The 1,153,433-nt window shown below is 44.1% G+C and overlaps 5 protein-coding genes across 6 annotated transcripts; 3 read left to right on the top strand and 2 right to left on the bottom strand.

The window, feature by feature from the left end:
* The first annotated feature begins 452,903 nt into the window (after window positions 1-452,903).
* NR4A3 (nuclear receptor subfamily 4 group A member 3) lies at window positions 452,904-479,217 on the top strand. Its single transcript, XM_065398979.1, has 7 exons — window positions 452,904-452,955; window positions 455,906-456,798; window positions 459,427-459,556; window positions 460,496-460,668; window positions 468,738-468,937; window positions 470,142-470,320; window positions 478,955-479,217. The coding sequence occupies exons 2-7, from the start codon at window positions 455,908-455,910 to the stop codon at window positions 479,215-479,217; spliced, it is 1,836 nt and encodes a 611-aa protein (XP_065255051.1). The 5' UTR covers window positions 452,904-452,955; window positions 455,906-455,907.
* A 64,005-nt stretch (window positions 479,218-543,222) lies between these two features.
* STX17 (syntaxin 17) lies at window positions 543,223-612,390 on the top strand. 2 transcript variants are annotated; one of them, XM_065398252.1, is made up of 8 exons: window positions 543,223-543,279; window positions 545,899-546,080; window positions 557,863-557,928; window positions 581,662-581,893; window positions 602,258-602,376; window positions 602,457-602,507; window positions 609,287-609,373; window positions 610,110-612,390. In XM_065398252.1, the coding sequence occupies exons 2-8, from the start codon at window positions 545,958-545,960 to the stop codon at window positions 610,347-610,349; spliced, it is 918 nt and encodes a 305-aa protein (XP_065254324.1). In that variant the 5' UTR covers window positions 543,223-543,279; window positions 545,899-545,957; the 3' UTR covers window positions 610,350-612,390. The 2 variants fall into 2 exon arrangements, with proteins under 2 accessions (XP_065254324.1, XP_065254325.1); XM_065398253.1 differs by lacking the exon at window positions 543,223-543,279 and adding an exon at window positions 543,461-543,473.
* A 4,110-nt stretch (window positions 612,391-616,500) lies between these two features.
* On the bottom strand, window positions 616,501-735,524 carry ERP44 (endoplasmic reticulum protein 44). The gene is made up of 12 exons (XM_065398531.1): window positions 735,345-735,524; window positions 707,151-707,223; window positions 695,055-695,094; window positions 690,773-690,888; window positions 653,011-653,195; window positions 652,357-652,472; window positions 636,899-636,956; window positions 635,384-635,500; window positions 630,613-630,724; window positions 629,964-630,105; window positions 626,438-626,540; window positions 616,501-616,968 (listed from the first exon to the last, which is right to left on the bottom strand). Exons 1-12 carry the CDS (start codon window positions 735,399-735,401, stop codon window positions 616,867-616,869), a joined length of 1,221 nt encoding a protein of 406 aa, XP_065254603.1. The 5' UTR covers window positions 735,402-735,524; the 3' UTR covers window positions 616,501-616,866.
* A 245-nt stretch (window positions 735,525-735,769) lies between these two features.
* Window positions 735,770-961,383, top strand: INVS (inversin). The gene is made up of 17 exons (XM_065399241.1): window positions 735,770-735,834; window positions 750,777-750,912; window positions 765,261-765,427; window positions 836,519-836,692; window positions 848,319-848,486; window positions 864,691-864,871; window positions 874,840-874,949; window positions 890,517-890,688; window positions 898,277-898,432; window positions 899,630-899,859; window positions 901,340-901,446; window positions 905,751-905,963; window positions 927,848-928,152; window positions 934,469-935,273; window positions 953,751-953,983; window positions 956,070-956,150; window positions 961,268-961,383. The coding sequence occupies exons 2-17, from the start codon at window positions 750,807-750,809 to the stop codon at window positions 961,381-961,383; spliced, it is 3,324 nt and encodes a 1,107-aa protein (XP_065255313.1). The 5' UTR covers window positions 735,770-735,834; window positions 750,777-750,806.
* Window positions 961,384-963,515: 2,132 nt separating this feature from the next.
* TEX10 (testis expressed 10) lies at window positions 963,516-1,078,666 on the bottom strand. The gene is made up of 15 exons (XM_065398841.1): window positions 1,078,571-1,078,666; window positions 1,072,732-1,072,920; window positions 1,070,009-1,070,718; window positions 1,061,966-1,062,212; window positions 1,054,023-1,054,135; window positions 1,050,853-1,051,091; window positions 1,048,105-1,048,240; window positions 1,040,488-1,040,663; window positions 1,036,670-1,036,847; window positions 1,018,176-1,018,264; window positions 1,008,247-1,008,380; window positions 985,864-985,944; window positions 970,237-970,418; window positions 965,795-966,005; window positions 963,516-963,647 (listed from the first exon to the last, which is right to left on the bottom strand). The coding sequence occupies exons 2-15, from the start codon at window positions 1,072,909-1,072,911 to the stop codon at window positions 963,534-963,536; spliced, it is 2,790 nt and encodes a 929-aa protein (XP_065254913.1). The 5' UTR covers window positions 1,072,912-1,072,920; window positions 1,078,571-1,078,666; the 3' UTR covers window positions 963,516-963,533.
* Between the last annotated feature and the right edge of the window lie 74,767 nt (window positions 1,078,667-1,153,433).

Below are 1,153,433 nucleotides of genomic sequence, written 5' to 3'. Positions count from 1 at the left end.
AAGCAGAGCAGGACAATTACTGCCAATGTCTTCCATCCAACACTTCTGTTAATACACCCTGGGGTGATATTTGCCTTTTTTGCATCTGCATCACATTGAATATGAATCAACAATTTGTGATCCACTGTAACCCCCACATCATTTTCAATAATACTGCCACCTCGCCAGTTAACCCCCAGTTTGTACTTGTGCATTTGATTTCTCCTTCCTAAGTGAAGTACTTTGCACTGGGCTTTATTGAACTTCATCTTATTAATTTCAGACCAAGTCTCCAATTTATGACGGTCATTTTGAGTTCTAATCCTGTCCTCCAAAGTGCTTGCCTGGTGCCATCTGAAGATTTTGTGTGTACCCTCCACTCCATCATCCAAGTCATTAATGAAAATATTGACCAGTACAGACCCATCAGAGACCCCCGTGGGACCCCACTAGATGCACCCTCCCAGTTTGACAGTGGAACATTGGTAACTGCTCTTTGAGTATTCTCCCCACCCCTCAGTTATGCACATACCCGAAAACAATCAATGACAGGGAGGGTAGTTTGGTAGGCAAACAACATTAGCGCAGGTCCACTGAACATCTGTGATGTTTGGCCGAAATTTATAGAATTGGGAGAAAATGATTTCAGTGTCTGAGCTAAGCCTAGAACTCAAGAGCTGCTGGCTTCCATGCTTGTGTGACTTAGATCTCCTGCACATTTTAAATGTAATCTAAGAAACACAAATGCAAAGAGAGGCCTCACTTCTCAAAATCACTGAACACTACTGAGAGGTGGGGTGCATCCTCAGCTCCCACCCAAACAGATGCTGATTCAAAGTGTTAAACAAAGCACCAATCACCAGCCTGTAAAAACAGCGGCTCAAGGGCTCTCTGAATGCCCAGCATTTGGTAACTTTAGTAAAAAGAAGGTTTTTTGTAGAGATGGGCAAATAAGGCAAAGTCATTTCCATGAGTCTTTTAGGATTTTAAAACAAATTCACTTTCACCAGGTTCATTTCCCCTTTTGTTGTTTGCTTTCTGCAAACATTCAAGAGCAGCTCACTTTCCTGGCACCAATACTTGCTGAAAATGAATTTATAAGCCAAGAACAATTGTCTACCCGTCAGATCAGGGCACAAAACAATACCAGGTGACCTAGCTGACTAATTGGAACTAAGCAACACAATTTGAATTTAGAATGTGTGTAATTAATCCATATACTAAAAAAATGAATAGCTCTGTGTTGAATAAGTATGAATAATGAATAAGTTCAAAGTAGCTGCAATCTGCTCATGGATTTTTCTGTGGGAAGAAAAAGAAGTTAGTATTTGAAGTGAATTATTTGCTTAACTCTACCATTTTGCTAAAATATCCTTTACTAAGAGCAAAACCAAATGAAACAGAGATGTCTGCATGGTAAATGAGTCAGGAATAAGTGAGACTGTTTATTGAAAATGCTGTTTGTGAAAGAAACACCAAAAATGGCAAAATCTGTGCTCACAGCACATAAAACCATGTGACAACATTGGTACTGTAAAAGTGATAATCCATAAGTGGCAATACTAGGGGGAAATACATTAGTTATAAACTTTAAATTAAATTACTGTAGCTAATACAGACCTGAGACTAGAGATATGCAAAACTCAGTGTTTAAGTTTATGTGAAAACGATCTTACATGTTTGCTTTGCATGTATTTGCACTCCTTGAGTTTTGTTTTGGGTTTGGAGTTTAAGCAAAGCCAAAAACCTGCAGCTATGTGTAGTTTTGTAACTACATGAAGCCACCAGGTTCAAATAGTCCTGACATAGAACTGTAAATTGGCTTAGGTTCTTGTGAAACCGGGACAAATTTCTCTCAAAGGGTTCCCAAGTCTTAACAAACCTTTCAGTGAACCTCTGCCAAGTTTTGAGTTTGTGGTGAAACCCAAAAGGCAGGTGGAGCCTCACATTGCTCCCGGGTTTAGTTATTCAGAACAACTCCATTGGAGCCCCCTAGTAGAATAGCCTAAAGCTAAGTGCTGTGGAGGAGATGATCTTTCTCCATGGGTCCCTACTCCACACCCCCACTCAGGCTGTGACGTGGAAAAGGTAAGAAATAGAGATAGGGAAAGGAAGAAGGGGGTGAGCCAAAGAGAGACAATAATAAAAAGGTTCAGGTACGGTAGAAATAGGTGAAACTATAACATTTAAACTCAGCGTTCAACCAAACTGAACAGAACCCTCAACTTTTGGACCCAATAATGAGATTTTTGGTGAGAGAATAACTATATCTCCACTCACTTGTCTGCAATACAGTGTCAAGTGTTTCTCCAACTGTGCACTAGACATCACATTAACCTGAATGCTGAGTAACAGAGTTAATTAAGTGGATATACAACATGGAAAACAGACCTTTCTTCCCATGTTCTGGGGAAAAACCACCCTTCCTCCACAAGCGCTGGAGGGAGGCCCGGGAGACGCAGGGGAAGCACGGGGCCAGGGTGAGTGAGAGTCCGGCCTGGCCCCGAGCAGGCAGGACCTAGCAGTGTGCACGCTGCGCCCAGCCCCTGGCCAGTCGCGTCTGGGCTGCTGCCCAGCTGGTGCTATCCCGCGGCGGCCCCGGAGTGGGGGCAGCAGGCCCCAGCCCCCCCGTCCTGCTCGGGTCCCACAGGGGAACGAACGGGCCTGGGCTGCCGGGTCCCTGCAGCAGGCCTGGGCTCGGGGGGGTTCAGGCCCGGGTGTCAGAGCTGCAGCCGGAGCCGCCGAGCTTGGCCATCGGCCGCTTCCTCCCCCCCGCGGCAGTGGGAGCTGCAGCAGCGGCTGCTACCGTGTCCCGCAGCCCAGGGGGAGAGAACAGCCGCCGCCTGGCCCCGCGGGCCGCCCCTCTGCTCTCCCTACCGCCCGACTGAGTCCTTCCTGCACTGGGGCCAGGCAGGAAGGACTCACCTTCATGGAGCTCACCTTCAGGTCGCGGGAAAGATATCCGAGTGTCTGAGCTAAATACAAGTTGGGACAAGCCCCCCACAGACCAGGACACACCAACTCAAAGCAACACCAGACCCTGCCAGAACAACAGATGCAAAACCTGCAGACATATCTCCACTGCTATGATGAGCAACAGCCTCTCCCACACAAGCCTTTTAAGATTCATGTGTTTTACACATGCTTATCACAACATGTGGTGTATCTAACCTGGTGCATCAATTGTCCCAACAACTAATGTGGGCGAAACCAATCACTATGCCCTCGGTTGTACTCACACAGAAAAGGGATAAAAGACAAAAACCGTATCACCCCTGGGCAAACACTTTTCCCAAAGCGATCATTCCATATCTGATTCTTCAGGACTCTTCACAGAAAACCTGCACAGCACCTTCAAAAGGCAACCCTGAGAATTTAATTCCGAGCTCTGCTAGGCACCAAAAACCCTGGACTCAATAGAATCATAGAATATCAGGGCTGGAAGGGACCTCAGACGTCATCTAGTCCAACCCCCTTTTCAAAGCAGGACCAATCCCCAACATAATAGGGACACTGGTTTCATTACAACAATTTGTAACACATTACATTGCCTGCCACCCTCAACTGCCCATTTCATTTCAAGTGACCCCCTGTCAGGGCTGGCTTTAAGCCAATTCCCCCGATTCCCCGGAATCGGGCCCCGCACCTAAGAGGGCCCCGTGCCTGTGCCTAAGAGGGCCCCGCTCCGGGGGTCTTCGGTGGCATTTCGGCGGCATTTCGGTGGCAGGGGGTCCTTTGGTGCCACGGAAGACCCGGAGCGGACCCGCTGCCGCCGAAGTGCCGCTGAAGCCCCGGACCGCCGCTGGGTATTGGAATTGGGCCCCGCGGGTCATAAAGCCAGCCCTGCCCCCTGTAATATGTTATCCCGTATGCTTAACAATCTGTCCCAACTGGTATTTAACTCAGACACTCTGATTTCCTTCCCCAAACCTGAAGAGCTCTGTGTAACTTGAAAGCTTGTACCTTCCACCCACAGAAGTCGCTCCAATAAAACATATTACTTCACCTACCTCGTCTTTCTCAGTAACTTTTGTAGTGAGTTTAAGGATTTAATTTTCTCACTATGTCTTAAGTGACTTTTTCACCAGCTCCCTCACATTGTAATGATCAAAACAGTCTAGTATTACAGTACTAGCTGTTGGTATGATCCCTTCCCTGAGGATGCTGGACTTCATTTTATGGTGGGCATTATTAGTGGCTCATCTATAATCATTTATTCTTGGATCACACCTGCCCACCTACTCTTGGTAGTGAAAGAGGAAATAACTCCACTCTCTACCAAGGCCCAAGATCTCAACCAAGCGAGAAGGGCCTTTCCTCACCTGAATACAACAGATAACCTATCCCTCAGTGATTTCGCAGAATTGCTTATCCTTGTGGGTACACATGGCATAGACTATACCTTGATAATCCTCATTAACAGAGTTCATGTGGATCTTCTGGAGGGAGTTTTGGAGACAAAGGTGTGGGCTCAGAAGGATAGATTTCATTTCAGCTATCATCATTTTAAATTGCATTGTAGTTTTTGCAGGACATCTCACCTTTTCCTTTACCTTGAATTGTATCCTCAATTTGCTTACCTGTTTGATGGTATTTAGTTCACTGGAATCTCCTTAAATAGCCCAAATCTTCTCCATTATGTTGAAGAGTGTAATATCAAAATGGATCTTTACTTCTGTGGAGAATGAGAGAGTTATGTATATTATTTCTTAAATACCATGTGACCCCCAGGTTACCTGTGTGATATTATCCTGCCCAAAAAATAGAGTTAAATCAAAGGAGGCTGTAAAAGAGAAACCAAGAGAAAATGAAACAACAGCAAAGATAAGGGGCTATGACAGTGTACATGAAGCGTCCAGATAGTCTGGCAAGGGGTATTCTTCCCAGACCAAAAAATCCACGGTCAAAAGGAATATTAAACCTTAAAGATAAGGCCTAAAGATGAAGGCTGCTGGGTCAAGGAGAGTCAGTGAGAGTTGAGAGGCATGCAAGGTCACATACAGACAGAGGCTATGTCTACACTACCGCGGTAAGTCGACCTACACTACGCAACTCCAGCTATGTGAATAACATAGCTGAAGTCAACGTACCTTATGTCGGGGTCTACACCACGGGGGGTCGACGGGAGAAAATCTCCCATTGACTTACCTTACTCTTCTCGTCAGGGGTAGAGTACAGGGATCAACTGGAGAGCGATCTGCAGTCGATTTGGCGGGTCTTTACTAGACCCACCAAATCGACTGCCAGTGGATCGATCTCAGAAGGTCGATCCCTGCCGTAGTGTAGACCTACCCAGAGAAAGCATGCTGTAAGCATGGCAGTCTGTTCCACTCGGTCAGAGAGAGTGGTTAGCTGGGCAGAGGGGCACTTACAAAAGTTTTCAAGGAAAGATAAAGTGTTAGATAAAGGGCAGTATGCATCTAGTCCTTTATTGTTTTCGCCCATTGCTCTGTCTGCTATATATCTTTAGGTGGATGAATAAAGAATGCTTTGTTTTGAAGAAACTGGTTTTGGGTCACTAATCAGCTACTGTCACAAGTTCCTGGAAGAAAATGCTAATAGGTGCCAAACTCAGTTAGACTTGTCAGGTTAACGCAGTTGGGAAACAGGGAGTGCTGCAGTAGTCTAAAAGTGGTTGGAACACATTGTTCCACCCAGAGTCAGGTGCAATAAGCCATATGATAACACTCTATCCCACTTGTGTCTCTGGAGGATGTTAAACAGCAGCTACTAAAGTTAGACATTTTTAAGTCAGCGGCTCCAGATAATTGTACCCAAGAGTGTTAAAAGAGGAGGAGGAGCTCACTGGACCATTAATGTTGATTAGCAATAAGTCTTGGAACACTGGGGAAGTTCCAGAAGACTGGAAGAAAGCTAATTTTGTGCCAAGTTCTTTAAAAAAAAAAAAAAGGATAAATGGGATGACCTTAGTAATTATAGGTCTGTTAATCTGATATAGATCCAGGCAAGATAATGGAGCTGCTGATATGAAACTATTAAAGGAAGGTAATATAATAAATGCTAATCAATATGGGTTTATGGAAAATATCCTATCAAACTAACTTTATATCTTTTTTTGATGAGATCACAAGTTTTGTTCATAAAGTATGCATGTTGATGTAATGTATTTAGATGTTCTGTAAGGCATTTAACTTGGTACTACATGACATTTTGATTAAAAAACTAGAATGATGTAAAATGAACATGGCACATATTAAATGGATTTAGGGCTGGGTAACTGATAGATCTCAAAATGAAACCGTAAATGGGGAATCATCACTGCACAGTTTTGTTTCTAGTGGGGTTCTTGGCCCTATGCTATTTCACACTTTTGTTAATGTCCTGGAAGAAAATAAAATCACTGAAAGTTTACAGCTGACACAAATTTAGGGGAATGGTGCATAATGCAGAGGTTAGGTCGCTTATACAGAGCAACCTGGATTGCTTGGGAAGTGGGGTGCAAGCAAACTCTGTTTTAATAAGGCTAAATGTAAAATCTATACATCTAGGAACAAAGAATGTAGGCCATACCTACAGGAGGAGAGACTTATCCTGGGAAGCAGTGACTCTGAAAAAGATATGGGGGGATGATCAGCTGACCAGAAGCTCCCAGTATGATGATGTGGGCAAAAAGACTAATGTGATCGTGGGATGCATAAACAGGGGAATCTCAAGTAAGAATAGAGAGGTTATTTCCTGTCTGTATTTGGCACTGGAATGACTGCTGCTGGAATACTGTGTCCAGTTGTGGTGTCCACAATTCAAGAAGGATGTTGATAAATTGGAGAGGGTACAGAGAAGAGCCATGAGAATGAATAAGGACAAGAAATCCTGCCTTATAGTGATAATCTAATTAGATTGAGCTCTTTGAGTGTGACCAAGAGAAGATTAAGGGGTAACTTGATTACAGTCTATAAGTACTTACAGGGGGAACATATATTTAATAATGGACTCTTCAATCTAGCAGAGATAGGTGTAACATGATCCAATGGCTGGAAGCTGAAGCTAGACAAATTCAGACTGAAAATGAGGCATACGTTTTTAACAGAGAGTAACAACTTACTTGTTGGTAAGTTGGAACAACTTACCAAGGGCCATGGTGGATTCCCCATCACTGACAATTTTAAAGTGAAGATTGAATGTTTTTCTAAAAGATATGTTCTAGGAATAATTTTGGGAATGTTCTCCTGTGTTATAGAGGAGGTCAGCCAAGTGAGCATAGTGGTCCCTTCTGGCCTGGGAATCCATGAAAGACTGAGAGGTTCATTTGAGGGAGCCTAAAAGGGCTCTAAAAATAATGGCTCACCCAGTAATCATGACAACTGCTCACACTGATGAACATGCAGAAAAATTAAGGTAGGATTTAGAGGGTTCTATTGTCACCTTAGTCTGTGACCTTGTTTGATCCCATCAGGTAAGCAAGACCAGGCGTCACCAATGCTTGTCTGGGAGACCTCCAAGGAAAACAGGTTCCTCACAATTATATAGCCCCCAGTTACTGAGCCAACTGCCTCATTAGTCCAGTAATTGCCAGCCACATGTCAGTAATCCCTAAGAGAAACTGGTTAATTGCTACCAATTAAGCCAGCAGACTCCTCTATGCTGCAGCAACCTCAGTGACCAGGGTACCACAGCTAGTACTCTGTCACACTTTCAATTAGTCCTGAACCAATGCCCCGAGTAGTGTTAAGCACCTCTGGGCTACTTATTGTCTTTTGGATGAGATGTAAAACTCAGCTCCTTAGCCATTTGTGTTCATTAAAGGACCCAAGAGAGTTTTTGAATGAGGTGGAATGTTAGCTTTAATGTCCCGGACACTTTCTAATTTTATTAATTACATGCTGCCTACTTAAAATCCCTTTGCAGTTTCAGATTGATATAGTATTCTTCTTCACTTCCTGTCCCGATCAGTTGTCTAATGTTTCTGTGCACTGTTAAATAGCTGCCATGCCTCTCTGTAGTGGGTGACAGAATTTGTAAGGCAATCTGGGATCGGTTGGGATTAAATGTATTATAAAAGTAAAGTTATTTTTGCTGTTATGTTGAGCACTACAATGTTGTTTCATAGCATCATAGCACCGGGAAAATTCATTTGCAAAATATATTTCATTGTTGTTTATGACACATACAAAGGAAATACCAAATAAATACCACAATGACAGCCTAGCCATAGTTCATTCTACCATAATAAGCAAAATCAAACTAATTAAGCCCTTATTGCAGCTTGTAGGAAGAAAACACACTTCTAATATACTATGAATACCTGTCCCACTAAATAGGGGCTTGACTGTGCCTAACCAAGCAGAGATATACAAAGGCAGTGAAGGGGTGCAAGGAGCCTTTCCCTCAAGACTTCCATTGACTTCAGTGGCCTTCAGTGTCCTTATGCAGTGGCTGAGCATAATCTTGATGGGGAACTGTGAGCAATGATCCAGGGTAGCACTGCTGGAGCTGCTAACCTCCTTCAAGGGGATAGAAGGGGTATGGCAGGTATGGGGCAATGACTGGCTTGGTACAGAGGAGAGTGCATGCTGCTCCCCTTTAAATGCATAAAGAAGTTTTTCTGGTACATACTCCCCTGGAACTCCAGGTGGGATTCTGGCTGAGACAGCTAGATTTCTTCTTGGGCATTCCACTACAGTGTGCTCCCATGGCAGGGCATGGCTTAAAAGTGACCATCTGACCCTTAGAACATAATAATTCGCATGAAGGCTATGTACAAATTCACAGTTGCTATAACAAGGAGGAAATATTTTCCAATTGTACCCAGCTTTGTCAGTTTCTTCACATAAGCAGTGGTCAGTAGAAAGTAAGTATGTGCTAACACACCAGTAAATATACAAAAAATACTGCTATGTCTCAGATGCTTGTGTGGTAACTGTTGGCAAATGGGATCTTTGAAGTGGAAACTAGTGTAACTACAATTTGTGCAGCAGTATTGCATGGTTGGTAGAAGCTAGCAGAACCACTAGACATTTGGATTCTGATTTATGTTCTGCTGCTGAGTACAAAGTTGCATCAATTCCCCAGAATTTTCTGAATCTCAACTGGAGCTTTTTGAAACATGGTAGAAATGAAAATTTTAGAAGGGGGGTGGGATGGGACAAAACGAGAACTTCCCATCTGAACCCCTTGAAATTTTGATAGTGTTCAACTCTGAATCACACCGGCCCCCATGGTTTTACTTCCAGGTTGGATCCACATCTGGAAGGGGCTTATAGTCTGTCTGCATCTGAATGGGAACCATACTCCTGAGAAAAGTTGATCTTGTGATATTTCCATCATTCAAAGTGACAAATTTCTCATGGTCAGCTGACTCCATGACACAATCTGCTATTGGGGACCAAATTCCCAGAATAGTAGCTCACGTGCTTTCAGTGCCACTGAATTTGAATCTGAACCTGAGCTCTGATTTAGTCTTGTTTCAAAACCCATTTAAACCTAGTGCAGATCCAGATCCAATCTAGTTTAAAAGTAACACTAAAACAATTGAAAATGAGGCAACAATAAAAAATGCCACAATTCAAGACTCTGTCATTGTACACAGCATTTACAACTCTGAAGAAGTAGTAGTTTGAACATATTCTGTTGTAAGCCAATAAAAGGCACCTGCCTATTTTAACTTTCTTCTTCTCCACCCTATGCTTTTTGCTACCCACATGTAAATTCACAAACACAGGAAGTTAATAGCAGCATTTTTGTTAGCGTCTGATCCTTTTATCTTAATAATATTCAATTCTGAGATACCAACCTAAGAGGTTCCTGAGGAATATGATTGATGGGTAGACTTTCGATATAGAGCTGGATGAATACCTACAAAATTGTTCTCCAATTTTTGATCAAATAAATACTTAAAATTCACTTTGCCTGTGTGTACACTCTTATGTTTGCTTTCTGTGAATCATTCCCTGGCAGAAATTAATGGAAATAGCACATTAAGCAAATAATTGTATGAAGAGAATTTCAAAATTGAACACTTAACATCAGGTGTCTAGTGTAAGAGAGACTCTCATTGAGTTAGGGAACAGAAACCATATCATGTGATTTGTGTCTAATCAAAGACTGCCAACTTCCTTTGAATTTGGATCATCAAATAACTAATGAACTGCTTGTGAGTGACCTACATAATATGAGTTATTAAACAGCAAATTCGGAATACTTGATAAATTTGCAAAAATTGCAAGCTGTTTTTGGATAATTTGTGAACAGAAAAGTTTGTGAATTAATTATTTGCCATGAATGCTTTGCTCAGTTCTGCTGACTCCTTTCTAATCCCAATGTGATACTGTAATAGTGACAATGCAGAGAAACCAGTTTACTTCCGCTGTGTCAGTGATACCACAGCATTTCAGGGATTGCTTCTAGCAGTCTCAAGCTAATTATACTAGGCCAACAATCCCATTCTTGATTCTTATTTAAAAAAAAAAATCTTGACCCTTGCCATGCATGGGATAATCAGAATCATTTTAAGTGATGACTATAGTTATAATCAAGGCATAATAGTCATTTTGCACCCATGATAAATTCTGCCACTCAGAATAAATTTGTTAGTCTCTAAGGTGCCACAAGTACTCCTGTTCTTTTTGTGAATACAAACTAACACGGCTGCAACTCTGAAACCTATCAGATAAATCAGTTACATCTTTTTCAGTCTTTTATGTTCGCATTGGAAAAAAAGGTGTGACTTGGCTCATGAACACATGCCAGTTTGGCTGTTTTGCTCATAATGAAGATAATTGGCCTTAAAAAAAAAATTTTAAAGCACATCGGAATTTCAGTAACTTGTGTCTTAAAATATCTGCAAGTGTTTTAGATGCTTAAAGGCTGCCGAATACCCTCTGCTGTTTTAAACTTTACTGCAGGTAGGAAGCCCTACCCTGCTTAAATCATATGCCCTAACCTTGAATGTTGGACTAGTTCTGGTAAACCTATCTCAAAAAGAGATGGAGCCAAAACCTACCTCAAAAGAGAAGGGGCCCAGTGACAGGGGAGCAGAGTTACTAAAGGCATGGAGAGATTTCCATAGGAGGAGAGACTGAAAAGATTAGAACTGCTCAACGTAAACAAGTCAGAGGAGACATGACAAAGCGATGGCAAATAATGACTGGTAAAGTGAAGGTGAATTTGGGGCCTCTACTTCCGCTTTACTACAGTACAAGAACAGTGGGACACCCAATGAAAGCGAAAGGGAAGCAGTTTCAAACTGATAAGAGAATGTGAAAGTGGCATGCCTTGTATTTCTGCTTCTTGCCTCTTCCCCTGAAGCATCTGGTCCTGGCCACTGTCAGAGACAGGATATTGAACTAATGGATCAGGGGTCTGATCCAATATGGCAAGTCCTATGTTTAGTCTGAATAGGTAGCTTCTGTTTCATCAGCAGGAATGGACAATTGCTGCTGCCGACTCCCCTTGTTGATGATAGAGGAAGTGACATGAGTATGGAGAAGGATCTGTACATCTGAAAAGGAAAAATGGGAGAGTAAGGGGTCTGGCAGGGCATCTATGCCTTTAAATATATTATAGAATTACAATCAAAAACATACAGGAAAGGAGGCAAAGTGAACCAGTTTATATAAACTTAGCACCATTGCAAACCTTTGCCCATTCTTCATATTTAATCACTAGTTCCTGTTAGAAGTTTGGAAGAGTTGGGTTAACTTTTTCTGAAAATATCCACTCTGTGCACCTCTGCATATCCTGCCTGGATCAAAATATAGTTGGAGGCTAGTCTGATGACACATCTCACCCAACTAAGACTAGAAAGTGCTAGAAATGTTGCAGGGCAGCTTTTGTTCTCAAGATTTCCAGCACTTTTTCCTGCTGTTTGGATCTTATCCTGCTCACAATGAAGGCAATGTAAATGTTCACATTGACTTCAATAGGATCAGGATTGGGTCCTCTATAATAGGGTCTTAATAGATGCAAATCTTATTAGAAATACCTTCTTTTATAACAAGCATCAAGCTGTGCAAAGCTCCAGGGCTAAGCAAATTATACCTTAGAATACTGGCTGAAATGGCAGAAGAGATTACTAGCCCAGTAATACAGGTTTTTAATTACTGCTTGCAAATGGGGTAGTATTGAGGGTCTGGTGAGAAGTAAAAAATAATCCCAGTATTGAAAAACTCAATTTAAATCATGTTTTAAAAGTTCTTTTCTACTCAGCATTATTAATCACCCATCACAAACTGTTTAAACAAATGTTAATTGAGTTATTGTAAAGGATTCCAGGTAGCAGTCTTGGAGATAGATGCACTCCATTTATCCATAGAACGGGTACAGAAGTAGTATCAGTAGTAGAAGCTTCCCCACATTGTCCAGCCAGTGTGCTCAACTCTCACCTAACAGGATCATGTCTAGTAATGAGATTAATATTGCCAGTGTCCACCCAAGCAGCTAATTGCTAGGAATTTGACACCATTTTGTGTGAGCTTTTCCCTGCAAACACAACTGCAAAAATTCAGCCTAGAGAGCAAGGTATTCTAGCAACACTGAAATAGTTGTATAGATCCAAGGGCTTGCGGTGGCATTGGTGAGTGAAATGAAGGGAAGTCCTTGCTTTTTAGGAAGTAGATGAACAAAGTGAGAGAATAGTTGTAGTTAGAGATATGAGAAACATTTTGATAGCAAGAGTTAAAGGTCTATATAACATCACCATGTTTAAGAGGATGGATGATCTGGTGCAGACGAAATGAGAACTAACCTAAACTTTTGTCCAGTACTTGAGGTGAATTCAAATTAACCAGATTGAAACATCAAAAAAGTTTGTTTTCTTTTTTCCTGTATTTCTGCTGGAACTGAAAATACCAGAACAAGAAAATCTGTTCTCAGACTAGTTACAATCTAGTTGGTATCAACAAGTATCTATTTTTCTTGTAATTATGTTGTGGTAGCACGTTGAAGCCATAACCAAAATGTCTGATTTCTATGGGAAAAAATAACTGCAAGTCAGCTGAATTACTCTACACTTATGCCAGTTCATATGAGAGCAGGAAGTGCCCCAGTATGTTAAAAAATGTAATAGTTACTAAACCAGAAACTAATATGTTATTATGTTATTATAATATGTTATAACTATGTTATTAACAGGAACAGCCACTAATATGGTAACTGGTTCAGACATGACAAGCTTAACTCTCCTCTCATTTCACGGTATCTATGAGGCATGACAGAGCACTTTGTTTGACTGAGACTGAATGATGATCATATAACTGACAGACAAATCTAATACTTTACCTACAAGTCGATATTTTACTAGAGAAATAAGAGTAATCTCCTAGAAGAAAATTGCTGCTATTTTATTACCATTAAAAAGAAGAATTTGAACACAGGTTATGTATATCCACTAAAGACGGGCTGAAACCAGATGTTCAATCCAAACACCTCATGCTTTGAGAAAGTCTGGATCCTAAGCCAAATCCAAACATTGACTCATGCCATTGTAGAGAAGAGACAACCTGCAATCTACTGGATCTAGGCACCCCTGAACTATCGGGAAAGCCAGGACAGATTCCAGAGCTGAACTTTGTGGCTCAAGTCCATATTAAATATGTCCATGCCTGCAGATTCACTCAGGGTCACTACACTATAAACAACACAACCACCACTCTGAATGATGGAGTAATACACAGGGAAAAAAGCGTGTGACTGTGCAATTAAAAGGCCAGATTCTGCCCTGCTTTAGGGCAGGTTTGCCTTGCACTGCAGGCACAAAGCTACCCCAGAAATGAAGCTTAGTCATACGAGGATCCGCCACAGTGAAGGGGACTCTTACTTGGCACAGAGCTGCCATATTGGTTCCTATATGCACCTGATCTTCCAGCCTTCCCTCTGGCTGGCATGGGATGGTGGGGGAGGATAACTAGAAAAAAAGGAACATGGTGGTCATCACTGTGGCTTGTTCTTCACAGCTGTTCTTACTTATGCTGAGTGGCAGGTCCTATGCAGACTGGCTGCAGGATCATTGGAACATAAAGGTAGCCTAGAGATTTATACCTGGGGATACTTTTCTCAAGCAGAGGTCAGGGTACGTGGGTGAGAGGGGGAAAGCTGCAAAAAGCACAGTTCTGTGGGATCTCCTACTTCTCAGCCTACAGAGACCCTGGAGGTGGTTGTCTGCCCCTTCAAGCAGAAAAATCTAGTCAGAAGAAAGTGGATAGTGTAGCATAAGATCAATATCACTCTAGGTATTGTGCTATACAGTACTTAATCAGACACTGCATCCAGAATGCCATGATTTCAGTGGAGGCCTTGTTGGCCCTTCTCAGCATCAGTTTTTGGCACAGCTCCTGTTATTCTCATTGAAGCAGATTTTTTTTAAGTGAAAATCCGGAAAAGCTGTGAAGTGTTGGACAGTGCTAATAGCCAAAGCTGACAGAGCCCAGATCGGCTGTTCTAGTTACAGATCCATTTCCTTCAAAAATGGAAACTGCAAAATCCAGGCTAAAGTACTGACTAAGAGAATGATACTTGCCGACCCTTGTGCATCTGACCTAAAGATGGTTCTCAGCTGCTGGCAAGCAGCCCCAGGAAGTGACTTAACACCACACAACAAACTAAACATTGTCCTCACGTCGTGGAGATTTCTGAGGCAGAAATGCCTTGGTCAGTCTCGAAGGGGATTTTCTGTTTGTGGGGTTGGCAAAGTTTGGAAGAGGAGCTACTTGTGCAGAATGGATGAGAGTGGTATCAGCAGGAGCTTAGGCTAGGACTCAACAAACCAAATCCAGCTACAAGGTGCTCCACTGCATCTAGACTCAGAAGAAGGCCAGGCTCAACTAGCACATTAGCTAAGCCCAAACTAATCTTGACCAGTTTTCCTAGTCAAGATAAACTCACAGATACTGAGGGTACGGAAAGGGGAACAAACAAATTGGCAGCTCCACACCACACCACCATGCATGCTGTCATGGCCAGGGTATCTCTATACTGCCCTGCCTTTTATTCTCCCTCTACCAGGTCCTTTTACAGAGACTCCACTCACTCGCTCAGCCAATCACCACCCTTTCTGGGATGATTCAGACAACTAACTCAAAAGTAAAACTCAAAGTCCCAAAAATCCATCCCAAAGCATGGCTCTTACCTCAGAGCTTGGGCAAGCAAAAAGGTTCCCTCACAGAGTCTTTAGGGGGTGACCCACCCTGATGTTTGGCTCGAAGCTGTCTTGCACGGAGCCGACTGCCCTGTAGCCTTCCCAGAATCAGCCCTCTCAAACAACGGCTTGAGGTTCCCTCCCCACACGAGGTGTCTCTGGTTGGCTCATTTAGCAAGCCTGCTCCAGGCTTCAAGTCTCCTGCATGCAGTGCCTTCACTCATAGGTGCCTGCGGTGATTAGCCACATCCTGATACTACAACATTTTAACAACAGATTCTTTTAAGGAAAGCTATAAGGCCTGCCCTAACACCCCTGCAGGACTGCCATTGTTGGCTGGCTACTTTCTTGTAGGTGTCATGGTAGATATTTTGTTTGATAAGAAACTGGAAGGGGAGAAACCTGATTGTATTGATTTTCCCTGGATGAATGATCAGCTCCATCAACTACCAGGGAAGTAAGTAGATGACATATGCTCTGCTTTGTATAAAATAACCTAAAAACCAGGAAAAAACAAAACATTCCATTGCACTAGCCCATATCATTTCCCCACAAACCGTTATTGGAGACAGGAAACTGTGAGTTTCCCTTCATGGAGTTTCCTGCAGATCCTTCTGCTGGAGGGGCCTGTGCAGCCTTACTCTCTCCTCAGAAAGGAGCAGGGATTTAAGTTTCCTGAGCCTGTAAAACTCAAGCCATCAGCTAGTAGACAGAAGCATCAGTGGGGAATTTCTGTGCCCTCTGCACTCCTCCCTGCCCTTTGCAACCATCTTCCAGCAACTTTGGCTCCCTCTGCCATCAGGTGCTCCCAGAGCTCCCCATAAAGGGTCAGGGTCCCTATTCCTTCCCCTCCTGTCCCAGCTCATGCATGGATTCTCCTTCCCACAGAGGCACTGTCCCCTTCCACACAGGCACAAGGAAATTTGACTGTAGAGAACCCAGTGGCACAATCTGGGCCAATGCCTGGAAAGGCTTAGGATCCACTACTACCCAGACAAGTATCTTGGATACACAGTACATTTAATGCATGCATTATTTTAACAGTTCACCCTATTTTATTGTTGTGTGCATTTCCATTTGAAATGCTAAATGTCAATAAACAGACAGCCATAAAAGTGCCTCTGCCGCATTTTATTTTACTACTTATATTGAAAATTCTTGTGACTGCTTCTTTTACATGTAAACAAAATGCTTTGAAGAATCCTGAGCTGTCAGGTTACTTTTGTCTGTAGTTGTGTTGCTTGTTACAACATGGTTCTTGCAAATGGACTGCATTTTATAACACTGGTATTTTATCTGGTTACTGTCCCGTCAAGCAATATTAATTTGTGAACGACGGCATGTACACCATAGCACTGTCAGGCTTTATTAGTTTCACAACATATACTGAAAAAGAAGTTAGCGTCTAAACACAGCAAGTTTATTTGTTCATTTATTTATTTTTAAATTCTAATTAGAGAAAGGAAAAGGGTGTCAGGAGTCTTTAGTGATTCACATTTTAACAGCCAGGTTATAATTTATTAATTTCCACCTTATAAAATTTTCATCACCCTTTTCCACAGGAGTCCAAGAGCAACTCAAATTTATTTATTGTTCTAGGTAGGGTGTCATTAAATATTTGTTATCTCCTAAAGTTTGTTGGGAAATGGGATTATTTTCCACATGAAACCACACCAAATCTGATGAGAAAAGGCATTAAAAGTTGACCCAGCAAATTAAATTGTAAAGCACTAGCTACCAATATAATTGTGTATAGACATTTACAATGCTGCTTATGAAAATGATCTTAATCAACCCTACTGTATTTGATTTATTCCTTTAAAATAATTATTCCCGTAGAAGGTATGAACATAGGAATGTATAGGAGGAGAAAAATTGAAAGTATTCAAGTGGATCTAACGTCTCTTCAGCAATTTCCTGAGCGGTGTCCTTTGGATTATAAAGGATCATCTGCGGTATTTTAGATAATAAACAGAATTGTTTTTGTTTTGCTTAAAGCACTATAAGATTCTATTCAGTTTTCAAATGAAATCATATCAGCACCTTCACATGCATACCCCACTTTACAGAATTTTGCTGTATGCTCTACACATCTACCTCTTGTGGGTTTATTTTATTCTCTAAGTGCTCAGGGACAATTCATACTCTGCAAGGAAAAAAATCTTGCAGAAGAGCTAGGGAAATTGGCGAACTCTCTTGAAATCATGAGTCTTCTAGGGCATCATCCCTATGAATGGACTGGATATGAGGTTTGCCTTTATAGTACCTGCTGGGGGGAATGCCTTTTCAAACAGAAGTTGCAGGATGCATAGGTAATCCCGTGGACCTTGGGACCTCTTCAAAGGGCTGGGGGATTGGTTCAGAGGTCTTGTGCCTCCATACTACCCCCCAGGGATTCTATTCCTTATAGCTGCCTAGTTCTCTGAAGAGAACAGCCCCTTGGGGCTTACAAAGTCCCTAATCTTGTGCTTCCTGATTTGGAGGCAGAAGTGTCAAGGCTAGTGTCAGCATTCACAGTTTCTGCAAAGTAAGTTTCCAACTAGTCTGCACAAGTAGCCTTGAAACTGCAAACCAGGATAAACTTTGACCTGCAGTGATCAGTGTGTTACCAATTCCTAGCCCTTCCCCTCCACCCCACACCGGCAAAAAAATGATCACAGCTTATTTGCGATCCTCCTCTACTGCTACCCAGGACTGGCCTTTGAAGTCTGGGAAATGAAAACCATGGCTGCTGCAAGTCCCATAATATGCTTCCTAGCCCTTGCTAAGAAAGACAACACAGGGGAAAAGAGGAAGTTAGTAACAGGACTGGAATTATGTAAAGGATAAACAATATTTTACCAAAAATACTGGGTCCAAACTGCACATGTTTGCTACCTTACTCCTTGATCAGTCCTATCAAGTTCAACGGGAGTTAGGTGGTTAATCTGCTTAGGTGCTTTTGAAAATCCCACTAGATGCCCATCTGCAGATTTAGGCTCCGGCATTACTTTAAAATAATCTGGCCCTTGGGGCCTTAAGGGTATGTCTAGACTGCAAAGTGAAGGTGTGATCACAGCACAGATACAATTAAAGCTACCTGCATTAGCCTTAATCTATCAGGTATGGGGAACAATCGCAGGGGAACAACAGCAGTGTAGATGTGGTGGCACAGGCTTCAGCATGGACTAGCAACCTGAATATGTAGCCAGCGTCTCTGGAGGGCTTGTTCTCTGGTTGCTAGCCCTTGCCACTACATCTACATTGCTATTGTTACTCATGCTCGCTAGACTACAGCTAACATGGGTATACCTACCCCTGCTACAATCAACCATTCACTTTGCAGTATAGACTTTGAGTCATTTAGGTGTTTTTGAAAATTTTGTCCATGGGGATTATGTATGACTCGGCTCCAGTATCTCTTAAAATTCACTTTCCAGACAATTATTTCAAAACCCATCAGTTTTGAATTTGGCTTGGTAAATTTATTAAGAGACCCAATAAAGAACTCTGCTCTCGAAAGATCTTCAGGTCCCCTAGCTGTGTGTTCATGAATGTATTTTACTTCTGTATTTCTTTGCAATTTGGGCTGAAAGCAAACACTTTTGCAAAATGGTTTCTTGTATTGCATGTATGACATGTTGTGTTATGCATCTGTGTGTCACACTATGATTGCAATAAATATGAAGGCAAACAAACCTGGCCTCTGCTGTTTGTTTACCTTTGTATTCTGTCTTAATGCTTTGGTATGCATTTTTAATCTGATTCACTTCAGTTCTTTTCTGCTTGTTAACACTTTCATTCAAGAAGCACAGTTTTCACTAGCCCTGCAAATATCCACTGTTCTTGTTGCAAAAACCTTGCTGAGTGTCAGGATGCTTTTATTTTATCATTATTAATATACATTATCTTTCCATACAAGTATTAACAATTCTTATTCATAACCTATTCCCCCCCCCCCCCCATCTTTAAGAGCCCCACTGTGTTTGGTCAACCTCTTATTATCTATGTATTTATTTGGCTCAAATTCCAGAAACGGTAACCATACAGTATAAAAAAACCTGATGGAAGGCTGGCTGTTGGTTTTTCCATTGTAAGGATTTCCCATAGTTTATTTCTCCATGCCACTAATGTTGGCAGGAGGGGGATCTGTCCTTTTCCAAAAACAAGTTCTCTCACATCTGGCTGCTAGCAATAACTGTGTTCTCAGTGGGTTCTGTTGATTATCAGTCACACCATAAAGAATTAGTCCATTTGTTAATGGTTCAAATTCACATAATTTAGCTTTATTACATGATTGTGCAATATAATGGTGTCACCGTGCCTCAGTGGGTCACAATTGAGAATACCAAATTTGGGGCAACCTGCTGAGAAGGAGGGTAGACACACCCCAAAACTGGTGGTTATTCTTCTATACGATATACCAAACCAGCAACAAAAGTAAACTTCTGTCACACCACACTGGCTAACAAGAAGTCAGAAAAGCAATTTCCTTAGGTATTCCAGACCTGGATTCGACACCCAGAAACTGGACTTAATGATGAGTGGTTATTTAAAACCAATTTCATCAAACAAAAGGGTTCTTCTGATCCCAAAGGACCAGCCACATACCCAGGTCAATATATAAATCAGATCTTACCCAATAATCACGCTGTTTCCAATCCTTTAGTATCTAATATCTACAGGTTTATTTATAAAAAAGAAAGCAAGAGGTGAGAGTTAATTGGTTAAAGGAATCAAATACATACAATAATTGCAACATTATTGGATCAGGCTTGAAGCAGTGATGAAATAAACTGCTGGCTTAAGTCAAGTCTCTGGTTGCTTACAAATCATTTGAAGGTCCTCACTCCCTTGGTTAGAATGCTCCCATTAGTATAAGTCCGTAGTCCAGAGATCAGAGCAGGAAAGAGCAAAATGGAGATGTTTCAAGAGCCTTTTATAGCTTCTGCCATATGGAGGGAAACCCATTGTTTCAAGCAAAGCCGTCAGCATAGTTAGTGGAAAAGTACAGACACAAAATGGAGTTTAGGGTCACATGATCTAGTCACATGCCCTTGCATGCTTTGCTGAGCCATAGGAGGGGCCATTACCCATATTCTAGCTAGAATGTCCTCAGGAAGGTCCATCAGATGTGGATAGGCTTCTTCCATGGCCCACTGTATTTGCTGATGGGCCATCACTCGAATACTCCATACACAATGTGCTAGCTAGACTTGATGTAAACTGCCTTGTGGATGTTGCCACAGGAGCAAACACATTTGAAACACAGATACATAGTCAATATTCATAACTTCAGATACAAAAATGGTGCATGCATACAAATAGGATAATCACATTAAGCAAATCATAACTTTTCCATTGACGTCTTACATGACATACTTTGTACAAGATTTGTTGCAACTGTCTAACAATGGTAGAAACAATGATTTACATGGTCATATTTTAGTCATATAATGTCACAAATGGTCATTGGTCTCACCTGGCAATTGGTTTCTTTTAAATTAAGCGTGCCTTTCCCCAGCAACATTTTGGATGCATCAAAGTATTATTAACATTTTAAATTACTTTTTGTAGCAGTTCGCAATCCCCTTCATGCCCCCACTGGACAGTGTCACAGAAGTTCACTACCTCTGGGTTGGCCAAATGTAGCAGAGTGTTGAATTTCAACTCTTCTTATTTCTCCTCAGTATCATGAGCTTCCAGGAAAAGTTGGAAGCATGGCAGCCAGTTCCTCCAAGTTTTTGCTAGTTTCCCTTCCAGAATGGTAGGGCCTCATTAGCCCTATTTTTACCAATGATTTATTTTACTGCTACTATGTAACAAAGGTGTAACAGAGAAGGGCTGGTATTTCTGGGTCCAGTCACCTAACATGAGTTAAGATAAAAAAAGGTCAATACCCCTGTGTAGTGTGGCATACTCACCATCAGTGCACCCCTTTGTGCCAAGACATGATGCTGCACAGGTTTTCATTTCCATTACCCCCTGCAGGCCATCTGTCGTTGCAGGCCATTCAACCATCCAGCTGAGAAGCAGCTAGTCCCAATCCCTTCCGGGATAACAAGTGTCCAGGTGTAGTTTAAAGTCCCAATGAATCAATTTAGCTTCTAGATCCTGTGCTCCACCCTTACCCTGGGGCTCCCTGTCTTTCCCCAGCTCTGCTACCAAACACTCCAGCCCAGCAGAAGTCTTCTTGAGGTCTCCAACAGTCTCCAGGCTTCAAAGAAGCCTACCTTCTTTTCTGCTCCCAGGGCTGGGCCAAGCAGGGCCACACCTTGCCTAACTGAACACTCTTTCAGCCTATTTCTAAGGTCCAGGTATCTATTGAGTTAACACCTGGTCCTTCCCTAGTCCTACCTTTCTGGGCAAACAAGTAATTAGCTAATTACTGCCCAGGTGAAGTGAACTAACTGGGTCTTTAACCCTTTCTCACCTATGATGTGTTTCACCCTGTCACACCCTGTCAAATAGAGGGCTTAGTATTGAATCATTCCAGTGGGTACTCTTACATAGAGCAGAATATTCTTCCCCTCTGGTTCCTGCAGAAGTCTCCATTAAGTCGTCTTCTTGCATGGTCTATGCCCGGGGTGGCCAAACCATGGTTCATGAGCCGCATGTGGCTATTTACAAGTTAAAGTGCAGCTCCTGGAGCCCACCACCATGCCCCTCCCCCCATTCTCTGCCTACTGGAATGGAGGAGCAAGGGGAGCTTGGGGCTTCTGCCCTGCGGCAGGGTGGTGGGGCTTCAGCCCCATGGGGCGTGCCTGCCGGGGCTCAGGGTTTCAATCCCCCGGGGAGCCTCCTGCGAGGCTGAAGCCCCAAGACTCCCCTCCCTGCGGGACTGAAGCCCCAAGACTCCCCTCCCTGCAGGGCTGAAGCCCGAGCCTCAGCAGGCACGCCCAGCTCTCAAACTTCTGAAGATTATCGTATGCAGCTCGGAGGGTCAGTAAGTTTGGCCACCCCTGGTCTATGCACTATTTTACAAGATTTGGCCCTTTATGGCAGAGCTCAAATAAAATTGCACATGTGAAATCTTACTAGTCTAATTTTCAAAGGTATGGAGTACATGCAGTGTTCCCACTAGTGTAAGCGAGAGATGTGGGTGCTCAGCAGCTCTGAAAATCAGGCACTAAAGTTATTTTCAGAAATGCAACAGAATTGCCTAATGCCTTAGAAAAGAATTATTTAAAATGTTGGAGCATAGTTTCCCCCAGCTACATTATGGAGGCCTCTGATTGCGCTGGTCATGCTCCCCCTACTATACACCCACCAGGCTGCTGCGTTGGGATCCCAATGCTGGACCTGTGTACTTTTATGCTTCCCTTGATCTGAGTAGGCTCCATCACTGCCTCTTTCTTTGCCTCTCTGGCACACTTCCTGGGAATAGACTTTATGTCTCTGAGCTCCTTCATGGAAGTTGGACCTTTCAGCCCAGGGACCAATGCTGATCCCTAAGACATCCCACAAGCTTAATCACAATCTCCCCAGAGCTACAACCTTGTGGGTCCTCTGGTTTACAATTTATCCCTTCAGGGATGCATGATCGTTGAAGCCAACAGACCCAGACTTTGTAACCACTCTTCACTGAAGACAGCCTGAGATACACAGAGCTGTGGGAAAACAACAGACCTGCACACAATTCCCTGCCTCCATTTCTTCCCCACTCTGAAATGTTCTTTGGGATTCGATCAGCATCTTCTAAGGAGTCCAGGATCCTTCCTCTCCCCCTTCCCTCCTATGTGTAGCTTCTTCTCCAGAACATGGAGTCAGTCAGTCTCTCCCTCTCTGACCCTTACATTCAGAGTCCCTCAGCTCCTGGGTGTCCTGCAGTCAAAAAACTTTCCCCTGTTCCAGAAACCTGTCCCTTTCTTAGTCCTCCTCCAACTTCTAAGTCTACACTACATAAAACGACAGAAGGGGTACACTTCAAGAGGTGATGGCTAGGTAGCTAGGTTGATGGAAGAATTCTTCCATTGACCTAGCGGAGTCTATCCCGGGGTTTAGGTTGGCTTATTTACCTCTCTCAGGGATGTGAGTTTTACACACCCCTAAGCAAAATAGCTAGGTCAGGGATCGGCAACCTTTGGCCCACGGCCTGTCAGTAAATCCGCTGGTGGGCCAGGCCGGTTTGTTTACCTGCAGCGTCCGCAGGTTCGGCCGATTGCAGCTCCCACTGGCCGCGGTTCGCTGTTCCAGGCCAATGGGAGCTGCAGGAAGCGGCGCGGGCCGAGGGATGTGTTGGCTGCCACTTCCCACAGCCCCCATTGGCCTGGAATGGCAAACCGCAGCCAGTGGGAGCTGCGATCGGCCGAACCTGCGGATGCTGCAGGTAAACAAATTGTCTGAGCCAACCAGCGGATTTCCCTGACGGGCTGCATGCCAAAGGTTGCCAATCCCTGAGCTAGGTTGACCTACATTTTAGGTGTAGACCAGGCCTTGGCCTTTGTGTTTTTAAAGACTATACTAACAATACAGTCTCTTTGTTTCCCTCCTGGGGAATTTCTATTCTATTTAGGTTCTTATCACTGTAGTATCTGAGCCGCTTCCAGTAGTGCGTTAAGCAACGTGATTACACATTTGTCACATGTTGTTTGTTCTCTCATACTTTCCCCAGGGGAAGTAGCATGTGCAATGGAGTGTCTTCTTTTAACAGGCTTTTAGGTTTTTGGTTTTGTTGCGGTTGTTTGTTTCTTCCTTTTTGGTTGTGCTTCGTTTGTTATTTGTTTAAATATACATATTACTATAAATACTGTATACTGGTTGTTAGAGAAGGCAGGTCAAAAACATGCACCTTGCAATTGGAGTGGAAGGTGGTGAAGTTTGTGATGGTCCTGAATTTGTTGGGGAGTTCAGTCCACCCTAAGTCTTGGACTGTCCCCTGAGCAAGTTCTGTCTCCTGCACAGAGCAGCTTTACCTTTATTGTGGAGAACTCCTTTGTGCCAGAGGAGTGAAGTTATTGATCAGGAACTTCAGCCTGGAGCTTTTTCCACTCCTTCTCCTCTAGCGATTTGGAGAAAGCTGGTTTTCCTAGCTTCAGCCATCCCAATGTTCTGTTTAGGCATGTCTTATTCGCTTGTTGACAGCCCTTAATGACTGTCTTGTTCCAAGATGAACATTCAGGCATCACTTCCATGCTCCTAGCATAAGGTGTCTGAGGCCTGGTCTACACCTAAAACTTAGTTCAAGCTAGCTACGTCACTCAGGGCTGTGAAAAATTTCATAGTTAGGTGAACCTCTCCCTCAGTGTAGACCAGCTGGGTTGACTGAAGGATTCTTCCATCACCCTAACTACTACTTCTTAAAGGTGGATTAACTACGTGGACAGAAAAAAACCCACCCTTCCATTGATGTAGAGAGTGTATACTCTACAGAGCTACAGAGGCTACTGCAGCCATGCCACTGTAGTATAGACATGATCTAAATATATGAGGTAAGAATATAGTAATGACCATCATAAGGGCTTAAACATACGCAGCATTCATAATACCAAGTGGAATTTGTAAGTTGTACATAGACAGATTTCCCAAATCGTTGCAGGGCCATAATGTCACAGTATCAATAGATTTTCAAAATTTCATGGACAATGTTTATGCTCACAATTAAACACTTATTGTACATAGAGCATGCCTTAAAATTAGAATAATGAAGTAGAGCACCATGCTGATGTTCCAACTGGCTAGGAGTTAGCAGTCAAAGGTGAAACACTGTAACCAAGAATCCAGTTAAATTTGTATGTGCCTGAACCTAGTTATGTCTGCAGTACAGTTGGCTGAACTTTTTCCATTGAAACCTTTTTCAGCCAGACAATGGCTTTATGACCAAAATTAAAAAAAAAAATTGGTTGAAATCTTTTGATTTTTTATTTTGATATATTTTGATTTATTTTGGTGAGGAACTAAAACAGTGTTTTTCATTTATTTTCACAATCTCTCTTCTTATGTTCAGTGAAAATGTTCATGGAAAAATATGAATGAAACAAAGCATATTATTTTCTTTCTAAATGTTCATGAAATATATTTAACTTTTTTGATCAGCTCTAGTCTGGAGACAATAGAATGGTAAGAAGCTTCCAGAGCTGTAGATTGGATTCTAAGTTGTTTAGATGGATGTACTGATCTCTCATACTTTGAAATATTATTTCTATGTTTAAACACGTGTTAAGAAATTTTAAGACAGTGTTTCATGATTCTTCATTACACAACAGCTGAGTGTGGGGTCTGGTCTGATGTGGACTGGTTAAAGGATTTCTAAATTGTTCCCTAGTAAAGCACCAAGGATCAAACTAACTAGATAAAAAAAAATCAGTATTTGAAGAAGAACTATAATATGGTGTGGAACTTCCATTGTAATGAATATGAACAGCACTTCAATGCTTATTTGAGAGCTCCTTGAAAATTATTTTCTGTTAATAACACTACTAAGCATCTATGACTGTAGGGATGAGAAAAACTCATAGAGTTATCGCTAAAGAACATCACACCAAAATCTAACACAAAAGGATGTTCAGGACTTAATAGAGATTTTAAGGGAATATCATGTTCCCAGAACAAACTTTCATGCTGAACAGTCCGAACTACACTTCATCCCCTATAATCAATTAGAAGGGGAAATGTCACAGTTGCCAACTTTCACATGGTAAATAAGCACCCTGGTTTTCACAATAAGCCAAAAATCAAGCCAATCCCATTTCAAAGCAAGGCCAAAACAAGCCAATCCCTAAGAACCCCAACACTCTATGTGACTAGATCCCCCCAGTGTGCAGTCTGGGACTGTGGTGGGCCCGCTGTGCACCCCTGACTCTCTCCCCCCGCCCTTGCCTCTGCTTGCCGGGAGCCAATAAAAAAAAAAGAAGCAACAAGCTACAACAAGCTACAAGCTGAAAAGTAGCCAACAAGCAACTCACAAGCCAATTAAGCCAAAAACAAGCCCAATTTCTGCATTTTTTTCACGGGTTTGGTATGTCTGGGAAATGTCCGAGTGCCTGGAAAACTTAAAGAAATTAACAAGAATGTATTCTTTTGATCCATTCCTAAAGGAAGCATGGCATGACATTTGTTTATGGCATGCAAAGCTCTGAGCTAAGAGATGGTTTGTTGCAAGCCGAATATAAAAAGATTCACTGCCCTGTTAGCTTTGGTCATGCAGACGGGCCAGATTTTTGAAATATTCTACGTTTGCAAAAGTTTGGAAAAGTATATTTTATAGCTGCTTCAGTAAAACTAACAAGCAAGTCTAAAAATCTCACCCTACATACCTGCTCTGGAAACACAGGAATGGCTTGTGTTCCTTTAAAGAGCACAGGTGCTGAGCTTATGGACACATTCTGAGCGCTTGCCATGGAACACCATCGTCACAACAGACCACTCCCCAGGGATCACAGAGGAAATTGTCATGTATGTCACTGCAGAACCTGAGGACAAAGAAGAGAGAGAGAGAGCACAAGAGTTGCCAGATGTGAGTGAACTATGTACAGGTTGAAAAGCTCTCTCTCCTTCGCATGAACGAGTACTGAAAAGTGACTGTGTAGTTAAAATGGAAATTTATAGTGGGGGGCAGCTTCTTTTAAATCAGAGACAATATAGAAAAAACCCCCACAAAAGACACCCCTTTAACCAACAAAGTATGCAATTAAAATGTATACAAAAGAAAGAATGTAGGTTGTGGTAAACACAAGGTAGAAGCCAAATACCAAAGTAAACAGTAAAAAGTGACAGAGGGCTTGTCTATACTTACCGCGCTGGTTCGGCGGCAGGCAGTCGAACTTCTGGGTTCGATTTATCGCGTCTTGTCTGGACGCGATAAATCGAACCCAGAAGTGCTCGCCGTCGACTCCGGTAATCCTGCTCGGCGCGAGGAGTACGTGGAGTCGACGGGGGAGCCTGCCTGCCGCAGGTTCGAACTAAGGTACGTCGACTTCAGCTACGTTATTCACGTAGCTGAAGTTGCGTACCTTAGTTCGAATTGGGGGGTTAGTGTAGACCAGGCCAGAGTCCTGTGGCACCTTATAGACTAACAGGCGTATTGGAGCATAAGCTTTCGCATGCATCTGATGAAGTGGGTATTCACCCACGAAAGCTTATGCTCCAATACATCTGTTAGTCTATAAGGTGCCACAGGGGGACTCTGTCGCTTTTTACAGATCCAGACTAACACAGCTACCCCTCTGAAAGTAAACAGTGTAATCGTTTAGCAAAGGGGTCGGGTCCATCTGTGCTGGCTCATAACTAATTAAAACACTTATGCCTAAATTGGTCCATGGTCAAATGAGCATGTAATGTTCTGTGCTGAAGTCTTTACATCTGTGTTGAGTTTGGTCGAATACATGCTGGCTGATCTACATGTGGCTAACAATTCTATTCCTTTCCATATAGGTCCTTATGCCACCTCCATAGTAGCCTGAGTACCCTAGTGCATTAAGCGACATGACTAACATTTGTGATATGGTTCTTTTTTTCTTGCTCTCATCTTCTCCCAAGGGGGAAATTGTGTGCGCAGTGGAGACTATTGTTTTAAATGCACCACTGCTTCGTGCATAGAACAGCTCTAGAGGAGAGGAGTCCAACTCATGGCAGCACTTGTTCCCCTAAGCCACCATGTGAATGCATATAACACTGTGATGTCCAGAGTTGGCAAGGCTAGACCTGTGGCACACAGGTACCTTTTGAAAAATAATTAGAGGAACTGATCAGCCAAAAGGTCTGGTCACCTGTGGAATTTTTTGAATGTATCGTGGTGGTACATACTCTTAACATTGGTTCCTAACATTTCCCACAGTGAGAGCATTAGTGTAGGCCGCCTACCCCAGTCTAACCATTCTGTTGTATAAGACTGCTTTGAGCAGGCCAAGGTGACATAGCTGTAAAATGACATAGGCTGGGGGTGGCCTGTCCGCACTACACTTCTACCACTGCTGTCAGTGGTGGGAAACCTTGTAGGATGGTAAGTCTGGGGTAGACAGAGCCATTTTCTGTATTCTACACCAGGATGGCGTTGTTTTTATTCACAACCATCAGAAGGAGTTGCATGAAATCAGGTTTCTACCCATCATTTTCCATGTTGTTGTTGTTTCAGGTGATGCCTGCGTGACACACCACTGGCAGCGGTGTGGCTACGTGCTGCAGTGAAAAGCAGGCTGTGTCCACACTGCGCTGTGTGAGCCACGCACGTCAGTGAAAGGCTCTGGCAGGGGGCAAGCTTTCTGCAAGATCCTCTCCCCACTGCCGGAGTCATCCCCTGAGACAGGAAAGGGCTTTAGCATCTGGGAGGCAAGACACTCACAGAGGCACGGCTTAGGGGAGCAGAGAGGGCTTAGGTATTTGCATACATACCCACACCCTTCTGGCATTTCTTTACTTGCCTAAGCCGTGCCTTGCTGGCTACACTGCTATTAATATCCGTGCTATGCAGGTATGTAGTCTACGTGCCGCTGAAAGAAGAGTGCAGTGTAGACATACCTGTATATATTTCTAAGGCTGGTTGTCGTGGTTTGAGGTTGTCTTTAACTTTTCTATCACTTTGATACAAAGGAAATTTTTAAAACTAGTTACAATGTTTTGTAAATATCAAATATCTCCCTAAGGGCATGTCTACACTACAAAACTGTCAACCTAACTTACGTTGGCATACAGCCGCCGCAGCAGTTACATCACTTGTGCGTGTCTACACTTTGCTCCTTATGCCGGCACTGCGCATCCTCTCCAGGAGCATTTGCACTGATTGAATTGTCAGGGTGGGGCATTGTGGGATGGCTTCTGAAAGCCAGCAACAGTCGATGTAAGCAACGCAGTGTCTACACTGACTCCGCGTTTACCTAACTACATCGACATTCACTCTACGCCTCTCATGGAGGTGGAGTTATTAAGTCAGTGTAGCAGACAAGTTACGTTGGCGGGCGCAAAATTTTAGCGCAGACATTTACATAGTTAGGTTGGCATAAGCTGCCTTGTGTTGACCTAACTCTGTCGTGTAGACCAGAGCTCAGTAATTTGCTGTGTAGGAACTGGAGAGCCAAGCACTGCAGAGAGAAGTTCCAAGCCTGCCCAGTGCTACATACTCAGGCTAAGCAGGGAGGTTGGATAAAGGGAGTCTTTTCCACACAGCCATATCCAGCAGTAAGACAGGCCCTCTACAATATCTTGGGCTCACGTGAGTGCTAAGGTAAGGGACCAGCTTCCTTGCCACATGGTGCTTTAGTCCATAGACTGTGGGCTAAAGAGCACAGCCATACCCCAGCCAGCTAGCATATATCCCATGGTCGGCAGCTTTTGCTAGTCAGGGTGCATATCACCTCTCTTTATAGGAGCAACAAGATGCACTTGGCAGCAAGTTGTCCCCTGAACTTTCCTGATCAACAGAATGGCTATAGTGTCTGGTATTGTCAGCAGTGCTCTGCTCTTCCTTGCGTTGCCATATCTGTTCATTCATTCATCCATAATTCCAAAGCTTTGGAAAGACCACCACTCAATCTAGGAACAAACACAATTTGCACTCAGACTCTGTTGAAAATTCACATGCATCCTTAAATAGGCCTTCCTGCTACTTTCTTGTTGGGTGAACAGTAGGTCTGAAATGTATAGTGCTTCCTATTGAAAAAGGAAGCGTGGGCACACTGCACTCGTTACTGACAGTATTGCAAGCCACTCATTTTGATGATGCAAACTCTGAGGAAGCTTTCTGAAATTTACCCAGGTACTTTCCCTAAATGTTGGTGTAAATATTTAAAGACATCAAGGCCCAGATCTTCAAAGATATTTCCATAGCAAGACACCTTTTATAAAGTCTGTCTCATTCTTAGTTGGAGAGCTGAATTGTTTTCTGTCTATCAAATGTTTGAACATGCATTTTGTCTTTCTCATCTGTATAAAATATGTTCATACATTAAAAAGAGCTGTTGCTTATAGCTCTGCTATTGCAGGGTGCAATGCTATTTCTTGTTTCAGGCTTTTCAGTTTATAGCTGCATGAACTATTATAAGATTTGGTATAAACTTCGGCTTAAAAGGCATGCCATCAGCCTGAAATCTAGTCAGCTTCAAAAAGTGAAGTAAAAGTAGTTGTGGGTACTACATCTGCCTCTGAATCCCCCTGCCAATTGTTATGGTTTTAAATCATATTTTTCTATTCTTTAAAATGTCTTTTCTTTCCCCGGTTGATGCGTGAGCAACTCAAACAAACAACAGGGGAAAGTGATTGACCACACAGGGGAAACAGAAACACTGACTGTAAGTGAAATTCTGTCACCTGCACAAAGTAAACAAACTGGAAAAAAAAACCCAGAGGGGGAGAACACTGTTTTTCCTCTAATCTCTTACAGCTATAGTAATCTTGGGTATTTCTTGCAATGCTGTTAGGGAAAAACATTTTGGACAAAAGTGATTTTTTAAAGTTGACAATGTCCCTCTGAAAGCTTTCCAAACACAATCCATACAGTATGGATGGAGCTAGAGTAGAAGTTTGTTTGCATTCATAGAAGCACAGACACCTTATGTTGCACCATGATGGATTTTGCACCTTTTTTCTTTTTTTTATTCAAATCAGCACCTTTGGTACCATGTAAATATTCATGATCAGTCAGAACAGCAGCCATGTCAACAAGACTCTGTGGTTCAGGCAGCCAAGCAGTTTTCCACAGCCCTATACTGCAGTAGATTTTCTAGAATCATATACTAGAACTTACTAAACTCACAGAGGTCCTATGATCACAACACTCACAGCTATTACTGAGGTACTCCACGCATGTGCACTGAGCTCCCTGTGACACAGACAGTGCAGGTTGGTCTGTGTGACCCCAGACTCTAGCTGTGCATCCAAGCATCTGCTAGTCTTGCAAAGGGCTCATCTTCCAGCTACTGTGTGTGACACTCTAGCTTGGGCTGGGACTCTGCTGGCTTGGATCCTTGCAAGAACAATTTAAGAAAAAATAGATATATATACTTTTAAAATGTCTCCCAGGCCAGACAGGCACTTGCAGGTGGATAGTGTCCTTAACAACCCACTGTAGTTGGGGGGAGTGGAACCTGTCCTCTTTCCCCAACCAGACAGACAGCTGGAGAAACAGATGTGATGAATCCCAGACTTGGTGCATGAGTGGGAGAAGGAGGCAGCAGCCTGGGCTTCTAGTAGTATTTTAATTATTGTTTTAATTCTGCAGTCTCCCAGATGTTCACAACAGGTGCTTTAGACATTATAAAAGCAAAGAAGCAAGCAAATTAACATGGCAACATATCATTACATCAAGCACTTCACTTAAAGAAATTGACAAGAAGGCTCTTTATTTAATACTGCCTGGCATGCAGCATTTTCAGTGTGGATAGCGACATTTTGAGGAGAAATGAAAATACAACACCCAGACCCCCTTTGCAAATCTATTTCCCATGGATGTCTAGATCCGAAGGAATCTTTCCCAGAAATGATGCTTTTACTGAGTGTCAGATTAGTGATTAGCCAGGCATGTCAGGATACAATTTTGCTGCGTGACACACAGCCTGCCTGTGTGTCACTTGGCCTCATGGCTTACACCACCTGCCCTGGACTGTGTCCCTCTCCCTGTCAGCCACCCTGCTGCTCTTGAACCCGAGAGCAGCAATGTGGCTAGGAGAGCGGCAGAGAGGTTTAAAAGAAACCTCTTGTAAAAATAGCTTGGCAGACGCCTCACCCCACAGGTGGCAATAGTTCAGGAAGAACCTCCCATAATGGTTCAGAGGGCTTTACACTTGGGTTGGGGGGATCCATGGAAGGATAGCTCTAGAGTCTCACATTGCATTTCAGCTAGGTTACTTCAGGCTATGTGAAGTGGTAACTATTTTCCCACAGGCACTGCACATGTACTAGGTACACTGCAAGCTGATCAAATCATCCAGTTAATGCTCACAGTGAAGAGGGTTAGAATCATGCATTGTTGTGGTCTATATGAGAGAGAAACATTCAGAAAGGAAAGAGTGGGTTGTGTCTTTATGTCACAGGCTGATGAAAAGAAGCTAGCAAATACAGAAAAATAACAGAATGCAAGATAGGCTGATATGAAAGGAGATGTGGAGAGTCAAATGATTTACATACTGTACATTAGTCTGATCTGAGTGACAGCAACATAGGCTACCTGGTGAAATTCAGATCCTAATCTCTATAGGAAACAAGTGTAAGTCTGAATTCATTGCAGATGGGCCTGTCATTTCAGTGTCTGGCTCTTTAAGAGAAACAAAGTAATTTTTGCAATTTGATATGTCAGAGGAGTATTTTTGTGTGGTTTATGAGGAGGGATTAGCTGCTTACAGGGATACTGACTATTTCAAGATTGTGGAGGAGTGATTTTTATGTTTTCAATATTGGCACAGGTTAGGGGGAACACTATCAGTTAGGGATTTTAATGGGTATGTTGAGTTACACATCGCTGAAACTGTTATTTTATGTAGCTTCAGAAATATATATAAGTGCCAGGGTCTCTCGTTATTCAGCCGTTGCTTTGGCATGATACCAGTAGGAATGCGTGCCACAAAGCAGGGCTTACAAAATGCAGAGTGAAAAAGCAGTTGAGATGTGATAGTGTTTTGGATCTCTTAGAAACCTAAAAATATCCATGAATACGTGCACATGTGTGGTGCTTTAGCAACCAGAACATCTGGGGGAATTCTCAAATGTTCCCATTTTTTATGTGGCCTACGACTTTACTAGAGTTTGGTGAAAAAGCAGTCATTTTGTAGCACTCCTTATAACAGATACAAAGGCATTTCAAAGTTTAAAGAGGGAAACTAAGTTATATCTGCTTAAAATCCTCTTTTACTGTAAGCTTAGAAAATACATACGTGCTGTGCTACTGCATCCCGATTGTTTTATGGACAATGTATCACGCATGCTGTGTAGGTGATTGCAGTTCTGGAATGTAAAATACTTGCCATCTTTTTGTCCTATAGTGCAGTTTATCTGAGGACTGCACAACACTCTGCAAACACATATTGAGTCTCACACTACGCCTCTGAGGAGGGGAAGGGAATGTATAGTTATCACATTACCTACCACTGACATACAGCCACTTCTCTTGATAGAAGAGGCCTGCTTCTCCCACTGTAGTCACTGGAAAAACTTCCAAAAAACTCACTGGGAGTAAGGTCAGGTCCACAATAAACAATGAAATCCTGCCCCTCTCCCCCCCAAAGTCGAAGGGAGTTTTGCCATTGATTTCAGTGAGGTAAGGATTTCACCCACAAAGTCAGCAATTGTGATAACTAATAACATATTCATGTAATTACAGGATTTTAGTGAAATACAAAACATGAAAAAGGTTAACTAGAAGTGCATTTCTACTGATGAAGTGTGTACGTAGCACTTTGACTTAAAAAATGACGGAGTCCTTTGCCTCAAACCTTATAGGACTGTTTTCCTTGAATTAGAAAACTAGTATCAGGAAATTATGGCCAGAATTATACTCTTCCCAAATATATACAAGTTTAGGATAAATGAAAATTAACTAAGCAATAAAGGATTCTATCCAAATTAGACACATTATCATTCTTTTTACCTTTTCCCTTCTTTTTTTCTTAAAGTTCATGCTCTTTCATGGATTGAAATGGTTAATTTATTAGGGCCAAATCCTGAAGGCCAGAATGGTGCAAAAGGGCAGGAAAAGTGGCCAGGTTCTGACCCACAATTAATGTTGATCAGTGTGTTAAGTCTTTTAACAGTATTAAATTGGAAGGACCCAAAGAACTGTAAAACCAGTGAAAAAAAAATCAAGACTGGGTCATTTTATATGCATCTCACCGTTAACCTATTCAATGGAATGACTTATCATTTTCAGAAAAAATAAATCTAGCTCTTGTATGAAGTGGTGTGACTTTGGGAAGGATAGATGTTGTTGTTTATACAAACCCAACGGGGAAGTTCTCTTTTGACTTCATTTTTCAATATATCCTTAGCGCTGCAGTCAGATCTATCACCTCCATAATATAAACTTTCCTTTGATCTCTTAAAGAGAAAATAGTTATAGGATATCTCAGCACAAAAATCCCAAACTTCCTTGCACAGGGGATTGTACATATATACAGCAGTGAAGAGGTTAACAGAAGGATTTTTTTTTTTTAACCAAAGCCTTCAGGAGCTCATTAAGTGGCTCAGACATCTCTCCAAGAATGTGTTGTTAGTCACTATGTTTCAACTCAGCAGTGTCTACCAACCTCTAGGGGGTGGTGACAAGGTGAGATGATTAGATAGAGTCCCATTTGTCAAGTGCTTTGGGTTTCCTGGGGATGAAAGGTGCTGTAGAAATATCATTATCTCATAAGACAGACACAATCCACAATAAAAAGAACTAGGTTGTTGAACACAAGCCACATAGATTAAGTTGGATCAGCTCAGAAGTTGACTCAAATTCTTTGAGCTATGCTCAGATCCTGGGCTACAAGTATTGTTTATTGACATTTGTTTCACACCTGAAACACACTTCCATACTCACTGGGCACCTAGGTCCAGCTTTTCAGTGGACCTCCATTTGGTGTGCCCTCCAAATTTGCAGTCATACCTGTTTGTGTGCTATCTGATATACACAAATAGCTATTTCCATGCACAGATGCAGCTTTTGTTTCTGAAAACCAGGTGCACACATCTTTTATGCACTCCAATCACAGCCAAATGAAAATTTGGACAACCCATAGGGTGCAGGACTTCTACATTCATATGTCAACTGGGACATGGTAATCCACAAGGGAATACTGCATGGGCAATATGTTTTGGAATTCAGCTTCTTCCTCAGGTTCATCTTCTTGTTCTCAATCTTCTCAGAACAGCCCTTCTCCTTCCAGCTCATACACCCCCTGCCCAATTCATTCTACAAGAGAAAATAAATATTCAAACCCAAAATGACCATTTACGCCAAGCAGCATAGGGCTAGGGAACCAGCTTCACACATCTAGATCTCATGAAGGCCTAAAGGGACTCCCACCTGTCCCTTTTGCCTCTATGTATAACTAAGCCATAGACATATCCCCATCCCACCAGTTACTTCTGGGGATCTCACATAAGGTGGGAGGAGGCAACAATCACACCCATTGTTCAGTCGGTATTATTATGATGGGATATTTGAGCTCATAGGACTCAAAATATTGCATAATTTTAGTTGTTTCTATAAATGTCACCTGCATTTGACTGTTATATTGCTGGTACATAAAGTTCACCTTTTTCTCCTAGTATTGGCTTTGTGTTCCCCATGCCCCTCTGGAAATAAGTCCTTCACATGGTTAATTATCTAAATTGGCAAGAATGCTGACTCATTTGTGTTTCTTTCTTACCAAGTCATTAACAGGCCAACGTTCAGATGCTGGGACGTGTGTTTAAAGTTAATAGAAAGGACTGTGCATTCATCATTCTTGCACATCTGAGCCAGGCTGATATTCAACAAACAGTCCCCACACAAACACTCTGTGTGACTCCACCCATTAGCAATCTAAAGCCTAATCTGTCCTTGACACAGAACCTCCCCCGCCACCCACAATTTTCCAAATGTGAAGTTAAACAAAGCTCAGACAAAAGGTAAAACATTGGGCATAAAGCAGGGATGCGATGGATTTGGAGCCGCTCTGTAATGATTTGTGAATACTGTATGTTGGCCTGGCTATTGGGATGTTTACTGTAGGAATATATTGGGTTCATTAGAGGACTGTCTGGATGAAATAGGAAGTAAGGAAAAGAATGGCACAAGATAAGCCATCTCTCAGCAAACATTTAAGATGGACAATGCTAGAACTGGTCAGCTGCCCATACTCACTCAGACCTGCCACATAGGTTACCATAGTCCAGGTCCTGGTCTAGAAGTGAGAGAACTGTGAAATCCCATCCCCAGATAGGTAAAGGCATGAGGCCTAACAGCAGAAGAGGTTCTCTAAGACAGAGGTGTAGCTAGCCCTGTAACCATGAGACAAGGATAAAACAAAGTGTGCCAAAGAGAAGGATAAATTAGACGTTCATGGTTGATAATATGTCTAGATCACATTTAAGGATGGCCAAACCATCAACTGGCATATCCAACTATATGTTCATGTGTGTTTTATTTGTATTTAATGGTTGTGATAAGAACAATAGTTTACATTTCACATTGATGTCACCTCTAGACAACATGGACTCAATCTTTTGGGCACCCTCAGCCCCTTTTGAAACCAAATGAAATTGAGGACACTCAATTGCTTCACAGGATCAATCTCTTTGTGACTAGTTTTAATCAAATGAATCCAGGTGGGTCAGAGGCTGCATTAGTCCTTGCCCACTGATAATGTCAGCTATTTAGTTAATTAATTAGGTGTTTAAAATTAATTACACTTTCAAACAACAAGCAATGAATTGGGGAAAAAAAGTCACTGTGGTCACAGGTAAGCATCATATGGTTGAGCATTTCAGTATTCTGCCACTACATGCCACCAGTGGGGATTGAACCCAGGAACTTCTGCACCAAGAAGATAGCCTTTTACCACTTGAACTAAAGAAACCTTCTATTAGCTATGAGAAAGTAGGAGGCACTAAAGATGCTAGAACCGGCTCATATACCTTCATTCACCATGTGCTGTAAGCATACAAATAAAATATCTGACTCAAAAGTGAAAGTATCTATCTGCTATGTGTAGCTTTTGCAGTGGGTTTTTAAAAGATTTTTAAAATATTTAAAAAAAAGATAGATTATGGGGGTAGCAGGCCTGCTTACATGTTCAAGTAGAGATCAGGCATTTTGAACTCCAGAACATCTTTATTAGTGAAAAAAAAAAAAAAAAGTCAGTCTGAGGTTACACACAGCAATATGTATCAAGCTGCAAATTCTGAAGTAGGGCCAGATCACAGGATTTGTAATTAGAGTGAGTACATAGTGCTTCCTAGCTGAACAAAATATGATGGGCACCTGTTTCTGCAATGCCAGCGTTTGAGAGGACTCCCAATGAAAGCAGATACCCCTCTGAGGGGAAAGTGAGTGCCTTCGCTCAGGCGGCTATGTGTCACAGCTAGTTCAAGAGAAATGGCTTCTAGACAGTTAAGCTTCCCCTGAAACCTCAGCATATCTATTAATAAGGGAGAATGAAAGTAAGGCTAGAAAATAAACTAGAAGCACAACAGTAGTCACCTGAGGCTGCACATGATTAACTTCACCAAAGTGCACTATGTGGCTGTAAAAGGAGAAAATACATAGAAATTCCTTGTTAGGTTAGATAATGTTAAAAATAAACTCGTGCAGCTTCCACAACTATGCTTGACAGAACCAGGAGTCAGTTTGTCATTTGGGGCCTAATTCTGACCTTACACCAGTTTTACAGTCACTGCTTTCAATGGAGTAACTGCCGATTTACATCAGTGTACTTGAAATCAGAATTAGGGCCTTTGTCTAAGATGCCAAAAAATAACAGTGGCCCCCTACAGAGATAATAGTGCTAACAGTTTTATCCCTACACAAAGTAGATACTATTTTATAATCACAAAGCCCCGTCTCTTATCAGACCACTCACAATAGTCAATCAGGAGCATATTTCACTGTAAGGTAGTACAGCCTCCAGTAACTGATATTCAGAAAATACTCTGAATTCATTCTGGAGTGAAAGGAAATGGCCCTAACCCACTCTGCAGATATCCCTGAGCTCCAAGGACAGAGAAGCAGAGAAATCTTTACCAAGTGCAACTGTTACTGTCTCTGCACTTCTGTGATTTTCTGAACAATATTATGAAACATGCCGAGAGACCTACTTTCTGAATTAAACTGAATCTCATTTCAACTGCTTCAGCAAACAGGTAATTGAGAAGGCAGACTAACAAAATTATCTATAGCTGTAGTGCAAGATGCTTTTATTTCCCCTCAGTATTGAAGCAAAGTTGTCTACCGTATTAAGTCTCTTTCTTTGTCCTGTCTCCAGAACCAGTGAGCAAATCCTGTCCACCAGCTCCCTGGGGGCACATACCACTTGCTAGGCAGCGAAACTGAAGGAATTCTGCTGAGTGGGAGGCAGGAAGCAGTTAGTCTGAACCCCCTGCAGAGGCTTGCCTCCTTCCACCCCAAAGTACAGGGTGGGATGGGGTGTGGGGGTGGCCAATGGATCTACAAGCCATCCCCTTTGTCTCTCTTTGTAGGGGGCGTGCCGCTGTGCAGGCAACCGCAGCACAGAAGCTGAATGAGCATTGCAGAGTGAGTGACCCTGCTGTCATTTTACACGTTGACTGAAGCAGAGGGCTCAACACCACCTCCCTTCAAGTTTGATGTTGTTTAGAAACTGGTACAGGGACCAGGATTTGCCCTGAAGGCACTGCCAGAAGCAGGACTGGCTTAATCACTTTGTCCAAAGGCCCCAAACACACACATCTAAAACACAATCAAAAGCTGAAAATACATCAGTCCACAAATGTATATAAAATACTAACTGCCAAATTGAGACAACCTTAATAAATGTGTCTAGGATGCGCAAGCTCCCAAGACCAAAAAGTGGATTAGCAGCTATATCAGACTACTCGAATTACACAACAGACTGTGGAAGTGGCAGTCACGACCCCGTAGTTCAAGTTGAATCTAGACTTGTATTGTAGGCCCTGTTTTCAGTATCTGTTAACTTTTGATCAGAGCAACACTTTTATCTGAAAATTGGTATGTTGACATAGGTTGGGTGTAGAAGTTTTCTAGAGATTTGAATGACTCATTAATAAAAAATAACTATGTTATAAATGTATTCTTTGCAATTCATGAATTTTAGGTCCATATGTTTTTAGTATGCACTGCAAACAGTCCAAATTTCTCAAAAAGACAATTATCTTCAAACACTGAAGCTTAGGAAATGACCTAGTCTAACGGCAAGCTTAACACACTGTCCCTTAAAACACACCTATGTGTTGGGATTTTCTGTCTCCACAACCTAAACCCTAATTCTGCCTGAGTTGTAACACAACCCAACAAATTGCACTACTTTTCTTTCATACCTACCTCCTGATCCTGCAAACTTTTAATTTATGCAATTAAAAATTTGCAAAATGAGGCCCTAAATTGTAGGATGAATTATTTTAAGTTTGAATGGGTTTTTCCCCCACAATGAAACTAAAATCAAACTCCACACCTCAAGGGGGCAGTCTGTGGAGATTAACATCCTTTTTTTCCTCCGCAGTGCACCTATTATATATTTCTCACAAAATATTCAAACATTTGAATCTACAAAAAGACTACTGAAAATGTGCACTAATGACCCATTGCAGATTGTCAGATTTTGTGAAGTGGTGAGCATGTAAAAAAAAAAAAGCCACAAAGATACTATATTAAAGTGTTATTAAATGTACAGTGGTCTGTTTTGTTACAGCAAGGAATTGTTGGCAATAAAAGAGTTGACTACAGCACTAGCCTTGGGTCGGAAAAGCACTTAAGCATGTGCTTAGCTTCATTGGGACATACGTATCTTAGCATGTGATTAAGTAACACTCTTACACTTACACTGCAGGTAATGGACATCCGCTGCAAGTCAGTGACAGCAATGGGAGGTGCATTCCCTCAGCATCTTAGGCTATCATGTCTTACCTGAGAAGTGGAGAGAGGCCAAACTTTGTTTGGTGACAATTATTGGGTTAGCAAGTTAATGAAGTGAGAGTTAATTGCATTCCCTTGCCGAAAGACATTTTTTCCAGCAATCTTATATGGGCTCAAGTCAGAAAACACTGGATTAATCACATTACAAAAAGAGTTGATTTTGTATTTCTGGTCCTTAAACTTGTTCTCCGTAAAACAGAAGATCATCAAGATGAACAGGAATAATGAATGTAAGAGAGACAAACAGGATACACACTCATGAAATGTGAAATTTGACCTATGAGAGGAAAGAAGGCTATAGGGAGAATATGAAGTGAGAAGTTTGTACAAAAGATTCTAAGAAGACATTGTTCTCCAAAAGATGCTAACAGAGACGCTGCAATTAAGGGGAAGCCCTTTGTGCATACATCTGAGTGCAGGGTTTGTCCCATTGTCTACTGAAACTAAGTATATTGCAAAAGTAGACCAAATTATTATTAAAAGAATATGTGATCATTTATCTTTCTTCCTGCTTCTTAATTAGCATCCTGTTTATTTAATGGGAAAAAATACATATTGATGCATTCAGAAGTGAAGTTCTAGGCCATCACATATATGTTTTAGCAATTCAAAAGATAAATAAAATAAGCAACATTGGAAGAAAAGAACAGTAATAAAAATTAGCCGGTGCATTTAAATATAATGCTCATTATATTTTAGTTTTGTGAATATATTTCTTATGGTAAATAGTAAAGTTAAGATAATTTTGCATTTAAAGAGAGTACTGGAAACACTCTATACCCTGTTGCATTTCCATTTGCATTGAATCCAGTTACTCAATTAAAATACAATTTTAAAATGTGAAGCTAAGCCCACCCTTATATATGGGACTTCCTCCAGCTTTATCCACTGCATTGTCAAAACTCAAACAGATGGAGCAGAAGGAGTGCATTCAGTTCTGAAACTGAAGCCAGAACAACAACCAGAAGATCCAGGCAATCTGCTCTGTTCCTCACAAGGAGAATTTACAAATAGTGGGAATGTTTTTAATTGTCCATCTCTCACAAAAGAAAAGGAAAATAGCTTAATGACAACATAAACGTTTAAAGTCAGACAGACCAAGGAGGAATGTGGGAATATTCTGCATGAAAACAACAAGGGTAAAATTTTAGTACCAAAACCTAACATACTGTTTTTTTTAAAAATGAGATAAATAAATGAGGGCAGTTCAAACAAGCAAAAGTACAATGTTCTGAGAGCATAATGCATTTATGGGGCCGGAATTCAGCCGGCATACATTGTCAGAGCTCTATGGATTGGCATTTAAAATGGTATCACATGTTCCATTAGGGACCGATCCTCAACTGGGAACCAGTCCTGACTGAGGCAACGTGCTCAGAGTGGAAACTGCTTCTCAGGCTATCGAGCATTCCAGAGCCACCCATTGACTCTGCAGCTGATGCACCTCGCTGTTGAAGGTTTGGCCAAATTCTCCATGTATTTGTGGGTGCATGGGCTGTACTCCAAACCCTCCCTTGTTTGCCCATGCACCAGCTGCTCATCCATACCCTCGAACATAGATTCTCAAATGGGGAGTCATGACCACTGAGGGGTTGTAAACATGTTTCAGTGGGAAACAACCACCCTCCCTTATTTATGGCTAGATGGGAATGGCTCCTGAAATGGTAGTCTGTTGTAAGATGGGGTCCTGGTTTGGAAAAGATCGAGATCCACTGCTCTTGAGGACAGAATCCTGCAGAACACTACTCTGAGGCCTGTAGTGACTGCAGGGGTCCCCACATCTCCCCACACAGGACACAGTAGAATCATCTCAGATGCATTCCTGGGACATTCTGGAACAGCTTTCCCATAGCAGTAGTGGGGGCAAACAACCTAGTTTTAAGCCTGAGCTGATAAATGTATAAACGGGATTTTATGATGCTGTGATAGCAAGGGACAGGATTTGATGGCCCAGGTGGTCGCTTCCTGTCCCATACCTGATATCCTATACGCCAAAGCAGCCTTGCGTGCCTGCAATAACTGGGCAGGATGTTCCTATTTACAAGGCTCTTGGGGCCTCAGCAAAATCCTACACATATTAGTAGGCCCGAAACCAACCCAGCATTCCTAAACATTAAAAATGCCAGATACTAAAGGAGATTCAATAGGTCTGTAGTAGTAGTAGCCAGGGAATGCTTAGCAGACAGGAGAGATGCACCCAAGTTCATCTGAACATTGCCAAAGAGTAACAGCAATATATGCAACTACCAGACTTGGGGTTAAAATGATCATTTTTTGTGTCCAAGTGAATGCATATTAAAAATGAAATATCTACAAAGCATCATTTTAAGACTGCAAAATCATGTTCATAATTATGATTTTCCTTCACCAGTTTATAAGACGCCTTTAAGAGATGGAAACAGCAGTTTCCCTTTCCCTCAATCATACATGCCCCGTTTTGTTTTCATAAGGCTTAGCAGAAAGGTCTGAGTTGCTGGCCTTTGGGGGGGATGGGGAGGATCTTCCTTTCCTGAGACATGAGTGTTAACACATTTATTTTTAAAAGAGCTTGTAAGCGTGCAGGACTCACCCCTGCAGTGCCTCCTGTTGGTCATCTCAGGGAATTAGCTCTTCTCCAGCCTCCGGACCACCCTCTGCAGGCCAGTGTCCCGCTACCACTGGCCCCTGTGTCCAGGGTGCTGCCCCCTGGCAATACCCCTGCAGTCTCAGGGTCTCCCCACCCAGGGGAACCCCCAACCCTCTATCCCCACCTTGCCTCAGTGTAAGGCTACTGCCAGTCACCAACTAGCCCCCATTCCCTGGGGAAGACTGCAGTATAAGCCAGTCATCACTGGCAAGGAGGGTTTGGACCTGCTCCCTTTGCCACCCCCAGTACCCATTGGCCTTCTGCTAGGGCACAGCCTGGGGCAGCTCCTCTGCCTTTCCCCAGCCCTGCTCCACTCAAGTCTCTTATATAGGGCCAGCTGAGGCCTGATGGGGAATGGCCCAGCTGTGGCTGCTTCCTCAGTCAGCCTATTAGTTGCTTTCAGCCACAACCTTCTCCCAGGGCTGATCTCAAGCCCTTCAGGGCAGGAGCAGGTGACCACCCCACTACAGAAGGTTACATGGACTTTGGACATGAATCTGAGAAGAAAGGGGATTTCCCCCCCCAAATTAACGGAGATATCCTATCTCCTAGAACTGGAAGGAACCTTGAAAGGTCATCAAGTCCAGCCCCCTGCCTTCACTAGCAGGACCAAGTACTGATTTTGCCCCAGATCCCTAAGTGGCCTCCTCAAGGATTGAACTTACAATTCTGGGTTTAACAGACCAATGCTCAAACCACTGAGCTATCCCTCACCCTAGGAAGGGTCATTACTAAATATCAAATGTTGGACCTACAAATCTTGATTGTGTCCCTTTAAGCAGACTCCAAATGGCATTTTGCTTTTTCTACAAACGCCAATATTTGAAACACCCATGTGGGCTTGAGGGAAGAATGGCTTTTCACCATATGAAGTGTATGCATAATTTCTAGAGAAGAAATGGCATGCCACCTTATTCATTTATTCACATGAAATGGATTCCACATTCTAAGCAATGATTGACATCAGGTATGAAGAGTTATTCTGAAAAAGAGGAGGCATATTACATTAGGACTACTAGGACGCAAGGAAGATATTCATTAACATGATTTTTTTTCCTCCCCCACTGAATGGCCTTGATACAAAAATCACAATACGTGATATCAGCCACTCATTCTCCACCATGCCAAGTGCACAGCATTGCAGAAACGGTTTCCATGCACAGCAGAATCTGAAGCATAGCACATTTAAATTTCATAGATTTTGTACAAATGTAACAGCCACACATATTCATGTGTTGCATTTATTTGGCAGTAAAACACGTGATCTAGAAATAATGTCATTTAACAAATTCATGACCTTCTGAAATACACACTTCAGGAGTTTAAAAAACCCCCAGCAATGACTAACTGGATCTAGAACTCTTTGTTAGTGTGCGTACAACTTTTGTGTTTGCTTTATATAATCATTCACGTAATTGAGGTTTACTAGCATGAATGATGGTGGAAATCAAATTTTAATCTCACATGCTCAAATACGCATGGAAAGAGAATTTTATCAATTCGCTTTTCTTGAGCATTTTACATCAGAAACAAGATTACAGGCATTCCATACAATCAATTCTATTCTATTTTATTCCTTTTAGTTTGTCATACGACCATCCCCAGGAAATAGTGATCTGCCCACAGACATTCTGTGAACAGAAAAAGAGGCTACATTCATCATATGAATTATCTGCTGCAATATACACAGGCCAAACAGTTAATGATTTTCTTATTATAGTGGCAGAATACAGGCTTTTTATTCATAACATCTGGAGCCTGACAACTGGCTGTTCTGTTTTTCTAAGAAGAAGGGGGTTACAAAAGAGGTTGTGGGATGATAAAATTAAAGCACTAGTTTCCAGTTCTTGAGACACAGGCGATGTCTACGCTACGGACCTTACAGCAGCACAGCTTTACTGCTGCAGCTGCGCCACTGTCAGCTCTCCCGTGTGGCTGCTCTATGCTGGCAGGAGAGCTCTCCCGCCCGCGTAATGAAACCAGCCCCAACGAGCGGCAGTAGATATGATGGCAGGAGACACTCTCATGCCAACACAGCGCTGTCCAAACCGGCGCTTTTGTCGGTGAAACTTATGTTGATCAGGGGTGTGTTTTTTCACACCCCTGACCGACAAAAGTACTAGTATAGACAAAACCTAAGGGGCAAAATCCTGCTCATTATACTCATGCAAGTAGATCCATTGAATGAAATGAGCAGGAGTTGTCCCATAATCTGGCTCCAGATTGGGGAAGGGAGGGGTTGTATAATTTAGTAGTAGAAGAGTGGTATGGAGGTCTGATAACAGCTATGCCAGCCCTTACGCTCCAGTGGCAACAGAGAGGACATTGTGTTGCAGCACTGTACCCAGGCTCTGGAGTGTGGGTTGGATTTGGCTATTATTCCCTCCAGAAGGTTTTTATTTAATAAGAACGGAATTAAGCAAGATTTTTTTAGAAGTAAATCAGTGATGCCTCGTACAACTTGATTTAACTAATTAAAGCTGGCCTGCGGCCACCCCATCTTGGGTTGTACGCGTATCAGCTTTTATTAGCTAAGTAACATCAGGCTGGATCTGTACTTGGATTGGGGACTTGACATAAGTCCCAGGTGCTACAACAGGTGGTGTAACTGAGTCGGTAGAATGGAAGTTCTCCTCCCCCTGTGTCCACACTGCACTGGCATAAGATGGCATCCTACAAGGGATCAACTGTGCTGCTGAAGCCAGCCCCTTTCAGATGAGATGTTATTTACTGTCTTACAATCCTCACAAACATGCTGGAGTTTCACAAGCCGGAGAAGAAGACATGATCCTTGCCTCAAGCAGCTTATAAAGTCGTTTCTGACATGAGGAGGTAATGAAACAGTTGGACTGAGTTAAGGGGAGAAGGGCAGTGGGAACATCAACAAGACCCTTCTGCTCCTCAATGAAAGGAAGTGCACTGCATGAGGGAGACGTCTTCTCCCACCCCCGATAATTAGTAGAAATAAATGGTTTAGTTGGCTATAATATTGTTCATTTCTGTCCCAAAACTCTTGTGTGTATAACCCATGATTACACTGTGTGACTCTCTGTCTCCCTCTAGTGACTGGACCACACAGACATTTATGTGTCAACTAGAGCCTTTAAGCTGACACTGGGTCATATCGCTCCTACAGCAGAAACTTCTGCTTTTAGAGCCAGAGTTCCCAGTTTCAGTCCCTGTTACATGCAGGGGCCTTGTGTTACATGTGCTATTATAAAGGTTGTCACATCCCACCCCAGAAGTGGCTGCATTTCAGTCATGTGGAGAAGTGATCTCTGTAAGCCAAATCCCCCCAAAGTTAGAAAAGCCTTAGTACAAAAAGGCCCCGTTCATAGAAAAATGAACTTCAGCCCAAAATGTTGTTGCAGACCAGAGTGCCTGTGCATCAAGCTATTGTTAGGTATGGGGGAGAGAAGCAGATATGGCCTGCAGCTCAGCAATTAGGCTGATTTTGGGTCATGAGGCTTTATGCTGCGTGGACTCATTGGCCATAGCTAAGACATTTCCACTTTTTCCTATCCCTGTTCCTGAGCAGTGAACAACCCGAGAGAGGTCACATCTGTGGTGCTCAGATATCTGCAGAGTCCCCTGACTTGCTACTTGCCCCACCAGCACATCTCTGTTGTTCACTCCTATAGTGTGTCACCGTAAGTCAGCTCAGGAGCTAGCCCTCTAGATGTAGTTTGGGATTCTTGCTAATGGGCTTTTAAAAATGGGATTCTTATAGAACACATTGATTCTAAAAATAAGTCAGTTTTAAAAGTTTTTGATAACTCTTAGGGACCAGTATACATATTCTGCAATTGTATTGAATATATTGGAGCAAATCCTCAATTCTTATTTGAACAAAATCCCCACTGAATTCAACAGCACTGTTTCCAACACTCGTGATTTTCTCATGTAAGTCTAATGATATCTGGAGTTTTAATTCAAGTCCCAGGTCCTGGAGTTAAGTGATCCTGTGAGAATCTCAGTTTTCTTTTTTTAAGTAAATTTCTAGCCTTCATGGTTGCAGAGAAAAGCTTGAAAACATGACCCAATATGGCTCAAATATGAGAAAGCAAATAATCCAACATTTATTATTTTAAAAAATGTTGGGATTCTTTAGCCAATGTCATGATTTTTGAATGTGAGGAGCTGGCAACACTACAGTTGGAATTTGACCTGAATAAGGACTAAAACTGAGACTAAAACTAAGGACTAAAACTAAAAATGAGCCAAATCATACCCTCCTGGAGGAAAAGCAAAACAAAGACGGGAAAGACAACTAGGGGCCTGATTCAAAACTCCAGGTTTAAGATGCCATCTTGCCTTAACTACAGACATGGACCCAAATATTACTGAGTTGAGCAAGGGGCAGTATTCCAAATTGGGTTCAGCCCCAACCTGTACAAATTGGCTCCTTAACATGAGCTGAACTGAAACCACAGATCCCAGATTTGCAATTCTGGATCCAGATCTGCATGATTCACTAAGGCTCATTGCCACTTAAAAGCACAATTTTGAGATCTCTGAAATACAGTAAAATAATCTGAGAGTATCATATAGAAGTTAAACGTTAATTTGTTCCTTTTTTCAGACTATGTACATCCACAATTTTACAGATATATATAGCTACAAATAGCACAGTGCAGAAGCGACTGCAGCGCACTGCCCAGTCTCTCTGTGCATGGGTGCACACGAATGTTTCAGGACTCATCTACAATGTGCTGCTATCATTCCTCAAAGTCAGCAAGTATTAACAATTCATGAAAAAGGAAAACAGGTTTTTCTTCTTTCAAAAAATGTTAGAAGTATCTTGGGCTAAAGACACATTGGGCAGATCTGGGTACAAGTTGGCCATAGCTGTTCTTAGAGGTGCCACTTACACAGGTTTTATTGGCACAAATTAGGCTTTCGTTAGGGAAACACAATACCCCAACTGTTGCTGCCACTAGTGGTGTTTGTGTCACAGAAATACTTTCCACCAAAGGGAGATCTCAAGCAAAACAGCACAGTGTCAGTGTGCTGCCAACCTACACAGTCACACTACTGCAAACGCCCACTGATGGCTTTTCTCCTCTCTCAAAGCAACACACACACACACACACACACACACACACACGGAGAATTGGGTTCTATTCCCAGCTCTGCTAATAGGCTTTTGGGTAGCCTTGAGCAAGTCCCTTTAACGCTCAGTGACTCAGTTTCCTCATCTATAAAATGAGGATACTGAGTGGCCTCCTTTGTAAATTGCTTGGAGATCTACTGATGAAAAAAAGAGCTAGCTATTATTATTATAACCATAGTATATATCTAATTCTACCCCAAATTACAGTATCTCTCAGTTTCTGGGGAAAAGATTGAAAAATCTGATAGGATTGAGAGAGGGGATGTCCCCAAATCCCCAAAACAAAACCCTGCATAAAAAAAGCATTCCATTGCACACACAATTTTCCCCCTGGGGCGCGGATGAGAGAAAGAATGAACCATGTGTGATAGAAGTTAGTCAAGTCACTTAATGCACTACTGGAAGGCGTTCAATTACTACGGTGAAGAGTGGGGTATAAGATCCTGAACAGAATTTAGGCGCCTAACTTTGGAAACACACATCTGAAAACTTTTGCCTTGGGAACACAACACAGAATCTACATTTTTCATACAGTCATAGAGTTGAAGGCCAGAAGGGACCACCTGATCATCTAGGCTGACCTCCTGTGTATCTAGGCTTGGAAGGATTTGATTTTTATCTGTAATTATTGGTAAACATCAATTTCACCACACACACAAACCGATGAAAAAATATTTCTATTGATAATAATCAAATGTACAGATAGGCAAAGTAAGAAACACATTGCTTGATAATTTATTAGAGTTTAATTTAAGGATATTTACATTGTATGTTTAGATGTGTGTGACAATTTGTGTTTTAACAGTTATAAAGCTTTAACTTTTTGAGTCTCAACATCTACTGTCATTAAATAATTCTCTGACCCTTCCGTTACCTGATCCCCCCTTTATTTCCCACAACTGTGAAAATTTATATTGATTAAAAAAAATTAAAATGCTCAAACCCCACAATTTAGCACAACTGTGAACATTTAAAATAGATACAAATTACAAAAAGTTTTAAAATAAAAATTGATAGTATTCTGCCAAGCCTACGTATATCTCAGGCCACTAACTGCCCAGCCATCTTCAGACCAAGCCCTGCCACCAGAACTGGATCAAAGTATTACAGCCCTCAGGAGACTAACTCTTGTCAATAGATGCAGTCTTGGAAAATTGGATTGCTCATGAGTATTTTTATATTACAGTGGGGGGAAGAAGTGTGGGGGGAATTGAATTAGTAATGGGCAAACCTTAAAAGGGTTAATTTGGCTGTAATAAGCATCCATAAGATTCAACATGTATCCAAAGTTTATTCAGTCCCTCTTGATGTTGAAATCAAGCTGAAAATCTGGTTAGTGGTGAAATCAGGAAGTGAAGAGGCAGACCAAAATAGTTCAAACCCTAAGAAGTTTTCCAAAATGTTTCAAACTTTAAAAATATAAAAAAATCCAGTTCGTTCTGAGTTAGCTCTTCATCCTTAACTTTATCTCCCTATGTCTCTCTATAACTTCCCACTGAACACTCTTATCTTACAGTAAAGCATTAACTGTTTTCACCCTAACTTTGCCCCTCCTTTAACCATTAATTCCTCTGTGTAAATAAAGATGGTGTTGGCATGTGTGTAGATAAATGACCCTAATCATTACAGAAGCATATGAGTATCTAGAAATCCCAGGCACATGATGCAGGTGATATCAAATGAATCAGGCATCCTGAGTCAGCATGCGGCATGAATTACTTCTAACCCTCAGAAAGGGTAGTTCCTCTAGGTCAAGTTGAGGTCACTAGAGCAATCTAGGGAAGGTCACGTTGCGAATGTTTGTACTGCTCCGGGCTGGGGAGTGCTTTATAAGCAAGACTTCAGTTTCCAGCATTTTTCAGAGTTCTTCTACATTAAAAAAAAACAAAATTTATCTGAAAATAACATTTATTTTATTTTAGGCTCCAAAGCATGCAGCTGCTAACAAAGAAACAGAAAACAACCGATTATTTGTAGATCATTTACTTTAACTACAACATGACAGCAGAGCTCTCATGTTAATTTCTCAATATCTTTAGATGCTGCATCATGCAACAGGAAATAATGGCTGCTACAAGTGATACGAGGATAACAAACGTACCTCAGAAACAGCTTCCCCTTACACAAACGCAGTGGTAATAAGAAAACAGCTTTGTGACTAGACTCATGGAAAAAAGAAGCCAGCCATTAGAAACAGGTTTGCCAAATATACCGCTGAGTTGTCTTTTCTTTCCTAATGTGTGTATCTGCTGTTATACAAAAGAGCTTTCAAGGGCTGGCCTGCTAAAGCACTCTCAATTCTTTCTTCCCTTAAAAAAGGCAGAGCTGGCACATGCACAGTAAATAAAAATAACAAGCATATGATGCCCGAGATGCATGTGAACATAAAGTGACGTTGGCAGCCCCCGCAAATAGAACTCCAGTTAAAAATAGCCTTTGTCTAAATGTGGAAAGTGTGTAAATATAGTAGCGGTTTCAGCTTACCATAGAGGCTCACAAGCTCCAAGGAACAGAAGCTTATTATAGAGCATGTGCGTCAGAGGAGGGGGGAAAAGGGAAAAAAGAAAGACGAACTACTCTGCAATTAGTATCTACAAGGAGACGTAAATTAATTTTTTCCCCATTCATTGTTTGGAAAGTGGACACAGGTAAAGTAACTGGCAGATGCAGATGTCTGCATGTTGTAATAGTGCTAAAAAGGAAAAAGAGGAAACTACAGGAAAGAGGAAAGATAAATCCAGACCCAAGAAGCACAAACACAGGGAGCTTTCTGGGCAAAGAATGGTTGCACAGAAAATGGGATATGGAGACAGTAGGAGAGATTTTGATCTCGGTTACACTGAAGTAAACAAGGAGTACTGTAACTTCCTTGACTTCAATGGAGCTATTCTGGATTTACATACATTGGTGTAACTGAGATCAGAATTGAACACAGGGAGCCTATTTTTGTGCTGAATGAAAAGAATGAAAGTGGCAGTGATTTGTCTGAAGAAAAATGCACATACTGGATTCTGGTGACAGCAAAATAGACTTTACTTTTTTTCTCATACTTTACCTGGTATTTCATCCCACATATTCAACAAGCTGTGAAATAAGGAAATTTAGAAAATCCCCAAATAAACCCTATGGAATAATTTACACCCAATTAAGACTTTATCCTGCATGACACAGAAGGCTACAAAGGACTGGCAAGTTATATTAAATCCCAAGGACATCATTTCAAGGTGTTATTAGCTGTGGCATGCAGTATGTCCTTTTAAAAAAAATCTGCTTTAATTGTATTGATAAAAAGGAAGGAATTATCAGTCTATTGGTGTCTCTGCTGTATGTGTGAAGATTAGATATTCTTCAAGAGGGCCTTAAATATATTCAGATTGACAAAAAGGGTATTTTATTTATTTCAGTTTATAATTAAGCATTCATCTGCTCCTCTGAGTGCCTTTACAATTATTGTTAAAAGAAACAATACAACTAAAAGTAGCAGCAAATTCTCAGGAAAACTCTACCTAGGACACACACAGAGAAAAGGAATGCTTCTTTTTCTGTAACCCCTTTTCTATCTCTATCTCTTACTTTTTGCTTGACTAACATGGGGTGGCAAATGTAATAGAAAAAAGAACAATTGTTGAGTGGTAAATGACATGATGTGTGATATAAAGTCGTGGCTCAGGTAAAAGTTGTTGGTAAAAGTTGCCTTATTAAAATGGCATGGTAAATTGATGCTATAAGTTCCCGTGTAGATTGTAAATTAACCTTTGATGCAGTGCATCACTAGAACAAGTTAATTTTAGTACTCCAAGGAATAGACTTATATGGTTCACTCAAGTAATCACGCTAAATGAATGTTTAAATGAGAACAGTTTGCCAAATGCAAAGCGAGAACCATATATAACCTCTTATACAACTACATAACACAGCAGTGCTGGCTGCTTTACAAAGTTCTGGCTTATGTACAAATTCTAGTTGCTAACTCCCACCACTATCTGGGCCAAAATGGGACTTCCTGGAAAATACCACCCTGACTATCTGGGATTAATAGTTTAGCTGTCATTGTGGTTTGCTCAATCCCCTTTAAATGTAAGGTATTTTTCATCTTCAAAATATCGCAAAGCAGATTGATTTTACTCCTGTTCAGTTTCCAGTCAGACTTGGCACAGTACTGGCAACCTCCTTCACTTTCATTGTTTTACTAAGAAAGCAGGAATGAGAAAAGAAAGAGAAAAAGGAAACTGATATGCTAAAAGCTCCTGCTCTTATCTCAAGAGTAATTCTACCTTTCTCTAGTCTAATGCGTCATTGTCCTAGTATTTGTGGTACATACAGTGAGCTATTGCTGTAGTATCATAGCCATCAGGGTCCTACAAAATGTTCAGGAAGGGTTACTCTAACATAAGAGATGTGAGGCTAAAACTGCTTGCTGTTATTTTCCAACACTTGCATTTCCCTCCACCTACAAGCAAGACAAGTTAATCTAACTAGATAACTTAAAAAAGTTAGAACAGACTTTCTGACGCCTATTAGCTTTCATTCATACAGAGTAACAAAATAACCTGCTATAGAGGCTGTCTTCTTTCTTGCTTGAAAGTGCTGTATAGTTTCTGCGTTCACAATCAATCTGTTTGGAAGACTGCCCTAAAAGTGTTACCATAGTGATTATTTTGGTACTGCATGGTAGAAGAACTGAAGCACTTACTGGTCATAGCAGAAAATCAGCAGATGGCATTTGTCAGAATCTCTCTACTTCTTGATTTTTTGGGGCGGGGAGTTTAGCAATTTATGAAATCCTCTTAACCTGCAGTATTACTTCACTTTAGCAGACAGCAGATGTTAAGCAGTAGTGAAAATCTCCAGGATAGTTTCCTCAAAAACTATTTAGTAAATAATTATTATCTTCAGATTACTCAGACAAGGGGAAAATGCCATCCTCCTGTATGATGAATACATTACAAGTTGACAAAGTGTTCTAGTCTCCTGCTGTACTCTATAGTTAAAGTATCACAAAAATTTCTTTCTCACAATGGAGAATTTAAAGGTAAGAAAAAGAAATGGTGCAAAGGAAACTAGTTATGAGTCTTTCTGTTTTGGAAAAGTGCAAGCGCAGCACTGGGGCTTTCAGACTAAGGCCTTGCCTATATAGGAAAGTTGCATTGGTTTAACCTAAAGTGTGAATTTAAACTGATTTAGTTAAAGCAGTGCAAACCCTTGTGTGGACATTCTTATTTCAGTTTAAGAATGACTTTTTATTTATTTATTTAATTTAAGTTGATCGTGAGGAGATTTTAGCTAACTCACAATAAGGTTTGCAGTGGTTTAACTAACCCAGTTTAATTAACGTAGCTGAACTGGTGTAGTTTTGTGAATGGGTGAGGCCTAAGATATTTTTGAGAGAATACAATACATTGTCATATAACTTCATTCACAGTCCTCTTTCCTCCCCCCTTTTAGCTATAAGCTTCATGAGGAAATTGCTGTAAGTTCCATTTCTTTACACACCAAGTTCCAGAAGAATCCAGAGTTCTGGTGAAGAGAAAGCCTTATTTATTTAAAAATTTAAAGTGGGTTTTAGCACTGGTGAAAGATGTCAGATAGATGGCACCAGAAACTAAAACTCTTTATTCATTGAAGGCCTGATCTAAAGCCCATTAAAGTCAAAGGCAAGATCATTTTAGTGGGTGTACATGAGGCCCTCACAGAACGGGTAGCAGCAGTGCAAACTTGCCTATTCTGTCCTACCAATATGTCTATGCTGGAGGGCCCATATTTATGGATGAGTTCAGCCTTGTACTCCATTCAAAACCTGGCTTTTCTTCTGTGAATGCCAGCTAGTGCTAACCAAGTTGCCAAATATTAGAGAGAGTCAGACCAACACATAATAGCATCTAGCTCTTTTCATCTGTAGAGTTCAAAGGGCCTTACACAGGAGGTCAGTATCCTTATCCCCATTTTACTGATGTGGAAATTAAAGCATAGAGACAGAAGTGACTTGCCTAAGAAATAGAGAACAAAGCTGGAAATGAAGCCAGGGTTTCCGAGTCACAGCACAGCATGCTGGCCACTAGGCCACACATCTTATATGCATATAACTCATTTCCTAGAGAGGGGAGCTGGTTAACATTTTCCCTTCAGAATGTTTTTCAACAACCAAAAAAGCCCTAAAAAATGCAGAAAATTTGCATTTTTTCTATTTTTTCCATTTTTTACACACTCCCCAGAACTAAAAAAGTTTCAGTTTTCCAAAAACAAAAATGATTTTTTTTTAGTTTTCCAGTTTTTGGTCCTTCTCCATCCTCTTCCTTTTTTCTTCCCCACTTACCTTTTTCTATTTTGCCACTGTAAGTGCGGGTTGTGGGGGAAATGTGAGAAAAGGAAAAGGGAGAGAAAGAAAGCAACCCCTCTGAATTAAAAAATTACAGATTTTCATTTTTGGTTCTGAAACACCCCCATCCCCCAAAGAGGTCTTTTTGGTTTCTGTTTTAGTTGAAAACATTTTCAGAATTTTTTTTTTCACAAAACATACCTACCTGTTTTTGACCAGTTTTAATATACAGCAGTCTGCCAAACAACAGTCAGAAGGTAACAACTTTGGTCACTTCGAACTAAGACTGGCTTTGAACTAGTGACTTGGAAATGCAATTCTCCAACTTTTTACTAACTCTTTAAACAGCTAAGGCCATGAGAATATTTTTTACCATTTGGTATCTTTGCTAATAAAGTTAAGGTAAACTCTTCTCACAGGCAAATGGCAGAAAAATGAATCATGCTCTAAAAATTGGGATATCAGGAGATCCATAGATTAAAAAGGAGGCAAGACATGGAACTGGAAACCCAAATAGGAAGCTGAAGAGAGTATCCGAGGAGTGCTTTTGAAGACTACTTAATCAACTGCACAATAAGAAAGGAGTTCAGGAAATTAGATGAAGACACTATAATGAAAGGAATATTGGAACTAGTTTATATTTTAATTCTTCTTCCAATGGAAAGAGAAACCACAGTGCAGTAGTATGGACATCTGAGTTACTTTTTGCTACCCACTACCATTCACTTGGCCTGATACAAAGGCTACTCCTGGGGGGAATTCTGTGCCAAACAATTAAAAATTCTGCACACAATATTTTAAAATTCTGCATATTTTATTTGTCAAAATATCATCACACCATTTTCAGTTTTTTTGGCAATTTATTTCAAAATTCCTGTCAGCATGTATGTCTGTAACAAAACAGACAACAAAACTTTCCCTCACAAGTAGAGAGGGGGGAATGAAATTCTGTGCAGAACATTAATTCTGCACAAATTCTATTGCACAGTGGCACAGAATTCCCCCAGGAGTAAAAGACCACTGAAATCAATGGAAAGACTCCCACTGACTCCAATGAGCTTTGGCTCAGACCCTGAGAGATTAATAGGACCAAATTCTATTATGAGGTTCCACAACATAGAAACACAGAAATTAGATTAAAAACTTAAAATACTGTTGCTGGAATGCAAAGGTACTTTCTTAGAATTCAGAAACACACAAGAACTCCAAAATAGAGAGAAAGAAAACAGTCTCCCTAAAATAGAGGCACAACTTGCTTAAAGTTGGCTCTTTTCACATTGACTTTAATATAGCATGCTCTACTACAAAGCCCTCCTAGCCCACAAGCAGAACTAGGAAACATCCCCCTCCTACCACCAGCACTCTTAAAGCAATAGCTGGCAATTCCAACACAGTCCTCAATACACCACATCTATAATCCTAAATCATGTGAGTAATCTTTATTTAGGTGATTAGTGCTATGCCAAGGTTTTGGCCATTCTTTTCATCCTGAGGAGTTGCTAGGCGGAACTGGTCTCTGTCACTTTCTTCTTTCCATCTTTGTTCTGTCAATGAACTTACACTGACCTACAGAAAACACTAGCTCTGCTGACTCATTCCTGGATTTTTTTTCCTGAGAAAATCAATTCTTATGATCCCACATCTTTGCAAACTGCTAAACTTTCAATATGTTCACATTTTGATCACTGTCAGTCTTACTTCCTTATTCCTTGATGTAAGTAGCTATCTAATTACTGTGACATCAATTCCTTAAAGAACTTTAAATAATTACATCTGTGTATCTCACTTCTATCCTGAAGAGTCTGGGGGAGGTTGGCTTCTGGCTTAAGAGCATCAGGTGTCTTCTGTTTTTTCAAAAAATGTGTATACTTATTTCCAAGATTTTCTTTCTTTCCTGCTTACTGAAGCATCTGGAAACAAAAATATGTCAGTCCTAATTTAAAAAATAGACCATAATAGTGAATGTGACTCGGGAACTGTCACCATCATTTTAAGAACTCTTTGTCCCTACCTTTTTGTATAAAAAGTCTTATTCTGATATTTAGCAAACCCATATTCCTCTCTCCACTTTCTTTTACTTTCAGGTTGGTACATTAATTTTATAATCCTTCCTTTTAAGTCAATCTTATCTCAGTAGCTGTGAATGCCGAGGGACATGAAATAGGAATAAGTCAGTCATAATAGTGGTCATTAACAATATATTGTTATGGCAGGTATCACCAGGTGGTGATGTTACACATAGTCCTCCAACATTTTAGTGTGCGAGCAAATCTACAGTCTTGGGAAGACAGGCAGTGTTGTAGTTTTTGTCACACACAGGTCTATGTAGAGGCAGTGGTCCAAGGTAAGAGATGTATAACCAGCAAGAGAGATTACCCTCTGCCTTGGTCTCTGATTAGAGTAAATTCTTGAGGCAGAGTTGCTCTCTGGAATCCAGGCTTTGGAGTTGGACTGAAGTTGCTGTAAACAATTGCCCTGTATGTTGTTTGATCATCTCTGTTCCAGGACACTGTGTATGTGTAAATAAAACAATAACCTAATATACACCCAGACTCCATAGCACTGATTTATCCTTCACTGGGAAGTTGACTGGCAGGGCCCTGGTCACCTGCTGCTGCCCAGGGAGAGAGGTGACACTGGTAGCAGAACAGGACACTGGGAGTGGAAGGAAAAGCAATAATATATATAGAAACACAGTAAAAGGATTACAGTTATTATAGCATGGTGCATTGTTTGCTATAGCATTGTGCATAGATGTGGTTTTTATGAATATTAAAGTTTGCTGGCACATCCTTTGAACAAAGATGTGGAATGACTGAGCGTCTGAACAATATTTGGTATTGGGTTGTTTATCTTTATGGTATTTAGCCACTTCTTAGCAGCACAGTTCCCCAATGGAATCCTGAAGAGTTATTTCAATTGGAATTTATTTTTTGGTCACACAGAACTTCTGGGCATGTTTGATTTACACATCATCCATGAAACATACTTGGGGGGCACTGTTATTTTTAAACGATCGGGTGATTTGCAAATACATTGGGGATGGTTTGCTGCATTCTTGGGGGGTGATAAATTGTATTTATAAAATCATCTTTTTGGTGTGCTGGTATTCTTTGGAAGATGTCTGTTCTGACAATGAGCATAAACCAGTCCCTTGGCTGGGACAGTGCTCAGCTATGTACCAATAAATGACCTCACAATGTTAGCAGTGAGGTTTGACAGGTGTACAGTGTTGTTCTTCCAAATGTCTATTCTTCAGATGTGCTTTGGGTGATATACTTGCTTTATTTTTTTCAGTCGCTTTTAGATCTATGATTAAAACAACTATATAGGAGCTAAACAGTAGTAATATTGGGTGGTTTTGTCAATCCTTTGGAGGTGGCTTGCTTATATTTTGGGAAAGGGAGAAAAGTGGGTATTTGTACTATGTCAGTAATTCGGGAGGGCTGTGCTTGTGTGCAGGATGGGCAAGAGTCACAGGAATAGTTACTTGGAAGTCAATGACAACAGTTGCGTGAGTGAAGAACTGCAGGAACAGGCCCCTCTGTTTGTAAATACTTTGTGGTGATCTGTGCATACTGGGGAGTACTTGTAAATACTTTGGGGATATTAAAATTGAGTAACTATCTGGGAATAGTTAGCTCACAGCTGGATACTCTCATCATTTGCCTATTGAAAAATTCATTGCTCATGTGACTGTTCATGACTTTACATGTTATCATCATTGACTACCAATACTTGAAAATGTCACTGCTTGAATATGGTGCTTGAATAATAGTCAGTAAAGGCCCAGATCCCAGACTCCACTCTAGCTCCTCTGCACTGGCTCACCAGTGCAAAGCTGTCTAAATCAGTGGTTCTCAACCAAGGGTACGTGTACCCCTGGGGGTACACAGAGGACTTCCGGGGGTACATCAATTCATCTAGATATTTGCCTAGTTTTACAACAGGCCACATAAAAAACAGTAGCTAAGTCAGTACAAACTAAAATTTCATACAGACAAAATGAGACAGGAAGCAATTTCTCAGTAACAGTGTGCTGTGACACTTTTGTATTTTTGTGTCTGATTTTGTAAGTAAGTAGTTTTTAAGTGAGGCAAAACTTGGGAGTACGCAAGACAAATCAGACTCCTGAAAGGGGTACAGTAGTCTGGAAAAGTTAAGAACCACTGGTCTAAATCCACTGGGCACTGGAAGATTCCCAACACACAGGGATGTTGGGGTGCCATACAGCTTCTAAACCACATCTCTCACAGCCACCAGTGTAAGGGGCACATTCAAGGAAGAGGGAGCATGGCTGGGCCGCTGATATCTGGCTAATCCATGGCTGCTAGAATGTCTCTTTTGGACCGTGGGCAGTTAAAGCAGCAGTAACTTATTCCAGGGCAAAGTTGGTTCCTAGCAATCCTGAGTTTGGGGGAGCGCAAGATGGGTTTAAAGCCAGCTTTGTCCCTCCCATCCTGAATTCCTGCACCAAACACACCTCAGCCAGATCAAAGAATGTGACCCAGAATATTCCTTCTATCAGTAATATACACATATGTAACCCTTCTGCCAGGTAGAGTTAGCAGCGACAAGGGGTTTCTTTTTAACAATACCACAAGACCCGACTCAAGCCCCCACCCAGTAACCTGGGGAAATGACACACCATCTCCTGGGTGCCTCAAAGAAGCAATACTTCCCCTCTCGCAAGCACAGAGTCTGATTTTAGAAAAGAAACATTTTTTTAAAAAATAAAAAGGGGGGAAAGTAACCCAGCATTAACTTGGATTCATAATCATAAGACCATGAGCAAAACATGCACCCCAGAGTACATTGAGCAGTGTCTTTTGCCTCAGGTTCTTAAGTCCAACAACCAAAAGTTCCTTTAACATGCCCCTCCCTTCTCCCTTCTCCCTCCACCACACCCCACTCACAGTTGTTGTTCTTGGTCAGTGGCGATCCAGAGTCTAGAGGTGCATTTGCATGAGTTCACCTCCCACTCCAGGGGGCGGGGGAGGGAAAGGCACCTTGCTTGCTCTGCCGGCCACTCTGCTTGCTCCGTGCCACTCATTCTGCCCACTATTTGCTTCACTGCAACCTCTGGGATGTCTTGAGGTCACACCACGTAGCACAGCTTCCTGTGATTTCAGCTCAGTGTGGGAGCCTCACTGCTAGGCCAGGCTGAGAAATCTCTTTCATCAAAGACATTGTCTCAAAGCAGGACTAGTTAACAGTGATTTCAACAATATTGTTCTGTAATAAAAGACTCTCAACTGAGTCTTATGAAGTTTTCTCCCCCAGCTCATCACTAGATGTCAGGGGAGAGCTCATGCAGACCCTGCTTATACATATATTTGGGAAGTTAGGGCTAGGCCATACCAAGCCCTGTACATATATGGAGAATGGGGAAGGAGAAGGCAGAAGGACCCTCCCCACAACTGATGACGTCATTAGGCCTATATATGAACCAGAGTTCTTCCATGTTTAAACTCTGTTCTTCCATGTTTAGCTCTAAGCGGCCTTAAAAGCCAAGGACAGGAATTGGAATGTGTAAATAGCCAGTTACCTATTACAACCTTGCTTATAACCAGGTCCTAAGCAATAATGATGAGGTTTGCATGTTTCTAGCTGGAGGAGAAGTGGTAAACTAGAGTAAATAGAACCAAATGATTGTTTAGAGGAATGTTACTAACAAGCTAGATTTATAGCCCTAGAATGACTTAACGGCTTAAATGTATGAACATGTCTTCGGTAGAGCGGGGAGGGGGAGCAGGGGGGGGGGGGTTGACTGTAAAGTATAAGAAGAGAGAAGCTGCTTTGTTCTGTGTGCTCGATTTGAGATTTGCCTGTCTCCTTGCACCACTTTGAGATCTCAAATAAACCTTTGATTGTTTCTCCACCCCGGTGTGTTTATTGGCGCGAAGCACGCCGGGCAACGAACCCCTGTTGCTTTGCCTCGGGCACCTCTGTGCCAGCAACACAACCCTTTGCAATCTCAGTTCTTGCACTCTCAATAAGCAATGCTAAGGGACACGGAAGCTGACTGTAGTGTAGAAAGCCTTCTAAGTGCTTGGAGCATGCCCTACCATACTGTATCAATTAGAGGTTCTGGGACAACTTGAAGTGAGTTCATGCTTCATCCTGTAAAATAGTGGAGTAGAAGCTACCATTAGGCACTTCCTCAACAGTCCTGGAGCCACTACACCAAATTGTCTGCTGGTGTAAGGTGGCACAATTCCATTGAAGTCAGTGTAGCTGCATTAATTTACACCAGCCAAGACATGGACCCAATACGTGCCTCTGGCTTCAGACCTACCCCTGGAAATGTGAATAGTGGTTAAAGTCACAGCCCCATCCTTCATCTGAGCTACAAAGCTCAAGAAAACAGGACCATGTTTCCTGCATAATTTCTATTGTTTCATCCATTTGGTAGGTAATTTTCTTTGCGTTTGCCAAGTTTCAAAGGCCAGTTAAACATTTGGCAACTGAGAGATTAGCAGATTTTCATTTATGTAGCAGTAGTCTCTTGGCAATCATATTGGCTTTCAGGAGAACATTTCCTTTCAATGTATTGATGTTATGTATATTTTTAAAATTTCCTAAAATAAATATAGATTGGTCACTGGGAATGTACTTATCAGGAATCATGTTTATTCTTATCTCTTCCCAGAATTTATTTACTAAGTACAATAAAGTATCCATTCTTCTGTTATCAATCCCAGCATCTATTTTTCTCTATTATGTCTGCTTTATAGGTTGAATGTCAGTTGCATATGCAAAGAGGATATATCAATGTTCTTGAATACTCTAAGGTAATATGATATCAATAGAAAATGTGCAAGTCTTTTTCTCAGCTAATTGGTCAGACTAATTACTGCAAATACATCATGAACTAAACACCAGAATTGTACTCATTAACAACACAGGAAGAGAAACAAATTCCAGTATTTGGAGGTGATAATAAAGCAAAGGAAGAAATGTCATATAATGGTCAATGGACTTTGGAATCCATTATTCTTTATCATATAATTTATTCACATTGGAAAGATTATGGAGAGAGAGGGGTCACTATATAGTTAATGTTGAAATTGAGATGCTATTATAAGCCTAGATTTTGGCCTTCTCTAAAATCCACACACACAAAAAGCCATTTTGGCCTCAATATTGGTTGGTTAGATCTGTGGCCAAGGGAGATTTTTTTCTACAAAGTTTAAACTGAATTAAAAAAAGGATTTCTTGAATTATAACTAGGGCCCTACCAAATTCACGGCCATGAAAAACACGTCACAGACTGTGATATCTGTTCTTCCCCTGTGAAGTCTGATCTTTTGTGTGCTTTTATCCTATACTATACACATTTCTCGGGGAGACCAGCATTTCTCAAATTGGGGGTCCTGATCCAAAAGGGAGTTACAGGTGGGTTGCAAGATTATTTTAGGGGGGGTCACGGTATTGCCACCTTTCATTCTGTGCTGCCTTCAGAGCTTGGCAGCCGGAGAGTGGCGGTTGTGGGCGCCCAGCTCTGAAGATAGCGCCCCGCCAGCAGAGGCACAGAAGTAAGGGTGACAATACCATACCATGTCACCCTTATTTCTGCGCTGCTGCTGCTGCTGGCGGCAGCTCCGCCTTCAGAGCTGGGCTCCCAGCCAGCAGCTGCCGCTCTCCAGCTGCCCAGCTCTGAAGGCAGTGCCGCTGTCAGCAGCAGCACAGAAGTAAGGGTAGCCGTACCGCGGAGCCCCCCCCACATCACAATAACCTTGTGACTCCCCCACCACACAACTCCTTTTTGGGTCAGGACCCCTACAGTTACAACACCATGAAATTTCAGATTTAAATAGCTGAAATCATGAAATTTACAATTTTTAAAATCCTATGACCATGAAATTGACCAATGGACCATGAATTTGGTTCAGCCCTAATTATGACACTCAAAAGTACCAGAGTTTTAAAAGTCTTAATATTTGTTGCGAATTTGTAGAACCCTCCCCCCCGCCCCCCAAAAAATCAAACTAAAAATAGAAAGAAGGAAAAGGATAAAACTTAGTTTACAGAATAGCCCTGTCTGAGACTTGGAGACCAGCAGCACAAAAGAGTTGCCAATTAAAGTCTAATTTAAAAATATATAACTTTGAATTCTGACTGTTGCTGTGGATTGCCAGTTCTGGGTCACTTAGCATAGCACAAACAAACTGTGAAAGACCAAGGTTTTCAATTTTAGCCCTTTTCTTGCCGAGATAATCTTGACAAGGTAATCTGATCACCAGGGAGGCTTGTCAATAGGAAAAGGAGAATTTCTCCCCCAAAAGGCTCATGAGGGGTACGGATAAACCTTCTAAGGCCTGTAGGGAAGAGACTCGAGGCTTGGTGTGGGTGCTCCCCTCTTGAAGACCTGAGATGGGGCATAGGACTGGGGTGTGGGTAACATCAACCTGATCTCCTCCCTCCTCACAATCTGCATGCAGGCCTCCTGTGTTCCTTAGGAAGGAGAGGCTGGAGAGAAGACGAAGCCTGGGATGGAGAGACTGGGGACACTTCCCTCCTTTCTGTTGACTTATTAATGAACAATAGGTGGCCTATGGGGAGCTCTTCTTTCCCTTAAGGCTTTGGCTCATGGCTCCCCTGAGTTTTAGGAACCTCCTCAATGGCCCTCCCCCCATGAACTTTAGAAGATTTGTTAGTCCTGATAAGCCTGATTTGGTTGTTAGAGGCTGAGGAGCCAATTCTGGTTCAACAGAAGCTGACCAAAATATTTTGCATAGCCATACATCTGGCGGGAGGGTTAAGTATGTTGGATCCTTCAAAGAGATGTTACAGACTCTGTCCCCTCCAGCAGAACTGGGGAGCTCTCTGTGGCAGAATGCCTCCAGTGCTCCTGCTGGGGCTTATGCAGCGCAGCCCTGCTCCTCACTATTTGCTGTGCCACAATCTAGCCCTTAATACCTAAGCAAGAATACAAAATAAATGGACAGTCCAGGGGTGTGGCTACCTATTTAAGGGTCAGGTTGTGCCCAGCAGTTGTCTGGATGCACAAGGGAAAGAGCATGTGACAGGAACCTCTCCCACTTCCACTCTCTGCAGGTGCTGGGTGCAAAGGGACTACTTGCAGTTAAGCATGCAAGCACTGAGCAGAGCTAGAGCCACTATGGCATGTGCAAAAGGGTGGGGCTATCTCACCTGCAGTTGTGAAACTGACAAGATCATAGAATCATAAGGTTAGAAGGGATCGCCAGGGTCATCTAGTCTAGCCCCCTGCCAAGATGCAGGATTTGTGGTGTCTAAAACATCCAAGACAGATGGCAATCCAGCCTCCTTTTGAAAACCTCAAGTGAAGGAGCTTCCACAATCTCCCTAGGCAGTCTGTTCCATTGTCCTACTGTTCTTACAGTTAGGAAGTTTTTCTTGAGATTTAATCTAAATCTGCTATCCTGTAATCTGAACCACTGCCTCTTGTCCTGCCCTATGTGGCAAGAGAGAACAACTTTTCTCCATCTCTTTTATTACAGCTTTTCAAGTATTTGAAGACTGCTATCATATCCCCCCTTAATCTTCTCTTTTCCAAACTAAACATGCCCCGTTCTTTAAGCCTTTGCTCACACGGTTTGCATTCCATCCCTTTGATCATCTTTGTTGCTCACCTCTGGATCTTTTCCAGTTTCTCGACATCCTTTCTATACATTGGTGACCGAAATTGGACACAGTACTCCAGCTGAGGCCAACAAGTGCTGAGTAGAGTGAAATTGCATTTGCTTTTTTTGCAACAGCATTGCATTGCTGACTCATGCTGAGGTTGTGATCCACCACAACTTCCAGATCCTTCTCAGCAATGCTGCTGCCAAGCCAGTTATCCCCCATTCTGTATTTGTGCATTTGGGTTTTCTTCCCTAAGTGTAGCACCTTACATTTGTCTGTGTTGAATTTCATTTTGTTGTCTATAGCCCAGTTCTCTAATTTGTCAAGATCCCTTTGGATTTTAGCTCTATCCTCCAAAGTATTGGCAAGGCGCCCTCCCCTACCCCCCCCCCCCCAGCTTTGTGTCATCTGCAAATTTGATCAGTAAGCTCTATATACCTACATCCAGGTGATTAATAAAGATGTTAAACACCACCAGACCAGGAACAGATCCCTTTGGAACCCCACTTGAGACCTCCCTTCAATCTGACATCATTCCATTAATAGTTACTCTTTGTTTGCGGTTCTTTAACCAATTATTTATCCACTTAATGGTAGTTCCACCAAACCCACATTTCTCCAGCTTACTTATTAGAATGTCATGTGGATACAGAGGGATGCAAGCTGTACTCTATTTAATGGTGATACAGGAGTAGCTCTGGGAGGTATTGTGTCTCCCTAAGACTGGCACCTTCCAGAGTTGGCACAGGAGTGATATGGCTCTATTATCCACAAACAGGGCTATGGCTTGATGCCATAATTTAGCCCTAAGCATGTATGTGCATTTTCAATATAGCTAGTGGAAGAAATTGCACTTTTAAGCTATATGGTGGTTTAGAGAATTATGAATTATTTCAAAGCACTGTTTTCAATGTTTTTCTTTCTCTGTCATACAACTCCAATTACTGGGGGGGATATTTGATTGTGAATGTAGTTAGAAAAAGGTTTTCTTCTTTTTTTAAAATTTCCATGACAATAGAGTAGTACAAAGTAAGACCCTGATCCAGAAAAGACTTACAGATGTGCTAAACATTAAGCATGTGAGTATTCCCATTTACTTCAACGGTACTATGTACATGAGTAAATGTTGGAAGGATCTGGGCCTAAATAATTCAAGCACAAAATCCCAGAACCAGGTATTACTAAAGACACAAAACAAACAAAAATGCTGGTAAGTGTACAAGGAGGAACCCATAATGGGAGAAAAATGGTGTGTTGCCAACAACACTGCAAGCTCATCTGCCTGCACCTGTGGGGCTCCCCACTAGACAGGGGCATCCTGACCCTGGAGGCTTCCACCCAGGCGCTGGAGGCTTCCACCCAGGCCCTGGTCTTGACTTGCTGGGGATGTGGCCTGCATGTCCCCATCAACAAAAGCCAAGCAAGGGGAACTACATCAGGAAGCAGGTCAGAGAGCTGCAGGAAGAGGTAGTCGATCTGTCTAGCATCCAGGAGCACAAGGATTTCACCAACAGGACACATGTGTAAACCTCTGGGATGGAGCATGCTGGGGTCCTTGCTGGTGCAGAAATGATGGTCAAGCATCCCACTGCAGATCAAGGTCTGGGTGTCACAGTAAACATCCTTTTGCTATATCTGCAATGGTGGTAGAAGTTCCTTTTTTTCTCCCCCAAGTCTCTTTTTAAGGCCCCCCAAAAGGGATGATGGGTGGAATGGTCCATCCTCTCATTATTCTGTCCATTAATTAGGCCTAATTTCCAAAGCACGAATTTTGGTCCATAGATTTCCAGTCCCCTGTTCCTCTTGTTTACAGTCATAATCTCACCACTGTCTTGTTTAAATTAATTCAGTCTGTCTCCTTCTCAAAACTTTTCTTAAATCATTTTACATAACAGGTTATTGTGACAATTCCTGAAACTTTACCCACTTTCCACTGATTAGTCTCACAATTAAAGGAAGCCTCCCAGGCCCAGTTATTACACCAATATTCTTTCCCCAAGATATTAGTGGGTGTCTTGTGCACCTGAGCATATCCACTTTGGTAGCTCAGATACAGAATTAAGATTAAGAGCAGAGCTTTTGGTACTTGGTATTTTGTACAGAGACATACGGAGTTTGAGACCCACTTCATGGAGATTTAGTTTGTTTAATTACAGGGGCTAAGTTTCTTTGAAACGGGGATTGGAATGTCAACCCCTCTGCAGCACTAGAGGAATTGTTTGAAGGCTCTGCCCCCTCTTGGGTCTCCATTCTTCCTGTTCCACTCCCTTGTGTTTTCATTGTCCCCTGTTACCTACACCCCCCATGCACCTCCTTGACACTTAGGGTTTCCTCAGCCAGCCCTGTGCAAATGGATGTCGCTTCTTTGAACACGTGATGAAATCACATGAATTTATACAAGTGGCTTTGGCAGCTTATTCCCATTCATTTGGATGGTGTGATATACAATTAATTCAGTGCTCCTTCGCCCAGAATGGGGAATTTGTTATCCAGATTAGGTATGTATTAGGGCCTGGGTGGAAGCCTCCAGGGCCAGGATGCCCCTGTCTAGTGGGGAGCCCCACAGGTGCAGGCAGATGAGCTTGCAGTGTTGTTGGCAACACACCATTTTCCTCCCATTATGGATTCCTCCTTGTAGATAGGGTTACCATACATCCGGTTTTTCCCACACATGTCCGGCTTTTTGGTCCTCAAAACCCCGTCCGGGGGGAATTGCCAAAAAGCCGAACATGTCTGGGAAAATAGCTTTGCCGGCATCCCTGCCCCAGTCCCCTGCTTACCTTGTGGCTCCTGCAGGCTGCGAGCTCCAGGCGGATTCCCCCGCGGCGGCTGCTGCAGCTCCCCAGACACCTCAGCTATGTGTAGCTGAAGAGCCAAGCTGCCCGAGCGCTACCGGCTTCACGGTTTGCCGGGCAGCCCCCAGACCTCCAGACCCTGCGCCCCCGGCCGGGCGCTTCCCCAGCGCAGCTGGAGCCCGGGAGGGGAAGCGCCCGGCCGGGGGCGCAGGGTCTGGAGGTCTGGGGGCTGCCCGGCAAACCGTGAAGCCGGTAGCGCTCAGGCAGCTGTTTCGCGGCTGGGAGGGAGGAGGGGGAATGCAGGGCGCTCAGGGGAGGGGGCGGAGTTGGGGCGGGGACTTTGGGGAAGGGGCGGAGTTGGGCGGGGCCGGGGAAGGGGAAGGGGCGGGGCCAGGGCCCCGTGGAGTGTCCTCTTTTTTTTAAATGAGGAAATATGGTAACTCTATTGTAGACTTACCAGCAAGTTAAGGAAAGGGTTAAAATAAATAAAACTCTGTAGTGTAGACAAGGCCTTAGGGTTAAAATAACAACACAGAATCCTAACCCACTGCCTTCTTCCACTAACCAACTGCCTTACGGTATGTCTACACTGCAACTAAAACACCTGCAGCTGGCCCATGTCAGCTGAGTCAGGCTCACGGGGCTCGGGCTGCGGGGATACAAAACTGCAGTGTAGGCTGATGAGGGGGAAGGGTCCCAGAGTCCAGGCTCCAGCCCAAGCTTGGGCAACTACAATACAATTTTATAGCCCAGCAGCCTGAGTCCCATGAGCCCAACTCAGCTTGAGTAGACACCACGCTTGATTTTATCACTTTAATTGGCCTCCAGCTGTCCCACAATGCCCATCCTGACTGCTCTGGTCAGCTGTTTGAACTCCACTGCCCTGCAGCCAGGTAAACAACCATCTACCCCTCCCCCTTAGAAGCCCCAGGAATTTTTGGAATTCCATGTCCTGTGTGCTCAGTGTGGAGACGTCTCATCGCATCTTCCCAGGTGACCATGGCAGGTTATCGCAGCAAATGCTCTCCCACTTGGACCACTGCGGAGCTGCTGGATCTGCTCAGTACTGTATATGGAGAGAGGAGGCTGTGCAGTCCCAGCTGCGCTTGAGCCGTAGGAATTTTGATGCCTATGGGCAGATTTCTCAAGGCTTGTGCGAAAAGGTCTATGATCAGGACACACTGCAGTGCAGAGTGAAAATAAAGGAGCTGTGGCAGGCGTACCATAAGGTGAGGGAGGCAAACCATCGCTCCAATGCTTCACCTAAGACCAGCCGGTTCTATAAGGAGCTGGACACTATCCTCGGTAGCGACCCCACCTCCACTGCCAAGAGCCCCGTGGATGCTTCAGTGAGCCTGAAGGTGGCAGAAAGAAGACTTAATGTGGAGGACGAAATCATTGATGAAGAGGTGGAGATAGACGATGATGTGGAGCTCCCAGCGGGGTCACTCAGTGGGGCAGGCAGCCAGGAACTGTTCACCACTCCAGAGGTGTCTAGCCAGTCTCAGCAGTTGCTCTCCGGTGAGCAAGAAGCAGGAGAGGAGATGCCTGGTAAGTGGCTGTGGTTTGTGTAGTGCAGAGGTGGGTTCAGGATATAGAAATGTAGAGGCTGGCTGTGTTTCTGTGTGCAGGACATTTCCCTGTGTAGCATTTCCCAGTACGGCAGAACAGGGTGTTGATGCACGCCGAGATCTCACGGGAATCCTCCAGAGAGATCTCCAGGAAAGTTTCCTGGAGGTACTCGACAATCCTCTGCTGAAAGTTCCTTGGCAGAGCTGCTTTCTTTCTTCTCCCATTGTAGGAAATTTTCCCGTGCCATTCAGCAATCACTTGTGCAGGGACCAAAGCGGCACACAAGTGAGCAGCAAAGGGACCAGGGAGGAAGCCACCAGCATGTAGTAGATGTACCCTTACTTCCCTGCTTACCCTCAGCAGTGAGATATCTGCTACAATGACCCGCCTGTGGGAAAGTGTGGGAGAATTTGAGAATTTTTTCCCTAGTCGGCTGCAATGCAACCCTTGCAGAGTGCTCTTTTCCCCATGTAGCGCGCCCCCACTCCCAGCCACCACTCACCATGCTTTGGGTATTCGCAGAGTTGTGTGCTTGCCAAGGGTCAGTGAGAAAGTAATTGTTATGTTACCAGAGGTGACTGAAATGTTTCAATACTATGTGTGAACTTAATCATGCTTCTGTGCATTGTTCCTTGTGCTTCGGCAGATGTGGCCTTCAGGAACATACTACACACACCAGCCGAGCGTCTCTGCCAGATAAGAAAGTGCCCCAGACCGAGCAAAGACGACATGTTCCGGGAGGTACTGCATTTCTCCAATGCAGATAAAAGGGAATGCAAAGAATGGAGGAAAGCCGAAAGACAGAAAAGAAAATCAGGAGTTTGTTAAGGACGCTACTGTGCGGATCATTAAAGTCATGGAGGAGCAAACGCTGAAGTCCTTAATAATGCTGCAGACTGAGCAGATGTGTGCCATCCTCTCCTGCAGCACATTCAGAACTCTTTTCTGTGCCCCTCCCCAAACTCCGCCCACACAGTCCTTTCCGCTTTCCAGGACTTCTCGGTTTCTCCTTCACTCCATCCCCTCGGACAACTTTCAAAATGATAGCTGGACCTACACCCAGCTCTGAAAGTCTGCCATTCCCTGGTACCTCCTTTCCCACCAAGTGTCTGTGTGTATGTGTATGTGTATGCGTCCTACAAAGTGAGATAGCTGGCACTACCGATACATACACAGGCAGTTTAATCATTTGCCTACTGGGCTGTAAAGCCCCAAATTTCACCATTGCTTTCTAGGAAAACTACATGTAATGTAACATTGCAGCACCAATCACAAAGATATACATTACTGGTTCTCATATTCAAAGTGTTGCCTCAAAGCTCCCTGATTCGATTTGCCCCCCTCTCTGGGCCCCTCTTATAGCCCTGGTATCTGGCTGCTCAAAATCAGCAGCCAAGTGGTCTGCCTCAACACTCCACCCCTGAGTAAATCTTTCACCCTTAGCTTCACAAAGATTATGCAACGTACAACACGCGGCTATGACCATGGGAATTTTATCCTCATTGAGGTCTAACCTGCCATAAAGGCATTGCCAGTGCACTTTAATCTGCCAAAGGCACATTCCACTGTCATCCTGCACCTACTCAGCCTGTTGTTGAACCACTCCTTACTGCTGTCCAGGTTTCCCGTGTAAGGTTTCATGAGCCATGGCTGTAAGGGGTACGTTGGGTCTCCCAGGATCACTATGGGCATTTCAACAACCCCCACTGTAATCATCTGGTCTGGAAAGAAAGTCCTTTCTTGTAGCTTTCTATACTGGCTGGTGTTCCTGAAGATGCGTGCATCATGCACCTTCCCGGACCACCCCGTATTGATGTCAGTGAAATGCCCACGGTGATCCACAAGAACCTGCAACACGATGGGGAAGTACCTCTTCCTATTGATGTACTCCGTTGCAAGGTGGTCTGGTGCCAAAATTGGAATGTGTTCCACCTATCGCCCCTCCAGTTAGGGAAACCCGTTTCTGCAAAGCTGTCCACTATTTCACGCACATTTCCCGGAGTCCCGGTCCTTCGAGGCAGGATGCGATTAATTGCTCTGCACACTTGCATTAACGCAACCCCAATGGTCGACTTCCTGGCTCCAAATTGATTCATGACCGACCGGTACCAGTCTGGAGTTGCCAGCTTCCACATAGCGATTGCCACGCACTTGGGGGGGAGGGATAGCTCAGTGGTTTGAGCATTGGCCTGCTAAACCCAGGGTTGTAAATTCAATCCTTGAGGGGGCCATTTAGGGATTTGGGGCAAAAAATCTGTCTGGGGATTGGTCCTGCTTTGAGCAGGGGGTTGGACTAGATGACCTCCTGAGGTCCCTTCCAACCCTGACATTCTATGATTCTCTACCAATAGGGCAGTTCTCAGTCTGGTGTCCTTGCACCCTAGTGCTGGGGCGAGCTCCACACAGTTTCAGGAAGGTGGCTTTCCGCATCCGACAGATCTGAAGCCACTACTCATCATCCCAGACCTGTATCATGATACGATCCCACCATTCAGTGCTTGTTTCCTCAGCACAAAAGCGACGGTCCACCGTCTGCAGCTGTTCCGTGAATGCCAAAAGCAATCTAAAGGTGCTCCTATCCATATCACACAGCATATCAGGCAACTGGGAGTCTTCTTCAGTTAGGAACTTCATGATTAATTGCACTGCCATCCATGATGTCTTAACGACAGTTATCAGAGCTTAGGAGAGTAGCGCAGGATCCATCCTCTCTCACAAAGATGCTGGGGTGCACAGCAAACAAGGGCAGTTGAAAAATGCTGTGAAAGAAAGCCAGAAGCCCATGGAATGCTGGGACAGAAAGCAATGCATCATGGGATATTGAGCCCAGTCCCAAGAAGCACCACGATCCACTCCGCCTTCCTTAGCAGTAGAAGGTGTTGAGCTAGACCATGGGAAAGGTACCCACAGTGCATTGCTCACACTGTTGATGATAGTGCCCCAACTGTGGACGCGCTCTGCCGACAGAGGGAATGAGAGTGAACATGCAATACCAATTTTTATTATAGTGCTTTTGGAGTGTTGACATGACTTTTGTCGACAAAACTCTCTAGTGTAGACAAGGCCTTAGTCTCCTAGCTGCCTTCGTCTCACCAGCTTTGTGTCTTACCAGCTACTAGGAGCCTGCATGCTTTTTAAAGCCTGGGCCCCGCCCACAGCTGGAATGGGTGACTCAACCCTCTCACTCAACCACCTCTAATCATTGGCCTATCTAATCAAAAACTACACTGCTCTCACTTCAGAGAGCCTGCCTAGAGCCCTTTAAATATTGGGGTCCCACAAATATCACTCTCACTGAAAGAAAAGGCAAGAGAAAGAAGAACTCTTTTAACCTGCTAAAAGGATATACAGCCAAAGGGTTAGTTTTAAGCTCTCTTTGAGGAGCAGTGCTTCAGAGCTACCATCTAGTCTGACAAACTATAATTAACATGTGGTGGGATTGAAAAAAGATTTGGAGGGAAATTGTTGATAATTTAAATTAATCAATTTAGTCTCAGCATCATTAGAAATACGCTTTTACTGCTACTAATTTTCTTGATTACAAAAAAAAGTTTGCAAAAAGGAGGAAATGGAGCTGTTAGATGCTGTCGACATAGTGCAAATTAGAACACAAATTGGAGTGGGCACGTATGTCAATGAACAAGAAGGCGCTTGATCAATGCACAGCTGGGAGCATAAAATGTCGTAATGAATTTTTTTTTGAGATTCCAGTGATATGTTTCACTTGTAATTGTAAAGTTGAAGAGGAACATCTTAGATGTGCAAAATAGCCCAGGTAAAGAAATAGAATTATAATTGTATATGCACTAGGAACTTCAGTTGCACTTGTGAAAATAATGGCGTGCCTGGTGCAAGTCTCTAATTCCATACCCGAAGTGCATTCTTTGGAAGTCTAGACTGCAGGTCTTACATTTTCATTTTATTGCACTGTTTAAAGCTGTTAAATTGTGTGCGCCATGGTAACAATATATTTTGGTTACAGATTTAGTTTATAAAGTACAATCTGTCCAGATTCATATTTTGAAAATAAGAAAATGAAAATAGGGAAAGAAATAAAACAACTGAATCAGAAGTTCAGTAATCAACGATTTTTTTTATTCTGAGTAAGGAACAGTGTATTGAGTACGGAACAGATGGCCCAGATGCAGTGAGAAAAAACATAATTACTACATTTTCACCCCAAAAGAAAATGAAACAGCAGGAATTTACATGCAGTTTGTGGCAGTAATCTCATTATGGCACTTCAATAGCATAATACATTTGTAGGGCAGGTAATATAATAACTGCTGCTCCACTAGGACAAGATCCAAGCCCACTGCAGTCAATAGAAATACTCCTATTGAGTTCCCTGGACTTTGGATCAGGCCTCCCATTGAGCTCTGATGATCTTCCAATTCTCCTTTCTTCTTCCCTGCCTCTTCCAGTCTTATTGTCCTGGATACTTGTGAAAAATACTTCTGAATCAAAAATGTAGTTGGTACCATTTACTAATCAAGCTGCTTAAACAATACAGCTTGCTCTGGTGATGTACCTTTGATGTAGGACCTGATGATCATTTCCTTCTTCATTTGAGGTGGTGTAGGGACACCTTTTCAAAGGAAGATAAAGTGGTGCAAACATATGCATGCACCCTTCAAAGCCATATTTATACACACACGTTGGGTAATTGCATGCATAACACCCAGTTGAACCCACAATTACCTTATTTTTGTGCTGAGATAAAGACCTGAAGATAAATAGGCAGCTTCCTATCTATGCATTCAACTTTCACAGGAGCTGTCCATCTTGTCCTACTGGCTTGTCTTCACAATTTCTTGATTAATCATGAGCCAACAACCGTTTTTATATCTGCAGATTGCCAAGCATTTTTACTAGTGATGAATGAATCTCAAAAGGCTTTACAGTTTCAATTTCTTTAAGCATCCAAAAGTTCAGAAGATTTGCTAACATTTAGCTAAACCACTGAGATCTCTTTAATCTGCCAATGTGTTGGGAAGTCACATGAAATCAACCTTTAGCCTGAGATTTCTTGCTTCTGGGTGGGCCTGAAATACCCAGAGAACAATCTTTCTTCCAATAATTTGACACTTCCACTGCCAGCCTTAACAGAATCAGGAAGTGCAGAGTACTGTGAAAAATCAATTATAGGGATAAAATAACCAAACTTTCCAAATTTCAAAACAGTTTGATTCAATATTTTGTCCCAGGTCAGTTCTTACTTTATCCGAATGGACTGGCCTATTCCTAATTATGATGTTCCTCACAGTAGTAGGAGAACTGTGATGGACACTTGTGGTTGGTTTGTAAATAGGTTCACAATTATTTTTTCTGCCAAATTTTCCATCTCTTAAGCAATGTTTCAGTACTGCCATTGCTGTGCTACTGATGGATGCTTCGTCGGAGGTGGCGTAAGCAGCTACATTCTTGTCTATGAAATTAATGTTTTCAGAACCCCTTTTCTTTCAGGTTTGCTTCCGCAAGTTCACTATCAATTTGGACAGGGTATCAGTTTAGACTTGGTTTATGGAAATAATAAATGAAATGGCAACAAGCTCAGTGCTCATTTTTATTTGCTCCACAGAGAAAAACAGCTCAAGTGACCCTAACTCAGTGCATGGCCAAAGAGAAAAGGAGTTTTCACATCACCAAGATAAATGTTTTCTGCTCTGTCTGAAGTGTTCCTATTGATCAGCAGTGAAACATATTTAGCTACTGTCCTACACAAATGCAAACTACTGGAAATCTCAGGATTTGGAGACAGTACCACAAAAAGTAAAACAAAATCAAGGAACTGTGCACAACTTATTTGCTAAATCTACAGCAAACTGGGAACAGTGTCAGGCCAAACTGCTTCAATGAAGAGAAGCATTTGCCACTACAAACATTTCACTTCACATCCTGGATCTCCCAACCATAAAGGCATATTTGGAGAGTAATTTAAAACACAGATGCAATCCCTGGAGCTCAACATCAAAAGAATGCAGAGGTACCTGCCTGTCCTTTGAGTTTCAAAGACTGAAATCAGTGACAAGCTGAGAACCTGCTTTTCATTTTCTATTGTTTATAATGAAATGACTTATTCATAGGACAGAGACATTTTGAATGTGACTTGTGCTATGACCAGCTGTGCCTATCTGGGATTAGAGTTGTGATATGCAGATGGAAACTATGTTTCTAGACTGCTTGATTTTTAAGTTTGCTAATTTCAAAACAGTTAGAAAAGCAATAACAGATTATGAGCAATTGCTAGTAAAGGAGGAGAAAGTGACAATGCTACTTTTACATTTAAGGCAGTTCAGAGATCTTACTATTTTCAGAATGTTCTTCATATGATCTTCACATCATATATATATTTAATCTTACTGGAGAAATGTAGACATAGGTGACAAATGTTAAATGTTGCTTCATAGCTTGCCCTGTAGAAAAGGCATGAATCAGTAAATATAACGAAACCACTGTGTGTGTTTGTTATCCCTGTCATCATGAGATACATTTGGTTTGGACTATGATACCTTAAGGAATATGAAGAACTGGAGAAAACAGAATAGAACTGTTCTAGATGCCTTACAGCTTCACCATTATCAGGTTGTCAAGAGCAATCTCACTATGCCCGATCAATTTACACACAAAATAGGTACGTGCTGAATTAGTCCTAGACGTTTCTTTGGCGTGCTGTGTGAATTAACTCCATTAATGAATAACTTTTAAAACTTACAAAGAGTCCTGTGGGACCTTATAGACTAACAGACGTATTGGAGCATAAGCTTTCGTGGGTGAATACCCACTTTGTCAGATGCATGTAGTGGAAGTTTCCAGAGGCAGGTATAAATATGCAGGCAAGAATCAGTCTAGAGATAACGAGGTTAGTTCAATCAGGGAGGATGAGGCCCTGTTCTAGCAGTTGAGGAGTGAACACCAAGGGAGGAGAAACTGCTTTGTCGCTTTTTACAGATCCAGACTAACACGGCTACCCCTCTGATTTTAAAAAATAGTCATCTTCTTTCTGCTATATCTACAGAAGAGGAAGAATTTGGCAAACTCATTAAGGCTGATGTTCCTTTCTTGCAGCAGTCCCCGGGAAATGTTTTAGAGTTGCAACCAGTAATAACATAGATAGTAAAAGTGCTGTGATTTGGGTGTGTACAGAGCTATATTTATTACCAAAAAAGTCTTCATGGAGACAGAGTTAAGGAAGCTTAGCACGCCCTTCATGCCCTTCCAGAATGTGGCAGCCCAGGTTCAAACCTGTCATAACCAGGAAATACACACACACAATTAAACAAAACTGAAATGTCAGAAAATCAGAAAATGCATAGTTCTAGTCAGGGCCGCCCAGAGGGGGGGCAAGTGGGGCGATTTGCGGGGCCCCGCGAGCCCTGGCCGAGAATCCCTTCCCTGGCTACTCACCCGGCGGTGGTCCAGGTCTTCGGCGGCACTTCGGAGGCGGGCCCTTCAGTCGCTCCGGGTCTTCGGCGGCATTTTGGCGGCGGGTCCTTCAGTGCTGCCGAAGACGCGGAGCAAGTGAAGGACCCGCCGCCGACTTGGAGCGCCGCCCAGAGAGTACAAGCACCGCGGTGGGTGGCGCCTTTTTTTATGTCCACTCCCCCACTTTGCCCCAGGCCCCCTGAATCCTCTGGGTGGCCCTGGTTCTAGTAATACCCACCACACCCCTCTGACCCTTCCCCCATCAGGAAACAAAGCTAAATTTCAACTTCTGAAGTCCAGGAATTACAGAGCTAAGGTAAAGCCTCTCATACCACACCCTCACACAGCCTTAACTCTGCACCCTGGAGATGGCAACAATCAGTTGGGACAAACTGCATGGGCTTTGGTTTGCACCAAGAACTGACCATTTGTCTACTCTTGTGAGCTGGAGAGGCTTCCCAGGTCTTTGTGAGTAAAGGGCAGGCCTGGTTATGGACCAGAGGGATTTTTACCTCAGGAACTGACTCTTGTCCTGTCCATGTCAGGCTCTGCTACTCTGAATATTTTATTCCAAAACCACTGGGAGGTGTATCCCATTTGTTGGTCCCAGCTAGGATCAGTTGTTACCCTGTGGATATAACACCCAAACAAATATCATGGTCCAATATAAAATTACACCAGTGCAATCTAAAACCACAGGATTATCGGTCTACCCATATACAAATCAATGACCCAGCTCTGCTCTTGTGCTGCCAGCCTAAATGTGTCTCTCTCTCACAGGGAACAGTTTCATGTTACTTGGGAAACGCAGGAAGCTTCTGAATTCTCTCATCCTAATTGCTGCTATCATTTCTTTAAGGAAAGCACAAACATCTCTGGGAGCAAAGTACCTCAGCTTCCACCAAAAAGGCAAGAGTATATTTTGAGAGTTCAGTAATTCCTACGTCACTTACAAATAATTTAAAATTAGTCAGTCATTTACTCCCTTTTTGACAAACAGAGGTCGGGCCACAAAAGGTTAAATAGACCTAACTGTATACTGTATTATTTTGCTTTTGCTATGCACAAAAAGCAACCACATACTCTCAGTCTCAATGACTTATTGAGTAAAGGAAAACAACAAACCACAAAAGTAAGTTCTCCCTGAGAGAGAACACCATGTTTAGCTGCCCCATATGTTGCTGCATCAACTTTCTTCACAAAATGGCCACTGGTTCTGCAGAGAGGGAGGCTGGAGTCTCAGAAATGTAAAGTTGGAGCACCGTTGCAGTTCATAGCTATGTACATGGCATGTGTGACTGGTAAAGTCATATTCAAAGCAGACCCTTTGCTGATCTAGCTGTGATACAACTGTTACACATAAGATGAAGAAAGTTTCTGGCAATGTCAGTGACCATGTTCTAGTAAGAACCAGACATCTTCACTGATAATATAATTTCAAAACTGAGCAAATATTGCAAAAAAAAACCACCCCTCTTAAATTAGCTCTGATTTTCTAGAATTCACAGCTACATTGCCTTAAAGTGCTACTTTCCCCTGAGAGATTCAAAGCCCCAGTGACTTTTGCAAGCCCTCTGGCTCATAAAAGTTACACTCATACAAACGTAGACAATAACATGAAATGTATTTGACATACCATAATAAACCAACATGCATCACATTTTGAATATCAGGTATTGAAATCTCATAGCAAGCAGTTTGCAATTAACCCATACAGTACAACACAACTATATATATATATATATTTTTTTTTTATCAAATAATAAATGAACTCAAGGAAACTGCAATCGGCTCGTGCAGACAGAAAAAGGGCTAAATTAATCAAGGAAATTATTTGCTACAAATTATTTGATCAACTTGATGTAATATGCTACCAAGCCCAGATGTCAGTAAAAATAACTTGTTAGCCACACCGCAGAGCATGCTGCATTTTGCACTAACGTTTCTCACATTATTTGGTTTTGAAACAGTTTGTAGCGCTATTGTGCTCTGACAATTTAAAAATTACTCATATCTACTCCCTGTGTGTAATAGTCATATCTGTTGACTTTACTGATTAAATCATACCTTTTATTCCCGTTAGCTCTGCAGAAGAGACTGACCTGGAGCTATGCCTCCTACACCTGTGCAAGCCTACTGTGGGCATAATTTAAAGACAAAGAGCCTGATTCTGATCTGACTTAAACCAGTTACAGATTGGTGCAACTCCATTACCTTCAATGTAGATTCTCCTGATTTACACTGCCTGGCTCTAGAAATGAATGTCACACTCATCATCCTAGTACCCAAGTGCCTTGCGGAAGTATATTACTCAATGTGTAATGTAATTGACCTAGGTCTCTCTTTTATTCTCCTCATATTCACCTTCATATAACTTCATAAATGAGTAAGGGAGTGATTTTAAAAAGTGGGAAAACCAAATCAAAGCTGTGAGACTTGAATTTAGTACTAAAGATGGTGTGATTTGTGGTTGCTCTCATCTGTTCCATAAAGAGTTCCAGAGATGTGGGCAAGTCACTGAGAAAGCGTTGGGTCCTGATCTTATGAGACTTCACTCTTGCTGCGGATATTTCCACTGGGTCTGGTGTCACAGTGCTCCAAGTCAGTGGCTCTCAACCTTTCCAGACTACTATACCCCTTTCAGGACCCTGATTGGTCTTGCGTACCCAAGTTTCACCTCACTTAAAAACAACTTGCTTACAAAAATCAGACATAAAAATACAAGTGTCACTGCAAATTGCTTCCTGTCTCATTTTTACCATACAATTACAAAATAAATTGATTGGAATATAAATATTGTACTTGCATTTCAGTGCAATACTTGAGCCTGTTTTTCACCCGTGAGCCTTGTCTGAAGCCTGAGCCCCAGGTGGCGGGGGCTGAAGCATGTAACTTAGCTTCACGGGGGCCCCTGTGGCGTGGGGCTCCAGGCAACTGCCCTGCTTGCCAACCCCTAATGCTGGCCCTGCACTTGTGACATCCCTAAACCTATCCCATGATCCCCCTCGGGGCTGCAATCCCCAGGTTGAGAAACACTGATCTAGATGAAGTTGAGTACCCCCTGGAAGACCTCTGCGTACCCTCAGGGGTACACATCCCTGAAGGAGTATCACTGCTCTAAGAAAACTCAGAATCTGGATCAATGGGGTCACCCAGGTGTTAATAAAGGCATAATTTGGCCTGCAGAACTGTTACTACTGGTTACCATTAGTAATTACATGAATAAATAACAAACAATAATACACTCAGAACCCAGGTCAAGTTTGTAGAATGATAGTAAAAAAAAAAAAAAAAAAACACATCTGTTTATTTGTGAAAGGAGTGCATTTGATACAGAAATCATGGAGCCCCATGATGCAAGTTTTAGTTAGTTTTCAATGCAGAACCACATTTTTCCCCTCTGTGGGTGGGCTTATTATATGGCATGCATGCTAGATGCCTCTGTATTGCCCTGTCATAGGTGTCTCCATAACACAAAGCTTTGTAATGCCAGGAAACAATGGTTTTCCCTGAGATTTGAGAGCCATTTAAATAAAAGACAGTGGATGGGTGGGTTTGGGGACACCATCTATACAATATAATCAAATGTCCAGCAGAATGGTGTCCAGAATAATGAAAAGTTCTTGTCTTTGAAGTACTTTTAAGGAATGCCTTTGTTTCTAGTTTCCTTTTTCAGCCGCCACCATTGCATTTCTACAATCCCAGACAGATATTCTCTAACAGGGCCACCCTAACAAAGTAGCCTACCGTAAACTTGTGTACATGCCTTGTCCTCTGAGAGGCTGGGTTTGATTTAGCACTTTTCATAACTCAGTCATCGCTGCTTCTAATCTGCCAGAAGGAGGAAATATAGAAATGCATAATTAACAACCTTTCCCTCCCCTAGCACTCCCATCTCTGACTGGCTCAGAAACGAGAGGCAAAAAGAGTGGTTTATACATTGTTCTTCCACTTAATAGCATAGAATATAAATCCAGGCTGCTGGCTGGATTGATACTAGGCATACCAGTCTCCTAGATAATTTTTTTCTCTACCCTGATGTTATGTCACTTCTTCCCAGTCCTGAAACTGGAAGCAAAACTGATCATTATACTCTGCACATTTCAGGATAGTCATACTAAAGGTTTGGATTGGTCACATTGACACAGTTATTCCAGCCCAACATATTCTCCATTGGCCAGCTGCACATGAAGCAGCCAATCAGTCCAGTTAGTGGTAGAGGGGAGCAAAGCATTCATAATGGAATGCAAAAGTAGCCGAAATTGAAAAATTTGAACATTTCAATATGAATCCATCCAAATGAGCTCAGTTTTGTGGTAAATGTCACTGAAATAAGCACATTTGAGAATTTTTTTCCAGTGAAAATAGGCCCATTTTCAAGTAAAATTGGGTTTAATAGAAAAAGAATTAGATGGGAACTTGGCTTATTGCTGAGTGAAGGTAGTTTTCAAACTAAAAATGTGAACATTTGTGTTAACTAGTTTTTCATTGAAAAGAAGTTATTTCATCAAAACTGCAAAGGAAGCAGAAATTTGAGATGATGCAAAATTGCTCACATCAAAATGGTCAGATGAATGTCTGTGAAACCAAAATTGTGAATTTTGTACCTTTCTACTTATTGGCTCGTTGGGGCAGTGACTGTGAAACTAAATATCTGGCATGGTTCTCCCCATTTGCTATACAACTTTGGCTAGTTCCACTCAGATATCAGGGGCAGAGCCTACCTTACACTCACTCCTCTTCCACTTGGGAAGCATCTTGAGACTCTTCTGCGTCACCACTCTGGACCAGCTCCAACATCAAAGCAATCTATATGGCTACGGTTTGAAGGGTCACTATCCCTAACCACTGTAATGCCCCAAGAGCATGATCCAAAGCCTATTGAAGTCAATGGAAGCATGCATTTCTATGAACTTCGGTGATCTTGGTATTAGGCCTTACACTTGAGCCCCCCTAGCAAGCAGAAGAATAATTTTAGCCCACCAAACAGAAAGAAATGCAGCTCGTTCAACTGAGAACACAAAGATCTTTAACTGCCAAACAAACCCAAGATAAAGTCAGACTGTATTTGCAATTGTTTTGTGAAAGTAATTTAGCCGATTGCAAGTTCACTGTTATACTGTATATCAGAGGTTAATGCAATCTGAGTTAAGATAGCTAAATTGGCTTTTTATTATTGAATTATAATCACTTGAGCAATTAAAAAAACAGGTGTTGCTGATTGAAATCAATTATTCCTTCACCTGATCACTATACAGCTGATAAGGACTCAGGATTGCAGCTCAAGCACACTTTCACTGCTGCTGAAGCCTTGTTGAAAAGCATTTATTAAGCGAAGATGCTTTGAAAAAACCTCCACTGGAAGGCAAGGACAAAGATTAAAATCTTCTGAGAAAAGATGTACAAGCTATGGTGCCTACAAATCTTGATTTGATCATTAAGTAGCCTTGATACTGGGTTGACTGTTGAGAAGAGAGGTTCTCAATGTACCTGCAGGAACTTTCTTGGTGACTGGCTTTTTTAAAATGTATACATAGAGTAATATGGATTTTGAGGAAATGCTTAGATTTGTCAACCCTTAAAGTGGAGCAAAAATATTCATTTTAGTGCAATTTCTGTAGTATTTAACATTCTGATCACATGTGAAGCTGTGGTGAGCCAATTCTTTGTGTATTTTGCTCAAATGAGCACCAGGCATTAAAGTATTGACAATTTTATAAGAAACTTACCTCAACGTTACTGAGAGGTGTGGAATCTACTAAATACAGCCTTAATAAACAGATAAACAAGTATTACTATAAAGTGTAAAACATACAAAGTAATGAAAGAAAGTTTTAACTTTGTCTCTTGCAATGCCTGGGGTCCTTTAACTGGGAAATCTTACAGTAATTACCAATAACATGGGAATTAATATACTAAAACATGAGGCCATTGTTCATCTTTATATAAGAACTGACCTGAAACTTTGTCCAAAATTTTAACTGAAGCTGCTGATATATGGTTTCCTGTAGATAAAATACCTATTAGTAACAAAAATAAGCAATATCAATTATCTAATTTACCCATCCTTCCTACACACCACCATGACATATGTAAAATATTGCAGATCCATGCGATACATTTCTTATATTATGCACTTGACCATTTGTAACATTCAAAACCTCTAAGCATTTTTCTAACAGCTGCCATTTTTTAACAGCTTGTCCAAAATTATTTCCATCACAGGTCACAGGTATTACAGGCCCAGCAATACTTAGTCCATTACAAGTGCAAATCACTCTTCTTCGAACTTGCACTCACTAACACATAGCATATCATTTATAAATTCCAAGTAATTTTCCATGCACCCAAGTCCATAGACCTTGTCTCCAAGACTCACTGCTACAAGCTTGTGTTTGTTTGTTTTTGCTGCATATACACTACCTTATTATTGCACTTTTCTCCAGAGTTGTCAGGAGCATTGGTTCAGCAACTATGTGGTGAAGGAATCCATCAGCTATCGCATCCAGGAAAATCTGAGCCCTATTATTACTAGCACTTAACTTCCCAGATATAGACTGGAGGACAAGTCTCCCATGATCACACAATTCCCATTAGTATTTACTTCATTACAAATATTAAAGAGGTCTCTATCCATATCCAAATCAGATCCCAGTGGTCTATAGCACACCCCAAACACTATCCTAGGGGAGGCTCTAGTAGCTTTCTTCCCCAATGTGATTTTTGCCCAGACAGACTGTCTTATCCATTCCATCACTTCTTATTTCTTTAGTCTACCTCATCATTGATATACAATGCTACTCCACCACCTTTGCTTTTATTTCTATCTTTCCTAAACAGCACATACCCTTCAATACCTGTACTCCAGTCATGACTACTATACCACCATGTTTCTGTTATCCCTATAATATCTGGTTTTACTTCCTGCACCAGTAACTCTACTTCACCATTTTGTTACCTAGGCTCCTCGCATTGGTGTACAAACATCTTAATTTTTGCTGTTTGGCTTTGCTCACATTCTTTACCCAATTAGGCACAGACATTCTACCACCAGTATCACCTATTAGACTGGTATCTACACTACCCTTCCTCCTTATGTCCATTCTCCTACCCATGGCTGTATCCTTTCTTACTTCATTTTCTTCCCTCTCAATGTTAAAATCTGGTGTGGAGATTACCTGGACATCTCCCAACCATCCCCCCCCCCCCACAATTCCTAGTTTAAAGCACTCTTAATTAGTTGTGCCACCCTCCATCCTAGAAGTCTATTTCCCTCCCTACTCAGGTGAAGTCCATCCCGAGAGAAGTCCTCTGTCCATGAATGCCTCCCAGTGGCCATACATCCCAAAGCCCTCCTTATAGCACCACTGCCTGAGCCATCTGTTGATCGTCATAATCTTGTCACACCTTTGTTACCCTTCTCTAGGAACAGGCAGAATCTGAGCCCTGATTTCCTTAAGCATCTTCCCCAGCCTGGCATAGTCTCCCTTGATACATTCCAGCGAGAATCTAGCCGTATAATTTGTTCCCACATGAAGGACAATCAGTGGATTCTTTCCTGCTCCCGTTAGGATCCTCTTCAGCCTTAGGTCCACATCCCGTATCTTAGCACCTGGCAGTCTGCACTTACCAAGTTCATCAATTTGTTCAAGTGCAAATCTGACAGCAACCTTTGAGACATCACAGGTCACCACAAATTGATAAGATGGATCAAGGAATTTAAGCACAGCTTAGATTAGAAGTCCTTCCTTTAGTGATGCAAACACCATTTGGTGATGCTCTGTCCAGACAAAGTCACTCATAGTTAGCTAGTATAATGGCACTGCCCTCTCTGCAAAATTTATTACAAATATCCTGTAGAACCTGTGGAGGCCTACAGACCACTCTTCCTTCTCCAAGTTTGGACAAACCTTCCAGTCCTTTATACATTCAGTTTCTGCAGTTCAAGCTACAACCCATCCTCACCAGCTATATATCCTAGGAAGGTGATGCGATTCCTTGAAAAATGACATTTGTTGCTTGAAAATTCTCTAGAAAGCTTTAAACCATTTCCACTTCTACCAAATGTTCCTCCAGTCTCCTGTGTAAACAAATGAATTCCTCTAAGTATATGAGGATGTCTTCAGTTCTCACAACTTGGGGAAGATCATTTACTACCCTCTGAACTGTCCCAAAAGGCATTCTGCAGAATTGGAATAGTGCATAGGGTGTCACAAAGGCAGTTTTTTTTTCTTGATCCTCATGTGCCACTTTAATCTGCTGATATCAAAACTACTAAAATATTTTGCCCTTATATCTTATTCAGGGTGTCTGCTCTGCAGAGAAGTGGGTAACTAACTTGAACTGTCTGTGAATTAAGTCTCCCGTAGTCACATATCCTCAAGTCTCCATTGGGCTTTCAAAATTATAGTTGGGAATGCCCAGGGTGATGTAGATTGCATAACCAGACCATCCTCCAGCATTCAATTGAACTTTTCTTTCCCTGCAACCTGATACTCCAGGGGAATCTGATGTGGGGGCTGCCTCACAGGAACACTTCCTGGCTTAAGCACAATCCAATGTTGCACCCAATCATATCTGCCAAGCTCTTCATTATTTTGGAGAACACACTAGCATACCATAAGAACAGCTGTTCTAATCATTTCCTTGTATTGCCTTCTATGGATACTTCTGTCAAATCAACTCTAGCTCTTTTATTGATTGGGCTGCTTCACAGCTCTTGATCTCTGCACCTGTGATAGCCTTTGAGACACTAGCCCATGGTCAGATTTTTCACTAGCTGCACTTCCTGGTCAGTCACAGTAATTGTTCTTACCCAGAACTCACCCTTCGGTCCAGCTCAAAACAGAGTTCTGGTAAACAGAAATCCTGACCGGATACTGGTAGCTTCAAACACTTACAGGTTCACTGCAGCAGTCCTTTATCCTTAGAGGGTATTACTGCATGAGGACCTGGCTTTACCACAACTTTACTCTGAGCCACCACAGGGAGCAGTTCTTCTCTGTCTTTCCATAGGCATGGCAGAGGCATCTCTAAGGCTCCAAAAGTTGCCCCACAGGGTCCACACTTTCTCCTCCCGACATCCAGCAGGGGTATTTGAATATTGTCCAGGGACATGTTCACTCTATTAATACCCCAGGAATTTTGGGATTCCCTTGGATTAAATCCTCTCCCAGAACAGCTCTAGAAAGACTGGTCACCACAATGAAAGTCCATTTACTATGCAGACACCCCAAGTTCAGGGAGCTCCTGTTATCTGTAGTAGCTGAGGATTCATAGTCATCAACTTCCCTTCCAGACTTACGTTTCTATGATTCCATTTAACTCTTGTCATATAAATCTTCTTCCCCTTCAGGCCTTGGTGTTCTCCATGAATCATACTTACTTCAGCTCCTGAGTCCAACAACATTGTGGTTTTCCAGTCAGTGATGTCTCCGGATACATAGATCCAGGTATCTGGGCAGCTTTTTATATACTTCTTTCTAAATAGTGGCTGATGGTGGCCCTACTGCAGCAACAATTTCTAGTTTTGTTAGGTGTGGCCTCTTTCTGCCTGGGCAACTCTGTCCCCAATGACCTTTACCTCCACATCACTTGTAAATGTTATCTGGCATGAGACCTATTCAGGAAACAGTCTCTCTTCTGACCCTTAAGGCATCTGTGACTAGCTTGCATCTGGACATCCTCCAATTCTTTAGCCACGTCCCTAGCAATCCTTTCTCAAAGAGCTGCAAAAGAGTCAGCATGGGGCTGGGAATTAACAAATGATACCATTACAGAAGCAGCAGTTTCTTCATCCACATCTTGAACTCTGAATAATCTAGTCAATAAGTTTATCCAGTATGTCATCCTCTTTAGCCAGTAGGTTATGAAGTTCCTCTGATAAACGGTTTATAAATTGACTTTTTACTCAGGATTCCCTCATGGCCTGCCACTGAAGATAGGCCTCTCTCTGCATTGCTAGTTCCAGATTCAGCGCAACAGGTTCTGCTTCACTCAAGCCATCTCCCGGCCAGGATGGTGCAGAGAAAGCCCTATCAAACAATCTTTGCAATGCACACAAATAACAATATAGGAGTTCCCCTCCCTGCCACCTCCTGGCTTGCCATTCCTCCCAGTATTTCAAAAGGGCCAATCCCCTCCTCCTAGTCATTGTACAGGTGTTTGTGTAATTGTCTATAACAACCATGATCCACACTGGGCAGCTGCTGGCAAAATGCTTTGGTATCCAAAGATACTCCTAGGTACTCTGCAGCTTTCTCATCAGTCCATTCAGTCTCAGAGAGCGACAGTTGAAAAGTCTGTCAAGTACTCACAGATTCCAGCCTCATCTGCATGGTCAGCAAAATTTCTTCTCAGCAAAAGTGCTTTTGCCATCGTGAAGCTGCTGCCACCAGCTGTAATAGTCACTTATAGAATCACACGGATTTACTGGAATGCTGCAAGTGCCAACTCCAGCAGGCACAGGCAGGACTGAACTTCCTGCTAAAACCCCCAGCGCAGATCTTACAACACAACAACATACAAGACAAGACAACAACTTAACACTAAGGTACAAATACATACCATTAACTGGTGGAGGCGCCATCTGCACTGATCATTACTATTCATAGCTGAACACCAAGCCCTGATTCTTGACATCACTGGGCTCCATGCAGAGTCAATTGCAAATTCGGGGACAAAGGGCCAGATTGTCAAAGGTATTTGGGCACCTAAAGATGCAGATAGGTATCTTAAAAATCCCACTAGGTGCCTAAGTACATTAGGCACCTAAGTCCCATTGACAATTATTTCAACAGAAGTTGGATAACTGATCTGTTTAGGCACTTTTGAAAATTTCGCTAGGTGCCTATCTACCTGTTTAGATGCCCAAATATCTTTGAAAATCTGGCTCCAAATAACCAGAAACACTTTGTTTCACAAATTAGAGAGATTTCAGAATTAAAGATCCAGGAGGCTAGTGATGCTGATTTCTAATGAAAGATTAAAAGACCTCAGGCTAAGTGATGACTAAGCTGTGGGGCTATGAAAACAGTCGACAAGTATTTGAAGGATGTACAAAGCAAGAATAGAAAGATATTATTTAGTGTGGTACATGGAGGCATAGCTAGTAATCAAGTGGGGTCCCACAGGGATCAGTTCTGGGTCCAGTTCTGTTCAATATCTTCATCAATGATTTAGATAATGGCATACAGAGTACACTTATAAAGTTTGCGGATGATACCAAGCTGGGCAGGGTTGCAAGTGCTTTGGAGGACAGGATTAAAATTCAAAATGATCTGGACTAACTGGAGAAATGGTCTGCAGTAAATAGGATGAAATTCAATAAGAACAAATTCAAAGTACTCCACTTGGGAAGGAACAATCAGTTCCATATGTACAAAATGGGAAATGACTGCCTAGGAAGGAGTACTGCAGAAAGAGATTTGGGGGTCATAGTGTATCACAAGCTAAATATGAGTACACAGTGTAACATTGTTGCAAAAAAGGCAAACATTGTTCTAGAATGTTTTAGCAGGAGTGTTGTAAGCAAGACAAAAGAAGTAATTCTTCCACTGTACTCTGTGCTGATTAGGCCATAACTGGAGTATTGTGTTCAGTTCTGGGAGCCACATTTCAGGAAGGATGTGGACAAACTGGAGAAAGTCCAGAGAAGAAGAAGAATCATTTAATCAAAAATGATTAAAGGTCTAGAAAACATGACCTATGAGGGAAGATTAAATAAACCCATTTTTTTTCAGTCTGAAGAAGAGAAGACTGAGAGGGGACATGATAATAGTTTTCAAGTATATACAAAGGTTGTTACAAGGAGGAGGGAGAAAAAAATTGTTCTCCTTAACCTCTGAGGATATGACAAGAAGCAATGGGCTTAAATTGCAGCAAGGGCAGCTTAGGTTGGACATTAGGAAAAACCTGTCAGGGATGGTCTAAATAATATTTAGCCCTGCCACGAGTGCAGAGGACTAGACTAGATGATCTCTCGAGGTCCCTTGCAGTTCTATGATTAATTAGATAAAAATGTCTATTTATGGAGGCAGAACCATCACTCTTGGCTTTTAAAACTAAACTGGATAAAACACTAGAAAACATACCATAGGGAACAATCCTGAATTGGTAAGGAAGTGGAGTACAGCACTGAATGTCTTTGACATCTCTAACTTCTATGCAGGGCCGGCTCCAGGCACCAGCCCAGCCAACAGGTGCTTGGGGTGGCCAAAGGGAAGGGGCGGCACGTCGGGCTGTTCTGCGGCAATTCGGCAGCGGGTCCCTCTTGGGGGATAGCACCTGCCGCTGAATTCCCGCCGAAAAAGAAAGCGGCGCGGTGGAGCTGCCGCCGGAGTGCCACTGATCGCAATTGCGATCGTGGCGCTTTCCCCCCCCCCCCCCCCCCCGCTGCTTGGGGTGGCAAAAACCCTGGAGCCGGTCCTGCTTCTATGATTCCCTGAAGTTTTACTCCAGACACTTGACCAGGATACCTTAGTACAATCCAATGTCTTGGAGCAAAAGAGCAAGTTGTTCTCAGATTTGAAATTCAAATAGCCATAGTAGTCTTATATGACCTCTGACTCTAGGGATTAGGGTGACCAGGCAGCAAATGTGAAAAATCAGGACAAGGAGTGGGGGGCTAATAGGAGCCTATATAAGAAAAAGACCTAAAAATTGGGACTATCCCTATAAAATTGGGACATCTGGTCACCCTACTAGGGATACAAGCAAAAAAGGATTCCAAGTAATAGTTATTCACTTAAGTATTGAAATGGATATTAACATTTTTGCTGGTTGTTTCTTTTTAAAAGTATTTGTTCACAGAGATTTTAAATGGTTCAAGAAACTGGTCAAGTTGTCTGCTTCATGCTCATGACCTATTTATGAGTGCAAGCAGATGATATACTCTACTTGAATTATTATATTAGCTCAAGCTATTATTAGCTGGTGAGGTCAATCTCACATTAACTATCTGGATCTGTCTGAGCTACGCGGGCGGTGGAGAAACAGCTACTATTTGGAATCTGCTAACTCCAAAAAAGAAGACACAACCCTAGTTATGAGTGTTCTCCTTTTTGTACTGTAATTATAATCTGTGATTAATCCTCTCTCACGCTGGAAAATATGCATGTTTTGTTGCTGGAGGGGATGTCTTCAAGTTCCTTTGTGTTCACCATATTTAATGCAAATTGACAAAAAACTATAGTAGAAAAAGGAAGAGAAAGAGGAATCTGGATTATTTTAATTTATGTACAAAATAAACAAGAAAGTCATTTTGACCCCAAAGTTGGTGACTGGGTAAAAGAAGCTCCCAATTAGCACTGTGACTCCATGTCTATCTCTATGAAGATAGACACAGACACAGACACAGACACACCCAAAGAACAACAACAACAAAAAACTTACCTACCTCTTCTCCCTCCACAAAGACCCATCAATTATGTTACTGTGCTTATCCTATTTTGGCCTCCTTTAGGCACCCCAGCAATATTTGTTTAATTCCTCTTTTCTGTTTGTAAGCATGAGGAAAACCCAGCCTGCTCTGCAAACACTGTGTTTACTCTAAACTTACCCTCTCCTGGTGTTTGGCCTCGACAGAAACTCACTCAACAACCAAAGTGTAAACCACAGCTTATGTATGTGTATTCTCTCTTTAACGCTATGCCTTCACTGCCAAAAAAAGGCATGTTTTACAGTGAGATAACCAATGCACATTAGCTATTCAGTTCTAAAATCATAATGCAGACAAGACACTGTAGTTTTTACCATGATGTACCTAGGTGAGGTCAAACCCAAGTGTGAAGGGTGGGTACAGTGTTGACCTCACATAGCTACATCATTGTAAAAGCTGCCTGTGCCTGGTCTCTACTAGAGTTTACAGTGAGATAACTAAGGCATATTAACTATCTCAAAGTAAAACCCCAACTTTTTTTAGGCAGTGAAGACATAGCCTAAGAATGGCTGCCCCAGACCCTAGTTCTCTCGGAACAAAAAGCCACTTTCACCTCTTTTACATCCAGGATGGTGTTAGTATCGCAACTGCCATTACAGCAGAAACTCTTTGCACCAACTCTTTGCAAGAGCCTAATAGGGTGGCCAATAGCTAAATGGATGGAAGAATGGTCTCGTGGATAAAGCACCAGACTGAAAATGACCTGGGGTCATTTTAGCCACACGCTGTTTGATCTTGGCCAAATCACTTAATCCCTCGTGACTCAGTTCTCTGTCTGTAAAATGGGATTAGTGCTCCCTATCTCACCATCTTGCCAGGATATTTGAACTTTGGTTGTAATCGTTTTTGCCAGACCTTTTCTATCTATCTGTAAAGTGTGTGACAAGATGGCTGATGTTCACATAGTGGGTCCTGCGCTTTTTTGGGGGGGAGGGAGGGTAAAACACCACCCTTTGCCCCTTCTCTTGGGCACCAAAGGCCCCACTAGTGGCCCAGGAAGGTGGTAGAGGAGGGAAGCAGGGGAGGGGTCTGGGTTTGCACCTCGCTATGAGTCCTAGCCCCTCTCAACCCCTGCGGGTTTCTTACCCTCTCCCCCCCCTTGGGTGGGGTTACCCTCAGTCCTTAGATGCTGGGGGAGGGAGTCTCCCTGCCCAGGCAAGGTCTCCCTTACTTTGGTTCTCTGGTCTTTCAGATCTCACAACACACCTCCAAGCTCAGCTCTTCTGCCGCTGCTGCTGCCGCCGCCACCTCCCCTCACTGCCTGAAGCAGGGGGTTTTATTAGGTTCCTGACAGGGCCTTAATTAACTAGAGGTGCTCCAATTAACCTGTAGCAACCCTCCCTAATCTATAGGGAACCACACCTTAATTAGCCTAGCGTTTATATATTTCCCATCTACCACTGCTCCCTGGCCCTCCTGTATCACAAGTGCCACACAAATGTATGTAGCCGAATAAATAGTTCCTTCTTCACTAATGTGAGAAGCTGTGTGGAGAGGTAGTCATGTAAAGTGTAAGGTCTGTGCAGCATGCTCTCCTCTGAGCAGCTTAGCTTTGGTGTTAGCTCTAGGTTTATGGCAGTCATAACCCATGCAATCTGCAAAGTCATTACCAGAGGTGAAAGATCTCCATTCAGGTCAAAATTGGGGAATTTCAGAAAAAAATCCTCTCATAAATTGCCCACCGAAGTAAAATCAGGCAAGAAGAAGAGGAAGAAAATATTCTGAATATATTTTAGTAACAAATGTCCTATTTATCCACATTCATTGCATTATTCATGAAGAGCTTAGCAAGGCAGTTTAGTCCAAAGTCTCAACTCTTTTCAGTGAACCTATGAAGAATTGGCTTGTCCAACTCAATCAATCTTTCATCTATCTGATAAGTATAGTGCTAGATATTGAGATTTCTGTTAAGTTAAAAGGTAAATGAATCAGAAATGTAAAGTAATTCAAATGAGAAAACTGCACAAACCATTGTCTACAAAACACAAAGGAATTATGTTTAATATTGTAATGACCTAGGGCAACGTAAAACTGTAGATGCAAGAAAACTGTGGAGTCTGCAATTTTAAGGTCTTTTTGCAAAGCTGACTTTTGTCATATTAGTTTTATTTTAAAATATTAAATATTATACATAGAACTGTTTCTATTAAGATAATAGGCTTCATAATGTAAACTGATGCACTGTGAGCCTGTTACCCAGACTTGCAGGAAATTGTCTGCCAAAGAGCAACAACAGCAAAGGTGTAACCTTCACCACATACCACCAGTAGTGATAAGAGTTTTATTTATAGCTATTAATCAGTTCCTGGTTTATTGCAGTGGTTTATGTTTACTTAGTGATGGTTGTGGATGGGAGTGATGGTAACAGCTGAATCAACTTCACTAAGACTTATGAGCTGAAAAACTAACCCTTTGCCTCCAGCCAAGTATTTGTTTCTTAGGTTGCTATGCTTAGTAATTTTAGCATTTCAGTGGCCCCTACTAAGCTTTGCAGTGATTACTCCCAAATTTAATACAGTTTCTTAACACAAAATGGAAGCCACAGACCTGTATATTTCTGGCAAGGACTATCTGTATGAAAAATCTTGTTTTGAACTTATGCTGAACTCTTATCTAAAAAGAAATGAAGGTGGAAATATTTGAGACATGTGGGGGACCCACAAAGGTCTGTCCTGGGTTCAGAGCTATTCAAAATTTTCATTAATGACTTGGATAATGGAGGGTAGAGTATGCTTACAAAATTTGTGGATGACACAAAAATGGGAGGGATTGCAATTACTTTGGAGGACAGGATTAGAAGTGGAGAATTGCTCTGAAATCAGCAAGATGAAACTCTATAAAGTCAAGTGCAAAGTACTATACTTAGGAAGGAAAAAAGATCAAACCCAAAAATACAAAATGGGGAATAACTGGTGAGGCAGTAGTATAGCAGAAAAGGATCTGAGGATTATATGGATCACAAATTGAATATGAGCCAACAATGTAATGCAGTTGCAAAAAAGGCTAATACACCACAAAATTATATTAACAGAAGTGTTGTATGTAAGACATAGGAGGTAAATGTTCTGCTCTATTCAGCACCAGTGAGGCCTCATCCGGAGTAATGTATCCAGTATTGGGCACCACACTTTAAGATAGAGAAGGAGAAATTGGAGAGAGTCCAAAGGAGAGCAACAAAAATGATAAAAGGTTTAGAAAATTTGACCTATGAGGAAAGGTTAAAAAAACCTGAGTTTATGGTTAGTCGTGAGAAAAGAAAAACGAGGAGGAACCTGATATGTCTTCACATATCTTCAGGGCTGTTATAAAGAGGACAGTAAACAATTGTTCTCCATGTCTACTGAAGGTAGGACAAGAAGCAATGGGCTTACTCTGCAGCAAGGGAGATTTGGGTTAGATTTTAGGAAAAACATCCTAACGGTAAGGATAGTTATGTACTGGAAATGGTTACCAGCAGAAGTTGTGGAATCCTTGTGACTGGAAGTTTTTAAGAACAGGTTAGATAAACAGCTGTTGGGGATGGTCTAGGTATACTTGGTCGTGCCTCTGCATGGGGGGGCTGGACTTGATGACCTTTCAAGATCCCTTCCAGCCTTATATTTCTAAGATTCTCTGTGATAAGAATGAAGCCAGAGCTTTTGCCATGGAACGCAAGCCATTCAGCAACTGAAAAATATGTGAAAGGGGTTGACCAAAAGAATCTTTCCATCATACATAATCCATCAAAGAGAGGGATAACTTATGGGACTTCACAATAGAGAGGACATGCAAAGAGTGGCCCAGGATAGTTGGGGATGGCAATGCCTTGTTTGTGTCTTAAGAAACATCTAATGGCATGGGAATGATTCAGAACATTCATTTGCTGCCAAACCTACATTTTAATTAATTTCTTCCTATATTCTAGGCTTCCTAGAAAACCTTCATACATATCCGAACATTGTCAAAACTACAGTATCTGGAACTCTTTGACAATCAAGGGCTCACTGATGGACACACTTCAGAAAACTATATAAAGTAATGTACAATTGTGTTCCTTAAACCAGCTCCACTCTTTTCTTTAAAATATGCAAACACGCAGATACAAAATGATTCCTGTGGTATCTTCTTCAGAACACAAAATCTGTGGTAACTGTCTATATTCTAAAACTCAAGCAACGATCATTGTTATCTGTCATATTTAAGTTTTTCTGCTCAGGATATGCACTCAGGCAGAGCCATCCCTTGGGTACGGCGAATCAGGGTGACCGCTCTGGGCCCCACGCTTTGGGGGGCCCTGCAGGCCGCCGGTGTGATTGCCGGTGCTGGGCGCAGTCAGTCCCAGATGTGACGGGCCGGTCCCAGAAGTGATGGATTCGTCACTTCTGGCCCGGGCCCCGCACCCCCCTATGGACGGCCCTGCATTCAGGCCTCATTGTGCCATCATGAACTGTTTTGGCATATTGAAAAATTGGTAAAGAAACTCCAAATTGTTACATGACATGAAAAATAAAATAAAAGCCTGGGTAAATAAAATTGTATTTGAAAGACAGTGGAAAAAATAAACCACTACTTTTAAAGTAGCCACAAAATCCAGGAATTTTTCAGAGAAGTGGGGAGTAACGACTTCACTGAATGGTAAGCGTAGGATAACTGATCTTAATTCCTTAGAGCTAGATTGTGCCTGTTAGGCAAATCCAGTCAAGTAAGGGTCAGTACACAGCCACACTGCCCCTGTGTATGTGTGGCACTAAAAGCATTTTTATGAAGGACCAGCAGAGGCAGACATACCAGTACCTCCATTAGGAGGAAAAACTGATTATACAAATCAGGTATTTCTTTGGTGCAATCCTGTTTATCTACAAACAATGGACAAAGTCCTGTTTCCCTGAATATAGTAGGAACAAACAACAGGAGACAAATTGCTCACAATTTCCAAACCTGGCTTTCCAGCCAGTTACTCTGCCCAACAGAAGTACTTCCTCTTGACTTACTCCCAGGGCTATGCTCACAATGCTTCTCTTGCTGTCAGCTCACTTTCTCTCTGCTTTCTGCTCTGATACACACAGACACATTCCACTAGTCAATGCCCTGGGCCCTGCATTTTCAATGTGTCTCACTCGGATTCTCACTGAGTTAGTGCTTGTTCAGGCCTTTCCATGCAGCCCTGTGCCTTAGGCGGTGTCGTCTATTGTTTCAGTCATCTTACTGCATAAAGGAGCTTAATTGCTTATCTCATTTAGCCAAGTAAGGGGTGGCTAGCAAGCCCATCAACTTCAGTGAGGTCTGTGATTGCCCACAGATCAGAGAGAGGCTGGATGGCAGCTAATAGGAACAGGCAAAGGCAGCACCAGAAAAAGACAGAAAGCTTAACAGAAATCCAAAAAGCTAGTACAAACCCTTTCCTGCTTGGTCTTTGCAAAACTTCAGCTTTTTGATTTTTGCTGCCCTCTCAACTGATGAAGTGTAACGCATTGGATGAGCTGATGACCTATTGTGGCCCGCCCACCTGTCTCACCAGCTGAGAAGTCCTGTCTTAGAGCACTGTAGGTGAATTTAGCTTGCAGCAAATTCTCTCACTCTGTGGCCATCACAGTGCTTTACAGAGACATGCCTGCTAGATTTGGAAGACCCTTATTTGTGCAGAATAAGGGACTATAAAATTTTCCTCCTCAGTGTGGGCTCCACTATGCATCTTCCTGCTGACAAGGCAGGAGGAGTGTCACGGGGGAGCAGTGGCACTTTAAGAGGGAAGAAGCCAATGCACCTGTGACTGGTTAGCTGACCCCTAACTGGGCTATAAGAAGACACCTGCAAGCTGGGGGAGTCAGGAAAGGGACAAAGAACGGCCACAAGTGAGAGAGCAAGATCTCACTGCCTGCCTGGACCAGGATAGGGTTACCATATCTGAACTTTCAAAAAAGAGGACACTCCGTTGGGGGGTAGCCCCACCCCCTAGCCACTCCCTCCCACTTCCCGCCCCCTGACAGCCCCCCCAGAACCCCCGACCCATCTAACCCCCCCGCTCCCTGTCCCTGACTGTCCCAACTCCTCTCCATACCCCTGCCTCCCTGACAGCCCCCCCAAACTCCCGACCCATCCAACCCCCCCCCTCCCTGTCCCCTGACTGCCCCCTTCTCCAACTCCCCGGCCCCCTTATCGTGTCTGGCCCTGCCTCGCTCCACCCCGCCCGAGCGCTGCCGAGCGGTGTGCTGAGGCTGTGGAGGAGGGGGGAAGCAGGGGAGGGGCTCTGGCCGCTGCTGCCAGCCCCGCCGCCGCGTTCCCTCACAGGTGCACAGCTCCGCCCCCCAGCGCTGTCGGGCGGCATGCTAAGGCTGCAGGGGATGGGGGGAGCTGGGAAGGGGCTTTGGCTGCCGAGGCCCCAATGCGAGTGGCGCTTGGCCACCCTGTCAGCCGCTTTTCGGTCGATAAATAGCCGACCGGGAGGAAATCCCGGACATTTTTAGATTTTTAGAAATCCCCCCGGACAGCTCTTTAAAGAGCGAAAAACCGGACATGTCCGGGGAAACCCGGACGTATGGTAGCTCTAGGCCAGGAGGTCTGGGTAGTGGGAGCAAGAGCAGCAGAAAATGCCCTGGGTGTGGCCGCCAGAGTTCCCTAGGAGGAGAGGCAGTGGGAATCTCCTGGCAGAAAAGGATCCTCAGGGAGACAACCCTGTGAGGCAGTGCTCAGTTAACAGAGGATGGGAGAATCCTGCAGTAGGCCTTGAAACAGGAGGAAGTGGGAGAGGCAAAGGGAAAGATCCTCTGGGAACTGTAGCCCATGGTAGGCTGAGGAACCGTGTTTGTGCCTATGTTTGAGAAACAAAACTGCCTCGAAAAGAGACTCTGGTGTGTCAGTTGGTTTGTGGGCTGGGAACAAGCCAGCACCTTACACACAGCTTCTCCCTCCTTTCTTCCATCTCCTCTATTAACCCCCTAAATTTTCTTTACCCACAGTGGTCCAAAGCAGTATCCTGGGCCAGTCTGCATTCTCCATTCCCAGTCGCCCACAGGCTGCTGCTGCCTCTGCTGCTAACACCCACATCAGAGCACCAGCTACATGATGAGACAGGCTTTTCTGAACTTGCAAGAATAGTTTCCCAGATACCAAGAGTTCAGCCATCTTATCTTGTTCTGAACCAGAGGTTTCTCCCCATCTGAACCCAGTTCTGAATCTGAAGTACATACAAAATTGGCAAGTTTGGTCCAAATCCAGGTTTCTAGACACAAACAACTACAAAATTTAAATCTAGACTTTTGGTTCATTTCCATCTCTATTTCTAGGGAAATTATTTAAGTTTATTAGTATTGTTTAAGCCATTTTAAAAGGATTTACATGTTTTAATTGCTTGCAATGAAGATCCAAATAATAATGCAATTATTATCAGATGGCAGTAGCTCTGCGTAATAAATTAAAGCTTTTCTAATTCTTAGCACAATTTATAAATATTAAAAAGTAGATTGGTCAAAACCCACCTCTATCTCATTTAACAACATTTTTAATTTGAAATAATCATTTTGTAATATTTACTGTAAAATAAAAAGAAAACTAAAAATTCAAGGAAAGTCAAAGAAACCTTCTTTAAATTCAGGCTAGGTTTTTTCCCCCCACAAAAATATCAGGAATCTCATAAGGCTATACCAGATAATTCTGGTCTTTACCCAGGTCCCAAAAGATGTCCCTAGTTCTATCCCTTTGGGAAATTTGGAACTATTCTAGTATTTCTTTTCAGCACTAGCCAAAATTCCATTTCTGTTCTCACAATCTATTAATTTAACCTGACATGCCACCAATCACCACACATATTTTGGGCACCATTTATTTATTTACTTTTTGCTCAAGGCTCTGATATCAGACTGCTGTTGTCTCCCAGTTTTGTTCTGCCTCAGGTAAAGCAGGGTAGAAGACAGTTCTCTCTCATTTCCGGTAAGACCTCAGCAGTTCTCTCCTCCTGTGTCACTTTCAGATTATTCTCTAATGTCTCTTTCAGGGTGCCTTCCTTCAGAATGGTTCCCTTTCTAGCATCTTGGGTATTTAAAAAGAGTTTGATGAGGGCCTCATCCTTCCAATCAGAGTGTTAGTGCCCTTAAGGATTTTTCAGATCATAAATGATCTGGAAAAAGGGGTAAACAGTCAGGTGGCAAAATTTGCAGATGATACAAAACTACTCAAGATAGTTAAGTCCCAGGCAGACTGGGAAGAGCTACAAAAGGATCTCTCAAAACTGGGTGACTGGGCAATAAAATGACAGATAAAATTCAATGTTGATAAATGCAAAGTAATGCACATTGGAAAACATAATCCCAACTATACATATAAAATGATGGGGTCTAAATTAGCTGTTACCACTGAAGAAAGAGATCTTGGAGTCATTGTGGATAGTTCTCTGAAAACATCCATTCAATGTGCAGCAGCCATCAAAAAAGCGAACAGAATGTTGGGAATCATTAAGAAAGGGATAGATAATAAGACAGAAAATATCATATTGCCTCTATATAAATCCACGGTATGCCTACATCTTGCATACTGCATGCAGATGTGGTTACCCCCATCTCAAAAATGATATATTGCAACTGAAAAAGGTTCAGAAAAGGGCAACAAAAATGATTAGGGGTATGGAACGGCTTCCATATGAGGAAAGATTAGTAAAATTGGGACTTTTCAGCTTGGAAAAGAGATGACTAAGGGGGGATATGATAGAGGTCTATAAAATCATGACTGGTGTGGAGAAAGTAAATAAGAAGTGCTATTTACTCCTTCCCATAACACAAGAACTAGTGGTCACCAAATGAAATTAATAGGCAACAGGTTTAAAACAAACAAAAGGACGTATTTCTTCACACAACGCACAGTCTATCTGTGAAACTTTTTGCCAGAGGATGTTGTGAAGGCCAAGACTATAGCAGGGTTCAAAAAAGAACTAGATAGGTTCATGGAGGATAGGTCCATCAATGGCTATTAGCCAGGATGGGTAGGGATGCTGTCCCTAGCCTCTGTTTGCCAGAAGCTGTGAATGAGCAATAGGGAATGGATCACCTGATGATTGCCTGTTCTGTTCATTCCCTCTGGGGCACCTGGCAATTGTCCACTGTCAGAAGACAGGATACTGGGCTAGATGGACCTTTGGTCTGACCCACTATGGCCGTTCTTATGTTCTTATTTTCCTACGTTTTCATCATAGTTTGTGGTTTAAAGGCAATCAGTGTCCTCAGACTTTCCACTAGGCAAAACATACATTGGATACTGTACTTTTTCTTTTACAGGCTTTGCATGCTCAAGAACAGTGGAGTTTATTGAATTACCATTTTCCCTCTTTTTTTATTTAATGATGTAAAGGATTACTATTCAGATCCCACTAATCGTACATGGGAGTAATGAGGGTACAGAGAAAAGGAATTTGTAACCTGAAAATATACTTTCAATATCTTGAGATCCACTAACTGCTAATGTCCCATCCCATTATATTTTAATTGATATTTCTGGGGTTTCCCCATGGCTACTTCTTTCTCTTACACTGACTAACTATTTTTCCTGGAACTATTTACTTGATGGTCTCTGTAAGGAATCCTCTGCTTCTCTACTGATAGTTAACAGTAGGGTGAGGTCTGAGCTTACAGATGAAGAAAAGATAACAAAAACTCCAGGGTTAATACTGGCAGCTGCTGCTGCTTGTTAATAAGACAGAGGAAGAACAATCCATCAGTCTGAACTAATGGATTGTGGTGGTACAGAAAAGACATTTTCAGGTTACAGTATTTTTCCACTATACGTTCTTGCCAGGCTATTTCAGTAGAATTCCAAATTCAGCTGTCACTGTCCAAATTAATAATGAAGTGGCACTCTGAAATGTAAAAGTATTTTAAAGTTGATTGATAATTGCATCAAGTGCTCAATTAAAAGAGAAGGTCCCTTATGTTTGAGGAAAATACATACTGTGGGAATTTTTCTTTTCACAGGATATTGTAAACTTACCAGCCACCCCTGTACTCTCTGGAGTTTTAATTCTTCCTTTTCTATTGATGCTTAACTCTTTTCAAGATTTAGTAGCATTGTAGTGGTCAGTAGTGGTCCCTCCTTGTCAGGCTTGGAGGGAGGCCACTTTGCCTTCCTGCGTCAGGCAGCAAAACCACTGTTAGTTAGTAGTCTATGGGCCTTGGCCCTCTGGGCGGGGCAGAGCAATGAGCCATCTTTAGCCTAGCCTCCTGGCTAGGCGAGACAGCTAGCACACAAGGCACGGACCTTCGGGCCTAGGATGAGTAGGCCACCACCCCAGGGGTGGGATCGGAGGCAGAAGAGTAGGGGGACCCAGGCCCACCCTACTCCACTGGGTCCCAGCCCAGGGTCCTAACAGTGGTGGGTTCTCCCACCATTGGGTCAGTGAGATCCTACCACAGCACGCTGACTCATACTGTGACAGCACAACCAGACTAATGTCTGGTTTTCCTGGACTACTTCCTACCCCAATGAGCCAGTGTGGCTTCATCATCTGTGAGTCTTCAGTCTCCTCTGGGTAAACAGCATATGGCAGTCCCAGCAGCTCCTCTCCACAGTCAGTATGCTCCAGGATCAGGGCGCTACACAGCTCGGCAGCGGGGCCAGAGTCCTGCAGCAGGCAAGAGACATATGGCTCCTTCCCTGGCTCCCTGCCAACTGAGCTGGAAGCTCTGCCTCTTATACTTCTTGTCCCATCCCTCTGTTTCCAGCACAGGGGGTGGGGGACATGATTGGCTTGGCTCCACCCACCAGGGGGAGTGTAGTGGTCCCTTCCTGTCAGGCTCAGAGGGAGCCCACTCGGACTCACTACAAGCATCCTAACTCACCTGACTCTTCCTCCTCCGCCGAGGGAACTGCCTCTCTTTGAACACCTGAAGTGTCACTATCCAGAAGCTTATTGAACACACTGTAATTTTGAATTTAAAGCTGGTTATTAGCAGTAGATTTTTCCATCACAGCCTTATAAACATGGTCCAACACACATGATTATGACTAAGGATTGCTGAGAGCTAATTTAAAGACCCTGGGATTTCTAGTTTAGCCTTGTAGTTAGACTAGATGATGTTTCCTTTTTCCTAGCAATATATTGTTTTCAAACAGGCCAAAATATAATCCTACTGATGGAATTTAGAGCTTACTTTTTACTTAATTATCCAAGGATTTTCCAGTAAAAAGCATACAGTCTATGAAATAGCAAATAAAATAATAAATTTACTGCACAGGGGCCAGTGCTGCAGTATTTACTCTATTGACTTGAATGGTGTTATGTCTAAATAAGGTCTGTATGACTGGGCTCTAGACTTTTAAGCAATAAACAGTGTATTAGGAATTTGCTTTCCTATTTTTCTTTCATTAGTCTTATATCTGCCAGATAATTCATGTCTAATGGGACCTGGTAATTCCATATAGTATGAGCTCTGGATCTCTGGAAGTGGTCCAGCAAAAACAGATTCTAATTAAATAAGCCAGCCATGCAAAGATGGATTTGGATAGTAGTCTAATGCTGCCTACAATGAGTTAGTTTGACTGTAATGTCAATTTATTACTTGTTAAATAATCATTGAGTCTAACTGTTCTGATCTATCTTGCAACCTTTCACTAGCTAAATTCAGATAAATTGCAAAAATAAGAGTATTTACATTCTCAAAGAGAGCTTTAATATCCCTAATCTCTTTTGAAAAGGAAGTGAAATTATTGAGGATCAGGAACTGCATAGCCAGTTTGTGGTAAACCATAAAAAGGTTGTATTCTAAGTTGTACGTGTAGAGAATGTATGTTTTACATACAGTTATGGCATAGCAATTTGGAAAATGAGCTTGTTCATTAGACAGTGCTTTATGCAAACCATACATCACACTGCGGCTCCACAGTCTGTTCTTATTTCTTATAAGGCCATGTTTATACTAGCAAGCTTACAGCAGCACACCTGTGCTGCTCTAAGACGGCTCGTGTAGCCGTGCTAAGCCGACGGGAGAAAGCTTCCCTGTCAACATAATAAAACCACCTAAATGAGCAGTGGTAGAGCACCTCCTGCTGACACAGCACTGTGCACACGAGTGTCCATGGCAGTAAAACTTATGTGACTTGGGGAGGAGCGGGGGGTTTCACACCCCTGAGAGACATATGTTTTGACGACATAAGTGGAAGTGTAGACATGGGCCTGGGTCTACACTAACGAGGTAAGTCGATCTAAGTTTTGCTAGTTAAGTTACGTAAGATACGTAACTTAAATCGATGTAGCTTAGATCGACCTACAGCGGTGTCTACACCATTCTATGTCGACGGGAAACACTCTCTGATTGACATACCTTCCATCTCGTGGGGAGATGGAGTACTGAAGTCGACAGGACAGTGCTCTCCCATCGACTTATCGCGTCTTCACCAGACCGGTTAAATTGATGCCCACTGCCAGGGCCGCCCAGAGGATTCAGGGGGCCTGGGGCAAAGCAATTTCGGGGGCCCCTTTCATAAAAAAAAGTTGCAATACTATAGTAACATGTATTTGGAAATGTAAAAAATAACTAGTGAAATACATTCAAAAATTAATTTGTAATAATTTGAAAATACACTAAATACATTATTTAAAAACATTAAATGCTTTAATGGTATGTATACATTTGCAGTTACATAATGGGCTGTTGCTGGGTGATTGTGATGGTTGGTGCCAATGGGCTGTCGCTGCCTGGGGGTGGTGCTGCTGTGGCCCAGGGCTGGGTGGGGAGCTGGGCTCTGGGTTAGGGGGTGCCCGGCTCACAGGGGCTGGACTCAGGGCTGTGGTGGGGATGGGGTCGGGGGGTGCCCGGCTCAGGGGGGCTGGGCTCGGAGCTGGGGGTCAGGGCTGTGGGGGATGGGGTCAGGGTGGTCCCCGGCCCCTTACCATGCCACTTACCCCTCTCCCGGAGCCTCAGCGCACCGCGTCCAGCACTGCAGCGGTGTGGTGTTTCCAGCGGGGCCTGAGTTCCTGCCGCTCAGCCACAGCTCGTAGCCCTGCCCCCTTACCAGTTGAGACGCCGGGGGATGGGGGAAGACGGAGGCGGGGGGAGCCTCCGACATACTCGTGGGGGCCCCTGCGGGGCCCGGGGCCTGGGTCATATTGCCCCACTTGCCCCCCCCCGGGCGGCCCTGCCCACTGCATCGATCGCAGCAGCGCCGATTTAGCCCGTAGAGAAGACAAGCCCATTGCCAGGGACGCCCAGAGGGGGGGCAAGTGGTGCAATTTGCCCCAGGCCCTGCAGGGGCCCCCACGAGAATATAGTATTCTATAGTATTGCAACTTTTTTTTATGGAAGGGGCCCCCAAAATTGCTTTGCCCCAGGCCCCCTGAATCCTCTGGGCGGCCCTGCCCATTGCCTTAGTTTCTTAGAGAAGTAAAAGCTTTTGGTCTGGTACAACAAGTCTTAAATGGTTTGGACCCTGGTTACCTGAGAGGCTGCCTCTTTGTGTGTGATCCCACAGCAGTTGAATGCTCAAACTAACATTCCCCTTGTTTAAAAGTGAGGGACTGCCTCGGGTCATTTTCTATGAAGTGTTCTTGAGTATGGAACTCTGTCTGTCATTCCATCTGAGCCTGAATTCGTTGCCCATCAGGCCATTATTGGTATTATTTATTCTTCTTATTATTATTTATTATTGCATATTTGTATTACCATAGTGTCTCGGAGCTCTAGTCATGGTCCAGGACCCCAATGTGCTAGGTGCTGTACAAACACAGAACAAAAAGACAAGGCTCCTCTTTGGGGACAGAGCAGGTGGAGAAATGGTAATGTATGGAGGAGGGTGACTTTTACTGTATTGCTGCTGGTGATTTATAAGGTTTATTGTTTTATGGTGGGTTTGGTTGGTTGGTTTATAAGGCAATTCATTTGGATTGGGGTTTTCCCTAAAATGTTACGTTTTAAAAGAAACTCATACAGGGACCTAGAGCTACTACATATAGGTGCTTTCAAGAAATATAAAGATACAAATAAATGATAAAAAAGCAGAAGAAAATATGGGACCAATAATTCTCTAAATAAAATTACACAATCCATTTATATCTATCCATGAATTAAAAAGCAGTCTTGCTGTAATGGAATTTCACACATCACCTTACCTGGAAGGTACCAGGTACAGTAAAAGCTATGTTACCTGGCACTTTACCAACCGGAAAGCTTTATTACCTGGCATTTCTGATATCTCCCAATACAAATCTTCAGTCTAGTAACTGGGACTAGTATACTGTCCAGGAGGTTATGCAGTTGTACATTCTGCACTCTATTTTTATGCAAAAGAGGCAGAAGACAAGTAAGCAAGCTGATATCAGGGATTTATTCAAAAAAGCAGCTTCCAGGGTGTGTCATAGGGTCATTACAAATTCAGCCCAATCTTCTACACCAGGGATCGGCAACCTTTGGCACACGGCTGGTTTGTTTACCTGCCGCGTCCTCAGGTTCGGCCAATCGCGGCTCCCACTGGCCGCGGTTTGCCGCTCCAGGCCAATGGGGGCTGTGGGAAGCTGCGCGGGCCGAGGGATGTGCTGGCTGCCGCTTCCTGCTGCCTTTCCCCATTGGCCTGGAGCAGCGAACCGCGGCCAGTGAGAGCCACGATCAGCCAAACCTGCAGACGCGGCAGGTAAACAAACTGGCCTGGCCCATCGGGGGCTTACCCTGGCAGGCCGATCCCTGACCTACACCTTCTATATCTACAATGATAACACTGGTCTACAATTTTTGAGAAGTCCTCTGCTTCAGAGATAAAATGTGCTATTTATTATGTATTTTGTTGTGCTGAATTCAAATATGACAATTAAAACAACTGGCTACTGTTTCTAAGATATTTAAGTTTTTACATTTTATGTCTATGTATATTGTGTAGATAGTAGAGTTTTAATCATAAATTGTAAACCTAGGTCTTTTCATGTGTTTATGGTTGCTTTACATGATAATATTTCACCTGTCCTGTTTATGTAACACTTTAAAAATCAGCAAAAGGGTTATATAAATAAAATTTATTATGAAACAAAAGGCAAAAAACTATTATGTACATAGTTTAGTCCTATTCAGTGTCTACTCGGCGCTTCTTGGCTTGTCTCTTGTATTCATTAAATGGAGCATCTCTTGTCACTGTCCAGCAATAGTCTGCAAGCATTGATGGGCTCCATTTGCCCTGATAGCGTTTCTCCATTGTTGCAATGTCCTGGTGAAATCGCTCGCCGTGCTCGTCGCTCACTGCTCCGCAGTTCGGTGGAAAAAAATCTAGATGAGAGTGCCAAAAATGTATCTTTAGTGACAAGTTGCCACCAAGGCTTTTGTATGCCTTGAGGAGGTTTTCCACCAACAACCTGTAATTGTCTGCCTTGTTGTTTCTGCGAAAATTTATTGCCACTAACTGGAAGGCTTTCCATGCCGTCTTTTCCTTGCCACGCAGTGCATGGTCAAATGCATCATCTCGAAGAAGTTCACGAATCTTAAAGACACCTTCCTTTATCTTAGCTTCACTTAACCTTGGAAATTTTCCACGGAGGTACTTGAAAGCTGCTTGTGTTTTGTTAATGGCCTTGACAAAGTTCTTCATCAGACCCAGCTTGATGTGTAAGGGTGGTAACAAAATCTTCCTTGATTCAACAAGTGGTGGATGCTGAACACTTTTCCTCCCAGGCTCCAATGACTGTCGGAGTGGCCAATCTTTCTTGATGTAGTGGGAATCTCTTGCACGACTATCCCATTCGCAGAGAAAACAGCAGTACTTTGTGTATCCAGTCTGCAGACCAAGCAAGAGAGCAACAACCTTCAAATCGCCACAAAGCTGCCACTGATGTTGGTCATAGTTTATGCACCTCAAAAGTTGTTTCATGTTGTCATAGGTTTCCTTCATATGGACTGCATGACCAACTGGAATTGATGGCAAAACATTGCCATTATGCAGTAAAACAGCTTTAAGACTCGTCTTCGATGAATCAATGAACAGTCTCCACTCATCTGGATCGTGAACGATGTTGAGGGCTGCCATCACACCATGGATGTTGTTGCAGGCTACAAGATCACCTTCCATGAAGAAGAATGGGACAAGATCCTTTTGACGGTCACGGAACATGGAAACCCTAACATCACCTGCCAGGAGATTCCACTGCTGTAGTCTGGAGCCCAACAGCTCTGCCTTACTCTTGGGTAGTTCCAAATCCCTGACAAGGTCATTCAGTTCACCTTGTGTTATGAGGTGTGGTTCAGAGGAGGAGGATGGGAGAAAATGTGGGTCCTGTGACATTGATGGTTCAGGACCAGAAGTTTCATCCTCTTCCTCTTCCTCGTCTGACTCAAGTGAGAATGATTCTGGTGCATCAGGAACCGGCAGTCCTTCTCCGTGGGGTACTGGGCGTATAGCTGATGGAATGTTTAGATAATGCACAGTCCACTTTTTCTTCTTTGACACACCTTTCCCAACTGGAGGCACCATGCAGAAGTAACAATTGCTGGTATGATCTGTTGGCTCTCTCCAAATCATTGGCACTGCAAAAGGCATAGATTTCCTTTTTCTGTTCAACCACTGGCGAAGATTTGTTGCACAAGTGTTGCAGCATATGTGTGGGGCCCACTTCTTGTCGTGATCTCCAATTTTGCAGCCAAAATAAAGGTGATAGGCTTTCTTAACCATAGTGGTTATACTGCGCTTTTGTGATGCAAAAGTCACTTCACCACAAACATAGCAGAAGTTATCTGCACTGTTCACATAAGTACGAGGCATCTCTGCTCACTTTGGCTAAACAGAAATGTGTCCCTTTGCAAAATCAAACACTGACAAATAAGAGACCACGACACTGTATGATTTCTAGAACTGATATAGGGCAATTTGTTCAGCAGAGTGATGTAAGCTTCGTTATGATTGCATCATCCATGATTTCTAGGAATAACATGATGCAATTCATATAATGTATGACGCAATACCAGCTTCAGATTGCATCATTCATTGTTTTGCCTAAAAAGCAAGTACTGTCCAAACCCAATTTTAAGCATCATTTTCGTTCTCAGTGACCCAGAATTAGTAAAGTTTGACTACATTTATTTCAGAAGCATTTTGGCTGTAGAGCAGTGTAATTGATATTTATAATGATGACCCTGACACTCTGCAAGATCCTGAAGTGCCTTCTGAATCATCAAGGAAAGATTAAATTATGTTCAGTATAGTTTTAGTGTTAAGTGCATTTTTAGTGATCTGGGTGTATGCCATGGACTGCCTATAGTGATGTGTAGTGTCATAAGATAAAGTTTTCTATACAGAGGTTACCTGAATACACCTAAGTGCTTCAAGAAACCAATCACTCTGTAGTGCAGTACTACTACTGGATTGGTGAGTACCTGTATACTATTTTATACTTTATTCATTTTATTGTATTCTAATTCTTTGAAAATTGGTATTCCATTGGTAAGTATAACTCATAGTTAACTGGAATATTTTATTAACCAGCGCACACACACACACACATTCCCCTAACATGCCGGATCGTGAAAAATATCTTTTAACAAAGAACTGGCTGGAATGCCAGAGCTGTACCTTCAGTGGTCTGTCTCTTTAAGGCCTGGAACTGTGCTGAGCGATCAGGTGACCAGATTGTGTTGTACAAGAGGTTTTTAGAGCTTCTTGCAAACACTCCAGTGCTGGACTTTGTAAGCTATGTACTTTGATGCTTGCTAAAGTTTTCATAAAATGTTCCTGCTTTAATATCACCCCGGTCTGGGAGAGCAACAACAGCATTTGACTTTTGGCTTTTCTGACTGATTTGTAAATCTCAATTACACTGAAATGAAATCTGTCCTCAGGGGAGATGGCATTATTTAAAACATGCAGGAGGAATCCTCATGTATTTATTACACTGCAGTCCTTCTTAACCCTAACCACTACTTTCTATCTGGGACTACTAGTAGTATTTATGGTTCTTGCCAGGAGTGAATATGCTTTGTATTTAACAGTAATGATGAATGCTTTTTATGCATCATAGCAAAACTTAATATTTTAAATTTATAGTGGCTTTGAATTTGAATCATGAAATATTCATTATATTTGGACAACAAAAAGTTATTGTAACAAATCATTCACTCAGTACATTTTATATACTAATTTGGTATTGCTATGGAATACAAATTCTGTTCAGAAATAGCAGCTTATAGCTACCGTGAGCAGTTTACCAAATATTCAAACTCTGATCATTTGGAGTAGGTGCATAAAAATAGTGAAGCTTTAGCCCTTATTTTCCCCTTAGGCAGGTGTGCAGTGTAGATCCTCAGTTTAGGTTAAACTTGCTCAGTCTACATCAGTTATATTTTTCAGTCAGAAAATAAACCCCTTTTCTCTACCACTTTCGCTCCATCCATGAAAAACTGACGACAGCTCCCATAACAAAAAACTATCAATATCTTGCTACATTCATTAGCCTCAGTCTTATCTGAAACTCATACTCTTCTGCCTGAACACATCCGGTTTAAATTTTCTGCCAGAAATATATATTTTGTGTGTGTAGCAAGATGACTCCCCATCCAATATGACTTTAGACCTAGGTATGGCACAAACACTTATTTGTTTATTATCAGGGGGTAGCCGTGTTAGTCTGTATCTACAAAAACAACAAGGAGTCTGGTGGCACCTTAAAGACTAACAGATTTATTTGGGCATAAGCTTTCGTGGGTAAAAACCTCACTTCTTCGGATGCATATTTGTTTATATTGTTCAATGACCTCTCCCTGACAATAGACAGACGTCAAGTGTTTTTATTGACCCATTTGGCTCTGACTTTGACACTGCTGACCATGAGACGCTGACGACTCACCTACAGACCCTATTGGAGTGGATGAAATCATGCTTGAGTGGCTCCTTGGAGAGGCTCCAGAGACTGATGTTGGGCAATTGTTCACCAGGCTTTAACACTCTCTTATGTGGTGTGCTGCAAGGTTCTGATCCATCACTCCTCTTTGGTAAGGGATAGACAGAATTGGGATAAAAAGAAAGCAAGATAGTGACAGGTAAAGAGGGAACAATTATGAAACCTTATAGGAAAAGTGGATTTAGGGAGAGCAGAGCTTGAGTAAGAGGGAGGAAAAATATACCACAAGATATGTAATAGAAAGAAAGAAAGAAAAAGCTGTGGAGGAAAGGAAAGAAAATAGAAAACAGAGACAAGGGAGATGTAATTTTAAAAATTAATTTATAGTATTTAATGCCAAAATACTAAATAAAATACATGTAAGTTTTGAAAAGCACATGTAACACATACAAACACGAACATCACTTGAAAGCTGAAGTGTTACAAACCTATTGTTGACACTGTCATGGATCCCCATGTGCTATGCCCCAGCTTTCAAACAGTCCCTTGGAGATACCCCTTCAGTGTGTCAGACCCCTCAGGGGACCCACTCTTCTACAAGGGTAGGCCACACAGTCTCAATGTCTCAGAGACTGAGCCGCTGGGTTCCACCCTTGAGTTCTGCCCAGCGAGTCCAACTGAGATAGACACCAGAGGCTTTCACCATCTTCAGGGATCAATGCACCTCAGCAAGTATGTGCAGTGACACCAGGCAGCCTTTTCAGAACAGAGTAGGGTTTATTAGTCAACTGGAACACAGCACTGCCACGTCCTTAGGGTAGCATAGAGAAGCAAAGCTTAAGGAATGGTCCACACTGGCCAACCCCAAGGTTCTCTTGAGCCATGTTGCTGTAGGAACTATCTTGCTTTCCTCTCTCTGTCTCTGTCCCTTTGTCTGCCAGACAGTCCCAGGTGACAGCTTCCTGTGTCTCTCTGAGCTTAGCTCTTAACACAAATATATGACACCTCTCAGTCCATTGTCCTCCCCCTGCAGAACTATGTTGAGTTCACATGTTCAACTGGCCAGAACTTCCCTCTGTTAGGTGTCAGTTGTTGGGATTCCCATGGTCTTTCCAGATATTTCATTGATATAGGTTGGTTTCAGCCAGTCCTTAAGGACCCTGTAGCAAGGCGGCCTGGCTCCCAGCCGCCCCTGTGAGGGACGAGCCAGAACAGCCGCCAGAGTGGGCGGAGTCACCGCCGCCTGTCCCCGCCCCCGGAAGTCAAGGGGCGGGACAGGAAGTATAAAGGCCAAGCCACAGCGCTCAGTTGCTGGCCGGCCGCGGGAGAGGACAGACGCTGGTGCCCGAGCTCCCGCTGGGCTGAGCCTGCCCAGAGCCCGGTATCCTGAGGAGGACTGGCCGAGCCTGCCCAGAGCCCGGTATCCTGAGGAGGACTGGCCGAGCCTGCCCAGAGCCCGGTATCCTGAGGAGGACTGGCCGAGCCGGCCCAGAGCCCGGTATCCTGAGGAGCGGCCTGAGCTTCCCCCCACCGAGGGTCCGGAGGAACCGACCAACCTACACGGCGCTCGGTGCCCGGAGGAGCCCATGGTCTGGGACACGGCAGACGAGGCTCAGGATGTGCAGGTACCCATGGAGGAGGAGATGGGAAGTGGCCCGGGGATAGCAGACCCCGAACCCATGTCAGTGTGTTGCGGTCAGGATCCCCACTGACCCCGCAGCAGATGGACTGCTGCTGATAGGGCCCCGGGCTGGAACACAGTGGAGTGGGTGGGCCTGTGTTCCCCCCTGCCACCCCACACCGGGTGGCAGTCTCTCCTCCTCCCTGCCTGAGGGCCTGAGCCCTGAACTAACTGTTTGTTTGCTCAGTCCCTGCCTGAGGGCCTGAGCCCTGAACTTACTGTTTGTTTGCTCAGTCCCTGTCTGAGGGCCTGAGCCCTGAACTAACTGTTTGTTTGCTCAGCCCCTGCCTGAGGACCTGAGCCCGGGACTACTGATTGCTCACAACCCTACCCTGACTTAGGGCTTGGACCTGCGAGACCGATCTGTTCCCCAGCCTCATGTAGTGAGGCGGCCTGGCTCCCAGCCACCCCTGTGAGAGACGAGCCCCACCCTGGAACGTCTACAGACCCATTCATACTACCCCAGATAGTTTTGTGACAGAAATACCTCATCATCTCCTGCTCTGCACTAGGAGCATTTAACCCTTCTGCACTAACTGGGCAGCAACACCAAGTGAAGTAAGTCACTCCCATGCATATCATTAATAAAAAATATTGTAGAGGAGTCCCACTTTGTCATAGACATACAGAGCCCTATTCCCTGTAATAAACCTTTTTTCAAACTATCAAAAATTGAATTTCTTAGGCTTTTTTGTATGTCTTTCTATTTTTTACAGTATTTCTCTGTTGTCTGATTTGCTAAGGCTTAAAGTGGGCCTTCTTGCTCCTTGTTTTCATCACTGGCCTTGTGTATGATACAGTAAAAAAAAAAAAAAAAAAAAATCCCACCATTGCTCTCACTGGTTCAGCTCCATCAGTGGTCTTAATGGTAGGAGAGGAGGTGGCAGACCATTTTAACCACCATGTTGCCTAGACACGTGGTGAGTGTGGTTAGGCAACACAGCAGGTTATAAGAACGATTGTTCTATGCTAATGCTCCACCATTGTTCCCACTAGTGGAACTGAACCAGTAGGAAATTTTAAGAAACATATTCTAAAGTCACTAATTCTGTATTCAGTAAGAGGACTTTGACTTTCATAATATGCTAGTGGAAAGTTTCTGTGGAGGAATGTATATAACAATGTAACTTGTATGTTTTCATTTAGTTTTTTAAAGAGACATGCTTCTTTTAATTAGTTCCAGTGACTATGTCCTAATTTTTTGACTTCGCTCAGCTTGCAAACATCTCATGTCAGGACCTCATCTTCCTTCAAGTTCAGTGCAGCTGTAAGCACAGTGGGAGTGTGCCACAAATAATAGCAGTAAATAAATAAGATTGAAATAGGCTCTTTTGTATTTGTTTGAGTTTGCGAGATGAAAGTAATGTAACTATTTGCACAGTACTTACAGTAAGTCTTGAATCCTCAAACTGACATTGGAATGTGATGGCTCCGAAATCAGGCTATGTATTATAGAGTGGCTGCGGACAGAATCCTTAAAAGACTGGCATTAGTCTCAGCTGCAGAGGAAGGAGTACTCCTAAGCACAAGAGAGGAAGAAGGCAGCGAATAAAGAACTGCCCCAGTGGGCTCCAGAGAAAGGAAACGAAGATTATATGAAAAAAAATAAAGACAAAGTTGTTAATTCATTAAGTAAAATAAATGTTTGGGGGTAAGGGAAATAAAGTTAATTCTGAGGCATAAACTCAGAGACAAAACTGAGAAATTCCATCATTAGATAATAAAGTATGCAAGACCACAACCCTTCATCTCTGCCATCTTTTTCAGTATAAACAAATCTGCTGGTTGCTGGTGTTATTGTTGAAAACAGATCTAATCAAACTCTGCACACAGGATGAGTTTTATCTTTTGGAAATAAAAGTTCTATTACTGTCATTATACCTGTTCATGCAGGAAAGCCACATTTAAGTCCAGACTGAAAATGGCCAAAGATACAGTTTCTTATTAAGTGATCAACAACCTGAAGGCATTGCTTTCTCTAAAGCCTTAAATAAAAAAGTAAATAGGAAAAGGGGTCCAGAAGGCAGGATCTAATGTAATTTAAAATTGGAATTACATCAACAGTTTCAAACAGATGGCAGAAAGTGGAGATAAATGTGTTAGCTCCTTTAGCTTATTTGGTGTTTCCATTGTTTGCATCATTAAAAACAGGAATAGTTTAAAATTAAAAAAATACACAAGGTATTATACATTGGAAAAAGAGACACACCACAACTGAATGGGAGAGGGGAGATTTAAATTAATTTGCCATACTTTAATGTACAGTATCTGGGATGCTTGAGGTAAGTCTGAAAATAGGTTTCCTAGGAAATGAGATGAACAAAAACATAATGACCTTGAAATTGTACCCCAAATGTCCCAGTATTTAGCAACCTGGCTCAGAAATGGCAATTACGTAAAATACAAAAGATCCTTAATTGTTTAACATATAGTGTATCCAGACAGGTCAGTTACTGTACATAGCTGCAAAAAAATGGTACATGATTAATAGGGAGTTGCTCATGATAGTGCTAACTAGCTAGTTTATAGTGCAAAAACACTCATTTCCTTTTCAATAAAAAAGGACTGTTTTTGATTAGGGTCTTCAGAAGGTTTAAGTCTGTAGAAGCAAAATACTCCTCTTTCACTCAGTGAAATGGCTTAGCCATGGAACAAGCAATGTCTATTTATGAAAAACAAGAAGGTTTAAACAAAATAATGGGATGAAAATGTTGTAAATATCAAAGTCAAACAATTTGGAGTAGGCTGGTGTGTACAGTACTAGCTTGATTGCTGTAAAAAAAATGGATGAACCGGTTCAAGTAAATAAGAGTGACTCAGATGCATATTCAAAGTTTGAACCAAACTTGAAATGAACTTTAAGATATGTAAAACTGTAGTTAACTTTAAAAAAAATTATTCTTGTCAGGTATCTCTAAACTCATTACAGTATAACCTAAAGCAAGAAGCATTAGAAATCATGTACAAAACCTTGTTTTGATGCTCCAAGCACAGTTTTGCAGTCCAGAAATAAAATTTGAAGTTTTGGGGTGACTATCCATATCTGTGCACTTCTTGAAGTGTGCCTGACAGCAGGAATCAGACTGTGGGGAAAAGGCATTTGTACTCTTCCAAGCTTCACCCACAAAATAATTTCTGCCCAGATGAGTTCCCAAATGAAATGCTGCTCACAGTAGAGTGTACAGGTATTCAAAATATGAGTTTGTTGTCATTTTGGCCGCTGGGCTCCTTAAATTTGACTCCCCCTCAGTGGGGCCCATGGACTCTGTTAGGCTCTGGGTATGGCTCCTTGCTGAAGGAGAAAAATACTAAATTGTGGTACCTCCCAAACACCACCCACCTGAGTTACCAAAATGAGATGTCACTCTCAGTAAATTGGGCAGATCTGTGACACCCCTCCCCCCGCCCCGTCCTCTGTCATGTGAGGCTGGAAATAGTTAACAATGTTGATGCTTAAAATCATCATCACTGGGTATCTAAATAACATCCCACAGACAGGGCCAGATTATGACATTCTGAGGCCCTAAAGTAAGTCAAGTGTAAGAGGCCCCATACCACAAAATAAAGAATTTCTTATTTTCACAGAAAGGACGATAAATATATATACACAAAACCTTTATATTTGCATATATACAAAGGCGAAGTTGTAAAAATAGAATAATAATCTTCATTTTCAGCAGTCCTCTCTGTAATGATGACATCATGACAGAAATAAATTTTATACAAATTCTTTGAACTAATTGCATATATAAGTAAAGTAGAAGTAAATACAATATTAAAAAATACTAAATAAAAATAGAGTAAATAATACAATTTATTAGAAGAATTCTCAGGAAATTTTTCTTCTCTATTGGGGCATCTAAATTGTGGAATTCCTTGTCTGAATATGCAATGGGACTCTGAGAGGATATAAGATGGCAATAGAGGATATAGGAGGCGATAGAGCATATAGGATGCGTATAACCCAAAAGCTTAACGCTCAACTGTTAGTTATAAAGATATGAATTACACCGAGGTAATAAGCAAACCATCAGAAAATTATATGCTGGTTATATTTTTCCAATAAATTAATTTGTTTAGTTTTTATAGAAGGTTATGCTGAATTACCTAATATTGGTACTAAAATTAGTAGCAGAAAGTTTTTATTGAAACCAATAAAAAAAATATAATTTATATTATAAATATTAGGATTTATATATCTATACAAGAAATAATATTTTATATATATATACACATACATATATGTGCCAAAAACCTGGATATTTTACCAGGATATTTCTGTGAAAGTTAGTGCAATTTTGCCTATGTTATCACAGGAAAACAAGAGAGGATATATAATTTTTTTACAACATGAATAAGGAAAGTTATCCTTCTTTTCATATGAATAAATGAAAAAAACATGTGGTTAATTTTGTTAAGGAAATACAAAGTTTATACAGACTATATATAAAATATATTTACAAATGTTTATTCCTATTTAATATTTGCTACGAAACAATGAATTGTTGGGATTTTTCTTTTGCCATACTATAAAAATACAATGTATTATGCATATGATATGTGATTTATAAGTCTATATAAGAATTTTTACATAGCATACCACCTATAATAAAATATTATCTTGCACATTCCAAATCCGCCGAGAAGAAAATCCCAGTCTTTTTTCTAGGCAGACATCTCTCTTCACGTTCGCTTCTCTATCCTCTGTCTCCCCCAGGACCACTAATTAATCTCGAGTAAACATCTCAGACATACAGAGTGACAACAAGCTATATGTGCGAAAGAGAAAGAAAGAAAGTATTTACCAGAAAAAAGACTGGTATTCTCTAGAAAGGCATTGAGAAAGTGAGAAAAACTAGCCTATATTCAAGTACATATAATGAATATTATAGGCTTTTAATAGTCTATAAATTATATATGCACATTGTTTGAAATAACTTGCTCACCAAGTATTCAGAATATTTTGATATATATGTATATCTTCCTTCACTTCTCTCAAAACCCTCTATTTATCCTTTCATCAGCACTCTCTGATATTTACTGTGAAGGTTCCCGAAACTGACGGAGGGAAGCCAACACGAATTTATCCTCTTCAAGATCCACTCGACCCAAGTCCATAAGAAGATCACCTGCAAACTCAATCATGTGAAGCATGGACAGTGCATGAAGCAGAAAGCAGCGTGCACACTAAAATACACAATTATACGTGTGTACAGATCAAAAGAAGAAAGAACACACTAACATACGAGTATGAGCTTGGCAGGATTGCTTCATGACACCATTGTCTACCACATCACCTTTTTTTCTCAATTTTATCGGCAGTGAGATTATTTAAATACATTATGAAGTCATGGTCAGAATTTTATCAGTAGCAGCTGGCCAACAAAACTCTACCTTAAGAGACTGATAGCAGACTTACTCATAGAAATACTAATTTTACAATTGCAATTATCATTTTTCTCTCAGCCCTGGCCTCCCGCCTGTCAATAATGAACAATTAGTCAAGGGTAAGGGTAGGATAAGGGTATTTGTGTAGCCAGATGTGTATATTTTTGTCATATTTGAATGAAAATGTCTATATTTAGAGAGACTTCTTTTCCCCATATCTCCTTTATTTATCAACCGATTTTGATAAAATTTGAAATGGAGTCAGTTTTTTCTTTTTTAGAGGCCCCTCATATTGCAAGGCCCTAAACTGTAGTTTAGTTACCTTATGCCTTAATCTGGCACTGCCCACTGATATAAATGGGGCAGTTCACACCTCTCAGAGCTACTGTTCCAGGCTCTCTGCAGACAGGTCTCTGTGTTCCTTACAATTGGTTCATATTTTTGAGGGGGTTTCTGTCTCCCTCAATCATGACTGCTAGAGACTTGCTGATTTTTTTTTAACGAAAGCTGAGATTCTGGAGAAATAGTACCTTCAACTAAGTGCCACTATGGCATATGGGCATGTACCGGCTGTTTCCAAGCACTGGTTGTCACTAAAATCTTGTCTGCACTATGAAAAAAGTGTTTTCCTAAATGAAGTTAGCTAACTTGAGATAAAATACTAGTGCAGACATAGAAGTTTCTAGTTTTCATACAAGTTAGTCCTAATACCTTGTGTGAAAACTGCAGACTGCCTGGTCTTCACTAGAATTTTACCTTAAGTTAGATAACACAAGCTAAGAACTCCCTTTTTTTTGCATAAAGACAAGGCCTAATTTTAGTTTCTCTACAGCTGGAACACTGGAATCAGGAACACCGACTGCACTCCAATGCACAAATTTGAGGGATAGGTACATTGCTCTACACCCCCACTTCTAATCTGTGCTGGCTGGAAAAAGAGAGACAAAGCTGCAGAAAAGTGAGAGCATACTTTTTTTTTTTTTTTTTAGGGGACATACTATTCCCTTCCCCTGACCTGAAACAGAACACTGTTTTGCTCACTCAGGCTTCAGCAGCAGCCAGTGACATGGTACCAACATTTTTACACAGGGCTCCTTCAAAAAGTTATCACATTAGCTAAAAATATATGTCCCATGTGTGATGTGAATTGGGTTCTTGAGATGGGAAATGTCCCCTGGCTGGTACTGGGGTTGTGAGAAGAATGGGCATGGAGGCGCCATACCTGTGCTGTCTCTAGCATTTTTTGCCAGGTCTATAAAACCTTTCACTGTCAACTCCCCAAGTGCTCACCACATCTCCCCTCAGATCAACTGATTCTTGGAGAGTCCATTGGAAATACCTGCCACCAGCCCTCTCCAACTAAACAGGAGCCTATTAACTGAAGTGGCTCAGCTGATTTCAACTATATTAACATCACATGGGGGGGGGGAGAGCATATTTAGAGGTTCCTAAGAGAGTCATACCATGAAATCATGGACATTTAGGGCTGGAAGTTATCTCAAGAAGTCATCAAGTCCAACCCCTTGTGCTGAGGCAAGACAAAGTAAACCTAGACCATCCCTGACAGGTGTTTGTCCAACCTGTTCTTTAAAGCCTCCAATGATGGGGATTCCACAACCTCCCTTGGAAGCCTGTTCCAGACTTTAACCACCCTGATAGTTACAACGTTTTCCCTAATATCTAAATTAAATTTTCCTTGCTGCAGATTAAATCCATTACTTCTTCTCCTAACTTCAGTGGCCATAGAGAGCAACTGATCACAGTCCTCTTCATAAGAGCCTTTAACATATTTGAAGACTGTTATCTTGTCTCCCCTCCCTCCCAGTCTTCTTTTCTCATGACCAAACAGTTTTTTAAACTTTCCTCAGGTTTTCTAAATCTTTTATCATTTTTACTTCTCTCTGGACTCTCCAATTTGTCCACATCTTTCCTAAAGTGTGGCACCCAGCACTGGACAAAGTACTCCAGCTGAGGCCTCACCATTACTGAGCAGAGTGGGACAATTACTCCTTGTCTTACGTACAACACTCATGTTAAAACACCCCAAAATGGTATCAGCCATTTCCACAACTGCATCACGTTGTTGGCTCATATTTAATTTGTGATACACTATAACTCCCTGATCTTTTTCAGAAGTACTAGCACCTAACGAGTTATTCCCAATTTTGTAGTAATGCATTTGATTTTTCCTTCTTAGTATGTTGCATTTGTCTTCATTGAATTTAATCTTGTTGAATTCAGACCAATTCTCCAATTTCTCCTTATAATATTATGATTTTTTCCTGACCTTAAAATGAATATGCATTCTTGTTTGCTTCTTCATTTGGCACCAGCAGGATCAATGATGCAGCACTAACACAGCTCTGGGAATAGTTTCTATAAAGAACTATTGATTATTAACATTACCAGGCACATTAGAAGGAGGATGCAGAGAATTAATGCAATTCCTGGATGATTCAGCCAAAATTCCTTCTGCGGTCTCGTGGCAGTACACAGTGGTACACCCAGTACCACCTTTGAAAAAGCTTAGCATTCTGCCCCTCCTGCTCTGCCATAACCTCACCCTTCCCCATGCTCTTTCATGCACTATGCACAGGCTAAAGTCTCCAAGGAGATTCTGGCCAGTTCCTGTGCTTTCCCCACCTTGTGCCTCTGTGCCAGAGCTGACCAAAATCTGGGCCGGAGGTAGTAACAGCTCCTGTAATTCAGCCAAAATTCTCATGAAAGTAAATAGGAGTTTTGCCTGAGTAAGGGCTGCAAGATTGATCCAATTTTCTGTGTACATTTTGTATACATTGTGGTTTAGGTTTTTTTAATTTCTCTCCCAAGTCCATTTTTCTTAGATTCCTAATTACTAATTCAAAAATATTGTTTTATTTTTGATACCTCAACGTAAAGTCAAGAGGGCACCCCCCTCCCCCCAAGAGAACACTCCCTACCAAATGATATTAACTTCAAATGGGTCAAATTTTCATTGACACTTCTTGACAGTGCCCATTTTCTTTACATTGACTCCATTTGATTAAACTGATTGAAATGCATTTAATACTGTGTTTTGTCAGACTATATTTTGGGCTTTATAAACAAAATTATAGTAGATTGACTTACACAAATATTTCACACAGCTTGTCACATTGAATTAATTAATGCTGCTTGTACAACTTGGGAACATAGAGGGTTTTCCTCTTATAATTATTTCTGTATTTACTTTATAACGAAATTGGGGACAAGGGAACAATTACACAATGGCACCCTGGCTTGTGAAGTACTTTAAATTTTTAGAGGCATAAGACAAAATATATGCAAATAAAACTGACTATGTTTTCCCATGCTAAAGAGCTGTTCTGGAGAGTTTTGGTTTTCCCCCCTTTAGGCCAGAGAAGTGTTTCTGATGCAATTTTGATTGCATTTTTTGATGCAGTTACCCTTCTCAAATGTATACATAGAATTTGGAACTAAAATTAACAAAGAATTGTAAAAGTATCAATAAGAGTTTGTGCCACATTCTCCTTGGGCCGTATCCCACTCATAATAAAGCCAACAAGGAGTTCTGTAGCTGACTTCAGTTGGAGTAGAACTGGGCATATTACTAGTTTGGGCTTTTGGAGACTTTTTATTACCATCTTTCTGTATCACTCTAAATCCCTTGCCATATAACCAACCCACTGTACCACCATTCTTTATGAATGCTAAAGTCCATCGTAGTGCAGCTCTTATCGTACTAAATAAAAACAAACAATGCCAAGGCCCATATTTACACAAACAAAATAATTATGATTAATTGTAAGAATTTCAATGAGGCGAACTAATGTGCAAGTGCTTCCATTTAAAATGGAACAGTTGGACAAAGCATGATCAGATATACCTGTCATTAAAATAGATGCTATTCCAGAAGGTAGACAGATATCCTGGTAGTTTTAAAACTCTTCCAGTGATTTTTGTCTGCATGCTCATTCCCCCTCCCCTTCTGCCTGAATCTTGAGGTACATGAAAAGCAAAAACACTTTAAATCAACTTCATGTTGTCTTACAGTATTCAGTATTGTACTGTATATGTTGTAATAGCAATGGAGTGAGTCTGAAGTCGAGATGAAAGCTATAGAAGTTGCAGTTGGCAAAAGTTTGTACACCTGTCTGTGCAATGGCAATTTACTTGCCTTAAAAATTAGTGACTCTACATTAATGCATTTAAGTAGCCTGAGCAAATTCATGTCTGTAGGCCCAGTCCTGCAAATACTTATGCATTTTAAGCACGTGAGTAGTCTCACTGAACTCAGTGGGTTGGATTTGCTGGTCGGCTCCAGCCACTGTGGCACTCAGGCTGTGTGAAGTGGCCATATTCTGGCTGGAGGTGACCAGTGGAGTATTCCCCTTCTGTAGGGGAACTCTGCTGGCTTAAAGATGGACACAGCAGCATTGTGGTAGTGGTAAGGGGAATGTCAGAGACAGAGCTCTGCTACAGCTAGCCCCCACTGGGGCAAAGTCACTTAGGGACAGATTTTTAAAGGTATTTAGGCATCTACCTATGCAGATAGGAACTTAGTGGGATTTTCAAAAGCATCTAGGTGCCTATCTGCATCTTTCCCCACTAAATGCCTTTACAAATCTGTCCTCAGAGACCTTATGCCAATTGGGGCAGCTCCTAAGCTACACTAACTTTTACCAGGACTGGGTGGGGCACAATCAGAGACCCTCTCCCAGGTGGGATCCACCGATGTGCAAAGCGTGGCTCGATCACAGCAGATAATGTACACCGGTGTATCTATCCACATGCTGCAAGTTAAGCATCTGCACAAGTATTTGCAGGATTGAAGTCAGTGTCTGTACCCCTAGGATTTGCATGCCACTATTTTCCACTACCTGTGTCCTATATATACACACCACTGTAGCTGTTAATATAGTTTTCAGATAATTCGTTTTTAAAAGCAAGCAAAAACGCAGAGATGATACAAAGTTAAATCTGTTTTGCTGTTAGAGGTTTATAAAAAAGTGTTGAATAATCTTTGTTCCCTCCAACCTAGTGTTTTGTTTGTTTGTTGGTGATGCTTGAAATATAATCTGTATCTTCTGGCTTCTTTTTCCCCCGGTTAATTTAAAATATTGAAATAACTCTGGGTCTCATCTTCCTTCCATGGCAAAACTTCCATTGACAACAAACAGGCCCTTAATCTTGGGTTATTTGCCCTATATTTTAAAAAGAAATGCCAGAAAAACAATGCCCTACTATGTACATCAATTTATGACATGTGAACATATGCTTTCCCAAAGACTCAGCTTTAAATTAAAGGCAATATAAAATCCTCCTGTTCCATGCATTATGTTTGCTCTGCACTGCTGGTTTTTTGTGTGTTGCTTGTAATGTAATTTGACTTTGACTGTGCCAAGGAAGTAGACCTGGCCTGATTGACTCTATTGTTGGAACTTAATAAACAATTTTGCTGGTGGGGCACATGAAGCTATAGAATCCAGATCCACTCTTTTTTTATTCTTAATAATCTTGCAGAGCCCACACAAAAGGGTAAAGCATCAAGTCTAATTCAGAGCTCTCGTAGAGGGTTCAACTCCTCTGATTTTAGTAGAGTTGCATCTGCTTACACCAGATCTGAATTTGGTCCCCTGCACTTCAAGCATATTTTGAAGTGAAAGAATCTCAAAGACCTTCATATAAGCACTTCAGCACCACAGTTTACCACACTTAAGGCAATTTTCAGAGATAGACCTGTACAGACCCGACTATAGAACAGTGCCCTTTGCCCTTGGTGTCTAACAAAGAAAGACTGATAATGTCCCAGAACTGAAGAAAAGCTTTGTGTACATGGGTGGCAGGTGAAGCTTCCCCTTGGAGAGGCTAGCTCCCTGCCCCACCTCTTCCGGCCGAGGCCCCGCCCCCTCTGCCTGTGACCCTGCTCATGGCCCCACCCATTCCACCCCTTCCCTTAAGGCCCCATCCCCATTCTGCCCCCACTCCACCTCTTTCTCCCAAAGCCCCGCTCGTATGTGCTGGAACTAGGGGTGCTGCCGCACCCCCTGATTTCAACTGCTTTCCATTATATACAGGGTTTACAGTTTAGTTCAATGGCTGTCGGCACCCCCACTATAAAAGTTGTTCCAGCACCCCTGGCCCCATCCTCTGCTTGCTCTGTGCCCACACCCCAGCCCCGGGGCCCCGGCATGGGGTGAGAGCTCCTCCAGCCCCAGGGCCATGGTGGGGGGAGATTTTTCCAGGGGCCCCAAATAGGCCAGGGCCCATGCGGTAATCGGCCACTGTCTCCCCTCCACCTTGGTGGCAGCATGAGGTTTGGGGAGGCTTAGCCTCCCCCAGCCTCCATTTCAAGCTGCCCATGTCTGTTTAAGCTCAAAAGCTTGTTTCTCTCACCAACACAAGTTGGTCCAATAAAAGATATTATCTCACCCACCTTGTCTCAGCAATATAATGAAGTCATCCCACAAAGTTTTCAAAGATATTTAGGCACTTAAAGATGCAGATGAATGATTGAAGTCAATGGGACTTGGTCACTCATTTAGGCACTTTTGAAAATCCCACTAGGCAGCTATCTGCACACACAAGAGTTTTAACATTCAATATTAGTTCCTCCTCTCCTGTAAAGTATCCTAGTTAAGTTCTGTGTTCTGATTATTTCTTCTTGGCCAGAGTGGTACTAGGTTTTCCATTGTTTCACTACACTTTGAGTTTATTGCTCTCTGACAGAGTCTGAAAATGAAATCCCCATTAAGGAGTAAAAGTAATTCTAATTTACATCACTTTTGACATTCTTTTCATTGGACCCACATACCTTCTTTTTGTTTCTTGCTAGGACACCTGAGCAATGGGTGGCTAATCATTTATGCTGTGAATATAGCCAACACGAGGTGAAATTTCTCTGACCACAGGAGCCTGACTAGGTGAGAGGAAAGCACAGTGCCTGGTATGGGAATAAAAAAGAGATCAGGGCAGCTTGCTATTTGATAGTGGAGAATGTGGATCAGGAGATAGCAAGGACATGATTTTGTAGCCAGAGGGAGGACTTGGAGATCTGATCACGGGTGGCAATGGACAAACTCAAGGGCCAGATTGTGACCATCTTTGTGTGGGTGTGTACGATAGGAAGGCCCAAGGAAATTTCACATACCCTGGCATCCATGCATGAGGAGCCACACAACCAGGAGCATGGGCCCTGTCTACTGCTAGAACTCCCTATTAATGTTAGCTGCCTACAAAGGGGTGGGGAGAGGATGGGACCATGGCCCTGCTCCTCCTTTTCCTTCACTCCTCTGCACTGACCAGGGGAGAACAAATGATGCATAGCTACTGCCCCAGAGTATGCTCTCCAGATGACTCAAGGAAGAATTCTGGTTGAGTGAGTCACAATTCTTCCTGGGGCGTCTGGCTGCAGCTCAGCCCCTCACCATCCCCTCCAGGGTCACTCTGGCTGCAGAAGCTGGAATCTAGCCACTGGTAGGGGAAATGGGACATTTTTAGTTTGGAACTGAATATATTTACTGGAGCCGGTTGAATAACATTAATGCATGCAGCAACAGAGGGTCCTGTGGCACCTTTAAGACTAACAGAAGTATTGGGAGCATAAGCTTTCGTGGGTAAGAACCTCACTTCTTCAGATGCAACTTCTTCACTTGCATCTGAAGAAGTGAGGTTCTTACCCACGAAAGCTTATGCTCCCAATACTTCTGTTAGTCTTAAAGGTGCCACAGGACCCTCTGTTGCTTTTTACATATTCAGACTAACACGGCTACCCCTCTGATAATTAATGCATGCGTTATCCAACCATTCCTCGCTCCCCCACCAGTGAACTGGTAAACAAATGATTTAAATGGACAGGTCTTCATTATTTACCAACTTTATAGGTGCTCAAGCGTTATTCATCAGATACTTTTTTCCAGATATTTTTCTGGCAATCAGCAGACGAGCTATTTGCAAATAATCACTTTCATTATGCAGCGAGTTAGAATGTTTTTGTGGCTCTTGACAATGCGCATGCCAGGTACCTGTGTGGTTTTCAGTTGTGTTTCGCCAGCAGCCCTAGAGGCATGGAAAGATTCCTTAAAAGAAGAAAAGGATGTTACTACTGAATGTCACATATGAGATGGCGAGAGTAAAAAAAAAAAAAAAATAGTACTTATTAACATCGGGCAGGAATCCCAAAGCAAACCCCACCCTGGTTTTTGCCCACAATTAGCATTTGTTACTGCTTCTACCACTGCTGCTGTGCAGAAGAGTCAGAACAAAGACCCAGCAGTGCTAGCAGAGGTGACTGTAATGCGGATGCAGGCGCAAGAGCAGACAGGGAAAAATTGCAGCTGTTCTGCCAAAGCTGACGTGTAGCTCTGGTGGAGAGATGTGCAGTCTGCTGCTGGAACATACCATGCAATCCTGTCAGCTGTATGTCAGTCTTGCTGCCTGGGACATCTAATAACTGCCGCCTTGATTGTATTGCATACATTCAGGTTTTAAGGTGAGGAATGACCATTAGGGGCATCTAGTCTGGCCTTCTGCCTAACCCAAGACCTTAGAATTCCACCCACTGATTCCTGCATCCATCAACTACAGAACATCTGGTTGAGCAGAGCGTATGTTTTAGAAAGATATCCTGGCTTGATTTAAAGACTTCAAGTGACAGACTCAGCTTCTGCCCTAGGTAAATTGTTGCAGTGTCCCTCACTTAAAAGTCTACACCTTATTTCTAACTTGAATTTGCCTAGCTTCAATTTCTAGCAATTTAAACTTATTGTGCCTTTGTCTTCTACATGAAAGAGTTCTCGATCAGAAATTGTCTCCCCATGTACATACTTATAGACTGTGATCAAGTCACCTCTTATTCTTCTCTTTTATAAGCTAAATAGATTGAGCTTCTTAAGTCTCTCACACAAAGGAAGGTTTCCCAGACACTTTTCTGAACCTTTTCCAAATTTTCAACATCCTTTTTGAAATGTGGACACTAGAACTTGACCAAATATTCCAGTAATGGTCTCACCAATGCCTTATACCACAGCAATTCCACCTCCCTCCTGCTGCTTGAAATTCCTGTTTATACATCCAAGGATCACACTCGCCCTCTTAGCCAATGTATTGTAGAGGGAGCTTATGTTCAGCTATTTATCCACCATGACCCCTAAGTCCTTTTCAGAGGCATTGCTTTCCGGGACATTGTCCCCCATTTGGTAAGTGTGACACACACACTGTTCCCAGACGTATGAACATTTATTTTGTTTGAATGAGCCTGACCCAGCTTCCCAAGAGAGCCAGATCACTCTGTATAATTAACCTGTGTCCCTCATTACTTACATTCCACCAGTCTTTGTGTCATCTGCAAACTTTTCCTGCAATGATTTTATATTTTCTTCCAGATCATTGCTAAAGATATTGAATAGCACTGGGGCAAGAACAGCTCCCTAGAGTGCACCACTAGAAATATCCCTATTGTATGATGACTAGGGTCTGTGTCTGTCACGGAGGTCGTGGAAGTCTCGGATTCCGTGACTTTCTGCTACCTCCGTGACTTCTGCAGTGGCTGGTGTGGCTGACTCCAGGGCCACCCAAGCAGCTCAGGCAGCCCCGGGGATGGCCACACCGGGCGCTGCTGGAGCGGCTCCTGCAGCCAGTCATACCGGCTCTGCTGGAGTGGCCCCAGGGCCAGCCACACCAGCCACTCTCAGGCGGCCCCAGGCAGCTGGCCCTGGGGATTGCCTGAGCAGCAGCCAGTGCAGGCTGAGTAGAGGTCCTGGGGCATCGGAAGCAGCCACAGCTTGGCGACCCCTGATAGTTGGTGCCACTGGCCCCTGGGGCCCCGCCCCAGAGCAGCACCCCCCTGACCCTCCAGAGGAGCACCCCCTTCCACTCCCCAGAGCAACGGCCCCCACGCACTCCCTGGAGGAGTGGTCCCCCTGCACCCTGAGCTAAGATTTAGTCAGGGGTATATAGTACAAGTCATGGACAGGTCACAGCTCCATGAATTTTTGTTTATTGCCCATTACCTGTCCATGACTTCTACTAAAAATACTCGTGACTCAATCGTAGCCTTAATGATGATCCCCATTAACAATTTGGGGATGAGGATGCCACACTACAGAATTGTGTCTGTGTGCATGTCTATTCTGAAGCTGGCACCCCACTCAAAAATGGCACACTTAAATCAACAACATCCTTCAGCGACAGCACTTATGTCATATCTACCTATGCCCTGCACTTCTGTTTTCTATCCTTTCCTCATTGCCACTGACTGGCAGAGAAGGAGCATATCCAAATGAGCAGTGGCCGCAATACCAGTGCCATGAATTCTGCATTCACTCCACATAAGGATGAAATAAGTGTCCTTTGCAGAGAACAGTGGATAACGTAGCTGATCAGGGAGCAGATGGCATGGATGTGCAGTCATTCTCTGTAGCGGGGAACACTGGAGTTAGGTAAGAGCTGTACATTTTGCATCTGAGGTACAGTTTACCATCCCTGTAAGAGCCATATTTTCCAACACAGTAATAGTTAACATGTATGTGTGTGCCTGAAAGGAAGGTGTCCAACTTCTCAATGAAGCTACTAGCGATGGTATTCACTGCACCCATGATATTTGGACCAGTATCCATACTTGACAAGCCTTGAGTGGACCAAGATGCATGCAACAGAGAAAATTAAAATTAGCTCTCAGTTGAATCTCTCTGAAAGGGTACTGAAGCCTTTGGATGCACATAACTTCAATGATAGTAAATGCAGTCAAGCTTGCAGTCAATATACTGCATGGTTTCATGATGATCTATTTCTTGGATTGCCAAAGCACAGTAGAGCAAATATCTGCTGCTGTTCTAGAAGATCAACCTGAAAATACGTATGGACAGTCTGCCTTCAGCTATGTTTGACAGCTAGCATTACATCTTGGCAACTCTGCTGCATCCTAAGGCCCTACATCCTAGTATATTGGAGCCACAGAATGGAAAAATTTCACATGGAAACAGGCAAGAAATGCCAAAGAGCACATGGAATGAAAGCGAGAGAGCCACATTAACACCAGCACCACCAGTGATAGCCTTCAGTGCATGACAGACTTGGGGGAAAAACATGCATTTGCCATCTGCAAATCACACCAGTATCAGTTCTAATTCATTTGACCCTATTAGGAGAGAGGAAAACACAGCCAGCCCCACACCAAGAACTGAAGAGACTTAAGCCTTTGCCTCCTTGCTCATTAAAATAAATGGAATGTGACTTGTGTCGGGAAAACACATGGGCTCTGATCCAAACCCACTGATGTCCACGGAGTCTTTCCATTGACTTCAATGAGCTTTGGATCAGGCCCATTTTGTGGAGCTCATCCAGCTTCATTCCACATATTCGCTTAAAGGGTGCATGTCTGCTGGTGCAACAAATGACCGACACACCAAGAAATAGACAAGGACTTGTAATGAATGACAAAACGAGTGTGCATTGGAATGATGAATTGAAAGTGCCCCCATTTCTGTGTAATGGATGACAATATGTTCCAATAGTATAGGAAAGGAAAAGTGCTGACATTGAGAGCTTCATTTTGCATACCCACAATTTCCCTAATGACACTTGGGGAATCACCTTAACTATACATGAAAATTGATTGGGGGGGTAATTGGGCTTAGAGAGGGGACAGAACTCTTCCCTTGTAGCGAAGAGCTCATTTCCTAGCAGCTAGGCCTCTGCTCAAGGGTCACCGCCCGTGAGGACTTTGCTGCAAGAAGCAATGTAGCCTGAGAACTTTATTGTGAGAGATGTCCCAGAGGACTCCACAAAGAGATGATGCATACTGAGGACTTTGCTGTGAGAGCTTTCCCAGAGGACTCTGTGGCAAGACACAATACAGAGGACAGCAGCGCAGCTGGGTGGACTCCGGTGAGGTTGCCGCCTCCTAGCACCTTAATAAGGCTGAATCACTAAACTGGGTTAGGAAATGACACCTCCCCATGGGACCAGGCAAGCAGCTCCCCAGGGATTGGAGATAAACCTGCAAAGAGATACTTGGACTGCTGCTACTCACTGACCAAAACCCTGAGTGGGCGTTTGGTGGATAGGTGAGGTGGTGCAGCCAAGAAACTATCACCCGTGGGACATTCAGTGGGTGGGAAGAACGTTAAATGGACTATTGCCAAAGTTATTGGAACGTGTGGGGCGGGGAGGCTTGAGCCACTTTAGTTATTTGTCAAGAGGGACCCTGCATATATTGAATCCCTGGCCCTTTTTGCAGCCATTACCCACCTGGCAGAAGGGTTATAGCAGGGGTTCTCAAACTGGGGGTTGGGACCCCTCAGGGGTCGCAAGGTTATTACGTGGGGGATCACGAGCTGTCAACCTCAACCCCAAACCCCGCTTTGCCTCCAGCATTTATAATGGTGTTAAATATATTAAAAAGTGTTTTTAATGTATAAGGGGGGTCGCACTCAGAGTCCTGCTATGTGAAAGGGGTCACCAGTACAAAAGTTTGAGAGCCACTGGGTCATAGCAATAAAATGTTACCGCTTTGCTTCGTCTGCTGGAGTCCATTAGGAGCAGAATGGCAGCTACACTCCTGCCTCCCATCCCCGATGTCAGTCAGCAGAGTAGCAGTGGATCTGCTGCTATATATCAACTCCAAGTATTTTAAATACACTAAAAGAACAAGCAAATGTGTTGACTTGTCTCTTTGACTTTCCTTCTTCAAGCCCTTCTATATTGTTTCCCTCAGAAAGAGAGAGAGCTCTGTGCAAACATCTCTCTCACACACATACGCTCACTCTCGCATCCAGCCTGACCTAGCAGTTCCTCTGCTTTTCTGAGCTTCTGTTGATCAGAAAATTATCAGCTGTACTGAATTGTTACAAAGAGTGTACAGGGGGGTTGCAATGTGTACAAACACTACTACGACTGATAATACCAAACTCATTCTATACGTGTGACCAAGTCTAGCATTTGATTTCAGGTCTACAGAAGTTAACGGCTAATGCTGACTTAGCCTCTGACTCTTGAGACTTCTAATAGAGTAGCTACAACAGGACATAAGAGAGTACAGTATATATAGAGCAAGGGATTCTCAGACAAATTCTCAGGATCAGATAGGACTAATAGGCAGAGCAGCAAACAGTATAATTTTACATGCATTCTCTTGTGCAGCAAGGACATGCAGAAGAAAAGAGATGGAGGTTGTGGGGGAAAGTGAGATGTTGCATCTACACCCCCTACTTAAACATGGGTGTAGTTGATCTATATCTAGGTACAGCCACAGTGAATCAATATCAAGCTTACTCTTAAACTGGTCACATTCTAGAGTCCTAAATCATAGAATATACTTATACAACACCTTTTATCTCAAAATGTTTTGTAAACTATCACATATATTCTTAAACAACTTGCAAATACTGCCAAAATGGACACTTAACAATACTGCAGCAGTGGCATTAAAGTTCACCCATGTCATGGACAGCAGCAGCCCCACACATAGTCACCTCTTGTCAGATCCACAATTAATCTACTCGGTAGCCATGCATAATGGCTATTGTCAGTTCACGGGGTGCGTGTGCACAAACATAGGGACTTCCTGGCTCACTGACATCCCAGACCCCTATACCTTGGCCTAGGGCAGCCCTCCATAATTAACTATGAGTTATGTAGTCAGCCAGAATAGCGTCAGCCACCTTACCTCTGCTTCCGCTGCTGGATTTGGGGTTTGAAGTGGGCATCACTGGGAAGCATTTTCCAGAAAGTGTCCCTCTCTAGAGATGAATAATTTCAATCACCATTGAGCTGTAGCCACATCTGGGGTGGGACATGTCAGCTAACAGCATAGTTCACACTTAAGAACATGAAATAATGAAGAATGCTTTATTCATCTGAAACTGCAGGAGGCCTTTAAGTCAATAGAATGAATTGTCCAAACTGGAAGGTTTAATTAAATCTTTAGAGGTGATCCCAAACTAACAGCCTGGAGCTAAGCACCATTTGACTTCCAGGGAATCCAAATCTGAACCTAGATCTGGATATAGGTATAAGAACTTATATAGAATAGATCTGAATTTCACAAATGACATTTCTATATATACAGAGCTGTAGTTATGGATTTGTTCATGCTTCCATTCAAACCACAGCCCCGATCTGAACACTGTTAACTTTGGTGTGCTCAAAATCCAGGACTTTTCAACCTGGTTCACAGCTCGCAAACAGACTAGATATATTCAAGGGCAAGACACAGGTGCTAACACCCCTACTCTTGCAAAAATGCCAGGAGATCTTTAAGGACAACAAATGGACCCTTGTGTTGAGCACAGGTGTCTGCATCTGTGTGTAGAAGCTACAGGGGAGACATGTTTCATTCTGACCAGGCACCATATTACTGAAGAGAGCATAGAACATGTACGGTGTCTCAGCACAGTGCCTCCTAGGCTACGTCCTCACTACGGGGGGGGGGGTGTCGATTTAAGATACGCAAATTCAGCTACGCGAATAGCGTAGCTGAATTCGACGTATCGGAGCCGACTTACCCCGCTGTGAGGACGGCGGCAAATCGACCTCCGCAGCTCCCCCGTCGACGGCACTTACTCCTACCTCTGCTGGTGGAGTACAAGCGTCGATTCGGGGATCGATTGTCGCGTCCCGACGAGACGCGATAATTCGATCCCTGAGAGATCGATTTCTACCCGCCAATTCAGGTGGGTAGTGTAGACGTAGCCCTAGTCACCTGCTAGGGCATTAGCCCTCAGAAGGAAGGGCATTAAGTACTGAAACCGTAACATTACTTCCCTTCACACCTTTCCTCAGAAGTCTCTCAGTCAAGTACTGACCAACACTGACCCTTTTCACCTTGTCTGAGTTGACGGGGACATAGCCCAAGTGATCTGATTGGAGGCATGGATGTCAAAATATGAGAGTTGGTCAACTATAGACATCAATATAGTGAATCTCTGGCATGCAATTCTATTTTTTCTGGCATGCACCTCTGGTTTCAGGGATGTGAGGTTAACAGTGGCTGATGCACTCAAACATGAGGCACCGTTATCACCCCCCACTCGTTCAACATCAGGGACTAGCTTCCTACACTGAACAGGAGAGGAGTTCTGAGTCTCAGGATCTATGAAGATGTGAAGGAGTGACACTCCTCTCTTTACATATCATTCAATGACTACAGGTTCAGGATTCTCCACTGGTGAGCTGGTGGGACTGTGGTATACAATAGTATAATGAGCAGGGAGCAGTGGGCCCAATTGCATGGGCGAAATGGGGGTCACTGAGAAACCGAAAGGGAGGGAAGGGGCAAAACAAGCAGAACAAAATGGGCAGAAGGAGGAGGAAAGACAGAATGGAGGACTAGGTGGCAAACTGGAAAAGAAGGGCAGTGACAAAAGAAGCACCCACAGTACTGGACACTTGACAACTATAAAATGTCACTTTTGCATATCAATGATACAAAGGGACAGACTGTTTTTCTTTAATTTGAAAAACAGAAACAAAGATAAAAAAAACACAATTTCACAGCTAGGCTGAGACTGTGTGTGATTAGTTTCAGCCTATAGCTCATTTTATGGCCAAGTTCTAAATCTAGAAAAATAGGAGTATATAATAGAAGTACAACCCCCCCCCCCCCCAAAAAAAACACCAAAAAAACCCCTACAGTGCTGTGAAGGATGAGGCTATAATTACTGATCATCCAGTGGGAAAAACAAGCAAACAGCTTAAGCAGAACACTTTTTGTGAGGGAAAAGAATGTGGTAGATATATGACTCCCACTACTCTCTTTGTCCTCCAAGATGATTTATGAACCTCTCTGCTATTCTGTCCTAGTCTTTTAAGTTAAAGAATCCAGTTAGCTTTTCATAATGGCAGAAGTAATTAAAAAGGTGATCAACTTCAGTGGAACATAAAACACAGAAAAGGTCTGCCTCTTTAATGATATCCCCTACATACTTTACTGGTGGGGATTCTGCTAATCTAATACCTGTTAATTTTCTTTCTAATTAGGGCTATAGCTCACCAGAGGCTGTTTTATACTTAATTTGTTGGGGTTTTATTATATGGCTCAACAGTCAGCCAACCACTGTGTGCATCATGTGATCCCGGCTGCGATCTTTCAGGCATTACTGCACACTGAGGCCCTTGGAGAGAACGTGCCACTACGATTTGTGAGTCACCCGTTCTTGCTCTGCCTTGGTCTTGTCATGTGTGTGCCTGTCAGGATTCATCTCCATCTCCATTACCCCTGGGGCAAAAAGTCGTATTTTGTTTCTGCTCACTTGTCTGATTTTTAGCAGATCATATTCCCATCTTCAGAACCTGAAGCAAGTGCCATCTTTTGAGAATTTAAGGTGGAATTTTAAGTGCTGACCAAATTCACCTCAAAAAACATCTTTTCATTGACATGAAATATCCTCCATTCAACCATTCTTAGATTTTGTTAAATAGATATAAATAAAACCAGAGAATCAGGCTAAAAGCACTCTTCAGTGTAACCAAAAAGAGGCATTCTCCTAGAATATTCTCACTGTCTCTAGTGTTTGTAGTTATGTTCAAGTTCTTTAAGATCAGGAAGGGTTCAGCGGGAGATGTTTATATGTTTGGAGCAGTTTTAAGGTCTCAGGGGAAAAATGTGTTCCCAATATTAATGCTGCTATTTTTGTCAAAAAGTTTATAATCAAATTATGCACCAGTTAAACCATTTCTCTTGGAATTAACAGGAGAAAAAAGTAAATAGATCACAATTAAAGCAAATTCAATGGCGTTTTAGAGTAATCTAGGATTCAACAAATGATAATAAAAGAACATTTTCTGTCAGCCCCTTTGTACCAGCCTACAAGGCTGGCAATTTTTGGTTTTGCCTCTAAGATATTGAGCCTCCAAATAAACATAGGTTTTAGTATTGTGTTAGCTCTAAAAGTATAACTAGAAAGTCACCATTAGCTGTTAAATAGAAAACTACAACCTACATCTTGTAGACACCCATCAGAAGTACATTTACAAAGTATTTAATTATACACAGGGGGTTATAAGAGCACTCTGTGTGATGATATGTTGTTTGAAGATAACACACAGGCTTGGACATGCATTGTACTGTACATCCCAAGGCAACAAAGGGGTTACTTGTCAGATTCTGATGTGGGCATCTCTCCGTTTTTCACAATTACAAAGATAGGAAAATGGGAAACAAAGGACAATTCATTTATAATAAAAGTTAGATATGATAATATTATTTCCATTAAAGGAAACAGGAAATGTTGATACTACATAGGATACACATAACTACTGTCTAAATCACCAATAGAAATAAGCTTGGGAAAGTCCCACCCCAAACATTGGTCTCTCACTGTTCGGATTTTGTTGGGGGAGTTATTTTTTCCTCCCCGGACATTAAATGTTGCGTAAAAATTAATAATTATGGCAAAAAAGCCTGTGCAGCCCATCCAGCTATGTATCTAACTGCCTTAGTTTTTCTAATTAAGTATAAGGTACCGGAATTCTGTCCACCTCAAATGAAAAGCAAGTGATCTGGACTTAATATAACAGAGCGTTTGACTGCACAGGTACATGACAGATCAAAGAATCTCCAATAGTATTTGGCAATGGAAAACCAAAGGAATTGGATTCCTGGGATCTGGGAGTTCCAGGCAAAATATCATCATCAAAGCCAGCCTTGTAGCTAGTATGTATATTGATTAGATGTGTGAAATGCATCCAGCTAGGCAGGAGAACAATTTATTCATACCCCATTGGTCATTGAAGGCTGCTAGCCCTAACACAGTCCAAGGAACAAGTAAACCCTGACTTGAGGTAGTAGGTCACCTTTTCCCCATCCAGAAAAAGAAACCAGCCCTCAGCTGCAAACAACAGGTATCACATGAAAACATAGGGCTGTATGCTACTCTCCCATGCTCAGTAAAACAGGCAGTCCAAATGCTGCTAGGAAGAATTCAGAGCATAGGGAGCATTTGGATTTGAACAGAGAGGTAAGGGTATAACCATCAGATTCAGGTGGTCCACTGGGAAGGCCATGGAGAACCACATGGCCTCACAGAAGGGAATCCCTTGCACACAAGTCACTGGGGTCACCTTCCCACTTTCAGCTCCATTCCTTTTGCAGCCAGGCTTCCATAGACTCCAGTCCCTTGCCTCTCTCAGAGAGAGTGCAGGCATCAAAGGAAGTTATTGCTGAGGCTATCGAAGACTGCTTCATGGATTTTGAACAGAAATCTGCACTGTAAATGGAGGAACACACAACAGATAGCAGCTATGCCCAATTCTACCTCCCTCCTACCTGCAAACACCCTCAACCCAAAGCCCTGGGACTCACAGTTCTCTTGCGGAGGGATATTCACATTCTTAAGGGGCAAGGCTAACCATGCCACAGAGGCATTGCTTCCCCCATCACCACTTCACATGTTTAGGGAAGTTTTACCTGGCCTTTCTCCCCTCCACATCTTGTAACAGACAGGCACAAATGACCCTTCAAACCCAGTCAAGAGGTTCACTGGTAAAGAACTTTTTAACCAGGAAGATGATTAGAGTGGCTTAATTTTTAAAAGTCTACACCTGTGGGATTTGCAGTTCCATTAGCTGGGCTACCCTGTAACTGAGGAATTTATGATCAGCACCATACCCTAGCGTCTGTGTGTTCAGGGCCAGATTGTGGCTGACCTCTGTGTGGGACAGGCTCCACCTAACGAAGAGAGGGAAGAGCATCTTCGCCAGCAGGCTGGCTAACCTAGTGAGGAGGGCTTTAAACTAGGTTCACCGGGGGAAGGAGACCAAAGCCCTGAGGTAAGTGGGGAAATGGGATCCTGGGAGGAAGCACAAGCAGGAGAGCGCAAGAGGGGAGGACTCATGTCTCATACTGAGAAAGAGGGACGATCAATGAGTTATCTTAAGTGCCTATACACAAATGCAAGAAGCCTGGGAAACAAGCAGGGAGAACTGGAAGTCCTGGCACAGTCAGGGAACTATGATGCGATTGGAATAACAGAGACTTGGTGGGATAACTCACATGACTGGAGTACTATCATGGATGGATATAAACTGTTCAGGAAGGACAGGCAGGGCAGAAAAGGTGGGGGAGTTGCGTTGTATGTAAGAGAGGAGTATGACTGCTCAGAGCTCCGGTATGAAACTGCAGAAAAACCTGAGTGTCTCTGGATAAAGTTGAGAAGTGTGAGCAACAAGGGTGATGTCGTGGTCGGAGTCTGCTATAGACCACCAGACCAGGGGGATGAGGTGGACGAGGCTTTCTTCTGGCAACTAGCAGAAGTTGCTAGATCGCAGGCCCTGGTTCTCATGGGAGACTTTAATCACCCTGATATCTGCTGGGAGAGCAATACAGCAGTGCACAGACAATCCAGGAAGTTTTTGGAAAGTGTAGGGGACAATTTCCTGGTGCAAGTGCTGGAGGAACCAACTAGGGGCAGAGCTCTTCTAGACCTGCTGCTCACAAACAGGGAAGAATTAGTAGGGGAAGCAAAAGTGGATGGGAACCTGGGAGGCAGTGACCATGAGATGGTCGAGTTCAGGATCCTGACACAAGGAAGAAAGGAGAGCAGCAGAATACGGACCCTGGACTTCAGAAAAGCAGACTTTGACTCCCTCAGGGAACAGATGGGCAGGATCCCCGGGAGAATAACATGAAGGGCAAAGGGGTCCAGGAGAGCTGGCTGTATTTTAAAGAATCCTTATTGCGGTTGCAGGAACAAACCATCCCGATGTGTAGAAAGAATAGTAAATATGGCAGGCGACCAGCTTGGCTAAACAGTGAAATCCTTGCTGATCTTAAACGCAAAAAAGAAGCTTACAAGAAGTGGAAGAATGGACAAATGACCAGGGAGGAGTATAAAAATATTGCTCAGGCATGCAGGAGTGAAATCAGGAAGGCCAAATCACACTTGGAGTTGCAGCTAGCAAGAGATGTTAAGAGTAACAAGAAGGGTTTCTTCAGGTATGTTAGCAACAAGAAGAAAGTCAAGGAAAGTGTGGGCCCCTTACTGAATGAGGGAGGCAACCTAGTGACCGAGGATGTGGAAAAAGCTAATGTACTCAATGATTTTTTTGCCTCTGTCTTCACAAACAAGGTCAGCTCCCAGACTGCTGCACTGGGCAGCACAATATGGGGAGAAGGTGACCAGCCCTCTGTGGAGAAAGAAGTGGTTTGGGACTATTTAGAAAAACTGGACGTGCACAAGTCCATGGGGCCGGATGCGCTGCATCCGAGGGTGCTAAAGGAGTTGGCGGATGAGATTGCAGAGCCATTAGCCATTATTTTTGAAAACTCATGGCGATCGGGGGAGGTCCCGGATGACTGGAAAAAGGCTAATGTAGTGCCCATCTTTAAAAAAGGGAAGAAGGAGGATCCGGGGAACTACAGGCCAGTCAGCCTCACCTCAGTCCCTGGAAAAATCATGGAGCAGGTCCTCAAGGAATCAATTATGAAACACTTAGAGGAGAGGAAAGTGATCAGGAACAGTCAGCATGGATTCACCAAGGACAAGTCATGCCTGACTAACCTAATTGCCTTCTATGAGGAGATAACCGGGTCTGTGGATGAGGGGAAAGCAGTGGATGTGTTATTCCTTGACTTTAGCAAAGCTTTTGATATGGTCTCCCACAGTATTCTTGCTGCCAAGTTAAAGAAGTATGGGCTGGATGAATGGACTGTAAGGTGGATAGAAAGCTGGCTAGATCGTCGGGCTCAACAGGTAGTGATCAATGGCTCCATGTCTAGTTGGCAGCCAGTTTCAAGCGGAGTGCCCCAAGGGTCAGTCCTGGGGCCGGTTTTGTTTAATATCTTTATTAATGATCTGGAGGATGGTGTGGACTGCACTCTCAGCAAGTTTGCCGATGACATTAAACTAGGAGGCGTGGTAGATACACTAGAGGGTAGGGATCGGATACAGAGGGACCTAGACAAATTAGAGGATTGGGCCAAAAGAAACCTGATGAGGTTCAACAAGGACAAGTGCAGAGTCCTGCACCTAGGACGGAAGAATCCTATGCACTGCTACAGACTGGGATTGTTTAGTCTCCAGAAGAGAAGAATGAGGGGGGATTTGATAGCAGCCTTCAACTACCTGAAGGGGGGTTCCAAAGAGGATGGAACTCGGCTGTTCTCAATGGTGGCAGATGACAGAACAAGGAGCAATGGTCTTAAGTTGCAGTGGGGGAGGTCTAGGTTGGATATTAGGAAACACTATTTCACTAGGAGGGTGGTGAAGCACTGGAATGCGTTACCTAGGGAGGTGGTGGAGTCTCCTTCCTTGGAGGTTTTTAAGGCCCAGCTTGACAAAGCCCTGGCTCGGATGATTTAGTTGGGAATTGGTCCTGCTTTGAGCAGGGGGTTGGACTAGATGACCTCCTGAGGTCCCTTCCAACCCTGATATTCTATGATTCTATGATTCTATGGGTGTGCACTGGTGGCAGGGGGGACAAGGAACTTTTTCCTCTTTTGGTCCACATGCAGACTGGTCACAGATGCAGTATTTTTACTCCCTTGAATGCAAGGACTGATATGGGCTAATACTCCTGTGGGTGCTAGAATCTGCAAGAGGGCAGGGAGAAGGAAGGGCTTGTGCCCTTCTGCCCCATCCCTGCACCAGTCAGCAGAATGGCCTAGCTTTTGAGGAGAGTACACACTATCCCTTTTAAAGGGGCAGTGCAGCACCTATCCTCCCTGGGAGCCAGTGAACCTCTAAGGCATGAGGCCTCACAGAGCTCCCCCTGGACAGTGCAGCTCTACCCTATTTCCTTACTCAGACTGCCTTAATGGCACAGTTAGGATAACCAGGTGTCCGGTTTTTGACTGAAACACTCGGTCGAAAAGGGATCCTGGTGGCTCCGGTCAGCACCAATGATCAGGCTCCCTGCTAGCTGCCGGGCGGTGCGGCTCCCAGGAAGCAGCCAGCATGTCTGGCTCTTATGCTTAGGGGTGGCCAGGGGGCTCTGCATGCTGCCCCCGACCCCAATCCCAGCTCCCATTGGCTGGTCAGAGCAGGAGACGAACTAGCGGGACTTGCGAGCGCTCAGCAGTGGTTGTTGAGGGGTCATGGTGCACGCCTCTCCTGTTGCTGCCGGCCCACTTCTCCTTGCGCGCCTCCTGTGGCTGGGCTCGAGCTGCAACGCGTGCCCCTGAAGCGACCCACGGTCTGTATGCCCATCTCCAAGTGCTGGGAATGGGGCTGCTGGAGGGGAGGGGAGGAGAACGAGACCAGGGCCAGCCCCGTGGGTGGGAGTGGACAGACCCAAGCTGCAGAGGGCAGCGAGCCAGGTGACTTCTCCAGAGCAGAGGTGCCTCTCCTCCCCCCTGTCCACTGTCGTGTGCAGCCACCGCTGCTCCTGCTCCCCCCACACCCTGTTTCTCCCCGAAGGCCCTGGCCACTCTGGGCTGGGAGCATCCTCCTGTCTGCTGTGTGGGGGGAGGGGAGGCTGATGTTAGGGTGTCCCCTGCCCATGTACCCAGTCTACACTGAGCTGGGGTGATGGGACCGGGGGAATCTGTGTGTGCTGCTGCCTCTCTGACTCCTGTGCTGCTGGGAGATGCTTGTGTCTGAACAAGCCTTCGGGTGCCTGACCCTGAGTGCTTTATTAAAGAGACAATACACTCATACACTCAGGCACACACACACTCCCTCACATAGTCCCCCCAACACACACATGAGGGCTCTCTGCATCCAGGTCACTTTCCCCACCTGAGCTGTGCTATGACGTGAGCAACAGGAGCTGCTGCTCTCTTGCCCTCTCCTTACACAGCCCAGGCAGGGAAAGTGACCTGGATGCAGGGAGCCCTGAGCTCACTCCTTGCTTCCCCCTCACAGCCCCCTAGGGGTGCAGGGTGGGGGCACAGGAGCAGCAGTCCGGCGGGGGAGCGAGCAGCAATGCCAGCTGCACCATCACTGCATCCAGGTCAGTTTTCCCATGTTGGTGCAGGAGAGGGATGCAGAGGTTAGGGGCACTGTAGGGGGTGTGGTGAAGAGGGCACAGTGCAGGAGTTAGGGGCACAGGAAGGAGGTGCAGGGGTAGGAGTGAAGGGGGTGCAGGGATTAGGGGCACAGGAGGGGAATGCGGGGATTAGGTGCGAAGGGGGCACAGTGCAGGGTTTAGGAGTGAAGGGAGGGTGGGGAGCCCATGGAGGCAATGGGGGTGCGGGTGCACCATGCCCATGGGGGCCAGGGGCACCAAAATGCAAAGTGCCATTTTCCCTAAGGCTGGCCCTAACACGAGACTGCCCCTCTCGGGGCCCTGTGGCCCGTGGAACTCCTGCAGCACCTCCCCCGTAGGGTCCCGAGAAAGTATATGAAAAAGAGTCGCTGTGTAGGCAAGTGTGTGCATCTCCCACATTCAAACTGTTGCAGCTCCTGGCCTTCTCCTGGTGCCTGTTTGGGCCTTGCAGTGAAAATGAGAGAGTGAGCGAGGGTGGTGGAGAGCGAGCGACAGAGGAAAGGGGGATGGAGTGAGTGGGGGCGGGGCTTCAGGGAAAGGGAGGGGTAGGGGGCAGGGCAAGGGTGTTTGGTTTTCTGGAATTAGAAAGTTGGCAACCCTAGGCACAGTCTGGTCCTTAATGCTAGGACTTATCCTTCAGTTTTCCTAGGAGTCTAACACATGTTAGGAAAGGTTAAGAATTGCCAAGAAACTGTGGCTTGACCAGAAAGTGCATTACCTGTAATTGGAATACCCAGAAGTCTGATCAGATCCATCTGTGTAAGCAATAGCTAAACTTAGGAAGTCCCCATGAATCTGCCTCTCACCAGACTATAGTTTTGCCCTTGAGAATTTGAAAAACAGAATTGTTCTAGAGCAAATCAGTTTCTTCCATACCTGAGAGAAGAGCCAGGTCACAATACTTCATTTACCCTTTTCACGCCCCCAAAAAGCCAACATACAGCCAGGTCCAGATCCTCAAAAGTATTTAAGCACCTAATGTTCATTGAAATCAATGTCAGTTAAGCACCTAAATACTTTGAGAATCTGGGCCCAAGTTCTTAAAGGGGAGTAAAAGAAAAATTAAACACCTTGAATCATGCTGAATTTAAAATGATCATTTCTAAAATTTAGTGCAAAATATTACCATGGTGGAAGATTTTCAGAATGTACAGTCTATGTGCAGGAGCACAGAACATTACCTTTGAATTTCCTACCTTTTGTTGGTTTCAAACCTCATCTTCAGTGCTCCCATTATGACATTTTTGGTATTGAAATTATTTGGGATAATTTTAAGAGAAAAGGAAAAGATGTACAACTGTATTGAAAAATGTCATACACAAGATTTTTCCTGACCTGAAGAAGAACTCTGTGCAGCTCAAAGCTTGTCTCTCTCACCAACAGAAGTTGGTCCATTAAAAGATACTACTTCACCCACCTTGTCTCAAACATAAGATAATCCTTCAGTGATTATTTTTTTACAGAAAAAAGGTGGTTCTTCTCAAGTTTTTACAGTAGGGTGATTTGCTTTGGCATTTTTTGAGAGGTTATAAAAAATACTACTTTGCACTTCCTTGTAATGCCAAGATCAAAGTGCTTTATAGACATTCAGCAATTAATCCTCACAAGCCCTCTGGGTAGCTTTTAAAACCACCAGTTTACAAATGAAGAAACTGAAGTACAAACAGATGAGGCCTCTTCAGTCTTATTTCCTTCCTCCCACCTCTAACCAATGCTTGTTGCAATTTTCATTGTAACTTCATGAAAAATTACTACTACTAAGCATTCACAGCCATACCTTAGGAGCCCATTTTTCCTTAGAACTCAAAATTGATGTGTCTGTTTTTAAATGATGGAACTAAGGAGAGGGCAGCCAAAAAGCATACAAAAAGAAACATAGCAAAGTGAAAATAATATTTAATTTTACTTATATTCTTCCCATTATTACTACATTCGAGGCATCTAGATAGACTTATGTGTAGTGCTGGGGAGGAGCCGGTGGTCGTGGTACATGTAGTTACCAATGACATAGGGAAGGGTAGGAGATACATCCTGGAGGCCAAATTTAGGCTGCTAGGAAAGAGACTGAAATCCAGGATCTCTATGGTAGCATTCTCAGAAATGCTCCCAGTTCCACGCACAGGGCCAGGTAGGCAGGCAGAGCTTCAGAGTCTCAATGCGTGGATGAGAGGAGGGGTTTAGATTCATTAGGAACTGGGAAAACTTTTGGGATGGGGGGAGCCTATACAGGAGAGATGGGCTCCACCTAAACCAAAGTGGAACCAGACTGCTGGCACTTAACATTAAAAAGGTTGCAGAGCAGTGTTTAAACTAGGAGATGGGAGAAAGCCGATTGCTGCAACGGAGCACGTGGATCGGACAGAGACTTCTCTTAGGCCTGGTCTACACTAACCCCCAAATTCGAACTAAGGTACGCAACTTCAGCTACGTGAATAACATAGCTGAAGTCGACATACCTTAGTTCGAACTTACCGCGGTTCAGACGCGGTCCACACGCGGCAGGCAGGCTCCCCGTCGACTCCGCGGTACTCCTCTCGCCGAGCTGGAGTACCGCAGTCGACGGCGAGCGCTTCCGGGATCGATTTAGCGCGTCCAGATCAGACGGGATAAATCGAACACGGAAGTTCGATTGCCAGCTGTCGAACTACCGCGGTAGTGTAGACCTGGCCTTAGAGGAGAGTCTAATGATAGAGATTCTCCAGGTTTTAGTCAGGAGCAGAGGATGGAAGAGGATAATGCAGGGGCCAGATCAGACGAGAAACATCCACATAAAAAAGAATCGGACACATCAGAAAAGGGCAGACAAATAAACAGTGACAAGTTTTTAAAATGCTTGTACACAAATGCTAGAAGTCTAAATAATAAGATGGGTGAACTAGAGTGCCTCGTGATAAAGGAGGATGTTGATATAATAGGCATCACAGAACCCTGGGGAGTGGGGACAATCAATGGGACACAATCATTCCGGGATACAAAATATATCGGAAGGACAGAACAGGTCGTGCGGGGGGCGGGGGGGGGGGGAGTGGCACTATATGTGAAAGAAAATGTAGAATCAAACAAAGTAAAAATCTTAAATGAATCCACATGTTCCATAGAATCTCTATGGATAGAAATTTCATGCTCTAATAAGAATATAACAGTAGGGATCTATTATCGACCACCTGACCAGGACAGTGATATGACAATGAAATGCTAAGGGAGATTAGAGAGGCTATCAAAATAAAGAACTCAATAATAGTGGGGGATTTCAATTATCCCCCTATTGACTGGGAACATGTCACCTCAGGATGAAATGCAGAGACAAAATTTCTCAATACTTTAAATGACTGCTTCTTGGAGCAGCTGGTACAGGAACCCACAAGGGGAGAGGCAATTCTCGATTTAGTCCTGAATGGAGTGCAGGATCTGGTCCAAGAGGTAACTATAACAGGACCGCTTGGAAATAGTGTCCATAATATAATAACATTTAACATTCCTGTGGTGGGAAGAACATCTCAACAGCCCAACACTGTGGCATTTAATTTCAGAAAGGGGAACTATGCAAAAATGAGGAGGTTAGTTAAACAGAAATTAAAAGACTAGAGTGAAATCCCTGCAAGCTGCATGGACACTTTTCAAAGACACCATAATAGAGGCCCAACTTAAATGTATACCCCAAATTAAAAAGCACAGTAAAAGAACTAAAAAATAGCCACCATGGCTTAACAACCATGTAAAAGAAGCAGTGAGAGATAAAAAGGCATCTTTTAAAAAGTGGAAGTCAAATCCTAGTGAGGTAAATAGAAAGGAGCATAACACTGCCAAATTAAGTGTAAAAACGTAATAAGAAAAGCCAAAAAGGAGTTTGAAGAACAGCTAGCCAAAAACTCAAAAGGTAATAACAAAATGTTTTTTAAGTACATCAGAAGCAGGAAGCCTGCTAAACAACCAGTGGGGCCCCTGGACGATCAAGATACAAAAGGAGCACTTAAAGACAATAAAGTCATTGTGGAGAAACTAAATGAATTCTTTGCTTCAGTCTTCACAGCTGAGGATGTTAGGGAGATTCCCAAACCTGAGCCGTCCTTTATAGATGACAAATCTGAGGAATTGTCACAGATTGAAGTGTCACTAGAGGAGGTTTTGGAATTAATTGATAAACTTAACAGTAACAAGTCACCGGGACCAGATGGCATTCACCCAAGAGTTCTGAAAGAACTCAAATGTGAAATTGCAGAACTATTAACTATGATTTGTAACCTGTCCTTTAAATCGGCTTCTGTACCCAATGACTGGAAGATAGCTAATGTAACGCCAATATTTAAAAAGGGCTCTAGAGGTGATCCCGGCAATTACAGACCGGTAGGTCTAACGTCAGTACCGAGCAAATTAGTTGAAACAATAGTAAAGAATAAAATTGTCGAACACTTAGAAGAACATAAATTGTTGGGCAAAAGTCAAGATGGTTTCTGTAAAGGGAAATCATGTCTTACTAATCTATTAGAGTTCTTTGAAGGGGTCAACAAAAATGTGGATAAGGGGATCCTAGTGTACTTAAATTTCCAGAAAGCCTTTGACAAGGTCCCTCACCAAAGACTCTTGCGTAAATTAAGTTGTCATGGGATAAGAGGGAAGATCCTTTCATGGATTGAGAACTGGTTAAAAGACAGGGAACAAAGGGTAGGAATAAATGGTAAATTTTCAGAATGGAGAGGGGTAACTAGTGGTGTTCCCCAAGGGACAGACCTAGGACAAATCCTATTCAACTTATTCATAAATGATCTGGAGAAAGGGGTAAAAAGTGAGGTGGCAAAGTTTGCAGACGATACTAAACTGCTCAAGATAGTTAAGACCAAAGCAGACTGTGAAGAACTTCAAAAAGATCTCACAAAACAAAGTGATTGGGCAACAAAATGGCAAATGAAATTTAATGTGGATAAATGTAAAGTAATGCACTTTGAAAAAAATAATCCCAACTATACATATAATATGAAGGGGGCTAATTTAGCTACAACTAATCAGGAAAGAGATCTTGGAGTCATCGTGGATAGTTCTCTGAAGACATCCACACAGTGTGCAGCGGCAGTCAAAAAAGCAAACAGGATGTTAAGAATCATTCAAAAAGGGATAGAGAATAAGACAGAGAATATCTTATTGCCCTTATATAAATCCATGGTATGCCCACATCTTGAATACTGTGTACAGATGTGGTCTCCTCATCTCAAAAAAGATATACTGGCATTAGAAAAGGTTCAGAGAAGGGCAACTAAAATGATTAGGGGGTTGGAACAGGTCCCATATGAGGAGAGATTAAAGAGGCTAGGACTTTTCAGCTTGGAAAAGAGGAGACTGGGGGGGATATGATAGAGGTATATAAAATCATGAGTGGTGTGGAGAAAGTGAATAAGGAAAAGTTATTTACTTGTTCCCATAATATAAGAACTAGGGGCCACCAAATGAAATTAATGGGCAGCAGGTTTAAAACAAATAAAAGAAAGTTCTTCTTCACACAGCACACAGTCAACCTGTGGAACTCCTTGCCTGAGGAGGTTGTGAAGGCTAGGACTATAACAGGGTTTAAAAGAGAACTAGATAAATTCATGGAGGTTAAGTCCATTAATGGCTATTAGCCAGGATGGGTAAGGAATGGTGTCCCTAGCTCTGTTTGTCAGAGGGTGGAGATGGATGGCAGGAGAGAGATCATTTGATCATTACCTGTTAGGTTCACTCCCTCTGGGACACCTGGCATTGGTCACTGTCGGTAGACAGGATACTGGGCTGGATGGACCTTTGGTCTGACCCATTATGGCCATTCTTATGTTCTTATGTTTTTATGTACATATGTGACATAGGAAAGAATTAGGATACAACTTTTTGCATATATGACAAAACAGGAAGGTGGTCAGCTGGTGTGTGTGTGTTTGTTTGAAAATATATAAAAATAGTGGCAGGGTTATGGAAGATATTTTGAGACCTCTATAAATATTCATGGTGACACGAGTGGTTCTAACTAGGAATAACTAGACACAGTTCAGAGAATTTTAAGCTGAATATCAATCAAGAAAAAAATCTGCATGTTAGGAAAGTAGAGGGGAATCATGCACCCCTCATACATCCATGCAGGGAGAGGGCCTTCCACATGCATATCTACCCCTAAATTGCAGAAGGGAATCAGATATCTCCACAGCATCCCCCAGACCTCACAAGAGCCTCTAAAGAGGTCCATGGATCATGATGTGGTAGGAGATGGGCACTGGGTGGGGGTACACATGCATCATCCTTCCACTGGCCCTGTGCAGGTTACAAGGAAATGTTCATACAGCCCCAAGTTGCAGAGGGCATAGAGCTGATGTGGAGGCAGAGAGTTTCCTCATAGATGGTCCTGGACTCCTTGGGATTCACACACAACCTCCTTGTTGTCAGGCTGGACCTTGAAGCCAGTTTTGTGGGGGTGCAAACGCCACTCTCCCAAAGAAACAATCTGCAAGGGGAGCCTTGAAGTTTTCCTCCCCAAGTCTTGCTGTGGACAGAGTGCTCCAGTACAGTGTGACATCTTAGGATGTGGAATAGTCTTCCAAAAGAAGTGGTAGAAGCCTCACAACCTGGAATATCAAATTAAACTGGACAAAACAGGGAGCGGGTAGGGTGCATCTTGTACTGACAGGAGTGAGTGAGTGAATGGCCTAACAGGTTTTTCCAACTATAGTTTCAGTGATTCTGTGTCAAGGTATGGAATGTGGCTCTTTTTAGGCAAGAGTGCAAGCCATGCTAATTGAATAAAAGTTGGGCACACTATAACTGGAATACAATTATGCTGTACAGCCCTGATTTATAGAACTCTGGTTAACTGAAATCCTACGTAACCGAAATGAAGTTATGTTCCCCATGTTTATGGCCTCCCAAGCCTGGATTGCAGGAAAGAGAATTCTAACTAGCTGTGCTGACCAGTTGGCTTTAAAAATGCTGCAGATGTACATGGATGGCATTGTCTTTGCAGTGCTCTATCTTCGGGAGACAAGGACACCAGCTGTTTCCAAATCCACTAGCTCAAGCAGACTGGGAACCCTATTTTACTGAACCCCATTTTTCAAAGGGGTTGGATATCAGGTGTCGTTTTAGTAATCTGGAGCTGCACTGATTTTTTATATATTTATGGCCACATTGAGCCCTAGTCCTATACATGCAACTCCCATGGACAGTAATATGACTTGTGTGCATCTTTTGATGGCAACAGGAGCTCTGAGCAGGAATTAAGGGAATGATAAAAGCTTTTCCATTCTCCCTTTCCCCTCCCCAAAAATTTCTTTCCACGTGTTCAGATTCTTTCCCTGACCCAGGATTGGGCCCTTTAATTGTATATAAAGTGAATATAAAACAGCCTCTGGTGAGCTATAGCCCTAATTAGAAAGAAAATTAACAGGTATTAGATTAGCAGAATCCCCGCCAGTGAAGTATGTAGGGGATATCATTAAAGAGGCAGACCTTTTCTGTGTTTTATGTTCCACTGAAGTTGATCACCTTTTTAATTACTTCTGCCATTATGAAAAGCTAACTGGATTCTTTAACTTAAAAGACTAGGACAGAATAGCAGAGAGGTTCATAAATCATCTTGGAGGACAAAGAGAGAAGGGGGAGTTTTATATCTACTACTTTCTTTTCCCTCACAAAAAGTGTTCTGCTTAAGCTGTTTGCTTGTTTTCCCCCCTGAATGGTTAGTAATTATAGCCTCATCATTCACAGCGCTGTAGTTATGGTTTTGTTTGCACTCCCATTGTATACGCCTATTTTTCTAGGTTTAGAATTGGCGCTAAAATGAGCTCCAAGCTGAAACTTGTTACACATGGCCTAAACCCAGCTGTGAAATATTCTGGATTCAATTGTACCATTTTTCAAAGCAAATTTTAAAAAAAATCAGTTTGACCCTTTATATCAATAATGTGCAAAAATGACATTTTTCTGGTTGTCAAGTGTCCAGTAGAGTGGGTGCTTCTATTGCCCCTTCCCTCCTTTTTATGTTGCAATCTAGATCTCTATTCTGGTCCTTCATTTCTCTTCCCTTTCATTCCTGTATGAGATTCCTGGCCTTAGTATTAGACCCACATCCCAGGATAGCAAGTGCCACAAACATCTAGTGGAGTTATCAAATGAAGCTCAGAGTCAGAACGGAACCTCTAATTCCCAAATTCTTCAGGGAGAAATTGGGTAGTTATTTATTTGTAATTAGCATAATCTTTAACCTGAAGAATCTTAATAAATCAGAAAGTAAATTAAAATTCATAATAAAAATCTTGAAATCTACAAATTGTGCAGATTTCCTGACTTCAGGAAATTCATTCAACCCTGCACATGCTGATCAACGCTGCACAGACACTGATCTTCAAGTTCACTTATGGCCAGAAACTTGTCAGTGGAAGTCCCTTCTATTTGGCCTAACCTTGTTACCAAATATATACAGAGAGTTCCTGATTGCAACTCTGAGAGAGAAAGGGATGTATTTCTATATTTCCTTCTGTGTGATGTCTTGGTTTGAGCCCCTTCAGGATGGAACAAGATACTAAAATTAACAGTTCAATTTCTTCATCCCAAAGCTTTCTAGTAAATTTCCAGAAGAAGTTTATTCCAGAAGAAGAAGATAGATTCCACACTATCCAACACCAAATTGCACAAGAGAAGAGAGAGAACTCAATCAGGGAAGTGAACGGGCAGGTTCATATCCACAGCATCTTATCATTCAAAATTGAGCCTTCGTAGAATAGTGATATACTGGACAGACCTGCTGACTTTAGCAAGGCTTCGTGTGTCCTCTCCAAAAATTTCTAGTTGCTATTTCCAATCAAGTGACTCCAGCAACACTGCGAGATATTTTTCCCTTGAGACATGAGCTTCAAATATTGACATCCAATCAGAAAAACAGACCAAGAGATGGCCACTACAGATACCATCTGATTGGGCTGCGGAGTTTAACTATCATATCATGTTGTCCAGGGTAAGTGGATCCACAAATAGACAAATCAAAGTATACATTTGCCGAACTTGCCATTCAGCTAGTGCTCCTGGCCTTGAAACAACATGTGACTCATCAACACGTTAGGAGGGGCAAGGAGGGGAAAGGAGGAACACAAAATCTTCATGCCTGCAAACAGAGGCAATATTGCTAATAAGGTGGACAGAGTAAACACTAGCCTTGCTTCAGACCCTATGCATCAAAAGCCAATGCAATGAGGAGGTAGAAAGTCTGAGAAGGCAATCAGTGACTCCTGTAGAATGGAAATGCTTATCAGTCCATGTTCCACTGCCTGTTGCAGACATTTGAAATACCAATGTGGAATTTCTTTTACAATCAACAAAATACCAAGACTCACATTTTCTTCTCCAGATATAGAAATTTAGGGGGGAAAGCTGGGAATGCACTGTTCCAACCCTGGGAAATTGGTCTTCTACATAGCTTTCCTTCTTTTTCTGCTGATATCCAGAACTCCAAGACAAGTAAGAAAAGAGACTGCATCAAGAATATTACTGAATCTGTTCTGGCCCCTGGTTTTTGGAACTGTTGAAATTATATTTCCATCTATTTATTTATCTGCACACATCTGGTAGCATTCACTACCTCAAACGTCCTGGTCCTTCCAGAAACAGGAAAACTGTCTGGCCACCTGAATGTTGAAGAGACAACTAAGAAGGGAAAGCTCTTTTGAGAAAGTGATTGAAATACTCCTTTCTCCAAGGGCAGGTCTTCACTACGGGGGGGGGGGTCGATTTAAGATATGCAAATTCAGCTACGCGAATAGCGTAGCTGAATTCGACATATCGGAGCCGACTTACCCCGCTGTGAGGACGGCGGCAAAATCGACCTCCGCGGCTCCCAGTCGACGGCGCTTACTCCCACCTCCGCTGGTGGAGTAAGAGCGTCGATTCAGGGATCGATTGTCGCGTCCCGACGAGACGCGATAATTCGATCCCCGAGAGATCGATTTCTACCCGCCGATTCAGGCGGGTAGTGTAGACCTAGCCCAAGACAGAGGTCTACTAACTCAGTATTCCAGGTTTTAGAATAAATTTTGCTCAGCAAGCCCAACTAAAGGTAATCAAGCCCACGTCAGCCAAATCTCAGGCAGGTCTTGCAAATGTGCCTTGGCAATTCCGTCCATTATTGGAATGAACAAACCTTTCTGGCTTCATCTCACCCTCACTTATTACTGCTCAAAAATAAAAAGATCCACAAGACAGCCCCAAGTTGATTCATGTCTGTGCTGAATACTCTTACTAAACCACCCTTCAAGCTGCTGGTGGGTGACATGGTGTGAGTTGGGTGCCCTGTCAAGGAAGACTCCATACTCCAACTTCCACTCCATAAAAAGGGTGCTTTGCTTAGGTTCAGCATTCATACCAGAAGTGATTGTTTCTTTTCGCAGCACATAGGAGATGGTGCAGAATGTTTGGAGGATTAACTCAGTACACCCAGTGGCGTATGCTTGATGTCCACAGGGCAATTAAAACCACGCTTATCAGAACAAAGCAATTAGGAGATCCTGTTAGTATTACCTGCTACCAACAACCCAGAAAAACATCAGTACCTTCAACTGGAAAAAAACTGATATTATCCTTGCTGGAAAAAATATTGTATTAAAGAAGCTGTCAAGGCTGTATCCCTACTTTGAACTTTAGGGTACAAATGTAGGGGCCTGCATGAAAACTGCTAAGCTTATCTACCAGCTTAGCTCTGGTCCGCCGCTGCCACCATCTTAAGAATTCCCTCCCTGGGAAGCCTTGAGAAACCTTTCACCAATTCCCTGGTGAATACAGATCCAAACTGCTTGGATCTTAAACAAGGAGAAATTGACCCTTCCCCCCTCCTTCCTTTCACCAACTCCTGGTGAATACAGATCCAAACCCCCTTTGGATCTTAAAAACAAGGAGAAATCAATCAGGTTCTTAAAAAGGAGGCTTTTAATTAAAGCAAAAGGTAAAAATCATCTCTGCAAAATCAGTATGGAAAATAACTTTACAGGGTAATCAAACTTAAAGAGCTCAGAGGAATCCCCTCTGTCTAAGGTTCAAAGTATAGCAAACAAGGAAAGCACTTTAGTAAAAGGTACATTTACAAGCTGAGAAAACAAAGTAAATCTAAGACGCCTTGCCTGGCTTTTACTTACAATTTTGAAATAAGAGAGACTTGTTGAGAAAGATGGGGAGAACCTGGATTGATGTCTGGTCCCTCTCAGTCCCAAGAGCGAACAACCCCTTAAACAAAGGACACACACAAAAGCCTTTCCCCCCCCAAGATTTGAAAGTATCTTGTCCCCTTATTGGTCCTCTGGGTCAGGTGTCAGCCAGGTTACCCGAGCTTCTTAACCCTTTACAGGTAAAAGGATTTTAGAGTCTCTGACCAGGAGGGACTTTAGTACTGTACACAGTATGGCTGTCACCCTTCCCTTTATAGTTATGACAGAAGCCTACCATCTACCAAGACTTTAACCCTCCAAAATCAGCTATTGCACAAAAGCCCGGGAGATTCGAGAAGTGTGCTGCCTGCCTGGAGCTAGAATCCAGGATGTGATGGAGTGTTTGCTGAGACTCATCAAGACCTCGGACTGCTACCCCTTCCTACTTCTCCACGTGGGTACCAATGATACTGCCAAGAATGACCTTGAGCGGACCACTGCAGACTACGTGGCTCTGGGAAGAAGGATAAAGGAGTTTGAGGCGCAAGTCGTGTTCTCGTCCATCCTCCCTGGAGGTCAATGCGAGGTTATGCAGGTGTGTCAGAGAGAGGGCTTTGGATTCTTCAACCATGGGATGCTGTTCCGGGAAGAAGGATTGCTAGGAAGAGATGAGATCCACCTAACGAAGAGAGGGAAGAGCATCTTCGCAGGCAGGCTTGCTAACCTAGTGAGGAGGGCTTTAAACTAGGTTCGCCAGGGGATGGTGACCTAAGCCCAGAAGTAAGTGGGGGAGTGGGATACCAGGAGGAAACACAAGAAGGAGGGTGCAACAGGGGAAGCCTCCTGATTCATACTGAGAAAGTAGGGCAATCGGCTAGTTATCTTAGATGCATGTAAACAAATGCAAGAAGCCTGGAAAACAAGCAGGAAGAATTGGAAGTCCTGGCACAATCAAGGAACTATGATGTGATTGGAATAACAGAAACTTGGTGGGGCAGTTCACATGACTGGAGCACTGTCATGGATGGGTATAAACTGTTCAGGAAGGACAGGTACGGGAGGAAAGGTGGAGGAGTTGTATTGTATGTAAGAGAGCGGTATGATTGCTCAGAGCTCCAGTTTGAAACTGGAGAAAAGCCTGTTGAGAGTCTTTGGGTTATGTTTAGAGGCGAGAGCAACAAGGGTGATGTCGTGGTGGGCGTGTACTAAAGACCACCAGATCAGAAGGATAAGGTAGACGAGGCTTTCTTCAGACAACTAACTAAAGTTTCCAGATCACAGGCCCTGGTTCTAATGGGGGACTTCAATCACCCTGACATCTGCTGGGAGAGCAATACAGCAATGCACAGACAATCCAGGAAGTTTTTGGAGAGTGTTGGGGACAACTTCCTGGTACAAGTGCTGGAGGGACTGACTAGGGGCCGTGCTCCTCTTGACCTGCTGCTTACAAACAGGGAAGAATTGGTAGGGGAAGTAGAAGTGGGTGGCAACCTAGGCCGCAGTGACCATGAGATGGTTGAGTTCAGGATCCTGACAAAAGGAAGAAAGCAGAGTAGCAAAATACGGACTCCGGACTTCAGAAAAGCAGACTTTGGCTCCCTTAGGAAACTGATGGGCAGGATCCCCTGGGAAGCTAATATGAGGGGGAAAGGAATCCAGGAGAGCTGGCTGTATTTTAAAGAAGCCTTATTGAGGGTGCAGGAACAAACCATCCCAAAGTGCAGAAAGAATAGCAAATATGGCAGGCGACCAGCTTGGCTTAACAGTGAAATCTTCGGTGAGCTTAAACTCAAAAAGGAAACTTACAAGAAGTGGAAATTTGGACAGATGACTAGAGAGGAGTATAAAAATATTGCTAAAAAGCATGCAGGGGTGTAATCAGGAAGGCCAAGGCACAATTGGAGTCGCAGCTAGCAAGGGATGTGAAGGGTAACAAGAAGGGTTTCTACAGGTATGTTAGCAACAAGAAGAAGGAGGAAAGTGTGGGACCCTTACTGAATGAGGGAGACAACATAGTGACAGAAGATGTGGAAAAAGCTGAAGGACTCAATGCTTTTTTTGCCTCGGTCTTCACAGACAAGGTCAGCTCCCAGACTGCTGCACTGGGCAACACAGTATGGGGAGGAGGTGAGCAGCCCTCAGTAGTGAAAGAACAGGTTAAGGACTATTTAGAAAATCTGGACGTGCACAAGTCCATGGGTCCAGATCTAATGCATCCAAGGGTGCTGAGGGAGTTGGCTGATGTGATTGCAGAGCCAGTGGCCATTACCTTTGAAAATTTGTGGCGATTAGGGGAGGTCCCGGATTCTTGGAAAAAGGCACATACAGTGCCCATATTTTAAAAAGGGAAGAAAGAGAACCCGGGGAACTACAGACCGGTCAGCCTCACTTCAGTCCCCGGCAAAATCATGGAGCAGGTACTCAAGGAATCAATTTTGAAGCACTTGGAGGAGAGGAAGGTGATCAGGAACAGTCAACATGGATTCACCGAGGGCAAGTCATGCCTGACCAACCTGATTGCCTTCTATGATGAGATAACTGGCTCTGTGGAAATGGGGAAAGTGGTGGATGTGATATATCTTGACCTTTAAAAGCTTTTGATATGGTCTCCCACAATATTCTTGCCAGCAAGATAAAAAAAATATGGATTGGATGAATGGACTATAAGGTAGATAGAAAGCTGGCTAGACTGTCAGGCTCAACGGGTAGTGATCAACGGCTCGATGTCTAGTTGGCAGACGGTATCAAGCAGAGTGCTCCAGAGGTTTTGTTCAACATCTTTATTAATGATCTGGATGATGGGATGAATTGCACCATCAGCACGTTCTCAGATGACACTAAGCTGGGGGGAGAGGTAGATACGTTGGAGGGTAGGGATAGGGTCCAGAATGACCTAGACAAATTGGAGGATTGGGCCAAAATAAATCTGATGAGGTTCAACAAGGACAAATACAGAGTCCTGCACTTAGGAAGAAAGAATCCCATGCACCAATACAGGCTGGGGACTGACTGGCTAAGCAGCAGTTCTTCAGAAAAGGATCTGGGGATTACAGTGGATGAGAAGCTGGATATGAGTCAGCAGTGTGCCCTCGTTGCCAAGAAGGCCAATGGCATATTGGGCTGTATTAGTAGGAGCATTGCCAGCAGATTGAGGGAAGTGATTATTCCCCTCTATTCAACACTGGTGAGGCCACACCTTGAATATTGCATCCGGTTTTGTTCCCCCCACTACCGAAGGGATGTGGACAAATTGGAAAGAGTCCAACGGAGGGCAACAAAAATGATTAGGTGGCTGGGGCACATGACTTAAGAGGAGAGGCTGAGGGAACTGGGGTTATTTAGTCTGCAGAAGAGAAGAGTGAGGGGGGATTTGATAGCAGCCTTCAACTACCTGAAGGGGGGCTCCAAAGAGGATGGAGCTAGGCTGTCAGTGGTGGTAGATGACAGAACAAGAAGCAATGGTCTCATGTTGCAGGGGGGAGGTCTAGGTTGGATATTAGGAAACACTATTTCACTAGGAGGGTGGTGAAACACTGGAATGGGTTACCTAGGGAGGTGGTGGAATCTCTATCCTTAGAGGTTTTTAAGGCCCGTCTTGACAAATCCTTGGCTGGGATGATTTAGTTGGTGTTGGTCCTGCTTTGAGCAGGGGATTGGACTAGATGACCTCCTGAGGTCTCTTCCAACCCTAATCTTCTTTGATTCTATGTCAGATGGCTATCTGGCCATCTACTCAGACATTCGGCAGGCACAACAAACAGCCTTGGCAGGAGTCTCTGTTGGCAGGGGGGCACCACATACTGTGGTGTCTCAAAAAGAACAGGAGTACTTGTGGCACCTTAGAGACTAACAAATTTATTAGAGCATAAGCTTTCGTGGGCTACAGCCCACTTCTTCGGATACATATAGAATGGAACATATATTGAGGAGATATATATACACACATACAGAGAGCATGAACAGGTGGGAGTTGTCTTACCAACTCTGAGAGGCCAATTAAGTAAGAGAAAAAAAACTTTTGAAGTGATAATCAAGATAGCCCAGTACAGACAGTTTGATAAGAAGTGTGAGAATACTTACAAGGGGAGATAGATTCAATGTTTGTAATGGCTCAGCCATTCCCAGTCCTTATTCAATCCTAAATTGATTGTATATAGTTTGCATATCAATTCCAGCTCAGCAGTCTCTCGTTGGAGTCTGTGGCGTCTCAGAATCCCTAACGAAATCAAACTTCTTTTGGTGCAGTTACGATATTGAGGTTTCACTGCCATAACAATCCAATGATTGCAAATGGGAAGCCTGGATATGAAAGAGAAAATTGTTCCTCAATAGTTTTTCCTCATGTCTTCAAGCTCGCAGTCTGACCCCTGCCTTAATTGACATATATTTAAAGTTATATTTGACCTTGCAGCTTGTTCTGCTCTGTAAAAGGATCTCTAAGGAAAAGAGAATGTAACATTTTAATATACTGTTAATGCAGCCAATAAAAATTATTGGAATATATTTCAGCTTTAGAAGCAGTCTAAGATGTGGTGTTTCCCAGAAAGAGGAGCCAAACTTTCTTCTTATGATTTACAGAGCTGAGGTAAAATCCTGGTCCGACTGAAGTCAATGGGAATTTTGCCACTGATTTCAATGAAGCCAGGATTTCTCCCCGTCGTTCCTCCTACAGCTACAGAGCAGAGGAAAATTCATCACTGAAAAGGTGAGCTTGGATATTTGTAAAAGAAAATCCATCTACCAACAAATTCCTCGGAACCACAGCTCTAACACAAAAATAATTAGATACATTTTCCCAAACTTTCGGAGAGAAATTCCTTCCAGCTTCAAACTTGTCCATAGGGTGTTTGATTGGAATGTAGGATTTTTATCCCCTTGCTAAGTGAAAAGTGACTGAAAATGTAAGTGGCAGTGCAAACTTAACTATTGCAGTAGCAGTACCAGTTACACCTATAATAACCTTGATCCCCTCAGTGTGGCGTTAATCATGTAGAAGAAGATTCAAGAAAGACTCACATTCCCTGTTATAAAGAAGGCCAAAACCTCCATTTGGACAAGCATTTCCTGTATCACAGCTAAAGTCTCTATCAGACACTCTACATTAGGGGAGCCAAACTTATTTCATATGGCGGGCCTGATCTGATACTCTGCTACTTGGAGTGGGCCACATTCAGCAAAAGTTATTAAAATAGAAATAGATAAAGATAAACTATCTTGGTGATCACTCGCATTTAATTTAGATTTTAGTGATACTGCTGCTCCCCAATACCTGGCATGTCTTAGTTTGAACCAGTGCTTCAGCATTTGGAGCAAGTGACTGGGCTATCTTGGGTATCGAGTTTAAGTGCGTGTCACTTAGTTGAGAACTGAGTTTAGATTTGCTGATATTTATGATGGATAATATTTGTTCACGCGTTACATCCTTCCAAACATGGAAAGAATTCTTGATGCAAAATACTTCTGTTTGGGATAATTTGATCCAAGATATTGATAAAACTTGGAAACAACAATATTGGAAAACTCGACTTTCAACACAGTGTCACACTGCAGTTCAATACATTTCATTTGAAGCTCCTCTGATATATCATGCATACTGTCATAACTATAAAGGGGAAGGGTAACAGCTCTCCTGTGTACAGTACTGTAAAATCCCTCCTGGCCAGAGACTCCAAAATCCTTTTCCCTGTAAAGGGTTAAGAAGCTCAGGTAACCTGGCTGACACCTGACCCAAAGGACCAATAAGGGGACAAGATACTTTCAAATCTTGGGGGGGGGGAAGGCTTTTGTTTGTGCTCTTTGTTTGGGAGGTTGTTCGCTCTTGGGACTGAGAGGGACCAGACATCAATCCAGGTTCTCCAAATCTTTCTGAACAAGTCTCTCATATTTCAAACTTGTAAGTAAACAGCCAGGCAAGGCGTGTTAGTTTATCTTTGTTTTCTCAACTTGTAAATGTACCTTTTACTAGAGTGTTTATCTCTGTTTGCTGTACTTTGAACCTGAGGCTGGAGGGGGGTCCTCTGAGCTCTTTAAGTTTGATTACTCTGTAAAGTTATTTTCCCATCCTGATTTTACAGAGAGGATTTTTACCTTTTTCTTTAATTAAAAGCTTTCTTTTTAAGAACCTGATTGATTTTTCCTTGTTTTTAGATCCAAGGGGGTTGGATCTTGATCCACCAGGAGTTGGTGGGAGAAAGGAGGGGGGATGGTTAATTTCTCCTTGTTTTAAGATCCAAGGGGTTTGGATCTGTATTCACCAGGGAATTGGTGAAGGTCTCTCAAGGCTACCCAGGGAAGGGAATTATCTTTGGGATGGTGGCAGTGGACCAGATCTAAGCTGGTAGTTAAGCTTAGAAGTTTTCATGCAGGCCCCCACAACTGTACCCTAAAGTTCAAAGTGGGGAAGCAGCCTTGACACATACTGACAAAATAGTGTGGCAAAAATTGCAAACTTGGTCCCTGAAGTCATAGAATCATTCCTGAAATTTCTTTCTCAGTTCAGCAATTTTGCCCAAGTACCCTTCTGTGGTTTCATCACACAGAGTCATGTAGTGACTTCAAGGAGGGAAAATGTGCCAAATTATACTAGGAAAATTGTTTCTCTGAAAGCTAAAGCTTTATTTCAAAGGTTCAAATGTTGTTATATTATTTTGTCACTACTTGGTTGCACCCCTGTATTCTTTTGTTGAGCGAGTTCAGATGCTCTGTAATATGTACTATGAAAGTACGGTCTTGAAGCCATTCATTGTTTTGTAATTCAAGAGTATCTTTCCCTTTCTGATCCATGATAAGTTGGATCTCACCATACAATTAAAAAACCACTTCAACACAGCTTCCTGACTTAGCCACAGAGCTTCAGTGTGATGCGGCAATCCAAGATGAATGTCTCATTCTTCCAACAGACAGCAGAACTGCTGGTGGTTTAGACCTCTAGCTCAAATAAAGTTTACAGTTTAAACAAGCACGTCCATCACATGATTCATTTTCAAAGTTTTACTACAGAGAGCTTCTTGATGTAAAATGCAATGAAACTGTAGGCAGTGAAAATTGCTAAACTGCTGGCTATGGTTGATAGTTTGCAATCTGACCTTCAATTTTGTCACAACTCCAGCTTTCTTGATCTCCATTGAGGGTGCCTAATCTGTAGCCAGAGGCACAGCTCTTGTCCAGTCCACATCCAATTTGTTCAGCACTTCCACCAAGCTGCCAAAAAAGTCATTTGCTGTCATAGTCACCAATGCTACAAGCGCCTCTGCTACACACGTTTCCATCAACTCCACGAATGAACACTGCTAGCTGAGAGACATCACTTACAACTGCAACTGAAAAAGTAGCACAGGATTGTCCCAAATTTGACCATTCAAATTCTCAGCTAAATCATTGACTCTCTCAGCAATTGTGTCTGAGAGGCAGATATTTACAAAGCTTACTGCTTATCTGGACACACCATTTCTGCAGTTTATGGCATGCAGTTCCTCAGAAATGCTCCCTCCAAAAGTGGTTTTTATGACACAGCTATTTCACGGGCAATCACTTAGCTCACTTTAGCAGCATCACTTTCATGACAAGCATTAGTAAACACTGATTGCTGCTTTTTCAACAACTGTGCTAATTCAAAGTATTTATCTTTGCTTAACTTTCCTATGTACTTATCATAGTTCTCGTCATGGTTTGCTTCATAGTGTCATCGACTGTTGTGTTCTCTTACCACAGCTACCTGTTACTTACAAATCAAGCACAACGGCTCTCCATTCATGTCCACAAAGAAATAAGAATTCTCCATTTCTCTTGACGTGCACAACACTCTTGATCTACCTTTCTCTTCTTGGGTAAAGACATGATGGCCACTTGGCAGAAACTGAATAAAGAAACAGAGGAAGGGAAGGCCCCCCCCCCTTTTCTTTTTTGTATTTTTAAATTTTTATTTAAAGAGGAATCTGCCAGTTGCAATAGGCATTCACCCTTTCAGTTATTTGTTGTTTCCTTTTCTTTGACTTGCCAGGCTGTAATATCTACTCTTCAGCCTGCGGGCTAGTGCTCTTCAGTGCCATCTCCTCTTGCCCACACACCTGCCAGCTTCCACCAGACTTATGCCTCTCCAGCACTCTTAAATGTGACCAAGTGGTTCTACACCTGTAAGCAAGGTTTTGATGGATTGCTATGCTGGAGTCTGGACAATGGGGGATGTGATTTTTAGAGTGCATCTGTGTGTTGCACTCTAAGTCCCCCATGCAGATCCTGCTGGTGTGCACTAAATGTTCCTTAGTGTGCATTGATATAGTCCTATTCGAAACAGGACTACATCAATGCACATTAGGAGGATCTACATGGGGAAGTTAGAGCACAACACACAAATCACACATTCTTCAAATCACACATTCTACAAATCACACCCTGCAATAAGTACTCCGGGATCATGTAGACAAGCCCAATAATTCATGAGAAATCCATGGGCCAGATGAAACTGTTCGGTGGCCCGGTTTTGATACCCCTGCTCTACAGTCTACAGAAGACTTTGAAGCAAAGAAATCTTTCTCCAACTGGTAAAAAAGGCAAAGCAAAATCCTGGATGCAAAAAGGGATAAATAAATATAATTGGACATATCCCTCAGAAGACAGAAAGCTGCAACAGTAGCTGCAAAAGACTTGAGAGAGCCACTTTCCTTTTTATCCAACCCTTCCAGCATACCTTGACTCAGACATAAAAACGAAGGGTAAAACAAAAATAAGGAGCAACCCCTAGAGGAATTTTTTTAAAAATACAGAAGTCTGAGTGCTTTGAAAAGCAGTTTAAAAATGCTGCATGTAGTTTGAGACAACACTCTGACATTCTCCTCTTCTTTTCAGATCCCTGCTTTAGGATGAGGGGTCATTACCAAATTAAGGACAAGAGAATTTCAGATAAACAAAACAATCCTCTTGATATATTAAACCCCTTCATAAAACATGTAAAATACAATTAAATATTTTATACAAGTGAATCCAAAACACTTCTCACTTGTAAACCAATGATTTAGAAGCAATTTTTACACAAAAACACAGAGTTTGAACTTCTTATTGAAACCTCATAGGACAGGAACTATCCAAAGTTTTATCATTTCTGTAAACACTGCAGGTGGAAGTCAAACAAACATCCTAATGGGTCTAAATCAGGGGGTGGAGGGGGTGGCAGATAATCTCCATCCAAGAATATTAAAGGAACTGGCACATGAAATTGCAAGTCCATTAGCAAGGATTTTTAATGACTCTGTGAACTCGGGTCATACCCTATGACTGGAGAATTGCGGATATAGTTCCTATTTTTAAGAAACGGAAAAAAGTGATCCAGGAAACTGCAGGCCGGTTAGTTTGACCTCAATTGTATGCAAGGTCTGGGAACAAATTTTGAAAGAGAAAGTAGTTAATGACATAGAGGTGACTGGTAATTGGGATAAAATACAACACAGTTTTACCAAAGGTAAATCGTGCCAGACCAACCTGATCTCTTCTTTGAGAAGATAACTGATTTTTTAGGCAAAGGAAATGCAGTAGAGCTAATCTACCTGGATTTCAGGAAGGCACTTAATAAAGTTTCACATGGGAAATTATTAGTTGAATTGGAAAAGATGGGGATTAATATGAGAATTGAAAGGTGGATAAGGAACTGGTTAAAGGGGAGACTACAACAGGTCATACTGAAAGGTGAACTGTCAGACTGGAGGGAGGTTACTAGTGGAGTCCCTCAGTGATTGGTCTTGGGACCAATCATATTTAACAGTTTTATTACTGACCTTGGCACAAAACGTGAGAGTGTGCTAATAAAATTTGTGGATGACACAAAGTTGCGAGGTATTCTCAATACGGAGGAAGACCAGAATATCATACAAGAAGATCTGGACAACCTTGTAAACTGGAGTAATAGAAATGGGATGCAATTTAATAGTGCAAAGTGCAAGGTCATGCATTTAGGGACTAACAAAAGGAATTTTTGCTATAAGCTGGGGACTTATCAGTTGGAAGCGACAGAGGAGGAGAAAGACCTGGATGTATTGGTTGATCACAGGATGACTATGAGCCATCAACGTGAAGTGGCCATGAAAAAGGCTAATGCAGTCCTAAGATGCATCAGGTGAGGTATTTCCAGTAGAGACAGGGAAGTATTAGTGCCATTATACAAGTAACTGGTGAGACCTCATCTGGAATATTGTGTGCAATTCTGGTCTCCCATGTTTAAGAAAGATGAATTCAAACTGGAACAGGTGCAGAGAAGGGCTACTAGGATGATCTGAGGAATGGAAACCCTACCTTATGTGAGGAGACTCAAAGAGCTTGGCTTGTTTAGCCTAACCAAACAAAGGCTGAGGGGAGATATGATTGCTCTTGATAAATACATCAGAGGGGTAAATACCAGGGAGGGAGAACAGTTATTGAAGTTAAGCACCAATGTGGACACAAGAACAAATGGATATAAACTGGCCATCAACAAGGTAAGGTTTGAAATTAGATGACAATTTCTAACCATTATAGGAGTTCTGGAACAGCCTTCCAAGGGGAGCAATGGGGGCAAAAAACCTAACTGGCTTCAAGACTGAGCTTGATAATTTTATGGAGGGGATGGTCTGATGGGACTGCCTGTGATGGCATGTGGCCCTTCAGCAACTTCCAGTAGTAAAAATCATCAATGGCCAGAGATGGGAGACTAGATGGGGAGGGCTCTGAGTTACTACAGAGAATTCTTTCCTAGGTGTCTGGCGAGTGGGTCTTGCCCACATGCTCTGGGTCTAACTAATCGTCAAAATTGGGGTTGGGAAGGAATTTTGCCCCGGGAGAGATTGGCAGAGACCCGGGGGGGGGGGGGGGGAGGTGGCTCGCCTTCCTCTGCAGCATAGAGCATGGGACACTTTCAGGTTTAAAGTAGTGACAATGGTGAATTCTCTGTAACTTGAAGTCTTTAAACCATGATTTAAGGACTTCAGTAACTCAGCCAGAGGTTAGGGGGTCTATTACAGGAGTGGGTGGGTGAGGTTCTGTGACCTGCAATGTGCAGGAGGTCAGACTAGATGATTATGATGGTCCTTTCTGACCATAAAGTTTATGAGGACTAAATAATCCCCACGGCTGTGAGAAAATACTCCAACATTGCTAAACGAGTGACAATTGACCTCGGTAGTCAAGTGAAGTACTGGAGAATGAAATGTTGACCTAGAGCAGGAAGCAATAATTTTGGTTCAAGAGTAAAAGATACATATCTAGCTCTGATATATCTAGATACATGTATCTTACATCGTACATAACCAGATATATGTATATTTTGCTAGATACACATATCTAGCTATAGACCCCAAATTTTTCTCTCTTGGTTAAATTCACATGTGGGCAGAAGGCTCCCTATCACTGAAGCTCCATTTAAGTCTAGGGTAAGTAGGACTTAAATAAAGGGGAATCCTTGTGCTGGCTCCCTGCCTAGGGGTGAATTTCACCATCTATCAGCAGGGCCATCCCTAGCTTTTTTGGTGCCCTACGCAGACCCCCGTGGGGGAGCTGTGTGGGGCCCCAGACCTCCATGGGGGACGGAGGCTGGTCACTGCCTGCAAGAAGTGCAGCGACCTGGCCCCAGCCTGCTCCGCTTCCCTGGCTCCTAGTCGCGCCGCCGGCGAGTGCTGGGGGGCGGTTCCCCCCCCCCAAGTCTGGGAGCCAGAGGAGCGGAGCAGGCTGGGGCCGGGTCGCTCCACTTACCATGCGGTGAGTGCAGGGTCGGGCCTGGCTGCAATCTTCAGGGGCGGGGGCCTGGGGAAGAGGCGGGGCAGGGGCTGGAGCAGCAAGCAGCTGTGCAGGGCACCAGGAAATGTGGTGCCCCAAATTTCCTGGTGCCCTACGCAGCTGCATGCTTTGCGTTGGGTAAGGACGGCCCTGTCTATCAGTGACTGACCTTACAGTGCAACCCTATTCTAAGAATCCCAGCCCAAGGAGAAAATGCATCTGTAAACCACCTAGTCATTCGTATAAAAGTATTGCCCTTCCATGAGACTTGTCTTCTTGGAAAATGAAACACTAAACACCTTCTATGAAAGGAACAACTACAGTTTAGGAAAAGGAATCTTCAGCATTTTCCCCCCACTTCTGCTTTTCAGTAGCTGTGCCAGCACTTTGTGAGCAATGAAACAGACCATTTCCATTCTCATTCCCTGTGATAACAGAGAAAGGGTATGTGTGGTTATAGAATCACATGGTCTCTTTGCAGATGGTGAGGTTTTTCTTTATTCCTTAGTCTTTGCCATTTGTCTATAATCTGCAGTCCAGCTTCCCTGGGACCACAGAGGAGATGATGAACTTTATATAGCTCTTCTTTGGGACTGACTGAATCCCAAAGAAACATCTGAACACTTTTGTGCTCCACAACTACGTAACCTCACAGCTGAATATCAGTGACAGCAAATAAGTTTCAGTTGAAAAAATAAAAATCAGACAGGAGAAGAAGCACTAGTCTCAACCTCAAAAATCTAATTTAAAAATTAAAGGAAAGAAAATGAAGAAAATAACAAAATCAGTCAGGGACGAGTCAATGCTGAATGTATTCAAGACACTGATAAGGCCCTGGGTGTGCCATATTCTTAGCCTTGGTGTCCGAGTTTTTCTAAAGTTTTAAAAAATCTATATTCTTTAGTTGTTGGATGAGTCTATTTGAAGGCTCTTTCACGATTTGTTATTTTCACTGGAGAGGGCACAGAGCCATGTTTTTATAAATGTTTGGCCACTGTGTTTGGTATCTGAGCTGTATCTCATGCACTGTTTGTCATTTCACACCACTTAGAACAAATCCCGTCTGGCTAGACTCCTAGGCCTGTGGACTGTGAGTCATGGATATTAAATGACCATCATGTGATCTTCTGCATGCTGCCATGGGTAGTGTATGGGACTGTAAAGTTGTACAGTATCACAGAACAGCATCTGGAGAACAGAGGATCAGTATAAATATACAATTTAAGCACAGACATTTGCTTTCTAAACAAAATAAAATAGATTTGTTTTAGTAAGAGAATGACAGCCCTGTTAATTGATGGTGCCCCTATAAAATGAACTGAAATTATGACCACCAAGCAGTCAGATTCTTTTAAGAATAATTTGTAGAACTAACAAATACATGAGATTCCAATTCCTTATTTAAAAATAAATGAATTGGATTCCCTTCATCAGGATGAGACTGACAGACCTTGGAAACTGACATTTTCTGGTCATCTATGGGACAGCAGTAACCCTCATTAGTGGATTTACTTAGTAATCCATTTCATGCTAATCAATATCATGCAGGAATCAGATATCAGAAATTACATTGAAGAAATCTAGGAGGGAAAACTGTTCTTTCCAAAGAATAATATATTCATACCTGGATTCATTCCCCTATAGAAATGAGATAGACAAACTTACTGTTGCCAGTGATGAAGGGAAAGTCCATTACAGGGAGGATAGAGGAAAACTCTAGTGGCATTCATTACAATTGTCCATTACTTTCTGCTATTAGTATGACCAAGCTACTGCAACTGATGTTATCCAGTCAAATTAATCAATATAGTTGTCTTGTATAGAATACCATGAAACTATGTCATCATTCAAAAGAAATCATCCTCTCAGCCAGCAACACTTGCAGGGTTATTTTGAAAACTCCTTCCTCAGTCATGGTTCTAATATGAGTCCTCCAACTGATTGCTCTGGCTTACATTTCCCCCCCATTCCTTCTATGTTTTTTCCTCTCTATCTCCCACCCTCAACTCCTTCCTATTACAATCACCAGCAGTTCTCCCTACCTTTTCTGATATTTCCATCATAGAGTAACAGTTAGCTGTTCTGAGGTCATCACTGTTATATATTCGTATCACACATTTTCCAGGGGTTTCCAGCATAGAGACATTCCAGAATATGTTATACTTCCTGGGGAAGCACCAGAGGCCTCTGCACTGAAGTCCATAGCTGGGCTAGCAGAGGTAGGTAACCCTTACCACAGATTTTGCAATATATCAACAATGATAAAGGGTTTGTTGGCAGCAAATACCCTTGAATTAGGAGAAGGTTTTTCCAAACAGGTATTTAGTCAAACTGATCTAAACCTATTCAAATGCACAATTCTAAAATGGGCTAAACAGCTGGCCAGTAGTATCATGGAAAGCAACTGAGGATTACCGTGGCTAATAAATTAGACTTGAGTCAATGTGACTGTTAGAAAAAAGGCAAATGCTATACTGGGCAGTAGTAATAGGAACATTGTATTAAAAATATAATTATGCCACCAGAGACAACTCAGCAGGAGTCCTGCATTCAGTTTTTAAAAAGAGAGACAAATTGGAGAGAGTTTCAAGGGGAGTCATAAAATTAAGGAAAATGTTGGGAAATAAAATCTATAAGAAAGGATGAAGAGACCTGGGCATGTTCAGTATGCAGGGAAAAAAGACAGTGGGGAAACAGGGCTGTTTATAAATAGATATTAGACAGTCTCATTAGTCAATGGGGAAGAGCAGGAAGTAATAGAATCAAGCATCAGCAAGGAAAATGTAGGTTAAATATTAGGGAAATCTTCATAACTATGTGAGCAGGCAGGAACAGAGTAGGCTGCCAAGGAGAAACAAGCTGCCAAGAGAGGTTATGAAATCACCTTCACTGAGGATACCCATCTACCAGCTGATTTGAGGATAATTAAATCAATGCTTTCATAATGCAGAATAATAGATCGTATAACCCACTAGAGGTCCCTTCTAATCCAAATGATCCTATGGTTTTATGGCTGTGTTTCAGCCTAAATGATATATTTTCCTGGTGGTTCATCCATCCTTAATTGCTATCCTAGGTTAAACTACGGTTTTCTTGAAATTCTTGTGTACTGAGACATTATGATATACAAGTAAGCTGAAGGTGACATCAAAGCAAATCAGAGATTTTGGGGGATGTGAACAGAAATAATTGATTCTTTTCCAGGGGCAACATTTTCCTATTTTGTGTTATGAAAGGAATTAAAAAATGCATAGCCAGAGAACAATAGTAAGATAAAACTTGAGAGGAATTTCTCTGAACAGGCCTACTTTATTTCTCAATGAGACTTAAATTTCTTGATTAGGTCTGTAAGATAATTATATAAACGAAGGAAAACACAAGTCACCACCAATCCATTGGAGGCAGTGCAGGCGTTTTGGTTGGCAGGAAACAGAAATTAGTTGTTTTTCTCTCTCAACAAATGTGGCAACAGTTTATAAGCCAATATACAACTAAAGTGTCTCCAACAAATGCCTATTTGTGATTACAGGAGCACAGTGTACTGAACGATTTGCAAAGTTTCCATACCTACTGGGCATGTAGGACCAAATTCATGATCTGATGTCAAAAATGTAACCTTTTGTTTTGTAAATACTCTTGAAGGGTGTATTTAATCTAGTCTGAGGGGAAAATCGTGTCCCGCCTCAGGAAACCCCGCAAGGGAGAGGAAGACTGGGATGAAGTGGCAATGTTTTAGCCCTTCCAACCACTGAAACCACACCTAACCCTGGATTTTGTTTCAGTTTTGGATCCATGGCCTTATCACAATATGAATTATTTTAGCCTTTCCATTGCTCACTTGAACATTATCGAGATTTTCACTGCCAAGTGTTCTTGTCTGGTTCTAGAACTATGAAGGAATATATTAAAAAAAAAAAAAAAAAAAAAAAAGCATGTAAACCCCAAGCTCAGTATTACAAAAGTACACACTGTATAATAGCACATGGTAAACCAGCTCTCTATGTGTCAGCATACACAGGGAACACAGCAAGCATTGCCAAAATACCCCTTGGATCATTCAACTAACAAGCCTTCAGCCTGTCCAAAGCACAGGTACAAGTCTATAATTAGCTAGCCACTAGCTCTGTTGACCTTAATATGAGAGCATGCAGTAAATCATCGCTCATAACACACAAAGGATCATGCAGTTAGCAACACCCTAGAACTACCAAAATTCAGATTGAAATCTTCAGTAAAGCAGTGTCCAATATTGTCACAAAGAGTAAACAGAGCACCAGATAGTAAGTATTCAAATCAAGAAAACCTTAAATCATCATAGAAGATTAGGGTTGGAAGAGACCTCAGGAGGTCATCTAGTCCAACCCCCTGCTCAAAGCAGGACCAATCCCCAACTAAATCATCCCAGCCAGGGCTTTGTCAAGCCAGGCCTTAAAAACCTCTAAGGATGGAGATTCCACCACCTTCCTAGGTAACCCATTCCAGTGCTTCACCACCCTCCTAGTGAAATAGTGTTTCCTAATATCCAACCTCGACCTCCCCCATTGCAACTTGAGACCATTGCTCCTTGTTCTGTCGTCTGCCACCACTGAGAACAGCCTAGCTCCATCCTCTTTGGAACCCCCCTTCAGGTAGTTGAAGTCTGCTATCAAATACCCCCTCACTCTTCTCTTCTGCAGACTAAATAACCCCAGTTCCCTCAGCCTCTCCTCATAAGTCATGTGCTCAGCCCCCTAATCATTTTCATTGCCCTCCGCTGGACTCTCTCCAGTTTGTCCACATCCTTTCAGTAGTGGGGGGCCCAAAACTGGATGCAATACTCCAGATGTGGCCTCACCAGTACCGAATAGAGGGGAATAATCACTTCCCTCAATCTGCTGGCAATGCTCCTACCAATATGCCGTTAGCCTTCTTGGCAACAAGGGCACACTGTTGACTCATATCCAACTTCTCATCTACTGTAATCCTCAGGTCCTTTGGCAGATGGAAGCTGATCACCATGAGACCTATCACTGCAAATCTGTGTCTAAGCATTCACAAATTGTGCTGTGACACTACAAACAAACAGATCCCATCATCATCCCACCCAAATTGTCCCTTTCTCCTCTGGAGATAGGTCACAGCTTGTGATGCATCTGATCATGTCTGCTCCTCTCTCTCGCTCTCTCTCTCACACACACACATACACACAAACGCCCTTGCACATATAAACACATACAAACAGATTCTCTGTGTTTGGTTTTGAACAAATATTTCCCCTTGTGTTTTAGTGCAGGGAGTGGTTTAGTCTATGCAAGGAAAGAAATTATGAATTCCTACTGAACGAAGAATGGGCAAATCGCTGAGGTCTTTAGAGAAATCAAAGTGGGCCAGCACTATTAAAACAAGACATAAGATGGATCTAGAGCCTTGTCAAAAGGAATTAAAGCAGCACCTGGAGGCTTCCCAAAAAGGACTGATGACTTGAAGACAGAAATAAAAACTTTGTTGGGGCAGCAGCTACAAAACGCTCAGTTTGGGCTGGTAAAACATTGAAGAGTTGAACAGCAATCTGACTAGCAAGGAACAAAAGGTCTTCCAGGAAACAGGATAGACCCAGAAAACTTAGAGCAACTTGGAACTTGCTAACAGAGGTGAGCTGCAGCAAGGACTAAGGGAACTAGAAAATCATCTAGAAAGGAAATTTCAAAGATTCTATCTATGGTACTTTTATGGTCCCAATCACTGTAGTACCTGAGCAGCTCATAGTCTTTAATGTGTTAGCCTCAGAACACCCTGCTGAAATAAAGACACACTATTATCCTAGTTTTTACAGATGGGAAACTGAGAGGCTAAGGGACTTGCCCTAAGTCACAGATGGGAATCAAACCCACATCTCCCAAGTTAGAACCTAGCCACTGGACCATTCTTCCTTTCCCCATGGAGACCACTGTGGAAGCCAGCTGCTTGAATGAGGAGTTGGGCCAGCCAGAGAACTTGGGTAAGACAAGATATATACAACACTTTTCTACTTGATGTATACCTCAGAGTGGCCCATGTAGGAGAGGTCAGACTGTCCCAACTTGAGTAATACTAACTTTGAGAGGAAAACTTCCTGGGGGGCTTACCTGGGTCAATTTAATATCATAGCCCAAATGAACAGTTGGGGAGATGAAGAGGGAGGAAGGTGTCTACTAGCTCTCATGACGCAGCATAACTTAGTCCCAGAAAAGAGACGGAGTTAGTTGGGTCTGTGCAAGCTCTCGGGTGACAGTTTGGAGCCAGTCACCAATCCGAGTTGGCCTGGGCTCATCCAATGGCTAGAAGGAGAGGGAAAAAAGGGATCACACCTGAAGTGCCAGAGGACTTGAGGAGACTTGTGTACCTGGCATGTCAGATACCAGTGATCACATCCAGGATAAATTAGCTATAGCCCAATTTATAGATGCTTAGCTGGACTTGGACTTGCAGATCAAGATCACAGAAAGGAGGATAAAGGTACATGATGTGGCTATGGAATTTGTGATAGACCTTGGCGGCAGTGCAGCAGAAAAGAAAACAGCCACTAGTGAGGAAGATGGAAGCTGATGAGACCTATCATTACAAATCTGTGTCTAATGTGCTTGATGAAAAAGGGAACTCTAATCTGGTTCCTAACATTTTTGAATAGTTAGAAAAGTTGTTAAATTCAGTTTGTAAAACAAGGGAGATCGGTAATAATATGACAAATAAGGGAAGCCTGGGTCTGTGAAACATGGGTACTGTGGAAAAAACTGACCACAGGAAGGATTGTTATAAATTTAAAGTCAGGCCTGTACAGAGTGTCAAGTGTCTAATCCAGTTTTGGAAACAGGGACAGCAAGCGCTGGAAGGGCCAAAGTTTGGAGGTACAAGGTTCAGAACCCACAATTTTTGTTTCAATCTGGGCCGTTAAAAACAATAATTGAATGTGTAATAGGAGCTATGAAAAACACAGGGATAGAGGACCCTGGCTCAACCACAACAGTTGCTAAACCGGACATGCTAAAAATACTGGGGAATGGAGGATAGAAAATTAAACCACCTAATTTGTCTCAAATGGAGATAGAGACTGGGAAATTGGCATGTGTCCAAAGATGGGCTTGAAAATTGGACAGCTGAAATTTGAACAGGATAGCCAAGATAGTGGATGAGCAAATAATCAGTTTGGATTTCATTATGGGTAATAACTGTAATAAATGCTGAGAAAGGTGTCTTGGAAATGCCAGTCTGTAGGGATTCCCTTTAAAGATGTGGCTGAGATTAAACAAATGGGTTGTAGCTGACTGGTTTGCAGTATGCAAGTTACCCTTCCTACAGAGGCTGAAACCATAACAACAGTCATGTGCTGCAGTAGCTTTCCAGTAAATGGAAGATGGAGAATGGTTGGAATTTACTTTGAGACCCAGGATCTTGGGAGGACTAGAGCTGCTAGAGTTGTGGATCTGAAGCAGGAACAGATTCCTGTTCACTTGTTGAGCATATTTAACAAACAGCAAATAGTTTAAAATGGCACTTGTGACCACTCCTGTCTTAGCCTATCTATGTATCAAAATCCCTTTCATATTAGACATAGATACTAGTGCTTACACACTGCAGGTAATATTAGGGCCGCCCAGAGGCTTCAGGGGGCCTGGGGCAAAGCAATTTCGGGGGCCCCTTCCATAAAAAAAAGTGGCAATACTATATAATACTATATTCTCGTGGGGCCCGGGGCCTGGGGCAAATTGCCCCACTTGCCCCCCCCGGGTGGCCCTGGGTAATATTGGCCTCAAGAACACAAAGGACTTATGAGAATGTGGTGGCTCATTACGGAAGAAGTCTAGCCACACACCTTTACTAGAGAAATTTGAAGATAGCCGCACATAAAATGAAATTTTTGTCTGATGTCAGGTCATATTGAAAAACTTTTAAAAGGAGTAACCTAGTCTGGTTCCCAAAGGAGCACTAAAATAGCTAACCCTTGGAAGGGACCCTACACCATACTGACACAAATAAATAAAGTGGTGTATAGAATACAGTCAGGTCCAAGGGCTAAACCCCAAGTATCCATAAAGATCACCCAAGTAGGTACCAGGGAGACAAAATTTCAGTTTTGTTACCTCCAAATATGGAGAACCAGGGCTTTGGAGCGAAGCCCAGAGCTGGAGCGCGGAGCAGCTCCAAAGCAGTGGAGCTGCAGGTTTTTGCCTGGAGCTGGAGCGGAGCCGGAGCACAGCTCCAAAGCCCTGTCATATTTAAGGAGGCTGAGGATGAAAGAGTTGTTCCCCATTAGAAGAGAATGAGCAAAATCATTTACTGCTATTTCAGCTAACAGGCCCAACAGAAACCAGGCACAACCACAGGAATCAGTTGAAAGCAGCCCCTCCTGATATGCTGAAAGAACGGAGATCAGGGAGAAACTGCCCCAAAGGGAATTGCATGGGAATAAAATTGATTTGGAATGGTGATATGAAAAGTTCTGACAGGAAGAACAGTATGCAATTGGGTAAATCGTTATTCATTAGTTCGTTGTCATTACTTTTAAATGTTTCTTTTCTTTCCTGTTTGGAACATGTATTCTTGTGGGTGCCAATGCAGAAATGCATGACATTGCTTAAGGATCCACTGAGGGTCATGGAATGGATCTAAGAAGGGGTGAATATAATGGTCACCATTAAGCACTGTAAAAGGCCTGGTCAACACACAGTTCTTGTACTGATGTAACACTTCCTCGGCAAAAGCAGAATGTGCAGAGGAGTGGGAAAGTGAAAAATAAAGATAGTCAACTGAAAGGTTTTGAAGTTGATTAAAATAAAATTGATTAAAGAAGGTTAGTATCTGTTCTTATTTTATTTGAACCATATTTTTTCATCCATACTTGAGAGGTTGGGAAATATAAATAAAGCATGTTCAAAATCTCCCACAACCCTACACACACCTGGCCTAAAGAGGGCTTAGATAGATAGATAGATAGATTAGATAGATTAGATATTTTCTTGTCCTAGTTCCCCGTTTAGCACTATTAAAAACTCATGATTTTATAATGGTAATACAAGTATCAGGAGGTAGCTATGTTAGTCTGTATCCACAAAAACAACCAGGAGTCCGGTGGCACCTTAAAGACTAACAGATTTATTTGGGCATAAGCTGCCACCGGACTCCTGGTTGTTTTAATGGTAATACAAAGTGGCTTGCAACATAAATACTGAATGGTATAATAGGATAAATGAAGATGGGGTGGGACGGAGGGCAGGGGGGCACCAACTTGCAGAAGTTGGCTTTGATAAAAATGTAGCACTCTGCTACCCTAACCTAATTAGAGCTGTTCTTTGCAACTTTGGTTCACACTTTGGCAGCCTGTAAACTTCTCTGAATACGGACAGCCCTCCATTTACTGTAGTTCAAGAAAGGGCTCCCCTTCTTACACTTTTTCCTTGAACTGTTTCCATGGAATGCTGTCCATATTCACAAACATTTACAGGTTGCCAAACTGTCAGCGAAAGCTGTAATGAATGGTTCTAATTACATTCAAGTAGCAGAGAGCATTGCCATTTTAATCAAATCTGAGCCTTGCAAGCTATTTGGCAGAAATACAAGAGCAAGCCTGAGGAAAACACTGCCAAAGTGTTAGTAACCTTTTATTCTAAATTCTGCCTGTCGGAGGACTGAATACCAACTGCTTGGAGAAGGTTTTGTTTTGTTTTTAAGTAGCCTATATGGTTTCCTCATAAATTATTATACCCTTCTAAACACACACACATACAATCCCCCACCACCACCACCATGTCAAGAATAACAAAGATGACCATTTAACCCATCAGTCAACTACAGTCAGATTGCCAGTTGTGGAGAAATGAGGGACCCCAATAACATCCTCTTGCTAAGACACTTTCTGCCAAAGTTCAGCTTCACATTACATCCAGCAAAAGACATATAATCAAACTGCTTTGTCAGAAATCATGTGAGATGTTACTCCTACCTCCTCTTCAAAAGGCACAGCTTTGTGATTCAAAGTGCATTCTTATCCTAGCAATGTAAAAGCAGTTACCCTTACCATGGCTTGCTAACCTTCATCTTCCATGTCCTCTAATTACTGGCTTTTGAGTTCCTAAATTCTGAACTAACATAGCAATTATATATTTACTCACTTCTTTCTTTCAGTTTCTTTAAACACCCTACCTCATACTTTGGTGCTTTTAGAATAATTCAAATATACTGGTACAGTATCAAAAACAAATCCAATATTCACTGACTAAACTGAAAAGAGAATAATCAGATATCCTAATAATTATATAAGATTAACAAGGCAGGCCAGACAAAAGACAAAAGCCACATCCCTAGAGCTTTTTACATAGGAAAGAGTCCTCCCTATCTGGGGGCACTGATTTAGTTACCCAATTAGACAAGGTACCTACAATTATTTGTTTGGGAAAATGGTTCAGACCATCCTCAGAAGTATCTGCCCCATAATACACAGAAAATTGGATTCACTTCCCTTAGGCTCCAGGAGAGACCCAGCAGCACAATTTGTCTCCTTCCAGGTCTCTCCTCATCCAAAGCACGGGGAATATATGCTCTTTTATTTTCCAGGATGCCTTGCCCCAGCCCAGGACTATAACCAAGCTGACATTTCCCAAAAATCCTGCTGCCCTGTGTCCCAGAGAGAGGCCGCCTCTGAACAAACCTTGTCCCTCACCACTGGATAGGAGAGAACCAGCCCAACTTGCTCATGGAACTTCATTCTCAGGTGTCAAAAGCAATATGTTTTCCCCGCACTCCTCCCAGTCTCTAAACTGCCTCCTTGTGACCACTTCCTCTCCTTCAGTGACTGTGTCCCCTATCCCATACGTTTATTTTTAAGAGGCAAAACCTTGAAGAGGGTAGTACTGACCCAGACAGATTCCCTCACAAATCTAAAAGGATTGTTACATTGCAATTAGTAACAAATCTTGAAAGGATTTCTACTGCTGCATTACCCATGCTTCCAGATAGAAGCAGGATTGATGTGAAAAAGATATATATATGCCTGAGGTCTTTTATGGTGGCCAAGTAAATGGTACACTTCTGCCATGCAGCAGGAGAGTTGGTTTTGATTTCTAATCATAATGCCTCACTTCTACCCACCCCAGATCTGAAAGAGTAGGAATGGCACTCTAACCTCGGTCAAACCCATGGAACTATCTTTCTCCTTCTGTTGGTGGTGATCTGGCTGGTGTGTGCTTGAGGAACTTTGTTTTCCTGATGGGTTTTTTTGGAGTATACCTTGCTGGAAATTCCTTCTGGGTTGGCTGAAAATGACTATTATGGCTGCATCTCACCTAGTTGGATTTCTGGTGTGTTGCTGCAATATGTCACCATGTGCTGTGTTACTGGTGACATAGTTGATGCTTCAATTGAGATAACAGACTAGTTAATATGAAGATCAATTCAAATCTTCCTCAGAAGCAGGACTGGCCTTAGGGAGAATAGCATCTTGGGCGAGCTTGTATTTTGGCATCCCTAGCCCCTGATGCCTCCCTGGGCTCCCCACCCACCCCTTCATCGCCCCAGCCCCCACAGCCTCCCTGGGTTCCCAACAATGGGTCAGCAGCCCAAGGGGAGGTGCGGCGAGAGGAGGGCACCAGAGGGCTGTGGTGACAGGGGAGAATGGTGACCAGGAAGGGGGGAGGGAACCAGATGAGTACAGATAGAGTCTCACTGGTGTGGGGATGCAGTGGGGGGCAGTGACATAGGGGCTCCAGAAGGGCAAATCTCTCCTCACACACCAATAGTGAGTATCCCCAATATTCAAGTGCCCCTTCCCAGTCCCAGGAAAGGTTGGTTATTGGGGGGAGGTTAAAATGCAAATGCTCCAGCGCACTGGAGGTAGCTAGGGTGGGTCATGATGGTGGAAGGTTGCTCCCGATAGATCCCCAACCCCTTGCAATGGCATCTCCCTTTGGGATAAGTAAGAAAAAGGGGGATCCCCAGAGAGCTGGGGAGAATGGGGAAGTGTGGGGGTCAGAATATGGCATGGGGGAGGGGGATCTCGAAGACCTGGGGACACCCTGAGAACTGGGGAATATGAAGGGGCCCCTGAAAACTGGAAGGCATGGACCTGGGGCGCAGAGGAAGGGACCTTCTGGGAGCTGGGGGCAGAGGCAGAACCCCCTAGACTTACTCATCTTTTTCCCCTGCAGTTTCAGCTCCATTCCCCTCCCAACCCTGAAGAGACTGGCAATTTCCAGCTCACATGGGCCAGCCGAGATGCCACACTCCCCTTCCTTTGGGCAGCATCCTGTTCATTCAGGCCACCCTGGAAGGAGGAATGGCCTGGACTGGGGACAGTCCCAGAGGGTGCGGGCGGGGGAAGAGCCTGCTGGCTCGCAGAGTACGGAGGCGGGACTAGGAGCCGTGCTGAGAAACCAGGAGGGGTTGCAAACAGGGGGGGCCTCTGCTCAGGGGCAGGGAGGCAGGCGTTCCTGCCCAGGCCCTCTCAGAAGTCCAGAAAGGCCCGGGCCACTTCCAGCTTTTGAGGCCCCTAGCCATAACAAAAATAAAAAAATGACGACACATGAAAACAAAATAAGGCCACCAAAAAAAGACAGACATAATTTGAATATTTTTGTATTTAACAAATGCTTTTCTGGTCCGATAGGGATGTGCATAAAAACTAGTTGTGAAACTTATCAAATGCCAAAAAATTAACAAATATCTAAATTTAAGGCCTGCTTTGAGCTTGAGGCCCAGGCCAAATGGCCCTCCTGGCCCTCCCTCTGATTGGCCCTGCTCCTGCCACGCCAGGCCACAACCTGCAGGCCACAAGGCAGGAGCCTGAGTCTCTTGCCTTTTCACCACAGCACCCCCTTGATTACGGCACCCTGCATGATCACCCAGGTCGCCCACCCGTAAGGCCGGCCTTGCTCAGAAGAATGAGTTCCTTGCTAGGTTAATCCACATTAGCTTTGCCACGAAGAGAAATTAAGCCATGCCACCCCTCAGATGGTGTATAAAATGGGCTTTTTTTCTGCAGCCCTTCATTCCCAGAGGCTGAAACATCCCGATAAAGGAGACAGGAAGAGGGAGCATTGCCTGGCCATTGAGTGCACCACTGATATTTTGTCTTATAACAAGCATCTGTTTATTCTGTCTTTTAAAGTCATATGTAGGGAACTCACTGTGAAAGCCACAAAGAACAAGAACACAGTTTGTTACAGCCATGACTGAGTCCTCATGTATTAGACCCAGCTTTCAAGCTAACAGGCTCTGGGCAGTGGCCCTTTTAAAACCTTGTCCTGAGGGAGAAGAAGGGCTTGTTGTTCCAGGGGTTTGGAGAGAGGGAGAGCGACAGGGGCATGTGTGTGTCTGCAGCTCCAGACAAGAGGCCTATAGTGAGCAGGACCTCTTAGGCTTTGTCTTCACTACCCGCCGATCCGGCGGGTAGCAATTGGTTTTTCGGGGATCGACTTACCGCGTCTAGTGAAGACGCGGTAAAATCGATCCCTGATCGCTCTGCCGTCGACTCCGGAAATCCACCTCGGCAGGAGGCGGCAGCGCGGCAGCGGTCGACTTTCCCGCGTCCTCACCGCTAGGTAAGCCGACCTAAAATACGCAACTTCAGCTACGGTATTCACGTAGCTGAAGTTGCGTATCTTAGGTCGGACCCCTGCTGCAGTGTAGACCTAGCCTTACAGTGAAGCAGCTGAGAACCAGCCCGAAGCCCAGGAGAGACAGAGCAGCCAACTGGAGACACCCCAGGAAAGGAGCCAGGAGGACCACTGTGCCAGGGAGGAAACACCTAAGGAGGACAAACCAAAGCCAGACCCAATATCACTGCTGCCCAGGGCTGTGTGGGGTCATGAGTACTGGGGCTTGTGACCTTGCATTGGGAATAAGGAGGGAGGCTGTAGCTAGCTAAATGAGGAGGTTGTCGCTCTGTGTGGGTTTGCAGAGAGCGGCACAAGAGGGCAGCAAAGGGGTGTGTTGGGGAAAGTTTATTGATGCTGAAGATGACTTGGCACACCCAAGACTCATTGCCACATGGAAATTCTGCCCAGGATTCCTGAACTCTGAGTGTAGACACCGTGCTGGGTATCTGCCCTTTCATAGTGCAGTACCACTGGGCAGGCGTGTGTGTGTGTATTGTGGTACCACTGGGCGGGTGGGCGGGTGTTTGTGTGTTCGTTCACTCCAGGAGGTTTGGAACAGGTGCCCCGGGTGGAAGGGAGCTTTCCTGCTGCGTTCCTGCACACACCTTTTCTTGGCTGGAGCTGCCTGCAGAGCAGGCTCCATCTTGGCCATGAGGACACTATAGTTAGACACGGGGGTTTCTAAACCCACAGTAACATTTACTCTCAAAGCATCCAAGAGTTACAGACTTTTAGATAAAAGAAAAAAAAGCCAATACATGCTCACCCCTTCTTGTGAGTCCTTAGGCCCAGTCTCTGTGTCAGACAGGCAGGCCCCTTCTGCCCTCTGCAGTCCTTCTTTTGTCAGCCAATGGTTGGCCAGTGAGAAAGAAAGGGCCAAGAGCAGACCTTGCCCTTAAATAAGATTTCAGTCCTTTGTCTGACCAGCTTCAAAGCTTTAGTCAGGTGGTTAAAGTCCCAGTTCCCCCTGGAGACAAACTAGGAAAATTAATCCCTACAGCCTAGGCACTCCCTGTAGCAAACCCACTGTTCTGACAATCACTGTTGGCAACTTGCATTAGTTACTTCAGGGAGGTGTCTGGCCTCACAATAAGCTCCCATTAACTCCTCTAGGCACAGACATTTCATACTCAACATGTAAGTTACATACCTCAAAACAGAAGTTACAATATCAAATGAATAGGGCCCTAACAATTTCACGGCTGTGAAAAATGCATCAGGGACCATGAAATCTGGTCTCACCCATGAAATCTGCCACCCTTTTTCCCAAGCCCCCACCCCTTCCCTGCCCCGTTCCACCCCATTCTCCAAGCATGCCCTGCCCTCGCTTCTCCCTCTCAGCGCCTCCTGCACACCGCTGAGTGGCTGATCCGTGGCGGGTGGGAGGTGCTGGGAGGGAGGGGGAGGTGCTGATCGGTGGGGCTACCAGTGGGCGGAAGGCACTGGTGAGCAAGGAGAGGCGCTGATCAGTGGAGCTGCCAGTGCGTGCTGAGCACCCACTATTTTCTTCCTACGGCTTCTACCCTGCGCCAGGCTCCAGCTGCTAGTTCCAGCCTGACTAGGGGAGAGACAAGACTTTCCTCTTCTCCTGCAGGGGCTGCTCTCAGGGTCGAGTCAGACCCACCTCCAGGAACCTCCCCAGGCTGCAGGAAGCTCCACATCCCCACCCTGCTTCCTACCCCCATCTCTCCCCAGCCATGGGGCTGGGGTCACTGCACTGGAAGCAGCCATGGAGCTTCTTGCAGCTGGGGAAATGTTCCCAGAAGTGGGTCTGAGCCAGCCCTGGAAGCAGCCCTTGCAGGAGAAGAGGAAAGTCCTGTCCCTCCCCAGTCCAACTGGGACTAGAAACTGGAACCTGGCCCACGGTAGGAACCCCCAGCTGGGGCGCCCCCAGCCAATGGTGCCTGAACCGGAGGGCGGCCAGGGGCCATGCCCCCACTTTTTAACATGGGTGTAGTTTGGGGGAGTGGGGGGCATTGCCCCCCAAATGCAAGCCTCGGGCAGGTGCAGAGTGGCATCCGGCAGGAAGTGTGCTTTGCAGCGGGGGAGCTGACCTGTATGTCACAACCAAGATGTAGGCAGTCTGGCCTAGCAGGTAGGACCAGGTGTCAGGCCTCATGGTCAGAGCCAGAGTCACACATCAGGAGCCTAGTCAGGCATCAAGCCAAAAAGGTCAGAGCCAGAGTCCAATGCAAGGACCAAGAAAGGAATCTGTAGTAGCAACAGATCAGGTACTAATAAGTAATGCAGAGCACTTCCTGGAATTCCCACCACACTTAAATAGTGCATCTGGACCAATCAGATGTAACAGAGGGTGCTGCCCATCAGGTCCTCCGTGGGCAGCACTTCCTGCGGTGCTTAGTCCCCCAGGATTTATAGTGCATGGATTGCAGCTCTGCCAGGGTGGTGACATGAACCTATCGCTCTCCAAGAGCCCTGTAGACCCTTCCCACCTTTACTCACACAAGTAGATTCATTTATTTTAGTGGATGCTTTGCATTAGTAAGATTTACTCATGTGAGTAAAGGCTGCAGGATCTGGTCCTTAATAACAGCCACTTCAAAATATGAAATACAGAAGGACAGATTTTTCTTTATTTTTAATCTGTTCAGTTTCTCCTTTCTTTGTTTCTGGTTTAGTACTGTAGATCATCCTCCCCTCTCTGCCATAGCTCTAGTCTTCTGTTACTTTCTTGCCTTTGTCAATTCCTCTTTTCCTTATCCTTCTGGTTTGTTAATTTGCTTTCTCCTGTGGTTTCCTACCTAAACTCTCCTTTATTTCAGTTGAGCTCTGTTCTTTATTCCTTTTCATTTCAGGTCAGTATCACCTGTGGAAGCATGGGCCAGACAAGAATAGGAAGACGCAGTTAAGACGTCCAAGTAGGCACTAGTCTCCTGTCAGTAAATTCTGCTTTTTCCATTCTGGCATCTGGTTGTTTTGCTGAAGACAAGAGTCTGCCAGACTGAGGAGAGTAATGTTGATTGACAGAAGCATCTTGCAGAGCTGGAAGCGTTTACAAATCTGACAAGAGTATGCAGGTGTGGGTAATGTGTCTGCGGAGAGGAGCTGCTGTGCCTAGCTGACCATGTCAGGGAGCTCAGGAGTCCCTGGAATCTCTCCATAGTTTGCTGTTTGAGATATCCCAGCTTATGGTTTGGGGGAATGGAGTCGCAACCAAAAGTATACATGTGGGAGAAGATCAGAAGTGCCCCGGCCGTCATCAATGCTTCTGGCACAGAAAAAGTTGTGCACTTTTAAAATGTTATCTTCTTCTGTTCCTTTATAGAAAAGAAAGAAATATGACAAATACCTGATTGGACTCTGGTACAAGTTGAATCTTAATGAGAGCAACGATGCAGTATTTGAAATTTAAATAATGTTTTGAAAAACATATGGATATCCAATGATCCCCTGATGACATGCTATGTCCACTCAGCCATGATTGGACATTCATTATTCAATGCAGCCAGTCAGACAAGTTTTGTTGTGAAGGAATCCATTTTGACTTTGTGTGGAACACAATGAGTAATAGTTACAGGAAATTTTCTTCCTGTGTGTAATACAATCCAACAAAAGCCAATGTAAAAGTGTTCAAGCCAGGACTTATTGCAGAAACTTAGTAAATGCTGTGGGAACACACAGACATGTGGAGAGAGAAACAAAAATGAAATTAATGCTGGCATTTATTATCTTCTTTACCTTCCTCCACCCTAAACTGCTGCTTTTTACTGATAGTTTTTCTTTTCTAGGTTAAGTTTTCATATACATAAGTTGTTCATTCAAAATATGTAGCTACAAATGCAACTGGGAGCTGGGCATGCAGTTTGCAGTTGCATATATAATATTTTAGGTGAGCAGCACTTAGACTAATAAAAGCTACTAGGATTTCCACTAGAGCAGCTTTGCCGAACTCTAAGCAGACTGCAGAACAATGCACCTCCTCATATCTTTGTGCATAATTTATTCAACAACTGATACTTGGTTGATCAAAAATATCTCCAGTCATGTAATAGACAGTATTCCCCCTGTTAGAATGAGCTCATGAAATGGAGTGGGTTTTTGTTGTTATTGGTGTGTGTGTGTGTGTGTGTGTGTGTGTGTGTTTTGCCTATTTGCTTAGTGATGTGCAGCTAAAACTAAAGATGCAAAAAAAAATTGCTTTGGGTAACAGAAGAATTGATTTAGGCTTTGATCTGAACTGAAATCAAACCTTTTTCTCAGGTTCAGGAAAGTTTGGTTAACATTTCCTCTGCATTATTATTAGCACTTTTTCCACACCTCTGCACTTTCTAGTTCCAGCCAGAATCAGATGTATCAAGTCTCAATATCTAAATGCTGATCGTGGCACCCATGAAAAAAGTACAATACTAGAAATCTTTTAAGCCTACTTCTTTTAAAGCCTACTTGTACAAGATTTCAAAACCAAATCTGCAGGCTCATAAGATTTGGATAGTTTATATAAGGTTTAAAATAAACACCCAAACTTTTGGAAGCCAAATCTTTAAATTTTGTTCTGGTTTGCCATCACTAATTATATCTGAGTGACTGTCAAGCAGTTCTGTTGCCATAGTCACTACTGTTGTTGACACACTTGCAGTAGCTACTGGAAGCAGGAGTATCTGAGCATATAAATATAAAAAAACATTTAGGGCCTGATTCTCCTCCCACTTCCACTACAGTAGCTGCACCAACTGTTGTTACCCAGTGTAAATGAGCAGAATGACCCATAACCACAGTTAGCATAATTAATTTGCCTAGCTTTTTCAGGTAGATCTTCTCTCAATAAACCCTACAGAGTGAATACTTTTGCTTTACTGTCTGACACAACTTTCAAAAGCAGAGTTTCCAGTCAAGAAAGAAATACAGCGACATAGTGAATGAGTTCCTCAATTGCCGTAAATCAGTGTAGCATCACTGAATGGAGGCACACCCTTTACACCAAAGAGATGAGTCCCAGTACACATTGGGAATGGAATGTCTACACTGCAATTAAAAACCCACAGCTGACCTGGGCCAGCTGACTCAGGCTCATGCAGCTCAGGCTGCAGGGCTGTTCCATTGCAGTGTAGACTTCTGGGCTCAGGCTGGAGCCTGGGCTCTAGGACTCTGTGAGGTGGGAGGGTCCCAGAGCTCAGGCTGCAGCCTGAGCCCGGAAGTCTACACTGCAATGGAACAGCCCTGCAGCCCGACTCAGCTGGCACAGGCCAGCTGCAGGTTTGTAACTGCAGTGTAAAGATCCCCTTGAGGTGTCTGTTCAGTCCACGCTTGGCCTCTGTGAGCCTCCCTGATTCCACATCACTCTCACTGTTCCAAGGATATTCTTACCCCGTAATCTTGACCCTTCCCAGCATAGCTCCCTCACTGTGGGGATGTTTTTGTATTGTCCCCCTCCCCTTGTACACTTGGCTCACCTTGTCCCTGAACAGGCCAACCTGGTGGCTAGGCACTTTACATACCTTTCAGGGGCTTATGTTCCCTAGGAAACCATGTTTCATTTTATTTTGTTTACAATGAGTAACAGCAAATATCTGCAACTCATGCAGTTTTCTGCAGGAAGGTGGCAATAAGCATTCCAGCAGCAACACATTATTTTCCAGCAAGAAGTAAAGACAGTAGAACCAGCTTATTAGGGTGCTCTATATATCCCTGTACTGATGGTTAAAATGGGTAGAGAAAAACAAATAAAAACAATCAGATTTTCATAACTGGAGGTCAGTACAATATTCAATTTTTCCATTTTTAAAGAGAAAAGATAACCCCTCCACACCTCAGAGAATGGTGTTCTTAAGTTAGATGTTATGGGCTGTAATGCTTATGACATGTAAGATGGCTGTCTGGGCTTTTCTACAAAATACAGTTACAAATCACACAGGACTCTGAATTCAATGCAAAGAAGTGATCTATCGAGGCAATGGGTTACCCCGGAGTAAAACCAGTGTGGGATCAGAATCAGGCCAAAGTATATCTGGGATAAAAATGCCCTCCCTCTCTTTATGGTATGTACTTACTGTGACCAATGTGGGAATTTTCTGTAATATTTTTATGAGTTATCTGTATGACTCTGTACCGATCACCTTCACATCGCTACCCATTGGGGGGAAATTTTCTCTCTAGCACACAGGAAACCAGGCTAGGTCTGAGACACATAGCCGCTCAGACTGTCTGGGCTGGAATCAACACCTTTGAATGAAAGACCCTACAGAAACAACGGAAACTCCAATGACTGAAAATTAACAGTTATCTGCAGATGCAGCTAAACATGTGAACACAGCATGGCTGTGTCCAGAGAACAAAAACAAGTAGTATCAGGTGGCTTTGTTAACAGTTGAGCCCTCAGAGACACAAGGGCTCACTTGGGACTGTCGGACAAAAGGACAAGAGAAGAGAAGAGAAGCAAAGATGGTTCCTACAGCTACAGTTGCCAACCCTCCAGGAGTCTCCAGGAATTTAAGATTAATCTGTAATTAAAGATTATGTCATGTGAGGAAACCTCCAGGAATACATCCAACCAAAATTGGCAACCCTACCTAGAGCAGGGTGGCTCAAGGGAATCTTGGCATTACTCTGTCTTAACCTTTGCTTCTCTGTGCTAAACTAAGGACTTTTCAGGTTCTTTATGCCAGTGGTTAATGAATTGTTACCTTAAAAAGGCTGCTTTGGGTCACTGCAAATACTTACTGAGAGTATTGTGTCCTAAAGAGGTATGGACAAGCCTCCTGCAAGAGTCTGGTTTGGCCAGAGGGGGTCATGGATTGCTGGTGCCTGAAGGCCCAGTTTCAGAGTCACAGAGGCAGTGGCCCTACCCCTGTGGAATTGCGTGGACTCTTAGGGTCTGGCACACTAAAGGGGTCACTCCCCAGGGACTGGTTACAGGTTGGGGCATAGACCAGATGAGACCATAGCCTGATGCACACCCCACCCCCAATTGACTGACCAGGAAGCACATTGCATCATCTTAACTATTATGAAGAGTACATTAATCAGAAGATGAGACATACATAGAGCTTTTATCATTCATATAGAGACAGATCACCAAACCTTTCTGACCCTTGACTTTTTTTTCCTATGTAAGCTTAAAGCCTGTTCCATTAACACCACTTGGAATTATATAAATGTCTGTCTACATGGGGATAAAAAAGCCATGGCTGGCCCAGGTCAGCTGACTCAGGCTCATGGGGCTCAGGCTTTGGGGCTGAAAGATTGATGTGTAGACATTTGGGTTTTGGCTAGATCCCAAGCACTAGGACCCTGTGAGGGTGGAGGGTCACAGGAACCCGAACATCTACTCAGCATTTTTTAGCCCTGCAGTCCAAGCCCAAGTCAGCTCACCTGGGCCAGCCAGAGCCATGCCACAGGGCTTTTGTCCCTGAGTATATCTACCCTAAGTAAGGCAAACAGAGCTGGGCTCTGACTGGCCAGGTACAAACACACAATAGAAGATTAACAGGTGTTACAGTGGAGAATACTAGCACTCAGCAGGAGGTGTAGGAAGAGAACTGGTGGCATGTCAGAAGTGCGCTGAGTTTAATGAAAGGAAAGCTAAATATACAGAACTTTTGAGAAGCAGATCAGGGCTCCTTTATTTGGGTCTCCCTTTTCGAATGGCAGTATGTCTACCTTTTGCTTCCTGAAAGCCTGTTTGGGACATAAAATCTTTAATGACTAACTTCAGGTAACACCTTACGTAGCTGAATGTAGCAAACTGTTAAATGCCTTTTCGTGTGTATTTTTAAAGTTATGAGCTGCCCAGATACTTTAAACATTTCATGCAAAGAAATTATAGTTCTAATGAGATAAAAAAGATATGTCTATATTCGTGAAGAAATAAAAAATGTCAGAATGAGATAATTTGTAAAAGTTACTTTCAGTTTAAATGGAAGTTTCTTCTGTAGATACTTAAGGGCTGTTTTCATGAAACTAGTCAGCCTATGTCTGCATAAGGACATTCATTTCTTTGAGCAGAAAATGCAGGTATATTTTAGTACAAACACCACTTTCTTGTTATGCACCTAATACACACATTTTCCAACATGTGTTAGTGGGCACTTCTTGATTCTAAATTAGGCAAGGGATTGGTCTTAAAGGGTGTGGAGTCAGAAAAAACAAAGGCACTGAAAGTTTTAACTGATAAAATATGTAAATGCCTAAGAAACAGAGTGTAAAGTATCAAGAGTGGAGTAGTTGTTATGCATTCTTAAAGTGTCTGAAGCATTTCACCAATCACCACCATAACATCTATAGCTGTAAAAGTCAGGTGAAATGCACATGTTCAAAGGAATGATCTGTGGAAAATGTACACAGTAAAATACATCATTGTTGCTATAAAAAGGGACATTCTGTAAATGTACAGTCTGAAGGAAAGATAAGCCTTGTATAAAACAGCATTCAGCTTTTTAAACGTCAGCTGCAGATGGGCACAAACTCAACTTTAAATTGTTCCATGCTTCTGAAGCTATTTGCTGTACTATACTTAAACTGACAGAGTTATGATAAATATGGTGGAAGATGATTACCCAATAATTTTTCTGCAAGACTTACTTCTCTCAACTCATGAAGCTGCACAATGCTGAAAAGGCTGCAACTGTATAAGAGAGCATGAAATAGTTGATAACTAATTTCCATATATACCAAGTGAGAACTGCCAGTGCTTTATGCTGTAGTTCTGTTTGTGGTCTGCAGATCACCAGTAGCCCAGGGAGCCCTTCCTAGTGCTCTGCCGAATGAAATGTGTTCGAAGTCAAGCAGTGAAGGGAAAAGGGGGTTGGGATGGGTTAGGTCGCTCATAGAAGGATTTTCCTCTCTAAGAAATGGCCCACTGCATGAAAACACTGGAAAAACCAATAGTGCTTCGTGTTTAGCCCTTCTATACCCCAAAACTATTTCCTATGGACAATATGTAGATGGAGAGGCTTGGTGCTGAACAGAACCCTCCATAGGCAGAAGGAAAAAGAAAACACTTCCTCTCACTGCCAATGTTAACAGACGTATACCAGCCTCTAATCCCCAGCACGCTGTTGCTAGGGAACTGTGTATTAGGTATTAATTTACAGGGCCTGCTAGCTAGCGGGTAGTTTGCTGGGGAATGCAAGGCTTCTTTGGATTGAAACTCCTGAAAGCTCTCCTTTATGGATGTGAATGAACAAAGAATATATGAATCATTTTTTTCTTCCTGAGTTTTCCGCTGACTTCTCTTCAGACATGCTCTAACAGAAGGTTTGCTGTCTCAGATGAACCTAATATATACAGGACTTAAGAGAAACATCTGTGGCCAGGTTGGTTTTTTTCTGTTGTAACTGATAGTATACAGCCATCACCTGCCTGCTGTAACAGTCACCAACTAAGTATATTCATCTCATCTGTGATTACAGAATTAGATGTTCTAAGCTGCCTAAATGATACATATCACCAATTACCATTCATTTTAATAGAAATTGGGCATCTAAATACCTTAGGTAGTTTTGACTGAACCATAAGTTGTTGTTGGTTGTGGGTGTTTTTTGTGATCAAGGCATGATGGGGGGGGGGGGGGGAACCACACAGGATAAAAGGAAATAGGTTCTCTCCCAGAAATGAAATTCACTCCAATGCAGAAATCCAGCACAAGGCCGGCACTACTTATGTTCTACTTGAAGGATTCAAAATAGGACTAGCATTTAATTGTAGGTGGATTTTTGTGCTGAATTTCACCCTTTAGTAGTAGTGAAACTAGTTGCATCTCTCTGCTACTAGATAAAACATAATTATTCAGAAAACCTCCTGGAACTTTAATTACACCATTTATGGGCTTTTGGTGTTGGGAGCTGTAATCTCCTAACTGAATTTTCTTCATTCTTGTTTTGGTTTGTTACTTTAGTCCAATATTAATCATAAAGAAATGTAGGGAATTCTTGAATTCAAGAAGGAGTCCTGCAAAGATGGAAAGAATATCGTAAGTCCACACTTAGCCGTCCTGAAGCAACTCCACGTCCAGATCTGGATGCATTAGTAGTAGATGCAATCCCTGACCCAAAAACTTGTGTAAATTCACCTGTGTTGGAAGGAGTTTGCTCTACCATAGAGAAACTGAAGCACGTGTGCTGCTGGACCCAATGATATAATGCCCAAACTTCTCAGGTGTGCCATAAGCGTAGTGTTACACCAGTTTTTTGTCAGAGTCTGGACTTTTGGGAACATACCAGCAGAGTGGACGGAAGTGATCATTTCCCTCTTATAAGGGGAAAAGTCCATGCACTGAGTGGCGTAGCTACTGGCCAATAACTCTGCTCTCTGTCCCTAGAAAAGTCTTCACACTTGTCCTACTCATCTAGCTCCAGGCTGTCCTTGTGAAACGCTGTCACCCAGAGCAATTGGGCTTCACTGCGGGGTGATCTACAATGGACACTATACTTGCTCTCCCTCTTTTATCTGAGATTCACTGTGAATTTAACCGGCCTTTGACAGCAGCATACATAGACCTAAAGGCAGCCTTCAATTCTATTGATAGAGCTGCCTTGTGGAATGCCCTCTGAGGCATCAGTGTTCCTGACATCTTCCTGAGGGTAATTCAAGATCTACATAATGGCTCAGGAACATGGGTGCATTGGGGGACCCCAAGTTCTGACAGGTTTCACACTAGATCTGGGTGAAGCAGGGATGAGTCCTGTTCTGCTGCATAATGAATTGGCTCCTTGAGCGTATCTCCATCATTATCAGTATAACTGGCGGTTCAGCCTCTTGTACGACCCTGGATTATGTCATCTTTTTCGGGCAGGATGCAGATGATCTCAAAGATGCACTAGAGAGCTTCTGGCATGAGGCAGCTGCCCTTGGGCTAAGGGTTTCTTGGGCAAAACCAAAAAAATCCAGAGTGTCAGTGCAAAAGTTGCAAGACATCTGTGCTGCCAAAAACTGTGAAAGTAATGGATGACTTCATCTATCTAGGCAGTAAATTGTCATCAAATGGGCGCAGCCAGCCAGATGTCCGCAGGAGAATTAATTTAGCAGACTCAGCCGTGAAGGACCTTCATAGGGTCTGGAGCCAAAAAAAGGTGAAATTATATACAAAGTTACAGATTTATCAAACCTGCATGCACACAATCCTCTTGTATAAAACTGAAACATGGACATTGTTTAAACAAGACATCAAGAGGCTGTAGACATTTCAGATGTTTTACCAGTGGTAACTACTAGGTATAAGTATCAGAGGGGTAGCCGTGTTAGTCTGGATCTGTAAAAAGCGACAAAGAGTCCTGTGGCACCTTATAGACTAACAGACGTATTGGAGCATAAGCTTTCATGGGTGAATACCCACTTCCCATGCGTCTGACAAAGTGGGTACTCACCCACGAAAGCTTATGCTCCAATACGTCTGTTAGTCTATAAGATGCCACAGGACTCTTTGTCGCTTTTTACTAGGTATAAGATGGTTTGACTATCAGTATAAGGGATAGATCATTGAGAACAGGCCTTGAGAGGACTGAAGTTATCATTGGCCATTGCTGAGTGGCACTTTTTGATTATGTTCCCTGCCTCACAGACAAAGTCCCTGCACACTGAGCTCTGTAGATTAGACTTGAGGGAGGGAAGGAACACTGCCCAATGATGGTAACAAGATCACCTGCAATTAACCTAGCTGCACGAAAACAGTAATAACCTTGTGAAGCTTTAAGATGCCTGGAATAAAGCTTACAGTGTGATCATGGACACTCGCGGAACTTCAGCCCTCCGCTGTCTAAGCATATTGCAGTTGTTGTAAGTCTTCAATCCAGGTGGTCTTTCCTCCTTTCTTACATCTACCGCTTCAATGTGTGGGTCCATACCAAGCAAGAATGAGGCGGGTGTAAGGTACTGAAATATGGGCAATGCAGGATATCTAGGAGAAGACACTAAATTAAGTCTGTTATAGCAATTCAAGATAATGACAGCTCTTCTGTTCAGTTCCTGTCTTGGAGTAAAGTGGATTTTGGTTAAATAGGCTTTATCTATGTCAGGGAGTAGCCTCTCTCAGGAAATCAAAGCACTGGAGAAGATGATATTCTGGGCTACCAGCTATAAGGATGGGCAGGGTGGTATATGAGGAGAGCTTTGATTCTTGTGATGGGGTATACTAACCCCACACTAGAACATAAGAGTTCAGCTCCAGAAGTCATACAACTGGCTCATGCTATCCCCTCTGCTGGTCACTTCAGTCATGAGAAGCTTCTGGCCAGAATTTTGGATCGCTTCTTTCAGCCCAGGATTCACAAAGGCGTTAAAGACTTCTGCAGCTCCTACCCCAAATGCCAACTTGTAGGACCTAAAGGAGAGACAAGGTCAGGGGTTTGTTACAGGAGTGGATGGGTGAGATTCTGTGTCCTGTGTTGTGCAGGAGGTCAGACTAGAAGATCATAATGATCCCTTCTGACCTTAAAGTCTATGAGTCTATGACAAAAGCCCCTCTGGTCCCACTTCATGTAGTTGATATCCCATTTGACAGGATCAGGATGAACCTCATTGGACTTTTGGAAAAAGGTGAAGCTGGTGATAATTGATTCACTACCTGCTACCCTGGGGCAATCCCACTGTGCAACACTAATGCAAGGACTATTGCTACACAACTGCTAAAAGTCTTTTCCAGAATAGGGATACCTAAGGAGATCCTCACTGATCAAGGCACCAACAGGCTGAAACAGGTATACGATCTTCTCAATATAAAGAATTTATGTACATCTTTCTATCAGCCACAAACAGATGGTCTGGTTGAATGAGTCAACCAGACTCTGAAAAGAATGTTAAAGAATTTTGTAGCCAAGGATCTCCATCACTGGGATCAGCTGATCCCTCCCCTGTTATTTGCTATTTGAGTCACCTACTGGATTCTCCCCATTTAATTCTTATGTGGGAGACTACCCTAGGGAATTCTTCAACTGGCCCAAGAAATGTGAGAGGAACAGACCCATAGGACACACAATATTATACAGTATGTACTGAAGCTCTGGGAGAGGCTCAAGACCCTAAGGGCCTTTGCCAAAGAATACCTCCTCAGTGCTCAACAGGCCTAGGATTGAGTCTATAACAAAGGGGTATATATGCACATATTTAAGCCAGGCAATTGGGTACTATTTCAACTTCCAAGTACAGAGTCCAAGTTACTTGATAAATGGCAAGGACCATACAAAGTAGTAAACCAGGTTGGGTCAGTTAGCTATGAAATCAGGCAACCCCACAAGAAGAAATTCACGTCTATCATGTTAACCTTCTGAAGCAATGGAAGGAGCGAGAGAGTTTATTTCTCTCTCCTTACTCCCAAACCAGAACTGGGAGCCCCAAGTGGCCACCTCACCAGCCCCAGCCCCTATACAGATGGAAGAACACCTCCGCCTGAAACAGAGGCCCAGGTGAGAAGCCTAGTAAAAGCCTTCTCAACAGTATTTGTCTCCCAGCTGGGGCAGACTTATCTCTTGCAACACCATATTCAATGGAACCGGGGTAACTCATCTGAGAGAATCCATGGCTACTCTCTAGAAAAATGTGGGCTGCTGGGAGGCAAGAGGTGCAGGCCATATTGGAGCTTGGGGTTATTGAAAAATCCCATAGCAAATGGCAAAACCTGGCATATTGGTCCCAAAGCCAGATGGCACTATTCAGTTTTACATAGATTTCAAAAAGGTCAATGCTATTTTCAGATTTGATGCTTGCTCTATGTCCTGAGTAGACAAGCTATTAGACCAGCTGGCTGAGGCCCAATATATCACCATGTTAGACCTACTGGCAGATCCCACTCAAACCAGAATCATAGGAGAAAACTGCCTTTGCCACACAGTTTGGCCTCTCTAAATTTAGGATTATGCCCTTTGGCCTCCATGGTGCCCCAGCAATATTCCAATGGCTCATGGGTCAAGTTCTTCAACTACCTGGCTCGTTTGCAGCAGCCTATTTAGATGATGTTGTCATCTACAGCTGAGATTGGAAGGAACATCCACCACAAGTTGCCACCGTACTTTGGTCGTTACAGGAGAATGGGCTAACTGCAAACCCAGCAAAGTGTAAGACTGGGAAAGAAGAGACTACCTACCTGAGTTATACTTTGGGGAAGGGCCAAATCCAGCTCCTCAGGAACAAAGTCCAGGCCCCCAAAGCATGCTCTCATCCAGCCATGAACAAACAAGTCTGAAGGTTTTGGGGGGTCACAAGCTACTGCCACTGATTTATGCCAGGGTTTTTAACAGTAGCAGCCCCCCCTCACAGACCTAATTAAAGACAGTAGACCCAAGAATATTCACTAGTTCAAGACTTGGGAAAAGGCCTTTCAGAAGTTGAAAGATACTTGTGTAAAGAGCCTGTCCCGTTCAGTCCCAACTTCTCAATAGAGTTCATTTTGCAAACCAACACCTCAGAAGTGGGACTACATGCATATTGTCCCAGGAAACAAATGGAAAGGAACACCCTGTACTCTATTTGAGCCGCAAATTGTTCTCTTGGGAGCAAGCATATTCCATGATAGAAAAGGACAGACTCACCGTGAAGTGAGCCATGGACTTCTCTGTTATTACCTCCTGTTCAAGCTAGTCACTGATCATGCCCCCTTAAGGTGCTTAAATGCTATGAAGGACACAACCCCCCTGGCTTATGCACTGATACCTGTCCCTACAGCTGTACACCTTCCAAATTCATCCTAGAGCAGGAAAAGCTAACCAAAATGTTGTTTTCCCCTGCCAGGGAAAGGGATGAAGCAATCCATTGGCCCCAGTTCCCCAGGTGCCATTTTGAGGGTGAGGGTGTGTGATGGGATATACAAATCCCACTCTGGACAACAAGAGGCTAAGGAGCTGCTCTGGTGTCAACCAGCTTTGCCCTGCCACACCTGCAAGAGATGCACAGACTGGAGGAAGAATTAAAAGGGAAGCAGAACAGTTCATTTGTGGCAGACTAGAGAAGGAACAGACCTTCAATCCTCAGCTTCTGAGGAGAGGGCCAAGGGAAGGCAGGAACTTCCCTAACAACCACTGCCTAACGGTCCCTCCCTGAGGGAAGGGAGGGCTTGATCCTGATTCACCCTGAGAGGGAGTCATTCCTTGCTCTCTCTTACTAACTCAGTTTATTTGTGTAAATTGCCCTTGCTTTTTGTTTTTAGATTATCCTGGAAGGGGAGAGACTTTGAAGTGACCTGGCTAGAGGAACAGGAATAGGCAGGCCACCACAGAGGCAGAGCAATCAGCGGCAACAGACCCCAGAGGAGACAGAGCAGCCATGGCAATCCTGGCCACAAGTAGGTGCCAGCAGTGAGCTGACCCCATTCACAACTCTAAACACATCTGTGCTCCTCTCAGACAAGGCAGCTTGCAAAAAACCCAGGAAGAACTACCTGACAGATGGAAAGACAGTGATCCAAGGGATTTGTTTGTGAGCAAAGCTCCTAGAGAAGATCAGACTATTGCAGAATCTAACTGTCTTTAAGGTGCACAGAAAGTTCACCTTATAACCTGGATGATAGGTGAATGGGAAGAAGGTAAAAAAAAAAAAGGGATCAGGGAGGAGAAAAAAGGAGAAGAATCCCTTAAATCCACTAGGGACCTCACCATGCAGATTTCATTTGCTTCAGAAGCATTTAGATACTATGGTGATGGGAGCTATAGAAAACAGTAAGTTACATCAATAATACCAGCAATAAACTGCAAGTAACTGAATAGTATATGGCAGAAGGGAAAGGTTTGTAACAGAATTTAGTAGAAATTATTCTGGCTTTTTACAAAACCACCCAGTGAGGTTTATATTGTGTTTATTTCTAGTCAGCAGATTACTGAAAGGACCTATCAGAAATCCAAAGTGTACCCAAGTCAGCTACAATGGTTCGGGTTAGAGGTGTGAGAAACAAATGGAAATGATCCAGCTTTGATCTTGAGACTAAGCAGGGTGCAAGGATAAGATTAGATTCTTGCCAGACCTCCTAATCTGAGAAGATGACTTTGAAGGAAGAAGGGTGGGGGAGTTTTGTTTTGTTTTGTTTTAATTCCCATATGTTTTGGAGAGCCTCCAGCTCTCTATTGGGAAGCCTACATTTGATGAAAGAGGTCAGGCAAATGAGCCAAGGATCCACACAAGCAGACCATATCAGCACAACAGATTTCCTGTTCAACACTTAAATCAAAGCATTCTCATGCCTCAAAAAATGGATTAATGTCAATTTTTGTGATAACTGATTAAAAACAAGATGTCACAGATTCAGTTTAAGTAGGGATTTAGTCCGTGATTCATTTATTTCTGACACAGAGTGGTTAACATACGGAGCAAAGTGCCAAAGGCAACAAGAGGAGCGGGTAATAGAACTCTTTGTGAGAAGAAGTTTCATTAGTCTTTGACAGAAGGTTGGACTCAAACATTTCAGCCACTTGGTAGCTTAATTTGACCCTGGAAAATTATAGATATCAAAAATAGCCAATCCTAAAGAGTCAGAGCTACACTTTCAAAAATAGATAGTTTACTTATAACTATAAGATAAATGTGCTCAGTTAGGATTCATCTGAGACAGGCCAAGTGCCAATATAGCTCTTATGTACCAGGGTTTGTACAGGCATAACCTATATTTGCAAGTACCTTTTTACTCATGTAAATGTCTAACTTGGTCGCAAAAATGCAGATTTGGTTACACGTGGATGATATTTCTGGGCAAAAGGCAGCTTGTCATTTTAAAACTTTGGCATAGAATCTAGCACCTAAATATCCTTTGGGCTTTTCAAAAGAATGTTGGTATGCCACTTTCTTCTACGCCTGTCAAAATATAGAAATTTGGAAATATTGTTTTGTGGGTAAGTTTGTTCAGGACTTTAGTTACTCTTGTCAAGAAAAAGGAGCTGCATGTGATCTTTTCTTGAAGAGTTACTTATTTTAGAAGTATTCGATATAGAGCTGAGTGAACCTGATTTTTCAATTCAGTGACCGATTTGGAAAAAAAAAAATCAGGAAAGAATTTCTTTTCAGGTCAACCCAAAATGGAAATTTCAGTTTCTTACCAAAAATGAAAAAAATAATTTCAAATTGAAAAAAATATTTCATTCAACCCCAAACTAATATTTTTTCTTTTTCAGGTTCATTTTGCTTTTTTGGAGGGATGGAGGGCGTTCCACTTTTTGGTTTTGAAATAAATCTAGCTAAATTTCAAAACAAAAAAACCTCTCATTTTGAAATGAAGTCAAAAAGTTTTGATTTGATTTGATTTGAAAATGGTGAAACAAAACATTTAAACTTTCTGGGGGGAGGTGGGTTTTTTTGGTCAAAACTATTTGATGAATTTGACCCAAATTTGTGAATAGCGTTGGTCATCCCAAAACTACATTTTCAGTAAATAAATTATTTGCCAGAAATTTTCTCCCAGCTATATTTCTCTCTATACAAGTTAACCCTGATCCTGCCTGTGCTTAATTTTACACACCGTTAGTTGCCCCATTGACTCAAGGCCTTGCACAGGAACATAGAAATTGCCACAAAAGGTCAGACTAGTGTATTATCTAGTGGCGTATCCTGTCTCTAGTAGTAGCCAGGGCCGGTGCAAGGAAGTTTCGTGCCCTAGGCGAAACTTCCACCTTGCGCCCCCCCCACCCCCGCGGCAGCTCCCCCCCCCCGGGAGCCATGCGGCAGCTCCCCACCCCAGCTCACCTCTGCTCCGCCTCCTCCCCAAGCACGCCGCCCCCACTCTAATTCTCCTCCGAGGCTTGTGGCGTCAAACAGCTGATTGGCGCTGCAAGCCTGAGAAGGGGGAGAAGTGGAGCAGCGATGGCGTGCTCGGGGAGGAACGCTGTTAAAAAAAAAATTGGGGACATCGCTTTTTGGCTCCCCCAAATCTTGGCGCCCTAGGCAACTGCCTAGTTCACCTTAATGGTAGCACCGGCCCTGGTAGTACTAGTGCCAGTTATCTAAAAGAAAGGTGAAAGAATAATCTGCCCATAAGAGAAGTTTCTTCCTAACCCCTAACCTAACTGGCTGTTTATAATGGGTTTATAGCCCTAATTTATTTTATATATTCAGAAAAACACTGCATTGGAGGTCAGTGACGGTTGCTCTATTCATAACATTCCAACCATAAATGAAAAGTTAAGGCTACAATTGTACACAGCCTCTGCTCCCCCACCCAGAGCCACACACACACACACACACACACACTATACAGTACAGAGAATCCACGACAACTTTGACTGTGCCCCAAGTAAGGAGGCAAGCATTCCAGCACCTGTTTGGCTCTATTTGCCATCCAGGGGTTCTCCTAAATGGAGAGAATCCTCAAGTGGCTGAAGGGCTGCTTTATGCCAGTAGATCTAGCCCTATGAATGTTTAATGCCTTCACTTTTGACATTAGGACCTTTTTGACTAGCTTACTCACGTTCTTAAAATCCTCTTTTCTAACATTAAGGGCTGGTCTACACTAACCCCCCCACTTCGGACTAAGGTACGCAAATTCAGCTACGTTAATAACGTAGCTGAATTCGAAGTACCTTAGTCCGAAGTTACCGCGGTCCAGACGCGGCAGGAAGGCTCCCCCGTCGATGCTGCGTACTCCGCTCGCCGAGCTGGAGTACCAGCGTCGAAGGCGAGCACTTCCGGGATCGATCCGGGGCACTTCCGGGATCGATCCGGGATCGATTTATCGCGTCTTAACTAGACGCGATAAATCGAACTCAGAAAATCGATTGCTTACATCCGGACCCGGATGTAAGTGAAGACGTACCCTTAGTGTCAGAAGGATATCTTTTGGTACAATCCCTCCCCCAAGGATGGGGAACTTAATTATATTAAGGTCACTATTACTGTTCTGTGCTCTAATCCCAAATCATCCCAAGAAGCAATCTTTTAAGGTGCTGAGAAACTGCTTCTCTAAACCTTATCCCAAAGCTTTTTGATCACTTTTATATGCAGGAAACTGAAATTATCCTTTATTTCTGTTGTACAATGTTGCTTGCTCTCCACAACATCATAACAGTTTTGTCCTTTGATGAGCAGGACTGGTGATGTCAAATACAGCTTGATGTAACTTCAATTGGAAACTCAACTCAATGGTAAAAAAATAAAGCAAAATTTATTAGAAAATACATCTTTCCATCATACAATACACCACGATTTACATTAATGTAGACATTATCAATGCAATTGCCTTTTCTAGATTTTTTTAGTAGGCCTATGCACTCCTACTTCTGACCCTAAGTAGGAAATGAACTTCACGATAAACGTTAAATATTACGCTATGTAGCCGGAGATCGTATTCACATCATTGAAATCACTGTGGTATCTTATTGGCTAGCTTCTACTGCATTAAGACCCTGATCTTGTACCACTAACTTCAATGGAAGCTTTGCCACTGACTTCAATGAGCATAGGATGAAGCCCAAATTTATTGTTGTACTGCTTCAGGAATGTAAAAATTCCACTGAAACTGCTCCTTCATTTGCACAGATTGAGCAAACACACCGTTCTAATAAACATGTGCAATGCAACAGTACATATATACCGCTAAAGTCTGTCCTCAAAGCAACTGGGATTAGCGCTGATTTCAGTGGGAGACCTACACAGGGCCGGCTCTAGGCACCAGCAAAACAAGCTGGTGCTTGGGGCGGCACATTTTTAGGGGCGGCATGGCCGGCGCCAGAATGCCGCCCCTAAAAATGTGCCCCGGCCGCCCTAGCTCACCTCCGCTGCTGCTGCCGCTCGCGCGCCGCTACTTGCCCTCCCTCCCAGGCTCTCAAGCCTGGGAGGGAGTGGGAGCAGCGGCGCGCGAATCAGCTGTTTCGCGCGCCGCGGCCGCTCGGGGTCTCCCCCTCCCTCCCAGGCTCTCAAACCTGGGAGGGAGGGGGAGATCCCGAGCGGCCGCGGCGCGCGAAACAGCTGTTTCGCGCGCCGCTGCTCTCCCTCCCAGGCTTGAGAGCCTGGAAGGGAGGGGGAGAAGCGGCGCCCGCGCCGCGGCCACTCAGAGTCTCCCCCTCCCTCCTAGGCTTGAGAGCCTGGGGGGAGGAGGCAGGGAAGGGGCGGAGTTGAGGCGGGGCCGGGGGTGGGGTAACTAAAAAACGGAGGGGGCGGCCAAAATTGTTTTTGCCTTGGGTGGCAAAAATCCTAGAGCCGGCCCTGGACCTACAGACATGTTCCAGGGAACAGTTTAGGCCATTGGATACATCTTTAATAAAAGTGTAGCCAATCAGGAACAAGCACCCTGGGAAAGGAGTAAAAGTTTATAGTTCTCATTTACAAAGATATATTAACATTTTAAAAAAAGACCAAAATTAACCAAGCTAGCTACTGCATCTTTAAAACACTGAGAAGTAATAAAGGAAAAACTTCAGTATTGTGTATATATTTGTAAGTAAATTTCAAGCATTTAAAATATTTAGCTAGTATTGTTTGATTACTTTACTAAAACAAACTGTCTAATTAGGCCAGCTATGAACATCATAACAATTAGGCTACATTCACTGTTCTTGCTATTACTGTTCTAAGTTAGGTCAGTGCAAATGACTTTCTTCCATATGAATCTGTGGAAGATTTTGTTTTGTAGAACTGTGCAAGACAGATATTTTTCTCTTTTGCAGAGATTTGCATATGAAACCAGACACCTCAGGGAATGACTTTTCATAATATAATGTGGAATAAAAGTTGTGCTATTTGGGGGAAAGAAAACAGCATTCCATTACAAACGGCCTTCTACTCTAAATGTGCAATGTTATGTCATAGATAAAATGGTAAGTTTTCCTGAATTTATATTAGAGCAAAATTTCAATCAGCCTGTTTTTCCATAATAAAATAGCACATTTTTCAGCTGTAGAACATATTTTTCTTTTTGAAAACAGTTAAAATAAAGGCAAGCCTGCAAAATGTTTAGCAGAGTTTCAGTTTCATGAAAATGCAACTCAGATCATCACTTCTGCGACAGAGATTTCTTGGGTTTTGCCACTGACATGGATAAAGATTTATCACCTACCCTTAGTCTATGAAAGCTCAAGAGACTTGCTTGAAGGGTATAATCCTGGCCCCAATGAAGTCAATTGGAGTTTTGCCATTGATTTCAGTGGGGCCAGCATTTCACCGTCAGTGTAAATGACCTGCCCTGAGCCAAAAATTAGATTTGAACCCAAGGCCTACAAGCATGAGCCACTATCGTTTGAGCTAGAGGACTAAGTCCCCTAACTAACACCTCTAGAAAGCTCATTAGTCTCACATGGATCAGCCACTGAAAGGAATTAAAGACCACGCACTCCTTGTGTGGGTTATATTAGCAGAAACCAAAAGTAGCAGTAATACTATAACTCATGCCCACTGATATCGGATGAGCATTGCTCTCTATTCTAGAGAATGAAATATGTTGAAGCACCTTTTCTATTAGAAAATCTTCCCTCTGTGAGCTGCACCAAAATAGTCAGTGATGAAAACTCATTAAGTTAAATTATCTTATTTATCCCCCTGTAACCTCCCATGGGAGTGTTATAAATAAGAGTGTAATAATAGTTAATATTCCAGTAGTGACCAGAGATTTCAATAAGTATTGAGGCCCATTGTCTAGGCAGCTACCAGACATATGGAGTACCTGAAGTACATAGTGTCTGCTCCAAGGAGTTAGCAATTCACTATTTGTTTATAAGCCCTGCCAGTGTTTCTTTGCAGAATCCAAGAATTCACAAAAATTCAACCCCACCTGCAGCAATGTCTCCAGCACAAAAATCTTCCCCCAAAGCCTTCTGATTGGAGCACTGTTTTTTGGTTCCAGTTGCTAGAGCAACAACAGCCCACTTCTTCAGAAAGTAACCAATGGAAAGGTCACCAGGGAACTTTTGAATAAATTAACAGCTAAAGAAATTTTCTCAAGCAGAAGGGAAGTAAAAGGCTGAGGAGAAGCAGCTCTTACTGAGGTTTGCAACAGTTGGATTAACAACTCTGAGAGCAGAGGGCTGAGCCAGAGCTCTCCTCTTATCCACTGCAAGCTCCAGTCTCTGCTGCTGACACAAGGCACACAAGAAACTGTAATACTGTCTGTGAGGACTTCAGCAACTACATCAGGCCAGAGAGTAAGAGAAGAGTATCATGACAGCCATGGTAGTCCTTATCTCAGAAATGCCTGGATCCCTGCTTCCACTAGCAGGATCTCGGTAATTTCCTGGCACAGATTAGAATATGTTCCACAAACCATGTGGTTCATGACATGTTTGGAGGGATTTTGCATGATTAGCCTATTTGCAATAGAGCTTTTTACAGTTTTAACCCTTGTTAAAGCCATTTACAGTGGACTACCCACTTCCTCCTGCACCAGGCCAAGTCCAGGAATTCCCCCCATGCCTTGGTGAGAGCAGGTTGCTACGCTGATTTTACAGCATCCAAGCATTCCTCCTACATTGGAGGGGATCCCTAACTGCCCTCTTAAGGGCTGCTCCCTACCCCCTTTGTGCTGCCAGAGCAGTACAGAGGGACAGAGCCAGAGGATCAGATTCTGACCTCAGTTACTTTGACGTAATTTCATTAAATTATATGTCCTATTTTTGCCAGTGAAAAGATGTTCCCCCTGACTTTATAAATAGAGTTTTCTGACTCCCTGTAACAGGGCAGCACCCACCTCTTGTGAGCACCCCTGGGCAGGTGTGCCTCTGCACCTCTCTCAGTCTGTGGTGACCCCTGTCGGTAGCTTCTCAGGCAGTCTCAGTGAGTCAGCCCTCCAGCCAAGTCACACACATTCTGTGCGCATGAAACAAAACCGACCCTTCTGGATATACAGTCCAACAGGGGCCTATCCCAATACCCCTCCATTGTTATCTCCATAGCCCTCCCCGGGCTCAGTCTTTAAACCAGTCCTGGCCCTGGTATCAAGCTGTACCCCCAGGGCTTCCTCCCTGGAGGCAATGGCTTCATCCTCACTGGGCCTTTCTGGCACCAGCTCGGCCACTCAGCAGTTCAGTTCCCCTTCCAGGGGCGTATAAAAGTCCAATACAGTCCAATCCCTGACCCTCTCCAGGGTCTTCAAACTCTTCTCTGAGAGGAGTTCAACTCCCCACTCTGGGATTAAGGCCACTCCATCGGTGGCAAGTGGGAGGGACACAGTCCTACCCATTACTCTAGGTCCCAGCCCAAGGATCCTATGAATAGCAGCCACATGACACTGCATTCCTTTTAGCTCTTCACTAAACTGCTATAATTCCCTGAGCCACTACTCCACAGCCTCAGTACCTTCACCAATGACCCACCCTCACCTCAGGGCATACAGCAACCAAGTCCCAGCAGCCAGCCAGGAGCCCTAAATCTTGCTCTCCCAGTCCCCACCAGCAACTGAGCTGTCCATGTTACTACAGCTCCCTTGTGCCAGCCAGAAGCACTATCTATGCTCCTCTGGCTCCATCAAGGAACTGACTGCCACTGGCTCTGCAGCTTCTTTTATATGCTGCTGCCCCCTGATTGGCTGCTCCTTGCAGCCGCTCTCAAATTGACTGCTTCCGGCACAGCCTCTCTAGGCCCTTTGGAGGACTCAACTCCTCTGCACCTTTCTGGGATGGGGTGTGGTAGGACCCTGAGGCCTCCAGCTGGGGATCTCTGGGCCTGGTACACTCTGTCACACTCCCCCATCCCATGTATCTAACGGATGGTTTTATAGGAGCTCAAATACCCTGGTGATGGGTAGGCTATAAAAACTGGGACAGAATAAGATAGGATTTCTTGACTCATGTTTTTGTGCTGAGCATTAAGGACACACTTGACCTAACTCTAGCCAGCAGTGTTCACATATTTAGTTGAATTTAACTCAGTATGTCTGGTAACTGCTTTATTGCTTATTTGGGTCACAAGGAGGGATTAATCACAGGGAGTAGTTATTTTAAATGTATGCTTAAGAGAATCCTCACACCAATGTAATCATAAAATGTATATAAAATACATGCATGAGAAAAATAAAAAATAAAAAATAACCATTTAAATATGCTTTTTAAGAACTCAGCTATATATTTATATGCTAATAAGTGGGAAAAAAGAAAAATTGGTTCAGTGATTCCCTGATAATAAATCTAAGCAAGGAAATAATTATGTATTTGCACCTTCAGACTGTTTTCAAAGTAGCTTTCCTTTTTAAAAAAAGTGACAAATCATCTGTGCTTTTATCAAGCCATGAAAATAAGCCTTATAGCTAATTATTGTTTTGTGCTCAGCTGCTGCAGAGGAGAGGATTAAAACAGGGACATTTTTTGCTCACGATTCAGGAATGGGTAAAAATCTCTAATCTTTTATATGGGCTGAATTTGGCCCTGATTTGTGCCCTGTAAAATCCTGTGACTTCAGCTACTTTCACCGAGTATCACTGAAGACAGAATTTTATTCACTAACTTTCCACTGCAGCCCTCTCCTTAGATGAATGGCCTATACCAGGAGTTCTTTACTATTTTTCATCTATTATACGACTTCCAAACCACCTGTTTTTTCTCAACTCCATATCACAGAATCCTCTGTGCCCGTATCACAAAATACTCTGCATTGCTTCAGCTAACCATCCATAATTCTGTAATACATAATAACTTGAGGGTTTATTTAAACTTAACATACCACATATGGCCAATGTAGGCACTGGCAATCAGTACAAATAAATTGCATAATTTCACATCTTTAGAAAACATCAAAAAAGTGTAAATAAATGATTCTTAGTGAAAATGTCATGATTTGAACATTAGCTGTTGCTATATATTCAATAAGCTACAGCTACTAACAGGCAAAGCTATTTTAAATAATGGTTTAGAGAAGATTCTGTATATCACACCTTCAGAACATAATTTTGTAACTCACCATGAGGTTCTAACCTCAAAGTTGAGTATCATAGGCCTAAACTAATGTGAGGGCATGGGAGAGGTCACAGTGTAAAGCTGAAAAAGATGGAGGAAGGGGAAGTAACATAAAATTGAACAGCAATATAATTAATGCACGGCAAATACTGCCAAAAAATACTGTAAATCTTCAGAAAAAATAAAAAATATGAATTCACTTTATGTGACCTCCTGGGGTGCCACCTGATGTGCTGCAGTCCCACTGAGCCTGCACACACAGGTAAGGCCACACTCAGCTGCAGACACAGACTGAAATCAGCTCTGTGGGGGAGGACTTAGATAGGGGAATGGCCAGCACTCACGTACACACCTCCTTTGGGGTATAAACCCAAAATAATATTACCTTGCACTTTATAGAAAGATCTGCACAGTGCAAGCTCATAAAAATTCACCCTCTCCCTCAATGTGGGGAGAGATATGCAGAGCTTTTTGCGCCCCCTCCCCCGATATGAATTGCACAAATTGTGTTTTAAGATAAACAATAAATAAGTTTATTAACTACAAAGGGTAAATTTTAAGTGATTATAAGGGATAGCAAATAGAACAAAGCAGATTACTGAGCAAATAAAACGAAACACACAAACTAAGCTTAATACACCCAAGAAACAGGTTACAAAATGTAATTTCTCACCCTAAATGTTGTTTGTGGCAGGCTGCAGAGTTTCTGTAGCTCAGAGTTCTAGTTATTTCTCTTTGCAGACTAGACCCCTGTCTCAGCCTGGACTCAGCCCTGGCCTTTCCTTTTCCTTCAGGTGTTTTAGCAATCTTCCTTCTTGGACAGTGAGGCAATGGAGAAGAGTCCTGATTGACTTACTCCCCAGCCTTAAATAGAATTTACATAAGGCAGGAATCTTTTGTTTCCTAGTCTGACCCCTCACCCCCTCTTAATGGAAAAACACTGAAAGCCCAAGATGGGGGTCTAGTACCAGGTGACATGACCACCTGACCCTGTAGTGTCAAAGCAGCAACCCCGGCGGCTTCTCAGGAAGGCAGGAGATTAGTATTTCCAAGACTTCTTGTTCTTCTTAATGGCCCATTTAGGCTGATTGCCTCCTGTCTACTGGGTGTTCCCCCAAATACACACACAGTTGTAATTGTTACATAGTCAATATTACTAACTTCACATACAGAAATGATACATGCGTACAAATTGGATAAACACATTCAATAGATCATAACCTTTTCAATGATACCACACATGACCCATCTTGCATAAAACATATCTTAGTTATATCATATTCACATCATAACAATATTTCTATGAAGAATATGGGGTGTAACGTCAAACTTTGCATTCCTGATCTGCCTTTCACATCTCTTCTAGCCAGTGAATTTGCTGGCATAATGGCTCCCAGATATAGCAAATTTTGAGTGAAAACTGGAGAATATTTTAGTCAGAAGATTTTGAGTTCATAAAAACACATGTTCATACTGGAAGCCTGATTTTAAGATTTTTCATTCAGCTAGGGTCTTATTAAAAGCTCATTGGCTTCAATGGATTTAGGATCAGCACCCTAGTCAGGGAACAGAAGCAATACCATGTGACCTGTATGTCCAATCAAACTAACCAACATAGCTTGAATTTTGGATATCAAATAACCATATTTAATTGGTTGGAAACAAGTGCCCAAGAATTAGTTACAGGGAATATTTGGAGAATAGTTTACAATTAAAATGAATTGAAGAAAATGGAAGCAAATCACAGACCACTTGCAGACAGATGTGAAGGATAAATTTATCAAGTAAGGTACTCTCCATTAGTTGTTCACTCAGCTTTAAAACCTAAGTTTATGAAAAATTTTAGATGTATATGCGGTGACCATTTCAGAATATATTTTCATGACTGTGTCATGTAGCAATCTGCCATCTGCCCACAAAGAAAGCTTTTTTTTAAAAAAAAAAAGTCACAGCTGAAATATTTTGGTTATCTAAAAGAGAATGCAGCAAAAGATCTCCCCTCCTACAAAATCTGAAAGAAACAAGTGTTACTAAGTAGATTTTTCTGCTGAGTCACAGTATATGTAAAATCATGTTTTTCTTATTGTAGCTTTTTTATTTTTAGATATTTGGAAGTGCTTCAAACAGATTTAGATACCCATGAAGCATTATTTCCTGAAATTTCAGATGTTCAGCAGGTCATTTATAGAACTTTACATGTTTTAAAAAGCATCATTTTATTAGTTTAATACTGTATTCTGATCTGATGTGTTTTATAATTGTCATTTGACTGGTCTTAAAACAAGGAGTAATACTGAGGTGACTGTTACAAAACTTGTTTTTATAACCAACAGATCAAAAAAAGTTTTATGTAAAATCAGATGTTCATGGGCATTACTCAGAACAACACAGAGGCCTGTCAGATGCCTTGCCGAGAGACTAAAAACACTGATGGGTTGAAATCAGTTTAAAGTTTTAAGCAGCCAATAAAGAACAACAAATAATGGATGAGTGGTGTTCCACTTCATCTGTATTGGTTATAGAATAACTACACTGAATGACTTCTAAACTTACAATAATGGAGTTGTAAATGGAATGGTTGTGTAGTGTATCCATAATCAGAGCCCTAATTTTAGACATTCCTGTAGTCAGACTATTAACATTTGATACACCAATTACAATTTGTCACATTTTGTTTTACAGTACAAACTCTGGGCCAAAGTCTTCTATGATGTATGTTGGCATAATTCTATTTACTTCAACAGTGCTATACCAGTGTATCTAATATGAGGCTCTGGCCTAGTATTTTTTGTCGACTACAATACACATGCTGCCAAATTCAAAGTATTATGCAAACCACCTACAGCACCTATTGAATGGGAGCCAGGGGTGCTCAACATCTCTGAAAGTCAGGTTCCAATATACTGTCTGAATACAGTCATTTTTACAAAGATCATCAACATTAAAATATATACCAGTGACAGAACTAAAGAAAATTAATTAATTAATGTATATGTTTAAGTAGTTTTATTCTGTTCTCAGACATAGAAGGCCAGATTTTCAGCTTCTATTTAGGTACCTGAGAAAAGTAGGAGCTGCTGGCTCCTGATCACTTTTGAAAATGTGGCCCCAATTGTGGGTGCAGAGCAACTGTAATAATCTGGCCCAAAGAGCTCTTTACTGGAGCCCATACTGGGATGACAATGGACAACCTCTTCCTGTTCATGGATAAATGACAAACTTCCATTCTCTTGATTTTTAACTTCCCCGCTGAACTGTATAATGTCAATCACGTGCTACTACTGCCCCATCTGAAAGAGATGGCAGGGGTCCAGGGAAACACTTTGAAATTATTTGAATCCTTTCCGAAGGTGTGACCCAGGGAGTCCCTCAATGCCTGCCAGCAGAAGGTACAACATAACTCACATCAAGCCTGACACACTCATTTTCCCAACACACTGTTGTCATAATCTGTATCTAGAAGGGGTCATATCATCTGCAAACTGGTAACATGCTGGTCATTAATATTACTGTGTGGTGTGTGTATAGGTGGTGTATAAGGAATTATAGCTTTGTGATGGAAATATGTTATTAAATGGTGTTGTGCGAGAAGTGCATAAACCCAACCTGATTTCCGGTGTCTTCAATGTAAATTGAGCCTCAGAGGACAATGAAAAGTACATTTACATAGAAGGTAAATAAGCTTAATGAGCAGGTGGGATCTGCTTAATAACCACAATGAGGGATGGAGTCTACACCCCCAGGAAGTCTTCTTAGGTCTTGAAACAGAAACAATAGAATTTTGGAACATCTAAGCCTGTGGTGGGACTCAGCATTGTGGCACAGCCCCCCGAAGCTCCCAGTGGCTGCGGTTCACTGTTCCTGGCCAATGGGAGCCGCGGGAAGGGTTATACCCAGAGACTGGTGGAAGACTATATCTGCCATCAGGCTCCTCACCTGTGGGGTACCACAAGGCTGAGTTCTCTACCAGATCCTATTCAATACATACATGCATCCAACAGGTGAAATTGTGAGACTTCATCATTTCATATATCAACAATATGCAGATAAGACAGAAGTCTGCATGTCATTCAGAACATACTGATAACACCACTGCCAAAGCAGTTATCACATTATCTGGCTGCGCTCCGCATATGGATGAGGAAGACCTACCTTAATGTCTTCAGCAGTTGGGGATGCATGTCCGCAAATCTTTGAAACATTCTGTAGACTAGATTCATCAGTGAGTATATCACAGGCCTCTCACAGAGCAGTATTTGTGAGAAACACATACATCTGCCTCCCACTATCTAGTAGACTGCATCCCATCTTTGCTTTTGATGACCTGGCTTTGATAATACATTCCCTTGTCACTTCCTGTTTGGACTGAATCAATGCTATTTATTTGGGCTTGAAAGATCAGCCCTGAAAAAACTGCAGCTGGTGCAGAATTATGCAGGACTCCTCCTCAGCAACATGAGTCAGTGGAAGAACATCACCCCTGTACTACCCTCATGCTCACCCTGACTCACTGCAGGAGATCATAGCAATTTTAAAGTCTCTGGCCAAGATTTTCAAAAAAGACTGGTGATTCTGGATCCCTCCATTTTTGGGTGTCCGACTTGAGACACCTTAAAAAGGCTCAATTTTTCAAGGTTAGGTGCTCGACACTTTCAGGAAATAAGACCCCTTTAAGGTGTTTCAAGTTGGACACCCAAAAATGGAGGCACCCAAAGTCACTAGTCACTTTTGAAAAATGTCACCTCTGTGTTTAGCTTCAAGGTGCTAAATGTTCTGGCATACCTAAAATACTGCCTTTCCCTCCATGACTTTGACTGCTCTATTGCCCAGGAGGAATGGAACTAACCATTTCTTGCAGGAGCTGGTCCAAGATTGTGGAATTCACTCCTAATTAAGAAAAAACAGAAATCTTAGTACTTCCAGTTCAAGTCCAAAGCACATTTCTTAGACCTGGTGCTTTTCCACAAAACAACACGAAGTATATTAGTTTAATAATATTACATTTAAAATAATAAACACACACAACATTTCCCTTGGGGAGAAGAATGAAGAAGAAAATCCTGCTTGACAGATGTTAGTCTTCTTGCCTAGAAGGTGCGTGTATGCCACAATAATGGGTGTGGAATAAGATCCTAAGCAGAACAGATTATAATAGAATTGAAGTTAATGGCAATAATTCAATGGTCTTCAATGGGAGCAAAATAGGCCCAAAACATTTCTCCAATTACATGATGACCTTTACATTTCTTTTCTATACACTTCTAATTACAACATTATTAATGTGAAGAAGAACTGAAGAAGAGCTCTGCGTAGCTTGAAAGCTTGTCTCTTTCACCAACAGAAGTTGGTCCAATAAAAGATATGACCTCACCCATCTTGTCTCTAATATTCCAGGACCAACACAGCTACAACAGCACGGCATACAACAATATTACAATTTAATTCTTGAGTTCTTCTACAGCCGTCTCTGATATCTGTGTCTTTTATTAATAAAGTATGTGACTGAAAGGTAGCAATTTGATATCAAAATTCAGAAGGCATTAATTAATAAGTAGCAATAGCTATGTTATCCTTAAAAACAGCTACTATACTGGAACACAGGAGGGTAGTCAATAGCGTACACATCTTTAGCTTGTGAAAAATATACTAGCCAGGAGTCTGTGCATTATATACTGAGGTGTGACAAGTCTGAGAAAGAGTAGAGAATATTATTAATGCTGAAGCCCTTAAATGAATACAAGGACATATCAACGTGGCATTTATTAAGATAATTCTGCCTTTCTACATTCTTAGATTTTGTTGAAAGAAAATTATTTTTATATACAAATGCACTCAAAGGAATAGCAATGTTAGGTGGTGATATTTGGTGTGGATTCTTTGCAACACTGATTCCCCCCATAACTTAAGGAAAATATTGGCTAATGGGGACTATGTGGGTACAATTTATTTACACTTTGATTAGGTTCTCAATAAATTCACTCACAGGGTCATAACTTCAGGATAAGAAATAAAAATCAGAATACTGTAGGGGTAAACGTGGAAAAAGATTAATCGAGAGGTTCCCGAGGGATCAGTGCTACATACCTGACACCAATCACAATTTTGGCAGAATAGCTGTGAATTCTTGTTTCTTCTGTGACAGTGGAATGGTCCTGGGCTGCTGGGAGCTGCTCTGGCTTCTCTGTTGGCAGAAGTCACCTACCCTGTCCTTCTCTTCCTCATTCTCCCTGCCTCCCTGTTAGACCTTTAGGTTCCCACTCTATGCAGCAGAGTAGGGCAGGCTGGCAGCACAGATAGAAGGCAGAAGAGTGGGGACAGAAGGAGATGAGGTCACTGATACACCCTGCTACCTCATCCACCTACTCACCTGCTCTCTCAATAGCTGCAGCAGCAACAAGTGGTGGGGGGCTGTGATGAAGGGTGACATCTCAGGAGAAGAGTATCGGGAAGTTGAGGGAGGAGAGGAAGGGTCCTAAAAAGAAAGGAAAAGAAGGGATTGTGGGGGGGAAGGGGAAAAGAAAGGGGTGTACCTCAGGAAATAAAGGGAGAGGAGAGAGAAGGTAGAAATATTACATAAAGATGCTGACAAATACTTTATCCTATATGTCTTTGGAAAACACAAACATCAGTAAGTGTTTCACAAACAGGAGATTTCATGGATTCATGTAGGTAATTACATGCACCACATATGCAGTTACATGCACAAATTTTGTAACTGACTGAAGAAACCCCCACTTGAGTGCGCAGTTGCCCATTTTGCACATGCTGCTGCATATTCTGCATGCACAGTTTCCTGTCTGCTTGCACTCATGCCTAGTGTGCACATGAAACCTATGCACAACGGCAAGACTGAGGATAAAATTCAAGAAAAACGAAACCCCAAAAAGCACTAAGAAAATTAACAGTAAAAGGCTGATAGAAAAAGACATTATAGCAGCAATTTCAAACTGAACTTAGGAACAGGTTTCAGGTGCTTCTTAGATTGACTACAAAAAGTCAACATTGACATTTGACGGTCTTTTCTGCCTGACAATATGACCGCCACCGCCACAACTGACTCTGGTTTCCAGACAAAGAAACCTAAAGTCTGGATAAGTTAGTATGTACATGGAACTGCATGAAAGACAGGAAACAAACCAAAGCAAATGTTAACTCCTCAAAAAAAAGCAGCAAAAACTCTGTATAAAACAAATGACAGAGCATTAAAAAGAAGCATGAGAAGTGACAAGAGGAAGTACATACATAACATTGCCAAAGAAGCTGAAGCGACTGCTAATAGAGTTGGCAGTAAAACATTTTATCAGCTTAACAAGGTTCTCGTAACTAGCAAGTTTATACATGGTTGAAAATGTGCATTACAGAGCACCATTGTGATATGCCTGGTTTAAGAACCTAGAGAGAGAGGCTCATACAGCATACCCGTATGTCATCTTACCTATATGTCTCCACTCTGGAGAGCTTGTCAATAGCAGCTGAATTGGTTGATCTGGAGAACTGGGCACTATATCTACTGTTCTGTAATTTCCTGCACGTGATGCTGTATGAGAATTTTCATTTTGTAATACACTATAATACACACAAAAACACTACATTAATAGGACATTCCAGTTGCAAAATCAAGGACTCAGAAGGTAGGAAATGCCAAATTAAGGCTGCATGTGCAACTTTAATTCTCTACCCTTGTGCATATGAGTTATGCTAGTCTTTAGTTACATCATCACATCCTATTTTTTCCACAAAACCCATTCCCCATTCAGTACACAGGATGGATGTGGTGTTCAATTGATGAGCAGCTATACAACATTTTGTTTTATCCTCATTGTTCAGTGTGTCGCCACAGGCCTTATTTACTGCACACTATTCAAACCCTGCTGTGAAGACGGAATTATTAATTTATTTCCTCCTGGGCTTTTTTATGGTGCCTATCAATGTACTATCTGAGTGCTTCAAAAACAATTTATTTTCACAACATTCTGTGAGGTGAGGAGGTGGCATTATCCCCATGTTACAGATGGGGAGCAGAGGCACAGAGAGATTAAGGTCAAAAGTGTCCACTACTTTTGGATGCCCAATTTGAGACATCTAGGATCGGATCTCTCAGAGTACATAGCATCACATTGTACTGTGTGATGGGGTGTCCACCCCACACGAGGCCTGAACAGGTAAAATAGGTCAATTAACCTCATAGGCTGCACCTGGAGGAAAGACAAGAGTTGATGATGCCTAATGGCTGGTGAAGCCCAGCAAGGGGAGGAGTTGGAATAGGCTTATAAAGTGAGCAAAATGGTAGTAACAGAGGGCTCTAGGGAGGACCTCTGCAGTCACTCCTTAGGGAGGAGGGGAGCTGGAAGGAGCAAACCCAAGAAGTAGCATAAGCGTTGGGATCCAAGCCCTGAAAGGAAGGTCAACCCAGAGGGTTTGGGGTGAGAAAGGCCTGAACAAGGTTAGGTAGGCAAGAGCCCAGGTAAACTTCGGCTGAGTCAGAGCTTGAGTAGACCGTGATTGCTGGGCATAGGGTCTCTAGGTTGGAACCTGGACTAGTGGGGAGGCCTGGGTTCCCCTGCTGGCCACAGGAAGAGAGGCATGGACTGGGAAGTGGATCGGAACACTGCCTGAGACTTCAGATAGACTATTTGGCTGGTGGGCCTTTGCTGCCCCAAAAGGGGAGGACTATAGCAACCTGGTCAGAGGGCCGAGTCACAAAGAGGGAATAACTTGAGTTCAGACCGAGAGAGAGAGATCATGGGGCAAGCAACCAAAAGAGTCAGACTGGTCAAGCGCTAATCCCCAGATGAGTCACAAGAAGGTATCCCAGTGGTGAGTAGCAAACCCTGTGACACACACACATTGTTCAAAGCACAGCTCCCACTGACTTCAGCTGCAGCTCAGCACTTTCCCAAATCAGACATCAGTGTCAAGTCAGGCACCCAGAAAATGAGGAACACACAATAAGTGACCACCAGTGAAAAGTTTGGTTTCAGTGACTTACCCAGCATCACATAGGAACTCTATGGCAGTGGCAGAGCTAGAATCCAGTTTTCCAGGCCAGCATTCAATAGCCTTAGCCACAAGACCCTCTATTTTCCTTCCTGAAGTTGCTCTGGCTGAAGACCATCTGCTGGCCTGCCTCCACCCACCCATCCTGGGACTGTTGCAGCAAACTCTTATTGCAAGTGGGTGCACATGCCCCCTTGGTCTGTTTGCATTGGCTGGAGGGCATCCTCCTCCTCCCCCTGCCTGCCCACCAGCCCCTCAATCTCACGCTTTGCAACACCCTTCCAATCTGGCATGGTCCCCCTCCCCCCTTGCAGTTTGCTGCTCCCCCTCCCACTTCATGTGGGGAATTGTTACCTCCCTCCCTTCCCCTTTGCTGTTTGTTACCTACTTCCCCCTGCCCTGCCTGGGCCCCCCTCCCCCTTTTGCTGTTTGTCTGCCTACCTCCCCTGCCCTACCAGGCCCCACCTTGTTGTTTGCTCACCTGCTTTCCTTAGCATGCCCAAGCCAGACCCTTTGCTTTGTCCCTACCCAGCCCTTTACTGTTTGTCCTCTGCCCCTCCCAGGCCCACTTGCCCCCTGCATCTGCATACTCCCTGCACTTCCCACCCCCAAAATTTGTTTGAATTCCTCCATCTCACACGTATTACTGCCTCTCACTCACAGCGCAGCCAGAGGAGCCAGTTCCCTCTCCCAACACTGCCTACTGGGCCCCCACACTCCTTTCTTTATTTCATGAATCGCCTCTGGTTTTTGTCTGCACCCTCCTCCCGTGCTCATAGCCTAGTGGGGAGGAGCAGTTAGCCTCTCTTTTCCCTACACCAGGGGTGGGCAAACTTTTTGGGCTGAGGGTCACATTTGGGTGGGGAAATTGTATGCAGGGCCGGGGCAGGAGGTTGGGGTGTGGGAGGGGGTGCAGTGTGCAGGAAGGGGCTCAGAGCAAGGGATTGGGGCAGAGGAGGGGTGCGAGGTGTATGAGGGGGCTCAGGGCAGGGGTTGGGGTGCATGAGGGGTGCGGAGTGCAGGACGGGGCTCAGGGCAGGGGTGCAGGAGGGGTGCAGACTGCGGGAGGGGGTTCAGAGCAGGGGGTTGGGGTGCAGGAGGGGTGTGAGGTGCGGGAGGGGGCTCAGGGCAGGGGGTTAGGGTGCACAGGGGTGCAGCAGGGAGCTCAGGGCAGGGAGTTGGGGTGCAGGAGGGGTGTGAGGTGCAGGCAGGGGCTTAGAGCAGGGAGTTGGGGGGCGCGGTGCAGGAGGGGTTCGGGCTCCGGCCACTTCTGAGAGCAGCTCGGGGCCCAGGGCGCCACAGGGGGCAATCCCGCGTGCCGGATCCAAAGCCCTGAGGGGCTGGATCCGGCCCGCGTGCCGTAGTTTGCCCACCCCTGCCCTACACCAACCATTCCCTTTAACATTTCTATCTCCCCGACACGTGGCTGTTCCTATCAACTGCCCTCAATGGTGGACCCTGACTTGGCAACCTGTGAAGCTTCCACTCTGGGGGCTTCATCCGAGAGGCCCCCATTTTTGCCTCACCTCGTGTCCAGCTGAGTGGATGAGCCCCACTGCTGATAAAAGGCCATTGGATGAGATCTGCAGAGGACAGAGTTGCTGTGACATCCAAGAGCCTAGGAGAGGGCCAATCTCAAGGGGAGACCACCCCTCAATCTCTTGTCCCATCCCCGCTCCACCCCCAATCCCATCGACTATGCCTTGCATGTCAGCCCTCCAATGACACCACCATGGAGGGCTGGGTACTAGTAAGGGTGTAAGCATGGCAAGCACGAGCTGCGGGGCCCACCACCTCCCTCTCGAAGAGGGGGAGGAGGCCTCCCATAAGGCATCTGGGGGGCTGCCGCTGGGCCTGCTTCCATGCCCCCCAAAAAGTTCCTCTGATGGAGCTGGCTGAGGAGGCTTTGGTAGCAGAGGGAGGCGATGCTGCCCCCCTCCTGGAGTCCCTTACGGAGAAGGTCTCAGAGTGAGCTTCCCTGCTGCTGTCTATAATCCCCCCGTCCCAATTGGTGCTGAGGTGGAACCCGCCTCGGTCACTGGTGAGGAGCACTCCTTATGGCAGGTGGGGGCCTCCAAGCCATCTCTGAGGAGAACAAGGCCCTGGGCATGACCCCTGTAGTCCAGGAGGAAGAGGACCCATTGCCAGCGAGCACTGAGTCCATTGTAGTGCCCCCTCCTCTTTCTCCCCTGTCCCACCCTGCCGCCCAGGACAGGCTCTGCTTTCTGGGGGCAACCCCTGCCCCTTCCACCTGCCCAGCTGCAGATGGCACTGGACTCATTGAGGCAATGTCCAGTGCCAAGCAGCTGGGCTTAGGGCTTTCTGGGGAAACCCCTCCTGCAATGGGGCAGTTGTTCCCAGAGCAACTCAGGGGCCCCGACTCAATCAGTATCCTTATCTGGTGCTGAGGGTGCTGCATCCATTACAGCACCTGAGCCTAGTATAGAGGGGCACCCCTACCTGCCCCTCCAATCCCTGTGCCTGGTAAGGTGGTACCACACACCAGTGGCTTGGCCGCCGGCCACCGCAGTCCCACTCCTGATCCCTTTCCTTCCATCCCCAATGCTACTGCTGCCCCTGAGGTTGTCAACTTTCCTTTCTTGGGTGGTGAGTATGAGGAGGCAATATTTGTATTCCCCTTCCTTGCTCCACCGGGTGCTGCTGTACTGCCCCTGCCACTCATTCCTGTGTTGGGGGCCAAGATGGACAACACAGTGCGGGTGTTGCTGCACCAGGGTTCTGCTACCATTGAGGGAGGGGCACATGCCACTGATGGGACCCAGCTGGAGGGTGACCAGGAGTCCCTCCATCCCTGCCATGCTGTGGGATGAGCTGCACCTGTTCCTGGCAGACATGTGTGGGTCCAGGGGGAAGGTGCAGCTCACTCTCCAGTGTTGGGGGGACTTTAACTTTGTCCTCCAGGCCACAAGAGCTTAGACGGGAGGAAGACAACGGTACCAGTAAAAAGGATGCTGCAGACTACCAGCAGGCCCACAGCTTCTGCGATTCCCTGATCACCTTTGGGATTGACCATAGGTAACTGCGTGGTTCTGCTACCACTTTTGCTTCATTTAACACCAGCAGCTGTAGGGTGAGTCTCTGCAGGTGCCAGGTACTCTCGTTCCTTCAGCTGAGGGGCAGGTACTCTGTGATCTTCCTGCAGGAGAGACACACCAATCCAGCTGCTGAGGCCAGCTGGCAGCTGGAGTGGGGGGATTGGAGTGTACTTCAGCCACCTCAGCGCACTCTTGGGTGGGGTGGTCACCTTGTTCTTCCTAGACCTATGGCCTGAGGTTGCTGAGGTCATGCCGGGATGCCTGCTGCACCTCTGCATCTGTGTGGAGCGGCTAATTCTAGACATGGTCAACATCTATGCCCTGGTACCAAGCCCAGAGGAGGCGACAGGCGTCTGCCTTCCTCAGCGTCCTGGATCCTTGCAACTGCCTGGTCCTGGATAGGAATTTAACACCACCCTGGATGTGTGGGCCTGCACTGGGAGAGAGCACTGCCAGGCCACTGCAGTCTTCCTCATGGAGATTGTCCACCATTGCTCCCTGGTGGATGTCTGGTATGACCACCACCCTAACAACTGCACCACCTTGTGGTCTCCTGTGACTGTGGGGCCTATTTCCAATCCTCCATCCGCTCACGCATCTGGGCAGAGTTCCTCTGGGCGGCGTCCGCTGGCTCCCTTGACGCCTTCGAGGAGCAGTGGGCGCTGTCTGGGGTTCTCTGCTCGGTGTCCCCATCAGGTTCCCTTTGTTTGACCCTTTGACCTCACTCCCGTCCCTGTTATTGCATTAGTTGTCCCCGGGAATTATTTGGGTTTCAGGCCCTGAGGATCCTCCCCTTAGGCTTGGGGGGGGGGATCCTTTAGCTTTGCCCACCCACTTCCTGGTTCCAAATAGGAACTGCACCACCTTCACTTATGTCAGGGTGAAGGACACTTGGTCATGCCAATCCTGATTAGACTGCGTTTACATTTCCTGGTTTAACATCTTGCAGGCCCACTCCTCCAGCATCAGGCCAGCCTCATTCATGGATCGCCACTTGGTGGCTGTGAAGGCCTCACTGACATCTGAGAGGCCAGGACAAGCCTACTGGCACTTCAATAACAGCCTATTGAAGGCCATTGGCTTCACAGTGTCCTTCCGGGAGTTCTGGCTGGCTTAGTGGAGGCAGAGGCATGCCTTTCCTTCAGTGTAGAGGTGGTGGGATGTTGGGAAGGTACGTGACTGGCTCTTCTGCTGTGACTACACCTGGGGGACCAGTCAGAGGAAGGGCACAGCGACAGAGCAGTTGTAATGGGAGGTTTTGGAGCTGAAGAGGCACCTGGCCACTCTCCCTGGGGATCCATTCCTCTGCAGAGAGTGTCAGGAAAAGCAGGCTGAGCTCCAGGCCCTTGATGACCTGGGGCATTTTCATAAGATCATGCACTCTGCTCCTTTGGGAGATGGATCTTGGCTCCTGCTTCTTCTATGCCCTGGAGAAAAAGATGGATGCCAAAAAGCATATCACCTGCCTCCTGGCTCAGAGGATATGTGGGAAGGGCCAGGGCCTCCTATGCCAGCCTCTTCTGCCTGGATCTGACCAATGTTGATACCTGTGGGGTCCCGAACTCCCTACGGTCAGCATGGGTGACTGGGTCTAGCTACAGCAACCTCTTATTCTGGCTGAGTTCTTGTAAGCCCTCCATCTGATGTCCACCAACAAATCTCTAGGCATCGATGAACTGACGATAGAGTTCTACTGCACAATCTGGGACGTCCTCAGCCCAGATATTGCCACCATCTAGACCAAGTCCTTGAGGAGTGGGTGCTCCCCCTGTGGTGCAGGTGGGCTGGGCTCACCCTCCTGAGTAAGAAGGGAGACCACTGGGACCTAGGGAATTGCTGCCCAATTTTAATACTCAGCACAGATCACAAAGTTGTAGCAAAAGCTATCTCACTGTGGCTGGGATCCGTGATGGCAGATGTGATCCATCTTGACCAGACTTACACCATTCTGGGCCAAACCATCTTTGATAACCTATATTGGGTTATCTAGTGTGGCGGGACAGTCTGTCACTCACCCTCCTGTCCTTGGACCAGGAAAAGGCATTTGACAGGGTGCATCATGGTTATCTCTTGGGCACTCTGAAGGCATTCAGCTTCAAACCCTGCTTCATGGAGGTTTCTCCCAGTGCTGTATGCCTCTGCAGAATGAGATACATCAGGTCAAGAGATACATCAGGGTTGCCCACTGTTCCACCAGTTGTACACCATCATAATCATGTCCTTCCTTTGTCTCCTTTGCAAGAAGATGATGCGGTGGTGCTGCAAGATCCAGGCTTGCAGGTGATCCTGTCAGCATATGCCGATGATGTGCACCTCGTGGCAGGTGGAGGCTTGCCAAGCCATCTATTTGATGGCCTCCTGCAACCAGGGCAACTGGGTCAAGAACTCTGGCCTGATGGTCAGGGATGGGTAGCAGGCAAGCTCCCTCCCACTCATGCTTTAGGACATCTGGTGGGGTGCAAGTTCACTGCTCTGAACTGTCTTTCTGCCACCGATCCCTCCCCACAGGAGAATTGGATCTATCTAAAGGCCAGGATGTCTGACTGGTTGCAGAGGTGAATGGGACTGATCCAGAGCCTTTCCCTTTGAGTGAGGATGCTGATGATGAACCAGATAGTCCTGTCTATGCTCTGGCACTGGTTCAACATCCAGAGGCCACCCCAGGGATCCTAGCCTACCTCCAGAAGTTCCTGGAGTTTTTCTGGCTGGGGCTACAGTACCTCTCTGCAAGTGTCCTGAGTCTCCTCTTGAGGGAGGGCAGATAGGGCCTTGTCTGCATCCACAGCCAGGTCCATGCCTTCTGACTTCAGGGTCTGCAGAGACTCTGTTGCAGAACATGTACTCCAGCATAAAGCATTCCGGTGCATGCCTTTCTCCATGGCCTCTGAGGACTCCAATATGAGCAGCAGCTCTTTTATCTCCACCTGAGATCTCTCTCTGAGCTGCAGGTCTTTTACCTGGAAGTCACCCTAGCCCTCTGAGGCTTGTCATCAGGCCCCCTGCCCCACGAGCCTCCCCAGACACTCCCAACACACCACCTGCATCAGCTGAACAACATCAAGCTGTTCTGTCTCCCAACTGTGCCCTGAAAACATCTGTATGTGTTTGTACTTCATAGCATCCACTTCCTCGCCCTCCTGTCCCATCCCAACACCAAGTAGGGGGACCTGCTGCCACCTGAGGAGGGTGAGGAACCCCGGTGGGCCAACCTGTACTCCACTCTGGTTTGACAGCCCACCAGGAATATCAGTTGGCTGCTCCTCCACCGAGCTTTGAGCACAGATGTGAGCCTGGCATGGTTCACGAACTCCTCCAACACCTAAATCTTTTTGTGGTGAGTGAGATCCTGGCACACATCTATGGAAGGTGCCTCAGGTTCCAGCCCCTCTTCCAGCTCCTCCAGAACCTCTTGCTGAGGTTCTGACTTCACTTCTCCCCGCACCTCCCAATCCACTCATACCTCATCTGTGGCCCCACAAAGTCACAGGACTGCCTCATCAGCCTCCTCCTGGCACCGGCCAAGATGGCCATCCATCATTTCAGATGAAGGAAGCTGGATGGACAGGGGTATTCTGCAAGTGTGGGAGCCTATTTTCTTTCCCTTGTTTGACAACCTCTCTGAGCAGAGTTTCTCTTGGTAGTGTCCACTCACTCCTTAGATGCCTTTGAGGAGCAGTGGGCGCTGTCAGGGGTTCTCTGCTCAGTGTCCCTTTGGTTTTCTGAGCTTTACCCTGGAACCTTAATTCCTGTCCCTGTTTTTTCATTTGTTGTCCCCAGTATTTACTTGCAGGTTCAATGGCCTCTTCCCATCAATTGAGGGCAAGGGCCTTTAGCTTTGGTCTGGCTTAGCTCTGCCAATTCCTGACAACCACAATAGGTACACACCTTCCAATTTCTGCAACAAAGAAGTCAGGAGACTGACAGAAAACATCCTTCTTCACTACACACTCTAATTTATCCCCAGAACATCATCCATCCTATGCATTGAATGAGGCATGGGTTCTGTGGGTGGAAAAGCATGTGACCATGTAATTAACGACTGCATCATAATACATACACACAAGGGGACTAAATTAAGATTGCACAGGTAGCCTTAATCCTGGCATTTCCTAATTTTTGAGTGCTTGATTCTGACACCTTAACGTTCTTTCAGCATAGTTTTTTGTGTGTAATTTCTTGTTTTTAAAAAAAGAAAACTGAAAAAAATAACAGAAATTCCATCATTTGGCATCAAATTGACACCCACATGGGTCAGCAGCAGCGATGGAACTTTTAGATCCACCACACAGACCTCTTCCACTTGAGTTAATGGAATAACTGATAACAATAGTAGATTGTCATCCTCTGTGTGGAGCAGCACTAGAGTGGGATGAAAGACACACACAGCCCATGGGTTTCACAGATATTTGGTGATAGCAGAGGAGTGGTCAGACTCAGGAAATCTGGGTTCCATTCCAGGCTCTGGAGGGGAGTGTGCTCTAGTAGTCACAGACCCTTCTTGTTTTCCCAAGCTTGACTCCTTCTGCCCATTCTCTCCAACCTCCCCAAGTCCCATTCTCCTTGCCTTCCCAGTCCAAGTCCCTTTGCCAGCAAGTTCCCCCTCCCAGCTCCTCATCCAATTTCTCTCTCCCCTCCTGCCCAGCTTCCAGTCAGCCTCCTCCCCACCCATTTCCTCCCACAATGTCTCCTCAACTAGTCTCAGTCTCCCATCCCCTACCTCCTCCCCCTGTCTGTTTGCCCAGCCAGTCCCACCTCTCCCCCAAAACCCCTTTGCCCACCACCCCCATTCCTCTCCACTGGTTCCCAGTCCCAATCTCTACTCGATGCACCCAGTCCCAGGCTCCTTACCCAACCAGTTCAAGTCTCCTTCCAGCAACTCTGTTTCTCTTCCTCCTCCCCGCCCCCCACCGATTCAATCTTACCAGGCTCATTGACCCAGTTTACTCTTTATTCTCTGCCCCACATGGTCCAGCTCTTGTCCTCTGCATTTGTGATAAATGAAGGAGCTCCCTTTTATGAACACCCAACCAGCCAGTAGCTATAAAATCCCTCTTAGTAGCTGCTCTCTAATTGCTCTACCTGTAAAGGGTTAAAAAGTCTCACTTCTGTGCATAGGTAAAAGGAAGTGAGTGGACACCTGGCCAAAAGAGCCATTGGGAAGGCTAGAACTTTTTAAAATTGGAAAATGACTCCCCTTTTGTCTGTCTGTTGTTGTTCTCCTGGGGAGGGGACAGGGCAGAGCTATGCTGTAAGAAGCTTGGGCCAGGTATGAAAAAATCATCAGTATCATACCTAGAAATTACTCATTTAAAACCCCAGATATGTAAGTAATCAGGAAATGTCTAGGAAGACATGATTAGGTTTATTCCTTTTATTTCTTTATGGCTTGTGAATTCATCTGTGCTAAGCCCAGGTGCTTTCGTTTTGCTTTTAACCTTTGAGCTGGACCGCAAGAAAGCTATTCTTGATGCTTAATCCTTGTAGTTTTTTTTTTAAATCTAGCAATAGCCTGAGTTCCCAGATGTATTTTTCTTTCTTTTTTTAATTAATAAAATTTACCTTTTTAAAGAACAGAATTGGATTTTTTCTGTCAAAGAGGTTTGTGCACATGTTGTTTAAATTAGCTGGTGGCAACAGCTGATTTCCTTTGTTTTTCTTTCTCAGCTCTTCCCCTGAAGGGGGGGTGAAAGGACTTGACCGTACCCCACAGGAAGGAATTCCCAAGTGTGCCTTCCTGGGTTCTCAAAGGGGTTCTGCACTTGGGTGGTGGCAGCATTTACCAATCCAAGGTCAGAGAGAAGCTGGAACCTTGGGAGTTTAATACAAGCCTGCAGTGGCAAGTATTAATTTTTAGAATCCTTACGGGCCCCCACCTTCTGCATTCGAAGTGCCAGAGTGGGGAATCAGCCTTGACAGCATTCAAGTCAGGAGGCTTCCTCATCCACGCTGTCTGGGTATTAGTAGGGAGTTCACCAAGAGCACAAGACAGTGAAGCTTCCTGTTCTCAGTTCTGGTGCCCAGCCCAACCTCTGCCCAGAGCACCCAGGAGCTGCAATTTCAAGGAATGTCCAGCTTCTCCCCTATAGCCCTGGGCTCTGTGAGGAGGGCACATGCACAGTTTCGTCAACACTAGGTGCTGTGAGGGGATGGAGCGTGCTCAGTAATGAAGGAATCTTCAGAGATTTTAGCTGCTAAACTCTAAAAAGTCTCTACTGAGTATGTGCTAACTGCAATTTTTCAAAGGTTTATAACTCGGTCATATTAGAGCAGATTTTCACAGGAATAGCAACAAGCACATCCCTGACACAAAGGTGACTCCCCTAACAATTTTCTAATCCACTTCCCAAAGCATGGTGGTGCTACAGATGGTCACCAGAATTTTTTTAAATGGCAAAACAACATTTTTTTCCATAGCTATTTTCTTGGAAATAGCTGAACCATTTTGTCTGAATAATTCCAAAAGAATTCATTCTGTGGCATGGCATCTGGCATGGAAAATTTCAGCCCAAATAGTTAACATTTGGCAAGCTATAAGCAACTGAAAACACGGTTTTATGTGGGAAAGGGTGTGCAATGTTAATAATGGGCAGCGCTACCAACCTGGCCTTCCTATAATAATGAATTGTGCTAAAAGACATACAATTTACAATGATACCAAGAAAGATCATATTTTAAAGCATAAATACAAGAGGACAGAGCTATGGTTGAATTTACACCTTCACCTCTGTCTTTCTTGATCTTGGAGTTTTTGATTTCTCAATCTTAACGTTTCAGGAACAATTAAGTCAATGTACTCTGCTTACCAACCCTAATGGGACAAACTAAATTATATTTAAAAGACACGTATGTCTCCAAGTATTGTAATCAACTTATATTTCAGGAAGGTCTCACCTTACATGAGATGTGGAGTTGTGATAAACTGCAAAATTATTTTCACAAGGTTTGTAATGTGAAGATTGCATAGGTTAATATGTACCTGTCCACCAGTCAGTATTTATTGTTGTTCTCAATTTCCAAATGAAGTGTTTTGATCTTTGGATACTGCTTAAGGGACAACACAGAGGATGACTGCTATCCTTTGGAAGGAAGAAAGTTGGTGGAATGTGTCCCATCAAAGAATGTGTTCTTTGAGACTGCAATAGAGTCTAACATATTTTAGGACATTTAACAGCCATTCCTGGATTGTATAAAAAGCATGAAACTTCATATATCAAAAATGTGATCTGGTATGCTAAGCATAGGATTTTATTGTTATCCTTTTTTTAAAAAAATCTGTATTATATATCTAGTTTGATTGATGGGCGCAATAACTTGGCATACATCTCAGAAAAAAGTATGTAAAAGCTTTATAATTCAGATTGGCTGTAAAAATGTCCTTTAGATTATTCTTTTGAAAATGATGGATACTGGGTATGTTTATGATCTCTGCATATAGTAAATTATGCATCCATAGCAGCAATGTAACAGTGCACTAGGGACAGGTGTTCCCTGCTGCTGTTCTCGTTGACTGGAACACAGATTCCAGCAGAAAAATATGATTGTATTTCCAATGGGAATGTGGCGATCTGGAGAGCATGACTTCCAAAGGAAAACTGGCCTGATTCAGAAGTGTTATTAGGATTAACAGAATAAATCTGAGCTTTAGAATTAGAGATGGAAAAGATCTCTCAGGACACACAGTCCATCACACTCCAGTACAGGAGACAATTTAACTCTTTGGAATCATATTTTTTTAAAAGCACAATCACATTTGAATGACAATTCAGCCTTCCGTTTTCTCGATTTGTTCATTATTTATTTGGGATTAAGTCTGGTTTACTGGACCATCAATGTCAGCATCAAACTTATTTTCTGAATTGAAGATCATTACCCCCATTTGCTTTTTCCCCAGTATTCTGGGACCTTTCTAGTTTTCTGTAACATTTCAAAGTCAGTTTTTCAATAATATTAAGTTAATTCACTCAATATGTCATCCAGGCCCATTCTTAGTTGTCCACACTGCTTTTCTTTATTTTTCTTGACTACAACAGATTTTAAATTATTCAGTATCTCTCAGCCATTTAGAGAGATCTCAGACTCCTTCGCATTTAAATATGGTCATGGCATATTTTTTTCCTGATATACTTGAAAACGACTTTCCCATTTCTCTTACACCTTTGGCTAGACCAGCACTCATTCTGCTTTTTTAGAAATGCACTCATTCTAGACATCCTTCATTCTGTGCTCAGATACAGCGGGGCTAGATGGCAGCATAAAACCCTAAAATAAAAGCCCTATTTGTGGCCCTGCCAGCCTAATCTGATTCTGTATAATCTTATTTGGTTCTCTACTACTGATGCTCCTCAAGTTCCAGTGTTAGTTTTTATTAGAGATGGGCCGAGACTTAAGTTCCAACTCTGAGCTTGAGCCAGATCCAGACTTCCCAGTTTGAACCCATCTCTAATTTAATGGGGTTTTGCTTTAATCCCCATGCTATGTCCGAGCAGTCTTTGTGAAAGCAGTTGTGTGCTGAGCATTTCTCCTCCCTTGACTTCTTGTTTTTCAGGGGAGTTAAAACATATTGTGCCAAAGTTATGGGCTCAGTCCTCTACTGTGTCAGTCTCTGCTGAATTCAGTAAAGGTGAAAGAGTCACAGAAGAACTGGCTGCAGCTCTCTGATCTTGGAAACATCCAGGGTTTGGTTTGGTCCCAGCCTAGTTTAAACCACCCTCTGGGCTGCTCTAAACTATGTCCCCATTGCAATAGCCTCCAAGTTGCCATCTACCAACTGAGGATTGCCAGAATGCTTACCACACCTCCACCTGCCTCCAGGGAGTGGTACAGGGCTGGCTACGCCAGCTTTATGCGACACGAGCATTACCCCTATGCCAGAGAGGTCTCAGCTGGCTGTTGAAGACAATTACTAGTATATGTCCCTGTTACAGCACTAGCAGGAGTCATCGTGGCTCAGGACTAAGCCTCATGATTTGAATACCCGCCAGAACATGCTCACTAAGGTTCCACCCCTGCAAAATCCTGAGCATCTTCCACTCCCATTTATTCAGTTTCTTAATACTTACATTCATATCTCTTAATTTCCCACAGTTTTCCTCCCTGGAGTTCAATACAATTGCCCTGCTGCATTCTGCCCTAGCATTACTCAGCATCACATTACAATTACCCTAGCATTACTCAGCATCACATTGTAACTGGCCCTTGCATGGATTCCTGGGGAAGAAATATACAAGGAGACAACTCATCCCCCTGCTTACATGCAGCGACAACTGCAGAATCGTACAGGCACGACTTTCTCTATGTGTCCCTAGTGCAAAGAGAGTGGCAAGAGATGGGGAGAAGGCAAGGCCATTGTCCCACCTCATCTACACTGCCCCAAAGAGCAGGCAAGGCATAACAGAGCAAGCAGATCACAGCAGCCTAATGGACCATGTAGACTGTGCATCTTCCCTGTGCCTTAGTCAGTATGAAGATGTTTGTGATCACTTATGGGCTTCAATCCCCTTCTTTCTGGATCATAAGTTTGGCCTTGGGTAAACTGAAATCCACTCTGAAGTCCACACTGCTGGGAGAGCAATACAGCGGTGCACAGACAATCCAGGAAGTTTTTGGAAAGTGTAGGGGACAATTTCCTGGTGCAAGTGCTGGAGGAACCAAGTGGGGTAGAGCTATTCTTGACCTGCTGCTCACAAACAGGGAAGAATTAGTAGGGGAAGCAAAAGTGGACGGGAACCTGGGAGGCAGTGACCATGAGATGGTCGAGTTCAGGATCCTGACACAAGGAAGAAAGGAGAGCAGCAGAATATGGACCCTGGACTTCAGAAAAGCAGACTTTGACTCCCTCAGGGAACTGATGGGCAGGATCCCCTGGGAGAATAACATGAGGGGGAAAGGAGTCCAGGAGAGCTGGCTGTATTTTAAAGAATCCTTATTGAGGTTACAGGAAAAAACCATCCCAATGTGTAGAAAGAACAGTAAATATGGCAGGCGACCAGCTTGGCTTAACAGTGAAATCCTTGCTGACCTTAAACGCAAAAAAGAAGCTTACAAGAAGTGGAAGATTGGACAAATGACCAGGGAGGAGTATAAAAATATTGCTCAGGCATGCAGGAGTGAAATCAGGAAGGCCAAATCACACTTGGAGTTGCAGCTAGCAAGAGATGTTAAGAGTAACAAGAAGTGTTTCTTTGGGTATGTTAGCAACAAGAAGGTCAATGAAAGTGTGGGCCCCTTCCTGAATGAGGGAGGCAACCTAGTGACAGAGGATGTGGAAAAAGCTAATGTACTCAATGCTTTTTTTGCCTCTGTCTTCATGAACAGCTCCCAAACTACTGCACTGGGCAGCACAGCATGGGGAGGAGGTGACCAGCCCTCTGTGGAGAAAGAAGTGGTTCAGAACTATTTAGAAAAGCTGGACAAGCACAAGTCCATGGGGCCGGATGCGCTGCATCTGAGGGTGCTAAAGGAGTTGGTGAATGTGATTGCAGAGCCATTGGCCATTATGTTTGAAAACTCATGGCGATCGGGGGAGGTCCCGGATGACTGGAAAAAGGCTAATGTAGTGCCCATCTTTAAAAAAGGAAGAACGAGGATCTGGGGAACTACAGGCCAGTCAGCTTCACCTCAGTCCCTGGAAAAATCATGGAGCAGGTCCTCAAGAAATCAATTCTGAAGCACTTAGAGGATAGGAAAGTGATCAGGAACAGTCAGCATGGATTCACCAAGGACAAGTCATGCCTGACTAACCTAATTGCCTTCTATGAGGAGATAACCGGGTCTGTGGATGAGGGGAAAGCAGTGGATGTGTTATTCCTTGACTTTAGCAAAACTTTTAATACGGTCTCCCACAGTATTCTTGCCAGCAAGTTAAAGATGGGCTGGATGAATGGACTATAAGGTGGATAGAAAGCTGGCTAGATCGTCGGGCTCAACGGGAAGTGATCAATGGCTCCATGTCTAGTTGGCAGCGGAGTGCCCCAAGGGTCGGTCCTGGGGCCGGTTTTGTTCAATATCTTCATTAATGATCTGGAGGATGGCGTGGACTGCACCCTCAGCAAGTTTGAAGATGACACTAACCTGGGAGGAATTGTAGATATGCTGGAGGTTAGGGATAGGATACAGAGGGACCAAGACAAAGTAGAAGATTGGGCCAAAAGAAATCTGATGAGCTTCAACAAGGACAAGAGCAGAGTCCTGCACTTAGGACAGAAGAATCCCATGCACTGCTACAGACTAGGGACTGAATGGCTAGGCAGCAGTTCTGCAGAAAAGGACCTAGGGGTGACAAGAAGCTGGATATGAGTCAACAGTGTGCCCTTGTTGCCAAGAAGGCTAACGGCATTCTGGGCTGTATAAGTAGGGGCATTGCCAGCAGATCGAGGGACGTGATCATTCCCTTCTATTCGGCATTAGTGAGGCCTCATCTCATAGACTCATAGACTCATAGACTTTAAGGTCAGAAGGGACCATTATGATCATCTAGTCTGACCTCCCGCATGATGCAGGCTACAAAATCTGACCCACCCACTCCTGGAATAATTCTCTCCCTTGACTCAGCTGTTGAAGTCCCCAAATCATGATTTAAAGACTTCAAGTCGCAGAGAATCCTCCAGCAAGCGACCCCTGCCCCATGCTGCGGAGGAAGGCGAAAAACCTCCAGGGCCTCTGCCAATCTATCCTGGAGGAAAATTCCTTCCCGACCCCAAATATGGCGATCAGCAGAACCCCGAGTATGCGGGCAAGATTCTCCAGCCAGACCCACATTGACCATTGATACTAATTACCAGCGATGGCATGTTATTGACTTATTGACTAAAATCATGTTATCCCATCAAACCATCCCCTCCATAAACTTATCAAGCTTAATCTTAAAGCCAGAGAGGTCTTTCGCCCCCACCGTTTCCCTCGGAAGGCTATTCCAGAACTTCACCCCTCTGACGGTTAGAAACCGTCGTCTAATTTCAAGCCTAAACTTCCCGACGGCCAGTTTATATCCATTTGTTCTCGTGTCCACATTAGTACTAAGCTGAAATAATTCCTCTCCCTCCCTGGTATTTATCCCTCTGATATATTTAAAGAGAGCAATCATATCCCCCCTCAGCCTCCTTTTGGTTAGGGTAAACAAACCGAGCTCCTCGAGTCTCCTTTCATACGACAGGTTTTCCATTCCTCTGATCATCCTAGTGGCCCTTCTCTGTACCCGTTCCAGTTTGAGTTCATCCTTTTTAAACATGGGAGACCAGAACTGCACACAGTACTCCAAATGAGGTCTCACCAGTGCCTTGTATAACGGAAGCAGCACCTCCTTATCCCTACTAGAAATACCTCGCCTAATGCATCCCAAGACCGCATTAGCTTTTTTCACGGCCACGTCACATTGCCGACTCATAGTCATCCTGCGATCAACCAGGACTCCGAGGTCCTTCTCCTCCTCCGTCACTTCCAACCGATGCGTGCCCAGCTTATAACTAAAATTCTTGTTAGTCATCCCTAAATGCATCACCTTACACTTCTCACTATTAAATTTCATCCTATTACTATTACTCCAGTTTACAAGGTCATCCAAGTCTCCCTGCGGGATATCCCGATCCTTCTCCGAATTGGCAATACCTCCCAATTTTGTGTCATCCGCAAACTTTATCAGCCCACTTCTACATTCGGTTCCGAGGTCAGTAATAAATAGATTAAATAAAATCGGACCCAAAACCGAACCTTGAGGAACTCCACTGGTAACCTCCCTCCAACCTGACAGTTCACCTTTCAGTACGACCCGCTGCAGTCTCCCCTTTAACCAGTTCTTTATCCACCTCTGGATTTTCATATCGATCCCCATCTTTTCCAATTTAACCAATAATTCCTCATGCGGTACCGTATCAAACGCTTTACTGAAATCGCGGTATATTAGATCCACCGCATTTCCTTTATCTAAAAAATCTGTTACTTTCTCAAAGAAGGAGATCAGGTTGGTTTGGCACGATCTGCCTTTCGTAAAACCATGTTGTAATTTGTCCCAATTGCCATTGACCTCAAGGTCCTTAACCACTTTCTCCTTCAAAATTTTTTCCAAGACCTTGCCTATTACAGATGTTAAACTAACAGGCCTGTAGTTACCCGGGTCACTTTTTTTCCCCTTCTTGAAAATAGGAACCACATTAGCTATTCTCCAGTCCAACGGTACCACCCCCGAGTTTACAGATTCATTAAAAATTATCGCTAACGGGCTTGCAATTTCTCGTGCCAGTTCCTTTAATATTCTCGGATGAAGATCATCCGGTCCGCCCGATTTAGTCCCGTTAAGCTGTTCGAGTTTGGCTTCTACCTCGGATACTGTAATGTCAACCCCCCCTCCTTTATTCCCCTCCGTTACACTGCCTCTATTCCTAAACCCTTCATTAGCCTCATTAAAGACCGATGCAAAATATTCGTTTAGACATTGTGCCATGCCTAGATTATCCTTAATCTCCACTCCATCTACCGTCTTAAGCGGTCCCACTTCTTCTTTCTTTGTTTTCTTCCTATTTATATGGCTATAAAACCTCTTACTATTGGTTTTAATTCCCCTCGCAAGGTCCAACTCTACATGGCTTTTGGACTTTCTCACTCCATCTCTACATGTTCTGACCTCAATAAGGTAGGTTTCTTTGCCGATCCCTCCCCTCTTCCACTCTTTGTACGCTTTCTGTTTTTTCTTAATCACCCCTCTGAGATGCTTGTTCATCCAGCTCGGTCTAAATCTCCTGCCTATGATCCGTTTTCCCTTTCTCGGGATACAGGCCTCCGACAGCTCCTGCAACTTCAACTTGAAATAATCCCAGGCGCCTTCCGCCTTTAGATCCATAAATATGTTAGTCCAATCCACTTCCCTAATTAGTTGCCTTAATTTATTAAAGTTAGCCCTTTTGAAATCGTAAACCCTAGTCTCCGATTTAATTCTGTTAATCCTTCCATTTAGTTTAAACCGAATTAGCTCATGATCACTCGAGCCAAGGTTGTCTCCTACAACCATTTCCTCAACGAGGTCCTCACTACTCACCAAAACCAAATCTAAAATGGCATCCCCCCTCATCGGTTCAGTAACTACTTGATGAAGGAATTCATCAGCTATCACGTCTAGGAAAATCTGAGCCCTATTATTGTTACTAGCATTTTTTCCCCAATCTATATCCGGGAAGTTAAAGTCTCCCATGATTACACAGTTCCTATTAGTATTTACTTCCCTAAAAACATTAAAGAGTTCTCTGTCCATATCCAGGGTAGATCCCGGCGGTCTATAGCACACCCCAAGCACTATCCCAGGGGAGGCTCTGGTAGTTTTTTTACCCAATGTGAGTATTGCCCAGACAGACTCCGTCTTATCCATTCCATCACTTATTATTTCTTTACAGTTTACCTCATTATTGACATACAATGCTACTCCCCCACCTTTACCTTTGTTCCTGTCGTTCCTAAACAGCACATACCCTTCCATACCTGTACTCCAGTCATGACTACCGTTCCACCACGTTTCGGTTATTCCTACGATATCCGGTCTCATTTCTCGGACCAGGAGCTCCAATTCCTCCATTTTGTTACCTAGGCTTCTCGCATTGGTGTATAAACATCTTAATTTATGCCGTTTAGCCTCCCTCACATTAGTTATCTGATTTGGTACGGACACCGTACCGCCAGTATGACCTATTAGTCTAGTATCCATCCCCCCCGTCTTCCTTATGTCCAATCTCTTCCCCCCGGCTATATCCGTTCTTGTCTCGTCACCCTCCTTCTCAATGTTGTAATTTGGCGTGGAGATTAACTGGACATCTCCCAACCGTCTCCCCTGAATTCCTAGTTTAAAGCTCTTTTGATGAGATGAGCCAGCCTCCCTCCCAGAAGTCTATTTCCTTCCCTACTTAGGTGAAGTCCATCCTGTGAGAACAGTTGTCTGTCCCCGAAAGCCTCCCAGTGGCCATACATCCCAAAGCCCTCCTTATAGCACCACTCCCTTAGCCAACTATTTATCATCACAATCCTGTCAGCCCTTTGCTGCCCTTCTCTAGGAACAGGCAGAATCCCACTGAAAATGATCTGAGCCTCGATTTCCTTAAGCGTCTTCCCCAGCCTGGCATAATCTCCCTTGATTCTCTCTAGCGAGATCCTAGCCGTGTCATTCGTTCCTACGTGAAGGATGATCAAGGGGTTCTTACCTGCTCCTTTTAGGATCCTTTTCAACCGCAGGTCCACATCCCGTATCTTAGCGCCCAGCAGACAGCACACCCTTCTGTTCTCTGGGTCCGCCCTGGTCACAGGCCTGTCTAACCTCCTCAGTAAGGAGTCCCCAATCACATAAACCTGCCTTTGCCTGGTGACAGTGCGATCTACTAATCTATCCTCTGTTCCCTCTAGTCGCAACCCCTGTCCATTCCTATTTTCCCTTATAGTCCCCCTTATGCCATCCTGTATCCTCCCGGGGCCCAGATTTGGTGCTGTCTCCATCAACTCCTCCCCTCTTTCTATGGGACTAGCTGCTCTTCTCTTCTTCCTCACCCTTCCCCCTTCAGTTACCACCTGCTGCACCCCTTCCTCGTTATCCAAACACCCAAACCTGTTCCTGAGCTCTATTTCTCCTTCACTGGCCCTCCTTTTCCTTGGCCTGCTTCTCACGGTCACATGCTTCCACTGCCCTTGTTCTCCCCCTGACATTCCCCCCTCACAGACCTTAGCCCCTGCTTCCACCTGTACCCCTGAGCATTCCCCTTCAGCCACTCCTTGCCTTTGCTCCATTAGCTGCTCAAACCCCCTTCTAAACTCTACCAGGGTATCTACCTGCATCTCCAAACCTCGGATCTTTTCTTCCAGCAGCTCTATTAGGCGGCATTTCATGCAGACATACCTCTGGTCAGGCACCCCCGCTAGGATCATGTACATACCGCTGCTGCCACATGCAATCATCTGCATTGTGTCCCCCGCTGCTTGGCTCATGGCTGCTGTGGTCTCTGCCTACTGCACCTGGGGGAACACAGCACACGGGACACCGCGCCCTCCTGCCTCCCCTTCCACCTCCCCCTGCAAACTCCCACTCAAACTCCCCTGTTAGCCGCCCTGTTTGCCAGCTCCTGTGCCGCTGCTCGCATCTGGAGTACTGTGTCCAGTTTTGGGCCCCACACTACAAGAAGGATGTGGAAAAATTGGAAAGAGTCCACCGGAGGGCAACAAAAATGATTAGGGGGCTGGAGCACATGACTTATGAGGAGAGACTGAGAGAACTGGGATTGTTTAGTCTGCAGAAGAGAAGAATGAGGTGGGTTTTAATAGCGGCTTTCAACTACCTGAAAGGGGGTTCTAAAGAGGATGGATCTAGACTGCTCTCAGTGGTACCAGATGACAGAACAAGGAGTAATGGTCTCAAGTTACAGTGGGGGAGGTTTAGGTTGGCTATTAGGAAAAACTTTTTCACTAGGAGGGTGGTGAAGCATTGGAATGGGTTACCTAGGGAGGTGGTGGAATCTCCTTCCTTAGAGGTTTTTAAGATCAGCCTTGACAAAGCCCTGGCTGGGATGATTTAGTTGGGGATTGGTCCTGCTTTGAGCAGGGGGTTGGACTAGATGACCTCCTGAGGTCCCTTCCAACCCTGATATTCTATGATTCTATAATTCTATGATAAGTGTGGTCCTACTCTGAAAATGTCACCTTCTTGTTCAGTTCCCTGTGTATAGGCCAAGTCCTATCTGCTGAGTTTACTGACATAAAATACAGTTTTTACTCCAGTTAGCCCTGCAGAGCCAACACAACTAAGAGTGAGTGAAAATTAGCATCTATTCCACCAACCGTTTTGTTTACCACATTCTAGTCATTTACACCTGTGCAAAGCCAGGCTGTAAAGGTGCTGCTGTGGGGAAACTTTTCGTTGTTCGTGATGATACATGACAAGGAAACAGTCCAGACTGACTTTCGGAGAGCAGGCTGAGTTTGCAGGTTGACAGTTAAAGAAAACATCCTTTTCCTTGTAAATGGAGCAAATTTGATAGGGAAATCTTTGAGACACAATAAACATGGAGCCTCAGGATGTCATTTTCACAGAGCCACTTTTAAGAGTAGAACTGCTCTTTAATGATCCATGTTTGGATGTGTTTGTAACACAGCAGATGTCTGGGTCGTTAAGTTCCCCCATGGGTATAGTATCATGTGGCTTTGAGTGCCAGAAGAGTTAATCCAGCATTTTTTCTTATTTTCCAATAGCCTGGTGGTCTCTAGCCTGGTGGTCTCCAGCAAATGCCCCTTGTAACTTCACCTTCGCTCTTCATTCCTGATCCATGCACAAAACATTTCAGTGCAAACTTTCTCATTGTCAAATTATATCCACTGGCCCTGTAAATATTTTTGACCTTTAGTATCATCTCTTCATCTCTCCTATTGTATACAGACATTCATTTTGTGACGTGATCCTGCATTGCATTGCTACATGTTCAGCATCCAAGGTCCTTAGCACTTAGGTGGGCTTTTCTATAGCATTGGTGTGGCCCATTTTGTAGCAGTCTTTCCTCAATGCCTGTAGAACATAGATTTCCTAAGCCTAAGACCTAGTACTGACACTCTAGTTTAGTAGTAGGGTACAGGTGCAGCTACAGAATGAGACATCAAACTAAGATCCCTTTTACCGATCTCTGGTGGCTAGCAGATATTAAAATGCCATGGCACTCTTTGTAATATGTTTGATACATATTCCTGGATTCCTAGTGTGACAAAGTTCCTCCTCTATCTTGGTGGGTCCTGCGCTTATTGGCGGATTTTCTTGCCTCAGAGATTCACCATGTGGGTTGGGGAACAGCCCAGAGACCTTCCCCTCTGGGAGAACCCACAGTCCAGGTCAATTGGGAGGTTTGGGGGAACCCGGGCCCGCCCTCTACTCCGGGTTCCAGGCCAGGGCCCTGTGGACTGCAGCTGTCTATAGTGCCTCCTGTAACAGCTGCATGACAGCTACAACTCCCTGGGCTACTTCCCCATGGCCTCCTCCAAACACCTTCCTTATTCTCACCACCCTCTCACTCTCAGCTCCTTGCGCCTCTTGCTCCCAGCTCCTCACACTCGCACCACAAACTGAAGTGAGCTCCTTTTTAAAACCCAGGTGCCCTGATTAGCCTGCCTTAATTGATTCTAGAAGCTTCTTCTTAATTGGCTCCAGGTGTCCTAATTAGCCTGCCTGCCTTAACTGGTTCTAGCAGGTTCCTGATTACTCTAGTGCAGCCCCTGCTCTGGTCACTCAGGGAACAGAAAACTACTCATCCAGTGACCAGTATATTTGCCCTCTACCAGACTCCTGTACCCCACTGGTCTGGGTCTGTCACACTAGCAAAACAGTTTCCACATAGGAGCCAATTAAGACCTAGTCTTTTGAATAATTATCATCTAGTCCTTTGCATGTATTGCTACAATATTGCTGCATGATTGCATGGAAGTTTATCACCTAATGGTTCTACCCCATGGAGAAAAAACATCAGTTTATATTGCTTGTACATTTAAACCAGTATCTGTAGATAGGTTTGAAAAAACATTCTAAAAATACATTATCAGAAAGATATATATTAACAGTGAAAGCTTACTGATGCATACCAGGCTTGGGTTAACGATATGCAGCATGTTAAAGCATCACATGTATTTTACCATGGTTTGTGCATTTTGCTGCGATTGATTTTATCTACCTGAAAGGGGGTTCCAAAGAGGATGGAGCTCGGCTGTTCTCAGTGGTGGCAGATATCAGAACAAGAAGCAATGGTCTCAAGTTGCAGTGGGGGAGGTCTAGGTTGGATATTAGGAAACACTATTTCACTAGGAGGGTGGTAAAGCACTGGAATGGGTTACCTAGGGAGGTGGTGGAATCTCCATCCCTAGAGGTTTTTAAGGCCCGGCTTGACAAAGCCCTGGTTGGGATGATTTAGTTGGTGTTGATTCTGCTTTGAGCAGGGGATTGGACTAGATGACCTCCTGAGGTCTCTTCCAACCCTAAAATATGAGTCAACAGTGTGATGCTGTTGCAAAAAAAGCAAACATGATTCTGGGATGCATTAACAGGTGTGTTGTGAGCAAGACACGAGAAGTCATTCTTCCGCTCTACTCTGCGCTGGTTAGGCCTCAACTGGAGTATTGTGTCCATTTCTGGGCACCGCATTTCAAAAAAGATGTGGAGAAATTGGGGAGGGTCCAGAGAAGAGCAACAAGAATGATTAAAGGTCTTGAGAACATGACCTATGAAGGAAGGCTGAAAGAATTGGGTTTGTTTAGTTTGGAAAAGAGAAGACTGAGAGGGGACATGATAGCAGTTTTCAGGTATCTAAAAGGGTATCATAAGGAGGAGGGAGAAAACTTGTTCACCTTAGCCTCTAAGGATAGAACAAGAAGCAATGGGCTTAAACTGCAGCAAGGGAGGTTTAGGTTGGACATTAGGAAAAAGTTCCTAACTGTCAGGGTGGTTAAACACTGGAATAAACTGCCTAGGGAGGTTGTGGAATCTCCATCTCTGGAGCTATTTAAGAGTAGGTTAGATAAATGTCTATCTGGGATGGTCTAGACAGTATTTGGTCCTGCCATGAGGGCAAGGGACTGGACTCGATGACCTCTCGAGGTCCCTTCCAGTCCTTGAATCTATGAATATTCTATGATTCTATGATTATATTTGCAATACTTTTTGAAAATGCATCCCACTATTGCGAATCATCATATAGCTTTTGAGTCATTCTAGATGAGCATACATTAACATGTAAAGAGTTAAAAACATAATGAATGGTCCAGATGCCAGTTAATTCTGACCCAACAGATCAGAGAACTTTGTGGGCATGACAATCCCTTGTGACAGAATTTGCAGCGCAGGCATTCTACCTTTCACCTCTAAATTCAAAGCTCATTTTCTGCCAAAGACTTGTTGGGAAGAGAGTGGTTGATGTTCACAGGGAGCCTATTTAAGAGGCTCGTATCACACTTATGGGGCCTTAAAGGATTTATTCCTAGTAAATCTTACAGTGTTGTATGTTGTGCATTGGGAAGGAGACCCCCCCCCCCCCCGGATGCCCTAAGAATTAAGTTATACATGGAGCTATACACGTATGCTCATAGCTAATTCACTTTGGGAAGTGCAAACTAAATTAACTCAAGTGTACATTGGATAAAGTATGTGACCATATTATAAGCATGTGCTGCTCCATTGATCCCAGTATATACAAGCAATTGTCCTGTATACAGTGGCCACCTTTAAAAAGCAAATAACTGCACACAGTCACCATGCAGTTGTGTCTGAGATACAACAGTTTCCCTTATACTTAGTATAGGTAATAACTGCACTATCTTGTATATTGTGTGGTAGCTGTTGATTAATGTTGATTTATATTGACAGCCACTGTACACACGTTGTAAAATAAAAGTATTGGCACAACAGATTTTACTGTCTTGCCCGGACCCTCCTCAATCTCATTTGGTCATGCTGCTCTCATCTCAGCTATAGCCAGTGACTGAGTGGTACAAGCTTTGCTGATTTATGATTTAGTTAGTTCTAAAATCTGAAACTTCCGTGTATTCATTAAAGCCCTGTATTTGTGCACAATCTATAGCTATTGCACCCAAAGGACAATAATTTCCTAAAAGAACCCCAAATGAACTAGCTAGAGATAAGAAGTGTGCATACATATCTGCATATAGACTCTCACACACTCATATCCCCACCCACCTCCCTACTTCCTTTATGGTGGAGACATTTTGTTATGACTTCATTTAATGTAGACAGTAAGCTTCAAAGGGCAGTTGGGCCTAATTCTCCATTGGCTTGTGTGGTCATTTGCACAAGTTCAATGTAAATGTGAAGTGAGTGTTAAGCACTACTAGAACAGAATGGAAATACTTTACTCCCACTTTGCACTAGTGTAAATGACTGCACAAGGTGACAGGCAGTGTCAGTCATGCCCCTGGTCTTTTTTTGGCCTATAAAGCACCACATACACACCAAGTGCCTGATTCTCATTTACACTAAGGCCCCTTTTCACCAAATGTATACCCCCTGTGAGGCCCCTTTACATGGCCAGGGCATTAAAAAGGGGTGTTAATGTAAATGAGAATTGGGCCCCTAATGTTATAGAAATAAATAATAATTCTAATAACATTCAGCATGATACTGCATATGTAGGACCACATAAGACAAAAAATGTCCACCAAGTATGTAAGATGAAGTTTTATTGTGATGATGCGTCAAAGAATGTGACCCTGGACCAGACTACCAGATATTGAATGCACAAGACTTGTTAAAGTGTTTCTTTAATGCTGGTAATCTAAAAACTTTAACCTGCGAATGTTTATACTTAGTGATGAAAAATGACAGCATGATTAGTGGATTAGTCATTTTCTCTCCAGTGTCATAGTTCAGTTCTAGCTCTTTTTCTACATTTACACACATCTTTCTGGTTAGATGGCAGTGAAATCATTGAGTAAAACTAATTTTATTGATCTTTGCTCAGGTGGTAGCAGGCAATAATTTACATGTCAAAGCGTATGCACATGTCATTTGTTCTCAAGAAACTCATGATAAATTGATCCTCAATGCCAAAATGCCTTCTGATTTCACCACTTTCTAGCTTAGGTCTTGGGTGAATGAGTTCAAACAGTTCAGGGACTATAGTACATGGTAAAACCTGCTATTACAGCCAAAGTGAACAATTAAGTTGAAATCCCCATTTCCAAATCTTTTGCAGGCTTTAGTCATTTTTCACTGCTCTAGAAAAGAACCTTTTCTAATTTTTAACTGCTCTAGAAAAGATCACACAAAATAAATGTATCCTCTGTGTATTAGTAACAGGGACCAAATTTTAGAGTCATACCATGGAGTCAGTCCTGAAGACATTATTCAGATTAGACTGAGAAAAATACTATATAAGGTCTTCAGGATTTGATCCATTGATAGTAAATCCAGAAAAAAAATCTTTGGCCATGCAGCCAGGTAGGTGGAGTTTGCAGAATTACTCTTTATCATTCTGATTAATGTCTTCACTAATTTCATCAGGATTGTCTGCAGCACAGATTCCGCAACCACCATCCTTGGTTATCTGCTTCACTGCCCAGTTGCTCTCACTAGGCTGTGTCGTGACATCTGTTTTTAAGCAGAAATCTCCATTGATTTTAACAGCAGTTCTGCTTAAAAGCGATGGCACAATATGGTGAATTGTTAAGAATTTTTTCCTAAAAATTCCCTTCCTTATCTTAAGTTGATTTTTTCCTACGATCTGCTGAAAGGATCTATAACCCCCTGTCTTCATTTATATTGCCATCTTGAAGATACTAAAATGCCAATCATGTCCCGTAAAGTCTTCTCTACATTATATAGGTCAAATTCCATGACTTCCGTAGAGCTGTCAGTTTACCACAGCAAACAATTTGGCCCTATAAATTTAGCTCTTCTAGCCCCTGCTTCTCTCTTATCCTCTGTCTGTATAATTTTTGCTGTCCTTTATATTTTTCCTTGGTGCATGTAGCATGGCAGAGCACTCAGCGGCACGGCACCTCCTGCTGATTGGTCTGGGAATTAGCTCTTCCAGCTTGGGATCACCTCCTGCCCGGCCTGACCTGGTGCTCTGTGCTGCGTGGTGGTGGCAGCGACGTGGCCCGGCTCCAGCCAGGCGGCGTGGCTGTAGCGCCGCCAGCCACCGGTGCTCAAGGCAGCACTGTAAGGGGGCAGGGAGCGGAACGGGGGATGGATAGAGGGCAGGGGAGTTCAGGGTGGTGGTCAGGGGGTGGGGGTGTGGATAGAGGTCGGGAGGGAAATGGGGAGGTGTCCCGGGGGGGCAGTCAGGAAGGGAGGGTTGGATGGGGCAACAGGGGGCAGTCAGGGACAGGGGTTCTGGGGGCAGTCAGGGAACAGGGAGAAGGGGTGGTTGGATGGGGCAGAGGTCCCAGAGGGGCTGTAAGGGAATAGGTGGGGTTGGATGGGGCAGATAGGAGGTGGGAGCCGGGCCACGATCCCCTCCCCTAACCGGCCCTCCATACAATTTACGAAACCTGATGTGGCACTCAGGCCAAAAAGTTTGCCCACCCCTGTTCTAGTACCATCCTTTAGTTCAGGCCCCATGTCCCTCCTGGCCCGCGGTGCCCCTTCTCTGGGGTACTGCCCCACAGCAGTGCCCCCCACGCTAAGGGATCCTTCCCTCCCCAATTCCCCAAAGGCCACCTTGCCTTATTGACCAACTACCAGTCTTCATCTAGACCCTTTTCTCAGAGGCAAACTGCAGTCTGAAATGGCCACTCATCATCGGCAAGGGGGTTTGGACCTGCTGCCTTTTCCTGGCCTGGCTGCACCCCTGCAGCCTCAGTACCACCACAGGCCTCAGCCTTGGGACTCGCCTGGCCAGAGCTCCCCAGCTCTGCCTGTCCTTCCCCAGCATTGCTGTGTTTGAGGTACCCTTCTCTAGCCAGGTCCTTCCCACTCCACCATTGGTGTGAGACTCCCCTTGCCTAGCTCTCAGCCCTTTTGTCAGGGCCAGCTGGACCCTAATTGGGTGTGGCCACACCTTTGGCTGCCTACCCAATCAGCCTCCCTTGGCTGCTTTCATACAATCATAAAATATCAGGACTGGAAGGGACCTTGGGACCTCTCCAAGGGCCGGCTTTTAACCCTTTCCGAGCCGGAGCGGGGTGACCGTCCCGCTACAGTGCATGTTGTTTGTTTGTTTTTTAATTTCTTTAATTTTTTTAATATTCTTAAAATATAGGAATCACAATTGGAATTAAGGGATGAAACATTCAGGAATGGGCCCCAATCCTGAAAAACCTTAAGCTAGACTCATATGAATCATCTCATTGAAATAAGACAATTTGTGTCAATAAATTTACGCTCAGGGCTGTCTAAGTTGCACTGGCAGCTTCCCCAATTCCCATTGCAGCCCAGGATCAGGAGCGCAGAAAGCTGGCTTAAAGCCGCTATAGCGCCTCCTCCCCTGGGCTGTGAGTGCTGGGCCATAGCTCTTAGAGGGACAACCCAGAATCTCATCCTTGTTGTCTAATTGTGATACCCCTTCAACTTTTTTTAATTCTATAAACCTATTTCAGGTTTCAGAGTAGCAGCCGTGTATCCGAAGAAGTGGGTTGTAGCCCACGAAAGCTTATGCTCTAATAAATTTGTTAGTCTCTAAGGTGCCACAAGTACTCCTGTTATAAACCTATTGTTTCCCTATCTTTTTCTCTTGATTCCAGATCCCAGTGTTTCATTCTAAATAATGCAAACTCTGCAATATGGGTCTCTCTGGGGATGCCTGAGCCAGCCAGTTCCCTCTTGTGGCCGTGCATGGTGTCATGGCAACTTTGCCTCAGTTTCCTCCACTCCACAAACAGTCATTTGCTCCCATGCCACCACCGGGTGGTTTCCCCTAATGACCCAGCCCTCCAGCCAGGTGGTTTATAGTCTCCCCCCTTCTGGAGCAATAAAGAGTCTGATAGACCAGGAGTCCAATGACCCTAATGAAGGGTCAGAATTCTCAGGTGTTCACAGAGTCCTGATTCCTTTAATGTGGATAGTAGGAGAATCCAGGCCCACCCACTCCTCTGGCTCACAGCCCAGGGCCCCTGCACTGAGCAGCTGGGATCGGTTCCTCACAATCCCTTGCTGCTTCCCTGGCCTGCTTCCTATCTCACCTCTCTTGTAGGCCTTTTCCAGACTCATATTCTCTGAATCTCCCTCTCTGGAACTCTGACTTCCTCTGCTGCTTCCTGCCAGCCTGCTGCTGAAGGCATCTCTTCTCAGTAGCCCCGGAAAGTAAGCCTTTCCCCACAATATGATTACCCACCTGGAGTTCTTACTACAGGAAAAGTTTGTAGCTATTGGCCCCCAGGATTGGCTCAACTTCACAGGGGAATCAACAAGACGCTGCGCTAGCTTTCACGTGTATTACTGCCTCCCTGTAAGCTGCTGAAAGCCATCTGCATTCATGCAGTTACCCCAGTGCAGCGAAGGCTCACCATACAGCCTGCTTGGACTAAGGCTATGTCTACACTACAAAATTAGGTCGGATTTATAGAAGCCGGTTTTATAGAAACCGGTTGTATGCAGCCGATTGTGTGTGTCCCCACATAAAATGCTCTAAGTGCATGAAGTCGGCGGACCGCGTCCACAGTACCGAGGCTAGCGTCGACTTCCGGCGCATTGCACTATGGGTACCTATCCCACAGTTCCCACAGTCTCCGGCAATCTCCGGCGCCCATTGGAATTATGGGTTGAGATCGCAATGCCCGAATGATGCAAAACAGTGCCGCGGGGGGTTCTGGGTACATTGCGTCAGGCCCCTCCCCCGCCATCACAGCAACGGCAGACAATAGATTCGCGCCTTTTTACCTGGGTTACCTGTGCAGACAACATACCACGCCAAGCATGGAGCCCGCTCAGCTCAGCTCACCGTCACCATATGTCTTCCGGGTGCCGGCAGACGTGGGACTGCATTGCTACACAGCAGCAGCAGATAACTGCCTTTTGGCGGTAGATGGTGCAGCATGAGTGGTAGCCTTCATCGGCGATCGGGATGCTGGTAGCTGTGGGGCTGGCAGCCGTAGGGCTGCATTGCACCAGCCCCTTGCCTTTTGGCAGTAGATGGTTTATTACGACTGGTAACCGTCCTCGTCGGACAATCATGGATATCAGTCATAGTATATTATTTTCTGCCAAGTATTGTCTGCTGAGCACCCAGAAGAGGCCGAGGGCGATCTGGGTGCTGGCAGACATATGGCTGGCACATGTGGGGCTACATTGCTACACAGCAGCAACCCCTTGCCTTTAACCGTCCTCGTTGGACAATGATGGCTACCAGTCGTAGTATACTATTTTCTGTCAAGTATTGTCTGCTAAGCACCCAGAAAAGGCCGAGGGCGATCTGGGTGCTGGCAGAGATGTGGCTGGCACACGTAGGGTTACATTGCTACACAGCAGCAACCCCTTGCCTTTTGGCAATAAATAGTATATTATGATTGGTATCCATCATCATCATACTGGTACGCGCCCAGTATTTGCTGCCAAGCACCCAGAAAATGCCGAGGGCTATCAGTCATGCTGCACTGTCGTCTTAAGATGTAAAAAATAGATTTGTTCTGTATTCATTTCCTTCCCCCCTCCCTCCGTCAAATCAACGGCCCGCTAAACCCAGGCTTAGGAGTTCAATCTCGGGGGGGTGCATTCTGTGTGACAGTTGTTTGTATTTCTCCCTGATGCACAGCCACCTTTCTTGATTTTAATTCCCTGTACCTGTACGCCATGTCGTCACTCGCCCCTCCCTCCCTCCCTCCCTCTCTCCCTTCTTCCCCTGGTCTTTAGATACTAGTTTCGCGCCTTTTTTCAGACCAGACACCATAGCTATCACTGGGATCATGGATCCCGCTCAGATCACCGCGGCAATTATGAGCACTATGAACACCACGCGCATTGTCCTGGAGTATATGCAGAGCCTGGACATGCCAAAGCAAAACCAGGACCAGCTGAGGAGGAGGCGATTGCAGCGCGGCGACGATAGTGATGAGGAAATTGACATGGACCTCTCACAAGGCACAGGCCCCAGCAATGTGGAAATCATGGTGTTACTGGGGCAGGTTCATGCCGTGGAACGCCGATTCTGGGCCCGGGAAACAAGCACCGACTGGTGGGACCGCATCGTGTTGCAGGTCTGGGACGATGCCCAGTGGCTGCGAAACTTTCGCATGCGTAAGGGCACTTTCATGGAACTTTGTGACTTGCTTTCCCCTGCCCTGAAGCGCCAGAATACCAGGATGAGAGCAGCCCTCACAGTTGAGAAGCGAGTGGCGATAGCCCTGTGGAAGCTTGCAACGCCAGACAGCTACCGGTCAGTCGGGAATCAATTTGGAGTGGGCAAATCTACTGTGGGGGCTGCTGTGATCCAAGTTGCCAGGGCAATGAGAGACCTGGTGATATCAAGGGTAGTGACTCTGGGAAACGTGCAGGACATAGTGGATGGCTTTGCTGCAATGGGATTCCCAAACTGTGGTGGGGCGATAGACGGAACCCATATCCCTATCTTGGCACCGGCGCACCAAGCCACTGAGTACATAAACCGCAAGGGGTACTTTTCAATGCTGCTGCAAGCCCTGGTGGATCACAAGGGACGTTTCACCGACATCAACGTGGGCTGGCCGGGAAGGGTACATGATGCTCGCGTCTTCAGGCACTCTGTTCTGTTTCGAAAGCTGGAGGAAGGGACTTTCTTCCCGGACCAGAAAATAACCGTTGGGGATGTTGAAATGCCTATCGTGATCCTTGGGGACCCAGCCTACCCCTTAATGCCATGGCTCATGAAGCCGTACACAGGCAGCCTGGACAGGAGTCAGGACCTGTTCAACTACAGGCTGAGCAAGTGCCAAATGGTGGTGGAATGTGCATTTGGGCGTTTAAAAGCGCGCTGGCGCAGCTTACTGACTCGCTCAGACCTTAGCGAAAAGAATATCCCCATTGTTATTGCTGCTTGCTGTGCGCTCCACAATATCTGTGAGAGTAAGGGGGAGACATTTATGGCGGGGTGGGAGGTAGAGGCAAATGACCTGGCCGCTGATTACGCGCAGCCAGACACCAGGTCGGTTAGAGCAGCACAGCAGGGCGCGGTGCGCATCAGAGAAGCTTTGAAAACTAGTTTTGTGACTGGCCAGGCTACGGTGTGAAACTTCTGTTTGTTTCTCCTTGATGAAATCGCCAACCCCCCACCCACCCGGTTAACTCTACTTCCCTGTAAACCAAGCACCCCACCCTCCCCTACCCTCCCCTCTTCAAGCACCACTTGCAGAGGCAATAAAGTCATTGTTACTTCACTGACTTTATTAGTGAAGTAACTAATAAAGTTAGTTACTTTATTCATGCATTCTTTATTAATTCAGCACACAACTAGGGGGATAATTGCAAAGGTAGCCCGGGATGGGTGGGGGAGGAGGGAAGGAAAAGGACACACTGCACTTTAAAACTTTAAAACTTATTGCTGTGGAAATCATCTAGGGTGGAGTGATTGGGTGGCCGGAGGCCCCCCCACCGTGTTCTTGGGCGTCTGGGTGAGGAGGCAATGGGACTTGGGGAGGAGGGCTGTTGGTTACAGAGGGGCTGTAGCGGCGGTCTCTGCTCCTGCTGCCTTTCCTGCAGCTCAACCATACGCAGGAGCATATCACTTTGATGCTCCAGCAGCCGGAGCATCGACTCTTGCTTTCTGAGTACAAGCTGACGCCACTTCTCCTCTTCAGCCCGCGTTTCAGCACGCAAACTCTGCTCTTCAGCCCGCCACCTCTCCTCTCGCTCATATTGGGCTTTTTTAAAATCAGTCATTGACTGCCTCCACGCATTCTGCTGTGCTCTGTCAGCGTGGGAGGCAGTCTGTAGTTCAGTGAACATTTCGTCACGCGTCCTTCGCTTCCTTTTTCGAATATTCACTAGCCTCTGTGAAGGTGAAACATTTGCAGCTGGTGGAGGAGAAGGGATAGGTGGTTAAAAAAGATACATTTTAGAGAACAATGGGTACACTCTTTCACGTTAGATTTTGCTGTTCACATCACACAGCACATGTGCTTTTGTTACAAGGTCGCATTTTTCCTCTTATATTGAGGGCCTGCCGGTTTGGTGTGAGAGATCACTCACGCAGTGCCAGGCCACAGATTTCAGCTTGCAGGCAGCCATGGTAAGACACAGTCTTTTGGCTTTTTTAACCTTGTTAACAAGTGGGGATGGTTTAAAACAATACTGCTCTCATTAACCATACCAAGCACCTGTTGGGTTGGCCATTTAAAATGGGTTTGCAATGTAAAAGGAGGGGCTGCGGTTTCAGGTTTAACATGCAGCACAAACCCAACTAACTCCACTCCCCCACACACCCAATTCTCTGGGATGGTCACTTCACCCCTCCCCCCCACCGCGTGGTTAACAGCGGGGAATATTTCTGTTCAGCAGAGCAGGAAGGGGCACCTCTGAATGTCCCCTTAATGAAATCGCCCCATTTCAACCAGGTGACCACGAATGATATCACTCTCCTGAGGATAACAAAGAGCGATAAGGAATGGATGTTGTCTGCATGCCAGCAAACACCGGGACCATACGCTGCCATGCTTTGTTATGCAATGATTCCAGACTACGTGCTACTGGCCTGGCGTGGTAAAGTGTCCTACCATGGCGGACGGGATAAGGCAGCCCTCCCCAGAAACCTTTTGCAAAGGCTTTGGGAGTACATGAAGGAGAGCTTTCTGGAGATGTCCCTGGAGGATTTCCGCTCCATCCCCATACACGTTAACAGACTTTTCCAGTAGCTGTACTGGCCGCGATTGCCAGGGCAAATTAATCATTAATCATTAAACACGCTTGTTTTTAAACCATGTGTAATATTTACAAAGGTACACTCACCAGAGGTCCCCTGTGTGCCCACAGGGTCTTGGGTGAGTTCGGGGGTTACTGGTTCCAGGTCCAGGGTGATAAACATATCCTGGCTGTTGGGGAAACCGGTTTCTCCACTTCCTTGCTGCTGTGAGCTATCTATGTTCTCTCCATCCTCATCTTCCTCGTCCGCCGAACCCGCTTCCCTGTGTCTTTCTCCAGTGAGGGACTCATAGCACACGCTTGGGGTAGTGGTGGCTGCACCCCCTAGAATGGCATGCAGCTCCGCGTAGAAGCGGCATGTTTGCGGCTCAGCCCCGGACCTTCCGTTTGCTTCTCTGGATTTGTGGTAGGCTTGCCTTAGCTCCTTAATTTTCACGCGGCACTGCTGTGCGTCCCTGTTATGGCCTCTGTCCTTCATGGCCTTGGAGACCTTTTCTAATATTTTGCCATTTCTTTTACTGCTTCGGAGTTCGGCCAGCACTGATTCATCTCCCCAGATGGCGAGCAGATCCCGTACCTCCCGTTCGGTCCAGACTGGAGCTCTTTTGCGATCCTGGGACTGGGACTGGGACTCCATCACGGTTACCTGTGCTGATGAGCTCTGCATGGTCACCTGTGCTCTCCACGCTGAGCAAACAGGAAATGAAATTCAAACGTTCGCGGGGCTTTTCCTGTCTACCTGGCCAGTGCATCTGAGTTGAGAGTGCTGTCCAGAGCGGTCACAATGAAGCACTGTGGGATAGCTCCTGGAGGCCAATAACGTCGAATTCCGTCCACACTAACCCAATTCCGACCCCCTAAGGCTGATTTTATCGCTAATCCCCTCGTCGGAGGTGGTGTAAAGAAACCGGTTTAAAGGGCCCTTTAAGTCGAAAGAAAGGGCTTCGTTGTGTAAACGTTTCCAGGCTTAATTCGATTTAACGCGGCTAAAGTCGACCTAACCTCGTAGTGTAGACCAGGCCTGAGTTGAGAGTGCTGTCCAGAGCGGTCACAATGAAGCACTGTGGGATAGCTCCCGGAGGCCAATAACGTCGAATTCCGTCCACACTAACCCAATTCCGACCCCCTAAGGCCGATTTTATCGCTAATCCCCTCGTCGGAGGTGGTATAAAGAAACCGGTTTAAAGGGCCCTTTAAGTCGAAAGAAAGGGCTTCGTCGTGTAAACGTGTCCAGGCTTAATTCGATTTAACGCGGCTAAAGTCGACCTAACCTCGTAGTGTAGACCAGGCCTAAAACACACCCGACAATACAGACTCTTAATACCGCACACGTGGACTGTATACCTACCACAGGCACTGCTAGGACCCATAATAGGGAATGGCTTGCCTAAAGTACCCTCCCCATGCCCCCTCAGGCATACTTTGGTGACAAGAACTGCAGAGCACCCTCCTTCTCAGCACATTTCTGGACTGCATGCAACCCCCTGCTATATATAGGGCAGTGAACCCATGCACTACATTCACCCCTCCCCCAATACAGTTTACAGATGGCTCATTACCTGAGTCTGAGCCCCGGTTTATATTGCAGTGTAGACATACCCTCAGTTTCACTGGTAGCCACCTCCTACCCCTCCCATCTGCAGCGGAAATAGCTACCTGTTAACCCTTAGTGGCTGTGGCAGGATGGGATCTATACACCCTATGACAGTATCCTACTGAATTCCAATCTAATGCACATCAACTGCATTAATAACTTTTCCCTAGTTTGTTGTTAATAATACATGCAAGTAACACTTGCATCATATTTGACAGAGATTTTTTTAAGAAAAACCTCTGGCTTGTGGTGCTCAGCGACTACAGTGATGAGCACTGTATAAATGCTTAGCTAGACAGATATAAGTTATCATCTACACTGGACAAACAAAGAAAAGGAAGACAACAGACAAAGGAAGGGATAGGGAAAGGAGGGACAAAGGTTAAACAAACAAACAAAAATAATGTCATATTATATAGCAAGCAAATCCTGTACACCCTCCTATTGTTAAATAGATACCATGGTGGGGCAAGAGGCGAGGAGTAGAAGGCATAGGACAAGTGGAAGTCAATAGCTGAAAGGCGAGGAGGGAGGACTGGCGCCCCGGAAGAATGTCAGTCCAGCTGTAGGGAGCTGTGCATGAAAAGGCATGCTGGTGACAGTCAGAGGAGAGAACAAAGGGAGAGAGAATGTGAGAAGAGTGGGAAGGGACCAAGTGTGGGGCAATGGGCCAAAAAGGGCTGAGAAGTAGGCAGGGTGGGCAGTGTGGAGACTTAGGAATGAGGATGAGGTGCTAAAACTTTATGTGGAAACAAACAGGGAGACAGTGAAGAGGCCTGAAGAGGGGATGGCATGGCCAGGAAGACTTTTAACTGCTGGATGTTCGCTAGACTGAAGGGGGCCATCACAAGAGTCAGTGAGGCTGGAGAGGAGGTTAAAGTAGACCAGGTGAGAGAGAGATCAGTGATGTCAATCTGGGTTGGAGCTTGGATTGAGGAGAAAGAGAAAGGGAGGAGTCACAGATAACCCCAAGGTTATAAGATGACGGACTGATGGTTAGGATGGAGGTGTTGTTGGTAACAGTGATGGAGCAAGGCTAGAACTGGACCAGTAATAGATTTTTCAGTTCACCGGAAATTTCCCCTCCTCCTTCCCCCCAGAAAGGGGGGGAAATCTGTTTCGAATCAAATCAGAAACAAATGTTCAGTGAATCAAAAAGTTTTTTTTAAATTAGTTTTGTTGACTATGAGAAAGTTTTAACTTTTTAAATTTTTTTTAAATAAAATTAAAGGAAATCTCTAAATGAAGTCATTTTGAATTGAAAAAATCAAAATGTTGTACTTTGTTTTGTCAAACAAAACTTTTTGACATTGTTGGGTTTTTTTCAACTTTTGTTCAACTGAAACAATCCAGCACAATCAAAACAAATTCATGAAATGTTTTGGTGTTGCCAAATTTGCATTTTTCACTTAAAAAAGCTGCAATTGGAAAATTTCGCCCTGCTCTAGTAGGGGCCTTTTTTAAATGGAGATCAGGAGGGATTTTGACAGTTATATTGTTGCTTGTATAATGGAAAGAGAAATAAAAGAAAGTAGGAAGAGGCCATCAGTAGTGACAAGCAAACAGAAAACAACTATAAGGGTGAACCATGCAGCATTTTAGTTGTCCTCAGCTGTGTACTTATGTTTATTCCCCAGTAACACTATTCCTGTTATGTTCATGAAAATTTTAAAAAATATCTTAGTAAACCTTGTCTTTGTAATAGTGACTATAAACTTTGTGGTGAGCCTGCAAAGCAACATTTTTCCCCTAGGCTCCTCCTCAAAATGTAACTTATTCCTGTCCATCATTATCACATCTCTATGCACAGAGCTGGCCTCAGGATTCTGGGAACGGTTAGCAAGATGTGTCTTTGGGCTACGCTCCAAATTTAGCTGACTCATTTTAAGGCACATAAAATGTTTTTCTTTGCGGGGGGGGAGGGAGGGGGGATGGCAGGGATCTTTAGGTTCCCTCCATTCCCTTCGTTTCCTGCTGCTGAATGGGAGCCCAGCTGCTTCTTCCTTCCCAACCTAGCAACAGGTTTCCATTGATTTACACTGGTTTATATTTTCAAGGATGTTTTCACATGAGAAAGAGCTTAGAAAAATAAAGCTGTGATTCTCCTTTGCATTTCCAGTTTCTCCAAATCTGCAGGCACTTCAACGTGTATGTGTATGAGAGCATAGGAGACAAAGGCAAAAAATATGAACCCGCATTTGCAGTCAGGGTTACTGAAAGAAGTAAGGGCTAAATAAGTAAAGCCCAGAAAACAACACTTGCATGAAGATCCAGAGGCGAAGCAGCATTATACCCCTTTGCCTGGTGGCTTATAAAGACAAACCAGGGCCTGTGTGTATGTATGTATGTGTGTGTTGCCAGACAGAGAGGTGGTTCTCTTGATGAAAAAGACAATAGTAATGCAATGTGCTGTGTATACAAAAGAGAAAGTAGGGTACACAGACGGGAACGTCTGCTGCAAAAAGCCACTGGAAAGATAACTGGAGCAGTGTGAGAAAAACCTCTGTGGAGCCTGCAGTAGATTACTGGACCGGTAGAGTACATTGGGAAATGCCGGGATGAGAAGGAGAAAAAGGCATGTGTACACAGGTGAGGCCAGGACAGAGCCAGCTACATCACTAGAGACGGTGACCGCCCCGTTGGATTCCTTTTATTCCTGTCATCAGCAAGGTGCAGTCTGATTTCTTACCCAGTGAGAGCTACAATGTGGCTGTCAGCAGATAATAATTGTCAAATGAAGTTTTGAATCATCTCACATTGCACTAAACTGCCATATGCTTTAGCCCTTTTTCCCCCCCACTCCCTTGGTTTACCGCCTCCGAGAACAGAACAGATGTGCATGCCCTGAAGGATGGGCAATTTGTTCGTGTGCCATGTTTTGCACTCTGCCTTAATTTGATGGCCCATGATTTCTTATGCAATCACAAAACTGTACAAACCATGATGGCCATTTCATTGGAAGAGTGCAGTCAGTGCGGCTGTTCCTTTCCAGCCGGTCACACCTGGCAATCATTGCAGATGCAAAACCGCTGCACCAGTTCAAACACAAGGCACAGACCAGGTGGATTTCCTTCCTCTAAAGGCTTCCATAGTGGCTTCAGCAACATGCAGTCATTAATAGCTCTCCAGTGCGGTAGAAAGGTGATGGTCAGAAAGGGGCACTCGCATTCTGTTGCATATTGAGTGGGCTCTTATTGAAAGCCTAGAGTATGGACCCATCCTCCTGAGGCTTTTTAAGGGAGACAAAACAGCAGTGAGCAGAAATGATACTATCTGAGCCAGGGCAGCTTCCTTATTTGCCTAATGGAAGAAAAGAATGGCTGTAGCTCTTTGAAGTCCTTCCATTTCATTTGATGAACAGCATGGGCCCACTAATGAAAAGCAACCCAGACAACAGATGACCAGATGAAGTAGTCCTTGCTATATTTTAGACCTCTGATAAAGGTTCGGAGCAGTTTGGGTTTGGTTTGTTTATTTAGCAATGGGATAATCCTATCTGAGAACAACACAGAAAGTGCAGATAGTGCCAGACAGCAGTTGCCCTGGGCTGGGTGCAGTGCTCAGTCATTCTCTCCCCAGTGGACCTTACAAAAGCATTGGGCCAGATTCCGAGGCTGTGCTTAGTGCAGCTTTGGGGCAGGGAAGTGCAAAGGTAGCTGTCCATCGCCTTTGCATTGCCCAGTTCCCAGGCTGCTGAGCTAGTCCCTGACACAAGACACAGCAGCCTCAAGGCTGCTCTAATTTATGCCCAGCTGCCATGTTTATTCCAGCAGCTGGGGATTGGCCAGATATTATGGATTCCTAGGAATGTCCCCATTTCCCTGGCTTTCCCCCGCATGCCCTTTCTGTGGCTGGGGGTGACATAGAGCTGGCTAAGCCAGAACTACATAACCTGATGATTGTGTCACAATTTTGGTGAGGGCCAGGAACTGGTCCATTGTGCCTCAGGAAGGCTGGAATTTACAGGAACTCCTTTTGGAACTCCCAGGCACCCAGGGGAGCACTGCAGTTGTGCTACCCTTTAAGAGGGTGCAGCGTGCACGCTCCAGGCATAATTCTTGCACTCAGGGGAGGCATAAGTACTGCCATTGTGCTTGTTCACTGTGTGAAGCTGTAAAGGGGAAGTTACTTGTGCCATCCCCTCCTGGGGCACTCATGCATGAGAAGGGCCCAGAGGTCTTAATGGATTTGGGTGTCAACTGCATGCCTAGGGTGATGAATGAGAAATAAAGGAACTCCTTCCATTGACATTAGGAGAACAGAGGGGAGAGTCTAAAACCAAAAATCCCTCCCAGTAAATATGAAGTGCAGGTGAGCCACTTGGCGCACAACAGGGGAAAGGAAATCAGTGATTACTTTTTGTCATAATTTTTTGATGAAGTGAAGAAAATCCCTGCCTAAAGCAGCAGCTAATGGAAACCTGCAATAACTAGCAGAGAGAAGAAGAGAGACCAGTTGAAAACTTGCCATCGTCTGCCCCAGGAGAAAGGCCTATTGCCACTGTATTGTGGTTGAAGTAAATGGGGCTACTCGTGCTTAAAAGTTAGAATTATTCTTTAAGGGTTGGATTTTTAAAGCACCTGCTGTATTTCAGAACACAGGTCCCATGGAAAGTTGATGGGAAGTTGTGGTCCTAAGTCACTTAGATGCAGTTGAATATCCCACCCAAAGTACCTTCCTGAATTGGAGCCATTATAATCTCCTGGGATGGGTTGATAATCTCCTAGCCCTCCTAGGATTTGGTTGGAATCCCCAGGGCCTAGGACATCATATCCATTCTTTAAATCAGTCTGAGTGCTGAATCCCCAAGTGCAATCTATTTGTCATCCTTTTCACATTCATTTTCTATTACTTTCAGTTACTTTTAAAACTAGGAAAGAAAACTAAAGTAAACCCTTTTCTTTGATACAGGGCCCAGAGAGAGTTTAACATCCTGAATGCCGATCTCTCCCCTCTTGGTCCTACATTTACATAAGACTGTCAACAATAACAATATATAGTCCGGGACAGAGAGGCCACACTCCACTCAAGCATTTGAACTATAGCAGGTTTGGCCTCTTTTAATACAATTCTTCAAATTATTGGTGTATAGAAGAATTCTTGGTCCTGCTTTGCAGGTTGTCTGTCATTTGTTTTGTTTCTTTGCACTTCTAAATATCTGAGAAGGAATGCAGGCCACATTGACGGAGTGGGGGACTGTATCCTGGAAAGCAGTGACTCTGAAAAGGATTTAGGGATTTAGGTCACAGTGGGCAAGCAAGGTTTTCATTACCACCTTGTAGATAACTAACTGGAGTGTGATCAGATAAAATCTCTGGGGTGAGATTTTTCAAAAATGTTCTGCATAAGCCTAACTCTGTTGCCATTTAAATCAATGAGAGTTTTACCAGTGACATTTTTGTTTGGTTCAGAAATTTTCAGGGGAAAGTATATAGCATTTTTCGACCAACTCTATTGGCAAGAAGTATGTGATGTGTTATTGTCTGTCTTGTTGTATTGCCCTTGTGTTCTTTCCACAATATGCAGCAGTTTTCATCTTTCAATTTACATTTATCTTTAAAAAAAATAGGTTGTCTTTATTTCCTAGTAAGACAGAAAAGTCCCTATTCAATAAGACACTTAATCACATTACTCCTGGGGGAATAGTGCGCCAAAAAAATAACAATTCTGTGCACAATATTTTAAAATTCTGCAAAATTCAGCAAATTGTATTTGTCAAATAACTACATAATCACACCAGTTTCAATTATTTTGGTAATTAATTTCAAAATACCTGTCAGCAAGTATGTTTGTAACAATACAGACACACACAAATATTCCCCCAGGAGTAGAGTTAAAGAAGACCCTATGACAACCCAGTTCTTGTTTCTCTGCCCTCCCAGAGCCCAGCCAGCGAGTCAGACACCCACAACCCCTCCCCCCCAGAGCCCATCCACAGGGCCCCCCCTTGTCCAGATACCCGCACCTCCTCCCCCCCAGAGCCCAGCTGCAGGGCCCCCCCAACCCAGACACCCACCCCCTACCCCTCAGAGCCCAGGGATCCAGAGGGAGAAACAGCCTGATGCTGGGTCCCAGGCTTGTGTGGAGTTTCCTGCACGCTGCCGTCTCCTTCCTTCAGGGCGTGCGGGGAACTGCAGCTGCGATGAACTCTCTAGCTCCTGCTCCCTCCCCCTAGGCAGTGTCTTCTATGTGTGAGCTGGGCTCTGCAGGGTCCAGCAGCCCCTAGTGGCAGCCAGCAGCTCTGCAGCCCATTTCTGTGGGGGAAAGAAAATTCTGCATGCACAACATTAACTTCTGCAAAATTCTGCATTGCACAGTGGTGCAGAATTCCCCCAGGAGTAGCACATGCATAATTTTAAGCATGTGACTAATCCCATTGATTTCAGTTGGGCTGCTTATACATTTACCAAATTGGAGCCTAAAAGCCAAATTCTCTGCCCGTGTAACCATACAGAACCATTGACTTCAGTTTAGCTCCAGCAATTTACACCAGGAGAAAATTTGGCCCTAAATATATCATGGACTTTAGCCAACTGGAAAATAGAATGTTATGCTGCTGACAGCCTTATAACTGAAAGCATTATAGTGAGCACTTGTCTGAAATCATAACAAGCCCTGCAGGTGTTGGCTACATTTCCTTAGCGTGTCATCTTAATTTTCTGTCTCTTTAGGGAGGAAGCTGCTGTATTTGGAAATGGGTTTATGTGACTCCTGGAAGCTGAAATAAGGTTGAAGTGCTATTTCAGACTTTTAACCTGTCAAGGTGTCTGTAGCTATTTTTTTCAAAACCATTTTGAATAAAATGAAACATATACAATGATGGCAGTTTAAATCTGAGGTAGTTAGATACAGTTCCCTCAATATGCACAGTGCTCCATTGTACTTCCCTATACTTGTAATGCTTCAAATACTGAGGTTAACTAACTACTAATCTCATTGAGTTATCGAATTGGCACATTTTAAGTACCACCTCTGTAACAAGGGTAATGATTTAAAGAAACATAATTTAGAATTTAAAAACATAAACTCTTTTGAAAGACTTCCAGAGCTAAAGCAACTAATTTTTTAATAAACCTGTTTCCTGTTGTGTAACTTTTGCCCAACAAAACTTCAGATTGACTAACCCCCCTGTGAAGTCTAAAGGACGGCGAATGGGCAATGTATTGTCGTGCTTTGATGTCAGAAGTGTTGTATAGAATTATTTTTCGCCTGTGGTTCTGTGCAGGTTGGGTGCACATATATGGATTGCCTTACTCATAACACTGTTCAGCCTTTTCACATCTTGTTATATCACATGTGGCTCCGATTTCTAATGTAAATCTAATGTAAAGAATAACATAGCTAGTCAAACAGATAGGACTACCTCTCCAGAACAAAACCCATTTATCTTGAGCTTTAACAACTTGAGGTGTATTCTCTAGCAGATATTCCAGTCTGCCTGGAGAGTGTATATGCTTTACTAATGGAGGTTTATAAAGGCTTTTACAATTCCTATGGTAACCCAGTAGAAAGGCTGTTACCATGGGGACTAGCCAAGCCTATATAAGCCTTCAGTCTTCATTAGAGTATCTCTGAGAGTGAATGCTTTAACAGTTAGCATTCTGGAACAGCTAGCAATAATCTCTGCTTTTGGGAAAGAATCCATTATTTTTTTCTGGTGGAAACCCATTTATCTTGCCAGCTTTCAATAAGCAATATTCAGCAACCTGAATGCCTATCATGTGCCACTAGAATGAACCTCCAAAATGACAGTATATTGGTGATAGAACTATCATTTACAAAACTCTGTGGTATTCGTGCCCACTGCATCAACTGTGTGTTCACAACAGGCCTTTGAATTTGAAGCCAATGTAAATAAAATGACAGAAGAATAATATTTCTGTGATTCTGGATTAAGAAACATGTATTAAGTGCACATGTATGATGATAGCATATATATATTATAGCTTCTCAGTTAAGTTGCAGTTCCAATTGTCATTCACATTCCCTTAAAATCAATTCAGCAGTTTTTGAATTATGCAACTGGAAATAAACGCCATGCCTTCACTGTATGTTCCATACAAAATGTTTGTGTGTGCATAACTCCAACATGCCTTAAGTTAGAAACGTCAGACTTCATCTCGGCTATTTTTGAGTCATCATTATCTTTCTCCCCCTTCTTACATATTAATGAGCCTAGTTTCTCTCTAGTGTGTTTTTGCTTGATATATCTGTAAAAGTTCTTGTTACTACCCAGGCCCTTGGAGTAGCCTTCTTCCTATAAAGACAAGTTGCCTTAGCTATTCGATACGGACCACAGAAAAACTAGAATAATTTGCTCTATCCATTTCTGTCTTAGGGTTTTGTACAGGTACCCATTACCTTAGTACTTGAGACCCTTCCCAGGCTACTAGATTGTCACAGCAATGTCCATGGTGGACTTCGTGGAGTCTTCTCATCTTCCTTCTCTGATTACCTGAAGCTTGTTTAAGGTAGGGATTTTGTTTGGGTAGTGGTGGGGCACTTGAGGTTGTAATGTAAATGTCATACTGCTTGTGATGGAAATGTCATATCTGAGAGGAACCCCAGGTTCTTCTAGCCCTGAGAGGATGTGAGATATCAGCCTTTAAAACTGTCAATAGTCCAAGTCTGAATATTGCCAATACTGTACCTAGGTCCAATACAATTTGGGGAAAATTCAACATTTGGCAGAGAATAGGGAACATGTTTGGAATGGGTTCTTTAAAAAATATGACAGTGAAATCACTACTAGAACCCTCGGTGGCTTTCCTATCCACTGGGGTCTTCTAAATATATTTTACATAACAATTTTTTGATGCCAAAAATCTAGCCCTGCTTGGTGAGAGTAGTGCATGCCCAAATTCTTATTAAGACCCAGATTTTCAGGCATGCCTAGATTTTTAGAACTGCAATATCTTTAAATTCCTATTTTGTGCTTGGAATTATTAACTGAATCACTGTAAACACCCAGGCAAACAATCAGTTGGACACGTAAATGCTCACTTACATGGAAATTTACCACAGTTGCACATTTAGCCATGGCAAGTGCATGTGCAAATTAGACATGGAAATACACACACGTTTCTGAAAAACTGGATCTACATTTTCTGTTGAGATAAAATCATGAGAAGTTGGTGCATGGTACATGATTGTACTATAAATCTGTATGTTACATTTAAGTCTTGTCCATATCACACTGCCACCATATGCTACAATTTCACAAGTATTCTGGGTAAATATATATATATATATATATATATATATATATATATATTTCTGTAAAGGCTTTTTACCACAACCACTTGTTCAGTCTAAACTCTTACGTTAAGCAATGCTTTGAGAATGGGCTCTTAAGTAAATTGAAGCATTTTACAGTGTTCTTACAATGCCAAGTGATTTTGTATGTTGACATAATATTTAAGCATCCTAGAAGAGATACACAACAAATCTGCAATGTCCACGAGATAGTCTCCCATAATGAATTTTCATTTTAAATACTGAAACAACTTGATCTTAGTTTTAAAGTATTTCTTTTTCTATTTGATTTTGTCTTTTATCTCTTCAGTTGATCTTTTCTGGTCCCTTTTATATCGGCATTAAGTAATGATGTATCAACCAACCCAAATGGTAACATTAAGACATTGACACCACTACCAGCAGCCCCCATTACCCCAAGCATCCCTGGAGCAGAGCCTCTGAACCAGCAAGCTGCATATCAGCTGAACAGAACAAGGTCATTCTAATTCCTTCCCTCCATTTTCTCCCTCCCTATTAGCAATTGCTCTGAGGAGTGAGCCTCTTGCATGATGTCCTTGGATTCATAAATTCATTGCCAATTATTGTAGTTGTGAATGACTCTTGACCTGCCCAGCAGTGCTAAGAATCAGGCTAGGGAAGGATCCCTCAGCTAGCCTCCGAGCAATACATCAGCCTGAATTTACAGATGGGCAATACGAATGGCCTGAAAGTCTTGTACAGGGAAAAGACAGGGTGATTGGTGATATATTTATTCCTTTCTAGGTGGTGAGATTTATATTTCAAGATGATTAAATTAGGAAGTAAGTCAGCAAAGAGTTTTAATCCTGTTAAAGAAAGCACTCTTCCTTTCTATTGGTTGCCCACTGGCATTCTCTAGAGAGATGCCTTCCTCCCAACGCTGCATAGGCTCTCACAGCTTGCTATGCTGGAAGGAATATGTCAGAACTAATCTTACAATAACAAGTTGCACTAACTGCCGACATGAATCTTGGCACTGACACCAGGTTGAGTTGTTTAATTAGTATTTATGAGAGACAAAGGGATACAGTTCTTTTCAAAATGCTAACGTTTTGATAATCTTTTATCATAAACTTACACAAAGATTGCAACAAAAACCAGATAAATCCACAGATTACTTGAAACTGGGAAAGATTATTAAAACAGATATAGATTTGGAGCATCCAACTACATTTAGAAATAAATAGCTAGTGTTTGCCTTCATTATATTTGTTTTCTAATTAGCCAGTTATTAAAAACAATGAAGTGTTGCGAGAATTCAGCTAATGATTACAAATGTATTCCAAAAAAAAGTGACCTCTTTCCTACTTTCTAAAAGGTAAAATTCCAACTGTGATGAATTCAATTAGCAAGATTGGCAGAAAAAGGAATCAGTATTTAATGTCTCCCTAATTAAAAAAAAAACCATTTGTATGAGTCATAAACCACTTTTCAAAATTCAGTACTCCATTTATGTAGGCAGCAGATATTAACAAAAATGAGTCCAATTATTCTGAATTGGATTTCAGTAAATCATGCTGATAGTCCATGCTATGTTTTTATTGGTGAAAATAGTTTGCACAAAGTGTCCTTTGCTCTGTCAGAAGAAATCCATTAAAAATATATTATAAAAAGACTTGGGCTTTTTTCAGGTGTTTCTATCGCTGTGATGACATTTGCTCATGACAAATTCTGTGCCTGGCTTCAGGCATTTTTAATTTCCCAGCATCAGATTGCTGCCTTCCAATGACAAGCCCATGGAAAGGGGTCAGCATGGTGGAAAGCTCAGCAAAGCTCCCTCTGTGCACAATCCTCCAGGTTGATTTGTACAGATCACTCGGGATTCACTGGAGACGCGGGGACTTCAGTGAGATGGGAAGGTGGCGATGTGTGTGTATCAGTAGCATACTTACTCCATCTTGAGATTGTGTTAGCTTTGCTATGGATGCCCTATGGGTTGAGGGGAGCATCCCCCAGGCCCTGTGCTTAGCCTTGCTCATGGTTCCCTTTCTACACATGTCAATGGATCTATGGAAGGCTGCTGGAGGAGCTTGGGACAGGAAGAATGATTTGCAGGAAACTCAACCCCCTTCAACCTGGAAAGTCGAAATCTACCTTACCAAAGTTATAATAACCATACCGATTGTGAGCACCAATAAAACCCTTGATGGAACCATCAGAAAACAAACTGTCCCAGCTTTACACAATTCCCCAGCTGGTACATCACTTGTATCCCATACAACATCTCTATGGAGGAAACTTACATGCGGTTCACAAAAGCCGGTAACAAAGCTGCCACCAAGACAATTCCAAGAGGTTGTTATAAGATCTACATTCCCTGCCTGGATGAGGAGTTTGCAGGACTGCTTGAGCAATATGAAAAAGTGGCAATTCAGACATGGCCACACACCTTTTAGACAGCTAGAACGTTTCAAGAAGAGCAAGGTGGGTGCAGGCTACCACAGAACTAAATATGTCAAGATCCATCCGCAAAGCCTGGGCACTAGTTAGAAAATGTGGCTACTCAGAAGCCTCCACCACAGCACCATTACCCTGTCTCTACAAAAAGCATTGCTGCCCACCTGATAAATGTCGCAAAGGCAGATAAGGACAAAAAGTTTGATGGAGAGGTGAAGAAGAAATAGTGGCAATACAAACAGTGCATACTGAAACCCAGGGAGACTTCCAGCCTTTCACCGCAGATGAAATAGAAAAGGCATTCAAAACACTTAAAACAGGTAAAGCCTGTGGGCTTGATAACATCTCCGCTGAATTCCAGAAGAACCTAGAAAAAAAACTAGCAGGCAATGGCTTGCCAACTTTCTAACTAAAGTCATCCAGGAGAATGATACATCTAAGATCTGGCACAGAGCAAAAGTAATAGCCTTGCCAAAACCTGAGAGAGACCACTGATTTGCAGCAAGGCCACCTTTGCTAAGCTGCATGTACAAATTACTTGAAAGGCCCCTCCTTCCAATAATTGCCCCTACCCTTGATGATATACAGCGTGTAGGTCAAGCAGGTTTCAGACCAAACAGCGGTACTGTGATCAAGTGCTGGCCCTCACCACCTACATAGAGAATGGGTTCCAGACCAGGCAGAAGATCGCTATTCCTAGATCTTTCTGCTGCATATGACACAATCTGGCATACAGGCCTGTTGGACAAACTGTCATTGGTGCTACTGAAGTGGATTGTCAGGGCTGTGGAACTGTTGCTTGAGATGCTGCCAGTTCCAAGTCTCATTTGGACAAAAAAAAAACCCGCTCCTGGAGGTCTGTTATGGGGTGGTCCTCCCTGGGTCTCTCTCACCTTGGATACAGACCATGCTCACTCCAGGCTTTATTACAGTGTTCTGTCAGGCCACTGCCTATATTATTTACATATATACAAGTCCCAGCCAGATCCCCTCTTATCTCCGGAGGGAAAATGGGAGCAGTACTAGTAGCAACCAGTTCTGCCTTCTTTCAGGCTCTGCACCCTCCCTTCTACAGGGCTTCCTTCCTCTCTATTTATCTGCTCCCAGCTGCTGGGGTTGCTTCTACCTCTAATTAGCCCTTTGGCTGTGGCCTTATTTGTTAATTGGTCTTCCACTTAGAACCTATTTTGGTGGTGACTTGAGTGACAGGTTACTGAATCAGCTCCTGACTCAGAGCCCTGTCACAAGATCCCGTGACAATGTTCTACCTCAGGGCTCAGTTCTAGCATTGATGCTTTTCAACCTCCTGACAAGTGGCCTTGCCTACACCACTGCCAGGCATTTTATCTACACAGATGACATCTGACTGCCAGTGCAGGACTTGGATTTCAGTCGCTTGAAGAAGTCCTGAATGCTGACATGAAAGACATGTCCCACTATTGCAAAAGATGGAGACTTAAACCTAGCACCAAAAAGACAGTTTCCAGCTGCTTCCACCTTATACCACATAAAGGCCAAGAAATAGCTCATCTTCTTCCTCAATAGACACAGGCTGGACCACAACTCAAAGCTTCTGTATCTAGGTGGTACACAGAACTGTACCTTGACTTTCAAAGGAACACTTTAGCAAGACCTCGCTGGAAATAAAGACAAGAAACAACCTGATCAGCAAACTAGCTGGTTCTCCCTGGGGAGCCAACGCACAGACACTGAGAAATGCTGGCCTGGCGGTAGAAGAATATTGCTCCCTGGCATGGCTCAGCTGTGCTCACACAGGATTAGCAGACACTCAGCTGAATGAAGCCCTACATAGAATAACAGGTACCATGAGACAACCTGGCCTGAGTGCCAACATGACCTCTCTGACATCAGACGACAAGTCACCTTGCAGAATCTGCACCTCCAGGTGCAAAACAGGCACCATCTACCCCTATTTAAAGATATGTTAATCCATAGGGCCACTGTCTTAGCTCAAGGCAACTTGTTTGGACAATTCCCCTAAGGAAGCTCGATGTCACCTCCAGGTGGCGTACAAGGTGGCAAGAACAAACCTCAAACATAGCCAATCCCTGTCTCATGGCAGATCCAACAGTCCAGCCACCTGGTTTTAACCTTCCACGCCATCTTGGCTAAAGTTCAATTGCTTCAGACATGGAATGATCAGATGTGCTGCTAATGACTATAAGTGGGGCCTCTGTGATTACCTCCTTTACCGTTGTGGCCAATTAGAAGCTGTAGGCCACATAGTTGCAGGCTGCACTGATTGGCAAGGGCTGCCTGATTCCCTCATGGGCTTCCACAGTGCTCTTCTCTCAGCTGTTGAATGGTTAAGACAGAGACTAACACATTTGATTTGCCCATCTACGTAGATGCAATCACAATATATAGTGGAAATCTATATGCAAAGTGTCCCTCCTCACACAGCAAGATGACCTGGTCTCAGTTGTTTTTAATCAAAAACATTTACTTTACAAAAAAAAATCTCACATTACTGTCTCTCCCTCTTCTCTCCCCCCCCCCCTTCGTTTAATTCACCCACCTGTTAAATCTTGTCTTAAACTAAGACCTCAAGCTCTTTGGGGCAGGGATTTTCTCTTCCTAGGTGTATGTACAGCACCTAGCATCTAGGTGCTACTGTTATACACATACAAAAAATAACATACAGCGCAGAAGCTTGATTCTCCCCAATCCCAACTACCTGCTATGGGCAAGAGACCACAACATCTCACATCTTATCCTCCATGTACAGCCAGAAACATCATTTTTCCTCCATCTACTATTCTTCTGTGAGGCAGGAAACTCAATCTTGCCCTTCCGCCCTCCCCAGACACACTGGAAATCCTAACTTCTCTATGCGCCTTCTTGTGAGTCAGGGGCTTCAACTTCCACTTATCCACCTTCATCCAATCCACTCAAGATATTGAGGCTGTAGAGTCCCCTGTTCATCAGACTATACTAGTACATCACATAGGGCAGGTCTACACTAGAAGCACTACATCGTCTACATCTCCCGCCTACATAGCACCAGTGTGGACAGCACTTAGGTCACTGTAACTTGCATCATTCAGGGGGGGGTCCTTTTTACAGCTCTGAGAAACATAAGTTAGATCGACTTAAGTGGTAATGTAGACCTGCCCTTAATCACCACAGAGGGGAGTTAACAGGGCTGTAGAATGTATTGTCTTCATTTGTGTCAATGACTTCAAAATGTCTAAGGTTCTATTCATTTGACATGAGCGTATCCCTGTTCGATGGATAGTTCCCTGATCGATGTCTGACAGGGAGCTGGAATAAGCAGCAGGGGGGCAAACAGCCTGTGTGTGAAGGCCCAGGGTTCCTACTTGGATGACATGACCTCTTCAGATTCCCCAAGAACTACATGGCTGCCAGGAGATCTGCGGGGTTTGGAGGACAGTCCTCATGTTTATCCATGGGGAGGAGCAAATCCCACACCTCTCAAGGAAGAATTCCAAGGAAACTGTACAACAGGAACTGTGTCAGGGGCAGGTCATGGGCAGCCGCACTAGTAGCTAGTGCCAAAGCCAGATGTCAGGAAATGGAGACATTTGTTTATCTGGAGTCAAGAGCCAGAATTCAGAAAACAAGGCCCACTCAGAAACTGGGTATCAGAACCATGAGGTAAAGCCAAGGTCAAGAACCAGGAGCAACACAAGGAAGCAGGGTCTATAGTAGCAGCGAGCTGGTGTCCACCTAGTTGTGCAGACAAGCTGTCTGTATCCTCCCCAGGTTTGAGTAGTATGTCTAGACCAATTAGGAATTAGAAATGTCCTGTCAGTCAGGCTCTTCACGTGCAGCACATCCTGTGGTGTGTGTGGGCCCCTGACGCTCATGACTTGCTGAGTGTTTCTGTTGGCAGAGCTGTTAGGTGGTGGTGTGAAGGTAGTTGCCACCCATGTTCTAGACCTGCTGCTCCTTCCACCCTGATGGTGTTCTGGTCTCACATGTACGTCTTGATCTAGGCCATGGTTGTGGTAATGTAACTCTTTTCTAGCTATGGGTAGTTACCGGCCCTTGTGAAGCACATTTCACTTATCTGGGCTGAAAAAAAGTTCTGAAACCCACAAAAATGTGTGTGTGGTTGTGGGAGAGGTAGCTGCATCTACACACACCAAAAAGCCGCCGAACCAAATATGTTCAGGCTTATAGAAAAATGCCCTTCCCAACTGTGAGTCAACTTCTGCCCTTCATTGGAAGTATATGGGGCTCTCACTTATGGTGCAAGGCCTGATCCAGCTCCCACCGAAGTAAACAGCAAACTTGATTTCCACTGGAACTGTATCAGGCCCTGTGTAACCTGAATGCAGACGTCCAGGGCAGAATTTAACCCCAAGGTCTAGATTACACCTGTCCCATGCACAGGTATATGAGTACTTTGTATGTGCATGTGTCTATAGCCTGGTGCAGAATGTGAAGTTCTGCTGTAGGCCTGCGAGCTTTGAGAGCCTCCCAGAGCCCCCTGGGGAAGTGCAGCTCCACCCCACCCCCAGTGCAGACTAGTGACCATCAGGCACAATCTGGTCCTAACTGGTTTCATTGTATAAAGTTGCTATGGTATCGCCAGTTTAGAATTCTAAAAAACAAATCTGCCTCTGTACAGCATGTTAAAATAACCCACCCCAAATGACACTTCACTTTTTATAAAGCAATTCTACTAATTGTTCCGGGGCAGATTCTGTCACCCCCCCTCCGCACTCCGAGTAGTACCTTCATCTGTAAATACTCCCACTGATTTCAGTATTGCCAATCCCAAGCGTTCAATGAAAATCATGAGTCAGGCCTGAAAAAATATCATGAGATTGGCTTTTAAATCATGAGATTTTAAAATATAACAAATGTTTGGTCTTTTTATTTGCCATCTGGTTTTGGAGCCTTTAGTGTTCACATCTTCAAGCTTTTCCCCACAACTGTAAGGACCAGAAACCTACTTTTTAAAAAAATAAAGCTGACATTGTCATGTAGTTCCCTGACTCCAGGAGCTGGGGCTTTAAAAAAAATACTATGTATCGAGACTCACACTGAATTGCAAGAGTGAATAACTGTGAGCTACTTGTGAAGTACAATACTTTTCAGCATGAGTTAGAAAGGCAAAATCTGGCCTTCATTCACTAGCAGAATTGTACAAAGGTTGGCCGTTTTATTTTGCATGACATTGTCTTGGGTGTCAATTCACTCTCCCACCAAACTTAACTTTGAGTTGCAGGGTCAAATGACCCCAACATGAAACTCGGCTGAAACACGGAATTTCACCTACTTTCAAGTTGAAACGATACAACATTGCAAAATTAGAGTTAGTTCTTCTTCATTTTATTTACACAAGCAGTTGCATTAAAGTCAACAGTCCCAATCCTTGGCTATGGCTCAGGACCACACAGCCCAGTTAGGGAGGGAACTGCAAAGCTTGCCTTTGTGCTCCATGATTCTCAGCCATCTGGGTGACAGGACAGTCCATGGCATAACTTAGAGCAACCAGCTGTCAATGGTCCCGAGGGGCATATTGGCAGCCAGGGAACAATGGAGCTTAGGGCCGTTCTGACCACGCCCCCTTTTCTCCAGCCATGCTTTCTATTCTGACTATAGGTGAAGGTGGAGGAGCCACCATGCCACTTTAGAATCCCCATATGCAAAGTGTCCAAACCACAACAGAGAATCAGACCCAATGCCAGTAGAATTTTCCCAGTCTCATGTCTCCTCAGAGTTTATATTGTGCACTTTAATCATCCTCTGTGGCACAATAAAATATATTTTAAAACATACATCGGGAAAGTGATCTATATGACCCTAATGTAGCAAAAATATGTCAAAACTTCCCCAATCCACAAGAACCCTCCCTACTCAGCCCACATCCTGCAGAAAAAGCCCGAGTAAAGAAATAGGCTTTGCAGCATTTGCTCAAAAACCGAGTGCAAATTAGCTTCAGCAATTCCTAAGCCCCACTGAATGTTTCATTAAACGTGGGCTGAAGTTTGACAGCAAACCCCAGTAACAAATGTTGTCATGAATATTTCACAGAGTTCTATTAATTGTGAATATGAGCGTTAGTATTGATACATATTATTGTTACGGTTTGGGTGCAACTGCCTCCTTTCATTTAAGAAGCAGTTAAGCTTCTTTATAGAACCAGATAACTGAAATAATAGCAGCCTCCATCCCAAACACAGACACATGTCACTGTCCAAAATAAAGACACATATGGACAGAGGGTTGTCGCTAGGTATTGTTTTGTGAAGGTTTGCGTGTCTGTGAAAGAGAGGCAGAAAACCAGAGACGCAGAGAGCAAAGCAGGAGAAAATACCAGAGAAACAGGGGTAGCAAAGCCAAGGATAAGGCAAAACAAGCAGTAAGAATGTGCCCCCGAGAAAAGGTAAGAAAGAGAGAGAGAGAGAGACAGCTTTGGGGCTAAGTGCTGATGGGAAAGGGGCTTTGAACTGTGAGCAAAGACACTGTCTTGTTGTTTGATTGCTGCTGTGTTCAGGGTCGCAGGGTTTTATGTACATTCTTTGTAAATAAATAGGATTGCAACAAAGAAACTGCTGACTCCATCATCAATTTCTCCTCCTAACTGAAACAACCCACAATATGCCAAATTTGGCTAACTACTCAGGTCGAAAGGGGGTAACATTGCATTAATTCAAATTGGTCCCATTTTTTTACCTAAGGGTTTAAGGGACTTTGTTATAAATGTGGAGATAGTAACATTCATGTAAAGTACAATTGGTCACCAGGATTTTGGCAAGAAATAAATGTAGTCATTTTTCTTATGTTGTGAGATTAAAAATAGGATGCTAGGGGTTCATCGGAACAACAGGATTCTGTCTGTTCGAAGAAGGGAAGACATTCATTTTCCAATAATGCATGCTTAGAAGAGTTAAGTGAACGACTGTCTGATTTTGGATGCTGCAAGTGAGAACATATCTAAATGCTTTAAATTTAGAGATGAATAATCCTTGTTTTTAACTAGAATAAGAAGAGTATAGAAAAGATGCCACAATATAGAGAACCACCAGATAAAAGGAATCCACTTCTCCATGATGAAATAATGATTGCAAGCTGCAAATATAGAATAAAGGCTCTGATGAATTCTTAGTGCATGAATTTAAGTTACAGTTTACTTATGCAGACTAGGAATGCCGTGTGTAAGATAAAACAGGTATGGTGGCAGAATTAGCATGAGAGATTGTCTGTGGGACCTCAGATCAATGTAGGAGAGCATCTACCTGGGCTCAAAGAGCACTGTGAATGAAAATGTTTACTTGACCTGGTCTATGCTACAGTTAGGTTAATGTAAGCCACATAGGCATCAGCCTAATTGAGCAGGTGTCTACACTTAAATTTGTCTCTCACCGACATAAGCACTTCCTTACAGTGACACAATAACACCACCTCCCAGAGTGCTGTTGAGCTATGGTTAATGTACTGAGATTGACGAAGTGCAAGTGTAGACACTGCATTACATATGTTGACCCTAACAATCCTCCAGTAGCTGTTCCACAATGACCAACCCTGACCTCTCGCGTCACAATTGTGAACTCCACTGCCTGACTGTCACAGAGACTAGAAGGCCCTCTATCCCATTTAAAGCCCCGTGAATTTTTGAAATAACTTTTCCTGAGTGCCAAGCTTGGTGAACACACCTAGAAGCTCTCCATTGTTGTGTGCAACTGCCCAGTCGACCATGCACTCTGGACACTTGCAGTAGACTGAAGCTATTGGATCTCCTGGGCCTATGGGAAGAACACACTGTACAGCCATAGCTACGGACCAGCCATCGAAAAATGGACATCTATGAGCAGATTGCATGGGGGATGTAGGAGAAGGAGTACAACAGGGTCAGCACCAGTGCCTTGTAAAAATGAAGGAACTGTGTCGGGCATACCAGAAGGCCAGGGAGGCCAAAAGTCAATCCTGTGCTGAGCTGCAGACCTGCCGTTTTTACAATGAACTGCACCCCATACATAGCGGAGATCCTACTACTACCCCCATACTACCATAGATACCTTCAAGAAGCCTGAGTCACAGCCCAGTGGCATGAACAGGAAGGAGGAGAGGAAGAGGAGGATGGGGGACATGCAACCAGGGGTCCAGCTCAGGGCTGGCCTTACCATGGGGCGAACTGAGGTGGCTGCCTCAGGTGCCAGACTGTGGGGGGGTGCCCCTAGGACCCAGAGTGTAGAAAATTGTGTCTGCTGCTGGTGCATATGTATTTTCTCTGCTCTAGATGCACAGAGATGGTGGAGTGCTATGCTGGAGGAAGGAGGGCACAAGAGACATAACAGGCAGGCAGGAGAAAAGGTGAGAGGGAATAACAGAAAGCAGCAGGAGCTGCAGGGAGAGAGAGGAGGAGGAGCCTCTTATGTACCTCTCTAGCACCCCCAGGAGTTTGCACTGATTAACACCAGCTTCTAAGGGAGCTTCCTGTTTCCTTCTGCTTCCCTGAAACCACTTGAGGAGAACAGGCAGTCAACTGAAGTAGTAGGAGCCAGTTAGGCCCTTAAGACGCTGATATCTTCCCTCACTCAGGCCCTGCTACCAGCCTGCTTATTTGTCTCCTTCAATTGAGTGTTGAGAGCTACTATAGCTGGCACAGAACAGCAGTCATGAGTGAAAGAAGAAAATACCGCTGTGGGGCAGCATTCAGAAAAAGAAAGAAAGCAAAGGAAGCTTTTCTATCTAAGCAGGAAGGAGCTCTCCTGAGATACATAGACACAAATGTCCACAGTGAGCCTTCCGGTCCCAGTGAGGATGTGAGTGGTGAGGAGACGCCTGATCTTCCAGTTAGTCAGAGTGCAGGTGACCTGGCAGCTACTGCAGCATCCATATCTCCATCTCAAATGGATTTAACCATGCACATTCCTGAAGAAAAGTGTAGATCTGAGAAGAATGTAGTGGAGACACAAGAAACAGCTGCTGCTGAGTTTAGTTCCTTAAACCTAGATAATCCAGGACTGTGGACCCACTTGAGCAGTAGCCCGAGGGACTTCCTTGTATTGCATGGGCCACAGCAAGTGAAAAACTTCATGTTCCCAAAAGACAATGAAAATTGAAGTTTCCATTCAACACATTACTGGCGTGAAATCACCAATGGTGACAAAGTGGAGAGGCCATGGCTTATGTACTCAAAAACCCAGAGTGCTGCATACTGTTTTTGTTGCAAACTCTTCCAGTCTAATATTCCAGCCACATTGGGTTCTACATGAACAAAGGACTGGAAAAATCTGGTTAGAAATCTGGCATGCCATGAGAAGGCAGCAAATCACCAGAGAGCATTCCATAGGTGGAAAGAGCTTGAGATGAGACTAAGGTTAAAGGCCACCATAGATGATCAGCATTAAGAGAAGATTGCATCAGAGTCTCTTTACTGGCAAAATGTTCTGAAAAGGCTCTTTTCCATTGTGAGAATGCTTGCTACCCAAAACCTAGCACTGTGTGGCACTTCAGATCAGCTGTATATGGCAAACAATGGAAACTTCCTTAAAATTGTGGAGTTGATGGCTGAGTTTGATGCTGTACTCCAGGAGCATCTAAGAAGAGTCACCACCCAAGAAATGTACACATACCACTACCTTGGAAAAACAATTCAAAATGAGATCATACAGTTACTGGCAACAAAAGTCAAACAGAAGATTGTGGCAGATCTGAAGTCAGCAAGATATTACTCGGTTATTCTGGACTGCACACCTGACATGAGCCATACGGAACAAATGACTTTAATGGTGCGTTTTGTAACAACAACAGAACCTAGTGAAAATGTCCCTGCAATGGTGACTGTCAGAGAGCATTTTCTAGAATTTATTGACATTGATGATACTACAGGAGCTGGTATGACAAATGTGCTTCTTAAAAAGCTGGAAGATACGGGAATTGCGATATGAGAGATCAGGGATACAATAATGGTGCCAACACGAGAGGAAAGAACAGAGGAGTGCAGACATGGATCCGAGAGTTAAACCCTTGAGCTTTTTTTGTCCCATGCTGTTCTCATTCATTGAACTTGGTGGTCAGTGATGCAGCATCAGCTTCTAGTGAGGCTGCTGAATTTTTTAATGTAATTCAAAACATCTATGTATTTTTCTCTGCATCAACTCATCAATGGCAAATTTTGAAGCAACATCTGGGAACATCCTGTCTGACAGTGAAACCGCTGAGTGCCACACGATGATAAAGTCGAGTGGAGGGGATAAAGCCTATCAAACACCAAATTGGGAAGATAGATGATGCCATAGTTGCCATTATGGAGGATAATGCTATGACAAGAACTGTTCGGGGGAGAACAGTGGCAGAGGGAAATGGAATCACCAGAAACATACATAACTTCAAATTTCTGTGTGGCTTAGTGTTGTGGTATGACATACTGTTTGAAATAAATGTTGTAAGCAAGAGACTCGAAGGTGTTGACCTTGATATATTTGGAGCAATGGAACAACTGGACAAAGCAAAGTCATACCTACAGTCTTACCGGTCAGATGAGGGATTTCAAAATGTTCTGAAGAGTGCACAGAAGTTGGCAGAGGAACTTCACACTGAAGCTATTTTCCCACTCATTCAAGAATACAAGAGTCACCGAAGAAGAAGAGATTTTGATTACAAGGCACAGGATAATCCATAAGAGACCCCAAACAACAATTCAAAGTTGAATTCTTTAACCAGGTGCTAGATTGTGCAATACAGTCAGTGAAGAACGTGTCATGCAGCTCAAGGAACACAGCAATATATTTGGGATGTTGTATGATATTCCAAAACTCCTCACTATACCTGAGGAAGACCTACATCAGCAATGCAGGGCACTAGAGACAGTGTTGACATATGATGACATACGCAATATTGATGTGAGTGATTTAGGTGATGAACTGAAAACCCTTTCAAGATACATTTCAGCAGGATCAGCTGCAAAGGCTGTTCTAGAATATATGTGCACAAATAAGATGACCACCCTCTTTCCAAATGCTTTTGTTGCTCTGCGCATACTTCTAACACTTCCTATAACAGTTGCCAGTGGAGAACACAGCTTCTCCAAGCTGAAGTTAATAAAAACACATCTACGCTCCACAATGACACAGGAGAGGCTGGTTGGCCTTGCAACCATCTCAATAGAGCAGGGGTCAGCAACGTTCGGCACGCGGCTCGCCAGAGTAAGCACCCTGGCGGTCCGGGCCAGTTTTATTTACCTGCTGACGTGGCAGGTTCGGCCGATCGCAGCCCCCACTGGCCGCAGTTCGCCGTCCCGGGCCAATGGGGGCGGCGAGAAGCCGTGGCCAGCACATCGCTCGCCCGCGCCACTTCTCGCCGCCCCCATTGGCCCGGGATGGCGAACCGCGGCCCGTGGGGGCCGCGATCGGCCGAACCTGCCGCATCAGCAGGTAAATAAAACTGGCCCGGCCCGCCAGGGTGCTTACCCTGGCGAGCCGCGTGCCAACGTTGCCGACCCCTGCAATAGAGCATGAGCTGGCCCAGACTGTGAACCTTCAGCAGGAAGCAGTTCAAATCTTTGCAATCAAGAAGGGCACGGAAAGCACCACTTTGATTATTCAAACAGATAAAAATGCCAGTGTTTACTATGCAGACAAGAAAAGTTACATTTGCTGTTCAGGCGTTTGAAAGTTAAATGTTACTTAAAATTTTTGAACAAGTCATTTTAAGTTGTTAGTTCTCCTTTATTGGGGTAGGTAGCAGAGCAGTACCATGAGAGGACTAGAACAGGAAGAAGGCAGAATTGAGACCTTTCAAAGTTTTGGCCCAAGCAAGGGGGCCTGGGGGTGTGATTTGAGCTCTCTGCCTCAGATGCCAAAATGTTGTGGGCCGGCCCTGGTCCAGCTATGCCATGAGCCAAGACCTGTTTGAGACTCCATCACAGTCAAGTCAATCTCAGCCGTCATGCACGGGCGAGCCCAATGCAGGGGAAGGAACCTCGGGTAAGTGTGTAATTGTATTTCCCCTTACAATGATGTACTGATGGTGCCTCCAATTTAATTGGACCCAGCTATCAACTTTTCATCAATTTACTCTTACTAGAAGAGGTAGCTGTGCAACAAAGAGAGGTAGCGTTGTTATCTGCTTTTCATTCTCCTGTAGACTTAGGCAGGAGGGCCATTTGGAGCAGATTGGTTATGGACACAGGGATGTCCCTTGAATCCTTCTGAGAGATCTTGATGAAACTTTCGTGGAGGTACTCTGCAGTCCTCTCCTGAAAATTTCTAGAGATGGGACCCTTATTTCTCCCTCCGCGGTAGGGCACTTTCCCATGCCAATCAGTGATAACTTCAGCAGACACCATTGCAGTACACAGGCTAGCAGCATACGGGCAAAGCAGCTTCAGGCCACCAGCAGCAGCTGTATTGTCTTTGCCTTTGTTACCCTCAGGAGTGAGATATCAGCTGAAATCACCACTGCCTGTGGAAAATTGCGCCAGTATTCAGAGCTATTACCCTATACTCATAATTTCATGCATCTGAGCAATTCCCTCCTCATTTCCCTCACCATGGCTGGTGCTGTGAGTGGTACCATGTGCAAGCATTCCCAAGCAGAAGTGTCAATAAGCAGATCTTGTTTACAGCTTTAGGGGAGCAAGGGAAGGGAATTCTGAATCTTAACTTTTGCTTTCTGTTATGACTATATTGAAAGTGGAACCTCTGTGTGTTTTACCTGCACCTGCTGCCATTGTGGCCTTGAGGCTTTCCCCCTCCACAGCTGCAGAACACCTAACCCAGATAAGGAGGAGAAAGAAGAGGACTCAGGATGACGTGTTTACTGAGATCCTGCCAGCCAGTGCTGCACAGCCAGGACTGTGAGCAAAGAGCCTGGAGGGTGAGCATTGCAGACAGCCTGGAGAAGGAAAGAGCTGAGAGGAGAAAGTCCCAGCAGGAAAAGGAGGGAGATGCACCAGGACATAATGGGGCTTCTCCAGAGGCAAACACAATTGTTGCAGACTCTTGTGGACCTACAGGTTCAACAATCCTGGGCTCTCCTCCCTTTACTTTCTGTGGAGAACTCCACTACAGCACCTCCCTACACTCCCCCTAAACATTCCACGTGGCATCAGAGGCCACGTCCCTGCCCCTACCATTCCACCCTGGGGGACATTAAGGACAACCACAGCTTCACATACACGGATGTGTGAAAGCCACAGTTGCTGTATGTGTAGGTAAAATGGACATGAATGTTCTTTCCCTTGTTAAGTTCTGTTCCATTAATTTATTAAGTTTTTAATGTATTTGCTTCTAAATTGCACAGATTTTTCTTTGCACTGTTTTTTAACTCAATGCAATTCTATTATTTGGAAAATCCTTCATTTTTTAATAGTTCACAACATATGCTGCACAGTGCCTAGCAGTTCAGAAAGCACCCACTTGCTTATTACTGGACAGTGTGACACAACTCACAGGATCGGTGACCGACAGTGTAATAATCATAAATGCACAGCAAACACCACAAAATTAATACGTGCATTATTATTATTATTATTATTATTATTATTTATTTGGAGTATGCAATCCAATCAACCCAAGCCACAGCATTCTTATCAATTATGTTCAAGGCATGAAGACTTCAAGGAAATTGAGACATTTTGCGACCCTCAACAATATGTGTTATGATTTATGGCTGCCCACATTGACATAGTGGACTGTCTACAATGCCACCAAAATTCCGCTGCAGCACAAATTCCATGTCCAGTACGAAACTGATTCAGAAGGCTCCATTACCTTCACAGTAAATCAAACCTGGGTTGACGTTGAGTGGGATCTGAGATAAGCTAATTAGTTGTCACTTTCTCTGCAGACCATGATGCTCGTCATGCATCCTCTACCGTAAATCCCTCACCCGGTAAACTTATCCACAACAGGCACCATGAGGGAAGACGACCATGTGGTGGATTAAACAAGTCTTTAATTAATAGTAGGTGTGGCATATCACATAATTTCATCACAAGCTTTGCTACACTTTCCTCTTTGCAAATGTGGGTGGAGCAATATTGCAGAGAACTAGTAACCATGGTAGAGGAGTAGATTTAAGTGTGCCTGAAATAATACGTATGGTGCAATTAAATTGTATGTTGATCATCTTTGTGTGAGACAAGTGAGCCCATACTGTAGTGCAGTACTCCACCGCTGAATAACACAGTGCCAAGGATGAAGCACATAATATTTGGGCATTGGCGCCCCATGTCATTCTGGCCAGTTTTCCGAGCAGGTTGTTGCACATTTTGACCTTAGTCGCTGTCTTTGTAAGATGGTCATGATATGTGAGAGTTCTATCCAACATGACGCCTAGATAGATTGGGTGTGAATCATGCTTTATTCACTGACCATTGAGAACTATATTCAACTCTCTGCCCGCTTGAGCATGATGTAAGTGGAGGACATTCAACACAGTCTTACTTCCACTTGGTATCAGGTGCCACCGACGACAATAATCAGTCAGAGCTGCCATATCTGCATTCAGAACACTCTCAAGTACATCAAAGGAATGTGACTGAGTGCAGAGACATATGTTGTCTGCAAAAACAAACTTGTGAGACCCAGTATATGATAGATCATTCTAATATAAGTTGAATAATGTTGGAGATAATACTGATCCTTGCAGGAGGCTGTTCTGGTACCTCCAAGCACTTGTTCTATCACTAATATGCACACGGAAATGGTGATTTCTCAAAAATAGAGCCATGCACATACTAACCAACTTGGCATAGTTCTAGACAATTTCACCAAAAGAACCGTGTGTGACAGGTTGGATCACAGAAACCCCCTTGGGACTGCCACCTGATGTGCTTTGACTACCTCTGAGTCTGTTTTCCCTGCCAGCTTAGGACTTCAGTGCCCTACCTGGTTTGAGCCAGACATGCTTGCCTGCTGCTTACACAGACCCAGGTCTGAACCACGTCCCCTAAACTCTGCAGGCTTAACTGAAAACAGCTTAAGAAGTGTTCCTGTCTCTAACACTCAGATGCCCAGCTCCCAATGGGGTCCAAACCCTAAATAAATCCGTTTTACCTTGTATAAAACTTATACAGGATAAACTCATAAATTGTTCGCCCTTTATAATGCTGATAGAGAGATATGCACAGCTGTTTGCCCCCCCAGGTATTAATACATACTTTGGGCTAATTAATAAGTAAAAAGTGATTTTATTAAATACAAAAAGTAGGACTTAAATGGTTCCAGGTGATAACAGACAGAACTGTAGTGAGGCTGAGTGGCCTCCCTCCGAGTGGGAGAGCGAGGGACCCCTACACACCCCTTGGAGGGTGGAGCCTAGATCGCCCCCCGCCCTCCTCGCTGGAAGGACCGGGGCGTGGCCAGAAGTATAAAAGGCCGGCCCTGCAGCACAGTTGGGGGAGAATCTGCAATGGAGGAGGACACTCGGCCTGTTCTCCAGAGGCCCCGAGAGGAACCTGTGCCTGGCTGTTCTTGATCCCCAGGCATGGACGAGGACTGGCCCGGAGTACCTGCTGCGGTTTACCCCAAGGAGCCGGAAGAGGCCTGGAGACCGCAGGTACCAAACCCCAGGGAGGCAGGAAGTAGCCCAAGGGCAGCCCCGGAGCAGCCGGCTGCAGAGCCCAGTGTGGCTCAGTCAGCGTCTTGCGGCTGGATCCCCGCCGACGCAGGGGCAGCCAATCCTGCCCCTGCCAGGGCCCTGGGCTGGGACGCGGTGAAGTAGGGTGGGCCTGCGTCCCCCTGCCACCCCACCCCAGGTGGCTGACCCCCCCCCCCCCTACACGGTGCAAGGAGGCTCTAGCCCAGGACAGGTGCTCCTTTATCACTCACCTGGAGAGACTGTTTGTTTGCTGGCTGCCTGAGCTCTACTCAGGCTAAAGCCAGCCCTGTAAAGACTGTTTGCTCGCTGGCTGCCTGGGTTCCACCCAGGCCAGGGCCCGCCCTTGAAGACTGGTTGTTTGTGGGCTGCTTGGGCCCCGCCCAGGCCGGAGCCATCCCTGATAGACTGTGTTGAGGGGCTGACCCCTTGAGCTACCCCACCCCAGGCCGAAGCCTGGTAGCGACAGTTGATCACCCAGCCCTATTGTGGGCCCCCAGCTACCCTGCAGACTCTGGTCCAGACCAGACTGGGCCAGCCGGAGTGGCCTCCCTCTGAGCGGGAGAGCAGGGGACCCCTACACGAACAAAGTGAATTACCAAGCAAAATAAAATAAAACACACAAGTCTAAACCTAATACAGTAAGAAGCTAAATACAGATAAAATCTCACCTTCCGAGATGTTCCAATAAGCCTCTTTTACAGACTAACCTCCTTCTAGCCTGGGTCCAGCAATCACTCACACCCCCTGTGGTTACTGTCCTTTGTCCCAGTTTCTTTTGGGTATCCTTTGTGGGTGGAGAGGCTCTCTCTTGAGCCAGCTGAAGACCAAATGGAGGGGTCTCCCAGGGCTTTAAAAAGACTTTCTCTTGTGGGTGGGCACCCCTCCCTCCCCCTATGTAGAATCCCAGCCACAAGACGGAGTTTTGGAGTCACATGGGCAAGTCACATGTCCATGCATAACTCAGAACTTACAGGTAGCAGCCATTGTTCACATGCTACCTTAAACGTCCTCAGGTAGACTTCTTATGTGGATTGGAGCATTCCAAGATCCATTGTCCGTTAAGTGTTTCTTGATTGGGCACTTAACTTGCAAATTCCTTTCTAAAAAAGCTGCTCAAATGCCTAACTAAGGCTACTTAAAATCAAACAAGTACACAGCCAATATTCATAACTTCGAATACAAAAATGATACATGCACACAAATAGGATGAATATATTCAGTAGATCATAACCTTTGCATAGATATGTTACATGACATATGTAGCATAAAACATATTCCAGTTGTCATATTTAAATTCATAAGCATATTTCCATAAACAATTATGGGGTGCAACATCACACCATGTGCCAAACCGTATCATATACCACCGTCAGGTCAAGGGACCAGTCTTCAGCTTATGTTGGAATCCATTTTTGATGAAAGTTGTAAGTGCCAGCACTTGATCACATGTACTACAACCACAGTGAAAACTAGCTTGCTCTGGTCTTCCACAGGAAGCATGCCTTCCACAGATGGTGAAATTTTTTGCGAAATCAAATTCTCAAGCAGCTTAAAGCAGACACTTAGCAGTGAAACTGGTCTGTAGCTCAAAGGCAAATAAGGATCTTTCCCAGGTTTCAGCAATTGCCTTTGCTTCGCGCCAAATTCTAGGCAGTCTTGATTCCCACAGAACTCTGTTGAAAAACCGAACAAGCCAGTCCTGAACACAAGGATCCAGATGTTTCATGAATTCAGGTTCAATTCTATCATATCCGGGAGCTGTACCCCTTTTTAAATTATTCAGCACTTTATCCAATTCCAGACTAGTGAATGGCTCCTTCTTACTAGTGGTTGAATTACTCCTTAGGAAATGCTGCCACTCGTCATGTACCTGTCATTTGACAACTCTGTCAACAGGAGTTTTGGCGACCTTCAACAGATGGCTGGCAAGCTGATTTGGAGTAACTGCCGGCCTGCTTTGTGCATATGGACATTGAGCCGCACCTCATTGTGCATATGTGCATTGACAGTGTTATATTCATAGATGTACACCAAACACCACACAATTCCTGACAAGCCACAAAACTGCAGACCCAGGCAGAGCAGGGTGCATCACAATGCATCACTTTGGCTCACTGTTAAAGTGCTCTCTCACAGCCTCCCTGAGCCATATAGCTCCTCACTGAGATCTTCCAGTAGCCCTTGTTGTTCAGACTCAGCAGACAGTCGCTCCACCTCCACCCCAGCTGCCACATTTCCTCCTCTGTTTCACAGATATTAGACAGAGCAGGCAGCTATAACCACTGGGATTTTTTTCCCATTGAGATCCAGTCTTGTGAGTAAACCAGTCTACCTAAAGCACATTCAACCGCTGAGCCCGTAGTTGAATCTTTCCTTAGTGCAGTCGAGGTGGCCGGTGTACAGCTTTATGAACCAGGGGAGTAAAGGGTAGGCTGGGTCCTCCAGATCACTATTAGCATTTCAACATCATCGATGGTAATCCGCAGGTCAAGAAAGAAAGTCCCTGCTTGTAGCTTTCTGAACAGTCCTGTGTTCTTAAAGATACGAGTGTCATGCACTTTCCCTGACCAGCCAACACTGATGTGGGTGAATCATCCCCATTGATCCACCAATGCTCGCATAACCATAGAAAAGTAGCCCTTTCTGCTGATGTGCTTTGTGGCAAGGTAATCTAGCACCAAACTAGGGATGTGTGTGCAGTCTATTGCTTCACCGCAGTTTGGGAACTCCATTGCTGCAAATCCATCCACTATGTCCCACACATTGCCAAGAGTCACAGTCCTGCATAGCAGGAAATTATTAATGGCCATGCACACTTCCATGACAACAGCTCCCTTAGTGGATTTTCCAACTCTAAAATGACTTCCCACTAACCAGTAGCAATCCAGCAGTGCAAGTTTCCACGGTGCAATCGCCACTCAATTCTCCACTGTCAGTGCAGCTCTCATGCTGGTGTCACTGTGCTGGAGGGCCGGGGCAAGCTCGGCACACAGATCCAGGAGTGTGGCCTTGTGCATCTAAGTTCTGCAGCCACTGCTCATCATCCCAAGCCTGTATTATGATGCCATCTCACAAGTCAGTGCTCGTTTGTCAGGCCCAGAAGCAGTGGTCCACGATCTGCAGCTGCTCCATGAATGTCACCAAAAACCTTGAATAGATTCTTGCTATGTCCCAAAGCAATCTGTCCTCCAAAAAATCATCATGTCCCCTACCGATTTGGTTCTTACAGCTCTGCAAATACTGGGGGATTGTGTGTCTTGTGCTTGCAATGCTTATGATAATAGTGCAGAGCTGTGCAGGCTCCATGCTCCTGTCAAAAATGGCAGACAGCAAGAAGGTCTGCTGGGGGTCATAGGATTTTTTTTAAAAGAGAGAAAATAATGGAACATAGATGGACATTATGGGATAGAGACAATTACACCCTGGAAAACTGACCCCTTTCTCCCAGTCACCAGTGCGCTACTCCTTTCTGCCCCACCATTCATTGCCAGAACTTCCCAAAAAGGGCACTGGACAGTGGTAGGTTGCACACTGGGATGCCTACCCATGGTGCAGCTCACTGTGCATTGACACAAACACCCCTGGTGAATATGCACAGCGCACAAGTGATATACTAACTGCAGCAGCTTTATGCTGATGTAACTTGTGTGGACCAAAGTTTGTAGTGTAGACATGGCCTTGGGTTCTCCTAGAAGCGTATGGGAGTGATGTCATCTTACTAGTGCATGAAATAGGAAGTGAAATGATCAATTCTGAAATAAAACTGAGTATTTTACAGAGATCACTGGCATATGAAAAAAACTAAAACTGGGAAAAGACAAAAAATATTTCTAATCAGATGTTATTGAGGTCAACAGGGGGCTGCAGAAGTGGGGACTTCTGACCTTTGTTGTTACAATTGTTTGGCTAGTGAGTTTTCTGCGGCACAGGACAGATCACATCTCTTTACATTTTGATGGCTGTATTTTCACAATAGAAAAGATAATGTAATATTTATTTGGATGAAGTTTAGATTTTGCTGACTATTGAGGTGTATCAAGAACTGCAACTGATCTTCAGTGTTTTCCATGTAGAACAAATATCTATAATATTTCACAAATGGATCAAAAGCATATGTACCTTTTATGTAACTGTTTCATAAATAGCTTATTTTCTACCTACTGGACCAGCATGAGATCAAATACACTGACTAAAAATATGGCTGATTTCAAGTTTCAACGTTTTTAAAGAAGTCTGTTGATTTATTATGTCAAAAGTTAGTATTTGTAAGTCTTTATAAAGAGCCTTTTTTCACAACAGGCAACAAATGAAAAAAGTGAAATAAGTATATGAACTAATGAAATGAGCCTCTTTCAGATATTACAGTTCACAAACAAATGTAAAATAAAATAAATTAAACACGAGACATACAGGGGGAGGGTCTGGGTTGTGCTTCCTGAGAGATGCAGCACAGAAGCTATAGGCCAGAAGAACTGCTGTGGGGACTAACATGGGTTATGGCATAAATTGAAGCAGATCTGGGGCTGCTCTAACTTATGGCAACCTGTCCATACTTTCTATATGCTGTGCCAATGCCCCCTCCAACCACTGATCCACCCTCTCCTGAGGCTGGCATAGCCCTTTGCTAGGGCCTCCTGGAGGGCACTTACATCAGCCATACACTGCTTCTGTGTGGTAAGAATTCTCCCCTGAAATATTGTAGCGCTGTAACATAGGGGCCAGAATCAGCCCAATAATCGATGTACCCAATCTTGTCATTCCCCCATGGACTGTGAGTTTCTATGTGCCTGTAGGGTCTTCCTGTCCCTGATGTTCAGCTTTTAGAGGATTCTCTTGAGTGTGTTTCAGTAAAATATTTCTAATCTTCCTCATGCAAATTTTCCCAACAACAGCCCGATAACAGCAATCACTGGATCTGCAAGGCCTTGGGACAAGCCGTTCAGAGAGGATAAGCACTGATGTCAAAGAGGGGGGGAAGAATAGGAATTAATCCTCCTCTTTGGAATAAGCTTTTAAGGGGAAAATATACTCTAAAATTTACTCCAAAATCAGAAAGTGTAAACTATGCCGTATTCTCCAATCAAATCCACACTAATTTGTAATATGAGCTGCCAACAGTGGATGTAGTTTCCATGAGTGTGGGTGTTCCATATATGTAGAGACAAACCCAGAAACGCAAAGATATTGAGGTGCCTGATTCCCATTTGTTTCAAGGGGAGTTAGGCACCTACATACCTCTGAGATTCTGGGCAGCAATGTGTACTTCCCAGCTATAAAAGTTCTGTTCTGTGTTCAGGAGACCCAAAACTCAGCTGACCCCCCATGGAGTGAGAGATCCGGATTATGCATACTATAACACAGAAGGAGGGGCAGCTGATGGCATCAGCAGAAGCTGATAGAGACACAGCAGTCATGCAGAAAATGAATGGGTAATGGCAATGCAGTCTAAAATCCAGGGAGAGAGAACAAAAAAATCTTTATTCTCCTTCTCAGAACTGTTGTTCTTCAAGATGTGTTACATGGGTCATTACAAGAGGCAGACGCATGTCTCATGCACTGGTGCCAGAGAGTTTTCCTTAGAAGTACCCATGGGGCAGCCTTGCATGCGCCCTGGCTGCCTCATCCTCCCAGCCAAAGGTATAAAGGGCAGAGTGACGCCGCCTATCCTCCAGTTCCTTCACACAGAGATCCCAGTGATAGACTCTGATGTGTTAGGGAGGGAGAATAGGTCATGTAATGGACATATGCAACACATCTTGAAGAACAACAGTTATGAGAAGGTGAGTAATTATTCTTTTTTTGTCAAGTGATTGAATATGTTCTTTGAACAGTTTGGGCCTCCCAAGATGTTTTCGGTGCAGGTGGGGCTAGAAGTCTCATCTGAAGAGGGACTGTAGGACCACTTTCCCCACATTTGCTTCTTCCCTTGATGCAGCAGTAATTGCATAGTGCCTCGCAAACGTGTGGGTCGAGGAGCATGTCGCTGCTCTGCAGATGTCCGCAAGAGAGACGTTTCCCACAAACACGATGGAGATCAAGTGTGCTCTGAGTCCACTGACAGCTTCCCAGGGGGCATGACACCCTTGGCAGCATAGCACATGACCATGCATCTGGAAGTCCATTTAGAGAATCATTATGTGCAACAAGGTGATCTCTCATTTGTTCTAAGTAGGATGCAAAGAGCTGAGTAGAAACCTGAAAAGGCTTTGTTCTATCCGGATAAAAAAGTAGGAGCTTAGCTACACTTAAAACACTGCAGCAGCATAGCTGCGTCACTGCAGCGCCTCAGTGAAGATGCTATCTATGCCGAGGGGAGAGGTTCTCCCCTCGGCATAGATAATCCACCTCCCCAGGAGGCAGTAGCTAGGTCAACGGGAGAATTCTCCCATCAACCTAGTGCTGTCTACACTGAGAGTTAGGTCAGTTTAACTGTGTCGCTCAGGGGTGTGGGTTTTTTACACCCCTGAGCGCCGTAGTTATACTGATCTAAATTCCTAGTGCAGACCAGACCTAGAACTCAGAGTACATCTAAAGTGTGGAGCTTTGTTCATCTATCTGGATATGTGGCTTTGGGGTAAATATATCGACAGATTTAGTTAGGAAATCAGATACCGCCTTGAAAAGAAATGTAGATTGTGGCCTAAACTGCACCTTGTCCTTGTAGGATAAGAAAAGGCCAAAGAGAGCCAAGGTGATGGTATACTGTCCTCAATGGAGGAGTCAAACAGGCTGCTTTGAGGACTGTGGCTGCCTGAATGAAGAGACCAAAGAGGCAGAAGTTAGAAGCCTCCCTCTTTGTGTTTTTTGCAACTAGAATGGTCAGGCTATCTATAAGGGTAGATCTGCTGCCTCAGTTGGGATTGAGCGCGGTATTTCATTCTCTTCATGACTAGGGATTGTAAGACTGCTCTAGAGTCTTTTAATGTATGTAAAGCCTAATCTGTCTTGGAGAAAAATAAGGCACAGCCCTCAAAAGGAAGGCCTTCAAACGTCTGCTCTACTTCTGCAGGAATCCCAAATGACTGCAACCATGAGGAATGATGATAGTTACCACTGTCACCATAACCCTCACTGCTGAATCTGCTGCACCTAAGGAAGCAGGTAGGGCCAATCACAAAACCAGACGATGTTCCGCCAAGGATTGGAACTCTTCCCTAGAACTTTCAGGGAATTTATTTAAGAACTTAGATATGCCTCCTGATTTGAATAGTTATATCAGGCCAGGGGGGCCTGGTGGTGTAACCCCCACAGTTGAACAAATCTTTTTCCCCAAAAGATGAGCATTTTCACATCCTTTTTGGGAGGGGTCGCCTTAGCTCTGTTAGAGGGCTTTCCCCCTTCACCCTCTCCCTTGGTTCTTATCATGTGGACAGAAAGCAGAAGACCAGAAGTCCGACGTGTAAACAATGTGATGTTTATTGGGGTTACTTTTCAGCAAATATATGTTCCATAATTCTGATGCTGCAAAGCCTTGTTTCCCAGTGTCTCATCCCCCCAGCCTCCTCAGGAGGCATAATTATACCTGAAATGCACGCCCACAGTCCCACCCCTTACAACTTAGGGTCATGTTCCATTTTGGATCTGGGGTCTTCATCCCACCTCTTTTGTACCCCATGGGAGGGGTAAGGAGTGAGGTTTTGCTCCGGTCAGGGATGGGCATTTCTTTGGTCTTTTAGTGTTTTATATCTCACCACCACCACCACCACCCCCGAAGCCCCTTTGCCCCTCCTGACTGGTTGCTTGATTTTGCTTTGAGATAGGGGTTGAGGCAATCTTAAAGTGTGCTCTGAGTAACACTTTAACTGCTCTTATCTATTCCCATTGTACTAACAAATCCATCTGACTAGGCAGAAGCAACAGCACAGTGTCTGTGTCCTTTGTTTACACATATTAGTATAAGAGTATCAAAAAGTCAAACCCAAAATTCTATCCCAGGCTAACAAACAGACTTATATACTAACACTCCTCCCCCCCCTTTTTTTCTTTTCTTCTGGGACCCTCCTGCCCAGGTGTCCCAGGAACAGCATAGTGCATATGGCAGCACATTTCCTGCAGGGCTGTCCTTAGGCATACGGAACGCAGCATACACGTCTGCGTAGGGCACCCACAAATTTGGGGCACCACCCTCGCTGGCAGCGCAGGGCTGGCTTTGGGAGTGCAGGTGGGAGGGAAGTGCAGGGGTTAGGGTTGCAGTGGAACAATTAAACTGTTTTTAATAAAGTGCACGTGGCAAGTTTTCCAATACTGTAAGCTTATGTTTGTGTTGCTAAGAGCAAGTTGGGCATAGGGGCACTAGTTTAATAATACTGCGTAGGGTCCCATAAATCCTAAGGACAGCCCTGATTTCCTGAAAGGGCCAGGTATCAAGATGGAATGTGTCAATGCTCCATTTGCCCCACTGGCCCCTGGGCAGTATGATGCCCTGCACCTTCCCTCATACAGGCATACTGCAAGTATATTCCAATTAGTGTGTCAGACTCCCCATAGTGACGGGCCCGAGAAGGTTGGGTCTGGGTTATCTGTCATACTATGGTTGAGGGCCTATATTGCTTTATGTGTTATAATAAGCGGTTGTGTTTTGTGGGTTTGTGTCCCCCTTAACCACCGCAATATACATTGCAAAAGTAGTATACTAACAATAGGCCAATAGCCATAATAATCCACAATAATACTAAGTATCGGGGGTAGCCATGTTAGTCTGTATCCACAAAAACAACGAGGAGTCCAGTGGCACCTTAAAGACTAACAGATTTATTTGGGCATAAGCTTTCGTGAGTAAAAAACCCACGTCACAAGATCTCCTGTCCATTGAGTTAACCGCAGGTTTACATCTGCGGCCCTCTTCCACCCCATTGCAATTGCAGACAGCTGTTGTGCCAGTAGTTCATTGATTTGCTGCTGCAATTTTACATTTTGGCTTATCAGTTGCTTAGTTGCCCAACTGTCCCCCAGGTTCCATACACCCAGCCCTGTGTTTCCTGCTGCCCACAAATCCCTTTTCTGGTGACAATTCCATGTGTGTCCCCTCATCCACCAATTAAATTTTTGCTTTAGCCCTTCTATGTATGTACTGCAGTTGGGGTGTACCTGGTCCACCCACTATTCTGTCGGGTGTACCACCCATGTTATGGACTGAAAACACAAGTTGAAAAGGGCTGGTTGCACCCGCTCCCACAGTGACTCCCACACTTTTTTCCATTAGAATCCATTGTTTGTCCACTATCCCCTCCAAATCCTTAATGTGTTGAAGGAGATCAACCCAGTATGCCATCCCAGTGCACAAGCCTTGTAACACCATTCCTTTTTTCCGATATTCCTTTCCCTTGGGGTCTCCCAAAACCTCTCCTATCTCCATCTCAGTCTCATCCCAGGTTGACCCCCCACACCTGGGATGGGCCCTGATTCTTCCAGATCCATTTATTTTAAAAAATCCATTACCCCAGCTTGCCAGAACCCGCAACTTCCATCATGAGAGCCCGCCATACCCCCTCCAAGCAGCTGCGCAGACTGTTGGGGACAGGGCCTTACCTGGCTGCTACTCACCTGTCCAACGTGATGCATCCAGGTCACGGCATCAAGATGTTAGAGGGCTTTCCGTTCACCCTCTCCCCTGGTTCTTGCCATGTGGACAGAAAGCAGAAGACCAGAAGTCTGAAGTATAGACAATGTCATGTTTATTGAGGTTAGTTTCCAGCAAACATGTGTTCCATAACTCTGACGCCACAGAGCCTTGTTTCCCAGTGTCTCATCCCCCCCACCCTCAGGAGGCATAATTATACCTGAAATGCACGCCCACAGTCCCACCCCTTACAACTTTGAGTCAAGTTCCATTTTGGCTCTGGGGTCTTCATCCCACCGCTTTTGTACCCTATGGGAGGAGTAAGAAGTGAGGTTGTGCTCCGGTCAGGGATGGGCATTTCTTTGGTCTTTTAGTGTTTTATATCTCACCACCACCACCACCCCCGAAGCCCCTTTGCCCATCCTGACTGGTTGCTTGATTTTGCTTTGAGATAGGGGTTGAGGCAATCTTAAAGTGTGCTCTGAGTAACACTTTAACTGCTCTTGTCTATTCCCATTGTACTAACAAATCCATCTGACTAGACAGAAGTAACATCACAGTGTCTTTGTCCTTTGTTTACACATATTAGTATAAGAGTATCAAAGAGTCAAACCCAAAATTCTATCCCAGGCTAACAAACAGACTTATATACTAACAAGCTCTACCTTGATGGTGCCTTTCTTCTCCTCGGCCACCACCAGTCAGCCCTGCATGGGGTATGAATAAAACTGTTTGAACCCCTGGGATGGAATCTGGTATTTGTGCTCCATGTGCTTTGCCTCTAGTGGAATAGATGAGGGCTGACTTGATAGACTGCATTATCGCCTCATTTATAAGGAGGGCTACCTTCCCTGCAGTAGCCAGATGCAAGATGTCTATAAGCTTGTGAGGATTCTCCTCCACTAGTTACATCCAAGAGGATGATATATTCAGAGGAGGCACGGCAGGACTCTAATACCACCATGGTAGACAGTTGGTCCAAAGCAGGTGGAGGGAGATTCAGCAATTCAGTGTATGGAGGCTATTCGGTACTGACCACTAGCAGTATCTTGGTAGTGGACAGGAAAGCCTCCCTTCTTGGTGATCTGTTTCTATGGGGAAGTGGAGATGTCGATCTTGATGCTGAAGCATCCCACAGGGCACCCATATATGACCAATAAGGGGACTGATAAAGTACTGGAGGCCAGTTGTGCCTAGACCAGACCTCTCAATCCTTTGATCTGCACTTTCTGTGAGAACAGGAATGTCTGGAGAAAGTTCTGGACTCTCTGAAGTGGGAGACATGGGAACCTACTTCAGACTCTGATGAGGAGTAAGAACGCTCCTAAGGCCAAGGTGATGTGGTACTGGGAGGAGCTCTCGGAGACAAGGACCTATGCCGAGACTGCGGTACTGGCAGCACCAGCAGAGGCTTCCCGACTATTGGTACCATGTGTTGAGGAAGACTGCCACCAATGAGGCTGATGAGGATTGATGGGGTCTTGAGATTGATGGGGCCATAACAGACCCTAATGACAGTGCAAGGACTGCACCATATGCGACATTCCTGGTAGAGGACTTTGCCCTCAATCAGCGGCGATGACAGTACCGAAAGGCACAACAGGTTCTTCACAGCCACATAGGCTTCTGCACCAAAATGGACAGCTGCCCCACCATCAACTGCAATGAAGTAACAGACCTCGACAGGCAGCTTCAACCTTTATACTCTCAGATCAGAGCACAAGGCACACAGGGCATATGCGTGGCCGCCCCAATGGGTACAGCTACAGAAAACTCTCTGGCACTGGTGCACGAGATTTGCACACACCTACAGCGTAAAGGACATATACAATCACTCAAAGAAGAACCCATAATAATCTAAAACAAATAAGATATACAGTAAATCAGAGATCTGTGAGAAGAAAATCTCCTCTGACCTAGATGTGGATTTGCACAAACATTGCTGCTACATGCCATGTCTGCAAATACAGTGTAAACTCTGCTCTACCAGAGCACGTCTATCAGTTCTGGATTTATCTTTGTCTCCTTGAACCACAAATTACTTGAAAATCAGTGTATGGTATGGTTACATTTAATCCATAACCCCCACAAAACAGTGAAATGAACAATGATCATTCCACAACAGGCAGAAACAAAAATGATTAAAGGGCTAGAAAACATGACCTATGAAGAAAGATTCAAAATTGGTTTGTTTAGTCTGGAGAAGATGGGGGGGGGGGAGGGGGAATGATAACAGTCTTCAATTATGTAAAAGGTAAAAAAAACCTTAAAACTAGGTTTGAAGGGGGCAGGTGACCAAAGCCCCACAGGTAAGTCAAAAACATGGAGACGTGACAGAAGAGTCGGAATTTGTGGGGAGCATGGGCTGTTATAACAGGGACAAGGGAGAGACAAGACAGAACTGGGGGGGGAATCAAATCAGTATCTCAGATGTCTGTATACAAACACAAGAAGTATGGAGAATAAGCAGGAAGAACTCAAAATGCTAGTAAATAAACACAGCTATGACATAGTTGGCATCACAGAGACTTGGTGGGATAATATGCACGTCTGGAATATTGGCATAGAAGGGTACAGCTTGCTCAGGAAGGACAGGCAGGGGAAAAGGGGAGGAAGTGTTGCTTATATATTAAAAATGTACACACTTGGACTGAGGTTAAAATGGAAATAGGAGACAGACTTGTTGAAAGTCTCTGGGTAAGGATAAAAGGGGTAGAAAACATGGGTGGTGTCATGGTAGGGATCTATTACAGATCACCTAACCAGGAAGAAGAGGTTGATGAAGCTTTTTTAAGCAAGTAACAAAATCATCCAAAACACAGAATTTATTGGTGATGGGGGATTTCAACTACCCAGACATCTGTTGGGAAAATAACACGGCAGGGCACAGATTATCCAACAAGTTCTTGGAATGTATTGGAGACAATTTTTTATTTCAGAAGGTGGAGAAAGCTATTGGGGAAAGGCTGTTCTAGATTTGATTTTGACAAATAGGGAGGAACTGGTTGAGATTTTGAAAGTGGAAGGCAGCTTGTGTGAAAGTGATCATGAAATGGTAGAGTTCATGATTTTAAGGAATGGTAGGAAGGAGAACAGCAAAATAAAGACAATGGATTTCAAGAAGGCAGACTTTAGCAAACTCAGGGAGTTGGTAAGAAAAATCTCAAGGGAAGCAAGTCTAAGGGGAAAAACAATTGAAGATGGTTGGCAGTTTTTCAAAGAGACATTATTAAGGGCACAAGAGCAAACTATCCCACTTCGTAGGGAAGATAGGAAGTATGCAAGAGACCACCCTGGCTTAGCCAGGAGATCTTCAATGATCTGAAACTCAAAAAAGAGTCCTACAAAAAATGGAAACTAGGTCAAATTATGAAGGATGAATGTAAACAAATAACACAAGTATGTAGGGACAAAATTAGAAAGGTCAAGGCACAAAATGAGGTCAAACTAGCTAGAGCCATAAAGGGTAAAAGAAAACATTCTACAAATACATTAGAAGTAAGAGGAAGACCAAGGACAGGGTAGGCCCATTACTCAATGGGGGGGGCGGGGACAATAACACAAAGTGTGGAAATGGCAGAGGTACTTAATGACTTCTTTGTTTCGGTTTTCACCAAGAATGTTGGTAGTGATTGGCCGTCTAACATAGTGAATGCCAGTGAAAATGAGGTAGGATCAGAGGCTAAAATAGGGAAAGAACAAGTTAAAAATCACTTAGACTAGTTAGATGTCTTCAGATCACCAGGGCCTGATGAAATGCATCCTAGAATACTCAAGGAGCTGACTGAGGAAATATCTGAGCCATTAGCGATTATCTTTGAAAAGTCATGGAAGATGGGAGAGATTCCAGAAGACTGGAAAAGGGCAAATATAGTGCCCATCTATAAAAAGGGAAATAAGGACAACCCAGGGAATTACAGACCAGTCAGCTTAACCTCTGTACCTAGAAAGATAATGGAGCAAATAATAAAGCAATCAATTTACAAACATCTAGAAGATAATAAGGTAATAAGAAACAGTCAGCATTATGGTGACCAGACAGCAAATGTGAAAAATTGGGATGGGGTTGGGGGATAATAGGAGCCTATATAAGAAAAAGACCCAAAAATCGGGACTGTCCCTATACAATCGGGACATCTGGTCACCCTAGTCAGCATGGATTTGTCAAGAACAAATTGTGGGGGGACAGGATAACAGTTTTCAAGTACATAAAAGGTTGTTACAAGGAGGAGGGAGAAAAATTGAGCCTTTTAATCATACACTCATTATCTGACTATATTCACTGTGTACCTGTAGAGAATAAAAAGCTTCATTTTATTAATTTAAACATATACTAGTGATTCAAGCTCAATATGACTTTTCAGTAAATATTTTTTCCTCTGTGTACTTAATGGCATTAGAGACGCATAACTGTTATCTTGGGAAGTGTGTTCACAATTAGTTTCAAATGTATATTTTTAGCTATGATAACAGAAAATGTAAATCTCATAATGAGAGCAGGAAGCACTGAATCTGGGCTAATCTACAACTCCTCACAGCATGAGTACAATGTTCCCCAGGGCATCCCTTAGTAAAATACCTTAGTGATTAATACAGAAACCTTCAGAATGGAAAGCCTTGGTTTGATTCTTACTTTTAGCCTTAATGTGAGCCTGATTACTCTCTGAGGTGGTGGCCCCAAGCTAGCTTTACTTTTTTTTAAGACTATCATCATTGTCCGTATCAGTAATCTGTCCTAACCACACAGACCACATTTTTGAAGGCTGCCATTAGAAAAGCAAAGAGGTAAAAGTCCCTTAAAGATGAATGTGATGGCAAAGATTTTTTCAATAATGTTTCATCTTCTTGCACTTGAAGAAAGCTGATGCACGTACTGCCTTCTCACTCATCAACGCAGTGGTACTTAATAGGATTAGTTAATTAACAATCAACATTTTAATTGCATTCAATATCAATAGTGTTTGGACGATCTTGGTATTTGATACATTTAATAATGTAATTGTTACACAGTTTTTGTGAGTAGGACCACCAGCATAGCTTCTCCCTCATACCTCATGCCAGGGGCCGTACCAAAAGAGGCTGCTCACCCCACATTAGCAATGACTAGTGCTTTCTAGCACTTTGCGTGGTATAATGGGTATTTTGTCCTCATTGTCATTTTAGAACACCATGACTTTACCCATATGAACTCCCTCCTTATTCTCCTCAAATGTAAACCATGGCTCCATTATGGCACTAACCCAGTAGCCTGTAATGATCTCCCACTCAATAAAACTACTCTGAACTGACTACTGAGATGCTCGTATAAGTATTATATTGAATACCTTCCATCTGCCAGAGCCAACCTTTGGGGTCCATGACCACAAGCATTAGTAAAAAAAACAAACTATTGAGAACAGACTGAGGAAAAAATCATTGAGCAAGGGTATTACTCTATTCTATATCTGTTCTTAAAGTGGCCTCATCACTATAGTATCTGAGTGCCTTTCAGTAGTGCATTAAGTGATGTGACTAGCATTTGTCACATGTGGTTAATTCTCTGTCTCATCCTCTCCTCAGGGTGGGAATTGTATGTGCTGTGTAGTGTTTTATTTTGGTTTTGTTGTTGTTTTAAATGTACCTACCATTCTGTGTTTATATTAGAGAAGGCCAGGTCAAAGAAATGCACTTTGCACTTGGAGCAGAAGGTGGTGAGGTTTGAGACAGTCCTTAGTTCCTGGAGGAGTTCATTCCACAATCTCTGACTTGCCTTTGACAAATCTCTGTCTCTTGCACAGATGAGCTTTACCCTTGTGGTACAAAGGTCCATTGTGCCAGAGGAGAGTAGTTGTTGGCCATGGTCTTCATCCCAGAACTCTAGCGATCTTTTAGATACCCCAGGACTCCATGAATGGTGGTGGAGGTGCAGTTTCTCATTATGGTTCTTTGGGTGCATCCCTCCAGGAAGGACTCAAACTATTTTAGCACATTCCTCTGGATTCTGCCACCTTTCTCAGGTGGGACAGCAGGGTCTCATGGTCAGCAGTGTCAAATGCTGCAGAGAGGTCCAGGGAAATGAGAATGGATGTCTGCCCTCTCTATCCATTGACAACTGGAGATTATTCATCTGAGCAAGCAAAGCTGTTTCTGTCCCATGTCCTGGCCCAAATCCAAATGTCTCTCCAGGATAGTTGCTTCAGTTAGATGAGTTTGTAGTTGTCCCTTGGCTAGCTTCCCTATGAGCTTGCTCAGGAACTGAAGGATTGATACTGGGAGTAGTTGGCTAGAACCAACATATACAGGGTGGGTGTCTTCAGTGTTAGTTACACTATTGCATGTTTGAAGGAGGAAGGGAAGATTCCTTCTCTGAATGAGAAAGTGCTATTCTGGTCATGAATGGCACCAGTTGCTCATGACTCTCACCAGTCAGGAAAAGCATGTGTTGGATTTGCAAGTCTTGGGTTGAGACTCCTTTAAGGTGTCCAGTACTTCTTGAAGAGAGAATATACTGAACTCTGGGAACGCAGGGTGGCTGTTTGTTGTCCTGTAGAGGGGAAGTGAATCCAGGCTGTTTGGGAAGGCTTCCAGAATGTGTGTGATTGTTTCAGTGAAGTAGGATGATAGTTCTTTGCAGCACTTGGCACTCAGTTCTGATGCAAGTTTAGGCACTCAGGACTGATGACGTGATTTACCACCCTGGATAGCTCTTTGGGGTGGGATTTGGCAACTTTTATGGAGGCTGACAGGATGGTTCTCTTGGCCTGTAATACAGCCTAAACAGAGGCTTAGAGGAATTTGTTATATTTCATCCTGTCTGTATCAGCCTTCATTTTCCATCATCTGTGCTTGAGTTCCTGCCCCTCCCTCTTCATCTGGAGCAGGATGTAAGAAAACCAAGGAGATCTGTGGGGGTGATGGGATTTAAAAATTGATAGGAAAATCCCAGAGGACAGAGAAGAATTACCACTATTTGAGACAGACACTGAAATAGAAACCTGATATCAGGCATGGCACCATGTACAGTCTCAAGGATTCCCTTGATACCATATTGAAGAGAGATGGTAAAATCCTTCAGAGGGTATTAAGTAAGGAGACCTTTGTTTTCTATAAAAGGGACAAGGACAGGGCCTGTCAACAGGAATATTTTGGTTTTCAGTGGCACCTGATTAGCCAATTTGTTAATAAAATCTGAGATTCTGTTGCACAGTGGACAAGAGCCAGTTCACTACCAGGGCAAGGACAGAATTGGAAAGGAATCAGTAATGGTTTTGTGTTTTGTTTTTTAGTGTGAGAAGAGATGGGGGGATGAGCGGTAAAATATTTCACACATCTGACAAACAGTTAAGGTTGGCCCTTAGTTTGCACCCCCAAGAACTGGAGCAGTGATCTGCATTGGTGTAATTAGAGAATTGGGTCCTGTTGGGGGAGGCTAACAGAGTCTGAGGGAGTTTAAGCTGGGATACCAAAGAACTGGAAGAAAGACGTGGTCAGCTGTAATTTGCAGTCTTACAACCTCCTGTTAGCTATTTTCCTGTGACAAACAGCTCTTCCAGCCCCTCAACTTGATTTCACTATGTTAGACTCTCCCAGACTCCAATGCAGTGAGCCAAATTCAGAGGTGTTGTGTAGGGAGGTGTAAATTATACCCTGTTATTTCAGAATCTTGAATACTGGCAAATATTAGCTATGGGCAACCAACCCTGAGAACTAAAAAAAGGGAGCCCTCATCACTGTGCAGAGTTGTGAGTAGAACAAAAGGATTATTTTAAGCATGTGCTCAAAATAGAAAAGAATTTAGCAATGTTGTCCAACCATTAGGCTTTCTTCAGTACTGATCTGCGTAGGAAAAACTACAGTAAGGTAACTTTTGTTCCATTTAGCTGCCAGGACTTCATTCTTTTTCTGTGCAAAGTCTACAAACAAATTTAGATATTGCGAACAATGAATGGGGTGATTTGGTACTGGAAAGTCACTGCTAGCATTGTGAATGTTGCCTTTTATTTGTCTTGGAAAAGTTGCCAATTAACATAACATTCTCATGATGCCTAGCGGTCTGTCTGGGGTGATAAGTTAAGGCTTTGCGCAAAGTTTAGAGTTTTTGACTCAGAGTTTAACTGTTTGTGTCCTTTCTTGTTTACTTTCAAAGAATGCATTGTGCAAAGGGCAGCAGAGTTACATAGGAATGAACCACTGACTATAGATTTGGCAGGAGTGCAGCCTGTTTTGGAGGACAGGTTAAGATCTGTTTTGAAACCTGTGGTGGCACAGAGCCCAAGTTTGGAAGGGACCTTGGGAGGCAGAGCTATGAGCCTATTTGTTCTTTACTCCTCCATACATAGGGTGTGTAAGCAAGCTGTGCTGAACACAGCCTGAGGGAGATACGCCTGCTGCCTGAGAATGTCCCAGGCATAGTCTGCCAGTCAGAACCTTTTGGAGCTACTGTATCTATCTAATGTATTTATAGAGTGCCAATGACTGTTGTCTAGGCACTGACCCACATTTAACCTCACCACCTGTTCACAGGCCCAGTGAGAGACTGAGGGCAGGGGAGCGGCATATTTGACGTTTGAGTAGGGAGGCTCTCTCTCCTGCCTTAGTGCCTGCTCCCCACAGCTTAGGTGCCTCTTGAAGGCCTCTCAGCTGTTGCCACTGCCTGATGGGGCTACAACTCCAGACAATACAATCTAATCTAATCTAATCTCTATCTGTCATCTAGTCCTGTTTCCTGCCACTAATTTCTATGAATCCCCAAACCTAGCTACAGCCTCTTTAGCAAAGTGCACTAAAATCTACTATGGACCACACAGAGCAGCAAATGCACGTGTTATTGATACAGGCACTTTGCTTGCCTGCGTTATCCAACTGTGTGACAATTCACTCAGCCTTTATGAATAGGAAAACATCACAGCTGATCTCTAATGCCTCAGTATAATACCTCAGTGAGGCAGCTGTTGGGATTAAAGCAACTTTTTATACACTGGTGGGGGAAGCAATCATCCAGCACAAGCCCAAGTGTACAGAGCCTGTGTACAAGGAGCAAAGATTAGTTTCCAGCACTTCTCTCAAGTGACAGCAGACCCTGAACCAAAATGGTATCTGCTTTTCACAATTCCAACCAATGTGTGCTTGACTGGCATGTCATTGGTGGCAATGCCAACAACCACTGTCCTGACTTAGTCCAGTAATAAAGATGTTTGGAAGTTCATCCAGTAAAACAGATCCAATCATTTTATTTTGGAAAAATCCCTAGGCGAGGGAGCTAGCTTTATTCTCTACATTTTTCCAAGCAATTTTTCATTCAGCCTCCATTTGCTGTGTTTCGAGATCAGTTTCCCCATTTATTTTTATTCTCCAGAATAGTGGGGAGATTCTAGAGTGGAGCCATTTGTAGCCATAACCCTCTGAATTCCACAAGGTGGAATGGGTTTAGAAAGTTTTCCAGTGGAGGCACTAAGTGACTGACAGCATGTATTCTGAATCAGAGAACATACAAAGGGTGAGACTTTAAAAACTGAAAGGGGTGGGAATATTTCCTTCTTTGATGTAATTGAAGTCAGTGGGCCAGATTCTGCCTTTATTTACTCCTGTGCAACCCAAATGAAGTCAGTGGGGCTTCATTGGGATAAAACTTGGCTCAAATAATCAAATTTTGTTCTGTTAGGCCAATGAAATTCCAATGGACTTCACTTGTCTTCCAACAATGGCTGGTGCCAGATGCTTCAGAGGGAATGAACAGAACAGAGCAATTATCAAGTGATCCATCCCCTGTCATCCCAAGTCCCAGCTTCTAGTAGTCAGAGGTTTAGGAACACCCAGAGCATGGGATTGTGTCTCTGACCATCTTGGATAATAGCCATTAAGGGACCTGTCCTCCATGAATTTATCTAATTCTTCTTTGAACCCAGTTATACTTTTGGCCTTCACAACATCCCCTGGTAATGATTTCCACAGGCTGACTGTGCGTTGTGTGAAGTACTTCCTTATGTTTGTTTTAAACTTGCTGACTATTAATTTCATTCAGTGATCCCTGAGTCTTGTGTTATGTGAAGGGGAAAATAACATTAGTTATTCACTTTCTACACAATATGTGACCGTTACAAAAGTTGCTGTACCACCATTTATTATGATTTTTAAAACATGGGCCAAAAACAGACCTTACTCCTTTTCTTTCTTCTTTTCAAGATGAAAACAAACATATATACAATACAAGAGTCCATGTGATCAGTAACAAAATGATCTCACACTCTGATTTTCCTCCTCTTCACTACAGTCATCTCAGATCTTTCCCTTCTTTCATTCCTATGAGATTAGTGCTTCATCTAAAAATCAAGGGAGAGATGTCAGACATTTGGGAATTTTCCACTGTGCATTTCCCCTGTGGATTCTGGGGAATAAACGCCAGAGTGCTTTGAAAATTTTCAAGGATCAGAGCGGCAGACTGTAGTACCTGACCTCTGAAAAAACTGATACTGTTTAAGTCAATGGTCAACAGGAGACAATGTTCTAATGTTGATAATTTATGCATAATTTGAGCTTCTGAATAACAGTAAACTCTATTAACCCCCTAGGTAGGGATCTGATTATTGCTAATAACATTAATAAACAACATTTCTGAATATTTGGAAAGGTTTGGTTTGAAGTTGCTGGAAATCATTCTCCTAGTGAGTATATTAAGGTTTACCATGACCCAGTTTCCACACAAGCATTCCTTTACTAGGCCAAAGGTCTCTTGGTGTTGGTTACATGCAAAATACAAATATAAGCATATATGCCCTTATATTCTATACCCAGCAACAATACAATTATAAGCATTGGTCAAAATACTGACAACAGATTCTGGCCTGGAAGACACCTTCCCATAATGGCTTGACTCCAAAGTGGTAAGTAAAAGCTCTGACAAAGAACCCCTGAAAACCTTGCCTTTTTATACGCTATAACAAACAAGTCATGTCATCGCTGGTTATTGGAGCTAAAGTCAGCTGAAGCAATTTAGGGCTGCACTCTGCTCTCTTCACAGTTTTTTCACTTATCTCACTATGCCATATTTTTCTATCCCAACTACTAGACTAAGCATTTCTAACCATTTATTTACTGCACCTGGTGCCCAATTAACCACATTTTGTTTATTTCCCAAACCTTAAATAAGATAACGCTGGTATACCAAAGGATCACTACAAGTTTAGCAGAAACAATTCTTCTTTCTCATGAGTTCATTTTTGTTGATCACATGCTTTGGGCCTATTGCTCATGCTAACGTCCAAACCCAATTTAAAACCATAGCTGGCTCAGGCCTAATGTGGGCCTATATCCCCGCAGAAGTATAGCTAAAGGTTTAGAGATGTGGAGAATGTTCATTTTTGCCAGACCAAGTTACCTATCCCACTGCTGTTATGGAACTGGACATCTTGCAGGAATTTTGATAATTATTTTGTAAATGTCACCTCAGTGGATGCTACCAGGTGCCTCCTGTAATAAGATGCACCTTCCTAGAGTGAGGGTTTCAAAAGATATATGCATACAAATATTTTATGAGAGTCCTATAGGAAGCTAGTTTATAAAATGTTTCATATGGTTCTTTATCAATCTGAATACTTACAAAATCACTGATATTCTCTAATTCCAATGGAGCAAATCTTGTCACCCTTCCCTTCCCCCCAGGAGAACAGATAGACTGTGGAAGAGGCTAGGATGAGGAAACTGAAAAGTGGAGATGAAGGCTGTGGAGCTGCACTGTCTGGCAGCTGCATCCATCCTAGCATGCAGGGATTGGGGGAAGACAGGCCATGGTTCAGGGCCAGAGCTGGAGCCTCAAGTATACAGTTTGATCCACTGATACACACACATACACACATAGTGGGGGAACAGCAGCCACTCTGTAGCCTTGTAAGAAGGATTTTGTCTCCAGCAACAAACACCCCTGCAAAATTCCTGTGCACACAGCCCACTTTCTTAGACTGTGCAGAGACCAGGATTGTTTATTAGTCCATCATTTAATCTCTTCATGCACCTGCATGATAATGATAATGGAAATTTAACAAGTCTTCTCTACATCATTCTCAGTTCTCGCTCTCATTCTTTCATTTTTTTAACATAGTTGCTAGGGTTATGATTTTATGTTATGTTACAGCTGTCATCAAAATTACCAAGGATGTTACTCAGTGTAAAAGACTATTCCAGCTCCACAACAAATACATTTTCTAAATTACAAATAAAAAAATATAAACACAGTAAGTGTATTAGCATCATTGGATGTTTGAGTTGTATCCATCACAACGACATGAGCTAAAGACTCCATATCAGACTCTTAGCAAACCAATTGATTAAAAGGAGGGAGCAGCAAGTGCTGATTAACAAGAATCAATGGGTTTTTTGTTTGTCTGCCATTTTCCTTTTTCAAAATAAAGAATGATGGAATATGAACCAGTTGCACAGGTCTAGTTTCCCAATTCCAGTAAATACATAATGCTGTGCTCTGGTATATGGAAAGTGCAGGGGACAATTTCCTGGTGCAAGTGCTGGAGGAACCAACTAGGGGCAGAGCTCTTCTTGACCACAAACAGGGAAGAATTAGTACGGGAAGCAAAAGTGGATGGGAACCTGGGAGGCAGTGACCATGAGATGGTTGAGTTCCTGACACAAGGAAGAAAGGAGAGCAGCAGAATACGGACCCTGGACTTCAGAAAAGCAGACTTTGACTCCCTCAGGGAACTGATGGGCAGGATCCCATGGGAGAATAACATGAGGGGGAAAGGAGTCCAGGAGAGCTGACTGTATTTTAAAGAATCCTTATTGAGGTTGCAGGAACAAACCATCCCGATGTGTAGAAAGAATAGTAAATATGGCAGGTGACCAGCTCCAGCTTGGCTTAACAGTGAAATCCTTGCTGATCTTAAACACGAAAAAGAAGCTCACAAGAAGTGGAAGATTGGACAAATGACCAGGGAGGAGTTTAAAAATATTGCTCAAGCATGCAGGAGTGAAATCAGGAAGGCCAAATCACACATGTAGTTGCAGCTAGCAAGAGATGTTAAGAGTAACAAGAAGGGTTTCTTCAGGTATGCTAGCAACAAGAAGGTCAAGGAAAGTGTGGGCCCCTTATGAATGAGGGAGGCAACTTAGTGACAGAGGATGTGGAAAAAGCTAATGTACTCAATGCTTTTTTCACCTTTGTCTTCACGAACAAGGTCAGCTCCCAGACTGCTGCACTGGGCAGCACAGCATGGGGAGGAGGTGACCAGCCCTCTGTGGAGAAAGAAATGGTTCAGAACTATTTAGAAAAGCTGGACGAGCACAAGTCCATGGGGCCAGATGCGCTGCATCCAAGGGTGCTAAAGGAGTTGGCGGAGCCATTGGCCATTATCTTTGAAAACTCGTGGCAATCGGGGGAGGTCCTGGATGACTGGAAAAAGGCTAATGTAGTGCCCATCTTTAAAAAAGGGAAGGAGGATGATCTGGGTAACTACAGGCCAGTCAGTCTCACCTCAGTCCCCTGAAAAATCATGGAGCAGGTCCTCAAGAAATCAATTCTGAAGCACTTAGAGGAGAGGAAAGTGATCAGGAACAGTCAGCATGGATTCACCAAGGGCAAGTCATGCCTGACTGACCTAATTACCTTCTATGAGGAGAAAACTGGCTCTGTGGATGAGGGGAAAGCAGTGGACGTGGTATTCCTTGACTTTAGCAAAGCTTTTGATACGGTCTCCCACAGTATTTTTGCCGACAAGTTAAAGAAGTATGGGCTGGATGAATGGACTATAAGGTGGATAGAAAGCTGGCTAGATCATCGGGCTCAACGGGTAATGATCAATGGTTCCATGTCTAGTTGGTAGCCAGTATCAAGCGGAGTGCCCCAAGGGTCGGTCCTGGGGCCGGTTTTGTTCAATATCTTCATTAATGATCTGGAGGATGGCATGGACTGCACCTGTGACAGTGTACCCCATAAGGCTTTATGGGGAGGGGGTGCTTATAAATGTATGTATGACATAACTGGAATATGTTTTGTGCTGCCTGTGCCAGGTAACATATCTCCGTAAAGGTTATGGTCTACTATATCTATTCATCCTATTTGTACATATATATATATCATTTTCTACTTAAGGTTAAGAATATGGGCTGTATGCTTGCTTGGTTTCTAAGTAAGCTTTGGGAGGCATTTGGTCAGCTTCTTTAGGAAGGAATTCGCCAGGTTAAGTACCTAATCAGGAAACACTTGGGGAACAATGCATCTTGGAATGCTCCAATCCACATAAGAAGTCTTCCTGGAGACATGCAAGATACCATGTGGACAATGGCTTCAGCCTGTAAAGACTGAGTCATGCAGGGACATGTGACTTGTCCAGGTGACTCCAGAACTCCATCTTGGAGCTGGACTTTGCATAGGAGGGAGGAGGGGGGTCTCCTCCCACAAGAGAGAGTCTATTTAAGCCTGGGGGAGACCCCTCCATCTTGTCTTCAGCTGGCTAAAGAAGGAGCCTCTCCACCCCCCCCAGGATACTTGAAAGAAACTGGAACAAAAGACAGAAACTACAGGGTTGTGAGAGATTGCTGGACCCAGGCTAAAGGGAGATTAGCCTGTAAAAGGGAGCATTCTGGAACTGGTGAGGAACTTATCTGTATTTAGTTTGATTAGGCATAGATTTGCGCATTTTATTTTATTTTACTTGTGACTTACTTTGTTCTGTCTGTTACTACTTTGAACCACTTAAATCCTACTGTCTGTATTTAATAAAATCACTTTTTATTTAGTAATTTACTCAGAGTATGTATTAATACCTGGGGGAGCAAACAGCTGTGCATATCTCTCTATCAGTGTTATAGAGGGCGAACAATTTATGAGTTTGCCTTGCATAAGCTTTATGCAGGGTAAAAGGGATTTATCTGGGTTTAGACCCCATTGGGAGTTGGGCATCTGAGTGCTAAAGACAAGCACACTACTGTACGCTGTTTTTGGGTAAACTTGCAGCTTTGGGACAAGTGATTCAGACCCTGAGTCTTTGTTAGAGCAGACTGGAGTGTCTGGCTCAGCAAAACAGGGTGCTGGAGTCCTAAGCTGGCAGGGAAAACAGAAGCAGGAGTAGTCTTTGCACATTAGGTGGCAGCTCCCAAGGGGGTTTCTGTGATCCAACCCGTCACAGTGGCGTAGTCGGCAGGATCTGTGCACAGCTGATTGCTTTGAGATACTGGTAGTGATTTTAAGTGAGTTTTAAGTGTGGTGGCTGGAGAACAGACAAAGTAGTTACTGGTTTGTTATTTTCTGTTTGCTTATTTCGGGAAAGGGAAGTAGGGACAGAAAAGGAAGCAAAATAAGTAAGACGGAAGATCAGAAGAAACTAAAACTGCACAGGGTACAAATTGCCCAGAAAAGCTGAACGCTGGGCACTGTGAAAGTCTTGGTTAACTAAGAATCCCCTGAGCTAAGTGCATCTCAGTTTCAGTGAACTGCAGAGGGATTGTAGCCCAGCACAAGAAAGCAGGACAATGAGTACTAGTGACGCTGCTAATAAACTAAAGCTGGCCAGGCTGGTAGCAAAAGAGAAAGAAAATGAACATAAGAGACAGTTGGAACTAAAACAATTAGAAATTAGTGCCAGGGAGGCAGAACATGCAAGGGAAGAGGCTGCCCACAAGAGAGCTATGGAGGCAGAGGCAGCGGCACACAGGAGAGCTATAGAGGCAGAAACAGCTGCCCACGAGAGGGCTATGGAGGCCCAGAGGGAGGCCCAGAAACATGAACTGACTGTTATGGAGTCGAGGAGACAAAACCCTCACCCTGCTGGCTCCACTTCCCCAAAAATCCACAAATGGGAGCGACTATGTCCACAGTATGACGAGTCCAGCGATATCGCCGAATATTTCATCACCTTTGAGAGACTGTGCACCCTCCATACCATCCCTGAAGATCAGAAGATGACCACACTGATAGCAAAATTATCTGGCAGAGCTCTGGACATATTCAATAAGATGCCTATTGATGATGCTTCAAACTATGGTAAATTTAAGGAACTGGTTTTGAAACAGTTTCAGGTTACACCTGAAACCTACAGGGTTAAATTCAGGAGCCTTAAGAGGGGATCTGGATTAAGTAATGTGGCTTATGCCAATGAAATGAGAGATTTGGTAGATAAATGGGTGCGGGGGAGAGGCATTACCAGCTTTGAAGGGATGTGTGATCTGGTTACTCAGGAACACTTCCTGAATATGTGCAGTGATGAGGTAAAACAGTATTTGTGGGACAAAAAGGTAAATGCAGTGGGTGAATTAGCTGAGTATGCTGACTCTTATGAGCAAGCACAAGCTGCAATCAAACATAAACCACTGGCGGAGGGGTATAGGGTTGGGGGAAAGCAGAATCACCGTTTTACCCCTGGGTCTGGGAAAAAGGAGGCTGGGCGGTCACCTCCCCATTCCCCTGGTACTCATCCCAAATTTCCTGTGCAAGCAGAGGAGCCCAAAAGGTGCTATCATTGTAAGTCCACTGAGCACCTGAGGAATAAGTGTCCCTTGCTGAGTGGAAACAGGCAACAAGTAACTCATGAAGCTGTGGCTTCTCAGAGCCAGGCTGTGGCCTCTTTCCACACAGGATTTGTAAAGCTTGCTTCCGCACAACCAAGCAATGAGCACATGTATGCTGTTAAATTAAATGGTCAAATGCTTCTTGGATTAAGGGACACGGGTGCTGAGATTTCTGTGGTCAGGAGGGACCTGGTCCAGGAAAAGGATTTGTTGCCAGGTAAAATGGCAGAATTAGAGCTAGTAGGGGGTTACAAAGTCTTTGCACCTTTAGCTAAAGTACACATGCAAACTCAGGGTTTGCAGGCTGAGCTGACTGTTGCAACGGTGGCACACAATTTTGCACCGTTTCTGCTGGGGAATGATTTCTTTAGTATGGCAGAATCTGTCCCAGGGTTAGTTAGCAGTGAGAAGGAATCTTGTGCTAAAAGCCCCAGAGGGGGGGGTGAAGTCACACGAACTGCTGGGGGAATAGGAGAGTGTCTCTTAGATTCCTCTGCAGCAGTAAAGGATGCAGCTTCGGGGGCAGGGCTGGTTGTAGCCAGTTCCTATAGCCCCGGGGCTCAAGGGCAGTTCCAGAGGGAGGAGCTGGATAAAGCCAGCTCCTGTCCCGTTATCATCTACCCGGGGGAGGGGGATGTACCACCTTGTAGCAAGGAGGCCACCACAGCTGCTGACTGCCAGAAAGTTGCAGGTCAGCAGGGGGCCGGGCCTGCCCTGGGGTGCACAAAGGCGTGTGTCCCAAAGGTGGAAGTTGGGGTCCGGGGGACCGCTGCGGTGGAAACAGGCCCCAAGAACTCTGTAGCTGGGTGCCAGCCCAACCCGAGTGAAAGGGGGGGGATTTTGCTGGCCAGTAAGAGGTCTGTCGTAGCTGGTAGCTGTAAGTCCACAGCTGGGGCAGGATCACCTTCCCTTTTGGGGGACACAAGAGTGTCGGACCCAGAGGGGAGCCCAAAGAGGGAAGCCCAAATGGAAGGTCAGGGGGGGCCAGAGAGTCCACCCACCTTTTGTAGGGAGGGGCTTTCCCAGGAGGAGGGTGAAAAGTCTGCATTCAAAAGGCCAGCCCCCTCTCCTGTGAATCAGGTTTTAAGGGAAGCCTGGGGGTCGGGTCTCAGGGATGAGGGGGTCCATCCAGCTGACCCATTAAAAACAAAAAGTGGGGTGCCCAAAGGGGTCCAGAGCACCCCAGGGAAAGATGTTGTTCTTGCTACACTTGCAAGAGATAAAACTCTCTCTCCAAGACAGGTGGGGGGGAAATCTCTGCATGGGAGGAACTTCACAAGGGAGTGGGGCCCAGCCCAGAGAAACTCCAGAGGGAGGGGCCGAGGGCAAGCATGGTCGTAGTACACCCTTTCCTGGCCAAAGACCCAAGCACATGCCCGAACTAGAAGTCTTCCCCAAAGAGGCACAAGAATCGGCATCAGAGTGTCTACCAGAGGGCACAGAGAACTGGGAAAATGCAATAGGGGCGAAACAAGTCAAATTGAGTGAACAAAGCCTGTCCACCGTAGATTTGCTGTTAACCTTGTGTCTTTTGCTAATTCACCTATGGGATAAAATAAAGGAATTCACACTAGTGGTTAACCCTTTAAAGATGTGGAACATTCCTAATTTGTGGAAGAAGCTGTTATACATGCTGGGGATGGTAACAAGACAGCCCTACCAGCATGTTACTTTACAGCCCATACCTATAAAAAGCAGCAAAAGCATAACAGGCCCATGCTGCTGTGTAGAAGGGGAAACTGAGGCACACCGCCTCATGGCATTGGTGGCTAAATGCCAAGATACCCCCACTTTAACGGATATTGCTGCCTGCATTCTGTTAGTAATACTACATCCCTACCTGTTTGCAAGCATCTGGGGACCAGGAACCCCAAAACGGGCTAGAACCCCTAGGAGTGACATCATATGGTTTCAAGGTACTGAAAGGGAGTGTGACCAAAAACAAACAGAAATTTTACAGGTACTGCCTCCGCCATGGACAGTGTCCAAGTCTCTGGCAGTAAGTTCAGGGGGAGGGTGTGACAGTGTACCCCATAAGGCTTTATGGGGAGGGGGTGCTTATAAATGTATGTATGACATAACTGGAATATGTTTTGTGCTGCCTGTGCCAGGTAACATATCTCCGTAAAGGTTATGGTCTACTATATCTATTCATCCTATTTGTACATATATATATCATTTTCTACTTAAGGTTAAGAATATGGGCTGAATGCTTGCTTGGTTTCTAAGTAAGCTTTGGGAGGCATTTGGTCAGCTTCTTTAGGAAGGAATTCGCCAGGTTAAGTACCTAATCAGGAAACACTTGGGGAACAATGCATCTTGGAATGCTCCAATCCACATAAGAAGTCTTCCTGGAGACATGCAAGATACCATGTGGACAATGGCTTCAGCCTGTAAAGACTGAGTCATGCAGGGACATGTGACTTGTCCAGGTGACTCCAGAACTCCATCTTGGAGCTGGACTTTGCATAGGAGGGAGGAGGGGGGTCTCCTCCCACAAGAGAGAGTCTATTTAAGCCTGGGGGAGACCCCTCCATCTTGTCTTCAGCTGGCTAAAGAAGGAGCCTCTCCACCCCCCCCAGGATACTTGAAAGAAACTGGAACAAAAGACAGAAACTACAGGGGTTGTGAGAGATTGCTGGACCCAGGCTAAAGGGAGATTAGCCTGTAAAAGGGAGCATTCTGGAACTGGTGAGGAACTTATCTGTATTTAGTTTGATTAGGCATAGATTTGCGCATTTTATTTTATTTTGCTTGTGACTTACTTTGTTCTGTCTGTTACTACTTTGAACCACTTAAATCCTACTGTCTGTATTTAATAAAATCACTTTTTATTTAGTAATTTACTCAGAGTATGTATTAATACCTGGGGGAGCAAACAGCTGTGCATATCTCTCTATCAGTGTTATAGAGGGCGAACAATTTATGAGTTTGCCTTGCATAAGCTTTATGCAGGGTAAAACGGATTTATCTGGGTTTAGACCCCATTGGGAGTTGGGCATCTGAGTGCTAAAGACAAGCACACTACTGTACGCTGTTTTTGGGTAAACTTGCAGCTTTGGGACAAGTGATTCAGACCCTGAGTCTTTGTGGCCACTGTGACGGGTTGGATCACAGAAACCCCCTTGGGAGCTGCCACCTAATGTGCAAAGACTACCCCTGCTTCTGTTTTCCCTGCCAGCTTAGGACTCCAGTACCCTGTTTTGCTGAGCCAGACACTCCAGTCTGCTCTAACAAAGACTCAGGGTCTGAATCACTGTTCCCCAAGTGTTTCCTGATTAGGTACTAAACCTGGCAAATTCCTTCCTAAAGAAGCTGACCAAATGCCTCCCAAAGCTTACTTAGAAACCAAGCAAGCATACAGCCCATATTCTTAACCTTAAGTAGAAAATGATATATATATGTACAAATAGGATGAATAGATATAGTAGACCATAACCTTTACGGAGATATGTTACCTGGCACAGGCAGCACAAAACATATTCCAGTTATGTCATACATACATTTATAAGCACCCCCTCCCCATAAAGCCTTATGGGGTACACTGTCACAGCACCCTCAGCAAGTTTGCAGATGACACTAAACTGGGAGGAGTGGTAGATACACTGGAGGGTAGGGATAGGATACAGAGGGACCTAGACAAATTAGAGGATTGGGCCAAAAGAAATCTGATGAGGTTCAACAAGGACAAGAGCAGACTCCTGCACTTAGGATGGAAGAATCCCATGCATTGCTACAGACTAGGGACCGAATGGCTAGGCAGCAGTTCTGCAGAAAAGGACCTAGGGGTTACAGTGGACAAGAAGCTGGATATGAGTTGACAGTGTGCCCTTGTTGCCAAGAAGGCTAATGGCATTTTGGGCTGTATAAGTAGGGGCATTGCCAGCAGATTGAGGGACGTGATCATTCCCCTCTATTCGAAATTGGTGAGGCTTCATCTGGAGTACTGTGTCCAGTTTTGGGCCCCACACTACAAGAAGGATGTGGAAAAATTGGAAAGAGTCCAGCGGAGGGCAAAAAAATTATTAGGGGGCTGGAGCACATGATTTATGAGGAGAGGCTGAAGGAACTGGGATTGTTTAGTCTGCAGAAGAGAAGAATGAGGGGGGATTTTATAGCTGCTTTCAACTACCTGTAAGGGGGTTCCAAAGAGGATGGATCTAGACTGTTCTCAGTGGTAGCAGATGACAGAACAAGGAGTAATGGTCTCAAGTTGCAGTGGGGGAGGTTTAGGTTAAATATTAGGAAAAACTTTTTCACTACGGGGGTGGTGAAGCACTGGAATGGGTTATCTAGGGAGGTGGTGGAATCTCCTTCCTTAGAGGTTTTTAAGGTCATCCTTGACAAAGCCCTGGCTGGGATGATTTAGTTGGGGATTGATCCAGCTTTGAGCAGGGGGTTGGACTAGATGACCTCCTGAGGTCCCTTCCAACCCTGATATTCTATTCTATGGGAAATACAGGTTCAGGAGTAGTTACTGGCAGTTGACTTTTGGGAAGTGTCCCCTCTCCATGTCTGGACACTTTGAGGGGAAATGCAACCCAGCATGTGCCTTCAAAAGCCAAGGATTAGGTTATGAATTGCAAGTAGGTACCTTTTCAGCCACAGGATGAGTGGGACTATGTAGTGAAGCGGCCTGGCTCCCGACGGCCCCTGAGACGGAGGAGCCAGAACAGCCACCCAGGTGGGCGGAGCCAACCCCAGAGGGGGAAGAGCCAGAGCCGCCACTCAAGTGGGCGGAGCTACCACCACCTGTTCCCGCCCCCCCGGAAGTCAAGGGGCGGGACAGGAAGTATAAAAGCCCGGCCCCAACACTCAGTTGGAGCCGAGCGGCCAGAGAGGACAGACGTTCCGGCCCGAGCTCCTGCGAGACGGAGCCTACCCCGAGCCCGGTACCTGGACGCAGACGGGCCGAGCCTCCCCAGACCCAGGCACTCTAACACCCAGCGCCGCTCAAACCTCCCGCTTGGCAGGTACCCCGAGGTGGACTGGCCGAGCCTGCCCCGAGCACGGTACCCCGAGGCGGACCGACCGAGACTGCCCCAAGGAAGGTACCCCGAGGTGGACTGGCCGAGCCTGCCCCGAGCGCGGTACCCCGAGGCGGACCGACCGAGACTGCCCCAAGGAAGGTACCCCGAGGTGGACTGGCCGAGCCTACCCCGAGCACGGTACCCCGAGGAGCCACCCGGACCTGAGCCGGACCCGAGACCGGAGGAGCGGCTCGACCTACACAACACCCAGCAACCCGAGGAGCCCATAGTGTGGGACCCCGCTGCCGAGCCCAGCGAGGAGCAGGTACCCATGGAGGAGGAGGAGATGGGAAGTAGCCCGGGGATAGCAGACCCCGAGCCTATGTCAGTGTGTTGCGGGCAGGATCCCCACTGACCCCGCGGCAGACGGACTGCTGCGGATAGGGCCCCGGGCTGGAACACAGTGGAGTGGGTGGGCCTGTGTTCCCCCCTGCCACCCCCATGCCGGGTGGCAGTCTCTCCTCCTCCCTGCCTGAGGGCCTGAGCCCTGAACTGCGTGTGTGTTTGCTCAGCTCCTCCCTGCCTGAGGGCCTGAGCCCTGAACTGCGTGTGTGTTTGCTCAGCTCCTCCCTGCCTGAGGGCCTGAGCCCTGAACTGCGTGTGTGTTTGCTCAGCTCCTCCCTGCCTGAGGGCCTGAGCCTAGAACTGCTGTTGTGCTGCCCCGCCCTGCCTGAGGGCCTGGTCTTAAACCACTGACTTTGTTGCTCAGCCCTACCTGAAGGCCTGAGCCCAGAACTGCTGTTGGGCTGCCCCGCCCTGATTGAGGGCCTGGGCTGAATTACTGACTCTGTTGCTCAGCCCGGACTGTGGGCCTGGGCTGATTGTTTGTCGCCCCGCCCTGACTAAGGGCCTGGGCTTCCTGAGCTTGTTAGCGCTCAGCTCCGGTTGCAAGGACCTGAGCCCCTTTGGACCATTGTTTGTTGCCCGCCCCGACTGAGGGCCTGGGCGTACTGACTTTGTTCGTGCTCAGCTCCTCCTGCACGGACCTGAGCCCCTTTGAACCCCGGGGATTACCCCGCCCTGAGCTAGCATCCGGGCTTTATTGACATAACAAGTCCCCAGCTCCGGCTACAGGAACCGGAGCCTGGGACTAGTTCGCTGCCCAGCCCAGACTGAGGACCGGGGCTCCTTGCAGCGGCAGGGAGCCGCTTGGTTAGCCCCCGCCTAAGGGGCGGAACCCCTAGACCTCCCCAACGCGAGGTCTGACGTGGCCGTGTAGTGAAGCGGCCTGGCGCCCGACGGGCCCTAAGAGGCCACGACCCCCCGCACCGGACTATTACAGACTATCATGTTGCTGGGGGCTGATTCAACACCCATCAATGTCAACTGGAGAATTTCCATTGACTTCAGTGGTAATTGCATCAGACCCCTGGTGAGGGAGAGGAATTCAGTGGGGAAAAAGGAATAACTGAAATCCCTACAAATTCCCCTAGTACTTGTGGTCACATAAAGGCTTCCAGGGTATATGCCTGTAAGGGTATGTCTACACTGCAATTAAAAACCGGCAGCTGACCTGTGCCAGCTGACTCGGGCTTGCGGGGCTCAGCCTGCGGCACAGTTTCATTGAGGTGTAGACATTCAGGATGAGGCTGAAGCCCAAGCTCTTGGACCCTCCCACCTCACAAGGTCCTAGAGCCCAGGTACCAGCCTGAGCCCAAACATCGATACCGCAATTAAACAGCCCCTGAGCATGAGCCCCGCAAGCCCGAGGCTGCTGGCAGAGGTCAGGTCAACTGCCATTTTTTAATTGCAGTGTAAACATAACCTCACTGGGTGAAGGAAAGCCCATGGCTGTAATCTACCTACCCAGTGCTCACAATTGAGGGAAATGATGATGAATCCCCCATCCCACTCACACTCCTTTTCTGTTTTTTTCCCCCTTTTTATCAACTGGAAGCAGAACAGTCATTCTCCTACTCCAACCCCAACTTCCCCTATCCAATCCTTCCATTCAAGCGCTGCTTAGAATAACAGAGAAACTCTAGCACACCTGAGTGCTTGGTAGAAAACAGTCATAAAACAAAAACATCTGTCGATGTTCAGTCTGTCAAGGGAAATGGAGAGCCCACCCCCAAAATGGAGGCTTTTCTTTGCTAGTGTGTGTAAAAGAGTCAGTATGCTGCAGTAGAAGGAAGTTAATAAAGTAATACACTGTGGTTATTCTTAGAGATCAGCCAACAGGACCCATTGCTGGTGTGTCACTCCACATGGCTCAAAAGGTGTTTGGATGCTGAGCTTATTGGTTCTGACAGACATTCTATGATCTGTCTCAGTGTGAGGATCAAGCTGCTTGTATAGATGAACGCAGGGCAAAAGGAAAATGCAATGATAGTTAACAGCTGTTAGCAGTTTATTTTTAGTCACAGACACTAAGCTTTACCTTCAACCAGACGAGCACAGCTGTTGTAGGAAATAGTACAACTGGTGTCTACCTGAAAGCTATGTAATTTCTAGCAGAGCACTTCCTTTACTATACAATGCATTTTTGTTTCCTCACCTGCTGTCACGTGTTCTCCTATAAGTGGGCAATAAACAATTCCTAGATTGTGGGGCTATCATTAAACAAAAACCTGGGTATGGCTCTCAAACTGCAAGCTTTGTAGTCCTTTCTTTGTATTAAGCAATGACATAATCACTAGCTGAAGCAGTTATAGGGCCTTTGGCAAAGCAATGGGCACTTAATGTTTCTGGCTGATTACTCTCTAGCTAATAAAAAGGTCATAGAGTATATTTATTTGCTGAACCAATTCCCGTCATAAAAAAGACTTTTGATGTAGCTATTTATCAAACCCTATCAAGAGTCATGTAGCAGAACCAATTACATGAATATCATTGTTGTCATCCAGCTGACTGCAGACAAGTTGTAAGTATTCATTCTGTAAATCTGCAATAAAAAAATGTAAAGTGTAAACATTTGCTATTGCTCAGTCCCGAATCATCAGCATCAAGGAATCTGGGAAGAGCTGCTTATACACAAAGGGCAAAATCCTGAAAACTATATACACAAGTAGGGTAAGTGTGTAAAACAGGTTCCGTGTCATACACAACCTGCACAATACAATGAAACAAAGGGCGACCGGAACAGCAGCGCAGCTGTGCTTCTCAAATTGGTGGGTGTGGCTTACTAGCAAGACTGACAGGGAAGGCGGTCTGTTTGTGTCAGGCTGTCAGATACCACAGGAACAGCAGCATCCTATACATTAAAGATGGAGAACATCTGCAAAGGCAACAGTGAGGAAAGCCGAGTAGAAGTCACTGAAATCTCATTGGCTGTAGTAGTGGCACAGAGAGCTATGCAGTGCTGAGGCTGCCTCCAGTGTGTGTGTGACTCCTGCAAGAGCCAGTTAAGGTTTTTTAATCTTTTCCAACTTGCCAGTCTACTGATACCATCTGTTGTGTGCAGTGATTGCTGTCCCCTGCATGGTGGCTCTATCACATCACTGGCCTTATACTCGTTGAGTACTGACTGGCTTTTGTGTTTAGCTTGTTTCCTGGTAATACCCTTGGCCTTGTAGACAGCTGGCCAAGCAATGTTGGGCATGCCTTTTTTTGGTGGGTGACAGCTCTCTCTTTGTCTGCAGGACACACTTTCCAGGCCCACCCCTGGTGCCAGATGGAAAACTCCAGCAGTAACCATGACTGTGCCTGTAGGGATTAGGGTGATGTTGGTCTGCGATTGCCCTTGCTGCTTTCTTTTGTCATGCTGTTGGTGGGCTGCCCATACCTTCTTATAATGGCTGTGTGGAGTCTATCTTAGTGTAGATAGGTTATACTCTTACATCACTGACTCAGACACCTTTCCTCTCCCTTACTGCCTGTAGTGAAGTGGCCTGGCTCCCGACGGCCCCAGAGAGAGAGGAGCCAGAACAGCCACCCCCGTGGGCGGAGCCAAACCCAGATAGGGAGGAACTAGAACTGCCACTCAAGTGGGCGGAGCCACCACCACCTGTTCCCGCCCCCCGGAAGTCAAGGGGCGGGACAGGAAGTATAAAAGCCAGGCCCCAACACTCAGTTGGAGCCGAGCGGCCGGAGAGGACAGACGCTCCTGCTCGGGCTCCCGAGAGACGGAGCCTACCCCGAGCCCGGTACTTGGACGCCGACGGACCGAGCCTCCCCCGAACCAGGCACCCAAACACCCAGCGCCGCTCAAACCTCCCACTCAGCAGGTACCCCGAGGTGGACTGGCCCAGCCTGCCCCGAGCGCGGTACCCCGAGGTGGACCGGCCGAGATTGCCCCGAAGAAGGTACCCCGACGTGGACTGGCCGAGCCTGCCCCGGCCGAGATCGCCCCGAAGAAGGTACCCCGACGTGGACTGGCCGAGCCTGCCCCGGCCGAGATTGCCCCGAGGAAGATACCCCGACGTGGACTGGCCGAGCCTGCCCCGAGCACGGTACCCCGAGGGGCCACCCGAACCTGAGCCAGACCCGAGACCGGAGGAGCGGCCCGACCTAGACAGCCCCCAGCAACCCGAGGAGCCCATGGTGTGGGACCCCGCTGCCGAGCCCAGCGAGGAGCAGGTACCCATGGAGGAGGAGATGGGAAGTAGCCCGGGGATAGCAGACCCCGAGCCTATGTCAGTGTGTTGCGGTCAGGATCCTCACTGACCCAGCAGCAGACGGACTGCTGCTGATAGGGCCCCGGGCTGGAACACAGTGGAGTGGGTGGGCCTGTGTTCCCCCCTGCCACCCCACGCCGGGTGGCAGTCTCTCCTCCTCCCTGCCTGAGGGCCTGAGCCCTGAAGCACTGTGTGTTTACTCAGTCCCTGCCTGAGGGCCTGAGCCCTGAAACACTGTGTGTTTACTCAGCCCCTACCTGAGGGCCTGAGCCCCTGAACTAACTGTGGGTTCGCTCAGCCCCTGCCTGAGGGCCTGAGCCTAGAACTGCTGTTTGCCGCCCCGCCCTGATTGAGGGCCTGGGCTTAAACCACTGACTTTGTTACTGTGTGCTTGCTCAGCCCCTATCCGAGGGCCTGAGCCTAGAACTGCTGTTTGCCGCCCCGCCCTGATTGAGGGCCTGGACTTAGACTACTGACTTTGTTACTGTGTGCTTGCTCAGTCCCCACCTGAGGGCCTGAGCATAGAACTGCTGCTTACTGCCCCGCCCTGACCTAGGGCCTGGGCTGCCACAAATTGACCCAGTCCCTGGTTAAGGGCCTGGGCCCCAGAGAGACGGATTGTTTGCCGCCCGCCCTGACCCAGGGCTGGGGCTGCCGTTACTTGTCTGCTCACTCCCTGGCTAAGGGACTGAGCTTACTGACTTTGGGGTGCTCAGCTCCTGCTGTAAGGACCTGAGCCCCCTGGACTATTGTGCGTTGCCCCGCCCCGACTAAGGGCCTGGGGCTTCCTGACTTTGTGAGTGCTCCGCTCCCGCTACCAGGACCGGAGCCCCTTGAACCCGGGGTTATTACCCCGCCCTGGGCTAGCATCCGGGCTTATTTGACTTGGGCAAGTGCTCAGCTCCGGCTACCTGAACCGGAGCTTGGGACTGATATACTGCCCAGCCCCGACTGAGGGCTGGAGCTCCTTGCAGCGGCAGGGAGCCTTTTGTTTAGCCCCCGCCTAAGGGGAGGAACCCCGAGACCTCCCGCACCGAGGTCTGATTCGGCCGTGTGGTGAGGCGGCCTGGCGCCCGACGGCCCTTAAGAGGGCGCAAACCCCCGCACCGGACTATTACACTGCCTCATGGGATGAGCTTCCCTTCCCTTTGGTGTTGGTATGCCCCACCCCCTTTATCTCCAGGACATGCCTCCTTTCTGACATATGCTCCCCACTCTCTCCAAACCAAAATCTCTCAGGCTCATTTTAAACCACTGTGGATTGCTTGGATATCATCACAGTTGCCTAAAAATGCAACCATCTCACGGGTTAAGAAGCATTTTACACCACAGCAGAATTTGGCTCTGTTTGGCTGCATGGGATGAAGGGTGGTGGGAGGACATTTGTGTGTGTGACTTTACAACTGATGGATGGGGGAAGCGGGGGAGGGGTGTAATCGTTATGAATAATATAAAGAGTTCTCGGGTTGATGCCCTGATTGCTAGCACATGTTTCAAGCTTGCTATAAGACACTAATGAGCTTGTACTGATGAAACTGAACTAAAACCAGCAACTTCCACTGCACTGGAGCCTGCCCTCTTACATACTGTATGTTCTGCAGGCTTAATAGACAGGATGTGTTATTCCTAGACACTGTAGTCCTGCATTTTACTTAATTTTAACTTTAGTCTGTCTTAAAGTGCACAGGACCTAGAGAGGCAATTATTAGAGACTTTGGGCCAGATCCTCAGCAGGTGTAAATTGATGTCGTTCTGTTGACTTCAGTGGCACTATACTGACTTACCTTTGCCAAATTCTGTTCTCACATACCCCATTGACTTTGGGGACCAAAATTTAGCCTCTGGGTATCTAAGTATCTGCTAAAAATCAGATTTATTTTGGCCACAGCATAACTCTTTTCTGATGCATTTCACTGCACAACCAGAGAGTAATTGGAAACAAGAGTAGTATGTAGTGTAGTAAAGACATCTAATAAAAACCTGATACTGCAGGAAATGGTGCTGGTAGTTGAGAAGGCATCCTTCTTTCCTCAGCCTCAGTACTATACCAATGTCCCAGCAAGGCTTGAGTGGACACTCCGCAGTTGAAGAAATCATAGTTCTAGAGGAGATGTAAAACCAAGGTCCTGATCCTGTGGCACATTTGAAGAACAGTGGAGTTTGCCCCAGGGGCATGGCTAAATTCCATTTTGGATCATAAGATTCTGCATCCTCTGGCAGTTTCATTTGCATAACATTATTGAGTGTCATTATTGCTGATGGTAATGATAGTCTGTTTAGCTGAGATTATAGAAGCTAGCTCCCATAAAAATGCTTGTTGTCAGCTGTGGTGCAGTTCTGCCCTTCTTGAATCTTTCTCTGTAACTGATTAATTTCTTAGGGGTAGCTACTGTGTACAAGCTATCCCAACACAAAAATAAAACACGTCTACTAAAACGTTACAATTTAGATCCAAAATTTTGTTTATTTCCTGTAATAAAATAATATGTAGTGTTGCTGTGTGCTTCCTGAGGCAATAAGTGTCATTGGTTGAAGATACTGCTGTCTCACACATGGCTTTATTTTAATTTTTAGAGATGCACATGGAAAATTGATTCAGATTCTCTGGGATAAAATAAATTAAATAAATATTACAACAATGTTGATTGTTATTAATTAGAAAGCAGTGTTGCTAACTGACCAAATCCATCTTGACATTGTGAACATGGGACCAAGTGCTCCCCGCACATGCTGTACATATGCCACTCCCACTAAAGTTCATGGGGGTTCCATGTGCATAGATGAGGGTAGCATCTAACTTATGTAAAGAGGCCCGTCTCCCTACTCAGGGACGTAGAAAGTAGAGCGAATAAGGGACAACTGTCCTAACCCTTCTCTTCCCACCAGAGAAAAAGGAAAAAGAATAAATAATGCTGAGTACTTTTCTCAAAAACAAAGCATTTTTGTGGCAATGTTTTCTCTTCCATCTCTGCGTGGATTCTCCAAGTGAGATAGGAATAGTGAAAAGAAGAGTCTATTTCTAAGCTGCTTGACATAATAAATAACAACAACACCTGGCTCTTATCTAGCACTTTCATCAGTAGATCCCAAAGCATTTTACAAAAAAGGTCAGTATCATTATCCCCATTTTACACATAGTGAAACTGAGGCATAGATTCGGTAAGTGACTCACTCAAGGTCACCCAGCAGGCTAGTGGAAGAAATAGAACCCAGGTCTTCTCAGTCCTATGTAAAAAGAACGAGGAGTACTTGAACACCTTAGAGACTAACAAATTTATTTGTTAGTCTCTAAGGTGCCACAAGGACTCCTCGTTCTTTTTGCTGATACAGACTAACACGGCTACCACTCTGAAATCAGTCCTATGTAGTGTTCATGACTCTACGCCAGACCTACTTGCTGCTATTTCAAAGGACTTTGTTGTAAGTCATAAAGCAGGAGTAGAAGAAAGAAAGAAAGAATCTGACTGTTCTGGGGCTTCTGCTATGAATGGAGCAATAGGAAAATTCATCAAATGGGAGAGCCAATGATCAAACTATTCATTTTGGGTTATGAAGACAGTAGATGGCAGTATCTCCCCAACACGTCCTAGCGAGAGAAAAACTTACAGTTGACCTCTCTGCAACAGAGCCTGAAACCCCACCCTACCCAGTAACAGCTGCTAGATAGGACAAACTTTCCTCATTGCTGCAATTTAAAAAGAGGCAGACACCGGCTAGGACAGCAATGCTATTCAGTCTCCCAGGTGATTTCTTCTCCAGAAAGACTTGCGGGTCACTTTTCCTGTCAAGAAGGGTAACTTGCCTGTAAATTTAACCCAGCAGATTTTTTTCCTACCTCAAGAGACAGAAGCTGATAGCCATTCCTGGCCCAAATGAAATACCAATCACTCAAAGCAGGCATTGTAGTAATGAGTTATAGTAACTCCCCATTCTCAAAAATCTTGATGTCAGATCCTTAAAAGACAACAAACCATCAGAGAGGAAGGATGATTTTGTGATCAGACATTAGATTGGAACTCAAGTGATCAAGATCCAAATTCTGATCTTCCACAGCCTTCCTGTGTGACCTTGGACAAGTCACTATATCTCCCTGCGCCTCTATTTCCCCTCTGTAAAATGGAGCCAACAGCACTTCCTGACCTCCCAAGGGAATGGCCAGGATAAATCCATTTGTGTTTGTAAGGTGATCAGTGTGGTGATGGGTGCCATAGGAAATAAAAAAACAACAACAAACCTCCACTAAAATGTGAAAAAAAAGATACCAGAGGAGGTGGCAGCACTCTGCACTGGATTCCCCCTCTACAAAGCAAAGTCAAGATATGCTGTAGGCTCAATAACATCCCAGCTTCTCTGGAAGAAGACCAGACTCAGGAAAATGCAGTTAAATGAAATGGCCAGAAATTAAAAAATGGTGCTTTTCAAGTGCTGCAGACTTGTTCTTAATATCCTGGTCCAGAACCTCAGCTGGTGTAAGTCAGTGTAGCCCCACCAACCACTATGCTGCTTTACACCAGTAAAGGATATGGCCCCCTATCTGGGGGCCAGAGGTACTAGTGGTTCTTTAAGTCTCTTGTCAATCACTTTGAAAGTCATATGCTGGCTTTCTGCACAGGGATGAATTTCACTGAATATAAATAGTGGACAAGAGTAGGAATTATTATTTTGATTGTTTATATTATCAAAGCTCCTAGGTGCCCCAATGAAGATTGATGAATGCTTTTGCCAATCATGGACAAGGACCACATTGTGCTAGGCACTGTGCAAACAGAACAAAGAGTCAGTCCCTGCTCCACACGACATGTCCATCAGCATTCAGAATTAGACTTGACCAATCATCAGGATTTGCTAGAAGAAGGGTTTCCAGACTTTCATAACTGGTGACCAACTTCTTCAAGAGCTCCAACCCTAACCACAAACAGCAAAATATAAACAGAACCAAACCAGAACTAACTACTAATTATGGAGTTTCAAACAGCCAACTCTCAGTTATAAAGGAGATACAAATATCTAAGTATACTCACGATTCAGTGTGATGGGTGAGTTTGTCTTGCTAATGGAGGATGATCTGCATGAGGCAAATTGGAGAAATACATCACTTTGATTCCTTTTTGTGTGATAGTCAATTGCAAAACTCTGTTTTTAGCACCAGCAATGAAGAGAGATCTGATTTGCAGAATCAGTAAGAATAATAATGGGATGAGGAATTTGAATGTTTCTGCAAATAAAGCTAGGTAAATCCTCTTCAGAAACAGCCAACCTCTGTTGAGTTCCCAGTTAAAATTAGTCAAAGAAGATGAGTCTTTCAGTTTGTCTTGCAATGGCCCAGTCAGTGTTTGCTGCTGTCACCAGGGGAAAAAAAGTCACACAAGTGAGTCTGAAATTCCCTCAGCTACTGATTTGCAAGCTCCTGATGGTTCTTGACTGGCTACTCAACTCCCTGAATGAAGCTTGAGGGAAGTTTTCTTTTTTGCACTCAGGAAGACCAATTTCCAAATTTTCTGATGAATGCTTTTGCCTTGTCATGCACGGACAGAACATTCATTTCCAGCCCGCAAAGAGAAGATGTCCAGAGATGTAAACACAATGAGCTAAGCATATCACCCAACAAGGAATCCCTAAAGGAGTCAAAAAGGGGAGATTGCTAATCATTTAGGAAAACCTGCAGTTCTGCTTGTGAGTTACAGTGTTCCCCCAGGGAAGCCATCTCACCTCAGTGTGAAAGAGCTATCGCTGGTGAAGGGAATCTATGTCATCACAGAGATATGCAAAAAGTTGAGAATTCACTACATAACCTTGTTGAATTTCGCTATTTTAAGACTTGGCCCAAGCCTTGAGGCATTTTTCTTAGTAGCAAGATCTTGGTAGTGTATGAAAAAGAATAAGCCAAGAGGCATTGGATGTGATGTTTTAGAGCCAGGTGTTTAGACCATTGAACATAAGAATGGCCATACTGGGTCAGACCAAAGCTCCATCCAGCCCAGTATCCTGTCTACCGACAGTGACCAATGCCAGGTGCCCCAGAGGGAGTGAACCTAACAGGTAATGATCAAGTGATCTCTCTCCTGCCGTCCATCTCCACCCTCTGACAAACAGAGGCTAGGGACACCCTTCCTTACCCATCCTGGCTAATAGCCATTAATGGATTTAACCTCCATGAATTTATCTAATTCTCTTTTAAACCCTGTTATAGTCCTAGCCTTCACAACCAGGCAAGGAGTTCCACAGGTTGACTATGCGCTGTGTGAAGAACAACTTCATTTTATTTGTTTTAAACCTGCTGCCCATTAATTTCATTTGGTGGCCCCTAGTTCTTATATTATGGGAACAAGTAAATAACTTTTCCTTAATCGCTTTCTCCACACCACTCATGATTTTATATACCTCTATCATATTCCCTCCCTTAGTCTCCTCTTTTCCAAGCTGAAAAGTCCTAGCCTCTTTAATCTCTCCTCATATGGGACCCATTCCAAACCCCTAATCATTTTAGTTGCCCTTCTCTGAACCTTTTCTAATGCCAGTATATCTTTTTTGAGATGAGGAGACCACATCTGTACACAGTATTCAAGATGCGGGCATACCATGGATTTATATAAGGACAATAAGATATTCTCCGTCTTATTCTCTATCCCTTTTTGAATGATTCCTAACATCCTGTTTGCTTTTTTGACTGCTGCTGCACACTGTGTGGACGTCTTCAGAGAACTATCCACAATGACTCCAAGATCTCTTTCCTGATTAGTTGTAGCTAAATTAGCCCCCATCATATTGTATGTATAGTTGGGGTTATTTTTTCCAATGTGCATTACTTTACATGTATCCACATTAAATTTCATTTGCCATTTTGTTGCCCAATCGTTTAGTTTTGTGAGATCTTTTTGAAGTTCTCCACAGTCTGCTTTGGTCTTAACTATCTTGAGCAGTTTAGTATCACTAGAGGAGGTCTTACCTGTCATTCCCTTTTCACCCTCCATGCACACTGCAATACACTGTTCCCATCGTACATGGAAGACTTCAATTTCTCCTGAAATGTCTCGAAAAAGCACTCTCCTGTTGTGCGTCCTGGCCCAGCTTAGCAAAAGAGCATGTCTTCTTCAGAACATCAGAAAATAGACTACACAGATAGTAGAAGATATGCAGCACCAGAGATATCACACGACTCATCAAGTCAAATTGCCAAGTAGTCACTTCTCCTGAGCTTTGGAAGCAGTTGCTGTTGGACCTTCTCAGCCATCTCACTGATAAAGCAAAAATACTGTTTTCAGTTTGGGAGCTGCATCAGGCCCTATCACTTTTGTCAACAACATCGATTGTGCAGGGAAGGGCACAGTTGTTTGAACTAGCATATACCTTGCACCTCTGAGCAAATCACAGAGATTCAAAGTAAAATTCCTGATTGGCAGTGGTGTTGACATTGCCAAATTTCAAACAATAAGTCTTTGTTGATTTTTCAAGACCTCAAGATTTCTCCAAAAAGAATCCTCAGTTCATCTTTCTGTGACTGAAGTTTGTTTTCTGAGCAACTTACTTTGTGCTGTTGGCAGGCAGCACTTCAGAACGCAATGCACGCTGAGGTTTTGAAACAACTGATGCAAATCTATACCTTGTATTTGTTACACTAACTATTTCCACCTTTTATTTTTCTCTTTCTGAGCTGTCAGTGGAACAACTTGCCACTGTCTTTTCCAACACAGAATCTGTCTTTCTGAATCATCCTTCAGACAGAGCTGAGCTCCAGTAAAATCTGAGCAACACATGCAATGTGGTTTTGTAAAGCTCAGCAGTGCCCTCAGGCCTCAGTGATTGCATCTAACACATCTGGTGATCAAATTCAGGGACACGTTTGTCATGGTCCATGTACAAAGGGTACTTGCATTTCATGTCATACATAATGGCTAATGGTTTTTGATGGGGCTTATCCTGTGTTGTAACTCCAGGAACAGAGGCTCCAGCAGCCTACTGAACACACTCACATCCCGGTCTATACTAAACTACTAGCTGGGGTTCTCAGGTTCGAACAATACAGTGTCCTAAAAGGGATACAAGGTTACATGGCTAATGTTGTATAGCCATTTTTTGCAAGATCTTACACTTTTCGCGTGTCCTTACATGAGCTCCCAGGACTCCCTCTGTGACTGCCACAGCTAGGAAACAGTGTATCAGAAAAACCCTGTACTGCAAAAGTGATAAATTAATGATTTGATACCGTAGGTGTTTTCCCATCTCTACTATCTCTGGTTCTTGGATTATGGCACCCAAGAAGCACTATTAATTTCCCAACTATTTAAGAATTCAGCTCAATCACACATTCAGATAAGAATACTGGGGCTTTACCCCACCCCCTTATTTTTTCTCATTTTCAAATTAGAACCCCAAAGGCTTATCCTGATTTTTTGTATTTTTACAAGCTCAGTGATAATATTTATTAACCTAGTCTTTAATTTATTATTAAATGTTATCAGAGTTGGCCCAAGGTCTCACCCAGGAACAAAGCCCCACATGCGAGATACTGCACAGACCCATAGTAAGAGTAGGGTGACCAGATGTCCCGATTTTATAGGGACAGTCCTAATTTTTGGGTCTTTTTCTTATATAGGCTCCTATTACCCCCCACCCCCGTCCCGATTTTTCACACTTGCTGTCTGGTCACCCTAAGTAAGAGACCCTTCTTGCCTCGGAGAGCTTGCAGTCTGCATAGGCAGGACAGAGGAAGACTGGGGGAAGCACTCTACAAGCTGAGTGGTAGCTAGAAAAAAGTCACATTAGTTCCAATTTTTGGTATCTTTTGTTTGTATGTGGCGTATTAAAAATTATTTTAAAGGATAATTCTCTGACTGCAGTTGCAGTATGTGCAATCTGAACAACAGTCATGAGAAACAATCCCATTTTTGTAATAAAAGAGGACTTCACACACTTATAGCTGTCATTGTTATCCATGGTGGTTTCTGCCTACCAATGGTTGACAAATGTTCCATATAAAAGTGTGCACCACATTATGCAGGTTAAGAAGATATCACAAGCCATGACAGTCTGAAGAAGGGAAAAAAAACTGATCTGAGCTGTTTCCTTCAGGCAGTGAGTGACCTGATCTAGTTCTGTCTGCTGGAATGTCTTTCCTAATCCTTTAGAAATCTCAGTAAGTGAGGGTTTATTATCTATTTCAGGTAACACTTTAAATCCATATTAATATAAAAGCTCTGTACTAGTGCCCACATGATTTCTATCTCCATAAAACATTTGTAAAGAGATGGCTGAAACTAAATTCCTGGAGTTGGGGATCCCCGAGCTGTGGGTGAGTTCAGAATCTGAACCTAGATAATTTCATGGCTCATTCATATGTCTATAATGGGTAAAACCAAAACCCAAGCTCCAAAGAGCCCTGAACTTTTTTGGGTTAGGGGCTGAGGCAACAGTCAAAATCTAGAACCAGATCTGAATTTTTCAGCTCAAACTCGTGTGTGTGTGTGTGTGTGTGTGTTAGATAATCAGTATATTTCATTGAATAACCAGCATATTTCCTAATATAGCAGGATAAAGTTTCACAATAGCATTCATTCATAAAAGCAAGACTAAAGCCAGGCTATCTTACATCATTTCAATGAATGCTTTAGAGTTAAATGGGAATCATGAGACCTCCAGCCTACACAGGGAGGAAGTGGTTTTATAGGCTTGCCAGATTAAAGAGTGACATCATGTTATCTTCGTCAATGCTTATTCCAGTTCTTCGATACCAACAAACATGGAAAATACGGTTCCTGTATCACATGGCCAGACATCACTTTCCATTCATTAATGAAAAGAGGATGGTTCAGCAAATCTTGCCTCAGCAACAGGTCCTGCCTCTTGCTGTAGACAACTTGTAAAGGTAGAAACAGCAGCCCTCCGTGGTCTCAGGCTGATCTATTCAATATGCACATGGAATATAGCCACTTGTTATTTGCTTATGCCACAAATCAAAGAAAACTAAAATACCTGTTGGGTTTTTTCCTTCCTCCAGATAGAACAGTGTTGCTGTTTGTGCCATCACTTTTCATCCTAAACTGACCAGCCACAGCACTTGAGAGTGTTCACATACATGAATGTGAAAAAGTCATGCTTGTCTGGCTTTATAGCATTCATATGAAACATATGGCCATAAAGCTACATACTACTGACATAGATTTACGCACTAGTCCCTTTCTGTGGGAATCCACTGACACCTAATGTGAATGATGGACATAAAATCCTGACGAGAAAGAATTCTAACATCATGTCATGACTTCTCTGGTGAAAATCAGGGCGGTGAGAGGTGAGGGGAGGTACAATAGTGTAACACTAACTCTCTGGCTGTAACCCTCACATTTGATTCCCAGGCTGAAAGACTGCAGAGGTGTGACACACAGCCTGCATTTGTATCCGACAAACCAGAAGACTGCCAGGGAGACATATATGTTAGCAGAAATTTGGACTGAACCCACATGCAGCCCCTTTGACAAGAGAGGTAAAGGTATTTATAAGACCTGAAAGTAGCCAACACGTGTTCCTTACCTAATCTCTTGGACAGGGAGTTCTCTAACCAGGATTGTCCTGTACTCTTAAAATAAAATTCATCCTTATCCCTAAATTGAGGCTTAACACTCCTTCCCAAACTATAGCACTAGCTAGATATGCACTATGTTATTAAAAAGCTTTTTGTGCATTATTTATTAATTACATAGCTCCAAAGGTATGCCAGGCAATATACAAAAAAGAATAAGACAAGGACCCTGCCGCTGAGATATGGCTCCCCTGTCCTGTAGACCCTGTACTTCCCACATGGATAGTTACCCTACAGGTGGAAACTTCCCTCACACTATAGCTCTTGGATACAAGAGCAAAACTTAGGATATTCCTTTGGGGGAAGCCATCCTCCAGAGCATAAGCACTGGACACAGGTCCAGTTTGTAGAGGATGCAGCAGATTCTTCCTTCCAGCCCCTGCCTGCCATTAGTTTCATACTGGGACAATGATAAAAGGCTCAGAGGGTGAATGGGAACCACTGACCTTGCATTTGTCATGATACCGCAGCTTGGAAGAGAAGAAAACTTGTCTCCAGTTGTAAGAAGTATGAATTTGGGGGGGAGGACAGGCCCTGAAGGCAGTGCAGGAGAAGATCACCAGCTGGATCTGAACCCTCTGGAGAACGTTAGACCAAAAATCTGGCAAATGGAAACCCAGCAGAGATGCCCACAAAGTGTGTGAAAATCACTGTCTGGAGAGAACAGTGGACACATTGCTTTATAACCAGCACCCACACATCAGGTCTTGCAGCTAACAAGGGTGGATAAAGTTCTGCCCAAACCTACACATCCACCTGTATCTTGAAGAACTTGGACCTTAGGGCCAGCTGTACAATGAAGAAGTCAAAATGAGAGGTGATATATTGAAGTTGAGGGTTAGGACAATGACCACCAAGCCAGAGGAAAAAGATGTCAAGAGGCCCCAAAATTCTATGTCTTGAAACAATCCTCCTTGAAACAAGCCCCTCCTCGTTTCATGGCAGGAGCCCTCCCTGACCCCAGAGGGCTGGCAATGTTGAGCAGATTTTCAGTTTTGGTTATAAGCTAAAAGATTTAAAACCTTTAGTCCGTTTGGAACAGCCTCTTTGAAGTCACTAAGGAGGTCCCCAGCTTGCACCCACCAATTCATACCCTGGCAAGCATGGGAGATTCTGAACCTACCTACAGAAGTAGATGTTCCCTGAACTGAAGTAGCTTAACGCAGACAGAGACACCTCGCAGCTACTACAGAAGTAAATCATTCAGCCTTGGCCTTAGCAGTGGTACTATATGGTGCTATCCACAGAGGGCAGGTGAAGCCTCTTAGAATGATTTCTAGTCTATGAGGAGTAGGGTGACTACTGCAATTTAAATCTGAAAATCCCAACTCAGATTATAACAACCAGCCATTCTGCATAGTCAGTCCAAAAAGTGTTAAAGCCACATTATGCATGTGAGAAAACAGATCTGAGCAAATCTGTCTTCAGTAGTATTCTTATACACTCAAATTACAACCAATACCTACGGTTCCCCTGGAATTAACTTCTCTTCAAATGGATATGTCACCCCAAGAGTCTTTATCATGGCAATGAAATTTCTGAGAGCTTGTAATGGGGCATCTGCTGCACACTGGCCCATAAGGGGTTAAAGCAACCCTTTGGAGGCTGCCCAGGAGACAGCCAATAAGGAGAGAGCTTATAGGAATGCAGGAGGCAGCTAATCAGGAGAGGGCTTATAGGGGCAGCCAATGAGGACCGGGCTGTACCGTATAAAAAGGGCTGCTGGGCAGAGCAGCTTCAGTCCCTCCCTGGAGCTCAAGGAGGGAGGACCAGTTGTCTTACAGAAGGAAGATAGCAACTGGGACAGAGCAGTGCTGGGCAGGATAAGGAGAGCGGGCGCAAGCTCCCAGATGCCTGCTGACAGACTGAGGCCCTGAGATAAGGGTGGAGAAGGTGCTAGGGCTGAGGGGAAATAGCCCAGGGAAATAGACGGCGGGGCTGGAGGGGATGCAGCATGTGGCTGCCAGGACCCCGAGTAGGGGGTGGGCCCGGGTCCCTCCCCTTTGCTGCCATTCACCACTGAGGAGGAAGTGGCTGGACAGTGGATTGCTGGTCCCCCGGAAGGGGGGAGAACTGAGTGGGGCACAGCTGGAGGGCTGTGTCTGGAAGAGGATGCCGCGGTCCTGGGAGCGACACAGGTCCTGGAGCAGAAGTGATGGTGGTGAGATGTCACCAGAGGAAGGCGCACTGGCAAACTAAGCTACTTCCCTGGACAGCCAGCAGGAGGCACCACAGTGGTGGGTCCACACCGTCACAGAGCTCCAGAGATAAGAACACTAATTTAGTGATTAGATCATGTCTTCCCTCCTTGAGCTCCAGGGAGGGACTGAAGCGGCTCTGCCCAGCAGCCCTTTTTATACGGCACAGCCTGGTCCTGATTGGCTGCCCCTATAAGCCAAATGTCTATTCCAAACTGTTCAAAAGTTAATCTATTGGTGCCCTTTGGATTACAGTGCCAGAAGCCAAACCTCCTACTTCTAGAGAATGCCCTCTCTATCTCAGCTTATCCCTTCCTCTCTAACACTGTCAGGCCAATGTGTCAGAGACCCAGCCTCAGACATCTGGTGGGGCTTTTTTTTTGTTTTTGTTTTTTGTTTTTGTCGTCCTTCCTCCTCCATCTCCCCCGTGTCATACAGTTACACGTTTATCTCCTCCCAGGTGACCTCAAGGGAATTTCCACAGTGTACTCTCTGAGGAGGATGACATGACAGTCATTGCATGTTTTCAAACCCAGGATTCTATTCACAGTCTTGGTTCCTGTTTTTCCTGTGCCACCTTTACAAATTAAAGTGTTATTTTGAAGGTGTAGCCACACAATAGTTGTCTCCCAAGCCCCTTCCACATCTTATGTCCAAATAAGCATCCCTCACACCAAGCCCCCAGTGTCCACCATTCTAGTCTAATAACCATGCAGTCTGTATGCTAATTTTCCTGGCTATTAAAGGTCAGTCTGAACCCAGCTCCCTGTCTGCCTTTACAAAGACCAGGTTCATATTTTCTTATCATTCCCTTTTAAGTTTATTCTACTCTATATCAAATATGAATTTGTCTGTCATGTTAGGTAGCTCTTCTTTTCCCCTTCTCTGAGGCCTCTCTATACTTATCATAGAATCATAGAATATCAGGGTTGGAAGGGACCTCAGGAGGTCATCTAGTCCAACTCCCTGCTCAAAGCAGGACCAATCCCCAACTTAATCATCCCAGCCAGGGCTTTGTCAACATATACGTTGGGAACAAGGGGAAAAGCCTCCATATTTTCAAAAGGGTGGTCTCCCTCTGACAGACCTAATTTCCAGTTATGAAATTTGCATCAGCCCTTTTGTGCCCACAGTTCAACCGTGAGCACAAATCAGGGTATTAGTGCTTCTACCTACCCTGATGTGATTGACAACTGGGTTATTAAAGGCACAGTGCTCTGATTTATTCTTGCTATTTACTTTGGACTTTATTCTGCTGTCCTTACTCACTTTGGTACTGTATTCCTATGACTGCTTAATGGGCATTGTCTTATCTAATGCAAGTAAAGTTTTAGAATTGAGCCTTTTGGGGGGTGCAAATGTACAGGTAAAGGGCTAGACTGTACCTTTGGGTACTGGCCTGAACAAGGGGCAGTTGGTAAGCTGTGTCAACCCTGATGTAGCAGTAGGAGGCATTGACTCAGAGATATCACCTTGCTCCAGGAAGACAGTAATTTGCTGCTAGCCTATCCCCTGAACCTGTTCAGCTGTGCTGACCTACATGCTGCAGGATGGATCCTTTGTTCTGACCATTCCCAACCATTCCGCCTACCTGCTACTCCAGTACACTTTGGACCCAAGCTCTGGGTAGCCAGTGTTGGGGAATAAGAGGGTGTTTTTCTCCTTTACTCCCCTGCATGGATGCATAGATAAAATCTATGGGCTAGAATCTAGCCCAGAATTTGTGTCTGCAAAAACAGAGGCTCAATCTCAGCCATTTCAAAATATCCTCCGCAGTGTGGTGGAAGGGAAACAGCCCCATGCTGGAAAAGACAGTTACCTTTCCGTAACTGGTGTTCTTCGAGATGTGTTGCTCATGTCTATTCCACAATAGGTGTGCATGCTCGCCACGTGCACTGGTGCCGGAAGTTTTTGCCCTAGCAGTACCCGTAGGGAGGAGTGCCCCCGCAACCCCTGGAGTGGTGCCTGCCTGGCGCGGTATAAGGGGAGCTGCGCGCTCCCCCGACCCTCAGTTCCTTCTTGCCAGACAACTCCGACAGAGGAGAAAGAGGGTGGGATGTGGAATAAACATGAGCGACACATCTCAAAGAACACCAGTTACGGAAAGGTAACTGTCTTTTCTTCTTCTAGTCAGGGCCAGCTCCAGGCACCAGCCGAGCAAGCTCGTGCTTGGGGCGGCAGATTCTACAGGGCGGCATTCCGCCCAATCCTAGGGCGGCACGGCCGCTTTTTTGTTGTTGTTGTTGTTTGCCGATCCGGCCGCCCTGTAGGGGGCGGCGGTGCGGAGGAGGGGAGTGCCCTGCTGGGAGCGAGCTGCGCGCTCCGTCTGCCCCAGCCGGTGCCAGGTCTGTAGCAAGCCTGGCAGGGCAGCCCGCTTCCTTCCCTCCCCGCCGACCGGAGCGGCACGGAGCCCTCCCAGCAGGCGGCGCGGTGGTCGGGGCCGCATGGCGAGCGCCCCGCTGAAGCCCTGGCCGCCCCCCTTCTCTCTCTCTCCCCGCTCCCTCCCCCTTCCCCCAGCTAGCCGGAGCACGTCTGCAGCGCAGGGAGTCCCTCTGCACCCTGGCTCCGGCCGCCCCGCAGGTGTTTTTTTTTGTTTTTTTCCCCTGCTTTGCCGCTCCGGCCACGCCGCAGGTTTTTTGTTGTTGTTGGTTTTTTTTGCTTGGGGCGGGAAAAAAGCCAGAGCCGGCCCTGCTTCTAGTGATTGCTCATGTGTATTCCACAATAGGTGATTCCAAGTTATATCTGTTGGAGATGGGTAGGAGTTCACAAGTTCCCAGAATGGAGGACAGCCCTGCAGAACCTGACGTCATCCCTGGTCTGGGGGACGATCGCATAGTGCGAGGTGAACGTGTGAACCGAAGACCACGTGGCGGCCCTACAAATGTCCTGGATAGGGACGTGGGCCACGAAGGCAGCCGACGAGGCCTGCGCCCGAGTCGAGTGTGCCCTCACAATGGGTGGTGGGGGGACACCCGCCAGCTCATAACAGGAACGAATGCACAAAGTGATCCAATTGGAAAGCCGCTGAGTGGAAATCAGCTGGCCCCTCACGCGCTCACCTGAGGCGACGAACAGTTGCGAGGACTTTCTGAACGGCTTAGTCCGCTCGAAGTAGAAAGCCAGAGGCCGCCGCACATCGAGCGTGTGGAGACGGCGCTCCTCACTGGACGTGTGAGGCTTGAGACAGAGGACCAGTAGAAAAATGTTCTGACCCATGTGATAGGTGGACACCACCTTTGGGAGGAATGCGGGGTGTGGGCGGAGCTGGACCTTGTTCTTATGAAAGACCATGTACGGCGGCTTGGAGGTCAGGGCCCTGAGCTCCAGGACTCGCCTGGCTGACATGATTGCAACCAGGAAGGCCACCTTCCTGAGGTGAGACCAGGAGCATGTGGCCAGTGGTTCAAACGGGGGCCCCGTGAGACGAGCCAACACCCGGTTTAGGTCCCACTGTGGGACCGGGGGTCTAGAATATGGAAAATGATGGTCCAAACCCTTAAGGAACTGGTCAGTCAAAATACCCTGGGCCCTCAGGTGGAGGAGGTAATCAAGGATAAGCTGGATCAGCGCAGTCACCGGGGAGACACCCTTGTCCGCCACCAACCAAGAAAACCAGGACCACTTCACCAAATAAGCGTGGCGAGTGGAAGGCCGTCTACTTTCGAGGATGCGCTGAACCTGCCCTGAGCATGTCCTTTCCTCTCCACCTAACCACTGAGCAGCCACGCCGTGAGGTGAAGAGCCGCTGGGTTGGGGTGGAGGAGGCGGCCCTGGTCCTGAGATAGCAGGTCCGGGTGGAGCGGCAACGGCCACAGCGGAGCCACCGCCAGGCCCGTAAGGGTCCCGTACCAATGCTGCCTGGGCCACGCCGGGGCAATCAGGAGGATCCAGGCCTTGTCCAACTTTATCTTTTCCAGGACCCTGCTGATTAGAGGGAATGGAGGAAAGGCGTAAAGAAGCTGGCCTGACCAGGACAGGAGAAAGGCATTGGAGATAGCGCCCCTCCCCAGACCCCCTGGAGCAGAACTGGTGGCATCGCCGGTTCTCCCAAGTCATGAAGAGGTCCAATAGGCCACTTCCGGGTGGAGGGATCACTCGTGTTGCGAGGAAAAGTCCCTGCTCAAGCAATCCGCCCTCTCATTCCGGGCACCCAGTAAGTGGAAGGCCTTCAGGTGGTCTGTTAATATAGAACATCGAGGCCATGTTTTCCATGAGGACCCTGACTACCTTGCCCTCCAGGTGTGAGCGGAAGGCCATACACACCAACCGCACCGCCCTGAGCTCCTTGATGTTTATATGTAGGGTCAGGTCTTGAGCCGACCACAGGCCTTGGGTCTGAAAGTTCCCCACATGGGCCCCCCATCCCAGGTCTGACGCATCAGACACCAGCTCCAACGACGGGGCCCTGTCCCTGAACGGGACCCCTTGGAGCATGTTGTTTGGGGCAGACCACCACCGTAGGGAGGCGATCACAGAGTCCAGCATGGTAAGGACCTTGTCAATCCTATCCGTGGCCTGGGAGAACTTTGAGGCCAACCAGAGCTGGAGGGGCCTCATCCTGAGTCTGGCGTGATGGACCACGTACGTGCACACTGACATGTGACCCAAGAGTTGCAGGCAAACCCTGGCAGTTGTCATCGGGAACCTTGTGACCGAGTCGATAAGACCTTTCAGGGTCTCAAATCTGTCTGGCGGGAGAGAGGCATCCGAGGCTGCCTGCAGGGACGCCCTGGCGGCCGCTGCCCCTTCCTCCACTAGCGCCCTGAACTTCTTCCTATCGCGCTCCTGGAGGGAGTCCTCAAACTTAGGCAAGGAGCCCCACAGATTGAATTCGTACTGGCCCAGGAGAGCCTGATGGTTCGTCACTCGTAACTAGAAGCTCAAAGATGAATAAATTTTCCTTCCGAAAGAGTCCAGTCTCCGAGAGTCTTTGTTCTTTGGAGTCAGGGCTGGCTGGCCCTGCTGTTCCCTGTGGTTGACCGACAACCACCAGGGAATTGGGCGCCGGGTGGGTATACAAGTACTCATGCCCCTTAGTGGGTACAAAGTACTTGCGTTCCGCCTTTTTAGAGATGGGGACCAATGAGGCTGGTGTTTGCCACAGGGCATTTGAAATCTTAGCCACCCCTTCATGGAGAGGCAAGGCCACCCTACCCGGTGCCGATGGGGACAATACGTTAAACAGGGAGTCCGAGGGCTCCTCCATCTCCTCTGCCTGGAGGTGTAGGCTTGCTGCCACCCTCTTTAAGAGTTCTTGGTGGGCCCTGAAGTCCTCCTGCAGGACGGAGGGGGGCAGGGCCACAATCGCCTCCTCCGGGTGGGGCAAAGAGGCCGGTGCGGTGCTCTGGGTGTTGGCTGGCACCAGAGGGTCCACCACCTGGTTGGAGTCCGGGCACGGTTCCGAGGACATGTGTCCCACCGACTCCCTTCTCGAGGGCCCGGAGAGGGGGGCCAACAGTGCTTCTGAAGCTCCGGCCACCGAGCGAGCTCCCTCTGGGGGCTGAGCCAGAGGCCACAGTGCCCACTGATACCATTGGGCTGGCCATGACGCTCGGTGCCACTGCACCTGCTGTGGCACTGGCTGTCCGGGTTGACTGGCCTGGCCCATCGAAGGACCGCGAGGAATGGGCTGGCGTAAGATCGGCTGCTGTCTCTGGACCAGGAGGAGCAGCAGTGCTGGGATCTACGATGGCCATGGGACCGCGATCTCGATGTGGAGGACTGGTACCGATGGTAATAGCTGCTCTGCGAATGGCCTCAACAGGCGGACCAGCGACGCCGAGACGCCGGCAATCGACGCCTGGGGCTGCGATGTCCTGGCAGAGACTTGGAGCAGGAGTCCGAGCGGGAACGGCGTCGACGACCGTGCCGTGACCGACTGCGGTACCCTCTCTGAGACGAGGACCGACGGCGACGCCCGCTGCGGTCCCGCCGATATTCACTCCTTGAAGATGAGCGGTGTCGCAAGTCCTGGCTGGACGGGATCCAGCCAGACAGTCTGGTCGGCGTAGAGGGCGATCCACCTCGACTCTGCCCCGAGCAGTCGCTGGGCAGTGATCGGCGTCGAGAAACTTCCCTCGACCGAGACCGGTACCAGGCCAGAGGTGACCGTGGAGATCCCAGCAGCAGCTTGCCTCTGGAGCATGGGGCCGACATCAGTGGCGCTCCAGGCACCGGCATGGACATGACGTCCCAGGCCGTCTGGAGGGCTTCAGGTGTGGACAGCATCCGGACATCTGGAGAGGCCTGTCCCGAAGGGGCCGGGCTACTCCGCTCAACTTGAGTCAGAGGCCTAGGGCCCAGTGGGGATCAAGGACTGCCCAACATGGGCTAGCCTCTGTCCCAGACTTCTCTCAGTGCCGCTGCGAAGAGGGAGTCTTCCTGGCCCTCTTGGCGTGCCCCATGGATGTGGAGCGGCGCCAGCTGGTTGATGGTACCGGAGGGTCACCGCCTACTGACACCGCGGTGCCGGGTACTGGTTCACAGCGGCGTGCCAGGGTCGGGCTCAGCACCGACTCCATCAGGATGGCCCGGAGCCTAATGTCCCTTTCTCTTTTGGTCCGAGTCTTAAACAACTTACAAATCTTGCACCTTTCGCTGATATGGTTTCTCCCAAGCAGCACAAACAGTCTGCGTTCGGGTCACTTCTTGGCACAGAACGCCTACAAGAGCTGCACGACTTAAACCCCGGGGTGCGGGGCATGCCCCGGCCCGGGTTCACTGACTAACTAAACTAACTAAACAGCTAACTAACTACAGGTACTAATGCTGAATGAACGAACAGTTCTGGGACGAGCTACAGCAAAGCTGGAGCAGAGCAGTTCCGATGCACCTTCACTGGCGGCAAGAAGGAACTGAGGGTCGGGGGAGCGCGCAGCTCCCCTTATACCGTGCCAGGCAGGCGCCACTCCAGGGGTCGCAGGGGCACTCCCCCCTATGGGTACTGCTAGGGGAAAAATTTCCAGGACCAGTGCACATGGTGAGCACGCACACCTATTGTGGAATACACATGAGCAACACATCTCGAAGAAGAACCCCACTCCTAGGCTCAGCCATACCAGAAGTTTCTTTCTGGCCAGGAGTTGAGCATTTAACTAAGTATTTTGACTTTTTTCTGCAGTGGGGGTTACACTTGCCTGTGCTGTGTGGGTTTGGGGAGTACTATTGTGTCACTCTGCATACCAGGCAGAAGGTTGCAGTCACAGCTGGCATCAGCCTCCTCCATTGTTATGCTCATACAAAGCACACAGGATCTTTATAGAGGAAGGTAAATACACAGCATTTATTGAGAATACCACAGTTAGCATATGCTTTCAGTCACACACACACACACACACACACACACACACACACACACACACACACACACACACACACACACAGTCCTGCAGTGATGTTTATAGTTACCAGTCCAGAGTCTGGATCAATCTAGTGGCCAGCCAGATTGGTCGCAAAGGGGAGCGGGGCTCTATCGGTCGCGATCCGATGCTCCTGGAGTGTGGCAAGACGAACCCAAAGTCCCATGGCCAACCACCCTGTTCTTATAGGTTTTTTTCTTTGTTGAAGCCTATGGATTTTGCTGTGTCAGTTTGTGACAGGTTACTTCTTAATTGGTGTAAACATTCCAATACACCTCCGAGAGGGTCATCCTGTCCTTTTTTCCAATTTAATCAATTGTCCTTAGGGGTGCCAGCCTTCACCTCAGGGTCGTCAATCTGCCCTTCATTATGGATGCGCATTGATGATTCTTTGATGTCCTTTCAGAGTAGCAGCCGTGTTAGTCTGTATCCGCAAAAATAACAGGAGTACTTGTGGCACCTTAGAGACTAACAAATTTATTAGAGCATAAGCTTTCGTGGGCTACAACCCACTTCTTCGGATGCATATAGAGTGAACCATATATTGAGGAGATATATATACACACACATACAGAGAGCATGAACAGGTGGGAGTTGTCTTACCAACTCTGAGAGGCCAATTAAGTAAGAGAAAAAAAACTTTTGAAGTGATAATCAAGATGGCTCAGTACAAGAAGCAAGTGTGAAAATACTTACAAGGGGAGATAGATTCAATGTTTGTAATGGCTCAGCCATTCCCAATCCCTATTTAGCCCTGAGTTGATTGTGTCTAGTTTGCATATCAATTCCAGCTCAGCAGTCTCTCGTTGGAGTCTGTTTTTGAAGTTTTTCTGTTTTAAGATAGCCACCCGCAGGTCTGCCAAAGAATGGCCAGACAGGTTAAAGTGTTCTCCCACTGGTTTTTGAGTATTATGATTCCTGATGTCAGATTTGTGTCCATTAATTCTTTTGCGTAGAGACTGTCCGGTTTGGCCAATGTACATGGCAGAGGGGCATTGCTGGCACATGATGGCATATATCACATTGGTAGATGTGCAGGTGAACGAGCCACCGATGGTATGGCTGATGTGATTAGGCCCTATGATGGTGTCACTTGAATAGATATGTGGACAGAGTTGGCATCGGGCTTTGTTACAAGGATAGGTTCCTGGGTCAGTGTTTTTGTTCAGTGATGTGTGGTTGCTGGTGAGTATTTGCTTTAGGTTGGGGGGTTGTCTGTAAGCGAGGACAGGTCTGTCTCCCAAGATCTGTGAGAGTAAAGGATCATCTTTCAGGATAGGTTGTAGATCTCTGATGATGCGCTGGAGAGGTTTTAGTTGGGGGCTGAAGGTGACAGCTAGTGGTGTTCTGTTATTATATGCATCCGAAGAAGTGGGTTGTAGCCCACGAAAGCTTATGCTCTAATAAATTTGTTAGTCTCTAAGGTGCCACAAGTACTCCTGTTATTTTTGATGTCCTTTAAGTCTCTTCCCTCCTTCTTCCTTGACTCTGGCTATAACAATGGCCTTCACACCTTATCTTTTCCTGATGCATACCTTCCTCATTCACACAAACAGATTGAGAATACAAACAGTAGTATTTTATATCGAGCAAAAAGGCATTGCAAATTAAACCTTGCTACGTTTTACAATCAATAACCAAGACAATTTACATTGAGACCCAGGCCTTCAATGTTCCTCTAATCTACTTAACATAGACACAATAGAGAATCCTGTCTCTTACTTACTAAAACCTTAAAACAAAGAAATGTATATTTAACTAGAGTGCCTATATCGTAATACATATAGGAAACCATAGTAGACATTATAACTTATCCTAAAACAAAAGGGTGACCGTAATCAGTCATAAGGATTGTTCTGGTCTGTCATTCCTTTCTGCTATTCAAAAAGGGTGGCTGACAGGATGAAATCAAATCATACATTAATTCTCATAGTACATTATAAAATCCAGCTCCTACACCATCTTGTCACTCTCACTATCTCTGTCAAGGGAGATTTGTGGGGAGGAAGGGCTTTTGTCATGCCGTGGCAGCCTGCACTAGGCAATGAGTCTCTTTTATAATGTTCACATTTCAATGGTCAGTAAATCTTACTGGCTGACATGGCAAAGGATAACAAAGACATCCATAGCGGGTTAGATACTGGCTGGCTTTTATGAGGAAGAACCTCAACTCCTCAAATGGCCTATGAAAGGGCCTCACAAAATTGCAGCCCCTCCACTTAGGGGAGTGAAGGGCGACAATGGAGATGCTCCCCCAGGAGCCTATGGGCAGGGAGTAGTCAGAGCCATGGTTCTGCCCCCATCCCCTTTTCTTTACACACATGCCAGTCAGCTCTGCTGCCTGGCAGCACAAGAGGCGAATACAAATCCCTCTTCGAGAGATACAGTATCTAATGTCAAGCTCTTTGAGGCACTCTGCCTCTCAAGAGCAGAATGCCTCCTCTGATTCCCTTGGGTAATGCAGCTCCACACCGCACCAATGCAGGGCTCAGTCTAGCCCAAGGAGGAAAAAAGTACAATATAAATTAAAATCTGTCTTGAAAATGTCCTCAAATCTCTTTGGGCCACTTCCAGAAACAGAAGAAAACAGCATCCGAGTATTCCAAGAAAATAATCAAAGAGAAAGGGGAAAAAAAGACAAGCTGACTATTAGATGCTTCCAAACTGATATAAAATAAACCACCACCACATATTAGAAATGACTGCTCACAGTCAAAAAGAGCTTGTCTGCCATAAGATTGTTCTCAGATCCATCAAAACATTCGTCATTCAACTTCTCTCTCATTATTCACTTGTGTCATAAGAAAAGCTTTCACATCATCATAATTGAAAAAACAAACAGCTTCCCATCTGCAAACAGTCTGAGCTTAGTGGGGAAAATGGATGGAAGCAGTTGTACCAACAAATGTGAACTCTGATTTAAGCTTCAGTCGTTTTTCCTGTGGATTTGTGGAGCTCTAACATCATCTGGGAACATACAAGTTTGTTTGTTTGTTCTAAGGCTATGACAAGTTGTCTCTCCTTCTCCATACTTTACACACAACCCTTTCCTTCTCTATTGTAGAAAAGTGACTTTCAGTGCATGCCAAAGAGTAGCAGATTTTGAAGTAGAATTCAGAGAAAAGAATTTAAAAGTCATTTGAAAAATGCTTTAGCAATCTTCAAAAACGCTCCTAATTTTTTCCAACAATAAAGTTTATTGCAAAAATCTAATTGCTCTGATTAGCCCAATAACATGATATTACAAAATTTAATAATCTTTTCCAAGACCTCTAGATTTCTCTGCAGTATCTCTTTTAACAATTCCCTTAAATGGTCTGAGAGCTATCAGGTTATATTTATAATTCAATATTTTCCCTCTAACATCTTAACATTTTCTTAGCTGTTTTAACCACCACATAACCTAATTTACTATCAAATAAATCAAAACATGATTCTGAGATCTGATTAGTTGGCAAACTGTATTAAGTAATACATTATAGGATGAGGGGATAGAGCACCTCATTATGTGGTTTCTATTGATAATGGAGTAATTTACCTGACTGGGCCAACTTTGGGCAATTTATTGAGTACTATGGACTAAATTAAAAGGTACGTCTAAACTGATGAGGGATATGAAAGCTGAGACTCAATCACATTAATCCAGGAGCTTTAAGAAAAACATCAAATACTGCAAGATTAGTGATAAAATCACAAGAGTTGGGAACACTGTTGGTGCCATTTACATGCCAAGTGGGCTGGAAGAGAAGGTACAGGAGAAAAAACAACTAATGAGAGGATGTAATAAATAATAGTCACTCTAGATTTGCTGTATAAATACGTACATATGTGGCATGATTTTCAGAGCACCCATAAGTTCCATTGACTTAAATTAAAATTGTGGATGCTCAACACCTCTGATAATCGGGCTAATGATAAACAAAGTATACGGGAATACATACCTGGTTTTTTTAGGCAGAAATGCACCCAACTATTCTATCCTAAAAGAAAAATAGAGGCATAATTGTGGCCTACTTGGGACTGGAGTGGAGAAAGAGGGTAGTCACGGTTTGCCTTTTGGCTTTCAAATAGAGAAAACCCCAGCAATGCAGCCTAATAATTTATACTGATAGAGTACAAAAAATAAATCAGAGCAGGACCTCATTTAGCCAACAGAAAGCCCTGTCTTCAAGGGGGAAAGGGACACGAACATGCTATGATTTTTTACTGCCTGCTCCTAGTCCCTTCAGCAGCTATTCCTCTCTTAATAGTTGATGTTTGAGCTCACTGCCCCTTTTAGGTTACTCGACCAGCTCAGCAGCAAACAAATGCAACGTTATACTCCTCAGTAACCTCCCCTCTCTCTTCCCAGCAAGAACATGCAGCTGAGAAAACAACTCCAAACAGAGCTCTAAATTTCATGACAGGATTTCTCACAAAGATTTCTAGCACTTCAGGTCTTCAGCTGGGTGAGAAAGAATCCAGAAAAGCATTTCTCATGGCATTTCAGCACCACCACTTCCAGATGAGACTGGAAAGGGAACAAGTTAAGGAGAAAGGGTTATCCATAGAATGTGGAATGTCCTAAAGGGTTCCTCTGTGAGAACAGAATGAAGGTTCTGATCAGTTCTTTTACCTATTATCTCTTGCCAACAAATAAAAAACCTCAGGCACTGCCCAAGGAAGTCACTGCATACAAAATCCTTTTAGCTTGCTGTTCCTGTCACAGAGAAAGTTGTGCCTGTAAATTTCACCTGACTGAAAATACATCACAGCTCTGACAACAGAAATGATAAACCGACCTTTGGCAATGCTCAGAGTATACCAGGACTGCAAAACTGCAGGAAAGCAAAACATACTGGCAAGAAAAATAAAGGCAGACTGTCAAGAACATCATGTCTTTCATCACAAAACCACAGGATACTGTAGCCTAGGTCTCTCCCTATTGATTAGGGGCCCACATAAGGGAGACTACATTACTTAAGTTCAGAATGGCAGCGACAAGAAAGGGCAGGTGGAGCAGCCACTCTTCATCTCCTAGGTGCCATGGAAGGGTCTCAACCGCACCCCTGTATCAGCATGGAGTGGGCCAGAGGAGGGGAATGCAAAATCCTCATTTACATGGTCTCAGTGCCCCAAAACTGGCATGTAGGGGGTTGCAACCCGAAAGCCAGGATTGGAGGGTGAATAGCATCCCTCCACCTCAGCTAAGTCCCCTATACAAATTGGGAGCATACAAAAGGATGGATTTCAGTCTAACAGAAAATCAAAAGACAAGGAGGCTTCTTTGTATTCTATCAATATTTTTCAAAAATCAGCACTCTTAAAACCAGCCCAGTTTGCCCTAGGAAAGCCTAGTGCATTGTGGCAAATTACATGACCTTTTATTCCTATATAGATCTATATATAGGCTTTTACCATTTGAGCAGGATGGTTGCTCTTCTCAGAAGACCCATATTGTCTTGCATAACTCAGTGGTCACCTGTGGCAATGATCAGGGGTTATTTATATGTAGATTACGAGCTAAAAATGTTTGGCCAAATTCTACTCTCACAGTTACAACTCTGAAACCCTAATGCATGAATGCTGTGTTGGCATTTTGCAAAGACTTTCCTTAAGGGAAACCATCAGGGGTGCATTTATTGTGATCACACAAGAGAAGAAGGGGAAATCAACTGCAATGAAGGCAGAATTGGCCTGGTATATTTATTGGTGAATTAATAGAAAATATATGCAAATTGAGTGCTACTTATTAAGAAATAAGGATCAAAGATTCCAGCTAAAGGAAATCACCTTCCAAAATAATCTGTGTGGCTGCCGTGGAAACTGCATTTTTTAGTAACTAAGGGCCAGGTCCTCTTCTCTTCTGCAAGATGTGAAGGTCATCAAAAGAGGGGGAAAGGGAGGAAAGCCCCCAAAACCAACTGAAAAGGAAGTGCCGCAGTTCCACACCATGTTTTCTGGATCACCTGAAATCTCCGGAAGCTTCTTCATGCAAACACCTGATCATTAGAGACTGGCAATTTGGAAGGCATGTATCTGACCTAGGGTTTGGAACTGGGGACTATCTGCCCTGTAAAGCCTGATCCCATGCCAGTCTAGAGGATTTCTCTGTGAAAGTGTATACTGGAGTTAATATTGCTTCAAGCAACACCAGCTCCATGCTTAATTCCAAACCTCCCTCAGGGGGTGCAGACAGAGCAGGGGGAGCCAGCAGAAGCCTGGTTGAGAAATAGACAGTAAATAACGTACATGTCAGTCCATTATAAGTAAAATAGACTATTATAAAACCAAATTGTTTGGCATACCAGCATTGTGCCACTAGGGGACATAAATGGAACATTTGAAAATGATCAGGGAACATTCAAACCAGCTACGGTAATGGGAATAAAACCTACCACAATTGCTACATGGGAAAGGATGTTAAGTCTTACTATGCATGTGATAGAAAAGCTCCCTAAATTCTGTGCTAGGTAAAGGAAACAGCTAGACATTGGGCCCAATTTACTGCTAATGGTTTAGCAACCTACAAGAATGAATTACATCCCCCTGCACCAGCAAAGTCCCCAGAACCCTTCACAGAGAGAGAGGACAGGCATTTTTCCCCCCCAATGCCCTCTCTGAGCGTTCCCCCTGGAAGAAGCAGGTCCATTCCCACCAGGAACTCTGCAGGCAGGAGATGCTGATGGGAAGCATTGAATCAGTGTGCTCACCAGCTCCCCTGGCTAGCGCCCCCCACTTTCTGAGCAGCTCAACCTCCCTTTGCCCCAAGGGTTTCCCCAGTATCTGATGCAACAGAGGTTTCAGATTTTGCACTGCCACGGCTTGCCCTCCACAGGCAGTGGATTTTTTGCTTCAGGGGGGCCTTCCAAAGGGACTTAATCTAGTGAAAGGTGGCATAGACCCATGAGTAGATCTAGCCCAATAGCCAAAGCTTCATTCCCTATAATACATTTATCATATCTATAGCCCTCCCACCCCCATCTCCCACTGCTCTCTTGAGCAGTATGCTGCAGGCCTGCCCTAGTGCTGCACAGGAAGGAGTCTGAGGGGACAGAGACTCCCTATCTATGCCCTCTTATCACATTTTCCCAGAGGACAGGATTTTGCTCAGTGATTCTGACTCGTTCATGATTCCTTCAATGTGCAAGTCCATCGCCTAAACTCTAGCTGACAAAAAATTGTCTCCACATCCAAAACATAACGACTTGTTATAGAAAAATAGAAATATTCTGTGCAGCCTTATAATGGGAGAAAAATCCATCTTGGCATTCTAGTGACAGAGCAGTTGGGCTTTGCTCTCTAGGTTTGCGATGTCTTCTTTTTGAGGTTATTACGTTTTTTAGCTGAGCGTTCTATTTAGGCTCTTACTAAATGCTTTGCATATTTTCTTGCTTTCAGTAACTGAAGGAATTAGATCAGCTTTTTTTAATGCCATATCTGCTTGTTTGTTTGTTGATCACTTCCTTTTCCTGTTATGTGTATTCCATGAGGTCATTCCAGATATAGCTAAATGGGTCATTATTCCATATGTTTATTTACTATGTGTGTTTTAGACCTTTTGTGTGCTATTTTTTACTTGTTATCCATCATTATACGTATTTATCTTCCTGTAACATATGGAGCAGTGGGATGGGATATATATATATGGAGTCAACAGATGGTGAGATTCTGTGTGATTAAGATGTTCTCATAATTTTATTGTCTCTTTTAAAATGTTCTATTTGTAAAGTACCATTACTTTTCTCAGACCAATTCTCTGTACGCTGTTAAACAAAATTAAAAAGATCAGTGTCTGGTTTCGCTGTTTCTCTTGCTAGTGCCCGGTGTTATTTGTATCAGAAGTGAGTCATAGATTGAAGGCCAGAAGAGGTCACTGTGATCATCTAGGCTGACCTCCTGCATAACACAGGCCCCAGAATTTCACTCAGTGATTTCTACAATGGAAGGAACTGTTCTTCCTCACTCCATAAGTGAACACTTAAAAATATTTTGCTGTTCAATTTCAGGTTGGAGTCACTGTGAAACCAATACAAATATTTTAGAAGATGAAACAATAACTCTTAGTATTACATTATAACAATTGCAGAAGAAAGGGTGTTAGTAGCTATGGAACTAGCTTGACGCCAGTGTGGGAGTTGCCAGTAAAGACAAGCAGTTATACAGGTTTTCACATGTTCTCAGCCCAGCAGTTAGCCAATCAGAACTCAAGGGAGAATGGAGGCAAATATTATATACATAGAGCTGCAGCTGATGGAAACTCCCATTAGGCTCAGTTGAATGACAAACAACAAAAGACCAGAAGGACATGGCTTGCTGTTAGGGCTAGGTCTCCAAACCTGTAACATTTTGGCTAGATGTGAGTGTTATGCCAGCATTTATCTATTAGGGAAGGCCCTATAAAAATAATGTAGCATTCACTATGGAGTATTTTATGGACTTACAGCAGTGATACTCAGACTGAGGCTTGTGAGCCACAAGTGGCTCTTTAATGTGTCTCCTGCGGCTCTTTGCAGCACATGATATTAAAACACTGATTTAATTATTAACCAGTCAGGATGCTTTTACTATGTTATTAACCAATTGTAGTTGATAAAATAATAATACTTGGTCAGTCATTTTTCTGTGAGAATAATTACCGTATATACTCGTTCATTAGCCCATTTGTTTATAAGCCGACCCCCCAAAATGGATAGGTAAGAATAGCAAAAACTGTATGACCCTTTCATAAGCCGACCCTATATTTCAGGGGATGGAAAACTTTGGCTCCTGGCCCTTCAGGGTAAGCCGCTGGCGGGTTGGGACATATTGTTTACTTGGAGTGTTCACAGGCACGGAGCCCCTCAGCTCCCAGTGGCCGCGGTTTGCCATTCCCAGCCAATGGGAGTTGCGGGAAGTGGCGCCACTTTCCGCAGCTCCCATTGGCTGGGAACGGTGAACCACGGCCACAGGGAGCTGAGGGGCTCCATGCCTGCAGATGCTCCAGGTAAACAAAATGACAATGTATTAGATATTCAATTCAATGATTCCATAAAGTTTAAAATCATCAAATTTTGGTGTAGACCCGTTTATAAGCTGACCCCCGCTCTTTGATGTGTCACTTTTTTACCAAAAATATTTGGCTTATGAACGAGTATATACATATAGTAAATGAAATAAGGAATTCACCCTACTGTGACTCTTTTGAGTAATGTTGATCACTAATTTGGCTCCTGAACCACTGAGATCTGAGTATCACTGACTTAGCGGATGCTCTGTGATGAGGGCCTAATGACTACTGAGTATATGGAGGTTATAGTTAGCTATCAGCTAGTTGCTCATATTGGGATTCTGTCTCAGTTCATAAGAAAAAGAAAAGAGGTGGTGCTCACTGATATGAGAGTTTGTAACTCCCTTGTTTGATTCAACTGGCTTGTGGCAGAAGGGCAGTGATCTATAGAATGGGAGGATTATGTTCTGTGCTGATATCTCAAAAATATTAACATTTGGTCTGAAGGCAAGATTCCTTCAAATCAGACAAACTAAGGAGAAGGAGTCATTAATTTGCACAGGACTGAGTGCTGGTAAAAGGATTCCCAGATCAGAGTTTTCTGGTTTCTGGAAAATCAGAAGTATCTAGCTATGGTTTCAATGGGACCTAAATACCTTTAAAAATCTGACCCCATGTTCAATATTTCTCTTTGATAGGTCTAATGAATGGCTGCGAGTCACTAAATTCAGTATTTAAATGCAATGCCCTGAATTTTAGTCTGTAATGTTGTGACGGGTTGGATCACAGAAACCCCCTTGGGAACTGCCAACTGCTCTGCCAAGACTACTTCTGCCCCTGCTTTCCCTGCCAGCTTGGGACTCCAGCACCCTGTCTTTTTGAGCCAGACACGCCCATCTGCTCCAACACAGACCCAAGGTCTGAACCACGTCCCCTAACAGCTGTAGGCTTTAACTGAAAGCAGCTTACAGAAGTGTTCCTGTCTTTAACACACAGATGCCCAACTCCCAATGGGGTCCAAACCCCAAATAAATCCATTTTACCCTATATAAAGTGTATACAGGGTAAACGCATAAATTGTTCGCCCTCTATAACACTGATAGAGAGATATGCACAGCTCTTTGGGCTCCCCCCCCCCCCAGGTATTAATACATACTCTGGGTTCATTAATAAGTAAAAAAGTGATTTTATTAAATACAGAAAGTAGGATTTAAGTGGTTCCAAGTAATAGCAGACAGAACAAAGTGAATTACCAAGTAAAATAAAATAAAACACACAAGTCTGAGTGTAATACAGTAAGAAAATGGAGTACAGATAAAAACCTCACTCTTAGAGGAATTCCAGTAAGCTTCCTTTTACAGACTAGTCTCCTTCTAGTCTGAGTCCAGCAATCACTCACACGCCCTGTAGTTACTGTCCTTTGTTCCAGTTTCTTTCAGGTATCCTTGGGGGTGGAGAGGCTCTCTCTTGAGCCAGCTGAAGACAAAATGGAGGAGTCTCCCAGGGGTTTAAGTAGACTCTCTCTTGTGGGTGGAGACCCCCTCCTCTCTCCTATCCGAAGTCCAGCTCCAAGATGGAGTTTTTGGAGTCACATAGGCAAGTCACATGTCCATTCATGACTCAGTTTTTACAGGCAGCAGCCATTGCTTACCTGCTACCTTGAACATCCTCATGTAGACTTCTTATATGGATTGGAGCCTCCCAAGATCCAGTGTCCCTTAAGTGCTTCTTGACTGGGCACTTAATTTGCACATTCTTTTCTCAAGAAGCTGGCCAAATGCTTTACAAAGGCTACATAAAAATCAAGCCAGTACACAGTCAATATTCATAACTTCGAATACAAAAATGATACATGCATACATATAGGATTAATAGATTCAGTAGATCATAACCTTTACAGAGATATGTTACATGGCATATGTAGCATGAAACATATTCCAGTTATGTCATATATACATTCGTAAGCATATTTCCATAAAGCCTTATGGGGGCACCGTCACAAATGTATTCACAAATGTATTAGAATTCTGGCCTGTGCTCCAGCAAAGAGTTAAACTTAAGTGAAGGAAAAGAAGTGGAATAGCAATTGTACATAATTTACTCTGATATCCTAATTATTTTCATGGTTGATGGTTGTGTATTGACCACATTGTTCCATTTATGCAAACAATTTTATCACATACAAACTGCACACTCCATAATTCTAGAACTGCAGCATAAACATTGTTTCCCAAGAAGAATAGCTTCGGCTGTTAAATTATATAATGGCAAGTATTAAGAATGCAAATTTTACAAAATGTAAGAAATTTAAGCTTAAAGATAAAATGCTTTTCTTGCATATTGCCTATCAGTCTGCCTACTGTGCCAGTGCAAGGGGAATACCAATGAAACAGGCACAGTTTTAGACATGATTCATTTAAAGGTAGAGGTAAGATCAAAGAAAACAGATGTTTTCTTCCCTCTAGACACAAATCTTGACTGTGCTCTATCTGTATGCTGAGGAAGGGGGACGTTCACTACTTTTTAGATGTTAATTAGAGATCCTTCCTGTGCTTCAATCAGACACCAACCAGTTATTTCTCTCTTGCTCACTCACTAACCCTCTCTCTTTTTTCCTGTTCTTTGGCCTATGTTATTCTTTGCTATCCCACAGACTTGTAACCACAATTAAATTCATATTTCTATACACATAGTTTGATGATTTCTCCAACAGTAACTGGTCCTTTGGCTTTTTTTCCACCCAGCATTTTCCAAATGCTGTTTCCTGTCCACAAAAGTTCTTTCTCTTTTGCAATGGTTTGCAAGGAACCAACATTCCTTCATGAACCATTCATTTCTCACCTCTTGACAGTGGACAAAGAAGCATTCCTAAAGGAGCATGTTCTGCCCAGGGCCGGCTCCAGCCTTTTTGTCGCCCCAAGCAGCGAAGGGGGGGGGGGAGAAAGATAAAGCCGCGATCTGCGGCACTTCGGCGGCTGCTCTACCGCACCACTTCATTTTTCAGTGGCCGGTCCTTCCCTCTGAGAGGGACTGAGGGACCCGCCACCGAATTGCAGCCGAAGACCCGGATGTGCTGCCCCTTTCCATTGGCCGCCCCAAGCACCTGCTTCCTGCACTGGTGCCGGCCCTAGTTCTGCTCTCATATTCACACGGCGGATCTCAACTCTGATCAATCCACAGTACAGATATAAGAGGCTGAGTCCCGGCACCCTCAGGCTTGGCAGTTCATAGCCCTGGCACCTCTGGGCTTGCTGCATCAGTTATGAATGTAAAATAATTGCTTGAGCCGGCACCTAACTGAGCTGGCACCTAATTGCTCGAGCCCCAGCACCTCTTTCATTGCAAATTAAGCACTGGGAGAAGGTTACCTGTATGTAGGACCAGCAGAGACAAATTATGATTTATGCAGGCTGGGTAGAATTCTATTCTCTGTTACATAGGTGCACTTGCATGGAAGAGGTAGGGAGGAGCTTCTCTAAAGAACACATGGCCTACAGAAAGGAATATGGTGGAGTGCAGAGTGCTGTTCCTAGGTCTGTCGCTGCCTAGCCTTTATTTCACCAGCTCCTCTCCTGTTTCCAGTTCAGAGTCAAAATGGGCCACATTCTGGTATCCTGCCAACATTGAGCAGTGTCTTACTTTGCCAATGGTCCCATTAATTTTAATGGAGATTAACTGGGGTACACCACAAAGTTGATAAGCAATGGCAACATAAAGATGCTTAAAGCTAAAATTACAGCTGATATAGTAAAAGATGCAAAGTTGCGTAAAAGTTGCGTCTGACGAAGTGGGTATTCACCCACGAAAGCTTATGCTCCAATACATCTGTTAGTCTTAAAGATGCCACAGGACTCTGTTGCTTTTTACAGATCCAGACTAACGCGGCTACCCCTCTGATAGTAAAAGATGCTTCCAATGCTAGATGAATAGATAAAGATTCTCTAAATAAAACCTCCTGCTTTAGTTGAGGAAGAAAGGACTTGAGTTACATATTAAGACATCTTTCTTTTGCGTTCCATAGAACTGATAATAGAGTGCCTAGCACATTTCAGGCACTACTGCAATACACATATATAATGATATTAAAATAGAGCTGTTACTGGTTTTATATATTTTTCTGCAATGCTTATTACCTATAAAGATAGCTATATCTGTATCCAATTCAAGATGATTACAACATGAACACAGAAGAGCTGAGAAACACTTGTGTTTCTAAACAGCTTACCTCTTCAAAAAGAACAATGTTTATTGAGATAAGCAAAGTAAGGGTGGTTGTTTTAGATCACTATGACTAATGTTAAGAAACAGCTGGCAAGTAATATTAGGTAATCACATACACAGGCTGCAAACTGGGAACATTATGCCTAACATACCTACTATAATTTTTATTCCCCCTCCCCATTCATTTATTCAAAGCTGCAGCTGGGATACTGGCTTTTGTACATCAGAAACCATTAGGAAAAGCAGCATGAATCATCATCTTTTGCTTGTATTAGTTTAACTTAGTCACTCAAGTGCACTTCTTCTAGGACAGTAACAATACAAGGAAAATGTGTTGTGGGTTTTTTTTCCTGAGATTTGTGATTTATATGGACTCTAGAATTCCTTTCATTTCAGCTCATAACGAATGAAAAGCAGCCAGTTCAATGATGATAATATTTCTTCTATCAAGTATTTATATTTAATCGATCCATTTCCTGAACATTTCTGATTGGTCTGTCTTTTAACAGTTTATGCAGAATATAAGTAGGAATTCGATTTTTATTTTTTGATCATTTTGATGACCAATACTGATGTTTATTTTTAAGCGTTTTTTTCAATTATCTATTTACATTTTCCTAGTTGCAGAAAACATGGGGGGGGGGGGTCGTCAGTCAATGGGGAGTCAGACCACAAATATTTACTGATAGTAGACATAGATTCAAAAAGTTAAAGCTTTATAGTTGTTATAACACAAATTGTGAACATCACATGTCAAAATACACAAAGTAAATATCCTTAAATCACACTCTTATAAGTTCCCAACAGCATTTTTCTTATTTTGCAGATCTGTACATTTTTATTATCAATCTGAATGTTTTTTCATCAGTTTGCGTCTGTATGGTGAAATCAGCATTTATTGACCTTTAATGATAAAAATTGAATCCTTCCAAATGTAACTACAAGTTATTTCGCCTGACTCTGACTTTTGTAGGCTTCGGGTGGCATCTCAATCTACTGAAATCCTGAATACAGTAATATATGATCGTACTGAAAATATGGGCTTTTTCAGAACTAAAGGAGGAGGCAACTTTCATTGTTGTTTATTTGTTGAAGGAAATTGGTGGGATTTTGAAAAGTGACTAGGAGCACAAGTCCAATTGCAAGTCAATGTGAGCTGTGCTTGTTAAATCACTTAAGTGCTTTTGAAAAATCCCACCCAATATCTCAAACCTAATTTAGGGTTTCAGCAGTGACATATTTGTAAGGTCTCCAGTTCTTTACTGTGGGCTTGGTGTAAACTGGCGAGAAGGCTTGTGCTTTTCAGGATAATGTTCCATTGGTCCGAACAACAGATATGTTGGGAATGGGAGAGCGTAAAGAAGTTCACTCACCACAGGAGCACCTCCTCATGGTCAAGTCTGGGAATTAGCATTTGCCTCAGCTGGCACCCCTTTCCATCAGTTGCTCCATCACTGGGGTGGTCTCTCTTCCTGCAACTTGGCCATCCAGCCAGGTTACACTTTAAACCACCACTTCTGGGGTAAGAGAGAGTCCAACCCAGCCACAGTCCAGTGACTTTACAGCAGGTCTTCCATCTATCTCTGGGCTCCCTGTCTGGGCTCCTTACACCCCACTTTCCTCAGCAGCTGGTAGGGAAACCCAGGCCCACCCTGTACTCTGGGCTCCAGCCCAGGGACCAGGTAGGTGGCAGAAAAGGGCTACTCCCTCAGACTCCTTGCTGCCTCCCTGGACCACTTCCTATATCTTCTATTCCCCCCAACAGTGACTGCAGACTCTCTCCCTGCAGCCCTTTTGTACTGCAAACTCCCTGGCTTTATAATCACCACCAGCCCCTCCCCAGCTGGCCTTCATTATCAATTATGCCTGGCTTGTTCTCTCTCTCACAAGTGCTGCCAGATATATTAATTGACCTCTCAGGCCCACATGAATCCCTTTGGGGCCCGAGTCACCCCATCAAATAGAGAGAGAGTCTGACTCCCTCCATCCTGACCACAGACAGTGCTCTTGCTACTTCAGCATTCACCCTCTTTAGAATAAATTCTGCCAAATTTACTTCACATTATGCCAGTTTATTTCCACTGACTCTGAGATTAAACACTGTCACTCTGCCATCATCCATCATTTGTTAGCTGACATAAGGTTATCATTTTTCTTTCCACAGAAAACTTATATTTGAGAGCAGTCTTAAGTCCCAGTCACAGCCCTGGACAAGCTTACCAGGCTGCTGTGTTTGGCCCCACATGATGGATCTGTGTGATTTTAAGCTCCCCTGGTTCTGGGTAGGCTCCAGTCACTGTCTCTTTCTTTGGCCTCTAGGCTCACTCCCTGGACACAGAGTATCTGGTACCCCTTCTCTGAAGTGGGCAATCGCAGTCCAGCTGCCCTAGCCCCAAGACCAGGGTTGAACTCCAGAAGACAGCCCAGGAGCTTAAGCACATCCTTTCCAGAGCTCCACTCTCATGGGTACTCTGCTTTCTACTTTAACCCTTCAGGGACGGTTGGTAGTTGATGCAAGACCTTGCAGAGGGATTTCTAAACCAAACACTTCACTTTTAGACAGCATAACGGATACACAAATCCATGCAAAATAAGAAACCCTATATGCAATTCCTTACCTCAGTTTCCTCACCACTCAAGTGTTCTTTGGGATTTGGTTAGTGTTCTTTCAGAGTCCCGATTCTAGGGTCCCCTCTCTTGGACCTAACTCTTCCACCTTGGAGTCTCCTCTCCCTCCTGCCCCAAGCTCCCTTTTTGTTTCCTCTAGCTCAGAAATCATGTCCCCTCTTTCCTCTGCCCCTTCCATTGCTGTATTTTTAAAAGGTTCTTTGTACCTTCTCCTGGTGTTTTGTTTGTTTTTTCCATTCTCCTCTCTTCTGCAGACAAGCTGGAGAGAGCTGGTTTTACCTAAGTTGCAACCACTGCATGGTTCTGATAGGACAAGCCTTATTCAGCTGTTTGTCCTTTACAACCATCCCATTCAGAGAGAGACCCCCAGGCGCCAGTCCCCCTCACCTTGCCACAAGTAGTATGGTGCAAAAATACAGTAAAGACAACCGTAAGGCATAAACGTACTGAGAGTTCATAACATCAAAAAGAATTCATAAGCTGTACATGGAGGGGTCCCCCAAACAATCACTGTCCCCAAGATAAAAATGTGCACAAACCCTACGCAGGCACCTAGTCAGGGGAAAAGGGATTTTCACAGAGAGGGCTGGGCCTGGTCAGACTCAGGATGCAAAATGGGTATAGGCAAATAACACAGTCATTGGCACAGGCACCTTCATCCTATTTTCAAAACTGTAGGATGACCTCACAGGCTAATTTAGGTAGTTGCCAGGAGGCACAGGAGGAGATTGTCTCTGTTTGGACATCTGTTACACCTCAAAAGAGGTAGAAGCAGCTGGTGAGAGCACAGAAGGACAATGAACAAGTATTAAGATTGAGCTTGTGCCATCAGACCATGTAGAAGTTCTCTGCTGTGGCACAGTTCCCATCTGTCAGCACAACCCACATCTCCCAGAGGGCCCCTGCACTGCATAAGGTGGCCTGCAAACCATCAGAAAATCTGTTTGCCCATGGACATGCTGGCTGTCTGAAGTACCAAGAGGATTTCGCTGCTGTGATGACCCAGAACCAGGGGCCTGGTGCAACTCCTTCATCCTAGAGCACTCATGACTCCCAAGACTGAGATGAGAACAAAATCCAGGCCAGCCTGCTGCTGGGTGAATGATACCAAAGCACCATTTGCATCTAAACACATATGTATTTGTCCAGTCCCTCAGTGTCTTGCCAGAGTAAATCCTTTCATTTACAAGACACAGAGGCTTCTCCTGCCCCCTGGACTCTTCCAGTCCATTCCCAGACTCCTGCAGAGAACTGTAACAGGGCCTAAAGAATCACCAGCTCTATCAGCAGGAGAGCCTTTGGCATCCTCGAGACACAGATCAGGTGTCTCCACCAGGCTAATGGGACACCGGTATGTAGCTTGGCGAGGCATCGCTACTCCTAAGAGCCGATGCAGTCACTCCTCACAGAAGTCTGTGACATTTCCCCTCCCCCCACCGCCCCCATTTTTTCCAAATTCAAAACTTTGACATTCCAAAAATTGTGAGCAATTCTATAGTTGGTTGGGGAAAATGTCAGCGCAGGAGATGGGTGCGATGGGAATTTCACCTCAGTGACAGGGAGGTTGTCATGGAAATAGGGGCAGGGCAGAACATTAGTTTCTGCAAGCAATTATCATTGATCATATCTTACTCTAAGCTTATGTAATCATGATGGCAAAATACTCCCCAATTCACTTTTCTGTCTCGGTCATGACATCAGCGGGCAGTATCTCTTTCAAAAGTTCCAGAGTGATCTTATCTGGACATGTACAGAGCATCTAGTCCAAGAGTCAACAGTATGAGCATGGCTCAGCATTCAAATCAAGGGTTTCTGTCTGGATGTTTCCATTCAGTGTATGGCTCCCACTATCTGACTGGAAAGAGAAGCTGTGTAAGGCCTTACCTTGCCCTAATCCCCATTCTCTCCCACCTTCCCTAACTCCCAAAATCCCATTAAAAGGTGGGAGAACACCAGGGGTGAAAGTAAAATTGAGCTCTTACCAGTATGGAGGCCGGTTCTGCCCCCCCACCCGGGAAGGGGCAGGGCCTCGGGCGGAAGGGGCGGGGCAGGGGTCAGCATCCCCCAGCCAGCCCATCTGTGCTGCCTGGCCCGCACTGCCCGGGGCTCAAGCGGCGATTTAAAGAGCCTGGGTCTCCGGCCACTGCCATGGTAGCGGTGGCTGGAGCCCTGGGCCCTTTTAAATCACTGGCCCTGGGGCAGCTGCTCCTTTCCCTCGACCCCCATTGGTGGCCCGGGGGGGGGCAAAAGGGGCAACAACGGCAGTGCTTTAAGCAGGGTCCTTTGCCGCGGCAGCACTTTAATGTCACTGCCCCTTTTGCACCCTCCGTTGGGCCACCTCGGCAGTGCTTTAAAGTCAGCTGTATGGGCCGGTAACGGCGGCCACTTTTTACCGGTATGCCGTACTGGCCTGTACCGCCTTACTTTCACCCCTGGAGAACACTGTAGTTAATATGTTTACTGTGTCCAGAGATGGCCAGTGTGAAACCAGGAAGGAGTGTGTTTTTCATAGGAAACCAAAAGAAGCTGGTGAAAAAGATACATTGCTGGCACAATGGCAAATTTCATCCTTCACTGTCCTTTGTCCTCCCTGCCACACACACACAGACACACACACGTGACTAAACTGTCTTTAATATTCCCAGATTTCTTCCATCTGTGGCCCAATGATGAGACTTATATTGGGTACCCATTTCAGTGTTCCTCGCACATAGCTTGCAAAAGAGGTGATTCTCTGAGACTCATGTACCATGACTGCTACGGGCGAAGGAAGAGAGGCAAGAGTGGGCAGTGCAACTGAATGGCACACAAATCTATTTTCAAAACTCCAGCGATATCAACAGACACAAAAACTGTCTATGCATCCACAAAGAGCTGTGTGTTCTCTTTTCTAGCATAATTTTCAGCCAGCCTGTGTGCACCTAGGTCTTGGAAAATACACACGGATGAGTCAGCATGTGGCTACAGGTTGAACTATGTGCATGCAGGGATCTTTGAATATTTGGCCCTAATTATTCAAAACTCTGATTTGATTGGCTGAATAGGCCATGTTGGTGATACCAAACCTATGTTCAAATCATTTGCAAGTTACTGTATCACCCTCACCACATTTTCACAATCATCTCATTTAATAATGGGCATCAATATGTGACATTCCAAGCACCAGTTCTACATTTGTTGCCAACGCACAGGCTACGGGGATGGCAAGGTTTCACTGGTCATATTTGCTTCAGTGGCAGAGACCAACTTTTATCCACTTCAGCTTCAAGGACAACTGGCCAGATCGTTGCAGGTGGCTTGCTTTGGTAGAAATACCCTCACAAGATGAAGATACTGACCAATAGCAGTGGTTCAGTTACAATGGCTTTCTCAGTGTGGGCATATTATTAGGATGAAAGACCAACAGAATCCGAAGCACATTTACGAAGGAATACTGTTACAGTCAGTTACCACCTGGTTGCCAAAAGCCTCACTGGTACAATAAGTTCACCAATGATGGACACAGACTGAACATCCAGCCAGACCGCCTTAAGGAGCTAGCTATAGATTGATCTGAGTGATGCTCAATCTGCAGCTAGGCTATGTCCTTTGGGGGTTTGCCTTGATGATAATCAATATGTGAACAAACAGGGGGAAACAATATATTTTTTATTTTCCCTTTTTCAAGTATTTCCCACTATTTTTAACAGCTGTTGCTTTAGGAAGTGTGAGCAATTTTACAAAGCATGACCTAACATCTACCAGAGATATAACGTTAATACTACCAAATGTAACATATTATTTTTAGAAATGGTATATAACAATGTAGCCATCAGGTTTTTCTGTTTGGCATGGTAATAGCAAGGACAACCTGCATCATCCATGACATGTGGTTTCTGGGCATTTTCTTTACTGAAAGACAATTCTTTCTTTACTCATACTAACAAACAAAAGCAACTCAATTATACTCATTACTACTCAAAAATGTGTCAAATATCATGTGGGTTATGTGAGTGAGTGTGTTATGTCAATGTTGAATCAATGTCAGCCAAATACCTTTCTCACTGTTTCTAATGGTTTTTGAAGTACATTCCACAGACTTCAACAGCAAGTGCATTCTAGAGCCTGTAGGGAATTTTATTTCAGAAGCCTTCCTCCTCCTCACGTTGTCACATTCAGGGCTGGCCATAGGCATTTTGCTGCCCTAGGCAAAGTTCAGTATATGCTCTCCTCCTCCCGCCCCCTCCCCCCGTCCATCTATTACAGAGCATCTCATGTTTTACTATTGTTATTAGTTTATTTCATTTAACATTTTGCCATTACATTACCCATTAGGTAATGTAGCTTAAATGTACATCTGCTTTGTTCTTTCTTCTCTTTCCCTTTTCCCTTCCTTCTCTCCTTGTTTCCTTCCATTGACTGCATATCTTTTCCTCCCTGTTTTCATTTCCCCTTCAAACTATTCCCCCAGCTATGGAACTCCTTGCCAGAAGAGATAAATCTAAGCCTTCTCCCTGGAACATGCTCCTAGTACACAAAAACTAAAACACTCAAACTCACAGAAGAACAGAGAAATAACACTCTTTTTGAATACTTTGGCATCTAAGGACCAGGAAAAAAATATTACAAATAGGAACCTTAGAAATACCTAGAATTGATTAGATTAGATAGAAAAATATATTTCTATAATGAATCATTTTTCCATCTATCTTCCTTTCTCTGAATCCCATGCTTTTACCTCCCTTTCTTTTACTGTATTATATTCGTTCAGTCATCTCTTCTTTAATCTGATCTTCTCCATCAAGAATTGTAACATTCAAAAATCAGTAGGAGAACACTTCAGTCTCCCTGCACACTCAATAACAGACTTAAAAGTGGCCATTCTTCAACAAAAAAACTTCAAAAACAGACTTCAACGAGAAACTGCAGAACTGGAATTAATTTGCAAACTGGACACCATCAGATTAGGCCTGAATAAAGACTGGTAGTGGATGGGTCACTACAAAAAATAGTTTTCCCTCTGTTGATACTCACACCTTCTTTTCAACTGTTGGGAATGGGCCATATCCACCATGATTGAATTGGCCTCATTAGCACTACAAAAAGTAATTTTCCCTGTGTTGATATTCACCCCTTTTTGTCAACTGGTGGGAATGGGCCATATCCACCATAATTGAATTGGCCCCGTTAGCACTGACCCCACACTTGGTAAGGCAACTCCCATCTTTTCATGTGCTGTATATTTATACCTGCCTACTGTATTTTTCACTCCATGCATCTGATGAAGTGGGTTATAGCCCACGAAAACTTAAGCCCAAATAAATTTGTTAGTCTCTAAGGTGCCACAAAGCCTCCTCATTGTTTTTGCTGATACAGACTAACACGGCTACCCCTCTGAAACCTGTCACATTGGGACAAATAGACAGAAAGACTGATGGTCACCCTGAAAATTATTCTCCTCCAGACTGAAAACAGAAACAACAACATGTGACTTATGTGACAAATCACAACAAAGTAACATAGGTCAAATATTGAGCATCACATACCCACAGTGATTGGTTCACAGTCAAGCTACATATTTTTTTAAACTGAAAAAATCTTATAAAAATTCCATGTGTATGTAATTATTTTAAACAGCATGTTCCGCATCGATATGAAACCACCAGAGGAAAATGTATTCCGGCAGTACACAAATGACACTCAGCTCTACATCACTCATACATCAGTATTTGGCTTCAGTCAATTGCTGTTCATCCAGCTGCTGATCTTACACTTTGGATAACTAGCAGCAAGTTCTGTTTCTGAATGATATGAAGCAGGGTATGTAAAGCTGCATATCATGGTGTCATCTGCATATTACTGGCATTTCAAGCTGTTTCACAGTCTCTCCTTGTTGCTTCATAGAGATACTGGACATTATGAGGGAGAAGATGGATCCCTGTGGGACTTCACAGATGAATGCTTTGGAGGTGGAGAGTAGGTGCCCAACATGATTCTTTGGATGCACCTGAGAAGAATTAGTGCAATCTACTTACCCTCCATGTCTTTGAGACTGGTCAACAGGCATGCATGCATTATTGACTAAATCAAATGCTGTGGAAAGGTCCAACACTAGAAGCATGGATTTATAAGCCTTTATGCAGCCAAGACACCTCCTCATAGTTTGAGACATTACTACAATCACAGTATTAATAACACCGTCACCACCACACTCTGATATGGTGCTTTTTACCAGTAGATCCATTACAAAGGAGATCACTATCATCTCCACTTTACAAATGGGAAAACTGAGCCACGGAGAGGGGAAGCGATTTGCCCAAGGACACCCAGCAGGCCAGCGGATAAGTCAGGAATAGAACCCAGGTCTTTGGAGTCCCAGTCTAGTGCTCTAGCTGCTAGACCGCACAGCTTTAGCCTGGCATTTCCCTATGCACTGCACTCCTGCGTGTGGTCACACTACTAAATATCTTAACGGTCCCAGTCAACCTCTGTCTGAGGTCACTGTCAGTTCTGGGTTCCAATCTCTGTTGAAAAATACTTGGGTAAAAACACTCTAGCCACAAACACAACGTTTGATTCAATTGCTAATGTAATACATACCTGTGGTTTCCTGTTGTGTGAGAAGTGCACATATTCAAACTCAGTCATGTGTCTCTTTTCCTCTCATATGATTTTGTGAGAATTTGTTGCCCACCCCCTTCCTGTGCAGTAATGTGCATCACTTACAATTCAAGCTATAGAAACATTTTTTGCCTATTTTCAAATGGGATAAACATAAGTGAAGAAGCCAATAAATAAAACCCAAAACCCCACACACAGCACATGTGCAGCATTTAGAGCCAGAGTATGTAAGTAACACAATGGCCTGCACTGTGGATGATGTAAAATCATACCATCCTTTGGGGAAATCAGGGAGCAGTTATTCCTCCTAAGACACAAATCATTCCCAAGCTCCCTGCTGGCAAAACGATGGTGCGCACTGTGCTATCCCTTGGTATGGTGCAACCAGCTCCACAGGCTAATGCAGAGTCCATAATGGACTGGTGAGCAGGATCTCCTCCCTGCCCAGTTTGGGGTGATTTGGAGCTGGAGGGAGGATTAGTCCCTGTCATGGGCGGTGGGTACCATAGGCTGGGGGAGGTTGTGCCTCCCCAAACAGCCAGGTGTGACCCTGCCCATGCTCCGCCCCTAGGCCCCTTGCTTCCACTCTGTGGCCCGGCTCCAGGGGCTGGTGCCACGCTGCGCGCCTGCCCTCCTGGCGCTCCAGGGCTGGGGGGGGTGGCTCCGGTGGCACCTCCCGTCCTCCTTCCCAGTGCTCCAGGGCTGGGGAGGCTGGGGTTGCGGCACCACCAGCCCTTCCTTCCAGCACTCCGGGACTGAGGGGGCTGCAGCTGCACCACCCACCCGCCTTCCCTCCCTCCCTCCCGGCGCTCCAGGGCTTGGGGCGCTAGCCTGGGGCAGGGACTGGCAGCCATGGTGGTGGGGGGGCTCTGGGCACCAGCATGGAGCAGAAGGGGCGGGGCTTTGGGTGGAAGGGGCAGGGCTGGGGGCTAGCCTTCCCCAGCTGGTAATTCACGTGCCACCCATGGTCCCTGTCCACCATTGATATCAGTGACTGGACCTCGGGAAAGGGCCTTGGGGTGAGGGAATGAAAGCTCCTTACATGACCCCCCTCACATACAGGCTAGTGCCAGACAAAATCTACTCCTTAGCATTTAGTTTGTTGTTCTGAGGGATTTTCCTGATAGCTCCAGAAGTGACTATCAATCGCTGAAACATCCCCTCAGACATTTCTAAAGCAGAGGCTTCTCACTATTGTTGTTATTGCTTGACTGAGCCTTCATGGTTTTTCACACTGTGCTGAAACATAAGCTAAGATTCCCAAGACTGCCGTCTGCTCAAGAAATTATCAAATTATTTCAATTGAATTGGGGACGACCATTACTGTCCAAAATCTCCCAGCTGAGATGGAAAGCAGATTTCTCCTGTACAGAGAGCAAGAAGGCAAATACGTACAAGAGTGTCAATTTTTCGTACAGCTTTTAAGGAAACCATGGACATAATCTATCATAAAGGAAACCAGACTTTAAAACTTAAATACTAAAGATAGATCTCAAGCTCCTTGGCACTCTAGTGACACAATACTGTCCCACACTTTTCTTCTTTTGTAAATGTTAGTTATTTTTACAGAGATAAGGTGGGTGAGGTAATACATTTTACTGGACCCCCTGCTGTTGGTGAGAGAGACAAGCTTTTGAGCCACACAGATGATACCAGTCAGCTCTGTGTTTTTGGGGAACCAGGGCGCAGTGTCTGGCCTGTCTGACTCATGAGGGACACACACACACACACACACACACACACGCCGGTCTCTGCTTGAACCAAGACTGATCAGAGAAAAGGCTTGCAGAGAGCAGTGAAGGGCGTTCGGAGACACACCTAGACCCCTCCTGACAAGGGTGACAAGATTAAGACATCTTCATTTGCATACAGAATGGAGAGCAGAGACAATTCCCCTAGCCTCATCTGCATGAAAGATGGGACAGGGATTAGAATATAGAATGAAGAACAGAGACCCGTACTGAACTCTGGGACCAGAAAAGCTGGGAAGCACTGCATCATGGGAATCTCTGCTCCAGATCTTAATGAACCTACACCTACCCACACCCAGCTCAGCAGTGATCAGACCAATTCTAGTAATGAATCCTTGATTGATAGCCAAAATACTGAAGCAGCCTAGTTGCATTGTGAGCTCCCTGGAAGAAAACACCACCCCATAGCCAAGAGTGATCAGCTCCTATTGTCTAGCCTAAAGAAAACCCTGAGTCATCAATTTACTCATAAACAAAGCTTGTGTTCTCCCTTGAACCATTGTTGTTTCTCTACAAAAACCCCTACCCATGTTCAAGTGTTCTGATGCTTAGATCCAAACTATGCATCGGTTCCACTGGGACTCCATCTTCTCCTGACTGATCGTGCTGGGGGCTCTGCCTGTCTCCAGCACTCAGGACCCTGAGCTACCACCATCACCTGGGAACCCCAACCAGTTCAAGCCTCATGGAGTGGGTGAGATCCCCCTCTTTCTCTCTCTCTGTTTTCCTTTCTACCTTAGGTATTAACCTTTAATAATGTATGTTATGTTGGTTTAGCCCTCCTTGTGTAGTTATCACTATTATTCAATAAATAACTTTTATGGTTAAGTTGGTTGCTTCTCTCTCTCTTGCTGAACTTTACTCTTTTGTGTTTTTAGCTTCCCCCATTTACTCTGCAGCAACGTTTCTTTTACCTAAGCTAAAGATCCCTGCAGCGCCCAAAATACTGTGGGGTTTGCTCATCAAGTAGGTTACTACCAGTACAATTGTGATGTGAGAGTGGGGATAGGGACATGCTGAACCTGGGACACATAAGGGGCTCAGCTTGAAAGTGCTGCTTGACCCAGTCCATTGAGTCCAGGGACATATAAGGGGGTCAGCTTGAAAGTGCTGATTGACCCGGTCCGCTCAGACTTGCTCTGTTAATGTATGTGTGTGTTTGTGTGTTCATCCGGTTCTGGGGCTGGAGAAACCCAGCCCTAGGGAGCCTAGGTCCTGCAGGATAGCTCCATTGGGAGGGGACTTGCAGAAGGGAGAAGTAGAGCTCCATATGAAAACACATGTGACACAAGCAGTACATTGATAGAATTACAGAACCCCCCCTCCCCCAGAAGAGTAACCTGAATAAATGAGCATACCCCAAAGTAACGGGGAGATCTGGTAACACAGAGCTCTGCTTCAGATCTGGGAAAGGTACTCAAAATGTCATAGCTAAATGCAAGGTGGAACAGATTGTTTAGCATAAGTAGTTAGAGCCTATTCTATTCAAAGTAGAGTGGCCTATTAACACCTCTGCAGATATAGGACAAAAATGGGGGGTAGTGGGTTACAGATTGTTGTCATAAGCCATAAATCCAGTGTCTCTGTTCAGTCCATAATTTTTAGTGTCTGGAAGAGTTATGAATTTAAGCTCCTGCTTGTCTTTTGAAAGTGTTTTGCAGGTTTCCTTTGAAGATGAGGACTGGTCAGATAGAGTGATGGCTTTGTGAAAAATGTTCACCCACAGTGATGTGATGTTTTAGCCTTTTGTCATTTTCCTGTGTGAGTTCATTTGAGAGCATAGTGATTGTCTGGTTTCACCCACATAGTTGTTATTGGGGCATTTAGTGCACTGGATGAGGTACACCCCATGTTGTGATAGGCATGTGTAGGATCCATGGATCTTGAAAGGTGCATTGCGGGGGGTAATAATCATTGCAGCAGTGGAGATATGTCTGCAGGTTTTGCATCTTTTGTTCTGGCAGGTGCCACTTTGAGTTGGTGTGTCCTGGTCTGTGGGGAGCTTGCTTCTGACGATGAGCTTAAAGAAGCTGGGGGGTTGTTTGAAGGCCAGAAGAAGGGGTTCATGAAAGTTTTCTTGCAGGGTGGGGCCCCCATCGAGTATGGGTTGCAGCTGTTTGATGATACCCCACTGGGTTCCAGTGTGGGGTAGCAGGTGACAACTAGGGCTCTGTGGTCAGAGGGGGTTTTATTTCTGTATTAAAGCAGGTTCTCTTGGAGTATTTGGGTGGCTCCAAGGCGAAAGTCCGGGATATACACCTTAAAACACTTTAAACCGCCTTCACCAAAAAAGGACCCACCACCAGAGAAGTAGATCACATCATGAAATGGGCCACCCAAATACCCCAAGAGAACCTGCATCTGTACAGAAATAAAACCCCCTCTGACCACACATCCTTAGTTGTCACTTACCACCCCACACTGGAACCCAAATGATTATTAGTTCACGCACAGCACTGAATCATTGTAGTAAAATACACCTCTTTTTATATACGAATCACTTTCTCGCTGTCCCTTGGCAAGCACCCATCTCGGCAAACACCCTAAACATGGTGAGTCCGGCCCAGTGGGGGTGGAGGTGGGTGCTCCAGATGGAGCAAAGGGTCTAGGTGTTTTTTTAAGGGGATCACTGCAGGTGACTAGGGACAATATTATAAATTCTCCCACCATTTTCCACAGGCGGGGGTCACTGAAGCCAATATCTCACTCCTAAGGGTAAGCAAGGATGCAAGGGTGCATCTCCTGCACATGTGCAGTTTCAAACCAGGTCCCTATGCTGCTCACCTGTGTGCCGCTTTAGTCCCTGCACAAGTGATTGCCGGTTGGCATGGGAAAGTGTCCTACAATGGGGGAAGGAACAAAGCAGCTCTGCCAAGGAATTAGTGAGTTCCTCCAGGAAAGTTTGCTAGAGAGCTCTATGGAGGATTCCTGTGAAATCTCATTGTGCATCAACACACTGTTCTGCAGCACTGCTTAGCTGCACCAGGGAATGTGAAGCACACGCAAACACAGCTAGTCCTGTACATTTCTATCCCTTCACCCACTTCTAGAATATAACAAAGCAAAGGACAGCTCTACCTCATATAACTGAGCAGCATCAACTCAAAAAGATCACTTACCAGAGTTCTCCTCTCCTGCATCATGTACATCAGAAATGGACTGCTGGGACTGGCTAGATCCCTACAGAGTGGAGAAGAGGTTCTGACTCACTGCACCACCTGATGGCCTTGCTGTGTGTGCCACACCATCCTCCAACTTGACCTCCTTGTCCATGACTTTGTCCTCAGGGTTTAGTCCACTGTCTGCTGCCTCCAGCCCCGCCAAAGTATCAATGAGGCTCTTGGCAGTGGAGATGAGGTTGCCGCCAAGGATGGCGTCAAGCTCCTTATAGAAGCGACAGGTCTTCAGCGCAGCACCAGAGCAACAGTTGGCCTCCCTTGCCTTCTAGAATGCCTCTGCTCCTCTATCTTCACACGGCACTGATGCGTGTCCCATTCGTAGCCCTTATCCAACATGCCACAAGAAATCTGACCGTAGGGATCAAAGTTCCTATGGCTGGAGTGGAACTGGGACTGAACAGCCTCCTCTCCCCACAGTGCCAGCAGATCCAACAACTAAGGTCTGCTTCAAGCGGGAGAGCATTTGCTGTGCGGAGCCACCATGGTCAGCTGGGAAGATGTTATGTGAGCTCTCCCCCCAATCAAACAGGAAGTGGAATTTCAAAAATTCCCAGGCCTTCAAAGGGGGAGGAGCAGATGTCTGTATAACTGGGTGCAGGGCAGCGGAATTCGAACTTACTGCCCAAAGCGGTCAGGATGGGCATTGTGGGACACCTCCTGGAGGCCATTTACAGCAACATAACCAACCACAGTGTCTACATTGACACTTTGTCAATATAACTTTGCCGCAAAAAGTTCTAAACCTCTCGTCAAGGTGGTTTTATTTTGTCAGCAAAGCAGGAGAGTTTTGTCGGCAGAAAGAGCAAAAAGTCCACTGTTTTTTTTAGTAAATCTGACTTTTGTCGACAAAACTATGTAGTGTAGACAAGGCCTCAGATACATAACAGTAATAAGGGAAAACTGGATATTGCAAACAGACATCATGAGTGTGACGGGTTCCCCCAGGGTGCCACCTGTAACTGAGGTACCACTGAGCCCCCTGACCCACCAGCCTGGGCTCCCTCTCACACTGTACTGCTGTGACAAACTACAAAGCCTTCCAGCCTGCACTTTCACCAGCACACATTCAGATAGGGACACACCCAGCAGCAGTTACATGCAGGGTCTCTGACCAGCCCCTGCATAGGAAGGCTACAGTTAAGGCAACTCTCAGCTCCCAAGGAGCACACCTCCTCTGGAATATAAACCCAAAATTATACCCTCTTGCCCTGCACAGGGAACTGTACAGCATAAGATCATAAAATTCACCCCCTCCCTCAATGTGGAGAGGAATATACAACAGCCTTTGCCCCTGAGTTATGACTCCCACACACTTCACTCCAACTCACTGGTTTAGATAAAGCAAAAACAAGTTTATTAACTACAAAAGATAGATTTTAAGTGATTATAAGGGATAGCAAACAGATCAAAGCAGATTACCTAGCAAATAAACAAAAATGCAAGCTAAGTTTAATATACTAGATAGATTGGATACGAATAGCAGATTCTCACCCTAAGAGATGATACAAGCAGGCTGCAGATTCTTAAGGGGCAAACTGCACTTGCTTTACAGCTTGGAATCTCCCGGTGTTTCATTCACAGGCTAAAAATCCCTTTAGCCTGGGTCCAGCACTTCCCCCAGTTCCGTCTTTGTTCCTCAGGTGTTTCCAGGAGTCTTCTTGGGTGGGGAGTGAAGAACACCAGCTGATGTCACTCCCTGCCTTATATAGCTTTTGCATATGGTGGGAACCCTTTGTTCCCACAGCTTGGTTCCGAGATCAGTCTGTGGAAAAATACTGACATCCCAAGATGGAGTCTAGAGACATGTGGTCTGATCACAAGTCCTTGTAGAGTCATAGCAGCCATTATTTGGAGGCTGTCTGTAGCGTTCACAGGAAAGCTCACCAGATGGGAGATAAGCTTCTCCTAAGGCCTATTGTTTTTTCCTAATGGCCCATTGCCCTGAATAGGTTCTTCCTCACCCTCTATCTAGACTGAAAGCATCTTGTCTAGTGGGTGTTACCCCAGTGTAACTACATTTGAAATACAGATACATAGTCAATATTCATAACTTCAGATACAAAAATGATACATGCACACAAATAGGGTGTTCATATTCAGCAAATCATAACCTTTCCGATACACCTCACATGACTTAGCTTGCATAAAATACACCATAATTATGTCATAATCATATCATAATAATATCACTGTGAAGAATATGGGGTGCAGTTTCACAATGAGTATTTAGGGTGGAATTTTCAGAAGTACCTAAGTCTGGCCTAATTCTGTTCCCATTGGAGTCAACCAAGGTTTTATCATTGACTTCAGCGAGACTGCACCTGAGTAGATGTTCACCAACATGATTGAGGTGTCTAGAAACAGGACATTTTAAACTTCTTACTGAAGAAAGGTCTTATTCTATAGTGGAGGCTTTTCTATTTCTTGGGGACCATCTCAACTAGTGCTGTTACACCAAATATATTCCATGCAATTGTCAGCAATTAAAAATGGATACTGTATTCACCTTTTCCCTACCCCCACTGCATCAAATAATTGAATTTTAGCTTGCAAAAGAAGACTTTCACTTTCTGTCTTGGCTGAATTTGTTTCCAAGCAGTTCCGTTATTTATTAAAAATGTATTTATTTTATTACTTGGATTAGATTTAAAACTCCACACCAAAAAACATCCATCCAGAATTCTGGGCAGCACTGATAAATTTCAAAGCACAATGAAGAAAAATTACACAAATCAAAATGTTCTAATTTGTGTTATTTTGGAAGAAGATGGGTCCTTTCGTATGTTAACTTACAATTTTTAATATTTATGTACACAGCCTTAAATGGCTTATAGCACCCTGTAGAAAGCTTTTTTTAAAACACAGGTGCTCCTTATTTAAAGTGATTGCTTACGTGCAAGCAGCATATGCTAAACACTCCATATATCAATTCAAGGCAGGGATTTGTGTACGGTTATCCCCTGGTGTGCGTGCAGATCCGTGGCTAGCTCTGAAGTATTGGGAATTGTGTGCTCGTGCATTTTAAAAAATGTGGGTCATGATAGTTTATTAAAACCCCTTCATACTGTCCATTTTACCAGTGTGCCACTACTAGGGTATTAGTGTGAGAAGCTGTCTCCTTTGTCATCAGCCTGCTGCTCCTGCCACATCCGTTCAGTCTCAGCACAACTGCTCACGGGCCTTCACCCACGACAGTCAGTAACAAACAGCACTGTCTGCCTGTGGTTCCCTAAGTGCAATTTAAGGTCTGACCGTTGGGAATTAAAGCTTTAGATGTAGGGAACAGAGTATCTTCAGAACACACTGTCACCTTATGTCCCTTCAGATCAGCCGGGATCAGTGGGATCTGCACTGCTGACTATTCCCAGGGTGGGAGGTAAGAGCTTTGCCATTGAGAGCCTGTGGCTCTGGAACACATTTTGTCTCAATATTCTAAGAGGTTTATAGCATCATCTAGGGAAAAGGCCAAGACATTATTTCCTTTGTACCTTGTATTGCTGCTGGATTGTATTTTTATTGTACAGCATGTTGGAGTAGGGGGTTTATCCCCTAGCTTTAGGTTATGTTGCCTTACTTGTGATTACAGCTATTTTACTTACATTTTCTATTATGGCATTTATCTCTAAAGGTTTTCACATACCTAAAAAATTAATACATTTATTCTTATCATTTATATGTTATCAGTTGATGCCACAAGCCAGTGTATGTCCCGGACAGAACAAGAGAAGAAGAACAGGATAACTAGAAAGGAGACAATAGCTATTGACACAAAAATAGTTTGGAGTAATAAAAGTTGGAGCTGGAAGAGACATTCAAGGTCCCTGTGTCCAACTCCTTAAATCTAGTGCAGACTATACAAATAGCACGAGGAGGAACAGATCATTTTTTATTACTGGCACAGCAAGGAAGTACAAAAAGTAGAAGACTATGCAATAGGATATAAATAAATCTTCAAACGTTGTACTTTAACAGAGCATGGCAGCAAAACATAAAACATTAATATAATTCAATTTTATTGTGTTTAACGTTTTTCACATAAACTCTATCCCAAATTGCTTTCCACAGTTGAAAAATACACTTGGAATGAAAATAGTAGAGGAAGAGGGGGGAAAAAGAGATACAGGCAATGGAGGTGTTTTAGATGAGATTTGAAAAGTGACGAGTGAATGAGATGGGAACACACCAGAAACTACAGAGGAGAAGGCTCTTGCACTAACAGTGGTGAAGGGACAGAGTGAAGGCGAGTGTGGGACAAGTCAAGGAAACAAAAAAGGAGCATAAAGAGTTACAGTGTCTGTCTGTTCTGACTCTAATGATTGTATGAGGAGACGCACAATATCTGGTGTTTTACTGAAAGTCCCCATTGTGGGAAACAAGTGATCACATGAGAATCTCAGCTTCTTCTTTTTTTTTTATCAGAAGACTGTTTCATGGTTGCAGAATAAAGGTTGAAAATGTGACTGAGTGCACCCTAACGACTCCACACACAAAAATGAGGAGGTAAATGAAGAGTATTCCATTTTTTTTAAGACAATCTCAGGATTTAATATTGGGGTTGGCAATACTGAAGACTACAGCAGGCAAGATGCTCAGATACCACTTCTGATGAGAATAATAATGCATAGACAGAGGGTTTTTAAAAGATAAGCAAGGCAATTGTTAATTTGTGTGAGGATGAGACATTGTGATCGCCCTTGCTTGTACATGTGCAAAGGCAGATACTCTACAAGTGCATGAATTTGAAGAGCAGGTACTTGAGGAACCCCTAAAGGAGGGAATTACAAAAGTCAGAGTGCAAGAAGAAAATGAAGACATTGATGGGATTTTGTCAAAAGGTGAAATAAAGGCAGTGGCATATTTGGTCAAAATCACTGAGATGGTCATAGAGCTGCAGAAAGAAAGAAGAGATTTGGGAGAAGTAAAGCTCACGTTCAAGCATCACACCAAGACAGGAGGCAAATGAGCTGCCTGAGTCAAGAAGCAAAATTTGTGTTTAAGGGGGCTTCATTTGCCTGAGATATTTAGATGAAGGAAACTGAGTGCCCTGAGATTGTCTTGGAACCTTTTTGTGCTTACCCGCCTCACCCTGGCTCCTGTCCACACACACACCAGCTCTAGTCCCCCTCTGCTCCTCCCTACTCAACCCAACCTCATTTCTCACTTCTCTGCATTCCAGTGTGGTTACTTCCTCCTTCTCCTCCACACTGCCAGGGCTCCAGCAGGAGGATCACTGGTGGCACAGGAGAGTCTCCTTGCTCTTAGTTCCTGTGCCTGATACCACAGCAGTCCCTGGTAGCTGGAAAGAGCAATGGCAATGAACGTGCTGCTCAGCCCCTAGTCTGGAGCATGCTCAGTACAGACAGAATCTTCAGAGAATTTAGCTGCTCAACAGCTCCCTACTGAGCATACATGAGATTTTTTGGAGGTTATAAACTGGCCAAATTTGGGCATTTTTTCATAAGGAGACAAATAGTCACAGCCCTGACACAAAAGGCACCCTCACCCCTGCAAAGTTTCAAGTCCCTGTGCCAATGCATAGGGGCACTACAGATTCTCAATGAATGATTATAAGCATTAATTTAACAGTGGCAAAACATTTTCCCCCAATCTCACTTTTGGAAACGGTTGAATTGTTTTACCTGAAGCTTTCTAAAAAATTCAGTTAAGGAAGCCATCTAGCAGGGGAAAGTGCCAAACTTTAACCATTTGGGCTAAAAAGTAATAAGAAACTGGAAATTGGGTCTTATAATGGGATGTGTTAGGCAACCTTGACTGTAGGTGACTACCTACAAGCTTTGATTTTAATTATGCAAACAAATTTAAGAGCAACCAAATTAAGGCTCTGAGGTGACATCTTAAAAGTAATCTGCAAGAGTTCTGTAATGTATAAGTGAAGCATGGCCTAGTTACTCAATGATGGGAGCAGAAGTGGGAAACAGAAGATCAAGGAGCTATCTCCATCTCTGCCACAGACATCCTTTGTGACCTTAGGCAAGTCACTTATCCTCTCTGCACCTCAGTTTCCCCTGGGCAATGTGCAGCCAATCGTGTGAAGTGCAACGGTCCTCATCACCTATTAACCTCAGTGAGAGCTGGGGATGCTCAGCAGCTCTCAGGTCTTCACAGCACAAGACCCAATACATTTACCTACAATATCTCATAGAGGCATTGTGAATCTTAATCCATTAATGTTTATGAAAGCATTTTGACAGCCTTTGATGGAATACAAAGTATTATCATCAAGCAATAACACTTCAGTCAAGCTTACTACAGCACTCATCTTACTTTCAGTGGCTAATAACTTCCCCAGAAATACGTCTCATGATTAGTATACCTTATGAGGAAGCCCCCTAATCCTTTTGTGACATGGCTACACTCTGTCCCCATCCTCGGATACCCTAGAAACTGCTCAGACCCCTTTTGCCATGTGGGTGCAGGCCATATTTTATTCTAAACCCATCCACCAACACCAGCATAGTGCATCATCACAGCTTTAACCTCTACTTCTTTTGGTACTTCTTTGCTAGGGCCCATGGAGGTCACATTCACTCCTTTGTCCCAGACTCAACTAGCCCTGCCCTCCTACTTTGTAATGCTGCCTTCCTGGCTTTTTATCAGGTTGGTCAGCTGAGGGCTAATTAATTCTGTATCTCCCCCAGCTTCTACTTCTGATTATCTAATTATTCAATCAGCTCTTACTGGGGGGAACTAATTGAGGCTACAGTGATCAGAGTGTTGACCCACCTGTCAGATCTCAGCACTCTGTCACACCCTTACACAGCACTGTATCACACCAAGAATTCAATGAGGCAGCAGACATTTTATTATGCTTGTTAATCAACAGTGCAGCAAGTAAGGACAAAATAGTACAAGGTAATGCAACCCTGCCATTGAATCAATGCAGGGGTTGGTGATAAAATATCACCATATTGAAATGTAATCGTTATTCAAAAGGACATAATATACTGCAAATCTTTAGTTCATTTATTCACTGCAGTGAAGATTGAAGGACTTCAGGGCTGATCCAAAGCCCATTAAAGTCAATTCCTATCGAAATCACAGCCCCAAAAATGTCTGTCTTGTCTAAGAAGTTAGTTAATGCATAAAAGACATTCACCAGTGATAATGCACTCAAATGTGCAAAACCTACACATACTAGATTACTTCAAACCTGGCATGTGGCCCAAAGTATATCAATGGACAAAATTACCAATTCATCATTTTCTTTTATTTTGGGGAACTAGCATCTCTTAGAATCATTGTGTTAAGAACAGCAGAAGAACATTCTCCAGGGGAAACCTCAGGGCCTTATAAATTAAGCTCCTTGCCTCAGGCCAAGGAAGAGGGAGGACACCCCTTTTTTCTAAAGGCTTGACTACGGGAGTGAGCAAACTTGATTGTTCAACAACATAACATCTTATTTTTTTAAATGTTTTCTTATGTCTGGTTTGAGTTTTTAGTGTCTGTTTTTATATTTTCCCACCGTGGTAATTAATGGAGCTCCACTGGGAAGGGAAGTTTAAAGGGTAGAATCTAGCCTTGGAAAAATCAGCTTGCCCCTTGCCTGGAGGGTGAATAATTGATTTTGACAAACAAGTAAAATATTCATTTTTTTCCTCCTCTTTGATATGGTGGTGAAATAGATTTTGTGTCATGGCTGTTTGGTTTAAACACTATTTTATCAGACTGCTCTAATCATACATATTAAAAAAAAAAAACACTAAAAGCTGATCCCGGGGGGTAGTGATATACAACTTCTCTTTTAAATCCTACAAGGCTCAGTCTTCTCCCAACTTGTATTCTATATCTACTTCAAGCTGCTGGGAGAAATCATGAGACAATATGGATGGACTCTAATGTCAAAGACAGCCAACTATATGTACCCTTTAGATCTACAGTGTTCCAAGGCCTGACCAAGATCAGCACCTGGATGAAGATTATCTGGGTGAAACTAAATCCTAGCAAGATGGATGTTATGTGGTAGGGAATCACTTTGAAAATATAGCTGCCCCTACTGAGGTCATGTTCTCTTAAGCCATCAAGATGGCCTTCAGCTTTGGGATGCTTTGGGACTCATCAGACAGTGATGCTCTCTTATACCAAGAGGCCATACTCCACCCTGTCAGGTTCTGACTTGGCCCTGGTCCCCCATATATTCATAACTTCAAGGTTTGGTTATTGCAATATAGAATTGGCACTTTTCTTTGCAAATGCACTATTAGTTTAGATCACCAACCCTTAAAAAGCTTCAGTTAGCTCAAAAAAGTGTCAGCCTGCCTTCTAAGCAACACAGGTCACCAAGAGGACATTCTCCCTGCGCTTAACTAACTTCTATTGAACGTCAAATGACTGCAGGTCTCTGGCCCACATCCACAAATGCACTTAGGCACCTAGATCTGGGGTTTCAGTTTTAGGTTCCACTGCAATCTACAAAACCCCTGCTCAACTGCCACCTAACCCTGTAGGTGCCTAAACTCACGCAGCACCTAAATGTTCAGAATAAAAGCTCCCTAGGCACTTACATTTCTGCATCTGGGCACGCACCCTGCTTTCTCCCTCTAGGTGTCCTGAGGCCTACCTCCTGCTTAAGCCCCATTCAAAATCTGGCTCCCAGAGGAAGAAGAGGTGGTAGTGCCCACTTTATAACTCTTAGCCTAGTGGTTAGACCACTCAGCTATGATGTGGGAGATCCAGATTCAATTCCCTCCTCTACCTGAGGGGGAAAAGAGAGGATTTGAACAGGGGCCTCCCACCTCTTTTCTCCCCCACAGGCAGAGAGGGGAATTGAACCTGGATCTCCTTCATCCAAGGTGAGTGCTCCAGCCACTGGGCTAAAAAGGTATAATGTGCACTCCTCCAGCTACTTTGTGTGGAGTAAAGCAGGTACCTAAAAAAACCCAACTTGGGCATGTAAGCTGTCTGATTCCAAGAGATGGGGTTCTGCCTGATTCCAAGAGATCACAAGGAGAGATAGGCTCCTCTCTGCAGCCCAGACTTAGGCACTTATCTCTGACAGATGGTGGGGCTTTGGACACACCCCTCTTGTTGGCTTGTCCTATTGGCTAATTTAGGCTGCTCCCGGCCTAGTGTGCTGACTTTTGTGGATGACATTTTTAGGCCCTGTCTCTCTCCAGGCATCCTATAGGAGCCTAGGCACTTCACTCAGACACTCTGGATAGCAGTGTTATTCCTGTGATTTTTTTCAGACACCTAAAAATTAGGCATCATGATGCTGAACCTCAATGGTACCTATGTCCCTTTGTGGATGCAGGCCTCTGTCCTTTCTCTTCAAAGCCCTCCATGGGCTATGGCTATGCTACCTAAGAGGCTACTTCACCTCACAAAGAATTTGACTCCCGACAACAGATCTGTTCCTTAGAAATTCTGGATCTGTCAATCCTAATCATGACTTCCACGTATGCTGGAGCCAGAGTTTTCAGCTGGTGGCTGGCTCATGGCTATGGCACTGACTCCAACAGGAACTGAGAATGACCATGAACCTCTGCAACTTCCAAGGTAAATGCAAAGCTTACTTTTTCACCTAGCCTTTTCCAAACAGCGATAATTATTTTGGAGAGCTGAATGATTTCTTGTTGTTTATTATTTATTTGTACATCTTGGAAACACCAAAGCAGCACTAGATGCTGCCCACACAAACATGAAGGCATAATCCCCGCCCTTAATAACTCACAATGCTGTCTGGTAGTCATTAAAAACAAACAATTACCAGTTAGTTATTTGTTGTATTTCAGCATCAGTGACCCTAAGCACCTCTGTATTCACACCCTACAGACAACTGTAATAATCTTTGTACAAAATATACCTTGGGAGGTATCATTTGAAAATGACTCACCGATCATTAATATTCTTGCATGACATATATATATATATATGGTGTGTATTAAGAGTTATGGATATATGCTGGAAAGATGACTGAAATGTGTTAAACAGATCTACTTTAGACAAAGGAAAATGTAGTTGATTCTCTGACCAGCCTGATCTTCAAAGACCATGACAATGAAGGTCCATTTTTACATATCAGGTAAACAAAGCTATTAAGCTAACAAGTGGGGGAAGAACGAACATGGAGCTTCCTTCATCACTAGCATCCATGTTGCCTTCCTCATAGTTTGAATAAACTTTACTTTGAGGGTTAGCCCTCAGAAGAATCCATTTAAAAGGCTTACCGGTTTATAAAGAAGGAAGGGGGAGGGTCACTAAACCTCAGGTGATAAGCAATTTAATGAACTGATTGTATACAATATTGCTGTATTATAAAAGTGTATAGAGATATGTTTTCTGAAAGCTAATGACACACTGGTGATTAATATCAGTGAAATGTATATAGTAACACTAAATGAGGAAATATGGATACTTAATGATATTATGCTTTAAAGTCTGGTCAGTTTCCCTCCCAGACAGGACAGATGGCCACTATTTACCTGTCTCCTATGCAAATGAAGCATAGTGGAATCAAAACAATGGAATCTCTATTTACATAGAAATCAGCAACGGGCTAGGAAGTTCACAGGAAAGGAACAACAGCATGAGGTCATCCTGCCTCTTGAAACAAAGTAATTGAACTTTGGAAGATATAAGGAAAGACAGAAACCATATTTGACATTCATCACTAGACAGACAAGAAAACTCAAGCTCTTCCAAGCTGACAAAGATGGGTCCTTAAACTAAGGGGGGTGATGTAGTCTCTGGAAACTGAATATAAGTGAGAAACTCACTTAGGCAAAAGTCTTTCACCTAGGAAGACAAGGAAAGCCAGCCCCTTATACTTATGTGAAAGGTCCTGAGGGAAACATCAGCCATGGTTGGGAAGAAGAAAACTGGTGAAAGAAACTAGCTAGAACAAAGCCTGTACTTTGCTATATTAAGTTTTAGACTTTTAGGTGTGTTTTCACTTTTATTTGCTTGTAATCCTTTCTAACTTTAGTCCTTCCACTTGGCATCTTTTAACCTATGTCCTGTTAATAAATGTTTTATTTTTACTACAAATCAACTCTGCTTTCTTTAAAGGGAAGGGTGTATCTACCCCAGTTAAATTAGTAAGTTGTATGTGCTTTTGTGTCTTTAGAGGAACAAACAAACATTATTATTCTCTGAAATGTCCAGGCAGCTGCTTGGTGTGTGTCAGGGTCACCTTGCTGATTGTAACCGAGGCTGGTGGTAGCTAGAGTTTTAGTCCTACTATTCAAACTGAACAATATTAGTTGCATATATTGTGCAGAAACGTGGACTCATGGCTGGAGCACCTCTTGTGGATAGACATGGCAGGCTCTCCTCACCGCCTGCCACTCTAGCCCTGCAGTGGTCTGCCTCTTCTCACCCAACAGGTCATGTTTAGTCCCATACCTTCCATACCCTAATAGAAAGTGCAGTGTCTTAGATCAGGTCTCTGGACCCTGACTCTAGACCCAGTCATCTTTATATCCTCTTATCTCAAGGCTTTCAGAAGTCCTTACCTCTTTTATCAGGGGGCTTCTCATCACCACCTTCCTCTGCAGCTAGTAAGGGAACCCATTTCCTCCTTCTTCTTGGGGTTCCAGTCAGGGACCCCATAGAAAGCAGCCAAAGTTCATCTACTCAGGCCACTGGCTGCCTCACAGAACCACTTCTTACCTTGGCCTTCTTCTAGACCTTTCCCACATCTCCTTCTTAGGCTTAATTCTCCTCAGACTCTTCATCCCCTCCTGAGCTCTACAGAGGTCTTTGCCATTACAGCACTGCATCCCCAGGCTCTCTCACCAGAGGCCCAGCTCCCACCAAGATGCTGACCCTCAGGGCTTCCTCCCTGAAGTCCCTTCCCCTACTCCAGACCTTCAATTTCACTCAGCCCCCAAAACTGTCTATCTGTGGGTTGGCCTTCCTCGGGCCCATTTCAGAGTCTCCTTTACTCCAGTTACTCTCTCCTACTAAGACACTTCCCAAGGTAGGAACTCCTTCCTGAAGCGCCTCTGCCAACTGAGCCTTTTGAGCAAACCTTCTCATTCCCTTAGCTGGGTCCACTCATTGCACAGGGCAACCTGATCCCCAGATGATTAGGATCAGTTGGGAGGGTAGCTGATCATCACAGGCAAAGCTGAGCCTGAATCCCCTTTTAAAGGGCTGGCCAGCCTGTGACAAGCTTATTTCACCATCCTTGACCAGTAGGGCTCCTCCTTAGCTTTCCAGGTTTTCTTCCTGAGCAGGATAATGAAGGAACCCTTGCACACCTGTTTAAATATTTCTAAAGCACTGAGTAAGACAGTATATAATAATCATGAGATGCACAGTGAAGTAAATAAAGTAAGAAAATGAACTGGGGAAGGAAAATGAGACAGTGAGATTGTGATAAATAGATGGTTTACCCATCACAAATCCATGGATTGCCTTAAAAATTTACTGTAATTATACAGCCTTATTAATGGGTCTCACAAACACCCATTCACTTTAATCTCCTTTTCCATGTCTCATCTATTTCATCTCTGTTGTGCAGTAAGACTTCAGTAGATTTATCAGAATTGGCACTGAGTTTCCAGTGAAGTCAATAAGCTTGATTGGAGGCAGAGTGCAACTTGTATCCCTTGTGTCAGCAAAGATAGTGGCACCTTTGGAGGCATTCAGCCTTAGATTCTTCAACTAGTTCTGTTTGTCAGGGTTCCAGCAAGGGAGTAGCACCGTAGAAGCCTTTTCATCCTGTGCCTGCTTGCTCCAGTCCCCCAGGAGGAGCAGGGATTGCATGCCACTAGAAGCCCTGTGACTGGGTTTCCACCAGTGAAAGAAAGGCATGAACAGGGCCCACTGGAGTTTTCAGTTATACTGGTGACCTTCTGGAGTCTGTATCTGGGTCCCAATTCAACAAAGCACTTAAGCATTTTTGAACTTAAAATCCTGTTGAAGTCAATGAGACTTAAGCACAGGCCTACAGTTAAGCACATGGTTAAGTAGTTTGTTGAATAGGGATGGAATGCTGAATTGTGACCTGGTGCCTTAGGCATTACTTGCAAATACAGTCAACAGTCACCATTTTCTTATAAAGAATGGCAACATGAGACTCAAGGATCCCACTATGCCCTCTCTTTTATTGCAATATGCAACTTGCTTTAGAGTGTGGCTACAGATTATAAATCCTTCAGGAAATGAATGATTTAACTATTGTTTAGGTTGCAATATCTTACATTCTGATAAGAGCCATATACAGTTATAGAGCTAACAGTAATAATAAATAGTAGCATCCCTTTAGCTGATAGAAATAAAGGCTGTATTAAGTTAGCCTAGTCACTTATTATATATTAGAGAGGCTCAAGTAGGGGAAAAAACAGGGCGCATACTTATACAGATACACTTAGTGACCACTGGCAGGGTTTAGTTTATGATGGGAAAGATTAGGTGAATCACACAGAACAAAATTCAATACATTAAAAAAGATAATGCATTTACAAGGTATAATACAAGGAACAAAGTTAAATTATGCAACACAACGCAATGTAAGAATATGAGGATTTAAATATACAAAGAGGTAATTAAACATACAAAGAGGTGAGTCCCCGTGACTTAGGCTGTTACATGAAATGTTGTGTTTCCAACAAAGTTTTTAAAACCCAGGACACCAATAAATATTTAACTAAAAAAGATTGTCCCATGTACAAAATACTTGGAAAAACTATTTTCTCTCCATCTCTCAAGCTTACAGGTCTTAAACCAGTATCTTCTGGCTTCAGTGTAGGACAATTGTTTCCTGAATGAATGATGCTGTTCTTGAAACCTCTGAAGCCAAAAAGGTACCTAAGATTCTTATAATAAGCCTCCCCTTTTAAACATATTCCATTCATCAGTCACATTTTATAATTTTCTGTGACTGATCATAGTGCCAACAATTGCTATTAAAAAAATCTCATCCACACTCCAAAATAAGCAAAATTGTGCCTCTTGATATCAGAGATTCCTAATGCAACATGCTAAATGCCTAGCAAGAAAAGGGTTAACATTTTCTTATAAATTGGTTAGAATACCAGGCTTAAAAAAATCACACTTAAAAGTTAACACAGCGGAACTAACCCATGTAGGCACAGTAAGTCTTCCCTAGAGGAATGTGTCTCATTTCAGGCTTTTTTTCTTGGTTTCACATACTGTGTCATGAATTTCTTGTTCATAAAATGTAAAAACACATCAATTTTCTGTCTTAGAGACAAACTGCAATGCAAACTACCTTAATTTTAAAATGTGATCATTTAGCAATAGCTTTCTTCTATATTAAGTTCTAGTGTAAACCCTGTTACACCAGCCTCTTGACTCAACACTACTAGCTCAGGCTATTGTGTCACAAAATCCTGGCCAGAGACAATAGTAGTATTTTTAGTTCCAAATCCCCCAGATTACTGTGTTCAGTGGCCAGGAATTCTCCAATGCAGTAAACTTAATTAGAACACTCTCGCAACTACCAAATTCCATGATGCCCATATCTCACGGCTACTGAAATCCTCTGGAGGGCATCAGAAACTTACATGTTTTATGAGGACTGTATGCCTGGATGGCCTCAAAGATCGGGGATGGTGCAAAGCTAACTGGAACCAGGATCCACCTCAAAACTGAGGACTCTCAAAGGCTCCTAGGTGGCCTAGACATATTTCTTTCAAGATGGATACAGCCCTCTGACAGACACTTTCTTAGCTTAGTAGGCAAAAAGAGAAGGGAGAGGAATGCATGCTGGCTTTGGAGAGGATAAAGCCTTTGAAGATGAACCTGAGAGAAAGAAAAAGTGTCACTGAAATAATATCATACTTACGGTTGCTTTAAACTCACAGTCTAGCAGACTGGAAGAGATTTGAAAAGAAAATAGATTCATTTAGTGTAAAAATCAAGGATTTGGTCATAGCAGCAAAAATAGAACAGTGTCTGTCTGTCTAGATCAGGGGTTGGCAACCTTTGGCACCCAGCCCATCAGGGTAAAGCCGCTGGCGGGCCGGGCCGGTTTGTTTATCTGAAGCATCCACAGGCACGGAGCCCCGCAGCATTGCTGGCCAATGGGAGCTGAAGGAAGCAGTGGCTAGCATGTCCCTCGGTCCACGCCACTTCCCACAGCTCCCATTGGCCGGGAACGGTGAACCGTGGCCAGTGGGAGCTGCGGGAATCCATGTCTGCGGACACTCCAGATAAACAAACTGGTCCGGCCCGCCAGCGGCTTTATTCTGACGGGCCGGGTGCCAAAGATTGCTGACTCCTGACCTACAGCCATGTCTACACTACAGAGTTAAGTGGACTTAAGTTATGTTGATGATCATAAACTGCTGTAATTACATCTCTCGTGCACGTTCACACCACGCTCCCTTTGTCGGCAGAGCATGTCCACAGTTGACGCTCTAGCATCTCTAGCAGAGAGAGCAGTACACCGTGGATAACTATCCCACTATGCAACTCGCCACCTTCTGCCGCTACGAGCTCTGGAAATGGATTGCAGTGCAGCACAGGGGCATGCTCACCTTCCCATGATGCAGTTTTCTCCGTACCATCATTCCATGAGCTTCCAGTTATTTTTTGTGCCATTTTTCAACTTCCCCTGTTTACTGTGTGCCCACTATTTCTGCCTGAAAGCATAGATCCTGCACCACTCTCCAGTCTTGTGATGAGCGTTATGAACACAATGCGGCTGATCCTGCAGTATTTCATGAGTTGTGAATCTGAAAATGAATCTGTGGTGCCTGCCCTGCTGTGTGCCATGGGAAGAAACAATTCAAGATTGATGTTGGCATTCACGGAGCAGCTGCCCATGGTGGACTATTAGTACTGGGATCACAAAACAAGCATTGAGTGCTGAGATTGCATTGTGATGCAGGTATGGGATTATGTGCAGTAGCTGCAGAACTTTCAGATGTGCAAAGCCACCTTCCTTGAACTGTGTGTAGAGCTCGCCCCTGCACTGCAGCACAAGGATACCAAAATGTCAGCTGCCCTCACAGTGGAAAAGTGAATGGCGATCGCTATGTGGAAGCTGGCAACTCCAGACTGCTACCGGTCAGTCGGGAATCAGTTTGGAGTTGGAAAGTCCACCATGGGGGTTTTGGTGATGCAAGTGTGCAGGATCATTAATCGCCTCCTGCTATAAAGGCCTATGACTCTGGGCAATGTGCGGGAAATAGTGGATGGCAATGGGATTCACTAACTGCAGCAGAGTGATAGAGTGCACACATATCCCAATTTTGGCCCAAGACCATCACAGAAAGGGATACTTCTCTATGATATTGCAGGCACTGATGGATCACCAGAGTCATTTCACTGACACTAACATGGGGTGGTCAGGGAAGGTGCATGATGCACGCATCTTCAGGAACACTGGCCTATATAGAAAGCTGCAAGCAGGGACTTCCGTTCCAGACCAGAAGATTCCAATCGAGGATGTGGAAATGCCCATAGTGATCCTGGGAGACCCAGCGTTCCCCTTACTCCCATGGCTCACGAAGCTTTACACAAGAAACCTTGACAGCAACAAGGAGCACTTCAACAACAGGCTCAGCAGGTGCAGAATGACCACAGAATGTGCGTTTGGCAGATTAAAGGGTCGCTGGTTCTGCCTTTTTAACAGGTTAGACCTCAGTGAGGAAAATATTCCCATGATCATAGCAGCCTGCTGTGCTCTGCATAACATTTGTGAAGCTAAGGGGGGAAAGTTTCCCCAGGGGTGGAGTATTGAGGTGGATTGCCTGGCCGCTGATTTTGAGCAGCCATATACCAGGACTATTAGAGGGGTTCAGTGGGGAGCTATTCGAATCAGGGAGGCTTTGAAGCAGTATTTTGACAATGAGCCCCAGTAATGTGTTTTTCTGTCATGCATTCAGTCAAGCATTGTTTACTTGTCACTTTGAATGACCCTTGTAATGATTGCTGCCCGAGCATTAATTGTAGTCTGCAAATGTGCCCATTGCCATTGTGTATGGATTTTAGCAACAACCATCATGTGTAGGACACAAATAATCATTGTATTTCTAAGACTACATTTTTATTAAACAGTAATACACAGATTTCCATTTCTTACAAGGGACATGACACTGAGGAGCACTCTCTCAATGAGGCTCTCACAGCTGTGTGTAAGTCCAGCTATCATTATGAAACATATTCCTAAGGGTGGAGTGCAAGTGGTACTGTGATGGACTGGGAATATGTGAGGAATGTGGGGGAGGGGGAGGGGAGGAGTTTGGGGAGGGCATGGAACGCAGTTGTGTATGGGCTGTAGAGAGAGTCAAGCATGCATGTGTTCCAAGCATGCATGGTGTTCCTCCACCAGTTTTATCATCCACTCCTGCTCCATCTCCTCTCCTGGCTATCTATTCTGTTTTTCATTAATTGTCTCTCTCCACGCTCTGTGCTCGCTATCTGCAGCATCAGAGGATTGCAGCACTTCTCTAAACATGTCCTCCTTACTCCTCCTCATTCGCCTCCTTATCTGATGGAGGCACTCCGCTGGTGTGTAGGAGCTGGCCCTCAAGGGCACATCTGCAGAAGCAAAAGAAATAATACACAGAGGCAGTATTGTGAGTACACTCACAACCTTGAATCATAGAAGTTACATACACCTCTTTCTCACTTTCCCTTGGCAAGCACACAGCACAGCAAGAACCTTAACATAGTGAATTTGGCCCGGGGAGTGGGGGGGCAAGATGGGACAAAAGGGTCTGGGTGGTTTCAGAAAGGCATCATTACAAGCACCTAGGGACACTATTCTGAATACTGGCACCGTTTTACACAGGCAGGGGTCATCCAACCTGATATCTCACTCCTGAGGGTAACTGAGGATGCAAGGGTGCATCTCCTGCACGTGTGCAGCTTCAGACTGGGTCCCTAGGCTGCTCGCCTGTGTGCAGTCATTTTTGTTGCTCTTCTCTGGACTCTTTCCAATTTGTCCACATCCTTCCTGAAATGTGGTGTCCAGAACTGTCCACAATACTCCAGTTGAGGCCTAGTCAGAGTGGAGTAGAGCGGAAGAATTACTTCTCGTGTCTTGCTTACAACACTCCTGCTAATACATCCCAGAATTATGTTCATTTTTTTGCAACAGTGTTACACTGTTGACTCATATTTAGCTTGTGGTCCACTATGACCCTGTGGTGGGGTGACAACTCACCGGCACGGCGCCTCCTGCTGGTCATCCTGGGAATTAGCTCTTCCAGCCCAGACCATCCTCTGCAGGCCGGTGTCTCGCCTGCCACTGGCCCCGTGTCCCTCCCAGACCCCGGTGCCCTTTGCCATGGGGTTCTGCCCACCACAGTACCCCCTCGCTCTGGGTCTCCCCTCCCAGGGGACCCCCCAACCCTCTAAACCCACCTTGCCTCAGTGGCTACTGCCTGTCATCATCTAGCCCCCGCTCCCTGAGGCCGACTGCAGTTTTCCTATCTCTGGGCTGTCCCTCTGCAGCCCCAGTACCTATTTGGCCCTTTTAGCAAGGCCTGCAGCCTGGGTTTTTTTCTGGCTGGAGCTCCCCAGCTCCCTTTGCCCTTCCCCAGCACTGCTCCACCTCAGGTACCCTTCTCAGCTCCCAGGCAGCCAGGTCCTTCTCTCTCAAAAAGCTAGAGAGAGAGTATGTATCTTAGCTTCTGGCCCACTGCCCTCTTATAAGGGCCAGCTGATTAAGCTGGCCACAGCTGTGGCTGCTTTCCCCATCAGCCTACCTTTTCCCAGCTGCAGCCCTCTCCAGGGCTGCTTTAACCCCTTCAGGGCCAGAGCGGGGTGACCACCCCGCTACAGACCCCCAGATTCCTTTCTGCAGTACTCCTTCCTTGGCAGTCATTTCCCATTTTGTTTGTGTGCAACCGATTGTTCTTTCCTAAATGGAGTACTTTGAATTTGTCATTATTGAATTTCATCCTATTTACTTCAGACTATTTCTCCAGTTTGTCCAGATCATTTTGAATTTTAATCCTATCCTCCAAAGGACTTGCAATCCCTCCCAACTTGGTATCATCCGCGAACTTTATAAGTGTACTCTCTATGCCATTATCTTAATCATTGATGAAGATATTGAACAGAACCGGACCCATAACTGATCCCTGCAGGACCCCACTCGTTATGCCCTTCCAGCATAATTGTGAACCACTGATAACTACTCTCTGGGAACAGCTTTCCAACCAGTTTTGCATCCACCTTAGAGTAGCTCCATCTAACTAACTTCACTAGAGTTATGCCCATTTATATCATGGCTGAATTTGGCCAAATGTATTCAAGTCATCAGCACCTAATTGCCAGAAAAATGACGACAAATTGGATTAAATTCTGAGAAAAACTGCAAGAATAAATAGAAGGGATTGAGTCAGCAAGAAAGGTGGCTTGGCTAAGTGACAACAAAAGAGGGACATGATTACAGGCTACAAATATTAAAAAGATGTAAACACTAACAAGGCACACAAGAGGAATTAGTTAGGATGGCACAAGAGGGTATAATACAAATAATGAGATGAAATTAAGCAAAAAAACCCAAAATGATAGCAGGGAAAACGTCTCTTGGTCTGGGCATGTAAACTGATAGAAATCTGATTGATTGGGACATTTAATAGTAGATTGGATAAAGCACTAGAAAATGTCCATTAGGAATGATCCCACTCTGGCAGGAGACAGAATTAGATGATCTAATAGATGGTGCTTGTCAAAAAAAAATTGCTAAAACTTCTTTTTGAGGGGAAAATGGCTTTTTTCAAAAAGTTTTCATTTTATTCAAAAAATTTCCATTTTATCTTTAAAAAACTAGAAACAGAACATTTTTACAGAAAACATTTTTTGGTTTCAATTTTTTGTTGAAATTTGTAAAATATTTTCCTTGATTTTTTTCCCCTTTCTGAAAATTCCCACAAAAAATAATTGGAATTTTCCGGCCAGCTCTACTAATAGGTCTTTTTGGTTTCTACTTGCTAGAATTCTCAGTAAGTATTAATGCCAATTCCAGTTTCCCAGTTATTTCTTGTCCCCCATTCCACTTAATTAGAATAGATCTCCCCTGTGCTGTGTTATTTTTTGTCCTTGCTCCCTTTATTCTGCCCTTTCCTTCATTGTTTCTTCCACTTCTCTCTTTCTATTTTTACATTCCCATCTTCTGTTGTCTCATTCCCACCCCCTTCTGGCCATGGGGGAAAACTCTCCTGTCCCTTCTAGGCCAGCCTATGTGTTGTCTGTATTCTGCTGTAGCACTTTGTTGCAAAGCAGAAGTGTTGGAAGGCAGTTAGTTCAGCAGCCAGAGAGCTGGCTGAGGAGCAATAGCCTTTTCCTTTCTCTCCCCAAGAAGAGAGGCAATTCACTAGTCTCAGTCAGCTGGAGACAGCAAAAGAGCCCTTCACACATAGTAGCTTTCCTGCAGTGCTGCAGTTTGGTGTTTCAGTGGTTGTCTGTCAAAGCCACTGAGATCATGCCATGGCAGATGGGGGCTTTAGGCCCAGGCTTCTGTGTTATAACCATTTATCAAGCCATATGAGGGAGTAAAGAATTCCCCCACCCTCACAAACCCTCTACCAATTAATAAAGAGGTACTAGGCACATGGTAAAGGGACAGATCCCTTTCATTTATCATTTCACCGGGTCTTTAATTGCTCGTATAGTGGAAAAGAGCCCCTTGCTGCCCCCAAAGGGGTTTATACCGGCTATATCCCATACGGCTGGCCTAGACAGCATTCAGGATACTCTCCTGAACCAAAATGCTATCAACATGCAAAGAAGAATCCAAAAGAGCATCCCAGATCATTCCCATCCCATGTAACCAAAGGCTTTGGCAATTGTACAAAATAAAAGGGACTACTCACTCCAAATTAACCTTCTCTGGGAGAAGTAGCAAAATATATGGGACTCTAGAGGGGGTGCCATACGCCTGCCACCTAGTGTTCAGGCAGGGGTATGGCAGGTTGTCTTCCTCCTGGAAGTCCCCCTTTCTTACCGTCACTCCACCTAGCATGGACATTGGTCTGTCCTTCCAATGACTCTGCCCTCTGGCCAGGTCACCTATTCAAGTATGTCCCTTTTGAGATATGTATAAAGAGTCCAACAATGGGGGAGCCTTCAGGATCAAGGCTATCCCCGTGGGTCAAGATCTCATACCCAGAACCTTTTATTTTCAGGGTCTTCTCCCCCCAGCTAGGTTCCACAAGTCAGATATAGGCCTCTATAGTCGTCCCTCTTTAGGGGTTGGCAAAGCAGCCCAGGCTGATCTCTCCACCAGGCCCCAATCCAGGGCCCAATGGTAGGCAGCTAAGTCCTGCACTCTGTGGTGCTACGCAATTGCCTCCCTGGATCACTTCCTACCAGTCCCCGCTCTTCCCACAGAGTAAAGTAAATAACTGAAACACACAGATAAAGTCTCTGACCTTCAGAGAGTCACAGGTCCTTTCTTTGGAGGCTTGGTCAGGTCTCTATAGCCAGGCCTCAGGCAGCACAAGCTCCCGTGGTGCTCCTTCCCAGGAACTCAGAGTGTAGGTCAGCTCACCTCCACTGTCTGCCTGCCACTGAGTTACTAGGCTCCCCTTTTTAAGCTCCTCTTCCAGCCTGTACAGTCTTTGCAAGTGCAGTGGGGTGGAGCTGCCTGGGCCCAGAGCAGCTCTTTAACCCCTTCCTTTTTAGTGTGGGGCTTGTACACTCCATCACATACTCTGCCCCTCAGAACAGGACCCAGGGTACTGTTATCACCACCAAGTTCTCCACCCTCTGGGAAAACAAATCCATGTTTCGATGAGCCTTCCCAGCTCAATGAAGTACCTGAAAGCTATATGATTATAAGGATAGGTACCACTGCATAATGCCTGGGTTGGCATCCTTCATAGTGTTCAAGAAGCAAGGAGGGGCATGGTCCATTACCAGAAAGAAGGGGTTTCCCAACAAATGGAATCTTAGGGCATTTACAGCCCATTTCACACCCAAGGCCTCCTTTTCGATGACCGGGTAAGTCATCTCCCAGGGGGAAGAGTATTCTGCTTATATACAGAACTGGGTTTTCTTCTCCATCAAACTCCTGTGAAAGGACTGCTCCAAGGCCTACATTGGCGGCATCTGTTTGCAGAATGAACTTTTTCAAAAAATCTGGGTGAAAAAGTACCAGCTCCTGCACCTTGCCAATCAGTGGCCACAATTTTCCCCTTCCCACAGTATAACCGAGATATTTGACTTCTTGTCTCATCATCTTACATTTGGCAGGGTTTGCAGCAATGTTCCCTCTAATTTTTTCACCCATGTGCGGAATATGTTTTGTTATGTGCACCAAGGTAATGTGCGGATGTGCGCCACTCCATCCAGGACAAGTTAGTCACTTTAAAACTCACTACTCAAAGAATTAAATTTAAGCGTACGAGAGAAATAAAAATTATGAAATGCATAGACCAGTCAAAAAACTAAAATAACACACTTTGGGTATGTCTACACTACGAAATTAGGTCGATTTAATAGAAGTCGATTTTTTAGAAATCGATTTGATACAGTCGATTGTGTGTGTCCCCACTGAGTGCATTAAGTCGGCGGAGTGCGTCCACAGTACCGAGGCTAGCGTCGACTTTCGGAGTGTTGCACTGTGGTAGCTATCGCACAGTTCCCGCAGTCTCCGCCGCCCATTGGAATTCTGGGTTGAGCTCCCAATGCCTGATGGGGCAAAAACATTGTCGCGGATGGTTCTGGGTACATGTCGTCAGGCCCCCCTCCCTCTCTCCCTCCATGAAAGCAACGGCAAAAAATCGTTTCTCACCTTTTTTCCTGGGTTACCCATGAAGACAACATACCACGGCAAGCATGGAGTCCGCTCAGTTCACTGTCACCGTATGTCTCCTGAGTGCTGCTGGCAGCCACAGTACTGCAGTGCTACACTGAAGTACACTGGGGGGAGGGATAGCTCAGTGGTTTGAGCATTGGCCTGCTAAACCTAGGGTTGAGAATTCAATCCTTGAGAGGGCCACTTAGGGATCTGGGGCAAAAATCAGTACTTATAGACTCATAGACTTTAAGGTCAGAAGGGACCATTATGGTCATCTAGTCTGACCTCCCGCATGATGCAGGCCACAAAAGCTGACCCACCCACTTTCCCTTAACTCAGCTGTTGAAGTCTCCAGATCGTGATTTAAAGACTTCAAGTCGCAGAGAATCCTCCAGCTTGCGACCCCTGCCCCATGCTGCGGAGGAAGGCGAAAAACCTCCAGGGCCTCTGCCAATCTACCCTGGAGGAAAATTCCTTCCCGACCCCAAATATGGCGATCAGTAGAACCCCGAGCATACAGGCAAGATTCTCCAGCAGGACCCTTGGTCCTGCTAGTGAAGGTAGGGGGCTGCACTTGATGACTTTTCAGGGTCCCTTTCAGTTCTATGAGATAGGTATATCTCCATATATTATTATTATTATATTACACAGCAGCATCCCCTTGCCTTGCAGACGGCAGATGGTACAATACAACTGCTAGCTGTCGTTGTCGTCCCGTGGGTGCTCCTGGCCGACCTTGGTTAGGTTGGTCGGGGGCACGTGGGCAGACATGGGTGCTCCTGGCTGGCCTCAGTGAGGTCGGTCAGGGGCAGGGCCGGCTCCAGGCACCAGGCACCCAAGCACGTGCTTGGGGCGGCACCTGGTAAGGGGCGGCGGGAGGAGCGCGGCTCGGCATTCCACGGGGGGCGCTCCGGCGGTGCTCGGCGGGGGGGGGCAGCGCTCGGCGGGGGCGGGCTCCGGGGGGGGCGGCACTCAGCAGGGGGGCAGCGTGGGGCTCGCGCTGGGGGGGGGGGTTCCGGCGGTGCTCGGCACGGGGGGCGGGCTCCTGCGCGCGGCAGTCGACGAGAGCGGGCTTCGGCTCGCGGCGCTCGGCGGGGGGGGGCAGCGCGGGGCTCGCACTGGGGGGGGGGTTCCGGCGGCGATCGGCACGGTGGGGGCGGGCTCCGGCGCTCGGCGGGGGGGGCGGCGCGGGGGGGGCAGTGCTCTGGGGGGGGGTTCCGGCGGCGCTCGGTGGGGGGGCGGCGCTCGGCTCGGTGGGCGGCACTTTTTTTTGCTGCTTGGGGCAGCAAAAAAGCTAGAGCCGGCCCTGGTCAGGGGCGCCTGGACAAAAATAAGAATGACTCCAGGTCATTCTCTTCTTTGAGTTTCGTCTAATGGAGATTCAGTCCTGCCTGGAATATCATGCCAGCTGGAGGCTTCTGCCTCAGGTTGCTCTCCCAGTCGGCAGCACCGCGCGGTCACACCTACCCCAGCCTACCCCTTGCTCCCATGGCTCATGAAGCCTGGACAGTAGTAAGGAGCAGTTCAACTATAGGCTGAGCAAGTGCAGAATGGTGGTAGAATGTGCCTTTGGACTTTTAAAAGCTCGCTGGCGCAGTTTACTGACTCAGTTAGACCTCAGCGAAACCAATATTCCCATCGTTATTACTGCTTGCTGTCTGCTCCACAATATCTGTGAGAGTAAGGGGGAGACATTTATGGCGGGGTGGGAGGTTGAGGGAAATCACCTGGCTGCTAATTACGCGCAGTCAGACACCGGGGCGGTTAGAAGAGCTGCGCATTAGAGAAGCTTTGAAAACCAGTTTCATGACTGGCCAGGCTACGATGTGAAAGTTCAGTTTGTTTCTCCTTGATGAAAACCCGCCCCCTTGGTTCACTCTACTTCCCTGTAAGCCAACCGCCCTCTCCTCCCCCCTTTGATCTCCGCTTGCAGAGGCAATAAAGTCATTGTTGTTTCAAATTAATGCATTCTTTATTAATTCGTCACACAAATGGGGGGATAACTGCCAAGGTAGCCCAGGAGGGGTAGGGAAGGAGGGAAGCACAGGGGTGGGGTAGTTGTAGGGGCACCCCCCTAAAATGGCCTGCAGCTCATCATAGACTCATAGACTTTAAGGTCAGAAGGGACCATTATGATCATCTCGTCTGACCTCCTGCACAATGCAGGCCACAGAATCTCATCCACCCACTCCTGTAACAAACCCCTAACCTATGTCTGAGTTACTGAAGTCCTCAAATCATGGTTTAAAGACTTCAATGTGCAGAGAATCCTCCAGCAAGTGACCCATGCCCCACGCTGCAGAGGAAGGCAAAAAACCTCCAGGGCCTCTGCCAATCTGCCCTGGAGGAAAATTCCTTCCCGACCCCAAATATGGCGATCAGTTAAACCCTGAGCATGTGGGCAAGACTCACCAGCCAGCACCCAGGAAAGAGTTCTCTGTAGTAACTCAGATCCCATCCCATCTAACATCCCATCACAGACCATTGGCCATGATTACCTGCTAATAATCAAAGATCAATTAATTGCCAAAATTAGACTATCCCATCATACCATCCCCTCCATAAATTTATCAAGCTTAATCTTGAAGCCAGATATGTCTTTTGCCCCCACTACTCCCCTTGGAAGGCTGTTCCAGAACTTCACTCCTCTGATGGTTAGAAACCTTTGTCTAATTTCAAGTCTAAACTTCCTAATGTCCAGTTTATATCCATTTGTTCTTGTGTCCACATTGGTACTAAGCTTAAATAATTCCTCTCCCTCCCTGATATTTATCCCTCTGATATATTTATAAAGAGCAATCATATCTCCCCTCAGCCTTCTTTTGGTTAGGCTAAACAAGCCAAGCTCTTTGAGTCTCCTTTCATAAGACAGGTTTTCCGTTCCTTGGATCATCCTAGTAGCCCTTCTCTGAACCTGTTCCAGTTTGAATTCATCCTTCTTAAACATGGGAGACCAGAACTGCACACAATATTCCAGATGAGGTCTCACCAGTGCCTTGTATAATGGTACTAACACCTCCTTATCTTTACTGGAAATACCTCACCTGATGCATCCCAAGACCGCATTAGCTTTTTTAACGGCCATATCACCTTGGCGGCTCATAGTTATCCTCTGATCAACCAATATTCCGAGGTCCTTCTCCTCCTGTGTTACTTCCAACTGATGTGTCCCCAATTTATAACCAAAATTCTTGTTATTAATCCCTAAATGAATGACCTTGCACTTTTCACTATTAAATTTCGTCCTATTACTAGAAGCGGCATGTCTGGGGCTCTGACCCAGAGTGGCCATTTGCCTCTCTGGTTCTTTGGTAGACTTCACGTGGCACTGCTGCAGGTCCCTGTTATAACCTCTGTCCTTCATGCACTTGGAGATTTTTTCAAATATTCCAGCATTTCGTCTTTTGGAACGGAGTTCGGATAGCACGGATTCGGTCCATGCTGGAGCTCTTTTGCGATTCTGGGACTCCATGGTCACCTGTGCTGATGAGCTCTGCATGGTCACCTGTGCTGATCAGCTCGCTACACTGGCCAAACAGGAAATGAAATTCAAAAGTTCACGGGGCTTTTCCTGTCTACCTGGCCAGTGCATCTGAGTTGAGAGTGCTGTCCAGAGCGGTCACAATGGAGCACTCTGGGATAGCTCCCGGAGGCCAATACCGTCGAATTGCATCCACACTACCCCCAAATTTGACCCAGCAGGATCGATTTCAGCGCTAATCCCTTCATCGGGGAGAAGTACAGAAATCGCTTTTAAGAACCCTTTAAATCGACAAAAATGGCTTCGTCATGTGGACGGGTGCAGGGTTTAATCAATCTAACGCTGCTAAATTCGACCTAAACTCGTAGTGTAGACCAGGGCTTTGTGTGTGTGTGTGAGAGAGAGAGACAAAGACAGTGTGTGCTGGCTGCTGGGGAAGTTTCTGAGAGATGCCCATCCACTCTTTCTTTAAGTCACTCACTGAAAGCTCTCCTCCTCCTGAACCATGACTCCCCTCCCCCGCTCTGTGGAGATGGGGTACATGGGCATGGGGGAGGGGGAGAGGCAGAGTGTGTATGTGTGTGTGTGTGCACACGCGTGTGTGTGTGTGAGAGAGACAGACAGACAGAGACAGAGATTGTGTGTGCTGGCTGCTGGGGAAGTCTCTGAGAGACCGTGAGCTGTCTCTTTAAGGCATTCATCCGAAGGCTTGTTGACCTCAGAGCTGCTGCGAGTCCTGATGAGCCCTGTCCCCTCTACCCTGCTCTGTGGAGATGGGGTACAGGGGCTGGGGGAGCGGGAGGGAGACACCCTGACATCAGCACCCTTCTTACCCCCCTCCCCAGCTCTACATAGCCAGCAGGAGGATCCTGGGAGCAGCTGCAGGAGCAACGTGGCTGCAAAGCGGCAGGGGGAGGGGCACCTGAACACATGCTGCTGTCTGGATGCGCATGGCTCTGCTAATCAACTGTGCAGTACTTGAATCTCTCCTGGGCAGCCACCCAAGCGTGCAGCTTACAGGGAACACAGGTTTTCAGTAAGTCCGATGTTCTTGAGGCTCTTTGGATGGCAGTAACATGGCTTGTGTGGTGATTTCAGGTGCGGCTGTAAATAATGTCATTTATATATGCTGACACACATTGTCCATGTGATCTAACCAACTGATCCATGAGGCATTGGAATGTACCCACTGCCCCATGGAAGCCGAACAGCATAGTTCAAAATATGAGGGGGGAGGGATAGCTCAATGGTTTGAGCATTGGCCTGCTAAACCCAGCATTGTGAGTTCAATCCTTGAGGGGGCCACTTAGGGATCTGGGGCAAAATCAGTACTTGGTCCTGCTAGTAAAGGCAGGGGGCTGGATTTGATGACCTTTCAGGGTCCCTTCTAGTTCTAGGAGATAGGTATATCTCCATATTATTATCTACAGACTGAGTGGGGTGAGAAAGCTGTTTTTTCATGAGACATAGAGGTCATCAGGACCTGCCAATACCTTTTCATTAGCTCTAGGCTGAAAATAAACTTATCAGCTTCCAGCGTTTCTAGTAACTCATCCGCACTGGGCATGGGGTAGGTGTCAAACTTCAGTATTGAGTTTACCTTTCTGAAATCAACACACAAACAAGTTGTCCTGTCTGGTTTCAGCACCAGCACAATGCGATTCCTCCTCTCACTGTGAGATTCTTCCATGACCGCCAGGTCTCATAGCTCTTCTCAGAGAGTAGTCCCCCACATCTACTGAGGGAGTGGTTGTGGGTTCTCATGGACCTACTGTCTCAGTTCTTTGGCTATGTGATGGTAGGCCATACTGACAAGGTCTAAAAGACCATGGAGAAAGATCCAATTAGTTGCTGCATTTTGGACCCTCTGTTCCGTTCTAAGGTCTTCTTCCATCAGTATAAGCAGCAAAGAGTCCTGTGGCACCTTATAGACTAACAGACATATAGGAGCACGAGCTTTTGTGGGTGAATACCCACTTCTTCGGATGCATCCGAAGAAGTGGGTATTCACCCACGAAAGCTCATGCTCCTATACGTCTGTTAGTCTATAAGGTGCCACAGGACTCTTTGCTGCTTATACTGATCCAGACTAACACGGCTACCCCCCTTTGATACTTTCCATCAGTATGGCTCAAGAGTCTTGGGTGCTGAGGGTCTAGTTCAGGTACGGGCAGATAGGGTGTTATGAGGAGTGACTCTTGGTCTTTCTAGGCCTTTAACCTCATAAAGGCTAATGTGGTACAATTGTGTTTCCTTTCTCTTCTCTGGCAGCCAAATTTCATAGTCAACCAGCCTCATTTGTTTCACTACCTCAAATGGCCATTGCCACCAGGCCAATTTCAACTTCAAACTCAACAGCAATAATAGCATCCAGTCAAACACATCTAAATTCTTGTAAATGGGCACTTTTATTATAGTCCCTTTCTTGGTTTTGCTGGTCCTTTGATAGGTTTTCCCTTGCAAAGGCCCCTAAAGCCTTAAGCTTCTCCCACAACTGGAGTACATAATGGACCACATTTGTCTCCTTTGTTCCTTGTGCTTCCAGAGGAGGTCTAAAATCCCACAGATTGACTCCTGCATTGCTTGAATGGGGAGAATCCTGTGGGTGCTTGTTGAACCTTTCTGATGATAAATAACAGTGGTTACAAGAGTAACTTGTCCCCGTGACAAGGGTCTGATACTAAAAAGTTCAGCATTTCTTTCAGCATCTGAACTGCTCAGCTAATCCGTCTGTTCGGGGGTGGTAAGCCAATGTTTTAAGTGTCTTAACCTTTACTAGATCATAATGGACATGATGTAAAATTAGTCCCCCTGATTGGTCAGATCCCCACCTGAGCAAAACACTTTGTAAGCACAGATGCGATGGTTGCCATATTCATAAAGTGAAGGGGGATGGACTTGGGATACCAAGTTGCAGGGTCTAGGATCACCAGGATATGTTGATACCCTGCCGTACTTTTCTCCAGGAGTCCCATTAGGTCCCTTCCTATTCTTTTAAAGGGTACCCCCACTGTAGGAAACAGGACTAGGGGAGCTCTTGGTCCCATTCCAGGTGTTAGAGCTGCCCTCTCCTAAGCTCAAAGGGGAACCATTGTTTTAGCAGCTGAGGGTCAACCACTTTGCCCTCGGCCATTGCCAGCTGGTCATAAGCCCATCTTAGCATCTGGTCATTCCTTTGTTCACCTACAAATCAACATATCTCGCTAGGAGCTCCATGTCTAAGAGGTGTGTGGTCTCATTGTTCTTCATGGTAGGGAGAAAGTCCCTCTCCTGGTGGGAAGTCCCTTCTCCAGGGTCCTCTGCTTCACCTGACTCCATCAGTTCTTTTGGTCCCAAAGATTCTTGGGCCTCTGAGATTGTTGTAGTCCCTGCAGGTGGGTGATTGTCCCACTCCTTTATGGCTTTCCTAAAGTAGGTCCGGTCTCTGCCCAGGATTATTGGGTACACCAGGGTGGAAACTAGCCCCATGAAGAGATTTCACATATGTTCCTGTAACGGTGTTGGGACTCCCCACCCAGCGCCCCCTGCTGGTCGTCCTTGGGAATTAGCTCAGTCCAGTGGAGCGCTCCCTCCTGGTGGTGTCCCGTCCGTCGTCTCGCCCTCAGTTCGCGTGTGGACCCGCGTTGCTCCCAACTTGCGGTGTCCTCTTCGAGCCACTGCCCTCCGGCAGTGCCCCTTAGTCCATCCTCACCCCCTTCCAGGGGGGTCAATCAGCTGTCTCTCTGTGCCCTGGCCAATGTGGGCAACTGCACCCCCAACGTCACACTCCTCTTGGCAGGGGGTTGGTGCAGCCCAAGACAGCCACTCCCGTCGGACAGGTGTAAGGCAAGGGGGAAAGGGGGGACCCAGGCCCGCCCACTACTCTGGGTCCCAACCCAGGGACCCTCTAGTGGCAGCCGTCCCGCCCTCCTTCTCTCCCTCTGTCTGTCCACGTCCCTGGGCCACTTCCCCTTCTGCCCCTCGTACCGGCTAGGCCCTTCCCCTCAGGGCCTGCAGCCTGGCAAACACCGGGCTGGAGTTCCCTTCTGCTCCCCCGGGCCTGCCCAGAACTGCGCTGTCCCAGGTGCTAGTCTCCCAGCTCTGGAGACAGACCTTCCCCTATCAAAGGCCTGGGACAGACTGCCTGTTCTCTCCCTGAGCAGCCTTTTTATAGGGCTGAGCCTGGCCCTGATTGGCTGTCTCCAATCTGGGCCCTGATTGGCTCCCAATAAGCCCTTTTCTTATTGGCTGTTCGTCTGAGCAGGCCCACTGGCCTGCTGCAGCCCCCTCTGACATGGGGGTGGGGCAGACGCCCCACCACAGTTCCCCCACCAACAACTGGACTTCCCTAGTGGAGTACAGTTATACATATCTATGCACACGCTGAAGGAAGATACCTCAGGAGAAACTAATCCTAGAGCCTACTAGCTGCTCTACAACTAATGTCTGGCTGCATTCAGAGTCAACTAGTCCTGCTACTTCCACCCTGATTAATCTGTATAGGGACTACCATTTTAGCCAGCCTTCATTTTCAGAACCCTTATGTTGGCCATCCAGGCTTGGCCTTAGTCAGACTCCATAAAAAGGGAAGTCGCAGCAGGGGTGACCCCATTGTCCATATGCAAAACAGTTTCCCGAAGTGGGGGTTGTGGCCTGATCATCACCCATGGAAAGTCTGGCCCCAGAAAAGGTCCTTTCTATAGGTCTGAATATTCTCTGGGTTTCTGTTCCAGGTTGGTTCAGCATTCTGTGGCTTTGCTGTGACCTCTGACCATCAGTAATATTGAGTCAGAGACATGGTTCCTGTTAGGCCAGCCTCCTCATGTAGCATATGCTTCCAAGCATGCTGGTTCCCTTGACGCCGTATAACTACCCCTCCCCCAAGCATCTTGGAAGGAGGTCTGTCGCAGCCATGTAATTGTCCACAAAGCTTAAGGCTTCGGACAATGTCTCAGGCTGATGCCTCAATGCTCCCAGCCAGGAGTATCTGGGTAAATTGTCCTATTACAATTTTCTCAGCAACCTGCACCCCGGTTCACATCTCAGTTGGAGCCAGTGCCAGCAGTGTTCCTTAAATTGGCCGGGCCCCTGCTGGGTATCTTTCTCCCTGGGAACGTGTTTCATCTATGATATCTAAATAATCCAACATCGTGGCTTTGATTCAAGCCCAGTCTTGTTCAGCAACTGGGTCTGGCACCCCCATAGGCAGCCTGGACCAGCCCCATCAAGTATGGGGTCAGCAGAATGGCTCATTGTTCAGGTGGCTATTTTCCTGCTGTTGCTATCCATCCAAATGTAACCAACAATGCCTCAGGGTGATCTTCCGGTCCCATCTTTGTAAGTTTAACCAGTATAGTGGTGATGACTGGAGTTGAACTCGGTGTCTCATGGACACTGACACTGCCCTCCGTGTTTGTAGGAGGGTCAACACCTGCTGAACAAGAAACTGTTGTTCTTGTTGCTGAGTCACCAGTTCTCAGGCTTGGTCTACACTACCCGCCTGAATCGGCGGGTAGAAATCGCCCTCTCCGGGATCGAATTATCGCATCCCATCGGGACGCGACAATCGATCCCCAAATCGACGCTCTTACTCCACCAGCGGAGGAGGGAGTAAGCGCCGTCGACGGGAAGCCGCGGAGGTCGATTTTGCCACCGTCCTTACAGCGGGGTAAGTCGGCTGCGATACGTCAAATTCAGCTACGCTATTCGCGTAGCTGAATTTGCGTATCTTAAATCAACCCCCCCCTGTAGTGAGGACGTAGCCTCAGAGTGTAGGTGTCAGCTAAATGGGGTCAAAACACCAGGGATAGATAGGGCTTCCAAATGATATATTTTTTTAATTTGAGGACATACCACGGGAAATCTTGGCTGCAGTTTGCAAGAAAGCTTTCTCCAATGACATACTTCCAAGAACTGTGAGAGGCACTTACTTCTGAGATTTGCTAATAAACCTTCATGGATGGTATAGGCTCATTTCATTAATAAATAAAGATGCCAAATTCACCACCAAAATGTTGGTTGCCAGGTTGTAAAAAGAGAACTGCTATAGTTTATCAGTCTGGATTTATGCCTGGCATTCCACAAAGCATCATCTGCTTAGACTATTTAATGTGCTTAGCTTCCATAAAGAGTTTGTGAAGGGTGAATCACCACTGTCATTATTCAATAATATGTCTGTGTTTCACCCTACTGAGTGGAGATATTCAGTTCAAATATTAGGACATCTTCATTTTGGGCGCTGTTTTATTGGCTGGATTAAATGTTAGATGAAAAGCCTCTGAGTCAGAGCAAATATACAATCTGAAATGGTTTTATTTGGCAAGTAAATTATCCAATTACAAAAGAAACATCGGTTTAATAGAAAGCACTGGGTGAGATACAGTGGTATTCTACGTGGTTGTGCAGATACACACAGATCCCTGTTAAAGTTTTTGGAGGCAGAGCTGCATTGTGTGGAAGAAGTGCCTGAATGGCAGCAGATGCAGTGATGTGCCTGTAGAGGCCAGCAGCCAATCTGATGTCTCCAGAGATCCTATGGGGATTATGCACCAATGAGCAGTCCTTGTTATATCTGGTTAATAATTCTAGCATCTGCTCCCTCAGTCCAGACTGCAGCCTTTTCCTGGTGCACAGGATGGGGCAGGAGCAAAGGCTAGGCCTAGACATGCCTTTCTAAGGTAGTCGTCAACACCTTGTGCTCAGAGTGCTGGCTATCCAATTCTGGCAACCTCCTGCATAGAAGCACTAAGAGGAAGGGACTTCTTGCAGACTATTCTTAGGCAGTCCTAATTTGGACAACAGTGTATCTGCCCCACTTGTGTATACAGGACCACATTTTCAAACATGGACACAAAAATTCAAGCACTCCAGGCCCACCCACAAAATATCTCATTTTTGCACAAAATCAGCCTTTGGGTACACATAACGGGCAACTGCACACACAAGCACCTGTGTGCTTGAACAATTGCACAACTCTTCATATCCCCTGTGCTACAGAATAAGTCTTCTAGAAAGTGTTGAGATGCCACACTTCCTGTATACTCTAGATGCAGTCTTTGGTTTCCTATGACACACTTCCTGCTGGATCAGAAACAAGGAAGCCCAGGGCAGTTACAGACTGCAGCTACATAGAGTAGTAGAAAGTTGTTACTTCATTACATTGCTGCACATAGTTCTGTTCATAATAAAGAGTTTATCTTGACACTGGTTTGCTCATCAGTAAAATACTACAGCCCCTAGAGTAGAGAGAGAGTGGCTGGGGAAAATGGGGTGTGGTCTCTGACCCAGGTTTTTCTGGCTGCTAGAAGGAGACCTCTGGGGATACAAGCAGCCAGATATAAATTACAGCTGCCTAAGTAAAGTTCAAGGTGATAATCCAGATGTGAAAAATAGTGTGGCTTCATTGATTATCCTCAAATAAACAGAATTCCCTGTTCTTAAAATCAAATGCATTCTCTCTTTGCAGCTCCATACAGCTCAAGCTTCTAAACCAGCTAAAACCAACTCCTAGCTTCCATACTGCCGCATGGCAGAAAAAAGGAAAAAACATTTTAAGCCAGCCTGCACTCTGAGGGAGGCAGGCAGCTTGTATGCTAATGAACTCTCTAGTCCGCTGGTGAAACAGCTATATATATATTATCTTGCCTTTTAAACTTTCAGTGAAAGGATTTTCAGTTAATTGGGTATAGGTTTGGAGAAACAGAAATTTGTGTCAATTGTCCTACTGCATTCATTCTCACAGCTAAGTCCAGCTCTGAGCCCTGGAAGAGTAGTCTTCATTACTAAGCTAAATAAAGCATAAAACAGATTCATTGAGGGGGAAAAGGGGCAACCTTTTCACTTTGTCATCAAAAGTTAGGCAGTTTAATCCACTGTCAGGCATATATAAAAATGGCCTGATTTTCAGAAGTGATGAGCACTTGCTGCTTTCCTTAAAGTAAATGGGAACTGCAAATGCTCTGCACCTATAAAAATCGGGCCATTTTTATTTAGGTCAGGGCTAGTTTATGGCATAGGCATTACAGGGAATGTGCCTTGGGGCCTCCTCCTGGAGTCACATATTTATGTCATACTCCAAACTTTCATTTAACCCCCCCCCCCAATATTTCTAGCCCATATGATTGCAAAGAAAAGCTTAAAAATTTAACCTGAGCATAACTGATGAAGTAATGTCTATCTGAGTCTGCAGAGAGCCTGAAACTATAGCTCTGACATGAGGGAAATAGCCTGTGCATCTCTGTGAGATCTTAACTGCCTTAAGGAGGGCCATTCTGATGCAACTCCAGCAGAGGACTCTGCATATAGCAGGAAGAAGAGAGTGCAGTGGATTTGACCAACCTCACTCACCAAGATATACCCTACCTGTTGAAGTAAGTACTGGGGGAATCTCCTGCTGCTGCCCCAGCTGCTAAGAAGTAGAGGGGGGCCCTACTGCTTCCGGTGGGGGGAGACCCTTCCTGCTGCTCATATTTTTGAGAGCACGCTGTTGGGAACCCACCTGGGCAAAGCCAGGACAATGATTTGATATGGGATTGCCCTGATGAAAACTGATGTTTGCCGAGGTGGGGTAAGAGGCTCTAAACAGAGCTCCCCTCCCAATAAAGTTTGTTTATGCCTCAGTGCTAGCAAATGGGTGCAGATTTGCCTAGCAAAGATATTCAGTGTTCGTAGGTTCCCAGATTATTGGGTGGGGTGCTCAAGCCAACATTGAAGAGAATCCCCTAAAATAAGGATCCAGCCCTTGCTACTGCCAGTGCATTGGCAGAAAGGTTGCAGAATCAAGTCCATATTGAGGATAAAATTAAAATTAGCGTCACCAAAAACTCAGTGAAAATAGGGTTGTTTCCCAGAACACTGTTAAATCTTTTGCAACAGATTGTGTTTTTCACCTACATTGACCTATGAACAATAGGCAACTCTCAGCTTTTATTTAAAACTTTAATGGATTATTATTTTAGTTAAGGCTTTACAAATTCATACCTATCAGAAAAGGGCAGCTTGTGTAATGAACTTCCTGTTTTCATCATATTTTGATACTGCGCCTTTCTGTTGCCTGTTATTACCCAGTTAATATGAACTGCCTGTGGTTTATTTTTAGCTCTCTTGAGCCTATTGTAAGGTCTGTTCAACAGCTTAAGAGCTTTCAAAATGAAGAAAATGTAATTACTGCACTAACACCAAGTTGGGGTTATTCTTTGGTCCTTTCAAACAGCCATGACACAAAAGTGAAAATAGATAATTAATAATGGTTGAACACAAGATACCCATTCAACCCAAAAATAACCTTTTATTTCCAAATTATACACTTAAATTAGAGAACAACGTTTCACTTGCCAAACAAAACATGCTGTATTAATTTCAGCTCCATTTCAAAAATGGGGATGTGGGAATAAATGGTTGCCAAATGGAACAGGGGACTATTCGTAGTAGAGAGAAAATATGTAATTATCTAAATGACACAAGATCATAAAATCAAGAATCTTGAAGTCTTATATACCAGATACAATTTGTTTTGGTTTTAAATCAAATCATGTTTTAGCTTACGTATAAAAGTTGTATGTAAGACTATGGAGAGGGGGAATGTAAGCTCTAGAAATGAATGGTTTAAGCACTGCAAGTTCTTTTATAAAAGAGAGTGAGTGACTGAAATAAAACAATCACATATCATTAAAATCCCCATGAATTTCACCAATATGCACAATTCCATACACAATTCTTCTATAGCAGATTAAAAGTTTTTTCCCACTTATTTTATGGTGTTATCCTACAGCAATTTGCTACAATTTTGTTTCAAAAGGCATGATACTCAATTCAACTTGTTTAAAAAAAAAAAAGATTTAGATATGACTTAGAGTAAAAGTAGTGCCTGTTTATTTTTGCCAGATAGAACTATTCTTGAAGAATCTCGAGTTTACCATTTTTTAAAAGTATGTTTATAAGGAAGATTTAAGACACCCTTACTTTTTCTGGTGGAAATAAAAAACAAAACCCAATGTCCACAACTAGATATTTGTATTAGAACAGGGGTTCTTAAACTGGGGGTCAGGACCCCTCAGGGGGTCGCGGGGTTATTACATGGGGGGGTCGCGAGCTGTCAGCCTCCACCCCAAACCCCACTTTGCCTCCAGCATTTATAATGGTGTTAAATATATGAAAAGGCGTTTTTAAGTTATAAGGGGAGTCCCACTCAGGCTTGCTCTGTGAAAGGGGTCACCAGCACAAAAGTTTGCGAACCACTGTATTAGAACATTCAAAGTATCTACATGTAACAAAGTGTGTTGGTCAATCTGTTAAACCATTCTTTCAGGGATCATATTTTCTTAAGGACTATTGATCCAATGTATCCAGTCAAATGTCACAGGGACATAAACAAGTGGACTCTCTTTTCAACGGGTGCTAGTCCAGTCCACTTCCAGAAAGATTTGGACCTGAAAAGAAGATATTGCCTGTCTATCTCCCCTTGTTGCAGCTGAGAATGTTAGGTGTCTCCTAGATCTCAGACCCTACAAGTAGATACCTATATGCTTAATCTTCATTGCCACACAGCTACACAACTGCTGTTGTTGTTTTGTTGTTGTTGTTGTTTTTTCAAATTGTGTCTCTAACCTAAAACATTAAATAAATACAGGAGGTTATTGCTGTGGGGTATCTTAAAGTCTTACTGCAGAGAGAGAGAGAGAGAGAGAGAGAGAGAGAGAGAAAACTCTGTTTCCCCCAGTAGAAAATCCATCTATGTACGTGACATCCTAAAAGCCATTGACAGGTTCTGTTTTCCCAAGATCTGGCACATACCCCATCAGACCTTTTCCCTCTTGCAGAAGCTGCTTCCCTAGGGTACCTTTTCCCTGTAGGGACAATTCATTTAGAGAGAATGAAATGACTCTGAAGTTGGAATTCGGCTAGAACACTAGAGGTAGCTGCTCTGTTCTTGCAAAAGCTGTCATGGAATCTTTAATGACCACAAGTAGCCAGGGCTCCAGTTCATGTCTCCTTAGAAAGACAGATGTCTATATTTTAATAATGGGTATGTGCAGGCCAACTTCTGCTCTCTGTTGAATCAATGTAAATCTAGGGTAAATCCATTGACTTTAGGGGAGTTACTCCAGATTCATACCAATGTAGCTGAGAGCAGAATTGGGTTCTATATTTGTAGTGTTTACATGTTTAACTGTAGAGTGGTATCAGTGTATTTGACTTGCCTCTTCTGCTTCTTAATAAGTAAAATATTTAGGAAAAAGTCTTATTGAAATAAAATAGTAAAAAAAAAAAGGTCGCTGCAAGAAATTAGCATGAAAGAAGGGAGAATTATTTTCTGTAGTCAATGCTAGTACTAATGCAATTAATGGGCTTTAATTAAGAGAGGAAATATTTTAACTAGAAAGCACTTTATAACAGCTAGGCTAGTTGGACAATGGATGACCTGCCAAAGGAGGTCATGGCACTACATCACTGGAAGTTTTTAAGGCAAGACTAGACAGGAAATTAGTAGAAATTCTACAGAAGTCTATGAATGCTCTTCTGCAGTGATACAATGGGCCAGGGAATGACCTAGATGGCCAGGTTTTCCCAACTTTATTTATAAAAGCTTGGGTAATTTCAAATCATTGCTATCTGGTGCTGAATATCTGATGTGTAATCTGTTATCCCCAAATATGACATTTTTAAAAATGCATATAGCTACTGTAATTTTCCAAACAAAATCTCTGTCTCACACTAAGCTAGAGTATAACATTGACTAGCTTCAGATGTTCAGTAAATTGACAACTATGCATCACACCTTGTACGTCAGACCCGTAAATCCATAAAATTGCAATATTTATCTCCTAAACCATAACTGTCTAAACATTTACAAAAAGTTTCTTACATGAAACACACATTGAAAGTTTAGAAAAGTTGACTGAATCATTTCCTGTGACTCACTAATCTATTACATTTGTTCAGAACACTGGGATTGTTGTTTTTGCTGAATAATTTTTCAATTTTCAAATGTAATGTAATTTTAATAGACTCTTAAATTTAATAATGAGCATTTTATTGTCATATCCCTAATCTCTGACCCTTCAAATAAAAACTTAAGGCCAGGTCATGGCCATGGGGCAAAGAGTAAGAATTCACTCCTATGTGGCCTCTCCAGACCTTAGGTTCAGGAGCCCTTTACACAGGGCAGGTTGTAAACGCACAATGTAGCCTTAATGATGAGCTCTTTTAAAGTGCCCAATCTGAAATCTAGTCAATATTTTAAAAATCAAATAAAAATAGTTTCAGGTCCTGCACCTGTCCTGGCACCCCACATGCTAATTTTTGTCATTTTACAATCACAGGTTTCTGGGTTTTTAAGTTTTTTCTCTTCTTCTCTTACTTTGTGAAAGATCCACACAAACATAGGCAACTAATTTAGTGCCTTGACTATACAGGTGTAAACAATGAAACGATTATAGACAAAGTGCTGTCAAATTCACACAGTAAACAATCTGAAAAGAGTGAGAAAACCTTTTCCCTCTAATCTTTTAGTTAAAGTATCTTAGGTTTGACTTTTAACAATAGTATCCGTAGATTACAAAATATTCAGCTGTTACTGTTGCATTGCTTTTTTGTTCTGGTTTGGTTTTTTAGTTAACAGTGTTCTATTAACATCTTTATAAAGATAACTATTCAGCCCTTCATGATGTTTTTGGTTTTATGAGAAGTTCTTCCCATGGGATTGCTCCAAGCAGATAGGATAGAATAAATGGCATGGCTTTATTGACCTCACATTACTGGAAAAGAGTTGTAGTCTTTGAAGCATAGTTCACTGAAAGGAGGCCTTTGAGAGAGCAACTTGTTACAGGAAATAGAAGAAAATATTGTGTACTCATGACAAATGTGATTTTCCTCAGACAAAAAGGCGGTTAACAAATCTCTGAATGAAAATTCCTTAGCGGATATAAGTTTTGTTTTAGATTTTAACAGTGAAAATATTACAACTTTAAAAAGTGTCCATATTGAAAGACCTAGTAGTAATGTTCATTACCTCATTTTAGTTCATAAACTACACATTTCAGATATGAATAAAAATTTAAGACAGTATTTCTGTACATACATTGAAACCTACCAGTGTGTGACCCAGTAATCAAAATATGACAGATATATGAAATACCTGTATTTTGTTGCATGCTACATTGACATATTATAATGGTCTTTAACTATAAAACTTTTTTAAAGGATACTCTCATTGTCTGAATAAAATAAAAGATTTTTTAAAAGAAAACTGGAAAAGATAATTGCATCATGTGAAACCATAAAGGCCATCACATGCATTTGAACCATATAATATAAAATACTGTTGATCTCTCTTCCAGAAATTTGGATCAATGCATTAGATTTTTCTAAAAACACAAGACCTGCAAATCTAAAGACCTCTCCTTCAACTTGACTGAGCTGTCTAATGGTGGCAACATGGTGGGTGGCCAATCCTCTACAGTTCCTCTGGGCCCCATCCTATAGCATTAAACTACACGACCCGAACTCTTCCCCCCCAAAAAATGATTACAAATGTACAGAGATAAGGGAATGTAATGGTGTGGCACCACCTCTCACAAGTGCCCCCCCCCCCCCCCCGGTTGAGTGTGTGCATGCCTGCAGTTTTTTATCCTCTCATGGTGCCCCCTGTCGGCCGCTGCGCTTGTCAGATGGGGTCTTTGGTGACTCAGACCTCCGTCCGAGCCACATTCTGTCCATATGCAAAACAAACCAACCCCTTCCAGGGTATACGGTACAAAATGTCCCCAATGTTTTGCAGCTCTCTGCTAAAACAGTCCAACAGGGACCTATCGAAATGCCCCTGCAGTTGGTGTGTCTTCCTGTAGCCCTCCCTGGACTCAGTCTTTAGCCAGTCCAGCAGGACCCATCACAGTACCCTCGGTTGATCTGGCTAGGTTGCAAGGCTCCTGCTCTGGTATTGAGCAGTACCCCGAGGGCTTCTTCCCCGGGGACTCCTTGCCTCTACTTGAGTCCTCAGTGACCCCAGCCTTTCTGCCGAGACATCCCCTTGGATTCAGTTTGCTGACTACAGCTCCCTGCTGAGTCAGTCCCAGTAGTTCAGCCCCCTTCCCTGGGGTGCCACAGTTCTAATTCCCTTCCTTAGGACATAGCCACTTCCCCCAGTGGCTGGTGGAGGGAATCCAGTCTGACCCACTACTCCCAGTCCAAACCCAGGGACCCTTTAAGTATAGCAGCCTTGTGCTGTGTCCCTTTACTAATTGCTGCTCTACATTTCCCTGGGCCACTTGTCCCTAACCGATCTTAGTTGAGTCCTAGCAGCCAGCCAGTAGCTACTTCCTCACTCCCCTGGTCCCTGCCAGTAACTATCTCTTTAGTCCCTGCTGTCAGCCAGGAGCTATTCTTGGGCTTCTCCGGTCCCTGCCAGCAACTGATCTGTCTAGCCCAGAAGTGGGCAAATTACAGCCCACGGGCTGCATCTGGCCTGCTAGCCATTTTAATCCAACCCTCAAGCTCCCGCTGGGGAGTGGGGTCTGGGGCTTGCCCCACTCCAGCACTCTAGCCAGGGAGAAGGGTTGGGGGCTGCTCCTAGCAGCTCCCAGAAGCAGCGACTTGTCCCCCTCTCTGGCTCCTATGCATAGGGGCAGCCACGGGGCACCGCATGCTGCCCCCACCCAAAGTGCCGCCCCCACAGCTCCCATTGGCCGGGAACCACTGGCTGCAGGGGCAGCGCCTGCCGATGGGACAGCATGCAGCAGAGCCATCTGGCCGCGCCTCCGCATAGGAGCCAAAGAGGGGACATGCTGCTGCTTCCAGGAGCTGCTTGAGGTAAGCGCTGCCTGGAGCCTGCACCCCTGAGCCACCCCTCCCCATGCCCCAACTCCCTGCCCCAGCTTTGATCCCCCTCCCGCCCTCCAAATCCCTTGGTCCCAGCCCGGAGCACCCTCCTGCATCCCCAACCCATCATTCCCAGCCCCACCCCAGAGCCTGAACCCCCAGCCGCAGTCCCCCCCCCCCATCTCCTACCCTGCCCCCACCAACCCAGCCCAGAGCCCCCTCCTGCACCCTGAACTCCTCATTACTGGCCCCACCCCAGAGCCCGCACCCCCAGCCAGAGCCCTCACCCCCTCCCGCACCCCAACCCCAATTTCATGAGCATTCATGGCCCGCCATACAATTTCTATACCCAGATATGGCCCTTGGGCCAAAATGTTTGCCCACCCCTGGTCTAGCCCCTTCAGCCCCTACCACCAAGCAGGAGCAACTTTTACTCCCCGGTCCCTGCCAACGGACTGAACTCCCTCTAGCCCTGCAGCTCCTTTTATATGGGCCTGCTGGGCCCTGACTGGCTACTCCCTGCAGCCTCTTTCTTGATTGACTGCATCCCACACCTCCTCTCTATGCAGCTTGGAGGACCCTCTCCACTACTCTGTTCTGGGGTGGGGTGTGGCAGGGCCACGAGGCCTCCAGCAGGGGGTCTCAGGGCCTAGTCCACCCTATCACAGGGGGCCATAACAATGTTTAAGGAAAAATCCTGAGTCCAGCCCCTGCCAAATAGCTAGGCCGGACTCTAGTTAGATATGTGTGAGGGAGAGGGTAAATCCTTTGTGTGGGGTTTCAAAGTGGATATATTGCTGCTCTGTGGAGGAAGCTACTGAAGTCCAATGATTGAAATAGTTTTTGTGGGCTCCTACATGCCATCACTATCAGCCCACCCACTCCCCCCAATCACACACACAAATGCAGTGGATCCTTCAGCCCTACCCTGTCCCCAACACAGGCCCATCAGGCCTCAGACCTACCTGCTCTGTTCTTTGCTGAGCAGGGAGTTTGCCCTGCCAGTGCCCTGTGCCAGTCAGAGGGGTGCACCCTTTGCCCTCTCCTCTGAATCCAGACCCTCACCTTGCACAGCAAAAGTTTTACCAGTTCTACCACCAAGGGACCCTCTATGGCCAAAGAGGAGAGGACTGTATTTGTCCCTTACTAACTTAGTTTCAGCAGGATACCCAATACCTAGATGAGACAGAGCAGCAGAGTTCTGACCTGGACGATGCCCACACCACTGCATCCAGCAATATCTATACATCAACCTAGGGACAAAAAGACTGGGGCTCACCACCAGGACACCTGCTTCTCAACAGATTTATCTACATGCTCTTTCTTGTGATACATCACCAGAGCAGAAAGAACCATCTCCAGAATGGTGTCATATTCACCTACGACCAATCTTGGACTCATTACTGGAGAAACCTGCTCTTGAAGTCAGCCAACCAAATAGGAAGTCTGATGTTCCTAGATGCTAGTTAGGTTTTCCAAGGATTCTCTTGCCTTGGGAAAGCACAAGAGAGAGAGGCTCCTGTGTGATGAAGAAAAGTTTAAGATCTTGGCTAAAATGTGTCGCTTTTTCATCTGGCAGAATTGTTACACTCACAAGAGAAAATCGATATGTTCATCGAGGGCAAGAAATCAGACCTATCTGCTAATATGAACTTGCTTTTCTCAATGGACTCTGAACCACAGTAAATTTTTGGTGCCCTTTATTCATTTGCCTGTAGTTAGGGGAATGTTCCTAAGTTTAGTTATATGTACATGGTTACCATGGGACTAAGTCTAGATTTTTTGGTTGAGATTTGACCTGCCTTTCCCTATTTGGACACTGCTGTTCAAGGCAATTGTATTTGTGGCTTATTTCTTCTCTTACTGGATGAGCAGTATGTTGAATGTCCATGGGAACAATTGAATGTAGTGGAGCAGTCAAGTTTCCTTTTCATTTCAAAGGTGAATCCCATATGGCTGATACTGGGGATTTGTTGCTGTTTTACTTTTTATTTATCAATTTTTACTTAAGCTAAATAATAGTGTTAAAGATGAAGTCATTCATCTGAAAAGATGCATTACAGAAGAGCATGCTCATGAAACAAGAGCATACATCATGAAACAAGAACAAATGCCATGGCTAACCTCTAGGTCAATAAGATCAACATAGGTAGGAAAGTCCTAAGCTAAGGATTCAGTTCTCCTTTATAAACGTAAGCACAGAAGGGCTCTAGCAGCTCAGAAATTCAGAGATTCCAAGGCCAGAAGGGACCACTGTGATCATCTAGTCTGACCTCCTGTATAACACAGGCCATAGAACTGCCCCCAAAATAATTCCTAGAGCATTCCTGTTAGAAAAACATCCCAACTTGATTTTAAAATTGTCAGTGATTGAGAATCCACCATGACCATGCTCCTCATGCAAACAAAGAGAGCTTACATAATAAAAAGAAAATTAATGGGGAAATTTCTAAAACTTTCACCTTGAATAAGAAAATAAAATTACCTGCAGCAGCACAGAGCCACATTTTAGAGGATGCCAAGCTTCAAAGGCTGAGCACTACTATACTGCATTCTAGTCTTGTGCCACATTTCCTACATACAATAGGCCAGATTCTGATCCACATTATACTGTATACATCCTAGGGTTCCATTGGAGTCAGTTCATTTACTCATTAATTGAAGTTCCTGCTATGGCTTTCTGGCACATATTTTGAGATTTCGAAGTATTGCAGTTCTTACTCCTAGTTTATATTCCCTTTAGATAGTGTGGGCAGGATGTAATATTCTCCAAATTATACAGAATACAAGAATGCTTGGAATTCAAAGCTAGTAAACTATAGCTCATCGTGACTATTTCTTCCAGAAATGCCAAAATGAGAAAAGATGCCTTTTAAATTTTCTATGGCCTGTTGACTTGTGGTTCTAGTAAGAAGCAGCATTTCTACAAATCTAGAATAATAGATAATGGCTGCCACATTAGGTATATCCCATTTTTCCTTCACAAAAATCTAGTACTGTTCTTTCCTAACACCTATTGGGAAATTCTATGGCCAGGCATTAGATTGGAAAATAGTAAATGGTGGTATTTTTCCAAGCTCTGCTCTCAACCCAAGCTTCACTCACAAACCTCCCCATGACCTCTCCCTAATACATTGAATGTCTCCCTTTCCTGTCTCACTCTATACCCCATCTATCTGTTCCCTTCCCTACTATTTCTATACAGGATCTTTAGCTATAGTTCAGTTTCCCATTCCCCAGCTCCCTAATCCAGGACTACTTTGTATATAGTCTATTTCACTGTGTCCCCCATTAGTCACTCAGTTTCTTTTGTTGTAAATGTGGGTCTTTCACACAGTAACAAGGAAAGAAAAATATTTTTAAAAATGGGACAATGTGATTGTAAAATGACAAAAATTGGCAGGGGGATTCAGGGGCAGTACAGTAACTGAAATGGCTTTAAACTCATTTTTTAAAAATTGACATAGGAATGCCAGAGATTAATTACTACTCTTCTTTTCCTTTGTGTAATACCTGCGGACAAACCCAGATGTTTGTTTTAAAAAGATCCTGTGTGTAACCCAATGTGTGCAATTTATGTCATAATAGCAAAACTAATGCCTCTTTAAAATGTGGCTTTGTCAAATCCTCTCTTGATCGTGCACTGTGGGAACATGCAATCTTTCAGACTAAAATCTACTAAATCAATTAGATGCTTGAATTTGACGTTAAACCAGTCTCCAGGTGTCTTCCATTGAGGACAAAACAAAGCAAAGATTTTCCTAAAGTGAATATCAAAGGGAGTCTGTTTTTCTTGTTGTAAGTGGTATTGTTATTAGTGAAGAGATGCATTATTTTAGCCTAGATTATGAACTTCCACATTCACCAGACTTATTAGAAACTCAGTAGGAATGTTATACTAGCATCCAGATACTATGGTGGTGGGCATATTAGAAATGAATGAATTAAATTAGAGAAAGAAAGAAAGAAATAATATACTTTGGGGATAAAAGAAAAATATTTTGGGGGACTCATATTTTATGGACCTTTAGAACATCAAAAAGTCTCAGCCTTTTTTAATAGATTTTTGGTTCCCAATCCTTGACTATGAAACTCTCATATGATCGCCTTCCTACCAGTTCCCCTCCTCCCTGGGGAGGAATTTACTTATTCCTTGTTGTATAAATTGCAGGAGAGGGGAAAAAACAATACATATTGCTTGGCATGTGTTCTGTGCATAATAAATACAATTAAAAAAGGAAAACTATTTATTTGTACCTTTCAGTTGTGTTAAATATTGTAAGTGAAAGGGGCTAAAATGCATAAAGAAATTATTTCCCTGAAGAATAAGAACCCTGACTGAACAAAAAGGGACTTAGAAAGAATGTTGCTCATTTCATTAGGACTGTTTGACTAGACTTTGAATACTCCTATTTGCTCAAAGGTGTAGCTAACTGTTTGACTACACTTGCGCTTCATTCTTTAAAACGTTCAAGAGACCAAATAACCAAACTTAGCCAAATTTATTGTTTAAAAACAAAATAGTACAATACAAAAACAAGACATACATGCCCTCCTTCCAGGAAGCAAATTTTCACAGATGTGTTCACCTTACATAGCAGGTGTACTTCAAAAATAAGCATTTCGGCTAGTAGTATTTTGATTGTACACGTTACAAACAACTTTGCCCGTCACTAAAATCCAGCCCATCAGTTCCTTAACTTATCGTTCTTACCTTCTTTATCTTTGTTTTGGATAGTAGCATTCCAGATACTGGTCTATGAAGGTACCTCCCCAGCTTGTACTGGGGCACAACATTGAAGTATTTTGCAATTGACAAGTTTCCTATTTTCTAACCCCAAAACTGACTTTGCAAAGCTAAAGTGTTGTGGGATACTGGACATGGGTGAATGGAACTGTGGGAAGAGCATAATACGTTCAGTTAACATAACTTCCCAAACACCCATATATATAATGTACTATTATATTAATTATCAGAGGGGTAGCCATGTTAGTCTGGATCTGTAAACAGCAACAAAGAGTCCGGTGGCACCTTATAGACTAACAGTTGTATTGGAGCATAAGCTTTCGTGGGTGAATACCCACTTCGTCAGACAATATTATATTAATACTATGCTTATGATACCTAGTAATCTGGTGTATACTATGCCTAACAGATATGTATTGGCTAACACTGTGGCTAGACTGGACATTCTAGTGGCACAGTGCAAACCCCTACAAATTCTGCTTGCAGAGATGCTAGTCACACTAGTAGAGCTCAACATAATAAACATAATTTCTGTTGATTCAAAGCTGCCTGATAATAGACCAGATCCTCCACCCATGTAAATCAATGTAGTTCCATTGAAAACAAAACTAGATAACAATGTACAAGAAGCTGCAATTTTTTATCTACAATGGTGGACAGGACAGTAAAGAAATATATATGAAGGAATTGGTCTTATCACGCTGAAACTATTTAATATTACATGAAGCAGTAACAATATAAAGCAAGATGCTCTACTAGTATTAATCAGCATAGCTCCATGAAGTAAATGGAGCTATGTCATATATCACATTTCTTCACCATCCTGTCCATACCATCCTAAATACAGAGTTGCATTCTGCCTGTGCCTCCTTTGTTACCTAGGTTTGTCTGAAGACCCACGCTATCCTCCGTTGAGTGTGACACTATAAACCTGATCTATACCAGGCTCATTACCATGGTATCTGAGCACCATAAAAGTCTTTTAAAACAAACATATTTTACAAGTATCTTATATATCTTAAATTTGTCTTGTTCACTCGCCCCACATTGTTTTGTTTTGTTCATTTTTTAAATCTTTTTTTAATCATTCCTTTGTTTATTGTTGGAAAGGTAAATCAAGTGAGTTTTTCATCTTGCCCCAAAGGCAGTGAGATTTTTGGTCATTCTGATGTATTTTACCAGTGAGTTCCACAATCCTCTATACAGCATGACATTGAAATCCCACACTACCCCTAAGCTATATGACACACTCAATAGCCATTATACATACACTTTATACTGTACCATCTCTATAAAACTTTCCTAAAAGCAAAAGCTGTTGCATGTCAAAGTGCATTACATATTTGAGAGAGAGAGAGAGAGAGAAACATCAAGAGAATCTAGAGCCAACATACAGGAATCTTCAACAAGGGCAGCCTTTTAGCAGAGAGCCTTGGAATGATGGGCTATTGCACTTGCTGATTTTAAGCAAGTTAAAATATTATATCAATTAAAGAAACATAAAAGCATTTCTTTTACAATAATCTAGTCCCAGATGTGCCTAACAAACAGTCAGGATCTTGTGTACATGTTGCATAAGAATTACAACAAGCCTGCCAGAAATTAAGACTCTAGTTAAAGTTTTAAAAGATTTTTTTTCACTTGCTTTTCTGAGTCACTCTTTGCAAAATGCAAGCCAGAAATAAAACCAATTTACTCACAGCAAAAGATCTAAGACAGCTTTTACATTTTTGCACTATGCAGTGAATATAAAAAAATGGACTATTTACATTGTGTATTTATTATGATGCTCTGCAGAATATGACGTTCAGAGTAAAAAATTGCAATATTCCAGTTGCTAATTGAAATTGTTTGGCTATCAATCAAGGGAAACATTAGGGATAAATCACATAAATATTTGCCTACATAGCTTTATCTGAGGCCTGGTATACACATAGCTTTTGTACAGGTATAATTATTTCAGTTAAGGGTGTGATTTTTTTTTATCAGAATTATTATGGTGCACAATCTCCTAGCATGGACGCATTTACTGGGTATAAAGATGACTTATACTGGTATAGCTTATGCGCTTCTCATACAGGAATAGCTATGCTGGTATAAAGCACCTTTATACTGATATAACTGCATCCACAATAAGGAGAGTTATACTGCTCTAACTATAATTAAAGCAATACAACTCTTGTGTGTAGACAAACCCTAAATGACTGCAGTTAGAATGGCAAATATGCCCTCCTGTAGTAACCCGCATCCTGGCACTAGCCACCTGCTGCAGTTGTGAAGCAGCAGCACAGAATGCTGTCCTGTGGAGAGAGACATCCAAGGAGAGCACAGCTCGAGCTGGGGAGGGGGCTCGGAATCCACCCAAAGGGGCAGTCAGAAAAAGCCGTTAGAGAAGAGGAAGGATGGAGATGCTGAGCTAGCAGATGAACTGGAGCCTGGGTAAGGGTGAGGGGATAAAATAAAAGAAGAACAGGAGAATAAAAGCAGAGGACTGGGAAGTGAGAAGGAGGAAAATAGGAAAGGTTTCAGGTCAGGAGAAGCAGAAAAAAAGCAGACCTGCGTACATGAGCAGATGCTGTTAGAGAAGGGAAGAAGAGGGAAATCAAATCTACAGACTTACCAGAGAGAAAGTATCAAGGGAAAAAAACTGAAAGGAAATATAATTGTTGAAAAAGGGGAATTGATCAAAAAGCTGTAAACAGATCCTGGAAGCAATGAACGAGAAGCCCCCCACAAAGGACCTAAAGTACATGAACAGAGAGATTGACTGTGTGAACATCTAATGACTGAACACAGTTCAAAAATGCCTAATGGACAAATGAGGGCCACCAGGTGACAAAACCCCACTTGTGGATAAACTTGGAGAAAAGAGAGACAGCCACAGGAACACTGAATCTAAGGACCACTTCAAGCAGAAGAGAAGCTAAGAACAGGACAGCAAGAGCGAGCAGCGGTCGGCAAACAGGGCGGCTAACAGGGGAGTTTAAGTGGGAGTGAGTCTCATTGGAGGAGAAGGTATCTGTACTTGCGTCTGTCTTTGTAGTGCTTGTATGTGTAGAGGCCTGTAGGGGCAGTGTGCTGAGCCCCGAGCCCTGATTAGGGGGCGGAGCTTGGCTGATTAGGGGGCCTATAAAAGAGGCCTCCCAGCCAAGCAGCGAGCAGCTAGCAGTGAGCAGCGGTCGGCAAACAGGGGAGTTTAAGTGGGAGTTGTTTGGAAGGGGAGGCAGGAGGGCGCGGTGGTCGGTGTGCTTTGTTCCCTCAGAGGCTGCAGGCAGAGACCATAGCAGCCATGAGCCAGGCAGCAGGGGACACAATGCAGATGAAAGCATGTAGCAGCTGCGGTATGTATATAGTCCTAGCAGGTGCACCTGATCAGAGGTATGTCTGTATGAAATGCCGCCTACTTGCCCTGTTAGAGGAAAAGGTTCGGGGGTTGGAGATGCAGGTAGAGACCCTGGTAGAGTTTAGAAGGGGGTTTGAGCAGCTAATGGAGCAAAGGCAAGGGGTGACTGAAGGGGAATGCTCGGGGGTGCAGGAGGAAGCGGGGGCTATGGTCTGTGAGGGGGGAATGTCGGGGGGAGAACAAGAGCAGTGGAAGCATGTGACCGTGAGAAGCAGGCCAAGGAAAAGGAGGGCTAGTGAGGGGGAAATAGAACTCAGGAACAGGTTTGGGTGTTTGGCTAACGAGGAGGGGACGCAGCAGGTGGTAACTGATGGTGGGAGGCAGAGGAAGAAAAGAAGGGCAGCTAGTCCAATAGACAGGGGGGAGGAGTTGATGGAGACAGCATCAATACTCGGCCCCGGGAGGATACAGGATGGCAATAGGGGGACTATAAGGGAAAATGGAGACAGACAGGAGTTACGGCCGCAGGGAACAGGGGATAGATTGGTAGATTGCACTGCCCCTAGGCAAAGGCAGGTTTATGTGATTGGGGACTCCTTACTGAGGAGGTTAGACAGGCCTGTGACCAGGGCGGACCCAGAAAATAGAAGGGTGTGCTGTCTGCCGGGCGCTAAGATACGGGATGTGGACCTGCGGTTGAAAAGGATCCTAAAAGGAGCAGGTAAGAACCCCTTGATCGTCCTTCACGTAGGAACGAATGACACGGCTAGGTTCTCGCTAGAGAGAATCAAGGGAGATTATGCCAGGCTGGGGAAGACGCTTAAGGAAGTTGAGGCTCAGATTATCTTCAGTGGGATTCTGCCTGTTCCTAGAGAAGGACAGCAAAGGGCAGACAGAATTGTGAGGATAAATAGCTGGCTGAGGGAGTGGTGCTATAAGGAGGGCTTTGGGATGTATGGCCACTGGGAGGCTTTCGGGGACAGACAGCTGTTCTCGCGGGATGGACTTCACCTGAGTAGGGAAGGGAATAGACTTCTGGGAGGGAGGCTGGCTCATCTCATCAAAAGGGCTTTAAACTAGGAACTTGGGGGAGACGGTTGGGAGATGTCCAGTTAATCTCCACGCCAGATTCCAACACTGAAAAAGAGGGCAAAGAGATAAGCACAGATATAGATAGGGGTAGGGAATTGGACATTAGAAAGAGGGGGCAGATGGACACTACAGGGTCCGTACCAAAGTGCATAACTAATGGGAGAAAGGATAGACAGCATACGGTAAGATGTTTATACACCAATGCGAGAAGCCTAGGTAACAAAATGGAGGAATTGGAGCTCCTGGTCCAAGAAATGAAACCTGATATCATAGGAATAACCGAAACATGGTGGAACTGTAGTCATGACTGGAGTACAGGTATCGAAGGGTATGTGCTGTTTAGGAATGACCGGAAAAAAGGTAAAGGTGGGGGTGTGGCACTGTATGTGAATAATGAGCTAAAATGTAAAGAAATAATAAGTGATGGAATGGATAAGACAGAGTCTGTCTGGGCAATGATTACACTGGGTAAAAGAACTACTAGAGCCTCCCCTGAGATACTGCTTGGGGTGTGCTATAGACTGCCGGGATCTAGCCTGGATGCGGACAGAGAACTATTTAATGTTTTTAAGGAAGTAAAAACTAATAAGAGCTGTGTAATCATGGGGGACTTTAACTTCCCGGACATAGATTGGGGAACAAATGCTAGTAACAATAATAGGGCTCAGATGTTCCTAGACGTGCTAGCAGATGAATTCCTTCATCAAGTAGTAGCTGAACCGACGAGGGGGGATGCCATTTTAGATTTGGTGCTGGTGAGTAGTGAGGACCTAGTTGAGGAAATGGTAGTAGGGGACAACCTTGGCTCGAGTGACCATGAGCTAATTCGGTTTAAACTAAATGGAAGGATTAACAGAAATAAAACTGTGACTAAGGTTTACGATTTCAAAAAGGCCAACTTTAATAAATTAAGGCAACTACTTAGGGAAGTGGATTGGGCTAACATACTTAGAGAGCTAAAGGCAGATGAGGCCTGGGATTATTTCAAGCTGAAGTTGCACGAGCTGTCCGAGGCCTGTATCCCGAGAAAGGGGAAACGGTTAGTGGGCAGGAGAATTAGACCTAGCTGGATGAGCGGGCGTCTCAAAGGGGCGATTAAGAAAAAACAGAAAGCGTACAAAGAATGGAAGAGGGGACAGATCGGCAAGGAAACCTACCTTATTGAGGTCAGAGCATGTAGGGATGCGGTGAGAAAGGCCAAAAGCCGTGTAGAGTTGGACCTCGCGAGGGGAATTAAATCCAATAGTAAGAGGTTTTATAGCCATATAAATAGGAAGAAAACAAAGAAAGAGCAAGTGGGACCGCTGAAGCATGTAAATGGAGTGGAGATTAAGGATAATCTAGGCATGGCACAATATCTAAATGAATATTTTGCGTCGGTGTTTAATAAGGCTAATGAAGGGTTTAGGAATAGAGGGAGCGGGACAGAGGGGAATAAAGGAGGGGCGATTGCAATTACAGTATCAGAGGTGGAAGCCAAACTTGACCAGCTAAATGGGACTAAATCGGGCGGACCGGATGATCTCCATCCTAGAATATTGAAGGAGCTGGCGCGAGAAATTGCAAGCCCCTTGGCGATAATTTTTAATAAATCTGTAAACTCGGGGGTGGTGCCAATGGACTGGAAAATAGCTAATGTGGTTCCTATTTTTAAGAAGGGGGGAAAAAGTGACCCGGGTAACTACAGGCCTGTTAGTTTAACTTCTGTAGTATGCAAGGTCTTGGAAAAAATTTTGAAGGAAAAAGTAGTTAAGGACCTTGAGGTGAATGGCAATTGGGACAAATTACAACATGGGTTTACGAAAGGCAGATCGTGCCAAACCAACTTGATCTCCTTCTTTGAGAAAGTAACAGACCTTCTAGATAAAGGAAATGCGGTGGATCTAATTTACCTCGATTTTAGTAAAGCGTTTGATACTGTGCCGCACGAGGAATTATTGGTTAAATTGGAAAAGATGGGGATCGATATGAAATTCCAGAGGTGGATAAAGAACTGGTTAAAGGGGAGACTGCAGCGGGTAGTACTGAAAGGTGAACTGTCGGGTTGGACGGAGGTCACCAGTGGGGTTCCTCAAGGTTCGGTTTTGGGTCCGATTTTATTCAATCTATTCGTTACTGACCTCGGAACCGAATGTAGGAGTGGGCTGATAAAGTTTGCGGATGACACAAAGTTGGGAGGTATTGCCAATTCGGAGAAGGATCGGGATATTCTGCAGGGAGACTTGGATGACCTTGTAAATTGGAGTAACAATAATAGGATGAGATTTAATAGTGAGAAGTGTAAGGTGATGCATTTAGGGATGACTAATAAGAATTTTAGTTATAAGTTAGGGACGCATAGGTTGGAAGTGACGGAGGAGGAGAAGGACCTCGGAGTCCTGGTTGATCGCAGGATGACTATGAGTCGGCAATGTGACGTGGCTGTGAAAAAAGCTAATGCGATTTTGGGATGCGTTAGGCGAGGTATTTCTAGTAGGGACAGGGAGGTGCTGCTTCCGTTATACAAGGCGCTGGTGAGACCTCATTTGGAGTACTGTGTGCAGTTCTGGTCTCCTATGTTTAAAAAGGATGAACTCAAACTGGAACGGGTACAGAGAAGGGCCACTAGGATGATCCGAGGAATGGAAAACCTTTCCTATGAAAGGAGACTCGAGGAGCTCGGTTTGTTTAGCCTAACCAAAAGAAGGCTGAGGGGGGATATGATTGCTCTCTTTAAATATATCAAAGGGATTAATACCAAGGAGGGAGAGGAATTATTTCAGCTCAGTAGTAATGTGGACACGAGAACGAATGGATATAAACTGGCCGTGGGGAAGTTTAGGCTTGAAATTAGAAGAAGGTTTCTAACCGTCAGAGGGGTGAAATTTTGGAACGGCCTTCCGAGGGAAACGGTGGGGGCGAAAGACCTTTCTGGCTTCAAGATTAGGCTTGATAAGTTTATGGAGGGAATGGTTTGAAGGGATAACGTGATTTTAGTCAATTAGGCATTAACGTGCCATCGCGGGTAAAATGAGGGTCCGGCTGTAGAATCTTGCCTGTATGCTCGGGGTTCTGCTGATCGCCATATTTGGGGTCGGGAAGGAATTTTCCTCCAGGGTAGATTGGCAGAGGCCCTGGAGGTTTTTCGCCTTCCTCCGCAGCATAGGGCAGGGGTCGCAGGCTGGAAGATTCTGTTGTAGGTGGGTCAGCTTTTGTGGCCTGCATCATGCGGGAGGTCAGACTAGATGACCATATTGGTCCCTTCTGACCTTAAAGTCTATGAGTCTATGAGTCTATGAGACCTGGACTTACAGTCAAGGAGAGGAAAAGTTGATTCTTCTCTGAAGTGACACAGTATGTTGTATAGTAATCTCTTTTGTTCATGTTAATAACAATGTATGTGATACTAAGTGCACAGCGTGTACAAGCTCACAAAAGTTAATGAGATGGTAACATATAGTTTATTATTATAAATAGTAAGTCTTTGGTAATGTTCTATATTATTTATGCTCCTGGTACAATTTGGGAGGTTTCCCTTATGAAGTTCTAAAAAATTTGAAATGATCCCTTTTGTTTTGGTTTGTTTGATTTGTTTGGTTTGTTTTGGCCTCTGCCTCCCCTCACCATTAGCATAGCCTAGCCTTGCCAGGTCACCGCACTCTGGGTTTCAATCCGCAATCCTGAATAACGTGCAGGATAATCTACTCCAGGGTGATCTGTTATGTCCCAAGGTATTGGCTTATACTGAAGCACCCAGGTGCCAGTGATGCGAGCTCCAATTACACCTCTAGCTCGACATAACGCTGTCCTCAGGAGCCAAAAAATCTTACCGTGTTATAGGTGAAACCGCGTTATATCCAACTTGCTTTGATCCACCAGAGTGCGCAGTCCCGGCCCCCCCCCCGGACTCTGCTTTACTGCGTTATATCCAAAATCGTGTTATATCAGGTCGCGTTATATCGGGATAGAGGTGTACATCAATATGTATATACACAGAACACAGAGTGAAATCCTGGCCCCATTTATGTCAGTGGGAGTTTGCCATTGACTTCAACAGGGCCATGATTTCATGTTAAGAATTCCACTGTATAATGAGGCATTTTAGTCAAATGCCTGACACACTGAGTTAAAAGAAGGAGGCTTAGCAGAGTTATATACTGACACATGCACATGACTATTTCAGGACACAGAACCCTGGCTGGCTGAGGGAGGAAGTAAAATACTTTAAATTGTAATAGGTGATCTAGCAGTGAATTCATTATAGGAACAGCTTATTTCATTTGTTTGTGCAGTACTAGCATGTGTACTGAGTCACTAATACCAGTCATGCTTCGGGTATTTGCCTTGGACGAATGGTCAATGGTACCCAGTGAATCTCAAGTCACATCCGTTACATGTTTTTCCTAGCTCAGAATCACCATGCTGGCAAGATCGTGCAGGCACCCAAAGGGATGAGTAAGGAGCCTGTTCCCTCCATGTGTCATACATTCTCCCTCCCTACACAGAGGCCAGGAAAACCTTGGTTTGACCCAAAATTGAGCACTGCTACACTGCCACAAAAAACAGAGGCTCTTGCTGTAGAATGTAGGTCTACAAGACCACAGAATACACAGAGCCTTAAATACAGACCATTTTGTACATTAAGCTACAGAGACGTAAGTTAATAAATACATGGGATTTTACAGGTGTTAAATTAACCAGCGGAGGAAGCCTAATGTTCCATTAATGTAACAGATATAGTACAAAAAAAATTAAAATGAATACACAAGCTGCTAAGTTTTTTAAGTATGTTTCTGATTTCCTGAGCTATAACAATTATGAAATTGACCAGGGTCGGCACTCTTCTGGTACTGCTAGACTAGGCATTCTATTAACAAAAAAAAGAGTGCATTCAAGAAGTAAATGGTGCCAATACATCTCCAAAATGAGCTTAAAAGAGGCACATTTAACACTGAAACACTTTCATTGCTTACTGAACCTCTGCTCCCCACTTTGGGTAAAGACATGATTAAAAATCAGGTTGGGAGTAAACCTAAATGTTAACTGTGAGGATTCCATTTGGGATAAACATGCCCATTAGTGTCACATATAACAGGCCCTGTACAGACACAGAAATAATAGAACACTGACATTGTCTTCAAAACATATGAGCTTTTTTTATTTTAGTTTTGATGCAGACTATGACAATGAAAACATATAAAACAAAACTCACATATTTGATTTTGTTAATTGCTAAATGTGTCATTACCTGATGGAAGGCTGAGTATCCTCCCTCAGTTAAGGACTGAGTTCAAGAGTTGCAAAGCATTCCCCCATTAGAGAAATTTACACATAGTTTGAGAGGGAAAAGGGAGGAATTTCCTTAATCTGAAAATCCTTTATTGTTATCATTTAATACTACAACATGATTCTGACTTGCCACTTTTTAATGGTCATCTGGTGAAATGACATAATGGTTTCTAATGGTTCAACAGAGCCATAACGAGGCATTTAGTGCCCGGGCAAGCAAGCATATTTGTACCCCCTACCATTTTTTCCCATCATATTTTCCACTCCATTCAAAGGTGGCACGTAACTGTTCATAGTAGGGGGGGCACAATTCAAAGGTTCTGAGGGAGTATGTTTCAAACTGTGTGGTGTGCCCCCCGAGGGGGTGTGAAGGAACATTGGGGGGGAGCAGCAACACCAGGTGGCTCGGGCCAATGATGCCAGATGCTCGGGCCAGCCCTGAATGGTGGGGCTCATTATGGAGTTCGTGGAAAGAACCCCACCTCCACCCCATGACTCACCTCAGCAGGCCACCCAGCCTGTCGAGGTTGGGGAGGCACAACCAAAAATCAGGGGGAGGGGGGACATGTGACCCAATGTGCCCTCCCCCCACACATCACCTCTGGCCCCATTTTCCTGCCCCCGCGGCTTTGCACCTGAGACGGGTGCCCTGCGCACCCCGCCCTGGTTACTGAGCCCTGTGACTCAGTATATCCCATGAGTTCTGTCAAGCAATTGTTCAAATTGTCATACCATGTTACAATGGAAATGAATACATGTGAATCTCCATTTTGAGAGATTTAGTTTAGCATAGTTCTCACGATTTAGTTGATTAGCAGATTTGTTTGTTCACTGGTTTTTTTTCTGATTAAATTATGTTACTAAACCACACTTAACCATGCTCCTTAAAGTACAGTTCACCAGCAACCACACATCACTGAACAAAAACACTGACCCAGGAACCTATCCTTGTAACAAAGCCCGATGCCAAATCTGTCCACATATCTATTCAAGTGACATCATCATAGGACCTAATCACATCAGCCATACCATCAGGGGCTCGTTCACCTGCACATCTACCAATGTGATATATGCCATCATGTGCCAGCAATGCCCCTCTGCCATGTACATTGGCCAAACCGGACAGTCTCTACGCAAAAGAATTAATGGACACAAATCTGACATCAGGAATCATAATACTCAAAAACCAGTGGGAGAACACTTTAACCTGTCTGGTCAATGACAGACCTGCAGGTGGCTATCTTACAACAGAAAAACTTCAAAAACAGACTCCAACGAGAGACTGCTGAGCTGGAATTGATATGCAAACTAGATACAATCAACTCAGGATTGAATAAGGACTGGGAATGGCTGAGCCATTACAAACATTGAATCTATCTCCCCTTGTAAGTATTCTCACACTTCTTATCAAACTGTCTGTACTGGGCTATCTTGATTATCACTTCAAAAGTTTTTTTCTCTTACTTAATTGGCCTCTCAGAGTTGGTAAGACAACTCCCACCTGTTCATGCTCTCTGTATGTGTGTATATATATCTCCTCAATATATGTTTCACTCTATATGCATCCGAAGAAGTGGGCTGTAGCCCACGAAAGCTTATGCTCTAATAAATTTGTTAGTCTCTAAGGTGCCACAAGTACTCCTGTTCTTTTTGCGGATACAGACTAACACGGCTGCTAGTCTGAAACCTGTGTAAAAAAGGAACCTTCTGACTCAACCCCTTTATTCTTGTTTATTATATTTAGAGTCCTATCTGATGTCATTAGAGACATAAGTTTTACTGCATTTTACTCCTGTTATCCCTGCAGAGCCAAATACAGCTAAGACAGAGTGAGCTGGATTCTATTACTCCTGGTGCAGCATCAACACAATTGTTTATTAAGTTCCATTCATTTACATCTGTATAACCCTACTGAAGGCAATGGAGTTTCACGGGACTTACTGAAGTCATAATGGGAAAACAGTGGAGCTGCATAGATGTACAGTAATTGAAGCACAAATTGACCTATAGTTCCCTTTATTACTGCTAAAGAAGCACAAGAAGGAAATCATCCAACCCGATTCTTAGATTGCAGGTTGAATCTGCAGGGCTGGCAGTTAGAAGGATCATTTTTAATTGGAAACTGAGTACATTTAATAGAGGCAATAAGTGTAGAACCCCATGCTGCCATTTTTGTAGGATCACTTTTCAGAACAAAAACATCCTTTTAGGTGTTAAGGAAGCTGTTATGGTAAGTATCATAGAATCATAGAATCATAGAATATCAGGGTTGGAAGGGACCTCAGGAGGTCATCTAGTCCAACCCCCTGCTCAAAGCAGGACCAATCCCCAACTAAATCATCCCAGCCAGGGCTTTGTCAAGCCTGGCCTTAAAAACCTCCAAGGAAGGAGACTCCACCACCTCCCTAGGTAACGCATTCCAGTGCTTCACCACCCTCCTAGTAAAATGGTGTTTCCTAATATCCAACCTAGACCTCCCCCACTGCAACTTGAGACCATTGCTCCTTGTTCTGTCATCTGCCACCATTGAGAACAGCCGAGTTCCATCCTCTTTGGAACCCCCCTTCAGGTAGTTGAAGGCTGCTATCAAATCCCCCCTCATTCTTCTCTTCTGGAGACTAAACAATCCCAGTTCCCTCAGCCTCTCCTCATAAGTCATGCGCTCCAGACCCCTAATCATTTTTGTTGCCCTCCGCTGGACTCTTTCCAATTTTTCCACATCATTCTTGTAGTGTGGGGCCCAAAACTGGACACAGTACTCCAGATGAGGCCTCACCAATGTCGAATAAAGGGGAACGATCACATCCCTCGATCTGCTGGCAATGCCCCTACTTATACAGCCCAAAATGCCGTTAGCCTTCTTGGCAACAAGAGCACACTGTTGACTCATATCCAGCTTCTCGTCCACTGTGACCCCTAGGTCCTTTTCTGCAGAACTGCTACCTAGCCATTCGGTCCCTAGTCTGTAGCTGTGCATGGGATTCTTCCGTCCTAGGTGCAGGACTCTGCACTTGTCCTTGTTGAACCTCATCAGGTTTCTTTTGGCCCAATCCTCTAATTTGTCTAGGTCCCTCTGTATCCGATCCCTACCCTCTAGTGTATCTACCACGCCTCCTAGTTTAGTGTCATCGGCAAACTTGCTGAGAGTGCAGTCCACACCATCCTCCAGATCATTAATAAAGATATTAAACAAAACCGGCCCCAGGACCGACCCTTGGGGCACTCCGCTTGAAACTGGCTGCCAACTAGACATGGAGCCATTGATCACTACCCGTTGAGCCCGACGATCTAGCCAGCTTTCATATAGGAGTAAGTCATATAGGAGCCTATGAATTACGTACCAGCTATTTTAACATCTTTCAAAACTTGCTACAAAATACTTATTTTAAGAAGTTTGTTTTCTAGTTGTTATTTATTATGAGTTTAGAATGCTTCATTAAACACAGAGGGCATGGTCCCTGCTTGCATTCATATCAATGTCAACAAGAGTGCAATATTTCATGACAATCGTCATGTATTGCATTCCTGACTCCATGAATAGCAAAGTGCATGGAGGAGGATTTTCCTATGTTTGAGTTCTAATTTTCTCCATGAATTTGGCATCTACTAAAATGATTTTGTGTGTGATATTATTGAGTAAGGCTGTACAAAACCACAAAAAAATAAACTTGGTAGGGAAGCTCCACCTAGCTGGCAAAAGTTCCTTATTTATGTGGCCCAGTTTGGTTCAACATACTGTGCAGCCAATACTTAGTTACGTAAGTTGCTTCAGTACAAAAGTTCACTGTAGCAATCAGAATGCTAAATGAATCAGATGGATCGGCTTGGAATGTAATTCTCAATGCAGAGGCTGGATGTGATGCCATTGAGGCCTACCGTATCAGTGCTATAGGCAGAACCAGAGGACTCAAAAACCTTCTAAAGCTTCTCTTCAAAAAAATAAAGAAAATGCAGACACCAGGGAGGCAATTGGTGTCAAGTTTGATCACCTCAGACTGACCAATGTAGAGGGGCATACAGATATTAGGGAGAAAAGTGTGAAAAACACAGTGGAGAGGTGGAAAAAACAAGAAGGCTGAAATAAAGCAACTGGAAACATTGTGCAGTGGGTTAGTGAAATCAGATGAAGCACTGAGGGTTTTAATCCAAATGCATATTATATAATATTCCACTGCGACCTCTTGCACGATCAGAAGATGAATGAATTGCTTTGATAGAGAAATAGATCCTTGACATTTTAGGACCTGATAGTTCAATCTTAATCAACTTTTGCTCTATCTGTCTAGCTATATAGTAATACAGTTCTGATTATGATACCATCTAAGCACCTCCCAAGTATTTAAAAATGTTAAAAACCATACTCTCTCTTCCTTCCTGCCTGTAGGAGAAATAGCCTGAGAAGTTCACAGGGTTCTTTGATTGTTTAATAATTTTTATATGAATGGGAAGGTGCATGTAACAGCATGGCTTGCCTTAGTAAACCAGCCCTGATTACAAGATGAGCCCCACCTGTAGGGAATCAGGTGATTCAAATATAAAAGACAGCACAGGGGTGATAATTGAGAGAAGTGTAGGAGACACAAACAAAGAAGGAAGCAGGGCCAGAGGCTGGGTACTAGCCAGAAAGAGATGAGGGATGATGGCTTTGGGTGGAGCAGGCTAACGGAGAAAGAACTGTCAGCTGAAGAATGGGAGCTAAGTTTGAACTGTTGAATTATGCTTTTTGACTTCGTTGATGATTCATTGGATTAATTTGTGGCTCAGAACTCTGAGGTCTGTGTGAACTTTATTTGACATTAAACCAGCCCCAGAAAGGTGTGCTGTGAGCGACAACAGAGACTGTCTGGAGTACTTAAGGGGCCCACAGAAGAGGTTAACAGGGCAGGGTGCCTATGGTGATGAGGGGGTGCCTAATAAGCAGCCACACCCTAAAGTGCACTGTGAAGAATTATTAACTCAACAAAACTAATTTAGCATTAATTGAGTGTTATGGTGTTAACAGCCCTTATTTCTTGCCATTGTGATTTCCAGAGTGAAGTCCAGAGTCTAGGTCCACCTCCTGTGAAAGTTCTGTCTCCTGCACTCAGATCTTTTCCATTCTGTGAATAGTTTTAGTTCCAGTGTAACATGGCTGCTATCAGAAGTCATGCTCATAGAGGGAGAGGCAATCTCTCAGGTCGCTAAAGCCAGTTCCTAGGGCTTCTTATATTAAGACAGAGCCCTGAACTGAATTCTATATTTAATGAGGAGCCAGTGAAGAGTGAAGCACCAGGGTGATGGTGTTTAGTGATGTGTTGCTGTGTGGTGTATTGGACCAGTTGGAGTTTTTGTATTTGTGGGTTGCTTTTTTGTGGTTTTGTTCTGTTTTTTAGGGTGGCTTCATTCCTAAATATAACAAGTTGCAATTATCAAACCTGAAGGCCAAAAACGTATGGAACGCCATAGCCAGTGGTGGGTCTGATAGGATGGGGTGCAATCCTATGGCTAGCCAGAGACCTGTATGAATTATTTTGCCACCATAGCTATTTAGGTATCCAGTAGCAATGAGTCAAAAAGGACCTAAGGGCTACAGACCAACTTAACAATCGGAGGGCAGACACTTTCAGCAGTGGAACAGGGGATGCAAGTTTTTCCGAAGTGCTTCCTTCTCCTTGCTAGCATCACCTGTCTTGCCTGGATTTAGCTTTAGCCAGTTGCTCTTCATCCAGGTGCTGGTTTGGACTAGGCATTGAGAAAACAGGGATATAGTGCTGTTTATGTTTGATGTAGAGTTGGATGTTCTGTGCATTGTTGGCAGGTCAGTCCCGTATTATCTCACTAGCTCTCCCAATGGCTCCTTACAGAGGTTGAATAAATAAGGGAGAGCACTGTATGGGACTCCATAGATCAGCGCTTTAGATGTGCAGGAACAGTTTCCCATAATAACCCTCTGGATTTCTTCTGAAAGAAAGAGACATTTTGGGGGTACTTGCATTCATCCTTGGAGCTTTTTGCAAGTGACAGGAGACAACAGTATCAAATGCCATAGAGAGGTCAGCAGGATGAGTTACAAGTGTACTCCATCCTGGGTTCCAAAAGAGAACATGGCACAAAAAGACAATCTTGTGAACACAGGACTTTAAGTGTCTGGAAAAAAAGTGAGACCGAGCATATAATATTCTCAGACCCTTATGTTTTCCAGACCTGAGGCCTAACAGCAGAAGAACCTGTTGCTTATTTTCATTGTCATACGTTTTTTGATGAGAAAATGGACACTCTATGTTTTTATTCTGCAAAACATAGAATGAGATAAGGCTAAAATGTATGTTTTCTTGGAGCCAGAGTCTGCTCAGCATCTGTTAGACAAAATCAAGAAGCAGGGGAAATAGACACTGAATCAGATTAAAGACATTACTAGAGACTCTTTCCTGTGGTTAAAATTGCTGTCTATGACACATGGTTTCAAGTAATGGCATTCTATCCCTGGTCTTTGAAAAAGAACAATAATTAGCTCACTGGTAGAACTACCTGTACAAGTATATTCAATGTAAATAAGCTACTTTTTTTTAATTAAGGTGCAATACTAATTGATTTTTATCCTTACAAAACTACAAAAAGGAGGTCTGTTTGCCAACATATGCCCTGTATAGAGTCGTTCATTAATCATGTCAGAGTTCATAAGTCATGTTTGAGACTGGGTAAATTACCATTCTAATTATACGTAGCATCACCTTCGACTCCTGCATCCAACTGGTCATACTGCACTTTCAGACTCTTCAAATGCATATAGAAATAATATGTTGATTTGTGTTTAAAATATACTGTTAGCAAAATCACCAGTGTATTAAGATTGCTCTGCAAGTATGCAAATGAATTAACAATCATTTTCTTTTCCATGTTTGGACAGACATGCTTGGCCCGATTTAACCACATGAGCTTAATGAATTCCTGTTGTGACTTCACTTGGAGCCACACAAGGAATAAATTTGCGCCGCTGAGAGGCCAGTTTGAATTTACTGTTTACGTAAACTTGACCTAGGCCTATCTATGCAAAATTTCCAACTGGTACAACTCTGCTCATGATAGAAGCAGCAGTGCTCAGCACTTCTGAAAACCAGCCTACTCCTTTATCCATTGAAAGATGGATTTAAAAACACTTTAAATCTTGGCCCAAATGTTGAAATAAAGGAAAGAACAAAGGTACTAAAATATCAAAATGGGCTGTCAAACTGCTCAACGGGTTTTTCGGGGTTTTTCTTTTCTTTCTTTTTTTTTGGGGGGGGGGGGCGGGGGAGAGTGCTGTTTAATTAAAAATCTTTAGGCCCTTCTTTCTTCCCCCCCCCCACCCTCTTTTTTGTTTTGTTTTTTCTCTCTCTCTTCTCACTTCCTCCCCTGGTTCTTTCTCCTCTTACCCTCAACCTCCTTCCAGGTCAATCCAAGCTCTTGTCCCCTAAAATAACTGCAATATATTTTGCTACCACTGTTTCAAAACGGAATGAACATAAACCTTATAAAACACAAATATATGAATAATTAAGGGGACAAGAGCCTTGCTGGTGGAAAGGCAGATAGATGAGAAAGTGAAATTAATCTAAAGAGTTTAAAGCTTTTTTTAAAAAATCAAATTCCCTTTCTATGGTTTCACAGCCTCATTTTCTATGCTTTTAATGTCTTTTTTTTTTTAATCATGTTTTAAAAGATTTTTTTTCTGCACACAGCAAAGGGAGATAGAAACTGAAGTAGAACTTTTGTTGGTTGGTTTTCATGTTGTCACTTGGACAGCGTAACGGCCACGGACTACATTATGCACCTCCATGTCCTGAGTCAAATCTGGCCCATTACTGGGTAAGAAGCCTGTAAGAGACAGGTGTCTGATGCCATCCGGACATTGTGTATTAGGGTATTCTGCTTTCATCTGGTCAAAGTCAAAGATGATACCCACAGGGAAATTGGTAGGCATTTGGAGCAGATGTCCATACTACCTTTTTTATTTTTTATTTTATTAATGGAGATATCCCATCTCCTAGAACTGGAAGGGACCTTAAAAGATCATCGAGTCCAGCCCCCTGCCTTCACTAGCAGGACCAAGTACAGATTTTGCCCCAGATCCCTAAGTGGCCCCCTCAAGGATTGAACTCACAACCCTGGGTTTAGCAGGCCAATGCTCAAACCACTGAGCTATCCCTCCCCCATTCCTCCATTTTGTTATCTTAGATAGCATTGGGTGGTTATTTTGAGAAAGGGGGACCCACCTAGTTAGAAAACTGATCTCTTCATTCAACTTGAATTCATACCATTTGATGTTTTCGATCATTCAGGGATGCTTCATCTGAATGGTGTCCAAGTTCTTTTCAATTCTGAGAGTGAGGCATGTTTCAGTCCCACTAGGAGAATACTAACTAATATATGATAGATAGATATAGATATATATATCCTCCGCTTTGCCTCTCTACTTTATCAGGATGTTTATCATTACTTTATCATTCTTGATGAGGTGCCTCATTACTGACTCTGCTTCTGCAGTGTGGACTTAAAGTTTGTTCTTGATGGTACCCATGTTGTTGACAACAGAGCCAAAGTAGGTGAAATCACCAACAATCTTGACTGGGTGGTCACCCACTAAGATGCTAGAGCCCACAGCATGTTCAAAATCAACAGTAGTAGAATTTTGGTTTTACCCCAATTTATTTTCAGGCTGACTTCTGCCACTGATCTTTCCAGGGCTTTAAATGCAGCAAATAACTTGCTCATTGATTTGGCAAACTCAATGTTCATGAGGTTCTTATAATTAAGGCATGTGCCTAAAATTCATGTATGTGGTGGCTACTCAAGCACATTGTTTACATTGATGGCATTCAAGTGTTCTGGGGCTGCCACACATCCTTTTTAAATGCCCGACCTAATTGAGAAGGTGGTTCTTTCCCTTGTGACAGGATCCCCGGGATGCAGCCTGGGACTGTGGGATTGCTGTGCCCCCTTAACTCTCCAGCCTGGGCTGTCTCTCACAATGCTTTCCTAGTGACAAGCAGCAAGCCCCTCCAGGTGCTGTTATCACTCAGCACAACCCCATGTGGAGCCCCCTACCCAGCTAGATTGCATGAATGCTCCCAGAGCCACTCATGAATCACACACCGAGAAAGGCACCAGCCAAATCCTCCCAGCCTTGTACTTCAGGAATAAACTGTCTTACATTGCTCATCTTGAGCAGTGCAAATTTATTAATTGGTTCACCACTTCATCAGTGGAAAGTGGACATACACCAGCCTTTCTAAACCTGAGCAAACATCCTTACCGAACACTTCAGGCAAACTCACTGGTAAAGATAAACAAATGTATTGATGACAAAAGATAGATTTTAAGTGATAAGCAAAAAGTCAGAGTGGATACCAAAAGAAAATAAAATATAAGCATTCAGTCTAAACTTTCAACCCTATTAGACTGGGTAACATCTAGATTAAGCAGTTTTTCTCACCTCACTGGATATTGCAGTCCTTAATATACAGGTTTGTCCCTTAAATGTGGGCCAGTCTCCTCTCTTGTAGTCTTCTGACTGTCCTTGTTGCTTGCAGCATAGATGGGGCCAGAGAAAGGCTCGTGTTCTGTTTTATACACTTAGTCCATATGCTTGGAGAACACAAGTCCAGGCATGTCTGGTGGGCATTGCTGAGTCACAAGGTGAAGCAATACCCCGATGTGTGTCCTGTGAGTCATTGAATTGTAACTCCTCTGCTAGACAATGGCTGGTGATGTCTGTTCAGCACTCAGCCAGGTGTTGGTTACCTCTTCCCTTGTCATTGTCTCTGGAGAGCTAGTATTTGGGCACTTCCCAAACCCACAGCATTTTTTAGTGAAAACCATACAACACAATTCTTATAACTTCATATGCATTGATGATATACAGTAATTCCCCACTTAAAGTCATCCCAGTTAACGTTGTTTTGTTACGTTGCTGATCAATTGGAGAACATGCTCATTTAAAGTTGCACAATGCTCCCTTATAACGTCGTTTGGCAGCCGTCTGCTTTGTCCACTGCTTGCAGGAAGAGCAGCCTGTTGGAGCTAGCTGGTGGGGGCTTGGAACCAGGGTGGACTGGCAACCCCCCGATCAGCTCCCCGCTCCCCTAAATTCCCTGTGCGGCAGCCACCCAGCAGGCTATCAATTGCTGGCAGTTCAGCTGTCCCTCCCCCCACTGCCATGTGCTGCTCCTGCCCTCTGCCTTGGAGCTGCTCTCTGGAGCCTCCTGCTTACTGTGGAGGGAAGAGGGAGGCTAATGTCAGGGTGTCCCCCTCCCCCCTACTCCTGCACCCCGCTTACCACATTTCCAAAGAGCAGGAGGGACACACGACAGGGCTCAGGACAGAGGGAGCTTGCTGGCAGGAGCTGCTGTCTCAACTTGCTGATCTACTTAAAAAGGCAGTGTACTTAGGCCTGGTCTACACTTACCCCCCAAGTCGAAGTAAGGTACGCAAATTCAGCTACGTGAATAACGTAGCTGAATTCGACATACCTTACTTCGAACTTACCGCGGTTCAGACGCGGTCCACACGCGGCAGGCAGGCTCCCCCGTCGACTTCGTGGTACTCCTCTCGCCGAGCTGGAGTACCGCAGTCGACGGGGATCACTTCCTGGTTCGATTTATCGCGTCCACACCAGACGCGATAAATCGAACTCGGAACTTCGATCCGCAGCCGTCGAACTACCCGGTAAGTGTAGACTAGCCCTTAGAGTGGGGTCAGCATACTTAAAGGGACAATGCGCATCTCTCTCTCCCTCTCACACTCACACTCGGTGCTGTAACAAGGGCGAGGCGAGTGAGGCACTTGCCTCGGGCACGCAAAGCGGAGGGGCACATCTCTACCACCCAAGCGGGGCGGGGGGGGAAGCCGCGATCGGCAGTGCTTCGGCGGCAGCTCTACTGCCGCCACTTCTTCAGCGGCAATTTGGTGGCGGGTCCCTCTCCGATAGGGACTGAGGAACTCGCCGCCGAAAAGCCTGGAGCTGGCCCTTGCCTCGGGCGCAAAAATTCCTTGTTACGGCTCTGCACACACGCGCGCGCACACACACACGGTGTGTGTCTCTGTCTGCCATGCTGTCTCCCCTCCCTCCATTCATGCTGCCTTGTAGAGTGAGAGCCTACATAACATGTTAACCCTTGAGGGCTCAGCCAATTGCTAGTTCATCATTTAGCAGTAAGGCATTCCCTGGGAAATATCCCACCCTCTGACTTCACCACCTCAACCAAGCTTCACAATCATCATCGCTGTATACCAGTATTAAATTGTTTGTTTAAAACTTAGTGTGTGTGTGTGTGATATATAATATAAAATCTTTTGTCTGGTGAAAAAAACCTAACCTCCCCCCGTTTACATTAATTCTTATGGGGAAATTGGATTCACTTAACATCGTTTTGCTCAGTCGTATTTTTCAGGAACATAACTACAATGTTAAGTGAGGAGTTACTGTACATATTTAGATAGGTTATGATCTGCTGAATGCCATTGTTCTTTCTCCTGATACCTTACAAGGCATGCTTGATATGCAAAATCACAATTATACATAAATGAGGAATATGGGGGTTACAGGGTGCTCCCCCAAGGTATAGAATGTCACACCCCTATCACAAGACCACAGCTTGAGCAGCCATCATATAGGAGACACAACATTATACACAGCTTGTCAAGGAGGGTTGAGTTTCAAAATCAGCCAAAGTATTTCCCTATCAGTCATATACAACCTTGATATCCACAAATGCAATATGAATGGGGAGTTTGAATTCTCGTGCTTTTGTGATAAACTGGTGCGCTGTGAAGATTTGCTCTGTTGTGGAACAGGCATGTTGTGGTCTCCTCTTGCTTCTCAAGATATCAGCAGCTCAAGCCAACAAGGCAGAAACAAACTCTTTCCTCAGGAAGAGTAATGCCACGATAATTGCAACAGTCTAGTGTGCTGCCTGTGTTTCCAAAGTGGTAAAATAATGCCTCTTTGCCAGTCAGACTGGACCAACTCAGTTCTCTAGCAAAAATTTAAGCGTCTGCAGTCATAAGAGTAGCTGGTCCATCACTTTTAAACAGTTCCACAGGAATTCCACAGGTTCCTACTGCCTTATTTCCCTTAAGCTTCTTCACATGTAAATTTGCCAGGATCATTTTGCAAGGACAGGGTCAACTTGCAGACTTGATGTCAGGGTCCAAAGAAATTTGGGGTGCATTTAGCAGCTGAATGAAATGTTCACTCCAGCATGCCATGCACTCAGCTTCCATATCAATTAACTGTCCAGAATTGGAGTAGATTTTGAGAAGTGAATGACCTTTTTCATTGTGCAAGTGTTACACAAGGAGACAACATTGTTCCTGGCAGAATATTCCTCAAGTGCAATGACTTTGGCTTCCATAAAAGCTTTGTGATTAGCATGGATTGCTGTATTGAGTACCATTTAGCTTACAATTCACAACCACATCACCTCTCAAACAAGCCATGTGACACTGTTCAATGATGCTTAAAGTATTAATATAGCATTTTTGTTGCCAGCAAGCTAACCGAAAAGTCTAAGTACAGGAGCCAGTCAGAGCAAAGGCAAATGTGTATATTCACAATATGAGTATTGAGAAATAACAGTACAGTGTTTAATTTAATCTTACGATGGTTTTACACTCATCACTATACCTGAGTGACTTCTTTTTTTCCCCTTTAAATAGGGAGATCTCTCACAATAGCCCTGGTAAAGAGATTTTCTTTTTGTCTAGATTTCCTACAATCAAACTCAAAAGAGTGGATTTTACACTTCATTCTGAAGGCAACGAGGCTTGTAGTCAACTAGAGTCTCTCAGTTGTGGGCTAACAGCAGAGAAAGCTCTGTCTTCAGCAGTCAATCCCATTCACATGAGCTACATTCCAGTGGAATTAGGGTGACCAGATGTCCCAATTTTATAGGGACAGTCCTGATTTTTGGTCTTTCCTATATAGGCTCCTATTACTCCCCACCTCCTGTCTCGATTTTTCACATTTGCTGTCTGGTCACCCTAAGTGGAATTGTCAGCTAAGGGTGGTCATGATTGTGGCAAGGTGTTCCCTTACGCAGGTTGGGCTGTTTCCATGGAAGGTTTTAAAGCCTGGAACTTGCCTTGGTATTTAACAGGGAGTCAGTGCAATGAGGTGAGCTTCAGCATGATGTGTTATCAGCAGCCTGTGTTGCTAAGTGAACAGATTGTCTGTCAGCCTTTAATAGCAAGTCATCTTGCATGGACTTGCATAACTGGCTCAAAATCAAACAAAGTACAGAAATTCACATCCTCTATGGTTACTCTGAAATGTGCTTACAGTGATTTTTTGCAAATAAGATACCCAGAACCAATAAGAGTCCAGGGAACTACATAACTCTGGAATATCTGCACAATTGTGCATCGATAACTGTACAGAATCCCTCACGCTACCTTGAGAGAATTCATTTTCAGCCTAATTATATTAAGATTTACAGAATATATTTTGTACATTAAAGGCAACTACGAACAACTTTTCATAGAGAAATTTAAGATTCATATAGAAAAATGCTTACAATTCCATGCCTTCATATGCACATGTAGTTATTATGTCTGCATGCGCAAGTACTAGATTTGCACATGCAATAATGCATTTATACATACACTAGAATCTCAGACTTTCAAACACCAGAGTTACAAACTCATCGGTCAACTACACACCATATTTGGAACAGGCAGTATGCAATCAGCCAGCAGCAGAGACAAAAAGAGCCAGTGCAATACTATGTTAAACTTTCCCCCTTTTATTTTATTTTTTAAAGTAGGTTATGTTTTTTAAAAATGACAGGGTAAGGAAACCATTTCTGTGCTTGTTTCGTTTAAGATGGCAAAAAGCAGCATTTTTCTTCTGCATAGTAAAGTTTCAACATCGTATTAAGTCAATGTTCAGTTGTAAACTTTTGAAAGAACAACCATAACATTTTGTTCAGTTACGAATATTGGTGCTCATAACTGAGGTTTTACTGTGTGTATTCAGGCCTTTCTTCTGAAAATTTGGCCCCATAAACTGCCTCTTTATTTATTTTATTATATATTCAATTTTACAACAAACCTTTCTTTCCCTACCCAACTAAGATCAACTGTTTCTCTCTTGAACTGCAAACATGAGGGCTCTGGTATGAGCTCTATCTTTTCTCCAGGTTCCTTAACTTCCCATGGCAACCACTCCAGCCTTAGTTCCCTCCTACCAGGATTTTCCCACTCTTGCTGAAAAGTCTCACTTCCATTAAGACCAGATTCTCTCTGGATTACTAGTCAGTACCTACCCATCATGTCCAAATCACCCCCAGTCATCCATCCATTCCACACCTGACAACTTCAAGAACCTAAGCATGTCCTAATTACCCTAACACCTCCCAGGATGTCTTAATCAACATCACCAGACCTCACAACCACCATCTGTGCCCTATCCCACCACTATGTTCTGATCAACCCTCCTTTTTACATCTGTCCCTTTCCTCAGGTGGGAAAATATAAACAAATACATTAAAGGCATGCGGCAAATATTATGCATTGGTTATTCCTTCCTTTCATTGTTTTCTGGGAGAATATAGGTGGTATACTTTAGTTATAAGTCCACTGCACATTTTGTCTTATGGACCAAATAATTGGTGTGAGTGCTCCATCTCAAATCTTCCTAAAGTGCTTCATTTAGATAAAACATACACAGCAAGTAGCATGTGCAATATCAACTCCTGCTTCCCTCTAACCCATCCTACCCCACCCATACAGTAGGATCATGATGAGAAGGATGCTGATGATCCAGTCTTCCCCCCCAAAATAAGCAAGGAGAGGCAACATCTGATGTTTGACTATGGAGAGAAGCTGGCCTCTCTCAGTCCAACCTTCCCAATACACTTGCCACCACCTTTTAAGAACAAGAAAAGCCAGGTGGTCACCCCCTTTCATGGCCAGGTGTCACCCTCATGCAGAAAAGATCTGAGAAGGCAGCTTCATTAAAAGCACCCTGATCCTCATCACTCAGAGAAATGGCCTCTCAGATTTGCACCTTCCTTCCACCACAGGAGCTCAGCTTTTTCATGATAAATTGATCCACTTAACATGACTAAAACACTTAGTATGAATAGGGACAAATTAAGAAGAAAAAATACATTTATTTACTCTGTATATTTTAAAGGGACAAGTTGAAATGGGCAAAAGAATATCAAAATAGAAAGGAATGCTCAGCGTCACGGTGTATGAAACAGCTCTGCCTTTGCTACTGCACCTCAGAGCCAAGAATCGATGGAAGCACATGATAAACAGGGGGTGGGGGGAGAACTTTACTTTGTAGTTTCCATTCATCCCTGAAGTCAGTACTGAATAACAAGAAGTCAAAAGCAGAAAATAATGAAAACCAAATGTCACCAAAAATGCTTAAAAGGAGGCTGAAAGCAGCAAAAGAAAAAACAAAGATGCATTAAACACTAATCAGCAACTGTAGGTTTCAACAGCACTTCTTCCACAGCAGGAACAGCTTGTCAGTATCATGGTGGTTAGAGTTTTAATAATAAAAAAAGCCACCATGAAGTGATTCCTGATTTCATTATTAATAAATAAATAAACTAGCAAAATAATTAGCCAATAGGGGAAATGCACTGTGGGGAAAGTTCAGAATGGGCTTGTTGGGTGTGATGCTGGTAAACTAGGTGCCAGTTCTCACCAAGTCTGTGGGTGTCAGCTGAGCTTTGACAAAGGCAAGCTGGTCTGCTTTCCAGCTATGAATATGTGTTAATATTGTTCAAGATCGGTGTTGAACTTATAAAAATGTCTTTAGACTCTAAGAAATGCTTGTAAGCTGCTGCATGCATTAATCTTACTTGTAATGTCTGTATAACGCATTATAAGATATGTACATTTTGCTTTATAATTGTAAAAATGCCTGCTCTGAACTTGTGAACCTAAGAAGGAAAAGTGGTTCCCTTTCCCGTCCAGAATTATCAAGACTAAGTGGGCCACTGTGGAACATCATGACACAAAGGCTAGTTTAATGGTCCTCTTACAGGAAGGTGCTACATGAAAGAGAACACATCCCATCAGCTCGAATTTTGGAAAAGGGAAATAAAGACAGATTTTTCATGTTAGCTCTTTGCTGTTTGGACTCTTACAAGGGCTGGAGCTAAGAAACAAAAAAAAGCAGAGATCCTCAGGGCCAACCTGGGTCAGCCCTAAGAAGACACTCAGTGCTTACCGATGGGGGAATTCTGCATCACTGCAGATATGCAGAATTTATGTCCCCTGCCGATTTCTTTGCTTCCCTTCAGAAAAATGACTAACAGGGAAGTAAAGGGGAGCCACAAGAGCAGTCACGTGACACTCCCCAGCAGTATGTTTTGGGTGCCCAGGGCAGCCAGCAGCGAGATAAATCACTGTGGGGCAGGACTGGAGAAAACCAGACTATTGCCTCCTACCCTGCACCAGGCTCAGCTGCTAGTCCCAGCTGGGCTGGGGAGGACAGGACTTCCTCTTCCCCTGCACAACATCTGATCCCCCGGCTGTAGGAAGCTCTGCAAACTCCAGTGTGCTTCCTGCTCCCTTCACTCCTCAGCTGCTGGGAGAGGGATCACTGTACAGGAAGCTGCTCCTCTATGCACCCAACCCCCATACATCCAGACCCCCTCAAACCCAGACCCTCCCACTGAGCCTCACACCCCCCATGATGAGCCCCACTTACCCTGCACCTGGACCACCCCACCGAGCCACCTGCACCCAGACTGCCACCCTACTGAGCCCCAGCCAACTGCACATGGATCTCTGCCCCACTCTACCAGCATCTGGAACCCCCCAATGAGCCCCCCACACACCCAGACCCCCCACTGAGCCCCAACCATCTTCACCTGGACCCCATGCAGAGTCCCATTACCATTGCACCCAGAACCCCCCAAACCCCTATGCATCCAGATCCCCCCCCAGATCCCCCACTGAGCTGCACACATCCAGATTGCCCTCTCAATCGACACCTAGATTCCCCCCACCCTACGCCCCTCCACACTTGGATCCTGCATTGCTGAGCCTGCCTACTGAGCCTGGTGCACTTGGCACAGAGGGGCAGGCCCAGTCCTTGTCCTGTGTCAGGGTTGGGTACACCCTCACTGCTGAGTCCATGTCCCAAGGGGTCAGGGGGGGAGCTACCCTGTGATCTCCCACCTCTGTGCAGCCAGTGGCCTGTGCTCCCCAATGCCATGGTGGAGCCTCCACATTTATTTGACATGTGCAGAATTTTAAAATATTATGCACAGAATTTTTAATTTTTTTGGCACAGAACACTCTCAGGAGTAAGTGCTGACCGATTACCACCTCTGTCACCTTTTGGAACCAGACACTAAACTCACTTGTGTGTAATGTATATATATTGCCTGCTTTAATCTAGGAAAAGAGAGTTATTTATACTTAATAAAGCCTCAAATAGTGTATTATAGAATTGGCTACCAGCATTCTCTTTGGTGAGAGATCTAAGGTACAAATTGATCTGGGGTAAGTGACTGGTCTCTTGGGACTGGTAGCAACCTGAATATTTTGTGACTTTTGTTATAAGTAACCATTTATTACTAAGTCCAGCTAGCCTGGGTGGCAAGTTTGAATGGAGTGCCCAAGGGGACTGTCTAGGACTCTGTGGTAAGACTGTTCCAGTGATCCAGGAGATCACGTTAGGTACTGGGTTGGTGAAATCTAATTACAGAACGTACCACCAAGTTGGGGAGTCTGACCTGCTTTTTGGCACTCTTCCCTGAGTTTGGTACTTAGTCAAGAGCCACTCCAGACAGTATGACACTGGGGAAGGAAGGAGATATAAAGTGGAGGCTGGAAACCCAGGTTGTGTGGGGGAACGACAGGAGGATGAAGAGCACAGAAGGGCCAGAAATTAATAAAGGGCATTTGTAAAGGATGATTACAGACTTAAGCTGCAGTTGAAAGGAGACATCAACCCACACAAATTTACACTCCTGTGTTTATCTTGTTGTTAGCATCACTCCACAAAGCATATAGCTTTTTCATGTCTCATGGTGAAAAGGAAAAAAAGATTGATATAATACAGCTTCCACTGTGGGATGCTTTAGAACATGTAGCTGTAGTGGAAGATACTACTATGCTCTAGAGCAAACGTAGAGTCAGTGTCATACTTAACAGATCAACCACCACACTTGAGGGTTTTGTTTTGTTTGGGGGGGGGGAGGGAGAGGGGGTGTTGTACAGCTGCAAATTTGTTCGTACACACACGTTTTCATTTTGCAAACCTAGAGATAGAAGAGATATGTCTGAAAACAATTCACTGGGGGAAACAGTATGCAAAGCAAATCTGTTCTTACAAACACAATAAAGGAATAGTGCACCAAGGTATCATTCATGTACTAAGTTGAATTTTACAACCTTTGTGATCTGTTATACAGATTTGAACAATATTCTCACATTAAGAGCTACACTGTTATAGCACTTGTCAGCTATGAAATATTTTCATACAGTAATTTGTAAGACTATGTTGCAAAAGTAGTTTTACTGTGTTACTCATTTGATCAAAACCAGCCAGATGGTGTCCTAGACTAGGGAAGTGAGGCAGGGGCCAGAGCAACAGTAGCTATGGCCAAATTGCCAGCCCAAAGCATTTGCCTGTGATTGACCAGCCAAGCAAGAATTATGCAATCAGATTTAGTTTTAAAATTTATTAAGCTTTCTATTTTTTCTTATAACAAACCAAACAAATTCTACATGCCAGAGTATATACAATAAGAACAAAAATACTATTTTGGAAAAGACCACAATATTTATACAATGCTTAGATTTTCATGTATTAACTAAAATTTTTATTGCTGCCAAGTTATGTTATTTAGATTTACTTTATTATGGTCCCATTAGGAACAGATATGGGTCCATGGAAGAAAAGTCTTTTGATTTTATGGTAGCATAAAATCAAGACACTCCCTTTCCCAAAGAGCTTACACTCAAAATTAGGAACAACTAAGGAGACAACCTACATTTCAAAATACACAAGAAACCCATGTACACAAAATAAAGAAAGTTTATTTACATTATTGTTGGTACACCCAATCCTTCCCATGATTATTACATATGCTATGAAAAAAGTAGCCATGTGATGAAAATACGGGAACTGGGTTCAGGTCCCAAGTCTGCCAGATTTCTAGGTACACAAATGACACCTCATTAACTACAGTGGTATAGTTAGAGCAGTACAACCCCCTTGTGTGGGCACAGCTACATGGGATACACTATCGGGCACCTTTATGCCACCATAACTGCATCTACACAAGGGGTTACACCAGTCCACTGACGTTGGTAAATACACCCATACCCCGACTCAGCTAGGGTGACTGCAGCCCAGGCCTCAGGGTCTCAGCTCCCCAGCTGTGGAAATGGGGATAACGCCTCCTTTCTCCCACCCTGAGCTAGCTACCTCTTGCTCCCTCCGCGTACCTGTACCGGGGGAAGGGCCAGGGCCCGAACTGTGGCGGGGGCCTCCCCAGCGCTACTGTACCACAAATACCAGCACACGCGGGCCCCCAAGCACACGAACGGCAGGAGACGCTGCTGTCCCCAGCCGGAGCAGCCTCCCCGCCACAGGCCCCCAGGGGCGCGCGGGGGTGCGGGTCACGGCAGGCTCCTGCGCCCCCTTCCCAAGCCTGGCAGGGCCAGGGCCACCCCCACTCACCCAGCCCGGCCGGGGGCTCCCGCCCCCTGTATTTGAGAAGGAGACATGAAGAAATTAGCGCGCGCACACACCCCAGTATCGGTCCCCATGGAAACCGGGCGCCTCGGCCCCCGACGAGCATGCCCGCCCACGCACCGAAGCTCACAACTCACAACCGCTCTGTCCCCTGGCTGCCACCGCCGGAAGCCTATTTATAGCACTGGCGGATACGTGCTTGCGTCACGGAGCACGCCGCCCCGTGCGTCAGCGTGCGTGTACGTAATGGGAACGTGACAGACGCACGGCGCGGTCTATTTATAGACGAGAGGGCAGGGAAAGTACCGGGCTCAGGGATCTCGCTCATTTTGCAGTGTCGGTTGCACGCGCTTGCCAGGGGCGGGACTGGACGGGCAGGGGGCGGTGCTGAGGGATGTCACGTGATGGGTTGGCGCTAGTCCCGCCTCTTTTTCCTCGAAGCCGAGGGTCCCGGGAATTCGATCGGCGGTGGGAGGGGCAGGGAGTGGGGAGGGTCCCCCGCGCGCCCGCTGCTGCCATGGGATGGGCGCCGCTCGGACACCCCCGCCCGGCGCCCTGCTGCGGGGTCCCCGCACACCGAGCTCGGGACTCCGGGCCAGGCCCGGGGGTGTGCGCGGGGTGTCCCCTGCGGGCCAGGCGCGGGGCGCACACACTGACTGCGGGGCCCCAGCTGACAGGGGCGGGACATGAACCTGCCTGACTCACTTTCCACTTTCTGTGCCTCTCTCCTTTAAAGTGCGGGTGAGGCTGCAGCCGGGGAAACCTGGGGCGAATGAGAGACACCAGGGAGGGGAGCGGGCCGAGTGCTCCTGGCCACTGGACTAGCTGCCTGGGCCTGGCACCCCTTTGCCGGCTGTCGCTTTTCTTCCCTTTCCCTTTTTTCCAAATAGGGTGACCAGATGTCCCGATTTTATAGGGACAGTCCCGATTTTTGGGTCTTTTTCTGATATAGGCTCCTATTACCCCCCATCCCCGTCCCGATTTTTCACATTTGCTGTCTGGGAACCCTATTTCCAAATGATTGGTGTCAGATACGTTTTGAATGCATTGGCGATGGATGAGGCTTGAAAGGCTCCTGCATACACTTTGTGATCATTTAAGTATTTTCTCTTCTGCTTATCTAATCCTCTGTGCTTGCAACAATATTAGCAGAGGTAGCAGGGGAAAAAATCATCCAAGGCCTGGTCTACACTACACCTTTAATTCGGATTTAGTGGCTTTAATTCGAATTAACTCTGGAACCGTCCACACAACGAAGCCATTTAATTCGAATTAAAGGGCCCTTTAATTCGATTTCTGTACTCCACCCCGACGAGCGGAGTAGCGCCAAAATCGAATTTGTCAATTCGAATTAGCGTTAGTGTGGCCGCAATTCGATGTTATTGGCCTCCAGGAGCTATCCCACAGTGCACCATTGTGACCGCTCTGGCCAGCAATCTGAACTCGCATGCACTGGCCAGGTGGACAGGAAAAGCCCCGGGAACATTTGAATTTCATTTCCTGTTTGCACAGCGTGGAGAGCACAGGTGACCACAGAGAGCTCATCAGCACAGGTAACCATGCAGGCTGATAATCGAAAAAGAGCACCAGCATGGACCGTACAGGAGGTACTGGATTTGATCTCTATATGGGGAGAGGATTCAGTGCTAGCTGAACTGCGTTCGAAAAGACGAAATGCCAAAACTTATGAAAAAATTTCCAAGGGCATGATGGAGAGAGGCCACAATAGGGACACAGATCAGTGCCGCGTGAAAGTCAAGGAGCTCAGACAAGCCTATCAAAAAGCAAAGGAGGCAAACGGTCGCTCCGGGTCAGAGCCGCGGACATGCCGCTTCTACGCTGAGCTAAATGCATTTCTAGGGGGGGCCGCCACCACTACCCCACCTCTGACTGTGGATTCCGAGCTGGGGATAATCTCATCAGGGACACCTGATGATTCCGCGGAAGGGGAAGAGGAGGAGGAGGAGGACGAGCTGGCAGAGAGCACCCAGCTCTCCGTTCTCCCCAACAGCCAGGAACTGTTTCTCACCCTGACTGAAGTACCCTCCCAAGCCTCCCAAGCCAGCACCCAAGACCATGACCCCATGGAAGGGACCTCAGGTGAGTTTACCTTTTAAAATATAAAACATGGTTTAAAAGCAAGCATTTTTAATGATTAATTTGCCCTGAGCACTTGGGATGCATTCGCAGCCAGTACAGCTACTGGAAAAGTCTGTTAACATGTCTGGGGATGGAGCGGAAATCCTCCAGGGACATCTCCATGAAGCTCTCCTGGAGGTACTCCAAAAGCCTTGCCACAAGGTTTCTGGGCAGTGCAGCCTTATTCCGTCCTCCATGGTAGGACACTTGACCACGCCATGCTAGTAGCAAGTAATCTGGTATCATTGCCTGACAGAGCCTGGCAGCGTATGGTCCCGGTGTTTGCTGGCATTCAAGCAACATCCGTTCTTTATCTTGCTGTGTAATCCTCAGGAGAGTGATATCGCTTAGGGTAACCTGGTTGAAATAAGGGAATTTAATTAAGGGGACTGAGGTGGCCGTTCCTACTGGGCTGTTTGCCTGTGGCTGAAAAGAAATCCTTCCCTGCATTTAGCCAAGTGCAAGGGGGGGGGGAGGATTGGCCCAGAGCTTTTCGCGTTTTGCTAGCAGGGATCTTCCCTGATACCAGCCAGGCGGTGGGGGGAGGGATAAAGCACTCATCCCAGAGAATTCATGGCGGGTGGGGGGGGGGGGGGTTAGTTTGGTTCCTGCAGGGATCTTCCCTGATACCAGCCACGCGGTGGGGGGAGGGATAAAGCACTCATTCCAGAGAATTCATGGCGGGTGGTGGGGGGGGGGGTTAGTTTGGTTCCTGCAGGGATCTTCCCTGATACCAGCCAGGCGGTGGGGGGAGGGATAAAGCACTCATCCCAGAGAATTCATGGCGGGTGGGGGGGGGGGGGTAGTTTGGTTCCTGCAGGGATCTTCCCTGATACCAGCCACGCGGTGGGGGGAGGGATAAAGCACTCATCCCAGAGAATTCATGGCGGGTGGGGGGGGGGTGTTAGTTTGGTTCCTGCAGGGATGTTCCCTGATACCAGCCACGCGGTGGGGGGAGGGATAAAGCACTCATCCCAGAGAATTCATGGCGGGTGGGGGGGGGGGTGTTAGTTTGGTTCCTGCAGGGATCTTCCCTGATACCAGCCAGGCGGTGGGGGGAGGGATAAAGCACTCATCCCAGAGAATTGGATGGGGGGGGGGTGTTAACCTTCAGCAGCAGAAAACAAGCTAACAGGAAAACTGCAGCACAACGGGCTTTGCTTGGTATGTGGGAAAGCAGGGCGCAGAAGCCTAAAGACAGTGGCTTACCATGGCAGCATGCAAGGTGAATTCTGTTGCCCCGACCTGCGTCTGTGATCTCTAGCAGCAAAGCCACAGGCACTCAATATTAAGAGGCAAAATGCGACCTTGCACAGAAATCACATGTGCTATGTAATGTGAATAGTATACACCGTGAAAGAGTATAAGCATTGTTCTGAAAAATGTATCTTTTAAAAAAATTCTCTCCTTTTTTCACTCCCTCCAGCAGGTGCAAATGTTTCAAGCCTCCCTCCTCCTTCCCGAAGGCTATCCCAGATAAGGCGTCGTAAAAAAAAAACGAGAGAAGAGATGTTTTCCGAAATCATGCAATCCACCAGGAATGAAAGAGCTCATCTGAATGAGTGGAAGGAGACGGTTTGCAAGTATAGGAAAGAAGCCAGTGACCGTGAGGACAGGAGGGACCAACGTGAGGACATGAGGGACCAACGTGAGGACATGAGGGACCAACGTGAGGACAGAAGGGACCAACGTGAGGAGAGGAGAGACGCTCGAGATGAGAGGTGGCGGCAGGAAGATCAGAGGAGTCGGGAAGCAACGCTGGGGCTGCTGCGTGAGCAAACAGACATGCTCCGGCGTCTGGTGGAGCTTCAGGAACGGCTGCTGGAGAACCGAGTGCCGCTACAGCCCCTGTATAACCCCCCTACCTCCTCACCATGTTCCATAGCCTCCACACCCAGACGTGTAAGAACACGGGGGGGGAGGCTCCATACACCCTCCCATTCCACCCCAGTGGACAGCCCAAGCAAAAGGCTGCCATTTTTTTAACCTTTTTTTACTGGGCTTTTCCTTCCCGCTGATCCTCCTCCCAAACCCCACTCAGGTTCTGTGCCGCTACAGCCCCTGTATAACCCCCCTATCTCCTCACCATTTTCCATAGCCTCCCCACCCAGATGTGTAAGAACACGGGGGGGGAGGCTCCGTACACCCTCCCATTCCACCCCAGTGGACAGCCCAAGCAAAAGGCTGCCATTTTCTTAACCTTTTTTTACTGGGCTTTTCCTTCCCGCTGATCCTCCTCCCAAACCCCACTCAGGTTCTCTCCCTCTTTTTATAATCAATTCATAAAGAATAAATGATTTTTAAACAATGGTGACTTTATTTCCTTTGAAAGCAAGCTGGGGGAAGGGGGAGGGTGGGTTCCTTACAGAGAATGAGTCAATAAAGGGGGCGGGTTTTCAGGAAGGATAAACAAACATAAATTTCACACTGTAGCCTGGCCAGTCATGAAACTGGTTTTCAAAGCTTCCCTAATGCGCAGCGCTTCATCGTGTGCTCTTCTAATCGCCCTGGTGTCTGGCTGCGAGTAATCAGCAGCCAGGCGATTTGCCTCAGCCTCCCACCCTGCCATAAAGGTCTCCCCCTTGCTCTCACAGAGATTGTGAAGCACACAGCAAGCAGTAATAACAATGGGGATATTGGTTTGGCTGAGGTCTGAGCGAGTCAATAAGGATCGCCAGCGACCTTTTAAACGGCCAAATGCACATTCTACCACCATTCTGCACTTGCTCAGCCTGTAGTTGAACAACTCCTGACTCCTGTCCAGGCTGCCTGTGTATGGCTTCATGAGCCATGGCATTAAGGGGTAGGCTGGGTCCCCAAGAATAACAATTGGCATTTCAACATCCCCCACGGTTATTTTCTGGTCCGGAAAGTAAGTCCCTTGCTGCAGCCGTTTAAACAGATTGGTGTTCCTGAAGACGCGAGCGTCATGAACCCTTCCCGGCCAGCCCACATGGATGTTGGTGAAACGTCCCTTGTGATCCACAAGTGCTTGCAGCACCATTGAGAAGTACCCCTTGCGGTTTATGTACTGGGTACCCTGGTGCTCCGGTGCCAAGATAGGAATATGGGTTCCATCTATTGCCCCACCACAGTTAGGGAATCCCATTGCAGCAAAGCCATCCACTATGACCTGCACATTTCCCAGAGTCACTACCTTTCGTAGCAGCACCTCCGTGATTGCTTTGGCTACTTGCATCACAGCAGCCCCCACAGTAGATTTGCCCACTCCAAATTGATTCCCGACTGACCGGTAGCTGTCTGGCGTTGCAAGCTTCCACAGGGCTATCGCCACTCGCTTCTCAACTGTGAGGGCTGCTCTCATCTTGGTATTCTGGCGCTTCAGGGCAGGGGAAAGCAAGTCACAAAGTTCCATGAAAGTGCCCTTACGCATGCGAAAGTTTCTCAGCCACTGGGAATCGTCCCACACCTGCAACACTATGCGGTCCCACCAGTCTGTGCTTGTTTCCCGGGCCCAGAATCGGCGTTCAAAGCCTATAACCTGGCCCATTAACATCATAATCTCCAAAGCACCGGGGCCCGCGGTCTCAGAGAATTCTGTGTCCGTGTCCATGTCCTCATCACGCTGGTCGCTGCGCTGCAATCGCCGCCTCCTCCTCCTCCTCGCCTCTTTTTTCTGGTCCTGTGTAAGCATAAACTCCACGAGAAAGCGCGAGGTGTTTATAATGTTCAAGACTGCGTTCTGGAGCACAACGGGATCCATGCTTGATGCAGAATGGAGTCTGCAGAGTTCACTCAGGAAAAAAGGCGCGAAATGGTTGTCTGCCGTTGCTTTCAGGGAGGGAGGGGGAGGCTGTACCCAGAACTACCTGCGACAATGTTTTTTGCCCCATCATGCACTGGGGTCTCAACCCAGAATTCCAAGGGGGGTGGAGACTGCGGGAACTATGGGATAGCTATGTAAAAGCTACCCACAATGCAACGCTCTGGAAATCGATGCTACTATGGTAGCTTGGACGCACACCACCGAATTAATGGTGCCTAGTGTGGCCGAATACATTCGAATTTATAAAATCGGTTTCCTAAATTCGAATTATATAAATTCGAATTAATCCTGTAGTGTAGACATACCCCAAGTAACCAGAGCAGCAGCAAAGTGCCTGTAGCCCACACAAGAGTGGCATGGTTTTCAAAACTGTTTCTCTCCTCTTCCTCATTCTCCAAGTGTAGAGGTTATAGTTACTCCTATGCAAAAAACGGTGTGACCGCTACTGGTTATGATTAATTCAGTACTATATCTGAGTGTTGCTCTTGAGTGACCCCTTTCTAGGAAAACTGTATAGCTTTTTGAGTTTTAATGTTGTAGCTGTGTACTAGTGTGTGTGGGCGGAGGGATGAATCTTCTGTAAAACATTCTCTCTGTTAAGAAAGCCTTTTAATAATGAGACAGCCACCCACAGTGCCCAAAATTATTTTGTATTTACGTTGGTGGGAAAATACTGTTCCAGTTTAAATGACACTGCTTCACTATATATAACTGTGTCTTTGCTAACTGTATTATTACCTAAACCCAACTAAAGCAGCTTAAAAACTTTTCTTCAGCAAGCAGATGACTTCCCTTCCCCAGACCTTTCTTAAAATATTTTCTTCTTTTAGAAGAGTAATCTGCTGCCTCTGGAACTTTTTTAAAAATCGGAAGCTGCTGTACAGTTGAATCCTTAAAAGCTGCTTTTCTTCACATACGTACAGACATTCTCTGCCTCCTCAATGTATTCCCTTTGAGAGTTGCTAACTGTGATTTACGAGTGACAAAATGGAATCAGAGCTTAGTGACTGGACAATGAAATGTACATTTCACCCTGGAAAGTGATCTCCCAAATAAAAATGGAGTTTTTTTGCATAACATCATCTAACTAAGTACACTTCTACCATAGAGCCAAGTCTTTTACTCTTGTATGGAGCAATGCTATGTCCCTTTTGGCAGCTCCTAGCTATTATGTACAGGCTTACGATTCCTCCTTCATCGCCAGAGGTGCACCTCAAAGGCTCTCAATACGAGACAGTTGTAGACTTGAGCCCGGAAAAAAAAATCTTGCTAGAGAGAGTGGCAGTGGGTTGCCACCATCCCTTCCATACAAGTGCTGGGCTCTAGCTCTCTGGCTCCATTGTCAGACTCTTGCATTGCATGTCCATGATGTGCACATATTTTAAAGGGCTTTTGGGGACTGGAGAGAGCAGTGCTTTTACTAGCCTCTATTCAATACTCTCTTTCAAAGAAACTAGCACTTATATGTAAGCATTAAGGTGCTTGAAGGTATAAAGAGGCAGGCACCCCTGGGAGAATACCTGTAACCAGCAGTGTGTGACCTTAGCTCAAGGAATCACCTCCCAATGATATTAATCTACAGCTCCTTCCTGGGATGATGCTTCCACCTTCTCTCTCCTTCCAAACTATCAGTTCTGGGAGCTGCTAACACCTGTTCTGCAGCCTCCACTTCCACCATGTGGTTTTCAGCTGTGCTGTTGCTGCTTGGGCAGAACGCCATGCTGTACAGTCACTGTCACGGACCCTGCTTGTACCAGTCCTAGAAATCCTCCACTCCCCCAACACCAGACTCTTTGGGTCTGTCACATGAGCACAAGACAGCAGCAGGCTTGCATGGGACCCACGCAGCATCCCTGGTATGCAGCTCAGACAAGCTGCTGCTATTGGACTGATTCCAACCGTAGCATGAGGCCAGGCATAGGAGATGAGGGGAGTAATGACTACTGCCAATTTCTGGAACTGGTGGAAGGATATATCTGAAACCAGGACAGGCTTGGCCCCCACCTCACTCTCTGAACGAGACCAGTATGCAATATCCCCACACACCCACACTAAGAGATTATACTAGGCAACATCCTTATGTCTTGTAAATATTTTAAAATGTCTCTGGGTAAAATAGACTGACTGCCTAGGGGATGACACGCACAATGATCAGTGCCTCTGCTTTCTTCTATCCCTTGTGAATGATACCTTAGCTCATGAAATATTATATCAGTGTTGTCAACCTCATATGTTCAAAAGTCATGACTCAGGCCTCATAAAATCATGTGAGTGGCTTAAAAACCATGAGATTTTTAAAGTAAAACAGTGTTGGTGTTATTTGCCTTCTGACCCTTCAGAGTACATTCACTATTTTCTCTGTAACTATGAGGGCTAGGTGTCTTACTTTTTCCAAAAAATGAAAGCTAAGAATCATACACAATATTTTGAATCCAGGAGCTGGGGCTTTAAGAAAAATGCCAAATTTTGAACAAAATTAAAAACATAGTTTTGCAGTATTTTTAAATTCCTACTTAATATTACAAAGCCATAAAGAATGGAAAGGGGTCATCTGTATACCTTCATTTTGCATATTTGCCCAGGAATAAATATATCTCTTAGGAGTAGTTTTATTTCCATGGAAAAGGGATCATTATTGTACTTTTAAATATATTACATGTGTTATGTAAAAGGAATAAGAGATCTTTTAAAGCTAGACTAATGATACTGCCATTAGCTGTGTGTTAATTGTCCTGAATGACTTCAGCATTTCTGGGGCAGTTCTTCTCAAAATAGCTCGGAAGAACCAATCATCACCCTTCAAGACCAGATGGAATACAATGTGTCTAATATCTTAACAGTGCTAAAGGAAATACAGGCAGAGATCCACCTATTTAATAGACTACTATCAACATATTTTAACGTGCCCTTTGGAGCAGACTCTATAGGCCTTTTGAAACCATAAAAATTGCTAAATTCAAGAGAGGTATACCAGAAAACCTCTGCAAAACCAACCAGATTATACAGATTGAAATTATACAAAATGATTGAAAATGCTTTGAGGGATTCTTTCAGTAAATTAAAGAGAAATAAGATTGCTTGTCTCTTTTCCAGATATAAGCATAGGATTTACAAATAAAATAGGCCTCAAATCCGCAACTGGATAGTTATGAGGGGCCCCATGAGCTGGTGCAGTGCCCCATAGACTGCAATGGGGCTCCATACATCTGAAGGATGGGACCTCAGTTTGCAATTTTTTAAATACAGTGAAACCTGTTTTAGGCAGCCTCCTTTCTTAAAACACTGCCCCCCCCACACCTTGCCCCTCCTCAGTATCACCAATCATAATAAGTACTATTCTGCCACACTTTTGTTAAAAAATCACCTCCAATTTTTGTCTGTCCTTTGAGTGGTCACTAAAGGCAAGTTTCATTTTAGCTTTATCTCATGTCCTGGTTCTGTGTATTGAGTTAAAGTAAAAGGATGAAGTATTTTCTACACTACAACATTTTACAGTGTTTGAACAGAGTTGTAAATAACCAAGTTAGTTGGTACAATAGTAAACATAATTAACCTTGAAGCTGGTGGAGTAATGTATTTTATTGGACCAACTTCTGTTGGTGAAAGGGACAAGTTTTCAAGCTTACACAGCTCTTCTTCAGATCTAGGAAAGGTACTCAGAGTGACACAGCTAAATACAAGGTGGAACAGGTTGTTTAGCATAAGCAGTTAATACGTATCATATATACGTATTCACAGTCAAGGTGAAGTGGCCAGTTAACACCTCTACAGTCATCGGACAAAAGAAAATGGGGGAGGGAGGGGGCCTAGTGGGTTACAGATTTTTAGTATTTAGCTAAATTATGAATTTAAACCACAGTACTGCAAACAGTAAATAGTCCCTGACTTCACTGACCAGTAGGGGGAACCTAGGGTTCACCTCGACCAGCTAATGTGCTAAAGTACAATTTGCCTTATCTACACTAGGGCTTTAAATGTGTTGTTTTGTTTTTTAATTTATTGTAGTGTGGATAGGCCCCAAGTGATTACCAATATTGCATAATCTAACTCAATTGTTCACAACTGTATTCAAACATGGTAAAATAGGGTAGCCTAATCAAGCTTGGGAGAAAATGAAAAGTGAGTAGAACCTCTTTAAAAGTCTCACATTCAGCTGGGAAGAAGTTTTAAGTCGGATTTCCAAATATTAGTACTTGACCATCTGATGCTTATCACTTATAATGACATTGGTGAAATTATTTAAATCTGCTAATATTTTAACACGAGTAATACATCATAAAGGAAATCAAATAAATGGATTTAATCTATGTAGCTGAGGTGGTGAAGTTGAAAAATCAAAAAGTGGTGCATACATTCCATACTTATCAACAAATATGGAAAATTTATAGAATTTAACTGAGTAGGCTGACTTTAAAAGAAACCTTTAGGTAATGTGGAGTCCTCTAAAAATGTTTGTAGTATGAAGAAGCAAATAAAAAACAACTGAACAACTAGAAGGGAAGTTATCATGAAATTATATAATTTTTTAATAAAAGCCCTTTAAAATATTGGGTTCAGTTCTTGTCATAAGAAAGACAATATCATGATGGGGAAAAGGTACAAAGAATGATAAGGTACAATGAATGAGGTACATCTCATTACTAAAACATATGAGCTGAGAAAAGGGTATAATTTCTTCATCTTAAATTTAGAAAAGCAGTAAGGAGGCTTAATTTCATTTTATAAAACCTTAAATGGTACAAATATTGTAAATCTAAGTTACTATTTTCATAACACAAATGATGAAACAGGAGGACATAACTGGAAAAAAACTAATTCAGAACAGATGTCAGGAAGCACTTTTTCCTGCACTGAGCCATAAATATGTGGAATGACCAGTGAGAAATTTTGTTAGAGTGAAAACACCAGAATCATTTAATAACTAAATGAAAGCATCAGATTGCCAAAAATGGAATGAGCCTTGCTGAAGAAAATTGCCTAAAATTCTTAAGTATGCATAGTGACAACTGTCCAAATTTACATGCAGCATGATAACAATCAACTCTCATTTCCTCTTCTCTTACAGAAATTTATTAAAATGCTTTGTGAAATATATAAAAGATTATTTAAAACATCATTTTGTTGATAAATTACATTCAATTTCCTTTATGTAATTTGTTTACATCTCCTTTAGCATACACTATGTGGACTTTTAAATAATGCATGCAAATACACATATTAGTCTTTTCATTTAAAGAATCATAGAAATTAGAGATAACCTAATAGGTCTTTGCTATCTTGAAACAAAAGGTAAGACCAATTGTGGCATATAGATGTTTTAAAGTTCAATGCTGTGGTTATGCACAAGAAGAAGAATGGTCTCATCAAACTCCACTACAGCATCTATGAAGTCCTGATTGGTGGAACTGGTCTGAGCGGTGAATAGCCTAGTTAATCTGGTCTCCAACAAAGTAGGTTATTTCATGCTATGAGAAGTTTTCGAGTGATTTTATAGTTAAGATGACTCAGATCTGGATCAAGTTATCGGCATGTGCTGAGTCTTTTTCTGTATTTCAGCTAATGAGAGGTCTGGAACTGCTGGAGGAGCTTTAGGCTAAAAGTTGGATCCATGTCTTTCTGGTTTTGAACGAGGTTGCCAATGGTAGGAGCTATCATTATTTAAATATGTGATTCTTTTTCTCCAGTTCAAGTAACCAATCCCATCAAGGTTGCTCAGTCTCAGGTTTCTCTATTTTGGAAAGTTGATCAAGAACATTGCAATGGACAACTCTGGTGATACCAGGGCTCCCCAATATCTTCATTACCCATTTCCAATTTTAGGCCTGGGTACCATACAGACCAAGACTTTACCAGCAGTGCTGGGAAAATATTTCCTTTTGGACAAGATTAAATGTCCATTATGATTCTTTTATAGCCATCAATTGTTATTGTGTGTGTTGGCCATGAAGTGTGGTTGACCCATCTATGGATTCCAGCAGAGTAGATGGAGTTGCATTTGAGTGTTCCCTGACAGCAGTACAATGCTATTACTGGCCTGCACAAAGGGCTCTCTCAAGTGAGGTTCAACAAGGTTCTGTTTTACTGATCCTGTTCTATATGTATATATGAGGGAAGATATTGCATGTGCTTGAGCTGCAGTGTTTCCCATATGAGATGACTCTCAGCTTTGCATCATCATTCCATTGGACCCAGATGGTGAAGCTGAGAAACTTGCCCAGCATCTGGCTAAGAAATGGTTTAATTGGCTGGTAGTCAGCCCAGATAAGAATAAGGAAATAATACTTTTATATACATCAGTGGTATGCCTCATGTGGAATACTGTGTGCAGCACTGGTTATCCCATCTCAAAAAGGATATTGCTGAACCAGAGGGGATTCAGAAAAGAGCAATGAGAATGATCAAAGGCTGAAGAAGCTCTCATATGAAGAAAGATTGGGATTGTTTACCTTACAAACAAGACAAATAAGAGAGGACATGATAAAAGTATAATGAATGATATAGAGAAGGTAGAGTAGGAGCTTCTGTTATCCCTGTCTCATGATGCAACAAGGGAAAATTCAATGAAATTAAGAAGTGGGAAATTCACAACCAATAAAAGGAAATACTTTTTCATACAATATGTAAGTAAGCTGTGGAGCTCATTGCCACAGTAAGTCATTAAGGCCAAGAATATAACAAGATTCAAAAAGGGATTGGATGTTTATATGGCTCTCAAGAATATCCAGAGTTATAATTAACAACAATAAAATTTCTGGAAGGGCTATTAAATCTTGTGGTTCAGGGATTAAGCCAATCTCTAAATATTAGAGATCAGAATGAGACCTATGTGGGGGGCAGATTATTTCACATCTGCCTAATGCAGGTTCTTGTGCCATCCTCTGAAGCAACTGTTGCTGGTCACTGCCAGCGACAGGACTCTGGACTAGATGGACCACTGGTCTGATCCAGTATGGCAATTCCTATGTTCCTATGTAATGCTGATAAACTATGGGGAGCAATCAGAAGAAGAGGCAAAAATGATATCTTCCCACTCACTTTTCTGCTGTTTGTATTCACATTTGCAATATGGGTATAATTCTGTACCCCTGGCTGCTCTATATTTAATTTTGGACCCCTAGCAGCAGTGGCTAGGAGTACTGTTTTAAAATCTATACCTAGATGTTTTTGTTCTGCTATTTTTGGTGCAGACCTTGCCCCAATGATCCATACCTTTGTCCCTCCAAGACTGGATTACTGCAATCTATTTTGTAAGGAGCTATACCTGATGACCATTTAGAAACATCAGCTGGTGCATAATATAGTTGGTTATGACTTAAGTGGTACTTCTCACAGAAAGCACTTGAGCTCCATGATCTGCACTGGCTGACAGCTAGTTTCTGAGTGGAATTTAAGGTGTTGGTCTTGTCCTTTATAAAGCCCTAAATTTGTGTCCAGGTTCCTTAGATGAAGTCTCTCTCCTCATGTTCTACCATGGCTGGTACAATCAGATAAGGCACTCAGCCTCGCAGCTCCCTTGTTTCAATGGGAGGGTACTGAGAGCAACTGATTCCTGAGAGTCAGGGATCCCTGACTCAGGAACTCAACTCCCCTTTGGTTTAACAAAGCCCAGATCTGTTGACTTCCAGGGCACACTTCAAGACATAGCTGTTTTCCTAAAGCAGTAGAGGCAGAATCCTGGGGCCCCCTTTTCCTCCCAAGAACGGCAGCAGTGGCCCCCTCTTCTTGGGAGCAGCAGGGACAGCAGCATCAAGAACCCCCTTTTCCCCTGCTGAGAGTCAGGCTTGGCAGCACAGGATCCGCATAATAGTCCAGCAGCTGGACTGTATTTGCTTGGGTGGCTAGGAGGGGACACTGCCCTCCTCTTCTCCTCTTGCTGCATCTAAATTACTCTGCTGGGTTGATGTGCCAGTCACCCCTAAACTATGAATCTGGGAGTTCACATCTCATTGTGATGCATGGGGCAGTTCACACCCTGCAATTTCAGTTTCAGGTCTATCTCCAGACTCAGGCAGAAATAGCGGCATCACTTTCAAGAATTTCTTTATAACCATACGAGCTAGAAAATTCCTTTTTTTAAAATGAAAGCGGAGATTCTGTCCTTATCATGTGGTTCCAGGAGATGGGTTCCTAGCTCAGGCCTATATTGCCTATGCCTTGCTCTGGCTCTGTACACACAATCCAGTGAAAGGAACTAGAACTGGTTCATCCACTCAGTTGACTATTTATTTTAGTTGATTCACCACCTCCTTACGTACTAGCCATAACTAAAGAAAGATTTCTGTTGGTGTTTAATCCGTCTTGACCTATGACATAACAAAATCACAGAGCCCAATTGTGACCTTTTGACTGTGACAAACATGAAAGGAAAACAGATATAATAGGTGCTTAGGTAACCTGTTATTTAGATAAGAAAATAAGGAATGGCTATAATTCAAGGTATTTTCGGTCCTAAGTATAAACTAATAACTAATAATAATACTTAGCTCTTATATGATGCTTTTTATCCCTAAATGCAAAAGTGCCTTTCAAAGTGGCATTTTGCAGATAGTGAACTGAGATCTAGAAAAGTGAAGTGAATTGCCCAAGGTCATATAGCAGGCCAGTGACAAAGCAAGAAATAGAATCTACTAGGTCTCTTGAGTCCCTGTTCACACCCTATCCACTGGACCACACTGACTCCTGGTAAAAATAACTATAACTGTACAAATAAAAAATACATGAACATTACAAGAAGGAAGAAAGGTTAATTTACTAACAGGCAGATAAAAGACGAACATGCAACATGCCATTCCTGTGAGCTGGATAGGGTGGATTGGCCTAACAAGCCATTACCTCCAAAACTCACTTATTATAGAAACAGTACAACAAACCGAACTTGACAACACTGTTCTCTTTCTGTGTCTGCAAAGAGGATGAAAAGAAGAGATTCCTGTGTCAGCATTAGAGAACAAAGACACGTTTGAGAAGCGTATTTACGAGAATTCTGATGTATTGCCCAGCCCTACCAAAGTATCTGCGCTCCCTGCTTTTTAGGGGTTCAACAGATTCATAGATATTAAGGCTAGAAGGGACCATCAGACTATCTTCTAGTCTCACCTCCTGTATCGCACAAGCAATGCTTAAAGTGGGGAGGGGAGGGGATCAGGGAGGGATTGCAGAGGGTCGGGGGAGTTTTTAAATCAAGCATGGCTGATGATGGCTGCACTTTTTCTTACCACTGCTGCTAATCCCAGATTGTGATAGAACTCCCCACACACACTTTTTTCAAATCACTTTAAGCACTGAACACGGGCCATAGAATTTTACTTAGTTATCCCTGTTCTGAGCCCAATAATTTGTGTTTGACTAAAGCATATCTTCCAGTGAAGCATCCAGTCTTAATTTAAAGACCTCATGAGATGGCAAATCCACCATTTATCTTAGTTATCTGTTCCAATGGTGAATCACTCTCACTGGTAAAAACCTGTGCTTTATTTCTAATTTGAATTTGTCTGACTTTTACTTTCAGTGCCATTGGTTCTTGTTGTGTCTTTTTCTGCTAAAGAGCCCTTTAGCACCGATATTTTCTCTCCATGAAAATACTTTTACAATGTAATCAAGTCACCTTTCAGTCTTATTTTTTATAAGACAAACAGAGTTCTTTAAGTCTCTTACCGTAAGGCATTTTCTCCAGCTGCCAAACAATTTTTGTGGCTCTTTTCTGCACCCTCTTCAATTTCTCAACATCACTTTTAAAATGTGGACACCAAAACTGGACACAGTATTCCAGTATCTGCCTTATCAAGGCCATATATAAAGGTAAAATAACCTCCTTACTTCTACTCACTAATCGCATTTATATATCCAAGGATCGCACTAGCCCTTTTGACACAGCTTCACACTGAGAACTCAGCATCCCACTGAGTTGCTTTGTGAGAAAATTATCCCCCTGCTACTTAAGGTAAAAGAGGCTGTGAATCCAATTGGAATCTCCCACTGTCGTCATCTGGAACCCTTAATGTGTTATCCCAGGCTGCGAAGCTGCTGACAGGCTGCTCTAGGAGACAGGCAGACAGCTTAGCTAATCAAGTACAAAAGTGATGAGAGACCCGTCCAGAAAAAAGAAAGGGGGATAGATCATCAAAAAGGGGGAAAGAGTAAGACTTTTTTACACGAGCACTTTTGTCGGCATGGACAGCGCTTTGTCAGCAGGAGACTCTCTTCTGAGGAGGTAGCTACTGCCGCTAGCTGGGAGTGGTTTAATTATGCCGGCAGGAGAGCTCTCTCCCGCTGGCTAGAGCGGCTACACAGGAGACCATACAGCGGTGCAGCTGCAGTGGTACAGCTGTGCTGCTGTATGGCCCATAGTGTAGACATAGCCTGAGAGAAGAAACAGTAAATGAAACAAAGTAAGATGATAGGTAACAAATGTAAAAGGCAATTGACTATATAGTTTAACAGTTGCAAGCAAAACAGATGTGAAATATAATAACAGGATTAACTTCAGAGGGCTTTGCTAGGGAGTAGAAAGATGTTAGGAAAAGTGTTAATTTAAAAGTTGGTAAATTAGAGAAGTTATCCCTTGTTAGCATGAACCAAAAGTATCTGCCAGCTAGAAACTTGATATGTGCTGGATAAATAACAAACAGATCTGACTTTAAAAAAAAAAAACAATGGCCAGGGTTTGTGTAATACTCCAGCTGAGTTATTGGCACCTCTGGTAGGAAAAGTTACTTTCTGGTCCCTTAAGAATATTGAAGACCTAGCAGGGCCGCCCAGAGGATTCAGGGGGCCTAGGACAAAGCAATTTTGGGGGCCCCTTCCATAAAAAAAGTTGCAATACTATAGAATACTATATTCTTGTGGGGGCCCCTGTGTGGCCCAGGGCTTGGGGCAAATTGCCCCACTTGCCCCCCTGGATCTGAGCTAAGGTTTATTAAACAGATGAAGTGAAAGGGCATGAACAAGTCATTTGATTAATAATTTGAACTAAATAAGTTAACAGAGAAAGTCAAGAATATTTGTTATTTTATTAGTTGTAATTCAAAGAGAGTTCCATCTCCTTGGGGCTGAACAGCAGCAACCCGGGTCTGCACAGCATCTATTTCACGGAAAGCCAACCACCTGTTGAATAAATGCTAGTCTTTCTCCCAGGCAAGGATGAGCATTGTCTCTTCTTTTTTAGAAGTAGACTATCAAACCGAATTATGTTTATGTGAGGATTAAAGCTTATGCCAAACATATTTTATGAATGTTTGTCCACCATTCTCCACCATCAATACAGTTCCAGTAGGGATTTCATTCAGAATTGTGTCATTATTCAATAATACATTTACTTAAATTAAGATCCCTGTGAATGTATCATCATCTTATTTAATAAGATGCTGTGCTTACAGGTCTGAAACTTACCTGGTCCTTTCCTCTTCAAATCCAAATCAACTCTTGTGTGAGTAGTTAGGCCTGGTCTACACTCGGGGGTGGGAGGGAATCGATCTAAGATATGCAACTTCAGCTACGAGAATAGCGTAGCTGAAGTCAACGTATCTTAGATCGACTTAGAATTACTTACTTCGCGTCCTCGCAGCGCGGGATCGACGGCCGCGGCTCCCCCGTCGACTTTGCTTCCGCCTCTCACCGAGCTGGAGTTCAGCAGTCGACAGGAGAGCGATCGGGGTTCAATTTATCACATCTACACTACACGCGCTAAATCGATCCCCGATAGATCGATCGATACCCGCCGATCCGGCGGGTAGTGTAGATGTACCCTTTGATTTACAATTCCACCAGCATCTCCCATTAATATCAGAGGGGTAGCCGTGTTAGTCTGTGTCCACAAAAACAACGACGAGTGTGGTGGCACCTTAGAGACTAACAGATGTATTCGGGCATAAGCTTTCGTGGTTAAAAAAACCTACTTCTTCAGATGCATGACGTGCATTAATAGTATCACTGTTTGAGTTAAAAGTATGTTTGAAGGGAAGTTGTTCCTTTGTTTAATTCACTATCTTCCATGCTTTTAATTTTGGATTGGCACACACAAGAAAGAATTAGCTCTTAAAAACCAAGAAGACTGAGTCAATTCAGGAATATTTAAGCCTCCCTATCTGTGGTATCACAAAATTTCAGGCAATTCCACTAGTTGGTGGAGCTTCTGTCTGGGTAAACAGAACTATTGTGGATAAAGCAATCAGAACATATTTATAACAGTCACAAACCCCTGGTTTCAATCACCTGAATTTCTCTCAGAAATTCTTTTGGGGCAGAAATTGCCCCTGCACACCCCATGGACCTACACTGTGGCTCCACCCAACAGCCTTATCCTTGACCACACCTCCTACTTTGAGATGCAGTTGGCATGATAACCTCCCTCTCCTCCCAGATAGCATGGGTTCTCCTTCTCCCAGCCCCGGAAAGGCAGGGGTTATAGCACGGGGGTTCCAGTACTTATTCCACCAGCTAGATTATATCTGCTTGGCTGGGTGGGGCTTGCTGCACATTTCTCCCCCTGCCACCCACAGGGTCCTTTGCTGGACTAGTGTTGTCAAAGTCCCCTAAAGCAGTTGGTGTTGGCATTAACACCCCACTGAAATGCATGGGGTAGTTCACCTCTCTCAGAGCTACAGTTCCAGGCTGTCTGCAGACTCAGGCACACGTCACTGTCTTAATTAAAATCATATCCTGTATTCACGCCTTTCTTCACCACTACCAGGGCTATGCATTTACTTTTTTCTTAGTCAAATGATTCCAGGAGCTTGGGGCCTAGGAATGGACCTAGAGAGTCTATGCTTTAATCGGCGCTTGGAGCAATCAACTGCCACTTCAAATAAGAAGTTAATACGCAACAGTTAAAGTTATTACAGCCAAGTTATTTGTACAATACATGTGTGGAAAAACTGAAAGTGAATCCCTCCACTTGCTCCCCATCCTAGTCTATTGCATCAGCTTGAATTTTCTCCTTATCACCCTCAGCTCTACAGAACTCCACCCTTCCTACCTACCCTCCCTGATCAAGCTTTGTGCTGCCTCCCGCCTCCTTCAGTGTCCCAATACTTCCAGCCTTGTCTACCCATTCACCAGTCTCCCCCCCCCCGTTTTTTCCCCACACGTTCCCCATATGCTTAGAAAGACATCCCTGAGCTCATTCACAAAGCCCCTACATTTAAGTCCCTCTTATAGACCCACTTCCCATGCTGCTTACAATGAATCAGGTTGACTTGTATATAAATATTATATAACTAGTCTATTGTTGTTCCCTTTCCCCTAACTTTTGTTCACTTGTCTGTCCTCAAATACTAAGGGCTGTCCGGAACAGGGCCCCTCCTTCTCAAGAGTTTCAAAAGCACATAGTGGGCACTAGCATAAATTTGTACAAAATTGACTAAAGTCTGCCTGGGTATAACTACATTGACTGCAGGGTAGCAGAGATTAATTCCAAATAGCAGGTTACAACTCACTTATCCAAGGAGGAACTTGGCCTCAAGTGTTTCAAGGGACACTGTCAACTTGACTTTTTGACACACACACCCAAAATCCAGTCTATGGTAGCATATCCTTCAAACAGGATGTCCTTAATTATTTTAAAATCCTCTACACATTACTAAGGCTTTTTCTGCCCCTGCTTTGTATAACGATCTTTTCAACAAGGAAGGCTGCTGTCAGACTTGACAAGTAAGCAAACTGAACACATGCAGATTTCTTCCCTGCCGACCTCTTTCAGTGATTGTTATTTTAGGAGCTATTTGTGAATACAGGAGGTACAGAAACCGGATTTCCCAGTTGATGATGTCTCTCTAAACTGGGGGGGGGGGAGGGGCGGCGTTGTAATCAAAGGGAGGAATTACGAGAATAAAAAGGGAATCGGGGTCACTGGGCTAACTCAGGAACTGGGTTGAGGAAAATATCAGGCAGCGCCGCAGCCCTTCCGTCGGGCAGGCCACGCAGCGGGCGTTGCGCACTCTCTCCAGTTCCCTTTACAGCCAGGCACACCGGGATGAGTAGGCAGATGACAACATGGAAAGCGAAGTATTTTTATCGCGGCTGTGCAGGGGGGAACGACGGGCGGAAAGTGCCACCAGTTCCCTCTGCCCCAGGCCGCCCACACAGGGAGCGCATCAAAGGGAATCTCCCCTGGTCTGCGGCTTGTCAGCCCCGGGGATGAGCGCACCGGCCCGTCATGGCATTTTCACTTCTCAAAGCGCTTACTCAACAGGCGGGCGGGGGCTCCCAACAAGCCGCCGCTTCTGCCGTGAGGTCACCGCTCCGCTATGCGAGCCCGCCGCCGCCCCCTGCTCCGCTCCATTACATCAGACAGGGGTATCCCCACAGCGCCCGGCCGGGGCAGCCCTTGGCACGGAGTCCGCGCCCTGCCCGCAGGCCAGGGCAGGTGGGGTCCCGGCTCCCCCTGCCCGCCCGCGCCTTGACCCGGGAGCGCCCGGCGGTCAGCGCAGGGCGTTTGGCCGGCGATCGGGAAGGGCAAGTAACCGCAGGCGCTGCGCATTCCCGAGCGGGGAATCACCGGCCGCCCCCGCGCCGGAGCACCGCGTCAGGCAGCCCGACACGGGGCTGGGCGCTCGGTGGGAAACTGTGCAGCGCGCCAGGCGGGGCCGGGCTGTCACAGCCCCCGGCGCCTCTTGCCGGGAAGTTTCTCCGGCTTCCCCTTCGGCGGCACCCAGCTGCCCCCAGGCCAGCCCGGCTCTCTGCCTGCTGCTACTGCTGCCGGCGGCGGCACTACCCTGTGCACGGGGCCCGGCGCCCCGACCCACCGCGGGGGGCAGCAAGGGCGCTGCAGCTCCGTCCCTGAGGCCCCCCCGCCCCGAGGAAGCCAGCCGGGGGCGCGGCCCTCACGACAATGGGACTCGCCAAGGCTATAAATACCCGGCTGCAGCTATATTTGGTTTGGCCGGATCAAAGCAAAGACCCAAAATAGCCCCCGCCCCGCCGCCGCCGCTCAATGGGCTCCGCCCCCTCCCCTGCGCGATCGCAATCGGCCTGCACAGGCCAGAGGCTAAATTTAGCAACACAGCTTGCGTCAATCACGCGCCTCTTGTGCGTCAGCCCCCCGGGTCCCGCCCCTTGGGATAGAGCCCGGCGCATCGTGCGCGGGGATTGGGCGCGCCGGCAAGAGGACGGTGTTCCATGGTGACGTGTCCCCTCTGATTGGCTCCGAAAGGGGCTCGCTGTATAAGAAAGTAGAAAAAAATATCTAGTGTTGGGTACCCGCCTGCGGCCGGATTGCTCGCTTGGAGCCAAAGTGCTCCCTCTGTGAGATGGATTGGGAAGGGATGTGACACTGACACAGGAGATCGAGGACGCTGGGCAGTGCCCCGGTGGGCTTCTGGTCCCGGACTCACTGCAAGTTACTTATTAAAAGCTCTGCTTGTTTCAGTGAGACTCTTACCCGCATGCACACACGGATTCACAAAGACACCCCCCAAAAACCCCTCTAAATAGCAAGCCAACCCATGTCTCCTTCTTCAAATCACAACTGCACCCCTCCGTCCGGAGAGGAAAAGCAAGAAAGCCAGCTCCACAGGACTGAGTGCAGAAACCCATTTAGTTCCCAGGAACTGTGTAATGTAGACACCAGAGAAGGAGGATCGTGAATCCAGCCTAAACAAAGTGAAAGTGCGATCGGCATTTCTTCTTTCACTCCCTCCTCGTCCCTGCATGTGTGTGTGAGCAACAGCCGCAGCTGTTTCATTCAAATTTGTATTTTCTATGCAGTTTGCAATGTCCAGCTCTTATTTGTTTGAACGGTGCAAATTAATCCACTATATGGACAATTATTATGAGAAGAAAGTAAAGCCTCCTCCTGAGGATACCCTCATTCACATTGCGAAGACACGCGAGCAAACATAGAATCAGACAGAGCAACAATCATTTGTTACAATGGATAACTGAGAGCTCAGAGCCCAGCTAGAGCGAAAGCAAATTGAGTTACAGCTGCATGTATGATGGTGAAGTTTCCCGAAGTGACTGGTGACCGACATATGTGACCCGAGCAGAGAGACCCGGCCGGGTATAATGAGATCTTTCAGAACCTGCGCCTTGTTCCTACACATTAAAAAGTTTCCTTTTACTTTCTTCTCTTAAACAATTTTAAACATCCTCATCCTCATCATTAATAAGCGCGGTTTACATGTCCAAAGTGCCGGCTAAACTTTACCTTATTAAATACTCTCTTATTTTGTCTTGAAATATATACGGTTAAGCAATGCTACTGTGTCCAGTAACAGCATAAGGCATTGCTCTAATTATTAAGCCTCGCCATATATATTATTGATACATATATCTACACTGCCACTAACATTCCCGCGCCTCCTATACTCAGACCCAGCCTGTCAGCCATATCCTCCCTCTCCCCTCCTAGTAACGCCTCGCAGGTTGACAGCACTCTGAAAATTTAAGCAGAGCGTCGCAGCCAGATGCCGGCAGTGTAGGTGCGGGGCCGGGGCTTTCTCACACACGCTGTACTGTACCGAAGGAGAGACTCATAGACTCTGGGGCGGAGGGGGGGGGGCAGTAGCGTCAGGCTCCCATGGCGTCACTATTGACGTCTCGCATTCCAGTGGCTCTATGGAGAGGCCGCTAGGGCTCCTCTCACATAAATGACGTTCAGAGAGAGGGAGAGAGCAGCAGCAGAGGAGTCTCCTTCCTCTCTCCTCACACACACAGAGAAAGAGAGAGAGACCCAGAGAGAGACAGAGGCAGATCTCTATCACTGAGCCAGCGCATATAAACAAAGGCACATTGCTGCAGCTGGCTGATCATCACTCACTCTCTCTCACACACGCTCCACTCCGGAGCACCACCAGCAGCAGCAGGCTGCTCTCAGCTCCTGGTCTCTCAAGCTTCTGTAATCCTTTCCCATGACTCGGGATAACGCAGCCTCCAGATATACAGCCTCCAAGAACCTCTTGGGTTTGCCTTTTATAATTTTGCCACTGGACGGAGCCTACATGCACATTTAAGGAAACAGGCATTTACAAACTAGATGTAAAGACGGAACCGCCACAGCAATCAAGTATGTATATATGAATGGGAGAGAGAGAATGTGGATGGACTTGGTAAAAGTTGTGCTGCCGGTTATATTGCTCTTGAAATGACAACTGTTTGTGATGAACATCAGTGTTACTAATCTAACATGCTGGGGGCTGTAACCTGAAACTTTTACTCCTTTCTGTCCTGGGTGGATATATATTTGTTGCTGTTCTGTTAGTCCGTACTTGAGACTTTTCCTCTCCTAAACAGGAGAGCTGGGTCTGTGGAATAGAAGCCTCAGCCGATACTAAGGTATTTCTGCTAGTTGTTGTCATGGAAATGATGCTGCCGCCGGCGGTGGGGAGTTTGCAGCTCGGGTGAAGAATGGCAGTAATTTGTCTCTTCCTTTAACTGTGCTTGGGAAATAAGTGGTTTTCTTTGTGCGAGTTAGGACTGTCTAATAGGGACGGCAGGGCAGGTTGATCTGATCTCGCTTTAGGAGAGAACAAACCAGAGGCTGCTGGAAGAGTTCGCCGAAGAGGTAATTGTTGGAATGTGGCATATTGTAATGAAATGAGGTGGGATCTTTGCTAGGCACGTCTGCCTGGCAGATGCTCCTAAGAAATTTGCACTTTTCCCTTTGGAGGTCATAAATTGTAATTACATACTATACTGACCCAGCACGTGTGTTACAGTACAGAGGAGCTGCATTTCACTCGCTGCCTTACTCGCTGTATAAATGTCTCTCTTAATAATTGCGAAGCAGCTCCTGTCTTTAAAAGAATCAATAACATATTGTATAATAGGCATTCAAGTTTGGTATTTTGTGGACAGCTATTGGTCTGCAGTATCGCGATACTGCGCTTTCACGGTGGCGGTATGGATCGTCTAAACTTTAATACTTAACTTACATTGTTGAGAAGTGTTGTTTGGTTTTCACCCTATTTTGAGCTAAAGGATTTAACTCCCAAAGTTTTCCCAAATGAAGGACGGAAAATGCTATTTTCGCGTGGGGGGGGGGGAGAGGGGGAGACGGGACCCTGCGAGAGTCACTTTCAAATAAATTTCGGGAATTAATCACTGGGATTCTCTCCTTATTAGAGAGAGAGCCTGCTTCACCTTATTAGCGTCTTCAATTCATTTTCTTTTTTCTCCGTGGGGACTGTTGTATGTAAAATTCTTCTTGTCCCAATGCTAACACAGTGAAAGCGAGAGGCTGAGACACAGAGAACGGCCGGGGCCGCTCAGAGATGAAATTGACTGAAGTTGCGCGCTATTTGCTGGAGTTCCGTGGGTTGGTGTTATAGTTACGTAGCGATTAAATGACAAAGTAGCCGCTGCTCGACATGCAGCTGAAACTTTAATTCAGTGACGCTTCCCCTTCGCGGTCCCCTCCCGGGGTAAAGAAAGGTTTCGAAACTCAGCTGAAGAGCCACAATCACAATGGAGCATTTCACGGTTTCCTCCTCAGATTACCGGAGGGGGTGAGGGGGTGTCACCGGGGGCTGAATGTAAAGTGTAAGGAGGAAGAAAGGCGCTTTGACAAGGGTAGTTATTCCTTCCTAATTTACAGCTCCTGGCTCAGCGGCTGCAGTCCGGAGGAGTGCTGCATGTTTGAAGGCGCAGAGAGTGTCTCTAGGTAACTGGCGGCTTTGGGGGAGGAGAGGAGCCCTGGGGCGCTCAGTGCAGTGGGAGAAGCGGCCTTGCAAGGTCAGGGAGGGATGAAAAGCCCCGGGAGAAGAGGAGATGAGCAGATGAGCGTTTGACACCCCGGGCGCTTCGCAGGGAATAATGGCAAAAGTAGGCGAAAGTTCCTGGCCAGGACTCGCGCTAATAGATACAAGGGCTGGGGGGGTGTCTCTCCTGACACGGGCGGCGATGTTAGTGCATCCCCGCCGAAATGCAAAGCCTCCCCTCTGATACGCAGATGTTGACTTCAAGAATAAGCGTGAAAAAGTCAAACCAGGTAAGAGATGAGCCATCGCAAAGCACCAGGGGGAGAGGAGAGAGGGCAGAAGAGAGGACGCAAAGGCGGCGGGGCCTTCGGGGGACAGGAGAAAGGCAGTTGGTTTTAGGGCTGCAGTCGCTGAATGAGAGGGGGGTTGTCAGTAAGGTACGAGGACAGCAAACGTGGTGGATCCCTTCAGGTACTGAATATCATCGGAAGAGGGAAAGGAACTTCTTTAAAATGGTGTCGTCCCGTTGGGGGGGGGGGGAATCTCTTACCCCAGACTAGATTAAAGCATCGCTTTTATATAGTATGCGAGGGGCGCTGCAAGCCCGAGGCAGAGCTCTGTGGCAGGTCGAGAACAGAAGCTGGCATTGGTGCTGATCTAGGTTTGGGGGCTGATCCCCGGGATTCCTCCTCCCCCTTGGGGAGAGAGCGAGCGCCGACCCTTCGGGGACTGCACAGAGAAGGCAAGCTTGGGGTATAAGAAATCCTTTCAGTTCACAGCAAGAGTCTGTCTACCTTGGACATAACTGTCTCTGGCCTGGATCCACCCGGATTTAAACTTCCTGCTGGCCCCCGAAAATGCCCGCACGCGTGGGACAAAGGGGCCAAGCAATTTAGAGGGAAAGTTACTAAACATTTTCCACAGCGCCCTTCTCTGTGCGTTTTCGCTGGGCGAAAGGAGCCTGCTTTCTTGGCTTTACTCCCAATCCGATCCCGATATTGTCATAACATTGCTATTGAAAAAAGTGTGTAAACTTCCTTTCCATGGCATCTCCCGACTCTTCCCCGGGTGTCCTGAGCGAGAGAGAAGGGGGGATGGCAGCTTTAGGGCTGGAGTTTTTCTAACCTCTAGGGGAAAGGCTGCGACCTGCTTTCTGAGGAACACGAGAAGCCCCTCGCCAGTTTGGGGGGAGCTGGGGCTGGGACTGTGCATTTGTCTCTCCCCTCCCAGTTCCCACGTTAACGCGTTGTTATTCCCAGGCTGCAGGTGGCCGAGGTGTGGCTTTCCCTTCAGAACCTGCCTCTCATCCCCGGCTCTGCGGCTTGTTTTCAGTCCCACGGCGTCATTTCAGCCCGGGTCTCCGAGTCCCTGGCAGTCGCCGTGCCTAGCTGCTGGTCTCAGCCGCGATCGGGTGCAGACCATGTTATGACTCCCGACCTCTCTCTTTCCCTGCTGTGTGACAGAGCCCGGTTCGGAAGAGCGCCCCACGCTGAGTCCCGGCTCCAAACCCGGCCCCGCAGACCGGTCCCAGCCAGCCCGCATTCCGCCTCCTCCTGCAGCCTCCGCCGTCCAGACAACCAGCCCCACCATTCAGCGAGCAAGATACCCTCCAGGTAACAGACACTTCCCGGGCGAGCGAGCACACAGGGGCTGGGGGCCCACTGCCCGCTCAGAGACCTAACACTGCGTATTCAGCCCCTAAGTCCACGGTGTAAATGCAGAGTCGCGCCTTTGAAGTCAGTGGAGTTATTCTGGGTTTACACGGGGGGAACAGAGAGCAGAATTCAGACAATTGGCTTCTCCCAGCAAGCAACTCCACCTGGAATTAGTGGAATCGGTGTGAGAATAAAGTCTCCTGCCAATACGCCGAGCTTCTTTTGCAAATACTATCAACAGTTTTAATATTTTCAAACTTGTAGGGCCAAATTTCGCTCTTGCAAATGCCATTTCGCTTTGAACAGGGCGCAAGGAGTTTACCTTCGAGCAAAATTTGGTCCCCGATTAAATTTCATAGTCATTCAGAGACTGTATTTAATAAAACTTTTACTGTTATGACTGAATCCATAGGAATTAAAAGTCCCTAACCAACAATGTGTAAAAATTGAAAGAGAAAATTGCAAGCAAGTGGGTGGGATGTTGCTGTGAACATTATTAACTCCTATTCTCATGTAACATTCTCGCAAAGATTTCAGAAAGGTTAGTGCCTCTGAAATGTTCCTAACCAGATTTTGTATTTATTTATCTTGGTCTTGCTAATACATCGTTTTAAAATGTGGCTTGTGATTATTTTAAGCACCTTTTGTTAAGGAATAATAATTATTAAATTATCACGTTATTATTTATTTTTGAGGAAAACTAATCCCAGTGCTTAAAGTAGAAAGAAAAAACAGGAGTTAGAACTAGTCAGTAGATCACGCTGGGAATCAGTATAGTAAGAGGAGTTCTGCAGATCTGAATAGATCCTTACCTTAATTCTTTCCTCCTCCTTTTCTTCAAATAGGGTTTAATGCAGATTTCTATTCCCTTATAGCACATTTAGCATAATAGTTTCTTAAAGTGAAATAGCCATGTTATATTCAGTAGTGTAGGTATTCTTGCTGAAGAGAAGAGGAACAGCAGGTCATCTCTTATCAGCTCCTGCTCCTATTCAGCACAGACAGAAAATCCTTCTCCCTCACAAGATTCTGTGTCAACATGTCAATTTGTGACATTATTTATCTGCTTGTTAAACTGCATTTCTCAATGAATTTTCATTGGAAGTGTATGGAAGGAGTTTCATTTCCTTTTACTCTATTAACATATAATCAACATATTTAGGAAAACCAGTTGTTTAACTTCCCGTGTTTGATAATATCACAAGTTGACACTGAGTTTTCTTTCTTAATTTGTGTTAGTTCAATTGTGTATATGCCTCCAGAGACTGGCAGGCACATTTTAGAAATAAAAATAAATAAGATTTTTGAGGTAAGATTTATGAAGATTTTGTCCTATTTTTAAATATGTGTATATATATAATATTTGGATATATAAATAAAAGTAGTCTTCAAAGACTCATTTTAGGAAACAAAAGCAGTAATTTTCTCCCACATTTTTACAAAGTTCCTTGAAAACTTGAAATTGCTGGTCTTTCTTTCTGACATGAAAATACAATAATTAAAATCTGTTCTTAATTTAAATGTGTTTCTCTACAAATTAGGAATTCAAAGTTTATTTAATAGAAATTAATTTGATTATTGTGTGAGAGTTTCTTGTAAATGTTTTAAGAAACCAAAGTAAAGGGTCTTCTTAAAATATCCAGGAAGAACAGCTATCTTTAAACTTTAGAAATGTTTGTATGTATCATTTATCCAATGCCTCTGGAATATGAATTATACTGGTTAAAAAAAGATAAACTAGGCCTAATTTTGAAATATATTTCCTCCAAGGGTAATAATACTTCTTTACTTTCTCAGGTTTATCATGTGAAAGCATTTCCACTAACTAATAATAAGATGTATATTTTGTTAAAGTGAAACTCAATGACTGTCTTTACCTTTGATTGCAAATACTGAAACCTGTAGTGCTTAAGCAGGCAAACCTCATAAAGATTGCTGTATTGGGTCTGTAATGTCCTATGAGCAATAAAGTGAAGAATGGAGAAGTGGAAAATAAATAAAGAAATCAACTCTTTGTGTTACTAGAGTCATCATTTTAGCTATGAGTGAACTGGATTTACTTTCATGATGCAATGAAAAAAAATACAGGATTAGTATCAACCTCAGCCTAGATCTCCTATAACAATCAGGACAGAAATACAGTGCACTTTTGCCTTTACATTTTTAAAAATGTTAGGGTCTATTGTGCCATCTTTTTTTAGTAGTCCTCCCTATAATGGGGAGTTCTTCTTAAAAGCTGATGGCAAGATATCACCCTTAATTATGATCTGATCAGAAATACTGTATGTAGGCTCTAGGTCAGGTAAGAAGTATTTATCTTCACAGCTCCCCAGTAACAGATACAGTGATTTCAGTTGTGTTTTTGATGTACAATGTAGACAATGTACATATATATGTATATATATATATATATACGTACCTATATGTACCTCTCTCTCTCTCTCTCTCTCTCTCTCATATAATAGAATAGACTGTGATAGTGTGGTTTTTTTCGTTATGAAAATTTTATGGCATAATTGCATCTATTCATATACTGTTTTCGTGCTTCTTATTTAATTCTCATTGACATCTCTGTCTATTAGGCAGCAGATCTAGGGCAGTTAGGGCCAGCTTCTGCTCTCACTTACACCAGTGTAAATTTGGGTCAACTCCACTGATTTCAACCAATGTAACTGAGAGCAGAATGTGGCCCCATATGCATCTAATGTATATTTCTTCTCAAATACTGAGTACTCAGAGGAAATTTATAACTCCCACATTCTGGCAGTGGGTGTCTAATTTCGTTCCGTGAAATGCAGGAAATCACCATAAAAGGCTAAGAGAGTTGTAAGTGATGACCCGAAGCTGCAGCCGCAGCGAGGTGGTTGTTGTTTGTTGTTGTTGCTAATGGCCCCTTTTGCCCTTGCAGATATGCCCTGTGTGCAAGCCCAGTATAGCCCTTCACCTCCTGGTTCGAGTTATGCAGCTCAGACCTACGCATATGGCTCAGAGTACAGCTCGGAGATCATGAATCCTGACTACACCAAACTGACCATGGACCTGAGCAGCACCGAGATCACTGCCACCGCTACCACCTCCCTGCCCAGCTTCAGCACCTTCATGGAGGGTTACTCTGGCAGCTATGAGCTCAAGCCCTCCTGCCTGTACCAAATGCAATCTGCTTCCTCCAGCCAGAGGCCCCTCATAAAAATGGAAGACAGCCGGCTACATAGTTACCACTCCTCACTGCCCCCCTCCACAGATGAAGGGATGCCCAGCACCTCCATGTACTTCAAGCAGTCCCCGCCTTCCACGCCCACCACCCCTGGATTCCCTTCTCACCAGGCCTCCATGTGGGACGAACCCCCACATCCGCTGCAGCCTGCACAGACCTGCATGGCCCCCACCCACTTGATGGACTCTGCCCCTATGAAGACTGTGCCCACCCGCTTCCCCCTCTTCCACTTCAAGCACTCGCCACCCCACACGCCTGCAGCTGGTGCCCACATGTGCTATGACCCTGCTGCCCTAAGCCTGCCTCTGGGATCTGACAGACCCACTGCCGGTCAAGCCACTATGGAGAATCATCCTTATGGGCTTCCCCTGGCCAAAAGAGCAGCCGCCTTAGCCTTCTCGCCACTGGGCCTCAATGCAGCCACTTCCAGCCTGTTGGGCGAGAGCAGTGGCAGCAGCAGTGGCCTGCCTTCCCCGCCCAGCAGGAGCTCCTCATCTGGAGAAGGCACTTGCGCTGTGTGTGGGGACAATGCTGCCTGCCAACACTATGGGGTACGGACGTGCGAGGGGTGCAAGGGCTTCTTTAAGGTGAGAACCACATATACTTACATACACACGCCAACCCCCATCCCAAGTCATCCCCACACCATTCACGCTAACCATTGACTGCTTCGGGTGTTGTTATGCTGATCAGTTCACCCAGAAAAGTTAGGATGATTCTGTGAGCAAAGTGTATATTAGAGTAAAAACACACCATCTGGGTAGTCTAGTGAGGGAAGGTAGACACCAGCTGACTATTCATACAAAGCCAAATCATATCCTCCAGAGGATGTAGTGTAGGGATTGGGCTAGTTCTCAGACAGAATCTCAGGGCGTGGCTACACGGTATGTTAGTCTGCACCAAAGGGGTGTAAATTCTAGTGCACAATAGTGTGTCATGCACTAACTGGCCTGTGGGACCTTGCTGCCATGCACTAAAAGTTCCCTAGTGTGCATTAATGTAATCCCAGCCATTTCAAAAAGTACTAAGAATGCATGCTATGGGACAGTTAGTGGGCACCAGCAGAGTCCGCATGTGCCAGTCAATGTGCAGCATGTTAGGGTGCACTAGAATTTACACTGCTCTGGTGTGGACTAACACACTGTGTAGACAAGGCCTCAGTCAGCTGAATCAATGGAGCTAACCTGATGTACACCAGCCTAGTGTCTGGCCCATAATGTCTTTCCGTGGAGTGCAGGGCAACTGTTTCAGGAGCTTCTCTTGAAATAAATCTAGCTGCATTTATTTTGCTGTCAACAAACTGGACTTTACTGAGTCATTCAGACTAATTAAATATTTTTAAAACAAGGCATGAAATACAGACATCCTGATAGTCACCCGATAATTCAGCTAGCAGTAACAGTGAAAAGTGTAATCTCCCTCCATAGGGTAATACAAAGAAATGTAGATTTAAGGACATGCCAAGGAGGCAATTGAGTCAATGTATGTTATAAAACAGAACATTTGTCATGCTAGGAAGTTGCTGCTTGACTACAACTATTTAGTTTAGAAACCAGTGAATTCTGATCTGTGAAAGGTATTAAGTAGTGCAATGACTAAGCACTATACAGTGCCTCAATATTAGCTCTGAGACTAACTGAGAAGGTTCTGGGGACAGGTAATACATAATGCATTTACTACGAAGAAACTTTCTGCTTATGCTTTCTGGGTTTATGTAATTTTTTTTGTTTTTTAATGCTAGGTTTTAGTATTTGTTTTTGTTTTTTACAGATCGTATGTAAGGTTTCAGTTTACTCTTACAAATGGCATGTTTAAATTTAGAGCTTGGGGTAGATTTTAGGGTTTGATTTATTAGTGTCAAGGTTGAAGATTTGATTTAGTCAGTTTCTTTCTGTAAAGATCAGAGACCTGCTCCTGTTGAAGTTAATGGGAGTTTTTGCATTGGCTTTGATAGGAGCCAATGTTTAAAGCATTTTTTTATTGCACTTACTACTAGTAACATTACTCAATGATAATACTTTTATAATATGGTAAAAATACACATATCTATTAAAACTCTTAGTTGTTTAAACATAATTAGAATAGGTACCAAAAATCATCTGGGAAAAGTAGCTATTAAGTTCCTGCTCCTGTGAAAGTCAATAGCAAAACTGCTGTGAATTTATATGGGAGCAGGATTGGGCCCTAAATTTACAAAATGATTTTCCAATTCTAAGATGTGATTTCATGTGTTTCTTATTTTTATTACTTTTGATCTTGTTTTTTAAGGAACACAAATGTGAAAGAAATAAACATTTTTCTACATAATTTCATATTGAGGAAAGATTCAGTTTATAATGTCACAGTAATTATGAGTTTTATTGTTGTTGCTTTTAAGACTTTGCTATTAAATGCTCATCTGTGGTGAAATTGAGTTATTTATTGAAATAGCATTGATTTTAAATATTAAAACACATTACACTGTTTGTACCAATATCTGCTTTATTCTTTTTCTAGTCTTAATTCAGATTTTATAAAAATAAGTTATTTGATAGTTTTCAAAATTATTTGTTAGAATATAAGTAGGATTTTAAAAATAAATTGGCCAGCATCCTCGCCAAACATTTGTTTTATAGCTAAGCAAGTGTCAGTACAATATAACTCCATTCATTTTCTCCAAAATAAGTTATTTGTCCATGAGAGTTAGCTAAATTGTGAAAGGTTTGGGGCTTTTTTGGTTTGGTTTGGTTTTTGTAGTTTTGATTTCATCTGTACTGATTTTAATGGCGAGCAAAACCAGTTATTGTGATATTTGACTAACAACAGCGATAGCAAGAGAAGTACATACCAGATCATTTTGATTCTATTTTAATAAGGTCAGTAATAATCAGGGGAATGAACCAAGTAGAAAATTGTTCCCAAAGGGATATTAAAAGCGGAGATAATCTAATCCCCAAAGGTAGATGCGATGACCTGGTAATTTCAGATATGATTTTATCATTCAAAGTTGGCTGTCTCCTGAGACTTGCTTCAGAACAATCCTAGACAATTTTCATTGTCAGCAGCTAACACCAATAAAACTGTTTTTCCTGCAGGCTAGTGTGTTAGGAAATTAATTTTATCTAATTATACAAATTGCACTGTCGCTTTTCACATTGTAATTAAAATACATCTTGTCAGGTCCTAGCTCATTCAAGAAACTATCAGTTGACTATTTCTGTGTTGCATTTTCTCAGAGAACAGTTCAGAAAAATGCAAAATATGTTTGTTTGGCAAATAAAAACTGTCCAGTGGATAAGAGACGTCGTAACAGATGCCAGTACTGCCGCTTTCAGAAGTGTCTCAGTGTCGGCATGGTTAAAGAAGGTAAGGAACATGAGCTATCATAAATACAAATATCTGAATATTAAATTTACTTAAGTTAAAATATATAGATTTAATTTTTATGAGGAATTTTATAATGTTAGGCTTTCTAGTTTACTTACCCCCAAAGTGTGGGTATATGCAATATATGTAAGGTTTTTTGTTTGTTTTTTTCCCCAGGCATTAGGTTTATAATATCTAGATTCTTTGGAACCACAGGTTCAAGAACAGCAAGGTCATCAGAGAAAGATTTTTTCCCAGTGACCCTGGCCAAAGTTTCTCCTCCCTTTCCTGCTGTACAGTGTGCTGTACTGCAATTGGCTGCCACCTCATAGAGGGGCTGCATTACTTTGTGTCCTGTGTGTGTACCTTTACATAGGGCGCTGGTTTGTTCCCAGGGAATTAAATATAAGGTTTGCCATTGATTGTAATGGAGCCAGGATTGAATCCATAGGCCCCAATCCTGCAAATGCTTAAGTATGTGAGTAGTCCCACTGATGGGAGTACTCACATGAGTAAGCATTTTCAGGATTAGGCCCATAGCATCTGAAGTGTTTTAAGGAAGCTAAGAATTCTTCAGTAAGAAGGCTTAAATGTACATTATTAGAGTTTGTATTTGTGTATGTGTGTGTGCATGTAAAAAACATACAGGGACAGAACTGGGGTTACATAAAAAGGGTGCTGTTCAAATGTAACATTGCTGGCTACAAGTCTGAGCTTCACACTGTTTTATAATATTCACTTATATCTCTGCAATTAAGGATGGCAGTGATCTATCTATCTATCTATCTATCTATCTATCTATCTATCTATCCATCTAAATGGAAAAATATTATGGTTTTTGCTGGACTAATCATAATTAAGAACTAACCTGGTGCTCATTTGTGGTTGTAGCTTTTTGGTGATGTCTTTGTGGACTGATTTTTGTTCTTCTTTAATCAGTTGTCCGTACTGATAGCCTGAAAGGGAGAAGAGGTCGGCTGCCTTCCAAACCAAAGAGCCCTTTACAGCAGGAACCTTCCCAGCCCTCCCCACCTTCTCCTCCAATCAGTATGATGAATGCCCTGGTCCGCGCTTTCACTGACTCCACACCCCGAGAGCCTGATTATTCCAGAGTATGTTTTATGATTTTTTGCATAGAAATAATTACTAAATTGTGTTTTTTAAAATTTAACAATCAGTACATTGAAATGAAAGAAAACTGTACAATTTAGATAAAGTAATAACTGACCCAGTGCCCTATCCCTGGTGTGTCGACAGTGACTTAAATGGAGTTACACTGGAAATTAATTTTAGCCTCTATCGGTTGTGATACAGAGTTTAAGACACAAGACTATCTGCAGTACTCCCCACAGGTGTGCTAAAGCAAGTATGCATAGGTAAATAGGCACTGATCCCGCAACAGACTGTGCGCAGAGCCCCATTGACTTCAACAGGACTCAGGGCAGACTCTGGGATGTGCTCCTGTTCAGTCAGTTGTGGGATTGGGGCCTTAATTTCCAGTTTGGAAAACCTAACTGCTTTTTTCATATTCAGATAGATGGGTTATGAGAAGTTATACCTGGTTGTTGAAACAAATAAGCATCCGGTTCTGCTCCAGTTAAAATCAATGGGAGTTTCGCCGTTGTTTTCAGTGGGAGCAGGATTGGACCATTGCATAATGCAGCATGAATATTAGGTTTAAGGAATAAATTATAATGATACTGATCTCCTTTGTAATGTGCTTTGAGACCTACTGATGAAAAGCACTGTATAAGAGCTAGGTGGTATTATTATTATTTTATTTATTATTTATTAATCCAAGTCTGTTGAATAGTTCTTTAAATCAAACTGAAAAAAATAATTGAACAAGCAAAGAATTCTCATATATTGTAGATTTTTTTGTAACCTTATTATTAAATATTTATTTTATTTAAATATTGATGAGATATTTTGTTATCTATTGCAGAAAATAGGCTATAGCACACCTGCAATTATTAAAATATAGTATTGAAATTCCAAAACAAGGAAAGAAAAAATACATATGTGGAAAATCATGAACAAATCCCTTTATCTTTATTAAATTTTACTAAATATGAGACTGGTTTGACTTTATATATATTTATATATATATTGATAACCTTTCTATTTATTTGTAATTATATTGACATGCTTTAATAATTATAGACACATTATAGATGCTTTTCTACAGGCTAATCTATAGTTACCTATAGATTTTTTTTTTTTTTTTGCTATGTTTATTAAGCACCCAGTTTATATTTTTGTCTGATGATCTTTAATGGGAGAATGCATTAGGTATATTTTCATTTATTTTAACTTTCCCAAAACACATTAGGGCCTGAATCTACAAACATTTATGCATGTGAGTAACATTACTGATGTACATAGTCCTACTGAATTAAATGGAATTACTTATGTGAGTAAAGTTACCCAGATGTCTATATGCAGGATTGAGCCCCTGGATGTATACTGATAGATGTATAGCTTTTTGACATTGACAAAAATCCAATGAGAATTGTGTATTTTTATGTGATTTTTTTTTTTTAGCCTACTGTGACTATTTCACTTCATACAAAAATAGCGCATAGATCTAAGTGGTTAATATTTTTTATGATTGTGTACAGTTTCATTGGAAGCCTAAGGAAAACTGCATTGTTGATGTTGAATTAGTTTATGCTTCATAACTAAAAGATTCTATTGTGTCTGATTGGTTGTTGGTAGGATTTGGCACCCTAATTTTACTTTAGAGTAAAATATAATAGTTGGTAGTGCTTAGTAGTGAAAACCTCTTTTTAAGCCTTCTAACATAAATTAATGAATCATATATTTGTAAATTTTCTGCATATTTTTTAAGGGATTAGAGTGAACAAAATGAAAAATGTACATCAACTGATATTAGTGGGATGGTATATGTAGTAAAAACATGTACTTACAAAACCACTTTCATGAATTCTGTTGCTGAGCAGAGTAATTATAGGTGTGTTCAGTAAGATACTGATTCTGCAATGCATTGCATGCGGGTGGACCCTATGCCTGGATGGAGGGGAACCCACACACAATACACTGCAGGAATGGGGCCTTAATTTTTCAAATTTCTAGCATACTGTAATCTAATAATATTGTCTTGCCTGCCATAAGAAAATAGTAATATAAACCGCAATACAGGATTTGTTAAAAAAAAAAAAAAAAAAAAAAAAGAATCAGTACATTGCACAAAGAAAATCCAAATAATCATATAACCCTGGAATGTCAAAACAAATCTTATTTCTATTCAGAACATTGCTACTCTTGATTTCAGAGTTGGTTTTAATTTATCAGTCCACAGTAACAGAATATTTAGATATTTGGTTTCAGAAACAATTACTATGAAGATTGTTTTATAACTTATTAAAGGCCAAGGGCCATATTCTGTCTCACACCTGTTTCACTGTTGTAATTCCATGAAGTTCAGACTTGTACTGTGTAAGTGAGAAGAGAATCAAGCCCCAAATCTAGCACTCCTTATTCAGGCAGCATTCCCATCAACTTCAGTAAGATTCTGGCTGATTAAGGGTAGAGTAGGGCAGTAATCTGTATTTATAATAAAACCTGCTGTATTTATAGAGGCCAGAAATTAAGCAAATGCCAGGGTCACAATGCAAAAACAGGAGCTGCACTAAGAGTATCATTGCTCCTCCCCTTGAAATCTAAGGAAGCCTCCTCCATGTTTTTGTAAGTATGCAAGCTCCAGGAGGTCTGACATAAGCAGGAAGGGGTGGAACAGGGGTGTCTGACCACTTTGCACAGCATCAGACTTTCATATCCTACATAAAATAATGCTGCTGTACACAGGAGCTCTTCTTGGGGAAAATCTTCGCAGCAACCATAGGCAGGGTTCCCTGGATAGCTCCGTTCATAAAGGAGCCATGTCCTGGGGGCCAGGGGAAGGTCTCCTCTTCTGTCTTTCTCCCAAAGTGCCTCCAGTTTTGTGGTGCTGTCTCATGTAGTGCAGGGTGCTCCCCCTTCTCTCTAATGGCCTGTTGACTAAGGCCAGGCCTGCTAGTTGTTTTGTGCAGGAGTGAGGTAAACACCAGCCCCTTCCCATGGGGTGATCGTTGGGTTTTCCCAGTGCAGGGAATGATTTGTGCGTAATCCAGGACTGTAGAATTTGGCCTCAGTTGGTTTCCTCATCTATTTTTGGTAAAATGTGAGCCTTTCTAGCAATGAATGACATACTCTAGCAGTGACTAACAGTTCAAAGGCAGGAAATACAATTTCTGTCATTCTGCTTATCATGCTCCTATGGGCTGGATCGAGCTACTAGAATTAGCAAAACAAATCTAAGAAATATGTAGAGTTATTAAACATACATTCAGTTGAATAAACCTGCTTCTATAATGTAACACAGAAATGTTCACGTTAGAGTTAGAAAATAGTAACATTCTGTGTTGCTGCCATTATAGGTCAATTTAATGTGTTCAAGGAGTGCTTTAAAAATACTGGGCCAGATTTATCCCTATTGACTTCAGATGAGCTACACATGGGATGACTTCAGAGCACTATATATTTTTTCTTTTTGCTGATTTCTGTGGCTCAGAGCATGTCCTGCCTCAGAAATACCTGTGGAAGGGGGAGGAAATTTCCTCAAATCATTCTGTTTGCTCCTCATGGAATGAATGTGCCATAGTTCAACCCCTGCACAACCAAGCGGGTCTCCCTAGGGCCAAGCAGATCCTGGGGTTCTGCATCTCCTCCACATTGGCTCTGGGGTTCCCTGGCCATGGCTGTCTCCAGAGCCCCATTAAATGGGGGCTCCCCAATATGGAGCTCTGCAGAAAAGTTAATACAGCCTGGAGGTATATTACCTCTTCCGAACAATTTGTGTGGGGCTGGTGGGTGCTTGCCCTCTCCCAAATCAGGTCCACCTGTTCCCTGCCCCACACCCATCCCCTCACATTGTGTGGATATAGGGGGTACCACAAAAGTTGCTACCCTCCAAAATTTCTGCATGGGATGGGAGGATCCACACAGTGAGGGTCCCCTGCGTGCAAAGGCCTTGGAGGCAGGATCTGACCTTGGGGGAGGAGAGATGTTTTACTTACCCAATAACCATGACAAAGAACATCCAAAAATGCATGCTGTCATGCAGCACTTTGGAGGGACTTGGCTGCCAGCGTATTTGAGTGCAGCCAGATTTCCCAGGAGTCTAGAGTAACTGCCCAGGTCAATCCCCCCACCCCCATTTTGCCTTTGGGAATTTGTGGAGATTGTTCAGTTGCACTGGAGCCTTCTTATTTTCTAATCACTTGTGGCCTCACCATGTAACCTACTAAACAGGTATCCTGCTACATGGCCAAAATTATAGGTAGATGTACATTGTTGTTTATGTTGGACAGATGAGTTTTGTAATAACTAGCAAACAGGCTGACAGCACACAGGAGTTAGATGGCATGCCCAGAGGTGGTATGCCCCCATGGCACCAGATAGCCACCACCCCGCCTCTGCACAGTCTGAGTAGCATGTAAAACAGGAGTCTGGGAACTGACGGTCTGTGCAGCACGTGCTCCTTGAATTCCAGTGTCACATACGAGCAAGATTAATTTGCCCTGCTAACCTTGGGGCAAATCCAAATCCCAGCACCCAGTCTGAGTATCTAGGCCAAGTACTGGGCAGATGCACAGGGGACCAGTGGTGGTGGTGGTGAAATCCTCCTCCTAGCCCTCTCCAGGCCATGGAGAAGCTCCATAGCCACTCCACAAAGGTTATTGCTTCCAATGGCTTGAATAGCCGCTTGTGCACCCCCGCCCCTCTTCATGGGGGGAGGACCAAGGACTTGTGTAACAATGCAATGTGCATGCCCTGCATAGCCCCCGTCCTCTCCCCAGCCCTGCATCTTCCTGTTTGGAGTGGAACTGCACTGGTTCAGTGTCATGCGACCCGCCATAGCTGCAGGGGCAGGATTTTTCCCCATATAAATTTCATCAGAGGGATCACATGTGCTTTTATCACTGGGGGAGGCAATGGGAGCAGAGGATAAGAAATGGTCCTGCAGCTAATGCAGGGTTGAGCAGACAGGAATTACTTAGCGCCAGCAGAGATACCTCAGATGTCGCCAGAGTTATGTAGGGTTTCCAGTGTCACTTCTTGTGTATCTCCCACCTATCCATGATTCTGAGACCATTCATCCTACTCATTCTACACCAGCAGTGAACCTGCTTCCCTTAGGGGAGTATGTAGTGGACAAGAGCTACCCACTCCAGGGTTCCTCTTTGCACCTTCCACCCTCTCTCCTCCACAGAGGAAGAGCTTGGGGATTCAGTAACAGCCTCAATCAGATCTGCAGGGGCGGTGAGGTGACAGTAGTAGGGGCTCCAAAGTCCCCAGAAACATTCCTGTTGTCACTGAGGGAGGCTGGGGGTCTTTCCCCTCCCACCTTGTCCCCCCTTGATCATGTTATCAGCAGACTCTTCAGGTCAATGGGCTCTGTCTCTAGCTGCCAGTTGAGAGTGCTCTTTGAAGAGCAGCTCTCCGTCAGCTGTGGAGATCTTTTGGTGGGGTGCCCAGGGAGATACTGTTTGCACTAAATCCCTCCCAAAAATTACTCCGAAGGGCCTAGTGGAGAGAAAGTTGTTACAGCCATGGAGTAAATTCCAAGTCCATTTCTCCCCACTCAGGAAACCAGCAGCACTTCTCAGACACAGAAATAGGCTGGACCACACCACTCTGGCTGTGCTCCATGTCATGGAGAGAGTAGGGCCAGGCTTAGACCCTGGGCATAAGATTTGAATTAAGAAGTGACAGGGATCCAGTAGTGAGGAAGTTGGAAGTGGTAGCGGGTAAGGAGCTGCAGTCTGTTGGCAGGTCATGGGGAAGTTAAGGAAGCTGGGGCTGTTGGAAGGATTGGTCGTGTCAACAAGATGATACATTCTTTACCTAAACCTAAAAATTGTTCAGTTCAGATGATGAGGTCATTTTGGCCAGTTATTTTATTTTGAACCAATTTTTTGTTCAAATGGATTGATGCTGCATGTGTCAGATAACAAAAAAGATTTATCCCACATGCCTCTCGCACGGTGAGATAGTGATTTGAGAGGCTCTGGAGGAAATCTGCATTTACAATACATTGAGCCAAATTCATCAATGGGAAATTTAAAAATTGTGATATGTTAAATAGAATTCTTATATCCTTCCAGTTTTAAAAGTTATCCTAGCCACCAGATTTCTGGTTTTGTTGACTAACAGCATATGGATGAAGGCCAAATTTGGTCATTTATAAAATGCCTGATTTCTATAAATTAGGGCTGTTAAGCAATAATAGAATACCATTTATTTAAATATTTTTGGATATTTTCTACATTTTCAAATATACTGATTTCACTTACAACACAGAATACAAAGTGTACAGTGCTCACTTTATATTTATTTTTTATTACAAATATTTGCACTGTAAAAAACAAAAGAAATAATATTTTTCAATTCACCTAATACAAGTACTGTAGTGCAATCTCTTTATCATGAAAGTTGAACTTACAAATGTAGAATTATGTACAAAAAACCCTGCATTCAAAAATAAAACAATGTAAAACTTCAGAGCCTACAAGTCCACTCAGTCCTACTTCTTGTTCAGCCAATTGCTCAGATAAACAAGTTTGTTTACATTTGCAGGAGATAATGCTGCCCACTTCTTGTTTACAATGTCACCTGAAAGTGAGAACAGGTGGTCGCATGGCACTGTTGTAGCTGGTGTCGCAAGATATTTATGCACCAAATGTGCTAAAGACTCATATGTCCCTTCCTGTTTCAACCACCATTCCAGAGGACATGCATCCATGCTAATGATGGGTTTTGCTCAATAACGATCCAAAGCTGTGCGGATCAACATGTTCATTTTCATTATCTGAGTTAGATGCCACCAGCATCAGGTTGATTTTCTTTTTTGGTGGTTTGGATTCTGTAGTTTCTGCATCAGAGTCTTACTCTTTTAAGATTTCTGAAAGCATGTGCCACACCTCGTCCCTCTCAGATTTTGGAAAGCACTTCAGATTCTTAACTCTTCGGTCGAGTGCTGTAGCTATCTTAAAAATTTCACATTGGTATCTTCTTTGCATTTTGACAAATTTGCAGTGAAAGTGTTCTTAAAATGAACAACATGTGCTAGGTCATCATCCGAGACTGCTATAACATGAAATATAAGGCAGAATGCAGGTAAAACAGCAGGGGACATACAATTCTCCCCCTAGGAGTTCAGTCACAAATTTAATTAATGCATTATTCTTTTAACGAGCGTCATCAGCATGGAAGTATTTCCTCTGGAACAATGGCCGAAGCATGAAGAGGCATATGAATCTTTAGCACATCTGGCACGTAAATATCTTGCGACGCCAGCTACAACAGTGCCATGCGAACACCTGTTCTCACTTTCAGGTGACATTGTAATTAAGAAGTGGGCAGCATTATCTCCTGTAAATGTAAATAAACTTGTTTCTCATAACGATTGGCTGAACAAGAAGTAGGACTGAGTGGACTTGTAGGCTCTGAAGTTTTACATTGGTTTGTTTTTGAGTGCAGTTATGTTACAAAAAAACCTACATTTTTTAACTTGCACTTTCATGATAAAGAGATTGAACTCCGGTACTTGTATGAGGTGAATTGAAAAATACTATTTCTTTTGTTTTTTTACAGTGCAAATATTTGTAAAAAATAATATAAAGCGAGCACTGTAAACTTTGTATTCTGTGTTGTAATTTAAATTGATATATTTGAAAATGTAGAAAAACATCCAAAATATTTAATAAATTTCAATTGGTATTCTATTGCTTAACAGTGCGATTAATCACGATTATTTTTTTATCATGATTAATTTTTTTGAGTTAATCGCGTGAGTTAACTGCGATTAATTGACAGTCCTACTATAAATGCATATAGTTACAGATATTCGAGCTACCTATATTAAAAATAAAACCCATATGTACAAGAGCTACCTATATTAAAAGTAAAACACACACACCCTCGCGCGCACAGACACACACACACATATATAGGTATTACATTCATATTTAACTGCTTATTATCCATTGGATAAAATAACCTACTGTCTTTGCTGTTGAGGGACTCACTGGAAAAACACTGTTGAGCAGACAGCATTGTATGTATTGTGGCATTCTTTAAAAACGCATAATATTACTTTCTGTGGCTTTCATTTTAGTACTGTTCCACTGACCAGGCTGCTGCAGGCACAGATGCAGAACATGTACAACAGTTCTATAATCTTCTGACTGCCTCCATTGACATATCCAGGGGCTGGGCGGAAAAAATTCCAGGATTTACTGATCTCCCAAAGGAAGATCAGACGTTACTCATAGAATCAGCTTTTTTGGAGCTGTTTGTACTAAGACTCTCCATCAGGTAATTACTTGTGATTGAAAATAATCCCATATTAAATTGATGTGAAAAACTGTGAATTTCAACTTTTTTTTTTAAAGGATAAGTAGAGCGATAGCTTTACTTTTGTCATTTGTGAAAACAGCCAAAAACAAACAGCAACAAAAGACACAAAATACTGTGTTCAATTTGTGATACAAATGAGGAAAAACAAGAAAATAATGTACAAAAATGGAATAATATTATTCTCACTAACGTGCTTCCATTTATTGGATTTACCAAATTTTCTTTTCTCCTTTTAATCATAATTTGTCCTTATTTACTTTCAAGTGAGGCTGTTTTGTACTTGCCTATATGACCTGTAGAAGAGCATTTGTAATGCAATGGTTTGGGGTTTTTTTACTTTCACACAGATGTCTTGAAATTCTGTTTTGGAAGGGGATAAAGGGGCTTCAAAATCCTGTTCAGATTGTTTTTCTTCCTAATACCAAGTCATTTCATAGAGTGAAGTGCCATTCGTCAGCCTGGCACTAGTTAAGACATTGTACCTAAGATAGTTACAGGGAAATCCCAGGATGGAGTTTTGAGTTATGCCCCTGTTGCCTTAGGGTGAAGATGAACTATGTTTGTTTGTTTGTTTGTTTGTTTTTTAACAGGGATTCTTTTCAGTGTTTCATTGTAGTCTGACACATACTGTAGATTTTTCACATAAGAGATTTTCTGCCTTGAGTATTACAGTATGTTCTGTGTGTTTGTGTACATTCGTTTATATATTTTCTATTGTTTTGTCTTCATCAGTTTTTGAAACTTGAGAAATGGAAGTGGGGAAACACTAAGGGTTACAACATGAAAATAATCTCTACTTTCTCCAAGTCATATTATTATTGTATTTCAAAGCATACACACTTTGTCTTCCTTAGGTTCAAACATACAGTGTTTAATGTAAAATGTCTCTGCTGCTTGTGCCTTTGGCAGGACCAAAAATCTTAACTAATTAGTCTACAGCACATGCTACAGTTAACCTCAGGCTTATAACTCTACAAAGTAAGCAATCATAGAAGCTTGTTTGTTGTAGTTTTGCCCCCAGGAAGAAGCATATTGTCAAACATGAATGCCCACATATGCCCCGTAATAATATGTGTGAGATATTAAATGATACACATTTCAGTATTGTGTACATCTTTTTGTAAAATTATGTGTGTTTATGATTTTAATTTTTTTTTTCAAGATCCGATACTGCTGAAGATAAGTTTGTATTCTGCAATGGACTTGTGCTTCATAGACTTCAGTGCCTTCGTGGATTTGGGGAGTGGCTCGAGTCAATTAAAGACTTTTCATTAAATTTACAGAGCCTTAACCTTGATATCCCAGCCTTAGCATGTTTATCAGCTCTAAGTATGATTACAGGTAAGTGCTCTTTTGGTAACGGCAATCTTCAAATACTAGCACTGTATTGTTAGCATAGATCTGAGTGCTTTCAGTTGATTTTGTTATATTTCAGATAAGGTGAGCTTGATTTTTGAACATTTGTAATGGCGATATTGAAAGTCTGGCTGGCAATAGTGTACACTCACTCACTCACTCCCAGAAACACCTATTAAAATGGAATCCGAATGACTCCCTCTTTCTCCAGGGTTTTATGTTTTCTTGGAACATTCTCTAAAAAGGTGAAATACATCTCAAACCAAATAGCACGGGGGGCGGGGGATGCAATGGGAATTTTTCTGCATACTGTTAGTGAATTATTTGTGTATACATAAGACCATTTCAGCCCCTCTGCCGCATGGGGTAAAGGGGATGAAACTAGTACAAATGCCTACCACATCTCTCTAGTAAGCACAGAATGGGGGCATTGTAACTTGTAAAGCATAATTTCTCTCTTCCTGAGACAGCAGAAGCCCTTCCATTTAAACGTTGCGGACCTGAGGCTTTGTGATTTGGGGGGCATAGCTGGCTGAAGTGGAGAGAGCTGGGGGCAGATGTCCCTGACAATCTTGTAGAAATACAGCAGGAGTTAGTGTTACTCAGAGCAGCATTCACTTCCTGTCTTTCTGTTTAACCCCTCTCAGAGAGGATGATAATGTACAGATGCAGCTGGGTCTTCAGTGGTGATACAGTGCTTCGTTGTACCATGGCTCCAAGATGGAGAGGGGCTGAATCTTTACAAAGATGCCCTGAGATCCACAGAAATGGAAATGGATTTCCTCACAGATCTCAGGGCATCTACAAAGTTGTAAGTTCTACTCCCAGTCCCCTGCAAGTGGCATCATTCTTTCACCCTAGATGAGATGATTTTCTGGAGACCTGAGGTGAAATCCTGGCTACATTGAAGTCAAGGGCAAAATTCCCATTGTCTTCAATGGTACCAGGGTTTCATCTTCAGAGTTTCTAGGGTACTTTTCCCTCTTGCAGTTGGGGATGATTTAATACATACTAGTTTTAGCTTCAATACTGGTTTCTTATGAAAAGTATTTTCCTATTTTTAAAATCAATTTGTACTAATGTCCCCATGATTAAGAGAGGTACAATAAGTGCCAGATTCTGATCTCATTTACACCATGTGTACATGCAGAATAACTCAGTAGGGTCACTTTGCTTTACACTCATGTAAGAACCAGGCCCAAAATGAGTGAATTGTTACAGCAAGAAGAAAATGTCCTTGACTTTTTTTTTCATCCTTTTCTCTAACTATGAGACCTGTTCCTAATTATTTTCCTGGAGATTTCAGGGATTTACTTAAAGGAATAAAACCTCATGCAAACTACTTCTGTGAACATGTGATATGTTCTTCCTCATGTTCCCAAACGCTGTTTTAGCATCATGATGCTTGCTCATTCACACCCTGTTCAGTTGCCCTGGCATAAACAAGTAAAGATTGTTTATGGCGAGTTGGATGCACATAAAATGTTTAATGAGAATAATTTTCAATTAATACATTCCCATGTTTCTTGCATTTTCCAGTGATAAAAGCCCTTTCGGTATAGAGATATTTGCTGTGTTTTGTTAGTCTTCTCAAAACCTCCAGACAAATGAAAGTAATCATTACCTCTAAATATGAAGAAATAACATTTCTCTCCCTACCAATGTTCTGTGTCTGTATTTGTCAAAGATTGATATTTCCCCCCCCTATATTTATAATGGAACTTGAAATTGATATAATTTTTTGTTTATTCCTTTGTCTTATGATGTTGGCACATCTCCATTAATATGTTTTTTAAGGATTTACCATAAAATGATGAGTGGTATAGAAAGCCCTGAGAGAGAGGTGATTGCAGTAGAAGGAACAGCACAAAATACTGTTTGAGCTGCATAAACAGTGTTGTTTATCTTTATTCTTATCATTTCTCAGTGATAGCATAATGAGGAAATGGTTATAATCTGGAGAATGCTCTGGTTGAATACTCCTCGTTGTGGGATTTGTTCATGGAGAATCATTTCCTGGCTTTCCCCTATAGCCTGAGTATGTCACTGCACATACTGGTCTCAGGCAGCACCAACCTCAGAAACAGTCCCTGCACCGTGTATCTAAGTAAACAGAAGGGCTTCTGAGAGTGGTGCTCTGCTTGTTTTGCCTGACCTCAGGAGTGTTCTTCATGAATCAAACAAAGGCCAGTGCTCTCAGGAGAGGGTGGGGGGAAGTAGTATGGTAGTCAGTAGGGTGCTGGGAGCAGGAGAGAGAAAGGGAAGTAGTTAGGGGGTGTTTGAGAGCACTAACTCCTCTCTTCTGTGGAGGGACAAGGAAAGAGGACAGTAAAAGCCAGTACTGGGGCTAAAAGAGGTTTTCCTTCTCCCTCCCCATCCCCACTCCCTGTGCTCCCAGTGGTCAAGTCCCTCCCCCAGCCTCAAATCCTATTGAATGCCATTCTCCTTTCTCAGCTGCCCAGCCCAGCCCAGACCATCTGGTTTTACTCTTCTGTGCTGCTAAACCCTGCCGTCCCCACAGTAAAATTAACCTGGACCATTTCACTCTCCCAAAGCCAGAAAACTCTCTCACCCCAACTTTCCCCAGAAATATACCAGCAGCAACTTCACACCAGGCTGTCAAATCCTGCAGCTGCTCCCCGTGGCCTCACTGCACTGAAGCAGCATCACACATTCCTGTAGCCCAGCGGGGAGATCATGCATTCAGTGGAACTGAACGAATGGACTGAAGCTGCTCCTCCCAGCTACTGGGGAATGCTTAAGCTCCTGCTCTGCAGGCAGCCTCTCTGCTCCTCCCCTGCTGGATTTGGGGGAGGAGCAGCCAGCAGCATGCATAAAAGGGGAGGGGACCCCAGTGCTGTCCTCAGAAACCTCAACATAGTATTTAGCTACCCTCACCTAGCTTCAGGCTACCTCCCCAGATACCCCCAACAGACAGCCAATACCCAGTTACCCTCCAGACATCCAGCCACCCACCCATCCCAGCACTCCCAGAAACCCTACAGTACCTGACCTACCCCAACCACCCCAACACCTTCCAGACATGCATCCATCTACCCAGTATCTCTAGACACTCTCCAGTACCTGTGCGAGCACCCTCAGCCATCCTTCTGCCTATCCCAGCCAACCCACTCTCAGCTGACAACTTTTGTGCGGCTCCATGTCCTACCCCCTTCCCCCAGTCTCACCCCCCCCCATTTCCCTCCCCCCACCCCAGTGTGGGTGAAAGCATATTGACAAGATGGAACTTATGGTTATAGGCAAATTATTTACAAATACGTAAATTGACTCATTAAATAATTTGTGTAATGTCACACTGGGACAACACACAATTTGAAGGGTGTTGTAAATGTATTGTCAATACTAAGTACAGAGATAAATTGAAAGATATGCAGCAGCATGAAATATACAGAAAAAGACTAAAAAGAGAGAAGTTTTTCATGAATTAAATAGGCACATTATGTTATTAATGTAAAATGTGTTTTTTTTCTGTTTATCTGATGTTCCGAGCCTTGATGCAGAATATAAGACAGTGTGCTGCAGACTCAATAGGTCCCTTATGACAGGTTATATGGTTATAGTATTAGCCTTCACCCAGATTAGAAGAACTGACATCTGGTTTGATGAAGGTGGGTTGCAAACAGTTAACTCAAAACTTCACAATACCATAGTAGGCCTTTTTTATTTAAGGTGCTCCTCTAGGATCTTCCTCTCTCCGTCTCTGTTCTCCTTTTTACTTCCTTCAGTTAGTTAGGCAGGGCCAGACACATCTTCCTCCAGAGCACGTCAACACTGCTTTGAGCATCAGCCAGAAGAGAGTAATTAGAAAACAGTGCAAGACGTTCTTCCCACATCCCCATGAGAGCAAGAAATGAATTCTATGCTGTTCTGTTTTTTTGGATCACTTACGCTAGAGATCTTGAAATGTGGGATCCAAAGGTCTAAAGAACCAGAAGATGCTTAAGTAGAACAGTGCCAACATGGAAAGCACAGAGGCAGTGAAGCCCGGAATTTCTTTCAATTTTGGAAGAGGAAGGGCTTGTAAAAAGGGAAGAGGAAATCAGATAATTATACTGAAACTGGGAGAGACCCCAATTTTCAATATAATTGGGTAGGAGGCCCTTTTTGAATCTTGGACATAGACTGTTGCATCCAGGATATTAATACATCTCTGGTGGATAGGAATTTATTAAACGAGACCCAGATTGACTTAAATACAGAGCCTAAAAATCCCTTGTATATTTGCAGGGGGTGGTGTTTTCTAGAGAGGTAGGCCTGCGTCAATGGATCGGTCCAATCCTGCTATACTCCACCACTGTCCAGAGTTAGGGAGGGTAGGCAAGCTAAGCCTGGAACTTTGCTCTGGTCTTTCATTTCCTTCCTGCAGAAGTGTGACCTTCAGCAGATTTATAGCCAGGAATCACATAGACATCACCTGGGGTGAAGAAGGGTGTGAAAAACTGTGTTCAAATTTCTCAGGATTAACTGCTGACTTTGCAGAGGTCTAGATGCCGAGTTTCTGAAAGACTCCTGATGATGAGTCATTTTCTTCAGGTTTATGGAGGGCATCCCTACCATGAGATACCATTTTTGTTGCAAAAGTGGGTGAGAGGCCAATTAACCAGGGAGTGATTCACAAGGCAGAAAAATCCTACTTTTCACCTGCCCTGCACCTGTTTCACTGCTACTGTAAGGAGGTGTGCGTACAATAGTATTTGTGTACCTCCTCCGTTATTTAGTGAAAACCTCTTTTTTGACTAGCTGTCCTTCTCAGGGCAAATCCTGCCCTTGTTATTCACATGCGTACTGCCATTGAAGAGAACAGGCCTAACTGAGATCCAGCGGCAACGGTTACAACTCCATTGACTTCAGTGTAGTTGCACCTGCTTACACCAAAGGCCTGCTCCTGCTCCCATTGGAGTCAATGGCAGCATAGTGGGCTCCAGGTCTTAATCTGATCCAATGGGAGGACGTACATGGGTAAAACAAGCAAGATTTGTCTCCTTCTACTTAGAGTCACTTGAATGCTGTCAGAAAAGTACTTTCCAGTGACTTCAGAGGTGTGATAAACGAATAGATCAAAGAATACCCTTACTACACACACTGCCTAAATGGAACAGTGAATAATAAACAGCGAAGGTTTATTAAATAGATACCTTCTCAAGAAATTAACTGGAAGCATGCTGCCAAGAATGGGGTGGATGAGCAGATGGGGCAACGCCATTACCAGGGAACAGGCCTCCGCGTGTCTGGCCTTGGCTTCCCATAGACTCACCAAGTTCAGAGGTGGCTTTTGGGTGAGTGGGGAGCAAAAAGCTCCCCTCCAGTGGGACAGTGTGAATTGATTTTCATGAAGAATTCCTTGTGGAGATTTTCAAGTGGATAGTTTCATCCCGTGGCTTTTTATGCTGAAGAAAATAATCTGGCCCTTTATTTAAATTTATTTATTTATTTATTTATTTACATACAGCTTTTTTAGCAAAGTGATGCTGGCATGTATTTTAAGGCCGAATCTTTTTTTTTTTTTTAAGCGATAAACATAACAAAGCTCATTGTTTGGATAGAAAATGTCCTTCATACTTGCTCCGTCGTGTCACCTGTAGATTCACCCGTACATATAGGATGAAATCCTGGCTCCACGGAAATCAATGGGAGTTTTGCCCATGGATTTCACCCATATTGAAGTGTAGTAAATCCTACCTGTTCTTCAGAGATTGTTTTGATACTGAGGCACAACAGAGTAAATTAAGGATGGAGTATGCCTTAATTCTGAAATTTCCTTGGTTTTTCTATTTAGGCCAGTAACACTTTTAAGATGACATTTAGACATTTCATATCACTGCTAACAAGAAACACATTGTTAATGAAACATGTTAAATTGTGTCACTGTAACAAGTACACTGAAGACCAAAACTGAGGGTTTGGTCCTAATTTAGATTCAAAGATTTAGAGATTTGGGAAATAAATTTCCTGTGGCCTAGATCTTCAAAGAGATGTTGGGGCCTAAATACCTTTGAGGATCTGGCCCTATGTGCTCAAGTCCAGTAGTTGATTTTCCAAACTCTGCAGCAATGCACAAAGTAATGGGATAGGTTTACAGCATCTCCACTATACTACATAGTTATTTATTTTTAAAGTCAGCCTGTGGATCTGTTTAAGTATATCAGCTCTCTGGACCTATAAATATGTCTTCACTAACATTGCTAAAATACAACCTTAACGCAGATTAAAAGGTGGGAGCACTTCAAAGATTTAGAGATTAATTTAATGTTTTACAGAATTCCCCAGAAGACTTGGGCCAAAAAATCCCCACAGATTTTTCAATTTTTAGAAAATATTTAGTCACTGTGTTCTTTAAATGGTAGCATCCATCTAAGTATTTACTCTCGGTGACCTGTACAGTCAGGCTTACATAATTACATTATACACAATTTACTGGAAATTTTGTTAAATGTTCAGTGACTCTTGTGTTTGAATGTAAACAAGTCACTTCAAATATCTAGGTTTTGAAATTCCTTGAAGGTGAAGATGTTTGAGCAGCTGTTACTACCTAGATGAGTATTTTTCATGTCTTGTTACATAGCAAGCCAGATTGATGGCAAACAGTAGAGTATATTAGCTTCGGGCCAAAGGTTTACACATCTGGGGCCTGATTCTGATCTCACACCAGTATAACTCAGGAGTTAGCTCCATTGAAGTCAATGGAGTTACACAAGTGTCAAACTGGTAAAAATGAGAGGATAAATTTCTGTCTATTTTTATTGCAGTCACCTCCATTTTAATTAGTTTATCAAAAACATATATCCCGAGCAGTCACTACAGCAGGGGTCAGCAACCTTTCAGAAGTGGTGTGCCGAGTCTTCATTTATTCACTCTGATGTAAGGTTTCATGTGCCAGTAATACATTTTAACGTTTTTAGAAGGTCTCTTTCTATAAGTCTATAATATATAACTAAACTGTGGTTGTATATAAAGTAAATAAGGTTTTTAAAATGTTTAAGAAGCTTCATTTAAAATTAAATTAAAATGCAGAACCCCCTGGACCGGGGCACTCAGGTAGTGTGAGTGCCACTGAAAATCACGTGCCATAGGTTGCCTACCCCTGCACTACAGAAAGAAATTCAGGAGCACAGTCCCTCACTACACATATACATATACATACGTGCCTGAGAAGAGTGAGGAGCCCAACAGAGCCCCTACACTTTCATTATTCCTAGTTTTGAGGGCAAAGAAGAATGTGCTCCCTGCATTGGTTCCCCTTTTTTGGGAGATAACCAGAAGAAAGTGCCTCCTGCCAGATCCTTCCTTCCCATGAACAATGGAAAAGAGGGGAAGAGAGATTGGGAGAATGGAGCATAATCTTGGCATAAGGATGGGGATGGGGGGGGGGGGGGCTACAGATAAATGGGAGTGCATTGAGCATAAATCTTTCACAACTCCCCACTTCTTCCCCTCCCACCATTCTCCCACCATATTTGCTTGATTGGTTGCAGGCCTAACTATCTACAGCACGTTATGTTTGCTAGTTAATTTAATCTGTTTTTTCTTGCACCTCCCTGGCAATTATTATTGTATTTAAAACAAGGAGGATGATAATGTTGCTTGTGAAGCAAATTCTTATGTTTCTGCGCATTTGAAATTCAAAGACAAATTAAAATGCAACAGTTATTTGAGATTATTGTTCAGAAACATGTTACATTAATTCATCCAGTAAGTATTGACGGTAAACAATGATGCAAAGCTTTCTTTTCATATATGTCTGCTAAGAGACTGTTTTTAATGAATCACAAATATGAAGCTTCCTCCTCAAGCTTAATGAACTGAGGATGTGTAACTTCACTGCAGCATTTTAACAGAACATAAAGGAGGGGGGGGAAACACCTTAGCTAGAAGCCATTGCTTTGGTTTTAGGAATTTCAGAAGTTTTTCATGATGGGTAACACAGTAGCTCTTTTACTTTATGCGTTGCTTGCTCGAAGGTGGAAATAGTTGACTTCCAGAGTTCTTTTATCTCAGACTTTTTAGTGATAAATAAAAGCTGTAGATTATCAAAATAAAAAAGAACGGTCGAGGTGCCTTTGGTTTCTTGCAAGAGTGTCTGTAAATTCCTAGTGGAATTCCAGGCCTAGTGCTGATGGAGCTGGCAGTGGATATTGATCTCCACTTGAATTCACTGAATAAATAATGGTTGCCATAGTTATTGAGCATTCACAACTGGTAGGGAGGCAAGGAAATCTCCAAAACACCTCCTGTGATCATTTTGCCATAAAATTGTCCAATTAAATTATGCCTTATATAATTAAAAATGTAGGTTAATATGTAGATAGCTCAGGTTTCTTATATTAATTATAATTTAAATTATAATTGAAAGCCACCATTAAATATTTTGGCTGCTAACAAGAAAGGGCAATTATTATATTTTCTTATTGCATGAAACAAGGTCAGTCAATATGATATGGCATCACCATTCTAATATATTATTATTATTAACAACTTTAAAAGGTCTTCATTTTGTCTGTTACAGTATTACCTAGTTATAGGTTGATTACCCAAGAGTAAAGAGCAGGTTTATTCTCATAATGACACTGATTTGGCTGTTTTCTTGCCATCCTTTTGCAGAACGACATGGATTAAAAGAACCAAAGAAAGTGGAAGAGCTATGCAACAAGATCACTAGCAGCTTAAAAGATCACTTAGCTTTCAGCTGCCAAAACAAAGGACAGCCACTTGAGTCTGCAGAGCCTAAAGTACTAGGTGTTCTTGCTGACTTGCGTTCTCTCTGCACACTGGGACTGCAGCGCATCTTTTACCTGAAACTGGAAGATTTGGTGCCACCCCCTTCCATTATTGACAAGTTGTTTCTGGATACCCTACCTTTCTGAGTCTCAAATTACCCTCATGAAAGGCTAATGCCCACCAGAGCAGGCAAATGGATTGTGACTTACTGCTAACATTTCTGCCCTCGCATAACAGAAAAGCAACTCCAGCCCTAAAATGAGGACTTTTCAGGCGCTTTTTCCTTACAAACTAAGGCCTAAAATTTAACGGCTTACTATTTGGGGGTTGTGCTCTTGTTTTTGTTTATTTTTTGTGTGATTAGGGTTTTTTTACAAATTGCTAATAAGGCACTTTTGGACAATGCTATCCCAGCAGTAAAAGGTTAACAAGACTGTTTTAAATCTATTGTGTTTAACACCTCGTCATATATGGAGAATACAAATGTAGAAGCTGTGTTTGAAAACAAGAACAACAAATAGTTGTTTGCCAGGGTAGTATGTGTTTTGTGATGATACCTTTAGCATACTTCCTGTATCAAGGGCACACATATTGGCACAAACTAAACAAAAGTTCACTTTTTTTAACAAAGTACATTCAACTGAATATTTCGTATAAATCAGATATAGCAAAATGACAATGGCTGTTAGCTCCCATGTTCAAGTGCAATTTTTTAAAGTGCTGTCTTACTAAGTCTTGTTTATTAACTAATTTATTTTAATATGAAAATCAAATTGAAGAAATCAAGTGAGAAGATTACATGCACTAACTTACACGACAAAGTTTCCCAAACTTGAATCCATGTAGTGTGACTTACTGACAAATGTATGTGGAAGACACAGGGACAATTTGTGATTCAGTTGAGCACTTGTTCCTTAGATAAGGAAGTAAAAGTAAGTAGTGATTGGAACGCACAGGGTCAGCATCAGGGATCGTTAAGTTTTAGATTTAATCTAGTAACAAGTTAGTAAACAGACACAAGACAGTTTTGAAGAACAAGCAAGTCTTGTAAAATAGTATGAATGTAAGAGCTAGGAAGGCTATAGTGGGCTGCGTTTAAACATTCCGTGTTCGTACTCCTTTTTTGTATGTTTATACTGTTGATGCCATATTAATATGAAATAATTTGTTGCATAGTGTCTTTATTTGTATAAACGTTTGTATGCATGGTATATTGTAATGGCTTTGCCTGTATTTATTGCAATGACTGCCAGCTCATGGGAGCCGTGTTACACAAAGTAACTAAATGGGGTGTTCACACTGACTCAGATACACCAGTTAGAGAACTATATATATATGTGTGTGTGTATATATACATATAAATATGTGTGTGTATATATATACATATATATATATATGTATATACATATGTATGTGTGTGTGTCTTTTTATTAACCATTTGTATATAAAATATCTGTCACTTCACAAGCAAAGTTATTTTACAGTTTATTTGCAGTGACTTTTAAGGCAGTACTGTTTAGCACTTTGATATTAAAATCTTGCTCATGTTTTGCTAAATTCAAATAAAATTTAAATATTTTAGTTCTAAAAAAAGTTATATGCACTGTATTAAGTCAAAATTTTGTTGATCATTTTGCTAAGAATTTTTTTTTGAATGTCAACCTGATGTCACTGTATCTTTTGTTAGCTTTAAACATTTTAGCTTTTTGTCTTTTTTTTTTAACTATGCTGTTTATATGGAAATTAAATTATACTATCAAACAGATGCCAAATGAATTGCCTAATTGCTGCAACAGATAACCCAGATATCAAATCATTGTATTGTTTTCAAGTAGTCATCTGGTATTTGATCACTTATTATGTTTGGATGTGCTTTTATGAAAATTATTCTTATATCAAGATTTCTAGTAGTGTCAATAGGAAAACAGACTTCTAATCACTATAGTCAATATTTCCAGTTTACCTGAAGATAATATTTGGAAGCGTTTTGCTTTTAGTATTGACTTTTAAGCTTATGTGCAAACATAATAGTATAATTAAATATCAGAGAAGCTAACATTTCTTGTAGGTTGGTGTCAGATGCCTGATCTGCAAGACAAATCCATTTTGACTGAATTTGAAATTTTGTATATAATTTGTATACACAAACGCGCGCGCACACACACTAGACATCCAAAAGTGTGTTTACTTCTGTCCCTTTGTGTAAAACAAGATGCCTAAACACCGTTGAGGATCTGGGCCAAGGCCCCTTGAGAAATCATCTTTATTTCAGGACAAATCCTGAAAGCTGCTGAGCACCCTTAGTTCCAAGCTGAGGACTTTCAGCACTTCATGGGACTGGGCCCTCAAAAAGTATTTTCACACAAATCAGCATCGTTTTTCTAGGAACAAGATACGTTTACTAGGAAGCATGTTTTTGATGGTAGCCGGTCCAGAGCCCTATGTTAGACTTCATGTCGCCAATGTGCTTCAGTTTTCCATAGACGTTCTTTACTGTGATACTCTCCAACATCATGTAATCTGTGGAATATCCTTCACATTTATTTAAATTCACAAAATTTATTTGTGCAGTATGATCAATGACGGATCATGATAGCAAAAGAAAGAATTAAAGAAGTTTAGCCTACTACTTTTGTTCGAGCTCTCTCAGTGTGAACATGCCTTTTTGCAGGCTGAATTCAGGAATATATCAGCTGTTAGAGGAGAGTGCCTTGCTTTTATTTCAGACAACAGAGTATTTCAAAAGTTTCTCTGCTCTTCTAACAGCAGTGTGGGTTTTTTGTTTTTTGTTAAGCTGTGGGTTGAAAGAAATGCTCTTGTACATATACAATGTAAATTAAAAACTATTAAATTGAATAACATTTTTTCAGAGGCCCCCGGTGTGTTTAATAAGTATGCTTAATTCTGATGTGAATTTTTTATCATTTGTAAAACATTAAAAATTTGTCTACTTGAGTCTTAAAAGTGGAAGCAAGCTTAAGAACACTGAAAATGTAATGGCAACACATTGCATTAAAATATCTTTTAAAAAAACACCTTAAAGCAAAACTTGCAGTGACTAGTCAGTATTGCCAACCCCAAATGTTCAAAAATCGTGTCAGGCTCACCAAAAATCATGAGATTGGCTTTAAAATCATTAGATTGTGTAAAAATAATAGATTTCTATTTGCCTTCTGCTTTTTAAGCTGTTAGGATGCACTGGGGTCATATTTTGAAGCTTCCTCCACAGCCACAAGGGCTAGAAAAGAAAAAATAAGTTAAGAACGAAGGCTGAAATCATCACATATCCACTTGACTCTAGGAGCTGGGACTTTAAGGAAAACAACAATTATCATGAGACTCATGACAAAATCATGAGAGTTGGCATCACTGCAGGTTAGTTACAAAATCTTAGCTAGATATTGAGGGCCAGATTACAGCTGTCTGTGAGAAAGCCCTAAAGGGGAGTTCCTCCCTTCCAATAACTCCCCTTCCCCCCCCCCCCGCCCCCAAGCAGCAGTAATTTACCTGCAGGTAATGGAGTGTAGAGGGGCAGGGGTGGGGGGGGATGCCTACAGTTCTCAAAGCACCAGAGGGGTGTGTCTGGATAAAAGGAAGGCAGGGTCATGACCCCACCCTCCACCACAATGAATCACAATATACTAGCAGGAGAACACTCCAGGTGGTACAGCAGCACTTTTTAAAGCCCTGGCAAGTCCCCCTCCTCAGTGTCGTTCTCCTTTGTAGGAGGGGTCATTTAGCCCTTACTAAATAAGCCTATGTAATTACCACTGCATTTTCTAAACAGTTGTAAGAAATGTCTGCCATTGTTTCAATATCTCCATAACTACAGATGGGCTCAGGGGAGAGCAGTTGTTTTAGCGGAACTTCCCAGCAGGAGGCCAGGTCAGATGAGGTGCAGTAGGACATGGGGGCTACAGCTCACTAGATGAATGTGTAACAAAGCAGGAGATTGTCAAAAACGCTTCAAAAGGAGTCCTTTTTTTTGACAATCATTCTTTTAAAATTAAACAACACTTAAAATTGTTAGTGAAAGAGAACGAGAGTAGCTTTCAGCGTTGAAGTCTCCTATTTGGTCAGACATTGAAATAGTGGGTTACATTCCCTGGGCCTGATCTTCCCCCTTCAAAATAAGAGTTACTCTCACTGACTTCACACGTATTTAAACTCACAGTTATGGCAACGGCAGTGAATTGTGTCTGAGGTGGGAGAATAGAGCCACGTCCTGCCCTAAACGATCAGGGGCTTGCCTCCTTCTCTGCCCCAAGCTCCCATTGAACTTGAAGTCAAGCAAACTTTTGTGTGAGCAGAGAATGCAGAACTGGGCAACAGACTGTCAAGTCTGCAACTTCCTATTTGCTTGTTAATTTAAATATATTAAATATTTAAATGACTTAGTCCTTGGAATGAGATGTGTGGTCTGACCACTCAGTTCTTCAATGGGAGTTTGGCCTGAGTAAGGACTGCAAGGTCAGGTCCATATGGTAAGTCCATTCCTGTGAAGGAGGTGTGAACAACAGCTTCTGTACCCCTTTGAGGGTGAACATATCTGGAGGTGCGGTAAAACTCTTTACTACTACAGAGCCATTTCCCTTTTAACATTCAAGTTCGTTCACAGAATTAAAATATTCTGTATGATCCAACACACAAGCCTAAAACTTTGGTTATGTTTAACTTGAGGTAAAGTAGTTTTGTATAGGTTGGAGCATGTTTTTCACAAAAATGGCAACTCCCTTGGTGGAGGAAATTTGACATGCGTTATGATTGATTATGTGTATTACAGCAGCATCTAGAGGCCGCAACAGAGATGTTAATCACTATGCCTAAGACATGGGTAAGAGGCGGGCCCTGCACAGAATAGCTTACAATCTAAACAGGCAAGACAGACAAAGGGTAGGAGAGGAAACAGTGCATAAGTGACATGCCCAAGGACACACGGCAGAACAGTAGTAGAACAGGGAGTAGCGCCCAGTTCTCCTAACTCCCAGTCCAGTACCCTACTCACTGTACTACACAGCCTCTATGATAGACTTTTCTTTAAATGGACAATTGACATTCCCATGATACCAAATTTTAAACAAAATGACAAGAAAAGAAACCTATAGATTCAGAACAACAAAAGTATGACACACAAAAGGCTAATTTTGCTTTCTCTATTCATATGAGTAGTGCCAATTATGTCAATGGGGCTATTCGATTTGACCCAGCATTTGGAAGTAGGTTATGGTTGATTAACATACTAGATAGTGAGTATTTAGAAAGAAGAAATTCACCCTGGCTTTATTGAATTAATGAAGCTGACCCATAGGAATATTGCAAGATATGGATTAAACAATAATTACTAATGGATAAGAGGATTAACATTCTTATAAATGGCAAGCTATTTATATAGTAATTGTATAGCGAAGAGTCAGTTAATCAGTTACTTAACTGTTAATGTGATATTTGAGAACTGAACTCCTAAGCTACTTTTATATGAAAACAATAATTGTGGTGATTTATTAAATTACAAGAAAAAGCAGGCGGTACAAAATATATAAATAATTTTTGTGGTTTTTTTTTTTAACATTGGATATCTTGATTTTTACATGAATATTTGGGGGCTGATCTAGCAGCCCTTGTTTACAGAAATAGCTCCATTAGCTTCTGTGGTTTTACTGCTGTGAATTCCATGCTGGATTAGGACGCTGACTTGACCCTACCAAAGCAATGATATTTATTAACATTAAGGGTGAAGCGCCAGCTGTAACTGACATTGTCATGTATACAGCAGCATATTTGTTTGGAAACACTTTATGTACAATGCAACTATTTTAATGTCAAATCCAAGAGGGAAGAGATGGGAAAGAGAGGAGGCAATAGGAACACATGCTTTCACTTATTTCATCTCTTTTTTTAATTGTGCTTTTAAGTTTATGATAAGGGCACTCAGAGCTCTGGATGGACATTCTTTGGTGTGGCATTTTAATCAATAAACAATCTAAATGACATACATGCAGTGAAGTATTTTTAAATACCCGAGATATGTGAAATACACCTGAGCCCCCTAACCTGTTAAGCAATTTGTTGAGCTTGGTTTAAAAAAAACCTACCCCTTGTCCACTAAATTCCATTGTGCTCTGAGGCCCTTGTTCCCCATGAATAAGTACTGTAGAGTCAAAGTGAGTTAAAAAGAGACTTTCATATTAGAGAAACTTTCAAACATATTAGATATAAAACAAAAAATCATTTACCTTTCACATGGTTTTCATTATTTATCTTGCTATGTTTCCTAATTAATTGAAAATATTTGAGTTTAAACAAGACTGCCTCTTTCCAGCTCTTCCTACTTGATCCCGCAGAGAAGTCAGAATGCGGTATTTGTGGTATCATGTTACTTTCCATGGCAACAGTCAGTGATGTTACAAACACTGGATTGTGACTAGGGGTGGGCAAACCCCAAAGGCTCAAAAGTTCAGTTCAGATACTTACCTGAACCTATGAATGTCCCCAGTCCAGGCCCACACAACCTTTTCCCCCTTTACTTATACTTTCCATCCCCCTTTTCTGATGACTGACTTCCAGACTCTCACTGCAGTTCTTTCCCAGTTACCTCTGCCCCCTGACCCGCAATTAATACTGTAAACCCCTTTGGTCTCCAGTGCTCTCTTCCTCCCCCTCTACAGGTACACATATACCTTTTAAAGAAGAATTACAGCTGTATTTGTGTTAGGCTCCAGTGCCTACACATTGAATTCTTGAAAGGAATTGACAGTTTCTCTTGGTGTCACAGCCGCTGAAATCTAGATTCTTAGGGGATTGTCATCTTGGGACAGAATTATTATATTTGCTTCAGTATGGAAAATTCTATGGAGTGAACAATGTGACATGTTAAATAGAAAAAAATAAGGCTTTAGATGCAAACTCAAGAATCAGTTTATCAACAAGGACATTCAGAAAAGTAAAGCAGCATAGGAAAGAACTACATAATCTTATGAACAAACAATTAGCTAAGTAATATAGGTAAAACTAACACAAACATGGAAAGCAAGCCAGTAGGCTTTTGCCATTTGAGATAAGGTATCAGCAGATTGTTAGGAAAGTAACAAAAATTAAAAATCCACAAAATAACCATTTGACTCAGAAAGCAAAAGACATAATAGGTGTTTTTGGCCACTATTGCATAGCTCTGTATAGCAAGCAAGAATCCCTGCAATAATATTACCAAATGCAAGAATTCTTGGCAGTGGCCATGCTCACAGAGCATAGGGTTTGTTCGGGTCCTTGGTAGTTAAGGAATTTGAGAGTAAAATCAAATCATTAAAATAAAATTTCAAACCTGGAAGGTTATGAATTTAAATGTTAGAAAACTCGTTCTGCTACAGATTGACGCATCACAATTTAAACTGATCTCCCATAAACTGCGAAAGAAAGTTCTTCGAGCAACTGGGGAGACACTGTTACAATCCTTCCTAAAAAAGAACCAGAACTTTATCCATATGCCCCTATAGACCTATCTCCATTTTGGATATAGGCAATAACTTTCTGACTAGGAAACGTTGAAAACAGACTTTCTGAAATAAGTTACCTAGGACACCTGGATCCAATGAGCCCTGTAAAAAAAGTAGACATGGTTCCAAATAAACTAAAATGAGGCCTTAATGTTGTCATACAAATCTCAGACCTCAGCACAAAACTATTCTTCCTCTTGCTTGACGCCAAAAAAGCCTCTGACAGAGTGAAATGCAGTTTTTTATTTTGGCAATACCCTGAAAAGATTCCAAAATCAGGCTCTGAGTTTATTTAAGAATGCAAGATGCACCCTATTCTATCCCTTCTTTTGTTTGATTTGATTGTGTTTCATTTTCTTCTTCTTTGCATTGGCCATTGAGCCTCTAGTAACAATGCTGTTATAGGATTTCAGGGAACTATAACAACTGGAATGGGAAATACTATTAATTAGCAATAGCATTTTACAGCTCCTAGATGTGGGCTAGTACCTTACATAAGGTACAATAATGCCTGGGGTCCAATTCACTATTGCCTGGCAGTATATTGTAAAAATAAGAGTAGTCTGATATCTAATACTACTGGTCTGCACCTAGGTACCAGCTTTGCTTTCAGCGCAATGCCTGATTTTCAGAGTTCATGAGCACCCGAAGTGCTAAATGGGTTAATGGGAGCAACTAGTGCTCAGTGCTTCTGAAAAATATTGCAATTCACTATTAGCATTAGCGTTAGAGTAGTGCCTAGCGATCCCAACTGCGATCAGAGTCCTATTATTCCAGGCACAGTACATATACATAGTTAGAGACAGCCCCTGCCCCAAAGAGCTTAAAATCAAAAGAAACAGGACAAAGAAAGGAAGTAGTACCATTCCCCATTTTACAGACTGGGAATGAAGGCACAGAGAGACACCTTTCCTCTCCTATCACCTGATTCAGCATCTCTTTCTGAAATGCTGTGTCCAGATTCACAAATATAAAATTATTTAGGGAGATCATTTTTGAGAGCTTAGAGTGAAACACCAAGGACACACTTCCCAGTCCTCACAGATGTATACATTGTCAACTTTGATCAGACTCAAGTCAGAGTGTAAAACCCATCAGGTTCACAGGGGGAGTATACATGTTAGGAAGAGACAGAAAGTAAAACCTCCAAAATCTATTGTTTGTTCTGCACTAAAAGGAGACAAATAAAGCTACAGAGGGCATTGTTTCTAGCATGAGATCCTAAAATAATAATTTAAAACATATTATTAAAGTATCTTTGAAACTGTGTCATAGAAGTTATTAAATGAAAAGCAGCAAAACTATTCTGTAAAGTGACCTATCTAATCAGTCCAGACCCTAGTGTCTTCTGCTGTGAAAAAGAGCTCTTAGCTTAGTTCACTGAAAAAATCACCAGAGTCCAGGTCAGACTCCCTAGCCCAGAGGACACAATATTAGAAGCAAACTTACCAGCCCCCTTGGCCCTCATTAGACACCAAATGACCTCTCTAAATAATCCCATTTCCATATTTCCCTATCTGGGCAAAGTCATGGAGAAAGATGCAGTGAACAAACTCCAGCAACACCAGTTCTTTGACAACTTCTTGGATCCCATGTAATCACAAATCAGTCAGACTTGGGTATGGCACTGGACGCACTACTCAATGAACTCATGGCCCCAAAGAAGGGCTAAAATCTAGAACTGGTTAAATGTTGCAAAACCAATGTTCATTAACATTTATTTGAATTCTAAATGGCTATTTACTGGGCCATGCCCCTTTAATTTACATATTTTGGGGGAATGGTTGCTCTTCATATGAATATCTGTATTTAAATACAGAAAGATTATTCATGCATGAGGAAGATAATTTGCTCTTTGCTATTCATTATTTATTATTTTCCCAATTTCAGCCATTCAAAATTTCAGTAATCCAACCAGGCAGCAGAAAAAATACTATGTGATATAAGTGACCAATCCCACATCATAAATAGCAAATAGTCAGAGTGAACAATTCACAATCATAGACTGAAAACTGTTCAACTAAATTCTTAGGTGACTACTCAAGGAGTCAATTCATTCCAGAAATCAGGATCAGTTCATGAATGATTCATGGACAGAAAAAAGGGCCAACGCTATCCAATATTTAGTTAGAATGAATAATTGAGCCAGCACTACTATCATCTATGCTGAGAGTGCTAGAGTTATTGCATCTCTGACACAGTCAACTAATGTATTGATGGACAACCAGGGCATCAGTCTACATCTCGTCCTGGGAAAGGCACTATGCAGTTAGGGAGGGCCAGATCCTCAGTTGGTGTCAATTGGTGAAGCTTCATTGATTTTAATGGAGCTATGCCAATGTACACCAGTTAAGAGCCTGGCTTTAAGTATTATTGTCGGTAGCAGCAGTAATACTAATTTGTTATCGGATGTACACACCACACATATCTTTTGAATGGGAAATAGGTATGGAGAGCTGTTGATAGCTGTCACTTAGTATATAAATTCGGAGTAGTGTGTAAATTTGTGTGCATGTGCAATATTATGGGCATATATAGTATATGCATGTGCATGTGCAAAGATTGCCTTGGTATGTCAACTGTGTATTTCCCTCCATTGTGATTCCTCTTTGACTTTGTTCCCATCATTTCCACAAATGCCTCTCTACAGCTAGCTTTCACCTGTGTCATGTGTTTCTTCTCAGCATGTCATCCTTTCCAGTTGTTCCCAGTTCACTTGAGCATGCAGTTATTATCTTTAGTTTGCCATCAGTGGATCATATCTGCCAAGGGGCATCCAGCATGAGTTCTGCAGGTGTTGATCTTTTTCTTTCCTAGTGTTATCCAACGCTACTTTTGCACTCTCCATCACTGACATAACACTTCCCCTGCCTTTTTCCATCTCCTTGGTCTCCCTCACATGCTCCCCATTGCTGTCTCTGCTCTACTGGGCACTTCTGTGGGTGCAGTCTGGTCTAGCTCAGAAGCATGTGGCGGCGATACATGGACTGGATATGGATTTTGTAGGTGAGTAGAATTCTGCTCATGTTTACATGTATGTAGTGAGGTGGTGTGGCCTCCTTCTGAGCCAGAGGGGGAGGAACCACCCTCTGTGTCCAAGTGGGCAGAGCCAGACCTGCCTTGCCCCTCCCTCCAGAAGTGGGTAACAGGAACAGGAAGTATAAAAGGCAGAGCCTCCGGCTCAGTTGCAGCCAGGATGCCGAGGGAGACAGACGTGTCCTGCGTGATCCAGCCTGCTGACTCTGCTGCCGAACCGAGTGACGCCCTACCGGCCTGTTGGGAAACCTGTGTCTACCGTGGACCCGCCAGGACTGCCACTGGCCACCTACCTGGAGGAGATGGAAAACACCCCATGGTTCCAGGTACACCTCAAAGGGAGAGTAGGAAGTGGCCCAGGGACACGACTTCAGTCTGGCTGTAGCGCTGCCTGAAGCACAGTCAGCGTGTTGCAGCTGGAATCCCCGCTGACCCAGTGGTGGACCACTCCGCCATTGTTAGGGCCCTGGTCGGGGCCAGATGGAGTAGAGGGCTCAGAGGCAACAGACTATTGTGTTAGCTCTGCCTCTGCTTGAAGGGGCCCAGAGTTTATAGACTACTGGGTTTGCCCTGGCCCCTTCTTAATGGGCCCAGAAACAATAGACTGCAGGCTGCCCAGCCCCAGCCTAGAGACTGGAGATGGTTGCTCATTCGGGGGCTCAGCCCCATTACACTGGTCAGGACGCTAGCGCCTGGGTTACTAATTCCCTTCTGATACATGACATAGTGAGGCCTTACGGAAATTCTGGGAGGCAGGCGGGCACAAGCTCGCTTGCGTTAAGATCCCTCCCCCAGCCTTGTGGGAGGAGCCACTGGACCCGGGACCCAATTGAATATGGGACACAACTAAGGAATAACAGGGCCGGGAGTGGGGGTTATAGGTTCAAAACTAGGGAGCCAGAGGGGGACACCGAGCAGAGAACCACGGACAGCGCCCACTGCGCCTCAAAGCTGTCTAGGGACCCAGCAGACACCATCCAAAGGAACTCTGCCCGGATGCGTGGGACAAGGGAGGAATGGAAATAGGCCCCACAGTCACAGAGCACTTCCTTGTCCAGCATCCTCCTCCTCGTGTTGAAGATGGCCACTTTCGCCAGTGCCAGGAGGAGGCTGACGAGGAGATCTCGTGACTTCATGGGGCCACGGACAGGATTTGCATATATGAAAAGGTGTGGGGAAAAGTGCAGCCAGAACCTCAACAGGAGGTTTTGGAGGAGCCTGAATAGGGGCTGCAACCTGGCGCATTCTAGATAGGCATGTGCCAGGGTCTCCCTCATGCCGCAAAAGGGACAGGCATCAGGGATGGGGATGAACCGCACCAGGTACACACCCGTGCTCACGGCTCCATGAAGAAGCCACGAACTGATATCCTGGGCGGGCCGTGGGACCAGAGTGTAGTACAGGCTGGCCCACCAGGGTTCCTCACCCTCCGCAGGTGGTAGACGGTCCCACCACTGGGTAGCATGGCGGGACACGAGGGTGGGGAAGTGAAACGTGTGGAGCATAAGCATGTAGAGTTGGTCTCTAAGTGCAATTCGGAAATGAACTGATTGCAGGGCGTGCAGCTGACTCAGGTTATGGAAAGGAGGAGGGCTGGGGGGCGGAGAGGGGCTCGTGGGACAGGGGCCTGATGAGAAGGTCCCGAGGATGATTTAGTGAGGTGGTATGGCCTCCCTCCAACTCAGAGGGAGAGGGACATCCGCCACACCACTACAATGTACTTCATCTAAACTGCACTAAATACACTCTATTTTGAATATCTGGGCCCTCAGTCAGGCAGTGTCCATGCAAATCATTTTTTGTTACTTATTTTTTGGTGCTTTCTACACATCTTTCCAACCTTTCATATTACTTATTCCCATATTACCTTGTGACCACACATGGCTAACAGATCCCTGAATTTGGCCTCAAGCAACCTCCTCTTCATCTAGCTTTGAGCAACTTTTGCAAGATGTCAAGGAAGTCCCAGGGAGACCGAGTGGGTTAACCTTAATATTGGATATATGTAAGCTATTTAGAAAAGTGAATTTTCTACAGCATACAGGGACCAAATTTAAAAAGCTGTCTTCAAGTTTGTGCACACAAAATTGGATGAATTTCAGTTGGTGGCATATTTTTAGAAAAGTGAGTCTCTGGCCTTTTTCCTCACAATGATAGCCTTGAAACAAACAAATGCAAACTGATCATCAGGGTTTAAAGGAACAAGCAGCTGGCCTTGACTTCTGTAGCAGGAGGCTGGGATGATCTAAAGATCCCGCTTCCTCCCATACACACGTCCTTATACAAAATGAATCAATTAAAGTGAGGTTTATTCCAAATATCAGCTCATCATCCCTTCCCAAAATCCTGAGCTAGCAACCAGGATACGAGCCCAATGGGGACCTTGGGTGCACACTGTGTTAGCCCAAGCTGAAGCCCATGTCGCCGTGTCTTCACTACTTTTGTTACCCGTGCTAGCTAGATTAAAGCTAACATGGGTATGCCTACCAGTGCTACAAACACACCTTCACTTGACAGTTTAGGCAACTGTCGAGCTGCGGGCTGCAACCACTATTGCTGTGACCAAGGCAGCTGCTGTACAGGGAACGACTATCCTGCAACCCCCACCTGCCCAAAAGGAGAGGATGAGGGGTTCACCTGTAGTTCCTGCTCACCCCACCCTGCCAGCTGCTCCATCAACCCATGAAAAGGGGAAAGGGCCAGACTAGTTCTTTACTGAGTGGGAGTCGTGTATCTGCTATAGCCCACCTCTCTCTTTGCTGAAGTCTGCTAGAGCAGTCCCAGCCTGGCCCTGTGCTCCCCTTTCTACTTTTACCATCACATGTAGAAGACCTGCACCCCCACACCAGCTAGGGGAGAACTGCCCATTTCGAGACAGCTTAGATACACTCAAGCTTCTCTGTACAGTGAAGGGCTGAGATGGATTCACAACAGGAACATAAAAGTTGCTTAGTGATGGAGAAAGAGAATTAAATACAATAAAAATAAAAATGTCTGTCAGTGCATTCATGAATCATGGAAACCTCAGAAATCATGGATCATATTAACCTCATAGATGATTTTATTACAGAATTATGCCCAACATATATAAGAAATATAATGCAGAGAAACCAAACTTTAAAAACTCCATATGGGAGTGTCATACAATCCACTTATACTGGACAAATGTGTGCCACAAAGGGAGATATCTCTTGGCTATCCTTTGCTTGTGATATAAAATATTGCCTATTAGGAAATAAATTAGATTAAAAAAATCAGTGAAATAATACAAAAATGTGTACTCTTCCTATAATTACTGATAAAAATGTATATTAAATAATGAGATGCCCAAAACCATGCCCATGTATTATATATATGTGCTATGGAAATCTACTTAGTAAAATGATAGTTCTTATATATATAATTTTTTTAGATGGCAAAGAAAAGTTTAAAGGTAAGTGCACCTTGGTCTAAAAAACATAAAGAAAAAGAAAAAGACATTAACTTCTCTTTAGTATTGAAGATGTATATTATTTGAGCTACTCTTGTATTCTTATATTTCCATGAAAAAGTGACAAACAGAATTACATATACAGTAACTCCTCACTTAAAGTCGTCCCAGTTAACGTTGTTTCGTTGTTACGTTGCTGATCAATTAGGGAACATGCTTGTTTAAAGTTGTGCAATGCTCCTTTCTAACCAGGGCCGGCTCTAGGCACCAGCGCTCCAAGCATGTGCTTGGGGCAGCACTTTCAAAGGGGCGGCACTCCATCCCCCTTTTTTTCCTTTTTATTTTTTTTTTGCTTGGGGCGCAAAAAGCTGGGAGCCGTCCCTGAGTGGAGGTGAGCTGCAGCAGTGAGGGACGTGGGGAGGGCCGCAGGAAGTAACCTTGGGAGGGGGGGCAGAGGAACCGCTCCCCCCCCCCCAGCTCACCTCCGCTCCACTGTCGCCTGCTCCCCCGAGCGCACCGCCGCTCCGCTTCTCCCCCCTCCCTCCCAGGCTTGCCGTGCGAATCAGCTGTTTTGCTGCAAGCCTGGGAGGGAGGGGGGAGAAGCGGAGCGGCGGTGGCGCGCTCGGGGGAGGAGGCGGAGGTGAGCTGGGGGGGAGCGGTTCCTCTGCCCCCCCCCCCCGGGTTACTTCCTGCGGCCCTCCCCGCGCCCTCAAGCTCCTGCCTGTGAGAAACAGGAAGAAAGCAGAGAAAGCTTCTCCTAGAAACAGTTTAAAATTGTCAGTACTTAGATAAATAAAATTATCTTTCAAGAAAACAAAAGTGTCTCTTCTTCTTTAGAGTTGTAAACTCTGCCAGCTTTAACTTTCCATACTTTCCTATTCAGCTAGACCCTGTAGATATGTTGGCACCAGAGAATCAAAACACTGGTCTCCTCTAAGCTTCAGTGTCCTATGGTGTTGATGGACAGAGTCCCTGCCTAAGAAAAAGTAGCTACGTCAACTACAAGATCAGCTACCACCTAAACTATGACCAGAATTCACTATGCCTGTACTGAATATATATTTTTATTGTATAACTTTAACACTAGGCCAAGGCTAGGTTTAGGGGATTAAGCTGAGGAGCAGTGGGTGAAATTATCTTTAGTTCTCACAGAAGGGGCCGCAGGAAGTGGGGAGGCAGAGGAACCGCTCCCCCCCAGCTCACCTCCGCCTCCTCCCCTGAGCGCGCCGCCGCCGCGGCTCCGCTTCTCCCCCCTCCCTCCCAGGCTTGCCGCAAAACAGCTGATTTTTGAGGGGTAGGAGGGGAAATGCGGTGTGCCCGGGGGAGGAGGTGGGGCTGGGGATTTGGGGAAGGGGTGGGGAAGGGGCAGAGTTGGGGCGGGGCTGGGGGGCACGGGAAATTTTTTTTGCTTGGGGCGGCAAAAAACTTGGAGCCGGCCCTGTTTCTAACGTCTTGGCAGCCGCCTGCTTTGTCCACTGCTTGCAGGAAGAGCAGCCAGTTGCAGCTAGCTGGTGGGGGCTTGGAACCAGGGTGGAGCTCCCTGCTCCCCTAAGGCCTGGTCTACACTATGACTTTAATTCGGATTTAGCTGCTTTAATTCGAATTAACGCTTGACCCATCCACACAACGAAGCCATTTAATTCGAATTAAAGAGCCCTTTAATTCGATTTCTGTACTCCTCCTCGACGAGAGGAGTAGCGTCAAAATCGGTATTGTTAATCCGAATTAAGGTTAGTGTGGCCGCAATTCGATGTTATTGGCAATTAGATGTTATTGGCTACCCACAATGCAACGCTCTGGAAATCGATGCTACTACGGTAGCTTGGACGCACACCACCGAATTAATGGTGCCTAGTGTGGCCGAATACATTCGAATTTATAAAATCGGTTTCCTAAATTCGGATTAATCCTGTAGTGTAGACATACCCTAAGTTCCCTGTGCTGCAGCCGGCCAGCAGGCTATCAATCGGCAGTTTAGCTGTCCCTCCCCCCCACTGCCATGTGTTGCTCCTGCCCTCTGCCTTAGAGCTGCTCCCAGAGACTCCTGCTTGCTGTGCAGGGGGGAAAATAGGGAAGGGGGGCTAATGTCAGGGTGTCTCCCTTCCCCCTGCTCCTGCAACCCGCTTACCCCTTCTCCATATAGAGCAGGGAGGGGACACGGACAGAGAGAGACAGAGAGAGCTTGGGGCAGCAGCTGCTGTCTCAACTTCCTGATCCACTTACAAAGACAATGCACTTAAGAGTGGGTCAGCTTACTTAAAGGGGCAGTGTGCATCTCTCTCTCTCTCTCTCTCTCTCTCTCCCACACACAAGGTGTGTGTCTGTCTCTGTCTGCTATGCGGTCTCCCCTCCCTCCTGTTCGTGCTGCCTTGATGAGAGGCTACATTAACAACAATGTGTTAACCCCTGAGGGCTCAGCCTAGTGCTAGTTCATCATTTAGCAGCAAGGCATTCCCTGGGAAATATCCCACCCTCCGACTCCACCACCTCAACCAAGCTTCACAATCATCACTGCTGTGAACAGTATTAAATTGTTTGTTTAAAACATATACTGTGTGTATACCTATATAATATATTTTTTTGTCTGGTGAAAAAAATTTCCCTGGAACCTAACCCTCCCCATTTTACATTAATTCTTACGGGGAAATTGGATTCGCTTAACATTGTTTCGCTTAAAGTCACATTTTTCAGGAACATAAGTATAGTCAATATGTATCACAAATATGTAACATTTTGAGTTTGAGTGTACAGTTTATTTACAACTGACTTAATTTTTTTTTAAAGTATACCACTGCTGAATTATGAATTAGCTAAGAGTAAAGAATTTATATATTTTTGGAAGGGTGGAAAAAAAGAGTATGGAATTGATTAATTTTTTTTGAAAGGTGAAAGTATTTTATATAGGGAATGTCACATGCATCACTTAGGCAGAATTTTTTGAGACAGCCAATTGTGAAAATCGTGGCAGCACATCACAGCTAATTCCTTAATCCTTGTGTGTCTTTTGCATTAATTAAAAAATCCAAGTTCTGAGACATGCAAAATTCAGTGTCTAGGCACTTGTGCATGAACCTGTGAGTTGCAAATGTGTTGGGGGACTGTGAGGGTTCACGCCCCTCCTTACAGGGCAGCACGGCCTAGTGGCCTGAGTCCATAGGATCAACCCTTGTCGCAGGATAGCATAGCCTAGTGGCCAAAGTCCATACAAGCGCCCCTGGTTGCAGGGCAGCGCGGCCTAATGGCCAAAGTCCATACAAGCGCCCCTGGTTGCAGAGCAGCACGGCCTAACAGCCAGAGTCCATATAAGGGCCCCTGGTTGCAGGGCAGAGCGGCCTAATGGCCAAAGTCCATATAAGCGCCCCTAGTTGCAGGGCAGCACGGCCTCATGACAGGACCGTAGGACCTTACTACTGGCTCAGCGAGGGGGTCCTACCGAAACACGCTGAGGCTTACCGGGGTCAAGGTACCAGTCCATCACCTCCCCCGGGTCGCTCCCTACCGGCTGGGGAGTTGGGGTCTCCCACGGATCCCAGGGTTCTCCGTGAGTCTCCGGATCTGTCGCCTCCTCTGGTTCCTCCCGCAGTAGGGGTTCGTGCCAGCCTGTAGAAGCCTCTGTTCCTGGCAGCTTCAAGAGCGGCGGCTGGTCCTCTGCAGGAACTTCCCAGTTAGGTCCTTCCCCTGCGGCCGCCAGCCCCGACTGAGCTGAGTTTCCTCCTTTTATACTCAGTGAGCATCTGGAGCATGCCCAGTACGAACAGGGTGGGACTTCCTCTGTCAGAGCTACTGGTCTGACGTCGCTGGGGCTAGTGCGGGGCGGGGCTGCCCCGTCACACACCCTCCCCCTTAAGAGGGACCCCTCTGGTTGGTCCGCCCCTTCCTCCCCCTGTCTGGAAAAGAAGTCCGCGTTAGCGTGTGCCTTACCCGGGCGATGCAATACGTGGAAGTCATAGGGTTGCAGCGAGAGGTACCAATGTAGTATCCGGGGGTTCGCGTCCTTCATGCTATTTATCCCTCGTAAGGGGGCGTGGTCTGTGACCAGCCTGAAGTTATTCCCCAACAGATAATAATGTAGGGCGTCGATGGCCCATCTCACTGCCAGGGCCTCTTTTTCTATTGTAGAGTACCGTTGTTCCCAGGGGAACAGTTTACGGCTTAAATACAGTATCGGGTGTTCTTCCCCGTCCAACTCCTGGGAGAGTACGGCCCCCAGGCCTACTTCCGAGGCATCTGTCTGAAGTATAAATTCTTTTGAAAAATCTGGGTGTCGCAGGACCAGTTCATGAGTGAGTCGTTCTTTCAGAGCTTCGAAAGCTTTATCACACTCTTCTGACCACTGCACTTGTCGAGGCTGTGAGTTCTTTGTAAGGTCCGACGGGGGGCGGCTACGGATGCAAAGTCTGGCACGAAGCGACGGTAATATCCAGCTAGGCCCAAAAACTGGCGCACTTGCTTCTTCGTCTTGGGGACGGGTACGTCTCTGAGGGCTTGCACTTTGCTGATTAGAGGCGTCAGTTTCCCACCCCCTACCGTATATCCAAGGTAGGTTACCTCCTCTTTCCCGAGGTGACACTTCGCCGGATTGGCTGTAAGGCCGGCTGATCGAAGTGCCTGCAACACCCCATCCAGATGGCGTAGATGGTCCTCCCAGTTGTCGCTATAGACTACGATGTCGTCTATATACGCCGCCGCATACTGGTCATGGGGCTGTAAGACCTTGTTCATCAACCATTGGAATGTAGCCGCGGCTCCGTGTAGCCCGAATGGCATCGTTATAAATTGGAAGAGGCCGAACGGGGTTGGGAAGGCAGTCTTCTCCCGAGAGTTTGGGGTGAGGGGGATCTGCCAGTATCCCTTGGTTAGGTCTAAGGTTGATAAGTACCTCGCTCCCCCGAGCCGCTCCAACAATTCGTCCACCCGCGGCATCGGATACGCGTCGAAGCGGGAGATAGCATTGACTTTTCGGAAGTCAATACAAAAACGGGTAGTCCCATCAGGCTTTGGGACTAAGACGATGGGGCTGCGCCACTCACTCTTTGATTCCTCCACAACCCCCATCTCCAGCATTGTCTCCAGCTCCTTTTGGACGGTGTCCCACATCTTCTGGGGTAACGGCTGGTGGTGGTCTCTTACCTTCTGACCTGGAGTGGTTGCTATATGATGGCTCATTAGAGTAGTTCACCCAGGGTGGGCGGATAAAACGTCGGGGAACTCCCCTGTCAATTGCTGTAGTTGCTCTCTCTGTATAGGGGCGAGGCCCACCCCTAATGTCACTGGCCTCGGGTCCGGGGGGTCCCCTACTAGGGGTCCGAGTTCTGATTCCGGGGTGGACGAGCCGATGAGCAGGGCTTCCCTGGTCTTCCAGGCCTTCAGAAGGTTTATGTGGTATATGCACGTCTCCCTCCGTCGCCCCGGTAGCCGGACCTCGTAGTCTACTGGTCCAAGCCTCCGGATTACCTCGTAGGGTCCCTGCCATTTGGCTAGCAGTTTTGACTCGGCCGATGGTAACAAAAGCAACACACGATCCCCGGGACTGAAACTCCGTCCCCTAGTTCCTCGGTTGTAGAGGCGTTCTTGGTTCGCTTGTGCCTGTATCAGGTTCTCCCGGGCGAATGCCCCTAGCGTTCGTAGCCGTTCTCGGAGTTGCAACACATATTGGGTGGTCCCGAGGACTCGGGTCTCCTGGGCTTCCCATTCCTCCTTCAGGAGGTCCAGGATCCCCCGGGGCTGCCTACCATACAGGAGTTCAAAGGGTGAAAATCCCGTCGATGCCTGGGGTACCTCCCTGATGGCGAACAGCAGGGCTGGCAACAGGGTGTCCCAATGCGTAGGGTCCTCCTCCACGAACTTCCTTAACATGGATTTGAGTGTACCATTGAAACGTTCCACCAGGCCGTCGGTCTGGGGATGATAGACAGACGTCCGGAGGGTTCATATATGGAGGAGGCGGCACAATTCCGCTATCAGTTTAGAGGACACGTTTGTGCCCTGATCCGTCAGGATTTCCGCCGGTATCCCAACTCTAGCAAAAATCTTCACTCTTAGTGAGGCGTACTGGCAACTCTCCTACATTCTCCCTGGGTCCGGCCCCGGCAGGTATGGGGGCTGTGGCTCCTGCCGGGTGTAGCAATGTGGCCATCTGCTGCACCAGGCGTTCTTGTTGCGCCGGCTGTTGGATCGCCAAGTCCTGGAGGAGCTGCTGCTGATGCTCTTGATGCTGAGATATCAGCAGCTGCTGCTGGCTGGCCATCTGCTGCATCAACTGCACCTGTTGCTGCTGCTGTTGGGCCGCCTGCTCTTGCTGCCGGTCCAGCATCCACTTTAGGAGCTTCTCCGTCTCCATCTTGGGATTTAATGGGGTTCCCACAGTTAAACCCTGTTCTCACGGACCTTCAGCATGCCCGGATCGCTGCCCACATTCTCCACCACGTGTGAGGGTTCACGCCCCTCCTTACAGGGCAGCACAGCCTAGTGGCCAGAGTCCACACAAGCACCCCTAGTTGCAGGGCAGCATGGCCCAATGGCCAGAGTCCACACAAGCGCCCCTAGTTGCAGGGCAGCGCGGCCCAAGGGCCAAAGTCCATATAAGCGCCCTGGGTTGCAGGGCCGTAGGACCTTACTACTGGCTCAGCGAGGGGGTCCTACCGAAACACGCTGAGGCTTACCGGGGTCAAGGTACCAGTCCGTCACCTCCCCCGGGTCACTCCCTACCGGCTGGGGAGTTGGGGTCTCCCACGGATCCCAGGGTTCTCCGTGAGTCTCCGGATCTGTCGCCTCCTCTGGTTCCTCCCGCAGTAGGGGTTCGTGCCAGCCTGTAGAAGCCTCTGTTCCTGGCAGCTTCAAGAGCGGCGGCTGGTCCTCTGCAGGAGCTTCCCAGTTAGGTCCTTCCCCTGCGGCCGCCAGCCCCGACTGAGCTGAGTTCCCTCCTTTTATACTCAGTGAGCATCTGGAGCATGCCCAGTACGAACAGGGTGGGACTTCCTCTGTCAGAGCTACTGGTCTGATGTCGCTGGGGCTGGTGCGGGGCGGGGCTGCCCCGTCACAGGGACCCTTTGTAAACTGCACTCAAAGTGGCTCAGAATACTCTATTTTGTCCAAAGAAAAGTATTATTAAGGATTTTCCAGAGCCAGCCAAGGAGATAAAGGTATTCCAAGATTTATCTATCATTGCAGAGATTTTGATACACTGGATGAAAACTACAAACTTCAAGTTTATGTTACAAGAAAAAAAAAGACAAGGAAATGTAAGTTTTAGAACTGGTTGAAATAAAAAATGGCTTATCTTCAAAAATTCCTAAAAAACTATTGTTTTAAATATTTTTTCATAATTTTCATCAAAATGGTTCTAATTTTTTTACCTGGTTTTCAGCAAGCAAGAAAATTCAATCACTTAGTAAAAATTCTGAGTAACAATGTTTGCAAATTTTGCCACTGGGTATGTCTATACTGCAATCATGGGGTGTGATTACAGCTCACATAGACATACCTGAGCTAACTTTAATCTTGCTGGCTCAGAGATCGGAGCAGAGATGCCATGACAGTATGCACTTTAGTCCAGGCTAGTCTTGCAAGTAATTACCCCACGTTCTTGGTAGTCTTGTATTGCCCGTGCTGAAACGTGCACTGCCACAGTTGGATTAAAGCTAATTCATGTGATTGCCATACAGACATACCCAGTGAAATGGAAACAACCTCCAAATTTCAAAATGTTTCATGATTAGTTTTTTCTTTCATTTTTTGACCAGCTCTAATAAGTAATAAAGCTATTCAGACAGCCACGCACCATGATAAAATCGTGTCATTACTCACGATAGAATCTCCCGACACTCTTCCCAGATCAAGTGTAACTGAGCAAGGTGATGTGCACTGATTTCAATTCACTCATCTTATAAAAGCTTCAACTAGAAGGTTTTGTTCCGTAGGATTTGCAGCACCTAGAAAGCCTCGTGCAGTCAGCTGAGTTTCAGGTTTTTACAAGCTTCCACATACTGCTCCAGCAGTGTGCCTTAGGCCTGAGACATCACAGGGGGAGAGGGCAGTTCAGCCTCCATAACCAGTCCTTGTCTTTTTTGCTGCCAATTATAGGATTTATTTGGGGGGATGGGAGTATTTTTTGTTTTCTGTTTTATTGTAATACAGACATCAGTCCCTGGGACACTGGACTGAGATCGCAAACACTCATTTTCCATAGGACACTGAACAGCTATTAGAAGTTAACAGTGTTCAGGGTCTAATTCAGACTCTTTGGGTATGTCTACACTGCAGTTAAGAGCACACCTCACACACTCACCCTAGTGAGGCGCCCGCTAGTGCACTAAAAATAGCAATGTGGACATTCCGGCTCAGGCAGGAGCTTGGGCTGTCATGTCCACCCTACCCCCTTGGCTTGAGAACCTGAGCGCCAACCTGAGCCGGAATGTCCACCCTGTTGTTTTTAGCACGCTAGCTCAAGCCCTGCTGGCACAAGTCTGTCTACTCAGTCTGGGAGACTTGCTCCCAGCTCAGTGTAGACGTACCCTTCTAGATTCACACCCACTTACCTATTTGGGATCAACCTCTTTCACATCACTTTTGAATTAGGCCTATAGTCACTGCTGACCAACTTAAATTTAAACTAGCAACCTAAAGAAGAAAGGCTCTGCTATCCTATGACCATTTCCCCTGAGCCATCAAATATCTATTTAGCTCCATTTCCACTATTAAATGCTTGTGTACGTGTGTTTGGGGGTAGGTCTATTCTTGGTGGGCAGGAATATTCATAGATACCAGAGGCCCAGCCTGAACTTTATCTTTGGCACTCTACTTTGGCCATTCATGATATATTTTGGGTTTTAGGGCCAACTAATACTGTGTCTATTTTTTCTCTCTCCTGCACCTTTTCCAGAAATCATTTATTCCAGACACACACAGTACTGACTGCATAGTTCAAGGTGCAAGTCCATGTACAGACTGGAAAATGCAAGGAAATTCAAATTTAAATGAGATGGCTTTTTTACCTGGGTCTGGCACCAGTTACAAAGAAATCTAAGATGCACAAGGATCTATGTTTTATGTACTTAATATCAAAATGAAGCATCACATTGCAAAATAAAAAATTCCCTGGAACAATTATTTGTTGCTCTCTCTAAAAGCTATTTAAATGAACATCATCTTGAATTCCTTTTCTTTTTGTTCTCATTTTGAAAGTTCCATGCATTCTAGACACAAAACACAAGAATGCTGATATACACACTATATAGTTTTTGTAACAATATGCAGCAATCTAATTAGCACTGAATCAGATGAATTTGCCTTCCAGAAAGGGTGCAGTGGGAGTTTATAAAGTAGGCTAAATTATACTGCTTTAAAGCACATGGTAAAAACCGTGGCTTTTTTACATGATCAGGCAATATAACCCTGAGCATGTCTGGCCAGGGATTCCTTCTAATGTGATCTTATTCCATACTTTCTATCAAAACTGACTAAAGTAAATTAACTTAAAAAAGTACCTGCCACTTGTCATAGGCGTGATGTCCCAGGAGGGTTGATTTTTCCTCACAGGATTTATATTGATACGAAACGTTCTTTACAAAAATAGGGCCATTCCTGCAGGTTGAGCAGTACCCCTGAACCCAGAAGGGCTACTAGTGTGAGTAAGTCTCTCTCAGCACGACCAAAGGCTGCAAAGTCTGACCCATAATTAATTTTTAAAAAATTCTCTGTACTTTTATGGTTTATGCCCAATTATTAATAACAGTGGGCCAGACTGCCGCCTGGCATGAAAAAAAACCTGCATGAGGTAATTAGGGGAGGAGGAAAGCTCAATAAGCTTCCATTATGGAGCGCTCCTGGCACTGTCCCCTCTGTGGGGAAGGGCTCAGGTGCAGGGCACAGATTAGAGACCACAATCACTCCCAGCAACAGAAAAGGGCCTCCACACATATTCTGCTAAAAGCTGTCCTACAGGCACGGGGACTGCTTTGCTGGTCCCCTCTCCTTGGAATGCAACTCCTATTGAAGCCAGATTGCCACTGACCGGGTCCCCCTGTGGATGCTAAGTGCTAGCTGTGCCAAGGAACCAATAGGAGATAATATAGCCGACAGCTGTATTTGCTTCTGTCCTTGATTTTGCATGGAAATTGAGGCTCAGAGCAGGGGACCCTCTTCCACTTCACCCACCTTTCTCCAACTCTAGTAGTCCACAAAGCCCCTTCCATGTGGAGTGTGACTGGGATATGTACAATTACTTCCTGCATCTCAGCCTATCTCTTAGATAATGCACAAGCCTAAATTCTGCCTTTTCAGGGCACTGCATTTCAATCCCAAATTTAGGTTTTACAAATAGCTACCAGTCACTGTCAAAGAGAGAAAAGACATACAATTTCTTAGAATATAAATATTCATATTTAATACAAACAAGGCAGTTTACACAGCAATGGAAGTACTACCTACAATAACGTTTTTAACCAACCTATTACCTACACAGACTATCAATTAAAACCTTCCAAAACTGACTTTCACGTTCCTGCTGCTGCTTACACAATAAATAAACATGGAAAATAAACATGATTCATAACATCTGCATTACTATTGTAGAATTGCAACAGGATATTCACATTATTTTGGAGAACACACATATATACACAGTCTTTCCTTTCTGATCTTCTCCAGAGACAATTACTGAGCCTATGGTGTGCCCAACAGTGTAATGTGTGTAACCTGGGTCTCCAGGCACTGAAAGGTAATTGCAGAGTGTCTCTGGCCATGTGTACGCTGCTACCAGCAACAGTGCAAACTCCCAGTGTAGATGCTCTGCACTTTAGTAAACTGTGATTTGAACCAAATCAGTTTACCATGTTTTCAAACTGATGCATGTTACACTGTGGTGTTATATACACATCATTGTAAATGACATCTCTAGCTCAGGCAGTCAAATTACATATTCTTCACAGTGATATTATGATATGATTATGACATAGTTATGATGTATTTTATGCAAGATAAGTCATGTGAGGTGTCATTGGATAGGTTATGGTTTGCTGAATACGATTATCCTATTTGTAATCATGTATCATTTTTGTATCCAAAGTTATGAATATTGACTATGCATCTGTATTTCAAAATGTAGTTGCACCTGGGCAATGCAGGGCTGCCCAGAGGATTCAGGGGGCCTGGGGCAAATCAATTTCGGGGGCCCCTTTCATAAAAAAAAGTTGCAATACTATAGTAACATGTATTTGGAAATGTAAAAAATAACCAGTGAAATACATTCAAAAATTAATTTTTAATAATTTGAAAATACACAAAATACATTATTTAAAAACATTAAATGCTTTAATGGTATGTATACATTTGCAATTACATAATGGGCTGTCGCTGGGTGATGGTTGGTGCCAATGGGCTGTCGCTGCCTGGGGGTGACGCTACTGTGGCCCGGGCCTGGGTGGGGAGCTGGGCTCTGGGTTGGGGGGTGCCCAGCTCAGAGGGGCTGGGCTCGGAGCTGGGGGTCAGGGCTGTAGGAGGGAGGGGGGTTCCCGGCTCAGAGGGGCTGGGCTCGGAGCTGGGGGTCAGGGCTGGGGGGGATGGGGTCGGGGTGTGCCCGGCTCAGAGGGGCTGGACTCGGAGCTGGGGGTCAGGGCTGGGAGGGTGCCCGGCTCAGAGGGGCTTACTATGCTGCTCACCCCCTCTCCCAGAGCCTCAGCAAGCCGTGTCCAGGAGCTCCTGCCGCTCGGCCCACCGGAGCTCGAAGCCCCGCCCCCTTTCCACGCGGCTCAGAGCGGGAGGAGCTCAGGCCACGTCACTGCAGCGCTGTCAGGGGCCGCTCCTGGACACGGTGCGCTGAGGCGCCGGGGGATGGGGGAAGGCGAAGGCGGAGGGTGGGGGGAGCCTCCGACATTCTCGTGGGGGCCCCTGCGGGGCCTGGGGCAAATTGCCCCACTTGCCCCCTCCCCTCTGGGCGGCCCTGTGGCAATGCCCGCTAGGCAAAATATTCTCAGTCTAGATGGCTGGCTGGGAAGGGCCCATTCAGGTTAATGAGCCAGTAGGAAGAAACAATAGGCCTTAGGGGAAGCTTATCTCCCACCTGGGGAGCCTTCCTGAGGATGCTACAGACAGCCTCCGAGTAATGGCTGCCGTGACACTACAGGGACATGTCACCAGGTCACCTGGTGCTGGACTCCATCTTGGGATGTCTATTTTTCCACTGACTGGTATGGAAACCAAGCTTTGAAACAAAGGGTTCCTGCCATATGCAAAAGCTATATAAGGCAGGAGAGTGGCATCATCTTGGTTGTTCACTGACTCCCCACCCAAGAAGACTCCTGGAAACACCTAAGGAACAAAGACTGAACTAGGGGACGTGCTGGACCCTAGCTAAATAGCTTTTTAGCCTGTGAATGGAACACGTGGGGATTCCAAGCTGTTAGCAAGAGCAGTTTGCCCCTTAAGAATCTGCAGCCTGCTTGTATCATCTCTTAGAACATAAGAACATAAGAACGGCCATACTGGGTCAGACCAAAGGTCCATCTAGCCCAATTTCCTGTCTTCCAATAGTGGCCAATGCCAGGTGACCCAGAGGGAATGAACGAACAGGTAATCATCAAGTGATCCATCCCCTGTCACTCAATCCCAGCTTCTGGCAAACAGAGGCTAAGAACACCTCCCTGTCCATCCTGGTAATAGCCATTGATGGACCCATCCTCCATGAACTTATCTAGTTCTTTTTGAACCCCATTATATTCTTCGCCTTCACAACATCCTCTGGCAAGGAGTTCCACAGGTTGACTGTGTGTTGTGTGAAAAAATACTTCCTTTTGTTTGTTTTAAACCTGCTGCCTATTCATTTTATTTGGTGACCGCTAGTTCTTGTGTTATGAGAAGGAGTAAATAACACTTCCTTATTTACTTTCTCCACACCAGTCATGGTTTTATAGACCTCTATCATATCCCCCCCGTAGTTGTCTCTTTTCCAAGGTGAAAAGTCCCAATCTTATTAATCTCACCTCATATGGCAGCTGTTCCATACCCCTAATCATTTTTGTTGCCCTTTTCTGAACCTTTTCCAATTCCAATATAACTTTTTTGAGATGGGGCGACCACATCTGCACACAGTATTCAAGACGAGGGCGTACCATGGATTTATATAGAGGCAATATGACATTTTCTTTCTTATTGTCTATCCCTTTCTTAATGATTCCCAACATTTTGTTCGCTTTTTTGACTGCTGCTGCACATTGAGTGGATGTTTTCAGAGAACTATCCTCAATGACTCCAAGATCTCTTTCTTGAATGATAACAGCTAATTTAGACCCCATCATTTTATATATATAGTTGGGATTATGTTTTCTAATGTGCATTACTTTGCATTTATCAACATTGAATTTCATCTGCCATTTTGTTGCCCAGTCACCCAGTTTTGAGAGATCCTTTTGTAGCTCTTTGCAATCTGCCTGGGACTTAACTATCTTGAGTAATTTTGTATCATCTGCAAATTTTGCCATCTCACTGTTCACCCCTTTTTCCAGATCATTTATGAATATGTTGAATAGGACTGGTCCCAGTACAGACCTCTTGGGGACACCACTATTTACCTCTCTCCGTTCTGAAAACTGACCATTTATTTCTATCCTTTGTTTCTTATCTTTTCTTATCCCATGACAGCTTACTTTGCTTAAGAGCCTTTGGTGAGGGACCTTGTCAAAGGCTTTCTGAAAATTTAAGTACACTATATCCACTGGATTCCCCCTTGTCCACATGCTTGTTGACCCCCCTCAAAGAATTCTAGTAGATTGGTGAGGCATGATTTCCCTTTACAAAAAACATGTTGACTCTTCCCCAACAAATTATGTTCATCAACCTGTCTGACAATTTTGTTCTTTACTATAATTTCAACCAGTTTGCCTGGTACTGAAGTCAGGCTTGCCAGCCTGTAATTGCCAGGATCATCTCTGGAGCCCTATTTAAAAATTGGCGTCACATTAGCTATCCTCCAGTCATTTGGTACAGAAGCTGATTTAAATGATAGGTTACAAACTACAATTAGTAGTTCTGCAATTTCACGTTTGAGTTCCTTCAGAACTCTTGGATGAATACCATCTGGTCCTGGTGACTTATTACTGTTTAGTTTATCAATTTGTTCTAAAACCTACTCTAATGACACCTCAATCTGGGACAGTTCCTCAGATTTGTCACCTAAAAAGAATGGCTCAGGTTTGGGAATCTTGCTCACATCCTCGGCCATGAAGACCGATGCAAAGAATTCATTTAGTTTCTCCGCAATGACCTCATCGTCCTTGAGTGCTACTTTAGCATCTTGATCGTTCAGTGGCCCCACTGGTTGTTTAGCAGGCTTCCTGCTTCTGAGGTACTTAAACATTTTTTTTGCTATTACTTTTTGAGTCTTTGGCTAGTTGTTCTTCAAATTCCTTTTTGGCCTTCCTAATTATATTTTTGCACTTCATTTGCCAGAATTTATGCTCCTTTCTATTTTCCTCACTAGGATTTAAATTCCACTTTTTAAAGATGCCTTTTTGTCTCTCACTGCTTCTTTTACTTTGTTGTTTAGCCACAATGGCACTTTTTTGGTTCTCTTACTGTGTTTTTTAATTAGGGGTATATATTGAGCCTGTATTATGGTGTCTTTAAAAGGTTTCCATGCAGCTTGCAGGGATTTCACTTTTGGCGCTGTACCTTTTAATTTCTGTTTAACTAACTTCTTCATTTTTGTGTAGTCCCCCTTTCTGAAATTAAATGTTACAGTGTTGGGCTGCTGTGGTGTTTTCCCCGCCACAGGGATGTTAAATTTAATTATATTATGGTCATTATTACCAAGCGGTCCTGCTATATTAACCTCTTGGATCTGATCCTGTGCTCCACTTAGAACTAAATCGAGAATTACCTCTCCTCTTGTGGGTTCCAGGACTAGCTTCTCTTTTGTACCCTGGTATTACTGTGTCCCATTGATTATCCTCATTCCACCAAGTTTCTGTGATGCCTATTATATCAATATCTGCATTTAATACGAGGCACTCTAGTTCACCCATATTATTATTTATACTTCTAACATTGGTATATAAGCACTTTAAAAACTTGTCACTTAATAGCTGTCCGCTATTACATGATGTAATTGAATCGGACTTTTTTTCAGTTGACTGTTTCGCATCAGATCCTACCTGTATTTTATCATCTTCCATCCTCTCATCCTTACTAGGACATAGAGAATCTCCTTTAATAGATCCTCCCCTAAGGGATGTCTCTGTCCGAACCACATGCTCCTCCGCACCTGTCGGCTTTCCCCCAGCCCTTAGTTTAAAAACTGCTCTACAACCTTTTTAATTTTAAGTGCCAGAAATCTGTTTCCATTTTGGTTTAGGTGGAGCCCATTCTTCCTGTATAGGCTCCCCCTTTTCCAAAAGTTTCCCCAGTTCCTAATAAATCTAAAACCCTCCTCCCTACACCATCGTCTCATCCACACATTGAGACCCTGCAGTTCTGCCTGTCTAACTGGCCCTGTGCGTGGAACTGGAAGCATTTCAGAGCATGCTACCATGGAGGTCCTGGACTTCAATCTCTTACCTAGCAGGCTAAATTTGGCCTCCAGGACCTCTCTCCTATCCTTCCCTATGTCATTGGTACCTATGTGTACCACAACCACTGGCTCCTCCCCAGCACTACACATAAGTCTATCTAGATGTCTCGAGAGATCTGCAACCTTCGCACCAGGCAGGCAAGTCACCATATTGTTCTCCAGGTCATCGCAAACCCAGCTATTTATGTTGCTAATGATCAAATCCCCCATAACTATTACCTGTCTCTTCCTAATAACTAGAGATCCCTCCCCTGAAGAGGTATCCTCAGTGCAAGAGGATACAACAACATCATCTGGAAGGAGGGTCCCAACTATGGGATCGTTTCCCTCTGCTCCAGTTAGATGCTCTCCTTCCCTGAGACTTTCATCCTCCTCAACAGCACAGAGGCTGTCACACCGGGGGTGGGACCATTCTACTATATCCCGGAAAGTCTCATCTATATACCTCTCTGTCTCCCTTAGCTCCTCCAGTTCAGCCACTCTGGTCTCCAAAGCCTGTACACGGTCTCTGAAGGCCAGGAGCTCCTTGCACCGAATGCACACATACGCCACCAGCCCATAGGGCAGGTAATCATACATGCTACATTGGGTGCAATAAACTGGATAGCCCCACTCTGTCGCTGGACTTCTGCTTGCATTATCTATTTACTCGTGCAGCTCATTCCTTTGTTGTTTTGTTTTTAATCAGTGGGTGTTTGGCTTTAAGTTTAAAGAATGTTAAGTGTATCTAGCCCCACCAGCTCATACTCCATCCTCTAAACTCCCGCACAAAACTCCCCTGTTAGCTGCTCCTGTTTGTTACTTAGGGTGAGGATCTGCTATTCATATCCAATCTATTTAGTATATTAAGCTTAGTTTGCATTTTTTGTTTATTCGCTAGGTAATCTGCTTTGATCTGTTTGCTATCCCTTAAAATAATTTTAAAAAAATCTATCTTTTGTAGTTAATAAACTTGGTTTTGCTTTATCTAAAACAAATGTGTGGGAATCATAACTCAGGGGCAGAAGGCTGATGCATATTTCTCTTCATATTGAGGGAGGGGGCGAATTTTATGAGCGTACACTGTATAGTTCCCTGTGCAGCGCAAGATGATATAAGTTTGGGTTTATACGCCAGAAGGGGTGCATGCCTAAGAAACTGGGAGGTGCTGTAGCTGAAGTCTTCCCATGCAGGGACTGGTCAGAGAGCCTGCCTGCATGTACTGCAGCTGGGTGTGTCCCTACCTGTATGTATGCTGGTGAAAGTGCAGGCTGAAGCCTGGAGGGCTTGGTAACTTGTCATAGCAGTACAATGTAAAAGGGAGCCCAGGCTGGTGGGTCAGGGGGGCTCAGTGGTACCCCAGTTCCAGGCGGCACCCCGTGGGGAACCCATCACAACATGTTTGCCCAGTACTGTGTTATAATCAGCCTTTTATTTCGCTCCATGGCTTCTAGCCATTGTTATGTTATTAAATAATTTTTAATAAAAACTGCTGCAACTAGGGTAATCTGTTGGGTGTGACCATTGCTGCTGAAAACTGTCTTTGTAGCCTGTCTGTCTGAGGTAGCTGCATCCCAACGAGGGCAGGAGGAGTGGCCATGTCCTCATTTCCTGTAGGAGGGATTATATTTTGCACCCTGTTAAAGTGTATAGCCAGAGCTACTACCCTGTGGTCCTGTTGGCTTTCAGAGGTCTTGGCCTGTTTCAGGCCCCCTACCTCCAGGAGCTGTGCATCGTCACACTTTCCCTACCACAGGGGCTGTAAAAGTAAGAGAAATGGCTCAGGAAATTATTTGACATGTGATTTCACATTATAAAACCCACTCATCTGGGTGAATTTAATGTAGGATTTTTTTAAAAATCACAATTTTTAACAAAAACTCACTGCTATCACATGCATCAAAATACTTTTAAACAGTGACTTTCTATTCCAAATGTATTTTAGTAGGTGCACTGTGTGAGCAAATGTTAACACATTTTATCCTTTTCCATCTAAACCTCAGAGTTTCCTATTTTCCATCCACCCATTCAGGCACAATGTTATTCAGTAGGTACATAAATGAACTGCTCACCTTAAATGCACTTAGATTATTGAAAAACTACTGGCACCATACCAGAGTTGCCAAGTTAAAATGTCTGTCTCTCATGATAAATGAAGATAATATAGAAATGCTTCTTTTTTCAAAGGCTATATATATATATATATTAAAACCCCCTCTCCCCCGTGTATATATATATATATATATATATATACACACGGGGGAGAGGGGTTTTTAATGTGAACAGTTGGTGTATTTGATTTTACATATGTATGTAAAATCAAAAAATGTGAAACACTCAAAAGTTTGGAGACGGCAAGCATTAAGATTGGCTGTGCAACGTTAATTCGGCTCCCTTGTGTGTGAGCATTATGATAGTCTTTAATTACGTGGCCACATACTATTTTTCCCACAGGACCCCACCCCATTCAGTGCAAAGTGCACCTTCTCCATCTTTAAATCCCTCTGCAGGATCCACCTCTGTCATGACACCTTTGTGAAGTTATCTAATTAATATTATCCTTGGATCTTCTGCACAGATCCCTCCATTTTTCTTAGGTCCTAGGCCTGCTTGCCATAGCGCCCAACTCTGTTCATCTTTCTCAGGATCTGCCTTTACAGCTTGTGCTTGTGGGCCATGGACATTCTTTGGGACTTGGCACCTTTATAGCTCATCATGATGTGGAGTAAATACCTGGGTGATCACATCAATTTCTGCATCTTTAAAATTTGTTTTTCTCTGTTGTGTGTCTGTCATTCTCAGCATCCTCTTTGGACCCTGCTTCTTGCTCAACTTTCTGCCCCTGCTCTAGCTTCTAGTGCCATCCTGCCTTGCTCAATCTGAGAGACAAGGTGGGTGAGGTAATATCTTTTATTGCACCCACTGTTTTGTTGCACACAGATCACCAATAAACCAATGTCTACAATGACTGTCAAGGCCAGTGTATCTGAAATGGGATTGGGCTGCAGATAGCCTATTAGCAGCCAAAGACAGTACAGCATGAATGAAAGAACAAAGACATCATCAGAGTACCAGAGGGTTCATTAACCCTCTCTGGCAGACAAGGGTTTTTGCCGCCATATTTTCACTCTACTGAATGTTGTCAGAACAGATGTTTGTAATTCAACAGGGAACGGATTGTGTCTCACTGTGCTCTTCATATCATACCACTGCTGTGTGCTAGTGGGGTGAGGGGTGGGGTTGGGAGACTCCAGACTCACTTATAAATGCAGTGCAACACACATGCTACACCAAATAAGAGTGGTAATGGTCTTACATCCACTCTGCACAAGACTAAATGACTACGCAAAGTGCAAGGTAGTAGAAAATCAGGCCCAATATATCCCAGTTACTGAATGGGCAGGGCCAGCTCTAGGCACCAGCTAAACAAGCTGGTGCTTGGGGCGGCACATTTTTAGGGGCGGCATGGCCGGCGCCAGAATGCCGCCCCTAAAAATGTGCCCCGGTCGCCCTAGCTCACCTCCGCTGCTGCTGCCGCTCGCGAGCCGCTACTCGCCCTCCCTCCCAGGCTTGAGAGCCTGGGAGGGAGGGGGAGAAGCGGCGCCCGCGCCGCGGCCACTCGGAGTCTCCCCCTCCCTCCCTCCCTCCCAGGCTCTCAAACCTGGGAGGGAGGGGGAGATCCCGAGCGGCCGCGGCGCGCGAAACACCTGTTTCGCGTGCCGCTGCTCCCCCTCCCTCCCAGACTTGAGAGCCTGGGAGGGAGGGACGGGGAGAAGAGGCGCCCGCGCCGTGGTCACTCGGAGTCTCCCCCTCCCTCCCAGGCTCTCAAACCTGGGAGGGAGGGGGAGATCCCGAGCGGCCGTTTCGCGCGCCGCTGCTCCCCCTCCCTCCCAGACTTGAGAGCCTGGGAGGGAGGGAGGGAGGGAGGAAGGGGGAGAAGCGGCGCCCACGCCGTGGCCACTCGGAGTCTCCCCCTCCCTCCCAGGCTCTCAAACCTGGGAGGGAGGGAGGGGGAGATCCCGAGCGGCCGTTTCGCGCGCCACTGCTCCCCCTCCCTCCCAGACTTGAGAGCCTGGGAGGGAGGGAGGGGGAGAAGCGGCACCCGCGCCGCGGCCACTCGGAGTCTCCCCCTCCCTCCCAGGCTCTCAAACCTGGGAGGGAGGGGAAGATCCCGAGCGGCCGTTTCGCGCGCCGCTGCTCCCCCTCCCTCCTAGGCTTGAGAGCCTGGGGGGAGGAGGCAGGGCTGGGGATTTGGGGAAGGGGCGGAGTTGAGGCGGGGCCGGGGGTGGGGTAATTAAAGAAGGGGGGGGGGCGGCCAAAATTGTTTTTGCCTTGGGCGGCAAAAATCCTAGAGCCGGCCCTGTTTGCCGCCCAAGGCAAAAACAATTTTGGCCGCCCCCCCCCCCCCCCGTTTTTTAATTACCCCACCCCCGGCCCGCCTCAACTCCGCCCCTTCCCCAAATCCCCAGCCCTGCCTCCTCCCCCAGGCTCTCAAGCCTGGGAGGGAGAGCAGCGGCGCGCGAAACAGCTGTTTCGCGCGCCGCGGCTGCTCGGGATCTCCCCCTCCCTCCCAGGTTTGAGAGCCTGGGAGGGAGGGGGAGACTCCGAGTGGCCGCGGCACGGGCGCCGCTTCTCCCCCTCCCTCCCTCCCAGGCTCTCAAGTCTGGGAGGGAGGGGGAGCAGCGGCGCGCGAAACGGCCGCTCGGGATCTCCCCCTCCCTCCCTCCCAGGTTTGAGAGCCTGGGAGGGAAGGAGGGAGGGGGAGACTCCGAGTGGCCGCGGCGCGGGCGCCGCATCTCCCCCTCCCTCCCAGGCTCTCAAGCCTGGGAGGGAGGGCGAGTAGCGGCGCGCGAGCGGCAGCAGCAGCGGAGGTGAGCTAGGGCGGCCAGGGCACATTTTTAGGGGCGGCATTCTGGCGCCGGCCATGCCGCCCCTAAAAATGTGCCGCCCCAAGCACCAGCTTGTTTAGCTGGTGCCTAGAGCCGGCCCTGGCGGCAAAAATCCTAGAGCCGGCCCTGCCTGCCACTACAGACCTGCCCTAGAATGACACCTAACCAATAAACTGACAACATTTTCTAAATGAAAGATTACTTTACTGACCATTTCTCTCCTTTGACTTTACTGAGTAAACAGTAGGATCTGATTTGCATTATAGAGCCCCCTGCCTGGAGCAGCTGCATGCAAGGGGCCATTTGCCTTGGGGATGTGGCCATAAGAAGTTGGCACAACACTGGTTAGTTTTTCAAAAAGCTATAGCTTTTCTATCTTACCTTAGCCCCACAACCTAGTCCCAATCCTTGTACTATCACTAATAATAATTGTCACCACAACCTAGGGTGACCAGATAGCAAATGTGAAAAATCGGGACAGAGGGTGGGGGATTATAGGCGCCTATATAAGACAAAGCCCCGAATAGTGGGACTGTCTCTATAAATAGGGACATCTGGTCACCCTCTCATGACCAGGCAAAGTACAACTCTAACCCCCCTAGGTCTCTTCGAGACTACCCTTCTTCAGGTTTCAGGCCTGAGGCTGGCTTGGGGTGGAATCACACAATTCTCTCACACTCAGAGCAGGCCCTGGGGTGCAGTCCCCTGGTACTAACTGTGATTACCTCAGCAGCTCAGTTCTGTTCCCTCCAAGGCAATGCCAGTGGTAATCAGTGACCAAACAGCCTCCTTAAACCAAAGTAACAAAAAGTCCTGTGGCAACTTATAGACGAACAGACGTATTGGAGCATAAGCTTTCGTGGGTGAATACCCACTTCCCATGCGTCTGACAAAGTGGGTATTCACCCACGAAAGCTTATGCTCCAATACGTCTGTTCGTCTATAAGGTGCCACAGGACTCTTTGTCGCTTTTTACAGATCCAGACTAACACAGCTACCCCTCTGATACTTAAACCAAAGTACTAATTATTAAGAACAAAAACTGTGCAGAGAAAAGCATATCGTAAAACAGACTGTTTGTATATATAACTTTCCCCCTAAGGTTACAGCTCTCTGGATCTGGGAAGGGCATTCTGCTTAGAGTCTCTCTCTCTTTCTCTCAGCCAGCCCGTCTTCCTAGACAGCTGCTGCTAAGTGGCACTCCACCTCCCCCCCAAAGGCTTTTTAATCCATTAGTAGTTGTTTTTTTACCTCTATCTTCCCAGCTTTGGCAAAATAAGGCTTGCAACCTATTAGAGACTGGAGACAGGATTCTTGAAGCCAACAGCTTGACCAAATGTCTTTCAGGTGTGTGCAGGGGTGTCCTTATCTAGATCTATTGTGTGGCTTTCCTGTTTGCTGGGTTCCACAGTCCCCTATTAGTTAGATCAATACATTCCTACAGGAAATTCTAATATCCCTCCACAGTTATAGTAGCAACTTTACCTCATTGACCAGGTCACTTTCAATATTCATACCATTGTTACATGTCATTATTCATAGATTAATGTGTAGCAGCTCCTCGACAACAACCACAACAATCAGGGCCGGCTCCAGGTTTTCTGCCACCCCAAGCGGCCAAAGTGCCGCCCCTTGGTATTGGCCGCCCCAAGCACCTGCTTCTTTAGCTGGTGCCTGGAGCCGGCCCTGACAACAATAGACATTAATTATTATTACTACATTTCTACTGCGGTAGCACATACAGGCCACAGCCAGACTGGTCCCCATTGTGCTAGGTGCTGTGCAAACATAAAAAAGTGACAGTCCCCACCCCAAAGAGTTTAGAAACTAAAATAATCTAAAATTCTACATGTGCTTCTCTGTCTTGTGAATATGTTCAGCAATTCCTGGTTATCCTTTCTTAAATTTCTGTGTCACTTTCAATGTCTCAGACACATAAATAGATAATATTTAACTTTTTAGAGGCGATATCCTGACCCCACTGAAGTTAATGGCAAAACTCCCATTTACTTCCATGGAGTGAGGATTTCACCCGAGAAATCTAAATAAAACAAAGTTATTGTAAAACCCATCATGGCCAATAGTTAAGTGTTCTTCATAGTTTGCCTATAGATTTAAACCACAATGTCTGTTTTTTCAATGTCTTTTCTTAATGAAAATGGGTGTAATTTAATGTTTTTAAAATATTTTTTCTGAGAAAAGCACTTCTTGAGCTGGCTGAGTTACTTTAGATTCTATCTTGTATTGTACTGAGATGCTATTGCTTCCAACTTTGCTTTTCAGATTCTGAAAATATATAAGAATGAAAATGAGAATGAAGCTTTTTACAAAAGCTCAATATTAGAGAGCTAATGGGCAAATCCAGAGGGGAGTCTAAAGGAGTTTCACTACGTCTGCATGTCAGAGAGTCTAATTTACATCACCTTGCTCATCATCTCTGAATTAATCCAAAGTTTCTTATTCTTAATGGTCCATATTTATCCTTGGAGTAACTCTGCTGACTTCAATAGAGCTACACCCGGGGTTAACTGGCCCCAGTAAATTCCATTAGATGCCAATTCAGAGAAACTGTCCCATGTAGCGTGTCACTTTTAAAGTCCAGGCATACTTTCAACTGACTCCGCTAGTTACTGAGAACCAGAGGCAGTGTTGCCAACCCCAAAAGTTCAAAAGTCAGACCCCCAGAATCATAGGATTGGACCCCAAGTCATGATAAAAAAAGAAGAAAATTACATGGTGTGGTTTTGGTCTGTCCTGATATTTTAACCCCAGAGTGTGTGTGTGACAGTTACAGTATTGCCCACTCTCCCAAACGTGCAGGGTCAGGTGATTCTGGCCCGACTGCGTCTCTTGCTGCTGCCTGATGGCACAGCGCTTCCAGCTGCTCCCCAAACCCCGGCACTCTAATTCATTAATTCTGTGACCCCCATGGAGAGACTGAGGTAAACATCCAGGAACCCGTGCGCTCAGACTTCCCTGAGTGGTGCGAATCCTGCTCACGCAGGGCTGGGAGAGAAAGTCAAGGGGGGGAGGCACTGGGGTGAAGTGAATCGGGGCAGGGACTTAGATCCTTTCGTCACTCAGCTGGGGTACTGTGTACGTAGAAAAATCCCCCTACGACAGTGGGACAAATCTCCCACTTACACCAGCAGGTGGGTAAAGCAGCCAATCAGAGGGGGTTCCTCCCTCTCCACTCCCCCTGCAGGGTTGAAAATTTGGGAGAGGGTTGGAGCTTCTGGTCTCACCAGAGACTGGCTCCAGACCCAACCAAAATGGGTACTCAGGATTTTGATAGTTGGCAACTTTGCACAGTCTCCCAGGCGGGTTGCTCCTGAGTAGTGGCCTCGCAGAGTTTATCGTTTTCTGCTTTTTGGGGTCACTGTGTTAGCTCCCCAAAACTATACAGTCTCTGGAGACTTGGGTTGTAGTGCCTCTTGCATGGAGGCCCTGTGCACAGGGCTTCTGAGTCCTTGTGGCAGAATAGCTCCAACATGACCAATCTTATCATAGTGTTTCCTTCTACGCTCCTGTCAGTCTGTCTCTATCCATATGTTGTCTCTTGTCTTATACTTAGATTGTAAGCTACGTGGGGCAGGGACTGTCTTTTTGTTCAGTGTTTGTACAGAACCTAGCACAATGAGGTCCATGACTGGGGCTGCTGGGCACTATGACAATGGTGATGAGCTGTCTTGTCATGGTGTGTGATGGCTGCTACCTCCACCATCCCCATTACAGACAGGGCTGGCCTTACCATGAGGCGAACTGAGGTGGCCGCCTCAGGTGCCAGACTGGGGGGCGGGGAGGGGGCGCCACTAGGACCCAGAGTATACAAAATTGTGTCTGCTGGTGGTGCATATGTATTCTCTCTGCTCTAGATGCACAGCGACGGTGGAGTGCCGTGCTGGAGGAAGGAGGGCACAAGAGACATAACAGGCAGGCAGGAGAAAAGGTGAGAGGGAATAACAGAAAGCAGCAGGAGCTACAGGGAGAGAGAAGAAGAGGAGCCTCTTATGTACCTCTCTAGCACCCCCAGGAGCCAGCTTCTCAGGGAGCTTCCTATTTCCTGCTACTTCCCTGAACCCACTTGAGGAGAACAGGCAGTCAACTGAAGTAGTAGGAGCCAGTTAGGCCCTTAAGATGCTGATATCTTCCCTCACTCAGGCCCTGCTACCAGCCTGCTTATTTGTCCCCTTCAATTGAGTATTGAGAGCTACTATAGCTGGCACAGAACAGCAGTCATAAGTGAAAGAAGAAAACGCCCCTCTGGGGCAGCATTCAGAAAAAGAAAGCAAGCAAAGGAAGCTTTTCTATCTAAGCAGGAAGGAGCTCTCCTGAGATACATAGCACAAATGTTCACGGTGAGCCTTCCGGTCCCAGTGAGGATGTGAGTGGTGAGGAGATGCCTGATCTTCCAGTTAGTCAGAGTGCAGGTGACCTGGCAGCTACTGCAGCATCCATATCTCCATCTCAAATGGATTTAACCATGCACATTCCTGAAGAAAAGTGTAGATCAGAGAAGAGTGTGGTAGAGGTGCAAGAAACAGCTGCTGCTGAGTTTAGTTCCTTAAGTCTAGATGATCCAGGACTGTGGACCCACTTGAGCAGTAGCCGGAGGGACTTCCTTGTACTGCATGGGCCACAGCAAGTGAAAAACTTCATGTTCCCCAAAGACAATGAAAATAGATGTTTCCATCCAACACATTACTGGCGTGAAATCCCCAATGGTGACAAAGTGGAGAGGCCATGGCTTATGTACTCAAAAACCCAGAATGCTGAATACTGTTTTTGTTGCAAACTCTTCCAGTCTAAAGTTCCAGCCACATTGGGTTCTACAGGAACAAAGGACTGGAAAAATCTGGCTAGAAATCTGGCATGCCATGAGAAGGCAGCAAATCACCAGAGAGCATTCCATAGGTGGAAAGAGCTTGAGATGAGACTAAGGTTAAAGGCCACCATAGATGATCACCATCAAGAGAAGATCGCATCAGAGTCTCTTTACTGGCAAAATGTTCTGAAAAGACTCATTGCCATTGTGAGAATGCTTGCTACCCAAAACCTAGCACTGCGTGGCACTTCAGATCAGATCAGCAGTATGTGTCAAACAATGGAAACTTCCTTAAAATTGTGGAGTTGATGGCTGAGTTTGATGCTGTACTCCAGAATCATCTAAGAAGAGTCACCACCCAAGAAACATACACACACCACTATCTTGGAAAAACAATTCAAAATGAGATCATACTGGCAACAAAAGTCAAACAGAAGATTGTGGCAGATCTGAAGTCAGCAAGATATGACTCTGTTATTCTGGACTGCACACCTGACATCAGCCATATGGAACAAATGACTTTAATGGTGCGTTTTGTAACAACAACAGAACCTAGTGAAAATGTCCCTGCAATGGTGACTGTCAGAGAGCATTTTCTAGAATGTATTGACATTGATGATACGACAGGAGCTGGTATGACAAATGTGCTTCTTAAAAAGCTGGAAGATACGGGAATTGTGATAGCTGACATGAGAGGTCAGGGCTACGATAATGGTGCCAACATGAGAGGAAAGAACAGAGGAGTGCAGACATGGATCCGAGAGTTAAACCCTCGAGCTTTTTTTGTCCTATGCAGTTCTCATTCATTGAACTTGGTGGTCAGTGATGCAGCATCAGCTTCTAGTGAGGCTGCTGGATTTTTTAATGTAATTCAAAGCGTCTATGTATTTTTCTCTGCATCAACTCATTGATGGCAAATTTTGAAGCAACATCTGGGAACATTCTCTCTGACACTGAAACCACTGAGTGCCACACAATGGGAAAGTCGAGTGGAGGCGATAAAGCCTATCAAACACCAAATTGGGAAGATAGATGATGCCATAGTTGCCATTATGGAGGATAATGCTATGACAGGAACTGTTTGTGGGATAACAGTGGCAGAGGGAAATGGAATCACCAGAAACATACATAATTTCAAATTTCTGTGTGGCTTAGTGTTGTGGCATGACATACTGTTTGAAATAAATGTTGTAAGCAAGAGACTCCAAGGTGTTGACCTTGATATATCTGGAGCAATGGAACAACTGGACAAAGCAAAGTCATACCTACAGTCTTACCGGTCAGATGAGGGATTTCAAAATGTTCCGAAGAGCGCAAAGAAGTTGCAAGGTATTGGAAATGATGGGTGTTTGATGGTAATAGATGTTGAGCTGTGATTTAACATAGGGCCTGCTTTATTCCAGTTTCACACTGATATAACTCCATTGAAAACAGTGGAGTTACTGGCATGAAACTGGAGTAGTGCAATTGTAAGCCCCAAGCTAAAAGGCCTAAAGGGATGGAGCTCTCTGGAGCTGTCTGCTAGTGAGAAGGGGAAAAGGCAACTCTGTCAACTTCACTTCCATAATTATTTACCCACAATTCCATCTAACAGGTGTGGTGGTTTTGGTTGATTTTGTTTCAGTTAACAATTATCTTGACAGTACTCCAAAAATGGCAAAGAAATTGTCAATATGCCCCGAGTGAAGGGTCACCCTAACTCTACCAGAATTGGGTCTTGGTGGGGTAGTGAAGCTTAAGCGGTGAAGAACAGGAGAAAAAGAACTGTCATGTGTGAGGAGGCTGAATGTAAGAAGCAGGGGTTCTGTGTCTACTTGGTTCTGTAACGGACTATCCAGCAGCCTGAGGAAGGAATTTGTGGACTCTAAACAGGTGGCAGTAGAATGGACCAGACTCAACTCCTTGACCAAACTGGTGGCATGGAAAGTACTTCCTGGCTAGATCAGTGGAATGGACTCTGGAGCAAACTCTTTGACTGGCAAGCAGCAGAGCTGAGTGGACTCAATTCCTTGAGTGGACTCCAGACTGGTGGTGGCAGAGCAGTCTCCTTGACTGGACTGGCAGAGAGTTGAGCAGACTGCATGACCAGCCAGCAGAGGTGAGTTTGTGACATACCAGGGCACAATCCAGACCAATGAGGGGCTGTGTCAACCCTGCCCTGGAACCTTGGGTGCCTTGCAATGCCTTGCTGAAGTAGTTCCCACCTGGGTTGCTCACAAACAGCCTTCCAGCATGCAAGCCACACCCTGAATGTCTGTACGTAACTGCAACCTGCCAGCCACACTATGGCTGTTATTTGGTTATTTCTGCATGGTGACCCCAACACACTCCCAGTACTGGATTTCCCCCCAGAAATGTATGTCTTGTATTGCCCAGCCCTCTCCTGGATAGTCCAAATATATTAAGTCAGCTATTCCTTTAAATGAATAGTATACACTAGCCTGTTACACTAAATAGAGTTATCCAGATAATTTAACTTAAACATACTGGATTAGCTAAAACAATAAAATAAGTTTATTGACTACAAAGAGAGATTTTAACTGAGTACAAGCAATGAGGCATAAAAGTCAGAAATGGTTACAAGAAAACAAAGATAAAAAAACTTTCTAGTGTCTAGCTTAACAAACTATATTAGTTTCAAAGCAAAATTTCTTACCACATGCTTCCAACAGCATTACTGACCAAACTTTCAGGTCAGGACCCCCCCAACCAGAGTCCAATGGCTGTTTCCTTTGTCTTCTCAGGTGTGAAGAATGAGATGGGCAAGGAGAAAGAGAGGAATGCCTTAGGGTGTCTGTTCCTCCTTTTTATAGTTTCAATACCCCCTCTTGAAAAGAATTTCCAGCTGAGAACGAGGCTACAAAAAGTCTGTGTGGAAGGATGTTCCCTGCTGGGTTTTTTCACCTATGTGAACTTCCTTTGTTTTTTCCTTCCCCCTTTCCACTTGATGACTCTGTTTACTGCTTAAATGCAAAGGAAGACAAGCATAAACTCCTTTGTTCAAGACAGGTCTGTTTGACCAGGTTGGTGCTATGTGAGTGTGAACGTGTATTTTTAACATTATCACCTTGATCGATCAGTCCTTCAGCCCTCGTATAGATTGTGCTGATCACAACACATCTTCAATTCTTCTTGTATCCTGGCCTTCCTTCTCCATGTGTGACCATGTTTTTTCACGATAAAATCTTCCCATCTCTTTGGAGATTGGCCGAGTGGTCGTTTCAGTTCCTGTGAGTACCACTCGGTGACAGCTGCAGTTCATCAATTGTCAGTGAGCCTCGCTATATGCCCAGCCCATCACATTTTACTATGCCTGCTCTCCACAACGATGTCCTGCACTTCACTCTGCTGTCTGATCACTTCATTGGGGACATGATACAGGGGAAATGTATAACTCTATGCACAAAGCTGCTACACACATTTCACCATGATGTTACTGATCAGCAAGTTATGAGTTTTCAAATGATACCTCACAAAGCATGCCTTGTACAAAGATTTTTACAATAGAGCACCTGGTGTGAACACAGGGGTGTATTCTGTCACAGAGCTGAGCCAATTTCATGGGGTCATGACCCACCCAGTGTTTGGGCATTCCCAGAAGTGCCCAGGTAACAGTGTAGTTTCCCTGGTCATTCCTGCTCTTGAACTCCTGGCTTTGACCTTGGCTTGATGTGGACCTTGGACTCTGAAACTCAACTTGGACTGTGATCCTTGGTATTAAGCCCCACCTGGAACTTGACTACAAACTCTTCTGCTACTTTCAGCCTCAGTTTTGACCCTACTCTGACCATTAGTACTGACTGCCCTTGTCAGGATCCTGACAATTTTCACTAAATTGTTCATTAAGATTATTCTTTACTCATGGTATAGTGATTAGTTACCTAACTCACATGATGTTTCTACTCTGCAACTGAATAACTGAAACTTTTCAAATGTAATCCCTTTGGCTTTTAGAGAGTATGGCCCCTTTAAATCTTTTTCCTGAGGGGGGAAGTGCTGATTGTTCCAGAAGGAGGAAGTGCTGTTGGTGGGAGGGAGAGAGGGAGAAACAACAGACATGTGTGTCTGGATCTCCAGACAGAAGGGCTGCAGCAAGGAGGCCTTCATAGAGTGAAGCAGCCAAGAACCTGCCTAAAGCCTGGGAGGGACAGAGCAGCCGATTGGGGACACCCCAGGATAGGAGCCAGGAGGAGCCCTGTGCCAGGGAGGAATCGCCCGAGAAGGACACACCGGAGCTGCACCCAGTATCATTGCTGCCCAGAGCTGCATGAGGCCGTGAGTACTGGGGCTTGTGACTTTGCATTGGGAATAAGGAGGGAGGCTGTTAGCTAGTTAAGTGAGGAGGTTGTCACTTTGTGTGGGTTTGCAGAGAGCGGCAGAAGAGGGCACCGGAGGGGTTTGTTGGGAAAACTTTACTGGCGCTGAAGAAGACCAGGAGCACTCAGGACTCAGCACCAGACTGGAACTCTGCCCAGAACTCCTGAGCTCTGTGTGCAGACACATTGCTCAGTGTCTGCCCTTTCAGACTGTGGTACCACTGGGCCTGTGGGGCCTTGAGTTGAATGCAACCCTGTTTTACCGCACCCTCTATATTTCCCCCTGTTGTTTTTCTCCTTTCATCCCTCTGTAAATAAATATTTCCCTTTCCTATATTCATTTTACTTTTCCAGTGTGTGTGTGTGTTCACGCTGCAGGGTTTGGAACAGGTGCCCCTGGGGTGGAAGGGACTTTCCCTGCTGCGTTCCTGTGCATGCCTTCTCTTGGCCAGAGCTGCCTGCAGAGCAGGCTCCATTTTGGCCACAAGAGCGCTAAATATTAGAATAGTGACTCTTTCACCCATGAATTCTGTTGTTTGATAGGAATATTTGTGTAAAGAACAGCCAGGTCTCAAACATTTGCATGAACAAAAGATTGTTTCCACAAATGTTTACAAATGGATTCCGAAGTGTTGACCAGTATGCTGCTCGCTCTGACCAACATGTCACGAGTGGCAGTGGAGTTAATCTTTAAACTACAGAGGCAGAAAGAGTGTGACATTGATCTCACCACACGTAGTAGCTACGACACGAGATTGCTTGTGGGATTCACGGAGGTGCTGACCACAGTGGAACACCGCTTTTGGGCTTGGGAAACAAGCACTGAGTGATGGGATCACATCATGATGCACGTCTGGGATGACGAGCAAAATGGATATGGCCAAATTGAACATTCATCTGGAATTTTTAAAAAAATCAGCAAGCTATAATCAGCTTCAAACTGGTCTCAGAGTGTTTAGAAAACATTATAAATAGAGAAAGCTGTAAATAGGCAGTCTGCAAAATACTATTAAAAATGTGGCTATGTTAGCCGCTACCCCTCTTCATTTCTGACTCTTCATAGCAAGAAAAGAGCACACTAAACGCTTGGCTGCACTACATTGGCATATCTCTGGCACTGCACTTCTGTCACTGTAGCACTGTACTGTAGACACTTGCTATAGTGATGGAAGGAGTTTTTCCATTGCTATAGTAAATCCACCTCTTTCTCTTCTGCCGCTAAGACTTGTGGGAAGGCAGATGGGGTAACGGGGCATCCTGGGTCCTGTCCCAATGACCCGTGATGCATTGCTTCGCATCCCAGCAATCCCTGTGCTTCCGTCTGCATTTGGCGCCATCTTTCAATGGTTTGTGTACTGTGCGCCCTGCCTCTTCGGGCTGCAGGAATGAATCCCACACTGTTGACCAGTATGCTGTTCGCTCTGACCAACATGTCATGAGTGGCAGTGGAGTTATTCCTTAAACTACAGAGGCAAAAGGAGTGTGACATTGATCTCACCACACGTAGTAGCTACGACACGAGATTGCTTGTGGGCTTCACGGAGGTGCTGACCACAGAGGAACACCGCTTTTGGGCTCGGGAAACAAGCACTGAGTGGTGGGAGCACATTGTGATGCACGTCTGGGATGACCAGGAAAGCCGCATTCATGGGACTGTGTGATGAGCTCGCCCCAACCCTGCGGCACAAGGACACGAGACTGAGAGCTGCCCTGCCATTGGAGAAGCATGTGGCGATTGCACTGTGGAAGCTGGCTACTCCAGACTGCTATCAATTGGTCGCTAATCAGTTTGCAGTGGGAAAGTCTACTGGTGGACTCATGTTGATGGAAGTGTGCAGGGCCATTAATCGCATCCTGTTCCGAAAGCCTGTGACTCTGGGCAACGTGCATGACATTGTGGATGGCTTTGTACAAATGGGCTTCCCTAACTGTGGAGGGGTGATAGATGGCACGCACATTCCAATTCTGGCACCAGACCACCTTGCCACTGAGTACATTAATTGCAAGGGGTATTTCTCAATGGTTCTCCAGGTGCTTGTGGATCACTGTGGGTGTTTCACAGACATTAACGCAGGCTGGTCCGGAAAGGTGCATGACGCACGCATCTTTTGGAACACTGGCCTGTTCAGGAAGCTGGAAGCAGGGACTTTCTTCCTGGACCAGAAGATCACCGTAGGGGAAGTTAAAATGCCCGTTGTGATCCTGGGAGACCCCGCCTACCCCTTAATGCTGTGGCTTATGAAGCCATACATGGGGCAACTTGACAGAAGCAAGGAGCAGTTCAACAACAGGCTGAGCAAGTGCAGAATGACTGTGGAGTGTGCTTTTGGCCGTTTAAAAGCCCACTGGCGATGCCTGTATGGGAAGCTGGACCTGGCCAATGACAATATTCCTATGCTTATAGCCGCGTGCTGTATGCTCCATAATATTTGTGAAGAGAAGGGTGAAAGCTTCACTCAGGGCTGGACCGCAGAGGCTCGGCACCTGGAGGCTGAGTTCAAACAGCCAGAGACCAGGGCTATTAAGGGGCACAGCATGTGGCCATAAGGATCAGGGATGCCTTGAGGCAGCAATTTGAAGCTGAAAGCCACTAATATTTGTTGATATGCTCGGGATTGCAGTGCTTGTAATGCTAAGCGGTGATTGGTGCACATGATGCAATATGTGGGTTTAACATAATTGTATGTTGCTTTGCAGGGCTCTTTTTACTTTCAATTAATAGAATAAAGATTGCTTTCAAACCAACACAATTCTTTTATTAAAAGACAACAACCGCAGGAGAGAGTCAAACCAAAAAAAACATCAGCAGTGGGGGGGATGGGGGAAGGGAAGGTCCAGGAGGAGGAGGGGTCCCAGGACGGCTAAAGATTTCTGTATGTCCAGGGATCATATCCAACCTTCTCCTTTGGAGTACAATGCAGCGGGTGCTGTACTTCAGCAGGGCCAAACTGCAGAGGGACGGGTGTTGAGTGCAGTGGGTAGCGCGAGTCCGCAGTGCTGGACTGTGAGGGGGGAGGAGTGGAAAGCCACAGGTATAGACTGGAGCCAGGAGGTTGATAAGAGTGTGTTGGCGCTGTGTGTGTGGGGCGCATGGGAAAGAGTTTTGCGACAGCAGCTGCAGGTGAGGGCGGGTGCAGAGCTGCTTGGTTTGAAGAGATAGTATCGCCTGGAGCGTGTCTGCTTGGCGTTCCATAACCTTTAAGAGCCGCTCCGTGGCTTCATTCTGGCGTGCTGCGTTCTCCTTTCGGTCCCTCTTCTCACTGTCCTGCCACTCCTTCAATTCCTGTTTCTCGGCAGTGGAGTGCATCATAACATCATGCAGAAAGTCCTCCTTAGTTCTTCTTGGCCACTTTCTAATTTTGCGCAACCGGTCAGCCGCTGATAACAAAGAGGGAGGCTGGGCTCCCAAGGTCATCTCTGTGAAGGTTAAATGCAACATTTTACAGAAGCAGTATTGTTTGCAACACAGACAACACTGATTCAATGATTTAAAACACAACCAGTACTCACAGACCTGTCACTAACTGGCTGAACCCAGGCAAGCACACATGAGCCACAAGATCCCCAAAATGGTGAGTAGCTGCAGGGGCAGGGTAAATCACTCTTCCTGGACCCTGCTGTACATTGGGCACGTGGCTCTTGTGGAGAGTCAGCACTGTAGGGGGGGCCTGATAATCATTCCTGTCCCCACACTTTCCACAGGGTGTAATCATTATGGAAGATATCTCAGGGCATGTCTACACTATGATATTAGGTCGATGTTATAAAAGTCGATCTTTAGGAACCGATTTTATACAGTCGATCGTGCGTGTCCCCACTAAGCGCATTAGGTCATTGGAGTGCGTCCTCAATACCATGTCTAGCATCGACTCACGGAGTGGTGCACTGTGGGTAACTATTCCACAGTCCCTGCTGCCCATTGGAATTCTGGGTTAAGCTCCCAATGCCTGATGGGGCAAAAACATTGTCGCAGGTGGTTTTGGGTTCATGTCGTCCTTCTCCCCTCCCTCCCTCTCTCCTTGAAAGCAACGGCAAACAACCATTTTGCGCCTTTTTTCCTGGGTTATCCATGCAGACGCCATAGCACGGCAAGCATGGAGCCCGCTCAACCGCACACTGCTTTTGTGAGCATTGAAACACCTTGCGCATTATCCTGCAGTTTGTGCGGAGCCTAGCTAGGAGCTGTGAGCACAAGGAAGATTGTGAGGAGGACATGGACACAGACATTTCTGAAAGCACGGGATGTGGCAATTGGGATATCATGGTGACATTGGGGCATGTTGATACAGTGGAACACCGATTCTGGGCCCGGCAAACAAGCAGAGACTGGTGGACCACATAGTGTTGCAGGTGTGGGATGATTCCCAGTGGCTGTGAAACTTTCGCATGCGTAAGGCCACTTTCATGGAACTTTGTGAGTTGCTTTCCTCCGCCCTGAAGCACAGAAATACCAAGATGAGACCCTGACAGTTGAGAAGCGAATGGCGATAGCCCTTTGGAAGCCTGCAACGCCTGACTGCTACCAGTCAGTTGGTAATCAATTCGGAGTGGGCAAATCTACTGTGAGGGCTGCTGTGATCCAGGTAGCCAGGGCAATCAATACCCTTCTGCTAAGAAGGGTAGTGACTCTGGGAAATGTGCAGGTCATAGTGGATGTCTTTGCTGCAATGGGGTTCCCTAACTGTGGTGGGGTGACAGACAGAATGCATATCCCTATCTTGGCACTGGACTACCTTGCCACAGAGTACATAAACCGCAAGGGGTACTTCTCAATGGTGTTGCAAGCACTGGTGGATCACAAGGGCCATTTCATCGACATCAACGTGGGATGGTCGGGAAAGGTTCATGACGCTCACATCTTTTGGAACTCCGGGCTGTTCGGAAAGCTGCAAGCACAAACTTTCTTCCCAGACCAGAAAATTACTGTTGGGGATGTTGAAACGCCAATAGTTATCCTTGGGGACCCAGCCTATCCCTTGCTCCCATGGCTCATGAAGCCGTACACAGGCAGCCTGGACAGCAATAAGGACAGTTCAACTATAGGCTGAGCAAGTGCAGAATGGTGGTAGAATGTGCCTTTGGACATTTAAAGGGGCGCTGGCGCAATTTGCTGAGTAGGTTAGACCTCAGCGAAAGGAATATTCCCAATGTTATTGCTGCTTGCTGTGTGCTCTATAATATCTGTGAGAGTAAGGGGGAGACGTTTATGGTGGGGTGGGAGGTTGAGGCAGATGCCTGGTGGCCAATTTTGAACAGCAAGACACCAGGGCAATTAGAAGAGCACACCGAGGCGCACTGTGCATCAGAGATGCTTTGAAAAACAGTTTCATGACTGACCAGGCTACGGTGTGACAGTTGTGTGTGTTTGTCCTTGATTCAAACCCACCCCCTTTGGTGAATGTACTTCCCTGTAAGCTAACCCCCCTCTCCCCTTTGACCACAGCTGGCACAGGAAATAAAGTCCCTATTGTTCTGAATCCATTCATTCTTTATTTATTAAAAAATGCTTGAGATCACTGACAACGCTGACTAGTAAAAGGAAGCCCGGGTGTACAAAGGGTTTGATAACAGGGTAGGGTGGCTGAGGATGGAAGGACAAGGCCACATTGCTTATTGTAGCCACACTACAAATCAAAGCTGTTTGACAGCCTTCTGTTGCTTGGCTCATCCCCTGGAGTTGAGTGGCAGGGTTCCTGGAGCCTCCCCTTCGCGTTCTTGGGCATCTGGGTGAGGAGGATATGGAACTTGGTGAGGAGGGCAGGCGGTTACACAATGGCTGCAGCAGGGGTCTGTACTCTAGTTGCCTTTCCTGCTGCTCCACCAGATGCCTCATCATGTCTGTTTGCTCCCCCATTAGCCTCAGCATCTCCTCCTGCGTGTTCCGATCACGCTCACTGTATGCTTTCCTGGCCTCTGCCATGGAATGCCTCCATGCATTCAGCTGTGTCCTATCAGTGCGGGAGGATTGCATGAGCTCGGAAAACATGTCATCGCGAATGCGTTTTTTTCGCCTTCTAATCTGCGATAACCTCAGGGATGGAGTTGATGCAGGGAGCATAGAAGCATTTGCAGCTGCAGGGGGGAAAAAAGGGAGAGTAGACTTTTAAGAAGATACGTTTCTGAGAACAAAACAAAAGGGAGACTCTTTCACAGTGAATCAAGCAATTCACAGCGGACAGCACATGTGTTTTAGGTACAAGGTCGCATTTTGCCTTTTATATTGAGCACCTGCCGGTATGGTGACACATCACACATGGCTGGGCAACAGAATTCAGTTTGCAGGCAGCCATTGTAAGCCAAAGGGTACGTGGGGTTGGCTTCTTCTGTGTTCATAACATGTGGGAATGGTTTCAAACTGCAGCACCCTCCTTTCCCATAGCAACCAATGCCAGTTGTGTTTGCTGTTTAAAAGGAGGGGCTGCAGTTGCCGTTTAAAAGGAGGGGCTGTGGTTTTGGGGTGGATGTGCAGCACCACCCCCTCCCCCCGCGTGGCTATTCTCTGGGATGATCCTTTTAGCCAAGCGCAAACAGCCCAGCATGCCGGGGATCTAATGTGTCAGGGATCACTAAACAGAGGGGATTACTGTTCCCTTACAAAACTTCCCCTGTTTCAACCAGGTGACCATGAATGATATCACTCTCCTGAGGCTGACACAGAAAGACTGTATGTTGTATGAATGCGACCAAAACCCAGGACCATTCGCTTTCAGAGTACCTCCAGGAGAGCTTCATGGAGATGTCCCTGGAGGATTCCTGCTCCATTCCCAGACACATTAACAGACTTTACCATTAGCTGTACTGGCTGGGAATGCATCCCAATTGCTCAGGGCAAATAAAACATTAAACACAATTGCTTTTAACCCCTGTAGTGTTGTTACAAATGTGCACTCACCAGAGGTGCCTTCTCCGCCTTCAGGGTCTGGGAACAATAGGCCCTGGGCAGGTATTGGCTCCAGGGTGAGGAAAAGGTCCTGGCTGCTGGGGAGAACAGATTCTCTGCTTGCCTGCTGCGCATTCTCCTCCTCTTCCTCATCCACAGAATCCTCATCCATGTTGCGTGAGGCTGCCACCTTGCAGGTGTCCACGGAGAGTTTTGGGGTACTGGTAGGGTCCCTCCCTAGAATGCCATGCAGCTGATCATAGAAGCGGCATGTCTGGAGCTCTGACCCGGAGCGACCGTTTGCCTCCTTTGTCCTTTGGTAGGCTTGCCTGAGCTCCTTAATTTTCATGCGGCACTGCTGTGTGTCCCTGTTGTAGCCTCTCTCCACCATCCCCCAAGCAATTTTGGCATATATATCAGCATTTCTTCTGCTGGATCGGAGTTCTGCCTTCACAGATTCTTCTCCCCATACTGCAATCAGATCTAGTGTATCCCGTTCGCTCCATTTCTGGAGCTCATTTGCGATTCTGGGACTGCATGGTCACCTGTTCTGCTGAGCTCGCCACGCTGACCAAACAGGAAACGAAATTCAAAAGTTCCTGGTGCTCTTCCTGTGTACCTGGCTAGTGCATCGGAGTTGAAAGTGCTGTCCAGAGTAGTCACATTGGAGCACTCTGGGATAGCTCCCAGAGGCCAAGACCATCGAATTGCACAGCGCTGCATCTACACTACCCCAAATTACACCCAGGAAGGTTGATTTTAGCGCTACTCCCCTCGTCGGGGAAGAGTACAACAGTTGATTTTAAGAGCCCTTTAGGTCAGCAGAACGGGGTTGGTTGTGTAGACGCATTCATTATAAAATTGACCTAACGCAGCTAAATTCGACATAACCTCGTATTGTAGACCAGGCCTCACTGCTGAGGGTGAGCAGGAAATCAAGGGAGGGTCTTCTCCAAGCCTGTGGCTTCTGCCCTGGCCCTTATGTGGCTCGCCTGTGTGCAGCAATGGTCCTCCCCTCCGCGTGACAGCACAGTGGCGCGGGAAAGTTACTCTTAATGGGGCAAGAAACAAAGCAGCTCTGCCAAAGAACCTGCGGCAGCAGATTGTCCAGTATCTCAACGAAAGTTTCCTGGAGATTCTAAGGGAGATTCCCATGAAGTGAGGGAGTCAATCAACAGCCTGTTCCGCCGCTCAGACTAGGCATGTCATGGGAGACAAGCCTGCTTTCTGCAACCCTCCTGCTCCCAACAACTCGCTTCAGCGATTCCCCAAATCAGATCCACTTACCAGGGGCCTCCTCTCCTGTTTGTGCTTCGCCAACATCCGACAGCTGTGACTGGCTAGCCTCCTCCGGGGTAGAAAAGAGCTCTTGGCTACATGCATCTCTGACCCAAGTCATCCTCTGCCTCTGGGTCCCCCTCCCCCTCTTTGTCCAAGATTTCCTCTTCCTGGCTCGGTCCACCCTTGACTGGCATGCAAGCCACCGAAGTATCCACAGTGGTCTTCAGAGTGGAGGTGGGGTCGCTGCCGAGTATCGCTTCCAGCTCTTTGAAGAACCGGCAGCTCATGGGCGCAGCACTGGAGTAGTGGTTTGCCTCCCATGTCTTGTGGTAGGCGTTACGCAATTCCTTCACTTTGACCTTGCACTGCAGTGTGTCCCAGTCATGGCCCCTTTCTGTCATGCATCATGAAATCTGTCCGTAGGTATCATAATTCCTATGGCTGGAGTTCAGCTGGGACTGGACAGCCTCCTCTCCCCAAATGCTGATGAGGTCCAGCAGCTCGGCACTGCTCCAAGCGGGGGATCATCCGGTGTGTGGAGCAGGCATGGCCACCTGGAAAGATGCGCTGAGACCACTGCACGCATCACTGAGCAAACAGGAAGGGGACTTTCAAAATTCCAAAGGAATTTACAGGGTGGGTGGGGCTGACGGTTGGTCACCTGAGGGCAGGGCAGTAGAGTTCAAACCAATGACCAGAGAGGTGAGACATCTCCCAGAGGCCAATCGCAGCGCTGTAATCGACCCCAGTGTCTACACTGGCACCGCAACGCTTTAACCCCAGCGCAGAAAGCTGTATGCCTCTTGCTGGGATTTTTTTTTTAAAGCGCTACAACTGCACAGTTTCTGCGCACTAAGTGTCTTGGCAGTGTGTACACCTCGGGAGTTACAGGGAAGAAAGTTGCTTTACTGCTCAGAAACTTGCCAGTGTAGACAGAGCCTAAACTTTAGGTGTAGATCATGCCTAAGTCCTAGTGTGTATTAATGAACTAAACTCCATTTTTGAACTATGCCATAATTTCATGAAATGGCTGTTAACCACCCTTTATGTAACCACATGGCTAGAAGAAACTGCTAAGCTGTCTAGACTTGTAAATTCAAGTAAAAAAAATGCTGCTTGCATTGGAGAGTGACAGGGACTTTGGCTGAGAGACTCTTCAAGAAGAAGTCACTGAGAGTAAACCCGAAGAAATGTTCCATCATCCAAGCTGTAACGATGCTGGTTCTGGCGGGACCCAACTGAGAGTGCCAATTCAGGACAAATTGCTTAAAACAGGGCAGTTACAGCCCAAGGCTGGGGTTTTTCCACCTCTAAGGCAAACCAAACCAGCCAGACAAAGAGGACTTTGGTCTCACCCCACTGGCTAACCACAAGTCACACAAGCAATTCCCTTAGACGCTCCAGTTTCCCAGTATCACCACCAGTGCCACTCGTTATGGGGACAAATGGTTATGAAAACCAATACCCCAGTAAAAGAAAAAAAAGGTTCTCTTGATCCCAAAGAACCAAGCCCCAGACCCAGGTCAATATACAGATCAGATCTTACCCACAAATCACGCTGTTGCCAATCCTTCAGAATCTAAAATCTAAAGGTTTATTCATAAAAGGAAAAAGATATAGATGAGAGCTAGAATTGGTTAAATGGAATCAATTACATACAGTAAGGGCAAAGTTCTTGGTTCAGGCTTGCAGCAGCGATAGAATAAACTGCAGGTTCAAAATCAAGTCTCTGGAACATCCCCAGCTGGGATGGGTCATCAGTCCTTTGTGCAGAGCTTCAGTTTGTAGCAAAGTCCCTCCAGAGGTAAGAAGCAGGATTGAAGACAAGATGGAGATGAGGCATCAGGCTTTTATAGTCTTTTCCAGGTGTAAGAACACCTCTTTGTTCTTACTGTGGAAAATTACAGCAAAATGGAGTCTGGAGTCACATGGGCAAGTTCCTGCATACTTTGCTGAGTTACAAGGCCTTTCTGCCTTCTCTCAATGGGTCAGTTGTATAGCTGATAGTCCTTAATGGGCCATCAAGCAAGCTAGGCAGAGCTAACACCAACTTGTCTGGGATGTTTCCCAGAAGCATAGCATAAGTTTGAAACACAGACAGTATAGAGCCAATATTCATAATTTCAACTACAAAATTGATACACACATATAGACAGCATAATCATAACCAGCAAACCATAACCTTGTCTTAGACACCTCATTTGACCCCCTTTATACAAGATTTGGTGCCACTACAAGACCTTGGTTGCAACCATGTTCTATATGGTCCCAGTTCAAGTCAATAACGTGACACAAGCTAGCCAGCTAAAAGAGTTTCACTTCTATTCACCTCAACTGCACGGAGGAGGAACCTGTTACTGAGAGCTGAGGATTTTCCCAGTGTTCTGATTTTCCCAGAAGAGGGAAGGAGGATGACAAAAGCAGACGGGCTGTAAGAGTCTATTACTAGGAGGGGTTCCAGCATCTAGTCAGTGAAAAAGCCTAAAAAAATTGATATAAATTCTCCAGCTCTATGGTGTAAGAAGTTCCTTAATTTTAATAAGTTATTGAAGTTCAGTTGAGAATCTTTTACTGAATGAGCAGTTGCTTAAGAAGATCCCTGTGGGTCAACTAAAAAGTAGCCTTAGAATTATCTTTCTATCTAACCAAGAAAAATTAAGAGAACAGTTTTGAAAGCATTCTTATATAATCTGATTACAAAGGGATGCTGTGATTTTTACTTGATTTACTCTGCTTGCTATTGAAATGCATGCTGAATCCCTCTCTCAAGGCTGAATTGTCTTGCAGTATGAAAGCTTACAGAAAAAGAGTAATGAATGATTTGCATAAGTAAATGTTGTTTGTTCAATGGTGGTTGATTGCTATACCCTTTCCCTTTGCTACAGTTTTAGTTTTTTCAGTAACCCTAGAGGTATAGACAGAAGGTGAAATCCTGGCCCCATTGTAGACAATGGAAATGTTGCCATTAACAATGGTGCTAGGGTTTCACCCAGAATTTCTAAGGCCTTATCTAAACACAGTTGTACCAGCTTAGTTAAATTGATGCAATGGCCCTTAATGGAATCTCTAAATCTCAGGGTATATCTACACTGGAAACTTCAAAGCGCTGCCGCGGGAATGCTCCCGTGGCAGCGCTTTGAAGTGCGAGTGTGGTCACGTGCGAGTGCTGGGAGAGAGCTCTCCCAGCGCTCCTGGTAATCCACCTCCACGAGGGGATTAGCTCCGAGCGCTGGGAGCACAGCTCCCAGCACTTGGAGCCAGTCTACACTAGCGCTTTAAAGCGCTCAGACTTGCTGCGCTCAGGAGGGGGGTTTTTCACACCCCTGACCCAGCAAGTTAGAGCGCTATAAAATGTAAGTGTAGACAAACCCTCAGTTTAAGAGTGTCTTAGGTTGATTTAGCTTAAGCTGATACCAACTTAAACTAAACTGATATAATAATAAAACCTAAATAAGGCACTCTCAAACCAATCTAAGAGTGTCCTCACAAGAGGATCACACCAAAAACTAATTTAATCAATGAGTGCAAATTTTGTGTGTAGTCACGCATATAAGTCTGTGTGACCTCACATCTGAAACCTAGCATAGTGGATACCGGTAACTAACTCTGATCCATCCAAAATAAATCTAATATTATCCATAGACATTTGATCATTAGTTCACTGAATCCCATATGTCCTCTTCAGACCCAGTGGGGTGAAAGGATGTTGGAGAAGACATGGGTCTTGATTAATTCCTGCTGCTGAGGCGTATGCAATTTGAAGGACTGTTGTGTTTGAACAGACTTTGAAATGGTCTACATTTAAACAAGAGGCAGAGTATCAGAATTCCACCCTGCCCTGAAAATGTATAACAAGAATTGTATTGGTGGCATGTAAATCAATAAAGAAACCTTGCAGCAAATATCTTGCTCATGTCAAGAAAATAGCTACAGAAAGTGTTGCCCAAATATCCACAAAATACACATCACTCACAAATTATTGAATGAGATTGATTTTTCAAGAATGTAAGATGAGATGACATTGCAAATCATGCTGTATATCTGAAAGGCTGGAGGGAACAATGGTCAGTGTAACAGAGTAATATCTGTTCTTGATTATACAATGGAAGCATTATCTGTTTTTGCCATACAGATTCTGCCAGTTATGAAATTAGTAAAGCCAGTAACAATCCTGCAGCTAAATACTCAATAGAAACTTAAAATGTTCCACTGGAAGAACTACAGTCACATTAGGAAGTTCTTTATCCTATGAGAAACAAACTTGCTGAAACATTGAACCCCAAATGAGTTATCTGACAGCCTGCATATTGAAGGATACGGAGAATAAGACTAACGACAGACAACAACCAAATTTAATGAACTGGGCATCTGGACTGTGTATCAACACATCTGAAACTATGAATGCTTAGGGTATGCAAAAGTAAATCTGCTTCTCTTCCCCCTGTGGGCATATTAGACATAGAACAGGTTTTTATCACTTTACAGGAAGTTTGGAGATTTTCCTATACAAGTTTCAGTGATGGATGAGACCAGTTTCCTTGTAAATTTCATGAACACCCAAATCTGTCAGATCTCTAAGAGACTATTCAAATAATGGTTATGGACATCTATCACAAGTCTAGATCTGTCAGCAACAAGTAGGCTTTATTCAGCAAGTGCAAGCCCATCTCCATCTTTAGAATTTGTCTGCTGTATCTTTTGCCATCAGTGGTAGTTTCTGCCCAAACCTGAAGGTGGAACTCTTGTTCCTTACATGGCCTTACCATGATTGACAGCACTTGGCATTGGATCCAGGAAAATTTGACCACCTGGAGATAGGTGACAACATTTGGAGCACTCTGAAATAATTGTTTACATCATCTCCCTTACCAATGGTAGGAAAGTTGAATGTCAGGTATGAAATTTATGTGCTCGCTCTAAAATAGTTCAGGTGAACAAATTTGCCTGGCAGCACTCACAAAAACCCCTTGTTGTCTTTGGTACAGTGGCTGTTGCAACTTTTCTATCATTGTTGCAAACTTTGGATCCCTCTCTCTCTTTTCCTGCTAGCTAGCTAGCCTTCTGGGTCTTTTGCCTTATGCTAGATTCATAATGTTTAAGGCCAGAAGAGACCATTATGCTAATCTAGTCTGACCTCCTGTGTAACATGGGCCACAGTAGCTTGCCCAGTCACTTCTGCATCAGGCCCATAACTTCTATTTGAGCTATAGAATGTCCTTTTAGAAACACTTCCAATCTTGATTTAAAGACTTCAAATGATCACCACATCCTCCACCACATCCTCGGGAAAGTTATTTCCACAGTTAATTATCCTCACTGTTAAAAATTGTGCTTTATTTCTAGCCTGAATTTGTCTAGTTTCAGCTTCCAAACACTGGATTTTATTATGCCTTTTTCTGGCGTATGCATACACCATGAACAAGCCATCTCACAAACCTCTGTTGGATAAACTAAGTAATTGCAATTTCTAAGCTTCTCACTATAAGGCATGATTTTTAGACTTTAAATCATGCTTGTAGCTTTTTTCTGAACTCTTTCCAATTTATCAACATCATTTTGAAGTGTGGACAACAGATTAGCACACAATATTCCAGTAACAGTTCTCATTAAATCTGTATACAGAGGTAATACCTCCTCTCCACTTGTACTTGATACTCCCCTGTTTATGTATGCAAGGAGCATGTTCATCTTCTCATCTCCACAGCATGGCTATGGGGGCCCACATCCATTTGGTTATCTACAATTATAGTCATAGAATCCTAGAAATATAGGGATGGAAGGGATCTCGAGAAGTCATCAAGTCCAGCCCCCTGCACTGTGGCAGGACCAAGTAAACCTAGACTATCCCTGACAGGTGTTTGTCCAACCTGTTTATAGATTCATAGATTCATAGATTCTAGGACTGGAAGGGACCTCGAGAGGTCATCAAGTCCAGTCCCCTGCCCGCATGGCAGGACCAAATACTGTCTAGACCATCCCTGATAGACATTTATCTAACCTACTCTTAAATATCTCCAGAGATGGAGATTCCACAACCTCCCTAGGCAATTTATTCCAGTGTTTAACCACCCTGACAGTTAGGAACTTTTTCCTAATGTCCAACCTAGACCTCCCTTGCTGCAGTTTAAATCCATTGCTTCTTGTTCTATTCTTAGAGGCTAAGGTGAACAAGTTTTCTCCCTCCTCCTTATGACACCCTTTTAAGTACCTGAAAACTGCTATCATGTCCCCTCTCAGTCTTCTCTTTTCCAAACTAAACAAACCCAATTCTTTCAGCCTTCCTTCATAGGTCATGTTCTCAAGACCTTTAATCATTCTTGTTGCTCTTCTCTGAACCCTTTCCAATTTCTCCACATCTTTTTTGAAATGCGGTGCCCAGAACTGGACACAATACTCCAGCTGAGGCCTAACCAGAGCAGAGTAGAGCGGAAGAATGACTTCTCGTGTCTTGCTCACAACACACCTGTTAATACATCCCAGAATCCTGTTTGCTTTTTTTGCAACAGCATCACACTGTTGACTCATATTTAGCTTGTGGTCCACTATAACCCCTAGATCCCTTTCTGCCGTACTCCTTCCTAGACAGTCTCTTCCCATTCTGTATGTGTGAAACTGATTTTTTCTTCCTAAGTGGAGCACTTTGCATTTGTCTTTGTTAAACTTCATCCTGTTTAACTCAGACCATTTCTCCAATTTGTCCAGATCATTTTGAATTATGACCCTGTCCTCCAAAGCAGTTGCAATCCCTCCCAGTTTGGTATCATCCGCAAACTTAATAAGCGTACTTTCTATGCCAATATCTAAGTCTTAAAAACCTCCAATGATGGGGATTCCACAACCTGCCTTGGAAGCCTATTCCAGAACTTAACTACCCGTAAAGTTAGAGAGTTTTTCCTAATATGTAACCTAAATCTCCCTTGCTACAGATTAAGCCCATTACAACTTGTCCTAACTTCAGCAGACATGGAGAAGAACTGTTTACCAGCCCTTATCATATTTGAAGACTGTTGTCAGGTTCCCCCTCAGTCTTGTTGTTTCAAAACTAAACATGCCCAGTCTTTTTAACCCTTCCTGATAGGTCAGGTTTTCTAAATCTTTTATCAATTTTGTTGCTCTCCTTTGGACTCCCTCCAATATGTTCACATCTTTCCTAAAGTGTGGCACCCAGAATTGGACACAGTACTCCAGCTGAGGCCACATCAGGGCCAAGTAGAGTAAGATCATTACTTCCTGTGTCTTAGTATATTCTGTCAACCACATCTATAATCTTATTTTTTTTTAAAAAATCCTATTTTCCATAAAAACATGTTGCTCTGGTATTGTTATGCTACTATTCTGTGGAGAGGTATACCAGGGCCTTTGAGGCCCCCTAGTGGAGGCCTCATGGTCCTACTACATCATACACCAGGAAAGGAGCAGTGAAGGTGGGTCCTCCAGACCTGCCTAGAAAGGCTGCAGGGAAGCAGCTAATCAGAGTGCAGCAGGCTCAGATAAAAGGAGCTGCAGGACCTGACTAGGTCAGTTGCTGGCTGGGAGCAGAAATGTGAGGAAGGTCTGGAAGACTGAGGAAACTCTCCAGGCAAGGAGGCCTGGGGAAAGACCCTGCTCAAGCAGGGATAAGACAAAGAGAACCCAAGGTCTATAACCCTAAGGTAACAGGTGGAGGTGATAGGACTGTGAGGAAAAAGCCCAGGGAAAACTATAGCAGCTAACTGATGTGGTTAAAGGGACCAGTGTGTGACTGCTGTTCATAGGGTCCCTGGGTTGGGACCTGGAGTAGTGGGTGGGCCCAGGTCCCTCCACAAGCCACTGGGGAAGTGTCCTAAGCCCTGAGAAGGGGATAAGGCTTATTTAAAAGCCAGAGAAAGGGGCTGGAGTTTAAATAGGCTGAAGACCCTGAAAAGGCCAAACCATTTGTTGAACTTTCCCCCCATTGTTGATGGTGTGATTTAGCCGGAAGGCTGAGCCACTGAAGACCCACCTGACAAGCTCAACACCATATAGGGGGTGCCAGGAGGGGAAAAAATTGCAGCACCACACCCAGTGGACAGGAGGCACTCAAAAGTTGAGTGCACTCTTATCACATTTCCTTTAATTCTTTACTGATTGTAACCCATATTAACCTACCATGATTTTGTCCAGGAATGATGTCAGGCTGACTAGCCTGTAGCTACCTGTGTCATCCTGATTACCCTTTTGAAATACTGGCACAAAATGAGCTTTACTTCAATCCTCTGGAACCTCCCCAGTGTTCCAAGAATTGTTAAAAATCAATATTAATAGTTCAGAGAACTACTTGGCCATTATTTAATTCTCTTTAGTGTTTATCATCTGGTCCTACTAACTTAAATGCTTAACTCTAACAGTTTAACATCCTCCCCAGTTTCTGTTGAAATAGAAAATATTTCATTATCACTGTAAGATATGAACCTATCCTACTTCTTTCTAAATACAGAACAAATATTTATTGAATACTTCTGCCTTTTCAGCATTATGATTGACAACTCTACTATCCGTATCTAGAAACAGACCTGTGCCATTATTAGGATTTAATTTTTTTTCCTGATATATTTAAAGAATTTCTTCTTGTAGTCCTTAAACTTACTAGCCATAGAATTTTGTTTTCATTTATACTTTTAGCTCCCCTTATCAATTGTCTGCATTTCCTAACTGCTCATTTGAACTCATTGCTATCAATTTACCCATTTTTCCATTTGTTGTACATTATTTTAATTGCTATTTTCACTTCTCCTCTTAACCAGGATGGTTTTTAAATCAAAGAAGCTTTATGTGACTGTGGAATTGTAGGTTTTGAGGGGGCATCTAATAAAGCATTCTTGAATAAATACCAATTATCATTTACATTTTAATACTTAAAATTTTCCTCCCATTCAGCTTTGCTCATGATTTTCTCTTCCTCCCCCCCCCCCCCCAGCTTTGAGAGATTGGGTATTTTAAAACACCAAGTTTATACATTACAGGTCAGGACTATATTCAGTTCATGCATAACAAATTGAATTAGATAATGGTTACTTGCACCTAGGTAACCAACCATTTTTTAAAAATCTTTCTCAGTCAGAATGAGGTCTAATATAGAATTACCCCAAGATGGTTTCCATTCTTTTCTGTTGGAAAGTTATTTATAATTTTCTGAAACTTCAAAGATGTCTCCCTAGTGTCAAGATATCTCCAGTGTATGTCCTCAAGATTGAAATCTTCCATCATAACACAATTTTCTTTCTACACATTATAGATTAGCTCATCTTCTTCTCCTGTCCCCCACTAGTTGGTGGTTTATAACTGTCCCCCACCAGTACTCCATCTTCTAATTTGTCAGTTAGAACAGCCTAACTATATTGTTCTTTGCATGAGTTAGGGGATACTTTTAAGCATAATTAATTTTGGTGCCAAGGAGTTCACTTCAGAAAACCTCTTAAGTTGATGGAAGAATTGGAATCTTATTTTTAGAAATGGAAGCTTTAATTTTTCTCACTTGAAGAACTCTTCTGTTTTCTTCTAGCAGAGCTTCTACTCCCAATATACTTAGTGACAGTTGTTAAACATCTCTTCAACCACACAGAGGAAGCAGAACCAGGAATGGTCATCAGGAATGAGTGCTGCCAAGGATGATAGCACCACTGGTGGTCGATTTCTGATGTTGTTTCTCACTCCTAAGGAGTGGAACCCAATAGAGCCAGTTTACCCAATGGCTAATATAAATATGATTGAAGGTTTCTAATCTAGCTATTAATAAATTCAAAAGTAGTTTAAACAAGATCTCTTCTTTTTATATAGAAACCTATTTTTAGACCCTGCAAAAAAGTTAGTGGTGGAGCAGTATTAGGTCAAGAAGGCCCTGCCCCTCAGCAGCTCCTGGGCATGCTCCCTATAGAGGACCTGCTTAAAAGGGAGATCTGGTAGTCGGGCATGGGGAAGAGTGAAGGAGAGACTGGCTGCAAGAAGGCGTACAGGCTGTAGCCACTGAGTTAGAGCACTCTACAGGGAAAGGACTGTAACTGAGAGTAAGACTCAGCCAGGAAGCTGGGGTTGACTCTTGCCTCCCTTCCTTAGCAGCAAACAGGCCACTTGTCCAGTATTAAACTGGACAATCCTGCTTTCCTAGGGTTTGTCCCTCATCCAGTACTGTGAGACTAAACTAGATATGGTTTTGTATCTGCATCTAATGGATGATGCCATTTTGAAGAGCATGCAAGGTCATGTCCAGCTGTTCAGCCCACATCTCCAGTGTCACCCAATCACAGAATATCAGGGTTGGAAGGGACCTCAGGAGGTCATCTAGTCCAACCCCTGCTCAAAGTAGGCCCAATCCCCAGACAGATTTTTGCCCCAAATCCCTAAATGGCCCCCTCAACGATTGAACTCACAACCCTGGGTTTAGCAGGCCAATGCTCAAACCACTGAGCTATCCCTCCCTGATAATGGCAGGCAACAGCTGTGATTGACAGGTAATAGCACAGAAACTGGCCCAGGAGAACAGTCATGGTCACCAAAGAAGAAGACATCTGGGCCAATGGGGTCTTTCAAAGAAACAGGTGGAGAAGAAACATTGACCAATGGAACTAGGGAGGGGGCAGTGGTTAGCAACCGCTGTGGCCAATGGCTGTGAGGCAGGATGGAACTTGGGAGGATATCGGGGGTGATACCTGATGACAGCAGCGGCCAATAGGTGATGGGTGTGTGACACCTGCACAGCAGCTGGGTGTGCAGTGTGGGAGAGCCATTCGCTGGAGGCAGAGGAAGACATGAATCAAGGATACAGAGATGGGGAAAGGGTGCACTCTGAAAAATGGCATTGCTTGTGTGGCATGACCTTGCACACACAATGCATGTGAGGTCACACACCAGCAGAAGTGAGGGCAGGCCCATGCCATTCCCAGATGCTCCAGAATGTCTGGTATTCTGGGAATGCCTGAGTAGCTACCCTACGTGGAGGAACAACTAGACTCTAAGGCCTGGTCTACACTAACCCCCAAATTCGAACTAAGGTACGCAACTTCAGCTACATGAATAACGTAGCTGAAGTCGACATACCTTAGTTCGAACTTACCGCGGTTCAGACGCGGTCCACACGCGGCAGGCAGGCTCCCCGTCGACTCCGCGGTACTCCTCTCGCCGAGCTGGAGTACCGCAGTCGACGGCGAGCGCTTCCGGGATCGATTTATCGCGTCCAGACCAGACGCGATAAATCGAACCCGGAACTTCGATTGCCAGCTGTCGAACTACTGCGGTAGTGTAGACCTGGCCTAAGAGTGAGCTGGGAAGCCCCCACTATCCCTCAGCTGAGGCTCTGAACTACTGAGGCTGTGCAAGCAGAAAGATGGGGCTAGGCCCAAACTGAAGGGAACATAGGGAAGGTAGGAAGTGGTCCAGGAGAGACTGATCTGGAGTGGCAGTCAGAAGGGACTGAGCCACCCTTTCTCCCCATGGGCCCTGGGCTAGGACTCAGTGGAGAGAGAAGGCCTGGGTCCTCCTACTCTTCACTCCTTCCCTGGCTGCCTGAGAGATCCCGTCAGACTCCGGTTGGGACAACAAAATGTGACTTGACTGCCTGGCAGAGTCATCCCAAGACTCAGACTGTCTGGCTGTGGCCTGACCCCTAGGCCTACTGCCCCACCAAGCGAAGCTCACTACAAAGTGGGGGGAATGTGAGCAACCTAGAAAAGAATGGGAGTGAGAGAAAGATGCACTTGGACAAACTGTTGAAGGGGTTAGGGACCAACTTCAGCAGCAGCCTGCTGCCCAGCAACAGCAGCAAGTCTTGCAGCAGCAACATTTTATCAGGGAATTACATACAAATATTTCCCTTGATAACAGAAATATACAACTAGGCAAAGTAAGAAAAACACTGTTTGGGGACTTTATAGAGTTTGTTCGTTTTAAAGATGTTTACTGTGTATATTTTGACATATGCGGGGTTGACAGTTTGCATTTTAAGGGTTATACAACTTTAACTTTTTGAATCTCAAATCTACGGTTATTAACCAACCACTGTCTGATCCCTCCCCCCATAGTTACCCTGCAACTGTGAAAATATAGATCAATAAAAAGTTTAAACCCCATAATCTTGCACAATTGTGCACATTTTAACTAGAAAAAATGCTGACCTGTAATCCACGCTAAGGGGGGGCGAGATTATAACAATTGAATTGGGCCCAGCCTCTCCCAAGTACAGGTAGCAAAGTGACGCCTAGTAGGGAGAATAGGGGTTGGGCTCTGCAGAGCCGGGGGCGGCAGCCTGGGCAGTGCCGCTCTGTGTGTGCGGGTGCCGGGGCGCGCTGCGGGAAGCAGGCCGGGCGGTCGCTGTCCGGCGGGGAGGACGTGCTGGGCGCTCCTGGCTTAGGAAACACCCGGCACGTGGTGGGGCCGCGCCGGGGGCGGGCGCTCGCCGCTCTCTCTGTCCCGCCGCCGCTTCGTTCCTTCCCGCAGCGCCTGCTCCGGCCCCTCCCCGGGCTGCCCCCAGCTCGGGTCCCAGCGGCGCCGCCTTCTGCCCGGCTATGAGGTGAGAGCGGCTGATCGGTGTCTCCCCTCACAGTGCCCCCGGCCCCGGTTTCGGTTTCGTTTCTGCCCTGGGCGGCCCGATCCCGCGGGGTCTGCGGGCCCGGGCTGCGTGTGAGGCTCCGGTTGGGGGCACTGGACGCGCCCCCCAGCGCCGGGGAGCGACCGACCCCAGGAACGGCGGGGGGCGGCGCGGGGGTGAGACGGGGGGCGTGATGTGGTGGGGAAGCGGGGGGGGAAGGGACATGTTTCTCCGCCTCCCCTTCCTAGTCTCAGAGCTGTGGGCTGCTGCAGTACGTGTCTCCCCCAGTGGCTCCTGTGTAGCAGGGACTTGGGGCTGGAGGCTTTTGGAGTGGTGACTTATCCCCCTGTGCAGGTAGGGCACGTCCTCGCCTGGGTCTCTGCAGCTTGGCCGCACCACAACAGTGATTGTTGTGAGGAGTTAGAAGTACAGTCATCCGAGTTGGGTATCAGTCAGACAGTTCAGTTTGTGTCTGCCCTGCAACATTTCCAACATCACACCCGTATCGGGATATCCGCCTCTGCCGTGCCACGTACCCATGTCTGTATCGCTGTAGTCTGGGAAAGTCCATAGGTCCTCAGCAGCGAATACTGCTTGGGGGACACACAGCAGCAGCCAAGGAGCAATGTGGTCTGAGTTGTGCTGTCCCTCAGAGAGTTGAGCTGAAGGACCTCCGAATGTACTTCCCAAAAAATAGTTGGGAGTCCAGCACAGTGCAATGAGTGGGTTACAGCAGTGCTTCCTCAAGTCTAGAAGCTGAGCCTCACTTCAGGAAAATGAAACCAATTGGGTCCCTTCAGAGCCTTGGCATGTGGTGTTAAAGACCTTCACCTCTTCATTTATTGCCTGTGCCCCTCAGGGTAGTGCCCGGTGCCCCCACTTTTGAAATGCTGGGTTACAAGAAGATATCACTCTGTAAGGATTGAAACACTGTTAGCTGTCACACTTACTATGTTTTAACCATGTGGTACGTGGACACAAACCACCGGTCAACTTCTTTGCTGGCATAGCTGAATGGAGTTATGCCAGCAGAGAATATGACCCCCATGTTTAGAGCCCTTCATGCCACTAACTGGTTACATGCTCAGTTTGAAGTTGTAATGTGGACACCTTGTGGTTAAAATTTTTGGACCTATACCTCTCTGAGGAAGATCCCTGTTGTGCGACATGGGTTGTATTATAGCATTGTTGTATAGCAACACTATTAGTAACATGTAAACAGTATTTTTAATTTGATTGTTGATGCAGATATAGGATGGTTTGAGGCCGCTTCAAAAATATGGCCCTATAAAACTAAATAAAAATAGTAAGTACATACATTTATACTTATTTACTTGGTGACATAATACAGTTGATAAGGGATACGTGTGAATGTACAACATGAAAACAGCACTGTATACACAACAGCTGTTCAAGTTTATTACACATTGTAACTTCAGTATATGAGTGGAAAGGAGTCCTGATAGGCTTCTGCAGAAGTACATGAGTATGAAACTTTGCAGGTGCATATTAATAGCAATTACCAAAATGTACATTACAGATAAACTGCCTCAATTTTTACAAAGTTTAGAATAGAATTAACAGGTACAAAAATTGGCAAAATTGGAGCCCAATCCTGTAAAATTCCTAGTGCCCTCAACTTCCACCATGTCTCATAGAATATCAGGGTTAGAAGGGACCTCAGGAGGTCATCTAGTCCAACCCCCTGCTCAAAGCAGGCCCAATCCCCAGACAGATTTTTGCCCTTGACCGCTAAATGGCCCCCTCAAGGATTAAGCTCACAACCCTGGGTTTAGCAGGCCAATGCTCAAACCACTGAGCTATCCCTCCCTCCTAATCAATAGGAGCTGAGAGAATTCTCTGTGAAGAGACTGTAGCTTAGCGGAAGATGCACTTGATTTGAAAACATACCTCTGTTTTATTTTCAGTAACAACAATAAGTTAAAATGACTTCTAAAAATGTTGTTTTAATCTGACAGTTTCAACCTTCAAATTTGTCACCTGTGCAATGTCTTAGGGCAGGTCTTCACTACGGGGGGGGGTCGATTTAAGATACGCAAATTCAGCTACGCGAATAGCGTAGCTGAATTCGACGTATCGGAGCCGACTTACCCCACTGTGAGGATGGCGGCAAAATCGACCTCCGCGGCTCCCAGTCGACGGCGCTTACTCCTACCTCCGCTGGTGGAGTAAGAGCGTCGATTCGGGGATCGATTGTCACGTCCCCACGAGACGCGATAATTCGATCCCCGAGAGATCGATTTCTACCCGCCGATTCAGGCGGGTAGTGTAGACCTAGCCTTATATAGTACTACCTTAAATCTAATCATACAGTAAACTTCAATTATCTGCTGAACAAACTTATTAATTAATAACATACTATGTTCTGTATTCTTCATATGTGAAGTTCCAGAACAATAAAGTTTCAGTAAAGGCAGTACTCAAATGAGTGGGAAACATTGACAGTCCACCTGTGAAGGAAGATGGACACAATATGGCTTGCATTTTTTTTCTAAAAGCTCTCAGATAATTGTTGCTTGATGCTAATGATAACATTTATGATAGTGACTTGCTTAAATTTAAATATCTTTTTCTTTTTAGGGGTTTCTAGATGAGTAAAGTCTTATTGGTCAAGTTCTGACTTGATAGATATTTTTAGGATGTCTGAAAACGAAGAAAAAGTGAATATTCGTCGTCTTGAACCCGCCATCCAAAAATTCATTAAAGTGGCAATTCCAACGGATCTCGAAAGGTTGAGAAAGCACCAATTTAATATTAAGAAGGTTAGTTTTTCCTCTTACTATTATAGCTCTTATTAATGTACAGATACAGTTACACTTAAAAAATTTATACTGATTTCAGCCAAATGTAGACTATACAGTGAGATGCTTTGACAAAAAACATGGCTGTTGTTTATTTGACAGTGTAGTTTAGTGGTTCCTTTATTCATCTATTCTGCAAACACATTAGTCTTAGAAGGTTTACCTAGCAATGGATAAACCCACACATTTAGAAAAACTTCTGTTTTGTGTTAGTGTGTGTTGACCTGTTCTATCAGAAATAGGACAAATCCTGAGGTCCTTAGTTTTAACTCAATCCTTATTTAGGCAAAACTCTTCTTTGCTTCAGTGGAAGATTGTTACAAGTGAAAACTGTGTAAGGAACTCGGGATTTGTCCTAGTATTAGGTTAATAGTAATTAAAATGAGGTGGGAGAAATAACTACACCTCTACCCCAATATAATGCGACCCGATATAACCCGAATTCGGATATAACGCGGTAAAGCAGTGCTCCGGGGGGGCGGGGCTGCGCACTCTGGCGGATCAAAGCAAGTTCGATATAACACGGTTTCACCTATAACGCGGTAAGATTTTTTGGCTCCTGAGGACAGCGTTCTATCAGGGTAGAGTTGTATTATTTAGTGTTCCTTAAAGCAAATAGAAAAATCGTTAATGATTGGTTATTGAAAATTGTATCAGAATCTTAATACCTGATTGTATGTTTTCGATTGGGAATATTGGCATATGATTGTTGAACTGGAAAACCACTTGAACACAGTTGAATATTGCTCTTTTAAAGCATTGAGAAAAATAAACCGATAGTTTAAATACCTGAGTGTATTCTGGGAACTACTATAAGAGACGCTATGTTTTTAAAGTAATTCTGTAGGAGATTTACTTAAGTGACACAGTTAATATTGAAATGGGTGGAGAAAAACAGGTGATGTATGAATTGTGAAGTAAGGAGTGTAAGGAACATAATATTGATAACATTCACTCAGAAACGGTGAAAAGATTGAAAAAGAGTGTATTTAATGGAAGAAATTATATCTGACACCAGATCACAAAGCAATGCAAACCAAGGCCCCCAATCCTACAAAGATTTATACACATGCTTAACTTTATGCATAATGAGTAGCTGTATTAACTTCTCTATAGTTGCTCTTGGTATATAATGTTAAGTATGTGTGTTAACCTTTGTAGAATTGGGGCATAAATTTGTTTAATCAGCTTGGGAAAGGATGAAGATTTTGGAAGAAAAATTTGTGGGCCTCTGGAGCATTAATCAGCATGACCCATTGAAAGACCTGGAAAATTTCAGTCTCAACAGTTAATCTGGCAAAGTTATACAGAATTGAAAATAGAGTCTTGTAATAGGAAGTTTTGGGCAACCTTAACTTATGTGATGCTACCAGCTCCCTGTATAATAAATAAAATGGAGGAAAGGAGAAGCCCTAAAAAAGGAATATCTGGTGTCCATTGTTAAATTTGGAGGTTACAGGAGGTGCTGTAACTCTTCTAAAGCTGTTGGTGAGCTGTGTTTCAGTGATGGCATAATGGATAGTGCAGTATGTGAACGAATATTGACATAACTGTTTCCACTGGAAGGAAGTTTAGAATGGGATTTTTTTCAATAGAACAACCATCCAACACACATCAAAACAAACTAAAAAAGCATTGCCTCCCATTTGAAAGAAATACATAGATATAAGAGACTATCTTGTAATAAAAGCCAAGGGTGGACAGACCACCTATTGAATAGAGTAATGCAGAACTAAGGCTTAAGTTTCACCATGCCCTTTCTCTTGCTAATAGACTTAAGCAGAATTAAATATTTGTGGCTTACATATTAGGTCAGAGGTGGGCAAACTTTTTGGCCTGAAGGCCACATCAGGCAATAGAAATTGTATGGCGGGCCATGAATGCTCACAAAATTGGGGTTGGGGTGCAGGAGGGAGTGAGGGCTCTGGCTGGGGGTGTGGGCTCTGGGCTGGGACCAAGGGGTTTGGAGGGGGATCAGGGCTGGGGCAGGGGTGTGGGAAGGGGTGCAGGATCTGGCTGGGGGTGTGGGCTCTGGGGTGGGGCTGCGGATGAGAGATTTGGGGTGCAGGAAGGTGCTCCGTGCTGGGATTGAGGGGTTTGGAGAGCGGGAGGAGGATCAGGGCTGGGGCAGGGGTTTGGGGCGTGGGGAGGGGCTCAGGGGTGCAGGCTGTGAGCAGTGCTTACCTTAAGTGGCTCCCGGAAGCAGTGGCATGTCCCTTCTCCAGCTCCTAGGCATGGTGTGACCCTGACCCAGCTCCCCAGCGGGAGCTCGCGGGCCGGTTTAAAACGGCTCCGGCCGTAGTTTGCCCTCCCCTGTATTAGGTATTAGTCTAAGGTTAAAATACAGCTAAAAAGTTTTAACTGGTATTTTATATGCTTTCTGTATTTTCTTAGATGCTATGAAAGTATTACTTCACAAAGCTATATAGAACAAAGTGTCAACCTATAGATATTGTCCATGTCAGGGCTGGAAAAACCTGTTATAAAGATGTTTATGGTTTATAAACATCTTTATAACAGGCTTCAAACAAATGGCCAAGCACTTAGCACAAAGCTTTATATTCAGGTTTAAGCAGTGCAAACTGATGAGAACCAGTATATTCACCCATGGAGTTTGCTTTCTTTAGAGATAAGAGAAAATTATCCCTACTACTACAGGCTATATGTTTCCTAGAATCTTGAAACGCACACTGTAAATTAAGAGCCATTCATTGTAGCATTATTAGGGAAGCCACTTGGACTTTCCACTATTTATAGACTTAATAGCCAGAACTACACACTTTCTTCGGGTGTCTCCCTTTGATAATGATACCTCCAAAATGTGTTTGTAAAGTTCCTGAAGGAATGAGGTAGTTTAATTTATTAATATAGTTAGATTGCTTCACTATCTGGTTGATTGAGAATGATATTTCCCTGCCTACAGATTGTTCAATATATTGTGCCCTTAGAATTTATGCCCATTGAGTGAAATTAGACATTGATGGGCTTTTACCAATTATTTTCAGTCTTTTGTTTTTCCCCCCTTCCTCTTTCTCCCCATCCTGTTTCTTTCACACATGAATATTTTTAAAAGCTATTTTTCTGTGATTGGTGAAAACATGCATATAAAATATATCCTCTAAGATGAAATGAGTCTGTAGGTCAGTGCTGATTCAACTTTTATTGTGTACAAAGCAGGCAGCTACGACCAGAATTCTGTCCAAGATCATTGTCCGGGAAACTCATGCTTAGCAACAGCTTAATTACAAACAGTACAATTGCACATTGTTTCTGTGACAGGCTTCTGTGACCACATAGTAGAAACATTCTACTTTATGTATGGTTAGAGCTTAATTTAAGTTTTTAATTGCAAAATCTCATGCATTTTGAAAAAGTATCTTATTGTTTTTTAGGTAGAGAACAGTAGTGTGCAAACTATTAAATGATGCAATTAAATCTGACTACAGAAGAGAAAATTCTTTAAACCAGTTTTTAATACAAATCTTATTTTTCAGGTATTGACTATACCTTTTATTCCAGCTACATCACCTTTGTTTCTTATACTACAAGCAAGAACTTGTAGCAATATTTAGAACAAGTTTGTCTTCCTGTTTTCAGAACATTATTGGTTGACCAGCTTCACGTACTGTACATAGACCATAGCTGAAATTTGGGAGTTTTGTTTTGTTTTGTTTAGGTCTTGTTAATTATCAGACCCTAAAACGTAACAATCCTAGAAAGTGAACCTTCTGAAATGATTGAATTACATAAATTCTGCTTGATAGGCCCGAGGCAAACTCCCTAGCCCAAACAAAGTCTCAAAAACTGTCTTCCTTCTTAACATAAACAAAACAAAGCAGAGTTGTAAACACTGACTAAAAATCCCTTCCCCTCTCAGTTGCTCAGCTTTCATTCTCTAGTTTTGAGATGTCATAATTTCACTAGTTCGTCAGTCACCTAAGGCTGTTTGTACACTTGGGAAGTTTTGCAAAAAATCACCACAGGTATTAGCATCTGTTAAAGCTATCTAGACAAGGATCTGGTGACTTTCCAGTGTCTTGACTGTTGAACTTGCTAAAATTCTGTAATGTAGACAAAGCCAAAAGTTTCTAATGTAAAAAAACAAGGAGAAGGTTTTTACAGTACCTTTATTCATGACGTTGGGTCGTTCCAATTTACATAGATGCCAAGGATTGGCTGTCCTTAACAGTGAGATTTACAGCCCCAAAGAATGAGACTTTCCATGTGGTGTGTTAGGTCATTGCTTAAAACAGGGACTCTCATCTTTGGTCCTTGGCGACATCTGGTAGTCCAGATTTTTAATCCAACCAGCACTTAATAGTTTGTTTTAAAATGTACAGTGCTTGATATTGCACACGAAACACGTAAATGTCCTAATTCATACTTAAAGTCTAGGGCACGTGAGAATTCTATATTCTGTGCAAACTAGTGGGTTTTAATAAAAACAATTATTTGCTGGTTGGAACAAAAACCTGGATGATTGGAGATCCCTGAGGACATGAATTTGTCCAGTTTGATTTAAATTTTGAACTGTATTTTGCAGAACCTGCAAACTTTCGGACAAGTCCTGCTTGTTTTTTTGGACAAACTCATTTTTTTCTGACTGTCAGGTATTCTCACCCCACCCCCCACCCCCAGCGTAGCCTTCTCTCTCGTGCAATATAGAATGCGGGCCTGAAGTCTCCATGGTTACCACAGTATACAAGCTTGGAAGCTCTAAGCCCCATGCTTGAGGCCCTGGATGTATTGTTGTCTTCTGTAGCGCCTGAGTAAAAATATGTTAAATCTTTATATATTTACTCAAAATGAGGGTGATAAGCTTAGGAATGTGTGAGAGTGAGAGAGCATGCTGATGAGTGAGTCCCGCACCCAATGAGTGAGACTTGACAAGTCTGCATTTACAGAGATCTGAATACAGCAACTTTAACTAACAGGATATAGTATTTAATGTCAAAAGCACTGGATATTATCAAATTTGTTACTCGTTATTTTAATGCAATTGCTGATGTGATGAATTTAACAAAACTAAGTACAAAAATATGTGGAAAACATCTGGGGACTCTGAATAACACTGGAAGAATAGAAAAACTCTTGAACGTTGACAGAAAAATATAGTAATGTATACAAAATTTAGACCAACATTTAAAAAAAAAAAAAAAAGGGTGTGTGTGTGTGTGTGTGTGTGCCTAATGTTAGTCCCTAATTGGGCACCTAAATAAGTTACCTGATTTTCAAAAGTGCTGAGTCATTTTTACAGTTTTGCTTTTCAATGTACAGCCACACTCGAATGTTAAACTTTGACCCTTCCATTTAAGAAAAGATTTCTAAGGCTTTGAAGAATTATAAACTTTCAGAAGGTCTTACTGTAGATGGAAGCGTTATGAGTTAATATGATTTCAATTATGGCCCTTCTGGATTTGTAATCTAATCCCATATGTCAAGGCTGCTTCCCCACTCTGAACTTTAGGGTACAAATGTGGGGGCCTGCATGAAAACTTCTAAGCTTTCCAGCTTAGATCTGGTCCGCTGCCACTGCTCCCAAAGCTAATTCCCTTCCCTGGGTAGCTTTGAGAGACTCTTCACCAATTCCCTGGTGAATACAGATCCAAACCCTTTGGATCTTAAAACAAGGAGAAATTAACCATCCCCCCTCCTTCCTCCCACCAACTCCTGGTGGATCAAGATCCAACCCCCTTGGATCTAAAAACAAGGAAAAATCAATCAGGTTCTTAAAAAGAAGGCTTTTAATTAAAGAAAAAGGTAAAAATCATCTCTGTAAAATCAGGATGGAAAATAACTTTACAGGGTAATCAAACTTAAAGAGCTCAGAGGACCCCCCTCTAGCCTTAGGTTCAAAGTACAGCAAACAGAGATAAACACTCTAGTAAAAGGTACATTTAGAAGTTGAGAAAACAAAGGTAAACTAACACGCCTTGCCTGGCTGTTTACTTACAAGTTTGAAATATGAGAGACTTGTTCAGAAAGATGTGGAGAGCCTGGATTGATGTCTGGTCCCTCTTAGTCCCAAGAGCGAACAACCCCCAAAACAAAGAGCACAAACAAAAGCCTTCTCCCCCCCCCCCCCCCCCAGATTTGAAAGTATCTTGTCCCCTTATTGGTCCTTTGGGTCAGATGTCAGCCAGGTTACCTGAGCTTCTTAACCCTTTACAGGTAAAAGGATTTTGGAGTCTCTGGCCAGGAGGGATTTTATAGTACTGTACACAGGAGAGCTGTTACCCTTCCCTTTATAGTTATGACACCATATGTTCTAGACTGGGGTACCCAAGCTACGGCCTGTGGTCCATACACGGTCCACTAGAGTATTTCATAAGGCCTGCGGCCTGCTTCAACACAATATACTAATGGCTGATTGATTAACGTTTTGTCATGTTTACATCATTTTAGTTTACACCAAGTATGTAAATAGACAATACTGTACATAGGTTGTTTCTATTTAAATACATATGAAACAAGCTGAACTTAAAATATAAATCAATACAGGTGACTTTAAATCGTATTAAAATGTGTAGAATCTGTTTCACCCACACAAGGTTGTGCTTAGGTTTATGTGGCCCTCCCTGTGTAATAAGGCTGGGCACCACTGCACTAGACAATCAGAACAATAATACATTAGCTGGAATAGCTCTTTAATCATAAAATTTGTATATATCTCTTTATAATTTTTGACTGAAATAAATTTTAGCGCCAGCAGTCTTGCAAGCTGTCAGTACCAACAACTAAACTGTTTCCTATAAAATATTCTTGTTGAATTACATTTTAACCATATAAACCCATCACCCCTTGGGGTAAAAAGATAACTTTGTAGAATCTAGTCTTATTTATTTTGCCGGTTACTTTTAAGCAAAAATCATTAATTATGCCAAATTGCTTAAAGCAGCAACATTATTTACTTATGATGAAGCCAATGTCGCTAACCTCATTTCATGAATATTGATTTAAACCTTAGGTTCCAGAGATAATCCAGACAATTAATCTACTAAATCACTTGTTTGAAGAAAATATAAAATCAATGTATAATGAAATTTGACCTTGAGACCACCTGTTAGAATCTTGCTTCTCAAAGATGATAAAACAATATTTTGAATTCTCCTCATAATGAGGGGTTCTGAGAATCTAAACCAATATAGGAGTTTGAGAGGGCACTCCCCAAGAAATTAGCACTCAGTCTTTCTATTCTTTGTCAGGCTTTCTTGAAGGTCACTATTATTTTCTAAAACACACTGCTTGAATATGACGCTCTCTTACCCCAAAACATTTATTGAATGTAATATTTAACCTTTCAGTATGAATATTTCATACAACACCCTTACAAATATCAAAATTTGTGATAGTCTCAGGTAGATCAGCACAGCTGCTGTGAGAACACTAGGAGAGGTTGAAGAGTATGATATGCTGTGTGTACATATAGAGCAGGGGTTCCCAAACTTGGTTCGCGGCTTGTACCAGGTAAGCCCCTGGCAGGCCACATACCTGCGGACGCTTTGTTTACCTGAGCGTCTGCAGGTATGGCCACTCGCAGCTCCCAGTGGCCGCGGAACAAGCCGCAAACCAAGTTTGGGAACCCCTGATATAGAGGAAGCATGTTCTTGTGGTAAGGGCACAGGATAGGGAACTGGGAGATCTGGGTTCTCTTTCAGCCATGGACTTTTTGTGTGACCTTGAGCAAGTAACTTATGGTGGAATTTTCAAAAGTTTTTGTGGGCACAACTGGCTTACTGCATGCTCCATTTGGGGCTCAGGGCATGTTTAGGGTTACAGGGGATTTTCAGAACAGAATGTTAGTTCTGCCCAAGTCCACTGAGTGTTCTGGAGGGTGAGTACTCCCAGTGGGTATTCAGTAATCACTCTGGGCCCAATGTGCTTGAAAAAGTTCCTCTTAAGGCAGTGACACAGTTCCAGCAGCCTCTGCATAATAGAGTATGGTCTTCTGCAGTGCACCTCCTCTAAACTTCCTGACTGGAAGCTAAACAATGAGGTACATTTGCCAGAGCCACACTCTCAGAGAGCAGATCTAGAGCAGGGGTGCTGGAACAATTTGTATAGTGGGGGTGCTGAGAGCCATTGAACCAAACTGTAAACCCTGCATATGATGGAAACCACTTCAAGCCAGGAGGTGCAGCAGCACCCCACCACCCATGGTTAAGTAGAATTTTCAAAAGTGCATGAGACAGGACAGAAAGGAGACAGGAGACTCTTAGAGAGGTGTCATCATAGGTTGTATTTCTAGGTGGAGGCTGAACCAGTTGCTGATTACAGCCCAGAACCCATCTAAATATGCTACAGGTCGAGATGTGAAGGAAAAAGACTAGTAGAGCTGTCAAGCAATTAAAAAGATTAATCACGATTAATCGTATGTTTAAAGAATAATAGAATACCATTTATTTAAATATTTTCTACATTTTCAAATATATTGATTTCGACTATAACACAGAATACAAAGTGTACTGTGCTCACTTTATATTTATTTGATTACAAATATTTGCACTATTTAAAACAAAAGAAATAGTATTTTTCAGTTCACCTAATACAAGTACTGTAATGCAATCTCTTTTTCATCAAAGTTGAACTTACAAATGTAGAATTATGTACAAAAAAAATTGCATTAAAAAATAAAACAGTGTAAAACTTTAGAGCCTACAAGGCCACTCAGTCCTATTTCTTGTTCAGCCAGTCACTCAGATAAACAAGTTTGTTTACATTTGCAGGAGATAATGCTGCCTGTTTCTTGTTCACAATGTCACCTGAAAGTGAGAACAGGTGTTTTCATGGCACTGTTGTAGCCGGTGTTGCAAGCTATTTACATGCCAGATGCACTAAAGATTCATATGTCCCTTCATGCTTCAACCACCATTCCAGGGGACATGCGTCCATGCTGATGACCGGTTTGCTCGATAACAATCCAAAGCAGAGCGGACTGATGCATGTTCATCTTCATCATTTGAGTCAGATGCCACCAGCAGAAGGTTGCTTTTCTTTTTTGGTGGTTTGGGTTCTGTAGTTCCTGCATCGGAGTGTTGCTCTTTTAAGACTTCTGAAAGCATGCTCCACACCTCATCCCTCTCAGATTTTGGAAGGCACGTCAGATTCTTAAACCTTGGGTCAAGTGCTGTTGCTATCTTTAGAAATCTCACATTGGTACTTTCTTTGCATTTTGTCAAATCTGCAACTAAAGTGCTCTTAAAATGAACATGTGCTGAGTCATCATCTGAGACTACTATAACTTGAAATATATAGCAGAGTGTGGATAAAATAGAGCCGGAGACATAGAAAACTCCTTGTGGGAGAATTCTCAGTCACAAATTTAATTAATGCATTATTTTTTTAACGAGCATCATCAACATGGAAGCATGTTGTCTGGAATGGTGGCCGAAGTACGAAGGGGCATAGGAATGTTTAGCATATCTGGCATGTAAATACCTTGCAATGCTGGCTACATGCCCCATGCGAATGCCTGTTCTCACTTTCTGGTGACACTGTAAATAAGAAGTAGGCAGCATTATCTCTCGTAAATATAAGCAAACTTGTTTATCTTAGTGACTGGCTGAATGAGAAGTAGGACTGAGTGGACTTGCAGGCTCTAAAGTTTTGTATTGTTTTGTTTTTGAGTGCAGTTATGTAACAAAAAAAATCAACATATTTAAGTTGCACTTTCACGATAAAGAGATTGCACTACAGTACTTGTATGAAGTGACTTGAAAAATACTGTTTCTTTTGATCATTTTTACAGTGCAAATATTTGTCATCAAAAATAATAATATAAAGTGAGCAGTCTACACTTTGTATTCTGTGTTGTAATTGAAATCAATATATATTGGAAAATGTAGGAAAAACATCCAAAATATTTAATACATTTCAGTTGGTATTCTATTGTTTAACAATACTATTAAAACTGCAATTACGATTAATTTTTTTAATCATGATTAATTTTTTCAGTTAATTGCGTGAGTTAACTGCGATTAATCGACAGCCCTAAAGACTAGACTTCCTTTCTTTCAGAGAAAGAGGTGGTGACAATATTCTCTAGCTAAGGTTTGTGATCTAACTTGACATTGATCTCATTGTGAATAGACTCGTATGTGATGAGCAGAGGGGTGACCTGGAGAGGGCAACATGCAGGGACCACATCCTTTCACTCCCGGTCAGGCTCACTACTCTGGTCATATTAGCCACCTGGGTTCTTTCAAAGTACCTTTAGAGACACCACTAGCATCTTAGATATTATAATGTACAGTATAATAGCACTCTTAATGTGTAAAGCAAAGCAAGATGTCTCAGCATTTCTTATGGGAATTATAAGGAGCAATAAATGCTTTTTGAAGAAATTCTGTGATCGTGTACATTTGGAGAACAGTTTTTTTCATGGTTTAATGATATTGAATTGATGTGGCAAATTACATTATGTTACAATCAGTTAAATAGGTTTTTTTTAGAAAATATAGTGTAGGTCAGCTTTGTCATTATTTAATAGATGGCATAAACTGCAAAATTTAGGGTGTTGGTTCAGTCCCTGCTGTAATTTTTGTTAAAGAACAATTGCAATGATTTTATTGGCATAACGAGTTCCTAATACTCATTTTTTTTAAAATTGTCCTTCTGACTTAATTTAATTGACCTCAAACTATTATTCTTTTTTCTTAATACTATGCAAAATCTTAGTATGAAGGACCTTTTCTCTCTAACATACTCTCTAAATTGAGAAGTAACTCCTGATTCCTTATATGATGGTTAGGAGACTCAGGATCTTGGAATATTTTAAGTTGATCTGGTCTCCACAATTAAAAATAACACAAATAAAAGATAGAGGGTAGATAAAATATGCTATTGAAAGTATGATTTATGAAGAGATTGAAAGAATTAATGTTACATAAAATGGCAACTCGTATTTTTTTGATTAAAACCTATGCTGTTTTTTGCTCTGTCATTTAAATGACTAAAAATGTTCATACGTGATCCTATATTTTTTCTTATTTCATTTAATACATTATTTAATGTTTTAACTGTATATAGCAAGAATCCCAATTTGTATTGTTTGCTGGTAAAATTATTTTTTGTTAAGAGATTTGCTTTTGTGGTCTGTCTCTGTGGTAGCTTTTTGTGAACTGACAGTAGCAGGGATTGATTTATTTAGCTGATGAAAAGCTTTGTATGATGATTTTGATATCCGAGGTATTTATCATTTGAATCATTGCTGTGGCCCCAATCCGGTAAAGAATGCTGCATGGATGGCCCCTGCTGAAGTCAGTGGGACTCCGTGCATGTGATTGTCTTTTTTGGATTGGGGCCCATGTTTGTAACTGTTTTAAAGTATTAAAATTAAATGGCATGTACAGTCTCTTGAGGGGAACGTAATTCTCTTTATAAAAATAACATCTGGTAGCTTATTGTTTCATAACAGGCATGACTGGTACAGCTCTCCCCCCATGTTCTTCACTGCTTGCTGTCATCTCTCTGCTGTCCATTAATGGAAATATACTGTAACATTACCAGAACTCTATTATGTCTATTTGTTGTTGAGAACTAACACAAGGTCTCTGGTTATGTTAGGATGAATGAAAATATAGTGAACCAAATTAATCCCTTGTGAAGATCCATTTACTTCCCTGGCTTTGCACCAGGAAGAGTTTGGCCCCTTTATTACTGTAAACTACAGAAATTTAAAATAATTATTGAGTGATAAAGTTTCTTTTCTAGCAATTATATGGAGTATTTTTTCTTTATGTAGTATCAGAGATGCAGACTGTGGGACAGATTACATGAAGAGCACATCAATGCAGGACGTACTGTTCAGGTAAGGATATTAAAGTGGCTATGTGAAATTAATGGGATTAAATGGCTTTTTATCTAGTGCTAGATGGGATGGGGAGGGATTTTGATAGGGATTAATATTTTATAGGCACCTGTTACTGCTTTACTTTAAAGTAGAGTTACCCAAAATGTAGCCTGAGGGGCAAATATAGCCATAGGTTTTCTCTCCTTGTAAGTGCAGAAAGAGAACAAAGATGGTCATCTACAGTGTTTATTGCTAGCAAACTCAAACCACAAAATGTTTCTATTCATCTAACAAGGTACAAATGCAAGTACATTTTGTGGTTTTGTGCCCTTATTTTTGATTTTTAAATACTGTGTGTATGCATGCAAATCTGCAGCTGTGTGTGACTCTTAGCACCTGACAAATTATTAATGCAGTCTTGTGTGTTGCAGAGTTTGAACATTGGGTTATCCTATCCTATCTCCTAGAACTGGAAGGGACCTTGAAAGGTCATCGAGTCCAGCCCCCTGCCTTTACTAGCAGGACCAAGTACTGATTTTGCCCCAGATCTCTAAGTGGCCCCCTCAAGGACTGAACTCAGAACCCTGGGTTTAGCAGGCCAATGCTCAAACCACTGAGCTATCTTATGTTATAAATGTAATTAGAACATAGCAATTGTTATAATGGAACAGACGTGGGCTCAGCTTTCCAACGTAAATAGACGTACATAGATCATCCACATTGGATGTCAGATCTGCTCTTAGATGCGTAAATACCCATTTTGCTTGCATAGGTGTCAAAGGGTCTAATCATGCATTGTGATTCAATAGCATGGACACCTGTGCCTATATGGAGGTCAATTAACTTCATGCCCAGTCAACCTTAACTTGGCCCTATGTGGAATGTCATGAAAGTTTAAAAAAACAACAACCCACATCTCCTAGATACAGAACTATACTAAGTAATATATATGCCAGAGAGTAGCATCCATCCAGCTAGTAACCCATCATCCAAAGAGCCTCATTGATAGAAATGTCTACTAAGAACATATTAAAGTTCACATTTCTAATACACCTCTACCCCGATATAACGCGGCCTGATCTGACACGAATTCAGATATAACGTGGTAAAGCAGTGCTCCGGGTGGGCGGGGCTGTGCACTCCGGTGGATCAAAGCAAGTTCGATATAATGCGGTTTCACCTATAACACGGTAAGATTTTTTGGCTCCCGAGGACAGTGTTCTATCGAGGTAGAGGTGTACTACAAACAAACCTTACCTTAAAATGGGTTATTGTCCCTTATGAAAAATAAAAGGAGATTAAAACCCAGAGTCAGAAGTAAAAGTTAATCACAAAGGAACAATGGCCTCAAACAAAGGGCAGAGTTAAGGTTGTGTGGGTGTCATCTTGAGTCCATGGCTGAGTAGGTTTGGTTTGCAAGTGGTGGAAGGTATATGATTGTCTGTGGGCAGAGATGTGAGAGGTGATATATGTAGAAATGTAGTTTTATTCTGTGTTTCCAGGTTCTGGGAGGTTTGAGTTTGGCATTATTATGTTTTGCATGACGTGTTTCTGATGTTTGAAGATGAAGTAACAGCACGTGGTTCTTTGTATACTCCAAAGTTTCTTCTGAAGGTGGCTGCAGAATCAGACCCTTAGAACAACAGTTAGAATAATATTGTAACCTAGGCTCCTGCCAAGTCGACACCTATTTAGCCACAACTGAGTTAAAATTGTGCTGTTTATAGATAGTTGAACAGTGATGGTAGATAGGGCTTTACGTGGAGTTCTAATTTTATCGATATCACTCTGTTACAGTTTTAGCAAGATGACGTCTACCAGTTGTAGACTCAGAAATGCCACCTGTATTAATAAAATGTGAAATATATTTAAAGATAAAACCTGTAATACAAAGGAGTTTTTTATACTGTATCTGCGACTATGTAATGTTGGGGCTGAGCAGAAGGGGTACCATTTTCTCTTAAAGCTAACCCAGTGTCCTTACTTTTTTATTTAATTCTTTTATGCTTTCATGTTTTGATGCTGAAAGGATAAGTTATGCATTAAACTGATATACAGTCTGATATTAACAGCCCAGAATAAGTATTTGGATCCATGCAAGCAAAGAATAGACTAGGACTTTGTTTTAATTAAATAGTTAGGAGTCTGGAGTACTTGATAATAAATTATATGACATGTAGAATGTGTTTGCTGTAAGCTGTTTAAATGTTTACCAACGGACTTGTGTTCTGTTTGTTTGCAAAGAAATCAGATTAATTATTTTGATACCAAATGTTCTCTGCAGCACACACTTTGCTCTCAGAATTAGATGTTGTAAAAATACATTAGGAATCCCTAAGTCAATATTGACCCAAGGCATCCGCCACAGGTTTTAGACAAATATATGCACAGCCACTCTACATTTAATCCATGTACGCATAATTAGCCATTTTTCTGAATTTTCAGTTTACACAGAATAATTACTTTTATTGTACTTTAAAGCTGGACAAAAGTATAATAGAAGTATAGGTAAGTATAAATGTATACCTCTTACTCCGGGTAAACCGAATGAGATATTAAAAAACAGTTTTAAAAGAAAATTTCACCAATGGGTGAAAGATTTTGGGAAATATTATTTTGCAGAAAATTATGCCATTCCTTTCAGAACATTAAGAAGGTAGCTCTTGCATATAGTGTCCTCAATTTCTGAAATAGTTTTGATAGATTTTTCCCCCCCTTCTAATATACTGTCACAGGGCATGCCTGCCCTGTAGTGCCCCCTGTTGACTCAGTGTTGTGCTGTGTGCCCTCCCTGCCATAATTTTGCTTCATTTGAACTGGGGCTCAGCCCTCTGGCTGGGTCATTTTGAGTTCAGTTCCCTTTCAGGGTAACAAGTACAAACAAAAGTTGCAACCAATTCAAAGTACTTTCTCTCCACTTGGTCTCCTCTTTAACCCACCCTGACTCCCAGGCTCTTTCCCTAGAGTCCCCTCAGTCTCCTGCAGACCCTCATTCAGGGCCTTCTACAGGAGCCTACCAACTTTCTGTGGTTCCACGCTCTTCATACTGAGTTCTCATCCCTTTTAAAGAAATCACCCAGCTGATCAAGTCCAGTTTGGGGGATGGGGGTGGGAGGGAAGGAATAGTAGCTAATCTGGAGTAGATGTGACTGAGCCCAACTACCCCTTAAGGGTCAGTCAACCATGTGACACACATCCTAGTCACTCTATAGAGCTACAGGGGCAACACACATGTAATAACTTGGTAAATTTTACTGAGGAGTTTGCCCCGGACAGATCATTAATAGTCTATCATAAGCTTTAAGAGGACTCAAAAGGAACAGTACACCAGCCCAGCGAGGTGTTATTACAACAGATAAATGAATGCTCCCAGTTGGAGGTAAAACATATTACCACTATCATAGAGTATGTAAGTTGTTGAATAAAAAGGAAAAAATGCCAAGGATGCCCTGTCTAGCTCCAGTCCATTTCCAACCTAGACTTGCACAACAGGAAAGTCCTGCTTAGTGAACATGTGCAAAAGAGAGAGCCTATTTTGAACAATATACCAAATAGTTCTGGGATATGCTGTCCTTAAAAGGCAATTCTAATCAGAAAACTAACTTGAAAATTTTTGTTTAATGCTTTTTCATTCATAAACTGAACACACCTGAGTTGCAAATCATGAGTGAAAGATTTTTTTTTTTCTAGCTGTCAGCCCTACGAACTCAAACTGTGCTCTTTGTTTCTCATATATCTTCTTCCACAGTAATAAAGACTCTATAGGACAAATTATTCACTCTGTTATACCTTTGCAGTGCCTTTGTCTTCAAATGGAGTTTACATTATTCTTCAGTTGGGTTATACAGGTCAGGTACATTTTTTTTTTTTTTTTTGGCTCCAGACCAATGGGGGCGTCATAGGGGAAGTCAGAATGCCCATTGTGATCCTGGGAGACCCCACCTACCCCTTAATGCCGTGGCTTATGAAGCCATACAATGGGCAACTTGACAGCAGCAAGGAGCGGTTCAACAACAGGCTGAGCAAGTGTAGAATGACTGTTGATTGTGCTTTTGGCCGTTTAAAAGCCCGCTGGCGATGCCTGTATGGGAAGCTGGACCTGGCTGATGACAATATTCTATGCTTATAGCCGCAGTCTGTATGCTCCATGATATCTGTGAAGGGAACTGTGAAAGCTTCACTCAGGGCTGGACCGCAGAGGCTCAGCGCTTGGAGGCTGAGTTTGAACAGCCAGAGACCAGGGCTATTAGAGGGGCACAGCATGGGGCCATAAGGATCAGGGATGCCATGAGGCAGCAATTTGAAGCTGAAAGCCACTAATATTTGTTGCTATGCTCGGGATTGCAGTGCTTGTAATGCTAAGAGGTGATTGGTGCACATGATGTAATATGTGGGTTTAACATAATTGTATGTTGCTTTGCAGTGCTCTTTTTGCTTTCAATTAATAGAATAAAGATCGCTTTCAAATCAACACAATTCTTTTATTAAAAGACAACAACCAGTGGGGAGAGTCAAATGAAAAAATACATCAGCAGGGAGGGAGATGGGTGATGGGAAGGATTGGGGTAATGGAAGGTCTCAAGAGGAGGAGGGGTCCCCGGATAGCTACAGATTTGTGTATGTCCAGGGATCATATCCAACCTTCTCCTTTGGAGTACAATGCAGTGGGTGCTGTACTTCAGCAGGGCCAAACTGCAGAGGGATGGGTGTTGAGTGCAGTGGGTAGTGGGAGTCCGCAGTGCTGGACTGTGAGGAGGGAGGAGTGCAATGCTGCAGGTATAGACTGGAGCCAGGAGGTTGATAAGAGTGTGCTGGCGGTGTCTGGGGGGCGCATGGGAAACAGTTTTGCAATAGTGGCTGCAGGGGAGGGCAGGCGCGGAGCTGCTCGGTTTGCAGTGCTAATATCGCCTGGAGCATGTCCACTTGGCGTTCCATAACATTTAAGAGCCGCTCCGTGGCTTCATTCTGGCGTGCTGCGTTCTCCTTTCGGTCCCTCTTCTCGCTGTTTCGCCACTCCTTCAATTCCTGTTTCTTGGCGGCGGAGCGCATCATAACTTCACTCAGAAACTCCTCCTTAATTCTTCTTGACCGCTTTCTAATTCTGCACAGCTGTTCAGCCGGCGATAACAAAGAGGGAGCCCCAAGGTCATCTCTGTGAAGTTTAAACACAACATTTTACAGAAGCAGTATTGTTTGCAACACAGACAACACTGATTCAATGATTTAAAACACAGCCAGTACTCACACACCTGTCACTAACTGGCTGACCCCAGGCAAGCACATATGAGCCACAAGACCCCCAAAATGGTGAGTAGCCTCAGGGGCAGGATAAATCACCCTTCCCTGACCCTGCTGTACACTGGGCACATGATCTGGGGGAGAATCAACACTATGGGGGGCCTGATAATCATTCCTGTTCCCACACTTTCCAGAGGATGGGATCATTATGGAAGGTATCTGAGGGAGATTCCCGTGAAGTGAGGGAGTCAGTCAACAGCCTGTTCCGCCACTCAGACTAACCCTGAAGTGGAAGACAAGCCTGCTTTCTGCAACCCTCCTGTCCTCCTACGCCCAACAACTGACTTCAGCAATTCCCAAAATCAGATCCACTTACCAGGGGCCTCCTCTCCTCTTTGCGCTTTGCCAACATCCGACAGCTGTGACTGGCTAGCCTCCTCCGGGGTAGAAAAGAGCTCTTGGCTGCATGCATCTCTGACCTCCGAGTCATCCTCTGCCTCTGGGTCCCCCTCCACATCCTCGTCCAAGTTTTCCTCCTCCTGACTTGGTCCACTCTCAACTGACACGCGCGCCAACGAAGTATCCACAAGGGCCTGCGCAGTGTAGGTGGGGTCGCCGCCGAGTATCGCGTCCAGCTCCAGATGAGGTCTCAGCAGTGCCTTATATAATGGTACTAACACTTCCCCCATCTCTACTAGAAATACCTCGCCTGATGCATCCTAGGGTTGCATTAGCCTTTTTCATGGCTGCATCACACTGGCAGCTCATAGTCATCCTGTGATCAGCCAGTACACCCAGTGTGTTTGATATTATATTTGAAGTTAAAGAATATAATAAACTGGAGAGAAGAGAAAAAGGGGAAGGGCTATGGGGAGGATCAGTGACAATTACAGGGGGCATAATGAGGCAGGGGGAAGTAGTTGATGGCATTAAGACTAGTGTAGACTATTGGCAGTAGAGTTGCTGGGTGCCCTGGGATATCTGGTGCTGTAGTGAAGGCTGTGATGCCAGACAGGCTAAGTATCCATAGGGTCTGACAGCAGTGGTGGTGCCTTATGTCTCTGGAGGCCTTTGAGGGAGCTTTGGATCTCTACTTCTAGGATACCTGGAAGAAGCAGTTGCTGGGGGCTTTGTGGAAGCCTACACTAGAACCTGATGCCTTTGAATTGATTCCCTTTACGTCCTTCCCTTTGAGCAGTCACTAATGAATAGCTTAGCACAGGAACTGTGGATGTGACATGTTGCCAGGATGAATCCAGGGCTGTTAGCATGTAAATGGCGTTGTGCGAAGTGATATTTATATGTTTGTTAATATCACTTTTCACAGCCTCCCAGCTCTAAAGGCAGCGTTGCAGCCAGCAGCAGCGCAGAAGTAAGGATGGCAATGGAGCACTAGTAAGTCTGTTGTGAAAAGTGATATTAACAAACATACAAATCTCACACCTTCTTGTCAACTGTCTGAAATGGGCCATCTTGATTATCACTACAAATTTTTTTTCTCCTGCTGATAATAGCTCATCTTAATTAATTAGCCTCTTAGAGTTGGTGTGGCAACTTCCACCTTTTCATGTTCTCTGCATGTATATATATCTTCTTACTGTATGTTCCATTCTATGCATCTAATGAAGTTGGCTGTAGCCAACAAAAGCTTATGCTCAAATAAATTTGTTAGTCTGTAAGGTGCCACAAGTACTCCTGTTCTTTTTTTAGGAGTACACCTCTACCCCGATATAACGCGACCCGATGTAACGTGGGTTCTCATACAAGGCAGTAAAGCTCTGACACGCTGCTCTGAGCAGCGTGTTAAGGGTGCCGAGCCAGGCCGGGGCCGAGGGGTTCGATAAGGGGCAGAGGGTCTTGGGGGTGGTCAGGGGCTTCCCCCCCAGGGTCTGGGGGCAGGAGCTGTGGGAAGGCACTTTTGGGGGCCCCGCAGTCCCAGAGTGTCCCGGGAGATTAGCGGGGGGCCGGGAGCAGCCCGCTCTGCTTCCCTCGCCCCAGCCCCAGCCGTGTCGCTCGGGGGAGGGGATCCCCCCCGCACTCACCAGCAGCGGCGGAAACGGAGCAGCCCGGCCCCAGCCCGCTCCACTCCGCCAGCTCCCAGCCGCAGTGCTCCGCTTCCCGCCGCAGGTGAGTACGGGGGGCGTCCTTTACCCAACCTCCCTGCACTCACCTGCGGCGGGAAGCAGAGCACCGTGGCTGGGAGGTGACAGAGTGGAGCGGGCTGGGGCCGGGCTGCTCCACTTCCCGCCGCTGCTGGTGAGTGCCTGTCAGGGGGCGGCGGGGGTGTGTGGGGTGGATAGGGGTCGGCGCAGTCAGGGGACAGGGGGGATGGGTAGGGGTGGGGTCCTGGGGGTGATTAGGGATGGGGGGTCTCTGGAGGGGGCGGTCAGGGAACAAGGAACGGGGGGGCCAAAGCAAGTTTGATTTGTTGCCCCCACAGTCCTCCCCTAGCACTGCCCCTGCATGTGTGTCTGACTGTTAAATTATAAATTACTTTTTTTGCCAGTCTCAGTGCTGATTGGTCTGCCGTTTAATGCAGCTCTTCAACTGCTGAACAATCAAGCCCTCAAATGTTGTCTCAGTCCTACCTTTTTAGTCTCAAGACAACAAACCTGCACGCACGATACTACAATCCACAGAGTCCAATTTTCATGAAAGTGGCGATGATACAAATATATATTTTATTTAGGAATAATGATCGCTGCATTATACGTTTACAGTACTTTTTGAACTAAACATACTACATTGTGACAGAAATGTGTGTGTAATTTTCTAAAATGCTAGATTTAAATTATATATTTTATAGCACTTGCTCTGTTTCATGCATGTACTCGTGACCCCCACATAAAAACCTTGTGCCCCCCCTTAGGGGTCACGACCCCCCAGTTTGAGAATCCCTGTGCTAGACACCATAGGACGTGTACAAGAGAGAGCCCCTCTCCTTAAACACTTAGAAGCGGCAGAGCTGGGAAGGTGTATGTAAAAATTGTGTATGTAAAAATTTAATATTTTTCAATATTTAACAATAGTTATCTCTCTCTGTCTTGTTCATGAAGGGTCATATCCTCTGCCCATTGTCTGTCCTGAGTAATGGGGTCAGGTGTTGGGCATGTGTGAGAAGCCATTCTGTGGAGACTACTTCAGTAGGCCAAAGTAGCCAATGTTGGACCTTTTCTCCACCCCACCACATACAGCTGTCCCATGCCCCAGCCCCTCCTGCTTCTGTATGCTGCCACATATGATACTTCACCCTTACCCACTTTCTGCATCCTCCTGCAATGGAACTGCATCCGTTGTGATGCAAAGAGTCTGTCTGTGATCAAGGAGAAGTGGATTTGCCTCAGCTGAACAGTGAAGCCAGTGCTGGCTGCATCATTAAAATTGGTGTCTATTCCAGTGTTTACATAATCTTTTATCAACTCTAACAAGGTTAGTTCTTTGTTCTAAAACACTCAGGCAGGTCCTTTCCGTTCATTAATAACACACAGGAGTTTAGTAAATATGAGCCTGGCACTAATTGCAACTTTTGGTAGCCTTAGCAGAGAAAACAAGAATCGAATGGTCCTGGAGGCTGAACTATGTTTTTGGCCCAAGGGGAAAACTCTTTAGGCAAGAAGTATCTTTAGTTCTGAAATTGTACAGTACCAAGCAAATACTGTAGATAACTAGAGGACTCAGTTAATTAAATCTGTCAATCCAAAACACCTTTCCCTAGCATTAAATACACTCATCTTTTTTTCATATGCTATATATATAAAACAACATTTTTAAATTTCCGGTCTGAAACCCATGACATCTTTTCCTTTTAGCACAAGACAGGGAATTATGAACAAAAGCAGGACATTATTTTGTGCTTTGTTTCATGATCAGCAACTTTCCTTCGCTCAGCTGGCAAGCTTTTGTGTGTCTGCCTCTTGATTTGAACACAGGAATTTTGGTAGTTCACAGCTGACACGTATCATGTGATTCTCTAGGACTCTACTTTTCCCATTCATTCTTTGTCACGCAGACCCCCAAAAGAGTATACCTCCTTGATAGTTGGCTGGTATCTCTCACATAATCCATTTAGATGGCTACTCCCTGTTCATCTGTGTCTTCTCTGATGACCTTCACCCTCACCCCCCAACCAGAGTCTTTACACACATAAGAAAACATACATCACAGGCAGTAAGGGCCACCTGTAAATAGTGTGAATAGAGTAAATAGTAAAGTGACAGGAAAGGTAATTCACACATAGACCAAACAAGAAAAATATAAAAAATTACCAAGAAAAAAAAGTTTAAAAATTGTAGGTTTCAGAGTAGCAGCCGTGTTAGTCTGTATCCTCAAAAATAACAGGAGTACTTGTGGCACCTGTTATTTTTGAGGATACAGACTAACACGGCTGCTACTCTGAAACCTGTCATTATGCAAGGCACTGCATTTAGCCGTATGGAGTGGAAATCCATCAACTTTATGAAAAAACTCAAAATTTGTTAGTCTCTAAGGTGCCACAAGTACTCCTGTTATTTTTAAAAATTGTGAATTTTAAAATTAAATGCATAAGAGCAAGAAACAAGGAAATCATATAATCAGTAATATCCATATAACAGTCTATACCAAATATTTACTTGTATTCTTGCCCATAATTGCTTTTCACAAAAAACCCCAAATCCCACCACATATTCTAGTATCTTAATTGTCCTGGATCATCTAAAGTTTTTCATTGTTGTTAGTATGTCATATCTAGGTTGCATTATGATTCCCTACAATCCAAATAGGATGTAAATATTTCTGAATTGGCGTTTGCAGTCCTTAAAAGCCTCATGAAGGGACACTCCAGAAGTAAATAGCACAGGGTATGTGTCTTTGAATGAGGAACCAGGCCCCAATTGTACAAATTCTTATCCTTGTGAATAATCTCATTTCAGTCAGTGGAACCACTCGTGATTAAAATTATGCAGGTGCCAAGGTGTTTGTAGGATAGGGTTGCCAGCTTTCTAATTTCATAAAATCAAACACTCTAGCCCCGCCCCTTCCCCGAGGCCCTGACCTCCTGCTCACCTCATTTCCCCTCCCTCAGATTGAGGCAGGAGGTTGGGGTGGGGCTGGGGATGAGGGGTACAGGAGGGGGCTCCAGGTTAAGGCAGGGGGTTGAGGTGTGGGAGAGGGTGAGGGCTCTAGGCTGGAGGTGCTGGCTCTGGGGTGGGGCTGGGGATGAGGGGTACAGGAGGTGGCTCCAGGCTGGGGGTTGGGGCTGAGGGATTTGGAGTGCGGGAGGGGACTGTGGGTTGAGGCAGGGAGTTGGGGTGCAGGAGGAGGTGAGGACTCTGGGGTGGGGCCGGGGATGAGGGGTTTAGGGTGTGGGAGGGGGCTCTGGGCTGGGGCAGGGAACCTGGCCAATGGGAGTGCAGAGCTGGTGCTCAGGGCAGGGGCAGCGCGCAGTGTCCCGTGGTCCCCCAACCTAGGAGCTGGACCTGCTGGCCACTTCCGGGGTGCGGCGCCAGGACAGGAAGGGACTAGCCTGCCTTCGCCCCGCAGCACCGCTGACCGAACTTTTAATGGCCTGATTGGCGGTGCTGACCGGAGCCGCCAGGGTCCCTTTTTGACTGGGTGTTCCGGTTGAAAATCGGACATCTGGTCACCCTATTGCAGGATTTGGGACATAATGAGTAAGGCTATGTTTTAGTCATGGGTATTTTTGGTAAAATTAATGGACAGGTCCCGGGCAGTAAACAAAAATTCACGGTCCGTGACCTGTCCATGACTTGTACTATATACCGCTGACTAAATCGGGAGGAGCGGGGGTGGCCTGGGGATGCCGTGGGTGCCCGGGGGGTGGGGGAGAGGCCTGGCACCAATGGTGAGCTGGAGCCGGTTCACACCGGTTCGCAAGAACCGGTTGTTAAATTTAGAAGCTGGTGTAGAACCGGTTGTAAAGGGGCCGGCGGGTGGGGAAACTCCGGTCCGCGGGCCACATCCGGCCCGCGGGACCGTCCTGTCTGGCCTGCCTGAGCTCCCAGCTGGGGAGGCTCCTCCGGCCCCTCCCCTGCTTCCTCCCCCCCGCAGAGCCCCAGTGCGCTGCGCCGCTGGTGCCAGCACTCTGGACAGCTCTGCAGCTCCTGCCGCTTTGAGCAGCATGGTAAGAGGGCCAGGGCTGGAAGGAGGGGTTGGATAAGGGGCAGGGAGTGGTTGAAGGGGGTGGAGGTTCTGGGGGGGCGGTCAGGGGACGGGGAACGGGGGGGGTTGGGTAGGCATGGGAGTTCCGGGGGTCTGTTGGGGTGGTGGTGGATGGGATCGGGGCAGTCAGGGGACAGGGAGTGGGGCGAGTTGGGTAGGGGGTGGGGTCCTGGGAGGCAGTTAGGGTGGGGGGTCTTGGGAGGGGGTGGTCAGGGGACAAGGAGTGGGGGGGTTGATGGGTTGCGGGTTCTGAGGGGGGCAGTCGGGGGCAGGAAGTGGGTTGGGGTTGGATGGTGGGGGGGCAGACAGGCATGTGGGGCTTGTACTCCCCGCGCGGTTCCCTACCGCAGTGGTCTCCAAAGTGGGGTGCGGAAGAGGATCCTTCGGGGTGCGCGGCGGGGGAGCGCCGCTGGAGCAGCGCCGCTTTTTCCCCCCCTCCCTCGGCAGTTCGGCCGGGAGTCCGAGAGCCACCCGCCCGCGCCCTCTCCCCCCCCCCCCCCCCCGGCAGTGTTTTTTTGTTGTTTTTTTTGCTTCGACAGTTCGGCCAGGAGCAGGGGGTGCGTGCTCAAAATTTTTTTACTGATGGGGTGCGTGATCAAAAAAGTTTGGAGACCACTGCAGTAAGGAACCAGTTATTAGGATTTTGGGAGCTCATCACTGCCTGGCACCCCCACTGGTGCCGGAGGAGGCGGGCAGTGGCACGTGGCCCGGGACCCCCACTCGTGTTGGGGAGGGGGTTGGCGGGGCTGGCAGGCTCCCTACCTGGCTCCTCGCGACTCCCTGGAAGTGGCAACATGTCCCTCTCTCAGCTCCTAGCTCCACACGCTGCCGCTGCCTACGCCCCAAGCGCCGGCTCCCCAGCTCCCATTGGCCAGGAACACGTTACAAGAATGTTTCTACATTTTTCCTTTTACCTTGTCAGAATATTGTCAGTGTACACCCTTTGCTATCAAAATAAAAGGAGGTTCTGACCTATATTGTAATAACATCTAGACTTGAGTATTGTAACTCCTTACTCACTGAATTCTTGCTAAATCAGCATGTGAATTAGTTTAATCATCAGGTTATATTTCCTTCTCATCAAGATCAGGTCAGTATATTAACCTATTTTACAGTTATTATATTGTCTCTGATATGTTTGGCCTTTGTGGAAAAGTCTAAATTTTATATTCTCAGCGTTTTTGCAGTTCAAGATAAAATTAATTATGCTAGCTCTAGGATGGCATCTGTTTCATTGAAAGTTGACAATTCCTGTCTCTTGGAGAATCCTGGATAGATTTTAAGATTTTTCTTACGATTTGTAAGATCTCCATGAGTCTTTTATGTATCTTAGCTTTGCTAAAACTATATTCTGTGTCATGCCCTTGATAATGATCAAGGAAATGGTTGCTTTTTGCATCATTTCAGTTGAAGACTTTTCGTTTTTGTGCATACTGTCTACCACTTGATAGAAATATTAGTTTTACAGTGTCTAAGAACAAACTAGAAGACTAAGGTTTTCTCTCTGCTCTTTGTTTTTATGATTGTTTTCCTTTTAATAAGGTAATAGCAAATCATCGTGTTAAGATTTTTTTGTGAATAGTGTTATGCTTTAGAGTGGATTTAGCTGCAGGAACTTAAATGTTAAAAACTAATTCAAAAGATTCCAGGTTCTGATAGGGCATACTTTAAATAGTATGTCCTGAAATTTAATTACTTTGTATAGATGTTTTCCCATTCCACTGTTGATGTTTTTAAGGATATTTTTAGAGGGGGGCAGGAGAAACACTGAAACTGACTATACACAAAGTACTGTCAAATGCATAACTGAAAAAAATAGAGCAATTTATATTCTGCAAATTTCTTTTAGTTTTAGTAATCTTAGATATTACTTGTCAGCACATTTTAAGAGAAAAATGTGGCATTTTTCCAAATGACATGTTAACCCAATTTAAAATGTTTGGTACTCTGTAAAACAAAAGGGAAATTCACAGACAAAAACTTTGTTAAAAGAGAGTTTAGCTGAATTCCAATGAAAAACACTTTCATCCTTATGCCCCAAAACAGTATTACACTTTCTATACAGGAAACATACACCTGCAAACCACTCATTCACCCTAAATGTTAGAAGGTCTGGAAATGAACAGTGAAAGGATCCAGCCATTTCCTTTTTGACAAACAACCTCTCATCATTCACTATCATCACAGCCAGTTTATGCCCCTTCACAATTTTAACTTTGCTCCCCCTTTTTTTGTTCTATGATGGAAAAATATTGTTTATTAAATGTGTTGTAAAGTTTTGGAAAGGGAGATAGTCTGTGCACATTGTTACATTTAGAGTTCTATACAATTTTCTTATTGTGATATGTTGGTGGAGTCAGTAGGAATTGCAGGTGGTCAGTACCTATGAAAATGAGGCCTTTGACATTTTAACTTTGGCACCCAAAATTTGTGGATAATTCGAGAATTTAGGCTCAAACTCTGTCTCTGTGCCTCAGTTTCTGTATCTTTACAATGGGAATAATGCGTGTTATTCACCCTGGTAAAGTACTTTGAGATCTAGGGATGGAAGCACTATATAAGAGATAAATAATATTGCTGTTTTATTATATAGCGAGATATACAAGCACTTGAAACAAAGATTGCCTCTTACTCATTTCAGTAGTCAAATTCTTTGGGAAAACGGGCAGATCAAGATTCCAGATATTATACAGAGACATTCCAGGTCTTACATACTAAAGCTTCAAACTTCAAAATACTTAAAGGAGCTTGGATTAAGGAGACCATGCTTCCACATCACTTGATATAGGTTGCTTAAAAAATAGAATCAAATTTGTGAGGGAAAGGGTAAAACAAAAAGGGTAAAAAGTACAGTTCCATTGTCCGCCCACAAACTAAGCTCCACTCATTTAACACCACCATAATGAGAAGCCATTTACAATAGATTTTGCAGATATTCAAAATATCTTGCATGCTGTGCTGCATTTCGGTGGGCTCTTCAGGCTTGGCTTCCTTCATTGAAGTTCAGATGCCTTGCCTTGGCAGTTTGGGTTTGGCTTCTTGATTGGAGGGGGAGAAATCGTGGCACTAGGATGAAATATCATTGATGGTAGATTGTGCAGATCTTCATGTGATCGTCCATCTCCTTGTTTACAAGTTTAGATCAACAATAAAATAGTGAGATTTTGAATTTATCTGTTTGAAACAGGGTGATTTGTATCTTTTGGAGCTGTTGTTTTAGCCTCTCTGCAAACTTAGGCAGATGTAATTCTATTGCTTATATTCAGGCCTTATCTGCACTGGGAATTTGCTCCAGTTACAGCTATCAGTGACTAGCCATCAATGTAGTTGTAATGCTGCAGACTCCTAGCATAGTGGTACATTTTACTCCTGTTTCAAGCGGGGTAAGATGCACCAGTTCAAATTATGGCTTACGGTAGCTTTGTCCAACTGCACTGCTGCAGCTACACTGGTGGCTGGCTGGCTGCCAATGGCTAAAATCCCTCAGGGTAGACAAGGCCTTGGTTCTTGTTTTGAATGTTTTTTTTCATAGCAGTGAGAGCTGAAGACTTTTTTACAATGAGAGTTTAGATCAGTGGTTCTCAACTGATTCACCATTGTGGGCTGCATATGCAGCTCTCTATATGTTATGTGGCTGGCATCCACACAATATATATACTACTGTATGGCTCTGAGAATGTCACATGGGCCACAATTGTGTGCTGATTGGGCCATGGGTTGAGAACCACTGATTTAGATTTTGGAAGGCAAGTTTGGGGGAGGTAGGTGTATGCTGTGTACATGTGTACTACTCCAATACAAGCCCTGAGCAAAAGTTACCTAATTTGTCAAGGATCCGAGGGGACTTCCTATTCAGGAGGTTTACTAGCAGTTCAGAATTTTTTTTGGAAAAAATATTAGCCACTCCCAACATCATTTATACATATACATATATGTTCCTTCTAGGCTACTACAAAGGAGGTTTCTGTCTGGATTATGGTTTTCTGTCTCATTTGAGAATAAAGACAGGATAACGGTCTTTGTTCTGGAAACAAAGCAGTGTGATATAATTTATTCATGTAAATTTCATGCTCATTTCTGTTCATACTGTTCTTTAGATAGACTGATGTATGCTCAGAAGAAGTAATTACAGTTCTGTGCCTAGATATTTCCATTTTGTTTCTTGCCAAATTCCAAAGATCTCCTAAAAAGGAGAAGTTTGTTTTCTGGATTGTGATTATGATGATCACTTTTTGGCTGCTTAAAAACAAGAATTAAGGTGAAATGCTAGGAAGAACTGTCTAACTTGTTTGATTTAAATGAAGAATTTATGGGGAATATTATTATATCAGACTTCTATTTCAACTCAGTATCTTATAACACCATACTTTGTGTCTTCCATCTTTCCTTTATTGCTAATCAATGTTTATATGTGGGATTAATTTTAAATATTGCAGCCTAAGATTGGTTAGTAATACTATTAATTTAAACATACAGTATAGTATAGTCTTGATTAATTTGACAATTGATTTTTATGAATCAATAGTTCTCCGCTCTCTTTGGTTGTTTAATACATCTTTTACTGTGACCTTCCCCTCAAAGTGTAGAGTGTTTATGGAGGTTGGATTCATTTCCTTTGTATGTAGTTATATTTCTAGCGGGGGAGGGGGGAGGGAGAGGTTTCTTCACTTATTTAAAAAAAAAAATTTTAATTGTATCCAGGATGTGTAATTAAAACAAACAACCTCTACACCCTATTTTTTCCAAGCAAGTAATGTTGCTTCTTCTAACTCCCTTGCATTAATGAAGAAAACTCACCTTAAAAACACCCCTCCCAAACTATTTGTTCCCTCATTCCACTCTAAGAATAATGTTCAAACAAATGGTAAACAGTTCAGTGAAGAATGATTTATTATACATGCTTAAAATGTCATACAATGATTATTTTTATATTGCAACATTAATTTTTTATGCTTGCATGAAAAGTCTATCCCAAATCAACAAGTAATATAATTTGTACTGTACATTTCTTATGTTAGATTTTAGTAAAAATCAGTCATGCATTCTTAGTTTTTAAAAGTCTAGGCGATGTTTTGTGCTAAAACCCCCAAACCAAAACGTTTGAAGCTGTTCCATTGTACATAGATAGTGAAAGAGTGTTTGGAGTAGGGGGCTGGACCCAGGGTCTCCCACCTCTCAGAGGGGTGCCCTAAACACTAGACTACACAGTCATTCCTCTTCAAGTGATTGCTCATGTGTATTCCGCAATAGGTGTGCATGCTTGCCACGTGCACCGGTGCCGGAAGTTTTTCCCCTAGCAGTACCCGTAGGGGAACGTTCAAGCGACCCCTGGAGTTGTGCCTCCATGGCACGGCCTCCATGTGTGCTCCCCTCCCCCCCTTGGTGGTAAACAACACCAAGTCCATGTTAGTCCCAGTTCAACGCATAGAGTTTATTGGGGCGGTCCTGGATGCCTTATCGGCCAGAGCCTCCCTCCCACTGGATAGGTTCGAGACCCTGAAGGGGCTTATCGACACGGTCACAAGGTTTCCGGTGACAACAGCCAGAGCGTGCCTCCAGCTCTTGGGTCATATGTCGGTGTGCACGTATGTGGTCCGTCATGCCAGACTCAGGATGGGGCCCCTCCAGCTCTGGCTGGCCTCAAAGTTCTCCCAGGCAAGGGACAGGATGGACAAAGTCCTCACGGTACCCAAACCAGTGATCACCTCCCTATGGTGGTGGTCCTCCCCGAGAAACATGCTCCATGGGGTCCCGTTCAGGGGCAGGGCCCCGTTGCTGGAGCTGGGTCCGACGCGTTGGACCTGGGATGGGGGACCCATGTGGGGAACGTTCAGACCCAAGGTCTGTGGTCGGCTCGGGATCTCACCCTCCACATAAACGTCAAGGAGCTCAGGACGGTATGGCTGGCGTGCATGGCCTTCTGCTCGCACCTGGAGGGCCAGGTGGTCAGGGTCCTCACGGACAACACGGCCTCGATGTTCTATATCAACAGGCAAGGTGGGGCCTGATCCTGTTCCCTCTGCCGCAAAGCCCTCAGGCTGTGGAACTTTTGTATAGCCCATGACATCTGCCTACAGGCTTTCCATCTGCCGGGTGCCTGGACCGCGTGGGCGGATTGCTTGAGCAGGGACTTCTCCTCTCAGCACGAGTGGTCTTTCCACCCAGAGGTGGTGCACAGACTTTTCCAAGTGTGGAGAACTTCCCAGCTGGACCTGTTTGCGACTTGGCAGAACCGTCGCTGTCCCTGGTTCTGCTCTGGGGAAGGGGGGGGAGGGGCTGGGACACGGCGCTATCTCTGATGCCTTCCTCCTGTCCTGGTCAGGCCAGTTTCTCTATGCCTTTCCCCCATTCCAGCTGATCAGCAAGGTCCTGGAAAAGATAAAGACGGACAAGGCCCGGGTCCTTCTGATTGCCCTGGCATGGTCCAGACAGCATTGGTACGGGACCCTCATGTGCCTGGCGGTCGCCCCACCGTGGCCACTGTTGTCCCGCCCGGACCTGCTCTCCCAGGACCAGGGCCGCCTCCTCCACCCCAACCTAGCGGCACTCCACTTCACGATGTGGCTGCTCAATGGTTAGGTAGGGAGGAAAGAAAGTGCTCGGAAAGGGTTCAGTGCGTCCTCCTAGAAAGCAGGCAGCCCTCCACACGCCGAGCCTACTTGGCAAAGTGGTCTCAGTTTTCCAGATGGGCGGACGAGCGGGGTGTTTCCCCGGTGGCCGCCCTGATCCAGATTATCCTGGACTACCTACTTCACCTTAGAGCCCAGGGCCTGGCGCCCTCGTCAGTCAAGATGCACCTGGTGGCCATATCGGCCTTCCATCTGCTGGTGCAGGGCCACACAGTATTCTCCTATGCTATCAGTGGCCGATTCCTTAAGGGTTTGGATTGTCTCTTCCCGTATGTTAGGCCCCCAGTCCTGCAGTGGGACCTAAACTTGGTGTTGGCCCGTCTCACGGGGCCCCCGTTTGAGCCGCTAGCCACCTGCTCCTGGTCACACGTCTCGTGGAAGGTGGCCTTCCTGGTTGCGATCACGTCGGCTAGGGGGGTCTTGGAGCTCAGGGCCCTGACCTCCGAGCCCCCGTATATGGTATTTCATAATGATAAGGTCCAGCTCCACCCACACCCCTCGTTCCTCCCGAAGGTCTCCGCCTATCGTATGGGTCAGGACATTTTTCTGCCGGTCCTCTGCCCCAAGCCCCATGCGTCCAGTGAGGAGCACCGCCCCCGCATGCTGGATGTGAGATGGGCTCTGGCTTTCTACCTGGCGCGGACCAAGCCATTCAGAAAGTCCTCGCAACTGTTTGTTGCCTCGGCTGAGCGCATGAAAGGTCGGCTATCTCCACTCAGCGGCTCTCCAACTGGATCGCCTTGTGCATCTGTACGTGTTATGACCTGGCGGGAATCCCTCCACCACCAATTGTGAAGGTGCACTCGACTCGGGCACAGGCCTCGTTGGCTGCCTTTTTGGCCCACGTCCCCATTCAGGACATTTGTAGGGCTGCCACCTGGTCTTCGGGTCACACATTCACTTTGCACTATGCGATCGTCTCCCCGACCAGGGATGACGCCGGGTTCGGCAGGGCTGTGTTCCGTCCTGAGAATTTGTGAACTCCTACCCACCTCCAACAGATATAGCTTGGAATTACCTATTGTGGAATACACATGAGCAATCACTCAAAGAAGAAAAGACAGTTACCTTTTCCGTAACTGGTGTCCTTCAAGATGTGTTGCTCATGTCTATTCCACATCTTGCCCTCCTTCCCCTCTGTCAGAGTTGTCTGGCAAGAAGGAACTGTGGGTGAGGGGGAGCGCGCAGCACCCCTTATACCGTACTATGGAGGTGCCAGTCCAGGGGACGCTGGGGCGCTCCCCTACGGGTACTGCTAGGTGAAAAACTTCCGGCACTGGTGCACGTGGCGAGCACGCACACCTATTGTGGAATAGACATGAGCAACACATCTCGAAGAACACCAGTTACGGAAAAGGTAACTGTCTTTTCTGTCTTGCGCATCCAATGACTATATAAGTATTTATCCACAGTGGAACAATCATTTGGGGGTGGAGGGTGGGGAGAGAGAGAGAGAATGAGAATGAATGAATATGAACAACTCACTCTGTAGATCAGTGGTTAGGGTGCCTACCTGGGAGGTGGGAGGCCCTGTGTCCGGTCCCCCTTCTCCAATCATTCCTTCATTATTTATACACAGTGGAACAGCTTTAACAGTAGAGACTGAAGGAGACTGGTTTCAGAATATGCCATATCTCAGTGTTTAGAGCATTTTCTTGAGAGGTAGGATTTCAACAGGGGTCTCCCGTCTCCCTCTCTGGTGGGTGGGTAGGGGAATTGAACCTGGACTTTCCACATCCCAGGTGAATACTCTAAATATTGGGCTACAAGTTACAAGGCAGGTGGCACCACCACCACCTCCTCCAACTCCACCTCCTCTGGTGACCAGATTTTGGATGGGACCCAATCTGGTAGACTGCTCTGAGAACACCTGCTGGATTGGACACTGCGATTTAGGCTGACAAACACCTGTGTTCCCCCAGTTTATGAATTGCTCTGCGGTTTAGGTGGGAGGTAGGCAGGCCTCCAGATGCCTAGAGTGAGGCAGTGATGCGCATGCTCAGAGGTGGGAACTTTTATCCTGAAAACTTAGGCACCGAGTGAATTTAGGTACCTACAGAGTTTGGTGGGAATTTGTGAATTGCAATGGAGCCTAAAACTGGGACGTAGATGCCCAAGTGTAGGGTTTTGGCACCACAGTATCTTTGTGGATCTGAGCCTGATGGGTGGCATCCCCACTGCTTCATTTAAATGAGTAATTCTGAAAGACTTTGTTTGGTTAAAGGAGATATACAAACAGATAATCCTTTTTCGAGGCCCTCTGCTGCATTATTCCTTTGCCTCAGCCTGAACCCTCAAGGAACACAGGTGCAGTAGGGCTTTCCTTAACCCTGCTGTCATGTTAGGGAAAAGGTTTCCATGAGCAGGCACCAGATTCTCCTTGCACACTTAAAAATACATATAGCTTTCCAGGTGGAATACGTTGTAAGTTACTAGTATTTCCACGAGGTGCAACATGAACAGTGTATATGTACAGACAATACGTTGTGACTTCTACATCTCCTAATATGGGTTCAATTATAGCTCTTACGAGTGTAAGCTGCATTGGGGAGAAGAGGTAGGTAGGTAGGTCTTCACTCAATCAGCAGTGGGTAGTTGATAGTAGTATTATGCCTTTGTAAGGCCTAGTATTTCTGGAGGTGTATGGAAAGTGATGTCCCTTGCTATATCTGCTCAACAGATGTAGCCTGCACTCTTCCTAGCAAAGCCATCCCCTCGCCAGGCCACTTGTTCTGTGCCAATACCAGCTTTCCCCCTCTTTTCCTGTCCTCTCTTTCTTCCTCACATTATGCTTCTCCAATGCATCCCCACATGTGGTGAAATAATTTAGTCCTAATTGTCTCTGTTCTACCACCAACAAAGTTTTTGATTCTTGGGAGCAAAAATGTTTGTAGGACATGAGTGCTGATGCTAGCTGACTCAGATGTTTCCCAGAAATAGCAATGCAGCTGCAATTATGGATGTAGAGTCATTTAGCAGTTAGATCAGGATGCCTGATATTTTATTCCTAATCTGCCAATGACTCGTCATGTCGACATGTGACTATTGGCTGGGCATTGAACTTATTGGTACCTGTTTCCCAATCAGTCAAATGAATATAGCTCCTCTTCACACTTGGAGTTCCTTGGATGAAAATATTCTATATAAATGCAAAGTATTGTTATCTTGGATGCACCATTTTGTCTGACGGTGCTCAGTTAATCAACTGAAATCAATTAAAAAAACAAAACAAACCTACACTTCCAGCTCCCTTCCACACATCAGTCTGAATATTTTGTGTGAAAGGAAGTGAGGGAGGGTAGTACTCACAACAGAAGAAAGTTCGCACAAAGAAAGCAAGACGGCCCAGTACAACAGCTTAGAATTCAAATATGCTTTGATGAACATTCTCTCCCCCTCCTCTCCAAAGGAGCATCAAACAGTGGTCCATGACACTCTAAGGGCAAAATCAATAAAATGATAGGTTCTGTGATTTCTGTGATCTTGTGGTAAACCTGCAACCTTTAATTATAATACATTAATGTCCTTAACAAGAAATAACTGTGCACAGTCACATGGTTATTCAGATCTTGTAGAGTTCAAGTAAATCTTTAACCCGTTAGACTGGGGATGGGCAAACTTTTTGGCCCGAGGGCCACATTGGGAAATAGAAATTGTATGGCGGGCCAGGAATGCTCACAAAATTGGGGTTGGGGTGCGGGAGGGGGTGAGGGCTCTGGTTGGGGGTGTGGGCTCTGGGGCTGGGGATGAGGCATTTGGGGTGTAGGAGGGTGCTCTGGGCTGGGACCGAGGGCGGGAGGGGGATCAGGGCTGGGGGAGGGGTGCAGGTTCTGGCTGGGGGTGCGGGCTCTGGAATGGGGCTGGGGATGAGAGGTTTGGGGTGCAGGAGAGTGCTCTGGGCTGGGATCGAGGGGTTTGGAGAGCAGGAAGGGGATCAGGGCTGGGGTAGGGGGTTGGGGCCTTTGGGAGAGGCTCAGGGGGTGCAAGCTCCGAGTGGTGCTTACCTCCCCCGGAAGCAGTGTCATGTCCCTTCTCCGGCTCCTATGCGGAGGCGCGGCAAGGCGGCTCTGCACACTGGCCCATCCACAGGCACCGCCCCTGCAGCTCCCATTGGAGCACGTAGGAGCCGGAGCGGGGCCATGCCGTGACTTCTGGGAGACGCATGGTGTGGCCCGCGACCCGGCTGGAGCGTGGGAGCGTGGCCGAGCTGCATGGTACGACTCGCGGGCCGGCTTAAAATGGATCCAGCCCGTGGGCCATAGTTTGCCCATCCCTGCGTTAGACCCATATCAGGGGCTCTGATCCGTAGATCAGGCTCTGATCCATAGTGTTATAGAACTCTTGACATTCCAAATAGTCTGACACATTCTCACAGACTTGTGCCCTCTGTAGACACTGACACGTATGCCAAGTGTATGTAAAATGCTATCCAGCAGTATCTGGTACAGCCGTGAGATGATTCTTTCTCTGTCCAAATCTTGTGCAGGGTAGAGATGTGTTGGTTTGGAAAGCAGAGCTGGGTCTAAGCTGCAGTGGGGTCATGTCTGAGGCTGAAAGGGTTGTAAATATTATACGACACTGATTTTTGGCCCTTTTATCTGTGTAGGATCGTCATAATGAGTCTATGTAAACTAAAGCAGCTCTCCACTACCTGTGAGTTCCTGTGTAAATGTAGAGTACAGTGACTGCTTTGCAAAATATGCTAAATATATCAGGTATCATAGCAGTCCAGTTTGTTACATCCACTAGGGTTGGGTTCTGAAACATATTCATAGTGTTGACCACATCTTCATGGAGAGTTTGCCTTGTGGGCAACTCCCGTTGTGATGAGAGTGGTGGTTTAGCTGTGGTTGAACTGAAGTTTGCTCTTGTAGGTCTGGTTTTGTGACGTTTAGATCAGTCTGGTTGATGAACATGGGAAACTTTGAGATCATTTTCCCCTTTGGTAATCAGTACATTTCTCTGCTATTACTGATATGGCAGCAAGAACTGGAACGCTGCAGCCCCTTTGGGCACAATGGGACAGGTGATTAAATGTACAGAGGAGTAACCATGCTTTGCCTGTCTGTGTTAAGGGTTACATTTGTGCAGCTATATTGATGGCTGTAATTGGGGAACATTCATAGTGAAGACAAGACCTTAAATATGACATCTGTAATCAGGGCTGTAGTTGGCTACTTAGGTACCAAATGTCAGTGGTTACTCCCCAGTGTACAGCCAGTTTATTAGAATGGGTGAGAGGGTACAGAATTAGCGACTGCACTGAGCTGCTGGGTATCTGGTGGATTGTGTGGGTTGTACTGGTTCCAGGGAAAGAACTTGTAAGTACCAGTTGTCACAGATATAGGAAATTAAATACTGTGGGAATAGACCTGTGCACAGATAAAACAGGAAAGAACAAAATAGTGGGGAAAGAATATTTTTCTCACTGTAGGTGAGTTCTTACTACTTGTGCAAAATATGCCCATTATCTCCTTGGTGCAACAGATTTTTGTTTAGAATATTTTCATTTTAACTAGAATAAAATTAAAGCATTTGGTTGTCTGAGAACAAGACCTTTTTGGAATTTTTATTTTTCTCAACTTATACAAAATATTGAAATGTATTTTTTTTATTATTTAAAAATTAAAATAACTGCAGTTAATTTGCATCACCCCCTTGAAAGAGGTGTGTAGGAGTAGCAGCATGCCATAAAGTTACAAATAATCTTTTAAAACTATTGCAGCAACTGCGAGCCAATATCCGAGAGATGGAGAAACTGTGTTTGCGGGTCCGACTGGAAGATAAACAAATTCTCCAAAGAATGATAAATCCAGTTAAAGAGGAAGCGTCATTTGCCATAAAAGAATTTCTACAACTCCATTCAGAATCTGCAGAAGAACTTAAAAGACAGTTTAATGAACAGGAGGACACCTCTTTAAAGTCTCCTCTAATCAGATCTGCGACGGTAGGAGGAGGTAGTAGAATTTATTTTTTCTATGTACTGTATTGTGGTATTTTTATATTTGTTTTATGATAGTATATTTCCAGGGTTTTCTGACCAGATATTGTGGAAATAAATAGACAAGACTTCAGTTTAGTAAAACATTATTCTTATGACAAGAGGTGAATTTTAATATAACTTTCAGATACCACAGTTTTCTCACCATATGTAGAATACAGATTATTTTACTGCACAGTTTATGTAGTTAATAAATGCTTTAATCAGCTATCCAAGAAAGAGGAAAAAATTGGTAGCCTAATAAATGTAGTTAAGTAATGAGAGCACTAAATTGTGCAGTACAAGCAATCTTGGAGTTATTGTAGTTACATTTTCTTTTTCCATTGCTCTGTAATGGTAATCACTTAGTACATTTTTACTTAATTCATTATCTATGAAATGATGAAAATTCTTATATCATCACCGAAAGCCTCAATCAGGAGGAGCAAGTGGAGTATAAAATGTCTGTTTACACAGAATTATATCTTTGTAATTGGCAGTAAAACAGTAAAAGTACAGGACCATTATATGAGGTTTTGAAAACACATTATACTACCTTATAGATCATCCAAGGATGGGCCTGGTTGCTACTGCTCTTCTCTGATCTGTCTGCTTTCATGAAAACTGTATCTTTCACCTCTCACTCTTCCTTTCTTCCTTCCTTCCCCCATGAGCACCTTCTTGTCTCTTTTCACCCTCATTCTGTCCCACCTGCCCTTACACTTGAAGCCAAATCTGCAGTTAGCTGCTGCTAACATCTGAATCGCCGTTGAGAAGGACTGACCATTAGAGTTAAACCAACACATCCTCATACAGAAAAGTTTGAAGCTTAATATTCGTTAAAATACTTCGCAAGTCTCACATTTTTTTATTTAAAAAACATATTTTCAGTTAGTGGCCTCACAGAAAATCTTTCCTTTCAGGAAATTCTATGTAATCTGGCTGTTGTATTCATAAAGTGCTAATCTTCATAGTATCTAGTTCTGTCTCCTTGTTGTCATAGAAGTTCCTTCTATAGAGAATTGCACGGGGAATTGTGTGCAATGTCATTAGTAAGAGGGAAAGTCTTTTCACAACTAAGAAAAGAAGACAAAAATATATGCTAAACTGTAAAATGTCTCTTTTTAAAAAAACAGGATTAGTATCTTGATCTGAATGACCTTCATGTTTTTTAAAAAATGGGTCATTTTGGGTCATTGGTTAAAAACCAAGAAACCGATTAGAAATTTTGGGATGGCAGGCATAGCCATAGGAAAATATTATGGGAATGACATACACTCACAAGTCAGCTCAGGAATGGAGAAGTAGTTCACCTCACGTAAAGTGAAACATGCAGGCACACAGACAACTGAGTATAATTATATAGGATTTTTTTAAAAGTTTGCATGAATATGAAAGCAGCTTTTTGAATTCATGGGGCAGCTGTAATATCATATTGCCTGTTCTTTTGTGCTTCGAGGCTGCAGATCTGAAAGCAGATCTTAGCTGCTGATCTTACTCAATCAAAGAAACTTCCTTACACCCCACTTCTTTTTCGCATGTTGCTTCCAATCTGGCAGAGAAATGAAGAGTTTACAAATTCAAATAGCCCATTTAGGAGGCATGTCAAAGAAATGATACAGCCCTTTCCCTTTCCACCATCCCCCATCTCAAGTCCAATAGGAGTTGAATTTAATTCCATTTTAAGCAAATGTTAACAAAAGGCAAGACTCCACTTTTAAAATTACTAAAATTCTTTTTAACCAGCATATTGAATTTTCCAGAGAACTAGATTTTTATCTTGAGTGTAATGAAGTGTGAAGGTACTTTGTAAAGTATGCAGAGATGTTTTTTTGTTACTGCAGTTCTGATGAGATGTTGTAGTTGATGTTGAGGAAGCACTTCCATTCTAAGCCCTATCACAATTGGGTTAGAATTTCCTAAAATACGAACTTTTGAATGTAAATTTCTCATTCATAGTTTCAGCCCGCAGGTGTTTCATCCTCCTCCTCTCCCTTTTTTCTTTTGTTTTTGAAGTGGGAAGGGAAATATTGAAAAAACCCCAACTCTGGCCATTTAAGTTATCAGAAAATTAGAATAACACAACAGTGTTACCAGCTTTGCCCGTTACTTTGGGGTATGCTCATTTATTAGGGTTACTCTTCTGGGGGGGAAGGGGGAGGTTCTGTATTTCTATCAATGTACTGCTTGTGTCACTTGTGTTCTTATACCGAGCTCTACTTCTCCATGCTACAAGTTCCCTCCCAATGGAGCTATCCTGCAGTACCTAGGTTCCCCAGGGCTGGGTTCTTCCAGCCCCAGAAGCAGATGAACACACAGACACACATATTAACAGAGTGCGTCTGAGAGGACCGGGTTAATCAGCACTCCCAAGTTGACCCCTTATATGTCCCTGGACTCAGTAGGCTGGGTCGAGCAGCGCCTCCAAGCTGTCATCCTCATATGTCCCAGGTTCAGCACGTCTCTATCCCCGCTTTCACGTTACAATTGTTCTGGTAGTAACCCACTTGATGAGCAAACCCCACATCATTTTTGGGTGCTGCAGGGATCTTTTAGCTTAGATACGAGGAGCGTTGCTGCAGAGTGAATGAGGAAACCCACGAGGGGATGAGGGGAGAGAGAGAGAGAAGCAACCAGCTTACTCATGAAAGTTATTTATTGCCAGGTAATAACCATAGGGGAGACAGACAAACAAAACAGTTATAAAATAAATCTAGCTTAAACTTGAGTATAAAAGTCAGGTTTAGAAAACTATAACTGATCACACAAGTCAGGGTCAGAAGGCTATACTTAGAGAGAGAGAGAGAGAGAGAGAGAGCTGGGTTCTCACCACTCCATGAAGTTTGAATTGATTGGGGGTCCCAGGTGATAGTGGTAGCTGAGGGTCCGGAGTGCTGGAGTCAGGTAGAGCCCCCAGCATGATCAGTCAGGAGAAGATGAACTGATGCAGATTTTGGATCCAGGCATCAGAACACTTACTTGAGCATGGATAGGGGTTTTTGTAGAGAAACAACAATGGTTCAAGGGAGAACACTAGATTTGTTTATGTGTAAACAAGGGAGAATACCAAAGTTGTTTTGTTCAGGCTAGACAATGGCAGCTGATCATTCCTGGCTTTGGGCAGTGTCCCTTGGTGGGAGTTCACAATGCAATTAGGGAGCTTCACTATTTTGGATACCAATAAAGGATTTATTACTAGAATTGGTCTGATAACTACTGAGCTGGGTGTGTGCAGACGTGGGTTCATTAACATCTGGAGCAGAGAACCCCCATCATGCAGTGCTTCCCTGCTTTTCTGGTCCCAGAGTTCCATGCGGTTCTTGCCTTGGAATCTCTGTTCTCCATTCTGTATGCTAATAGAGATGCCTCCTTGCCCCATCTTCGAATCAAATGAGACAAGGGGAGTTTCCTTAATTCTGTCATCCTTATCCCAGGGGTTTAGGTGTGTCTCCCACTGCCTTTTCATTGCTTTTTGTAAGTCTTTCTTCTGATGCAGATTTGGTTCAAGCAGAGGCTGGCGGAGTGGGGCGGGGAAGGTCTTTCATGAGTCAAACAGGCTGGATAATGTGCCCTGGTTCCCCAAGGACACAGAGCCGCTAGGTAACAACAGAGCCTTCTTACGAGGTGTGAAATACTCTTTAATGTGGAGAAGTCATTAAAGGCTCTTTTTGTCACTTAAACCCAGTGGTAGGCAGGGGCGGCTCTATGTATTTTGCCGCCCCAAGCACGTCAGTCAGGTGGCTTTCGGCGGCGCACCTGTGGGAGGTCCGCCGGTCCCGCGGCTTCGGCATACCCGCCACCGAATTGCCGCCAAAGCCGCGGGACCGGCAGACCTCCCGCAGGCACGCCGCCGAAGGCTCCCTGACTGCTGCCCTCACAGTGACAGGCAGGCCGCCCCTGGTGGTAGGACATCCTAATCTGGTGCAGAATAGGTCAGCATGGAGAAGGCAATTGGGGGCAGGCCATTTTACTTACGGGGTTTTTCCTCTGTCCACAGTTCTGCTTAGGAAGCTTCTTTATTCTTGAGTTACTGATAAACGGTTTTATTTAACAAGTGTAAAATATGTAATGCTGGCTAAGGCCATGTATAGATTACAAACTTTGGTCGACCAAAGTTTATGTCATTGTAAAGCCGCTGCAGTTAGTATATCACACATGCATGTGCATACTTAGCTGCTTGCATCGATGCTAAGTGCGGTGCACCAGGGGTATATCCCAGTGTGCCACCTTCCAGTGCAATGCCTTTTGGGGAATTTTCACAATGTGTTGTGGGGCGCACACGATTCCTGCCGGGGGGCTGAGCGCAAAAGGTCAAGTTCCCATCATGCAACTTTCACTATCTCATAATACCATGAGATGGTTATGACTAACCCATAATTTTTGTGCCTTTTTAAAATCCCACAAACTCACACAGCACTTGTCGCTATCCGTCATCTCTATCAGAAGAATGGAGCCCACGCAGGTCTGCACTGTTGTCATTGATGGTGCAAATGAGGACAAACAATCCTCCGGCACTTGTAGAGCTGCAGGAAGTACCACAACAAAGGGGCACATGATCATTTCTTTGAGGACAGATTGCTAAGGGACATAATGAAAAACAATTCAAAGTTGGTGGCATTTACAGATCAGCTACAGGACAGCTTCTGGGCCTAAGAAATGAGCAACTGACTGGTGGGATTGCATTATGATGGAGGTTTGGGATGATGAGAAGTGGCTGCAGTACTTTCAGGTGAGAAAGGCCACATTCCTGGATCTTTATGCCATGTTCGAGCATGGACAAGAGAATGAAAGCTGCCTTGACAGTTGAGAAGCAAGTGGCGATCGCACTGTGGAAGCTTGCGAAGCTGGATTGCTATCAATCAGTGGGAAATCATTTTAGAGTTGGAAAATCCATAGTGGGGGCTGTTGTCATGCAAGTGTGTGTGGGGCATTAATTGTATCCTGCTATGCAGGGCTCTTACTCTAATATGGAGGATGTTGTGGATGGATTTGCAACTATGGGGTTGCCAAACCATGGTGGGGGAATAGATGGCACACACATTCCTATTTTGGCTCCAGCTCACCTTACCATAGAGTACATCAACAGAAAGGGTTATTTTTTTATGTGGTTTTACAAGTGTTGATGGATCACCAGGAATCACTTCACCAGGGAAGCCCTTTCCTACATTGGAATGCAGTCCATTGGAGTGGTGGAAGGTCAATGCACAGTGTTTTCCCAGGCTTGGAAAACTGGCAAAGAGTTACCTGTGCATTCCAGGATCGTCTGTGCCTGCAGAACGTGTCTTCCAACGCTGGCCTTACTGTTAATCCGCTCGCACAAGACTGACACCAGAACATGTAAACAACAAAAATCTTAACAAAAATCAGCAGTAGAGTTGAAATTCTAATCGGACTTTTTGTGTTTTTGGATGGCTCGGGTATTATTTAAAAACTTAAACAAAAAGGTGGGTTTTACACATAAGACTGTCTGTTTTTGTTGTTAGTAAAGGTACTTGACAACGATAATGTGCGCGGTTGGTTCATTGTGAACTCATTAACAGTTAAACAGTTAACTGATACAATTTTAATAGTTTAAACGGTTACTTTTTAAAACACTATTTACATCCCTAATAGGGAGGGGGCCGACCCCCTGTCACTCCAGCTCCTTCTCCACTGCCTGTGGTTTGAGATGGAGCATCACGGTGTCTGTTGGCTAGCTATGCAGCTTGCTGCCTCTCTTGCTTAATCTTTTCTTAGTAAAAAGAACAGGAGTACTTTTTGCGGATACAGACTAACATGGCTGCTACTCTGAAACTTTTCTTAGTAGTTTTTTTTAAAGCACAGTTTGTGCTTTTTGCCTGATTTGGGCCCCCCCCCCCTCTCTCTTTTTTGGCCTCCAGTACAGGTTATGCCCAGGATCCCAGGCTTCACACCCTGCCAGAGGTCTGTCCTCCGCAGCGACGGTACATTCAAGCTGCTTCTGCTGCCTGGGAGAGTCTCACGTTCCCGCCAAATGTAAGATCTGCCCAGGTTTTAAAAGCAGATCTAAGAAATTGAGGGAAGACGGACTAAACTCCTGCAAATGGAGCTTTATCTCAGACCTGTAGGATCCGAGTCACCCCCTGTGCCTCAGATCCACAGAGAGCCCTGGTGACTGTCTCTACTGTGACAATAAGCAAAGACTCTGGGGCCCCTCAGAATCATCTAGATCCTCAAAGAAGGAAAAAAACCCTTCTCCAGAGTGGGAGAAGAGAAAGGAAAGTTACCCCTTCAGTCTGGGTTTCCGGAGACCTCTGATACTATCATCTGCAACAGTAACTCGTCCTCCGGTACCAACACAGTCACCAGCCTATCACAAACATTTTGGGTCCAGAGGGAACAATGTCAAGCCCACATAACAGAAGGCCAGACAATCGCCAGGGCATCTCTCCAGGCCTCACTTGATGCAGCCAACATAGCTCATGCTCCATGGCTACAGCAGTAATCGTTCATTGAGATTTTTGGCTGCAGTCCTCTGGTCTGCCCCACAAGGTACAAAACACTGTCAAGGACCTTCCCTTCAAGGGACCCAAATTGTTTAGTGATCCCACAGATGGGTCCCTTCATTCTCTTAAAAACTCCCAGGTGACACTGCAATCTCTGGGCATCTATGCACCTATGGCAAAGAGAAACTACAGTCCAGCACGGCTGGCTCAACAGTTTCACTCAGTCCCTATGAGTAAGGCTGCAAATTTGTCATTGAAGTCACAGATTCTGTGATTTTTTTTTTGTCACCTCCATGACTTCTGCAGTGGCCAGTGCGCCTGGCTCAGGGGCAGCTCAGGCAGCCCCTGCACCAGTCCCACCGGCTGCTGCTGGGGCAGACTCAGGCCACCGCCCCAACACCCCCCAGCAGCAGAGTTTGGTTGTGGGAGGGGGCAAGGGGTTGGGGCACGGGATGGGTCACAGGCCGTGAGTTTTTGTTTAATGTCTGTGACCTGTCTGTGACTTTTACTAAAAATACCCCTGACTAAAACGTAGCCTTACCTATGAGCCCATGAGAACAGCTGAGCACCCCAGGAAGAAGCGCACTTAAAAAGAAGACCATCCTCTTCAGTGACCTCCCAGCTGGTGACATCCTCGAAACGGCTGTTATGACCCATTTAAGGGTCATGAACTCTCTCCTGCTCCATATCTTACCCTGCACATTATCCCATTCCCACTGTTTTGAGGATCATCTCTCCCATTTCCTACCTTCCTGGGAGCTCATCACCTTGGACAGATGGATCCTGGCGGTGACTTTTACTAGTTACTCCATCCAGTTCACCTCCTTTCTGCTTCTTCCCCCATTCCCATCCCACTTTATCAACCCTTCTAATGAGGCAGAATGTACAATCCTCCTAACAGTCGGGCAATTGAACCTGTTCCCCTGCACTTTGTTGGAAAAGGGTTCCCATTCCTGGTCCTGAAGAAAAACGGGAGGGAGGGAGGGATGGAGACCAGTTCTGGATCTCAAGACATTGAACACTTTTGTCAACTCTCAGTGGTTCAGAATGGTAACCCTAGCAGTGACAATTCCCTCCCTGGTAGATTGGTTTGTCTCCCTTGACCTCCAGGACACTTTTGTGTCCATGTTGTCATACACCCCTCACAAGGATGTTTTCTAATCTTGTGATGGGCAGAGACCACTACCAGTATTGCGTCCTTACCCTTTGGCCCCTCCACCACCCCAAGGTTCTTTACCAAAGTCCTCTTGACCCCCTGCCTCCACCCTTAGAGCATAAAGTGTGGAATGGCCGCAACCGTCCTTTGGTTCCCTCTTACCATCAGGTGGAAAGCAGAGTTCACCCCCTACTCCTTAGTGGAATTTTCTTCTTGTGACTTCTTCTAGTCAGTTAGCTTTGGTTAATTCCCAATAAATTCTTCCCCCCATCCTCCTTTTTATTAATTTTTTACAAAAAAAAAAAAAAAATTAGAAATGTACTTTCTCCTCAGCGCTTTGTACCCCACCATAATCTAAAATGGTATATTCAGAACCCTCAGGCTTCAAACCCAGACCATCTTATGACAGACTCATTGCACTTATAGATGGCCATAGCTGCTGCCTTTTTTGTCTTAGTGATAGCCATGTACCAGCCTGCTGCTCAGTATGCTGCTCCTTTTTGACCCTGATAGTTGAAGTTGTACCTTCTTGAGAAATCAGTGAGGGGAGTGTTAGACCCTGAAGCATGGGCATCCACTTCAAGTCCCAGACAGCCAGTGTTCCTGTTAGCTGGTGCAAAACAGCTAAGGTCGGTACTAGCAAAAAATCTGTGCCACTGTCAGTCAAGGATCTGGGACCATGGAAAACCACCTCAGTACCAGCTTCCACTTTGGCACTGAGGATCGGTACCACCTCCTTACCAAGGCAACACAAGGTAGAAATGACTTCTAGCACCAATCTCCCTCGTCCTGCAAGTAGAAGTTAAAAACTCACTCTCCTCCTGGGAACAGAGCACTAAAGCCACTCATGTATCGGGGCAGGTGACGCTGGCACAAGCTTCCAGATCAGTACTGAAGAAGTATTAGACACCCTTCGTGCCTATACCTGTCAGTGCTGGTGCAGACATTGGCACTGATAGTACAGATGTTAACATACTGGCTGATCTAATGTTGAGGGAATAGTTGTGTCTCTAGCACTGCCTTCTGTAACAGTAATGCTATGGTTGGTACCACTATGCATCTCTATCCTCATACTACTGAAATCACTGCAGATATCAGCACCAACTTTTGGAGAAAGTCTACTTGTTTTCTCCATTACTGGGACACATCTTTCCACCTTCCAACAAAGAACCTTCTCTTTTTCATTCATGCAGATCAAGTGAAGGTATCATTACAATCTAGGGACAGACACTTCAGAGCCCCAACTCATCCACCTCTGGCCTAGCAATGGCCTAGTCAACCATACCAAAACCAGCCTTATCTCTACAGTGCTCCTCCTTAGCCCTACTGGATATACTGGGGAACTTCATCTCACTAAAGCATCCAGGAGCTGATCACCGTCTTACCAGTCACAAAAATGCAGAACATTCGCCTTTTGTATCAATTGCCAGACTCTTGACTGCAGAGAGGGAGGAGGAAAAATAGCTTGAAGATGAGGAACAAGTAGGTCTTGAGTCTCCTGAACAACACCATTCATCTTCTCCCAGCGACCTGTCATTGTCTTCCCCTGATGATGCAGTCTAGGCTCTTGTACCAGCTCCTGATGATTTTATAGCCTTTTAGCAGCTATTCTCTTGCATAGCAGAGATCCTCAAAATAGAGACCTCAGTAATTGAAGAAAAAGCTCGTAATCTATGTGACATATTGCACTCTTCTGCTTCTGTCAGAATAGCATTGCCAATTAATGAGGGGGTATGGAACAGCTTCTGTATGAGGAGAGATTAAAGAGAGTGGGACTGCTCATCTTGGAGGAGAGATGACTGAGAGGAGATATGGTAGAGGTGTGTAAAATCATGAATGGTGTGGCAAAAGTGAATAAGGAATTATTCACCCCTTCATATAACAGATGAACCAGGGATCACCCATGAAATCAATAGGGAGCAGGTTTAAAAGAAACATAAGGAAATACTCCTTCACACAACACTGATGGAGAAATCCCATTTATAGACTTGTTTGCCAACAAAGACACGTGTCCTGTCTTTTACTCCAGAGGAAGCATGAGCCCAGGATCCTTGCAAAATGCCTTTCGAACATTGTGGGATCAAGGTATCATATATGCATTTCTGGATGATAGGGAGAATCCGACAGGATACAGCCATACTGATCCTGATAGCTCTATATTGGTTGAAACTGTTCTTTCTGGTTAATAGACCACCTCAAAGTGTCTATTCTGACTCTGATAGCACTTCCAGACATATCACAGAACCAAGGTCAGATGCTTCATCCAGACCAGAAATCACTGAATTTGAGAGCCTGGTTGTTGGCTTGTTGAGTGGTTGCAGAGGCTGCTCCTTAAAAGTACAAGAAATGTTACTGCTAAGCAGAAAAGACACTTACAAAGTACTAGTAAGAAAACTGAAAGGGAAGGATGGGGAAAAAGAAACCCAGTAATATATTTGTTCTCTTAGCTAAAAAGAACAGTGTTTTTTACAAAACATCTTTGGTGTGAAACAAAAATACAACACTTCAGACCTAACCAGCAGCTTTGATTCAGTGACATAAAACCAGGGAGATTAGCCTGAAACATTGAACATGGTAAACAGATTAGCAAAAGATCAGTCTTTATAGGGCTAAATTAATTTCTGTTGCAATTCCAAAGAGCTACATCAGGGATGAATTTGGTCATTTGATATTTTTTTGTTGGACTATGCCTGACGCTGGTGGCTGATGTGTATCAGTGGTGTATGTTGTTGTAGATCTCAGTCAGTACAGTAACTCCTCACTTAAAGTCGTCCCGGTAACATTGTTTCGTTGTTATGTTGCTGATCAATTAGGGAACATATTCATTTAAAGTTGTGCAATGCTCCACTCTTATGTTGTTTGGCTGCCTGCTTTCTCCACAACTGGCAGCCTCCCTACGCCCCCGCCCAGCGCCTCCTGCCCGTCGGCAGACCCCGCGGATCAGTGCCTTCCCCCTTCTCCCCCTGCCTCCTACCCACGGCAATCAGCTGGCTTGCGGCGTTTTGGAGGCAGGAGGGAGGGGGAGGAGCGAGGACTCGGCGTGCAGGCTTCCCCTCCTTCCCCTGCCTCCCGAACACCGCAAGCCAGCTGATTGCCCCGGGCAGGAAGCGGGGGGGAGGGAGGGGGAGCCTGTGCCAAGTCCTCACTCCTCCCCCCTCCCTCCTGCCTCCTAAACGCCGCAAGCCAGCTGATTGCCCCGGGCAGGAGGGAGGGGGGAGGAGTGAGGCCTCGGCGCGCCTCCCCCCCCGCCTCCTGCCAGCGGCAATCAGCTGGCTTGCAGCGTTTTGGAGGGAGGGGGGAGGAGCCAGGACACATGCGAAATAAAGGGGGAGGAGGTGGGGGGGAGAAGAGGCGGGTCAAGGGTGGGGGCTTGGGGGAAGGGGTGAGTGGGCGGGCTGAGGGTCGAGCCCCCCCACCCCTGGTGCTTGCAGAGTAGGGGAAGCTGCCGCTGCTGCGCAACATGCTTCTCCTAGCCTACAGCACCTTCAGCCTCCTTGCCTGCCCCATCTCCAGTGCCAGTGGGCTGTGCCTGTGTAGGGTAAGGCAGGGGCACCTCCCAACTATAGTACTGTACAGTATGTTTGTAAACACACAGCACGTGCACACTACTCCTCCCCTCCCCTCCCCCCCAGTGATTCACTGTTGCTTTATGGCCCAACGGCCTTGCTCGGGAACAGGGCTCTACACCAACTGCTTGTGAGGCCACCAGCTGCCTGCAAAGCGGCTGCGGGTGGTGCACAGCAGAGGCCCTGCCTTGCTGTCTTGCTACAGAATAAATAATGTTTTATCTGCTGCCCCCCTTCGCTGGAGGGAGGTAAGAACACGGGGGCGGCAGCCCGCCCAAAGCAAATTACAGAAATAGCGTTTCAGCACCGGCTTCGCTGTAGCAAGGAGAAGCAGTGTAGAGATGCACAGAACCTGGCCCTGCTCCCATGAAAGTCTGTGAAATGCACAGGAGTTTTGCCATTCACTTTAATGCCAGCTGCAGCTCTCTGCCCCACATGCACACAGCAGAGAGGGGCACAGCCCTGCAGCAAATGTTCAGAAAGTTTAGCAAGAGGAGCAGCCGGACAATCCACCCTCTTCCACTCTCTGACTCCACCACCTCAACCAAGCTTCATACTCAGCAAAGATGAATGTAGTATTAAATTGCTTGTTTAAAATTGTTTAAAACTTATACCTGTATTAAATTGCTTGTTTAAAATGTATATAATGCCTTTTGTCTGGCAAATTTTTTTCCCCTGGAACCTAACCCTCCCATTTACATTAATTCTTATGGGGAAATTGGATTCGCTTAACATCGTTTCACTTAAAGTCGCATTTTTCAGGAACATAACTACAATGTTAAGTGAGGAGTTACTGTATTTCCGTGGCAGAAAGCAGACAACTTTGGTCTGTTGCACCAATGTGAACTAAGTCTCAGATGCTTGGGCAGTTGTGTTCTTTTATTTTTGTGTATTGCTGAGGCATTAATGTGTTATATGTGCTTTTATTTAAAGCTGGGGTACTTTCCTCATTTCCCCCAAATAGATATTTAATACTGCTGTTCCTTGAAAGGAATATTTTTTTACCAAATGTGTTTGTATGTACATGTTGTACATCTGACACTCTGCAAGGGGTGGTGATTATTGGAAGGATTAGATTTTTTGGAGAAATATTGGTAAGCGTCGATTTCATCGTACATTCAAACCGATGGAAAAAATATTTCCATGGATAATCAGAATTTACAGATAGGTAAAGTAAGAAAAATGCTGTTTGTAAATATCCTTAAACTATTTCGCATTGTATATTTTAACGTGATGTTGACAAATTGTGTTTTAACAGAGACGACTAAGGGGGGATATATGATAGAGGTCTATAAAATCTTGACTGATGTGGAGAAAGTGAAAAGGAAGTGTTATTTGCTCCTTCTCATAAGACAAGAACTAGGGGTCACCCAATGCAATTAATAGGCAGTAGATTTAAAACAAACAAAAGAAAGTATTTCTTCACACAATGCACTGTCAACCTGTGGAACTCTTTGCCAGAGCATCTTAATGTTGTGAAGGCCAAGACTATAACAGGATTCAAAAAAGAACTAGATAAGTTCATGGAGGATAGGTCCATCAATGGCTATTAGCCAGGATGGACAGGGATGGTGTCCCCAGCCTCTTTTTGCCAGAAGCTGGGAATGGGTGACAGGGGATGGATCACTTGAAGATTACCTGTTCTGTTCATTCCCTCTGAAACACCTGGCATTGGCCACTGTCAGAAGATAGGATACTGGGCTGGATGGACCTTTGGTGTGACCCAGTATGGCCGTTCTTATGTAACAGTTATAAAGCTTTAACTTTTTGAATCTCAACAACTACTGTCATTAAATAATTGTCTGTCCCCCACCCCCATAATTTCCTGTAACTGTGAAAATTTAGATTGATAAAAATAGAAAGGAAGGCTTAACAATAACCATTGATATTATCTGTTGAAATTATAAAAAAAAATGAATTCTGCCAGGCATGGGCAAGAGACAGAGATAAGGTGGGTGAGGTAATATCTCTTATGGCACCAACTTCTGTTGGTGGAAGAAACAAGTTTTTAAGCTTCACAGAGCTGTGCCTGAGATCAAGCCTAGTATAAGCAATCGAAGTACATTTAAATAACATTAAGGTCTGAATCACAGGGAATGTAACCTTAACTGCACTGTTTGCTACTAGGCAAACATTTAAACTGTCAAGGTTGTTAGGCCCAAGATTTGCACTATTTTGAACCACCTTCCCCCCCCAATACCGTGTATACGATCGGATATGTATATTTGTGCAGTTCGTAAAAGCTGTTTTTGAAAGACTTGTGATACATGAAGGGGAGCGGGGGGAGTAGCTCCCTTTGATGGACACCCCCAGCCAGCCAGTTAGCTGTAAAATCCCCCTTGGTCTGTTTTCTGCTTGCTTTATCTGTAAAGGGTTAACAAGCCGACTGTAAAAGAAAAGGAGTGGGCACCTGGCCAAAGAGCCAATGGGAAGGTAGAACTTTTTAAAATTGGGAAAGAAACTTTCCCTTTGTCTGTTGTTCTCTGGGCTGCAGGGACTCGGAGCAGTAATGCTGTAAACAGCTTTAAGCCAGGTCTGATTATAGATTCATAGATTCTAGGACTGGAAGGGACCTCGAGAGGTCATCGAGTCCAGTCCCCTGCCCGCATGGCAGGACCAAATACTGTCTAGACCATCCCTGATAGACATTTATCTAACCTACTCTTAAATATCTCCAGAGATGGAGATTCCACAACCTCCCTAGGCAATTTATTCCAGTGTTTAACCACCCTGACAGTTAGGAACTTTTTCCTAATGTCCAACCTAGACCTCCCTTGCTGCAGTTTAAGCCCAATGCTTCTTGTTCTATCCTCAGAGGCTAAGGTGAACAAGTTTTCTCCCTCCTCCTTATGACACCCTTTTAGATACCTGAAAACTGCTATCATGTCCCCTCTCAGTCTTCTCTTTTCCAAACTAAACAAACCCAATTCTTTCAGCCTTCCTTCATAGGTCATGTTCTCAAGACCTTTAATCATTCTTGTTGCTCTTCTCTGGACCCTTTCCAATTTCTCCACATCTTTCTTGAAATGCGGTGCCTAGAACTGGACACAATACTCCAGCTGAGGCCTAACCAGAGCAGAGTAGAGCGGAAGAATGACTTCTCGTGTCTTGCTCACAACACACCTGTTAATACATCCCAGAATCCTGTTTGCTTTTTTTGCAACAGCATCACACTGTTGACTCATATTTAGCTTGTGGTCCACTATAACCCCTAGATCCCTTTCTGCCGTACTCCTTCCTAGACAGTCTCTTCCCATTCTGTATGTGTGAAACTGATTTTTTCTTCCTAAGTGGAGCACTTTGCATTTGTCTTTGTTAAACTTCATCCTGTTTAACTCAGACCATTTCTCCAATTTGTCCAGATCATTTTGAATTATGACCCTGTCCTCCAAAGCAGTTGCAATCCCTCCCAGTTTGGTATCATCCGCAAACTTAATAAGCGTACTTTCTATGCCAATATCTAAGTCGTTAATGAAGATATTGAACAGAGCCGGTCCCAAAACAGACCCCTGCAGAACCCCACTCGTTATGCCTTTCCAGCAGGATTGGGAACCATTAATAACAACTCTCTGAGTACGGTTATCCAGCCAGTTATGCACCCACCTTATAGTAGCCCCATCTAAATTGTATTTGCCTAGTTTGTCGATAAGAATATCATGCGAGACCGTATCAAATGCCTTACTAAAGTCTAGGTATACCACATCCACAGCTTCTCCCTTATCCACAAGACTCGTTATCCTATCAAAGAAAGCTATCAGATTGGTTTGACATGATTTGTTCTTTACAAATCCATGCTGGCTGTTCCCTATCACCTTACCACCTTCCAAGTGTTTGCAGATGATTTCCTTAATTACTTGCTCCATTATCTTCCCTGGCACAGAAGTTAAACTAACTGGTCTGTAGTTTCCTGGGTTGTTTTTATTTCCCTTTTTATAGATGGGCACTATATTTGCCCTTTTCCAGTCTTCTGGAATCTCTCCCGTCTCCCATGATTTTCCAAAGATAATAGCTAGAGGCTCAGATACCTCCTCTATTAGCTCCTTGAGTATTCTAGGATGCATTTCATCAGGCCCTGGCGACTTGCAGGCATCTAACTTTTCTAAGTGATTTTTAACTTGTTCTTTTTTTATTTTATCTGCTAAACCTACCCCCTTCCCATTAGCATTCACTATGTTAGGCATTCCTTCAGACTTCTCGGTGAAGACCGAAACAAAGAAGTCATTAAGCATCTCTGCCATTTCCAAGTTTCCTGTTACTGTTTCTCCCTCTTCACTAAGCAGTGGGCCTACCCTGTCTTTGGTCTTCCTCTTGCTTCTAATGTATTGATAAAAAGTCTTCTTGTTCCCCTTTATTCCCGTAGCTAGTTTGAGCTCATTTTGTGCCTTTGCCTTTCTAATCTTGCCCCTGCATTCCTGTGTTGTTTGCCTATATTCATCCTTTGTAATCTGTCCTAGTTTCCATTTTTTGTATGACTCCTTTTTATTTTTTAGATCATGCAAGATCTCGTGGTTAAGCCAAGGTGGTCTTTTGCCACATTTTCTATCTTTCCTAACCAGCGGAATAGCTTGCTTTTGGGCCCTTAATAGTGTCCCTTTGAAAAACTGCCAACTCTCCTCAGTTGTTTTTCCCCTCAGTCTTGATTCCCATGGGATCTTACCTATCAGCTCTCTGAGCTTACCAAAATCCGCCTTCCTGAAATCCATTGACTCTATTCTGCTGTTCTCCCTTCTACCCTTCCTTAGAATTGCAAACTCTATGATTTCATGATCACTTTCACCCAAGCTGCCTTCTACTTTCAAATTCTCAACGAGTTCCTCCCTATTTGTTAAAATCAAGTCTAGAACAGCTTCCCCCCTAGTAGCTTTTTCAACCTTCTGAAATAAAAAGTTGTCTGCAATGCAGTCCAAGAATTTGTTGGATAGTCTGTGCCCCGCTGTGTTATTTTCCCAACATATATCCGGATAGTTGAAGTCCCCCATCACCACCAAATCTTGGGCTTTGGATGATTTTGTTAGTTGTTTAAAAAAAGCCTCATCCACCTCTTGCACCTGGTTAGGTGGCCTGTAGTAGACTCCTAGCATGACATCACCCTTGTTTTTTACCCCTTTTAGCCTAACCCAGAGACTCTCAACACTTCCATCTCCTATGTCCATCTCTACCTCAGTCCAAGTGTGTACATTTTTAATATATAAGGCAACACCTCCTCCCTTTTTCCCCTGTCTATCCTTCCTGAGCAAGCTGTATCCATCCACACCAACATTCCAATCATGTGTATTATCCCACCAAGTTTCAGTGATGCCAACAATGTCATAGTTGTATTTATTTATTAGCACTTCCAGTTCTTCCTGCTTATTACCCATACAAGATTATCAGTTCATATCTCAAATCTACTTATCTGGAGCCTCAGATATGTAAGTAAAATTAGGAAATGTTTAGTTAGACACTATCAGGTTTATTTCTTATTTTGGCTTGTGGATCTCCTCTGTGCTAACCCCAGATGCTTTTGTTTGCTTGTAACCTTTAAGCTGAATCCCCAAGAAAAGCTATTTTGGGTGTTTAATTTTTGTAATTGTTTCTTTTAAGGTCTATCAAAAAGCCTAAGTTCCAGATATATTTTTTTCCTTTTTGTTTTTAATAAACTTGACCTTTTTTAAAAACAGGATTAGATTTTTGGTGTTCTAAGAGGTTTGTGCATGTTGTTGGATTAGCTGGTAGCCACAGCTAATTTCCTTTGTTTTCTTTCTCAGCTCTTCCCCGGGCTTGAGGGCACCCCACAGGGAGGAATTCCCAAGTGCTCCTTCCTGGGTTCAAAGAGGATTTTTTGCATTTGGGTGGTGGCAGGGTTTACCAAGCCAAGGTCAGAGAAAAGCTGTAACCTTGGGAGTTTAATACAAGACTGGAGTGGCAAGTATTAATTTTTAACATCCTTGCGGGCCCCCATTTCCTGCACTCGGAGTGACAGAGTGGGGATTCAGCCTTGACAACGCTTATTTCAGTGACGGTTGCCTTCAGGATGGAATAATTTAAATCACCAAGCAGCAAACTTTAATTTAAATAATTGATTGTTTTGGATGTGTACGTTTTAATTATTTGCCTAATGAAGGGTTTATTCTCATTGGTTGATAACCATTTAAACATTCTGATTTGTAACCAAACATAGCCTTTACGCAAAATTTGTTAATTTTTTGCACACCAGCAGGACGCACCATATCTGCACACATTAAAGCAATTCTATAGTTTTCCATACATCTAGTCAGCTTCTTAATTTTGAAATTTTTTTAATGTTAGAAAATGTTGAGAGACATGTTTCTTATATACTGGGCAATAAATTTTTATTTGGGATTCACGTCAAGCTGCATTTGGATGGAAATTGGAATTCAATTAAAATGTACATTTTAAAATTGTTTTTATGAGTTAAATAAAACCACCTTAAAAGTGTTGGATACATAAGAAAAAAAGAAAGTTTATTAAAACTTGTTTTGCATGTAAAACTATCTGATTTATCAAAGGAAGTTTGAACTGTAGTTGATGAATTGACAGATTGTTTCTGGTCACCATAGGCCAGATTTTCAAATGTATTTGGGTGTCTAAATCACAGATAGGCACCTAATCTATTCACAGACTTTCAAAAATCCCATTAGGCCCCTAACTACCATTGAAATCAGTGGGCCTTGAAAGCAATAGGAGTCAGGTGCCTCACCTGCCTAGGTATTTTTGAAAATCTGACTAGACCTAGCTGCATCTTTTGGTACCTAAATACCTTTGAAAATCTGGCCCGATGTCCTTCATCTCCCACCTGGTTTTTATTCATAGAATGGAAGAGGAAAACAAGCCTTCCTGCTTTTTCAACTCCCTATTCATTTCTCAGTTTTGAATGAACTAGTCCAAAGGAAGATAATTTTCTTTGTGCACCTGCTACCAAAATTGAAACCAAAAATGATTGAGGCAAAAGCTTTTCTGCACAACAGAAACTGGAAGTACTTACACGTTTGGAAAAAAGTAAATAACGTGCTCCATTGTAAAGAGTGAAAATAATATAGATTCTTAATGCAGCACATGCCCTTATGACATATTTATAAACCTTGAGTTGACCTCAAAAGTTGGTGGTTTCGTCCTGATTCTGTAGATAATTAAAAAAGCAGCACCCTTTAACTCATTAAAATCTGAGGAAGGCTCATTGATACAACATACTTTTTTTTAAATTTAAATTATTCTAATGGATTATAGTACGTGTAGGTTCTCATAATTTAAAATTAAATTTCAAATAGGTTTATTGTTTAAAATCATGTAAATAAAAAAGACAATCAGCAAAAATCTAATTAAAATAAAAGATCTGATTTCTAATTTTTTACAATCCCCCCCCCCCCCCCCAGTTTTTATCCACCCTTGTGTGGTTTTGTATTATTATTTAAGACTTATATGATTGTAGTACCTAGTGGTCTCAGCCAAGTCAGAACTTCATTGTACTCGGTGCTCTGCAAAATAGAGTCAATGGCAGTCCGTGCCCGAGGAGCTATGGGAAAGGCGTGTAATCAATAAGGCTGCTGTATCTAACTGTACTTTAACGTGGGGAAGGAAGAGAGAACGCTTTAAGGCTTCCAGAGCAATATGCATGTTAATCAGAATGTAAATAAACTGCCTCCAACTTCATTTAATCGCTGATATTTCTCTTTAATCCTTCAAAAGCAAGAAAATTTAGGGTTTAAAATTGACACTTCACCCCTTCCAAGATGTCTTGATATTATTGCAGAGGTGTCTGAAGCAGATAATATGGCAGAGCTAGTCATCTTACAGATCTTGGGAGCCCGTATTTATTGTTTGACGTGTATTTGTTGGAGATTTTTATTACACCACAGAAATTCTTCTGCTGTACAGTGCGCTACTTCAGACGTGCCACACAAGTTGTATGATTAGGGAAACTGTGACCAAAAGGTTAAATGGCTTGATTTTTTTCAGAAGAGCTGGTCATTCACAACTCCAGCTAAAGCCAATGAGAACTTAGTGATCACAATCTTTGAAAAATTGGGCCCTAAGTGACTTTCCCATGGCCACAAAGGTATCCAGTGTTGGATCCCAGCCTGCTTCCTAGCTCCCTACCTTGTGCTCAGATCACTAGGCTATGCCTCCTTCTAAAACTAAGTATCAATTTAGTTTTATTTCCACAGTTACACTATATCAAAGACTTAATATGGAATTATTGAGAGAAGGGTAAAAACCTTAACATTAGGGGAATAAAAGAACTAGAGTTCACTATTATCATTGCTTTGAATAAAACCTGAATTTGTTATGAAGGTTTTGGAAGCATATCTTGTTCAGTCTCCGTTGTATCGCTTACAAAGTACCGTTGACATAAAAGAAATGCACAAGGTTCTGGTCGATTACTTCACTTTATAAAGTGACCTTTCTAGCTGTTCCTTGCAATACCATCGCATGTCTCCCTCTGCCCCACATCTGTGTTCCTTTGTATGTGTGTGTGTGTATATGGAGAGGAAGGGCAATATCTCTATTTGAGGATCCCTCTTCCATACTTTCAACCTTTTAAAAGCCACTGTTATGATCATGGTGCTGTTATCTACCTGGTCTTAGGGTTTAGAATTGAGCAACACTCTACTTCTCTCTTATTAGCATTAGCAGGGTTTTATTGCTCTTCTTCTGCAGCAGCCATCCTTTCCTAGTTCCTGCTGGCTCAGAGTGGGAAAGATGGACTAGAAATGGTGCACTTAACCATAACTATGTGAACCATCGCTCTGATTTCATGAATTATTTGTTTATATCTATCATATATAAATAAAAAGTGCTTATCCCAGGCTTTAGATTCTTTTGCTAAGTTTTAAAATACACAATCCATACCAAATTAATTAAACCTGAATGAAGCAGTATAATTTGATAATTGTTTTCAGACCAGATCTGGAGAATGTGTCTGTTCTAAGAAATTTAATATTTTTGGGGGGGGAAGAACAATTTTTTAAATAAGATCTGTGGTGTTCAGAATAGAACTTCGCTTTTATAAACTTTTTAGGGCTATTGTCTGGCTTGAATTGGGTCAGTTGTCATGTTATCCTCAAGTAATATTAAGATATGGGAAGACAAATAATTTTTTGCAGCCTGTTTTCTAATTGAATACATGCATTTATAAATATCATGTTTTCACTCAGAGCCTTTGTATAACACTGGAGCTGTGGACACTTCTCAGAGTTGTATCCAGATGTACTCCCCACTCCCTGAAATTCCTCACGATGAAAATGCTGCTGAATCATGGGAAACTTTAGAAGAGGTACATTGGAGTTCCCTTATATTACCATTTAAGTTCATTTTCTTTAAGCAAATACATAAGAAATCATTTTTTATTTTTAGGACTTGATTCAACTCAGCCAGCTGGTGACTGACTTCTCTTTACTAGTCAATGTAAGTATTAATCTAAAACTCTAGATAAAGAATTGATAAAGACAAAGGCTGGGGGACTGGGTGGCTCAAATAATCGGTAAAGAGATAGTGGAGACTTTTGTCACTGATTTGAAGTCAGACTAAGTTGCTACAATTTAACGGCTATTCAGCAGCCTAATATGAAATTGTCTCAGCCCACTTACTAGGGCACAGAAGTCGTATCACATTTTGCCCCTGTTAGTAGCTTCAGGAAAATGACAGTGACTGACTGGAGTCCTAGAATGGTCCTTCCTAATCAAGATTTCAAGGCTGTGAGGGAAGTTTGCACTGTTGATGTCTGTGCTGTATCTCATGTATGGATAAATACTGTAGAGAACTCACGTTTCCAAGTCTGTCAATCTGGCACTTTCCATCAGTCTTAAATAGTATGTATACATACGCGCACACATCCTTATGCATTTCATTAAAATATAGGCGCGTGGGGGAGATAACAGTACAAAAGCTAGACCCAAACTCTTGGGCTTGGTTCTGCATTCCTTTTACAGCTAAACTCCCACTAAAGTCAGATTCCCCCTTTTTTGGAAATCTAGATTTAAGAATAACCCTTGAAGAAGAAGAAGAAGAATAAAAATCAGTAGTGTGAGGATCAGGCCCCTGAGGTCAATAGATAAAACTTCCATTTTGTTAAGTGAGGAACAGGAACATGTGCTAATTGATTGGCGCTAAATGACCTTTAATCATCTAAGCTATTAATAACAGGGGTAAGGAATTTGCTTTACTATCCGCTGTCTATCTTGACAGTGACCATTTAAGAATGTTGTCATGTTACACTGCATTACTGTATTGAAAGCCCTCATGAGGTTTTCAGGATAAAGATTTACATTAAATTCTCGAGGAGTGAGTTTTAAGGTAGGCCCCCTCTTTACCCTTGGTTTCCAAGCACCATGTTGCAGCAATTAGGAGCATTCAATAGCACTGGCTTAACATGCTTAATTGCCTCACCATGAGGAGGTCTGTGAAGCTTGCTGAGGAATAACAGACACTAATGCTATTCTCTCTGTGTATCAACAGCTTCCATGCTGCATGCATCTTGACCATTGAGCCCTGTTGATTCTGATCCTTTCTAGGCAATTTTTCTTTGTATCTTGATTCCGCTTACTTCAAAGAAACTATTGCTAGCTGCTCCATAGTCTTTAATTTTTGCCAACACAGAGGCTGCTGATAGGGATAGTTTTCAATCCAAATTCCTTTGTCAGGTTCCCTTTGCATCATACTAACCATTAGAGAGCATGAACATTAGAGCAGGAGGTACAACAGTTTTCCTACTGGGTTTCCACACATTCTCAGCATTTCAGGTTGTGGTGAGAAGGACAAGAGACTCCACTGAACAAGATTTGTGTTTTTGCTTACTTAGTCAGGACTTCAGGAAAGGATCTGAAGTTTCACCCACATTCCACACAACATCTCATAGAAGAGAAGAATGAAACTCTGTATGCGCGCAAATGTGCCATCTATTCTATCTTCCACCTGCTTCATGATAGATTGTGTATACACAGAAATTGTACTGATTTAATTTACATGGTTTTAGAAATTGCTTGGTTAAATTGGTTCAACTCGCTTATGAGGATGCTTTAAATTGGTTTGAGTGTCTTATAACAATTTAGGTTAAGTCAGTAATGCATAGTTAATGGTCAGTATCTCTTTCCATCTGGCTGTATGTGTGGAAACACTGTTTGGGTGCCCTCCAAACATGGCACCCTAGTCAGTTGTCAGTGGTTAAAACTATCGGTATTGGGTGCACATCTCAATACACAGGGGGTTTTTTAAGTGGAAAATTATGCACTGCTCATGCACAATAGGGGCCTGACCTATATACAGTGACTTCAGTGGAGGTTAGCGCGCTCAGCACCTTTGGAGGATTGATACCTGTAGGATTTTCACACACAGACTGTAACTTCGTTATTTCTAAACCAGGACTTGAGCCATAACAGTGCATATGTGATGCTGTGATATTTTCTGGGAAAGCAGTCAAAGTAAGAGAAACAAGGTGGAAGATGGAGAGAGAGCAGGAGGAGGTGGAGACAGAACACCATCTTCTCAGGACTGTTGTTGCTCTTTTGTTAAAAGTGGCAGAGAAATATGAACCCTGAGTTTGTGTGCCTGAGATACTGCTGTAGAATGAAATACATATTGACAGTACCTTGCTGTTCTATTATGTGTTCCATCCAAGGATCTCAAAGCACTTTATGATGTCTGAAGACTCACAATACATTTGAGAGAAGAGAAAGTATTATCTCTATTCCTTTAAACAAGGAAACTGAGCCCTGGTCTACACTACGAATTTAGGTCAAATTTAGCAGCATTAGATCGATTTAACCCTGCACCTGTCCACACAACGAAGCCATTTTTGTCGACTTAAAGGGCTCTTAAAATTGATTTCTGTACTCCTCCCAGATGGGATTAGCGCTGAAATTGACCCTGCTGGGTCGAATTTGGGGTAGTGTGGACACAATTCGACGGTATTGGCCTCCGGGAGCTATCCCAGAGTGCTCCATTGTGATCGCTCTGGACAGCACTCTCAACTCAGATGCACTGGTCAGGTAGACAGGAAAAGCCCCACGAACATTTGAATTTCATTTCCTGTTTGGCCAGCGTGGCGAGCTGATTAGCACAGGTGACCATGCAGAGCTCATCTGCACAGGTGACCATGGAGTCCCAGAATCGCAAAAGAGCTCCAGCATGGACTGAACGGGAGGTACTGCATCTGATCGCTGTATGGGGAGACCAATCCGTGCTATCCGAACTCCGTTCCAAAAGACAAAATGCCGGAATATTTGAAAAAATCTCCAAGGGCACGAAGGACAGAGGTTATAACAGGGACCCGCAGCAGTGCCGCGTGAAACTTAAGGAGCTCAGGCAAGCCTACCAGAGAGGCAAACGGCCACTCCGGGTCAGAGCCCCAGACATGCCACTTCTATGATGAGCTGCATGCCATTCTAGGGGGTGCCCCTACAACTACCCCACTCCTGTGCTTCCCTCCTTCCCCACCCCTCCCGGGCTACCTTGGCCGTTATCCCCCCATTTGTGTGATGAATTAATAAAGAATGCATGAATTTGAAACAACAATGACTTTATTGCCTCTGCAAGCGGAGATCAAAGGGGGGAGGAGAGGGCGGTTGGCTTACAGGGAAATAGAGTGAATCAAGGGGCGGCTTTTCATCAAGGAGAAACAAACAGAACTTTCACATCGTAGCCAGGCCAGTCATGAAATTGGTTTTCAAAGCTTCTCTGATGCACAGCGTGCCCTGCTGTGCTCTTCTAACCGCCCTGGTGTCTGGCTGCGCGTAATCAGCGGCCAGGAGATTTTCTTCAACCTCCAACCCCGCCATAAATGTCTCCCCCTTACTCTCACAGATATTGTGGAGCACACAGCAAGCAGTAATAACGATGGGAATATTGGTTTTGCTGAGGTCTAACCGAGTCAGTAAACTGCGCCAGCGAGCTTTTAAATGTCCAAAGGCACGTTCTACCACGATTCTGCACTTGCTCAGCCTAGAGTTGAACTGCTCCTTACTACTGTCCAGGCTTCATGAGCCATGGGAGCAAGGGGTAGGCTGGGGCAGATGCGACCGTGCGGTGCTACCGACTGGGAGAGCAGCCTGAGGCAGAAGCCTCCAGCTGGCATGATATTCCAGGCAGGACTGAATCTCCATTAGATGAAACGTAAAGAAGAGAACGACCTGGAGTCATTCCCATTTTTGTCCAGGCGCCCCCGACCGACCTTACCGAGGCCGGCCAGCAGCACCCGTGTCTGCCCAAGCACCCCCGACCAACCTAACCGAGGTTGGCCAGGAGCACCCACGGGACGACGACGACGGCTAGCAGTCGTATTGCACCGTCTGCCGTCTGCAAGGCAAGGCAAGGGGATGCTGCTGTGTAGCACTGTAGTACTACGTCTGCCAGCAGCACCCAGGAGACATACGGTGACAGTGAGCTGAGTGGGTTCCATGCTTGCCATGGTATGTTGTCTGCACAGGTAACCCAGGAAAAAAGGCGAGAAACGATTTTTTGCCTTTGCTTTCACGGAGGGAGGGGGGTCTGACGACATGTACCCAGAACCACCCGCGACAATGTTTTTGCCCCATCAGGCATTGGGAGCTCAACCCAGAATTCCAAAAGAACAGGAGTACTTGTGGCACCTTAGAGACTAACAAATTTATTAGAGCATAAGCTTTCGTGGGCTACAACCCACTTCTTCGGATGCATATAGAGTGAAACATATATTGAGGAGATATATATATACACACATACAGAGAGCATGAACAGGTGGGAGTTGTCTTACCAACTCTGAGAGGCCAATTAAGTAAGAGAAAAAAAACTTTTTAAGTGATAATCAAGATAGCTCAGTACAGACAGTTTGATAAGAAGCAAGTGTGAAAATACTTACAAGGGGAGATAGATTCAACGTTTGTAATGGCTCAGCCATTCCCAGTCTTTATTTAATCCTGAGTTGATTGTGTCTAGTTTGCATATCAATTCCAGCTCAGCAGTCTCTCGTTGGAGTCTGTTTTTGAAGTTTTTCTGTTTTAAGATGATCCTTTACTCTCACAGATCTTGGGAGACAGACCTGTCCTCGCTTACAGACAACCCCCCAACCTAAAGCAAATACTCACTAGCAACCACACATCACTGAACAAAAACACTGACCCAGGAACCTATCCTTGTAACAAAGCCCGATGCCAACTCTGTCCACATATCTATTCAAGTGACATCATCATAGGGCCTAATCACATCAGCCATACCATCAGGGGCTCGTTCACCTGCACATCTACCAATGAGATATATGCCATCATGTGCCAGCAATGCCCCTCTGCCATGTACATTGGCCAAACCGGACAGTCTCTACGCAAAAGAATTAATGGACACAAATCTGACATCAGGAATCATAATACTCAAAAACCAGTGGGAGAACACTTTAACCTGTCTGGCCATTCTTTGACAGACCTGCGGGTGGCTATCTTAAAACAGAAAAACTTCAAAAACAGACTCCAACGAGAGACTGCTGAGCTGGAATTGATATGCAAACTAGACACAATCAACTCAGGATTAAATAAAGACTGGGAATGGCTGAGCCATTACAAACATTGAATCTATCTCCCCTTGTAAGTATTTTCACACTTGCTTCTTATCAAACTGTCTGTACTGAGCTATCTTGATTATCACTTCAAAAGTTTTTTTTCTCTTACTTAATTGGCCTCTCAGAGTTGGTAAGACAACTCCCACCTGTTCATGCTCTCTGTATGTGTGTATATATATATCTCCTCAATATATGTTTCACTCTATTTGCATCCGAAGAAGTGGGTTGTAGCCCACGAAAGTTTATGCTCTAATAAATTTGTCAGTCTCTAAGGTGCCACAAGTACTCATGTTCTTTTTGCGGATACAGACTAACACGGCTGCTACTCTGAAACCAGAATTCCAAGAGACTGCAGGAACTGTGGGATAGCTACCACAGTGCAATGCTCCGAAAGTCGACGCTAGCCTCGGTACTGTGGACGCACTCCGCCGACTTAATGCGCTTAGTGGGGACACACACAATCGACTGTATCAAATCGATTTCTAAAAAATCGACTTCTATTAAATTAATTTCGTAGTGTAGACATACCCTAAGTCACAGAAGTTTCCCAGGGTCTCAAAGTCTGTGGCAGAGCTTGGACTATAAACTCAGTGCCTGATTCCCACTTAACCACAAGACCATCAATTCCCATTATACACATGGCTTATTATGTGAATTATGTCATATGTTGTAAGAATCTACCCATTCCTGTACCTGCTGTTTAGTTAAACCGTAATTAAGAAAAATGAATTTCTGTGGTGTCTAGTACTACGGAGGCTGGAAAGGCATGGGTGTTTGCCCCAGACATTCATTACACCACGTCTGACAGAACTGGGCTCAGCCATTGTGCTAGAAAGAGTAAAACAAAGCTTGTTCTGAGCAGAGATCTTAAATTCAGAACATTTTAAACTGTATGCTGGACAGCCCATTGTGCTTTGTGACGGAATGAGGCTGGGGTCCTGCTGCGGTTTACAAATGAGGGGAAGAAGTATCTCATTTCCAAATAGCAGCTGAGGGAAGCTGCTCACCGAAAGCTCAAGGGGGCTCGCAGTAAGACTGTGACTGACTGGGGAAAGTGGAGCATTTTTGCATAAGTTAAAGGAACATAAAGCATAGGATGGATGTGCAATTTCAGTGTATTTTCAGCATAGTCGTGAGATTAGATCTGTAGGGTTACATTAACGTAATATAGTTTCATAGGTAAAACATGGCTTTTGGGATTTCTTTAATCCATCAATGAAATGTTGTGTGTCATACAATGTGTGCCTGCCTTGTACCCTCTCTTGTTAGAAAAGGAATTGTTTTGAGTATGAAACTCGGCATGAAGAATAAATGCTTGTTTGGATTTATTGGATTTTTCCCTGAGATGCAAATTCATCCATTCATATAACAGTAGATTAAATAAGAATACATTTTCGTTTGCTCTTTCTTTAACCGTATCAATACTCTGTATAATAGCACTCCATTTTATTACCTAATAGTTAAATTCCTTTTTGTAAGTGGTTTTGTACTTTCAGCTTGGTTTATCAGATGCTATTAATGAACTACCATTAAGGCTGCATGGCTACAGTGTGTAGCAGATGAAAGCTGCTGTGGGGCCCTGATTACAGGCATTAAAATAGTGTGTATTGGCTTACTGCTGCTTCCCAGCAGGTAACCTCACTCATAATTCCTTTGCATCTAGTCTCAGCAGGAGAAGATTGACAGGATTGAAGACCATGTCAACAGTGCTGCTGTGAATGTTGAAGAGGGAACCAAAAACTTGGGGAAGGTAGGGCTCTATTCCCGCTGGTGAATCAATGGTACTCTGCCTCCCAGCAATCTTCTGTATTAACCCAATTGATCTGCCGTCTTTAATGCTGAGGGAACCAGCAATTAAGGAAATAAGGAAGAAATGACACATAGGTAGTGAAAAAAAAAAAATCAATCTCTTGTAATGTTCTATTACATCCAGTCTGCCAGAAAAGAATTTCTCTGGCCTAAAGCCTCATTATAAGGTTGTTCTGCTGCTGCTTTCAATGGAATACCTGCAAAAACAGGCAGCAGAGTGTTAAATGATTGGCTCATAAGAGTCAAATGAGTGTGAAATGAAAGGATACCTGGGACACATGCTGCTGCGATACTAAACCACATTTATATCACTAATAGTTGTTGTTAACCCACAAATATAGCATCGGCATGTTACTGGAAAGTTTCTGGGCAGATTACAATTCTTACATTTGTTTTAATTATGTAGGCCAGACAGTGGAATATTATATTGCAAATATTATCAACCAATAGCAATGATCTGTTTTCCTACTACACACGGGATAGCTCAAGTTTGAAGCAGTTATGGCACATTCTCTCTTACTGTGGAATAGTGTATTTTTAAAAAAATGTAATTTGTAAGGTTTATTTATGAACTGAGATTTAGGGGTGTATTGCCAAGAGTAATGAGGGGGAAATGTACATCACCACAGGTGTGTTCTAAACAGATTTTTTTTTTTTTTTTTTTTTTTTTTTTACAGGCTGCAAAATATAAGCTGGCAGCTTTGCCTGTGGCAGGTGCACTCATCGGTGGAGTGGTGGGGGGTCCTATTGGTCTCCTCGCAGGCTTCAAAGTGGCAGGAATTGCAGCTGCACTTGGTGGTGGGGTACTGGGCTTCACAGGTGGAAAATTGATACAGAGAAGAAAACAGAAAATGATTGAGGAGCTCTCTTCCAGCTGTCCAGACCTCCCTAGCCAAAGTGACAAAAAATCCAGCTGAAGTAAGATTTCAGTATGGCTAGGACTGGAAGTAATAGTTCCAGTGATGACGACAGATATGCAATCTTCACTTTGAACATAAGTCTGTTGAGCGGTGAAGTGGGAGGTGAGATAAGTACTGTCAGTCCTGTAATTTTGAAAGCCGTAAGGAATACGTTTTCATCATAAAGAAATATGCAGCCCTAATGAATAATGGGTTGTGTGCCAGATTCACCCCTTATTTTGTATGATGATACTGAAGTGGGTTTAGTTGAGAATCCAGAACAAATAATGAAAGGCTTTGGAGCATTCTTACTAGAAAAAGTGAGGGGCCCTAAGGTTTGGAGCACTTTTATTAAGTGATTTCAAAGATTAGTACACCTCTCTGTCTTTTAAACTTCACAATTTGGTTCTGGTCAAATGTTAAAAATGACCTGGTTTTACTCTTCATTTGTTTGTATGCCCAAGCCCCCATACAGTCTGGTGTGGCTGTCTTTGCTCACCTAAACAGATGCACAGACTGGCAATGGGGCCTGAGGGTTAAGGTTAAATCGCATTGTTTCAGGTGTGGTGAAAGCTTAAGTAAACCCAGCATCTGCTTGCATTATCAAACTAAACCAAAGTAGTGGTGCTGCTCCCCTCCCTTTCTAGAGCACTAAATTCACTCTGCTCTTTTTAAAGAAAAGTCATTTTTTCTATCTTTCTTTTTTATCCATGTCTTCCAAATCCAGCTGTTTTTTTGTTGTGTTTTTTTCAAATCCAGGCCCTTCTCTCCCTCTTCAAACAGCTAACAAACAAAAAAACCCACACACTCCGGGGGATTGCTTGTGCTAGGAGAGGTAGCATTCCTTGACTGTTCTCCTCCCAGCCTGGCTTTGAAAGCTGCTTTGTGGGGTTAATTCCCCCCCGCCCCCCGCCTGTTTAAGAAGCACCTTGCTCAGGTGCTCTTCTCCCTTTTTCCTTCATGTCTTGTTCACAGCCTGCCTCCATCAAAACAGTGGTGGGACAGGACAGAAGATCATTCAGCAAAGACATTGGCTGCTGTTTATAGCAATGTCAACTCCTCAGTCCTTTATTCCCATTCCACCTATTCAGCGAGGCTGTAGTGGGGATTTAGTGTCACTTTGTGACATACAACCATCACATCTGGAAGACAAAGGACTGTGAAGCTGGCAATCCTGATGAACTCACCAGTAACTTGTCAAGTGGTGCCATCATTCGGTGATCTGATCACAGTTTCAGTAATGTTGATGTAGTTCAGATGTGGTGGGTTCACCTAATGCTTATGTATGGGCTGGTCAGGTATGCTTCTTGCTCTCTCCAGCCACACAGCTGTTTAGTTCTTTCTTCAGTTTTCACTGGATCACTTCTGCCAGGCTCTGTTCTTTATTCTTAGTAGACTTTTAGCTCAGCATAGCATTCCTCCAGGACTCAAGGTTTGCTGGTGTTCGCCATAGCATTCTTGCTCACAGCTGCCAATATGGGTAGTTAGCTCTTTTCCTAGCCTGTGATACTGTCTTCCCCTGGAGAGCTACTGTTCATTTATCCTGTTTGCTTGATTTTCACTAGGACCTCTCTGCACCTCCCATCTTTAAATATATGGCTTTTAACAAGTTTTTAATTTCACCCAGCCCTGGATAGTCAATAGTGGCAATCTGTGTTTGCCATCCCCATTCCAGCACTGCTGTTAGAGCCTTGTGGGAAAACACAAGCTATGCCGTTGCTTCTTTAAGATCTCCAGTGGTCTCATTTTCCTGAGATCTGTTTGACTGTACAAAATAAACCTCTAAAAAATGGTTACTTAAGTGGAGTTTTATTACACAATGTGGTTCGGTGTTCCATAGCCCAGCAGGGAATTGCCACTGCATCACATTTAACAACAACAAAAATGGAGCTCCACTCAACCCAGGATTTGGCACAGTCTGTGGAAATAATTGTCTTCTAATGGTGGGATTATGGGTTTTGGTGCCTAAATATTGTAAGCAACTGGTCGTTTGAGCACAAGTTTCCTGTATAGGGTATTTCTTTCTTAATTACATGTAAAATAAAAATGTGAACCCAAATGTGCAGCTGTTCAGATGTCTGTTAAGTAAGACTTTGCTTCCCTGAGCCTGTGTGTACAAGAATGGTTTTCACAAGTAATCACTAAAATATAAATTGACAAAACTGCATAGTAGAAGCTAAAGTGCCTACATTTATAGAACCAGACAGAGGGGAAAGGACCTCCTGAGTCATCTAGCTCATTTGCTCATGACACTTAAATACTTTCTTTAAATGCATGAACTGTGACTGTAAACGCTGCTGATGGACTTGTAATAACTGTTACACTAGGCTGTTTCCTTCCTTATCTGAGAGTCTTTACCTTTAAACTTTTCCTACTTTTCAATTTTTTTTTAATTAACTAGAAGCCATTGTTTGTTGTAGGACTTTCATGGGACACATTTACTTTCCTTCCGTACATTACGGAACCACTACATACTATTTTACATGGGATGAAAATTTGATGAAGGTGTGGTAGTACCGTAACAGTCTGTAGCTATAGAACTGTAGTCTTTTTGCACCACACTATTCATTGTACTGTTGCATACAAATTCAGTTTAATAGGTTCTCACTTTATGGCCAAAATTATTCATATTTTTAGAAGCAGCAAAATGCAGTAAACAAACTGTCTTTTTATTACATTTTGTATGTACGCAGAACTTAGACTACTGTTAAACCTGCAACACTATAAACATTGACTTGAGAAAAAAAAAGTTTATTTGTATAGAAGGACAAATGTGGGCTCCCTGCAGTAGCCAAATTAACATTTAATTTTCCATGGACACTAAGAAATATCTAGAATACAAACCAGGCACTTTTCCCCAGACTAAATAAGGGTTTTTGCCTTCATTTTCTGAAGAGCGATATTATTTTTATTTAGAGTGGCATTCTGTATTTCCTTTACAGGATCTAATGGATTACTACTTTTTTCAAGTAATTATTTTAATAATTCAAAACAATATTCTGTGTATTAATATTTAAAACAACCTTTTGTTGAATTAGGAAAGTATCATTTGCTAGTGTCCTCACCTGAGGAAAATATCTAAACCACTGAAATGTAATGGTGGATGGACACAGTGCGCATCTGCGTAGATGCTCACCACGATGTGCTCTATATTTATGCTGTACATTAATGTTGAAATTCAGAAGTGTGCATAACTAGTGTCACCTATGTGGTGCCTTCCATGCATGTTACCTGAGCTCAGCCTCCTCCTTCATGTTAAAATATCCACTGAAGAGCAACATCTGCAATGTTGCTTATAGACAATGTACCTGATGTGTACGGACAGTATTGTTTCCCCTTCTCCTTAACCCCGATTGTCTGTCCTTGGGTTAGGAGCTCTTGAAGGCAGGCTCCCTGATTCTTGTTTGGTTATGGTAGAACCCATGACGTGCGTGGCATTTTCTAGCCAAAGTGTAACAGCAGCAGCATTGCCAACAGAGGTTAAAAAAATACTCAACCAGATTCATGAGGGTTTGGGCTACTCTGTTTACTGCACAGAGGATGTAGGACTACATGGTTGCTATGTACTGAAGTGACACATGCATATACTTAGTGCAGGTAGCTCATGTGCCTCATACCTCAGTACAGCAGCTCCCAGCCAGTAGCACAGCACCAGAACCATTATATAGAGAAAATATACTGGAACATTGTGGAGACTGTGGTGAATGGAGGGTAGACTCCCCCCAGCTAGGATCTACTCTGACCATCTGTATTATTCCTCACAAAGGAGATGGTGATACCAAAGCAGAAGCCAGGGGACAGAGGATTTAGTTAGTAGTAGTGATATCTAGGGCTGTGGCAACCAGGAGAATCATTTGGTGACTTCACCACAAGGGGGGGAAGGATCTCACAAAACTTCCAGTGGTAGGCAAGGGCTTGCACTCATGCTACATATCAGTAATAATCACATAGAAAGGTAGAGGAGGGCCTGGAAATTACATTTAAATTAGGAAAAAATTTAGGGTCAGGGCTGCTGGGGTAGTGCTTGCTGAAGTGCACTGGAGAAATACAGGGTCTGCTCAACAGGTAACTTCAGAGGTTCCAAAGTTTTTTTGAGAAGGTGGTATAAAGAGGAGTGGTTTAAATTTATGAGGCAAGGCATCCGTGGTGAGTGAGTTTGGGGAGAAGCAGAACTTATTCCAAAGAAGCTTAACCAAAGTGGAACTAGGTGACTGGTACAGAAAATTGTAAGCTGCACAAATGAGAGAAACAAAAATATTAAAATGCCATTCTGTAAATCAACAGGATGCCTTTTAGGTGGAATACAATGTTCAGTTTTGGTGACTCATCTAAAATATATATATATCAGACATAAAAGGGGATCAAACTGACAATGAAAATTATTAGCTGAAGAGAAAAACTTCCATTTGAGGAGGTATTGAAAAGAATAGGGCTGTTTAGAGAAGAAACATGAGACATATAAAAGAATACTACAGAACAGGTAAATTGCCAGCTCCTATTTACCCTGACTAATACAAGACTAAAGGAACATTCAAGTAACCTGACAGGCAAATCAACTTAGAACTGAAATAAGGGAACACTTTTTGCCCTCTTGCATAATTCACCTGTGGAACTGACTGCTACTGAGCCCAAGAGCTTAGTGGGGTTCAAAATAGGTACATATTTCTAAAGAAATATTCACTGTTACATTAAGTAGGCTAAAAGTAAATCCTCATAAGTCAACTAGTAACTGCCTAGCATTAGGAAGTAAGGGCTACATTAAAAGAGGGGACCTTAGGCATTACACTACTTAATTCCGAGGTGCCCTGCTGCCCAGGGAAAAGCACAGCCCCAAGTTAGGCCCCCCAGCCCCCTATACCCTGTATGGGGCAAGTTAGGAACCCAAGAAAGGTAGTCACAGAAGTCCCGCTGAGGAGGGAACCACCTAAGCCAATAGGAAATTTATAGGAATACGGCAAGGACTTAAGGCCCAGATCCAGAAAGGGACTTATGCACCTATCTCTTAAGGATTCACAGCCACAAACCCTCTCCTGGAGTTAGGCACCTAAGCAAGGGCAGCCCTTGTGAAAAACCAGAGAGACACTGATCATAGCCAATGGACCTATGTTTAGGGCACCCACCTGGGAGTCACGTCTTGCTCCAAAACAGGGATTTGAACCCTAGTCTTCCACCTCCCAGATGAATGCCCTAATCCCCAGACTATTGGCTATTCTCTCCTGGAGCGTACCACAGAGTTCCTATGTGATGCTAGGCAAGTCACTTAGTGACCACTTGTGAAAAGTTCATTAACTGTGTGTTCTTTATTTTCTGGGTGCCTGACTTGAGATGCTGGAGTCTGATTTGCAGAAGTGCTGCACCTTCAACAGCTGCAGCCAATGGGAGTGAAGTGCTACATAATGCCAAGTCTCTCAAAAATCAGGTGCTGTGTGTCAAATTGGGCAGCCCACATTATAAGACCCTTGACCTTAACCCCTGGGTCTCAGTTCTCCATCTATAAAATGGGGATATCATCTCTTCATCCTACATGGATATTGTGAAAATAAACTTTGGGAAGCTTTCGGATATTATAGTGATGAGTACCATAGAAAAGCCCCTGAGAAAAAAAATAATTCTGGCTTCAGAGAAGGGATTATAGAGTAGGCAGTAAGTATGGTCTCGTGCCAGATTGGACAATGGGGATTAAACAGAATACTGATTAGAGGCTCATTAATTGAACACCGTCCATCCTGTGCAATGAATGAGGCAGGGTTCAGTAGAAAAAAATAGTATGTGATCATGTAATTCAAGACTATCATACTGCATAGGCAACCTTAATCCTGGCCTTCTTTAACTTTTGAGTGCTTGATTTTGCAACCTTAAGATGTTCCTTTAACTTAGCTTTTTATGTGCAACAGCATGAAGGGCTCAGGATCATGAGAGAACTACAATATAGACATATCATTAATCATCTTAATTTTCTCACATGATACTTTTAACAATCATGCTTGTTTACTCATGCACGTTTCATCTGTACAGTAAAATACCACACAAGATTCTGTAAAACTTTAATTTATTCCCCCCCAAATATCCAGAATATGCCCTTTTGATGAGAAGAATGTGACAAAAAAAAATGAGTACCAGCATAACTATTCACATGGAGAGGAAGAAAATAAAAGCACATACTACCCGATTACACAGAAAACAACCCAAAAGTCCTATTTAATGGGATAGTGCAAGTTAACAGCATGTCTCTGGCAAGGATACCTTCATTTGGATTATAGAAGTTTTACAGAATAGAGTTAGATCAAAAGTCTAGACGGGTCTCTGATATTTTACTCTAGCATTAGGAACATAATGTTTGAAAGATGCTGTACAGAATGACCCACCAAACAAATGTATTTACAAGCCCGGGGAGAAAAACAAACAAACAAAAAACTTATTTTTTCAGTTTATCCCAAATAAAAATACACAGAATTATGAAAATATAGGGTTACTATTTCCACCACACAGAAGTCAATGCTGCTGTCTGAAAGGCTTGCAAGATTATTTCAAGTTTTTAAAGTTCATCTTTTTCTCTCAATAAGGTGTACCTATGTTCACTGGGTGCTAGTTTCTGGAACGAACTCTCTGGTGGGCTGCTTGCTAAATCTTGAATTGGCTGAAAAAGAACACAAAAGTATGTTTTCATTAAGTAAAGATACTCTTTAAGATTATTGCTTATGAGAAATGAGACTAAAAACAAACATAACACTAAGTTTCTTGAACCGGATGGAATGAATTTCTTTTATATACTCAGAGAAATAACCTGGTTTAAAAAAACACTTAAGGTTGCTTAAAGGGGAAGGCCCATCCACACAGACCCTTAACATCAAGGAAATACCCAGTTAACATTTCCTCCTTTAACACATCTTCACCACCACACATGAGCCTAGACAGATTCTGATCCTCCTAAGACCCAATCATCTCCAGTGTGTACAGTAACAATACTCTCACCACATTTCTCACCAGCACACTAAATGCAAAACCTTAACTCTGACCTCAAACTTCAACATATATGTGCATTACTGAATAGTATGGTTATTTTCCTATGGGGAAGTAGGAGACATGTACCTTAACCACAAGACCATCCTATAAAGCAAACAGCATGTGATCATGTAATTAATTTGTTTCTCAGTACTCTGCAGAGGTGGTTATGTTGCAACAGTCCCATTTTACACATAGATTTGTCCTCGTCTGGGAGGTGGTGTGGCTAAGTGAATGAAACTTGACTCCATCACATTAGTGACCCATGTTCCATTCCCAGAGGTGCCAAATACTGTGCACGCTCAGATCCTCAGTTACCTTGTCTGTAAAATGGGGAGGAAGATACCTGACGATACCTTGCTCCATAGTAAGGTCTGTGAAGCACATGATTAAGATAAGAACATTTAGATCTGGACATTGGTGTGTTGGGAAGGGGGAATTTGGTAAAGGAGGTGTCAGAAGGCTGGCATCCGGAGGGGGACAGAGTTAAGGATGTGTACATGTGCAGTAGTTGTAGTAATAGTGATGTGTGTCGTTCTGAGTAGGAGCAGAAGGTATGTACTGGTAGGTGGCTTAATTTTTGATTTCTTAGCTGAGTCCCACACATGCAGTAACAAAAGCAAAGTTCTGAACAAAGCTGTCTGAATATTAATTTCCTAGGAATTTTTTTTTAAATGTTTAAGTGGGTTGAGTGAGGGGGATCCTCAGAGCAGTGTCACAGAAATGCAGAGATGATGGACAAAATTTTATCTCAAGCTGCACTTCTCTGATTGATAAAACCTTCTCCACCAGAATCTACACCTAAACCATCTGTTTAGCCACAAAAAACGTGTAGTTGCTTATGGAGAAGAGTCTATGTGTTGGCTACCTGCTGCCGTGTAAGTTTTCAGTTATGACAAATAACGGCAAAAGTGACCCTTATCCTAAAAAGTTGGTTAACTACGGTTGTGCCAAATCCACTGGAGACTCTTCTGTCTGCCAGTAAGTCAGACTGTCACTGACAGATTTCAAACAACTGCAAAAGGTTTTTATTAAAAATGTATACAACACAAACTATACAGACAATTCAAAGGCCACCTGTACATGGAGAAAGACAAATGTATGCCTCCTGGTAAGCAGAGTTTGTCACATACACACACACACACACACAATAGCATGGTGCTGTTTGAAGGGTTATGTAATGTATACCAATTGGACACATGTACATACTTATACATGTGTTTTGATGGCATGGGGAAGGAAGACGAGAGGGAGGCAGTGAAAGTAGGCAGCTATTCTAGGCAGCAGGGCTGGCTGCGTGCAGAATTCCCTCAGGAGTATTCATGTTGCCTTTACTGGTGGTTTCCTTGGTTTTCAGTGATTGCATAGACTGGAAACACACCCAAATAATCTTTTTTCTAAATGAACTTATTTTGTGGGGGAACATATAGGAGGGACAGCATGACCTAGTTAAATTTTCAGGAGAAAGTAACTTTTGAGACTCGATTTCCCAATAACAACTTTGCACTGTAATAATTTATGCAAAACATATTTTCTGCACGTAAGTATTTGTAGATATGTATGTCCACGCATTGATATCGACCTGTTTGTAACTAGTGATTAATCTCTGGATAGCAGAGAGGTTCATACAAGAGTAGAGCAGGCAGGACCTGGTAAGTTGCAGAGGCAGCTGGGGAGCTGCAGAAGTAAGCCCGTCTAGCATGCCAAACCCTCAGGCAGTTTATCCATATACTGTGCAGAGCTACACAGCAAGCCAGGTGGAACTTGCTACAATTTTCTTCTCCTGCCTGGGGAGTCGGTTGTCCCAGGTGGACTGACTTGTGTATAAGCAAATACCTTAAAACCAGCTACAAATGGTTGGTTTATACACAAATATACACAGGCTGGATTTGTATTTTATGATAAAATACAGGATTGTGCCTTGAATCTGCATTCTGTACATCATCTTGTATAGCTCGATAACAGTTTTAGCACCAACCCTTTCATCTAGATACTTACACATTTGACTTTTTGAATACAGATTCTTCCATTATAATCAAAATACTAATGGCAAGCAACTACAGGACATAGAATTGGGGAGTGAAAGAGCAATAGGTCTCATTTACTGATTACTAAACTTGCTTTAATGCTGTAATAGTCATTAATCCAAACCGGAAGTACAGACTATAATGAACAATTCATCAATCAAAATTTCCTCTCAAGAGCCCTGCCTCAGTAGTAAAAAAAAAAAAATCACAGCACATTCAGAGCAAATGTGCAGCTATTAAACAATTTTTCTCTTGGAGAGCCAAATAACTTGAAACCTAGAAATGCTTGTAATCCCAGTGAAAGCTGGAATTTCAGACATCAGACTAGGTACTGGAGCATTTTTGCAGTAGTAAAAAGATGTTTTAGATGCCTTCTCTCATAAGTCACCGTGATAAAAGACACAGATTATTTATCAGAAGTCCTTACATTTCTGCATGTGGAACTTTAAGGTCCACTGCCTTCAATAAAGTGGAAAAATAATGTGATTTGAGGATAAAAGTAGTGGTGAGCTATCAAGAATAAACTTCATACTTAATCTCAAAATAAATTCACCAGAATGGAAATGCCATTAAAAGACTTCAGATTTCCACAATGAATAAAAATGTAAGAGGCAGAAAATGACACCAGCATCTTTTAGTGAGGAGGCATATCTTTTTTCTTCTTTTTAAAAAGAGTTTTGCTTTATTAACTGCAGACAGATATTATTGTGTGCAAGGAAAGTGCTCAGAGATGACAACAATAAAAGGCCAGATGTGTGTCTAAATTAGGTGGCTATAAATTCTAGTGTCAGAAGATGTCTCATACTAGATGGCTCATTGATCTAGCAGCTAAAGGCATAACAAGATCCAGTGGCTGGAATTTGAAGTCAGCAAATTTCAAACTGGAAAAAAATGCTTACTAATCTGTTCTGTAACTATTGCTCTGAGATGTGTTGCACACGTCAGTTCTAGTTCAGGTGACTCACAAAGCAGTTCAATCCTGAGGTGGGATCGAAGTCTACCTGAATAATGATGGAAGGACTATGCATCCAAATCTGGCATCATCGCTAGACTGTTGAGAGATGGCCTAATGAGATGCAAAGGTATGTACCAATGACCAAGCTGCAGCTCTACAAATATCCAGAATAGGCACTTGAGCGAGAAAGGCTGCGTGTGATCTCGTTGAATGTGCTAGTAGCAGAAACATATACAGAAGGAAATGCACAATGAGATTTGTTGACATGAGACCGGAAGACCCATCATCCTGTCCACAACCATCATGAACAGTTGTGAGGATAACCTAAACAGTTTAGTCCTGCCCAAGTAAAACACTAATGCTCTCCTAACATCCAAATGTGTGGAGCCACTCTCCTCATTCTTATAAGCATGAGACTTTGGAAAGAAAGAAAGTTTGTAAGTAAAGTGCCTGACTGATGTGGAAGTGAGAAACCACTTTGAAATTTTGGATGAGGGTGTAAGTATACCTTGTCCTTGTAGATGTTTGTATATGGTGGGTCAGATACCCAGATTCTCAATTCTCCTACTCTCCTTGCTGAGGCAATTGCCACCAAAAAGGCAAAACCGTCATTGAAAAATGCAGCAACAGGTAGCCAGCGGCTCAAAGGGCTGTCGCCTTAGCTTTGCTAATACCAGGCCTAAGTTGAAGGGGGAATCGGATCCTCTCTTTGGGGGTATAGCTGGTTCAGACCCTTCAAAAACTGACTTTGGACTGGAGAAAAGGAAGCAATTAGCAATCAGAGGATGGAAAACCGAGATAGCTGCTAGTTCCTGATGGAACTAATGCCAAGACCTTGCTGCTTCAGGTAGAACACATAGTGCAGCACATGTTGTATTGGAGCCCAGCCCAGACCATCACTTTTTTGCTGAGACCAGCAGGAGAATCTTTTCCACTTCAACAGGTAAGTGTATCTAGTAGAAGGTTTTCTGCTATTTAGGAGGATGTTTTGTATGTTGCTTGAACAGATATTCTTGTGTGGTGTTAGCTATAGAGCACCCAACTGAAAGATGAAGGAGGTGCCCATGGTCCTGTGAGATCAGGTCTGCTTCTGGTGGTAATGGAACCCTGGTTGAGAAGCTAACCAGAGTGGAAAACCAATGCTGGCGAGGCCATGCCAGTGCTATGGAGGATCGTGTGAGCATGGCCCTGTTTGATTTTTAACACTGCATAGGAGTGGAACCAGAGGGTAGACATACATGAGATTGCCTTTCCAGGGCATCGGGAAAGTGTCCATTAGAGTCTCTGGATGATGACTGAGGAGGAGTAACCCAAGACTGGCTGAGATGGAGCTTCCCCCAATTCCTCCAAAGGGGGAATTCACTGAGGCAGACTGCTCACGTTCGGTACCGGGCCTGGTACAGGGAGCAGCTTCTTGCAGCTTTAGCCATGCAGGATCATAACATCTACTGGAGGACGTAGAGGGCAGATGGTGCACAGACGGTTTGGAGGCAGGAGGAAACCCGCCTGGGTTCCAATACCGCCATCGATATGGCACTGGAGCTCAACTTCTTCCCAACCATGGCTACTAGCCGACCAACAGGGAGGCTCCACTAGATACCAGAGGTTAAAGCCTCTCGAAGGAGAGCAATGGCTTATGTGATGTGGCTGCGACACACAAGATCCGACTTCCCCCTTGGACAATGAACTTTAGTCATCCAACCAGGTAGGTGCAGTGTCTCTTGGTGCCAGGGAGTAGTGACAGGAGTCCAGAGAGGATGGCATTAGGGAAATCATAAGCTGGCTTGCCTCTCAATGGCACTGCACGAGTGGGTACCAGATTGTCTGGAGGTAGCAGTGGTACTGGGTACAGAACTCCAGTAGCCAGCAAATCCATGTGAGTGTCCATCAGTACCGGGAGAGACATCTCTTGGTCTGCCAGTGACGCCAGCACTCAGCAGGTATATGCCTTAAGTGTTGACAGCACCAGGAGATTCTGTTGCTGCTACTGCTGAGCCAAAGACGACGCTGAACAGGATGGTGCTCCACTTAGAGGTCGATCTCAATGGCACCATTATCGGCGCTGAAGTCGACGACCTCTCTTGAGGTGGTATCTGTACCACAGAGTGCCTCAGCACTATGCGCGCTCCATTCTCCTTCCCAACTTGATTGCTGGAGTTCAGTGCCAGGGACCTTGATTTCCTGGATGATGGGTCTCTGGATGCTGTCCTCTGATGCTGCTTCTTCGGTACCAGAGAAGGAGATTGGCACAGACTCAGCCTGGACAGGGGGAACACTCCTGACTAAAGCAGAGTTGTGCAGTGCCTGCCCTGAATGGGAAGCCTCTGAGGGTGGGCACAGGGCTGCCTCCATAAGAAGGTACTTCCCTGTCTTTTTTGGGCTAAGTCCCTGTAGATTTGGCATCTTTCTCTGATGTGACCTTTTTCTAGGTACTTCAGGCACCAATAGTGCAGGCTGTTGACCAGAACTGTCTTCTTACATGCATTGTAAAGTTTGAAACCCGGGGACCAAGGCAAGCCCTGGCAATGGTACCAAAAACTGAAAGGAACGGAAATGTATGGTAGTAAAAAAGGAACCCTATCAGTAGGGAAAAAAAAACCCTACACTAAGATTGTATACTATCAACTATTGACAAGTACCAACTACATACAATAAAAATACTGAGAAAGAGGAAAACACTTGCACTAGCAAGGTAGAATGCTCTGACAACAGTCACAGGTGGTAAGATGGAACTGGAGGCAGCTCTTCCCTTTATATCATCCCACAGCAGCATAAGTAAGCAGAGGGCACATGTGCTATCCTGATGGGAATTGCTGAGTGAAAAATCTCCAATGCTAGTGCACTAAGCAAGCACACACCTGAAGTGGAATGGACATGTGCAATCACTTGACGTCTTTTTTTTTATTATTATTATTCCAGGGTTTGTCTACACCGAGTTATTCTGGAATAACTCCATGTGGGGACACTTATTCTTGAAAAAGAGTGCCTTGTTCTGGGTTAGCTTATTCTATTTTCAAAGCTATTGTGCTCTAAATTCACATCCTACCTTAATATAAATTAATTATCAAGTGTAGACAAGCCCTTAAATAGTGAGGGGAATAAACAATTGGAACAGCTCAGGGATGTGGTAAATTCTCTGTCATTAAGAGTTGCAGGGCTTATCTACATTTGAAATGCTACAGCGACACAGCAGCATGGCTGCAGTACTTCAGTGTGTGCTGATGGGAGGGGTTCTCCTATCGGAGTAGATATCATCTTCCTGAAAGGTAGTAACTAGGCTGACAGAAGAATTCTTCCGTTGACCTAGCACTGTCTACGCTGGGGGCTAGGTCGTCTTGACTATGCTGTTCAGGGGTGTGGATTTTTCACACCTCCGAGCAATGTAGTGAAGCCAAATTAACAGACCTCAGTCAAAAACATAGGTCTTTCTAAAAGACATGCTCTAGTTCAACCACAAGTATGGGGCTGGACGCAGGAATCACTTCATGAAATTCCATGGCCTGTGTTATGTACGAGTTCAGTTTAGATATAAAATATATCTTCTAACATGGCTCCCAGAATCAACTGAAAGGAAAAGCCAGCCAAAAGATGCCTAGACTGTGCATCCCTGGATTGCCACAGAGATACAATGAAGGACCTCTTTTCAAATTATATTGCACCTGACAGAAGCACTTACTGTACTTGTGGTACATTTTGTTCAGGGAAGCAGGACCATCAACCCAACTTTCAGAAAGTACCATAGTATCTAATGACAAGTGGCCAGGACCTCCATTTTACTCCATCTGAAATATGGCATCTTCAGTAGTCCAGCAGTCCCTTGACACCACCAGAAGGAACAGTTTAGATAGTCAAAATGGAACTCCTACATAACAGGGCCCAGGTGTTCCTTTAAGGTCTCTTCTTGAGTTCTGAGCTGATGAGTACATCACTGAAAAGACTGGCTTCAGTGTTCAGTACAACAATCTGATCTGTGATATCTACTTGCAAAAGTCCATGTAAACTTTCATGGCCTGTGTTAAATGCCTGAAAGCTCTTCCCCTCCCACCCACTGCTTCCTATAAATCTCATCCTAAAATGGCCTGAAAGGATTCAAAGGGAAAAGGCTTGAGTGAGCCAGTCAAATGTTTCAGCTGAGCATCTGGGACTTGATCCTCAGTCTTGCATAGGTCACTTTGCCATGACAGCATCACAAAAATAACTTTAAAGCTGCCCTAAAGTGGCAGCTGAGAATTCCCCTGGTGTAGCAGTGTTCCTGTGCCAGTCCTCAGCATGCTCCAGGACTGCAAGTGGTGAAAAACAGTGTAACCACCACTGAGGTGTGCTGAACTCAGGTGAACTTGAGAATGGAGCTTCTACGACTGTACATTTGAGCCACACACATTGGCACAGTTGCATAAAAATAACCCAAGCTCAAAAAGATCAATTTGCTAAGAACAAGTGGAGATGTAGAAAGAGCAGAAAGAAAATCAGAGAAGAAAGTACTAACAGATTAAAAAATACCAAGTCCAGCTAGTTAGATAGAAGGGGAATGACAGTCTCATGGCTAGAGCACAGGCCTGTGTGTCAGATTTGGGTTCTCTTCTTAAATCTGCCACATAGAGTAGTTTCTTTCAAATGTGGGCAAGTCACTTAGCCACACTGTGTCTTAATATTTCCATACTGCACAAGAGTGTTGTGAGGGTTAATTAATTAATGCTTGTGAACTGTGTTGAAATCCTCTGATGCAAAATATTAATATGAGATTTAACAGGTACGTGGCCAAAGAATATTATGCTTGTGCCAGCTGCCAAGTGAGTTCATAAGAAGCACATTCTTGAAACTTTCCTTAGGGCAAAGACAAGTCAGTTAAGGGAGTATAAATAGAGGCTTGGAGTAGAAGCAGAGTTTGTCCCAGGTTCACCCAATGAGTGGACTGAAGAACTGAGTGCGTTGCTGAATTCAATTCACCTCATACAAGTCCACTCAGTATTCTTGTTCAGCCAATCACTCAAACACACAAGTTTGGTTACATTTGCAGGAGATAATGCTGCCCGCTTCTTGTTTACAATGTCACCTGAAAGTAAGAACAAGCATTCGCATGGCACTGTTGTAGCCAGCACTGAAAGGTATTTACGTTACACTAAACATTCGTATGCCCCTTCAGGCTTCGATTTGTAGGCTCTAAAGTTTTACTTTTTTTTTTTTTTTTTTTTTTTTTAACATAACTGCACTCAAAAACAGAACAATCTACATTTATAAGTTGCACTTTCACAACAAAGAGATTGCACTATAGTACTTGTAAGAGGTTAATTGAAAAATACTATTTTTTAAAAATCTTTTTTACAGTGCAAATATTTGTAATAAAAAATAATATAAAGTGAGCACTATGCACTTTGCATTCTGTGTTGTAATTGAAATCAATATATTTGAAAATGTAGAAAATATAAAAAATATTTATAATAAATTTAAATTGATATTCTATTATTGTTTAACAGTGCGATTAAAATGGCTATTAATCGCTACAATTTTTTTAGTCTCATGATTAATTGGAATTATTTTTTTAAATTGTTTGACAGCCCTAAATTATATTACTACTAATAGAAAGTACTCATGGAATTCAGACAAAGTAAAAATGGATTCCTTACAACTTCATGTAATATTGGTAAAAGAGTCCATAAACAATTGGTTTTATTTAAGCCATACTATTTTCAATCACTGAATTGTTAAAATGAACAGATTACATCACACCAGCAGAACAATGCCAATTCCATTCAGAATGTTCCAAATCATAGAAGAGTTTAATTAACTCAAGTGACAAAACTAGTGATATTACAGGTATTAAAAAAGAAGGGTTTCCATATGAAGAAATAAACATTTCAATTTTTTTTTCTTGTTCAGTAAGAACACAAAAATGTGGTATTTTTCTCAATTTAAGTATTTTCTGAGATTTATCAGTGCTGGCTTGTAGTGTTTTAAAATATTGCTAGGTAGATATGGCTACATACTATATTTTCCATAAACAGATTTCTCACACACAATCTTACACACCAAGCTAATGTAAAAGCACCGTTTTCATGCTGAGAAAGAATAAATGGTTTGCCCAAACAGCCAGATACAAATGCATTCATTTCTGTAAATCTTACCTGACCAGGTGCTACATCAGTTGGATCTGGTCCATGATGAAATTCTCTGTGCAATTTTCCGGAGTGCAAATCTAGTACAAATTGTTTGAGTTTACCTGGAATTCTGAAACAAAATCCCCCCCACAGTGAACATATGATAAATAAGTACACAATCTTCAACAGAAAAGTAAAGTATATTGTTTAGAGTAGCCCACATTTCTCCTGTGCATCAGATACAGTATGTTCACTTTGATTAATTTATGGTAGAAAGCTAAATGGATGGTACGCTTGTGTTAAACTATTCTACCAGTTGTTTTCTTCTTCTCTGCTATCTCCTGAGTGCACAGCAAGTATTTCTTCCCTTCAATAATTCCCACAGAGTTGTCCTAGCCAATAACTTCATTGTATGCTCAATTCAGCTCCCCACTACCCACGCTGCAGAAGAGAACAGCAGGTTCCACTACGATTTCAAACCTGACAGCAGAATTTGATGTGGCTGGATGGCCAAAGAGCACTACTATAAAGGCAAGGGTAGTTTTCCATTTTGCCCTTGGAGCAGTTCCTCTCTAAAATCAGACCCTGTCCAACAGAATAGCTGGGCTTGCAAATTACTGAGATGCTTTAAGATTTTACCTTTTATTTTAAAAACCATGAACTGTTCACAAGGTCACTTCTGACATATCTAGAGGTCTCCGAAGTTCACCTTTAGCCTATGGGACTGTCTATGAACCTGCCAATTTCTCTCATTTATGTCAGACAAATGCATTACCCTTACTGCTTGTTGACACAAGCAGTAGCTGTTACTAGTCAGATACAGACTATGAAGCAGAGGAAAGAAAGATGTTTTTGAAAAGACAAAAAAGACCTTATAATTGTTTGAAGTGAACTACAAATCCACACGACAGCTATAACTGATAATTATGTACATAACCTATTATAGCTGTGCTTAAATTTAAACTATTACTCTATTGCAAATTGCTTGCAAAGTGTTTTGTTAAAAACCAATTGTGTGTGCTGTGAACATGCTATTCTGCACAAAATATTCATAAGAGAGTGCAACAGTAAATGTAACAAAAACAGTTTTAGGATTTTCCTATTAATCGAAATGTACTAAGGCTTATATTATATTATAGGCAGATTACATTTTAAGAATAAGTCTGCTGGAATTTGGATGAGAAACTGACAATGATCACCAGATTTCTGCCAAACTCAGCTGCAACATTGCATGGTGGGGCTCCAGAAGAAGACACAGAGGTCAGGAAGCCTGATTGCAATGTTTACACCATTCCATGGAATCTACAGCACAAGCAACCAAGGGTTCTGCCAGATACAACGATTTCTTCTTAGCCACGGTGTCTGTGGTCAGCATTGCTAACCGATTCCATTCACATTTGGTCTTAGTAACTTCAGACTTGGGGCAATTGCCATGTTTGTAATTTTTGTGCTTTTGTTTTTTAAATTTGGGTTACATTTGTCTAGCACCAGAACTGACACACAGCATAATCTTTCCAAGAAGGCTTGCAATGGATGTTAAAGCTTGAATAGGTACAATGGGACTCAAGCAAGTGTATGAACACAGTATTACAGTGACTGCTTACTCAATTCACAGCATTTGCATGCATAAATACATAATTTGCATCAACATAGCAACTGCACATCCAAATTAGTGCTGCAGCTGTATGCATGCACTTTAGTAAAATCAAACCATGACTATCCAGTCACCACACTTGGCAACATATTTCCATTTATTTTTGACATGTTACATTGAATACAACTCTCAAGAAGAGCTGGATTTTTTGGCCAGATTAAATACAAACAGAAGATAATCATCTCCTCACTGTTCTTCCAGTTGTCTCTGACATTAAAGATATCAGGACAAATCCTTTGGTTTAAACGGTCATAGTTCTGCTAAAGCCAATAGAGTTATGACAATTCACATCAGCTGAGGGTCTGCCCTCTGGTGCCAAAACTCTAGGAAACCAGCTCAGAGCTTACAGTCACTTTATCATCAAACATCAGTTCCCTTTAGAAGAGTTTGTACAAGTGTCTCATTCAGTATTGCACATCTGTTAGCTGTAGAGCCCTCACATGACTTTTCATTTTGGACCTATGTAATAACAGAAACCTTGCCTCTGCAAGACAAAGTGTCCTGTGGTGAACCCTTACTTTTATTTAGATATGTGTGGAATGGGTGTTGAATAAGTTTGGGGTGTAAATTATTTCCTATTCATTAAGCACTGACTGTATACTCTATGCTGCTCAAAACAGTATAAACACATCAGCTCCTAAGATAACAAATAGGAAACTAAACAGGTACATGGATAAAGCTAACAGTGATTAACGAAAAAGTGCAATTTTGTGACCGCAATTCAATGATACAAGTTACACACAGTTTGCTCACTCACTATGCAGGGTTGTTGATGGAGAGATGCCCTTCAGCGGCTTTTGCCAACATTATGTGTGAAAGCTCACAGTGATATAGAGGGCAAGGTAGATAGGTGTGGCATAACATAGGAAAAACTATTCTGCTTGCATAAATTTCATGTTGATTTATTTATTTATTGCAATTTATAACTTATAAAGAGGTACCCAAACTGGCACTCTGGACACCGTGGATGTTACTGAAAGCAACAATACAACAAGAACAAAAAGCAGCAAGTCCCCAGAAAATCTCCAGCAAAATCTTCCCCAACACAATCAGGATTTTCACCATCAAACTTCCACTCCCCATAAACAATCAGCCCCACCAGGGCCCAATCCCTTCACCCAGTTGGCTACAAGAAAGGCTTTACAGTGAGCCCCTCAGAGATGATGCTCTAGTGCCAGGCACCTCTCTCTATTCAACTGAGGAGGATCTAGCACAGGCATCTTTGCTGACCACTGTTGTGGCAGCGTGAGAGAGAGAGAGAGAGAGAGAGACATGGTCTCTCAAGTAGGTCCCAAACCATTTAGTTAGAAATACCACTGTATTTAGAAAAAAATGAAGAGCAGGGATTAAATTGATAATCCATCTATTTTATACATGTTAGGCAGATATTATCCCAACAAATCAGCCATATTCCACTGACTATGAAGGCAGACTATCTGGTGGGAACCCATGTAAAAGGGGCTTCCCCACCAGTGGTCCATGACTAGCTCAGGAATGTCAAAGTTGCAGAAGAGAAAAACAGATGGTGACAGATTGGAGGATTCTTATCACTGAATATTGTATACATATTAATTGCACAATATATCAGTTAAATATTTTATTCACTGCTCAAAAACTTTCCAAAGTAACTTGACGTTTCTATGTTGGCAGTAGAGGTACCACGGTACTAAGAAATATGAAGGATAATTGAGGAACTAGAACTTGCAGCAGCATTTAAAACTTGGGGCCAGCTTCTCAGCTAATGTGTATCAGCATAGATCCTACGCCCCCAACCTCAGCTAATAAAATATTTTACCTACTTCCTGTCATGCAATATTGGTTACAGCATTTAAACAAATGTATTTCTTTGCCTCGCCACAAGACGATACGATTTGCAAAAGAAAGGAAGGGTTTACTTACGCTAAATCACTGAAGTCTGGAAAGACATACATGTGCCTAAAACTGTCAATAGCAATAACTGGACAGTCTGCTGGAGTCTTCTGAATATGAAGGAGTGGGTGTCTGAACTTATCACAATCAGCGTGCAGAAAGTTTATTGTACCTTAAAAATGAGAATATAGACCAAAATTTACATTAGATATTTGAATGTGAAAATATTACGGTGTTGGTAAATTTATGAATAAAATCTGAGGCATTATGTACGTTACAGTAACAAACACGGATGAAGGAATGAATTTAAACAAGCAAACACATTAAAACAAAAATTTTCTGAGAAATTGTTTTGGTTACAATATAATATAGGTTACAAAATTTAAGTTTATATGTCATAAGAATTCAACTGTATGAATCCCATATATAAAATAAGCATTTCTGAAGTAAATGTTTATTATAAATAGTTTATATTTCTATTTCAGTAGTGCCAAGAGGAGCCAATAGGTTCAGGGCCTCTTTGTGCTGAGCTCTATAGAAGTCAAGATGGTCCCTTGCCCTGAAGAGCTTTAAAATTAGAGTGCTGCTCTAACTACTTATGCAATTTTTAGCATTTGGCTGAATAAAAAATGTTAGTATGCCTACAAAGTGACAGGGTAAGGCAATAATAATTAGTGACCTTTTTCACTTATTAATTGTCGTGCCACTTCCTGCTGGAATTTTTCTAAACTCTCCAAATCATCTTTCATGTGGAAAAGTATAAGAAAAGGAAGGCCTTCTTCTGTCAACTCCTGCAGAAAGAAAGATATCAAATGAGAAACACACCTGATTTCTTCCAATACACAATATATATTTTATGCAATTCTAGTGATATTTCTAGTTAGGTAGGACCTCAAACTTTACAACCAGTTGATAGAAGAGGATAGTCAATAATGAGGCAGGAGACATAATACAAAAGAATTAATAAGAGCTTTAACTAAACTGCAGTGTAATTTACAACCAGGTACAAAATAAAGTAACTACTGCCTCAACCTTGCAAAACAAAAAACCCACACAACCCCGTATCTCATTGATTTTGCAACCTTACTGGCCAATACCAACCGTTCCTTTCTTCAGTATCTAAATTGACTAGTAGTCAACTTTCAGATTTATTTCAATCTATTGGTGATCTTTAAAGCCCTAAATAATGTGGGATTCGCTTATCTGAAACATTACCTATACCCCATCACAACAGTTCAGACCTTCTTGGAGGCGCTTGCTCTTTATTTCCAGGGTGAATCTCTCTACAGATGGTGTTCGGGCTGTCTTAGTAGAGGGCATAAACTTTCAGAATTGACTCCTTCAGTTTACCAGAGCACAAGTTCAGCTAACTTGAGGGTATAATGCAAGATTTACCCAGTTTATCCTTCCTTTGATTTTATTCCCCCATCCCTGCATATTTTTTCCTTTTCATGATTGCTTTTTTGTACGTGTGGGAGAGCTCATTTTGTGCCTATGTGATTAAATGTTCATGTACATTTTGTAAGACTACCCTATGGTATGTTGTCCCGTGCTTTGCCCATCATTAAATGACTTAAGCAATGATGCTTCCACTGTCTCCTTTGGGTATTACACAGATTTATAGATATGACTGTTCTACAGATTTATAGATCTCCTTGTTAGGTAATATTTCCTTTGGAGGTTGCTTCTTTAAAATGGTGTGCCTGAACTCAATTAACTTTGAGATAAATCCCTTTTCTAACATGTACTCCTACTTCATATTCTCTGCTTTCCTTAGACTTTGAGAATATTTTGTCCATTCTACCACCACATCTAACAATCTCTTGGGACATATTTTTATATGCAGAGAGATGCTATGGTAAATGCTTTACCCTACAAGTAATTGGAAAGATTTGTCTGAACATTTCTTTTTCCAAGGTGAGCTTGCTGGTTGTCATCTGAACATTCAAAAAGCTCTGTTGGAGTAAGATCAAGGTTGGTCTTTTACAGGAATTTTAAAAAACTTTCTGAAAATACCTTTGTAATTCATGTAACTCCTGTTCTAATCATCTTTACTACATGTCTACTACTTTCTCTCCCACATCAAAATAATCTCTATATTTTAACCATGTTTGCTCCTAGTCAGTTCTACTCACGTGAGACGGGCTGGGCCCTCAGTCACCCTTCATATGAGACAACAAGAAAAAGTATCTGCTTGTGCTATGATGTTTGTGGTCCCATTTCATCTCTAGCTTTTACACATTTTTCTAGAATTGAAATATGAAGTGGAGCACTTGGATATCTAGACTGAAATGTCACCTTCCCCTCCTGGCAGGGGAAAAGCATCTGCTGCACTGTCCGCACATTCTATCCCTTTAATAATATATATTCAGTATACAACCAAGGTCATACTAGTAAAGTTATTTCCCCCAAATCCCTCAAATGGCAGGTTGTCAACAGAGTTGGCTAGAAAGTCTGAAAACATTTGAAATATTGATGAACAGTGGAAAGTGGGAATTGCAATTCCCAACCCTCCACCCCAATTATTTTGACCATCTCTAATCATTAGCTATGTTGACTTCCTTGCCTGTCTAGAAAAAAGTGAAATCTAAGGACACCTTCATCAAAGAGATTCCTTTGGTCTTCCTGCTGACCTATCCCCAAGAATCCTGTCTTCTCTGCCAAAAGCCAGCACGTGTTGCCTAACAAATGACAAGTTACTGCAGTATTCTTCAGACTCTGAACTAAATGTCCAGTACTACTAGTGTGTACATACTGAGTTAGGCCTCCTACACACAAGTAATTTGTTCCAGTCTGGCGGCACTTTTCTGCTCCCCTATACCATTTCTATTTCAAGGCTAACAAACACATCCAGAATTGGAGTGTTGTCTGTGGGATTTATTAAATGCAGTCCAACAATAACACAGGTATTATTTGGTTTGCCTTTCCAGTCTAATTCTCTACCGGGTCTGGATGATCAGCGAAGGGAACAGCTGCTTGTCTCACTTTTTGGACTTCTCTCCTGCAACTGCTCTTTGTTTTGCATGGAGTGCACTGAAAGATGATTTCCCCCAAGGCATAACCTCCCACAGCTTTTCTGTATGTCTTCATGGAACCATTAGCCCTTTCTAGAATAATTAGCAATCTGAACCCACAGTTCAGCATGTTATATCACATGGTTTCCTGTGACTTCTAAGTGTTTGTACTTTACAAATTTAACTGCTTTCTCAACAGATTGATTAACCTGTGATCACGCTTATTTTCTTCTATTTTGAGAGATATTACTGGATCCAGTGGTATTTCTCCATTTTAAGAACAGAGAATCTCTCAGACTGGCAGAGAGCTTCAAAATGGAAGAAACTTTTTGAAGTTCAACCGCTATATGTTGTCTAATGTCAAAATGAATAACCCTGCTCTGAATTCCCAATTGTGTGGCCAGTATGCACACAGTATTAATCTGACATTAAAAACAATTTAAACAAAGCAAACCAGAGAAATTAATTTACCAAGACTGAGTTCAATTTAAAATTAATTTCTAATGTTTTAATGTTTAACTATCTTTTTATTTACATCATATTTTATAGCACATACTGGCAAGTCAAAGAAATACAGCTTAAAACATTGATGACAATGCTTCATACTTCTGCTCTAAAAATATTAGTCATTATATACTAAATGTCTAACTACTATACAATTACAAGCAGGCAGAAGTATCAGAATTCTGGCGGGTTTGAAATTGTTTGGCTACTGGCAGCATTGAGTTTTTAAACAAATGTTGCTAAGCAAAATGTCAATTGGGAATGACTTGGGATTGTAAGTATCTGCCCAAGTAAACAGGAGTGGAGAGTCACAAGAGCAACTAGAAAAATTGGAACAGAAACTTTATACAAACTTACAATGATGAACCTTGGTTTCTAGGGATCAGAATCTGATTTCACTGTGGGAAAAGTACACTAAAAATCCATCATGCAGTTCTAAAAATGATAAATACCTGGCATCTTTTTACATGTTGAAATGCAAATGAAGAATTAAAAATTGTGTTTAACAGAAGTTTCTGCTGAAAAGTCTAAATGCTGATTAAAAGATTACACTTAGCATGGTCTATCACACAAAATAAGTTTTTTTCTGTCTTCTCCTCCCGTTATGTAAGCTAATAGAATAATTTGAGCACAGTCAAAACTGCACAGGATACCCCACGTAGTGGAGAAAGCTAAAAAGCCCCACAAAAGAGAATATAGGATAATTCTTCAGTTTATACATCATTGTGTGGATAACACACTGCAATATGTTAGAACTGCATTACAGTTTTTAACAGGTGCTGTAGTCTAAATGTGCTGTTTGAGTGTAGCTAATTAGCAAGTTCAATATATTTTATTTTATTTTATTTTGTATATTTACATATTTACATGTAAATTATAATTTTTGGGGGGGGGGGGCGAATACAGAAAGGAGAGAAAACAGAAGGAGGCAGAGAATACAATGAAGGAAGGAAAAAAAGAAAACATTGAAAAGGGAACGGAGAGGAGATGAGAAATGAATACTAAGAACAATCCAGGAAAAGATACATCTTGATTTATTAAAGGAAGAAACGTGGTGGAAAATAGAAAGGGAAAGAAGATCAAACAAAAGCAAGACAGACGTAGCAAGCAGTGTTGGTTGAATAAGGCTCAGCAAATATTAATAAATTTTACAGGTATTCATAGAATAATTTAATATTTTTGTGGCATTTAGCCAACTCTATAGCTAGTCAAATACTATTCAACAAATACATATTAGATTAATGCTTGTGGAGGCTGGCAAATATATTCAGTTAATTTTTTTCCTGCCAATCCTATTAAGTTATATTTTATATAATTTATTAAATAGAAAGATGACTGACAACATTTTATAACTAACTACAGTGTACAACAGTTTTATTCCTTTAAATTACTTGTGGCAACATGCCCACTGCATTTTTCACCCTGGCTAGCAGGTATATTCTTCAAGCTCACAGTATAATAATCATGAATACTATGCATACATATAATACCTTTCACATAAGGATTTTACAGCACCTCAAAATCTCTATGCAAAAGGTCTTGTATCTATTTTAAGATGGGTAAACAGATGCACAGAAAAGTTAAGTGATACACCAAGGTCGCAGCACTATACCTACACCTATATTTCAGACAACTTTATACCCACATCCCAGATCTTATGATACTTCCAAAATGAGCCACATATCCTCATCTATAATCTCCTATACTCAACCAGTATATTAATTACCCACTAACCTTCCTCCAATTAGAGCTGAAAAACAGAGTAAACAGAAAACTGAAGTGCAACTATTTTATGCAAAAGGTAAAATAAATGCAGGGAAGGTGACTGACAGGGTGTAACTGAGTTCTAGAGAGAGACAGTTTATTTTTGAAAGAGCAGATTGATGGTTAAATGAAAAAAGCAGAAAGGTGGAAGAAAAATGCAATCCTTACCTCTCCATTCTCAAATGTAATTTCACGAACAAGAGGCACACATTTATCTTGCGTCCATGCATAAGTCAAATCAAAATTGGTCATAGAACCTAAGTATACCATATCTGGAGCATTTTCCTGTTTTTAAAAAAATGTTTTGATTATTCTTATTTGAAAATAAGTAAATACTATATTACCTAACGGGAGACCAAGTACATGACATGGAAGTTGTGGGACAGGACTGCAATGAAGAGTTGTGTTCAGACAAATGTATTACATATACAATCGCCAAACTATGGCTTTAAAGAACATTAAACAAATAGATATATACAATAGTTTATACAACCAACTCCATTTTACAAGTTAACGTTAAAAATAAAAATTGGATACAATTTTGAATCTGTTAAAAAGGGAGGATTAGAATAAATTAATTAAGATTTATTTTAGAATTTTGTAGGGTTGTTGATAAATAATAACTTGGTCTATGAAGGATTGCAAGATTTCAGCTGTACACAGATATTCGGTTTCTTAAGAGTGGTGCTTACAAAACCACTGAAAAAATTAACAGGATGGAGAGAAACCGGAATCTCAGGGCTGATTAAACTTATATTGCCACAGAGACATTGCTAAATTGTGTCAGGCTTTCTTTCTGTATTCTTGGTATTTGACTCTGAAGAAGACTGCATGACTTCTACTGTAGTTACTTGTGGTTGGTGTCAAGTAACCAAACTGTCAAAAGCTGAGGAAGTGATAACAGGCACAGATTCAAAAGTGACCTTCTGGACTTTTCCTGCAGCGAAGTGTGTTTGGAAACCCATCTGATTTTTTTTTAAAGTTACCTTTTATTGTATTTGTCACCGTGACTGTCTGCTGTCTTAGCTTAAAATAAGGAGCCCTTGTTAAGGTTTCACTGAGATTTAAAAAGGAAAAACTGAGCATTTCCTTTTATGGTGGATTTTTTACAAATAAAAACTATACATACATTTCATTATTATGAATGACTGCTTGGTAACTTCTGTGATTATATAATTAACGATAAGAGAATGTTTTCTTCAGAAAACAGAACAGCAGACACCTGTAGATAAGCCATCTAATATCAGGTGCAAGAGAAAGTGAGGGAAGGTGTGGTAAACATCACCTGCTTTGAGGAAAACAAAATCTACTAAATAAGGTACACAGGCAGAGAATTGCACATTGAACAAAAAATTCTGCAGGACAAAAGCAACAGAAGTGGGACACCTGACAAATGCGTCACTTTTCTGGAAAAGAATCTCTCATTTCAGGAAAGTTATAAATTTGAAATAATAAATTTAGGTGTGTATGCTTACTTTTTTCATTTTTAGACTAAGACCACTTCACCTCCCAAATTCAGAACCACTGCTGCCCATGTACATATATTTCTTTTTCTAGATAAAATATTCAGCTATAAAACAATTTTAAAATTGAGAACCAGAACCATATTAAATGATCTAAACTTCCATAAGACCACATTTAATACACATAATGAAAACAAGCAAAATAAGTAGTTAAACTTACCCCTGGTGGCTTGTAGATTATGTTGTCCCCACTAAATCTCTCTGGTTTTGAAATAGGCCTAAAAAAAGCAGTGAAGAAATATGCTTTAGTAATGATAGATAAATATAAAATGGCTTAGATAATGAAAGCAATAATCCACTTGGCTGAAATTGCTATCATATCTCATTTATTTTATAGGTACCCATTCATTACCATTTTTGAGCACCAAGAAACTGATCTTCCAATGAAGGCACTAGAGAGATCAACTAGAATTGGGTGTGAGGGGACAGGGAGAGGAGGATGTGGAATTAAGATGAACAGATTTTGGTGTACGTGGGGAGCGTCACAGTGCAAGTGATGCACATTGATGAATATAATCTAATTTTGGGTAATTAAGTTTTTTGTTTTTGATAACAAGGGTTTGGATAAAAGAGGTTCTAATATATTGGTGCATCTTCTTCTGATTACTAAACCACATTACTTTGTATAATTTAAAGGTTATCTGCAAAGGATTTTTTAAAAGTGTTGGCTCTTTTTGTTTCTTCATGATGTAAAGGCAGCCTGAAAAAAGTGTGTGTGTATGTGGGGGGAAAGAGGTGTTTGCATTAATAAAGCTTTTTTTCTGTTTACTCTTTTAACTGGAGATTCAGCTCTTGTCTACCCTGGAACTCTAATAGATGACTAGAAAACTAATGAAATTATGACTTCACAAGAGGTTAAATTAAAACCTGAGCAACAGAACAAACAAAAAATTAAGTCAAGATTATTTAAAAAGAAGCTACCTTTCTTACAGTAACTGGAGTTCTTAGAGATGTGTTGTCCATATATATTACAGCCTTGGTGTGCATGTGCCTCATGCAGTTGATATTGGAATCTTTTGGCCAGCAGTGTTCGGTGGGGCCGTGCCTGCACCCTGAGTGTCCTCCTGCTCCTGTACTGAGGACATACAGGGCGGGGAGAGCCCAACAGCCACTCAGTTCCTTTATCATCACAGAATTCAGGAGTTAAAACACTCCATAGTAATGGGGAAGGAGGGTGGGTTGTGGAATGTATGTGGACATCTCAAAGAACTCCAGATCTATTTACAGATGACACAGTCCTCGAAAATGTGAGGTGTAACAAAATGCTTGATCATCCAGTCTTAGTCTGACAAACAATGTCTGCTCACATGGTATGCTAGGGCACTGTGCAGACTTGAGAGATGTAGTGTTATGGGAGACATTGCCAAATGCACCAGTTCCATAATCCAACCACTTCTGTATATAAAAGGGATAATCGGGCTCCCCCCTGTTGTTTTATATAAATGTAGTTGTGTTGTTGGTCATACTTTAATCAGTCCTTGGATCACTGGTAGGAGTGCAACACAGGCTTAGTGAACCACACTGAGCTTTACTATATTTATATTTATGTGAAGTTAAGTCTATTCATGGGTCCATAGACTTTGTACCCGATGATGGTCTGGATGTGCTTCCCACCGCAGAAGGAATGCGTCTCTCACTAAGATCTTGGTTAGGAGGTTCTGAGACAGAGAGAAAGATACTCCCTTTTGCACACCTTCCACCAATTACATAATGTGAGAACCTAGGGCGGGATCCGTAGAGGCCCAAGCATGTAATGTCTGTTTGACACGGACACCTATTTTAACTAACCTTGCATGCAATATAGGTTTAGCCTGGGAGGCTGCATGATGAGTGAGCAAGAGGCCATGGGTCCAAACAGATTTTGGATATATCTATATTATGGAGACTATACTGGCATAGCTATGTTAACATGGCTATACTGGCCTAGCCCGGTAGCATACATGCAGCCTACTATGCCAGGAGTTTTCTGGGGTAGGAATACCACCTCCTTGAATATAGTTAGCTGTGTTCACAGAAGCCCTCTTCCATTGACATACTGGGCCTACACTGGGGTTTTTGTCAGCATAGCTATGTCAGTCAGCGGTGTGGATTTTTCACACTCCTGACTGATATAGCTATGCTGGGTCAGCTCCCATGAGAGCAGGGAGGGAGTACTACCCAGCTCTGCTCCTGGCCCGGGTCTGGCTGCTGGCCTCCACTCCCATGGCTCCACTCCTGGTCCCATGCCCAGGTCTCCGGAGCTCACAGGTGCACTTCTGGACTGAGTAGAGCTAGTTCAGGGAAAGAAGGTGAAGTCTATCCTGCCCAGATGAGAGGCAGGGGGCATGGATCAGTCTAACAAAAGAGATTAAGATGTGTTTCTTGCTTTTGGAGTCTGTTTTGAAAAGGATTTGCATACTGAGCATGTGTCAAGATTTGACCCCCCCCATGACAAAAAGACATCATTAATGCCACCTTGCAAGTGGGGCAATACTTAAAGCCAGGCAATTTAGGATCAGGCATTCCTAAGCCCTAGTACCATGAAGATCTTCCTGTCAAAAGGTAAAAAAAGAGAACAAGGTAGGCAAAACTGCCAAAACTTGCCAATAGGAAAACTATCTAATCTATTCTTAACACTAATATGTACAAATAGCCACAAAAGTCTTTGTGAAAGTGCATCGAGATGCAGATAGTGTGTAGCTCTGTCTTGCAGCCACAGTGGTGAGAAGGAACCGAGTGGTGGTTAGGCCTGTATCACCTTTTTTGCCCTTGATACAGGAGCATGAGGACACTCAAGGTGCATGCAGGATCCTAAAAGACACTGTTGGCTAAAGAGATTCCAATCTCGAGTGCATGCACATCAAGAGTGCAATATATATGGAAAGGCCCTCCAGAATAACTCCTGTTTTTGTGTCTGTTGTCACCTGTTTAGCTCCACTATCTAATGAACACCAGAGTTGACACACCAGAAATGGGAAAGCTGAGGGGCGTGGGGAGAAGAGGCAGAAAGGAAGGATATTCTCACCTCCCTTCCCAATTTTATTTTTGCCTTCAAAGTAACTCTCTATCCTTTCCTATAGATTTTGGCCTCCTTTAGCCCAACTGCCATAGGATATCCTGGAAATTCCTAGTTTGCATATGAAGAGTTAATGTGTCCCTGCTGTAAGTCACTGAGACAGCTATGAGACTAATATGGTACAAAGGCAGGTAGTAAAAAAAAAAAAAAATCATTTAACAAAACTGTAACAAATACTAACTCAAGAACCTTATCCAAAGTTCTTTCATCCACTTCAATGGGCATTAGATCAGGCCCCTAATTATTAAAGCATAATTCATATCAGAAGGTAGAGCCTTAATGTCTAAATTCTTCATTAATAATTAAAAGAAAGAATCTAGTATTTATGGTTTATTAATTTCATCTGTATATTCCACAGGGAGCAAAACCAAATATCTTAATGTTTCTTTTCCTGTTACTATGTAATACAGAGTTTAGTTTTTCCAATAAAAAGCAAGTCAAGCACTGATAAACACAAGTTAACTCTATTCCATCTTTCCCAATAAGTTGCTCTCTTACATCTAGTTTCTATCAGTGTTGAGACAGTAGTTTCTCACCATTAGTTATATAAAATTTACTTATAGCTGACCTAAGAAAAGCCAATGGATCCCATGTAGTTCCATTTTTGCTATTGTGATTTGATAAGACACAAATCCCCAAATGTTCTCCAAAGGATAATCTCTAACAGCCACATTTTTCTTTGCTTCATTTAATCTAATCACCCTCCCTCTTGCTTCTTGTGTTTACGCCGTTCAAATACTTGCATCTGTTTCTATCTTCCTACCTTAGTTGTCATTTTGACCATGAGATATATATTTAATTACTTTTATTGTACTCCAGGTACGGAAGACAACTCTCCAGCAATGCATAATTATATGCATATTAATAAAAGGAGTTTTCTAACATATTTGCCTACCTCCTTATCTTTCCCATTTTCCTTTGGGCATATATAACTCAAAAAACAAAAGATACAACCACAATGTGACAGAACCCCTCCCCCCCTTAATAAAGGAACTACACTGAGGCAACTTCCCATGTACAAAATTGTCTTTCACTGTATCAGACTCAAAAGTAGGTGTGGAAATAGGAGTATCTCAGCTACTATCAACTTCATAGAATATCAGAGTTGGAAGGGACCTCAGGAGGTCATCTAGTCCAACCCCCTGCTCAAAGCAGGACCAATCCCCAACTAAATCCCCAAATGGCCCCCTCAAGGACTGAACTCACAACCCTGGGTTTAGCAGGCCAATGCTCAAACCACTGAGCTATCAGGTCCTACACCTATAGATAAGAAAAACAAAGTTCTGGAGTACAATCTGTTGTGGGACCCATTTCTTTTGTCAAGGCCCTCTTCTGTCTCCTTCCACTTCAATCACTGGTCATCTGTATGTAACCACCACTACTGAGTTCAGCACAATTAAAATCAAACAGCAGTGGGGTGCATTACATAAAAAAAAAAAAAAAAAAAAAAAAGCAGCAGCTCTAACGGTAAAAGACACCCCTTTTACGAAGTAATCAACAAAGAAAAATGAAAACAAGTTTCATTTTGTGCCATGATTTTTCTCTCTCTTTTCTTTTCTTTGGGTGGATAAAGGCAGTCTACAAGGTCTTGTTCTATTTTAGTGCCTCAAATTCAAGTGTCCTGTCTATTCTTTGTTTTATCTGGAACACTATGGATGACTGGATAACTAACTGGATATAAAAGACGCTATGCAAATTAAACCTGCTTGAGGGGGGAAATGATTAAGGGCTTGTCTACACAGGACGTTAGTGCATGGCAAGCTAGGGTGTGAATCTACAGTGCACTAGCTTGTAACTTCCCACTCCTATTATTCATCATCTATCATGCAGGTAGATTCTTTTTCTCTCTTTCCTACCGATGATTAAAACACAAATCAGAAGCATGGACCACACACATATAGTTTCTAAAACATTCCTCAAACTGTTAAATCAATTCTTCCACTTCCAAAATCACTAGGGTTTTTCCTTGAATTCCCTATAATATATCAATATATTTCTAGTACTAAAAAGTGATTTCCCTCCTCCTCCTGATAGCTTCTTCTGATTCCATCTGGGTTCTGTGCAACTTTCCACACTGCAGACCATAGCATCCTACCAATCTACCTCTGCAGCTACAGACTCTCTCCCCCACTGTAGTTTCACTCCTATTAACCAACATAGTCTCTGGTGTTTGTTCGTCCTCTTTGCAAAGACCTCTGCTATATGGTTCAGTCTACAACGCTCTTCTTTCTTATCCATCTTGTTCCTAAGCAGTGACCACGAACTTTTACACTGGTGATATTTCAACTCTGATTTTCTTTATAATTCTTTGAAATTGTGCCATCCTGCCAATCCTCTCCATGTACCATAACAAATAAAATTGTGGCTTTGTTTCAACTTCCTTTACCTAAATAACTCAAAGACAGCACTGCTTTGGCAAGGCAAAAGCAGCATTGTCTTGAGGGTGGTTTGTGAGGTGGTCTGCTTTTCCTGCAAAATGAAAAGCTTTCATATTTATTTCAGCTCATTGTAAGAGAAATCTGGACATGATGGTTCATATAACCTTACAATTGTTGAGCTGTCTGTCCAGACTCAGACTGGGAGAACCCTATTAAGGATTAGGAGGTACTTTATAATCTTTAGAGTTTATAGGTGGATTTTGGATCTAACTAGAACCATTTTCCCTTGAACCATTTAGTTCTATATACTCCAAACTAGAAACACTTGTCTGTGTGAGTTTCCAACAGGGGAGCTTAGAGAAAAAAAATCCTTCCAACAAGTTTGGAACCTGAAGTCACCATAACAGTCGTGAAAAATGTATCACTCTCCAGGTTCAGTGCCTCATAGGCTCTACCTTGAAGCAGGTTATGAAAGTGGAAAACTGCCCAGAGGATTATCTCAGGCCAACAGCTACAGATTTCAGCAAAACAAGCAGACCTGCAGATGACAAAACTCCTTATCCTTTGCTTCAGTATGGTTGCCTACTCAAGGCAGGAAAGCTCTGCCCATATCAGTCTGAAGTGGAATGCCACATGGACTATGCTCTGCCAGGTTCAGAGAATTCCTGCTGAATTGTACAACTAACTTCAGAAAGCTGAGCAGCATTAGGATGTGGGAGATTGCCATCTGAGAGGCTTTTCCTTAGACTAATCAGTTATACAAATATGGACATTCCTTGGTTCCAGAATTGGGCTGCAACTATGCTTTGTGAAAAAACGAAGCAGAAGACAGGCTATCAGGGAGAGTCCAGAAATGGAAATTAAGTCTCTTAAGGAAGTGATGGTGGGGATGATGTTGATAACAGTTGGGCTGGGGAGATGGGAATGTAGAGATAGGCATATTACAAGTTTATAGAGAGATTCTCTGGGATTGAGGCTAGGAAAAACTGGGATTGACTCTGTTTTGAAATACTTGGCAACTAAGTGACTTAACCACTTGAGGTCCAAAATAAGATGGTCCCTTTGACATTATTTCAAATAAATCGAGGAACCCAAGCACTGGTGTTCTAAAAGCATGTAGATCACAGTCACTATAATTAATGAGTAACAAACCGTTCAAGAACAGTTTGAATTTGACTGAAGAAGTGAGCATGGCTATCAGCTGGAAGCTTGCAGAATTTAGAAATCTAGCAGACAGAATAAATTTTAGCACACAGAATAAAATTTACCTAACGCAGACAAAATATTAGACAATTCTTGGATTCTTCAATAGAGAAGAATAGCATAGTTTGATTTATTCTCTTCTAATCAAATATGCAGAACCTTGGCCTCTCCAAGTGAGAAAAGGAGGGGTTAGCCTTCAAAACCTGGTGGTATTTAGAGCAAACAGAGAAGACTGTTTTGGAATATCCTCAGACGCACTTTCCAGGAAAATTTGGGTTCTTTAAATACACATTGTCAGGATCTAGTAATAGCTAGATTAGAAGTAGTGACAGTTGAAAATCCAAGGCACCAGCACTTCTCTAGACTAGTTCTTGGATGTCTTACAATATCTAAATAAATATTTTCAGTAAGAATTTCAGGTCATTATTATTGCCTACTGTTCCTGAAGGACAGAGGAATCCTAAATATCATTTTTATACTTCTACTGGCTTTTGAAGGAGCATTTGAGAGATTTGGAAGAATGGAAAGACACTATAAAGAAACAAGATTCTGAATAGAAGTTTAGTACTTCTGGTCCTCAGAACAATAATGAAAGTCGTGGTCAGAGAGCATCTGAAGGATTTTACTGCCTCAGATGCTGGTTCACTAGTTTAGAACATGAGGCAGATGCAGAGAGCCTGAGATACGCAGCCTTGCCAAAAGAGATACACTTGATTATTCTCCTCCTTGATCTTCTCTACTTTCACAGCCATATCCTTTTAATAGAAATACACCTCTTTTGTTAAGCTCTAACTCACCGGAAAATAAACTAGGAAAAAGTGAGGACCACTTGTATGGTGCTGATTTTGTTTACTTGTTTGTTTTATTGGTTTCTTGTGCATGTTTAAGAGACCTTAGCTGTGTACTGAGCTTGTTCAACTGGAAGAAACATTTTTCTATCCTACCTATATCTCTTAATTTCTCTGCCAATCCTCATTATTATTTAACTCAAAAGTATTTTGGAATTCCGCTTGTGTGAAAGACATTATACTAACTAAGGTCCTGATCCTGCAACTTAAGCAGCTAGACAAATTTGCAAGAGGCCCAGTCACTTTAAATAGTCATGTGCCAGCACACTGAACATTGCAAAAGCAGGACCTATAGTAGTATTTTATTACCTCTACAATTACAAAACATTAGCCACTGCCCATTTTATTTCTCTCCCCACTGAATTACTATTATAGTTGAAATATTGCTGTTAATACATTATTATTTAATAAAATATAGATAACTGTCAACTTCTATAGTGTTTTCTATTGGAAGATTCAAATGCACTTTACCAATATTAAATTAACTAATGCTGCTGCAGCTTCACTGTTATTGATATAGGTTAAAGCTAGCTTGGATACATCTATATGTGCTACAACAACTGCCCCCCCCCCCTTCGCACCCCAAATGACTGCTGTGTAGCCATACCCTTTGTCTTATTCTTTAACCAGTAAACTAAACTGGCATGTAACTTAGCTCATTAGTGCTTAATAAGTGATTGGTTATCAATAGTCAACAACGAAAACTAAGTCAAAAGCTGTATGTCACATATTACCAGCACATCCACCTTAAGGGGAGGGGCAATTTTCTAAAGGCATAAATGACAGTCATGCACTTCTCTCTCATAAGACATGTAACTGCCATTGTGCCTCTGAAAGTTAAATATCTCCCCCTAAACATTTAATGTTCTTCTACAGCATTACTACAGATATTTTGTTGGGCTTAGAATTTTTGATAGAAAAAACCCTACTAATTTTACATGACAATACTACTGTAAAATAGGAATAAAAATAGATATACTTCACTCATTTGTTGCTTAGTTTAGGGTGTTCTGCAATAGTGGAATTTGCCGCAAGGTGTTTAACTTGCGATGAAGTTCTTTATCACTGAAAAGGAAAGCTCTTTACAAACTAAGTTGACACGTTAGCACTGCCCACACCTACAGATCTTACTAACAAAGGTGTCAGTGCGAGTTAAGAGCCACATGATGGATTCTTTAACCAACCTTAGGCCATGTCTACACTACAGAGTTAAGTTGACTTAAGTTACATCAATGATCATAAGCTGCTTTAATTACATCGGTTGTGCATATCCACACAACGCTCCTTGTGTCGGCGGAGTGTGTCCACAGTTGGTGCTCTTGCATTTACAGAGAGTGTTGCATCGTGGGTAGTTATCCCACTGTGCAACTTGCCACACACTGCCATTGGGAGCTCTGGGAATGGATCACGGTGCATCATGGGGGTGTGTTCACCATCCCATGATGCAGTTCTTTCTGTCCCATCATTCCATGGGCTTCCGACTTGGTTTCATGCTGTTTTTCAACAGCCCTTGTTAATTGTGTGCCCACTATCTCTGCCTCAAAATATAGATCCTGCACTGCTGACCATTCTGGTGATGAGCATTATGAACACAACATGGCTGGTCATGCAGCTGCGAATCAAAGTGAATCGGTGGTGCCTGCCCTGCTGTGTGCCATGGAAAGAAATAATTCAAGATTGCTGCTGGCATTCACAGAGCAGCTGCACACAGTGGACCATCGGTACTGGGCTTGGGAAACAAGCACTGAGTGGTGAGATTGCATCATGATGTATGTATGGGATGACGAGCAGTGGCTGTAGAACTTTCACATGTGCAAATCCACTGTCCTGGAACTGTGCGCTGGCTCACCTTACCACTGCAACACAAGGACTCCAGAATGAGAGCTGACCTCACTGTGGAAAAGCGAATGGCGATCGCTGTGTGGAAGCTGTGAAATCCAGACTGCTACCGGTCAGTTGCGCATCAGTTTGGAGTTGGAAAGTCCACCATGGAAAGTCCAGTGATGCAAGTGTGCAGGGCTATTAATCATCTCCTGCTACGAAGGACTATGACTCTCGATAATGTGCAGGAAATTGCTGATGGCTTTGAGACAATGGGATTCCCTAACTGTGGCGAGGCGATAGATGGAACACATATCCCAATTTTGAACCCAGGACGTCTTGCGACAGAGTACATTAACCGAAAGGGCTACTTCTCCATGGTCTTGCAGGAGCTGGTGGATCACCAGGGCCTTTTCACTGACATCAGTGCAGGGTGGTCAGGGAAGGTACATGATGTGCACATTTTTAGGAACACTGGACTGTATAGAAAGCTGCACACTGGGACTTTCTTTCCAGACCAGAAGATTCCAATACGGGATGTGGAAATGCCCCTAGTGATCCTGGGAGACCCTGCCTATCCCTTGCTCCCATGGCTCATGAAGCCTTACACCGGGAACCTAGACAGCAGGAAGGAGTGCTTCAACAACAGGCTCAGCAGGTGCTGAATGTGCCTTTGGCTGTTTAAAAGCTTGCTGGTGCTGCCTTTTTGGGAGGTTAGACCTCAGTGAGGAAAATATTCCAATGGTCACTGCCACCTGCTGTACTCTGCATAATATTTGTGAAGCGAAGGAGGAAAAGTTTCCCCGGGGTGGAGTGCTGAAGTAGATCAGTTAGCTGCTGATTTTGAGCAGCCCGATACCAGGGCAATTAGAGGGGCATAGCAGGGGGCTATTCGAAATAGGGAAGCTTTGAAGGAGCATTTTGACACTGATTCCCAGTAATGTGTCTTTATGTCTTTGACTGACCCCTATAGGGCTTGCTTCCTGAGCATTAATTGTACTGAGCAAATATTTCTGCCTATAGCCACTGTGTTTGGTGTTAGCACCAACTAATGTGTGTATGACACAAATAAAGACTCATTTTACTTCAAAGATTAAAGTTTAATAACAGGACAAAACACAAAAAATTTGTCAAACAGGGGACATGGTAATGAGGAACAGTCTCTTGGTTATGGCTCTCACAGCTGAGAGTATCTCCAGCTTTCATTGTGGAGTGCACAGGATACTGCTAGGAACCAGGAAAATGTACTCCTGGGGAGATTCTGCGCCACTGCGCATATTGCATGTGCTGTGCATATTTTTTTTTATTTTTTTGTGTGTGTGCAGAAAATAGCTTCTGCTGAACAGTTGCTGCAGTTCCGCCTTTTGCCCACCAGAGGGCACTGTGGCGCTAGAGCACAGCAGCACTCCTGGCCAGCCCCAGTTACGATAGTGAAGAGAAAGAGCCTGCCTTCTTCACAGCGCCTGTTGGGCCAGATCAGGAGACAGGGGATATAGGGAGACAGAGAGCTTGGGACTGCTTGGGGGCGGCGGGGAGGGTCAGACAGGGACTCATAAGGGCTAGTGGGCAAGGACAGACTGGGGCAAGAGCTGAATGGGAGTGGAGGTGCAGGGCCACGGGGCAGAGGGGGAGGGCACAGAGACAGATGGGGACAGGGGGTGCAAGGACACATGGGGGAACAAGGACACATGGGAACAGGGGCAGATGTGCTTGGCTGAGTGAGGGAGGCTAGAGGTCAGCCAGGGTCTGCATGGGGGATGCTCCCTAACAATCCCTCCCCGCCCCCCACCCCCAAAAAACCTGTTCCATACTTTTCCCACCAATACCCAACAACCCTTCAAGTTCATACCCAGGCTCCTTCCCAGCAATTACTTCCCTCTCTCTCAGCTGCTCCGTTAGCCCTGACTCCCCCAAGCCTTTGCACTGCTTCGGAGGGGTGCGGGAAATATGGTTCTATATTGTAGTTTAAATAAATTATTACTCAGAGTTCTGTATTAATATGCCTAGTAAGGAATCTATTTGTCAAAAAACATTTCCTGAATCTTTTTGTTGTCTTTATTGTTACAGACATACTTGCTGACAGGTACTTTGAAATGAATTACAAAACTAATTGAAACTGGTGTGATTATATTGCATTATTTTGACAAATAAAATATGCAGAATTTTAAAATACTGTGTGCAGAATTTTTATTTTTTTGGCACAGAATTCCCCCAGGAGTAAACATGTAAGGAATGTGGTGTGGGAGTTTGGGGAGGGCAGGAAATGGAGTTCTGTATTGGCTGCAGGGGGAGTTGTGCACAGATGTGCTCAAACTGCAGTGCAATGAGGGACTTGAGCATCTCTGTCTGGCCCTCCAGTAGCTTTATCATCTGCTCCTGCCACTGTGTCCCTTCCAGGCTATCCTGCCTGAGTCTTTCGTTAATTGACTCCCTCCACCCTCTTGTTTCGCTATGTGATATGTCTGTTGACTACAGCACTTCACAAAAAATATCCTTACTCCTCCTGGTTTGCCTCCTTATCTGTATGGCCCTACCAAATTCATAGCCATGAAAAACACATCACGGACTGTGAAATCTGATCTCCCTCCATGAAATCTGGTCTTGTGTGCTTTTACCCTATACTATACAGATTTCATGGGGGAGACCAGGGTTTCTCAAATTGGGGGTCCTGACCCAAAAGGGAGTTGCAGGGGGGGGGCAGAAGTTTATTTAAGGGGGGTCTCAGTATTCCCACCCTTACTTCTGCACTGCTTTCAGAGCTGGGCGGCTGGAGAGTGGTGGCTGCTGACTGAGGGCCCAGCTCTGCATGGAGCAGCGCAGAAGTAGGGGTGGCAATACCATACCATGCCATCCTTAATTCTGCTCTGCTGTTGGAGGCAGCTCTGCATTCAGAGCTGGGCTCTTGGCTAGCAGCTGCCACTCTCCAGCTGCCCAGTTCTAAAGGCAGCACCGCTGCCAGCAGCAGTGCAGAAGTAACCCCCCCTACAATAACCTTGCAACCCCCACAACTCCTTTTTGGATCAGGACACCTACCATTACAACACCATGAAATATCAGATTTAAATAGCTGATATCATGAAATTTATGATTTTAAAAATCCTATGACAGTGAAATTGACCAAAATGGACTGTGAATTTGGTAGGGCCCTACTTATCTGACAGAGGCACTCCACTGGTGCGGAGGAGTGGGTCCTCAAGGGCACATCTGCAGAAGCCAAAGAAACAATGAAAGAGACAGTATTGTGAGTTCACTTACAGCCATGAATCATAAAAGTTACACATGCTTATTTCTCGCTGTCCCTTTGCTAGCACACAGTTCGGCAAGAGTCCGAAAAATGGTGAGGTCAGCTGAGGGGTGGAGGGTAGTGGGTTCTGGAGGGGAGTGGGCAAGAAGGGACAAAGGGTCTGGGTGATTTGTGAAGAGGGTCACTACACACGCTTAGGGAGGGTATTCTGAATATTGGCACCTTTTGCCACAGGCGGGGGTAATTGAACCTATCTCACTCCTGAGGGTAACCCAGGATGCAAAGGGTGCATCTCCTGCATGTGTGCGGCTTCAGACCGGGTCCGTATGCTGCTCACCTGTGTGCTGCTCTGGTCCCTGCTGAAATAATTTCCAGTTCGCGCAGCAACAAGGCAACTCTGCCAAGGAACCTTTGTCAGAGGATTGCAGAATACCTACAGGAAAGTTTTCTAGAGATCTCTATGGAGAATTCGCAGGACATCCTGGTGTACATTACCAAACTTTTCCGCCAGGCCTCCCACTGCACAGCTGCATAGGCTCATTTGTTAATTTCTGTTCCTTATGCCTCCCACATAAAGCACATGAGAGCTCAATCTCCTCTCACCATGCAGTATAAAACCACAATGCGTGCTTACCAGAGCTTGCCTCCCCTTCTTCAGGCATGCCAGAGCTGGAGTGCTGGGACTGTCTAGATCCCTCTGGAGTGGAAAAGAGGTCCTGACTCGCCACGCCACCAGATGACACTGTGGTGTATTCCACATCCTTCTCCAACTCAGCTTCTTTGTCTACCACTTCGTCCTTGAGGTTGACCTGACTGGTCGCTGCCTCCAGTTCCCCGAAGTATTCATGGGGCTCGTGGTGGTGGAGGTGTGGTCGCCACCGAGGATGGCATGCAGCTCCTTCTAGAAGTAGCATGTCTTCAGCACTACACCAGAACAATGGTTGGCCTCCCTGGCCTTCTGGTATGCCTGCCTCAGCTTCTTGATCTTAGCACAGCACTGCTGCATGTCCCTCTTGTGCCCCTTCTCCTGCAGCTCACTAGCAATCTGCCTGTAGGTATCAAAGTTCCTACAGCTAGCGCGAAGCTGCAACTGCACAGCTTCCTCTTTCCACAGACCCAGCAGGGCCAACAGCTCTAGTGTGCTCCACTAGGGAGTGTGTCTACTGAGGAAAGCTGGCATGGTCAGCTGCGAAGATGCTGTGTGAACTGTCCATGCCGAGAAAACAGGAAGAGGAATTTCAAAAATTCCCAGGCCTTTAAATGTGGGAGGGGCACATACCTGTGTACCTTCAGGGCAGCGGAGTTCAAACTGCTGACCAGAGAGGTCACGATGGGCATTGTGAGACACCTCCTGGAGGCCAGTTAGGGTAACATAAGCAAGCACAGTGAGTACGCTGACACTGCGCTGATCTAACTTTGTCACAAAAAGCTGTATGCCTCTCGTTGAGGTGGTTTTATTTTGTCGGAGTAGCAGGAGAGTTAAACCAGGATTGTAGCGTGTATACCTCCACTGTTTTGTCAATGAAAGCTGACTTGTTGACAAAACTGTGTAGTGTAGACAAGGCCTTTATTCAGGATTGCACATTGCTGTTAGGAATAACATGAGATTCTGGCCAAAGGCAGCACCTCAACAAAGAGAACCCTCACCCCTCAAAAACAAACGCTGCACTTGGGCTGAGGTAGGAATGGGTGTTATGGTGATTCATTGGCACCCCAAATTGTTCCTAGGCATTTTAAGAAACTTCTGTACAGTGGAATCTTCATTCACTAACAACATGCAACCACATCTGATGCAAAATATGGCAGTAGTTTAAGGCATGAATAAGTGGAGGGATGTCTAGCATTGGTGCTATAGATCACATAATATAACATTGCCAAACAAAACCGAATTTGATGCATTTTTTTTTTTAAGGTTGGCGAGCCATAAAAATGGTCTGATTTTTATACTAAGCTCTTCAGGGTAGGGACCTTTTCATATAAATCAGTGGTTCTCAAAATGTGGGTTGCAACTCCATTTTGATGGGGTCGCCAGGGCAGAAAGCCCCAACTGGGAGCTCTGACGTCAGCAGGGGGCTGAAGTCCGGAGCCAGATGCTCCGAGCGGGGCTGAAGCCCAGCCCAGTGTGGGGACTAAAGGCAGAGGGTTGCAGTATTTTCTAGTGCGACGTGTGTGTGTGTGTGTCACTTGACAATGGGGTCCCCAATCGGGGCCTCTAGGTGCTACCACAATATATTAAAAAAATAACTATAGAAAGTCCTGCAATTGTGAAGTTAGGTTGTCTTCATTTTATACTGACCTGGGGTTGGGGGAAGACATGTGTTACTATTTCATAGGTAAAAATTCAACAATATGACTATATGAAAGATTTTGGCCTGCACCTTGTGTATTTTCATTTGTAGCTGCAAACAAGCGTATTAAGATGGATAAAGAATTTCAAGGCCACTGGAGAATTTTATGTCTGATGGTCCCCGAAGCCTGGGATTTTGGAATTTTGCAGCTAATGGTGGAATTTACAGGTGAAAAGATTTTAAGCAGCTATGTTTTCATTAGCACAGATGTAACTAGCTACTGAATTCTCTTACTCTCAAACAGCAATTATTATGAAGAGCAATGGAATTTTAAGAAAACAAAGAGTATTTATGAGAAAGCCTTACAAAGTATTGATTAAATGAATGTGAAAGTTACAAAAAATATTCAGATTGCTACAAAACATTCTACACATCAGCATTTTTAAAATTTAAATTTCTGATATTGCTAATGGACTCCCTATTACTTTCTGTGCAGAGAAAAATGCCAAACTGACTATTGCAGGAACAGTAAAGAGGAGGCATAATGCCAACAAAACAAGATTTCACTACAAAAACTAAAGATACGAAGAACTATCTGGATAGATGAGGTTTTTGTTTAGTCTTCTAGGTTGATCTCAGTACAAGGATTTGCTTTTAGACTCCAATCCAATCATCTTTTAGTTCTTTACCAAAAAATCTTTCTATTAAGCAGGACTCACTGTAATTTGTTAGTGTAAAGACTTCAGTATCAGTCACACAGCCGATACATGTAAAAACTTACCCAAATGCAGAAAGGAAGACACAATCATCGTGCAAAATATTTGCTACTCTTTCAAAAGTTTTATAGTTGTTGGCGTCCTTTTGCTCGAAATATCCAATGATATTTCTTTTACTGCGCTGTAAAACAAAGCATGTACTTATGACTTTTTTTTTTAAATTTCAGTCACCAAAGGCTATTATTATTCCCCAAAAAACATGTTAAACCCAGAAATGCTTTTCATTTATCCCACAATCAGAGACATGGGCAACAGCTGTTGTCCATCTGTCCCCAAATGAGGTGTGACCATACAAAAATGCAGGTTTTAAAAATTTAGACTAGAAATGTTACTAAATACTCTTTCAGCGAAGGAATGTAAAATGCTTCTTTTCCTGTTTTCAAATTGACACATAAATGAAAAAAATTCCAATGAGGTAGATAAAATTTTAACAAAATCCATGCAATTAAAAAAAGTAAAAGTTAATTCCAATAATTAGAAATACTAGAAATAATCATCTGTTTTTCACTGCGAATATGAAAGCCAATAAAATAATTCTTTTGAATGGTAAAAATCAAGAAATATATACATACTCCAAATTAAACACATGATTCACTTTGTCTCAAAATACAAAACTCTAAAATCCACATATTTCACAGAACACCAATCAAGAGACTTACGTCAAGAGACTTAATTTCTTCCAAGTCATTAACTTCTCGAATAGGATTGCTTTTCTGTTGCCTGATATAATCTGCTATTGCTGTCACCGACCTCTGACCCCTATACTCTCTCTTCATCATCATCCCATTCCGGAACAGTTTTAGGGTTGGATATTTGCTTATCCTGTATCTTTGAGCTATGTCCGCTAATAAAGAAATTAACAGAAAAAAATAATGCTATAGATATGGAAATGTACCGTTTATTAATCCTTATGCACACGCACAAACACTAACAAAGACAGGGGTGTTGGACCAACAGTCCTGCTTCCCCATCTTAAACAAGAGCAAAATGAAAAGCACTGCAGAAAAGAGAAATGGAGAGTAGCTATGGTATTTATATTCAAGAAATGCAATTTCTTGCATATGTTGATGACCATACGAAATCATAATGACCAAAATCTGGCATAATTCTAAAACTAGATTCAATCAGTCACTTACACTTATTTAGCACCCTTCATGTGAACATCGTGGAGGGCTTTTTAAAAGAAAATTGAATTCATATTAAAACAGGGCATAACAAGCAATAATAAACAAATAAAATTTAAAAACTTGCCAAGTAACGGAGTCTAATCCCTGTGAGAAGCAAGTTCAATAAGATGTAAACAAGATCAAGACCTAAATAATGCAATGACTAAAGCTTCCTCATAGCTAGAGCCAAGGATATACACTAACTCAGTACATACTAAGATTTCATGTTTTCATAAATCTTCATACAATGGTATTAGAAAGTACACAGCGCGGTGGGCACCACATGGAGATGGTATTAATTTGTGTACTTGTAGAAGGTTACAGCATTTGAAGCTATACACAAATACATTTAGAAAATAAATTAAAAATTTTCTATCTGCCAAGTATGACAAAAATATGCTGCAACAGTCTCATCACTTATTTACTTACCATTAAATGACAAAAATCTTTGTTAACTCAGAGTTAAGGTTGTCCAGCGATAGCTTGTGCCCTTCCACAACGTCAGGTTCCACAAAACTCAAACTTCTGAAAACCAGGAAATACATAACCATAACTCTTTCCCACGGAGGTGGCAACGGCCACCGGGAATTACCTGCATGTATTCCAGCTCCATTCACTGAGTAAGATGCAGTTGTATTGAATGGTGGAGGACTAAGTTGAAGCAGCTTGAAAGAGCTGCAATTGTGATATGAGGAGATCTGGATCTGAGTCCCCCCTCCCATGTATGTTATCAAAGGAGAGAGGTACATGTATATCTGGAGGTTCCAGTCTGCAACAATTCAATACAAAATTGTGTAGGTTGCGTTGGTAGCACAGCACTAGGGTCTGCTTACCATGGGTACTACCAGTAGTGAGGTGAGATATGAGAGCAATCTGTGGATTTAATGATAGGCAGGGGGAAGTATAGGTATACACGGTATCCTGTGTGCAAGTGTGAAAGGGTTGTAAAAGGACATGAAATGGCTGCTAATTTTTACAGATGTGCTATTTTGTTGGGGGAGTATGCTCAGTGCTTGAGCGTAGGGCTAGTATAGGTAGCACTAGTCCATTAGAGTGAAAAGGCAGAGTGGGAATATGTGCGTTATGGGCGTGTTGTGTATCACTCAAAAAGGGCAGAGAATTAAGGTTATGTGGCTGTTTACCTTATCTCTGTCTTTCCTGGTTTTCAGAAGTTTTGCTGAACTCAACATTCTGGAATGGTACAAGTTACCACCAGGTAACCTTAACTCTGAGTTAAAGCTTTTTGCCATTTAATGTTCTAGATTTTTAAACAGAAAGAGAAATGTTTATTGGTAGGAGTTAGTGGTCATTTGGACAGTTGTAGTTCTCATCTAGGTTTACAGTCAAAATGCTACTGTAACTAGGTAATAATCAAAAGACATAGCTTTTATATAATGCTTTTCCTCAGTAGATCTTAAAGAATTTTACATTAGGCCCATTTTACAGATGGAAAACTGAGGTGATTGAGGTGAAAATTAACTGTTTTTTTTCCTGGATTTCAAATGTTTACATTTGTGTTACCTTCATTCCCTCAATCCCAGACCCCAGCTCACATGAAGGGGGAAGGAGAGGGGCTCAGAAACCTTAAGAGAAGCAGAGTCTCCCGGATCCCAAACCACACACAGAAGAGGAGAATTCAGGGCTGACAGGTGCCCCTCCTCAACTTCCTGTGCTATCCCTCAGTTCACCAACTCCTCCTGTTTCTTCCCTCCCCCTAATATCTACCCACACCCCTTTACCAGAGCCCCCTAACCCCTCTTCCTTCTTCTACTACCTTTTCCCATTTTCCCCCCTCTGCATAATACCTTCATCCCTCACTGCAGACCCAAACCGTTTGTCACAGATGTGGCAATTTCCTGAAATATCCTTGAAAAAAATAAAACGTATATAACTAAGCATCTTTGGAGTCCATTGTATTAAATATAAAGGTTATGTATTATTGCAGTCCTGGGTTGTATGCAACTTCTCTAGAGGGGAAATGGGATGTTAACCCTGGGAAATCTCATGAACTTCAAAGGACTATACCAAATTGGCCAGACAAGAATGGACTTTTGGGGCAAACAGTATCAAGTGTTTGCCTCGTCAATCACTAGCAGGAATTGAATACAAATTTCCCACCTCTGGTTATGCAAAAAACTCAGCCTTTTGAAGCTACACCCTGAGGAAAGGACCACTGTCTGCTGATTACCTGTTCCCAGAACCTGAAGATCAAAGGCCCAAGCTGTGTAAAGGAAAGACTGAACTATTCATGGTTGTGCATGTTCTGAACTAAGGCTGACAAACTTGTAACCACAGAAAAATCCCGTTGTGGGGTCTGAAGGACTGACTTTTACCAGATCCCTTACTGGAGTTGTGGGGGGGGAGAAGAGATCTCTTGTAAGATTATTAGCAGGTGTGTAGGTTCTTTTATTGTTTTGAATACGTTTTCTCTGTAATGCTTTCATCTCAAAATAAATGTACCTGCTTAGGAAGAGCTGTGTGGTAACTTATCTGCTATCATTTACTGCTGTTCATAGCCTTTGAAGAGAAAGCAAAGTGCAGACATTGGCTAGGGATAGCATAGTATAGGCCATGAAGCCCTAGGGGGAAAAAACCCTTCAGGAGAGAGAGAGATGCAAGTCTTTGCCCAGGAAAGGTGATAGCTGAGGAGCGGGAAACTAGATAGGGTGTCCTCGAGGGGCTACAGCAGGGGGAATACAGGTTCAGTTGCCCTGAACTGTGATACCCCTCGTCACTTAGTACCACTTAGTCTTGCACCCCTAATCACCCATCCTCTTCCAATAAGCAGTCACATCTGTAATTAATTTTATTTTAAAAAATAGTTTCAGCACCTTCTGAATATTCTGCTGTACTCAGATTAAGTTTCTTAAACACACACACACCCCCACCCCCACACAACTTGATAGAAGCAGATTTTTTCCCAAATGTTTACAGTTTCTTCTCAGATTTCTGCCCAGGGTAGGTTTCAAGCTTCAAAGTTGCTAGAATCTATGAATTTCATGAAATGCTGTTTTTTTCCCCTGGGTGCTCTATCAGCTGAAAGAATACCTGATGGAGATAAATACAGCCTGAAGCAGTGGCTCTGTGACAGTGTGAACAGCTCTATTCATGTCAGTGGTGTTCCCCAGCCCTCTCCCCAGTGGTGGAGAGTTTTTGATATCTGTCAAGTATACCCGTTCTCAGTTCCAATCCTCACCCTAGTCTCGGAAGTGTGCATGCTCAAAGCATGTCTTTTCTAAGCTCCCCAACCAGAGGGGCAGGGCTTCCGCAGATCCTGGATCACATGAGGATGTAGGGAGTGGGGCTCAGGCACCTCCAAAAAGGCAACCCCCCCCCAACCTGGGTCACATGAGGAGGGGCAAGGATGCGGAGTGGGCTCAGACACCCCAGGGTTCAGTCAGCAGTGATCCTCAGATCTGCTTTTATGCTCATAAAGAGTCTTTTCATTCTATCCAAGTTGGTATCCAGTTCGACTATACCATCTACAAAATCTATATCTTGCAGCTTATCACTTGCCCAACCAATACCAGTGGCCTTGACAACAGCTGTCACTCTTATCACAAAATCTATGACACCACAGAAAAGAAGTGGGGATGGGACACAACCTTGCATTATTTTAAACCATTTTGTGTTTCCATTCTCTGTCCTGATGCAGAATGCAGGCTAATCATAAAAGCTTTTATCAAATTAACAATCTTTGCTAGAATTTCATAGTGTCCCACAATCTTCCAGAAGGCTTCTCTGACGCCACTATCAAATGCTTTCATAAAATCAACCAAGTTAAAAACAGTCTTCTGCTAGTATTCTAAGCCTCTCTCAATAAGTCTTCTCAAGGCAAAAATCTGATCTGAACATAACCTGCTGGATTGAAATCCAGCCTGTTCTTGCCTGAGTACTTTGTTAACAGCAGTTTTCATTCTATTCAAAATTATAATGCACCACACTATTCCAGGTACAGATGGGGGGGGCATCCATCGCCAGTTATCACAAATAAACTGGTCCCCCTTTTTGGAGGGTTTTCTTCTTCAATCTTTAGGACAGATCTCCTTTTCCCAAACCAATCTGTACAACCTGCACATGCACTTCACCCTCACTTCCTTTCCAGCTTTTAACATTTCAGCATCTATCTTAGCATAGTCTAGTGCTTTACCACTCTTCAGTTGGTTTATTGCCTTAGTTACTTCCTCAATGGTGATTATTCCTAGTGATATAAGTAAATCCACTATTTCTTCACATCTCTCAATCGTGTTAGTGGTTCTGGTGGTGGAGCACAGCCTGGGAATATTCTATCCTCTGTGGTTAAAATCGTACCATCTTGAGCATTTAAAATGCCTCAATGGTTTGAGAATTGTGATGTCAGTTGTTTGGATACCAGAAAAAGCTTTTTAGAATCCTCTCTCTTGTACACCTTCTCAGCTTCCCTTGCTTCGTTTTCCATTCATTCTCTCTTATCTCTTCTGGCTGATCTTTTAACTTCCCTGCCTTTGTCCGCATATACTTCAGAATAGCTCATTTACTGCTGCCTCATTCTTGTTGAATTTTGTTCTTTAATTCTTTCCTCTCCTCAACAAGCCACCATGTATTTAGAAAAAATTCTCCAACATTCTTAGATCTTCTCACCCCAATGCAGTTCTGGCTGCATTCATACTTGCTTCTTTGAAAAACTACCATAATAAAAAATAACCAGAGGCAGTCTGGAACAGTATGCCTACATTTTTTTTTTTTTAAACACTTCAGATTTCTGACATAGTTTGGATTTGAACTCACATCCTGGCATGGTGCTCAGATCCTCAGAGCCAAACAGATCTTGTGATGTTGATGTGGTTTTCTAGATATATAGCCTCTCTCTCAGCACACGTGCAGTGTAATACATTTAGAGCGTGGATAGGCATGCAAGCTTTAGCATACCTAACTGGAAAAGCAAGCTCTTTTTCTAAAAACATTCTAATTTGATTTCCCCCCATGGGTTGGTGGGTGCCATGCACTCTGTTGGGGTAACCCTCCAGTGTTTGAGCCGTTGGTGCATTGATCTGAGCCCTAGTTCAATCTCTCTGTGTGAGCAAAAAAACGTTGCCAGAATATATAAATTTTAAGAAAAGCTTCCCGCCCCAACCCCGCCAGGACTGTGTCTTGGGAATCCCTTGGTCAAATGGCTCCAAATTTGGACCACTGACTGTACTTCCCACCCTCATGATGCACACCAAATTTCATGACAATCTCATTACCTCTACAGATTGGAGAGCATTTTGAACTGTCGGCCTTTAAACATAAATCTATTCTTAATCTTAACTATAGCAGAGCTGTTGCTCTGATCCTACATTCTGATCCCTGCATCCATATCTAGTCCCACTAAAGTCAATCAGATGTGTGCCAAAGAACCCTGATGCAGGAATGGGGACTTAAATCCTACAAAAAGAGTACATGTACAATAAGTGAAAACCTTTCATACTGAGCTATAATAAAGCTTTCTAATTTAAGCAAATAAAACTGGAATCTCAATTCACCATGGGCAGGAGCCTTTGTAGGCCATTGGAGGCCATTTTTAGAGCAAAGCATGGGCACAGAAACAAAGGGCAGGTCTACACTAACCCCCCAATTCGAACTAAGGTACGCAACTTCAGCTACATGAATAACGTAGCTGAAGTTCGAAGTACCTTAGTTCGAACTTACCTCAGTCCACACGCGGCAGGCAGGCTCCCCCGTTGACTCCGCGGTACTCCTCTCGCCAAGCAGGAGTACCGCAGTCGACGGCGAGCACTTCCGGGTTCGACTTATCGCGTCCAGACAAGACGCGATAAGTCGAACCCAGAAGTTCGATCGCTCGCCGCCGAACTACCGGGTAAGTGTAGACCTACCCAAAGTAGCAGACTTCTCAGATATAGAAAAATTCAAAAATTCTCTCTGATACCTATTTCACTACTACAATCTAATTTATTAATTAGTTGCTAATTAATTAATTCATGCTTATTTTCTTTGTTATTTTTGTATTAAAATTTCTGCTTTGCTGGTTTTAATAGCACTTCCTCAAATTTTTGTATGGTGAATGGCATTAACTTTTCACTGGAGAAAAACTGAGAATTGAGACACAAACTTATCTAGGAAAGTGACAGCAAATTTAAAGTGATTAGTTGTAAAAATTGCAGTTTTTCTATTTTAAGTCTACAAATATATTTCTCTACATTATGAAATTCCAAAACTTGATTATAATGTAAAACCATTTGCAAATGGCTATACTCCAACATAGCTGGAGTAACATTATTTCATGGAACAAATACGGAGAACTGAAAATAACGTTAGTCCAGCTATGCTGGAGAAGAGCCATTGGAATCACCAACACTTAAGAGTGCCTTCCAATAGTGCATTAAGTGATGATAAACATCTAATGTGTGGGGTTTGTTCTCTGCCTTCCTTTCCCCAAGGGGATAACTGTGCATATAGTCTTTTATTTTGGCACTGTTTCGTGGTTTTTTTTAAAATGTACATGTTGCTGTGTGTTTAAGTTACAGAAGGCATGACTGAAGAAATGCACATTGCTCTTGGAGCAGAAGGAGGGGAGGTTTGTGACTGTCCTTATTTCCTGCTGTCCTTTGTTTTTGTGGGAGTTCATTCCAAAATCTTGGATCAACCCTGAGCGTGAAGAACCCTCATCCCTGAAGAGATATGTGGAACTAGTGATTCTCACTATGCCTCAGTCTTCCTTTCACAAGGAACAGAACCCTGGTATGCCTTAGGGCGATCTTCTGTAGAGTTAGAGGTTGGAAAACCCTGAACAGTTAACAGTTGAACTAATATTTATTTCTTGGCTCCCGAACAGTTTGATACCACCTATTACATTGAGAATGCCATATCCTCTTAAAATTGTAATTATAGCTATTTGAATCTTCACTAATGTGTACACATGTAACCAAATTTACTTTCTGCCAAACTTGGAAAGTTTGTGCAGACTCATATGTAATGCATAATCTCAATGGAAGCAAGTTATGTTAGGAACATTTGTTTTGTCTTTTTAGATAAGTCTAATGAGGTAGTTTATTAATGCTTGATAACATGTGGCTTTCTACCCTGATTTAGTTTTTAACCAGATATGTAACTAATAAGACATTAAAATTCATTATGAATTACAAATTTAAAGTACAGTTTGGAGTGGAATGGAGGGAAAGGGGGTTTAATAATGGGGGTAGAGATTGGGAGGTAAGCAAAGAAGAGAGAAGATGAGAAAAGAAAGCAAGTAAGAGAGAAAAGGGAATGGTATGAAACCTGGAAAGTAGCAGATGAAAGCAATAAAGAAGGTAGCTAAATGTACATTAGATTCATGCCAGCAGGTCTCTACTGATATTATGGTCAGCCCATACCTTCACTAGAAATAGTCAACTCTGAAATATGAGAATTAATGACATTTACCTCTGGATATACTTTATCACGGGATCTATTTTTATGTGGAAAGTGAGCCATCTCTTAGTGGAGTAATAAGAATAAAGTAGAAGACAAGTTACAGCAGGAGTTTTATACTGAAAACAGTGAACCAGTAGTTTTGATGCAGAAACATTTTAAAGCAATTATAAACAGGAATAAAAAGTGACTAACAAGTATTAAAAGGTATGAAAGTGATTAAGTCAACGGAAATACATTTTTCTACTGATAAGAGGTTTAAAATTTAAAAATTTGGAAACTGAATAAATAAGGAACACGCATACGAAGCACGTAGTATAAATGAATTCAAGAGATAACTAGATTTGTTTCTGAGAAAAAAAGGATTAAGATACAGACAAACACACACAGATATATTGAGCCAGACAGCACTTTCCTGTTCCTAAAACAAGCTGTTTATTGTAAACTCTTTGTATGGGGACAATGACTTCACGTGTGTTTGTATACTGCCTTGCTCATTGGACCCTGATCTTGATTGGGGCCTCTGCGCATTGTCATGACTAACTAATAATCAACAAAAACCACCAGTTTCCACTAGCAGGGACTATGTGGAGAGCATTTTGGATGGTAAAGGAGAATTTGGAGAAACCAAGTTACCAGCATAAGCACCAACTCCGTGGGTGCTCCGGGGCTCAAGCACCCATGGAAAAAAAAATAGTGGGTGCTGAGAACCCACCAGCCACAGCTGTTTGATGGCTGGAGGAGGTGGTTGGGGGAGAACGGAGGGCTCGGGGGAGGGGGCAGAACAGGGATGGGACGAGGCGGAGCAAGAGCGTGTCCTAGGGGGGCAGAGTAGGGGCGGGGCCTTAGGACAGAGCAGGGATGGAGCACCCCGAGGGAAAAATAAAAGTCAGCACCTATTGTTACCAGGTAAGATGTTGTAAAGCTTTTAATATATTCTTATGTCATTCTTGAAGAGGACTTTAAAAATCAAGGTGTTATTACCAAGATTTATTAAAGTGCTAAAAAGGCACCTTATCCATAGCTCTAGGCACCCTTAACAAAAAACTTAAATTACCCCCTAATTGCAATGCAGTAACCTACCACAACTCTGCCTGCCCTTCAAACAGCTCCTCCCCACACTACCTATATTCAAATGTCGGGGGTGGGAAGAGAGCCTTGCAATATGCAAGATCGCTGAATGCAACATTCACATCACAGGAGAGATCAGATGAAGCAGCTAGATCATTTTAGCTAGTGACATGATGATAAACATACATAAAATAGCTAAGATAACTACCCAGCCTAGGATTTGAAGAAACTCTCCAGCCTTCATTGCCAAAGGGGTCATCACAATCCTCATAAAAATAACTAAAACAGGGCCAATTTCATAACCTAGAGAGATGTACGCTTATCCAACCTCTTGAGGCCACGCACACTACTAGATTTTTCTAGCAAATACAAATAGAAAAACCATGCTTCCAAATATCAGTGTTTTTTAGTCGTATGTACTCACATTTATACCTGTCACAACCTCTCCTTTTAAATACAAGGACAACAGAAAGGAAAAACCACTTCCCAACCAAACTGGAACGTAACCATTTTAGGACGAAGAGAGGGCATCTCTGTGATTACCACCACATTTCAGATTAATTAAGTAAGGGCGAAGTCAAGACAGAGCTGAGGTATGACCTAACCAACTTCTGTAGTAGAACATTCTACACCCACGAACACAGTAGGCTTTGGCATTAAACTGATCTGAAACTCCCTGAAGAGTTTTAAAGAGAGCCAACAGCACAACCACGGTCAGAAAAACAGAACATACCCAATTCTTCATCCTATTAGGCTTCTTAACCATATTACCATAGGAAGAGAACCAGAGCTAAGTCATTCACAATACTGTCCTGCAGAAAACTATGGAAATGCATTGACAATTAAATATTATATTGTAAACTATTCCCCTTTGCACTAAATCATGACTGACTTACTCTAAATTCCTAATCATGACAGATTTAATTCTCTCTTCTTCTCTAGCCACAACACCTATTCTTCAAACGTTAATATTGTACTTTACCACACTAAACATATCTAAACATGTAATCTCCTTTCCAAGCTGCAAGAGAGTTTAGGACAAAAGAAGCAACAAGTGAAAGACCAATTTTTTCTTGGGAAAGAAGTTAGGTGTTTCTGAAGCCAGCTCTTTTCTGCAAAAACACCGAAGGTAAATCACTTGATGGAAAAAGGCCAAATTTGGTAATGTTAAAACTGACATGATGGCCATCGATGGTATTTTCATCTTCTGTATAGACAACTGAAACTCCCTCATAGATTTCCATCACAACTTCAACCACCATACATTAAACTCTGTCTGGGCTTGTCTACACTGGCACTTTACGGTGCTGCAACTTTCTCGCTCAGGGGTGTGAAAAAACATCCCCTTGAACGCAGCAAGTTTCAGCGCTGTAAAGTGCCAGTATAGACAATGCACCAGCACTGGGAACCATGCTCCCAGCGCTGGTAGCTACGCCCCTTGTGGAGGTGGGTTTTTTTAAGAGCGCTGGGAGAGCTCTCTCTCAGCGCTCTGCCGCGACTACACAAGCCACGTTAAAGTGCTGCTGCAGCAGCGCTGTAACATTGCCAGTGTAGACAATCCTATAAACAACTATACATAAGGAATCCCAGATCACCACACTCATCTTTCACAGATCAAGGAACCACCTCAAACACACCAAGAAATCTGTTATCTACAGCCAGGCACTCAGATACCACAGAATATGCTCTGAGGAGAAAGTCCAGGATATTCTCCTTAACACACTTAAAACTATGCAGTGTTGTTGTAGACGTGTCAGGCCCAGGATACTAGAGACACAAGGTGGGTGAGGTAATATCTTTTACTGGACCAACTTTCACCAAAGACACTCCATCAGAGAACTACATCGCACCAGGGAATGGGCCACCAAAATACCACAGACTGTATAGAGGCACTGGATTTATGGCTTATTACAACAATCTATAACCCACTGAAACCCCCTCCCCACCCTGACAGCTTCCCCCTTCCCTTTCCCTTCTATCACTGGAGAGGCGTTAACAGGCCACTACACCTTGAATGGTCCCTTGAAATATGTTTTAACTAGTTATGCTAAACAATAGCATAGCCTTGTATTAAGCTGCGACATTCTGAGTACATTTCCCAGACTTGAAGAAGAGCAAAGACTTGCACTTTCAACAAAGTAGTGTTCAGACTCCTCACGAATGTATCTAGTAGCAAGTTCAGAATATTGTATGTGGACAGTCTCAGGAAACAGGTTGTCTTTGTGCATCAAATAACAAGACTTGCTTCCAAGTCTTTGAATAGGCAGAGCACCCCCCGCCCCAAAAGACCCCCCGAGCATTTCCAAGCCTCACATAACAGCAGATTTTCATGATCGAGAATGTTGTGTATTAAGTTAGTCCCATTGTTCCTTGTCTTACCATCAGTGTACAGTGCAAATATTCTTCTTCCTCCCATAAAGGTTATTTAAGCTACATTAAAATTTCCTGAACCTTGCCTCCCTAAATCACTACTATAAGTCCCTACATAATTTTGCTTGCCATCACTTGGACCTTTTCCAGCTTCAGTGTAATTTTTTTTAACCAGTGTGTAGTAGAACTGGAATATTTCAGACTCCCGATTTAATCTTACAATTCACTGCAGAGTGGCACTATAACTTTTCTTGTATTGCAAGTGATTCCTCTACATACATAGAGTACATCCCAATGCAGAATTGGCTTTCTTCAGAATGACCTCCCACTGAATGATTCGGGCTTTATCACCATCACTATCAAATCTCTCTTCCTGAAGGTGCGGTAAATATTCTCAGTTTACATCTTTGCTTCAAAGATATTATTCTGCAGGAGCATTACTTAACGCTTTGTATTAAACCTCATGTCACTCTTGTCCAGAATTCTAAATTAACCAGATCTGTACATGTATTTCTGCCACTGATGTTCCCTAATCACATATTTTGTCATCTACAAGTTAAACTCTTCTCAGTGTCATTAATGACTATCCATAATAATGGTTTCAATACTGAACTGAGGTAATCCCCCATTGACTAATCTTCTTAAATCTCATGTAAAACTGCTGAAAGCCCATTTTTCCTAAACATCATTTGTTATCCACTGCATTGTGGTGTGCAGAATCTATCTGCCATCAATGAATTTCTGTGCAGTACCACCGTAACACTATTAAAATCCAAATAAGATATGCCTACTACATTCTCTTATCCAATCAGCGTCATATCGTAAAAGAATGTCAGGTGAGTCTAGCACACAGCTTGTGCTTCACAACACCTAACAGCTGCTCTGCAATGCTTTTTCTCTTTAGTTTTCCATAAATCGTTTCCTCCACCAAGTTTTCAAGTATCTTAGGTCAGCAGGCATTACTCATGTTTTCAGCCTTTTCCTTTAAGATTTGGAACATTACCAATTCCCTCCAGACCTTAGCACATCTAGGGCGATAGAAATCACTGAATTAAGAAGATTGGAAGCTACCACTGAACATACACCTCTAGGGAAGGGGTAATTAAATACAGATGCAGTTATGAGACAGAAAACAGCAGGGTGGTCATTGATAAGCCATCTCTATCATAACAGATTATTCTCTGAAGCAGCTGGTGTTGACTGATGTTGCCAGGTCATAACACTGTTTTTGTCAGTCTAGACGTATCACCTCTTCTCCCGATATTAAAACAAAACAAACACTCCTACTGACTCGGGGCAATGGAGGGAAAAAAATTAAGACTAAACCACACTAAGAAATCAGGAGAAAAGATATTCCAATTCCCAAATTACTAAATCCTGCTACTGTTGGATGAAATCTTCTACATTCACGTACATCCTAAAAACCCAAGTTCTAACTGTGACAAACCTCTATCTTTACCTACATATCTCTGAGAACTACTGCAATATTGTGGAAGGAGATCACACTCTTTGGTGTAATTGCAGATCACCAAGTTAATCTCCTGGCTCAAACTCTTACCTTTCCATTACCAAAGCTGGCAGCAATCTGAATAATCCATGAGATGGAATCACAGATTCAAACTCATTGTTCATATTTGTGAACAAAGTAAATGTGATCTCACAAAATGTAACAATTGTTCCAAGACTTATATTCAGTAGGCCATCTTCCAGACCAAATTTTTTTTTATTATAGAGTTGTAAAGCTTGAAAACATAAGTTTTTAATTAAAAGGCTGACAGATTTAACAACAGCACTAGCAGACACTGGTATAATATTTTAGTTTGGCAGATGGAAAATGTACTGATTTAATAGATTTATTCCTTTAACGGGTATTTTTTTAAATGTGCTCTACCTATTATAGCCAACTTTTACAACTTTTTTAAAACAATGTTCTTTTCAGAATGTAACTCACTTAAAAGGTCTGTTAGTCAGAATAGCCACTGCACACCTGCAAATAGATTAGAATCTGAAGTTTGAATATTTTTATTAGTTAAAAAATCCTTTATGTTTAATTTTAAAAAAATCTCTTAGAACACTTTTCTCCCCCAAATACAGCATGCAGAGCATAACTATAGCATTTGATTGCATGGACTACAGAACCTGTGTAATGATCATCAATGCATATACCACCTTTTTCTCAGCAGATGGCTGGCATATGCTTGACCTCAAATACTTTATGACAACTTCTCTTTGCAAGTGAAAAAAAGAGAAATGATGGGTTTACTTTTTAAATATAACCACTGCTGCTATCCTAGCATTCCCCCCCCCAGAAGGATAATTATTTAGGTTCTTTTCCAAAAATGTTAAGATCCTTCTATAGACTGCAACAGCTGTGCTCCAAAATTTTTGCATGGATCTCTCAAAGTAAGCATTGTGTGGTAGCCGTGTTGATCCCAGGATATAAGACAAGGTGGGTGAGGTAATATCTTTCATTGGGTTATCTTCTGTCGGTGAAAGAGACATGCTTTTAAGCTTAGCTGTGACACTCTAAGTATCTTTCCAAGACCCAAAGAAGAGCTCTGCATAAGCTTAAGAACTTGTGTCTTTCACCAACAGAAGTTGGTCCAATAAAAGATATTACCTCACCCACATTGTCTCTCTAAGTTTACCTATTTACAACTGTACATTCATAAATCACAAATACAACTGATAATTTCATAAATCAGAAATCTACTTGGCTTGTTTATAACTGGTTTTAGTACAAACAAGGAACCATTTATACTGAACAGACTTATACTGACACAAATAATTCTGTATCACAGTTACATAAGGATGTCCCCACATCAGTGTTCTGACCAAACTCAAATTTAAATAATTTTATTCTGCCTGACAGTTACAATTTGTAGGCACTTTAATCTCTTCCTGTACTAAGCTTTGTGCATGATAGCTGTAGGATGTTAAACATCTGTTGCATCCCACTCAAGAAGTGGCAGCACTTCAGTGGTGGATAAAGTAGGAGAGGTTACTTAGCTCGTACAGTAACAAGTTCTTCAAGATGTATGTCCCTATGGGTGCTCCACATCAGGACGTGGGCATGCCTGTGCACTCCTGATCAGTGATTTTGTCAGCAGTATCTGTGGGTCTGTGTCTGTGCCCAAAACAGCCTTGTGCTGCAGTACAAAGGTATAAAGGGAGGGGGCTGAGCCGCAGCTACTCCTGGTCCTTCCCAAGCATGAAAGTCCAGTAAAAGACTCTGAGACAGAGGGGAAGGAGGGCAGGAAGTGGAGTACCCACAGGGACACACAAAGTCCAGTTACTGTACAAGGTAAGTAACCTTTCCCTCTTCTTTGAGTAGTGTTGCTACGGGTGCTCCAAATCAGGAGATTCCCAAGCAGTAACTCATTTCCGGTGGAGGATCCTGAGGTGGCAGATTCAGTATGGATTGTAGAACAACAGAACCAAAAGCTGTGTCAGCTCTGGAAGCAGGTATGAGTGTGCAGTGCTGGGAAAACGTGCGCACCAAAGCCCAGATGGCCACCCTGCAGATGTCTGAGATTGGTATGTTTTTAAGTGGGGCTATGGAGTAGATTGAACCCTGGGGAAAATGAGCAATCACTCTTGGAGGGGAGCAAGCCCCCAAGGCTTTGTAACAGGTTAAGATGCATCCTGCATCTTTGGGTGGAACAGTCTTTGGGTGGAAATCAGATGGCCTTTCCTTCATTTTGCAATTGAGATGAAATGCCTGGGCAAAACCCTAAAGGGTCTAGTCCTGTCTAGGTAAAAGGCAAGGGCTCCTCTTATGTCCAGCGTATGGAGGCTCGTTTCTTCCCTCAAAGAGTTAGGCTTGGGATGAAACACTGTCAGATGAATTTCCTGATCAATGTGGAATTCTGAAGAAACCTTAGGTAGGAAGCAAGGGTCTGGAAGTATCATCACTTTATCCCAATAGAACAGCATGTACAGTGGGTATATCAGCCATCAAGTCTCTAAGCTTCCCTTCCCTACCTTCCTGGTCAGGTGATGGTTATGAGGAACAATGTCTTAAAGGACAGCTGAAGAAGGGAACATTTACCAATAGGCTCAAATGGGGATTTCTTCAACACACGGAGGACTAAGTTGAGGCCCCATGGTTGAGATGGTTCCTTGACAAAAGAGAAGAGGTTGAACAGGCTTTTGATAAACCCTATAGTGACTGGGTGGGTGAAGACTGAAAACCCCTTGATGGGGGAGTGAAAAGTTGCAATGGCAGCTAGGTGAACTTTAATGGAACTCGGCGATAATCCTTTGGTTTTAAAACTAAACCATTATTTGAAAACGTGTGTGTGACGTTGCAGTCTATATAATTTTATAAAAAATATGCTAATGAGTGAATATAATGTAACTGGAATATGCTTCATGCAAAAGGTCTCTTGTAAGGTATCATTACAAAGCTTATAATCTACTGAGTGTGATCATCCTATTTGTATAAATGTACCATTCTTGTATCTGAAACTAGAAATATGAAATATAACTCTGAGGGTCTATTGTAATTATGCAAAGTGTGGGCCATTAATGATGGTTTGGAATCTTGATGACTCCCATTAACGAGGACCATTGTCTGCAGATGGCTGTGTTTTACCTGTAAGTCTTCCTGTATACGTGTGTGCTGGCAAGTGGGCAATGAAGTCTTGCAGTGACATGTGATCATGTCACCTGAACTGGAATCCATCTTTAACCTGGTGTCTTTCCATTGAGAAGGAGGGGGTGGAAACCCAGAGAGGAACAAAGGATTCCCGCCTTATGCAAAAGATATATAAAGGGGTGGAACAGAACAAAAGGGGGGGGGAGCCATCATGAAGAATCCCCTAGCTACCACCTGAGCTGGAACAAGAGCTGTACCAGGGGAAAGAATTGTGCCCAGGCCTGGAAGGTGTCCAGTCTGAGGAAAAAAAAAAAAAAAAAAAAAAAAAAAAAACCTTACTGAAGCATCTCTGAGGGTGAGATTATCTGTATTCAGTTTGATTAGACATAGATTTGCGCATTTTAATTTTATTTTGCTTGGTGACTTTGTTCTGTCTGTTACTACTTGGAACCACTTAAATCCTACTTTCTGTATTTAATAAAATCACTTTTTACTTATTAATTAACTCAGAGTATGTATTAATACCTGGGGGAGCAAACAACTGTGCATCTCTCTCTATCAGTGTTATAGAGGGCGAACAATTTGCGTTTACCCTGCATAAGCTTTATACAGGGTAAAACAGATTTATTTGGGTTTAGACCCCATTGGGAGTTGGGCATCTGAGTGTTAAAGACAAGCACACTTCTGTTAGCTGCTTTCAGGTAAACCTGCAGCTTTGGGGCAAGTAATTCAGACCCTGGGTCTGTGTTGGAGGAGACAGGAGTGTCTGGCTCAGCAAGACAGGGTGCTGGAGTCCTGAGCTGGCAGGGAAAGCAGGGATAGAAGTAGTCTTGGCACATCGGGTGGCAGCTCCCAAGAGGGTTTCTGTGATCCAACCCATCACAGTGTGTTAGACAAGACTCAAGAAGAGGTATAGATTGGTGACTGCATCAAGTCTGGAAGCGCTTCCACTATGAAGCGGAACTGTCTGTACCTCCAATCTTGTCCTGTAACAGAGAGCCATCTAGTAGCTGCACCTTGAGGTGAAGCACCGACAGGCTTGGGTGGGTGATAGCTCCCAACTCCTGGGTGAGAAGATTTGCTGTCAGGGGAAGGTGGAGAGGCAGCTGCAGAGACATGTGAACAAACTCTGGGAACTACCCCTGTCTTGACCATGACAATGCTATGAGGATGGCTACTAACTTTTGTTGTTTCAATTTGCGGTACATGAGACCAAGAAATGACTAGGGCATCTCTCATCAAGATATGATCCTGCCCTCCCCTGGAGAAGAACTGTAAGCTCTTTGCATTGGATGGTGTTGTAAAGAGATCTTTTTGAAGGCACATCTCTCAGAATACATTGTTCTTCAGCTCCCACTTGTAGTTGATGCTGAAATGCCTGCTGATGGAGTCCACTACTGTGTTCTGAAGTCCTGGTAAATAAACTACTGAGATCTGTATGTGCTGTAATAGGCACTAGTTCCAAATTTTATGGATTTGGCTCATAAGGATTGGGATCTTGCTCCTTCTTGACAATTGCTGCTCTGTTGTTCATTATTATTCTGATCAGGTAGCCCTTCATATGGGGTAGGAAGTGCAGGCAAACACTTGGCTAGACTGTGCTTAGTTGGGTGAATAGATGGTTCTCAGCCAGACTTGAAGACATTGGAAGTGTAGTCTTGCTAAGGGTGTCACACACGCACCAGCTGCTATATGGCCCAGAAGTTGCAGGCTAGGGCTTATCATAGAATCATAGAATATCAGGGTTGAAAGGGACCTCAGGAGGTCATCTAGTCCAACCCCCTGCTCAAAGCAGGACCAATCCCCAGACAGATTTTTGCCCCAGATCCCTTAATGGCCCCCTCAAGGATTGAACTTACAACCCTGGGTTTAGCAGGCCAATGCTCAAACCACTGAGCTATCCCTCCCCCCTTGCTGTGGTTTGCGGGCTCTGATATTATTGAGACCAGGCTGGACATAGTGGCAAATCTGTTCTGGGACAAGTATGCTCTGGTGGTAAACAAGTCCAAAGTTGTCCTGATGAAGTCTATTCGTTGTGTGGGTGCAAGAGTGGACTTTTCCACATTGAGGCTGACACCCAACGAGTGGAACAGAGATACGGTCATGCTGGTTGCTCTCTGTACCTTGAGAAATGAGCAAGCTCTCAGGAGCCAATCGTCCAGGTAGGAAAGATGATTATTCTCATCTGGCGAAGACGGGTTGCGGCAGCAGAGAGGACTTTGATGAAGAGTGAAGAGGCTGAAGGGCAGGACATGATATTGGTAGTGGTCTCTGCTCACCACAACGCATAGGAAGCAACTGTGAAAAGGATGCATAGTGATATGGAAATAAAAGTCCCAAAGGTTAAGGGAGACAAACCCATCTCCTGGATCCAGAGAGGGAATTATTGCTGCTAGGATTACCATTTTGAACTGTTGAGAGTGGACAAAAATATGCAATGTCCTGAGGTTGAGAATTGGTCTCCACCTCCCCATTTTTCTTTGGGCCCAGGAAGTATCGGGAACACAACCCTTTCCCAAAAAAATCCAGTGGAACAGGTTCAGTTGCCCACAGTATTAGGAGGCATTATATCTCTTGCCTCAAAAGACCCTCAAGAGAAAGGTCCCTGAAGAGGAAGAGGGAGGAGGGTGGCGGGGTGGAAAGGAACTGACCTGGATGGTGTCCTGTAGACGTCAAATCCAGGATTCACCCGTCTGAGGTGATGAGCTTCCAGGACAGTAGGAAATGGAGACACAATATTGTGTGGAGGGGAGAATATGTCTAAGACACAGAGTGGGAAAGCGTTCATGACTCTGGATCAATGGGTTAAAATGGCTGCTTTGAGGATGTCACCAATTGAGAGGTTGCTGTAGAGGATTGGTCCTTTAATGGAACCCGGGCTTCTTCCTGAGAGGCTTGGCCATTCTCATGTAGTGAACTGGACAAGACTGTTGAGCTGTCTGCGATCTACTATACTTTATCTTTGCTGCAGGTATATAGATGCTCAGAGATTATATGTTGCCTGGGAGTTTTTAAGATAATGGAGGGACCTGTCCATGCCATCTCTGAACAACTTGGGTCCCTTAAAGGGAAAGTCCTTGACAGTGTTTTGTATCTTGTGGGGAAAACCAGAGGATTGCAGCCAAGAAGCTCAGAGCAGGACTACTGCTGTGCCCATGGAACGTGCAGCTGTGTGAACAGCACTGAAAGAGGCCTGACAGATAGCCTGGTGATTGTCTGGTCTTCTGTTGTGAGGAGTTGAAATTGTTTTCTTTGATCCTGTGGCAGGTGTTCAATTACAGATGAAAAACTTGGAATAATTGGTAAAATTGTATTTTGCTATCAGGGCTTGGTAATTGACTCCTCTGAACTGCGGTGAGGCTGAGGAATGTCTTTTGGTACCCCCTCAGCAATGGTAATTCAGGCTTTTCCAGCATTTGAAGGTCCTCATGGGACTGGAGACTGTCCAGTACTGGGGACTTTGCAAACCCCCCTTCCCAAAAATGCACAAAGTGTGGTAAAACAAAAATAAAGAAAATACTAAAAAAAAGAAAAGAAAGACTAAGTGAGAGAGGCAGCAAGCTGCGTAGTTAGTTAATGGACACTGCAACAGTCCTTCTCAAGCTGCAGGTGGTTGAGAAGGAACTGGAGTGGCAGCTGGCCTGCCCCCACCTACATACTCTCGTACCGGAGCACAACGGTGTCTGAGGCACAGACCTATGGACACTGCTGACAAAATCTCCAAACAAGAGTGCACAGGCACGTGCACATCCTGACGTGGAGCATCCATGGGGACACTACTCAAAGTAGTAGTCTCCATTCTGGGGTACATAAAGCCTTTCGGCTACATAAAATATAAGATCCTATCATAGTAAGTCAAATAGCATAAAAATAAGAGTCAATTTTATTTCTATATACATAAAACAGAATCATGGACTATTTCCCCTCAAATAAATGTATCTTGTTGGAGTTAAATTGTTGCCTGTTCCATTTATAAATGGTCTTTTCACTGAGGGGGTCAGTGTTCAAAGAGACACTGCTTTCCACTGCTTGCATAGAAAATATACATTTTCATCATCATTGGCAGAAACAGCCTTTGAAATTTTTAGGATCCTAATAGTTCTGGACAGAGACACGGGTCATCGGATCCATTCCCCTTCCATAGCAGGATCCATTCCTCTTCCATGGCAGGATGTAGTCCATCTCCCAAACAGAGGATACCAGATGCTAAGCTGACAGATGGTAGTCCAATTTTTCCTATGCAGACATTTCAATAATGATTATAAACTCTATTAACTATCACTTAGGCAATCAATCAAATCTGTATCCAGAATTTTGTAGTTTGATTTAAGAGAGTCTAGTATTCATCTAAGTACCAATAGCAAAAGTAGTGATGTGAGAAGAAAATACTTCTGAGGATTATTAATCACTGATGTAGTGTCATTGCCTCAATGTTGTCATTATGTAACAGTGCCAGATAGAGGTGGTTTTTTTTGTTTTTGTTTTTTTGCTGACTTTCCAAATTTCTGATCACAGAAGAGAAAAAAAATGGAGATGAACCTGTTTCACATCCATCATTTACCACAAGTGGCCATAATTTTTAGAGTAATTAATACTATTTCTTTTATCCACAGGTTTATGACACTGATACCATCCCTTTGGTCTGCAAGATGAGTTGTATTAGTTCATCAATATAAAATAAATCATTAACTATTGTACTGGATAGTTTCATTCTTTAACTTAAAGAACGACCTAGGAATTCATTACAGAGCAAGCTTTTATTTCTTTGGAGTTTTATCTACTGCAGCAGCTTACTCGTTCAGACACTTGATGGAGGAAATTTGTGACTGTTTTGAATATTTTATCAGTCTGCACTTATTAATTACTTACGAAGGCAAGTTGAACTTTACTAAACAGCCTTGCACTTTCCAATAAATTAAACAGCCACAATACTTTAGCAACTTTTTAGTACTTTTCCTGTACTGCTAGAAATTTCCTCTTTACTGGTAAGGAGGCAATTAACCAGTGCTACATCCTAAAAAAAAGAAGTGCCAGAACCCCTGAGGTGGTGAAAGCTTGCTCTGAATGGGAGGGGCCCGAGATGCATACTGGGGGAACAGTGGAGGCCTTGAGAGGGAGTTGAAGGAAGGAGGAGCTGAGGGGTAGTGGGAGGAGCTGGGAGGAAGATGGGGCAGTGGAGGAGTTGGAAGAGGTCCAGGGGATAACTCCCTGAAGAATCCATCCCATCCCTGGCTCCCCCAGCCTGTGTTCAGCAGAGTGTGCTCCACTATCTAGGCAGCCCCACTGCCTGGCTCTCAATACTGCTTGGCTCTGGTCTATGCCCCAGGCTCCAGCAAGCTACAGTCCTCAAGCTCCCGATCGGTTCCAGCTGTAGCATCCCCAGCTCCCTCTGCACTGACCCGTGCTGAACGCCCCCTGACCAGGGCCTGGCACCAGTACCTCCTGACTCAGAGAACACTTTGCTGCCGGTGGGGGGGGAAAGGGTCCACCTGATATGGGATTGGCTGCCCCAATTGGGCACTGGGGTCACACTCCCCTTCTTCCCCACCCCCACCCCCCCACCATACACACACGGAGGCTGGGAAGTGGCTAGAATTAGCAGAAGTGCTGGAACACTGTTCCAGCTCCCGAAAAGAATGTCAGAAAGGCATTCTGAAAGACATGAGCACTGCGATTAGCCATTCTGCAGGTCAGTTTCCTCACTGATAAAATTGGAACAATATCCACCTTTGTGGAGTAATTTTTATATCCGCAGATGAAAAGATCTATAAAAATACAAAACTTTTTAATCTCCTAATTTAGAAACTAGGAATCCACCAAAAGACTTCGCAAGTTTCTCCTCTAAAAAAATTATTCACTCATCATGATCTGCTCTTCAGCTCTGGTGCAACTGAGCCTGATTCTTCTCTATTCTAACTGGGATATTTAATTCATAATGACTACTTTGGTTTTCTTGGTGAATATAATCTGATCCTGTTTCTTCTTTTCTAAAGAAGTTATCAAATATTTTTGGACCCCCTGCTAGGGACTATCTGGTAACCAGAAATGATAGCTCTGAAATACCTCGAACTAGATCAAAAACAAAGTCCTGTCTTGGGATGGATTGCCTGCAGATTGCTTTGGTTCCTGTGCGACTCATTCTTGTATTAAACCTTTTACGGGCCCACGAAACAGCCTAAGTAACAGAAATGTCTTGTATTGCAATCTGAAGCAAGCAAGTCATCTTGAGACTTCCAGAAGCAAGTGGTTCCAGATGCAAGTGGTCTCCACACACAAAAAAATTGTCTTTCGACAGCTTGGAATAATTTTACCACCGAAAGAGGAAGCAAGGTTCTATGGGACTTCAATCCCCCTGACATCTGCTGGGAGAGCAATACAGCAATGCACAGAATATCTAGGAAGTTTTTGGAGAGTGTTGGGGACAACTTCCTGGTATAAGTGCTGGAGGAACCAACTAGGGGCTGTACTCCTCTTGACCTGCTGCTTACAAACAGGGAAGAATTGGTAGGGGAAGTAGAAGTGGGTGGCAACCTAGGCAGCAGTGACCATGAGATGATTGAGTTCAGGATCCTCACAAAAGGAAGAAAGGAGAGTAGCAAAATATGGACCCTGGACTTCAGAAAAGCAGACTTTGACTCCCTCAGGGAACTGATGGGCAGGATCCCCTGGGAGGCTAATATGAGGGGGAAAGGAGTCCAGGAGAGCTGGCTGTATTTTAAAGAAGCCTTATTGAGGGCACAGGGATAAACCATCCCGATGTGCAGAAAGAATAGCAAATATGGCAGGCGACCAGCTTGGCTTAACAGTGAAATCTTCGGTGAGCTTAAACTCAAAAAGAAGTTGAAGTTACAAGAAGTGGAAATTTGGATAGATGACTAGGGAGGTGTATAAAAATATTGCTAGAGCATGCAGGGGTGTAATCAGGAAGGCCAAGGCACAATTGGAGTTGCAGCTAGCAAGGGATGTGAAGGGTAACAAGAAGAGTTTCTACAGGTATGATAGCAACAAGAAGGTGGTCAGGGAAAGTGTGGGACCCTTACTGAATGGGGGAGGCAACCTAGTGACACATGATGTGGAAAAAGCTGAAGTACTCAATGCTTTTTTTGCCTCAGTCTTCACAGACAAGGACAGCTCCCAAACTGCTGCACTGGGCAACACAGTATGGGGAGAAGGTGAGCAGCCCTCAGTGGTGAAAGAACAGGTTAAGGACTATTTAGAAAAGCTGGACGTGCACAAGTCCATGGGTCCAGATCTAATGCATCCAAGGGTGCTGAGGGAGTTGGCTGATGTGACTGCAGAGCCACTGGCCATTACCTTTGAAAATTTGTGGCGACTGGGGGAGGTCCCGGGCGATTGGAAAAAGGCAAATATAGTGCCCATATTTAAAAAAAGGGAAGAAAGAGAACCCGGGGAACTACAGACCAGTCAGCCTCACTTCAGTCCCCGGCAAAATTATGGAGCAGGTCCTCAAGGAATCCATTTTGAAGCACTTGGAGGAGAGGAAGGTGATCAAGAACAGTCAACATGGATTCACCAAGGGCAAGTCATGCCTGACCAACCTGATTGCCTTCTATGATGAGATAACTGGCTCTATGGATATGGAGAAAGCGATGGATGTGATATATCTTGACTTTATCAAAGCTTTTGATACGGGCTCCCACAGTATTCTTGCCGGCAAGTTAAAGAAGTATGGATTGGATGAATGGACTACAAGGTGGATAGAAAGCTGGCTACATTGTCGGGCTCAACAGGTAGAGATGAACGGCTCGATGTCTAGTTGGCAGCTGGTATCAAGCGGAGTCGGTCCTGGGGCCGGTTTTGTTCAACATCTTTATTAATTATCTGGATGATGGGCTGAACTGCACCATCAGCAAGTTTGCAGATGACACTAAGCTGGGGGGAGAGGTAGATAGGCTGGAAGGTAGGGATAGGGTCCAGAGTGACCTAGACAAATTGGAGGATTGGGCCAAAAGAAATCTGATGAGGTTCAACAAGGACAAGTGCAGAGTCCTGCGCTTAGGAAGGAAGAATCCCATGCACCGCTACAGGCTGGGGACCAACTAGCTAAGCAGCAATTCTGCAGAAAAGGATCTGGGGATTACAGTGGACGAGAAGCTGGATGTGAGTCAACAGTGTGCCCTTGTTGCCAAGAAGGCTAACAGCATATTGGGCTGTATTAGTAGGAGCATTGCCAGCAGATCGAGGGAAGTGATTATTCCCCTCTATTCGGCACTGGTGAGGCCACATCTGGAGTACTGCGTCCAGTTTTGGTCCCCCCACTACAGGAGGGATGTGGACAAATTGGAGAGAGTCCAGCAGAGGGCAATGAAAATGATCAGGGGGCTGGGGCAAATGACTTACGAGGATAGGCTGAGGGAACTGGGGTTATTTAGTCTGCAGAAGAGAAGAGTGAGGGGGGGATTTGATAGCAGCCTTCAACTACCGGAAGGGGGTTCCAAAGAGGATGGAGCTCGGCTGTTCTCAGTGGTGGCACATGACAGAAGAAGAAGAAATGGTCTCAATTTGCAGTGGGGGAGGTCTAGGTTGGATATTAGGGAACACTATTTCACTAGGAGGGTGGTGAAGCACTGGAATGGGTTACCTAGGGAGGTGGTGGAATCTCCATCCTCAGAGGGTTTTAAGGCCCAGCTTGACAAAACCCTGGCTGGGATGATTTAATTGGTGTTGGTCCTGCTTTGAGCAAGGGGTTGGACTAGGTGACCTCCTGAGGTCTCTTCCAACCATAATATTCTATGATTCCGAAAGCAGTTCACGACAATGTAAACAGAACAAGGATCTCTCATATCACTGATCCCAGAGCATTTAGCACTTTATAGATCATAATTACACTAGGAGCCAATGGGTAGGCAGTGTAAGCGACAGAGCAATGCTGCAATAAGTTCCTAACTGTTCACCCCACTCAAGACACCAGCTGCTGCATTCTGTGCTAGCTAAAGTTTTGTGGTGCTTTTCAAAGGTCTATCAACATACAACTGGATTAATGCAGTGTACTCTAAGGTTAAAACAGTGTAAATCAAGGTGGCAAGCTCCGCAGGAGGGGTATCATTGCAGCCTCTGGACCAGTCATAGATGGAAGAAAGAGAAGGGGAAAAAAAAAAAAATCTGTTACAGCTGTACCTGGGCATCCAGGAAAACTAATGAATCCAATATAAGCCAAAGCTATGAATCATACTGGAAAGGACAAATGCACCACTATAAAGGCACGCTAAATTCAGCCAACCCTCTACATATTTGTCCTGTCAGATTAATTTCCATCCTTCTCATCTGATTGAACCTAAAGACAGTTTGCTCTCAGATATAGATCTACAGTAGCTCTGTCAGGTACAAAGAAAAAAGGACAGACTCCACTTTCTGGTTACCAAGATGATTTCTATCTAGTTATCTGCACATTGGTGGAATTGCAGGCCAAAACATACCTCACAACAGCAAGCCCAACATTGACGGGGTGTGTAAGGCAGGAGAGACTAAGCCCAGTGGTATTCCATCCACAAGTGCTCAGATACAAAAAGGTACTTAACAGCTTTTGGAATTGCAGAGGTAGCAAAAAATCCGATGATGGACCATCTCCTCCATTCCCAGAAGACTCCACAGGCAACTCAGCAAAACCTGATGACCAGTGTATTTAAATATTACTGAAAGAGCTAACAGAATCACTCACATAGTGCCCACTGGATGCAAAATGTCAGACAAGGACAACAGTATTATCTCTGTACTAAGTACATAACTGAAAATAGCACTTGAAGACAGCTGTTCAGTCAAAGAATAAGAACTTGAATTTCTCCATTATGATGTTCTTTACCTTCCCTTAAAGTGGAAGATTTGAAACTGAGCTGTTACTGGTGAGGCCATTAGCCTCATTGCTGCCTGCTGAAGGGCAGGAGGCAAAGGGACATATTAACATTCTTGTCAGTAATAGGCTCAACCCACCAACTTCACCTAGCAAAAGGTTCAGCTCACAGAAGACGCAACAGAAATAAACTATTTCCTGAATATCCCAGGATACAGTATGAAAGCAAAAAATGGCATTTCTAATAGAGCTAGACTATTTTATTCTCTTAATTCTGGTGTGTGAGGGGACGATGACGTTTAGAGCAAGTTTCCCAAGGAAGTCTGTAAAACATTCTTTTTCAATGTTTTCAGTATTAGCAGGTCATAAATAGATACTTAATTTCTCTTAAAATAAAAACTACTTTTAACAGTCTTTCAGCAAATATATGAAGTGTGGACTAGAGGGCTCCTGAGATTGGTAATAGCAGATATAGAACCTTTCACAATAAGGTCACCAGTTCCAATCGAATGTAGGTGCATATTGATCAAAGGCTCTTAGGGCTTGGCTACACTTGCAAGTTAGAGAGCATTAAATCAACCCCGGGCGCCCTAACTCCTGAGGTGTCCACAGTGGCAAAGCCCGCAGAGCACCTTGACTCTGCAGCTGGAGTGCTCCTGGTAATCCACCTCCACGAGAAGCATAAAGCTTGCTGCGCCCCAGCTGAAACGCCCGGGTGTCAGTGTGGACAACGTGTTGCATTACTGCGCTGTGACTGGCCTCCGGAAACGTCCCATAATCCTCTGAAGTCAAGTGGCCGCCCTGGTCATTGTTTATCCCCTTTCAAAGCTCTGTTTCTGACAGCCGGCATGCTAATCTGCCCAGGACACAAAGCAAACAATTACTGTGGAATGCTGCTGCTGCCAAGGCAAGCATTTGTGTGTGTGTGTGTGTGGGGGGGGGGGGGGGGGGTCTGCTGCTGTCTGAACTTACATGCTGACACACTCTCTGCCCCCAAAAACACACTGTCTCTCCCCCCACATACACACAACACACTCCCGGTCACACTCCACCCCCTCCCCCTTTGAAAAGCACGCTGCAGCCACTTGCACACTGGGATAGCTACTACAATGCACTGCTCTCTGTGGCATTTTAAGAGCTGCTAATGTGGCCATGCCACTGCACTTGCAGCTGACAATGTAAACACAGCGCTTTCCCTGCTGCTGTCTCCGAAGGCTGGTTTAACTCCCAGCGCTCTACATCTGCAAGTGTAGCCAAGCCCTTACTATCTGATGGCATTTTGGTAGGGTTACCATATTTCCACAATCAAAAAAGAGGACACGGGGGGGGGGGGGGGAGAAGCCCTGCCCTAGCCCCACCCCCATCCACTCCCTCCCACTTCCCACCCCCTGACTGCCCCCCTCAGAACCCCAACCCCCCTGCTTCTTGTCCCCTGACTGCCCCCTGCTGAGAACCCCCCACCCTAACTGCCCCCCCAAGGATCCTACCTGTCCCCTGACTGCCCCGACCCTTATCCACTAGCATGGGTGGCAGGGTTGTAGAAATTTTGGTGGTGCCCAGAATCCACCCCCCGCCACCTGCCTAAGGCTCTGGGAGGGGGTCTGGGGTGCAGGTCCTGGGCTGGGGATTAGGGTGCAGGAGGGGTGCAGGGTGCAGGTTCTGGGATAGAGTTTGGGTGCTGGGTGCAGGCTCCGGGCTGGGGCAGGAGGTGGGTGTGCAGGAGGGGGTGAGGGGTGCAGGCTCTGGGATGGAGTTTGGGGGTGGGAGGCGGTGCAAAGGGAGGGGGTGCAGGCTTTGGGAGGGAGTTTGAGGGCAGGAGAGGGTGTGTGGGAAGGGGAGGGGGTTTGGGAGGGAGTTTGGGGATAGGAGGGGATGCAGGGGTGAGGGCTGTGGGTCTGAGGATGAGGGGTTCATGATGCAGGAGGGGGCTCAGGGATGGAGCAGAGGATTAGGGTGTGGGGGGACGAGGGCTCTGGCTGGGGCTGGGGATGAGGGGTTCATGATGCAGGAGGAGGTTCAGGGCTGGGGCAGAGGATTAGGGTGCGGGGGGATGAGGGGTTTGGGGCGTTGGAGAGGCTCAGGGCTAGGGTAGAAGGGCAGGGTAAGGGCAGCCTGTCTTCCCATTAGTGGATGGGGGACGCTAGGACCCAGGGGCAGCAGACAGCAGTTGCTGCTGGCTCTGGCAGTACAAGCAGGCAAGGGAGAGGCAGACAGGGAAGGGGGGGGCGCGCGGGGGGGTGGCAGGTGGAGGCCGGGGACCCATCCAACACTCCCCCGCTCCCTGACTGCCCCCCCCCCCCCGGACTCCCCTTACCATTCTGGCTCCACGTGTTTGCAAAACACGCTGCATGGTGGGTCGGTTTGTGTGTTACACAGGGCTGCAGACAGAGGGAGGGGGGAGCAGGGGAGGGCTCTGGCTGCTGGAGGCCAATGGGAGCGGTTCAATCGGCCCAGCCGCCCAATCAGCAGCCGCACTCTGCATGGAAGGGAGGGAGGGAGGCGAGGGAGAAAAAACCCCCGGACATTTTAACCTTGTTACCAATTCCTCCCGGACGGCTGTTTAGAGACGCAAAAGCCGGACATGTCCGGGGAAATACGGACGGATGGTAACCCTAATTTTGGTAGTCACAGTCCAGTCCCCCAATGAACAGATATTCACAAAAACACACTGCCATAGTTAGAATTTGTTTTTTGTCTCAGATGAAAATTTTTTATCTCTAGAGGTTGTAGCCCTTGCAAGTCAGGATTGAGCCACACTACTAAAGCAATATGGGGGCATACGCACGACTGTATCTCCATGTCTCTGTCTGTGTCTGCATGTCTGAGACGGAGATTCATGTCGCCAGGACTATCAGGACAGAATGTTTGTTGAGCACTAAATTCGCATAAAAATTATAATTAAAGCACATTTTCATGAAGTAGTGTTTGAATTCAGTCATAAGTCAGAACTTATACTCTTTATAAATTGCATTGAGATGAAGGGAAAGCTAACACGTGCAGAAGGCAGTCCTACACAAATATGTATTTGAAAACCATCTTTTACAGAATATAAAATGCAAGTACATGAAAAACTGTTTGCACTCATTCAGAAGTCAAATACAGTACATCCTAAATGTTTCATTAAACCGTGGCATTTGATACAGGTAGAGCTAACACAAGCAGAGCTACTACAAAAATATACTCCTTATAAAATTGGAAATACATCATGTATTTGCATTTTATATTGTTTGAATTCATTCAGAGATCACATTTGTTATAGTAAATCCTAAATTAAATTTTAAAATATTCCCAGGCATTCTCACTTCTCATTTTTGGACCAAGAATATTCTATACTGGCACTTGATGCAGGTAGGAGTAACCAGGGGAGAAAAAAACCAAACAAAATGCCCCACATTCCAGCCATCATTTCATATTTTCTTTAAAATGACAAACATTGTATATGGACAAGTTATGCTCATGATATAATGATAGCCTATCACTTCAGATTTCTAAAAATACAATTAAAACTGGTTTTGAAAGCTTCACAAGAACACAGATTTCCTAAACGGTTCAATAATTTGAGCCATGCATTATGCTGAGGCTTCAAATCACTTCTAAATCCATCATCAGCAATGCTCAGACATCTCAAATTCAGTCCTTGCCATTCTTTTGCAAACTGCCCATCCTGTTTTGCAGCAGAATGAAACTCCACAAATACAGATCCTAGAGACTGCAGAAAAGGTTATGCCCTCAAATTCAATTCAGTTCCTTTTCCACATCTTTCCCCATTTTTTTCTATAAACCCTTCTCCTTAGAAACTGCTGAAGGGAAAGAAGTTGTCTCCATGTTGCAGTAAGGAACAAACAACAGGTTTCAAAGTCCTCCAAAGGAAAAGTTTACACTTGATATTAAGTAGAAAAGGAGGGAGGAAAAAGGAAAGGCTTTGCCCAGTTTTGGATCTTCAGAATAAAGTTATCAAAGGTATCAAACTCCATATGACATATGGTTGGTAAATCTGTCAGTCAGCAGGATTGGCTTGGAACACAGCTTTTGAGACACACTTACATATCTTAATGAGGCAGTCTCCCAGAAAGCCCCTCATATGCAAGCTGAGCAACAGCTATATCCAAAACAAGATGGTCTGCTTCTTTAAGCGTCTGGCATTGGTGGCTGTTTCTCTTTGTTTCCCATGGCAACATGTATAGTCACAATTAAGTCAGGCTCATTACATCACTTCTCTATTTAAGAAGACAGAGCTCAGGGTCAAAGGAAAAAACAAACTTCTCTTCTCCATCTTAGACTCAAGGAAGATTGAATCCATTCTTCCTCAGGATCACATTGGAACAGATCTTCACAGTAGGGAACTCAGCCAATAGATTTGCTCATATATTTCCTAAGCATCTTAGGTCTAACAGATTCAAAACTTTAAATTTAAAAACTTTAACTTGTGAAGTTAAGGATGAGCCACCTTCTGGGGTGGCCAAATTCACATTACTATATAATGGTCCACAGTTCTCTTCACTCACCCCAGGACACACTACTGAAGTTGCCTCCTACTACATTGTTCTAGGGAAGTACCCGTTAGTCAGTCCTTCCCATCTCTCATGGAAGTAACAGAAGCATTCCGCTGAGAAGGGATCAGGATGTCATTTTGCAGTTCATGGCCCCTCACAAAACTGAAAAATCAGATTCCCAGTAAACAAATAGATGCCATAAGACAGGCTCCCAGGGCCTTTTGTCAAAGGGAAAAGCATTAAAATCCTGATAGACAACACAGCTGTGCATTGGCATCAGCTCTTCTCATAGCTGGCATGGAGAATTTTCTGGAAGATTATAGTTGCACAAGTCAAGATGAACAAAAATAGAAACTCTTCCCTGGAGGTTTCTGGCAACTTGTCTGTGAACTCAGACATGGCTGTCCAATTGACATAGTCATATTCAGAGAGCAACGTCTGCTTCTTCACAGTGCGCATTTGCAGGGAAATGGGGGTATAAATCTTCCTCCCCATTAAGTTCATCGTCTTGGCCTCTGTCCTTAGAGGTGGACTTATGCCTCCCCTGCTGTGCCCTGTCACTTGCTGCAGTTACCAGCAGAGATATAGGAGGGAGTAGAAACCCCCAAACCCTGCATAGGAACGAAGTACAGTTTGTTCAAATACTTTGCCATGGGAAGCAATGAAGCTGGGGCATTCCAGAGGGCATTTGCAGGTTTCAAAAGAGCCTCTTTTATCAGGATGGCTAGTCTCCCCAGAGGTGATGATTGGAGACCATCCAGCAGTTTATGTGTATTCTCCTGCAGGAATTCTACCTGGTTACCCAAGATAGCGGCCATATGCTTCAGGAGGTCCTGATACATCTGAAAGTCCTTGGGCATCAAAAGAGAGGAAGATTTCAGCACAGTAGACTTGTCCAGGAAGGACAAGGAGGTAGGGTTTGCTGTGCCAATGACAGGTCCTGTTCTTGTACCACAGGATCTGGTTGGAAGAGCCCTGGAGGTCCAGGAAGAATAGGCTCAGCGGTCACTTGCAGCTGAAGTGGCTTAAGAGAGGGAGCCACCATCAGGACTGGTGATCTTGCTCTGGAGTGGGTTGAGGAATGGGACCTCAGAGACAGGCGCTTTCCAAGGAGGCTACTGAGCATACAGATAAGGCACTGGTGGCCAGTAGGCACCAGGCTAAGAGCCCCAGTCCCAATCTCGGTACCGATGGTGATCCGAGGGTGTTCTCTGGCACCTATCCGACGAGGATGAATACGACCCCAGTCTTGATCTGGAGGAGTCCCAGAAGTTCTGTGATGACAACGGGTGAGTCAGACCTGACAGGGCAAAGTCAGGCTCACCTGAAGCCCAATATGGGGGCAGCATCGGTGGATCAGCATGGGGGATCAGCACTGAATGAGACACACTCCCATACAGTACCGGGAGAGGCGTCAGTACCGAGGCTATGCGTGGTACCAAATTTGACAATCTGATCTGCCACTAGGACAATGACATTGCCGAAGGATGCACCAATATCAAGGTAGCCCTTCATGCCAGGCCTGATGTTGGCCTCAACTCCACAGTCAGAGGCCTGGGCAGTGCGAGCTTTGGTACCGACAAGCCTGGTAGCGCTGTGACACAGCCAGAAGGTGCCAAAGGCACAATGGAGGATGATGCAGGTGAAGCCATGGTCCCAGCAAACTCTTGAACCAGTGGAGAGTCTGGGACTAAGAGGCAAAGCAGGTCTGATGGCACCTGATATACTGCTGGTATGGAGACCGGTGCTGATGTAATCAGTACTGGACTCAGCAGACGTTCCATCCATACTTGCCAGTTAAATTACCTAGCTCATGGCTAGAACTTGGTACTAGCAAGGGTCATGGACATACCCTCCTCACCCCAAGCTCTTACCCAAGGTGGATACTAAATTTAATCTGAGTCAGAGCATTATCCATCTAATTTGCTTCCTGAAACCTCATTGTATTGCCTGGTGAAGCCAGATTACGTAGAAAGGGTGTTTAAAAAGCTGTTACTATTGTGACAGAACCAAACCCTTTCAGAAATTCTGGTTCAAAACAATGAGAAGGTGGGGGCGGGCGGAGGGAGTGCTCTGTACAGATATTATCTTAATAGAGTTAACTTTAAATTCAGACTTGGTATGAGCAAGCAAGCAGGCCTTCTAGTGGCAGAAGGACTTTACATTTATTTACTAGAGCCATCAGAAGACGAGACTCCACAATTTGCCTCAGTAGTGTTTCCATATTTGAGATACTTGCTATCTCTTTCCTTCTTCTACTCCTATTTTGCTCTCTAACTGAACTGATGCCACTTTCATTCTTTCCAGTTTCTGTTAGATCAGAAAAGAATTAAAAATCCAAATTGCAAGTGGAAGACAGGGCTGGATCAGCGCACATTTTCAGTGTCAGACCAACATATGACCCTTATTTTCACTTACAACGCGAACCACACTAATGGCAAAAACTAAATATCTACTTGAAGAGAAATATTTAACACACAGTAACCAAGGAATTGTCACAGTGATCCATTAGCACAGTACCTTCACTCTGACAGTGGCCAGTACTAGATGCTTCAGAGGAAGGTGCAAGAATTCCTGCAGCAATCAGTTCTGGAAGACATCTTCCTAACTCCCATTAGTTAAAAATTGACTTATGCTCTGAATTCTTATATACTGCAATACACCCCCTTCCCCTTTGCAAGAACAGAACATACAGAAGGGACAGCATGATGTAAATTTTTGTTATCATGAAAAAATATCACCATGGGTTTATTACTGTATGGCTGCCCAGAAAAAAAGTTATTTTTTTAATCAATATGCAGCAAGTTTGGATGAACCCATAGATCCTTCATGACCAGTATGGCATTTTCTAAGTATTAATTTAGAAGATAGGTAGGTTGACTGCTTATTACATTACCTGAATTTCCAAGCAAATGGCATCTAGAAACTGGTGATGTTGGTAACTGAGGTCGGGTTACTAGCTTAGGCACACTAAATAATGTGAATTAGTCTTCAGCATACTCTTGAAAGAAAAGACTGAACATACTCATTTTAACTTAATATTTTCCCCCTACCCATGAATCAGTTTAAAATGTAATATACACAAAATTTTAATACATTAAAAAAGTTTAAAATTTGTTTTAATCACATCAAGACTATAAATATCAGTCTCCGGCAGAATATCTTGATATTGGCTGTGAGGCCAGACAGAATGATGGTTTTGTCATTAAGCATCAAACATTTTGCAGAGCATCAATAATTCTCTTTAATTTGCTCTGCCTCAGAGGCTGGTGTGAGATGCTGGGACCTGCAGTGCACTTGAATAATAGTGCATCAAATGAAAGGTATCTGTGCCAGGCTGACCATTCTGAATGCTATTTAGAGTGGTCTGAGAGCAGCTATATGGGCTCCCTGCAGAGATTTGATTTCAAAAGAAAACAGATAGTTTGCAGTGCAAACTATTCATCACCTCTACAACAATATTCCTGTACGAACAGTGCTACAGAACCTGAAATCCTGCAACACAAATATAGAAACAGAAATTGTTAATCCAATCAAAAACAGACAGTACTGGCCTATGACTTTTTATACTAGAGAGGTTATATAATACAAAAAATATACATAACCTAGTAATTCCTTTAATACAGGAATACACATTAAATATACTATTACATACTAATTACTATCTTAAAATCATGTAAAAGGTTGCCAAATTAAGCACTCAAGTATTAGAAAATGCCAGAATTAAGGTTCCTCATGCAATGCATGTTTTGCCAGTGGCTTACACAACTATTTACTAGACAACAGAGGAATGCTGGGAATCAGGAATCCTGGGCTCCACTCCTGATTCTGGAGCGGAGTGTGGTCTTATGACTACAAACAGCATAAACAACAACATAATTTGCCACAGTCATTCAGAAAGGCAGTGCTGCTTAGCGGATGAGACTTAGGTCTAGTACTCAAATTAAGGGAAAAAAGTAGTGGGGCCATGAACGTCAAGTGGCTGGCTTTAATTTAAACAGTAGTGAGAAGTAAGGGGGTCATAAGACAGAAGTGAGGTAGCCCCTAAAAGTAGTAAGCCCCCTCCCCCCCCCATTCTCCCATAATTCAAGCACATAATTCAAGGTCTGTCATGTTAGAGACCAGGGTTTTATTTCTAGCTCTGCCAGAGGTGATCTTGCACAATCTGTAAAATGAGGAGAAGTTATTTGTCTGCCTCCTAAGCGAGGGACATGAGACTGTGGCTCCGTAAGGAGTGCTTGGAAGGAAGAGCACAGAAGTAACACCAGCCTTTTGAAGAGCTGACACAAACTCATGCAATCTTCCTGGCTCCCAACCTAGTCCAACCTCTCTTAGACCGAAAAGGGCAGTGCTGCTCCTGAGGCATCATCACCACCCAGACCTCCATCCAGACCCTGTAGACCTGTGTCTACCATGCAGCAGGCTCAGCAGAGGCTAGAAAAATGCTCAATGCAGTTAGCATGTTCAGAAATTAAGTAACAAGCCTCTTAACAAGCTTTACTGAATGTTTGCAAATGGCAATTTTCAGAGACTTATAACTCTGCTAAAACTGGGTAAATTTTTTCGGGGATAGGAAAAGGCACTTTTAACCCCAAGACTATATCCTCTGGTTAAATTTCAAACCTCTACTTCTAAATATGGAGGTGAAAAAGTTCAAAAAGCAGTTGAAAAAAGTTATGAGCAGAACTACTGACTTTTCCCCAATGTCATTCTTGAAAATGGCTCAAAAGTTTCAACCTTAGACAAAGAGTAAACACTGAAAAGTTTCAGCCCTAACATTTAAAATGCAACTAAGTAGAGGCTTATATAAAGTGTTAATGTCACCTTAGCTATAGGCAGCATGAGCTCCACCCTTCAGAGTTTTCCATATCTTGAAAACAAATGTAACATCCAAAATCCTATAAAGTCAATAACTAACATAAAACAAAACAAAAAAACCCAAACAAAAAAGCCCCAAAACAAAACACACACACAAAACACACACACAAAACTGTCAGCCAGATTGCTTAATAACTTTCCAAAGTTTAGTGAATTTACTTTGACCAGTAATCAGAATATTAATTCAAAAAGAAAAAAATATATAGATTTACTTTTATAAATAAGTTGGTTTGACTAGTTCAAGAACTTTTTCTGAGATAATATTAACGTACATTTTGAAAGTGACAGTGAGCCACTGTTACTCTGATACAAAGCAAGTACAATAAGGTAAACAAGTTTCTGATAAACAGGTTAATCAAATGACTGAACTTGCTTTTAAACATTTAGCAGAATAGACATATAATGCAGCTACCAGATAGTAAGACAGTAGGAAAATTCCAGGAAAGAATATGTGTTTGACCATTTTTTTTTTTAAATAATACACCCTCAGAGGAATTACTAACTGAATTATTTACTTGTAAATTTTGTTTTCCAGAGACTAGTACTGATGATAAATCTCAATACTTTGTATTCTGCTCTTGCTTATGACTGCCAGGTGTGCGCCATAGCACAATATAGAATGATATTTAGTGTTTTTTGGGGAAGTGCCAGAAGACCGCAAGGGAGAGTGGTAGGAGGTGGAGAAAGGGTGAAGGGAAAAGGCAAGAAAGGTTCATCAGTCAACAAGGCATGGGGATAAAACCTAAAATATATTATTCATTTTCTAAGTTCTAGGATTCTAGAAAGGCTGTTCCAGATAGCAGAAGTTTAGCAGGAAAATGTTCTTCTTGCATCAGCAATGGTGTGATTATCTGAAGTAACAAATTAGCCAAGTAAGATAAAGACATACTCCATGAAGTACACTGGAGAATTACATTCTGCCGTTGCTCTGGAAATGCTACAAGCAGCTGTAGCAAATTCTGCAGAATAATTTAAAAAAAAAATACACACAGGAGGATGGCTGCTCAGAGAAATGAGAGATTTCAGCTATTGCATGCCTAATTTAATTTGTCCATCAAGAATGGTTTATGCTCTGACGTTTACTGCGGTGCCTCAACAGATCCCCTCCACCCTGATGCACAAAGCCAGCTGAATACTTCAAAGCTGCCTATTAGGGAAATAGAGTGTCATAGATCTTTTAAAGTGGAGGACATCACAGAAAGATTCTGACACTCGGTGGTGCAAAGATTCTGACACTCGATGGTGCAAAAATTCAATCCAGAAGTCATTTAAATGTTTTGTGATTATGAATTGGCCCTGTGGATACCTTTGCAGAAAACAACAATTGAGTCTATTTGCCCACTCCTGACAGTTTGAAGAACCATCTTATTTTATATCTCAAACACTAAACTGATATAGTCTGCCCCAAACATATAGTGTTCATACTTGAGACTTCCTTCAAGAACACAAGACCGGCGCTTTTAACCGTTGGGACACTATCTATGGGAAGAACTAGAATATCCAAAACAAAAAGAGCACAAATAATGGCTTCTCAGTGGAAGATACCGAAGCTTGCGATTTAGTCATTACTGTTCTTGCAGATTTAGTAAAGAAACTTTACTGCCAAAAGAAAGTCACACACTTCACAGGGAAAAGCTCCAGTCCTAGGAGACCATGAAACAGCACCTTCATGGTCAAAACAGCAAAAAAGGCAATAGTAATTTAAAGTACCAGTGTCAACTATACCTCAGAGATATGAGCACACCTATTCATGTTAACAGGTAAATACTTTTCTATCTAGAGCTACACAACCTAAGAGACTTAAATGCACACAGCATTAAAACATTACTACTACTTTGGATTTTCAGCCCCAGAAAAACAGGATGTACTCTTCCCATGGATAAAAAACTAGTTGCACCCTCAAAAGGTGTTGAGCACTTCCTTAAAAATGCTGGATGCCATTAACGCCTAATGCTGCAGGGAGCGCTCAGCACCTCTCAGGTATGTGCTCTAAACTCTACAGGATCAAACCCTAAACTGCTGATGTACCAAGAGGAAGTAGAACATTGCACAGAAAAAATAGCTGTTATTTTGCAATACAAATGAAACAGAATTCCATGGTTGCCCCTTTGTCTTTCACTGGGGAAAGAGACATTGCTTACACTTGACCCGTTACTGCTTTTAATTCAGCTTCCTGGTTTGCTATTTACTATTGGAATAAAACAATCTCATCTTCCCATATTTTCAAAAGCAAGACAACCACTTGTTGATGGCAACACCAAAAGGGGAGCCATTTTTCATATTGAAAAAGGGAGGGACTCAACCTATGAGCCTTAGCAGAGTATTGTGAAAAACAGCTTACGCAGCGCCACCCCTGTGTAGGTGGGTGGTGGGGGATTTAGCATGGCAGGAATTCTTGGCTGCAGTGCCACTCACAAGATGACAAGAACAGGCTGCTCTAGCTCAGGCAGCTTCCCCAGGGCTATCTAAGTTACAGTGGAGGCCTCACTGCACGCTAGCTGCTCTTTAATAGTTTTGCCAATACGTCAGATTGGAATTAATTAGGCTTCATTTATCAGCAAGATGTTACAAAAACTCTTCTTTCCTTAATAGACATTTTAAAATAAAACAACAGAACTAAATTAGGATTTACTTTGAGTTACTTACAGTGCTGATCACAGTCTACTCTGGCAAACACTACTTGATTCTTATCTGGATATTCTTCCTTAATGACATTGGAAGCTTCCTCAAAGATAGGATGCAGCATTTGGCTGAAGCGACACCTGTTGACAGTCAAAGACAGCAAATACATTAATATCTTTCAAATATTTTATTTTTATTGGTGACTCAGTGAGAAATTGTGATTTAGTAGAACCTCGATTTTATGAACACCAATCTTCTGACTAACCAGTTATACAAATAATTTTTTCCTGATGGGAAAAAAATATCACATAACTAAAGTGATGTCAAAGAACAAATTGACATCCCCTTCACATTTCAATGCCTTGGAAATTGCTTTGCAGTGGTTTGAAGCACAAGAAAGTGATGGATTGTAACGTACTAAAATTTATGCACCATATTTGCTGTAATCTTGAGATGTTCAATTTTATTAACTTCTCAATTTTATAAATTTCTCAATCCTCATTTAAAAGCTCATGAAATAGGAGCTCTCCTGTATTTTAGCACATGCATATGATCTGGTGGCTTTGTGCAAAATGAAAGTATGTATTTGTGTAGGACTCCGTGGGTAGGCCATATGGAAGTTACAGTAACATGTCCACCTATACAAGGAGAAAATAAACTCAAACAACAGAAAATGTTAGTAAAGGGAATATGTACTTGTGATTAACCCAACAAATGATGGAATGACACCATTCACAAAAGACACCTGTAAGATTCAGCTGAAAAATAAACACGCACTAAATGGAAGACAGTTTGAGGAGTGCCAAGCTCTTCTATCTATTTAAGTCCACAGAGAGTAAATTCTATTCAGAAAGTCAAAGATTCCTTCCTTCTCCTCTCTTATATTACCCTAAGTGGAATTAACAAAAAGTTTATTTGGGTTTCTCACGACAAGTAATCTGCAGCTAAAATAGTCAACTCATATAAATAGTGCCACCAGATTCTCATTGGAAATGATATTGATCACCATACCTATTGCCTTAGATGGCTGAATTTAAAATCTCAAACTAAAATTTTAAATTTAAGATCATGGTGTGGTAACATGTACCCAGCTAGGGAATTCCATGGTTCATTTTTGCAGTGATGTCCGATTTTCAAGTCAAGTCTTGGATAGAGAGTCTCTCTCCTGCTTTGGGAAAAAGGGGTGGACGTGATGGAAAAAAGCTATAAAAGCTTTGGCTCTTTGGAGACGTTTTCATTATATTAAAACCTAAAATGGACACCACAGTAAGTACAATAAACCCATTACTTATGTTGGCCTTAAATTTAGTTTATCTTCTACTGTCTCCACACTTTCTATTTTTGTTATGCTGCAGAATTTTGTATTGAAGATGTATATGTGCATTGTAGAAGCTCCCAGAGGCAGCTGGTTAGGGGAAACTGGGCAACTTGTTTCAGATTAGCATGTTAGTGTATTTTTCTACTAAATCAAACTGTGAAATACTGAAGTGTTGACATTAAGTGGATATATTTTTCAGAGTTAACATCTCATTCAGATGAACAGGGCAGTTTACCTTCCTAGAGCTATTGTTTACAGCAACAGTTCATTGGTTTGCGCTGTTCACATTTTTAAGACTATCTTCTAGGGCTAGAAATATTTGTTTTTAAATGAAATCTTAAGGGCTTGTCTACTTGCAAACTTACACCAAAAATAAAACAGACTGAGGCCTTGTCTACACTTAAGAAGGTCTGCCAGTAAAAATATGCCAGTAGAGCTATCGTGGCAACCCCAACCCCAGCAGAGATGCAGCTTATACTGGCAAAAGTCTTTTGCTGGTAGAGGTTCTTATACCAGTGCTCTGAACAGAATAAACTATACTGACAAAAGGACTTTTATGCTGGTATAATTGTGTCTATGCAAGGGTTTTTTGCCAGCATAGCTACATTGGGTAGGGGGCGTGATTTTTCTACATTCCTCATTGACAGCTATGCCAGCAAAATTTAAGTATAGATCAAGCCTTAGCTTTTTAATACAAGTTTGTGTTACACCATCCCTTAGGGCTTGTCTATACATGAAAATTATTCCTGAATATCCACATGGAGTTATTCCGGAAGAGCTGGTGTGCTTTAATTTACAACTTTCAAGTGCAGACCAGCCCTTAGATGCACGACTACAATTCTTTGCCAAGACAGGAATTTTGTAGCATTGGGGAAAGGGCTCCGATTACAAGTTTAGAAAATAGTCAACGGGAGTGACTTAATTTATCTCGCTGTACCCAGTTCTAAAATAGGGATACTAAAGTACATCATAGGAGGGTTTTGTAGATTAATTAATTAGTTGATATTTGCACGGTGCTTTGAAAATAGACAGCATTATTATTGGGGCAACTTGATTACCTACAGTTCTGGTTCAACAGCTGTACCAATCAAAGAGAGACCACAAAAAAACCAAACACTTATAACACAGCTCTGTATTGAATATATACTAACTCCTGGTCTACATACAAAGTTGCACCTATTTAGCAAAAGGTGTAATTTTAAACCAATTTAATTAAGCCAGTGCAAGCTTCTGTGTGAATAAGCACACTGGTATAAACCCGGTTTATATTGGTTTTAGTTTGTGGGGGCAAATTTATAAGCACATGCTAAACCAATATAACCAGTGTTAAACTGATAAGAGGCTTGATCTATACTTAATTTATGTTGGTAGTTACGTTGGTCAGAGGTGTGAAAAAAACAGATCCCTGACTGACACAGCAATGCCAAAAACTCCTCAATGTAGATGCAGCTATGTCAACGGAAGAGGGCTTCTGTCAGCATAGCTAATGTTCTTCAGAGAGGTGGTTCTCCTACACAGACAAAAAAAGTTCCTTGTCATTGTAGACTGTGCCTACACTAGGAGACTATGCTGAAATAGTTATGCCGCCATACAGGTTCTGTATGGGTGCACAGAGGTATTTCTGCTGGTTTAACTAAATTGGTTTTTAAACTGATTTAAATTAAAACTAGTCTAAACATAGAAGTTGCACAAGTCCTAAGAAGATATTAAATAATTTATTTTTATTGGCAAAATATAAATAAATAAATAAATAAATAAATAAATAAATAAAAGATGGGATCTTAAGTTTTCAAATCCATTTCAAATATAATTTTAATCACTTGAGAGCAGTGGAATGAATTATCAGTAAATAAAATCTGAAAAGGATTTTTTAAAAACTGCTTTTGCTTCCTTCTGAAATACACATGAAGCTTGTCTCTTCCGCTTGATTTTTACCTTAGGAATGCCAAGTCTAATCTTCCTGGAAGACCTCTGATTTCTCAGGATACATATTGTTAGCACTCCAACGTTAACTGAAGGAGCAAGGATGTTTTGAATTTAACACAGATATCTTCTCTCTTAAATGAATATTAGTCACTGGAGCTAGAGAGACATCTTGTCTCACAAAATTTCAGAAAATAATGTACCTACTATAGTTACAAATAACTCTTAAAATTTAAAGCAGTAACAGAAAAAGTAATTTCTTTTTCCAGTATGATAATTTTCTATATTTAACATCACTTTTCAGATTGTTGGTTTCACTGAAGTCAGTAAATTTCTCCAATTCTGAAAAAAAACCTTTATAAATATCAAGAATGGAGCAGAAGAACCTTTTAATTTTATTCTTTAAAGAGATATTTAAAAAAAAATCAGCATATAGTATTTAAGGGAGCTCTATCAGAAACGAGATTTTCTTGTAATTAGTTAATCAGAAAAATACTAAACATATTAATTTGAATAAGTGTTTTAAAAGTTTAACCAGTCTACCCAAAAATGCTTTCCCTTCTCAACTGCTCAAGTTTCAGCCTCTTGACTCTTGTGATGTCACAATAACACTAATTTTCTACTTTGATAATCTTCCAGAGTAGACAAGACTTGATTTTCTAATGCAACTCTCCGATGCCTTTTTGTTGTTGTTGTTGGGGATGGGGGAGGAGAAAGAGAAATAATATCTTTTATACTATCATTCATTAGAAAAGAGCTCAAAAACTTAAGAGGATTTCCCCCCCTCACAGAACAGTTTTTTGTAGAAGTTATGGCAATATTGATTAAATACTTACTGCCATTCACTAATCATTAAACCAAGTTTTTTCCCTGGCAGATGTCCCGATGAAGCACACTATACTGCATACATGTAAAGTATTTTTATATGAAAAACAATGAGAATCGGTTTGAAAAATGACAAGTATTGTATCTTTGATTAGAATGGTAAGACTTGTTATGATAGAACAGGACAATTTCCAACATGCAGAGATTTTAACATGAAGTAGAAAAGCTTTTGACACTTACCAATCAGCATAAAAATTAACTAAAGCAACATCAGCATTGTCTGAAAAAAAACAAACATAAAACAATGTCATGTTGTGATGCAAACATTTGTTGCAACACTTAAATCAGAGACTATCTGGGCCAGAGTATGCACAAGCAACAAGAACAAGAACTTCCAGGTTATGGAGATTACAATCTAGTGGCTGTTACAAACTTAGTGAATGGGATGAGTCAACTGAAATACTGCTATAAATGGGTACAGTCTATATGGGAAGAGAAAGGGAAAGGGTGCCATTATGTCAAGTGTATTTACAATGTGAACAAGCTAAATTTAGACAATTAGAATGAAGTTCTTTGCATTCGATACAAAAAATTAAACAACAAATCAATAACATTTAGCATCTGTGACAGACAAAAGTGAGAAGTTTCTGGACCTCTATCAGGTTGCTCCAAACCAAAGGATATAGTACTTATGAGGGATGTTAAATTACACACAAAGGCACACACATACACACGCAAAATGACAAGAACATTTAACATTTAGGTTGCAATGTTGAGCATTCAAAAAGTTTAGGAAATGCCAGAATTAAGGTTGTCTATGAAACCTTAATTTGGTCCCATTCTGTGTGTTGTGACAAAGTTCCTCCTCTATCTTGGTGGGTCCTGCGCTTATCGGCGGATTTTCTTTCCTCAGAGATTCACCATGTGGGTTGGGGAACAGCCCAGAGACCTTCCCCTCTGGAAGAACCCACAGTCCAGGTCAATTGGAAGGTTTGGGGGGAACCCGGGCCCGGCCTCTACTCCGGGTTCCAGCCCAGGGCCCTGTGGACTGCAGCTGTCTATAGTGCCTCCTGTAACAGCTGCATGACAGCTACAACTCCCTGGGGCTACTTCCCCATGGCCTCCTCCAAACACCTTCCTTATTCTCACCACAGGACCTTCCTCCTGGTGTCTGATAACGCTTGTGCTCCTCAGTCCTCCAGCAGCACACCCTCTCACTCTCAGCTCCTTGCGCCTCTTGCTCCCAGCTCCTCACACTCGCACCACAAACTGAAGTGAGCTCCTTTTTAAAACCCAGGTGCCCTGATTAGCCCGCCTTAATTGATTCTAGCAGCTTCTTAATTGGCTCCAGGTGTCCTAATTAGCCTGCCTGCCTTAACTGGTTCTAGCAGGTTCCTGATTACTCTAGTGCAGCCCCTACTCTGGTCACTCAGGGAACAGAAAACTACTCATCCAGTGACCAGTATATTTGCCCTCTACCAGACTCCTGTACCCCACTGGTCTGGGTCTGTCACAGTGTGCATTACGAAACAATCTTCTATACATGAACATATACTTTTTTCTACAAGCCCCCATCTCATTCAGTGTACAGGAGGGATGATGCTCACTTAATGAACAGCCGTTCAATATTTTATTTTCTCCTCGTTGTTCGATGTATGGCCCTAAGCCTTATTTACTGCACAATATTCAAATTATGGCCTGAAGTCAGAATTATTAATTTCCTAATGAGCTTTTCTGTTATGCTCATCGCTATGGTATCCGAGTCTTAAAGTAGTTAACGTTTATGAACTCCAAAACTCCCCCATGAAGTGAAGGGGAGATATCCCCATTTTACAGATGGAAAAGGGGTACAGAGAGATTAAGATCAAAAGTAACCACAAATTTTGGGTGCCCAGTTTGAGATGCCTACGATTTTATTTTCTGTGGTACTTAGCATTATATAGAACTTTATATGTCCAAAGCACAGCTCCCATTGACTTCAGTTGCAACGTAGTGTGCTCATCTCTTCCGCAAATGAGACTGCAAATAAGACCCCAGGGTCTCAAGTCAGGCACCCAGAAAAAAGAAACACATGATAAGCGATCACCTGTGAAATATGTGGTTTAAGTGATTTCCCCAGCATAACATAGGAACTCTGTGGCTGAGGCAGGGATAGAATCCAGTTGTGCAGGGCAGCATTCAACTGCCTTAACCATGTTATCGTCCTTTCTCTTCCTGCAATCCCATTCTCATTCAGTACACACCTTCCAACTTCTGTAACAAGGAGGCAGGGGCCCTACAGACAAAAGCCTCGATACACAAACCCAATTAATTCCCAGAGAATGGTCCATCCTGTGCACTGAAAGAGGTAGGGTGCTGTATAAAAAATATATTAATTTAATTCTAGACTATCATAATGCATATGTTCCGGGGAGTGAAATTAAAGTTGCACAGGCAACCGTTATTCTGGAATTTCCTGAGTGCTCAGCTTTGCTACCAAAATGTTCATTCAATATAGCTGTATGTGTAATCTTCTAGGTTTTTAAAAAAAACAAACTGAAGAAAAAACAAAATCCATCATGTGGCATCATATTGACATTCACATGGTTCAGCAGCAGGGTTAATGCTTTTTGATCCACCACACAGACCTCTGCTCCTGGAGCTGATGGAGTACATGATAGTAATAGTACGTTGTCATCCTCTGTGTGAACCAACATTAGAGGGGGATGAAATATTTTGCCAGTGGGTTTCACAGATACTTGCCAACAGCAGAACAGTGAGACTCAGGAATCCCCATTCCAGGTCTGCAAGAGTGTGTGCGCTAGTGGGCCCAGATAATTTTGTCTGTTCTGCTCAAGCTTTACCCCTTCGGTGCTGTCCCCTCCAGTCTGTCACTGGCCCAGTTCTGTCTCTTCCCACCAATGGCTCCTCATCCGAGTCTTTTTACCCAGGCAGTCCTAGACTCCCCTGAGTACCAGTCTCCCCCTCCCCACTTCCAGTGTCTCCCACTTCCAATGTCCTCTCCCCAGCTCCCATTGTTTCTCCCCACGCCACACACAAACTCTCAGGCCAAGTCCCCTTGCCCAGCCAGTTGCAGTTCCCCCATTCCCAGCTCCTCATCCTGTCTCTGTGAATCAACCTGTACCTGGCTCCCAATCTCTCCTCTGAATCTCCTACACCTCTCCTATTTCCAGTCTCCTTTGCCAATCAATCCCAGCTTCCTCTTCCCCTTCACATCCTGCCCAGTTCCTCATAGGGCTGGAATGAGAATTGCCGTTAACATCATACTACAGAGACAATCTTTTTGCTCAGACACTCATATATGCACAAGAAGGCCTTCCTGGAGGAACTCAAGTCTATGTTTCACTTGTTTAACATAGCAGTTGAACTATGGACTTTGCACACATCAGTACAGTAAGTTCTATTTGTTGACTTTTTGGATCCAAGATAGTGATAATCACTTCCACTTTGAACCTTTCTGGTCCCAGACAGAGGACTGAATTTTGCAACAGCAGACCTCTTTTGCGAGACAGAGACACTGGAAAGTCCAATGCTAGATTAATCAGACCTAAAAGCCATAGCCTCTTAAGCCAGAAAGAAAGTTATGATCTCTCCTTCTTATCCTTTGTACTGTCCTTGGGAGCAGTGGAAGAGGAGGGAAGACATATAGCAGAGACATTGCCTAGCTTTGCAAGAGGTCATTCACCACGTCATATACTGGATCCTGACACAGAGAGAGACCACAGTGCACTTTACTGCTGTTTCTAGAGGCAAAGAGGTCAATCATCACCCCCATCAAAATGATTTATAATGGGTGAGGACATTCCTAGGTGCAGATTCCACTTTGCTTAATCTGACTTTTGCCACGTAAATCTTGCTGTTCATCTTCCCTTTAGTAGGCAGTGCACATGGAGATAGAAAATTTTGTTTCACCCAAGACAGGAGAAGTTAATTTTCTCTGGGGTAAGGATGATCATGTTCTTCCTAGTTTATGTAAACTACACCAGACACTTTGACTATCAAAAATGGAACAAATCTTGTCTATGGAAGGAACACTGCTCCAAGACCCCATGCGTCCTAGCTAGTGTATGCTGTGCTCCCCATGTGGTACCTATTCCTTGGATTGAACTGGGACCTGAATGAGCCCTCTCCATTATCTCCAACTGGCATCTGACCTAAGGATAGCTCTGCCTGGTTCACTAATGGGTGGACCTGATTCTCTGCACTCACCAGTTGAAGGGATGGAGAATATACAATGGGACCTTGAACTCTGCCAACATATGTGATTGGGTGAAATATATAGTAGACAGCAGAATTACTGGATAGGTCTAATCAGAACTCTGTTTCATTGAAGCATGCCTGCGAATGAGGTTAGCATTCTCAAAAGGCTTCAGTCAGAATTGGATTTCGTTTCTGTGACACCACTAGTTTTCTATTATGGCTATCTTCATATTCTGTCAACATTGTTCTGAGATGAGACCTTGTACATGACAGTATTCATCACCATCCCAAGTCTGTGACTGAGTTCCCTGGCACCATGTGTCTGTGTGCATCATGTACCCAAGGTGCTACAGAAAACGTATCACACTGTGCAATTGCGTCAAGCTCTCTCTGTGTATAGATCCTTGATCAAGAAAGTTCTCCAGGAAGAGAGAAGTGAATTTCCTTTTTTTCCTGAAAGACAGTATTTAATACTACCATGATCCTAGAAGAGACCCTGGAAATACTTGTCAGATCAAATGGTAGTGACTGAAATTAGGAAAAAGAGCTGACATCCACAAGCAAAAACAAAGAATTGTCTGTGTAACAGTAAAATGGAAATGTGAAGTTAAGGCTCTCTCAATACCTTGTTTAGATGGAGTCCTGCGCTGTTTGTTCCCAGTACGCTAAGTATACAAATACAATTTAGAGCAGGCTGTATTGCTTTGACCTAAAGTAGATGATGGATTGTTTCATTCGTGTCCTGGCATTTGCATGGGTTGCTTGAGACTAGGAATTGAACAAAGCTGTTCCTGTGTGTGACATTGTGCAGTCTATATGGTTTTATAAAAACATGATAATAAGTGAATATAATGTAACTGGAATATGCTTCATGCAAAAGGTCTCTTGTAAGGTATCATTACAAAGCTTATCTACTGAGTGTGATCATCCTATTTGTATAAATGTACCACTCTTCTATCTAAAATTAGAAATAGAAAATATAACTCTGAGGGCCTATTGTAATTATGCAAAGGGTGGGGCATTAATGGTGGTTTGGAATCTTGATGACTCCCATTAACCAGGACCTCTGCAGATGGCTGTTTTTTACCTGTGAGTCTTCCTGTATGTGTGTGTGCTGGCAAGTGGGTAATGAAGTCTTGCAGTGACATGTGATCATGTCACCTGAACTGGAATCCATCTTTAACCTGGTGCTTTTCCAGTGGGGGGGGGGTGGAAACCCAGAGGGACAAAGGGTTCCAGCCTTATGCAAAAGATATATAAAGGGGTGGAACAGAACAAGGAGAGGGAGGAGCCATCATAAAGAATCCCCTAGCTATCACCTGAGCTGGAACAAGAGCTGTACCAGGGGAAAGAATTGTGCCCAGGCCTGGAAGGTGTCCATTCTGAGAAAAAAAACTTACTGAAGCATCTCTGAGGGTGAGATTATCTGTATTCAGTTTGATTAGACATAAATTTGCGCATTTTATTTTATTTTGCTTGGTGACTTACTTTGTTCTGTCTGTTACTACTTGGAACCACTTAAATCCTACCTTCTGAATTTAATAAAATCACTTTTTACTTATTAATTAACTCAGAGTATGTAGTAATACCTGGGGGAGCAAACAACTGTGGATATCTGTTTGTCAGTGTTATAGAGGGCGAACAATTTATAAGTTTACCCTGTATAAGCTTTACACAGGGTAAAACAGATTTATTTGGGTTTAGACCCAATTGGAAGTTGGGCATCTAAGTGCTATAGACAAGCACACTTCTGTGAGCTGTTTTCAGGTAAACCTGCAGCTTTGGGCCAGTAATTCAGACCCTGGGTCTGTGTTGAAGTAGATGAAAGTGTCTGGCTCAGCAAAACAGGGTGCTAAAGTCCTAAGCTGGCAGGAAAAATAGGAACAGGGGTAGTCTTGGCACGTCGGTTGGCAGCTCCCAGGGGGGTTTCTGTAATCCAACCCGTCACACTGTGGTGGTGGTGGTGGTGATTATTTGTACGATCACAGTCCAGTAGCCCTAATCTTGCATAGCTCCACAGAGTACCTTTTCTCGACAATGTCCAATGACCTCATTTTAACCAAAGCTGTAGGTGGCCATTTGCTTCTGTGATGGGGTAGGCTGCCCTTCAGGGCAGTAGGGCCTAATGGTCAGCTCACACCACCACCTGGCATGGCCTTTAAGGATCTGGAAGGTCCAGCAGAGATATACAAGAACTTAAAGGCAGATAGAGAGGAAGTGGTCCCAGGAATAAGTAGTGATTGGGAGAAAGACAGGCACTGTTTCTTTGAGGGCCTGGGACCAAACAACTGGCAGAGTGGACAGGGTGAGGCTCCCTTCTTTCCTAACCAAATCGGGGATCAACTGGGAGAAGGGGACCAGCATAAAGACTGGCTCCTCCCTCAGAATAGGGACATACATCAGCAAGAAAGGCTACCTGTTAAATCCTCCAAGCTAGGGGACTAACTGGAAAGGATGTTCAGCTGAAGGAAGCTCGCATAAGCCTTGCAGCTGGCTTAAACTATAAATCCAGCTCCCAGAGAGAGGTGGGGGAAGGGGAAAAGACTCCTGAATGAAGGAGGGAAATACTGAGTATGCTGAAAGCAAGGGGCCTAGGATACAACCTCACACCAAGAAAGAGAGCTGAGGGGGAACTCCTGTTAGAAGGAGGGAAATATTGACTACTCCAAACCAGAGAGGCTGTGTGAGATATAACCCTAATTCCTGAGAGGGCTGAGGGGAAACTCCTGTTTAAAGGAGAGGGGTACTGACTGTCTTAAGGCAAATAGCAGAGAGGCTGTTAACAATACAGTCCAGCTGCTGCAGAGAAGAGCTGAGAGCAGCTTTGAGGAAGCACCTTTGTAGCTGGCCCCAGGAGAAGCCTCAAGGAATCACAAAGTCGAGTATAGCAGAGTCTGCAGATTTTGTGAAGATGCCGATATGCAAGGTAAAGGTAGGACCAACCAAGGGAAAATGGTGGTGGGATTGAAGGAACAGTACTTAGCCACCTAAACAGGATCCCTGGGCTGGAACCAAGAGAGGGTGCATAGGTGTTAAGAATAAAAGAAGCCAAGAATGAAAAAGTTCCAGACAGAGGCTGGGAGACGGTCTTGAAGGCCATTAGATTTTTAATTTCCTATTTTCTGGCCTTTTCTGTTAACCCCAGAAGGGGAATGGACTGAGCAGTGACCTGGCTGGAGGACTAGGCCACATAAAACAACAGATCACTGTGAAGCCAGAACAGCTAAAGGGAGCATTAGAATCACTGCAGTATTGCACCTGAACACGAGGAGATGATCTGGAGGTGAGTGGCTCAAGCACACTCTCAAACTGAAAAAATCTGGCACCAAACCATGTGTGTGTGTGTGTGTGTGTCCGTGCAACTCTAGATAGGGCTAGTTGGGAGTCATGCAGATCACTCTGACGGAACTGAGGGCAGCTACAGCCCTCACCTCAGCACCCTGTACTTGTTCTAGCTCTCAACAACAGAAGTATTTTCTCCTGTTGTACTTCAGGGACTGCTCCAATTTGCCACATGATCTATATTCCTTTACACAGTGTCTGGGAGGAGCCAGAATTGTCAATTGACATTTCTGATGACTCAGTTTCAGTTTTCCATAGTTTCCCATTGTATCACTAAGACAGCTGGTAAATAATCTGCATCAGTATTGCATTTGAAGGACCAAAGTCCCATGAAACAGATATGTATCCTATCTTTTTCAGACAGAAGCACTTGGGCCATGGGAGTTTTAGGTTGAGAGGGATCATACTAGCAATACTGTCCACCAACATTAGTACTGCTTGTGAATGCATGTGGAGGGACTTAAGGTGCTAGTGACAGTTTGTTTTTTGCGCTGGGGTTGACGGGGGTTGAGTTGGTGTGATGCCATCTGAAATTTTTCATGACCAAAGGAAAGGGCTGAGGTGATGCCTGTCTGGACTTGGCACCTTTGTTAGGACCTATATATTAAGGAGGGCACTGTGATTTAAAAATCTTCCCCAGTTCAAAATGCTAAGACCCTGACCACCGGGGAAGAGAGCTATTACCATCAGTAGTTATACCAGATTTAATTTGGATTGGTGCATGCTGAGAAAACTCCTGGACTTATAATATGGAGGCTAGGAGGGCTAGAAAGAAAGAAATGGTGGGAAAAGAGGCCCCTTTACTGTTTACTTTTCCTTCAATATCTTGGCTACTTGCCCCTCTCATCACTTCATTGCCAGCTACTTAGGGGGGCTGGAATGGAGTTGGTAGTGAGGCATGGCAATTGCAGCAGAAGCCAGGAACAATAACCTGGACATTAGGGCATGGCAACCCACAGAAGAAGGTGGTGACAAGATGTAGCTGTAACTTTTCTATGGCTCTGTAGATGTCCTCCTAAGTATAGTGTCACAGCACTCGATACTCTGCCTAAAATAATCTGTCCTCAGTGCTTTGTTTGTTTAATTATATTATATAATTTGATTTCCTAATGCTGATTTGGACAGCTGGTCTTCCTCCTTGGGGGAAGAATAATTTCCTATTTTTGGTTATACATGTGCACATCTAGAGAAATCAACATACATCTGTGGCTTGGTCTTTTCTGCAGTGATCTGCCATACTGTACTCTGTGAATGTGAGCAGGGCTGTGCTGCTTTATTTCTTCTTATAATTCTGCTTCAGAAAGGGCCTGCAAAAATAGTCTCATAATTAATAAATTAGTGTGATCTTGGTAACTACCATCTGGAAAACTAGATTTTTACCTTTAAAAAAAATAATGCAACAAATACTGAGGGGAAAAAATCACTAACCATTTAAACACAATAGCACTATAGTCAACAAGCAGCACTAGTTTACCAAGAAAAAAACCTTGCGAGACAAACCAGATTGGTTTTAGACAAAATTACAAAGTTACTCCATGAGACAAGGTGGATGAGGTAGTATCTTTTATTGGACTAACTTCCGTTGGTGAGAGATACAACCTTTCAAGCCACGCAGAGCTCTTCTTCAGGTCAGAGTTACTACATGAACAGAACACAAAATAGATTTTAGAAAAGCATTTAAATAGTGTTTTCTTGAAATCTTACTCTCAAAATTAATTAAAATTGGCTTGGATATGAAGACTCAGACTGAAACTGACTGATTGTATTTTATCTTTTTTTTGTTAGATTAAAAACAAGGTATTGAATTTACTCCTGGAGGAATTCTGCACTACTGTGTAATGTAGAATTTGTGCAGAATTAATGTTCTGCATAGAATTTCATTTTCCCCTGCAGAATTGGTGCTGCAGAGTTGCGGGCCACCACTAGGGGTGGCTGGATCCAGCAGAGCCCAGCTCTCCAACTTGCAAATACAGGACACTGCCAGAGAGAAGGGGAGCTGGAGGATTTCAGGCAGCTGCAGTTCCCTGCATGTCCTGAAGGAAGGAAGCAGTGTGTAGAAAACTGCATACAAGATCAGGATCCAACATCTGGCTGTTTCTCTCTCTGGCTCTGTGAGGGGGGAGTGGGAGGGAGAGGGGATGCTGGTGTCTGGGCTGAGGTGGTATAGCAGCAAAGCAAGCAAGAGATACAAAAGTTACAAATAACATCATATGTGAAAGCTACTAGGAGACATCTCAGATCAAAAGGTGAAGAGGAAAGGAAACTCGGTAAGGAATAAGAGATAGATACGCAACAGAATAAATGAAAGGATGGGCTCTGGGAGGCAGGGAGAGTGGGTGTCTGGGATCGGAGAGGCGGAACTTTCCCCCAAGAAGTGCCCAACAAAAGCATAACAGAGAAACAGGAACGGGGTTGTCACAGGTGTTTCTTTAACTCTCTACTCCTAAGAGAATCTTTTTTGTTGTCTGTATTGTTACAGACTTATTTACTGACTGGTATTTTTAAATAAATCATCAAAATAATTGAAACTGATGTAATGATATTTTCTTTTTTGACAAATAAAATATGCAGAATTTTAAAATATTGTGTGCAGAATTTTTAATTTCTTGGTGCAGAATTCCCCCGGGAGTATGAATTGAAGAGGGTGGGGGGAAAAAAATGTTCATGGGGTACTGAAGAGATAAGTGTGAGGTTTGGCCTTATTTAAGATTTTCTCTAATTATTGTTGAGGAGTGTGTCTATGTGGTGTTCAATAGGCTAAAGAACATTCACAGAAGATGTAGGAATTTAAGGTGGTCCAAAGAATCATGAAGTACTTATTGAGAAGGGTAATAGGCTGAAATTAAGAAACCGACTATTTAAAATGTATATCAGGAAAAAATGACGAATGTCCTTGGAAAAGGGCTTCCACCATTTCCATTGTCAGATTACCACTTAAGAAATTTAAAACTAGACTGGCCAATTCACAATCATACAGTTACTATACAAAAGAATCCTGCAGTACCATACAACCTTTTTATTTTACAGTTCTAATTTCTGGTATTAAAAAGCCACTTTACTTTACCTATTTGAAGTGTACAGAAAAATTTAGTCAGGCAAAGCACAGTCACAGTTTACCCTTAGGCAAACTGGGTATTTATTAGGTTCTAGATGAAGAATGTTCAGGCAAGGAACATACATCTGACTGCATAAAGCAAACACAATAAGACAGCAATAACTGATTTGTCAATTTGTCTGTGTATTTCAATTGGATGAATCACTGTGGTGTCTGGGTACCACTTACAAGAATAAAAGCATAATTTATCCAAGGAAGACTACTAGGATCTTTGCCGGTTTCAGCTGCTTGATGATCTCTCTCAAACATTTTATTGACAGATTTTTGTTATATAAAATCTTCCTGTGACACCCTGGCACCCCCTTATTCACCACTGTCATATAATTAGGATATGTTTTGCACAAAGTATGCATTGTGAGGTATCATTCTAAAAGTCTTGATCTGCTAGACATTAATATCTCATTGGATTGTATGTGCTATCATCGTATGTGAAGCTATGAAGTTTGGCTACATATATGAAACATGTTGTGAGGTTGAAAACACCCACAAGCAGCCTTTCAGGTACAACAGTAAAAAGGTCAAACAATGTTAATGGCTTATTGAGGAAATGCACACAAGCACAAGGATTACCCCAGGAACTGTGTACAATAGAAACCTCTCAGAGATAGCACTACACAATGGGAACTGTTTGACCCAGGTCACAGCAAAAGAGCTTTCCAGCAAGTGGGAAGAAGATAAAAAAGGGGGAAATGACATCATGATGGTACCTCACTCTCCCTACAACAACACACCTGGAAAGACCTGAGGAACAATGACTGAACTGGGGGAAGTGATGGTCCCAGGCTAAAGGGATTTCTATCCTGTATATGAAAACCTGGGAAACCCAAGCTGCAAAGCAAAGCCAGCTTGTGGCTCAAGAATCTGCCAGCCTGTTTATCACTCAGGATGAGAATTTGCTAATTCATATCCAACCTATCTAGTGTGTTAAACTCATTTTGCGTTTTTGTTTATTTGCTAGGTAATCTGCTTTGATCTGTTTGCTATCGCTTATAATCACTTAAAATCTATCTTTTTATAGATAAACTTATTTTATGTTTTAATCCAAACCAGTGTGTGTTTGACTAAGGTGTCTGGGGGAAATCTCAGCTTGTTTACCACAAGCTGTGCGTGGTCCTCTTCACATTAAGGGAAAGATGGACTGGGTATTAAACCCATATACTGGCCAGATTTGACCAGGGCAGGACGGTACTGCTCTGGGGTCCTATGCTGGGAGACTGGTGGTTAGAGAGCCTGCATGTAACTGCAGCTGGCTGTGTCCGTACTTGTGTGAATGCTGGTGAAAGTGGAAGCTTGGAGTACTCTACAGCTTGTCACAGCAGCACAGTGTGAGAGGGAGCCCAGGCTGGTGCGTCAGAGGGATGAGTGGTACCCCAGTTCCAGGTGGCACCCCAGGGGGAACCCATCACACTTCCCATATTCTCTAATAATGTATTCATTTCAGACATCAAATTTTCTTAAAATCCTAATTTAAACGACAGCAAGATAATTTTCTAAGTAACCCGTTCAGAGAATCAATTCTGGGCAAAGACACTGACAAAAGTGTAATACTTAACACTTCTATTTATACAGCAATTTTCAAAGCACTGTTCAAATGTTAATCTGACAATAACCCATGTTTTACACACAAGTAAAGAACAGTTGTAGACACATGCAAAGACAAGAAGTTTCAAAGTACTTACTTAAAATGTCATCTATATTTCCACTCTCTAGACTTGTTATTTCACTTCTTGCTGGATTCAAAAGCCAAGATACCTGTAAAAAGAAACAGGTTTTAAATCTATATTTAACATTTATACTTTTTCAACATTGATAAATAATGCATCTCACAGATTTTAAACATCATAGGTTAAAAATGACAATACATAACGTAGCAAAAATTCAAGTAGTTTCAGAAAAAGGCACTACAAATTTGTAAGTAAAGTTTATTTACCGATGTATAAATCCCTCATGCAGTTAAAGTATTATCTGGTTATAATCTATTCAATTTTTCTCCCTATTCTTTCAGTTCTAAATATGTTCAGTAAATATTACAGGTAATTTCTATGTCTTGAAGAAAAAGATCTCTATTCAGAAATTTATATTTTTTAAAACAGAAGACCAGTCCATTTACTCCTAAGCAGTGAAATGAAAGCCACGTATTAGCAATCCAACTGTCTTACTCCACAGAGAAAGATTTAGGAATACAGTGTTAGCCCCACCTAAGAGTTTTCAGCTAAGAGGGTTTTTTTTTTTTTTTTTTTTTAAGTTGCAGTTGTGCCCAGCTAAACTAGCTATGTTTTCATATCCTCATTTTCTAAGGTTCCTCACATCTCTTCAGTCCTTGAATGCAATGGCATTCAATTGTATTAAACATTTATAGAACCTATCACCATGACAGTTAGATGCTTCAAATACAAAATTAAGTTACATATGCTGGACTCAATGTAATTACTATGGCAATACCAAATTCTATCCATATTTACTTACCATTTGTTTTAAAAAAAGAGTCTAATAGCTAGCGTGATTAGCAGTTAAATGTAGAAAAAACATTTTAAGCCAGACAAGATATAATCAATAACAGATGAGGATTTGGGTATCACATTGCCTTCCATTCTCCTCTCTGCAAAGATTAAGATTCCTCTGTGGTGCAGGGAAATCTGGAAGGTAGAGAGGGGGCAAAAGCACCAAAGGAAAACATATGAGTGCTAGACAGTTTCACTTGAAGCTGTGTGAAGAAAACACACTAGCTTATCAATTTCACTTTTTGTGCATAGACTCAGGGGCTGAATGGTCTCCTGCATAAGCCATTCCTAAAGCAGAAATCAGGCAATCACAGAAGGGAAGGTGGAATAAAAGACAAGACACACCACAGCCAAATCTTCACTGACAAAATAGGAGAAATTTTACCACAGGATAACTAACACTCATTAGCTATCCCACTGTAAAATCATAGTGGAGACAAGACACTGTACTTTTACCACAAGGTAAATGGGGCAAGGTCAACCCTAGGGTAGTAGGAGGGACATAAGATTGCTGATCTCACCTAGTTACCTCGTTCTGAACTGTACAAGTGCCCTATCTCCATTTAGGATAGTACAGTGAGAAACTACTGTGTGATGGTTATCTTGCTGTTAAAAAAAAAAAATAGCGAGATCTTTGTGTCAATTAAGACAAAGTCTTAAAGGAAGAGGTGGACCAAGAATCCCAAGAAAGGTGGAGAAGGGAAAAAAATAGAAGCAAAATTGCCTCATTTGGGGTGGAGATTGAGTTTATTTTGGCTCACAGTAACAGTACTTGTAATTATTGTACTTGTAGCATAAATGAGACTTGCAGTCCCAAATCTATGAATACTTTTCAAGTGGTATGTGAAGGGATGTTGGCAAGGTCTCTCTTTCCCCCTGTTTGGATTATCTAGCTTTTATTATCAATTCCCATTAAGCATCTAGAATACTGATTTTAGGTTTTCTAGATTCCAGTACCAGCATAATTCAAGTGACAGGTCTCCCCTAGATGTCAGGAACATCGGAATGTCCACTTTAGCACATGTAAATCAGCTTGGAAAACCAAGGTAACATGTAACAGTTAGGCATTATCTGTATCACTCAACCTGGTCATTTTTGATTTTCTAAAAAGCAGTGGTATCTAGGGGGAAGCTTATAGAAAGCAAGATGTCTATTACAGAGACAGTGCATCTACAGTAGCTATTTTTCAGTCCCTCTCTCTGGGGACTGTTGAAGTATTGGAATTCTATTCTAGTCTATATAGGTTCTGATGACCATGGTATCTGAGGGCCTTCCAGCTATGCATTAAGCAATGTGACTATGCATCTGTCTCGCTTGTTGTCTTCTCAGGGAGAGAAGTTTATGCACCTGGGTGTCTTAATGTGGTAGGGTTTCAGTTTGGGTTTCTTTAAATGTATGCATTGCTATATATTTACGTTACAGAAAGCAAGGTCAACAAAATACACCTTGCACTTGGAGTGGAAGGTGGAGGCTTGTGATGGTCCTTAATTCCTGGAGTTCATTCCACAGTCTCAACCCAGCTCCAGAAAATGTTCCGTTTCCTCCACAGATTAGATTTACCCTTACTGTAGAATTGTGAGGTCCCAAAGATCTAAGAGTCTGAAATTATTTTCCTGAAGACTACTGGGTTTTGGGACTACTCTCCTGTGAGTTCTTCCCATTAAGACAAGAACATGGCATCCAGATATCTTCTTTCCATTTATTCCACTTGTGTAAGACATATGCAACCACAGTGATATTGTCAGATATTACCATGTTGCTCTGGTTTTGTTGGATAGGCTGAAGATTAATTAAGGACAGCTGAACTAATTCCAGTTGCAATAATTTTAGAAGGATGATAAAGAGAAGAGAGAATCACTGCTTGAAAAATCCTGAAAACCTAAGGAAAAACCTCCAGAAAGTGGGACCTTCTAAGATGTACCACACAGGTCTGCAGAGGAACCTTTGTCACAGGCTTCTGTGTGACTCTCCACCTGCACTGCAGTTTCAGCATGTCAGATCCCCTGACATATCAACTTGAAAGACTCTAATTTCTTAAAGCCACAAATCTGTCGTTAGCATAGTGTTACTGTAGCAGTGGCCACAACTTTTGAAAACAAATTTTATCACCTGCATGTTTATTGTGGTAACCTGGCTTCAGAGTCAAAATATTAGTTTTACATTATCATGGTGTTTAGTAAGATATGTTTACTTTAAATGGGGCAGGAACTCCCTAAGTTTTTATGCTTATATTTGTAAAATACACCTTATCACCAAGTGCATGTACTTAACTGAAAACCAAATACAGGGTTCACTGACCAAGATAAAACCATACCCTAATCCAGAAAAACAAAATATAAGCTAGCATTTCCCAATACAAACACCTGAGGCAAACCCTTCAAAGAGAGGAGCCTTAAAGCAAAACTAAAATGTTTGGTCGCTTCCTCCAAGTCTGTTATTACATCAAGGTTTGGTACAACTAGCTGTCTCTATTGAAACAAAGCCCAAAAAACAGATATTGCAGTGAAGATAGAGTGGCACTTACACACTCATTTCTCATTTTTGTATACCTTTCCCAAAAGCTCCATTAGTCTGAAGCTACTGAAATATTCCATTTCTCACAAAAAGTATAGAAGAATGAAGTCCAATATCTTTATAAAAAGTTGTGATATATCAACATATTGACAAAACAACAGCTGAGGATGCCAAAACCTTCACAATGGATGGATAATAAGGCTAAATGTAAAAAAGGAAGTGTCTATCTTCTCATATGAAACATTATGCCAATCAATATGCAAGGTTTATGTTCAGTTCAGAGGTTTTTAATATATAAACTGCCCAAGGCAAGAAAACATCGCCTTTTGACCCAATAATCCTGCTGTCTCATGAGATGAAAGAAGTTTTTTTTTAAATTACTATTAATATTAAACATGAAGGGAGATACAGTTTCCTTATTTAAATTGCTAAGAAGCTACACAGTTCTGACAAATTTTATCTTGGCTTCTAGTGAAGTCTATGAATGCCACCCTTGGGCAACAAACAAGATTCTTTTGAGGAAATCATCTCTGAATGTCAATTGCATTCTTGTTCAAAAACAGGCATTGAAGGTATGCTTTTAAAAGCATGCTGCTAAACAAAATGTGCCAGAACAAAAATATTTTGGTAATCAGAAAGTAGTTGTACATTTAAAAATATTTATTTAGATTAAGTAATAATAAAAAAGACACCTACAAGACCTTTAGATACCTTGACACTTACTTAATCTTATAATAGTATAATACACACAGAAGCTCTTAAAATCAAACATCCAACAGGAACAAATTAACTCAACTCAGCCAACGAATCCATTACGAAAACCTTTTCACCAACAGAGTTTCATGGAATACACCTTCAATGGTCTCCAAGAACTTTATCATATAAATGGCTATTATGATACTTACTACTAAGCAAGGGCTATCTTAGAGTTTCATTGGGTCTATTTATAACCTCATAACTTTCTAAAACGTTCTTCTTTGTAGTTAACTTAAAACTTTGTTTCAACCCAAATGTAATTTTTGGTGGCAAGTCTCAGTGAGATCTGTAATAAGAGGAGGCCCTGAGATATAAACCTTGGTATCAGAGGCCTGGTATGAGGCCTAAGGCCTGAACTAAAGTAATGGTCAAGACTTTGCTAACATAAAGCAAAGTTAAGCTGTGAGCCAGAGGCAGGCCCTGCTCACAGAAGCTGGCAGGAAAAGGGCTGATGTTGCATAAATATATATTCACCTAGCAAAGTTAAAATACAGAACACACTATACTGGAACATTCCACAGATAACATGGAACAGGCCGACCCATCCCAATGACAGGGGCAAAAGGGTAAAATGACGGATAGAGTTGTTTTGATCGAACCAACATGTACAAGGTGAGAGGCGGCACCTTACTACATAGAGGGGTTGTACCTTGCTGCGTAGAGGGGTTGCACCTCAATACGTCAGGAGTGATGTGTAACTTGTATGTACCTGTGTATAAGAATGTATCCCTGGGATGGTGTCTTTGTCCGGCCGAGGGGGCAGTGGAAAGTCCCGCCACTGACTGAGCCGGGTCCATTGCCAAGAGGCATCTATTAGTAGTATGCCCGGTAGACTAAGTAATCTACGGGGAACTGCAATTGTGTCCGAGGTCGCAATAAACCTAGTCGACGTGACTTTGCATCTTACTAGACTCTGTGGTTATTGGGGGTTCTCGTCGGGTTTGCTGTGTCAGCTATCTGCAGAGCTGGGACAGCACACAGAGGGAACACACGCACGCAGCCGAGTGATATCAACATAGGAGAAAGCAGAGCACCACACCGGTAGCATCTGACAACAAGATCTGTTCCCCTATTCTTGAGCGACAGAAGAATGGGGGAGGGAGGGACAAAGTCTCTCAGTGTGAAAAGGAGACTTTTTGTACATTTAATACTTAAAAATGGACTGATCTTGAGATAAACATACACTTAAGTAGAACATGGAGTAATCTGGGCTTCTTATTAACAATTCCTATGTACCTTTTTGATGGCAGTTTCCTCCTCTAAAAGTTTCAGTGGAAGAGCAAGCCAAATATGGTCAAAAGGAACAGGAAGTTAGGACACATCTACAATACATTCAAATCAAGGGAACTGCATAAAACACTGAACCAAATTGTAGCATCAGTGGTACTTTGCTCATATTCCATATACAGGCTAAAACCTTGGACATGCCCAATGAACACTACACATTTGAACAGATCTGCTGACTTGGCTGTACCTGGTATAGGTGGGACCTTAGGGTAAATATAATGGAAAAAGACTTAAGATAAAGTTGGATGATCTTAATAAAGGACTTGCCACACTGGATTAGACCATGATCCACCTAGTCCAGGATCCCATCTCTTGCTTCAGAGCAAGGTGCAAAATACTCTGTAGGGGCAGTTACAGAATAATGTCCACAATAGAAAAAATAAATTCCCCTACCTCTGTCATGCAGGGTTTGACTTATGCCCTGAAGCACAAGGGTTTAATATCTGTTCCAACCCCAACTATGCACCTTTTTTTTATCCTAATGTGACAGCAAAGTTACTCAATACCCACATTGCATGTCCAAATTAATGAGTTCCATGTTACTACTACTTTACTTTATTCTCTGATTATTAAGTGAATCTTTCCCCCACATTTTACTCTATTAATTGGTGTTTGCACACACTAATTGCTAACTGAACAGAAGAGACAGACCTGGATAGGCAAAATGACCATTTGTCCCTAAATTTCTTATTTTAATTACTTCCTTGGAAAAATACTGAAGTGGTTTAAATGAGTGTGTGAATAAGACAGTCTTAAAAAGCAAGCACCAGACTAGACCTGTGGTATTTCAGGTTTTCTTTCTTTTTTGAAATTCACATCATGAAATACAGGTCTTCACTTCCAATGTAAACTGCCTGGAGGATATAGGTAATCTATTATTCCCTGGGGCATCATGGTTTCTAATTAGCATTGCATCTGCAAGGCGACTAACAGCAATAGCTTAGTTTATTCTCACTAAACCTTTCATTTACCTTTCTTTCTGCTAAAGGCACATGACCAACTGCCTCTCCTCTCTACCAGGGAATTATTTTTGTGCCTGGCAAACAGCTCTATCCCATTTCTAATCCAGATTGACATATTGGAGCTACTATCTGAAGCCCTAACCCCACAGGATTCTGCGGCTGACTTTCAGTCCCCAGGTACATTTCCCTTTCTGCACAGTGCTAATCTTCTGCTGCTTTGAGATTTGCATTAACCTGGCAGGCAACAGGAAGCACAAGGGTTTGCAGCCTGTTGCAGGTGGATACAAGTTGTGAGCAATCCCAGGAGAAAGTAGCACTGAAACTGACAGTGAGGACAATTTAACCCTTAATTGGTACAGAAACACCCAAGAGTGATCCTGAACATTCCCATAATTTAGATTTATTGAATACTGCCAGTCCTTATTTGATGATTAAGCACAATACTGTTTGCTATGTTTTGTACTATAAAGAGGTCTCTCTGAACTGATTAGTTCATAAGGCCTTCAGGAACAATCACTTCTTAAAGGTTTTTACTGAAAAAACTGTGGTAGCAGCAACTTTTCATAACTACAACAACATGAAATTTTTTTTCTACTATTCATGTTTTTGCACAACAGCTATAGCTACAACTTGATCTGAAACATATAAACATTATAAATAAAGCCACTAAATAAAAAAATCTATCTACTGTAGTTACAATCACTAACTTGGGACAACGGCTAACACAAACCAATCTAGATTATTTGTATTTTGTTTTCTTATTTGAACCTGGTATTTCTAGCCTTATATTTACTAATTATTGTGAGAGCTGACATATCTATTTGGGCTAAATTGTTCTGTAACAGTTGTCCTGGAGTCACTAGACAAATAGAGCAATATGTTAAATATGGGTAGGTTTTTTTTATATTTGTTTTTTAATTAAAAAGCAGATGCAACTGGAGCACCTGAAAACCTTTGCTAAATGCATTGCAATCCTTCTGCTACCCCATAGACAGGAAAAGAACATATCTGCTCCACTTTACAGAAGTAACCACAACAGTGGGGGATTAAAACAAAAACAAAAAGAGGAACCAGATAGGGCTCAGACTTTTTCCAGTTGCGGGAACAAAAGTCCCATTTAGCCCCTCCAAAATGCCACCTACACAAAAGAGAACCCGGAAAGCTCTTTGAAAGAGACTGTCTTGATCCCTACAAAAATTGGTCTCACCAAGACGAAAGAAAGTGGAGTCACTTTGGGAAGCTGTCATCTTTAGCTAAAATTTTTCAGTAACAAACAATTAGACCACATGCATTCTTAGTTTAAAGAAACAAAAAAGCTTGAGAAGAACTAGCCAAACTTAAAATCATTTATCAAATAGAACTCTTTGCTGGAAAAAACACTGAGAACTGCAAAATCAAGTCAAGATTTCAAATATTTTTGAATTTATGAAATTCCAGATTGTACTGATTCTGCATCCCAAATCATAGCAAATCGTATCCTTAAGTGTCTGGAACTAGCTATAACAAGTGATCCTATTAAGGTGGAAAGGAGTTGGGATTGTTATCATGACATATATGTGACAGGAAGAAAATCATGTAAAAAAAACTATCTACGTATCTAAATTAGTACATATCTCCATTACTACAGTATACTATACTTTTGCTTTGCTTCATTAACCAATGAGCTAATCAGGTTCCACCTTTCTAGAAAAATTTCCTAATTAATTAATTCAATCTTATGGATTTTGTTTTGATAGTTTTAACTAGATTGTCAAAGTTTTTCTATACATTTTTACCTATTATATTTAAAAATATCTTTCTTTAGATAAATAAGGTAGGGTCAGTTCTACTGAAATGCGTTCTAAAATACAATTAAAAAAATAACTTGTACTTGAAGTTTGTGTTTGCTATTAATTTGGATCCACAACAAATCCAACTTTTGACTCTCTCTCTCAAAAAAACAACATCTAAAGGAGACTCAAGAACCACTTTCCCTAGAATTAATTGAATACAGAAAAGATGGTACATCATTTTCCATTGACATTCCCTCCCTGGATGAAGCCACGCCTCAATTTTTGCTCTCTCACTTTAGTATTTGATTAGGTAGCCATGACTATCGCTTTCAGGAAAAGAAATTTATTAACTGGATTTTTAAATCTATAATAACTAGTCATCACTATTATAAAAATATAAGAACGGCCATACTGGGTCAGACCAAAGGTCCATCTAGGCCAGTATCCTGTCTTCTGACAGTGGCCAATGCCAGGTGACCCAGAGGGAATGAACAGAAAATCATCAAGTGATCCATTCCTTGTCACCCATTCCCAGCTTCTGGCAAACAGAGGCTAGGGACACCATCCCTGCCCATCCTGGCTAATAGACATAGATGGACCTATCCTCCATGAATTTATCTAGTTCTTTTTTGAACCGTTATATTCTTGCCCATCACAACATCCTCTGGCAAGGAGTTCCACAGGTTGACTGTGCGTTGTGTGGAAAAATATTTCCTTTTGTTTGTTTTAAACCTGCTGCCTATTAATTTCATTTGGTGACCCCTAGTTCTTGTATTATGAGAAGGAGTAAATAACACTTCCTTATTTACTTTCTCCACACCAGTCATGATTTTATAGACCTCAATCATATCCCCCCTTAGTCATCTCTTTTCCAAGCTGAAATGTCCCAGTCTTATTAATCTCTCCTCATACGGCAGCCATTCCATACCCCTAATCATTTTTGTTGCCCTTTTCTGAACCTTTTCCAATTCCAATATATCTTTTTTGAGATGGGGTGACCACATCTGCATGCAATATTCAAGATGTGAACATACCATGAATTTATATAGAGGCAATATGATATTTTCTTTCTTATTATCTATCCTTTCTTAATGATTCCCAACATTTTGTTCGCTTTTTTGACTGCTGCTGCATATATTGTGGATAGCTCTCTAAAAACATCCACTCAGACGCCAAGATCTCTTTCTTGAGTGGTAACAGCTAACTTAGACCCCATCATTTTATATGTATAGTTGGGATTATGTTTTCTAATGTGCATTACTTTGCATTTATCAACACCGAATTTCATTTGTCATTTTGTTGCCCAGTCACCCAGTTTTGAGAGATCCTTTTGTAGCTCTTCGCAGTCTGCCTGGGACTTAACTATGTTGAGTAGTTTTGTATCATCTGCAAAGTTTGCCACCTCACTATTTACCCCTTTATCCAGATCATTTATGAATATGTTGAATAGGACTGGGCCCAGTTTAGACCCTGGGGACACCACTATTTATCGCTCTCCATTCTGAAAACTGACCATTTATTCCTACCCTTTGTTTCATATCTTTTGACCAGTTACCAATCCAGGAGAGGACCTTCCCTCTTATTCCATGACTGCTTACTTTGCTTAAGAGCCTTTGGTGAGGGACCTTGTCAAAGGCTTTCTGAAAATCTAAATACACTATATCCACTGGATCCCCTTGTCCACATACTTGTTGACCCCCTCAAAGAATTCTAGTAGATTGGTGAGACATGATTTCCCTCTACAAAAACCATGTTGACTCTTCCCCAACAAATTATGTTCATCTATGGGTCTGACAATGTTGATCTTTACTATAGTTTCAACCAGTTCGCCCGGTACTGAAATCAGGCTCACCAGCCTGTAATTGCCGGGGTCACCTCTGGAGCCCTTTTAAAAAAATTGGTGTCACATTAGCTATCCTCCAGTCATTTGGTATAGAAGCTCATTTGAATGATAGGTTACAGACTACAGTTAGTAGTCCTGCAATTTCACATTTGAGTTTCTTCAGAACTCTTGGGTGAATACAATCTGTTCCTGGTGATTTATTACTGTTTAGCTTATCAATTTGTTCCAAAACTTCCTCTAACGACACCTCAATCTGGGACATTTCCTCAGATTTGTCACCTAAAAAGAATGGCTCAGGTTTGGGAATCCTCACATCCTCAAGTGTGAACACAGATGCAAAGAATTAATTTAATTTAATTTCATTTAGTTGGCCTTATCATCCTTGAGTGCTCCTTTAGCATTTCAATTATCCAGTGGCCCCACTGGTTTTTTAGCAGGCTTCCTGATTCTTAAGTACTTAAAACATTTTTTTGCTCTTACTTTTTGAGTCTTTGCCTAGCTGTTCTTCAAAGTCTTTTTTGGCCTCCCTAATTATATTTTTACACTTCATTTGCCAGAATTTATGCTCCTTTCTATTTTCCTCACTAGAATTTAACTTCCACTTTTTAAAGGATGCCTTTTTGCCTCTCTTACTTTGTTGTTTAGCCACGGTGGCACTTTTTTGGTTCTCTTACTATCTTTTTTAATGTGGGGTATACATTTAAGTTGAGCCTTTATTATGGTGTCTTTAAAAAGTTTCCATGCAGCTTGCAGGGATTTTACTTTTGATGCTGTACCTTCTAATTTCTGTTTAACTAACTTCCTCATTTTTGTGTAGTTCCCCTTTCTGAAATTAAATGCTACAGTGTTGGGCAGCTGTGGTGTTTTCCCCGCCACAGAAATGTTAAATTTAATTATATTATGGTCACTATTACCAAGCGGTTCAGCTATATTCACCTCTTGCACCTGATTCTGTGCTCCACTTAGGACTAAATCAAGAATTGCCTCCCCTTTTGTGGGTTCCAGGACTAGCTGCTTCAAGAAACAGTCATTTAAGGTGTCAAGAAATTTTATCTCTGCATCCCATCCTCAGGTGATATGTACCCATTCAATATGGGGATAGTTGAAATCTCCCATTATTATTGAGTTTTTTATTTTAATAGCCTCTCTAATCTCCCTGAGCATTTCACAGTCACGATCACCATCCTGGTCAGGTGGTCGGTAATATATCCCTACTGCAATATTCTTATTATTCAAGCATGGAATTACTATCCATAAAGATTCTATGGTACAGTTTGGTTCATTTAAGATTTTTACATCATTTGATTCTATGCTTTCTTTCACATATAGTGCCACTCCCCCACCAGCATTACCTGGTCTGTCCTTCCGATATATTTTGTACCCTGGTATTACTGCGTCCCATTGATTATCCTCATTCCACCAAGTTTCTGGGATGCCTATTATATCAATATCTGCATTTAATACGAGGTATTCTAGTTCACCCATCTTATTATTTAGACTTCTAGCATTGGTATATAAGCACTTTAAAAACTTGTCACTTTTTAGCTGTCTCCCATTACATGATGTAATTGAATGAGACTTTTTTTCATTTGACTGTTTCTCATCAGATTTTAATTTCAAAGAGGAACAGACACTAGGCTACATCCATCAATCTGGTGTTCAAGTCAAGTACTCTCTTAACTGTAAGTATCTATGGACGTCTACTTTCTGTAGCTTCCTAATTCCTGAAAGGATCACTCTAGATATACTAGTTTTCATTTTGTACATCTAAACTTCTGTAGTGGTAACAGGATGTCAATCAAATTAAAATATGAGACGAGGAACTACCTTTACCTTTAAATAGGTTGTTTTCCTGCAATGAGATTTTGAGAGCGGAATCAGTCTAGTGTGCTCTAATGGACTCATTAAAAGAAGAAACAAGCAGACATGAAACTAAGTAAATATGTCATTAACTAATTTACTTCTAATTTCCCTAAACTAATCATATATAACACAATGCAACGATCAAATTAAGGTTACAATTTCAGTTCAAACAGTGATCAGTGGTTCAATATATCTGGCTCGCCAATTACTACAGTAAGTAATTACATCGGTTGATAAGGATAACAAGAATTACTGCAATACTTGACAGGAAAGTTAAGAAAGAATATTGTTCTTTTAATCTAATCCAGCAGTTTTCAAACTGTGGGTCAGGACCCCAGAGTGGGTTGGGACCCTGTTTTAATGGGGTCGCCTAGCTTAGACCTGCTGGGGCTAGGGGCCAAAGCCTGAGACCCACTATCTGGGGCCGAAGCCTGAGGGCTTCAGGCTTGGGCAGTGGGGCTCAGATTACAGATCCCCTGCCTGGGGTTGAAGCCCTTGGGCTTCAGATCCCCACCCCCACCGGGCAGTGGGGCTTTGGCTTTGACTCCCCCCACACGGGGCGGCAGGGCTTAGGTGGGCTCAGGCTTCAGTCTCCCCTCCTGGGGTCATGCAGCAATTTTTGTTGTTAGAAGGGGGAAGCAGTGCAATGAAGTTTGAGAATCCCTGCTCTAATCAATAGGGCTAAGAGTCTGAAAAGAGCAGAAGCTGACTCTCACCTTTGTTTTAAAGGGAGTATAATTCTTAGAATGAATTCTTTATAGCTTCCCACTTCGGTGTTCTCCACCTAAATTTCTCTGAACATATAACCTATGTTGGACTCTGTTTACTTAGAATAAAGTCTACAGTACAACCATTACAGCTCTGCAGCTGTGCTGCTGCAGTGAAGATGCTTCCTACATTGACAAAGTTTTTTTCCTGTTGATGTAGGTAATTCACCTCTCCAAGCGGTGGTCGCTAGGTCAAGGGAAGCCTTCTTCAGTCAACCTAGCCACGTCTACACAGGGGGTTAGGTCAACCTAACTATGTCATACAGGGAGTGAAATTTTTCACAGCCCTGAGTGATATAGCTAAGTTGATTTAATTTTTTACGTGTAGACCTGGCCTCAATTTATTCCCCTTCCCACACTAAGGCCATATCTATACTCCAAAGTTTGGTCAACGCGAGTTTCATTGGCATATTGCCACCAACTTTGTATATCATTCACACACATGCGTACTTGGCTGCTTGTGTCGGTGCTGCACGTACTCACAAGTGGTTGCATCAATGGAAAATGTGGTGTACCATGGATAGATAGCCCAGTGTGCTTCGCATCACCATCTGGCTGAATGTCTTGTGGGACATCTTTGCAGTACTTTGTGAGATACCCGCATTTCACCAACAGACTTCTAGGAAATAAGGGCAAAGTTCCCCACTTTCTCCATCCCATAATTATTGTACCTTTTTAAAAACTTCCACAAGTCACATGTGCCACTTTTTGGTCTGCACCTTCGTTATGGCAGAAGCATGAACCCTGCAGAGCTCAGTGCAGTTCTAATAGCCATTGCTAATACAGAACATATAATACTTCTGTATTTGCAGAACTTGAACAAGTACTACTACAACTGGGTTTGTGATGAGGCAGCTGCGGAGATGTTCAAGCACAATAGCTAGATGATGGACACAGTGAATGAAAATGCTGGCATACAGATTAGCTCCACCCAGTGGTCACTGCTTCTGGGCCTGAGAAACTAACACTGATTGGTGGGATTGCATCATAAAGCAGGTTTGAGATGATGAGAGGAGGATGTAGAATTTTTGGATGAAAAGGCCACATTCCTGGATCTATGTGCAAGCTTGGCCCAGACCTTCAGCACCGGGACACCAAATTAAGAGCTGTGATGACAGTGGAGAAGCAAGGGGCAATCACACTCCAGAAGCTTGCAATGCTGGATTACTATTCGTCACTGGTCAATCAATCAGTTTTGAGATGGAAAATCCACAGTGGGAGCTGCTGTCATCCAAGTGTGTAAAATCCTTAGGTGTACCCTGCTGCATAGGACTGCTACTCTTAGTAATGTGCAGGAAACAGTGGATGGATTTGCAGCAGTGGGGTGCAAACTGTGGTGGGGTGATAGCACACATTCCTCTACTGGCAATCTCCCTTGCCACTGAGTGCGCAAACAGAAAGGGATAATTTCATGGATAGCAAGCGCTAGTGGATCACCAGGGACATTTCACTGATATCAGTGTAGGCTGCTCAGGAAAGGTGCATCAACCTTGCATCTTTTAGAACACAGGACTCTTTTCCAAACAACAACAACAACAACAAAAAAGCTGCAAGCGGGGACATTTTTCTGCAACCTGCACATTCACATTGGTCATGTTGAAATGCCAATAGTGATTCTGAGGGACCTAGCCTACCCCTGCTTCCCTGGCTCATGAGCCTCTACACTGGCTACCTCGATAGCACAAAAAAAGATTTAATTATTGGCATAGCAAGTGCAGGATAACTGTTGAAGGTGCTTTTTGTAGATTGAAGGTTTGCTGGTGCTGTTTCCTTCACTGAGGGCCAATCTAGTCAATAAACTTCCCCAGTAGCGCATTTTGTGTACTCCATGGTATCTAAGAGGCAAAGGAGGAGAGGCTATCAGCAGGCTGGAGGGGTGAGGTGGACCAGCTGTGTGCTGAATTTGAACAGCCAGAAACAAGGATTATTAGAAGAGCCAGTCATGGAGCTATATATTACAAATTCTGTAATGCAACTATAATGTTTGAGGTCAACTAATAAATGTACTTTGAGTTTCCAAAAAAGAATGGTCACTCGCCTCTCATAACTTCTGATCTTCATGTGTTTCATGTCCATTAACTAGACGTGTTCACCAGTGTTGGAGAGTTTTCCCTAGCAGTACCTGTACAGATGGACATGCCTGCAATCTTGTGCCCTCATGTTCCTAGAAAAGGGCATAAAAGGCAGAGCCAAACCTTCAGTTCCTTCATACCAGACCCTTAGATGAGAGACTCCAATGCACAGACAAGGAGGATGGGTCACATAATGGCATAGTCGACATCTCAAAGAACAAGTTAGAATAGGCCAATGTTCTTTCTTTGAGTGACTGCATGTCTGTGTACTAGGTGACTCCCAAGCTTGCAATCTAAACGGACTACAAAAACACACAGAAATTAACCCAGAAGGGAGTGGGGGACAGAGAGGAGCCAATATGTTACTCCCTAAAACAAGAGCATCACAGCTATTAACCCCCCCCAAACCCCCTCCACCCTCAAAAAAGCAACCCCCCCATTATATGCTCATGTAAGTAACCTCCCCTCCTCCTCTCTCAAAAAACATCCCTTTCATAACTCCCCCCCACAAACACATGCATCTTCTTGCGGAAAATATGAAAATTCTATCCTAATGAGGGGTGTGACATATCACATCTCTGGAGAGGTCCCTCCCTGCCTCTTCTGCTGCTTCTTATGACTCTATAGTGTTTATCACCTATCCCCCCCACGTGATCTGGGAGTTTGTAAGGGTCCTGCATGGAAGAGGGAAGCATGCCTGACAACATTTTGATTGGCTGGAATCTTATGGAACAACAGCAGTGGCTACTTGTTGATTGAAATACAACAGATACTTCATAACCTAGAGAGCATTCCATAAGTAGTGAGATATTAGTAACAGTGATATAATAAATTATGCAGAGCCAGGGAAAATCAAAATCACACGTAGTTTTTTTTTTTTTTAAACCAGACACGGACACAGAAAAAATGTTAAAGCTAAGTGCAAGCTCTGTTCTGAATATGTGACATGTACATAGAATGGAAAAACCATGTTAAATTCTTGTGGTGTGTATCCAGTTACTGTCAAAGTTTAGTTTAGTTATAAGCTGGGGACGCATAGGTTGGAAGTGACGGAGGAGGAGAAGGACCTCGGAGTCCTGGTTGATCGCAGGATGACTATGAGTCGGCAATGTGACGTGGCTGTGAAAAAAGCTAATGCGATCTTGGGATGCGTTAGGCGAGGTATTTCTAGTAGGGACAAGGAGGTGCTGCTTCCGTTATACAAGGCGCTGGTGAGACCTCATTTGGAGTACTGTGTGCAGTTCTGGTCTCCTATGTTTAAAAAGGACGAACTCAAACTGGAACGGGTACAGAGAAGGGCCACTAGGATGATCCGAGGAATGGAAAACCTTTCCTATGAAAGGAGACTCGAGGAGCTGAGAAGGCTGAGGGGGGATATGATTGCTCTCTTTAAATATATCAGAGGGATAAATACCAGGGAGGGAGAGGAATTATTTCAGCTCAGTACTAATGTGGACACGAGAACGAATGGATATAAACTGGCCGTGGGGAAGTTTAGGCTTGAAATTAGACGAAGGTTTCTAACCGTCAGAGGGGTGAAATTTTGGAACAGCCTTCCGAGGGAAACAGTGGGGGCGAAAGACCTCCCTGGCTTCAAGATTAGGCTAGATAAGTTCATGGAGGGAATGGTTTGATGGGATAACGTGATTTTAGTCAATTAGGCAATAACATGCCATCGCTGGTAAAATGAGGGTCTGGCTGGAGAATCTTGCCTGTATGCTCGGGGTTCTACTGATCGCCATATTTGGGGTCGGGAAGGAATTTTCCTCCAGGGTTGATTGGCAGAGGCCCTGGAGGTTTTTCGCCTTCCTCCGCAGCATAGGGCAGGGGTCGCAAGCTGGAGGATTCTCTGCGACTTGAAGTCTTTAAATCACGATCTGGAGACTTCAACAGCTGAGTTAAGGGAAAGTGGGTGGGTCAGCTTTTGTGGCCTGCATCATGCGGGAGGTCAGACTAGATGACCACAATGGTCCCTTCTGACCTTAAAGTCTATGAGTCTATGAGATTACCACAGTCAAACACCAAGAAAGGGAAAACTAGTTTGCATCAAAATTTGTTTTCTGCTGTGCATTCTCCTTCTACTTCGTCTTCAGCAGCATCAACACAAAGCATAGAGTCTTTTGATGAAGATAGCAATATCAGTGACAATGAAAGTGAAGCTAGCTCCATTTCCTCATCTTCTAATAAGAATTTTGCTACTCCATCTGCTTCAACAACAAAAGCTCCTACTTCTGGAAAGTCTTCAGACATTGATCAAATCAGTATTAGGTTTTTGGATAAAATGTCCCAAGACCAGAAAAAGGAACTTGGGCATGTGTTGTATTGTTGGCAGGTATTTGGCCAACATTTCATATAGTCTAAAATCTTTATATGTTGGAACTTTTTCATAAATTGTGCCCAATTTACAAAGTACCAAGTAGGAAACAACTTGCAGGAAATCTTCAGAATGTTGAAACAGGTGATGTGAAAGAGAGTTGGTGTTCTCCTTGCGCAAGTGCCTCGTGTCTCTCTAGTGTCTGTGAATACTGACCCATCTATCAAAAAGGATGTCATCAACTTCATTGTAACAACTCCACAACCAATGTTTTACTAATTCCAGTGCACAACTAGCAACATATTGCTGACCATTTTAAAAATAACCAGTGAATTGGGGCCCCAGAAGGTTATTTAGGTCGTGACTGACATTACGGCTAATATGAAAACTGCTTGGGCTAAGTTGATAAAGGAGTATCCACACCTTCTGTGTTATGGATGTGCTGCTCATACGATGCAGCTTTTCAATGTTGATGCTGAAGATCTGACATCTTTATTATATGTGACAAAAGTGAAAAGCATTGTCAAGTTTTTAAAAAACAAACAAACAAGTACCAACAGCTATTTTCCAGAATCATTTAGTACAGCACTCAATTTCACCCACATTACCTGTTGTACTCAATGGGCATCTTCTATTAAATGTCTCAAATATCTTTAAATATGAAAAAAGGCTCTTCAATCAGCTGCTGTTGAAGAAAGGGTGGCCAAGTCTTGCCCCGAGTAATCCGCACTGACATTTTTGATGATGATGTCTTTTGGATGCAAACTTCAAAATTCATTTCACTGTTTGAACCTGTAGCTGAGTTCGTTCAGAACATGTAAAGAGAAGGTTACTCAGCTTGTGCAGTAACTGAGGTTCTTCAAGATGTGTCCCCCTGTTGGTGCTCCACTCCAGGTAACAATGCGTCCCGGCGCCATTGATCGGAGATCTTCGGTAGCAATGCCTAGTTGGGCCGCGCATGCACAGCTGCTGTCTCGCAGCATCGTTTAAGTCTGGTCAGTGTGCGCATGGCCCGACCCGCTCAGTTCCTTCTCTACCATAGAGTCCTCTTTCTTTAACTCCAAAGTAGAGGGGAGGAGGGTGGGTAGTGGAGCACTCACAGGGACACACAACTCAAAGAACCTCAGTTACTGCACAAGGTGAGTAACCTCCTCTTCTTCTTCAAGTGCTGTCTCTATGGGTGCTCCACTCCAGGTGAATGTAGAGCATTACCCAGTATGGTTGGGAGGACTTTGCAGTTATGTGCATCGTAGCAGCGGAGAGGACAGTAAGGCCTACTATGGCATCCGCCCTGGTGTCCTGTGTGATGGCATAGTACTTGGCAAAAGTGTGGTCTGACGCCCATGTGGCGGCTTTGCAAATGTCTGGAATAGGTATGATGTGCAGGAATGCCACGGATGTTGACATGGCCCAAGCAGAATGTGACCTGATCCTGGTAGGGGGTTCTATTATTCTGGGTTTGGTAGCATGATCGGATACAATCCGATATCCACTTGGAAAGTTGTTGCTTGGATATAGCAGCACCCTTGGATCGTTCGGTTGTGGAAACCAAGAGTCTAGGGGATTTATGAAATGGTTTTGTTCTGTTAATAGAAGGCTATTGCTCTTCTAACATCAAGGGTGTGTAATGCAGCCTCCTGTGGGGTTCTGTGTGGTTTAGGGTAAAATGTAGGGAGGTGTAACTATTAGCCAGCATGGGTAAGGAATGGTGTCCCTAGCCTCTGTTTGTCAGAGGGTGGAGATGGATGGCAGGAGAGAGATCACTTGATCATTACCTGTTAGGTTCACTCCCTCTGGGGCACCTGGCATTGGCCACTGTCGGTAGACAGGATACTGGGCTAGATGGATCTTTCATCTGACCCAGTACGGCCATTCTTATGTTCTTATGTGTATCAGCTGGTGCGTGAAGTTGGTTGGGTTAAAATGTAACCGTTGGTGCCGAGTAAAGGTGATTCTGGCACCGGTGCCACAGAGATGTCTTTTGGAGTTAAGAACTGTTGTGGTGCCAGTGGGTGCGGCACCGATGCCTTGTGATTGGATGCCAACAGTTTAGGCATCTTGTATTTCGCTTTAGTGGGTGCCGGTGGCCCCACTGCAGTGCTGTCTGCCAGTGCCAGAAGGTTTGTCGGTGCCAGTGGCAGTACTGAGGGTCGTGTCGGCACCGGAGGTGGCTGTGTGGTAGGCGGCAGTTCTGACGAGGATGTCAGTGCTGTTGGTGCCGAGGAGACATAGGTAGTTTGATGTCTCAACTCCTTCGTCTTGTGGGTGGCGTGCCTGGTGCCAGAGGTGCCGGGAGATTCGTAAGTGCTGGCTCTCGGGGCCGTCGGCACCGCTGGTAGCAACCACACAAGGGACCTCTTCTTTTTATTCAGTTCTCTGTGTGGGGTGGTCGAGGCTCGCTTCCTCTTCTCCTGAGAGGGTGGAGCCGTGCTCTTGGAAAAACATCCAAAATATTTACTAAATTTCAATTGGTTTTCTATTGTTTAACAGTGCGATTAAAACTGCGATTTATCACAATTAATTTTTTTAATCACAATTAGTTTTTAAGAGTTAATCGCATGAGTTAACTGCAATTAATTGACAGTCCTATTAAATATACATCCTCCTATCCAAATTTGGATAGGACCATAATCCTCAAAGTTCTCATTTGGTCACTTGAGTTATTTGGGAATAAAAAAGGCCCCCAAATTTTTCTTAAGTGGGGAAAAAATGAACTTAGATTTACAATAAATAAGTTTACAGTGCTCCATAACCGTATACCTGAAGCAATTTAGCTTGGACTTTCAAAGGAAGATTCGGCTTTGGGATGAGACTATGCATACAAAGTTACAGCCTAAAAGGACATTTTTCATGAAGTTACGAAATAACTGAAAAGTGAAAAGGTTTATTACAAAAATCTCTTCTAAACTAAGTCCTAAGGCTTGCTCCATATGAAAGTTAATACACACACACACACGGAACAGACAACCTACGATTTTCCAACCGGAAGAGATTTTCATATATTTAATACATATTTCTCAGTATTTGGGGACTTGTCCTTTGAATTATCAATTTTAGAATGATAGGATTCATTTCTGCTAAACCCTGCAGCCAGAGAGAGTTATTACAAGATAAATTGACCAGTATATTGTTTTAGGTTAAAATCTTGAATGCAGAATATCCAATAGCTAAAATTTAAACAGGATTACATATGTAAATATTTGTATGGTTTTAACTAACATTGCTGTCATTTGTTAGCCCAAATGAAAATGAAAAAAAATCCTATCCCATCTTAATTATACTGTTTTTAACTACACCAGCTTTAAATGTCAATCAGAGGTAATCCCCAAGAGGCCCACACACTTGCTGAGCTGCCTTCACTAATTAATGGATCATTAGTAAGAAAGAACCCCTTACTGCTACCCTGTGCACCACATACTGTCTTAATTACCTTTGTAAAGCAACCAATTTGTCTTTCACTCATTTGGTCTGAAATCCCAAGTGATTTGACTCAAAAAGCTTTATGTATAAAAATGTTTTAAGAGAATTTCATTTTAGACATCAGCCCCCCCCCAAAAAAGTGAAGACAGAGTTTTCACCAAGATTTAAGAAAGGGGTTTTTAATAGTTAACATGTGAAGTTGAGAGCATTAATAGCACAATGAATATAGAAAGTAGAAAAACAATCCTTATAGGATCACAAATTTGCATATATCAATCAGACACAGTCTCTCTGCAGCTATTGACACAGCTGGCCCTGATGTACCGCTGATCTGATTACATGACATAGCTGGAGTAGATGGCACAGCACTACAATGGTTAGTCATTCCTTTTCAATAGTACCCAGAGAGTGATTTCCTCTTCCCTAGAAATCTTTGCCTGCAGAGCCCCCAAGGAATGAAATCCATTCCTCTTCCTGCTGGACAGCTACATGAGACCACTTGGAGAAGTAGCAACATGCCAGGCACTCAACTGCCAACAATTTGACAACACAGTGGCATATCTCCTTTTCCACAGATGCAAAAACACAAACTCAAGTCAGGCATGATTCAAGTGAGGCTAAGCAAAAAGAGAAGACACTGAAGAACTGGCTGGGTTACCATCTTCTCCTTTAACAAGGGCATCTGGCCCAGTCCTTCCCTCCCAACCCCCAATTCTCGAAGATGTGCGATGACTCAGGTTCATATCTGACTCAGCACTTAGCCTAGAAGACCAGGTAGCCTCAGTGATAAAAAAAATGCTTTCTTCCACCTCCAGCTTGCTAGAAGTCTCATCTCTTCCTCCCACAACTGATCACAGTGATCTATGCATTTGTCACCTCCACATCGGATTAGTGGAACTCCCTGTATTTGGGGCTTAAGGTGGCAGCAATGTGGAGACTTCAGATCATGTGAAATATGGCAGCCTGCCTCCTCAGGTCACCATAAGCACATTTCCTCTGTGTTCTAATTCACTTTCATTGCTGATTAAACTTCTAAGAGTGGGTCAGCACTCATCAACTCCTCCATTTTCAATCCACCAAGACAGCTTTGCTCTTCCAGGACAACACATCCCACAAAACCCAGGACAAATCATGAGAGAGCTGGAGACGAGTACAAAGCATTCAATTATGGAACAAGCTTCCAGAGGACTTCTGTCTCCTGCAGATTCTGACCACTTTCAGAGTATGTTATAAAGACCAAAGACATTCCTCTTTGACAACATTTCCCACTATAGCCAAATTAATGTGAAGAGAGGAAGGCAGGAGAAAGGAAAAACAATAAAATGGAACACCTGAATACCCAAGCACAGCTGCCTATACCTGGGAAGGGAGAAGAGCAGGAGACTCACTAAGCCCTCCAGTGCCCTCATTATGTAGATCTAATACCTGAGATCAGTACCTGAATACCAGTCAGCTACTCAGATTGCGCATACAGAAAACTTTTGATGGATGAAATCCTGGTTCCAATGAAGTCAACAGTTCAACGGGGCCAGAATTTCACCCTCATTGAGAATTACCATGACCCTTTCTGTACGTCTTAGCTGTCAAGAGGCCCAATATGATGTAATATATTAAATACAGTTTTCCCAGCTGTTGAAGCAAGGCGTAGAGTCCAATGATCACCACTGGCTGAATCACCAGGCAGGCTCCAGAGGGCATCACATAATTCAGTACCAACTGAAGTCTGCAAGTTCAGCGGGCTCATCTGGGGAATACGGTCAGGGAAAATCATACCTCTGTGGGGAGTTTTACATGTAAGTATTTTAAATTGGAATGATATGAATGTCTCTTAGCTTTCATGGTCTGTCCATTCCTCAGTAGTAGCATCCCTCAAAAAAAGGGGGAGATATGAAACAGCATGTTACAACTAGGGCTGTCGATTAATCACAGTTAACTCACGCGATTAACTAAAAAAAAGTAATCATGATTAAAAAAATTAATCGCGCTTTTCATCACACTGTTAAACAATAGAATACAAATTGAAATTAAATATTTTTGATGTTTTTCTACATTTTCAAATATATCTATTTCAATTACAACACAGAATACAAAGTGTACAGTGCTCACTTTATATTATTCTTTTTTATTACAAATATTTGTGCTGTAAAAATGATAAAGAAAAGACATAGTATTTTTCAATTCACATACAATTACTGTAGTTCAATCTCTTTATCATGAAAGTGCAACTTATAAATGTATTTTTTGTTACATAACTACACTCAAAAACAATATAAAACTTTAGAGCCTACAAGTCCACTCAGTCCTACTTTGTACTAAATCGTTCCAAAAAACTGCTTCACGTTGTTATATTCAAACTTCCAGAGAAATCAATATCAGCCAATTTACTGCTTGTTTGTTTTGAGTCATTATGACAAAATGAAATGCATCATTCAATATATAGGGGGTTTCCAACCATGGACTGATTTGTGACACCAGGCCTAAAGGAGGACAAAAACCTCAAACTCAATCAAGATCTGTTTCAATTTAAAGCTGAACTGGAAACTCTTCGGTAGTTCACTGTCCGATGCATGTTTTAAAGCCATTATTCTCAACACCTACAAATGCTTCAATACGTAAGCTGCACACTGAAAGATCCTCTGGAGAACGTGAATTTAAAAATCAGAGTATAAGGCCAATATCAGCAAAGAATAGGATCTGATATTAGTTACTTGTATTAACTTACAGGGAGGAGCGCAGAGGCATAAAGTAAGACTCTGTGTACAGTCAGTGACATCAAACCATACAATGAACAAGTGACAACATTACATGATATCCATCTAAAAATTAAAGCTATTCACGACTGAGAAAATGAGCTGAGTTTTAAGAATCAGCAACTTCTTAGGGGGGAAAAAAAAAAAGAGTAAACCACAGGAAAGAAATACTTTTTCAAAAAGTTTCCAACTATTTTAAACAAGAATTTTTTTATTTGGTCAGTTTCTTCCTACTTTTATCTATTCTCCTCTCTGACACCTGTATTCCCCTTTTTTCCCCACTTTCACCTTGAATGGTCCCTCAAAGACCTCAAATTAAGTTTTTATAACAAAAAATACTTAGCAAAGAGAACTAACAATCCATGTGGCTAGCATTGCCCAGATTGATTTCCACTTACCGTATATACTCATTCATAAGCCAAATTTTTTTAGTAAAAAAGGGAAGCACCAGAGAAGGGGGTCGGCTTATGAACAGGTATTGAGAGGGAGAGGTGGGACACAGCCCCTCCCCCCAACAGAGGACACAAGGAGAGGCAGCACAGCCAGCAGAGACAGAAGGGAAGGGGTGGGGCCAGAGAATCTCCGCCTCTCCCTCCAGCCTCAGAAGCAGCTGCAGCTCCGGGGCTGGCAGGCTGCAGCCGCGCCGCCCGGCCCGGCCCACCGGAACAGGCTGCGGCCAGGCCAGAGACATCCTCCCCGACCCTCCCCAGATAAGGTAGGAAGGGATGGGATGGGGAGAGTGTGGGAGTCCCGGGCTAGGGGTGGGGTTATGTGGGGGGTGGTCACAGGGGTTACTCCCCTGACCCCCAGCTTCTCCCCCGCAAAAAATTTCCCCACCAGTTGCTGTCCCGGCCCACCAGAGTAAGCAGCTGGTGCGCTGGGACGCTTTGTTTACTTAGGTTTACCTCCATGCTTGCGGATGCTCGAGGTAAACAAACCATCTCGGCCTGCCAGCGGCTTATCCTGATGGCCTGGGAGCCAAAGTTTGCTGACCCCTGAATTATAGGGACGGCTTATGAATGGGTCATAACATTTTTTCCATTTTTACTTATCCATCATGGAGGCGGGGGGGGCAGCTTATAAACGAATGGCTTATGATCGAGTATATACCCTGTCTTTTTTCCCCTTGGAGATCATATGTTCTACATGTCTGTGCAGCATCTAGCACCTTTTGGAAACTATCAAAACTATATGCACAGAAAGGGTCTTGTACACCAACACAAAAGCTAATCCCAAAAGTTTGCTATGTGCAGAATCCTGGAAATAGTGGATATGAACAATAAAGGACATGTTTTTCCCACATGAAGAGTTTGTAGCATATTTTAATAGGTGAAGACACAGAATAAAAATGATATGCAAAAATGTTACTAAAGTTTGACTGATTTTCTTTTCATGACATAGTGCTAAGCAGGCACACTTCAGAAATCTATTTCCGTGGGGATATTGCTATACCCTACATTATAATCATCTGTGCCTATTAAGAGGCATGATGGCAAGTGACCTGACTCAAACAGGTAAGTGTAGTGATCTTTTTCAACACAGGACCAAGTTTGATATGAAATTTGGGGTATTACCCTGATAATATCAAGCACTGCAACTTTGTTCTGTTTCCCTCACACACACATACCAAGTTACTTTTTAATCACATACATGAAAAGTTGCAGTAGATGAACTATTTATGAAGAGATTTGCAGCTAAAATATATGGAAGTTCTTGATCTCATTACTTACTCATTTTTTGAAGCATCAACACACAAAAATAAGGCTACTTGCATGAAATCTGCATACATGTAGACTGCACTAATAACTAAGGAATAAAACTTTCTTTTAACTTATATGCATTGTTTTTCAACCTTGTATTTCCCAATTTCTATTGAGTTCTTGCAACAACAAAAGCTTGATTCTTTTGTTATATGTAAGAGTTCCAATAACTATAGTTGAACAATGTCCATATACATGCAACTAAAGCTATTGTATCATTGTAATAAAAATACTGGATTTGAACTCTTTGTATAAGCAGTAAACTATATGCAGCCATAAACAGTTATTAAATTTTTTATACCTGGATACTGATATGGATGGTAAAACACTTATAATAATTTAACCAAAGTCTTTGTATCATGGTGCTACATGGAGGGGTTTTCATTTAAATGCAGAGTATTTTTGGATACCAACTGTTTGAAATATAGTGAACCAATTCACAATAAGAGGCTGAGATGAAGTACGCTCAAATCCTGTATTTCATATTCCAAAATGGCACTGAGTTCTTTTCTGCTCATGTTATTAGCATTTCTATTAAGTGTTATAAGTTATTTTTATTATTTGTATTACTGTGGTACTTAGGCACCCTTGTCATGGGCCAGGACCCTGTTGTGCTAGTCCAGCAGTCCCCAAACTGTGGGGTTCTTCTTTCAAACAGCGCTGTTCCCTCTAAAAATATAGGTTTCAGAGTAGCAGCCGTGTTAGTCTGTATCCGCAAAAATAACAGGAGTACTTGTGGCACCTTAGAGACTAACAAATTTATTAGAGCATAAGCTTTCGTGGGCTACAACCCACTTCTTCGGATGCATAAAGAAGCTTATGCTCTAATAAATTTGTTAGTCTCTAAGGTGCCACAAGTACTCCTGTTATTTTTTCTAAAAATATAGGCCATCTAGCAAATGACAATTGCATCACTGACAATGTTTAAATCAGGACTGGATATTTTTCTAAAAGATCTGCTTTGGGAATGATTTTGGGCAAGTTCTATGGCCGGTAGAGGTCAGACTAGATGATCACAATGGTCTCTTCTGGCCTTGCAATCTAGGAAATAACTGAATACTGGAAACAAAACAGTAAATGTTTCATGCACAAATACCATAAGTTATCAAGGTTTGTAAGCATTTATTTATTTGAATCCTTATACAACAAAAACATCAACTCTAGATATATTTGTGCTTTTCAGTGCATGACAGCGTGCTTTGGTATTTGAAAGCAACAAGAAATCCACTACGCAGTGGGATACAGTTAAGCAAATAACTCAGGGAAGTAACAATTATTTTCACAGCAACTGGAACTTAGTTACATTGTACTTGTAAACTAAGACAAATTTATCAGCATATACAGTAGTGTATGTTACTTATGCAAAAGGAATACCGATTACAATTGCTGTACATGCCATAATTTTGTATATGCCCAAACCCTTAAACTTTCAGCCGTAACACTAAATTAGAGGAACATTGTCAGTTAGGTTAGGCTCAAATGTAGCTGACTGAGAGTAGCATAAAATATAAAAAGTCATATTGGCAAACTGCCAGGAATCAAAGGGATCCAACTAATTTGTAAATTTATGTAAATATATGAATTTATGTGCATTTGTACTCTCACAATATATTAAGCATTTTATTAACCTTAAAGCTGTATGGCTCTTTGTATTTCCCATTCATCTGTCATACCCTTCTTTTTCCCCTTGCCATTTTCTCCTCCCTTTCCATAGGTTTGCTCTTTTACCATACCCCTATGCTTCAATTATTCCTTTTTCAAACCAGGCTCCTCTTAACTAAAAGTTTAAAATAAAGCAGTTAAATAAATTAGTACCCTTGGCCCAAATCCTATTAATCTTACTCACACAAGTCCCATGTATCTAAATTAATTACTTAGGCAATAAAGTGAACAGAATGTGGCCCACTCTGGAAGCAGAGTGGAAACAAGTTAACAAATAAGTCAAGCTATCTAGAAAGGATGACTAAAAACCTTTTAGTACAAAATGTCCATATCAGTGATCATTTCAAGTTCATATAAAGCAGAGTGCAAATTTTTACACAAGGTAATTTAATCATGTATTAATGAGGTATTAATTTAAAAAACCGTTTCAATAGCATACCCAAAGACAGATACTACAAAAATTGAATTGACAGTATGAGATCATTCAATTATGTTTTTCAGCATTAGTTACAGAAGCCTTGTTGCTATTTATAAATACAGGCTTTTGTACTCAGTGCGTTTTCAAAAGTGGGTTGCAAACATTAAGACTCCACATATGCTCATGAGAAACAGAAAGTGAAACACTTTCACTGTCAATTTGAATGAAATGCTAGAAGTATACTTTACATTTGCTCCACTAGAAAATCTGCTGTTTTAACACAGCAACAAGGATTCTAATAAATGTATAATTTTAAAAACACCTGACAATGAGAATCTGAAGGGAAACTGTCAACACAAAGACATTTTTCAGAGCTCTCTTTTCTATTGTCACTAAGGTCTAGGATTATTACAAATGAAGAAACTGCAGCTCCCCATTAGATTAGTTTCTTTTTTACTCAGATCAGGGAAATGTTCACACCCCCCCGCTTTTGAGATCTGCTGGGACTCGCTCTGGTATTTGTGAAGCGGGTACAGGAGCCGGTAAGCGATGCTCCTCGATGGAGAGGACCCTGCTGCCCGGGGTACGCTCCCCGCCCAAGCCTCTGCCCCGCCCTACAGCCGGCGTGACCGACTCGTTCCGGGTTCGCAGCCTATCAGGCTGAGCCACAACAGAGAAGTCCGCCAACCGGGGAGCTGCTCCCGAGCCGCCGCTAGCCCCCTCCGGGCACCACATGCGGCGGCGCTGCGAGCCAGTCACCCCCCACCGCACACACACGGCCCGGAGCTTCCATAGGGGGGAGGGTGTCAAGGGGCGAGAGCAGAACCACAGCTCGCCCCAATGAGGGAGGGCGCCACCCAGAGTATCCGCCCCGATAAACCGAGCCCGCAGCAGCCAGCTGGTGCCCCCACCCAGTGACCCCCCCCCCCCGCGCAGACAGGGCAAGATGTGCCTGAAACTACACGAGGAAGCGCGGAGGGAAGCCCAGGATTCACTATGGGAAACTAGTCCACACTAGCCGGGACACCTGCCGCCCGCCCCCTCCCTTAGCTCCGTCCCACCCCACCCCACCCCCGCCTCAGCTCCCAGCCCATCCCGGGACACTGACTAGGAGCCAGTGCCCCCTGCGGCAGCCGCCGCCGCCGCCGCGCAGGCCGGTGAGAGCGGGGCAGCGCCGGGCTCGCAGGGGGTGCGGCTGGGCCGGTCACTCACCAAGATCAGGAGGACGCAGCCGGGGTCAGGCGGGGGCAGGAAGATGGCGGGTCTCATGGTAGATCAGTCACACTAGGGGCGGGGGTGATGCGGCTCCCACTGGCGGCGGCAGCTCCGGCTCCTCACTTCCCCCGTCTCCAGGAAACACCCCGGACAAGTTCCACTGAGAGCTCCCGCCCCAGCCACACACTTCCGGGGGCGGGGGTCCAGCACGGCGCGGGGCACGCCGGGAATTGCAGTCCTGCCCGCAGAGGCGCGCGGAACACCATTTCCCGCCATGCATCTCGCTGAGCGCGGAGGCGGGGCCGTCGTAAGCCGCTGCCTTCTGGGAAAGGTAGTTATTTCCTCCCCCCGCCCCCCCGCACATCTCCGGCGCGCGCAGAGCCGAGCGGAGTGGGGTGACTCCCACAATGCACTGGGGGCGGCCCCGACAGACACCCGCTCCTCCCCTCCCTGCAGCGCCGGGAGGGGCCCCGCGGTGGCGGCCCAGGTGAGTAGCGGGGCGGTCCCGTGCGCGGTGCCTCTCAGCCTTGCCCGGCGGCTTCCGCGGCACCCGCTGAGCCCTCGGCCCCGGGTGGCTGTGGGAGCGGGGCGGCAGCGCCGGGAGCCCCGGCCCCACCGAGTGGCTCGTGAGTGAAGCCGAAAATCTTCCCCGTCTCTGAAGAGATTTTGTTTGTAAAATGTCCCGCTAGCCGGGCCCCTGCCGTCCCTTCGGCTCCCACCCCATGGGCCCCGCCACTCCCTGGGCTCCCACTGTATGTCCAGCTCGCTCATCACCGTGGTACCCGGCTATCAATGTGTGCCGCTGCTCACGGTCACCAGTGACTGACGGGGGGTTGCCACCTTCCAGGATTGCCCTGGGGTCTCCAGGGATTCAAGATTAATCTTTAATTAAAGATTATGTCATGTGATGAAATCTCCAGGAATACATCCAACCCAAACTGGCAACCCTAGTGACTACCCAGGCAATGTTCAGGACAGTTCAGTTTGTCTGTATTTTGTTCTGGTTTTTAAATTCAGGTAGGGATTTTCTAATTAAAAATAGTGTGGTTGTTTATTAATTTTGTCTGTTGCCATAGCAACTGTGGGCTTCAGTTTAAAAAAAAAATAAATACCACACATTGCTAATGCCAGCATCAACAAACCGGATTTTCATTCGTTCAGGCCATAGCCAGGAAAGTAATTTCTTGTTCAGTGGTATGTAATTAAGGTATTTGTTTACTTCCTACAAGCATTCTTGGGTGCCAAATACTGTAGTAGCTGGATTCCAAAATATGTTTAGTTATCAATAAACTGGAGGGAGCTCAGAGAATAGCAAAATGGTTAAATACAATTGAATGGAACATTTAAAACTTTGAGCAGCTCTAATTCAAACTATTCTTTGTATTTCTAATGTAAAAACAAGTATAAAGAAGTAAAACAGGACACAAGGCCATTTTAAAAACTCATTTGCAGATCAACTTCAGTTAAGTGTGCTATGGTGCTCATTATCCTGCGAGTGAAGCATAAGTTTGGAGTTAAGAGATCTGGAATCTGTTCCTGACTCTACCACAGACTACATGTTTGACCGAGGACAGGTTACTTTGCCCAAATTTTACAGACATGGGTGTCCAAATTTAGACACTGAAACCTCTATTCAAATCATATTTGGTTTAAATTTGAATTTATGTGCTGAACTTTAGATACTCAGTCTGATACATTCGACCCTAACATCTTTCTCAATTTCTCTAGATATAAAATTACTGTAATATCTACTTCATTCATATTTTTAGAATGCTTGTATCTTTCAATGAACTATGCTGTTTGATACATGCAAAGCATGTATCAATCAAAATTTGGCACAACTGCTTTGTTATTGTCTTAAAATTTAACAAGTTGGTATCTTGCCAACACTGGAAAGTGATGTCACTTTAACCTTGTGTATGTGAGCAAGAATCAACATAATTTATTATGAAATCTCACATAATTTGTCCTATTGATGTCTAAGTAATTATCCATATTTTTGTAGTCATGATTAAAATGTAATGTTGCCAGCATCCTGGGTTCTCAAAATTCATACGGTAAATTACTGTTCCTAACTGCAGGATTCAAGTTTTAAGGACATTTAAAACAAGTAAGAAGTGTATTCATTAATAAAAATTTTCAGTGTAATAACCTAATTCAGACAGAGATGTTAATTATATAATAACCAGATGATTGGAAACACCTATGGTTGATTTGTATTAAAAATAGCTCCAAAATGACTTCCTTCATAAAAGGAGCCTGTAGTTTGTCTTGTGAACCAGTTCAAAGGCGGTAGCAGCAGTAGAGGCATTGCTTGATGCCCACCCTGCCTTTCGGAGTGGGAGGTGAACCCATTTGAACCCACCTCTGAAATCTGGATCTTCTCTGCCCAAGGTCAACCAACTGTGAGTGGGGTGCAGCGGGTTAATTAACACTGAGTTCCCTTCCCCTTTTAATAAAAGTTTTTGTTTGTTATACACAGACTTGGTGCTTGCAAGTGGGGAAGTATTGCCTCTTGGAGTGCCTGGGGGTGATGGTTAGTTTTCTGAGATTATTGGGTCAGGGCTCAAGCCAGTTCTGTTCTGTATTGTTAAAAGGAACCCCTGCTTATTGAACATGGCCTTTGTTGCTGCCAACTCCACCTGATAAAAGGGTTACACTTTGCAGGGCTCGTCTGGGATCCTGGATCAGTACCCTTCACAAGCACATCTTGAGTGAACTTAATTTGTGAAACTACCACAGCCACAATTCAAAAGCAGGTAGCCATAAACCAACACCCACCCCACAGTATGCTGGGCAGTGTCCTTTGCCTCCGTTTCCTACCATCTCTTTTCCCTCTATTGCACCCCTCTCACAGTTAATTGAATTTGGTCAGTGAAGACGCAGAGTTTGGAGGTGTGTTTGCATGGGTTCAGCTCCCGTCCCTGAAAAGGAGGGGCGGGCATCAAGCAATGCCTCTACTGCTGCCACCATCTCTGCAACTTGCTTGCTGCTGCTGTCTTTGCTGCTGTACGCTCATGCTTCCTTGCTGCTATCTCTGCTGCTTGCCACTAACTGCCACTTCTGCAATTGCATGGTCTCAGGTTCCACCACTTAGCCCAGTTCTTAATGATTTCACTGGGTAGTGGGGGACCTCTGTGCTGCTGACTCTTCATTGTTATTCACTACAACGCTACCCCTGCACCAGGCTTACGGCATAGCTCTCAGACTTGATCTTCTGTGATTTCAGTTCTAGTAATCACTGAACAGAACCAAGGATTCTCAGTTGAGTCCAGTCAGTTCTGTCCTTCAACACCAGATAAGGGAGAATCAAGTGGTGTCTGTAACTATTAGGCAGAGTCTACACCATCAAGTAGAAATACCTGTCTCTATTCCTACCTCCTCTCATTTTCACTGGGATTTGGCACCCTTACTGCCTGTTTGGCAAGTGAGGTTCAGTTTAGGTGACCCTCTCAGTCAGGGCATGTTAAGTACAGTTCTGCTGCTCTTTACTCATACACTAAGGATAGCAACATTTCATTATCCCTGCATTTAATGTTAAAATTATCTAATACACGGGTTAAGGAAAGAGTGTCTATTAGAGCTGTCAAGCGATTAAAAAAATTAATTACGCGATTAATCGCACTGTTAATAATAGAATACCATTTATTTACAGAATACAAAGTGGTACAATGCTCACTTTATATTTATTTTTATTACAAATATTTGCACTGTAAAAAAAACAAAAGAAATGTATTAGGTGAACTGAAAAATACTAAGTACTGGAGTGCAATCTCTTTATCATGAAAGTTGAACTTACAAATGGAGAATTATGTACCAAAAGAAAAAAACTGCACTCAAAAACAAAACAATGCAAAACTTTAGAGCCTACAAGTCCACTCAATCCTATTTCTTGTTCAGGCAATCGCTTAGACAAAAAACTTTCTTTACATTTGCAGGAGATAATGCTGCCCGCTTCTTGTTCACAATGTCACCTGAAAGGGAGAACAGGTGGTCGCATGGCACTGTTGTAGCTGGCATGGCAAGATATTTACATGCCAGATGTGCTAAAGATTCATATGTCCCTTCATGCTTCAACCACCATTCCAGAGAACACGTGTTCATGCTGATGACAGGTTCTGCTAGATAACAATCCAAAGCAGTGCGGACTGACGCATGTTTATTTTCATCATCTGAGTCAAATGCCACCTGCAGAAGGTTGATTTTATGTTTTGGTGGTTCAGGTTCTGTAGTTTCCGCATCGGAGTGTTGCTCTTTTAAGACTTCTAAAAGTATGTGCCACACCTCGTCCCTCTCAGATTTTGGAAGGCACTTCAGATTCTTAAACCTTAGGTCGAGTGCTATAGCTGTCTTTAGAAATCTCACATTGGTACCTTTGCGTTTTGTCAAATCAGCAGCTAAAGTGTTCTTAAAATGAACAACGTGTGCTGTGTCATCATCCAAGACTATTATAATATGAAATATATGGCAGAATGCGGGTAAAATACAGCCGGAGACATACAGTTCTCCCCCAAGGAGTTCAGTCACAAATTTAATTAACGCATTATTTTTTAACGAGCATCATCAGCATGGAAGCATGTCTTCTGCAATGGTGATGGAAGCATGAAAGGCCATATGAATGTTTAGCATATCTGGCACGTAGATACCTTGCAATGTCAGCTACACAAGTCCCATGCGAATGCCTGTTCTAATTTTCTGGTGACATTGTAAATAAGAAGCGGGCAGCATTATCTCCCATAAATGTAAACAAACTAGTTTGTCTTAGCGATTGGCTGAACGAAAAATAGAACTGAGTGGACTTGTAGGCTCTAAAGTTTTGCTTTTGATTTTGAGTGCAGTTATGTAACAAAAAACTCTAAATTTGTAAGTTGCACTTTCACGATAAAGAGATTGCACTACAGTACTTGTGTGAGGTGAATTGAAAAATGTTTATCATTTTTACAGCGCAAATATTTGTAATAAAAACAATAATATAAAGTGAGCATTGTACACTTTGTATTCTATGTTGTAACTGAAATCAATATATTTGAAAATGTAGAAAAACATCCAAAATATTTAATCAATTTAATTTGGTATTCTATTGTTAACAGTGCGATTAAAACTGCGATTAATTTTTTTGGGTTAATCGCATGAGTTAACTGTGATGTTTGGTTTAAAAGTCATAAAGTACATATAGTACATAATCTGCAATATCCCAAATTTAGGTTAATAAATTTAATTCAGGGTGGATTTGATTTAAATCACTAGTCACGAAGACTCGATTTAATCATGGATTTCTACATAGAAGTGCATTCTTGTTGGCTGTTATAACCTCAATACATATTCTTCACAACTCAGAGATGTATGTTTCATTTTTAGAAGGTACACACTATACATTTGAAAAGTGATTTATTTTGAAAACTTTTCAGATTAGTTTTTCAGCTATATCATAAAATGAATGATTGTTTGGTTATTTCATTTACCAAAGGTAATTGAAGCAGATAGTTCACCTCCCAATGACTTCATAAATATCTCCAATTCAACAGGTTAATCATTAATATTTGGAGGATTTTCTTGTCATGCTGTATTAGGAGGAGAACATCACCAGACAGACATTTAAATTGAATTTTTTTTTTTTTTTTTTTTTTTTTTACTAAAACAACAACGTTATGTATTCTGGATTTTTTTCTTCAGAAGAAAACATAAAATATTTTAACCCAAACAAGCATATGAATTTTTGAATTTAGTTAAACATTCAAGTTTTTTAAAATCAGATTTGTTTTTGTTAAAATTGTTAACTAAAATAGTTACATGAAATATTAAAAAAAAAAAAATTAAATCGATTGTCAGCCAGGTCAACATGAGAGAGGTAAAATATTGGCTTCTGCAGCTAACTCCCTTGTTTTCACCTTCATTTTCCTGTTTGTTCATAATCTAGAAAAGAAAAACAAGCTTTCCTGCTTTTTCAGGTCCCAAATGATTTCTCAATTTGGAATGAATTAATCCAAAGGAGGAAAATATTCTTTCTACACCGGCTCAAGAAGCTACTGCTGTTAAAAATGAGATTATCACTTCAACAGTCTCTGAATCCAAGTGCTTAAGTGACTTCCACAAGTTCACTGGTGTGACTTTCTTTAAAACATCATCAGCAAACATATATTTCTTGAATGGTTCTTATTCCCAACCTCGGTCTCTTTTACAGCCTGCTGCCATTATAGGTTTTCCCTTCTAGTGAGAGAATGGTATGGTAGATCTCAAATCAATGAAAGACCTCAAAACTTCTGGAATATGCTGCTCAAACAGTTTCACTTTAGTTTCTACTGCCTGTCTCTCCCTTCTCACATTTCTCTCCAGACTTCTTTTCCTTGTCCAGATCTATTCTGTCCCAACAATCTTCTATTCATTGAACTTTTTGAAACTTTGCACTTTTAGAGAGAGGTAAGGGATTGACTCTGTGTACACAAATTTGCAGAGGGACAATAGGGTTGAGGTCTGTTATTTCTCAACTCTGTATATTATTGATTTATTTAAAATTTTTTTTGCTGTTAACGAGTATGTTATCTCTGGAGACACAAATCCACAGTTTGAGAACTGCAAAACTAAGCATCTCTGATGGTATCTTCTAGACTGAGCACTGAGTCCCATTGGGTAGATAGAAAGAGTAACCTAAATCTAAACAGAAGCCCCTGGAACCCCATAAGCTTGGGTTCCTAATCCATGAACTATTGGAATTCATTTACAAAATTTTTCTTAAACATGACATAAATATATTGTCTCATACTATAGAATTAGAATTTATAATCCCTATTCCATGATGAGATACATTATAGCTCAAAGGTATCTTAATTAAAACTATCTTAAAATGCTTTTTGAGGAAAAAACCTATCTAATCAAAAAAATCTTATTATTATTTTTTTTTTTTTTTAAGAAATCATTGGTTTTTATCCACCTTGTTAATGATACAATTTAGATACTGGCATCCAAATATTCATGTACATCACTCATAAAAAGTCATACTAAGAGTAGCTTGTGGAAAGCAAATATAGCAGGGAGTGTAGATTGTCCTTCTGTAATTGAGAATTTAGGATAGGTTGTCTCTTAATAAATGCAATCCATTAGAGCAGTATTTCAGTTACTTTTCTGACTTTGCTTCTCAGTGGCACTCCAGCTCATCTCTCCTGATATTGCCAATGTCTGGTGATGTGTTCTAAATAGATGTCCCTTGATTAGCTGATGTGATAACTCATGGTATCTGACACCATCAGGTGAGTGTAGTGCTGACTGATTCTACATTCCCGCAACACTTGCTCGTTACTAGGATCCCATGCGCCCAGGACTCCGACAATCAGTGTGTGTGTTTGAACCTCGTAACTCCTAGCTCTGAAGTCCACTTTTTTGAGCTCTGGCGTCGAGAAAGGCCAGGGTCCTGTTCTGAAATGGAACTGTGGTGTCCACCATGAGGATCTTCTTCTGTTCCTTTTTAGTGATGACGATGTCCAGTTGCAGTTGACTGTCCATTCCTGGGATAGCAGAGTTCACTGCAACGTTCTCCACAGTTAACGGATGGCTTTGACTAGGTGATCTTGGATGGCATTGTGGTACAGCTGCCAGGCTCTGGAATGGGACTTGCAGCTACACAAGACATGGGTAGTGTCTCTCTGTCGGCAAATCGGGTGAAACTGCCCCTGGGTAGGAAGTGGTTGCTAGCATCCCACTTGCACCTCACCTCGAAGGCCTTGCCGTGGTCTGGCTTCCGTCTCAGGTTTTCCATGTACTGCCCACAGATGGCATCTTTCAGGGTCCTCCAGCATAGTTCTAGCTCTCAGAGTGATGACTGTATGCTCCGTATTCTTGATCTGTGGCACCAGGACTCCCAGCTCCTGACGTTCCTCGCACCACGTCCAGTGAACTGTAAAATGAATGCCTCTAGAGAATAGGTATGTCCATGCAAATAACGCCTGCTTCTGAAGTCTTTTCCCCCCAGTTCATCACTAGATGTGGAGGAGAGCTCATTCAGTTCCTGCTTACACTTGTATCACTCCCTCTGCATAATTCTTAGCATAAGTTGCTTGCTCAACTCACATGTTGAGTTCCTTGTATTTCTTTTTAAATGTATATTTTTTTGCTCACCCTGGTGACTCTAAAGTCCCATCTATACTAGAGAATTTTATAAAGCAATTGTTGCCTGTACTACCACGGGGTGAGCTAAACCATTTTTAGCCCCAGTAGGAGCCATATTATAGGCAGGACTCCCGTGTCTACCTCCATTTTCATTGAGCAGCATGAACTCAAAAAAAACAAAAACAAAACAAAACAAAAAAAACCACACAACTTACCAGGGTCTCCTCTCCTGCTTCTTGCTCACCGGAGAGGGACGGCAGGGACTGGATAGACACCTCCAGAGTGGAGAAGGGTTCTTGACTTGCCACCCCACCTAGAGACTTCATTGTGGACCCCCACATCATCCTCTAACTCCACTTCTTTGTCCATGACCTTGTCCTCTGGGCTAGGTCCACTTTCCACTGCCTCCAGCACCACTGAAGTATCCAGAGGACTCATGGCGGTGGGGTCACCGCTGAGGATAGTGTCCAACTCCTTATAGAAGCGGCTGGACTCCGGTGCAGCACCGGAATGACAGTTTGCCTCCTTTGCTTTCTGGTATGCCTGCTTCAGCTCTCTTATCCTCGCTCTGCACTGCACCATGTCCCAATCCTAGCCCTTTTTACACAAGTCACGAGAAATCTGCCCATAGGTATAGAAATTACTATGGCTGGAGTGCAGCTGGGACTTGACAGCCTCCTTTCCCCATATACTGAGCAGATCCAACAGCTCCGCATTGGTCCAAGCAGGAGAATGCTTACCACATGGAGCTGCCCGTAGTCAGCTGGGAAGATGTGATGTGAGCTCGCCACGCCAAGCAAACAGGAAGTGGAATTTTAAAAATTCCCAGGCCTTTAAAGTGGGAGGAGCAGATGGTTGTTTACCTGGCTGCAGGTCAGCAGAGATTGAACACTGACCAGAGTGGTCAGGATGGGCATTGTGGGACACCTCCTGGAGGCCATTTACGGTGACAAAACCAAGTGTGGTGTCTACACTGACACTTTGTCGCTAAAACTTTTCTGCAGAAAGCGCTGTCTCTCTCATTGAGGTGGTTTTGTCACCAAAACAGGACAGTTTTGTCAGCAAAGGTCACATTGTAGTGTGTACACCTCCACTGTTTTGTTGAAAAAAGGTGCCTTTTGCTGACAAAACTGTAGTGTAGACAAGGCCTTACTGGCAGACTGTGTTCCCTGTTAGCTGTGCGCTGGAGCGGCCGCCCAGGAGTGATTGAAGTGCCACAAAACTGATTAGCAGAGCTGTTCACATCCAGCTGGCAGCGTGTATTTGGGTGCCCCTCCCTCTGCTGCTTCATATTGCTCCTGCCTGCTGTCTTGGAGCCCTTGATGCTCCCGGGACCCTCCTGCTGGCTATGCAGAGCAGGGGGAGGTGGGGGATGCTTATGTCAGTGTGTCATCAAGTTCCTTTATGGAAGAAGAAGAATTTTGTAGGAGCCAGTTGTAGAAATTTAGGAGACACTATTTCCCCCCAATTTATTATGCATTAACTAACATAATCTATGCGTGTCTTACAGCTGTGTACAAAAGCCATCACTATGGTATATGAGCACCTCCCCATTTATTAGATTGGCATAGCAAGGTCCCTAGTGGATTTCATAGGTTTTTCCCCTTCCCCAGTGAAAGGAAGATCTAATTGTGTTAGGCCTTTTATCTTTTTGTGGCCTTTTGGGGCATTGTTGGAAAAGATATACTGGAACTTTTTTTCACAGGAGTAAGAAGAGAAACTGGCAAGGGAAAATGTATCAAAGGGCAGCTAGTTCTCCACTAACTCAAAGAAGGAAGCAACAGAGGGTCCTGTGGCACCTTTAAGACTAACAGAAGTATTGGGAGCATAAGCTTTCGTGGGTAAGAACCTCAGTTCTTACCCACGAAAGCTTATGCTCCCAATACTTCTGTTAGTCTTAAAGGTGCCACAGGACCCTCTGTTGCTTTTTACAAATTCAGACTAACACGGCTACCCCTCTGATACTCAAAGAAGGAAATCAGTCACCCTCTGAGTAACATCCCGGAATACATCATCAAATGTAAATGTGATCAACTTTAATAAATCAGAAAAGAACAACATTTTTAGCAGTCCTATCCTGTGTGCAGGGTCCAAGTAGACTATATATCCCGCTCTAAGTCAGATGTTGCATTTGCATTGTTTTTAAAAGATACAGTAATCTCTTCTCTCCCCATTATTCAGGTTTTGTTTATTTACTTTTTCCCTAGACTGGTATATAATTCCCAAGTCTGTTTCTTTGTTAGGCAAAGAATGACAGCAATAGCTGCATGTCAGCTTAGTTTGTATTACATTTTTGCCTAAATATATGTCACTGGATGTAATTTGTAGGAAGTCAGGAGTGTAGTTGAGGAAGAAAGCCATGGGGCTGGAGAGGCAAGGGTTAAGTGACAGACCTTAGAATCAGCTGGGGAGCAGTTATTACATAGAGGAAAACCACTGCTGGGCATGGATCAATAGCCAAGTTGCTACACAGGGAAGGGCCTCCTCTGTGTATTGTTTAAAAGACTGCAAAATGGAATTTAAAGACTGCTTCAGTATTGCCAACCCCAAGCATTCAAAAATCATGAGTCAGGCCCCCCAGAATTGTGATATTAGCTTAGAAAGTATTAAAAAAAAATTGGGGTTCTTTTAGTTTGCCTCCAGATTTTTGGACCTTTAGTATAGAATCAGGACACATTTTCAAACTTTTCTCTGCAACCACAAAGACTAGAAACTTTTTTTTGGTTGGAAAAGCAAAAGCTAACGTTTTTATGAAATAGGATGTGTGACAGGTTGGACCCCCGGTGTGGGATGCCACCTGATGAGCTGGGGTCCCACTGCTTCCGCCCGTTCCACCAGACTGGGTTTCCCCACCTTGTTCTAGCTGTGCCAGGCCCTCAAGCCTTCTCCAGCGTGCGCGCGTGCACACACACACACAGGTAAGGACACACCCAGCTGCAAATGGAATCATTAAAAAGGGGATAGAGAATAAGATGGAGAGTATCTTATTGCCCTTATATAAATCCATGGTACGCCCACATCTTGAATACTGCATACAGATGTGGTCTCCTCATCTCAAAGATATACTGAACATAAGAAAGGCCGTACTGGGTCAGACCAAAGGTCCATCTAACCCAGTATCTGTCTACCGACAGTGGCCAATGCCAGGTGCCCCAAAGGGAGTGAACCTAACAGGCAATGATCAAGTGATCTCTCTCCTGCCATCCATCTCCATCCTCTGACGAACAGAGGCTAGGGACACCATTCTTACCCATCCTGGCTAATAGCCATTTATGGACTTAGCCACCATGAATTTATCCAGTCCCCTTTTAAACATTGTTATAGTCCTAGCCTTCACAACCTCCTCAGGTAAGGAGTTCCACAAGTTGACTGTGCGCTGCGTGAAGAAGAACTTCCTTTTATTTGTTTTAAACCTGCTGCCTATTAATTTCTTTTGGTGACCCCTAGTTCTTGTATTATGGGAATAAGTAAATAACTTTTCCTTATCCACTTTCTCAACATCACTCATGATTTTATATACCTCTATCATGTCCCCCCTTAGTCTTCTCTTTTCCAAACTGAAGAGTCCTAGCCTCTTTAATCTTTCCTCATATGGGACCCTATCTAAACCCTTAATCATTTTAGTTGCTCTTTTCTGAACCTTTTCTAGTGCTAGAATATCTTTTTTGAGGTGAGGAGACCACATCTGTACACAGTATTCGAGATGTGGGCGAACCATGGATTTATATAAGGGCAATAATATATTCTCAGTCTTATTCTCTATCCCCTTTTTAATGATTCCTAACATCCTGTTTGCTTTTTTGACCGCCTCTGCACACTGCATGGACATCTTTAGAGAACTATCCACGATGACGCCAAGATCTTTTTCCTGACTCGTTGTAGCTAAATTAGCCCCCATCATGTTGTATGTATAGTTGGGGTTATTTTTTCCAATGTGCATTACTTTACATTTATCCACATTAAATTTCATTTGCCATTTTGTTGCCCAATCACTTAGTTTTGTGAGATCTTTTTGAAGTTCTTCACAATCTGCTTTGGTCTTAACTATCTTGAGTAGTTTAGTATCATCTGCAAACTTTGCCACCTCACTGTTTACCCCTTTCTCCAGATCATTTATGAATAAATTGAATAGGATAGGTCCTAGGACTGACCCTTGGGGAACACCACTAGTTACCCCTCTCCATTCTGAGAATTTACCATTAATTCCTACCCTTTGTTCCCTGTCCTTTAACCAGTTCTCAATCCATGAAAGGACCTTCCCTTTTATCCCATGACAGCTTAATTTACGTAAGAGCCTTTGGTGAGGGACCTTGTCAAAGGCTTTCTGGAAATCTAAGTACACTATGTCCACCGGATCCCCCTTGTCCACATGTTTGTTGACCCCTTCAAAGAACCCCTTAGTGGGTTAGAAAAGGTTCAGAGAAGGGCAACTAAAATGATTAGGGGTTTGGAACGGGTCCCATATGAGGAGAGATTAAAGAGGCTAGGACTTTTCAGCTTGGAAAAGAGGAGACTAAGGGGGGATATGATAGAGGTATATAAAATCATGAGTGGTGTGGAGAAAGTGAATAAGGAAAAGTTATTTACTTGTTTCCATAATACAAGAACTAGGGGCCACCAAATGAAATTAATGGGCAGCAGGTTTAAAACAAATAAAAGGAAGTTCTTCTTCACACAGCGCACAGTCAACTTGTGGAACTCCTTGCCTGAGGAGGTTGTGAAGGCTAGGACTATAACAGGGTTTAAAAGAGAACTAGATAAATTCATGGAGGTTAAGTCTATTAATGGCTATTAGCCAGGATGGGTAAGGAATGGTGTCCCTAGGCTCTGTTTGTCAGAGGGTGGAGATGGATGGCAGGGGAGAGATCACTTGATCATTACCTGTTAGGTTCCCTCTGGGGCACTTGGCATTGGTCACTGTCGGTAGAGAGGATACTGGGCTAGATGGACCTTTGGTCTGACCCAGTACGGCCGTCCTTATGGACACAGATGCTGAGATCAGCTCTATTTGGGAGGAATCAACTCGGGGATTGCCCAGCACTCACGTGCACACCTTCTTTGGGATATAAACCCACAATTAATGTTGTCTTCTGCTGTATAGAAAGATCTGCACAGTGCAAACTTATAAAAATTTGCCCTTTCCTTCAATGTGGAGAGAGATATGCACAGCTTCCCCCCCTCCCCCCCCCATATGAATTGCACAAACTCGGTTTTGAAATGAACAAGAAATATGTTGTTTAACTACAAATGATAAATTTTAAGTGATTATAAGGGGTAGCAAACAGAGCAAAGCAGATTACTGAGCAAATAAAATAAAACATGCAAACTAAGCTTAATACACTAAAGATACAGGTTACACACAGTAATTTCTCAGCCTAAGTGTTGTTTAGGCAGGTTGTAGAGTTCTGCAGCTCAGAGTTCCAGTTATGTCTCTTTACAGGCTAGACCCCTGTTCTCAGCCTGGACTCAGCCCTTGCCTTCCCCTAGCTTAGTTCCTTGGTTTCTTCAGGAGCTTTCAGCAGTCTTCCTTCTCAGGTGAGGAAGCAACTGGAATGCTCAGATTGCCTTGCTTCCCAGCCTTAAATAGAAATTACATAAGGCGGGAAGCCTTTGTTTCCTGTGGAAAAGTACCAGCAGTGTCCAAGGTAATGTCACCTGGTACAAAATATCATCGCATGACCTTGCAGTGTTAGGGAAACTATGAGACAAGGTTTATTTGCAAGGTCCACAGGAAGGAACTCCTGGGAAGATGGGGGATCCGCATCTTCAAAGACTCATTGTCTTTTCCTAATGGCCCATTAAGGCTGATTGCTTACTGTCTGGTGGGTGTTTCCCAAGCACATACCCACACAGTTATAATTGTTACATAGACAATGCAACTAACTTCAGATACAGAAGTGATACATGCATACAAATTGAAGAAACACATTCAGTAAATCGTAACCTTTCCAATGATACCTCACATGACCCATCTTGCATAAAGCATATCTTAGTTATGCCATATTCATACCATAAAAAACACCAAGTACCATGAAATTTGTAATAAAATTGCAAGAATTGGCAAAGTCTTTGCTTGTTGCTTTTCTGCAACGGGAACGGACTTAAAAACTATGTTGTTCCCCTCCTGGAGCAAGACCCTGTTTTGTTTACTTTTTGGAGTAGGAGGAGATTTGAAGACTGTTTACTTTTTTTATTCAGACTGTCTGAAGGCTTTGGATTTCCTTTTTAAAGGTTCCAGGAATTGTGGCTGTTTTAAAACTGTTGAAAAATTAGCTGTATTCTGGGGTCTTCTCTAGGGAATGGGGAATGTGAAGGCCAATCTTTGGAGGACAGGGAAATATGGAGGACCAACCCTAGACTACTGCCTTGGCAGAGAGACTGTGATTGGAACTCTAGTGTGGAGGGTAGACAGAAGTTGTCCTTTTTCCCTAGTAATAAGAAACTGTGATAAAATGACCCCATGACAATATCCATTAGATCAAATACTCATAAAATATGAAATATAGCCATAATTTAGAGTATATTCACTAGATTCTTTAATATTGTCATTCATGAATTGAGAACACAATTTTAAGAATGAATTTTCTTGGGAGAGCTTGAGAATATTGTCTCTTGTATAAGGACAATTGAGTAATATGCAGATGGCTGGGGTACTTTCTATTTTAATTTAAAAATATCCTGAATCCTACTACCCTTATGTAGTATGGAGGCAGTACACTATACTGTTTATTGCATGGATCTGGGAATCTACGTTAAATTTCCAATTCTGTTACTGATTGTGTGAGACATTTGGCAGGTAACAACTTTTTTCTATACCGGAGATTCCTGACCTGTAAAATGGGGATATTACCACCTTTGTAGAACACTGAGGTCCTTTGGTAAATGGATCTATACTACTAAATCTCAAGAGAGAATTTTAACTTGGACTAATATGGTTGTTTACTATTCGTGACAAATGTTAAGTACTGGAAAAGGACGGTTGGTGCCAGGCTTCTGTTAGTGAATCAAGCAGATAAATTCTATTCAACTGTAGATGAATATATATTCTATGCTATTTGGAGAGTTCAGCTAAGAGTCTCAATTGGTGTTTGTTTTGTTTTTCAGGCAAACAAGACTATTACAAACATCCCTAATGTATGGCTTGTCTAGTTGAGCCTAAGTTAGAGGTTTTTGTTAACACATAAAGCAGAACACTGTTTTGTTTTTACAGCACAATCTAACCACTTTAACATTATATTGGTCGTCTTCATATTACATGATTAAAATTGCATTACATTTTGATTTGTACAAATATATATATATTTTTTACTAAAAATGTTGTTGGTGCAGATTCAGCCTGTGACAATACCTGGGAAGAGTATGAATGTTTCAGAGAACTGGCTGTTCAATGGTTCCTCGTTAGCATCTCAAGTTCATGCTGCTGCTATTAATGGAGATAAGGGTGCCCTCCAAAAGCTAATAGCAGGTAAGTGTTCTCTTTATAGATGTATGTCTCAGCTATCTAAAATTGGCAGCTTTTCACTCCAGTATTTAACTTCCCGTATTACTGTCCTTATTCTGATCCTAAGTGAAAGTATGCTCTTAGTAATACCTGTAAACATATGCAGTCCTATTTTTATTATCTATTGTCTCTGATTTAATTAATTTTTTCTATTTAATATTATTATTTATCATAGCGATTAAATAACTGTGATCTGACCAAGGAGGTCATTGGTTTAAAACACCTGTTTTGGGAAATTTAACATTTTGACCAAATTCCCCTTTGGGTGAAATTTCATGTGGTTATACTCGCCAAAGGTGACTAAATTTCTGGAAAGTTTGGTAAAGTTCTCTCCAATTGCTTGAGTCACGTGAATGTGTGGAGAAGCAATGTTTTATTACTACACAGAATTTCAGAAAAATAAACCAAAACCCTATTTGTTACTTAGATTTTGGTAGTGTTCTAGGTTATTTCCAAACAGTTGAAGACACGAGGCAAAATTCTGGTCTCATTGAGTTGAATGGAACTAAGATTCCACACTCCCTCTCTGACCAAGGGCCTACAGTTTGCAGTTTGTCACTTTTTAAATAACTTTGGAAATGGATTCATTTAAGTTTTGAAATGTAATTGTTGTTGTGGGCTTAGGGCTCAATTCTCAGAGGTGCAGAGTAATTGCAACGTCTGCTGCGACCGTGGGAGTTCCATTTGCTCAGAATGTCTGAGAATAAGGCTCTTGGGCCTCAGTGAGGATAAGTACCTTGGAAATACCAAAGAATTTAGTTAGTATTTTTGTTAACTATCAAGTGTACAATACACCTTTACATTTATTTGTAACACTTGTTAGACTAACAGTTTATTTGGAGATGTAAAGAAATCACTCAATTTTTGTTGAAAATATAAAATTTACTGGCTAAATACATCTATTCATGGTACAATTTTGAAAAATGAGCAATCTTCAAAACTCATTTTATTGCCTTCAGACAACGCTTGTGTTTGAGGTCTGTCACATCCATAAAAAGCATGAGAATCGGGCAGTTTCACTATCATAAGCAGGGCAAGTGTGTAAATGTACAAAGATCTTAAATTATCTGAACAATGAAACTCTGTCTACAGTGGGAAATTGAACCGTTTTAAACAAATGGTTTTCAGAAATGGTTCTCCTTGAACCAGTATTCAAAGTTGTTCTAGTGCTAGTCAGACAAAGATGTCATCATACAATTTCAGAAAGCATGATTAAGTCTTCCTGGAAGCAGTAGTAAATTGTGTTAGGAAGTGATATTTAATAGTTTTATCTGGTTTATGTTGTCACCTAAATTGTTATCTCTCCAGAGCCAAATAAGCAAATCATGCCCTTTTAACTAACTATAATGACCTAATGATGAGAGCAAAAAGAAAGGAAAACAATGAATGAATTAAACAAGCACAGAGCATGGATCCTATTTACAGGCTACATTCAGATCACTGAAAACCATATTTATAAATGGTTTAACGTTCTAGCATAGAAAAAGTTTGAGGGAACCACCATCAGCACTATCTGCTGTTTGAAGCGAAGATCCTGGATGGGGCTGTGTGGATTTTGGATTTTCTGAATTGGGAAAATAAGAGCTCGAAGTACACTATAGAAGTTTTTCTGCCACACATTTGCTCCTATTCAAAACCATAGATACACTAGTGTTCATAAGTTTCTGCTTTCGTCAAGTTCTCTGCAAGTAAACTGGAAAAGGTTACTGTGGGTTAGCCAAAACAAGACTGAACTTGTCAAATGACTGGGCAATTATCATTAAAAGTTGGCAGCAAAGAATTATGCACCAGTGTTGGTGAAACTATGCTTTTCCCATCACCACAAAGCAGCACTAAAATAGCCTTGTACTGTGTTCATTTGAAGAAACACGATACAAGTATTTGCTGTATGTTGCTGATGCAGTTTGTCACAAACAGCAGAAAATATTGATCAGGGCTGTAGACAAAGAAATAGTAATTCTTTCAAGGACTGTTGTGTATCACCCAGATAATGTTGCTCTGGTTTCCTTATGGATGGGAGGGAAAACTACAGGTTCTTTTCAGCTTTTGAAGTTGCTGCAATACTTGGCAAAGAGAAGGTAAAAGCTCTCCTACTTTCTCATGCATTAACAGGATATGACAGACTCTGCATTTGTTGGGGGGGGGGGGGGGGGGAACCAACCACTTCCTGGCAAAACTGTAATGCCTGGCTTGACATCACAGCAGTATTTCTTGGCTTTTCATCAGGAACTGCTGAAACCATTGGTAGATGCTTGAAGGAAATTGGGCAGTTTGTAGTATGCTTATGTGACCATGCCAGTGCTCTTGGTAGCATTACGAGGCTAGACAGTACTTACCTTAATGTTCTAAGACGTTCAAGATCTTTTGACAACATTCCACTAACCAGCCAGTTTTGCACAACTTCTCACAACAGCAGTATGGCAGGCTGGGTAAAAGAAAACTTCCCCTTTCTATTAGGGAACCTTTTTTAGCCCTCTGCATGTTTCTGTTTGGTCTCCCTGTTCTAATGAGTGCATGTGAAGAAGTCTGGTTCCAGGAGTCAGGGTGAGCAATTTTTCTGCAGGAACAGCAATCCCTCAGATCAATGGCTATTTAAGCCCTTTCCTGCCTATCTTATTGTGGGGAAATATACGTGCCACTAGAACTAAGGCTGCGAGTTTGTCATGGACTTTCCGTGCCCCTTGTGACTTCTGCAGCGGCCAGTGCGGCTGGCTCTGGATCTGCCCGAGCAGCTTAGGCAGCCCATGGGCTAGTTGCACAGGCCGCTGCTGGGGCAGTCTCGGGCCACTACCCACCCCCCCAGCAGCAGCAGGAGGAGTTTGGGTGGGGGGCTCAGGGCTGGGGTGCAGGAAGGGGTGAGGGCTCTGGGCGGCGCTTACCTTGGGGGTGGGGGGGGCTCCCTGCAAGTGGCAACATGTCCCTCCCTCAGCTCCTAGCACTGTGCGCTGCCTCTGCACGTAGGCGCCGCCCCCACAGCTCCCATTGGCCATGGTTCCTGGCCAATGGGAGCTGCGAAGCTGACAGCACACAGAGCTAGCAGCTTAGGAAGGGACATGTCGCTACTTCTGAGAAGCTGCGTAGGGAGCCTGCCAACCGCCACCCCCACCCGAGCACTTGCAGTGATCCCGGACCACCCGCCCCCCCAGCACCTGCGGCGTCCCCCCTGGTCATCACCCGCGGTGCCCCCAACAAGCACCCACAGCACTCCCAAGATTTAGTCAGGGATATAGTACAAGGCATGGATAGGTCATGGGCTGTGAATTTTTGTTTACTGTCCATGACCTATCCATGACTTTTACTAAAAATACCCATGACTAAAAGGTAGACTTAAGTATAACTAAATAATGTATAGTTAAGGGTACGTTTTAGTCATGGGTATTTTTAGTAAAAGTCAGGGACAGGTCATGGGCAGTAAACATAAATTCATGGCCTGTGACCTGTTCATGACTTTTACTAAAAATACCTGTGACTGAAACTTGGGTGGGTACTCGGGGGGGGGGGGGGGGGGGAGGAGAGGGGCAGTCCGGGGGCACCACGGGTGCTGGTGGAAGTGGCCCAGGAGACCCCGCTTTGGGGGGTGCTGGGCAGCACGGCCTGAGACCCCTGCTATTCCTGGGGCGCGGGGGGTCAGGCCGCAGTGTGTGGCCAGGACCCCTGCTGGTGCTGGGGGCGAGGGGTTTGTTGGCAGGGCTCCCTACCCGGCTCTGCGTCCCTGCAGCTTCTAGGCGGTGGAGGGGCCATGGGGCTCGGCGTGCTGCTCCCACCGCAAGTGCCGGCTGCCGCAGTTCCCATTGGCCGGGAACCGCAGCCAATGGGAGCTGCGGGCACAGCGCCTGCGGGTGCGAGCCAACTGCGGCATGAAGCCTCCCCCCTCAGCTCCTCTGCTGCTAGGAGCTGCAGGGCCGTGGGAGCTGGGGAGCCCTCCACCCTGAGGTAAACGCCCCCCTCCTACACACCCAAACTGCTGTTGCTGGCCCAGCTCGGGCAGTCCCTAAGCCAGCACCAGTGGCTCCAAAAGTCATGGAGGTCACGGAAAGTCACGGAATCCGTGACTTCTGTGACAGACTCGCAGCTTTATGGTATAGTACATGAATCTAAAGAAAAGATATTAGCTCTTTTGTATTGTATGATTCGTTGACTACTATTTCATGTTGTCCAGTGTTGTGATCATAATCCAAACTGTAAAATCCTTGGAGCATGGTACCATCTCTTCTGTATCCTGTACAGCACATAGTCTAGATATTTAAGTACCAGTGTAAAGAAAGAGACCGTTGTAAAGTAAACATCCAAGGTAGCAAAGTGGAAGTTGCCATAGGAACTATTTTGTTTTAACGTATTAATTTATGCAGCTCTGAACAAACCAGCTGCTGAACAAACCAGCAAACAGCATTTCCTAGCTGTACCAGCGTGTCACTGCACCCACCAGCCTTCCCTGCCCCCAGTTGAGTTCTGGTCCAAAGCATTTCTTAACTATATGAGTGACTCACTACTCCCACCAGATTCTGGGCCACAGCACCTTTTAACTGTGCCACACTGACTCAGCTTCCCTGGCGAGGGTAGACAGTGAGCTCGCTATCTCGACCACTGAGTCTGGCCATGGCAGGCTTGTACCTGAGCCCTTGGGGTTTAACCCTTGTTGCATCATTACAGAAAACAAAATATCAAGAAAATTAATTTCCCATGTTCCCACAGTCAGAGTCTCAGAATAACCTTTATTGTCCATGATGACTCAGGTGCCAGGCAGGGTGATGGGGTCCATCATATACACCCTTATTTCTGCTGTCTTCGGTCCCATGAATGTAACTTGACCCTCTTCTACTTTTCAAGCTGCCTGCTTTCGTCCTGGTCATCAAGGTTCTGTTGCTCCAGCTCTGCCTCCTGCTTCCAGCTCCATTGTCTCTCTTCAAGAGAGAAGAACATAGTTTGTAAAACAATACCCAGTTTGTGATGAAATTTGTGTAAAACTATGAAGTGAGAACTTAAAAGCTTTTAAGAGCCAAGGAAGAAGTGCACCATCAGTTTTGGTTTCCATTGTTTATCATTAGCATAACTATTACATCCTGAATGAAGTCCCAGATTAATGACCATATAAAATAATTAGGTGAACAAGTGACAATACCCATTTCTACTTATTGCTTTCTAATACTGCTACTGAACACTACAACTTATCACCTTGAGCAGCAATGAACAAACATTGTAAGCCTAGAAACCATAAAGAAAATAAGATGGCATTCTAATTTACTTTACTATTACACATTAAAGAACATATATATGATCTGCTGGCTTCCCTAAAATTGGTAACTGTATCACCTAAAACAATTAGAGTTCATTACTTTTTTAAAACTGTGTAGTGTATGTAACTAATGTCGATGGTAACTGTTAGATTCTAGTTTATTTTCTTTATCAAAGAGCAGCTACATGTATAACTAGGGCTTAATTTAAAAAAACAAAAACCCTTTGAGTAGCACTAACCCTGACATTTAAAAATAATTTATAATAAAACCTCGCTAATAACCTCTTTTCATGCTGTTAGATGTAGTATGCTATAAAATTAAGTTTTAAGGCACCTAGAACTCTTTTGTTGGTGTCTTATAATTTACATCTAAATAAAATGCACACAAAACATCAGTCTCTCTGCACTTTGCAAGAATGATTCAGGGCAGTATTCTCACCCAGGCCTTTGGGGCCTGTGTTTGTACACATGAAGAATTGTGTATATACACAAGTATAGGCAGGGGTTAAAAGGTACCCCTTAATAGCAAAGTGTTGCAGTGAGCTGGTGATATTTTGACTTAATTTCATTTTGCAAAAAAATCCTGTAGAATATTTATTAGGTATTAAAAAATCTCCTATTTTTAAAACTAAACGACACTTCTAAAATTAAAGGATCAAAGTACTTTTTGTGGTGCATTATTTTTGCTTTTGTATTGCCTGCTTAGTCTAATTTACAAAATTCAGTAAATTGCAACAGTTCTCTGTCATTAGTGTAAATTAGCAAGGCTCTGTTGTAATTAATTATTGTGCATCTGTACTTCATACTGTTGGCTGACATACCACACAAAAGACAATGATTGTGGTCAGTCCAGTCCAGCCAAAATCAGAATTGTTTTGTGCATCAGCCCTCTTATTTCAGGGATGGATGAGACAAGGCCAAGGGTGAGTTTTTTGGGAGCATTCATTGAGTGTAGTCATCAGCATCATACTAGGCTGATGTAGCAAGATTATAGTTAGGTGTCTAGGGAAGGTTACAGACAGACTCAACATTACAAAAAAAATCTAAGTTGTTTATATTAAACTTAGCTTCTGAGTTGAAGAGACCTTCCCTTGCTAATTTCAGCTTCCTGAACTGATGAATGGCTAGCTTGACTAATGCCAGAAGTAGTTTGATCAGGAGTAGAGCTGGAAAAAGTGTTTTGGATGAATAGTTTATTTGCTGAAAGAGTATAGTTTTGGTCAACCTGAAACTATTTGCAATGTTGACACAAATTTGCCACATTGTGTGACAATTTTTTCCTTTAACTTAGGTGCCATTTACAAAATGAGGTGGTACTTCCCCCACTATGAAAGTATGCCCCTCTCGCCTCACCAAAATATTCTGTCTCTCTCTGTCCACCAAGCCTTTGTGGTTTTAAAGGTTGTCATCAGCACCTTGGTTTCTTTGTTCTGCCTTTAGGGATTTTCCACTCTCCAAGCCCCTTTCCTGCTGAAAAACTTAGGCTATGTCTACACTATAGACTTTACAGCTGCGCTGCTGTAAGTCTCCCGTGTAGCCATTCTATGCTGATGGGAGGGAACTCTTCCGTTGGCATAATTAATCCATCCCCAATGAGTGGTGGTAGCTATATTGGCAGGAGAGCGTCTCCCACCAACATAGTGCTGTCCAAACTGGCGCTTCCGTCGTTGAAACTTATGTCTGTCGGGGGCGTGGGTTTTTTTTTTCACATCCTCGTCCAACAAAAGTTTTAGCAACAAAAATGCTAATGTAGACATAGCTTTAGACAAAATGTTTTCCTGAGGGTTCAGCCCTCCAGTTGTCCTTAGGTGTTAGGGCATTCACCTGGGATGTGGGAGACCCCATTCAGTTCCTTCCTGTGTCTCATATGGAGCAGAGATTAGATCACTGGGCTATGGGATATTCTGGTGTGGGTGTAGCTCAGTCTCTCCTGTTGAGGCTGTTCAACTATATATAAATAGTCAATGTGGCAGGGATTTGAAACTTGGGTCTTCTTGGGTCTCCCAGACAGGAGAGATGGAGATAGAGCCACACCAGAGACCCGTTCCCCAGAGAGAGTGCACAAGAGAAGGGGAAAAAATCACCTTTAAAGTCAGGGAACAAGGAGACTTTGTCCCTGTACAGTATGGGTACCTCCTCTGGTACCAAGACTACCCAAAAAGACTTCCAATACTGAGAGCAAACAGCACCTGCAGTGGTTCTGGAACTAAACTCAAGGACTCCTCAACAAGCAACGATTCCATCAAAGACGACATCCTCAGTACAGTTCTCATCAAGTCGTGGCAAGAAGTGCACATATCGTCCATCAGTACAGTCCCCAGTACTTCTTGACATGGTTACTCCCAAGGAATAGTACCCAAACTCACTGGTATGGCCCAGATTCCTCTTCTGTGAAGATCTTTGTATCCTGGAAGAACACACATCCCCTTTGCCAAGGGATACTGAAAGGGTTTTCTTGCCAGTACTGACAGTTCCTCTGGATCTGGCCCGTCTTCCAGTGCTACCATACTATATCATGAAGATTCTACCTCCAATACCAATGCAGTTACAACCCCTTCCTTGGCCTTTGATACTGACACCTGTAACGCCTCCCGATAGAGACAGGAGAGGACACTTCCTTGGACTCTGATGTCTGTCAGGGATTCCGCCACCTTCCTGTTCCAGCCTCTCTCTGTAGGGTACATCTCAAGGATGTGATCCTCAATAGACTGACTCATCAGCTCTGAGTTCTACGTCCTACCTCTTTCCCTTATGCCCCAACACAGTGGGCTTTTTGGAATCATTGGGTACCCTATGACTAACAGTTCTAAAGAGTACTATCATGTAGGTGTACCTGTCAAAACCAGCAGCCACTGAACCTTGGGACCCTCTTCCTCAGGGTGAGCCTCCACAAGAGTGAGGCATAGAGGAGACGCCATCATCCAATAAACCTTCCTCCTCAGCAGATGAAGCAGTTATGCCCCCTCCCCTCTACTCAGATGAATACAAAACCTTTCAGGACCTCATAAAAAGGATTGTAGAAGCCTTGTACGTCCCTTGGGAGGAAATACAAGTCCAGAAAGGAGTGCTGAAGTTCATCTTCTAGTCCTCTTCTCAGGGCAAGATGGTTACTCATCAGTGACTTCTTATTGCAAGCCTGCACAGTATTGCAAACACCAGCGACCATTCTACCTACTTGTAAATGGGGTGATAAAAATTAGTATGTACTGGCCAAGGGTTCAGAGTACCTTTCTCCCACCCTACCTTTAACTCTTTGATCATCAATGCTGTCAATAAAAGAAATAGTATCGGTCTAGATCAACCCCCTCCAATCAGGAGCTTAAGCACCTGGACCTTCCCAGCCATAAAAGCTATTCTTTAGTGCTGTGAAATTCAGAGTTGTCAGCTATCAGGACTTGACAGCAAAATATAACTCCACAAATTGCTCCAAATTTTCTCATTTTATTGATCATTTGCTTCAAAACCAGAGGAAGCAGTTTCGAGCTCTGATCACAGAAGGCCAGGTGATCGCTAAGATTTCCCTTCAGGCGTCACTCGATGCAGTGGACATGGCTTTGTACTCTCTGGCAACTGCTGCAGTCATGCGTCAAGTATCATGGTTTCAATCCTCTGTCCTCCCCATGGAAGTACGGAATACTTTGGAGGACCTTCCATTTGAAGGGCCTAAGCTTTTCATTGATGCCATAGATGAAGCCCTCCACTCATTCAAAGATTCCAGGGCAACTTTGTGATCCCTTGGCATCTATACACCTGTGACAAAGATTAAATACTATGAGCCGCAGATAGCTCAATTGCCTCTCCTAGTCCACTGCTCCCTAAACTGGTGGAAAGATCATCGAAAGTACTGTGTGGGAGTTTCCTTTTCACATGCTTCTCCCACAAGGATTACCACCGCAGATGCCTACCTTCTGGGTTGGGGCACCCATTGCCAGGACTTCATTTCCAGCTCTTTGCACACATTTCCGCAGCACTACACTATCGTGTATGGACTAGGGCTAATGTGGTCTTTGGTGAAACTATTCTATGCTCTACTGAATCTATATTCTCAACATCCTCCTCTGTAATTTAGGGCACTGTTTGGGAATCTTCTAGGGAGCACCCATTGGGACAATAACTCAAAGAAGAAGGAGAGGTTACTTAGCTCGTATAGTTGCTAGAGTAGCTGTTTTGCCTCTATGGTTGCTCCACTTCCCCTCTCCTTTGGAGTCCTTGTCTCTGGTCTTCATTGTTGAGAAGGAACTGGAGCTGCAGTGGGTCCATCACTCTCTCTGCACCCTTGTACTGGAGTACGAGGCTGTGTAGGGCACAGATGTGGCTGCTACTCACAAGGATTTCTAATCAAGACTGCATGGGTTTGCACACAGCCTGATGGGGAGCACCCATAGAGAGACAACATCTTGAAGAATTCCAATTATTGTACAAGGTAAGTAACCTGTCTTTCTGGTTCAGGTTGAACCGAATTCCCCCTCTTCCCCCCCCCCCCCCCCCCACACACACCACTTTTCAGTTCACTGGCAGTTTAAAAAAAAAAAGTCAATTAATTCCTCAGCTCTAATCAGGAGGCTCTTAGACTTACTGGAAACTCTGACAGTGTGTCCAAGATTAGAGATGACAGAGAACTGCAGGAGGTAATTCCACAGCAGATGGCATTGCATTTTGTGGTCTCTTATCTATCACAAACAAGGTAAATACCGGGAGTTAACTAAGTACTGTAGTTACTTACCATTACTCGGAGTCTGTTAATAACTCGAGTTCATATCACCTGCTGAGAACGTATGATTTGATAAAGCAGAGCGCAAGGGTGAGGCAGTGGACTAAATGGAGCAAGAAATAATCTTTTGGTATGGTACTGAATCATGCCTGTTCAAAGGCAGACATTGTGCTTGGTTGCCCTGAAGGGAAAGAAGAGGGGGATTCAAAAAGAAGTTTAATTTTTATATACGTGTAACGGGGCACACTCGCCTCTCATGAGCACCCACTTGGCTGAGTGCAGGCCCCTGCACACACACTCTGTCTGTGGTGGGCCTTTGGTGACTCAGCCCTCTGGCCAAGTCACACACAGTCTGTCTCTGAGAGCAAAGCAAAACCCCTTCCAGGGTACAAGTCCAACAGCAGTCTCTGTCAGTGCTCTCTGTAACATCTCACTCAAGTTGTCCCCAGGGCTCCCTCCCTGGAGACAATGTCTTTAGACTCTTAAGGCCTTTCTGGCTGCAGCTCTCCATCTGGGCCACTATAGTTCAGTTCCCCCTCTGGGGTGCTTCAGTGTCCAGTCCACTTCCCCCAGTGGCTAATGAGGGGGAAGGGCGAGATCTGGCCCCACTTACTACTCCGGGTCCCAGCCCAGCAACCCTGTAGGTAGCAACTGTCCACTGTGCATAGGCGCCGACTTCCCCGCTTTTCCATGGGTGCTTGATACCGTCCCCCAGCCCCACCCCCACTTCACCCCTTCCATGAGGCCCTGCTCTGCCCCTTCCTACCCCTTCCCTGCCCCCATTTCAACCCCTTCCCCAAAGTCTCCGCCCCCTCCCTGCCCCTATTCCAACTCCTTCCCCAAATCCTCACCCCGGCCCCACCTCTTCCCTGCCTCCTCCCCTGAGCGTGCCACATTCCCGCTCCTCCCCCCCCCCACCAGCGGCGGTCGGGAAGCGCTGGGAGGTAGGCGGAAGACCGGGGATGTGGCATGCTTGGGCGGGGAGGAGGAAAGCACCCACCTTTTTTCCCCCCATGGGTGCTCCAGCCCCAGAGCACCCACGGAGTCGGCGCCTATGCCACTGTGTCCTTTTATCTAAGTTGTGCTGCTGCTCTAATTCCCTGGGCCACTTCCCCACAGCCCCGTGCCATCTTCAGCCTTACCTCAGGGCCTTGTCCTAATGGAGGCCCAGCAACCAGCTCAGGCTCCTTCTCTCTCTCTCTCTCTCTCTCTCTCTGGCTTCCTGCAGCTCCCTCAGCCACCCACACACTATCCATGCTCTTCCAGCTCCAGCAAGGAACTGGCCTTACTCTGGCCCTGCAGCTCTTCTTATACTGACCTCCTGGGCTCTGATTGGCTGTATCCCACACTGCCACTCTAGGCAGCTTGGAGGACCCTCTCCACTGCCCTTTTATGGGACGGGGAGGTTTCAGGCCTCAGAGGGTCTGGTATACCCCATCATAATATGTACCCGGTGAATAGGCTGTTTAAGATTTATGAGGGGAATCTTTTTCTAGCACTCCATTCCAGGTTTGCCTTTAAAAAATACCTAGGGGACAGGTGAGAGGGGAGGAAGGGGTCTAGAGCAGGGGTCAGCAACCGATGGCACATGTGCCAAAGGCAGCACGCGAGCTGATTTTCAGTGGCACTCTGCTGCTGGCCTGGGTTCTGTCCGCCGGCCCCGCTCAGCCCAGTCTGCCTGGATGGACGGAACCCCGAGCTGGCAGCGGGCTGAGCGGCTCAGCCTGCTGCCAGCCTGGGGTCCCGGCCTCCAGCCCTGCTCAGCCTGCTGCCAGTCTGGGGTTCCATCTGTCGGCCGCTGTAAATGTAAAATGTATTACGGGCATGCGAAACCTTAAATTACAGTGAATAAATGAGGACTTGGCACACCACTTCTGAAAGGTTGCCGACCCTTGGTCTAGAGCAAGCTGGATGGGACTCAAAGAAGCCCATGCTGTTGACCCTGGTTTTAGAGTCCAAGGTTGGATTTCCGTAAGCAGAGTGGTCTGGAATTCCCCTCCTCTGAGGTGAGGGATCGAGCTAGTGATTTGTGATTCCAACCAGCTACTTTCCCTCCTAAATTTGGAAGAGTGGGACTGGCTGGGAGAAGTTGTCCATATTTCTAACTTGAAGACATGATCAGAGAAAAAACCCTGTTCTTCTTAAGTTAAGAGGAGACCTAGGGAGGTTGGTCTATGACTTGTACAAGAATCTCTGGGGGTGGAAAGTGTATGGATGGGTTTACAGGTACACTACAATATGTCTGCTCTTTCCCAAAGAAAGTTTCAAAATGCCATTGAGACTCTATGTACCTCTATCCAGAAGCATGTCAGGGCCTTCTCGTTGGACCTTGCCAGTGTACCCAGTAGTTAAGTCAGTCTAACAGCATTGACAAGACAAATTGTAAAATATGAAGACTGGAAGCATTGTGGCAGTTTTTTGCAATTTTGTCTACAGTAGGGGTGGCCAAACTTACTGACCCTCAGAGCCGTATACAAAAATCTTCAGAAGTTCGAGAGCTCAGGGTTTCAGCCCCACTTCTGCTGAAGCTTCGAGCCCCAGCAGGTCCCTGCTAGGCAGAAGTCAGAGTCAGTGCATGGGGGAGCATGTGGGGTCACATGCTCCCCCCATTTTTGTTAGGGTTTGCTGGCCCTAGTCTCAGTCACATGGTGCCACAGAGCCCCCTCCCTGCTGGAGCCGGCAAGCTGGGAACTGCACCCAGCTGTGGGGAGATGCAGCGGCAAACAGCGGGGAGCTGTAGGGGAGCTGCTGCTTTTGCTGCTGCTTCTTTCTGTGGAGCTAAAGCAGCAGCCCCTCCATGTAGCTCCCAGCTGTTTGCTGCTGCTGCCTCTCTGTGTGGAGCTAACACCTGGGGGCTGCAGGGAATGGCTGCTGAGGGTGAGGGGGAGCTTGCCTGGGGGGGAATGGGGGGGGATGACAAAACTCAAACTGTTGATGGGGGAGCCGAACCTTTAAATTGTGCACCCCCCACTCTCAGCAGGCACCAGTCGTCTCTGGCAGAAGCCTCTAGCCCCACCCCCCAGCTGCAGGGCAGAAGCCCCTAGCTCCCCACTCCAGTCTGTTAGGTGGAGAATTGGGGAGGGAGGGGGATGTAGCAGGCTCTGTGAGCTGCACTTTAACTGTAAAAGAGCCACATGCAGCTCCTGAGCCGAGGTTTCGCCACCCCTGGTCTAGAGTCTCATGAGCTTTAATTTTTTTCTTAAAGCCCCAGCTTCTGGAGTCGTGATTATATTAGCATTTTAGCTTTCATTTACAAAAAATAACTTTCTAGCCCTCCTGATTGCAGAGAAAACTTGAAAATGTGAATATTAAAGTCTCAGTAACCAGAGGACAAATAACAATAACCACATGTTTATTCTTTTATAGAAATATATCATGGTTTTAAAACCAATTCCGTTATATTGGGGGGGCCTAATTCATGTTTTTTGAATGTTTGGGATTGGTAGTCCCAGGATACTGCAAACTGAAACAGGAATGACTGAATATGTATTATGAGCTAGTTGTGTTCTTCTGCCAGGCAGCTGCACAAACGATTAAGGGGGAGGAAGGAATCCCCTGCATGGCCATATTAACTTTCAGTGGGTTGTGGTTCTGGGCACAGAGGGAGTTAGTAAATTGCATGATATAATCGTATAGTATTCCTTAGGTGTTTATTTTTATATTAAATATGATTTATTTATCCTGCTCCCAAATGTTCTATTTCTAACGTGTTGCAGATTTTTATACTGATGATACAAAACGACATTGTAGAAGTTGTCAGGTGGGAGCTCAATTTAGACAGCTTAGTAAAGGATACTTGGGGCATTTGATACCCAGGAAGGTGGGGGTTGGTTTCTGTTTTTGACACCCAGGAAGCAGTTAAGGCTTTTGGCACTGTGGGGATGCATCTTCATTCCCTCCCTATTGTGGGTGGGAAAGGAAGTGATCTGAATTTTTTAGAAGGGCTTGAACTTCAAGTTTCCCATCCCAACAACTCTTGGCAGCAACCAGCTGACTCACTCACCCTGTGCCAATATTTGCATCCAAAAGAGATGGATAAGCATGCTAGCTGATTGTTTATGCTAAAATGAGGAGCAGTGAAATAGATGATATATTGATATTAAAATCAAGTTTCATGAAGTTTCTCCTTCTGTTCCTTATTATGGGATGGGGTAAAAAAAGTAGGGACTGATCTGTTTTTACAGTGGTCTTTATAATTGTGAGTACTTCTTTTAACTATTAAAACACTTACTGTTGAGGCAGCAACTTATGACTAAAGATTGTTTTGTCTGTACAGATTCCATGCTCTCTCAAGTGCATAGTAACATTTTACCTTTAATTAAGCTTTAGTGATGCAATCTTTAGTAATCATCTTTTGTATAATTATAGGAAACCCTGAGTTGAAAGATAAAGAAGACCAGTTTGGGAGAACTCCTCTCATGTACTGTGTGTTGGCTGACAGGCTAGATTGTGCTGAGGCCTTGCTGAAGGCAGGAGTAGGTATTAATAAAGCTGATCATAGCCAGAGAACTGCTCTTCACCTTGCTGCACAAAAGGTAATTAAATAAAAATGCTCTAATACCTAATGCTCAGCTAATGTTGCCACTGGCATTAAGTTTGAGAAACTCTTAAATAACTAAGTAAATGATACCCAGTATTTTCAAAGGACTCTACTGTTCTCTAGGCCATCATGCTATAAATGTTAGTATTTTGGAAAATGTTTCTAGGAATTTGGCTTGTGCAACAGTTAATCTCTTTATTCTCTCTATTTTTTGTGATTTAAACATAGTTGAATTCATTTGCCACTAATCTAGTGGCCCTTTGCTCTAACTCTTCCCGTCTAGGGAAAGCAATTCTTGTCCATTTCAGAGTAGACAGTTCAATGAAGTTCTGACTGTGTAAGCTTGCTCGTACATTCAGTGATACATGTTGGAGTATTGTCATTTAGTTGAATGGCTACAGGACTGTGCATTAACTATCTCTCAGTGCCAGCAGCAACTCTGAGAATTTCTTAAAAGATGAAGTACGTGAAGGGAAATGTAGGAACTGTATTAGGAAATTAATTACATATGTTGTCCCTTCTTCAGTTATATCGGTTTGTTTCCTATTTATTAGGGCTGTCAATTAATTGCAGTTAACTCACACGATTAACTTAAAAAAAAAGTAATCGTGATTAAAAAAATTAATCGTGATTAATCGCACTTTTCATCGCACTGTTAAACAATAGAATACCAATTGAAATTTATTAAATATTTTTGGATGTTTTTTCTACATTTCAAATATATTGATTTCAATTACAATACAAAATACAAAGTGTACAGTGCTCACTTTATATTTTATTACAAATATTTGCACTGTAAAAATAAAGAAATAGTATTTTTCAGTTCACCTCATACAAGTATTGAAGTGCAATCTCTTTATTGTGAAAATGCAACTTACAAATGTAGATTTTTTTTGTTTGTTTGTTTGTTACGTAACCGCACTCAAAAACACAAAACAATGTAAAACTTTAGAGCAGGGGTTGGCAACATTCGGCTCGCCAGGGTAAGCACCCTGGCGGGCCGGGCCAGTTTTATTTACCTGCTGACACGGCAGGTTCGGCCGATCGCGGCCCCCACTGGCCGCGGTTCGCCATCCCGGGCCAATGGGGGCAGCGAGAAGCCGTGGCCAGCACATCGCTCGCCTGCGCCGCTTCTCGCCGCCCCCATTGGCCCGGGACGGCGAACCGCGGCCAGTGGGGGCCGCGATCGGCCGAACCTGCTGCGTCAGCAAGTAAATAAACTGGCCCGGCCCGCTAGGGTGCTTACCCTGGCGAGCCGCGTGCCGAACGTTGCCGACCCCTGCTTTAGAGCCTACAAGTCCACTCAGTCCTACTTCTTGTTCAGCCAATCGCTAAAACAAACAATTTTGTTTACATTTACGGGAGATAATGCTGCTCTCTTCTTATTTACAGTGTCCTCTGAAAGTGAGAACAGGTGTTGGCATAGCACTTTTGTAGCTGGCATTGCAAGGTATTTATATGCCAGATATGCTAAACATTTGTATGCCCCTTTGTGCTTCAGCCACCATTCCAGCAGACTTGTAGGCTCTAAAGTTTTACATTCTTTTATTTTTGAGTGAAGTTATATTTTTGTACCTAATTCTACATTTGTAAGTTCAACTTTCATGATAAAGAGATTGCACTACATTATTTGTATTCGTTAAATTGAAAAATACTATTTTGTTTTTTACTGTGCAAATATTTGTAATAAAAAATAATATAAAGTGAGCACTGTACATATTGTATTCTGGGTTGTAATTAAAATCAATATATTTGAAAATATAGAAAACATCCAAAAATATTTAAATAAATGATATTCTATTATTCTTTAACAGTGCGATTAATTTTTTAAATCACTTGACAGCCCTACTATTTATTTATGATTTATCCATCACAGGTGGCAACAATAAATATAATTTAGTCATGAGGGGAACAATATATATGAAGAGTATTTAGGATTGGGAGGAGTATCCAAAGTAATGGGGAACCAAGCAGGTGGGTAAGAGGAAGGTGAGATCAGCTGGTCAGCCAGAACATAGGTAGCATGTGCTTCTACACCAACTAGGCTTGGAGAGGAATTGTAGGTTATTCTGCAGGGAAGTGACTGCATGGCAAAGGGTATGAAGAGGCACAGCTGGTGGAGAGGAGCTTCAGAGCCAGTCAGGGAAGGACAGCACTGTTTTAAAGGAGTTGCAATGAGGACAGATCATGGCAATTGTATATTGGAATTAATGATTTTTTAAAAAACTTTTTAATTCATAGTTATGGTTGAGAATTTAATTGTTCAAAAGTTAAGGTCAGTTCAGCCATGTTCACTCAATTGTGTGTTAAACCATGTAATTTATACTACTTTGTTTTCACCTGTTCATAATTTTCCAAAATATTTAATTTGTGTATATATGTGTGTATATGTGTATATATTTGTTTGTTTGTTTTAGACAGAGCTATAATGAAATAGGATGAAGTTTGAATTGTGAAATATTTCAGGGTCAGAATCCTTACTGAGGACTAGTGTCTATGCTTGGTTTGAAGAGAGAAATGTTTTGATTTAACAGATATGCATGTGCAACTGGTTAAGGCCATATTCCTGCTTCAGGATCTGCTAGAGCGGACCCCAGTACCCAGTTAAATGCCCATTGAAGTCAGTGGGACTCTCAATGGACATAAGGGTCTGTTAGTGGATCCCAAAGCAGTATTAGGAAATTTGCCAAGTCAAATTGCTTACAAGTTTCACTGGGAAATGCTGAAAAGCATGTAAACTGTGTAAGATGGTCTTCTGTAATTCTCTATTTGTTTCTTTTAAAAGTAGTGTTAATTGCACCCAAAAGTTCCTTCAGCTACACACAACATACAGAAAAAATTGTTGCTTGATAAATGTTGTCCTGAAAGGTAACCTTGCGTGTCTAAATGCCCTAAGTGACCATATAAAGACATCCTGAAATATTTTACTATGTTGGATTACCTTTAGTAAGTGATCACCTCTCCAAGGTGACTAGAGTTCTACCCACAATTGGTTTTAGATATAGTACTACTCTTTTCTAGGAGACTAGTTGACCCATTGCTCCCAAAGCATACCTTCTGAACACATACAGTTATGTATGAGAGACTCTGTTCTTTGCATAGATATGTATATTACTGTAAGATGTTACACTGAATTACCAATGTAGTCCATTCTTTTTTATTGTGTGTATGTAACTGGCAGACAAATTAATGTTTTAGCTACAAGCAAACTTTTCGTACATTAAAAACTTAATTTTATCAAGTATTTCAGATCATTTATATTTTAAGAATTTTGTAAACAAGAACATTTTTCATTTCAATTGAGATTTAATCTTATATAGAATTCTTTTCTGCTTCACACAAAGTTCTCAGCCACCTTTATTAATACTACTTATTAGTTTCTTGAGTTGTTTGTTACAAATTTCATTATATGAGGTGAAGATTGCATGTATGTAATATTTTCCATTCTTCCTTCCTTTGTTGAATGTAAACCTTAAACTGTTTCTCTGTCACTCAGGCATATAACAAAATATGCAACATATGCGAAGTTAACATTCAGAGCAACTTTAGTTCCTGAAAGTTTTGATTCTTGCATTAAAACTAGATTTTTTTTTCTTTGCATTAAATAGTCAATTCATTTAACAGCAAACTCTAATCCAAAATACAACATATATGGCAGAGTTAACATATGTAAAGGGACCTTTCACTTCTGTGTTTCCTTAGTTTTGCGCATGGAGGTTGGAAACCAAACTGGCCTTTTTGCCTCACTGCTCTTTCTTGCACATGCTTCCTGATTGATATTTGAGCAGTTCACTCTAAATCTTAATGAAAATGAGGTCCTGTGCATGCTCAGTGTGGCATTTATAACTTTGTTTCAAAATAAAATCTTTCAAATTAACAGGACCTCGTGTGTGATTTATTATTTTTGAACCCCAAGGGGGTTCAAAACTATTGAGATAGGCTTAAATCATGAGATTTTAAAAATATATTTTGAGTTCTTTGTATTTGCCTTCTGGCTTTTGATCTTTTAGGGTTCATAGTTTCTAACCTTCAAGTTTGAGCAAAAAAGCGAGAACTTTTTTTCCCCCTTCAAAACAAAAGGCAAGCTTCTCTCATAATCCTCTGACCAGAAGAGCTGGGGCTTTAAGAAAGTCACCAAAAAAATGTGAGATTCACAATAAAATTGTGTGAATTAGCAACATGCAAAGTAAGCTGTCATGGGATAAGAGGAAAGGTCCTCTCATGGATTGGTAACTGGATAAAAGATGGGAAAGAAAGGGTCAGTCTTCAGAATGGAGAGCGGTAAATAGTGGTGTCCCCTAAGGGTCTGTACTGGGACCAGTCCTATTCAACATATTCATAAATGATCTGGAAAAAGGGATAAACAGTGAGGTGGCAAAATTTGTAGATGATACAAAACTACTCAAGATAGTTGTCCCAGGCAGACTGCAAAGAGCTACAAAAGGATCTCTCAAAACTGGATGTCTGGGCAACAAAATGGCAGATGAAATTCAATGTTGATAAATGCAAAGTAATGCACATTGGAAAACATAAATAATAATTGAGATGGGGTCTAAATTATCTGTTATCACTCAAGAAAGAGATCTTGGAGTCATTGTGGATAGTTCTCTGAAAACATCCACGCAATGTGCAGTGGCAGTCAAAAAAGCAAACAATGTTGGGAATCATTAAGAAAGGGATAGATAATAACATAGAAAATATCATATTGCCTCTATATAAATCCATAGTACGACCACATCTTAAATACTGCGTACAGATGTGGTTGCCCCATCTCAAAAAAGATATATTGGACTTGGAAAAGGCTCAGAAAAGGGCAACAAAAATGATTAGGGGTATGGAATAGCTTCCGTATGAGGAGAGATTAATAAGCCTGGGACTTTTCAGCTTGGAAAAGAGACGACTAAGGTGGGATTTGACAGAGGTCTATAAAATCATGACTGGTGTGGAGAAAGTACATAAGGAAGTTTTATTTACTCTTTCTGGTAACACAAGAACTAGGGATCCCCAAATGAAATTAATAGGCAGCAGGTTTAAAACAAACAAAAGGAAGTATTGTTTCATATAGCGCGCACAGTCTGTGAAACTCTTTGCCAGAGGATGTTGTGAAGGCTAAGACTATAACAGGGTCAAAAAAGAACTAGATAAGTTCATTGAGGATAGGTCCATCAATGGCTATTAGCCAGGATGGGCAGGGATGGTGTCTCTAGCCTCTGTTTGCCAGAAGCTGGGAATAGGCGACGGGTGAATCACTTGATGATTACTTGTTCTGTTCATTCCCTCTGGGGCACCTGGCATTGGCCACTGTCGGAAGACAGGACATTGGGCTAGATGGACCTTTGGTCTGACCCAGTATGGCCATTCTTATGTTCTTAACATGGAATTAGGAAAGCACCCTCTTAATTCATTAAGGACTCTGTGTCACTTTTTATTTTGAGAGTTCTTGTGAGGATGTAGTAAGACCTGTCAAGAATGTTTTGAGAAATCAAATGGCACCAACCAGCTCTCATGAGGAGGGCTTTAAATTAGATTCGCATGAGGATGGAGACCTAAGCCGGGTGGTAAGTGGGGAAGTGTTTCCTCCCGGTATCCCACAAGGAGGAGGGTGCAACAGGGGAGGCCTCCTGATTCATACTTAGAAAGTAGGGCAATCAACTAGTTATCTTAGGTGCCTGTACACCCCACCAGCTCACAATCGCAATCCTTAGCTTCTTCACCTACCAACCTGAATGCTTTTCAGTTAGTGTGGGAAAAGCTCAGTTTTCCCCACTAGAAGAACAGCAGTAACCGTTCTCTATAAACACTCAGGCCCTCCTGTCAGCCAAGGAACTCTGCAAAGAATGGCAACTGTTCTTCCTTGATGCAGTGAAAGCATTTAACTTTTCTATCCCCATCTGACTGTGGGGTACCTACATCAGAGCATGCAAAAAGGGTTGCCACATTTTCTTACAGAGGGGAAAATATGGTGTTTTTTCTCCAAATATATGATTCAAAAATGAACCTGCCCAAACTTAAATATTTTAAATCATCTGTGGACTGAGACTTAGCATGTGAAATTACACCATGTAAGGAAAATGCTGAGAGAGAGAGTTATGAGCAACTGAAGTTGTGGGTTGCAATCGCATGCCCTTATCAAACTTAGCTGCAGTACCTCTGCTACTACTGCTGTCATTAAGGGTCCAGTTCTGATATCCTCGCTGACTTTAAGTATAGTATCTTTCTCCACAAGTAGTTCTGTTAATGTCAGTGGAGTAAGATGCTACTTAGTGTGCAGAAGGGTCCATCTGGACTCATAGCTTAATTATTATCAACTGTGAGGTCAAAACATGTAATTCTTATTTTTCAGGAAAGGGACACGTGACTGTAACTCTCCAAATGTTTCATATTCAGGCATGTGATATAGCAATTTATGTTTTAAAACATACTGTGTGTGACTTCTTTATAGCCCAACTGTGTACAATTATTTGCCTGCCACAAATAAGCCTCCGAACATAGAAAATTCAGGGTGCCCCTATATAATTTATATACTAAAACTTCCATATGTGTCTCATCTTCCCAGAATGTTATGAGTACTGGTTTATTCAATAGAAGCTCAATTGCCACATTATATGCTGGGAATACACAGGTTCAATTTAGATGTCAGTAGTAGACAGTAGAAAGATTTTATTTTCTTTCAAAGGTTCTTCTGCATTCATCTCACTCTTATAAAATCAGTCAGGGAATATGTGGAATCTGATGGGAGTAAAAGGTATAATCATATTGAGAGGGTGAAGATTCCTCCAAATATCTGTCATTCTTGTACTGTATTTTAGATCTGCCAAAATACATTGGCACTGTGGGAAGAACCAGGTTTCCCAGCTGAATTCTTGCCTTTGGCTAATTAATTTGCAATTAAAATCTCTCTCCTACTACAGTATACTCCCAAAAAAGAGAACAATTCTATTCTCTGATTCTGCCAATAGAGCATAGCAAAACCACAAATACTTGTTTTAGAATTAAGAGCCTAATGCCACAGCATTCATTCCCTTAAACTTCCAGTTCTCTCTGTCTCTGGTGGTAGGGGCAGAGAGGGAGAGAAAGATAACAGCTAGTTACTAATTTTTGTCGCTTACCTTAGAATTCTAATGGTGAGCATATTTGTCCTTGGCTTTAAGAGGAAGACTTTATACAGCTGCAGTATTTGCACTTTTACAGCAAATCTAATACTTCATTTGCTTTTAATATTGAAAGTGAGATATTTTTCCAGTGTTTCTCAACTTTCCATATAAAGTATTTAATAAAAACAAGACCATAAATGTTTGAAATCAAGTAATTCTCCAAATCATTTTTAGAGGTAAAGAATCAGTGTGTTTCATATAAGCAGACTAAGAAAACCCACTTTATTTAAAATGCTCACATATATATTAACACATCCTTTATAAGGTACTGTATTTGCAAATGTTGTTCTGTATATGAATACATGTACAATACATGTCAAATTGATAATGCCATTTCTCGGTTAGGAAATGTGAAAACCTTACTTCCTGCTTTGTGCTCAGTTTTCAAAGGCTTAGTGTCAAATGATCACGTTTTATGAGATACTTAATTTTGAAACAAAAATTAGCATCTAAATCTAATTAAATTGAAGATAAACTAACTAAAAACATTTTATAAGAATTAAAATACTCTTTAATAGTCAGAGTTTCTCCATGCCTGACACTTTTTGTAGCTTTCAGTTTTCTACATTATTTGTATTAAAAGCATGTAAAACAATGTAACACTGAGCTTAGCTAATTCAGTGGGAAATGTCAGATTGATGGGATACAGGAGTATAAAGCAATGAGTGCTGATTAAATAAAGAGTTTTAAAAAGGCTTTTAATCTCTGAGTGAATTAAAGCACAGGAAGGCATGCTACTACTTTGTTTACTAGTTGTGTAATAAAATTGTTCTAAATCTGCCCAGTCATTTCCAAAGATATGTTTATTCCTATATCAAGCTGTCTCTTATAGTTATTTTAAAGAGATATCATTTTGAAATTCTCTTTTATTAATTTTTCCCCTTCTAGTGTTACAAGTAACACTTAAGATTACTAAAACTGAAGGAAGTTGGAGAAAACATATTTTGTATGCTTCTGGGTGCAGGGTCCTCTGAGGCCGGGGAAGAAAGATGTCTCTCTCTCTTCCTCTCCGAAATAGAGTTGGAGAGAAGCAGCCCTATCTTGCAGGACCATTGGAACCCTTGATTGCAGAGAGCAGAAGTGGCCTAACAACCCACTGCAGTAGCTAGAGGAGGTAGCAGGTATACCCTGACCCAGTGCTTTCTAAGGGCAGGAGCACAGTGGGAGCTGACTTTTGTCTTCAACCCCTCCCAAAGCTTGGGCATAACATGGAACTCTTAGCTCTCATGCAGAAACAGCTTCCCCTTCCTCTCTCAATAGCCCCTGCTGTACATGCACATGCTCCTCTGGTTTTTGTTGTGATCTTTCACACAGGAACAGGGAACAAAAACTAGAAGAAAAAATTTTCAGGAAAATCTGGTCAAGGATAACATTTTGTAGTGGGGGTTAGGAGCAAAATAGCTTTATCAAAATGAAGTTTGGTCATTTTGCTGCAGTTGACCAGTTTCAAATTGAGATATATATACACACCTCTACCCCGATATAATGCTGTCCTCGGGAGCCAAAAAAATCTTACCGCGTTATAGATGAAACTGTGTTATATCGAACTTGCTTTGATCCACGGGAGTGTGCAGCCCCACCCCCCCAGAGCGCTGCTTTACCACGTTATATCCGAATTTGTGTTTTATCGGGTCGCATTATATCGGGGTAGAGGTGTGTGTGTGTGTGTGTGTGTGTGTATATATATATATTGTGGCAGAGCTCTGACCTTTTCCATGTGGGTCCCACGCTTCTAGGCGGTTTATGCTAGCCTCAGTGGCTCACTGCAACACTCCACGTAGCCATTCTCTCTCTAGGGCCAGGGTTACAGTCTACTGAGCCCTTTTCATCATAAGCCAGCAAGGAGGTTGGTGAGAGAACTCCCACAGTCTCTGTTGTCCCTAGGGGCTTATTTCAGAACAGTTTAGCCTCCTGTCCTGACAGGGGCCTGTCTTCCCCTCCCAGGAGGTGTTTCTGTAGTGGCAGGTTGGGGGGAACCCGGGCCCGCCCTCTACCCCAGATTCCGGCCCAGGGACCCTAATGGTAGCAGCTGTTGGCAGCCTACCTTTCACTGCCAGAGTTGCTACATTTCCCTGGGCCACTTCCCCACAGCTCTCCCATTTCTCTCTTCTTGACCCTTACCTTAGGGCTCCCTTACCAATGGCTTGAGGGTGTCTTCATTAACCAGCCCTTCAGCTGCACTTCCTCTCCTCAGCCTGACTGGAGTGAGCCCTTTTATAGTATCAAAAGGGCCTTAAGTAGAGTCAGGTGTTCACATTAGATTAAAATATTGCATTGAGAGATTGTAACTTTAAGGTATCATCTTAAACCTGATGATCTGGGGGTGGGGGAGATGTGAGATTCAGAACACTGCCTGGAATCTTATAAATGCCCCACAGATGCCTTGGGAGAATGTTACCTTTTGCAAAAGAGAGCTTTTTCAAAGCCTGGCTGCCCAGCTAAGGATGTCAGCACTACTGCAGTTTCTGTCTTGGCTCCAGCAGTTCTACATCCCCAGAGCCTGTTTTCAGGAGCTGAAAACTGCAATGATCCATAGCATAGATTTATTGCATCAACAACTGGATACAATACAGCAGTGGTCCCCAACCTTTCTGTTGCAATAGCATATTCATGTTCCCAGAAGAGTGTGGCGGGTGCTGGATGACCAGCCGCCGAAATGCCGCCGAGAAGCGGCGTCATCGAGAAGCGTCGCCGCGGAAATGCTGCCGAGAAGCAGCAGCATTTCGGCCGCGACGCTTCTTGGTGGCATTTCGGCGGCTGGTTGTCCGGCAGCTGCGCTCCTCGGTGGCGGGTTGTCCGGCGGAAGCACTCCCTTGTCAGTAGGTGGGCGCACATAAATGCCCCGGTGGGCGCCATGGCGCCTGCGGGCACTGCGTTGGGGACCACTGCAATACAGGATTCTCTCACTAAAACTGAAGAGGTAAGAGACTGTTGTTGGCTCTGTATACAAATTTGAAAATAGGGTAGCAAATTTGGAGAAATATGCATAAGAATTGGAAGATACTGTAACTGGTGTGATTTTATTAAAATAAACCTATCCATGAAGATGGACAAATTAGAAAAGAGGCAAAACTAAGACTGGTTGGTAGTCCTGAAGAAGTAGAGAGAGTTTCTTCATTCCTGATTGTTGGATTGCTTAGAAAGCCCACCTGGGATAGAACTGAGGTAAGACTCATGAATCGGGGGAAACATTTTGAGGAATAGGTAGGAAGATTATGCCCCCTTGTTGAGGGAAGCGCATCTAACAGGATTTCCAAACATGCTTGATTAGAACGGGCCTAACTCTTGCTTCTTTAAAAATCAATTTGAAGCTTTACCATTGTCATCAGCAGGAGCAGAATTAGACCTGGTGTCTTCCCAATTCTCAATTCAACTGTGCATTGCTTGCAGTGTGCATGATAGAATGGGGATAGTGATTGTGCTAGATCCCTGGGCACTAAGACATGAGTCCTAAAATGACCACTAAGGTTATAATAATAATTTTACACTTTTCATCTGAAGATTTCAAAGTGCTTTACAAGGCTGGGGTTAGTTACAGTGCAGTATTATCTCCATACAGCAGATGTAGAAAGGAGGGGCACATGGGATTGTGACCAGTCCAAGGGCTCACACTGAACCAAGAGCAGAGTTGAGGATAGAACCCAGGGCGGTTTTCTGACTCTCAGTTCTCTTCTATATGATCCTTCCTCAAGGGAGAGTGGGTTACTGTTCAGAAAAGTGGGATAGCTTGATGGACTACTTGTAACTGGAACAGGAATTATAGTGCCTGGAGCAGGATCAAGGAATGGGAGGGAGGGCAGTAGTGGGGAGAGAGTGCCTGTCATGGGTCCTGTACAATCCTGTAGTTCCTCTATGCACTCTCAGAGATCTGGTGCTTCCTCAAGCTCTATCTCCTTCTCACTCCAGCGCAGGGTGGATTTGATTTAAATCAGTAGTCAGGAAGACTCAATTTAATCATGGTTTTTTACATAAAAGTGCATTCTTGTTGATTGTTAAAACCTTAATACATATTCTTCACAACTCAGAGATAGATGTAGGTTTCATTTTTAGAAGGTACACACTATACATTTTTAAACAGTGATTTATTTTGAAAACTTTTCAGATTAGTTTTACAGCTATATCCGAAAAAGAATGATTGGTTATTTCATTTATCAAAGGTAATTGAAGCAGCTACTTATGAAGTCATTGGGAGGTGAACTATCTCCAATTCAACAGGTTAATCATTAATATTTGGAGGATTTTCTTGCCCTGCTGTATTAGGAGGAGAACATCACCAGACAGACATTTAAATTGTTTTATTTAATTTAATTAAAACAACAATGTTAAGTATTCTGGATTTTTTTCTTCAACAGCAAACATATAATATTTTATCAAAACAAACATGTCCCTCGCTTCTCACATTTCTCTCCAGACTTCTTCTCCTTGGCCAGATTTATTCTGCCCCCAAAAATCTTCTATTCATTGAACTTTTTGAAACTTTGCACTTTTAGAGAGAGCTAAGGGATTGACTCTGCATACACAAATTTGCAGAGGGACAATAGAGTTGAGGTCTGTTATTTCTCACCTCTATATACTATTTATTTATTTATTTAAACAGCAAAAATGTTTGAACAAGCATGTTACCTCTGGGGTGACAAATCCACAGTTTGAGAACTGCAAAAGTAAGCATCTCTGATGGTATCTTCTAGACTGAGCACTGAATCCCATTGGGTAGATAGAAAGATTAACCTAAATAATTTATACAGAAGCCTGTGGAACCCCATAAGATTGGGTCCCTATTCCATGAACTATTGGAACTCATTTACAAAACTTTTCTCAAGCATTACATGAATATATTGTCTCATACCATAGAATTAGAATTTATAATCCCTATTCCATGATGAGATATCTTTGAGCTATAATGTATCTTTATCTTTAGATAGGTATTTTCCTCAAAAAGCATTTTATCAAAAAAAATCTGATTTAAATTTAAAAAACATGATTTTTTTTTTTTTTTAAATCATTGATTTTTATCCACCCTGCTCCCGCGACCCCAAAACTTGCCCGGAAAGATGGGCAAAAAATAGCAAGAAGACAGTACATCATTTATCTGCCAATGATCCACATAAAGCTAGCATAGGCCCTGTTCACTTGGCAACACAAAGTGTTGTGCTCTGTTGAAATGTCATTTCTGGAAAACTGCTACTTCCTAAAATATTTTTCATCATAGCATTTTGCTGAAATATTAGAAATGCTGATTGATTGGGGTTTTACTTTTGTTTGGGAAACGTGCGTACTGGACATGGTTTCAACCTGACTGTAAGTAAATGTGTAGAATGGGAAACAAATCTGATACACCCAAGTTTCCCTATTCTTTAAGAATTTTTACATTTCACAGGTGTTCCAATAACATTTAATAAGCCAGCAGTTTAACTATCAGGGAGAACTATCTTTCCCCTATAATCCTTTTTGTTGGTTTAATATTTCTAAAGGCAATGAGCTGAAATTTAGTATTCAGGATAAACAAGGACATGTTTTGTGTGTGTGTGTGTGTGTGCGTGCATACAAATAATGGTTTAAATATGGAAATTTGTGTCTCAGTTCCAAAGTTTGAAGTGGAGAGTGGAAATGTTTACTTGGTTACAGATACTTTTTTGCTAAGCCTGCAGTGCAATGATGGGAAATGTTTGGGTGCCATTAGCCCTAAAATGCAGCAAGCCCTTCCATCTTTTAAAAAAAAAATCTTTCAAAACAACAACAGAACTTTCATTGAAAAATGGCTACTGAGCATCTTCAATAAATACTTTTATCAGAAAAATTATGAAGTAAGTTACTCTTCATGTCTATTGGTTATTGTGGTCATGTAGAACCTAGTCCAAAGCCCATTGCAGTCAATGAGAATATTTCCATTGACTTCAATGGGTTTTGAATCAGTCCAGTATTTACAATAGTGTCAAATAAAATCTATAGCAATGAAGTTATGATTAGGGCCCTATCAAATTCTTGGCCATGAAAAACGCATCACAGAGCGTGACATCTGGTATTTTGTGTACTTTTCCCCTATACTATACAGATTTCATGAGGGAGACCAGCTTTTCTCAAATTGGGCATCCTGACTCAAAAGGGAGTTGCAGGGGGGAGTCACTGTATTGCCATCTTCACTTCTGTGCTGCCTTCATGTTCCTACATATCCAGATTAACTTTCTATTCATAAATACCCCTTCCTAGCTGTTTAAGCAAGGAGCAATTTGTGACTAGAGGTGAGTTTCTGCCAGAATATCCACAATTGACAAGGAAAGTCTCTAGTTAAAACTTCAAACCTGAGACTCAGGCAGGTGATTCAATTAGTAATTTACAAACTGTGATTCTGTCCGATCTAAGCAGCTAAACAATGTTGGGCCAGGTCAGCTGGGAATGGGAAGGTAAGAACCCCTGAGGGGGCTGCTGGGCTCCCAGCAGGGAGCTGTGCGGAGCTGAGAGCCCCGGCTCTCAGCCCCCCCAAGCTGCCCCCCTTCAGTCAGGGGAAGCGCTCCTGGTGAGGACACGCATCACCGAGAGAAGGAGGGTAGTGTGGACATCAGTCACCACAGTAATTACTGTAGTGGCTGTAAGCCAACCTAATATAGGTCGTAAGATTGTAGTAATCCTCTAAATCTCTATCTAAAATTGCTAGATCAGTATATGGTATAAACACATAAGCAATCTTGTAAACATGCAAGTGAAGAAAAAATAGAGGACAATTGGTCTATATCGGACTAGAAAAAGAAAAAAATCACATAGATGAAAAGTCAGAGGCTGGAATACCTTTTCTCCTGGGAGTGGATGGCGATCCTGCTAAGGCTCACCTATTGAGTAGCTATGAAGGCAGTCCAAAGCCAAAACAGGGTTGTTATTCTGCTCTATGAGATGATGAAGGAAGTAGTTCAATATTACAAGCTCCAACAGGAAGACCATTTGAGCTCCTCAGAGAAATTTCTGTTCTTCTTAAAGTGCTTGCTCATGTCCATTCAACTTAGGTGAGTGTGCTCACCACATGCAACGGTGCTGGAAGTTTTTCCCTCAGGAGTATCCACAGGGGATTGGCTCCAGCACCCCCTGGAGTGGCACGCACATGCCGCGGTATATAGGGTGCTGCTGCTCACCCTCCCACCCCCCCCAGTTCCTTCTTGCCGCCAGTGACGGTGCTGGAACTGTTGCTGCTTCAGCTAGTGCTGTTGTTGCTCGTTCTAGTTATCTCTTGAATTATAGTGTATATAGTTTTGTTCGTTAGAGACTTCGTAGGTCCCCAACGGGACTTTGCCTCGGGATGGGGCCTGCCCTGCTCCCCAGACTTTAAGCCCTGCGATCGCTGCAAGAGGCCCATGCCTGTTAGTGATCCCCACAGCAGTTTTCTGCACTGCTTGGGCGAAGGACACGTTAGTGAGAATCATAGAATCTCAGGGTTGGAAGGGACCTCAGGAGGTCATTTAGTCCAACCCCCTGCTCAAAGCAGGACTAATCCCCAGACAGATTTTTGCCCCAGATCCCTAAATGGCTCCCTCAAGGATTGAACTCACAACCCTAGGTTTAGCAGGCCAATGCTCAAACCACTGAGCTATCCCTCCCCCCAAGATTTGCAAGTTCTTCAAGCCAAGGACTAAGAAGGAGCGCAATATTCATTTAAGAGCACTCCTTATGGAGTTGGCCCTACCCCAGCCCCGGAGCAACACTCCGAGTCAGTACCGTGACCTCGGTATGAAGCACCCCACCGGGACCATCCACTAGCCGGCACTGGTCCCCATCCGTGGCTGCGACCAAGAAGACGGCACAAGGCTGGTCTCCAACCTCCCGCAAGGGAAAGGATAAGACTGGGTGTGAGCAAGATTCCAGGCCGGGCAACTCTTCACCCACGTCGGACTCTCGGGCCCAAGCTCTGGTGGAGTGATGTAGCCCAACCCACTTCCTGCCAGCTACTCCAGATAGCAGCGGAGGCCTCCATCAGCTCCAGGTACTGTCCACGCCAGAGGCCCTGCAGGCAGCATAGGAGATCGTGTCCCTCCCGGTGCCGCCCACACCGGCTCCTGCGGTTCCTCGGTCTTGGGGCAAACCCATGTTCAGGCTGCTTCAGTCCCCATCTCAGCAGCACCATTCCCTGTCACGGGGAACCTCCCACCAGCACTCGCCCTCCCATAGCTGCCATGCATCTGACCGCAAAAGTCAGATGCAGTGCAGCCCCATTCAGTCCCCAGACCTTGGGCATGGGCAGAGAGGCTCAAGGCGCAGCTCGCCGACTACCAGGCGCAAACCTTTGGAGACACGCGCCCCCAGCAGGAGTTCCGCTCCAGGGACCCGTCGGGGGATCAATGTTGCCATTCCTCGGACTGTCGCTGATCCCCTAGGAGGTCATCACCGCGTGCGGGTGCTTCCTGACACTGGGCTCATTCAGACTCCCAGTCCCGCTCCTCATCCCGGTACCACTTGTCAAGTGCGAGACGTAGATCGTTGGCTGCAGGCCGTCACGGATCTGTTGAGCGCCACCGGTCCCTGAGACCCTGCTCCAGATCGGACTCCAGGCGGAGTGACTGGGGACTCTAGGCGGAGTGACTGGCACCAGTCAGGACAGAGCCACCATTCCGCTCCGTCCTGGTCACCAGGTAGTGACCGCTCAGGATCCAGCCCTGGTTTGGAGCAAGGTTCCCTGATGGCGGGACAAGCTCTGGTACTGGCTACGTTGTCAGCACCGAAACCAGCCCCATGACCTGAGGCACAGTGGCCGGCACCATGGTAACCTTGGCACCTGTGGGGGTTCACCCAGCCCTCCCAGGCCGCCCGCTTAGTGTCTGGGGCCTCGGAGAGACCAGCTGCCTCTCTCTCCTGCCCTCCTCCAGTGAAGAAGCCTTGGATGTGAGGACCCCGCAGGTCCAAGAGGGAGCAGGGGAACAAGCCACTGGGCCACCAATGGTTGTGGAGGACCCTATGGCACTGGCATCTTCCTCGTCGTTGCCAGACGAGGCTATAATGGGGCCCCCTCCCCCACTTCCTCTGGATGACACTAAAGCGCACCAGGAGTACTGAAGAGGGTCACTGCCAACCTGGGTCTTCAGGTGGAAGAGCTAGAGGAGCCCTCGGACTCTCTCTTCGATGTCCTCTGCTCCACAGCACCGGCCAGGGTGGCTCTGCCCCTCCATGATGGGGTCTCTAAGATCACTAATGCCCTGTGGCAAACTCCCTCATTCCTACCACCCATCTCCAAGAGGGCTGAGCGCGAAAGTACTTTGTGCCATCCAAAGGCCACGAGTACCTGTACACCCACCCTGCCCCCAACTCCCTAGTGGTAGAAACTGTTAACCACAGGGAACGACAAGGTCAACCAGGGGCTATCCCTAAAAATAAAGACTCCAGGAGACTAGACTTGTTTGGGCGTAAGGTTTATTTTTCCTCTAGTCTCCAGTTGAGGGTGGCCAACCATCAAGCCCTCCTGGGACGCTATGATTTTAACATGTGGCAAGCCATGGCCAAGTTTGAGGGCTTTCTTCCTGAGGCTTCCAGGAAAGAGTTCCGGGCTATTATGGAGGAGGGCACGACTGTGGCCAGGGCGACGCTCCAGGCAGCAGCGGATGCGGCGGACACTGTCACCCGAACCAAGCACTCGGCCATCGCCATGTGCCAGGCATCATGACTGCTCCTCTGTGGCTTGTCCACGGAGGCTCAGCAGTCTATGCAAGACCTTCCCTTTGTCGGAGAATAACAGAGTTCTCACTTTTTGTTTGGGTACAGCAAGTCAGATACTTTATTTTCTCTCTATCAATTGCATAGAGGGAGAGAGCTAAACAGGTCTCTCCACAGGTAAACAATTACAGCAAGCATTTATACCTTTTGTTACAGACAATAATGAGCAACAGCTGCATTTTGTTTATACATAGGTCATTCTGATATCTTGTTTTGCTCACTAATGTAGACTCTTAATCTACATTCCATATTATCTACACAAGGTCGCAACAACTTCTCACACAGTTCTTTCCCACTCGCCTCACACATTCCTCGCTTCTACAAATCTCGCGTTATTAGGGTTACAGTTAGCCTGACTCTTGCTAACGAACTGTCATACATTGCATCCCCTTCCTGTCAGTTCTTTCTCTGCTTCCACACCTTCGATGGGCAAGCCCTGTTTGTGGAACAGACAGACAATAAGCTCCATGGCCTAAAGGACTCCTGTACGACCCTGAAAACGCTGGGCCTGTATGTTCCCGGCCCTGCCTGCAAGCAGTTTAAGCCTCAGGGTCAGGGGAAGCACCCTCGCCAGGAGCCTCCCCATAAGAAATCCAGAGGCTACAAACGGCATCCTAGCCAACAGCCCTCGCAGGCATCTCAGTCGAGCTCAAATTGCAGTAAGCAGGCAGGCAAGCGCTCATTTTGAGGGTACGCCCGAGGGCGACCTACCGGACTGTTCCCAGGACCCTCCCTCCCCTATCTTGCCAACCGCCTTTCTCCTTTCCTCCCTGCGTGGGCATCTATAACATCGGACTGATGGGTCCTCAGTATGGTGGTGCAAGGTTACACCCTTCAGTTACTTTCTACCCCTCCTTCCCACCCCCTCTCCCTGTCCCTCTTCAGGGACCCTTCTCATGAGAGTTTCCTCTTGCAGGAGGTAGAGGGGTTACTGCAGCTAGGTGTGGTGGCGGTCGTTCCTCCAGAGTACAGGAACAAGGGGTTCTGTTCCCTCTACTTTTTAATCTCAGAGGCCAAGGGCGGTCTGTGACCTTTCCTGGACCTGCGAGACCTGAACCGCTTCCTAGCAAAGCTGAAGTTCTGCATGTTCACCCTGGCCTATATCATCCCCTCCCTGGATCTGGGAGACTGGTACGCTGCCCTCAATCTGAAAGATGTGTACTTTCATATCGCCATCTTCAAGGGACACAGACGCTTCCTCCGGTTTACGGTAGGTCCCATCCACTATCAGTTTGTGGTCCTCCCGTTTGGCCTAGCGACTATTTACCAAGTACATGTCGGTGATGGCTGCTTACCTCAGATGTTGGGGTATCCAGTTCTACTCGTACCTCAATGACTGGCTAGTCAAAGGCAGCTCCCGGTCCCAGGTCCAAAGGGATGTCGCGATCGTGTTAGCCACCTGCCGTCGCCTCTGCCTGTTGATAAACGACAAAAAATCCATGTTAGTTCTGGTACAGAGGATAGAGTTAATTGCAGCGGTGCTTGACTTGACCTGTGCCAGGGCGTTCCTGCCGCTGGAGAGATTCAGGGCACTGATGGACCTCATTGCAGAAGTCTCCGCATTTCTCCTGACTACGGCCAGGGTTTGCCTGCACCTACTAGGTCACATTGAGGCATGTACATGTGGTGCCTCACACCGGGCTCCGGATGCGAACTCTGCAGCAATGGCTGGTGATGGTCTACTCCTAGTCCAGGGACCACCTGGAAAAGGACGATACCATCCCCGCGACTGTACTTAACTTGCTGCGATGGTGGACCGACCCCAAGAAAGTCCTGGATGGAGTTCCCTTCATCAGCACTTCTCTCCCAGTCGAGTTGGTTTCGGACGCCTCAGACCTCAGCTGGGGGGCGCACCTCGGCATCCTCCAGACACAAGGTATGTGGTCCCCAGAGGAAACGACGCTACACATAAACATCAAAGAGCCCAGGTTGATGCGCAAAGTGTGCACAGTCTTCCTATCTCACCTGTCAGGCAGAGTAGTCAGAGTCTTGATGGACAACACAGCCTCAATTTTCTACATCAACAGACAAGGGGGAGCGCGATCCTCAGCCCTCTGCCAAGAGGCACTCCATCTTTGGGACTTTTGCATCAACCATGGATTCCACCTAGGAGCATGTCACCTTCTGGGTGCCAAGAACACGCTAGCAGATCACCTCAGCAGGGACTTCCCCTCTCACCATGAGTGGATGCTCCAACCAGAGGTAGCCAGCATGATCTTCCAGAGGTGGGGAACTCCACAAGTGGATTTGTTTGCCACCAGGCAGAACTGGAGGTGCCACAGGTTTTGCTTCAGACAGGGTCTGGGCAAAGGCTCCCTCTGACGCTTTCCTCCTGCCATGGGCAGGAAGCCTGATGTACGCATTCCCTCCGATTCCACTAATCAGCAAAGTCCTAGTGAAAATCGAGAGACAAGGCACAGGTTATCATGATCGCCCAGCATTGCCCCGCCAGCACTGGTTCGGGATGCTATCGAGCCTGTCAGCGATCCCTCCATGGCCCCTGCCGAACTGCCTGGACCTGCTGTCACAGGATCACGGTCAACTTTTGCACCCCAACCTCGCATCCCTCCACCTCACGGTATCGATGTTGCATGGCTGAACCCTGAGGAATGGGCCTATTCGGAAGGGGTCCAGAAGGTCCTTCTCGAGAGTAGAAAGCCCTCCACTAGACAGACCTACCTAGCAAAGTGGACAAGGTTCTCCCGCTAGGTGGCGTCTCCCCTTCACGTTCTTCGGTGCAGTCAATCTTCAACTACCTGCTTCATTTGAGGAACCAGGGCCTGGCACACTCCTCTATCAGGGTGCATCTGGCAGCCATTTCCGCCTTTCATTCGCCCATCCAAGGGCAGATGATGTTCTCTCATGACATGACGGTCAGGTGCCTCAGAGGTCTCAGGAGACTTTTTCCTCAAGTTCGGTCCCTGGTCCCTCAGTGGGATCTCAACTGGGTTTTGTCCAGGCTCAGGGGCCCACCCTTTGAGACTTTGGCCTCGTGCTCCCTGTCTCACCTGTCGTGGAAGGTAGCTTTTCTGATGGCAGTGACGTTGGCGAGGCGAGTCTCCCGAGCTGTGAGCCCTGACCTCAGTACATGGTCATCTATAAGGACAAGGTCCATCTCCAGCCCCACCCAGCCTTCCTTCCCAAGGTGGTGTCTACTTTCCACATGAGCCAGGACATCTTCCTTCCGGTCTTCTGCCCTAAGCCCCATGAGATTAGTGAAGAGAGGCGCCTCCATGCTTTGGATGTAAAAAGGGCCCTGGCTTTCTACCTAGATCAGACAAAGCCTTTCCATAAGTTGACTCAGCTTTTCATCTCTACAGCTGATGGGATGAAGGGCCTCCTGATGTCCGTGCAGAGGATTTCTAACTGGATCACCTCTTGCATTCAGGCCTGCTATGAGTTGGCGGGAGTCCCTCTGCCGCCGACATCAGAGCCCACTTGACCAGAGCGCAAGCATCTTCAGCGGCCTTCCTGGCACACTTCCCAATCCAGGACATCTGTCAACCCGCGACGTGGTCCTCAGTGCACACGTTCACGGCCCACTATGCCATCACTCAGCAGGCCAGGGGCAATGCTGGGTTCGGCAGAGCGGTGTTGCAATCTACACGTCCGTGAACTCCTACCCACCTCCGAGGGGTACTGCTTGGGCGTCACCTAAGCTGAATGGACATGAACAAGCACTCGAAGGAGAAAAGACAGTTACCTTTTCAATAACTGGTGTTCTTCGAGATGTGTAGCTCATGTCCATTCCGCAACCTGCTCTCCTTTCCCACTGTCGGAGTTTCCGGCAAGAAGGAACTGTGGGTGGGAGGAACCGGCGGCGCCCTATATACTGCGGCATGTGCGTGCCACTCCAGGGGGCACCGGAGCCAATCCCCTAGGGATACTACTGAGGGGAAAACTTCCGGCATCGGTGCATGTGGCGAGCACACACGCCTAAGTTGAATGGACATGAGGAACACATCTCAAAGAACACCAGTTACGGAAAAGATAACTGTCTTTTTTTCTTTCCAAGGTATCTTTCCTGGAGCTATAACCCCTTAGGCAGCTCACAGAGTATTGGAAGTAGGGGCCTGTGACAAAGTTCCTCCTCTGCCTTGGTGGGTCCTGCGCTTATTGGCGGATTTGCTCACCTCTGAGATTCACGGCAGCCCTTAGTTTGGCCACTTTTGCTGGTGGCTCAAACGTGCTGTTCACTCAGCTAACCTCATCACTGGCCAGCATGGGGAAAGAGAGGAGAACAATCCCCACAGTTTCTGCTGACCCACCTAGTGGGTCGGGGGATAGGCCAGAGACCTTCCCCTCTGGTGGGACCCACAGTCCAGATCACTTCCTCTTGTCTCAAATAGGGAGTTGAGGCAGATGGGGGGAACCCGGGCCTGCCCTCTACTCCGGGTTCCAGCCCAGGGCCCTGTGGATTGCAACTGTCTACAGTGTCTCTTGTAACAGCTGCGTGACAGCTACAACTCCCTGGGCTACTTCTCCATGGCCTCCTCCCAACTCCTCCTTTATCCTCACCACAGGACCTTCCTCCTGATGTCTCGTAACACTTGTACTTCACAGTCCTCCAGCAGTACGCCTACTCACTCCCAGCTTCTTGCGCCTCTTGCTCCCAGCTCCTCACACACGTGCCTCACTGACTGAAGTGAGGTCCTTTTTAAGCCCTGATTAGCCTGCCTGTCTTAATTGATTCTAGCAGCTTCTTAATTGGCTCCAGGTGTCCTAATTAGCCTGTCTGCCTTAATTGGTTCCAGCAAGTTCCTGATTGTTCTGGAACTGCCCCTATTACCTTACCCAGGGAAAAGGGACCTGCTTAACCTGGAGCTAATATATCTGCCTTCCAGGGCCGCCCGGGGGGGGGGCGGCAAGTGGGGCAATTTGCCCCGGGCCCCACAGGGGCCCCGTGAGCCCTGGCCGAGAATCCCTTTCTGGCTAGAGGCGCCTTTTTAATTTTTACTCACCCGGCAGGGGGCCCTTCAGTCACTCCGGGTCTTCGGCGGCATTTCGGCGGCGGGGGGCCCTTCAGTGCTGCCGAAGACGTGGAGCGACTGAAGGACCCACCGCCGCCGCAGACTCGGAGCGCCGTCTGGTAAGTACAAGCGCCACAGCGGGTGGCACCATTTTTTAGGTCTGCTTTGCCCTAGGCCCCCTGAATCCTCTGGGCGTCCCTGCTGCCTTCTATCACTCTCCTGTAGCCATCTGGCCCAACCCTGTCACAGGCCCTATCAATTGAACTATGTTTTGTGTGTTTCATTTAAAATAAAAGGCCTTATGTTTGAATTCATGTCATGAAAATAGTCTCCTCTGGGCTCTACTTCCAGTAACCTGCCTGAATTTTAATCTATTTCACTAGGGCCCAAACTCATTAAATTTAGGCCAATTCCCTGCAATATATCCACAAACTATATAACTGGGGGCCTGACTGAATCTGACTAAACTGTCTTTTCTCTTACTTAATTGGCCTCTCAGAGTTGGTAAGACAACTCCCACCTGTTCATGCTCTCTGTATGTGTGTGTATATATATCTCCTCAATATATGTTCCATTCTATGCATCCGAAGAAGTGGGATGTAGCCCACGAAAGCTTATGCTCAAATAAATTTGTTAGTCTCTAAGGTGCCACAAGTACTCCTGTTCTTTTTGCGGATACAGACTAACATGGCTGCTACTGTGAAACCTGACTACCTGATGTTCTTGTTAAACTTCACAGATTGTTATATACTGAAGAAAACTACCAAGACTAGATAGAAAGTCATAGCCTAGATATTTGGAAACCAGTCAAAACAGTCTCATATATTCAGACGTTCAGAAAAGTATATGTCCTGATTTGTCACATTCCAGGTGTCCCAGCTGTAGAAGGAGGGGAAAGGACTCAGTCAACTATAGCAAAATGGTTACAGTGCTGTAGATAGAAACATACAAGCCAATGGAAGCCCAGCTTCTTGAGCATATCAAAGCACTTTCTACAAGTTCCACAATAGTCCTATGATAGAGAGAACATTGATTTCAGTAGTGATTTTGCAAGGCCAGCTCAGGGTCCACTTTTAATATATTTTCCAGGCACCATAAGTTAAATTTACTCATTTTATTTAGACTCATCCTTCAGAAACAGCCAGTGTTAATAACGTTCCACCTGTTTCAGATGGTGTGTTCATTTTGTATTTGGGCTAGTGTGAAATAAAATGTACAGTAGTATGAATTTCTCCTACCTAGCTATTGTAGAAATAAGAGTCAGTCAAGTGTCTGTCTCTGCATTGCTCATCATGGTGGTGGTCCCTCTCTTGGCCATAGCCTTCCAGTTTACATTCTTCCACATCAGCAGCATCCTCTTGCTACTCTTCGATTTCACTAGTATTCATGGGCTCTGTGGAAGCTTCCCATCAGCAGCAAATTACGTGTTTTCAGATCAACTCGCCTCTTGAGATTCTGCATACTAGCATCTTCCTCTGAGTGCAGAACTTGCTTCCCAGCTTCTGCCTCTAACAAGCGTTTCACTGTCTTTGATTGCCAAATGTAACTTGAAGGAACAGACAAATTGGTCATACATTTGTTTGCAGCATTCTTTTGGGGCTTTTAAGTAGAACTGCATAATTGAAAGGAGTCCAATAATGAGGTAGCAGTGCTGCAGTTCCTAAAGCTGCCCTTTCTGATCTGGCTGTGGCTCTTTGGTAATGTGACCTGGAGTCATGTATTTTCTTTATGTAAGTATAATGATATCTACTGCTACTGCTCTTGCTAAAATACCTTGTTTAGATGCTGCAATTTGAATATAGAAGAACCCTTGCTCTTTCTTGGTGGTTTTCTTCAGTATATAACATAATCTGTAAACTATCAAGTTTAACAAGAACATCAGGGAGTCAAAATAAAAGGAGTACTTGTGGCACCTTAGAGACTAACAAATTTATTAGAGCATAAGCTTTCGTGGGCTACAACCCACTTCTTCGGATGCATGCATCCGAAGAAGTGGGTTGTATCCGAAGAAGTGGGTTGTAGCCCACGAAAGCTTATGCTCTAATAAATTTGTTAGTCTCTAAGGTGCCACAAGTACTCCTGTTATTTTTGCGGATACAGACTAACACGGCTGCTACTCTGAAACCTATCAGGGAGTCAGATTCAGTCAGGCCCCCAGTTATATAGTTAATGGATATATTGCAGGGAATTGGCCTAAATTTAATGAGTTTGGGCCCTGGTGAAATAGACTAAAATTCAGGCAGGTTACTGGAAGTGAAGCCCAGAGGAGGACTATAGAAGGTAGTTGCCTGAATTTATATTGTTTTAAGTCAGACTTCAGTCATACAACATATATATTGGGGGGTTGAGTCTGATCTCACACTGGTTTTACATCAGTGTGATTCCATAGAATAGTGGAGTTAAATCTTGATTTAGATCCTAATCATGCACAGATTTACACACATGCTTAGTTTTACATAGTGTGACTAGTTCCATTGACTTCAAGTGCATGAATCTGTTCAAGATCAGGGCCTTAGAGGGTATGTTTTACATATGCATAGTCTTAATTAAAGTAGAACTAATAAGACATATGCTTATCATAGTCCTGGTTACTTTGTTAATATATTCTTTTCCTTTTCCAAACTTCATCTGTCTTGGTCTTTAAGTTTTCCAATCTGGAAAATACTTATGTTCATACATGAATTTGCCTCCATGATAGTCCCTTTGACTTTAGTGGGACTCAGTGCAGGGATCCACATTAATTGCTTTTTAATTTTCTTTTAACCATTTTGTGTTTTCAGTTTCTATGTATATTTTTAACCCATGTCTGTTTCTTAACTCTCTTGCTTCTTTGGGAGTAGGGAGGGGCAGCAGAGGGGTTGCTTAGTAATAAGTACAGAAGAGGGAATGTATCTGGATGGGCACAGTGGGCCATGTCCACTGCATGCCTCTCTTCCCACTGTACTTCAGTCCTCTGCTGGGGTGGAGGTGATGGGACCTCCATATGCATAAGGCAATTTGTATCTCTCAGATCAGAGAAAGTTCCAGGGATGATAGCAGAGGAACAACTTATTGAGTCAGTGGTGCAATGCTGTTATAAAAGGATATCCTATTGGATTTTATTGATACTGTACATGAAACATGAATGACAGTTGTTCCACTCTACTTGGCACTGGCTAGATTTCGGATAGAATACAGCATTCAGGTTTGGGCACCATATTTAAAAAAAAAAAGACAAAACAAAAAAAATCTCTGAAAATGATAAAAAGGTTTGGAAAAAGAAAGTGTATGAGAAAATTTTAAAATAACTGGGCATGTTCACCCAGTTTAGAGAAATGAGTGAAGGCATTTGTGGTTTTCAAGGGGACTGAGGTTGGTGGTGATTGGACGTCTAAGATACTGAATGCCGGTGAAAATGAGGTAGGATCAGAAGAGGCTAAAATAGGGAAAGAACAAGTTAAAAATTACTTGGACAAATTAGATGCCTTCAAGTTACCAGGGCCTGATGAAATCCTAGAATACTCAAGGAGCTGACTGAGGAGATATCTGAACCATTAGTGATTATCTTTGAGAACTCATGGAAGATGGGAGAGATTCCAGAAGACTGGAAAAGGGCAAATATAGTGCCCATCTATAAAAAAGGAAATAAGGACAGTCAGCTTAACTTCTGTACCTGGAAAGATAATGAAGCAAATAATTAAGTAATCAATTTGAAAACATCTAGAAGATAATAAGGTGATAAGTAACAGTCAGCATGGATTTGTCAAAAACAAATCATGTCAAGCCAACCTGATTAGCTTTCTTTGACAGGGTAACAAGCCTTGTGGATGGGGGGAAGCGGTAGATGTGGTATATCTTGACTTTAGTAAAGCTTTTGATACTGTCTTGCATGACCTTCTCATAAATAAACTAGGGAAATGCAACCTAGATGGAGCTACTGGTTGGAAAACTTGTTGGAAAACCAGTCCCAGAGAGTAGTTATCAGTGGTTCACAGTCATGCTGGAAGGACATAACGAGTGGGGTCCCGCAGAGATCAGTTCTGGATCCGGTTCTGTTCAATATCTTCATCAATGATTTAGATAATGGCATACAGAGTACACTTGTAAAGTTTGCGGACGATACCAAGCTGGGAGGGGTTGCAAGTGCTTTGGAGGATAGGATTAAAATTCAAAATGATCTGGACAAAGTGGAGAACTGGTCTGAAGTAAATAGGATGAAATTCAATAAGGACAAATGCAAAGTACTCCATTTAGGAAGGAACAATCAGTTCCACACGTACAAAATGGGAAATGACTGCCTAGAAAGGAGTACTGCGGAAAGGGATCTGGGGGTTATAGTGGACCACAAGCTAAATATGAGTCAACAGTGTAACGCTGTTTTTAAAAAAAGCAAACATCATTCTGGAATGTATTAGCAGGAGTGTTGTAAGCAAGACACGAGAAGTAATTCTTCTGCTCTACTCCACTCTGTTAGGCCTCAAGTGGAGTATTGTGTCCAGTTCTGGGTGCCACATTTCAGGAAGGATGTGGACAAACTAGAAAGAGTCCAGAGAAGAGCAACAAAAATTATTAAAGGTCTAGAAAACATGACCTATGTGGGAGGATTGAAAAAATTGGGTTTGTTTGGTCTGGAAAGGAGAAGACTGAGGGGGGACATAACAGTTTTCAAGTATGTAAAAGGTTATTACAAGGAGGAGGAAGAAAAATTGTTTTTCTTAACCTCTGAGGCAATGGGCTTAAATTGTAGCAAGGGAGGTTTAGGTGGAACATTAGGAAAAACTTCCTAACTGTGAGGGTGGTTAAGCACTGGAATAAATTGCTTAGGGAGGTTGTGGAATCTCCATCATTGGAGATTTTTTTAAGAGCAGGTTAGACAAATACCTGTCAGGAATGGTCTAGATAATTAGTCCTGCCATGAGTGCGGGGGAGAGAACTGGACTAGATGACCTCTCGAGGTCCCTTCCAGTTCTATGATTCTAAATGAGTCACTAGAAGTCTCTTTAAACCCAAGTAGTTTTATGATGCGTGAATTTTATAAAGCCCCATCTATTCTAATGTTGAAATGTTATTTGAAAAGAGCAGAACAATATTTAAATCAAGATATATTTGTATTAATGTTTATAATACACATTAAATTATTTTATTAGAGCAGAGAAATTATGGCAAATATTACAATATTTCTAAATGTATCATTTTACATTTTTAGAATGATTTTTTTGGAATTCAAAATGTTCATCTCCTAGTCCATTTTTTAATAACTTATTATACTTGTTTTGTACATTTTAAAAACAAAATCTTAATTTGGAGTTAGTTTTCTTCCTAAAAAATTGAATTTTTCCATCTCGCTCATATTTTTAACGAGCCCATTAGTATAGCATCTATGTGACCTACCATACCATTCTCTTTCTTGATACAGTATCATTCATAAGGAATCTTTGTTTACCAAACTTTTTATTTTAATACTGATGAATTTTAAGATAATATATTAGAAATGCAAACCTTTTAGATAGAATTTTTATTTTTGCAGCTTATTAACATATTTTTGGTAAAACAGGTTCACTAATGAATGTGTTCCTTTATACCTAACCCCCAAGTTATCCATTATTTTTAGTGTGAATAAATAAAGTTAAACCAGTTTGTGTACAAATAAGATACAGATCTACTGTATGTTGAAATATTTTTCCTTGAATGAATAATGGTATTAGCTAGGGGTTTAGATTTTTTTTAATTAATATTGAATTGTATCTTTTTGGTTTTGCAAATACATCATAGAAACACAGGTGCAACATGATAAAAACATTTTCTCATTTAAGTTGTCAATTTTCCAAAAATTAACTAAAATCATATACTGTAGTTACTGAACAAACATTTGATTTATTTTTTTCTTTTGTGGTCTATAAATAATTTTGAAGGCATAAGACTCCTTTCTCAAGACACACTTCTTCTACATGCCTAAGAAATCAGCCAACTAATGATGGCTAGGTTGAATGGCAGGCATGGATAACGGATATTACTAATTTATTTATTAAAAGAAAATCACCTTTAACATGATTTGGGACCATCGAATTTGGACACAGCTTACTTACCTAACCTCATGACCTTATTACTTGTTACCCGCCTCATCCTCTCTCCCTGACTCCTTCATGTTGTTTGTTACACTCACGTGTTACCTTTTATATCAACTTTGATGGTAAGCTTCTCAGCTCAGGGATAGGGCCGGCTCCAGTGTTTTTGCCGCCCCAACCGGGGGGGGGGGGGTGTAAGCCGCGATCGGCAGCACTTCGGCAGCAGGTCCTTCCCTCTGAGAGGGACTGAAGGACCCGCTGCCGAAGACCCGGACGTGCCGCCCCTACCCGTTGGCCGCCCCAGGCACCTGCTTGCTGCGCTGATGCCTGGAGCCAGCCCTGCTCAGGGACTGTTTCCCTTTCCCCTAATGTGTGTTGTCTTGTCCAGAAGAATGAAGCCTTGATCTTGACTGAAGGTTTTGGGTGCTATTATAATACAATTAACTAATGCTATTATTATTTATTTGTTGTTTGTACTAGGATAGTGACCAGACTACTGATCCCCCATTTGCTGAGCACTGAACAATCCCTTGTGAAAACACAGTTCCTGCCTTGAACAGCTAACAATCTAAGAGAGCTTACATTCTAATAATAATAATAATAATAATTAATAATAATGAAAAATCCAAGAAACAAATTCCTCTATGATGTAGCTCCATCAAAGTGAAAGGAAGACTTTCTCCCTATTACATAACAAAAACTTTAGAAATTAGGCTATCTCTGTTTTATGTGCAGCTTTAGGATCCCCTTTTTAAAGTTACAAATCCTGCTCTACGCACAACATTTTCTGTCTTGGTGTGTGACATTTGGGGGTTAATTTTTGCAGAGTTTCTGTTGAGTTTGAGAAGAATTCTTTATGAAGAGAATCAGTGCAGCCTAGTGGAGAGCAGAGACATAAGCATTTGCATCTCTAGAATGTTTGTATTGACAAACGGTAGTCTGCTATTGACATTTGTGTCCCTTGATGATACTTCTATCCTGGCTTATCTTTGCTGGTCAAATGCCTTAATTGTTCTGGCCTTTAATGCAGTCAAAGTTGGAGCAGGAGTGGAGGAGAGAAGAGAAGGAGCAGGTCTAACAGAGCATCAAGCTTGAGCTGTGAAGCTGCTGGCAACGATCAACCTGTCATAATGTTATGATTTGTTCATTTTTATACCATTTATTAGCCTTTACTTGTTGTGCCATTTGGCCTCCAGGGCAGATAAAGTGCTGTCTAATTTGGTAGGTTTGCTTCTGTCAGAGTGGCCTCGACAGAGAAGGTGTTAGCTGTAGTGACAAATAATCAATAGCTGTCGTTGTCATGAGGAACGTGAGTAGTTGGGCCTTTCATCTGGAGGATTAGAGGTCTAATTGGATTGAGAATAGGGAGGGTGGGCTGTTGGGTAACCCTGTCAGCTATGTGAAGCTGTCAAATGTCAGCCTTACTGAAAGGAAGGAGGGATGGTTAGCTTTCAGAAACTCAGAGGAAGTCATATGAAAGCTTTTAAAAAAGTAATAGATAAAAACGTAGAATAGGCTAATGTATGGTTTAACCTCTTCTTGTTTAATTATACATCCCTGCTGTCAATGAACCTGTGTATCTTTAAATGATATTTTTTGTGAGACAGTGTTGGCAGTGTAATACCAATTCAGGCTGGTTCTTTATGTCTTGAGTAAAAGTAACTTTATTACGCCGATGGGGGATATAAATCTGGAAGATTTTGATGTAGCAAAGGTAAATAGCCACCAAAGAGGAAAATCTCTAGCAGGAATTAGAAAGAAAGAAAATAGTTTATTAAATTAATACTTTATTGTTGAAATTTGGTAGTCATACTACACATTCCTTCTAAGAGTCAGTTAATGATTTTATGCTGTGTTAAGTGGAATACATACTATATATTAACTATTGCATTGTATGTACCGTTTTGGCAGATGAATTATTGTGTTTTTTGCTCTTTTGCTATCTGGCTATTTCTTGAAGAAAACATTTTTGTTCCAAAGGATATAAACTCAATGAATAAGGCATTATTATACTAGTAAACGAATAGTGTGTTCGGTAGAATGCCGCAAAAGGCTTAGAATGCTAATATTTTCCTCAACAGAGTAAGTAACAAGATAACATTTTAAATGAGCACCTGTTTAATTTACAAAGTTATTAAAACAGTGCTTTTCACATGTGCATATTCTACTTCATTTACTTCTCAATATACAACTGCTTTCAAGTTGGAACTTGACATGTTAGTGTGATTATACTTTTCTGTATGTAAAATGTTGCTCTGGGAATTATGATATTGGGCCTAATTAATCCTGCATATAACTGACCACTTCCTGCAAAGAGCTGAGTAGCCTTGATTGCTATTGGCCTTGGAATAAGAGGCTTTTTAAAGCAAAAATTATAGTCAATCATGTACATCAACTCATGTCTTCACAATTGCTTTTGAAGCTCAGAATGTGAATTCCCTCTTTGCCCATAATTTACCGTTTTCCAATGTTTTTCAGGCTCTTTGGTGAACACTGATTGTTATTACACTCCAAAGTAGGGGGCATAGAAACACATTTGAGCAATGCAGATCCAGTAGATATGAAGAATAAACAATCCAAGCATTCAGAAGTGAGACAAAAATTAGGTTTTCGTTTAATTTTAATATTTTTTCTAGTGTGTTATATTTTTTCCATTTTAAAATCTTTTTTAATTAAAGGTGGAGAGGTGAACATTTTCCATTTCATTGTGTCTGCATGGTTTTGTGGCAATGCTCTCTGGAGCCACAATTTTGCTGCTGTTTTGGAATTCAAAATTCTGGTGGTGGTTACTACCAATGCCACAACTCCCTGTGCTACACCACTTAATGACAATAGCCGTTAAACAAATGGAACAGGGCTTTACTGGTAGTTCGCTGGAAGTGCTCTAAAAGTAGATCCTAATTTCAGTTATGAAATAATTGGTCAGCATGTGGTGTGAGTGTTGCAGAGGCAGCATTCTCAAAGGGAGTATCTGGCATCCCTCTTCAGTGACTTAAAGTGACAGAGGACCTGGTTTGTTCCCATTGAAGTCCACTGCTGTTGTTTCAGCTACCATCTTCATGCTGACAAAAACCTGATCTATGTTCCACTATTCATTCTTGCTTTTCCAATTTGCTTCTCAAACATTTTGTTTGGTATGCTCCAATGCCATTTCAAACCCAGTCTTTATAAAACTGACCTTCTTAACTTTTCTCTTATTTCAGTTCTATCTCCTCTAGTCTCTATAACTATTGATGACTCCACTGTTTTCCCCAACCCCTCAGCTTACAAACTCAGCACTAGTTTAGATTCTGTCAAATCTGAGCTAATTGGATCTAAGTTTCGGGGTTCATCTGTGCACATTAGAAGCCAAATAAAAAGTTGAGAATCACATAAAAGGACACTCACCTAGCTTTCTAATTACTTCACGCCTAAATTCAGACCATTTCTTACTGGGAGATTTTTTTTTATTTTTTAAGCCATAAGAAACACCTTCTGTTTTTGTTATTAAGGGAAGTCTTATGCAAAAAGATGTCTTGTATGCCCTATAGGCAGTCAAGAGCATGATCATCCTGATATAACGTGGTCAGGAATAGCTATGGCAATGTGCCCATATCTGGTTTCTTTCCAAGTTCTGATGCTTCTTCACCAGTTCCATTAGCCTATTCCTCATTATCTCTATGGTTAAAACTCTTGTCTACATTTTGGGCATTTTTCTTCTGGATAACCTCTTCATCTTAATAACCTTCTCTCTCGCCTCCCCACTTGCTTCCCCTTCAGCCTACTCAAAACATCACTTCCTTTTTCTCCACTCCAGCCATGTGACTCCTATCCTTTATTCACCTAATTAATTTCCTGTCTCTTACTACATCAAATCAAGCTCTTCCTCTCACTTTCAAGTCCCTATATAATTCCACTTCCACATTACTCTGCTCTCATACTCTACCTCTTGCTCCTTTTATTCCTCACAGGCCTCTGCTTACCGTTCTTCTGGTCTGCTGCTCTCATCTATGCCTTCAAACCTTCCTTTATACTGTTTCCTATGCATGTAATAGTCTTTCACTTCCTGTCTGACAAACAGGGATCAAGGTAGGCCAGTCTGTATGTGGTATAGCTGAGCATACTCGCACCCCTCTCAAGCTACCTTGTTCTCCAGAATATCAGATTTCATTTTAAAATAAAGTCTCTAGCTGTCATGTTTTAAAGAGAGCCTTGAAAGTGTGAGCCAAGTGTAAACCAGTGTAGTACACCAAGGGGAAGCTGAGCCCAGTAGAGGCTATGTGTGAGGGGGAGCTGAACCCAGAGGGCGCACACATTTTAAACGTCTGCACAATCTACTAATAGCAGTGGCTCATTTTGGGGGTGTCAATTGGGTGGAACTTATTTTGTGAACAGAGTTTGGAAGAGTACCACTACCTTTCCTTTTGTACAATCCCTGCTGCCAAGTGCCCATTTAATTCTGCAAATCTCTCCTTAGAAACTGTTACTTTCTGTAATCTTTTCTATTTTGTTCTCCTTATCAATGTTGTCATCAAATTCAGTATTGTTTTTAAAAAGTGTTAGTTGTCACGCAAGAGAGAAGGTGAAAAAAGTCATTTATAAAAGTCCTTAAATGATGTACAGTAACTCCTCGCTTAACGTTGTAGTTATGTTCCTGAAAAATGCTACTTTAAGCGAAACAATGTTAAGCGAATCCAATTTCCCCATAAGAATAAATGTAAATGGGGGGGTTAGGTTCCAGGGAAATTTTTTTCGCCAGACAAAAGACATTATACACGGTATACGTTTTTTAAAAAATAATTTTAAACAAACTATATATTTAATACCGTACTCACCAATGATGATTATGAAGCTTGGTTGAGGCGGGGCGTAGTGGGGTCGGAGCGCGGGGGCTTGCCCCACTCCGCCTGTCTGGCGCTCCTGCTGAGGAGCGGGGTCGGGGGCTTGCCCGCTCCCTAGCTGGAATGCTGGGCGGGCGGAGTTGGATAAGCCTCCACGCCCTGACCCTGCTCCCCATCTGGAACGCCGGGCGGAGCGGGGCAAGCTCCTGCACCCCGACCCCGCTCCCTGGCAGGAACGCTGGGCGGGCAGAATGGGACAAGCTCCTGCACCCTGACCCCGCTCCCTGCCAGGAGCGCCGGGCGGGCAGGTGGAATGGGGCAAGCCAAACAACCTTATAATGGAATGTTGCATGACTTTAAACGAATATGTTCTCTAATAGATCAGCAACCTAATAACGAAACAATGTAAACTGGGATGACTTTAAGTGAGGAGTTACTGTACAGTGAAACCCGTCCTAAGGGGCCCCTCCAGGGACTGGGGGAAAAAACAACCCCAAACCAACAGAAATAGTTGGACCAACAGAGAGAATTTTGTAATAAAGATGGAACAGAACTGTGCAAAATCAGGGAGACTTTAGGATTGTCACTTATAGCAAGAGGTTGCCTAATAATAGTGATCTCTTGTGCAGGGATTAACACTCCTTTTAAGCCTTTTAGAGAACACTTTCACACTATCCATTGTTCATCTCACTGCCAAAAATTGGCCTTCATATGTTGGCTAAAACATCCTGACTTTCATACACGGGCCAGCCCCATGTTGTTCGAATTTATCAGAAAGTCTACTCACCTCCCCCTTTGTTTTATTTTAATCTCAAATTTTTTAAAAATTCTCTAGCTATATTTAGCTTTGGAAATCATGGATTTTGCCCTAAAAGTATGATGCTCTTTGAACATGCTGCTATGCTTGGATAGCATAATTGCTCATATCTCAGTAGATTCCATCTTGTTCCACTCTCTTGCACTGCTCCCTCAGCATGTTTAGCACTGTAGTTTCCCTTGGTGTACAAGAGATTTGCTCAACCCTGCCCCCAGGGTTTTGACATCTTCAGTCTAGAACATATTTTTTAAATGGTTCTACAGACAAAAGTAGCTCCATTTGCTTGTCCTTTTGGAAATACCATTCTTACCTTCCCCCCCAAGAGCTGAGCTCGCTGTTGGCTTTTGGTGGTACAAGAAAAGGTACTGTTTTGGGGACCTTGAAACCCCTTCTGTGTATGACTGGGTTTCCTCACTGATAATGAAAAACAAGACTACTGCTGCAGCATTAGCTACCCAGTTTCAATTGTTTTTAAATGAGGTGACTGGTATTTTAGTATTCAGTTAATAAGACAGAATGGTTATTTGTTTGTTTTTACCGTTTATCATTAGTTGTTGGCATTATAATTGCAATTTGAAATAAATTAGCTTGTTATACAATGTTTCCATAAATGCTTCAGTAAACACTGTGACAGCAATAGATCATTTTGAAACAGGACACCTTTCTGCTGTATTGTCAAGGAATCTTCTACCGGGTGTCTGACACTTTCTTAATCTGATGCTCAGGTTTGTCATTTGAATCAATAGTAAACCAGATAGGTTGTCTTCAGCTTGTAAGGCTATAGCTATAAAGGGTATTTGAAAAATAAATTCAGTTTTTATGGCTGTGCCACAAACTCTGGGAGCACTAATTTGTCATTTGTCTCTCCATCTGTCTGTAAGCAGTTGGTTAAATTGGTGATTGAAGAGAATTAGGTGAATTATACTCGAGGCAAACTTGATCTATAAATAAATTATGTAAGTAAATTTTGTTGATTCCAAGAAACTGGCAGCTTTTGTGTTAGCATGTCTTAGACTATAAAATTCACTTAGATTAATCTACCTTTTCAGAATAATGAACAGCTAGTCCTTTTCTGTCTAAATGTAATCTTTTTCAGTTTGTCACTTTTGAAATTGTTAATTCAATATTAATTTTTTTGAAACTTTGAAGAAACCATTTTTTCACGTGATTAAAAGTAAGTGACAGAAAGTGACCAATAGACCTGACATGTAAGTGTTGTAATGAAAATCTGAAAACATCCACGGCACATGTGGAGACCTCTGAGGGGTAACCCTACAAATGAAATAATATATTCATGCATCCTAAGATAGAGGAAAAAATGGTTATCTTGATAATGTAGAACATGTTTTGGAAGACTTAAAAAGTATCAAATTTTCAGCTTCCTATTCTCCATAATTTAAGAGGTCAGAAGCCCAGTGATCTTTAGAAGTGCTAGGGCTTTAGATAACTTACTTGGACTTTTTTCATTTTCCCTAATACTTAAGGGTTTTCTGACCTGATTTCAGTCTAAAACCCCTCCATTATACATGTCTACAAAGTGGTTCAAATATAACTGAGCTTCAAGTTTGTCGATAATTATTGCCAAAGGTAAATAACAATATGGGCTGCCCTGTCTATTCCTGTCAAACCCTCCCCACTCCCACCAGGTGAATCATCACGAAAAAGACTTAAAAAAAAATGCTTAGAAACAACTGTACTTATGAAGTGGTCTTATTTTACAAGCAGTGAGAGATCCATGCTCCCTTTATGACATTAAATGCAGGAGTTCTAAGATCTCTCTCAGAGGCATTTCTAAGCAGTCTGTTCATTGAGTAATACCTTAGTAACCCATTATGATTTTTTTTTTTTTAAAGTCCAAAACAAATTGCCATCCTCACTTGTGTTGAGTAGTGGTCTCAGTGGGGCTACTTGCAGAGTAAGGATTGCAAATTAGGATTTAGAAGAGTAGAAGATCCTTCAGTTGGGCTGGCTACAATAATTCAGACTTTTTGTTTTGTTTTTGTTTTGTTTTGTTTTTTGGTGGGAGGAATTCAAACATGGGTCATGGTGCATTAAAAAGTTTTTAATCAAATCGTGTGTGTGTGTGTGTGTGTGTGTGTGTAGACACAAGTAGTAAAATGAAACCTATGTATAAAATGGAGAACAATACTGTTTACTAGAAATCTGAATGTCATAATGTTTCCACTCCTTTAAAAAATATATATGTTCATAGTTTGAAAAGATTTCTGAACATATGTTGAGGGATTCCATGTTCTGGTGATTACTTCTTAGCAACCATCCCAACTTGTTCTGTGTTTCCATAAGATCTCAGAAATTAAACTGGAATAGGTGATGTCAGTATTTGTATGTGAAATCTCCAAGGAACACCGATGTGCTACAGGAAGTGAGGCTGATGATTCAATAGATTTTTCCCCCTACTCCCGATTGTGTCTACAGTGCCCCACCATTGTGTTAGGGTCACTGGGCTGCTACAGTTCTATCTGTCAAATGGAGGTCCCTTACATTTCTGTTTAACTATCCTGATGTCTCCTCTGCTGTCTAATCTTTGAATTTCAATTTTTTTATTTTTTTTTTATGTTTTGACTTTTAGGGCCTGGTTTTAAGTAACTTTGTAGATGTGTATGTATGCACTTCTGGCTGTGTAGTGTGCATGCCAGTCTAGCTACATGCATACTCAGAATTAAGCATTACATCCAGGAGTCCATTTGCAAAATAGGTTACATTTGTAATTGCCTGCCTACCAATACATTACAAAGTTGCTGAGAATCAGGCCCTTTACTGCTAATGGGACTTCCGTTTTTAAACTCTTATTTAAATCATTCTATTTAAGACACCACCCTTTTGGAAGCTATGAGGTTTAACTGATTTTACTTATGTCTTAACATATGCTTATATAAAGACACAGGTCTTCTTTGCCTTGTTTTATAAAGATAAGTCCGCAGAGCTGGTGGAAATGAAAAATGTATTTACAAAAAATTAATTTGAAGAAAAATATCTAAATTCATCTGGTAACTTTCGTCCCCCCCTCCCCCCAACCCAGAGGGGATATTAAAGATTGATCTAGTAGAAATATAAGGGGCCTAATCCTGTTTCACATTTTCACTTGGGACTTGAGTTCTTTGGAACAATCCTCTTTCTTTCTGCAAACAGGAATATGCTATCATGCTATGATGAAAAAAATTACATATAGCTCTACAGTTATCCAGTAAATTTCAGATGTAATTACTACAAATTATAAATATGTAATGTTTACTTCTTAAACATGCATTAAAACCATGTGGCTAGTAGGTGTAAAAAAATAAGCTGTGAGTGCATGGAAATACTTATACTGTACTTTTTTTTGTAAAGACTGTTCTAGTTCAGGGAAATAGTTTTATAACTTTAACTCTGTCATACTTGCAGTGTGTTAGATTAAGAAAATAATTCAAGGAACATTTTACTTTGTGATATTAGTTTTTTTTCACTGATTCAGTACTGTGTGACAGATCTCTTAAATCACTAAAATATTTGGAATAACTCAATCTTCATTCTGCATAAAGCAGTGAACAGAGATCCTATAAATATGAATGGGTTCTATTTCACCTTCTGTCTCTAATTCTTGAGAGATTAGATATTTTGGGAACTTCTGCCTGAATGGCTTTAAAGAACAGTGTAAGAAAACAAATCAATAACAGTAGAAGAGATCAGCTGGAAACTAGAATGCTAATTGCATTCTCGTCCTTGCAGTGTTTTTTAGATGGAAGCAGTTAATTTTTCTTGATATATTTAGACAACAGAACTTTGAGGTGCTTATACCACTACACAAAAAAGTATACACAAATTGTGGTCATGGATAAATAGACTTCAATGCTGAAGACACACAGGCGCTTCTTTCCTTTTTTAAAAAAAACATGTTGGGAAACAGTTTTTCCTTTTGGTTTTACAATGTTGGTCAGTTTTCCTCTCTCTTATACTCTTTGACCATATGCCACTTGATAGCTGTCTATTCCTATGGAAACCAAGATATCGAAGCCAAGGTTGCAAGAGGCATTGGAGAGAAATATTATTGTAGTTCAGCTACAGAGCAGCTAAAGATGCTGCTTTGCTTTCAGTCAAGCCATGTTTGATAGCCAGAATTGGACTCAAGACATAGAGAGTTGTTTTTGGCTGATGTATTGCCTAAGATGCCTTGCCAGATGGATGAACATCTTAAACTTGGAAACTGGCAAATAAAATTGCTATTCAGCTATTTGAGCCTCTCTCTTTGGGCTGAGAGTTTTAGCTTAGAGTCTAAACTGCTTCTAGTGGAGTTGCTAAAAGGGTACTTTGTAAGATTTAGATACAATGTCAAGATTAGTGATGCTGCTGCCATGGTTGAGTTGAGAGGATTAGCAGTACATCAGATATTTAAATTTTGCCAGGCAGCAGTTTACTTTAGATGAAGAGTATGGCATCATCTTTATCAATGTGGAAGGAAAATATAGCACCCAGAGATTTATTGCAGTGCTGAACGTCAGTGGACTAATGCTATAGTGCAACACCAAATGTGTAAAATGTATTTTTGAAGATTTTCTTTAATACACCCACTAGTTAGCTTACGTATTTAATAGTGTCAAAGCAACATCATTATTATTCAGTCAAAAATTTAATCATATATCAGTTTTATTCACAATATCCTTAAACTTTAAGTAGCAAATTTTCTGGGGATACAGATGCAAATCAAATTTAGCTCTCATGAATTCCTATACACTTAGGGAGACAGAGAAAAGGGAAATGACAGTTGTTTTTCAGTAACTGTTCAGACTTCAGTACGTTTAGAACACTGCAGCATGAATTAACAGTACCTACAGCACTGGGAGCTAAGATAAGAATTTTTTTATCTTCTTCAGTTTTTTATTCTCACCCAGTGTATCAGTTGTATCTTACAAAAATTCAAGGGAACACCCCAGAAAAAACTGATGTGTGTGCGGTCTGTTTACAGTTTTGCAATGTATAATGGAGACACTTGCATTTCTTTTTGCTTTAGTGCTTTCTTTGCAGCCTGGTAGATGAATATCATTTCTAGTGTTAAGTTTACCAAAATAGCTGGGTTGGTATACCCTTTGTTTTAGTACTTTTTCAGATATTTTTAAACAGCAACAAGGAATCTTTGCAACAGGGTTAATTTTAGCTATTAAAAATCAGTTTAAATATTAAGATTTTTTTGTTAATGCTGAGATACACAGATCATTTTTATACTTGACAAGATTTACAGACCAAGACCAAATAAATTGTACATAGAAATGAATAGTACTGTACATAGTGTGTGTCAGCCAGTTCAGACTTTGGGAATTTTTGAGATATAAATTATGATTCCAATTTGCTTTTTTAAGCACTAGAAAAACGCTTCTAGATGTTGCTGTGACGGGTTGGATCACAGAAACCCCCTTGGGAGCTGCCACCCAATGTACCAAGACTACCCCTGCTCCTGTTTTCCCTGCCAGCTCAGGACTCCAGCACCCTGTCTTGCTGAGCCAGACACTCCAGTCAGCTCCAACACAGACCCAGGGTCTGAATCACTTGTCCCAAAGCTCCAAGTTTACCTGAAAACAGCTCACAGAAGTGTGCTTGTCTTTAGCACTCAGATGCCCAACTCCCAATGGGGTCTAAACCCAGATAAATCCGTTTTACCCTGCATAAAGCTTATGCAGAGTAAACTCATAAATTGTTCGCCCTCTATAACACTGATAGAGAGATATGCACAGTTGTTTGCTCCCCCAGGTATTAATACATACTCTGAGTAAATTACTAAATAAAAAGTGATTTTATTAAATACAGAAAATAGGATTTAAGTGGTTCCAAGTAGTAACAGACAGAACAAAGTAAGTCACAAGCAAAATAAAATAAAATGCGCAAATCTACGTCTAATCAAACTTAATACAGATAATCTCACCCTCAGAGATGCTTCAGTAAGCTTTTTCTCAGACTGGACACCTTCCAGGCCTGGGCACAATTCTTTCCCCTGGTACAGCTCTTGTTGCAGCTCAGGTGATAGCTAGGGGATTCTTCATGATGGCTCCTCTCCCCCTTTGTTCTCTTCCACCCCTTTATATATCTTTTGCATAAGGCGGGAACCCTTTGTCCCTCTGGGTTTCCACCCCCCCTCACTGGAAAAGCACCAGGTTAAAGATGGATTCCAGTTCAGGTGACATGATCACATGTCACTGCAAGACTTCATTGCCCACTTGCCAGCACACACATATACAGGAAGACTAATAGGTAAACACAGCCATCTGCAGACAATGGTCCTTGTTAATGGGAGTCAAGATTCCAAACCATCATTAATGGCCCACACTTTACATAATTACAATAGGCCCTCAGAGTTATGTTTTATATTTCTAGTTTTAGATACAAGAGTGGTACATTTCTACAAATAGGATGATCACACTCGTAGATTATGAGCTTTGTAATGATACCTTACAAGAGACCTTTTGCACGAAGCATATCCCAGTTGCATTATATTCACTTATCAAATTTTTTAAAACTATCCCAGTTACATTATATTCACTTATTATCATGTTTTTATAAAACCATATAGACTGCACAACGTCACAGTTGCCATGAGCTGACTTTGCATGGTTAAGAAAACCATTGTTTGTGTTAAAGGTATTTGTCATACGGTATTATAGGAGAGCACCAACTCCACTATAGTTAAGATTGGGAAATGCTTCCTGTTTAAAGGATGACTCCTGTAAGTGGTCTAAAATCCACTTGCTTTCTCACATCTCCTTGAAGTTTGCTGCCTCATGGAGGTGTGGGGTGAAGTTAGGGATCCAAATTTAGGATAATTTGCACAAGGCTTTCCTAAGATTCAGCCCCTCTCCCCCAGGGAAAAAAACATTTCTTAGGGGTGACAGTTTTTTTATCAATGTTTTTTGCACACACTTGGGGATCAAGCCATGGCTCTGAATGGGCCCCAAAGATTCTCAATAGTTCAACATTTACTCCTTTGAGGAAGTAATATTGAAAACATTATTCAATAGTTATGCGCTAGAGATACGCTTGAATCTCATGCTTGTGAGCCAAACAGATTACAGTCCGCATATGCAGACAAAATAGCCAAGAGGCCTGCTAGCCAGCCACTAATCACAGAATGTTAGTGACTCAAAGGGATATGCACTGCCCATTAAACCTGAGCTGCTCCAGGCACTGTAGATTCAAACCCAACCCTTGGCAGAATCTGAAAATGAAACATAGGCATGTTGCTACAATCTGCCTCTGTTTCAGGGGATTTTTTATTTTCGGGAAATGTAATCTGAGTACAGTGCAGGTCTGGAAGAGCAGGAGATGCCACCAGGCAATGCTTACTCTGTGTTAATGAAGTTTCTTGTCAGCAAATATAGAGAAAACTTCTTATTGTGATACTCTTACTCATTTTGAGTCGTACCTTATTCTCAGAGTAGTTCCACTGATTTTTGGGGCATATGGTACAACTCGGTGTGTGTAAGGGTGGTATAATCGAGCCTGTGTTATAAAATACAAACTCTACAATGCTAAGAATTTTCTTAACCACGTAAAGTCTACTTACAGAAATATCTAGAAAAGGTTTTACTGTATTAGAAATCAAACCAGTATCACAACCTCATTTACAAATACCTAATTTATCAAAACAGAAGCAGCCCTAACTAATCAGCCTCTCTAAAACATTCCTGTTTTTAGTTTTGTTAATATTATTTTATTTCTACTTTTGAAGAATTGTTCTCAGATTTCTAGTAATTAGCTGTTAATATAAACATCAGAATGCTAGTTCTGATGTTTGTATCTTAGGTACTGTTGTAAACATTACATTTAAGATATTTTGGAACAATGCTGTATCTAAATGTATAAAAGAATGAGAAATAAAGGATAGTAACAATGACTGTTCTATTTTTTCTGAGAGGTTTAGCCTGCTTCCTAAACAGCAGCTGAAACTGATAAGTACAGGTGGAGCAAAATCTCCCATCTGCTCCATGTCATTCTTAGTCATGATCGATGAATTGGGAGCATGCTGCTTCTACAAGGGGATACAATCAGAGAAAATGTAGAAGAAAAGTGTCAATTAAAAGACATGCACAATCAATTTCCTTCCTAAGAAATTTAAAACATTTGAATGTGGTGCAAATGGCCAAGCAGTTCTTGGGTCGAAACATCATAACCCTCTTCTCACTACTTCTTGTTTTTTGGATGTAAACGTCTAAAAATTTTCAATAGTGGAATTCAAGAGTTCAAAAGCAGAGCAGGCTCAACTGTATTAATCTCAGCATATAAAAATGAGCATTTGGATTACACTGTGATGCATAAAGGCAAGCCATATGAAGGTATACCTTTCAGAGCCTTAACGAGTTGATTGAGTGGTAAGAGTCTAGAAAGAGTCTAATAGTGAACAGCTGTTTTAAAACAGCTCTTTTTGCACAGGGTCTATGTTAACCTATTTGGAAAGGATGCTATTGTAACGTGAAATAATTAATATATGCTTCTATGTTTTGTTTCTTAATCTAAGATCAAGGTGCCATTCATGCAATTCATATAATATTGCCTCTTATCTGAGTGTCTGTGTACACTGATAAATTTTTTGTAGTATTTATTAATCTACAGGTTTATCCTAGTTTTAGAGATCTAAGTAATCACTACTAATGAATATGCACAATTTACCTTATCAGAAATAAGCAACTGTTAAATCTCAACTGTAACTCAATATGAATTTTTTTTATTATCTTTTGAAGTGTTATGGTTCAAAAGTTAATGTGTAATTTCTAATTTTAAAAATTACTCCAGTGATTTAGTTTTCCTGGGAATTTTTTCAGTCTTTGAAAAAATAGTGTGTACAACAGGAGATTTGGAGGAGAGTGCCCTCTTGAGGAAATCTGATCAGTATGTGGATTTTTTTCCACAAACGAGCTAAATAAAAGGGGTAATTCAGATACAAGGACAGCAACCTATACTACACTTCTACCACAAATCCCAAGGTACTTCAGAATTAAAATTATAAAAGTAAAAAGGGAAAAGAAATAAATATAACTTAAATTTACATTTGACTGAAATGGTAAAGATTATACCCTTGCTACGTTTTTTTTTTTTTTTTAAATAGCAACCCTGTTTTACCTTTTGTTTGTGGTAAATTGAAATGCTACCATATTTCAGAATGTTCTATTGATGAAAGAGTAAAATAAATGAATTTCATTATATTCCTCTAAAGCAAAAGGAGTTATTGAACTTTGAGTCTATCCCTTTTTGTAAAAGAGTAGCCTTTGGCCTCTCCCTGGCTCCAAGTGCACCCTATCAAGCCTTGGGCCTCTTGCTTTCCCCTGTCCTGGGGTAAATCCCATGTTTCTCCCTCTCTTAGACAAGGTCTCATGCTACAGCTGCCTGTGTACCAACCATAATTGCTCAGCAGGTCTGACTGGACTTGGCACATTCAAGCCTTCCGTTTGGGACCTGTGAGCAGTGGCTAAGGCTTACCATCCCCTGAAGTTTAGGAAAGCCAAACTGCCTTAGATGCTGGTTCTGTCGGGCCTGTGTCTGTCTCTGCCTGTTCCTCAGAAACAGGCCATAACAACTACCCCCTCCCCCCCCCCGCCTGCACACACACACTGTCCAGAGCATTGCTCCCCAAACTGTGAGCTGTAGCTCGTGGAGGAGCCATGAGTGTTTGGGGGGGGGAGGGGAGGAATGAATAACTAAGACCGTTTTTGTTTTTTCCTAATTAAGAGACTATTAAACTAGGTTTAAAAATCACCTGCATCTTATCTAGGGCTCTGTGCCTTCTGCTCCTGCAGGTGGCCTTCAGCAGACAGACTTCCTGCTGGGGGAAGCATTCAGTAGGAAGTCTCTCAGCTGAAAGCCCCCTGTTAGAGCAGAGGACAAGGAGAAGCTCCCAGTGCTGCCAGCACCACTAGCATTAGCAGAAAGGGGAAGAGGGGCCGAGGGAGAGACAGGTGTGTCTTGTCTTTATAGTAGAACAATTTTTACCAACTTCTAAGCCTACATGTATCAAACATTTGGCTGAAGAAGATGGTTTTAATAAAGTTAAACAGAAAAGTAAGAGATATTTAGAAACCAAGCACCCAGAATTCATAAACAAGAGTCATGTCTAAAGAAACTGCTGCTCCTCAAAAAGCCTTAGAAGCATCTTATGATGTGGCCTTGCAAAATGCAAACAAGCACACACCATTGGAAAGACCCTTTTACTTCTACCAGCAATACATGTGTAGATTATGACTGGGGAATAAGCAGCCATGGCACTGAAAACCATTCCTACGTTAAATACCATCCATCGATGTATTGATGACCTTGCAGAAAACATCCAAGACCTATTGATAGAACCAGTTAAGAAAAGTCAATATCTTTCACTGCAGCTTGAGGAATCCACAGGCATAGCCAACTTGGCTCATCTTCTGTGTTATGTGAGATTTGTCAAAGCAGATACAATAGCTGAAGAACTTTTATTTTGCAAAGAAATCCCAAACCGAACAACTGGTGATGAAATATTCAAGATCCTCAATAAATTCAGCATAAGAAAGTGGCACCAGCAGTAATTTGGACATATTGCAGGATTCATCACTAAGCTGCAGCATCAAAGAAGTTGCAACCTGAAGTACATGAGGTCCTCAACATTGTTTTAGAATTGTTAATTTTATAAAATCCCAGGCAGCAAACACAAGTTGTTCTAGTGTGCTGTGCGAAGAGATGAGCTCTGACCACACTCAATTTATTTAACTGTGAATTCAGGTGGTTTGTCATGTCGATGTTACAAAACATCTTTGAATTTTGTGACAAAATCAGAATTTTCCTCCTTGGGAACAGACCTTGCACATTACATGTGTAATATGGACTTCTTGACTACATTAGCTTATCTGGAGGACACATTTGGCAAATTAAATGCACTGAACCGAGCACTTAAAGGTAGGAATACAAATATACTAGATATGAAGGAGAAAACTGGAGATTCATGAAGAAATTTTGTCAGTGGAGATGCCACACTGAAAACGGAGTTATCAGACTTCTAAAAAAAGAAGGGGGGGAAAAAAGTGAAAGTGACCAAAACACTTTTAAAGACTAAATATTACCGCATTTGTCTGGATTGTATTCCCATTTTGATGAATATTTTCCTGGAGTGGAGTGTGAATCTTCAGATACCTGTTGAATTTAAACCCATTCTTGGTAACAGTTGACCCATCCCAACCTTAAATATCTCAGCTCAAATAAATCTCTTTGATTTTTCAAGTAATCACACATTGAAGACCAAGCTTTAAATCTAACAAACCAGGAATTCTGAATTTCTGTTAGAGGAGTGTCCGAAGAGCTGAAAGATTAAGCTATGAAAGTGCTGTTTCCATTTGCTTCCAGCTATCTCTGATAATCTGGGGTTTCAGCAACGATTTCTATGAAAACTAAACATAGAAATTGTTTAAATTTTGGAAAACTACTTACCATATATCTAGTACTATCAGAGATTCAACCAAATATGGTACAACTATGCAGTTTGAAACAGACCTATTCTTCTCTCTACCTTAGACTGTGTCTGAACACACCAAAAATCCATATTTTCAAACTATAGTTTTAGAAACATGGATTATATCAGATTATATAATTGATCAAAGTGTATGTAGTTGAATAAAACTGAAAAGTCATCCAAACTCTGGTGCCCATCTTGACTCTAAGGCCCTGAGTCAGTTTAAAAAAAAATGGTATTTTGTTGTAAGGAGCCCCACCAAGCCTTATAATATCTGTAAGAGAGCCACAGTATTAAAAAGTTTGGTAACCGTGGCTCCAGAGAGCCACTTCTTAACTGTTTTAGGTCCTTTAGATCTGTCCAATCCCAGCCTTTGCAAAGCGCAGCAATATAACTGGGCTGTAGCCAAAGACTTAGCATCTTCACAGCTAAATAGTTTGTCTTTGTTTCTTAATTACACCTGCTGTGTTTACTTATTAGAGACATTGTTTTGCCTCTCTGCTAATTTCCTAGCAGCTCTGCTATTGAAAGCAACAAAGAGTCCTGTGGCACCTTATAGGCTAACAGATGTATTGGAGCATAAGCTTTCGTGGGCATAAGTTTATGCTCCAATACATCTGTTAATCTATAAAGTGCCACAGGACTCTTAGTCTGGATCTGTAAAAAGCAACAAACACAGCTACCCCTCTGATACCTGCTATTGAAATCAATCAACATATGCATACAGTAAGCATTCCAGTACCCCAGCCTAGCTGTACAGTACTTATCTCAATAACCAGGTCACATGCAGTATTCATAAATTATTACAGCTCAGCCTCAGGTCCTCATAGAACCTTAGGGTTAGAAGGGATTGCAAGGGTCATCTAGTCTAACTGCCTGCAAAGATGCAGGTCCTTCAGACCTTCCAGTCATGCTTTAGATTTCAGTGTAGTATGAAAATCTCCTCCTAGCAATGAACAAGGCTCCAGGTGTCCATTCTAATTTTTCTAGATCTATTGACAACCTTGGATACTACTGAACACAAGATGCTGTTGACTTGTCTGTGAACACTAGCTAGTGGACTGGAAGTCAGATGACTGGAGTTCTAATCCTGGCTCTGCCACTCACAATTTGACCGTGTCCAAGTCAGTTTAACCTCTCTGTGCTTCCCCACCTGTAAAATGGAGATAATGATACTTACCTTCCTTTGTAAAGTGTTTGAGTTCTAAGTATGAAAAGCACTATATGAGAGCTATGTGCTATTCTTATTAATAGCTATCCACTCAGGAGTTCTCTTGTTCAGGGTTTCACAAAGTTCTGCTTTGACATCCCACCTCTGTCTGATGGTGGCAATTGCAAGACAACTTGGACAGAAATGACAACAGTATTTAGATTAAATACAGCTCAATGTCATTCTTTTCAGACTCAGATGGGCCAATACCTTTGCATAGGGCTGTCAAGCGATAAAAAAATTAATTGTGATTAATTCAAATTAAAAAATTAATAGCAATTAATCGCGCTGTTAATAATAGAATACCATTTATTTAAATATTTCTGGATGTTTTCTGCATTTTCAAATATATTGATTTCAGTACCAACACAGAATACAAAGTGTACAGTGCTCACTTTATATTTATTTTTTATTACAAATATTTGTACCTTAAAAACAAAAAATATAATTAGGGCTGTCAATTATAATATTATTATATTAACTCACGTGATTAACTCAAAAAAAGTAGTCGCGCTTAAAAAAAAGTAACCGTGATTAAAAAAATTAATCGCAGTGTTAAACAATAGAATGCCAAACGAAAATTATTAAATATTTTGGATGATTTTCTACATTTTCAAATATATTGATTTCTATTACAACACAGAATACAAAGTGTACAGTGCTTACTTTCTATTATTTTTATTACAACTATTTGCACTGTAAAAATGATAAACGAAATTATATTTTTCAATTCACCTCATACAAGTACTGTAGTGCAATCTCTTTATCATGAAAGTGTAACTTACAAATGTAGGGGTTTTTGGTTACATAACTGCACTCAAAGTAATGCACATTGGAAAAAATAACCCCAACTATACATACAATATGATGGGGGCTAATTTAACTACAACAAATCAGGAAAAAGATCTTGGAGTCATCGTGGATAGTTCTCTGAAGATGTCCACGCAGTGTGCAGAGGCAGTCAAAAAAGCAAACAGGATGTTAGGAATCATTAAAAAGGGGATAGAGAATAAGATGGAGAATATATTATTGCCCTTATATAAATCGATGGTACGCCCACATCTTGAATACTGCGTACAGATGTGGTCTCCTCATCTCAAAAAAGATATACTGGCACTAAAAAAGGTTCAGAGAAGGGCAACTAAAATGATTAGGGGTTTGGAGAGGGTCCCATATGAGGAGAGATTAAAGAGGCTTGGACTTTTCAGCTTGGAAAAGAGGAGACTAAGGGGGGATATGATAGAGGTATATAAAATTATGAGTAATGTAGAGAAAGTAGATAAGGAAAAGTTATTTACTTATTCCCATAATACAAGAACTAGGGGTCACCAAATGAAATTAATAGGCAGCAGGTTTAAAACAAATAAAAGGAAGTTCTTCTTCACACAGCGCACAGTCAACTTGTGGAACGCCTTACCTGAGGAGGTTGTGAAGGCTAGGACTATAACAGCGTTTAAAAGAGAACTGGATAAATTCATGGAGGTTAAGTCCATTAATGGCTATTAGCCACGATGGGTAAGGAATGGTGTCCCTAGACTCTGTTTGTCAGAGGGTGGAGATGGATGGCAGGAGAGAGATCACTTGATCATTACCTGTTAGGTTCACTCCCTCTGGGGCACCTGGCATTGGCCACTGTTGGTAGACAGGATACTGGGCTAGATGGACCTTGGTCTGACCCAGTATGGCTGTTCTTATGTTCAAAAACAAAACAATGTAAAATTTTAGCGCCTACAAGTCCACTCAATCCTACTTCTTGTTCAGTGAATCGCTAAGACAAACAAGTTTGTTTACATTTACGAGAATTACTGCAGCCTGCTTCTTATTGACAATGTCACCTGAAAGTGAGAATAGGCGTTCGCATGACACTTTTGTAGCTGGTGTTGCAAGGTATTTACATGTCATATATTATAATTATGCTAAACATTGGTATGCCCCTTCATGCTTCGGCCACAATTCCAGAGGACATGCTTCCATGCTGATGATGCTTGTTAAAATAATGCATCATTAAATTTGTGACTGAACTCCTTGGGGGAGAATTGTATGTCTCCTGTTCTGTTTTACCGGCATTCTGCCATATATTTCATGTTGTAGTAGTCTCGGATGATGACCCAGCACATGTTCATTTTAAGAACACTTTCACAGCAGATTTGACAAAATGCAAAGAAGGTACCAATGTGAGATTTCTAAAAATAGCTACAGCACTCGACCCAAGGTTTAAGAATCTGAAGTGCCGTCCAAAATCTGAGAGGCACAAGGTGTGGAGCATGCTTTCAGAAGCCTTAAAAGAGCAACACTCCGATGTGGAAACTACTGAACCCAAACCACCAAAAAAGAAAATGAACCTTCTGCTGGTGACATCTGACGAGGGCCGGTGCAAGGAAGTTTCGCCTAGGGCGCGAAACTTTGCGCCCCCCCCCCCAGCCCTGCGGCAGCTCCCTGCCCCCCCCTCTGCGGCAGCTCTGCCCCCCTGCCCTGAGGCGCCCCCCCCCCCCCCGCGGCAGCTCCCCCACCCCCGGGGAGCCGTGCGGCAGCTCCCCACCCCAGCTCACCTCTGCTCTGCCTCCTCCCTGAGCACGCCGCCCCCGCTCTAATTCTCCTCCCCTCCCAGGCTTGCGGCGCCAAACAGCTGATTGGCGCCGCAAGCCTGGGAGGCGGGAGAAGTGGAGCGGCGACCGCGCGCTCGGGGAGGAAGTGTAGGAATACTGTAAAAAAAAAAATAAAAAAAATTGGGGGCACCGCTTTTTGGCGCCCCCAAATCTTGGCGCCCTAGGCAACCGCCTAGTTTGCCTAAATTGTAGCACCGGCCCTGCATCTGACTCATATGATGAAAATGAACATGTGTTGGTCCATTCTGCTTTGGATCATTATCGAGCAGAACCAGTCATCAGCATGGACGTATGTCCTCTGGAATGGTGGTTGAAGCATGAAGGGACATATGAATGTTTAGCGCATCTGTCATTTAAATATCTTGCAACGCTGGCTACAACAGTGCTATGTGAATGCCTGTTCTCACTTTCAGGTGACATTGTAAACAAGCGGGCAGGATTATCTCCTGCAAATTGTAAACAAACTTGTTTGTCTGAGCGATTGGCTGAAGTAGGACTGAGTGGACTTGCAGGCTCTAAAATTTTACATTGTTTTATTTTTGAATGCAGTTATATCTTTGTACATAATTCTACACTTGTAAATTTCACTACAGTACTTGTATTAGGTGAATTGAAAAATACTATTTCTTTTGTTTTTTTACAGTGCAAATATTGGTAATCAAAAATAAAGTGAGTGCTGTACACTTTGTATTCTGTGTTGTAATTGAAATAGATATTTGAGAAGATAGAAAACATCCACAAATATTTAAATAAATAGTATTCTATTATTGTTTAACAGCATGATTAATCATGATTAATTTTTTTAATCGCTTGACAGCCCGTGTAGTAGGGTTGAGCCAGGGCTCTACCCTCCGAGATGGAGGGGTGCCTGTAGTAGGGTTGAGCCGGGGCTCTACCCTCCGAGATGGAGGGGTGCCACACCGGCTCACTAAATTGCAGACAGTCTAGCCTCAGGTCCCTTTACGCAAGGGCTGAGCGGCTCACAGTTCCGGAGCTCAGGCCCTTAGGTAGGGGCTGACCGCTAACTAACCGTCTAAGCAGGCCCAGGCCCTGGATCAGGGCAGGGCAGAAACCGTCACAGCTCAAGCCCTTTTGGGGCAGGGGTTGAGCAAACAAGCAGTTAAGGGGCCCAGGCCCTGGGTCAGGGTGGGGCACAAACAGTCACAGCTCAAGCCCTTTGGGGCAGGGGTTGAGCAAACAAGCAGTTAAGGGGCCCAGGCCCTGGGTCAGGGCGGGGCACAAACAGTCACAGCTCAAGCCCTTTGGGGCAGGGGTTGAGCAAACAAGCAGTTAAGGGGCCCAGGCCCTGGGTCAGGGCGGGGCACAAACAGTCACAGCTCAAGCCCTTTGGGGCAGGGGTTGAGCAAACAAGCAGTTAAGGGGCCCAGGCCCTGGGTCAGGGCGGGGCACAAATAGTCACAGCTCAAGCCCTTTGGGGCAGGGGTTGAGCAAACAGACAGTTAAGGAGCCCAGGTTCCTACCTGAGCGTTGGGTGACGGGGAAGCCTGCCACCCATGAGTGCGGGTGGCAGGGGGGGACGCAGGCCCACCCACTCCACTGCGTCCCAGCCCGGGGCCCTAGCAGCGGCTACTGTCGCTGCCGGTCAGTGGGGTATCCTGACCGAAACACACTGACATCGGCTCACAGGCCTCTGCAGCCTGACCGGGGTCGGCTATCCCCGGGCTACTTCCTTGTTCCCCCTCGGGGCCTACCTCCTTGGCGATGCCGGGTTCGGGCCAGTCCAGGAGCATCGGTTCCTCGGGTGCGGGGCTTGGGGGCCGGTCCGGCGGCTCTCCCCCAGGGTAGCTGGCCTGGGGCAGGCTTGACTCCTCCTCGGGGCAGCTGGTCCGGGGCAAGCTTGGCCAGTCCTCCTCAGGGTAGCTGGCACGCGGCAGGCTGGGCCAGTCCTCCTCGGGGTAACGGCTCCGGGGCAGGCTGGGCCAGTCCTCCTCGGGGTAACGGCTCCGGGGCAGGCTGGGCCAGTCCTCCTCGGGGTACCTGGCAAGAGGTAGGCTTGACCGGCGCAGGGGTGTAGCAGGCGGCTCTTGGCCTGCGGCGGTCTCCCAAGCGGGAGCTCGGCCTGGGACGTCTGCTCTCTCTGGCGGTCTGGGCCTCACTGAGTTCTGCTGGCGGGCTTTTATACTTCCGGGTCGGGGCCGTGACCTCGGAGGGGCGGGCCCCGGACCCGGTGGCTCCGCCCACGCTGGGATTGGAGGAAGGTCGGCCCTGTCGGAGACGGAGGGGTGCCACACCGGCTCACTACAGCCCTAGAAATAGTATTTTTCAATTCTTCTAATACAAGTCCTGTAATACAATCTCTGTATCTTGAATGTTGAATTTACAAATGTAGAATTATGTACAAAAAATAATTGCATTCAAAAACAAAATAATGTAAAACTTTAAAGCCAAGAAGTCCACTTAGTCCTACTGTTGTAAGGACACTGCAGCTCCTTACTTTCAGATGATGTTTTTATGTTGTAGCAGCAGCAGCAATTATTGTCTTTGTGCCTGCTAGATTAGTTTTTAGAAACAGATGTAAATTAGGCTACTTTGAAGGCCACTTAGAAACTACAGCTATTGAAGAATATGGCTGCCCATCTACTTGAAGGTGTTAATGGCAGAAAACATATTATGTATGTTTTCCAGCAACTGCACTGGATTTTTGTTCATTTCTGGGTGCAATTTAAGGCATTGATTTTTATTTATAAAGTCTGGTGGCTGGGGTCCTGGCTAACTGATAGGCCTCCTCTCTCCATGTCTACCTCTGGGATACTTGAACTAATGGTCTCTAGAGTTAAATGTCTGGTGACCAGTGGCAGCATGTTCTCAGTGGATATTTGTCTTGGGAATTTTCTTCCCTGTCAGGTATGAGGGAGTCCAAGTCTGTTGATCTTTAGAATGCGGTGCAAGCCTTTTCTCAGGTTTTACCCAAGAGAGTTTGGGAGTTGGTGTTTAATTATGGAGAAGACCTTTTTTTGGCACTGAAGTTGTTTATCTTAAATATAGTGTGTACTCTCATTGTATTGGGTGTAAGTTATAAAGGTGAAGATAAAAAAGTGAGAGACAAAATGTATGAGGCAATATCTTTTATTGGACCAACTTCTGTTGGTGGAAGGGAAAGCTTTCAAGCTACACAGTTCTTCTTTAGGTCTGGAGAAGGAAACTAGAGAGCCCAAGCTAAATACAAGGTGGGACAGATTGTTAAGCATAAGGGGGTTCACGTGCAGAAGAGACAGCAGGTTCAGTGCCTACAGATATTCCAGATGAGATGTCTTCATACTATGAAAAGAGTTACACAAAGACAGGATGGAAGTCAAAGTCCATATTGTGGCTGACAAAATCCAGGAAGCACATAACATACAGAGGATGAATGAAGAGGACCTGGTGAAGATAGCATGTTGGGAGAGGGTGGTAGGAAAGAGACCCCAAGGAAAGCTGAGAAAGCAATAGATGGATTGCATCGAATAAGATGGTAAGCAGGTAGACCTTAGTACTGCCTTGGACAGACAATGATGGTAGGTGCTTGCACAAACCCACCCCAAATGATGGGATGAGGGAAGATGAAGATTAAGATTAGTGAGCAAATGGTTTAGATTAAATATTGAACTCAGATCTCTAGAAATCAAAAGCAAATACTGGCATTGTTATATGTTAGATAAAGGAATAGATAGTGTGTTACTATTTTACATTTGTATTCTCTTCTGTGTCAGGCTTATTGATCACATATCCATGGATGATTTTGGCCAGCCACTGCTGTCAGGGGGAGAGGAAAGGATGTGGCCCAAGAATGGACCAGCTGTATCTGTAATTCTTGTGTCCCCCTGAGCATACAGTAATGGACTGTTCCTGGATACCAGCGCAAGCATCACTAACCTCCCCAAATAAGACAGGGCCATGCCTGCTCACACTTGCCAGCAGAGCTGTCTGGCTCCATAGGGAGCATGCATGATATCTGGCTGCCAAGGGGACTGTGCTCTGCACCCTCTTAACAGGTAGCATAGCAGCTACGTCCTCCTGGATACTGAGAAGCATCAGGAAGCACAATTCTTCCTAGAGCTTCCATAGGAAACTGTTAATAACAGACATGCTATTCAGTATCTATTATTCTGAGTTTCATATGCAAAGATGCACAAAGTCTCTGAAAATCTGTCTAACCATCTAGGTTTATTGAAAAACATAGTTCAAAGTATTAAAGGAAAACAAAATTATAATAATCCACAAGTAAATAGCAATATTCTCCTTTTCAAATCATTCCTTTCTATTTCATTGGAGGCTTTAACACTGTAAAGCGATTCATCACTGAGTGAGTGAGTGAGTATACTTTTAAAGTATAAACAAGATAGGGACTTTAGGTTTAGAGTGTTTTCAAGCCTGCTTGTATGGATTTTACCTGGTCAGATACAAAGGTACATCTAACTTTCGAAGGCCACCTTTTCCTCCCTCCTCCTTCTCCACCTCTTTTTAGAAAAAAATAATAATCTACATTGATCACCTCAAGTAATTGCCCATTAAATTCATAACAAGCCTCCTCAACTAAACACCACCAACTGGAGTTATAGGGCCAGTTCCTGCAGTTGGATCCATCTGGGCACACAAGTCTGCACAATATTTTTGTAGATTTGGGGCCATATTTAGGAATCCTGTTTCCCTGTATAGCTGGAGAGTTTAAATGCCATTTTATTTTCTGCATTTTAGTTGACCTGAAGCTGGAACCTGTCAGTAGCAATAGGCTCTCAGTCTGACAGTTTTTTCATTTTATCTTTTAACTTTAAATATCTGAACTTCTGAGAATTCATTGATATTGAGTAAGAGGTTCCCACCTTCATGTTTTCCAGTAATGGAAAGATCTGGAAGGAAAGGTCTTTGGGAATAGCTAGTAGCTAATCTTTTTCTTAAAACTATAAGGAATCCAGTATCGCTAATGGCATTGCTAAAACAAAACAACAAAAATTAGAGTAACACATCTAAATTCATTATGAGATAGTCAGAAATCATTTCACGCAGGTCTTTTCCCGATGTTTATTTTTGTTCCGGTTAGAAACAACAACAAAACCTTAAATAATTTGGAAGAATCAGAACCTTCACAGTAGCAGAGGTTTTCATACTTTGAAAATAAGGTTTTTATTACAGATTTTGTTTCCTAGGGAGAGGAATTTGTTAGTGGCCCACAATGCCACAGGATAACATAAACAGTAGATCTGTGAGTGGTGAGGAAAATGTCTGGCAGCAAGTAAAATAATGTAAAATAGGGATGTTTTCATTACTTGACCGTAGAGCAATGAGTAGGGATAATGATAATAATGCATGCTTCTTTATTTTTCTGTCTAATACTTTTTAACTTTCACCCTCTCTTCAGTTAAATCCTTCCAAAGAAACTCCACACTATTTCTCTGAAGCCTTCCATAATTGTCCACCAAGGAGAGAAATTCATATTGTGTGGACACAGAATAATATGTAACTAGCAAGATATGTGAAACAAAACAACTTAGATGATCTTCTCTGAGGGCTAAATACTATTCTCCCCCAAGAACAGTGTTCTCTTCACATTACTTAGGGCTTATCTTCATGTACCGCGCTACACTGGCACAGCTGCGCCGCTTTAGTGAAGACACTACTACCCCAGCAGGAGACAGGAGAGTGTCTCCCATTGGTAGTTAATCCACCTCCCTGAGAGGCAGAAGCTGTGTCAATGGGAAAAGCTCTCCTGTCGACATAGCTCTGTCTATATTGGAGGGGGGGGAGGCTAGATCAGTATAACTGTCACTCAAGGGTGTGGATTTTTCAGACCCCTTAGTGATGTAGTTATGCCAGTATAGGTTTGTAGTGCAGTGCAGACCTGGGTTTACTGTTATCTCCCTCCAGTTCAATTCCCAGGCCCTGCATGGGTTATCATTTTTGTGGTTTTTCCTTTTTAATTTAGTTTGCAAGTTCTTTGTCTATTTATTTACCTGTAAAGTACCGTGGCATTAGTAATAAGAGCTTCCCCACCACCGCCCTCTTCCAAAATTCATCATGAATAAAGTCAATTGGATGTGTTAGCATGGATTAGTGGTTGCACAAATATTGTACTGCTACATGTCTATTTCAAGATGTGCCCTGATGCATATCTGCATATTAAAGGAGAAGAATTCTAAGTTCATGCTTCAGATGACACACAGCAGAAGAACTGGAACTAGTGACTCACCATTCACTGAACTTGCTGCGAATATCGTTAAAGGGTTCAGTAGCTTTGCTGGCTCTGGCACTGGGAGCAGTTTGCATTTTCTGGCAGCTTTGTTGAGGTTTTTGGCAGACTTTTTTTGTAAGCTTTCACTGAAGAGCAAGGGTCAATGACAGTAAACTCCAGAAGCTGGAAGAGGTGATTTGTCTGAGCTCATCCTTAATTTATCCTCTCTAATATTTTGTCTGTTTTATTTTAAAGTAAAATATTGTAGTAGGAAAAATAATCCTAGCAGGTTTATTTGTGCCTTGGTGAATCCACTCTGTTCACATAAAACCACAGTGTTCAGGCCATACATATATAAAGTCCAGAGCAGTTGAGGATGTGAATTCTACTCTCTGCCACCCTTATGGCCTATGGGAATAGCAGCTGTAGCCTCTCTGTGCCACTGGCATTGAGTACCTCTGGATCCATGTGAAATCTACAGTCTCTCCCCTGGCCCACTTCTACCCTGCTCCCATTATGGCTTACTGTGCCAATGGAGGGATCCTTTCCATGAGCTGCAGGAAGTATGCAAGCACTCCAAGGCCACGTTAGGTCGATTTAAAAATGAATGCGTTCACACAACCAACCCCATTCCGTCGACCTAAAGGGCTCTTAAAATCGACTTCTGTACTCCTCCCTGGCGAGGGGAGTAGTGCTAAAATCGACTTTGCTGGGTCGAATTTTGGGTAGTGCAGACGCAAATCGATGGTATTGGCCCCCGGGAGCTATCCCAGGGTGCTCCATTGTGACCACTCTGGACAGCACTTTGAACTCCGAAGCACTAGCCAGGTATGCAGAAAAAGCCCCAGGAACTTTTGAATTTCATTTCCTGTTTGGTCAGTGTGGCAAACTCAGCAGCACAGGTGACCATGCAGTTCCCCCAGAATCTTAGAGCATAGAATGTTTCTACGCTCCCCCTATCATCTCCGTCCCTGAGGTTATCACAGATTAGAAGGCGAAAAAAATGCACTCGCGATGACGTGTTTTCCGAGCTCATGCAGTCCTCCCTCACTGATAGGGCACAGCTTAATTCAGTGGCAGAGGCCAGGAAAGAATTAAGTGAGCGTGAAGAGTGGAGACAGGACGTGATGCTGAGGCTAATGGGGGAGCAAATGAACATGATGAAGCGTCTGTTGGAGCTGCAGGAAAGCCAACAAGAGCACAGACCCCCGCTGCATCCGCTGTATAACCGCCTACCCTCCTCCCCATGTTCCATAGCCTCCTCACTCAGACACCCAAGAATGTGATGTGGGAGGCTCCAGGCACCCAGCCACTCCACTCCAGAGGATGGCCCAAGCAACAGAAGGCTGTCATTCAAACAGTTTGATTTTTAGTGTGGCTACAATAAGCGATGTGGCCTTGTCCTTCCGTCCTCCCCCACCGCACCCGGGCTACCTTGTCTGTTATCTCATTTTTTTTTTAATTAATAAAGAAAGAATGCATGGTTTCAAAACAATAGTTACTTTATTTCGAAGGGGGGAGAGGGTGGTTGGCTTACAGGGAATTAAAATCAGCGAAGGGGGCAGGTTTGCGTCAAGGAGAAACACACACAACTGTCACACCAAAGCCTGGCCAGTCATGAAACTGGTTTTCAAAGCCTCTCTGATGCAACAGCAGCGGTGACGGTGAGCTGAGCGGGCTGAGCGGGCTCCATGCTTGCCGCGGTATGGCATCTGCACAGGTAACCCAGGAAAAAAGGCGCGAAACGTATGTCTGCCGTTGCTTTCACGGAGGGAGGGGCAACTGACGGCATGTTGGCCCCTGGCTCCAGCTTCAGCTACTTGTGCCCATTTGCAGCCAGTGTTAAGTTAAAGCTAGAGCTAGGTGAATAGCTGAACTTTGGGGGTTCGCTGTTAGCCCTGGAAAAAAAAAATCAAGAAAATTGTTTTGCATCTAACAGAATGCAGAAATTCTGAAAAAAAACATGAAATCAAAAATAGTCAACAGATTTCATTTTGGGGCACCTTTTAACATTAAAGTAAAGGAAATGAAGGGCTATGTTCACAAAATGGCTGAAGAAGTCGGAGGTGGTATTTGCCTCCCTTGTAACTTTTAGCCCAGGGACTCGGGCACTCTCCTGGAATATGGGAGGCCCACGTTCAAATCTCTTTGCCATATCAAGCAGAGGAGGAAATTGAGCCTTAAATTCACACATCCTAAGTGAGTTACTAGCTAGTGGGTTAGAAGTTGTAAGGGGGCTAGAGGTGACACCACCACCTCCTCCAGCCACTTGGTGAATGACGCCTGAAAAAAATATTTGGCTGAAAATATCTGGGAAACGTGTCAAATTTGCAAATAGCTTTGGATCTACTGGAACATCGTTTTTTGGCAAATAAACTATTTGTCAAAGAATAATAATGCCCAGCTAAAATATTCCTTAGACTGCTCTAACTCTATGCAGAAGAGCCAGCCCTACACAGGAGCTGAACCAAGATCAAGAGAGTGATAAGGTGAACTTTAAACCACCTGTGTGCTCATTTAACCTGCACACTGAGTGGATCAGCCATATCCCTGGATACAGACCTGTTAAGACACTTCCATGTTCTCACTAGTCAGATAAAATGCCACAGGAGGAGACAAAGGAGTAGAGAGATCAAGCGTTTTCCCGGCGCTGTTAATATTTCTGTACATTTTAACAGCATTACTATTGCCCAAGGCCTCATACCTATTGCACTTAGAGGCAGGCAACTGTATTTCCCCCGTTTTGTAAATAAGGTAACTAAGAAGTTGTATAAGATCATTTGAGGCAGAGTGGGGAATAAGACCCAGATCTCTAACATGGCAGAGCCTACTCACATCTACTTTGCTACAGTGCCTTTCAGAATAAATGTTCAAATTTATGTGCTTGACTGTGCTGTCCGTAACTCAAGTGACTAGGAAACACTCTACTCCCAGGGTCAGGAATTCTTCTTTATCCTCCTGCACCCCAGGTGCATAGGGTGTCCACTAGTCCCCACCATTTATTTTGGGTTTTGTGCTAAATAAAACCCGGGAATCTGGTGCCTAGCATTCCATTGTCATCTCACAAACAGTTGATATGTGGGCAGGGTTTTGGGGTCTCAGTTTTAGTTCCCACATCACAAGCACCCTAATTGGCAGACTCAGCACAGAGGCCAAGAACTATATGGGGCCACAATGATTGAACTGTCCCAGTAGTGCCTCGAGGAAGTCTACCTCCAGCCAGGATTTATGGTACATCTACACAGCAGCTGGGAGGTGTGGTTCCCAGCTCAGGTACATGCACAAACTCTTCTTGAGCTAATGTCTAAAAATAGCAGTGTGGCCAGGGCAGCTCAGGCTAGCTGCATGAGTACAATCCCGTTTGATCTCCCTGGGTGCATAGTTAGGTGGCTAGCCCAGGCCATGGTGGTCCCACTGCTATTTTTAGGTGATAGTTTGAGAAGGTTTCAGTGGTAGCCGTGTTAGTCGGTATCAGCAAAAAAAAATGAGGCGTCCTTGTGGCACCTTAGAGACTAACAAATTTATTTGGGCATAAGCTTTAGTGGGCTAGAACCCACTTCATCAGATATATGAAGTAAAAGATACAGGAGCAGGTATAAATACATGAAAGGATATGGGGTGCTTTACCAAGTGTTAAGTCAGTCTTATGAGATAAATCAATTAACAGCAGGATATCAAGGGAGGAGAAATAACTTTTGAAGTGGTAAGAGAGTGGCCCATTATAGACAGTTGACAAGAAGGTGAGAGTAACAGTAGGGAGAAATTAGTATTGGGGAAATTAAGTTTAGGTTTTGTAATGACCCAACCACTTTATTCAGGCCTAATCTGATGGTATCTAGTTTGCAAAGACGCATCAGATTAGGCCTGAATAAAGACTGGGAGTGGTTGAGTCATTACAAAACCTAAACTTAATTTCCCCAATACTAATTTCTCCCTACTGTTACTCACACCTTCTTGTCAACTGTCTGTAATGAGCCACTCTCTTACCACGAAAGTTTATGCCCAAATAAATTTGTTAGTCTCTAAGGTGCCACAAGGACTCCTCGTTTTTTTTAGTTTGAGAAGGAATATCTATCCAATGTGTGAATTACACCTCCCAGCTGCTGTGGAGATGTCCCCTGAGCCATGCTGGCAGAATAGTTTGTGGGGAGTAGCTTGCCTTGCTGCAGCCCTTTAGATAAAGAGGACATCATTCGATGTAGTTGTGAAATTAATGTCTTTCACTGGGATTCAATATTAAAAATGAGTGTATTTATCTTTATGGGTATTTGCAATGATATAAATTATTAAATAATTTGCGCTAAATATCACCAATGAGGCTGCACAAAACATGGCATCTTAGGCCTGGTCTACACTAGGCGTTTATGTCGAATTTAGCGCCGTTACATCGAATTAACCCTGCACCCGTCCACACCACGAGGCTATTTAGTTCGACATAGAGGTCTCTTAAATTCGACTTCTGTACTCCTCCCCAACGAGGGGAGTAGCGCTAAATTCGACATGGCCATATCGAATTAGGCTTGGTGTGGATGGAAATCGACGGTAATAGCTCTGGGAGCTATCCCACAGTGCACCACTCTGTTGACGCTCTGGACAGCAGTCCGAGCTCGGATGCTCTGACCAGCCACACAGGAAAAGCCCCGGGAAAATTTGAATTCCTTTTCCTGTCTGGGCAGTTTGAATCTCAGTTCCTGTTTGGACATCGTGGCGAGCTCAGCAGCACTGGCAACGATGCAGAGCTCTCCAACAGAGATGGCCGTGCAATCCCAGAATAGAAAGAGGGCCCCAGCATGGACTGATCGGGAAGTCTTGGATCTGATCTCTGTGTGGGGCGATGAGTCCGTGCTTTCCGAGCTGCGCTCCAAAAGACGGAACGCAAAGATCTATGAGAAGATCTCTAAAGCCATGGCAGAGAGAGGATACAGCCAGGATGCAACGCAGTGCCGCGTGAAAATCAAGGAGCTGAGACAAGGCTACCAGAAGACCAAAGAGGCAAACGGACGATCCGGATCCCAGCCCCACACATCCCGTTTCTACGAGGCACTGCATTCCATCCTAGGTGCGGCTGCCACCACTACCCCACCACTGGCCGTGGACTCTGAGGATGGGATATTGTCCACGGCCGGTTCCTCGGACATGTTAGCGGACGGGGAAGATGAGGAAGGAGATGAGGAGGACGAGGCAGTCGACAGCGCTTACCAAGCTGATTTCCCCGACAGCCAGGAGCTCTTCATCACCCTTACAGAGATCCCCTACCAACCCTCCCCAGCATTTAACCCGTACACAGATTCAGGGGAAGGATCAAGCAGTAAGTGTTTTAAACATCTAAACATTTATTTTTAACAAAACTGGAATATTAAGAATAAGAACAATGTGTTCTTCATGATTTCTTTACCCTGGGCGCTTAAGTATTCAGTTCCAACTATTTAAAAAAAATCTAACAGTGTCCGGTTGTGCATGATTCTGCTGCCCAAGCTGCTCCACCTTTTAGTCCCTGCCACTGCAGCTATATTAAAATGCGGTCTATATGTCCGGGGATAGAGCTGAAATCCTCCACGGACATCTCGAGGAAGCTCTCCTGGAGGTAATGGGAAAGCCTGTTCATCAGGTTCCTGGGGAGAGCGGCCTTATTTGGTCCTCCGAAGTAGGAGACGTTCCCGCGCCAGGAGATCCTCAAGTACTCCGGGATCATTGCCTTGCACAGCATGGCGGCATAGGGCCCTGGTCTTTGCAGGCTTTCCCGAAGCATCCTTTCCTTATCGCTGTCCGAGATCCTCATTATTGTTATGTCGCTCATGATGACCTGCTTTGAATTAGGTAGGGGACTGTTAGTATTGGGACTGCTTGCAAGTTCCTTTACAGAACTGTAACCGCTGGTTTACAGCCACGCGGTGGAGGCGGGAGAGGGGCAGCATACAGGGATCTTTCCCTGGGACATCCGCGAGGGGGTGGGACAGGGCCAGAGTTCATGCTTGGCCGATTGCTGGCAGCAGAGACTGGCATTGCTTTCAATGTGAAAGGAGGCCAGTGGTACTACTAAAGTTTTAAGCAGCCACAAGTCTACGGCTTACCATGTCTGCCTGCTACAGAAATTCCGGTGTCCTGCCCCGCTTCCCAGATCGGCAGTGCAAGACCCCAGGCACTGAAGGCGAGGTCCGAAAATTCGACCTTGTCCTGAGTGCGCATGTGATAGGTGCGGTGCATGGTCTTGTTCACAGAGAAAGACTATGTTCTTTGTTCACAACTACATTTATGTTTCGGAGGAATTCACTACCTTTTTCTCATTCCCACAGCCACATCTGCGACTGTCTCCCAACCCAGCCTGGCATCACACTCCCAGAGGCTAGCGCACATTAGGCGGAGGAAGAAGAAGACGCGAGAGGACATGTTCTCAGAACTAATGGGCTGCTCCCGAGCCCAGGCAGCACAGCAGAACCATTGGAGGGAGAATTTGTCCCAAATGCACCGGACACACATGGAACGTGAGGAGAGGTGGCGGCAGGAAGACCAGCAGGCGACTCAAACGCTGCTTGGACTTCTGAGGGAGCAAACGGACACGCTCCGGCGCCTTGTTGATGTTCTGCAGGAACGGAGGCAGGAGGACAGAGCACCGCTGCAGTCTATCAGTAACCGCACTCCCCCGCCACCAAGTCCCATACCCCCCTCACCCAAAGTCCAAAGAAGGAGGGGCGGCAGAGTCCGTGAAAACTCTCACTCGACCCCTGCAGACTGCTCAAGCACCAGAAGGCTGTCATTCCCCAAAATTTGAAAAGTCCTTTCCTGCCCGCCTCACCCAAGCCCCCGTCCAAGTTTCACCCCCCAGTTTCATGTGTGGTGGTTATTAAAAAATACGTTTCTGTTCATTACTGTTTCAATCATGTTCTTTTGTGGGAGAGTCTGTCTCAAGGGGGGGAAGGGGCTTGGTAATTGGACAGGACAGTCACCTTTAGGAGGGTACAGAGGCAGGGGCAGGTCCAGCAGCAGGGCACATACACAGTGCAGTGACTAGTTACCCTGGTCAGTCTGGGAGGTGGTTTTCATGTTCTGTGCGTGGGGGGGGGGGGGGGTTGCTCTGTGACTTTGTGGCGGGGGAGGGCAGTTACAGATCTTATGCAGCGGTCCTTGTCCTGGATCACAGAGCCAGGCAGCAGGGGATCTGTAACCCTCCTCCCCCTGCCATAAAGTCACATAGCCCCCACATACACGCAGTCCCGCTCAGGAGAGCTGGCAGGCTCCTTGGAACAACCAGTCCGCCACTGCGAATCCTGTCATTCCTGGAGTTTAGAAGGATCATTTGCATCAGTACACTACACCCGCTCCCCACCACAGTCTGCGTCCCAGGTTTAAAACATTCCCGCGAAAACAGTAATAAAGACAACGGTGTTCATTAACAAAATAAAACTGATTTTATTTTTTTGGAAGGGGGTGGAGGGGGTCTGTAACTGGAGAGGATAGTCAACATTAACTGGGTAAAGAAACGGGGGCAGGTTCAGCTTCTCTGTACAGAAACTTAAAAGTCACTGGTTACCCTGCTCACTGTGGAACCTAGCTTTCAAAGCCTCCCGGATGCACAGCGCGTCCCGCTGGGCTCTTCTAATCGCCCGGCTGTCTGGCTGGGCGTAATCAGAAGCCAGGCTATTTGCCTCAACCTCCCACCCCGCCATAAAGGTCTCCCCCTTGCTCTCACAGAGATTGTGGAGCACACAGCAAGCTGCTATAACAATGGGGATATTGGTTTCGCTGAGATCACAGCGAGTCAGTAAGCTTCTCCATCTCCCCTTGAGACAGCCAAAAGCACACTCCACCACCATTCTGCACTTGCTCAGCCGGTAGTTGAACAGTTCTTTTTCAGTGTCCAGGGCGCCAGTATAGGGCTTCATGAGCCAGGGCATTAGCGGGTAGGCTGGGTCCCCAAGGATCACTGTAGGCATCTCCACATCCCCAAGACTTATTTTGTGGTCCGGGAAGTAAATACCTTCCTGCAGCCGTCTAAACAGACCAGAGTTCCTGAAGACGCGAGCGTCATGAACCTTGCCCGGCCATCCGACATTAATGTTTGTAAAACGTCCCCAATGGTCCACCAGTGCTTGCAGCACCATTGAAAAGTAGCCCTTTCTGTTAATGTACTGGCTGGCCTGGTGCTCCGGTCCCAGGATAGGGATGTGAGTTCCATCTATAGCCCCACCGCAGTTTGGGAATCCCATCGCAGCGAAGCCATCTATGATGACCTCCACGTTTCCCAGGGTCACTACCTTTGAGAGCAGTACCTTAACGATTGCGTTGGCTACTTGCATCACAACAACCCCCACGGTAGATTTGCCCACGCCAAAGTGGTTCGCGACAGACCGGTAGCTGTCCGGCATTGCAAGCTTCCAGAGGGCTATGGCCACTCGCTTCTGGACAGTCAGGGCTGCTCGCATCCGGGTGTCATTGCGCTTCAGGGCAGGGGACAGCAACTCACAAAGTTCAAGGAAAGTCCCCTTCCGCATGCGAAAGTTTCGCAGCCACTGGGATTCGTCCCAGACCTGCAGCACTATGCGGTCCCACCAGTCCGTGCTTGTTTCCCGTGCCCAGAATCGCCGTTCCACAACATCCACATGACCCATTGTCACCGTGATGTCCTCGGCGCTGGGTCCCGTGCTTTCTGACAGGCCTGTGCTACTCTCAGACTTCAGGCCCTCACCGCGGTGCCGTAGCCTCCTCGCCTGGTTTATCTGCATCTGCCTCTGGTAAAGGTGGATGATAACCTGCGAGGCGTTGACAACGGCCACAACTGCAGCGATGGTCGCAGCGGGATCCATGCTCGCAGTGCTGTGGCGTCCGCGCTGGCACTGACCGGAAAATTGCGCGAACTGATTTCCCGCCGGCGCTTTCAGGGAGGGAGGGAGGGAGGGCGGTAGTGACGGACGGATGACGACAATTACCCAAAAGCACCCTCGACCCTTTTTTTTTACCCAGAAGGCATTGGCGGTTCGACCCAGAATTCCAATGGGCAGCGGGGACTGCGGGAACTGTGGGATAGCTGCCCACAGTGCACCGCTTCCAATGTCGACGCTTTCCCCGTTAGTGTGGACTCACAAAGTCGAATTACTGTCCTTAGTGTGGACACACACGTTCGACTTTGCAATATCGATTCTACATTTTCGATTTAAGAGAAATCGAACTACCCTCGTAGTGTAGACATACCCTTAGAAAACCTGGCTCATAATTTACAGGTATGTCTTTGAGGCAACGTGGTAAAGCAGTTTATGGGCAATAGCTGAAAGTGTATAAAAATAAAGTTTCTTATTCTACCCCTGCTGTAGTGGGAGAAAAAGTAACTTTTTAGTAAATATATTCTTTAAGAAACAATCTTGAAAGATATAAAAAAATGCATGAAATTAGGTGTGCAATATCTGTATTACAGACATGTTTGCCAGTAAACTTGTAGTTTAAGTTGCAGGTAACTTTCTTCACATAAAAAGCGACAAGGAGTCCTGTGGCAGACGTATTGGAGCATAAGCTTTCGTGGGTGAATACCCACTTCGTCGGATGCATGTAGACTAACACGGCTATCCCTCTGATACTTTCTTCACATAGTTAGTTATGTGGTCTTTTCATCTAATTCCATCTTAATAAAAATATGTTTTTACTTTTAATACTACCTTTAAGTTTTCATGCAGAGACTGGGACAATGACTTTTTTCCTATCCTTTTTCAGATTTCAATATCATCTTCCTGCTACCCTCTAGATTCTTCGTGTGTGTGTGTGTGTGTGTGTGTGTATGTACACACACTGAGTGTGTATTATTGAAGGTCATAAAAATTGTATAGTCAAAAATGCCAGTCTAGTTTTTTCTCCCCACTTCTTTGAGTTCCCTCTCCACAATGAAATTCATGCACAGCTCTGAAGGCAGTACAGAGGTAAGGATGGCAATACCCCAATCCCCCTAAAATAAACTTGTGATCCCCCTGCAACTCCCTTTTGGGTCAGGATCCCCAATTTGAGAAACGCTGGTCTCCCCCCGTGAAATCTGTGTAGTATAGGATAAAAGCACACGAAAGACCACTAATGATGTGTTTTTCATGGCCATGAATTTAGTAGGGCCCTAATTATAAAAGTGGAATTAACAAGATGCAGACTACACATAAGGGTCCGATCCTGTAATGTGTGAGTGTGTGCAATTCCCGCTCACTTCATTGGGAGGTGACCTCACAGAAGGATCCAAGAGGTGCTCAGTACTTCCTGGCTCAGGATTTCCCCCCTCCAAACAGAGGTGAGGCATGGGGGGCACACAGAGTTACATGTCACTGTCCCCCCATTCTGCAAGCAAAGAGCTGCCCAGCTGAAGGAGGCTGTGTCTCAGCTCTGCTGACTCTGCAGCTGAACACCACCTCCTGGGTCTTAGTGCCAGTCGTGCTCCCCTTCTGTGTGCTGGGAGCCTTCCTGTTTTCTATTCTGTGCAACAGTGAGTGCCCGCGTTGGGATTGGGCAAGGGGGAGTGGGGGGAAGAGGCAGTGGGGAAGGAAGGGGGTGAAATAGGGGGAGTGGAATGTGGGAGTGAAGCGAGGGGGGGATGAAGAAGAAAAGGGGATAGGGGAATTGTGGTGGGGGGAAGCAGGAGCCCAGCGTGCGGTGTCCCCTCGGCAGCAGCTGGGCTCCCCCATTAAGCAGGCCCTCAAACCCTCACCCTGACAAGCCCTAAACCTGGACCCCCCCTCATCCCATAGTTTTCAGACCAATTTTCTAATTTATCAAGTTTATTTTAAATTTTAATCCTGACCTCCAAATTGAAGGAAATTTAAGTGGCAAGGCTTGATAGGCAGTACTTTTTTCTAGAGGTCTTCAAGCTTTAAGGTGTCAGAGTTCTGGGGTAGGGGACATGGCTCAAGCAGCTCATGGTCAGGTTTCCAGGCTGAGGTCAATACCAGAGGTCAGAACTTTGTGTTGGGGTTCCAGAGTAAAGGTCAGAATCCAAGTCAGAGCCAAAGTCGATCTTGGGAGATCAGAAGCAGAGTCAGTCATGGCAGCCCACTAAGAATCTGCAGTGTTGCCTTGGCACTTCCTGGTATGCTCTGTGGGCTTATATAGAATCAAGGGGACAATCAGGATCCACCTAAGTGGCTGCCAATCGGGTCTCTCATGCAGCACTTACCATAGTGTATGTCTGCTGCAGTTTGCAGGGAGAAGGGGGCAGGCAGGTTACAGCTGCCGCTAAGTGGCCTGGAGGCTCTGCCCACTCAGGTTTGAGTCCTGCCAATCCTCACGTCATGCACACAATCTTCTAGGGGCAACCCCCATATACTGGGCTGGGTTTATCTGCGTAGACTGTCTGGAAGGCCACTATGAAGTCAGGCATATGGAACTGGGACACCTGTTCCCAGGGGCGCACCTCAGGGCTATAACGTTCCCAGTCAATGAGGGAAATCAAATCACATTTGATTTTAGAATTTAAAATCTCATAGACATCATACTGATCATGACCCTGGACCAGAACTGGAGTGGGCAGTGGTTGTTGTCAGTGACCAAAGGAGTTGTCAGTGTGCAGCTTCAGCAGTGATATGTAGAACAACTGGTGTAACCTGATAGATCTGTGCAACTGGAGCTTGACGGTCACTGAGTTGATCACCTGGCGAATCAGATACAGGCTGAACAATTTGTGACGAGGCTGGTCCATATGGTGGTGTACTGAAAACTAGACCTTTTGTCCAGCTGCAACTGTTGGACCTTTCTGGTGCTGGTGGCCAGCGTATAGCTTGTAGTCCCTCTTGTCATTTTCAGGATGTGCCTGAAGCTCCTCCTGGACTTTGTGGATCTGTCGTACCCAGTTTGTGGAGACCGGGATGGAAACCAAAGTTTGCATTAAATGGACTTTGCCCAGTGAAAACATAATGGGGTTATTATTGGCTAATTCTGCATGCGGTAGGAAAGCCAACCAGTCATTCTGCTGATAATTTATAAAGCACTGTAGATACTGTTGTGAGACCTGATTCATTTTCTTGAACTGGCCATCAGTCTGTGGGTGATAGGCAGAAGATGTATCGGCACGGCCCACAAGCAACTGCAGGGTTTTGTGCCAGAACTGCAACACATTGCAACTGCAACAGCTGTGACCTGTGCAGGAAGTCCATGGAGACGGACAATGTGTATCACCAAGAATTGAGCTGACTCTTCCATGGTGGGCAGGTGTACAATAGGGAGAAAGTGGCCATTTTGATTAACTGATTGACCACAGTGAAGATGACAGTGTATCAGTCAGACTTGGGGAGCTCCACTATAAAATCCGAGGTGATGGTCTCCCATGGTCTAGCCAGAGTTTCTGCAGCTATTAGAGTGCCGAGGGCTCTCATGCATGGCCTCCTGGTGCAAGCACATACCTTACAAGAATCTACATAGGAGTGTACCATTGCTTGTATCCAGGACCACCAGAAGGAGCAGGCAATCAGGCAAAGGGTCTTGAGGTGGACGAAGTGGCCCGCTATCCGGGAGTCTCAGCTGAATCTCAAAACCTCCAGTTGGGGACATCCTGGCAGAACATATAGGTGACCCTTGACATAGAATAAGCCATCCTTTTTCTGATGTTGCCCCTTGCTTTTGACCTCAAGTTCCTTGGGTGGGAGCTTCTCCCCCCTGCTGTGCAGATCAGAAACATGAGGTCTTGGGAAGTGGCAGCATCCAGGAAATTGCAGGGCTTGAGGATGAATAGTGGCTCCATGCAATAGGGGTCTTGGCTGGTGAGGTACTTCCCTTTTTGGGACTGGGCATTGATGGCTTTGTTCTTGACCCTGGAGTGGTAGGTAATGGTGAAGTTAAAACATGTGAAGAACAGGGCTCAGCAGAACTGTCTTTGGTTTAGCACCTTAGCCTTGCAAAAGTATTCTAGTTTTTTATGATCTGTGTACACCTGTATAGGGTGCCTGTCCCCTTCCAGGTAGTAGTGCCACTCTTCAAAGCTGGACTTGATCACTAGACATTTTTTCCCTAGGGTTTCGTGATATTCTGTTGGAGTAAGCTTCCGTGAGGAGCTGACACAAGGGAGGAGATGTCTTTGGGTAGTATGATCCTGATGGCAGCATTGGAGGCATCAGTCTCAATGACAATGGGCCTCACTGGGTTGGGGGGTGTCAAGAATGACACACTGGTGAAGGCCCTCTTGAGCTGGTTGAACACCTGTTGTGCTGCCGGGGACCAGATGAAGGTGTTCTTGCACTGAAGTGCTGTCAACAGGGTTATCTGGCCCAAAAATCCAGGAAAGAAACATCTATAAAAGTTAGTGAACCCCAGGAAGTGTTGCAGCTTCTTGATGTTTCAAGGGGCCACCTAGGTCTGAACAGCATCCACTTTTCTGGGATCCATTTGGAGGCCCTCGGGCAACAAGATGTAGCCCAAGAACTCCATGGAACGTTGATCAAAGTTGCACTTTTCAAGTTTTGCATATAAACTATGTTGGCGGAGCCAATCCAGTACTGATCAGACGTGCTAGGAATGGACGTCTGGAGAAGACAAGAATGTTGGACTCTGGAGAAGACAAGAATGTTGTCAAGGTAAACTACGACGTACTGGTCTAGGATGTCATGGACTACATTGTTCACAAAATGCTGAAAAGTGGCAGCGGCATTTGTGAGACTGAATGGCATTAACAAGTATTCATAATGGCCACAGCAGGTTTAAACAGCTGTTTTCTATTTATCCCATGCTCTGATCCTTGCCAGGTTGTAAACTCACAGGTCGAGCTTAGTGAGTACCTGGGTTGATTGCACGTGGCCCAACAATTCTGGGATGAGAGGAATGGGGTACCGATTTCTGACAGTTACTTGATTGAGGGCCTGATAGTCCATGCATAGGCACAGGTTCCCATCTTTCTTTTTGACAAAAAGAAGGGCGTTGGCAGCGGAGGTTGATAGCCAGAGTAACCCTTTGGCAAGATTCTCCTGGAGATAGAGCCACAGGGCTGCCAGTTCCAACATTGCATAGATGTGGCTGAAGAGTATCTTGGCCCCAGGTTGTAGGTTAATCGGACAGTCATAGTCTCAGTATGCTGGTAGGACGTCCACTTTTTTTTTTTCTAAAGACATCCAGGTATTTGTGGTACTTAGTGGGAAGAACAGGGGTTGATTTTAGTGGTGAGCTCACCTGACCCATGGCCAGGGTCAGAGGATTTCCAAGCAGTAATCCAGTCTCTGGCTGGCCTCCATCAGGTGGTATGTGCAGGCAGATGTGCTGAAAGAATTCAGAGTGGAAACTGATTTTCCGTTCCCACCACAAGATGTGCGTGTCATGTGTTGCCAACCATGAGATGCCAACAATTATGGGAAAGTGCGGTAAAGAGATCACTCCAAATCTTAGGATTTCTCAGTGATTCTAGATAACAGTTTCCAAAGGCATGGTCTCCTGGGTCACCAGGTCTGAGGACAGGAACTAGCCGTTTTATAGTCTCTATGAGGTCAGGAGTTACCTTTGGCTGCGCTGGCATGTCCAATGTTTGGGCAGTGTCCGCATCCATGAAGTTGTCTGCTGCCCTGGAGTCCACAAGTGCACGTTGTGGGAGAACTCATCAAGGTTCACCCGGAATGTAGAGGAGGACCTGAACTTGGAGGTGTAATGAGAGCTTGCCGTGCCTTGGGCAAGCTTTTGTAAGGGGATGGATGTCTCAGGACCCACAACAGGCAGCCGGCAAGTGGGTGGCTAGGTTCCCCTCAGTAGAAACACAAATTGTGGTGGGAATGGCATTCTCTTTCCTTGGGAGCCACCTGGTGGTGGGATGCATTGAGTTGCATGGGCCCTGGGACCAACCCAGGGATTGTTACTGAGGAGACTTGGCTGGGATGTGGCACTGACCCATTCCTTTCTCTATGTCACTGCCGTAGTCTGTTATTGATCCATATGGTATGATCAAAAAAGGCATCCAAATGGGTTGGGGTTTTCATGCGAGGTAGTTAATCTTTAATTGCCTCATGCAAACCCCACTGAAACTGGTGGAGCTGTGCCTCCTCATTCTACTCCATGTCAGAGACAAGTTGTCTGAAGTGGGTGGTGTAGGAGGCAACCGATTCCTCCCCTTATTGTAGTTTTCGCAGGGCGGCCACAGCTAAAACAGTGCAGTAGGGATCATCCAGAATGACAGAAAACACCTGAAAGAAAGCATCCCAGTTCAGCAGTGTTGGCATTCCTTGTTCTAGCCAGAGTCAGGCCCAATCTAATGCCTCTACCATTAAGAGGCTAATTACAAATCCCGCCTTAGCTAGATCAGTAGCGTAGGACTTGGGGTGGAGCAGGAATTGCACATGACAATGATTAAGAAACCCTCTAAATTTGTGGCATTCTCCATTGAAGCATTCAGGGTGGGGGAAGGTTGGCCCCCCATCCAGGGGCCAGGTGCAGAACGTTTCTGGAGTGCAGTATTCTCGCCTTGGAGCCTGCTCCCCAGGAGTGCACTGTACCAGTTGAGTCCTCAGCGCAGCATCTGCACCTACAAGATCTGGCTTTGCAATGAGAGCTGCAACACTTGTGCTCTCAATGTAGGGAGTTCCTCCTGGGGATGGTCAACCCATTCAGACGTTTCTAGTGTCCTTTGAGACATGCCAGGCATGAGATGACCCACTGCCTCCATGTTCCTATAGGGATGGCCTTCAGCATGGGATAGGGTTGGTCCAGGCAAACTGTCAGGGTTCTGGGACAAAGGTCTGGGCTTGAGCAGCTCAAGGTCAGATTTCCGGGTTGAGGTCAGTACCAGAGATCATAACTTCTGTTGGGGTTCTGGGTCCCGAGTGATGGTCAAAATCCAAGTCAGAGCCATAGTGGATGCTCAGCAGCAGAGTCAGTCGTCATAGCTCACTGGTAATCTACATGTTGCCTGGATGCATCCTGGAACACTCTGTGGGCATATATGGGGTCAAGGGACCAATCAGGAGCCTCCGAAGCAGCTGTCAGTTTGGAGCTTTTGGATAGGACTTCGTATAGTGTTCATTGTCTGTGGTTTGTGGATCACAGGGAGTGGCTAAGTTACAACTGCCACAAAGTGGAGCTTGCCCACCCTGGTTCAAGTCCTGCCAGTCATTACAGGTGGCTGGTATTGCTTTGTTACCATAATACAACAATAATATAACAATGATGTCTTTAAATATTGTCATCTTTTGGTTTGACTAAGTTGCTAGTTTCTTACTGTTATATTTTTTCTTATCCAGGGAAATTATCGCTTCATGAAACTTTTACTTGCTCGTAGAGCAAACTGGATGCAAAAGGATTTAGAAGAAATGACTCCTTTACATTTAACTACCCGCCACAAGAGTCCCAAGTGCTTAGCTTTGTTGCTAAAATACATGGCACCAGGCGAAGTGGATACACAGGACAGAAACAAGGTAAGATACTGCTTTAGCGACAGTTCTTGTGACAGTTTTAATCCAATTCCAATTAATAAAACAGATAAATATGAAAGAAACACATCTATTATTTCTGTTACCTTGTCAGATATGTTTCCTGTATCTGAAACCGTTGTTCTTCTTCAAGTGCTTGCTCATGTCGATTCCATTCTAGGTGTGCGTGCACCAATGGTCATCAGAGATTTTTGTCTTTGCTGTATCCATAGGGCCGGCTGTGGCGCCCACTTGAGTGCCACGCTCATGCATTGGTATATCGGGCACTGCCAGCCCTACGGTCTCTCAGTTCCTTCTTACCACCCGTGGTGGTTAGTCAGGAGCGCCTTTCCTTGCATAGCAAGGGCTAGTGGTTTCATCTCTTCTGACTTTGAGCCTTAGGGCCTTGTAAATAGTTGTTTATAGTAATTAGTATTAAGCAGTTTTAAAGTGTAGTTAGGAGTTAGAAGTTATAGTCCCAGCGGGGACTTTGACCCAGGTGGGGTGTGCCCCAGTCGGGGTTTAAGCCCTGCGCGGACTGTAACAGGCCTATGCCTGTAAGTGACCCCCACAGCAGCTGCCTCAAGTGCTTGAGGAAATCACATGTGAAGGACAAGGTAGTATTTGTAAAACTTTTCGACCCAGGACTCAGAAAGAGCAGGATATTCGTTTGCGGGCTCTCCTCATGGAGGCTGCCCTTCGTCCAGCTTCCAAGCCATCCCACCAAATCTCGCCTAGTACCTCAGCCTTGGTGCGCAGCACACCCCCGGCATCGGGCTCTGCCCGGCACTGCTCCCCATCTCTGGTGCCCAGAAAGAAAACAAAGAAGCATGGCTCCCCAGCACCAGGCAAGAAAGGCCATGGGGCATCGGGCAAAGGACCCAGTTCGGGCTTACCTGCCACTCTGGAGCCATGTGGATGTGCCTCCCTGGTCAGGGCCCTTAGTCCTTAAAGGATCCACTACCAACTCCCGGGAGCAGTAGGTGACCCAAATTTCTGACGGCATCGACGTCTTCCCAAGCTCCCCCGGCGCTGAGAGAGCAGAGGCCTCCGCCTGCACTGTGCGTGCCGCAGGAAGCAGCAAAGGCTTCCTACGAGGGCAAGCCAGCTGCTAAGACCCCTCAGGGGGCAGTGGAGCGCTGCTGATCCCCTGAGACATGGTGGTGCTCTCCATCTCCACACCGCCAAATCTCTGGCATCGCAGCCCAGATCCTCTGGGGCTCGCCCTTGGTCAGTGGCACAGTGATTGCGGTCCCCGCCATCTCAACTCGGATTGCCTTGGGGGAGGTGCCAGTCTCTGTTCCACCTGCACCATTCGCCCTCCCACCGGTTGCCTTCTCAGCACAGATCTCGGTCACCTGCCCGATGGGAGCACTCCTCATTGTGATTCTGGTACCCCCGGCACCAGTCCCCTTGATACCAGCACCGATCCTCCCACTCCAAACACCGATGTCCGGTGACGACTGTCAGCAGACAGATACAGCAGTCGACAGCCCTGCCATGGTCACTGGAAGGGGATTCCTCCGGCATGAAAGGGCAGTTCAGCCCCTTGCCAAGACCCCACAGGCGCGAATGGGCACCTGCGGCTGCCTCAACATTGATGGTGCCGCCTTGGCAGCATGGCCAGTAGCATTATTGGAGCACCTGGGGCATGCCGGTGATGACGATGCCCTCTTTGCACCGCTCATCTACTGCTGCCTTGGAGCAACAGCTGGCGGCACCGGGCTCGGTGCATCAGACCCGCTCGGAGGTCGGGATAGAGGAGACAGCGCCCCTCCCCCCCAAACCCCTCTCCCCACGGGGGATGATGCCCTGGAGCCTCCCCCGGCGGTACAGTCATCGTCCTCATCCCCGGACAATGTGGTCGCGGGACCATCGAGGACCAGCCCACCAGACTATTTTAGGGAACATCAGGCCCTGTTTCGACAAGTGGCCGAGAACTTCGGCCTAGAGGTGGAGGAGATGGCCAAGCAGGCGGACACTTTGTTCAATGTCCTCTCAGCCTCTACCCCGGCACGTTTTGCACTACCAGTGCATAACGGGGTCCTGAAAATTGCCAAGGCCTCTAGCAAACCCAGTCGTCCCTCCCACCTCCAAAAGGGCTGAAAAGAAGTACTTTGTCCTGGCCAAAGGTTCGAGTACCTTTATACCCACCCACCTCCGGGCTCGCTGGTTGTCCCTGCAGCCAATGAAAGGGCCAAGTAGGGGCACACTAGTTCAACTCCCAAAAATAAAGAGGCCAAAAGACTGGACCTTTTTGGGAGAAAAGTTTATTCAACAGCCAGCCTGCAGTTCCAGGTGATGAACCATCAGGCCCTCTTGGGCAGGTATAATTTTAATGTATGGGACTCCCTCCCTAAGTTCAAGGAGTTCCTTCTCCAGGGTCTGGCCCAGGAATTCAGCACGCTGGTGGAGGAGGGCACCGCAATGACAATGTGCTCTCTCCAGATGGCATGGGATGCGGGCGGACTCGGTGGCTAGAGTGGTCACGTCAGTGGTGGTCATGAGGTACAGCTCCTGGTTTCAGACCACTAGCCTGTCCCAAGAGTTGCAGACCTCTATCCAGGACCTCCCATTCGCTGGGAACGGTCTCTTTTTGGAGCAGACTGATGCGAGGCTGCATAGACACTTGGGTCACCCTTCGCTCGCTGGGCATGCATACGCTGCAGTCTGTAGAGAAAAAAGTTCCGGCTGCCCCCACCACCAAGGCCTTGGCAGCCTCATCAAGGACCTGCAAGGAGAAGGGATAGAGACACGAGCTTTAGTCATCACCGCCCTTCCTCCTCCCGCTCACCTGCGCAGCCTGGCCCAGTGAAGCATCCCGGGAGCCAGAAGCGCTCGTTTTGAAGGTGCACTTGAGAGCGACGCCCCCAATCAATTCCCCAGATCCACCTTGTTCTTTCCTTAACCGTCTTCATCCCTATCGTTCAGCCTGGTCACAGGTCACCACAGACCGCTGGGTGCTGTACATAGTATCTCGGGGCTGTAACCAGCAATTTTCGGCCGCCCCTCCCTCCCAACCCCCTCTTTCCCATCCCTCTTCGAGCAACTCCTCGTCCAAGAGGTCGAGAACCTCCTGCTCCTGGAGGCAGTGAAGGAGGTCCCTTGGGACATGAAAGGAAAAGGGTTCTATTCCCGCTATTTCCTAATCCCAAAAGCAAAAGTGAGCCTCAGACCTATTCTGGACCTGCGTCACTTCAACAAGTCTTTCAGAAAGTTGAAGTTTCGCATGGTCTCCCTGGCCTCCATCATCCCCTCCCTGGATCCAGGAGACTGGTATACTGCCCTTGACTTGAAGAACGCTTATTTCCATATTCCAAGGTCACAGACTTTTCCTCCGTTTCATAGTGGGTGGACGCCATTTTCAATTCACGGCGCTGCCCTTTGGCCTTTCATCAGCCCTGAGGGTGTTCACAAAATGTATGGTGCCAATGGCTGCTTACCTAAGACGTCGAGGAGTCCGGGTCTTCCCGTATCTTGACAACTGGTTCATCAAGGGTCGGTCTCGGGAGCAAGTGCAGAAGACCCTCAATCTGGTGCGTTCCACCTGCCGCAACCTGAGCCTGTTAATAAATGAGAAAAAACAACACTTTAATGCCTGTGCAGCAAATAGAGTTCATTGGAGCGGTTCTCGACTCCAGGCGAGGCAAAGTCTTCCTTCCAGAAGCGCATTTTCAGGCCACATCGGACCTGATCTCCCAGGTAAAGAACCACCTGCTCACCTTGGCTCACACCTGCCTATGGCTGTTGGGCCGCATAGCCGCGTGTATGTACGTGGTCAGCCATGTTTGACTCCATCTCTGGTCTCTGCAAGCATGGCTGGCGTTGGTCTACGTCCCCAACAGGCATGACCTAGACCAGGTAGTTAGGGTGATCCCTGGATTGGTGGTTGGAGCCCGGATCGGTGTTGGAGGGAGTACCCTTCGCGACCCCATCCCTGTCGCTGACCCTGGTCTCCGATGCTTTGGACCTGGGCTGGGGAGCCCACCTGGGTGAGTTGAGCTGGTTGCGGGACAATCTGGCTGTCCACATCAACATCAGGGAGCTCAGTGTGGTTTGCCTGCCTTCCAGGCCTTCTTGCCCCACCTGAATGACAAGGTGGTTCAGGTCCTTACGGACAATACCGGCATGATGTATTACATCAACAAGTATGGCGGTGCCAGGACTTTGGCCCTTTGTGAAGAAGCTCCCCGCCTTTGGGATTTTTGTATGCGGCATGCCATTCATCTGATAGCCGTGCACCTGCCTGGAACCAGGAATATCTTGGCGGATCACCTCAGAAGGACTTTCTCGTTTCACCACGAGTGTTCGCTCCATCTGGAGGCGGTCAGCATAGTCTTCCAGAGATGGGGGACTCCCCAGGTGGACCTGTTCATGTCCAGGCAGAACAGAAAATGCCACGTGTTCTGTTCAATCCGGGGGATTGACAAGGGCTCCCTGTCAGATGCCTTTCTTATTCCTTGGTCGGGGCGCCGAAGTATGCCTTCCCGCCAGTGCCATTGATTCACAGGGTCCTTGTGAAGATCAAGCAAGACAGGGCGAGAATTATCCTAATAGTCCTTGCATGGCCTCGCCAGCACTGGTTCAGCACATTGCTCAGCCTTTCGGTAGCCACCCCACTGCAGTTGCACCTCTAGTCAGATCTGCTTTCCAAGAACCACTGCAGCCTTTTGCACCCGAACCTAGCAGTGCTGCACTTGATGGCTTGGCTACTGCATGGCTAAGCGCAGACAAACAGTCATGCTCGGCCCGTATTCAGCAGGTCTTGCTGGGTATCAGGAAACCCTCCACCAGAGCAACTTAGCTGGCCAAATGGAAAAGGTTCATGTGCTGGGCTTTGGAACAGCATATTCGGGCCAAGCAGGCCCTGCTGCATGAGATCCTGGATTATCTGCTGCACCTCAAACTCCAAGGTTTGTCCCTGTCATTGATCAAGGTCCACCCGGCCACTATCTCTACTTTCCATCCTCCGTTCCAAGGCAAGTCGATCTTTGCTCATGACATGACGGCACGGTTTTTGAAAGGTCTGGAGCATCTTTACCCGCATGTCCGGGATCCCATCCCCCCGGGATCTGAATCTCGTGCTGTCGAGGCTCATGGGGGCTCCCTTTGAGCCTCTGGCTTCCTGCTGTCTCCTGCTTCTCTTCTGGAATTTTTCGTTCCTGGCCACGATAAAGTCCGCCTGCAGGGTGTCCAAGAACAGGGCGCTTACTTCGGAACCGCCCTATATAGTCTTCTACAAGGATAAGGTCCAGCTTCAACTGCACCCAACGTTTCTGGCCAAGGTCATTTCCCAGTTTCATACTGGCCAGGACTTATACTTACCCGTCTTCTTTCCAAAGCCTCATCATCAGATGAGTGCAGGCTACACTGGACATCAGGAGGGTGCTGGCCTTCTACGTAGATAGTACAAAGCCGTTCCATAAGTCAACGCAATTGTTTGTTGCGGTGGCAGACAGAATGAAAGGTTTCCCAGTGTCTGCTCAGAGGATTTTGTCCTGGATCACAGCCTGCATCCGCTACTGCTACGAGCTGGTGAAGGTGTCTCCGCCAACAATCATGATGGCACACTCGACTAGGGCACAAGCATCATCAGCGGGCTTCCAGGCACAGGTACCAATCCTAGAGATCTGTCGGGCCGCTACCTGGTCTGTCCACATGTTCACATCTCATTATGCGCTTACCCAGCAAGCTCGAGACAACACTGGCTTTGGCAGAGAAGTTCTGCAAGCTGCAAGACAGTGAACTCCGAGCCCACCTCCATTGATACTGCTTGTGAGTCACCTAGAATGGAATCGACATGAGCAAGCACTTGAAGAAGAAAAACCGGTCACCTACCTTTCGTAATTGTTGTTCTTCGAGATGTGTTGCTCATGTCCATTCCATTACCCACGCTCCTACCCCTCTGTCGGAGTTGCCAGCAAAAAAGGAACTGAGAGGGCGTAGGGCCAGCGGCACCTGATATACCAACACATGAGCGCAGCACTTGGGGGCGCCACAGCTGACCCTACAGATACCAAGATACCAGATACTAAGGCAAAAATCTCTGATGACCACATGCGTGGGCGCATGCACACCTAGAATAGAATGGACATGAGCAACACATCTCAAAGAGCAACAGTTACGCAAGGTAGGTAACTGTTTTTTTGCTTTCACAAAATAAGCTTGGTACAGTAATGATCTGTAAGAATGATACAGTAATGATCTGTAACAATATATTTGTTATTTCCAGACAGTATTTATATAAAATGGATTTAAGGTTGAGCATACATATCAGTTATTTGGAATAAGCTACATTACTGAGATATTGCAATTATCGCCAAACCAAGCATTATAAACCCAGGAAATTATCAGTTCAGGTTTAACTTAAAGAAATCCAAACATGTTAAGGTATGGAAGTGCACAATTAAGGCACCTAAACAACCTTAACTGTGTCAGAAGCTCTTCGAACTTTCCACATAGTTAAACTCACTGAAATCTTGTGCAAAACCTACCTTTGAATATTTGGGGGAGTTATTGGTCATTTCCCCCCACTCCCATTATTCTTCAAAACTGAATGTTTCTCCATTAGCAGAAACCTTAACTCTGACCTGTAGTGACACCATGAAGGGGAAAAAAAGAGAAAAAACTTGTATCTTTAACAATCAATGTACAATAATCAGGGTCCACAAACATCAAAACTGTTACATTGTTTGGTTAGTGTTAATCCTAATAACACCCCTGAATAAGCATTTTTCATTTATGCAGATGGGAAATCTGAAGCTGAGAGGTAGTGGTGTGATAATTGAGGCTACAAATGTACCTTAATTGTGAGCTCAACTGTAAAAAGTACATGAAATTTCATCAGATGTCACAATAACCTGTAATAACAAATGTTGATAGGAAAAGGTGTGAAAGGAAGAGAGAGACTTAATTAGTCCAAAATAAAAGGTCTACTGATATAACTCAAGGGCTGTTTTAAGATCATACTTGGTAAACAAGAGAAGTGTGGAACAGAAATCAGTAAACCAAAATTGATGTGTTGGAAACTAGGCGTAATTGGTGGACAAAATAATGAGGGGATGGATTATTCCACCCCCTATTCCGTTTGTGGGCTCTTAAAGAAAGAGACGTTGGGGAGAAAAATTGGCTACTGGATCAGGCTTCACCGTCATAGCGGCCACCTCCTCCATGTCCTGGGACCCAAGGCCTTCTTCATCCTGACCCTGAGAGTTGTCCTGACTAGACTGGGCTATAGAGAGATACTCAGATGACATTGCCACCTCTCAAGCTGAATCCCAAACACCACCTGGGATGAAATGGGATTGGAATTTAACAACAGCTCCAGCCCATCACAACTAATTTCTCTTTTCCCCCCAAAACACAGTTGTTACCATCTTTTATACCATCTAAGGGACTGTCGAATAAAAGGTTTTTTTCCTTCTAAAAACTCTTCAGCAAAAGGGAGCATGGGATGTTGTTAAAATGAAAGCCTTATTTAAGATTTTATATTTCAAATGCTTTAACTGTTTTTCCTTCCTTTTTTATGTTTAATAAAAGGTTAAAAGGGTTTTTAGTGATGTATTTGCCATAGTACAAAGCAGGCTGAGGTGTCTGTATTTCAAACCCCAGACCTTGTTTAACATGGTTTGATATTGGACAGTGACTGTGGTATGAAAACACCTTTGGCCTATTTATTCCATCTAAATTAATACAGTTGTGGATTAATTTGCTCAAGGTCACACAGCAAGTTAAGTGGCAGAGCTCTGTTTACTTGGGCCATTGTCTTAGTATGGATTTATATATAAGGATGTTATGGGGCTGCTATAGATTGCAGTAATCTATCTTAAATTGTAAATTTTAAGAGTGTTTGTGGGTAGAGCACTTCCTAACCACAGAACCTGCATGTAGTGGGGAGTAAAGACCTGTGTTCGGAGGGCATGAATAAAGACAATCCCTGGGTAGGCTCAAGAGGAGTAAAAATACATCCTTTGTGTTTGTCAGGAGGGAGTAAACAAAACAAAACTCGTTTGCATGAGGGGAAGTGAACAAAACCTGTTACCTGTTTCTGAGTCATTGACAACTTTAAAGCAAATGATCTCGAATGTTTATGGATCAGTGCTCTAACAGATAAAGCACAAATAGGGTACTAAGTTCTACAGACCACCAAATCACATTGGAGAACAGGATTACCAGCTCCTTAAGAAACTATCTATAATTTGCAGGGTAAAAGGCTGTGTTATCATGCAGGACTTTAATCTAAGTGACTTGCTGGATGTCTCATGCTGCCAGTACTAAAACATTGTTGGAATTTCTAAAAATTATAGATGACAGTTTCCTAACTCAAAAAGTGTTGTATCTGTCACAGGAGAATTCTATACAAGGTCTCCTCTTGACAGATTAAGAGAAATTGATCACAGAACTAAAAATTAGTGGTATCTTAGGTACAAGTGATCCTGAATTGATTACATTTATTGTGTGCAAACAGATAAAAGTCCAAACCAATAATATATGTACTTGTTGCTTTTAAAGGGCCAATTTCACAAAGCTGAATGGGAACATTGAGTAGGAATAGGAAAGTTATATTACCTCTATTTGGCATTGGTGCAATTAATATCCGAATACTGTGATAGTTTCTGGTGTCAACAATTGAAGAAGGATGTCGATAAATTGGAGTGTGTTTAGAGAAGAGCCACAAAAATGATTAAAGGATGGAAAACATATGTTATATTGAAAGACATAAGGAGCTCAATCTGTTTAGTATAAGAAAGAGAAGATTAAGGCTGACTTGACCACAGTCTATAAGTACCTACATGGGAAACATAAATTTGATAATACAGGGCTCTTCAATCTAGCAGAAAAAGTTATAACAAGATCCGTTGGCTGGAAGTTGAAACTAGACAAATTCAGACTAGAAATGAGGTCCACATTTTTATCTGTGTGGGTAGTTAACCATTGAAACAATTTACCAAGGTTTATGGCGGATTCTCCATCATTGGAAATGTTTAGATCAAGATTGGACGTTTTTCTAAAAGATGTGCTGGAATTAATTCAATAAACAGGAATTAATTCAAGGAAGTGTTATGCTGGAAGTCAGATTAAATTATCACAATGGTCCCCTCTGACTTTATAATGTATGACTATGGGCTTGTCTTCACTACCGGGGTAAGTCGACCTAAGTTACGCTGCTCCAGCTACGTGAATAACTACCGGGAGTACCAGGGTCAACCAGACAGCGCTCTGCCATTGATTTAGCAGGTCTTCACTAGACCCGCTAAATCGACCCCTGCTGCATCGATTGCAGGAGCGTTGATCTTCCCATAGTGAAGACCAGCCCTATGAAAACCCTTTTGTATGTGTGTCAGTATAGGAAGTAAACACAGTCCCTGTGTATGGAAGGAGGGAGGGAACAAAACCCTTATGTGTGTGGGAGAAAGGAGAAAACACAGTCCTATGATGAGGGAGAGGGCTTTGGGGATTGTCTCAGGCCCAGCAAAGAAAAACACACTACACAGTTAACCTGTGCACATATGTTAATGCTGAATATTTACTAACATTTCTGGAGTCCCAATTAAGTTTGTGTTACACTGCCATGGAGAGTAAACAAGTTGTGTGTAGCATGTTTCCTTGTTTGTTGTAGGGAGAAGGAAGCTCCTAGTGAAGTGAAATCTGTCTGTCTCAGTGGAAATGTGCTATGTGGACATTATGCATAATTAAGAGGTGTCCTATATCTTTGAATGTCCTTGTTTTTTAATGGTTTGTGAGTTTTTGAAGTCAAATAGATGAAATCACTGTGACGGGTTGAATCACAGAACCCCCCTTGGGAGCTGCCACCTGATGTGCCAAGACCACTTCTGCCCCTGCTTTCCTGCCCCGTCAGCTTAGGACTTTAATGCCCTACCTGGTTTGAGCCAGACTCGCTAGCCTGCTGCAAACCCAGACCCAGGTCTGAATCACATCCCCTAACAGCTGTAGGCTTAACTGAAAGCAACTTACAGAAGTATTCCTGTCTTTAACACTCAGATGCCCAACACCCAATGGGGTCTAAACCCAAATAAATCGGTTTTACCCTGTATAAAGCTTATACAGGGTAAACTCATAAATTGTTCGCCCTCTATAACACTGATAGGGAGATATGCACAGCTGTTTGCCCACCCAGGTATTAACACATACTCTGAGTTAATTAATAAGTAAAAAGTGATTTTATTAAATACAGAAAGTAGGATTTAAGTGGTTCCAAGTAGTAACAGACAGAACAAAGTAAGTCACCAAGCAAAATAAAATAAAACACGCAAATCTATGTCTAAGCAAACTGAATACAGATACTCTCCCCAGTTCCAGAATGCTTCCTTTTACAGACTAATCTCCTTTTAGTCTGGGTTCAGCAATCACTCACACCCCTTGCAGTCACTATCCTTTGTTCCAGTTTCTTTCAGGTATCTTTTGGGGTGGAGAGGCTCTTTCTTTAGCCAGCTGAAGACAAAATGGAGGGGTCTCTCACGGGCTTAAATAGACTTTCTCTTGTGGGTGGAGACCCCCTCCTCACTCCTATGCAAAGTCCAGCTACAAAATGGAGTTTTGGAGTCACCTGGGCAAGTCACATGTCCATGCATGACTGAGTTCCTTACCAGCCAAGACACATTCCTGGGAAATCCGCCAATAAGCGCAGGACCCACCAAGATAGAGGAGGAACTTTGTCACAATACATACATAAGCACATTTCCATAAAGCCTTATGGGTGGCACCGTCACAATCACATCATATGAAAACTCTTGTCCAATGTCCAGAACTTCATACTGAAACTAAGGGTCTGCCTACACAGCAACTAGACATCCACGGCTGGCCCGTGCCAGTTAACTTGGGCTCGCAGGGCTCAGGCTGCGGGTTGTTTCATTGCTGTGTAGAATTCTGGGCTCAGGCTGGAGACCGAGCTTGGGACCATCCCACCTTGCAGGGCCCTACACCCGGGGATCCAGCCCAAGCCCAGAGTTCTACACAGCAATGAATCCGTGACTTCCAGAGACCTCTGTGACTTCAGCCTGTGGCAGCTGGGAGCTGCAGAGTTCCCCGCCGCTTGTGGTGGCTCGGAGCGGTGGGAGTACTCTGCAGCTCCTGGCCACTGCAGGCGGTAGGGGGACCACAGCTTCAAGCCCCCACGGGTAGCGGGGGACCCCGGAGCTCCAAGCTGGGGCTCCTGCAGCTGCTGATATGCTGTGGGCAGTGTGGGGACTCTGCAGCTCCCCATTTTGTCACAGATGTTTTTAGTAAAAGTCATGGACATGTCATGGGCTTCTGTGAATTTTTCTTTATTGCCTGTGATCTGTCTGTGACTTTTACTAAAAAACATCCATGACAAAATCTTAGCTTTAATTATAGGTCTGAGATACATTAATGTTCATGTTGCGACAGCAGTGTAAATAGTGTAAATCTCTAAACTTTTAAAAATATAACCTGATTAGAGATCATTAAGAAAGCTTTTTATAACTTCTAAGTAACCTATCTTCATAGATTCTTGGAAGATCCAAGTATCTATGAAGATATCTTTTTATAAGTTCCAAGTATTTTTTTCACAAAACTAATTTTGAAACTGTATCCATTTAATTTCATTTTTAAAATTCATGTGTTTGTAAAATTTGTGAATGTTGTGTTCTAGCAAACTGCTCTGCACTGGAGTGCCTACTACAATAACCCAGAGCATGTGAAACTTCTTATAAAACACGATTCTAATATTGGAATCCCTGATATTGAAGGCAAAATCCCACTTCATTGGGCAGCTAACCACAAGGATCCCAGTGCAGTTCTAACAGTCAAATGTATTCTGGTAAGAAAGTTTATTATAATAATTCCTTTCTGTCTATTTTTCTGTACTCTTAATATACATATTTTCAGTTTCATGGAGGTATAAAATTTGATGGATCACTCCACTGGTCCTTGTAATGCTATACTCTTTGGGTCCAATAACTGTTTCATAAGTAATAGAATATACCTCACAGTGCACCTCGGCAGCTGTTATGCTGAAGATTGAAAGGAATTCCTTTTGAACTGCAAAGGACAGTAAATGTGTGGCTTAAAGTATGATATGATTATTTACATAGCTGTAAATGTTTTGGGGGCTGTAAAATCTACCCTTTTAAATAAGCGTATTTTTATCTCAATGACATCTTGCACAGTGAATTTCATTAGGAGACTACCTTATATGTTGCATATGTTTCTTTTAATTGGTTCCTGATTGACTGCCACTTAATTTCATTGTGTGAATCCAGTTTCTTACGTAATGGGTCAGAGTACAAGGATATGCCTAATCAATTTTCAGCACACCCTGGATTAGTTTATTCAGAATTATATAGTCACCTCTAGAAATCTTTCTTTGTGGATTAAATAATCCTTTGCTGACATGTATGTTTTCCTTCTCTGGAACTTTTTTCTCTCGTTAGAAACTATAATGACTGCACAAAATCATACAAAATTGTTAGGGCCGAATTCTGTCCTGACTTTCACTCTATGGAACCCCAGTAACTTCAGTGACATGAAACAAGGGTATGAAATGCAGGATTGCATTTTTCCCTTAATATCACAGCAGTCTCTGTTATTTTCTACCTCTTTAAGATGTTTTTGCACTAGGCAGACATCCATTGAGCTATCTATAATGGCTGTTTATCCTCAGAAGACCTTGCAAGTTGAGAACTCATCTGCACATATGGAAATTTAGCCCAATTTGCTAAAGCACATTCATAACCTTACATTTAGCCGTTTTAAATTTTAGACTATTAAAATAGTAATTTTCTGACATATATAATTAATAATAATAATTAATAATAATGTTTACAAAATTGTATTGGGCATGTTTTTGTTCCAAATATGGCATTTGGGTTTTGAAGATATTTGTAATATATTCAGTACTTTGGAGTTTATTTGCAGTACAAGATAAATTTAAAATAGTCATTTTATAAACATCCCAAGTCCTGTGCTGTAGGCAGATATCTGTGGAACAATAGGCAGTGGTTAAAATAACCAGATTTAGAGTTTTATGTTTTCAAATGTTGAAGTTGTTTATCAAACTTTTTCATAGTATGGACTATCGCACAAAGAGCCTGATCCTGCACCCACTGAAGTTAGTGGCAAAGATTCCATTGACTTCACTGGTACAAGATCAGCGTCACAGTCGGGTGTTATTGTGAAAAGTAACTATACACAGATGACCCTTTCTTACTCAACAGATGTGTTCCTTGTTTGCTTTCAGAGCTAGGTTTTACAAGTTTAAAAATGCTAAAAGTAAGTTTTTACTATTGTTTACTCTTTCTAGAGCCAACACATCTGAGCGCATGAGTGGAAGGATTCTGTACTTCTTTGTGCATTATCAACCAACTGTTTATTAAGTTCCAACTGATTACCCCTGGATAAGCCACCGAAAGGGAAAGGGGTAGCACTGGTTTAAATGAGGACATATTTTGACCTACAAAACCTTTATAACAGATGATGATGTATGAAAAGGAAAGAGCTCAACTTGACTCTCAGAGTAGGTTAAATGTGCAGGGCTAGCAGTTAGCAACAACTGATCATATTTGATACAGAAATCATTAAGACATAAAAAACATGGAACCCTACAATGCCATTTTCATAAAGTAAACTTTCGGAGTAGAGCCAGAATTTAAGCTGGAGATCATCTCCTGAACAACTTCCCTTCTCACCTTTCTAAACCCCACAGTATGCGGTTACATGAAAAAAAATTGGGACAGAATTAAAGGTAAAAGAACACAGTAAAGTTGCACCATCTGATGGGTGCAGCTGCTGAGTTCCATATCCCTATTTCTTATCTTTTATTGTTTATTTCTTTTTTACAAGTATGAGACATGATATTTATTAGTTCAAAAAGCTTCCATGGTTTCCTGCCATCTCCATTACTCTAATCACTGCCGATCACTTTGCAATTTATTTCTGCACTTTCAATTTTAACATTGTGTGAAAATCTAATCACAGCTAAACTTTACACCAAAAAAAAAACCCACCTAGCAAAGAAAGACAAGAAGCAGCAGTATAGGAGATGATAGCTGCTTAGTTATTTTTATTTTAATTTGTCAAAAAAATCTGGAAGCACTTGTGTCCTGGACTAGGTACAACTAGTAGCAAGAGTTGTTGCTTGAAGCTTAAAAGATCCTTCACTATTGTGGCAAAAGCAGCTCTGCAGACTATGTTGAAGTGCTCTGTAGACCATCAGTGCTCCCCATACCGCAGTTTGAAAACCACTGATTTAAAACTTCCTCATTAAGCACTGGATGAACCAAAATTTAGCTTCCCAAAATGCAGGAATAAATTAGGGATGAGGGAATGATGATCTTCTGGTTCCCAATAATAATATAATCAATTTGTGCACACGTTTCTTCTCTAATAAACTTTGGAGTGTTCATTGAAAAAGTCATTCATTGCTGTGCACTTTGTCATTTTGAATGAGCCATCTCTTAAAAATAGTGGGATTGCTTTCTCATCTTTCTGCCATATATTCCACCTACTAAGCAGTCCAAATAAGCACGACAGCCAACTGTACCCAAGAAATAACAGAGTGAGGGAAGAGACTTAATTCCCCCCCTTCGTTCATTGTAATGGCTCGAGTAAAAACAGTTTGGCAATGTAGTAGAACTGTAAGCCATACTTCTATTATTTTTCTAAAATTTATAACAGCTTGGCATCTGTAAAAACATTTCTTCTAATTGTGTACTTAGTTAATAGGAAAGATTCCTATTTCCCAACTCTTATTAATGTACTTACAGTCTAGTTTGGGTATACTGGTCTTGGATTATTATTATTTGTGAGGGGGGGATATTTGTTTGTTTTACATTATTTTCTAGTAAGGCACAGATAACTATCTACCTACTGATTAAAAGTCTATAATTAATGTTTCCAGTGCATGAAACTGAGAACTCTTATAGTGATTACTTAATATGGCATAGATAGTTAAATATTTACTTATAATATTACATCCAAAAATGACCATTAAGCTTTAAAATAAAGTAATCAAATGTTAGGAAATTCCAGTAGTTAATATTACTAGAAATCAATGAGTCAGAAATGAGGAAATTCTAGAGTTATGGTTTATACTGCAATGTTAACTTATCCAGGTTGCACCTGAAATATGGTTAAATGTAACCCCAAATGTATTTGTGGTGGTTTATCTATTCAGTAAAATATACAAGATGTGCAACATGGCTGAATTAACATTGCAGTATAAACCGTAAAACTGGAATTTCCAAACTTTTCTCTTTTTGATTTATCATTCTCAGCATTGAGGCACTGCTAGTTTTTGCATTTAATATATACAACATTTGAAAAGATAGGTGATTTAGGACCTGTTCCAATACCCGTGGAAAGTCAAAAGCTCCCTGTAATTTAATGGGAATTGGATCAGGCAGGCCCCTTTGTTACTAGGTGCAGTGATCAGAATGTCTTCTAGTTTTCACTGGAGCTTCCCTTTAACATGCACATTGTCGGATGCAACCGTGTACAGTATTTTCTCTTGATAATTTCCCATTTATCATGATCTAAACCCCACTCTGTACTACAGAAAGTTATCCTTGCTTAATGTCTCATGGCAAATTCTTCGGTTACACCAGTGGAGTTACTCTGAATTTTCAGAAGTGAAACAGAGCAGAATTTCGCTCCCAGATTTTAATTCTTTGCCTTTATGTAGGAAATTTTCTGCCCTGCAAGCTGAATTCCACTGAGTAACACTGAGTTCTTGTTTTGTTGTTGTTATCCCTTTTTGACCCAAGCACTTAGCCAGACATTCAGAATCTAGTAAGTTATTCCAGTTAAGGGAAGAAATTGATCATAGGTATTTCTTTGATGCAGTTTTGCTTATTTACAAAAAACGTACGAAGTCCCGTGTCGCTGAACACAGAAGGAATAAAATAGCAGGAAACAGCTTCTTTTGTTCACAGCACCAAGAACACTCTTTTCATCCTGCACCTCTTACCCCAAAACCTCTCCTCAGGTTTCTTTCAGGGTCATAAATAAGGCTGCAATTCAGTCTCAGGTATTTTTAGTAAAAGTCACAGACAGATCAAGGGAAATAAACAAAAATTCACTGCCCATGGCCTGTCCATGACTTATACTATAAATACCTCTGACTAAATCTTGGAGCAGCTGCTGCTGTGTGGAGCCGCTGCTGTGGGGGGCGCACCCATCAATCCCAGAGAGGTTGTAACTTGACCCATAACAAGATTTCCCCAGCTCGTAACATCATTTTGCTGGGGGAGGGGAGTTAAAAGACACTCCTGTTTCGTAGGATAAATGGAAGTTTAATGATTGCACTTTGTTGAGCTTGTGATATGGGACACATTGAAAGCCCTGGGGCTGTGTGTTGCGCTGATATTGAATGGCTAGCAAAGAATGTTGCTCTTCGAGTGCTTTCTTATGTCAATTCCATTCTATCGGAGATTTTTGCCTTAGCAGGATCCGTAGGGTTGGCTGTGGCGCTCCCTTGAGTGCCGCGCTAATACGTCGGTATATTATGTGCCATCAGCCCTACGCCCTCTCAGTTTGTTCTTACCGCCCATGGTGGTTGGTCAGAGCACCTTGTCTTGCATAGCAAGAGCGTAAGCGGTTCTTAACAGCCCATTGTTATTCCCTCTCTATATAGTTTGTAGGTACTTAGCATTTAAAATAAGTGTTAGGTGTTAGTTTAGCGGTTAGAGTCCCGTCTGGGACTTCACCCTGGAGCAGGGCATGCCCCGTTCCCCGGGCTTTAAGCTGTATTCGTCATGCAACAGGCTGATGCCTATCACTGACTCCAACAGCAGCTGTTTGAAGTGCTTGGGGGAATCCCATATAAAGGATAAGTGCAGGATTTGCAAAAACTTTCATCCCAGAACCCAAAAGCTGAGGGACATCTGTTTGAGAGCCCTCCTGATGGAGGTCGCGCTGAACCAGGTGTCGGAGCCCTCCTGACCAGATTCTGCTCCTAGCACCTCGGCATTGGTGCAGAGTGCCCCGCTGGCACCGGGATCCTCCCAGCACCGTTCCCCCCTCACTGGTGCCCAAGAAGCAACTGAAGAAAAAGGGCTCCCCGGCACCGTCCAAGGAGGGGAAGGGGGCTCTGGGCAAAGGACCTAGTTCAGGCCACATGCCTGCCCCGGAGCTACAGGGGAGTACCGCTACGCTCTGACCCCCTAGCCCAGCAAAGGATCCGACTCCTGGGAGCAGTAGGGGATCCCAGTTTCTATGGGGATCTTGTCGCCTGGGACGGCCCAAGCTGCCAAAGACCTGGTGGGCCTACCGGTACTGCAAACGTTGCACCAGGCACCGGAAGTGGCTACGGTCCTGCCGCCCAAGGGCAAGCCAGTCATGGACCTCCCCAAAGGGCAAGGGAAAACCATCAGTCCCTGGATGGCAGGCATTCATCCCCATGGCCTAGGACCTTGGTCACCGACTAGAAGGCCCAGGTCTCCAGCGCCGTGTTCTCCTTCCACGAGGCACGGATCGCCGGAATTGAAGCACCGGTCCCTGCGTTCCCCGCACTGGATAGCTTCCTGCCTAAGATCACCTTGGTGCAGATCTCTATCACCCAGGCGGTCTCCTAGGTGCCGGTCCCCGCCAGTTCGGGACTGCTTGCCATTGTGGCACTGATCTCCTCTGCCTCGGTACCCCTCAAGGGACAGGCGACAATCCCCGCCCTCTAGACACCGGTCTCCGACAAGACTTAGTCGGCACACGCGGGCCTCCACAGCCCCACTCTGGTCACCGGAAGGAGACTAATCCGAGTCAGAGCTGGGGTTCAGCCCATCGTCGGCCCACAAGACCAGCACGATGCCGGCAGCAGGGACAGTGGCCTGCTCAATGGCCATGTTGGAACCCTTGGGTGGTACTGGTGATGCTGGTTCCATACTCCCACCGCTCCTCTGTGGCCGCTTCGGACAAACTGCTGGCACCGGGCTCGAAACACGGTGCAGAATCCACTGTGGAGACAAATCAATAGGCACCAACACCCAAGGAGCTGTCTCCAGAAAGGGAAGGGGAACCCGCCCCTCCCCCAGTGATGCACTCATCATCTTCGCGGCTGAACAAAGCGGTGGCTGGGCCCTCCCGGACTGGCAGTCCCCCCAACAACTTTAAGGAGCACCAGGCTCTCCTTAAAAGGGTGGCAACCAACTTAAACCTCGAAATCGAGGAGTTGGAGGAACAATCTTGTTCAACGTCATATTGTCCTCCACCCCGGCCCGCATCGCACTACCTGTCCACTCTGGGGTCCTAAAGATTACTAAAACACTGTGGCAGACCCCATCTCCGATTCCACCCATGTCCAAAAGGGCGGAAAAAATGTATTTCATCCCTGCAAAGGGGTTTGAATATCTCTATACGCACCCACCAGCGGGGTCGCTGGTCATGTCCGCAGTTAACAAGAGGGATAGGCAGGGCCAGATGAGCAGCACGCCAAAAAATAAAGAAGCCAAATGACTAGACCTCTTTGGCAGAAAATTTATTCAACGGCCAGCCTATAATTCCAGGTACCGAACCATCAAGCCCTGTTGGGCAGGTACAATTTTAATTTATGGGATTCCCTTATCAAGTTCAGGGAGGCCCTTTCACAGGACCTGGCCCTCGAGCTTGCCACGATCCTGGAGGAGGGAAAAGCGGTGGCAAAGGGCACCCTCCAGATGGCCTGGGATGCTACAGACTCAGCCTCCAGTGTGGTTGCCTTGGCGGTGGCCATCAGGCGCAGCTGTTGGCTACAATCTTTGGGGTTATCCCAAGAGATGCAGGCCTCAATCCAGGAACTCCCTTCTGAGGGCGCGGGGTTCTTCTCAGCTCACTGATGCAAAGCTGCATGGCTTTAAAGACTCCCAGGCCATCCTGCGATCGCTGGGCCTCCACACTCCGCAGCAGGCCAGAAAGCAATTCCGGCCTCCACCTTTGCCTCCTCCACCTCGGTCCTGGGGAGTTCTGGCAGGGTACCTACAGGAGAAAGGACAAAGACAAAGCATTTAAGCACTGTGTCCCTTCATCCTCTCGCTCGCCAGCTCAACTTGGCTCTTTGAAACACCACGGGGGCCAGAGACAGGTGTTTTGAAGCTGCGACCGAGGACGGCACTCCAGTCAGGTACCTGGATCCACCCTCGTGTTCTTCCCTCTACCGCTCGCGCCCCTTCCAGTCGACATGGTCATGAGTGACATCAGACCGTTGAGTGCTCCACACAATATCCTTGGGCTACACCCTACAGTTCTCGACTGCCCCTCCCTTTCACCCCCCTTCCCTGTCCCTCTTCAGGGACCCTTCTCAGGAGCAACTCCTCACTCAGGATGTGGAAAACTTCCAAAGGCTGGGAGTGGTGGAGGAGATCCCTTTGGATATGAAGAGAAAAGGATTCTACTTCCGATATTTCCTAATCCCGAAAGCAAAAGGGGGCCTAAGACCCATCCTGGACCTGCATCGCCTCAACAAGCATCTCAAGAAGTTGAAGTTTCACATGGTCTCCCTGTCCTCCAGGATCCCCTTCCTGGTACGCCGCCCTCAACTTGAAGGATACATATTTCCATTTTCACAGGACACAGATGGTTCCTCTGTTTTGTGTTGGGCCAGCGCCATTTCCAATTCACAGCGCTGCCCTTTGGTCTCTTGTCAGCCCTGGGAGTGTTTACAATGTGCATGGCGACAGTGGCCACTTACCTGAGGTGTTGGGGCGTTCAAATTTACCCGTACCTCGACGACTGGTTGATCAAGGGCCAGTCTCGGTATCAGGTGCAGCAGCACCACGTTCTGGTTTGCTTCACATGTCGCGATCTAGGTCTATTGATAAACAAGAAAAAATCAACGTTGGTTCCGGTGCAGCACATAGAGTTCATAGGAGCGGTCCTTGACTCTACTCGGGCCAGGGCCTTCCTCTCCAAAGCCCGATTCCACGCGTTGTCAGACCTAATCTCACATATACAAGCCCACCCTCTCACTACTGCTTACACGTGCTTGAGACTGTTGGGCCACATGGCGGCCTGCACTTACACACATGGTGCCATCTCAGGCCCCTACAGGCATGGCTGGCATCGGTCTATGTCCCCAACAGATACAACATAGACCAGGTAATCAAGGGTCCGGACCACATACTGTCGTCATTCACTTGGTGGTTGGACCCCACATCAGTGTTGGAGGGAGTCCCCTTTGCGGCCCTGGCCCCATCAGTTACCCTGGTCTCTGATGCTTTGGATCTGGGGTGGGAAGCTCATCTGGGCGACCTCGGCATGCATGGTCATTGGTCGAGTCGCGATCGCTCCTTATACATAAATATCAGGGAGCTCAGAATGGTACGCTTGGCCTGTCAAGCTTTCCTGCCTCATATAAAAGGCAGAGTGGTTCAAGTCCTGATGGACAGTACCGCCGCCATGTTCTATATCAGCAAGCAAGGCAGAGCCCGATCCTCAACCCTTTGCCAAGAAGCCCTCAGGCTCTGGAACTTCTGTGTTCAGCATGCCATTCATCTCGTGGCCGCACACCTCCCCAGGGCCAGAAACACTTTGGCAGATCGCCTAAGCAGGACCTTCTCATCTCGCCACGAGTGGTCGCTCCGTTCGGAGCTAGTCAGCATCATTTTCCAAAGGTGGAGGACTCGTTCCTGCTTCTGTGGTCGTGGGCTCAGATGTACGCCTTCCCTCCAGTGCCGTTAATCCATGGAGTCCTCGTGAAGATCAAGCAGGACAGAGCAAAAGTAATCCTCATACCACCGGCTTGGCCGCGACAGCACTGGTTCAGCACGCTGCTGGACCTCTCGGTGGCTGCCCTGTTACAGCTACCGCTCCGGCCGGACCTATTGTCTCAGAACCATGGCAGACTGTTGCATCTGAACCTGACGGCACTGCATCTGACAGCCTGGCTGCTGCATGGTTGAATGCGGATGAGCGGCTGTGCTCGGACGATATCCAACAGGTCCTGCTGGGCAGCAGAAAGCCCTCAACCAGAGCAACCTACCAAATGGAAATGGAATATATGCTGGACTTGGGATAAAGGCATTCGACCCAAGAGGGCCTCTCTGCAGTTAATCCTGGATTACCTCCTCCATCTTAAACTCCAGGGTCTGTCTCTTTCATCTGTATCCGCTACCGCTATGAGCAGGCCAAGGTGCCTCCTCCGGCGATTGTAACCGCCCACTCAACCAGGGCACAAGCCTCTTCAGCAGCTTACCTAGCCCAAGTGCTGATCCACGATATCTGCAAGGCTGCCATCTGGTTGTCCGTCCACACATTTACATCGCGTTATGAATTTACCCAGCAGGCCCGAGACGATGCTGGCTTTGGTAGAGCAGTATTGCAAGCTGTACGACCGTGAACTCCGAGCCCACCTCCAGGGATACTGTTTGTGAGTCACCTAGAATGGAATCGACATGAGCAAGCACTCGAAGAAGAAAAAACAGTTACCTACCTTTCGTAACTGGTGTTCTTCAAGATGTGTTGCTCATGTCCATTCCATTACCCGCCCTCCTGCCCCTCTGTTGGAGTTGCCGGCAAGAAGGAACTGAGAGGGCGTAGGGCCAGCGGCACCTAATGTACTGATGCATTAGCGCGGCACTCAAGGGGGTGCCACAGCTGACCCTATGGATACCATTAAGTCAGAAATCTCTGATGACTGTGCACATGGGTGTGCACGCACCTAGAATGGAATGGACATGAGCAACACATCTCAAAGAAAACAGTTACGAAAGGTAGGTAACTATTTTTTCAGTTGCACCTACCTTGTTCTTTTTTCAGAAGTATATAGTTAGAGACCATACATCTGCAATACTTCATTAAATAGTCTAATACATTTTACATTATGCTTTTAAGAAAACATGATAAACAAGTCAAGTCTTTACATGCAATATTTTTAGAATTCTTCATACCTAATTCAATGTCCAATATTGATTATTATACCAAATGAAACCTGTGTCAGCTGATCAGATTGGTTGACCATGACACATTTAAAAAAAGTTTTTAAATGATCAAACTTCAGCCAGTTAGAAACTCATGTATTTATAGAACTACAGTGTTTAAAAACAAAAAATATCTGAAGGCTCTTAGATTTCCTTTGTAACACTGTGTTGAATAGTATCTTTAAGAACATAAGCACGGCCATACTGGGTCAGACCAAAGGTCTATCTAGCCCAGTATCCTGTCTTCCAACAGTGGCCAATGCCAGGTGCCCCAGAGGGAATGAACAGAACAGGTAATCATCAAGTGATCCATCCCCTGTCGCTCATTCCCAGCTTCTGGCAAACGGAGGCCAGGGACACCATCCCTGCCCATCCTGGCTAATAGCCATTGATGGACCTGTCCTCCATGAATTTATCTAGTTCTTTTTTGAACCCTATTATAATCTTGGCCTTCACAACATCCTCTGGCAAAGAGTTCCACAGGCTGACTGTGTTGTGTGTGAAGAAATACTTCCTTTTGTTTGTTTTAAACCTGCTGCCTATTAATTTCATTTGGTTTCCCCTAGTTCTTGTGTTATGAGACGGAGTAAATAGCACTTCCTTATTTACGTTCTCCACACCATGATTTTATACACCTCTCTCATATTCTCCCCCCGCCCCCTTAGTCGTCTCCTTTCCAAGCTGAAAAGTCCCAGGCTTATTAATCTCTCCTCATACGGAAGCCATTCCATACCCCTAATCATTTTTGTTGCCCTTTTCTGAAACTTTTCCAAGTCCAATATATCTTTTTTGAGATGGGGCGACCACATCTGCACGCGGTATTTAAGATGGGGTAGTACCATGGATTTATATAGAGGCAATACGATATTTTCTGTCTTATTATCTATCCCTTTCTTAATGATTCCCAACACTCTGTTCGCTTTTTTGTCTGCCACTGCATGTTGAGTGGATGTTTTCAGAGAACTATCCACAATGATTCCAAGATCTCTTTCTTGAGTGGTAACAGATAATTTAGACCCCATCTAAATTATTATTTATGTTTTCCAATGTGTGTTACTTTGCATTTATCAACATTGAATTTCATCTGCCATTTTGTTGCCCAGACATTCAGTTTTGAGAGATCCTTTTGTAGCTCTTCGCAGTCTGCCTGGGACTTAACTATCTTGAGTAGTTTTGTATCATCTACAAATTTTGCAACCTCACTGTTTATCCCTTTTTCCAGATCATTTATGAATATGTTGAATAGGACTGGTCCCAGTACAGACCCCTCGGGGACACCACTATTTACCTCTCTCCGTTCTGAAAACTAACCATTTATTCTTACCCTTTATTTCCTATCTTTTAACCAGTTACCAGTCCATGAGAGGACCTTCCCTCTTGTCCCATGACTGCTTACTTTGCTTAAGAGTTTTTGGTGAGGGACCTTGTCAAATGCTTTCTGAAAATCTAAGTACACTATATAGAGTCATAGACTTTAAGGTCAGAAGGAACCATCATGATCGTCTAGTCTGACCTCTTGCACAACACAGGCCACAGAATCTCACCCACCCACTCCTGTAATAAACCCCTAACCTATGTCTGAGCTATTGAAGTCCTCAAATCATGGTTTAAAGCCTTCAAGGTGCAGAGAATCCTCCAGCAAGTGGCCCATGCCCCACGCTGCAGAGGAAGGCAACCCCCCCCCCCCCAGGGCCTCTGCCAATCTGCCCTGGAGGAAAATTCCTTCCTGACCCCAAATATGGCGATCAGCTAAACCCTGAGCATGTGGGCAAGACTCATGAGCGAGACACCCAGGAAAGAATTCTCTGTAGTAACTCAGATCCCACCCCATCTAACATCCCAACACAGGCCACTGAGCATATTTACCGCTAATAATAAAAGATCAATTAATTGCCAAAATTAGGCTATCCCATCATACCATCCCCTCCATAAACTTATCAAGCTTAGTCTTGAAGCCAGATATGTCTTTTGCCTCCACTGCTCCCCTTGGAAGGCTGTTCCAGAACTTCACTCCTCTGATGGTTAGAAACCTTCGTTTAATTTCAAGTCTAAACTTCCTGATGGCCAGTTTATATCCATTTGTTCTTGTGTCCACATTGGTACTGAGCTTAAATAATTCCTCTCCCTCCCTGGCATGTATCCCTCTGATATATTTATAGAGAGCAATCAGATCTCCCCTCAGCCTTCTTTAGGTTAGGCTAAACAAGCCAAGCTCTTTGAGTCTCCTTTCATAGGACAGGTTTTCCATTCCTCAGATCATCCTAGTAGCCCTTCTCTGTACCTGTTCCAGTTTGAATTCGTCCTTCTTAAAAATGGGAGACCAGAACTGCACACAGTATTCCAGATGAGGTCTCACCAGTGCCTTGTATAATGGTACTAACACCTCCTTATCTCTACTGGAAATACCTCGCCTGATGCATCCCAAGACTGCATTAGCTTTTTTCATAGCCATATCACATTGGTGTCTCATAGTCATCCTGTGATCAACCAATACTCCAAGGTCCTTCTCCTCCTCTGTTACTTCCAACTGATGCATTCCCAGCTTATAAGAAAAGTTCTTGTTATTAATCCCTAAATGCATGACCTTGCACTTTTCACTATTAAATTTCATCCTATTACTATTACTCCAGTTTACAGAGTCATCCAGATCTTCCTGTATGATATCCCGGTCCTTCTCTGTATTGACAATACCTCCCAGCTTTGTGTCATCCGCAAACTTTATTAGCACACTCCCACTTTTTGTGCTAAGGTCAGTAATAAAAAGATTAAATAAGATTGGTCGCAAAACCGATCCCTGAGGAACTCCACTAGTAACCTCCCTCCAGCCTGACAGTTCACCTTTCAGTATGACCCGTTGTAGTCTCCCCTTTAACCAGTTCCTTATCCACCTTTCAATTTTCATATTGATCCCCATCTTTTCCAATTTAACTAATAATTCTCCATGTGGAACCAAATCAAATGCCTTACTGAAATCGAGGTAAATTAGATCCACTGTGTTTCCTTTGTCTAAAAAATCTGTTACCTTCTCAAAGAAGATCAGGTTGGTTTGGCACGATTTACCTTTTGTGAAACCATGTTGTATTTTGTCCCAATTACCATTGACCTCAATGTTTTTTTTCCAAGACCTTGCATACTACAGATGTCAAACTAGCAGGCCTATAGTTACCCAGATCACTTTTTTTTCCTTTCTTAAAAATAGGAACTATGTTAGCAATTCTCCAGTCATACGGTACAACCCATGAGTTTACAGATTCATTAAAAATTCTTGCTAATGGGCTTGCAATTTCATGTGCCAGTTCCTTTAATATTCTTGAATGAAGATTATCTGGGCCCCCTGATTTAGTCCCATTAAGCTGTTCAAGTTTGGCTTCTACCTCGGATGTGGTAATATCTACCTCCATATCCTCATTCTCATTTGTCATCCTGCCATTATCCCCAAGCTCCTCATGAAAGACTGAGGCAAAGTATTTGTTTAGATATTGGGCCATGCCTAGATTATCCTTAACCTCCACTCCATCCTCAGTGTTTAGCGGTCCCACTTCTTCTTTCTTTGTTTTCTTCTTATTTATATGGCTATAGAACCTTTTACTATTGGTTTTAATTCCCTTTGCAAGGTCCAACTCTACATGGCTTTTGGCCTTTCTCACTTGATCCCTACATGTTCTGACCTCAATAAGGTAGCTTTCCTTGCTGATCCCTCCCATCTTCCACTCCTTGTAGGCTTTCTGCTTTTTCTTAATCACCTCTCTGAGATGCTTGCTCATCCAGCTTGGTCTACAACTCCTGCCTATGAATTTTTTCCCCTTTCTTGGGATGCAGGCCTCTGATAGTTTCTGCAACTTTGACTTGAAGTAATCCCAGGCCTCCTGCGCCTTCAGATCCACAAGTTCTTCAGTCCAATCCACTTCCCTAACTAATTTCCTTAATTTTTTAAAGTTAGCCCTTTTGAAATCAGAAACCCTAGTCACAGATCTATTTTTGTTTATCCTCCCATTTAGTTTGAACTGAATTAGCTCATGATCGCTCGAACCAAGGTTGTCCCCTACAACCATTTCTTCTATAAGGTCTTCACTACTCACCAAAACCAAATCTAAAATGGCATCCCCTCTTCTTTGGTTCAGCAACTACTTGGTGAAGGAATCCATCAGCTATCGCATCCAGGAAAATCTGAGCCCTATTATTATTACTAGCACTTGTCCTCCAGTCTATATGTGGGAAGTTAAAGTCTCCCATGATCACACAATTCCCGTTAGTATTTACTTCATTAAAACATTAAAGAGGTCTCTATCCATATCCAAATCAGATCCCGGTGGTCTATAGCACACCCAAAGTACTATCCCAGGGGAGGCTCTAGTAGCTTTCTTCCCCAATGTGATTTTTGCCCAGACAGACTCTGTCTTATCCATTCCATCACTTCTTATTTCTTTACAGTTTACCTCATCACTGATATACAATGCTACTCCACCACCTTTGCTTTTATTTCTGTCTCTCCTAAACAGCACATACCCTTCAATACCTGTACTCCAGTCATGACTACTATTCCACCATGTTTCTGTTATCCCTATAATAGTTCACTTCCTGCACCAGTAACTCTAGTTCCTCCATTTTGTTACCTAGGCTCCTCGCATTGGTATACAAACATCTTAATTTTTGCTGTTTGGCTTCGCTCACATTCGTTACCCAATTAGGCACTGACATTCTACCACCAGTATCACCTATTAGACTGGTATCTACACCACCCTTCCTCCTTATGTCCATTCTCCTACCCACGGCTGTATCCTTTCTTACTTCGTTTTCTTCCCTCTCAATGTTAAAATCCGGCGTGGAGATTACCTGGACATCCCCCAGCCATCTCCCCCAAATTCCTAGTTTAAAGCTCTCTTAATCAGTTGTGCCAGCCTCCATCCTAGAAGTCTGTTTCCCTCCCTACTCAGGTGAAGTCCATCCCGAAAGAACAGTCCTCTGTCCATGAATGCCTCCCAGTGGCCATACATCCCAAAGTCCTCCTTATAGCACCACTGCCTGAGCCATCTGTTGATCATCATAATCTTGTCACACCTTTGTTGCCCTTCTCTAGGAACAGGCAGAATCCCACTGAAGATCACCTGAGCCTCGATTTCCTTAAGCGTATTCCCCAGCCTGGCATAGTCTCCCTTGATACGTTCCAGCGAGAATCTAGCTGTATCATTGGTTCCCACGTGAAGGACAATCAGTGGATTCTTTCCCGCTCCCATTACGATCCTCTTCAGCCTCAGGTCCACATCCCGTATCTTAGCACCCGGCAGAAGCACACCCTTCTGTTCTCTGGATCAGCTCTGGTTACAGGCCTGTCTATTCTTCTCAGTAAGGTGTCCCCAATCATGTAGACCTGCCTTTTCCTGGTGATGGTGCGATTCTCTGGTCTATCCCCTGTTCCTTCTGGCTGCAAGTCCTCTCGATTCCTATTCTCCCTTGCAATCCTCTGCCACCCATCCTGTATCCTCCTGGGGCTCATATTTGGTGTTGTTATCTCCATTGACTCTTCCCCTCTTCCTATAGAACTAGCTGCTCTTCTCTTCTTCCTTGCCCTCCCACCTTCAGTGACCACCTGCTGTGCCCCTTCATATCCACTGTATCCCGCTTGTCCACATGCTTGTTGACCCCCTCAAAGAATTAAAAATGGAGCTTTGTGTTTTAGAAAGTGTCCAGGGTACAACAACAATACTAATATGTGGTAAAGAGGAGTATCTTTTGCTGGGGGAAAGGGGGGACCATCTACACAGCTTTATAAGCCTGGAAAAAGAGATCTAATTATGTGAGGAGATCTAATTATGGTTTCCACAGATACTTGAGTCAGTCCTTTAAGGACCTGTGTATGGATCTGTTCACACTATATAACCAGGGCAAAACCCATTGGTGTGAACTGAAGATGAAATACTGCAAGAGAAGCTTGGGATAGATATCAAAAACATCAGCAAAAAATATTTGACGGTAACTGCAGATTTAGTATAGGTAATTGGTTATAAAACTATCCAGTGCCTGCTGTACTGATTAGTGACACTTCATCTCTTGCCTATTGTGAGGCATTTTCCACCATCCATCTGTAGTTTTTCTTTCAAACTCATGTAACATATTTTTGTTTCTGATGTCTTTGTTAAACAGGATGCTGCTCCCACAGAATCTTTATTGAACTGGCAGGACTATGAAGGACGAACCCCCCTTCATTTTGCAGTTGCTGATGGGAATGTGGCAGTGGTTGATGTCCTGACCTCTTATGAAGGCTGCAATGTGACATCTTATGACAACCTCTTTCGAACTCCTCTTCACTGGGCAGCTTTACTGGGTGAATTGAATAACACTAAATGCAAAACTTACTTAGGGCAGTTGTCTGTTTTTTATCCTGTCTCCTATTACTATTAAATTCCTGCCTGGCACCATGCTAACTAATCTTTGTAGAATAATTGTGATAGGCTATCAAACTAATTGGGAAGCAAATTCCAGAGACTGAGGTCCTCCATTGAAAATGTTCTATACCAGCAGACCATGCATTCAAATCTAAGAGCAGTTACTGAGAGCATATTAGCTATTCTCAATTTAAATGGGATGCATAGGTGGAGAGGCAGTTTCTCAGGCCTCAAACCAACCAGGACTTTAAAGATCAATATCAACAATTTGAATTACATCCTAGTGCTTAGGGGGAGCCATTGCACTGTTTGGATCACTTGTGTTTTATGCTTCCTGTAGCTAACACAACTGAGCAAGTGGGCCACCTCGTTCCGCACCAGCTGTTCCTTCAGCTTCCAGGGTAATCTCTCACTGAGTCCATTAGAATAATCCCATCTGGAGGTACCTAGAGACTCAGCCCAGAGGAACAGAAACAAACAGCTGCAGCAGGTACAGCTACACCATGAGGGGTCAGTAGGAGGAAGATGAGGCCCAAATGGGGTTATCTTTCTCACTCATCATAATCAGATCCAGAACTGTTTTTAAGGGAGAGCCCCCACTACCACCACCTTTGGAGGCTCTCGGAGCTTTGTGGCTTGGGGAATAAAGAAACTCCTAGGATGATCCACTCAGCAGGAGCAAAGACAAGCAGCTGGAGTAGGGAGTTTCAGACACTGATGATGTCATCAGTAACTAGTTTTTAGAGTTTTTACTCTGGACATTGTTTTCCTTCACGATTAGCTGCTTGCTCCAACTCCTTCCCACCCCCTCCCTCACAGTCTCTTTACTTCAGCCTCAATTCACTTTCTTTCCATGCTCCTCCTCTTTCCCTCTCTTTTCTTAGCCCCCTCCCTTCAGTGTCCCCTCTCCCTCTTTCTCTTTAGCTAATCCCATCCCAGCAAAACCCCACTCTGGAGAGGAAAAAAAAAAAAAAAAAAGGTGAAACTAACATGATGTTTGCAAACCATCATGTTTTTCACTCTGCATGTATGTTCTATTCCTTCCCTCAACCCCTTTTTTCGTTTTGTCTGCTATATTATAAGCTTTTCAGGGCAGAGACCATTTCTTATTCTGTGTTTGTACAGTTCCTAACACACTGCGGCCCAGATCTCTATTGGTCTCCTTAAGCACAGTACCAATGAGAGATAATTACACAGATAACTATGACAAAACCACATCAGAGAGAGTTGTTTATAACCATCATGTGAAATAAATGACCATGACTTTTCTGGCAACCAAAGCAAGGAGTAATAAGGGATCCAGAAGATCCCCTAAATGGGGAAACTCAGTGACAAAGGATGTGCACGCCCCTGCAATCATAAACTCTAGTATTGTGGAAGAAAGATGTTCCATTGGCTAGGGGTACTAGCCTGGTACTTGGCAAATCTGGGTTCAGTTCCCTGCTCCACTCCCAGCTTCCTGTAAGACCTTGGACAAATCACTTAGTTTCTCTGTGCTTAAGTTATCCATCTGTGAAGTGGGGCTAATAATGCTTTCCTATTTCACGGACAGGTGATATTAAAGTTTGTAAATTAGTCAGAGACTATAGTAATGGGAATCAGATAATTACCTTAGCTAAATCTAGATCCTGCCCCCAGTCATCCAGAGATTTGTCTGGATTGAGCTTCAGTTCACCTTCTTCTAAATTTCTATCTTAATCGGGAATTTGCAAAGACATCACAGCTCCCAGGTTAGATAAGAACATAAGAATGGCCATACTGGGTCAGACTGATGATCCATCTAGCCCAGTATCCTGTCATCCAACAGTGTCCAATGCCAGGTGCTTCAGAGGGAATGAACAAAACAGACAATCATCAAGTGATTCATCCCCTCTTGCCCATTCCCAGGGACACGTCAGAGCATGGTTTTGGATGAGAGAGACAGAACTGTATGTAATCTGTATACTGCCCCCCAAGCAGACCCACAAAAGCATTGAATTGGATGGTGTGACTGACTAGGGCCCTGAAGAGCACTGTACAAGAGAGCCCTTGAAAGAGATGAGCAGTTACCAGCCACTACTGCTACAGTCTGTGGTTGAGTTAACAGAACCTCTTGATCAGAGATATCTAAAAGCATCAGCGTGGACACTAACATTTGTCCATTGCTAAGACGAAATCATTAGCCAAATGAAATCAGTGCAATCTGCATACTATATCATGGCTGAAAAGTTGGTTGAGAGGGATGACAGATGTCCAGGGACTCCAGAGGATACTGGTGTTGCCTCGCCAGCATATTTTCAATAACCTTACTGCAAAAAGACGGGTTAGAAACAAGTAATAGTTGTAAGGTTTGTCACCATCAAGAGGCTGTGTCTTGAGCAAGGGCCTAACAACCTCTCATTTACAAGAAGCTGGCACCCTACCCTCCTGTAGGGGCATTAAGGATCTCAAAGAACAGTAGAACCAATAGGCCAGATCTTTAGCAGGTGTAAACCTGCTCATTGAAGTCAATGGAGTTATGCCAGTTTACACCAGCTGAGGATATAATCATTCATATTACTGATTGTATATGATTTTAGAGCTGGCTCTTCTCGCCTCACAAGGGTTTTTCAAAGCTTAATAAGTTGAATTTTGCACTTCACCTGAAATTGCAAAGTGTTACATTTCTGAAAAGTAGTATAATGAAAACTTTAGCATGAAAAGGAACTGATTTGTTTTGATTCTAGAACTTGTGAGTAGCAGCAGTGCTCAGTAGATGAATATCAGGTTCTCTGAAACTGTGGGTGTACTAAATGGCTTTATTTGTGAACGAGTGCAGCAAGCAGAAGAAACGCTGATGTCCATGCTCCTCTCTGATATACCAGTCATTTAATGTGAAAAACACATTACTTCTAGTTATGAAGCTTTGCAAAATTCTGCTAATAATAAGACACTGTGAGGGCAAATGGGCATCCCTTGTCTCCATGCGATAGTGAGTGATATTCATCTGTCATGCTACTCCCTTTACCCTCCCGAAAACCCCAGTTCAGCTAGGAAAAAATACAGTTGGATTTTTTATCTTTCTAATGTTGCTATTACTGACTTTCTCCATTAACATGTCCAATCTGACTCTCTATAAGGCCTGATCTACAAAATTTTGTCAGCATAACTATGTCAGTCAGGAATGTGAAAAAACACACCCACTAGCCGAAGTAGGTATGCCAGCAAAACCCCCATATAGACAAGGTCAGCTCCCACACTGCTGTCCTGGGCAACACAGTATGGGAAATAGGTGAGCAGCCCTCAGAGGTGAAAGAACAGGTTAAGGACTATTTAGAAAAGCTGGACATGCACAAATCCATGGGTCCAGATCTAATGCATCCAAGGGTGCTGAGGGAATTGGCTGATGTGATTACAGAGCCATTGGCCATTATCTTCGAAAATTCCTGGTGAGTGGGGGAGGTCCCAGCTGATTGGAAAAAGGCCAATATAATGCCCATCTTTAAAAAAGGGAAGAAGGAGAACCTGGGGAACTACAGACCGGTCAGCCTCACCTCAGTCCCTGGAAAAATCATGGATCAGGTCCTCAAGGAAACCATTTTGAAGCACTTGGAGGAGAGGAAGGTGATGAGGAACATGGATTCACCAAGGGCAAGTCATGCCTGACCAACCTGATTGCCTTCTATGATGAGATAACTGGCTCTGTGGAGATGGTGGATGTGATATATCTTGACTGTAGCAAAGCTTTTGATACGATCTCCCACAGTATTCTTGCCAGCAAGTTAAAAAAGTATGGATTGAATGAATGGACTACAAGGTGAATAGAAAGCTGGCTAGATTGTCGGGCTCAACTGGTAGTGATCAACGGCTCGATGTCTAGTTGGCAGCCGGTATCAAGCGTAGTGCCCCAAGGGTCGGTCCTGGGGCCGGTTTTGTTCAACATCTTTATTAATGATCTGGACGATGGGATAGATTGCACCCTCAGCAAGTTCGTGGATTACATTAAGCTGGAGGGTAGGGATAGGGTCCAGAGTGACCTAGACAAATTGGAGGATTGGGCCAAAAGATGTGGTTAAACAAGGACAAGTGCAGAGTCCTGCACTTAGGAAGGAAGAATCCCATGCACCGCTACAGGCTGGGGACTGACTGGCCAAGCAGCAGTTCTGCAGAAAAGGACCTGGGTATTACAGTGGACGAGAAGCTGGATATGAGTCAGCAGTGTGCCCTTGTTGCCAAGAAGGCCAACGGCATATTGGGCTGTATCAGTAGGAGCATTGCCAACAGATCGAGGGAAGTGATTATTCCCCTCTATTCGGCACTGGTGAGGCCACATCTGGAATATTGCGTCCAGTTTTGGGGCCCCCACTACAGAAAGGATGTGGACAAATTGGAGAGAGTCAAACGGAGGGCAACGAAAATGATCAGGGGGCTGGGGCTTATGACTTACGAGGGAGGCTGAGGGAACTGGGTTTGTTTAGTCTGCAGAAGAGAAGAGTGAGGGGGGATTTGATAGCAGCCGTGGGGGAGGTCTAGGTTGGATATTAGGAAACACTATTTCACTAGGAGGGTGGTGAAGCACTGGAATTCTATGATTCTTCTATGCCAAGAGAAGAGTGATTCTGTCAGCACAGCCAATGTTATATTCAGGGTAGTGGTAGTAACATGCTGATACAAAAAATCCTCTGTCAGCTTATGCTGTATCTATGCTCTGGGGCTCCATCTGTATAGCTGTATCAACATAGCTATACTGGCAAAGCATTTGTAGTATAGACAAGTTATAAAGTTGTATATACAAACGCTGTATGGTTTTATTCCTTTATAAGTTACCAAACACAAAACTAGTTCCCTGAAGCAACAACTAAAAATACACTTACAAATGTAAATAAATACAGTCTAAATAAAGGAAAACATAGTGTGTTTCAGCACTAACAGAAAATCAGAAAAAATTGATCTCACTGTTTCTAGTCTCACTCTCACTGTGAGGAAGAATGAGCAGGATGTGCCAAATCATAAGGAAAAGGCTTCAAACACTGCCATTCCACTTTAAACAGATCTAATCCACATGACCCTTTGGGAAGCTGAGATGCCAATAAAGGAACTGTTAAGCAAAGAGCAAGAGGTGTTGCAACTCCAGTTAGCATATAGGTCTACTGTAACTATATAATAAGCAATCCAGTGAAAAGAGTTTTTCATAGTCAGATAGGGCCATAAATTTCTAAAGGAAAATTAGTAGACATTTTAGATGTCCTTGGATTGGCACTCCAGAAAATCTGCATCGGTCACTTGTGTCTATCTAGTATGTTGTAAGCAAAAATCATCTGGTTTGCGACTGACCGCATCCATCAGAGAAATACCATTTACATGGGGGGAATTTTCTCATCTGTAAGGCATAGAAAGAAAAAAGTGCACAGACTTCTGGAACACTACATGACCTCGATGAGGTCCCCATGATGGTGAACGTGAACTGTGAGACATCACTGTCAATAACTCTGTATTCATTTTCAGAAATAGCAAAAAAAAATTAAAAATATTAAGGAAAACCATTATATGCTGAAGATAGATTTTAATGTAAGATTCTAAAGTGTTACTAAGTAAATTAAGGTCAAGCTTTTCAAAGCAATGCAGGGATTTAGCCACAAATCTTCAGTTTAAAGTAATGGAATATATGTGGCTAAATTCTCTGCATTGTTGATTTTGTTGTTGCTGTTATTCATAATTATTTAACATTTATATCGTGGTAGTGCCTAGACACCTCAACCAGGTTAAGGCCCCATTGTGCTAGGCATTGTACAAACATGTAATAGAAATGGAAGTCCTTGCCCCAAAGAGTTTAAAATCTAGCTCAGAAAATCTCATCCTAAGTATTTTTCTGCCTATATTTTATTATTTTCAATAGAGCCCTGGTTTCATGGGGTTTTCTGTCATGGCCCTAGGACTTAGGATGTTCACATCTCACTGGTACTGATAGAAAAGAAGTGGCACATATTACACCTAGCCACAACATGTGCCTTCCTGAGCTATATATGCCATCATGTGCCAGCAATGCCCCTCTGCTATGTACATTGGCCAAACTGGACAGTCACTACGCAAGAGGATAAATGGACACAAGTCAGATATCAGGAATGGCAATATACAAAAACCTGTAGGAGAACACTTCAACCTCCCTGGCCACACAATAGCAGATGTTAAGGTAGCCATCTTACAGCAAAAAAACTTCAGGACCAGACTCCAAAGAGAAACTGCTGAGTTCCAGTTCATTTGCAAATTTGACACCATCAGATCAGGATTAAACAAAGACTGTGAATGGCTATCCAACTACAGAAGCAGTTTCTCCTCCTTTGGTGTTCACACCTCTACTGCTAGCAGAGCACCTCACCCTCCCTGATTGAACTAACCTCGTTATCTCCATACTGATTTATACCTGCCTCTGGAGATTTCCATTACTTGCATCTGAAGAAGTGAGGTTCTTACCCACGAAAGCTTATGCTCCCAATACTTCTGTTAGTCTTAAAGGTGCCACAGGACCCTCTGTTGCTTCTTCCTGAGCTAGTATGCCTCAAGAGTGTTGATTCTGGGGATCTCTGCTTAGTTTAGTGTCTCTGGCCCTATGAGAATTCAAACAGCAAAGAGATGATCATTTTTCCTTGTGAGGCATTTTTATATCTTTTTCCCTCCAAAAAACAGATCCCTTCTTCATGGGGGAAAAGGGAGGAATACACTTAATAAAGTTTTTGATCCTTGATCTCTCACAGTGGCTTCTTTGCATTTAAATTAACAGGATTTAACATCTTCTTGTTAGAGACTATCATTTTCATTACATAAGGCTTTTTCCCTGTTTGATGAGTTACGTAGTCACAGAGGATTACAATGCAAATGCTTATCATCAATTTATAACACAGGATGTAATTGAGAGAGAACAATACAATGCAGCATCCTATTTGCATTTTATAAAACACTGAACACATTCTTATCAACTTAGCATCTTATATTTATTTTGATACTGCTAACACACAGGTAAGCAAGGCTGGTTTCCAGCTATGTATTTGTAAGTGTTCAGTGAAGCCTGAGGCCTTGGCATGAATTGGCATCTGGTCTGCCAGCATCACAACCCCATTCGCCGGAGTCCACTACGTTGCCTAGAGGCATGGCACCAAACAATGTATTTGCTAGCCAAACACAGCATGAAATCTAGAGTTAAAATTCTTTCCAAAGTAATGTGGTGGAAGGATTCCCATCAGGTATGTGTGGGCATCCCCTTCCTATTCCCCTCGCTGGACAGGATGATCATTACAGAAGCTTCCCTCTTGAGCTTGGGGCCCCACATGGACAGCCAGACAGCCCAGGGCACTTGGATGCCCAGCGAAGCCAGGATGCATGTCAGTCTTCTGGAACTTTGGGCAGTCCAAGAAGCTTGCAAAGTTTTTGTGCAATTTATCCAGTTCCACTATGTCCTTATAATGTCAGACAATATCACAACCGTCTTCTACATCTATAAACAAGGAGGGGCACAATCCAGCCCCCTGTGCGTAGGAGCAGTCACTCTGTAGAACTGATGTATCAGGAATCAAATCATCCTGTCATCAGCCAATCTTCTGGGAGCTCAGAATGTGTTGGCGGACACTCTCCGCAGGCATTTTGCCGTCAGTCACAAGTGGAAGCAGTCCTTTCATGATCCCTTGACCCGGAAGAAGGGCAGGATCAAGCATCCCAACCCCGAAGCACTTCATCTCCTGGCCTGGTTTCTGGATGGCTGTCATCCCCAGAACATTCCTGCTCTGAGGCTGTACAAACTATCCTTGATAACAGCAGAAAAGATTCCTCTAGGAAATGCTATTCAGCCAAGTGAAGGTGTTTTTCCACCTGGGTAGAGCTGAAACACGTGTCTCCTGAGTCCGCAGATTTTCCCCTTATTTCTCTCAAAATGACTGGGCTCTCCCTCAGTTCAGTAGTCCCCCTGGTAGCAATCAGTACCTGCCATCCGCTATCAAATGATTATTTAATTTTCACTCACCCGTTGACTAACAGATTCTTAAAAGGCCAAATCAGAACTTTCTGGCCAGTAAGGAAGCCTGTCCCTCACAGGGACATAAACCTTGTACTTCCATCACTCTCTAAGTTTCCCTTTGAAACACTAGCCACGTGTTCCATGTATCACCTGTTAATGAAAGTTTTATTCTTTGTGGCCATCACTTCAGCCAGAAGGGTACATGAGCTTGGAGCCCGACTGGCAGAGCCTCCATTCTCTATATTCCATAAGTACAAAGTCTCATTAGGACTACATCTGAAGTTCACCCCAAGGTACTTTCAGAGTTCTAGTTAAACCAGTCAGTCCACTTACCTGTTTTTTCCCTGAAGCCACATGCATCTGAGTAGGATAGAAGACTTCATTCCCTTGGCCTGCTACCAGCAAAGGATGAAACCAATCAGAAATCATCTAGACTGTTTCCCGCCATAGCAGAATGACTCTGAGGTCAAGCTATATCTCCCCAGAGTCTCTAAATGGATCTCGGGCTGTATCCTACTCTTCTACCAGCTGTCACATCTTCCTCCCCTCAGGGATAAGGGCTTATTCTACAGGAGTACAAGCGACATCAGTGGCATCGCTTCAGGATGTGCCTCTACTTGACATTTGCAAGGTAGCTACATGGAGTTCCATCCACACATTCATGAGACATTAGGCTGTAATACAGGACTCCTTAGCTGATGCATCCTTTGGATCAGCGGTCCTTCAAATAACTCTGCCACCTGCATCCTCACACTTTAGAGTACTGCTTGTCATTCACCTGCAGTGGAATGCACATAAGGACCAGCACTCAAAGAAGAAGAGAAGGTTAATTATCTTATGGAGGTTCTTTGAAATGTGTGCGCCCTCTGTATGCCACTACTCGCCCTCCTTCCCCTCTGCTTCGGATCATTCCTGGATTTACAGTAGAGAAGGAACTGGAGAGGTGATCGGTCTACTCCACCCTTTATACCCTTGGCTCGAGGCACAACGAGAGCAAGGGCACATGCGCAGACCAGTAGACACTGGCTGCAAGAATTCTCCAACTCCAGGCACATAAAGTGCATGTGCACCCACAGAGGAATACAAATAGGGACCACACATCTCAAAGAACCTCCAGTATCTGTAAGGTAAGTAACTTTCTCATATAGAATTAATTTAATGAGTTGGAACATAGAGTTGAAATAATGGCTATGCTTGGGGAAACTGGAGTTTTGGGGGAAGAAATTAGAATACTTAGAAGAAGTTTTTCAAATGATTGCAAGAAATAATATCCAGAGGCCAAATCCTGAGATTTTTAGTTGTTTTTCATGTCGTTCTCAGTAAGATTACCATGATCTTCAATGGGAATTCTGCTTGAATAAAAACTGAGTAAGGACCTCCAGGCTTGATTCCTACAACACACTGTACTTTGAAATGAAATTGCTGGTTTAAGCAACACAAGCAACCAAAAGCACATCATTCCAGACCACGGCTCACTTTGCTGTCTTGAACTGACCACTGGGTCAGATTCAAGGTTTTGGTTGTAATTTCCAAAGCCTTGTATGGAAGTATCCATCTCACTTATTACAGTATAGTAGACTGTTGTTTGACAAAGTACTACTGATGGTGTAGTAGTACACTATAATAGCCTTTTATCTTTTACTTTAGATGCTAAATGGCCTTTTCTTCAGTTTCATTTTCCCAGACCATCATAGTTCCCTAGTGGCCTGCAAAAGATGAGGGTAGAAGGAACAGTGAAATTAGAGCACCACTGGCAAAAACAGCTTACCAAGTTGGACAATTGCAACATAAAGCTCATGTGAAGTCTTATGATTTTATTTGAATGTCCTAGCATTTATTCATGTTCGTTGATTTTCCTTTGTTTAATAGGAAAGAAGACTTCAGAGCAAAGCAACTAGTGAGCTGCATACATTATTCAGATGTTAATTTCTGCTCTTTTGTCAGGCCATGCACAGATTGTCCATCTCCTGTTAGAAAGAAATAAGTTTGGAACCATCCCATCTGATAGCCAAGGGGCAACACCCTTACATTATGCATCACAGAGCAACTTTGCTGTAAGTATGGTATATCTGAAACATAAAGCAAATTATTTTAAAATGTAACATAGATTATACAAATTATTGTAGAATAATAATGATCAAGTATCAAGCGGAGTGCCCCAGGGGTCCATCCTGGAGCCGGTTTTGTTCAACATCTTTATTAATGATCTGGATGATGAGATAGATTTCACCCTCAGCAAGTTCGCGGATGACACTAAGCTGGGGAGAGGTAGATACGCTGGAAGGTAGGGATAGGGTCCAGAGTGACCTAGACAAATTGGAGGATTGGGTCAAAAGAAATCTGATGAGGTTCAACAAAGACAAGTGCAGAGTCCTGCACTTAGAATGGAAGAATCCCATGCACCGCTACAGGCTGGGGACCGACTGGCTAAGCAGCAGTTCTCCAGAAAAGGACCTGGGGATTATAGTGGATGAGAAGCTGGATATGAGTCAGCAGTGTGCCCATGTTGCCAGGAAGGCTAACAGCATATTGGGCTGCATTAGTAGAAATGTTGCCAGCAGATCGAGGGAAGTGATTATTCCCCTCTATTCGGCAGTGGTGAGGCCACATCTGGAGTACTGCATCCAGTTTTGGGCCCCCCATGCAGAAAGGATGTGGACAAATTGGAGAGTCAAGCAGAGGGCAACGAAAATGATCAGGGGGCTGGGGCACATGACTTACGAGGAGAGGCTGAGGGAACTGGGCTTATTTAGTCTGCAGAAGAGAAGAGTGAGGGGGGATTTGATAGCAGCCTTCAACTACCGGAACGGGGGTTCCAAAGAGGATGGAGCTCGGCTGTTCTCAGTGGTGGTAGATGACAGAACAAGGAGCAATGGTCTCAAGTTGCAGTGGGGGAGGTCTAGGTTGGATATTAGGAAACACTATTTCACTAGGAGGGTGGTGAAGCACTGGAATGGGTTCCCTAGGGAGGTGGTGGAATCTCCATCCTTAGAGGTTTTTAAGGCCCGGCTTGACAAAGCCCTGGCTGGGATGATTTAGTTGGTGTTGGTCCTGCTTTGAGCCGGGGGTTGGACTAGATACCTCCTGAGGTCTCTTTCAACCCTAATCTTCTATGATTCTATGAAATAGGATAGCCCTGAGAACAGATTTCTAATGGTTTGTAGAATAATCTGTATCCAGAGGTGTGTTCACAAGTTTTATTCAGTTTTCCTGTATTGTGTGTCATATAGATGAAGGATTTCAAAATGTTAATATTAAAAAAATTTTCAAACATGAATGCAATAATCTATGTCATAGCATCTGGTAACTCATGTAATAATAAAGAACAATAGAAAACAGAATGGCGTATCCATTATCTCATGTTTCATAATACATTTCTTTCTGAACCTCTGGCCACATGTTTAAACCAAGTGCTCACAAACTGTGCATAGTGGGATCATCCATATGTGCACATGCACTTGTGTAGCTGGTGGCCTTTAATACTGTAGTTTTGGCTTTAAGAAACTGATTCATTTCTTAATATCTCCCATTATAAATGTAGCATTTGTCCCATGAAACATGGCTAAAGAATAGTCTAGTCCCCTGCTACTGCATAGCTCCATAGTCCAATATGGAGTATCTCCATATTAACACCATATCCTAGAAGGTGCAAACATGGAAAATCAATGGGCTAACTTGTGCAGTTTCAAATCATAAGGGTCAGTTTCTCTGGTATTCTTACTGTCATCATTCAGCAGGGTATTTTATTCTCTTTTATATAGAAATCAGTAAACATATTACAGCTAAGAACAAAACGTATCAACTTAAATGTCAGAGAGGCAAAAAATAAAAAATACCAACGGTCCCTCTCATTGGTGATAAAGTATAAAGTGTTTTTAGTTTAGCCTCATCATCTGAGCACAGCTCTGTGGAACTTATGCATTTTTCCAGAATTTTTTCTGTTGACTTGTGTCATCAATAAAAGGTATATCTTCCATTACACGGTGTGCACAGTTTCGCTGGGTACAGGACTCCATCCTCACTTGCTTGAAGAATTTCCTTGGAAGAAATTCTTGCTTTCTAGTTTGGTCAGATGCATTTAAGGAGACAATAGAATATTTCTCTTTTTATGTGAGCTGTAATGATGAACTTGATGCTTTAGTTATCCTTTCTCTGTTCCTATTAATAAATGCTTGCAAAATGATTGTTCATTTTAATTCTCTTCCTTACTGCTGGCTTATCTCTGGAATATTAAAAGCCTTTGTTACATATAATTTTCATCTTCTGCATTTAGCTGGAAGACTTTTTGCCATTTTCCAATTCATCTATATTTGTATCCTGGCTCTTTATCCTGTTCTTTCTCCTCTTACCCATCCTCCTTGCTATTAATTAGCCAGCCCTTTAAGAGCTCTGCACATGAAGAAGAATATGGAATGGACTGAGATTCCCCCCATTGTCTGCAGCACAGGAATTTTTTCAGGAACTTGCTCATATGTAATATGTCTGCTTGATCCAAACAAATAACCTCCCCTTTCCAGACTAAGACAGGAGAGATATTATGTTCCTTTCCAATAAGCCAGTGGGAAAAGTTCCTTCCTGGCCACAGTCTTTTATCTCATGTTAGTTACAATGTTTTGGCTAACATAAGGTATAAACACTCCTTTTTTCCTAGTGAAAATAGACCCCCTAAGAAGACTCCTCCTTCCACGTAGCCTCCTGCAATTCTATAGCACTTCACCATATCTGGATTGGTTTTATTATTAAGATAATGCCAGGCAATATGGAAAAGAAAAAATCAGGTCTCATGTAAAGTCCATTTTTGACTCTATTTAAACTCTCCGTTTGTGTGGCGGTATTATTTAATATTCTCTAGGGCTTCTTGACAGTGCAGCACCTAGAAAGAAGAGGGTTAGTTCTTTTTCCTTTCCTTAATGAGCTTTAGGGTTTGTGGTGTTGTATTTGTTTTCTCTACTTATAATACAAATTACAAATATAAAGTCGGGTAAAGTGCATGCTGCTTTTCTCCTTTACTCTGCTAAACTAGCAAATTCTAATTCATTCTGTTTCCATCTTCAGGTTATGGTGTTGTCTTTGTCTTGGGAAAAGGAGCTATTTTAGTAGCCTTTTCAAATCTTTGAGACTGTTCTGTTGTTGTGGGGTTTTTTCCTCCTATAAAAGGAAGTGAGAAAAGCTTGGTTAAAAGAAAGATTGAAATGTTTGACCATAATGGAAAAAAATAAAATAATTTATTTGGGAAAGAATGCTTAATGGTATAGAGGCCCAGCCTTCTTACTACTCTCCACTTTGCAGAATTTCAAGCAGTGCAGCGTTAAGGCAAGGTGCTGAGTTCTTGGCCTAATGAGTATCAGTTTGTACCTGAGGTAGTGAGGGTCAATGAAAGCGCAGAGAGCAGTAAACACCTGCTGTTCTGTGTGTGTGTGTGTGTGTGTGTGTGTTTTTAATGGTTCCGGTTCCTCATTATTGCTGCATAGATCTTATATAATAAACTAATAGTAGTTTAAGCACTGTGCTTCTGCACTGGGGCTTTAACAGGCCCAGGCAGGAGAATAGACAGACTTCTGGGGTGTGGTCACAGGGCAAGGAATCCTCCTCCTCCCCTGGGGTGAGCTGGTGAGGCTGCACCAGGGTCAAATTGGGGAAGAGGGAGTGGTGGTTAGGGAACAGTAGAAAATTTTTCTGTCAAAACTGTTCTTCAATGGAAAACAACTTTTTTAATGAAAAGTGTCTGCTTTCTGTGGAAACTTTCAATTTCCATCAAAATACTTAGGCTGCAATCTTTCAGTTTTCGAGTTTTCAGTGAAAACTTGAAAGTTTCCATCACAAAACTCAAGAAAACATTTTTGTTTTCATTTCTGCAAGGGAAAAAAATTCAAATCAGCTCTAGTGGTGGTACTCTTCCAAGCTCCACCCATGTGAGTCAACAAAATGAGATGCTGCTCACAGTAGATTGTGCAGATACTCCAAATATGATTGTGTGTGCTGCTGGCTTCCACTGGTCTCTCTGAATTTGGCTCCCGCTAACTGAGTCTTGAATATGCCATGGGCTCTGCTAGGTTCTTCCAGACTTGGCTGTTTTTTGAATAAGTCTTGGCCTCTCCCAAACACCACCCACTTGCAGCACCAAAATGATACCTCACCTATTTCAGTTAATCTTCTATCACTGAACCTCAGTCCAGATGCTTTTGAACAACCACCACAAAACCTAATGTATAATATATTTTAAATCCAAAGAGGAAGTAACAAGGACTGACCTTTGAGACACTAGGGGCTAGAGTCTGACATTAGGAACCACCCTAATTAAGCATAGTAACCCCAGGAAGCATAGTGATTCAGAGAGAAGCCTCTGAATCACAATTCCTCCCCTTATTCCTCCTGCTCCTTTGTGGTAATAATTTACTGATCACCTATACTAGTAGTTAATTACTTACTTCCCTGCCAAACCCCTACTCTGGAAAGCAAATAGAGTGGGGGTTAGAATCCACCCCCAATCTGCTCTGGAGACGGAATAAGTGAATGAGTACTTATTCCACTTACTCTGTTATGTACCTAGACCCAAAATGTGGGTCGCCCATGCAGGAGTGTTAGGAGGTTCCTAGTTGCCCTTTGTTCCCTTGGGTGGGCATATAGTCAAAGTTAGAATCTAGCCCCAAACGATCAATGACTTCTTCTTCGAGTGATTGCTCATGTGTATTCCACTATAGATGTGCATGCTCGTCACGTGCACCGGTGCTGGAAGTTTTTCCCTTAGCAGTATCCGTAGTGGGGGAGCACCGCTGCGACCCCTGGAGTGGCACCGATATATCGCGCCATAAAGGGGGCTGAGTGCTCCCCCCACCCTCAGTTCCTTCTTGCCGCCAGTGAAGGTAGTCGGAACTTGCTGCAGCCTAGGCTGCAGCGTTATAGCTTTAGTGGTATCCAGTTTCACTGAACTTTTCCTTTGCTGAACTGTTGTTTCGTTAGTGCCTGGCTCGGGGCATGCCCTGTGGCCCAGGCTTCAAGTCGTGCGACTCTTGTCGCAACTCCATGCCCAGAAGCAATCCACACCCTCAGTGTCTTCACTGTCTGGGCGAGGCTCACGTTAGTGAGCGTTGTAAGATTTGCCGTTCTTTCAAACCCCGGACGAAGCGGGAGCGTGAGATCCGACTCTGCGCTTTACTGATGGAGTCGGCATTGGCCCCGGCACTGGCGCGTCGACCGGATTCCACGCCCGGCACCGCGTCTTCGGTGCGCAGCAAGGCACCGTCGACGGCTCGGCACCGCTCCCCCAGTAAGAAGCAAGGGAAGACTCAGCGGTGCCGAGAGAAGGAGAGGGGTGAGGACAGACTCGAGTTGGGCAGCCCACGATCCCCGTTGGGACAGAGACCTCCGACTCGGGCTGAGCGGAGTAGCCTGGTCCTGTCCACGCGAGCCTCGCCTGAAGTATGGATGCCTTCGACGCCAGAGGCAGCTCAGGCTGCGCGTGACATCCTAGCCCTCCTGGTGCCGGGAGCGCCACCTCAGTCGGGCCCCCGGTCCCATGGAAAGCCGCCTTTGGGCGCCCAGCTGCCCTCCCCAGAGGTATCGGAAGTCGAGGTACCTTCCCGGGTCGAGGTGCCGATCAGAGGCCCGCGATGCACTTCGACTCCGCGTGCCGACTCTTCTGTCAGCGAGTCCCACTCCTCCGGTCTCGGGCGCCGTAGAGGAGGTGACAAGAGGCGGCGCCGTTCCTCCTCGAGTCAGTCTGACAGGAACAGATCCTGACGCTGTCGGCACCAGCGCTCATACTCTAGCGCCCGCCGTCAGAGACGCCGTGCTCGGAGTACGTCCCGAGAGTCCCCGGCACCGAGGCGCCGTGGCCACAGGCGCCACAAGGAGTACAGGGACAGCTCCTCTGACATCTACCTATCCACGTCGTCCAGGTCGAAGTCTCGGGGCAGGAGCCGTCACGAGAGAGACCGCTCCAGTCGTTCCCATGGCACCGTGCACTCCTCCAGGACTTCGACATCGGCGCGCAGCTGTCTCTCCCCGGGCCGCACTGCACCACAGGACCAACCAGCGCTGCCGGCGCTCCATGCGTCTCAGTGCCAGGCCGTTCCCTGGCAAGGACAGTGGTGCCAGTGGGCACCGTGGCCTCAGGCACCCGCACAGCCGGGACCTCGCTCCGTGGCGGGAGCCTCTCAGGGCCACCCTGCGTCGCCTTCTCGGCACTGTGATCGGGCCGCGGGCGCCGAACCTCCGGCACCGACCCCGGGACAGGACCCGGACATCGAGCCTATGATGCCATTGGTGGCTGAAGGCACCGCACCAACTACCTCTTTGGCACCGGGCGATTCAGTCATGGTATCGCCTCCGGCCTCCGAGGAGGACTTTAAGGCGCACCAGGAGCTGCTTAGGACGGTGGCAGCAAATCTCGAGCTCCAGGCCGAGGAGATGGAGGAGCCCTCTGACACATTGTTTAATGTCCTAGTCTCCTCGGCACCGGGGCGTGTGGCCCTCCCATTCCATCAGGGAGTGGCCAACATCACCACCAGCCTCTGGCAAACCCCAGCCTCCCTTGAGCCCATTTCTAAGAAGGCCAAAAGGAAGTATTTCGTTCCCACAAGGGGTCACGAGTACCTATACACCCACCCAGCTCTGAACTCTTTGGTGGTAGAGTCGGTTCACCACCGTGAGCGGAACGGCCAGCCCGCGCCTACACCAAAGGACAAGGATGCTCGGAGACTTGATTCCTTTGGAAAAAAGGTTTATTCCTCCGCGAGCTTCCAGCTCAGAGTCGCCAACCACCAGGCACTGCTGAGCCGTTATGATTTTAATATCTGGGGTTCCCTCCCCAAGTTCGAACTCCTCCTTCCGGACAAAGACAAGAAGGAGTTCCGGGCTTTGGTCGACGAAGGTGCGGCTGCGGCCAAAGCAGTTCTCCAGGCGGCTTCGGATGCAGCGGACACAGCCGCTCGCTCAATGGCTTCGGCAGTCTCCATGCGAAGGGCGTCGTGGCTCTCGCTCTCGGGGCTGTCTGTGGAGTCCCAGTCTATAATGCAGGACCTGCCATTTGATGGCAAAGCATTATTTGCTGACCAGACAGACACCCGTCTGCACGGGATGAAAGACTCTTGCACCACCCTGCAGACGCTAGGCCTGTACGTCCCGCTTTCTAAGGACAAGCCCAGGCCTCAAACCTCTGCTCCTCCGGCCAGGGGCAGATATGAACCCCTGCCTAAGCGGCAGAGAGAGCAGAGGCGTCGGTCCCAACGCCAGTCCCGTTCGGCCCCGAGACCTGGGCCCTCGAAGGCCAAGAGGCAGGGGAAACGGCATTTTTGACTCGTTGAGGGGGGTCACCAGGCGTGTTGCCAGTGTACCTTCCACCCCCCAGTTAATAAAGTGTGTTTTATCAATCGTTTATCGGCCTTCTGGCTGCAATGGTCCCGTATAACGTCGGACCGATGGGTCCTCAGCACCATCATCCAAGGGTACAGGTTGCAGTTCGTTTCAATCCCTCCCAATCATCCCCCGTCCCGGGAGCTGGCCGGGGACCCGGACCATGCCCTCCTCCTCCGCCTGGAGGTAGAGCGCCTCCTCTCCTTGGGAGCTGTGGAAAGGGTACCGCGGGGATACCAGGGCAAGGGGTTTTACTCCAGGTATTTCCTCATCCCGAAGGCGAAGGGCGGGCTTCGGACCATCCTCGATCTGCGGAATCTCAACCAGTTCCTGGTTCGTTGCAAATTCCGCATGGTGTCCCTGGCCTCTATTATTCCATCCCTAGACCAGGGGGATTGGTTTACGGCACTGGACCTCCAGGATGCGTACTTCCACATCCACATTTTCGAGAGTCACAGGCGCTTCCTCCGTTTCCTGGTGGGTCAGGACCACTTCCAGTTTACAGTCTTCCCCTTTGGCCTCTCTACTGCCCCAAGGGTATTTACGAAGTGTATGGCGATGATGGCGGCCCACCTCAGGAGGAAAGGGCTGAAGATCTTCCCCTACCTCGATGACTGGCTCCTCAAGGGCCGGTCTCAGTCTCTGGTGCAGCAGCAGATGAGTTTCCTGCTGGACACCTGCGCAGCTCTAGGCCTACTGGTAAACGAGGAGAAATCCACGTTAATCCCCGTTCAGCGCATAAGCTTTATAGGGGCACTGCTAGATTCCCGAGTGGCCACGGCCTCCCTCCCACGGGGCAGATTCGAGACGCTCAAAGCTCTCATTGCCTCGGTCACGGCCTTTCCGGTAACCACGGCACAGGTGTGCCTTCAAATCCTAGGCCACATGGCAGCATGCACCTCTGTGGTGCGACATGCCAGGCTTTGGTTGAGGCCCCTTCAGCATTGGCTGGCCTCCCGGTACTCCCAGTCCAGGGACGGCCTGGACAAGGTCGTCACGGTGCCGCCAACGGTGGTGGCAGACCTTCAATGGTGGTCTCTCCCGAGCAACATGCTACGGGGTATTCCCTTCCAAGAGCCCTCTCCCTCACTAGATCTAGTGTCGGATGCCTCGGACCTGGGCTGGGGAGCTCACGTGGGGGGCTTCAGGACCCAGGGTATATGGTCGCCCGAGGACCTGACCCTGCACATAAACGTCAGGGAGCTCAGGGCCGTACGCCTTGCGTGCGTGGCCTTTTGCCACCACACACAGGGGAAGGTGGTCAGAGTCCTCACAGACAACATGACCGCCATGTATTACGTCAACAAGCAGGGGGGCACGTGTTCCCGGGCCTTATGCCAGGAAGCCCAGCTCCTGTGGGAGTTCTGTATAGTCCACAACATACTCCTGTGAGCCTTTTACCTGCCCAGCAAGAGCAACACGCTCACGGACCGCTTGAGCAGGGTTTTCTCCCAACAGCACGAGTCGTCCCTGCACAAGGAGGTGGCCAGGTGGATCTTCCTGCAGTGGGGTACTCCCCAGGTAGACTTGTTTGCCACCGTCCAGAATCACCAGTGTCCCCAATTCTGCTCCAGGGCGGGAGAGGGCGACGGGGCGATAGCGGATGCGTTCCTGCTCCCATGGTCAGGGCCCCTGTTGTACGCCTTCCCGCCCTTCCCCCTAATAGGCAGGGTCTTATAGAAGGTGAAGTCAGACGGGGCGCGGGTTATCCTCATAGCCCTGGACTGGGCCCGTCAACATTGGTACGACCCTACTGCAACTCTTAGCGGCCCCCCCTCGCAGGCTGCCGCTCCGCCCGGACCTCCTCTCCCAGGAGGAAGGTCGTCTCCTCCACCCCAACCTCGCCCCGCTCCACCTGACAGCGTGGCTGCTCCATGGTTGAATGAGGAGGAAGGGAGGTGTTCTGAGGATGTGAGAAGGGTCCTGCTGGAAAGTAGGAAACCCTCCACGCGTCGAACCTACCTGGCTAAGTGGTATAGGTTCTCTATGTGGGCAAGGGATAGAGGTTCCTCTCCCTCTTCTGCGTCTATCCAACTTGTCCTCGATTACCTCCTGTCCCTTAGGACCCAAGGGCTGGCACCCTCCTCCATCAGGGTGCACCTGGCGGCCATTTCGGCTTTCCACCCCCCGGTGCAGGGCCTTTCGGTGTTTTCCCATCACATGACGTCCCGGTTTCTGAAAGGCTTAGATCGGGCATTCCCTTACACCAGACCCCCGGTCCCGCTCTGGGACCTGAACCTGGTGCTCTCCCGCCTCACAGAGCCTCCTTTCGAGCCCTTAGCCACGTGTTCGTGGTCCCACTTGTCGTGGAAGATGGCGTTCTTAGTGGCTATCACCTCAGCCCGCCGGGTCTCCGAGCTCAGGGCCCTGACCTCTGAACCACCGTATGCGGTCTTCCATAAGGACAAGGTTCAGCTCTGCCCTCACCCTGCCTTTTTGCCGAAGGTAGTCTCGGCTTTTCACATGGATCAGGATATTTTCCTCCCGATCCTCTGTCCTAAGCCCCATACCTCCAATGAGGAACGCCGCCTGCGCGTGTTAGACGTGCGCAGAGCGCTGGCTTTTTACCTGGACAGAACCAGGCCATTTAGGAAGTCCCCCCCAGCTTTTTATTGCTTCGGCCGAGCACATGAGGAGACGTCCGGTTTCCACCCAGCGGATCTCCCGCTGGATCACCTCGTGCATTCGCACCTGTTACGACCTGGCAGGGGTTCCCCCGCCTCCTATTGTGAAGGCTCATTTGACGAGAGCCCAGGCCTCGTCGGCGGCCTGTGTGGCTCATGTCCCTATTCAGGACATCTGTAGGGCTGCTACGTGGTCCTCTGTCCACACCTTCTCATCGCACTATGTGATCGTCTCCCAAACGAGGGATGACGCCGGGTTTGGTAGGGCGGTGCTCCGCCCGGGTAACCCTTAAAACTTTACTCTTAAACTCCTACCTGCCTCCATCAGGGATAGCTTGGCGTCACCTATAGTGGAATACACATGAGCAATCCCTCGAAGAAGAAAGGACAGTTACCTGTTCCGTAACTGGCATTCTTCGAGATGTGTTGCTCAGGTGTATTCCACATCCCGCCCTCCTTCCCCTCTGTCGGAGTTGTCTGGCAAGAAGGAACTGAGGGTGGGGGGAGCACGCAGCCCCCTTTATGGTGGGATGTATCGGCGCCACTCTGGGGGTCTCAGCGGTGCTCCCCCACTACGGATACTGCTAAGGGAAAAACTTCCGGCACCAGTGCACGTGGCGAGCACACACACCTATAGTGGAATACACCTGAGCAACACATTTCGAAGAACGCCAGTTACGGAACAGGTAACTGTCCTTTCTCACCTGGGAATTATTTCCCCCCCTCTGTATATTAAATCATTCTGAGTATGGTCTGTATCACTTCAGGTATCATCAATAGGCCTGATATTGCACCACTGAAGTCTACAGGAATTTACTGGTTTAAATGGAAGCTGGGTCAAGCCAATTTTTTCCAAGTATCATATAGTGTCCATAGCAAATTTTCCTGATCTGATACTCACTTTTCTAGCTCCAGTGATTTATATGGACAGTGCTTGTGATTATCATATTATCCTTTTCACCATATTTTCAACATATTTAATTCGATTTGTGCATCATCCTCTAATATAAATGTCTTTAAAAGAACCTGATTTAGCTCCTTCATCGTTCCTCATGTCTTGTGTTAAATATCTCCTGTGATTCACTTTCTTTTTTATCCTTTCCTCTTGCTTCCTTTCAATATGTTTCAGGTATGATGGCCTTCCTAAGTTTCTGTGCTCCTCTCTCACATTTTTGCCTCAGTGGTCAGTCTCTTATGTGGCCTACATTGTACATTGATTGAACCTAGTCTTCACTTCTGCATCTTCCCTACTCTTTCAATTTTAATTATGACTTTTCTGTTTATGTACTTATAATCTCTTTGTTAAACCATGCAAACTAGTTCTTGCCTTTACATGCTTACTTAAAAACCGGGATAGGTCTAAGCTGCATACTAAGTAGAGCCTACTTGTGTATGCTACAGCTGCCTCTCTTCCCTTACTTTTAAAATTGTTGCTCTAGTTTATCCTCTCAAAAATGTATCCCTGATGCAGCATAATATACTGAGTTGGCCTTTCAGGGTCACAAGTCTGATTTTTAATTTGCTCATGCTAAAGGTACCTGAGGCAGAGGAAAAGAGAAAGGAGCATAAACTCTGTCAAGTCAAGTATAAAAGTATAATTAGGCAGGTCAAAAAATAATTTGAAGAGAAACTAGCACACTCCACAAAAACTCACAGCAAAAAAAAATTTAAGTACGTCAGAAGCAGGAAGCCTGCCAAACAGTCAGTGAGGCCACTGGATGATCGAGGTGTTAAAGGAGTGCTCAAGGAAGATAAGGCCATTGCGGAGAAGCTAAATGAATTCTTTGCATTGGTCTTCACTGCAGAGGATGTGAGGAAGATTTCCACTCTTTTTAGGTGATAAATCTGAGGAACTGTCCCAGATTGAGGTGTCATTAGAGGAGGTTTTGGAATAAATTGATAAATTAAACAGCAATAAGTCACCAGGACCAGATGGTATTCACCCAAGAGTTCTGAAGGAACTCAAATATGAAATTTCAGAACTACTAACTGTGATACGTAACCTGTCACTTAAATCAGCTTCTGTACCAGATGACTCGAGGATAGCTAATGTGACGCCAATTTTTAAAAAAGGCAACTCTGTCAATTACAGGCCAGTAAGCCTAACTTCAGTACCAGACAAATTGGTTGAAACTGTAGTAAAGAACAGAATTATTAAACATATAAATGAACACAATTTGTTGGGGAAGAGTCAACATAGGTTTTGTAAAGGGAAATCATGCCTCACCAATCTTTTAGAATTTTTTGGTGAGTGTCAACAAACATGTGGAGAAGGGTGATCGAGTGGATGAATAAAGTAAGCAGTCATGGCATAAGAGAGATCCTCTTATACATTAGTAACGGATTAAAAGACAAGAAAGAAAGGGTAGAATAAATGGTCAGTTTTCAGAATGCAGAGCGGTAAATATTCATTGATGTGTACTTGGATCAAGTACCATTCAACATATTCATACATGATCTGGAAAAAGAAGTAAACCAAGAGGTGGCAAAATTTGCAGCCGATACAAAATTACTCAAGATAGTTAAATCCAGAGTAGACTGTGAAAAGTTACAAAGGGTCCCACAAAACTGGGTAACTGGGCAACAAAATGGCAGATGAAATTCAGTGTTGACAAATGCAACATAATGCACATTGGGAAAACATAATCCCAACTATACATACAAAATGATGGGTCTAAATTAGCTGTTACCACTCAAGAAAGAGATCTTGGAGTCTTTGTGAATAGTTCTCTGAAAACATCCACACAATGTGTAGCTACAGTCAAAAAAGTGAACAGAATGTTAGAAACCATTAGGAAAGATATGATAGGCTATAATTAATGTGATAAAAATATCATAATGCCACTATTTAAATCCATGGTATGCCCACAACTTGCATACTTGAGTTCTGGTCGCCTCATCTCAAAAAAGATATATTAGAATTGGGAAAGGTACAAAGAAAGGCAACAAAAATGATTAGGGTATGGAGAGATTACAGAGACTGGGACTTTTCAGCTTGGAAAAGAAACGACTAAGGGAGGTTATGATAGAGGTCTAAAAAATCATGAATGGTGTGGAGAAAGTAAATAAGGAAGTGTTATATACTCTTTCATGTAACTCAAGAACCAGGGGTCACCCAATGAAATTAATAGGCAGCAGGTTTAAAACAATCAAAAGGAAGTACTACTTCACACAACCCAGAGTCAACTTGTGGATCTCGTTGCCAGGGGATGTTGTGAAGGCCAAAATGATAAGTGAGTTCAAAAAAGAACTAGATATTAGCCAAGATGATCAGGGATGCAACCCCATGCTCTGGGGGTACTAAGCCTCTAAGTGCTGGGAGTGGAGAACAAGGGATGAACCACTTGATAACTGCCCTATTCTGTTAATTCCCTGTGAAGCCTCTGGCATTGGGCACTGTCAGAGACAGGATACTGGGCTAGACGGGGCCATTGGTCTGACCCAGTATGGCCATTCTTATATTCTTAGAAGAATGACTCTCGAGCCTCATTCAGGGATGCATACATTCAACATCCTGTTTACTACCAGCTTGCCCCTGCTTTGTGGTGGCACTAAGAGTGAGCACAGTTCCCTTTCAAAAACGAGCTCTATTGCTATTGGTGTTATCTGTACAGACAACCAGGTTCAAGCTGCCCATCTCATCTTCTACCAAGCTACAAACCCTCCCTTCAGAAGACAGCTCCATCAGCTCCTTCTGAGTTTCAGGAGCTACTGGAATACATTAGGTTGAACTCAAAAGGTAGCTTACTCACTGTGCAGAGAGCTCAGGAAATGAAGATGAACTCACCGGTACAGACCTATTCCTGACTGTCCTGAATGCAAACTTTCTTGAATTATTTCCACAGGGGTATCTTAACATTTATTTTTTTCCTTAAGTCTTCACCTGGTAATTCATTTAGCATAGACAAACTGATAAAAAATAAAAATGTAAGTATTTTACACTTTGCCACTTATAATGTATCTACCCATTAAGAGGTATTTATGTACTATCAAATACTCAACATTTGTACTGGCCCTTCAGAACCCGTAGTTCCCTCTCCCAAACTGATCTACCCCTTACTACCCCTTCCTTTACTACAGGCATTAACCACAGAACCAGCATCAGGTTAAACGAGTGGGTTTATTTGGAAAGTAGACTTCGTTGTTCTGCAAGTTAGATTCATAAATTCATAGAGTTTAAGATCAGAAGGGACCATTCTGGATGGATGATTTAGTTGGGGGTGGATGATTCAGTTGGGGTTGGCCCTGCTTTGAGCAGGGGGTTGGACTAGATGACCTCCTGAGGTCCCTTCCAACCCTGATATTCTATGATTCTATGATTCATTCAACCATGTAGTCTGACCCTCAGTCCCTTAAATTCCACCCAGTTACTCCAGTATTGAGCCGAACAACTTGTGTTTGACATAGGGCTAGTCTACACTAGAAGCTGCTATAGTGCATATGGTGAAGACGCTCTATGCCAACAGGAGAGAGCTCTCCTGTGAGTATAATAAATCCACCTCTGCCAGAGGCGGTAGCTACGTCGGCTGGAGAAGGTCTACCGATCATATAGCACTGTCCACACTGGCGCTTAGGTTGGTGTAACTTGCGTTGCTAAGGTGGTGGCTTATTCACACCCCTGAGCAATGTGAGTTATGCTGAAGTAAGTGGTACTGTAGACCTGGCTGTAGGAACAATATAACTTGCTGGCTTTCGGCTGGTGGGGTCCTGTGAGCTCAGAGCACGTATACCTAGCCTAGAGAGCTGGGAAGGGTGATTCTTCTGTGTTTTAGGCTGTTTTGTTTCTTATAATTTGCTATTTTAGAAACTGTAGTGGAATTAGTGATGCTGGGAGGTGAATTAGAATGGTCTTACGTCACTGACAACTTAAAACCAAAGCATCACCCGAGGAAGAGGTGCAGGAGTTTTTTCTTTGATTTAAAGAGAGGGTCTAGTGTGTCGATTACACAATGGAAAGCCTGGGCTAAGCTGTTACGACTTTTCTCATCCTTCTGATGTACTATATTTTAGTAATTTAATAATATGATTATTTTATTTACTATTAGAAATAGTGGTTTTGTCTCTAAAGATGTTACCTATCATACAGTGAAACTGTTATAGGATCACTTAGTGGTCTTTGAAAAATTAAATTCTATTCACGTGAAGTCGTATCCAAATTTGAAAAAAGAAGAGGAATTTTTTCTCTTGCATTGCTCTGCTGTTTGTCAACATGGTTATTTCTAGTAATGTTGTCCCATCATTTCCCTCACTGTGATTGTACATCTTGTGCATTCTAGTGATGTATGCATGATGCTTGACAGTAAAATTCAAGTTACAGAAAATTAAGTGAAATCAGAATAAGACCAGTGTATTCATAACTTGTGACATAGCCATGGGTGTTATAAACAAGAAATAGGCATAGTAACAGAATAACAGAATGATCAGGATTGAGAATCCTCCAACACTATATAAGTGATGATATTACAAGCTAGAAATGTTGTTATGAGACATATTATATATAACCTTAAAAAGGAAAAATGAAGCCTTGTTTTGCTTCTTAAGCAAAAACTGCTAAGCAAAACAAAACAATAGTTTCTTCTGTCATTACAGACTCTTTTTATGTTAATTTCAATGGCATTCTTACTCAGTGAAGTTTTTCTGCAGGAAACAGTTGAAGTATTTTTGAAACATCCCTCTGTGAAAGATGACTCAGACCTTGAGGGAAGAACATCCTTTATGTGGGCAGCTGGGAAAGGCAGTGATGATGTCATCATCACTATGCTGAATTTAAAATTGGACATTGATATCAACATGGCAGATAAATATGCTGGCACAGGTAAGGCTTGCTTTACAGTAAAGAGCTATTAGATGCTTGCATTTGGTTAAAAAAACTGCTAGAAACAGTCATTAGTCATTTTATACACTTAGGTAAAATCCTACAAACATTTATGCATGGGCTTAACTTTACACATTAGCAGTCCCAGGGTTTTCAGTATGGGGAGAGAACAACCATTTTTTGTGCAGATTAGAGCAGTTCTTCTGTTTGAGAACCAATTGAGAAAAAGGAGATATTACACTATGCAAATATTAAATAAACATTAATATTAGAAGGGAGATGCTTTCTGTAGTTTTGAAGGGTAAAATAAGTAATAACTATCTAAAAACTAAAAATTAGGGCTGTCAAGCAATTAAAAAAATTAATCACGATTAATCACGCGATTAAAAAAATTAATGTTAAACACTGCACTATTAAACAATAATAGAATACCATTTATTTAAATAATTTTGGATATTTTCTACATTTTCAAATATATTGATTTCAGTTACAACACAGAATACAAAGTGTACACTGCTCACTTTATATTTATTTTTGATTACAAATATTTGCACTGTAAAAAACACAAGAAATAGTATGTTTCAATTCACCTAATACAAGTACTATAGAGAAATCTCTTTATCATGAAAGTTAAACTTACAAGTGTAGAATTATGTACAAAAAATAACTGCATTCAAAATAAAACAATGTAAAACTTTAGATCCTATAACTCCTCTCAGTGCTACTTCTTCTTCAGCTAATCGCTCAGACAAACAAGTTTGTTTACGTTTGCAGGAGATAATGCTGCCCGCTTCTTGTTTACAATATCATCTGAAAGTGAGAACAGGCATTCGCATGGCACTGTTGTAACCGGCGTCGCAAGATATTTATGTGCCAGATGCACTAAAGATTCATATGTCCCTTCTTGCTTCAACCACTGTTCCAGAGGACATGCGTACATCCTGATAACAGGTTCTGCTCAATAACCATCCAAAGCAGTGCAGACTGGTGCATGTTCATTTTCATCATCTGAGTCAGATGCCACCAGCAGAAAGGTTGATTTTCTTTTTTGGTGTTTCGGGTTCTGTAGTTTCCGCATCAGAGTGTTGCTCTTTTAAGACTTCTGAAAGCATGCTCTACATCTTGCCCCTCTCAGATTTTGGAAGGCACTTCAGATTCTAAAACCTTGGGTTGAGTGCTGTAGCTATCTTTAGAAATCTCACATTAGTACCTTCTTTGTGTTTTGTCAAATCTGCAGCGAAAGTGTTCTTAAAAAGAACAACACGTGCTGGGTCATCATCCGAGACTGCTATATCATGAAATATATGGCAAAATGCGGGTAAAACCGAGTAGGAGACATACAATTCTTCCCCAAGAAGTTCAGTCACAAATTTAATTAATGCATTATTTTTTTAACAAGCATCATCAGCATGGAAGCATGCCCTCTGGAATGGTGGCCGAAGCATGAAGGGGCATACGAATGTTTAGCATAACTAGCATGTAAATACCTTGCAATGCCGGCTACAAAAGTGCCATGCGAACGCCTGTTCTCACTTTCAGGTGACATTGTAAATAAAAAACGGGCAGCATTATCTCCTGTAAATTTAAACAAACTTGTTTGTCTTAGTGATTGGCTGAACAAGAAGTAGGACTGAGTGGACTTGAAGGCTCTAAAGTTTTACATTGTTTTGTTTTTGAGAGCAGTTATGTAACAAAAAAATCTACATTTGTAAGTTGCTCTTTCACAACAAAGAGATTGCACTGCAGTACTTGTGTTGTAATTGAAATCAATATATTTAAAAATGTAGAAAAACATCCAAAAATATTTAATACATTTGAATTGGTATTCTATTATTTAACAGTGTGATTAAAACTGTGATTAATCGCGATTAATTTTTTTAATCGCAATTAAGTTTTTGAGTTAATCACGTGAGTTAACTGCAATTAATTGAAAACCCTACTAAAAATGGAGACATTTCAGCTTGAATATAAATAAACATTTCTCAATACCTGAAGAAAACTTGTAGGTAATATAATAAGCTACCCAGTGAAGTAGTTGAGTCATCAGCATGAAAACCATCAATAGGATACATATCATATTAGTAGGATTAATGTACTAAAACTGTGCCAACGCAAGAGGTTAAATGTGGTAACCCAACAGGTCTTTTACATCCTATTATCTAGACAATGCAAAAAGCTTAATGAAAGTAGCACAGTGGTTCAGAATTAAAACACACAAAAGTCATGAAGTTCAAGGTTATGGTTCTCATAGTAACTGAATTCAATCTCATTTAATAGAAAAAGTCATACAATTTTGTAATAATAATATGCTGCTATTATATTTATACAGCACCTTTCATCTCAAAAGATTCCAAGGTGCTTTACAAACTATCCACACATACACACAGATGTACCAGTGACATGTAGGAGATAGGGGGGTGGTAACCAGTCAGACAATCTGTGCATAGCACAATGAGGGGAGAGGAATTTTGGACCTGGACATTGTGGCAGATTGCTCCTCTTAAGCAGAGGACTATGATATTTTTAATACTCATGCTGAACTGACAGAACTTTGTTATTTAAAGATGACTTGGAAAGGAGGAAAATGGGTTTGTCTGAAAACTTTTTGTTGAAGGAGGGGTTTGGTTATGATTTTTTGGTTGATTGGCTTTCAGGGTTTGTTCTGATTATTTTTCCCTCATCTCATCTATTATTGTTGTTGGAAGGACTTCTTGGATGATTTAGAGGTGTATATTAGAATGTTCTTTTAGTTACCGTGTGGGGAATTGAATTCCCGAGAGAGCTTTTTTCCCTTGTATTTACATTGGATAAATGTTAACAGAGTGTTTGAGTAAAAGTATTTCTTTCCTTCTTGGTTGATCACATTCCATTTCCTTAATACTTCACCGGTCAATACGTAGAGTCAGAATTGAGAACTCCTGAATTTCTATACAGAAAACCTCTTTTTAAAAACCTTTCAGGGCTTGTCTTCACTGTAGAGTTAATTCAAGTTATAACTTGAATGTTTCCCCTATCTTGAGTCCTATCCACACATAGAGACCCTTAACTTGAGTTGGAGGGTCCATCAGTGGATGTAAGCTAAAGCTTGAAATCGCTCATCAGCTGCTAGCTCAATTTCTCTGTGCTATTAATATAGTCACTGTGCAGTAATCCAACCACTCTGTGTAGCTCAAGTGTTATTTCATAACATGGCCATTCTCAGTCAAGCTAACTCGAGAATAGTTAATTTAAGGGTAGGTCACTGCAGAATTAGCTCAAGTTAATTAATGGGAGCTGCGGGAAGCGGTGGCCCGGCCTGTGCCGCTTCCCGCAGCTCCCATTGGCTGGGAACAGTGAACCACGGCCACTGGGAACTGCGAGCAGCTGTACCTGCGGACGCTCAGGTAAACAGCGTCTCGCGGTCCTTTCTGTCTCACATAGCACATTGCAGTAATGTGTGACCATTTTCTAACCTTCATGTTTTGGTGAGGAATTTTTAATCCAAAAAAATGAATGCAAAAAAAGAGAGCTCCCCAAAACAACCCATTAATGCAAAGCTACAATTGAGTTGCACACGTTAAAAGTCAAGAAGTGCAAAATTATGCCACTGTTGCCTCCTTGTCTCCAAGCAATCTGAACTTGGCCATATTGAATTTATATGTTTTAGCATAAGAATTTCCATATTCAGTTCATCTGGCCTCCAGTTAACAGAAGATCACTCAAATACACCACCCCGTAATCACTCCCTTATCCCAGACTTATCTTTTTAGAAGGCTTTGTATGTTTCCCATGGTTTTTGGGAAACTAAGATTGAAAATAGTGCACAAGCCTAAAGGGACTGGGATACAGTTGCTGTGGGGACCACAAGTTTGAATTTCCTGACTTTTGTGCTTATGTTGGGTAAAGCTCAGCTGTAACATCGCATTAATGTAGTTTTTTTGCATTTACTTATAAAGAACAAAATCTCCATTCAGGACAAAGCTTTGATAGAACATCAAGATGTTTCTTATTGTGCAGGAAAATGACACCAAGGAAAAGGAATTTCACTGTTCTCAGGGATCAGCGCTGCAAGAGCATTGCAGGGGCAGCTTTATAGCTCTGCCGTCACTGACTGTGTACAATCATGAGGGATCTGACTGTCGGTGGAACAAAGGTTCTATTGTGACCAGCTGGCTGAAGAATCTCTTCAGTCACCGTGACTCCATCAGAGAAAATTTTGCTTACAAGAAAATATTGAGCACAGAGTGGGAAACAAGATGCCTGCGTCAGAATGAGTGATGGAGGGGAAGAACCAGGCCAAGCTGACACAGCAGCTCTTTTTCTATTGTATTATTGCATACACTCCATCTGTTATCTGATTGAGTAGCTTATTGCCTTCAGTTTCATAAAGAGTGCAATACAGAACACAGAGTCTAGAGTTTATTGTGGGGTCAGAACATGTAATCAACACCCGTCCAAATCTGCTAAGCAGCAGGGACCTACTTAATTCTTGTCAAATTTCCATGTATATCCAGCCACCCACCCAAATTGCTAGTGGTTTTGGCTTCCTTTCACTAATGTAACTGAAGCTTCTGTACATAATTAATGATTTTCCCCCATGATAGCCCCAACAATTAAGCATTAGTGTATTTTTAAAAATTGACTGTATAGTGTAAATGTTCTGTGGAAAAATTTGCATCACTGTTACTATGCACATATGATTTCAGTTATTAAGGCTAGACACTTTAGGGTTTGTTTTACTGACCGTGTATATACTCTGTGAAGTAGATTGCAGCTTTTAGAACTACAGCTGCGTAAGTGGGTGTACAGGGGCACTGTATCAGCATTCGTTCACATAGGCACTCAGCCTGTGGCAAACAGAGGCAGGCGCAATGCCTCAGTACGCTGGAGGAACACATACAAGACTGGCCATTGATACATCTTGTAGCATAGTGCTGCAAGCAGTACCTCCCAGCAGTGGTCCTTGTAGTGTGTCTTGTGTTTGAGACAGCACTAAACCTCTCCTTCACTAGCATTCAAGGAATGTGAGGTATAGGATTCTAGCTACTCCTTGCACAGGAGCACAAAGGGTGGATAAGGACTCTGTTTCCTCCACCTCCTACCCCTGACACACAAGCTCAGGAATGATCATTATCTGGCACTATGTATATTAAACCTGAGAAAATTAGAGACACCTGGATATTTTTTAAAGCACCTAGTTTTACTCTCCGAACAAATGAAATTTTAAATAAGTACAGCTCACGTAATGATCAAAAGATCATTTGTAAAGGTAGCATTTGGTTTAATCTACTGTAACTGGCACTTATAAATGTGCATATTTATATATTCATTCTAAATTACTCAGAATTTGTGTCATCAGAAAAGTAATTTGTAGGAAAAAGATGTACTAAAAGTATACTTTTGAGACTGATTTTCTTCATGATTCAACTTACTATTTGGATTGTTTAGAATCATAGAACCATAAGGTTAGAAGGGACCGCAAGGGTCATCTAGTCTAACCTTCTGCCAAGATGCAGGATTTGTAGTGTTTAAACCATCCAAGACAGATGGCGATCCAGACTCTTTTTGAAAACCTCCAGTGAAGGAGCTTCCACGACTTCCCTAGGCAGTTTGTTCCATTCTCCTACTGTTCTTACAGTTAGGAGGTTTTTAATATATATTTACCACTCCAAAGCACGTAAAATCAATATTTAAAGCAAATCTCCAAAACATTTGCCCTCCATTTCAACAAATCTGGTGAAATCTCTTCTCTCTTTGTGGCTTGATTTTCCATGAAGAAGCATCTGGGTTAGCTGAACTTGTATTTTGACAAATTCAAGTCCAGTCGATAGCTCCAGTGGGATGAGGTTATGGATGATAGTAACATCATTTGAAACCAAGCAACATCTTACTATCCTCCTGCCGTCTCAGGCCCGGCTGAAGGATTTGTGCTGTGATCTCTGGGCTGAGCCAGAGTGAGGTGGAGGGTGCATAGATTCAGGGGTAAGAAAACAGAGTGGAAATGTGAAAGGAGAGGAGTCTGCAGAACCTATCCCATGTGACTTTCTTGCAGAAGGATTTCCTTGGTTCTGGGGCAAGTGGGAACATCCCATCGAGACTGAATCTCCCCCCTGATTCCCAAGCCCTTCACTGGTCCCTTTTGCTGCCTGCTGTACCCCATAGAAGAAGGGAATGTATGGCCTTTTATTAGCTATGCATTGTCCTAAATGAAAATCTTTGTTAAGAAAGGGTTAGACTCTAGCTTACACCCGTGTGTAAAATGGGGGCAGGATATAAAGGAGATTCACACCCTAGCATGACCTATGTAAGGGCAGGCAAAACTGCAGTCCCTGCAATCAAAGGAGCACAGGAACTACTCCCAAATTACTCCCCCAGAGGGAAGGAGCAGAGAGCCATGAATCTGGTCTGTTACATGATTGGCTGGCGAGGAGTATGCTGCATCTCTTTAAGGAAGCAATTTGGTTGCTCCACCTGCCACTGAGGCAAAATTCATCTTGCTTGCACTGCTCTTGCTCTCTCCTAACATGGGATTGTGCCAAAATGGCATGATCTAGCAAAAGAGTTAAGTGTGAAAATGAGTTTCAACGGAGCCCCAAAAAACAACACTACATTTACTTTACAAATATCTACAGTGTTAACAAACATTAGGAAATCCAGACATTCCCTTACTGCCATATAAAGAAACCATCCTTTGTCACTTACTATCACCCTGCTTGACTCACACTACCCACCCAGTTTTCACTTCCCCCATAAAATTTGCAAAACTACATGCAATGGTCAGAAAAAAGAAAATACTGGAATGGGAGGGAAGCAGCTGCTTTCAGCTGCCTTCTCCTTTCTATACCATAAGAATTTTCACTATACTTCTAATGCAGTATTTACTGTTACGGGAGCCAGTTGCAGCTGGTTTCTGCACTTTCCACTCTGTTTTCCTCAGAACAGAGATCCAGTGGCAGCACATCTCCAAGATCTTTCGCAGAAAAACATTTCTCTCATGTTAGTGTGAAATGAGACCATTTTATTTGATGTCTGAAAGAAAATCTAGTATTTAGCAGGAAAATCTCAGAGAAATAAATTAGGGTTTTGTTTCTTTTTGTTGCAGTAGCAATAGGCAGTGTTATCTGTAGTGGGGTGACTCAGTAATAGGAGTAGTAAAAAAAGGAGGCAGTAGCATCGTAGTGTACAGCAGGAAGAGGCTACTGTCCTATCAATTCAGTATAAATCAGTCGAACTTCTGGTGAGGTTTGAATTTGTGTTTGCATTAGTAAAGAATGTGTAACAAAGCTGCCACCTTTTTATATCATGTATTTTGTTGTGTTGTTTGCATGGCAAGGGAGAAGTAGTGATTGCCTGTCACTTGTTATATTTTGAGCTGTTCACAGTTTTATGATAGAATGGCAGTTCTCTCTACCAAATACGGTGACCAGACAGCAAGTGAGAAAAATCGGGGGGGGAGGTAATAGGAGCCTATATAAGAAAAAGACCCAAAAATCGGGACTGTCCCTAGAAAATCGGGACATCTGGTCACACTACTACCAAAATTATTGAAATGAATCATTATTTTTGACAGTTCTAATTGTCATTGTCTAATTTCTAACTCTTCTTTCAGCATTACATGCTGCTGCCCTTTCTGGCCATGTCAGCACTGTGAAATTGCTCTTAGAACATAATGCACAGGTAGATGCAACGGATGTAATGAAGCACACTCCACTTTTCCGAGCCTGTGAAATGGGACACAAAGAAGTGATACAGACACTCATTAAAGGTCAGCTGTCACAAATTTACAAATCCATTCACAGAGTAAAAATGCTGTTGTAGGTAGGTTGTAAAATAAATGACATTGCTGGACAAAACGAAGAGCCCCAAATTAGTCCAGTAGGGAAAGATTTATGTATAGTACATTTCATTGTCTCTACCCACTGTCCCCACAAGTCTCTTCCAGTACCCTTTAATCTCCTAAAACCTCACATAGTATTTTTTTTCTCTTTCCTATAAATGAGATCAATTTAAATTTTGTTTACCATTGGTGAGAATGGTTGAATAGCCATCTTTGAACATGTAAATGGCTTACCTGTTTCAAATACAGCTTTTCTTCAACTTTTTTGATATAATCACTTGAATGTGTTTTTCCTGTAACTTTTTATTATAAACAAAGTTTTATTTTGTAGACAATTTTAGAAATAATAGAAACCATAAAAGAAAATAGTTATATTACACAGATATAGTCGTATCATCTTAGCTGCCAGCATTTATAGAAGCATCACATTTGGTCTACACTCATATTTTCTCTTTGGCTTTTGTGGAAGCAATGAGTTGGTATGAATCATTATAGTTGTATTATTATACGGACAGTTATTGTTTTGGTTTGGTTAGAGCCAATGATTGTTATATTTTGTGGCTTTTTTGTGGTTTTTGTACTGTATTTTTTAACTGTTGTAAGAGCACCTTGGGGAAACGAAATTAAATAAATGAATTTGATTTGGGTAAAATAATTTTACATGCTTGAGTAAAGAAAAAGGAAATAACTGCAAAAGCCCATAATAATATGGTGAGGCTAGCGGTAAAATTTTGAAAAGCATCTAAGTTCCATTTTCAAACATGACTTAGGCACTTAGAAGCCTATATCTCATTTAAAGTCAAAAGAACTGAAGCGCCTAAGGGCAAGATTTTCAAAGGTATTTGGGCACCTAAAGTTATAGATGGGCACCTAATGTGATTTTCAAAAGCACCTGAGCAAGTTGGATGCCTAGCTCCCATTGAAACTCCTAAGTGCCCAAGTCACTTCTGAAAATTGGACTTGGGCTTTTAAGTCACTTAGGCGATTTTGAAAATGTTACCCCATGGTCTTTTGTTTATCAGAAGTGTTCTAAGATGACACGGGCTTAATCTCCCCTTTCTCTGATGTGCAAAAATATTTTGGTGTTTTTATTGCTGATGTTCAAATATTGTTTTGCTATTACAGGGGGAGCAAGAGTAGATTTGGTTGATCAAGATGGCCATTCTCCCCTTCACTGGGCAGCTCTGGGTGGAAATGCTGATGTATGTCAAATTTTGATAGAAAATAAAATCAACCCAAATGTGCAGGATTATGCAGGTAGAACTCCCTTGCAGTGTGCTGCATATGGAGGCTATATTAACTGCATGGTCGTGTTACTGGAAAACAATGCAGATCCAAATATTCAAGATAAAGAGGTATGTTGTTCTTCACTGTGTCATTTAAGTTAATGTCAGACCAAGCATAAGTTGAAAGTATATTCTCCTTCCTGCATATCCTTCGCTTTCTGCAGCACAGTGGCATTAATCCTTGCTTTTCACACCAGTGGTACGATGAATCTGTGTTCACTGCTATTGTAGGGGAAGGAAAAGCAGCCCTAAGACTATTTTCCCTTCATGTTTCACTTTTTTAGGGTTTGATCAAAGATTATTATTTTAATATACACCATAAACTGAAGATGCACATTTCCATATTGTCCTTTGGCTTTTCCATATAAAGCTAACATCTTAAAATTATCCTTTTAAAAACTCCTTATTCTTTATTTGTTGTTTTCTTATTTAAATATTTAACAAGGGACTGTAATTTTATAATCCACACCATGTCTCTCCCCAGCATGTGTTAGGAAGGATAGAGCAAGTGAGGTGCAACAAACTGGCCGAAAGAACTGCAGCAATTATTTGTCTGTGTCTAGCCCTTAAGGGCGAAGAAGAACATTGCAGTTTGCTTGTATATTCCTTTGCTCCCTCCCTTAGGCACTAAGTGAAACTTGGTGCCAAAATAGATTTTGTATTCTAGGACAAATTCTCTGTTGCTGTAAATTGGCACAACTCCACTGGAGTCAATAGAACTGCACCAATTTACACCAGCAGCTAACTTGCCCCAATATGTTAACCTTTTACCTCACTGCATGAGGCATACTTTTCTACGCCACAGTCAGTTTAATGAAACTTGCTACAGAGCTTTCATATCTGGAAATTCTACTTACAGTGGTCTGAAATTTGGAGCTGCAATGTTCAGCTGCACTGACAGCCAAGGATGTGGTCAAAGTATTACCTGAAGGCCAGATCCTTGGCCATGGCTTCAATTGATTTCTGCTACATCAGTAGTTCAAAGCAGCCAGAAAGTTGCCCTAAAAGGTCAGCTGAGGATTCTCCTGACATGGGATAACCCTTGTGAGATTTAGAACTGGCATGGAAAGCTCTGTGCCACCTGCCCCCAATGCACTTTATGCAGGTGGAATGTTGGGGGGTCTGCCAAAGTGCGGCAGAGTGCACAGTGCTCCATCTGATCCATGGCCCTACAAGACTACATCCACTAGCATCATTTATATTGGTCCTTAGGCCAGTCTAAATTACAGAGGGCTGTTTTGGCCCCAGTTGGCCCACAATTTCGGGAACAGAAAGGAGACTTAGAGACAGATTTCCTTCTGCTAACTTCACAGAGTATAAATTCTGCACAGCTGCAAATTTGGCCCTGATCTATTTTTAAAAATCTTTTCAGTGATTTTTGCTTTTAAACTCTTTATTTCTTTTTTTAAAGGACAAGATGTATTTTGGAACCACTTGTTTGGTCATAACGTCCATTTGAGCCCTGAATGACACCATACGCTATTTTTCTTTTGGCAATACAAAGTTAGCAGCTAATAAACCTCTTACTTCATATATGTTTGGTTTATAGGGAAGGACTGCTTTACATTGGCTGTGTAACAATGGCTACCTTGATGCTATAAAGTTGCTGCTGGGTTTTGATGCTTTCCCTAATCACATGGAGAACAATGAAGAGAGGTACAGTTTATTAAACATATTATTTTCTAATTTAGCAAACCTACTCTGGTTTGTCTGTCACATGTTGAAATATTGTCTGAGAAACATGAGCTTGAACATGTCTAAAAACACTGGTGTAATCTCAGGACTGGAGAGTAGTTAAATTGTGCAGTTGAAGACACTATTTTTCAAATAAGACTGTTCAAACCTTTATCTTAAATTTCTATTGTACTTTTCAGCCTTGATCCTGCAGAAGACTTCTGTGTATTTTACCCTCTGTGAGTAATCTCATTGAAGGCAATGAGGCTACTCTTAGTGTGTAAACTTAGTCATGTGTGTAATTCTTTCAGGATTGGTGCTTCGCACAATAACAGTGAAATGAACAGAAATACAGTGAATTAAAGTAAATTTACTTAAGTTTTATTTGCCCTATTCACCTTATTAGAGTTAGGAAATGAGTCTTTCTATTCCACCTCAACCCTATGTTCTTCTGTTTGGTACAACCTTATTTCAAAAACTCCAAAATACACTTTCTGTAATTAAATTCTGCTTTCTTTTTTCTTATACTGTGTCACTAAAAGATGACAGAGCTGTTCATTTTCACAAAGCTACTAACAGATGTCTATAAAGGGCCCAATCCTGCTCCTGTTGAAGTGAACTGGAGTTTTGCTGTTCAGTTCAGTGAGGGCATGATCTGGTGAAAAGAGAAAAGTAAAATTGTATTTTAAAAATAGTTATTGCAGATTATCTGGTGATTATCTGTATTCTGATGATCCAACTAAAAATAAATCCCTCTATAATCATAGGGTGACTATAAATTTGCATCCGTTTTCTTTGTCTCTGACTGACATATAAATAATAGTTTTTGATTTAAAAATCTTGGGTTGTGATAGTTTAAATTGGTCACATGACTGCAGGTAATCAGCACTACTACATATTTTGGTACCTCTTTTCAAGAAGACAGCTTCATCACAATCATAAACAAAATTATCGATCGACATGCTAAATAAATATGAGTACATCAACATTTCAAAAATCACTAGAATGATTTAAAATCCCATGTACATTAGTGCTGCAGGGTTTTGTCTTCCATCCCGTCTCCCTTGTTTTTTTTTTAATTGCCTTGCTTACCCCTATCATTTGTTTTTGTTGCCTACTCTGACCATCCAGACCTCTCTTCCTGTCCTGCAGAGCAATTTATTGTCAGTTTTCTAGTGAAAACCACAGTAGAAAGCATTAAGCAGCTCCCAGTTGTGTTCCTCTAATGCTGTCTATAGTGGCTTTCAATAAATAATGAAAATAAACAGCTGTATTTTAATTAATTTTAATGTATACTATTAAAAACAGATATTCTACTAGAGAACTGGAGGATGAACAGCCTTCTACCTGTCTTAAAGAATGCTGCTAATGGTGCTTGAAGAACTTCAGGTTAAAGATTTTTACCCTGGTATTCCTATAACCACTTCATTAGCATCTAGGGAAGCCCTCTGTTCCCCTCCTGGCATCACTGTGTTTGTATGCGTGATCCTTAGATCCCACATTCAGATAGGCTCTTGCTTATAATTGCATTATCTAATCTAAATGCACCTGCACGTCTCTATTCCCTTTTCTTTGTTTGTTTCTTTTACTGTTTTAAAAGACAAGGAAAATAAATTTAAAAATACTATATTAATACAGAATTACAGTTAAGAACATAAATGCACTAATCTCAGGAAGCTGAAGAATTAAGGCTGCAACAACATTCCAGAAACTCAGCCACATTGCACATACTGTACATAGTAAGCCATACATTTAGGAGCATAAGCAGTAGTCTTCTAAATATGAGTGCCATTCTTGTTATAGGAACCTTAACTTTTGAATTTCCAGAATTTTGTGTATTTAAATATTCAACCTTAATATTGCACCGATAGTGATGCTACATTTGCATTTGTCAAATAGTGTGTCATATGTCTAAACTCGGTCATAATTGGGAATGAGTGAACCTTAAAAGGTGCAGAGTTCTAGTTTGATTTTGATAGATTGACATTCAAATATACACACTTGCACATGTTAACGCATGGTGCCCCTATGGTGGGGAGGCATCCATTTGCTCTTTTCTAATAGCACTCTCAAGGGAGGTTTAGCAGCTTCCTAACTTTGCACAAATTGTGAAACCATACCACTTGGCTTAAAGAGTTAATATTCATAGCTCCAGAATATAAATATTTGCAACTTTAATACAAGTCTAAATTTAACTACCAGTCTTCTAAAACTCAGTCCTAAATATCTCACTGAGGACAAATTAATAAAACAAATTGGTGTTTCTAGACCAAACTGTTTTTGAAATATGATGATCCTAAAAAACTCTTTAAGAATGCCTTTTTAAAATAACATCAGATTGTCACAGAATGTTATTTTCTGCCAAGAGACGGGACATTTCAGGAGCAAAGAAGGCTTTTGAGAAAGGTAAATGGGAGACGAGAGAGTCAAAATGAGCTCAGTGATTTTTTTATAAATGTAATAGTGGCTCCTTCTTCAAGAGCTGGTCCCCATGTGTATTCCACACAAGGGAACAAGTGCACACCATGCTCCTGAGATCGGAGATTTCTGGCATGCAGTGTCCCTTGGTCCACGCCTGTGCAGTTGCCCTCCTCAGACTCGGAACTGAGGACATAAGGGGCATTGTGAATTGACACCTCTCCAGTTCCTCTCTTACTGCCAGTCAGAAGGATCCGAAGCAAAGGGGAAGGAGTGGGGCTAGTGGAATACAGATAGGGACCACATATCTCAAAGAATCTCCAGTTACAGGTAAGTAACCTCTGTTGACACTCATGCTTTAGGAACCTAAAAATATGCTTTAATATCTTTTTGTATCTGTTAATTAAAAATTTTCAAAACAGCAGGTAAACTTTTAAAATTGATTTTTCTCAAGTGAGCTCCTTTCAGTAGTATCTGTCCAAGAATTATTTCAAATCTTTCTGTCTCATTTAATGTTTTATCAGCAACACACCTTGACCTACAAATCTCCATGCTCTGTCATTGCCTTTTATTCCTATTGACATTTCAGTTCAGACACTCTAATCTTCCCATCAAACCATCACCATATGGCAAGTCCAATTGTGCTGTCTGTCTGTTCTTCCTGTCTTTATCTGCATTGCATCCTTGCTGGTTACCATCAAAAAGAGCCTTAATTTTTACTACCTCATACATTGATACTAACTGTTTAACTTGATATATTGTATAAGCATCATTTTCATACTGTTGCCACTAATATTCAGTTAATAAATGTATTTTCCTAGCATGGGCACTTCAATACAAGTGGGGGTTCTGTGTACATTTTGCTGCCCTTTACTGCTTGTGTGAATTTGGGCTAAAATTTTCAAAAGTGCCTAAGGGTGTGTCTGCGCTGCAATAAAACACCTGCAGCTGGCCAGGGTCAGCTGACTCAGGCTCTCAGGGCTCAGTCTGCCGCGCTGTGAGGGGGAAGGGTCAAGAGCCTGGACTCCAGCCTGAGCCCAAACATCTACACTGCAATTGTATAGCCCCACAGCCTGAGCCCTACGATCCTGAGTCAGCTGACCTGGGTCAACCGTGGGTGGTGGTGTAGTGTAGACATACCCTAACTGACTTTGCCTAGGTCCCGAAGTCTTTTTGTAAAAAATTCCGAAGTCTTTTTGTAAAAAATTTACCCTTTAATGCCCCTGAAAGTGTGGAAGTAATACCACGTGCTATAGTTGGTCATAATATCGTCAATCTTTCTGTAACACATCTCTGCCAAGGCACTTAAACCTGTCCTGCAAAATCACTGCTATTTCTGTTTTGGCCTCTCTTTGTCAAAGCTGTAAACCTTGTTAATTGTGTAATTACAGTATTTATGTGGTATTCTTATGTGGATAAAGATTCACTAGCTAGAGGGTAAAATGGGACTACCAAGCTCATTTTTGCTTATGATTTAAACCAGAATTTGAAATCAAGTCCCCAAAAGAGAAATACTTGTGCAAATAACCCAGAATGCCACCTAATCTAACATCATGGGCATTTTTCACTTACACATTTAATTTAGGAACACCGTGCATCTCCCAGAGGACATATTTGTAAATGAGCCTCAAGGAACAACTAAGTCTTAATTGCTTGCTCAAATCTTCTTTTTAAAGAAACATGTTAAGATATGGAATCTGTCAGATCCTCAGAATTTGGAAAAGTGGTTCTCTGAAAAAGGTGTTAAATACTTTCCTTAGCGGAGGTTTCCTCATTAGTGGCTCTTCCATCTCATTTTTTAAACCAAAAATATACATTGTGACTGGCAATCTAATCTATCGTAACACTTGTATGTTTTCTGTCTTTAGATACACGCCACTTGATTATGCTTTGCTTGGAGAACACCATGAGGTGATTCAGTTTATGTTAGAACATGGTGCTCTGTCTATAGCTGCCATACAGGACATTGCTGCCTTCAAAATCCAAGCTGTCTACAAAGGATACAAGGTTAGAAAGGCTTTCCAAGACAGAAAAAATCTTCTAATGAAGCATGAACAGCTGAGAAAAGATGCTGCTGCCAAGTAAGTCTGACACATGGAGAGTGCAAAAATGAAGCTATTAAAAATGAAATTGTTGAAGACAATAATAGTTTACAGATGAATTGCTCTATATTTTTTTACATCTTTCTAGAAATAATGTCTTTGTTCCCTTAAAGGAAAATCTAGTGTTCTACCAGATGGTGTATAGATAGGTACATTATATAATACATTTATGTTTGGAGGGTTTTTTTTTTTTTTTTAAATAATCAAATACTTCTTGAAGCTTTATCATTTCTGTGGTGATGGATAACTCTAAGCCTGTGTCATGCAGGATACTATCCTCCCTCCCTCTGAGAATCATTCTTCCTCTGATGAGTTGCCCCCCTTATCTCTGTTTCTCAGGGGTTGGGAAGTGAAGAGAGACTTCCCACCCAATCAATTTCTAAACACTTGCCTGTGCCAGTCCTGCTCTATATTAACCCTGTTAGCTGGTTTTTCAGTACTTCTCTTTTTAAAAAGAGAAAAGAGTTTCCTGTAGTGGTGGTGTAGCTGTGTCGGTTCCAGGATATTAGAGAGACAAGGTGGGTGAAGTAATATCTTCTATTGGACCAACTTCTGTTGGTGAGAGAGACAAGCTTTTGAACTATATAGAGCTTTTCTTCAGACCTCTCTCAAAAGCAGAAGTTGGTCCAATAAAAGATATTACCTCACCCACTTTGTCTCTCTAAAGGAGTTACCTAACAGGAGTACAGTGAACAAAAGACTACAGGAATGAAGGATAGAAACAAAGGGGAAGTTGAGAGTGAACAAAAGTGTATGTGGGCAAAAAGTGAGTGAGCAGCGGAGCAAGAAGTGAAGGAAATACAGGATGGTAGAAGGAGAAGAAGCTATTAAATATGGAACTTAAATAGATTTTCACATGGATGAAACGAGTTCACCAGTTACAGAACAGCAAATGAAACTTTTTAAATTATCTTCCTGTCGAGGGCAGGCATAAAATGACTTTTGCCGTCCTCTATTTTTTAATCTTAGATTGTTAAAGCCACAGTAAATACCAATTCATAGCAGAAGTGCAAGGCTAAATGAAGTATTCTAATAGCCAAGTAACAAGGTAAATTAAAAGAGAACAGAAACCGATCAGATAAACAATGCTCATGTTCCCTCCAAACATCTGCAATTTATCTGACATCCATATCCTATCTAATCTATATAGGATGTTTCTATATCACCCATTACTGTAGTAGCTGTTTTACATCTGTGTATGGTAGTTGTTCCTAGTGAATGTCTTCATAGGGGATTTTGCCTTTTACCTTTCCCAGATACTAAGAAGCTTTACTTGTTTGTTTTTTCCTCTTGACTTTGGTTATGCTGGGAAAGCTTTAACAAGTAGGTGATTCTTCTAGGGTTCTCTCTGACTTCCTCCAGTAGCTTGTTCCACATCCCACTTCCACAGGCTTTGAATCCACAATTCAACTGCTATGTTATAAGTGTTGAATTTTGCAATATGAATGCGTGATTTATTTTTTTAATGTGGAGTCTCTTACTAGTATTTAAAGAGAATATGGTTTAGGTGTTTCAAAATAAACATTGGGTAGGTATGAAATTAATTTTGTCATCTATTTTATGAAGCTTTGCAACCTGCTGTAAAATGAAAACAAGCAGAATTTCACAACTTTCTCATAATCTGTGATCACCCATCACAGTGAAACTCACAAAACTGCACCAAGTGAAAAGTCAGATTCTTTACAGATTGCTTTAAATATGATTTCTTCCCCTCCCCCCCCCCAATAATTCTAACTTAAAGTTACACGCTTTAAGTAAAATCCAAGAACTAGACAAAATATTGCAGAGTACAAAGTTGTTAATTAAACATCAGTAGACATTTTACCGATATTCTTACAGTGAAGAGAGAAAGGTGTCCAAAACATTTTCACAGGGGCATGAATGGAACTTATACTCTAGTTAGTCTGACATCAGCTAGATATTAATAATTAGATGAGGAAAATAAATGGGAGATATTTAGAAGACCACCGTTTGATTATCGATAGCTAACTTTGCCTTAGCTAACTTTGTTTTAGAAAAAGAAGGTAGTACTTCACCAACTAGTGGAATTTTGTAAGGATTTTACAGACAAGAAAGGCAAAAGTAGTAGGTTTCATATACTGTGCAAAGATTTTCTACACACTGGGTTTTTTTGTTGTTTTTTTTTAACTAGAAAAGTACTTTAAAACTGACATTGGATTAGAAAGCATATAGACTAAATAATTTATATAATTCAAGTAATTATACATAAAACATGATGAATATGAGTGGCCTTCTACCTTCTACCTTATATAATTGACTTAGTGCCAGCATTGTGATGAGATTATATATTCTTAGTATATAATCTCATCACAATGCTGGAATTTAATCAAAATAATTTAGCTGCTTGTTCTATCAAGCAACTAAAATACAGTTTATAGAACTTTGTAGTCTGAAGTTCCACAGTATTCAAGAGGGACAAATTGAGTCCTAATCCACTCGTGCTAATGTTGCCACTTACATAAAGATGTATATGTTTTCCATTTGTCTCAGTATTAAAATATTGCCACTTACCCAGCTAAAAGAAACTAGCATTCAGATACTTCATATCCTATTTGGTGGACGGAGCTTAATTAAGTTACTCAATTCTGCTACTTCAGCACTCACAGAAGAGATATTTTAAAACTCTTTTATTATAAACAACCCACAGAAGAATCTTCTCAATTGTAATATCTGGTTGTACAGAAATTTATTATTTATTACAGCAGTGCCTAGAGGCCCTGATTAGGACCAGGGCCCCATTTTGCTAGACACAGTACAAACATACATGAAGATGTGATTCCTATCTCACGGCATTTCCACAAAACATTCATATATTTCCCTTTCATTTCTCTGCAACAAATAAATCCTGAAAGGAAAATGCATCTCAAAACTATACCACACTTCGATCCCTTCCACATACATACCTCAATTCACATACAACCTCAAGTAACCAAACACAACCAAAACCAAATATAATAGCAATGCTACAGAGCACCCCTCAGTCTTTAATAGACCAGAAGTGTTGTCAGCAACAGAAACGCAAAAGCTGAGATTTTAAAATTCAGGTGATTTGGATGCCTTATTTTCATTAATTGTAATGGGAACTGTACAGCTGAAAGTGGCTCTGAAAATCTCAGCCAAAAAGTTTTCACAGAAGCTTTTTCAACATAGAATCATAGGACTGGAAGGGACCTCAAGAGGCCATCTAGTCCAGTCCCCTGCACTCATGGCAGGACTAAATATTATCTAGGCCATTCCTGACTCAATGTAAGCCCATTGCTTCTTGTCCTATCCTCAGAGGTTGGGAAGAACAATTCTTCTTCCTCCTCCTCCTCCTCCTTATAACAACCTTTTATGTACTTGAAAACAGTTATCATGTCCCCTCTCAGTCTTCTCTTTTCCAGACTAAACAAACCCAATTTTTTCAATCTTCCATCATAGGTCATGTTTTCTAGACCTTTTATCATTTTTGTTGCATGTTTAACCCTAGTGGAATGTTTGTAGTGGGGTTCCTCACAGCTCAACAGGAACTTAAGAGAACCATTCTCAGAACTGCATCAGACATGCAGAGTGGAGATAGTGTCTCCTGAAACTTCCTGTCCGTGTCTGGAAACTATTTCACTTTATTCTCTGTGGAATATGTCTGCTGCCAAAGTTGGAAGACTTCTCTGAAGAAGTCTGGGATGAAAACATTAGCTCTTATATTGCTGCATGACTTGTGTGCTGTTACTTCTGCAGAAAGGTCACCTGAATTAACATGGAGCATATATTACTGGGGCTTGTAATCTCTATCTTATCTCCATACTATAGATAGAACTCAGGAACAGGTTTGGGTGTTTGGCTAACGAGGAGGGGACGCAGCAGGTGGTACCTGATGGTGGGAGGCAGAGGAAGAAAAGAAGGGCAGCTAGTCCAATACACAGGGGGGAAGAGTTGATGGAAGTAGCATCAACACTTGGCCCCGGGAGGATTCAGGATGGCAATAGGGGGACTATAAGGGAAAATAGAGACAGACAGGAGTTACGGCCGCAGGGAACAGGGGATAGATTGGTAGATTGCGCTGCCCCCAGGCAAAGGCAGGTTTATGTGATTGGGGACTCCTTACTGAGGAGGTTAGACAGGCCTGTGACCAGGGCGGACCCGGAAAACAGAAGGGTGTGCTGTCTGCCGGGCGCTAAGATACGGGATGTGGACCTGCGGTTGAAAAGGATCCTAAAAGGAGCGGGTAAGAACCCCTTGATCATCCTTCATGTAGGAACGAATGACACGGCTAGGTTCTCGCTAGAGAGAATCAAGGGAGATTATGCCAGGCTGGGGAAGACGCTTAAGGAAGTCGAGGCTCAGATTATCTTCAGTGGGATTCTGCCTGTTCCTAGAGAAGGACAGCAAAGGGCAGACAGGATTGTGAGGATAAATAGCTGGCTAAGGGAGTGGTGCTATAAGGAGGGCTTTGGGATGTATGGCCACTGGGAGGCTTTCGGGGACAGACAGCTGTTCTCGCGGGATGGACTTCACCTGAGTAGGGAAGGAAATAGACTTCTGGGAGGGAGGCTGGCTCATCTCATCAAAAGGGCTTTAAACTAGGAACTTGGGGGAGACGGTTGGGAGATGTCCAGTTGATCTCCACGCCAGATTCCAACACTGAAAAAGAGGGCAAGGAGAAAAGCACAGATATAGGTAGGGGTAGGGAATTGGACATAAGAAGGAGGGGGCAGATGGACACTACTGGGTCCGTACCAAAGTGCATAACTAATGGGAGAATGGATAGACAGCATATGGTAAGATGTTTATACACCAATGCGAGAAGCCTAGGTAACAAAATGGAGGAATTGGAGCTCCTGGTCCAAGAAATGAAACCTGATATCGTAGGAATAACCGAAACGTGGTGGAATGGTAGTCATGACTGGAGTACAGGTATGGAAGGGTATGTGCTGTTTAGGAATGACCGGAAAAAAGGTAAAGGTGGGGGTGTGGCATTGTATGTCAATAATGAGCTAAAATGTAAAGAAATAATAAGTGATGGAATGGATAAGACGGAGTCTGTCTGGGCAACAATTACACTGGGTAAAAGAACTACTAGAGCCTCCCCTGAGATACTGCTTGGGGTGTGCTATAGACCGCCGGGATCTAGCCTGGATGCGGACAGAGAACTATTTAATGTTTTTAAGGAAGTAAAAACTAATAAGAGCTGTGTGATCATGGGGGACTTTAACTTCCCAGACATAGATTGGGGAACAAATGCTAGTAACAATAATAGGGCTCAGATGTTTCTAGACGTGCTAGCAGATGAATTCCTTCATCAAGTAGTAGCTGAACCGACGAGGGGGGATGCCATTTTAGATTTGGTGCTGGTGAGTAGTGAGGACCTCGTTGAGGAAATGGTTGTAGGGGACAACCTTGGCTCGAGTGACCATGAGCTAATTTGGTTTAAACTAAATGGAAGGGTTAACAGAAATAAAACTATGACTGTGACTAAGGTTTACGATTTCAAAAAGGCCAACTTTAATAAATTAAGGCAACTACTTAGGGAAGTGGATTGGGCTAACATACTTAGAGAGCTAAAGGCAGATGAGGCCTGGGATTATTTCAAGCTGAAGTTGCACGAGCTGTCCGAGGCCTGTATCCCGAGAAAGGGGAAACGGTCAGTAGGCAGGGGAATTAGACCCAGCTGGATGAGCGGGCGTCTCAAAGGGGCGATTAAGAAAAAACAGAAAGCGTACAAAGAATGGAAGAGAGGAGAGATCGGCAAAGAAACCTACCTTATTGAGGTCAGAGCATGTAGGGATGCGGTGAGAAAGGCCAAAAGCCGTGTAGAGTTGGACCTCGCGAGGGGAATTAAATCCAATAGTAAGAGGTTTTATAGCCATATAAATAGGAAGAAAACAAAGAAAGAGGAAGTGGGGCCACTGAAGCTTGCAGATGGAGTGGAGATTAAGGACAATCTAAGCATGGCACAATATCTAAATGAATATTTTGCATCGGTGTTTAACAAGGCTAATGAAGGGCTTAGGAATAGAGGGAGCGGGACAGAGGGGAATAAAGGAGGGGCAATTGACATTAAAGTATCAGAGGTGGAAGCCAAACTTGACCAGCTAAATGGGACTAAATCGGGTGGACCGGATGATCTTCATCCTAGAATATTGAAGGAGCTGGCGCGAGAAATTGCAAGCCCCTTGGCGATAATTTTTAATAAATCTGTAAACTCGGGGGAGGTACCGATGGACTGGAAAATAGCTAATGTGGTTCCTATTTTCAAGAAGGGGATAAAAAGTGACCCGGGTAACTACAGGCCTGTTAGTTTAACTTCTGTAGTATGCAAGGTCTTGGAAAAAATCTTGAAGGAAAAAGTAGTTAAGGACCTTGAGGTGAATGGCAATTGGGACAAATTACAACATGGGTTTACGAAAGGAAGATCGTGCCAAACCAACTTGATCTCCTTTTTTGAGAAAGTAACAGACCTTCTAGATAAAGGAAATGCGGTGGATCTAATTTACCTAGATTTTAGTAAAGCGTTTGATACTGTGCCGCACGAGGAATTACTGGTTAAATTAGAAAAGATGGGGATCGATATGAAAATCCAGAGGTGGATAAAGAACTGGTTAAAGGGGAGACTGCAGCGGGTAGTACTGAAAGGGGAACTGTCGGGTTGGAGGGAGGTCACCAGTGGGGTTCCTCAAGGTTCGGTTTTGGGTCCGATTTTATTTAATCTATTCGTTACTGACCTCGGAACCGAATGTAGGAGTGGGCTGATAAAGTTTGCGGATGACACAAAGTTGGGAGGTATTGCCAATTCGGAGAAGGATCGGGATATTTTGCAGGGAGACTTGGATGACCTTGTAAATTGGAGTAACAATAATAGGATGAGATTCAATAGTGGGAAGTGTAAGGTGATGCATTTAGGGATGACTAACAAGAATTTTAGTTATAAGTTAGGGACGCATAGGTTGGAAGTGACGGAGGAGGAGAAGGACCTCGGAGTCCTGGTTGATCGCAAGATGACTATGAGTCGGCAATGTGACGTGGCTGTGAAAAAAGCTAATGCGATCTTGGGATGCGTTAGGCGAGGTATTTCTAGTAGGGACAGGGAGGTGCTGCTTCCGTTATACAAGGCGCTGGTGAGACCTCATTTGGAGTACTGTGTGCAGTTCTGGTCTCCTATGTTTAAAAAGGATGAACTCAAACTGGAACGGGTACAGAGAAGGGCCACTAGGATGATCCGAGGAATGGAAAACCTTTCCTATGAAAGGAGACTCGAGGAGCTCGGTTTGTTTAGCCTAACCAAAAGAAGGCTGAGGGGGGATATGATTGCTCTCTTTAAATATATCAAAGGGATTAATACCAAGGAGGGAGAGGAATTATTTCAGCTTAGTAGTAATGTGGATACGAGAACGAATGGATATAAACTGGCCGTGGGGAAGTTTAGGCTTGAAATTAGACGAAGGTTTCTGACCGTCAGAGGGGTAAAATTTTGGAACAGCCTTCCGAGGGAAACGGTGGGGGCAAAGGACCTCTCTGGCTTCAAGATTAGGCTTGATAAGTTTATGGAGGGAATGGTTTGATGGGATAATGTGATTTTAGTCAAATAGGCATTAACGGGCCATCGCGGGTAAAATGAGAGTCCGGCTGTAGAATCTTGCCTGTATGCTCGGGGTTCTGCTGATCGCCATATTTGGGGTCGGGAAGGAATTTTCCTCCAGGGTAGATTGGCAGAGGCCCTGGAGGTTTTTCGCCTTCCTCCGCAGCATAGGGCAGGGGTCGCAGGCTGGAAGATTCTGTTGTGGGTGAGTCAGCTTTTGTGGCCTGCATCATGCGGGAGGTCAGACTAGATGACCATATTGGTCCCTTCTGACCTTAAAGTCTATGAGTCTATGAGTCTATGAGATAACAGCTGTCATCTGCTTTATTGTATATACATTAATTGTGTTGCTCCTTGCAATTGGGTAACATGCCTTCTTTGCGCAGAATTTGATCTCCACTGTTGTATTGATCAGTTATGGCCAATAAGGACCAATAATAATAATAATGGTCAGATAATCTAAATTCCAAGGATGAAATCCTGGCCCCATTAAAACCAGTGACAAAATTCCCACTAACTTCAGTGGGACCAGGATTTCACTCCTGGGATATGTCAGGATAGGAGGGGAGCTGGCTGGGGCAGGATCAGGAGCATGAACGGGCGCAGGCTGGGGGAGTCTGTCAGAACTTCCAGGCATCTGTGAATCCTCTGAACAAGTTAGCAACAGTGAGCAGGTTGGAGTGTCTGCTTTCATTAGGAGCCTATATAACCTGCCTTGGGGTCACATGGTTAGTCCCTTGCTTGTGGATTGGCTGGGCCCTGATTGATTGGCATGGGGCTGTCATAGGATTTTCAGGTAATTACCTTGGATATCTCACCAGTTCAGGCTCAGGGATGACTTGTCACAGGGTATAGTTTGCAGCCTCCCTACATATGGAACTCCCCTGAACTCAGTGGAAGAGCCATACATAGAGCAGCTGTCTCTGATGAAATTATCTGTTTCTGTTACTCTCCTGTGTGTGTGTTTAATGTACATTATAAAGTTTATTATACTCTTTCTGATTCATTGAAAATAGTAGAAACAAAGTCTCTATACCAAGTAGGGGGGAAATATTTATTTAAATATTTAAATTGAATTGAAATACAATTTGAGCATATAGACATATCAAGTTGTCACATATAACAAATTTTATCTAATTGCAATTTTATGATCTGTCATAAACTGGAGGGGACATTATGTTGTCACCATTCTGTGTATCCATCTGTGCATTCTACAGTTAAGCTTGGCCAGTGTTTTACTCCTAGCTACACACAGCCAGCTAATATCCCTCCTGATCTGATAAACCTGCTCTCCAGATGAATGTAGACAGCATATGGGAATCCTGAATGGTGGTAAACTGTTTCTTAGGTTAAAAGAAAAAAAAAAAAGACGTCAACTTCTGTATTTAACACTCTCTTCACAAAATTTTAATTGATTTTTTTTAGTTATAGATAAATCATTCCGCTAGTTGTAATGTTCTGAGTTAGTTGGTTTTAAAAAAATTGGGTACCTCACCTACAAATGATAAGGGTAGACAATGATGGTTAAGATAAAATGGACAGGAAGTGTTTTATTCAGAGTACAGGCAATTTACAGTATATAATTCACTGTTGCAAGAAGTGAAGACAAATACTATGGATGGCATTTAAAATGTGCCACTGGGATGGTAACAAATGGAGTGTATGTGGCAAAGTTCAAAAATCCTGCTGTGCTGCATATAGGATCATTTGCTCTGATCACACATGTTAATTGCCATAGTCTTAACTGGATATACTGTCCAGTAAATACCTGCTATTTGGGGGCTTTTGTTTAGTCTTGTGATTTTTTTTGCAAATCAGTTGAGAACTAGAGAACCTTTTTGAGATCACATGGGGCTGGCTCCTGGCAACTAAGCAAACCCAGTATTTTTTCTAGAGTCTGTCATCTTGTGCTCTAGAATCTAAGCTTTCATTTTAAAAAATAAGTCTTTAACTCATAAGATTACAAAGGAATTATTCAAAATATGAACCAATTCAGTGACGTCTGCTTGAGTCCTCAGACAGCCAGATGCAGATAACAAAACCAGAAGAAGCCAGAAGTGTTAGAAGCAAATGAACTGATCCCAATGAGATCTATGGTTTTGTAATTCCAGAATAAAAAACTTAATTCTTGAAAAGGAGAAGAATCTGATAAAAGTTCAGAGTTGTAGAATATAAGTGAATTAAGAAAAGGGTTCTAACAATGAATCTGTAGATTACGGTAGTCTTGAACAAGGACAAAGGAGTAAGAGGTAATGAGAAGACTAGATATGTTAGTATCTCCTTTGTTCTGTGGCAAGTGACATTAGCAAGTATGAAAGTATGTAGTAAGGAAACCAAGTAGATGAGGCACCCTGCAGCAAGTTAATGAGAGGGAAGTACAGAAATTTTATATCAGAATTATTTTTCAGGCTGTGTTATGCAGCCAAAAGTGTCAGGAAACCCAAAGAAGAAATCAGCTATCGGCAGGTTTTTTTACACTGATGCAGCAACCATATCCCAAGCCACTTACACAATCTGCTGTACTGTTATTAGCCAAGGGAAGGAGCATAGATATCTGAGAGCATCCATTGTTAAAACTCCATTTACAGAGGAAATACCACCTCAAGTGTGGAAAGACCCTAAAACAAAAGAGGCCCCATAACTAATAAACTCCAGTTTATATTGAGGACAAGACGAAAAACAATATTAATTCTGAGACTTCCGTTGTTTTGGTTTTCTTCTCAGCCACTGAGGTTTAAAACTGGGATGATGAGAACAGTCAGATCAGTGTGTTCCATGTTCTTCTTCAAGTAATGTCCCTATCGTTGCTCCACTGTTGGTGTAGCAGTGTCCATTTGGCCTGTGCATGCATTGTTCCTCCCTCCCCCCTCGTGCTCTGCCACAGGCCAACGAACCCTAAGCAGGCGAACCCTCCTCAGTTCCTTCTCAACCGCCCCTGGCTAGAGACAGAGCTTTAGCTGTCCATTAGCGGATTGTTAACTTCTTCAGAATTGTTAATTTTAGCTACCTTTTTGGAACTACCTTTCTTTTCTTTACTCCTTTAACCTTTATTACCAAAGTCAAAAAAACCCACTTTATTTTTTTACTTCAATTTTCTTCGCACTCCCCCCTCATCTGGAGACACTCCTCCCCCCCCCCCCCAGACATACAAAAGTATGGTTTGTGCCAACAGCTGAAGCCCAGATCCGGAAAGGATAGAGAACTGAGACTCAAGCTTTTCCTAATGGAGATGGCCCTTCAACCACCCTCTGAGCCACGCCAATACCCCAGACAGCAGGAAGCCTCACCGCAACCCTCTATTTCTAAGGGAGGTGAGCTCAAGAAAAGGACCATGAGCCACTCTTGTAAGAAAAGAGTCATGAGTCCCCACAGTGAGCCCCGACCAAGCTAAAAATGATCTCTGGCTTGCTCTGTATCTTCAGTACCAGTAGCACCGAAGCTGTCTAAGTCAGGTACCCAGGGCTTGCACGGCACTGCCCCGACAGAGCATGTTGGGCTGTCTAGGGACCCAGTGGGCACAGGCAAGGAATCATGGGTACCGACTGGGCATGAGAAGTCCAGAGAATCCACCCTGGTGCTTGCCAGGCACCGGCGGATTTAACTATCAGGTACATATCATCGACTCCTTCGATGCAGACATCTTGGCACCAACAACCACCACCGGTACCAATGCCTTTGGCACCGCCAGACTTCCAGTACACAACAGACCTTTTGGTGTCTGACACACTGGATTTGCCTCTACTTAATACTAGGGCCCCGGTACTGAGTCCATCCGGAGCTCCACACTCACCGGCAACATCATGCCATGTACCCACTTTTTCATTCACTGAGTCAGATAGTGATCAAGAAGACGTGGTCTCCCGCCACTCTTCTGACCCACCCTATGGGTGGCTAATTTCAGACCTCAACCGTACAGTCGCTCTGAGCCCCAGCCTCCTTAGCATGGGCAGCCACGGTACCAACCACCGGCCCCCTTCCCACCTTCTCAGTAGCCCTTCTGGGACCCTTAGCAGGCATGCAGACATTGTGCCTCCCATGGCTGTAGCATGGTCTATCAAGAGCCAAGGACACATCCTCCTTTGGCTGCTATATTGAGGGCATCCGAGCAGCCTGAACAATTAAGTCGAGGAGGAAGCTGCCCCCCAGACTAATTTCTCATCATCATCACCAGCCAAGACAGCGATGCCCCCTCCACCATCGTTGGCAGATGACTTTAAGCTATTTCAAGAGCTGGCCCAACGGGTGGCAGATACCACCCTAGGAGGTGACCGAGTCACTCCACAAACTAGTGGACATTTTACATTCTTCTGTCTCGTCCAGAGTAGCCCTCCTTATTAATGAGGCCCTCTTTGACCCTGCCAAACTCATATGGCAGATCCCTGTGTCGGTCCCACCAACATGCAAGCAAGCCAACAAAAGCTATTATGTGCCAGCAAAAGACATAGAATTTCTCTTCTCCCACCTGCCTTACAATTCAATTATCATGGACACTGTGAACTCGGGGACCCTTCTCATGAGAGCCTGCTACAACAAGAGATAGACCATCTCCTCAGCATGCAAGCCATAGAGCCAGTGCCCATACATCTAAGAAGCAAAGGCTTTTACTCTCACTACTTCCTGATACCCAAGAAAAAGGGAGGTTGGACACCTATACTAGACCTCAGAGCGCTCAACAAATTGGTTAAGCCTCAGAAGTTCAGGGTGGTCACATTGGCGAAGATTATCCCATCATTAGAAAAGGGAGACTGGTTCTTGGCCCTCAACCTTCAAGATGCTTACTTCCACATTTCGATCATATTGAGTCACAGATAATACCTCAGATTCACACTAGGCCAAGACCACTACCAGTACAGAATTCTCCTTTTTGGCCTCTCATCAGCCCTCCGAGTATTCTCTGAGGTCCTCTCAGTAGTAGCGGCCCACCTGTGCTCCCAGGGCATTATGATTTATCCTTAATTGGATGATTGCCTCCTAAGGATTGAGCCACATACACCAACTCCATAAATCACTAAGGGCTTCAGTAACCAATGAGTGCTGAAACCTGGTGGGCCGAGAAGCTAGTAGGACTATAGCTTCAGCCAAGGGACCACCCACGGTACCCCAGACTGGAGGATCACCCAGCTCCACTGATTGGTCCAACCACACTATTTAATCCAGAGGCACAGGAAGTTTGAGCAACAAGGTGGTTTCCTGTTGTGGCTCCACTGGATCCTGCTTGTGCCTGCCTCCTGCACCCAACCCTATTTCCTGATTCTTACTCCTCTCCTGGCTCCTGTCTCACCCTGCCCCTCGCTCCTGCTCCCTCTGTGCTCCTGCTCCTTGCTTGATCCTTGCCTCTCCTCCAGTTCCTGCCCTTACACTTAGCCTTCAGTTACCAGTCCTGGCTCCGACCCCAGCTTCCAACTTCTGACCCTGACACTGGCTTGACCCTTGGCTCTAGCATTTGGTATCTGAGCTCGGCTCTGACCCTCAGCTTTGATTCCTGGTTCTAACTCTGGCTTGACCCCTGGCTCTGGTAATTGGCAGCTGACTCTGGTGCTGACCCTTCGCTTCGTTCCCCAACCTGGACGCCTTCTCTGCTCACTAGACCTGACTCCTGCTCTGACTACTAGGCCAAACCACCTACATCCTGGTCCTTAACAGCAGCTTCCTTAGCTAAAGCCTGCCCAGCTATCTGTCATTTCACCAAGGCTATGTCTACCCTGCAAAAAAAAGGTATGTTCTTTAACTAGGATAAACTAATCTGTATTGTCTAATTTGGGTTAAAATAGCACTGAAGACACAGCAATTCGGTTCTTAAATCAGGTTACCAGCTCATGTTAAAACCTACAGGGCAACTTGGGGATGAACCTGAGCTGCTAACCTGAGTTAAAAGCTAAGTTGCTGTGTTTCTACTGCTGTTTTAACCCAAGTTGGCTAATGTGGGTTAGCTAACATGAGTTAAAAATGAACACACCTTTTTCTGCAGTGTTGATGTACCGTATAAGGGTACGTCTACGCTGTAGACACCCACAGCTGGCTCATGCCAGCTGACTCGCGCTCGCAGTGCTTGGGCTGTGGGGCTGTTTCATTGAGGCATAGACATTTGGGCTGAGGCTGAAGCCCAAGCACTGGGACCCTCCCACTTCACAGGGTTCTAGAGCCCAGGAACCAGCCCAAGCCTGAACATCTACACGGCAGTTAAACAGACCTTAGCCCGAGCCCTGCAAGCACAAGTCAGCTGGCATGGGCCAGCCCCGGGGTTTTAATTGCAGTTAGACATACCCTAAGACAAGTACCAACTGTGGTCTCTAAGGGAGGTCCACACTGCAGCTGGGAGTGAACCTCCCAGCCCAGGTAGACAGACTTGAGCTAACATCCTGAAAGTAGCAGTGTGGACATTGCATTGTTTGGGAGACTCAGGTTAGTCTCCCAAACTCAGACTCAGGGGGTCGGGTGGGCTTGAGAGCTCAAGCTGCTGCCCAAGCCAAAACATCCACACTGCTGTTTTTAGCACACTAGCTTGAGCCCTGCTAGCACAAGTCTGTCTTCTCAGGCTAGGAGGCTCACTCCCAGCTGCACTGTAGACATACCCTAAGGGCCATACAGCAGTTAGAGCACATGGCGTTTTACTACCTCTGAGTCATTTTGTGTCTGATTAAGAGGATTGGAATAATACAGACCCATACAGGAGTTCATGTGTTAGCCCTGTTGGCAATGTACTCATCACAGCACCTTGTGAGCTGTCTGGGGGAAATGAATAGATCCAGTAGTGCTGTTTCAGCCACTCCTATCAGTTTCTTTTATGCGGCAAAGCAGCCCTTCATGATCAAGAATGATGAATGCTGCTAAGATTCAAGGAGTCTGAAAACGGAATTGTGGTACCTGTGCAAGGCTATCATTAGTCCATCCATCAGGCCCAGGAGGGCTGCCTCTATGTCATGTTTTGGCCTGAAGCCTGATTGAGAGGCATCTAAGATGTTGGAGGAAGTTAGGTGCTTGTGTCCATCACTTAAGTCTCTCAGTGACATTGCAAAGGTTCTGGGAGTGGGGGGGGTGGCTTGGTTCCTTAGGCAGTTGTGATCAATGTATTTGACATTCTGAACATTTCAAAACTTTCTTAACATTTCAGACCAGACTGGTAAAGGATTTCAGTGGCTCACCTCATGTATAATTCACTCCTCAGATTATCTTCATGAATTCACCATAACATCTCTGTGACGGGTTCAGTCACAAAGACCCCTGGGACTGTCACCCGATGTGCTGAAACTACCTCTGAGCCCGTTTTCTCTGATGGCTTGGGACTCCGGAACCCTGTCTTGTTGAGCCAGACACTCTAGCCTTCTGCAACACAGACCGAGGGTCTGAACCACGCCCCCAAAGCTGCAGACTTAACTGAAAACAGCTCAGCAAGTACTCCTGTCTCCAGCACCCAAACACCCAGCTCCAAATGGGATCCAAACCCCAAATAAATCTGTTTTACTCTGTCTAAAGCTTATACAGGGTAAATTCATAAATTGTCCGCCCTCTATAGCACTGATAGAGAGAGATGCACAGCTGTTTGCTCCCCCAAAACAAAAGTGATTTTATTAAGTATAAAAAGTAGGATTTAAGTGGTTACAAGTAATAACAGACAGAACAAAGTAAGTTACCAAGAAAAATAAAACAAAACACACAAGTCTAAGCCTAATACATTTAAGAAACTGAATACAGATAAATCTCACCCTCAGAGATGTTCCAATAAGCTTCTTTCACAGACTAGACTACTTCTTAGTCTGGGCCCAATCCTTTCCCCTGGTACAGTCCTTGTTAGTTCCAGCTCAGGTGGTAACTAAGGGTTTTCTCATGACTGGCGCTCCCTTTGTTCTGTTTCACCCTCTTTTATAGCTTTGGCACAAGGCGGGAATCTTTTGTGTCTCTGGGTCCTCACCCCTCCTTCTAAATGGAAAAGCACTAGGTTTAGGATGGATTCCGGTATCATGTGACATGGTCACATGTCACTGTAAGACCTCATTCTTCATTACCCACGTCAGGTACACAAGAAGGCTTGCAGGTAAATAAACCCATTCACAACCAATTGTCCTAGTCAATGGGAGCCATCAAGATCCTAAGCTGCCATTAATGGCCCACACTTTGCATAATTACAATAGGACCTCAGAGTAATACTTCATATTTCTAGTTTCAGATACAAAAATGATACATACATACAAATAGGATGAATGCACTCAGTATATTATAAACTTTGTAATGATACCTTACAAGAGACCTTTTGCATAAAGCATATTTCAGTTACATCATATCTACACTCATTAGCATATTTCTATAAAATATATGGAGTGCAACGTCACAATCTCTTTCCTCATGCTTCACGGAATCATTTTAAATACATTACCAGCAAACATTAACTCCTTTTGAACGGACCAGTTATGATGAACTAGGGATGAGACATCTCTCTGTCTCTGGCCACCCGTTAACTGTCATCGTTTTGATCACATCCTCATGTGTTTCTTGTATCAACTCCCAAATGTTTAGTTCTATCCAGAAGAATGTTAAATATCACCTGACATCTAATGTGTGAAAACGTTGCTTCTCTGAGGTTGAATGTGGCTTAGATAAAACACATCGGTAGACATATAGCTTGGTTCAAGAGAAACTGAGAAATCACTTTAGATAAAAACTTAGGGTATGGCTGCAGGGTTACTTTGTCTTTGGAAAATTGGTTGTAAGGAGGCTCTGCCATCAAAGCCTGCAACTTGCACACACTTCTTGCAGACATTATCACCACAAGGAAGGCAGTTTTCTGACACAGAAGGGGGAAAGAAGTCACCAGAAGCTTGAGCAGAGGTCCCATAAGAGCTGTTAAACAATATTATGGTCCCATGAAGGAACCAGTTTTTTAACCAATGAGTAGAGATGAGACTCCTTTGAAGAACCTCACTGCCACGGAGTTTGAAAACTCCAACTTCCCATGGATAGATGGATGAAATGCTGAAATAAATTTCTGCCAGGTGGACTCTCGATTAACTAAATGGAAGACCAGAAGAATGAAGGTATAACAGGTACTCCAAGATGTCCTGGATAAAAGCCAGCATCAGTTGAACTCCCTGAGCTGACGACCATACCGAGAATTGCTTCCATTTGGCCAAATAGGCTGATGGAGAGCGTCCTGTTGTTAAGCAAGACCTGCATGACCATCTCTGAACATTGTTCCTCATCGTCATCTAGCCAGGCAGCAGCCACGCTGTATGCAAAACCTAACCCTGGTGCAGAGTCAGGAAGTCAGGATGAAAAGGAAGGAATATGGGAGGCTGAACCAGTAATGAGAGGAGGTCGGAGAAGCAACATTGCCTCAGCCACACTGGACCAATAAGAATAAGCTTGGCACAATCCAATTTCAGCCTAAGAAGGACGTGTGGGATGATTGGAATTGGAGGAAAGGCATACAGGAGTCCAGATTCCCAGTTCAGGTGGAAAGCCTCAGTCAAGGAGACTGGACTAAGGATCCCCTCGGGAGCAGAACAGGTTGCTTTTCTTTTCTGTTCTTGTGACAAACAGGTTGATCATCGGGATGCCCGAAACTGCAAAGATGGACCACAGGACACTGGGTTTCAGAGACCACTCGTGAGTCAGGGAGAAATTCCTGCTGAGGTGATCTGCCAGGCGGTTATGGGTCCCAAGTCAGCATTCGGCCCCAGGGGTAAAGTTTTCCCAGATGCAAAACTGCCAGAGCCTGATTGCCTCCTGAGAACACATCATGGTGGTATTGTTGGTGAGTATGAGAACTGCTGAGCACATGATGTGACCCTGAAAGGCCAGACAGGCATTGTAGATGGCACAAAGCTCCAAGGCATTGATATGCAGAGAAGCTTCTCATGCTAACCAAAGGCCTTTTCAGCGACCCCAGATGTGCTCCCCAACCTATTAAGGAGGCATCAGTGACTATAGTCCTGGTCGGTGGAAGCTGACTGAAAGGAACAACTTTGCACACATTGTCCTGAACCGGCCACCACTGAAAGGAACCCAGAATCAATGCAGGAGGTTAGACCAATGTATCCAAGAGATAGCAATTTGAACCATAGACCAACTTCAGTCACATCTGAAGAGGCATATTGAACTACCTGTGTGCATGCGGCCATATGGTCTCACAAACTCAGGCATATTTGGGCTGTGGTTGAAGATTGAGACTGCAGCTCCAGACATAGGTGGTGGATTGCCTGGAATCACTTTGTCAGTAGAAGTGCTCTGGAACTCATAAAGTCTATCAGGGCCCCTGTTTATTTTGAGATCCTGTCATTTTCGTGTTACTCTTCAATACCATTTTCAATTAAAGGGCCACTGTCAATGTAGGTCATTCAGGTAAATAAAAAAAATCCATAATTATATTACTAATACCATAGACTAAATTGAACAAATCTAAAAACCCAATTTACTTTTTTTGTAATGATTACCCATACACAAAGAGCAAAACATGTATCTTTTAGCCTAGATTAATTTTATTTCAGATTAAGAAAAATTGACGACGGTATTTGATATAATTTCTCTGTGAGAATAAGAATGTAGTGAATGACTCTCTAACATTTTGCACATGAATTGAAACTGAAAATTGCATTTTCTTCCAGCTGTCCTCCCTTATTATAGGGAGACCTCTCTACATTTAAGGGAACAAGATAGAGAAAACAATAATCCATCTTTTAGAATTTGCTACTTCATTTTGTTCCAGAATCCATTCTTTATTTTACATCTCTTTTGCTTGCAAATATATGAACTAAGTATAAATTTATTGTCCTCTGGAGTCTGCAGACACCTTGAGCTTTGAGTGGTTCATTCATCTCAATGGATTGTTAACAATGAAACATAACAAGGACAGCTTAAGTGGAAATATTATTAACTATTTCACTTCTGATGCATTAATTAGCATGAATATCAAGCTAATATACTTCTCTGTTGTTGGATGTAGTGGCAGATGTCAGGACAGGGCTCAGAGAGGTAACTTGTTACTGTTGAGGTGTGGGGAATGAGGAATTCTACACCTGCCACCTCCAAAATTTAAAATCACCTCCTCTCCTCCCTGGAAAGGAGAAGGAGAAGCATCTTTTACCGAATAACAAAGCCTGAATTTACTCTTGTTTGTCAAGAACCTCAAACTACCTTCTGTGCCTTCGTGGGCGCCAAAAGACCCAACTGTCTCCTATTCAGCAGTCAAAACATCCAGCTTCCCCTCAACAACTTCTACAATGTAATAATGGATTTTCAATACAAAATTCTACAGCACATTCCAATTGAAGATTTTGGCGCAGTGTAAAATAAATTGAATTTAATCTCAAAATAAATAAAATAAACCACAAGGTAAACTCTTCTGATTGGACTGAGGGAGAGTGACAGTGCCACATAACTCTGAGGTAAAACTGGCATAAAATACCTCTACAGGAAGAAAACCCATCATTTCTTTCCCCCCTTCTCAGTCCAATGTCAGTTTTAAAACTTTATAATTAGCCTAGTGTTGCAGTTACGATCTTTTGTGGTGTTCTGCTAGTCAACAGATAGACTTGAATTCAGAGTGACAAGGTTCAGGCTACTCCTGGGTTGATTGTATATTGCCTGTGTCATTTCTTTTATGGACTGAATTGTGGATTCAAGTAGTAGGCTGTTTGATTCTCTGGAAGAAAGGAAAATGACTGTTCCGTGAATAGTAAGGTCTAATTTATCAGATCAAATGGCAGAGTAACGGCAGTGAGATCTATACTGTACATGAGACTGACACCCACACATTGTCTGTTTGTGCAATGCCAATATTATTATTTGAAACCAGCCACTGTTATCAATGCCGGAGGGAATGCTGAAGTACCTCAATCTGCCAGGAGTGCAGTTTGTAGATCCATTAGCAGGATTTCAGGCACCCGGGTTCAATCAGCTTCTTCTGCAGAACATACATGCTAAGATAGCAGTGACAGATAAAGTTAAGGCTTCTCCCTGACAGATCACACTGAAATGACACATACTGGCATTGATATGAATCACAGGAACTGATGATGACATGCTGCATAACTAACCTGTCATATGCTGTGCTCTGAGCTAATGTGTCAACAGTCCACAAACCATGTTACAGCATTGGAAGCAAATTAAAATATCAGAGGGCTACATGATCTGACATTTACCACCTGTCCATTTTTATAGGAAGAATTGTCACTTTATTTTATAACCACAGCTTAGTTTTCTATTTATAAAAACAAGTGCACGATAATGTTTGCCACAGATTATGGGATTTATTCCACTTCTGAGGAAAAACCTTCAGAATGGTGCAATTCCACTTGTATTTATTTTTAATCTTGGTCAGAATCATCTTTCATACCTATCCAATGTTTATTTTCAGAGACTCCATTTTTAAAATCAAATATATTATTTTATGGGTAAAATAAGTGTACACAACTTTTGAATTCACATATCTGGTTTTAAATATTTTGCATTTGTATAACATACATCAATTTTTGCAAAGGAAGGCTACATGATTTGAACTACCCACATAACTCATTTGAAGCACTGCTTCATGATTAATTCAAAACACAGCTACTAGGATCTTACTCCTTGTCTGTTGCTCTGATTGCCTGTTTGAATCTCAACTCTGGCACCCCATTTCATACTGCCTCTAAATCAAGCTTCTTGTCCTCACCTTTCCTTTGTCCTCACCTTTCCTTCCACTCTTCTATTTATTATTTTGGGACTATAGGCACCACATTGTCATTCAGTCAATATTGGGGCCCATTGTGTTAGTCATTGTGCATACACCGAACAGGAGAGATGGTTCCTGTCCCAAGGAGCTTCCCACTTAAATAGACAAGAAAGACAACAGAGAAGCAAAATGTTAGAAGTACTTTTGAAAAATTTTGTCTGATCATGGTGTTCCCTTCCCTCTCCACTCCGCCAGCCTTAAACACCCAGCTGCTTCTCCCACAATGATCTGCACTCTCTTCCATGATGCCACCTACATGCAGAATGCCCTCCCTGAACCTGAGCTGAACATGACCATCTCCACCTCTAAATTCCTCTTTTACCTTAAGAGCCACTTCTGCTGCAACAAGAAATTGGCCAACCAATGATGGGTAGATTGTACAGCAGCTGGCGATAGCTGATTCAATTTATTAATTATTTAATAAAAGAGAAAAGGCCTTTGAACAGAATTGGAATAATCAAGCTATGCACATTTGCTTATTTATAGCCTACATAACCATGTGACTGTTCGTCTCCCCTCCCCCCATTCCTTCCTATTGTTTGTTCACTCACTTTGTGCCTTCTTTTACGTTATATTTTCAACCTTTTGCAGTTGGAATCATGTTGTCTGATGTGTTTGTACAGTTCCTAGCACAATGGGGCCTTATCCTGGCCGGGGCCTCTAGACACTACTGCAGAATAAGTACTAGTTCTAATAATAGCATTGGTGGCATGAAGAAATAAAGTATGGGAAATTGCTTCAATGGGGGGAAAAAGCAGACAGCTTTATATCAGGATCAAGTCGTTTTTATAATATATGGTTACCATTTTTGGAATTTGAACAAAATAAATATATAGATAATAAGAGATTGATCAAACACAAATCAGTCTTTTAAAGGTAACACTACAGGTTATGAATAAGATTTATTATTTGTATTGAAAGTTTGTATATGTTAATGTTAACAATTAACACAAAAAGTTAAAAAAGTAAAGTAAAATGTTTCGTGGATTCATTTGCAGTGTTTCTAAGTGTTACTTGTTTTCAGATTATTTCTTCATTTTATACAGATATTTTAATTTGTATTACAACTATTTCTTTGCATGTGTAGACTTGCCCCGGTTTATGTTAGTGTATTTTTTTTAGTAAATGATTCATAAGAGAGCTTTTAAACAAGTAAACATCAAGGTTTTTTCAGTAAAACTAAAACAAAAAGGGAGGTTTAATTCTGATTGTGGTTTCTATTTTTGGGACGTTGACTTTATAAAAAGTTCCAGTGGTTTAACTAAGGTGTGTTTGCTAAATCTATTTCCTTAAAATGTTTCAAACCTCTGTGACTTAGACTTAAACCCAACTTATATTAATTTTCCTTAATTCAGCTACTGTCCAAATTCAGTTGTTACATTTTGTCAAGCAGAGATGTTTCAGCGCCATATGCACCTGTTCCTTTAGGGGGCAATGCTGAAAATAAAAGCATGAAAAACCTAGAATATCAAGTTCATATTGTGATTTATGTCAAGTTTCCACTGATGATGGAATCATTTTCAGAAACATGCTGTAATATTTGGTCTTTGTTAATATTTATAATATTGACTTTAATTATAGGAAACGTGAAGAAGAAAATAAGAGGAAGGAAGCAGAGCTGTTGAAGGGAATGCAGAACCTGGTACTCAATAGGGTGCAAGTACAGCCACATCCTGCAAATAGAGAGAAGAGTAACAGAACTCCTAGCACTCCACAGCTGTCTAGTAAACAAATTGATAGTAACAGGCTTTTCTGCAGTAGCATTTCTCAAAACCAGGCAGGGAAAAATAATAGAGGATCACCTACAACCTCTCAAAACAGAACGACACCAAAGGAAAAATGTCTGTCTGCAGAACTACCAGGTGAAGATCACAAAAACAAAAAAGGTTTGTAATCAATGAATTGGCTAGACTGACTATGCAGTGGATGTCCAGTGATATTCTATAGATGGGCTCTGTATGACCATTTCCATCATGTTGTGCTCCCTTTTTGTTCTTTTATCATTTAAGACAGACATACAGGATACTAATATATTCATTTGGATATGAATCATATTTTAGTATGCAAGTTCTGTCAGTTTACATGGTCATAATTACAAATATTTATTATGTGTTTTAGACTTAATATTCAAAATGTTTCAAGACAAGTGGTTGGTAGTGGAGCTTCTTAGTTTATCAGGGGTTCTGTTTCAAATGAAGGGAGCTGAAAGATAAAAGTTATCACTTAAACACCTGTCTTTATCTTCTGTTCTTTTTGTCAGTTATTTCCTATCATATATGATAAGTGGATGTAATTGTTTTATGTAAATAGCTGTGTTTCCCCTCCTAAGCAATTAGTACTAAGTACAGTGTTGCTTTACTTTAAGAAAAAACGTATTTGAAATACCCGTGGGTTTCTGGTGAACTTCAGTGGGGAAATTTTATATATAGACAGACGGTGCAAGATGAAAGTCCCCAGCACATAGAAGGACTTTTGCAGGCTGCTGTCAGTGACAGGGCACTCCTACAGTGCCCCATTGCATTTGGGATACTTTGCATCCTGGGGGCAGTAGGAGGAAGCACTGTGACTCCCTCCCCCACATTGTGCAAGAGATGCTGGGAGTTATCACGTTCCTTAATGTCCCCCCCTACATTTCCACACACACCTTTCCCTAGCCCCCAAATACCTGTGCAAATGTCATTCAAGGGAAACTACAAGATTAGTTCCTCTTAAAAGGGTTATAATCTTCCATCATACTAAGAAAAGATTTACCCAGCAGGAGAGCTAAAAGTACACATACATTAGAATTGTTTGATCTGAATTTCCAGTGCATACTTAGCAATCCAAAAAAGAAATAACAAAATATTATCCAAACACAATTAGTGTCTGGGCCACTAGTGGGAAAAACTATTTAATAACCTCTTGGTTTGTAACACTAGTTCATGCATTGAATCTGCATCGTAGCTACATCACAGAAGAATTGTACAGGTGTAATTGAGGGCATTGTAAGAGCCTGCTGCTCTCCAGCAATCTCAGACCCCAAGAACTCCTGCTGGTCTCTCAAATGTAAAATTAACCCCACCTCCTGTCTGTTCTTCAGACAACTGGAAGTCTATTACCATGGAGCAAAGAAAAAGGAAGTGAAGGATCTGTTTCTTCAGCATCGTCACCCAAACACCTTTACCTTGGGAGCAGGGAAATGGCCTACCAGACAGCATAGTTAATTGACCTTATAGCAAAACCAGATAAAAGATTTCTCTCTTAGATGTTTGCATGATAAGGCTATATAGTTGGGTAATGATAAACAAATAGTAGTGTAAATCTCGGCATCTACAGTAAATGCTTTCTCTCATAAACACCACATTAAAATATTAAGGTTGCAAATATAAAGAACTAAAAAATCAAGACTTGCCAGAGATAAGGTTTTCCATTGCAGAATTAATATGTGTGGCAGAGACAGGAGGGAAATGTGGTATGGTGAACAAAAGGAAAGGGACAAAAAGCTTGAAAGATGCAGAAAAAATGAGGAACGGGAACAAGAAAAAACAGAAGTATAAAAAATGCAAAAGAAGTGTGAATACCCTTTACTTTCAACCTTTGCCAAAACTCTCCTGTGACATTTCCCTGAGTCTCACCAAAATCATCTTTCAGGATTTGCTCACAGTGACATGTCCCTACAGTTGACTTTTTATAAAATGCAAGTATCACAAAAATCAGGTTTCCATCTTTCATAGCCAGAATTTAGTTACAAACTCTATTATTTAAGCTGTCAAACCAGTTAACTTCCAGTTAACCCCTGAACAAAAACCACACACACAAAAGATAATAAGCTTCTAAAAAGACAGGGATGTGTTGATAAAAGGTTTGTTGTAGTTGTGTTGGTTCCAGGATTTGAGCGAGACTAGGTGGGAGAGTTAATATCTTTTATTGGACAAACTTCTCTTGTTGAGAGAGATGAGCTTTCAAGCTTATAGAGAGCTCTTCTTCAGGTCCGGAAAACGTAATCAGAGTGTCACTGCTAAATACAATGTGTAACAGATTGTTTAGCATAAGTAGTTAACAGATATTTCAACATGATGTGGCCCGTTAGCACCGCTCCAATCATAGGGAGGAAAGAAAGGGAGGGGAGGGAAAAAAGCAGCTGAGGGGTGGGGTTTGTTAGTGGGTTATAGATTGTTGTAATAAACCATAAATCCAGGCTCTCTCTTCCATGATTCCAGTGTCCATGATTTTTAGTATCTAGCAAAGTTATTAATTTAAGCTCCCGGGCTCATCTTTTGAAAGTGTTGTGCAGGTTTCCTTTGAGGATGAGGACTGGCAGATCAGATATATAGAAGCTCTTCATTTAGTGAAAAACGTTCACCCAAGGTGATAGTGTTTTTGTCTTTTATCTTTTTCCTGTGTGAGTTCATTTGAGAGCGTAATGATTGTCCGATTTCACCTACATAGTTGCTATTGGGGCATTTAGTACCTTGGATGAGGTACACCACATGTTGCGATAGGCATGTGTAGTAACCATGGATCTTGAAAGGTGTGTTGTGAGGGGTGTTGATCATTGTAGCAGTGGAGATATGTCTGCAGTTTTTCCATCTGTTGTTCAGGCAGAGTCTGATGATTCTTTGTATTTGGTGTGTCCTGGTCTGTGTGGAGCTTGCTTCTGACGATGAGCTTGGAGAGGTTGGGATGCCAAAGAACTAGATGCAATAAGAGTCAAACTCTGAAGCCCTTAATCAGTTCTTTTTTGGGCTAAACTCTCATAGATATCAAAGTTTTACCTGAATAAGTACCAAATTGGGAATGCAGGATTTAGTCTTAAGGGGCAGATCCTACAGTCTTTACTCAGACAAAAATCCCATTAAGTGCAGTGGGGTCCAAGATTTGGCCTTCGGCGAGTATCAAGTTCTTGCTTCCCAACAGAAAGCCATCTGCCTTTTAGAAAGGATTTGCATAGGATTTTGTCCAAAACAAATGACTGAATCTGGCACTTTGGAAGGAACTCCAGCATAGCAATTATAAGTGGCTTTTTTGCACCTGCTATTAATGTATACAAATTAAAATAAAAGTTAGTTAAAGGCTCCTATCTTCAACCTCTGCTCTTCACTCAGGCAGTCCTATTTCCGGTCTTCACTCTGTCTCATATGAAGCAGCAGAAATGCCTATTAGTTCTGAGTTCGCGGAGTAGAGAGAATTTTACACATGCAGACCACTCTTCACATGCCATGGTGTACTCGCCAGTCATTATCTCCTGGTTTTCCTACTCAGAAAAAGCTCACTTCACTCCTAAATATGGTCTGTACCTTTTAGAACTATTTTGTTTTTCCCCATTTTGTTTTGAATTTGACCATTTTCAATTCCTTCTCTTCTTAGTTACTTGCCTAATCACTGAAAGTTCTATAGCAAATTATTTTTAACCATAATAGTGAGTCATGGTTGACTTTAATTCAGGTTCTATCTATTATACTCATGATGGGAACAGCAGGTCACCTGTAGCTTTCAATATGATGGATTCTATTTTTAAAGGGTTGTCTCACTTTCCTTATCAAGATAGGAATGAATCTGTTGGGGAATCAGGGATGTTGTTCTGACAATACTGGAAATGTGCTACTTGTGTACTTAGTATTGGCCCATTCCTGCTCATATTGATGTTGGTGGGAGTTTTGCTTGTGACTTCACTGGGAGCAGGATAATGCCCTTAGTCACTGTCATATTATGTTCAGAGAACCATCCTATTTTGATCTTTTTAGCAGATAAATATATAGACGCAAATTAGGAAAATCCTCTTCTTCCCACTTTTTTTTTGTTAAAGAAGAAAAAACATAGTACATTAAGTCTGATCTTAGTGTGAACTGGAAAACACACTTTGTTTGGATTATATATTCCCATTGTATATTCCAAGAATATAAAAATTTCCCTCCCGCATTCCTAGAACTGAATTAAAAAAATATTTATACACCCCAGAGCACATTGGGCTATTTGCCTACATGGCAATCTCGTTCAGATAGATTAGTAAGAATAACAACAGTCTTGGTATGTACCAAATCCCAAGCTGCCCCTTTGACAAGTTTTCCCAATCTGAGAGACTATGGACAATAATCCCTTGTTTCCTACCTGTAAATCAAATGTTTATATGCCATAACCTCTTATCCAGACAATAGATCTCTGACTTCTCCACTGAAGTTAAAGGAGTTACATCAGGAATAAATTTAGCCCAGTGGGTTTTTTGGTGCTTTACTGGACTGTATAACCTAAGCGTTTTCTATGGCTCTACTGTGATTGTATTTTATCAAACACACAATAATAACAAATTTATTTTTTCTCTCTCTCTTGTCTATCCATTAGCTCTGTCTGCATGCTGTATTGACTCCTTTCTGTGCTCTAGCTTTTTCTCTGTTCTCCCTCGGGGCTCCTTAGTAAGCAAATTCTGCATTGCAGCCAAAGCAAACAATCTGAGGGATTTTCATTTTGTGCTCCAGTCCCACTTCCAAGCCATTATCACCAGAATGTTTAGAAGCTATTGTCACATGTGGCATGCTGGCCCAAGCGTGGACCTGGAAATAGGAAAGAGAAAATTTACAGCAAGGGAAAATTGGGACTTTTGTAGTTTGATTTAGGATGTTGGAGCAGGAATCTAGAAATTGAGTGGGTTTCACCCTGGCACCCCAGTATTCATCACTGTCATGTAATTAGGATATGTTTTGTACAAATATTCCTGTTGAGGTATCATTCTAAAAGTCTTGGTCTGCTAGACATGAATATCTCATTGAACTGATGTTGTGAGGTTGAAAACACCCACAAGCAGCCTTTCAGGTACAACAATAAAAAGACCAAATAATGTTAATGGCTTATTGAGGAAATGCACAGAAGCACAAGGATTACCCCAGGAACTGTGTACAATGGAAACCTCTCAGAGATAGCGCTACACAATGGGAACTGTTTGACCTGGGTCACAGCAAAAGAGCTTTCCAGCAAGTGGGAAGGAGATATAAAAGGGGGAAATGACATCATGATGGTACCTCACTCTCCCTACAACAACACACCTGGAAACACCTGAGGGACAAAGGCTGAACTGGGGGAAGTGATGGTCCCAGGCTAAAGGGATTTCTAACCTGGGAAACCCAAGCTGCAAAGCAAAGGCAGCCTGTGCCTTAAGAATCTGCCAGCCTGTTTATCACTCAGGATGAGAATTTGCTAATTCATATCCAACCTATCTAGTGTGTTAAGCTCAGTTTGCGTTTTTGTTTATTTGCTAGGTAATCTGCTTTGGTCTGTTTGCTATCACTTATAATCACTTCAAATCTACCTTTTTGAAGTTAATACACTTATTTCATGTTTTAATCCAAACCAGTGTGTGGTTGACTAAGGTATCTGGGGGAAATCTCAGCTTGCTTACCACAAGTGTGCATGGTCCTCTTCACATTGAGGGAGCGGCGGACCGGATATTAAACCCATATACTGGCCAGATTTGACCAGGGCAGGACGGTACTGCTCTGGGGTCCTAGGCTGGGAGACTGGTGGTTAGAGAGCCTGCATGTAACTGCAACTGGGTGTGTCCCTACCTGTGTGAATCCTGGTGAAAGTGCAAGATCGGAGGGCTTTGCAGCTTGTCACAGCAGCATAGTGTGAAAGGGAGCCCAGGCTGGTGCGTTGGGGGCTCAGTGGTACTCCAGTTCTAGGTGGCACCCCGGGGGGGAACCTGTCACAGAGTGCTCTGGACTATCTGTGGCAGGGGATTACACTAAGTAGATAGAGTGGGATCTTCATTACATGACAGGATACGTCATGGCTACATCGAAAACTTCTTAGACATGCTATGAGTGGTGGTACTCTGCTGTACTTTATTCAGTAGAGCAAGCAGGTGTGTAAATAGGATTGGGTGTTCCATTACCATACATTGAATTCATTTTCACAAGGAAGGCCAACACATCAAAACAGGTGAACATTACTTCTCAGTGTGAGCTAGTCTAGGTATCTGATTCAAATTTTGTGTCAGCAAGAGAAATTAATTAAATGTTCACAGAGTAACCAAATAAAGAAGTTAGGTTCCTTTTATTCCGTGGGTGTTTTTCCCCTCTAATAGTTCCTGGCTATTCACTTTCTTTTTCCATATTTCTAAATCTCAGTGTGCCACATAATGGTTATTATGCAAAAAATGAATTGGAAAAATAAGCTCATTTTTGCAGTATCAATGATCGTGACATTGATTTTTCATTTATCTCCCTAAAGAATTATCCAGAAAACACACCAAAAGCAAGACAGCTTGTGTCCATTTCCATTGTGGTAAAGAAAATGATGGAGCCAAGGTTGAAGCTAACCATCAAGTTGTGGCGGCTACAGAGTGGTATGGTGAAAAGCACAAGGAGCAGTCTGCAAGCGCGAAAGGCTTAGCACATGGCAACGAAAAGCACATCCCTTGTTGTAACACAGCCAGTGCAGGGGAGAAATTAGCAGATCAAAGTCAATCTATAGCTGGCAACAGAAGCCATTGTGAAGGAACAACAGGGCACTTGCAGAATATTAACTGCACTGATGGAAACTCAAGGAATTCAAGGCAGTGTGAAACACTATCAAAAGGCAAACCGCGCATGCTGAAAGCAAGAAATAAAGAGTTAAACAGTGAGAGATGTTCCCCAGCTGGCTCCAGTAGACCTGGAAGTGCCAAAATGAGATTTGTAAACATCAGAAATGACAGTTCACATGCCGTAGTACAAACTAACAATGTAGCAAATAATGAATTAGCAAAAAAGACCTGCCCTTTACTGTCTATCAAAGCAGGAACTACAAGACCTGTCCCAAGTGATCCAACAGCACACGCTATTTTTGATGATAGTCTGAACTTGGAAAAAATAGATATAACGGAGTCCAAGAATGCAGATGATCGATTATGTTCCCATCTCACATGTCAGAGTATGGATATTGAACTTATCCCATTAGAGATCCGTATGCAGATAATAGAAAAGGAAAGAACAAGAAAAGAGCTATTTCGGAAGAAGAACCATGCTGCTACTGTTATTCAGAGGACATGGAGAAGGTAAGACGATTGTTACAAAAGATAGGGGAGAGAGAGATACAATAAGATAAAACACAATCAGAGTTCTTTGGGAACTTGCTTTCTCTGTTTTGTCCCTTTCCCTATAACATTAATAGTGATAAATGAGGGATTTAATTCTCTGTCACTAAATAAGTAGAAATGTGTGCTACTGGCCAGGAGTCATTAAGTCAGTTCATAAAGAGTGCAAGGAGAGTAATGACTTTTAATAGCTAGTTAAAATATAAACATTTTGTTTAGAACATGGCTATTACTTCACAGAAAACAAAGGCCCCAAATGTATCCCCCATGCAGCAGTTTAAACTACTTTTCTAGCAAAGATTTTTGCCACCTCTGCTACCACCTCCTTCTACCAGCTCATGTGCAATTCCACACTGACCTCTGAATATTAAATAGGGTCCAAATAGCAAGGTGTTTGGCAGCTTAGATGTACTTGGCAGCCAATACTGGAAACAGTAGTTGTAACTCTACTCAACGGGAATTATTGTTGCATAGAGGAGGAGGAGGAAAGGAAGGACTGAGGTCTACCAGTGCTTGACCTCCTCACAACCCTATCTTATCCTCACAAGTGCAGAGAACTTATTATGTGGTCTATGCACATCAGATCCTGGTGGAAGACCCTTGCTAAATGTACCAGTAGAATCCCAAGTCACTGCCAATATTACTCATGGAGGAAGGTACTATTTAGTGAGAGTAACTGTGGCAGAATCTGGCCCATATGACTGTAAAAATTTAAGATTAATATTAGATTCAGAAATAAAACATTTGATAATCATGTTTCTTAATATTTAATTTCTAATTCTAAAAACTGACAAAAAGAGAGTTAGCCAGTTATCGGCAAATGCAGTATATAATTCATTTTTCATTCCTGCTTTCTACATTTTTGAGTGGAATGTTACTTCTTCATTTTTTGTGTGAAGACAGAAAACTATAATTACTAACGTATACCGATAATCTAATCTTTCCAAGTCTCTGTATACCTTACTCTAAAAAGTGTTAATTTCCTTTTAAAATTAAATAAAACAAAAGTTTTATAGATTGTCCTGAATTTGGTATTCTCAGCTGTGACCACTGAGGCACAGTGACAAACTGCTGAGAAATATAGCACACTCACCCCAAACTGGTGGTTATTCTATACTTAAATATATACCAAGCCAGTAACCAAAATGAACTTCTGTCTCACCACACTAGTTAACAAGAATTCAAAAATGCAGTCTTCTTAAGCATTCCAGCCCTTATTTCACCACTCAGACACTAGGCTTTATGATGAGTGGTTATTGAAAGCCAGTTTCATCAAGCAAAAGGGTTCTTCTGATCTCAAGAGATCAGCCACATACCCAGGTAAATATATAACTCAGATCTTACCCAATAATCACACTGCTGCCAATCCTTTAGTAAGTAAAATCTAAAGGTTTATTCATAAGAGAAAAGAAGAAGAGAGTTAAAATGGTTAATAGATCATATACATACAATCATTGCAAAGTTCTTTTATCAGGTTTGTAGCAGTAATGAAATAAACTGCTGGCTTGTAAAGTCTCTGGTAACTTCCAAAAGATTGGAAGGTTCTCAGTCCATTGATTGGAATGTTCCTTTTGGTTGTAAGTCCATAGTCCAGAGAATCCGAGCACGAAAGAGGCAAGATGGAGATGTTTCCAGTGTCTTTTATACCCTTTGCCACGTGCCTGAAAATTTTCTGTTTCAAACACAAAGCCCACAGCCCCAGTTTGTGGAAAAGTAGAGGCCCAAGATGGAGTCCAGGGTCACATGAGCATATCACATGTCATTACATGCTTCGATGACTCACAGGGGCAACCATTACTAAGGCTACGATTTAATTATGGGTATTTTTAGTAAAAGTCATGGACAGGTCACGGGCAAGAAACAAAAAATCATGGCCCATGACCTGTCCATGACTTATACCATAAATACCCCGATTGAATTGTAGAGGTGGGAGGGATGCTGTGATGGGGGTGGTACTGTAGCGCGGCACCAGCTGCAGGGGGCTCACTGCCGCTCCTGCCGCCGCCTGGGGAGTAGCCCTAGGATGTCTGTGGCACCAGCTGCCAGTGGAAGCTCCGGGGGGCCCACTGCCGCTTCTGCCACCGCCGTGGGGAAGCCCTGGGTGCCTGCTGCTGCTCTGACCACCGCTGAGGGAGGGGAGAGAAGTCCCAGGGGGCCCACTGCCGCTCTGACCACCGCTGGGGGGGAGAAAGCCCTTGGGGGGACCGCTGCTGATCTGGCCACTGCCGGGGGGGGAGGCCACGGGGGACCTGCGGTTGCTCCGGCCACTATGGGTGGGGGAAGCCCAAGGGCCAACCACTGCTCCAGCTGCCCCAGGACCGCTGCTCAGGTGGTCCCCGGGGCCAGCCACATCGGCCGCTGCTCAGGTGGTCCCCGGGGCCAGCCACATCGGCCGCTGCTTGGGCAGTCCCGGGGACGGGCTGCCAGAGCAGCGGCTGGTGTGGCTGGCTGCAGAGCCGCTCCAGCAGCAGCCAGTGTGGCTGTCCCCAGGGCAGCTGCTCGGGTGGCTCTGGGGTCAGCCACACCGGCCCCTGCAGAAGTCACGGAGGTCGCAGGAAGTCACAGAATCTGTGATTTCCGCAACCTCCGTGACAAACATGGAGCCTTAGTCATTACCCATCTGGCTGGGGCATCCACAGAAAGGCTCACGAGGCAAGACGAGCTTCTTCTATGGCCCATTGTGAGTGTTAATTGCCTTTGCTGGGTCCTCAACACACAGCTTCAATGTAGATTTTACCAGGTGGGTGTTACCCCAGGAACAAACACATTTGGGATACAGATATATAGAGCAATATTCATAACTTCAGATACAGTGATGATACATGGATTTAGGATAATCTTATGTAGCACATCATAACTTTTCCATTGACACCTTACATGATTTACTTTGTACAAGATTTGTTGCAATTGTCTAACAGTGACAATATTAATGATATACATGGTCACATTTCAATCATACAGTATCACACACATATACAGTCCAAGTTTGCAGTATGATGGACATTTATTTTGCCCATTGGGCTTAATCATGCAGAAGTGTGGATAAGGGTTGAGAGAGAGAGAGCAGTCCTGAACTGGTAGGGTGACTGAGCATGCTGCTTTGTACAATAAGGCTTACAGGACAGATTGTGGCCTAACTTGTGTAGCCATGCAAGCTAGTAAGGAAGCCTAGACACCCCCTTACCATCTTGCACTGGCTACTGTACTGCTGCTCATAGCATGGGAGTGGCAGCAGGTTTCACAGAACCACTGCATCCCCCATTTGTGGGCAGTGGGTGGAGCTTTGGCTCTGTTCTCCCTTCCGCAGCACACCAGACAGCATCGGTGGATGATGCAATAGAGAAATCTCTGCAGTGCATATGATTCTGTAGTCCGGGGGTAATGAGTAGGTGGCCTGCAGGCCAAATCCGGACCACCAGACGCTTTTCAGTGATCACGTGGGCTAGAGCTACCACATGGCCGGTATTTGACCAGCCTGGCCAGTTTTTTTATGGATTTGCCAGTTGCCCTAAAAATAATTTAATGTGCCAAGTATTTTTAACATGGGTCTAAAGATTTGCATTATTGTCACAATACACTGGGATGTCTAATGTTAAAACTTTCTGTGTCCAGCTAAAGATGCTGCAATGTTCCTGCTTCTGCAGTTTAAGCGGTAACAGATCAAAATTGTTGAAAATACAGTGGCTGTCTGCTCACCAGTGCACTGTGTGTGTGAGAGAGGGTTTGAGTCATGTGAGAGTGAGGAGACGTGCGATGTTATCAATCTAATCTATATTTTTTCTCTCTCTAGATACTATAAGCGGCTGTTGAAGGGGGAAGAGTTGCCGAGTAGCCTTGTGGTTGGGGATTGGGGTTGTGATCGGCTTGACTTGTGGGTGGGGGTTGCCGGGGGGTTTTTGCATTTCAAAGGTGGTAATCCTAGCATGGGCTGAAGCTGAGCGGGGGCGGGAGCCATTCCCGCTCCCCAGTGGGGACCCCCACAGCAGGGGGAAAGCGGCTGGACTAGGCTGTGGAGCACAGTGTGTCTCTGGGCGGCTGCTTGTGCATTCAAGGATGGGCCTGTCCCTGGAGCCCTTTCCAGCCCCCTGCCCCAACTGGCCTGTTCCCTCCCCAGTCCACCTGCAGTCACCTGCTTCTGTCATATCCCAGCTCTCCCCAGGGCTGCTATCTGCAGTCTCCTTTGTCCCTCCCACTACCCAGAGTCCCCTTCCTGCCCCTCTGCTTTCCCAGCCCCCAAAGGGGCATTGCATAGCTAGCTGGATCATAGTCCAATAGCTTCACCTCCTGGCTCCGAGCTCAGAAGTACTCACACACACCCTGCTTTGCTGCCCAGATCCAAGCCCATACCCATTCCTCTTCTCCCTTGCGCCCATCTCTGCTGCTTGGCTCAATTGGGCACAAAGAAATATTTGGAGGGGGGGAAGCAGCAATGCCACGTGGTTCAGGCCAGCCCCGTGCATCCTGTTTTCAGTTTAAGGAAATAAGGTTACCCTACTCGCTGGGCAGGGCAGGAGGAGAGCTGGCAGGCGATCGAGGAGCTTGGGGGGGGGGCAGTTGGGTGGTTATGGGACAGGAGCTGGATGGGGGTCTGGACCTTGACTGAGAAATTTGGACCTTGACAAATAATAATTGACTACCCCTGCTCTAGTCTATTTGTGACATTCACTGCAACAAGAATACGTGAGACAATTGAACAAGATTGTGTTAAGGGAGTGTTTGGTAGATGAATAATTTGCAGGTAAGCAAGCTAAGAGAAATATACAAAGGCAAACAAGCTTGTTACCTGTAGAGGTTGGGAAGTGATGTTTCACCTGTAACATTGTATGATTAACTAGATGCAATATAAGGAGCTCTCACCTTTCTCTGACACATCTGCTACTGGCCACTACTAGACACAGGATACAGAACAGATGGCCCATGGTCTGATCTGGCAATTCCTATATTCCTAACCTTCAAGTATGACCATTTCAACATTCACACGGACTCTAACCAATCTGTATCTGTGCTCCTGTTGTGCCTCTTAATGCCCCTGAAAAACAAGGTTAGATTTATAGGCCTGTATATTTCCAGTTAATTTTTTAATTGCTGTTGGAATATGGGAGTCACTTTACCTTCTCTGGGTACACTCCTAGAGTGCAGAGAGAAGTTCCAGTCCTGCTCTGTGGGTGTTTTTAATTAATCCTGGGATTCCTCTCTGATTTTTCTCATTTGTTTTGTGGTGTCTCCCTTATGTTCATACATTTGTCATCTTCTGTTTCCAGGAAACTTTCACTGTTTCTGGCATGTTTCCTTCACTCGGTCTGGTGAACAGTGAGACAAAGAATCATTTCATTTCCCAACCCTATCTACGCTGTCTGCCCTTAGCTCTTCTTGCTGTTCCGCAGGGATTCTGCAGTAGCTCCCACTAAGATTTTTCCTCCTCATCTACTTGTAAAACATTGTGCTTTTTTTTTTTATAACAAAGGATGGGTGACCCAGAGTTTCTTATTATGGTGCTCAGAGCTGTGACCCCAAATTCCCACAATGCATTTCATAAATACCTCAGAGATGGTAATAGCTGTCCTTAGACCTATTTTTCCTTGCCGGAACCAACAGTTAAATGTTTTAGAAAAAAGAAAGTGATCTGCAAGGATACCATTGTGTGCTGTGCCCCTGTTGTGATCTATCACAAGCTAAACAGAGTTGGGGTGGCTCACTACTGGGATAGGAGACATCAAGGACAACACAGCCAGAAGTATGTGGTAGTATTGTATTGGTTCAATAGGGAGCACTTTTCCCATTTAGCACTGAATCAATGCCCCAACAAGGTTTTAGGGGGCACTGTGCTGCTGGAAATGCTTTCTTTTATTTAACACATAAAAAGTAGGTTCTGTCTATTTGTGATGAGCAAGGATCCCATGGCAATTTTCAGAAAAATTGGGACATAAAACCTGAAACCTGAACCAAATTCCAACATAGGTAATTACATTGCCTACTATCTAAATTCTCATTGAAGTTTTCATTGAATCTGATATGCCACTTTCTGTTCTAGGATAGTGCGTCAAAAAGTCAGCACGTTTCACCCAAGATGTAGATGCACTGATCCCTTGTCATAACTATAAAGGGAAGGGTGACCGCTCTCCTGTGTACAGTGCTATGGAATCCCTCCTAGCCAGAGACTCCAAATCCTTTTACCTGTAAAGGGTTAAGAAGCTCGGGTAACCTGGCTGACACCTGACCCCAAGGACCAATAAGGGGACAAGATACTTTCAAATCTTGGGGGGGGAAAGGCTTTTGTGTGTGTCCTTTGTTTAAGGGGTTGTTCGCTCTTGGGACTGAGAGGGACCAGACATCAATCCAGGTTCTCCCCATCTTTCTAAACAAGTCTCTCTTATTTCAAAATTGTAAGTAAAAGCCAGGCAAGGCGTCTTAGATTTACTTTGTTTTCTCAACTTGTAAATGTACCTTTTACTAGAGTGTTTATTTTTGTTTGCTATACTTTGAACCTAAGACAGAGGGGGTTCCTCTAAGCTCTTTAAGTTTGATTACCCTGTAAAGTTATTTTCCATACTGATTTTACAGAGATGATTTTTACCTTTTTCTTTAATTAAAAGCCTTCTTTTTAAGAACCTGATTGATTTCTCCTTGTTTTAAGATCCAAAAGGGGTTTGGATCTGTATTCACCAGGAGTTGGTGAAAGGAAGGAGGGGGGAAGGGTCAATTTCTCCTTATTTAAGATCCAGGGAGTTTGGATCTGTATTCACCAGGGAATTGGTGAAGGTCTCTCAAGGCTACCCAGGAAAGGGAATTAGCTTTGGGATGGTGGCAGCGGACCAGAACTAAGCTGGTAGTTAAGCTTAGAAGTCTTCATGCAGGCCCCTACATTTGTACCCTAAAGTTCAAAGTGGGGATACAGCCTTGACATGGTGGCACAGCGGTGGGATCGTTTTAAACCCAAAAGCCAGTAAGAGATTTTTTTTCCCTTCTAGCTGCTTGGAGAGCAGAGCTGAAGGTAGATGCATATCTTATCTCTCCTTGCCTGAAGGCAGAGGTGTTAAGTTTTTTTAACAAGGTCCTTTGTTAAGAGAACGGTTCAATAAGTGAGCAAACTTTGATCTGGTAAAGGTAATTTACAATCTGAATTGTTTTTTTTTCTTTTTACATCCTCGGAAGTAGCTAGTTAGAAAGTCTCTGTTAACTCAGCAGCACTCAGCAGGAGCCTGAGCTAAATACATCCCAGTTTCAGTCAACTGCAGAGGGTGTGACCCAGCACAAGAAAACAGGAAAATGACTACCAAAGAAGCAGCTAACAAAATAGAACTGGCCAAACTAGAAGCAGAAGAAAATGAAAGAAAACATCAAAGACTGCTTCAAATTAAAAAACTTGAAGAGGAGGCCCACAAGAGAGAGATGGAGCTGGAAAAAGCCAAACATGACAGAGAAGAGAAAGCCAAACAGGAGGCCCATGAAAGAGAAGAAAAAGCCAAACAGGAGGCCCATAAAAGAAAGATGGAGCTGAAAGAAAAAGAGATGGAACTGGAAGCAGCAAGGACTAGGCAGGGTGCATCAGACCATCCTAACAACTCCTCTCCAGGTACCACTTCCCATCCCAGGAAATTCCCCACCTACAAGGCAGGTGATGATACTGAGGCCTTCTTAGAAAATTTTGAAAGGGCCTGCCTTGGATACGACATCCCTCCAACCCAGTACATGGTAGAGCTGAGGCCGCAGCTCAGTGGACCCTTAGCAGAAGTGGCGGCTGAAATGCCTAAGGAACACATGAACAGTTATGAACTTTTTAAAAACAAGGCCAGACTCAGAATGGGGCTAACACCCGAGCATGCCCGTCGGCGGTTCAGAGCCCTAAGGTGGAAACCAGATGTGTCATTTACCCGGCATGCCTACCACATTGACAAAAATTGTGATGCCTGGGTATCAGGAGCAAATGTTAAATCTCTGGAAGATCTGCTTTCCCTAGTAAAAATGGAGCAGTTTTTAGAGGGTGTTCCTGAGGAAATAGAAAGGTACATCCTAGATGGGAAGCCCAAAACTGTAACCGAGGCGGGGGAGATTGGAGCCAAATGGGTGGAGGTGACAGAAAAGAAAAAAGCTAGTAGCAGTTGGAGCGAATATCAGAAGGGGCAAGCCGAAACAAAACCTTATCACCGGGGACAACCCAAGGACCCACCCACATCCCAAGGGAAACCCCAGACGCCTTCTCACCCCACCACACCAGTCTCCAGCAACCAACATCGCCCCGGTGATACCTTAGCAGGGCGATGTTTTAAATGTAATGAACTGGGGCATATAAAGGCTCACTGCCCCAAGAACCCCAACCGATTACAGTTCATTACACCCCAATCACACCAAAGAACCCCAGACCCAGATGCCTCTCTCATACCCTCGGAGCGAAGGGAAACCTTGAGAGTGGGCGGAAAGAAGGTTATCGCTTGGAGGGACACTGGGGCACAAGTGTCAACTATCCACCAATCCCTAGTGGACCCCAAACTCATCAACCCTGAGGCTACAGTGACAATTCAACCCTTCGTGTCACAGTCTGTAACCTTGCCTACAGCCCAGTTGCATGTCCAGTACAAGGGCTGGTCAGGAATGTGGACTTTTGCAGTCTATGACAATTATCCCATTCCCATGCTGCTGGGGGAAGACTTGGCCAACCATGTGAAGCTAGCCAAGAGGGTGGGAATAGTCACCCGCAGCCAGGCTAAGCAAGCTTTCACCCCCATCCCTGTTCCTGAGCCGTCCACCAGGGCCCCGTCTGTGTTACCGGAGACCCAAACACAGGTGGTGGAACCGGATCCCCTGCCAACGACTGCAACAGCCGTAGTGGATCCAATCCCAGAGACCCAGCCAAAGCCAGTCCCAGAACCGGAACTGGCAATGCAACCAGCACCAGAACCATTGCCAGCACTGAGTCCAGCGCTTGCAACCCCGTCTACAACTCCAATGCCAGAGGGCACCAGCGAGCCTAAACTGGCGGAAGCAGCAGATAACCCTACCCAAGAGGCTCAGCCAGAGCCTGAAATACCACATAGTGCACCAGCGGACAGCGGTTCACAGTCAATGGAAAAAGCCCCAGCACCTGCATCGCTTCCAGAGGGACCAAGCCCCAGTCCACAGTCCAAGGAGGAACTGATGTCTCCAGCATCAAGGGAACAGTTCCAGGCCGAGCAGGAAGCAGATGACAGCCTTCAAAAAGCTTGGGCGGCGGCACGGAGCACCCCACCGCCTCTCAGCTCTTCTAACCGATCCCGGTTTGTTGTAAAAAAAGGACTTTTATACAAGGAGACTCTTTCTGGTGGGCACCAGGAAGACTGGCATCCTCAAAGACAGTTGGTAGTTCCCACTAAGTATCGGGTAAAGCTCTTTAGCTTAGCCCATGATCATCCCAGTGGCCATTCTGGGGTGAACAGAACCAAAGACCGGTTGGGGAAGTCCTTCCACTGGGAGGGAATGGGCAAGGACGTTGCTAATTATGTCCGGTCTTGTGAGGTGTGCCAACGAGTGGAAAAGCCCCAAGACCAGGTTAAAGCCCCTCTCCAGCCACTACCCATAATTGAGGTCCCATTTCAGCGGGTAGCTGTGGATATTCTGGGTCCTTTCCCAAAGAAGACACCCAGAGGAAAGCAGTACGTACTGACTTTCATGGATTTTGCTACCCGATGGCCGGAAGCTGTACCCTTAAGCAACACCAAGGCTAAAAGTGTGTGCCAGGCATTAGCAGACATTTTTGCCAGGGTAGGTTGGCCCTCCGACATCCTTACAGATTCGGGAACTAATTTCCTGGCAGGGAACATGAAAAACCTGTGGGAAGCTCATGGGGTGAATCACTTGGTTGCTACCCCTCATCACCATCAAACCAATGGTCTGGTGGAGAGGTTTAATGGAACTTTGGGGGCCATGATATGTAAATTCGTAAATGAACACTCCAATGATTGGGACCTAGTGTTGCAGCAGTTGCTTTTTGCCTACAGGGCTGTACCACATCCCAGTTTAGGTTTTCACCATTTGAACTTGTGTATGGCCGCGAGGTTAAGGGGCCATTACAGTTGGTGAAGCAGCAATGGGAGGGGTTTACGCCTTCTCCAGGAACTAACATTCTAGACTTTGTAAGCAACCTACAAAACACCCTCCGACACTCTTTAGCCCTTGCTAAAGAAAACCTAAAGGATGCTCAGAAAGAGCAAAAGGCCTGGTATGATAAACATTCCAGAGAACGGTCCTTCAAAGTAGGAGACCAAGTCATGGTCTTAAAGGCGCTCCAGGCCCATAAAATGGAAGCGTCGTGGGAAGGACCATTCACGGTCCAGGAGCGCCTAGGAGCTGTTAACTATCTCATAGCCTCCCCCACCTCCAACATAAAGCCTAAGGTATACCATGTTAATTCTCTTAAGCCCTTTTATTCTAGAGAATTAAACGTTTGCCAGTTTACAGCCCAGGAAACAGATGACGCGGAGTGGCCTGCAGGTGTCTACTACGAAGGAAAAAGGAATGGTGGCGTGGAAGAGGTGAACCTCTCCACGACCCTTGGACGTCTGCAGCGACAGCAGATCAAGGAGCTGTGCACAAGCTTTGCACCGATTTTCTCAGCCACTCCAGGACGGACCGAACGGGCATACCACTCCATTGACACAGGTAATGCTCACCCAATTAGAACCCCACCCTACCGGGAGTCACCTCATGCCCAAACTGCTATACAAAGGGAGATCCAGGACATGCTACAGATGGGTATAATCCGCCCCTCTACCAGTGCATGGGCATCTCCAGTGGTTCTAGTTCCCAAACCAGATGGGGAAATACGCTTTTGCGTGGACTACCGTAAGCTAAATGCTGTAACTCGTCCTGACAACTATCCAATGCCACACACAGATGAGCTATTGGAAAAATTGGGACATGCCCAATTCATCTCTACTTTAGACTTAACCAAAGGGTACTGGCAAGTACCACTAGATGAACCCGCTAAGGAAAGGTCAGCCTTCGTCACCCAGGCAGGGGTGTATGAATTCAATGTACTTCCTTTCGGGTTGCGAAATGCACCCGCCACCTTCCAAAGACTTGTAGATGGTCTCCTAGCAGGATTGGGAGAATCTGCAGTTGCCTACCTCGATGATGTGGCCATTTTTTCTGATTCATGGACAGAACACCTGGAGCACCTGAAAAAAGTCTTCGAGTGCATCCGGCAGGCAGGACTAACTGTTAAGGCTAAAAAGTGTCAAATAGGCCAAAACAGAGTGACGTACCTGGGGCACCAGGTGGGTCAAGGAACTATAAATCCCCTACAGGCCAAAGTGGATGCTATCCAAAAGTGGCCGGTTCCAAAGTCAAAGAAACAGGTCCAATCCTTCTTAGGCTTGGCCGGATATTATAGGCGATTTGTACCACACTACAGCCAAATCGCCGCCCCGCTGACAGACCTAACCAGAAAGAAACAGCCAAATGCAGTTCAGTGGACTGATAAGTGTCAAAAGGCCTTTAACCAGCTTAAGGCAACACTCATGTCTGACCCTGTGCTAAGGGCCCCAGACTTTGACAAACCGTTCCTAGTAACCACAGATGCTTCCGAGCGAGGCGTGGGAGCAGTTTTAATGCAGGAAGGACCGGATCAAGAATTCTATCCTGTCGTGTTTCTCAGCAAGAAACTGTCTGAGAGGGAAAGCCACTGGTCAATCAGCGAAAAGGAATGCTACGCCATTGTGTACGCGCTGGAAAAGTTACGCCCATATGTTTGGGGACGGCGGTTCCAACTACAAACAGACCATGCTGCGCTACAGTGGCTTCATACCGCCAAGGGAAATAACAAAAAACTTCTTCGGTGGAGTTTAGCTCTCCAAGATTTTGATTTTGAAATACAACACATTTCGGGAGCTTCTAACAAAGTGGCTGATGCACTCTCCCGGGAAAGTTTCCCAGAGTTAACTGGTTAACAATTGTTCTTGGAATGAAACATATTGTTAGTGTTTATATAATCAGTAGTATGTCTAAAGGTACATGTGTCTTATTAACTCTGTTTTCTCCTAGAGCTCCAGGAAAGAAATCACAGCCAGTGTGGAACCAAACGTCCAACACTATCTGTGATTTGGGGGGCGTGTCATAACTATAAAGGGAAGGGTAACAGCTCTCCTGTGTACAGTACTAAAATCCCTCCTAGCCAGAGACTCCAAATCCTTTTACCTGTAAAGGGTTAAGAAGCTCGGGTAACCTGGCTGACACCTGACCCCAAGGACCAATAAGGGGACAAGATATTGGATCTGTATTCACCAGGAGTTGGTGAAAGGAAGGAGGGGGGAAGGGTCAATTTCTCCTTATTTAAGATCCAAGGAGTTTGGATCTGTATTCACCAGGGAATTGGTGAAGGTCTCTCAAGGCTACCCAGGAAAGGGAATTAGCTTTGGGATGGTGGCAGCGGACCAGAACTAAGCTGGTAGTTAAGCTTAGAAGTCTTCATGCAGGCCCCTACATTTGTACCCTAAAGTTCAAAGTGGGGATACAGCCTTGACATCCCTGTATATAGTTTGTATAATATTTGGTGTTAGCTGAAGTTATACTTGTATATTCAGTAGTATGTAAAGCAATATAGGATAAAAGTCACTCATAATTAATAATAGAAAAAGTACTCAATGGGGAAAAAATACACTACCGGTCCCTGCATGTGACAGTATTAGGGCCCTACCAAATTCATGGCCATGAAAAATGCATCACAGACTGTGAAATCTGGTCTTTTGTATACTTTTACCCTGTACTATACAGATTTCACAGGGGAGACCAGCATTTCTCAAACTGGGAGACCCCGACCCAAAAAGGGGTCGTGGGGGGATTGCAAGGTTATTGTAGGGGGTCATGGTATTGCCACCCTTACTTCTGCGCTGCCTTCAGAGGTGGGTGGCCGTAAAGCAGCGGATACTGGCCAGGCACCCAGTTCCAAAGGCAGTAACCCAGCAGCAGCGCAGAAGTAAGAGTGGCAATGGGTGGTCAGAGAGTGGCGGTTGCTGGCCAAGGGCCCAGCTCTGAAGGCAGCAGCACAGAAACAGGGACAGCAATACTATATCATGCCATCCTTACTTCTGCGCTGCTGCTGGTGGTGCTGCCTTCAGAGCTGGGCTCCTGGCCAGCAGCTGCTGCTCTCCGGCCATCCCGCTCTGAAGGCAGCAGTGCCTCCAGCAGCAGCACAGAAGTAACGGTGGCAATACCATGAACCCCTCCAATAACCTTGCAACCCTCCTGTTTGGGTCAGGAAGCCTTCAGTTACACCACCAGGAAATTTCAGATTTAAATATCTGAAATCATGAAATTTATGATTTTTAAAATCTTATGATGGTGAAATTGACCAAAATGGACCATGAATTTGGTAGGGCTCTAGACATTACCCAGGACAAAATCTGGACTATTGAACAGCTCTGTCCCCTCAATTCTCCAGCCTTTTACACTGCTTCACTGTGAGCGCAACCACTCCTGGTCTGCTCACACACAGCCTCGAGCATGTAAATTGCTCTCAGCTATACCGTCTGAGTGCTATGGCCAGCCACTCTTGAATTACACTGCAGAGCAACACCAGCAAATTCCCAGTCCCAGACTTCCATCAGAAATTTGTGTCTTGTACTGCCCAGCCCTCTCCTGGAAAACACAGCTCATGTAAAGTTTATAATTTTATTAATAGAAAATGATATGCACAAGCCCTGTTATCCCAAATGAAGTTTCCCAAACACTTCAATCCAAACACACTGGTTTAGATGAAACAATAAAACAAGTTTAACAACTTCAGAAAAAAAATATTTTAATTGATTTCAAGTAATGAGGCGTACAAGTCAGAATTAAAATAAAATAAAAGGTGAAACACAGCTAATACCTAGTTAACAAGCTCAGTAAATTCAAAGCAAAAGTCTCTCTCACCCCATACTCCAGCAGTCTGACTAGCTGAAATCCTTTCCCTCAGTCCCAGGGCAGGTCTACACTGGCAAAGTTACAGCACCAGCAGTTACAGTGCCGCTCAGAGAGCACAGAAGGAAAACCGCTGTTGTGTGTTCACACTGACAGCTGCCTGCACAATAGCGTGTTCTCACTTGCAGCGCTATTTGGAGCGGTGCAGTCTGGGCAGCTATCCTCCAGAGCACCTCTTTCTCTTTTGCCGCTAAGACTTGTGGGAAGGCGGAAGGGGTCATGGGGCATCCTGGGTCCAGTCCCAACGCCCCGTGATGCATTGCTTCGCATCCCAGCAATCCCTGTGCTTCCATCTGCATTTGGCGCCGTCTTTCAACGGTTTGTGTACTGCGCGCCCTGCCTCTTTCAGTCTGCAGGAATGGATCTCGAACTGCTGACCAGTATGCTGCTTGCTCTGACCAACACGGCATGAGTGTCAGTGGAGTTATTCCTTAAACTACAAAGGTAAGAGGAGTGTGATGTTGATCTCGCCAAGCGTAGTAGCTACGACACGAGATTGCTTGTGGCATTAACAGAGGTGCTGATCACAGTGGAATGCTGCTTTTGGGCTCGGGAAACAAGCACTGAGTGGTGGGATCACATCATGATGCATGTCTGGGATGACGAGCAGTGGCTGCTGAACTTTCGCATAAGAAAAGCCACATTCATGGGACTGTGTGATGAACTCGCCCCAGCCCTGCAGCGCAAGGACACTGGAGAAGCGCGTGGCGATTGCACTGTGGAAGCTGGCTACTCCAATCGGTCGCTAACCAGTTCAGAGTGGGAAAGTCGACCATTGGAGTCGTGTTGATGGAAGTGTGCAGGGCCGTTAATCGCATCCTGCTCTGAAAGACCGTGACTCTGGGCAACGTGTATGACATTGTGGATGGCTTTGCACAAATGGGCTTCCCTAACTGCGGAGGGGCGATAGATGGCACGCACATTCCAATTCTGGCACCAGACCACCTAGCCACTGAGTACATTAATCGCGAGGGGTATTTCTCAATGGTTCTCCAGGTGCTTGTGGATCACTGTGAGCGTTTCACGGACGTTAACGCAGGCTGGTCCGGAAACGTGCATGACGCACGCATCTTTCGGAACACTGGCTGTTCAGGAAGCTGCAAGCAGGGTCTTTCTTCCCAGACCAGAAGATCACCATAGGGGAAGTTGAAATGCCCATTGTGATCCTGGGAGACCCTGCCTACCCCTTAATGCCGTGGCTTATGAAGCCATACATGGGACAACTTGACAGGAGCAAGGAGCAGTTCAACAACAGGCTGAGCAAGTGCAGAATGACTGTGGAGTGTGCTTTTGTGATTAGCGCACTATTTCTGTAGCCCTCCACTTTATGTAAAAGATCTGTGTGCCTTTGAAGAGTGTCAGGAAAGGTAAAAACAATGAGGAATCCTTGTGGCACCCTAGAGACTAACACATTTATTTGGGCCCAAATAAATGTGTTAGTCTCTAAGGTGCCACAAGGATTCCTCATTGTTTTTGCTGATACAGACTAACACGGCTACCGCTCTGAAACCTGTCAGGAAAGGTATGAACTTACTTTAATGAAGCTATATGACAGTATGTACCTGAGTTTTTTGACTCCACCAACCACTAAACTAAAAGATTAAATAGACTTGACTCTCACTTTAAATTTTGCAGTCAATTTACCGTATTTATTGAAAATGTAAAACAGTTTGAGATACAACCAAGCTCATCCCTTCAGCATTCTGGACTGACAGCACGCTAGTAACTTATATTTCTGTGATGCACGTTAAATTTCCCTTTTCCAGAAAAATGTTTCAATTCCCACAGTCCACAAACTTCACAAATTTAGTCCGCAAAAGTGTCTCTTAAGGCATCTGGCCTGCCAAAGGTCAATCGCTCATCCTGCTCACCGAGGCTTGCAGTTCCTGTGTCCGCCTCGCTCCCTTGTCGGGTGCACTGAAACTGGTGGCACTCTCTTGGGCCCACAGTGAATTGACAAAAGCTGGAAATCTTTTGGTTGCTGTCCCTGTAGGTCTCCAGCTGGCATCAGGCACGTCAGTCTGTTATTTTCAGACAGATCTTTAACTTTACTAACAACTTTCTTAAGCTCAGAGCCTCCTTACCCATAAACCTGAGCGCATAGACTGCTCGCATTTTCATTCCTGCTACACATACGCTTCAGAGTCATGGTATATGCACCTAGTGTGCTGCCTGAGCTTTGAATTTTTGTTAGCGCAGCACTGCGTGCGTGTGTGTGTGTGTTTTAATTTAACCCCCTGCTTCCCTTCTTTTTTGATTCAGAACCAGATAGACACATTTTTGTGGAATATTTGCACATAAGCTGAAGCACAGCTACATAGGTTCCCCTCCCCTTTGGTTCCCTGCAATATTTGTGTGTCTCCAAAAACTACCAGAAGGTTCTGTGAGGTCTTTGATGGCAATGACGGGATATAATGTCCATGTGACCATTTGATTTATAGATCAGTAAATACCTGCAGCACTTAATACAGGAGTAATTGTCAAGCACAGAGTACAGTTTAACATTCCTTTCCACTCAGCTGCTAAACAGCTATTACCCAATCATTTTTTCTGCATTTTGTAGACTAAATTAATAGCAAGAGTCATTAGATCCAGCAGTGTACAGGTTTTTTCCTGTAACGGCCTATTGTTAAGTAACCGGAGCTTAGTTATAACACAGACATGGATAACGCTTCCTTGTCTCTGGAAGAAGTCCTGCAACAAATCCACAAAAATGTTTATTTACTTGCTTCTTGACTTAACTATTATAGTGTTGCTCTGTTTTGAATAGTTAAATCCCCAAGTCGGTACTAGCCTTTGCTTTTCACCAGCTCTCTCTCGGCTTTTTTTAAATGAATATAGAACTCGTGCAAAGTGTCAGAATAACAGCCCTGGAAACTTGTGGCGTCTATTCACAAAACCAATCTGACATGGGCAGGCAACCTCACAGAGGAAGAGAGGGTAGTTCAGATTTCATGCATATTCAGTCCTTTGTGCCTCTGCTGCAACTGCAGTCATGGGTAGGGATGGTAGTGGTTGCTGTGATAGGCATACCTGAGACCAGTTCATTTCACACAGGCCACAGAAAAAGCACATCTGCTGGTAACTTTTGGTCACCTGGACTTGAATAGACAACCTATTGTAGCGGTAAAAGGCTCTAGATCTCATTAACCATCACTTGAGCCATCCAGTCCACTGTCTCATGCTCCTTCTGGTCCGATGACTTATAGCAAGTTCTGGTAATGATTTTGCTTCTGGTTCTGTGTATTAGTTTGTTTTACTTTTGAGCTTGTTGTAAAAGGTGCTAGAAACCAAATTTCAAAGAGCCAGTACAGCCTGGGCAGCAGCACTGCAAGGCTACCATTACTGCCCAGGTGAGAGGGGATTTGTGTCCATTCACATCCGTTCCTTCCTTGTCTTCGCTGTGGAGGCTTCCAGCATGGATCTCAAACAACAACTGGTGTGATAGCGATTCATGGGGATGTGGAAACTAGACTGATTTCACTGACTCACTTCAGACCAGCAGCCAAATACCAATGACATCATCTTATACCCCATAGTGTCAAATACCGTCATAATTAATAAGTTACTGTTAACCTGGGGGAAAGCCATAGCAGGAAGATTTAGAGTGGATTATTTGGCCAGTCAATTTATTCTCTAGTATGAAATGCAAGTACAGCACAGGCTACTAACATTTGAGGCAAGGAAAAATGTAGTTCTTCTGTGCAAGTGTTAACCAAATGAAGGGATGTTTGTGAACTGTCAGTGACACATCACAGCTGCAGTGGTAAGGCTAGGAGAGAGACTGAAAGAAAGCGGGAGCAAAGATGGAGTGAAACATTTAGGGAGAACTAAGAGATTGGAGAAACCAGGGAAGGGACTGAGAGTCCTTCAGAAGTAAGAAGAACTCTGGGTGCATACTGTTATTCTGGTCTGGTAGCATTTTAAATCCACGTTGCTCAGGTATAAATGATGGCACAAGCTGCAAGGCAGTGAAGAATCAGGCCCTAGAGCTTCTCAAGTTCTGTGTAGAAAGAGGAAATAGACTCAGCGAGTATCTTCCCCTATATTGTGTCAATAATTTGCAAATATGCAGGAGAATGCATCAGAAAAGTTTATGCCACTACATTCAGTTGTGAATGCAATGAAAACAGAGGTAGTATTATTGATAGATTACACCACACATATGTAGTTGTTTGTTCTTAATATTGTCCTCACTTTTGGTGATTTTTTGGTACATTATTTATTATTATTTTGGCTGCAGATAGTTTGAAGTTCCAGAGTAACTTTTGATACTCATGATCCTTGTCTGCTTCAGTAATTGTGTGAAATTAATGGTCACATCTGGAATTGAACCCAGGTCTTATTCTGTCTGCTAAGCAAACATTCCTCATCCAAGTGAGTTGTCAGATCAGTGGGAATTTTGTTTTCCCAGTTACTCATGTAATCCACCATGTGAACTGATGCATGTAAAACACTGAAGTTAAAACAGGTCATCTAAAACAAGTGCTCTTCTCTTCTCTCCAGTTACCAGCTAAGACAGAAGTTGGTCCAGCTTTTTAGTGTTGAGCGGCAATGCAAAGAAGATGAAGACAAATGGAGACAAGAGACAGCTGCCTTTTTCATCCAGGTCGCTTGGAAGAAACAGCTGAACCATGGCCCTCTGAAATCAGTGTCTTCATGTAAAAACCTAAAATCTATAAATAAAAGCAACTCAGCCATAAAAACGAGCAAGCAATCCATCCTTAAGCAGATATACGGTAATTCTGTTGTGGTGGCAATTTAAAGTTTCAGAATTTAAGTGTTCCATTGCTGATGCTTTCATAACTAACAATATTCCTAGATTTTGGAATCTGCTATAGATTTAATACTTCCCAAGTTACTAAGGGATTTGCCACACCAGAGCTAGAAATCCATTTTTTTTAATACACAAGTAAATCCAAGGGGGGGGGGGGGAGTTAGATACTTTTAGAAGCAAATCATTTCTAAACCTGATTTTTTTAACCTTAAAGCAGTATATGGGTCGCTGCACATCATTACTCCATGACAGGTGTCCCTCAGACAGACAGACAGACAGCTCCCCATATTTCTATTTCACCAGACCTGAATTTGGGGAAATGTGGTGATCAGAAGGTGATATTGTTTATCTGCTCATTTTTAAAGTACACATACTCAGAGTGTTAGATAGGCTGAGTTGGATGCAGGTTTACTCTGGTAATTATTCAACCAAACACTATGGAAAACTTAAAAAGAAAATATACTTATTTAACCACGTTTTGTGTTGAAACTATAAAATTTACCCAAAAGTTACTTGAAATGCTATTATGGATCACATTAACAATTTTTAGGGCTGTCAATTAATAGCAGTTATCTCACGTGATTAATTTTTTTAATCACGATTATTTTTTTTAGTTAATCGCGATTAATCACAGTTTTAATCGCACTGTTAAACAATAGAATACCAATTGAAATTTATTAAATATTTTTGGATGTTATTTTACGTTTTCAAATATATTGATTTCAGTTACAATACAGAATACAAAGTGTACACTGCTCACGGTATATTATTATTTTTTATTACAACTATTTGCACTGTAAAAATGATAAACAAAAGAAACAGTATTTTTCAGTTCACCTCATACAAGTACTGTAGTGCACTCTCTTTATCATGAAAGTGCAACTTACAAATGTAGATTTTTTTTTGTTACATAACTGCACTCAAAAACAAAACTGTGTAAATCTTTAGAGCCTACAAGTCCACTCAGTCCTACTTCTTGTTCAGCCAATCGCTAAGACAAACAAGTTTGTTTACATTTACAGGCGATAATGCTGCCTGCTTCTTATTTACAATGTCATCAAGATTTGACAAAACACAAAGTACCAATGTGAGATTTCTAAAGATAGTTACAGCACTCGACCCAAGGTTTAAGAATCTGAAGTGCCTTCCAAAATTTGAGAGAGATGAGGTGTGGCACATGCTTTCAGAAGTCTTAAAAGAGCAACACTCTGATGTGGAAACTACAGAACCCAAACCACCAAAAAAGAAAATCAACCTTCTGCTGGTGGCATCTGACTCAGATGATAAAAATGAACATGTGTTGGTCCATATTGCTTTGGATTTTTATTGAGCAGAACCCGTCGTCAGCATGGATTCATGTCCTTTGGAATGGTGGTTGAAGCATGAAGAAACATATGAATCTCTAGCGCATCTGGCATGTAAATATCTTGCGATGCCGACTACAACAGTGCTATGTGAACACCTGTTCTCACTTTCAGGTGACATTGTGAACAAGAAGCGGGCAGCATTATCTCCTACAAATGTAAACAAACTTGTTTGTCTTGAGCAGTTGGCTGAACAAGAAATAAGACTGAGTGGACTTGTCGGCTCTAAAGTTTTATTGTTTTATTTTTGAATACAGTTATTTTTCTGTACATAAATCTACATTTGTAAGTTCAACTTTCATTATAAGAGATTGCACTACGGTACTTGTATTAGGTGAATTGAAAAATACTATTGTGTTTTTTACAGTGCAAATATTTGTAATAAAAAATAAATATAAAGTGAGCACTGTACACTTTGTATTCTGTGTTGTAATTGAAATCAATATATTTGAACATGTAGAAAACATCCAAAAATATTTAAATGAATGGTATTCTATTATTAACAGTGTGATTAATTTTCCATCATAAATGTTTTATGAGACTTTTTATGATAAGATTATTTTAATGTAAGTCTTTGTGTTTAAAATTAAGAGAGTGCTGCAGTTCACAGTGAAATGGTCTACAACTGTACATAACCATATTTGGGTGTGAATTTATAAAAATGTGCACGTTTGTTTTTTAAAGGGCGCTCTCAAGAAGGGAAAGTTTGCCATCCAGCAAGACCTGCTTCAAAGCATAAGCTCTCTGATGTGCACGTGATCTCAGGTAAGGGTACGGCCTTAGTGAAGCTGTGGAAGCATTTCTGGAATTTAAAACGTTTTAGATGGCTTGAATATGAAAGGAAAATGAGGGGAACAAAACTATAGTAATAATAATAATAAAACCAAAAAAAATGAGGTAACCAAGTGAACATCCAGTCTAAGATATCATTGTACCTAGACAGCTAGCACCCTGAGATCGGGGGCTCTGTGTTCTGTCACTCCTTTTGGACTTTTGAGTATTATTTTTTAATTTTTTCTTTGATATTAACTTGTTTGTTTAACAAGATATGTGCAAAGAACAGAGTAGGAAAAACCCTATTATACGATGGCAGTTTACAGAGAAGGAGAGATGTTTAAACTCACCTGTGTGAAGTTGTATACACATAGTTGTGCACACTTAATTTATCAGCACAGTATCTGGTGGCCATGTGGAAGCACAGATACTGCATTTCTACACATACTGAGAATTTGTGAACAAAAATTAGACAAGTACAATTGCATATATGTGCTCGTGGACACAGATATCCACATCTGACCATACTGCCCAGACACACTCTGGCTTGCTGGTTAGACCTTTTTTATAATGTCATATCTGTGAACCAACTCCCAGTGACGCTTGGCTGGTACCTTCCTGCAGAAAAACTTTTTAAAAATCCCTGTTGCTGTGATGTTATATAGTTGAAGGGCAGTGTTAGTGGGGTGGGGAGGGGGAGACAGTTACACAGGTGGTGAAGGTGAAAGAACTTGTTCTTCTTCCTGATTTTTTTTTCTTTCTACTACTGTCACACTCTAGTAACAAGTAGGTTATTGGTGAATTCCTCTGGCACTCTACAAGGCAGCCCTCTGCCTTCAGCCTCCTTCCTGCACAGCACAGCCGGTGTTACCAGGAACTGATTACTCCACACCCTTGCTGGGGATGCTGGCCGCTTGTCCCTTTTCAATTATTTCACATTTGTACACCAGCTCTTAATGGTCCACAGCTAGAAGCCATACACTCTGCACACTCTCATGTTATGTTTAGACGTAGTTTCCCGACGGTGTTTGGGAGTAACTGATGGATTGGAGGGTGCAGGGGGGTGGATTTTTATCTTTACTCTTCATTTTTAATTACTGTGGCCCTGTTTCCATTCCTGCTCCCCAAGATGCCATGCCAACCACACACTCTGCCTTTCCCACCACTGCTCTATGCTGAAAAGTGCTATATAAAAATTGAATCTTCTTCCTCCCTAGATCTGTGTGCTGAGCGTATTCACTCCCCTGGCTGCAGATTGCAGTGATAAAAACACGTTTTTCTTCTTTTTACTCCTATCTCCTGCAGAGCCAGCACAACTCACAAAGTGAGCTGGGTTCTGTTCCTCCTTGTGCATCAGCTACAGAATTGTTTGTTACATTCTAATCAGTTACACCTGTGCAGAGCCACTGAGGGCAAGAGTTACGCCAGATGGGTAATGGAGAATAGAGACTGAGGGCACTGGAGCTGCACACATGTAACAATCTCTGTTACCGGCAGTAGTGCAGAAGATGGAAAGAATCCAGCTTGACTCAGATCCCATGTTGAATCTGCAGAAAAATGTTTTTACTTATTATTCGTATTGCAGGGTAGAGCCTAGGGTCCCTTTCTGCTAGGTGCTAGACGGTGACTGCCCCAAGTTGCTTACCATTAGGTAGATGAGACAGGTTTGATCTGGGGATCACAGAGCCCACAGTGCCACTGTTAGAATCACTCTGTGAGTCTAACTGCACTGTTACTTCAACCCCTTTCACGTCAGCCTTGTGCCTTTGGGAGCGGCCTTGCTACATCCAGCACTCAAGGCAGCAGGGCAGGGTGAGGGATGGAGGGGAAAGTAGCCAGGCCCAGTCCCTTTCCCCATGTACCAGGTTGCCCATTAGAAAGGGCTAGTGCCCTCTCACCACTTTCCACTACACTGGGAGCTAGTCAACCTTTTCAGTTTAATTCTCATAAGTAGCCATTAGCCCAGATCTGCTGCTGAAAGGCATCCAGGACTCAGGGAGAACAACAGGAGTGTTAAGGGACCCTGCTCATTAAAGGAAGAATTATACCCTGACATTTTCTCACATACTCAGTATTACAGAGAGAAAAATGCCAATACCCTTTGCCCTGCTATTTTCCTAATTTCAGGAGTTACCGAGACTCCTGAAAAACAGTATTTCAACAATTCGTTTAAATGAAACTGAAAATTATGCTCCAGTAGTGATATACTAACCTAAGATGGGCAGTTGATTGCTAGGTTGGTGCACTGTGGTGGCAGAAGGCGTGCACCAGCTGCTAGGCACACTATTGTCTATCTGTTTTAATGGTAGATTAGGTCAGGCCCCTGGCAGCATAGGATTGTTCTCTGCAGTACTTTCCCCAGCGCTAGGCCTGCTTCTGTGGGAGCGGGTAATTTCTATTCCTAGTCATTCAGTCCTTGGCCTTCCCGCTAAAACTGCCCATTGGATGTGGCCACATTGGCCACATAAATTGAACTAAGATCTAGGGACCTCTGTTCTATTCCTGGCTCTGCCACAGGCCTTCTGAGTGACTTTGGGGCAAGTCACTTCAACTGTGTGCCTCAGTTTACCCATCTGTAAAATGGGGACAATGATATCGACCTCCTTTGTAAAGCACCACCTAAAAGCTAGGTGTTATTAGGTAAGAGTTACAGTTGTAGATCTCACTGCTACCAGAAGCCATGCTGACATTTCTGGGTGTCGCTAATGAAGTCTTATCTCTGTTCTCTGTGTGAAACGCTGTGTGCAGGTCTGGTTTCCAGGGTTGAGCAAGGATTTAGATGAATTAGAGCTAAATGCATAGAACTGCAACAAAATGCCATGATGACTGGAAGGTAAGACATGAGGCCAGAGAAAAGGGAGCTAACCTATTTACCAGAAAAGAGGGAGACGCTGAGCACAGTTTGTAATTAGCTTCAAGATCGCGAAGGCAAGGAATTTCTTAAGAGATGGCAGGACAGGGAGCAATGGCTAAGGAGGAACGAGATGAGAATAGAATTTGGGAACAAATTCTCAACAAGTTCATTCAGCTAACAGTGGACCAGACTAAGAGGACAGGTGTTAAAGCACCAGTCTGCAGTTATTCAGCGACTGCTTAGACCAATGGTAGCAGGGGTGATGCAATCATTAGTTTTTGCAAAATCGGAGGGTCAGTTTGAACGGCCAGAGTGGTCTCCTCTAGTCATACCAGCTGTGGCTCAAAAACCAGACCACGCGTAGCTAACAAGCTGTCTCCTTGATTTAAAATATTTGGTGTTAGGACAATAATGAAAGAAAACTAAAAATGTTCCTAGTCTCTTTTCTTGGTGCTCTCCGACTCGTTTAGAACTCTCTCAAGTCCCAGGGGAGTCTTAAAGCAGCGCTGCCCTTGGAGTTACATTATAACGGTAGATACACTTCTGTCTCACAAAAGACAAACATGCTCTTTCTTGCACTATTTAAGAGAACACCTCTGGTCATTTTCAATATAGCCTAGAAAGCTACCAGACAGGTGTTTAATCTGCCACCTTTGCATACTGAGTCATGGAACTGCTGAAGATAGATTTTAAAACTTAAATAGTGTTTTGCTTAGTTCTTTGGTTTTAGGGGCAACAAATCTCTCTGCTCTTGTCTTTTATGAAATAGAAAGGCTTTCTTTTGCAGCTTTGAGTTGACTTTACCTTTCATAACTTGGTGATAAGTAGGATAGTGATAGGAACTTTGCCCAGTGCCTGTAGAACAGTACCTACTTTCATTCACCTAATAGGAGCTTAGGGAACTTTACCCCTGTCTTAAAGACAATAACGTGTTTTCCATCTGACGCCCTTCGTGCATGACATTAAGTTTGTTGGAAAAGTTCAGAGCTGTCAGTGGCTAATGCCAGAAACAGTATTTTTGACGTAGTTGTCTAGCGTAGGTCAAAATGGACTCACGTTTGATTCATCTCTCTGAGAAGGGTACAGCTGGGAAGGAGAAGAATATTGGCACTAACAAACATTCTTGTGCCTTGTGAAAAAGTGTACGGTGACAAATCTGCCAACTGGAGACTGGCACCAAACTAGTTTAACATCCTCACTGGTGTACGCAGGCTGAAAATTTTGGGATGGGGACAAAAAAGGGTATTGAAAAGAGGCAGCTTACACCCCAGGTGTGGTACAACAGCCAAGCCCTGGAAGGAAGCACAGCCACTGCTCAACAAGATTGCGGGGGAGGAATATGGCAAAGGATAAAAACGGAACTTGCTGGATGTTTTGAAAAATCTATTTTAGCCCATGGGGAAGGGGAGAGAAAGCAGGGTTCCCCTGCCACCCCAGACCATGTTTGACAAATAACTGCAACCAGGAAGTATTTGTTTAAAGTAACTGATTGTAAATGGCTGTCTTTTTATCACAATCTTGTGCACTTTTATTCTTTATACCATCTTGTGGCAGGGAAGTTATTTACATATTGCATCATGAACTAGGTAAAAAAACCACACCACTGTTTGTCAGATATATAATATTTTGTACATATGATAGAAAAACTATCGGGTGTTTGGAATTCCCTACTTCGGAAGCAGGTTTTGCAGGGGTCAAGCTGGATTCCGCTCTCGTAGTTCAAAACTGAGCAAGTCTAGAACAGTCATGTGCACACTGGGAGAAGTTCTTGTTTTGTTTTCAAATGAAAGGTTTGTAAATCGTCAAGTTCCCACAAACAATACTAAACAAAATATCTTGCTGTTTCCTGGGCAATTTCAACAAACCAGCTGTTCAGTTGTCAGTGATACGCCTGTCACCTGTAAACGTTTCAATAATTAGCTAGAGCAAAGTAAGTCAAAGAGGTATAGGTGCTTAAGTCACTTAAGTACTTTTGAAAATTCTATTTACATAAAGTGCAGTAATGAATGTGCCTGCCTCCCCGGCTTGCGATAGAGCGAAACAGAACCATGGACTCAGGCTGAGTTGTCAAGAAGGGTTTTGTTTCTGGCATGCTGATGAAATTTTGGACATTTCTGTTAAATGGCCTCATTTACACAACGAAGTATTCATAGTTTATGCATATTTGAAGGCTAGGATGCACAGCCGACTGCAGCTTTTCTTTAAAAAAAAAATCAATATTACCCCATAGAACTAACATTTTTTGCTTTTACAGTAAGCAACCTGCAGTATGTTCATCTGCTGGAGAGTGAAGGAAAATTGAAGCAGTTTTCATACAACATGAGACCAACCACTGCTGCAAAGTCAAAAACCAAAAGACCCAAGCATTAAGCAAAGCTGAGAAGTAGTAATAGGGAACCTGAAAACAACTTAAAGACTACTCCCCAGTTCTACAGGAATGTATGAAATCTTGCTTGTAATTGAAAAAAGTATACAAAATATTAAGCTAACAAAGGTATTTTCCGTTATTGTATTATCTCAGTGCTATATGCCAAACCAGACTTCCAGGGAATTGAACTCATTTCCTGTACTAATGAAATGTAGAATTAAAGAGTAATTTATTTACTGATATTACAGAATTTCAAATTACATCAAGTTGAGAAGTAGGCTGGAATTAGCAATTTACAGAATTTATCAAAATTATCCATAAATATGTTATGAGAGTGTTAATTACAGCCCTATGTTCAGCCACATATGGGGTTTGAAAAAAACTTTATATAATGAGCAGGTGCACTATTGCCTTTTCTCTTCTCCAGCCCTATCAAAGCACTTTTGATTTATGAAAGCTAAAATAAAACTTCCTGGGAGAACAATATAAGCACATCGTTTTCTCTAGGTAAAAAGCATAAAACAAGCGCTAGTTCTACACTTAATTAGGGAGCTGAAATTCCCTCTAGATTAGAAACCCCAATCTCTCCTATCACCCAGTTAATATCCAGATCTATGAAACAGCCAGTTTCTCAATGCAATCCACATATTTATTCTTAAATTTAAGGGGAGGGGGGAGTGAACTAATATGGCTCCCACCCTTTCCTTTGAGAGATTATTCCACACTCTATCAAGTGAAAATTCCTAGTATTGCTATACATTAAAATTCTTTGTTCATTTCCATCCCGTTATACCATAGCATACCCCCTCGGGAATATCCTAATCAATTTCTCTCCATCCTTTGTATTTACGACCTTTTAGATGGCTGCCCTTCGTCAATTTCATTTTGGCTGAAATTGTCAATTTTTTATTTTAGTCAAAAAATGTTGCACGTTTTTGTTTCGATATTTCCAAGTCAAAGTTTCTCAGAACTTTACATCCCACAAAAATTTGATTTTACTTTTTGGGATGAAAGCAAATGCCAAAGTATTGGAATTTCCTGTGGGACTGAAATCATTTTTTCCAAACTGCTCTAATCACAAATTAGATGGGCGGAGCCAGTTATATTAAAGGGTTAACTATTTTAGAAAATCTTTGTCACTGTCTCTCATTTCACCCCAAATTCAGAGTACCAAAAGCTTTGCAATTACCTGTAATAAGTATCTGAAAATCTATGCAGAACAGAAAGTATAGCCTCCACTAGGAATGAGTGCATCTGCTCAACAGCAACCTGTGTGCTCGGATTCTTCACTGAAGAGGAACATTGTGTTTGAGCTCACTGTTAGATACTAACGAAGTGGTAGAAATAGTGACTGAAAGAAAGGACTATGTTAATTATTAAGTTTCTAGGGTGAAAGGCTGGCCCTTTAGAAGTCAGTGGGGCCAGGATTTCACCACTTCACCCTCTCCCCTCAAAACAAAGTAAATTTCTTTGTTAGTGAAATAGTCATGAAATGTTTTTATATCGACACGCACACCATGGGGCCTTCTCCCACAGACGTCAGCTGGAGTTTTGCCATTGACTTCGCAAGTGAAACTGAAAGGCAGACAAGGGGATCACTTTGGTGGACATATTTTTTAAGAAAAAAATTATGTAACCTGTTCCTTTTTTCTTACTTTTGTCCTAAGCATATTGTATATTATTACTTTGACTTTATTCTTTACTACATTTCTATTTTTTATATTCAATAAATATCCAAAATAGTTATTCCACCTTAAAAAGCATGAGTAGTATTTTTGCATTGTATATTACACAATGAAGTCATTTAAATATTATTATAAATAATGGAAAATGACTGGAGTCAATACAAGAATCCAATAAACAAAGGAGATTCTCTCCACATCAGTGACAGCATTTAATATTTTCACTTCAACAGCTGGGATTGTCCTCAGCATATCCTCTCCTGCAGTCAACAGTCTTACCTAAACTACTTTCACTGCAATGTTACTTTCTTGCTTCAAGACCAAAGTAATGTAGTACAAACAGATTTTATGAAAATTTTTTTATTTAAGTTCCACTTAAAAATTTTTTATAACAAACATTGTCCCAACATTTTCCTTTCAGAATTAAATGGAAGTAAACACTTTAAAGCAGATGTACAATGTTCATTTCTTCAATATTCTGTGCTAATAGCACCGGGTCCCTGTGGATGTGTGGCAAGATATATGTTGAAACAGTAATGGAGGTCTGTTAGCCATTGCTCTTGGACTTCACCACTCTTCAATGTCTGGAGGCAAAAAGGAAACAGGTTGTAAACCACACATGTGACCCAATAATCTAATAGTACTACTCATGAAGCTTCAGTAGTTGGCTTGATATTTTCAGTTAACCAGACATTCCATTGCAAACAAGAAATCAAATACAGAGGAACCTTGTTCATTTACACACCACGTAATTATTGAGAAAAGGAGAAGCCATCATTTGGAGTTCAAGAAACATTAGCAGAGAGACAGTACTCTAGTGTAATGATATTAAGACTTCATTACTTTTTACAAAATCAGCTACAGATCATTTCTATGATACTATGAAGGGTGTGTGAATTTATCTGATAAGTGTGGTTCACTTGCTATTTCAGAGTGTACCATGATGCAGTCTCTATGCTATTTAAATCATGTTTGTTTGCTTAGTTCCAATTCAGCAATTTACAATGCATTTCCAAATCATTAGTGGAAATGATTGAGGCTCTACTACAGTAGGAAGACTCACTGGCCATGTCTACAGTAAGGAGTTTTATAAAAACATTCTCAGCAGGGCTACCACTAGATGATCCAGAGAGAGCTCTAGGGTAGACAACACTCTAGCATGCTAGTTATACCAACAGGGAGTGTAACACCACAGCCACTGGCCGAGCAGGTTTAAATACCATGGTGTTAAACACCAGAAGCCAAGTCTGTCATCTTCTCTTCATAGAATATGGCAGAGGCTCTTTCAGGGCACATCTACACTTAGGGTGGTGTGTAAAGTAACACAGCATGCCCCGCTAGCATAGGTATACATAGCAGTGTGGATGGTGAGACATGGTATAGGTGAGTAGAGCAGAGTGCTACTCGGCTCAGTACATGCCCAAGCAGTCTCTCCCACATCTCAGGGAAGGCTCTGGCAGTGGGGAAGCAGCAGGCAAAGGCTCCAGCAGCTCCCTGGAGCTGTCAGAGCCTTTCCTGCTCCTGGAGCCTTTCACTGCCGGGTGTAGCTACACACTGCAGTGACAAGTACACAACCTGCCTTTCACTGTGGTGTTTAGCTACACGTGTAGTTCCCTGTACTCTACACGCCACCCTAAGTGCAGCTAGCGCCTTACTGGCTCCTGTGGACATGACAGGCCTGGGGGAATGCATAGGCTGTGGCTTTTCAAGGAGCCACCTACTGAAGTCTAAAAAAGCCACATTTGCCCTCCTGCTTTAAAGCTAAAGGACATCCTAACCCACTCCATCAAAACAAGTAACCTATTTGAGACACCTGCTTTTCAGATCAACAGTCCCAAAACAAGTACAGTAATACTGCTGAGAAATCCTGGCTGCAGCCCACTCAGCAAACAGAAGCAGTAAGTGCTGCACCTGTTATAACGGTCATGTTTTGGGGTTACACAATGTTCCCCAATTAGACAGCAGGAAGCCTGACACCACATGAACGGCCCTTCTTTCAAGATTAGGCCTCACCGATTCGTGCTGGGTCTCTGTTCTTTCTCCCCCACCCAGGTAGTGAAGTGTGGCTGTACATATTTTAGGAAAGTTTGTTCCAATTTGATGCTGTTCTATAACACAGTGACAAACTATCAGGTTCCTCATTTTTCACAAATGTCAAATGTTTTACTGTTTTAGTGTAAACTCATGGATTGACCCTAGTTTGTCTCCCTCACTGAAGTCCCTTCTACATCAAGTGGTTGTCTGTAACAAAAATAACCAACCTCAGATGCATTTTGCCACTGAATAGATTCTGGTGTCCAGGGCCCCTTTACTTGGATGGTGTTCCCCATGGCTACAAGTTTAGAGGTTGGTCTTCCTTGTCAGTGAGAGCCTAAGCAGAGAAATCTGCACAGCAGCAATGGAATGGCCTTCCTGACACTGATTGATAGTGGTGTACTGCACACTTTTGGCATTCCCAGAGAATGCCTCATGACACAGCAGCCAGTGAGGATCATCACTGATAAGTAGCACATGTTCATACAGGTAGCCCCCCTATTCTGTGGGCTGCCCTGTCAAGGCATACAGAAGGCAGCTATGGACCAAAATTTGGACTTCACAAGCCACATTCTGGCCGCCTTTTTTTGTATGTGATTTGAATGAGTGTTGTGTGCAATTTAGGGTTATTGAGGTTTATTCTCATTGCTAGAATAAGATATTCTTGAAGTCTTCTGGGAAAAAAATAGTTTCATACCATAATATCCTTAACAATCTGTTGCACAAGAAGTTCACTTGTCACCATGTGACTCCTGAGCTGTCCATGCTGCATTAGCAAACGCAACAACTGACCAATGACAGGCAGTTCTTCCCGACAGGCCCTGCTCACTTGAAGACTCTGCAGCATCAACCTAAACACTCGTGGCACGAGAGCTAGCACTGAAATACACGATCCCCATAACGTGTCCCTGGGGAGAGGAAATAACAAGCAATTAACAGAGTTGGCAATTTCTCAGGCGCAGAATAGAAGTGTGTGGAAAGTGTGCTCCCAGGCCGTATCCTTATCTGCACAAGTCAAGGTGTCCAGGAAGTTAAGATTGATAGATTTGATAGTCTGTTTTCAACTATACACACATGGCAATTCATGGGGATGCAGTGAATCCACATGAAGGAGTATTAGAGAAACACAACAATATTCCACAAGGGTCATACAGCAAGTAAAGGAGAATAAAATTTACATCCACTCCTGGACCTTACTGATATTGAGGAAGCCTTTGTGTTAACTTATGGTGGTAATTAGACCCCTTCCCCAACCAAGCAGAGATAAAGACAGTAACTTTTACTGTGTGTGTTTAAAAGGCACAAGAAACTAGCAGGGAGAGGGACACAAGGTGTTTATCAATCATAAAATAATAACTACCGTATATACTCATTCATAAGCCAAATTGTTTTAGTAAAAAAGGGAAGCACCAGAGAAGGGGGTCAGCTTATGAACGGGTATAGAGAGGCAGAGGTGGGACACAGCCCCTCCCCCCAACAGAGGGAGCAAGGAGAGGCAGCACAGCCAGAAGGGAAGAGGCGGGGCCACTTCTGGCCACGCTGCTCTCCCCCCAGCCTCCGAAGCAGCTGCAGCTCCGGGGCTGGCAGACTGCAGCCGTGCCGCTCGGCCCCGCTCCCCAGAGCAGCCTGTGGCCGTGCCACCCGAGCACGCTGCGGCCGTGCCGCTGGAACATGCTACGGCCGCGCTGCCCGGTCTGGCCCGCTGGAGCAGGCTGCAGCCGCGCTGCCCAGCCTGCCAGAGCAACTCCAGCCAGGTCAGAGACATCCTCCCCTGGCCCTCCCCAGATAAGATGGGAAGGGACGGGATGGGGAGCGTGAGGGGGTCCCGGGATGGGGTGGGGTCATGTGGGGGGTAGTCACAGGGGTTACTCCCCTGACCCCCAGCTTCTCTCCCCAAAAAATTTCCCCACCAGTTGCTGTCCCGGCCTGTCAGGGTAAGCAGCTAGCGCACCGGGACACTTTGTTTACTTAGGTTTACCTCCGTGCCTGCGGACGCTCAAGGTAAACAAACCAGAGAAGCACCAGACCACCGGTGGCTTATCCTGATGGCCTGCGAGCCAAAGTTTGCTAACCCCGAATTATAAGGTCGGCTTATGAACGGATTATACAAAAATTTCCACTTTTACTTATCCATCTTGGGGGGGTCGGCTTATAAATGAACCGGCTGATGATTGAGTATGTACGGTAAGTCCTACATACAGTTTTTAATGTAAATTCTAAAACTAAAAACTAGGGCTGTCAAGCAATTTAAAAAATTAATCACGATTAATCGCGCTGTTAAACAATAGAATACCATTTATTTTCAATATTTTTGGATGTTTACTACATTTTCAAATATATTAATTTTAATCAACAGAATACAAAGTGTACAGTGCTCACTGTATATTTATTTTTTATTACAAATATTTGGCACTGTAAAAAACAAAACAAAAAATTTTTCAATTCACCTCATACAAGTACTGTAGTGCAATCTCTTTATCATGAAAGTTGAACTTACAAATGTAGAATTATGTACAAAAAAATAACTGCATTCAAAGATAAAACAATGTAAAACTTTAGCGCCTACAAGTCCACACAGTCCTACTTCTTGGTCAGCCAATCACTCAGACAAACAAGGTTGGTTACAATTTGCAGGAGATAATGCTGCCCGCTTCTTGTGTACCATGTCACCTGAAAGTGAGAACAGGCATTCACATAGCATTGTTGTAGCTGGCGTTGTAAGATATTTACGTGCCAGATGCGCTAAAGATTCATATGTCCCTTCATGCTTCAACCACCATTCCAGAGGACATGCATCCATGCTGATGACATGCATCCATGCTGAAGACGGGTTCTGCTTGATAAAAATCCAAAGCAGTGTGGACCAATGCATGTTCATTTTCATCATCAGATGCCACCAGCGGAAGGTTGATTTTCTCTTTTGGTGGTTTGGGTTCTGTAGTTTCTGCATCAGAGCGTTGCTCTTTTAAGACTTCTGAAAGCATGTTGCACACCTCTTCCTTCTCAGATTTTGGAAGGCACCTCAGATTCTTAAACCTTGGGTCGAGTGCTGTAGCTATTTTTAGAAATCTCACATAGGTACTTTCTTTGTGTTTTGTCAAATCTGCAGCGAAAGTGTTCTTAAAACGAACAACATGTGCGGGGGTCATCATCTGACTGCTATAACATGAAATATATGCAGAAACAGAGCAGGAGACACAATTCTCGCCCCAAGGAGTACAGTCACAAATTTAATTGATGCTTTTTTTTTTTTTTTTTTTAAATGAGCATCATCGGCATGGAAGCTGTCCTCTGGAATGGCGGCCAAAGCATGGAAGGGGCATATGAATGTTTAGCTTATCTGGCATGTAAATACTTTGCAACACCAGCTACAAAAGTGCCATGCGAACGCCTGTTCTCACTTTCAGGTGACATTGTAAATAAGAAGCAGGCAGAAGCATCTACTGCAAATTGTAACCAACCTTGTTTGTCTGAGTGATTGGTTGACCAAGAAGTAGGACTGGGTGGACTTGTAGGCTCTAAAGTTTTATACTGTTTTATTTTTGAGTGCAGATATGTAACCAAAAAAAATTTGCATTTGTAAGTTACACTTTCAGGATGAAGAGATTGCAGGTCAGTTCGTGCATGAGGTGAATTGAAAAATACTATTTCTTTTATCATTTTACAGTGCATATATTTGTAATCAAAAATAATAATATAAATTGAGCATGGTGTACTTTGTATCCTGTGTTGTAATTGAAATCAATATTGAAAACGTAGAAAAACATCCAAAAATATTTAATAAATTTCAATTGGTATTCTATTGTTATAAGTGCGATTAATTGCAATTAATTTTTTGAGTTAATCACGTGAGTTAACTGCAATTAACTGACAGCCCAACTAAGAACCATTTATATGAAAACAATTCTTCTCTTTATTGTACAGCAGTTAACATCACATCCACCACAATCTCCCCATTACTGAGAGGACAGCTATAGTCCCTGAAATCCAACCACCCGCAGATAGTGATCAAACCAGCAGTCAAAGGGTGTGCTATAATAGTCCTCAACTGTGATGACTTCATTAACAAGGCCAATCGTCAACTCTCCGACACCACCTACTGCAAAGAACTCAACGAAGACCCCGCACCACAATTCAGCCAGGAATTTAAAGATATCATCAAATCCTTCTCCAGAAAACTCCAACAGAAACTCTACAACCTCACCACCCCCCCCCTTACCCCAAGGACCTTCTACATGCTTACCAAGATACATAATCAAAGGAACCCAGGCAGACCCATATCTGGCTATGGCACTCTTACTAAAGGAATATCAAAACTCATAGAAACCATGCTCAAAACCACTCACCACACAAACGGCCAGATTCCTGCAGGACACAACTGACTTTCTCCAGAAACTCTGCAATACTAACAACTTTTCTCAGAACACCACCCTTGCCATGATGGATGTCACCTCCCAATACACCAACATCCCTCACAATGAGAGCATCGCTGCCTGCCCCAGATATCTACACGGCAATGGACAGCCCTCAGATATCCACCCCAAACAGATAGTCAATCTCATCCATTACAACTTGTCTCTTTCACCAATAAAAGATGAGGTACTATCTATCTTGTTTCTTTAAAAAAAAGAATACATTCCATCTACAATGGTAAACATACTTGCGTGGTTTAAATATATCTAGCTTTTTTAGTCAAACTGATTTCCAAATTCTATAAAATCATGTTTGAGAAGCTTTGCTAAAGCTCAATATTCTAGTTAGTTAAGCGTATAGACTAATTAAAAGCACTAGTGTCTTAGAACAATGACTTTCTAAATCCAAGAATTTTAAGTGACACTTTCACTGTTCCTAATGAACCAAAGGCTAAATCCAAAGATTAAGGTATGAATGCCTACCTTTCCAGAGCCAAGATATAATATTGTTTTCTGACATAACCTACAACAACTATAATAAGCAAAAGCTTCGAAATAACTTTTTATAATTCCAGCTAACCGTACATATAGTGGGGTTTTCCTAAATCCAACAATTATTTCAGAATAAGCATGAATAGGGGCCAAAGCACAAAGTGAAACAAGTCACAAGTATTCAAACATAGATGTTAAATTAAAGAAATTCTCTGTCATTTACAACAAGCATTACCTCTTCCGCACATGTTCTGCATCCTCTTTGTCTAAAGTTAACAGGAAGTAAAGAAGACTATAACAGCAAGAGGCTAGAAACTTGTGTAGATTTTCACTAAGGATGCAAGCTTGATCCAGGAGCTTACTTATGGCACACAAAACAGATCCAGCTGTGCTATCAGGTATTACAGCCAGTCCAACCTAGGAGACAAAGCAAGTTCATTATCTCTGACAGAAACAGTCTTTTATTGGTATACAAACACAGCTAGAGTAGAACATTTCTCTTCTAGAATATCACAAAAAAATCACTTACCCTCCTATGCAAATTAATACTTTCAACAACTTTTTTAAATTGCCCTCATTTTCCCTTGGGAAGCAACTCCTATGTTAAACTGAAGGCAAAATATTAACATAAATCTAAATATCCAGTAATAATAAATAAAATATGCCATATAGCAATGTTACATTTATTACATTTAGTTAAACAAACATTTATTCCAGCTCAAGGTAAGGATTTAAAGCAAAGATGATCAGAAAAACAAAAGCAATGGCCAATTGGTGTTGCTTTTCTTGGCTGGGGGTGAACAAGTTCTCCGTGTTTCACAAGAAGCCCTATTTTTCTTCCACTTGAAATTTCCCAATCCAAAAGCCCTGCATCACAGCCACCACTTCTCCCATCAAGGACTAGACAGGACTCACTTGGACCCATGAGCACTGCTGCCTAATGTAGACAGGTCACTCTTGAGCACAGAACCTAGGCCACACACAGAAACAAACTCTTGCAGTGTTCCCAGCCTACAAAGTGAAACAACAGGATCCAACATCAAATTGAACAGCACTAATCTGCGGTACGAGTCTGGATCCATAATGCTTTGAGAAATTTTCATTTGAGGTCACCAGTAAAGAGTAGACACAAATTTCCTTCACTACACATCTCTGTATAGCCAAATAGGAACTTAATGTTCATTTATCAGTAATTACAGTAGTTTTTATAAAATCTTCCAATGTCCTATGACCGCTGGCAACATGAAGAGATAGTAAGCAGGTAGCCCAAACAACAGGGAAGGACAAACCACACATACAGCACTCATCTCAAACATAACTAAAAAGGAAATGAAGCTTCCTTCGTTTGTGGTTTGTTTACATGGCTCAGCAGGAAAGAGACTCAAAAGATGTTTTAGTTTTGGCAAATAATAAACTTTACTTTATATTCAGTTCTCAGATCGCTGACCCACAAAGTAGATTTAAAAGGGGAGTTGAATAATCATCCCATCTACTGCATATGCCCCAAAGAACCCTCAACTGGTTTTCTCTGTGAAAAGACTAACAAAGGATCCAGTCCTGCAACACAACGGAGCATCGAGTTAAACTTCATGAATAGTGTTAAAGCCAAGGATTAGCGTAAAAATAGTAGTCACTATACCAAAAGAAAGAGATACGGTCCAAATACATTAATAGGACTTCTGGGTGATTTTAATATAGCTAACTTCAGTATTAGAGTGTCTCAAGTGACAGGAGAGGAAATCTGCTAAATAGGCTTAACTGCTGAAATCATGAGAATGAGAACAAAGACAGCTGGAAAGTTCATAAATAAGATGGCATTTATTTATAAAAGTTATTTTCCTTTAAAAAATGCCAATGGAAGAGCAACAGAATGGGGTGTGTTTCCTTTTAACTACAGCAGACAGCAAGCAGGAATTACTGCTAGGTAGCCTGTCCCCTTTTTATACCCTTGTTTAGGGGCATAAGGAGTTAGGTAGCCTGAATGCAGACACTGCTAAGCAGAAAATGTCAATTTCATGCGCACTGAGGCATTTACCAAGAGTGGGGATCCACACAGATAATGCTTGAAGAACTGATTCTTTCTGTACAAAATGCTTTATGCTGAAATAAATATTCTCCTTCAAATCAGATGGTAAATATCAGTTTTAGCCAATCATGCATCTCTATATCTGGGAAGTGATCAGCTAATTTCTTGACTGAGTCTTTGGCACTTGGGAGATTCCAAGAATATTTTATTGCATACACCTGATTTTTTATGTTTGTTACATCTGATAGATAATTTAACATCCTGACTCTCAATGTGTATAGAAGACAGTTATTCATAGATTCTAAGGCCAGAGGGTCCATTAGATTATCACCCTATTTCTGCATCAAGCCCATCACTTCTGCTTGCGCTAGAACAGAGGTCTCAACAGGGAGGTGTGCCGCTCATCAAACTTTCTAAGGGAGGAGCGGTGAGTCTTCTAATAATGGCATTGCAACGTGGAGCATGGAGTCTCAATGCCACTCAAATATGGCCCGGCTGCCCCTCTGTTATGCCAGATAGAGGGGTGGCCAGGCCAAATTTGAGTGGTGTTGCAACCCTGTGCAACAGGTCGCAACACCACTCACTCAAAGGGGTGAGTGGGCCAAATTGGCGGTAGGAAGAGACTATGTAACCATCTGATGGTGGGTGACACATGCTAATTGCTATCAGGTCAATCCACAGTGAGCTAAGGGAAGGGCCTGTCATTTTAAGAGTAGGAAGATAGCAGATATTCCTGCTATTTTGGACTGTCTCTGAAGATACATGGTTTTGCTGGGCCCAGGCAGAGAAATGTTTCCATTTGGCTAGGTAACATTTTCTGGTGAAGAATGTTTTGCACAGCTTCACAGCAGGAACATTATAGGCTCGACATCCATCCATATACCAAACTGTGAGATAAAGAGCATCAGGTTTGGGACTCCTAACCCTACCATTTTTCTGGGTCAAAAGATCCGGTAAGGTCCAAATGCTGATGGGCAGATGGGATGACATTTGTAGGAGGCTTGGTAATCAGAATTATCTGGGAGCAATGAGGATGACTTGTGCCTTGTCTAGTCAAATCTTCTGCAGAACCTGACATAGTAGTGGCTGGCAGGGAAGGCACAACTGAAGTGATCAGTCCAAGGTAGGAGATGAGCATCACCCTGGAGTACTGACTCTGAGCTCCCTTGGAGCAGTATATGTTGAACTTCTTGGGGGTTCCCTAATGAGTGAAGATACTGTTTACTACTGAATCATATAATTGCCACTCATGTTGATGGTGAAATGCCCGCTGAGGCTGTCTGCCAGTGAATTCTGGGTACCTGGGAAGTACACTGCCAATAGGGTGATGTGGTCCTGTATACACCACTTCCATGCAGAGGGGGACGGAGCATGCTCCTTCCTACTGGTTTACATAGAAACGGGCAGTTATGTTTTCCAACATTATCAGGATGGGATGGGATAGTATGAATGGCAGGAATGTTTTGCAACCTTCTTGCACCGCTCTCAGTTCCAGAAGATGCGCATTTGAGCTTCCCAAGGTGTCAGAGTGCCTTGCTTTGTGTGATTGTACATGTGGGCTCCCCAGCCCATCAGAGAGGCATCTGTAATTATCATTTTGTCTGGTGTAGGGGCTAGAAAGGGAACTCCCATGGACACATGTCCAGGGTCACTCCACCATACCAGAAAGACCCTCACCTGGGAAGGAATTATCACTATAGTATTCATGCTGTGCTTGCTTGGTCTATACACTGTTTGGAGCCAAGCCTCTAGGCAATGGAGGAGGAGTCTAGCAAATGGCAATGCATAAATATACGATGCTTCTCCCTGTTGGAGAAGAGACTGTACCTCCTGAAGGAGGAGCCTTTCACGAGAGTGGTCCCTGAAAAGGGACAGGGAAGTGAGTTTTGGGGGAGGTGGGTAGAGAATCTTGATGGTATAGCCAGAACGGATGATATCCAGAACCCATCTATTAATGCTGCTCAATTGTGGGGAAATTTTGCAACCAGACCCCCCAAATGGATCTCAGAATTAGGTAGAGATGGCATTGATACTGATTTGCAACTCTCTAAAAGTTGTCAAAAATATCCCTTGGCTGGAATGTGAAGTTGAGTAGCCATGGTTGAAGTAGAAAGCACAGGGTATCTTGGACTCTACATTTTCTGTCATTTTCAGGGTGGCTCTTAGGAGCACTGGTGATAGAAGGATTGAGGCAAGGCCTTGGTTTGTAGGGTTGTTAAAGGTATTTTATCTTTGGGGCAAGTGTATATATGCCCAGGAAACAGAGGGTTGCCCTTGAGTCTTTCAATAAGTGCAAACACTTGTCCGTCCTCTCATTGAAAAGATGAGTCTCATAGAAAGGTAATACAGTGTATTGAAACCCCGAAGAGTGCAGCCATTATTCCTGTCACATTACAATGGTGGCTGTCATTGCTCTTGATGCCGTATCAGCTGCACTGACTGCAGCTTATAAAAAGAGATTCTGGCCAATAGTTTGCCCCCACCAATAAGGGCTTGAATCTAAGCCCTGTCCTCCTGGGGCAACTTGTCCCTAAAGTCTAGAAACTCAGAGTAATTCAGGAAATTGTATTTGGTGAGAAAGGCCTGATAGTTTGAGATTTTAAACTGCAGGCTGATAGATGTAATCATCTTCCTTCCCAGAAGACTGAGACGCTTGGCCTCCTTATCTGCAGGGATGTCCCTTAGGTGTTGTCTGGATCTTTGCATGGCCGCCTAGACCACTGAGGAGTTTGCAACAGGGTGGGCAACAAGAACTCCCCTCCTTTAGCCAGGACAAAGTATCACTTCTCTGACCACTTGGAGGGGGGACACATGTAGCTAGTGTGTGGCACACAACGCTTGTCAGTTCTAATGACTTCATTTACATTTCAAACCTGAAGGTTGCAGGATATCCAGGAGCTTATGCTGAGGGTCCTGGATCTCCTCTAGGGAGATCTGGAGTTCTTCCGCCTCTCCATAACAGCTCCTGAAACGGTCTATAATCATCTGGGGGAGGTGCAGAGGCTGGAGTGACTGCTTCAGTGGGTGACTAGGACAATACCATGACAGAGCCTAGTGGAACTGGCAGATCCAGCTCATCTTCCCCTTCTTCTGTGGGCTCAGAGGTTTCAGACTGACATCTTGGAAGAGAATGGTGATAAGACTACCTGTTGGAATGACAGATTCCAAGTAACATGCATAAGGGTCCCAAATAAGTATGAGGAATCAAAAGGCGGGTTGTGGTGGCATTGGGTACACACTGGTCCCAAGGAGCAAGTTCTTTCCTGGGTGGCCAAACCAGGTTCCAGGAGATTCTCAATCCCCTATCTGGGCTGAATTCCTTAGGTGGTGGAGAAGCAGTTCCATTGGTACATCTGACTTTCTCAAAGATGAAAAGGTCGGATCCAGCTCCATCTGTGGTGCTGTCAGCATCAATGAGAGTAAACTGTGGATAGAGGATGGGATGGGTGTAGGTTTTTTCCAGAGTCCTAGATTCCTGCAGGCATTTGTATCTCCCTGGTGAGGATCAGTTCCAGTATCAAGAGAGATCGTGGGTCCAGGAGGACAAAGATATTGTCTGGACTAGTATAAGTCACTGGCACATTCAGAAGTTGTGTCTTGTCAGTCCATACCATCAGAGTAGGTGTAGACAGCAGTTCCTCATTGGGCCATGACAGTACCGTCAGTGAATGAGTCTCCGACCGCACGGTTTTTGATGATACTGGCAGTTCCTGTTCCTTAGAATCCCAGTGTTTCATTTTAGGTTGCACCGCAGTCAGTGTCAAAGTCAATGCGGAGGCTGGTACCAAAGGAGTCTTGCGCCTATACGTCTTTTGAACATGACCATGTGGCTTAGGAGGACCTGAGTCCTTATGGCTTGGGTGTGAAGGCTCAACCAACTTTGACAGGGAGGGATCTCTCCTCTTAGTGAGTCTAGGAGAAGATCTGGTTTTATGTTTAAGAGAGTGCCCTTTACTCTCACGAGGGGGACCAGCCAAAAGGTCCTTCCCTAGTACTAGGGCATGCTCTTTGCCAACTCTGTCTGATGTACAGGGGGATCTCCCTGGCCTGGGCCTGTCTGGGGTCTCATTGCATGCTCTATAAGGTGCTTCCAAAGGCAAAGCTCTTCTGACTGTCGTACGCTGCTGGGAAAAGAGCAACAGATACTTCACTGGACAAAAAGAACAGGAGTACTTGTGGCACCTTAGAGACGAACAAATTTATTTCAGCATAAGCTTTCGTGGGCTACAGCTCACTTCTTCAGATGCATAGAGTGGAACACACAGACAGAAGATATTTATACATACAGAGAACATGAAAAGGTGGAAGTACGCATACCAATTGTAAGAGGCCAATCAATTGAGATGAGCTATCAGTAGCAGCAGAAGAAAAAACTTTGAAGTGATAATCGAGATGACCCACAGAAGGTGTGAGGAGAACTTAACATGGGGGGGGAAAAATCAATTAGTGTAATGACCCAACCATTCCCAGTCTCTGTTTAGGCCGAAGTTAATTGTGTCTAATTTGCATATTAATTCGAGTTCAGCAGTCTCTCTTTGGAGTCTGTTTTTGAAGTTTTTTTGTTGCAAAACTGACACCTTCAAGTCTGTCACTGAGTGATTAGAGAGGTTGAAGTGTTCTCCCACTGGTTTTTGAATGTTATGATTCCTGATGTCAGATTTGTGTCCATTTATTCTTTTGCGTAGAGACTGTCCAGTTTGGCCAATGTACATGGCAGAGGGGCATTGCTGGCACATGATGGCATATATCACGTTGGCAGATGTGCAGGTGAACAAGCCCCTGATGGTGTGGCTGACGTGGTTAGGTCCTATGATGGTGTCACTTGAATAGATATGTGGACAGAGCTGGCATCGGGCTTTGTTGCAAGGATAGGTTCCTGGGTTAGTGTTTTTGTTGTATGGTGTGCGGTTGCTGGTGAGTATTTGCTTAAGGTTGGGAGGCTGTCTGTAAGCGAGGACAGGTCTGTCTCCCAAGATCTGTGAGAGTGAGGGATCATCTTTCAGGATGTTCACTGGGCAGAATATGAGTTTCTCTGAAGCAGCAGAGGCAATGCAGTGGTCCTTGGTGACCAAAAAGGAGCAGGGACAGGAGGTGCAGTTTTTGAAGCCCAGTATGCTGGGCATAATCTAAGTCCCACACCAGGAGAGCTAGGAGTGTTCCCCAGGGCGGGGATTTTAACACTAACTAGGGAATTTTAGCAAAACACTAACAACAAAAAAGGTCGAATAATATTTACAGAAAGAAGAGAAAGTGTCACTCCAGACACTGGAGGATTCCAATCCAGACCATGCTGTGGTAAGAAGGAACTGGAGAGGTGGTTGGTCTGGTCCACCCTTTTACCCTTGTTGTGGAGCACAAGGAGAGTAGAGGTGTGGACCCCTTGACAATACTTGAAAGAATTCACTGGTCTCAAGATAATGAAGCACATGTTTACCCACAGTGGAATACACATAGGAACCAATAAAGGAAGAATAAAGCATTGAGCACAATATTTAGCAGAGGCACCTAGAGCAAAGGGCACAGGCTCTGGTCACTCCAGTACAGAATGTCAAAACAGTGGAGAAGATTCAGTAAAGAGCAGGAAAACGGATCAAGTAAAACAGAGCACTGACGAATGTACTGCATGGAACATTTCCACACAGGCGAACTCCTGCATTCAAATGCTTAAACTATATTTCCCTGATAGCAGAATCCTCCTGTATTTGAGTTGTGCTTCAAACTTCTCTGATAGAGTCTAGGTATGTTTCATGTTATGGAGGAATATTTCAGCCACAAGAAATGGTTACCAACCTTTTCCTGTAACTGTTGTTTTTCCAAGATGTGTAGCACATGTCCATTTCACTATAGATGCATGCATGCTTCACACACAGTTGTCAGAGATTTTTCCCTCAGCAGTACCTGTCGGGGCGGCACAAGTGACCTCTGTTGCCTCACACCACTACACAGAGCCATAAAGGGTGGAGCTACCCCTGACGCTTGTTAATTCCTTTCTCCCATATAGACTCCAATAGAGAGGGGACGTGGGAAGGGTCATGGAATGGACATGTGCAACACATTTCAAAGAGTAACAGTTACAAGAAAAGGTTAGTAATCATTTTTAATTTGAGTGACTGCACATGTCCATTCAGCTGTAGATGACTCTCAAGCAGTTTGAACAGGAAGTGGACTTGGAGTCTACTTGAACAGGGACTGCAGGACCACCCATCCAAATCTGGCATTGTCTTTAGATTGATGAGACATGGCACAGTGAGAGGCAAACATAGGGACTGATGACCAGATTGTTGCCTTACAAATGTCCTAGATGGGCACGTGACCCTGAAAGACAACAGAAGTAGCCTGAGACTTGGTCAAATGAGCCAACACTCTAACCGGGGGTATGATATCAGCCAATTAGTAGCTGTGGCAATCTACACTATTATGGTCACCACATTTACAAAATTATGATAAATGTTGTACAAAGTATGCCTTGTGAGGTATCACTAGAAAAGTCATAATCTGCTGAATATTATTGTCCTGTTAAAATGTGTGTATCAACACTATATATGGAAATATGAGATTTTGCTATATATTAATTACTGGAACATGTTGTAATTCTGGGGAACGCCCACAGTCTAGCTCTTCAGAGACAACAAAGGGGTGGCCAACACCCAGCTACGTGCTAAGAGACCAGTGACTGTTTAATTGGCCATTCAACAGCAGGGGAATTGTAATCAAGAAATTTACTATTCACCTGAAGGACAGTCGGCAGCTCACGTACGCCATGGAACTGCCTGACCCCAGGACAGAGCAAGGACTTTTTCAGTAAAAAGGATCAGGACATAAAAAGGGGGAACAAAGGCCCCTGGCCAGCTCTCTCCTGCCCCATCTTTACTGAAACAAGACTGGTTGAAAGACTTTGAATTGGGGAGATTGGTTCCAGGCTGGGAAGGGAATCCAGCCAGTGTACTAAGAACTGTGAACTGCCTGCAACATCAAGAGAGGTGAGAAGAGCTGTTTGCTTCAAATCTTAGTTTGATAAAGTTTAGAAAAGAGCTATTTTATCTTTTACTTCTTTTGTAACCAAATCTGATTTCTATACTTTTAATCACTTATAATCACTTAAAATCTTTCTTTAGTTAATAAACTTGTTTTTATTCTCTTATCTAAACCAGTGTGTTTTGATTGAAGTGTTTGGAGAATCTCTGCTCAGATATGCACAAGGGCTGGTGCATATTCATTTTCTTTGATAAAATGACTGATTTATGAGCTTGCACTGTCCAAAAGGTCTTGAGCAGTGTAAGACACATATTTCTGGGGTGCAAGCCACTCTCTTACCACTTCAAAAGTTATGGGACTGAGGAGTATGTGGGTGTTGCCCTATATCTGTTCATGAGTGACTGTGAGAGCAGTAATTTTGTAATTTATGTAATTTTGGGTGTATCTTAACATGTTAATGGCTGTGTGAGATCAAAGCTTGGGGAGGCGGCTTTTCACTAGAAAATCAGTGTAAGAGACCCCTGGTTTGGAGAATTAAGGGGACACCGCTGTTCAAAAATCCAGCTTGTATCCTAGGGGATGTCACAATGCTCTCCTGCAGACAAAGCTAACGCCGCTTGCAGGGCTGGAAGTATTTTGTCGGCAAAAGTGCCGACAAAGAGCGTTTACACACGCTGACTTGCGTGGTGTAGACAAGCCCTAAGTTTGTACGGGCATTGAAAGTGTTACAATCATCTTAGAATGCGTTTTGTTTTTATTTCATTTGACCAAATCCCACATATTATGCTTTGACTTATAATCACTTAAAATCTATCTTTACAGTTAATAAATCTGTTTGTTTATTCTACCTGAAGCAGTGCGTTTGGTTTGAAGCGTGTCTGAGGCTCCCCTTGGGATAACAAGCCTGGTGCATATCAATTTCTTTGTTAAATTGACAAACTCATATATGCTTGCAACGTCCAGCGGGCATAACTGGACACTGCAAGATGGAGGTTCCTAGGATTGTGTTTGGGACTGGAGATATTGGCTAGTGTCACTCGGTTGCAAGTAGCTGGGAGCAGCTTACATGCCAGAGGCTGTGCATGAACAGCCCAGGAGTGGGGGTTCTCACAGCAGAGCAGGGTACGGCTGGCTCCCAGAGTCAAGGATTGGAGTGACCTAGCAGATCACCAGTTCAGATAACACCAGAGGGGAACATCACACCCACTCTAAGTGCACATGTGCCTCATGCCCACAAGACCAGATTCTTTTCACTAGTGTCTATCAGGGAGGGGACAGAGCCCCAAAGAACTCTTCTAGTCTTTCAATGGGTATTGCACCATCAGTGCCAGCACTCCAGTTAGTACTGGTGGATGCCCCGATGCTGATAATGGTTCCACAGACAACAATCATTCCCCCAATACCTGAGCTGTCATCAGCAGTGGGGCCTTTGAAACCGGCCCCGATAACAGTTGAGACTGCTGTAACACAGTCTGCTCCTTTTCACGTCTTCGGTACCAAATGAGCTTTGGAGGATTTATCTTCCAATGAACATAAGAACATAAGAAAGGCCGTACTGGGTCAGACCAAAGGTCCATCTAGCCCAGTATCTGTCTACCGACAGTGGCCAATGCCAGGTGCCCCAGAGGGAGTGAACCTAACAGGCAATGATCAAGTGATCTCTCTCCTGCCATCCATCTCCATCCTCTGACGAACAGAGGCTAGGGACACCATTCTTACCCATCCTGGCTAATAGCCATTTATGGACTTAGCCACCATGAATTTATCCAGTCCCCTTTTAAACATTGTTATAGTCCTAGCCTTCACAACCTCCTCAGGTAAGGAGTTCCACAAGTTGACTGTGCGCTGCGTGAAGAAGAACTTCCTTTTATTTGTTTTAAACCTGCTGCCTATTAATTTCTTTTGGTGACCCCTAGTTCTTGTATTATGGGAATAAGTAAATAACTTTTCCTTATCCACTTTCTCAACATCACTCATGATTTTATATACCTCTATCATGTCCCCCCTTAGTCTTCTCTTTTCCAAACTGAAGAGTCCTAGCCTCTTTAATCTTTCCTCATATGGGACCCTCTCTAAACCCTTAATCATTTTAGTTGCTCTTTTCTGAACCTTTTCTAGTGCTAGAATATCTTTTTTGAGGTGAGGAGACCACATCTGTACACAGTATTCGAGATGTGGGCGTACCATGGATTTATATAAGGGCAATAATATATTCTCAGTCTTATTCTCTATCCCCTTTTTAATGATTCCTAACATCCTGTTTGCTTTTTTGACCGCCTCTGCACACTGCGTGGACATCTTTAGAGAACTATCCACGATGACGCCAAGATCTTTTTCCTGACTCGTTGTAGCTAAATTAGCCCCCATCATGTTGTATGTATAGTTGGGGTTATTTTTTCCAATGTGCATTACTTTACATTTATCCACATTAAATTTCATTTGCCATTTTGTTGCCCAATCACTTAGTTTTGTGAGATCTTTTTGAAGTTCTTCACAATCTGCTTTGGTCTTAACTATCTTGAGTAGTTTAGTATCATCTGCAAACTTTGCCACCTCACTGTTTACCCCTTTCTCCAGATCATTTATGAATAAATTGAATAGGATTGGTCCTAGGACTGACCCTTGGGGAACACCACTAGTTACCCCTCTCCATTCTGAGAATTTACCATTAATTCCTACCCTTTGTTCCCTGTCCTTTAACCAGTTCTCAATCCATGAAAGGACCTTCCCTTTTATCCCATGACAGCTTAATTTACGTAAGAGCCTTTGGTGAGGGACCTTGTCAAAGGCTTTCTGGAAATCTAAGTACACTATGTCCACCGGATCCCCCTTGTCCACATGTTTGTTGACCCCTTCAAAGAACTCTAATAGATTAGTAAGACACGATTTCCCTTTACAGAAACCATGTTGACTATTGCTCAAGAGTTTATGTTTTTCTATGTGTCTGACAATTTTGTTCTTTACTATTGTTTCAACTAATTTGCCCGGTACCGACGTTAGACTTACCGGTCTGTAATTGCCGGGATCACCCCTAGAGCCCTTTTTAAATATTGGCGTTACATTAGCTAACTTCCAGTCATTGGGTACCGAAGCCGATTTAAAGGACAGGTTACAAACCTTAGTTAATAGTTCCGCAACTTCACATTTGAGTTCTTTCAGAACTCTTGGGTGAATGCCATCTGGTCCCGGTGACTTGTTAATGTTGAGTTTATCAATTAATTCCAAAACCTCCTCTAGTGATACTTCAATCTGTGACAGTTCCTCAGATTTGTCACCTACAAAAGCCAGCTCAGGTTTGGGAATCTCCCTAACATCCTCAGCCGTGAAGACTGAAGCAAAGAATCCATTTAGTTTCTCCGCAATGACTTTATCATCTTTAAGCGCTCCTTTTGTATTTTCATCGTCAAGGGGCCCCACTGGTTGTTTAGCAGGCTTCCTGCTTCTGATGTACTTAAAAAACATTTTGTTATTACCTTTGGAGTTTTTGGCTAGCCGTTCTTCAAACTCCTCTTTGGCTTTTCTTATTACACTCTTGCACTTAAGTTGGCAGTGTTTGTGCTCCTTTCTATTTGCCTCACTAGGCTTTGACTTCCACTTTTTAAAGGAAGTCTTTTTATCTCTCACTGCTTCTTTTACATGGTTGTTAAGCCACGGTGGCTCTTTTTTAGTTCTTTTACTGTTTTTCTTAATTTGGGGTATACATTGAAGTTGAGCCTCTATTATGGTGTCTTTAAAAAGGGCCCACGCAACTTGCAGGGATTTCACTTTAGTCACTGTACCTTTTAACTTTTGTCTAACTAACCCCCTCATTTTTGAATAGTTCCCCCTTTTGAAATTAAAGGCCACAGTGTTGGGCAGTTGAGGTGTTCTTCCCACCACAGGGATGTTGAATGCTATTGTATTATGGTCACTATTTCCAAGCGGTCCCGCTATAGTTACCTCTTGGACCAGCTCCTGCGCTCCACTCAGGATTAAATCTAGAGTCGCCTCTCCCCTTGTGGGTTCCCGTACCAGCTGCTCCATGAAGCAGTCATTTAAAGTATCGAGAAATTTTATCTCTGCATTTCGTCCTGAAGTGAAATGTTCCCAGTCAATATGGGGATAATTGAAATCCCCCACTATTATTGGGTTCTTAATTTTGATAGCCTCTCTAATTTCCCTTAGCATTTCATCATCACTATTACTGTCCTGGTCAGGTGGTCGATAATAGATCCCTAATGTTATATTTTTACTAGAGCATGAAATTTCTATCCATAGAGACTCTATGATAGAACCCCAATGCTTCCCTTTATTTCTTTATATGAGAGGATACCAAGAGGGGATGCAGGGGGATTGGGTCAAAAGATTTCAAGGTGGACAATCCACTCTCTTACCACTTCAAAAGTTATTTTTCCTCCCTTGGTATCCTGCTGTTAATTGATTTATCTCGTTAGACTGACCTCACACTTGGTAAAGCAACTCCTATCCTTTCATGCATTTATACCTGATCCTGTATTTTCACTTCATGCATCTGATGAAGTGGGTTCTAGCCCACGAAAGCTTATGCCCAAATAAATTTGTTAGTCTCTAAGGTGCCACAAGGACTCCTCATTGTTTTAGTCCATAAAGCTGTAAGTAAAGGATTGAAGGTTGTCCCAAAAAGTTTCAGAAGTTTAGATAAGCTTACGCTACAGTTGTCAGTAGATAGGACACCACAGTTCCATCTCGCTGATAGTAAGAGGGAACTCAGGGAGGGTCGTGCCTGCCTCGCCTTTTATGCCCTTGAACACAAGGAGGCACAGAGCATATGCACAGCCCTGACAAGCACCTAGTGAAAAGAATCCAGTCTTGCGTGTATGAGGTGCATGCACGCCTGCAGTGGGATCCACACTGACTATAATATCTCAAAAAACTTGCCATTACCATAACTGCTGTAGACCAGAAATTCTGAAAAATAAGTACTGTATATACTCGATCATAAGCCGGTTCGTTTATAAGCCAACCCCCACAAGCCCACAAGATGGATAAGTAAAAATGGAAAATTTTTATAATCCGTTCATAAGCCGACCTTATAATTCAGGGGTCGGCAAACTTTGGCTCCCGGGCCATCAGGATAAGCCGCTGGCAGGCAGAGATGGTTTGTTTACCTCAAGCGTCCGCAGGCACGGAGGTAAACCTAAGTAAACAAAGTGTCCCGGTGCGCCAGCTGCTTACCCTGACGGGCCGGGACAGCAACTGGTGGGGAAATTTTGGGGGGGGGGGGGAAGAAGCTGGGAGTCAGGGGAGTAACCCCGTGATCACCCCCCCCATGACCCCACCCCTAGCCCGGGACCCCCTCACGCTCCCCATCCCGTCCCTTCCCATCTTATCTGGGGAGGGCTGGGGGAGGATGCTGCAGCTGCTTCGGAGGCTGGGGAGAGCAGCGTAGCTAGAAGCAGAGACACTCTGGGCCCCGCTTCCCTTCTGTCTCTGCTGGCTGTGCTGCTCTCCTTGCTCCCTCTGTTGGGGGGAGGGGCTGTGTCCCACCTCTCCCTCTCTATACCCGTTCATAAGCCGACTCCCTTCTCTGATGCTTCCCTTTTTTACTAAAAAAAATTCAGCTTATGAACGAGTATATATGGTACTATGGCAATTTCTTTTAAAAAAGAATGATTAGCTATGATGATTTGGGAAATCTGTCTGTGCTGAGTTTATGAATTGTTAGATATTGTCGACTCTTTCTGTGTGTCTGTGCCAGACTGCAAACTCAATTTTAAATGTGGGGCTTGTTGCATTTTCTGTTGTCTTTTTTTTCCCCAAGGGCTGGTGTCACAGGGCTAACAATGAAGGTTCATTAAACTTTGATAATCTATTTTCATGGAGCCCAACTGGACAAAGGTGACTACCTAGCTCAGGGAAAAGCAGTTTTTCAAGTCTGGACACCTTGGGACTGGTAAGTGAGCAACTGATCACCTGCTGTTTGAGGCTGGCCACACGGCAAAGGTGACTGAAGGTGATAAAAGGGTCGGGTCTGAGTGCAGCAGTTCTCTCTCACCAACCAGAACAGGAAGAGAAGCATGTGCTGGAGAAGGAGTGTAGTCCACAGAGGGGATCTAAAACCCAAAAAGGACACTGACCCAAATCCCAAAGAATGCTCAGTAGTGCAGGGAAATGTATGTTTCTTATTTTTCTTAGATTTGTAGTTCTTTTGTGCTATCTTAAGTAAAGTGTAATTGTGTTTAGAATTCTTTGAGATAGATGTGGTGTGTGTGTGTGCGTGCGCGCTTCACCTATCACATACCTTTGTTCAACTGTAAACAAAGACCACCCACAAGGTGGAACTCTGGGGAAAGGAGTGCTCCTGGGAAGCCTGAGGGGTCAGCAGTGGTCCTGGGGACCTAGGGCAGCTGGGACACAAGGCCCATTTCCATAAAGGGGTGAGAGAGAGACGGCCTGTGCCTAGGAAATGTGCCAGAGGCCAAAGGACAGTGTTGCGACCTATTTAGATTAAGAGATGCTTAAGAGCACCAGCGTCTAGTGTATTAGGTCCCAACACAACATCCTGGTGAGTATTCAGCAGAGGAAGTTCTACCAGGGCCATTTGTGACCCTGGTGATTTTGGATGACTTCATTTTTGATTGCCCAATATGAAAAGGGGCCTGATTTTCAGAAAGTGCCGAGTGTGTGTCCTCTGAAAATCAGGCCCTTTAAGTTGGGAAACCAAAACTTACTAGTCACTTTCAAAATCTTGGCCTCAAATCTCATTTAAAATACCTGTTGGAGTTCTGCTGCTATACTGGAGAGCTGGGTAGAAGAGTTAATCAGAATATCACAAAGCTGTCTGAAAGTGCATTCTATATTTTGGACACAACTTTTAGAAAATACAACAAAAATGTTATTTACCAGATATTTACAGATACCGTTCTGGAGGATGTCAAAACACTGACTTCGTGAAGGTATAGTGGATAAGCTGTGACATACCACCTGTTTAAATGAAAGAAAACAAACAGTTATATTTATGAATTTAACACAGATATATGACAGGCAAATATGATATTTATAGTACATACATCTGTGTGCAGACATATGAATACATGGGCATATGTGGACACACAATAGCTATCCCTCTTAAAGTGCTGATCCTTTTTAAAAATCATAAAAGTAGCACTGAACAATTTAAGTTGTCAATGTTAAAAAAGAAAGTCACATAGCAGCAATTGTGTTTGCTGTTGTTTTTCTCCTTTTATCAAAAAGTTCCTTACACTCAGCTTTTAGGACTTCAATTAAAAAGGTCAAAAACAGAATAAAAATCCATCTGACTATAAGACACAGACAGGCCCCCACCCTTTTCCCGTTAGTAGGGAAACTTCCCAAGCAATTCTGCAAAGAATCTAAACAAGCCGGTAACAGAATAGAAACACACACCAAGAAGGAAGGAAGGGAGAAGGACAACAAGGGAAAAGCTGGATATTACAGAAAGGTACATCCCATCTTGCCTGTCCCCACCCTACAAAAGTATGTCATACTCAGCGGATATAAAAAGCAGTGACAAGAAAGAGGCATCTTGTTTTATAAACTGTCTGAAACACCCTGATGCTGACACAGCCAGGAAGATGCAAGCAGTAATAATGACAGAAAAAGGTGACAAAAAGAGTCAATCTGATGACTCAGTCTTCACAGTAGTATAATTGCATCCTCCACAGAGGATTGCCTAGCAAAAGTACCATACACAGACCCATGGAAGCAGAGTGTATTCTTACTTATTCAGAAAAAGAACCTTTAGTGTTACAAAGGAAACTGCCTGGGTCAGAAATCACCAAGTACAAATAAAACAGCAGAAAAAGATTTTTGGGGATGCAAGAAATGTGTTATTAATGGACAGCAGACTGGAATGGGAGTCAGGAGACCTGGGTTCTAATTCTCACCTCTGCCAACAATCCGTTGTGTGACTTTGGGCAAGTCACTTTACCTGTCTGTGCCTGTCTCCCATCCCATATTTTGTCTGTCTTGTCTGTTTAGATTGTAAACTCTTTGGAGGGACCACTGTTATACTAATTTAGATTAAACAAATCGTCAAAAGGCATTAATATAACCCAGTCACTGTCCATCATTCAGTGTCAAACAAGCTTCGGGTTTTGGTATACAGAGACCGCAACCTGCTTAGTACCATGGCAAATGCATTATTAAAAATCCCTTTAACCTTTTATTAAAGATAAAGAAAAGAAGAAAAACAGTTAAAGCTTTTGAAATGTGAAGTACTGAATAAGGTTTTCATTTTAACATCCCTTATTCCCTTTCCCTTTAGCTAGAGAGTTTTTAGAAGGAAAACCCCCCTTGTTTGACATCGAAGACTGTAATAACTATCCTTTGGGGGAAAAGAAGTTGGCCGAGATGGGCTGGAGCCATTGCTACTGCTGCTAAAGTCCAATCCCGTTTCATCCCAGGTGGTGTTTGGGATTCAGCTGGAGCCAGTAGAGGTCGCAATGTCATGTAGGTCCCTCATTCTGGTCCAGTCTTGTCAGGACATCTCTCAGGATCAGGATGAAAGCCTGGGGTCCCAGGAGATAACGGGGGTGGCAATCATGATGGTGAAGCTTGCTCCAGTAGCCAATTTTTCTCCCAATTTCTCCTTAAGGACCTATAAAAGGGAATGGTGGACGAAATAGCCCATCCCATCATTATTTTGTCCAGCAATACGGCCTAGTTTCCAACACACCAATTTTGGTTCATGGATTTCTGGTTCCACACTTTTCTTTTTACCAAGCAAGCATGATCTTAAAACAGTCCTTGAGTTGTATCAGCAGACCTTTCTGTTTGGACTAATTCAGTCTATCTCCACTTCACATCTTTCCCCACAAACCTTTGTTTAGATAGGTTATTGTGCCATCTTACCTTTCACATACTGTTTACAGTTGAGCTCACAATTAGGGTAAATATGTAGGCCCGGCTTATCATAACACTACTCTTTTGTACAATGCCTTAGCACAATGGGGTCCAAATCTCAATTGGAGTCTTAGGCAGCACTGTAATATAAATAACAAACAACTTTTTGCTCACTATAATATGCTACATTAATGAGGAAGTGAAATGACTTCTCCATCTGGCCTTGACAAAACCAGATATCAGATAGCAAGATCAAAACCTCAAGCAAGGCATGACTGTATGTCCCCAAATGTCAACTAATAAAGCAGGGGAGATTCTTCTGGTCACACCCCCTTCTCCAGCTTGCTGCCAGATGATTCATTCCAAAACTGTGCAAAATCTCTTAGAACATAATTAGTAATAATAATGTCGATGCCAACCACTACATCATGTACAACAGGCTAACTAACCCTAATCTGTAAATATAAAAGTAAAATTGTCCCTTTGCTAAGAGGGAGGGTAGAATTGTAGGAGACGCAGGTAGCAGAAAGGAAGTTATTGGGTAAAAAAATTCTCATTCTGCAGCCCCATGTCTCCCATGATTCTGACATGTACAGGAAGTAGCAAGCAATGAACAGAAGGCGGCAGGGAAAAAGAAACAGACTGAGATGAAGAAAGTCTCCCCACATAAAAATTAACTACCAAAATGGCAAGCTATTTCTGGATCACTGTGTGCAGCACCTTCCTGCTGAAGGATTCCTCTGAAGAGGACAGAAAGTCCACCTCATAGTGTCTAATGAAGGAATTAACAGAGGACCATGTTGCTGCTCTGCAGATCCCTACAGTGGAAATGGAGGCTCTTTCCGTCTATGAAGTTGTCAAAGACCCAGTGCGGTGTGCCTTGATTCCATGACCGTACAACGCATAATATGATTAATCTGGCTAAAGACAGTTTGGATACCCAGAGCCATTGACTCTTTGGGGTAAGGATATGAACACAAAGCCCAGTCTTCTTGATGATGTGGTAGGCAGGATGGCGATCTTTATAATTTGGATGTTCATAGAGATCTGTCACAGCATTTCTGTAGGATGGACAGAACAACGGGAGGATGATCTCCTGTGAGGCATGGAAAGTTCAGTTCTTCTTTATCAAGAAAGATTCCGAAGTCCTTAACACTATCTTGTCATCATGGAACACACAACAAGGTTCCTGCATGGATAAAATAGCCAACTCCAACACTCTTCCAGCAGACGTGATAGCAATCAAGAAACAGGTTTTCATGGGTAGGTAGAATGGTGTGACCGATGAAAATGGTTCAGGTGGATGGTTAAGGGTTTTAGCACCAGAACTAGATCCATTTAAGAAAGACTGGTCTGACCACAAGTCTAGCCAGTTTGACTGCTCTGGGAAATCTCAGTATTTGAAGATTCTTTGCCAAGGAACCCAAGGACCCTGCATATAAGGTACGACTTATGGCCAACCCCTAGTGTGCTACAGATCTGGGCTAGAGTCCTTTGTCCACTCTGTCCTGAAGAAAGTCCAGAGTATCTGGAATTCCAAGGTCCTTGGGGATCGTTTACTTGACACTACAAGCTAAACCTTGTCCAGAAGACAGAGTAGGCTTTTACTCTCCTTCAGACAGACTTCAAAACTAGAATCCCAATCACTCTTGAGGCTAGTCAGACCATGAGTAGTGCTTCCCTCTCAATAGCCATGTGGTCAGTTGTATACACAGTCTGGGTCTAGATCAGGGGTGGGCAAACTTTTTGGGCCAAGGGCCACATCTGGATGGGGAAATTGTATGCAGGGCTGGGGCAGGGGGTTGGGGTGCAGGAGGGAGTGCGGGGTTCAGGAGGGCGTGTGGTGTGCAGGAAGGGGCTCAGGGCAAGGGATTGAGGCAGAGGAGGGGTGCGAAGTGTATGAGGGGGCTCAGGGTGCAGGACAGGTGCGGGGTGCACGAGGGGGCTCAGGGCAGGGGTGCTGACTGCGGGAGGAGGCTCAGGGCAGGGGGTTGGGGTGCAGGAGGGGTGTGGCAGGGGGTTGGGGTGCACAGGGGTGCAGGAGGGGGCTCCAGGCAGGGAGTTGGGGTGCAGGAGCAGTGTGAGGTGCACGAGGGGGCTCAGGGCAGTGAGTTAGGGGGCGGGGTACAGGAGGGGTTCGGGCTCCGGCCCGGCGCCACACTTACCTCAAGCGGCTCCGGGGTGGCAGCGGTGCGCACCGGGGCCAGGGCAGGCTCCCTACACGCCTGCCCTGTCCCCGGCCCCACGCCACTCCCGGAAGCGCTGCAGCCCCTGTGTGTGCTGCCCTTGCTGCGCCTCCGGGTACCTCCCCCGAAGCGCCCATTGGCCACAGTTCCCCGTTCCCAGCTAATGGGAGCTGCGGGGGGCGGTGCCTGGAGGCAACACACGGAGCTCTCTGCCCCCCTGCCCGGGGGCTGCAGGGATGTGGTGCCGGCAGCGCCGCAGGCCGAATCCAAAGCCCTGAGGGGCCGGATCAGGCCCGCGGGCTGTAGTTTGCCCACCCCTCATCTAGATGGAGGATATGATCTTGGCGAATATGTCTGGTCTCACTTATAGATTCAATGGCAGTTCTAATGCCAAGTCTACCACAGGCCAATGGTAAAGGGTTTCTTTGGCCAGTGTGGAGCTCTTTGCTTCCTCTCTCCTTATCTTCTGCATCATCTTTCCTAGAAATGGAAGAGGTGAGAATAAGAACGGCCATACTGGGTCAGACCAATGGTCCATCCAGCCTAGTATCCTATCCTCAAACAGCGGCCAATGCCAGGTGCTTCAGAGGGAATGAACAGAACAGGTAATCATCAAGTAATATATCCCCTGTCGCTGATTCCCAGCTTCTGGCAAACCAGGTTCGGGACACTTCAAAGCATGGTTTTGCATCCCTGCTCATCTTGGCTAATAGCCATTGATGGACCTATCCTCCATGAATTTATCTAGTTCTTTTTTGAACCCTATTATAGTCCTGGCTTTCACCACATGCTCTGGCAAAGAGTTCCACAGGTTGACTGTGCGTTTTGTGAAGATATACTTCTTTTTGTTTGTTTTAAACCTGCTGCCTATTCATTTCATTTGGTGACCCCTAGTTTTTGTGTTATGAAAAGGAATAAACACTTCCTTATTTACTTTCTCCACACCAGTCATGATTTTATAGACCTCTATCATATCCTCCCGTAGTCGTCTCTTTTCCAAGCTGAAAAGTCAGTCTTACTAATCTCTCCTCAGATGGAAGCTGTTCCATACCCCTAATAATTTTGGTTGCCCTTTTCTGTACCTTTGCCCCATCTCAAAAAAGATATATTAGAATTGGAAACCAGATCTGCACGCAGTATTCAAGATGTAGGCGCACCATGGATTTATATAGAGGCAATATGATATTTTCTGTCTTATCTATCCCTTTCCTAATGATTCCCAACATTCTGTTCATTTTTTTGACTGCTGCTGCACATTGAGTGGATGTTTTCAGAAAACTATCCACAATGACTCCAAGATCTCTTTCTTCAGTGGTAACAGCTAATTTAGACCCCATCATTTTATATGTATAGTTGGGATTATGTTTTCCAATGTGCATTACTTTGCATTTATCAACATTGAATTTCATCTGCCATCAGTCACCCAGTTTTGTGAGATCCCTTTGTAACTCTTCACAGTCTGCTTTGGACTTAACTATCTTGAGTAGGTTTGTATCATCTGCAAATTTTGCCACCTCACTGTTCTGCCCCCTTTCCCAGCTCATTTATTTCTCTCAATAAAAACTGAAATTTACGGATAGGCCAAGTAAGAAAAAATACTGCTTGAGCACTCATGTTTCATTTCAAGATATTTGCCTTGTATATTTTGACATGTGATGTTGACAATTTGTGTTTTAATGATTACAAAGCTTTAACTTTTTGAATTTCATTATCTACTGTCATTAAACAATTGCCTGACCTCCCCTATTGTCTGCCCTATACATTCCCCCACTGTGAAAATTTATTTTTTTTAAATAGAAAAAAATGTTTAAAAATAAAGAGATATACTACTAAAAAAATTAAAGTTGAATTCTGCCAAGCCTATCAACATATTATTAGAGACCTAACTGGCAAGCTAACAAGGCCCACTGCCAAACAAACCCCACTTCTTAAACCCAGCAGGTCCTGGATAAACCACTTGGTGAAAATAAAGATCTCAGAGCTTCTCTCCTGGTGCCAGCTTAGAGACAGGGTATTGTCAGTCCAGAGAGGTATTTTCATTGAACCCCGAATTGACAGACTACCTCCCACCACAAATTTACTTCTTCCCAGTCAACGATGGAAAAACCCACAGCTGCAAGTTAACAGCATCATAATGCTGAATAGTAGGGTGTTTAATTACCAGTGCTATGTTGTCTAGAAGTCATTTTTTTCCAATTCTCTTTGAATCCTCCTTACCCTCAACCAAAACAAACATTCCGTGTGTCCAATTCTATTTTCATATTTCTAAAGCAATAATGGCAATTATTTTCATTAATATAAATTAAATCTTGTTTGAAATGTCTGTCCAATAATAAATGTCTGTTATAAAATTGAAACTCAAATTTGGTTAGACATGGAAATGAAAAGCAAAGAAAACTTAATTATCACTTAAAAATTAGTATATTTTCTTACAATTTATTTTCCTTAGGCAAGGGTTTGCATAGTGTTTAATTTCCATGCTAAAATGTCACAGTTGAATCATTATTTTACATTTAATTAGCATTTATCACATTTTTGGCACACTCATAACAGATTGCCCTTGGACCAAAGCCAGAGCAATTTTATTTCAGAATATTATAGAAGTGAATGGACATTTTAAACTGGTATCAAAATTAAGCTTCAAGAAAAGCATTTTGTTGCAAGTTTACTTTTTATTTTGATCAAATGCCCACCTGAATAAATTAAGCCAGAGCTATACAGAAGGATGATTTTACATATTGGAAATAACCATAAGCACAATGGAGGATACACAAACCATTCAATGGCATATTTTCAAACCAATGCTCAACATTCTAGCAGCTTGACTACCTCTTATGTTAACGAGAGCCACATAATTAAAATGTCACATTCTGAAAACTCACTATTGCTGCTGCAGGCTGGTGAATCCCTCCATCCCCCAGTGTGGACTGTCTTCCACTTCTAGTCTGCTACTACCAAAGAGCAAGGAAGCCAAACAATGGGAAGTGAAAAAAAAAGAAAGAGCAGGAAAGGTAGCTCCAAGAGCAGTCCCTGCAGACTGGAGGTCGGAACCACAGGAGAAACCTCTCCACTAGACGACACAGAGAGGTAGCTGGCTGGACCCCAGAACTGAGGCAGAAATTCAGGATGATCCTGACAATATCGAGACTGTTAGCTAGTGAGTACTGATATTCTGTATTCCAGAATGCTGGCCATGTACAATTCGATTATCCCTACCTTGCCCTTCCGACCTTGAATGAAGGGGCAAATTGCATGCCCATGTACTCTGGCTGATTAAGTGCACTTTGCTACCGCCAAGCAGTTGCATGCACTGTTTTGCAGCCTAAATTCCCCCTATTCCAATGTGAAAAACCTGTCTGTTGTACCTGCTGTCCAAACCATGGGAGACTGCTGGCAGATCTTATCATCCTGCATACAGTACTTCATGTGTGAGAAGCTGAACCTCCAAAGACAAAGACAGGAGAAAGAGAGAACTCAGACTGAAATGAGCTCAGCCTTATTCTGAGCCCTTCTGGCTGGAAGGGACACAATGAAAAGATGAGCTGGGAGGAGAGTTTTTAACTTTTTGTAGTTATTTATTTATTTAGCAGCTAAAAATTACTAAGTACTGGCCATAATACAACAGGTTCCTGACTCAAAAAGCATACAATCTAAGGGTTCTGTACTGCAAACACTTATGCCTGCGAGCAATTTTATTCTTGTGAGTTAGTCCCACTGACTTCAGAGGATTACCTCTATAAGTAAAGTTACTCAAGTGCATGTTGGTAGGATCAGGCTCTAAACAGGCAATATACACACAAAGGGGAAGAGATAAGGGGATGGAGAAGCACACAATTTTTATTTTTATTTTTTAGTTTTACATTATTCACATTATTATTTGTATTCAATATACCATGTATTTTTGTTCAGCATTTCCCCAGTTTTTAACCATTGATATAAGTGAAAGACTTAAAATTAGGAAAGGGTTAATAATACAAATTACTATTTTATTCATTTCCTATTATTTTAAACCCTCCCGTTTCTTCTTATCCCTTCCTTTCCTTCCCTCCATTCGCAGGCCCTACAACCCAAACATTTCCTCCCCCATTTACAAGTGACCCATCAGACCTTCGACATGAAACCCACTTGAACTGTGGCAGCACATCATTATTCCAATTCCCTTGAGCTCTTCAGAACATCCAAAAAAGTTCCCTCACCTTTTCTTTTACTCCACTTCTACCCCTCAAAGGAAATTATGTACCAGTAACTCCTTTCTGGAAGTCAGCATATTATTTCAAACTTAATTATATTGCAGAGTTTTTCTCTTCAGAGAAATAAAGATATGCACATCTTCCTCCCACCCCGACACACATGTGAGCATGCAGAGACTACACAAATATGAAGAAAAAGCAGTGGACCAAATTCTTCACTGTCCACTAAGTGGAGTCACACCAGAAGAGAATTTAGCTCAATGTATTCTTTATACAAATGAAAACTAAAGTTGAACGTGGGATAGAATAAGGGAAGAGAGAAAGTATTTTATTACAAAACAGAGTAAGTAACACAAAGACTTCAGGCACTAAACCAATAATTATTTTCAATTTATGGTAACATCCTTTTCAGATATTGGTAACTAAATGGGACAGGCTATAGTGCTCTTAATTCCCAAGATACTATGTGAGGTGACTGTGTTGCAAGCAGAACTCTACCCAGTATCACGTTTCTGCAGAGTGAAGAAAATGAGAAATTTTCAGGTGATGGGGCAGGCAATGAAGCTTGCCTTCTAAAGCCAAGCCAGCATCCCCTGGAGCACCGTACCTTACCAGACAATGTACTCTCTTGTCAGGTGCTGCTTCCTCTCTCTGAAGTAAACAGATTTGACAGGGCAATATTAACAGTGGTCTGAGTTGTTGGAGAAGCTGCTTACAACAAGAGATCTTTATTGTTATGGCTTGGCTAAGCTCACAGAGCCTGATATGAAAAACATTCTTGATTCAATTCCTCCAGAAAAAGCATCTACAGAGCAGAGTTTAAAAAAACCCAACAAAAACCAACAAACAAAAAACCCCCACATCTAGACAGAAAGAGGGCACAGGATGAATGCAGTCTGCAGGAGCATATTACTCAGAATGGCAATAAGAAGGAAAAATGGCAGGGCTGAAATTACAGTCCAATATATTAGAAAAAGAGAACAGCAATGTGATTTAGAGTTATAAATGACTGAAAAAAATACATGCAGTGTGAGACACACATTTACACAGTACATTGTGATGTACTTCTAAGGATTTAGAGTAGTTCTGAAACACCGTTAAGGTCCAACGTATACTAAAAATTAGAACCAAGTAACCAACCATGGGTTAAGGGACAAATGTAGAAAGGTTTCCTGGCCTGACTGTATGACACACAAGGCCTATGTTAGAACATCTTTATTTTTTTTGGTTGTGAATTTTTTTTTTTTTCCTAAGCTACTTATATCCAGAAACCATGGCTAAACTTACTCTCTCTCTAGTGGCTGATGTGCCACCTGGAGGACGGTGAAATCACACCCAAAATGACAGCACTGTTCTAGTTCTTTTCTCAGAGCTCTCTCTATTAAACAAAATTCAAAACCAAAACCACCCAAAACAGTCTCAGTGTCTCTCAAGATCTTGTGTTAGCTTTTCACTCATGGGGTTAATGGTCCTTAAAGCTCGTCTTTCCAGGGCTTCCCAGCCCTACGTAGCCAAGGCTTCCCCCCCACAACTAGCTCCAGCTCCCTGCAGGTGTCTCTCTTTCAAGCCTTACACATGACGGATGTAGACAGCCCCACTTCTCACAGGTCTTTTTCTGACCCTGGGTCTGTCCCTCTGCCCTCTTTCCTAATAGGCAGGAAGACATACACAATTTCCTAGATTCCTAAATTCATAGCACATGATAGGAGCACGAATGTGACCTACTACACTAAGGCTCCCAATTTAAAAGGACCCAAGGATCATAACAGATGCCCTGGGACACAAGTGCCAAGTTACAATAAAAAAAAAAAAAAAAAAAAGCAGCATTTATATTTTCTTACAAAAAGGGAACAGTAGAGCAAATATAAAATATTTATATAACTACATTTTTTTAATGAGTGTTTTGTGTACTTTGAGGCTCCTCCTACTTATTTCAAATTTTCCTCCCACTTATTTGTTTGGCTTTCATAGCCACAGCAATTTTTTTAAGGTAAAAGTGTTTATTTTATTTGTAAGCTTACATTTTTGGATATTTTACATAAAAATGAGAGACTTATGTTAAAGTTGTTTCTTAAAGGGGCTAAAATAAAAATAAATTTTTATTTCTAATTCAAAACAGCTGACATGTCTCAGCAACATTTTCAATTCATGTTTCATCACATTGCTTAACTGAGAGTTTATACCAAGTTTTAAAAAACTATACTGACAAGGCTATATGGCAGGAACATAAGCAAACTCTGTTGTGGTAGCATTCAGTGGTCACTGGTCAGTTGAGGGCCTTTGCTTTGCAAGCTGATTAGCCGCCAGCACTGGAAATTTCAGTTACTGACTTTCAGATCAGTCTGCAGCACAGCAACTAACGACCCATGTCAGATGGTGATCTGCCGCATGAGAGCAATGGCTAAACTCTAATTTTGAAATCTGGATTTGGAATGAGGAAAAGCATAGAAATCAAGATTTTACAAGGATGTAAATCTAAAGGTACACTCCTTAAAATAGCGATGTAATGTTACCATCCTATGTTGAAGAGTCACTGAGACTGTATCACCCTTGCTACTCTCTTCTAGACCGTATGTGATTCTTCAATGCCCTTAATATTTTGGGTCTCATACAGTGAGCATCCAACTATAGTTTCTATAGCCCTTTTTATGGTAATACGATCAATTTTGCTGCTTTTTGCTCCCTCCATAAGTTTAGTGACGTCAGTATTCAGTTTCTGAACAACTACCACATATTACTTTTTAAAGTTTGTCAACTTCAACTCCTGGATCCTTTTCTTGATCAATATTTTCCACCTTGTGACCAATTAAGGACTAGGCTGTTTCCATCTTTTAAAAGGTGGTCTCATCACTGCACTTTTTTGTATTACATGCAAAAGTACCTTATGCAATAAGTGTCTCCATTTTCTTCCACAATTTCTGGGATTCAGTCTATTCACACTTTTGACACTCGATGGGTTCCCCAAAGTTATGTCCTCTAAATTTACACTCTTTTTTGCCTACTCCCTCCCCCAGGTCATTAATGTACTATATAGGATAGGCGTGTCCAAACAGCGGCTCGCAAGCCACATGCGGCTCTTTTACACTTAAAGTGTGACTTCCTGAGCCCCCCATGCCCTGCCCATTCTCCACCTACCAGACTGGAGAGGGAGGGAGCTCGAGGATTCAGCCTCACGAGGGGCACACTGGGGCTTGGGGCTTCAGCCCCATGCGGGGTGGGGAGCTGCCACCCTGTGGGGCAGGCTGTGCGTGTCTTGTGGCTCTCCAACTTCTGAAGATTATTGTATGTGGCTCGGAGGGTCAGTAAGTTTGGCCATCCCTGGTATAGGACAAACAAGACTACTACTCTGAAATCCGGACTTTAAGCAGAATTAAAAAGTGGTAGACTGCATTTTGTCTAAAATTTTCAGAGGCCACACAGTCAGACATTAAATTTATAGCAACAACAATTATCACATGCACATTGTTTCATTTGTTAAACTGCTCATTTCTGTTATTACTATTTCACTTGACACTGACGGGTCAATTCATTTACAGAGTAGTCGAATAGTATTACTGACATGCACATGACTATATGACCAGTTAAAATGAATGAAAACTGAAGTTCTTCTTGCTTTAAGCTGCAAGAGTTTATTCAGGAATCTCATCAGCTTTAGTCACAGGGGGACAATCTTAAATAATTGGCTTTAATAAGTGGCAGCAGTCATTGTAAGTGTTAGTTGCTCAATAAAATGGGCTAAACTTCCTGCATTTATATTTAATCTCTCATGACCAAGTATGAAGATTAATCTAAACATTTACACAAAATGGCATCTTTTTAAAAAAACACTGGCTTTTTTGTATGTTGTTCCTTAAAATTAATAACTAAATTGTTAAAAAAAAACAACTGATTTGGTTTTGTATTTCTAGCATCCTAGGAGTATTTAATAATCCTTCTATGTAGAAACATTAAAAAAATTAGGGGGACCAAAACAATTCCCAAAATGTGTTTTGTTATAAACCATTTAGAAGAGCTACCTTTCGGAAAGTACATCTATCTAACCTTCCACTTATTATTCATGACCACATGCAGAAAGCTAATGGTTACAACATAATGCAGTCTAGTTCACTACCCAACCCCCAAATTATCTTTTTTCTTTATACAAGTGAGCCTTATTTAGATGCGATAGGTTCTCCTGCTAAATCTCTGGTATGTATATATTTAAACACTAGCTTCTTTTTTTCAGCTTATTTCTAATGAACAGTCTGTATCTCTGATTGCATCAAATGGATGCCCAACACTGTAAGCTAGTATCAGAAAGGCAAGACCCCCTTGTACTGTATGAGCAAGATGTCCAAACAGGTAAGGAGGATAAAAAATGTCAGTCTGGGAGCACGTGTAATTCCATGGGCAAGTTAATGATAGACAGGTAAGGGAAGTGTCATCTGATGCATAAAAATCTACAGAATCATAACTTCAATGGTGTCACCCTCTCTGGCACAGCAGGGGGGGACTTACTGCTCCCCTCAATAGCTCCAGGTTCCCCAGTTGGTGGAAATGTTGATAATACAATGTCGTTGGAAATGGGTCAAGTTGGGTAACATTCGAAAGCCCTTTCTCCCACCAACACAATGGTGCCAAACATGACAAGCCTAGAACAATTATGTACTTATTTGAGAAAATGTTTACATATCAATTTTTTAAATTATACTTTAACACAGGCATGTCAAACATGCAGCCATCACAAAGTTAAATTATGGCCCTCAATTGACAGTACTGTGTTATCAGTTAATGCTCATAACTAGGGCCCTACCAAATTCACGACCATGAAAAACGCGTCACAGACCGTGAAATCTGGTCTTTTGTGTGCTTTTACCCTATACTATTCAGATTTCACGGGGGAGACCAGCGTTTCTCAAATTGGGGGTCCTGACCCAAAAGGGAGGTGCAGGGGGAGTCAAAAGGTTATTTTAGAGGGGTTGTGGTATTGCCATCCTTACTTCCGTGCTGCCTTCAGAGCTGAGTGCTTGGAGAGCGGCGGCTGTTGGCCAGATGCCCAGCTCTGAAGGCAGTGCCCCGCCAGCAGCAGCACAGAAGGAAGATTGGCAATACCATACCATGGCATCGTTACTTTTGTGCGGCTGCTGGCGCTGCCTTCACAGCTGGGCTCCCTGCCAGCAGCTACTGCTCTCCAACTGCCCAGCTCTGAAGGCAGTGCCGGCACCAGCAGCAGTACAGAAATAAGTACAGTACCGCAACCCCCCCTACAATAACTTTGCGACCCCCCCCCCCACAACTCCTTTTTGGGTCAGGACCCCTACAATTACAACAACCATGAAATTTCAGATTTATATATCTGAAATCATGAAATTTACAATTTTTAAAATCCTATGACTCTGAAATTAACCAAAGTGGACAGTGAATTTGGTAGGGCTCTACTCATATCATAACTGGGTTTTTTTTATGTTTCAGATTACTTTAAATGGAAGGAGTGCTTCAAGTTGATTTGGCAAAAAAGTAAGTAGTTCAGTGGTATTGATTATCAGCTTTGTGAATTATGCCAAAAGAGTTGTAATGAGGCACTAGTTAAGATGTCAGCATCCAGCAAGAAATTACAGGAATCCATCCGCAAATGGTATGTACATAGTTAGGTAACATACATTACATAACAGTTAAATTACAATCCCAAAGTAATTTATTGCAAAATCCCTGTTTTCACTTTGGTCTTGATCATTTTTAAACACCAACGGGGAGCTGAAGTGTACTGACTAGTAGCTGAATCTTTGGAGAATACCACCACGGCAGACTTGGTTAAACACAATGCTCGGTGGCATGTTATATGCTATAAAAAGTGTACCCATAACCTGAATTTAGCAAGGCTGGAGAGGAAGTACAGTCAAACCTCGCAATAACGCACCCCGCGATAATGCAAATTTGGATATAACGCGATCATAAGTTGGCTCCCCTTTAAGGCCGGAATACTGTTCACGTTTTGCTGGAATACTGTACTTTTTTTATGACATTTATAAATAAACCGTGTTCTTCTGGTCTTATAGGATAAAGTGACTCGTGGCCATTGCAGGCCCATTGCACTTAGTTCTCAGGTTGTTCATGTGTATGGTGTTTGCCTATGAACTTGTTATTAATTTCCTATATTTTAAAAAATATTTTACCATTATGGATACGCCAGTTCGCAAACACAAGTCGTTTTCTGCCCAAGAGAAATTGTACGCCCTGGATCAACTAAAGAAGGGCAAACAACAAACTCAGCTTGCTAGAGATCTAGGAATTAGCGAGTCCACTCTGCGAGGGTGGAAAAAAGAAGAAAAGCTCCGTAGCCTCCCCTGAATTCTTGAAGAGGAAACTGGTTTACAGCGTAAAAAGGTCAAGTTTGCTAATGACGAAAGCCTAGATTCAGCCTTGTACCAATGGTTTGTCCAGGATCGCTCAGAAGAAGTTCCTATTTCTGGCCCTATTCTGAAAGCTCAAGCAGAGAAATTTGATCGCCTTATCAATGGAAATGAATCAAATTTAAGGCAAATAATGGCTGGCTGGACGGACAGATTCAAGAAAAGGCATACTATAAGCCAAGTTCTTGTGTCTGGGGAAATCCGCTCAGCTGATAAAGAGGCTGCCAATTCCTACCCAATTGAGCTTAAAAAGTTGCTGGAGGAAGGTTGCTACACAGCCGATCAAATTTACAACTGCGACGAGACTGGTTTATGCTTTAAAATGTTACCCGATCGCACGCTCGCAACCAGGACTGATAGTCACAAACAAGAAGGCTTTAAGCAGAGGAAGGACCGAGTCACTCTCTTGTTTTGCATCAACAAGTCTGGCAGCCACAAAGTCAGACCTCTGATGATCGGAAAAGCGAGGTCTCCCAGATGTTTTCATCATATTAATATGAAGGCCCTTCCCTTTGAATACACCAACAGCAAGAATGCATGGATGAATAGCTCCATATTTAAAGGCTGGTTCCATAAAACTTTCGTGCCAGCAGTTTGGGCTCATTTGCGAAAACTCAAGCAGGAGGAAAAAGCTCTCCTCCTGCTGGATAATTGCCCTGCCCACCCCCCAGCAGAAAATCTTGTCAGTCATGACGGCAAGATTAAAGTATCTTATCTCCCAAAGAACACTACGTTAGAAATCCAGCCACTGGACCAAGGCATCATATCGGCATTTAAGCAAAACTATTGTCGCGAAATGATCAAGCGGATGGTAGCGGATAACTCCTCCTCCATCGACACATCACTGACGTCACTCAACTTGAAAGAAGTCTGTCACCTCGGCGGGAAAGCCTGGGATGCTATCTCTGCACGTTGCATTGAACGATGCTGGATAAAGGGCCTTGGTCCAGCTTTTCCATCATCTACACACGATGATGGTAATGACAACGAACCTGAATTTACAAGATTCATTGAAGATGACGTACGTTTAGCCGAAGAAGCACTCAGAATCACAGTCATCATGATATCCTCAACTGGTTTTCAGCAGATGACATCTGCCCCATATACGAACACATCTCAGATGACAAAATTGTTGCAAATGTCAGTGGGAAGAATGAAGCTGCACCACCAGAGCCCGAAACCAGTGGCACTAATGACGACGACGATGATGATGGCACCTCAACTCCCCCACCAAAAGTGTCCGACGCAGTAAAGCACCTAGAAGTCAGTTTGAGATGGCTGGAAACTCAAGACGTGGACAGCATCAAAATCCTCCAACTCAGAAACATTCTTGACTTTGCTAGAATCCAACAGTCTGCGGCAAATAACCAGACCACACTAGATAGCTTTTTTAAGAAGTGATGAAATTTAAAATTATGGAGTCATGCAACCAGATTGACTCTGCACTCTGCGCAATGATTAGTATAGTCGATTTCACATGTTTCTTTCATGTACATGTAATTAAATTACTACTTTTGTGTTTAAAACACGCTGGGATAACCGTTTTTCTTTTTTTACAAGACTTAAACTGACCCGATTGAAATGGTAAATTTTCGTAACCACACTATAAAGCGACTCTGCATTTATCGCGATCGAATTTTTTGGACCCCAATTATCGTGTTATAGCAGGGTTTCACTGTACATCGAGCATCAGGAAAAAATTGAACATATTGGGACAAGGTGCCAGCTGTGAGTGAGACTTGCCCTATACTAGGTCCCATGGCATATGGTTTGAGAAGAACCCCTGCTTCTCCTGCAGTTTGGCAGAAATCTGGAGGCATCCATTAGGCATAGTTTCAACATGTGAGACAGATGAGAAACCGTATGAACCAGCCACTCTTAAAGGTCAGTTGAATAGATACTTTGGCTCACGACTTGTATGAAGCCTACAAAACCCAAAGAATTATCCAAAGCTCCGTCAATCTATGGGCTCCAATGAAAAGGAACAGACTAAAGCTGTGCTCGAATGCAAAGAAGAAAGTCAGAGGGAAGGTGGAAGGGACTAATACTGAGCCAACCACAGATAGGTCATTGTTGGCTCATCTCCTGATTGTGTCCAGATCTCAGTGCGATGTTGGTCTATGTGAGACTCTGGGAAAGTACAAGTTCTCCATGGTACCATGATCGATGTTCGAATGCAATGAAACAATGCATACATGCAATGCAGAAAGGAAACAGATGCACATCTTGCATGGTCTTCCTAAGCCAGAACCTATGATGATATGACCAGCAGAGGCCTTTTAGCATAGCAATCATAGATAGTACAATGGAAGTACAAGCTTTCAGAAAACCAGAAACTATTAACACCTCCCAAGGTTCGGCTGAACATTACATTAGGAGGCTACAGAGAAAATACCGGATCTATGACCAAGTCCGCCTCATGTCCGATACATACACAGAGGAATAAATTGAAAATATTACCAGAAAGAAGAGATTCCATGGTTTTGCACCTGTCCAATTAATAACCACTGACTCCATGTACATCTCCAGTGTCATAATGAACAAGCTAGTGTCTCATATTCTCACGAAGGACAAGTTAACTGTATGCCCTGCAGCAAAAATATTCCAGCATGCAAAGGATTGCTCAAAGAATTTAGTTGTCACATGGCATAATGAATGCCACCTCACTCTGTTCAGTGGAATTTCTTCATAGTTCCTATGATGAGGCTGACACAAATTATCTTGCATGCCATCAATGCCATAGAGAAAGGTGCTACTAAACTAAGACTTTTTGTACAAGACACAGATGTTCTAGTGCTCTCTGTGAGATGCAACCGCAAGGTTCTGTTTTTGTGCTTGCTGCTGGGGAACAACCATTGAACATCCCTCAGGATGTGTTCCTATCACTCAGACCATTAAAAGCCACTGTCAGGTTTCCATGCCTTTTCAGGAGGTGACACTACCAGAAGGCTGGCTAGAAAGACCAAAAAATCTTACTGGAAGGTATTTGATTCAGCCTCCAAAGACTGTCTCCTCGCTCTGAAGGTGCTCAGAATGGCTGACACTGTCACTACAGGAGGTCATAAATGCACTGGAGGCGTTCACAAGCCAAGTTTACCATTTGAAGAGCAACATTATGACATTTGCAGAGCTAAATTGATGTCTGTGTTCTTGATAGCAGATATAAATGCAGCCCTTGTCGGTAGCAGTTTTTCTGTCTGTCTGCCTGCTTCTGGGAAAACAAATTATCAAGCAATGGAATGGGGATGATCAAGCACATCCAAAATTACACCTTCCCCTATCAGGCACGGATGGGTCTTGTAGGATGAACTGATCACACCAGTTATGCGTGAAATACTATGTGCTCCCAAATCAATCCTTCAGCTAAACAAATGTTCATGTGCAAAGACAAGATGCTCACCACGCTGCAAATATTCAGTCAGCAGCCTGCCTTGTATGGAGATGACAGTGATGATGAATTTGATGAATATATGTTTTCAGTCATATATAGCCCAACATAGCATGATCTCCTGTGATGTATTTACAGGAAGAGTATACCTTGGTAATGAATGGTACTGGAGCACACAGAATGATCTTGTTCTTATGGATGGAATAAGACGACTTGTGCCAATAGTAGAGATATTTCAGAGACTTCTTGACAATGTTACTACAGCCAGATCAGAGGCCATCCAATGGAAGAAGTGTGAAATCCCAAGTAGGGAAGAAAGGTCAAACTGCTGGCTCACATCTACATGCTGTTGTGAGGAACTCTGAGATCTTCATGGTGATCTACCATCTTAGTTAGGGCTTGTGGCTCAATACTCTGACTCACGTAATTCTGTACCAGGAGTGGACCCAGCAATAGGAAATCCTGCCTGCTGGAAAGATGGAGCAGAGACCTCTGTGACAGTTCCACTAGGTACACGTACCAAGAATATCTTTGGCAATTTCAGCCATAGGATAAAATAAGTCACTTCCTCCTTTTTCATCTTTGGAAGTAGTGGAAGTGGGGGAGGAAGTACACAGAAAAGTTGACAGACATCTGCAATACTGAATGTCTATTTCCCTGTGATCATTGGTCTACTTCCTTCTGATGCTCCAGGCTGAGACTTTACCCCTGGAGCAAGAGAAGTTCATTGCTGGTACCTCTGTGGTGTATAGTCTATCTTAGGCTTTGCTGTAGTAGAAAGTGAATCCTCTCTTCTTATCCATGTCAGCCACCACCATATTAATCTTCTTCCCAGCAAGATTTCCCCAATGAATCTGAGTCACAGAGGATTTGTTTAAATTAATTATCTGCTGTCTGCTATACTTGGTCTCCTGCCACTGAATTTTCTGCCAAACACACAGAATGCATGAATCCATCCACTACAGACTCATTAACCAGAGAGATTTTCTTTTGCTTTGACTTCAGCTCATCATGGTTCTGTCAGCTGCAGCTTTATAGGTCACGGAGTCAAGACATCATGGCCCTAGTGAAACATGATTGTTAGTGAGCTATGATGACTGAAGGTGAAGTTTTGAATGCCCATTTGAGGGTACCTCAATTTTTCTATCTGCAGGGTCTTTGGGGAAAAGTCCAATACCACAGTAAAAAACACACCAAAACTATTGTACTAAGTTTGGGGAGCATAAAGAGGGAATATTTAGGATCCAAGACCATATAAAATATTTCATGGCTTTCCAATTCAAACATTTTCCCTTATCAGGGTTCTCTTATTCTCCCTTGATGGAGGAGTGAAAATTCAGCCCTGGTTTTGGAGGGAAGGTATTTTCCCTTGGCTTTAGCCTGCTTCTCCTTTGTATCTGGCTGGACCCCAATGGTGACCACTACCCTTCTCCCCAAGCTCTCAAACATGTCTGTAGGGAAAAACCTTATTTCTCCAGCTAAGAGTTATAACCTGAAATACACAGTTCCCCTTCCTTGGGGAAGATGACAGAAGAAGATGAGACTCTGGAATGTCTTTTCACTCTACTTTGGTTTTTATGGTATTTGGGGATTTTTGTGCCTGTCTGGGAATAATTTATACTTCCTAGAAAGTGCTCACTTTCAGGGTTTAGCCCTTGTAGGGGACCTCAAGTCTCTGTCTGACATGCAATTAGAGAGGAAATGCAGAGGGGCACTGTAGTGAGGCGGTGTGGGTCCCCGCTGCCCCAGAGAGACGAGCCCCTCCAGACACTAAGTCAGGTGCCTGAGGGCCTGAGCACCTGACTCATCATTGCCCTGACCTGACCACCTGGGCTGACGACTAACTGTGTTGTTTCTGCCCTCACAAAGGCCGCGGAGGAAAACTCCTGCAGCCGGACTAATTCCCTGCTAGATCTCCTCCCGAACTTAGTGAGAGGGTGGGGGATCCCTGCCACCCCAGAGAGAGACGAGCCCCGGCTAACCTCATCACAGGCACTCCTGAGCCCAAATACTCTTTGTGAGAAGAGTAAGTCGGAGAAGATACTCAACTTCTTGCTAAGGTACCATTATCCATTTGAGAACCTGAAAAAGAACTTGGAGCTCTCCATCAAGAGGTGTCTGAGACCCAGGAATCTGGGTGAATTTCAGACTTCTCTCAAATATGATAGCCCTGCTTGCAGGGTCCCAGGCCCTGAGGAAGACTGAACTGCCCTAGCTGAGTTGTCTCGACTAGTATGAGAGATACAAAGGCCACAACAAGCTATCGACAATCAAAGCACCTCAACCTTGCTGAGCAAGGGTTCATGGTCTGGAAGCAATTGTGAAAGCATTCCTATTCTGGGTCTTCTGATATAGTATCCTGGAAGATGGAGCACTTTCTTTGACAGCTACGCCAGGCTTGTGGAGGGAAAGCAAAAGGAGGTTGGCAAGTAGGGTGGAATTTTCAAAAAGTACCAAAGAATGTTAGACGCACAAGTCCCACTGACTTTCACTGAGGTATGTCTTTTAGGCACTTTTTAAAGTCACCCCTAAAATCCATTCAGGAAAATATCCAATTCCAGGAACAAGCCTCCTGTGCTTTGTGTCAGGTTTTTTCCTTAAATTTTTCAATGAAGGAGGAAAACTGCCCAGAAAAAGACAGAAAATTAAAAATTATGGCAGAAGAGCTGAGCTGCTGCTCTGTTCAGCTGACTGGAGAGAGAGCACCAGGGGAAGAGATTATGTCTGGGGTGTAGTCAATGCTCCAGATCCCTTGTGGACAAGTTTCAGCTAACTCCAGTATATACTGAAGGAGAGGCGCAATCCAAACATATGTCTGACCAGGGGAGAGGTCAGCATCCAGAAAAGGAAGACTAGAATCAAAAAACTTATGAAAACTTAAGATAGTAACACTAACTATTATTTCTAGTCTAGTAAATTTTTTGTATGTGTAAATAATGTACATACTTAAACAGACTTCTATAGAAACACACGTCTACAGACAGCTCTAGACTATCAGTGTTCTACCAAGGTAAATATTGTCACCAATAAGACTATGAATTACACTGTAGGTTTAATTACGCTGTAGGTCTGATTACAGCAAACAGAACAGTCTAAAATATGTCTGCTTTCTTTAAAAAAAAGATTACTTGAAAGACTACATAAACAATTCTAAATTCTTAATTACAGCAGCTGTCCAAGAAGCATTTCTCTTGTCATAGCACTCCAACCTCATTGTTCAGTGTGGGTGGATCAAAACTGCAGTGTCCATGTCACTAAGGTTTGTTAAATACTTTCAGTCTCTGTTCGCATTTCATCACACAACTTCAGTTATATTTTATCATACAAAGAAGTTATGTTATGTGGTGGTCATGTAATAAGAGACAGCTAAATCACAACACACAATTGTGGAGGGGGGAGGGGATAGCTCAGTGGTTTGAGCATTGGCCTGCTAAACCCAGGGTTGTGAGTTCAAAGAGGGGAGGGATAGCTCAGTGGTTTGAGCATTGGCCTGCTAAACCCAGGGTTGTGAGTTCAATCCTTGAGGGGGCCACTTAGGGATCTGGAGCAAAAATCAGTACTTGGTCCTGCTAGTGAAGGCAGGGGACTGGACTCGATGACCTTTCAAGGTCCCTTCCAGTTCTAGGAGATAGGATATCTCCATTAATTAATTTAATTTATTTATTTAATTCACAGTTCACTAGCTTAAAATAAAATTTGGTGACCTCAGATCCTTCTAGGACCAGCAATAAAGCCAAGTTTCAAATTTGCATGGTCCTATAGACAGGCACTGAATTCACAGTGCCACAGGAAGGCTACTAATTCCAGTAAACTGAGTGAATAAGCATAAGAAATTATTCTGAAGTACTCTCAATGTCAGCTTAATATTACTTAACTTTAATAAGGGTGCTATTTAATTAACAGTGAAATGTGCTCCCAAAAAATCTCTTTCAAAATTAGCGCTCTACAATAATTTCTTCTTTTGACAAGCAACACTTACACAATCATTTGTGTTTAAGAATTTTCCACCAAAGCTGTACTCCCTCTTCCGAAGAGTAATATTTTACAAACTTGATTATTGCATGCTTACCTTTTTAAGCAGCTTTACCAAAATACTGCCTGAGCGCTACAGAAGGGTCTTGCAGTTTAACAGCAATAATATTCTGAGCTTTTTTTAACTCATAAAAGGACTTTAGACATCAAGGGATAAGGAAAAGAGACAGAGTTCTGAGTTTGTTGGCTGTCACTTAGAATTAGTGTTGATGTATTACCTCTGTCACAGCCCAGTGATGTAAAAATTGGTCCAGATCAGTCAGGTAGAGATGGACAGGTGAAAGCTGTGTCTGACTAATGTGAGGTTTTCCTTTAATGCTCTGAAGGCTAGTCAGCTCCTCTTTAGAGAATCCTAGAGACAGTGGAGGAATGAAATAGTTAGGATCACAAACCAAGTCAAGCGCTGTTCTACTTTATTAGCACCATTGAAAAAAACTCCTTTATTTGTGCCCATAGAACATTTCTTGTTTCACGATTCCAATAGGTCTCACTTGATATTTTGAAAGAAGTATATCAAAATATGATTTCTGAGTTCAAAAAGGAAAATGTCCAAAAAGAAAAAAGTGATTTAAAAATGTAGGTTAAGGGGAAAAGCTAAGAAACATCCATTCAAAACTTTGAGTGTAATTCGGTTAAAAAAAAAAAAAAGTCTGAGGGACACCTCTATTTTTCACAATGTACAGCTTTACAAAATATGAATACTATACTATTTTGTGCCCAGACAAAATTTCCAGTCATAGAAACCATATTTCTCTGTATACCAGGTTTGGAGACTCCTAGTAGCCACTGGCTGCTAGCACTGCAAAACTAAATATCACAGATCCCTACTTTAAATTTTAGAGGCAATTTCTATATCTGTGTAAAACAAACTGCTTCAACTATTTATGCAGAGAAAGGAAAGAAAAGCCAGCAAATAAGTTTGTGTGGAAACCAAAATATCAGTCCTGAAAAATGAAAAAAACTGAGCAAGGATGAGTGCAACGGAGATTCCATTAGATGCTCATCATACTTTGAAACATGACCCATATGTAAAATGTTTAAAATTATAATATTTTAATCTTTGTCCTCCCCTCGCCTCAGTCTGAAAGCCCATTGTTCAGTGTTGTCTATCAGCCCTTATTCCCATATACAGCTGCTTGTCCATCACGAGTACTAGATATATTTGTGAATTTACATTAAAGCACATCAGAGAAGGAATTCCATTTCACTCTTTGTTTCTACTGTGTATTTTACCAATTGTCAAGTGCCTAGTACATTTACAGGACTACATAAATTCCCAGACAAAAATCTACATTAAAATTGAATTAAAGTTGTGGGTACATGCAAATAATTAATGATAAAAGCACTACATTGATGATGTAATTATTGCAAAAACAAGCAACACATACCCAGGTAATTCAGCGTTTAAAATTAGGCTTAAGAAAATTCCAAACTCAATTAAGTATTTAAACATACAACTGAGGCAACCAAACAATCCTACCACTGCTCAGTAGTGATGTCACGCTATCACCCAAACAATTATGATTCAAGCATTATAGTTTTTGTGGTCCTAGAAAAGAAACTGATTTTTAAAGATAATCATTCCACCCCGCCCCCCATATTTCCCATCTCCTGGTGTCACTACAATTAAAACATTGCCATAATGTTTTTACCTCTAAATTATTCAATATAAATTCCATCTTAATGTAGTTCATCTTTAAATTATTAAAAATTTCATAGTATGTTAAATAAGAATCCTAAAGGAAATACTACCATGTAATATATCTAATGATTTGAAGATCTGTAGTATCAACCTCAAATCAATTTTATAAAATTTAACTAACTTTTAGGTTCAGATTCACTGGTATGTACAGGCTGTACACTAGCCAGGTAACCTGGGCTTTAAAACTAGTTTGCTTCACCAGAGCATCTGGAGTATATTTGTAAATCTGGTAATTAATTTGCAAGTGACTTATCCCCATCCCCTCAGCACACATAAAAAATGGTTACCAGCCTTTCCATAACTTTACCTTTCACTGGAGGTGTGCGCACATCCAAAGCACTGTTGCCTGAAATTTCTCCCTTGGTGGTACCTGTCAGGTCAGCTCTGGTGCCCCCTGGTGCCACGTACTCATAGCATCAGTATAAAGGGCCCAGCTGACCCTGCAGACCTTCAGTTCCTTCCTTCTGGCCAACTCCAAAAGATGGGTAGGAGGGCGGGTTGTGGAATGGACATGTCCAACACATCTCAAAGAACAACAGTTATGGAACGGTTAGTAATCATTTTTAATTCAAGTGCTTGCACATGCCTATTCCACTGTAGGTGACTCCCAAGCAGTAGCATAGGATGGTGGGATCGGAGTTCTCGACCGAAACTGGCATCATCCCTAGCCTGTTCAATGGTATAATAGGTAGAAAACGTATGCACTGATGACCAAGTTGCTGCTCTGCAAATGTCCTGAATAGGGACATGAGCCAGCAATGCTGATGCTTGTGCTCTCATGGAGTGGGCAGTCAGGATAGCTGGTGGTGGAACACCTGCTGCTCATAACACGTGTGAATGCATGATGTAATCCATGATGAAAGTCTCTGAGCTGAGTCCTTTCGGCAATCACTATGAAGAGTTGGATGGATCTACGGAACGGTTTGATCTTCTCGATGTAGAATGCTAGGGCACATCTGACGTCCAGAGTATGGGCTTGGTGCTCACGTGTGTTTTTAGGTAGAAAACTGGCAGAAAGATTGCCAGATTACTGTGAAACCACCTTTGGGTTGAAAGCAGAGTGAGGGTGAAGCTGCATCTTATTCTCAAAGAAGATTGTGTATGGGGGGGGGAGTCCAACGTAAAAGCACGGACCTAGAAGACCCTTCTGGCTAAAGTAATAGCCACCAGAAAGGCCACCTTCCAGGAAAGGTATGACAAGGGGCACATTGCCAGTGGCTCAAAACGTGGGTTGGGGGGCTGTCAGTTTTGATAAGACCAGCTTTAGGTTCCTGTACGGGATTGCACTCACCTCTCGGGAGCGCCCCCTGCCTGAGTGCGTGTGCTTGCATCCTCTCTCTACCTGTTTGTGTTGAATCTTTGCTGACTCAGCCCTCCAGCCAAGTCATACACAGTCTTTGTGTGTGTGTGTGTGTGTGTGTGTGTGATAAAAGCAAAGCAAACCCCTTTCAGGGTACAAGTCCAACAGGGGCCTCTTACCCAGGGAGCTTTAGTAGTGCTTGCCCTGGCTCTGCCTGGAGAGATTTGGCAGTCTCTCACTCCAGTAGATCAGGGTCTTCTCTCTCAGGCCTTCCTACAGGGAGAGCTGTTCACTTTCCACCCTGGTTGCTCAAGGTCTTCTCTCCCAGGCCTATCTACCTGGAGAGCTTTTAATAATCTCTGCTCCTTTTAGTCAGGGTTCCCCCCACCAGGCCTCTCTTACCTGGAGAGATTTTCCAGTTCAGTGCCCTCTGTAACGTCTCTCTCAGTTTGTCCCCGCTCCAGAATAGAGCAATGCCCCAGGACTCCTTCCCTGGAAGCAGTCTTTGCCCTCTCAGGGCCTTTCTGGCCCCAGCTCTTCAGCTGGGCCACTAAAAGAGTTTAGTTCCCCCTTCTGGGGTGCCTCAATGCCCAGGCCACTTCTCCCAGTAAATAATGAGGGTTGGGGGGGCCTGGGCCCACCCACTAATCCAGGTCCCAGCCCAGGGACCCTGTAGATAGCAGCTGTTGCTGTGTCCCTTTATCTATTTAACTACTGTTGTAGTTCCCTGGGCCACTTCCCTGTGCCGTCTTCACCCTTACCTCAGGGCCTTGTCATGATGGAGTCCCTGCAACCAAGCTCAGGGCTCCTTCTTGCGCTCCATGGCTTCTGGCAGCACTACCTTGTCTGAGGTCCTGCAGCTCCCTCAGCCAGCCACACACCATCCATGCTCCTCCAGCTCTAGCAAGGAACTGAACTCGGTCTGACCCTGCAGCTATTCTTATACTGACCTGCTGGGCCCTGATGGGCTGCTTCCCACATAGCCGCTCTAGACAGCTTTGAGGACCTCTGTGTTGCCCTTTTCTGGGGTGGGGTGTGACAGGGCCAAAAGGCTTCCAGCAGGGGGCCTCGGGGCCTAGTCCACCCATCACAGTCCCATGGAGGGACTGGTTCCTGTATTTATGAGTACAGTCTTTCTAGGCCTTTGAGGAAACAAATGGCCATCTCATGTGAAAAAACGGATCAATTATTCACCGGGGAAGGTGGAATGCTGAAATCACTACGAGATGAACCTTAAATTGATGAAATCGCTAAAACTTGCTGTTTCAGGTGTAAAAAATACTCAAGAACGGCCTGCAGCGATGACTGCGGGAGTGAGACTCCGTGCTGGGATGCCCAAATGGAGAGGTACATAGCCCTGGTAAAGGGCTTCCTGCTACCTAATAGACCCAGCAGACCTGTCTGAGCAGGCCAACTCCGCAATATTTATCCATGGAGCTTCCAGGCCATCAAGTGGATGGTGGTGCTGAGGTTAGGATGGAGCAGCCGACTGTGGTTCTGGGAAATCAGGTCTGGGAGGAGAGGGAGCATGAGAATGACCCATGCCCTGTCCTGCTTGATTTTCACCACAACTTTGTGAATGAGCAGGATGGGGGGAAAGCGTAGAACAGGTGCACTGTCCACAGGAGCAAAAAGGCATCTGTGAGCGAGCCCAGGGCTGTGGCCTCATAGGAAGCAAAACTGGTGACACTTTCTGTTGTGTCTGGTCATAAACAGTATCTATTTGGGGAGTTGCCTACTGCTGGAAAACATCCCTGATGATATCCGGGCGAGGGGACCACTGTAGTGACGGGAGAAACCCCTGCTGAGGCAATCTGCCAGTTCATTTTGCATTCTTGGAAGGTGAGAAGCCTCAAGGTGGACTGACTGGGTTATGGAAAACTCTCACAAGCGAATTGCTTCCTGACACGGGGTGAAGAGCAAGCCCCTCCCTGCCTGTTGAGGTAGAACATGGCTGCAGTGTTGCCCGTGAACACTAGCACACTCCTGCCCATAATGTGAGGCAGGAACACCTGACAGGCCAGACAAACTGCCTTGGGCTCTCTGACATTGATGTGTCTTCTGGGGTCCACAGGCTTTGGGTCTGAGGGGCCCTGGGTGAGCTCCCAAGCCCAGCTCTGACATGTCTGAGATCACAGAAATCAAAGGTTGGGGCCAGGCGAAGGGAACGCCTGAGCAACCCACCAGAGGGTCCAGGCACCAATTGATGGAGGCTAGGACTGGGGAAGGCACTGTGAGCACGGAGTCTAGATGGTGGTGCTTCAGTGAGTAGACCAAGGCCAGTCAAGCCTGATGGAGCCTGAGGCATAGTCTTGCGTGCTGCACCATGTACATGAATAAGCCCCTATGACCTAAAAGTCTCAGACAAAAACATAATGGGGTGGTCCTTGATGTGTGCCATTAGTGACATGATCATGTGAAATGGCCTTCTGGGAGGAAGGCCTTGGCCTGGGTGGAGTCAAGCACAGCTCTGATAAACTCTATCCTCTGCACCGGAGTGAGAATAGACTCCTGCTCGTTTATTAGCAGGCCCAGGACCTGTCAAGTCGACCGTATGAGGTGGATTCTGGACTCTACCTGAGCCTTGGACCGGCTTCTGATTAGCCAGTCATCCAGATACAGCTAGACTTGCACCCCATCTTCTCAGGAAAGTCGCCACTACCACCATGCACTTTGTAAACACCAGCGGGGCCACTGATAGGCCGAACAAACGAACCGGGAATTGGTAGTGGGCCTGGTTCACAAAAAACCTGAGGAACCTTGTGGCCTTGGAAGATCAAAATGAGAAAATAGGCATCTCTTAAATCGAGAGCAGAGTACCAATCCCCGGGATCCAGGGAGGGGATAATGGAAGCCAGGGAGACCATGCGGAACTTCAGTTTCTTGAGATAGCCGTTGAGTCGGCACAGGTCTAGAATAGGTCTGAGACCACCCTTGAAGTCCTATAGGGATTGCTGGACCCCAGGAGACCGGAGGACTGTAGCCACGAACTCGTACGCATGGCCACTGCGGAGGCCATGGACCTGGCCACCAAGTCCACCACATCCAGTGATGCCTGCAAGGAGGCCCAAGCTATCACCTTCCCCTTCTCCACCAGTGAGGAGAACTCCTGCCTGGACTCTTGGGGAAGCGAGTCTTTGAACTTCACCATGGAGTCTCACACATTGAAGTCGTACCTGTTCAGCAACGCCTGCTGGCTGGCGATCCTAAGCTGTAGTCCCCCAGTAGAATAAACCTTTCTATTGAAAAGGTCCAGTTTCTTGGAGTCATTTGCTTTAGGAATTGCCCCTTGTAGGCCCCGTCTCCACCTTTCATTAACTGCTGAGACCACCAAGGTCCCCAAAGGGCAGGAGGGAGAGATGAGAATATAGGAACTTGTAACTCTGGGCAGACACAAAGTACTTCCTCTCTGCTTTTTTCGATGTCGGGGGAAGGGAGGCAGGGGTTTGCAACAGGGCTTTCACTGGGTCCATAATGGCCTCATTGAGAGGTAGAACCACTGTCGACATGCCCACAGCAACCAGGATGTCAACCAGGCTATGGGAGGATTCTTTCATTATCTCTGCTTGCAAGCCTGTTTGAGGCCAACCTCTTCAATAGCTCCTGGTGGGCCTTATAATCATCTTGAGGAGGCGACACGTCCACCCCGATACTGCCTCGTCCGGGGAGGGTGAGGCAGCCTGCACACGCAGGGGACCTCCTCCTCTCCTTCTGCACTGACGGGATCCCGCAGATCCGCATCCTGAAGTTCAGTACCGGGCTCAATGCCGAAGTCCAGGTCGGGCGCTGCCCAATGAGACGGAGGTACCCTTCTCTTGAAGGCCTCCAAGTCAGAGCTTCTAGAATGCGGCCCTGGCATTGGGGCAAACCCCAAAGGGTTCCGAACGGGCGAACAGTGACCGCTAGACCAAGGACGCGGTGGGCACACCTGTGCTGGGGTCCATGACGGGGCTTGGAAGGCTGGAGGGATAACAAGGACGACTCCTTGGATGGGAGGAGTTTGACCCAACCTCCAAATCAGCTAACAAGTTTTCCTCCGGGAATCATGATGGTGTGGTTCCTATTGGTGCCAGGAATCGGTGCTGAGGCTGGGAGGCTTGCGTTGGGGCCAGCCACGACAGTTTCCCTCTAGATGTACCGCAGGGTCTGGAACCAGATGACAGCTGGGGGCTACATGTTCTGTCCTGCCCACTGGCACCAATGATGCCAATTCTTGTACTGCCAGTGGTACTGAAAGCGACAGCAGGTCTCTGGCCTCAGCAAATGCCTCCGGGCGAAACTCCACTAACTGACGGAGAAGCGCCAACTAAACTATATAACTAAGGCTAGGTCTACACTACCCGCCTGAATCGGCGGGTAGAAATCGACCTCTCGGGGATCGAATTATCGCGTCTCGTCGGGACGCGACAATCGATCCCCGAATCGACACTCTTACTCCACCAGCGGAGGTGGGAGTAAGCGCCGTCGACAGGAAGCCGCGGAGGTCGATTTTGCCACCGTCCTTACAGCGGGGTAAGTCGGCTGCGATACGTCGAATTCAGCGACGCTATTCGCGTAGCTGAATTTGCGTATCTTAAATCGACCCCTCCCCCCCGTAGTGAAGACGTAGCCTAAGCAACTGTTTACACTCTAACTATACACAATATGAAGAAACAAATAAAAATGAAGAGCACTGAGAACAGCTTGCTATAGCATGCAGAGCAGTTCCAGCGAACGTCACTGGCAGTAAGAAGGAACTGATGGGGTGCAGGGTCAGCCAGGCCCTTTATACCAGCGCTGTGAGCGCGCAGCACCAGGGAGCACCAGAGCCAACCCAATGGGTACCACTGAGGGAAAAATTTCTGGCGACTGTGCTCGGGGCGCGCACACACCTACAGTGGAATGGCCATGTCCAGGCACTCGACGAAGAATCACTCTTTCCCTCTCCCATGGTTTCCAGTGTTGCTGCTTTCTGGTGCCAGAGAGCTCAGAGGAACAGTGTGGCATCTGGGATACAGGATTGGGTGTTTTTTTATTTTAACTATTTTTTTTAAAAATATGGGCAAACAAGTAAATGTATAGATATTAAATTGTGGAATGTGACAGTCAGAGTTAAAAGGAAACATATGTATATTAAATTTAGTTACCTATGAAAGCCTGGAGGTAAACTGGGCAGCAGGGGGCATGCAGTGAGTGAAAGGAGGCTGTGCAGAGAGTCTGGGGAGAACAGGGGGAAGAGGAGTCTACAAAGGGACCATAATGGGCAAGTAGCGAAAAATGGGGGATTCAGGGGCAATGCTGAGCGAGGCCAGGAATGTACATTGGGTCAGGAATGTGAGAAGAGGTTCATATGCAGGGGGATCCTGTGTTGGTGAAACCAGGACTGTGCACTGGTCTTGAGGACTGGAACGGGGAGCCCAGTCCCTTTGTGTCAAGGCACCAGTGAGTGAAAGGCTACCTACAACAGCACTACTGCCTCAGCTCCATTGTGCACTCAGGCAACATCACTGGGGCCATAAATTGAAGACATCAGCCCTCAGAGACTGGTCACCTTCCTACCTCCCCAATTCTTAGGCCCCTCTCTTTGGATAGCACCCATCTCTCCTCAATACAATCTTTCATCCCTCCCAAAGCCACACATATCTGTTTCCCTCTGCTCCTCCCCATAACCCCACTCTATCCCCAACCCCTCACTGTCCCCCCTCAGCTCCCGACACTAGGAAGCAGCACTGTGGGGAGCCTTGGGTAGGCATAGAGATGACCAAGAATATGATCAGGGCAGGAATAGGAGGAGGAGAAATATGAAGCTTACTTTTCCATTAAGATTATTCAAGATTTAAAAAGCTTTGAAGAATGCCAAGTTTCTTAGAGAACACATTTTAAAATAAATTTTAACTCAATTTTTCAGAAAACTTGTTCTGTAACTCAAATAGAGTAAATGCAGTAATTTTATCAAAGATATGTTGTATTCTTCATATAAAGCAAAGAAGTTGAAACCCTGCTTTAAGTGTAAAATGCAGTTCCATCATTAACTCCAGAGTCATGACCAGAGATTCCATAAGATCACCACCAGGAGAAAAAAAAAAAAAAAAAGGCATTGAAGTAGGAGGTGCTGCTGTGCCTATTTTTATAAGTGCTGTTTCAGTGCATGCAACAAGGCACAGAGCCCATCCTAGGCTAACGGCTTTTCACAGTTCTGGAATCCATGCGGCATAATGCTCAGCTCCAAAAGTGGAGAACAAAAGAAGCTGGGATCTGCATAAGCAATTTCACCAAGGGAAAACTGCAATATCCAGTTTCACATGTGTAAAATATCAATTGTGGCATTAAGGATGCACAGTAGACTAGTTTCACACTAATAATTTCTCCCTCTGATTGAGGACTACATACATGCTAAATATGAAATCTGAAATCCAAACTGCTTCTTTGCTACTCATGCACAAAACCTCACTCCCCACCTTGGTCTGCCAGATTTAACCATCCAGACACACAGTAGAGCACATCTTTTATCCTCTTTGTTTGGGAAAGTCTTGGGACTTGACTTTTATTTGCATCAATGTTCAGTGGTTGGTAATAATTCTGTTTGTCTAAAGAGCACTGGAAGCCCACTCTATTGTGTTTGACTTTATATTTGGATGTTATGTTTTTAATATTGTTTGGGGCACCATCACAATCAGATTGGTGCTCATTAATTCTATTATCAATCAAAATAAATAAAGCAGCTATGCAATTCACTTAAAGCAAGAATAATTTTTTTTTCTTGCTCAAATAATTCAAACATTGCTGTTTTCAAGTTTTCAAAAAGAAAACAGAACCATAGGGTGAGAAGGGACTGCAAGTGTCATCTAGTCTAACCCCCTGCCAAGATGTAGTACATATCTGTGTACTGAAACTAAATATGAAAAATATTCAGTCCACGTGGTAACTGAGGGTGAAAGAGTAAGCCATTAAAAATAGGAAATAAGAATGAAAGTGCTTTCTCACCCATCACCAAAGCATATCACAATGCTAGAATTTCTGATAGTTTTTCCATTGTGTACAAGTATTTAACCCATATTTAATATTTATCATTAATCTACTTTATACAGTCATTATACTAAATGAGATCACTTTATCACAATCAATTTCATGTTTTAATTTCAATTTATAAAATTCAAATGGATTACCTGTAAGTGTCGAAAACAAGAAGCTGAAATAGTCCACATCGTTCACTGAACTGTCCTGCACTTGGCATTTCCATCCAGCAAAGGAAGATCTATTTAAAAACAAAAACAATGGGAGGGCTATTATAAAACACTATAATTAAAAATACACTTATGAAAATTAGACATTAATATAATTTAAAAATCAAATCAGCATGCGTTATTTTTAGCACACCTGTCCCCCAACTGTAAAACTTATACCAGCTTCACACAATTTTATTTGCCTATTTGGATGTTTTGTTTGCTGTTTTTAAATGGATACTATAAAACTTTCCTCCTCTATGACTGTCATCAAAGGTGGCCTGTAGATTGTGTTACTGAGCTGGTAAATTTTCACAACTATTGATACAACACTTACGGGGGGGAAATAGCAGCCACCACACACAATAACTTGGACCAATTATATTTTACCTGGAACCTTATTTTACATTTGATGTTATAGATTTAAAGTAAAACTATTTTTTTTTTTAATTAAAAAGTCCCTATTTTGCAAGGCCAAGTTATATTTTTCATTATATTCAGTAACTTTAAAATATCTCTTTTTATGCAACAATGGAGTCCATTTAATAGTAGTGTCAGCATATATTTAGAATGGATAAGGATCTTAAACATGGGAATTGTAATAAAAAAATAAACATACAGAGAAAGAGACCTAACTTAAAACTTGCTCTGAAGTCTCTCATGTGTTATATTTTTTAACAAGGTAAGACATAATGCAGAGCTAATAGCACCACCTATTAAGGTTGCCCAACACTTCCTATTATAAGACTTTGTTTTCAGTTGCTTATAACTTTGTCAAACTAATTATTTGGGTTGAAATTTCCCATGCTGCATGCCTGCCTCAGCCAAAATGGTTCGGCCATCTCCAAGAACGAGATTAGGGGGAATAGATGTTGTTTTGCCCATGTTAACTTCTGGTGACCTTTTCTTTGAGAAGCTCTAGCACCGCCCCAAGATTTGAAGCAGAAACTTGAAACTTGGCGTGGGGTGGCCTGTTTGTCAGGGATGTGACTTTTCCTGCAACCATGAAAATCCACCCAAGTTTGGCCAAGTTATAAGCCAGGGGACCCCAATGTGGTGCCCGCGGGTGCCATGGCGCCCGCCTGGGTGCCTAAGTGCGCTCACGTACTAGCCAGCGGACGAGCATCCGCCTCTGGATGACGCCGCTTGTCGGCGGCATTTCAGCGGATGCTCGTCCGCCGCCACAGTCCTCCGTGGCTTGTCGTCCGGCGCCCACCAGACGAAAAAGGTTGGGGACAACTGTTATAAGCATTTGAGAAAAATGCAGTTCACACATGCTCAGTACAGAGATGCTAGATTCTTCGTAGCTTAATTCCCCCAAAATTCTGCCTGCCCTAAGCATACTCCATCCCAGGGCTTCAGGGGCCCAAGCAGGATTTCTGTGCAATTACAGCACTGGACTGTTCTAACCCATGCTGGGTCCTGATCCAGCCACCAGAACAGTACACAGGGAGGAGCCAGTCTCTCTTTTAGTTTCAATGCACCCTTTGCTGATGCCCAAGTAGCTTGGAGAGGGAAGTTGCCTGAATTGCATGCAGAGGAGACAAGAGCTGTACCTGGGGAGCACAGACAGGGACAAAGGAGCCTGGGAGATAAGGGGGCCTCAGAGACAGTCCTGGCTAGGCAAAGAGACTGGAACCGGGAGCCGAGGGAAGCAGAGAAAATTGAGACTAGATGGGCAAGGAGAGAGGGTGTCAGGGAGGGAAAGATTTATTCGATAAACACCAATTTCCTTCCCCCCCCCCCCCCCGGGGGTGTTTTATTGGTGTTCATTGGTTACAACCAAAAATCCTACAGTGGAAGCTCTTATGTCTCCTGGTGAAGACAATGGCAGACTACAGGGAGGACAGTTCTCCAATGACAGGGAGGACTCTTTTCCGTGACGGTGAGGAGTAGACGTCTAGAGGTTGTGACAATGTGTAAGGTGCCCTGGTTCTTCCTACTCTCAACTACCGAGGCCAGGATCGATGTTGAGAGGTGTGACAACACAGCCAGAGTTGTGCTGGTTGAGTCCAGAGTTGCAGGCTGCTCCTTCTCTCCAGCCCATGATGCTGTACAGGGCTTGAAGGATTTCCCTCCAGAGGCCTTGCCATATCAGTCCTTATGGGAAGGCACTGAACTCCTGCCTTGGTCTCAGAGAGCCCATTTCAGGCCTGACTTCAACACTGGAAGTGATGGTGATGCTGACTTCGACATCAATGTGGAGGTCAGGTCAGGTGCTGGGGCAGAGGTGAGCAAACTACGGCCCACGGGCCACATCTGGCCCGCGAGACCCTCCTACCCCGCCCCCGAGCTCCTGGCCTGGGAGGCTAGCCCCCAGCCCCTCCCCTGCTGTCCCTCCTCCCCCGCAGCCTCAGCTCACTGCGCTGCCGGCACAATGCTCTGGGCGGCGAGCTCTTGCATCAGGGGCAAGAAGCAGGGGGAGGGGAGGGGGGAGTCGGATAAGGGGCGGGGCCAGGCCACACCTGGCTGTTTGGGGAGGCTGTTTGGGGAGGCCCTCCATACAATTTCGGAAACCCGATGTGGCCCTCAAGCCAAAATGTTTGCTGGCCCCTGTGCTAGTGTGTTGATGCCAGATCTTTTCTCATTGCTAACTTCTCTGCATCAGCCTTAGGTATCACCTGTCTGCTTGACAGGACACTGAACAATGCTGGCTTGTCCACTAGCACGATTCTGGAGCTCATTTCCTTAGAATCTGAGGAGACCTTCATGGACTATTCCAGAAGGTAGAGTTTCATTTTTTGTGTGTGTGACTTGTTCATACTTATGGAGAAGGACAAGCATACCAAATGCCTGTCTGGAATGTGCAATTCCCTCAGGCAGAACAGACACCTACCGTGACCATCCTTCAGGGGGATTAGTCCACCACAGGACAGACAGGGCTTGAAGCCCACAGGTTTTAAGTCCACTATTTTGAAAAGCCTACAGAGGGAGCTTATAAAGGGGGGATCAAATCACAGCGGTCAAAAATAGGAGATCACAAGTAGTTCTGTAGATTTTGCAGAAGAATTTAGCCTGAGCTAGGAACTAGCAGGTCAGACACACACCAGTTTCATCTTACTGCCACTATGAGGCAAACCTTTCTGTCCCTGCAATACCCTCCCTCACTCACTACACAGCTTCCAACTTCTGCAACAAATGAGGAAGGGATCCTACCAACAACAGTTTCTTTTCTTTCACAATACAATCCTTAGTCATCACAAGATCAGGTCCATCCAGCGTAGTGAACGAGGGAGGAGTCTGTTGTAATCATTGGGCTTACAACTTTACCTCATTTGTGAGTTCAACTGTAAAAAGTAAGGGCAAGTTTATAAAATGGCACAAAAACCTATAACAAATGCTGATGGGAAGAGGTGCAAAAGCAAGAGAGAAAGACTGAATTAGTCCAAACAAAAAGGCCTAGTAATATAACAAGGACTGTATTAAGATCATGCCTAGTAAACAAGAATATTGTAAAACCAAAAATGAGTGAACCAAATTTTGGGGTGTCAAATCAGGCCTCGTTGATGGACAAAATAATAATAGGATGGACTATTCCATGCATCACTTCCCTTTGGGGGGTCCTTAAACAAAGAGATCTTGGGGAGAAAAGTTGGCTATTGGAGTGAGCTTCATTACCATGGCTTCCACACCCTGGAACCCCAGGCCGTCATCATCCTGATCCTGAGAGACTTCCCAACCAGACCAGGCCAGAAAGAGGGCCCCAAATGACAACCTCTACCATCAGTGGCTGAATCCCAACCACCACTTGGGATCTGAGACTTACTTTCCTCAACCCTACCCTCTCATGTCCTTTTTCTTCCCTATCACTATTTCTTTCATATCTCTCTCATTTATTCATTCTTTCTAATAAGAATCTGACTTAGCCAACCAAGACTGTATATTTTGCAACATTGTTGTGAGCCTGTGACCAGAAAGAAGCAGCTCAAAGCAATAATCCTTAATAGTCCAATGCTGGCACAAGTTGCCAGGTCTCAAAGCAGCTGATAAGTCAGCATGCTGTGCCAGTGTTTTTACAACAATGACGTTGAAAGGGAGAGTCAACAAGAGACAGAAGCTGCATGTTCTATGTTTGCTATTCTTTTCTCTCCATTTTTGATTGTCTTGTTTTGCCTTCTTAGGAAATGGGATTGGACTTCACCACCACCACCATCTCCAGACCATCTTTTCCCCCAAAAGGACAGTAATTACCATCTTTAATACCATCTACAAGACTGTCAAACAAAGGGGGGGGGGGAGGGCTGCTTCTTTCTAAAATCTCTCTTTAGCAAAAGGGAAAAAGGAATGTTGTTAATATGAAAGCCTTACTTAATATTTTACATTTCAAATGTTTTAACTGTTTCTTCCTTCTTTTCCTGCAGCCTTAATAAAAGGTTAGAAAGATTTTTAATGGTGTGGTTGCCATGGCATTAAGCAGGCTGAAGTCTGTACAACAAACCCTAAATCTTGTTTAAAATTGTTTAATGTTGGACAGTGACAGGATTATGTTAACACTTTTGACTCTTTGGGCCCCTTTATTCCATCTAAATGACTACAAGTCTCATATGGAAAAAATAATGTGACCATATAATTAAAGACTGTATCATAATACATATGCACAAGAGAGCCACACTAAAGTTGCACAAGCAACCTTTGTTCTGACATTTCCTAACTTTTGATCATTAAAGTTGCAAAGTCAAGCAATGTTATTTTAACAGGTTTTTGTATGTAATTATCAAATGCACAGAACATGGTCTAGGAGCCAGGAGATTTAGGTTCTGTGCCTGGCTCTTCCATTTACTGTGAGACTTCAAGTAAGCCATTTACGCTCTCTGTGCCTCAGTTCCCTCATCTGTACAACAGATCCCTTATTTGAGGATGGGGCTAGGCTGTTTTCAGTGGTGGCAGATGACAGAACAAGAAGCAATGGTCTCAACTGCAATGAGAGAGGTCTAGGTTGGATATTAGAAAAACTATTTCACTAGGAGGGTGGTGAAGCACTGGAATGGGTTACCGAGGGAGGTGGTGGAATCTCCATCCTTAGAGGTTTTTAAGACCCGGCTTGACAAAGCCCTGGCTGGGATGATTTAGTTGGGGTTGGTCCTGCTTTGAGCAGGGGGTTGGACTAGGTGACCTCCTGAGGTCTCTTCCAACCCTAATCGTCTATGATTCTATTTGCCAGAGGTAAGTGAAGTTTAATTAATTGTATGGGATTACTTTGAGAGCTTCAGATAAAAGGTTCTATAGAAGCCCAAAGTATTAGCATAGCCAAATATTGTGATACTAATATCTGCCATGTGAAGCTAATCTGTAAATTAAATACAACACTAATATGGTCACCCTTGCCATAGGATCCAAGTATCTACACCTCTACCCCGATATAACGCAACCCGATACAACACGAATTCGGATATAACGCGGTAAAGCAGCGCTCCGGGGGGCCGGGCTACGCACTCCAGCGGATCAAAGCAAGTTTGATATAACGCGGTTTTACCTATAACGTGGTAAGATTTTTTGGCTCCTGAGGACAGCGTTATGTTGGGGTAGAGGTGTAGTTAAAACTATTACTTTTTGAGGTTCATGGAAGTGATTAGGAAATGGGATCAAAATGTTCAGTATAAAGAGAAATCTCAATTTAAATGAATAAATGTAGATGCATTACAAACAGGTGAAAATAGCAAACTATCTTGCACACAAATTGTAGTTAAATATATTAATACTTTCACAAATAACTAAAAACTATATGTGCATTTCTAAAAAGAAATTTAAACACTGCTCATAATTTAAAAGTTAGAAATATTTAACTCTTAAAACATGCCTTTTGTACTCTCCAATAGAAGGGGAGGAGATATATTTAAATGTAAGTTCTAGTTTCCCTTTTTTGAATAAATTCGTTTTATCAAAGATAGAAATCTAACTGTTACAGAACTGTTGATGAGCGGGACCTCTTCAATCATCTAGCCCAAACCCTAAATTAACTATGATAAACTGTACACTATAATTTCCATAATTTTATCTAATCTCAATGAGAATCTCTCTATTGAGCATGTTGTAACTGCATCATTAGGCAACCTGTTCAACAGACCGATTGTTATTAAAAATCAAAGTTGAATCTTATTAACTTAAGCTCACTGCTTCTTTTGCTATTCATGTCACAGCTTTTCCAGGTAGCAGCAGTTGTCAAAAGCCTCTTTTCTTACTTGTATTTGGCAAGAAAGTTGTGACCTTTTCTTTCAGATGCAGCCCTTGCTACTTTTATCCATGCCTTTATAATCTCCACTTTGCTGGAATATACCTCAAAACCACTGGGAAACTGCAGTTAGTGCGGAATGTGGCTATATCCCAAAAGGAGTCCATTATATTCATGCTCTGTGATCTATGCTAGCTACCAAATGATTTCTGAGTGAAGTTTAAGGTGTTGATTTTAACATATAAAGCCCTACCTGGGTCTTAGCTATTTCTGAAACATCTCTTTCCATGTGATACCATGGCAGCTGCAACATACAAGGTGCTTGAGATAACAAATAGCTAGCTTAAATGGGAGGAGGTTGGGGTTCTCAACTCTGCAATACACTCTCTTACCCTCTTCCAGGCAGCTTGAGCTCAGGATTTACTGACAGGAAATGTAGCAATTCAAAAATATTCATTTGCACTTTGAAATCCCTTACCTCTCCCACCATTATCTTTATTTTTGGTGACAAACTTTTACTCTCCAAAAACTGACTCTAACAAATACAAAAACTACCTCATTTCTTTCAAAATAACCCACCAGTTAGAGAGAGAAAAAAGCAGAAATAGTACGGGTTAAGGCATGCATGAAAGAGGTGCTGAGGCAGACACACAGCAGCTGCTGAGGCACACACATGCTACATACAGAACTCTTGGACATCTTCTTCACAACTATTGTCAAATCTTTCAATAAGCCCTGTTGTTGAGGCATTATAGGCTACCTTTCAAACATATGCATCTGAAAAGCACATACAAAATGCACAAATGGACACATATGGTAACTGCTCACAATTACATTTTCAAGGAAACAGGTACGCAGGTAAAATTTATGCATTAAAGGAAAGAACTAAGATAAATGGGTTTAGGACATAGGGTGTAGCCGTTTGCATATGATGTAACATAATTAGGGATGCAAATTCTGCTACTAGTTTAGTCAAGGGTAGTTAGGGTTTGTCCACAGAAGAAAGCTGCACGGGATTAACTAAGTCAGCCAGCACCTATGAGACAAGGGAGATACTGCTCAGAAGCCTCCAGCTTTGTCATGAGACACCTGCACCTTCCCTTCAGTCTTCCAAATTTGCACTCCACCATCATTCTGCAGTTACAGTGTTTAATTATACAGCTTCTTTCTCCTATTGAAGTATACTGTAAAAGGTTTCATAAACCAGGGAAGCAGAAAATAAGCTGGGTCTCCCAAAATGACAGGAGGAATCACCATCATTAGAGTGCTTAGTCATCTTGGAAGCAAAATCATTTTTTTCCATTGCATAAAACAGAGCTGAATTTCTAAATAACCTGGCATCATGGAGCTTTCCAGACTATCCCCATACTAATATTGATGAATATTCCACAGTGGTCAACTTGGCCTTGCAGCTTGATGAAGAAACACCCTTTCTGTTGATGAATTCTGAAGCTAGTGTAGGAGGCAAAGAATAACTATCTGGGTCCCAACAATGACCCCACTACAATTTGGAAACCCCAACCAAGCAAATCCATCAATAATCTCCCATGTATTGCCAAGCTTTCTGAGCTTGACCCACGTCTGCAGCACCCTCCTCCATGACAACAGCCCTGACAGTTACTCTACTAATACACCAAACTGGTTATCTACTAATAGCAGCAATTGGGGTTGGCAAGCTTCCAGATGGTGATGACCACATATTCTCCACCATCTAAGGGGAATTCTCATGTTCGTGTTCCACCACTTTGGGGTGAGCTGGGCTCAGATCTCTAGGAAAGTATCCTGAAATTCTGCAGCCACTGCAGGTCATCCCAGTTGTACACGACTATCCTGTTCCACCAGTTGGATCCAGTTGGCTGAGCCCACAAACAGTGCTCCACCAAGAGAAATGCTCCAGGAAAATGTCATGCAGAAGTATCTACTTGATTTCGTCCTCTTCCAGCAGTCTTTCTACATCATCATGGATTGTCCCTCAAGTCAACCAGCACCATCTGGCTGTGTTGACTGCAAATACCTATGGATCAGCCTGTTCATGTAAATGACTATCAGGATTGCAGCATTTGCCTGGCAAAAGTTGCCAAAAAAAAAAAAAAAAAAATCAGGTGAATTATAAGACAACTGGAGAAGAATCATGTGGGTTATTGTTTAATTTGATCCCAAGCTCCAGAATTGCAGTGGGATCCAATAGGTATCCCATAATGCAAAGACCTAAGTGGTAGGACACTGCACCGTGGGATATTGTGCGGTTATTTTTTAAAGGCATAGATCTGTGTGGATGCAATGATTACATGAAAGTAGCTTAATCCAGCATGAACAAAACCATATGGATGGACTTTTTCAGGATAGTTATACTTGTATAGATATAACAGAAAGAGACACTGAAAACTTTCCCATGCTGACAAGCTCTTAAACTGGTTTTGCCAATGCCTGTGTGGACATTTATTTTGGCTTAAGAGTGATTTATTTCAGTTTAGCTCAAACCAATTCCTAACTGACTTAAGCCAAACCAAAACAGGACTGCTTTAAACTGCAGTAAGAGTATCCACACCACCTTTTGCATCAGTTTAACCAAACTGGTTTAAAGTCATACAGTTAGTGGCTTTAGGACAGCACATTAGATAAACAGCGCTCACAGCTTTCCCGCCAGATGGGAGGGATGGGGGAGAGGAGAGGAAAGGAGTAAAGGAAGGTCATGGAGGTGGCATTAGAAAATGCTGGAACTCTAACACCCTTGAACACTGCTCTTGCCTTGCCCCCTGTCCTCATATGTACGTATTCAACTAGTATGGGTCTGGTAAATTTTTCAAGCCTTTATCATAAATATTGAGGGAAAGATGGTGCTTCTGCCCCAATAGGCTGCAATATATAGGTAAAGAACTAGAATTTTTTGGCTTTTAATCAACTCTTTTGGAGGATCAAGTATTTCGGAAGTGTAGGTATGGCAAACTGCATCTAATATCTGGAGGAATTAAAGGGGATTTGGAGAAAAAAATATTATTCCTATTTTAAATGAAACAACAGTTTGGCCTCAGCATTGTTAAAAGTAAGCTTTCACCTGCTACTAATTTTCTTTGTGGTTACAAAGGCTGTTTGAACACAAAAAGAAACTGCTTAAGTACTGCAAATGAGAACACTAATTGGTGGGGAAATGTACACTAATGAGCAAAGGATGTTTATCGGAGTGTATCTGTAAGTACAATAACTTTACCCTCATTTTTGGGCAATTCAACTAGAGGATATATGTATTTGGGAGCAAAACTTTAAGGGCATATGCCCAGCCCAACTGCATGCTTTATATGCTCTCTCTGAAAACCTAGACTTTTATGTGATAGTGAGCCATGGAATGAGTTCTCCTCATGCCTTAGTGAAGAAATGCACCACAACTCACCTGAGGCTCTACCTCTTGAGAATTCTGGTCCCTCTTATTTAGGGCAAATCTTTCTTTTTAATTCGTGTTCACCAGTCTCTTTAATAATTTTGACTTGAATATTCTCTCTCTCATTCTCTCTCTCTTCTTTTTTAAAAAAAGGCACTAGAAATGCACATAGCAGTATGAATGTGTGGTTACTAAAGCACTATAACCACTCTTTCTGGAAAAAAGCATTCCAGAGTGAACACACACTTCTTATCTACCACTATTTCTAAATTTCTCTTCATGACTGGCTTCTAATTAATACACCCTAACCTAGTCTAGTCATATGCTTTGGGACTGTCTTTTTCAGATATATTATTTTGCACTTCTTTATACCGAAACATCTCATTTTAGTCAAACCTATACCCCAAATTATCCAGATCTCTCTATTTTCAAATGTTTCAATTTTTGTAGTCCACAGTCCACCACTGGATTTGCTGCTCACTCAAACTCATATCAACATCTAATTAACATTCTTTCTAGGCCATTTTGAAATATGGTAATTTTAATCTCCGCTCTGAACTCATCTCCACTGTATATTAAACACTGATTATACTGGTCCAGTAAGGTACTTTTCTATCATCCCCCCAAAAATGGTCTGAAAATGGTAAAAACTAAGAAAAAAATTAAAAATGTCCAAAAAGAACTGAAATATTAAATCCAACTAAACTGAGGAAACTTCCCTGAAAATTTTTTTAAACATCTATGTATTGGGACTTGCAGTTCTAAGCTTCAACCAATGGAAAAGTAGGAACTGAGGGGGGAGGGGGAAAAGCCTATCATGTGTCCTTGTGCTGCGACGAGTACGCAAAACTGCACATTGCCTCTGGGCAAAGCAATGTTAACACTGAAACCCAGATGACACCAGGAGCAGGAAAATATGGACATAATTTTCCAGAGAACTTTTACATATTAGTCATTTTAGGCAGCAGTTTCAAATGTGTTTTTTAATTTTGCTATAATTCTTGATTTATTAATTCTACTTTTGGAACCTCTCCCTGCTTAATTTTTATAAAAATCCTTTATGTTTTTGAATTGCACTTTTAGCAACAATTTTTTTTCCACAATAGCCATGCTTTTCTTTCAAATTGGAATTGATCTCTTTTGGGATTTAAATATAATATTTTAAGATCACCTCTCTCACAACGATTTATTTAATGACTATAGATCAAACATTGTCCAGCCTCCCTGTTTGGTTACCTATACTTTCATTCTCTTAATGTGCATAACTCAATTAAACTATAGCACCAAAGACTCAAGATAATCTAATAAGGAGTGCAAAATAAAACAGAAGTAAAACTGATTCTGAGAGAAGGTATTTGCAAGACACTTAAGACTCAGTACAATTCCAAAATACCTCTGGCTGTGGAGCCAACAGATATTCAGTGATTCTCCATGTCTCTACAGACATACAGGTTGCTTGCCATTGCAAGCAAATGTTAAGATGTCCAGTTTCCCAGTGATATTATGGAGCCCAGTGCCTCCATGACATTCCAGCTGAGGGCTGAATTCCTCCCTAACTGTCCAAAAGGCAACCAAGACACTTAAAAGGGACCCACATCACATGTAGGAGGTCCATGAACAGGGATGACAAGCAAGGAGGAGAAGAGAGCGCTCCCTAAAACTATGGGAACCTCCACTGCCTCAGGAACTCCCAACTCAGCCCATGTCCCATGTGGAGAGGAGGCAGTCAGGAGAGTTACAGAAGACTTTTATTTTTATGCCCAGACACAGGTCCTTCTCCTTCCCTAGGGCCACAATCACACCAACTCTCTGTGCAGCCCAGCAGAGACCAGGAATAAGAAATGGCCCTGCTTGAGGCCATCAGAGAGTTTGTGTGTTTCCCACCTCTAAAGGACAGTGACATAAATCCCCACTGTTCATTATTTGTACGGTGAAGTAGTTTCTTTCAAATTTTAGAAATTTTTCAAGTCACATCATTTACAAAGACCATCAATAATGTTATGGTAAAGCAGATATATTTTCCTCTAATACAGATCTTTATCTGCACCGTATAACATTCTTAGGGATGTCTTGAAATGAAAGAATGGAGAACAAATGGTGCTTAGACTAATTCAAAGCAAAAGATAACATCAAAGTAAAATAATAATTTCCAGAGATAATATTGCTATAGATATTGACATAGATATAGATATGTTTCCAATGCTTAAAAATTTTAAAAACTTATAAATAAAAAGCAGCATTTAAGTAATTAAGCTATTCTTTTCCTTCTTTGTACCTCTGGATATGGTAAGAAGGGAGAAAGAAGCTTCTCACAAGTTAAGAATGCAGCATCTTAAATAGTGTACATAACTGATTGGAGCATGTAGAGCGGCTCACTTCAGCTGAACAAATGCAGTAACATAACGACACAGCAGTGTTGCCCAAGTGTCAAAAAAGTCACTAGCTTGGGAAATCACAACTGAAGGATCATTGTTACATATGGTTTCAAATTATTCCAACTATTTTTTTTTAAAAAAGTATTAGAATACCTCTGAATATTACTTATTCACCTTCTTAAACATACTGCATTAAAAATACAGTAAAATGGGAAAGGAGACATCGGATTGCAAGTTAACTTCTTATGAAATTTGCAAAGTTAAAATCACAAAGAATCAGGAAATGAAACATTAAGGTTCCAACAGCATGTTAATTCTACTGCATCGCATACACATCCAATTATACACCTTTTGCCATATAAACTGTAAATATCAAGAACTACATTTAATCAGAAAAACATGAATAGAAAAATCTTACATAATCAGAAATGATTTGTCAATTGCTAATTACTTTAAAAAAATTCCTCCAATATTTGCCTGCTAAGTCATCCATAGACAATGTCTACAAAAAAGAAAAAAAAAAAAACTTCAGAAAGTTAGATGTGTTACAGAATCAAAGTATTTTTCAAACATTTTAACTAATTAAGCCTTAAAACACCCATGTGAAGTAGAAAAAGTATTATCCTCATTTTAAAAATGAAACTGAGGCAGAGAGGTTACAATGGAAAATACGTTCCAACTCTAATTATAGCAGTTTCTACTGTTGGCTTTAAAGCGTTATTCTACTATCAGAGGTTCACCTAATATATTTCTCCCATCATTGGAGAGAATTTCTCCCCACTTATATATACCCATATGCTGGAATTGCAAGTACAGCTCCATAGTTAAGGTTCAGTTGAGATTTGAACTTAAAGCAGGTATTCGACCACTTTGTTATGTGCACAGAATAAAGCATACTCTCCCCAAAATTACAGCACTTGCTCTTTGATAAGTACTGAATTAATGTTCTGCGAATTTACAAGTAAACCCATTAATTTGGGAGTTAAAGAATCTATTCAAAATTAATTGTAAGAAATTAAGCACACTGTCAATTTTTTGTCTCAAATGATCTCAGCCCAGGCATTATCAATTTACACAAAAACTGGCAGAGCTGAATCTTGTAGATTTGGCGCAATCAGCAGATTCAGAATTTTTTTTTTTTTTTTTTTTTTTTTTTAGGAACAATGGGAATTTCATCTATTACGTTTCTTAAATAAAAGTTTTTCCATCAGAAGTCAAATAATGTTCTCCTTCAGAGAAACTCAAATACGCTCTACCATCTTTCATTGTTCTGAGTGGGACTGAGGCCAGGCTGCCCTTAGTAAAAGTGGTCCATCCATTTGCTCCACATGCTGCTCCTTTCTGCCACCTAACAGAACTGGGGAACTACTATTTTCCAGAAAGGCAGGTTGACTCCATGAGGGGGAAAAAAAATTGACACTTTCTAATGTCTTTAAAAATCAGTTCACAAACACTAATGTGCGTTATTATAATTTTGTGTGTATTGCCTCGTGTCACCCTGGTGCTGAGGTAAGGTTGTTTGGGTGCCTTAACTGGATTTGCGTACCATAACGTATTTGGTTTTCTTTTAAGTCTAATATATACTCCTCTGAAGTTCCTGGGTTTATAATGCTCGTTTTGGGGATAATTACAATGTCCCTGTAATATTTTTACCCAAAATTTGTACTGTCTGTCTAGAAAAGTATCCTGTTTCTAACAGCATAATACCCTAAATTTTTACCCAAAATATTTACTTTCAACATTAACTCCAATTTAATATAGGTTTTGTCTGAGAATACACACTTGTGTGTTTCTGGTAATATACACACAAATATACTCACATATACAGGTAACGTGGCTTGCAGTGTAGGGATAACTACAAGGAAAGACCCTTTTAAGACAGGAAAAACAATTATCAAATATAACGACGAATCAACGGTGCTGCTGAATAGGATCTATTTAAAGTATCTGACAGATAAGCAGGTGGTTTGGACTAAAAGAAACTTGCACATGAAAACATATCCTCCACAAAACAGAATTTGAATAGAAGTAAAACAGTGCCATCTAGCGGCAATCCAACAGTTACAGAATACTGAAGAATCTGGAGGGATTGATTTATATAAACTTGTGGAATACATGTGTTTTACCTATACAATTCTGTGGCTACAGAATATGCAGCAAAACCAAGCTCTTGCTACCAATCTGTGCAGCAGTCTGTTTTAATGTTTTGGGTTTTTGAAACTTACATTTTTAGCCCTTTTGATTGTGAAAGAAAACTTTCAAAATACAAAGAAAGGCATATATATATATATATATATATAAACTGACTGATGAAAACAGAAGTCAGCAATGGGCCTTTCAGAACAGATACTGAAAAAGGTTTAACTGGTAACATACAGGGGGACAAGAACATTTTAATTTTCACTCAGTCACGTTTTCTGTTGCAAGGTTGAAAATGGCTTGTTCCAATCTACACTAGCAGTTGCATGATTTTCAAAAATGGTTCCAGAGGGAACTATTGCAGATATCAGTTTTCAGCAGTTATTTTTCCTTATGTAGATGGAAATGTAGGAATTGCCTTATTAGATCAAAACAATCGTTTGCCTAGAATATTATCCTGTTTCTAAGAGCGGACAACACCAGATGCTTCAAAGGAAAGTGCCAGAAATGCTGCAACAGGCAATTATAGAGTAACCTGCCCACAAGACAAGTTTCTTAGGGATAGTCTGCACAAGACGTTATACAGATATAATCATTCTGGTATACTTAAGCCACCATAGTTATACTTGTATAACTCCCTGTGTGGAAACTCATTCTGCAACTAGTGTCTTTTTCCAGTTTAGTTTAAACTGCTTCCGAAGTATTAACTAAACCAAGAAAAGGCATTCTTATTCTGGAATAATAGTGTCCCCAGAGGGAGTTACATTGGTTTAATTCATACTTTACCCTTTTACCAGTGTAACTTCCCATGTAGACAAGCCCCTCCATCCATTAGAGGTAGGTTTATGCCCTGAAACAGGAGTTCACATGCCTTCTAAAAAAAATTTTAAATCTCTATTACTGTAACTTTGAATGTTCTCATTATTCATAAGTGTCCAATTATTTTCAAATCTTGGTAAGCTACTCATCTCAATGGGGCCTGACTGCAAACCTGTGCAGTGTTTTCTTTCTGGCTGCCTCTACCAGTCAGCATTCTTTATTTTTATTTTTAAAACTCCCCAGCAAGGGGGCAGCAAGGATGAGATTGCTGGAGAAGTCCGGATGCTGATGTTTTAACCACCATCTTGTCTAACTCTATTCAGAGTAGATCTATGCAACAAAATGGTAAAATGTCTGTCTACAGCAGATTTCTCACTGCTGCTACCATCCATGGAGCTCTACTTGTAGTAGCAACAATCAGAAATTTTAATTAAAAAAAAAAATCTAGTTGTAGACGAGGCCCTGACTCCACAGTCAGACTGAAACAACAAGATGTGCATAGTCACAGTCACCTCAGTGGGGTGCTGATTCCAACATACTAACGACAATTTAAATGTCAATTTGTTAACTTGCTCACTGCTAGTCCTTTTAAGCAGAAATATCCTATTTAATGGTCTTATTCATAATTGCTGTTTGATGTAGGAAATACTGGAGTGGAGAGCAGTGGGTCAAGTTGGTTGTTGTCACGGATCACTAGGGTAGAAGACTAGGAGTTCAAAGCCCCTTATGGCCCCCACCCCAACAAATTCAAAATCACTCTTTGCCTCTGCCTGCAAAGAAGGAGGGTAGATTAGATGCATTATTTCTCCACTGCCAAAAGTCTTAACTACCTCCTGGGTGCCAAAAATCTTAACTACCTCCCACGCCTTCTGAGGTGCCAAAAGAACCAACTGTCCCCGACCAGGCTGCCAAAAACTCCAGCTTCCTGACAACTTCCATAATGCAGTAATGCGTTTAATACAAAAATCTGCCACACTCTGAAAAATTGAGACAGCATAAAGTAAATTTTATTTAATATCAAAATAAACACCACAAGGAAAACCGTCCCCATTGTATTATTCATTTTTGCATTTATTTCAAAATTGAAGGGATGTATTGAAATTGAGACTGCCACTGAACTTCCAATATATGGCCACGGGCTTTACCACAGAATTTTATTTCTAACTTGCCACAAACTACACAGGGCCTTAATCTTATAGTTATAATACATGATAACATGGTATGTACAATTTTTATTGGCATCATTTTGTGCATTGGTTGCATTATTCACTAGTGGTGAATCCATAAACAAGTTATGCAGGTTCTCCTAAACTACACTTCTACCTCGATATAATGCTGTCCTCGGGAGCCAAAAAATCTTACCGCGTTATAGGTGAAACTGCGTTATATCAAACTTGCTTTGATCCGCCGGAGTGCGCAGCCCCGCCCCCCCGGAGCACTGCTTTACCGCGTTATATCAGAATTCGTGTTATATCGGGTCGCGTTATATCGGGGTAGAGGTGTAGTACCAATACAATTTTTATGCCACACCCCACCATTATGCATTGTGTTATGCACCACACACTTTACTGAAAAACTATTTTTTAAGTTTTAGCGTTTTAAAAAATTGTGTGAATTTCTCAATCCTCTACCTATAGCTTATTTATCTGAAGTCCAACCGTAAAGGGAGAAAAATTTAAGTTTAAAGATACCTTCTGTTACAGAGCCACAATATTGGTGCTACCCCCCTAGCTTCAGAATAGTCTCTTGGAGAAACTCTTCAGTGTGCCAGACACCTAAGGGTCTCGCTCTTCCTTTAAGATAGGCCACACGGCCTCACCACCTCCTGTGGCCAAAACATCTGCGACTCCAGAACTCCAGTTTCACACTGCAAGCTCTGTTCAGTGAGATAAACTTAGGCCTGGTCTACACTGCGGGGGTGGGTGGGGGGGGGGGTGGAGCTGGAGCGGGGAATCGACCTAAGATACGCAACTTCAGCTACGAGAATAGCGTAGCTGAAATCAACGTATCTTAGATCGACTTACCTCACATCCTCACGGCGCGGGGTCGACTGCTGCCGCCCCCCGTCAACTCCGCTTCCGCCTCTCGCCACAGTGGAGTGCAGGAGTCGACGGCAGAGTGATTGGGGATCGATTTATCGCGTCTAGTGACGCGATAAATCGATCCCCGTTAGATCGATCACTACCCGTCGATCCGGCAGGTAGTGTAGACGTACCCTGAGAGACTCTCCTGGTAGAGACTTGTACACTCTTCAGGGATTAATGCACCTCGCCAAGCATTTCCAGTGACATTCAAACAGCATTGTCAAAACAGTAGGGTTTATTAGTCAACTGGAATACAGCATAGACAGTCCTTAGGTTAGCACAGAAAACTGCAGGTTAAAGCATAGACCATTTTAGTTAGCCCCGAGCCCAGCCAAGCTGTAGTGAACCCATGGTTCAAGCTTTGTCTGTCTCTCCATCTGACCTCCTCAGTCAGATCCCAAGTGATAGCCCTGGCTCCTTCCAGCAGCCAACTCTTCTCCCTCGCCCCACACACACACACCCCTCTCTAGTCCTTTGTTCTCCAGCTGAAGGATGTTTGCTCAGCTTCCTGCTAAGAGGTGAGGAAATCCATCTCCCTCTGGGTTCTTGGATGCTAGACTCAGTATCCTAGTGATTGGATTTGCCATTCTCGTCTCAGATTCTCCACTGATATGGGGTTAGCCTCGGCCAGTCTTTTTCCAATGACCCATTCAAGCTCAGACAACTAGGCAACATTCATACCTATGTCTATGAGCCTGCCCTGAGAGCAAAGTCATTTTCCACCCAAGAAAAACGATGTAGCATACAGGGGAAACTGAGGCACACATAGGCAATATAAAAATATTACCTAAAATTAATAAAACCTACAAGTAACCTTTCTTATAAAAAGATACACTTTAAAATATCATAGTTGAAATACTGGCCCCATTAATATTCCTATTGACTTCAGTGGGCCCAGAATTTCATACAATGACTTTCAAGCTGGATTTCTGAGGATCTTCCAAGGCAAGGAGCAATTATTAACAAGAGATTAATTATTAATAAGCCATCTGTCTAGCCAATATCATTAGGCTATTTACCACAGCAATCAAGGTAGACATTCATCTTAAGAAGGAGTTTGAAGAAGGGCAGGATAGGACTACACTGATTACTGAGAGTTTTAACGTGCCCATGGGGAAAACCAACAAAATGAAAATGGAAGCTGTCATCACTGGCAGAGCAAAGGGGGCAGATCATAACACACAGAGATAAGAGACTGGAAAAATTAAGGGGGAACCTGTGGAGGGACTTGATCAAAGAGAAGAACCCAACGTGATTTTGACAAGATCAAGTTCCCATTTCTGGCTCTGCAGGGTCACATGATATCTGACCTTACATGCTGAATTACTACAATGTTTATAAACAATTACAAATTAGTAGTGTAATTATTACATGGTGAATGAAAACTCACTGCATAAAATAACTTGATATTTAAGAAAAAAAAATACTAAGTTAAAAAAAACCCAAAAGCACAGTTAAATAGATGGACATTTTACCTCACATGCAGTATCCCAATGAGGGTGGCAGCTAGATCTGAAGACATTCTTCCCATAATGCAGCAGCGACTTAGAGAAGAAAGTAAGTCGGTTGGTAGACATGGTAGAAAGTATACAAGCTGCACTAAACGTTGCTGTGACTCTGCTGGAAGAAGAACCAGAGTGCCATCTAGTGGATCTAAATTTTAAAAAAGGTACAAAAACTGAATTACACATTATATGCATGAAAAGATTTCCCCCCTAATATTGCATAAGACACTGAAGACTGATTAATCTACCAAAGCCCGACTTGTCCCTTCAATACTAGGACCCATGGTAAATGGATGGCCACTGAGGACTGTTTTCACAAATATAAGAGCAAACCAATCAAGAAGTTTGTCTGTAAGGACAGGTTAAAGGCAAGGAAGGGTAAAGAAATCAGGAAGGCCATTGGGGCTCCTAAGTGGCTGTAAGTTAAAATTTATTAACAATACCAAGCATTTACAATACATTTTTCATCTTCAAAGCATTTTACAAATATCAGTTAAGTAAAATATCCATATGACTTTTCGTTGTTGCCTAAATGTCAGTTTCTGTATGGCTCTTTCTATTTGGGTTTTGGTAACCACTTCCTTTTAGATTGTCCATGTTTGGGTAAGTGTAATCCACTATAAAAAAAACTCCCATTCTAGCACACCTATAGAAAAAGTGATAAACAAAGTAGCCAGACTCTCTGCAGGGAAACAACATAAAGATTCCATTATTTTAGAAAGCAAAAGGTTAGATACTTCTTCACAATTCCAGTATTGCTAACCCCAAGCATTCAAAGATCGTGAGTCAGCCCAAAAATTAAGAGATTGGTTTAAAAATCTTAAGATTGTTTAAAAATACTAGATTTGAAGTTCTTTTTAGACATCTTGTGGTTCTTGAGTGTGTAGAGTATGCTTGGGTCACATTTTCAGACTTTTCTCTGCAACAGTGAAGTATAGAAACAATTTTAAAATGAAAACAGATTTTTATAATATCACATGACTCTAAGAGTTGGGGCTTTACGAAAAAACAGTAAATATTGCAAGACTCAGGATTAAAACCCGTGAATTAGCAACACTCCAGTAAGAAATACTTTCGCCAGGAAATTCCAATGCTGCAGAATAATGGAATAGACAGAGAAATTATTATTAAAACAACAGTAACAAAAATACTTTATATAGGACTTTTCATCCTGATAGACCTCAAAACATTTTACCAACTTTTATATAAAACACAGGAATTCCTTTCACCCACAAGTGAAATGCGGCCTGGGATGGAACAGAGGAGCTGTTTAACAGCATATCGTAACACTTATTATTTGTATTGCAGTAGCAACTAGTAGCCCAGTCATGAACCAGGGGGCCTCATTATGCTAAGTACTATATCAGTGGTTCTCAACCTATTTACCATTGTGGGCCGCATATGCGGCCCACAATATGTTATGTGGGCTTCATCCAATACTACCTGTATGGATGTGAAGATGTCACCTGGGCCGCAGCCGTGTGCTGATTGGGCCGCACATTGAGAACAACTGCACTATACAAATATAACAAAAAGATGACCCCTGACCCAAAGATTAATTATTTTAGTACAAGAAGAAAAATACTGCATCCAACTGATACAAGGAAGAACATAATTTCTTGAAAATCTGGGCAAGCAGAATATAATTACCGAAACTGGAATTTGGCCAATACAGTAGGGCTAACTTCCCAACTCTTACGACAAATACCGTTCTATAAAAGTCTCATCCAAAGTACAACACCTCTAGGAACTAGGGCTGTCAAACGACTAAAAAACTTAATCGCGTGACTAAACACACTGTAAATAATAGAATACCATTTATCTAAATATTTTTGGATGTCTCCTACATTTTCAAATATATTGATATCAGTTACAACACAGAATACAAAGTGTACAGTGCTCACTTTATATTTATTTTTTATTACAAATATTTGCCCTGTAAAAAACAAAATACTTTTCAATTCAACTCATACAAGTACTGTAGTGCAATCTCTTTATCATGAAAGTTGAACTTATAAATGTAAACTTATGTACAAAAAAATAACGGCATTCAAAAATAAAAGTAAAACTTTAGAGCCTACAAGTCCACTCAGTCCTACTTCTTGTTCAGCCAATCACTCAGACAAACACGTTTGTTTACATTTACAGGAGATAATGCTGCACGCTTCTTGTTTACAATATCACCTGAAAGTGAGAACAGGCATTCGCATGGCATTGTTGTAGCTGATGTTGCAAGATATTTACATGCCAGATGCACTAAAGATTCATATGTCCCTTCATGCTTCAACCCCATTCCAGAGGACATGCATCCATGCTGATGACGGGTTCTGCTCAATAATGATCCAAAGCAGTGCGGACTGACCGCATGTTCATTTTCATCATTTGAGTCAGATGCCAGCAGCAGGTTGATTTTTTTTTTTTTTTGGTGGTTCGGGTTCTGTAGTTTCCACATCGGAGTGTTGCACTTTTAAGACTTCTGAAAGCATGTACCACACCTCATCCCTCTCAGATATTGGAAGGCACTTCAGATTCTTAAATCTTGGGTCGAGTGCTGTAGCTATCTTTAGAAATCTCACATTGGTACCTTCTTAGTGTTTTGTAAATCTGCAGTGAAAGTGTTCTTAAAACGAACTATGTGCTGGGTCATCATCCAAGACTGCTATAACATGAAATATATAGCAGAATGTGGGTAAAACAGAGCAAACATACAATTCTCCCCCAAGGAGTTCAGTCACAAATGTAATTAATGCATTATTTTTTAATAAGTGTCATCAGCGTGGAAGCATATCCTCTGGAATGGTGTCCGAAGCATGAAGGGGCATACAAATGTTTAGCAAATCTGGCATGTAAATACCTTGCAATGCCAGCTACAAAAGTGCCATGCAAACTCCTGTTCTCACTTTCAGGTGACACTGTAAATTAGAAGTGGGCGGCATTATCTCCCGTAAATGCAAACAAACTTGTTTGTCTTAGCAATTGGCTGAACACGAAGTAGGACTAAGTGGACTTGTAGGCTCTAAAGTTTTACATTGTTTTGTTTTTGAGTGCAGTTATGTAACCAAAAAAAAAAAAATCTACTTCTGTAAGCTGCATTTTCATGATAAAGAGATTGCACTACAGTACTTGTATGAGGTGAATTGAAAAATACTATCTGTCATTTTTACAGTTCAAATATTTGTATATAACATAATATAAAGTGAGCACCGTACACTTTGTATTCTGTGTTGTAATTGAAATCAATATATTTGAAAATGGAGAAAAACATCCAAAAATATTTAATACATTTCCATTGGTATTCTATTGTTTAACAGTGCGATTAAAACTGCGATTAATCGCCATTAATTTGAGTTAATCACGTGAGTTAACTGCAATTAATGAACAGCTCTACTAGGAACGTACTTCTTACAACCCTGTGGTTCGTTAAGAACCTGAAGAAACAAGGCCTTTTGAAAGCATTAAACTATTAATGAGTAGAGAGAAACATAAAATAAAGGAATATCACCAAGTCCAGGTTTGTACGGAAATTAGATATCAAGTGTTCTCATCTATCAGACTATGTCCAGCCTAAAAAAAAAAAAAAGCTTCAAATCAAACTTCAGTGTTGTGGGAAATAAAACTGCTGCAGCCATGATTTTCTTTGCAAATTTCTATTTGAAGGGTACAAATAACCATTTCATGTGTGTACTCTGCCTTTAATCAGGAGATAGCAGGATTTTTCACTCCTTGTACCATCCCTCTCATGTCAAGTGATAGGCAAAATTCATTATGTTTTAGTACAAAAGTCTTACCATAAATTCGAGAAGCAGTGGCTTGCAAACTTTGTAACAATTCCTTGTTTGAATGAGATGCAGCAGAATGAATGGTCTCAATCAACTGGTTCGAAAGCTCAGGCTTTCTTGAGCCAAGCAGAGCAAGCTGCTGAGGTAGGCCAGCCAGCCAACGAGATAAAATTTTACTTCGGCTTCTAAAAGAAGGGGGGGAAAGTGAGTTGGAAAAATTATTTTCTATTCAGTACAAATATTCTTAAATCTAGTTTATGTTTACAATAAATACAGAATACTTATAATACTGTAATTTAGTATCTATTTATAATATTTCAGCTAGGAGTCTGATTGTGTTGGTACGTGGTGAATCACCATCATACAAGCACTTCTCTCACGGCCCCAACAGTTTATGCAGCCTGTAACCTAACAATCTCCTTCAGAACTCAATTTCACAAATTGACTATATGCTGGTGAAAAAGCATTTCCTTTTATTTGCTCTAAATTTCCCAACTATTAATATCCTTTAGTGACCCAACATATTATGGGCCAGAGGAAAAAGCACAGACAATTCAGGGTTCACTATATCCTTAACACTGAATACCGAAAGTCCCCTGTAACTCTTCACTTTCCAGACTAACATTTTTTTTTGTCTCATATCATATTTAATATCTTCACTGTCCTTCTCTATCTTTTTAATCTCAGATTATTATTTTTTAAGAGAAAAAGAAACTGGACAAAATGCTTCAAAGAAGGGAGTTCAATACACGGTCATGTTCCTTTAGTTTCTTACCCATTCTATTTGCCTTTTTCATTGCTGCTACACCCTAGATCAGGGGTGGGCAAACTTTTTGGGCTGAGAGCCACATCTGGATGGGGAAATTGTATGCAGGGCTGGGGCAGGGGGTTGGGGTGCAGGAGGGAGTGCGGGGTGTGGGAGGGGGTGTAGTGTGCAGGAAGGGGCTCAGGGCAAGGGATTGTGGCAGAGGAGAGGTGCGGGGTGTATGAGGGGGCTCAGAGAAGGGGGTTGGGGTGCAGGAGGGGTGCGGACTGCGGGAGGAGGCTCAGGGCAGGGGGTTGGGGTGCAGGAGGGGTGCGGGGTGCGGCAGGTGGCTCAGAGCAGGGGGTTGGGGTGCACAGGGGCGCGGCAGGGGGCTCAAGGAAGGGGTTTGGGGTATAGGGTGGGGGTGCAGGGTGTACGAGGGGGCTCAGGGCAGGGAGTTGGGGTGCAGGAGGGGTGCGAGGTGCAGGCAGGGAGTTGGGGGGTGGGGTACAAGAGGGGTTCGGGCTCCGGTCTGGCGCCGCTTACCTCAAGTGGCTCGGGGTGGCAGCAGCGCGCACCGGGGCCAGGGCAGGCTCCCTGCATGCCTGCCCTGTCCCCGGCCCCGCGCCGCTCCAGGAAGCGCTCCAGCCCCTGGGGGAGGCAGGGCAGAGGGCTCCACATGTGCTGCCGTTGCCGCGCCTCCAGGTACCTCCCCCGAAGCTCCCATTGGCCACAGTTCCCCGTTCCCAGCCAATGGGAGTTGCGGGGGGCGGTGCCTGGAGGCAAGTGCAACGCATGGAGCCCTCTGCCCCCTCGCCCAGGGGCCGGATCCAAAGCCCTGAGGGGCAGGATCCGGCCCGCAGTTTGCCGACCCCTGCCCTAGACTGACATTTCGTATAACCATTCCCACTCTTTAATCCACAGGATTTGATCTCTTATCTCATGGTTTATATTCCTAATTAGGAGCAAGGTTTTTGTTTGTTTTTATCAGAGACCTTATAAAAAGCTTTTTTTTTTTTAAATTATGTCCATCATAACTCCTTTATCTATATTTTTTCTAAAGAACTTTAACAGATTAGAGAGGCATTATTCTCCCTTTCAGAAAGCATAGCAGTTGGATTATATTTAGCCAAGTATATATTTACAAACAAGTGTGTTGCATTATTCAATCCTCCCAATATTTCCATTATTTAAAGGATATTTTTGAATGAATTATGTAATGAACTTCCATGAATTCATGTACTTCCCTCATTTGATCATGAAGGTTTTAAACTTGCATTGTTATTTTTTATTACTAAATACATAGTCTATCCATGTTTCTAACAACGTATTTAAACAGTTACAGATATGTCTCCTGTATCTCCCCATCCAAGGAAAAGAAAAAGTTCATTACAGCGTACTGAACAGTAAGCACAGTTCTTAAAGTATATTGCTTCTACAGATTCACACCCAAAGATTGATCATGTCCATGCTACTGCTTATCCAGATGCTTCTGGAGCAGGGGTGGGCAAACTTTTTGGCCCGAGGGCCACATCTGGGTGGGGAAATTGTATGCAGGGTCATGAATGTAGTGCTGGGGAAGGGGGATGGGGGTGTCGGAGGGGGTGCGGTGTGCAGCAGGGGGCTCAGGGCAGGGGGTTGGGGTGCAGGAGGGGTGGGGCAGGGGCTCAGAGCAGGGGGTTGGGGTGCAGGAGGGGGTGCGGAGTGTGGGAGAGGGCTCAGGGCAGGGGCTTGAGGTGCAGGAGGGTGCGGCAGGGGGCTCACGGCAGGGGCTTAGAGGGGTCAGGGCAAGGGGTTGGAGTGCAGGAGGGATGCAGGATGTGGGCTCCGGCCCCGCTTACCTCGAGCGGCTCCGGGATGGCAGCAGCGCGCAGCAGGGCTAAGGCAGGCTCCCTGCCTGCCCTGGCCCCGCGCTGCTCCCAGAATTGGCCAGCATGTCTGGCAGTTGCTCCTGGGGGTGGGGTGGGACAGGCAGCTCCGCCGCGTGATGCCCTCACCTGCGGGTACCAACCCCAAAGCTCCCATTGGCCGGGAACGGCCAATGGGAGCTGTGGGGGGCGGTGCCTGCAGGCAAGGGCCGCGCACAGAGCCCTCTGCTCCCCTGCCAGGGGCTGCGGGGATGTGGTGCCGGCCGCTTCCAGGAGCGGCGCGGGGCCAGGGCAGGCAGGGAGCCTGCCTTAGCTCCGCTGCGCCACGAGGCTGGCAATCCCCGCAGGGCGGATTGAAAGCCCTGATGGGCCAGATCCGACCCGCGGGCCGTAGTTTGCCCTCCCCTGTTCTGGAGAGTGGAAGTGTGATCTTTGAGGCTGCATGAGTAAGGCTCTGTGTTTGTCACGGAGGTCATGGATCCCGTGACTTTCCATGACCTCCGTAACTTCTGCAGCAGCCCCGTGTGGCTGGCCCAGGAGCTGCCTGAGCAGCTCAGGCACCCCCTGGGTGAGTCTCAGGGCCCCCGAGCCCCCCCCTCCCCAGCACAGCAGGTCCATGAATTTTTGTTTACTGCCCATGACCTGTCCATGTCTTTTACTAAAAATACCCGTGACTAAAACGTAGCCTTATGCATGAGTGCTTCTGATTGGCTTCAAAAGTTTAGACCTAAGGGTATAAAAGGGAGCATGGTCCTCAAGGCACTCAGTTCCTTTTCTCGATATCTAAAAAAAAATTCAAGTAGTATTCCAAACTTTAAAGAGGGGATTATTTTTTAAATGGGGAAATTAGTTAAGGGAGGCCCTAAAATCAGAGGAAATTAATATCAGGCTCAGAATGTATACCACAAGTGACTCTCAGAAATTAAAAAAACAAAAACAAAAGACAATAAAAATGGTTTAATGGTAAAATATAGGAGATTATTTGAGCAAAACAGATATCTTCCAGAAAACAGAAATGCAGCCCAAGGAACAATGTATGGCATGTAAAAAGAAGATGGAAATGAGAAGAGCTAAGAAAATTTTGAAGAGAAATAGGCAAAGAAGAAATTATATTTATGTGCATCAGATGCAAAGACTAAAGATTTGGACAGACTGTGCGAGATTCAGTCTGCTGGACTACCAGGGAGAAAAATAGAACATTTAAAGAGCAAAGGAGCATTGTGGTGAAGCTACAGATGTTAAGATACCCACTGCAGACCTGCTCTCTTCAGGTAATAAAAAATACTGTGAAAGAGTGAGACATCATTGTCAAAGAGCAAGGAGTCAAAAGAGATGTTAGAACAAGTGGATAAGGAGGGGAAGATAAAAGGGAAGGATGATGGAGTGAGGTGACAAAATTACTGAGGTTAGTCAAGAGGAGAAAAGAATGAGAGGAACTCCAGAGGGACGTAAATCTATGTGAAAGGGCAGCACAATGACAAGTGAAATGTCTTATAAACAAATATAAGGTGATGTATATTGGAAATAATTATTTGAATTACTCATGTACATCTCAGGCTCAAACTCAATGCTACCTGAGTAGGAGCATGAGGTTCACTCAACAGGTCCCCTGATCTCTGAGAGGCACCTCAAACCTCTGCTTCTGGAACCTATCCATCCCATTCAGTCATATGGAGGGTCACATGTATATGATCATTCTACAGTTTCTGAATTTGCTGCAGGACCACATCCAGGCCACAGAACTGTGCTTCAGAGTCTACCCCGATCTACCCCATAGATCCGGAACACTGTCATCATTTCCAGATTCACCCCTAAAGAGAGAAAGGCTGAATGTATGTTTTATTAAATGATATATGCAAGTTCATTGTTAGCAGAGGACTTGGTTGCAAAGGCTTCCTGGAGAAGGCAAGCTTTTAGCCAGTTTTGATGCTCCTTATGAGCTCTTCGAGTCAAGGTGTTGCATATGGTTCAGCAAAATAGAGAATAACCTTCCCCAAGGCAAACACCTTTTTCCTTGAAGATGCGCAGATCAGTGCTGGAGGTTGGGAATGGACTAAAATGAACTAAATAAAGAAATAAATAACTTTTTAAAAGACTTAAAATTTAAAAGACTAATCTGACACCAACTGAAAGCTAGCAAACAACGTGAGAGTCTTGATTCAAAGATCCTGGTTGGAGGAAACTAATGAGGTTTCTGGTCTGTCTGCAACCACTGATGGAAAGAACTGAGGTGGCTGAAGCATCACAATCCCTCTCATAGCTTCACCTTCAGAATATTCAGTAACAGTAAGAGGAGAGCACTCCAACCGGCACTGCTAGGAGAGCAAAGCTGCATTACTGGCTCATCCCAGGAGTGGGAATGTGCAGAGACCACTTGAAGAAGTTCCAATTCACAGTAAGGGATGGCTTACTGTGAAACAAAACTTTTGCTATTTAAATTGTCAATTATTTCCTGGAATAGTAGAGACATCCAGATAATCCATTTCATTATATAGAGCAAAGGCATCCAACTAATATGCATACTCCACAATCACAAACCACCTCCTTGGAAGCCTAATCCTCAAATATCCCCTAAAGAAATGCCAGTGCTACAAAGTAATTATACATCAATATAAAAATCTGCGACATATTGAAAATGCAAGAATAATTAAAATTTAATTTAATAACATGAAATACCATATTGATTGTATTGTATATTTTCATATTTAATTCTATAATACACCCCCCTTTTCAATTTGCCTGAAGCTGCCCCAGAACTTCCGGTCTGCTGCAACCAGAGTACTTGCCAGAGAATGTACGTCAGGCTTACTACAGAGAACACATGGCTTTTCTAAGAGGGGATCATGATGAAATCATTGCAGAAGAGGCATTATATTCCTATTTGAGTGGAGGATCAGAGACTGGATAGAACCAACAAGTGGAATTGTAGATGAATTGTTAGGAACAATATTCTTCCCTTCCATATCTGAAGAGCATTCTGTTACCATGAGTGCAGTACCTGTAGGTCTCAGGAACTGAGGCAACAGTCTGTCCTAGAACACACAACAGACTAGTTATTTGACACCACTTAGCCTGGGCACTCCTACTCTCTCCTCTTGAAGCACTGGATAAAGTGCCTAAAGTCTCAGAAGACGAGGAACTGGGCAAATCTGAGGACTTAGATCCAAGTAGTTTGGATCAAAGATCTCCCTGATTTAGATGGCACCTTTGGAATCAACCAGGAATCAGAGGGACACAAATCCTGGAAAACCAGTTTAAGTGCCTTCTGCATAAGCAGTAACTTTTATTCTGGTTTTGATGGATATGGTAAGTAAATTGGGGACAGAACATCTTCTCAGGGAGTGACCTTTCCTTAAGTATCCCAGACAGCAGGGCACATTCATCTGTTTCTGACTTCTTTGCTTTACATGGGGCACAGAATATAAACTCCCATATTTTGCCTTACTCGACCATATTTTGCCTTACTCGACCATCTCAGTATCAACAGATAGAATGAGTAAAGGCACAGTGCTCAGCCACTACTGACCTAGAGCAAGTTATTACTACAGCTTATTATTATTATTATATTATTTCTATTACAACAGTAGTGCCTAGAGGACCCCAACAGGGATCAGGGCCCCGCTGTGCAAGGTTACACGCATACATTACAAAAAAGAAAGTCCCTGTCCCAAAATGCTTACAATCTATACAAAGTTCCATTACTTTTTAAATAAGAACCAAGAGCAGCTCTGGAAAGCTCCACAGCTGTTAACTGGGCTGTGGTGGAATCACACAATCATGATCATATAAAAAGGCTTAACATAATAATAATTATTAACATTAAAAATAATTAAAACATTAAAAATAATTATTTCTGGGACTAAGATATCCAAAGTATACTAATCAACACTCCTAGCAGCTAGTGAAATGTAGACATGTGTATTAAAAAAACGTTTCTGCACCACAGATACAGGAAAGAAACTGGACGTTGTCTTTTATATACTCAGGGCCAAATATTCAGAGATAAAAGGGGACTCTGTGAAGGTACTAGAGCAAAAGCAATATGGGTGTACATCCAAACACTGGATGTACAGACGTAATTCTCACAGAACTCACATTTTATCCCTACTAAAAAAGGAGATAGGAAAAATACTGCAATCCTAGATGTCACATCAGCAACAATTTACATACATTAAAACCCTAGAGCTACGAACAGACCAGTCAACCACACACCTCATTTGGAATTGGAAGTACACAATCAGGCAGCAGCAGAGCCCCCCCAAAATATAATTAAAAAAAAAAAAAGCAAATACAGTACAGTACTGTGTTAAACGTAAACTACTAAAAAAAAATAAAGGGATGGTTTAAAAAAAGATTTGATGAAGAAAAAACTTTTTCTGTGCTTGTTTCATTTCAATTAAGATGGTTAAAAGCAGCATTTTCTTCTGTATAGTAAAATTTCAAAAGCTGTATTAAGTCAATGTTCAGTTGTAAACTTTTGCAACAACCACCATATCATTTTGTTCAGAGTTACGAACAACCACCATTCCCAAGGCATTCGTAACTCTGAGGTTCTATTTGTAGTTCAATTTAATTCTTTACCAAGCTAAATGTAAATGATCAAATTTTCTAATGTATCTATTTCTGCAAATCCCCATCTTTGCCACACATTTAAATGATTTAAAAAGTAGTCATGTGTGGAATTTCAAGGCTAAAAAGAAATTTTAAAATCTCTGCTTAATGAATGAACTGGGATAATTAACTATTTAAAATTTTACACATGCTTAAATGTACTGGAAATAGAAATTAGGTAATAAATTATATTTGAGCCCAGATTGGCCAAATTCTCCAAAACAATTCTGGCAGTGGGGAAGAAATTGTGACAAATGGAGCAAATGGACATCTTCTGAACTTTCCCCAAATGAGCTTTTGTTCTGTATCACAAGCTTTGCGCTACTGTGGAAGATCATGACCTAGACTTTGAGACTAAATCTGCAAGGTTAAAATTTTTAAAAATAAAGAAAAAATCTTTACCTGATTCCTTGAGTGCTCAACTCTTCTTTCTGATAAACCCTGCTAAAAAATTTCAAAAGCAACATACGAACAGGAAAGAGGAGATTCTTCTGCTGGTATAGTGAATATACTGCTTTTATCAAAGTCTCTGTTGCCACTAGAAAGAAAAAACATGTTAAAAATGTGAAATTTAAAAGTGCTTTTTATCTTCTCATTACATTAAGAATATCTATTGAGGAGCTAGTAAAATATTTTAAAATACCCATTTCTATGTAAAATCCAAATCCTGGGAATAAACCATTTTGGTATCAATTTCTGCAGGATGTACAACAATGAGCCTTCACAGACAAATCTTGAAATAATGCTTGCAGTGTGAAATTCCTCAGACAATTAAAGTTACAAAGCTAGATAAACAACTACATGAAACCCATGTAGCATACAAGTTTTTAAAGTATTAAAGAATTTCAAAATGAAAAATAATACAAGAATGAAAATGAATGAATACTGAAAATGACAGACAATCTATTCGAATGCTAAGAAGGTGACACTGTTAGGAATGGGAGAGCATTTGAAAAGCAGGTAGGAGCTCCCACCTCACACGCTAATCAAGGCATCAGCCCTCTAGCTGTAAAGTTGGTTTCAGTCTCTGGGTCCTATTGGACTCATTACTGTTAACAGACATTCAAATACCTGCATTGGCCATTAATTCCTTCTTTCCTTGACCTTTGATTATCCAGGATCAACAGATTTCACCATTGCCATTCAGATGCAGAAGACCTACCCATGTCGGATCCAGACACAGCATGCTCCATCTGGACACAGCTAGTTCCACACACATAGCCCAACCCTGGTACACCACACACTACTGTGAATCCCCATATGAATCCAGATCTACTTCTAGAACTTGGTCCTTATCTGTAAAGCCTTTAATGGGTAAAGTATTCATGCTATTTCACAGATCACCTCTCATTCTACACCACACTACATAACAGCACCTGCAGCCCATGGAAACTCCTCTGCTGATACCGTCCAAAGTGAAACTCAGATCCCAAATGCAGAGCATTATCTGTAGAATGCACTTGGCTGGGCACTACTATCGTATCAGGATGAGCCTGACAACTGCCACTTTTAGATTCAGGGCAAACTTCCACTCTTTGAAGCCTGGTCTACTCTACAAAATTAGGTCAGTTTAACTACGTTGGTCAGGGGCAGGGGTAGGCAACCTATGGCACGCGTGCCGAAGGCAGCACGCGAGCTGATTTTCAGTGGCACTCACACTGCCCAGGTCCTGGCCACCGGTCCGGGGGGCTCTGCATTTTAATTTAATTTTAAATGAAGTTTCTTAAACATTTTAAAAACCTTATTTACTTTACATACAACAATCATTTAGTTATATATTACAGACTTATAGAAAGAGACCTTCTAAAAACGTTAAAATGTATTAATGGCACGCGAAACCTTAAATTAGAGTGAATAAATGAAGACTCGGCACACCACTTCTGAAAGGTTGCCGACCCCTGGTCAGGGGCATGAAAAATTCACCCCCCGAGCAACACAGTTAAGCCAAGCTAAATCCATGTGTAGACAGTGCTAAGTTGATGAAAGAATTCTTCCACTGACCTAACTACCTCCTCTCAGGGCAGTGGATTATCTATACCGATCGGAAAACCCCTCCTGTCAGCATAGGTAGCGTCAACACAGAAGCGCTATAGTAGGAGTGTGCTGCTGAAGCATTTTAAGGCTATGTCTACACTAGCGAGCTTACAGCGGCACAGCTGTACTGATGATGCTGCGCCTCTGTAAAATCGCTCATGTAGCCACTCTATGCCAAAGGGAGAGAGCTCTCCCGTCAATATAATAAAACTACCTCCACAAGCGACGGCAGCTATGTCAGCGGGAGACACTCTCCCACTGACATAGCGCTGTCCCCACCAGCACTTCTGTCAATGTAAATTATGTTCTTCAGGGGGATGTTTTTTTCATGCCCCAGAGTGACATAAGTTATACTGACAAAAGTGGTAGTGTAAACAAGCCCTAAGTGTTGACATAGCCTGAGTAAGTCCTCCACCAAAAACCGAGCAGCATAAGGGCCCAGCAATATTTCACTTGTAACACAATCAAGAAAAGGCAGCTGAAAGAGAGCCATTCTGCATTGGACCTAGAAGTGACAGCAGATGTGCCCTCTCTTGGAAAGGAAAATTAATGCAACACTGGGAAATACAGTGTTACTTAACACAGGCTTTCATTAATGTGAGCTTGTCATTGCATGTCATTATAGCAGTATGACGGCCTTCTTATCATTACAAACCATGGAAATGATTTTAAACACAGAATGGAACACTGAAATGGCCTCAAGAAATACTGATTAACTGTGATCTATAAAATGCAGATGTAAATGAATTTCCTTATTCATTAAAGTGATCTCTTTTTCCTCTTCTTTTTTTACTTAAAGGTAAGAGAAAATGGCTACAAATACACAAATATACTACTCCTATTGCTTTTCACTTTTAGAGCATGTTTCATCAAAGAATCTAAAAGTGCTTTACAAAACTCTTTAATCGGCAATTCTCAATGCCCTGTGAAGTAGGGGATATATACAGTGAAATACGACTACTTTGTGGACAGAACACACTACAAAACATTTTAGGACATTCTTAACTTTGTACCCCATCCACCTTAGACTGCAGGAGTTAATCAGAGACACAGAACATTTCCTGTGCATAGGATATATTTGGTTTTTAAAGACAACTACCTGCTAACTACTCTTACCTTTGTTTCGTTGTATTTGCATTAGTCTCCATGTCACTCCAAGCAATCTGTTCAACTGCTTGCCGTTCAATCTGCAACCATCCTGAAGGGTTTCAGTCACAAACTTTCTTATCATGCCCAGCCAGTCAGAATCCATTTGAAGTGTTGAAGCACTTGCCAGTGAAACCATAATGTCACACAGGGTTAAATTCAATAAAAGATGATCTACGCTGTTTGACGATGTCATACAGTACTTGGTGCTAAGTAAAATACATATATGGATATTTATGAAAAATGAATGCAGTTTTTAATGTATTAATGTTTCACAAAGTTATCATGATATAGAGAAAATGTCTTCTAAGCACTACAGGTTTAAAGCAAAAATTTTAAAAATAGGAGCCTCACTAAGGCTCTTCAATCTATGGTTAGATACATAAATAAGTGACCTGATTTTTAAACATGATAAGCACCCAACACCTCCAGTGAGCTCACAAGATTATACAACAGTCCCAGGAAGGGCAGGAGTATAATTATGACTCCTTTCCATGCTCACCCCTCCACTCCCGAGACTATTCACCTAACACAATTTAGAAGTTTCCAGTGTGCTATAACAGAGTGAATTTCACTACTTTTTTTTTTTTTTTTTTTTTTCAAGCAGTACAAAATGTTAGTTGGTAAATCTGTAAATTGCTAAATTTAAAAGTAATTTTATCAATCAGCAAAGCCTACATATAATTCCATCATATCAAACACCATATATTTAGCACATTCTACCACCCAAAGAGATAAAAGAAAAATGCTATTTCATAAAGATGTTTTAATACTCCATCAATGTATTATACCAAAAGAACACGTATGGAGCTCTGGTATTTGCTAACACATGTTGAGATCAAATTAGCTTTGAAATCTTTAGGTCTAATTCTGTCTTTCCTTCAGAGTGAGGCACCAGGGTTTGAGGCCTTACAGACAGACTTCCTTTGTCCTTCAGAGTACCAGCTTACATTAAAAACAAAAAATTAGTCTTTAGTTTGTACGGTTCAAAAAAAATAAACCCTTCCAAATGTGGAAGGTGATCAATTCAAAGATGTCTGCCAGAGTTTGCAAAGATAAACAACAGCTCTCAAGTGAGAACTACCTCATTTGAGAACTGACCCATTCATTTCAGTGAGTGCTAACTCATAAGCCAATGATGATAGTTAACTGCTGATATTTAATGTATTTCACTGCTGAAAGCATGCAGAAAAGTACTAGTAGTAGTATAATCTGAATATCTACAGCAGCATTTCCCAAAAGGAGAGGAGTGGCTAAAAGAACTAGATAAGAGAGTGTAATTTATGGAAGATCTGTAAATTAAGATGCATGGACCTTAATCATACATAGTGGAGATTTGGGGTGGAGGGGGGTGACAGGTCTTATTTTCCTGAAGGGGAGCTCTGCTTTCAGAAATTTGGGAAGTACTTGTCTAATTAAATATATTATTATTGATTCTATACTGACCCAACAAAATAGCCTTATAGCTTAGAGGTAGGGTGGGGCATAGTTTAGAGATATGGTGATAAGATGCAACTTGCATGGAGTTATGAAGAAGGAATATATATGACATTAATGAAGCGTGCATTTCTTTAATGTTCATTTTCAGAATTTTACAGTTTTTGAGGGGAGTTGAAGTAGAAATTGAAATTCTAACAACAGTTGCTGGTGGTTATGTAGACTCCACTGATGCACACTTTCAACCACAACTATTTCCTGATGTAGGGCTAAATTGTGCCTGTAGGCTACACACCACCCGTTGAAAAGCCCAGAGAAACTGTAATTCAGATTCAGCCTACAATGGAATTTCAACTATCAGTGTAGCTGCACCAATGTAAACCCCATGGGGCTTCGGAGTCCAAGCCACAACTTCAAATCACTATCTATACAGCTATTTTTAGAGCACTAGCATGAGCCCAACTTGCCCAAGTCTGTCAACCTCAGCTGGGAGGCTTGATTCAAGATGTTGTGCAGACATACCCCTAGAGGCCCTGGGGAAAAACCTGCTAGGAGAAAGTAGCATAGGAGAAGCTCTGCAGCACCCAGGAGTAGAGCACAAGAAGTGTAGCCCAAGAGGGGCAGAAGAATTATTAGTTGGAAGACATTTGGACTTATAGATTGACCCTGGAAGGGGATTGCACTTTTATGTGATTTGGCCACAGAACATCCAGATAGAGACAATCAGGAGAAGATACTGACAGAGATGGTCCATTACAGAGCAGAAGAAGCAGCTGCAAGGAGATACCAGAGATGAGGACCCCTTGCAACAACACGTCCAGGCATAATGGGGTGCTCTTGAGGTGAGGGCATGCTATTATACATGGCCTCACAGAAAGCCACAAATCCTTCAGTATTTGCTTGGGGGTGGGGAAGGGAAGCAATCTGCTATTGGCCCTTCCCAGCAGCAGATTATTATTTCCACCAAACTGGTTCAGTTGTGCTGCCAAGGGATAGATAGGGAGACACAGCTGCTGATCAACACTGCCCTGGAGAGAGAAGTGTCTTACTCTCCCTTATAACATTACTCAGCCACTTAGGGCCCAGATGCACTACAGATCATAGATTTTGGTTTACTACTACTAAGATATAATGCATGAACTGATCCATTATCTAATACGCGGCTCTCACACTTTCTTGTAACATGGACCATATCTTAATAGAGATATTATGGACCTTCCTTTCACATTCATCCAACACCCTACCACAACTACACAGAAAATAAATGTATTTTAGTTGTGTTTCAATACAATTTAACTGCAGGAAACAGGATACGCAGCACCAGTAGAACAAACACCCCTAGAGAATCCACCAGCAAGTGCCCTGCAGGCCACAAATTGAGAACCAATTTCTAATAAATACAAGTGAATACTTATATTTCTAAGATTCTGCATTTTAGTTTCTCTGAAATAATAAAAACATCCAGATCTAGTTTCATACGAGAAATTTTATCTTAGACTCTTCAAAGGTATCAATTAAGAGCAACATAACCAGCATCTAAATACCTCTCCACATCTCTTAAAGAAAAAAACCCACCCAAAGTATTTTTTCCCTTTTTTTGCTATGCTGAAAGATTAATACTAGGCTGTGTGTCTCATTCATACATGTGGTCTCACTTATTCATGAAAGAAAAAGATGTAAAGTGACACCTGTTTTATTCATACCTTTTGTATGGATCTCTCTTTTTGTGCTTAATTGTTTCTTGTAAAGAATAAGGAAAATGACGCATGAAGTGATGCTTGAAATCAACAAGGTAATTCATTCGAAGCCATGCCTCCTATTAAGGAAAGCAGATAATACATTAGAAAACAATGCTTATAAGTGAAGTGAAATGTAATCATTTAATAGTCTACCAAAAACTAATGCTTAGTTAAAAAAACAGGATGTGACATAGGAAAGAGAAAAAAATATTTTAGCTTCTGATTTAAAGCTCTTTCACATACACATTCTTTATAGGATGATGACTTTTGCGACAACAAAATGGTTCACTAGACAATGATAATCACTTATGACTGGGGGCAGTGTTTCACCCAGAGTATATTCTGTACATTTTCTTAGTGAACGGGTACACAGCAACATGTAAGCTGAATTAACTAGAAGTGTAAACAGAAAGTACATACTGAGTTTCCGCATGTAGACATCCCCTTAGTTCACAATAAGGTTTCCCATTGTTTAGTTCATAGTCCACCCAGACTATACAGAACAGCTGCCAGCAGGAAGGCAGAGGACAGCCTGGCAAGAAAAGGAGCTTGCCCTCTGCAAAGCCAAAATGCCTCCCTCCATGTTTACCAAAGAGGAGATAACTGGGGATATAAGAAATGTTGGGAAGATCTCAAATGTAGCAGGAGATAAGTGTGAACTAGAAGGGAAAGGAAAAGGTAATGGGTGTGCTTGAACGTAGGGAGAAGAAATAGGGCTTTATTACTTGCATAGGTCAGAAGGAACCTCCTATATAGCACAGGTCACAGAATTTCCAAGTTACCCCTGCCATGAGCCCAATAGCTTATGTCTGCATCCAGTCTTGATCTGAAGACTTCAAAAGATCGAGCATCTACCACTTCCCTTGGTAGTTTGTTCCAATGGTTAATCACCCTCATAGTTAAAGATTAGTAAATTATTTCTAATTGCATACCTTTCCATTTCTGCCTCATGCAATACACAGAATGGAGCTGCCTGGGGATAAATCAAGGTTGTGTAGAGAAGCAATCTGGCTGTAGGACTCCTGCCTCACTTGCTGCAGAAGTTTGAAGGTGTGTCGTGAATGATACAAGGGACTACCGAAAGTGAAAGGACAGTTTCATAGGCCAGGTCTACACTACCGCGGTAGTTCGACGGCTGGCAATCGAAGTTACGGGTTTGATTTATCGCGTCTGGTCTGGACGCGATAAATCGATCCCGGAAGCGCTCGCCGTCGACTGCGGTACTCCAGCTCGGCGAGAGGAGTACCGCGGAGTCGACGGGGAGCCTGCCTGCCGCGTGTGGACCGCGTCTGAACCGCGGTAAGTTCGAACTAAGGTATGTCGACTTCAGCTACGTTATTCACGTAGCTGAAGTTGCGTACCTTAGTTCGAATTTGGGGGTTAGTGTAGACCAGGCCTTAGTTAAGGCAGATGAAAACTGCCATAGAGAATTGGATCATATCCCTGCCTGTGCTAGAGTTCCTATGTGATGCTAGTCAAGTCATTTAAACTAAACTAAACTGTTCACATGTGATCACTAATTGTATTCCTCATTTTCTGGACCGGGGGGAGAGGGGGAGAAGCAGGGAGCACTCACACATGCAACTGATGTTGATGGGAGCTGTGCTCTGAACATATGAAGTGCTATATAATGCTAAATATTCTGAAAAATCCAATCCTAAGTCTCAAATTGGGCACACAAAATTAAAGGATACTTTTGTTCTCAGTTTCTCTGTGCCTCAGTAGTTCTTCTGTAAAAAGGGGATAATACCACCTCACCTCACAGGGGTATTCTGACAATAACTTCTTTAATGTTGGTGCAGACTCGGATGCTATAATGATGAGCACCATAGAAAAGCACTCGAAGAAATCAATAATTCTGTTGTCAGAGTAGTGTTTGTATAGCGTGCAGTAAATCAAGCCTAAGACCACACACTGAACACAAAGGAAACAACATATTAATGGCTGCTCTTTAATTGAGCACCATTCATCGTGTGCACTGAATGAAACAGGTGGAAAACAGTACATAATCATGTAATTAAAGACTGTATCATAATATATATATATATATGCACAAGAGGGTTAAATTAAGGTTGTACAGGCAACCTTAATTCTGACATTTCCTAACTTTTGAGTGTTTGACTCTGCAATTTAAATGGTTTTTAATGCAATTTGTGTGTGTAATTTCCAAAGTTTTTTACAAAGCAAACAAACAAAACAAATCCATCATGTGGCATCATATTCACACCTACATGGTTCATCAGCCAGGTTGGAAACTTTTGGTCCACACAGAACTCTGCCACAGTAGCTAATGGAGTAATAGATAGGAATAGTAGGTTGTCATCCTCAATTTGGACAGCACTAGAGGGGGATGGGAACAACCCGACAGTGGGTTTCAGATATTTGCTCAGAGCTTGATCACTTCTCCCTCTCTCCTCCAACCTGTCCCTTTCACAGTACTGTTGTTTCTGATTCCAATCCCAGGCTCCTTGACCGGTGTCTATGTCTACACTGCACTTTGTCATTAAACCTTTTGTCAGTCAGGGGTGTGAAAAAAACCATCCTCCTGACCAACAAAAATTTTAACGACAAGAAGTGCCGGTGTGGACAGCACTTTGTCGGCAGGAGACACTCTCCCGCCAACAAACCTACCGCCCCTCTTTGGGGGTGGTTTTATTTTGTCGGCAGGAGAGCTCTTTCTTGCCGGCAAAGAGCAGCTACATTCGTTACAGCAGCACATAGCCTTAGTCGCACCCCTGTAAACTCCCCATCTCCTTGCCCAATCATTTCTAGTCCCCAGGTTCCCTTGGCCTGCTAATCCCAGTTCCCTCCCCCACTCCCTGATCTGCCTGTCTCCCCCACAGCCTCCAGCTGCCACCAGCTCCCAGTCACCATTCCAGGGCTTCCCATCCAATCTCAGTGTCCTCACCTCTTGCAGAATTTTTTCTCTTTGCCCAGCCAGTCCCAGTTATCTTCTTCCCATAACCTGGCTCCTTGTCAGATCTCTCTCTCCTCCTCACCTCCTTCCACCCCCCATTAGGTCCCACTGCCAGTCTCCTGGTCATGCCAATCCCAGTCTCCACCACCTCTCTCAGACACTCCTTGTCCCAACTATTCTATTCCAGCTCTTGTCCCCACTGCATTTGAACCAGATGGATTCCTCCTACACTTGCTTGGGTATCGGCAGGGGGTTACTGAGAGCACACAGGTTACTGTGCAGCATAGGTACAGCTGGTGGCGCTATTGTACTGCTCGGTGCCGAGATCTTCTTTGGCTATGTGTGTGCCGAGTTGGAACGTTTCACTTTAGTATGTGAACTTCATTTAGAGCTTGCCCGCATAGGGTCTTTAGCTCGTTGGGAACTCTCGGTACCGGACGTTCGTGGTGCCTCACGGTCTGGCGCTCTCAGTTCCAGGGGAGATCTTTCAGTAGGAGATCACTTTCTTTTGGGCGACTCTCGGTGCAGGGATGTCTGTGACCACTTTTTTGCAGGCTTTCTAGGAGCAGGCTCCTTGGCAGCCATTGTTGGAGCACAGCCCCGTCAGAGGCTTCTGATGGTCACCGTTGGCCAGGGCACCTGGACTCGGGGTCGGAGGCTGACCTGACGGATTTCTCCATCATGAGGAGCTTCAGTTGGAGATCCCTGGCTTTTCTTGTCCTGGCTGTCAATTTTCTGCAATGCAGGCACTTTTGAGTAATGTGAGTCTGTAAGTCAGGCAGCGTTTTAAAACCAGGTGAGCCTGGCATGCCTGAGAAAGTCAGTCTCTTTGGGCTGGTCTTCACTAATGGGGAGATCGACGCTTGATTTAGTGGGTCTAGTGAAGACCCGCTTAATTGACCGCAGAGCGCTCTCCGATCAACCCAGGTTCTCCAGCTCCCCGAGAAGATTAAAGCAAGTCAATGGGAGAGCATCGCCCGTCGATGTAGCGCAACGAAGAAACTGGGGTAGGGTCAACCTAAGCTATGTCGACTCCAGCTACGTTATTCACGTAGCTGGAGTAGCATAATTTAGGTCAACTTACCCTGGTAGTGAAGACAAGCCCAGAGAAAAAAAAGGGGTAAAGCCTGTTTGAGGCTAAAGCTGCCAAAGAGATAGAGGTAAAAGGGGAAAAAATATTTTTTTTGGTGCAATTAAAGAAATTACAGTGGGGCAAGAGGATAGGGAAGCTAACTACAACTAAGCTAACACTACCACTAAGAATTATCTACTTTTTTTTTTTTTCTGAAGTAGGAGAGGGCGCTGCTGATCACTCCGACTAAAATCAAAAGCGGCAGAGAAAGAACTGGGGGACAGTTAATTGTGCACCGCTATGCAGTGTTCCCTCTAATTTTTTATGTCCATGTGCGGAATGAAGTTTATGTGCACCAATATGGAGGTAATGTGTGACACATCACCTTCATATTAGTGCACATAACAAAATTCATGTGGTGGGGGTGGGGCCAAGGACTCCGGAGTGTGGGAGGGGGTTCAGGGCTGGGACAGAGGATTGGGTGCAGGGGGTGAGGGCTCCAGCTAGGGGTGAAGGCTCTGGGGTGGGGCTGGGAATGAGGTGATCGGGAGGGGGCTGAGGGTTGGGGTGAGGGCTCTGGGGTGGGGCCAGAGATGAGGGGCTTGGGGGTGCAGGCTGTCCCGGAGCTGCGGCAGGGAGAGAGGACTCCCCCCAACCCTCTCGCACTGCAGCAGCTCCGGGCCGGAGGAGAGGCACCTTTCCTCAGCGGCAGCTCCGGTGGGGCTGAGCTAGGACATTTGAGTGGCTCCTCTCCCCGGCAGCTCCGGTGGGCCTGGGCCGGGCCAGGCAAGGGGCTCCTCTCCCCCAGCGGTGGCAAGTCCGGGGCAGGTTCGCGCTGGGACCAGCGGGGAGGGGCGCCTCTCCCCACCGCGGCAGGTCCACGCTGGGGGAGAGGCATCTCTCCCCGCCACAGCCCTGAACCCCTGCATGGGGCTTAATAGACAGCTGCACAGCTTAGAGGGAACTTAGCCGCTATGTAGCCAGTCGGTGCGGCGCGAGATGGCTACGGCGCATGCACAGCCCAACCGGGCACTGCTACCACAAATCTCTGATTACAAGCGCAGGGCATCAAGACACTTAAAGTGGAGCACCCACAGGGACACTCCTCGAAGAAAAAATGTTATTTGCCCTAGTCTCATTTCAGCCAAAATTTTCCAAAAAACATTCAGCTTGAGAGACATCCTGCATAGAAAATTAAAGGCCAAACAGTTACAGTTTTGCAACCTTATAAGCAACTGAAAACAGAGTCTTAACAGTAAGTAACAAGCAACCTTAACAACAGATGATGCCACTAGCCCCACTTATAATTTATCTCGTTTTAACTTCCAGCAATTAGTTCTTGTTATTCCTTTCCCCACCATAATAAGGAGCCCTTTATTGGTATTTTCTGCCCATGAAGGTGTTTATACACTATTCAAACCATCTCCTCAATCTTCTTTTTGATAAACTAGATAGAGATCCTTTAATTTCACTGGAAGGCATTTTTCCCAGCCCTGCCGGGAATCATTTTTGTGGTTCTTCTCTGCACCGTCACTATTTCTCCAAAGCACCACTTTTCAAGGACTATTTACATGCAAAGTTTCAGCTTCCAAAATTCAGTCATTTGCATGGGTTCAATATGTAAAGAAAAAAGGGCATTTCTCATTCTGACTCCATGAGTTAAAAGGATTAAAAAAATACAAAATGTAATATCCTTAAGTTCTGAAATGTTTCTGCCCCAAAGGTAAGTTTTCAAGGAAGTTTTGAACACTTGAAAATAGGGGGACATAACATCAACAGTTTCATCCATCTAGTTTTTTATACAATGCCAATACCATGGTATTGGAGTGACCACTGCAACCATAAGAAAGCTAGTATAATTGAGTTCCTGAAAGAGAAATGCAGCATAGCTCTTTTATTGTTAGATCCTTCACATATTAACTAAGATGCAGTATTAGTTATGAAAATCAATCCCATGAACGTTGTTGTGTCAATTCAACCCTGTGTAATTTAAAACAAACTAACCCCTGAAAGCAGTCTTATAATGCAATTTGTAACAAGGGTGCCAACTGTGATTTAAGATAATAGTTTTATCTTCAGCTTCCTTCATACTGTGGAAAGTCTCACAATGTAACATAATAAAACATTAAGTATTGAGACAGATATGGGAATTTCCTGCAATATTCTGGTCAAACCTTACTGAATTAAGTTTAATGATCTTAGGAGTTCATTGTATTCAAAATACAAATGAATATGTATTATTGTGGGATTGTATGTAACATCTCTAAAGAAGAGACATGGCTAATGTAAACCCTGAGAAGTGTTATGAGCTTCAAAGATCTCTTTAAAATAACATGCTAGACAAAGTTAAGTGGGATTCCTAGGAAATACTTGGGAGGAGGTAAGTTTTCTCCTCTGGACCTAACCTTTCAAAGCTGCACCCTGAGGAGAAACTCATTGTCTGGTGATCACCTTCTACAGGAGGACAAGATCAGAGGCCAAAACTGGATAAGACAGTGACACACAGATTCATGGGTGTGCTTGTTCTGAGCTCACTATAAGTTTGAACTTTTAACCACAAAAAAAAACCTTGATGGGATTTGAAGGACTGGTCACCGGCCAGAGCACTTGCTGGAGTTGAGGTGCAGATGCTTTTATTGTTTTCAGTATATTTTCTCTATAATGTTTTTTCTTAAGAAAAACACTTACTTGATTAGAAAGAGCTGTGTGGTAAATTATCACTGCGGCATTTACATCATTGATAGCCTCTGAGGAGAAAAGCAGAGCAGGCCTGCTTAGTCAGTCTGACTTTGTTGGGGAAGTCAGTGTAGGCAAGGAACTGTGAAGCCTGGAAATACCTAGGTCAGGAATGGGAGAGGCATGTGTCTCTGCCCAAGAGATGACAGCTGGGGAGCCAGTAACCTGAGAGTAGGTGCCCTTGCTGGACCATAGATGGGAAATACAGGTGCAGATGCCCTGAACTATGACATGTACAGAAGAGGGTAATATATACACATACATACTACACACACACACACTTTTTACAGCATTGTTACTCATCTTGTGCATCTCTAGAACTCCAACTCCATTTGATCTCAGGAGCAAAATAGCTGATCAAAGACACACACCTACCCATGCTGCCTGGAACATACAGCAGCACAGAGAGTGCTCAGCAAATCAATCTGCACTCTCTTACAGAGATGTTAGGAAAGGAATTGCCAAGATATCCCTTCCCATCCCTCCCAGCAGCCAAAAGGGGAAGAGAGAATGGGAACAGTGACATCCCTATACCATGCTGCAGAATCTAGAAGTGTGTAGCAGAAGTAAAAAAGGAGTTATTTTGGTGAACAGGCACAGAGGCGCAAATAAGGAAGGCAAGACATTTCAACATTGCTTTGCAATATTTTTGTTGTAGTTTTGATTGTCTTCATACATAGAGTCATGACATCACTATGCAAATACTGGAAAGCAACATAAGGACCTCTCACGATAATTATTCTGTGGCTCTCTGAGACCTTGTTTTCTATAATGAAGTCTCTCCAGCTCAGAAAAATGATTCACTATCCTATAGAGTGGTCTGCAGAATGAAAAGTTGGAGAATCAAAGATGCTCTCACAGAACCACAAACCTTCCCAACAATCCAATCTTCCACTGCTTCGATCTCAAAACTTTGTGTCCTGCAGAGTGCCAGGAAGGACTCTGTAAATCAATGGTGGTCGAAAGACCTCAGTTTGATAGCTACTTTTCTAGATTAAAGGATCTGAGAAAGTTCAAACTCATACTTCCATAAGATCACGTTTAAAACTTGGGACTACATTTTATTTCCATTATTTTAAAAACTATTTTCCTCACTTATATCATGAAGAGTCACCAATTTATAGGCAGAGCAAATTTAACTTATGTGCTTAAACTGTAGATCACATTACTCCTTTCTCTTACCATTTTGTGTGTTTCATCATGTTGCTTTGTGAGTTTCCACAGCAAATATATGATACTAAGCACTTGCTGCATTAGCTGTTGAGATTCAGGTTCCAAAAGATTTCCAAGAATGGGAGCAGCAAGTTGTGCAGGAGACGCTTCAATCCAGCACTCAATCAATAATGGAATTATTATCTCAATAAATCCTTTTAAATTTTCAGCAGAAGACAGGCCTTTTTCCACACTGTCTGTCATGCTTACCAGGGACCTAAACCACAGAAGCAAAAAATCAGAGATAAAGAGCATTACATTAAAAAGAGAAGGGGAGCACCTTCATTGCACTGTATTTGCACAATATGATTTCAGAACCCCTTTATGCTTCAGCCAGTTTTACATGCTTTGTTCTTGTAGAGAGTAATAATTGGCAGTTGACCACTACAGATCAATGTGAAAATAAAATTATTAGAATAAAACGATCAAGAAAGTGAAATGGTATAATTTTAGCATAACAGATTCAAAAAGAAAAACTATGTCCCACATATTTTCTCTCTCTCCTAGGTGAGCCAGAAAATCCAAGGGCATTTTCCCTTAACACCCTCTGTCTGTACTCTAAAAGATCTATATGCATTACAAAGGGGGCCAGATTCTCCCCTCAGACACATTCATGCAACTTTTGTGGAATTCAGTGGGAGTTCCATGCACCCATAAACAAGAGCCAGTAAATATTTTAAAATTACAAAGCTCCTAAAACAGAGCAATCTCAGAAGAACCAGGTTAGTAAAATATTTTCAAAAGAGTTCATGGGTTAACAAAAACACATTACAGGCAACATGTTTTATCTGCCCCCTGAAAGAGTACTCTCTGGAGGGCAATAATGCCCTCAGCCTATGATTTTGGACACTGTATCCCATGATCAGTCTGGTTTTCAACCCACTTGACAAGCAATTCCCATTATAAATCTGAACTTGTGTACATTAATTAGACTTGATACACAGTGGGCTCACTTCATTCCAGCTGCAGTGATATTCCCAATTGTAACTATAGGGACTAACACTATAATTGGTCATCTCTCTAGAATCTCAATAAACTTTAAAGTGCACCCAATACAGATAAATAACTTATGACAGTTTGAAAAAAAAATACTTGCCCTGGCCACGTTTGTAATTTCAAAACTCTATAATTAGCCAAACTCTGCAGAGAAGGCTTGCCTATGGTACAACCCACAGCATATACTAAATAAGAACAGCAGATTGAAATCTTTTAAAGTTATGCTCCAAAATAACTGTGTATTACCAGGCAGGATCCCTTGGGAGGAGAGGGGGCAGTGAGACGCATAAAGGGAAAAAGAGAAGGGGTTAGAAATAGTGCACGCTCCCTCTCAGCAGCAAAGGCAAGGTGAGGGAAGAGAAAGAACAGTGAAAAATACCCACGCAAGGAGGCAGACAGAGAAAGAAGCCAAGAAAGAGGAAATTTAGCATGTGTCAAAAACTTTAGAACTCCTGTACAGATATACAACATCCAATGGAGCTTGCAATCACGTTACTGTGGCTTGTTTTTTTCCTCAACCAGCTACATAAGAGATGCAGTATTTTTCAGGGCAAAATATCCTGTGTGCATTTTTTTCCACCCAAGGCAGAAGAGGGAAATTATATTTTTTAGGTTTTTCCCTTTTTTTTCCCCCCCGGAAGGCTGAAGGGAATCTCCCACCCAGACTTTCAAGTGCCACTTCCCACAGCGCTTAGATTCACAAGAGTAAAATTAACAACCCACGTCAGTTTCCTTTTATTTCTAAGGAACATTATTTGCAGAAGCATTAGAGGCACCACCAGAGGATCTTTCTTTGCAACTAGGAAACTCAGAGTGAACCACTGCAGCGATAGTGATTACATGAAAAAGCTGGTTACATCACTTTTATTTGCACAATTTAATCATGTCTACAGAATATTGCTTAAAACACTGCATTTGTTTCCTAAGGTATTTGAAACTACAAAAGCACCTATCTACCATTCCCAGAATACTTCCAAAATGGTTGTGGGAGCTTAAAGAACTTAGTAACGGGGTCCACATAAGTACATAGTTAGAATACGTGAATCTTGTGTAAGCATCTCATAGCTAGTCTACACCAGAAATTTACATTGGCACAGCTTTGTCTCTCAGGGATGTGAATAATCCACCCCCCGAGAGATGTAGCTATACCGACCTAACCCCTGGTGTTGACAGCACTAGGATCTTCCTTTGACCTAGCTATCACCTGTCAGGGAGGTGGATTAACTTCAGCAACAGGAGAACCCTTCCCGTCACTGTAGTGAGCGTCTACACTGAAGCACTGCAGCTGTAGCAGTTTAAGTGTAGACATATCTTCCGTATTCCTCTTATCACCACTGACGGCATGAACTTCTCCTTAGAGGAGTTGTCCCAGTTTACAACATTGGAATAAATGTCCTATGTTTGACTGCTATGGAAAGGTCACACTGAGGAGGAGGGTCAAACAGTGGCGGGTGGAATTCATTATTATTCCACTTTTAGATTACAGACCTTTAGATTACAATCAATGAGCAAAGTATGTAGGACAGTACCTAGCACACCAAGAGGAACTCCAACAGAAGTCCCAGGGCAAGCAACCTCACATTAAGGTCTGTCTAGTTTCTGGACCTGAGCCTTATCCAAACAGTAGGATAAGGTTGTGGTATGGACACTGTGCAGTGATGAAATTACATTGTGCTGGGACACTGGAATGACAATAATTGGCTGGAATACTTACTTCTCAATGAGAAATAACACTTTACAGTCTCTCTGCAAAGCCTAGCCTGCAGTAGTCAGTTGAATTTTACTCATATTATGGAGACAAATTGCTTTAATTACCACAGCACCAAGCTGAATGGTAGATCAATGTGCCCTTGAAAATCCTGAAAGCAAGCTCCTCAAGGTTCCCACTAAACTGTAATGACAACACTGACTGAATACATCCACTTGTTTCAATAGCCTGAGTTTTCACATTTGTGAAAGCAAGATGGACTGAACTGTGAAAGCACAAGGAGATACTGTACTCAGCTGCTGAAACTCGTGGGCAGGAGTCCAGCATAACTGCCATTTAAAGAAAAACTAGTACGATCCAGGATATGCTCAACCAATATGTGCAACTTCAGTGGCAAAAGAGGAGTAAACAGACGTCCACTGCCAACAAAAGCTACAGTGCGCAAAGGTTAGGGTAGTCTGTAAAGTTGACGTTTGACTACTACAGTATACTTTGCTATACAGGGATATGGGAGCTATGAGTGTTTCATGTCAGTGAAATTGTTAGCCACTTTGCTAATGTATAGTGCTTACAATATATTTTAATTCTAAGGTAGCCTGGAAAAACTGCTACTGTAACAATTCAGCTTGTTTACCTTGTACAAGGTAGTTATTATATGACACTTGGATGCAAAGGGACTGGGTGGTAAAAGCACTATTTACCAAGCATTTTTGTACTATGTAACTATTAGGCATTCAAATAATTTCTAATAAAATGTAGACTGTTTAATCAATAAATAAGACAGATTCTAATAAAACAAAAAATTAAGATGGAGCTCAAGGAAAAAAGATTCCATAGATGCGCATAATACTGATCTGTGGCATCAGAGCAGTAAGAGGACGATGAAAGTCTAGCAGAGGGAGGGTAAAGGGAGTCTAGTGGAGACACAGGGCAAGAGGAGGGCCATTTGCAAATTGTAAATGGCAAAAGGGAAGAGTCACTTGAAGTGTATAAAGCTGTTTGAAACCAACATCAGGCTGATATGTATGCCTCTCTCCTTGAGGAGTATTGCCAATGGCAGTACAGAAGCCCTAATGATTTGGCAAATGAGTTGGGTTTAGCTTTCCATCTTCATCCACCTGATGTACATCTAATGCTCCATTTATTCTCTTGCCTGGTCCTTCTCAGTTTCTGAGTCTTCTCCTGCAATCTAGTCTCCTTCAACTTCCTCTGCAGCTTCATTCTCTCCTCCTCCTGAATCAGCTGCAGCTTATTTTTCCTCTTTAGCTCCAACTGTAGTTCAAAGAAGATCCCATCCCTCGACATTGCCTTGTTCAAGATGTCAGGGGATTTCATTTCTTTGTTCTTGATCCCCTAAAAAATTAATTTGGTGGGACAAAGTGGCATCTTAGCGTCCAGAAGGCAGGAGATATTCCAATCAATTCCTCATCCAGTGCAACTACTACTTCATAAGTATCAGTAGAACCCAGTGAAGAATCAGAAAAAGGGAAATTTGAACATTAAATTATGGCTTTGAACTGTTCAAATGTTCTAATTTTGGAATGAAGCTAAACAGTATGCAGATAGGGCTTCGCAGAGCCCACCTGCGATATTAATACTCGGTAATCACTAAGACAAGGTATGCATTACGTTTTTTTTTTTTTTTTTTTTTTAAAGGTAAAAAAGCTTAATTCTTGCCTGGAGCACTTGGGAGGAAGAGACAGGGAACAAACATGGGCCTATTATAAGTTATTTTAAAAGCTAATACTCCAGTTATGGGGTATGTACGGTACTCAGTTTGGAGGCTTGTGAGGTTTTGTTTTGTTTAAATAAAAATAGCAAACTGTACCAGACACAGCAGCAATTAATATCCCCTCCCCACCACCCCGTGTGCAAGTTATTGTTTTTTAAGCCCAGGAAAAGGACTATTTTGATAAGAAAGCTGGTCAGAAAGCTAGAAGTGTAGTCACCTGAGAGATTTCGCCATCTCCTGCTGTCAGAGCAGCAAAAGATTAAAATACATGATAAATGTATTTGCACTATCAGCGTCGATTCCTCTTATGGGTAATAAATGTATTATATCAATGAATCACATCTTGGACCACTGACCTTGCCTGTAAGATTTAGTGCAATAAAAAGATGTAGCTTTCTGGAGGACATTAATATTGTTTGTGTGTTAAACATTTACGTTTGCCATTTTGGGGCTGTCCATGAAGTGTAGGAGCCACTGGAATCCCAGGCATTTCTCTTCCCTCCCATTAGAAGTCACTTCTTTCCTGGCAGCAACAATAGTAGCAGAGGCTGAGGCTTTGACTACACTAAAGGGAAAAGTCTATCTAAGCTACACAATTTGAGTTACGTGAATAGCATAAATCAAATCGATGTAGCTTAGATCTACTTACCGCGGGGTCCACACTACGTGACGTCGACGGGAGACGTTCTCCCGTCAACTCCCCTTACTCTTCTCGAACAGGTGGAGTACAGGAGTCAACGGGAGAGCGATCGGCGGTCGATTTAGCAGGTCTACTGAAGACCCGCTAAATCGACCACTGATGCATCAATCGCCGCAGCATAGATCCTCCAGTAAGTGTAGACAAGCCCTGAGAACTGATTGCAGAGCTAAAGGAGATGGAATTGGGGATGAAGGGATTAAGAGTCTCCAGGTTAATATGATATTTTGGGCAGGAAAAAGTGGTCAGGGAGAAGGGCTCTATGCTGTAGTCCTGGGGTTCTCAAACTTTTTCTTTCTGAGGATCCCCTCCCCCCAAAAAATGCTATAAAAACTCACCGGCCCACCTGTGCCACAACTGTTTTTCTGCATATAAAAGCCAGGGCCAGCATTATGGGTTAGCAAGCAGGGCAATTGCCCGGGGCCCCACACCACAGGAGGTCCCACAAAACTAAGTTGCTCAGGCTTTGGCTTCAGCCCCGGGTGGTAGGGCCCCAGGCTTCAGCCCTGCATGGTGGGGCTTTGGCTTTCTGCCCTGGGCCCCAGTGAGTGTAACACTGGCCCTGCTTGGAGAACCCCCAGAAACCTACTCACCGCCCCTTGGGGGCCCTGGACCTTTGGTTGAGAACTACTATCTAGTCATCTATTTTCGATCTCCAGCAACCAGACTACTTCTACCCTTACTAGTGGTAACTTGCACTCTTAACAATCATGGATGTAGCCAATAAGACAAGATGGACTGGACCTATTTATCTCACTCCCCAGGACCCCCCAATCCCCCAGTGCACGTAGTAAAAACAACAACCAAATGTGATAAAATGAAATACATCTCAATACTTTTTGAGGAGGGCCCTTCTTTTCCCAATAACTTGACTTTGTTGCCATCACCTTCCTTTGCCAGCCATCCTTTAGATTCTGGTAACATCTCCTCTTGGTAATCTGCTGGCTCTTCCTCATGCTTGCTCAAATCAGCCTCTTGGCAAGTAGCTATAACCATAAGCGGCTCTCTGGACCCCTTATTGAAATCCAGCTCCTCACAGAAAGGGCAGCTAGTTCAGCTGGCACCACATGTTCAGATATCTTCTCAGTCTTTGTTATGATGCATCTTCAGCTCTCACACTGCAAGGACGGCATTCAGTGCACAATTTGGCAAGCCTCTGACACATCTTGGTATAAACCTGCTAGTTCTGACTCCGTGTGAATGGACTTGCACTCTATTATCCAAGCAGGGCCTTTTCATTGGCTCAGCCCAGCTTACAGCTCAATCAAAGTTTTCACTGGAGCAGATTTTATTGGAAATCAAGAAGATTGCTGAACTCTTACTTGCTATCTCACAGAAGTGGATACTGGCAATCAACTGCACACTATTGTTAACTTCATAGAATTCCCAGTATTCATTGCAAATAAGGTGCTTCCTGTTGATTTGCCCCTATGGCAGGGAGCACAGAACAGTCAGTGACAGGTAAAACGTGGCAACGGAGATGGGAAGACCAGCTAGTAGCTGTGCCTTTGAATTTGCATTGGGGGAAGACACATTATATGCTCCTGTAGTTCAGTCAGATATACAGTAGATAGAGCACTGGACTGAAACTCAGGAAACCTGGGTTCTATTCACAACTCTGTCACTCGCCTGTTACGTGACTTTGGGAAAGTTACTTCAACTCTGTGCTTTAGTTTCCCCCCTCCATAAGATGGGGATAATGCTACTTGCCTCCTTTGTAAATTGCTTTGAGATCTATGGATGAAAGGTGCTACCGAAGAGGTAAGTAGTATTACTGTTCTCAGGAAGTTCGTTCTATGAATGCTACAACGAATATAAAATGCTTAGGATGACATTTGTGTGTAGATGCAAATTGTCTTACAGGCATTGCAAGAACAAAGTGGGGCAAGGTTTTTTGTCTAGTGTAGGGAGGGTCACTAGGGAAGAGGATTAGAAATATACAAGTGGGTTTTTTTCATAAATGTAAAATTAAGTCCATTTCTCAGTATCTATTCTGTTAACCATTTCTATTTCTTGTTAGTAAGCATACATTAAATCATATTTCAAGAAGTCACATTTTATCTATAAGTGAACCAATCTAAAAAATTGGTAATTTGATAAAAAGCATTTGCGCACTGACAATTCTGTGTGTGACCTCAAAATAAGTGACCTGTGTGTTTATACCAAATAGTTATATAGTTGTACACCTCAGACAGCCAGAAAGTATTTATAAAATGGATAGTATGAAAGATGTTATGTTCAGAAAAAAGAAAATATAGGTTGGAGAAAAGAGTACAATGTATTTTTCAGGGGAAGAGATCAAAGTTACAGCAAGACCGATTAACTTTTTGAGCCTTCAAAATTCCTCAGTTAAAAAAAGTGCTGATCACATGGCCTGAAGTTAATGTTTCTACATCACATTACAATATGCACATCATTAAAGCATGAGATGCTCTCTGTTCCAGTACACTTAACTTCTACTAAAAAGGGATTTGCCTTCGCACTCTCCATTTATATGCATAAAAAATAATGCTGTGGTGTTCCATCTGCATGGAAGATGTACTGGAAGGATGGCCTGTACTGAAAATTTGTAACAAGTGGTATAAATGACCATTTTATTTGTAGTTAATGAAAAATACCACTGAGAGAGTCATAATGAACATAGAGCATGGTTATCAATGGCTCAATATTTCTATATTTTCATATTCCATAACATGATCAAATTGTTGTGGTAAAATAACCCATCTCACTGAATGATCTAATATAAATCTCGCTAGAGTCCTAAGACAAAAATGAACACCTGTGGCTCAGTAGCAACAACATACAACAGTCTCATATTAGCTTAGTTGTAAATATAGAATTGACTCAATGAAACTCTCAGACAAGTAACATTTTTCTCACCTTAGTCTGAATGCTGAATTGATCCTTGGTTGTGACCCACCATTTTCATATAGCTGGATGTGCTGCTGATTACTGGCATGCTCCTTCCAGCTTATACATACTGAGTTCCTCATGAACTGGGAGTTCTCCTTTTGCTCCTGGATTCCTTCATCATCTTCTGATCCACTGGAACCATCTACCAATGCTTGGAGAAACTTCTTGAATCTGATCAGTACATTCAGCCTCCATTGCTGTGAAGTTACTCTGCGGTTAGGGTTAACAGACAGCATCCAGGATATTTTCTCTCTACTTTTCAGGTTTTTTGACAACTGCTGGTGAGAAATAAGCTCTACAAAATTCTTCAGCAATATACTACAGCGATTAGTAAGGAGGACTGGGTACTCTTCCAACAAGATGTCCAAGACCTTCAAAGAATCCTCCTGAATTCCTTCACTGATGTGAGTCATGGCACTGGAGAGGTGGGCACTTACCAAAGGAAAAAATGGAGCAATCTGCTCAGCTCGGATTTTTGGAGCCAAGAATTGAAGGAGCCGGATTGCCGCTACTCTGACACCAGAGTCCTTGTCTGTAAATACAGCCGCCACCTCACTTAGTATATTTGAAAGGTGTGCATCAATTATAAACGGATACTGGGACAGCAGTTCTTTGAGCCCAAGAAGAGCACTTTGCTTAACTCCGGCACTATAGTGATGCATCTGTGAAAGCAGATCCTGCAAGAAGAGAGATACACAATTACTAGTTATTCCTTCAAAAACTTTAAACTGACCCATTTTCTAGTATTAATCTGTTCTTAAAAGGCTTAATAGGTATAGAAACTGTTTTAATGGACTGTATCAAGAGCTTAATAATTTCAGATCCAAAAATGCTTTCTTTTAGAGCATAACAGCAAACAAGTCACCTACCCTCCTATTTAATGGTTTGCTATCTAGGTACTTATATGACCTTCATAATCATAACATCTGAGTGCCTCCTGAACTAATAATAGCAAGCAAGATTCTCTCATACCCACTTGCAAGAGTAGAGCTGGAGTATGCCAATTATGACTGCACAGCTGCTTTTAAGGTACCCCTAGCAGACTTACTTCCTTGAAGGTGGCCCCTCATCTCCTCCAGTGGGAGGGCTAGAGTTAAGGAAAGGAAGATGGTGTGACAGCTCTATTGCAGAAAATTGCTGTACTTTGGAGAACTTACTGAATTAAATTTAAGTATCTTTGGGCTCCAATATATTAAATGAATCATTTATGAATTATTGTGGCCCGAATTGTATGCAACCTCTAGAAGAGGGAAAGGTGACAGATGTGAGAGCTGGACTGTATTGGTTAAAAGGACTATATTGAATAATGTGTCAGACAAGAATGGACTTTTGGAACAAAAAGTGTTAATTGGTTTTCCTGGGGATTATCTAAGGGGAGGTCAATTCCCTGAGGACTATTTAAGGCAGTGGTGAGCAACCTGCAGCCTATAAGGGTAATCCACTAGCAGGCTGCAACACAGTTTGTTTACACTGACTGTCCGCAGGCACGGCTGCCCACACTCCCATTGGCCAAGAACGGTGAACTGCGGCCACTGGGAGCAGCGGGCGGCCGTGCCTGTCAACTGTCAATGTAAACAAAGTGTCTCGCAGCTCGCCAGTGGATTACCCTGACGAGCCACATGCGGCCCGCAGGTTGCCCACCACTGATCTAAGGGGAGGTCAATGCGAATACATTTTTGCACCATCACTCCCTACCTCCTATTATGCAAAAAAACAGCCTTATGAAGTTATGCCCTGAAGAGTGGCCATTGTGTGCTGATCACCTGTTACATGAGATCAAGATAATAGGCCTAAGCTTTATAAAGGAAAGACTGACTACTCATAATAGTTCTGGTTCTGAATCTGAGACAGTTATGAACTTGTAACCCTGGGGAAAATCCAGTTGTGTGTTTCGAAGGACTGACACCTACCAGTACCCCAGGTTGGAGTTGGGGTCATCTCTGGTAAGCTTTTTAGCACATGTGTAGGTTCTTTTATTGTTTTTAATGCTTTATCTGTAATGCTTTAATGTTAAGAGCAAGTGTACTTGCTTAGAAAGAGCTGTGTGGTACCCTGTACTGCTGGCAATTACAGCTGTTTATAGCCTTTGGAGAGAAAGCAATGTGCAGAGTCTGGCCTGCTTAGGTGGTCTGACTTATTAGGGATATCACAGTGTAGGTGGGAAACATTGCAGCCTGGAAAAACCCTTGTTGAGAGAGAGACAGATCCCTACCCAAGAGAGATGACCTCTGAAGAGCCAGGAGCCAAAAGCAGATGCCTCTAATAGATCATGGAGGTGCAGTTCCTTTCAGGTTGCAACAGATGGACTTAGAAAGTAGCAAGCAGATGAAAAATGAAGAAAATAAAATTTTCAGAAACAGGAACCTAAAGTTAAATATGGAGTCTATTTTTGAAAACTTTTGCCTCTGGACAAACTAATGACGTAACACCAAGATTTAAAAAAACAGGTGCCTTGAGTTAAAGCTTCCCAAACAATATTTAACTTCCGGCTCCTATTTTTGAAATCTCTGCCTTAGATTATTAGTTCATCCAAAGTCACAAGCCACTAACTGAACTGCACAAGTATCCATAGTCCAGCATTTGGTCACGGTCAGTGGGACAGTGCTCAAACACAACTTTTTTTAAAAAACATAATAAACTGTCAAATGAGCTATATTACAGTCACAGCTGAAACGTTTACCTTACCATACCTTTATGTTAAGTTTTCTATTGTTTGTGGGAAGTATTCCATCCTCTTTAAGCTGTTCAGGAAGATGTATGGCCTTTGTTTTGAAGTTTGTATCAGTTGCATTTTCTAGTCTAGGCTTCTTTTTTCCAACTTTTAGCTTCACCTTTTGAAAATCCTCTTGGTGTTTCCTCTTTTTAGTCATTTTGAAGCTCTGTAGAGAGATGTTCAAAATGTTAATTAAACACCAGGCAATCAAATAACCTAAGGTAAAACAATGTCTATTCTTCTCAAGAACTGGCTTCTGGACTAGTTTATTGCTCCTTAAAGTATGGCTCAGATCTGAAAAAGACTTACAAAAAAGGGCACCTTCTTAAGCAATATAACTGCTCCCTACCTGCATTCAGAGTGATATCTGCTTTACTTTACCAACAAACAGCACATTTTTTACTACTTTTTACTCATGTTAGCCCTGCAGAGCCAACACAGCTCCGAGAGCAGGGTTCTATTCCATTTGTGCATCAGTCAGAAAATCCCAACCAGTTGCATATCTAACACAAATAACCCAATCAGATCGCACAAGTTTAATTGAGGCCCTAATCTGATTTACAAAACTTTCATTACTGATGCAATGAGTGAAAAGGAAAGAAACTGGCTGCTTGACTTTCAGACCACAGGTTGAGTTTGCAGCAATGGTAATTAGGAAAAAATAAATAAAAATAAACGTTAAAAGACTGAAAATCAAGTCATATTGGCTTTCCTCTAGGAAATTGTATAAACATTTTTGCACCATTGCTACCAACAGCAGAAGTTGTAGTGATAGACAGGGTGTAGGCAATGTGGTGGTAAAAATCCTGTCTGTACTCTGTCTATGTTACAGTTTGTACTGTCACTAGCAGCCATGCAGATGCACCAGCACAGAAAAATGCTCATAAATTTTCCTAACATAGGTACACAATGAGAAAAAATGAAACCCCAGGATGCCATCTGGTATAGTGTATTAAAGTTGTTTCTAAGATTTCTGATTGTATGAAACACTGATTTCTAGTTGTAATGGGTCCTGATAGTGGCAGTTAAAATGTCAGGATTGAAGCAGAAAAATAAAAAGCAAGATGTCATTATATGATTTTAAGAGCCAATAACTCTCAGCCTTCCTGAGATAAAGTAATGATTTATACCATTCGAAATCTGAGTGCCTCCAAAATTCAGTGGTACGTAGTACTCATGTCTAATGCTGGCGGTTCAAAGAGTTCATAAAACTTACACTGGATTGTTAGTTTAGCACAGTTTTTTGCACTAGTCCAAGACTAACTTTAGCAATAATTATATTATAGCAAATCCCAGACTTCATACCAGTATAATATTCAGTTTCTGAAATAAAAATATATAAATATCAGGGTTCATTAAGTGGTTAGATAAAAATAACTGGACCTTGCCAAAAAAGTATTCAAATGTTTAGTGAATCCCTCAACTTCTAAAAAGGCTCAATAGCTTTCAAAAAAATCAAATATTTTAGTAAAGATTTTCTACTAATCTAACATTCAGTTTGAGATATTAACCTACAATCTAGAAATTCAGAATTATTTTTTATTTTTTAAGTTTTGTTTTTAAGATTATAAAATCAGAAAATGCATAACGCTGTAGTTAAATGTACAGAATTAGTCCTGTATTTGACAACCACTACCTTAAGAACCTGAGAAATCATTACTATAAATGTTGTGGTATCTGCCAGAACAAGCAAAATCCCAGCCACCATAAATTTTCCATATCTATATTGATATATTGACACATACAAACAAAAAATTCACCATTAAACTAACAAACCCAAAGGGATTTTTTTTTAATTAAAGAAAGATGGGGTATTGCTGACCAAATATAGAAACTTTTAACAAAATTCACCACTTGTAACTCTGTTTACGGAAGACATATCTCCAAAAGAGAAAGTAAAGTCTGCAACTTTATGTTTTATATGTATACTGTCAGGGAAATCATTCTTAAACCCTTTGCCTGTGTTAATAATAGCACATCCACACAGAATTAAAAATAAAAATTTTAAATCCAATTCACTTAACTGTCCAAAAGAAGTGAAATCTGTCAACACTAGACTTAGAAGCTACATTTTTGTTTGTAACTTTCAATTCTCATGTACTAGCTCAATGCTGTGTATGGGTTCACAGTAATATATGAGAATATTGAAATACAAATCCTGTTTTCAATAAAAAATAATCTATTCATGTTAAAGGGCTTTACAAAACTTACATTTTGGTCCCAAACTAAACAGGCAGCATCTATACCCATATTGCTTCTAAGATCTTACAAGCTTTTGATTTTCAGCTCATCTTTACCTGCCTCTGGGCATGCATAAATGCATTCCAATATAATTTCCATTATATAATCACAAACCATACAGCAGTAACTGGTTGCAACTGCTGTTATGGTGCAAATTTCTCTCTCATTGGAACAGCTTGTTTTGACTCACCAACAATTTTTTTTTTTAAAACATCCTTTGGGATAAAATATATTATGCTTGTTCTCCATCCTAGAGGAGATTAAGTTTGAGGAAAATCCATTAAGTTACTTCTGAAGGAGAGTGGAGGATGGGTATAAAATATATTCTTTGCACTGAAGAAAAATGCGAACTATCTTCCCTCACACCCACAAAAAAATATAACTCAGAAACAGATTAACTTTGAAACTGTGAACTTGACAGTTTTCAATGAATACGTGCTCTATTAAATGACAAAAAATTGCTCCAAAGTAAAATTACAGTAGAACCTCAGAATTACAAACACCAGAGTTATGAACTGACCGGTCAACCACACACCTCATTTGGAACTAGAAGTATCCAATCAAGCAGCAGCAGAGACCAAAAAAAAAAAAGGGGGAAATACAGTACAGTATTGTGTTAAATGTAAACTACTAAAAAAATTAAGGGAAAGCAGCATTTTTCTTCTGCATAGTAAGGTTTTAAAGCTGTATTAAGTCAATGTTAAGTTGTAAACTTTTGCAAGAACAACCATATCATTTTGTTCAGAGTTACAAACATTTCAGAGTTACGAACAACCTTCATTCCCAAGGTATTTGTAACTGAGACTCTACTGTATAAAAATGCAAGATTGAGCATATACAGCAAAAGAAAACGTTAAATTGTAAACTGCACAATTACAGATGCTATTTAAATGAGCAATTTTTTCCAAAATGTGGAGACAACTGTTTGCCTTAGTGCTGCCTCCTAACCTGAACCCTCCTTTCAAATGGCCAGGCACCCAAACTCATTCTACTCCCCTCAACTCCTCAAATGGTTTTTGAATGTTAATCATTATATAACACTCACAATTCAGCCTTTGCATCCCTAAATAAATAATCATTTTATCATAAAGCACCTCCCCGACTGCTCCATTACAAAAGTGCCACCACTATCTAAACAATTCTCATTAACTAATAAAAAAAAAAAAAACTAACATCCCAACCTCAACAAATTTATAAACAAGGTGAGTAAACAAAACAAAAAAAACGCTACAGCAACTGTGGTAGTAACTTAAAAATACCTCTGAAAAAATAAGTTTTTACATTTTTTTTTAAGTGGGGAGAGATTAAATAAGTCAGATTTCAAGAGGGAGCAATACACTGGATTCTCCAGGACGGAAACTTCAAATGTTTGTGTGGAGAGCAGATCCTCAATCACATCTTGGGATCTCTCCACCCTAACTGGAGTGCAGTTCTTGTGAATACATAAGAACGGCCATACTGGGTCAGACCAAAGGTCCATCTAACCCAGTATCCTGTCTTCCGATAGTGGCCAATGCCAGGTGCCCCTGAGCAAACAGAGTAATCATCAAGTGATCCATCCCCTGTTGCCCATTCCCAGCTTCTGGCAAACAGAGGCTAGGGACACCATCCCTATCCATTCTGACTAATAGCCATTGATGGACCTAACCTCCATGAACTTATCTAGTTCTTTTTTGAACCCTGTTATTAGTCTTGGCCTTCACAACATCCTCTGGCAAGGAGTTCCACAGGTTGACTGTGAGTAGTGTAAACAACACCATGAAAGAATCCGCAATAAACTGTGTGCTCTTTGAAGTGCACACCTGTTGCTCGTGTAGTTAAAGGCATGCTCAGCTGATAGACACACAGTTTACCTGAAATGTATCTATGCCACAAGGAAGTGCATATATGTAGGGGTCATTCCCACACCTACTTTTAAAAGAAAACTAGGCAATTAAATGTATAGGAATGCAATATTAAGGTTGCAAGTTAAAAATCACAAAAGAAAAGCTTCCACAGCGTGTAACTTGGCCAATTGTGATTTTTAAATGTGCATTAAAAAGTTTTTGCATTATATAGATAATTTGAGAAAAGTGTATGCTACTGGCGTAAACGTATCCGATGAAAGTTTATCCAATGAAAAGGTGAGCTCTAGTACCCCTGCTGCAGAAATAACAGTAAGAACTGGTCAAATCCACTTCTGCTGATGCAGTTTTCTGAGCAGTAGGACAGGAAGTGTAGAAACTTCTGTTATCAACTCAATCATTTGCAACAAGCCTAGGACAACGGGTAGTCTCAGGTGCTCTACTTGGCCAAACCCTATATAGCTGATAATTGAGGCAACGTTTTAGTCACGGGTATTTTTAGTAAAAGTCATGGCCCGTGACCTGTCCATGACTTTTACTATATATCCCTGACTAAAACTTGGGGTGGGGGAGGGAAGCGGTTTGGGGGACACAATGGATGCGGCCCGGCAAGGTGCTTCAGGTGCTCGAGGGGGGTGTTGTGGGTTCTCGAGGGGGGATCACGGCCCAGGGGGCGCCGCAGGTGCTGGGGTGGGGAAGGTGGCAGGGCTGGGACAGGCTCCCTACCCGGCTCATTGGAAGCAGCGACCTCCAGCTCCTAGCTCCATGTGCTGCCTCCGCTCCACCCCAAGGCCCGGTTCTGCAGCTACCATTGGCTGGGAATCATGGCCAATGAGAGTTGTGGGGGCAGTGCCTGCAGGCAGAGGCAGCATGTGGAGCTAGGAGCTGAGGGAGGGGAGTGCCTGTCGCCCTTCCGGGGAGCACCCCCCAGGCAAGCACTGCCCCGCACCCCAACCCTGAGCCTCCACACACCCAAACTCCTGCTGCTGGGGAGGAGGAGCGGCCTGACACTGCCCCAGCAGCAGCTCAGGTGGCTCCAGGGCCATCCACACAGGCTGCTGCAGAAGTCCCGGAGGTCGCAGAAAGTCAGGGAATCCGTGACCTCTGTGACAGACACAGAACCTTACTGATAATCAAACTAGATCTGCCACCCAGACTATGGACATTCTTTCAAACATCCAGCAGCTACCCCCTCAACTGTAACCTAGGGCAGGTCTACACTAACCCCCCAATTCGAACTAAGGTACGCAACTTCAGCTACGTGAATAACGTAGCTGAAGTTCAAAGTACCTTAGTTCGAACTTACCTCGGTCCACACGCGGCAGGCAGGCTCCCCCGTCGACTCCGCGGTACTCCTCTCACCGAGCAGGAGTACCGCAGTCGACGGCGAGCACTTCCGGGTTCGACTTATCGCGTCCAGACAAGACGCGATAAGTCGAACCCAGAAGTTCGATCGCTCACCGCCAAACTACTGGGTAAGTGTAGACCTACCCTAAGACTCACACAGTTTATTCATCCCAGAATATTTCTATTCACCTTAAAACTGCATGAATGATCTGCAGATGCAAATTGAAAAATTAAAAATAGTTAAATAGCACACACTATGTTCAAAGCTGTATTACAGGGGAGTTAATAGCAACCCTAGTATTTAGACTGCTTAACCTTTTCCATTACAAAAGAGTGTTAGGACTTCTTTCTGAGAAACTAACACCTCCATTGTTCTAAACAGACCTTTGAAATTTGGCAGGGAGAATGCAGACAGGATAGAGAAGTGCTTTTTCTTTAGCCCATGAAATTCCATTCAAGTTTAGTTGAGTTATAAACTGAGAAAATCGCTGTGTCCCTTATGATGCTCACACTGATCAAGAAAATATTAACAATATGCCCAAATAATATCTGAACACATGCTAAAAAGCCAGGACCACCAGAGATGGAGCAGCAGCTCACACTGCAATGGAAACTCCTGGGCGCTGCAGAGCAATTGCTGCAAAAGGAGGAGAATGAGAGCAGGACCAGACGAAATATGCAGTCCTTTATTCTTAATCCTCTTGTGTGTAGGTAAGTGTACTGGGTCCTGAAAAAGAGAGGGTGTTTGTGCGTGTGCTGGAACTGACCACTACAGACAGTTAGTTACTGCTGAGTAGTTATTGCCGCCGCTGCGTCAGAGCTCAGAAACGGAGCACAGCTAGTCTCACTGCGAGACGGGCTTTTATGGTTATAACCTGCTGGTAGCTCCAAAGCTGAGCCCCAACCCCGCCAGCTCCCCGGGGCGGGCAGCAGCGGTCTCTGCCCAGGGCAGCTTCCAGGATCAGCTCCTCGGGGAGCAGCAGCGGGGACCCCGCAGCTCGCAGGAGAAGGGCTCGCACCGCGTCCCCACACGCGCAGAGGCGGGGGCCCGGCAGGGGCTGCTCTCGCTCACTGGGGTGTCGCGGTCAGTGATTCCAAGCAGCCCCGGGGGCTCCCTGCCCCACCTCGGCACCGGGACGCGACTCCAGATTCGCGGGGGTCTGACTCCGCCCTGGCCCCGGGACAGCGCCCCCCGGTGTCACGCCCGCCCCGCTCTTCGCGGCTCCGCCGGGGGGGGGCGAGGACGGGTGAGCGGGACCCCCGGAGCGAGCGGCGGGGGCGGGGAGGGGGCCGAGCCCCGGGCTAGAGGACAAAGGGCGCTGGGGCCGTGTAACCGCCCCCGGCAGCACGCGGCAGGAGGGGGCGGGGCTCGGGGGTGGGGGCAAATGCCCGGTGGCCCTGGAAACGACCCAGCGGGCGGGGCGGATTCGCGTCTCCCTCCGAGTGCAGGGGGGGGGGGGGCGCGCGCGCGGACCGCACTCACCGACCCACGCGGCGACCGTCCGCCACCTCCCGACTCAAGCTACGGCGAGTCCGCGCCGGAAACCGCTGCCCACGTGACTAACGGGAGTGGGCGGCGGGAACTAGGACCTGCGACCATAGAGAGGAGCTGGGCGGGAAGAGCGGCCGCCCCCTTAGGTCTGGGGGATGCGGGAGCGGGCGGAGCCGAGACCTCTGCTCCCCGCCCCGCCAAATCCCGCCAGGTGCAAAGGCAAATCCAGCCAGTCCCGCTTCAACGCAGGCCCCAAAGGAGAAAATCCCATCGTGTGTTTAGCAATGCTGCGGCTGCGCACGGCGCTGTCAGGCCTGGGCTCCTGGAGCCCCGCGAACATTACCCCGAAGTTAACAGCAGCCGGTGGCGAGTGGCCGCATCTCTCACATCCCGGAGTTTCGCGTCCGATGCAGAGATGCGCTGTGGAAACAATCCTCTGGCTAAAAGCGCCCGAAAGAAAGACGGGCGGGCGTCAGGCACCGTGACGGCATTCGCCGATTCCATTTGGAACAGTGTGTTGATTCTGGAGAATTCTTGCAAAATTGATGGCAAAAAATGTAACTACAGTTTATTCACAGGGTCACAATACATGTTGTACAGAACTTCTGCCTCATAGCATCGCAGCTTATCTTTGCTTAGTTGGAAGTGCACCTTCAACGCACACAACAGTCATAGATGGAGAGTCCCAGGCCAGGTGGGGGCAGGTGCAAACTGGCCCCGCCCCATGCCTGGGGCATGTCTGTCCACGCGCTGCCCTCCCTGCAGTGCCCTCTGATGGGGTCACGTTGTGTCGTGGCGCAAGACTTTCCACATGCCCGACTCGAAGGGGAAGGGAGGCAAAGCACCCCTCATATTCCTGGGGCACAGCCGCATCAGTCTGTGCCCGCCGAATTCACAGCGGACACGAATGTACAGGGCAGCAAGACCTCAGCAGCAATGTTGCTCTGGGGCTTCAGAACCCAGATGGCAAATAAAAGACCGTGTTGTATAAGCCATTCTTAAAGCCCCAGTGTAGTTTTTCTGTACGTGGCTAAGCCCTGCTCTTGTCCATCCCCTTTGGGCCTCTCCCCAACAGGCCAGAGTCACAGATTGTACCGGCCAGCTGCAGGACAGGATGTAGGGTTCCAGGCGTCCGGTTTTTGACCGGAATGCCCATTCAAAAAGGGACCCTGGCGGCTGCTGACCGGGCCGTTAAAAGTCCAGTTGGTGGCGCAGTGGGGCTAAGGCAGGCTCCCTGCCTGCCCTGGCTCTGTGCGGCTTCCGGAAGTGGCCAGCATGTCCAGCCCCTATGTGCAGGGGCAATCAGGGAAGCTCCGCATGCTGCCCCTGCCCCAAGCACCAGCTCCGCAGCTCCCATTGGCCAGGAACCACTGCCCCAGGTTGGAACCCACACCCTAACTCCCTCCCAGACCCCGCACCCCAAACCACTGCCCCAGGTCAGGACCCCCTCCCGCACCCTAATTCCCTTCCAGACCTCTGTGATGTTATTGACATGAACTGTGACCGTATAGATCATTGTTGCAACCAAGGTCCTATAGTTCACCAAATCTTGTACAAAGGAGGTCAAGTAGGGTGTCTATGAAAAGGTTACGATTTGCTGGTTATGATTATGCTATCTGTATGCATGTATCATTTTGTATTTAAAGTTGTAAGTATTGGCTCTATACTGTCTGTATTTCAAACTTGTGCTATGCTTCTGGGTGATACCCCAGACAATTTGGCATCAGCACTGCCTAGCCTGCTTGATGGCCCATTAAGGACAATCAGCTATACAATTGACCCATTGAGAGAAGGCAGACACACCTTGTGACTCAGCAAGGCATGCAGTGACATGCCTATGGACAGAACTCTAAGGTTTTTCCATGCCATGTGCTGGGTAGCTTGTGTTTTGAAGAAAGGAAGCACAAGCCACATGGCAAACGGACTATAAAAGGCAGCTGCATTATCTCCATTTTGTCTTCAATCCTGCTTCTTACCTCTGGAGGAACTTTGCTACACTGAAGCTCTGAACAAATGACTGAATGACCCATCCAAGCTGTGGATGTACTCCAAAGACTTGATTTGAGCCTGCAGTTTATTCCATCACTGCTACAAGCCTGAGCCAAGGACTTTGCCATTGCTGTATGTAATTGCTTACTTTGACTAATTTTAGCTCTGATCTATATTTCTTTCTTTTTATGAATAAACTTTTAGATTCCAAAGGATTGGCAACAGCGTGATTTGTGGGTAAGAGCTAAGTGGTATATTGACCTGGGTCTGGGGCTTGGTCCTTTGGGATTGGTAGAACCTTTTTTCTTTTACTGGGGTACTGGTTTTCATAACCATTCATCCCCATAACGAGTGGTGCTGGTGGTGATACAAAGGAACTGGAGTATCTGAGGGAATTGTTTGTATGACGTCTGGTTAGCCAGTGGGATAAAACCAAAGTCCTCTCTGTTTGGCTGGTTTGATGTTCCTTAATAATAGGACATCCAGCCTTGGGCTGTGACTGCCCTGCGCTAAGCAATTTGTCCTGAATTGATACTCTCAGTTGTGTCCCACCAAAGGCAGCATCGTTATACCTCACACCCCAACCCCCTACCCCAGGTTGGAACCCCCTCCTGCACCCAAACTCCCTCCTGGAGCCTGCACCCCCCTCCCTCACTCCAATCCCCTGCCCCAGCCCTGAGCCCCCTCCCACACTCCAAACCGCTTGGCCCAGCCCAGAGCTCCCTCCTGCACTCCAAACCCCTCATCCCCAGAGCCCACACCCCCAGCCAGAGTCTGCAGCCCCTCCCGCACCCCTGCCCCAGCCCTGAGCCCGATCCCACATTACATTTCTGTAAAGCCCGAAGTATGTGGCCCCCAGACAGATACAGCTGCCAGCTGTGCCCCAGGCATAGGCTGGAGGAGGTGCAACATTAACCAGCCTCTGCTTCATATTAACCTTCACTTGTTGCTCTCCATGGTGAATGGCCCTGGGGGCTAGCTAGCATTAGAGCAGTGGTTCCCAAACTGGGGTTCATGAACCCCTGGGGGTTTGTGAAATGTTACAGGGGGTTCTGGGTAAAAAATTCCCTAATGGCGGACAGAGCTGTCCCTAGAGACCCCGGGCAGCATGGGGCCAGCAGCCCAGAGCCCCTGGACTTCCAAGAGCTAAGCAGATCACAGCAAGCATATCTATCACACTGAGGAGATTTAAATTTCAAGACTCCTTATAAGAAATGGAAAGGGAGGTGGATATTTTTTGCTGTTTTTAAAATTAAATAGCTAGTATTGTTTTTAAAGAACAAGTTTAAGCTTTGTTGTAACATGCGTTGTTTGCTTGGACTGTTCAAGACCTGAATGCTTGTGTAGGAAGAACTCTGAGTTGGCTTCTTAAATACCTTCATGCTGTTTCACATCTGATACTCCTTGATGAAACGTAGGAGCTTTGTCTTATAACAGGCTTATTCACAGTGATACAAGCTACGAAAGTGAGATCTTGGAAGAGAGTTGCCGTTTTCATAAAGTAATAAAAATACTGTAATGATAAATAATAATTAATAATAAATAGTGTGTAATAAGCTTGTCATAAAAACAAATTGCATATTTCCAAGGTCACTGCTTTTATAATTTATACTTACGTAAAGGAGAAAATCCCTGGAAATATTCATTTTTAGGAGGGGGTTCGCGAGACATGACATTTTAGTGAAAGGGGTTCACAGGTGGTTAAAGTTTGGGAACCACTGCATTAGAGCAACAATAAAGAAGGAAATGACATCATTGGCAGCCTTTAGCTCCCTGTTGAAGCTTGCCCACTCTGCAGACATTGCTGCTTACCAGACCCACCGAACAATTCCCCAAAAGCCCTCTCCTAATTCTTAGATGGATATTCCATATAAAAAGACCAATCCAAAAAAGTATTTCCAGAAAAGGAACCTACAAGACCTCGAGATTTGGGTTGGGGTCCTGGTTCCTACATGCCAGGGGCTGGGAGGGAGGCTTCCTGAAACAAATACAATGTGATGTAGTTTCTTGCAAAAAAGACAAATATCATTCTGAGGTGTATTAACAGCAATGTTGCAAGTAAGTGTCCAAACTGGGGCACCATACTTTAACAAAGATGTGAACAAGTTGGACAGGGAAAATTTGAAAGAATTGTGCATGTTTAGTCTAGAGAAGAGAAGGTTAAGAGAAGTAAATAGGATGAAATTCAATAAGGACAAATGCAAAGTACTCCACTTAGAAAGGAACAATTAGTTGCACACATACAAAATGGGAAATGACTGCCTAGGAAGGAGTACTGCGGAAAGGGATCTCAGGGTCATAGTGGATCACAAGCTAAATATGAGTCAACAGTGTAACACTGTTGCAAAAAAAGCTAACATCATTCTGGGCTGTATTAGCTGGAGTGTTGTAAGCAAGACATGAGAAGTAATTCTTCCATTCTACTCAACACTGATTAGGACTCGACTGGAGTATTGTGTCCATTTCTGAGCGCCACATTTCAGGAAAGATGTGAACAAATTGGCGAAAGTCCAGAGAAGAGCAACAAAAATGATTAAAGGTCTAGAAAACATGACCTATGAGGGAAGATTGAAAAAACTGGGTTTGTTTAGTCTGGAGAAGAGAAGACTGAGAGGGGACAGGATAGTTTTCAAGTACATAAAAGGTTGTTACAAGGAGGAGGGAGAAAACTTGTTCTCTTTAATCTCTGAGGATAGGACAAGAAGAACATTCAGACCTGGGCGGCTGGAGAGCAGTGGCTGCTGGCTGGGTGCCCTGGAATGGGGCGTAAACTACTACAGACACAAAGAAGTGGAGCATGATCAAATAAGTTTGAGAATCACTGATCTAGGTATATTAAGCCTCACTCATTGTGGAGGGATGGACTAGATCAGTGGTTCTCAAATGTGGGTCTGCCATCCCCTGGAGAGTCCTGAGTCCCCCTAACCTAGGGTTACCATTCGTCCGGATTCCCCCGGACATGTCCGGCTTTTAGAGTTAAAAATAGCGTCCGGGGGGAATTTGTAAATGTCCGGACTTCCCCCACCCCCCTGCAGAGCACGCGCTGCTGACAGGGCAGCCGGACGGATGGTGCCACTTACATGGGGCTCCAACAGCCAGAGAGAGCCCCTCCTCCACTTCCCCCTCCTCTCCCCTGCAGCTGAGAGCACTCCCTCCCTCCCTGCATTCGCAGATCACCAGCCGGCAGTTGCACCGGCAGTCTGGAGCTCCTCCCCCTGCTCCTCCTCCCCGGCACGCTGGTCTGAGCGGCAGAGTAAGGGGGCCAGGGGGTCGGAGAAGGGGCAGGGAGGTTCTGGAGGGAGCAGTCAAGAGACGGGGGGGGGGGGTCGGGTGTTCGGGGGGGGGCTTTCTGGGGGTGGGGGGGTGGATAAGGTTTTGGGCAGTCAGGGTACAGGTAGGGGGTAGGATCCTGGGGGGGCAGTTAGGGTGGGGGGGTCTCAGGAGGGGGCAGTTAGGGGACAAGGAACAGGGAGGCTTAGGTAGGGGGTGGGGTTCTGGAGGGCAGTTAGGAGCAGGGGTCCCAGGAGGGGTAGTCAGGGGACAAGGAGTGGGGGGGCTGTCAGGGGGCAGGGGTGGGGAGAGGGATCGGAGCAGTCAGGGGACAGGGAGCAGAGGGGTTTAGATGGGTCGGGAGTTCTGGGGGGGGCTGTCAGGGGGTGGGGAGTGGTTGGATGGGGCGTGGGAGTCCCGGGGTCTGTCTGGGGGTGGGGGTGTGGATAAGGGTTGGGGCAGTCAGGGGGCAGGTAGGGGGTAGGGTCCTAGGGGGCCAGTTAGGATGGGGGGAGGGTCTCAGGAGGGGGCAGTCAGGGAACAAGGAGCAGGGGGAGGGTTGGGGGTCCTGAGGGGGGCGGGAAGTGGGAGGGAGTGGAAGGATCAGGGGCGGGGCTAGGGCAGGACTGGGGCGGGGCTAGGGCAGTGCTGGGGCGGGGCTCCTCCCGTCCTCTTTTTTGCTTGCTGAAATATGGTAACCCTACCCTAACCTGCAGAGCTAAAGCCTGGAGTCCCAGTGCCTGTGGGGCAGATAGGGTGAACAGATGTCCCGATTTTATAGGGACAGTCCCCATTTATGGGTCTTTTTCTTATATAGGCTCCTATTACCCACCACCCCTTGTCCCGATTTTCCACATTTGCTGTCTGATCACCCTAGGGGCAGAAACCCCGAGCCCCAGTGCCCTGCAGGACTAAAGCCTGAAGCCCCGAGCTCCAGCACAACGTGGGGCAGAAGCCCCGAGCCCCCTCATCCCACAGGGCTAAAGCTGGGAGCTTGGAGTCCTGAGCCCTGGCGCACACTGCAGGGCTAAAGCCAGCCCTGGCACACTGCAGGGCTGAAGCCCGGGTTGCCAACTTTCTAATTCCAGAAACTGAACACCCGTGCCCTGCCCACTGCCTCACCCCTTCTCTGAGGCCCAGCCCCTTCCCAAGGCACTGCTCCCACTCACTCCATTCCCCCCACCCCCCATCGCTTGCTCTCCCCAACCCTCGCTCATGTGCTCATTTTCACTGCAAGGCCCAAACAGGCATATTTATTGTTTTGACAGATGTATTATGCTAATTTCATGTTTTATTTGTTACAGGACGCTAGAGCTAGCAGCAAAATAGTCAAAAGGGGTAATTTTTTAAAAAATGAAATTTTACAAAGGTTTTCATGATTCTTTCCCTCCCCCTTCCCATTTTTCGTAACTAGCTCCATGTTTTTTGTTCACTAAAGTTATTGTAATTTTATGTGTGGAATTAGGACCACACATTATCACAGCTGCAATGGGTCCATTAATGGCCCACTCCTGAAGCCCAAATATAAATCCATAGAGCACAACCACAGAAATGCATACCTGTTGTCAAGGCTGCTTCCCCACTCTGAACTTTAGGGTACAGATGTGGGGGCCTGCATGAAAACTTTTAAGCTTAATTACCAGCTTAGATCTGGTCCGCTGCCACCACTCTCGATGCTAATTCCCTTCCCTGGGTAGCCTTGAGAGACTCTTCACCAATTCCCTGGTGAATACAGATCCAAACCCCTTGGATCTTAAAACAAGGAGAAATTAACCATCCCCCCTCCTCCCTTCCACCAACTCCTGGTGGATCAAGATCCAACCCCCTTGGATCTAAAAACAAGGAAAATCAATCAGGTTCTTAAAAAGAAGGCTTTTAATTAAAGAAAAAGGTAAAAATCATCTCTGTAAAATCAGGATGGAAAATAACTTTACAGGGTAATCAAACTTAAAGAGCCCAGAGGACCCCCCTCTAGCCTTAGGTTCAAAGTTACAGCAAACAGAAGTAAACACCCTAGTAAAAGGTACATTTACAAGTTGAGAAAACAAAGGTAAACTAACACACCTTGCCTGGCTGTTTACTTACAAGTTTGAAATATGAGAGACTTGTTCAGAAAGATGTGGAGAGCCTGGATTGATGTCTGGTCCCTCTTAGTCCCAAGTGCGAACAACCCCCAAAACAAAGAGCACAAACAAAAACCTTCCCCCCACCAAGATTTGAAAGTATCTTGTCCCCTTATTGGTCCTTTGGGTCAGGTGTCAGCCAGGTTACCTGAGCTTCTTAACCCTTTACAGGTAAAAGGATTTTGGAGTCTCTGGCCAGGAGGGATTTTATAGTACTGTACACAGGAGAGCTGTTACCCTTCCCTTTATAGTTATGACACCTGTCCAGATACCTATATAAATAAATCTGTAGAAACTGACTCCCACACCTACATGCAGATACACACGTGTATTCATGTGTACACATCTAGCATGCACTAACATATATACTTCCACATTATTTATTATTACAATTGTTGTTTAGTGCCTAGAGACCCCAACTAAGATCAGGGCTCCAGGGTGGTAGGTGCTGGACATACACATAGAAAGAGAGAGTCTGCCAAAAAAGTTTATAATGTAGCTAGACAAAGGTGGGGAGAAATGTATGATATATTGGCTCTTCTGCAATTACTAGTCAACAACATTCACTTTATAAGAAATAAAACATTTCTATTAGAGTTCCCTTCTCTTTTAAAAACTTGTTATGAAATGAATACACGCATATTTTATGTCATCAATTTTTTTGTGCGCAAGCCAGCAAAAGGAATAAAAGTCAAAGAGTTAGGCTGCAAATTTTATTCACACAGGTACCTGCGGCAATACACGCACCTTCCTATACAAAGACACACAGTCTCTTACACACATACAATGCATACATGACACACTTGCCTACACAGACATCCAGGCAGGAAGGGAGGAGGGTGGGCTGGAGGGGAAAAGATGGGTGGGGTGGGGTGGAGGAGAGAGGATGAGGAGGGAAAGAGGCCAAGAACAAGAGCAGGGTGGGGGTGAGAGGGGGCAGTGAAGGAAAGAGGAGGGGGCTGTAGGGGTATGTGGGGTGGATGGGGATGCAGGAGGAGGCAGGAGGCTACAGCTGCATGAGGATGTGGGGGGCACAGGGGTGTATAGGGTCATAATGGGAGTGCAGCAGTGTATGGAGGTGAATGGGGTGCAGGGCTTTGGAGGTGAGGGACATGGGGCTAGTGGCTCTGGGATGTGGAGAGGATGGGTGGGAGAGTGCTGTAAGGGGTACAGGGCTGGGATGGGTAGGTATGGGGGACACGGTGGGATGGGACGGGGGAGGGATGCAGTGAGGGGGATGGAGGTGCAGGGGTGTTGGATGGGGAGGGATGCAATGACGGGGGGATGGGAATGCAGGGGGGTTGGGACAGGGAGGAATGCAGTGAGGGGGATGGAGGTGCAGCCCCATTCCCAGCACTCGGAGACGAGGATACATACCTCCAACTCCTGGGTGCCGGCGATGGGGTGACAGACCGCGGTTCGCCGCAGGGCATGCGCCGCAGCTCAAGCCCAGCCACAGGAGGAGCTCTTGGAGGAGAAGTGGGCCAGCAGCAGCGGGAGAGATGCGCGCCATGACCCCTCAACCGCAGCCTCCCAGGCACGCTAGTTTGTCCCTTGCCCTGCCCCAGCCAATGGGAGCTGTGCCTGCGGGCGGGGGGCAGCACGCAGACCCCACTGGCTACTCCTACGCGTAGAAGCCAGAGGGGGACATGCTGGCTGCTTCCTTGGAGCCGCAAGGCGCAGCGGCTAGCAGGGAGCCTGCCAGTCCCACTGCGCAGCACCGCCAACCAGACAGTCAATGGCCCAGTCAGCGGTGCTGACCAGAGCTGCCAGGATCCCTTTTTGACTGGGTGCTCCGGTCAAAAACTGGACACCTGGTCACCCTACTGAAGCCCTGAGGCGCCTCCCGTCCGGCAGCTAAATTCCAGAGACCTAACCCCCCCAGCCACAGAAGACAGAAGCCCTGACCCGCTCCCACCCTGTAGGGCTAAAGCCCCGAGCCCCGCCTCCAGCGGCTGAAACCTGGAGCCCCAAACCACACCCTCACCCCCCTGGTGCTGGGCCTTGGAATTTTTATAGCATGTTGAACAGGTCTCAGAAAGTAAAACGTTGGGCTAGATGACCTCTTGAGGTTCCTTCCAGCGCAACATTTCTATTCAATTTCAGGGGGGAAGAGGTGGAGTGGGGGAGGAATGGGGACTGGGCCATGGGTGGAATGGGGTAAGGGCTGTGGGGGAAGGCACGGAATAGGATGGGTCATGGGCATGGCCGCAGGCAGAATGGGGGAGGGACTCTGTGCTTGGAGTTCCATCTGCGGTCCCATCCGAGGCTGAGAGCTCGACCCCAGCAGGGGCTGAACTCTCAGCCTACCCCCTTCCGTGCCCCAACTGAGCTCTCAGCCCCTGATCCCATCCCAGGCAGGACCGAGCAGCGAGCAGGGTCGAGGCCTCAGCCGGAAGAGGCGGGGTAGCGGGCTAGCTGCCCCAAGGGGAAGCTTCACCCACTGCCCATGTCTCACTGTGTGCCATGTTCATTTTATATTGTTATAGTTTTTTTAATCAAAATGTTGTGTGATACCAGTCAAACGTCTTACAGAAGTGTAAGTATATTACACCAGCGCTGCTCCCTTTATCAACCAAATTTATAATCTCATCAAAAAAGATATCAAGTTAGTTTGAAAGGATCTGTTTTCCATAAATACATGTTGATTGGCATTAATTATATTACTTTCCGTTAATTCTTTTTTAATTGAGTCCCATATGAGCCATTCCATTGTTGTGCCCAGGATCGATGTCAGACTGAAAGGCCTATAATAACGCAGTTCATCCCATTTACCATTTTTAAATATTGTCACAATATTATCTTTCTTTTAGTCTTCTGGAAGTTCCCCATGGGATGCAGGAAACTCTTAGTGACAAGTGACAAGGGACACAGAGGTGTTACGGAACAAAATACAGTATCAAGGGAAGTGGTGGATTCTCCATCTCTTGATGTATTTTAATGAAGACTAGATGCCTTTGTTGAATGTGTTTGGTCAAAAACCAGCTACTGTGTCATACAGGAGGCCTGTGATATGCAGGGGGTCAGATTAGATGCTCTAATTGTCCCTTCTACCCCTTAAGTCTACTAATTTATGAAAAACTGAGTGTAGCATGGGGAGCAGCCTCTGATGTTTTACTGTCTAGCCGGCTTGCTTCCTAGAATGAACACTCATTGAGTGGGGTGATCCACAGAGAGTAGCTCAAACATTCAAAGTGGCTGGCCAGGGACAGGACATCAGCACTGCAGGGGAGCGGTGGGTGTGACAGTGACATCACAAGGGCCTTTTCCAGGACCTCAGCCTATTGGTCAAAGGTGGTGGGGAGATGGTGACCTCACAGAGAGATGCTGACATCAGCCAGGCAGGACAGGGGCGCAGGGCCAGGGAAACCTCGGAGACCCCTGTGGCTTTGCCTCAGCAAGTCTCCTTCTCAAGGTCTCTCCTTAAGGACTGAGAGAGTATTAGGGTTCACGTACATGAGCGCGAGGAGGAACCTCTTTCGAGTTTTCTCCTTTCCTTTTACTGATTTTACTAGAAAACAGACATCCCTGTTTAGAAGGTAAGAGCCTCCAAGAGGTTTGGAACCTGTTCAATCTGATCCATCTGGTGCCGGCTGAATTCTAGGCATGGAAAACACTAGCTTAAGGTGGCAGAATTTTATTCCCCGCCTAGGACTTTGTCCCTTAGAATCACTGGGGACATTGGGGTTTGTCCTTTTTGTTTTCCCTTTTCCTCCCTTTCTCTTCTTCTCTTGCTTCTTTTGTCCTTTCCCCTGTTCCCCTCCCACCACCAGGAGGGGTGTGTGTGGGGAAGATGGGGGTTGCTCTGCAGCTTCCATTGTGGGAGGCCCACCCAAAAAGATGGGGCTGAAGTAGTGCTCTAACAGTGACCTGGGCCATCCTTTAGGCTCTTTGGTGAGAATCCTCAGTCTCTACCCTGATTGGCTGAGCAGGGGGCTATTGTCAGGGAGGAGACTCAGATCCTTGTTGTTCTCTTTTAAGACCAAGTAAATAAGTCAGAACCAATGATATGTTTGACTAATTTTGCTGCTTCTCTGCATTAATTGTCTCTGAGGAGTTGATGATTCTCTCTAACATTCCAGTTCTCCTAAAATACTTGCTGAATAATTATGATGAACAATTGTTGGTTTGTAGTTCATTTCAGAACACTTTATTCAGGTCATTCAATGTATGAAATTCAAGATGTGATGGTTAATTTGAAAGTCAGGACTCTTGGGTCCTATTCCCAACTCTGTCACTGACTGGCTGTGGGACCTAAGACAAGTCACTTCTCCTTTCTCAGCCTTAGTTTCGCCCTCTGTCAAGTAGAGATAACAATCCGCTCCTACCTACCTCACAGTGGGTAGAGGATGGGGATCCATTGGAGAGTGTCACTGGGAGCAGTGCAGAATATGAGGTGTCCTATCACGTTGAGTCGTATCAGATTATGACATAAGATAATAGCTGAAAGGTTCTATTTTATTTGTATTTTATTATTTTGAAATGGTTAAGAGCAGCAACTATTTAGCTCAGACTGAAGCATCTTATCTAATTTTTGAGATCTAAGTGTCTCCTCTTTGTGTGCAACAAGACAGTTTAGCACAATGTGACAAACAGGAGATGCTTTTGTTTTGCAACAACATATTTTTGCAAAGAATTTTCATCCCACTTATTATGAGATCAAGAAACAAACTGGTTTAGGCTGAATGGGATTTTCTGACAGAAACGGTTTCAATGACATTTCCCCGTCATCTTGATTCCTGCCTCTGGGGGGTTTGTTGTCTGTTAGAACAGGAGTCAGGACTGGTGGCTTCTCTTTCTGGCTCTTGCTGTGTAGGCCCTTGGGTAGGTCACTGCCCTTCTCTGTACCTCAGGCTCCCCATCTGTCCAATGGATACAGGGACAATTCTTGAACTCTGGGCAGTCGTGAGCCTGGGTGAGATAAGGGGCGTAAAAGCCCTTTGTGAAGGAGAAAGGGGAGTTTCACAGTGTTTAGCACCAAGGAATTCTAATCTTTGCTAAAATGTCTAGTCTGCGGAAACAAGAAATGGTTGGGGCCAAATTTTAACCATTGTCTTTTTTAAAGCCCATTCAGGGATGTGAGTCCCACTCTTTTAGGTACCTGGGGTTCTTTGACAGCAGGAGAGAAGAGGTGCCTGCCTCCATTTTTGTGGCCTTAACAAACCAGGTGCTGTGCCCCAGTTCTCGTCTGAGATCCCCCCAAAAGAACATCTTCCCATCCATTAACAAGACAGGACCTATCTTTAAAAGGGAAACAAAGAGAACCCTGGGACTTACAGACTAGCTAGCCTCACTTCCATACCTGGAAAGATACTCAAACACATTATTAAGCAATCAGTTTGTCAGCACCTACGGGATAATTTGATTCTTAGGACTAGTGAGCATGGATTTGTCAAGAACAAATCATTTCAAACCAGTCCTTTTTCCTTCTTTGACAGGGTTACAGGCCTAGTGGAGGTGGGTAAACAGTAGACGTGATCTATCTTGGTGTTAATAAGGCTTTTGACACAGTCCCATAGGACATTCTCACAAGCAAACTAGGGAAATGCACACTCCCTCTCAAAGGCAGGGGGACCGGACATGAGGGCCTGGTTGTAATTGCCAGCTGTGGGAGGGAGTGTGCAGCAGTGGTTAGCGAAGGGGGCCTGGAAATAAGGACTGCTGGGTCGCAGCCATGGCTCTGACACTTGGTGTGACCCTGATGTTGCTTCAAAGGGGGAAAAAGGTAACCCTTAAAATAAATCAGGTGTGGTAGAGGGAAAGAAAATGAATACCCCTTTTACTCAGAAGTGCAGATACGACCCACTCTGGTATCTGATCACCCAGTGGACCAATACCCCAGGTATGGTGTGGTGTAAAATGAAGAGGAGACAGGTAAGTAAGGTAATAACAAAGAGATCTGTATTAGGGATAAAAATACAATTAATAGGGAAGGGGAAGAAAACCACAAATGCAAACAGTACTAGAACCAATGACAATAACAATAGTGACAGTGACTTCAGTGGGGCATGAAGCCCGGACCCAGATAAATCCCTCCCTTGGCCAAATACCTATAACAAAATAGATGTCTTCCTACTCAGTCTAGGGGCTGGGTTGTGTGCGGTGGCAATGCTCAGGACCTCTACTATCGGGCTAGTGGAAAGCTGTCAAGGAGGAACTCTGAGGAGTCCATTGGATGGATGGTGATCTTCGTGGAAGAGAAGCCCTCTGCAGATGGAACAGCAGGATAAGGTAGGTGTTGAAGGTCTTCTCCGGTGTCTTCGGGTAGGTGTCACTCTCGTCAATACGGTCGGAACCACGATGAGACCTGTACCGGCACAGGCTGCCGCTCAGATGGAAAGCGGCCTCATTTGCACAGGAGTCAGTCCTTTTAGATGTCAAGGCAGGAAAAAGTCGACTGTTCCAAAATGGCAATGCCAAACAAGTCTGAGGTAAATCTGAGGTAATAGAACCTTCAGGGATTTGGGCGGGAAAACAGACGGAATGTCCGGAGCCCAAAGGTGGGAAAATCCAGTTCTAACCAGTTGGGGCTAGTTCTGAGTCAGTGCCCCTGAGGTAAACAAGGATTGAATCCTGAAGTCACATGTCACAGACTCCATTTTGTATTTCTTACTTTTAATTATCCCAACACTGAGCCAGTAGCTTCCCCTCCTCAGGCCTGTTTCTCATCAGTAGGGTTGGGGTTGCAGTCCCTACAGCCCAGGGGGGTTGGGAGGCTCCAGGAAGGTGTGTAAAGTGCCGGGATGTCAGGAGCTGGGGGGCGCTGTCACCCCTAGGGCAGTGTTCTGCACCCCCTGCTGCTGGCCAAGTTTCTCCGTCCCTTGGCAATAAGACAGACTCTTGTTTTCACAGCCAGTTGATGGCCCACTGTCATCACCCTGCCTGCTGGCTGGGCAGGGTAACTCCTCAGGTCACCACCCTCTCCAGCCTGCCTTGGGCTTGGAGAGTGAGGAGTAGGGCGAGGGACAGCTGACAACCCTGAATATCCGCCATCCATCGCTCGATCACCTAGAGCAAGTGAGTGGCATTAGGGTTCCTCTGTGGTGTCACCTGTCTGTCTGGGGAGAGGTAGAAAGAGGGGGAGAGAATCTCTCCCAAAGGAGATTGTATTTGCAAACTGCCCCCAGGAACCCCTCGTTCTCTGACCAGGGAGGGGCTTCTGTAACGATGCTGGTTCTGGCGGGACCCAACTGAGAGTGCCAATTCAGGACAAATTGCTAAAACGGGGCAGTCACAGCCCAAGGCTGGGGTTTTTCCACCTCTAAGGCAAACCAAATCAGACAGACAGTGAAGACTTCGGTCTCACCCCACTGGCTAACCACAAGTCACACAAGCAATTCCCTTAGACACTCCAGTTTCCCAGTATCACCACCAGTGCCACTCGTTATGGGGACAAATGGTTATGAAAACCAATACCCTAATAAAAGAACAATGGTTTTCTCGATCCCAAAGGACCAAGCCCCAGATCCAGGTCAATATACAAATCAGATCTTACCCACAAATCACGCTGTTGCCAATCCTTTAGAATCTAAAATCTAAAGGTTTATTCATAAAAGGAAAAAGATGAGAGCAAGAATTGGTTAAATGGAATCAATTACATACAGTATATAGATGAGAGCAAGAATTGGTTAAATGGAATCAATTACATACAGTAATGGCCACATTCTTGGTTCAGGCTTGTATCAGTGATAGAAACTGCAGGTTCAAATCAAGTCTCTGGAATACATCCCCAGGTGGGATGTGTCATCAGTCCTTTGTTCAGAGCTTCAGTTTATAGAAAAGTTCCTCCAGAGGTATGAAGCAGGATTGAAGACAAGATGGAGGAGAGGCATCAGCCTTTTATAGTCTTTTCCAGGTGTAAGAACACCTCTTTGTCCTTACTGTGGAAAATTACAGCAAAATGGAGTCTGGAGTCACATGGGCCAGTCCATGCATACTTTGCTGAGTTGCAAGGCGTATTTGCCTTCTCTCAATGGGTCAGTTGTATAGCTGATGGTCCTTAATGGGCCATCAAGCAGGCTAGGCAGAGCTAACACCTTGTCTGGGAAGTCTCCCAGAAGCATAGAATAAGTTTGAAATACAGACAGTATAGAGCCAATATTCATAACTTCAACTACAAAATTGATACACACATATAGACAGCATAATCATAACCAGTAAACCATAACCTTGTCTTAGACACCTCATTTGACCCCCTTTATACAAGATTTGGTGCCACTACAGGACCATGGTTGCAACAATGATCTATATGGTCCCAGATTATATCAATAAGGTCACAGCTTCTCCAGAGCCATCTCCAGTGTGTTTGGAGAGGTCCCAGCAATGGGGTTCCCAGTCCTTCCTTTGTGGGAGACTGTTCCCCGCTGAGAGTCTCTGGGCCAGACCCTATGAACTGCCGAGCATGGAAATCAATGGGAAACGAGGGGGCCCTGGGCTTGCTATGCCTAGGGACTTTGACGTGGGAATGGTTTCCCAGGAGAAGTCCGGACTCCTGGGTTCTGTTCCTTCTCTAGCCTGGGTGGGGGAGTGTGGCCTGGAATGGCAGGAGGGAGCTGCTTGTCCAAAGTGACCGATGGTTTTTGTGACTGACCCAAGTGCTCGAAAAGGAGGAGTGCCCAGTTATTGCAGCACCAGGGATGACGAGGGGGAACCTTGGGAGCAGATCATGCAATCAACTCCTGCCAGTGTGTGTAGCTTGCACTCCCTGCATCCCTGGGGGGGGGGAGGAGGAGCTGCTCTGGCTGGGGCAGGGATGGGGAGGGACCAAAAAGACCCGTTAGTGAGAGGCTGCCTTGACCCCAGACTCACGCCTGCTCCCTGCTCGGTTCCAGGATGGCCAGGCTCCTGAGGATGTTCAGGAAGAAGGCTCTGCAGGTGGCCCCAGAGCCTGAGGGAAGCACCTGCCATCTTCCCCAGGAGCAAAGCATCCCCTCTGTTCCTGCTGGTGGGGAAGGAGCTCCTGGCCGGGCCAGGAGGTGGAAATGCCCAGCCTTCTGGGGAAACCCACTCCCGGCGCAGGCGCCGAGGTGGGAGAGGCACTAGCCAGGCCAAAATGGAGCTGGCCCAGGATGCGGCTGGGCAGGCAGGACCCAGCCCAGGAGGGGAGCTGGGCAGGGTGTCTCTGGGGCTTGTTGTATGGGCAGCACCAGCCCCAGGAGCCCAGACCAGATTCCAGCAAGAGGCATAGCTGAGGACCTTCCAGCCTTTCCAGGGCAGGAGGTGGATGATCCCTGTCCCAGCACAAGCAGCTTGGCCCGCTCCCCATGGGACAGCAGCAGTGCCTGGGACTCAGGCAGCAGCGAGGCCGATGGATGCCGTTGTTTTGTTCCAGGTGAGGAGTCAGGCTGGGCTCAGGGAGGGGTGACGAGGGGGCTGTGAACACCCTGGGCCCAGGTGCTCTACCAGTGCTATGGGGGCGGGTCCCCAGCCCAGGTGTCTGGCCTGAGCCACGTGACCCCACTGACACTGGATGCTGCCACTTTGGTCCTTGGTGCTCCAGTTGGGGTTGGGGGGCAGGCACCTCCCAGGGAGTCCAGGACAGTGTATGTGGGGGGGTGTCTTTGCTATGGGCTCCTGAAGGAGTTGGGGGCTGAAGGCATCACTGAGAGGGGGGAATGTGGTGCCCGATCTGCCCTAGGTCCCGCAGGTGGGAAGGGGGCACATTCCCCCACCATGTCCCTGTCCTTCCCGTGAGTGGCAGCAGGAGTCACCCTGTCCCCTTCTCTCCCTGGTGCAGGGACCCACAGGGACTCCGAGAACAAGGAGGAGGAGGAATGGGCGGACATGGCCACAGAGGAGGCTGCTCTCAAGAACATCCGAGAGCAGCTCCAGGGCCGGGAAAACGTTCCCCAGCTGTACTGGAACCAAGATTGTCCTGCCCCTTCCCAGCATCACGACCCCCTGCAGAGGGTCTTGTCCCCAGTGATCCACCACCCCTAATGGAACCTTTCTCCTCCATGACCTGGGATCCCCAAGGTGGGGGTGTTTGTCACACACCAACCAGGGTCTCTTCCCCGCACAGGCACTGCCCCAGTTCCTGGCCCTGCTTGTGTAGGAGTCGTGGGTGATTTGGACAATGGTTGGGTCCCCACTATCCCCCATTCAGGCCTGAGTCCTGCAGCTGGTGTGGGTGGGGCAGGGAGGTCCCTGGCTAACTGGCTCTCTCTCCCCTAACCCCACTCCTGGTGGGTGCAGGAGGAGGCCCAGCAGCTCAGGTTCCTGCACGCCATCCACCCTGAGTGTCTCGCTACACAGCAGAGGACAGGACACGCTGGAGCCGCACTGCTGCAAGGCGGCTGTGGTGGAGAGAATTGTGGTGAGCGAGACACGGTGCCCGGCAGCTGGAGGGAGGACAGAGACATGGGAGGGGCAGGGGTCTCCCCGGGTCAGCAAATGGGGGATGGGTGGTGCTGGAGGGGCAGCTGAGGGCTGGGATTGCTGTGACTGAAGACTGGGGAGAAGAGATGGGAGAAATTCTGAGATTGGTCACTAGTGGGCAGGAATTGGAGGAACGGGAGGCAGGTGGGGGGATCCTGCTGGCTGTGTGGGGCGCTGGCTGTGTAATCTCCTCACTGGGAAGTGTCAGTGAGACCCGAATCTCACATGCTCCTTTGTCTCCTTTGGGTCTCACAGGAGCTCATTGAGGAGCTGCTTGATAACTCTCCACCCGGCGCCGTGCTAGCTAACTCCCTGATTGCTGTGGGCAACCTCAGGTACCGAGACCCTCTTGCCCGTTTCCCCTAACCCCGGTGCTGCTCAGGCCCAGGGCTGGAAGTCACTGCCCCTCCCACTCCCAGGTCACCTCCCAAGGGTGGCTCCTCTGGCAGAGGTGATGGGAAGGTTCCCTCTCTTCCTGCTGCGCTGTTCTTTTCACTCCAGTAACATTGCAATGGCTCTGGGGAGAGGCTCACTCCCAGGATCAGATACAGGAGGGGCAGCAGGGTCCAGGGAACAGGCGCTATTCCTGCTCTGCCACTGTCTGTCTGGGAAATCTTGGCCTTGTCATTCCCTGGCTCAGTGCCTCAGTTTCCATTCTCGCCAGCCTCTGCCTATTTCTCTTCAGTTTCACGTCCGCATTGGTGCCAGTCCCACTCCTGCACTGCACAGTCTAATACCGGTTCCTCTCTCTTGCCAGCACCATGACACCTGCCCTGGAGCCAGAGCTGGAGACCCACCTCCTTCGAGCTGCCCTGCATGCCGTCTTCACCCTGGGCATGGAGAAGGACACCACCCAAGTCCAGGTAGATCATGCTAAAGTCATGGATTGAAGAGCCAGTTGTCATCCTGCCACGAATCCTTGCTAATTGCCCGCAGTGGGATGTGAATGAGAGAGGCCAGGATATGTGTTTCGGGGGTCTCACCAGTGCTTCCCTGAGACCCCTCTTCCCATTCTGTGGCAGGTGTAGCCCCAGTTTCCCTATCTCTGACCCATGGCTCTCCCTTGCTTTGCAGGATCTGCATAGGGTCTTGCCAGACCTCCTGGATGCCATGCTGGGGAACCTGCTGGCAGAGTCCCCAGACACCGACAGGCTCCACTACATCTTGGAGGTGAGCCCGATGAGAGGGGTGGGGGCAATGTTACCTTAACTCTTAGATCTATTTTCCAGTCTGTCCTCCTAGCTGGGCCCCCAGTGGGCCATCCTTGGTCAGGGCAGTCAGTGCAATGCAGTGTGAGGCCCTTTCTCCTTGAAGGACAGAGGAAGGAGCTGGGACTTCAAGCCAGAGCTCTGCCTGGTTCTGTTGAGCACTAACCACAGGGACCCTGGCTGGCTTGGGGAGTGAGAGTCTGAACCCCTCCTGTGAGATCCAGAAGATGGTCCTCAGAGAAGAGGCACAGGCTCCTTCCTAGAGAAACAGGAGAACCCCAGAGAATCAGCCCTTCTCTCTGATGGGCCCTGAGATTTCTGAGGGGATTGTGTTCACACTCAGTCCCTTCACCCAACCAAGGACTTGAGAGCCAGGGAGGGGGGAGGGGTCTATCTCCTTCCTGCTGAGCTGTTCAGGAATCAGGAGTTCAGGGAGGATGGGACCATCCCCGACACCGAGCGTTGTCCCAATCTAGAGCGGGCCTGCACAACCCACGGCTCACTGTGCGGCCCGCGGGGGCTCACTCTCAAGCCTGGGAGGGAGGGGGAGATCCCGAGCGGCCGCGGCGCGCTCAGAGCCTGGGAGGGAGGGGGAGAAGCAGCGCCCGCGCCGCGGCCACTCGGAGTCTCCCCCTCCCTCCCAGGCTCTCAAACCTGGGAGGGAGGGAGGGGGAGATCCCGAGTGGCCGCGGGGCGCGAAACCGGCCCCCCTGCCCCAAGCGGGACACGGGCAGGGAGCCCTCGCGCGCCGCCGCACCTCCCCCCCCCCGCCCCAAGCGGGACACGGGCAGGGAGCCCTCGCGCGCTGCCGGCCGCCCCCCGCCCCAAGCGGGACATGGGGATGGAGCCCTCGCGCACTGCCGCGCCTCCACCCCCCGCCCCAAGCGGGACACGGAGCCCGCGCGTGGCGCCGCACCCCCCCAGGCCTCAAGCAGGACACGGAGCCCTCGCGCGCCGCTGCCCCTCCCCACTGCCTCAGGCGGGACACGGGCACGGAGCCCTCGCCCCCCCCCAGCGGGACACGGGGCTTAGCCACTGCCCCCGTCCTGAGCGCTTTTTGGCCCACCCCCCCCGGGACTCCTGCCCCATCCAACCCCCCGCATTCCTTGATGCCCCCCCCCCCGGGACCCCTGCCCCATCCACCCCCTTCCCTGTCCCCTGACTGCCCTCCGCCGCCCCATCCAACTCCTCTCCTGATTCCCTATCCAACCACCCCTTCTCCCTGTCCCCTGACCACCCTTGGAACCCCTGCCCCTGACTGCCTCCCACCGTCCCATCCAACCCCTGCTCCTTCCTGACTGCCCCCTGGGACCCTTGCCCCCATTCAATCCCCCTGTTCCCTGCCATCTGACCACCCCGACCCCTATCCACCCCCCCCACCACCTCCCTGAACTCCCCTGCCCTCTATCCAACACCCCCTCCCTGCTCCCTTACCGCGCTGCCTGGAGGTGGCTGGCGGCGCTACAGCCACGCCGCTCGGCTGGAGCCGGGCCACGCCGCCACCGTGCAGTGCCTGGAGCACCGGGTCAGGCTGAGCTTGCAGCCCCCCCGCTTTCCGCGAATCAGCTGTTCGCGCAGGAAGCCTGGGAGGGCTGAGAAGCAAGCGGCGGCTTCGCGCTCAGGCCCAGGGAGGCGGAGCAGAGGTGAGCTGGGGCGGGGAGCGGTTCCCCTCTGCGCCCCTCCCCCCGGGTTACCTGCTGTGGCGCGGGCGGCTCCCCCCACCCCAGCTCACCTCCGCTCCGTCTCCGCCTCCCTGGGCTTGACCGCGAAGCCACCGCTTGCTTCTCTGCCCTCCCAGGCTTCCCGCGCGAACAGCTGACTCGCGGGAAGCGGGGGGGGGGAGGGGGAGAAGCGGGGCAGAGTGTTCAGAGGCGGAGGCGGAGCAGAGGTGAGCTGGGGCCGGGGAGCAGGGCGGAGAGCTGGAGCACCCATGGGGTCGGCTCCTAAGGTGCCACTTTTGGATAATGTGCTCAGGGGGAGCAGCCGCTCCCTCTGCTCCCCCCCAGCTACGGTCCTGGTCACTTCAACTTACCGGTTGTTAAATTTAGAAGCCCTTTTAGAACCGGTTGTCCCGCGCAGGACAACTGGTTCTAAAAGGGCTTCTAAATTTAACAACTGGTTCCCGCGAACCGGTGCGAACCGGCTCCCGCTCACCACTGGAGACTCCCCTTGCCGCTCTCACCCTAGGAGCCAGAGACCTCCCAGCAGGGCTGGTGAGTGCGGCCAGGGAAGGGGGAAGGGTGTGGTGGAGTGAGTGTCTGGGAGATGTGCGGGGGGTGCTGGGTTGTGAGGGTGTGGAGGGTGCTGGGCAGTGGGGGAGGTTTGTGTGTTTTGGGGTGCTAGGCAGTGGGGGCCTGTTGGGGGGTGCTGGGCAGTGAGGGAGATCTGTGTGTGTCAGGGCACTGGGGGTCTGTGTGGGGCATTGTTTAGTTGTCGTGGTGGGGCTGTGGGGAAGGGCACTGGGAGGGAGGGAGGAGAAATCTGTGTGTATTGGGAAACTAGCGAGTGGGGGGTTCTATGTGGGGTGCTGATGTGTATTAAGAGTTACCAGCTGGATTGAGGACTGATAGATCTGGACAGAGTTTATATTGAATGGGCAAATGAAAAAGATCGCAGGGAAAAACAGTAAGGTTAGTTTAGCCGTCTTTGACATTTCGACCAATAAGGAAATTAAAATGCATTTGTAATTACATATCTTATTCTTGGCTGATAATCATTTATTGATATTTTTTAGGAAAATTTTCAATTTAAAACACAAACTTTTGTTTTTCTTTTTTTACTTATGATGTCTATCTGAAAACCCATATAAATTGACACAAATTGCAAATTAAAACTTTTTAAATGTATAAGCATTTTACTCACTTGGGCGCATTTGCCTCATGGCACACAAATTTGAACTCTGCTTCAAAAATTTGCACAGAAGAAATTTTTCTTTTACCTTAATTATACTATCTTAGGAGCCCGCTATAACATAGTACCAAGGTTCAATACAAAGTCATATAAAAGTTATACAAAAATGCATAATGCAGAGATTTATCTACAACTGCATTGATTGACTGCTGTGTGCAGTAATATAGTGACCCCTGGACCTACAGGCTTCCACACACTGTCAGTGCCTTGCTAGTGTGCCATGCGCCGTGAGATATCTCTTCTCTTTGTGTGTGACTGTGAGTGTTTCCCTTGTGTGTGAATTTATTCAACAAAATCTTGAGCTTCATAATGGATACCATGAGTGAAAAGAAAAAGAGAAAAATAGAATCAGAGCACAGAGTTTTCAACACTGAATGGACGAATAAATACTTATATACTATTTCCAAAGACAAAATACTGTGGCTCGTGTGTCGTGAAACGTTAGCCGTTCCGAAAGAATACAACCTTCGGTGGCACTTTGAAACTAAGCATCCCAATCTCGCCAAATTGAGCCCAAATGAAAAAATAATTAAAGCAGCCAGTTTAGCGAAAAACCTTAGTAGAGAACAGCAAATTTTCAAGAAAGTAAAAATAACAGGAGTACTTGTGGCACCTTAGAGACTAACAAATTTATTAGAGCATAAGCTTTCGTGGGCTACAACCCACTTCTTCGGATGCATATAGAGTGAACCATATATTGAGGAGATATATATACACACACATACAGAGAGATGTATATATATCTCCTCAATATATGGTTCACTCTATATGCATCCGAAGAAGTGGGTTGTAGCCCACGAAAGCTTATGCTCTAATAAATTTGTTAGTCTCTAAGGTGCCACAAGTACTCCTGTTATTTTTGCGGATACAGACTAACACGGCTGCTACTCTGAAACCTTTCAAGAAAGTGAGCACTGAGAACGATACAGTTACTAAAGTAAGCTTTAAAATTTCTAAGGAAATTGCTGCTGCTGGGAAATGCTTGACAGAAGGTGAGTTATTAAAAAAGTGTATGTTGATTGCTGTATCTGAGTTATGTCCAGAAAAGAGGGGAATATTTGAGAATGTCAGTCTATCACGCATGACTGTACGGAGAAGAATAGTTGACATTTCTACCAATTTAAGTGATCAGTTAAAGCAGAGAGTCAGTGAATTCTGCTTTTACTCCCTAGCTATAGATGAAAGCACCGATTTAAAAGACACCGCCCAACTTCTTATTTTTATTAGAGGTATTGATAAAAACTTTGAAATTACTGAAGAACTTGCTGGCATGTGCTCCATGACGGGTCGCACAACCGGAAAAGAAATCTCCAGTGAAGTGATAAAGTGCACGAATGATAAGTCGGGATTAGATTTCACAAACTTGGTGGCACATAGCTGGTGCTCCAGCTATGTGCCAAAAAAATGTTGGAGCAATTACTCTTCTTGAAGAATTTATCAGGAGAGAAATAACCAAACATCACTGCATTATGCATCAGCAGGTTTTGTGTAGCAAAGTCTTAAAATTTGAGCATGTAATGTCAGTGGTAGTTTCCATTGTAAACTACATCCGTTCTAGAGGACTAAAACATAGGACATTTCGAGCCTTTCTTGAAGGGGTAGACACCTAGTGCAATGACTTAATCTACCATACAGAAGTGAGGTGGTTGAGTCGAGGAAGAGTGCTCCAGCATTTTGTTGCTTTGAAAGAGGAGGTAGCAAAATTCCTAGAAAATGGGCCAATAAAATTCCCAGAGCTTGAAAATGAGTCCTGGAATCAAGATCTCTTTTTCTTTTGTGATATTACAGCACACCTGAATGATCTCAACATTCAACTTCAGGGAAAAAATCAACTTATATTTCAAATGTGTGCAGCAGTGAAAGCTTTCAAAATGAAATTGAAACTTTTCAGAAGTCAGCTGTCAAAAGGTGAAATGTGTCACTTTCCCACTTGTGCACAGCGTATCCCTCAGCACAAACACGCCGAGTTAGGAGAAAAATACGCAAAGCACATCATTCTTTTGATTGAAGAATTTGACAGAAGACTTACTTTGTCTAAAGAAGAAGACGTCCAGTTGAAGCTGATTGAAGATCCCTTTTCTGTGGATCCAGAGGAAGTGCCACTAGATTTGCAGTTGGAGGTTATTGAACTTCAGTGTTCAGCAGTTTACCGAAATAAGCACAGAGAAAGCAGCTTGTGGGACTTCTACAAAAGTCTGGACAATGAAGTTGCACTGAAAACGTTCAGCATTTTTGGACGCACTTACATATGTGAACAAACATTTTCCATCATGAACATGAATAAAAACAAGCAATGTTCTTCTCTGACTGACGGCCATTTGGAAGACATTATGAAAATATCCACTTCAAATATGACCCCCAAATGCGACAAGCTTGTTGCCGAAAAGAGATGTAATATTTCTCATTAAATTTGCAAGGTAATTATGAAAAGTACAAATGTTTTCTTTCAACGGAACAGATGTTTTTAATTTTTCCATGATTAATAAAAAAAATTAAAATAATTTTAAAAATTGTTTGATTTATTTGAAAAATTCTTAATAAAGTATCACACACCCTCCTCCCCAAACCTTAGCTGTTTCGGCGGGGCGGTGCTGGGGAAGGAGGGTTTGTTTCCGCGGGGCTGGGCGGTGCTGGGGGGGGGGGGTGTTTCCGCGGGGCCGGGGGGTTTCGGCCCTCAGCTGTTTTCTTTGGAGTAATATGGCCCTCGCCGCTTTACGAGTTGTGCAGGCCTGATCTAGAGAGACAATGACAAGTTGTGACCTGCAGGACACAAGCATCGTCCTGGGGGCACCAATCCCCTTCTAAAGCTCTGCGATCAATGAATCAGATATTCCACCCCGCACACAATGACTCAGCCCCCTGGCTATGGGGAAGGGCTCGTTAGCACAACACATGCACCTGCCCATTGATCCTGAGCTGCCTCCTTTCCCCACAGCAGATTAACTACTGGATCGTGTCCAGGGTGTGGCAAGAGAGAGCCAGGGCAATTAGGAGCAGCACGGCCCTGCTCAGATCCACCATCACCCTCCCTGAATTTGACGTAAGTGGCCTCTGACCCCAGCTTCCTGACTCCAGGCGTAGGCGGGCTGGCTCCAACGGGCTGTAGGATCTGCTGCTGCAGGGGCTGTGGGTTAGGAGTGTTCCTCTCGGGGAGGCAGAGTCAGAGCCAGAGCAGAGAACGAGCTTGGCTTGAGTCAAGTTCTTCTTGTCCTGGTTCAGTGGTAACTCTGGGCTTTTAAGGGGACCATGCTCCAGATTCATGCCTTCCTGTCATCCTGGAGCAGCTGGGGAAGCAAATCCTCATGGAGGGCCCTGCCCACATCCCTGTGCTCCAGGCTCCCTTGCAGGCAGAGAAAATTAAGGGTCTAGCTCTAGCTCCTATCCTCTAGCATCTCCTGCAGAGGGGCTGAGGGGAAGGAGAGTCCTGGCCAGGGGGGGACTGGGAGCTGACAGGAAAATGCTGATGGAGTCTCCTCTCCTCTCCCTTCCATTAGAACTCAGCAGAATTCCCCAGGATGGGTCACCATGTGGCACAGCTGGCTCTGTTCATTGGTGACCCAGCCAAGGACATCAGCCGGCAGGCCAGGGAGGGGGTTTGTCAGCTCTACCAGCTGTTGCTGCACCAGAGAGGTAAGGAACCCAGCTGGGAAATGGCACCCGATAGAAGAGTGAGACTGGGACCCCAGCCAATTTCTCTCAGACTGACCCCGGCTGGAGGATGAGTCTCTCTCTGGCTCTTTCTGTGTTCTACACACCAACCCCTGCAATTCTGTTGGGCCAGGTGTGCAGCGAGGACTCTGCCCACCGTGCAGCCACCAATGGGATTAGAAGGACATAAGCACTGCAACCAGAATGACAAGTGTGTGTGTGTCTCTCTCTTTCCCAGGGCTGACCATTCATGAGGCCGAAGACCTGTGGTGCTGGGACTGGCACCAGGACAGCAGGCTCCTGGGCTATAGGAGCACAGCCAGGGTGGGGGAGGTAAGGACACTCTGCCAGGGCATCAGACAGCTCAGGGAGTGGGGGTTGCTGGGTCCCCTGCAGTGGCTGCCTCCTGGGGCCACTAGATGGAGATACCGTTCTAGCCCCAGGATTTGGAGCCTGGTTCTGGGCTATCTGCTAATGCCTCACGTCCTGTTGGTTTTAGGTCTTTGGAAAGTTCTTCTCGGAGGGGCAGAGAAGATCCTTCCTCCGGACGGCAGTGCTGGCCATCCACGACCCCCTGCTGAATGTCAGCCAGGCTGGGCTGCTCCTCACCTACTCCCTCCTGGGAGAAGCCCAGCAGCTCATGGGGGACAAGGTAAGCAGCTGAATTAGACTCAGGAGATTGGGGCAGGGCCCGGGGCCTCATTCCTATGGCCACTCGCTGGCCTGGCAGCAAGGAGCCTGATGGGGAATGAGAGTGAGAGCAGGCGCTACTGGGAAGGGAGATGAATTCACCTCTATGAGCAGGAGGGAGCCAGCTTGTCCCTAGAGCAGCTCCAACCCAGCTCTTTAGCAAGGCTAATTAATGACAAGCATTACCTCATCACAGACTTATGTTCTTAGGACACGGTGCTATCGCTCTTGGGAAGGGCAGCAGAGTCCTGTAAGTGCCCTCTGCGAGCCAGTCCTGTCCCAAAGGGCCACACCCAGTTCCCAGTGGCCTTGGGGCTTTGTCACCCGAGCCACCACCGAGTTGCTCCCATCACTGGCAGCCTGGGAGGCCAAGGACTGACCAGGCAGGGCTGAGGCACATGGGCAGGGGGAAGCTTGTCCTCCTGCTGGCAGGGCTGGGCCCCCTCTAGAGAGAACGGGAGGATTCAGTCAGCAGGAACTGCTGATCTGCCCCATTCACCAGGGCTGCCATCCTGCGGCTTCAGCATTAGTCACTGGGGTGACTTAGGGAAAGGTCTCAACCTCCCCACATCCCACTTCACTGTTGCCAGAATCCCTCCTGCCTCCCCTGCTAGAGCCCCCTCCCTGCCCAACCTGGGTGGGGGTGGAGGAGAGGGTTCTGAGAACTTGAGCTGTGGCTTGGAGGTGAAACAGCTGTCAGGGGCACTGAAGAGGAGGTAGTAGGAGCTCACCCTAGAAGGAGGGGGGTTGGCACTGGAGGTCACTAGTAAGGACGACAAGACCCATTCTGGGGGTCAGGAGGGTGAATCCATCCCTCAAAGGTGGGCAGGTGCTGGGTGGAAATTCTGCTGGTTTCAGATGCCCTTAATTTCCCCTGATTCCTTGGGGGCATCTGAATCTCTGACAGGTTCTTGTTCCCTTGCAGCAGGAGGACGTCATGGCCAACGTGATGCGCCAGCTCCATATCATCCAGCACTTGCGCCAGGTGCCTGAGGCGCTCCAGGGGCTGTGCCTCTGAGGCCAGCAGCAACTCCCGCTCCCTGCTGCAGGTACTGCTCTGGCTCACTGTAAATGGGGAGCTAGTGGAAGGGGAAATGGAGCCCCCTGGCACTCACAGAAACTCTCTCCCCTCTCTGTGGAGCAGGGTCCTTCCCTCTGTCCCCCAAATTCCTTCATCTGGGGCAGGAGCTCTTCCTCTCACTCCCATTCCCCTCCCCCTTTCCTTGGCCTGACCCCCATCCCATTCCCCCTGCCCCCAGGCAGAGCTCTCCCTGCCCCATACGGTGCAGAAGGGCTGTTGTGTCAGGGCCACAGCCCCTAGCCCCACTGAAGCTCAGAAATCTCCACTTTTGAGGAGGTGGGGGTGGGAGAGAGGCTCAGAGCTAGCTTCACCTCCTGCCCTTTATTCTCCCCTTGTTCCTTCCACGGGGTCTCTGGGTGTGAAATGAATAGGAGCCTCCTTCCCAGCTGTCTTCCAGGCCCTGGGATCTGGCACAGCCTCCCAGACGGGCGCATCCTGCAGCTGAGCCACCTCACGGAGCAGTGGGGACAGGTCACCTCGTCCCATCAAACCAAGCAATGCTGGGCCTCAAAGAGGATGAGAGGGAAGATTCCGCTCCCTCGTGGAGGTCAGAGCTATTTACTCCTCAGGGCATGGGGGTCTCTTGGGGGAGAAATGGGATCCCCGATGCATAGCCTGTCTGGGAGCTTCGCCTGTCCCTGGATCCCAGCCCTGGGACAGAGACGTTTCCATCAATGTGCCACCCTTGTTTTGTTCCTAGCAAGAGGCTCCCCAGAGATGTCCTCAAACCTGGACTCCTAAAAGCGTTTCTGGCAGGAGGCTCCAGCCCCTCAGCCATGAAGAGAGCATCATGCAATTTCGTTCCCATGGCATCTCCGCTCCCCAGGTCCACTTCCCGCAGCAGAACACAAGAACCCTTCAACCCCCAGAGTCCCGACTCTTTGAGCTCCTTCCGATCAGCAGTGGGGTTTCTCCAGCCCCCTCACCACACCTGTCAGCCTCTGAATGATGAAGGGCCTGAATGTCAGAGTCATCAGAACAAGAAAACTCCAGTTCCAGGCAGTGGGGCCTGTGTGTACTCAGCCCCTCTGGAAACCAGGTCTGAAATGGGGAGCAAGAACCCCAGCCCAGTAACAGCAGGACTGGGCAGAGCAGGCCTGTAACAGGGTGCTTTCCCCTGGGCTGCACAGCTGATTACAGAATGAGCCCTAACTGAGAGGGATCATGTACCTCCCGCTAAAGAGCCAGACTTCAGCAGTGATAAAACCCAGCTGGGCTATGAGAATGAGAACTAGGTGGGAAGTTCAGAGCAGCAAGGAAAGCCTAGAGAGGAACTTGAGAAGAGAGGTAGGAAGTGCCCAGGGAAACTTGCAGCAAAGAGAAAGGAGCAGACCTAGCTGTTGGGTACAGGGCCCTGGGCTGCTACCAGTGTCAGGGTGGGGCTGGGTTCCCCTACTGGCCCCAAAGAAGGGGGCATACACACACCCGGAGTGGGTTCCAAGCCCAACAAGGGGGCTACAGGCTGAGCTGGAGCCCCAGCGATGGCAGAAAGACTTCTTTCTGTGGGAAGACCTCTTGGACTTTTAGTGTGAGACAAGCTGGGCCCTGGAAGGGTGGGCTAAAGGTGGTGACCGGGCCAGAGGCTGAGTTACCAGGCAGAGAAACTACCATGGTGCTGGAGTGACCATCGATGGGGGACAGTAGTCCAGTGAGAGGGCTGTGATTCTGTGCCTGGACAAAAAGAGCAGACACGGAGGAGAGCATGCCTGGGCTGTGCTGAGAAGGTTAGCCCAGGAGAACAGGGCATGAGAAAGTGTACAAGCGTAGCCTAATGCCAAGATGGGGCCAAATGTTCTTTGTTTTGGGTGCAGAGAAGCAGGCCATATCAAAAGACACGGCCTGCTTAGGAAATTGCTGAGTGGCAAAAGGAGGGGCCAGGGCCCCAAGAAGGTAGAAAGAAAGGAGAAGGTGTCCTCTGACACAAACCCACGTGAGGCAGGCAACATGGAGGTGGCAGGGATGGCTGTGGACCTTGCAGACCCTCCACCAACACACCCTGTCGGGTGCTGCAGGGAGGTGAAGGACGAAATGGTTGGCACCGAGATGAAGCAGACTGAAGTAGGGCCAAACACAAGGGTGGAACAGTCCATGGTGGGTCCTCAGACCCTGACGGAAAAGGTTTTGGGGGATGCAGCGGCAGTAGCAAAAAGGCTACAGGAGAAGCTAATGGCTTCAGAACAGGCTCTGCAAGCGGCTGTTGATGAGACTGAGGGGCTGCAGGAAGAGCGTTGGGATACTGCAGAAGAGAAGGCTTGCCTCTTAATTCTGGTGAGCGAGCTGGCAGGGGAGCTGGAGACGCCGAGCACCCAGGCTGTACAAGCGCGCAGCCGGTGACAGCGACAAGATGGTGAGGGATGAAGCTTGGACAAGAGTATAACTTGCCCCTGTTTGGACCAGATTTTAAGGAGGAGGGTATATAACAGGGTGTCTTGGCCTGTGGGCTGCAAAGCCTAGAGCTAGGCCAAATTGATTACAAAGTGAGCCCCACCTGAGGGGAAACCAGCTAGGTCTGCTCCTTTACTTTTCCTGCTGTTTTCCCTGTTCAGTACAGGGCCTTGGCCAGAACCTAGAGTCCAGGGCAGGACTGGGTTCTCCCACTGTCCCCAAGGAAGAGGACGTACAAGGCCATAGAAAGTACTACCAAGCCCAGCAAGGGCAGGCTGAGCCGAAGTCAGGCTGAGGAAGTGCCCCCAAGAGGGCGGAAGGCCTTGTTTCTGTTAAAGACATTTTTGGACTTTTAGTTTGGGATGAGTGCGACCCAAGAAGGAGCGGACTAAAGCACAGTCACCCGGCTGGAGGGCTGAGTTCCCAGTCAACAAACTGCCAGAGTGACTATCGGCATGGGTACTAGCCCAGCAAGAAAGCTGTGACACCAGGCCTGGCCAGAACCTAGCGGTGAGTAAACTTTGGTACAAGCCTGTTTCCATAATGGAAACAACCTGGTATTGGAGAGTGGTGGGGAGAATAGGGAGATGGGAGGGGCTGCTGAGGCTGAGGTGGGGAGAAAGCTGTGGGGCTGGGAGGGGATTAGAGATGAACTTACTGGACACTCACAGAAAGAGACAGGGCACACCTCAGCCTGGTAGGTAGGCTGGAGACTCACACTTCACTTGAACACAGCACTGAGGTGGTTTGGGAAGCGTAGTAACAAAGAACAGATTTAAGTGATACTAAGCAAGAGAAACAGATAAGTTTGGTTACAAATGAAACAAAACACGCTTTGTGGTGACTAAAACTGAATCTTAGCAAGTCACAATCTTTGCCAGAGCAGTTTCCAGACTAACATCAAGTTACCAGCATCTCCAGCCCTCCAGGTGCTGTTCCCTCTCTTCCCTACGTGATGGAGAACTCAAATGTCTTTTGCTCCCCTTCTATTACCCAAAGTCCATTGTCTGTGGTGCCAGAGCCAGGAAAGCTTCCTGGGGTGCAGACTCGGTTCCCCGGTGTCCTCCCCAAGCTGCTGCGTGTTAGGTTGCTTTGTTTACCTTCAGTGTCAATGTACTTTCATTGCCTATGGCTTGCAAAGCTTGACCCAGACAGATAAAGCCACATTCCTGTCTCTAAGCCAAACTTGTTTATCAAGTCTGATCCCAAATCATATTTTAAGAAGCAGTTTCCAGCACACATACACAACTCATTATACCCCACCCGGGCCTACATCACACAAGGATATTCTTGACCAATGTGTTCTCAGCGTTCCTAACAGACCTTCTTGATGTCCCTGGATGGTACAATAATTCTCTATCGAATCAGTTGATTTAATTGCTTAGTCTTTTGGTTTCAGACCCTCTGTTCTCCCCCTGGGGTGCCTGGACCCTGATTGTCACGTCTGTCTTCCAGGCTCTGTCTCAGCCTCTCACACAGATGTATCCTGCAACTAGCCCAGCTCAAGGAGCAGTGGGGACAATGATTACATCCTGTCAAACCAAGCAATGTGTTTCTCATTGAGGCTTAGATGGAAGTTCCCATGCATCTCCTGGAGGTAAGGACTGTTCACTCTTCTGGGCACTTGGGGCATTTGCGACAAAGAGGGGGCTCCTGCTACATAGCCTGGCTGGGAGCTTTCCCTATCCTTCAATCCCAGCCCTGGTACAGAGACCTAGTTCCATTATGACATCCTTCTTTTATTCTCAGAGGATGTGTCCAGGATCCTGGAGACTGTTTCCTGCAGGAGGTTTGAGCGGGGAAAGATCACTCATTGTCATAACCCAGGGGTCTTCAACCTGGGTCTGCAGGGTTTACAGGAGCAGCCACACTTCAGCCCTCCACCTGGAAGCCTGCTGACTACTGCTTAGCTAGGACCCATGAAGTCCAGCCCCAGTTTGAGGCTCCACCCCTGAGGCCCATTGGCAGAGTCTCAGAGCAGCTAATTGACCCCGAGGCCCTCCTTAAGCCAGCAGCGTGGACAGGAAGCTATCTGAACACCCAAGCTCCTTCTGAACCGTGTGCTACCTGTTCCTGCTCCTGCTCCCTCAACTTGATTTCCTGGCATCCAGACTCGGTGTGACTCCTGGCATCCGATTTGTGATTCTGATTGCAATTTTGTCTTACTTTGGACCTTCCAGTATCCTGACCCAGCTGACTCTCAACTCCTGTCTTGTGAGAGTGGACTCTGGCTCTGACCATTAGGTCTGTCTGCCCCTGACCTGGCCGTGACACCGACTTTTGTACAATTTTTCCAATGCCCTTTTCTGCTTTCCAGCACTGCTTCCTCCAGCAAGGCACACCAATCCCTTGGCTCCCAGAGTCCTAGTTGCCTGCTATTCCAGGGCTGAGGGGTAGTGCTTGTATTGCCCCCACCCCCACCTCAGCTGCTTTTCCTATGGGAATCTCCCTAGAGCAGAGGAGAAATCTTCTCTTAGAATCAGTCCCGGCAATAATTCCACCCACCCTGGCCTCAGCTGAGCTACTTTCTTAACCTGGGATCAGGGACCAGTTTTGAAATCCTTTGCTTCGGGGTGTAAGTGGGGGCAGAGGCTGACGCTCCAAGAGTTTCCACTGGAGAACACCACCCTGTCTTTCTATGGTCTGACTAAGGCTCACCATGCATCCTGGAGCTGAACACCAGATGGGAGCTGATAGATTGTTCTTGGTGGGCCATGTTCTTGTGTGTGATGGAGCTGTGTGCCAGAGAGGGCCAGGAGCAGATGCTCCTCGCATGGCCAGGAACAGACTAAACAGCCTGCAATGCTAGGTGAGTCAAACCATGGCCACATATAGACACCTTGGGCATCCAGAACAACTCACTCCAACTTGAGCCATGACAGTGGTGACCTCTGCCAGCCCCTCTGAGGTGGGTCAGTATTATCTCTGTTAGCTGGGGCACAGGGTCAGAAAGCGACTGGCTGCAAGGTCACACACAACGTCACTGACAGAGGCAGGACTGAAGCACGGTCCTGATACCAGTCCAGCTCCAACCACTAGACCACACCCACTTCCAAAGCCAGAGAACCCAGGAGCCCTGACTCTGACAGCCAGTCCTTAAATGACAAGAGCTGACTCCCTCCCTTTCAGGAAGCCATAGAAGGGACCATGTGCTGAGCCCCCCTCTGCAATGTCACTGTCAGAGACCATTGCTAGTGGGTGCCAAGTGACTGAGCAGGGAGCTCCTGGAGAGACTCCTAGGGGCTGCCCAGTCGTGTTTCCCTGTGACCCTCTGGGAGCCATGGAAAGCGTGCTGCATTGAAGAGACTGTCCTGCTCTAACAAAGGGTTTCTGTTCTCCTAGCTAGTCAGCCAGTGAGGCCAGCTTGCAGAATGTGGAAGAGCCGTTTGGCGATGGGTTGGAGGACTCGCCATGTAGGTGACAGCAGCTGCAGTGCCCATGGGCCAAGCCTCCACTCCTGACACTCCAGGCTAATCTCCCACTGCTCTCAGTGGGGCTTTGGCTTTAGCTGCTGCGCCTGCGTGCCTAGACAGAGGACTCCGGTATTTCCATCAGTCTGCTCAATGGCAAATGCAGCCATCCAAAGAAGTGAAGAACAGAAGTGAAATAGCAAAGCTGGACCATCCGCTGAGCTGCTGCAATCAAGTGAGCACAGCCGGGGAGAGAAGAGGGAGAACTCAAAGGTGGCTGGTGGCTGTAGGGAGGAAAAGCAGTTTGGGAGCCAGGAGAGTAGAAATAAATAGTTAATGATGAATACTGCTGGCTTTGTCTTGTGTGGTGAAGGGTTTACAATGGGTCTCTTTACTGTCGCACTAAACTTTAAAATAGCCTTGTTTGATGAAAGGGCAGGTTTATAAAGTTAAGAGGTCACACTAGGAGCTTGAAGTCTCAGATTCTGTCACTATTGCCTTCTTCTACCAGCTGATCTCAAATCCCTGAGGTGGTAGCAGTAGTGAGCTCTTGTTCTCTATTTCTGGACTAGCCACCAGAAAAAGGACACGCTACATGTGGCCAAGGAAATAGAGAGGCATGGGGGTCACTTGCAGAGTTGCCTGTTAATGCAGCTCTCGTGGGGGAGCACGGCAGATTTTGGTTGGGGGGGGGGCAATTTATCCATGATTCCAGGGTGTCACCATGCCTCCATGGGTCACAACTGAGAATACCAAATTCAGGACAAACTGCTGAGAAAGAGGGCAGACGCCCCCCCAAAACTGGTGGCGATTCTTCCATGAGGTATACCAAACCTGCAACAAAAGTTAACTTCTGTCTCACCACACTGGCTAACAAGAAGTCAGAAATGCAGCCTCCTTAGGTATTCCAATCCTGGATTCAACACCCAGACACTGGACTTAATGATGAGTGGTTATTTAAAACCAATTTCATCAAAGAAAAGGGTTCTTCTGATCCCAAAGGACCAGCCACATACCCAGGTCAATATATAACTCAGATGGTACCCAACAATCACGCTGTTGCCAATCCTTTAGTATCTAATATCTAAAGGTTTATTTATAAAAGGAAAAAGATATAGATGAGAGCTAGAATTTGTTAAATGGAATTGATTACATACAGTAATGGCAAAATTCTTGGTTCAGGCTTGTAGCAGTGATGAGATAAACTGCAGGTTCAAAATCAAGTCTCTGGAACATCCCCAGCTGGGATGGGTCCTCAGTCCTTTGTTCAGAGCTTCAGTCTGTAGAAAAGTCCCTCCAGAGGTAAGAAGCAGGATTGAAGACAAGATGGAGGAGAGGCATCAGCCTTTTATAGTCTTTTCCAGGTGTAAGAACACCTCTTTGTCCTTACTGTGGAAAATTACAGCAAAATGGAGTCTGGAGTCACATGGGCCAGTCCCTGCATACTTTGCTGAGTTGCAAGGCGTATCTGCCTTCTCTCCATGGGTCAATTGTATAGCTGATGGACCTTAATGGGCCATCAAGCAGGCTAGGCAGAGCTAACACCAACTTGTCTGGGATGTTTCCCAGAAGCATAGCATAAGTTTGAAATTCAGACAGTATAGAGCCAATATTCATAACTTCTACTACAAAATTGATACACACATATAGACAGCATAATCATAACCAGCAAACCATAACCTTCTTAGACACCTCATTTGACCCCCTTTATACAAGATTTGGTGCCACTACAGGACTTTGGTTGCAGCCATGTTCTATATGGTCCCAGATTATATCAATAACGGCACACCGCCCCAGGCCCGTTTCCCATCAGTGGGGTTGGGGTCTCGTCCCTACAGCCAAGGAGGGTATGAGGTTTCATGAAGGTGTGTAAAGTGCCAGGATGTCAAGAGCCATACGTGAACCCGAATACTCTCTCAGTCCTCAAAGAGAGACCTTGAGAAGGAGACTTGCTGAGGCAAAGCCACAGGGGTCTCCGAGGTTTCCCTGGCCCTGCACCCCTGTCCTGCCTGGCTGATGTCAGCATCTCTCTGTGAGGTCACCACCTCCTCACCACCTTTGACCAATAGACTGAGGTCCTGCAAAAGGCCTTTGTGATGTCACTGCCACACCTACCCCTAGGGTGACCAGACGTCCCGATTTTATAGGGACAGTCCTGATATTTGGGGCTTTTTCTTATATAGGCTCCTATTACCCCCCCCACTCCCTGTCCCGGTTTTTCACACTTGCTATCTGGTCAGCCGACCCACCCCTCCCCTGCAGTGCTAACGTCCGGCCGCTGGCCAGACACTTTGGAGGTTTGAGCTACTCCCTGTGGATCACCCCACTCAATGAGTGTTCATTCTAGGAAGCAAACCAGCTAGACAGTAAAACATCAGACGCTGCTCCCAGTGCTACACTCAGTTTTTCAGTAAAACCCCTGCTGCACCTCCCCATTCTGCTCACCGCCAAGATGTGCTAGAGTTTGTCTGTGCTGGAGGGTGCTGTCAGCAGGATCTAGAGCTCATCATCCATGTCTCTGGGAAGGCCTTGTTCAGAGCCTGCCAGCGGAGGGAGACCATGGGTCAGGGTTATGGAACCTGTGGCTACACCTGCCAGGATGACAACTGGCTCTGCAGTCCTTGCCCAGAGGAGTTCTCTGCAGAGGGCCTGGTGCACTGCAAGGTATGGAAGAGCCAAGCTGCTAGGGATGGGAGCTGGGCTTCCTGGCAGAATCCAGGAACCAAAGCACAGACTGCGGAAAGAAAGGATTGCCCACGGAGGGACAACGTAAAGCCCCATGGAGGGAAGAGGCTCTTCCTGCCATTTCTTAACCTCATGGGCCGTTCTCATGCTCTGCCAACCCCACCTCTCAGTAGCTCCAGCTGTCCGAGGGAGCAGGGACCAGAGGCCATCCTGCTGCTGGCACAGAGGTGGAAGTTGATGTTCTACCTGAATATGAGTGTTGTCCTTTCTCATGCCCACGGTGAATACACCATTCAAGGGAAGCTCTCAGGACATGCGGTTCCAGCTCCAAAGCTGCTGGAAGGAAACTGTGTATGAGACCTTGCAGTTGGGGGATGAGACAGACACTAACATAGGCATGGAAGTTTGGGGAAATGGGGGAGAGGCCGGTGTTGGTCAAGGAGGGCAGGGATTTGGGAAGCAAGATCTGATGATCAAACACTGTCTAACTGTCGGTTAGGATTATCCCCACTTCAGAGAGGGGGAAAGTGAGGCACCACGTGGAAGCGGGACCTGGCCAATTGGGCGTAGCGTCTGAATAATCGCTAGAGCAAAAATATAAAAGCCATTAAGTGTCAGAAGAACATTCATCAGGGAATTGGAGAGTTAAAGGCTGGCCAGAAAAGCTGCAGTATATGGCATAAACCAGTCTGCGCTCTGCCACCTCACTGGTTTTGGAGACGGGGGTACGTCTCTTGGAGAGAGGGGTTAGAGCAGTGGTTCCCAAACTTTAACAGCCTGCGAACCCCTTTCACTAAATTATGAAATCTCATGAACCCCCTCCTAAAAATGAATATTTCCAGGGATTTAAGTTTAAATTTCCTCAGTGTGAAGGATGCATTTGCTTTGCTCTGCATAGCTCTTGGAAGTCCGGAACCACTGGAGAAAGATAAAGTCTCAGGTCTGGTTCGGCATCAAGTCTGTTTCTGTATTTGGTTTTCAGATGTGCATACGAGGAAAACGCTTTCTCGCATAACTATGTTGTTGAAAATGGTAACAAAACTGCAGCAGCTTTTTCTGCCAGTAGGGGGTACTCGTTTCTTAAACTCAGCCAAAAGTTGATCAATGACAGATTTCTAAAACTCCTTTTCAGTTCGTAATCACAGGAGATCTCAATCAATCAATTTCTCTTTTTCCTCAGCGAGGAGTTTAAGAAACGAGCCAAATGCAAGGTCCTATACCTAGCAACAAGCCATGCCGGCTACACCTACAGAAGGGGAAGTGTATCCAGGAACGCAGTGACTCTGAAGGGGATTTAGGGGCCATACTGGGCAAACCATTCAACAAGAGCTCCCAGTGTGATGCTGTGGTGAACAGAGCTAAAGCCATCATTAGACGTATAAGCAGAGCCGTGAGTAGGATAGGGAGTTGACACAGCATCAGTGAGACTGATATTGGAATACTGCATCCAGTTTTGGTGTTCTCATTTGAAAAAGATGTTGAGAAATGGGAGCTGGGGCAGCAAAGAGCCACTAAATGTTCTGAGGGCTGGAGAAAAATGCCTTCTAGTGAGCTATTGACAGAGCTCAACCTATTTAGCTTATCAAAAGAAGGTGGAAGGGTGACCTCACTGAAATTTTGAAGTGCCTTAATGGAAAAAAAAAAAAACATCGGGTATTAAAGGGCTCTTTAATCTAGCAGGGAAAGGCATAACAAGACACAGGGCTGGAAAATGAAAAGAGACAAATTCCTTTTACAAATAAGGCACAAATATTCAAAAGCGAGGATGATTCACCACAGGAACAAACTACCAAGGGAAGTGGTGGATTCTCCATCTCTGGATGTCTTTGAGTGGGGTGATCCACAGAGAGTAGCTCAAACATCCAATGTGGCTGGCCAGGGACAGGACATCAGCACTGCAGGGGAGGGGTGGGTGTGGCAGTGACATCACAAAGGCCTTTAGCAGGACCTCAGCCTATTGGTAAAAGGTGGTGGGGAGATGGTGACCTCACAGAGAGATGCTGACATCAGCCAGGCAGGACGGGGGCACAGGGCCAGGGAAACCTCGGAGACCCCTGTGGCTTTGTCTCAGCAAGTCTCCTTCTCAAGGTCTTTCCTTGAGGACTGAGAGAGTATTAGGGTTCACGTACATGAGCGCGAGGAGGAACCTCTTTCAAGTTTTCTCCTTTCTTTTTACTGATTTTACTAGAAAACAGACGTCCCTGTTTAGAAGGCCAGAGCCTCCAAGAGGTTTGGAACCTGTTCAGTCTGATCCTCCTGGTGCCGGCTTAATTCTAGGCATGGAAAACACTAGCTTAAGGTGGCAGAATTTTATTTCCCACCCAGGACTATTTCCCCACCCTTAGAATCACTAGGGACATTGGGGTTTGTCCTTTTTATTTTCCCTTTTCCTCCCTTTCTCTTCTTCTTTTGCTTCTTTTGTCCTTTCCCCTGTTCCCCTCCCACCACCAGGAGGGGTGTGTGTGGGGAAGATGGGGGTTGCTCTGCAGCTTCCATTGTGGGAGGCCCACCCAAAAAGATGGGGCTGAAGTAGTGCTCTAACAGTGACCTGGGCCATCCTTTAGGCTCTTTGGTGAGAAGAGGGAACCAAAATGCCCAAGTAGTTGAGGAGGCAGCCCCTGGGTGTGGATCACTATCAGAGATTCTCTGGGGCACAGAATGAAGAAGCATCCTCATTGTGACAGAAGCTTTAGCTCTGGGGCCTGATCAGATGTGCCTAGTGCAGCATGAATGATTTGGGGGTTGTTACTTCATAACCAGAGTCAGGGATTCATGATTTGTTTGTGGCTGAAGAGTCTCATCTGTGACTGACACAGGCTGCCAGTGCAGTGTACAGGAATTGGTAGTGTCCCTTTAAATAGTTTGTGAGACCTGTAGTGGCGCTCACTCTGTTCTGTATTTGAGAAGCTGCCAGAAACCAGCCAGAGCAGTAGAATGGATGTAGTGTCAAGGCCTGACAAGTTTGTGTCTACATCGTAACTAACCATGGTCAGTGGGGACCTAGCTGTGCCCTAGGGTTTCTCCATGTTGTTGATTGTTGTGTAAAGAGCAAACACACACCAGGCAGGTTGAGCAGACATGGCCGTGATGTAAAATGTACAGTGGTGACCAGCAATAGAACAGCAGCAAACCCAGCGAGGAGGCCGAAGCTCCAACCTGACGCCAGCCTGTGAACCTGTAGAGTGAGACAGAGAGCGACGTAGCCGGGCAGAGCGGAGCTCACTGTGGAGCCGGGGGAGAACGAGGGAACCTTCCCCGTCATCGTACCTTGGTCTGGGGAACAGGAGAAATAACAAACCAGACGGTGAGTGAGTGAGTGGGATGCAGTGACAGCACCACGGGGCAGTGGGGAGGAGGTAACAAGCCTCTCTGCTGCCCAACATACACCAGAAGGGAAGGGATTTCCCCCACAGTTCTCATCTGCCCTGGCTCTGAGCAGGATTAGATGCCTAAAACCCAGAACTGCCAGAAGCCGTCCATAGCACAGCTGAGACCTGTGGAGCTCTCTGCTCTATTTAAATTGTAATAAACTATCCAGGTGTAAAGACCCAGGGACTAGAACCTGGGTTGGCCAATATTTCCGTAGTGCCAGCTGAACGCCAGGGAGCACTGTGGAGAGTAGGCACTGCAGGAAGTATCGCCCATGAGACCCAGAGTGATAGCACCCTGCAGGCCTCTGATTGGCCAAGTGCCCCTACTTAGCCCCAGGGGTTGCCCCAGGAAGTTGTCTGGGCAACCACCTGCTACTCTGCTGGACTTTGCCTTGTTTCCTGATCCCTGACATGGATTCCTGCCTCTTGGCTCTAACCTGGTACTGCCTCTGGTCTGAGTCTGACCCTGACTCTTGTTTATGGAGCCTGGCCTTGTGATTCCTCTAACTCTGGCCCAATGACTCCCATCCCTGGCAGGCAGACCTCAGCCCAGCTGTGACCACTAGGCACGACTGCCTATGCCCTGGTCCCTTACACCTGGGCGGGATGGTCTCTCACTACTGTTGTGTCCAGCTCCCAGCACAATGGGGCCCCATCTTGGCTGGGCATTTAGATGCTACCATACAATGGGACATATTAGGGAAAACAAGCCAGTGCAGGCAAAGCCTTTGAATGGGGTTATGAATGGCCACTGATCCCTGTGGGGGGAAGTGTCCCCATCTCCTAGCCACATGTATCCCAGGTGAGGGGTCTCTGGGGATATTCCTACAAGCAGAGCAGTCCCTGACCCCAGTGATTTTACAATTCAGCGGCCCACCATTGCCTCCAGCCTTGGTGCAAATGTCAGGACTGAATTGTGACCAGGGTCACCACATCTCTGTGCTCCCTGGGATCTGAACCATTTAAACCACGCTCAGGTTATGTCTACACCACAGCTGGGAGTGAGCTTCCCAGCGCTGGTAGACAGAAGCGTTAGCTCGCCTTGAGCTCAGATGCTAAGCATAGCAGTATAACGGGGGAGTCCAGGCGGCAGCTCGGGCTTCCTGCCTGAGAACAAACCTGCCTGGACTCCTGGGGTATGTACCCGGGTAGCTGGCTTGAGCCACCACTTGTGCTAGCCCAGCTACACTGCTAGTTTAGTGCAGTAACTCGAGCTCAGCTAGCACGGGTGGGTCTCTCTACCCCCACTGGGAGCTCAGGCCCAGCCGCAGTGTAGACGTTCCCTTACAGACCAAGAGCTGTAGATAAATGTTAGAGTCACCCAGCTGTGCAGCCCCTGCCAGGCCGTGCCATGGTGTCAAGTCCTCCCAGGAACCAGGCTGTGCCTGGAACTTCCCCTAGCCTGGGCCAGCTGCCAGGGCCCGTGTTGCCCACAGAGCAGCCAGTGGTGGCCAGGAAGGGAGCCAGACCAGGGCCCCAGGACACAGACTCACGGCCTGTGTGACCCCCACTGACAGAGCCCTGGGGGGAGGTGACGCAGCCCCTGTCCTGGCAGACACCCTCGGGGCAATGGCCCTGCAGACTGGGGTGGGGCTGGGAGGGATTCATGGAGGAGAGAAACTGGGTTGTTCCCTGCGGAGAGTCCGCACCATCAGTCCCCCCTCACTTACCGAGGCTGCGGCCCCCGGGGGTCACGGAGCCGGGGCGCGGGTTGGGACCCAGCTCTTCACGGGGACTCTAATTACACGTGGTGCAGCTGAACTGACTGGGCCGAGCGGCCGCTCCCACCTCCCCCCCCCATCCGCTTCAAAACCGAAAGTACAAAAGTAGCGGAAACTTCTCTTAAAGTGCAGGGCTGTGCCCCCAGCTGGGGCAGAGCAAATCCCCTGCTGGTGGCAGCCCCCCGCCCTTGGGCACTGAGCTGGCGGGGGAGGGGCCTGGGGGCAGTTTGCGGGGGGGGGGTCAGTGCCCCCCAGCTGCTATTCCCACTCTCTGGGGGTCGCTGGGTCTCAGCACCACCCGCTGCAGCTTTCTCTGGCTGCGGGAATGAAGCGGCGCCTGCAAAACGCCCCGCCAGTGCTGCGGGGGGGGGGGGGGGGGCTGAAATCTGGAGCAGCGGGGCAGTAGCAACAGCTGATCAGTGGGGGGGGGCGGGTCTGAACGGAGCTGAATGTAACTCGGGAACTGCCAGGCTGTAGCTGGTCCCCCCTCAGCCCCCCGGCTCTGGTGCTGGTGTGGGCAGGGGCTGTCCAGGGACGGGCTCCCGACCCTAGAGAAAGTCCCCCCTCTTCGGAGGGAGTTTTAATGCCCAAGCCACAGTTCCAGAGAAAGCTTTGGGAGGGGGCTGGCGGGAGGCAGCAGGGGCCCATCCTTGTTGGGCTGGAATCAGCAGCAGCCCCAGAGAGGAGACCTTCATGAGCCCAGAGCCGAGGGGCTGGCTTTTAATGACTCACGAGTTTCCCTGCTCAGCGGAGACTGGGATGGAGGGGAAGGGGCTGGAGCAGCTGAGAGCTGCTGGGAGAAGGGAAGACCCTGACGTGGGGAGAATAAACAGGAATAAAAAACCCTGCAGCCCTTGGTTCTGAGTTAGTGATAAAGCCAGTTACAAGACATTGGTGCCTCCATTGTGATCTGGGGGCCCAGGATGAACTGCTGCTGCTGCTCCCTGGTGCAGTGGGGTCTGCGCTGGGCAGAGGCCTTCATTAAAGCCCCCCTCTGTGCCCAGCCCTGGGGTGGGGGGGAGGTTTTCTATGGCTGGAACCAGCCCCCTAGGGCAGCTCCGGGGCTCTGCTGACACCAACTCCTGAGCTGGAGGCTCTAGGTCTGTGGTATTCACTGTGCTAGTCAGGGGAAACCGCTGGTGGGCCGCGGGAACTTGTTCATATTGAGTGTCTACACGCACGGCCGCCTGCAGCTCCCATTGGCTGCGATTGGCCGTTCCTGGCCAATGGCTGCACAGTGAATACCACGGCTCTAGGTGATGAGAGAGACCTGGGGGAAAGTGCTGAGCTGGGCAGGAAAGTGACTCTGTGCAAAGAGTCCAGGGAGCCTTAGATCTCACTACCTCGGTAATCTGCCCCTTGTTGTCAATGCACCTGCAGAAAGGCTCTGAGCTGTGTGAACAACATGAAGCTGCTGCCCTCACCCAGGTCTCAGCTCTGGCCAGGATCAGCCCTGGGGAGCTTCAGGCAGACCCAGGGAAGGGGAGGCCTGGAGGAGCTGCCCACAGAAAGCAGTTCTCTGCCAGAGGGGATCAGAGAAGGTACCAGGCAGGAGGTACCTGCAAGGTTCTGAGGCAGGAAGCAGGTGTTTTAAACACAGTCCCTGACTGCATCACTCAGGCTCCGTGGGCTGGGACCCAGAGGAGAGGGTGGGCCTGGGTCCCCCTACCACCCAGGGATGGACGGGGCCGTGGGTAGAGACTGCTGAGATCCCTGACCAGAGGTGGCAACAGCAGCAGGAATATTGGACTTTTCCTGCTGTAACTTACTTTATTTCTGCCCTGTTGAAGAAACAAGGGAAGAAACCTGTAAAGGGGGAGCAGTGGAAAAGGGGTTAGAAGAGGCCCTGAGTCAAAGGCCCAAATCCCTGGGACACTTGAGCCGGCAGCAAAGGGGCTGGCAGCACTTTGCTTGGGGCCAGACTCCTTTCAGACCTGAAAGCGAAGAGACACAAGAAAGTCAGCTGGAGGACTGGAACTACAGACAAAGGGCTTGTCTACATTGGCAAGTTACTGCGCTGCAACTTTCTCACTCGGGTTTTAAAAAACACCCCAAACTCAGCACGATACAGTGCTGCAAAGCCATAGTTGTGCTTTCAACTTTTAAGTGTAGACATAGCTAAAGACTGACAGATATAAGTTCCATTCCTGAACCAGCTAAGGGAAACTGAGGCAGGGACAATCGCAGTTCTGCTGCTGATTGCCAGGGTTGCTACAGCACTAAGGTCCCTCAGTTATAGGGGCCTGTTGATACAGATGAAATGAATGGGAGTTAGGCATGTAGACACATTTGAAAATCTCACTAGGTGTCTATCTGCATCTTTAGGTGCCTACATACTTTTAAATGTGTGGCCTTTAATGACATGATGGTTAGTTTCATTCTGACAGTTCAAAAAGATTTTTTATTTGTTTGTTTTTGTGATACTTATTCAACTGGAACACACTTGGAGGAAAAGATCTGTTTCTTCCAGATTTAGCCCCTCCATCTCCAATGAGAAACCTTCTGGTCTGCATGGGGGTCCCCAACCAGCCTCAGAAACAGCAGGGAAGACCAGGCTCCACTGCCCGGATGCTGCTGGAGGGAAACAGCTAAACGTCAAAACGGTTCTTTCTTTCAGGATGGAAAATCTTCTGCATCTTGTCAGGCCTCCCCTGTGCCCCAAGAGATGCACAATGGGGCTCAGCTCCCCAGTTATTCTCCCCTCTTCGGATCAGCTTCAGGAACAGCCAGTTTAAAAATTACTGGACATGAATCAGCATGTTGCCGGCACAGAGTGCCCGAGGACAGCAACAGCGGGGTCCGTTGCCCGGTGTGCTTCGCGCCAATGAACATACCAGGGTGGAGAAGCAAACAAAGTTTATTTGAGATCTCAAAGTGGTGCAAGGAGACAGGCATGTCTCAAATCAAGCACACCAACATAAGCAGCCTTTGTCTTTTATACAGTTTGTAACTAAGCCTTTCCCTTCTTCCCCCGCCCTTTCTCACCCCCTCCTCCATTCCCACCTCTCCCCCTTTCTCCTTCTGGCTACATTACACGACCTTGGCTGTGCAGCTTGTTCTCACTTATTCTTTCTGCAAGTAATCTTGTCCTTTAGCTAGAAGCATGTAGGTTTCCCTTATCACTACTGCTTCCCAGCTGCTGGCCTGTGAGGTTAGTAAAGTTTAACATGCAGGGGTTTGATTCACTTTGGCCTAGAGCGTGGGGGCTTCATCGACTCTCGGGTCTTCCAACCCCCCGAGTTACCTAGGGTGATGCCTAGTGACACCAACAACTCCCTCCTTTGAGAATACTCAACAAGCTTTTGGCTGACTTTTCTCATATTCTGTGGACAAGATACGATTGAGTGCCATGGAGCTGGGGTTATAAATGAGAGGGTATGCCGGGATTTGAGAGCATACCCAGCAGTTAGAGAGGTTAAACTCTTGGGCAAAGCAAACCTTCAGGGCCTCATACGTATTTGTTTCTAAGTTGATAGGGGTTTTTCTCCATCCCGCATGTGCCTGGGGAGAAACGGGAGTCAATGAGAGGAGTGCCCCTATGGCAAAGAGTAACACAGTAGCAGACCCTGGACCTGATTTCATTTTGGGCAGGTGACCCTGGGGTCTAACAATTACAATTCCCCAAATACCCACAAAATAACTATTACCAATAGCAGGCAGACTAAAAACAAAAGGGACCAGGCCAACAGGATAGGCCGGCCCTGTGAAAATAAACACAACCAAGGCTCAGAGTTTTCGTGGGGAGTGCGCTGCGACTGTCCAAAGAGATCACAGGGTATTCCCAGCAGACCTTATTGTCTTTTGAATAACAGTTTAAGTCCCAGGTCGTCGCTGGTAGTCTTTTCCGTAGGCTGGACGGTCCACCGTTCAGGAGCGGGCACTGCCTTCAGACGGGAGTGATGAATCCAGTTCTTGTGTCCCTCGACCTTTGCTGCTGTGTGGGAGACCAGCAGGACGGTGTGGGGTCCCTTCCACTTCTCTTGGAGAGGCTCGTCCTTCCAGGTCCGAACGAGAACGGAGTTACCAGGTTGCAGGGAGTGGACAGGGGCATCCAGCGGGAGAGGCTGCAAATCTCTGGTATACCTGTGGAGAGAACAGAGAACAGCAGACAGAGAGCACATGTACGGAGATAAAAAGCCACAGCCTACCTCCCACTCCCCTGCCAGAACCGGTGTACCGTTCATAGGCCATGCTCTTCCAAACATAATCTCGAAGGGACTAAGCCCTAATCTGCCCTTAGGGAGAGCGCGAACTCGGAGCAAAACAAGGGGCAAAGCATCAGGCCACCGTAGGGAAGCCTCTCTGCCAGCGTGGGTGGTCTGATGTAGTTTCTGTAGCACTAGCCGTATTAGATTCTTTGGTAGGAGGATTTTGCCTTCCGTGGAGTGGAGCCATCCCTCCTTTGTCCGTTTGTAACAGTACTACTGCCGTCGGTATACCACTCATAAGCAGCATTCGGGAGGGGTTGATCTTTTAAGTCCGGGCGGCTGGAGTATTGGGCATCTATGACCTCCAAACAGTCGTGTTCCTGCTCCTCTGTCTCCGGTAGCAGGGTCACTGGATTAAGGGAGGGGCAGGTCTGTAGGGTAACTTCAGGATTTTCTAACAGTTTAGCCTGATACCAAGCTACCCGAGCCTGTGTAAGCCAGAGACCACCCTTAGTATCCAGCAGAGCTTGGACCATGTGGGGAGTATACACTTGCACAATTTCCCCCAGTGTCAGTTTCTCGGCTTCCCCAAGCACTAGGGCAGTTGCTGCGACCGCCCATAAACATGCCGGCCACCCCTTGGCAACTTGATCCAGTTGTTTAGAGAAATATGCCACGGGACGTTTCCAGGTGCCTAATAACTGAGTAAGCATTCCCAGGGCCACCCCTTTCCTTTCATGCACATACAGTTGGAACAGCTTAGTGAGGTCCGGCAGACCCAGTGCTGCTAGGGTCTTTGGTTAGCACTTCTTTTATCTGTGAGAAAAGAAACCTAACACATTTCATTAATGCCTGGCAGTATTTTGCAGATCTCATAGTTGCTTGGGCACATTCAGGCCCCCCTTTTCTTGGTTGTCAGCCAAGTCTTAGCTGTGAACAATGTCTTGGATGGGGCCAGCATCTTATCTTTGGACTGAGCTTGCTAGCTATATTTTCCAGTTAACTCGTTCTGTTCTTTTTCCTTCTCCCTTTCTTGGCTTCTTTTAACCTACAAAGGAAACTTCCACTCATACACCTTTTTCACGACAATGAACACATACACATTGCCATTATACACCCTTCCAGTAAAATAACTTCTATACAGAGCTTTGGAGCAACAAACCAGGACGAGCACACCCACTTTTGAGGATTCCACTCGGTACAACCTCTGGTGTCCAATAGCTTTCCTTTTTAAAACCTTAAATGCCTTGTCGGCTTCTGAGGACCAGTGAAAGGGGTCGTGATCCGCTCCCTTAATGCATTCGTACAAGGGTTTAGCCCACAGTCCAAACTCTGGGATCCATATTCTGCAGAAGCCTGCCATGCCCAGAAACGCCCTGAGCCGTTTACGATTGCTTGGGATAGGAATTTGACAGATAGCTTCCTTCCTTTCGTTTGAAAGCTGACGCTCCCCCTGCCTTATGTGAAACCCTAAGTACAGTACTTCTGGGAGGGCGATCTGAGCCTTACTCTGTGCTACCCGATATCCTCGGAGTCCAACAAAGTTCAGGAGGCTCACAGTGGCTTTAAGCAAGGGATTAGACCCACAGCGGCAATTAACAAGTCATCTACATGTTGCAGGAGGAGGACCTTGTCCTCATTGTCCCACTCCTCCAAGTCTCTGGCCAGGGCCTGGCCAAAAAGGGTGGGGGAATTTTTAAATCCCTGGGCCAGCACTGTCCAGCAAAGCTGCTTTTTAACCCTCCTTTTGTCCCTCCACTGGCTCCAATCTGGGGCTTGCATAGCTGAGGGCTCAATTGCAAGGGTCATTATCCACGCATTCTCGGGGGGTAAGGTGAGGGTTATTTCATCTTCTTTGACCTCCTTAGATGGTCTCTGCCAAATTGGCTTGATATTGTTCATAAACTCCCAATCCCAGTTTTTTTAACCTTTTTAGTTTTTTTTTTCTTCCTCCTCCTCAACAGCAGGGTCCTCATGAGGATATTACAGTTATCCCAGTCAGGCTTATGGCTAGCCAGGCACCCCTCAAAGACCGAGATAAACTTGCTTGGATTCGTGGAGAATTCCCCGGCCTGTGCCTTAAAGGCTGCTAGGTCCACTGGGTTAAAAGGCACATGCGCATAGACCTGCATAGTAGTGGCCTGATTCCTATCCGAGCCATGTCTGGACACCACGGTCTCGGTGACCAACGGATAAAATTCCACCGAGGGGGCAATCTCTGGGACCTGAGACACCTTGTCTTTATATGGTGGGGGTGTGATAGCCGAAGGGGACACCGGACCTGCCATTACAGCTGTGGGGCGGGGGTTCTGGGGACTAACAGTAGCTACTACCGAACCTGTCAGAGTCAAATTACACTTTTGCAAAATATCTGACCTATCTCTTAGCAACATAACCAACTGTACATATATATGTTCATTCCATTTACCCGTTTGCTGACAAAACAGAAGTAATTGAAGGATCGTGTTATAATTAAGTGATCCTTCCGGTGGCCACCTTTCCTGGTCCTCTAGCTGATATTGAGGCCAGTCTACTGTACAGAACCTTTTTAATCTACTTTTAATCAATGGATCCGATTCAAACACTTTCCAGTTCACCAGAATGCATTCTAAGGGCGTACACCTTGCCCTGCCTGGAGTACTCTGTCCCTGCCCCATACCCTAGGGAGACACTGGGCGTCCCCAGGTCCTAACAGGCAAAAGTCCACACCACTGGACTGTTCCTACCTTATCCAAGGGACCGGTTCTGCACCGTCGCCCTATCCAAGGGACTGGTTCTTCACCGTCGCCCGCAGCTGCTTCTCCACTACTCGAGCGCATTGCACCGTTGTGCCCTCCGGGGTCGACCAAACCGCGTCTCCGCTGAGGCCCCCGATGAAGTCACCGGTGCGCGCTGGGCATCGGTCATTGCCGCAATCCGTCGGCCGCCAGGAAGGATCCGGGCAAGGCTAAATTTCAGCCTTGAGCCCCACGTTGGGCGCCAAAACTGTTGCCGGCACAGAGTGCCTGAGGACAGCAACAGCGGGGTCCGTTGCCCGGTGTGCTTCGCGCCAATGAACACACCAGGGTGGAGAAGCAAACAAAGTTTATTTGAGATCTCAAAGTGGTGCAAGGAGACAGGCACGTCTCAAATCAAGCACACCAACATAAGCAGCCTTTGTCTTTTATACAGTTTGTAACTAAGCCTTTCCCTTCTTCCCCCGCCCTTTCTCACCCCCTCCTCCATTCCCACCTCTCCCCCTTTCTCCTTCTGGCTACATTACACGACGTTGGCTGTGCAGCTTGTTCTCACTTATTCTTTCTGCAAGTAATCTTGTCCTTTAGCTAGAAGCATGTAGGTTTCCCTTATCACTACTGCTTCCCAGCTGCTGGCCTGTGAGGTTAGTAAAGTTTAACATGCAGGGGTTTGATTCACTTTGGCCTAGAGCGTGGGGGCTTCATCGACTTTCGGGTCTTCCAACCCCCCGAGTTACCTGGGGTGATGCCTAGTGACACCAACAAGCATCTACAATTTTTGCCATTTTCTCTCATTCGCACATTTGGAAATAAAATCACCTCAGGCTTTGTCACGTCTCTCAAATATTGAAAAGAAAATTATCTCCAGTTTTGCCCTTTTTTGTCTGTGATCATCAAATATGGAAATAAAATCCCTTCAGATTTCCCTTTTCTCTCACATTAGTGAACATTTATCTGTCACCCCCCTCCCCCGTCAGGTTCTGCCCCATTTCCCCTAACTCTCAAATATCCCCAAATGAAACTGTCCAGCCCCAGGCCCCCTGTCCCAGTTGCTGCCCCCTCCCAGCACAGCCCAGCTCCCCTCCCCCGACCAACTGCCAGTTACCTGGCCCTCCCCCGCTGCTGCCCCTCCCAACTGCCATGCAAAGCCCAGCTCCATGTACCCGGGCCCCTGGCCGGTACAGACTGTGGGCGGCTGAGGGACCGTCAGTGACCAGGCTGGAGGCTGAGCGGCTGGGGCCAGCTGAGCTCCCTGTGGGGACCAGCTCCAGGGAGTTTCCCAGCTGAGGCCTGGGAACAGGGAGAAAACAGCCGCTCGGTGCAGGGAGCTGGACGGTCCCTGGTCTCTGGCTCGCACTGCCCCCTCTCCTCCCTGGCAGCTGTCACCCGAGGGAGGGGATGGCTCCTCTCTGGCACCTGGGCTCTGGGGTCAGGAACCCCCCAGAGCTCCCCGCTCGCGGGACAGCTGCTGCTTCAGTGCACTCCCTCCAGCCTCCTCCCTGCTTCGGGGAGGGGGGGTCGCCTGGCAGGGGGGAGGCAACGGCCTGGATGCAAACTTCAGCCCTGGCCAGGCCCCAGTAAGCGTCACAGCCCCCCTAATGGTCAGGGGTTTACAGCCCCCCCGCCCTGGTAACGCGGCATCACCCCAGGCTCCCTGCTGTCCGCGTCAATGGCAGGGCCTGGGGACCCAGCACGTCCCAGGTAGTGACTGAGTGTGGATGGAAAGTTCCCTTGGATTTTGCCCTTTTCTCTCTGATAACCCATCATTGACCAGCGCCCCCCAGATTTCCCCCATTTCCCATTGAATTCCCAAATTAGATGTAAAACCCCCTTCAGCTCGGCCCCGTCTCTCTCGTTACTGGTGATTGATATAAAATCTCCTCAGATTGTGTCACTTTCTGTCTAATTCTCAAATACTGATGGAAAATCCTCCGGCTCTGGGCTCCCCAGTCCCTGTCTGCCGCCAGGTCTTGTTCTGGAGGGAAATTGTTGCCCCAGTGTGGGGGAGGGGAGCTAAACCCCCAAAGGCCCAACTTTCCCCTCGTGTCTGAGCATCAGATTGTTTCCCCCTGTACATCTCATTCATAACTGAACCCGGAGGTCAAATCTCCTCCGGTTTTGCTCTTTCCCACGTAAATCCCAGTTACTGCTAGAAACTCCTCTCCGGTTGGGATTTTTCCCCTCACATTTTAAGTGCAGCAACTTCTCCTTTTTTGGAGGGAAGCTGTTGCCCTGAGTCATCGTCCATGTCAGAGAGTTGCAGGGGGAGGGGGTCAAACCCCCAGTGACCAACTTTCCCCCTCACGTCTCTGATTCAAATTGTTTCTCCCTTTACACCCAATAAAATTGACATGTTGCTGAAGAATGTGACTCGCCCCGTAGTTAATGAACATCAGAGCCAGGAGCCTCCTCTGGCTGCTAAGGCAGAGCTGGCCAGTCCCTGACAGGCTGTTTTACTGCCCCAGATGGGGTGGAGAAGGGGGGCATTAGGGGACCCACCCTAGGGGGCTGCTCTCTGCTTCACTGCCCCTGTTCGCCTGGGCAGGACCCAGAGTGGCCACAGACTCCTGCCCCAGCCCCTCACATTCCCCTCCCCTCTGTCACCACAAGCTCAGGACAAATGGCCCCGGGGGGGGGGGTCGTTTCCCCCAGTGCTCAGACAAAACCCCGGCATGGGTGGGAACGTGGGGGCTGTTCTGTGCTAGCGACGGGGCACGGCTGGGTCACTGGAGGGGAAGGGAAGAGCCATGTCCCCCACTGAGACTGCCTGTCCCCAGTTGGCCCAGTCCCAGCTGCTGCCCCTCCCCCACTGCTGCCCCACAACTGCCATGGAACCTTCTGGCTCCATCCCCCTTCCTGCCCCTATTCATGCAGTGTCCGTGTCCCCCACGGCTCCTTGCTGCCCGTGTCAAAGGCAGGGCCGGGGGAACCAGCACTTTCCAGTTATTTATTTAATTTTGATCTGAATTCCCCTCAGATTTTGCCTTTTACTGTCTGATTGTTGAATATCGATGCTCCTTCCCCAAGAGATCTTGCAGCGCTTCTCTCCAGTTATGAAATATTCAGACTTTGCTCCATTTTCTTCCTAACGATGACAGATTGCAGTGAAATCTCTCTGGGTCCCTCCCCCCAATCATTAGAACAACAGCAACTCCTCCCTGTTTTGGAGGGAAACAATTGCCCTGGCCTTAGATTTTACATTTTCCCATCTAATTATTAAATATTAACATAAAAGCTCCTCAGATTTTGCCATTGACATGGGCAGTGGGGAACGCTGGGCAACGGCATGTTAAGAGGGGCAGGAATGGGGATAGAGATAGAAGGTCCCTTGTTCAGCTGGGGGGGGGGGGGAGCAGTGGGGGAGGGGCAGGTGATTGACAGTTGGTGCTTGAGAGACCTGCATTGGGTTCATTATTGGATAATTTGGGGAAATGGGGCACAGGCTGCAGTGGTTTTTATATCAGTATTTAATGAGCAGTTGGGAGTTTAACCTAGTCAGTTGGGGTCTGGCCAACTGTCCAGTTAGCAGCCGGGTGCTGCTGCTCCCCCATGTTCTGTTCAGTCTGTAACCCTTCTGCCAGTTGAAGTGGGCAGCAAGAAGGGCAGGTTCAATACCTAGGGGGTTCCTTTTCAACAATGTAACCAGAACTGGCTCGAGCCCCCACCCAGGAACCTGGGGAAATTTCATTGTAGCCCCTGGGTGCTTCTAAGAGGCAATTCTTCCCCTCTCGCAAGCACAGAGTCCAAGGTAGAGTTTCTTTAATAAAAGTAACCTAGCAGGAATCTGAGAAAACAGCCAAGCTGTATCCATAGACATAAAATCATGAGCAAGACACCCTCCCCCGAGTACGTTGGGCGACTTTTGCTTCAGGTTCTTCAGTCCAACACCCAAGTTCCTGTAGTGCGCCCCACCCTTAACAGCCCAATCATAGTTGTTGTCCCTGGTCAGTGCAGACCCAGAGTTCAGAGGTGCACCTGTCAAGTGGCTAGGCAGCAGTTCTGCAGAAAAGGACCTAGGGGTGACAGTGGACGAGAAGCTGGATATGGGTCGACAGTGTGCCCTTGTGGCCAAGAAGGCTAATGGCATTTTGGGCTGTATAAATAGGAGCATTGCCAGCAGATCGAGGGATGTGATCATTCCCCTCTATTTGGCAGTGGTGAGGCCTCATCTGGACTACTGTGTCCAGTTTTAGGCCCCACACTACAAAAAGGCTGTGGAAAAATTGGACAAAGTCTAGCGGAGGGCAACAAAAATGATTAGAGGGCTGGAGCACATGATTTATGAGGAGAGGGAACTGGGATTATTTCATCTGCAGAAGAGAAGAATTTGATAGCTTCTTTCAACTACCTGAAAGGGATTTCCAAAGAGGATGGAGCTAGACTGTTCTCAGTGGTAGCAGATGACAGAACAAGGAAAAATGCTCTGAAGTTGCAGTGGGGGAGGTCTAGGTTGGAGATTAGGAAAAACTTTTTCACTAGGAGGGTGGTGAAGTACTAGAATGGGTTCCCTAGGGAGGTGGTGGAATCTCCTTTCTTAAGGTTTTTAAGGTCAGGCTTGACAAAGCCCTGGCTGGGATGATTTAATTGGGGATTGGTCCTGCTTTGAGCATGGGGTTGGACTAGATGACCTCCTGAGGTCCCTTCCAACCCTGAGATTCTATGAGTCTATGAATTTTCCTCCCGCCCTGAGTGGGGCAGGAAGGGTAAAAACCACCATGCGCTCTCCACTGTCTGGGCTCCTGCCCGCTGCCCCCCTGCTCACCAACCAGCCGCCTGCTCCCCTGTCTCTCCACTGTGACCCCTGCTAGCCAGTCTCTTAGGGATTTATAGCCAGTAACATGGTCCTACCTCCGCCAAGTGATTTCAGCTCTCAGTGATTTTTAGCTCTGGGCAGAACACAGTCCCACCACAAGTGACTTTTAGCTCTGATGCAGCATTTAGAATAACAAAGAGGCTTCTAATGAAGCCTATTTAGCTCTTTCTTTGAACAGTGGGGAGGAACAGGTTAAACCAGACTGGGGACCCCCATGGGAAGAGTTCACAGCCTCCTGGCTGGAACTCCTGTCCCCACCCCTCTTACTTTCACAGGGCTCTGGCATTCGAGGCCCTTGCTTAATGAGATCCTTTCCACTGAGGGTGACCCTCTCACTTGGGACAAGTTAAGCACAGTCCTGCTTTCCTGGATTCCGCTGTAAGCAGGCTCTGAATGAATGCTTCCCTGACAGCTACGTGGAAGGGGGAGAGACTTGGGTGTGTTTATGTAAATACAGTTTGCTCCTACTCTGCTTACATATTCAATGGATAGAACTGTGTCAAAGTGATCAGCTTCAGCTGGTGATGGGTTACAAATCTCCTTAGTACTGAATGCAGGGTAGTGAAATATGGGTACCAGTGTTGTAATTATTGTGGGAATACACAGAAGCAGGAGCTGCTGGGTACAGAGCAGGGCAAGGAGGGGTCAGGTGTGTGGCTATACAGGAAGGTGCCCAGGCAAAGGACATGGAGTTGGGGAGGAGCCGTGTGGTCAGGTGAACATGTGGTGAGAACCAGAGCCAAGCTGCCCGGGCCCCTTCCCATGCATGGGTGCCATTTATCCATCCTGGGCTCCTTGCTCACACAGCCCTGGGCTCTCACTCCCCATCCCCAGCTCTCCTACTCCCTACCCCTCCCTCCATAGCATTGGGACCAGCTCCCCCACATGGCTGAGTTTCCAGCACAGAGTGGCCCATACAGCAGGGCCCTGGCACTCACACTCCTGCCCCCAGACTGCCCCCTGTGGCTGTTTCAGTCCCCTCCATGGGCAGAGACTCCCCTAGGGCAGGAAATCAGGCACTGGCAGCTTAATGCAGAATTCCAATGGGCAGCGGGGACTGTGGGATAGCTAATCACTATGCACCACTCCATGAGTCGATACTAGCCATGGTATTGAGGATGCACTCCACCGACCTAATGCGCTTAGTGGGGACAAGCACGATCGACGATAAAATTGGTTACTAAAGATTGACTTCTATAAAATCCACCTCATTCTGTAGTGTAGACATGCCCCTAGACATACCATGGATCTCATTACTTTTCAAATCCTTCGCTGAAAACTGCTAAAGATACAGCCATTCCCCCAGCACAGTCCTTGGGAAATTGAATACATTCCTTCCAGCTGTTCACAAAGCACATTAGATAAAGCATCAGAGGCCCAGAAGTTACTGAGAGGCTGATTTCCAAAGGAGATTGAATTCACATAATAGAATATCAGGGTTGGAAGGGACCTCAGAAGGTCATCTAGGCCAACCCCCTGTGCAAAGCAGGACCAATCCCCAGACAGATTTTTGATCCATATCCCTAAATGTCCCCCTCCAGGATTAAACTCACAACTTTGGGTTTAGTAGGCCAATGCTCAAGCCACTGAGCTATCCCTCTCCCCCCCTCCCAGATGTAGCCAAAGAGGAGTTGGGGGCATGGAAAGTTGGTGCAGTCAACAGGGCTGGCTCCAGGCAGTAGCCCAACAAGCAGGTGCTTGGGATGGCCAACGGAGAGGGGTGGCACATCCGGCTCTTCAGCGGTGGGTCCCTCTCGCAGAGAATGACTGCAGCCATGGCAGTAGAGCAGATTCCGACTTCTTTTTCCTGCTTGGGAGGGGGGGGGGGGAGAGAAAGACACACACACACAATTCTGGTGCTGTCAGAGGCAACAGAGCAGCAGTCTAGAAAAAGGGCTTTAAAGGAAGCATTGAAGGAAGCTTGGGAAGGGGCTCTGGCAATTAAGGGAGTGGGGGACCCAGGGGATTCTGGCTCTTTGGTCTTAAGGAAATAATGACCATGGCACTTACCAGTGTCACACTCTCATCCTGGTCTTCAGGATGCAGCAGCAGCCGGAGCAAGAAGTTGATCATTTCCTGCTGCACGATGGGGTTGTCTGGGTCCTTCACCCTGCTCACCACGTTGCCAAACAGTAAAATGGCAGCTGAGCGCACACTGCCCCTCTCCTGGCAATGACACACGGAGTGGGGAAGCCCAGTTAAAGCCAGGCAGTATCAGAGCGTAACATGACTGAGTCACAATCCACACGCTGCTCTGGTTCCCCCTGTGTTAACTGACTTGGCTGGCGGGAGCAGTGAGGCCACCAGGCCAACGCCATAGACATCTTGTGCAGAACAGGGCCTGAGACACTGTGCAGGGCAGTGCAGCCCCATGGTGTCCCAGATGCAATTTCTGTCTGGAGGGCACAGAATCATAGAAGAGACATCAGGAGGTCATCCAGTCCAACCCCCTACTCAAAATAGGACCAATTCCAACTAAATCATCCCAGCCAGGGCTTTGTTGTCAAGCCGGGCCTTAAAAACCCAGCATCCTGCATCCAATTTCACCACAGCTGAGTAGAGGCTAAAGGGAGGAGGCAAATCTCTCCATGTTCTCCTCCCACCCCCATCAGCACCACCTGGGAGAGACACCAAACCCAACCCTGTGCAGTGCTGGGGGGCAGGAGGGAGTCACTAGCCATGGGAGGGTCATGAGTGAAGATGGTTGCAACGGTCAAGTTACAGGGAGCCTCCATCCTTACCCCATTCCTGCTGCATTTGACCATCTCCCTGGGTCCCTCCTTTCTCAGTCTGTTTCCCCCTTTTCTCTCCACTCCCCCTCTCCATTGCCCCTTTCCTTCTGTTTCCCCACCACTCCTCTGGCTCTTCCTTCCCCAGCCAAGGCTTGAGGTGATGGCTGAGTGACCACCCAGGTCGCTGGCTGCAGATGCTTCTCTGGGCTCCCCTCCCATGGGCAGTGGGGCCTGGTGCTCACTCCTGCTCCCTGGGTGATCAGGAGCAGGAAAGGGGGGGGGGGAGGAGCTGCTGCCATGAGGGACGGTGGAAGGTGCTGGGGAGAGGGAGGGAAGGCTGCTGGAGACTGGTCTGGGGAAGGGGAGAAGCAGCTGCTGGAGCCTTGCAAGGATGTGCTGCTACAAAACACAGCAGTTCTTTTGCTCTTCAGTTCCCCTGAGAGCCGGGCCATTCCTGACCCACCTCTTTTCTGCTGGGAATTTCCACCCCTTTCAGGGCTGGTGTTCTCCAGACAGCTGGTCATCTGCCCACTACAGCACCCGAACAAATGATGGCCATGAACAGACCACACATGTTTAGCAGAACAAATCTGCTCTTCCTTTTCCTTTCAGTCATTACCTTAGGGGGCTGAGGCAGCTGGATCCCTCCTCGGGGCTGGACGTCTCGCTGGCCATGTAGGTCCCTGGCAAGCGCAGATCCATCGCATACTGCACTTGCCTGACGCAGAGCATGAGCATCTGTGGATACATTTCCAGGATGGCTTCTCAGTATCCCCATAGGAAAAAGACATCATAAAAGGTCTTCATTGCCTGGAGGGGGGAAAGAATTTCATTCAACTATCCCAATCTGCCACCTGCCCCATTGCCATTTGCTATTGTCATGTCTCATTTCCTCTCCAGCGTATTACAAAGGAGGATTGGCTCCTGAGAGGGGAGGAGACATTTGGTGGCTCCTGAACCTTCACCCCTTCCTGGAAGCAGGATGGATCCCTATGGAAAGATCAGAAGAGTCTGGATGACGTTATTCCCCATTATTTCTCTTAATGGTGCAGACTCTGTGCTTCAGCTTTACAGCTGTGACTGGATGGGCTGAAACCATCCTGAGGAGATCCATTCTCATAGGCCCAGTGTTTCTGACCCAGTCAAAAGTACTGGACATCTCATGATCCCATGCTGGGAAGATCTCTAGTCACAGTTTACAGAGCCAGAAACCTGGATACTTCCAAGAGACACCCGAACTGCACTTGCTCACTAGAGGGCCACCTAGAGCAGAAGACAACTGAGCCAAGGTACCAGCAGATAAACCACTTCAGATCTGGTTTCAGAGTAGTAGCCGTGTTAGTCTGTATCAGCAAAAACAAGGAGTCCTTGTGGCATCTTAGAGACTAATGAATTTATTTGGGAATAAGCTTTTGTGGGCTAAAAAACTAATTCCCCCTGCTGACACACACCTTCTTGTCAACTGTTTTAAATAGGCCACCTTGTTTAGACTGGCCTCATTAGAACTACAAAAATGATCTCCACCCCTTCTTGTCAACTGTTGAGATTAGCCCACTTCCACCTTAACTGAATTGGCTCATTAGCTGTGACCCCCTATAGAGGAGCAGACTCACCCCTGCAGCACCTCCTGCTGGTCTCTTCTGCAAATTAGCTCACCAACCCAGGAGCACCCTCTGCAGGCCAGTGATCCACCTGTCCTCTGGCCCCCATGTCCCTCCCTGGACCCCAGTGCCCTTGTACCTGGGGTGCTGCCCCCTAGTAGTAACCCCTCAGTATTAGGGTCTCCCCTCCCTGGGGAACCCCCACCCACTACCCCCACTTCACCTCAGTCTTAGCTACTGCCCAGTCTCCATCTAGCCCCATTCACTAGGGCAGACTGCAGTATCAGCCACTCACCACAGGCAAAGGGGATTGGACCTGCTGCCTCTGCCTACCCATGGGCTGCCCCCTGCAACCCTACACCTACTAAGCCTTGCCAAGCCTACAGCCTGGGGCTTTCCTAGGCTGGAGCACCCAGCTCCTCTGACCCTTCCCCAGCCCTGCTCCCAATCTAGATGTCTGGTAAAGCTCCCTGCAGCCAAGCCCTTCTCTCTCTGAACACACAGAGAGAGAGTGCATCCTTGCTCCTGGCTCCCAGCCTTTATAGGACCAGCTGGGCCTGACTGGGGCGTGGCCCAGCTGCAGCTACTTCCCCAATCAGCCTAGTAGCTGCTTCCCCCTGCAACAGCCTTCTCCCAGGGCTGTTTTAAGCCCTTCAGGGCAGGAGTGGGTGTCCACCCCACTACACACCCCTACTTAGTAAGGCAACTCCCATCTTTTCCTATGCTCCCTACGGTCTGTTACACTCCATGCATCTGATGAAGTGGGTTTTAGCCCACGAAAGCTTATGCCCATATAAATGTGTTAGTCTCTAAGGTGCCACAAGGACTCCTCGCTGTTTTTGTATTCTCTGTTGTAATTGAAATCAGTATATTTGAAACTATAAAAACATCCAAAAATATTGATAATACATGTAACTTGGCATTCTATTATTGTTTAACAGTGCGATCAAAACTGCCATGAATTGACAGCCCTAGTTATTGGCTTTGGATGGAGCCCAACAGGAAATCAGTAGGAGTTTTCCCAAACACTCACCCACTGTCCTTCTGAACTCAAAGGGTTTAACGTTCATTGTCTGATCAGGACTCACTACTGCCCCGAGTTTGAGAAATGTCTACCCCTTCACTGGACAGACGGGGAAACTGAGGTACAGAGACGGGGAAGTGACCTGCCTAGGGCCCCACAGTAGGGCAGTGGCAGAGCCAGAAAGAGAAGCCAAAGCCCTGCAACCCCTGCCCTGAGGCCTGGCTCAAGCCTTCGCCCTGTTGCCTGCTGCTCAGTGGAGCTTCTTCCCTCAGGGGGATGGAACCTGGGTCTTTAGAATCATAGAAGATTAGGGTTGGAAGAGACCTCAGGAGGTATCTACTTCAACCCCCTGCTCAAAGCAGGACCAGTCCCCAACTAAATCATCCCAGCCAGGGCTTTGTCAAGCCGGGCCTTAAAAACCTTTAAGGATGGAGATTCCACCACCTCCCTAGGGAACCCATTCCAGTGCTTCACCACCCTCCTAGTGAAATAGCATTTCCTAATATCCAACCTAGACCTCCCCCACTGCAACTTGAGATCATTGTTTCTTGTTCTGTCATCTGCCACCACTGAGAACAGCCGAGCTCCATCCTCTTTGGAACCCCCCTTCAGGTAGTTGAAGGCTGCTATCAAATCCCCCCTCATTCTTCTCTTCTGCAGACTAAATAACACCAGTTCCCTCAGCCTCTCCACATAAGTCATGTGCCCCAGCCCCCTGATCATTTTTGTTGCCCTCCGCTGGACTCTCTCCAATTTGTCCACATCCTTTCTGTAGTGGGGGCCCCCAAAACTGGACACAATACTCCAGGTGTGGCCTCACTAGTGCCAAATAGAGGGGAATGATCACGTTCCTCGATCTGCTTGCAATGCTCCTACTAATGCAGCCCAATATGCCGTTAGCCTTCTTGGCAACAAGGGCACACTGCTGACTCAAATCCAGCTTCTCGTCCACTGTAATCCCCAGGTCCTTTTCTGCAGAACTGCTGCTTAGCCAGTCGGTCCCCAGCCTTAGTGGTGCATGGGATTCTTCCGTCCGAAGTGCAGGACTCTCTTGGCACCTGCTGACTCCACCCCAAGGGGCCCCTCCTAGCGCCTGAGTCACAAGGGCTGCTGTGCCCTGGGGAAGTGTTTAGTGCCCAATAACAGACTAGGATCGTCGTCCAGGCACAAGGGGTACAAATCTATCACAATCCCCCCAGGAACAACACAACAAGTGAGGGAGCTTATTGGGCAGAGGGAAGAAAGGCCTGGGGCTAAGGAAAGAACAGGAGCAACTAGACTAATAACCTATCAACAATAACAGCATTTACAAGGGGCCCGACCCCCCCACAACCAGCTCCCTCCCAGCCCCTGCGCAGCAGAATGGGAGTTGAGTATCAGTTCTCTAGGGGCTGATGCCGCCCTGTACTCCTTGGCCGGCTTGAAATTCACAAGGAAAACAAGCACACGTGGGGATTCTTACCAGGTCTTCGGTCTCAGTGTCAATGGGCACTTCCCAGGCTGTGATGTGTCTCCCTCCGCTCCACTCCACCAACAGCCAACAACCGAATGTAAACCGAGCCCTTTGTCTCCGAGCGCTGGCTTCTGATTGGCTCTGGTGGTCGCTCCCCGGTTGTTCCGTCTCCGCCCGGCTTTCCGGGCATTCTGGAAAGCGGGATCCTGAGCTCTGCAGCCGTCGCTGCTGTAGCCATGGGGCGAGTCCCCTTCAGGCAGTGGTGGATTAATGCCCAGGGGGCCCAGGCCCGGGGCCCCGGGCAACTTGGGGGGCCCTGGGAAAATCTCATGATGCTCGGGCAGGATGATTTCGCTGCTGCGCCCTCTCTTCTACCGGCCGTGCTTGGGGTAAGGCTTCTTGGATGAGCCGGTGGGGGGATCACTTAGTGAGTGCGGCTGGGGGAGCAGCAACAGACGCTACCTCCCTCTCCTGCTTGTTGTTTTCTTTGCTGATGCCCATGACTTCTCACCACCACTGGTGACAGGCCCCCTCTGCATCCTCCCAGGCCTGTCCGGGCAGCCAGGGCTAGGCGGTGAAGGAAGATGGGGAGTATCACCTCCTGCAGTGTCTCCTCCAGCCCCAAGCTGTGTGGGAATCCCTGGTGATGGACTTGGGGGTCCAGGACGCACCCAGTTTTTGGAGGGGATGGGCCTTGCCCATCCACTTTTCACCGGGGCAGATCCCACTCCCTTCCCCCCGAAGCCCCACCCCCCAGCCAAGCCCACGTAGAGCCCGGCCAGGGACCCTGGGGTGCTGTGGGGAGCTGCGGTGGGCCCTCCACCTGCCCAGAGTACGGGGGAGCTGAGAGCATCCCCAGTTCCACGTCCCCGTCCCCAGGGCTCCCCGCCCACCCAGGGCAGGTGGCAGGTCTGCGACTCCACGTCTTCTCACCGCTGCCCGCGCGGCTCTCCCTGACCCGGAGCACGCGGGCAGCTGCGAGGTGCCGCGGAGCCGCGGACCCTCCACCTGCCCTGGGCGGGGGCTCCGGGGAGCGGGGACACAGGCAAGGTCCTGCTTTCACCCAACCCCCACCCCTTTGTACCACAGAGACAGCTGGACATTTCATCTCCGTGCTCCCCTCCGGTTGCTAGCTGATGCCCCTGCACTAGCATGATCCGCTCTCTGTCCTGTGGGACCCCTCTCGCGGGCGGGGTCTCCAGAGCCCCGTGCTAAGGGGCTGATCTGCCGTCCTAGGCAGAGGGACATGTCATCCAGGTGAGCCGATGGGCGTTGAGCTCGGTGACCAGGAATGTGCCCTGTACTGAGCTGCCGGCATGGCATGGGCTGGCCTGTGGGGGCAGGTGGGCTGCTCTGTCTCGCACTCTGGCCTCTCTGCAGCTTCCTGATTGGGAAAGTGACTTTAAAATAGCATCTCGATGGCTGTGGGGCTGATTGCTGAGGGGAAGCTGCCCGGCCCACCCCTCCTCGCGCCGTCCCTGCAGCGCGGCCTGGCATAGTTCATTGGTGCAGGGGTAGAGCCCTGCTGCACTGGGGAGTGTCACGGATGAACGGCTAGATGACGCCGTCGCCAAGGAAAACAAGTGTCCTGTTAACCGCACAGTGCCCTGAGCTGAGCGAAGGAGACCCTGTGGCCCCCCTGCTGCCACTGACCTACCCCTGCCAGCCCCTCCCAGAGAGTAATGGGGCCAAGTGATTTCATCTGAGGTTATCCAACCCCGTGACATACGTGGGTCAATGTTGCTCCTCCCCCTGGCCCCGCACCTGCTGCTGTTGCAAACAGGCCCCGTTGCGGGGGGCAGGCGAGGGAGGGGAAAGGGAACAGGCCGTGTGGGGGAGGGGAGCAAAGGGGGGGCAGTACATTGAATCAGCACAGGCTGTGAGTTCACTTTCTGCACTGTGCCCCGAGCTGCCGAGGGGCCAGATGACGCCCAGCACCTCTGTGAATACTGGCTGAATGCTGGTAATGGTCCCCCTCATACAGATCAGGAGAGTCCTTTTATCCCCCTTTTGTGACAATCGAGCACAAACCCCTGCTGGCTGACGGGGCACATGCAGCGGAGCCGGGCGGCGTTGGCGAGGAGCGGTACTGCAGCGCCGGCCCTTGGAGACGTTCTCTGCTTAGGACAGTGCACGGTGTGAGCTCTCACCGTGCAGCCTTCACGCTGGAGTAGTTACTCTCAGGAATCGCAGCCCTGATGGAATTACATGGCACAGCCCTGGAGGGGGAACTGCCAAAGAAACCCACCGCAGGAGCATTCAACTCAGAAAGGGGAACTGCACAGACGTGAGGGGGCTCGTTAAATGGAAATTAAAAGCAACACGCCAGGGTGAAATGCCAGCAAAGCGCACGGAGACTGTTTAAAAACACCATGCTAGAGGCTCACACTACATGTATCCCGCAAATAAAAAACAAACCAGTGCGAGGATAAAAAAAATGCCCCCAGGGCTAAACAGCCGAGTGAAAGAGGCACTTTGGAAGTCAAATCCTAGTGAGGAAAATACAAAGAAGCATAAACTCTGGCAAGTCAAATGAAAAGTATAATAAGGCCAAAAAAGAATGTGAAGAGCAACTAGCTAAGGCACAACAACTAACAGCAAAGTATTGGTTAAGTCCATGGGATGCAGGAAGTCTGCCAAACAGTCAGCAAAGCCACTAGGCGATCGAGGTGCTAAAGGAGCATTCCAGGAAGACCAGGCCATTGCGGAGAAACTTCTGTCTTCAGTGCAGAGGATGTGGAGGAAATCCATATGCGTCAGCCCTTCTTTTTAGGTAACAGATGCTAGAATCAAAGAATTATAGACCCATCGGGTTAGAAGGGACTGCAAGGTTCAGGGAGGGCGTTTGGGTGCAGGAGGGGGTTTGGGGTGCGGGCTTTGGGACGGAGTTTGGGTGCTGGGTGCAGGCTCTGGACTGGGACAAGGGGTTGGGATGCGGGAGGGGGTATGGGAGGGGGGTTGGGTGCTGGGTGCAGGCTCTGGGCTGGAACAGGGCGTTGGGGTGCAGGAGGGGGTTTGGGGTGCTGGGTGTGAGAGAGGGTTCGGGTGCTGGATGCAGGCTCTGGGTTGATCAGGGGGTTGGGGTGCGGGAGGGGGTACTGGAGGGGGTTTGGGGTGCTGGGTGTGAGAGAGGGTTCGGGTGCTGGATGCAGGCTCTGGGTTGGACAGGGGGTTGGGGTGCGGGAGGGGGTACTGGAGGGGGTTTGGGGTGCTGGGTGTGAGAGGGGGTTTGGGGGCTGGGTGCAGGCTCTGGGCTGGGACTGGGGGTTGGGGTGCAGGAGGGAGTTTGGGTGCTGGCTCTGGGCTGGGGCAGGGGGTTCGGGTGCAGGAGGGGGTGTGGGAGGGGGTTTGGGGGCTGGGTGCAGGCTCTGGGCTGGGACAGAGGCTTGGGGTGCAGGAGGGGGTACTGGAGGGGGTTTGGGTGCTGGGTGCAGGCTCTGGGCTGGGATAGGGCGTTGGGGTGCGGGAGGGGGTGCAGGGTGTGGGGCTGGGCCAGGGATGAGGAGTTTGGGGTGCAGCAGGCAGGCTGCCCTGGGGCTGGGGTGGGAGGCCAGAGGGGAGGATCCCCCCAGGGACAAGACACTCACCCAAGCCCCGCCACGCTGCTGCTCAGGAGGTCCTGCCAGAATAAGCCGCCGGCTCCCTCGGATTCGACTCGGAGTCACCTGCCGGGGGTGGGGAGCGGGGAGGGGTGGCAGGCTGCCATGTGCCTCCTCCCTCCGCAGGCGCGTCAGCCGCCTCAGCCTGCCCCCGGCGCCACTCCCTTGTACCCTGCAGTGGCAGCAGCCGGCCAGGGAGCGCAGGGTGGAGCTGCAGGGGGTAGGCAGGGATGTGAGGGGGCGGCACGTGGGGGTGGCAGGCGGGACTGGGGGAGAAACCCTGCTCTGAACATTGGTGGAGCCAGCCCCCCCGGGCCCTGAATTTGCTGGAGCCTGGGCACCACGGGCCCATATAACTCACCACCCCTGGCAAGGTTCATCTAGTCTAACCCCTACCAAGATGCAGGACTTTGTGTGTCTAACCCACCCATCTTCTCTCTTCCGGCTGGGATCCCTTGACTGCAGCAGCTCCCCAGATGTCCTAGCTCTTCTCTTTCCCTTACATCCTTCACTTCTCTGGCCATTGGTTTGCTGCATCTCTGAGTCCTCTCTCTATATGCCCTGGCCCAGCAGCTAGTTACCCAGGCTACACTCCCGTTGCCATCCGTGGGGGTATCCTGGGCTGTCAGGGCTGCAGGTTTTGGCCCATGGTCAATGCAGGCGCTACGGCTGCTGCACACCTACGTGGTGACTCCTGCAGCCCATCGCCAAACTGCGGGGCCATATTCTGCAGAGTGGCCTCCCTGGCTGAGATTCTGGGAGCAGAGACACCCTGGGTTCGAGAAGGAAAATGACCCCACTAGAACACTCTGGAAATGGCTCCCAGAGACGTCTCAGTGACACCCGACTGTGCAGCCCGGGGGTTCTCTGGCAGGAGTTCTTCTGCTTCTTCATTGTCACCGCGGGCAAGAGTCTGGCAGTGGGAATGGAGAGGGGGTGTCTGCAGGCAGAGCCTTCCATGGCTTTCTGAATGGGAGCCTGACAGGGCTTGTGCCCGGGGTGGTGAAGGGCCCAGATTCAATCCCCACCCGTGCCCATGGGGTCTCTGTGTGGCCATGGGTTCCCTTACCCTCACTGCAGGCTGTGCAGGAGGTGGAGGAGAACTTGGCCATGGAGGAGGCAGTGTCTCTGGGTCTGAGCAGCACCGGAGCTGGGGGAGTTGGGCGGGAGCTTCTGGTACGGGAGGTTTCACGTGCGGTCCATGGAGCTGGAGAGGACAGAGCTGGGCCCAGAGTCCTGGGGCAGCTCCTCAGTTAGTTCCTGTAAGACCCAAAGGAGAAGGTCAGATTCAGGCCCCACTGACCCCTGGGCACTTCCCAGACACAGCCAGCAGGATCCTCTGGCAACACAGCTGGGCCCTGTCCTCCTGATTCCTTCCTTCCCTTCCAACTTGGCCCACACCCAGCCTCTCGCAGCTGCCCCTTACCTTTCTACCCCCAGCCTCAGCTTACCCTCCAGTCCCACGATTCCCCACCTGCCCCCAGCACTTACGGCCACAATTTCCTCTTGTCGGTGCCCAGACCTCAGCCCCAGGAATCCCTGCTCTCTGCTGTCCCCTCCAGTGCCCTGCCCAGGGGAGCCCCCTCCTTGTCCGAGGTCTCCTGCCCTCCCGCCAGGTCCCCACAGCCGTCTCTCACTCACCGCTGTCTTCTCCACCAGGGCCGCTTTGGAGCAGGGCCATTCCAGGCTGGCCAGCCACCCTTCTGTGCGGTGAAGCACATCGGAGCGGGGGGTGGAGGGGTGGGGGGAGGCGATGCTTCATAGAGTTTCATAGAGCTTAAGGCCAGAAGGCACCATTGGATCATCTCATCTGACCTCCTGAATGTTCCAGGCCATTAAATTTCACCCACCTACAGTCTGAGTCTCTCACTGTAGGTTATTTTCTCCAGCTCTCAGATCATTTGTGTGACTCTTTTCTGCACCCTCTCCAATTTAACACCATCCTTTAAAACACGGACACCAGAACTGGCTGTCACTATTCCATTATCTCTCTCACCAATGCTATAGAGAGAGGTAAGATTCCCTCCCTGCTCCTACTCATTACTTCCCTATTTATGCCTCTGGGCAAGGGGGACCTGGCCATGGAGGTGGAGGAGGACTTGGCCTTGCCCTCCTCCTCCTCCTCCTCATCCAAGTCATCCTCTTCCGCTTTCTTGTCCATGACCACGTGCTCCATTCCTATGGCCAGGTCCTCCCCCTCCTCTTCTTCTTCCCCCTGCATCAGCACATCCTCCTCCTCCTCCATTCCTGGGTCCTCCTAGTCTATAGCCAGGTCCTCTACCTCCTCTTCTGCCTCTTCTTCTTCCCCCTGTATGGCCACATCCTCCTCCTTCTCCTCTGTGGCTAAGTCCTCTTCCTCCTGCTCCTTCTCTGTGGTCAAGTCCTCTTCCTCTTCTATGGAGAGCTCCTCCTCCTCCTCTTCTGCTAACAAATTCTCCTCCTCCTCCTCTTCTTCCTCTTCTGCAGACAGGTTCTCCTCCTCCTCCTTCTCCACTGTGTCCAGGTCTTCCTCCTCCTCTGTGGTCATGTCCTCCTCCTCTTTTATGGCTAGGTCCTCCAACTCCTCCTCTTTTTCTGTGGTCAGGACTTCCTCCTCCTGCTTCTCCTCCTCCTCTGTCTCTAGGTCTTCCTCCTCTTCCTCTCCTTCTGTGGCCAGATCTTCATCCTCCTCTGCCTTTTCCTCAGGGGCAAGGTCCTTCTTCTCTGACTGGTCCATGGGGGTCTCTGCGTCAGAGAGACAAGGGCAGAGGGTGACTCTTGCTGGGGAGGGGGGAAGAGGAAGGACAGGGGTGTGAAGGGATGGGGAGAGAAGATTTAATGTTTCCCCCTCCCATGTAAGCACCCAAAGGCAGAGAGATCCCCACACTGCCCCTCCCACAAATCTCTCAGCCCCAGGGCCTCATGGCAGAGAGATCCCCACACTGGCCCTCCCACAGACCCCTCAGCCCCAGGGCCCCATGGCAGACAGATCCTCACGCTGCCCCTCCCACAGACCCCTCAGCCCCAGGGCCCCAGGGCAGACAGATCCCCACACTGCCCCTCCCAGAGACCCTCAGCCCTATGGCTCCATGACAGATGGGGCCCTTCACTGTCCCAGCCTTCCTGGGAGTTGCCCCAAAGCATCAGGGACCCACTTCCCAGCAGCTCCCCCCATGCCCCACTGCAGGGGGTGGCTCTGCGACTCCCGCTGACGTCATTGGGCTCACGTGGCTCAGGCCAGACCCCTGGGCTGGGATCCCCCCAATGACTCTGACAGAGTGACTGGGTGTTAATGGCCCCTTGCTCCTCCCCATGCCCAGGGGGTCTCCTCACCTGCAGTGGAGGAGCACTCGGCCTCCGTGTTGCAGGGAGCCTCCAGAGAGCGGCTGCTCTCCCCTCCGGCACCAGTTGAGCTGCTGGGGCAGCCATCCCCCAGCTCCTGCCCTGGGGATGCCTCCTGCTGGCCCACACGGCTGGGCTGAGGGCTGGCCTTCCAACAGAAGCAAACCCAGAGCTGCCTTGTCTGGCTCCTCCCGTGGGCTGTGTCCTGCCTTCCCAGACTGAACTTGGGCCACCTCCATCTCGGCCTGGATGTCGTCTCTCTCCGCTCGGCACCGGCCCTGGGAGCTGGTATCCTCCTGGTGAGCAAGGCCGAGCAGGTCCATCTCCTGGGGTGGCCGGGAGCTGCTTCCCATGCCATGGGGATGGACGGGCAGCTCTCTGTCTGGGGACGCTGGCAGCTGCCCCCCTCTGGCTCCGGGGCCACCTGCGGAGCCTTTATCCTGAGAATCTTCCTCAGCACGTCCATCCTGGAACTGAGCAGGGAGCAGCCGTGAGTCTGGGGCAACGCAGCCTCTCGCCAATAGGCCTGTCTGCCCCCCAGCTGGGGCGACTCCCTCTCCTACCCCTGCCCCCCGGGGGCACCTGGACTGGGCTCTGCACACACTGGCAGGGCTCACCCTGCAGGCTGCTCCCGAAGCTCCCCCGATGTTGGGACCCCCAGGGAATCTCATCCCTTAGAGCAATGGGGTCAGTGACAGAGACCTGTAGTCAGTCTGGACAGGCATCGTCCTCCTGTAGCCCCAGACCACACCCCCTCCCCGGCCTGAGAAGGCAGAGAACCCAGGTGTCCAGGCTTCACTCCTGAGCCAAGGGCAACAGCAGACAGGTGCCCCCGTTCCTCGATGCCAGCTCAGCAGCTACCAGATCGGGGACACCCCGACATCAGCCCCCCACTCCTACCCCCGCTCTGCGCAGCAGACAGTGGGCAGGCAGCTTGGTGGGGGGGCTCCATGGGGGTGGGGGCCAGGAGGAGGGAGCAGCAGTGGAGCAGCGTGGTGGGGGGAGGGGCACCTGTATTATTATTATTTGCACTGTAAAAAAACCGATAGTGCAATCTAGAAATTGAAGCATGAAGGGGCATACAAATGTTTAGCATAACTGGCACATAAATTCCTTGCAACGCCGGCTACACTAGTGCCATGCAAATGCCTGTTCTCACTGTCAGGTGATATTGTCAATAAGAAGTGGACAGCATTATCTCCTGGAAATGTAAACAAACTTGTTGGTCTTGAACAAGAAGTAGGACTGAGCGGACTCGTGGGCTCTAAAGTTTTACATTGGTTTGTTTACGAGTGCAGTTATGTTTAAAAAAAATGTCTACATTTGTAAGTTGCACTTTCACTATAAAGAGATTGCACTCAGGTACTTGTATGAGGTGAATCGAAAAATACAATTTATCTTTTTTACGGTGTAAATATTTGTAATCAAAAATAATAATATATGTTGAGCACTGTACACTTTGTATTCTGTTTCAGAGGGGTAGCCGTGTTAGTCTGTATCAGCAAAAACAAGGAGTCCTTGTGGCACCTTAGAGACTAACACATTTATTTGGGTTTTAGCCCACGGAAGCTTATTCCAAATAAATGTGTTAGTCTCTAAGGTGCCACAAGGACTCCTCTTGTTTTTGTATTCTCTGTTGTAACTGAAATCAATATATTTTAAACTATAAAAAAATCCATAAAAATATGGATAATACATTTAAATTACAACTGACAGCCCTAGTTATTGGCTTTGGATGGAGCCCAATGGACAGACGGGGAAACTGAGGTACAGAGACGGGAAGTGACCTGCCCAGGGTCCCACAGCAGGGCAGTGGCAGAGCCAGAAAGAGAAGCCAAAGCCCCGCAACCCCTGCCCTGAGGCCTGGCTCAAGCCTTTGCCCTGTTGCCTGCTGCTCAGTGGAGCTTCTTCCCTCAGGGGGATGGAACCTCGGTCCTTAGAATCATAGAATATTAGGGTTGGAAGGGACCTAAATCATCCCAGCCAGGGCTTTGTCAAGCCGGGCCTTATAAAACCTCTAAGGAAGGAGATTCCACCACCTCCCTAGGTAACCCATTCCAGTGCTTCACCACCCTCCTAGTGAAATAGTGTTTCCTAATATCCAACTGAGACCTCCCACACTGCAACTTGAGACCATTGCTTCTTGCTCTGTCATCTACCACCACTGAGAACAGCCGAGCTCCATCCTCTTTGGAACCACCCTTCAGGTAGTTGAAGGCTGCTATCAAATCCCCCCTCACTTTTCTCTTCTACAGACTAAATAAGCCCAGTTCCCTCAGCCTCTCCTCATACGTCATGAACCCCCCTAGCTACGCTACTGCGTGGGCTCTGGGGGTTAAGAAACTCCTCCCTCTGTCCAGGTGTCCCTGACACCAGCAGCGTTCTTTCCGCTGCTTCCTTTGTGCCAGGCAAGGGGAAGACACCCCCGCCCCCAGCCAGCCGGGTCATTTCCATCTGCACACACAGGCATGTTCAGCCTGAAGGCTCCTTGGATTCAAACCCTTGGCCCTTACAGAGGTAGGGGCTGAACTTTGCCTTAAACAGATACCGTCCTTTTCCACAAGTATGTCTAGGGTTACCATCCCAGGGAGGAGTATAAAAATATTGCTCAGGCATGCAGGAGTGAAATCAGGAAGGCCAAATCACACTTGGAGTTGCAGCTAGCAAGAGATGTTAAGAATAACAAGAAGGGTATCTTCAGGTATGTTAGCAACAAGAAGAAAGTCAAGGAAAGTGTGGGCCCCTTACTGAATGAGGGAGGCAACCTAGTGACTGAGGATGTGGAAAAAGCTAATGTACTCAATGATTTTTTTGCCTCTGTCCTCACGAACAAGGTCAGCTCCCAGACTGCTGCACTGGGCAGCACAGTATGGGGAGAAGGTGATCAGCCCTCTGTGGAGAAAGAAGTGGTTTGGGACTATTTAGAAAAACTGGATGTGCACAAGTCCATGGGGCCGGATGCGCTGCATCCGAGGGTGCTAAAAGAGTTGGCGAATGAGATTGCAGAGCCATTAGCCATTATTTTTGAAAACTCATGGCGATCGGGGGAGGTCCCGGATGACTGGAAAAAGGCTAATGTAGTGCCCATCTTTAAAAAAGGGAAGAAGGAGGATCCGGGGAACTACAGGCCAGTCAGCCTAACCTCAGTCCCTGGAAAAATCATGGAGCAGGTCCTCAAGGAATCAATTATGAAACACTTAGAGGAGAGGAAAGTGATCAGGAACAGTCAGCATGGATTCACCAAGGGGAAGTCGTGCCTGACTAACCTAATTGCCTTCTATGATGAGATAACTGGCTCTGTGGTTGAGGGGAAAGCAGTGGATGTGTTATTCCTTGACTTTAGCAAAGCTTTTGATACAGTCTCCCACAGTATTCTTGCCGCCAAGTTAAAGAAGTATGGGCTGGATGAATGGACTGTAAGGTGGATAGAAAGCTGGCTAGATCGTCGGGCTCAACGGGTAGTGATCAATGGCTCCATGTCTAGTTGGCAGCCGGTTTCGAGCGGAGTACCCCAGGGGTCGGTCCTGGGGCCGGTTTTGTTTAATGTTTTTATTAACGATCTGGAGGATGGTGTGGACTGCACCCTCAGCAAGTTTGCGGATGACACTAAACTGGGAGGAGTGGTAGATACGCTGGAGGGTAGGGATAGGATACAGAGGGACCTCGACAAGTTAGAGGATTGGGCCAAAAGAAATCTGATGAGGTTCAACAAGGACAAGTGCAGAGTCCTGCACTTAGGACAGAAGAATCCCATGCGCTGCTACAGTCTAAGGACCGAGTGGCTAGGCAGCAGTTCTGCAGAAAAGGACCTAGGGGTTACAGTGGACGAGAAGTAGGATATGAATCAACAGTGTGCCCTTGTTGCCAAGAAGGCTAACGGCATTTTGGGCTGTATAAGTAGGGGCATTGCCAGCAGATCGAGGGACGTGATCATTCCCCTCTATTCGACATTGGTGAGGCCTCATCTGGAGTACTGTGTCCAGTTTTGGGCCCCACACTACAAGAAGGATGTGGAAAAATTGGAAAGAGTCCAGTGGAGGGCAACAAAAATGAATAGGGGGCTGGAGCACATGACTTATGAGGAGAGGCTGAGGGAACTGGGATTGTTTAGTCTGCAGAAGAGAAGAATGAGGGGGGATTTGATAGCTGCTTTCAACTACCTGAAAGGGGGTTGCAAAGAGGATGAATCTAGACTGTTCTCAGTGGTACCAGATGACAGAACAAGGAGCAATGGTCTCAAGTTCCAGTGGGGAAGGTTTAGGTTGGATATTAGAAAAAACTTTTTCACTAGGAGGGTGGTGAAGCACTGGAATGGGTTACCTAGGGAGGTGGTGCAATCTCCTTCCTTAGAGGTTTTTAAGGTCAGGGTTGACAAAGCCCTGGCTGGGATGATTTAGTTGGGGATTGGTCCTGATTTAGGCAGGGGGTTGGACTAGATACCTCCTGAGGGCTCTTCCAACCCTCATATTCTCTGATTCTATGATAGGCATATAGACCCAGACTAGCCCATAGGGGACTGGGGCGGGGGGGTGGTGGTGGCGGGAAGCACAGAGGAAGAGGATGCAGGCAACTGAACATGACAGGTGTTCATGAAAGGAGAGAGAGAGAGTTTGAGTGTGAGTTGGCCAACACAGAGAAGAGAGAGAAACCTAGGAGGAAGGAACAAAACTCAGAACAAGGAGTCACCCTCATGGACCCAACCTACTGCTAGGGAGCAAACACCACTGCTGGCCAGAGAGATGAACAGCCCCCGCAAATGGCAACATCATCTCCCTTGAATCCACAGCTAGTCAGGAAACCCTTTTTCTTGTTTTTTTTTGTTTGTTTTTTTAAACAAACCCACACCCAGCTAACGGGAAGTCCCTGCCTGGAGTCAGGGGGGCTGTGACCAGAGCCCTCACCAAACCAGACACTGATCTCACAGACAGTGACAGCTGCTCCGCTCCCAGCTGGACAGGTCTTGCCTGGCATCAACAACGCTTGCGCTCTCGCTCGCTTTCCATCTCACCACCAAGACAGACTCTGTCCCCCACCCCCACCACACACTTCTTTTCCCTTGGTGCCAAACACAACACAAGAAGGAAAAACAAAAGTTATCATCACAATCTGCCGTGATGGCCAGGCTCTCCTTCTCGCATCTCCCACACCCCAGGGCTCTACCCTGAACCCCCTTCCCATGATGTTGTCAGAGCTACAATTAGAAAGCACCCCACTGCACCTGCACCCAACATAGTCACTCTGCACAGGAGACTCTTGTCCCTTCCACTGGTCTTAACCCCACAGAGCCCCAGGCCCAGCTAGGATGCACCTTATTTTTCTTTAGTACTGGGGCTCTCGTCCTCTCCTTCCTATCCCTCTTGGACTCCATCTGTGAGAGAGGACTGGGAAGTGTTACAGACACAGAGACCCTCCCCCAGCTCTCTCTGCACCCTGGGCTCACACCTGGTTGTCTCCCCAGTCCTTGGCGCTGTCCAGCATGTCTCCCTCCACAGAAGTCACCCGGTGTCATCTTAGACTCCATCTTCATATTGCTCTTCTCCTTCCCAGAACTCCTGCTCTGCTCCTCATACCTGTCTGTCCTCAGCTCTGCAGGCAAAGGGGAAGGGGCATCATGGGAACACACACGCCCCATTCCAGACACCACATGCCATCCACAGGGCTAGCAAACCATGTCACCTTGTGCCAAAAACCACACCCCAGCCCAAGGGAGCAAAACGCCTTTGTGAGCCCAGCACACACACACACCCACCAAGCCCAGCCAAATTGGGAGCTTGCCACCCCTTCCCGGGCCTCATGGATGGAGAAGTTTGGTGGGCAGTGGGGGCCCCGAGGGACTGGCTCAGCGTGTGAATGAGGACTGGGATATATGTGGGGGGGTGGGACTGTGGGGTTGAGGTGTCCAGGAGGACCCAAGGTAAGGGACTAGGGGGATTAGGGGTAGAGGAGAGTAGGGTTACCAAGGTGCACTGTGGGACTGGGTGATTTAGAGACCCCAGAGAGGACAGGTGGAGAAGGTTGGAGGACCCCATGGGGGCTGAAAAGGGGAATCCGGCAGGTTGGGGGGTAGCAGAGAGTGGAGATGAAGGACTCGCACACTGGGGATGAAGGAGGCAGTAGGGTGACAGGGACGTGGGGCCCAGCACTGGAGAAATGGGCTGGAGTCGATTGGGTCGGGGTGGGAGGAGGACGCTGGGGGAGGCAGCACATTGGCAGGGCAAAGGGAAAGGCCACGGAGAGAGGACAGGGTGGGGGAGGGGAGCGCTGGGGGATGACGGGGAGCTGGGGGGTGAACTAGGGGGAGTTTGGGGAGCAGGACTGAGGGGTCACCATGGGGGCAGGGCAGGGCTGGGGGTCAAAGGGGGGCTGGGGAGGCCCAGGGACGGGGCAGGTTGTGGGGCTGAAGGGAATGTCAGGGCCCTACAGAGCAGGGAGCGGGTGGGGGAGGGGATGGGGGCTGAGGGGGATTTCGGGGCTCTAGGGAGCGGGTGGGGGAGGGGATGGGGGGGCTGAGGAGGCCCCACGGACGCAGATTCGGGCAGGGGGGCGGGGCCGGGCTGCTTGTGGCGCGCGGAGGCACGAGGGCGACACGTGACTGAGAACAGCAGAGACTCGCTGGGAAGAAGGAGGAATCCCACAATGCACCAGGGCTGGCAGGAGCCGCGCGCAACGGCCCCGCCCCACCTTCTGACGCCTCTGACCTTCTCCTAATGGCGTCCTGAGCGCCGCACTCACTTCCGCTTCCGGCCTCGGCCTGGGTAGAGGTGTTTCAGGGGCGGGGGCACTGGGGAGCCGAAAGGAGGTCGCAGTGGGCGGGGCATGTGGGGGCGGGGGGGCGGGGCGCAGCGATGAGTGCTGAGGCCAGGCACCCGGGGGAGGCGGGGCTGGAGGCGGGGGCGGGACAGGGGCGGGGCTGGAGGCGGGGGCGGAGCAGGGGGCGGGGCCGGGGCAGGGACGGGACTGGAGGCGGGGCCGGGGCTGGGGCAGAGCGGGGAGCGGCTGGAGGCGGGGCTGGGGCGAGGGCAGGGCCGGGGCAGAGCGGGGAACGGCTGGGGGCGGGGCCGGAGCAGAGCGGGGCAGGGCTGGGGGCGGGGCCGGAGCAGGAGGCGGGGCTGGGGGCGGGGCCGGGCAGAGCGGGGTGCCCGTCCCCCGTGGAGGTTGGCCCGGCCCCGCGCACCCCGGGGCGCACAGCACCGCCCTGCCCCGCCCGGCTCGGGGGCCCCGGGGCGCTCAGCCGCGGTGCCCGGTCAGGTCTAAGTGGCACTTTCAGCCCCAGGACATCGCCGCCCGGCCCCGGGTCGTCGCCGTGCTCGGGCCCGGTCACCCCGCTGCACCCAGGGCCGGTGCGCTCACGGGGGGGCGGAGCATCCGCTTCTCCCTGAGACGCTCCCCACGGCCACGGGAGACAGAGCTCGGCCCCCCCCCTCGCGCGGGGATTGTGGCTGGGTCAGTCTGGGCCCCCGA

This window comes from Emys orbicularis, chromosome 2 (assembly GCF_028017835.1).
Source record: "Emys orbicularis isolate rEmyOrb1 chromosome 2, rEmyOrb1.hap1, whole genome shotgun sequence".
Lineage (NCBI taxonomy): Eukaryota > Metazoa > Chordata > Testudines > Emydidae > Emys > Emys orbicularis.
This window is presented reverse-complemented; position numbering and strand designations above follow the sequence as displayed.

Excerpts from the sequence above, each read along its gene's own strand:
- NR4A3 (XM_065398979.1), top strand. The coding sequence starts at position 455,908 with ATGCCCTGTGTGCAAGCCCAGTATAGCCCTTCACCTCCTGGTTCGAGT. Across the intron at positions 459,557-460,495 it reads TGTCGGCATGGTTAAAGAAG|TTGTCCGTACTGATAGCCTG; the intron begins GTAAGGAACATG and ends TTCTTTAATCAG. Across the intron at positions 460,669-468,737 it reads GAGAGCCTGATTATTCCAGA|TACTGTTCCACTGACCAGGC; the intron begins GTATGTTTTATG and ends CTTTCATTTTAG.
- STX17 (XM_065398252.1), top strand. The coding sequence starts at position 545,958 with ATGTCTGAAAACGAAGAAAAAGTGAATATTCGTCGTCTTGAACCCGCC. Across the intron at positions 602,377-602,456 it reads CATGGGAAACTTTAGAAGAG|GACTTGATTCAACTCAGCCA; the intron begins GTACATTGGAGT and ends TTTTATTTTTAG. Across the intron at positions 602,508-609,286 it reads ACTTCTCTTTACTAGTCAAT|TCTCAGCAGGAGAAGATTGA; the intron begins GTAAGTATTAAT and ends CTTTGCATCTAG.
- ERP44 (XM_065398531.1), bottom strand. The coding sequence starts at position 735,401 with ATGAGACCCGCCATCTTCCTGCCCCCGCCTGACCCCGGCTGCGTCCTC. Across the intron at positions 690,889-695,054 it reads GTTAATTTTTATGCTGATTG|GTGTCGCTTCAGCCAAATGC; the intron begins GTAAGTGTCAAA and ends GACTGTCAACAG. Across the intron at positions 636,957-652,356 it reads GTCTTCCTTTCTGCATTTGG|GCCTATTTCAAAACCAGAGA; the intron begins GTAAGTTTTTAC and ends TGCTTTTTTTAG.
- INVS (XM_065399241.1), top strand. The coding sequence starts at position 750,807 with ATGAATGTTTCAGAGAACTGGCTGTTCAATGGTTCCTCGTTAGCATCT. Across the intron at positions 953,984-956,069 it reads CATCCTTAAGCAGATATACG|GGCGCTCTCAAGAAGGGAAA; the intron begins GTAATTCTGTTG and ends TGTTTTTTAAAG. Across the intron at positions 956,151-961,267 it reads TGATGTGCACGTGATCTCAG|TAAGCAACCTGCAGTATGTT; the intron begins GTAAGGGTACGG and ends TTGCTTTTACAG.
- TEX10 (XM_065398841.1), bottom strand. The coding sequence starts at position 1,072,911 with ATGACTAAAAAGAGGAAACACCAAGAGGATTTTCAAAAGGTGAAGCTA. Across the intron at positions 1,062,213-1,070,008 it reads AATTCAGCATTCAGACTAAG|GTCCCTGGTAAGCATGACAG; the intron begins GTGAGAAAAATG and ends TCTGTGGTTTAG. Across the intron at positions 985,945-1,008,246 it reads ATCACTGGGCTGTGACAGAG|GTGGTATGTCACAGCTTATC; the intron begins GTAATACATCAA and ends TCATTTAAACAG.